This window comes from Neopsephotus bourkii, unplaced genomic scaffold (assembly GCF_033783945.1).
Source record: "Neopsephotus bourkii isolate Nb327-2 ecotype Australia unplaced genomic scaffold, CSIRO-AGI_Nbou_v1 NB_923, whole genome shotgun sequence".
Lineage (NCBI taxonomy): Eukaryota > Metazoa > Chordata > Aves > Psittaciformes > Psittacidae > Neopsephotus > Neopsephotus bourkii.
The window spans coordinates 1,252,474-2,270,633 of NW_026901417.1; the positions used below are offsets into that span (position 1 = coordinate 1,252,474).

General features: G+C 43.9%; 12 protein-coding genes, 2 long non-coding RNA genes and 1 other non-coding gene across 41 annotated transcripts; 7 read left to right on the plus strand and 8 right to left on the minus strand.

Moving 5' to 3' along the window:
- Window positions 1–67,471: 67,471 nt before the first annotated feature.
- On the minus strand, window positions 67,472–180,680 carry FBLN2 (fibulin 2). 7 transcript variants are annotated; one of them, XM_061357807.1, is made up of 18 exons: window positions 180,048–180,680; window positions 141,608–143,076; window positions 104,920–105,031; window positions 100,275–100,404; window positions 95,716–95,902; window positions 94,196–94,402; window positions 91,575–91,691; window positions 91,357–91,386; window positions 91,034–91,135; window positions 83,207–83,341; window positions 80,594–80,731; window positions 80,140–80,283; window positions 76,458–76,586; window positions 75,827–75,952; window positions 75,108–75,224; window positions 74,193–74,321; window positions 69,596–69,719; window positions 67,472–68,411 (listed from the first exon to the last, which is right to left on the minus strand). In XM_061357807.1, exons 2-18 carry the CDS (start codon window positions 142,986–142,988, stop codon window positions 68,054–68,056), a joined length of 3,666 nt encoding a protein of 1,221 aa, XP_061213791.1. In that variant the 5' UTR covers window positions 142,989–143,076; window positions 180,048–180,680; the 3' UTR covers window positions 67,472–68,053. The 7 variants fall into 7 exon arrangements, with proteins under 7 accessions (XP_061213791.1, XP_061213789.1, XP_061213790.1 ...); XM_061357805.1 differs by lacking the exon at window positions 180,048–180,680 and adding an exon at window positions 171,098–171,316; XM_061357806.1 differs by lacking the exon at window positions 180,048–180,680 and adding an exon at window positions 171,046–171,316.
- On the minus strand, window positions 84,459–84,541 carry TRNAL-CAG (transfer RNA leucine (anticodon CAG)). The gene has a single exon. It is a non-coding gene; the product is annotated as a tRNA-Leu (tRNA).
- Window positions 180,681–182,284: 1,604 nt separating the features above from the next.
- Window positions 182,285–201,427, minus strand: LOC133214681 (uncharacterized). 2 transcript variants are annotated; one of them, XR_009726195.1, is made up of 4 exons: window positions 201,012–201,427; window positions 198,776–198,840; window positions 183,009–183,911; window positions 182,285–182,350 (listed from the first exon to the last, which is right to left on the minus strand). It is a non-coding gene; the product is annotated as an uncharacterized LOC133214681 (long non-coding RNA). The 2 variants fall into 2 exon arrangements; XR_009726194.1 differs by lacking the exon at window positions 182,285–182,350 and having other exon boundaries at window positions 182,953–183,911; window positions 201,012–201,410.
- Window positions 201,428–241,245: 39,818 nt separating this feature from the next.
- On the minus strand, window positions 241,246–897,568 carry HDAC11 (histone deacetylase 11). Of its 4 annotated transcripts, none has more exons than XM_061357831.1 (10): window positions 897,562–897,568; window positions 269,537–269,685; window positions 266,257–266,357; window positions 259,551–259,667; window positions 254,992–255,034; window positions 253,403–253,479; window positions 251,693–251,755; window positions 249,615–249,711; window positions 246,501–246,679; window positions 241,246–243,227 (listed from the first exon to the last, which is right to left on the minus strand). In XM_061357831.1, coding segments are annotated over exons 1-10 (1,071 nt in total). In that variant the 5' UTR covers window positions 897,564–897,568; the 3' UTR covers window positions 241,246–242,984. The 4 variants fall into 4 exon arrangements, with proteins under 4 accessions (XP_061213815.1, XP_061213816.1, XP_061213817.1 ...); XM_061357832.1 differs by lacking the exon at window positions 897,562–897,568 and adding an exon at window positions 271,314–271,371; XM_061357833.1 differs by lacking the exon at window positions 897,562–897,568 and adding an exon at window positions 270,635–270,653.
- Window positions 281,032–287,250, plus strand: LOC133214682 (uncharacterized). The gene is made up of 2 exons (XR_009726196.1): window positions 281,032–281,297; window positions 286,847–287,250. It is a non-coding gene; the product is annotated as an uncharacterized LOC133214682 (long non-coding RNA).
- Window positions 296,711–362,867, plus strand: NUP210 (nucleoporin 210). Its single transcript, XM_061357813.1, has 40 exons — window positions 296,711–296,922; window positions 306,476–306,612; window positions 307,611–307,742; window positions 310,141–310,237; window positions 313,233–313,383; window positions 316,161–316,293; window positions 317,137–317,295; window positions 317,763–317,831; window positions 318,149–318,255; window positions 319,690–319,830; window positions 321,050–321,187; window positions 325,503–325,658; window positions 328,928–329,126; window positions 330,427–330,572; window positions 332,693–332,914; window positions 334,096–334,269; window positions 335,576–335,768; window positions 336,108–336,214; window positions 338,593–338,697; window positions 338,834–338,935; window positions 341,397–341,525; window positions 342,210–342,337; window positions 343,314–343,449; window positions 343,797–343,859; window positions 344,483–344,662; window positions 345,904–345,984; window positions 346,852–346,983; window positions 347,177–347,335; window positions 347,816–347,907; window positions 349,339–349,513; window positions 353,192–353,367; window positions 355,116–355,333; window positions 355,836–355,972; window positions 356,700–356,823; window positions 357,732–357,878; window positions 359,696–359,946; window positions 360,512–360,731; window positions 361,303–361,398; window positions 361,544–361,627; window positions 362,622–362,867. Exons 1-40 carry the CDS (start codon window positions 296,759–296,761, stop codon window positions 362,720–362,722), a joined length of 5,661 nt encoding a protein of 1,886 aa, XP_061213797.1. The 5' UTR covers window positions 296,711–296,758; the 3' UTR covers window positions 362,723–362,867.
- On the plus strand, window positions 430,043–765,973 carry IQSEC1 (IQ motif and Sec7 domain ArfGEF 1). 10 transcript variants are annotated; one of them, XM_061357822.1, is made up of 16 exons: window positions 430,043–430,584; window positions 499,942–499,971; window positions 580,845–580,931; window positions 714,728–715,010; window positions 718,722–719,986; window positions 735,810–735,971; window positions 740,074–740,196; window positions 740,948–741,114; window positions 743,668–743,807; window positions 745,395–745,424; window positions 748,198–748,323; window positions 749,986–750,085; window positions 752,084–752,245; window positions 752,881–753,057; window positions 759,921–759,970; window positions 763,392–765,973. In XM_061357822.1, exons 1-16 carry the CDS (start codon window positions 430,319–430,321, stop codon window positions 763,428–763,430), a joined length of 3,207 nt encoding a protein of 1,068 aa, XP_061213806.1. In that variant the 5' UTR covers window positions 430,043–430,318; the 3' UTR covers window positions 763,431–765,973. The 10 variants fall into 10 exon arrangements, with proteins under 10 accessions (XP_061213806.1, XP_061213799.1, XP_061213798.1 ...); XM_061357814.1 differs by having other exon boundaries at window positions 430,044–430,584; window positions 761,310–765,973; XM_061357815.1 differs by lacking the exon at window positions 745,395–745,424 and having other exon boundaries at window positions 761,310–765,973.
- ACAD9 (acyl-CoA dehydrogenase family member 9) lies at window positions 774,472–794,257 on the plus strand. Its single transcript, XM_061357824.1, has 18 exons — window positions 774,472–774,582; window positions 776,583–776,676; window positions 778,925–779,026; window positions 781,626–781,732; window positions 782,878–782,978; window positions 784,742–784,820; window positions 785,797–785,971; window positions 786,565–786,638; window positions 787,085–787,160; window positions 787,815–787,885; window positions 788,242–788,361; window positions 788,766–788,894; window positions 789,522–789,601; window positions 790,125–790,251; window positions 791,673–791,750; window positions 792,459–792,587; window positions 793,449–793,521; window positions 794,008–794,257. The coding sequence occupies exons 1-18, from the start codon at window positions 774,565–774,567 to the stop codon at window positions 794,106–794,108; spliced, it is 1,734 nt and encodes a 577-aa protein (XP_061213808.1). The 5' UTR covers window positions 774,472–774,564; the 3' UTR covers window positions 794,109–794,257.
- On the minus strand, window positions 801,772–833,003 carry CFAP92 (cilia and flagella associated protein 92 (putative)). Its single transcript, XM_061357756.1, has 14 exons — window positions 832,905–833,003; window positions 826,648–826,920; window positions 825,342–825,549; window positions 823,463–823,594; window positions 821,190–821,265; window positions 815,881–816,029; window positions 813,491–813,589; window positions 812,482–812,666; window positions 810,166–811,049; window positions 809,006–809,200; window positions 807,343–807,640; window positions 805,429–805,593; window positions 804,446–804,658; window positions 801,772–802,019 (listed from the first exon to the last, which is right to left on the minus strand). The coding sequence occupies exons 1-14, from the start codon at window positions 833,001–833,003 to the stop codon at window positions 801,855–801,857; spliced, it is 3,141 nt and encodes a 1,046-aa protein (XP_061213740.1). The 3' UTR covers window positions 801,772–801,854.
- On the plus strand, window positions 837,146–888,428 carry EFCC1 (EF-hand and coiled-coil domain containing 1). 4 transcript variants are annotated; one of them, XM_061357826.1, is made up of 8 exons: window positions 837,146–837,833; window positions 839,238–839,644; window positions 873,708–873,865; window positions 877,300–877,435; window positions 877,673–877,838; window positions 883,900–884,058; window positions 886,387–886,456; window positions 888,009–888,428. In XM_061357826.1, exons 1-8 carry the CDS (start codon window positions 837,147–837,149, stop codon window positions 888,140–888,142), a joined length of 1,917 nt encoding a protein of 638 aa, XP_061213810.1. In that variant the 5' UTR covers window position 837,146; the 3' UTR covers window positions 888,143–888,428. The 4 variants fall into 4 exon arrangements, with proteins under 4 accessions (XP_061213810.1, XP_061213811.1, XP_061213812.1 ...); XM_061357827.1 differs by having other exon boundaries at window positions 873,708–873,853; XM_061357828.1 differs by lacking the exon at window positions 883,900–884,058.
- An 11,667-nt stretch (window positions 897,569–909,235) lies between the features above and the next one.
- GP9 (glycoprotein IX platelet) lies at window positions 909,236–911,601 on the plus strand. Its single transcript, XM_061357908.1, has 2 exons — window positions 909,236–909,354; window positions 910,777–911,601. Exon 2 carries the CDS (start codon window positions 910,784–910,786, stop codon window positions 911,378–911,380), a length of 597 nt encoding a protein of 198 aa, XP_061213892.1. The 5' UTR covers window positions 909,236–909,354; window positions 910,777–910,783; the 3' UTR covers window positions 911,381–911,601.
- A 15,114-nt stretch (window positions 911,602–926,715) lies between these two features.
- Window positions 926,716–943,297, plus strand: RAB43 (RAB43, member RAS oncogene family). Its single transcript, XM_061357858.1, has 3 exons — window positions 926,716–926,994; window positions 936,791–936,974; window positions 937,848–943,297. The coding sequence occupies exons 1-3, from the start codon at window positions 926,785–926,787 to the stop codon at window positions 938,099–938,101; spliced, it is 648 nt and encodes a 215-aa protein (XP_061213842.1). The 5' UTR covers window positions 926,716–926,784; the 3' UTR covers window positions 938,102–943,297.
- Window positions 943,298–952,158: 8,861 nt separating this feature from the next.
- On the minus strand, window positions 952,159–962,153 carry LOC133214700 (haloacid dehalogenase-like hydrolase domain-containing 5). Of its 2 annotated transcripts, XM_061357855.1 has the most exons (7): window positions 961,810–962,140; window positions 960,573–960,685; window positions 958,870–958,963; window positions 957,683–957,716; window positions 956,640–956,814; window positions 954,333–954,521; window positions 952,159–953,561 (listed from the first exon to the last, which is right to left on the minus strand). In XM_061357855.1, exons 1-7 carry the CDS (start codon window positions 962,050–962,052, stop codon window positions 953,165–953,167), a joined length of 1,245 nt encoding a protein of 414 aa, XP_061213839.1. In that variant the 5' UTR covers window positions 962,053–962,140; the 3' UTR covers window positions 952,159–953,164. The 2 variants fall into 2 exon arrangements, with proteins under 2 accessions (XP_061213839.1, XP_061213840.1); XM_061357856.1 differs by lacking the exon at window positions 954,333–954,521 and having other exon boundaries at window positions 961,810–962,153.
- Window positions 962,154–967,276: 5,123 nt separating this feature from the next.
- On the minus strand, window positions 967,277–977,363 carry ISY1 (ISY1 splicing factor homolog). Its single transcript, XM_061357857.1, has 10 exons — window positions 977,285–977,363; window positions 976,089–976,140; window positions 974,602–974,667; window positions 973,882–973,924; window positions 973,603–973,715; window positions 973,264–973,381; window positions 972,620–972,742; window positions 970,256–970,359; window positions 969,010–969,093; window positions 967,277–967,511 (listed from the first exon to the last, which is right to left on the minus strand). Coding segments are annotated over exons 1-10 (813 nt in total). The 5' UTR covers window positions 977,287–977,363; the 3' UTR covers window positions 967,277–967,403.
- Window positions 977,364–978,882: 1,519 nt separating this feature from the next.
- Window positions 978,883–988,341, minus strand: CNBP (CCHC-type zinc finger nucleic acid binding protein). 4 transcript variants are annotated; one of them, XM_061357837.1, is made up of 5 exons: window positions 988,205–988,341; window positions 981,808–981,923; window positions 981,432–981,524; window positions 981,045–981,243; window positions 978,883–979,855 (listed from the first exon to the last, which is right to left on the minus strand). In XM_061357837.1, the coding sequence occupies exons 2-5, from the start codon at window positions 981,908–981,910 to the stop codon at window positions 979,738–979,740; spliced, it is 513 nt and encodes a 170-aa protein (XP_061213821.1). In that variant the 5' UTR covers window positions 981,911–981,923; window positions 988,205–988,341; the 3' UTR covers window positions 978,883–979,737. The 4 variants fall into 4 exon arrangements, with proteins under 4 accessions (XP_061213821.1, XP_061213819.1, XP_061213820.1 ...); XM_061357835.1 differs by having other exon boundaries at window positions 981,045–981,246; XM_061357836.1 differs by having other exon boundaries at window positions 981,432–981,527.
- Between the last annotated feature and the right edge of the window lie 29,819 nt (window positions 988,342–1,018,160).

Sequence of the window (1,018,160 nt, forward strand, 5' to 3'; positions counted from 1 at the left end):
ATTTACTCCTTATTGGCAACCCCTGCACAGCAGAAATACAGCAAAGGTGTTTTGCTACTGAGTTAAAGGTATAAATCCAAGCTTTGCAGTTAACCGGTCTGGAAAGCCATACCCAGGCAAGACCAATGCTTGCACAGGACTATTAGGTGTGGGAGTCCAGGTTGTGCTTTAATTTTATTTACTTCTTTTTTTTCTTCACAGTTTCATTAGCTACCTCTTAATGGCAAACACTGCGTCAAACTCACGAGGATGACCAGAACTGTGTTGTTTGTATCAGTGCTTGAGAGCAGTATCCACCTCAGACCTCACATAATGGTAATAACAGTTGCTAAGAGATCTCAAAGGGAAAATACCCTGTTGATTACAGTGAGGGCTGTGAGGAAGCTGATGGGCAGACGAAGAAGGCCGAGAAGGAAACACATTGAAGGTGATATGGTTATGAAAAAGAGGCTCCCATTCTTTCAGCACATTTGGATTTGCAATCATATCTCACTTTTATTTGTAGGAAGCTAAAGAGCTACACACCCTGTTATAAATATGGACATGAAACTCCCAGTGATGTTGCTTATGCCTTAGAGAAAATTTTGCTGCCATTCAGCTTCTCCACCTGTAAGCAGGTACAGTGATATTCACCTCTGTCTGTAGCAGAGTTGAGGGGTGTAGTTCCATAATCTGCACTGGAATTTTCACAAAAGGGATATTACTACATCAGCTGCAATATTCCATTTACATCTGATTGTGAAGGGAGATGTGGAAAACATTGAAGGAAAGTGTCACTCATGCTAATCTTGCTGCTAATTATTTTAACTGCCTACATTTGGAATTTCTGTATATGTTTCTTCTACTTGCCTTCTCAAATTGGGAGTGAAATGTACAAAAGGGCAGGTATTTCCTCCTTTCTGGTCCTACTCTGCCTCTTATTGGGCCATGCTACATGCCTGGGAGTTTCATAATGGAAATTGGAAATGGAATAAAAGAAAAGGAAATTGCTACAAATGAAGGAATTTCCTGGGTGTAAACAGTCATTGTCATTTTGGAGACCAGATTTAACACTAAAAGGTATTTTGTTCTGTCAAACAAGTGTGATGATTTGTTGTATATTATTTGACTGAAAACACTAACAAATAACCTCATTACAACCTTTGATGATATAAAAAAAAAAAAGGGGGACTGCACATTGAAGTCCTAATTTGAGCAACACTCCAGAACGTCAGCGATAATTCTGTCTCAGTAATCACATTAGGATCTGGCCTTGGCAGGTTCAACCCTGACAGACAGCAACACACCCTGGACTAACTTTTCAAAAACCCGGTAACTTGCTGTCAAAACAATAAATTGAGACTGGAGGAGCTAAATCCCACTGATGTGCACCAAAAGTAACACTTAGTGCATTGGTTTATGACACCATTTAGATACCAGGAGGGTCTGCACTAAGTCTTTCCTCAGATCTCAAACACATGACTTCAGTGAACACTGGGCATCTCCCTCATGCAGTTCCTGTGAATGTCCCACTCTGACTACACCATCTTTTAAGACAGTGTGGTCTTGAGACCACAGGCACCACCCTCCTGCAGCGATGCCCTCCAGGAGCTCCTATTTCCATGGGACCTTCAGAAAGCATTGAGGAATGTTGCCTCCTGGTTAGTGGCAGGCCACACCTGCCATTCACTGTGTCTCCAGTTACCCAAATCCCTTTGAAACTCTGTTCCACAAATATTTCAGAAATAGCAATGCTCACATGAAATTCTTTTAACCTCCCTCCTGTTTAGTTCAGCACTGAGGGCTGCACTCTGAGAATCAGTCTTCATACCTCTGAGTGGCTCTGAATGCAAAAGACTCAGTTCATTCATCAAAACTAAACAGGACTGCTTGAAGTTGCTGGATGAACTAATATTCTGAACATCTTAGTAGATAACTGGCAGACAGATGTGTTGACAGTCACACTGGTTTGAACAGTTAGGGCTAAGTTCTGCCCACCAAAGTTCCCTGGCTGCCATGAAGAATGGATCTGGTTGATGATTTGTTGCATAGTCCTCAACTGAAAAGAGCAGGAGTGTTACATCTGCAAACACTGCCTCCTGCCACTATACATATTTTTTTTTTTTCTTTTTGAAACCGTTTGAAGGCTTTGGATCAAATTTAAAGGTATTAAATTTTGTTTTAGCCTTTGCTCTTCCCAGTCGCGTGGCCTGATGAGTATGTGCACCGTACAAGCACAAAACATCAGTGTCAAAAGACCTTAGAGAACATATCCACGGCAACATGTGAAACGAATTTTACCACCACAGACTGATGCATCACTGAGGCATAACATCTGGTTTGTGGTCTATCATAGCAGCAAAAGTAAATCAGACTTCAGCAACCCTGGATGTACTGGAGGTAAGAAAATCATTCATCCAAGAATAATCAACTTCTGGAAATCATTCACAGCTGCTATAACTGAGCACAATGCACCAGCAATTAGTTGTGCATCATTGCTTTCACACTGCACAAAGCTGACTGCAGTGGGGGTGGTGAGAATTTGTTAAAAAGGGATTTATATTAAGTAAAAGATCAGCTAGAGGAGGCATATTACTGGAATTTACATTTCAGGTCATATCTAGGAATATACATTTCAGTTGTAGAATGTCTTCATTTGGCTTTCACAACTAATGATGTCATAGATCAAAGATACTGGATATCTTTGAGAGCCCTGCTGGAGAGATACAGTGAATAATTCCACATTTGCAGACCAGCTCCTACTCTTATTTGTATAGGTATTAATAAGAAGTGATTCCATTGAAACCAAAAGAAAATTTTATTCCAGTGGGAGTGATATCAGAATGAGCGAAGCAGACTTCACCCATGACACACAGTGAGTGTCAGGCCCAGAGTCAGTCCACCCAGGTTAACTGCAGTACTTAAGATTTAAAGCTATCTTCTACAGTCCATGAAGAGATGCACGTTGAGAGGCAAGAGGACTGCAAACTACACAGAAGATTAAGGCAGCTATACATAGCTCAAGAATCTCATTGAAACATTTGATGATAAACCAGATTAATTCATTGCACACAGTCAAGGCAATTAAAACATAGGTCTGCACAGTAAACGTCTGTGTTTGGATGAATTACAAATGAGAGCACTACTCTTTTTTACAAACATTTTGTAATAGCAAGAGGAAACAAGGGAGCATTTTGCAATAGGCTTTTATGTACTCTCAGAAAAAACAAAGAAACAAACAAATCTCTGAAGAAGTTGGTACTGAAGGCTCAGTTAGAGCCTCATAAAATCTATGGCTGAACTGTACCAAACATTACCATTTGCAGAATCATAGAATTTTGAAATCAAGTAGGTTGGAAAAGACCTTTAAGATCATCAAGGCCAACTGTTCCCCCGATCTTGCAAGAGTTTTGTGGCACGAGTGGGGCTAGAAAGACGGGAAGTGGAGGAGCGCGAGGCTCCTGAGGTACCAGGGCTGCAGGCAACTAGTGGCAGCAACTCCCACGCAGAACCATAGCACCAGCTAGGTTGGAAAAGACCTTTCAGATCATTTGGCACTCTCCAAAGAGTGTACACAAGCTCCATGCTCAGATGCACCTGTCAGTCTTTACTGCCAAACCCATGAACCACTGCGTTCCCCTACTACATTTGGCTTCAGTCCCATAGCAAAGTTTCCAGTTGATGCCCTTTGCATACTTTCCCAGCCAGACTTGCCTCAAGAGTTTACTGAAGGGACAAAAGAGCCAGCAGGTCCTAAAGAACAGATTCAAACTTAAGCAGGAGAAGTTCAGGTTAGATACAAGGAAGAAGTTCTTCACTGTGAGGGTTGTGAGGCGCAGGAACAGGGTGTCCAAAGTGGTAGCTGCTCCATCCCTGGCAGTGTTCAAGGCTAGACTGGACAGAGCCTTGGGTGACATGGTCTGGTGAGAGGCATCCCTGCGTATGGCAGGGGGCTGGACCTAGATGTTCTTAAGGTCCTTTCCAACCCGAACTATTCTATGATTCTATGATTCCATGATTCTAAGACTGAAGTATGACAAACTTCTGATGGAACTTAGAAAAACACAAAGCTTGATACAAAACCAGCTTTTATTCAACAACTGAGAAAGAAATAAAGTACATGGTTACTTTCCAAGCCTCGAGTGGTTTGCCCAAGGTTTTCTTCCTCTACACAGGTCTCTCTCTAAATTTCCTTTTACAGTCTCCTATTATTTTCACCACTTTCTTCTATACTACTGCTCATCCTAGAGGCAATCTCCCCAGTCTTGAAGCCTCAGATGATTTCTGACTCCTCATTTAAATCCTTCCTTCAAACACCTTTCTTCCATGAAGTTATCCAAGAACACTTTACTGTAACTCCTGCAACCACACTGAAATGACTCTCATCCTTGGTCTGCTGCTTGTGTGAATGGCCTATTCTTTTTCCATAGGAAACTCTTCAGCAGTCTCTATATCCCTTTATGCTGCTGTGCAGGAGCTATTTCACTGACACTGCACAAGTAGGTAATACATCTGGGTAAGTTAATAGAAAAGCCCCAAATTACAGCAGACCATTTGGTAAAAGCAATAATAAGGAGCAATAAATACCATTATCATTTGCAGTTAGAATATATTGACTATCCACCAGTCTGGCAGTTCAAAAGCAAGCTAAGAACTACATCAGTATGCTGTTTCATTCTGAATAATTAGTTTTATAAGAGAACATTGATCAAAGGCATAGGTAGCAAGTTTAGCGAAGTGTTCATCATGTACAAAGTCGCTGGAAAATTGCTCAGACCTGAACTGAGCTCAGCCAAAATCAGGCAAACCATAAATAATCAGGGTTAAAGATGAACTGTCAGATCTGAACAAAGGAATTCCACAGACAGGAAAGCATGGCTACATTCTCAGCAACAGTGCATGGTTTGTAATGAGGACCTGTGCAGGACTTCACTGCCAAAACAGTGGCACTGTTGTATCATGTGTTCTCTGAACAGGGCTTACCTCTTGGCTGCAGCGACGAGCAGGTGAGCTCTAGAAAATGAAGTCAATGGAGCTGCTACTTCACACAGCAAAATGATTCTCAAGGGCAAGAGAGCTGTATGAAAGCTGTCCAATGCCACAGGAAACCTGCAGTGACAGAAATGCAAGGTTTCTTATGCCATCTGGTTTAATTGAAGAATGGTGGAATAGTGGAGATATGGGGAAAGGCTCATAATATTTTGTTGTGAGCAGGGAAAATTCAGGCTTTCTGGAAGAAGTTATTTTCTGCTCATCCTGCTGCAACACGGGGCAAGGTCTTAACTATTGCTCAGGCTGCACAAACAGCTCACTGCAGATACTGCAGTTTAGTAGTTGTCTTCTATGTTTCCTGCAAGTTTACAGCTACCTAATGAAAGGTTCCCCTAAAGTGAGTCAAAACATTCATACTTCTCCTATAAAATTTCTTATATTAGTAAAAAAACCAGCTAAAATAAGCCTTTCTGTTCTCCAAAACTTTTGGCAAAACAGCTTGTGATAGTGGCTCATGCTGTACAGACATGGCTGGTAAGGAAGCAAACTTGGAGCACTCATCTGAGTGAGCACCCATCAGAGAGGTCAGTGATTTTTTACCCTCTCCCATTGGACTGAGAGTAAAGAGATTGTATCCTCCTGCCAAACCTTAAAGTCACTCTGACTCACATGCAGTACTATATAGTTTTAACCTTCTAGGACAGTTTAATTACGCATAATAGTTTATAGCTATCGAGTTTTTTATTGTACTCCTAATGAGATAGACATAAGTAGTGTTCCAAGTATATGATTTTTTTTCCAATATAGAAATAAACTGGAAATTTCATGTAATTCAACATGAACCTGCTGAACAAACTAAGTCTAGTAATTCCTTATTCCATTTTCTGGGAATCAGGGAGGGAAGCACATGTGATAACATTAAAAATGTTCTCTACTAAATGGTTATTCTAGTGATATAATCACTAAAAATAAATTAAAGGAGGACAAACTAGATGCTGCTTGAATTAGTTTCTACCCCCTAGGAACAGTTGAAGCTCCTTGCAGCAAAATGCCAGCCTTAGGCTTCTTGCTCTTTTAACGCCACCACCAAGACAGTGGCTAGTATTTGTCACTAAGAAAAGGTTAGTTTATCATTACTTGTGGAAGTTCACATTCGAGACAAAACCCCAAGGAACTGAATTTGACCTTGAACTGATTCCAAAAATTTGGCTTGTGCACTTACAGTTGAAAGCAAACTCAAAGATCCTGGCTCAAGGGTGAAATGGAAGCCCTGTTTGAACTCTAAAATTAGTGCAGTTGGAGAAAAATGACTGTAGAGCATGGGAACATAAATTAAAGGTAAATCGTGAAAACAATGAGGGGGTTTAAAAAACCAAAATCACTTTCCGTTAAAAGTCAATTATTTTGCTAGAAAATCAAATATATGTTCAGAACTAACAGTGTTCACCAGCAGACCATGAAGACCTGTGCACGTCAGATCTTTCAATACGCAGAACAGCAACTGGCTGTTGGAACAGTGTCAAACAGTCTCTGCAAAATTACAATGCAAGTTGGACCATATGAAGTAATTAAAGTCTCAGTTTATTAAAATGTGTTATTTATGACTTACAGAAAATATTTCTTGTCTGTGAAAGAGCAATGAGTTAAGAATTAACCCTTTTAATATTAAAGAGCTGGGTTGTTTTTTTTTTATTTAACTTACAAATACTGAATTTTATTCATGAAGCAGGCAAAACAGAGATGCCAAGTCTCCCACATTATCATGTGGATTCATTCTCTAGCTAATAAATCTTCTGATTCACATACTCTCTTCACAGAATCATAACATCTTACCTTTCTGGCTAGGGTTGCTGACATCCTCTATGTAAAGATTTCCTTGGCTGCTGACACTGTATGGCACTGTACCATAACTACAACTAAGCAAACAGTGATTTTAAGGCTTGTTTTAGAATGGTTAATGGTTGTCTCAGACCAATGCTTGTCAAGATATGCTGTCAAAAGCAAGATAAAATAGGCTGGGTCCTCCTCGATCAATCTAGTTAGCATGAGCACTGGCTTTGCCTGAGGAAATAAAAAAGAAAACAGAGCTTTGACAACCTTCTCTTGCTTATTTTAGGGTCTGGTCCTTCTGTTCACAATTATACCTTAGCCAAAAAAATTGAATACCAGTATAACACTCCTCATGCTGATGTTCCCTATATTTGGTCAGATGCAATATAGCAATAGTGAATTTGAAAAGCTCTGATTCATCTCATCTGACTTGAGAAACTCCTGACCAGACTCTGGTCCCACAAACATGAGCAGCCTGCACCAGCTGCTATGACAGCTTAGGCTTCAAGCCTGAAGGCAGAATTCCCTTAGTCTCCCATTGTAGCTTGACCCACACAGTCAGGAGAAACTGGGTAGAAAGTCAGTCATTGCTCAGTATGGCTCTGCTACATGGACTCTAATCCTAGAGGGAGCCTTGGGATATGGCAATGATGCCTGAGGCAGGGAGGATATTTACACTTCTCATACATGGATACACTCTCACCTTTAGTTCAGTTTTGATGTATATTAGTTTTTAAGATGACTTAGATTTTTTATGTGGAATGTGGGTATTTTATGTGTATGTTGGGATTTTTGCCCTTTTCAGACAATTTTACACTTTGCCTCTTAATCCAATATCAGCTTTTCAGCTAAAGTTGAAAAAAGTGCATTTTTCCATAAAAAGAAAAGCAGAAAATTCCTATTTTGATTTAAACACAATTCACAGCACAAAATCGCTACAGTTAATGATTTCCCAGGGTCTCCCGGTTAGAGCTCCTTAGGTCAGTATCTCCCTAATAGCTCAGGTGCCAGCTGCACTGGTATGATCAGCAAGTCCCAAGCCCACCCAGAACGGATGTGGAAGATGCAGCAGATACCCACTGCTCTCTGCATTTGTCTGCTAGTAGTCCAGAATACCTAACAAGTCTTGAAGTAAGTATGAATTTATGTTCCAATAAGACGTCGATTTTAAACACTTTTTCTGTTCTTGCCCATGTTATCTAAGTATAGATTTGAAAAGTGAAAGATGTGGTGGGGAGAAGACACATCAACAGGCTTTCCTGGTGTTGGCACATTAGTGTGAGGCTGGCATCACCAATGTTCATATGAACAAACAAGACACTCAGCACCTGGCCACATTATACAGGGTCTTAAAAAGCACCTTAAGTCAGACTTCTTACTCAGCTATGTGGTTGTATTGAAAGGTCACATAAAATACACAATTAGTCAAAGAAATAGCCTTGGTTTAGTGATTTTATTTTGTTAGAATACAGGAAGGTGTCTTTAACACACAACAGTTGCTTGTGCTCTATCTGTTCAGTGAGGGTTTGTTGTTTTTTTTAAACTCACAATATTGAAGTGATAGTGGGTTTAACACTTTCCAAGTACTTTTAAGTCTGAATACTTCAGACCTGAAGTAAGTCTTCCCTTAGGGATTTAATGTATTTAATTATCTCTGAAGTTTTATCCATCATAATAGCTAAGTGAAATCATTGCTCTTGTATGGAACAAAGGGAAGCCAAATGTATAAATCAATATTTGATTTTTTTAAAGTTATTTACTGGAGTAATACGACAGACACTGAAACAGTCAAAGAATTCCCAGTAATTTTTTTTTTTACAGAAAATAAACAAAAGGGCACTTTAAAACAACAAAACTGGAGGCTAATTACTGCAGAGCAATAGAATTTTACTCAGCAGCATGGTGGGAGAGACAGAAAGATGAGCAATGGAAACTTCTAATTACTTTTGCATTAATCCCAGCCACAGGCTCATGTAGGACTTTGACTGGTTGCTGCTCGTGTAAAAGTGACCTTAAAGTTGCCTGAAGTTACAACAGACTTGCACAAAAGCCCAGGGTAGCTGAGCCATTTTGTATCCTTCCACTAGGAACTTTATAGTTTTTGTTTTCTTTGTGGTCACGCTATTGCAACCCCTGGATATTTTAAAAAGCATGGGGAGATGAAAGGTTTTCTAGTTCCATTCCTTCAACCAGTCATAGCCTTCCATCAACAAGGTGCACAAAGGTATAGATCCCAATGCAACCAGTCTGAAACTATATTCAGGTTCAGTTCCCACCTTTAGCAGAAGTGTGACTTTTCTTGTTACTTTTCCCTATCAGTGTAGTGGGAAAAGGCTAGAGGATAAGATCAAATCACCAATCCTTTTCCAATCCTTTCCTATGGTCTGGAGCCAGCCTTTTGAGGCTCAGCCCCACTTCCGGCTCTTCTATCCAAAATTCCAGTCTCTCTCCAGACCAAGATCCCTGCCCAGGTTTCTGTATTTTCTCATTCTCCAGTCACACTCTTGTGCATCCTACAAGGTGTGGTACACATCTTCCATGGACTATGGCCTGAACAGCATGAATCTTGTAGCCTTTACCTGTGAGCTGGGGTTATGATTGTCTCGACTTCAAAAGGCAAACGCCCCAGCTGCAGCCAGCTTCCCTTATCCCTGTGTGTCCTTATCCTTGTCTTCACCTTAGGAGACATCTTGTGACCCCCTGCCCTCTGTATGGCCCGACATAGCCTGTCACCTCCTGACACAGCAGATAAAATCAACTGATAGAGGGCTGGGGCATGTTAAGCTGTCATTTGCTCTCAGTAACATGGCCACCTCTGCCTTGCGCACATGAGGAGAGCTTCACTGAGCCAATGACTAGTTTATATTCCACTTTAGCACACAAACACTATGTCACAGCTTGTTCAACTGTGCACAACTACATCCACAACTTCTAAAACCTTTGAGTGCAAATGATGAACTGTAAATCCACCTGGTATCTATGGGTTTATATAAAGGTTGCAGAACATGTCAATTTACTTATAACTTATGTTCCTAAACTTTGTTTTACTTCACATCTATTTCCTATCATATTACTAAATACGCAATCTACAAAGGATATAGTTTGAAACATTTCCCACCCAGGCATAAAAACATGGATTAATTCTTAAGTACATTAATCAGTTCTTTGCCTTTTGGCATTAATTCCTTGTCCCGTCAGCACACACCCCACACCCCCCCACACCCCGCCCTGTGCTGAGTGGTGGTGCTTGGACCGAGCTATCACCGCCTGCCAGCCCTACTGCCACTGAAGCTGGGAGCTGGAGCAGCAGTTGGAAAGAGAACTATTAGATCAGCATTACTGTGCTGACATGCCATCTCTGGAGTCAACACTGGCAAAGAAGTGAAGCAACCAAGTGGGGAACAAGGATCGGAGTTCTGCTTAACTTTGCATCCTTCCTGCAGTACCTGCAGTTCATGCGTTCTCCTTCCAGGATTTGAGGCACTCAGGATTAGCAGGGTCACACCCTGCTCAGAGACAAAGGCAACACCACTCCTCCAATAAGGAAATTCAAAACATTTCCTTGGATTTATCAACTCCCAGTGTTTCCCGGCCCATGAAGTTTTGTTGATGTAGGGTATGATCTGGCTGTTGTCTCCTGGGCTATTGCAAATGATGCAATGGCAAATGCACTACCCCACAACTACAATACGGAGAGATTTGATAGAAATTAGCCATCAAAACTTTATTCTGCTGGGTAATACTATTGCAGGCAACAGGGGAATAACAGCTTTATAAGAGAAGAGACATATGGAATCCTAATTTACAAACAAGAAAACTGGAGCATATGGAGGAAAACAACTTCCACAACATCACTGAGGGAACCAGGACTCCCTGGGGAGTAGAAGCCAACAGTCCATGTTAAAAAAGCACTGTTAGATGCCACACATTTCATATACATGATGGGCAATAACAAATGCTGAACATCATCTACTGCAGGTATGCACTGGGAAATATCCTGGTTAGTATTCTTATATTTACTGTAAGAAGCTGCAGTGAGTGACCATAACACTGTGCACATATCGCAGGACCAATTCCAGAGGAAAGCTGGAAGACGTAGAAATGTAAGCACGAACTGACCAAGGAACAGGAAGTTATGTACATTCACGATCAACACCTGGAGAGACATTCAATTGAAGCAAAATAAATTATCCCAACCAGTGTTAGAAAAGGAGTCACTGGGCTGGTTTAGGTTTTTGTTTAAAGGGAACCCTGCAGCAATTAGATACCAATCACATCACCCCACAAAGTTACAAACAGGAAACTGCTGCAGCCCAACGCATGCACACAGGTTTCTTTAATCCTTTTTCCTTTCAGGCAAATTCCAGACTATTCCCACCTGCCTGCTGTACCCTTGCTGATCAATTATCCTGTTGAACTGAAGGTGAACCTGCTGCAAAGGGCTAAGGTGGCTGCACTGGCGCAGAGTCAATTGCATGGAAAACAAGCTGTGTAAAACCCTCCCAAGAAGCAGGATCAGCAGTAATAATGCTGATGTCCAGCTTAGCAGGTGTCCCAGATGGACCGTTTGGTTTGTTTCATTAAGTGAAAGGATCATAATGTAGTGAAGTGTAAATACTGTGGTCATTTTAAAAAGGATCAGGATGTTCTTTTTCAGAGAAGACTTACTCCTTTTAAAGCCCTAAAAATACCATGAAGGGTGCCATGGGCACTATATTTCCTAAGGCATCAAGCTTACCTATTTAGAGCACTTAGGGGAAACACAATGCCTACCTCACAAAAAAGATACCCATTCTTCGATTTAATAAGAGTCTTGAAGTGTGAAGCTCTTCCACAGGGGACATCAAGGATGGGCACCAAGAGAGGTAAAGTTTGCCGAGTGAAATTGTGGCTGTCCTGACACCAAACTGTAAGTGCCACACTGCGCAGGCCACCAGTCACTGCACAGAAGCCAGCCTCTGCTTGGTTGCTCCGTTAACAGTGTCAGTAAAGGGGCCATTTAGTAGTAATGGTTATATTGGGACATCTGTGCTCTGCAAACAGCACCCAGAATGACGTGCCCTATAGAATTCACTAAACTTTCTTTAAAACTTCAACCTTTGCTGTCACTACCAACCAGACTCACTCTGAACTGGCTCTCCGCTTTTACATATGACCCATTTTCTGCCTGGATACACAGGTTAGGACACTGCACAATTAATATTGCTCAAAATTTTGCATGTTGTAGTTTGTATTCAGATTCTCTGTTCTAATTTACATTTTAGTCTGTTCTCTCTTGCCTCCCTCCTTTTATATATAGATATAATATACTATATATATGTATTTTCCAGAAAAATATTAGTTTATATTTTTACTTGGTTTTCAAGAATTTTGTCACTGGAATTTGTGAGGATTATCTTGATATGGAAAAGATTCCCCCTTCCTTCCTTCGTTCGTACCTTGGGCACGTACTAACAAGCCATGGTATGTCACAAATGTCAGAGAAAAGATCTCCGCAGCATGCTGACAGAGTACTGACATACATCGGTGACGTGTTATCTCCTGGGCCAGACTGATATGCCATATGATTATACATCCCATCCTGCCCCAACTCACCTGAAACCAAAGACAATGGCAACAGGAAATTTTAACACTCATGATCTCATGGGGAAACAAAGCTGCTGTTTCACAACAAAGTAAAGCATTAACAAGTATTTGCACTGTCCTAGCTATAAACCTAATCATTCTTTTCAACAGATATGATTAAGCTGCTGGTTTTGTGGTATTGCAAACCCCTCACCCCTTCAGAAGTCATGAGTCAACCCCCAAAAGCTCATCAGATTGGCTAAAAGGGATCACTCAGTATATAAATACATATACATATAAATAAACACACACATGGATTACTATTTGCCTGTGAGATATCAAAACTTAGAATCATAGAATAGTTAGGGTTGGAAAGGACCTTAAGATCATCTAGTTCCAACGCTCCTGCCATGGGCAGGGACACCTCACACTAAACCATATCACCCAAGGCTCTGTCCAGCCTGGCCTTTAACACTGCCAGGGACGGAGCATTCAAAACCTCCTGGGCAACCCATTCCAGTGCCTCATCACCCTAACAGGAAAGAATTTCCTTCTTATATCCAATCTAAACTTCCCCTGTTTAAGTTTTAACCCATTACCCCTTGTCCTGTCACTACAGCTCCTGATGAAGAGTCCCTCCCCAGCATCCCTATAGGCCCCCTTCAAATACTGGAAGGGTGCTATGAGGTCTCCACGCAGCGTTCTCTCCTCCAGGCTGAACAGCCCCAACTTGAGGCATAAGGATTAATTCTGAAACATTCTTTGCAACTAAGTGACCTTCAGGAGCTATCTTTAATAAGCAGATGAAATTCTAACATGAAAGATTATATTCAAGAAATAACTTTAATATGGAAAATGGTGTTCTGTAGTACAGTATGGTTAGGCAAAGCTATTAAAGACACTATACAATTCAAATTATTGGACTTGGAGACAACATTACCGGATGGCAGGTTTTACGGAGCAGCTTCAGAAGTTCTGGTGTTCAGTGGCAAGATCCAAGCTGAGATCAGGCTTTAGATAGGAAATGAAACTGCCCTGTCAGGCAGGTGTTACACTGGATTATAATTATGGTCCACATTTCCCTTTAAAAAACAGCAATTCTTAGACAATTAAGAATTAAATATAAATAACTCAAAACTCAAACAACAGAGTAGTGGGGATCACTGTGAATTAAAGAAAACAAACTGAGGAACAGTTTGCTTAATGTGCAGTCTAATGAAAGGGCACCTGATCATCTTATTGTTAAAGCAATAAGTTAAAAGCTTCCAGATGCCTCAGAGAATGATTTTGGATTCATCATCGTAACTTGTTCAAGAACATACTACTCTCAATGCAGCAATCAGACTGATTGTGTCAGACCCTCTGGAGATATGAATATCTCCTCATTTTGGCTATGACAGAATATAGCACTGCAGTGGTTTTCTGAAGAAATTTTTCTTTACTTTAAAATTTTCCAGTAAAACTACATATTAATAACCAGAAGAGTTAATCTAATCCTAAAGCCTAATTCAAATATTCTCAGAGCAGCCTTCCAGTATCTGAAGGGGGCTTACAAGGATGGACTTGTAGAGAGGGACTCTTCATCAGGGACTGTAGTGACAGGAGGAGTGATGGGTTTAAACTTAAACAGGGGAGATTCAGGTTAGATACAAGGAAACACTGTGAGGGTGGTGAGGCCCTGGAACAGGGTGCCCGGAGGCAGGTAAATGCTGCATCTGTGGCAGTGTTCAAGGCCAGGTTGGACAGAGCCTTGGGTGACATGGTTTAGTGTGACGTGTCCCTGCCCATGGCAGGGGGGTTGGAAATGGATGATCTTAAGGTCCTTTCCAACCCAAACCATTCTATGAGTGAATGATTTTATGAAATATGCCTCAAGTCCAGGGAAGTCTTTCCTGATTTTAAGCACATCCCAGCTGGTGTTGGGCAGGCAGTGTTTAGGATGGCCATATAGTGCTCCCAGAGCGTTTGCACAGACCTGTCACACGATGGCATTGATTCCAAATGCTACTTTTTCCAAGAAAGGATGCTACAATTTTTCACTGGGTTATTGCATCATCAGAGACACTTCAATACCTGCACGTATCTGCAGCTAAAAATCTCTAACCTGTGTGAAGTGTCCAGAATTACTGTTCTATCTATGCTGAAAGTAGACACACACAGGTCAAGCGACTGTCCAGGAAACTTGAGTCATCCTATGGGCTACACGCAAAGCAATGGCAGGACTAGAATTTGGCACCTCCATTTCAGAAGACTTTATTCCCAGTGGAACTCAGCTTCCAGAGGACACACAGGGAAGTAAGCTGCATTAACTGAATTAGTGGGTTTGAATATATTCTTTACACTTGCTAAAGTGTCATAAATGTGCTGTTGATTCTCTTTTTCAGTAGTAAAAAGGTGTTAATTCTGAACAGGAGCCAATTCTGTTCATGAAATTTATACTTTGAACATGACTTAACTTTGAGTCTCCCAGTTTGAACAAGCCATCAGATACCTTTAGATTTTTAAGGCGTTGAGTGTTCTTATCCCCCCCTAATTTGATGCAGCTCCTCTTTCAATGGGATCTGAGGGTACTTAGCAGCCTTTCTAAATTCATTTGGCATCTTACAAAACCAAGAAGATAACATTTAGATTCAGCATAGCAGCAAACAGCCACTGTTGTGCCCTAATAGGCAATGTGCAGCGATGTGCCTTGACACTGGAAACCTGAAAAGTAATCCAGGTGCTTCTTCTGCCTTTTTTTAACCCTTCCGCGTGCCTCTTTATCATGTTTCATTTTTCTTAGGGCCAAGGAGCTTTCATTTACAGTGCCACACTTGCACAGGAGGTACAGGGCTTTCCTGTACCCACTGTGTATAATAGAGATTCTGGCACTAGAGCATGCAACTCCCACACTACTACTATATTTGTCTGAAACAAGCACAGGCAGATCACAGAGACAACAAACTGATAATAGAACATTATGAATGTGCAATGCAGCTTCCAAGTATTTGGAAATTCTCTCCTACAGCATCTCAACCACTGTGCCAGAAATGTTGCCTTTTCGACTGAAGGGATTGCTCCTCCAAGTCAAATTTTGCCATGTCATATACCTCTGGATATAGGGAACAAAGAAAATTAAACAGCTGGCCCAGTTAGAAACATCCCCAACAGCACAGTGAGACTCAAAGAGGAACACAACAGGCCTCTTTGCAGCACAGACACGTCAGGGAAAGAACTTCCCAGAAAGAGACAAGGAGGAGGGGACACAAATGCCCACAGATTTATTAGGTAGCTGGGCATAAGAAGTATTCTCCCATTAATTCCATGTGCACACTTCCCTTTTTTATTAGGGAGAAATAAAACCCCACAAACCTGCCATCAGTCTGTGATAACATTTTTACTACTGTATAGAGCTAGATACAGGAACTAGTCTAGCAATAATTGATTCTGTGACTGTAGTGTTGGTTATTCTCTTAATCTTGCCTTGAGAATACAATGATGAATTTGCTGCTGCATGTTTTTGTTTGCTACTGAAACTGCTAGATTACGTATTAAGAAGAAACACAAGAGATTTGTGCTTTGATATGACCTGTCAGAATAAGTGAACCAATGATCAGCTCCAGCAGCAGCAGCCTCAGTGCAGTTTGATTGCCCCTGCTTCATGGTTGGACTCTCTGCAGTCCCAACATACAGAACTTGTCCTGCAGCTGGGGCATTCAGAATGATTTTCACCCATCTCTCTAACAAAAGCCCGCCCTCTGCTCTTGCCTTTTCCAATAGCAGTGAAGTCTCCTACATTTGACCAGATACTTTTGTGAAACCTGAAGGAACTTTGAAAGTATTGCCCCTTGACCACATGTAGCTGGAATAAGCTGAGTGTCAGACCGGAGGGAGAATCCCACTAGCTCCTTAGAAAATGAGCTAAAGAAATAAAGGTTGAAGAAATTAGGAAAATGACAACAAAAAGTCTCTCAGCTTAAACCCAACAGTCTACACGCTCTTTAATTGCTTACTCTGTTTTCAGTTTTCAGCATATGCTGTTGTAATCATCAAGTAAAAACAGGGTTTAGGTATGCAAGATAAGTTTGTGGATAATGTGAAAGAAAAAATGTTGAGGGATACTATACTCTGAGTATTTACATTCCTGTTTTTATAATTACCTTAATTAAGGAGTAATTATTTCACTCACAGATAGGCTTATCTCTAACATGAAACTACCTGTCTACCGTAAGTAAAATAGAAAAACATCAAAATTGCACTTTTTACTGTCTTTAATGGCTGTTCTGTACTTTAAATGCTGTCTTCACCGCAAGGAAAATACATTGTTATACTCACTTGGTATTCATTTTCTGTAAAGAGCAGTCATGTTGCTAATAATGGAAGCAGGATTTCCAGAAGCACTGAATTAGTTGGATAACAAAAATATGCTTTCTTTCACCTTCTGTGAAATACAAGATAAACCCATAAACTGCCAACACAGGGGTAGTGATGAAAAATTAAGCCTGGCCACCAGTAAAGTGAGGACCTACAGTCAAACACGTGTGAGCTCCTTCTGTTGCCTGCCTTCCCCTGTTGCTGCCTCATGCCTGGAGAGCACCCAGCGAGGCCAAGCCCCAGGCCCTCACCTGGGAGATCCTGGATCAGGAGCCAGGTGCTGCTGCAGCTGAGCTGAGCTATCAAACAGGCACATAATCAGGTTATCTCTTTGGCTGGCATCTGTGCCCCAGACTCCCTTTGCAAGACAGAACCAGATCTCGTAAGACCCTGTGTAAGAGCTATCTTGTGACATAAAAAAGTGTTTCTATTTGTCCGTAAACAAACCAGGCATGTGAGACACAGGATATGTATTTTCACTAGGGGTGACCTGTCTTCCCATGACTTGACACCTCACCTGCATGCGGCCCTAGATCAAAGTGGAACAAACAGGGGCCTGATCCCAGGGAAGCTGCTGGGTTACCATTCTCATGGAGAACTGGCAGGGAAGAAGGTGGGACTTTAAAATAGGTCAGTTCACAAAACAACTCACAGATATTAAACACTGCCTATGAATTATGAATCAGGCAAGGTCCTAAAAAGCTGCCAGAAGTCATACTCAGGCTTACTTACTAATCTCTGGGACCAAGGGAAGCTCTCACCAATAGGACTATCTTTGTCTCCAGTGTATGTGCTACTTAAATAGATGTTATTTAACTTGCCAGCTGAGGCATCTTATAACCCCACTTATTTTCCCAGTCTAAATTCTTTCTTTTTTATTTTCTTTTGGGGTTTTGGAGGTTAGTATAGGTAAATGATGTGTTCCTTGTTCACCAAAGGCTTTACTGCTTAGCTGAGCCTAAGCCCGTTTCACCTTCAATCACAATGACATGGCAGCAAGTACAGAAGCTGGACTTTAACAGAGCTGTGCTTGCTGGCACCAGCTGGGTTATTGCTTACTGAGAAGATGGTGAGACACTGCATTCTAGTATCAATAGCTTTTCCACTCACTGTTGTATGCTGTAGGCCCACTGCACCTAGGTTATGCCATGACAGAAGGCACTGCATCTGTGGCATGAAAACAAAACAAAAGAAGCTACAGTGCATCACAAGAGATGTAGAAATCCCTGGGACGAGTGCAAAGCAGGAGGCAGGGGACTGGCCTTTCCTCCCTGAGGAGTGAAAAGCACAGCACTGTATTAAGGGCACTTCCCTAGTTTAAAACATGCTTTCTGAGTACAAACCCACCCTGCTTCTTCTGCGCCTGCTGGTTCTGTCACAAGGACTTTTAAGTTTAGTACATACACTGCAAAGGCTGTTATTTCTAGGAGTAATTTTAGGGATGGGTTCAATAAGATATGTTAGTGACATTAATCTGTACTAGCAACCAACTCCTTGCACCAATATGAACACTCACTGACTTGTGTCATTCTATGTTGCTAGACCATTTGAGAGTGCCTGCAAGGTTTTCCTGAATGCTGTTAACCACGTCACTGCTACTGAGCAGAATGTATTGCCTTTAATAATAAACAATGGCAAAATCAAACCAAAGCCCACCCTCAAGAACCCACAAAGATCCCCTCAATACAGTGCCTATATAACTTCTAAATTACTTCTAAATAACTGGAACAGCAGGATGGAAAACCTACCAAATGCATAGAGACAACAGTTCCTACAGCTGTATGGGACAGTTGCATCACAGCTATGACCAGGTTGATATTTATAGCAGATACACAACAGTGTTTTACTTCTGCAAATAGAGTAACCAATTAATTTGTCTAGCTTACGTGTTTTCTCAAAATAAAGTGAATTGCTAAACCAGACATGAAGTTTTGCCTACCAGATTTTGCCTGTGATGACACCATTGATCTAAAGGCTCTGCACATACTGCTGTCGCATGGAGACTTCTTGGGTTTATTTCATTTTTGGCATTGTTTCTTCTGCAGCATGTTTTGCAATGTACCATAAGTGCTCCAGGGGCCTTATGCCATCAGACTTCACAGAAGAATTTGCTACATATTGGCAAAAGGTCTTGACTCTTATTCAAAAGAGCAGGAGTTTCCCCTCTGATTATTTGTGTCAGGATTTCACTGTGTAAAGCCTTAACGACAGTGACTAGAACTGGAGCAGCAGAATACTGAAAAGAAACGTTCTACACACATAAATCTCTGCAACGTGAAGAAAGTCCCGGTTTGAAAACAGGTTTCCTTTGTCTCTATTCCGCCCTCCAGTGGTCTAACAACGGGAGAGGTCAAGGCAGAGCAAAACGGAAAGCACCGACCGAAGCGTAGCAGCTCGTTCCTCTGTGTGAGCAATACACTGAGGGGTGCGCGGAACAGGGCAGGGCAATGATGAGATTATCGCATTTTTAGAGAGAGAACAAAGTAAGATATTTTTTCTTGTACGATAAAGTGTCAATAAAACAGAGACAAATGCTTCTCACTAAGGAGTAAAATCACTTTGCAAGTGTATTTCAAAGGCTCACATAGAAGCAGATTTGAATTAACTCTTTCTGAATGATATCGGAGTGTATCTACAGAATGTATGAGCTACTGATGCCAAAAGAACAGCCTCTGCCGATGGTCTATCCACATGAAACATGAACTCTCCTTATCGGAAGAAATTTCTATTCTCACCTCAGCCCTTTCACAATGATTGTGAAATTGTATTTTTCCCAAAGTGACTTTGTCCCGTACTCTGTATTTGAGAATGTGCCTCATATTATTTTCTATGGTGTCACAATCCATGGAACACAGACGGGAGGGCGGCACACCATAGACGTACACTTCAAAATCATCACTAGCGTATCTTTACTTAGAATAAAACCTCAGCTTCTATCCTCTTCTGAATTTCTTGGTTTCCCCTGCAAGAAGTATGACTTTGGGAAAAGGAAGAGAGCTCAGGCTCCAAACAGGTACAGGGTTTTTGTGGCCAATATTGAAGCTTGTGACTGACCATTACCACTGCCTGGTGGGGTGCCTGCTGGTGGATGCTATGTGGGAGCATATGGATGGTCGATACTACCATTAGCAGAAGAGACTTGCAGGATGAGTGAAGAAGCCGTCCTCTCCTGGCTCTTGCTGCTGAGCTAGTCCTCAAGGACAAGTGTCTCACAGTCCTGAACTCTGACTGGCCATTGCGTTCCCCCCAGTTTTACTGTCAGCTGGCTGTCTAGTGCCCATGTAAGACCACACAGAGCCAGGACCTGTGTGTTTTCTTCTCTCTGAGGCTAGTCTGCCTGAAATAGGTGTGGTTTGTTCAGGATGTCTTCTGTCAGCCCCAGATGCTGTTTTTCAATCTGTGGTTTGACCTTCTCGTGTATTTTTCCCCCTGTGGCAATGTTTTTTCTAATTCCACCTTGTTACAACCTTCCCTGTTTTCTGTGGTTCTATGCTACATATCCACAGTTCTCCCTATTTCTGTATCCTAACTGTGTGGAAGGATGGGTCCCACATTACACATCTGCCTTTACTGTTGGTTACTGGCTAAAGAAACATTTCTATGTGAAAGAGTTGGGCACATGGCATGGTGCAGGACCAGTGGTGCAGTGCTGCACAGAGCTGTAGTTGCAGTCACAGCTAAAATGCAAGGAAACTGCTTAACCCTGCAGCAAGCAGCTTTTGAGGTATGAGAATACCACAACTCAGCAGCAAGTCAGAGGGATCATTTTCCCAGAGCTGGGGATGAGGAATAGCCCTGCAGTCTCCTCCTTCCCCAGGTCAGGCAGTAAGTTACAGTCAATGAGATTTTAAAATAATACCTCTTTGACTCTTTTAGACATCACTGCTGGGTTTGAGCCTTCAAACTCTTCTTGAACACAAGGGCATTCACCCCACACCAATAGTGTGTATACAAACTGTTAGTCCACCGATCAGTTGGCATTTGACACCCTTCTTTCTCATCCATAGATCCTTCCTTAGTGCACAAACCAGATTGATCTAGTGTGGTGATTCATGCCCTGGTTTTCCTTCCAGGTTCTGCTACTCACTCTCTATTCAAAGCCTGCATAAGTGTCTTAGTGGACCTGCAGTATGTAAAGCTGAAAAAATGAGCCTTCCTTTCCCCTGCGTATCAGCTGCCTCAATTCCACGGCTTTTATACGTGAAAGCTTCCTGGAGGTTCATACCTCTGAACATTCCCAGAATTGACCCTGCATTGAGACATGTACCTAATCAAGATCTACACAGGACCTCATCTGTTCCACTGCCCATGTCCTGCAAGAGACTTGGACAGAGGGTCTTGCTAAGGAATGTGTAACACCCAGAGACAAGGTGTGTTCCTTAGGACAGGAGTGCCAATTGCTGCAAAGTTCTGATGAGCAGCAGTGGGTATTATTTTACAGTAGCCTGATTTTTGAGAAGTGCAAGATAGAAGCTCAGTGTTCTCCCAGAGAGGAGCTGAAGGCCATTTCCCTCCCTTCCCAACAGGCCTGGCTGATCGGTCACTGTCCAGTCCATGGAAGATAGCACTGAGTGGTACATAATTCAAGATTCCCACGTGGACAAGCTCTTTTTAGCATACTCACTTTGGAGAAGTTAGGGCCACGGACTAGGCATGGCGAGACTATATTCTGGTCCCAGCTTATGCATCCTGAACATCAGAAGTTAGTTGGTGAAAACTGAAGTGACTACAAGAAAGGGCAGAGACAGAGGTCTGCAGCTCAAATGCAGCAAGAGGAATGGGGTGAAGGTATCAGCATGACTTTGAGAAGCAAACAGACACAAAAATTCTTGTGCTCAGAGCTCGTTCTATTGGAAGAGGCCATCATTTCTGCTCATTGTATGGAAAATAGCCTTACACAAAATGAAAGTTTGGAATAGACAAGATAATTCCCAGACCATATTTCTGGTTCATAATGCAGTTTTTCCTTCTGAAGGGAATGACCAAGTCTTAACCACCTCTGTCTGCCTGAGAAGTTGTAACTTGGTGAAACATGTTCACAGTTGCACAGGGGAAAGGAGGATTTTTGCACAGATACCTGGGCTGAGGCTGATTTCATAGTTGTTATAACCGGTCTAATACAAATGAGGAAGCACAAAGCACACATGAAACATGACAGAGGCATGGCAACAGATATTCAAAAAAGAGTCAGACTTCTATATAGCTTTACAGTCTGGAGTATAACTGTTGATATGTGGAGAGCACTCCAATACCACAGTGATGGACAGTACCAGAAAAAAAAAAAACATAAAATCTTAAAAGAGGTCAAATACTAATTCTGAAGTATTCAGAAACAGAAGGTGAAACAAGAACAATCAACAGAATTCCATTATTCAAGATTTCCTCCTTAAGAGCACACTGAGCTGGTCCAGCTGAAGCCTTGGCTAAGCCCACTCCACAAAGACTTGGAATCCATGAGCTATGTTTTCCTCTCAGCGTCACCAGAGCAACTGAAATAGTAAAGGGAGTTTCTGTGATCTCACACTACTAACTAAAGGGAGGGTGGCATCTGGTTTTAGCTGAGAACATTAAAACACTGACTGGTCCTTGAGGGCCATTAGGAAATGCCATCAGTACCTGTGTGCCCACACAATTGCTGTTTTGGGTAAACTTCCGTTGTGACCGGAACCAGGATTATATAATATACAATAAGGAACAGAGACGAGGGCACCAGCTTCCCATTCCTGTCCCACCATATGACACACTTTTTTCCAAAGGGAATGTTTAAATGTTCTCTATTTAATGTTTAATCACAGATGTGCATCTCTATTTAATGTTTAATCACAGATGTGCAGAAAAGGGGAAGGAAAAAGGGAATTAACGATTACGTTACTAAAACTAGTTATAACCACCTGAAACATGATTTCCTTCACTTACCGTAAGAAGTGGCCATGGAGAGGGAGATTGTTAATAATTGTTAAAAATAATCTCTATTATTGCTATTATTGTTACAAACTTCCAAAAAGCTGTGCTGATTTTAATAGTAGTTCTTCCAGACAATCAGAAAACCAGGTTAATATAATGGTAAGAAACTACAACCTGGGCAGTTCTCACAAGCTGTAAGTACTCCGCAAGTGCCAGGCACTGATGATTCTCTTCTAATTCGTTAGTGAATCTTCCCAGTCATTCAATCAGAATGTCTCTGGTTCATTTCCCACCACTTGATATTATGAAAACCAGGCTGGCGTTCAGTCAAACCAGGACAGCTTTACTGATAAAGCCAGAGGGGGAAGCAAAGAATTTGTCAAATCTTGCTCCTCCTAAACATAAAGAGCACAGCAAATCAATACACGGAAGTGTTCTCAGTTTGATTCCGACTGCAGAGAGGAAAGGGCAGCACTGTGTTCACTGTCTCCAGCCTAACTGAGCGAGTGCATTCTCCATCATATCTAGTTCTTACCAGAAAGGAAATGTGAAAGATACTGTGTCAAACTCCAGAGGGAAGAAAGGAGAATTAAGAAAAGATTTCTTGATCTTCACCTTATTTAGATGAACACCCACCCAGCTGACTGCATAACATCTGATGGACGAAGTAGAATTCAACATTTTCTCATCAAGAAAACTTGGTGAACATAAATTTCATCTAAAGTATCTATAAATAAGCTCAGAAAATACAAATCCACAGTGCTGGATTTATCTTTAGCTGAATTTATTTGTTTTCTGTGTTATCATTTGTCATGGCTATGATTTCATGACATCTGCATTTCTTGAAACAAAAACTGAAACCATGCATGAAATGCATGTGACAAATTAATGTTCAAGGCTCCAAATCTTTGCTAATGTCATTCATCAAAAACTTTGTTTCGTTAATTGTGAAAAAATATTCATAACTCTTACAATAATGTCTAACAATCTAACTTTAAACAACCTATGTGCCAACACTACAGCCTGGAATGTTTACCACCTCCCCAGGCTCAAGTGCAACATTGAAATACAACCAAAGGCTGTGCTGAGAGCACCCATCTTTCTAAAAGGACGGCAAAAGTGAGCTGCTTGCAACTCAGGCACTAACAGATTGTCACAACTCAGTCAGGTTTGCTAACAAGTCAGTAATTATCCCAAAGAGTCCCAGGAATACTAACGCCAAGAAAACTATTGCAATGTTATGAGAGTTGCATGCACATTTCTTCTAATCTAAAACTATGCAGTGAAGGAATATAATTTTCACACGCTTTTGCTTCCCCTCAGTGTCTCAGGGCTGAAACTTACTATTAAAAAGGAACACAAGTACATTCTTTTGTTTGATAATGGCCTAATGGAGAAAAACAGCATTTATTTTGCTCAACTACTCTGTATATCTCACATGGGTTTCATGCTTTCCAGGCATGTGCAAATCCTGCACACAGGCCCTCTGTCTGACTCAAGATTTAAGATGCTTGTCTCTCCTCTTTGTCATTGGTTAACATTTATGTGAAAGACTCATTTCTCAACTGCTCCATATAGTTTGACTCCCTCCCCTTAAGCTACTCAGTGTTATCCTCCTGTTTCTTTTCATCTTGGGTTGGCTCCTAAATTACACCAGCTTCTCCTGCTGGCCCTGGCCTGGCTGAGGGCAGCACACCACATTCCCAGGACTCCGTTCCCAGCGGAGCATAGGAATTCATGTCACCAGGTATGTTTTGAGAGAGAAGCAGGGTGAGGTGGGTTGGTACTGCTGCTGCACTAGCTCACCCAGCCTGCAGTTTGTTCTGTGGATGTGGTTCTGTGACTGGAAATGGGCAGACTGCCTTAACAGGACAGTGCTCACCCTGGGGTCTACGTGATCTTTTGATGCTGAGAATAAGCCAAATTGACATAAGCCCTTTAACTTCCAGGTTTGTGGACTCTTATGTTACCCCACAGCTTCAGTAATAAGTTTGTGGTTTTTAGTACATTTTCAAATTGTCTCCAAAAGCCTTGAGAGCAGAGTGCATGTAGAAAAGCCATTTCACTGGTTCAGATCTTAAAACTATTGTACAAGCCACCATTTCTTTGCCCCAAATCCTTTGTTGTAGCAGTGTGCAATATACCAGAGCTTATCACCTTTACCATGACAAAGAATCTCCTACAGTCAGCATTCTCAGCTTCCAACCAGCCAAGTCATTCCCATTCTTCCATTAGGGCAAGTACTCCAGAACTTCTAACACACTAAGGAACATTTTCTTAAAGGAATTTTCCCTTTCTGGGATGTTTACACTCATACTCTGAGAAGGGGGGAAAACCCAAGCACCTTTTCTTCTGAAAGAAAGTGCATGAAATAATTAGAAGAACAGGACATACAGTCCTGTGCTTGATACACAACTTAGTGCTTTAAAAGGACAGAACCAGTCCTGGGAGCAGGGAACTAAAATCTCCCCTCCTAAACAACTTCTTTAAGTGTCATGTTCAATCCTTCCCTTCTTTCTGGCCTAGAGTCCAGCAGCAGTGCGGAAGACTGCCTGTGCCGAAACTAGTCTGGCAGTTCAGGCATTCTCCTTCAAGGTGGGAGTTGAGGATGTTAATGCAACCAGACAGAGGAGGGAATTCTCTACCTCTCCCTGAAAAATCCCTTAGGACATTGAATAGCAGGTTGCAGAGCAACGGACTTTTGGAAAAAGTAAAATAAAGTAAATCCAATAGCTTTGGCATTTCTGCAGGAAGCCTGATCCTGTCTGTGCTGTGGAGCAACTACATTGTTCAGGTCATGTTTCCTTTTAAGATGATATTTTCTTGAACATGGGAGTCAGTGACAGTATAAATGCTGTTTCCTAGGGCAGGAATTGATTGTAGAATCATTTAAATCAGGTAAGAATGATTTTTTGGAGCACAAAATCACTTCATTTCAGCTACACAAGACTAAGCTCTAAGTCCAAACATTGCTTGCTTTCAGTCTTGAGCCAATGCAACTTTTGGTTGCAGCATTACACACTGGTGGAAATGCCTGGTAGGTGGAACTGAGGTATATAATGGCTATTTGAAGCTGTGTAAGGACACTGAACATTGAAACTTAGGTTATAAGAAACAGTGGTTAAGTGGGCAGTGGCAGGTTCACTTGCACTAAGAACCATACTTAAGAGCATTTCAAGAAATGTTGTTTCAGCATCACCTGTTCTATAGTAATTGTATGCAAATATTTTGTATTCCAGATCAGTAACTCCTTTCCCCCGAGTGGAAGTCATCCCAAGACATGAGAACAGCCAGGTTTACATTGAAGAAGGAATGAGTGGTATGGGTCTGGATAGTACCAGCTATAAGTACCTAGAAATGTTGGGGCTTTTTAACAAAACTGATCAATTGATATGCAAGTATTTACTGCAGCACTGTATTGATTTAACTAATGTATAACAACAGTGCAATCTGGCATCAAGACACATGCCTTACAAAATATCTTTTTCTGAAGCTATAGATAATACAGCATCACAAACAGAGACTTAATAAAGAGATACCCATTTACCTTGTGTCAGTAAAATCATCACCCATGTTATATTTAGCTAACAGACAAAAAGTTACAGGGCGTGAGCAGACTTTTGCAGGAACATCCTTTGGCTGCTAATTCTCTGAGAGGCATTGACTGTGGCCTTGGGAGGAGAAGGCTGTGAGATTAGCTTCTTCCTTCTGGTGGGAGCACAGCCCATTGCCTTGCTGAATGCAACAGAGACAGCAGAAATGACATTAAAAAAGCTTGGGGAGGGGGGATTCATATATATCAGGAGGTATTGTATTCACAGACACCAGGCAAGAACCAGGTAGAAGTCATGGATGGCTCTCAGAACTACAAATCACATCTTTCCTGCCCATTTGACCTCTCCTGCTTTCCCTTCAGGAAGTACTCACACACTGCATGCATGCACGCTCAGTGTGGGAAGGGTATGCAGAAATAATCTCCTACAACTTTGCTCTTGCAGTGCTAGCTAAGGCACAGTCACCAGTGTGACTGTTCACAGTATCTGCACTACACACATCTGAGTTAAAATATACTGAGCAGAGAAAGGGAGCAGAGGAGAGATGATATGGAAAATGTAAACAGTGTCAATGCATTTAGCAGTTCTAATCACCTGATTGAAAGACACAGCATTTTCCTATTCAGTTACAATCAAGGAGAAAAAAATCTTAGGAGGAAAACTAGTGGGTTTTGTGTTTAATGCAAAGGTGTCTCTCATGCTTTCAGATATTAGATGTTTCTGGCTGGGCATAATCACATCTAACTGCACTCCTGTCTGATAAAGTGAGATAATGTATCTGCATCTCTAGTCAATGCTTCCTTTCCCGGAGCACTGTAATGCTGCCCTTTGTCTTAATCGATAGATCACAAAGACCCATCACAGTTCCAGAGCTGTTGAGGAATAAGAGGTGATGTTTTGCATCTCCAGCAAGTATTCAAGAGTGGGCTAAATGACGCACACAACAGGCCAGATTGACTAGCTGCTGCTGCACAGCATGAGCATGCACCGATTATAAGCCTCTGCTTCCCAAGCCCCTGCAACATGGCCTTACAGAATACCTTGTGCCAGAGCAGCACAAGCAGGCAACAAAAAACCCAACCATTGTAATGAGAAGTAATTACTTCTTGAACAACATTGCGTACAAGAACATGTGCGTGACTAGAGTGACATATATCTCCATATAAAAACTGAACTAGGGAAATAAAATCATTGCTACAATAAAGCTTCTGCAAAGCTATGTAGAAGTCCCACATCTGCAAGAAAACTCCCTTCCTGTCTTTTTGCAATCAGCTGACAGCGGTGGTTTGCTGCTGTTTCAGCTAGTGATGGCCACTCACAGCAGCAGTCTTGGTCCTGTACAAAAGCCATGTTTTCTAAATAACAAAAAGAAACGTGTGCCTTAATCTTCAGCAAAAAGAAGAAAAAGTGCTGTCACCTGAGGTCCAGGCCTTAGGACACATGCATGGGGTTGCTATCTTTGCTGTCAGATTTAGTGCTACAGTGTAGAGCACTCATGAACCAGTTATTCATGCCCCCAGGTTCAGGGTTAAGTACAACGATTGGGCAACATCCCAGTAACAATACACCCAGCTTCCCCAAGAGCATTTGGTTCCCATTGTTTCCTAGTGGTATTTTCCACTTGCTTCCTAAGTGTTTACATCTCTTGTACCCAGTAGGCTCTTCAGGATACCCCAGTAATAGAGAACGCTCATCAGGAAGTCTCAGAGCATGGAGGGTGAAAGGCTACAATGGCTTAGAGAGACAACCTGGGCCAAGATATGCAGTGCCCCTGAGCTCATAATCCGCCTGCAATCAAGACACTACCTAAGCAAATAAGCATGTCCAGCCTCGAGAACCTGAGCCTCTACTGCCTGAGAGGAGTCACCAAGACAGAGAACCTTAAAGCCAGATTTCAGATGCAGCTGCTGCAGGTGACCCTGAACAGATGAATGGCTGGAAAAGGGCTCCTTTGTCTCACATGGAGCTGTCCTGGATTAACATAGAGCCAGATGCCTTCTTTGCTGGTAGAGATTTATATCCTGCGATGATCCTGAACCCAGCGGTTTATTTTTTTTCCCCTCTCCTTTCAGGGCAACCGAGGAGTTTCTCAGGACACTAACTTTACTCAGTGAAGTCTGTAGCTTCAATACATAAATGATTTACAGCCTTTCTCGTAAATACATGTGGGCTGTACCTTCCTGTCCACACTTAAGTCCAGTCATGCTATTTGGGGAACTCCTTGGGGTCCGAGTTTGTGGTCAAGAAAGGAAAGGATGAAGACTACTCTTACAATAATTTTAAAGAGATTCTGAAGAGCATAAAAGGAGCCACTTGGCCCAGATCTCTAACTGCTGTCTGCTCTTCTGCAGGCTTTCCCCAGTGAAGATGAGGCTGCCCTGAAAAACTGATGAGGAGAATTCAGAATCTTTGACAGCAGCTTCCACCACCAAGGTGTTGTGGTTTAAACTCAGTCAGACACACAGTCTCTCTCTCACTCCCCTCCTTACTCCCCCCCACTCCCGGAGGGATGGGGAGGAGAATAGAAAGAATGTAACTCCCACAGGTTGAGGTAAGAGCAGTCCAGTAACTAAGGTATAACACAAACCGCTGCTGCTACCACCAATAATGATAAGGGAAATAACAAGGGGAGAGAATACAACCGCTCACCACCCACCGACCGATACCCTGCCTGACCGAGCAGCAATCTAGCCCTTCCAGGTAACTGCCCCCAGTTTATACAGTGGGCATGACGTGCTGTGGTGTGGAATACCTCTTTGGCTAGTTTGGGTCAGGTGTCCTGCCTCTGCTTCGCCCCGGCTTCCCCTCCTCCCTGGCAGAGCATGAGGCTCACAAAGTCCTTAGTCAGAGTAAACATTACTGAGCAGCAACTAAAAACATTGGTGTTATCAGTGCTGTTCTCAGGCCGAAAGTCAAAACCACAGCACTGCACCAGCTACTAAGGAGAAAAATGACCGCTACTGCTGAACCCAGGACAGTACCATTCACGTCATGCTCAGATCCCACATTTTCAATATACCATCACACTTACATATATACATATATATGTATATACATCCACACAGAGGGAGAGATAGAGAGAGAGACATCATTCCTTAGTGCATGGACCAATCCCTATAAAGCTGCTGAGTCCATCTGGTCCATAATGTCGGGCTCCATCTCTTGTAACAGTCTTTCAGAGCAGGAGAGGAAGTGTGATGTAGTCAATCTGCCAGGCCTCCCCATATTTGTGCTTCAGCCATTGTCCTCCATACTAAAGGGGCTTTAACCACTTAGCTTGCTTAATTGTAGCATGTTTCACACTCTTGAATAACCTGGACAACAGCATCCATCGCTAAGTCCACCCCTCAATCATGAGTCCATCTATATGTTGCATCTCTGCCCTGATTGCCTGAGGTGTCATGGGCCCACCAGGCTCCAAATAATTCACCCTCCCCTTCAGCAGTTTCTGTAACTTGTCATTGGGGATTCCATAGAGCTGCCTTCCATCTCCGACACAGCAATGCACCAGCTACTAAGAAGGAGAAAAATGACTGTTACTGCTGAGCCCAGGACACAAGGGAACATGCTTCGAGAAGTAATGTCTGGACCATGGGCAGGGGAAGGAAACACTCAAATTACAGCAGGTCTCCAAGAGTCTGGCAGATATAGTTTCACAAGACAGCTAGCCAGGGAAGTCAAACAGACCCTGCCTTCTGCTGGCACTCGTGTCCGTCCTAGATCTGGAGCTTGCCTCAGTGAGGGGATAAATGCTGATCTGATGATACTGTCTACCAGCTCACGTCAAACACCTTACATGCTTCATGAGCTTAGGACAGAAAAGTTTCAAGAGAGCATATCAGTCACAATTAAAACTAGAACAACCTAGGCAAATAAAATGGTATTTTTACCCAGGGACAATGTGACAATGGGCAAGCCCATTTGGGCTTTGGCAATAAACAGACACCAATGCTACAGCGTGCAAGGGCATAGTCTGCACTGTATTACACCCACTGAGAGAAAACAGAAGGGGATCTTAGGGGAGGCTGCAAACCAATGCATTATGAAGAGAGACTAAAAAATAATATTATGGAAAAGCATGGCAAAGAGAAATTAAACTACACTGTAATAAAGGAAATTGAATTAATTGTTTACAAGTAGTTATGATTTATTTTTAATGATACAAAAGACAATGATCTTGAATGGAACATACAATCCCATATATATATCACTGTCCAAGTCCTTTTCACACCCTTTCCTATATTTATAATTGCGAAGGAAGTCTTCTGATGACATGCCTCAGGAAGAATGAGAAATTACTTGGGTAAGTTAAATAGCAGCTTCAAGTCCTCCTGGAAAATGAATTATGATGAGAGGTCACATTCATCAGTAGGTCTGAAGAGAATGAAAGAGACTCTTTGGACATATTATCCATGTGTAAATTAGCCACATTTCTGTGTAATCAATATACAGCATATAAATAGCATGTGACTTAAGACAGTGGGTTTCCTACAAGCTGCTTTTGCACAGGTACTGAGAGTTTGCTTTTAAAAATAAGGTCAAAGTGTTATTTTGGTTCTGTGATGAGCAAAGCTCATATAATAAGGGTATGGCTGCAGAGAATGGTGGCTTTGAGTATGTTAACGAAAGTATCACCTTCAAATATAAATAAATAATATAAATAAAAATCAGCACTGGCCCAATGCTGGCCTGAGGGAAGTCAGCAGAGTAACTGGCTGAATTCTGTCTGCATGCACACCTCCACTTGCCCAAAATACACTGCACCTACGTGGGAGCATCCTCCAACAGCTCATGACTCCCCATTAAAAAATCTGAGTGTGGAACATGCACATTGCTGTCACAACTGTGTATGTGATACGCCGTAGGCAGGTAGAAGGCTAAAGCACTTTAATGCTGCCACAGTGGCACCCAGATTTCACTCACTGCTGCTGTGGATCTCTATAAATCATTATCAGAAACTACCTGATTAACTACTGCTTTCATCTCTTAACCTCTTACAGAGGCCTTGCAATTTGAGCTTAAAACATGTTTCCATTTTACTTCTTGGATACTCAAATCTTTTACCTCTATGAAGGATTTTCTTTGTTGTTCTTTATGAATGCTGAATTTTTGTAAACTACTTTAAATCTAGATTACTTCAAGGACTGCACTTTTCTGGATGAGAGTTCAGCCTCTGTGCAAAGGTTCCTTCCCTCAGAATGAGTAGTTTTAATTCTATAAATGAGTGTCACCTTGGAAAACTTAACAAATCCAGCTTGACCTTGGCTGTGTACATTCCTCATCTTCCCTTTTCACACACAACTCTAAAGGTCCCTTCACTTTGTTTTCTAGCCTCTGAGATCTGCCTTTCTCCTGCAGCCACAGACTAAATTATGGTGTTATATGCTATAGAATATGGTATCTATACAATATTGGTACCTATGGCTTCTACATAGCATATAAATATTTAATTCCATATTCATCTGAAATTTTGTTCCTTGTGTTCTCAGCTTGCATTTATTCAGAAGAGATAACCATTTCCCTTATGTCATAGGTCCTGCAACTCTCACTCTGGTGAAAGACAAGAAGACAATAGTGTTTCAACAAGCTGAGAATACGCAACTGAAAGAGCAAACTGCTGGGAAGAGGTGGACCAGAACTTTCCTGTTTTGTTCACCAACATGGTAAGGTATTGCTTTGGCCTAGTCCAACCTGAAACAGCCTGGGACTGACCCACCTGAATTACTGCTTTTGTCAGAGTTGCTGAACCCTCTGATTATAAAAGAGCAAGGAATGGGTGTTCTTTGGGTGGACTCCAGGATGCTGGAATTAGTTCTTTATCTTGGCCCACACAACTGAATTTGTTGCCCTGCTAAGCATAATGGGAATAAAAAGGTTTGAAATGGAATGAGTTCTGCTTCCCCAAAAGATCCAGAGATAAAAAGGCATGAAGAGACTTTGAGCTGTCATCATTCACCCACTCCAACCCAGGCTTAACAATGCCACTTTGTAAGATAAGCAGTAAGAGGGAAGGGCAGGCACTGACAGGGTGGGTTTGTGGAGCAGGGCACCAGCAGTTGGGAACAGAGCCCAGCAACTCTCTCAGGTCAAAATGCTACTTGTAAGATGAAGATAGCAGGCACTAACAAATGGAACACTACCAGAAGTTTCTATTTGTGTTGTTAATTGCTCAAACTGACACTCTGCCTTTGAAACCTGGGTAGCTTTGGACTTGTATCATTTTAAACAGTCAGATCTTTACTTGGTGTGAATCTGAGTGAGTACAGTTTGCATAAACACTGAGGGAACTGGCTGGGTGTCACCGGGGCACGCAGCGTCTCTGGCTTTGCCTGTCTCGGAGGGACTTCTGAAACCTCTGACGTGACTAGATGTAATCTGGCTTGTTCTGGTGATGCATGCTCCCAGGTCACATCTTGTGCGTAACACAAGGTGACAGTGTTAAGGAAGCAGGACATAGTGGTTACCCCAAATCTGCAGATTTCAGTTTTGAAGTTTATAGTGAAAGTTTCCTTTAAAAATACCTCATTTTTCCCTCACTATTTTAATTTGTTAGTGAACAAAATTACATGCTCGGGTCAGCAGTGTATTTGGCACATGCTTGTCCCAAGGAAAAGGAGGAAGCAATTATACTTGCAGCCTTGCAGCACAGAAAGTACCAGCCTGCAGCCCAATTCTCACCAGACCTCTGTGTCTGTGTTCCTTGGAGTCAAACATCTCTATGGTCAGACTCACTTATTTACACCACCTACAGACAACACCAAAGCATTAAAAGCATGGCTAAGGTTGGAAAGCACTCCAGAAATACCAAGTGCCTCAGTGCAGGTCAGTGTGTCACGGCAGCTGCTGCACAAGCCAAGGCAAACAGATTCCCCCTGGTTTTGGTGCAGTTTTGAGGTGCTCAGTGGCACAGCAGTAGTTGAGTCCTGCTGGCTTTGCCCATTCCCACCAGAGCAGGGCAGCATCCCCCAGCACACCCACCTCAAACCTATTAGCCTAGGGTCAATTTGACCATTCAGGAGAGAACTTCATAGCACCTTTTCCCTAAGCTCTTGCTGTCCAGAGTCCTCCCCAGCTTGGCCCTCCCGTCACACGGCCCTGACCCCTGTTCCTGTTCCTCAGCCCACCAACGTTTGCCCATTACCTCCCACAGCCAGAAGAGGCCTCTGGCGCCATGTCCCAGCTTCCCTCGGTGGCTCGCCACAGCTCCACGTCCCACCCGCCACAGGTCCTTCTGTCTGCGGTGACCAGCCCAGAGGAAGCCTGTCCTGCACCCAACACTGGGGGGGGGGGGGGCGGACGACGACACATGTCACCCCACACCCTGAGGAGGGTACAACACATGGCCCTGCACCAAGCGGGGGGCGTTACCCGTCCTCAGCGCCCGTAGGGAACCCCTGCGAGGATTTAAGGACTTCTGCGGAAGACACAGCGCCAGGCGTGTGCAATAACCCCAGACACCACTAGATGTCACGGGTGATGCATTAAAAGGTCAAACCGGCCCGTTTCAGCTGGAAACGCCTGATGTTTTAAGAACAGTCACTGCCCAGATGACTTCTTGTAATAGGGACGAGTCCTTCCCAGGGGCACCCGTCCACCCGGCAGTCCTGACCTCCGCCGTGCCTTTGACATCTCTGCCGCCCTGCACAGGAGAGCAAAGGCAAACACTTGCATTGCTGGGCTGGCCGAGCTGCATCTGTCCTGGCGAGACGGGAACGATCACTTGGGCTTTAAATGGAGCTAGGTATTGGGTAAAAAACGTGTCTTCTGGGCCTTGAAATCCCAAGCCTGAAGTACTTGGTTGCCTCCCCTTCCCTAGCCAGGGCCCCGTGCCACCGAACCCCTTCCTGCCACCCCAAACAACACCTTTTTCATTTGTTTAAATGCAGATAAGACACATTTTCCCCAGGGATATGTATTACATTGGCTGCTGAGGAAATCTGTTCCGATTTCTTCTTTTCTAGAGCATATCTGAGGAAGGAGACACTTGCAGGAAAAAGTTTTCAAAGAGAGGCCAGGACTAAACGGCACATCTGTGCCCCATGAAGCAGAGAAGGGAAAGATAAAAGGATGGGAAGGTCTCTGGGATACTGCTGAGCAGGGGAGGCAGGTAGAGAAGTGCAAGCAGACAAAGGAATAAATGCTGGCAGCTCCTGTGATGTTTTGACATTGGAAGCAAGGATGAAGTGGCCCTTGATGTACCTCATGACAGTGAAATGACACAATCAGTAAAGGCTAAGACTGGCATCCCAGTGAGATGAATCTACCATGTGGGAGAGAGATCTGGAGCTGGAAGCTAGATATGCTTGGAAAGAGGAAGAGGGACAGGATGATTCCTCTATCTTCCTGATACAGAAGGTGGAGAAACAGCAGCTGGGGGAGGCAAGGGCAGTAGCAGAGCGTGTAGGGATGGACAGACAGCTCATGGGAGGTCCAAAATAAAGAGCACCTGGAGGAAGCAGAGGTCAACCCAGGACAGTCAACAGAAAGAAACAGTGAGTAAAACTACAGCGATGAAGAAAGCAGGCCCGTGCTTTCCTTCACATACTATCCACCGAGTAGGAGGAAAAACAGGAGATATGCCCACAAAAGGGATGCCTTCCTGCACAGCGAAAGCATTCACAGTTACAAGCATCCTAAACTGTGAACACCTCCATCTAACAAAAGGCATGGCACCATTTTAGGTAACAGGTCTGCAGTTTCCACATAAGAAGGTTCCAAATTAGTTTTTGTTCTCAGGCACAGGGGACAACCCTGAAGCAATGAATGTCCATGGGTATCACCTGGAAGAGATTCTGTGAGTGGTTAAAGCAATGTGCCCCTAGCAAGAGCTCAAAGCAAAGTATCCCTACTAATTGGAGAAAATTCATTAAAATTCATGTTGCAGAAAGGGACCAGAGATCTGTCCTATATTCATGTACAACAGTAACTGGAACTGAACTACTATAAAACTTTTAAATAGAGAACTGGCCTTGTGCTTTGGCAGCTTTTCTTTAAGTTAGATTTTTATGGCTTGGCTAATTGTTCCACTTGCTCTTCTCCCCTGAAGAACCCTGATGGCTTCATGTTAATTTGCTGAAAGCCAGGAATCCAGTAAAAAATGTAATTTTACCCTTGCTAAGAGCTGGAGAACCAACATCAACTTCAGCAGCTTGCTGAGTAATGAAATCAGAGGACTCACAACTGACAGAAACCTGACATGAGTGAGTTGAAGGGCAGTGCCATCACTTTTATTTAACCCACTAAACCCACCCTTCAGGTACAGCTCAGAAGGGCACTGGGCATAACTTCTGAATCTTAAAGGAGGTTTATATTCACAGACAATACAATGGTAGATCACAGAAAGAAAGCCTGGTTTGAATTAAACTATGAGCCAAAACACGAAGGAAGATACTCAATAAGCCCTAATGTTTATACATGCACATCAACCATCTGCATAGTTCACGCCTACAAGATCTAGGAGTGGGAAAGGTTCACTGGGAGAGTTAGTTGCACTCGCCAGTGCCAGCTGTTCACCTGGGAAGCTGCCAGACCCAAGTTTGATGCTCTTAAATTTAGCATCTCCTTTTGATTATGTCAGAAGATACTGGACAACCTGCAGCATCATTAGCCAGAGTTCAGTTCTGTTGTACACCTTTCTGGAGCAAGGTCCAAAGGGATGCTCCTCTACAAGACAACTGAATTGAAGTGAAACAACACTCAGCCACCTTCCAGCTATCTATGAAGTTCCCATTGCTGTGGACCTACTAACCTCAAGAGAAAAAGTGCTGGATTTGCTACTCAGCAGTCACAACACAGTCTGAAGTTAAGGATTTATTTGTGGTCACCTGGCCTATAAACAGGCAGAGGGTGAAAATAACCCACTTAGCAAAGACAGAGATGTCTCCATCACTCATTAAAGAGCCAGTTTTTAAAACACAGACCTATGTTTTACAGGCATTAGGTTACTGATGCTGTTGGTATCAGGTACACATAATTCTTCTGGGAATAGGGAAGCCTGATACCTCCAATTTCCAAAACTGGAAGCTGAGCTGTTTAAATGTGTGGCCTCAAAAGTCAACCAATGCCTTTGGACTGGTTATTGTACTGTTTATTTGGCACACCCCTTTCATCCAGAGGATCCCAAAGCCTTTGCAAGGATGAACTAAATGAAGCTTTCAGCATCTGTGATAGGCAGATAGATAACGAACCTTGAGAGATTTGTGTGACAGAGAGGAAACAGGCAATAGCTCCAGCTCACAGGGAAAGAGCCCTGCCACATTCCTCGCCTTTACTGTATGATCCTGGCATTTGGAAAGGCAGAAAACTACAAAATTTTTCCTTACAGCCAGAAAGCCAGAAACTGTGCTTCTCTCCCACTGCTCACCTCCTCCTCCTCTCTTGGATGCAGATTATACACAGCCCTGTGCACTGCTGCTTGCTTTCCAAGTGTTGGAAATAAGATCAGTAAGATATGCCAGCCAGAGGTAAGAATTCAGTCTGGACTCAGCTCAGGTAGAAGGACTTCATATTCTCCAGAGACTGTAAGAAGGTTGACAGTTTTGAGACCCTCTATACGCTGGGTGGTGCAGGCTCCAGTGTTCGAGGCATCCTGACGAGGCTTTCCTTACAAGGGAGCTGTGCTCAATGTTTCTGTGAACAAGCCACTGCCTTTAAAAGCATCTCAAGTACAATTCACTGGGAAAAGGATGCTGAAAGTAATTAGTGACTTGAAATTTTATGCCTTGGAAATTAACTGAGCTTAAAAATAACCCAGGCATATTTAACATCTTAAAGAGAGACTGCACAAACTGGCTGCTGTAAGGTTATGGTGTATGTTACAAACATTTGCCTTTTGCCTTCATGATCTCTCTCCACATAATAAGGAATAAAAGGACATCCAAAGATCAATTTTTCTTTAGCAAAGAAACCCTATAGGAGCAGCAGATAGCACAATGATGCCCTTATCTTACTTTCCCTCCACAACCATCACATCAACTCAGCTCACACAGAGGATGAAACATGCATCTCTGCCACTGGTAACATCAGGTTTACCAATGTAGGGGATGGGTTTATTTTATTCCACCCCAAAACATGATCTGCCACATAGTTGGTAATGTTGTTTGATTAGAAAATCTGATATTGGAAAGTGGACGATTAATTTATTATTTGTAAAGCCGGTCCTGAGTTTGAACTAGACTGCTTTATATGGCAGAATATTTATTTACCACTGACATACAGAACCCTCCTTTGACATCACAAATTAGGGATGTAGGTGAAGCATGTACTGGGAACATGCCCCTTGCAGGATTAAGCATGTTTGTGGATTGGAAGAAACCCACCAGTTTATTACTATCTTTTGAACTGATGGGTGGCAGCAACAGCAATGTTACTTCCAGACATCTGATTTATGTGGGCATGGAACTGCTCATTAAAATCCATAATGTTTATTTGCAATGTGCAGCTGGTAGGGGTTCCCTGAGATCCAGTTCTGCCAGCAGGTATAGTATTCTGCTGGGTAAGATCTTCCTGTCATCAGCAGATTAAACATAGTTATTTTTACACACAACTGAAAGGCAGGTGAGCAATTTATAGGGAGAAAACCACAATATTAACATCAATCTATAGAGCTATAAAGGCAACACCACCTTTCCTCAATACTACCCCCAAAAAAAAAAGCTTGGTTAGAAGCAAACTCCTAACTTACAGTGCAGACTTCAATATAATGTGAACTGGGAAGTCTTCAGAACATGGTACCTACACTGCAAGTACCCAAAAAGCGATTTCTAGCAGAAACCCTCTTCCCTGTTACATGCTGGTAACACTACTTCTCTTCTGCTTTTACTCCTCACACAGATGTATGAAATAAATTCAAGGGCAACACCCAGAGACACATCTGTACTTGAATTGCATTGAAGTCCTAACCTAACTGTATGTTATGTTGCTCCTTGTCCACAATTCTTGCCTAAATTATGTATTATCTTCTTCTGTACACCAAATGGATTTCTAAATCCTCTGAGCTCATCTCCTGGCACTAGCGCACACAAAGTGCACAGAACAGCATGAGCTTTATGCTGCTCCAAGACCTGTGCTCCTAAAGGGTCCATTTTCCCCCCACAAAATAACTGTAGACACAAAATACCTCAGGTTATATAGTCAAACAGACCCTGACAAACTGCAGAATATGTGAGTCAAACATCAACTTCTTACCGCAGCACAGAATCTGATCAAGGAAAATAGTCCATAAAGTAGCACAACCCCTTTACACCTAACATTGGAGGCCTCAGGATATGACTTAACTATGAGAGATTAGACTGCCCGGGGTACTAACCATCTCCACAGTAAACGCTACTATGCAGTGAGAAGCAGAATGCGAACAAGCTGATTTCTCTGTATGAAACAGCATGAAGTTCTGTGCAAGCTCCAAAGTCCTTTCAGGATTTTGTGAACACAAACGTGATTGACCTGCTTGGAGCTCCATGCTGCTCTGACTACTCAAGCCACCCAATTTGAAGCTGGCTCAGAATTAGATGCATATCAGTCACACTTTTGACTTTAATTTAAAATTAACTGAACTGTCCATATAGTCATCTCATGAAATAAAACCATTGCCAACAAGAAGCTGCTTTCATATAAAAGAAAAGGATGAGCAATTATAAAGAAAAGAACGTTAATCTTAGAAGTACTCACTGTCTCAGCCTCATTGCTTTCTCCAACATAGCTCCCACCCAATTCCATACTCCACCACCACCCTTTGTTTGTGGAACACACCCATGTTTGTGGAAGGAACACTGCTCTCAGTTTATGCCATTAGCTACACCAGTCTCCTGGAGAAAAGCCTCTTGCTCTTCCTAGAGTTTGTCGTACTGTGGAGAGAAGGTTCAGAAGTAATCAGATAAACCTTTAGGTGGAAAGGAAGATTTTAACCTAAGACAGAAAAGCACCCTCCAGTAGAAGCACTGAACTTGGTACAAAGCAAAATCTGACTTGAAAAACCCTAGTTTCAAAGAAAGTATGGTCATGCTACTGTCAATGCATGGCTTAGAACTTACCAGGTGATAGTTAACTTCCTGTGCCAAGAGGGGTGTCAGAACCTTGCCATGATGAGTAGCGGTTCTGTCTCAGTATCACCAACAAAAATCCTTGCCTTAAGTAAGGAACTCAGTGTCTGGGGCATTTCACCACCGCCCCCCCCCCCCAAAAAAAAAAAAAAACCAACCAACCAACCACCAAACAAACCCACCCCAACAACAACAAAATCAAACTAAGAAATCCACCCACAAAAAGCCATACACCAAACACTCCCCCCCCCAAAACCCAACAACCCAAAACCAAACACATCACACAAACCCCAAAACCAACCCCCCCAAAAAAAAACACCATAACAAGCTACAGCTTCCCACGCCCAAAAAAAAACCCTGACAGCAACAAAAAACCCAGAAAAGTATCATAGCCGATGGTAGGATTAAGTGCACACGGGAGTCACTTTAGGCTAAGGGGAAAAACCAAGTAAGATAGAGCAGAGTTGAGAAATGACATCAGAAGCAGCATGTACAACTTCATGACTTCTTAAAGGGGTGTAATGCACTCAGATATTTCCTTCAGATGTCCCACCACACCCCTTCTTGTTTTAATAAGTTCTTATTCTTTGTAAGCAAGAGCACCCTGCAAAATATGGGGCATTTTCCCTGTCTGATCCAAACCACCTCAGCATTTATATTCTCAGTTGGTTTGGGTTTGGGGTTTTTTTTCAGGACTGATGCAGGTATATATAATGGAAGTTGTGAATGCTCCAATCCCTGGCAGTGTTCAAGGCCAGGTTGGACAGAGCCTTGGGTGACATGGTTTAGTGAGAGGTGTCCCTGCCATGGCAGAGGGTTGGAACTGGATGATCTTAAGGTCCTTTCCAACCCTAACTATTCTATGATTCTATATTTCTTTTTTAACATAAAGAGAAAAAAAATCCTATAGGTAGAAGTCCGATATTCTGGCTGTCATCCCAGCAGCTCTTAAAAGATGTTTAATACCAAGAATTCCTGGACTCTGCAGGTTATTAATGTGCAAGCACAGAAGTTTACAAATAAAAATCTTAGAGACTTTACTTCAGAAAATTCTCCTTCTTCTTTTTTTTTTTTTTTCCTCTACAGTAACAAGTGAGTAACCAACAGCTCCCTGAGTGGCACAGCCTTGTCTCTGAGGAGCCGGACTCACACTGGGCACTAAATCCAGGCAGCTGATCTCCCAAGGCAGAAAGCCAGCTTTGCCTACTACAAGCTTTCCCATTTTCTTTTCCAAACCTACAAACATATTCCACATCAAAGTCTGTTAGGAATTAGGGGGAGGAACATTTAGTATGGACTGATGGCTACTCTTTAGAATAACTTCAAGAGCTGGAATAGGAGGGCTCTGTGCAGGAAGAAGAGGGAGTAGGGATCTGGAGGCATCTTAAGGCCTGTGAGCTGCGCTGCAGTTACTTACTGTAAAACCTGACCTCTCTGCTGTAAATGAAGCATTTTTAAGGCTGTCCTTCCTTAAGAGCAGAACGAGTCTCTATCCTGCCCAACAGTGCAGATACTCTTGAAGGATTTCTTCTAGCAAAATGGCCTGCAGAGAAACATGGAATAGTTTCTGGCATGCAGCAAATTCTCTTAGTGTTGGATTACTATGGAGGTTGGCCTGCGTAAGATCTACATACCTTGTAAACTACAGATTTATGGAGAAAATGGGTTGTAAATAGGTATTTTGGTTTCCTGAACATGAACTTTATATTCATTGTGAATTAAGCATGTTTTAATGTGCATATTTACAAAGTTTCAAGGGGAAGTTAGATGAATTTTGCTCTATTTCTGATCCTCTGTGCATCACTCACTGTAGCAGCCAGTGTTTGCTGAATTTTAATCTGCCTGGGATTTTTAAAAGTAGAGTATTGAATAAATAAGTAACTCAATAATCAGCTGTGTTGGCTAATGTCCCAAGGCGTGATTAACCTGCCTAAGCCATGAAGCAGAGTTCAAACTGCTACACTGCATTCTGTACTGGTTTAATCTCCCACCTTAGGGAAACCAAAGTCCCCTTGGTAAAATCTTTCAGGTTGCTCATGTTTAATGAGTTAATATAAATTCCTTGTCATCTAAGCATGAAAATAAGTGTGCCTTGTGCCTTCTTGTGTCTCAGAGCAGCATGTATCTCAGCCCATCCTTACTCTTCAAAATAGACTTTCAGTATAACTTTTCATTGGAAACAAATGCCCAGGAATGCATGTCTGCGGTTAAACTGCACCCAATTCATGCATCTGTTAGGTACTTTGAAATAGAGTTACATTGATAAAAGATTTCAAATCCACAAACCAGGCTTTCATATCTTGTTTTGCTACTGATTCACTATGGCCCTTCGCAAATCCTTTCATCTCTGTGGCAGTCTCCTGTCAGAGCAGGTCTGCATGTTGTTAGGACCAAGACAGTCTCTAACCAACTTTTAGAGATGGTGAATAGCCTTGCCTAGTTATCAGCAAGTTTTAGTTGAGAATCCTAATAAAAAAATAACCCTCCACTTGTTTCTAAGGTAAAAACCAAACCAAACCAAACCAAAACCTTTCCAAACTGTTTCAAAGTATCTTAACAAAATATTTTCACTGAAGTCTGGTCAGAAGCCTTTCTTATCGATTTCTCAGCTTTGCAGCAGCTGAAGTCGATTCAGATTTAGCAGTGCACTACAGTAAATCACAGTTTTCCTCTCTTCCCCTTCTCATTTTTCAACAGCAACAATACCTATAGGATTATTAGACAGTCTCAGTTAACCTGCTCCTGGTGCTAGCATTCCACTTGAAGTCAAACACTATCTTCAGCACCTGATTCTGGTTGGAGCTATGAAAATGACTACAACATGTAAGGAGATGCAAGGATGTGTTCAGTGCTAAAAGCATCCAGTCTGCGAGTGGTCCCTAGTCCCTAAATGAAGCAAATGGTCAGAGTGTTTCTATGCACAGTGCTCAGGTGTAGACCTGCTTTAGTTCAGGTGTTTGTCCAAGTCTTCTCCGGGCTTCTCAACGGATCATGTGTCCATAAGACATCACTATATTTTTTTCTGGATTTGGTTTCTGTTAGGACTTTCACCCAAAGCATTTGGAAAACAACTCAGTGCTTTCCTTATAGGCCTCAAGAGTGATAGGGTTTTGGAATAAATCCAAATGTGTGCACTTGTGCCTTGCATTTGAAGGTGAAAGCCTTGCCAGGATAGCAAGGACTGTACAGTCAGGGAAAGGTAGACATGGCCTGGTCTGCACTCTGCACACTGGGGAGAGTTCCTGCAGTGAGGTACCCCAGGCGCGCACAGAAGCCCATCTCAGAAAGAGACAAAAGCAAAAGCAGTACCCAAGAGTGAACACATGCACAAAAAGTTAAGGATCTCCAAACAGACCAGAGGACTAAGATATAGCCTGTACAGGCATTCCACAAGCGTTTCATGTTGACAGTACCAGACAAACATGGAAGAAGGTGCAGTGTGCATTCACTCTTGGTATTTATAATCTCTGTCATAGTAACACTCACAGAGTTTGCACCATCTGTATTGCAACAGCTGAAGGACTGATAAACACAAAAAATAACACTTGTGAACAAGAAACAGTTGTGATGGAAGTAGTATTTCTACAGAGAAAAGCACAGATTTACTGATGCAGCATGAAAAACCCCAGCATGCATGACCTTGCAGTTCCTAAGTCTCCTAAAATGGTGCTATAGAGAGGACTACATTTATTTATTTTTTTTTACAATTCATCACGATTGTATGCAGCACAACAAAGTAATTCTATTATAAGGACTGAAAGTCTGGAGTTGCCCCACAGTAAAGGGAAACCATACGAACGACCCTGTGCTAAAGCTGTGCGTTTTTTAATGCAGCAGTGAAACAAAACCGGTCACTAGGTGGTGGTGATGAACCACTACAGAGCTGCCAGCTACATGCTTGGTTGAAGAGCTTCAAAGCACCGTGGAGGGGGAAAAAAAGCTAAATATTGAAAGGACTAACATTTACCTGGCACGTGTAGAGCTTTATTTCAGAATTCATTGTACATACTGGTGAGTTTGTCCTCCTCATACGCCTGTGCGGATGCTGCACTTGTCTTCCATGCAGGGGAGAGGGAGGTTCAGAGGCACAGGGCTCTGCCAGGAGCCCTTGGGGCTGTTGGGCTGAGAATGATCTCAGGAGGGATCCCAGGATCTGCAGTCCACCTGGGAAAAGGGAGGCATATGCTCTCTGCATCGTCTTTAAGCTGCATCATCTTGGAGCTTCTCTCTGAGCATCACAGCAACACTGATAGCAGGGGCTGAGTGGAAGAAGGCAGGGCCTTCCACCACTTCATGGCTATATGTTTGTCTACTGGACATGATGAAAGAAATGCTGACATGGTGTCTGCACCTGAAAAGGGATTATGCAGGTCGAGAACCCTTCATCTCCCAAACAGCTGTACATAAGCTGCAACTTAACATTTGCCTAGAGGCCTTGGTTTAGGAAGGAATAGACTCATATTTTCACTGCATCCCTCAGTCTTTCACTCAGGGTAGCAAACTATGCTTTGTCAGATAGAATATGATTTTTCTATCATTAGCTTTTTCACACAGGAACCATGTTTTATTAACACTACCATGAAACCCATTCCTCAGAGGAAAGATTTCTAGACCATGCTTTGAGAGCAAGACCTTAAAATCCCCTCCGTTGTCTTCATATTTCTAGAAGCAATATGTTCTCCATACCCCCTTTGGGCAATCAGTCCAAGATGAAATAAGTGAAGGGATGGTTGGGAGCAATGCAGAGAGATTGCAGCATGAAGCTAAATGATAAAAGCAATCTGTTTGGCTTTATTTAAATTTCAGTCCTCACATTAGAGACTACAATAAAACTGAAGGTCAAACACTGATAAGCATTGTTGAAGTACAGCAGCCATGCCATCCATCCCTGTACCACTGGCCTGCTGCAGTAATTCCAGTGATGGAGACAGAAACTACACAGGATGGGAGATTCAGGTACTGTCTTGAGTCACCCACAATGGAGTATTTCAGCCTACTCTTTCTTTTCTTCCCTTCACATAGCTGACATACTGTCTTTCAACCTTGTGTCCCCTCTGCAGAACGTTTTGCTTCCTAGCCATCTGCCCACTGCAGCCAGCTGGGAAGACACAGACATCTGGATGCCTCAAAGCCCAGCAAGTATTTTCAGCAAAACTTTTCACACACTCCTAGCCTGCCTTCTGATGAAAGACCTTGTGATGCAGAGCCCGTTTAACAGCAGGAGTAGCAATGGAAGTAATAGGGTAGTGCAGTGCTAACTGTGGCGCTTAGTGACTGTGACACTCTCTGACATTGACTGATTAAGAGGCTGAAACACTGAGTGTGGCACTGGGCTGTTAAGAATAAAATGAACTTTCACTTCTCATTCATACACATCCATCACTAGCAGACAAGTCTTAGCTTTTGTAGTAATGACTGAATTTCTTTTGTGAGAGAGATACAAGTAAGATGTAAATGCAGTTTCTTCTATAATTTCAAAACCATTTTACTTCATCAACATTTTTTGAAAGGATCCTTAAAGAAGAAATAAAGCTCTTTGGTAACACAGCTGGGTTTCAGCATGTTCAGCATCTCAGCTCTCAGAGCCTTTTCCTTGTTTGGCTGAGAACCTGGATAGAGATTTTGGAGTGGTTGTGTGCTGTTGTTCCCTTGAGGGTGCAGCAGTCAATCCCTGTGCAGGATGGGTGTCAGCACCTACCAAAACACCAGGGTCTTGCCTGGATCTTTAAAGCTAAGAATACTCTGAAGCCCTGCCTTGGACAGAGTGCATATCTGGATGCTATAAAGGGCATTTCTATGCAATCAGCTTGTGCATTACAGGGTGCTCCCAGGTTTCTGTACTGTCCTATGTGTTCATCTCCAACTATTTTGGCTTCAGTATTAAGCAAGATGGTAGCTGTGTGATTCAGAGCCTGGCTAATGAAAGTGAGAAAGGTCTGTGTATTAGGTGTTAGCAGTTTAAATGAGATAGAAGGAGACTCCTCCTTACTTTGGCTTCTGCCTTTAGCCTTAAGGGACCCACATGCTAAGAATTCTTCATGTGATACTACTGCAGCCTTGGGCTGTTGTAGGAAGATGCCTGAAAACTTCATCAAGATACCAAGTCACAACACTGAATCAAAAGAACAAGCCAAAACAAGCTTCTAGAATATAAGCATTATCTTTAGGAATAATGACAGTACCACGAGTTTCTGAAGAGGTAATTGTCTTCAGCAGACACTCAGGAAGGCAATATTACAGAGTCATTTAATACTGCAATCTGAAAGTGTCAGTATATAGAAACAGTGAGTATGAAAGCACAAAGATCCATTCAGCTAAATCTTTAAAGCAGCAAATAGTCATCAGCTGAACAATATACTGCCTAGACTGGCTCATAAGCAAGTGCTTTGCTGGACCAAATCCCTTGGTACTGTTGGATTGCCATGTAGGTACCATATTACAGTTTCCAGCACTGAGCTCTCTTGTTCAGATCATAAAATGACTTGGGTTTTTTCAAATTAGTTGACTGTCATGGTTTAAACCCAGCCAGACAGCTCGTGCACTCACTCCCAGTGAGTGGTGCCGGGCTGGAAGCAGTGGAGGCCCGCGTCCCCCCCTGGGGGCTCCCCCCCTTCCCCGCTCCCGAAGGGACGGAGAGGAGAATTGAAAGAATGCAACTCCCATGGGTTGAGACAAGAACAGTCCAGCAACCAATGTACAACACAAATAACCACTGCTACCACCACCACCAATAAGAGAGAAAATAACAAGGGAAATGAATACAACACCACCTGCTGAAAAATGAGTCCGACCCAGGAGACCCGGTGTCCTGGGTAACTCCCAGTTACCTCCTGGGCATGACGTGCTGTGGTATGGAATACCTCTTTGACTAGTTTGGGTCAGGTGTCCTGCTTCTGCTTCCTCCCGGCTTCCCCTCCTCCCTGGCAGAGCATGAGGCTCACAAAGTCCTTGGCCACACCAAAACATCATTGTTATCAGCTTTGTTCCCAGCTGAAAGTCAAAACAGAGCACTGCACCAGCTACCAAGAAGGAGAAAAATGACTGCTACTACTGAACCCAGGACATTGACACAGAGCCCTCAGCTGCATCTGGCTCCAGTCTACTTTTGAGCTCTCTTTTTCCCTCGATCCCAAATTCAGCCTATCTTAAAAAAAAAAAAAATCCAAAAAAAGGAATTTACATCATGTTCAAATTAAGGCAGATTCCAGGAGAATTTCATTCATGCGTCCAGGACATTTCAGTTGTTGGAATCATGACATGCCAACCTCTGTCACCCTCCTTGCAGTGCTGCCAGAACATCTGAGTAAGAAGATGGCTACTGAAAAAAACTATTTAGGACTATTCCCATGACGTTAACTGCAACATCACTTGCCTAGTTCCCCAATTCATCCTCCACAGTTCATCTTTCAATCTGTCTGATCCACTCACTGTATCTTGTCATAACCTATACTCCAGCTGCTTCAGAAATGGACAGCCTGTCACATAATTACACATCATCTAATATTATGGTGTTCCAAAATGCTGCAGCTGTACCAAAGAGCACAGGATCTTCACTGCAAGTGAGAAAGAGGGACTCCAGAATGTTGTGTTGTTTAATCTGGAACTTTATTAGCCTCAGATCAAACACCCTCCAAATGCAGGCATCAACTAGCAGCATCTGAATGATTAATTTATTTGCCAATTTTTACTATTGAGCTAATGAACTACCCAAATAGGAAACAGCAGCTTCGATTGTTACAAGATACACACATTGCTCTAGTTCCCTAACACGGTGAACAAAACTTTTAATATTCATGATCAAAATAGACCTCAAAAGCAAAATTGAAAGTCACCATTTGCTGGTGTCCACACTTTCAAGTTAAAATTAGCTGCCACCTAGTATACCCATAGCAAAAAAAAAGAAGCCCTTGATGTCTATATGCTCATACAGGAGGAAATACAAAGAGGGTGTGAGCAGAGCCAAAGCTAATCCATTCAGTAAGATGAACAGCTATCTGCAGAATGCTCTTTTGGAGTAGTCAATCAGCACAGACAGCTATGATGCTTTCCTCTTCAAAGAATGCTGGCCTTTCATCTAGGCTGGCTTTGTGCATAAGGAGAGTATTTTTAGCAATGCATTGAATGATTTGACATTGAGAGAACTGAGGGACATTGTCAAACTGGGAAAACTTGGATTGTTAGTACTTGTCTTATACTTGAAGACTTTCTGGGCCTAGAGAAGAGCTTTCTCCCTCTGATATCAGTCTGGAAGCATTCATAGACATTATAGTTATTTAGATTTCTACATCATGCATTTAAAAGAAACCTTGATACTCTCATACCATTATCCAGTCTTCCCAGAGAGTGCTAAAATATTCCTGTGTGGACATCCCTTCTCCTATTTTATATTCAGGATTTAAGTAGACAGAAGGTCAAAGATGCTGGAAACTGTATGGTACTTTAGTGGTATAAAACAGAAATAGAACCAAATTCGTCTGCAAATACAGCCCACTTCCCCTGGGAATACAGAGTCAGCACAGTAGCTGTATCCCAGTCGAACTTGCAGCCTCTGGAACCTGAGATTTCATGGCTAAAGATGGTTTCCACAGAAAATCTCCTTGGTCATCCCTATTGCAGGAGACAGACCTTTGGAGCCATAGCATTCAGACAACTTGATCTAGTGTGGGCAAGAAACTGCCCCATCCCAGGAGCCTTGTCATGTGGAACATAGAAAGCCATGGCTTTCTGTCATTGTCCCTGCTGACCACAACTGCCCTATACCAGAGATACCTAGCCAGGACGTGGGACCAAACAGATACTGCCAGGGTAGCACTGCATACTGATATTATTACAGTCTTAAAAGGAGACACCCAGGTAGATGTAGACAACATATACAGTTATAAAATTGTGTGTTCACCTTCACTACCAAAGCCTTTAGCTCTCACATTAATATCCTGCCACTGCAAATCCCAAATTCTGTATCTAGCTAATTAGGAACCAAGTGTTACACCATAAAAAACAGGTCTGTCCCATTGGTGCCTATTTCAAGACGAAAACCTACAGTCCTTAAAAAACTATTCTAATGACAGCATTCTTAATGTCTAACTGAAAAATAAGAGAGAACTAATCAATATGCAAAGCCTTTCATGAACCAGAAGTCTTAAATTATGACTGCTATTAATTGTATATAATTGAAATTATAAACTCCAAGATAAATCTTATCTCACTTTTAAATCTTAACAAATATTTCTTCCTAACCTTTATAAATAAGTCCTTGCACATAAGCAGTTACAGATTAATGCAGATCTATGGATGCAACTTCTTTGCAAATGAACCTATGTCAACGTCACTGTTATTTATAAATCCTAGGCTCCAGGTTTTTTTTAGTGTAACAGGTCATGGATCAAGGCATTTTGTTCTTGTTTGGTGTATAGGCCTTTAGAGTCAGACAGTGGCTCTGTAATCTAATTTCCCCAGAGATTACATAACAAAAGTGATAAACTTCTAGTTAGCACAGCAATGGTTTGACAGCTTATAATTTTTTCCCCAGAAGAAAGTAATTAGAATTTCGAGTAAGACACATCACTATAGCTTTCCTTATAAACTGCTGGATTAAGCTTCCTGATTGCTCTGTGTGCACATTTGCCCAAATGAACCAAAATGCGGAAATTAAAAATGTAGGAAGAGAGAAGCTTATGCATTCCATTGACCTTTATATTAGTTAAGCATTGGAATTTTAATATATGTATGATGCGTACTTGAATTAAAGTATAAATCGGTACTCTGAATTTCTGAGATTTATAAGCCATGTATCACTGATGCTTCATTCTAAAACCTTCCAGCCAGCAGGCTCAGTTATGGAAGCATGTTGCCGTATGACATCCTGCTACATGCTGATAGTTAAAGAACACATAAACTAAAGGTGAGAACTTCTGGCCAGTTCTTATTTTCTTTAATTTAAATTTGAATATGAAAGTAATCAGAAGAAAATATTAGAGAGAAAAAATATTCTATCTGGCTGTGTAAATTAATAGAGACAGTGGAATCCAAGTCTTCTCTGACTGCTTATACCTAATCATTTCATAATACAGTCTGTCTGTATTTTCCCTCAAGCACAGGGTAATACATATGTGCTCGTCTTCTACTCTTGAGTAGAGAGTACATTCAGTTCTTAGTGCTGCACTGATGTAACAGTGGGTCTGCTGTCTGCCCTAGTGCCATGGAAGAGAAAGGCTGTATTCCTCCTGTTCTCAACACCATTTCACAGGAAGCTGTTAAAAACAAGCAAACAAACAAAAATCAATAATACTTAAAACCACAACACTCCCTTCCCCTGCAAAAAAAGCCCAACATATACCCCACCCCACACCAGAGAACACTCCTTCAGTACAACCTACTCATGGAGTACATGAGGCTCAGAATCTTGCCTGTGTACAGTTTTTATGTAAGTGGAACACAACAAGCACATCTTTCACAAATAACCACTCTGAAGGCTGCTAAAAATACATATATAATTCCTCAGATTGGCTGTTCAGTACTTTCCCTTCACAAATCCTTTACAATAAGTTCTATATTTATAGCAGCTGAAATACATCACAATTACCATTACTCACTACACCATTTCCAGCATGTTCCTTTACTCCCCTACCTTTTTTTTTGTATTGCAAAGCCACACAATTCTAAAAGATGCTAAAATTTAACTCTGGTTGAGAAGATTTCATCCTGCATTTCCGTTAACTCTCATTAGATTTCTCAGGTGAATAGACGAGTTCTGAAACACTAGTTTGGATGGAAGACTCAAGGTTTCTTTCTTGGATTGCACCTCTTAGGAAGGCAAACCAGACCATCCTTGGAACCCTGCTGCTCCTGAAGCAGTCTCTCACCTTACATAGCCCTCAAGATCTCAAGGACTCCGATTTTAAAGCTCTGTAACTGTGCTGTGTTGGGAAAGCAGGACTACAACAGAATTGAATCTCCGGTTGGAGAATGTCTGGAAGTTTGCTTAGTTGTGAAAGAAACCCTTGAGGAGTGGGACTTGATGTTGGTCATACTTCTCCTGGCAGGGTGGTGACACCCATCATCTTTCTGACTATTTCTGCTAATGAATGTGATGCAGCATTGTGAATTTTATTCAGTTTTAAATCAGCTGATGCTCCTTTTTAGAAGGAACCTTTATCCTCTGCAGCTGAGAAATAGTTCTGGCAACAGTTTATCATGAATGACAAAATCTTTAATAATACTGTTCTCATTCTGGCCTGTGTATAGTACTTAGATGTTGTTTCCACTCAGAACAATGTTATCTGAGATGGCACAATAGTTTGGTTGTAGTGCTGTGAAGGCAAATACAGGAGCTGAGCCTCACAGCCTGTCTGCTGCCTGCAGGCAGTCTGATCCTGCCTCCAAGGCCTTCAGATCCATGCAGGGACAATGGTCTAGAAGGCAGAACATTAGGAGTGCAGGAAACATACAGAGGTGCTAACAGTAACCCTAGAGTTAAATGAAAACTAGCCATTTGCACTGCCCGTTGTCTTTGAAAAGCTGGTTTTTGCCCCTTGTGCATCCTACAGGTTTTGTAGGATGTTTCACAAAACATGGTCTCAGCACATACCCTGACCTGCACTTGCTCCAACTCAGCAGTTTCATGCGTTCTTTAGCAGCCAGGCTACATTGGTTACATAAATTTTTGGCATAACTGAAGGCAGTGGCCATTAGCCATACTTCTATTTTGACTTGTAAAACCAAATACATTTGCATAGCCAGGGGGAATGCTGAAACCAAGAGGAGAATGACAGCTATAGTGTTGCCTCCTATTATTGTGCACTATGTGATCATGCTGTGAGGACATCACTAACTGCCCACTAAAAACAGTCTACCTCAAATGCTAGAGCAGCATTAGTCAGTTTGCAGAGTCTGTTTTAGCACTAGCTTATGCAATCAAAGAGATAATTAATCAAGGTCATTGTAGGTATAACTCTGTAGAGATGGTGCATTACATCACAAATGACTTATGCCCAGTACTCAAAGCCTGGCTGACAAGCCAACTGGGGCTGCAGGCAGGAAAGGTGAAGAGATGCAGGTGTGGGAGCATAGCCTGTAAAAGTGCTGCAGTAAGAGAACTGCTAATTAATTCAGGACCAAAATACTTGCTTAGATAGAAAGCCCCCTCTGTAATCCATGCAGTCAGAAAGAGCCACATTGCAGCTTCAACATTGCTCAGAGATTTGCAGCCTTTTCCTGAAAGACTCCAAGATTTTAATCTTAGCAAAGGAATGAGATAACTAGCCATATGTGGTGGTATCCCCTCTGGGCCCACGCAGCAGAGTTCCCACTCCTGTCCTTACAGCTAACTTATCTTTAGAAACTGTCCTGCTACCCATTTCCCTCCTGTCTCATTCACGAGAGCCCCTCCAGATTCCCACTCTGAAGGGAACAGAATGCGTTAGCTTCCCTTCACATATTCACGGGGTAAAGAGAATGCCATTGTCACTGGCTGATGGTAAGCATTCAGGAAAGTCCAGTAACTTCAGGAGCACTGGCATGCTCAGAACCTTGGAGAAACAGCATCTATTTTATAGAACAGGTCTTAATTTTCTCTGACAACGTGCTCTTGATTCCCAAGGGCAGAGTCCTCTTTTCTCTGAAGGCTTGTTTCTGTGGGCAGGTCAGTTCCTTCTCCTGCCAACCTGGTTCCTCCATTCATTCTTCCCACCCAGTCTGCTTTCCTTCCTCTGCTGGCAAAGCAGTCTCATCTCCCTCCCAGCTACAGCTGACATTTCTTTCTTTCCAGTTACCATTATCGACTTTTGTCCTGGGAAACACTGGGTATTCATAGCTGCACTCATCACCCCTTCAAACACTTAGACCATTTCTTCCTGAGTCAACTCTTCTTTCCCCACATTACTGCAGAATACAGGCAATGTTTTAAAAGAGTTCCATTCTGGCATAGTTGTTATTCCTCCCATTTCAAACAGACAGAGAGAAAACCTCAGTGCAGGGGAAAGCAGTAAAAAAAAAAAAAAAAAAAAGAAAGAAAGAAACAATCTATTGTGAAAAATATTCTACAACCATAATCTAGTTGCCTAAGGTTAGAGATGATATCTTCTGAAGGAAGGAATTAGACCAAAGCCTCCAAAACCTTGTGAGCATCTTGTAACCTATCTAGCCTGACAATCCTCTACTTAAAGGAAAATGAACACACTTAGTGCCTTAACAGAGCACATGGATAAAGGACAATACTTAAAGGAAGAAAAAAAAAAAAAGGATAAAAACAAAAAAGAGGCAATTGTGTTCTTTCATTGCATATTCCGTGAAAGAAATAAAGCAGCATCTTTCACAGTCTTTTTGCCCATCTGTTTTGAAATTCCCTGTGAAAGCTTCTGATTGTCCTTGATAGCAGATGAGTTTATTTTTGGTTTCAGCTTACACTGCTCCATCACTTACAGGGTGAGATCAGTGACTGCTCCAACTTCATTAGTCTCAATATGGCATCTAACCGGGAGCAGCAAACTTCACAGCAGAGGTAGTGGTGTGTTTAAACGTATGAAGATGGTTGTGTTTACTGGTTGGCTTTATGTTTTCATTTTCTAACTAATTCTTTCTAAAGATTCAGTATGTTTGTCACCGGAGAGACAAGTTATGCCAAAACTGGAGACAGCCAACATTGTCTCCAAGAAAATATGTATACATTCTGCATTGTAATGAGACTTGTGTCTTCCATCAGGAAACCAGTGAAGGAAAAATTGAGCATTCTTGTTCTTTGAGTACGTCACATTACTCTGCATGGTGATAAAGATGTGGTCACAGTGCCAGTTGCAGATGGATCTGCAAGTGGATGTTACCCAATGCAGCCCTAATCCTGTTCTCTGTCCAGCTTTGGTAGGACCTAAAGATCAGTATCTATCATTTACCATCCTGTTGCTGCCTGTCTAAATAAGGAACACATTGCATATACCACCATCTTCTGTCATTGCTTATCATGGTGTAGACCATTATAACACTCAGACATCCTCTCCTCAGCATTGAGGAGCTGCAGGATTTGGCCCACTTAAAATTAATAATAAATTCTACCTGAAGCCTTTCCTATCTTAGTAACTCACATGGGTTTCTTGTTCTGTGATTGGTTTTATTGGCTTGTACTTAAGGCTCAGATAATTAAGTAGATTTGCATTTGTATTGTCTTAGTTACTCATGCCTGCTGCTTTAAACCTAATAACAAACAATGATGTTACTCAAGTACTTATGATATCCATAATTTAAATTAAGAGCCAGTACAGATGACTGCTTATTTTGACTTTATGGATAAACATTCAGCAGTAAAACCAATGAGGACTGCAAAGAAACTCTTACTCCCACATCCTCTGCCAAACATGAGGACATACAGCACACCTTAAAGGTGGGTCAATGCAGACATCAATATCAAGTATGGGAAAGTAAGTTAGAAAGTCAAATCCTACTCATGTAATTTTGGACATTAAAGTACTGGGACACGAACAAGACTAATTTGAGGGAAGAGATAATATCTTTATTGTACATAAGCATAAACTGGTAGAAAGAAGTAAGTATTCAGGCTCAAAATGTTTTGCAGCTTGCATGCTCTAAAGCTTCTCTGTTTTTTCCAAGTATATCATTATATCTCACAAACAATATTATCTCTTCCTGCAGACTCTATAGTGCTTTAAATGTCAGCTCCTCTTGAAGATCTCTGCTTTGCACCTTCCATCTGTTCCCAGAGCTGGAGCTGCTGTCCATCACTCCTTCTCACCCCTCCCACAGCAACATGGGAAAAGGTACACTTGTAGATAGGCATTTCCAAATAAATTATGGCTTTTAGATGAGCATTAACCTCCTTTCCATACCTAAAGCTAGTGGCAGAGATCACAGAGCAGTGATATTACATTCTTGCTATATGAAATCCTATTAATAGGACCCAGCTCTCAAAGTAAGCACAAGAAAAGGTTACAAGTTGTTTCAGTGCAATGTGTGTACAGTAAAATGAGGATAAAATCCTCAAGAGAAATCTTTTACTAGAAAAAAAAAAAAGAGTTAAGAGGCAAAGAGCTGGTGGGTGCAGCAATTATCAGTTTCAGTTCTTTCCAAAACAAACAGCAAAGCAAACAGGAAATACCCTAAACTCATATTTTAGATGCTTGGGTAGCATTTGTTTTTATTAGAGGGAAAAAAATTATCTTTTGTGTTCATGCAATGTGTGTTAAGGGCCAGTGTGTTTCCCACTGTGGGGAGGAGAGCCAGGTAAAAGGGGTTTGACTGATTTGCCCAGTCACATCAAGTCTGTAGCAGCACAAAGAATTCAACCTTTGTCTCCCCCTGAAGGAGGTGCCCACACTGCAGCTGGTCTCTACCCTTTGGATAGAGCACCCCTATAAAGGGCCACAGCCAAACCAGCTCTTGGGTGAAGTCCCACCGTGTTTTCACAGGGGGCAGAAGGGAGGAGAGGCTATTGAGTTTGAGTTTTACACTCAAAAGGTTTTGTGTCATTCTGCATGCAATAATATGTGGGTAAGGTGGCCATAGGGTGAGGACAGGTTTGATTTATATCCACTGAAAGCCATTTACACCCTGCTAAGGTGGTACATGATAGCCTCATCATCAATGGAAGTGAGACCCAAGAACTCAGTTGCCGTGTTCTGGGTTGGCCTCCATCTCAGCAGCATAGGGGCTGTACCTCCATCCAGACTTAAGGGGACAAGGTCACAGACAAATGCAGCAGTGCTGCATTCCCATGAAAGATCCCAGCCTTTCTGCCAGGCACAGATGGAAAGATGCAGTCTCCTGGCCATGGCTGCTACCTGGGGCAGCCCAGCTGTTGTCAACCACTCACGCTGTGTGCTTACATTCCCAATGCCAGCCATGCTTGCTAATTCAGGAACACCAGCAAGAAACCCACCCACTCTTCTGGCTCCTTTCTTCCACATTAATTCAGTCTGTTATAAAGCACTGAAGCCAGCTAGCTCCCCATCAAAGCTCTGCACTCATGTAGTCAGAAATATTCCTCCCTTCTGTTCCTGCCAGCTTTCAGCAACGGGGAGTTCTGCTTTGCTCCACTTTTTCAGCCAGCCACATGCCATACTGTGATGACTTCATGCGAGTCTAGAGACTAACCTTGCCAAGAACCCAGAACTAAACTGCATCCACTGAACCATGGTAAACCTCAGCACTTATGGTTTGAGGGATGTAATTCCTGGCAGGGATGTCTTAAAATGGTGCTTTTCAACTCTTGATGGTGGAAAGCCTCCAGAAGCGTGTCTGTCCCAACGTTTGGTCTCCAATGTGTACACCATCATGCAAGGAGCTGGAGCTCACTGTGTAGTGAACAGCTCATGCCTTCTGTCCGTGGCTTTATGGATGTGCATTTCTTCTGTCTGTATCTGAGAAAACGTGGGCATGACAGAACGAATGGGAATGCCTGGAGGTGCTAATTATGAACCAGTTTTAAACATTTATCAAGTCTGCTGATCATTACCTGGCCACATGGCTGGGATGACTGCAAGTACTTCAGTCATTGCTTTAACCAACTGCACTTAAAAGACATTCTGTTTTTTTTCCATGGGTGACCTGCTTTTTGTTTTTCTTTTTATGTGGTTTTTCCATTTACTCCTTTATGATGCTCCTCTCTGACCAACTGTACTGTGACACTCCAAAGAACACAGGAGCCAACTGTAAGTGTGAGACAGGGCAGGTATAGAGGATTATAGTAATCTCAACTGAAGTCATCAAATCTAACTTCCTTCATACCAAAAGAAAAACATTCTGCCACCTTGAATCATTAAGACTATTTTAACATCTTCTCCTTTTCCCATAAATACATATATTAATGCATTTTCCCCTTTTGTTCTGAGTTGCATGGTCGCCCATTGTTTCTAAGATGGCCCTTCAGTACAAAAATGAGGGATGGCAGTAATTTCCTCAGTTAGCTCATAAAAACACTCTTTTAGTCTATTCTAGAACATAAGAAATAAAGAGCAGATCAGAACATCTCTCACATTTCTGGGAGTCTTTACATGTATTATGGATCTTGAGAAGGTTAAATGGCACTCAAGTAAACAGGGAAGCTTCCACCAAAAAATGCCTTGTTTGAGACAAAAAGTTCTCTTTCACCTCAGCATCAAATTAAGATGTGAGTACTACCAAAGATGTCAGCAGTCCTGTGAAGCTGGTGTTTATGAGGTGACAAGGGAAAAGCCTGCCCTGCACGTAGGCTCCCCTCCTGCACTGCTGCCCTGACACCCCAGCCCAGACTTCCTCTGGGAACTGCAGCCCCCAGTGACTGCACTGAGCTCCTGGCCCCTTCCCACCCAGCGTGGGATATTCTTGGCAACAGGGATAAGGGCACTTGTTCCAAATAAGGAGAAATCTAGAAACTGGTTTGTCTCGGCAATCTGAGCCAAAAAAATCTGCCAAAACTGATGGAGCGGTCACAGAAGGCAGGAAAAAACACCAACAGAAAACCCAGATGAAGCAAGAATGAACTTGTGACTGTCTGTCTAGCCAGTATCAGCATAATCCCATTAGAGAGCCATGATGAAACACACTGACAGCAAGTGTAACAGATTTGATGAAAGACCTTGAGATGTTTATGCTAGCACAAGGCTTTGGTTTCACATTCCATGCAAGCTTTTCACACAACAGTGCCAGGAAATGGGGAGGAAGGATCTTAAATTTTACCATCAAAAAAACCAAAACCAAGCACCAAAGCCCAGCCCCTGCTCCCCTGCGTGCAGGACAGTTTAAAAGGGGGCTCTTTTAAGTGGAAACAAATGCTTGAGCTCAGCCGTGGTACGAGCCTGTGTTAGAACTATGCACCGCTTCAGATCACTGTGTTGCCAAAACCTCCATTTAGAGTTTGCAGAAGCAACGTGGTCCTTATTCTACACCAGGGAGGAACTGCCCCTCTGCCTTCACAGTTACCACACACATTCACCAGCAAGACACCAGTGTGCAGACAATGAATAATTTAGCACTCTGAAAACAAAACACCCCCCCCGAAAGCTCTAGTCCTGGTTCTACTCCAACCATGCACTATTTATTCTGTCTGCCCCCATTCTACTTCCTCCACTTTGATTAACTAATGGCCAAGAAAAGCAATTAGCAGCATAAGAAAAATATATCATTGGTATCTTGGAATGGCTGTGAATATATTACTTTCTATGAGAACAGAGGAAATATTTCTCCAGTGGCTCAGATGAGAAACAAAAGGGAAAAAAGGTAGGAAGAGGTAGGGAAGAAACCATTATTAACTGATTAAATCAGTGTTGAAAGAAAATGAGCCTGCCTGCAAATCTCTACATTATTGATTCTGAAGGGGAAGCTGTAGTATACAATGGAGATAGTGAAACACCTTGATTTGCATTTGAAACTGGCTAGAGCTACCAGGGCAGGGGGATCCAGTGATCTGCAGCATCACCCAATCCTGGTAAAGGGGCAGAGGAATAGATCGCTGCCAAGTGGCAGCTTATGAAACAGCTATCATGATGCTCCTGCTCACCGTGAATGCCTCACTCCAGTGCTCTGGACAACCAGTTATAGCACAAGCCTGGGCCAAGAAAGCCAGAATAGTACCAAGGAGGCCCCAGAATGACCTGACCATGTGAGTACCGGTTGTGGGTCAGAGTAGACACTGCCCAGGCTGGTTCTGGTGCTGGCTACAAGTGACAGTGACACTTACAGACACACACTGTAAACTCCAATACCCTTCCCAGAAAATGTACATGAAGAACATGTGGGAGAAAAGATTCAACATTAAACTCTACATTTGCTTTCTTCTGCTAAAACACTCTGAGAAAGAATGAAACGTAATGCCTAAAAAAGGAGGAAACACACCAAAACCAGTGGAATTTGGGAACACATAAATCATCTTTTATTAGTGATTTCCTAGGGCGCTCATTCAGCAATGATCCCCGTGACGTCCCCAGAGGCACAGAGCAGCTGCCTGCCCAACCCATAGCACTGCACTGTGTGAAGGCACAGTGTAATGTAAAACAATACTGTCCTTCAGCTCCTGGCTGGGCAGTGGTGGTGTCAGCGGATGGTGCCCTGCCAGTGCCGGGGTGGCCTCGAAGGCATCAGTGAGAAAGGGATGATGGTTTTTTGGATGTTTCTGTTTTTGACCTGTGCCCCTTTCAAAAGGAAGAGATGCGATGAAACGGAAACCTCCTGGCAGTGGAGCAAAAGCACTACAGCTTACAGAAGGCAACCATGGAAAAGGAGAGGCTACGAGTGGAATTCGAAAAAGGAAGAGATAATATTGTTAAAGGTATCAAAGTTACCAAACACTCTGTGAAGCTCAGGGGTCTCTAAGGGTGAGAAGGCTGTGAGATGGGGCTGATGGGAGCTCTTCAGTCCTGAGCAGGTAAAAACTACACTGAAAAAGCAGCTCTGCACCACGTGCCAAAGGGCTTGGACTCTACCCCAGTTAGGAAGAGACTACCCAAACAACATACCCACAGCAGTGACAGGGACATCCACCTCCTCCTCCTCCAGACTGATCCAACTCACTAAACACACAAACCAACCCCCCCGTTCCTCACACACTGTGTCTGTGCAGGGTGGGAGGCAGATGGAGGGATGGGGGCAGCCCCATAGTGGCCAGTCTGGCATCTCCATTCCTGTCTGTTACCTCCTCAAGGTCCTTCCTAACTGGGGCCCAGCCTTCAGCTTCCTCTGACCACTGGATTTACAAGCTGAAAGATGTGTTTTTGCACAATAGTATAGGTACCTATGTGGAGTAATTGTATTCTTGAATAGGCTTCAGAACTAGAGATGTGAGAGTCTTCCAGATGTGATTCAGGCAACATTGCAAACATCTGTCATGTGTCTTTGTTCATCTCCCCAGGGGAAAATTAAGTTATGATTAAAGCTGTGTCTTCACCTAAACCATTCACTTCAATGGAACTCTGCGTCCGCAGCTGCTGGGAAAATGCAGAAAATTCTTCCCTGAGACAATTAAGTGTTTTTCTGAGGAAATCACTGTTTTCAGGGTCACTGAGGTTGGGGTTTTGTTGGTTGGCTCTTCTGGGATGGGGGTTTTGGTAGTTAGGAGAAGATGCTCCGCGGCCCACAACGACTCTACACCCTCAGCCTCACCAGCCACTGGTGCCATCTCTGGTGTCTGCTATGGGAGATCCTCAGGTGACAGGGAATAGTCAGTAGGATTTATTCCAGCCTCTAATGCAGTAGATACCCAACCACAGATACTCTTACAGGGTAAAGTAGAGAGTTTATTTTACAACTGTTATCCTGCATGCAAGGACATGTAGAGGCTGTAACCACGTGCATCACAATTGCTTTGCACTTGGTTATCTGTTTGGACAGAGCCCAGAACAGACTCCAGCACTTCCAGATCCCAAATATCAGTGCAGTACTCAAACCTTCCCAGGTAATGGTATAACTTCCATCAGTAATTGCTACCTTTGTGTCAGTGGGGAGTACAGACTCTTGTCTACATGAATTGTGGTGTAATATGTGGTACAGAGTCTGTCTCCACCCTCCCGTTCCCTCAAGGAATTTATGTCCCTTTTTGGATGCATTTTCCTTAAATTGGAAACTGGTTTTACTAGCATGCTTCATGGTTACTTCCTAGAAACAGTGGCACTGAGGAGAGTTCTCTGCACATTTGGCTATTATTCCAAAATAAAATTAGATTTAAATCCTTCCCACCACCACTACTTCTCCTCCTCCCCCACAAAGAGAGCATTCATTGGTTTTCTGCTGGGTCTATTGAGTCAATAGAATGGGGTCCATAGGGTCTATTGATTCTACTAAGTCAAATATTTGACTCCTTCAGGTTGCCCTTTCCATAACCAGTGTTTCCCTTCAGAAACTTCATATTTCCCTGTGAGATTTGATTTATTGCTTTAGTTATAGACTACTAATAATGAAATAAATACCTGTGAGCCCTGGAGAGAACCCATTTCATCTGCATTCTCATATGCTGTGTGTTGACTAACCTGGCCTCGGGTCACTTGTGAGCACAAGGTGTCTCACCCAAGGCCAATTCTTTCCCTGGAGTGAACCCTTCCCATCGCGTTGGTCTTGATCTGACAGACTGGATTGTCTTGTTTGCTGCAGCAGCTTCCCAAGCCCTGCACCACCCATTCAGTTCTGCCAGCCTGAACCATCCCATGCGCTGAGCAACTAAACCCTGCTGTGAATTCCCGCAGTCAGAACAGTTCTTGGCTACCACATGGAAGACTTGGCAATGCACAAAGGATCTCCTCCTTGCCTCTCTCCATGGGGCCCCACAGCAGCACCCTCTGCCTCTCCAACCCTAGCTAATAAAGAAAAACCCACTGCAGGCGTTGTAATGTTTAACCCTACCACAAAGGGAACCTCAGCTCACCAGAAGCTGAAGTCACCATCTACCCTGAAGAAGCTCCTGGGCCAAGCAAGCCTCTGCTGGGGCTGCAGCTGGAGAACCCATCCATTGCTCCAACACTGCCACCTGCACTGGGACAAGCCCATGGAACAGCCTCAGGACAAGGGGTGACACTCCTTGTCAACTCCTGCAGCAGCATGTACCAGGGTACACCAGGCAGGAGCCCTTGGAGCGTGGAAGCTTATTTAAAGGTCTCCAAAGCTGTGGAATAGTCCTACACATCAACTGCTGTTTGTAGAGAACATGCAAGATAAAGAATTCTGGTTTAGAAGACAAAAGTCCCAAGTGTGTGACTTCAGTTTCACAGTGCTGGAACTGGATATAATTAAATCCTGGTTTCCAACAGCCTCTTCACAATGAATGTCTCTGATGCAGAAAACTCTGAAAGTGTGAAGAGCCTTTTGTTTAACCTCAAAAGTCTATTTTTACTCGAGTCATAATTCTCCCTGGCTGGAAGTTTCTCTTCCTCATCGCATGGATGAAAGCAATGGAAAGATGAAGGGGAAAATAAAGAGGAGTAAGTGGGGAAGAGCAGCCAGGAGCTCTCACATGAGCTGTAGAGGATGAAGAGGGAGACAAAGAGCCAAAGAACATGGAACAGATTCCCTATATCCTGCAAATCAGATGAAAGCAAATCCCCTGCAAAGGCCTGATGGGAAGCACAGGACTTACCCACCCAAAAGGACCCCAGTTTTAATCACACACTCAGGACTTCACCCCAGGGCCACACAAAATCCCAAATGCAGCACCAAAACCACCTATGACAGCACCAGGGAACTGAAGAACTTTACTGGGGTCTTGTTCAGTTTCACTGTTCTTCTCCTTTGATTTTCAGTTTGTGCAGGCAGCTCCCAGTGCTGCTGCCTCTGGCTGGGCTGTAAAGAGCAAAGTGCTGCAGGGCACAGCAGCCCCAAGGCTGGGTGAAGGTACCACCACCAGCAGAACCCGGAGGGAGGGAGGAGCAATGACTCCTCAAGCTGGACACAAAGCTGAGCCCTGCCAGGCGCTGGGCTCTGCAAAGCCCCACCAGCCACGGGTCCCTGTAACATCACCTGAAATAATTTACCACCGGCTCTGCCCATCCTAACAAGCAACAGCCAGTGCCTGGGCTGACAGGGGCGCTCTGGATGGGGTCTGTGCAGTGTCTGACCCGCTGATGTTAAAGCCATTGTTGCAGCATCATAGAATCAGACTGGTTTGGGCTGAAGGGACTTTAGGGCTCCTCCAGCTCCAACCCCTGCCACGGGCAGGGACCCCTTCCACTGGAGCAGCTTGCTCCAAGCCCCTGTGTCCAACCTGGCCTTGAACACTGTCAGGGATGGGGCAGCCACAGCTTCTCTGGGCACCCTGTGCCAGCGCCTCAGCACCCTCACAGGGAAGAGCTTCTGCCTAAGAGCTCAGCTCAGTCTCCCCTTGGGCAGGTTCAAGCCATTCCCCTTGGCCTGTCCCTACAGGCCCTTGTCCCAAGCCCCTCTCCAGGTTTCCTGCAGCCCCTTTAGGCACTGGAGCTGCTCTAAGGTCTCCCCATTCAGGAGCCTTCTCTTTTCCAGACTGAACCAGCCCAGCTCTCACAGCCTGGCTCCAGAGCAGAGCTGCTCCAGCACTCTGATCATTATGACTCTTATTGCAGCTTTAACCTCAAAGGATGATCCAAACCATAAAATCCACAAGTTTGAAATCAACTTCTGCTCTAAATCACTAAACTGAGGAATAACTGATATAAAGAAGAAGAAAGCGTACAGTGAATGAAGTTCTGTTTGTGGATCCTGGAGCTAATGTAAGAATTTTGTCCCATTACAGTTAACAGCTTGCTCTTCTGTGTTGGATGACACATAGACTCTGGTCCCCCAGTGTGAGGAGAAAGGGTAAAGCCCAAGCTGAGCAATCCAATGCCTTTTCTCTCCAGGCTCAGGCAGGAATACACAGACCAGTCAGCCATTGCAGTACTTAAAAGACTTTTACTTTTTACATACAAAGAGTCTGTAAAACACTTCTTCCCTGGTGCAGAAAGGAAACCATTAGAACACCAGGTAAAACCTTCTTTCTCACCCATCTCCTGCTATTTCAAGTCTATGTTATGTTAATTCCAGCCAAAAGAACATGCATTGTTCAGAGAGGTCACATAAAAGCCATTTCCTATTTTGGGAATGTACTAATAATCTGAGTTCTTACAGATATATAATCATCTGCCCCACGTCTGCTCTAACTCTTCATTAGGTTCGCAGCTCTTGTCTTCCTCATGAATTTATCAGCTTTCACAGGCCTTGAGTAGCTCTTCTTGATCCACCTCAACCAGGCCACAAAGAAGCTGAGGGAATAAAAGCTACTTAACCCACGTGGTCATAAAGGTACAGTCAGGCCTGATCTCTTTCTGCTGAGACCCTTTGTGTATGTGGATGTACACTCACAATCCCTGTCTCTGTTACCCAACCAAATGAAGCAAAAGGCGCGTTACTGAAGATGGGAACTGCCCTTCTAAGAGCTAGACCAGTGGCAGGAGACTGAAGTTCCAGCACAAAGCCATTTGGACCCAATGAAAGCCCACCCTTGCTGGCCAGTGGGTCTTTGGTGGACATGTCTGCTCCAGTTCAATCATGAAAAGAGCCAAGGCTGCAGTGCCAACAGCCCCTGCATTGCAGCTCCTCCCAAAACTGATGGACCACGCTTTGGATTGGTAAGATGTTCCTCTGATCATGCTGGGAAGAGAAGAATGGGAAACGGTCTCCCACAAGCATTTCCTCTGCTCTAACCAGCTGCACTGAATAAATACTTGAACCCGTTTTTAGAATGCCTACTGTGCACAGTGCTGATGGAGAGACTTTACTTGTAACATGGCACTTCCTGATAATCATATGCAAGGCCTTTCCTAATCTTCCCTCATCAATTACCTGTCTAGAAAATGAAATGTTGGTGCTGCAAACTGCCAGATCCTTCATATGATTGGCTGTGGCTGGGTTTAGTCAGCAAAAGGTCTCCAAGTAACAAATGGCTTGTCCATTTGTTCTCTGACAAGAAAGACTGTTGAGGCTTGAATATCATTTACACTCAATCAAATAGTAACACTGATGGAAAACTCGGGGTGTTGGTGACTCCTGATGTACCCCCACTGGGGCTTGGAGAAAGGCATCTCCGCTTAACACGGATCCTGCTTAATGGATGGGAAAGGCTCTCCTACTCGCTGCTGCTGCTGCTTCCGCTTCCTCCGGTGCCAGGGCTGTGGCTGTGAGATCTGCATTAACTGAGATGACGAATCACACAAACGTGTGTTTGTCAGTTGGCACTTCCCTGCTCAGTGCCTGTGGAACTGTTCACTACGTAAAACAAAGGATGGATGGAAGAAAGTCACTTGTATAAACTCATTTTTAGCGAAAAACCAAAGAAAAGCTTGATGTATGCAAACTCCCACAGCTCCCATGTTTTACAGCTGGAGAACAGCAATAATTTTTCCCTGGTAATGGGTCTTTATGATATCAGATACAGAAAGATTTGCACTTTATTACCGGTAAGAGTCCAAATTAAAGAAATGACTTGAAGTGGTAGAAGTTGGCCTTGGGCTATAGCGAATACAGAATATCTCCCTTCTCACCATACTGGTGGTGTTTACCACCAGTAAAGCTGCAGTTCAAACAAGTATTTTACAATATAATAAAATTGTTGGTTATGGCATAAAAAGCCCCAAGATCTGGTCTCTCCATTTGTTTAGTGTACACAAGGGTCAAAATAAGATCAATTGCGGAAAAGAACAGCTGATTATTTTACCAGGCAGGGCTGGAGCAGGTGACCCGTGAGGTCCATCCTGAACTGGTATTCTACAGTTCTGTGATTACTGAGCTGTATGTACTATAGCAAACATCCACAGATTGTAGCTATGATTTTCCTTTTAAAAAGTTTGCAGAATATCTGTTTCTAGCTGGAACAAGGGAAGCTCAGAACATTCCAACACTGGAGCTTCTTCGCTGTTTTGGGTGGGAAAATAAAAGAAGAATTGATTGTGTGGAAGACAACTTCCTTCTGTGAGTAATAAAGGATGCGACAGGGAGAGGTGCCATGCTTGACCTCGTGCTCACCAACAGGGAAGGGCTTGTTGGAAATGTGATGCTCCAGGGCAGCCTTGGTTGCAGCAATCACAGGATGGTCGAATTTGAGATCCTCAGGACAGTGAGGAGAGCGTGCAGCAAGCTCACTGCTCTGGACTTCAAGAGAGCAGACTTTGGCCTCTTCAGGAACCTGCTTAGTAAGGTTCCATGGGATATAGCCCTAGAGGGCAGGGGGGCCCAAGACTCTTGGTTGATATTCAAGGATCACCTGCTACAAGCTCAGGAGTGTTGCATCCCAACTAGAAGGAAGTGCAGAATGAGGGCCAGGAGACCTCCTTGGATAGATAAGGAGCTGCTGAGGAAAATTCAAATGAAAAAAGAGTCTTATAGAAAGTGGAAGCAAGGACAGGCGGCCTGGGAAGAGTACAGGGATGTTGTCCGGGAAGCTAGGGACCAGGTTAGGAAAGCTAAGGCCCAGTTAGAATTAAACTTGGCTAGGGATATTAAGGATAACAGGAAGGGATTCTACAGGTACATAGCAAATAAAAAACAGACTAGGGAGAACGTAGGCCCCCTCCGGAAGCTATCGGGAGAACTGGCTACACAGGATTTGGAGAAGGGTGAGGTTCTCAGTGACTTCTTTGCCTCGGTCTTCACTGGCAAAGGCTCTGACTGCACCACCCAAATCTTGTAAGGCAGATAGAGGGACTGTGAGAATGAAGACCCCAGGCCCACTGTAGGAGAGGACCTGGTTCAAGACCATCTTAAGAACCTGAATGTGCACAAGTCCATGGGACCTGGTGAAATCCATCCGTGGGTCCTGAAGGAGCTGGCAAATGAAGTTGCTAAGATGCTGACCATCATATTTGAAAAGTCATGGCAGTCAGGTGAAGTTCCCGACGAAAAAGGGAAATATAACCCCCATTTTCAAGGAGAAAATGGATGACCCAGGGAATTACAGACCAGTCAGTCTCACCTCTGTGCCTGGCAAAATCTTGGAGCAGATTCTCCTGGAAGGCATGCTAAGGCACATGAAAAACAACAAGGTGCTTGGTGACAGCCAGCATGGCTTCACTAAGGGGAAATCCTGCCTGACCAATTTGGTGGCCTTCTATGATGGGGCTACAGAACTGATGGACAGGGGTAGAGCAGCTGATGTCATCTACCTGGACTTGTGCAAAGCGTTCGACACTGTCCCACACGACATCCTTGTCTCTAAATTGGAGAGACATCAGTTTGATGAATGGACCACTCGGTGGATAAAGAACTGGCTGGATGGCCGCACACAAAGAGTTGTGGTCAATGGCTCAATGTCCAGCTGGAGACCAGTAATGAGTGGTGTCCCTCAGGGATCAGTGTTGGGACCGGTCTTGTTTAACATCTTTGTCGCTGACATGGACAGTGGGATTGAGTGCGCCCTCAGCAAGTTTGCCGATGACACCAAGCTGTGTGGTTCGGTTGATACGCTGGAGGGAAGGAATGCCATCCAGAGGGACCTTGACACGCTTGTGAGGTGGGCTGATGCCAACCTCATGAAGTTTAACCATGCCAAGTGCAAGGTCCTACACCTGGGTCGGAGCAATCCCAGGCACAGCTACAGCTTGGGCAGAGAAGAGATTCAGAGCAGCCCAAGGAGAAGGACTTGGGGGTGCTGGTCGATGAGAAAATGAACATGAGCCGGCTTCAGTGTGCGCTTGCAGCCCAGAAAGCAACCGTATCCTGGGCTGCATCAAAAGGAGCGTGACCAGCAGGTCGAAGGAGGTGATCCTGCCCCTCTACTCTGCTCTCGTGAGACCTCACCCCAAGTATTGTGTGCAGTTCTGGTGTCCTTAACATAAAAAGGACATGGAACTGTTGGAACAAGTCCAGAGGAGGCCATGAGGATGATCAGGGGACTGGAGCACCTCCTGTATGAAGACAGGCTGAGAAAGTTGGGGCTGTTCAGCCTGGAGAAGAGAAGGCTGCGTGGAGACCTCATAGCAGCCTTCCAGTATCTGAAGGGGGCCTACAGGGATGCTGGGGAGGGACTCTTCATTAGGGACTGTAGTGATAGGACAAGGGGTAACAGGTTAAAACTTAAACAGGGGAAGTTTAGATTGGATATAAGGAAGTTCTTTACTGTAAGGGTAGTGAGGCACTGGACTGGGTTGCCCAAGGAAGTTGTGAATGCTCCATCCCTGGCAGTGTTCAAGGCCAGGTTGGACAAAGCTTTGGGTGATATGGTTTAGTGTGAGGTGTCCCTGCCCATGGCAGGGGGCTTGGAATGAGATGACCTTAAGGTCCTTTCCAACCCTAACTATTCTGTGATTCTAAGAAGAAAAAAGCCATAAGGAAGTTCTGATACTAATTTCTAATTCTAACAAATACTTTGATTATTCTATGCTTTGCCACATCTGGCCTTCAGCTTTGGACCTCATCCAGTTTCCTGTAGAACCAGAGGAAATCCAGCTCAAAACTCTGGTTGTGATCTTTTCGAAATGGCGTGATACAAACCACCAGCTGAACCAGCATTTTCCTCTCCACCACTTAGTAACACAAATGAAGTAATTTTGCTGAAGAAGCAACCCTCCTTTGTCTTTATATGAACTCACAAGTGATTCCTCAGTGCCACACCCAATCTTTAAAATAAGGAGCAGTAATGGATTTTTTTATTATTTCCATGTTTCCTCTTGGACATCCCTCTAAGAATGATAAAGCACTTACAGAACAAAAGAAAGCCAGTCCCTATAAAGACAACTACTAGAAGTGGCAATGTGAGCTTCCACCCTAAAGCAGACATCATTTAAGGCCTTGGTCTTGCAAATATTTAGCATATGAGTAGTCCCACCAAAGCAAGTCTCATTCATAGGCTTTTTCACTGGTGGAGTTTTCTTTTATTTATATATATCTTAGGCAACATAGTATGAAAGTTGGAAGGAGGAAAATAAACTGGTAACATGAGATGAGCCAACCATCAGTGTACACGTATGGCTGCCGACAGCATCCCAACACAGAGAAACCTCAGTGAATCCTGTGGCTAAGCCAAGACATAAGCCGGTGTCATAAAGAGAAATTGCTCAAGGTTTTTTTCCTTAGTGGCAAAACCCAATACTCCCAAGTGAACATCTTTCCTCTCTAGTGCAATACCCTGCAGATGTGACTAAACCTAAAAGTCATTGCTAAGAAAAGGTTCCAGCATTGAACACAACGTATGTGCTGCCTCTGTAACCCTTCTTTTGTTCCTTGTCAAATGATGATGTAAAGAATTGTTTAAGAAAACAAAACACAAAAGATAAAAATTAACTTAATTTACACAACCAATAAAAAAGTTTAAAGAAATGATACAAAAATAATATAAAGGCTAAATACATTAAATGCCAGTTCAACAGGATTAAGCTTTGGTAGAACAGCTAAAGAGCATAGCACCAGTAAAATCCAATGTCGATACATGCTTCAGTATGCATGAGCTGTGATGAAAATATAAATTTTGGCAAGAAAAGTGGTGTATGTTCCCTGACGCCACAGTTTCATTTCCACGTCCAGCAAAAAGTCTTTAGGCTCCTTCACTTGTCGCTGAAGATAGACGATGCCCGTGTACGAGTTCAGCCTTCGAGTGCTGAAGTAGTTTTCTTCATTTCCCTTGATGATAGTAAGGATTATGTTGTCTCCAGCATAGGCAGGAGATGGTCCAATACGGAAAATGTGAGCTGGGACCACAATGTTGGTTTGGAAGTTCAGCTGGTAGTAGGTGATGCGCACCGGGGTGTTCTGGCAGTCCAGATAATTAAAACAACTGATTCGTTCACACCTCCTAAGGGAGGAGAAATGAAGCACAGTCAGGGCCCATGTAAAAGCAGGAAAGGGTCTATGTATGTAAGACTACAGCAAAATATTAGACAGAGGAGTCCCAAACTTCAATGTGCAATTACCAACTGCTTGTTCTGCTTTTACAATGCCCATAAAGCATTTGTAAATGATGTAACATTGTCAAAGTACAATATCAAAAGGAAAAGATCATGGACATGCGCAGCTGTTTCGGGAAGCTCCACAATGAGGAAACAATCCTAGAATAGCAGCCTGGTTTGTGTCGAAGGAACCTTAAAGCTCATCCAGTTCCAACCCCTGCCATGGGCAGGGACCCCTTCCACTAGAGCAGCTTGCTCCAAGCCCCTGTGTCCAACCTGGCCTTGAACACTGCCAGGGATGGGGCAGCCACAGCTTCTCTGGGCACCCTGTGCCAGCGCCTCAGCACCCTCACAGGGAAGAAAGATCCAGAGTCACGCTGCACAAAGCTTGGAGTAGGAGTCTGTGATTCACCATCAACAGCACAAGCCCAGGACAGTGCCCCAAGAAATATAACCAAAAACACCCTTAAAAGGATAGCTAAAACATGGGAATGGGAAACAAGCACCTCAACTTGCAAAGCTGCTCCATCATAAGCAACTAAATGTGGATTCCTAAAGCACTGGCGGCCACTAAGGCAGGAAATGGGCCTCCCAAGCCTCAGCTGCTGAGGAGCTGTGAGCTGTGGGGTGTGCTATTCTCAGAACCCTGCAGCCTGGCCAGCTCCTGCTCCTGCTTCCCTTCAACATTTCAACCCTCTCTGGGGAACTGCAATCAGAATATGAAACAGGGAGCCCCAGACCCACTGTAAGTGGTGACCTGCAGCCACTGCTGCTGGAAGCAGCATAGAGGATCTCATTTTTTGAAACTGAATTATAAATAGAGCCCTTCTAGAGCTGCAGCAAGTAGAGCTGCAGGCTCTGGTGACTGCTGTTAGAGCAGCAGTTGGAGGGCAAATGGGGGCTTGAGGGCTCGGAAGAAATGAGAGGGAAAAACAGCCAAAAATTCTATATGGGGAAAGTCAATGTGTTCCAGGTACCAAAGCATCTCCTTAGAGCTCTGAGTGCTTACATCTGCCCCCTACAAACTAAGGCACTATGGAACACCCCAGGCACTGGACTGGACTGCTCACTCTGTTCTTGCGATACTTACATATCAGACACTTTTCTGTAGTTGGAAGGGCACTGGAAGGACAGGCAGCGGAAGCTGCCCTGGATGTTATAGCAAGTCTCTGCAGCTGAGCAGTTGTGGGTTCCTATTGCACATTCATCGACATCTAACGAGAAGAAACACAAGGATAAAGACAGGGTAAGTTCACAAGTGATCACAGTTTAAGGGATGCAATATGCTCATGAGAGACTGTGCACAGGAAGCAAGAGGAGCCAGGGGCTCTGCAGGCTGAGTGCTCGTCCTCACCACTCAGTTGCTGTGTTACCTCTTCGGACAGGACTGAGAGCACAGAGGAGACCCCGGGGATGTGAGGCACAGCCAGTGGGGTGTCCCAGGGTCACCTTGGTGCACAGGCACTCCGAGGGATGGGTCCATCACACTGCTTCCAACCTGCTAAAATCCATACGTTCTCAGTGAAAAAACATCCCTTCCTTGCCATGACCAATGAGAGCTGCCAGTGCTGCTCAGTGTGTGCGGCAGCCAAGGGAGCTCACCTTACCAGCAGCCTGTGAGCCTTCCCCTACTGTGTGATAGTCTCTGCCTTGCTTGGCAGCCAGCGTGGCCAGGGCTAGCCCCATACCACAGGGTAAGTTTGTCTCTGTGCCTGTGCTTTGCAAACACTGGCACACTCCTGTGGACCTGGCTGTTCTCATTGCAAACACATGTGATGCAACCCAGGGTTTAACCTTCAGTGGAGAAAACAACATGAGAAAAAGTCCTCAAAACCCAGGATCCTTCTGTCTTGCCACTCCACACTACAATAAAAGCCAAACACAACCATGTTTGGCTCAGACCAAATGTGCACATCTAGACAGAACTGACCCTGCTGTATTCTCCCTTGCTCCTGATGTTTTGTAAGTCATGTTATAAACTAGGCTGAAAGGAAACACAACCAAGTAACTAGGTAGCAGTCCAAGGCAGTGGAACCCTGAACTTCTCAGAGCAGCCAACCTGTCCATGCGCACAGCTGCTGTGTACGTGTTCACCGCTGCTTTGCTTGAAGCTAGGTTTCAGTTTCCTGAAGGTGATGGGCCAATTCTGACAGCTTCACAGCTCACTGGTACTCCCTGATCCAGTTTCTTGCTCAGAGCTAGCCTATGTCATGCAAGGAGTTCCTAAGCAAGCCTGGTGCATGTCCACCACTGTGCATGTGTGACAGGCTCATTGGCTGGAGGAAGCATCTACCTGGTTTCAAGCATCAGAGCATGTGCACAGACACTGGTCCGTGCTCCTTCTTCATGGATGACGCTGTAAAATGTCCACATAGCCCAAGCAAACAAAGCTTGCAGAGGGGCCTTCCCCTCCTCAGAGCAAGCACATGCAGTGGGTGGAGGGATACTCTCTGCCTACACATTAGCCATTCCCATGTCACATTCCCATGTCATATTCCATATTGCAACAAAAGTTATCCCTCAGAAATAAACAGATCCCATCCCTCAGATCCCATCAGAATATAACCAACCCATGCTAAAAGCCAATAGGACCTTCTCACTGAGTTTTTGAGAACTAAGAAAGCTGGGCTATGTCAGGAGAATTTATTTGTGAAGAAGGTTGCTCTGGATTAAAGCATGGGCAAGCACAAAGCAAAGTAATCACTGCAGACCAGCTGCAGTGTCCGGGAGGTACAAGCTCCACCAGATCAATGTGAACAGCTTCTGAATGTGACACAACGTGAACAACACTTTAGAACAGTGCACACCTTTCTGAACATGTAAGTTAATGTCATGGATTAATCCCAGCTGGCAACTGACTCCCACACAGCCGCTCCCTCACTGCCCCCAGTGGGACGAGGGAGAGAACTGGAGGGTAAAGGTGAGAAAACAGGTGAGCCAAGTTAAATGTGGTTCAATAAGTACAGCAAAAGCTGCACATGCAACTAAAGCAAACCAAAGCATTCATTCTCTGCTTCCGACAGGTAGGCAGGTGCTCAGCCATGCCCAGGGCAGGGTAGCAGGGCTCCATCACACCTAATGGTAAGCTGGGAAGCAAATGCCATCACTCCAAATGTTCCCCATTCCTATTTCTTCCCCCCACTTTATCTACTGAGCATGATGACATATGGTCTAAAGCACCCCTTGGGTCAGTTGGGTTCAGCTATCCTGGCCAGGTCCCCCACAGCTCCTTGTAGACCCCCAGCCCTTGCTGGTGGGGTGCGCAAGGAGCAGAAAAGCCCTTGGCTGTGTGTAAGCGCTGCTCAGCAATAGCGAAAACATCCCAGTGTGATCAACACTGCTTCCAGCACAAAGCCAAAACACAGCCTCGTACCAGCTACTATGAAGAAAATTAACTGTGCTCCAGCCAAAACCAGCACAGTTAAATATAAATATTTCCCTGTAATGAGAAGTAATGCTGCAGAAGACAAAAAAGAATATTTAAAGCTCAAAGACACTTTATGGCCTAGAGCATAAACATGGTTACCTAAATAAGGCCCAAGCCATGGACCTTAAAATGCTGAAAACCAGATGCAGCAACAAGGATCCAGCCTGAGCAGAAAATACTGGCAAAGACCTCACAGTCACATTGTGTACTCCCAAATGTCTAGACAACGCACGGAGGCTTTAAAATGAACTAAATGCTAACAGACAAACCATGTGGACTGTGCAGGGCTCTGCAGTTCTGCCAGCTGTCACACAGGAGAGAGATTCTCCAGAGGAAAACTACAACCTCCCACACCCTCCATTCCCCTGGGATGAGAACTGATCTCATGCACTGAACTGACTGGTTTAAAGGTCTTGCAAAGAAAAGCATACAATAGGAAGGAGGGAATCAAAGCAAACGAAATCCCTGGCTGATCCTCAGACGTGCCCCTAGGTGAAAAGAAAATTTCTTCCACATTGCAATCGCTGCCGTGAGACTCTCCCTTCACCAGCTTGGCTGTGCTGCAAAATACCACAGGCAGTTTCTCCACAAAGGTCCATATGTTGAGATATTATTACATGAGCTACATCTCGTCTGTTTGGAATGAAAGGTATAAAGAATATACCACCAATAACTCATAAGAGCTGGTCAGATGATGAGCAACTGATGAGCAATCTTAGCTGGTGAAAACCAGTATCATCTTCTTGAGTTTCATGCAGCTGACACTGGTTCAGACTTTCTCTGACCATGGTTGCAGGGTCAACGTGTAAGTCTGCCCAGACCTGCAACTACGGACTTGCAGAGCTCAGGAAAAGGGCATGTACCTGGCTTTACTTCCAAGGCCTGACGAAATGCCACACACAGAGCTGCAGCACTCACACTGTTCTGCAGGTCCATCACCCTCACTCTCTAAGGAGGGCGCATGTACCAAGTGGCACAGGCACCTCGAAAAGCTTCTCCAAACACTGCTGTTTGGCTGATCTGTACAATAGGAACTCTATCCACAGAGGATGAGTGAGCAGGGAGGATTTGACCCCATGCGTTGGTCTGTGTGGCAAACCCTCTTCCTGCACCTCCAGTGACTGGAGCACGCTGGGTGCCTCCAGCTTGGAAGGGCTGTGCTGGCTGATGAATGCAGTGACTCACACTGTTAACTCTGGAACTGGTCCTCAGCTCCAGCCCCAGGTCTGGCAGAGGTGGCAGGGAACATGCCAGCAGCACTTGAAGTTAGCAAAGGAAAGAAACCAAACAAACAAAGCCTGAGGAGAGGAACAGCTGCAGTTTCTAAAGGTGACTTTTACATGAGAATTTAACTGCACGTGGATGTGACCACATCCATACTTAAAAACTGAAAAGATTTTGTTGTTTAGTCTGCTCCTCTGCTCCAAAGTCAGGACCAAGCACGTTCATGCTGTTCATGATTTACAGGGTGTAAATTTACTGCCCTTACCACTAGGAAGAGAATTTAAGCCTAGGAGAGACACAACCAAAAGTTATGTGACAGGTTCCTCAAAACCTAAGAGCAGGAAATACCTGGTAGTTAGTGTAACAGACTGCAGGAATGCATGTAGAGTACAGAAAGGTAACCAGATTTTCAGTCATTCTACAGTCAGGGCATCCTTTGGAAATGAGGGATTTTTACTTCAAAACCAGACAGCTGTGCACCAAATGAAAATCATCAGACACCCAGAACACATTTCTACGTCTCTGGAAAAAACAGTGTGTGTGTGCAGGACATGCCATTTACACTAACATTTAATAACACCAATCTAATTAAGCTTAGGTGGCAGGCTTCTGGACATCCAGGTCCTCATCAGAGCTCCCACTTTCACTCTCCCAGTTTTCCAGGACAGGAAAATGCAACCCATAACAAAGCCACAGATTTCTATGTCTGGCACCTCTAAAGAGGACACCAGATCACTTACTGCTGTGTCAAGGTGCACATACAGCTCATGCAAGTAGTCAAGTGCCCCAGTCGGAATGATGACATGGGGCCCCTCAGGAATTAGTTTAAACAATTAGCTCCCATTGACAGCTGGGTTGCCACAGCAAAAAGCTGACACAGGAGATACCAATATTTGGCAACTTTGTCAAATACTGGCTTTTTAACAGTGACTGATGTAAAACATGGACACTTGACTGAATCACCATAATGGTTTAGATCATTCCAAGGATTAAAGTTTCATAACATAATGGCTGCAGTTCCTAAACTCCTCATTACCTCGACAGGTTCTTCCATTGGCTGCCATGGTGTATCCCTGCTCAGGACAAGCACACTGATAACTACCAGGAACATTCACGCAGCGGAAAGTACAAAGAATGCCTGCACTCTGTGTGCACTCATCGATATCTGGGGAAAAAACACAGTTACAAACACATGTAAGAAGAAAAACAGGAATCTGGAAAGGGAGGCTGCAGAACACAAGGAAATTCTTGTCTGACACATTTATAATACATTCTTAAACAAGAACGCAACCATGAAAGTTTGACATTGCTCTAGGACCACTGATGGTGGATTCTGAAATGCTGAACATGAGGCTGCTCCCCAAAATACTGGTTGCAAGTAGTATGGATCCATGGAAAAGAACAAGCCTAGAGCATGTCTGAGTGAAAAGCTCTCTCTGGTAGCTCTGTAATTCTTCTAAGATTAGTTTGGGGGCTTCCTTGTGCTAGGAAGAACATGGGTTTCTTCATAATTTCTTAGAGACTCTCCAATGTCACCATTGGTAACTCCAAACAAACAGGTAAAACCCTTCCTTTCTCCATTCTGATCACTACTCCTCATTTAACCACCATGAGCAGAAGTAACAACAAGCCTTCACTCAACCATGGCTGAGTGGAGCCTTTAACTGATGCTGCATAGGTAAACCTATCTTCACTTCTATTTATTTCAGAAGCTCTAACCCCATGAAACAACAACCCCACCAGTTCTACGGTCACACAAGTGTACTCCAGCCCCAGATGAAAGGTATGAAAATGAATTGCATTTCTCAATTTGCAGTGTCTGTGTCAGGATGTAACTCACAATCATCCTTAGGCATCACCTGCAGCACTAGGTGCTGTGGAGAGTCAGGCAGCCCTACCTGTTGAAGAGTATATACATATTTAACTTGACCTGCCAAAGCAGCAGCCTTACCTTTGCAAGAATGCCCATCTTCTGCTAGCTGGAAACCTTGCCTGCAGTAACACTGATAGGAACCATAAACATTGGCACACTCCTGGCTGCAGGGACTAGTATCACATTCATTCACATCTGTATCCAAAAAAAACACACACACGTTGCCACGGTAGTTCAGGTATCTTCCACTATTTTTTACTCTGAGAACAGTTACCAGGTCCTTCTGATCAGGGTGAATAAGGATGGACTAATTCGTCCCAAGAAGATGTTTCTACTTTAGGCAAAATGCCAAGAAGCATGAGGATGTCTGTTCCACCTGAATTTTATGTTTATATATGCCAATGAAAACACATATACATGCAAATGTATGTTTCAGACCTTATGTTTCAGTTGATTAAAATTATGTAATCATTGCCTTAAGAAATTATGTATGACTTTCAATTCAAAATCAATTTTTTCAGGTTTTATCACTACCATGTTTCATCTTTACTAAAATTGGCATGAACAGTCTCCTGTCCTTACTCTGTTCTGTTCTCCTCTGTTAACAAAGGAAAAAGTATGACAGGGTATAGAAAAAGGGAAAAAACCTGTTTGCTCTCATCTGACAGTGTGAGTATTGAATATTTGCAAATTTGAGGACATCATGAGTTTACTGTATTTATACTGAACCTCACTCCTTCTCTAAAGTTCCTTAAATCAGACTGCAATTTCTTCCTCTTGGGAAAAATGTCTGGTACCTTCACAGTGCTTCTCATCATAGGACAAGCGGAAACCAGAAGAACAAGTGCAGTGGTAGGACCCAGGGGTGTTCTCACACGTGTGCTGACACAGGCGTCCAGGGTAGTTCCAGCACTCATTTATATCTGCCAGCACACCAAGCAAATATACACTCAGCTTAGAAGCAAAAGCATCAAACAAAATGCAGGAGGTTATTTTAAAAAGCATCAAGAAATTGATCTGCAGAGCATGAAATGCTGCAACCTCAGGTTTTACGCTATCTGACTTTGTGCTTTAATTGGTGCACAGCAGTGATAAATCACAAGATGCTGAAGAAAGCTGTGGCATCTTCAGAAAGATAAATACCTACAGCAGCAGAAGCATAACCCATATGGAAGTACTTTGCAGATTACTTTAATTGATAACCTGCAGCTAACCCAAACCAAGGGCACCAGGGCCACAATCACAACACAGAATGGCAGAACTCTAAATGGCTGGTCGCACTCGACGATGGCTGCTTTAGAGGTGACTCCGTTATCTACTGAGGCTCTGCATTGCACAACTAGTAACTGCATAGTACAGTGGTGCTAAGCACTGCCTTGAGGTCCAAGGCTCAATCAGTCTTTTTATCTCATCTTGTGCCTTACATACCAATACAGCTCCTGCTGAAGGCATCGTACTGATACCCCATCTTGCAGTCACAGCGGTAAGACCCAGGAAGGTTATGACAAATCTGCCCTTCGCCACAACGGTGCACACCAGTTTGACATTCATCCACATCTGCAGAACCAGAGAAAGCGACCAGTTAAATACGGTTTGCTAAAAATCAATGTTTATGAAGAGAAAACACAAAGTAACAGGAACAGAAACTGCTAGGGTTGCTCCCTGCACAGAACAAAGAGAATCAGCCTTTCCCACTGTGCTTCTCTGGTCAGCTTTACATACCCTAAGTAAACTTTTGAAAAGGAATGCATTATCTTAGAAGTGAAAATGGCAACTACAACAGCAATGGACCTTTCCCAGTATATTCTGCATTTCAACCTACACATTTTGATTCTGATCAAACCATGACATTTAAACACCCTATTCTGATGTTCTGCCATTCTGTGAGTCACGGCAAGGCATTTAAAGCAAAACAAGAACTAGCCAGAAATTCTGCTCATCCCTTCAATTAAAGCAATTGCTATTTTCATCTCCAGTTACCCTTTCAGTCTTGCTTCTGCTGTCTACACTTTACTCTTTCTCAATGTTGATCTTTCTTCTTTTCTCATTCAACTCACATCTTAATATTCTTCATGGCCTCTCATCCAAACCCCAATACCAACAAATTAGCTGCTTCTCCACTCACATGCATCACTCCCAATCTCATTTTAATAATGCTCAAATGAAGATGAGAGTTTTCAATACACACTGATTTATAAGACTTGCAACATGACTAAATAGCTCATCAGTATCTAACAAATCCCTGTTACTATCTGTGACAAGAAGCATCAGAAATTCTGATTAGCCCTCAGAAACTTGTATTTCTTGAAGCATTCTGAGTTCTGCTGTTTCCTAAGCCATCAGGTTCTGCTTCCTTCCTGTTACTGACACCTTCAACTACTTTGACAATCCAAACTGCTGTTCATGTAACACTAGTTAGGATGGTGGTCTAAGGCTGGAGGTTCTCCCTACTGCTCTCTTTGAAGTGATCAACTGGAGCACTATTTAACTTCAAAGGTTTTCTGGGCAGTTCTCCAACAAACAGCAGCCCTGGAGAGCGCCCGGGAAAACAACTTGCAGAGAAAATGATAGGGAAGTGAGAGCAAGTTACTGTGGAAAAGATGTGGAAAAGTGGGGATTATATCAACCCTGCTGAGAGGTGCTGACAAATACTGAGCTCAATATTCAGCACAGATTCCCACCTAAGAAAGTCCTGTTGGCATGGGAAGGGGTCAGGGATGGCAGGGAATGTCACTTGCCAAGCAAGGAATTCCTGACAGGCTCACAGATTTCTGCTGAAATGCTGTCTCATTTTCTTTTAATTCAGAGGCAGCATCAGAACAAGGAAGTTTTAAACACAGATATACATTTGTAAAGTAGCAGTTTTATCTGTAATGTATTTGTGTGTGTAACCATCTTATTACTTTGTCCAAAATTATATATTCCATTGCATTCAGACTTTAATTAGCTCTAGGGCATTATACCATCACCAGTATGCTGTATTTCACAATAGCTACAGTATTTTTCAGTTAAATTATGAGGTAGCTTTTAATGGCTCATTTATTAAACCAGAAAATACTAATATTTTAAAGAGAGGTGAATCCTCTAAGCAGAGAAGATAACCATACAAGTAGAGTTCTGCTGGAGAAACGTGCAGATTGTGTATTTACTACTGTGAATAAATCTGAATCGGGAATCTAATTAGCTATTGTAATGCCTTAAGGAAACTAGTCTTTACCACAGAGAGGGGAAGTAGGACCATATGTTTGGGGTTTTTTTCCTGAATGTCTCTGCCTACTTAAAGAAAGCCATACAAAAAAATACCAGAAGATCCAGACTGCGGAGACACAGTGATATGGCAAAGACAGAAATCACCAATTTACATTAAACATTTGTTTTCCCAAAATCAAACTAGAGAAGCTTCCTTATACCTGCTGCTTAAAAATATTGTCAATCATGTAAAGTGGAGACAAAGCATAATCAGTAATTACAATGCATTGTGCTATCTCATCAGGCTATGAAGATATAAATGCTGCATGAATGTGGCAATTTCCTCCTGTGTCACACATTACAGACACTCTCTTTTAGGAACAACTAGGGAAAGAAGCTGGCTTCTTTCTATAAATCATCCACTTGGAATTTAGGAAGAGGATGTGCACTAGCCGATGGCAGGACTTGAAAGTGAAGGCTATTAGCACTGCAGCTACTACTTCAGAGCTGCTCAGTGACAACTGCTGACCTGTGAAAGAAATGACAGTCATGGAGATGTTGGCATGGTGGAACAACCTAAAAAACAATGTCAGGGCCATCACACTTCAGGTGGTGCAAGCGTACCCAGGCCCCTGACTTCTCTGAAACAAGACTGATGGAAACCAGCTGAAGAGCTGTGTCTTCACAGCAACAAAGACAGAACTTCGGGACCTTCCCGTTGTGACAACTGGAATACTTCATGCTGCACTACTCTGCCCCCTGGAGCTGTTTTAGGAAGCTTTCTCCACTTCCTCAGTTACACACAAACTGGCCCCATCTTGTGCTACTTCCTAATCTTCCTGCCTCCTCAGTGGCCAAGCATGGTTCTGGGTAGTCCTGAGGGTAAAATCACGAAGGGAGACAGAGCATAATGAATAGCAAAAAGGAGAATGAAGAAATTTATGCAGAAATGGGGTCTATCTTATACCACTATTTTTCATTTCAACTTGCTAGTCATAGAATCACAGAATCATATATCTTCTAACACAGTTTCCACCCACCTAGAGCAGCAGAAAGCAAATCTTCTTTATTTTCCACCCTTCCTTTTATTCAAAAGTACCATAAGCAGAAATCATCAGGATTTCATCACTAACCAAAATGCTGATTTGTCTTATTTTTTTCTCCCCACTGTTGCTTTTACGATTTCCTACTTTGTGTAACACAGACCATAGGGAATTAAAGAACACATAGCCAACCCTGCCTGGCCAAGCAGCAGGCTTTCAGTTCCTCTGTGCATAGTGTGCATTTACAGAACAAATGTTAATAAGAGATGAAATCTGCTATTCTGAGTCAGTAACTCCATAAACACATTGGAACAAATGCAAATCGGTTATCAAGCTGCATGCCAGCCTGTATGAATATTTCAACATTTTTTCACAAAGAAAAGTAAGAAGTTATCCTAAATAGACACACAACTGGATGTAAATGGGGAGCACCATTCATAGTGCTACTAAGAACAACCACTCAGTGCTACTCTTGTGAGTCCATAAACTCAGTGTCTGTCTTTGCTATATCCCATAGCTTCAGATCCTGTCACTCACAGTGAGATACTGTAAAAATAGCAAAGGATTGTGGTTTTGACTGACAGCATGAGTTTGAAAAGTAGCTAGAGCACATTTGCTCTAGAACAGTAGCCAGTAAATCCCATATGCAGTCAAAACCAGTGTCATCTGGTGTACCAGGAGGAACTCCATGCAGCAGCCAGACATCAGTGCAGCATCCTGTAGTGCAAGCATATCACCAAGCTCACTGGACAGCAAATGCATACAGCAAATTCCCATTCCTCAAACACAGTTAGCAACCTCAAACCCCCTTTTTTAGAACTGAAATGTTCTTCTTCCTCTGAGAGGGCACCTGACCAGACCCTGGAGTCTAACCTTACCGACACATCGCGTTCCCTCCTCGTTGGAGTGATAGCCTCTGCTGCATGTCAGCATGTTCCTTTGGCAGGTGTAAGACCCAACGGTATTGATGCAGTTGAATCCTGGTTTACATGGCTCAGGGAGAGATGTACATTCATTAATATCTGGTGAAGAAAATGAATTAGAATAGTGAGAGAAGCTACTTAACCTTTCTGGTCTGTTTTCTTCCAGCTGTCACTTCTTTTCCTTCATTTCAATGTATTGTGCTGATGAAGGTCTCCTGTGTCAAGACTTTCAAATTCAATAAGCAAGCACACATATCTTTAAAAGGACAGTGATGTTTAAGTTAAATTCACAGCAGGATTTGACGAAAACTACATGTGGTCAATATATGCCTTTTGGAGAGGCTAAAAGGAAGAGGAGTTGGCCAGTGCTGCTGCACATATGACAAACATATTCTCGGTCAAGACTTACCCACGCAGTTTCCCTCAGGGTCTTGTAAAAATCCATCCATGCAACGTTGCTTTGACTCACAGTAGAATGATCCTTCTGTATTCTGACAAACGAAGTTTACCTTACAACTGTGAGTTCCCCTCTTGCACTCATCAATATCTGTTATCAGATCAAAACACCAAATTGTGACCAGTGAAGCTGTAATTTTCAGTAGTCTTCATGACTAGCTAACTTCTCAGAAGGGAAGTTGGAAAGCATTACTGAAATCAGATAACAAACACTGCCTATGGGAAATCCGAGGTTTAGGTGTGTTTGCTCTTGGCCATCCATTTTAGCAGAGGCTTCAGAAATTGTCTACAGCAAGTCTGACTCAGATCCCTACTGCCTCGGTCACAGCATCTCTTGTAAACCACAAATACTCAGACAACTGCAGTTTTAAAATCCTAAAGACCCACATCAAAACTACAAATAAAGTATACAAAATATGTTCCACACTCAAAAGCAAAATGGTCTCTTGCTCTTGTTCCTCAGTAATTCCAGGTAGAAACCTACCTCCACTGAATTTGATATTAATAGGGCACCTCATTTCAACAAGGCTGGGGTTTACTGTGTGCACAGGTACATGTGTATATATATATGTACTTACATACACAGAACAAACACTTATCCAACTATGAAAACTATACTGAAAAAATGGGAATGAGAGACAGTGATATTAATAACCAATGTTGCTATTCTGCAGCCAGAGCCCAACACAGATTTCTCATTTTGTATTACATGTGTGAGATTATTTCTCAGAGATGTTCACCAACCCAACGCTTGCTTGCTGGGCAGACTGAAAGCTTTAAAGTTTCAAGCTTATCAGTTTACACTCAACTGATCTGTGTTGAGTAACTGCAAGTACCAGCTGGTTTGCTGCCACTTTCCAGTGGAAGGAACCTCATCCAGGAAGAAACTTCAGCTGTAAACTCATTCTAAATTCAGTTCCTGTGAATATTTTCAAATGCTGCTAGTTCCTACGAACACTCCCTGTGATGAACATCTTTACCAGAAGATAAGACAGAGAAAACTACATCTGCATCCCCACTCCTCCAGGAGGACAAGGAGAGAACTGCTGGTACTTCTCTTTCTATTCTAAAACCTCAGTTAAATGCTAGGGCCACAAGGGAACATGCAGAAGGTACAATATTCATAGGTTCATAGAACCACAGAATAGTTTGTGTAAAAGGGACCTTAAAAGCCCATCCAGCTCCAACCCCTGCCACGGGCAGGCACACCTGCCCACCAGACCAGGTTGCTCCAAGCCCTTGTGTCCAACCTGGCTTTGAGCACTGCCAGGGATGGGGCAGCCACAGCTTCTCTGGGCACCCTGTGCCAGCGCCTCAGCACCCTCACAGGGAAGAGCTTCTGCCTAAGAGCTCAGCTCAGTCTCCCCTCTGGCAGGTTCAAGCCATTCCCCTTGGCCTGTCCCTACAGGCCCTTGTCCCAAGCCCCTCTCCAGGTTTCCTGCAGCCCCTTTAGGCACTGGAGCTGCTCTAAGGTCTCCCCTTCAGGAGCCTTCTCTTCTCCAGGCTGAACCACACAGCCGTCTCAGGCCATCATATATTAATTGTTTTCTTAGCGTATCTATAGACAGAGACAAAGAAAAATGTGGAATTGAGTATTTCATAAACTGCAAATTCAGAAGATATCTGTAGGCAATTTTACAGAGCAGTTCTGAAACTTTAGTCTTCCTTATAGGTCAGTAATTTAAAGGCTACTTTAAAACAATTTGTAAAATTTTGTAATTTTTTATAATCTAACTTTAAGACTAGAAAGATTAGCAATAATTGTTAGAAGTGCTGTAGAATCAGACAGCAGAACAAGACATCCACAAACAACCTCTTCAGTTAAACCAAGGTTTCTTTATAACGGCTGTATACAAAGCGAGATTTCTGACCAGTTGTTTATGACCTTATGGTATATGTCAAGAGCTCAGTTATTCTCTTGCACATCTCTTACTCCAGCTGTCAGGAAACTCTTTGTGTAAAAAATTTAGGAGTAAATAGGACTGACTTTTGCCCCAGAAGACATGGCACATGTGTCTATTGCACACTCCCATGCTGCAGAGCAACTTCTGCTGTGCTGATGTTAGCAGCTCCAGTCAACCTCTATAACAGGCCAAGAAGGGGGAGATGAAGAATAACTTCTTAACCCCGTGAAAATTCCAAATGTAAATAAATGCAGACAGACCTCCTAAACAGGAAGGGCCAGACTGAATCAGCCCCATGATCCACTCAGGCTGTGATTCAGTGCTCAACAGCAAACAGTATCAGCCCCTTCAGAGAAAAGAAGAGCTGGGCAGAGCAATGCAATAGGAATTCCTCCATCAGTGAAATCTCTCTCTAACCCCTTAAAAGCAGGGTAAATCCTAATTCAAAAGGTTTCATCAATTTTCCAAATAATTTATAGGTATTGCTGGAGACAATTTCAAATAAATGCATTTCAGAAGTGGCCTATGAAGCCAAACATTTGCTCAGTCTTTTATAGCTACAATCCTGGTATCACAGCCCAGCCACAGTAAAATGCTTTGCTAGTTCTTCCCTTTCCCTTTTGCTAACAGCTATTGCATCAGCTGAAGAACACTTGTCTTACCAACACATTCTCCATCCTTCAGTTCATAACCCGGCTGACAGCTCAGTTCCTGGAGACACTTGAATGATCCCACTGTGTTGAGGCAGTGCTCTCTCCGCTGGCAGGTGTGTGTGTCTGTCACACATTCGTTGATGTCTACAAGGAACAGTTCAACAAGTCAGTGCCATATATTTGGCAAGGGATTTGCCTCTTCCTGCTCTTTTGGAAGGAGTCAAAAGCTCAAGTGAAATCATTTTTTCCAAAAGATAACCAATACAGCCTGTGCTACAGTATTCTGATGAAAGACTTTTGTCCCAGGATCTTTTGTTAACACAGAGTAACTTAAGAGACACAAATCACAGGGAGGTCTCCTTCTCCTCCCCTCTACCTAAATGTGCGGTGGCATTGAGGACAAAGGATGCACAGAACTGATTAAATGCAGGGCATGGGCAGAGGACTGATAATTGGCTTCTGATTTACTGGAGAGAAACCTCCTGGACAACTGAATAAGAAAGTGGTTAATGCTCATTGCTCATGACAGGTTTTCCCAGCTCAGCATATGTAACAGTCTTGCTGCTTCATGCCACATAGACAGGAGCTGCTGGTGTGGAACTGCTGCTGGAGACAGGAACTGAAACTGCCTGCCTGGCTGAAGGTGGAGTCATGTAACACACTGATTGCCTAAGGAATGTGTCATTAGAAGTGGATATAACGAGAAAATATGGAGAGAGAAAACCTGAAAGGCCCAATCAAGTTTGTAAATTTGTATTTCAATATTTAAAAAGATTTGATTTCAGCAGGTGGAGAAGGAAAAAAAGTCTTAAAAAAATAAAAATTACTTAAATACAAGGTTGCAGAATGTAGGATAATTTGGGAAGGAAATGCCATACCTCTAAAATGCTACATTTCGATAAGCTTGGGTGAAATAACGTCAGATTCAGGTTTTGCTTATTTTAATAATGAAAGCCAGATATAGCAAGTACTTAAAAGCCACAAAAAGGGGTAGAGACTGGGAAGAGAAACTGTCCTGTGCTTCTCCACAAAATCTTACATATTCACATCTCTGTATACAGGTAAGAAGTACTTCTGGAACTAACAAAAAACAACTTTGACCATAATCACTACCAGTCATCTGGCTTCTCTATGCATGAAGCTGTTTTCATATATACACTAATGCAAGTAATCTTGCCCCTGAGCTTGCCCCTGTTCCAGTGCAGTCTGGATCAGTCCATGGCAGATGGTAGGGCTGTGTTTCCATCCCTGAAAACAGGGATGTCAGAAGTGGGATTCGAACCCACGCCTCCAGTGGAGACTGCGACCTGAACGCAGCGCCTTAGACCGCTCGGCCATCCTGACCTACACTTGAACAATCAAGTGATGATGTGCTCCCCTGGATGTGCTCATCTTGGCTGTAGAACCTCATCTCAGAGCAGTACAACATCAGATACATTACTTCCCCTCGTGAAGAGTGACAACAGGAAAAGGCATTTTTTAAACTTTTTGTCCCAGAAAACGTGTCAACTTGTTTTCTACCAAGTATATCAGGAGGAGCACCAAGACATTTCAGTTCCTGCTGAAGTCAGCTAACTGGTGACGTGCACTGAGTTTGGCAAGACCAGTGCGTTAGCTTGGTGCCATTTTATTTCTCATTTATTTGTGCTTAGTTTTTTTCTCACCACTATTATTCACATGTTGTGTACTTGCTATCCAACAGCAGCTGATTAATCTACAGCAAGGTCACTGCCATGCTGGAGAGCTCTCTGCCTGTCCCACACGATATTGGAGTACTTCCCCTGAGTGGCAGGTACTTGCCGACCTCGGTGTTTTTACATAGTGATGCCCTCCTAAGGCTTGCACAGCTCCCTGCTTGCTACAGATTAGAATGAAGAGTAAGGAACAAAATTCTTGTAAGTGGTCTTGGTTGGGGGGAAACACAGCCAAAACAAAGAAAAATCCCCAAACCAAACACCCTTCCCCTCCAGCTCACATGAGCTGCTGTGATAGACCTCTCTCACCCAACTAGACCTAGCTCTTAAGAAAATGTGAGAGATTTTTCTTCTTGTTGTTGCTTGGGTTTTATTGAATTTTAGAGGTAAATGGCTCTGGATAGCCACTAAACAGCACCCAAACCAGTGCAGAGACTCTCTGCTGGCTATACAACAGATCTGAGATTATCTTTTCTTGCAAACCACAAAAAGCCTTCCTATATAAACAAACTGTCAGCACTACACTGCATCATGTGAACTCCATTCAGTTCGGCACAATGTTGGAAAAGCCAGCGGGAGGAAAGCGTGGTTGTCTGAAACACTACCCAGAGAGGGTAGGAGGTGTTCTGCCTGACTCCCAGGTGTACACAGTTAGAAAGGAGGTCAAGATTTCACAGGCAAAAAACAGATCTAATGTAACTAATGTAACATTGTTTCATTCAATTTTCTAATCTCTGAGTACTTGAAAAAACAAGTCCAACAGGCCAGAATGCATCTGAGGAAATTAGAAGGATAAGAACTGGAAGATTACAAACAGAATTTCTGCTTTCAGTGAAAGTTTTGTGCACAAGTGATGCGTTGAGTATCTCTAAAGCCTAATGATTGTGACCTGGGTTTAAACTGTGAGCAACACAGCATGCACAGTTCTGCTCTGTCATATCCACTGTTAGGGCATGAATCTCATTCTCTGCTATCAGGCCAGTTGCCAGCCCACCGAAGTTCCCTTTTCATTTTATTACAGACATGCCCTTTTTTGTTCATTTTCCTAAACACGTTCCTAAATGGTCATGCCACAAAATGAGATCTCTGAAGACTTGCACTATCTGTCTCCCGAGTTCCCACCTGCCCATGTCGTTGATCTTCCTACCAATGCCTATTGCAAAACAGCATCCCTTAGCATGAGCATGGGAAAAGGCATCCCTGGAACTATGGTCCCAGTTTGTGCTGGGACAGCACACAGCTCTTGCACAAGCTCTGTTCAGCCCAGGCTGTACCTACTATCATGTTGCTCTACCATTATGACACACGGTAGAGGGAAGTGATGACTAACTGTATTTCTATAAAACAGGACAATCTCTCTCCTTTTTCCCTCCCTGTTGATTATCCATAAAATCAAGAGTGCCCATAACCTGCCTCTCTTCAGTACTGGAAACCAGCTCAACAAGTCAGCAAGATGATTTGCAGAGCACTAGGAAAAACATGAGTTATGTTTTAAGTTTGAAACAAAGTCAACTGCCAACATGGGAAGCTGCAGCCTTCATCCAGTGCAGTTCAGACTGGGAGGTAAGGCAAGATGGTATTTAAAAAAAATAGGAATAAGAGGAAAAATAATTCAGTAAATATTAAAAATAAGGAACAGTTAATTTTTAAAAAACCTACTAGGTCGATGTGTGTGGCAACAACATTCCTCACATGATGTCAGTAAAACCAGAATGAAATGTAATCATGTAATACCTCTTCTTTTCAATATGTACTTTGACATTAAAAGTTAATTTTTATGCACTTTTTCTAACAATGTGAAATGCAGACTTCGGTTTTTCCTGCAGCTGTAGTTCCTCAGGATTCTTTTCTCTTCGAATGACTTCAGCTCAATTTGCTTTATGGAATACATCTGCTTAACGTAGACCCGCTGTTACTTTGCAACCACCCATCCCGTGCTCACGCACAGTCCCTGTGGGTCAGCAATAAAATGACCACTTGCTGGTCACTCTGGCAGAAGGGGAAATTTAGATGGGAATAGCAAAGAAAGCAGCAAAATAACCTCCTGTCAGTGTGCATGTAGGTGGTGGTAATGACTTTGCCTGAAAGTCACCAGGAAAAGCAATCCACATTAAAAACATCCAACCTGGCTCTTATCTCTGGAGAACATGGAGCTTTCAAGCCTAAAGACATTTTAATATCTGTTCAAAGTTACACAAAGCTGGTGTGCGCAAGCTGTTTAAACAGCTGGTGACTCTTCACTGTGCATGGTTGGCTTTCAGGAATTCTGGATATCTGCTCTTGAATGCACCTGGAATTATAATCTTCCACAGTCTGACTAAAGGAAATTCAAGAGATAAAAGGTTATCGGCTGTTTTGCTGCTGTGCAAAGACTGCTCCTCCTGTCCCTAAAAATATGCAAAGAGTAACAGCATTAAAACAACAATAATTTGCAAACAAATTACCAAGAAACTTTCCTCATGGAGTCTGAGATAGCTCAAGATGGAGCACAAAAGCAGTTAAGCTGGCAAAGGATACCTTAGATGAATATGGCTGCAATGAGACAGTTGAACAAAACAGACCACAGTATGCTCGTGGCTTTCCCCTTTGACTAGAAAAGTAGGAAAAATGTTAACTGCTACAGATGTCCTCCAGCACCACAGAGGGCAGAGCTGTGCACGAGTAGGGAGCACACAGGGCTGATCCAGCCAAAAAAAAAAAAACCACAACAAAAGAGAAACTTCAAGTTTTCTAGATTATTTACAAGGATATCTGTAAAAACCTGACCTGCAGTAGAGAAATACAGAGGTTTGATACTTAGTGAAGGAGAAGAGGATGTTTTATCTTTACAAATGAGAGCTGTATCCTTCATTTAATGAGCAATGCCTGAGGTTTATCTTTTATCAGTCACAATAAAACTCTGTATAATGTCATGGGGTAGAGGACAGGAGAGGAAGAAAGTGAACAAAAGGAAGCACTTGGCATCTTCTATAGCCCCTTCTGCCAAAGATGCTGACAAATATGCATTAATTTACTTTCAGAGCACTCATGGGAGATGTAGAAAAGGACAGCTCTCTCTCTATATATATCTGCATAGTCCAGGAAAAACATCAGGGGATTGAATAGCAAGATCTTCAGAAGCAGAATTCAAGGTGAGGCAGTTCCTTCAGCTGCTCACTTACCAGACCTTCTATTCAGAAGCGTGGTACGTGCAGCAGGCTCTGTGAAAGCCATGAAACCCATCATGCAGACTGTGGCCAACTACAAGTACCATTTTCCATCTCACAATCTGGTACTTTCTCTGTAAAGACATCCTTACTTCCAGTAGCGTTCTCTCAGCCATTTAATTTAAACTAAATAATGTCATTAGTTTTCCATGCTTAACAGTATCTCCGATTTCAAAAGAAATAATAAAACTAAATAAATAAAAAAACAATTGTGACAATTTAAGAAAAACCCAGAAGATGCTAAATTGCATTTCTGCTCTAAACTATGACAATGCACCAATTTTCCTGCTCATGCCCTTATGCCATATCAGAGTCATGGAATTGTTTGGGTTGAAGGGACCTTAATGTCCCATGGGCAGGGACACCTTCCACTAGAGCAGCTCCAACCTGGCCTTGAACACTGTCATGGATGGGGCAGCCACAGCTTCTCTGGGCACCCTGTGCCAGTGCCTCAGCACCCTGACAGGGAAAAACTGCTTCCTAGTATCTAATCTAAATCTCCCTTCTGTTAGTTTAAAACCATTCCGCATATGATGCTCATTAATAAGATGAGATCATAGAGCTTTAAAAGATAGGAACAAAACCAAAGCTGTGATTGTCAGAAAATCGATGTTATAAATGTAGAAGAAGGACAGGGGTGGAAGGAGGTGAATGTATTCACACATGACATTATAGTCACAGGCACTGCTGCTTTCATTACTGGCTGCAGGTCTCTGGGTGCTCCATTTTTCCAGCATTAGCACACAACACCGCTGCAGCTCAGGTGCCTCTTAAACCAGCCTCAACGAAAGAACCCCTGACAGAAACTATTTCATAAGTTCAGGCCTTGGCTTTTGGAAGGAAATTGAATCCTCATAAAAGCACTTGTAAAAATAGATTGGTTTCTTATACAAACTTAAATAGCAGGGATGATACAGCAGAATTATGATGCATCTTTGACATCACACAAAGAAATTGGTACCAGAATCACTAATAGACTAATCTGAATATTTTCCATCATTTTGGAATGGATCTTTTCCACTGCCCAGACTTATGCAGATTTCTTGAGCTGTATTTATGAAGTTTTGTTGTTTCATGATGTCTGGGGATTTGCCAGTATTGACGCTGTCCAGAGAGATCAGCTGCTGTTTCCTTAGTCCACTTTAATAGTCATCAATACTGCTGTGGTCATCATACCTATAGAGTTTTATGATTTTTGCACAAAGTTATACGTATCCTGAGAATGTATTGCTAGGGAAAAAGCCAAATAGCATACAACTCATGATGTTAAGTGGCTCAGCAAATGGTGCACATGTGTTTTTACTAACTCATATTGAAATGTCATAGGCAAGGATGGCCAGAGAGCCTTTGAGCACAAATGGTTTAAATGCACTGCAGAGCATGAAGAATTATGATGCTGTGGTGAACGGCTTACACCTATCATCTTACCAACACATTTTCTATGCCTGTTGAGTATAAAGCCCTCTGCACAGATCACTCTGTGGTTGACACAGTAGAATGATCCCAATGTGTTCACACATAATTGTCCTCTGGAACAAGCGTGAGCACCTGTGAGGCACTCATCCAAATCTACATCAACATGTTGCAGCCAAAAGGGAAAAACAGAATTCTATTAGAACAATTGCTGAAATGAAACAATACTTCTTTCACACTGGAGATGTCCAAATGAAGTGTGTTGGAACTACCGCATCAGCACTTGCTATAATACATGCAGTGCTACACTGAAAATAGGGCTGGAATAAACCCTCAGATATCATCCAGTCCTCACTTGCACCCCTACACTGTTGTCACCACAGAAAGAGGCATTCTTGGAAACAGGCAGTCACACAGAGGCCATGCACACTCTGCAGGAAACCTGCTCCAGTGCACCACCACCCTGACCATCAAATCCTTACTTGAATACAGATAAGAAATGTCTCTTGCTGCAATTTAAACTTACTATTTCCACTGATATTACCCAATTCTTTCACCTCCTGTAGGAAAACGATTGCCTGGAAATGCCCTTTTTGATGCTGACATCAATTAATCAGATTAGTTTCCACCACACTTGAGTAAGCAATGCACAATGACTATTTCAGCTGGTGATATTAAATTCCCATTTTGTTCACAGACTCTCCAGAATTTCATGAAAATGATTTGTGATTTGTTATTCAATCAGATCTGAAATTAAGAGGGATGTGGATCACATGTGAGCAATTCTGAGCATCAGAAGCTTCTTTCATTTCACTGCTGGCTGTTACTGCTCTCAAACTTCCAGATTTATAATTGAATTATGTCACATGGAATTGCTTTTTAACCTCCAGCACTTTCCTGAGCAAACATACCCTTCACCACTACCCAAACATGTCCGTTTAAGATTTATACAACATGAACAATCATGATGCAGCTTTGGAATTCACCATTCATCATTGTGCAGGCCTGAGCTTCAGTGTCAAGTGAAACACATGGAGCTGAACTAGCTCACAATGGCACATTCTTCACAGCACTGAAGCCTCATTGGATTCAGGTTTTCAAGAAATAAAACTGAACAAAACAGATGACAGGGCAGAGCTAAAGCTCTGAGGGGGTTCCTCAGGACAACAAACATGCCCAAGTCCTGCTAGCTGCTCCTGTTCTCAAGAAGAAAAGCTGCATGTCCACAGATGTGTAGACAGACACTGGGGAGGAACAGCAGTGAGAAGAGAAACCAAGAGGGCTGGAAAAAAGCACATGTCCAGGCTTGCCTTCACCTGAAGTCCCCAGGTAATAGGCACACTAGACAAATGTGCTTCAGGAGTCATCTGTAAAGCAGATCTGGTATTCCTTCTGCCACTGATCTCTGTACTGCCACTTACAAGTCACAATATTGAAAAGAAGGAACACTTAGGGAAACACCTGGGGGTATGAGGTAGAAAGGTGCTTTAACCATGTCTCTGTGGTGAACATGAACCAGTTACCTTCACAAGAAATCCCATCAGCCATGAGTGTATATCCAGACAAACAAGAGCACACAGCATTTCCTTCCACAACATTGCAGATGTGTTTGCAGGGACCATTATCTATACAAAGAAAATTGTAAAATACGTTAGCCATCACAACACAGATCAGCTGAAGTTACAAACTTCCAGGTCACCCAAATATAACCCCAGTTTAGGCGATGGGGAATGCAGTTGGTAAACAATCTGTCCAGGCAGCCCTAATCACTCAACCCTCCTACTACTACACCTGTGCCACTCCTACCTGTATTGCTCACACTACGCTGCACAGCTGTACTGCTTACCTTGAACTACACAGCAGGTGTGTAACAACCCTGAAATAAGAGAATAGCCTCAAATTACTTCCACAGCTTTCCCCTGACAATTACTCAGCCTTATGCCAGAAGTAACAAATTAAGGACGTGCACTGAAAGCAGATTGGTGAAGGGATGTGTGGAATTCTATTCTAGCTCTCTAAACATTTCTCACTCATCTGTACCTTCAGTTTATACCTCCAACATACCTTTACACTTATCTTGCTCTTCTTCTAAAGACATGATGCGAAGAGGCTGAGAAGGAGAGGCTACCGGAGGGATGGTGGCTTCTGCTTCCAGCCTTGTCACCTGTCCTCTGTCAGGATCTGTAAGGCAAAGAAAGCAGAGATAGATCAGGGACAGCATTACCTCCACCATCACCCCATGGCAAGGCTCCCATTCATCCCACATTGTGGTTTGCAGGAGGAAACATTCTGGTGACCTGAAGAACTGCCTTTGCATGGAGGTGAACAGTCAGTTTTGGAAGCTGCCATTTAGTATGAGCAACTGTCCGACAGCCCAAACATGTACAGTGCTTCATACTAAATGGAGATGCTCACAAACACCATGGATACAGATCAGGGAGTCTGCCTGAAAACAACTTCTGGAGAGTAAAATGAATAAAACAAAGTGTTACTTCTGTTTCCTCAGACATTGCTCTATTGTAAACACAGTGGCTGTCTTTCAGTCAGTGTATGACCAAAAAAATGCTAATCCAAGCCAAGTCTTTAAAGTTCTTCTGTACATCCCATTTCAACACGGATGAAAAGGATCCACCTTCCCAAGCACAGGATACCCCGGAATGACTTTGACACAGCCAAGTGGAAAACATGACAGCTGCTGTCTGTCACGAGGATGAAAAACAAACAGTAATGTTAAAGGTATCAGAATAGTTGAAAAGAAAAAAGCTCTAGTACATTAATAGGAGTAATTCAGTTTATCTATCTCACCAAATCAGAAGCCTAAATCATAGAATCAGAGAATGGTTTGGCTTGGAAAATACCTTAAGATTGTCTAGTTCCAAACCCCTCTGCTAAGGCTAAATTATCTCTGAAGAGAGATATTCCTCTTCTCATTCATTTGAGTACAAGTCTCACCCAGAGCAAAGTGTGAGCCACTGAACAATAACAACATTAAATGACTGAGTGCAAGGCAGGTTTGGGGTACAGAAAATGACACTTAATTAGAAAAATATAAACATTACATCAGAGACAACCAATGGGCTATAACACGGAGGCAAACAAGAGGTTATGCTTGTGGCATAACCTGAATTCCCCAGAGAGCAGAGAACAAGAAGTAGCTTCTGAAGTTTCATCAATGTCTGCTTTCTCCTTGCCTCACAGAGCCACTGCAAGCACACCCCTCCTTCCAAGCCTCAGGAAAAAGTGTGACACGTTTTAAAAAGCAAAAGTTAAATGCAAAAACATTCACAGTCTGTCAAAGATCAGGAAATGTAATGGGAAAGGTTCAAATACAAAAGCATTCTATCTAATCACAGGTGTAAAAATTACCACCAGTATGAGATTCACAACTACTTGGTGTGGGTGCACAGAGCACGACAGAGCTGTGCACATACACAGAGAAAAATGGGAAATGGAAGGCCACTGTGCCATGTTGCCAGGCAGAGCACAGCTCATGCAGGTGTAACAAGTGAGGTGCCCTGCCTGCCACCTCCCTTGTGCAACCTTTGATTTGACCCAGGACTGCAAGACAGCAGCAACTCTTCCTAACCTCACTCTTCCTATGTGTCTCAGATGTGTCACTTGCAGTTTCTACCCTTGTTGCAATCTTCTTCCTCAAGGGATGTCTGACCCCCCCCTCAATTCTTGGCACAGCCATGAGAACTGCAGTCCTGCACATCTGCACTGACTTCCCAGATACAAGGTGTATTAACCCAAATCTGCACTCAAGTTAGTAGTGGGAGAAGCAAAGCAAAGCAAAGCTAAATCATACACATATGCTCCAGGTGAAGGATGAAGCCAAATTTTGCAGTGCTAAAATAAGAACCATTTATTTTGCCTCTTTTGGATCAGGTTCCTTCCCCAGATTTTAATATAAGCAACAGAGCAGAGCATTGCTGCAGAAACCCTGTCGAACACATTATTGATGTAAGCACTGTAGCATGACGTTGAGAATGACATCACGAATGCTGTTTGGCTTGGGCAGAAAGTATCTGAAGTCTACGGAACTTTGTTATTGGATGGCAGCACTTACTGTGCTTGTTAAATAACTGAAAGCACTTGTAACTAATATAAGGTTTCAACTTTAAGGGTTATCTGATTTCAGATCTTGCCATTGGAGATCTCCAGACGTCAAAATAATTACAGTACAAGAGACTTTCTTTTCAAGCCTTCCACCACATAGATATATTAAGATTTTGTATCACTGTGTTGTGGTTTAAACCCAGCCACTACTGCTGAACCCAGGACACACTGAAAGATGTTAATGATTTTAGATAAAAAACAAAACTCAGGAAGCAATGATGTCTGTCTGAACTGGGGAAAGTTCATCTAAAGGGAAGCTAACTGTGAAACACAAAATGACTGAGAAGAAAACCTTTGCAAATCCTCTTTTGAATAGTGAAAACAGTCTTGATTTGAACATATTAAATACTACCCTGCCCCCATGCCACCAATACACAAAACCAAGGCATAATTAAGTTTCCTAAATTGTTGGTTTCCTCTATATTATTAACCTGTCCAATTTCTACAGCAAATGTCCATGCACCAGCACCCATCAAATACCTCACAGAAACAAAGCAAGCTTGATAGATCAATGCAGTTGGCACAAAGACACCATCATTCATGGTGTTTCCTGCCCATTTTCTCACCTGGAGAGCAGCTGGTCCCATCCTCTTGCAAAGTGAATTCTGGAAAACATGAGCACTTGTAGGACCCCACTGTGTTTATACACAAATGCTGACAGAGCTCCCCACCATAGATAAGACATTCATCCAGGTCATCTCCAGGCAGGTTATTTGACAGCTCAGCTTCATTATTGATGGACAAAGCTTCATTGTGATCTTCTGTCTCTGAAACTACAACAGAACAACACTTGCTGGTTCTCTAGCAGGGCTGTTAGCATTAGGACTGTATAGTACAGAGTGTTTCACCATATGAACTCCAGATATCAAATCCACCCGGAACAATCCAAGAGCAAATGAACCCACCCTGAAGACAAGACCATTGTGCTGCTGATCCACCGCCACCTCCTTCCTGGAGGAACAGGCATTTTACAGGGGCCACTGAGAGGTCACAAGCACACCTTTCATGTGGACTGCTAACACCATTGCTACAGTTATTTGAACCAATGCATCATGCTGAAGCCCTGTCTGAAATTGGCCCCACTGAAGAACAACACTGAATTTTAAATTTCAGGAGAAAAACTTGTCCAGGTGGTTTGGAAACTCTTTTGAACACAAAATACTACTTTACTGGTTACCTCTGTAGCTAGCATCACAAACCTTCGGGAACCCTCTTGACAGTGACATGGCTATCCTTCCTACTGCTTTTAAACCCTGCCAGAAGCACGATACTTTTTCTTTCTCGACAAGGTTTGCCAAAACTTTCTACCATACTACAATTAGTTTTTCAGCAAGTTTTTCAGTCAGTTTTCCTTAAACACATACGTGCAAACTTCCTTGCTCAGTGAGGCCTCAGCTAGGTCAAAATAAACCCTTACATTTGTTGGTGAGGAAGAATACACACTTAGTTCACAAGAAGAGAATGGGCAAAAATGGAACTCCAGCATATGCAGGAGGTCACCATGCAACTCATGTGGGACTGGTGGCTACAGAGCGATATTGAAGGAGTATGATCTTGGACTGAGGGAAGAAGCAAAGCTGTCCAAGCTCCACACTCCTCATGCTCCCTTTGTCACACCTCTTTGGCTGCAGATATGTGACTCAGATCTTCAGCATCACCATGTTTGCATGTTGAAAGAGTGCAAACTAACTTGCAGTCCTCTGGGGCTTCTCCAGAGTGTGCTATGAGAAAGCTGCTGTGATGTTCAGCAGCACAATAGGAAATCTATTCCCAGGATATTTCACTGGTATCAGAATCCATGGGACTACTTTGTCTGGAAAAAAAATCTTTATTTGCTTAATGAAGAATCTTTCAGGACTGCTTCTGCTAAAAGACAATGACCAGCTTCAACTTTGCTTCTTACCAATGTCTCATCGCAGGTCTCTGTACTATGTGACTCAGGGGGAAAACCCAAACCCCCACACTACTAAAGAAGGTACATTTTAACAATCAGAAGCACCTACTTTCTTATTATTGTTATTTAAAACTGTTTTAAGAACAAGGAACTCTTTCCTGCAAGGTCTTCAAACCATGACTGGACACTTACCCTTCTCAGGTGTCACTGTCGGCAGAGGTTCAGGTTGCCTTTTTATTTCTGGATGGATGAAGTGGTCTCCCCCTTCACAGCAGGACAGCATCACATGGCTGCAGGGATAGCCCAGATTGATGCTGGACTCGCAGGATTTCCCCTCACTCCTCAGTCGCAGGCCCAGATTACAACAGTCACAGCATTGCTGCAAGAGATCAGTAAAAAGGATTTAACACAATCCACTCAGGGGTGAGCCCACACAAAGCCCTGCAAAGATCTGCACTGTCTTCAACAGTGGAGCATCTGGAGAAGCCCCTTGGTTTAGACAGTTGCAGACATCAAAGCTTTGCTGGTGCTTGGTTTTGCCACCCTACACTAACTGCCAGGCTGCAAACCAAGTCTCAGTGTGACAATGATTTCAGCAACTCAGCATGCAAGGCATTAATGGTGCCACAGACCATCTCTTTCTAGCTCTTGCACACAGCCATTGCTCTGCAAATAGCATATTCTAAACAAAGTAACACAGATGTACACATCTTTGTATTAGAGCTCAAAAAATGTTTAGTTGTTTGAAGCAATGTGAAATGACTTGTAAATATCTTGCATGGATATCAGGATCAGCACCAGCATCTGAGCTCTGGCAGTAAAGACTTTTCCCTGCGCACCACTACCCTGCAAACCTACTTGTACCTTTAATCACCTGAGTGTCCAGGGGACACCCCACCCTCCTGCTAAGACAGTGGCTAATGAAAGGCCAGGGTGTATTTTGTGAGCTATCTGCCTTCCTTTTCTTTCCTGAGTGCATCTAAGCAGCAGCTTCACTGACAACTGATGCAATGGGGCACCCCTGGAATGTCATCTCTCCTCCAGTTTCCTCTGCTACAGGGGGCAGACAAAAGCTGTGTTATGCTTTACTCAGTCACATCCAGATCTATTGCTGTCAGGCCACAGAAATATATCAGGTTCCTATCAGATTCAAAAAGTCCATAATATGCGTGCGTAGTGGATACCTAATCAAGAAAGGAAGCTGAGGAGCTGCAAGTCTCTGCTAGAAACATACAGGAGTTATACGTGAATTTAAGATGCCTGTCTGGATTTAAATGCAAGTGTCCTAACATCTCTAATATATACATATGTTTAGGTGTTTTCACTGACAGAACAGTTATAAAATGCCGAGTCTCTTTCCCACTGCAATTCCTTTCATGTCGGGACATTCAGCCCAGCAGGGTTCATTTGCAGGTTGCAGCTACACTGTAACAGCCTCTCTGAACTAAGAGAAGTGATTTCAGGGTCTATTCCCATACTCAGTCTATAAAAAGGCATCAGACACACAAAATGAAGGTCGTAATTCAAACTGCCCCGGTGGCCTGCGTCAACAGAAAGCCCAAGGATGGAACTGAAGAAAACTAAACTAAGCCCTACTTCCCAGGAAAGCCCTACTTCCCTGACCTGAGGAGAGCAAATAAGAGCAGCAGTGTTGTGAGGGCTGGACGCAGTATGGAAATGGAAAGGAATCAAGTTTCATGATTAGCAATCCTCCTAAATGTGTATTCACAGAAACCAAGAGCCTGTCTCTGCCAGGAAGGCTGGGATCACTGTCCTCTAACAGGACTCTTCCCCCAAGTCACCTTTTTCCAGTTTCAAACACTGTTGCTTTTAGTTTTTGAGCATTTCACACACAGTTTGTATCCCTCGCATGTCCAGCGCAGTACCTACGGCTACAGCTCATGTTCTATGTTCCCCTTTCTAATCTGAACATCCCCCCCAAAAAAAAAATCATAAATATTAGATGTTGTTCACATTTGCAAAAATGTACAGCCATAAAGAGTTGCCTTTACGTGCCCAGATACATATTTGTGAAAAATTGACAGTGCAGGTCCTGAAGATGCTGCATTATTTTTGATGCTAACTGGACTAAATCATCTCTTCCAATGATGTTATTTCAATGTTATTTTTTAATACATCTTGTGGTCATGCTAGAAAAGATAAACATCCTGTTTTCATCCCCCCAAACCCAGAATACCCAAATTTAAAATTTTATGAACTGAAAATTCTACTTTCTGTACATATTTTTAGTATGGCTACAATTTTCTTCAGCTTCAATATGCAAAATAGAAGTAACTAAGAAAGCACACATGTTTTTACTGAAGTACTGTAAAATATTTGAATATTTGCCTTGCAGAACATGTATTTTTCAGTCATAGTTTTGATTCACAGTTTCTCCTATGTGCAGGCATCACAGGGAGTATTAAATCACTCACACACTTTTCACAGGGTTCACATACTTTCCAGGTAAATAGAAGTGTTCCATTTTCCAGTGGAAAAACTTGTTCATCAAAAAGTTCCTTTTAAAATGTAAAAACTTGAACGTCTTGATCTTCTCTGAGCTCCCTTTTGAACTACACCAGAGTCCACAACTGATTTTATAACAAATATGATTATTTTTACATTGCAATCAAGAAACACACCTTGAGAATCACTCTTAGATTCACAACATTCCACATTTCTTTCAAAAATATCTTTGAAAGGAATCATTTACCATGGTGGCATCTCCATCCACTAGGAAAAAGTCCCTAAGTATGTGCTTTTTGTATTAGACTAACAACTGAAGGCCGCCTAAAATTCAGTTGTATTGAACACAAGTTGAATACCTACAGCTAAAGACCTGGCACTCCTGCATTCATCTAGAAGTAAAAGAAAGGACCCCACACCTAAAATGCCTGAAGAAGACCTACACATGTTCATTATCTGAAGTAAAACCCCTGGCTTTTTGCAGGACAGTCCAAACATCTTGCAAAGACTTTGGGGCAAAAAATCTTTTCACATTCCAGGCAAATACCTTTGATCTATGGTTCTCAGACACAGCAGTCACCAACAGCAAAGGGGGAACACTGCTATACATGGTCAGCGTTTTTTGGGAGGTCACCTCTGAAGGAAAGTTTCATAGAATTGCAGACTGGTTTGTGTTGGAAGGGACCTTAAAGCCCACCCAATTCCAACCCCCCTGCCATGGGCAGGGACACCTTCCACTAGAGCAGCTTGCTCCAAGCCCCATCCAACCCAGTCTTCCTAAAGTCTCTTCTAAATCTATCCTCTTTTCAGCTTAAAGCCATCCCCCCTTGTCCTGTCCCTATGGGCCCTTGTCCCAAGCCCCTCTCCAGCTTTCCTGCAGCCCCTTTAGGCACTGGAGCTGCTCTAAGGTCTCCCCTTCAGGAGCCTTCTCTTCTCCAGGCTGACCCAGCCCAGCTCTCTCAGCCTGGCTCCAGAGCAGAGCTGCTCCAGCCCTCGCAGCATCTCCATGGCCTCCTCTGGCCTCGCTCCAACAGCTCCACATCCCTCTGGTGCTGTTGCCCCAGAGCTGGATCAGCACTGCAGGGGGCAAAGCTGTTCCTTGATAATTTTACCATTTCAGATAGTTTCTCTTGAAGGAAAACATGACATCGGAACTGGCATAAGGAGCTATTCCACAAGAGTATTTTGTAACTTGTTTCAGTTCAGACAGGAGTTATGATGTTTTCTCTCTCCACTTTTTTCTGAGCAATGGCATGTGTGCTAAGACTTACTTTACAGCTCGTGCTCTGTCTGGCATGTAAGAGACCTATGGTGAAAACCTCAGGATAATAATCCTGCCAGACTTCAGAAATATTAATGTTTTCTCTCAAATGTACAAATTCTCTTTCTATGGCAAACTCCAAACCCAAGTAAATAATGGCTGTGAAAGACAGATCAACACAGCTGATTAAACTTGAAACTCCGCAGCAGTCGCGGATGTATTTTGCTTTTCCAGTGAACAATTATCCACAAGAATCACCAGCGTATGAGAACAGACAGAACTAATGAGTTCCCTGCTGAGACAACGGAAGCTGCACTTTAGCTTTGCTATAGCTATGTAAATTGTTATCAGAGTGAAATGACTTCTGATATGCACCCTTCTGGTAAAAAGAAGTGAGCAGGCAAGATACTGAATCTTCAAACTGGTTTAAATTGGTTTGGCTCCACTGGTTCTCATAAAGCAAATCTCATTTGTATAAGCTGAGGCTGTGGCTCATGATTTGTGATTTGAACTGTTCTTTAATGGTCTCTCTTTATTTATGAACAAAAGCTTTCATCATCATCTCAAATGCTTCTTCATCTAAGCTGCAATCTTGTTTAACTGAGAAATGAGGCTGCAGCTCAACCCTGCAGCCAAGTAAACTCCTCACTAATGGGTTTCAGATCAGATTGTTGATTCAGTTTTGCCCTATCCTTTTCTAAAGCCTTCTGCATCACAGATAGAAAAACTAAAATGGTCTTTTCAGCTGTTTCCAAAGTGAGGAAGCAAAAGTAATACAGCAAGTTACACCTTAAAAACAGAGCTGGAAATAATTCAAAGCAACATTCCTGTGAAGCTTTCGAAGAGGCTGCATCACCAGGCAATTGAAACCTCAGTGCAAACAGTGTCATTTCCCTGCCACATTCCTGCAACTTTACAACCTTCTGTGCTCCATGACAATGTATGAAGAAATTACTGCTAAATGCAGGACATGAGGATACCTCGTATTAACAGCAAAGCCTGTAGAAGCATCAGTGCAACTCACCTTGTATGCTGATCCTCCACAGGGATCTCCTTCCTCTGGCCCACACACATCTCCTTCCTTCGCAGCGATCATGCCGGCCAGGCAGCTGTTCTCCTTCACGGTGGAGACGCAACACTGCTTCTGAGCAATTCTGCAAAGGAATATGAGCTCAGGCATTCACTCATATTGAGAAGACATCAGGAGGGGATGCAAAACCCCCGGGACCTATTGGATTCACAACATATTCCAGAGATGTGGTCTCTCTTTGACATATGTCTCAATACTAGTGTAGATGGTACCACTGACCTTTGCAGGATGTATTTTGTTCATATTACTAGTAAAAAAAAAAAAATCATTACTAAATCTCAAGAAGCATTGAGTTTAGGTCTCTCAAAATCTGGTCACTGATATCCTTTACAGCTCTCCTGTGTTTGTGCAAGAGTCCCTCTGCCCTAGGTTTTAGTTCTCTGAAGTCTTCAGAAGGTTTCAGAAGCAGCAAACAGACAGAAGCTTTCTTCCCTGGACAGTGGCAAAGGGAAATGCACCTCTACACGCTTCTTCACCAGCCAGAGGGCTGAAGCTCTGGACAAGATTTAAGGAAAGTATCACGTCACAGAACCCCTATAAACTCTCCTTTATAGCTCCACAGATTGTAACCCACAGTTTAAGCTTCTGGTTATCAAATAGAAGGTTATGGATGACTTGATCGCTGTACATGAAGTACTTTGGGTAGGTACATTTCCTACACATAGCTCTTCAAATCAAACATTTTAACAAGATTCACTGAAGGCTGAAATGAAATATATTAAAAATCTCAATGGCAATTTCCTAAATGAAATTCAATAGATGTTCGTTGAACATCTTACCTACTATTTTAAAGTCTATAGTGTATTTCCCCACTCCAGCCCCTTCAAAAAGGTACATGCTTCTTTTATTCTTATACAAAAGGGCAGCAAAATCAGTCCCTTTGGCCGTGGGGTACCCACGGCTCTGTCTCTCAATCCATACAGTGCAGCACCAGGAGAAACATCTGGTCCTGGGAGAGCGAAGGGTCCCTGTGATGGGAAGGGTGAGGACTAAGAGCTTCAGGCCACAAGAATTCTCCTGAGGGGGTTATGCTGAGTATGTGACCTGTGGATTGGGCATATGTCACACAGATAATGTGTTAAAGCTCAGATTAACTTCTGTATTATGTTCTGAGTAAGGGTAAACTTCTGTTCTGGACAGATCTGGTGGCACGAAGGAATTAAGAAAAACTTTTCTTTCTCCAAGAATAACCTTGGTGTCTAACTACCATTTGCTGATGCACTGTCACAGGGCATGCTGCCTTGTAGGGCATGCTGGTAATGGTGAATGGGAAGCTGGTGCATTTTAACAGCCAGCACCTAATAGCAAAGCATTCTCCTGCAACAGAAATATTTGCAAGCAAACAACTTTTGTCAGTCAGATACCATTATTACTGAAATAAAATACAGTTGTCCCAGGAAACAAAAGATTTCCTTTTCTGAGAAGAATATATTTCCAATTCACAGCTTTCATCCTAATGCTTCAACTGAAATTAAAAAGGAAAGAGATGTCTCTTATTCCAGTAGAAACCAGGCCACTTTCACAAGTCACAGCCACTTGGCCACTTTCCCAATGCCAATGGCCTGTGGTGTCAGCTTTACATTAACATGTTTGTGCTGATAGCGTAAGTGTGACCAGGAAGCTGTGATTTGAGTTTGATTACAGGAATTGGAACACCACCTCCATGCGCTCTGTTTTCAAGGAAGCTGGTTTTCTACTCCAGTATTAATTACCAACTGGAGAAATACCATTTTTGGAGCAATGAATGGTTACTACCCAAATACATTTTAGTACCAGTAATATAACCACTACTGCTTAGCTAAGACATCCCAACTTTCATTGAAAAATGAAAAAAAAAAAAACTAACCCCAAACCAAACTAGCTGAAAGGTTTCATCATTTGTTGAAATGATAAAATGCTACTAAAAACATTTTATATGTGCATGGTGTTTACTGTATTGAAACACTGAAACACTCCATAGATTCGTGTTCTTCTGAAGCGTGACATTTATCCATGAGAAATTTCTTTCCAGTGTGAAATACATCCTGGGAACAGCACTGGCTAAAAGCACTAGTGTATCACTGACCAATTGTTATGTTAGTATTTCTTCACCTATCAGCACAGCTCAGCTTCAACTGCTCTTTCCCCGGAAATTAATTGGGAACAATATTAATCACATTCTCTTGTTTCTTCTTCACAAACCTCCTCTTTGCAGACCCGATAAATGAGATGTTGGTTCAAAAATAACATTCAGAACATTTCTGCTTTAGGGGAAGAGTTAATGAGTTCAGATCAGTGAAATGATGTCAGCATCTTAAACTGATGTGAGTCTCTAATTGGGGCACAGTGTCAGCAGAAAGCAGGATTCATATTTGTACAGCTGATGCAAATGCCACCCAGATAAACACTGATCTGCTATGAAAAAACACACATCAGTTAGGAGATAAAAATTGCTGTACTGGGTCAGAGGAGATTCCATCTACCCCAACATCCTATTTCTGATACAGCCAGTGGCACAAGTCTGCAAATATTTTTATATCTGGCTATCAACTGACTATTTAAGGATTTCCTTAACTTGCTTTAAGTTCATCCACAAGTTACCACTCATGACCTCTTTTAGGTAGCCCCAGGTCCCATCCTTCAGTTAGGGTTGTTGGTTGCTACACAGAGATAGACCAATTTGATACATGAATGTCCAGAGACATCAAGGTACATAGAATCCCAGCCTGGTTTGGGTTGGAAGGGACCTTAAGGCTCCTCCAGCTCCAGCCACTGCCACGGGCAGGGACCCCTTCCACTAGAGCAGCTTGCTCCAAGCCCCTGTGTCCAACCTGGCCTTGAACACTGCCAGGGACGGGACAGCCACAGCTTCTCTGGGCGCCCTGTGCCAGCGCCTCAGCACCCTCACAGGGAAGAGCTTCTGCCTAAGAGCTCAGCTCAGTCTCCCCTCTAGCAGGTTCAGGCCATTCCCCTTGGCCTGTCCCTACAGGCCCTTGTCCCAAGCCCCTCTCCAGGTTTCCTATAGCCCCTTTAGCACTGGAGCTGCTCTAAGGTCTCCCCTTAATGAGCCCTCTCTCACATTCATAGTAGCTTTAAGTTTTCACCACTCTAAAAACCCCAAACTACATTTGGAAGCAACAGACCACTCAGTTTGCAACTTCTCTAGAAACAATCTCCAGCCTTGGCACTGGGGAGGCTTCACCCATTTGCTTCAGCTGAAGCAAATCAATCCCTTGTGCAGTGATGATCACTTGTGAACCCCAAGTATTTATAGGATAGAGGAACCAATTTTTTACAATCAATACCTATCTTCTACTTTCTAAAATCTTTAGGTACTGAGTCAGGCTAGTGGCAGACCCTTTGGGAGCTTGAATTACTTGCAGGCACTGTGCCACACAAAGTGGTGCACTTGAGGTTTGGATATGTGCATGGTGACCAGGTCTGCCACTCTTCAGTGTTGGAGCAGCAAGGTTCTGCCTATGCTTTCCTTTCTGAGCCCATGGATTTGAATACATCTCCGCATCAAATGTTTGCTTTACACAGAATATTTACAGGTGGTTTTACATCTTTAAAACAGGGATGCAACTGAAAGTTTGAAAGTAAAACAACTGAACTCCTGATAGCTTTTAAATCCCAATAGATTCCCAGGCACTGAAACATTTCGGATGTGCTTTTTTTCATCTAACCCTGGCCTCAGATGTGCATGTGCAGCTCATTACTGTAATGGATTTGCACCTACTTAGGGCAAGGCTGGAATTTTTTAATCTGTCTTTACTTCACAGGTGGTTGGTATGTGTCAGTTATCTGGGGCAGAGTGGTGGTGGGGGGGGGGGGAAGTGTGTGGAGATTTTCATCTCCCAGTAACTCCAGAAAGGTGCAATGATACTAACTTTGATAAAACCATTTACGCCAGACTCTTTTTGATGTTGGAAATGTTGGGATCACTCTTACAGAAGTCCATCTGGCTCATGTTATGCGGTGTGAGTCTCAGATAACTTTGCCTTCATCCCTCCCTAAGGCCCTTTTCAGACTGGGGGGAGGAGAGAGAGATAAAATGAATTACAGCCAGTGTAATATGCTGTCCATGTTACCCTGCACCCTACTCTTCTTTCCTTGCTGTGCAGTTGGAATCTGGCACCCTAACTCAGCCCAGATGCTAGCAGTACCAGCAGTATTGCCAAAGCCTATGGTCCCCACTCCAGCTGAACACAGACATCATACTGGACAATAAACACATCATTTAATGATACAGATTACCATTGCATTTAGCATTGCCAAACGGCAGACAAACTCTGCCCTGATATTTTTCTGCAACTCCACAGATGCACATAAAACTGGGAAGCACAAAACTGTGCTCTGCTCACGTGAGAGACAGAAAGAAACCCTAGGAGTTTTTTGTTTAAACTAGATTTTGGGAAATGGGAGAAGGAAATCCTTCTTTCTAATTTGCCAAGACATATTGCAAGTCTACCGATAATTCACACAGTGAATTAAGCAGCTCCCAGTCTCCTGGACATCCCATGAACTGTACAATCATTTGATTTCTCCTGAAGAGCTGCTCTCTGCTTTAACCTAAAACACTCACGTTTGCCTCACGTACCTGCAAATGTCACCATCCATTCCACTGACAGGGATTTCTGTGCACTCCCCGTTGTCTATAGCCCACTGCTGGCCAGCTCCACAGCAGCTCTCAATCAATTCCTTTGTGGAACCTGCATAGAACAAACACCCAAAATTACTTAAATTGAATGGATTGGGTTTAGCTCTGTTTTCTTAATCGAGAAGATCTTTAAAATAACAGTAGTTCAGCTTTTTCTTCTTTTTTCTTCTTTCTTTTCTGATTTCACTTGGTTATATGCAAAAAGAGGCAACTGATACCTGTAGTATCTTAACATGATAGATCACCTTGTAATATCTTTCAGGAAGGAACAAGCAGCAAATTAGAGTTTTAAACACAATAAAAGACACAACTGGTTTGAAGACAACTCAACCTTTGACATCTCTGAACAAAATAAGCCCTGTAATCATGCTTGGCCACCTAACTCAAGTTGGTTTAGTAAGTCATTATGCTATTGTAACAGTGTCTTCACCACAAGACCAGGTTGGTCCTGAACACTGACAGGAACAGGGCAGCCACAGCCTCTCTGGGCACCCTGTGCCTGCACCTCAGCAATGGAAGGCACACATGTGCCTCACATGTCAATACATGTAATAAAGATGGTCTTTAAGACCACAGGGCTCTGCTTTCTCCACAGAGTCAATGGCCCAGTGCTGCACCTGCTCTCTCCACTGGCTCATCAGAATTGAGTTCACCAGTTTCTTTTAAAGCAATTTATATGGATGTAAATTCACAAGATGTGTGAATTTCATTCATACTTCCAGGCCAGTTTCTGGGATGGTTTGGTGTTGCCATAAAGAGGAAATAAGACAAAACCACCCCAAGCTGAGTTGTAGGAGATGTGTGAGTGCAATGGACCTTGGATGTCTCCACACCTGGGCACTCTCTGACCAACACCCAGCAACCTCACACTGCACAACAATGTGTTTTCAAGAACCCTCAGCTAGTTTCAGGGCTTCAGTATGTGCAATGCTTCCATTTTATGCAGCATTATTAACCATGTTAAAAATATACTTGAGTCTCAAAAGCTGTGTTATGTGTAAGAGGTGCTGTATGACATGAGAGGGATGATAAATGCAGTTAAACTAGGCAGGAAATACACTTGGTGCCAGGTAATTACAAGACATTGCTATAAAGTAGTGTTTCAACACCATTTTAATTCAGTGCTGTGGTGGAAATGCCATTCATTTTACCAAGTGTTGAAACACATTTGTTGCTACATTACTGCTAGGTTTAAAACACAAGAATACATCAGAAATTACTAATCTACAGTAATCTACATGATTTATAATTCCAATCAAAATGAATTACTCAGTCCTCAGTAAAGACTCAATAGCAGATTGCTAGGCTCGAGTGCCATTCTATTGAGCAGTCACATTTACCAAATATATCACCTTCTGTTATGAACTTATGAATAATTAACTCTAGAATGCGGTTATAATAAAATGAACTATTGCATTTTATCTCAATCAGGAATTAGAAAAACTGAATAATTCATAATAGGACTCAGTCGTTAGCATGGATTTATGATACTTTGATTTTACATTAGAACTAGATACATGTACAAGACTGAAGATCGCATAGGCCTATGCGGGATGCAGACTTTAAGTTATAACAGACTTTGAAATACTTAAACATTCAAATAGAGCCTTGTTTATTTGGGGCTTTTATGAATTTAGCAGATTTAGAAGTAGATTTGCATCTGCTCATGGAAAACAAAGTCATTTTAGTTGAGAACACCATAATCCTGACTATTTGTTATACTGTGTGCATCTCTGATACTTCATAGAGCCATTTAACAGGACCTGTTAATAGATAATTTGCTACTTACATATTTCTTCACAAGGAAAAGAAATAACTTATTTCAGGCTGTACTATAAAACACCATCATATCTCCTCACTTGTTTTCCATTTAGTCACTTATTTCCTACAATTATCACTCTACGTCACTCCGCACATATGAACCAAAGCATATTTTGACCTAATCTCAAGTTTGCGTATTGTCTTTTAGAGGCATTTAGAGTTTAATTGAAATAGTTCGAGAAACATTTACCCTCCAGAGAATTTTAACTCCTCCTTGACTGTGCCTTGAAATGCCACCTTGTCTCTGTGCTGGGTCCAAACCTGACTCATGGTGCGACAGCCTCCCAGTGACCCAGGGACACATCAAGGTTTTCCATACGATATCTCTGCAGCTTTGACATGCTAATTCCCAGGAATTTCACCTTTCAGCTACAACAATCGAAATACCTGCTATGGAAGGTAGGGGCTTGTGTATTTTAAAAAGCTCAGCTGAAGCTCAACCTTTACACCGAGGAAAGCAGACACTTAAAGGCTACTGAATTGCTTATACAGGGAGTTACAACAGCAAAGGAGACAAAAAGGATTTTCAAAAACCCTCCCTTCTTTTTAACCCCCTGCCCCATGTTCACAAACCATGTTTTGAGAGTGATAAAGCACTGGCCAGCTCTATGATGGTCAAGAAGGGATAGGCTATTTCAGTTGCTTAGCAGAGGTTTCCTGACACTAAAGTTCCACTGATTTCAGCTTCACCTGAATTTCCACAAACAGGCGATGATCGTACCTCCATAACTGAGCTGAGCTCTTGTTCTTATGATGAAGCAAGCTATTCAGCTTCTATACCTGAAGAAAATCATTTATCTCCCTCAAAACTGCAGTACTTACTCTTGGGAGGGACGGAGAACACTAAAAACCAACAAACACCACAGGATCTTGCAAGGAAATGAGTTTGTGCACTGAGATTAATCTTGATGTGGAGGCTTCTAGAAATGAGGCACTCCATTAAGATGAATCTTCATTCTGAAGGTCTCATTGCTCATCCACAGAGGAAGCTGACAACCGTGACTCTCAAGCCATAACATCATTTTTGAACAAAACCACTGCATAAACTGTCCGAGCCCTAGGATGCCATAAATTATCCACCCCCAAGCCCAGTAAGAGCAGCCTCACAACCCAGCATCACCTGCAAAAAGGCACATCAGCTTAATGAACTGGCCTTGGAGAGCCCCTAATGAGCCTCCTCAGCAACACCCATTGGCAGATGACTTAACAAGTAGTTAAGAGTAGAACGATAGAATCAGACTGGTTTGGGTTGGAAAGGACCTTAAGATCATCCAGTTCCAGCCCCTGCCATGGTCAGGGAGAGCACGAAAGCTGACTACTGGAGCACACCTAGCACCCTCCTGCACCTTAAAAACAAGCTGTGATGTGGTATAAAAGTTGATCTGGCAGGATAGGCTGCTTTCACCTGCTGCAACCACACTCACCCACCAGAGATGAGTGGAAAAAGAACAGAAATGGTATAGATCAGAACAGGAGCAGTTGCCATCACCTTTCCATGAGCACACATGATCAAAAAGAGATCAAAACATAGTGCTGCTTTTCCTGTCTAGTCAGTGCTCATGACTCGTTTCCTGCTCCCTTATGAAAAAAAACCCAAAGCACCTTGAACATGTGTTTATAGTTTCATATGTGTCTATCTTTCCTCTTAAAAGAAGGGGTATCTAGACCTGCAGAGCAAGCAGCACATCCATGTCACAAGATTTGTTTGCTCACACTGGAGAAAAAGGTATTGTATTTCTTTATCAAATACCTGCCTGAGAACATAAACCCCTATATTATGGCAAATAATGAAGAACTTCACAGAACAACAATTAACTTGATGGTGTCATTAAAAAACTGAAAAATACCTGTTTCTAGGGGGCTTTCTTTCTGCTCCAGTCTCTTCATCACTTAAAGCTTTAATTAATAACAACAACAGTAGTGTGGCTTTCCCCTGTAACAGTTTGTCGTTTCTTACCTGTCAACAGTCTGAGAGGCTTTATTAAATTCCCTCACTGAATTTTGCCATTCAGTGTGCAGTACAACATGCTCTTGACTCATCAGAGATGGGTAGGAGGACATTTTAATGAGTAAAGGTGAAGAGGAGAACAACATTTATCTTGGCAAAGACAGGGGAGGGGAGAGTGACAACACAGCCCCAGAGCCAGCTGCTTTCACTTCAATCTGAACCACCACTTACGTCATTAGGCCTGGTTAAGCTTTCCTCAGGACCTGTTCCCAGATAAATGAGTGCATGGTTTATTCTGTGCAGGTTATTGCAAGTTCCTTAAAGTGCTCAGTGTCCAGGAGCAGATTTGACTCTAAATCTCACTGAAATGAGAGTAGTGCTCAAGTGTTTCCATGACCAAACCTCAGTTAGCTCATTGCTTGGTAAGGGGCTTTAACCCACATGCACTCATAAGGCTTTTAGGCTCCTCTCATTGGAAATAAGGAAAAAGCAGATTGCAGGAGAAATATAGGCTGAGCTGAGTTCAACACACATCCCATGGCTTCAGTCCAGTACCTAATCCTTCTTCCCTCTTTTCCATCATTCCCTTCCATTCCTATTGCACTCAATTTCCCATGCCATCACCACAGTAATGTGACTGAGTTCCATCACACTTGCAGCAACCTGCCTTCCTTTTAAACTTTAAGCAAAGCAGGTTTCTACGATCTCCTTCTTCCCCTCCAGTCACCTGCATCTTTTTAGAAATCCAACCCACCGTTCATACAGAACAAATTCCTGTTATATTGCCTTCACTCCTTGGGAGGCATCTGCTTTCTATTTCAACCTGAAAATACTGTTTCCTACATTACTCTTTTTTCATAAATTCCTTATGCTGGCTTGCTTGGCAAAATATGAAGAGTTGTGTCTGCCCAAAGGCACAATGAAATACTGGATAAACCCAAGTGAATGTTCTCATTTTACTACACACTGTACAATAGAGACATACATCAACATTGCCTCAGCCAGGATTGTTTGGCAGATTTTGTTCAAAGTGTGAATGAATAGCAACCTTATACTCCCTCTGGCTTTAGTTCTGGATAATCCTTGTAAGTCAAAACTTGTATTACCTGTGCCAGAGGTCAGATAATTTAGACTATGTTTGGTCTTTAATGTTTCCATGACAGCATCCTTTATTAGCTCCAGGTTGGAAGAATGGGGGGAGAAGTGGTGGTGGGGGGAGAACAACTAAATAAATTCTTTAACCTTTTTCACCAACTAGAAATCTAAGCAATTTCTCTTCCTGCCTTTGAAAACTTTGGCTCACTGAGATCCATCCTTCTGTCACTGAGTTTAAAGTGAAATGGTTCGTACACAACCATCCTTCTACTAGCTACAATAATAACTCAAAGCAAGCATAATGTTTCTTGCCCTTCAGCGTAGTCTTGGCTGTATTTTCCTCCTTGACTTTCCTTCCGCAGATATTGCACAGAGTATGTTCTGCTGGCTATTAACTTTCAAAAGACCTAAGGCTTTGGAAAGCCTGGTTCCGATTATCCTTGTAATTCCTGCCTAAGGAATTTTACCCTGGGGGAGAGTCCTCTTTGCATGCTCCTTTTTGTGGCTAGGTAGGCTCCTTTCTTCACAGCCATCACTTCCACCAGCCCTGTTGAATTTCCAAGTTAAGAGGCACAGTGAGATGTAGGCAGGGACTGTCTGTCATGCAAGACAACTGAATCTGCTGCAGCTCAAGCATTTAGTAACACAAGCACTTTGAGTATGTTCTGACAAATTGAGCTGAGGCTGGAATGGGAGTTAGATTACAGACATAATATTCCTTAAAAAGTAAAAGCAAATAAACATAAAAAGGCAGAAGGATGTGCAAGAGCTTAATGTAGCTTATGTGCTCCCCCACTTACGTGGGGTTTTCTACAGAAAAAATCACTAGTTTCACCACGTAACTATTCAACCCCCACCACTGCAATGCTAGGGACAGGCACCCATCAATACATGTTGCTGCTTCTTTAAGCATGTAGCAGTGAAAAAGGTCTAAAAGGTCTTTGTTTGGAAGGCTGATCAAGGACAAGCCAAGCTGCTGTGCCATGTCGGAGTTCAAGTGCTCAACAATGCTAGATACACTTTAATCATGCAACCCATATCAATAATATATGTATCGCCATTTGATCTCATACCAATCACAGGAGAAATTGTACTTCTGTTTAAAGTCACAAAGAAGTGTTGTACATTTGTATCTGGATCATACCTTCTTCACTGGGGCACACACTGCAGGTTCAGGCACTTCACACACACTGGTGGAGCTAACACATGAGAGGGAGCTGCTTATGAACGGTCATATGAAGCCAATCCCAAAGTCTGCCCATCTTTCAGGTTGCATCTTTCAGGAGCTTTTAGGTATTTTGAGTTTTGCTAATTGAATAAACAAGAAGCCAAGCAGCTGACCAGTGCTTGATGTGCTTCCATCAGTCCAACTACATGCAGTACAGAGCTGGAATATGCACCCCGAGCTGCTCTCTAGGAAAGCCTATCCAGACACTGTTGACAGGACAACTCTTGGATCATTCTGGGAGAAAAACAAGCCAAGATTTTCTTTCTCTTCACAACCAATTCATGCAAAGTAGAAACCCAGTAAAATTCATCAGAGAAGTTATTCATTGTGAATTGAATGCTCATCTCTATTCAGAACATTGCTGAAACAAAGTGGGAAAATTGACTCACTGACTCATCCCCAGCTGCTGCCTTGTTTTTCCTGCTGCATTTCTCAGCATGGCTTTCAAAGTAACCTGACACAGGGTGTTAGCAGGGGTCGCAGCCTTTGCAAACCACCTTGCATACCTTGAGAAGGTAACCAAAGGCAGGATCACACACCAGCATCAGGCAGCGACTCGGTGTCCCAGGGGAGGTATGTGCCCTCCAGCTCTGCTGGGACAGGGCTGAGGCTTGTTCACCAGAAACTGCTCATCAGAGGAGGGAAAACTCCAAGTTTCACTGAGTTTCTAATTAGTGCATAGGGATGCTTAAACGGCTCAGAAAAGCTGCTGCAGAGCTCCAGCTCTCCTTAGCTGGGTATCCTCCTGTACCTATTGCTAGACCTTGTCAAGTTTCTAATCCTAAATGGCATTGTTTATTTGGTTTACAATGTTCTGAAGAACTCTCTCATTTCCTTTGACTTTATGAAGTTCTGCAGTCAGTATTTGTGCAAAGATTGAAGCAATAATGATCGTAGCCTAGGGCATTTCCTGGATTAACCGACAGGCTGGAAGAGTTGATGGCCCAGGGCTCTGCCTTGATCCATTAACCCCAAGGACTTTCAATTCTCCAGGAAACACCCACTGCCAGAGCAGTTATTGTGAAGGAAATTCAGTGGGATACTTTAGTCAAAGGCACAGAACAAACTTCCCTTTATCCCTCACAAATGGAGGAGGAAATATTAATTTGAATGAGCTGATAATGGTGTTTGGAATGTTTCAGGGGAGTTTAGCAGCCACTAGCAGGAAGCACAGCAGGAAATTTCTTTTGCCATGCAGCATGCATCAGAACCAGAGCTTGGAAACAAGATTGTTCAATTCCCTAGGAAATTAATAAGTTGGGGTAGAAATTTGGAAATGAAGCACCTTGTTTGAAACTGGTGCTGTGGTTTCACACAGGAAGTACTAAGTACTCATTTGTCTCATTTCCACTTCCAACTTTAACTCCAGCTCAAACTATCTGGTCTCCCAGCTGCAGCTCAGCGTAACCCCACTAGAGCCTTTGGCCACAATACACCAAGAGAAATACAATGACACAAACTGTTTAATTCCCTGTTTCCTCCCTGTCAAAAAACTACACCACCCAGATCACACGTGGAAGTTCTATGTTTTGTTTCAGCTCCATGCTTCTAATTAAAAGTAGCAAGTCCTGCTTGTATGTGCTCACCAGTACTATCAATAGTTCACTTGCAAGTACTGTTAGTGAAGCCACCTTCAACTAAGACCCCATTTGCAAATTATTGTAAACTATGGTCAAAGTGGATATTTTCACCTGAATCTAGGGCCCATGGAAGCCTACAGGCCCTGTCTGCTCCTCTACAAAAAATTAAAGCACAGAGCCCTTGAATATGTAGAGTAACTCTGAACATGTTTATAGCCAAGCAAGTCCTTAGTTCAGCAGCACTGATGAAACTCAGACACGTGCTGACTCAAGTCCTGTACGAGGCGCAGTGTGATCGAGGATAATAGTGCTTCCTCCAGGGAATATTCAACAAGAAACATCTGTCTCCCACAGAGTATGAACTAATCATAGGGATGTTGTGAATAGACTGGCATTTCATTAGCTGACAGCTTGTATCTGTCTCCACAGAAAGTATTCCTTCAGCCATATCAGCATTTTATACTTTACATAAAGACAGCCGTGATGCTTTTCCTTCTCAAGCTCTTATGCATACACCACTTGAACTAAGCACAAACACAACGAGAAGAAGGAGCCATGGTCCAGTTTAGCCATGTTCTCCATACACAGCTAGGAAGGAGGTTTCCCTTCCTGATTCTGCCCAGCTGGGGGAGGTCTGTGTGCCACAGCAGCATTGGGGCATGCCTGCCCACAGCATCTGAACCAGTCATGAGTTAAATCTCGGCCGGAATTCCATCTCCTGCAATGGACTCTGGATACACTTCCCACTTGGAAACTACAGACTGCAGCCAATTTTAAAGGAATTTACATTCCTGAACATATTTTACTTTGGAACCAGAGATGAAGAAAGAGAGAAAAGGGACTGACTTGTGAAAAGCTCCAACTCTGATTCAAATGTGTTTTGGAGCATTTGGGATAAAGGCAGCAAATTCTACTGAAGGGTGGAGGAGTCTCACCATCTCTCCCACAGAGGCTCATTACAGTTACTTACTGCAGGAGACTTCTGAAACAGAAAAAAGAAAATAACTGAAAGAGGCAGAGCTTTACATGCCACTTCATCAATACATTTCCAAAAAAGCAGGATTTATTATTTGTATGTAAAGAATCCACTGCTCATTTTCTTTCTTTTTTAATATCCAACCACAAAGTGGGAAAGCAATGCCCACTGGCACACAGCACCTGCTGAGGCTGAGGAAACAGAAGCTAGATAAAGGGATGAGGTGATGGAGGACAGAACTAACTGCAAAATGGAAGAGGGAAGTGGGTTTAGTGCTCCATGTTTAAAGATCAAATTGTAATTGGATGATGGAAATATCAGGACAGTTCCATTTTGAAACTTCTTAACCAGGTTTCCAGTTCAAGTCAGCCTACTATTAGTTAACAATTGGTGCACAGTTTCAGTACAGTACTGGAGGCTGTTGATAATAAGATCCATACGAAGCACTCAGTAGTGATGGAAAGCTTTTGGGGCAGCACATAAGAAAGGAGCTGAGCATCTGTATACTTAAACCCAGAAAAGTCTGGACACAGCTGCAAAAAGAAAATAACTTGCTGAGTCATCAGCCATGAAGAAGGCATCCAAGTGGATGAAACCAGGCTCTGGGTGGCTGAGAGGTTTTGGAGCACCACCAAACTGTAGAGGCCCACACAGGCAAGCACAATGCCTGGGAAGGACAAGGTCCTTCACATCATTCTCACAATTTTAGTTTTTAGCCTAACAACTGTGCTCCATTAGCAGAGTGGGCCAACAGCTTCAAATGGGACAGTGTTTGTTTATTGTCTTTATAGGCTACAAAAGGTTGATGCAGAGTCAAGCTTTTTAATGTCTGCCTGGGTTTAAAATGAAAGCTTTTCTCTTCCCCCTCTTGAGTTCTCAGTAGCCTCTTAATTTATAAGGAAAAAGAGCACAACCCTTGCACCTTCACTGAGAAGGACCTACCCATTTTGTCTGGGGAATGGAAAAATACATTCACAGCTCTGTAAGGCATAAATTTATCTTCACATATGAGACAATTACTTCATACAGAGCTGCTTGCATTCTGAATTGCTACAAGCACAACTCTGGTCAGTACTGACACATTGTTCGCACAGTCTGCATTCAATCTGAATGCAGAATGGCTGAAGTGCGTGGTTACCTCCTCAAATGTGTTCCAACAATCCAGCTGCATTTCCACCCTTGAAATCAAAGGGATATAAATACATCCTGCACAGAGACCAAAGTCACTAGGCAGATACTGGATTTCAGTGCTTTTATCTCCCCATGTCAGTACACCTTCTGAAAAACAGACTCTTTACGTAAGATCTGAGAACACAAGTGAAAGAAACTCATCCCCTCTTGGTTGTTCAATACACCCAGGCCAAGAGGAGAAATATCTTAGCACTAACTATTCGCTGGCTGTACTTGCAAACACTGACATCACTCTCTAAAGGGACTGCAATGTACATTTTTAATTCTGTAGCTGACAACCTGATTAGTTATTTATGTGCACAAAGGTAAATGCGCACAAACCAGGTCTTTTATAACCTACTCCATAGCAAGAGGACTCTGCATAACTTGAGTCTCTCCAGCAGTCACAGAGATCTGATTTGGTTTTATCTGGATTTGCCAATTACACCTTTCTACACTGTATCTGAAATCTCAGATGGGTGGGAAATGGATCTGTAAAGGCAAATAACAACAGCAGGCAACCCAGAGATCCCAGTCAAGTGCCAGTGGCATCCCCCCATTTTCCTCATTGAATGCAATTTTTCTATTAACCCCCAAACCAGCCTCTCTTGCTGAGAAAGACCTCTGACAAACCAAGATCCCACACATCCCAAATGGGATCCTGGAGGCAGGAAAGAGGAAAGTTCCTGTGGGAAGGACTCTCTTTACCACTGCCAGGCTCCAGGTCACATTTAAATCCACAAATTCTTTACCTCAGTACTTGACTAACACATGCAAGGGGAACTCCTCTCTTACAGTGCTTAGAACTCAAATGGTTCAAGACTTCAGAGATGAAACTTTACATAATGCAGCCACTTCAGATCAATGTGCTTGCTGATGACACCTATGAGATGAGAGCTCCCACATTTGGCACCAGCTGCATTTCTACGTGACCCGGGAGCTGTTGCAGCACTTTCCACCCCCAATGCCCCATCAGTGATAAACTGATGCAGACCTCAGCAGGAAGAAGGGAAGCAACGTGCACGACAGTGTGGGACAGTACACCACGTTCTTGGCAGTGGCTGGGCACCAGCCACATCCCTCTCCCAGTAAGGAATGCATCTTTCTTAATCAAGGGAGAGCTTCAACTTTGAACTTGCTGCTTCTCCCAGTCAGCAAACACCCTTTGCTGTCAGCTGTTTCCTAATCGCTGCTGGACATCAGCTTTCACACAGGACAAGGGCCACGCAGGGGTGAGAGGTGAAGAATTGCTCCCCTCCATACAGCTGGAAACATGGGGTCAAAATCTGACTTGTGATGTGGCTTTGCCAATCTGCATTAACCTGCAAGGAAAAGGAAGGGGGTGGAGTGAAGATAGGGTATATATGATTCTAACAGAGTATCAGCACGTATCTTCAAAGTGTCTGCAAACCAAAATGAAAGCCAGAATCAGAGAGGCAAGTCCTTAAAAATAATAAAAGAAAAATGTACGTGTTCCCAACACAGGAGTGCTTGAAAAGCCATTGACCCAACAAGCCCAAGCTACAGGTATCTAAGATGCATTTTGACCTGAAGGATTTTCCACTCCTTTCTGCACGTGAGATGATAGAAAGTTTTCTGAGGCTCAACACTGTCCTGTGGGTCTGATGTTTGGTACAAGGACATGGGAGAAGGCTTTTCTATCACAGCAGCACCATGACAAGCTAAAGCTGCTGTGCCAGGGGGAGCTCCAAAGCCGTGGGAGAAGCACCCGCTCAGAGCCCTGCTCTTGTCAGCAAGGGCTGGGACCACCAGCAGTCCGTTGGCAAGGCTGCTTTTAGGGAGGAGTTGTTTGTTTTTAAATTCAAGTTAAATGCACTGCAACCACATTATAATGACAGATTGGCTATCTGGCAAAAAGACAACGCAAAAGCTCTTGGGATCACAAGCTTTCTAGGCAATTTGTTACAAAAACTTTCACACAAAATATGAATATTCAGCTTTCCACAACAGAGAAGTGCCATCCACATGTTTCAGGTTAGGACCACTCTAATCTTGCCTCACCCAAACTGCACTGTGCAAAGGCAGAGCTGTGCATGCAGCTATGGCCTGAGCTGAGTCTGTGCTCACATGGCACTGCACCGTGTTGATAAAAGCATCAGTAACCCAGCTGCTGGGACAGACGGAAGTAACCAGAGCAGCAACAGCCCCTCCAACACTAAGCAACTGCATCTGTGTCCAGCTGGTTTCCTGTAGCTCTTACCCTGGAAGGTTTCTCTCTTTCACCCCTGGTTTTCATCTCCGAGTACCTTAGTCTTCTCCCTTTGCTAACAGCACACATTATTCCTATTTTTCTTGACCCTTTTTCCTTATCTCCCCCCAAATCTCTTTTCCCATGTGTTTTTGGAAACTCTCCAACAGAAAAAAACAATCCCTTTCCTTTTATGTCGGGGCACAAAACAACCATTCAGCAAACCCACAATTCCTGATGCTTCACACACTGCCTACCACACTGCTCACAGGGTCTACATTTCCCCTTGCCCATGATCAGTCTTAAACCTTTTTGCACTTTGGCTCAATGACACAGCAAAGCTTCTGATTTCAGCATGTATTAAAGGTCTGGGAAGAGGAGATCCATTCTGCTGTTGGCAGCACCAGCACATAGTGTGTCTGCACTGCATCACCCCACCACACAATTCCTGCCTGCAACCACCTCACACCAATGGATGAAGTCGAACTAATGCAACACCTACACTGAATTCATACAGTTGGAAAAGATTTGATTGAAAGACTCCAGCGCAGAGCCACAAAGATGATTAAGGGAGTGGAACACCTCCCTTATGAGGAGAGGCTGAAGGAGCTGGGTCTCTTTAGCTTGGAGGAGACTGAGGGGTGACCTCATCAGTGTTTACAAATATGTAAGGGGTGGGTGTCAGGAGGGTGGAGCTAGGCTTTTTTCAGTGATATCCAGTGATAGGACAAGGGGCAATGGGTGTAAACTGGAGCATAGGAGGTTCCATGTGAACATCAGGAAAAACTTCTTTACTGTGAGAGTGACAGAGCACTGGAACAGGTTGCCCAGGGGGGTTGTGGAGTCTCCTACATTGGAGATATTCAAGGCCCGCCTGGACAAGTTCCTGTGTGATGTACTCTAGGTTACCTTGCTCTTGCAGGGGAGGTTGGACTAGATGATCTCTTGAGGTCCCTTCCAACCCTTGGGATTCTGTGATTCCTGTGCAGCAATTCACTGACTTTCATAGGATGTTCCATCTCCAGTGTCTCCATGAGTTAGCACTATAATAGAACCCCAGGATGGAAGGGACCTCAAGGATCATCTTGTCCAACCTTTCTTGGCAAAAGCATGGTCTAGACAAGATGCCCAGCACCCTGGCCAGCTGAATCCTAAAGTATCCAACACTGGGGAATCCACCACTTTAATGGGGAGATTATTGCAGTGGCTGATTCTCACTGTGAAAAATTCTCCTCTCGAGTCCAACTGGAATCTCCCTAGGAGAAATTCCTACCCACCTTATCTTTTCCATCACCCCTTGTCTTTTCCATGGGACTCCCTATAAAAAGGGATTCTCCATCTTCTTTGTAGCCACACTTTAAATACTGGTACACAGTGACAAGGTCTCCTGTGAGGCTTCTTTTCTCCAGGCTGAGCAAGCTCAACTCTCTCAGCCTTTCCTCACATGCTGCCCAGTCCTTGATCATCTTTGTGGCCCTTCTCTGGACCTCTCCAGCCCATCCACACCTTTTTTGTACAGCAGGGACCAAAACTGAGCCCAGTATTCCAAGGGTGGCCTGATCAGCACTGAGCAGAGTGGGACAATGACATCTTTACCTCTGCTGGTGATGCCCTTGTTGATGTAACCCCATATCCTGTTGGCTTTCCTTGCTGCAGCTGCACACCAGTCACTCCTATTGAGCTTGTGTCCCCCAAGACCCCCTTTCCACTGAGCTGTTCCAAATCCAGGCAGATTCCAGCCTGTGCTGCATGCCTGTGTTTTCCCAGGTGCAAGACCTTACATTTGTCCTTGTTGAACTCCATCAGGTTCCTGTCAACCCCCTCTTCCAGCCTGTACAGGTCATTCTGCAGGGTGATTCTCCCTAAGTGTCCACTTAACCACTCAGTTTGATGTCACTGGCAAACTTCATCAGGGTGCATTTAATCCTATCATTCAGATCACTTACAAAGATGTAAAACAGATATCTGAAGAACTTGAGAGAACACAGAAACCCGAGTTCACAGTTTCATGAATTCCTAATGTTATTGAGGTAACTTACATTTCCAGCATGTTAAGCATAGAGCAGAACTGCCTGGTGTAGCATAGCAATTTGTTAGTGAGGCTGATTTCTTTTCCACACCCTCACCTGTTCCAGTAATGATCAGTGCAACTCCATGCCCTTGATTTGTGGATTAAAGTTATTTAGATAGGAAGTAATATTTAATACAGAAAGGAGTGAAAAGAAGCCTTCTAAATACATTTTTTTGCTTTCACCATTCTCATCCCCTCCATAAATCTCACATTTTAGTTGTTTAACTGCCTAGGAGTGGGGAACTGTTCCACCGCTTTCAGCTTTCCAAAGCTTTATGTCAATGTACATCTAGGGTACAAAGTTTAACAACATCAATTGTCACTGATAATCAGAGATAAAAGAAGTTAACCAACATCTGTGCAGTGGGGTTGGCATATAAAAAACAACTGCGAATGAGCAAAATATTTCAGCATTTAGACACAGAAGGTTACATTAGTTCCCAAGACTCAACATCTGGCTTCAAACAAAACCAGCCCAAGGCCAGCAAGAGCCCAAATTGTCCAGTTCTCTGCCAGCAACATACAGATCCAACTCGAACAGAAACATGACAGGTAAGGCTTTTTTCCATGAAGCAGTTCCAAAACACTTCATATGTTGAAGACGTCAATTAAATTTGATATGGTTGCTTGACATCCAGTGACATTTGCTAAAAAGACAGACTTGACATTTTTAACTCTTGATGTAATATTTTCACAATCCAGCCCAGCATAAGAAAACAAGTTACAAGTTGAACTTCCTAACTATGTACCCAGTAAGCATCCAGTATTGATCCTGTTGGAGGAATGCAAGCGATCTGAAGTTTTACAGGTATACATACAATCAGCAATGTAAAAAGTGATTACTGATTACAACCACACAGCTTCACAAGTGACAGCTCCTCTCCTGATATTTCCCACTGCAATACATCCACTTTTTTAGTCACTATTTGCTTACTTTAAATTCTGCAGACAGACTGACCTGACACTCATTAGAATGACTTCAAGCTGAGGACACATTCCCTTCAGTATGGCCACAAATGTAAACCCCAGCAGCCTAACTAACAGCAATCTCTCTTGATGCGTATCTTGACAACCTTCTCAATGCCTTAAGAACTGTTTCGGCTGTCACCATGAAGTATTGTGCCCATATATGAAGCTATGTACAGCATGGCCAAGGTCACCTGCATTTCGTACAGATCTCAGATGACTTTTCCTACCCTTGTAACCCAGATAAATAGACGGGTCTGTCGCACCCCATCTTTGCAAAATGATTTTTTTTAAGTAGGACCCAAGCTAAAACATGCAAGTTTTCTATGTTTTTTAATCATCTTATCAAGGAACTTTTCCCTTAATAGTGGTAATCTTCAGTTACCAGAGCTGGTGGAATCCAAATGCCCCTCCCAGTCCTCCTTCCCCCATAAAAGAAAAGATTATCCAATTTTTTGTGTTTTGTGAAGAAAACCCATTCGTTTTCCCTTTGCAGCTGACAGGATTTGAGGAAACCAGGGAACGGGGATAGTGACAAAAGACTAAAATGTGGTGGGGCTCCTGACAACAGCAGGGAGGGGTAGACTCCCCCAGACAATGAGAAAAACATTGCTGCTGCGCTCCTGCTCCACGTCACCTGCTGAAGGGAAGGCTGCCAAGTCCAGTGCCAAGAGCGTCTGCAGGTGCCAATATCAGCTGTGGAGCCAGAGGCAGGGAGGTGCAGGCAGAGAGAAGGTGCCAGCAAACCCCCTCAGCTGCACGGAGGCAGCAGCACACCCGGGCCTGGGATGACCCTCCTGTGTTGAATCGTTTTGCATGTGTGAGGCTCCTGTGGGCCAGGACACCCAGCACTGGTGCCCAGCTGTGGTGCCAGCAGAGAGCCCTGTGCCAGCCCAGGGCCACTGACTTGCTGTGCTCCAGAGCAGCCCACATTCCTCCTTCATGGGGGCAGGAGCCAACAAGCCAGATTCTCTTAGCCAAAGTTCTCCTTTGTGACCTATCTGCCACTGAGGAGTTCATTCAAACCGTGTGCATTGTTTTCTTCATTTGCTACAACTACGAAACACATTCCTGCCTCCCGTCAGGAGACCTGTCTCAGCCAGCTCCAGCTCACAGATATGAGCATTATGTTAGTTATGATTTACTTCCACATAGATACAAGTTTATTTCAGAGGACCAAAAAAAGACCCAAGAGAGAAAAAAACAACAACAAAAGATGTTGGCCATATGTCCCTTTAGATCCAGAGGATCACACTTTCTACAGCTGAATCTGACACTATGGAGAAGGAAGATCTGCCTTGTCTAATAACACATGGCTTTTGAATGACGTTCAAGAAGTGCATTGGTAAATAAGGCATAACTGGCATAAAATGAAGAACACAGGTCAAAAAAAGTGATGCCCTGGCAAGAAACCAACACAAAGTAGGCGCTACATGTACTGCTGCTCCTTTCTGACTTCCTTAAAAATGGATATGGAGATCCACCAAAATCCCCCACACTTCACTCCCTATTCTGTGTTTTCTTTAAAAATATCTGAGAATTTACAGTGCAAATTACAGCCATGTCTGCACAGCAGAGAGGAAGCTGCAGTCACTTACCTATCACCTGATACAATACTCCTTTGTTTTCTTTTTTTCCCCAGGCTTTCACAAACTGCAAATGACAGAAGTTGACTTTTGACCTGTAGGGATTGATGCTGCTTATCATAACACTGTCCCCGAGGTAAGCCATTCTGTGTAAAGACCAGCCTTAAAGCTGCAATGACAGCAGAAGCAGCGATGCTGAGCACATCTTCAGACAGCCCACTCTGTTCTGCAAGCATCACAGCAGCTTTAAGCCCTGTGTGGTGCAAAGCTGTTTGCTTTGCCAGGCTGCAAGAATACGGTTAGCTTTTGCTTTTTCTTCGAATCACAGAATCACCCAGGTTGGAAAAGAACTTTAAGATCATCAAGTCCAACCGTTCTCCAGCACTGCCAAGGCCACCAGTAACCCACTGGTCCCTGAGGGCCTTGTCTACACAGTGTGTGAACAATTCCAGGGATGGTGACTCCAGCACTGCCTTGGGCAGCCTGTTCCTATTCTCTCCTGACTGAGGAGCCTGTGTGAACCATCTCACATTTGCCCATGGCTACAGTGCAAGCCACGCACAGAGCCCTGTGCAGGCCTCCTTGTTACTCACTGCCCCCTCAGCCTGCATGTCACGTACAGGCTGCATCCACCATGACTCTGATTTGAAATTTCTGATTAGGAAAGCCCAGGTACTGCTACAGGACCCCATGAGAGCAGCACACAGGCTCTGCTTTGTTAGATTTTTTACTTCATGTCAAAAAGAAATGCCCCACAGAACAGTACGTTACACGTCTCTATAGGTATGGCCAATCTTACACATTTTTTTGTCAGCTAAACTTCCAGTTGAATCCCAGCATCCCAGCCTGGGTTGGGTTGGAAGGGACGGTAAAGCTCATCCAGCTCCAACCCCTGCCATGGTCAGGGACCCCTTCCACTGGAGCAGCTTGCTCCAAGCCCCTGTGTCCAACCTGGCCTTGAACACTGCCAGGGATGGGGCAGCCACAGCTTCTCTGGGCACCCTGTGCCAGCGCCTCAGCACCCTCACAGGGAAGAGCTTCTGCCTAAGAGCTCAGCTCAGTCTCCCCTCTGGCAGGTTCAAGCCATTCCCCTTGGCCTGTCCCTACAGGCCCTTGTCCCAAGCCCCTCTCCAGGTTTCCTGCAGCCCCTTTAGGCACTGGAGCTGCTCTAAGGTCTCCCCTTCAGGAGCCTTCTCTTCTCCAGGCTGACCCAGCCCAGCTCTCTCAGCCTGGCTCCAGAGCAGAGCTGCTCCAGCCCTCGCAGCATCTCCATGGCCTCCTCTGGCCTCGCTCCAAGAGCTCCAGGTCCCTCTTGTGCTGCTGCCTCAGAGCTGGATCAGGACCACAGGGGGGGTCTCCCCAGAGAGCAGCAGAGGGGTAGAACCCCTTCCCTGAGCTGCTGCTCCCACTCTGGAGGCGCAGCCCAGCACAGGGGGGGTTCTGGGCTCAAGCCACACTGAAGTCATGGGGAGCTTCTCACCCAACACCCCCAAGTCCTTTTCCTCAGGCTGCTCCATCCAGTCTCCCCCAGGCTGTAGTTGTGCTTGGTGCTTGACATTGCCAACAGACAGCCATATCAAGGCTCCTGGAAACATTGTGAGGCTGGCTGGCCTGGGCAGAGAGAAGCAGCCTGAGTGCAGTGCCACAGGGAGGACCAGCCTCATGCCAGGCAGTACCTCACCATAGAGACACAGACCTCCTCTCTGGAGGATCATTTGAAATGCCTGCCCTCCCAAGGAGGCGCAGCTTGCACAAACAGTATTTAGGACAATTAACACTGTACTGAGGCGCAAAACAGACTTTGGACTTTTTAAAGTGGGTAGACCCACACCTTCTCATGCACAGTTTAGAGTCTGGAAGATGAAAACCAACTGTGCAGGACTTTGAAATGCCCTCCCCTTGGGCAGCTTCCAGGCTCTGATGGAACAAATGGTTGAAATAACTGGTTTGGCCAGAATGGAGATGATACTCTGGAGAACCTGCAAGTGTCTGACACATTTACTGCTGGACGAGGTCAGGCTCCATGCACCCAGGTCCGAATTGACTCCTTTCAATTCAGTTCAGGTCCCTTCCTTCCTCTGAGAAAACTTGAGCTGCACATACAAATTGTTCCAGCATTATTACCCAGAGAAGCTGTGGCTGCCCCATCCCTGGCAGTGCTCAAGGCCAGGTTGGACACAGGGGCTTGAAGCAAGCTCCTCTAGTGGAAGGGGTCCCTTCCCATGGGAAGGAACATCATGTTTAAGGTCCCTTCCAACCAAACTATTCTACAAATCAATAAAATCACAGGTAGTTCACTAGTTAACTAAAATACTTTTTATTTTTCACACAGACACATGATGTGCTCATCCTGTTTCAGCTGCAGAAATCCTTATCACATAGGATATACCTCTTCCTGCCTCGGAACTCTGGCTATCGAGCATTGCAATGTCACGATGCATCATCTCCTCTGCTCCCAGATTTAGGATTTTCTATCAAACCCCCTCAGCCTGGAAAAGGCCCAAGACACAGCCACTCTTACACCTCAGTGGAGCCAACCTTGTGTAAAGATTTTACTTGGGCACAGATGCAGTGCAGCCATGAAACTTCCATGTCCCTTAGCACAGTAGCCCCCTATTTACTTATTTCATACTTCTTTCATCACACCTTCAAGTGTTCTTTCCATTGTGACACAGTGACTTTTCACTGGTGATGCTGCAGGACCACATGGATTGGCACTGCACTGGAGCTCTGCTGTGCAAGAGGCTTTCTTGGACCACAGACTGCTGCTCAAGCCATGAGTACAGGCCCGGTGATGAACAAGTTCAGAATCATTACGATGAGTGCAACTCCTTCAAAAATAAAGCTATTCTTACATTGCCTTACCTGTTTTAGCAAAAGGCAAAAACAATGACAAAAATAACACACAGCTATCCACAGAGTGAGAAATGTTTTAGAGGTTCATTGTGGCTGTACTAATTCCATCATGTATCAAATATTCAGTTAAAGAAATACCTCTAAATTAAAGAAGAAAGTCTTATTCTACTTTTTAAAGAAGCATTTAACAGGGTATTTAAAAATCAAGCTCCGTTAAAACCATCAGAAACCACCACAACAGCCTGCTACCTATCCAAGAGATAACAATTTCCATCTGTAAAAATGCAGCCCTGAAGTGACAGCCCAAAGTGTGAGTGTGATAGAGAAACCTGCTTATCTGCTCATTAAAAGACAATTCAAAAATAAATCTCTCATTCTGCTGAACCAAATTACTAGCAAACAGATAGCTATTAAATGCTACTAAATTAATCTTTGCAAGCCTCAGACTCTTGATTTCTTGATTGTATGTGTAATAAATACCAAGAGCTTGAGGTAATACAATATTCAAGAGGACTGAATCATTTCTTGGCCATACAAAGAGGAGATAATTTAAAAACTTTATGTAATCTTAGCAGACTGACAGCTGAGGTAACCACCTCAAATGATAGTTATATTTAAAGAACCATATGAAACACAGCATTATCCCAAAACTCCTCTCTCTGTCATCATTCACTGAGTGAAAGTTATTGTCAGTGTGCAACTTCGAATACTAAAGCCTCTTTTCAGCATGGAAAGAAAACTTTTACCCAAAATATGAAGCTTAAATAACTGCAAATAATACACGGAGTGGAAAATTCAATCAAAAGTAAAGATGATTTGCTATCACGAATGTGGTACAGGCAACAAGAGGACAATTCCAAGTAGTACAACAGCAGTGTGAGTTCAGAGTACACAACTTCAGTAACGAAACCCATAAAAAGCAAAACAAATTATTTACTCACTGCAGCGCACCGTATATTGAACATCAGCTTTCATTTTGCTCATAAAAGGATGAGGGTGACTTACAAAAGGAAAAGAAAGCTTACCTGTATTCCTCAGTACTATTAATGAGTTGGTTGATGAACGTTCTGACCAGTAACCCAGACCAACATGCAGACGAAGGACTGAGAAGGAGGAAGGACTCGCCTGTGCATGAGGCCATCACTGCCCTCTCGTACACAGGACTCCAGGCAGCAACTTGTGGTGTTCCTTCAGGAGCAAAAATGTACTGTAGCCTTAAAGAGCAGATGCAAGTCTTAGATGTGTATGTACAGGCAGGTAATTCTAACAGGAGCTACACCTTACGACACCTGCACCTCCACTCCTGAAGCCCAGCCTGCAAAGTGAGAGCCCTGAAAGGTTCTGCTGTAGACCCCAAAGCTGACAGACATGTCACACCAGCAGTACAAGCACTACATGACACTTGCCCACAGCTGTAGCACAGCTCTGTAGGCTCTGAACTCCAGCGTGCCAGAACATCCTGCACAGAAGCACGTGGCACTTCAGAGGGTTGTAGCCCTCTCAGTCTCCTCTAATCAACAAGGATCTCTGTGAATCCCATGGGTTTGTTGCTCAGTACACTGCCCATCAATTAGCTTCCTTAAAACTTTATATTCACTATAACTTCAGTAACAGCATCTCAAATCTGGTTGCAAAGGTGACAGGTGACACCACAGAACTCCACACAGACCGTGCTATAAGATGCACAGATCATATTGGGAATTCATTATACTGGCAAACCACTCACAGGAAAGCTGAAAGATCTGTTCCCATTCTAGACAAAAGGACTGAGGCATACATCTTTGCAATCTGGGCTTCTCAGTTGCAGCTTCAAGACTTCAGACAACCTGAAAACATGAGAAGTGAATTTTTACCCTAAAACTTTCTTAAAACTCGAGTTAAATTTAAACGTGTGGCCAGCAGTGCCAGTCATTTTTAAGCTGGATGGGGAGTGAACTCCTTAGTGAGGCATGCATTTTCACAGCACAATAGCAATGAGAGAAGACACTGATGATAAAGAAGCTGAGTCAGATCAGGAATAGACAGCTTGAGAGCATCTGCAAAGCAGGATGGTTGAGAACTTTCTGGGATGAGTCACCGGAGATAAGAAGGAAAGGACGATTACTCAACCAGGAACAATTATCAGAGCAACATAATGGTTTTTGATGGAAAATTAATGTTTTATTCAAGTGACGTTTGGGAAGTGTAATTCCTTGTATCCAAGCAAGTCTAGAATTCCAGCTCCACCTTGAAGACGTGGATCTGATTGAACAAGCCTCCTGAACAACAGATTTGGGCTTTTTCAAAAGCTAGGAAGCAGAATGGTATAAATGAGATTTATCAGACATAAGGTCACAAAGATGTGGATGCATTTTTGTTAAATAGATAAAACCTCTTTGAGAACAAACATTTATCCCAGTATATGGTATAAAAGATAAACAAGTCCTGTAAAGTCTTCCATAGACTTTGAGAAAAGCTGAGCCACAAAGAACACTCAGCTCCAGCCTTATCCAGAAATGTAAACAGTTTCAGGGCATTGGTTGCCGTCCACAGCCTGCAAGTAATTAAACACTAATTCTCTACCACCTACTGAGCAAGAAATTGGAGAGGAAATATGACACAATGTTCAGTATGTGCTTTTCAGGCCAGACTGTGTCTTCTGTGCATCTCTGTCATCTTCACTAGAGCAGTACTTACTGACTTACCCTCCCCATGTAACAACACACAGATGAGGCTAGAAACCTCCACGGGCAGAATGACAGATTTCTATCTCAAAGTGAGGGATTTCCAGTGTCAGCTGAAATTGTCCCAATACATCCAAAGCCACCCACAAAGCAGAAGGATAAGGCAAGAAACATTCCCAGTTCCCTAAGTGGGTCTCATTAGTGATGACCAGATCCTTGAGAAGACCTTCATACATTTCACCAAAACGTTTTCCATTTTATTTGCAGATTCTTTTTCACTGAAAGAAGATTAAAGGCTTTGTTGCCTTATCTGTAATTAGACACACACTGGCCACACATTCCTGGGACAAATAAACTGAATATACCTTAATAGGATGCTTTCAGCCAGCTGAACTACTTAAAATGTGCTGCTGCTTTGTTGCACAGAAACATTTACAAAACACAAATCAAGCCCAGTCCCAGGATTCCATGGCATTTTTCCGAGCTCTACAGACCTCCTGGGGCAAAAAAGGACGAGAAAGTGTTTGAAGCATGAAGGATTTTTTCCCTTCCCAGTCTCCAGGCGTATATGAACCCTTCCTGGAGTTGCCTGGCGATGTCAAACACATCCTCACCCTCTGTGGCAAGGCTGAATCAGATTGTGGAAACGCAAGCATCAGCGTCGCTCCTCAAACCCACTCGGGTTTCATCCCTAGGTCCAAGCTTTGCCTTGGCAGACAGACTGAATGCCTGGTCCAGACCTCTATTTCCAATTCAGACTCGTATCTATGGCAACTATGATACTATTTGAAACCACTCCAAGTTGCAAGCAAAAGAGAAAAAGCCAAGCCCAGCCTATCACCCACTCCTCTACCAGCACAGTGTGTGATGAGCAGGACATACCTGTCTGGTCATCTCCCCACCCCTGCCGAAAATTTCTGCAGGGCTGATTTCCCTCTCCAGCGTTCTCTGTTAGGGCTCAGCAAGAGAAATGCCTTCATCCGGATCTCACACTCTGACTTTACCAGCTCCTCTCCGGTTCCTCCCTGCTGCAGTGACCTTCCTCTGAATGTGCTCCAGGTACATAACATGGAGAGGTGCTTGGAAAGATGGGTCCCCCATGGGTCAACTGCCACCTGACCTCAGCCTCCATGCCCACAGAGCATGACGGCTAGGGAAGGGCTGCAACAGGGCCTGAGCTGAAACACATGCATGTTTGAAGGCTTTTCTTTTGCCTTTTTTTCCTTTTTTTTTTTCTTTTTAATTAACTTTTGCTTTTTTTGCTTCTTCTAATAGGCTGCATTTTATTTAGAAGGTGGATTGGGTTTTTTGCTTCCTTTTAAACACTTGAGATTTAGTTTTTCCCTTTGAGGAAGACTGTAGCTCTCTTACAATTTAACTGAAAGGTGATGTTTTGGGACAGCCACATGACTCTGGATGGTTTACAAATAACTGCAAATACCAGCTTACTTGAATCACAGTGTAGGATTTGGCACTCCTTCCTTAATTCTGCAGGTGATGTTCAAGGCATGCATTTCCATGCTGGAAAATGTTTATTAGTCTCCCTCACCTACTTCAGCACTCTCCTAATCCTACCTCACAACATCACATCCTTAGAAAACAGAATACTTGACAACTAAAATACTACAGTAGTTTCTGAAAAACATCGGTCTTATAAAATAAAGAGTGAAGGCTACACCTTTTCTTAGAGTTCACAAAACATCTCAGCATAATTGGGGCTGTTTAGCTTGGAGAAGAGAAGCTGTGTGAAGATTCATAGCAGGCTTCCAATATCTAAAGGGGGCCTAAAGAATGCTGGAGAGGGACTCTTCATCAGGGACTGTAGCGATAGGACAAGGGGTGATGGGTTCAAACTGAAACAGGGGAGATTTAAGTTGAATATAAGGCAGAAGCTCTTCCTTGTGAGGGTGCTGCAGCACTGGAATGGGTTGCCCAGAGAAGCGGTGAATGCTCCATCCCTGGCAGTGTTCAAGGCCATGTTGGACAGAGCCTTGAGCGCCATGGTCTAGACTGAGGTGTCACTGCCCATGGCAAGGGGTTAGAACTGGATCATCTTAAGGTCCTTTCCAACCCAAACCATTCTATGATTCTGTGATCTCAGAAAAAGAGGACTCAAACCTCTCTCCCCAACTCCCAAAGCTGGTATTTTACATTAAACTACATCCTGTTATCTCTCATCCCTTCCTCTCCTAAACTACCCAAAATGCTCCACAAGACAAGCCCTGCACAATCTCCAACACAAACAAGTTAACAATAGCCCTCAACCAGCCACAAAAAACGTCCCTACACCACATGAATAAAACATAGCCACCCCACTAACATCCAACTGAACAGAAACCATCCCCACTACCAACAGTACCAACTCCTAACTTTTAATTCCCAATAAACTCCCCAAGAGCTGCCCTATAACGAGTACTGAAACAAGACTCACATATACCACAGAACACACCAATGCCCCTAAAGCCTGGGTAAGGGCTTTGCTGCTAAAGCAACAGAACAAAAATTATTTTGCATGACTTTGAGGACTTGCCTGGCAAAATCTTGGAGAAGATTCTCTTGGAAGGCATGCTAAGGCACATGGAAAACAACAAGGTACTTGGTGACAGCCAGCGTGGCTTCACCAAGGGGAAATCCTGCCTGACCAATTTGGTGGCCTTCTATGATGGGGTTACAGAACTGAGGGACAGCGGTAAAGCAGTTGATGTCATCTACCTGGATTTGTGTAAAGCGTTCGACACTGTCCCACATAGCATCCTTGTTGGTTGGGCAGAGAAGAGATTCAGAGCAGCCCAAGGAGAAGGACCTGGGGGTGTTGGTTAATGAGAAAATGAACATGAGCCGGCTTCAGTGTGCTCTTGCAGCCCAGAAAGCAACCGTATCCTGGGCTGCATCAAAAGGAGCGTGACCAGCAGGTCGAAGGAGGTGATCCCGCCCCTCTACTCTGCTCTCATGAGACCTCACCTGGAGTATTGTGTGCAGTTCTGGTGTCCTCAACATAAAAAGGACACGGAACTGTTGGAACAAGTCCAGAGGAGGCCACGAGGGTGATCAGGGGACTGGAGCACCTCCCGTATGAAGATAGGCTGAGAAAGTTGGGGCTGTTCAGCCTGGAGAAGAGAAGGCTGCGTGGAGACCTCATAGCAGCCTTCCAGCATCTGAAGGGGGCCTACAGGGATGTTGGGGAGGGGCTCTTCATTAGGGACTGTAGTGATAGGACAAGGGGTAATGGATTAAAACTTAAACAGGGGAAGTTTAGATTGGACATAAGGAAGAAGTTCTTCACTGTAAGGGTAGTGAGGCACTGGACTGGGTTGCCCAGGGAGGTTGTGAATGCTCCATCCCTGGAGATGTTCAAGGCCAGGTTAGATGAAGCCTTGGGTGACACCGTTTAGTGTGAGATGTCCCTGCTCATGGCAGGGGGGTTGGAACGAGATGATCTTAAGGTCCTTTCCAACCCGAACTATTCTATGATTGACTTTGGGCCCACCTTCTTCACCCAGCCAAAGGCTCTCTGGTTCTGGAGGGATACCCTGCAGCACAGCTCGATCTCCAGCTACCAAACCCAAGGGTCTCTCTGCAGCACCTCACTTTTCAGGGACATTAATATAGTTTCCATCCGTCTATATGCTGAATCTTTACACTGAGATAGCAAGCATTCCTACAGCACCATGCAAACCTGTGCAGTACTTCTGCCACTTATACAACTCCTGCTTACAAAACCTCTCTTTTCAATGGCCATCACCACTGCAGGTCTGAACTCTCCCCTGCTTGACAGACTGAGTCAAAGAATGTTAAGAAGTATTTTAGTGTCAGATTGAGGTGGTTTTATAAATGCACAAGTACTTAAAAGTCACTCCGCAGTTTTAAAGTTAATAATCAAGTCTTGCTACCAAGGAGTAAGAAAAGGGCAAACAAGACAAAGTAATTTTCCAGGTCCCCAGCGCACAGCTGGAAGTTACTTTACACTTTTTCTAAGGTATTTGATACCCAACACAGAGTCACACACAATCTGTACATCAGTGTTGGCGCTATTTACACATTCATACTTATGGTCAGGTGCAGGATTAACTCCCTGGAGGAGAATGGACTTTCCTGTGTCCCACCTGAAACACAGCAGTGCGGACCTCAGTTCTGTTTTGCAGGCATGGATGGGGGAAGCATATTCATGGATCAGCACCAGCTATTCTTCCTTCAGGACTGTGGTTTGTGATGCCAGATCAGTTGCATCAAGCCCTTTCCTGCCTGCCATGGAAAGAGGCACTTGGCACCGTGCTGTGCTGTGGGCTCAGTCACTGCTATCGACTGCATCTTCATAAATATCCATTATCCTGACATTTGATTTGTGGAATTTACAAACAAAAAGACAAATGGGTATCATAATGTATTTGTATAACAGTCGTGGGGTTTATGAGGGTTTTGTTCACTGTAAATCGGACAAGACCTTGGGTGATACGGTTTAGAGCGAGGTGTCCCTGCCCATAGCAGGGGGGTTGGAACTTGATGATCTTAAGGTCCTTTCCAGCCCTAACTATTCTGTGATTCTATGATCTGGGAGGGAAATTGAGTCTGCCTGAAACATGTAACATACAAGGAAGGCGTGTGAGGAGAGAGCAACTGCTCTATGCTCATGGGAGAGGTGAGGAGTTCTTTCTTACGAATAGAATTTAACTTTTAAGATTTCTAGCGCTTAACAGTTGTCCTTCACCACTTTAAAATACTACAGGAAGCAGCAATACAGCTAAAATGAGTGTATTGCTTAAGGAAACAAATGAGGTTAATATGGAAATGACAGGACAGTATTTGACCTTCAAAGTCTTCTTTCTGAAGAAATGTTACCAACACGATTGAAAAGCTGAATACCAGTGTGCAACCCCCCTGAAATATCAGGTTCAGATTTCAAGACTATGTAAAGCTGCTCCCCACTCCAAAACAGGACTTTAGTGTCACCTAATAAAGGTCAGATCCCATGGTTTGAAGGAGTGCAGACAAACAGCAATGCTGACGAAGCACCCACCTTTGAAGGCCCTGACGTTTTCTCACCCAGGAGCTGCTTGCTCTGCACAGCTGCCCTGGAATGCAGAATTGCAGGGCCAGCACCCACCAAAGTGAGAATGTGGACTCAGAACTGAAGGACAAAGGATGCTTAGTTGCAGCCCCAGCATGTTAAGACACATTTAACCTTAGCACAGAAGTGTGAGTATAAATATTAAGCCCATACTGGCCTCTCTGCTACATGTCAGAATTTTTCAGCATATCAAATTATTCAAACTGAAAAGCAGATGTAACTGGTTGGCTCCACAAGCCCCTATCCATTTTAACTGATTGGTTATATTCATCAAGAATAAGAGCAACAAGAGTATAACTCTTTTCTCAACTGATTTGGTTAGTTTCACCTAATACTCAGGGAGTTAGAGTCCCTGCCTGTCCCACAACAGAATCTCACAACAATTCAAATCTGCTCCTCTTGTCCCTGAGGCCAAGAACAAAGGAGAAATAGTACAGGCACCACCAGGAATGTTGCTTCCCAGGGCCAGAGGCCAAGCAAGGCAAAAGTCCATTCTTCAGCAACATATGTAAAGCACATTCATTAGTTTAATGGAACAACTGAAACCTCTGAGACCAGTGCACAAGATCTTGGGAAGTCTCCATACTTATCTTACACCTCATTTAGAGAGACAAGAAAAACACAATTTGCTTGTGACTCCAGTCAATCCAAGCTGATTCAACATCTATGTAAAGTTCTAATATCAAACCCAGCCATTGCTGGTGTGTACTATAAGTTTCTTTTGATTTCAGTGCCATGAGTTAACGCAGAGCTTATCAACCTTGATCCAGAACCAGCAAAAGTACAAGTTTTATCATTATTACACGAGACATTACTTAAGTGTATGTTATCTTCAATGAAAACAGTCCCTCAGAGTAAATCTCTTACAAAATTATTTGGCTAGAAAGCTGCAGTTCTGAATTTGGAAATTAAAGCTATGAGTAGTTTCATGCAAGGAAATTCCGACAAGAGGAAAATTAATGCACATTGCAGAGGAAGAATTCTCGGATTAGAGGAAGAACTATACTAATCTTCGGCAGCTTATAGGCCATAAACAAGATGTTTTATAGAAATAACTGAAGATGACAATAGGGTCTACTTGAGTTGTAGAGAGAAACAGCCATCAGCTGACGGCTTGATGGCCAAATACTGATAGTGTTTGGCAGAGGTGTTAGGTGTGTGTAAGGCTTTCCATGCCACCACACAGCCAATGGCTTGACTTAATGCTCTTATCTGGAAGTCCTCCTCCTAGTGATCTCTCAGAATCATTATTAAAGAAAAAATAAAGAAAGAAAACTTCTTAAACACCATTGAACAAGCTGAAAGTTTCCCATTCTGCTCATTCAGTGCAAAAGAGCTCTTTCTGGAAAGAGTCGTAAGAAGTGACCATTATATACAGTAAGCTCCAGTCACATTCAAAAGGTATGTTTTCAGTACCAAAGCTAGCCAAGGCTATCTGCTTTTGCCACCCAGCTGCAGAAGATGACACACTTTTCAGTTCAGTGTTGCAGTAAATTCTGTTCTGCACTGAAACAAGGTTTGTGCTTCTGGAATGTCACTGCATGTGCCATGTTCTAGTGGCAGGTATTCGGTACAATTCAGTACAATTTGGTATTTGGTGCAATAAATTCTACGCTACAAATCACTGACAGCAAAATATAATTGTTTCCTACATCCCTGTAGGATGTCTCAATCAGAATATACAAACACAAGAAACACTTCTGATGCTTCACTTAACAGACAAGACATGTAACTCTGTAATATTAATCAATTTAACTTGTGCTCAGAAAATGCTTCCAGGAAGTAGCACATACAATGTCTTTCAAACCTCAGACAGAAACTAACATATAAATAGTGAGAGGTGAGAAGAAAAGGGAACTGAAGTATAGCCAGATGTTCTTGCTGCAAGAGCTCATTCATTTTCTTCTCAATTCTGTTCCCTGCATATGAGCCAGCTCCAGTCAAACTCCAGCTCCCCTGCTCCAAACACAGCTGATGTTGCTCACAGTGAATATGAGGAGGTGAGTACTATTACAGCTTTATGCCAGACTGCAGCCCTCACATGGTGCTACTGAGGTTATGACTCAAAGAAATACACCAAAACATCTCAGTGACATGCTAAGACCAGAATACACCATGTAAAATCGGCTTAAAATTTCTTGGACTACGTATTTCTTGCATGGCCATGACTTTTTAACCCGGCTAGTACTCTTCTGTCCCTTTTCAGCAGTGCTGATTGATGATCCCGTACTAAGTACAGTTCATATGGGTTTTGTTAACCTGGTGACTTCCCTAACATCACTGCAGGCAAGCCTTTCTCCTGCAGCTCTCTCAGAAGAGTTTCTCCGCCGGTCTCCAGTGTCTGGTGACCAACACCAGGCTGCAAAGTCCCTGTGCTAGTCCACCAAGCCCTCATGCTGGGCTGCAGCCATCCACTGCCACTTCAGCAATCAGGGGCTGCCACTCCACCCCAACCTGCAGCTATCAGCATGCCCCAGAGTGCTGCTTCAGGTGGAAGGAAACAATTCCTTAATTGAAAAAACACACAACATGGCTCCTAGAGGGTTATGGGGAGAGGAGACAGCATCAAACAAGGAGGGGGACACCCACAGTGAGGTCCAATGACAGCCAAAAACCAGAGGGATGGTAATGATGTGGCACAGATGGGTAACACAGGAGAGAAGGTGCAAATTCTTGTTCTTGAAATAAGATTTCTACATAGTGACCTCATACAAAATAAAGCTTATCCTAAGCACTTACCTTACTTGAGACATACTCATATGCCCAATTCACCACATCACCCCTGTGGAAAGGGGTACAACTCTGTGTACAAACCTGTTCCTGTACCTGTACCAGTCACTGGAGATGCAAGCAACAACTTGTCCTGTGAATGGTAGCAGTAAGGCTGTAAGGTTCCCTTTGATGATGCTCATTGCTTTTGAGATGTGTATCATACACAGGGGACGCAGCTCCCTGGCCTCCAGGCAAAGCTAAGAAAGGGAAAACACTTCAGTGGAGGTTTGCTGTTCCTAAAGGTAGCACAATTCCTTTTTTCCACTTATCCTTCTCTGACTCTGGCTTAGTGCCCACACCACCACTGCTTTGGGATAGCAGTTTAGGACTTTTTGGTGGCTTTGGAAGAGAATTGGTCATCTCAGGCATAGCACTGGCAGACTGGGAATAGTCAGTAAAACATAAAACCTGCTCACACATAAGGGGATCTTTATGAAATTCCAGTTACTGCTGACTTGTTACCTAAGAATCCCTAAGAGGTAGGAGAGATTGCTCACTGTGAGGCCCAGGGTAATGAAATTACAAATCCTTTCATGAGTAAGCAGATGCTAGAAAGCTAAATCTGTTTGGCCTATGTATTTGAAACTGTTCAAAAAGTTATTTATTCTCTCATCAAATTTGAATCACACGGTACTTCTATTTGCCTTCCTTTAACAAGGAGCTGTATTCAGGGTCATTTTTAATTCCTCAGTGATTGATTAGAATACTACAAACACTGCTGCAAAGAAGTCTCGTTTCAATTCTGCCTTCTGAAGAAGTATCAATCACGCAAACGAACCCAAAAATACTCTCAGATACATGCTATAAATAACCAGCAAATGCAGTCCCCTCAGGAAACCTGGCGAGCTCAGCAGCCTGGGCTTTTCAAGTGCTTCATTCATTTGTACAAGAAAACTCCCATCTTGTTTCCACAGTTTGTCTCCAGAGTCTTTTAATTTCATAACTGAGATCAAATGTTCCTGCCGCATGCCATGGACAGAGCTAACTTCAAAATAGGTACACGGGATGGGATTCTGAACACATTTTGATGCCACCATAGGTCAAATTCTCAACTCCAACAGAATTTATTATTTCAACATATAAGATCTGTACTCTCTTGGTAACTAAATCCCATGAAGTTAAGGATATCTGAAAGCCCTAGCCTGTGTTCAGTGTGACTGTGCAAGACCTGACCCATGCAGACACTGCCTTTGGGGCTTGTCCCAGCAGCCCCGTGCTCCCGCCCCCTGTGGCAGGGAGGGACATGGACACCACAGTGCCCACCTACATTCCTCAGCCAGGTATGCATGCTTCATCCTGCTTCACTTTCTCTTCAAATGTTCTCTGCACCTCCCCTTGGTGCCAACACTTAACACAATGAATTTCCTTATAAAACACTGCTCCAGCCAGCTGCCTGAGTACCAGTCCTTGTGCTGCAGCAGAAGAGCTGTGCATAAATGCACTACCAGTGATGGGAAGTCTGACTACACCACATTATCACACCAGCTGCAGAAGATGAAATGCTTTTCAGGTCAGTGTTTGTTTTGCAGGAAATTCTGATCTGCACTGAAGCAAGGTTTGTGTTTCTGGAATGTCACTGCACCTGCCGTGTGGTAGTGGCAGGCTGCAGATTTTGTATTCAGTGTAATAAATTCTATGTTACAAACCACTGACAGCAAAATATAATTGTTTCCTGCGTCCCTGCAGGATGTCTCTATCAGAATATACAAATACAAGAAACACTTCTGATGCTTCACTTGCAAAGAAAGAACAATGCTCCACATTCAGGATCTGCAGCTTTGAGAGGCACACTGACCTGAAGCCAGCTGGAAAAGCAACAGCAGTGGTCTGACCCCCAGCAGCTCCCAAAACACAGACGGGCAAGTAGCAGTCACGCAGCAAAGTGTCCAGAGACCAGCTAGACACAAACAGGAACCCATGACCCCTGACCCCACAGGTATGCTCCTGGGTAGGGCAAGGCTGGGTGCCTTGGCTGGCAGGATGCATCAGCTCTCCTGATACATGCTCAAACTCCTCAAGTGGAACTACAGGACTAATGCTGCTTCCACTGAAAGCAAGAGCTTTGGAAATGGAAAGTCGGGCCACATCGGGCAGTCCAGGGAATCACAGAATTAGGGAATCCCAGGCTGGAAGGGATGTCAAGGATCATCTGGTCCAACCTGTCCTGCAAAAGCACAGTCTAGAATAGATGTCCCAGCACCCTGATGAGCTGAATATTAACAGTGTCCAGTGTTGCGGAATCTATCACTTCCATGAGGAGATTATTCCAGTGGCTGGTTGTTCTCAGGTCTGAAGGCCATTGTTAGCACAACAGAGACATCTATTTTGCAGTTCTCTCTTAAAATTCTTCTTAATTTTACAGCATTTTAGTCTTCCTCTATCTCAGCCTGCCTTATCTCCATTCACATTATCTTCCTCCATAATCTTACTATCTCAGAACTTCAACTACCAAAGAAACAACTGAGCACAGTCCCCAGGGGCTGGAATTCATGCTGATTCACACTTGCAGGCCCAGAGGCTTTTCTCTCCACACCCCACTCTCCCAAGGTTTATTTTTATTCCTGAAGTTATCCTAGTTTGAGGGCTCAAAGCTAATTGCTTTCTGTTGCAGAGAGAACTGGGATGAAGTAGACAAAGTAGAACTGAGCCAGAGGTAATTTTAAGAAGATGTGAAAGAACACTTCACCTGATACCAAAAAATACAGCATAATTGCAAATAGCTTGTGTTCCCGAGGCACCATTCATAGCATCCTCCCACCTGCAGGACATGTTATGGTGGCAGAAGGAGTGATGAACAGTTGGTGTGCTCAGGAAAGACCTCACTGCAGGTCTGTTTCATGGAGCTCGTTTCCTGATTGTCCTCAGTTCAGAATTCAAGGTCATCTTCCTTCATGAGCCCCAGTACTAGCAATCATGCAGTAGATGGGCTGTTTGAAACCTCAACTACATCCTTACAAGTTAGAGAGCCTCCTAGTACCTCCTACCTGATCAGGATTCACATGCCATAAATGCCATTCTCTCATCCACTGCTCTCAGCTTGCAAATTGGTGAGAGCAGTTGGAGAGCCATTATCCTTATCTCTAAAAACAACCAGGATAAAGTCATCCACAACTGGGGATTGGTTTAAGTGGAAAAGTACCTCTATTCTGAAACACAAAGGTTCCAAGCTAGACAAATTCCTATCCAGCCTGCCAAACCCAGAATACAAATTAAACCCCATTCACAACAAGGTTCTTTGCAACCTGAGTTACATTGATTCAGGAAACAGTTCTCCACTGGCAGAGCATGGGGAAATGGGAAAATCATAACAAAATTTGACAGTAAGATCTTTAAATACGTTTTATCCAACCCTCCTCTGTTCAGGGCATTTTTAGGATAAGGAAATACGGGAACTTAAACTCCCTGTGTTTGCTACACTTGCAGTAAGTGACAGGGTAAGATCGATGTTTGGAAAGAGACTGTATAATGAGAACATTCTCCATCAATCTCAACCCTTCCCTTGCTGAAAGTACTTAAGTTATACTTTCGCAGAAGAGCAAGTACCTCTACTTTACACTTACAGCTCCTTTAGGAATGGAGCAATTAGCATTTGCCACAGAAACTGCAATAGATCTGTATGCTTCTGAAGAAAGTTGCTCTTCAGCCTGGGTAGGGCAAGGTATTCAGGATCTCCGACAACTGCACTCACACATGGGGTAGCAGTCCAGCGGTTCCTCTGCAGAGGAGTGCTATGGGCTGGCACTGAGCACAGTGTGCTGGAAACCTGCAGCAGCCACAGCCACACCTGTGGAAAGCATCCACTGGGATCACCCAGCCCTGCAGAGCTGGTGCTGTGTGTCCCACCTTGCAAACAGAAACCAGAGCCCCAAAGTCACCCCCTTACCAGTGGGTTTGCAACAGAGCCCATTTCTGTGATGGCAGCAGCTCCCTGGGGCTGCGAGTGCTGCTGCTGCCCCACATCACCACGAGAGAGGGCCTGGTCGCACACAGCACCCACAGAATCACCACGAGGGTGCTGAGGCGCTGGCACAGGGTGCCCAGAGAAGCTGTGGCTGCCCCATCCCTGGCAGTGTTCAAGGCCAGGTTGGACACAGGGGCTTGGAGCAAGCTGCTCTAGTGGAAGGGTTCCCTGCCCGTGGCAGGGGTTGGAGCTGGATGAGCTTTAAGGTCCTTTCTATCCCAAACCAGGCTGTGATTCCATGAAAACAGATGGTTCCAGAAAAGCTCAGAGCAGCTAAATAAGGAGAGGGGGAAAAATGTCCCCAAATAAACAGCACCTCACTGGAGTCCATGAGTGAAGATGCTAAATGGATCATCTGAGCTGGCTGATGCAAAACGCAGTGCAGTGTAACATCTGTTTGCATATGCTTGTGTCTAATGACAGCAGTTTTTCAGATGCAGTTATTGCTGTCCCTGGGTTAGCCTCAGCAGGACAGACTCTCCCAGGGACCAGACCAGGGCTCAGTGGGAAGGGAACCAGCATGGGTCATACTGAAACACAGGGGAAAGCAAAGTGCAAAAGGAGTATCAAAACTCAGTTAACCTTTCCTAAGCATGAAAGTCCTCCACATTGTTTCCACCATTAGATTATATATGAGCCTTTAGAGATTTGGGAGATGAAAACTCAGCTACATATAAAACCAAAGTGAGATATATAAAATACAAGTAATGAAGCCAAGTTTTTAACCAAAGGCATCAGGGATCCAGCCACAGTTGAGTTCTTCTGCCAGGATACAGCTAATAGGAAGAACAAATGCAATAGCCATCTAGCTTGGGCTGAATTTTTAGTGAATTCCTGTGAAGCCTTCTATACTTTTCAGAGAATCCTAGAATCCCAGACTGGTTTGGGTTGAAGGAACGTTAAAGCTCATCCAGGTCCAGCTTCCTGCCACAGGCAGTGACACCTTCTGCTAGAGCAGCTTGCTCCAAGCCCCTGTGTCCAACCTGGGCTCAGACAGTTTTCTTAATTCTGGAGAATTATTACAAAATCCCACCAAACTGGAACGATCCTACCTCCACTAACGTGTATCTGAGTGACTCTGGAACAAATGTCAGAGAAGAGCTTTGTGCTTAAGCTTCACAGTAGTACTGCAGATTAACTCAGTGTACTACATAGGCTGATGCTTTTTGCCACTTGCATTTGCACTGGGCAGATGAAGGTGTTATGGACAGATCCTCTTATTCATGTTACACAAACAGGAATGCTGCAATCAGTTCACTACTCCCCCAGGATAATCAGCCAGTCACCCCTGGTTTATGCAGCTTTCACATAATAAAAAGGAGCTAGAAATAAAATACAACAGGCCTCCATGAAGAGAAGATAGCACAGAGGTAAGTCTTGGAGCACAGGAACTATCTATTAAATCACTCTTGAAAGTCTACACTTCCTAATGGCATCCCACTGGATGGTGTGTGTGAGGTTCTTCAAGCAAGACTGGTTTGTAGAGCATTGTTTTGGTGAAATCCAGAGGTCAAGTCACCTCACTAACTGAGATAAGTATTTACAGCAAAAACAGAAGTGGAAGTGACAGAAAAAGGCCACCATCGCCAATCACGGACCTGGCACATCTTTTGTGTGGTAAACAGTCATGAAGTGCTGTTTGTGTTGGACCTAGAGTCCCAGCTGCAAATCTGCTCTCCTCCTATCTCCCCTAAGCTTCTTGAGTAGATGGACTAGGCAGCTCAAGATGCTGAAGGGCAACCTGGATAACCTGGGAAGAAGTATCCCTGTCTAGGGAGTAATCAGTATTCTCTACTCAGACTGCAAGCACTATGCATCTGAGTCTCAGGAGGCCATTTTGTGTCACATCTTGAAAAAGAAGATATTACTCTTGATTTGATGAAAAATGAATTGGAAATATGAGCTGCATATGTGCTAATTTCTAGCAATGAAGTTTGCATTCATTACAGTAATGAGCATTGCATAAAGCATATAATCAACACCTACTGCAGATGTCAAGAGGAATACAGAGGCACAGAGGAAATAGGTACACTTGCCACAGTTGATCATAAACATCATAAACTTCCAGCCCTTAAAAAACATAAGGCAAGAGGCAGTCCTTTTTCTCCCTATTAGTCCTTGGGGGTATTTGAGTGTATCTATCCAGTTCTTGTACTAACCAGCTTAGACAGCCTTTCAACCATGGGATAAATATTACAAGAAGTGCTGTCAATATTTCTGTAGTGGAAGCACAACGCACCACTTCCTCCCCAGCAGAAGACAAACACTACAAATGTCATTACATTCAGTTGTAATTGGAGGATCCAAGCAGATAACTGATTAAATCCTGGTGTGTAGAGTTAAGATCTTTCTCCAACATCACATTAGAAATTAAAGGCAAGTAATGGAAAGAAAAGGTTGGAGATCAACAAATCATCATCTGAAATAAAGTCCAAATACCAGAAAACACTATCCATGGTCTGTGAAATCAAAGCAAGGCAGGCAAGAGTGAAACGGGATCTATTATGTCAAATGAAATACAAACCATCTTTTGACAGAGATCAAAGAAGGTAACTGGTTTCATGCCTGTGAAGAGCAATAAGGAAAAAAGAACAGTGGGTATGCACCAACATTATTATGAGTAAATGTCCTCTAGGCATCTACAATGGAAGCAGTTCTTACCTTCTGGTAACCTGGGGTTAGCGTGAATAGAGTTGGGGTCCCCATGCTCCTCAGGACGGTAACGATAAAGTGTCTGTGACTGCTTTTGGGATGACTGACTACGGTCTTCCTTTAGAGCAACAGGAGGAGAGGCTGTGGCACTGAACTTTACCTTGGGGAAATCATTTCCCTCCTGTGTTTCATGAGAAGATTTTGATGCACTCGGCTCTGTCAAATTCACCTCTTTCAAGCCTAGATACAGGCTGTTCCCTAGGTCATCTTTTCTGGCATGCTTTTTCATTTTAGAGTGTGGGGCTCTTTCTTGATCTTGCTTCTCTTTGTCCCCTTGCTTTCCCTTTGGTTTCCTCTCCAATTCCTCCATGTGCTTGGGTGTCTCAGTGGTGGCTCTTGTGTGCTCTGGAGGAGCACTGGTGGTTACTGGTGTTCCCTTATGTGTCACTTGCTGGAGTGATGCTGCAGTGGTGCGGGGTACCCTCTTTCGCTCACTTCTCTCTGTGGCACTGCGAACTTCAGAGGGGGCCCTGGGCACTGGTGTGGTGAGCAGCACAGCCGGTTCCTCAGTGTCTGGGTCACCCAGAGCCAAAGCTGAAGGAGCAATGCTGGCTGGTAGGTAGTCATAATCCTCACTCTGTTCCTGACTGATGCTCTCTTGCTCTAGGTGGGAGGAGTAACTCCTGTATTTTTTTGGAGACTCCACCTGGGTGTTGTCTCCTTCTGGTGCCTCCTGGTCATAGCTGTATGGGTCATCATAGTGCCTCTCGGGCTCGCTGTCTTCAGCATCTATTGGACTTGCAGTGTTCAGGGCGAATGTGTTACAGTCTGGAAGCTGGTAGCACATCAGCTCACCGCCAGCATTCGGGCAATGGCAAACCTTGCAGGGGGGCATGTGGAAGGTGTGCCCCGCTACGTATTTTTGACCCTCGTGGAGGCAGCCTATTCTCCCACATTGAGGACACCCATCTGCTGGTACCACTGCATCGATGCAGTTGGGGGGCAGCTCTGGGCACAGCATGAACTGGCAGCTGATCTTGCCTCCTCCCTTGGGGCATGAGCACTCAGTACTTCCAAAGTCCACAAAGTAAGATTGCCCCTCAGGTACCTTGCCGTTGATGAAGCCCACGTTGACACAGTCGTAGTACTGGTAGCCTTCACATGTGCAGCCATGCTGCAGGCAAGTGGCACAGCACTCCCCAGGCTCCAGCACATCCTCAATGCAGTTGTCCAGGGGCTGGCACTCTGCACCTGTGCAGTCTCTCTGGGCACAGGAAATGCTGCTCCCCAGCAGCACAAGAAGGAAGGCATTCAAACAGTTCTGCTGCCAGCTCTGGTACCTATCCATAGTCTTCCCAAACAAACACAGCTCCAGTCCAAACTTGCACATTTAATGTTTTGGGGTTTTTTTCCCTAGAAGGCTGTAGATTTAGCTCCGAATCTGCAGTGTTTTCCTGAATTACCTTGGCTCATAGATCCTAGAGTTATGAAAGAAAACTCTGTTAAAGACTATACTCAGCACATATCCTGTTAAACATTAGAGGTCTTTAAAAGTTGGGACAAAATCCAACATCTGGAAACCTAAGTACAAAATTAATCATAATGTCTTCCAAGCATCGTAGGCACTAAGTTTGGAGTTGCGTGCTTCCCCCTTGCTCCCATTTTGAAACAGAAAAAGAAAGAAAAAAAAAGGTTTTGACTGTTCTCTTTTGAATCTGTTCACAAAATGTAGATATTTTCAATAAAAAGAATGCTTTTATACTTCAAGGCCTTTTTGTTAATCTTTCTAGCTAAAGAGAGAGAGATTTTTTTGGCAGATAAGAAGTAAACACACAGTTGTTCCTCTGCAGATGTAAGTTTAAGATAATTATTCTTTCTGGTTTAATTACAAAGACCCAAATCATAAAGATCTTTCTCAGACAAAACTTAGCCTTGAGACGTGAGAATTTGTCTGTACACATGTTAATTCGAAAGAGGAGGAGGCTTTTTCCTGCCTCCTTCCCCCACTTTGCAATCTTTTGCTCTTCAAGGCTTCAGCATTAACAGCTAATTTTTTTTGCTCTAGCAGTGCTAAAATAGAACTTCTTTGTACACTGCGGTTACTGTGTGGTTAAACATCATATTAGCCATCCTGTAATACAGATTAGAGGCCGGATCCTCAGCTCACAGAAGCTGGCACAGCTCCACAGCAGGCCTGTAGCTACAGAGGCATCAACTCTTGACTTCACTCGAGTTACAACTGTACATGCAGTGGATGTTCACACCAGCTGAGGATATGCCACCACTGGCAAGTACCTCTTATTTTTGACATCAGTAACACCTTATACGGAATTATTATACTATGAATAGAATATATATACATATATATATACACATATATAAATGAACTGGTATAATAACACTTTGTTAAAAAGTGCTGAGGAAAAGGAAGTGGTTTCTTTTTAATTACTAAACCCTTTGACCACAGAAAATTCTAAGAGTCAATCAGCTGGTGTCCTTTGTATCAAAAGCACACTCAAAAAGCTACACAATTAACAAGGAAAAGTAGTTAAAACCAAAAAGGCTTCCTATACAATTTTATGGGATTAGCAGCCTGATTCTTTTTCCAGAACCCTTCCCATCAACAAAAAATAGCGACCCACAACCATTAATCTAGGGGGTAAAACGCAGCCACATCAGCAAGAACAATGAGCCACACACGCAACAGGAACCCTGCCAGAAAATCCATTCAGAAAGATTACTTCTCCCATTGAAACTGGGCTTCCAGCAAGTGTGTGGGGCGCTGCTGGCACAGGAAGCTGTGCTGATAAGATACGGACATGCTGTGCTGAGAGTTTCCATAGCTCTGACCCACAGTCATGGCTCCAGCATGGTGCACAGAGAGAGACTTCTTATAAATGCAGGTTTTCCACTACTAACGTGAGTGTAGTGGCGTCAGTGTGCTAAAGGATACTGGCTGAAGGAAAAATGGCAGACATATGGCTTAGAAGAATCATAGAATTAACCAGGTTGGAAAAGACCTTTAAGCTTATCAAGTCCAACCTCTCCCCAGCACCACCAAGGCCACCAGTAACCCATGTCACTGAGGGTCTCATCTCCACGGTGTGTGAAAACTTGCAGGGACAATGACTCCACCACTGCCCTGGGCAGCCTGTTCCAATGCCTGAGCACCCTTTGGGGAAGGAACTGTTCCTCATCTCTGTCTAAACTTCCCCTCCTTGAGGCTGTTTCTGCTTGTCTCATCCTTTGTTTTTTGGGAGCAGAGACCAGCCCCCTCCTGGCCTCATCCTCCTGTCAGGCAGTTGTAGGGAGTCATAAGGTTGCCCCTGAGCCTTCTCTTCGCTGTTTCAGAACTGCTCTCAAACCCAGAATATTTTGTATGGAGGATAATTTTCAACATGTGGTGCTGCAATTAATTCTTCAGAATTTAGGTTGGGAATTAATAATTTCTCCCACTTTCAGCAGCTTTTCCAGGTAATCCAGATTTGTAATTAGTATATAGCTTTAGCTGGGAAATAATGAATGGAAGGACAATTAAATATAAGCTCCTTCCCTAAGGGTCCCACATCAGGATGTTGCCACCATCCCCTTTCATTGGTACCCCCTGGCTCCAACACTCCAGCGCACACAAGTCCCTCGGCCAGACTCGGTGCTGGTGCCAGCTGAGCACAGCTGATAATCAGCACTCACAGGTCACATCCAGGGAAAGCTTGTGTGCATCACCTACTTCATATCCAACCAGCAACTGCTCACTACTGCTGGTAGTGAGGCAACTGCTGCTGCCCTGGTGCAGTGCAGCCTGCAAGGTAAATGTGGCAATGGAAGTAGAATACCCCCATGAAATAGTGTTTGCCCTCCAGCTTGTACCTTCAGGTTTCTCAAAACAAGCACTCACTTCTCAGGCATAAACTTGAACTCCCAACAGAAAACCCCCAAATCACCTCATATGCTGAAGCATGAATCAGAAAGCCAGTCATCTCTATATCTAACATGCCTGGAAGTTCAAGCATGGCTGAGGGTTTATCATGGGACAGTTCTGTTTTTGTGAAAGGAGCTGCTCAGCTGCCCTCCCCTGTACAGTTGCCTCCTCCTCTCCCCATCTGCATCCCTCTTCTGCCCAGCGGCTCACTTGCTTGTTCAGGTCACCTCCAGTTTTCCCCTTTGGTTCCTCTCTTTGCTCCCTTGCCTCTTGCCCACAGAGAGGATGGAGAGCTGGTGGACCCTCTCTGCAGCAAGCCCTGTCCCTGCTCCCCACCTCTCAACCCTTCTGCTCAATGCCTCATTCAGTCCCTCTGTACCTTTTCTCTTTTAATCATTTCCACATCCCTCAACATTTGGTTTCTCAAGCTACTAACCTCAAACTGATAAGGCTGAAATCCTTACAAAACCCTTTTCTGTCAATAGCACCACAATCTTTCCTATCCTGAGGCTCACTTTCCCTCATTAGATGCTCCTTGTTTCTAGTGCAATGATCCCAACAAAAGTATCTCTTTTAATTCCTCTCAAGCACTGCATTTTCCCTGTGCTTTCTCCATCTGTTCCCCACACCCATCACTTCCCCACCCCCTAAACTTCCATATCAAAGAAACCGTCTCTACTTCAGGCACTGAGAAAACAGCCTTGAGTGAAGCACAGGCACGGCTGGTGAGCCCCACTGTGAAAGCACATCCCTCCAAACTGAGTGTGTGTGCTCGTGCCAGCCATGCAGCTCACGTGCCATTGCCTCTGGATCTATCCCTTCCCAGTGCTGAAATGATGCTCTGGAGGCAGCAGCTAATTAGTTGCTAATGGCATCAAAAGCTGGAGCTGTGAAATAGAGGTGTCTGCACCAAGAGGGTAAAAACCCCACTATCTCTGGAGGATAAGGGAGTCTAACACCAACAGATATTATTGCAATCCTTTGTTTCCATTAAACATTTTAACGCTTTCCTTAATGTCCTTTTACACAACCAGGACAACAGATTCACCTAAATGAGAATCCAGTCTTCTTACTCTCAGCTCTGTCCTTCACCCACTGTTAACAATGTCACTGATTTTCACTGCTCAGTTGAGATGTCACTACAAATTAAGCCCTGCACATCTGAAATACAGGTTTTCCAAAGTCTCTGTTGAAAGCTTTACAGAGCTCTACAGCAAGATAACCCAAGAGTCACTCCAGTCCTCATGCCCATGAAGTCCTTCATGAACCAGAAGGCTTCAATTTATGTCCTTGGTGGAGCTCCCTAACCCACTGTGCTGTAATGTCTTGCTCTCCTATGGTTCGAGGATTAGCCCCTTTGGCATTAGCAGGGACGTACTGGGCCACTATCGATTTAGCTGTTGCCGGTCCTGTGCACAGTGTGTGTACTGAGCAAGCACGAGTGCCCATGCACAGGAGGACCAGTGCTCTGAACGGGGATTAAGTCCCTCAAAGTCAACAGAAGTAAACCTGTGAGGTAAACCAGCAGTAAACAGAGGAGGGTCAGACCACCAAGGAGTTGCTTCTTCCTCAGTTCCTTCATTAACAATGATTCCTAGGACAGGCAGAGCACAGACACCTCATGGAAAACCAGCTTGAAGAAATAAGAGTCCATATGAACATGAAATATGGGCACTCATATTCATAGAAAAGGAAATGAGAATGCTTCACACTGCAGATGAAACCATTATCTGTGTGACAGAACATTGAGGGCTAACAGCAACCACCAAAATTGTAACTAACACTGCTGAAAACCATCATATTCCTGTCTCCTGGCAGGGGAACAGAACAGAATTTCAAAATGCTTACTTCAATTCAATTTAGGGCCAGAAAGTTATAAATTCTGATGTTTTTGCAAAACAATATACTCAAGAGTGATTTACTTCAATCAAAGCCATAACAAAGTCAAAAGGAAGAATGTTGACTTGATTAAACCAGTTCAGCTGCATTGCTTGAAAATGTTGATGAAACCAGCATGTTCCCACAGAAGATCTAGACATTTTAAATGTGCAACTTCTTTAAATTAAGAGGAGTATTTTAATAGGAGATTCTTTTTCCAGATGGTTTCATTTCACTGCTGAACCAAAAAGCTTCTTTTAGGTAAGTAGAGGTGACAGGAGGCACTTTCCTTCAAAGACCTCACACAAACACCATCTTTCTGTGTGAAGGTTGCTTCAGAGACAGCAGAACAACAGCAGAATGTATGCATGTGTGGAAGAGATGCTGCAGGATCAAGAGCATTCTTTCAAATGTTCACTGCATAAAGCGAGGCAGCCATTTATAAGCAAAAAGCAATAAATAGAATAATTCAGCCTGTTGCAGGGGACACCACCTGCATGAGCACCCACTGACCTCCAGCTGTGCAGATGTACCTGCCATTTAACCAGCTGCAGACCCCTGCAAACAGGTTTAGACAGAACGGTTATTCTTGCACTTCTCAATTCCTCACTAAACTGCCCTTTTTAAGGATGGTAAAATAGAAATGCTGGTTTGATACACATCATCTCCTGTTGAACCATGTGCAGGGCCAGATGCCAGCCTGATGTGAGGGCAGAAGGTGGCAGACACATGCAATCCCTCCTGTGCCATGTCCTGGGAGTATGCTCCTTGCTGGGTGCAACCATGGGGTTTGCCGCTTTGGTTGTCCATTAATCCACACGCAGGTTCATGCATATAGAGAACAAGCCTGGCTGTGCTCTGAGCTGTGGGAAAGCAAATGCACTCGTGGCAATCACCACCTGTGCACAAAGTAGGCTCATCAGCCACAGCGATGCTGTAAATGGTTCTCCTGGGCTCCAGGCTCAGGCAGTCCATGGCCAGGCACCAAACACAGCCCTGCTCTGTGGTATCTTATCTCTTCTCCATCATGTTGGTGAGGGCATTGCAAAAAGCCCAGCAGCAGTCTGAAGCACACATGCACACCCACACTGAACAGCCAGGCAAATGTGTTTCACCAGCCTGTGCATTTGAGCACCTCTGCAGCCAGCAGTCTGTCTGCTGAGCTGCCAGCAGCTCCTGAATGGCTGTGGTCATAGTTTAGACTAAGGGAGGAAGGAGGGAGGGAACGGAAGGAAACATCCATTTAAAAACAATCCCTTTTAAATGCAATAGAAAAATGGAAACTTGTGAGAGAATTTTCTTGTATGAAAAGCAGAAAAAAACCCTGAGCGTGGTCACTCCTGTGCCAGGCAGTGGATTAGCTCTTCCTTTCACACCCTCCCAATCCGGAACCTGGTGATCTCATGGAGCGCTGGAAGAGCTGGATGGCTGCGCCAGCGGAGGTACCGGCAGTGCTGCTCACTACACAGAGCAATGAGCAGTGCAGAAGGGTTTCCTCCACTGCTCTTACACAACATCCAACGCACACAGCCCGGCATGTCTGCCTGCTGACAAACAGAATCTGGACGGGCTGGAGCCAGCCTTTGCAGTCTGGGCACCAGGGGTGGGGAGAAAAAGGAGAGGGGTAGGATAAACTCCAGCATAAAGCCAATCTCAATGAACTGCTTTTGCCTATCAAATGGAAAGCACAAGATGCTTAGTCACTTCAGTGTTGTCAACACTCCAGCTCTTGGCAAAATCAGCATGTTTTCAGCAGTCATAGCTTTTGCAGGCGGTTTTCCTCAGCTTTATTTTCAATAAACCATCAGTTACAGTTAACTGCCTTTTCATGGAAAAGATTAAAAAAAATGGACATTTGGAAGTCCAGAGGATCACTCAGGGAACTCGAAAGTGGGACAAACACAGAGCAAGTAGCACAGGATCAAAACTCACACAGCTTCCCAAAAGCAGCTCTGATAAGACCTCCCTTCCCAGAAGCAGCACCCCAGGAAGAGACGCTCCCAACACTCTCCAGGACACTTCCAACACTCCAAATAGGAATCTGATATGGTGCAGTAACGGAAAAACATCACCCAAGGTATTTCAGCTGAAGTACCCAAGTGATAGCGCTAGTGACAGGGCAGCTCTGGGATATATCCTTCCAGACTGTGCAGCTTGTGAAGCTATTTCTGAAGTCCTGGAGTGTGAAGGCAGCTTTTTTCCAGAGTCAACGAGGGGAGAATCATGTCTTGGGTCTCTTGTGTCAGTGCTCCCTCCCACCCCAGACCAGCCCAAACTAACAGGGCAGGTAGCTGGCTCACTGAAGGGTGTCCTGTGCCATTAGCAGTCTCCACTGCAGCAGGTCCAAGTGATAAGCAGGAGTATGGCAACTGCAGAGGAGCTAAAGAGACATGGAGGAACAAAAGTGAACAGCAACACTGCCATGCCAACCACATGGGGCTAGGCATAGAATCACAGAATAGTTGGGAGTTGGATGGGACTTTCAAAGCTCATCTAGTCCAACCCCCTTCAATGAGCAGGGATATCTTCAACTAGAGCAGGTTGCCCAGAACCACATCCAACCTGATCATGAATGTTGCGACCTATGGCAGTCTTTTAGATCATCATTGTAATCAGTTTTTTCCTCACATCCAGCCTGAATCTCCTCTCTTTCAGTTTAAAACCATCACCTCTTGTCCTGTTGCAACAGGCCCTGCTAAAGAATCTCTCTCCATCTTTCTTACAGGCCCCTTTTCAGTACTGAAAGGACACAGTAAGGTCTCCCCAGAGTCTTCTTCAGCTGAACCACCCCAGCTCCCTCAGCTATTCCTGACAGGAGAGGTGCTCCATCTCTCTGATCATTTTTGTGGCCTCCTCTGGAACCTCTCCAACAGATCCATGTCCTTCCTGTACTGAAAGTCTCCAGAGCTGGATGCAGTACCCCAGGTGGAGTCTCACCAGAGCAGAGAGGGAGAACTGGCCTCTGGGCTGCAAGCACACACTGCTGGGTCATGGTCACCCTCCCAGCTCTGACCCCCTGGTAATGGAGAGCTCAGCAGAGGAGCTGTGTGTGGACAGGGGGACTGGAGCAGCTGAAACAGGTCAAGCACAGAGCCTCCAACAAACCAACAGAGATCTGGTTTATCTCAGGACAATGCAAGTGCAGCTTCCATGCACAGCAGAATCGGCATGGCCTTGCCGCTAGGCCAGGGTCACACAGCTCTGCTCTCTAGTGAAAACACGTGTACTTGTTACTGATACACGCAGGTTTTTACACCACCAGGTTTCAGGTGACTATATATGCACCTCAAAAACACAACTAAATAATCCAGCTATTTCCGCGACAGCCAAAAGAATCTGGGCAAAGATAAAAGCACAGCAACAGCCACTCAGAAACATTTCCCAAGGCACAGCCAACAAAAACTTGTCAAAGCTCCCAAGTTATGGACCAATTTGCACAGAGAGCACCTCTGTCAGCAGGCAGAGCATGTCCCTCAGCGTGCTGCTCAGCACCTCAAGCTGTCATCCATGTCTGGACACAGCCCCAGGAGATGTGGCAGCACAGTTCCAGTGCCAGCCCCAGCTCAGGTGAACACTGTCAATGGGAACACTGGTGGTTGCTGTGATGAGTGAAGGGAAGGATTTTTTCCCATTTACTTGAAGAGCTGCACTCCTCACTTCCCACTCAGGGCCAAATCCATTTCCACAGTGCTCCCCAGCACGTAGATACCTCTTGGTGAGAAACTGTAACTCAAGCAGAGCATAACCCTGTACAGACTCATAACTAGCTCCTCAAAAAGTATCCTTTCAAGGTCCTGGATTACATTTCTCTCTCTTCTCCTTTCTTTCCCTATCTTCCTGCAGGATACTCCAGTTCTCTGCCTCATCCAGCATTTTACAGAGCTCACATTTCTGCAGGGCTGCTGCTCACTCTTCCAAGGAGAAAACCACCTGCAACCTCAAGGACAGTGCCATGCAAAACCTGAGCATCCCCTTTCCACTCTCTGCAATTCCCTCTCCTCACTTCTTTCCTCAGTGACATGACTATGATGCCTCTTGGAATTTTCTGTAAGCAACAGATTTAAGCTTTGTGTTTGTTTTCTTAATCCAGTCTTACACTATACATGAGTCCTGCCAGCGCTCTCAGCCCCACTGCCCTAAGCAGTGGCCAATACAGATGATCTCCTTTTGTTGGAAAACACATTGGAGCACCTGGCACTACAGAGAAGTACATCTGGGCACTACCTGCCTATTTCAGGCAGCCCTTTTGGAACAGCTGAAAATGGAAATTCCCACCCCACCTGAAATACAAATTAGGCAAATTAAAGGCCACTGTTTGCTGACAGCTTTGCAAATGGCCTTTCCTGCCCTGTGCACTGCCACGTGCCAGACTGGACATGATGAACAACATTTTGCATTGAGAAAAGGCTGAGGGGAACCGCAGCAGCTTTCCCCAGCCTACCTGTGAGGCAAAACTACTCACTGAGGAGCAGTGGCTCAGCTTCAACTCACAACTGAAGACTGCGTTTTGAGACTCTCCAGAGCAACTTGAGGGGTTTGCTTTATCCTTCCAGTTAATTCCAAATGAGAGCCAAAACAAAACGCCAATACGGGCAGCCTGTAGTAAATAATTCTTTAGTGAACATGTCCTTGCCTTGTTATTGTCATGATTAATAGTGAAATTCTATCTGCTGATGAGGTGAAAACACCACCTATTATACAGTGAGCACTCTATAGTCTCTCACTAATTTGGTTCACAGTTTCTCCAGGGCTTCCGTGCAGCACTTGATCAATGTATCTCTTGTGATCCACAACACAGAGTTGCTGCCTACAATTAAGATTTCCCTAAGAGTAGACTATGAATCTTGATATCTTCTCCTCAAAAGGCAGAACAATTTTTCACAATATAGCAAAATCCCCAGACGGCCCCAGAATCAAACCCTTTTCTCTGTGACTCAACAGGATCTGTATCTGTCCCTCAAGAGAGCAAACGTGCTCCAAGCAACCAACTGTAGCAACAAACCAGCTCCTTTCATTAGCCGTGCTCTGCTCCACACCTGGGAAAATACATGTAGGGCTGTCACAGCTGCAGAACACACCTAGCTGAGCCCTGCGTGACAGTGGTGAGCTGCATACTCACCGTCCTGCCTGTGCTATACCTCTTCACAAGTAACACTGACACACAGCACACCAGGCCATCACTGCCTCTGCTCCATGCACAGAGGGCATTCTCTGCCCTCTTCTTCTGGATGAAGGCTGGGGGCACAGGGATGCCACTGGAGAAGGAAGACTCCTTAGCTTCTTATAAACTGCTAGCTCAAATGTAAACTTTTCAGGTTTTGGAAGCATCATTGCTGTCATCCTCACCTCCACCTTACACTTGAAGGAAACCTCTCTGTCTTGGGTCACAAGGATGGCATCTTCTTCATTACAGTGTGTGTTTTCATTTACAGCATTGTCAGCCCCCTGTATAGCCCTGAGCACATGAGTACTGCTAGAATCATCCTCACATTTGTTAGTTCTGCTCTTGACAGTGATCCTGAGAGTTTGCTGTGCTCTGATCTGCACAGTCTTCCTGTTAGAAGGAAGGAGCAGGAATAAGTGTAAGAAGGAACAACTGTCTTGACCACTACTTCTGCCTGTAATGAACCAAGACCTGGAAGCTTCACTGCAGGACAGGTTGAACAAGAGCTCCACTGCCTGAACATTCACACAAGAAACATGGATACAGGACGAAATGCACAGCCCTACAGAAACTAGTATCACTGAATACTCCTTTGCTTTCCTGCTCCTCAGCCTCATTTCTTGATTCCCCGATCCTATGGTTTTCTACAAGCTACAAAGGAGATAAAAGTTACAAAATCAACTCCATGAAGACAGGCTGGGGGAAAGATCCAGCCGTGTAATACTGCCCTGAAAGATGTTCAGCTAGTTAATCTGATGGAGTACCTGCCCAGACGCTCTTTAGTGGGAAGACAAGGAACCAGTATTTATTTCAATACTCCCATCCATGCCCTCTCTCCACCCCACCAGCAGACAGTGGGCTGCAGACAGAAGAGTGTCTGTAGAAGTGGATGGCATGTACCATGAGGCATACTGCCAATTATAAATTAACGAAGCCCAGAAAAAGCAGCAGTGTCATTCCTCAGGAACAGTCTCCTCTCGTATGGTGAGGAAAGAGCTCTCATATCAGGGTTATTCTAGATACCAATTAAATTCTTTAGCAAAAGCAAAAAATACATTATTTTAATGGAGAAAAAACTAGTCCATTTGGTTACAATGTTCTCCCAGAAATGTTAATTACCACAGGCATTAAGCAAATGGAAATCAAAGCCTGCCATTTGTTGAGCACTTTGAAAAGTTGCAATGCAAAAAATACCAAAAAAACTTGCTGGAAAGCAACCTGCAATTTTTCCTGATGAATGAAAGCAAATCCCTGTAAACAAAGCTACATCTACCACACTGATAATGAGTCAGCAGCCGCAGATGCAATCCATCAATCAAAACTGGTCCTGCACCAACTCTCCATAAAAGATAATGGAATTAATTCAGCGTGTTGGATACCAAAATGCAGAAAGCTGCTGCTCTGCTATTCCATCTGAGAGCCTATCATTCAGAGACAACAATAATGCCAGATGTTACTAACAAGCTACACTTGCAATACCTCCCATCTTCCACCCTGTGGTTATTCTTCACTGATCCTCAGAGATTGTAAAGAGTTGTGTAAGAGAAGCTGAGAGCTCCTGTGTCTGGAAAGCAAACTACCTGGCACTCCAGTGGCTGGGCACGAGGCTGAGGAAGGTTTTGCTCCTCAGCAACCAGCGAGCCCTTGAGGTGCTGGGACAAGCAGGTTGGGATCCCATGTACCCACACACACACTGCCTGGGATCTTTTATTGTATCTGCTGTGGCACACAATTGTATAAACTAAACATGATGCTGACCAGGAAGATGTCTAGAACAGACAGGGTCAGTTCTCTGTTGGAGAGGATGTGGACGGATGGTACTTTGAGCCCTAGTTGTCCTTCAAGAGATGTCAAGGCCAGTAATGCTCCTTCCTTTACTGAAGAGTAAAATCTAGAGAAGTGTTTCAGAGGCGGCAACATGAAATCACAGAATCAACTAGATTGGAAAAGACTTTTAAGATCATTGCTGGAGAAAGCCTGCTTTGTTTCTGCAGTGATAAGACCTGTTCTCTTCTGGGCAGTAAATGTATTTATAAACAACCTGAGATAGATTTAAAGCTCTTTAGAGGCTGTTATAAAATGGAAGCTCTGACTGGTACTTTGAAACTCATAAAAGCAAACTATCTAGTATTAATTCTTGCTGAAAGGTTCCAACATAAACAGATACAGAAACTTGTAAATAAACACATTTCTTGTACTCCCCTGGCATGTTTTTGCTCTCCAAGGGAGGTACACAATCCATTTGTCTGCTGCACATGTGGAAGTCCAGATCCTAACTCTTTCCATTGATCTCAGTAGCTTTGGACTGGGTCCAAATTGTCCAAGTTGTAACCTTAATGGGGAGGATGATTTCCTGGAGATAGGAGCACTGTTTTTTTCCTGTATACTGTAGAGAATCTCAAGCTGACATACTCAGAGATCACCAACACAGTTTGCTGTGTGTTTAAAAGCATTCAGCCAACTTCTGCCCTCAGATATACAAATTTAGTTCTTGTGCTCTAATGGTTTGTGGTTCTGCACCATATTTACCCTACAAACCAGAACAATTATTGGAAGAGCAAATCTGGCTTACTTTGTAAGTTATACATTTTCTGTTACCACAGGAAGCTAACATGATCTGCTGTGTAAATAGGCAACCCATACTCCTGAATATTTTAAGTTACTGATCGTCAACAGATACAAGTAAACCCATGGAAACCTTCAACTAAAGGCAGAACACCTACATGAGAAATCTCAGCAATCCAGGCACACTGACACTGCAGAATTGGGCTTTATTCTGATGGGGAAGATACTATGGGCTTACAGTATCTAACAACTTGCAAATTTAACTGCTGCCCAGAACGTAATAGGTGTTGTCACTGGAGAAATCAACCAGACTTCTCCAACCTTTGTGAGGAAAAGGCAGCTCCTTTCACACTGAACAGTAAGCTAGCCCTGTGTTCTGGTAGAGTATTTGGGGAAATGAACACGCTGGTGTAAATATTGCTTTTCATGTCAGACTACACCCGGGTATTCTGTCAATGCTGGAGAGAGAACCCAGTGCAATCAACTGATGAGAGCACTATTTTTGCACCAAATATGTAGCTGCAGGTAGTCACACTAATATAACTTGCTGATTGAATGTTTTTATGTTAGTTTATAGAAGTGCATAGAATTTAAACAAGAATATTTCCATTCACAACATCTTGTTTTTGTAGAACACATTAACCAAACAATAAATGGCATCTGATTTTCATTGCAATGAACAATACTCCACTAAGGTGGTATTGACTAGCGAACACAATTTGTTTAGTCTCGGTGCATTGATGTATATATGTATGTATGTTCTGGTCAATCTTTCCCTGGAAAGGGAGGAAGCTGGTTCATTTTCCATCTGAAGAAATCGTAATTACAACTGTAAAGATGACTTACACAAGGGAAAAGAAATCATTAATACAACAGAAGAAAGAGCTCATACTCCTCCCTTCCATACTGCTTATGCACAGTCCAGCACATGACTGACAAGAAAAATTAAGATGACCAAACTACTAATCTGGAAAAGATAAAGTACCATCTCCCCAAAATGACATAACACTTGGTACTTAAAAAGCAACCCCCAGACCCCAATAAACCCAAACACGATGGAAAGTAAAGCAAGCTCAATGAGAGGCATTCCAGCTTCCCAGCTCCTCTCAAATTCCTCCCTTGTGCTTCCACGAGCACAGGCTCCACCGAGCAGAAAGGGCACCTGCAGAGAGGCTTCCTGAGGCACAACCTTGCCTCACCCCACAGTGATGTACACACACTCTGGCAGCCCAGCCAGGCCTTCCCACCAGCTGCCTCATTCTGGAGGCTGGGAGAGGGAACAGTTTAACTGCATTTGCAACACTATAAAGGTACTACAACTTTGCAGAATCATTTCTAAAAGCAGGTTGCCGATACAGTGACCTTGGGTATTCAAAGTACAAAGAACAAGAATAGAACAAAGGAAGGGGCCCATGAAGCAGATTCTGCAAAGATCACATGTTCAGTTTAACTTCAGTTTTCTAGAAGTTACTTCACTGCTGAAGCTTCCTATACAGTCAGTGGAAAGGTGGGTAAAACTTCAGAAGGTAACTAATATCACTGATACTCTGTTTATGCCCCCGAATAATATCACTGATAGTCTGGTTTTGCCCCCCTAGGCATGAGCTTGTTTTCATGCACCATAGAGGGACCTTACATGATTAATCACCTAATTTTCAGGTAGATAAAGCTGAAGAGCCTGTGATTTTTCAATTTGTAAAGGAAAACTCTACAGAGAATATGAAAAAAAAATGTATAGAATTGTAAGACAGGCAGATAAATTGAAGGGGATGTTCCTTCAGCAAACACTGACCTCAAAAGTGCAGAGGCCAGTGAAGAGAAAGCAATCATTTCCCAAGAGGCCAACTGGAAGGATCTCAGAAGAGCTCTGAAAAGCATGGATTCCATCATCCTAACAATTCCTGGTCATTTACAAGGATGGAGCAGGAAAGTGGAGCAACTTCTCACAATGCTGCCAATCCTCTGTTTGACCTTAACTTTCATGGAGGGTGCAAGATATGCATCACGATGGAGATGTTCAACTCAGTTCTGCAGGGTTGGCTATATTATATATTGACATGAGAAGGACTGTCAGGAACTGGGTGTTCATGGCTTCCACACTATTCTCAGAGAGCCAAAGCTCTATAAATCCAGCAAGACCCAACTTTATTGCATAGAGACATGATGAAGCCATAGCCAATCTATCTGTAAATGGAACATACTTCTGTTACACACAGACTACTGTCAGTACATATTGATCAGGCTATATACTGAGCACTGCCTTCCAAGCCCTAGTATAGAAGATTGTCTGTTGGGAATGTTTAACCAAAGTAAGTGTTCATTTAAATAAAGGTAAGCTATAGCTTTCCACATTACCTTCCAATGCACACTCCCACCTTAGCCTACAGGCACTGGTTTTCCTTCAGTAGAGAATTTCAAGTTTGACTCTACCCTGTTTATTTTACACAAATGCTATTCCTTTCTTACAGATGGATATGATCTATTGAAGACCTGGAACATTTTATCCCATTGCAAAACTCATTCAAAAGTACCATCTGTTCTTCCTGCAGGGGCACAGTAATGCCAGAAACTGTTTAACATTCCATAAATTAAGACCATATAATGGATAGCTCATTGTTAAAGTGAAGGAAGGAATCGTTTGGAACCTGATGACAGACATTTTGCTGGGGTTTTGCCTTAAAAATAGTATCCAGTGTATTATTTTTGGTTTGCTGCTTTAAAAACCTCACATTCAATATTAGACAGCAAAGGCATGTGGCAATCTAGACCATCTTAATGCCTGGCTTTATCCCCACTTCCCTCAGTGTCAGCAGGGTCCTTTCTAATAACTTCAGGAGAAGGCTTGGACTGGGCCAGTGTGTTAGAACAGACTCACTGAGAAACCAAATTCTGCTCTCATTTACCCTGGTATGTGTCTGTTGTATCTGCACGATACACTTCCTAAGAGAGCAGAATCCAATCTTCAAGAGCCATTAAAATACATCTTATTTAATAATGCTACACTAATATATCACACACAAACAGAGCTCCCCACCCTGCCTTTCACTTATTGGGAAGAAACCTCAGCCAGAAATGAACTGCCATTTGCTATTGCTTTCTACATCCAAGTGCTAAGACATGCAGATGTTTAATGACTAAAAAGGCTGGACATAAAATCCTGCTATGAGTATGTATCACTGGAGTCAACATTCTAACAGCCTTCATTTGCCATTCATACAGAGAAACCACAGATGTAAAAAAAGAAAGTTTACAACAAAAAGAATAAACCAGGCACAGAAGAGCTCAATAGTGTTTAATTGGAACAAAATGGCACTGCGAAACCCTCCACCCAAGAGTGGGGCTCAGTGGCACCGTGCCCGGGGCTCCGGGCTGCCTAGGGACATGCGGTCCTGCCTGAGTGCAGCCCCTGTCCCACACCCAGGAGCTGAGGCAAGCGCCCGCACCTCTGCAACCACAGCACCGCTGTGTATGGGGGCTATTCACCACCGAGACACAGAAGCAGGTGACACTCACGCACTCAGTTGCGAGAATTCGCATCTAAGAATTGAGCTAGTTAAGCACACAAGTCCTTATTTAACACTACGTGTGTAAGCACAGAGTTATTATCATCTCTTGGTGAGGCTCGCTCATTGCTACAGTGAGATTTGCAGAAGCAAAGCACTTTCAGCACAACCATTACTGTTCCCAGGGACAATGCATATATTTTTCCATCACATCAGATCCTGGCTGGTGGGGGAAGGGCAGGAGCGGAGGGAAGGGGGAAATGCAACTTGAGAAGTGGTAAGCGTGTCAAAATCTAAATCACTTGGAGATATTCTGCAGCACAATCATCCTTTATGCTTGTGCAGCGCAGCTCATATGGCTCACATTCAGCCTGTCACAGTGAATCATTGCTACTTCTTGACTTCCATTAACAAAAACAAACCTTACTTTCGCTGCAGTATGTGAGGTAAAATGCCCCAAATTCCCACTCAAAAGGCCAGAAGCAGCGTTAAAAATAATTGTTTTTGTAAGAAGCGCTTCTGAGGAGAAGAGGAAGAAAAAAGCCCGTGAAGATCTAACTAATGGCACAAACACGTGTTGCTTATGGAGTGGCTTGCAGAAGAGAAAAAAACCCTGACTGCAAAAAGCTTTGTCCAGAAGCAGACACAGCTTTAGCAGCACTAACAAAGCCAACCCGTACAGATCTACTTGAGTCTCTAAACTTTATCAAACAGAAGAAACTTAGCAAGAGCTTTAGATGAATAGTTAGAAAGGAAATCTGGAAAACAAAGTACAGAAGCAGAAACACACAGCCAGATAGAATCTTTGCAGCTAGCAGAACACAGGCACACAGCAAAGCCAGCACTCAAACAAAGTTCTTTTACACTTCTCCCAGTAAATTTGCAACAAACGGCCAGTTAGGAAGGGTTTCTGCTGACCTGTGGATGCGCAGCAATGCGGATGCAGGGAGTTTTCCTATCACCTTTTGTTCCCAGCCATTTCAGCTGCGCTCTGCTCCAAGTGCTGCTCTCACTCCCAAATCCCCTTTTCCAGCTCTATCTTAGGAACTGCCCAGATTTTGTAGTGTAATCTGAGCAGGGAAGTACCATGTGCCTATGATATGGTTAATTCTCTTTTTACCCCCCTCCCCAGTGCCTAGAGAAGCTGCTTCACATTTCAAAGCCCTCCCTATGGCCGCCTGACCCAGGTAGGGCCAAGGCAGCACTGGGACTGCCTGCTCCACTCGAATGGGGCCCTTAAGCAGCTTGTTCCCACCTATCAAACTCTGGGATAGGGGTCATTGGGCCAAGGAGGCATTTGCCTCCTCTTCCCCGGCACCTAGCGCAGAGGGGACCATAGCCCACACACTGAATTGGGCCAGCCCTCCTTGCTCAGGGCCACCACTCCCGTGCTGGGGCCACCACCACCCCTGTGGCTGATCCCAAGGGCCTCCACTAAGATAGCTCTGGTGAGGCCGAGTGAGATGCCTCAAGACCCAGCAAAGCCTGGGGAGCTGGTTCAGGATCTTTGGCAATGAAGATGTTACATGGGTCGAGCTGCAAAACTCACATCCACTTCTCTCCAGTGCTGCTATCAGCTACCTGAGAAACAATCTGTTTCTGCCAACAAAACAAACCTTTCTCCGAAAAAAAAAAAAAAAAAGTGAAAAGGTGCCTCTCAACTTTCTGTTCTTATTGATCTACTTCTGGTTTGTACTTGCAATCATCATCGTGGTTAATGATGAGAAGACTGCACTACAAAGAAGGAAATGCCTCTGTCCTGGGTTCAGCAATAGCAGTTGTTTTTCTTTCTTAGTAGCTGGTGCAGTGCTGCATTTGTGAACTTCAGCCTGGGAACAAAACTGGTTCTAGGTTGACAGCTGAGCTTAAACCATGACAGCCTCTTAGAATCACAGAATAGAACAGAACTTCTTCCCCAGTTCTGCACAGGGAAGAGTTAAACCAGTTGTGAAACACACAGAAAAGGCATGGAGAAGAAAGGTAGAGGAGCCCTCAATTGCTGTCACTCCTGCTCATCCAGCCCCAACCACATCACCAGGTCCTAAGTGTTGTGCACCAAACCCAGGTGACTGACAACTAGCACCAGTCTGGTGTGAGCTTTTCCTTGATGTTTAGGTCTTGAAAACTGTAAAGTGCAAACTGTTATCCCCTTATTTTCTTGAAAGCCAATTCCATTAAATCCCAACATCAACATGGTCAATGTCTCAAACACTGCTAAATCAAGTTACACAGGGAGGCTGAAGGATCCCACTTAACAAAGAAAGGGGAGGTTTCTACTATTCTGCCAGCCCCATACAGATGTGGGGAGCAGCTGGAGCTGCTGTGAAACAGCTGAGAAAGGGCCCTTAAATGAGATTAAAGGGGAGCAAAGTTATTGGAAAAGCAAGTATGTAAGGCACAAAGATGGCAGAAAAAAAAAAAAAGCTGTGGGGGGGGGAATTTTAACTCTTGGCCAGAAGAAAGCAAAGCAACTTCACGTATGGAACCTGCTTTTTACATTCTTGGCCTTGTGAGTAACACCTGCAAACACTTGTGTGGGATTTCTAATAATTGCATCATGCATCTACAGAGGTTTCCTTTCTTCAGACTTTAGCCTTTACTTTAATGCAAAGGTGCTAGTTGTAGCTTCTCTGTTGCATAATTTACTAAGACCAGCTATGTTTGAAAATAGCATGTAAAACCTGACATAATGTACTCTGTAAACTATGTCAGAGAAAAACATGCATTCTTCAATGATGAATTCAAGATCTCAGCTTGGAAACATGAACTTGATCAGCAACTGCTTAGAAAAAAGTAACAAAAAGGAAGTGAAGTGATCTCAAAGGTTAGGAATTGCGGCCAACAGACATCTCTCTTGCTGGTTGGCTGTGTTTCTCCCCACAATTTGTACCTCTTTCAGGCACAAGCATCATCTCCACTGTGTCCTGGGCACTGCTCTGTGGTCCTCACACCATTCAAGGGGACTCCACACTCCCCATCCTGGCTCCTGACAGTGATGCTAGTGCACCTCAAGCCCTGCAGGTCTGGGCTAGGCGATGAGGCTGCACAGCGAGGGCGGGTCACAGCTAGCTGCAGGGAGCAGCTCTTCACTGCTTGCTTTCATTACCCCCCTGTAGAACAGGCTATAATTTGCTGAAATGATTAATCAGATCTTATTTTCCTCTAAGGCAGTTAATGAACAGCCAATTCTGTGTCTCAGTAATTCTGAAATGACAAAGGAACACTTTTGTGACAACCAGCAGCTACTTAACAGCACAAGCTAGCATCATAGCAAGAGCCAGTCTGGCTGACGCAGCAGAAGGTACACGACTAGAAGGTCCTTTCACCAACATCACAAAGTCACCAATTTTTCCTGCTTCAGACAGTCCCTTGGGCTCAGGTGCCCTTTACTGGCCACTAAGTATTCCAAGTCTGGGTGCACCACCACCACCCTCCCTGCTTACTCCCAGGGCTTTTCCTTTTTCTTCCTGCACCCCCGGGCTGCAAAACCCCTCCCTTTCCCAGCTGCAAAGGGAACCAACGAGTGCCTTCAGCCAAACCCCTGTGCCCATCACTACTCCTCAGGCCTCTGAGCAGTGAGGAGAGCCAGGGGACTGGCACCTCTGGCTGGGATGCTGGGAACAAGGGCAGCACATGGCTACAGCAGCCCAACACCCAGCTGGGAGAGCTTGAGCCTGTGCGTTCAGCAGGGCAGCGACTGCTCCGTTCATATCTACTGCTGACAAAACCCATGAATGCTTGGGTTTGATCTTACAAATCAGGGTAAGATTAAGATACATAAACACAACTTAGTGCTGTACCCACCCAGCAAAGAATGACTCTTTTAAAAGAATCCATAATCTTGTTTTTGAAGTATTTCTTCAGTGGGAACTGTGCTGGAACAAAGAATGCAAAACTCCAACGCTTCCAAGAGGGGGTCATGTGAAATTACTCTATTTCAAGATTTTTCCAGATCACTAACGTTTTGATTCTGAGTGTATTGGCAAGAATCTGCCAACAAACCCTTTTTCACCATCAGAACAGACAAGTCTTTGCAGTTTGTAACTGTCCTTCTTTCCAGGTTGAGAAAAAGAGGATTTTGTAGAGAACTTCTGCAATCCACAATGACACTGCGTATTTTTTTCAACTAAAAACCACTCTCCAAAAGAAGAACAAAGAACATCCTTTGTTTCAGACAAAGAATTTCAGGAGAAACCACAAAATGTTCAAGCAAAACATTAAACATTTGATTTTCCACCCCTTTTGCCAGCAGTCTAGGTTTTCCCATAGTTCTAATATCAGTGTCAATAGGAGGGGAGGGGAGGTGGGTCAGATGGATGACACTCACTCTGCAGCTTCAAGTCCATGATAATTGAATGTGGATGAAAACAGGATGTGATTTGCAGAAAGCAGTTTTCTTTAAGTTTGTTTTATTTTAATGAATTAATGAATTTTTGTTTTCCTTCATTTACCCATCAGGAAAGAATGCACTGAAAAGCAGCTCGGAGCTGTTCAGAGCATCGTTACCCAAACCCTGGGCTCTGCTTCTGCCCAGTCCTGCTACAAACCCCTCGCTCTATGCCCATCCTTGGGACTTACAGGAATGCCATATGCTGGGCACTCCAGGGAAGGTCCCGAAGTGAAGGGTGTTCCTGATGGCAGATGTTACTTTGGCTCTTTAAAGGAGTTTTAGAAAAGCAGGCTTAAAAAGCAATGGAAACATTTCCTTTTAAACCCAGTGGAGACTATTTTGTTTGAAATACACACATATGCTTGCCCAAACGCTTCCCTGCCTCTTTTAGTGGGTTTTCCCAGTGCAAAACCAGACCACAATCATGGCAGCATGTGGAACCTGAGCTGTGTGTTAAGAGTACCACAGTGCCCAAACATGCAACACAGTGCTAGACACAGCCTCAAAGCCAAGCAACCACAAACTGAGACATGTAACCAAGAATCAGAATTAAATACATGCAACTGTCTAGTCTACATCAAAGTGCTGTTATTTTTCACTTGACAGGAGAGATTATAGTAAACGTAAATACATACAGGTGAGTTTCCTTTTTGATTATGAGCATCTAAGTTAATTCTATTTCAACGCAAGAATAACAGTGGTGCCCTCAAATTAACCTGTTTGCCCAGACTGAAGAGACATTATTGCATATTCTTGCTCTTTTACACATCCTTAATATTCAGACACTTTCAGCACCCCAGGTATAGTGAACTATGGCAACACTTTGAGAAGAATGCAGAAATCTTCATTTTTATATACAGACATTGCCTATCATGCACTCCTGCCACTGATGTCTGCAGCTTAGAAAAGCCCACAGACGATTACAAATGCTTTCCACAGAACGTATCCTTCTGGATATGCAAGCAGCCATGCCAGGAACTAAAGTGCATGTCAGAAAGCTGATTGTCTGTTTGGTTTTGCTCTAAAGGCAAACTAATGTTTCAGAGCAGTTCCTCTTACTGAGCAGATCCATTTACCCTATTTACCAGTTCAGAACTGAGGAGTAATCCCCCAGGTAAATCTGATCTGCACAGTATCAGTTTATATTCTTTCCAAGTGGTCATCCAAGTTTTATGCACTAATCATACCCAGTCCCTCAAGATCATCAGGCAGTATGTGATACTGATCCTATATATGACAGAGCTCCATGCATGAGGCAGATTAGGTTGGAAAGGAGAACATGACATGCTACCAAATATAAGTGTACTGCTTATGAGAATTTAATAAGTAAAAACTAAGTCTCATCAGAGGTGGTAGAGCCACTGGGCAAGCCTCAGCAGTCCAGGAAGAAAGACGTTCTCCTTCCATAACGACTTCATTAGGCTGCTAGTGATCCATGGCGACTATCCATCCCCACCCTCAGCTGCAGCAGTGCTGGTGAAGAGACCGCCACCTGCCTGCCCTTACACGAACAGCCCAGCTCCCTTCAGATGTGGCTGGTCGAGCAGCCTCTCATGGTCCTCCCTCGTTCACTTCCGCATTGGAAAAGACAAACCCAAAAGCCAGCAGGATTATCTTCAGTAGTCTAATTACTGCCTTAAAATAATCCACTTGATTTGGCCTAAAGCAAGTTAGGAAGTGCTGCTGTGAACAACGTAGCAGGAGGACTGCTACCCTCAGCCAAGAGGCAGCACTGGGAAGCAGTGACGAGGCACAGCCAATGTGAGGGGAAGGTCTTGTGCTGGGCAGAGAGGTGGGATATCTGCAGATATGCCCCCTTGACCCCTTCTCAAGGGGGTTCAGAAGGTGCAAAGGAGATCCAGTAACTCTGCCCAGGGGAGCTGCTAGCACATCTGACAACTCCATGAAAAGCCAGCAAGACATTCTGCAAAGCAAAATGATATTATAAACAAAACAAAATGGGGCTTTGGTATCAAAACTAAACCCTGGCAGCCTGTTCCCATGCAAAAATCCATCACAAGTAAGACATTTGTGGAAGACAGCTGGAATAAATCCATGACATTTCCTGGCATAGTAAAAGCAAACCTTGAGCAAACAACTTTAAATCATTTGAAATACTACTGTGAATAGACGAGACTTTACAGCACTCACAGGTTACAAGAATTCATCATTTCTAAACAGTTAGGTTTAATTCTTTAAAAAAAATATATTAAAAAAACATCATTTGCAGAAGTGGGTTTTTTTTTTTCCCACTCCAGACATATATTTAAAGTAGCATTCTCCTGTGAATAGGTTTCAGGCTACACAACACTTCAGAATGTTAGATGCTCTGCCCCTCTCCCCCACCTAAAGATTCACAAAGCCAGCAAACCACCACTCTCCCAGCTTCCATCTTCTTTTACAGGTAACCTGGCCTCCAAAGCCCAGCGCACAGGACAGAAAGGCAAAAGTTCTAGAAGCTGTTTCTATAAAACACTTCAAATGGGATTGCCACAGAAACACAGACATCAAACTGCCTTTCAATTTAAATGAGAATTCAGATCTCAAGGCATCCTCTCAACCTCTGTCCACACAGGAATATCCAGTATCATCCCAGATGGTTCACAAATCCCCAGGTAAAAGAACAAGTCTGTCCTTCCATGGGCAAAATAAGTGTTCACTCTGAACCACAGCCACCTGCAGGAAGGAGTTCAGCCGGTCCCACTCATGAAGTGTCCAACTGCACAGCAGCAGGGAGAGACCTGTGACATCTCCGAGGAAGAACTGCTAATGGGAGCAGAGCTCAGAGCTACACACTGAGGTGATTTAGGACAGCACAAACATGAGTATAAGGGGTGCATGTTAAGTTGTCTCTGACAAACGTGGTTGATACTGGACAAAGGCTCAGCTCTCATTTAAGCAAAGCCTGGGGGGGACACAGTCTCTCCTGGATGTGGCTACAGCAGAAGCTGGCTGAGGACCAGCAGCTGGCTGGTAGTCCCCCACCATACATCTGGCAGGAGGGACAGAGAGAACATTCACTGCACTAGTGCAGACTCAGCTAATTTAAATCAAAAACAAAGGTGGTTTGAGCTAACCTGGCTGGCTTTGCACTGAGGTGGATTAAGAACACCCGTAAGACGCCTTCTGCCAGCTCTGTTAGGGATATAACCTTTTCTGGTTGTATTTTCTACTTCCAAAAAGTCATGTATCCATGCCCCAGGAATTGCTTTCTCTCCCTCCCTCCATCACAAGTCTAGACAAAACCACATTAAGATCCCTTTTTGACTATACATGTACAGGTGTAAAGGGTTAGCAGTTACCAAAAGGTTTTGTGGATACAGGAAAAAAATGAGCTCCTTGTCTCCAAGGTGTGTTCACTGAATAGAGTCACGAGTGAAAACCAGAACTGAACCAAAAGAAGTTTCATGCTGAGGATCAAAAACAAATTCCTACCAAAACAGGCAGGAGAGAGCCTGTGAGGCGAGAAGGAACACTTTGTAAGCCTCCACATCACAACATACTTCTTCACTTGCTCTCTCCAGGGTGCCCTGAGCCCAGGCCCCCCACAGCACAGGAGCAGCATGGCTGTGCTGGGACTGGACACGCTCCCACTCCTGTCTCCACCCTCGTGGCTACAATAGCAGATTGCTGGCACCAGTGAGGACTGCCTTCATTCATAAAATGAGACCACCCTGAGGGAAGCCACAGGCACCAGTTCTCCCAGAGCACAGGTCAGTGACATCTCCCAGGCAGACATTCACTTCCACAGCCGCCCCGATGTGGGAAGCCTGGAGATCACATCTGGACAATGATGTCAGGGCAAGTTGCTTGCGTGGAGCAGTGACAGTGCTTAAACTTCTGCCTGACTTTGGATTTAATCCATAGAGTTCATTAGCAAACAAGATAGACAGGACTGTATGTCTGTCTTAAAGCAGACCAGGAGATGGAATGAACACAGCTTAATTTTCATGAATAGTATATTAGGCTTGTAACACCAGAATGAAAAGGTAAAACTCAAAAGGTCTGGTCTGGCTCTAACCATGTTCAGCAGAGGGAGAACTGGATCCAGGCCACAAGTGAGCTGCAATTTCTTCATACCTATGAGGGATACATAATTGCTTCAACAGTTTGATTTCTTACAAAAAGACCACAATAATGTAAGCAGGAGAAAACAAGCCACTTTTCGGAAAGTCCCTTTCAAAAGCCTCTTTTCTTTTAGCCCTAGATCTGTACAAACATGAGAGTCAGAAAAGGACTACTTGGGATATTAAATACAGATCTGTGTTATTAAAGACAACACGTCACTTCCAGAGAAATGAAAGGATAATGTTATGCCAATGAACTAGAAGGAAATCACATTTCTAACACAAGAGAATGAGGGGAAAAGCTAAACAAATGTGAATGCATGAGACCATAGCACTGTATCAGAGCCTTACTCTTAAAACACCCAGGCTTTTCCTACATCTAAGAGGAGATAAGAGACAGAATAACTAAGATCAAGGCTCTTAGTCCCACCAGGGATCTGCATGCAACTTTGCAAAGAAAGCCCTCAGTGCAGCTCAGCCCTGGCCAGAGGAAAAGGAGCTCCAGCAGGCACAGCCCTCTCGTGGGGCAGAGGTGGCTCATGGAAGAGGCATGCAGCCCTGGCACTGGTGGGCCACCCAGCAGCCCTCTGGTTTCTTCAGCTGGAAAGCCAAAAGGCAGCTGCAGGAAAGCATGTGCCCACTGTAAGTCTTTCAGCAACCACAAACATCTCTGGACAAGTTAAAGGACACTTCTGGTTTTGCCAGAAGCAGCTGAATCCCACCTCTGACCTGCAGACTGGGGAAAGAAACTCTCAAGCATGGAAAAAATTCCAAAGAACTGCTTGAAAGAGAAGACCAATACTATAAACATTTGTCTCCTGGAATAAAGGAAAGAAGGCAGCTGTGAAAGGCATGTTTGGCAGTAAACTTGATTTGGTTTACACGGGATAAAATGTAAGGGCACAGGGATAACAAGGAAGGACCCTCCATACCCACCAGTCTCCATGCAGGCTTTGAGAGCAGATACCAGACACCACAGCAATGAGCCACAGGAGGTTCAAACACACACAAAATAGGGACAAAAAGCATGATTTTCAACATGGAGTGAAAGCAGGCCACAGCCTGGAGATAGGATGTAAGTAGTCTCTGCTCCTGCAAATCCTGAGGAATAGACATCCACAGGGCTGGAGCGGTTCTGGCAGTGTGGAAGTGCCCCAGCACTGTCCCTCCTGTCAATGTGGAACCGTCCAGCAAAACAAAGTGTTTCCCAAAAGTGTAACAGCAGAGCTCAACACTACCAGAGACACAGCAGCTGAGAAGATGCCATGTCCTCAAAAGAGCCTGAGGTGCCTGGTGGACTTCAGCTTGTACATGTGCACAAGTAAAGCTACACCCATGAGCACCCCAGTGCAGACTCCTGTGTGCAACCGATCCTCAGCTCTGCTTCCCCAGCAGTCCTCAGGTATGGGCATTGCTGTAGCTCTTCCATGCTGCGTGCCTGAGTGGGACAGAAGGTGCTGATGGCACTGGAATATCACCTTTAATGCCACCAACCACTGTGGGACTTTGCTCAGCATCATCCCTGAAAGGCTACCTACCCCTCAGTGCATAGAACTGCATAAGGATGGCTTCTTCCACCTGCATGGAGACCAGGTAAATTTAGCAGTATATAATGTGACATTATCACCTAATGACACTGAAAAGGTCATCAAGGGGATGAATTGATGGATGGATAACAGTGAGAAATCTCTCCAATTACAGAAACTGATTTTAATTAAAAGAAAAACACTTTTTCCTAGGATTTAAATACCTGCAAGGCTATCATTTACATATTATTTATCCCATCAAGCAAAGCAGCTTCCTGCAGAATGCTCAGACCAGGGGGCCCCACAGCAGTGGAATCCCTGAGGATTGCCACTGGTTCCTTGTCAGTACTGCAGAAGGTAAATCTCCAGCTACCACACTGAATTCAGTAATTCCTGCCCAGAGCCATGCCCATGAGACAGAATACATGGATACAATTAAACTAAGGCTGCTGAAGAGCAAGGCAGCACTGGAAAAGGTTTGCCAACCCAAGAATGCCAAATAAGAGTGTGATTTTTGGATGGTATTTTTACATCAACACCAGCCCTATTAACATTTCAAAGTGATTCTGAAGGTGTAGCTGATTCCATTTGGGAAAAGCAGTGGTTGAAAGACCCTTTCTTGGCCTTCATAGGCCCCATTCTGCCATTAGGGGAAAACCTGTCACACTAAACCCAGTTTCATCCATTCCACTAATAAGGATGGTTCATGTTCAGAAAGCTGTGTCTTTCTCTTGTAGTTTCACACCCATCCATATACTACAAGCTGTAGGATTTGTTGCTAAATAACAGTCAAACCAATTTATAAGTAAAGCCATGTTTGTGGGATGTGCCCACAGCCTCCCTCTGCAACCAAAAGGATGCCTAAACAAAGATGTCCCATGAGGAGGAGCAGGAAAGGAGAATTCAGGTGCTGATGATGTGTTACAAAACCATAGGAACAGATACACTGCCAAGCACCACCCCTCTACTCATCACCTCTGGGTGCAAAGAAACAAACCTCAGTATTTGTATAGCTCAGCATTAACATCTTTTCCTTCAGCACTAAAGGCTTAGAGAAAAAAACTCACTGTGGCACCACTAAGCTCGAAGGACCTTCCTGCAGGTCCAGGAGGTGGTACAGACCCTGCACCCAAGCCCACCTCCTCTGGCCTCACTCCCCGCGGGCGGCTCAGCGCTACGGGGACCTCCACGGCCCAGCACAAGGCTTTGAGTGACAAGAGGAAGGGATAAGGTGAGGGAGGTGTGGGGCAGAGAACAAGCTGGCTCTCGCTGAAGCCCTGTATGCGCCGGGGGCGACTTTGCTGGCGGGCTGGATTTCTGCAGCGATCCTGCAAGCCTTATTCCCTAAATCCCCCCAACACAGCCCAACCTGCCAGGGAGGCAGCTGGCAAGTGCTCCCCTCAGCACTACAGGAGTGCCAGCACACCGGCAAAAGCACGCAGAAAGCACTTTCCTTAGTTATCCCATCTATTTCCTCCTCTTCTTTTCAAACTTGCCATTGGCTTTGGTTGAGCTCGCACGACGTAGTCCAGCCAGCACAGCTTGGAGAGCGCGCTCCTGGAACAATTCTGCCAGATCTCCCCCCACCTCCAAATGACATTTGATTTCCAAACACTCCCACCGAACCGCAGGCTGCTCCCCCTCCACCCAGAGAGTTGTTTGCGGTGAAGCAACAGCCCTGAAACATCTACAGCAACTTTTCTGCTTTGACAATTTGCCACTTCCAGAACAGAAACCTAAAAGGAGAAAGCGCAGAGCAGCAGCGTAAGGAAATACCCGCGTGTCCTAGCAGCAGGGAAAGGGCTGTGGGTCGTGTCCCCCGCACCGAGGGGGTGCAGCCGGCTCCGCTCCGCCCGGGGCCGGGATGTTCCGCTGTGCTCCGCGGATGGGGCACTGGGGCCGATCCGCGCCCGGGGCTCCGCGGCCGCGCTGCCCCCGCCGCTGCACTCACCGCGCCGCGCTGCTCCGCTCGGCTCCGCGGGGGAAGGGGCAAGCGGACCCCGGGAGCCAGAGGGAGGGGCCGGAAAGCCGCGGCGGGGCTGCCCGAGCGCGGGGTGTTTGTCTAACCTGACACCGGCGCCGCCGTCCCGTCCCGCTCCGCTCCCAGCGCCCGCAGCCCCGGCGAGCGCGAAGCGGGGCCGGGCACGGCCGGACAATGAGCGCGGCTGTTGGGCAGCTCTCACGTGAAGGAGGAGAAGCTGCAACCCGCTCCCCGGGGCTTGCCAGCGAAAAGCAAACACCACCACAAACAAAAGGGGGAGGGGGCGAAGGCCGAGCCCCGCGCCCGCCGTGGGGCAGAGCCGCCTCGCCTCCGGAGTCTGCCCAGCTTCACCCGCTCAGGCCACCAAAGGAGGCTTTAAAACTGCTCAGAAGCGCTTTTCGGTTTCTTTTCATCCCACCGCTGCTTACCGAGGTTTAAGCAGCCCCGAACTTACCACACCGCAAGCCACCATGGAAGCGTTTGGTGATTTCGATCCTAATCTTTACCTCGAAAGGGTCCAGTTGTCATATTTCTATGACAATAGAGACTGTTTATGGAAACCCATCCTGGTATAAATTAGAGAGAAGTCCCTGGGAAGAACAAAGTCACTGCAACACTATGTCATCGAGAAAACATCCCTCAGAGGGTCGTAAGAATAGCCGGGGTGCCTTCTACCTCCAGGCAGCAGGACGTGCTTGCAGGCAGAGGGAGCCTGGCCCAACCTGGGTGGGGAGCTCTGGGACCTCGCTTGGGACACCCTTATAGCCTGGCTGCAGGGCCAGCCCTGAACCTCTGCAGCAAGACCCTAGGGCAGGGAGCACCGAGACCCAGCTGGGCTGGTTTCACGCTGCAGAGCTCCTCCTTCTTCTCAGGAATTTAGTTATGGGAGGAAGGGACTGACCAAACACCCCCTATGTGTCCAGGCCCCATTGCTTGTCCTGCTGTAGCCAGGCCTGCATGGGAAGCACCAAAGCGTGGGGCTCAGTGCCCCACCAAGGCTGCCTATTCAGCCCTCAACACAACAGCTCTGCATTGACTCTGCCCTGGCCCAGGCAACTTGAACACCAGCCTGGAGCAACCAGCTGGCGGAGGGTAGCACAGCATCCATGGTCTGGCTGCTGGCTTTGCCTTTCCTTGCAATCAAGGGGTGGAGCAGCATCTACTCCTGCAGTCAGAGATGGTGGCTCCCTGCAGTGCTGGGTCAGCTTCTTCTATCACTGCCACTCTGGGGAAAGGCTCCTTGTCATGCCCTCCTCCTTCAGTGCTCTCCTCTTTATAGCAAACACAGCCCAGCCCTGCCTGTGACAGGAAAAATGCAACATTATCAAAGGAAGTTTTGGGCTGCCCCTGGCTCTCAGCAGCTCCCATTCACAGGCAAGTCTGAAATCTGCACAGACACAATGTGCATGCAATTAGGGAGGAGTAGCAGTGGAAGAGTTTCCATTTCTGAACACTGTGGTATCCTGTCTCTGACACAGACAAACCTTGGGAAAGTGGGACTATTTTATTTTGTGATGTTGCAGCATGTGTGAGGACAAGGGTTGCTGCCGATTGCTGCTGGACACCCTCAGGGCTTGACCAGCTTTACAAAATCATTGCGTAACTTTAGCCAGAGAGAAGAATGCTTTTTCCTGCGAGGGGAAACAATCAACCCTCAAAAACTGATCCTACACACTCCTGGATTTCATCCGCAGGAGAAAAAGCACAGAAAGAGCAGAGGACTCTGATTTGTCTCTGCCTCTGCAAAGGTGCAACATAAGCACTGCTGTTCTGAAGGTGGCATCTACAGTCTCCTCAAAACACCTAGTGACAGCCCTTGAGTGCCCCTTGATGTCATCTGCTGCACCACCAGGGGCCGCGAAGCAGCTGGGCCCACAGTAATGCCTCAGTCGAGCTTGGACCTGGCTTTGTGGCTAAGCTGGGAGCAAGCCCATATCCCCCAGCTCCACACGCTGGAGTCTGAGTCACAAGTGTTTGGAGAAGACCAGGAGAGATCAATGGAGTCACCCCCAGCACTGGAACAGAATGAAAATGGGAACTACAGGAGACTCCCAGAATCACTCCAGCAGTTTTTGCTGTTAAAGTCATGGTGGCCTCAGCAAGGCAGAGTCTCTAAGTAGGGGCAAAATCTCTCAGAACAACTGATGCACATTGGAAATACTGGAGAACCTCTCAGACACATAAGTCCATCCTCAGATCTAAGTGGGGATGCAAGCTGCCCCGGCTACATTAGACCTTTAGCATGAGGTTTCCTCTCCCTGAAGCACCCAACTGTGCCCACCATGTTTGCCCCACAAACACAACCAACAAAAGCAGAGGAAATGGAGATTCCAGTATCCAGACCCGTTAAAGACTGGTTTACAATGCTTCTCACCACTTGTACAATGCATTTCCAAAGTCCTTGCTACGGCCAGAGTTGCATAAACAGCAATGGGGGGACTTCAGGAGGAAACACGACCACAGACCCCATGTTTGTTGGCACACCTTTAGGAGAGGTGTGGTGAAGTCATGCTCAAGTTGTCAGTCTTGTGTCCAGCAGCTGATGATTGAGCCGAAGCAATGGCACTGTAGGGTGGGTAACTGTGACATGGGGAGCAGACTCTACCCTGCTCTCCCATTAATCTCCTCACATACCACTGGGACAAAGCAATTCATCCCTCTACATGCCAGTGTAAAACAGCAGTGATGGATGCAATATAGCCCCAGAGGACCTTGCTGTAGAGCATAGGAACTTCTCACCACAGCAGAGCAAAATGGCTGTTAAGAACCTGCCAGCTCAGCTCTGCTGCACCTCAACACACCCCCACTCACCTGCATAAACCCAGGAAGCCCTAAACCTAAATGGACAGTTGAAGTCCTATGCTGGTGGCCTGTCTTTAGGCAGTGCGTTCACTGCCCAAATGAAAACATGGCTCAGAAACAGGAATATTTTTAACAACACCAGCTCACTTAAAACATTTTGCTTTGACTTCAAATGACACTGAAGAACTAATATATCTAGAGTTTAATAAAGTGAGGCTAAATGAAGATATCCATCATTCCTGAATGAAAGAAAACTGACAACATTATCTGGGGCCTGAAAGGATAAGGCACGCCATACGAACCCAGACAAAGATACAAAGCAGCCATCATCAGTGGTGTGATTAGCACAAACACATGCAGGGACTAGCTTTGGAAAGCAAAACTAACTCTAGAAGCCTGACTTAAGGAGGGAAGTGTTCTATTGGACTTGCATTCAGACAATTTTTGCATCTCCAACACTCCTGAAACTGAGCTCTGCACTGGGCACCAAAAGGGAGAGGGGTAGCACTGCCTCCTTCCAAGAGACAGGCAGGAAACCAGAACATATAGAGAAGACTCTACATGGTGTGGTTAATCCTAGAGAACTTGACCCACTTAGAACCAACTGGAGTTTTCCCAAATAAAACCCCCAAAGAAGTGGAACTGAATTGGGGAAGGGAACATGAGACTTTTTAGAATTCCAGACTTAACACAAAGAAAGTATTTAATGTTTTCCTAAGCAACCATTTCCTAATTGCAAACCAGTGGGAAGTGCATCCCAGTGTCCTCTGCCCCTTTTTTGTTCCTGCCACTGTCAATTGTAGGAACTCTTTTATCACGTCTCTTCCATGACTCTCTCTTCCACATGGCTACAGCATTCCCACTTTAAAGCAGTGCTACTCTGGTTGAATAACCACCGACCAGAACAATTGTCAAGTGCAGGCAGGCTCCAACTGAAACATTTCCTCCCATGTCCTGATCCAGCCACAGTTTTTCAGACTTTGGGAAGATGTCACACAGCAGCAGAAGATAATGCCTACGTGGCCAAAGTCAGGTTGGGCAGTGTGCCTTTAACTGCAGTGTACAGGTGAGAAGCATAAGACACATACAGCTCACACAGGAAGAGCTTTTAGAAGATACTGTTGCTTTGAAATGCCAGAGTCTAACACATTCCAAATGGGACAAAAATTGCACAGTTTATAGACTAGCCCAGTCTAAACACATCAGTTGCAATGTATGTGTACTCTGAACCCAGGGCAGAAAAGCTCATGCTGCTCTGGAGACTTCTGCTCACCAGGACTCACAAAGGTGTGCTGTGAATAGCACAGTTGAATTCTTAACAGTGTGAAGTTAAAGAAACAGCTTACAAGAGAAGGTTCCTGCAGTGCTGGATGAATGCAGTTTAGGAGGAAAAGAGCATCACACTTTTCTTTATCATTAGAGTGTTTGTCAGCAGGTATGTGGTCAAATTCAATAGTCTGCTGTACCCATCCAGTGGCCTTGGAGGAAGAAAAATTATACATGTGAAATAGAGTAAAGCATAATTCTTTAAGCAAGGAGCAAGTGTGCCCAACAGCAACTTCAATGTTTTAACTTAACTTAGTTAATGTACTAACAAACCAAGAGCACTTTTAAGCAGCATTTGATAAGGTGTTCTTTCAGATTCTGATATTTTACTGCAAGTGTCTGAGAAATGTACCCAAATGTAAGATCAAAGGGCTCTTCCAGACAAATAGCGGGAAAGTTATCTCTTTGGGAACCTGACTTGAAACTATTCCTTGTTCTCACGCTCTTTCACCATTTCTTTTTCCATCGCACAGTGGAAAGAATGGCTTTCAAATCAACACCCTGATGCCAGCAAATGTCACCTTGTTGATGAATTTTCAGACTGCACAGGCAACTGAAACAAACTCTCTGCCAAGGAGAGCTCTTCCTTTACCCCACAGTTATAGAAATGGGTACTGCATGCCCTCTTCCAGGGCTTGTTACCTTCATTTTTGTCATGCACAGCCCCCAAGAAACCCCAGCAGAGCACATCTGACACACTTTAGTTGAGACTGATTCCTGGTTATGCGGTAGTAGCTCAAACCCGACATCCACAGAGATGACCAGATGACCAGTAACGAGTGGTGTCCCTCAGGGGACCAGTCTTGTTCAACATCGTTGTCACTGACATGGACAGTGGGATTGAGTGCGCCCTCAGCAAGTTTGCCAATGACACCAAGCTGTGTGGTTCGGTTGATATGCTGGAGGGAAGGAATGCCATCCAGAGGGACCTTGACACACCTGTGAGGTGGGCTGATGCCAACCTCATGAAGTTTAACCATGACAAGTGCAGGGTCCTACACCTGGGTCAGAGCAATCCCAAGCACAGCTACAGGTTGGGCAGAGAAGAGATTCAGAGCAGCCCAAGGAGAAGGACTTGGGGGTGCTGGTCGATGAGAAAATGAACATGAGCCGGCTTCAGTGTGCACTTGCAGCCCAGAAAGCAACCGTATCCTGGGCTGCATCAAAAGGAGGGTGACCAGGAGGTCGAAGGAGGTGATCCTGACCCTCTACTCTGCTCTCGTGAGACCTCACTTGGAGTATTGTGTGCAGTTCTGGTGTCCTCAACATAAAAAGGACACGGAACTGTTGGAACAAGTCCAGAGGAGGCCACGAGGATGATCAGGGGACTGGAGCACCTCCCATATGAAGATAGGCTGAGAAAGTTGGGGCTGTTCAGCCTGAAGAAGAGAAGGCTGCGTGGAGACCTCATAGCAGCCTTCCAGTATCTGAAGCGGGGCTATAGGGATGCTGGGGATGGACTCTTCATTAGGGACTGTACTGATAGGACAAGGGGTAATGGATTAAAACTTAAACAGGGGAAGTTTAGATTGGATATAAGGAGGAAATTCTTTCCTGTTAGGGTGGTGAGGCACTGGAATGGGTTGCCCAGGGAGGTTGTGAATGCTCCATCCCTGGCAGTGTTCAAGACCAGGCTGGATGAGGCCTTGGGTGATATGGTTTAGTGTGAGGTGTCCCTGCCCTTGGCAGGGGGGTTGGAACTGGGTGAGCTTTAAGGTCCTTTCCAACACTAACTAGTCTATGATTCTGCGAGCAGGCAGAGTTGTATTTCCCCCAGGTGACCCCTGTTGGCATTTCCAATTTCCTCCCGGCTACCCCAGATCCTCTCACAGAATCTTCTGTACCTGAATGTTTTGCTGGTGAGGAAGTTGAAGGTGCAATTGAAACACTGAGATTCTTTCTACCGCTTTCTTTTTTGAAAGGGTTAAGCATTGACCTTGAGAGTTTCAAAAACCAGATGAAGCTCTAGGTCTTCTCATGATGGAGGAGCCAACTAATGCACACTGGTCAGATTTGCTGCAGCAAACAGCATGCAGGTTGTAAACTAAACACCATGGATATCCCAGATAAGAATAACCATCAGCACACTGCATCATGCAAAGCTACCCTCCAAGTAATGCTTCACATCATGATTCTGAAACATGCTCCTAATTTGGAAGGGGCAACAGTATTGAAATGTCATTTCAGCAGAACATTACAAATACTTAAGGTTACCAGCTAGAATTCAGACCCCACAGGCTTTTTCTGTGTGGGCTCTTTTCATGTGGGTTTTGCACACATACAGCTCTGCTAACGTCAGCAGGGTGCTCCGTGGGTGCAGAGATCTGTCAGCGCTGCCCCAGCCTTGCTGGATATAGCAATAGGTAGGATGCAGGAGAGCAGGCAGTGTGAAAGTCAGAATGGCTACAGGTTGCAAGAAGAAAGTAAGCAATGGGAAGCCTGGCAGCCGCACCTGAGCAGGGCTGAAATGCCCTGTGGAGCTGTGCGCACTCTGTGTGGCTGTTTTTGTAAAAAGCTGCTTCAGTTTTCAAAGTCTGGAATCCTCTTATAGTTTTGTCCCCTATTGGTGCACGGAACAAATTAATGTCACAAGACAGTAATTTGTCTGGAGAGGACATACTGACAAGGCAAATAGGTGGCATTGCCCAGAGCTATTCAGAGCTAAAGAGGAATTAAGGATTAGGGTATCTCCTAAAGAACATTGACTGAGCAACTGGCAGGTGGTAAAACAAGGAGAGGGCCTGACAGCAAAGGGAACAGGAGGCAGCTAAGGACCGCTCTTTGGTAACACGGGATCATTGCTTCTCCAGGGCTAGGCAGGATCTGAGAATGGCTCAAGGGCACAGGGTGCTCCCAGGGGTGCCCAGAGCAGCCACTGAGAGACACAATGAGGAAGCTGGGCAGCAGCCATGGGCCAGGGGTGAGAAGGGATGAAGCTTCTCATGGAAGCTTCATGGAGAAGCAGAGGGGCACACAGCCAGCCCCTGGCAGCTTGGCTAGGTAACTTCAACATCTCTCTTCAGTTTGTGTGGGGTTGTTATTTAATCCCTTGCCCTCTCAATGCAAGCGAGGACTTGCCAGGTTGCTAACCTGAGCTAGTTATATCTTCTGTCATTACTTTACTCAGATACGTAGTTTATGTCCCTCCCAACTGCTGAATTTTGCCTGCTTCTCTTTTACTGCCAGAAGCTCTTCCCTTTCTGCTCCCAGCAGTGTAGTGGTTCATATTTGCATGAGCACCTCAAAATTAACATTGCTTGCATTTGCTTCCAAGGTGAGCCCATATCCACCCCATGCTGTAGTATCCTGTAGCTATCAGAAGGAGCTGGTGCTGGAGTCAGCATCTTTGCTCATACACACCCTGCAAGCACCACAGGACTCCCCAAACCCAGTGTATATGTGTTCACCAGGGCACAGACAGCACTGCAGGCACATGCTTCTGCACTCATATTTCTGCTCTTGGAAAGCCTGGGTTTCACTCTCGTGTCCATAACATTAACTCTGTGTGATTTTCACATATCCCAGCCTACTCAGGATCCCCTTCTTTCCTTTCCAAACTCTAAATCAGTTTTGTAAAGGTTTCATTCCCATCTAGATGCCAATGGAAAGCTCATCATCCCCATAATACACTTCCCAAAATGGGAAGATTGTGTCTTCCCAAAGCAAGATATGATTTTCATCCGATCTTTCTGTGCTTCCCTGCATGGGAAGCACCATTTCTCAAGTTCCTGCTTGGCCATATGGCTTACCCACTGCCTTTTCCCACTCCCTGAGGTACCAGAAAACTACTATAAACATACAACTCTTCAAACCCACTAGAATCATAAATAAGACTACCTCTGTCTCATCTCTGTGCTCACAAACACAGAGAAAAACACTGTTTAAGCCTTCCACAGAGCCCCTCTATTCTCCAGCAGGATCTCATATCCCAGCAGCACTTTACATCCCCTTGTTAATCGAGGCTGTGGCTTTGTTTCATCTACCCCAGACACCCAGCACTGCTCAGTCCCCCCATATGACTCACACAGAGACATTTGTTCTAACCAGCACCTGGATTGTTGTGAGGACCCTGGTGTAACCCCAGCTGTAGTAACATACAAGACTAAGGCAGAAACCACTACTACTGATGACAGGTTTCCAGCTTAACCTGGTGCCAGTGAGTGCTGGTCATTGGCAATAACCTGTGCACTTGGGAGGTACAGAATGGTCCCCTTTGTCAAAGAAGCACATAAGCCCCTAGAATTACTTGACACAGGTCATTGTTTTCTGCTGGTGGATGTCTCAAATAGAGATGTTTGCACTGAGGTCAAGAATGCAGGGTCTGAGCCCTAGTAACATCCTGCATTCATAACAAATACCTACTATACAAATAAACCACCCGAACGGCTGTTTCCCCAGACGACCAAAGTTACCCGGTTCACAAGTTGCTGTTTGATGCTGCGTGCTGTCCTGAAGGAGCATGACAAGCAATTCCTGGCCAAAATACCTTTTGGTAGCTACTACAAGCCATTATGGTTAGAGCATGTGAGAAGCTGCCCGAGTGTGAGTGTGGGTTCAGCCATGAGGCAGGCAGAGCTGTGCCACGTTGCCTTGCTCTGCCCTTCAGTAACACACCATCATGGGGAAAACATACCACAGACTGCTGGTTTTAACAATAAACCTGTCTCTCGACCCCACCAGGCAGGGGTGACCACCACCAGAACACTCTTTTTCCGTTTTCTTTCCTCAAAGGTATTCTTTAGCAAAAGCATCATCCTCAGGCTTTCGTCCCCTTTGCTATGGAAAACCAGCCTTATGCTAGAATAAACCACTTAGGTTATAAATCAATTTATTGTTATTTAGTATGCAATTGTCATGACTGATTTCCTTGCTTATTTTAAAATGCAAATGGTCCAAAGAAACAAGAAAAATCCTTCTTTGACTGCTGTGGTGAAAGGGGTGACCATCACCAAGTACTGGCAGACCATACCTCTCAGGCAGGAACAAAGCTTTGTTTTAGAAGCTTCCCAAATTGGGTAAAGGGTGGAGCTAATAAAAACTTGAATCAGCCTAGAGACCTGATGATTAAATGTTGGAAAGCTGAAGGCCATGTGAGCCAGTTAGTACTGACTTCTACTGTGATGGATCTCTAACAACATGTGAAAGTTATCATCTAGTGAGGCAAAACATCCCTGTTGTTGGGCAGCACAGACACACAGCTAGCCAAGTTCTTAGCAAAACCATCTCATGAGCCCCACAGGGACTATTTGGAGATGTCATCCTGCACAAATGTATCTAGTTCACACAAAATTAATTCAATTGAGAGCTAAAAAGTAGTCCCAATGTTACCTGCTCTGGAAAATCCAACTGCAAAGTTTCCTTTTCTTTTTTTCCACTGCAGCTTTGGAGCTTGGTCCATGCAATAGGCATCCACATACAGCACATACTTCTTTGCTGAATTTATGGATGCTGTTGCATAGGAAAGTAACAAGGCTGTAATACTGTTTAGCCCTAGTTAGTTCATACTCAAAGGCCAACTCACTATTGCTTTGGATGTGCTTCTCCTGTTACTACTGAAGGGAATAGATGACCCACACAGTCATAGAGCAGACAGCAGCAACGCCCCTTTCACAGCTGTCTCCAGTTTCTTTCTCTCCTGAAATCTGGCTGGGTGTTTTCTTCCAGACTCAGAGCACAGATGTAAACTATTTAGGAATATCCCTATAGCCCTGTTTCTCCTTAGTAATGCCTGAGAGAATGAAAAATGTGGCCCGTTAGTTTTATAGCCATCAGAAAGCAAATAAACAAGCAGGAACTCCCCCCTTTCCAACGTGGGTCTGACCTGCAGCAGCCTGGGTTGTTCTCGACACAGCACGCTCTGTGGGGAAGTGTTGCTCTGCAGAAGTGCTGGGGCAGGTCCCACGCCGGTTGTCTCCAGTGTAAGCCATGAGCCTTTGCAGGGGAAAGAGAGGGTCACAGAGGGAAGGTTGGTTGTTGGGTGGGTTTGCTCATCGGAAAGGCCCCAGTGAACCTGTGCTACCTGCTCACGTCCAGGTTTCCTGGAACAGTTACAGCTGGGCTACACTCTGCCCTCACACAGGGGGAGAGGGAAAAACAGATTCCATCCCTGCCACCAGAGCAGGAAGGAGAGTCTGATTCTCCCCCAGTTTTAAACACAAGCCAGAGTTTAGGAGGAGGAGAGGGGATTCTGCACGGCTGCGAAAGCCCTGTTCAGCATGGTGAACCCTTGGAGATAGGTCTCCTCCTGCCCCAGCACCTCTGCAGGGGATGCACTCGTGTCTGTGCAGGTGCTGACCAGGACGTGCCTTGGCCCAGGGTCAGAGGCAGGGGAGGCAGGTAAGAGAGGGAACACGGAGGATTGCAGCTTACAGCCCCTGAGGAGGAGCCTCTGACCACGGGGCAGGGTTTCAGGCCAGGGGAAAGGGGACAGACAGGAGGCCCGTGTTCCAGGATGAATGAGCTTCGCTTACAGCTCCTGCTGTGTGAAACGCCAGGGACAGCCATGGGGAGCCCGCTGCCCTACTGCGGGGCGAGGGCCGGGCACCCGCCGCCCCTTTCCTCCTCCCAGCGCTCACCTTTGCCCAGGTATCTTCGGAGCAGCGCGGTGGCTTCTGCTTCTCATGGTTCCCACACTGAACCCGCCTTTTCCGCTGTCTTTGCACTGTGTCCATGGCGGGCCTGCAGGGTCTCTGAGAGGAGAGGCCCCGGCACGGACATGGCCGCTTGTGGCTGCTGCAGCCCGTCCGGGAGCCGGAGGCGCCTCTGAGGAGAGGCGGTCATGAAAGTTACAGTGCACATGGCTGTGAGGAAAAAAGTGTTAGAACCAGCCCCGGGATGCCCAGGAGAGAGCAGGGAGGTGATCTGGGGGTGTGTTTGTGACAGTCCTGGTTTGATCAGCAATAAATTACATTAATTTTCCCTCAGACCGACACCGGTCGCCCAGAAACAGTAAACAACGACAAGGATTTCCCTCTGAAGTGTTGCCTGCGTAGAGATCTTTGGAAATTGTTGCTGTAAGTAAACACCTCATCCCGTTTATGGCAGGAGCCGCTGATCTCCTCGCAGTTTCGATGAACCCAGATGGCCAGCACCCGCCAGCTGCCCCTCCAGCCGAGGGCAGCCCGCCGGCCGGCCGGCACACCCCTGTTCAGTGCCACCCCGAGGTGCTGCATGCACCGTGTGCTTCACCCTGCCTGGCTGACAGGGCAGCTACCTGCTAGGGCAGCGCTTGGGAGGCCCCCTGGAGCCGAGCCCTGCGGCAGAGCAAGTCCCGTTCGCAGGGCCTCGCATCACGGTCTCCAGCAGACCTTTCCGCGGCTCCCCCCGAGGCTCGCAAGGGCTAAACTGAGGCTTGCTGTTATTTAAGGAAAAAGATAATCAACTCAGTTCTTAATGAGACATATCTGTGTGCAAAGCGCTGTGCGGGAAGTGTGCGTGGGCTTGGGGAGTGGGTGAGAGCTGTGAAGAGAGTCAAGTTTGTCCGCAGTTACCAGGAGTCTGCTCGAGATGTAAATGTATCCTTAGTAAGAGCTTAAAACCGTGTGGAGGCCTGAACTCGTGTTGTCTTTTCATTTTGTGTAGACCTTTACCTTCAAATGCTAAAGAGATGCTTTGGCTTATGCAAGGCACTGCTGAAAAGGGAGAGAGAATGTCTTTTATCTCCTACTTTGTTGTTCCCTGGCCTCAACAAAGTATCTAATAGAAACCATCTTGATAGAATAATAATAATAAAGTTTGTTTTCCAAACAAAGCTGTGTTTGGCCATAATAATGTAAATTCGCAGTTCTCCTTCACCCTTCCCAAATGAGGAGAGAAGAAGATTCTAAGATCTCCCCAAAGGAGAGATTTAATTGTAAAACAAAGCACTAAGTATGACATTTAGCTAAGACTGTAAAGGCTGCAGTAATTAAAACAGACTAAAACATATGGTGCACTCATGAGAGTCGTTAATGTGATCTCCCAAACCAAACCTTTATAGTTACTGAGAAGAAACAGGAAAATACAGCTATTCTCCTCAGTCCTGAATCACAAAAGAAGCCTTTGCTTTAGTCCTGGTGAATCAGGAATGGCACTCCCATTTTAATTCAGTTAATCCAGAGGAGAATTGTTTCCTTTTATCTGCTAAGCAAGATATGAGCTACAGCTGTGATCTACTAATGCATTTACAATCTGATATGAGGGAAGGAAATTGTCATTAGTGGCTTGTAAATAGTTGGTTACTATTACAAGCTGATGCCAGCGCTGTGCTTCAGCTGGACGAGTGTCAGATAATCAACACTTCAGTTACACTCAGGCACCTCTCTAGTCACAACAGCTAGGTTATATTTCAGTGACGTTGTAGATGTAACATGGACCGCAACAAAGCTTTTGTCAGCAGGCTTTTTGACAGGCTTCTAGTTGGAGATGTTGCAATGCTGTCAAATCCCAGAACAGTGGACATAGAGATAGAAACGAAACAAAACCAAGCCCACAACAATAACTTGTGTAATCAGATAATTTATAGGAGCTGAAAGCCAAATCCTTAGCTGGTGTAAATTAGCACATATACACTCACTTTCTCCATTCTGGGCTTAGTTCTCATTATTTCACATTTTTTAAGCTCTACCTTCCCACTTCGAGGTGCAGAGAGAAAGACTGTAAACTCAGAGCTAGCAGTCTGAAACTGTTTGGTGAAAAATCTATGCTTCTTTAAAACCCATAAATGTCTTTTCCAAACATTTACATCTTTTGCTGCTGTGCTTCAATTGGGTACACACAGCTTGGAAAAGTGTTCATTTCATTTAGATGAGCTCTTAGGCAGAAGCTCTTCCCTGTGAGGGTGCTGAGGCGCTGGCACAGGGTGCCCAGAGAAGCTGTGGCTGCCCCATCCCTGGCAGTGTTCAAGGCCAGGTTGGACACAGGGGCTTGGAGCAAGCTGCTCTAGTGGAAGGGGTCCCTGCCCATGGCAGGGGTTGGAACTGGAGGAGCTTTAAGGTCCCTTCTAACCCAAACGAGGCTGGGATTCTGTGATTTTATGACTGGCAAAGTGTTCATTTTTGACAGTATGTCAGTACCTGCTAATTACTTCAGCCTTCCATCTGAGAGTGCCCTATGAATTAAACTAAAAGTGATGAATATTCACAGGTTTTTTGCTTTCAGGAAGATAGTCCAAAAGGAAGTCAAGGAAAAGGGTATATTTCTTCTTTCTGCTCCCTGAAATGGCAGCCAGAAAAATAAGAATATCAGCAAAAGGCAAAAATACATATATGAAAAGGAAAGTAGCTAAGAAAATACATCTGACTGCCCCTGAGTCAAACATTTAGTATCACACACTTGCCTGTATGAGCCAGTATATTACATGTACGCTGTGCTACATAAAATGTATCACAAAAAGACTATCTGATACTAGGCTCATTCTAGCTCCCAGTGCAATCCCTGGGTGTCACTGGGGAAGATGGCATCTATTACACAAGCATGTGAGTATAGCATTGACCAAGAATCCTCTTCCTCAGCCTAAGCAGCCCCCACCACATAGTTTCCTCCCTGACCTCCTTTTGAATTGGCTCTAAATTCACAGTCACTTTGTTCTCAGTCACAAACACCAGCACCCAGGGCCACATGCTGTAATAACCAAACTCAAGACAACAGCAAGCCCCGTTCTCAGATCTCAGCAGGCAGGAGGGCTGGGCCATCCCACACTAATTGAGTCAGGATCTCCATCGATTCAAAGTGGCACTTAGAAAGGGAAAGAGAGAAATTCTGGCATGCTTTCCCTGGAGGGTAACCTGAAGCTCATAGCCTTCTGCCAGCAGTAGATATAAGAGATAATTTGCCCAATTAAATGATGTGACTGGTCAGGAAAGATGAGCTGATCTGTTAGACCTGCAAAGCAATAAATGTCTGGGACAGCAACTCCTAGAAGAGTGCAAACAAGTGCATAGCAACAAGTAGCCCAAACCTTTAGCAAAGGAAGGAAAATTCTTCCCTGAGATACATGTTCCCTGAAAAAGTAATATCAAGCTCATAAAAGCTGGTAGGCTTTATTATCTTTCCTTCTTTTTCTCCTTCTGTATAAGTAACATGGAAACAGAAGAAAGAGGATAATTTCTCTGATATTAAAGTTCTTTCTGACTGCAACTGTTTCTGGATTCCACAAACCTGACAGTTGCGGTTTCATCCCAGTTGGAAATGGTGTGGCTTGCTTTTTTGGGAGACAAGATCTCAGATTAATTTGTGCAGATTGGGATACAAATTACTTTCAGGCTCGGCTTCTACCACGATGACAAGTCTTGTTTGTGACTCCCCAGCTGTCTGCATTCTCCAGTAATTGTAGCAGTCTGTAGGTATTCTCTCAAGTTGGGTTTGCTTCATTCATTTGAGAAAGAGCTCAAAGGCAGAAATATATTCTCTTCTATCAGATGCCTTATTTAGATGTGATTTACATAAGGGAAAAGAAGTGTGAGAAATATCAATATTTGCATTTTAAACATGATTCCAGGATGTCAGTCATGGTTCATTCATCTGCTTTTTGGCTCTTCAATAGATTTAGCTCACTTTTATTTGCCTACACAAGCATATGGGTCTCATTAGCTTAATGATGTGCTTATTTATTCTTTATCCTTGCTGGCAGTTTTTAGCTGCAGTGGGGGTTTAGGTGAACTATGTTGATATTCAGTATCATCCTTATCATAACTAACCTGATTGGTAACTTACTGATCTGGGCTAGATACCCAAGGAAACCAGGTGATGATCATCTTGGACTTCCTCTTTTTAGGTAAGATGAGGTATCTTTCTGCTAAGCAGAGGCTTTGGATTGGGAAGGCCATCAAGGAATTGTTTCCTGAAGCTGATCCAGGACTCATAGACTCCAGGCATTCATGTTCTAAGTAGGCTGTCTGGGGGCCAGTGCTGCCACAGAGAAACCAGTAACAAATATTTTTCCTGTAACTGTCCTGCTTGAGCAAGCAGGCAAAATGCTGGAAAGAAGCACCCTCCAGAGGCACTGGTTTAACACAGGCATGTGTGCTGGTCACTCCCCAGGTGACACTGGGGTGGCACAGATGCCTTCCCAAAGCCCAGGGCAACCTCCAGTGCAGAGACAGGGCAGTTATGGTGTAGGTCCAGTGGCCACCTCTGACTTTGCGTTCAGCTCCATGAGTTTTCCTTAAAAATCCCTGCAGGTTACCTGCTCCCCTGGCTGAGTTCAACAAAACCATGACTTTAACTTGGGTAGTGTCAGAATAGCAGGTATTTGACCTTTTCCCTGAAGGAAAAGAGGTACAGATATATAAAATTAACAAAAGACTAAGCCAGCTCCTGGGACACAGAAAAAACTGTGCTTAGATATGTTCAACAGCATCTGAGCCCCTCAGAGAAGAGGTGGGAAAGGAAGGAGTGCTGCTTGGAAAAGCTACTGAGAAAAATGGAGTAGCTGTCTTTGCTAAGGAAGTACTGCAACAGCCATTTAACACTTCAGGCTGAGCTCACATGTCTAGGCAATATGTGGGTAATTCACCACCTACCAAGCATTAGTGCTGCATTGAGCCCAGCAGCTCACAGCCACCGACCTGCTAGGTATCTGCAAAAACACTCCAAGCACATCTCATTTTTCACTCTAATCCAACTGATAAATACAATACAGCAGTTTTGACCTCCCTTGTAAGATGTTTACATTACTGCTTCCACTGCTATTTGTATTTCTCTGTTGGCTTTTCTTCCATCATGGGTGATGACTGACTGATGCAGGCCCACAGGCTGGCTTCCAGCAGCAATCCCACCCCGCTTGGTGCCCGCTATCCCTCACAGCTGGTTGGTGCCTGGCTGCTGTTGATGTCGTGCTTAGACTTCATAGTGAGTCCCTGTGGTGGTAACAACTTGAAAGCATTAACACCCACCTGACCTGCCGGAGACAAGAAAATTGGTGAAAAATAGAGCAGTTGAGTTTCCCAGCTTCCCGAGTGGTGCTGAGCAGCCTTCCCCCTCTTCAGGCTTCACACAGAAGTCTCTCACTTTCTGTTGTTCCATCTATGCTGACAGGGTTTAAATGTGAAGTAGGCTGTAGTGATGCAGAGCTTGTTTCAAAGCTCCCCTAAGCACCCTGCCACTGGGACTTTCTAGCAAAGGCACAGTTTGGCTCCTGTACCCTCACTGTGCTTCCCAGAAAAGTAACTCCCCAGAGCTCACCTGATCAAATTCCATCTTGTAGCCTGCCAAAAATATCTTCTTATTTAAAGTCTACCTTTTACATTATACACAAGAGCTTAATTTTTTGTAAAGAACTACTTTGCATGATACAGAAATAACACATGAGAGAGATTAAATAGAAAATTATTTTTGTTTCAAGAAATCAGTTCCAGGACAAGCTTCCAAATGCAGATATATTGTTTCCTTTCACATGTCTGCTTATAGCCAGCAGGAACACCTACAATAATCCCATTAAAATAGAAAAAAAGAAGTAAAAAAAAAATAGCACTCTCCAGAATAAAGTCTTCTGTATACAAGAGCAAGTGAAGCTGGTAAGTTTTTCCAGCACAATTCACACTGCTGCAGAAGGGAAGTCCCCAGGGCCCAGGGTTTACATACTTTACCCAATCTGTCCTACTCCTTGCTCCCTCCTGCTCCTGCATCTTCCAAACCAGAGGCCCCATCAGCACTTGGGGGTTGCAGTGAGCGTAGGAGTTCACACCTGACCCCAGCTGAGCAGTCCTGTGGAACCTGGGGGATGCTCAAGGGCAGTTTCTGTTTAGCTCAAGAAGACAATGTAGAATTCTGATCATTTCCTCACAGGGATGTGTGAGTTCGCAGAAATCAGCGGTTACATCCTCAGGGGATCCCAAAGGCAGAGGTGCTTCACTCCTCACAGGGGCAGAGCAGGAGGAGAGGCAGCTCCTGGCAGGACACACACACTGCAGACTTCCTTCCAGCATCCTGGGTGGATAATTTTCCAATTTCCCCTAATTGGATACATGTCCCTGGCCCTTTCTGTAGCCTTCCATGTCCATCTTAGGCAGAAATTTGACAGATGTCTACCTACAAAGCATCTAATAAGGGGTCATTAATGGAGAAAGCAATGAAGTATTACACTGGTGCTACACAGATCTTAGAGAATGAGTTAGCTGCAGTAACCCAGCTTGTCACCTGAAATGTCACCCTGACAGCCAGGTCACCCCCGGGAGATTAAGAGCTCAGGAGCAACATGAAAGGTTTGCAAAGTGATAAACAGGCAGAAGCAGCGTCTGGTCAGCTATTCCCACAGCTTGGACTGAATAAAAAGTGCCAACCGATGGAACTGTTGAACATGGCATGCCACCTTCTCCACTGCAAGCACAGACCTTCTGGGACTATGTGAAGAGGCATGAGGCATGGGAACCCACTGAGCTCAGATCAGTCGCTGACTGGGAGCTGTTCCTCTGCCATCTACCAATTCCACACTCCATCTTAATAGACAACCTTAAGATGCAGGGCATAGCATCATCTGCCCAGAAGAATAACTTAATAAAGCAGTCGGTTGCCAATACGCTCCTGACTTTTTCCAATTACAAAGTGCTGTGCACAACTATCAATTTCACAGGAGCTGGGACACAAGCAATAAGACAGTAGCTAACATCATTATCACAGTATCACAGTATGTTAGAGATTGGAAGGGACCTCAAAAGATCATCTAGTCCAATCCCCCTGCTGGAGCAGGAACACCTAGATAAGGTTACACAGGAACGTGTCCAGGCAGGTTTTGAATGTCTCCAGAGAAGGAGACTCCACAACCTCCCTGGGCAGCCTGTTCCAGTGTTCTGTCACCCTCACTGAGAAGAAGTTTCTTCTCAAGTTTAAGTGGAACCTCTTGTGTTCCAGTTTGCACCCATTGCCCCTTGTCCTATCATTGTTTGCCACTGAGAAGAGCCTGGCTCCATCCTCGTGACACTCCCCCTTTGTATATTTATACACACATGTACCAATGTCGAGAAGAGGGAAACCAGGACTCACCCAAAATCCTGTCTGTGCTCCCAGCACAGCAGCGATGAAGGCAGTGGAAATGCCAGGGCAGCTCTAAGCCTGGAAAACAGGAGATACCTTGCTGGAATGGCAGAAACAAAAACCAGAGCTCATGAATGTAGCTACAGTCCCGATACCACTAGTACTGAGGCTGCATCCTCTTCAGCCTCAGGCTTGCAGGCAAAGGTAGTAGTGTTTTTAGCTGCATGAGGAATGCTGAATAAAGCCTTAAATTGGTCTGCTGTGACAACAGAAAGTCCTGCATAGGAGATGAGCTACATGAGCATTAACAATGAGGTATTGCAGGTCTGGTCTAATAAAACTTTACACACCACAATGCATAACAGAAAATCCAAAGCTCTTCGGCTGAGCCCAGCAAACCTTTCCTACCTACCTTTATGTGGTGGATCTGCTTGGCTGATGGTGCCTTCTGTGTTATGGTTTAAACCCAGCAAGCTGTTTTGTGTCTCTTTAACAGAATATGGCCTAATATTAAGAAATGTTCCCTTAATATTTTGAGAATTAATGATGCATGAGTAATGCAGCAGTCTGATCCAAGAAATGTTCCAGTATACTTTCATATTATCAAGTTTTTCCAGACACCTACTTTCACCAGCTACCCACAAACACTGGAGGTGACTAGTCAGCAGCAGAAGAAGCACTGCCTGTGGGTTTAGGAGCTGCAGCAGTGGAGGCTGCTCCTGTCCCTGCCAGGCTCACCGACAATACAGGGCAGGAGATTGTGAGGGGGCGTCTGCAACACATGCACTCTCTCTGGAGGCTGTACAGCTTCTGAAACTCACTTCCACGAGTTATCTGCATTCATTTAGAATTTGCAAAGAGGCTTTCCCAATGCAGTCAGACAGAAAGCTCTGCACAGGCATATCCACACAGTTCTGCAGCAGTATCTCCAGGAGCCAGCATGCTGTGCCATGCAGCTCTTACTGCAATGCCTGAGAATTTACAGTCCTGCTTTCCTCTGCTTTGTCAAACCACAGGATTCCTGTCACCTAAAAGCCTCCTCCTAATCAGCATTTTCTGAGCTTTTGGAACTCAAAGGATCATACATGGTTACTTAATGAATCGCATGGTTTGTTTTGCTTCTGCTTGTTGATATTTTTAAGATAACACTCATTAGTCCACCTCACCCACTGGTGTTTGTCAGCTGGGCCATCACCAGGATGTTAACGTGGCTGTCTTACAGTATATGTTGCATTACAATACATTCAGCTCCCATAAAGCCTGAAGTTTCTTTCCATTAGTGATAATTGCTCAATTCTGTGGTGAGCGTCTCGATGAACTTGGATGCATATTTCCTACAGAATTGGTAGATTTGGGCCTTTCCAAAGTATTAGCAAGTTCCTGAGAGGTTTTTCATGCACCCCTTCAAGTGGACCTGGAGGTGGCAGACACCAGGATGGGGCTGCACAGCCCCAGGTTGGCAGGGCCGGCTGCACGCAGCCCACACCACCGAGGCCCTTTGTACTGTTCTTTGGTTCAGCTCCAACCTCCTGTTAGTGACCCCTTTCTTCCAGTGCAATTCCACTCTGCAGTTTGACATCGGGAAGAGGGCCTGGTGGGGTTTCACAGCAAACTGGAAATCCATGTGAAACGATAATATGTGCATAGTTCACAGGGGGGATTTTTCCTTTGCTTTTTAATTTATTGCTAAGACTACAGAACTGAATCTGGGATCTGAAAGGCAAGCTGGATTCCTTCCTTGTCATACCCTAGCAATAAAGAGCTGTAGGAAAAACTCGCTTAACCCTTCTGCCTAATGAAAACCATGCAGAGCTCTGTCTCCTGAAGCTGTTTGCACTCAGCAGTTGGGAGGGAGGAGAGGGCAGGGCAAGGGCAGGGAACCAGCACTGACTGAGCTTGTATCTTCATTGAACTTGCACCTTCAAAAACTAGGCAGTCTTTAAATAAACCCAAATATATTTAGTACACTTTTTGTCAGCAATGAAACCCAAAACCTATTTCTAGTAAAATCCAGGTGCTAATTAGATTGTTAATGTTACTCTTAGATTATCCACAATTACTTAAACTGACTGGATAAAAGGGAAAAGCTTTAACAGAGCAAAATCAGAGGCTTGGTTCGATTCTCTTATTTGCCTGCTGTAGTCCAGTCTCACTTCCCATCCTTTGCACACTCCCCAGGGATTCTGTCTGTCACTGGCTGATCTGAAATTTTGGGTTTAGCTTCCTCTATTTCTACCCAAGTTCCCATAGTGAGTCTCAGCCATTTATCACCCTGAGCCTCAGCCTTCTCTTCTTGACTCTCTAGGCTGTCTCCACCTGATTGTAAGGCATTTGATACGTATAATCCTCTAGCAAACACTTAATGTTTAACAAAGGTAAATGCTATGGCTCTGCTCCCACCTATTCCAACTGCCAGACTATCAGGGCAGTAAATAGGCAAATATTTTGCTTGGCAGCCCTGGCTGCAGTAGGAACATTGTTTTGCAAACTGAATTTAATGTCCAGAGCAATGAGTTGCTTTGTGTAATGCCCTAAAAATTATACAGAAAGTATGCTCAGTTTCCTGTACCTAGGATGAAAGAAAATTACTATAAACTACATAAAAATGTTAAATCAGTCTATCAGTTGATGGCATTGATCCTGTAAAGTGAGGAACACTGGTAGCTGCAGTTTGAGTATACACATGTGAAAACCAAAGCTCATTACATTCATGCAGATGAGATTATTTGAAGGGAACCCTGATATGGAGAACAGAATTCTCCTTTCCTTGTTATAAGGCAAAGATGACAAACCAGTAAACAGTTGTATTTTAAAGACATGTACCAAGAAAATACTGAAGCTGCTGTTGTAACCTTAACAGAAAGACACAACCATGTCAATATTTCCCATAAATCCTTATGTGGTGTGAAAAATATATGTGGTTTATTCTGCTTCTGGAGCTCTAAATGAAAAATTGCTCCATCTTTCTCCCAGAGCAGCTCCCTGTGCTATTGTGCAATGGAAAGATATTTCAGCACAGTGTAAACTTGGAATTGGATTTCAAAAATGCTGGGGGTTTTTACTCATGGTTAATGCTGCTGTTATGCAGAAAAGAATAACCTTTGCTTGTACCAAGTCCCTGTTGGCTTCACAGTCCAGAGACCTCTGCTCAGGGAAGATGTGATGCGGTATTTGTATATTACATACACACACAGCCTTTTACCTTTCACTTAGAATCATGGAATCCCAACCTGGTTTGGGTTGGAAGGGACCTTTAAGCTCATCCAGCTCCAACCCCTGCCATGGGCAGGGACACCTTCCACTAGAGCAGCTTGCTCCAAGCCTCATCCAGCCCAGCCTGGCCTTGAGCACTGCCAGGGATGGGGCAGCCACAGCTTCTCTGGGCACCCTGTGCCAGCGCCTCAGCACCCTCACAGTAGCTCCTGCTGGGAGGGAGATTCCAAGGCACAGTCCTCCACCCAGCCCTGTTACTGTATGAATATTTCCTGCATTACTGTAAATAGCAGTGGGTTTCCCAAGAGGCAGCAGTGGCCTTCTTGTCATTTGACCTAACCAGCCATAAACAGTCAAAAAGCCAGTTTAGAGTTGAAGGCAGTTTAGAGAACAGATTAAAAACTCCCAATAAAAAAGATACAACATTTTTCATTCCTCCATATAAGGTGGTTTTTAACAGTTGTATTTGACCAGAATACTCACAAATTAAGCCCAGAACCATCATGTCCCATTTTCAAGTAACCACCTCTCTGCAAGACCTCGGAAATCTGTCCACTGCTCAGACCAAACCAGAGATATTTTTTGGTGAGGTAAAGAACAAACTGATGGCACCCCATTCAACTATATCATTCCCAGAGCTGCCTCCTGCAGCCCTATCCCAGCACTGTAACACTGGCTGTGTTCCTCACCCTGACATGTCTGTGCTCAACAAGAAGTGCTGCTCTGGGATCCCTTCAGTCCCCCATGAAGTTCAGTATCTCATTACCTCCAGACAATCTTTGTTTGCCCCTTACCTTATTCTCTTTGCTGCCTTCAGCAGAAGTACAAATGAAGCTTATCCATACCGGCTCACTGGCCTGTGAGCCGTCTACCTGCACCCAGAGTGGGGATCCAGTCCCTTTTGATCTCCTTTTCTTGCATTCAGGCTCCAGCCCTGTGCGGAGTGATAAGACCTCATTAGACCTGCAGCCTCTTGGACTTCATTTTGCACCTACTGCTCAGCTCCTTAGGGAAATACTGCATGACTGACTAAACAGCACAAGTATTTTAAATGTGATTTGGGCACACAGGGTGCCTCTCTGCAAAATTCCGGCTGGGCAGACTCCTCTTCCCACATTGTTCTTGCTGCAGGTTGAGTACATGGTGGCTGTCCTTGGAGGCTGGCCTCCATCCTGAGCAATACGAAAGGACACAGCCACCACTGTCACCACCAGCAGCTGAAGCAGCCTCTGGCACTAGCACAGCCATATAAATTACATGTGTTTCCTTACTTTGTTCCTGCAGCTAGAGGAAATGTTTTGTGGCTACAAAAGATTTAATACAACTCGACTGAGGGTCTTTAGGCTTGGTTTTGCTTGTTTCTTCATGTGCTATATGGAGGCATCTGAGGTCTGGGGGAATGAGGCAGCCACAGAAGTTTTACCATGCAGCTGGTTCTGGAGCTGCTTAGGCTTCTGGAGGCAGGAGAAAGCTGAGGCTTTGCATACGGCATGCTCTGAAGTTCTTCTTGTATCACATTCCCATTCCCCACCAGCAGCACAGGCATTTCTGACACAGCAGTGGCCAACTGGCAGGCGCCCGCAGAGATCAAAGCCTTCCCTGCAGCTCCATGGCTCTCCAGTGGACTGCTCGCTGCAGGTCAGGCCAGTGCTTTGTGCTGTGAATTGTGTGACCCTTGTGAACCTGCTGAATCAGGACCAGAAACATGTTTGTCCCATCCTCACATCTGTGAAGCCTGCAAAGAGCAAGGCTATTTTTCATTAATTGCTAACTGTTCCTCTTGGCAAGCGCCTTCTCCTCCCACTTTTATTCACTTGGAGAAAATCATCAAGAGCCCATTTACTCCAACACTACAATGGGACTGAGAGTATATCCCTAGTTTCTCTTCCAAATTCCCATACAAGCTATCAAATGTTGGCACATAACAACTAATCCAGTGTATCAGCCACTTGAAATCTGAGATAGCTGTAATTTTAAAGATATCATTTAAGTGATGCTTAGTGGTCAGTCAAAACCAACACCGTGCTTCAAAGACAGAGCTGCAACCCCAGCTGTAGCCAAGCATGGTGAGAAAAGCAGGCAAGCTCCCCTTTCACTCACAGCAAGAAACTGTTTCTGTGAGGACAGCACAGCAATCACTGTGGGGACAGGGTTTTGGATGCTGGCTTCAGTTAGCCACATCTGGGGCCTTCCAGGTCACTCATCTCTGTGTTTCATAGATTGGTCCTGACATAAAGCTGCTGCACCCTTCTGCATTAGCAGCTTCATGCTCCTCTTGCTTCCAAGCCCTGTTTGCCACCACACAGGACAAGATGGACAGGAAACCCACAGATGAGGAACACGGGGACTGTTTCAGAAGCACAGAAACACTGTTCCAGTGGGAGCTCTGTCCTGGTGCCCACATCTTCCTCCACAGCGTTAAAAATTGAATGCTTCGGGTGTCTCTGGTATTTTTTGCAACACAGAGTACAAAACATTCTGCTGATTGCTCCAGCCCAGACTCGAGAGCTCTGCCGCCTCCCAGCAGTGGCAGTGCTGACTTATGATCAGTTTTCATCACAACTCGAAGTGTCAGGCTGTGAATATGCTTCTGATATAAGACTGTACCTTTCCCCTTTCCTTCATTTCATGCTAATTTGCCTTTTCACTTAACACTGGTATTTACAAATTTAAAATGCATGTTCCTTTTTAGTCATCCATTAAATATCTGCTTTGTCTTTAGTGAGAGTGGAAAGAAGCACAGCCATTTCCTTGTTGCCTGGGAAACTCATCTTAGAGTTATCACCAGATTAACATGTCAGCAGGGTCCTCTTTCAGACATTACCCCTGAATAACTGAAGGCTGCAGCAGCCCAATAGCCCCTGTGTGAAATTCCCCCTCTCCACTTCTCAGGAGTGAAGGTTACACGAAGTCCACAAGACAAGCCATGTGCTTGCTGGAGAGGAGGGAGACAAGAGCAACACTCAGAGGTCCATTTCATGTTATCATTACCTAAGCAGTCCTCAGTCTGAACCCCAAAATCTCACAGGTGATTCCTTTTTCCCCCACTCTCTTTCACAAGATTGCATGCAGAATGGTTTGGAGACAGCAGAAGCTGTGCCTCCTAAGCCTCCCCAGGCCTTAAGAAATGAGGCTATGGCAGTTTCAGGGCACTCCATACAGCTCAAGGGCCTTGTTTTATCTCATCTTTTTCTATTTCTTAATTTATTCCACTTCTCAAAGTAATTTCACTTAATCAGTATAGATGGCTGGGTGAGTGGCTCTTTCTCCCTCATCCACAAGTTATCTCTGGATCACAGGGTTCTTTGCTGAGCAGACTCCACCTTCAGAGCTGACTGAGTAGAACTTCCCTTCTCTCAGCAACTGGAGTTCTGATTCTGATTTGGTAAATTTGGGAGAAACTTATAAAAACTTCAGGGAAAAAAACCAAACCCAAATGTAATAACTAATTGCATACTCCGAGCCCCTCATAAGGCACCCAGTAAATGTGTCCTCCCCAGTATAAGCAGATCACCTGCAATAACTGTCAGCTCCTTCTGGGTAACTGCTGCTCCTTTCACTGTCTGGCTGTTCAAACAGAGGTCTTTAAAAAGCAGTGACCCAGAATAAACACGTAACTAGAAACACTGCCTGTTTATGAACTGTCATTTGACATTCCTGAAACTCAAAATAACCTCTTTGTAAAATATCTATTGTTTTTGTCACTGACTGCTAACGTTGCCTTGTGATAGAATTCATGTCTCATATGTAATATTATAGAATCATAGAATAGTTCCAGTTGGAAAGGACCTTCAGATCATCCAGTTCCAACCCCCTGCTATGGGCAAGGGACACTTCACACTAAACCATGGCACCCAAGCCTCTGTCCAACCTGGCCTTGAACACCACCAGGGATGGAGCATTCACAGCTTCCCTGGGCAACCCATTCCAGTGCCTCTTCACCCTTAAAGAACTTCTTCCTTATATCCAATCTAAACTTCCCCTGTTTAAGTTTGAACCCATTACCCCTTGTCCTGTCACTACAGTCCCTAAAGTTTATTAAGTTATTTAATCTTTATTAAAATCCATTAGAAAGAGCAAAAGCTGTCTGAATTTAAGACCACTGTAACTAGAATTTCCTCAATATGTTTGTTCATTGAATGATCAAAGCAATCCAAAGTGGAAATAACAAAATACTGTATAGAGTGCAATTACATAGAGAATATGTTAAAAATGTAATCCAAAATCTGTGTTACTACATGTGCCAAAACCACAGCACAACAGTCTGTAAGAGCATATTGTGTACATGTGTACCAGTCTAACAAAGCTCTGGGGATAAAAAGCAGGAGACCAGAGCACAGGACAGTATTTCATCGCTAGCCACCTCCTTTGGGAACCATTCCATGTTCTTGTCAAGTTTTATATTAAATATATTGTACCTAGAGGATGAGAAGGATGTAAGAGAAAAATCTTGACAATTAAGAAGTTCTGTATTTTCTTTTGTGTGAGTAGCTCATAAAATGCCTTCAAGGCCTCTCCTTCAGTTTTGTGCTACAGTGCTGGATGTCCATGCAGCTGACATCCCATACATCCCATGCATGCTGTCAGTGCTCCCAAGGCAGCGGTTACTGGACCAAAGCGGGTTCGGCCTCCTGGTTTTGTTAATTCTTTTCCTTTTCTTCCCCTCCTCCCCCAGCTACAAGGTCCCATGCTGGTCTGTGCTGCTCCTGAGCTCAGCTCATCTGGATGACCTACCCTTGCGCAGGGCACAGAGAAGCTGTACCACACACCATCAACTGACCGCGTCCTGTGGCTGAAGAGCAAGGCGCGCTGCAGCAGCGCTGGCACGAGCATGGGGCTACTTGTGCAAGGAAGCACATGGGAATTCACACAGAGCCCAGCCAGGCTGAGCAGCCAGATCGTGTGCAGCTATCGATTAGATTTACAGCGGGTGGAGGCAAGGTTCACCCAACACCATGGATCTGTTGGAAAATACTGTACAGGAAGCTACTGTTGTTGCGGCATTTGCTCAGACTTATAGAAGGCCAGGAGGGGTTTTTCCTCACCCAGGTTATTTTGGCTCCTGAGGTACCAGGGTTGCCAGGGAACTGCTGCAGCAACCACCAGCAGGAAAACAGTCCTTGCATATAAAAAACACCTTGGGGAAGACATTCATCTCATCTCTGTTCCTGCTAAGGGTCCACCATAGGTATAGAAGAGGTTTTGTTCTTTAACTGGGCTATGACTTCTTTTCAGTCATCTCCAACCAAGTCACCTCATTAAACTGAACTTAAGACTGTCCTGGAGGCATGTGGTTTTGGTTTGGTTTAGAATGATATTTGACCCTTTTCTTTCTCACCTAATTTCACCATTGCATCCTGTGTACACTGCTGGTGAGTCCCAGTGGTGTGCTGCATCAGTTTGGAGTTTTAAGGCCCATATACCTTTGAAGTGGTTATGGTGCTATGCCTTCACCAAGAACAAAGACATTCTCATCCCTTGAAACATTGCACCGCTGAGGAATTTGGTCTACCAGATGGACTGCAAAGTAAAGTATTGCCACAGACGAGAAGTAATTTATGATTTCCATTAATTCCTGCCACCAACCACACTAACTGGCATTTATCAGCAAGGAATGGATCAACAATTAGTCACAAGAATAAAAACAAGGGAGTAGACCCTTGAAATGGAAAGAGGATTATTACTGCTTACAAATCAAAATTATATTGGCTCCTTTTTAAGAGATTAGGTGGGGAATTTATAGGAGACTATGCCAAGAGCTCAAACATGAACCCACTTGACTGTGGGAAAAAATTATAATGGGTCTATGTGCTTTGGTGGGTACTGTCAAACTACTGCTGCATGAGACGTTCTTCCAAGATTTAGGTGATGAGGATGAATTGCCTTCAGCCCTTATTGCCAAATAGTCACTCATTTCTACAGTTATTAGGGGGGAATTTCAGTGTAAGAGGAAGATGGAATCCAGCTCTGGGACAGACAAAGAAACAGCCCCAGCCCTCCCACGTGTCCAACAGCCCAAGTTCCCATGATCTTCCCTCAGAAAAGGACATGCTCAAGTTCTGATGCACTCGAAGACGCTTAAACATGGTCCCAGGGAGCAAAGTGCTTATTGTAGCCCACTGAGCCCATGCAAAGCCAGTATCAGTGTGCCTTCCCTCTGCACCAACCAGGCTGCACCCTAGGGGCTCTGCAGAGCTGGGATCCAGGAACACCAGTTTGTCTGTCCCAACAGTTCTGGTCATTTCCACAGGTTACACTCGGAGCATGGTGTTTCCGGGTTAAAAGATCAGATCTGTAAAACACTGATATGAGGGAAATATTCCCTGTGGGTTTTTAAAGAATTCCAGAGTCCTTCCTTGAACTAGTTTTGATCATTTTCTTAATGGAATGCAGCTGGCTTAATGAAAAGGAATAGTCAAGAATCGTTTATTCAGTGAGTGATGGGAGGAAGTGTCCCAAATAATATAGTTGTACTCTGTGAAAATGATCTATTAATGAAGGCATTTGTTCATAAGAAGTATGTTCAACAATGGTGGTAAAAATTAATCAAACATGTTACTAGCAATTATTCTCCCACCATTTCTAATTTAGAGATAAAATGTCCTTTAACTATAGTTTCTATATGAAGTGCACAGGGAAATAATTATTCAGGTACCTGCATCAAAAATAGCTCAGCAGATTTCAGGGGCAACAGATGCATCAGACAATATGAATTAAACCCATTCTGGATAAAAATGGCAATGTTCTCCTTGGGGTTTTTGCTGCTTTCTAGTTATTTTGCATTATTAATTTGGAGTAATGCTTACACAGAATACCAACAGGAATCTGACAGGAAACTAACATAGTGACTCCCCCCAGAGATCTTCAGTGTTGCTAAGCCCATTTTTCCTTACCCAGAGTTAATGAGTAATGATCTCCTTGGCAGTGGTTCCTGGAGTAGAGACTTGTACTTGGGTTCCTGTTAAATACAGTCAGATAATGGAGGTATCAGGGGATTTATCTAAAGAAACTTAGTAAGTAAATATCCTCCAATGCAATGAGTCATTTACTTGCTCCAAACTGTTATGAATATTAATATAGCTAACTTCAGTTTTAAAGAAAGTTTTATACACAAGCAACCTTTATTCCTGATCATTCTAAAGATCCTTTGATGTCTCTTCCACATCCAAAGCAGCACCCCCTCTTCCCTACATCCAGTTCAGAAGTCCAGGGATTTCTTGCATTCGTTTTTTCTCAAGTTGCAGGACAGCTTCTTTCACAGGTGCTGCTCTGGTATTTCGTCACTGAATTTATTGGAGGTGCAAAGGTGAGTGCTGGAAGTCATTTTCCTGTTGTTCTTGTGCTAAGGCGAGGCTGGCCTTGGGGGCAAACTCACTTGGAGCAGGATTCCCTTCCAAAACCTGGACAGCTGAGCTTGAGCTGAACACCCACTGAAGCTAACAGATCATTGATTCAACCCCACTCACTGTCTGCCGCAGGATGGGGCTGCGGTGGCTCCCAGAGCAAGCTCCACTTTTCACTCCTCAATGTGCAACACCTCAGCACTGGTGTTCTGCAGGCCAGGCTCTGAGGCACCCCTGCTTACCTGAGCTGTCTGTGGCTTCAGGCAGGAGAGTGAGACCATGGTGGGTATCCTGATCTCCATCCCCTCCAGTGCACTGCAGTGGGACCAGAAGGGCACAACAGCCATTTCCAGGATCAGAGCAGTCTTTACTTTGCAGGCTGATCCCTAATATCCACCCCAAGGAGACACAGAATGACAGTTTTCTCTCCCAGAGTAGATAAGACTGTCTTGTCCAGAGGATATTCTTCATCATGAGATGTTCCCAGCTAAATGCTAGTGCCAAATTAGGTCCAAAGCTAATTTATTTTTGCTCCACAGCTACCTCCAATAATCCCCTTTTCCCTTTAGCCACCCACTCAAGAAGAGCTGGAAGATGCAGAAGAGGATGCTCAGGATCTTGTGTGGTAGGGGACCAACCAAAGTACAACTTCACCATCACTGAGCATGAGAAGGGCTAAACACATAAAATCCAAACAGTGTGAGAAGCAGGTTTGTGCCTGTGGTGGTGCTGAGCTGTGTCCCTGCTGCCCCTCCAAGCACAGCTCAGCACCTGCTGAGACCCATGTCAGCGTGGCTTGGCTCAGCACATCCCACCAACAACCACACAAATGCTTTTCCATCAGTTTTCCACATGTGCTGCAACAGCAATAATTTATGTAAAATAGATCAAACCTTACATGAACTTTTGCATAAACTAGTGATGTGTGATCTATCATCATCTTATTATTTTATATGTATTAAAGGATGAGATATGCTAACCCCCTTTGAAATCCTCATATTTTTAATGCACAGTGTAAATAAGGTTAGTTGGGGTTTTTTTTCAATGAACATTTAGAATTACTGCTGATATAAGAAGATTCTATTTACAAGTCTCATTTTCACACCCTTAAAGGCACCTTACTCAAAATGGTCAGTTCCAACAGGGACTGCAGCAGCAGCAAGTCCCAGAAAACATCAAGGAAATTAAAATTCACGTCAGGAATACAAAAATAAAACACATACACCATTTAAAATGGACATCCAGATATGAAAATCTGATCTCACACATCTGGAACTGTACTTCTATCATTAGTGTCACAGGGGGACGATTCACTCACATTCATTTCTGCCCATGTCCATGCACAGGGCCAGGCACCAGTCCCTGGGGTCTTCAAGGGATGCAGCGATGCAGCTGGTTTGTGGTGGTTTTCATGGAGGATGGTTACTATGGCCTGGGGCTTCTCAGAGGTGAGACTAGAAGCACCAAAAGCTATTTCCCAATATTTCTCCTGCATAGATTATAACTGATTTTTCCACATAGAGGGTTGGTTTTCGCTTATTCTCTCTCCTTTTTGAAACAATATTCTATAGTTGCACTTTGATTTACTTTAATAACTAACAAAGGTACTTGTAAACTCCTTTTAATATGGTCTATGTATCCCTCTAATTAAACCTTTCAAGAACCATTTATGCTAGAACTGGTTCTTGAACCACTCCAAGGTAAAATTTTCTTATAAAAAAGGCAAAAAGCACATCTCCATCCTGCAAAGCCTTCAGATTAGCTGAGCCATGCTGGGCTCTGTCACCTGGATCAGTGGGAGGAGCCTGGCAGAGTTAGCCCAAAGAGGTGGGTGACTGATAGTCTAGAAAATGAGTTGCAAGTAGAGGAGAGGAAGGGGCAGAGACTCCAAGCTGTGCTTTAAGCCCTTGCTGTCAGACCACATCCTCCCTCAGGGGACTCCCTACAACCCCACATGATGGAGTCCCCTCAGACAGGGCTGAGCTCTCCATCTTGCTGTTCAATATCTGACCCTGAAGAAGTGGCTTCACCTCCCTGGCCTCTGCTTTCCCTCCTGAGGGTACCACATGCCTGCTGTCAGTACCATCTGGAGGTGAGCAGGGGACAGAGGATGAAGAAAGAGCAAAGGCAAACAGTGCACAGTGAATGCTCTTGCGCAAGCACACACCACCTTTCTGTAGGATGCCAAAACCCAAACGTGGTTTGAGTTCAGCCATCCCTCAAATACAGCTGTATCTGTAAATTCAGCCCTCTAATCATGAGGAGCAAGAGCAAAGAGATCAATCCATCCAGCCCACTGGGCATCGCCCCATATTTGATAAGCTCTGATTGGCATCATTAAGTCCGGGTTTCTGTTTGGAGAGTTCAGTCTCCTCCTCACACGAAAAGTAAACTCAAATGAAAAGGTAAATGTACAAAAGGATCTTGCTTACCCCGAGGTCTCTGGTGGGTGCCGAACTCTGAATAATTCCGAGGGCAGTTCTTTGCCATCTGCATCCAGCCTTCCTTTGCCTGGGCCCAGACTAGGGAATCATCACCTTTGTGGTAACTTCAGAGAACACTCTGAACTTGTGCAATGTTCCTGTTGTTGCTCAGACTCCCTTGCAAAGATCAGCAAGTTGAGAATCCAGGCGGTGACTTTGGCAAGGGCAAGGTGAGGCTGGCAGAGCTCAATCAGAGGAGGGAGATAAATCCCACTGAAATGACTCCCTTGGGGTAGCTCCAACACGTGACTGCGGGCAATGTCAAACCACAGCCTGTCCCTCCTCCTGCAAGAACATTTATCACTGAAAAAAGACAGCTTGTTTCTGAAACACTTTGGGAAGACCACGGTCATGGAGCCACTCCTCCAAAGCTGGGGTTTTCCTTCAGCATGGGGAGGTGCCTTCCCCAGCAGAGCACTGGCTGCTGCTCATCCCTGTTGAGAGAGGAGCCCAACTGAGCCTCATCCACCAGTGTATTCTATAGGAGCTCACCACTGTGACTGCCCGTCAGCAGCCACTTCAGACCTGATGGAGTAATCACTGGGAGGTTAACTGGGGAGGCGCTCCTATGTTGTAATGCATGGATCACTTCATTAGGGTGTTTATTTCTGCTATCACCATCCTTTGCTAAAGCAGCCTAGAGAATGAGAAGACTGAAGGCACAGGAAGCGCTCTTAACTAGACACATCTGAATGTGGATCATTCCTCTTGGTTCAGGTGGAAACAGAGGCATTTTAGGTAATATTTGAACCCTGTAATGGTTTCTTCAACACTTACACAGACAAGGGCAGCAAATGGAGACTTTGATAAAAGCAGTAATTACATAGAAGTGGTGTTGGGAAAGCAGGAGGTAGGAAAGTACAGGTGAAAGCGAAGAGTTCATATGATGTAAAATGATCATACTATTTAATTGATATACAGGAGGATGTTGTTCCAGTGGTATGGGGAAAAAGAAATAATGATCAGTTAACTCATTATTAATGTTCATTTTCTTTTGCAGAATTGCCAGAGGGTTGAGTTAATTATTAAGCATGACAGTTGGGCTTTAATATATCAGCTATAGATTCCAGTCACAGCAGTGTAGTTCAATAATTGGGTCTCTTTCTGCTTCATTTTGACTAATAGCATACTTACAGCAATTAACATTCATCATTGCACAGAAATAGGCCATTTGAAACCTCACCAAAAAATGGCAGCACAGCAGACCTCGGCTTGTTATTTAGTGCTGAATTCAAAGCAGTTACTTGGAAAACATTGAACAACTTCTCTGATAACTTCTGAACAGCCACAGCAGAACGTGGATGTGCAGTGAAAGCCAGTGGTGCCTCAGGTGAGCCATGTTCTAATCAACAGTAGCAATTTGACAGTTATAAATCGCATTTGTAGAGTGTCCATCTTACCTAACACCTAACTTTTAAACAAACTTTACAGGTGCTCCTTGTCTTTAATATTAAAACATAAATGAATGGAAACTATTACACCCGAGGCGACACTGCTGATGGTGGTGGTGTGTGTCTGTGTTACCTGTCTGGTTTTCACCACTCATAGAACATCAGGGAAGCAATGCGAGACAGCATTGAAGACCCACGGAGGTTTTAAAACCCACATCTTTTGTTCATATTTCAGACCTGAGCTCCATTTCCTGGTCTCACCCTAGAGACTACATCTGTGAAAGACCAAAAAATAACCATTTCACTCTCGCTGTGCGGGCACATGCAGTTCCTCCACAGCCACTGTTCTCTCCAGCAATATCATTCCAGTGCACCAAATGCCAAAGTTCTAATTTCATTGGTCATAGTTTTAGCTAAGATAGAAGCTTGCTCTTCTGTATCACCCTATTGGACATAATACCTGTTTAGGTGTGGTTTTGTGGAGTGACCAATCACCTATGCAGCACAGAGATACCCAGAAGAAATAAGTGTAGATATAGAATTGAAGCTGCTGGTTTGCTCATATGGGTATTCGGGTCAGGGTTTCTGAATCAATCATTGCAGAACATCAAGTAAGTATCAGCACAGAGGCAGCCTTCTCACTCAGCCTTGCTTGTGCAATAGAAACAATAACAGTCTTTATTTAAAGGCATATTTGTTGTTTTCTAGGACAATTTTGGAATCAAAGGTGTTTTTCCAGCACCTCATCTTTACAGATGCTGCAGTGCACACTGGCTACTGAATGCCACGTTTACATGAGCTACTGACTGATCAGCCAAAACCTCTTTCTTGTCACCAACTCATCCTTAGCTATGACTCTGCACATTCAGAAATCATCTGATACTGGAAGGTTTTATCCCCTTAGTAACAATAATGCAGGATCATAGCAGATGCATTTTACACTTTAATTAAAACCTGGTCCCCAGTGCTGCTCCAGAGTTACCCAAGGGTTCAGAAAAGTCCCAGCTCCCTCAAATACAAGAGCTCTAGCCCAGGACATTTCATTTCATGGCCCGAGGCAGCAAAACACCACTGTTACAAGGCTCTGATGCCAGCGATCCACACTCCAGAGCAGATGCTCTCTTCTCCTGCTACTGCTTTTCTTTGGCAGGGGTGGAGGAGTGGGAGATTCAACTATTGAGCTCACCTGGGGCTGATCAACATCTAGGAAATGGGTTTTGTTGTCTCTACGTGAGGGCTCAGGATTAGGGTCCCAGCCAGGTCCTGTCCGCGCCAGGGATGTCACGTCCTGTACACACACCTCATAAAAGCATTAGAAACCACGGGCATGCCCCTGGTGTGTTTGCATTACTGTGGGGTTATGTCAGTGCTTCCATCATAAAATCATTTCAGCAGGTTGTAAGTCAGGTGTAAAAACTCTCTTTGGGCTGAAACTTGGCATGTGCACACATGCAAACAAACACACACAGCCTGATTTCTGGGAATGGGACAACTGGGGAGAGATCTGCATTACTTCTGGATCCTGAGCAGGAGCAGAGGATTTTATGTGGGGAATTCCTGTGGGGAGAAGCTGCACAGCTCCTGCAAGGGCAGTGGGGAAGGCAAGGACTGCTGCAGGTGCGACAGAGAAAGAGCTGTCCTGCACTGCCATTCCCAGCCCCATCCCTCCTACCTCCCAGCTCTGCAAATGAAAAGGGAAAGGTGACTTGTCTGTCTCGATGTTAAGGTCCCTCAGGTGAGGGATACACACTTTCCAAGCTCAGTCTAAATCTAAAAGTGTATACGGATGCCCCTGCATGTACTGCAGTCCCCTGGTGCAGCAAGAAACCTGGAGAGGGGCTTGGGACAAGGGCCTGTAGGGACAGGCCAAGGGGAATGGCTTGAACCTGCCAGAGGGGAGACTGAGCTGAGCTCTTAGGCAGAAGCTCTTCCCTGTGAGGGTGCTGAGGCGCTGGCACAGGGTGCCCAGAGAAGCTGTGGCTGCCCCATCCCTGGCAGTGTTCAAGGCCAGGTTGGACACAGGGGCTTGGAGCAAGCTGCTCCAGTGGAAGGGGTCCCTGCCCATGGCAGGGGTTGGAGCTGGAGGAGCTTCAAGGTCCCTTCAACATGAACAATTCCTTGTTCTCTTGGAAGCCCACAGAGACTAAGCCAAACCTTTAAACAAGCTCCAGGTTAGTTTGGATGCACCTGAATGTTGCTGCAAACTGCAGAGGAGAAATGCCCTTATATAACCAGGACTTTCCTCAGACTCAACCACAAAGCATGCAAACCCCACTGCTATCAGAGGACCCTCCTACAGGGCCCTCCAATTTCAGCGCTAGTAGTGAAAGGAGAAATCATGCACCTTGAAGCTACATCCAACAGTGTTTGTACAGGACATTCAGTGGGACCAGGGGAGGAGTTTTGAAGGAGCATAAAGGAAAAGCAATCCTCTTGCTATCTCTTGACTCTTCACCCAGTTCTGAACCACTTCCTCGTTTCAGAACTTGAGGCCTCCTTCCAGAAGAGAGCAGGGCAGGGACTGACTGTGGCTGCAGCATCCTTTGGCTCATTTGCAGCTGAAGGTGTTCAGCATACATGACCTTTTGTCATGCAACAAGTACATTTTCTTCACACTTACTTCACAGCTACAACTCTACTAATAAAACAGGCCAAACTTCAAGCAGCCATTTGCTGTGACATTTTGTTCCCTGAGTAACACAATGCTCCACCTTTATGTCAGTTTTCCTGTAGTTTTCTGGGTCAAAAATCCATGTCTAGCCCATGGGAGGTGAGTCATTTCCCCATGTGCTTCCACTCCTGCTGCAGCTGCAGCCCTCCGAGAGTCTAGATGATGAGCATACATTAAGAAGAAACATACAGAAAGAACTATAATAATGTATTACTGTATCATCTGGCGATAAAAAAGGGAACATGGTTGACAATAAGGGTATTCTTATTCAATGTCATGCAACCATATTCAGTGGTATTAGTGGTTTGAGCATTAGTATCCATCATCCCAACTAGGAACTATCTGACTTTCTGGTTAGAGACACCATGTGAGCTCAGGAGCCCATTACAGCTCCATCTTTCCCATGGCACACACAGCACCAGCTCTCAGTGACTCTTCACTGAGCAGACCCTGAGCACAGGATGATTCCAACTAAAAACTTCCAAAGGATAAATTATTAGGAGTATCATTCCAGCAGGAACTCTGATGGTTATCATGAGATAATCATCACACATCTGCATTTATAAGACATAGGGCATAGTCTGGTGCTTTCCAGTCCCAAGTGACATGATCTCATAACCACACACCCCTGGAGCTGTACCATGGCTGCTAACAGAGTGCTTTATGGCAGGGGAAGGATGCTTTTCTATGCTGGAAGAACATGGAATTGGCAGCTCATTGCTGTAGTTTACACAAAGCTGTTTGTTTCTTGTAAACAGATTTATTTTCCTTCAGTGGTAGGGACCCAGGAGACTCACCACACAGCAGTGTAACAGAGAGCATCTTCTGGCAGCGCAGCACCAGGGGAAGCATGGACCTTCTGGCACAGGCAGAGTGCTCCCATGGTGATTATTTAAATGAAGAGGTGTAGTGAATATGTGAGGTTAGATAAGGTCAGGAGATTCTTCTGCTGTATGAATGAACTCCACACTATTTGTGTTGCTGCGGTTCCAGGCATCCAGGCTCCTGCTGGGCTAATAATACTTCCCAAACAGAGCTGGTGCCATGTTAACTCATTCCCTGGGCCTGTCTATGACTATTTGGCTATTCCTCAGGAGCTATGGCTCTAGCCCAGTCCTCTGCTTTCTAATCAGTAGCAAGCAAGATTAAAATGTCCCTTATCACCCATGCAGAGAGATCTGCTGATACCGACCCACACTCGCTATGGAAAACACCCGTACCCAGAACATCACCCTGGTAAGGCCATGGTTGACACATGCTGCCATGTCACCCCGAGGGGCAGCAGGATTGCTCTGCTGAGCTCCAGCTCCCTGAGGACTCCCTCCACTTCAGGTGGATGTGGGGCCTGTCTCCACCCAGCCTGTCCCACTGCTTCTCCCCCAGGAGCATGGGCAGTGCCCATCCGCAGCCGAGGCAGCAATGGAGCTTGCACAGCTGAACTTCAGCTCACTCTGATCTCACCAGCTTGGTGTCCGGGAACAGCACAACCCCGACCCAGCCACGGGCTCAGCAGGGACTGCAAACCTGCTGGAAACCTGCAGCAACACTTGGGTAGTTTTCCATACTAACCTTCACTTGTCCTATGCGGTTCATGGTACCTGTGCTGGGGGAACCCAGGATGCAGGTGCCCTTTGAGCCGAGAGGAACTTTTGGGGCTGGCTGCTTAATGGCAAGGAGGTGTCAAACTGAAGAGTCTGCCCTGCCACAAATCTCCTTCCCCAGTCATAGAACCCCAGACTGGTTTGGGTTGCAAGGGAGTTTAAAAGCTCATCCAGTTCCAACTCCCTGCCATGGGTAGGGACAACTTCCACTAGAGCAGCTTGCTCCAAACCCCTTCAACCTGGCCTTGAACCCTTAAACCTTCACACCTGGTTTATTCCTTCCACATGCTGGGAGATGCACTGAGGGGTGGAGGTGGAGAAAATGGTGGCAAGTGGACCAAGCCATTTATACAGAAGAGAAACAAGGGCAGTGCTTATCCACTGGGGTTTCTGCAGCCCTGTTTTTCCTCCACTTCCTGCTCCAGCAGCTGAGGCAGTGCTGGACAGGCTGCCCGACCCCTTTTCCTTTGTCCCATGCAGAGCTTCTACAAGCTCCTGAGAGAAGAAAGGAGAACTTTGACCCAGGCTCCAGCCGCCTGATCCTCTCCTCTCACAGCACAAGCCTCACAGTGGGATTGTTCCTCCAAGAAACTCTGCAGCCCCCTCACTGTGAGGGCCCCCCGCAGCATCTCCTGCTGTACCTGGGCCCAGCCACACACCAGCATTCCCAGTGTCCCTGGGGATGGAGCTGCCCCCTTTCACTCTCTGCTACCTACCGGGGCTCCATTCTACTCTCCTTTCCACCCCAGGAGATGGCAGCTGCTGCATGCCCAGTGCCCACAGAAGGACCCAGCGCCTCCTCCAGCACTTGCCCCCATGTCACAAGTGTTGGATGAACAGAGACTCTGGGGAGAGGAATCCCCTCTGATACAATGAAGGGATTTATGGTGATGTGAAAAGAAAAGGCAAATTGAAGAGAAATTTGCCTTTTAGGAAAAAAAGCTCTGCGGTGAACGTGCTATTTTTTTATCACAAGGCCAAATTATTTCAAGCAACATCTGGTTATTTCTTGTAATCAGAGTTATTTACTATGAGCAAGAGGAGAAAGAGAGAGGAGCACACAAAAGCTCATAGCCTAGGATGCTCCGCTCCATGGGTGGCTGCTCGGTACAGTCACTACACACCAGAGGACATACACACAAACAAACAGTGGCATGGCATGGCGTAACATGGCTAAAAGAGCCCTATTCCAGACCCCCATGGCAGACACACACACACACCAGAACCTCTTTTTGTCTGGGAAAGTCCCCACAAAGTCATCGTGCAGCTTCTGCAGCTGCAATAATACACCAGCCTTTGAGAACCAAATCCTCACAGTGGGCACGTTTTTTCTCCTACTGTTTCCAAACAAAAATCAAACATAAGGACTAAAACATCAGCCCATCTCCACTAAAGAATGGCAGCATGAGAACATCAGCAGTGGTTTCAGTGAAAATCTTTCTGGTGCACTGACTTAGGCTTTTCCTGGAGCAGAGCAAGAACCTTTGTGCTTGAGCAACTCACGTTCCAGTTAACCCACGGGCTGTGGGGAGAAGTGTTTTTTTTTCTGTTTGTAATACTTACTCAGTTTTTCACTTAGTTTTCCATACCCTGTAATTGCCAAGCATACTGTAAGAACCCGGTAGGACTTAAATGGCTCATTCTGAGAGCAGAAGGTGTGAGACTGAAGCATCAGTTTATTGCACAACTTATCCTATAACAGCGAGTACAGCTGGCTCCTCCGGAGCAACCGCTTCTTTTCCTGCTCCCCACCCTGCTGCCACCCCCCCCCCCCCCATCATGAGCATCCTTCAAAGCATGAAACCCTCACCCTGCCCCTTTCCTGGGACAGGGCTGCAGTGGTCTTGGCAGCAGCACCACACATCCTCATGGGCTTTAAAAAGAAACCTTGGTGCAAAGGGGACAATACAAAGGGAGATGCAAAGCAGGTAACAGGAGATGCAAAGAGGACAGCAAGCCACACAGAGAAGATACATTACAAAGAAGTACAACATTGTTCAAGGCCATACATTCACCCACAAAGAGGGGCTCCAGCTGTCCACCTTCTGGTCCCCAGGCCCTGTGGGAACTCCAGGAAAGGCAAACCCTGGTGCACCCCAAGGTGGCCAAATCACATCTAAGAATCCCAGAATCCCAGACTGGTTTGGGTTGGAAGGGCCCTTAAAGCTCATCCAGTTCCAACCCCTGCCACAGGCAGGGACCCCTTCCACTGCAGCAGCTTGCTCCAAGCCCCTGTGTCCAACCTGGCCTTGAACACTGCCAGGGATGGGGCAGCCACAGCTTCTCTGGGCACCCTGTGCCAGCGCCTCAGCACCCTCACAGGGAAGAGCTTCTGCCTAAGAGCTCAGCTCAGTCTCCCCTCGGGCAGGTTCAAGCCATTCCCCTTGGCCTGTCCCTACAGGCCCTTGTCCCAAGCCCCTCTCCAGGTTTCCTGCAGCCCCTTCAGGCACTGGAGCTGCTCTAAGAAGCACAGAAACACCAGTTGCACTGAACTGTGAACATCATGCACCGACATGATGGGCTGCAGAGCTCAGCACAGTGCGTGTCCTCCCAGGGTGCTCCCCTGGGTGAGTGCTCTGCTGGGCAGCCCTGCACTGGGCTCAGCTGGACCACAGGCCCCTCTGCACACTTGCCCTGTGCCCAAGCTTCCTCAGCCGTGCCTGGCAGCAGGAGTCATCCTGCTCTGGTACTTGGAGCAAAGCTGCCTGTGTCATTGCTGAACATCGTGGTGCAAGTTCAGTGAATCACCTCTCACCGTGACATGCATCCAAATATGGAGGAGCAGGGACTCGTTGATCTGAAAGGCCTTCCACAGAAACAGGAGGGCCTGGACCAGCAGGACTGCTGAAGCGCAGTGGGAAGAGCATCCAGGCTGGCTGCCCTTGGCCAAGGTTGGGGCAGTGGGAAGTAAACAGCAGAGCACCTGGTATCTTGAAATGCAGCTGCAGTTATCCTGGGGGTCACTAGGAACAGGCTGAGAAATCCCTGTGCTAAGCTGGTTTCTGTCTTGGGGCTGAGCCATGTGGTGCTGCTGGAAGAGATGGTGGTGGGGTCACTGAGGTCACTGGGGTCCCCTAGGCAGAGCAGAGCCCATCTGTGGGATCCCAACCTTCACATTCAACATCAAAAGCTTGGTGAGGTGATGCATCCCCACTCGATGGATGCTCACCTGCGCAAGGGGCATTCAGCAAAGCAGCCCCGACATCAAACACCACAGCAAGCCTCACCTTCCAGAAGGCTGAGCTGCAGCGGTGCTCTGCCCAAGGCACTCAGCCAGCCTGGCCTGAGCAGGAGAGCGCAGGATGGTTTCTGCCAGAAAGAAGAGAAGCCCAAAGCAGGTGTTTCAGCTGCAATAGCAGTGCTCATTCCCTGGAAGGAATGCAGCAGTGCACCTTCCCTGGAGGTCTGTCTCCCATCACAATGGGAGCTGGGCAGGGCTGCAAAGAGGAATCGTCTCCAGGAGATGGCTGGGGAGCAACAAAGCCTCCTGTGCCACCATGCCCAAGCACCAGTAAAAGAAAGCAAACAGCAGCGGAGCAGGGGATTTTCTTTCCTTTACTAGACCAGCAGGACAGCAAGGTGTTTCTGTGCATAAACATCAGGATGGAGACAGAAGAGCTCTGGTGATGACATCTGTCCAGGGAGCCCTATGCAGAGTGACAGCCGCACAGGGGCAGCCCCCATTCAGGGGGCAGTGAGGTGGGAGGAGAGGTGGAGGAGGTCAGACTGGTCCTCACCGTCCTCAGCACACCTGCAACCACGGAGGTGTGAGAGGAGAGGCAGGAGCCATCAGCTGTCCCTCAGCAGCTCCAGTAACTCCAACAGGAAAACACAAACCCACCCTTGGAAACCTTTTGCCTCGGTTCCAAGGGCCGGAGCAGGAAAAACACTCACGGAGGGTGTGTCCGGCCCCTGCCCCTGTGTGAAGGGCAGAGGGTCCAGCCTGGGGTCAGCACCGTGCCTGGTGAACCTCCCCAGCCAGCACAGCTCCAGCTCAGGGCTACATCCACACACCCAAGCGCCAGCCACAGCTGAGCCCAGCCCCTGCTGCGAGGCTCCACAAGAGTGCTGCCATCCAACAACCACCACCTGCGGTCCCACAGGCACTGCGGAAGTGTCTGCTGCAGCCCCTCTGCCCACAGTGCAGAGACAGCCTGAGACGAGCCCTCCAGGGCTGCTGCCTGCAGCACCAGGCACCAGAACCACGCTGGCCAGTGCCTGCAGGGCATCCATCATGCTACACATCCCTTCCACCTTGCAATACCTGCAGGGCATCCATCATGCTACACATCCCTTCCACCTTGCAATACCTGCAGGGCATCCATCATGCTACACATCCCTTCCACCTTGCAATACCTGCAGGGCATCCATCATGCTACACATCCCTTCCACTTTGCAATACCTGCAGGGCATCCGTCATGCTACACATCCCTTCCACTTTGCAGTGTCTCCAGGTGTCATGGTTTAAGTGCAGTCAATAACACATAACCATGCAGCTGCTCACTCACTCCCCCCCTTTCTCCCCCTGCTTCCAGAGGGACAGTGAGGAGACTCAAACGAAAGTAACTCCCACGGGTTGAGATAAGAGCAGTTCAATAACTAAGGTATAACACAAACCACTGCTGCTACCACCAATAATGATAAGGGAAATAACAAGGGAGAGAATACAATACCACCTGTGGATACGCAGCCTGATCGAGCAGTGAGCCAGCCCTTCTGGGTAGCTCCCAGTTACATCGTGGGCATGACGTGCTGTGGTATGGAATACCCCTTGGCTAGTTTGGGTCAGGTGTCCTGTCTCTGCTTCCTCCTGGCTTCCCCTCCTCCCTGGCAGAGCATGAGACACAGAAAGCCCTTGGTCAGACTAAACATTTGAAGAGTAACTAAAAACATCGGTGTTATCAGTGCTGTTCCCAGGCCAAAAGTCAAAAACACATCACTGCACTAGCTACTAAGAAGGAGAAAAATGACTGCTACTGCTGAAGCCAGGACAGCAGGGTATCCATCATGTTACCCATCCCTTCCACCATGCAGTGCCTGCAGGGCATCCATCATGTCATCCGTCCTTTCCACCTTGCAATGCCTTGCAAGAGATACACAGAGGTACCAAAACAGTAGGAGGCAGAATCCCAATTCTTACTCTCAAAATAAATCTCTAATCAACACACCACAGATCTCTATGTTCCTGTTATCATGCACAGTGAAAGGCAGGAGCACTTGCATAGGGTTGTAGAAGACCAAATGAACAGTGAGAACTGTAAGAAGGTTCTGATAAAATTCCTCTCCAGGCCTGCAGTGAAAAGGAACAAAACCATTTCTCCCCCCAGAGGTGAAATTTCAGAACCCTGACCCTGCATTTCTTCAAAAGGCTGCCTCCTGCTCTCCAGTAAATTACTGGACTGGCAAAATCAATCTCTGACTACACAGAGTGGGGATAAAAAAGAAGTGATGAATTTGTATCAAGAGAGACCTGAGCAGATAAAAGCAAGTATCAGCTGTGTGATCAATCCACATACTGAAAACAACTGCCCATAAACAAATTCAACCACCTTACAACCTGTTTTTCTACAAGAAGCAGGTTTTTTCTATCAATAATAAATTATTTTTAGGGCTAAATCCCAAGCATAGAGGAATGTACTAGGAAAAAACCCAAAGTTTCTGTGGTATCACCTGGAAATCTCAGGTATAAACCAGGGTCCCCCTCGGGCACATCTTGCACAGTGTAAATGCTGAGCATCACCATCAGCAGCAGTTTTGCTTTCATAGAATGGTTTGGGTTGGAAGGGACCATAAAGCTCACCCAGTTCCAACCCCTGTCACGGGCAGGGACACCTTCCACTGGAGCAGCTTGCTCCAAGCCCCTGTGTCCAACCTGGCCTTGAACACTGCCAGGGATGGGGCAGCCACAGCTTCTCTGGGGTTGGAACTAGGTGAGCTTTAAGGTCCCTTCCAACCAAAACCAGTCTGGGATCCTATGATGCTGGGGGAGACTGTGCCAAAGGCCCTACAGAAGCCCAGGATAGATGGCAGCTGGAGCTCTTCCCTTGTCCACCGGGGCAGTCACTCCACCACAGAAGGCAGCAGATACTCGGTGTGCTCTCTCACAGCTTCCTCCTGCATGTCAGTTTAAGAGAATCTATATTTGGTTTACTGACTGACTTTATTCTTTGTGGACCCAGACAGGAAATACTCCCTTAAACTCCATGGGAACAAGAAATGGAAAAGGCCTCAACTTTCCTGTAAGGTGAAAGTGACTTCTGAGCCCTGTGGTCCCCCAAGGTGCCAAACTGGGCTCCAGCCTGGAAGTTGCCTCCAGGAGGAGATCTTGCACTTGCTTTGGGACTGAAACTCCTCAGCTCCTCAGTCCCATGAGCTGCTGCTTCTGCACCTGAGGAGGTCAGATCTCCCTTGGCTGTGGTTTCCTCTGGTTCTCGGGGACTGTGAGCCCCTCGCTGCCCCCATGACAGCGCCTGGAGAACAGGGCAGAGCTGTGGGCTCAGCCTCGGGTGAGCTGTGTCCCAGCCCCTGGAGCGAGCTCCCCTTGGGATGTGCTGCCCTCCACAGATGGACTGAGAGCTGCCCCCACTCAGCTCGGCCATGATGTCACAGAGCCCCATGGTGCCAACCAGCAATAAGAGCCACTGCTCCGCCCCCAGCCCTGACTGCAGCGGCAGCGAGAGCGGCCACAGCAGTAGCTGTACAGCTGTAGCAGCAGCAGCAGCAGCAATAGCAGCTGTAGCAGCAGCAGCAGCGGCAACAGAAGCAATAGCAGCCGTGGAAGCAGCAGAAGCAGCTGTAACAGCAACAGCAGCAGCAGCAGCCACAGCAGTGTGGTGCGGGTGCAGGGGGCAATGGCCCTCGCTGGTCAGCTCTTCCTCATCCTCCTCATCCTCCCCGCGGCGCTGCAGGCTGCACCTCTTCCATGGCTAGCTCCGAGAGCAGCAGGTGAGCAGCGGTGCTGGTGTCTTCGGAAGGGCTTCCTCTTCCAGCAGGAGCACTCCTGGGAAGAGCGCCCCAAGAGGCCTCATGTCGGTCCTTCCGCCCCTCGAGGGGTGCTGGACATGGCCTTGAAAGAGGGTTTGTAGCTGCTACATGCCAGCCAAGAGCTCACCGGTACCCCACAAAGCCCTGTCAACCTCCCACGTTGCTTCCTGACCCTTGCAGTGCCTGCAGCTCACTAAGGCAGAAGTGGATCCCAACATGTAACGGCAACGTTTCTCCCCTGTGCTTGGGTCTAGGTGAGGATGGTGGCAATGCTCGAGAGGCTACTCGGCATGATGATGGTTTAGAGCCCTTGGACACCTTGGAGCAGCCTGGGGGTAAGTCCTCATTGCCCCTTTCCTTGACAGAACCAACAACCGTCCATGTGGCAAGAGCTTACACATGTGCAATTTTCCTTCAGATCCTCTCCAGGTCAACAGCTTGCCAGCTCCATCTGCTGATCTTCTCCCCGAGTCTGAAAGCAATCCCAGAGCTAAATCAGAGGGAGGCAAAAGGAAAAAACGTTCCTGGAGCAACCTGAACTCTCAAGGCAAATATTGGAGGAAATGCAGAGAGGACATGGCGGGTTTTCTGTAATTATTTGTGTGAAACTGACCCAAATACTTCCTTTTCAGGTCCTGCAAGCACAGAACTGCAGGATGAAGGCGGAATAATGATCCCAGAGAGCTCTGAAGTTCTAAGGGAAATACTGGATGAACTGAGGAGAGGACATGGTGGGTCTATCTCACTCTGCCTTAGCTGTGAGGTTGTAGCTACACATCTGGAGATGCCACAGCCTGCCCAGAGGGAAGGGATCCATCAGAGCCTCCCTGCAGCAATGCTGCTTTCATGCCTTGTAGGAGCTGGGTAGCACAGAGATAGGTCAGAGCCTCTGCTGCCAGATGTGGCTCCAGCGAGTACCAGGGGCAGCTGCTCCCCACTGTTCCCATTACAGCTCAGAGCTGGTCTCTGCAGATGGCAGTAGCAGAGCTGAGGCTTGGCATGAGCTGAGCTTGTGTTCAGCTCATGTGCAGCACAGCTCACCCATGGGGCCAGTTCCAGTTGGGAACGAGGTCCCAGCCAACCTGGCGACCCTTTCCCAGTTCTGGAACTCAAGTGGAGATGCTAATTCAGCAGCTTCCTGGGATGTGTTCCATTTCCTGCCTGCAGAGCGACAGCTGGATGGGATGATTGTGACCACTGCTGGTGCTGATAGGGACGGGTGCAGGAGCCGTTCTGAGATAGGCTGTTTCCCCACTGGCCTCGCTGCAGCGTCTTCCTGTCCTCTGAAGGACCATTTAGCATCACCTTACAGGGGACAAAATGCACTCGTGCACTGCACAGCATGAGGCAATTGCCACTCCCTGGTCCGCAGCGCTCAGGCTTGGAGTAGTGACGAGGTGCAGAGTGATGAGATCCCCAGCACTGCTCCTTGGAGTAGTGATGAGGTGCAGCACCAAAACCTGGTCAATGTCCTTGAGAACTAGTGCCTCATGAAGATGCCATCTCCCTGGTGGGGAATGGTTCCATCAGATCCAACTTTCTTTCCCAAGGGATGGAACAAGAGGCTGTGCACAGTGAGGCGGCTGCGGGAGGACACAGCATCTCAGGGCCTGTCTCTACCCAAGACACAGTGGCGAAGCAGGACACAGACAAGCCAGGTAATTGCCCTGATTGGTAGATTGGGCAGGGGCTTAGAGGGAACCTCCCTGTCCTCCGGCCCCCTCTGGGCCTGAACCAAGCTGGGGCTCTACCTGTCGTCTCTGCTTTTTGGCAGAGCTGTCACTAGGAAAAAAACACAAAGTTTCTGCGGTATCACCTGGAAACCTCAGGTATAAACCAGGATCCCCCTTCGGGCACATCTTGCACAGTGTAAATGCTGAGCATCACCATCAGCAGCAGTTTTGCTTTCATAGAATGGTTTGTGTTGGAAGAGACATTAAAGCTCATCCACTTCCAACCCCTGCCACGGACAGGGACACCTTTCACTAGAGCAACTTGCTCCAACCCCAGTCCAACATAGCCTTGAACTTGGGCTCCAGCCTGGAAGTTGCCTCCAGGAAGAGATCTTGCACTTGCTTTGGGACTGAAACTCCTCAGCTCCTCAGTCCCATGAGCTGCTGCTTCTGCACCTGAGGAGGTCAGATCTCCCTTGGCTGTGGTTTCCTGTGGTTCTCGGGGACTGTGAGCCCCTCGCTGCCCCCATGACAGCGCCTGGAGAACAGGGCAGAGCTGTGGGCTCAGCCTCGGGTGAGCTGTGTCCCAGCCCCTGGAGCAAGCTCCCCTTGGGACGTGCTGCCCTCCACAGATGGACTGAGAGCTGCCCCCACTCAGCTCGGCCATCATGTCTCAGAGCCCCATGGTGCCAACCAGCAATAAGAGCCACTGCTCCACCCCCAGCCCTGACTGCAGCGGCAGCGAGAGCGGCCACAGCAGTAGCTGTGCAGCTGTAGCAGCAGCAGCAGCAATAGCAGAAGCTATAACAGCAATAGCAGCAGCAGCAGCAGCCACAGCAGTGTGGTGCGGGTGCAGGGGGCAATGGACCTCTCTGATCACCTCATCATCATCCTCCTCACCCTCCCCCTGGCTCCGCAGGCTGCAGCTGCTCCATGGCAAGCGTGGAGAGCACGTCAGCAGCGGTGCTGGTGTCTTTGGAAGGGCTTCCTCTTCCAGCAGGAGCGCTCCTGGGAAGAGCGTTCCAAGGGGCCTCATGTCGGTCCTTCCGCCCCTCGAGGGGTGCTGGACATGGCCTTGAAAGAGGGTTTGTAGCTGCTACATGCCAGCCAAGAGCTCACCGGTACCCCACAAAGCCCTGTCAAGCTCCCACGTTGCTACCTGACCCTTGCAGTGCCTGCAGCTCACTAAGGCAGAAGTGGATCCCAACATGTAACGGCAACGTTTCTCCCCTGTGCTTGGGTCTAGATGAGGATGGTGGCAATGCTCGAGAGGCTACTCGGCATGATGCTGGTTTAGTGCCCTTGGAGACCTTGGAGCAGCCTGGGGGTAAGTCCTCATTGCCCCTTTCCTTGACAGAACCAACAACCGTCCATGTGGCAACAGCTTACACATGTGCAATTTTCCTTCAGATCCTCTCCAGGTCAACAGCTTCCCAGCTCCATCTGATGATCTTCTCCCCAAGCCTGAAAGCATTCCGAGAGCTAAATCAGAGGGAGGAAAAAGGAAAAAACGTCCCTGGAGCAACCTGAAGTCTCAAGGCAAATATTGGAGGAAATGCAGAGAGGACATGGCGGGTTTTCTGTAATTATTTGTGTGAAACTGAACCAAATACTTCCTTTTCAGGTCCTCCAAGGGCAAACCTGCAGGATGAAGGCAGAGTAATTACCGCAGAGAACTCTGGAGTTCTAAGGGAAATACTGGAGGAACTGAGGAGAGGACATGGTGGGTCTATCTCACTCTGCCTTAGCTGTGAGGTTGTAGCTACACATCTGGAGATGCCACAGCCTGCCCAGAGGGAAGGGATCCATCAGAGCCTCCCTGCAGCAATGCTGCTTTCATGCCTTGTAGGAGCTGGGTAGCACAGAGATAGGTCAGAGCCTCTGCTGCCAGATGTGGCTCCAGCGAGTACCAAGGGCAGCTGCTCCCCACTGTTCCCATTACAGCTCAGAGCTGGTCTCTGCAGATGGCAGTAGCAGAGCTGAGGCCTGGCATGAGCCGAGCTTGTGTTCAGCTCATGTGCAGCACAGCTCACCCATGGGGCCAGTTCCAGTTGGGAACGAGGTCCCAGCCAACCTGGCGACCCTTTCCCAGTTGAGTGGAGATGCTGATTCAGCAGCTTCCTGGGATGTGTTCCATTTCCTGCCTGCAGAGGGACAGCTGGATGGGATGATTGTGACCACTGCTGGTGCTGATAGGGATGGGTGCAGGAGCCCTTCTCAGAAAGGCTGTTTCCCCACTGGCCTCGCTGCAGCGTCTTCCTGTCCTCTCTGAAGGACCATTTAGCATCACCTTACAGGGGACAAAATGCACTCATGCACTGCACAGGGGAGAGCAAGGCTCAAGTCTCTCCTGAGAGGGGTGGCTGTGCCCTTGGGGTGTGGGAGCTGTCCTGAGGTGAGGGAGAGTTGCTGCCTGTTGCAGGAATGGGTTCTGTTCCTGTCCCTCTAAGGGGCGGCTGGTCAAGCAGCTGTGCCCCCCCAGGCTCTCCTCCTGGCCCCTGAGCTGTGTTCACTGGGACGCCCTGCCCCAAAGGCAGGGAGCAGCCTCCAGGCACCAGCACTGCGGGAAACAAGAGCCTTTCCTGGGCACAGCACCGTGCTGCCACCTTAGCAGCGGTGCACAGACCATGCTCACCTTCTGAACTGCCCTGCAGGCGCTGACAAGCAGAGATCCTCAAGTGCTTCTGGTGCTCAGCGTGCCGAAAGTTCTTTCTGTCCACCAGACACCAGAAAGAGCTGCATGATCAGCGTAGCATCCACTGTGATTGCCGTGCCTCTTGCACTTGTGTTTTTCTACTTCGTGTACCGGTGGTGGAAGAAGTCGTAAGGGTGAGTTGGTCATTTCCCTGACACACACTCTGCTTCCTTCATGCCTGCTCCTGGTACAAAGCATTTCTCATCAGACTGCTGTGGAGTGACAAACGAGTGGTTGGCCAAGATGATCTGTGGAGGTTTCTGCTGCAGTCACATGTTTTAATTGGTTCCTTAATTCCTGGCCCTCCTTATGGGGAGCCCGCTCTGACTGCAGCCAATGCCAGCTCCAACACCCTGCTGAGACAAGAGCAGCTCCCAGGAGGCACAGGCAGAGGCAGGGCGAGATGGGGCAGGGGATGGGATTGCACTGCGAGACGGGTACTCGTGCCCTCTCCTGACGCGTGAACCTGCCCAAAGGAATGCCCCCTCTTGCTGGTGCTTTGAGGTGCACGTGTTCACATCAGCCACAGTGTGCCAGAGGCTGCACTCATGGTGGCCTTGCCAGCTCTGTGCCATGCTGTGGAGGAGAGTCCCTGTGCCCCATCTGCAGTTGAGAGCCTCAGTGGCCTCCTTTCCCCACAGGCACCTCTGCTGTTCAACAGACCGCCAGGAAACCGGTGGCTGCCCCTTGTGACCGGCACCAGGACCATCCAAACCATCACTGCTGGGAGCTGGACCATCCCAACCATCATCCTTGGGAGATGGACCCAACACCAAGAACTTCTCCTGCCTGGAAAACCATCATTCTCAGCCTCCCCACGGTCCCACACCTTCCATCCTGCCATCAGTGCAAGCAGCCCAGCACGTGGGGAAGGTGGGAAATAGGGGCACCATTCACTCTGCCCCACAGTTTACCTCCCACTAAGATTAGGATTAAGGATTAGGATATGACAGAATCATCAGGTTTGGAAGGGACCTCTGGAGATCTAGTGCAAACCCCTGCCAAGGCAGGGCCACCCGGAGAATGTTACACATATGGGAGAGCAAAGCAAACAGTGCACTTCAGCCACTGGCTGAAAAGGAAATATTCATGTCCTTCTTTAGTAGCCACATGTCTATGGAAATCTGTGTTTGATGCAACATCATCTTCCTCTTTCAAAAAGTAGTAAGAGAAATCATCTCTGTATCTAGTTTTACATCCATGTTGAGAAACATCAATGAAAAACAACCTGTTGAGAGCACAAGAGAGTGACTGATGGTGTTTGCCCAGCCATGGACTGTTACCTTCGATTTATATTTCAGGAGTCACACACAGAGACTGGAATTGCTCTGCTTCTCACACTGAGGTGACCTGGGAAGTGCCAGGCCCCTTGCACCCTGCACAGGGGCTGGACCAGCCCTGTGGCAACTCAGCTCCTTTTTTAGTCCAGTTGCTGATTTGTGTGTGTGAAACCCCAACAGTGACATGTTCCGAGGTCATTTACAACTTTAGACACATGTTCTTGGGCTGTTTTAGGGTTTTGAGAAAACAAGCTATCCATGACAAAAGAGTCAATGTCTTTCATAGGGATGGGTTCTGCAGTTTAGGACCACCCCTGTGTGTCAGAGGAATGACAGATTATTTTCACAGATCTGGGAAACCAAAAATATTCTGACCTGTCTGCATGAAAGAATAGAATTACCTGTAATCCTTAATCTTGACCCTGGGAAGCACTAAGATATCCCAGTGAAGAGCAACTTCTTGGAGAGGCTCTTTTGCAGTTGGAGATTTGTACCTAATCACAGCCACGTCAGCCACCACAATGGCAATTCCAGGCCTTTGCCAAGATAGCTTTGAAGGAGTTCTGTTCTTTTCTGCAAAACCACTTCATGTACGGGGCACCTCTGACAAGGTCACCTGCCCGGCTCCAAGCACAGCGGGCTCTGGGAAGCTCCCGAGGACACCATCCTGGTTTGTGCTGGAAGAACTCGCTGTCCCTGGTGGAACAAGCGAGGTGCTCTTAGCTCCATTCCCACTCCTCCAGCTGGAGATGCGGCACCAATGTGGCTCCCGGCTCTCTTTCCCATGAAACTGATTTCAGTGCTGTGAAAGACATTACCTCTGCAAAACCAGCTCAGCAGGATTTGAGAAGCTTTATATCCTTGTTTACATTAGCTTGTTGGGTTCTCTGAACAAGAGCTTAGCTTTTGAGTGATATATTTCACCTGGCAGAAGAACTGATGCTTCATTGCTTACAGAGGCTAAACTCCCATTGACTTTAATAGCTGTCTGGCCAGCATAAGACCTGGAAAACCATTTAATGGAGCTATTTAGTACCAAAAATGGCCAACATCCATATGAAAAGAAGCTTGTTTAAATGTTGGAGCCTATTAGAGCACCCCTTAAATTAGTCAATGGCAAATCTTTGTCCCTCCCTGCCATGACTTGGGAGCAGCATGCTTTGACACAGTTCTTTTTCCCAGAAACTAAACTGCCCGGTTTTTATCTGGAAAGAACAAGTCAACGTGTTGCGTGTTCTCATCAGCATCAGAATGAGCTGCTCAAGGGGCTCTGCCTCTCAGGATGGACACTATCATCCTGCATTAGGACTGGATGGAGACCAGAAATTATATCTGGCAAAAAGAAAACAAGGCAGCAGAGGTCCCTGGAGCCTACCCAGGAGGGCTGCCCAGACCAGAGCTCTTCCAAGCCCACATGCCTGCTGACACTCAGGTGTGAACAGCTTCACAGCTCAACCTCTGAAACCTGCAATGTCCTGCAACTGCAGTACCAACACAGTGAAATGAGGCAAATCCTGCTCAGCTATCGGGAGCAAGCAGAGCCAAGCCAAGCTGTAGGCCAGCCGCTCTGGTCACTGTCCTGCCTAATCCCAGCTGCACCGTGCTGTGCTCCAAATTTAAACCACCCTTCTCCTCTGTCGGATGTGCTGGGGTCACACCAGGACTCTCAGAAAGGCCTGGGTGTGAGTGGACAGCAGCAGCCTGCTCCACAGAGCACACACTGATAAGCTTTGGCTATTTTGAGAATACTGACTTGCAGCCCTGAGGGGGGAAATCAAAGCCCAGGGATGTCTTTCATTTTATCAAAAGGCTTTGGACAGGGATGAGGGAGCCCCATTCTTCACAGCTAAAGCTCCTCTGCCCTGTGAGGACAGGAGCTTTCTCTCTGGTTTTCTGACATCTGTTTTACACTGGACAAAGAGGGGTAGGATTTATTTGGCTCCCTCAGTAACGGAGCTGTGAGCCTGCTGCTGCACCTCTCAGTTCTGGGGCTTTCAGAAAACTCACCTGGGCTCTTTCCCTGTGTGGCAAAGGCTCAGTGAGTCCCAGCTGCAGCCCCTCGTGTGTCCACTGCCCACCACGAGGAACAGAACAAACATGCTATGCAGGCAAACCCAACATCTGCTTTCTGGATGAGAGTACAGGGTGAGGCTTGGGCTCTGCATGTGACTGGAGAAGAAAGTCTAGTGCAAACATAAGAGACACTTACACTGCTATTCAGGTCTTTGATGCTTGCAGGGTGCTGGTTAGTTACAGATTGCTCTCCATATATTGTTACACATGACCCCTGGTCTTTTCCTTCTTACTTGTTCTTTGGATTTATCTTTCTATTGCCAAAAGACAGAGCAACACAGGTTGGAAGTGCTGGGACCACCCTTTCAGAAGCTGTCATGAGTACAGAACAATCCATGTTAACTTCTCTGCTATACCCTCACCAACTCACAGGCACCACCCCAGGTTAACTCACCTGATCAGAAGAGGTTGTGTGCTTCAGGAAACTACATTATTGATGATGAATAGAGCTTTTTTTTTTTTTTTTTTTCCTCTTAATAAGCTCTTAGCACTGCTCAAAGGTGAATTAATATTTTGAAAGTTAAAATTTCCTCTGACTGTCCCAGAGATCAGAAAATCTCCCCCTAGAGGTACAAAACCACAAGTGAAGAATTGCCTCAAGGAGCAACTGAAATGCAGAAAATGTTTCCCTTTCCTTGTTTACTAAAAGCTTAATGACTTCCTAAACCACACAAAACCAAACCAACAACCCCAACCTTCCCTAGTGGAAGTGGGACTTGTCAAGTTCAGAGGCCCCTCCTCCTGGTCGTTCAGAGCATCCCCAGCCTTCAGTATCTCCCTGCTTTGCATCTCTGACTCCCAGCAGACTTGGGGATTCGAGTCACAAATCCCAAAACAAGGAACCTGTGATGCTCTCCCTGACGTTGCAACCCCAGAGAAGCTGTGGCTGCCTGGCAGTGTGGCTGCTCTGGCAGTGTCCAAGGCCAGGCTGGACACAGGGGCTTGGAGCAAGCTGCTCCAGGGGAAGGTGTCCCTGCCCATGGCTGGGGTTGGAGCTGGATGAGCTTTAAGGCCTCTTCCAACCGAAACCAGGCTGGATTCTGTGATTCTATAATTTGAAAACGCAGGCAGTGTAGCAATAACCGCTGAAGGCAGGAGACAAGATACGTGTGCATTCTCACCCTCACAGCACCTGCACCCTTGGCCTCTCCTTCAAAGCATCCTTACCTTCAGAGAAGGAAATAAAGCAAATGTGACGTGGCACGAAAGGGGAAATGGAGGTCAGCTTCTCGCTACTGCCCTCCTCTATCCTACAATTCTTACACATTGCTTTTGCTTAAAACTCCCTCGACGTTTGCATATTTTTCCACTTGGGTGCAAAAGAAGAAAACTAAATGTGATACTTCGGATGCATTGGGTTGCCCCAACATAACTGTGTTGTGCCTACAAAGAACAAACAAAATGCTTTTGCCAGTGAACTCAGTATGTGAAGTACTGCAAGGTTCAGATTTCCTGCCAGAGTTTCGTGTTGCCTGTCCAGACAGCGTCAAAGTATTTCTTTAATGAAAAACAAACCCAGGGACTCCAATAAAAACCTGGGGTTAGTTGTGACTGGGATGACTGTAGATGTGGAGCAGAGAACAGTGTTGTAGTTGGACTCGGCTGTATGGCCAGATCATCTGAGAGCAAATCCCTTGCCATTGTTGTGGGCACATTAAGATGTGTTTGCTAACTTTGAAAAGAATAATGAAAAATATCTTTTCCTAAAAGGACAGCCATGCTGATGGGTAATGGAGAGCAGATGTCAAAAAGCATTTCAAAGGCTTGAAAAAGAAAGAAAAACTCAGGAAAGCAGCACGCAGGCTGCAGTCACTAGCTGTGCCACAGCTGCTCCCATCTCTGTGACAATCACCGATGTGTTGTCACTTTAACTGGGGAGCACAGTCCCTGGGGGCTCTGGTATGTGCGCTCTGTGCCCATCCACCCCTTCCTCAGCACAGGCCTGGCCCAGGCAGGGAATTCCTTCCCAGCAGTGGGAAATCTCCCTTCTGAGAAGAAACTGCAGGACAGAGAATAACGTGTGCGGCACGACCAAGGAAACACACAGCAGGGATGCACGCCGCGCTCTGGGGATGCGTGCCACGCACACAGGCTGTGGGCAGCCTTCCCTGCCATGCTCCTCCTCCTCCTCCTTGTCTTCCTTCAGGGCCAGGGCAGGAGCCAGGACTCTCACACCGAGGGAAAAGGCTGTGTTCTCATGGGATGCATCGCAGCAGATTTGCTTTGGCTTCAGGTGGCGGTTTACACCACTGAGTAACCAGCTCATTTTTTAAGTGTTTAAATTGCAAAACTGAGTTCAAGTTTCATGTGCGATTTTATTACAGGGCAGAATTGCAGCCAAGTGTTTATCTGGTGTCTGGCGTAAGTGCTGATAAAGACTTGGCTGAAATTTATATAATCTGCCATTAATAAATGCAATTTATGATAGTGTCAAGCAAAGACACGACCACCTCTGGCTCCATTAATGGTACACTCAGCAGAGGCCAGGGATTTAGTCTGTACAGAACAAGACTTAATTCATTTCTTGTCCCTAAATGCTTGTGATTTAGGTCAGGCCCAAGACAGAAAAACTACGTAAATCTAAAGGTTCCATCCAGAACTGCCAGGCTTTGCTAATATGAGCTCAGTTGCTTTAATACAGCCCAGCACCCTACTTTATAATTCCATCTAAAGCAAATACTGGCTTCAATAACCACGCTCCAGTTAAAGCGATAAGCCCTGAACCTGACATAAATAGATGCCTGAACTTAATTTTACACACTAGGAGTAGTCCTGCTGAAGAGCAGCGGTACAGAGCACGGCTCATAAACACCTCCGAACAAGAGGCATCGAGATCAGAGACAGAGAAAACCTATTACACTGTGTGGCCCAGGCTCTCCATCCTGCTCTCTCTCCTTTCTTCCTGCTGTGCTTTGGTGAGCTGGGAGCCGCACAAGCTGTCTGTGTGCCTCACCTCTGCCCACCACCCATCCCGACTGCCAGGATCCCAGCTCCACACAGGCCTGCTCAATGCTCATCAGCTGCTGAACACCCCTGTGCACGTGCAAGCTGGCAAACCAAAACAGAATCCCAGACTGGTTTGGGTTGGAAAGGACCTTAAGATCATCCAGTTCCAACCCCCTGCGATGGGCAGGGACATACACACAGGCATAACTTCAGCGGCTGTTCACGATGCCTGATGAGAACAGAAGTAATTCAAGGAAGCAAATTTACTTGCCAAATGCTGACATATTTAAAATGTAACCCCAGCTTAACACAGAGTTGCATATTCCATTGCCAATGATAAATTTAAAATTTACACTTACCATTAACAGAATATATACAAACCTGATCCCTACGTAAGCTCCTCAGATTTAAAGGAACCTATATTTAAATGTGCATACACTTTATAGTTTGAATTCATCCTTTGAAAACTTCCATGGCCCTATCTGAAAGCCAAGAGATATTTCTTTTCAAGATCTGTGATGAATGAGATCCAGACACAGGGCTGTTTCACCAAGTATCACCCATGCCAAAAGCTTCATCCAAAGAAAAATTCCAAGAACAATTATGAGGATCTAACTACCAAAGCCCCAGTTCTGCTCTATTCCAAGCAAAAGACAGAGAAATTTATAAATGCATGGATAAACCACTTAAAAAGTACATGCCAGAAGACATTAAAATCAGGCACCTAAAATAATTTCAAAGATATTTCTAAATGAACAATGTTTGCATTATCTTTTCAGTGTCTAACATAACATCACTGTGATCTAGTGCTAAAGGATCACAATATGTTTACTCATTTTAACCTGGAATTTAATCATCAGAGTTTGAACCTTCTAGATAATCTGATCCTGCAGCAGGGAGAAATTCAAAGGAGACAATGCAAATAACAGCAAATGCTGCAGAATTTCACTGCAAAACATTTAAAACTCATCCTGGCTCTTTTCTCTATCCCCACCTACTTCAAACTGCTCCACTACTCCCAGCCAAAGGGGACTAAAACTCTTGGCATCAAAGGTTACGCCATGGCCAGACTTGGGTTCCAGGTATGAAGCTGTCCAGGACAAATCTCTGCCAGCTCTTGCCAAGAGACTCAGTTCGCAGTCCTCTTCCTGGTGTGGCCACCCTGCTCTCAAGTACCCTCAGATGGTGGGACCACAACACCCGCTGGCTGTGGGTTGCCATTCAAGTGCAGACATCTCCAATGTGCAATCCTACCCCTGCTGGGCTCCGAAGAGACCTGAGAGCAGGCAGAAAGCTGAGCTCCATTAGACAGTGCCTGAAAGCAAGTTGAACTGCGAGCTTTTGGGAACTTGGGCAACCTTCTGCTATCAACTGCATCTAATCATTGCTTAGGTAATTGATTTGGGCTTCCAGCTGTATGAAAGTGATCAGGCTCTCTGTATTTCCATACATGAACCGTTATTAGCTACTCAATGTTAACATTCCCTTTTTCCAAGCAGCACTGTGTTCTGAGCAACCCTGTTCTTAGCAGAAGCTTTAGGGCTACAAATCTCAGGCATCTGTCAGTCAAAAATATGTTTCCCATCTGGCTGCCTTTCAGTCAAGCTCAAGCCTCAAGAGACCTTTGCACTAAAGCGATTCTCAGAACAACAGAAGAGCTGCTCAGAGTACAGGAACAGAACTCACCACAATTACAACAACGGAAATTAATACATGCGCTTGTGAGTGAAATAGTGCTTGCTGGCAGCATCCAGCAAGGGAATTTGCAGACATGCTTTCTGACTAACGCACAAATGCTGCCTAGGAGTGACCAGTTTACCTTCCACACACAGCGCCTGCCAGAGCCGTTTACTGGGGTTCGTGCACCTGCACCAAAACGTTCCTCTCCTTTTAGACAATTCTGATAGTTTTACTCCTTTTTTTGATTTCCACAAGGTTCTTTGCTTCTCCATTATTAGTAGAACAATATCAAATTTTCCACATAGAAGGGGTATTTGGGATAGCTTGCATTTATGGGGAGCAGACATCAGTATGAATATTCATCACGGAGGGAGCTGCTGAGAACCGGTGAGATGTGCTGCAGAGAGCAGCAGTTTTTATACAAGGCACATGGGCACACCGGCGTTGACACTGCACAGGAACTGACTGATTGATACTTTCAGACTATCCCATCTCCTCATGGTTATAACAGCACTTTATCAAAGCTGAATTCACTTTGACACCTCAGTGATTCACAGCGACTGAACAGAGCCCGTTCGAAAACATAACCCAGCAAATTGCCTCTTTCCAATCTGCAGGGTATGGGATGCACAAGCAGCTCTTGGAGGAGATCCATTTATCTGATTCACGAGGGATGACTTCCCAAGTCAGTAAGTTCGTGATGCAATCGAAATGAGTTGTGGGATTCAACAGAAGAACATCTATATTCAGTTATTCCTTATGGTTATAGCAGCTCTGCGGATGTAATCAGAAACCTAGATACATTCCTGCTACCGCCATGGGACTCTGTTACAATTCCATACCCTGATCAACAAAAGCAGCAGCAAATTCTGTCAATTTGCCCTGAAGCATACCTATATTCTCCTGCTTGGATCCTGCTACATAAGACAATGCTTTTTGATGGACGGCCTACTTCTGATGCTGTTCCAAGGAGACAGAAAAAGAATTGTACCTTCTCCTTTCTCTTCCCAGAGGACTCAAAGCTCTGCCCCTGTTGCCAACGCATGCCAGATCCAGACAATAGGCTGCAGCACCATTCACTTGATGGCCTCCTGATTCTGCCATAGCCAGTAAAGCACGAGACCATCCCACCCAGCTCTGCCATCACCCTGTGGAGAATCCCCAGTGGGAACGGTGTCTTTCCTGCTTCCTCTGCTGCTCACAGCATCAGCATGGGATCTACCTTCTTGCACAGTCCTTGTGGTGTGCTTTAGAGCAAAGGCTAAAGCTTATCAAGCCTGAAAGAGACTCTAACAATAAGTGTGAGCCTAACCAATTGCTCACAGAGGAACTCACCCAAATGATGCATCACTCTTTATTTTGCAGGATCTTCTAGCAGTGCTTTGCTTTCTTTGTGGCACTACACAGTAAGACCAGGTATTTTCTTTCACCTGGGGAAGGACAACATAACTGTCTTTGGGCACTGACTCAGCTTGAAGTAGAATCTGAGCATGGCAGCACTATGGATAGTTACAGTGCAAAACAAACAAATTTTATCTGAGATTAAGTTAATCCATCAGAAAGACAACCCCTGTAGTTTGGCATTTTAAACGTGCAGTGATTAATTTCCCTAATGAGGCAGAGTCCTCTAGTAGTTAAAGCACTGGACATGGGGTTATGAGCCCAGCAGCTCACTCTGCTCCACAGGTAACTGCTGTGCAGCCTTTGGCTACTCATGCTGGGTATGGTCCATAAAGCCACTGAGGTGTTCAACGTGCACTAAATTAACCCAGGGAGCCCAAATATTTTCAGGAACTTGGGTTCCAGCCAACACTTACTGATGCCCTACTTGCAACGTTAGGACTTTTTAGAACCTTTTATGTCTTCATTAAGTCATGAAGACACAGAGACACCTCCCAGCGCTAGCATAGCACTTCTAATAGGCAGGATACTGGAAAGGGCATGGACAAGCCTTCACCACATGGGGCCCCATGGAGAAGCTGCTGGGAGGCCCATGTGGAATATCTTGGCTCTGCTTCCCAAATTCCTCTTTCAAAAAAAGTACATAAAGCTACTCACCATGAAGACTCATGAAATCAGCTTGAACCATGCACATCCTAGAATAAGGGAGGTCTAGGGGATCCAGCACATCATAGGATCAAAGATTTGGAATACACTGAGACTCCATGAAAGATTAGTGCCCTGTTTTACTATAAGCCTACCATATTATCAGCATCTGAAGCCTGGAGTGGTAACAAAGGAAGAGGGTCTTTGTTCCTATGTAAACTACATTGTTCTTTTAGCTGAAAATGGTGAAGTCGTTTGTTGGGCTCCTTTTTAACAACTTGCTTGAAGGCACCATGCCAAACCAAGAAAGGCCTGGTGTGAGATCTCAGGTACACTGTCAGCCAGGTTTACACACTACAAATCTTAACTTTGACTCAGCAAAGATTTCTGCATTTCCACCCAGAACAGAAAGACAATCTAGATACAGATCTTACAGAGATTTAAAGATTAAATAGACTGAAGTAAGCCATTATCACAAAGTTCTCATTTAGTATGGTTATAACAAGACTACTAGCTCAGGGACTTTTCAGGTCTCCTGTATATATTGGTTTGGATTATACCGAGTACACTTCTGAAAGCACAGCTAGTTTCTGCTTTAGAGAGTTAAGTGACTGGATCCTGCACACATTCTATCAGGTTAGGTTGATTAAAACTATTGCAGTTTATAGAATTAGAATAAATAATCACAAAACTCAGCCAATCTCATCCAAAGCATGTAACATACAGTGAGACAACAGTGCGTAACACAAACGCAGTCTGAAACCAGAAGGGAAGGGAATTATTTTGATCAGACCTCTCTCCTAAGAGAATGTCATCCAGCACATATAATAAATACTCTCAGCTCTTTGCGAAGTTGGTAGATGTCCAAGCAATAACAATTGTGATACATGGAGACACGTTACTAGGGAGCTTGATGAAATGTTGTAGTTGAAGGTTTTTTTGACCTAGTGGGAGTCCTGGAATTTCTCAGAGCATTGCATGTTTCTATCTCCATTTCAGTCAAAACCAGCAGGCCAGCCTTCAACATTAAATGTTTCTCCAGAGCACTTGCAGCCTCTACCACGGAGACAGAAAGCCTAATCACATTTTAATTGAGCCAAATCAGACTTCCAAATTCAACACGCATTCAAGCAGTATTTCCTCCAGTTCAAATGTAAAGCTGCTCAGCCCTCCTGCAGTAAGTAACTTAGAAAAGCCAGATTGGAGGGTTTAAATGTGACCATGAACACAGATGAAAACACATCTTTAAACAGCATTACCATCACGAGGATAATTGGTATCGCCTGCTCTTCAAGGCACTGGCTTTTCCTCTCCATCAGAACAGCAGGGTTTCCCATTAGCTTCCTGTAAACACTGGTCATCTTCCCCATCACCACTCTTTGCGGCAGTGAGAAGCTGAACGGCATGGTGGTGAGATTGCCACGGGCCACAGAGGCCATTAACTGGAGCAAGCTGGGCCACACAATGATGTTACATGAAAGGGACCAAGAAAGAGCTCATGGAAAGATTCACATGGTGGCTCAACACTTGCTAAACACTTGAGCACTTTTGGGTTTTTCATTGCAGAGCACTGAATCTGTTGTAAATGTAATAAAAGTTGAAACCACTTCAATAATATGCCTCTTATGTTATGCTGCCTGTTCAATAGGCCTGCAAGGAACAAGTGTGGCATTGTCCAAGAATAAGTGACAATTATTTACAATTGGCCTGCCAGTACAGTGCCCACAAACCCAGCTCACATTCCGATAAACACCAGTTATTTCTCTAGGGCTGTTATGTCTTTAAAAAGAGGAATAATGCAATCCTCTGCTCACTGACTGATAGAACCGTGCCCTTGTAGGCAGCAGGTTGCTTTGAAACACCTCACTTCTCCCCCAGCTGTTTTCACAAACATTTAAAGGTAATTTATTTCCCTGATCATGATATGACTAAGTTTAAAGGAAATTTATCATTATAGCAAAGCATTGCTATTTCCTCCATGGATATGGAAACACTAAATCATACATTTTTCTCACATACCATATTTTGAAAGGTCTGCATTCTTTCACGTTTCATGCTCAGATGTTCCCACAACTAAAGCTTATTATAAAGCATTCAACTCCTAAAGTACTCCCACCTCTAGCAAGCAGTCAACCCAAGAACACCCCAGTTTTACATGCAGCCTCATTCATCCAAAATAAATAACTTGGCTGGTGCACTAGAGATTCATTATCTTAATGTGCTCATTTCATTGTTGGCCTTGGCAGAGATGTCCAGGTTCAGAATGAAAGACAGCAAAAATTGACAAACCTTAAATCCCAGTGCTACAAATTCCTATTAAGTAACAGATGGGAAAGATAATTAGCCTACAACTCAACCATCATACGCTTCATTAGGAGCCCTGCTCCTATCGGACACAATGTCTCAGATTCTATCTCCATGACAATAATGGCTGTTGTTTCCCACCACAGGCCCTTGAACTGGCAAAAACCAAGGCAAGCTCTTGAAATCTAGAAAAGAAAACTTTCTGTTCTTTAAATCCAGTGGTTTGCTTCCATGTTAGTAACTATAGCCATAAACCAGAACTAGGATTGCTTGGTAGGAGGTTATCGTAGTGACAGAAAGGCCAGCTCAAGAGTGTCCTGGCAGCGGAGACTTGTTAAACAGTTATCATGCAGTGTAAAATAAATACATGTACACATATACCAACAGCATCGACAGTTCCCTCTTAACGTGCATGCAGCCAAAATTTAAACAGTCTTGCTCTCTGTTTTTAAAGAAATACTGAAAGAGACTTGGGCATCCTAAATTGCTACAGAGCTCTGCACTGTGTCAGAAAATACTCCAAGTGCAGACAGACGAATATCCTTTAATGTTACGATGGCTTGTTGAGGTTTGCACATCGTTTCTCTAGGGCAGTCCAAGTTTTCTCTGGAAAGACCTATGGAAAAAAAAAAGTTGATTTCTAGGATTTGTGGCCTCACTGTCCCTCGATGAGTTACTTACCCATAGGACAAACCCTCGCCTGCTGCCAGACTTGGACTCCTCAGCCCCTGCAGGGTCTGTACCTTTCCTATCATTTGTGTGATACCCTGTATTTCTAGTCATATTTTCACTCCTTCTATAAACAGTTAAAGATTAAGCATTATATCTTTTGAGCAGTTGTGCTCTGATTTACTCATCTAACATAGAGACTGCACAGCAAAGGAACCCAATGGAAGCAGAGCAGAATACCAAACACCAGGTAACACACAGGAACTTTCAAAAGCAACTTCCACACGTGGTATTCTGCCATTCCTGTATTAAGTCACCAAAGATTATGCAACTGCTGGTTGATGACACAGAGATTGCATCCCCCTCTCCTCCATGAAAGAACAGCTTGAAAACCACCCATACAGAGTGCAAAAGCAAAGCAAGCCATTTACATAGTTGCAGGGGAAGTATCATTATAAAAGAAGCATATTTTTTTCAGATCTACAATTTTATTCTTAATGGAATTCTTCCAAATAGTCAAAGGAAGAACTGAGCCAAGCCTTTCATTTGCAAAAATCTTTCCCACCTCCTTTTAAGCAGATGAACTGCAGAACAGCTACAGCAGAGGAGGGAAAAGATGAAACACAACCAGAGCCCCAAGTACTAGATACACCAGGAGTCCAGTTTGGGAAACTTAAACTGCTATAATGGAAGGAAAATGTTAAAAACAAACAAAAAATGAGACATTTTAAGCATCTGAATTATCACCTTCAAGTGTAAAATACCTTCAGTCCCTGAGTCTGGGAAGCACTTACGGGCAGTAGCAGGTCAAGGGTGAGCAATAGTAGTATTCCTCTCCCTGAGGTGAGCTACCACCAAAATATACCTGCCTGGATACTACTCCTGCTTGTAACTTGGAGCTGTTCCTGACAGCTAAAGTGACCCCACAATTCCCTTTAGGCTCATTTAAAACACTGACAAGTATTATAAAAGAGGCTGCTTGTGCAGAAAGGCGGCGGTGAATGCCTCATCCCTGAAGACACCCAAGGCCAGGCTGGATGTAGTTCTGGGGTACCTGCGCTAGCTGAAAATGTCCCTGCTCATTGCAGAGGGGGTTGGACTGCATGAGCTTTGAAGGTCCCTTCCAACCCAAGCTATTCTGTGATTCTACGATTCCACATCCCCAACTGTTCTCCATGGATGCCATCCACTTCCCAAACGCCGCAGGCTGCTCTCCTCACAGCATAGGAGGAGGTATACGTGTATTGTGTAGGGACAGTATGGAAGCAGTGTGCACCTCAAAGACAGCATCTCACTGAGATGCGCTAAAAGATCTGTATCATTTCAAGGTGCATGCCTTGAAGAATGAAACAAGAAGTGTATTGCTGTTGCGTGACCACCGCTGATTCCATCACCTCCACAGCACGCTGATTTGGTGTGTCGCTTGTTTCTTATCCCAGCAGTACCTACCTCAGTGGTGACAACTAAATCAAACCCAAGCCTTTGTGGTAGAAATGTACAATAAATCACGCTCAAATTCATTAGTTTTGACCTTGACAATTCCCCTGTCCACATCTAAGCTCAAACATTCCACGTTCTTAGCTGGGAAAGGCTTGTACGTGAACTAAAGCTTACAACTTCATTTCTTAACAATTATCACCTCTTGCCCACACCCCCAGTCAATTGGTTTTATAATAAAACTGACTTCAGTAACAACCATCCAGGTAACTATGCAGCACATGGAGTTACTTGGTTTAGACTAATTAGGTGAGGCCTGGGGAAGGACTGATCACCTCTATGGACAAATAGAAGGTTAGCTTTTGGTTTTACCTCTACCCTGAGAATGTTTCTTCTAAAGTTCTTCAAGTTATTTTGTAAAAGCATGAAAGGAAGACAGTGTGTATGACCCTCAAGTTGCAAACAGCGAGAGAATGGCCATGCCACAACACTGGAATGCCCCATTTCCACTGCAGCATTTGGGAAAAATCAGCCTTCCAGTTTTAATGAGGAATATAAAAAAAAGCCCAGATGGCAGTTGTTTTGAATGCAGTTTATTGCAGTCTTCATTTGGTGACTCAGCTTTACTTCTCATGCTGGATAGACCCATCTCATCAAGAGCACCAGGTAATTAAAAATAAGATAGAATTACTGCAACTACACCGTAAAGCACAGATCCCGTAGCTTGTTAACTTCCAGACATATTTACTTTTCTGAGGTCAAAAGAAGGTAAACTTCTTGAATTCTTAATACTGTTCTCTAGAACATGCAACCACATCTGCAGTTCATCAGCACTGCTGCTGTCACACTTCATGAAACCCTTTAATTCAATCAGTGTGCTGGCATGGCAGGCCACCCATTTATACTGCAAGTCTCACCTTTCACATTCCTGCTCTGTGCATGCTGTTGGTCTGTGCAAACAACAGTTTCACAAGCAGACAGACTCAACAACAATTTGCACATATCAAGCCAACAGCACCAACATAAGAAAGTAACAGTGATTATTTGTGCTACCCCATAAGCCAAGAACTGCTATAAAATAAGGCTACCTAGCCTTTCTTTTGGCACATCCAATAAAACATCCTAACTGCAGGTTCAGATGATTTCTGTTTGAACACTTGTTAACAACCATCATTACTTTTGTATCACTGTGTACTCAATTTTCAATTTACATATGAGATTACAACTTTAAAGTACATTCGTTGCCCTCAACACTATTCAAGGAGCTGCAGCATTCAGACTGATACTACACTGCTTTCTGGCCTGTAAAGAAGCATCAGTCTAAAAATGGACCGGTTTGTGTTAGAAGGCACCTTAAAGCTCCTCCAGCTCCAACCCCTGCCACGGGCAGGGACCCCTTCCACTGGAGCAGCTTGCTCCAAGCCCCTGTGTCCAACCTGGCCTTGAACACTGCCAGGGCTGGGGCAGCCACAGCTTCTCTGGGCACCCTGTGCCAGCGCCTCAGCACCCTCACAGGGAAGAGCTTCTGCCTAAGAGCTCATCTAAATACTGTATAAAACCAGATTAACTGACAAAATAATTCATGAGGTGCTTTGGTGTATCAGTACAGTAGGCAACTCATCTTCACAGCTGCCTTTCCATTCTGACCATTATTTATGGTATCAGAGAACAGAATTCCATGGTTGGCATAACGTGCACAAATGGACACACAGAGAACTATCTATGTAACACAGCCTGCTTTTGTGAGCGGGTCACAAAGATTCTCTGCAGACTGAGTAGGGAAACGGGCCTTAAACTTCTTGCTGTGACAAATTCAGCTGAAGTTCCCTCCTGCTGTAGCACTTTACGAAACGCACTGTAACTTCAGTAATGATCAAGTCCTTTCTGTACAGCCACGCACACATCCTCAACACCCACACAGAGCACCCTGTAAGTGCTGCCATCACACAGCTTCTGTAAGGAAGCAAGAGATCTGGGAAGAGTTTTAAATAGCATTAAATCAAGCTTTACTCTTCATCTTTCTCTTGTGGCTCAGCAAACTCTACATTCATAGAAATGTCATCTTTCTCTACCCAGCTTTTTGGGTCCCCCCCCAGCATATCTTTCTCTGAACTAGTTTTTCTAGTTAGCCAGCACAGAAACACAGCTCGTATTTTAATCAAACAAATGAAACCAGACTGTAAAGCATTTAGTAATATCCCACATTCTTATGACAATATAGCAGATATCGTCCCTAGCAGCAGACAGAGCCGACGAAGCGCATTAGGGGTTATATGGAGTTGTGTTCTTCAGCACAGTTAGATACAGTTTACAGATTAATTTATCAGCATATGGTCTTGTATCTAATCACAACTAACAGTGGGAAATGTTGATGGACCGTGGAACATCCATCACTCACCAGTTTTGTTTCAGTATTCTACTCCCTAAAGAGTAAATGAATGCAGGCTAGAGAAAATACAAGACTTCTTTTCCCATTGCACATTGTGCTTACTTTTCTTGCATAATACACTTTTTACTGTGTTATTTGTAAAACTTGTGCTTAATTAAGGATTGGGTAAAATGTACATCTATTCTCCAGATCAGTGTCAAGTCTGAAACACTACAAGTATGTTTTTAATGCTCTTGGCAAGTTGGGAATATCTCTTACCGGGGAATTCTTAAGACTTTCTAACAGTATCAACAGTAAAGAGAAAGAATCACAAAGACAGTTGGCTTGAGCTACCTTGGTTGGTTTGCCTATTACTGGAGTTATATGGAAGAGTTACTTCAGTGTCTTACTACGCAACATGTTCATAAGTTAGCATACTCAGATAAGCAGGAATTGGAGGGAATTACCTGGGAAGCAAACCTGGGGTGATTTTCCCTCCAGAAATCAACACCTTTTAAATAAGGCTTCCACTCTAAAACTGCATCTTTGTGACACCACATTTACATCTAGAAACAGTAACAAAGAGACAAAAGATTAGGATCATTTACAGAGCTGGTGTGACTGCAAATTAGAAGGAATGAAAGGCCAGGTTTGGCTTTTCTCCTTCTCAGACTGCTTCTATACAGCTCTGCCTATTTCCACCATCTCAAATACTTCTTTTGATTTTCAGTACTTATTGCTTGCCAGTTCTGTTCAACTGCATGGTATCAAGCCCTAGTCTGGCTTTATATATAATCTCATGACATAATCATCAATCTTATATAATCTCATCACAGAGTATTTCTTTGAGCTGCGAGTACATCTAATTTGTCTGTGGATTTTGTTCTCTGATCTTAAAATGTGGCAGCAACAGTTTTAAGTGTATTATTTAATTGCATGCCTAAATAAAACTCTTGAAAGCGTTTTCTCATGGTCCCTGTGATACATTTAGCACCAACACAAAGTTGCCCAGAAGTGTGGGGGGTTGGCTTTTAGTTGGGTTTTTTAGGTGACCAAAAGGCAACTTTAAGAAACAGTGGCCAAGACAGTTAACCTCAGACTCAGTTTCAGAGCGAGCAACCACGAAGCTGAAACAATTCACCCAGAAAAGGCTCATTTCATCCATATTTCTGTTTGTAACTTCCAATGGTCTCAGCACATCCTCTAACGGTATTTTAGACCATTCTTATGAACTCAGTTCCTGGATAGGAAGAGTACTGTGCAATCTCACAGGGCTACCTGCAACAGATGCAGGAGAAGAGACCAGAACTGGGTGCTGATGCTCAGGGATGTTCCTGACCAGCCTCTCCCATGGACTGCAAATAATAACATTTTAACTCTTCTGGGAAAACTAAATAGGAATGAGAAACTGTAGAACCACTTACCCACTACAGTTTTGCCCTCCTGCTTATGTCCACAGACCAACAAACATCTTATTATGCCATTATTTCCTCTGCTAAGCCAAAGCAGTGCTGTGCTCAAACTCACATCGCAGCACCTGCAGCTCTGCCTTTTCCCCTCTGCACTTTAATCTGAACTTCCATGACTGTGACAGGATGTAGTAGTCTTGGCAAAGACTAACTCATCTAATTTACAATAGTACTCCAAGACAATCACAGTATCTTGAAATTAAGAACCATCCAGAAATTAAGACACACCAGTTTTTAGTCATCTCACAGGAAAAACAAAATGAATCTACTCTGATGTTTGTCAACCTGTTTTTGTTTGTAATCAAATTAAAATCTGACTCTGTTTCCATTCTTCAACAAGCTATTATGAATTACTTGTACTCAGGCAGCAATCACACACCTCTTCCTGATGCAGGGCCCTGTTGAGCTGCTTACCCTAAACACAAACAGCTGTCAACAGAAGTTGCTGTGTGTACCTGCCACAGACTCAGATTCTGGTGCACGTGCAGAGCCTGCCTTGGCACATCCATCTCTCAAAACCTCATACGAGAAACAAGATCCAAACCCTGACATAGCCCAGACCAAAGCAAGTAAGCCTGAAGTTCACTAAGCCCTGAGACTGAGAACTTCTAAGTAGCCAGAGGTGTCTGTAAAGTGGAAACCACTCAGCAGGAAGCTGTGCCACGGCTGGAGAGCAGTGCCAATGCTGGGGAAGTCCTGGTCACCAGCACAGGACAGCAGGAGGCTCCTGGTGACACTTTAGGTAGATGCCTATCACAGGAGAGACTGGGAGAGAATGAAGAAAGAGAGAAGCCAGAGCACACACAATATATGGGAGCAGCAAATAAATATGCCAATATCCACATACCAGGAAAGATGCTACCCAATTCACACAAAAAGCAGAGAGGCTCTTGCTGGCTGCAGCTCTGGTGCCTCATGCAAGGATAGCAGAGAGCAGGCTCCAGCTTTTTGTTTTGGAAACTCTCAGTCTCCTTGACTCATCTCTGCTACAGACCTAAACAGACTTTAAGTCTATTCTGCCCTCTTCTGTACCTGGGGCAAATACAAGGGCAAAACCCACCCAGAACAAATGACAAGATTTTAGCTAACAGGGTTAACAATAATCTTTCTTAGGTGTCAAAAGGATAAGAAAGGAGACATCTCTTTGCTGTTACAAAGCACTGCAATCTGCTATAGCTCTATGAAGGGCTAAATTTAAGACACCATAAAGACAAGATGTATTATTTTAGGTTGGCTTTGGATAAATTTTCCCCTTTTTTAATCCATAAATCCAACATGCCTTTCCAGAATAATCAGTACCAGACAAGCTTAAAGGACGTCTCCTCTCAACTGCAAAATAAACCAAGAGTTTGGATCTTATTAGTGAAACACATAACTAACCTTACATCTGACACCAACCAGTTTAACTAATTATCTTTGATGTTACTTTTGAGAGAGGAAATGGTTTATGGAAGTGTGCCATGGCTCCACAGGCCACTGCACTGGCAAAATACAATACTGCAGGATGGTACTACAGGATGGGCATGTCAGTCTCTTAATTTTTGTACTTATCTGATCTCCAAGCAGAGGCTTAATCTCAGGGAAGCTGCTGGGAGGGAGGTCAGAACTGCACCAGGCTGGTAAGTCAGAACCAGAGCCCCACTGCAATCATTTCCTATGCTCACTCAATCTTTTCAATCAAAATGGCACTTCTGACTTCCCACAGAATGCTGAACTGAGCTTAGGCAGTCAGTGCTATGTGCAGCACGCTGCATCCTCCCACATTCAAAATCCTGTAGGAAAGTTGGGCAGGAGTTACTTGCTTTGGGCTAAAGCTCATCTACAGGTGTGTACTGCACTTGCATTGAGTGAAGCAGTGAGTGAAACCAGCCTCCAGTTCCCACCGCCATGGGAGAGCATGAGGCCCAGTAACAGGAATTAGGCCTCCACACAGCTTACCAGAAAACATCAGCTCTTTTTTGAAGGAATTAATTCTACTGAACTTTGGTAAAAAAGTGAGTGGCTGTAGCAAAACGGTCTGCATAAAGGGTAAAATAAAAAAGGGAAAATCAGATGAGCACTGGATAGAAAATCCAAGAGATTACCAAAAGCATCAGGACAAAGCAAAGACTAAAAACCTGAAAAAATCACACCTGTTTGAAGTCTAGAGCTAAAGTCTGGCACACAGTGAACAGCTTGCAAGCTTGCCTCTGGGATGGCTGGGGAATACACAACCCATGCTCAGTTCAAGGCAAGTTAAGACTTAGGCCCTTTATTATTGCTTCTGATAGGCTCTTCATTTCAGAATGAAGCCAGGGGTATATGGAAGATCGTCCTCTGCCGCACAAAGACAGGAAGTGAACTCGCTTCTTCACCAGGGAACTGCAGTTTTCTTGAAAGAAAAATGTTTTCAATTATTCAAAACTGGCTTAGCACACAGCACCAGATCCCAGACCCTGCCGCGTCTGAACCCAGCGAGCTCCTTCAGCTCCTGGCAGCACAGTGTGAGCAAAGCCTACATCCAAGATTACTAACTTCATAACTTCTGGATTTGTCAGCGACTCTTCTCCCCAGAGTGGCTCTGTTGCCTGTAGGACACAATGGTACAGTACAGTTTGTAAAGTACAAGGAATTCCAAAGTGTCACTTCACAGAGCACAAAAAACGCATGTAGCCAGCACTGACAAGAACTGCGTGCCTTCTGGTATGGGCAAGAGAAGACAGAAGCACTGCTGGGCAGCTTACTCTGGTAGCAGGAACAGAAGGTACCAAGGAGCTGTTTCAGGGTCATTAGGTTCCTCAAGCTGTGAGAAACAGCAAGGAATAGGGAACCAGGGAGCACAGACATTTATTATTCACCAAACATATGCAATACCTACTCCACACACAATAAGCTGTATACCGATTCATTTTTGTAACTTCTAATTTTCCTTGGGGTTTTTGCTTGCTGTGGGACATCAGGCATTTCCCAAGTTCCTTCCTCCATTCAAGATAGGAGGACCCTGGGACCTCACAATGCAGGGTGTTAAAAACCCACAAAGTCAAACAAACAGGAAGTTCTACCTTCAGCATGAAAGAGATGAAAGCTACAAAATTCAGTGAGTGTAAGACTACAACCACAACACCTAGCATTTTGAATGCCAAGTTCTATCCTGTGCATCAAATGCCAGGGAGACTGAAGCTCGACATGCCAACTGTCAGATCAAATAGATCAAACCACCACCTCTTCAGTTTGTTTCTTAAGTATCTTTCACACAGGGATGACTAGCAAGAAATTCAGGTTTGTCCATTAACTATAAGCTATTGAATGATCCTCAGCATTTCTGAAGTACTGTGAATCAAAACTTATGTCTTACTACAAAGGAAAAATATCTACTAGGTCTTTCTTCAAGCCAGCTTTTTGTTGCATGTTAGGGCATCAGTTCTGAAACACTGCTTCCTGTGATGGGAGGATTTTGGGGTTACAACTGCAATTAAGAAAGAACAGAACCAAAAAACTTGACATCTTTTCCCCACAATATTTGTGACTCCATGGCATTCTCCCAGCAGACTTACACAGGATTTTGCGTTCCAAGACTCTGCCAAATGATAACAGTACATTAACTATGAATCATAGAACATCTGTGGTCTAAATTCAACTTAGAAACAGTTTCACCACTTCTTTTTGAAAAACAGTACACATTTATCTTCAACGAGCCAGAAGATTGATTTCTACACATTAACAACCAAGTCAAATATCACACTGAATTAACATCTTGAAAACATATGAAGGAGTTGCCTGTTTAGCCATTCTAACTCTGTCAGGAAAGTGCAGTCAGTATGTCTGTTGTTTAACAACTGCAGACTTTCCAGGTGATTCTGAAAGCTACCAGCTCTTCTGCAAACATTTAGCTCTCTTAAAAGACACTGATTTATAGAAGACTTCAAACCATTGCAGCCTTAACAGAAGCTTACAGTTTAACACCTGTAGCAATAAAATACTTAAAATAGGAATTACAAGATGGGTAATGGGGCATAACTTGGAAAGTGACTTTGACCCCTTATGATAACATCTTAAAAAGTATTTGGATACAAAACTTCCACACTCAAGTGTCATCTGCTGTTGACAAACTTGTACTGTTCACCCTTAAGACTCACTGCAGTTTCAGTTACATTTTAAGTATAAAAAACACATCCTCTTATCTTTTCAATAAGCTCCATTCAATTTCAGTAAGTTCCATTCAAAGCTTCTGACAGCCAAATACATGCAAAGTGAAAAGAAAAGTCAGTCAGCATTGTTCAACATCATTTTAATCTCCACTGAGGGAAAACCATATAAACATGTTAACACAAACAAAAGATGTTTTGGAAAAGCCCATATGGTACAATGACAGGGTTTAGGTTATAGAAATGTAATTTATAATTTTATAAAAATTATATGAAGGAATAACAACATCTTTCAGTAACATCAGACAGTGTAGAAAAAATAAACCTTGACATTAGCTGTACTCTGATGGTCCTTCTAGTAAGAAATTTAAAAGTGCTTCTTAATAACAGTGCTGCAACTCAAGATTAGTGCAATACGTCAAATCTTAAAGCAGATATTTATAGCAATTGTGCATGTTCTTACAATTAACAAACCCCATCAATCTAAAAATTAACGCTACGTGAGGTAAGTACTCTAATTAGAAGTAACTATTCCTCAAATAGCTTACAAACCAATTCTACTGCAAGGAAAATAGTTGTGTTCCTTCATAGGTTCAAATCTAAACATGATGTGAAACCTGTACTACAAACCAGTCAATATTCGGAAGTTAAAAAGGCCTTGCAAAATATATAGTTCAGTACATTTATGACCCAATGCTACAAACAGTGCCTAATGCAGTAAATACCAACTTAAATGAAACTGAACTTTACAGTTAGTGTACTGAGTTTGACTTAGAATACACTATTTTGTTCCCATCTCCTCCTAGAAGCTCCTATATAAAGTTAGCATATTAACTTAATGTAGAAGACTCACTGTATTTTTATCTGTAAATATGAACAATTAGGTTACCAACTGTGACTGCAACTACTCGTACCATCACTTTCAGAACAAGTGAAAAATAAAGCAGTACTTGGGGAAAAAAACAAGCATCCAGTTTTCCTCTTCACTCGTCTCTACACGACAAGCTGGCAATAACAAAAGATACCCTGCATTTCTACACTGTGATTTTGGCAGGAATTCTCAGAATTCTAAAATTAGTCTTCATTTTCTTGTAGTTCCTTGACTCTGTGATTTACAATGCATAGTACCTAGCACTATTGATATGCAGGCCTCATTTTAAGAGAGGCAAAAACCAGAGTGTTAATACTGAGCCCTTATGACTCATTTGCATAAGCAGCCAAAGGCATTTCATATTCTGTTTCTCAAGGTGTTTATAAGTAGGATTTAAGTCATTATCAACACTAATAATAAAATATAAATTAATAACTATTTGTTCTAATAGACTATGGCTTCGAAGCCTACCAACTGAACTGTTTTTTATAGTATTGCACTTTAATACTAAAGTGACAGTTGAAGCCTGCACAGAACTCGTTTTATAACAATATTTCAATTTCAAAAGCAATAAATAAAATGCAGTATCTAAAAAAAAGTGCCAGTAGATTTAGTCTGTATTTCCCCCATCACAATCCAAACTGCATCATCCGAACCAGGGCCAGTCTTTGGATACTAACTGCATAGCTCTTCCAACATAATAGACCACCCATAAGAATAAGAGAAACAATTAACGCTATCTACAGTAATATTACAAACTGAAAGACAGTACCCTTGAGTATATGTCTCAATTAGCTAAAAAGGATTTGTTGCCTTTGCTCAAGATAGCTTCAGCAGTTAGACACAGTTATTCTGTGACTGCATATTACATCTTTACTGCATTATTTTACAGGCAAGTTGAGTCTTCTTTCAATACATTTTATTAACCCTGATAACGATGTGCAGAACCCCTGCTCTTAAGCCAGGAAACCGTGTCCTAAAATTTAGTAACTTGTCATTGCAGTGACAAGTTGGTTAAGTCTTTAACAGAGTCTCTGATCATCTGTTCTACCTTCGGGTTTCTAGCTCCACTGGTTGCTAGCTCCTTGTCAATAAGCCCCAGGTTGTGCAGATTGAGGATGGAATCAGCAATGATCCGTGCTGTCCTCTTCTGGTACCCCCCAGATGTCACCATCAGGATTGGGATTCTGCGGCGTCTGGCAGCCTTGAACACAACTTCATCCCTCTTCACGATTCCCTGCAAGTGTACAACAGGTACAAAAACAGTTGTGTGAATATATTTCAGTTCTAGCTTCTGGCTTATGGATTTATAGTATTAGATACCCCATAAGTGATAAAGCTTTATATTTTACAATAGGAACAAAACCTCCATTTAGAAGTCCAGTTAGCTGCCTTACGTGCATCATCATTAAAATAAACACACAAAAAAAGGAAAAAAGGCAAATAAAAAATCCTTGACTTGCTTTTAGAGGGCACAACAGATAAAAGTCTTTAGCAACAGTTCCTAGAATTCCTGCTCAAAGGCCATAATGTCTAACCTGAGCGCAAAGTTAAGAAATGCTCACCCTATTTTACAGGTGAGGAATTGAAATTGAGGCCAAGAAAGACTGAATTCAGAGTGGTTTCGTTTGTGCTCAACTTGCCTGGCACCCTCTGACAAAAGCTGGTCAAGATTTCAGACCTACAGAAGAACCAAGAGTCCAAATCAGACTGTACATGCTCACAATCACTAGCTGAGGTATAAGCTTCCAGTTTAATAAAAGCCTGTAGTTAATACCAAAAGACTCTGTGGCTGAAGAAGAGTTGCAGATATAATCAACAGTAAATCCAGAAAAAGAAAAATAAATTCCAGATTATTTCTTACTAATAGAGAAGTGTATGGAAGCAAAAATAGCAAAGATTGCTGACCAGGAGGTACTGGACTGTCACTGAACACATACAGGAGAGTTCAAGTCTCTTGGGCCTCAAAAGGTACATGTAGGAAAAAAGAGAATTCAGAAATAAGTGAGAACAGAATTCAAATCTGCTTTTGTGGGAAGTAAAAGCAGAGCTGCAGATCCACAGCTGGCATGAATAACCCATTACAACGTCTCAAAAAAAGAAAACAAAAAAGGACTAACAACAAAACAGACAACAGCTTACAATGGACAGCTTGAAATGTAAATAGCTGCAGAACTTGGAGAAGGGGAAGGGACTCAAATGCAATCAAATATAAAAAAATGAGGAAGCAGCAGCCAAAGTGTTACACAATGAAAATGAGCACTACTCTCACTGCTTACAGGAAGGCTGTAAAATAAAGAAATATTACCCTGCCATTAAAAAAGACCACAAACAAATGGTAAAGAATAAAATTCCAACACAGCTGACAAGCGTATTTTGTAAAACCATGGAGCAGTAATGAGGTTTGTACAGATTGACACAGTCCTGTGGAATAACAATGGGAATAAGGAATAACAACCAGAAAATAAAGACAAAGGAAACCAAAGAATTGCATTTGGAACAGAACTTTAAAGGAAGTAACAGATTTACTGTACATCTCTTGGGAACCATCAGTGGGTGCAGGAAACATTATGGCACACTGTTCCTAACTGCCTCATCCCTGCTCCAACAACTCTGGTGCCTGAGCCTGGGAGAACTGAGGGGAAAACACATGGGCTTATTGCAGCATCTGTGTGAAAGAAGAACCAGCAGATGAATACAACAGCCTCATTACAAAGATCAGAAGGACTGAGCTGCCACACCTCGAGTTTTCTGGGTAGCTTCTGGCCTCAAGCACCAAGGAACTATCACTCATAGAGAGAACTCTCAGGTGACACACTTCTGAATAGGATTAACACTGCAGCAAGATTTTAAAATATGAATGACGTCTACAACTGTAGGACTGAAGACTGGACTAATGAACCTTGACAAGATGAATTACCCAGGCTCAATGCTCAGTTTCAGCGTTTCCAGTAGCCTGGAATTTCAAGATTGGTGAAACATGCCATTCACACCTAAGCCAACAAGATCCAAGAGAGACAAGAAACCCCGTCTTCAATTCAGAAAACAAACGCTTGAGCTACAGAAACCTTTGCTCCATCAGTGTGCAGACAAACGGCACTCTCTGACTTGCACTTCTACGTGTGACCAGCAGAGTCATTTCACCTTTCCTTCCCCAATCCTAACCTTCTGTCTGTCTCTATAAGCTGCAGCAACTCGTTTCTCATTTTTCTTGGCACTGCTCCTTCTGCAAGGGAAGGATTTAAACCCTTTCTTTTTTAAAGACACATCTTAAGGTATTCTCCTTCACTAAGTTTCTGTTTCTCTTGCTAGCCACTGCTTTCCAAAAAGCTCTCTTCCACCAAATGAGATCTGAACATCCTGGGTCATTTCCAAGGTCAAACCCAAACAAGCGGAAACACTCAGCTCTTCCTTCTCCTTAGAGACAGTTTTACACAGCCAAGGAAACAAAACCTGTAGATTCAGAGCAGCTCCCAAATGGTCCCACCTTGGCTCCATCAAGGACTTTGCAGGGCAGTCAGCAGTGAAAAGGCTGCTCAGTGATAGATGGTAAGGATGAGGAAATGCATAAGGAAACCCATAAAAACCAGCAAGGCGCTAGAGACCTATGCAAGAGAACTAAAGTACCGCAAAACTGTATGAGAATTGGACAGATCGAATGATGGCTCGTCAAGAAGGGAACCCAAGAGCTCATGTAGCAAGAGAGCACTTTCCTATACTAAATGTATGGACACTAGAAGAGTTTCCACCAAATGCAGAAACAGGAGAGAGACAGAACTGAGGAGCTGTCAGAGAAAGAATCATAAAAAATGGAGGAAATAGAAGATCTGTAAGTTATTTTTGAGAAAAGTAGACCCTGGAAGGTGAAGATTCCTTTGAAGCCATACAGAATAAACCAAAATCTGTATCTGGTACAAAACTGGGGAGGGTGGGAAGGTAAACTGAACTGAGAAAGGGTAATGGTATCTGTGCAGAAAAGCATTAGGAAACAGGGGAAAAAGATCTGTTTATTTGCTAAGAGCACACAGACAGGCAGCACAGCATTGCTAACCTGGGAGACACCTGATGAGTGCTTTAAAACAGCTGGGAGTGCTATAGAGAAAATTAAGTGTAAGAGCCATAGTGGGAGCAGGTGACAAAAGAAGTACATCACCAAATGGGGTACCTGAGGCGAAAAGAAACAAAGAAAGAACCAACCAAACAGGAAAAACACAGGTCAGATGAAGCGTAAAAATATATGCGTCTCTGGTTAGCCTGAATGTTCAAAATCAGTGTATTTTAGAGAGAAGATGCAGGCACCCTGGAGAGCAAAAGTATTATGAGTCAGGAAGAGATGACAAAAAAACACATGGTGAAAGAGCAAGGAAGATGTATCTATATGTATCTGCACTGGTTTAATGCAAGTTCTGCACCTTACCTTCATCTAACAACTGCCACAAGCCACTCTCAGGACTGCCTTCAATATCTAGTGAGGAGTGAAAGTCTGGAGATACATTAGTGCTCTACGAACCTGAGGTGAAATAGCAAGTCCTCCCAATGGATCGCCATCCAGAATATCAGTCCCAGCATTATAAACAATGATGTCAGGTCTTAGTTCGTTTAATGCTCCTTCCACATGAGTATGCACCTTCTGCAGGTATTCTGTGTCCTCTGTACCCCATTCTAATTCCACCTTGCGTTTTATGGCACCTAAAAAGAAATCGTTTCAATGTCACTCAATAAATAAAGCATTGCTTTAAAAGAAATGCAAGACTGAGGTAAGCAAGAGGAAAAGATGCATTGTATTTTCATAGAACCTTGAGCTACAGAAACTTATCCAAGTGCGTGCTTCCCCAGCAAATGTAAGCACAGTGACCTTGAAAAAATTCCACTGAAGAGAGAAAATCAGATGCGGGGGGAGGAGAAAAGGGGGGGAATCTCTCAGACACAAGAGAAAAATGCGACTGAAAAGCAGCTGATGTACAAGTCCATTTACCATTCAGCAAAGAAATCATAAAGAAAATTATTAAAAGTAACCTAAATAAAGGATAAAGGGAAGAAAACACTGAAATGCTATTGCAGAGGAAACAGTTGGTAGAAAAAAACCCCAAGATAAATATCACTGAGAAATCATTAAGATGTTTTATCACAACATGCAAAACTTACCATTAAGGGACCACGAATTCATGTGAACTGCTTTATGAATGTCTAACAAGATTCAGCTTTGCCCTAAGCATTTTCCATTTAACGTTCTTACCCTGTAATCCTACCAGAAGAGCAAATATCCATTCTTAATTTAAATCAAATTATTTCTAATGCTTATAATAAGGCATTAGAAGAGGAGGGTTGAGAAGGTAGAGGGAGGAAGCCCAAAGTTATGCAGCCTAGCTTTGGGTGCTTCTACAGGGCTCTGTGTAACTCAATCTGAATTAATCAAACCTATGCCAGAAGTGTCTCACAGTATGATTCTACCTCACCATACCCTATGCTTTCAATTAAATGATGGGTGTCTTACATCTTACATATGGGTTCAGCACCCACCAATAGTGCATGAATTCATATGACACAGAATAGTGGTTACTTTTTCTCTTCCCTGCTTTGTATCCTTGTTCAACATCAGTGAAGCATTTTTCTTATTTTATTGCATCAACATTAGTTTCAAAGATTATTGTTTCTCCATGATATTTTTCTTGAATTCTTTTCTTACAGTTACATAAATGTTCATATAAGTCTGCACAGCTATGCTCTTCTGGACAGCACTTAGAACCTCTTCAGGGTAAAGAATCCACGAGCTGCAGATCGTGTTAGAGGAGGAGGTGAACACATCAGTGCGGGGAGCAACTTGGTGTTGTTATGATGAAGCCATTAAGAAGTTCACAGTCATGAATAAGACTGCATGCCTCTGCAGGTCTTGTCTTCATCTCCATCACAAGACACAGAACTGCAGCAATGAGTTATTACCCAGATCAGGGACTGATGGACTCAGCGACGGGTCTGTAGCTTAGAACTAGCATAGCCTTTTGTCCATCTCTTGCCCATTAGTGAGTGTACTTCTACAGCTTTGACAACTGTAAAACGACACTCAGACCAACAGCAACACTTCTCTAAGGCCTGAACTTCGATTTTCAGCTGTCAACTTCTTATGCTCACCCCTCAGTGAATCCTCATCCAGGCTTTTCCCAACACGCATTTTCTCCTTTCTTTTCCTCAAAATCTGCATAATTCCAAACTACTTCCCCTTAGGCACTCAATACTGTTATGGCTAAGCACTAGGCCATGTTAGCTCATATTTTTACTTCTTTTTTTCTCCCCTAATGAAGCGCATGGGGCAAAAAAAATGTACAGAAGAAACTCTTGTAATAAAATTTGCAGGAAGGCCAGGGAGACAGTGATCTGTTAGAGTTTAACTTAATTATTCAAACTTTCAGGTCCAACTTCTACCTCCCCTCAAAAAGATGCCCTCTGATCTCACCTTCATCTGGCCACGTAGCCAGGTTTGAAGGACAGAACCATTGAACTTTTATTTAAACACCTGGCAACTACAAGAAACTACATATTCACGTGCCTCTGGCCACAGCCTTGTGCCTCGTGCTTCACCGTGCAAAGGGAATGCTCATGTTCCCAGCTGCACAGGAGAGGGCTGAGCTCAGTACTTCACATTTGCTGACAAGGGCTTACTCTGCTTTGGTCTTAATCCATCTGTTCAAATTGTTGCCATTTGATATATGAATAAAGGGATTCTTTCGTTAGGGAAAAAAAGTAAATCTTCATTTGCTTCATTCTGTCTGCTACAGACATGATGTGCTTTAAATGTCATTTTTCAGTTTAATGCCTTTAAATACATATACTACAATTTTTAAACTCTTTACTAGTTAAAAGTAGAATACAGTGCACCTAATCCATGCCAAGAATCCAAATTAAGTAGTCTTCTCAGAATGACAACAGCATTGAGGAATTCAGCAGCAGAACAACATCTCCCCCAATAAACTGTGATTCAGTTCACAAATTAAGCCTGCTATAAATGACAGTCTGACAGAACCAAAGATCAAACAAACTTTGGGCTTTTGCATTCCAGGGAACCATTATCAAAACCTCACTAATTACTGGTGATAGGTCTCAGACACAATGGGCATGTCACAGTAGGAATAAACAAACAGTAATAAAATCAAGCAACAGCTCTTAATGTTTGTGTGACTTCCTTTTGTTTCTGAACTTGTTTCACATTAAGATTCATCTTGTTTTCAGGATGCTTATAAAACAAGTTCTACCACAAAGACAACACCTAAGTAATTTTCAAAGCATAAATCCTTTTTACACAGTGTAAGTCAATTCCTAATGAATTCCTTTATAAATTTAGTGTAAGGTTAAGTTCTAACAGCTCTCTTCAAACCCAAAGGATTATTTAACTCACTGTTCTAAGTGTGGCATGAGCTTTTGAATGGACAAAACCCACCTCATACCCACACCTTGCATTCCAGAAATCCACTCCAGGAGTGAAGGGAGAACACTACAGTGTTCACACTGTTGTGAGATATCACACTGATCACTGAATATCGTATGTTCAATGTGCAATTTTCAAAAATAAGTATCTAGTCACCCTTGGTGCAGGAAAGCATTTTGGAATAGGATTTTCAATCATACTTACGTTTAGCAAATCCATCCCCTGGATAAATGTACCTATTGTAGGCATCCATAATATAGACCCGATGATCATCCATGAAGTCCCTCTCATGGCCATTTCCCTGAAGGAAATTTACAGTTAGCTACTCCTAGCAAACTAACACAGAAATAAATCAGCTGCAAATCCTACAGTAATTAAGCCTACAAAGATCTAATCTTTAAAACTCCTGTGTCATTTTCCTGTTTATAGTCTTGAAGGTTATTTTGAGGCAGAGAGTTCTGGGGTCTTTGATAGCACCAGTCTGAAGACTTCAGGTTTTATCAGAACCAACATCATTTTATCTCTAAGAAGGTATTATCATAGATCTCACTGCACACAGAAGTAAAATACACGAAGATTAGAAGTTAATTGTCTTCAGCATCATCACAAAAAGCAACTGTGACCACTAAATAGATCCCTCATCTTCCAACTGGGGGAAGGATGGAGGACACACATCACTTTCAGCTGCTGCAGGGATATTCATTCTTGTACAAGGATTCATAAATACATAAAGCAAATATAATTCAAGCCTTAATAAGAAGTAATCCCTGGAAAAATTACAAATACTAAGGACCCAATAGTTCTGCATATTGTTTAACACCAGGAATTCCCTACAAAAAGATTGCACTGGGTGAAAAGATGGATGCTCAAGAGAAAACTCAGAGCCTGAAGTTAAACAGTATTCTGTGGGTTCTCATTTAGACTTTCATTCCCACTAGTACAAAAATCATCTTTTCACAGCAATCACCAAGATGACTGTACTGAAATCAGTGTATCATACAGCACCACTGACCCTACCCACCAGAGAATTTCATTTAAACTACAGAAACAGACACTTCCACAGATAGTATCTTTTGGAATTCTGTTACATAATTCAAGTTCCTGGGAAGCACCAGAATTGCTAATAAATGGCAACTCCAGATTATTTCTTCAGTACCTTTGTTCTACAAATAAAGAGCTCATGAACAGAAACCCAGGAATATGAAAGCCTCCAGGAGAGCCATTTCCCTATGAAAGGTGAAACTTGCGAATGCACCAAGAGCTGGACCACTGACAAGATGCGAGTATCTGCATGCTCAGAGACGATCTGCTGAGCTAGTACGTCCCACCCCTCTTATTCCCCAAAGAAAGGAAACAAATGAGTGATTTAGTGTGCAGACTGAGGTGACCTGAAAATCAAAATACATTCCAAGGAGGTTTAAAAAAAAAACAAACAAAAAACCCAAAACCAAAACAAACCCACAAATAAAACACCCCAAAGAAGCATAAACATCCAGACCCTGAAAGAGGTGGCTGAAGAGAATCACAAACACAAAGCATCTTTCTGTTGCATAATCTCTGTCCTTATTTAATGGTAATGTTAGGATGCTTTAACTTGCAGATAAGAGAAATGACAGAAGATAGAAAACTACAGCCTTTAAGCTTCCTCAGTTCCATGGAACTTAAAATGCTTTAAAATGCTTTATTTACACATAATAAATTACCTTAAATGGTTCATCCTGGACATAAGTATGGTGCACTAACTGCTTTTCTAAAAATACCAGTTCCCTCCTTTCAGGATTTATTTTGGAAATGCTACCAAAGATGAGATCTGTTCTCAGCGCCCACAGTAAATCACTTTACCAGGTGAAGAGTGATGTGCTCTTCACTTCATTAGCCTGAAGCCAGGCTTCCCATTGAAACACTGAAGGTCAAATTCATCCCCTGCAAAGGTTGCTGCAACAATCACGCATGCTGAACGAACTGTAATTCTGGTTTAAAAGATTCTTGTTTCTTCTGGAATACTGATCTACTCTGCAGCCTGTGTATGCCACTCCAAAACAGTTCTACATCTAGCCACATGATGGAGCTACAACTCAGTTTAATTTTATTAAACTGGCCTACCAGCCTTTTGGACTAGAATATAATTAAACAACTAAATTGTTCACAGTTGCCATCATCTATGATTATCTCTGTATTCCGCAAGCTGACAATTTATACCACTATTAGAAAAAATGGTATTTCTCAAACACTTGTATTTCAAGCAAAACAACTGCAGCACTGAATAGAGGTATGGTACTCACCTGGTGAGCATCCAGATCAATAATTGTGGCTTTAGACACCCCTTGCACTCTTTCAAATAGGAACTGGATATATAAGAAAAGAAAAAGATGGACAAAGTTATGTAGCTGGGTGACAGATTAAACCGAAGGCTTGAAGCTTGCCCAGTATACTACTGGTCTGATTTGAATGTACTGCATGTCTTTTCATTTCATTCACCAAATAAACAGCTAAATGATTCCAATATATTTAATGACAAAAGCTCTGGTTATTTCACATAACAAGGTCATTTTTGTGGTCATACAATAAAAACCCTATATATTTACACCAGATGAAATGCATGGAACATGCATCTTGCAGTTGTCTGTGAAGGTATCTGCCTACCTGCAGAGCAAGTCAGTAAAGAAAGGGAAGAGACAGATTTCTACTCATCTCTTCTACCTCCCACAGAGTATGAGACATAACATGGGATCAATGGCCCAGGGTAACAAACCTGGCTGCAGCAGTGCTGGCTCTGCACATCTCTGCACCCCACCCAGCAAGCCAGCAAAGGGCAGGTCTACTGGGGGTTATAAAGCTGATCACTGGTGCTGTCACTGATTGATTGATCAGTGTCATTGATCATTGGTGCTGTCACCATCATTGGTACTGTGGAACCAGCAACAAAACTGTGGGCTGGGACAGGGTGAAGCGAGAGCTGCCCAGGCCCCAGAACATCAAGGAGCTCACTTCATGAGACACCAATGACAGCACAAGTGAGGCTTGTTGGTAGGGAGGGAGAAACACCCCACAAGCATGAACTCCACCATTTAGGCAAAGCTGCTGGAGGGACTGAATGCATTAAAGCCACTTTTAGTAACAGAATTCCTTTCTTATGCCAGTCTGTGAAGAAAAAATGCTTTTGAATTCTTTGAGTCTTAGCTTTGACAAGTTACTATCTTTAACACAGACATGGTAAACCCCAAGGATTTTGTACAAACTGCCACCCGCTCTAATTTCTCGATCTGTATTTTGATGGCAGGAAAACAGAACACTGGATTTCTTTCCTGAAAATTACCACGTACAGAAATTAGGATGTTATGTCATGTAGTGTGCTGCAATCATTAGAGCTTTTTATGTTTGATTATTACTGATACTTTATAAATAATCTAGTATACAAATATACCATAGTACATTTGATAAAAATAAGCCCTAATTGCAGAAGTCTCTTGCTTCAGCCTTTCAACAGCTAAATACCAAATGTATTCATTCACAGTCAGTGATTATTTTGGAGACATTCACATTTTTATTCATGATTTTGAACCACTCTGAGCACTGTATAGTGCAGCTTGATTCAGAGAGAAGATTGCTGTCTGCATTCGTCTTGATATAACCACTGAAACTAATGTGGGATTTTCAGGTTCAACTGCAAGGCTGGGATAATTACCAGTGAGGATATTGTAAGTCAATCTGGCTTGATTTTGAGTGTTTTTTTGCAGTTAGACATTATTAATGTAACTGTAGTGGTTCATAATTACATTCAGAATTCTGACCCCTGCAACTCTTCCCTCGCACTTCACAATACTGCCCATTGTGTTCTGCAGCATTGAGTACCACACCTTTTTCCTGTTCCAACCCATCTACAGATGGCTTTATTTTCTCCTATTAAGATGCAGATTAGTCCTTATGAATTTATGTGGATTTTTTCCATTTGCACAAACAGTAGGAAGTACTGTGTTAAGAGCACTTCTTACCTTTATAGCCAGTGTGATATCAGCATATGCACAGAATCCTCCACCTTTGTCACTCGAACAGTGATGAAAACCACCCCCTAGACATAAAAATGTTGGAGAGGTGAAAAGCTAGATGCTAAGGAACACTTTGGTCTTTGCAAAGAGATGGAGCTTACTTACGTGGCACATACTATTTTCTTTAGCAAATACCACCCCTAGAGCCACCCAACCCTTACAAGCAATACGAAACATCTCCTGGGTTTCTGTACATACCTTATGCGTGGCCTAGTGAGCATCAGGCAAAGGAGCTGCCCTTTCATTTAGCAACCACCCTAAAAACTAAGGAATGAATGTATGTTCAAGGCCAGGCTGGATGGGCCTTGGAGCAACCTCCTTCAGTGGAAGGTGTCCCTGCCTATGGCAGAGAGTTAGAACTGGATGAGCTTTAAGGTCCCTTCCAACCCAAACCATTCCATGGTTCTGTGGTAACACATAGAGAATTTCACTGTGACCGTTCTGCTCCCCAGGCATGCTGGAGATACGAAATAAACATTATGGGCAGGTGGGAAGGACATGTGGAAGGTTCTTTTCCATGCTAAACACCAGGTCAAACCCACCAAGGTACATTATCACTTGCACAATGTTTTTTGCAAACACTCAGACCAGAAGAAACTTCAGGTACTCCTCTTTACAACACAATCACACGTGTTCTTTACAGGAAAAAAGTACTTAGGCCTCCCCCTCCCAGACATACCTTTTATACAATAAACTGTAACCTTTTACTGAAAAACCCACTACAAATATCTAAGCAGGAAACTTAGCAAGCTCACTTATATATCAGTAAATACAACAGGCCTTGGGCTTCATTTTTAACGTCTAACTTTTAATATTGGATGCTCATTTCATAGAAGATGTAAGAAATAATGGAAAACCTCCAGAACTGATGAGTTCTATGGAAACAAGAAGCTACGAGTCAAGTAACACAAGCTATTGCTTCCATAGCTTCCTGGGTTTGCATTGCTCTTTGCTGCGAGCAGGAGAACACATTTATAGCCACCATAATTTAATTTCATGTAATATCTTCATAATTTGTTCATTCAAGTCTTTCTCAGGAAAAACTGCACATAGACACTACCTGGTCCAGCCCTGCTCTCCAGCATATCCACCAGTCCCTTCAGTGCTATGACATATAAAATAGCTGATGATAAAATCTACGAAAATTATAAAATAATTTAATGAAATCAAAGATTTTATTGAAATATTTACATTTACTCCAAACATTTTACCTTAATATTTTTGCACTACTTCAATCCAAACTCTTTCATTTTATATTTACATATATATATACACACACACATGATTCCACTATCTTTATCCATTATCTTCCTTTTTCTTTCAAAAAAATATTGTAATTATAAAACTGCAATAGGGTGATAGTGGATGAAAAAAAATCCAGCACTTCTCCCATTTGTTTTACCTTTAAAATTGAATTTAGTTAAACACAACCCAGTCACTTTCTACTATTGTAATATAGATTGTGCTAAATGAAAACAGTATGTTTTTAACCATGCTATTTCAAGTGTCATTCAGTGTCCTGCATGTGTACTTACCCACGTTGATTGCCCAGCCTCTTTCAACAGCCAGTTTTCCTGCCTTAAGGGAAGGACAGGGAGAACTTCATGAACAAAGGAAGAACCATTTCACACCTCCTGCTCCCTCCCCACACACAGCTCCTGGCACTTGAACTGTGCCCATGGAATGCTTGGATGTTTCAGCACTGCAGGTCACGCTGAATCAGGTCTCTAAAGATGAGCCAACCAAAACTACCCTCAGCATAATTGGTTGAAAATACTATTTGCTCTCTCCTCTGTATTTCATTTCTGGCAGTTGAATAGATCTAAAGCGAACCATGCTTTGCACAGGTGAACACTGACCCCTGGCAGAGAAATGATACAGGAAAAGTAAGAGTGTTAATAAGAGTAAAAAAAATGAGCAAGGATCTTCCAATATCATTTCTGTTCATGGCAAAACAGGAGGAATCTAAGCTCCAAATCTTGAAAATACAGATTAAAGGTTACAACTGGGGGTGAGGACAAAAAAAAATGTTACAGTGTGAAGTGTCCTGTGACTTCTTAGATTTTAAACGCTAATACATCCATAGTACAGAATATTACCAATCCTTTTTCCCTCCAATACAGCAAAACTGTGCCTGTATCTCTCCTTCGAACTCAGATGACATTCAAGGAAGGGAAAGAACTGACAGAGAAAAGATACACAAGGCTTAAATGATGGCATTTTAATTGAAAAACCCGACTTATTTTGGCCTTACTTTGGTTCAGCAAGTGTTTAAATGCAGTACTCCTTAATGTCATGTCAAAAAGAAGATATTACTAGCTATAATTTAAAAATAAATAAATAAGGGAAAGCCAGATTATTCTTTTCCATAATCATGGAAAGAACATATTACACATCAACTATGGAAAGAACTTTGAGCAGCTGAGAATTCCTCATTACCAGTATTTACATTTGAACAGTTCTAACTTAGTATTAAGGACACTACTGGGAAGATCAACATCATTCTGTTATGAACACACCAACTTACACAAATTAGATCTTGAGAAAAGATTGTAGTTTCTGAACTATAAACCCCATTAAATCACAGGGAAAACACATTATGTGTGATTTAGCAGACTGCCTAGGGATTCCTCCCCAAAAAAGCAATCTTCCCATATTGCTAAAAAAACATCATTAAAAGTACAGATACAAGAATCTTCATGACAAACAGGACCATTAGCAATAGAAGATTGTACTTCTGGCTTATACTGCACAAAGTTTACTCTCTGATGAATCAAAACTGCTTTTAAAGTTTTGATACCTACTTCCCCATAATGAAATCTAAAAAAGGTAAAACTATCAGCATATGGCATCAACAGCAATCCAAAAGTGAACAGCAATGGCATCTCTATTTCAGGAGGCATGATACAAAGACACAACAGACACAGTGGCTAGCTCTTCTACACCGTCACGTTTCTAACAAGTGAACATGTGTTTATGAGTTAAAGATAACACCAGCACAATGAAAACATCACAAAACTACGTAAAAGTATTTATTAGTTAGAACCAGGTTGAAATAGATACCATACACACGTACTGTCAAGGCTCTCACAAAGTATCAAAAGCAGACTATTAGGAAACTCTAGATTCTTCCCAATTATTTTCCTGTTCTACCATTTCCTTCTTTCCTCGTAACTATGGTACAAAAAGGCAGTATGGCTATAATAAGAGAAGGCTCTGCATGTTCCTATTCAGACAGGACTTTGCCAAGACCCTCAGCTCAATGAGAACTACTGACTGCAGTCAGAAACACAGTACACAGGAGAGACCTAGCCAGGAACCAGAAATAATGATGAAGGATGAAACTGAGACAGAATGGAGCTACTTCTTTGTCTGAGAGTGACAACCATTTATATAAGCACCTTGAAGTACAGGAACCAGAGGAAACCACAATTCTTTCTCTCTACTATAACTGCATTCAGCTCTGGGGCCCCCAACAAAAAGATGGGTGTGAACCTGCTCAAGTCCCAAGGTTCTCCTCCCCATCTTTACAGAAGTGGGAAGGGGAAAAAGGCAGGGAGTGAGTGAGCAGCTGCATGGTTCAGAGTTACTGGCTGGGCTTAAAACCACAACAGTTCACCACAATAATGCTCCAAAGGCTGGAGCAGCTCTGCTCTGGAGCCAGGCTGAGAGAGCTGGGCTGGGTCAGCCTGGAGAAGAGAAGGCTCCTGAAGGGGAGACCTTAGAGCAGCTCCAGTGCCTAAAGGGGCTGCATGAAACCTGGAGAGGGGCTTGGGACAAGGGCCTGTAGGAACAGGCCAAGGGGAATGGCTTGAACCTGTCAGAGGGGAGATTGAGATGAGCTCTTAGGCAGAAGCTCTTCCCTGTGAGGGTGCTGAGGCGCTGGCACAGGGTGCCCAGAGAAGCTGTGGCTGCCCCATCCCTGGCAGTGTTCAAGGCCAGGTTGGACACAGGGGATTGGAGCAACCTGCTCTAGTGGAAGGGGTCCCTGCCGGTGGCAGAGGTTGGAGCTGGATGAGCTTTAAGGTTCCTTCAACCCAGACCACTCTACAATTCTATGGTGATACCATTACCCAGCCTATAAAGTCAGGTTGTTTTTCTGTTTTGTTGGGGTTGGTTTGTTTGGTTTTTTAACAATTCCAGCAAAACCAGCTGGGTGCTATCTCCAGCTCCTGCTGGTAAACTGACAATGTTCCAGGTGGTTTATGCATGTTTGCATTAGGGAGATACACTGCATTCCACTTCCATTATCCCCGCTTTTGCCAGTGAGCACCTACGAAAGGAAGTAGCACTTTTCCTTATCTGGTGTACTACCATAATCCAGTAAGCCTAAAGGTTTATCCAGGACCTAGCATTTCTTTCCAAACTCATGTGCTTCAATTGTCCTAATGGTTGGTTTGACATTTGCAGTTATTTACCTGGTTTTTTCATGCTTATGCAGGCTTTCAGGCTTCAACAAAAGCATCAGACATAGCTACACTGTACAAAGACTTCCATATGTTTCCTTACCTCATTATTCTTTGACTTTAAATTACACATACATCCAAGACAACAGAGTAACAAGAGAATTAACGTATAATTAGGAAATGGGATTTAAGAGGTGAGAACAGCAATGGTTCAAAAAACAGAGCCCAAGGTGGTCAAGATACATACAGGCTTTATAAAATAAAACCATTTCACACTCACAAACCTGAATTAAAACCAGCCTCAGCAACTGTCAAGGATCCTTTAACCTGGTGAATGTCACAGGACTCTTCTCCTATGATTTAGGAAGAAACCACTGGCCACTTTCATTTAACAGCTCAGAGCAATAAGCATTTAACTCGCTCCACACAGACAATTTCAGCACAGAGGAGGTGACTTTTTGATCCTTTCTTCTACTATCCCCCCACTCAAGAACTTACTGGACCTTTCCTTTGCCACTTCTATGATCACTACTATCACCTCTTCCTCCAACTGTGAACAAGATTTTTCTGAACACATGTTTTTCTGAACACGTAATTATGACCAGTGTTTGGTTTATTACAAAGGCAGTTAAGATGACCTACCTAAAACAAATAAAATTGCACTGTTAGAAGATGCTTCTGAATCTTTATAGTAGAGGTTTAAGATCAGTCACAAGTTGTCTTGTGACTTCTATTGTCTTTGTGATTCTACTCCTTTCTCTACTACCTTTTGTAACAGAAAACAACTGGCAAAGCTTCATTTACATACACACATGCAAATCCAGCAGCTGGATGGGACACACGTTTAACAAGAGGACTAAAATACTGAAAGAAGCTGACTTTTTTCTGATGAAGATCAAGCACTGAATAGTTCTATCACTAAAAAGAAAATACAACAGAAAAGCAGGATATTTCATCTTGCCTTAAAATTTAGCGAAAACTTGCTCTCTGCTTTCATTTCACACAGTGAAACGCAAGAGGGATGAAACTTACTAGTGCCCAGACTCACTTATACACACACCAGGGACAGCAGCAACAGTTCAACTCACATCTGTTCAACAGAATGAAAGAAAACTTAGAGAACTGCTTCACCCAACTTCTGGGCCCTCTCAAAGACAAGACTTCAGCCTTCTTCACTGATCCTGAAAACTGCTGCACTGCCTTTGATGTTCTTTAGATGACCTATGTCTTTAACAAATTGATACGTTAATGTAAGCATTTAAAAATAAGAAGCCTTGATTCCAGTGCAGACTACTAAGTACCTACATGTCTGTTGACACCCAAACATGAAGCTCCTTCCAGACAGCACCACAGCTCTTTGGCAAATATGTGCTTTAAAATCCGCTTCTGTATCAGCAATTTGAACACTGTCAAAAGCTAATTCCACTTCTGCATATGCCACAAGTCCTGCCATGTCTATTACTGCCAGTCCAGGCTGCCCCCTCTTCTGCAAATTACAGACCATGAAATCAGGTAGGTCCTTCTCCTGGGTAGCTGCTAACGAGTGGCAAACTGTGCTCATGGTCAGGACTGTAGCATCTCACTTCCCTCTGCAGGCTTTGAGCTACATAAAGTATTACCACTCACAGGTTTGTAGTGTTTCAATCACCAAGTTTAAATAGAATAAAAGTGACTCAAGATCACCTTACCATTATTGTTCCTCCTGTCTGGGTCCGTAGAGGTTTCAGAACTTTTCTCTGAACCACAAAATTGGGCAGGAAGGCAACTGGTGGGATTTCTGTGATTGTAGCAACGACAAATGACCACTACAATGAAAGGAATCAAAAGTTCCAATTAGTGCAGTCTGTCTTAATGATGACAGTTAGGTCTCTCATGACCCAAATGTTCCTTATTAGTAAACTCCAAATAGGTTCGTCCTCAAGTTGTTAACTATGAAAATCATCAGTCCCTATCACCATCGCCAGGTTTTTCAGACCTTAGTATCAAATGGGAATAAATCAGCAATTTTCCAGCAAGCCAGTATTTCAGAAAATCTAACATCCTTGGGACTGGGAGGAAGAATTGTAACACATCCTTCAGCAGCATTAATAGCAGGCTATGCTTCTTCAAGCGTAAAATATCTTTTCCTGTGTCAAGTAAAAGGATATACCAAGGAGAAAGGAAAAACAGACAACTAAAAAGTTCAATACTGAAGTGAACGGACAGTGCACATTTTAGCATGAAGAAGTGATTAAAATTTATTTAGCATATTAAACACTTCTGGAAAACATTTAAAGGAAATGTTTTGTTGAAAAGTCCTATCATCACAAACATAATTTGAAGGTTAGAACCCAAAATATTTCCAATACGTACATGCTTTTTGGCAAACACATACATTATTTCAAAGAACTTCTACTAACATTGTCACCAGCAATAACACTGCTAAATATAATTCAAAGAGTTAGTCACAAGCAAGAAGATACCTCTTCATCCAATACCAAAATGTTCAGGTACTGAAATTATGAAATAGACACCCTGCAAAAAGAGTCTGTATAGATTCCATTTTAGAAGGGAAGAGAAAGTTCTGGGGAGACCTTAGAGCAGCTCTCGGTGCCTAAACGAGCTACAGGAAACTGGGAGAGGGGCTTTGCACAAGGGCCTGTAGGGACAGGCCAAGGGGAATGGCTTGAACCTGCCCGAGGGGAGACTGAGTTGAGCTCTTAGGCAGAAGCTCTTCCCTGTGAGGGTGCTGAGGCGCTGGCACAGGGTGCCCAGAGAAGCTGTGGCTGCCCCATCCCTGGCAGTGTTCAAGGCCAGGTTGGACACAGGGGCTTGGAGCAAGCTGCTCCAGTGGAAGGGGTCCCTGCCCGTGGCAGGGGTTGGAACCGGATGGGCTTTTAAGGTCCCTTCCAACGAAACCAGTCTGGAATTCTGTTTTCTTCAGCATTAGAGTATTTAACTAGATTCAGTACATTTGCTGCCGAACTGCTGTTAGCTGTCTGCTTACAGATGATAGGAGGTACAAGTGGTCAATTTTAACCAAGGACAATCACATGCCAATTTCAGGGTCCTCTGACATTTAGAAATGCTTTGGCTTTCCACTTAACAGTGTTTCAACTACAAAGTACAGTGAGATGAGGTGGAGGGATGGTGTTATTCATAAAGTTAAATACTAACTATATTTTGTGAACTATATTTTAAGCTCTTACTACTTTTATATTTGTAAGACATTATTCCATTACCTTATCAGGCCTCCAACATCAACAAAGTACCTTAACTGTATTGTAATACAGTCAATTTTAGTGAAGTCCTTTTGCAAGGTATTTTAGCTTTCAAACAAGCATAATGTAAAGAACTGGGTTCAATTCTGTTGTTCTAAAATGGAATAAAAAAGGTCACATTGGATAAAATACCATTTGATCTCAAATGTGAATGACAATCAAAAATTCTCCCAAAGTTTTAATACAGTTTACAAATATTTTAATCCCAATGGGAACAAGTGGGAGCAATACAGGCTCAAATGAACACGTACCCTGCTGCAGGTTTTGTGGTGAATGCAAGAAATCCATACATGGTACAAGGAGAGAGTATGCACAGCTTTCTGTCCATAGCTGAGGATGCTCACAGGGCAGTGCCAAGCCCAACAGCTTTCCCTGCTTCAGATGCAGTCCTTGACTGTGTTTGTGGAATTCCTAACATACCAGGGAAGAGTCATATGACTGCAAGGAAAATCCTGCAGTTCAAGAATGCAGCCATGGACAAATTAAAATGCTTCCCCAAAACCACCACTGTAATAATAGAGAAATATATTGCCTCAAGCTGTGGACAGTTTTGTGCTATTTCAATTCAATGTGCTGATTTTGTTTTCCAGCATTTCTTGCAATAACTCCTACAACAGCTCTGTACATACTCATAAAAAGGAATTAAAAGCAATTATTTGATAGAATACTTTTTCACACTGTAAAAATAAAAGATGATTTTGCACAGATGAGGGCTACATCAATTACATTTTCCAGGCTGTCAGTTGGCTTCTGTAACACAAGTCTTCACACACAGCAGTCTCCTATGATAGAGAACCAACCCTTCACATTTTATTTGTTTTATCACTACTTTTTTTGCATTCAAATTGCACATATCAGAATAATGCCAGTGACTGTTTCTTTTGGTAGATACTTGCTCTCACTCAGCCACCATCAAATGACTGACTCCACTAGCATTTTGTAAACATGTAGTTATATAACTGAACAGAAATGAAACCTTGGTCTGGATTCAGGGAAGAGTATCATATATAAATTTAATCATATGCCTTCACTTCCTCTCAGTTATCAATTCCATTTAATTCTTCTTTATTTCTGTTGCTCATAGCAGAGATTTTTTTTTAAATAATTTACCTTCCTGTGTTCTGGATAAATAATTCAATGCATGAACTTACGTTTCAATTTTATAAAACTTCCACTCCCTGTTAAAAGGAGTAAAGAAGCCAGGTTAACCCTTAACCAGGTACATTCTCCTTTAACACACCCCCTACTCAGTTAACTACTAGGCAGTATTATTAAACATGGCTAAGTGCAGTAACTAAGGTTACATCCAAAGTTACATCCAACAAAACCAAACAAACCAACCAACCCATCACCAGCTTCAGAAGTCCTTAACTTTCCTTGCTTACGCCAAAACTTTCTAACAGCATAAACATTTGAAGAGGACATTCTTGCAGGACTTTACCTTTGAAGTATTATCACTATTAACTTTAGTTCCTTAACTACAAAAGCATCTTTTTAGTAAGGTTAAATGACTTTCCAAATCATTTCAGATTATTAGTGCTCAAGGATTAAAAGTTAAACTGAAAAACTAGTATCAGGAAGAGAAAGCTGAAGTAGTTGCTGATACATCTGGATTAATACAAACAACACATTAATGATCAAAACCAACCCCGATACTGCCTTGTGTTATGCATTCAGTGCATTCCAGCATTATGAAATACCCAACAACACATCAGGTTTTTAGGAAATGTGCAATTTTGTCTAATATCTAAATTCTAACTGTGTTTAAATCTTTGTTTCCTACAGCTACTCCCAGCTCAAAGGAAAATTCATGGACTTATAATTCCAACACCAAGCAACTGATGTAATATTCAGAAGCTTGCCTGAGACAAAGCTATTTAGATCCATCTTCAAAAGATACAGAAAGTATGTCTTTAGCTTGAATTACTTCAAATAATATCATAAAGGTGACTAGGAAGATTGTAATTTTCACAAAAGCTTCCAGATCAAGGTATGGACACACTATTGGCACTGGGAATGATACTCTGCTGGCAGCAATCAACGGTACCCAGATAACACCACCCAAAAACCAACCAGCCAAAAAACAATTACAGTGCATCAGTCTTCTACCAATGAGCTGGAAATATTAAAAGAAAAAAAAGAAATCACTGCCAACCAAATGCTAGCTTACCCTGAAGGGTTTTACTAGTCACTTCAGCTGCAAAGAATGCCTTGAAGCATTTGGGCAGCAGTGTAAGCACTGAAACCTGTCAAACCTTGGCCCCATGACTGAGCATTCTTGTTCAGTTTTTGTATATTCCTACAGACCTTCACCTGACACATTAACATGCACATGAAAATTTAGGTAAAAGGGATCTAATTCATTTTTCTGCTCTCATGACCTTTTAAATTAACATTTTGTAGTAAATCACCACTCACCTTCAAGAATTTCTCACCAATGAAGCTTGAAAAAATTGAGCCAGGATAAGGCACATTGCAGGGAGCAGAGACAGTGCTGACAGCACAATCACTGCACCCACTGAAGAACTGGACAGAGGAACCATAAGCACTTCTGAAGGAGCCCACTTCATCCAAACTAAACCCACATTTTCAGCTGCAGTCACCAGCGCAGCGCACACAGCCCAAGCAGCATTTCATGCTGCTTTATCTCAACGTCAAACACAGCCACAAGTATTGCAGGCTGAACCAAGTATTTTATGAGGCTGCTTCTACTGCCTTCACTCCCCAGAGTCTAACCCTCTTCCCCAGCACCCTGCTGACGCCACTACCAGACAGGCAGGCAGGTACCTTGGGTCTCTTGGCAAAGGCACTCACACCACCAGGCAAGAACCAAAGCCCACAAGCACTTGAGCACCAGACAACACTCTCTGTAATCACATCAACCCACTTCTCATGGGTATAAAACCTCGTATTTCTAATAGGATTATTAATTTAAACCTACAACATTTACAAATATGTAAAACAGACTCGGATTTGTAATTCAACTGATGGATCGCCTGTTTTGGATCACTTCAAAAAAGCACCTCTTGCATTCCACTGATGCACAAGCGTCACCTTCTTCGTTCGCAATTCGGTATCTACTCATTTATAACAGAACTTCTCACATATAAAAATGGTTCAAATGAAGACTTGCACTTTCCAAAACCTGCTTTAGCCTCATTGCCAACCTTATTCCAAACTTTCACAGTGCTGATATGCAGGAAATTCATCATTTTACATACCACTAGAAAAAGGCAGTAAGTGGAAAAGTACTGCAAGCAAGTTATCCAAAGTCCAGTCAATATCCTGGAAATATAAACTCTTCAATGGAACAACTGAGGGGGAAGCACCCAAATTCAAAATGCCACATGCCATGCTACCTAAAGCAGGGAAAAAAGGAGACCTTTCCTTCTAACACAGACCTAATGTCCAGTACAGCTTGATCTACTTTGTGCACACCACTTTGTTTATCTTCAACCAACCTCCGAGCCAGCTCCTCCAGCTGCTGCTAAGGTACCAAACAGCACTTCTTGCAAGTGCATGAAATTTCCTACCAAATTCAGGCTCGAGTTTTACATGAAAAGTACTCAAGTGATCCATTAAAGAGGTAAGCATTCCCAGAAAGGCAGGCACCTTTGTAGTCTTCAGAGCTGATCTAATACAAACCTACATCATTTATTGGTAGGTCTGTATTGGTCTGAATTTATATATAGAAAAGTACAGCAGACTTTGGCTAAAGCCATATATAGAGGCTACCCAAGGCCTTTTCATGTCTAGCCGTGCTCTTTAAGGTTTGCAACTAAGCACTTCTGTTTTCACTGCTTTACAGGAATTTGCTGGCCTGACCAATTCAACCTCTTCCAGTTTCTACAGCTGCAGGAAATACTCTCAAGGAGAGACACACAGCTCATCACACCTGAAAGCATACCACAGTACTGGTTTTGAACACCAAGACACAAATTATACAGCCAGTTCTCTGTGAAGCCATCCCGTAGGTAATGAAAATAATATTACAGTATTCCAAAGTGTGCTATGCACATTACACCCCGCTTCAAAGATGTGCTTCAGTAGAAGAGGTAGATGGTTCTATGGAATTAAAAGCTCAGTATCAAGAATAGCTGCAGTAAGATCAAATCTAATGATGTATGAAATTCCATATAACTTTAAAGCACAGAAAGAAGCGTAAGACAACTCGGAAAAGGAGTAAGAGTGAAAAAGGTTGACACAAATAATAGAGCCCTGACACAGAAAAATGACATTCCAGAAACAGCAATACAAGGACTCTTTCACTGCAGAAGAGCAAAGGTGACCAAAATAACTCCCTTTGAATTATGAAATGGAAGATTACTTCTCATACAAATATCTTCTCTGCCCTCCAAGTAAAGAGTTGCAAAATAAAAGCAATGTCACCTGTACTCATCTGCTAATTCTACCTATAGATGACTTAATATACTCAGAGATCTCAAGTTCATGTTTTAAAGCTACATTTAACAAGCGGATGTTTCATCTAGAAATGCCCAGTGAATACTCTTTAAACCCTGTAAATATGCAATCTTATATAAGCTGGTACTGGAAACCTTCACACACAGATAATGTGCAAGGTTATGCCCCTACATCTATCTTTCAACTCTCTCACTACTCCACTGATACAGGCAGTGTCTAAGTAGGAAGTCATTACTCCCCCCACAACAGACTGACAACAGAATCCCCATGTGAGTCCTCTTTTGAGATTACATAAACCCTGAACTCACAGAGCAATCCTTGTATTAAGAAACACCCAAGGAAGTACTTCATTTTAGAGCTCTTCAATGTATTTTCAATTTCAGAAGAATTTAGTAGAGTAAATCAAAACTTACACTGTTGAAGGAAAACTCTGGTACCAAGAAGATGTAATTTACACCTCAAGCATTAACATTTTCCTTATGTTCATGTACCTGATAGAGCACCTTTTCCCTCTACCAATCTCTAGTGTGAATTGCTTACTATGGCTATGGCTTGCTTTCTGTCTTCTCAATAACGTTATCAAATATTACCAAAATGTATCATGTTATAGTATATAAAAGTGGATTCTGTAATAAAGCTAGTAGGATGTCTGTTGCCTTTGACACTAATTCTAGACAGTTTGCTTGAAAAACAACGTGAATGAGTACAGCACCTTTAATTTATTAAGGTAGCGTCTTGTGTGAACAACCAAGAGATCTTCATCAGTGGCTTCCCGTGCCTGTACAATCAAGTCATCTGCAATTAGTTTTTCTTCTGAAACAGGAGAGAAATATCAATTGGCATTGTATACCATCACTTCCCATAGTCCACCCTGCCAAAGAAGCTACTTTGACCTTGATGTAATAATTTCATCTGTAATTAAATCACTGAAATAACTTTTGTTCACTCATTGTTCACAGACTTTCCAAATACAGACCCTCCACACACATAAGCTATTAGGGTAGTGTGTATATGGTAGACAATGTTCGCAGGAAGTTTTCAGAGTGTAACCACAGTAACTTCTTGTTTAAACTGAAACAAAGGACAGGCAGTGACAGAGATGCACAGACACAAAAGAATCACAAGACTCCTGATAGTCTTGATACACTGGGAAAATCTTAGTGCTCATAGCAACAAATATTCACCACTCTTTAACATGCTTTAAGAAATTCCACAGCTGATGCTAGTATTTCATTCCCTAGACCAGGGAATTAAAAAAAAAAAAAAATCAGAACAAAACAATTGCTTGGACATTGATGGAAGCAAACACTTATGCTTAGCTAGGGTATTTCTGCCACACTTCTACCTTCATTTAATGTCAAGAAATACCAATGACCAGCTCTTAATTCTTCCCCTTAGAGACCAAAAGACAGTTTATTTTAAAACTTGTTTTTATAAGAGCAACTTATAAAACGTCATTCCAAAATCTCAGAACGTGATCACAGATCAATTTGAAGGCATACATCTGGATATCCTGCCAGGAAGTTCAAGTCAGAGTCAGCTTAACTAGCCCAGCAGTGCAGAAGAAGCAGGCTGCTTTGCATCTGATCACCCAAATGACAAACACAAGGCATCATACTGATCTCCCCAGACAAATGTTGATGCTGAACTGCTGCATAGCTGCAGCTTTCTAAGACTGTACCTCTTCTCCAATTTTACACTTGCAGGAGGAAGAAAACAACTCATACATGCGAAAGGTTTTGTTCTGAAGTGTTAGACAAGAACAGCACCTGCAACAATATTTGTTTTGGCATGCTCATGTTTCTTCTGACTGAGGCTTAAGAAACTTTTCATTCATTCATTCAGACAGACACCACAATGCTAACAGTGCCATTCCTGAGGAAGAAGGAAAGTGTGGAAAGATTCCCACTGGTGATTTTCTAGAAGACAGCAGGGCACAGATCACCTGTCACCAGGAGTTGCTGCAGAGCCAAAGAAAATCAGGAGTGCCCTGGGGTATCCTGTGGCATCTCTCTCCTTTACAAAACAAGGACAGGAAAACAATAGGAAAAACTGATTTTCTGTGAAAGACTAGGAGTAAAAAGGGGACATATCACTCAGAGAAGAGCTAGAGGAAAAGCCTTCCTACAGAAGGAGTAGAAAAGCAATAGTTTTGATTATTTAAGAAAATGGTCACAGAACCCAAGACTAAATTATCCAAGGTTGTTAGAGAGAAGATCCAAACCTCAGCCACTCAGTGGAGTGTTAACGTGTCGAACTAAGGTTAGACGAACACAAGGCAGCCTGAAGGCACAAAGGCAATACTAAACTGGAAAGATCATCAGCTGGAGAAGTCTTTAGGACCACATAAACGGAGACGCTTACGGAAGGGGCTTGGCTCTCAGATAACCTTAGCCTTGGCAAGGCAACCTTGGCCTTTTCCCTTGATGAGCAAGCTTGCACTTTAGGTGAAGAGATGTCAAAACTTTATGGGCCCTCATCCTAACCTTGCTTTTCTGACACTCGTATTTCTTTAATGCATTTCTGCCTATAACTTCCAATTTGTTTAAAGTAGCAACAACAAAAATCACAGAAAGTTCTGCCTATCATCAGAACTCTTCCCAAACATTAACAGAATAAGGCTGATAAGGAATGAACTTACACAAGCTGCACTTACCTTTCAGCCTGAAAAGCACCATTTGCCAACAGACTGTTCACAGCCTAGTTAAGTTACATCCCACAGCAAGCTGGTCGTTAACACCCATAGTTTCACAAGGAGTGCCCCAGTTCTTGCTACACCAGGTGTAATGGAAGCACAAGGAAGCTTCACACACCGCTCCCAAACTGCAATTCAGGTCTTGCAAGCTAAAACACTTATAAGCTTGCAGTGAACATAGGAAGGATTTTTCACTGCTATAAAACTAAGTCTGTGTTGTTTTAGACCTAGGCTTGGCCCTGAAAAGAAAGAAGAAATTGGAACTGCAAACAGCAGCTACCCTCAAAAGGAGACTTAGGGAAAATACTGCTCTTATACATTAATCTAGAACTGAAAGGAAGTGTTGGCATCATTAGAAATCTACTGAGTATGAAAACACGGCACACTGAGCTATGTCTGTGAGGCTCCAACATTCTGCACCTAACTCAGGCTGGGCTCAAACACAAGGTTCTGGTGCTCACTTCGGAGGTGGAAACAGTTCTCAAAACATCCCACATGAACATTTCCTGTAAAGGCCAAGCAAGGAAATTCTGCTCACTTCATGCTTTCATTCACAGAATCACAGAATCCCAAGGGTTGGAAGGGACCTCAAGAGATCATCTAGTCCAACCCCCCTGCAAGAGCAGGGCAACCTAGAATACATCACACAGGAACTTGTCCAGGCGGGCCTTGATTCAGCTTGCAAAGAACAGAAGTATGGTCTAAGATACTGCTATGCTCCCATTTCTCCATCCTCCTTTCTACTTAGTCTTGTAAAAGCTCTGGTCCAGACTGAAATGAACCGTATTAGTTATTCCGACTGGTATTATTCATGCCTCTATGGAGAGCAAATCATGTAATGGGCTTGAATTTTCAATCCCAGTTCATGAGTTTCACACTGCAGTGACACTGTGACTGAGCTGAAGCCAGACTGTGGGTTTAGTCAGTGGAGCGGGATAGAAAATACATTTTCAAAGAAGTTGAAAGGCCCTGGTGTAGGATGTTAGCTCTAACATCATAATTTCACCTCTTAAATACTTCATAGACAAGTTCTTCACCAACGTGTAACACATGACATCTAACTCACCTTAGAAATACTACAATCAATGTAACTTGCTAAGATTAAAGTGTGCAAATATGTAAGAACACCAAAGCACTCCAAACAGTATTAGAATGCAGCTTACGTCTACACAAGGAGCAATGAAGATGTACAGTCATTATTATATCAGCAATTATTAACATAAGCCTGAACTAACTGCAGCATTTCTGTTGGCTTTTGTGCAAATGTTGGTCTAAGAGGTACTTTCCATTGTTTTACCTTTCAGGAAATTGATAACTTTTCCCCACTTCCCTGCATCGAATGGATGCAGCTTCTCAAGTCCCATGAAGGTGATGTTGTAGTCGGGAGAATAGACGATAGGCCAGCATGCTGATGGGGGATCCTCATACAACTCAGTTCTGTGAGGCCTTGAAAAGTGAAAACCAAACTAGTCACCACTGGTAGCAACTGTGTCACAAAGTCGAATGTTTTTCTACTAAAACCCCAAATTAGAGTCATTACTAATACCGACTTTACATCAGGAATGATTCCTGAAGATGCTATGTCCAACAGTTACGGAAGAAAACGTAACACTTGGTCATTTAACTGGGCTTCAGCAGCAGGGTGTCAGGGAGAGGAACATCCTTCACCTCCAACCAGTACAGTTACACTGCTCATTAATGAGTTATGCATGCCCACTTCATTACAGACATTAATGTATGGAAACACTTGCTTCTCCCCACTTGTCTTTCAAGTCTATCAAGCAGTACCTCTAAGGTGGTGTGTCTAGTTTACAGACCGCGTAACCTTCAAACAACACATAACTAGCCTCACATGTTCAAGCCTGCATTCAAACACAACTAAAAAAGCCAAACCACACTGCTCCTACAGGACACCTCCACCAAAACAAGGCTGACAAGACTTCTAGGATCTTTTCCTTGGAGCAAGAGATTACTTTGTGACCAGCCCAGCAGATCGTGGGTTTGTACCTGCGTAGCATACAACCACACGACATAATCGCAGCTCTAGATCTCACGTGTGTAACCCCTACCAATGCTTTCTCTTACCCTCCCCTCCAACTTCGTGTACTCCCCACGTACAAGGGGAGGGAGCAGAGCCAGCTCGGAGCCCTCCTTCACAACCTGTCCACGGAACGGGCAAGCAGTGCTGTGACCTGCATTCAAAAAAGCGCACCCCCGGGGTTGGGTGGATGCCTGTGTGCTCACAGTGTCAGTGGGCAGCCCGGGCCCCAGGCGGGTTCTGTGCCCACTCTCAGCCCATTCCGCCTCCCTTCTCCACCCCAAGGCCCCTGTTCCTGAGCTGAGATCTCCGAGCCCCCAAATTTAGCTGAAGTTTACAAAAGGCTTCACAACTTACCGAGCAAGACAAAAGCATCTTTGTCAAGAGAACAATACAAACAGGGAAAAAAAAAAAGGCAACAAACCCTTATTTCCAGCCTAAAAATGCTCTAAACCACCCTTTTAAAATCCATCAAAAACCAAACAAGAACGCCAGACACGAGCACAATGGAGGTTTTCAGCCGCCTGCAGTCCCTGTCCCCATCCGCTGCCCACCAGCAGAGCCAGGGCTCGGCGGAGCCTTCCCTCCCACGGCGCAACAACAGGCGGCTCCTGTAGAACTGGATGTGCCTCCGGCAGCACCACGGCACCGGAGGCCCAGCGAAAGGGACCTTCCCCCGGTTCCCCCCCAGCGACCCGCACCCTGCTCTCGGCGGGGGCCCAGCACACCCGGGCCAGGGCCACTGGGAGCAGGGCAGAGCGGGGCCCTCCCCGTGTTGGCCTCAGGCCGGGCTCGGGAGGCCTAAACCCCGCACCTGTCGGGCCGGACCGCGGCGAAGGGAAGCGGCGATGCCGCAGCCTCAGTCCGCCTCTCCGGGCCCACCTCAGGGCTCTGCCCCGGGCAGGGGCGGGCCGCGGGCCCCGCAGTCGGGAAGGCCTCGCCGAGCCCGGCCGAGCCCTCCTGCAGCCCCGAGAGCCCCCGGCTGACGGAGCGCCCGCCCGTACCCCGAGGCAGCCCCGCGCCCTGCAGTACTCACATCCCCCCGCCGCGCACGGAACGGGGCGCCCGCGGCCCGGCACCGACAGCCCCTGCGGCCCCGCCCGGCGCGGGGCGGGGACACGGAGCGGCCGGGCAGGCGCGGGGCGGGCGGACCGAGGCCCGGAGCGGCGGCACCAGCGGGGAGCCCCAGCACGGAGAGAGGGGAGGTGTGATGGTACATTGGCGGCTGCTGCCAAGGGTTGGCATCAGGGAATGATGCCACAGAATCCCAGCCTGGTTTGTGCTGAAGGGAGCTTAAAGCTCCTCCAGCCCCAACCCCTGCCACGGGCAGGGACCCCTTCCACTGGAGCAGCTTGCTCCAAGCCCCTGTGTCCAACCTGGCCTTGAACACTGCAGGGATGGGGCAGCCACAGCTTCTCTGGGCACCCTGTGCCAGCGCCTCAGCACCCTCACAGGGAAGAGCTTCTGCCTAAGAGCTCAGCTCAGTCTCCCCTCGGGCAGGTTCAAGCCATTCCCCTTGGCCTGTCAAGGGCCTCACAACGATTCTACACAAACAATGTCTCTGGATGGGAAAACAGGATTCTTATTACAAAATAAAATCACCAAGATACCAGCAGGTGAGGAGTTATAGCAGGTCAGCAGCAGCATGAGGGAAGCAAATGTGAAATAGTGGTGGTACCTAACTGGGCAGCAGAACTCCCACTGGTTTTGTCACATCAAAGCTTCACCCCAAGAACACAATTGCTAATTCAGACACACAAGAATAATAAGCTCGTTTCAAGTCAAAAGCCAGTTTCTAAGTGTACTTCACTAACTCTGCTTGAATAGATACAAAAAGCATTTCTTATGCAGTTGTACAGCTAAATCGATAATACCCTTATGAAGAATGGTCCCTCAATAGCAGCAGTATCTGTCAAACCAAGGATAAATGTGCAGAAGCACTCTTTTCTCATGAGGAATAATGTCTCTTTATGAGAGCTCCAGATAAATGTCTTTCGTTTTAAAATATGCTGCCTTTGGCGTGGCATTCAGTTTTGATGGATGCCTGGACTTCACCTTGGTATTTATTCAGTAACGGGAGACTGTTATCCCAAGAAAACATTCTATCCCTTTGACATTATCTTTTAATTAACATTTCTTTTCGTTCTGGCCCTTTGTGCACTCGCTTCAGCTTTAGTTCAGCGTACCTACCTTTTCTTCCGTGTTACTGACGACTTACTGCTTGGTGCTTAATTAGAGCTTGAGTGTTCTCTGGTTAACTAGATACACATATAACACGGTGTTATTTCATTTTCATTTCAATTAACTTCTAAGCTTAAAATAAACTTGCAGACTAGATTCTGCATTTGTTGGATGTTGTAAATTGTTCTCATATTCACCTTCCCATTACTCATTCACATCTCAACTATGACACACACACTTCTCCACATGGCAAGTTTGCTCAATTACTTGTTTTTTTACCACCAAAAAAAAGAAAACTCCAGTGCCTTCTCTCTGGGTAGTCATGATGTGTGTTGCTTTCATTTCCCTCTCCTCGTGGTACAGGAAGCTGGGTTCCCACCTGCAGGAGGATCCCCAATGGGCCCCCAGTAATGACTTTCTGTTCCTGTGTCAGCAGCAGAGGGACACTCTCCTGGGCACACCCAAGGAAGTGCTGTGCGTGTCTAGCCTGATGCTTGATCACTCGTGCTGGGGTGAGGTTCTTTTTGTCTCCAGCAGAAACAGAAATACAATTTAGACATGTACCTGTTTCCATGTAGGACTCACTCTTTAACAGAAAATATTGTTTATAGCATGAATTTACCATCTAGGCATTCTGGGATTGTTAATTTTGATACCACCATGCTCCAAGGAACTGTCACTGCAGAGGCCAAACGCCTGAGGAGGCGCCTGCACATGGGCAGTCCTCATGGCAGAGGAGGTACACCCAGCTGTGGAAATATCTGCTTGTAGCTTCATTACAGCAACAAGTTTCTAACAGTGTTTAAACAAACTACATGGGGCCTAACACTGTCATAGAATCATCTCACAGACTGTTCTGGGTTGGAAGGGACCTTGAAGACCATCTAGTTGCTTAAAGCTGATCCAGTTCCAATCCCCTGCCACGAGCAGGGACCCCTTCCACTAGAGCAGCTTGCTCCAAGCCCCTGTGTCCAACCTGGCCTTGAACACTGCCAGGGATGGGGCAGCCACAGCTTCTCTGGGCACCCTGTGCCAGCGCCTCAGCACCCTCACAGGGAAGAGCTTCTGCCTAAGAGCTCATCTAAATGTACCCCTTTGTCAGCTTAAAGCCATTTCCTCTTACCCTATCAAGGGCCTTAAAGCGACTGTACACGAACAGTATCTCTGGATAGGAAAATAGGATCTTGCATTGCTGTTCAGTCATATCTTTTTGAGTAGAAAGGTAATTATCTCCTTATGAATTAGGCTCAAGATACACAGGAGAATGATCTGTGCTGCATTTTGGACATTCCTTGAACACCAGTTTTCTGCCAGCAGACTTTTCAAGGTGAATGGCTTGGGAAACCTTACAGTGTGGGAGAAGAAACAGAGGTGAGCAAGTAACAACGTTTCTGGTTCATTGGTCACTCTGAAAGAAACTTTTTGAAGAAAATTTGGGGTTCACATTATCTTTTTCCATCATTGGAATATTTAAAACGAAGTAAAATTTCACAAAATTCAATCTGTCCTGAAATTGTATTTTGAATACATAAAAGGGAAATATTTTTATTTAAAAACAAATAAAATTCAGACTCAAATCATTAACATTTGAATGAACACACATCCACACTGTGTGTTGGAATAGAATCATAGAATAGTTAGGGTTGGAAAGGACCTTAACATCATCCAGTTCCAACCCCCCTGCCATGGGCAGGGACACCTCACACTAAACCATATCACCCAAGGCCTTGTCCAACCTAGCCTTGAACACTGCCAGGGATGGAGCATTCACAACCTCCTGGGCAACCCATTCCAGTGCCTCACCACCCTAACAGGAAAGAATTTCCTCCTTATATCCAATCTAAACTTCCCCTGTTTAAGTTTTAACCCATTACCCCTTGTCCTATCACTACAGTCCCTAATGAACAGTCCCTCCCCAGCATCCCTATAGGCCCCCTTCAGATACTGGAAGGCTGCTATGAAGTCTCCACGCAGCCTTCTCTTCTCCAGGCTGAACAGCCCCAACTTTCTCAGCCTATCTTCATACAGGAGGTGCTCCAGTCCCCTGATCATCCTCGTGGTCCTCCTCTGGACTTGTTCCAACAGTTCCATGTCCTTTTTATGTTGAGGACACCAGAACTGCACACAATGCTCCAGGTGAGGTCTCACGAGAGCAGAGTAAAGGGGCAGGATCACCTCCTTCAACCTGCTGGTCACCCTCCTTTTGATGCAGCCCAGGATACGGTTGCTTTCTGGGCTGCAAGTGCACACTGCTGGCTTATGTTCATTTTCTCATCGATCAGCACCCCCACATCCTTCTCTGCAGGGCTGCTCTGAATCTCTTCTCTGCCCAACCTGTAGCTGTGAATAGCCCAACTTTGGCTGAAAGATATTTCCTTTAAAAGTTCTGTTGAATTCCAGTCTTTTCTTTACATATTTGAGAAGCAGGACAATAAGCACAAGCAGCAGCAAACATGAGAAAATGACCGAAGTCTCTTTGAATAAAGGCATGTACTCGTAACAAGCAGAAAACAGTGACAGGCCATACAGAATCACAGAATCCCAAGGGTTGGAAGGGACCTCAAGAGATCATCTAGTCCAATCCCCCTGCAAGAGCAGGGTAACCTAGAGTACATCACACAGGAACTTGTCCAGGCGGGCCTTGAATATCTCCAGTGTAGGAGACTCCACAACACCCCTGGGCAACCTGTTCCAGTGCTGTCACTCTCACAGTAAAGTTTTTCCTGATGTTCACATGGAACCTCCTATGCTCCAGTTTACACCCATTGCCCCTTGTCCTATCACCGGATATCACTGAAAAAAACCTAGCTCCATCATCCTGACACTCACCCTTTACATATTTGTAAACATTGATGAGGTCACCCCTCAGTCTCCTCTTCTCCAAGCTAAAGAGACCCAGCTCCTTCAGCCTCTCCTCAAAGTCGTGAGGCTGCTTTCAGCTGCCTGTAGAAAGCCTCATCAACTACTTCGTCCTGATCAGGAGCTCTATAATAGACCCCCACAACTGTATCACCCGTACCAGCCAGTCTCTTAATTCGTACCCACAGACATTCCACTTGCTCCTCATCTGCCCCTGGACAGAACTCAATGCATTCTAGTTGCTCTCTCACATACAGAGCAACTCCACCACCTCGCTTTGCTGACCTATCTTTCCTAAAAAGGACATAGCCATCCATGACCCCATTCCAGTCATGTGAGCTGTCCCACCATGTCTCTGTAATTGCCACCATATCATAACCTTTAGACCACACACAGACTTCTAACTCCTCCTGTTTATTCCCCATGCTGCATGCACTGGTGTACAGGCATTTCAGGGAGCGAGTGGAACACGCTAGTGGCACCCTTGGGAGGCGGGGGGGGGGGCTTCTTGTCTTCATTAATACTAGAACAATGCCCCATTAGTTCAAACCTAGCTACAACCCCCTCACACTTTGAATCTAACCTAAAGCTCTGTGAGTGAGTTCTGCTAAGTCTTGGCCTGGTACCCTTTTTACCCTGCGGGACAGGGTCTAAACAACTATCCTTTCCCTCAAGTGAAACAATAGATTGAGAATCCTCCCTAGTCCGCCATCCTTCAAGCCCTAGCACGTTTCTCTTGGGCTTGTCCCCAACAGGCCCAGTTATGTCCCCTTCCCCCTTCATATCTAGTTTAAAGCCCTGTCAATGAGCCCTGCTAAGTCCTGCCCCAAAAACCTTTTCCCCCTCTGGGACTGGTGTATCCCACCTGCCACCAGCAAACCAGGTGTCTCATATAGCAGCATATGACTGAAAAACCCAAAACCCTGCCTTTGGCACCTCTGGCAGAACCCAACCTGCTCTACGTTTCTTGGAATCCTTCAAAATTAGGCCCCAATACACCATGAAGGTGATAGAGTGGATGGACTGCCACCCAACTCATGCAGTGTCCTGGTGTTATATCTCAACAGATAGCTCTGTTTCCCCAAGACAAAGGAAATGTTTTTCCCTCACACCATTTTGCCTGTGTTAAGACAAAGTGTAACTTGAAGGGTTTTGACAGTATTATGGATAATGCTGGGGTCCTGTGGAAAGGAAGTTTACTAATTGCTGCATACTTGAAAGCACAGTTACAATCATTGTTACAATAAATAACCAGCAAGCTATTAACTCTCAAGGTTTGGTCTGTTTAATGTGCTCTTCATCATCCAGGAGACCATTCATCTCACGCTGAAAATCATAGATAGCACCTCTGGGAGGACAGATTGCCTTCAAAGAGAAATGCTTTGTTATAACAGGCTTAGGTCTGAAATGGATTCAGGTAACAGCTTGTCCTTCTGGGGTCTCGTTCCAGGCTGCTCATGGGATTTGTCTTCTTAAATTCCAAGTATCTTCCAGGAAATTATTTAACCCTGATGAATGGTGAAACATAAGGGGATTTCTGTATCAAGAAACAGCAAAGTTGAAGACAAAAGTCAGTGGTAGCCAATTCATGATACTATGAAAATTGGGACTATGCACCCAGTTATTCATAATTTGCATCAGTGATATAACCTTCGGGTCCCCTGCCTCACAGGTGAAGCAGTACAATACCAAATTAAGAGTTGATGCAACTTACATGTATTATTTTAACCTCCTAGAAACTTCCCAGTTATTGCCTGGAGATGGAATAATGCAAGAGTTGGAATAGTCCCAGTAGCTTTGATCAGGACTGACATGTGCAGCCATCCTCCTCCTCTGTATGGAGGCAGTTTAGCTGTCTCCGAGGTCTCACCCCCATCTCTTGTCAAGACAGCCTGTCCTCTGTAGACAGAAAAAGCAGTGTGCACATCAGCTCAGTTTGTTTCATGCGTGAGATGCAGAACAGCCCTCCTCAAAGGGCAGGACACCCTCAGCACAGAGATAAGTCACAGAGAGTTTGCGTTAAAACTACTTGATTTGAGGCTTTTGAAAGAGAAAGAATGTGCTACAGATAAACCAGGGATGAAAAGCTTTTTAAGGAACATATACAAAAGGGATTTTTAATTTATATTAGGACTGGAAATTTCCTGGAAAAATGATCAGTATAATTCAAAATTATTACATGATTTTCTACAGAAATCTTTATCAGTGCTTTTCATTCAGAAAATAGTATTTTGAGAGGCTGTGCTACTGTAATCTCTTTGATCCTGAGGGCTTTGAACTGCTCTGTAGTGATATGCCTGAGATCAGGCATTTACTTCTGTGGTGTGTAGAAAATGTGAAATTATTGATTCTTGCAATCCAGCAGAGCAGAAAAAGGTCTGTGCTTTTTATAGCTCAGAAACTGATACAGTTTTCTTCCTTTGCTTTGCTCAGAGCAGCAGGAAATGAAAATTCCTTAAAGATGTTATTCTCCTCACAGTCTGTCTTCCCTCTTATTAGCCTAAGGAAGTCCTTCTCCCTCGCCGAATTACAGCTATCTGCAGTCCTCAGTTTTTAAAACAATAGAGCATGACACCACTAGCCACCACTTTGTGCCTGCAGTGTCACACATGTTTCAAACTGAGAGACGTAGAAAACCGCAACAGAGCTCAGATTATACACATCCCAGCAAGGCTTTAATGAAAACAGACCTTAAATAGCCTCACATTCATCAGAGGGACTCCTCCTGACGCTGTGCGCCCATGACCAGGGAAGGAAGCCATGAGACTTGATTTACTCCTGTGCACTGTAGACAATCTGCAAGTCAGTATCAGCATGGAGAAAATGGCATTTAGCACCAGGAGGTTCTTTCTGAAGTGAGGGGAGCTTTCAGACAAGTGTTTCATTTGCAGGTCCTGCCAGAGGTGCAGCCACCTCCTTAACTGGGGGAACATAAGCACAGAACAGAAACACGATTCATTAATAACACATGCCTTATTGCCTCAGGTTTTGCTCCAAGTTCATCTGCATCCATTCTCCCAGAGCATATTTATAAATGTATGTATGGTGTGAAATTTCATCATTTCACTGCCAGTTACAGAGAAAACCTGAAGTCTAACACTCCCTTATCTATCAAAATAAGCCGGGTTGTGTGTAACTTGTACAGATTTCATAATGTTCACTCCTACGAACAACCAGATATACAAAACCTGTTTTCATCTAATAATTAGCAGGTTCAGATGAGCACGTTTAGGTGATCTTTGCTCTGTTCTGATTTGTGAGTGCTCTGGTAATATGAGTGATATTTAGTCTGTTTATAATATGCAAGAAAGCAGCGAAGTAAAACACAAAATCCTTTCCTTCATTTTCCAAGCACATTCCATAGAAATACATTCAGACACCTGGTACTCAGCTGGTGATAAAAGTGTAAGAAACATTGACAATCTACCAGGGAAAGACTGAATCTCAGGTTTCGGGACATCTTTTTGTTTCTGATGGCCTTATGCACCTTTCCCATTGACAAGGTAACAATTGCTAAAGTTTCCAGTGGATTACTATTTCCTAGTAATTACTACTGAAATAAGTAGAAAGGAGAATTCCTACCGGAATAAGTCTAGGAAGTGACTAATGTACAGTCCAACAGTGTTATGGGAGAATATGAACCAGAACCCTTGGTATGTCCTTTAGGTACACATCACACGTTCTTTGGAAGTGCAGCATTTTTAGAAAAGGTACTGCACAATAAGTAAGGACGTTCAAGCTTATGCTTCAAAACAAACAGACCTGGAAATTCAAGTTCCTTGAAAGAATCTTCTCTAAAGAGCAAGGTCAATATAGAAATCTGGTTTAAATCACAGAAAAATTATATCTGATTACTACTTTGTTACAGGTTAAAGCCGGGCACTTAAAAGGTAAGCAGGAGCATGAGTCTTCTGCTGCCTCAGGACAAGTGGCATTTGCAATGACCAGGAACAGATCTGCTGTTCCAAGAGAAGTGAGGGGTTCAGTGGAGTGAGGTGTGCCTTGTGGGAATAACCATCATGACACGAACCATACTTGAAACATTTCAAATCCATCATCCCTTCCAATATTTTCCTATTTCTGTACTAGTTTTAGATCCCTAAGTGCAACGTAACAACACCTCAAGAGAGATCCTGAAGGAATTCCAATAGCAACATTCAGCTGAGCACAGTCAAGAGAAGCAAAGCAACTACAACTATATGACCCATTACTAAATGACCTGGCTTTATTCCACGCTTTGTAGGTTTGATAAGCTTTAATAGTTTTGAACTATTCAGAAATCCTCCTTCAGTCAAAGGCCTTCAGATGAAATTCCTCAGTGGCACCATGAGATGTTTAGATAGAGATGTCTTGGGATAACTAGTTAGGACATTTTATGTGCTCTTCAATACCACAGCACATGATAGAGATGAACTGCATGGCATCATGAATTAATACCAGCTCTTGTTTTTACAAGCAGGCAGCTAGTACAATCCAGCTCCTTATGCCTTCCTAGTAAACTTCCCTCCAGTAAGAGAGAAGTTTCAGCTGCTGAATGACAAAGATGCCATGATCATAAGAGGACAGATACAGGAAAACGTAGCTAAGCAAGGCCATGCAGCTCCTGAGCGCATCGCTGTGCACCCCTGCCATTGGCCAGGCCATGGCTCTTGATGGAAAGAACTCAACTGTTACACAAAGCATTTCAAAAGAAAAAGGGCATGGGGGATGCTGAGGATATTTGCTGTTCATTTTTAAAGGGTGAAGAACACTCCTTCAACTCATGGTGATCAAATTCTTTAAGGAACTTCCCCAATGGGAATTTCAAACCAGTTTTTCAGTCACTTTAAGCAACATTTTTTTTAAATGGATTTAATTACAATTGATCTAGACTGGGATACACTGCTTACAGAATTCAAGGTGCCAGGCAGGACCCTGCAACTGTGCTTGCTCTTTGTACTCAGGAAGCTCTTCAGGAAGCCAGAAGTCTATGAAGTGAAGATAAACCCTGTCAGCAAGAAAATAAAGTGTCAAAGGAGAGCCTGCATTGGCTCTGTGTGGCTACAACACAACTCTGGGATGCTCTGGTGGGTGGCCAGAGGAACTGCCAGACACAACCTACCCCAAAACTAGTTGTGACAAATACTGCTGCATCACCCCTCTATATCTGAGATGTGATCTCTGTTTCCTTAGAACAAAGTAACATAGCATGGTTGCATTGCAATAAAAATTCTTACTGGTGAAGAACCATAAGGTATGTATATATACAGATATATATCTATGTATATACGTCTACATCTACATATATGAAAAGGTAGTAGAAGTAGTATGGGAACAAATATACACTCAGTGCACAGTGATGCAATTGCAGTTTAAGAAATACATGCTTTTTAGGAATTACCTTCATAATGTTTACAAAGAGTAAGAGAATTGCAGGAAAAGATGAGCCCTACTGTTTCGCTCATCATCTTCCATATGCCTAACACTTGCAGCCAGGGTAAAACACCTCCATGCTTTTCAACTGCCTCAGCAAAACTCCTTACAATGGGTGAGAAACAACACACACCTAATTTTTATTCCCCAGGAAGTTGTTTTGACCAAGATATGTTGATCATACAAGGTGTTGGTAATAAACCTCCCTCACTTCTGAGGTTAATAGGCTGTTTCTAGGTTGCAGTATGTCAATGGCCAGCAATTAGCACCCTTCTCATTCAGCCTTTGTGATTACACTAATTCTTGTGTTAGTGCTGCATTAATTGCAGCTTGTATCATCTTGATTTGGGGTGGTTTAAAGCAGTAGCATGGGGTAAAGACTTCTCTTCCTTCTTTTAGTGTTAGAAAAGTTGTAAAAATCATGGAGAGCCCAGTTCATCTCCTGCCTGCTGCCCTGCTGTAGGCTTTTCCCTCTTCTCCCCACATTGGCCCTCTCTCTGATTAGTGAAGCCTATGAGAGTATTTGCAGCTCTCAAGTTCTCTTATGAAATATGAGCTTAACTTCAAGGTGAGTCAGTTCTGCTGGGTCAGTCTGGTCTTTTCTAGTTCTCTAGCTGAAATAATTTACCTGTGAAAACTCCAGACATCCTTGGGCTGTGTGGCTGCTATGAGGGACAGAAGATCTAGCTGGGATTTGGCAGAACCCCCAGGAGTTTCACGTGTTCGTAAGAACTGTTATGGTTGAGTATGGGGAACCAAAATATGCAATACAGTATTTTCTTTCTAGGCTCTCCCAGTATCAACTTACTTCTGAAACTGTGCTCTTCATAAGTAGGACCACAGCTTTTCATTGAATGTTTGCTAATAACACACTGGTTAGGGGGTGTCTTACGTTGGCACAGTGCTGGGTTGGCATTTCAGACTTGTTGATAAATAAAATGAACAAAAGTAACATTTAAAGGCATCAGTGTCAGGAGTCCTTGAGTATGCCCCTAAACAAGGACATTTTTAATGAGTAGCTGTGAACTGTGGACCTGTGGCTCAGCTGTCCACATGTGTATTTAGCATTATTAACACCACTACCTCTGTAATCACACAACTTCTCTGGGGTGCAGGAGATCTGTTTGCTGGTGGTGGCTCCTGGATGGGTGGATGTGACAGAATAGGACATTAATTATTCTTCCCCAGAGCATGGTTTGAATCATGCACAACAGATAACTTCTGGGCACATGTTTGAATAATGAGCAGAAAACAAAGTATCTCAGTATTGTCCTTTCTGTGCCCTTGAGCAGAGTTGGGTCATTCTGAAAAGTCCCTGCCCATACAGCAGCACTGTCTGAAGAGGTAATTAAAAGATTCTAAAATATTACATATGAAAGAAGAGGTGTATTAAATTTGCACAAGTAATCTTATTCTGGTATTACCCAACCCTTCAGTGTTGTTATTTTATATATATATATGATTTTTAGCATCTTTTCATCTGAACTTACATGTTTTGTAACAGCCTGTCTTTCAGCAAGCTGTTACTGCTTTATTTGAATATTTGCATGACTAAACAGTGGCATTTGTTAAAAAAAAAGAAAAGAAACTCAATAGTGTGTTTTCCCTGTCCTTATAATCTCCTCTCCATCATGCCAAAACTAACCTAGCCTGGAAGCCACCTTCCATATGAGCCCAGCTGAACAGTTGCAGTACATTTCATCCATTTAAATTGTTGAGACAACTAAGCCCTTGGGGAGCCACCTTCTTCGTACTTTCAAATGTGTTTAAACTGAAGGCCGGAGGCAGGTCCATCATCACAGATAACTCTTATTCCACTGTAAATGCTCCATGCATTGGGTATGATGCCAGTGTCTTACTGAGAACACTACAAAACCTCATAGTGTTATTTTGGACACAAGATGAGCTGGAGGCTATGTCAAGTGACAGATAATGAGAAACAAACTCCCTAGTAAATACCTAGCTCTAGAAACAGAAGATTGTGAGTTACTCTGGCTGGGTTTGAAATAAGCTGTATGTAATATTTACACAGATTGGTGCTGTCTCCTGGCAGTGCAATATGCTCTGGGTTTCACTTCTCCCTCTTCCTGGAGTTTGTGTGCAGAGCTCACTGCCTAGCAGTGAGGTAGTCAAGCAGAGGGACTGCTTATCCCTTGCTAATTTTCATAGAATCCCAGACTGGTTTGGGTTGAAGGCACCTTAAAGCTCCTCCAGTTCCAACCCCACTGCCACGGGCAGGGACCCCTTCCACTGGAGCAGCTTGCTCCAAGCCCCTGTGTCCAACCTGGCCTTGAACACTGCCAGGGATGGGGCAGCCACAGCTTCTCTGGGCACCCTGTGCCAGTGCCTCAGCACCCTCACAGGGAAGAGCTTCTGCCTAAGAGCTCAGCTCAGTCTCCCCTCGGGCAGGTTCAAGCCATTCCCCTTGCCCTGTCCCTACAGGCCCTTGTCCAAAGCCCCTCTCCAGGTTTCTTGTTGGCCCCCTTAAGGTATTGGAAGCCTGTTGCAGGATCTCCCCAAAGCCTTCTCTCCTCCACATGGACAAGCCCATTCACACTAAGCTGACATCTCTAGAGACTATTCCCCCTTCCTGCTGCCTGCCTTGCAACACTGAGCTGTTTACCCACTTTGTTAATTATTAGCCAATAGCATTTCTCTGCTCGTTCTATAAACCAGTATGCAAGGGGCAGCTAGGGGAAAGGGAAGGAGAAGGCCAGTGCTGTGTCAAGATAAAACTTCAGGTACCTTCTTATTTTCAGTATCCAGTATGCAAGTTGTTAGTTCATTAATAAAAAAATCAGTCCTTGCACTTTATAAAAAGCTAAATTTTAGCAGTTTACAAAGAGTATTTGTGTATTTCAACCATATCACCAAGCCAGATTTGTATTACCCACTTGTACTGCCATAGCTAAAATGTCATTCACACTTTTCATTTGTTATCAGTGGAGGCTAGTGCAGTGGGGATTTGCTCTGTTAGCAGGCAAAAAGGCAACAAAAAGAATAAATGGTGAACTGCAGCGATGGGTGAGTGCATCGTGGGTGTAAGTACATAATTGGATACAATCAGTAGCCAGGTATAAATTCAGGTCACCAGTCTGAACTAGATCTCCTGGCTTGCAGGGCAGATATGCTCTGGTTTGGAATGATGTCTTCAATTGTCTGTCGTGTTAAGAGACAGTCTTGTTTTAATTTTTCATCTAAGCAGAGAAAAGATTAAAACCCATCAATTCTTTCTCCTTGTCAATTGATTACAGAACCCTCTGAAGGAAAAGCAGGTTTATCTGGTTCAAACGATACCCTGCTTGGCCCTCTAAGGCATCAAGGTTTTGCTTTAACATTAGTCTCTACCCAGAGCGGCCCAGTGCCTGTGGGAAGGAACGTAGAGTGTAGAGTAGGACGCAGGACAGTACTTCGAAAACACTAGCTATTTGCTATTACAAACCAGAAGCAACCATGAGCTGCAGCCATATATCCACTTCAGATACACTCACCTCAACTGTGGATTAATTTAAAGCAAAAGACGCAATTCATACGTAACAATTCAGAGGGCATGCAGTGTGCCACGGTAAGTACATGCACACATCTGCTAAGGGGCAGAGCATCTCCAAGTCCAATGATGCATTGTGAAGCAATTTGGAAAGCCAATGAAATATTTAGATCTTTTACAAATAGCTTCTGCACTGAAGGAGTATCTTGTGCTCTACTGAATTGTTTTAAATTAAATTACATCCTTTACAAGGAGATCCAGGATGAAGAAAAGAGCACAGTTAAAGTGCCTGAGATACGGCTTAAATTTGACTTCTGAAGCAAACCTTGCTTTTTGCAAATACAGCACTTGCACACGCACTCAGTCCTGCAGTGTAATTCATGTTTAGTTCATTGCAAGATGAAAATCAAGCCTAAGTTGGAAGGAAAAAAGCTTCATGAGCTTTTAGCGTAAGTTTTTTAGTGGAACAGAATTACAGTCTCTAAAGCTAAGCAGATGCAAGATCAGATCTGAAAGAAAACTCCATGAAGGTCAACCAGGAGGTGCTTTGAACCCCCGAAAGCCAAACACATCTTATTACAAAGCTACAGAATAGATAATGGAGGATAATTTATTTTTTTATTTTGAGTTTTACATTTAAAAATTAGGGCTATTCATTATTTATACAGAAAAATCTCATTTGTCTTCTGCTTTTCACCAAGTACTTTTCAATTTGAAAGAGTCATTTGCCTGTAATTGAGCCAAATGTTAGTGAATAATTCACTACCTTTTCCCTTCACCCTGCCCTATTCATCAAAGGCAAAAGGTTCAAACTTTCAAATACCAAATCTTTATTCAAACAATTGGTAATAACCGAAGTCCCAAAAGCTGCTTCAGCAGTCAGCTGTGAACAGAGATCCTGGTTGCAAAATGAGAAGTATTAAGTGAAAAACTCAACAACTTGCATATTTCCAAGCTGCAGGCCTTTATCCAGTGTATTAGTGGGAATCTCTGACTAATTTCATTTGATGGACACACAGCTCAATTTGGCATCCTTATAATTAATGTAGGCTACTGCATAAAAATATGGGAGGAATAATTCACAAGAAGCCACATGCTGCAGTTGTTTTAAACCCTTTTTCCTCTTTCTACGAATGATGTCAGATCCTTCTTACATAAACCAGCGTGGCACTGTGGGGGCTCTTGTAATGTGAAGTACTCAGAGCTGTATGCGTTTCAAGTCAAAGCCCATGACTGTAAAAATAAGGCAAGATTGGGCTACACAGAGATTCTTCTAATTTGATTCATTTCCTGCAACTTGTTGCAAACCACTTACATGAGAAAAGTAAGAAAAAATGTTGTTACTGAAATGAGTGAAAATTTGATGATTGCATGAAAACCTGCAATTATGAGACAAAGAGCCCCCTGTGGGGTTGGGTCTGAGTTACCACCGCAGCTACAGAGAACTGTTGGCAATTCCACTGGAGAAAAAGTTAAGAATTGAAATTTCATACTGGAGCAGAGTTCATTTAACAAGTGTTTAGTCTTGTAGGATTACTATTGCTTACAGTGAAACTAAGCTTGGCTCTAACAAGTTCATAAGCTGATCTTCTTGTCGTGTTATCCTCCGATTAGTGTGCTTGTTATGCAGAGAACTGACCTGAGATAGTGAGAACTTACTCAAAAGGAACCAAAACCAATAAGAAAATCAAATGTGTGGAAAGGAGAATATAAATGTTCTCAGGATCTTGAGAAGAAACATTTATAAAGAATATAACAAATGGTGCAATCAAGATGCTAGCTGGTTAAGAGAAACCACATGGAAGATGGATGTTGATGTGCTCGGGGGGATCATAAATGAGTAAGAGCAGACTGATGACATGTAGTAAGGAGCAGATCTCCCCTTGATGAATGGACAGAACAGAGAATATTACCAAATGGCACTGAGCTTGATAATGAAAATCAGAGAGAGGCAAACTACCATCACAGACTCCTACACAGCCCAGCACGCGTTGCATGAACTAGCTTCCAGCTGCTGGCATCTGAAACGAACCCGGCTTTAGATGCATTTAGGTGTTATTAGAGATGGGGTCCTCTCCTGTCATATCTCATGTGAGATGGAATGACCATGGCTTACTGTAAAGCTTAAAGTAAAACCAGAACTTCTATTTTTCCACTACATTGTGGGACTTTTCAATGCTATTTTTTCATATTACAGTACCTTGGTTTGGACTGCTCTGAGAACTGAAAAGAGTTTTTAACTGTGCTGGGGGCTCTTTTTCCCCTTGGCAGTGAGTGATATGTTAGAACAGGGCTGTGTGTAGAGCGGCTCAGATTTTTCATTCTAACATGCTGTACCCTGCATTTGTCAGTGTCTGAATTTCATCAACCATTATGCTTCCAATTTGTCTAGTCCTGTTTCCATGAAGTTCATCACACCCCTCTCTTACTAAGCCTTACACTAAATAAGTTTGTCATCTGAAAATCCTGCTGAGCTTGTTTTTTTTTTGTTCTACCCCTCATTTTTGCCTTTCTGGATAATAAATGAATGTATTAAATACAAACCACAGTTCAGATCCTTGGGACATGCTAATACTAACCTCCTACTGGATTGAAAACTGACAGCCTAATTAATTAAATTGCATTCATAGGCACAACAGTGCTGATGGTGAAAATGGAGATGACTTGTGATTTATTCCTAATCTGAAGAAAACCCCAAACTACACCAACTACGCAAAACTCTGCAAGTACAGGGACCTGCAATCTCCACCGAATGATGGGACTTGTGAAAAACAGGCTACTTAAGGAGAAAACAAAACCAATTGAAAGAAGAGGAAATATCACCTTTGTCCACTTGTCCCACTTGCTGTTTGCAGAATCACTGAGCTATCAAACAGTCCCTTTTAAGCACTTTTATCCCCTATGAAATTGTTAAACGCGTCTTGGCTAGAATAACACTGGAATGTCAAAACTTGTTTAGGTATTTGATCCACAGAGGACAAAGTATAAAATCTATAGCTAATCAAGTAAAAGAGGAATAAAATGTGCTTAACTGTTGACTGCTGTAGCTATAGTCATGTTGGCAGGATGTGCTTCCTTGTCCAAGTCATCCAGATTTTTCTAGCTATTAGAAAATGACTCACATTTCTCTGGCACTTTGATACAGTGTCTGTAGCAGATATTTCTGTAAGCAAAAAACATGTTTGGGGCAAACATTGCCAAGCCACACAAAAAAAGGGCAGTTTCTCAGCGTTCTGGTACTGTGATAAAAACTAATGGATTAAAAGTTAGATGTGTTACCAACAGCAGCAGAATGTCTGGAGTTCTTTCTGAAACTAGTATACTTCAGCATGTAAAATGGTGTGTAATTTATACAGCAGCTTTAGAATGCTCTAATTAGTGTCTTCTGAGTACTAATCCTGTTGTTTAAACTTTGTACCAAAGAAGAGCTAGAAGAATAACACACAAAAATGCTAATGAGTATTCATATGCTTTTGAAATGGACCTTCATTGCTGAACAATTGGAATTCTATTAGCACAAATGTTCACAAAAATATACAGGTGTAATAATGCATTTAAATTCTCAACATTTTCATAACCTGTATTACTGAGTTAACAGACTTTTGCATAGGAAGGCATAAAGTTATTTGGGAAATGTGCCTTGTCTTAGTAAAATTTTGTACATGGGTTCTAGTCAAAGCTGATTCCTTTACTTAGGTTAGAAGAACATTTCATGCAATTCCTGAATTATTACATACTCGCTCACCTGGATTGGCAACTTCAGAAACAAAGATCCCATCTCAAAGATAAATTAGGGGCCTAAACTGAAGTGAAGGCCATTCTAACTGGACTAGACTATACTTTCAGTGGTCATGCCAGAGTAGGGCAATGTTCAGTATGTCCTAATTCTTCTCTATGTATATCCAGCGTGTCAATTTAGATGTTTGTTATTCAGTGGGCCAGACGGTACAGTCAGATTTACTGTACATATCTGAGTACAGGATATTATAGTATGTGCAGTGGCTGCATGCAAGATTTAGAAGTGCCCAGCAAGAGCTAATGGGACTGGCCTGCTTTAAGAAAGCCCTCTTCAGTGTCCAAAATTCACCCAGATCACACTTACAGGCTTGATAGAGGCCACCTGGGAAACCCAAACACATAGTACACATATGTGGGGAACCCAAACATATAGTAGATATGTAGTGGGGAGGTGCTGGGTATGTTAGATAGGGATAATGAATAATAAAAATGTTATTTCTAGCATAATCTCAGATTTCTTTTATGGGTTTTAGTAACATATCTGCAAAATAGGGATAATGGGCATGAAGGCCAAAAGCCAGAATGAAGGCCTGCATGTAACTAGGGTGAGCCAGAGGCAGCACAGACACAGAAGACCAAAGAGTCTGTGTGCATGTAGAGATGCCCACAAGCAGCAAAATTCAGACCTCAGTTTCAAAGGCCATGGAGTTTAGCTGGCTGTGCCATACTGCTGGCCTGGGCCCAGTTTCACTCCTGCAATCTGTGGCTGTGTTGCCAGGACTAGACCTGGATTTGCTAAGAATCTATTTTTAAAACCCAAGAAACCTGTCTCTGTCCAGTGCCTCACTGCCCGCAGCACACTTGTCTCAGTGATAATACTGTATGTATGTTTTCTTTACAAATCTGCAGTTGCAAATTCACATTGAAGCCAACATTTTGCTTCAGCAATGATAGCTGGTTTTAAAATGTTGAATATTCCATTCCCCAAGGTAATCTGATCGATGGCTGACCAGGGGAAGTGACCCTGAAAGGAATTAAGGAGACGAAATAGAAATCAGTTCACTTCAGTGCAATGTGGATGTGACTTGTTATATTCTGTTGTATATTACAGCACCTCCTGCTTTTCTACTAACGTTTTACTGCCTCCTAAGGAAGGACTCATTATACACATAACAGAAGTTGTGCTAGGTTTCCTCAAGGTCAGACAGAGGTGCCGAGTTTGTTGTGCTTATGTATATATTAGAATGAAAAAAAGTGAAATAGATTTTGAATGAAATTTGCAATTTTATAGTTGAAATATATCCTATATTCTGCCAGTATATATGGAGAAACACAGAGGAAGTCTGACAATCCTGCTGTGTAGGTAGAGAAACCCTCTAGATTGTTGTTGCCCATGCTGAGATAAGTGAGGTCAGAAGACTACTGCAAGAAGAAAATGGGAGAAGTAGAAAAGATGATGGAATTTCATAAATTATCCCATGTTAAAAGCATAGAAAATAAACCAAGTCAGAACGGTGTTAACATTTAAAGAGACTCAGAATTTTTGTACTTCTTTGCCCACTTAAAATCTGAGGTGTACGTTCCATAATTTTCAACCGAGTAACCTTGAAAAGATCACAATTCACTTAGCACTAGTAACTCAGGCATTAAACATATGCACATGCCTATTTATAAATTGTACTGATTATTTTCCAGATTTAAGACTACTGTGTTTTCTTAAATGCCCCTGATGTATTTGAAGCAGAAACAAAGGTTGGGATTTCTCTGTGTGTGACTCGTCTGGTGCATTCTTATCACTCCTACATTCATTCAGTTTTGTGTGAATAGCTCATCAGTGATTTCTAGCTGTGAATAAAGGCACAGGGCAGAAGCACTGTTACGTAACAGTTTGAACTGACAGCTATAAATAACCTCCTCTAATAACCATAAATTTACATTAGAAAGGTAGATCAACTCTGAAGTGAAAAACGTTTATTTTTATCTGATACTACTGTTTAATAATCTCAGTGTTATCAGACTCATCCTGAATAAGTTAGTAGGGTCCTGGGGTTTTATATTATCTGGCAAAGTCTTGCATATCAAACAGATTTATACGATAGGAACAGATTTAAAAAGAGCTACATTTCTCTTTGGGACTCCATCTTACTTACCTGGTCCACATTCAAACATGCCTAGTGACATCCCTGGCAGATTGGATTATGGATGGCAGGTTCAGTCCTTATTTTACAAGTGCTCCTCTCTGAATACTCTGGAGGAAATCAACCTTGGTGGAATTTTAAATTTTCCTTCCTTATTACCATTAACTGGCTGCCTTAATTTTGGAAATTTACTGGATTCATGCCTGCCTTTGGCCAAGCATCTTCTCTTGGAAGGAAAATACTGGCAGGCATAACCAAAGCTACGCCAGTATTATAGCTGCTGTCAATCCATCATTAGCTCTGTGTGGAATGGTTGTAAGGCTGAGAGGATGTTCTCATAAAACCTTCAATGGGCATATGAAGATACAGAAGATCTAATACAGTAAATTGAACATGGTAACTCTACTAGTAGAGAAAGTGATAAAGAAATAATTGAAAGAGTAGTGTTGGTTTATGTACTCTGTAAGTCTAAGACACCTATTTAAAAGTAATGAAGTATAATGTATAATGCCTCCTCACAATTCCATCTCTACCAGGCAGGAGCAGCTGAACAGAGGCATAATGCAGAGGCAGGAGGATACTGTCCCACCCACTGCTGGTGGCAGGACCAATGCAAGTCAAGCTTAGCAGCTGTGTTCATCTGTATATATGTATGTAAGATCTTCCACTTCAGTTTGAAATGATGAGCGGTTATAACCACAGCTCAACTAAATAATCTAATAGTACTAATAGCCTTTTGCTATTACTAAGGGACACCAGTTGTAATCTTGTTCCTCTGATGACTGTTTTTTAAGTACCTTTTCATATATTGGACTACCTTAAGTACTACTTTGACTGGTGTTTCTTTAGTGGAGATGTTTTGCAAGGCTTTTCAGCTATGAGGATGGAACCAAATAGCCAAGGAAGCAGGAGAAAAGCAGAGTAGTGAAAGCCATAGAGCTGCTTGGCCAGGAAATACACATAAAGCACTGTACTTTGCGTCTGTCTCACCCATCGCTGCTCTCAAAGCGAGCAGCTGAAGTGGTGCAAGATGCAGCCTGAGAAGGAGGAAGCAAACAGCCCATCTTTCCAGTGATTTTTGCAGGACACTATTTTATTCTTCACCTTAAACACAGATACTGCCAGACAAAAAAATGACCCATCACTGTTATTCTCACTTCAAGTTACTATTCCCAGACTACTGTCTTTCACCAAGTCTATTAAGCTGCCCTACTCAACCTTGTGTAGGCAACTCTTCTCAACCAGAGCTTCATCCCTAGAGGAACAGTCTTTGACAGCCACTCTTTAGCCTTTAAAACAAAAATAATTTCAGATGTTCAAGAGCTTGATGGGGCAGAGTATTTTTCATCAATTTACGGTGTGAGCTCTGAGCCTTCCAGTTTAATGACAGTGTTCTTACAATTAGGTTGTACCCAGCGCATTTAGCTGCTGGTACTACACAGAGACAACCTTATACATACATATATATATATGTATATATATATATAATGAATACAGACATATCTGCAAGGGTTATAGTTGGAACTCTTTTGAGTTAGCTTGACCTGGTAAACTTTAAAATAATCTTCCACACCTCCCTGCCTTGTTTTGCTTGAATTTCACCTTGTGAGGTGAAATTATTCAGAGTTTTCTGGTTTTGGGGCTTGGTTTGTTGCTTGGTTTTGTGTAGAGGAGTATTTTTAAAGATTTTAAATTAATCAGACTTTTTAAAATACAAAATGCCTGGAAACAGTCAGGTGTTCCTTGGCCAGATGGTTTTGAAGAAACCTATTTTTTTTTTTCTGAATGAACTCTAGAACCTGAGTTCAAAATGTATCAGACCCGCGCCTCAATCTGGTAAAGCATGTATGCACAACCCTAAGATTAGACACATGCTTAGTACTCATATCAAGCTGGTTTAGCCTTCCTGAATGTGATGAGCTCTGCAATTCCTTGTACTGCCAAAGGACAAAGGCATGCATCCTGTATACCCTTAAGATCTGAGGGCTGGTGAGGTGTTGAGGCAATTCAAGGGGAAAACAATCAAATAGGCACCATCATCACTGTGCCAATCAAAAGTTTTCTTTTTCTGAACTAGGGTTTAAAATTATTTCACTGCAAACAGAAGATCACCTCATAATCTACTGATAGAGGTTGGTTTTAGCTTTATAAAAAATACCTTCCCACTAGCAACTGATGAATTTTAAAGATTTAATCCACGTATATGTCTCCTTGCTTCCTCAGGAGTGTTTTCAGATCTTCAGAACAACCAAGTGAGTCTGTAGAACTTTTCAGTACTTCTCCCCCTTTCATTTTTGTATTTCAGTAGAAACATTATCAGCACCTGGGGTTTTGTTATTTACTACGTGTATTTTGACTGCCTCTTAAATCTCCTTAAAATGTAATTCTTCCACAGATGGCTCAGCTGCTTGGAGAATAAGCATTTATTGCTTGCCTTTATCCCTCTCACAATTAAGCAGCTCATTAAAATACTCCCTCTATTGTTCCATAATTGCATTCTTTGTGAGGAAGGAATTTCCATTTTTGTTCTTTATCAGACTTACTTAGGTGTACATTGACGAATGTAGAATTACCTCCCAGTATGTCTCTCCTGTTCCACTTCTGTACCATGACAGCAGCCACCCCACTGGTGGTGAATGGAGCTATGTTTATGTTCTTTGCACTGTTATTTTAGTGTCAGAAGGATGTGCTGACTCCATACCGATCTCATCACTGCAGTGTGGGAAAAGAAAGTAGAGCACTGCAGCAACTATGTCAAGTCTAGCTATGATTTTAGTAACCACTCACCAAGCATGCAGCTGCACTGTCTGCCCCCAGCCCACTCTTCTCTACCCAACACACTCTCTAACGCTAACACAGTGCTGCAGTGCGTGACTTTCAGTTTAAGCAAGCAGAAAATCCTTTCATAATTTTACTGTGTTATGGAAACTGCAGAGTTGCTCATCAGTCTTCTCTTGCCTTATTCTAATCTTACAACTGCTTAGCATGCTTTTGAGTATGATCTGAAAGATATGTCAGACATTTAATTGCTGTACTTACCTGTCATGTTTCATCAATAAACTTTGAGGTACTAAGTGCACTTTGCTGTTCTTTATAAAAATCACTCAAGTCTAAGAAGTGTTTGAGAACAACAATAATTTTCCCGTAACACAATGAATACCCATCACCATACACTGCTGATGAAAGAAAGTAAAGACATATATACTGAGATTGCAAAACCTACTTTTAAAAGCTAGGAAGTACTGACATTTTCTCGCCTCACTCACAGCATAGGATCCCAGGTACTCACTATTTACTTCTTATCTACTCAGTTGTAATTATACTAACTGCAAACACATTGTATTGATTTAGTCATGGGCTATGTTATCACATCCCTCCCTAATATTGGAGTCTTGACTGAACTCCATAACATGCCTATGAATAAAGGTTACAGATTGATTGAAACGAAAGAGTAAAGAAGAAAAGTACCAACAAACCTCTGGGCTCCTATTTTGGGGAGCAAGTTAAGATGCCCTCAATGTATGAAGGACATGGAGCTGTTGCAGCAAGTCCAGAGGAGGCCACAAGGATGATCAGGGGGTGGAGCACCTCCCATATGAAGACAGGCTGAGCAAGTTGGGGCTGTTCAGCCTGGAGAAGGGAAGCTGAAAGGAGACCTATGAAGAAGCCTTCCAGTATCTGAAAGAGGCTTACAAGGATGGTGGAAAGGGACTCATCATCAGGACAAAGAATGATGGGTTCAGACTGAAACAGGGTAAGTTTAGGTTAGATATAAGGAAAGAGTTCTTTATTGTGAGGGTGGTGAGGCAGTGAAATGGGCTGCCCAAGGAAGTGGTGAATGCTCCATCCCTGGCAGTGTTCAAGGCCAGGCTGGATGGAGTCTTGGGTGACGTGATTTAGTGGGTGGTGTCCCTACCCATGGCAGAGGGTTAGAACTAGATGATCGTAAGGTCCTTTCCAACCCAAACCATTCTATGATTCTATGTAGTGGCTTGATGTGCCAGAGCTTTTAATACCATAATCTTTCTGTGCCCAGGTCCCAGTGATTTAAATTGCAGCTGTAAAGTTCAGCTCTTCTTTAAATCAGAACTCACAATTTCAAGATGTGCATTCAGAACACGAGTAGTAGACAAACAGAAGCTGCAGTGAGAAGTGAACTGTACAGCAGCACACAGTCCTCTGGGACTGGAAATGGAATAGCCTTGCTGAGGTACTGATAAATAAAACACTAGATTAATAAATTATGAAGGTAAAATACTCCTAGGTAAATAAAAAGTCTTGTATAAGTTTACTTGCTTAGAAAAGAACTAGTTGACTTCTGAACTGCCTAAATTACAGCTGGTTAAACTCTTGAATGCTGTCCCTGGGTAGCATCTGAGCTTCCTGGGAATAATCAAACTGCCTTAAATTCCAGGATGATTGTACCCTTCTTAAAATGCCTTCTCTTACTCCATACCTATACTAATCCCTCTGTTGTAGGTAAGGACAGGGAGACCCTCTACACTGTAACTGTATTCACTAAATAGCTTTAATTCCAGGAGCATGACCTTTCCCATGCACCATGAATGGTGAAGAGATCTAACCTTTAAACATATGTTGACATGATACATACAAATGCATACTGACAACAGGGACAAATTCATACTGCAGTAACACCAGCCTGACTTTTGGCTTACTGAATAGAATGGTCTTTCATGAGTACTTTCAGTTGTGTTCAATGTTTCAAATAAATTCCATCCTATGAAATCACACATAAACCACCAGTTAACATTTGAGTCTTCAGCAAAAAAATACGCAACAAAGTGAACTGAGTAGTGTGATGCCATCCAATACAAAGTCCAACCACCACGAGGAGGTAAAATATACATTTTATGTTTACATATGTTTACAAAATACAGGGTAAAATAAAAATATCAAGATTTATGATTCCTGAATTCCATTCCAGGCTCTGCACACACTTAAATGATTACAAATCTGCCTGTGATGGTTAATACTTCCCTTCTTTTTCTTTTTCTTCCTACATTACCCTACTTCCCATGCTGTCCCACCAAACTTTTAAGCAATACACAGAAAAGGTCAAGCTTGCATCACGCTTGCTGAAGAAATCCAGCTACTTACTGTGCTTCCTGGAGGAGCTCCAAGTGTCTCAGACCAAGACTGCTTGTGGTATTCACCTGGTTTGCATAATTCATGTCTTGGCTTATTCACATTTTTCTGCACTCTGGTCTGCCAGCCATCTTTTTTCCCTAGGACAGAAAGAGTAACAGGAAAATAAGTCTTCTTACTTGAAGGGTATAAAGATACAGAAAATTGGTGGCTTTATAACAAAAGAATTTGCTTAGCTTCCCGGTTAGCATCACTCTATGCAACCAACACTCTGGGAGTGTTGACTGACAGCCAGCTGAGTATGAGCTGGCTGTGCGGCCCAAGAAAGCCAACGGCATCCTGGTCTGTATCAGCACCAGTGTGGCAGCAGGGCCAGGGCAGGGATTGTGCCCCTGCACTGGGCACTGGTGAGGCTGCACCTTGGATCCTGTGTTCAGTTCTGGGACCCTCACCCCAAGAGAGACATTGAGGGGCTGGAGCGGGGCCAGAGAAGGGCATGGAGCTGGTGCAGGGCCTGGAGCACAAGTGTGATGGGGAAGGGCTGAGGGACCTGGGGGGCTCAGTCTGGAGCAGAGAAGGCTCAGGGGGGGCCTGATGGCTGCCTACAGCTGCCTGACAGGAGGATGGAGCCAGGAGAGGCTGGGCTCTGCTCCCAAGGAGCAAGGGATGGGACAAGAGGAAATGGCCTCAAGCTGCACCGGGGCAGGTTTAGATGGCGCTGAGGAAGAACTTCCTCACCAAAAGGGCTGTCAAACATTGGAACAGGCTGCCCAGGGAAGTGGTAGAGTCAGGTATTTATTTTGGGGACGTGGGTTACTGGTGGACTTGGCAGTGCTGGGTTAATGGCTGGACTTGATGACTTTAATGGTTTTTTCCAACCTAAATGATTCTATGATTCTACCATAACATGCACATTGAAAGAGCATAGCATGTAATCATACCCATATCTGTGATGGCCTTTTAAGGGTTTTCAAATCCATAGGATTTACAATTTAATCCACTTAGTTGTTTGTTGTTTATTTTCTTCATCCATCAGTCACATTTCTAAAGCCCCACCTCACCATGCTCTGCCCTCAGGTGCTGCCAGGCAAGGTGAGGGCAGCTGGGCACGCCATGGCCTTCACCCCATCCAATACAGCTCATGCTCTGCTTGGGGACAACTGGAGGCGAGCACCGAGGTGGCTCTGGTCGCCGACAAGCACCTTCCAGACCGCGGCCGCTTGGCTCATCCCTTCAGCGGGGCCGGGCACGCCACCTGAGCAAAGCTCCCCTCCCGGGCCAGCCGCTGCAGCCGCTCACAGTGCGGCGTTCCCTCCGGGAGCCTTTTCCGCCGCCCAGCTCTGCGATAACTGCACCTGGCGGAAGGCCCAAGCTTCGACGCTGCGGTCGCTCCCCGCTGTTGGCGCCAATTACGGCAGGGCCGGCGGTGCCAGGGGGCAGGCGGGAGGCCTCTCCCCGCTCCTCGCCCCTCCGGCCCCGCCGCTGACGTCCCTCCCCTCCCCTCAGCGCCCTCAGCCGCCCTTTCCCGCCCACACCGGCGGCGGTTGGCCGTTGCGGAGCATGGCTCCCCCCGCTCTGCCGGCGCTGTCTCTTCTCCTCCTCCTTCTCCTCTCCCCCTGCCTCACCGCCTCCTCCAAGCTCAACGTCCCGAAGGTGTTGCTGCCTTTCAGCCGCGGCACCCACGTCAACTTCACGCTGGAGGCCAGCGAGGGTTGCTACCGATGGTGAGTGCAGGTGCCGCCGGCCTTTGTCGCCGCTCTCTCCGTCCCCCGCCGCCAGGATGCACCTGCGGCGTTTCCTCGGCCCGCGGCGGGGCCTGGTGGCCGGTCCCCGGGGCTGGTCCCAGGGGGAGCCAGGAGGGCCAGGCCGCCCCTTGCCGCTTTCACGTTACTTGGGGTGTCCCAGCAACGTGGGGGTAGAAGCGGAGATAACCCCCGAGGGGAGCGGCTGGGCTTTGCAGACTGACGCCGGTGTGGGCTGGTTTGGTTTGTGTAGCGGGGGCTGACCCCGTTGGACAGGAGCTCTCTGGAGGCCAGGGCCGAGCAGGCCCTGTGGGGAATGCCCCTGCTGCTGAGAGCTTCCTGCCATGGCCGGGCGCCCGTATGCACCTCACACCCCACATGCACCCACCCCACCGTGCCCACGCCGCTGCTTCAGGGACCCCACCGTGCCCACCCTGCCTCCACACACACCCTCAGTGACACTGCAGCCCCGCGTGTGTGCAGGCAGCACTCAGGACTCGTGGTTACCCTGCTGGTGTGGAAATGCCCCTTCCCTTGCTGTGGTTATATGGAAGCCTGACCGCTTTGAACCTGGGGTGTGGACTTCAAGAGTCCCGAGTAGCAAATAGCTAAGTTGAGAGCCTCTCGGTGCTGCCGTTAAGTGCAGACAACACCCTGAGCATGTCACCTGCGGCCAGCGAAGAAGTCAAGTTGTCCAGAAGCAAAGCTTTCCTGCCTCTTCTGCTGGAGGCCGTAGTGCTGGGCACATGGGATATACCATGTCTGGGAGTGCCCCTGATCTACCTCGTGCAGGGGGGGCCCTGCAAGCTGGGCACATGGGAGGCAGGGCTGGGCTGGGCTGTGGTGAGCACTAGGGGCTGGAGGCAAAGCCCCCAGTGTTCGTGGATTTAGAAACCATCTTCATATTCAACAAGTGTTACCAGCTCCTTGTCCTCTCTTTAGCCTACCAGAACTGTAATTTGGGTCAGAAATGAGCAGGAGGCACCCACCTGAAAAAAAAGTGGCAGTCAGGATATGTTTAGGATCGTACTTCCATGTGTGCCAGACGGATAGCAGTTTGGATAGCAGTTTTCAGTTGTTATTTTGTGGCTGACAGTTACTGAAATATATCTTGTAGGGCCATGTTTTCACTCTGTATCGGTTTATTCGCCTGGTGGTCCCACACTTCTCATCCCTGGGCTGATTACAAGCCTTTGATCTGTAGCAACTTGCACATTTGAATGAGTACACAAGAAGTGCACACAAGAACACTAATAAAGAGTTTCTCCAAAAGGTGCCTGAAAGGCAGTTAACTAGATGAGCTCTTTGTGGTTAAATGAAATTTAATTTTCATATAGGCTATCTTAATGAAAATCTCGTAAGTATGGGTTTGTATTTTCTTTTTCCTTATTACAATCTTTGAGGCAAATGACTCTTTAAAAGGATTTGGTTTATGTGGTGAAGTACATTGTGAAGCTAAAACACAGATTCATCAAAGCGCTAGTAAAATCTAGGAGGTATAGACTCTCCCATTTAGCCAATGAACTGCTAGGTGATGCTGGGCTGGCTGCAGCCATTCCTGCATGTGCCTGGCACTCAGAAGTATGCAGACGTTTGCAGTCTCACTGAAACCTACAGATGAAAAGATGTAAGGTTGTACTTAAAGGAAATACCAAGTTTGGTCCACAGACATATCTAATGAAGGTGATTTATAAGCACTTTGGAGCACATTATATTGGTGCCCATTGCCAGCAGTGGGTCAGATCCCTCCTGATGTAGATAGGCTTTCACATGCTTTCCATCCTCTCCTGTCTGCCCTTCAGAGATTAATTTTGGTAGAGCATTAAGGAAGCTATATCAGCTTCATAGAGTGTTTCATCATTTTCTGTACCCGGGTTGTAAATGTGTACTTACTCGCTTCTGCTTTGCAAGGACCGGCAGGATGTGGGTGTTAAAACTCAACGTGTGCTTACAAAACCATTAGAAGGAAGCAGCAGCAGCAGCGGCAGCGTGTGTGTGTGTGTGTGTGTGTGTGTGTGTGTGTGTGTGTGTGTGACTGAATGGAGCAGTAATGCTCCTTGCCGTGCTCAGAGCACGTTTGCTAGATTGCATCTGCAGCTCTCTTTCCCTTTATATCCTTGGCCTCACGGGCCTTGGACTGTAGGGGATTAGACAGCAGTGTACCTTGAACAGGCAGGCAGCTCCACAGCTACTTGCTGACAGGTTTCCTGCACTTTCATTTTGAAGCTCTCAGTAGTAGCTATTACTGGGAGGAGGCCTTTCAACTGAAGGAGTTAGTAATTGTCAAATGTAGTGACTTCAGAAGTAATGACCATTCCTCAACCAGGATTTGTAAAGGGGTAGGTGGCTTGCATGCACAAAAGGATGGATTTGGAGTAAAAATCATAAGAGCTAGGCCCTTTGTTTCTAGAGAAGGGATTGAGGGTGTGTAATACGGCTGAGCACAAGGTGAGAGGTAGAGTATGAAAGTTATTAATGGCTTAGAGCAGCATCTGTCTTCAAAAGCCATTCTTTGAGTATTTGAAGGACTGCATTACTCATATCAAACATTCAGTATTCATACCTGAGTGTCCAATTTTGTGAAAAATCAGTCAGTGGCATGCTGTGACCTTATTTCTTTCCAGTTTCCCATTGGGACTTCAGGTTTACCTCTGAAAGCAGGAGATACGAAGTGGTTGGTGTCTGAGAGTTCTAGTGGTTCAAAGGAAGAAGGTCAGTTTTTATCGTCATCCCAGCAGATTAGAAGCCATGATAAAATTACAAACATGGCTTTAAAGTATTTTATGATTTCAGGATGCTCATGCCTTCTGGCATGAGTTGCCTTTATTTTTTGGTGAAAGCTTTGTTTTCAAAGCATGCACTGTTCCCATCTGTAAATATTGTATGTGGTACTGTCTGCAGGGACAAAACACAGTCTGTGTGAGTATATTTAGCATTTAAATTACATCTGTATTTATCTTTAATTACCTTAATCCAGAAATTGCACCTGGAAGAATGAAAGCATTCAGAAGCAGAATTCTTTCCTTGAAATCTGCCTTAGCATAATAACATTCTGGGCCATAAGGGGAAATACAGAAACAAAGCCCCATTCCCCCCAGGGTATGCAGTGTGGCACAGGGTCTTTATAGCAGAAATAGTAGTGTATAAATGTGCTTACATGCATGTAACATTATTTTGTATCGTGTAGAATTGATATGCATGGTGAGAACTGGGGGAAAATTAAGCTCTGGGTGTTAGGTTTGAGAAATGCAACTGATTGAATTTGAACCATTGAGCATTGAAGTGAGAGATTTTGCTGTGGAAAGGTTACAGCAATAGGAAACTGCTCAAAGGAGATGATGGCCCTGTACACTGTTGTTTGTTGCAAATATAATGATGGAGAGTTTCTTGCCACCTTAATAAAATGATCTGTGTGTGCTGCTGAAGCCCTCACTGATGTTATGTGAAGCTAAGTGAAGCTAATTGCCATAGGGAGAGAAGCAGGAGGCAGAGCCTGGGGGGGAGGGAGCCAGCAGCAGGGTGGTGACTGAGCTGTGTGATGCACAGGTACTTCCAGAGAACCCCAGTTTACTGTGCTGCTGTTGTAGTACTTGGATGCAGAGCTCATTTTCTAGCTCCTTGTCTTGTCATGTTTCCAATACTGGGTTGTAAATTGGCCTTACCACTCTGTGTAATGTGTGTGGTGCTTACATGTTTTAAAAATGTATGTTATCATAGATTCACAGACTGGTTTGGGTTGGAAGCGACCTTACAGCTCACCCAGTTCCAACCCCCTGGCGTGGGCAGGGACCCCTTCCACTAGAGCAGCTTGCTCCAAGCCCCTGTGTCCAACCTGGCTTTGAACACTGCCAGGGATGGGGCAGTCACAGCTTCTCTGGGCACCCCTGTGCCAGCGCCTCAGCACCCTCACAGGGAAGAGCTCCCTCCTAATACCTAATCTACATCTATACTAGATAGTGTTTCTGAGTGAGATTTGTTACTTTGCTATAAATCTGAGTCTCATCTCTGATAATCTCTCGGCAGTTTGTTGTTCTTTCATGGATTGCCTGTTTTACCACAGGTCTAAAAAACCCTGTCATTGACTTCACTGAAAAATGTTTTGTGTGAGATACTCACTGTTAATTTCTCTATTATGAAATGACATCTGAAATAATGATTGTTATCCCCTGCAGCCCTTTCTGTGGATCTCACCTGCTCTGCATTTCCTACTTAGAAGGCCATTCTAGCAGGCAGCAAAATGTTCTTTCTCCCTCTGGGCGATGCCTGCACTGCTGTCTGCTGGGTAGGCTGCCTCCACTGTGGTGTGTACTTCCTCAGTGTGGCTTCAAGCTCTTGTAGAAACCAGAACGAGCTCAGAACTGGGTTGAGATATCCTTGTTGGTGAAGTGAGGTGTGCTGTGCCGCTGGCTCAGGGCTGTGTTACCTGAATGTGTTGGCTCAAAACCAGACCGGTGACGTGAGTCTGTGGCATAGGTGCCCTGCGAGACTTGAAGAGGTAGAAGAAATAATCGTGGGTTTTGCCTTAGTTGATGTATCAACCTGCAGTGCCCATTTTACTGCTGAAGAAACCTTTCTGAATGTGAGCATAACCTGCCTGGGAAGGAGGCTGTGCTTGATTTTGGCAGTGTTCATTGCTGAACACCCGTGAAATGTTTTAAGAGTTTTGCTCCCTTTGGGTCGGGGTCTCACTTCAGTAATTGAAGCTTTAAAGGTGTCTGCATGTGAGAAGGTTTAAAAGGGTGGATAGTGGGAAAGAATGCAAAATTGGACATCTGTGTTTTGTAAGTAAACTGCCGTTGAGGGTTTTTTTTGTTTGTTTTGTTTTCTGTGGTTTTTTGTTTGTTTGTTTGTTTTAGTTTTATTTTCAAATTTGAAATCAGGCTCAGTTTATTTCAGAACAACTTGTGTAGAGCAACCCTTATTTATTGCATTCTCGTAGTTGGCAGATTAGTGTCACTAGTGTGGTGTGCCAGTTTCCTTCATGCAGCCACGAAAAGTACAGAAATAAGCACTTAAGGTGAAATGCTTCTGGTCACCAGTTGATTTGACAAAACATCCAAGTTGGAGCTGGGCATCTGGGTTGGATTTTGAGAACGATCATCACTGGTTTAATTCTGCTCACTTTGAAGTTAACTGCCATGCCTGCTGATCACCATTACAGCCTCCACCCCGGTAAGCAAAAGCTTTGGCTTTGGCTCATTCTGTAGTGTGATGTTGTGATTTGCTTTTAAAGCAGAACTAGATGGAGGATTTTTGTTTTCCCAGTACAGTAAGAAACATCCTAGGAAAGGACTGAGTGAACAATAGAGAGAGAATCTGCCACTGTGCTGTTAAAAATTCTCAAGAGTTAGGGAAGTCTGCCAGGCTCCCTCTGTGTTTTCTTTGGAATGGGTTCAGTTCCCAGATCCTTGGTTCTATGGGAATCTATTTTTTATCATACAACTGCAGTTGCCTGGATGCTGTTCTGGCTCTTGTATCTCTTTTCACTTGTGTATGTCAACAGTGCTAGTCCCAAGAGTGACTGGAAATAAGGTACCTGATGTGTTAGTCTGTCCAGTCTTACTGCACTCTTGCAAAACTTTACTGTCCAGTTTCCCATTGGCTACCTATGTGCCCACATACCTGATACAAGTTCTAGAAGATGAGATCAGCTGCAGTTGTGGTGCATCTCCACAAGGTTTTGTGCTAATGTAGGCCCTGGAGTGCAGTCTGAGGAGCTGACAAAATAAAAGTGCTGAAGAGGTAAGAACCAACAGAGGAGAGTAATATTTGCCTGATTTTTAAAACAGCTGATAAAGTATAATCCTTGAAGTAGTCACATGTGATATTACAGAACAGTTGATTAAGAAACTTGCAGGCTTAGGTTTGGGTAGATCTGTAGATAAAATCTTGGCACACAGTGTCAATCAAGGAGGTGAAAGTCATGTATGAAATGGAAATGGCACTTTCTTGCAAGTGTTATTAATTCCCCAGCAAATAGGATTTTATTCTGAGGGAAATAAATACAAGGACTTCTGTTAGCTCCCCCCTCTTCCCTTCATGCTTCTTCCTAGAGCTTCCTCTCCTGCCTTGCTTGTTCTTACAGGCATTGGTATGGGATCAAGAGCTAGTGCCAGAAATGCTTCCCATGGCTTGCTTCTCAGGATCTAATTTTGACCTCTGACAAGCCTAGCTCTCAATATCACATGCTGACGTGTTGCTGAAGAGCTGCTGCAATTGGAAGAGGGCATAAATGCAATCTTTGATGTAATTTTAAAGCAAAAGTTTATTTTTCTCGTCTATCCAGAGTGCAGTAGTGATCCTGGTGCGTATTACAGCAGATGAATACCACTGACATCCAGCCTGTTTGTTAGTTCCTTATCCCTTCTGTTCTTGACACTGAGTCGTATACGCCTGTAAACAGAACTTGCTTTTGGTATTGCTGAATGGTATTGAGGGGTCATCAAATGTGTCAGATGTTACAGTGTAAAATGCAAGAGTCATGCAGATTGATTTTTAATATAACTCAATAGTAACTCGGCTCTCAGAAAGGCCCTGCTGCACCAGCCCAGTTCAGGCAATTGCCTAAAATTCCATCTATTACCATCATTACCATCCTGTTGATAATAAAACTAAAAATGTATTTGTTTTAAAAAAGTAAGAAATTCAGCTGATATTCTACTCCCTGTTTTAAACTACTGTTAGAGGCCGAATATTCTCTGTTCTTGGGTTCCCTGCTCCAGTGACAACCAGGAGTTACCCAGCATTCAGCTGGAAAAGCTTAAAACTTCCTTTACAGTTGTGGGCTGTAAGTTCACATCTAAAATTTAATACAAACTTTTAGTTTATCTTTGTTCCTTTTTCTAGTCTGAAAAATATTCTGTAATTAGATTTAGTTTTACAGTGTTCCTATTAGTGCACACTGTAGTGGTTATGTATTGCCACACAGCCAAAGAAGAAACACAAAGCACATTGAAACCTCTGTTGTGTTGTAAACACAAGCAATTTCACATTGCAAGGATGCAAACCCCTCAAATTAATAAAAGATAATATTGTCAATAGAATGAGCTAAATAGTAAAAGTCAGTTCCATGCATATAATGCTTATTTAGAAATGCCTGCATGCATGTTCAGTCAGACCGGCATGCTCAGCTCAGAAAGCCTATCTGCCAAGTGCAGAAAGAGCCTTACTGTTTGTGAATGCTAACATTGTTGAGGGAAACTTGCAAAGTGTTGGAAAGCTGTTTCAGGGCTGCCTAAGAAGCTACAGAATGACAGGAAAATAATTGTTCACTCCTGAATTAATCTCTGTAGAGTGAAGCTAAATGTATTACTAATATAGAAAATAAATCACATTGGTTTAGAAACACTGTATGCCCCAATACAACAAAACAGGCCCATATTTGTACGCATTGCTTGGATATCTAGGATATAACAAACACTTTTAAGGCTTAATCTTCTACGTGGTGTTTAAATTTTCCATTCTGTGCTGCTTGGGGTTGGTTTTCCCCTGAGCAGATAAAAGTAATTTGAAAATTCTACATGAGCGGTTGCTATTGTTATTTCAGAATCCTTTAAAACTAACCTTTGTGTAAGTGAAATACTGTTGGGAGCACACAATATCATGAATTTAATAAATAATTCATTGAATTAATGAATTTTGGCCAAGACAAAGCTGCTGTAGTGCTGTGCAGTGCCTGTGAGCCTGCACACTGCTGTGAGCAAATGCTCTGGCCAGCATTGGGTGCCACTGGATCACAAGCTTGTTGGGACAGTATAGCATGATAAAATTCAGACACATACGTAGGGAACCAGAGAGCTCTCACTCTGTGGGTTTGTTTCATGTGAAGTTTTGGTGAAGAATGCAGCATTAGCCCTCTCAAACTACTTCAGGCTGAAGGATGTGCTCTTGGTGCTTTGTCTGCAGCTTAGTGTTGAAAACAGGATTTGAAGTTTTATTCCAGTGACAGCCACCATATCGGTCCTTGCTCGCCTGGACTGCAACTGTTAATGTTATGTTGACAGGTAACATGTTAACAGCTGTCACAGCATGTTCAGTTATCTTACAGTTATTTATCAAAGTGGATTCAGTTTTAGTTAAGAATTTTTGTTGTTCACTGTTATGGATTGGTTGGTTCTGACAGTATTAAAAGTAGCTAAAGCCTTCATCTGGGGAGAAGTGCATGTGGGAGCTTGCTATTTGTTTGCAACTCCTCTCCAGTTCCTTGTTGAGTTAGGTTTTCCCCATAGATCTCAGGTAGGCATTTTGAACATCCTCCAGAAGAGAAGCCTGAATCAATCCAGCATCACCATCTTTACCAGGTGGGGTTCTGGTGTCTGGTTAGGAGGCCATTTACCAGACAATGCAATGCTGTCATCATCTGGGAGGAGCAATTCCTCAGCGGTTTTGTCATCAGTGCTCTCTTTCATGGGTTTAATCCTCCCAAGGACCCTTGTGAAAGAGCTTTCACTGGGATCCCAAAGCAAAGAGCAATGGCTTAATTCACTAGCGGCTTAGCAGAGTGCTGGGCCCCGGGCTGTGCACAGGCAGGCTGCTTTCTGCTTCCTCTTCGGGGTAAGGAGAAGCTGTATCCCAGTTCTCATCTCAGCTGGGAGGAGTGATGTTCTTGAATCAGTTACCCCAGGTATGGCCTGTTTGAATCTGTCAGTTGCTTTGAGCACTACGTTCAGGCCTCAGACACATTGCTGTTATCTCAAATTTAATTTCAGAAGGCTTGGTTTCTAATAATTTAGGAATTTTATTATTTTTTCCCTCATCTGAACATTTTTGGCACACAGGAAGGGAAGGCTGGGCTCCATGTCCATAGTGAGGTTCTCACAAGCTCATTCCTGGAGAAAGTTGTCTTTGGAAAAGCCATGCAAGTGAGAGCAGGGATTAACAGATGCATTGATTTTAGGTCAAAATTCCATGTAGGCTTATGTTTTACCAAATATGTTTATACATCTTTGCATGTTTTACACAGTGTTACATATTTCAGGCTAAAGCCATTTAAAAAATGCTTTTTTATACTTGCTGAGAGGCTCTGCCATAGCAGACTTACATAACTGTGATGTTCTGCTATCAGGGAAAACTTCCAGTGTTTCCAGAACTTTGTTTCAGACTTGCTTTGATAATGTAGTTACAGGTGGTGACTGGAGTTTAGTTAAAATTGTTTTACCTTCTGCTTCAGTATTCTGTATATGGTTTTGCTTATTCTATGCCTTTAAGCTAATAAATGGTCAGGCCAAAGGCTTTGTGACTGTTAGGAGTGGTGCAGCTCTAAGGTGGCTGAATGGCATTCAGCAGTGACCATACCACAGTGGAGATAATGCTGTGTTTGCCTGGGTGCTGGTGGGCCTCTGCTCTGTGCTCTCCCCCTTCCTCAGCCTGCACTTGCTTTTCCTGAGGTTCTGCAGGAGCTGTTGCAGTCCAGCTCTTGTGAAAGCCGGGCCCTGACCAGACAGCATGCCTCATGTAAATTAGTTTTGTGGCTTTTTAACCATACCCTTGATTTTTGTAACTTGAATGCTGCTAACACAACCAAATACCCTTGTAGGTCCTCTACCCGGCCAGAGGTGGCGAGCATAGAGCTGATACACCAGGATGAGCGCCAGTGTTCCCAGAAAGCTCTTGTCCAGGCACGGTCCTCACAGCCCACCCGACTGACAAGTATCATCTTTGCTGAAGATATAAGTAAGTTTTCACTTCTCTAACACACCACTTCTTGTTTGTGTGCATCCTGGCGTCCTTCAGAAACTGAGGTTAAAAAGTGCCCAAACCAAGAAATTTCTATTCATATGCATGGTCATAACTATACATCACAGAATGGTTTGGGTTGGAAAGGACCTTAAAGCTCAACCAGTTCCAGCCCCCTGCCACGGGCAGGGACCCCTTCCACTGGAGCAGCTTGCTCCAAGCCCCTGTGTCCAACCTGGCCTTGAGCACTGCCAGGGATGGGGCAGCCACAGCTTCTCTGGGCACCCTGTGCCAGCGCCTCAGCACCCTCACAGGTGAAGAACTTCTGCCTTATATCTAACTGAAATCTCCCCTGTTGAAGTTTGAGCCCATTGCACCTTGTCCTACCACTACAGTCCCTGATGAAGAAAACATTAATGATACATCCAGGAAAAAGCGTAATTCCTTTAAAAAAAAACCCAAACAAACAGAAAAGACAAGGGTGGTAGCTGAACATAATTTTCAGTACATACTTTTTCTGTAACGCAGATTCAGATGTTTTGCATATAGAAAGCTGGAAATTACCTTTGTGCCTGTCATACGATACATGTAGTTATTTTTTATTATTGCAGATAGGCAAAAATGTGATCAATTAAATGTCTTGCAGTCACTAGATGAAGATGTGTACACAGGTTTATCATCTGTGGGTGAAAGTCCAACAGTTGCACTGTAAAAACTCTAAATACGTACTTAGATAAACCATCCAACTGTTAGTGTAGGTTGGAATCATGTTTTCTGAAGATTTATTCCAAAGTTCAGTGAGGAAGGAAACTGCTTTTCTTGCTTAGCCACAATCACCATTTGACCAAGAATTTCTTGGTCAAGGTCATGACCTAGTTTCAGTTCCTTCAGTGTCTCGTGCTATGGGGCTGAACTTGAGCTGCCTTTGTCTTGTGGGTGCTCTTGATGAGTACATCCAGTGTTGCTGATCTCATGTGCTCCTGTTCCTCTTCAAGTGACCGGACAGGTTCTTCGTTGTGATGCTATAGTGGATACAATTCATGGCATCCAAATCGTGTCCACAACAAGAGAGCTCTATCTTGAAGATTCACCGCTGAAGCTAAAAATTCAGGCTTTGGATTCTGAAGGTAAGAGATTTACTTTCTAGTAGGAGATAAAATACATACTGAACTCTTAATTGTCTGACACATGCATTGTTTTTATTTGTGACACAACTGAGTATCAAGGTGAATAATTTAAAGGGAGTTCTTTGGATAGTACGTTGAGTAACCTCTTGTTTTGGTTCAGTTGTAAAATCTAAGTGTCAGCTGAACAGGGAAGTCAAACACTGCTTGATTTCCAACTTTTGCTTGCCCTTTTTCCTTATTTTCCCAGGAGACTTAACTGTAGTGCTAAGGGTATTTTTAGAAATCAGGTTTTTACTCCCAGCACTTGTCCTGTGGAAGTGTCCCACCAGGATTTAACCAGACTGAGCACGGCTGCACAGGAAGGTGAAGTAGCCTGTTTGTTTTTTTCTTTTCTTTGTCTAAATAATTTTGCAGAAGGACATTTTATCTGAGTCCAGTCAAGTATCCAGCAGGATGCTGGAGATTATATAGAAGACCAAACACCTGTTGCTTGGATTAATTAATAACTGTTAATTATTATAGAAACATTCACTTTTGGGAGGCACCTTTCAGGCTCATGACAATCAGAGCTGCTGAAGCAGCACAGGGGAGCAGCTCTGTCCATGTAGGGCTGTGGAGCACAAGTCACTGCCTGTACTGACATCTGAGGAGCCTGGAAGGTGATGCGGGAGCTGGCCAGGCAGCTGCCCTGCAGTTCCTGTGACAGCCCTGAGATCCTGCAGGGAGGGACAGGGACATCACTCAGTTCATGGCAAGTGCTGTGTTTCTTGATTGCTTCCCTGGGTGCTGTTTCTGATATGCTTAACCTGGAGACAGCCGTGGCCTTCTGTGCTGCAAGGATAGCTGATCCTGTCTGGGGGAGTGAGACCCTGTGTGGGCTGCTGGGTTATCTGATAATGCCTGTGATAGGTTACCAGAGGTAAACTGACTTCGCCTATGTAGTGTGGGGCTCCAGCAGGAACCAGGGCATCCACGGTGGTGGTTCAGAGGCTGTGAGTTCACTGTGGTGCTGGCTGTGCCCATGCGTAGCCTCTCTGTAGTGCCACCATGTGCAATTCTCCACTGGCCTCATGATGTTCAGCTGGAGCAAAACAAAAGTGTTTCATACAGCTTTACAAAGCTACAGCATGCATTGTTGAAGTTATACTTGAATGTATGTTTAAGAAAACCAGTCTCCATCCATTTTAACTATATTGTTGTGTTTTTAGAGTTTTGTGTTTAAATCCTGTTTATTTGGGATTTGGTACTGTCTGCAGTAAGCTGCATAGAAATAACGTAGGCTGTGTGTTGTGTTAACTTATCTTAAAATATTTTTGTGACTTAAAAGTGCCATAAACCTTTAAGCACAAGAACTTGGTAATAAATTTGCTCTAATTCTTTATTAATATAGTTATAAATGTCAAAGGGAGTACTTGAGTGTAATCATGAAAAATCTTTGGGTTTATTCTATTTATTCCTTTCTGTTCCTTTTTAATATCTACAATTTCTCATGTTCTAGTGCTTCACAGTTTCTAGAAGGAAGGTGCTCCGTTTGAGTTCTGTGAGTGAAGGCATATTCCTGTTAGGAGTAAATCATATTTGTGCTCAAACCCAAAGCAATCTATGAGGAAAGTGCAGTTCACCAGGGAGGTGAACTCAACTCACTGAGTTGGTAACTCACATCTCAGTGTTTGAGAATGAGAGGTGGTTTAGCAGGTTATTTTGATGTCCTGCTAATATTTAAGAAATAGTAAGGTTTTTGTGGTTAAAGTGGAAGGGAGATGGAGACCTCAAGGCTGAATGGAGACCTAATAGCAGCCTTCCAGTGTCTGAAAGGGGCCTAAAAGGATGCTGGAAAGGGACTCTTCGTCAGGGACTGTAGCGACAGCACAAGGGATGATGGGTTTAAACTGGAACGGGGTAAGTTTAGGTTAGGAAGAAGTTCTTTACTGTGTGGGTGGTGAGGCACTGGCACAGTGTGCCCAAAGAAGTGGTGAATGCTCCATCCCTGGCAGTGTTCAAGGCCAGGCTGGGCAGAGCCTCGAGCGGCATGGTCTAGGGTGATGTGTCCCTGCCCATGGCAGGAGGGTTGGAACTGGATATCTTAAGATCCTTTCCAACCCAAACCATTCTATGATATCTTGGGGGCTGATGAATGGAGTGTAGATAGTGAACCCTGCACCTATGTAGCAGGCTTATCAAGAGGCAAATGGTGTTGCAAAATGTGAGCAGAGAAGCCAGTTAACAGAAACATCTTCCCTGTGCCAAGGTCAGTCAAGCAAGCTACATTCTGGTTTTTAACTGCATACAGCTTGAGCTTCCTGTAGGGAAAAGAGAAGGAAATTTCCAAGGGGAAAAGTGCTAGATTGTGTTGCAGGAAGACTCTCTGCTTGTTACTTAGTTTTGTTTTGATCTGTAGGAAACACTTTCAGCACACTGGCAGGGTTAGCCTTCAACTGGACAATAGTAAAGGACACAGAGGCTGATGACTTCTCGGATTCCCACAATGCGCTGCGGTGAGTTCATTTAATTTGTTCTCCAAAGTCTTAAGTCCATTGAGTTTGATGTGTGCAGATATTGCCCCACATCAGGCAGCTTACTGATCCCATGCCCAGAATAGTGCTTACAAGTTGATTGTTTCAGGGGTTGGGTTTTTAAGTGCCTACTCAACAGCCTGGGCACTCTGATCCGTGTTTAATTTAACAACTAATAGCTTTATTGAGCAGCCCAGGTAGCTCTAATGCAACAGCTAGAAATAAGTAGATGCAATTGTTGATCTTCCTGAAACATCTTGTGCAAAGGAAAGATTTATCAGTAAGACTTACCTCAGGATTTCATCAGGGAGATACTCATTTATTTATTTATTCTTTTAAGGAAAAATACCAGTCCCCTTCTTTCAGAAAAGAGCTCTCTGAACTGGAGAGTTTTAGGTTTCAGTTAATGCTTAGTGCTGGTGTTGAAATTGCTTTCAAAATAGCTAACCTTTAAATTGGAATGGACCAACTGTGTGCTTACTAGCTAGATAACATATGTAAGACCAGGTGAGATGATTCAATGAAAGGTATTCAATGAAGGTACTCAGTATATTGTCTTTCAGCCAAAGCAATGACTGGAAAGCTTTTGCTTGATAAATAAGCCATGGTGCTTGGTTCATCTGTACTGACTCAAAGAGTAAGTTAACTGGAATTTAAAAATGCAGTACTTTGTGGAAACTTCTGTCCAAAGGTCTTGACAGTGCTTTTCAGCCCACTGAGGAGATAAGTGATTTTCAGCATTGATGTATAATAAGGAAATATTGCCTCCGTTTAATGGAGGTGGAGTTCTTGCCACAAAGTCAGAAAGCTCACCTTGGCAGGGATAGCAATAAAATCCAGACTGTAGATTTGCACCCGTATTTGTTACTGTAGCGTTTTTGGCCTCTGTTTCGGTGTTGTTTTGTTTTTATTTTATGAAGCATATACACTGTGTAGATTTACATTGATGACTTCATTCTTTGTTCTGTTCTTCAATAACTTCAAACAGAAAGTTTATTTTCCATCCATATTTAAATAACCAGAACTGAAGGCTACATAGCAGGACCTTGTATGGGCTATTTCTCAAGTTGGACTCCAAGAGTTTTATCTTTGCCCTGACAGCAACTGGTGTCAGCACATCAGGATCCTGTTATCTAGCACTATTTTGCTGTTGCTCATCCTATTATATGTATTGGGAAGAAATTCTTCCCTGTGAGGGTGCTGAGGCGCTGGCACAGGGTGCCCAGGGAAGCTGTGGCTGCCCCATCCCTGGCAGTGTTCAAGGCCAGGTTGGACACAGGGGCTTGGAGCAAGCTGCTCTAGTGGAAGGGGTCCCTGCCCATGGCAGGGGTTGGAACTGGATGAGCTTTAAGGTCCCTTCCAACACAAACTATTCTATGATTATGTGCCATGGTGAATCTTGACTTTGCTTCGTGTGACTGTTGGTAATAAAAAGTGCCTTCTTGATGTATGTGAATTCAACCAGTACATAAAGTGTATTTTTTCCTCACAAAACATTTCCAGACACTTCTTGAGTACAGCTTTAGTCAAAACCTCCTTAACATCTAGTAAGCTTGTATGATGAAGGAGATTCAAACTCATAGAATCATACAATCAGCTAGGTTGGAAAAGGTCTTTAAGATCAAGTCCAGCCGTTAATGGACTTTGATCTATCATGCAGCAGAGGTTTCAGTTATTTCAGCAAACAGGTTCCTCAAAGGGGAGGTAGAGTGTAGACGTAAAATAATGTAGGAAACTATATCATAGAACGACAGAATGGTTTGGGTTGGAAATAAACTTAAGATCATCCAGTTCCAACCCTGTGCCATGGGCAAGGATGCCTCCCACTTCCTTCATAGGGTAATTCTATGGCAAGCATGTGGAGGAACCGGTTTTCCTGGAGAGCAGAATGGCTAACACTTAACTTCCATCCTCAAACCTTTATTCCAAATACATTGGGAATGGGAACCCAAAATAGGCTCTTTACTGGGTAAACAAAACCCACCCCCCCGTTTTGAAGTACTAGAGAAACAAAGCAACAGCATTGCCTGAGGATAGCGTGTTAAGCCTGTAACACACTTGAAGCTGCAGGTATGAATGTATGGCCCCTGTCTACACTAAGATCAGAGTGGTGCATGGTTCAGTAAGACTAATGAGCCAAGGCCTAGTCCATAGCAAGCGTTTTATTTCAGTGTAATTATTTGCTAGAGATGTGATTTTACCAAACTAATATTGATATATGCTCTTCTGTTAACACAGCTATAAGAACATAAAAAATATTTTAATGGTGTTACAGCTTTGCAAAATGAACTATAAACTGTCATAAATATGTTAATCATAAATGTTTTCAATATGGCTATGTTAATCATAAATGTTTTCAATATGGCTTTACTGATTTTACTGTGAGAGTGCACATAAAGCCGAACAGATCATGTGCATACAGAAGCTGGCATGGTCCTTTTGTAATTTCTGTCCTGTCATTTACCCATTCGTGGCAAATTCCCGTCCTCTCTGCTGTCACATCTTACTGAAATTTCTAACACTCACTACAGGGTTCTGCTTGTAGGTATTTTCATACTCATTTATTAAATGCATCCTCACTTCTTCATGTAGTTCAAAGTTATGTTCTGGTTTGTTAAGCTGTTGCTTTTATAAACATAAGCTTTGGGTCTTTCACATCAGTTGTTCAACAATAATCTAGAGGGCTTTTGCACTCTACAGCTACTGTAAAAACTGGAGGGATCATTATAGCCAACGTGTGCACTCTTCTGATAGCTCTTGAAAGCCCACAAACAGGCCTCAAACAAACTTTTATCAGCCACAGAAATTAGCTGCAGATATCTTGAAGAATGAGTAAAATTTGGATATCTGGACCCAGGCAGACATCTTAAATTTGCTTAAAAATGGAAGTAGCTGGAATAGATGCTGGTTTTGTTTCTCTGTGGGTTTACAAAGATTGGTTGACAATTTTCTGTCCATTTTTTGTTTTACGTTTCAGTATACTCAAGTTCTTTGAATCCACGTATACTCCACCTTCCTATATATCAGAGATGGAAAAAGTTGCTAAGCAAGGAGATACTATTTTGGTGTCTGGGATGAAAACAGGGAGTTCTAAAATAGAAGCAAGAATAGAGGAAAACATCTATACGGTAAGAAACTGGTATTTCTTTTATTTTTGTAGTTATTATTTAGTCTTATAGTTCAATGTTACAAGAATACTGTACATTTGCCCTGCTGCGTTGTTGCCATTATGAGTATCAGTGATGCATCTCTGCCGTACTGGATTGTCTCTGTAGTCTGTATCACAAAAGGTGACAGTGCTGCTCCAACCCGAGCAGGCTGGAGCTCAATGCAGTTACTGTGGTGTGGTTGTCTAAGCCAGTGTCCTGGGTTCAGCTTAAACCACAACAGCCAGGATGGTGCGTGTGCTAGAGATCATTTCTAATCCTAACTGACAAAAGGCCCTGCTCCAGAGGAATACACTTCAAATACTGGCAGTAAAGTTTGTACAATTTTATTACTCCTGATATTATATGTATAAGTAGAATTATGCTGAATTGTGCATTGGTCCTTTAGCTCTTTTTACAAATAACCGGCTAGAACATTTGAGGTCGTTTTGTCAATAAATAAATGGCTAGAACAGGTACTGCTGTATTGGATGTACCTTTATTTCCTGTAGTGCTTTGAATGAATGGTATACAAGTACTTTGTTAGTATCTAATTCTACCTCATTAAATTCTGGTCTCCAGGGAAGGGCTTTGGGATCAGAAGGTCAATGCTACAAGGGTGTTAAACTGCAGTATTGGCAGACTTCCCAGCTGTTCTCTAGATCCATGCTGTTTCTTTCTTTGTAACTTGTGGGAACTGAGTTTTTTATTTAACTCTGGCAGGAAGTGGTTTTCCTCTTAATAGAATTTGCAAACACCTGAGAGAGTTTTTGTGGGTTATTGCTCACAGGAATATTTAGCTCATTTGTGCTCATATCAACTTAATAATGCACCTTAGAAAAATCCTTCTATAAAACCTGGGGTTTTCTAAAGTTCATCTCCTATCTGGTTTTGCAGATTTATGTTACTACATGTTGTACATAATGTATTTGCTTAAAGCAGGATTGCCTTGGACTGTCTAACCCATACTTGTAAAAAGTGGTCTTTGACACTGTCCTGCATGGCATCCTTGTCTCTAAACTGGCGAGGCACAGATGTAATGTTTAGAGCACTCAGTTGATAAAGAACTGGCTGTATGGTCGCACTCAAAGAGTTGTGGTGAACAGCTCAATGTCCAAGCTCAGATCAGTGACCAAGTGGAGATCCTCAGGTCGGTGTTGTGACTGGCACTGATCAGCATTGTTGATGATATGCACAGCGGCATCAAGCCCTTGCAGCAAGTTTGCCAATGACACCAAGCTGTGTGTTGGGTCAACATGCTGGAGGGAAGGGATGGGTTCCACAGGGACCTGGACAAGCTGGAGAGGTGGCGCCATGCAGACCTTCTGGAGTTCAACAAGGCCAAGTGCAAGGTCCTGTCCCTGCATTGGGGCAATCCCAGCACAAACACAGGCTGGGGGAAACTGGATGAAGCAGCCTGAGGAGAAGGACTTGGGGAGCTGGTTGATGAGAAGCTCCCCATGACCCAGCTTCAGTGTGTGCTTGAGCCCAGAACCGCCCCCCGTGTGCTGGGCTGCACCCCCAGAGCTTGAGCAGCAGCTCAGGGAGGGGATCCTGCCCCTCTGCTGTGCTCTGGGGAGACCCCCCCTGCAGCCCTGATCCAGCTCTGGGGCAGCAGCACAAGAGGGACGTGGAGCTGTTGGAGCGAGGCCAGAGGAGGCCATGGAGATGCTGCAAGGGCTGGAGCAGCTCTGCTCTGGAGCCAGGCTGAGAGAGCTGGGCTGGGGCAGCCTGGAGAAGAGAAGGCTCCTGAAGGGGAGACCTTAGAGCAGCTCCAGTGCCTAAAGGGGCTGCAGGAAACCTGGAGAGGGGCTTGGGACAAGGGCCTGTAGGGACAGGCCAAGGGGAATGGCTTGAACCTGCCCGAGGGGAGACTGAGCTGAGCTCTTAGGCAGAAGCTCTTCCCTGTGAGGGTGCTGAGGCGCTGGCACAGGGTGCCCAGACAAAGGTGCAGATGCAACTTTAAGGTTCCTTCCACCCAAAACCATTGTGTGATTTTATATGAATACTGTCTAAATGAATGTAATACTTGAAACGTGGCACATGTGCATATTTAGGATTGTATTTTTATTACAGTTCTACCTGATTGTGCTCAATATAATTACCTGTTACCAGACTGACTTTTTTTTCCTCAAATGCTTATGACTTGCTTTCTGTTTTAATATTTATTTTTCTGAATTAGTTCTGATCTGATGCTGTAAATGAAATGGAAATAATATTATTCTATATGCAATTCTTATGGCTTTCTGGTTAGTAGTTCCTTTCAATCTTTCACTGCTGCCAGACTGCATGTTTTCAGTGAACATCCCTTACACAATTGTAATAGAATTGGTACAATTATCTGTTCCATTCCTAATTTAATAGACCAATGAGTTTGATACAGATTGCTCAGTGAAGTTATAATGGATATGTTGTATGGAGGTACCATGTTTTACAGTAGGGAAAACAAATTTCTGGAGGTCTGACTAGTCAGTGTGCATCTGCCTCAAGTTCTGAATCCTTCAGCAAATGGAACCAAACCGATGGCCCTACACACTTGATTTGTTTTTCTTTAGCCTTGCCCAGTGTGCACAGAGCAGATCTCTATTCCAGTCATTGTCCCTTGCATCTCCCTGTTTGAGAGATTTGAAATGATAATAAAGAGCCAATTACAAGTAGTACTACTCACAGTCTCTTAAGTTATAGCTGCATGGGCTGTTTCAAACAAATGAGCTGCTGTAAATGTGATGGCTTTTCCTTTCTTTCCCCTAAATCAATAGCATGTACAACCTGCAGAAGTCAGATTGCTCATTTTGGAAAACATCCTTTTAAATCCAGCGTACGACGTTTATCTTCTGGTAGGAACATCAGTTCAGTACAGAGTTCAGACAGTCAGGCAAGGGAAGATCACAGGTTGGTTCTGGTCTCTTTTCTTTCTTTGTTTTTTATTAATGCTTTGTGTGAATTTTTAATGCTGAGGAAGTTTTAACTGTGTTTAAACTGCTTTGTTAATGTGTAACGTCACATGTTGATAGGGCCGTACAGTTTCTTCTGTCAAAACCCCCATGGTTTAAAGGATATACTCTTGCAAATTTGTCAAGGATGTGAAGGTGAGGGTAGCTTAGATCAGGAGCTACCACTGTCAGTTCAGATGTCCTCATGTGCTTCACATTGCCTGAGAAACTGTGTCTGGCTTTCTTAGTTAAATCCAATTTAGGTTAGTAACTTTTCTAACAGAAATGTTTTCTTCACAAATGGATTTGCTCCACTGCTACACACTTGGGTTTGCTGGGTTTATCTCCAGTTCAAAGTGTGGGAGTCTGTAATTAGGTGCTTCCAAAGAGCTTGTGCTGGGAATGACTTGTCTTTTTTTCTTTTTTTTTTAAGGACTTGAGGTAGGAAATACTTTGCTAGGCTGGCAGACAAGGTCAGTGCAGCAGCTCATAGTGCACTGTGGAGCAGCAGTAGCTCTGCAAAGTAATTTGACCACTTCAGAAGCTGGTCATGAATTGGATGTTAGGTCTAAGCAATGGGATAATAGTGGGGAATTGCAGCGTCAAAGAAGCTAGGTGATAAGCTCATTATCCGAGTGTAGTGTTGATGTAAGCACAGATACGCTCTTTTTAGAAGACATTAAATATACTGATTTAATGTTGCACTAGGCAGCAGTAAAAATTCATCAGCAATAATTAGCATCATCCAAGCACTGCCACACTTCCTGTTATTGTTCCGTGTGTTGTCTTGTTTTATGCACAGAATTACGGATGCCGTCAGATCAGTATGAGCTGCAGCTACAGAACAACATGCCAGGTCCTGAGGGAGATGCCTCATGGCCAGTTGCCAAGTTGGACCAGGCAAGCTCAGTTGTAACTGCAGTGCGACGGGGACAAACTAACCTCGTACTGGGGCACAAGAGTATCCTTCTCAGGTGATGCTTTTCTAGCCACATCTTTGTGGCAGAAGATAAAACTTCGCCCTTTGTAGCAAAACAAGATAAAATTAACCACAATTTCATCAGTGGTCTTGAAAATCAGGGCCACCTGATGGAGCAGTAGACAGCAGCAGTGATGTGAATTCAGTGTCAACAGAGCTGCCTGGTGCCTTGAAATGTTGTAAGAAATTAGGTTGGCAAAAGAGCACTTAAATCATGTCTGTTCCCCTCAGTCTATGTGGAAATGTGATGGGGCTTTATTTATAGATATTTTCTAGTGTCATCTCTCTGAACTACTCACTGTCTTTCAGGGTAGTGTTTATTTATTTATTTATGCATTTATTTTCAGTGTATGATTAGCTTTAAATATCCAAAGATGCACAATGTGCCCCAGGAGCGTGCTGGTCTTGACTTCTTTCAAAACTTTTCTGTTCCTTTACTGAGACTTCAGGTATTCGCATGCAGGGGGTTTCCAGGCTGCCAAACAGCACTGTCTACGTTGTGGATCCTGGGTATTTAGGTTGGTACTGGCTGCAGCTTTCCTGATTGCTCTGAATAATGTCTTGCCTTGTGTTTCTGTTGGTGTTTCTCTTTGTGTGTATATATGCTTCCAAGTCTCATACTGTTGTTCAGAGAAAAGTAACTTTATTCATAAAAGTCGCTCAATGTAAAATAGGTTTAGGAGTAAATGCTTCTTTCTTTTCTTTCATCTTTGTGCTCAGCAGCTGAAGACAATGAATGTGCATCTTCAGAGTGCGGGCACCAGAAGCAAAATGCTTATATCCATTATGTCAAGAGCCTGATGGCTTGTGCTGTTCAATATTTCCTGTTTTGTAGGATTTACAATTCAACCATGTGACAGATGGGTCCTAGAAACAGGGAGACTTTATGAAATTACAATTGAAGTGCATGATAAATCAAGCAATAAGGTGTATTTATCTGATGTAAGTTGAAATGTTGATATACTTCTGAGTGTCTTTCTCCTAAATGCTGTCTTTCTTTGAAATAAGTTGAGCAGCTTCTGATTTACATTGAGATAGGACATTTGAAAGCATCTTGTTTCTTGCCTTTTCCTTTTTTCTCACTGTTTTGTTGATTTTTTTAAAATAAAGTACTGTGGGTGATTCATGTGATTCTCCTAGGAAGGAGGGTTGAGACTTACTCAGCCTGGAGAAGAGAAGGCTCCAGGGAGACTGTAGAGCAGCTCCAGTGCCTAAAGGGGCTGCAGGAAACCTGGAGAGGGGCTTGGGACAAGGGCCTGTAGGGACAGGCCAAGGGGAATGGCTTTAACCTGCCCGAGGGGAGACTGAGCTGAGCTCTTAGGCAGAAGCTCTTCCCTGTGAGGGTGCTGAGGCGCTGGCACAGGGTGCCCAGAGAAGCTGTGGCTGCCCCATCCCTGGCAGTGTTCAAGGCCAGGTTGGACACAGGGGCTTGGAGCAAGCTGCTCCAGTGGAAGGTGTCCCTGCCTGTTCCAGGGTTTTGGAACTGGATGAGCTTTAAGGGCCCTTCCAACCCAAACCAGTCTGGGATTATGTGGTTCCATGTGAAAATGCCCATTGGCATTTAAGTGCTGTAGGAAAAACCAGAAGAAGTCGGACAGTGACTTCGAACATAGAACTCAGGCATTGCACTAGGAACGGCAAACAGGTGTTACTGCCGGGAGCAGTAGTCCTTCCAACAGAATATTGTCATGCCTAGAGGTAGTCTAGAGGTAGGTGTAAGGCAGTCTTGTGAGGAAGTGCCTGCTTCAACTGATCATGGGGAGAGCTTTGGGGGTTAGCATTTAAGCACTTCGCTGTTTGGTAGTTCAGTAAGAGGAATTCTTGGTACCAGGCACCAAACAGTGACCTTTAAAAAAAATAAATCAACAAACCCCTCCCTTCCCCCCCAGGTTAAATAGTTAATTTGCAAGCAGCAAAACTTTATTAAATCAGTGCTTTTCAGAATATCAGGTTTCTGGGAATGTTATTTTATTTGCACTTTTTTGCTTCCTGAGATCCAGATCTGAGTTCCAGCTACTGTGGCAGTATATTCGCACATTCTTCCCTTTTTGCTTTCTTAAGAATGCCAAAATTAACTATTGCAAAATACAGGTTATTTAGTAGTAAAAATAATGGTAATTTTCATGTTAAATTACAAGTTGCTGATAATTTAAATATGTAAATATTTTCTGTGGAGTTGATGTCTAAAATATGTAATCTTATTGAACAGCTGGAACTTGCATAGAGAAAAATTCTTACTCAGCTTCAGATAAGTTTCCTTGAACTCTGTTACTAAACAATTGTTCTCACTGATGTGTTGCTAATACGTTTCTGGCTGGTTGTACAGCATCACTGTCAGTTACCTCGGACAATATCTATTGAATGTTCTGGTTTTAGAGTATCAGAATTAATGCAGAGCTGCCCAAAGAATATTTTGAGGTGCTGAAGTCATCTCTGAATGGATCGTATCATTATGTGAAAGCAATAAAGAAGGGTCAGACTGTTCTCAATGCTGCACTGACATCAGTAGTGGATCAGGTAAGTTCTTGTAGTAATTCCTCTGCTTTACTTGGTAGGCCTAAAAATAATATACTTGTGCAGTAGTGACCTAATAGCGACATAGTAAAAGGAAACCTGGGAGTTACATGGGTCTAAGTTGTCTTTGTTTAAACAGAATCAAATTCTAAAATCCTTACTTCAGGAAAACTGCCAATTAAGTGAACAGCGGATTTGCTTAAGTAAAGATACTGGGATTCTGCTACGGAGCATGTGGCAAATGCCTGTGAAAGCAGTGTTGCACAGCACTGATTTGTTTTTTCATGGCAGCTAGTAATGTTGGCACATTTCATTTCCCTGTGCTGGTGCAAAGGTCCTCTCACAGTCCCTGAGTGAATTTTACAATTTATTGTGGTAGGATCATCAGTGTCATACCCTGGCCTGCTCTGCATTCAGTTACATTTGGAAGGTTTCTATCATTTGGTAGTGATGTTAAATGCTGGAGTGAACATCTGCCAAATGTATCAGCCTGCAAATTAATGTTCATTAGCTTTGTGCTAGTTGGGCAGGCTGCTGAATGTATGGATAACCAGGGCACGTGCTGTGCAAGTGATGGGCTTTGCTTGGAATGGGGAAAAGTTTAGCACTTCAACCCATTTGCTGTGAAATAGCTTTAGTGACTCCCTGCGTAGGATTTAGTAGATCCTTTTATCTGACAAGCCATGCTCAGTCTCATGTCAGAGAGGTACTCTTGGATGAAGTGAGGGTGGCTGCAGCTGTTAAAAGTGTCCCTTCAGAGCTCCAGTAAGAAACTGTGTGTTGTGCCAGAGGGTCGTGGTATTACAATGACAGCAAAGTGGTAAAGGCCAGTGTTACGGGATGAGCTGAGGAATGGGTCTGTTAGGCTGAGTTTTGTCTGCATTGCAGAATGAGCAAAGAGTAAATGCAGGTGTGGAGTTACCGAATTAGTTCCTGAGACAGAGTCTCAAAAACTGGGAGTAGGGAAAGAGTGTATTTCTTATTGCTGTTTGCCATTAAAATTAATGCAGGCGCCTGTATCTCCATAGGAATACTACTCAATACGATAGCACACTTTGCTTCCATGAGCTATTTGCTCACAAGTAAGTGTTCATAAGGGACTCGAAATAGTTGCTTTCCTTTCTCTCTATTTTTTGACAACTTGTCTGTATATCAGGACTAAACATTAATTCCAATAAGCCTTCTAGTGTCATTTATTATACTGTGCTCTTGCTTTCTGTAGGATGGAGGCGTTCATACATTACCAGTTCCAGTGAAAAGCCAACAAGATGTTGAAATATATGCTCCCATAGTTCTTTCCCCCAGCATTTTGACGTTTCCTTGGCAGCCCAAAGCAGGAGTTTACCAGTACACCATACAGGTATGCCAAAGAAGTTTCAACTTCAGGAAGTATTCCTCAAGCAGGCGCAGGGAGGCCTGTAACCACTTCTGCAGAGTTGATGTTGGGTACTTCAGGCACAGTGATAACCAAAAGTTTTCCTGGAGAGATGGTGGTTTATGTTAGTTGTAGAACTTAATGTCTGCTTTGAAAAAAGCACACAAGAAACCAATGAACATACAAACCCCACTGACATTCACCTCTTGTCTTTCATTCACTTCCATTCTCCCTCATGCATGCACTGGACACAGACACACAGAGTGGTTTGGAATTACAAAAACATCTTAGGTACAAAACTTCCTAGTAATAACTGAAGGCCACTATTTACTGTAAACGGATGGAAGTGTGGGTGAAGTATCAGGGTGAAGTGATGCAGAAAGGGCATGACAAGATGAAAGATCATCTCCCTTTCAACCTGTGATATTAGTATCCTTCACTTGCCACACATCTCATGCTTTTAATGAAAAGTTAGGAGGCAGAGGTCACAGCTTCATTTACAGTGTGCCCTTCCTCAGAACTTTTTTAGACTTTTGTCTGACATTTCTTATGTGTGTCTTTGCTCCCATCGTGCCAGTCCTTCCATATGCTTCATGAGTATAGGCTGGCTGGAGAAAAAAACATTGTGCTTCATGGCCCAGACTCTTATCCCAGTACAATGATACCCAGACCCTGCACTTCACTGTTTTCATGTACAGTCCTCACCACTCCCTTTTAGCACAAGGTAGTGCTGAGTTTTGGCTCTGTCTTAAGTAAACAGGATACAAAAAGAGGTAGTGGGACACCTGGTGTCTGAAGTAAAGTGAAGTGAATCTTGTAAGGATAAAGTTGCATTCTCTAGTGTAAATTTGGAGGTAGCGCCAGTGAGTTCAGCGTTGTCATCTGTACCTTTAATTTCTGTGGGATGAGAGTTTCATTCAGTTCGTGCTATACCCAACCACACCAGCAGAGTGTGGTAAAAATTCTAAGTACAAAACCACATTTTCAGTACTTCATCCTAACTGCTGCTCGAGTTTTAAGGGAGGGTAAATATGTTTTCCTGTCTCGCCTTATCTTGCATATATCATATCTCACTAGAGAGCATTTCTTCATGTTACACCAGTAAATTCTTTTGGATTCTTACTTTACTGTCATGTTTTTCATTAAAAACATGCATTTTTTTACCCCAACATTTAGATTAGTTTGTGTTTACTGAAGCCGAGAACATTTTCCCACTCTGCTGGTTCAAGAGCACTAGTGCTTGTTTACTACAATAGCACACAGCCTGACTGGTGTTCCTGCTGGTAGGCTGCTGTGTGCCTCCTGCTTGACAGCTCTTGAGTCAGGCTATTTTAAATTGGTGAATAGACTTCTTTTCTGAAAACAAGTTGAAGGAGATTTTTGCATCTAGCCAAATTTTTTTTGTAGCTGAAGTAACTCCTTCCAGATGGTGTCAGAATGACTTTCAGGTTTTACTTTGTCAGCTGGTTTTTCTTGCTGGTTGCTTTGTCCATATTCGTGCTAATAGGATGGCTTCCTATTGCAAGTAAAAAAAGGAAAGAAAAAAGTATTAAAGGACATTTCCTTCCTGCCTTGCTTCCTTCCCTACATTAGAGAAGTGTCATCTTTGAGAAGTTAAGGATTAGAGAAGAGATTCAGAGCAGCCTTCTGGAGGGAAGGACTTGGGGGTGCTGGTCGATGAGAAAATGAACATGAGCCGGCTTCAGTGTGCACTTGCAGCCCAGAAAGCAACCGTATCCAGGGCTGCATCAAAAGGAGCGTGACCAGCAGGTCGAAGGAGGTGATCCTGCCCCTTTATTCTGCTCTCGTGAGACCTCACCTGGAGTATTGTGTGCAGTTCTGGTGTCCTCAACATAAAAAGGACATGGAGCTGTTGGAATAAGTCCAGAGGAGGCCACGAGGATGATCAGGGGACTGGAGCACCTCCTGTATGAAGACAGGCTGAGAAAGTTGGGGCTGTTCATCCTGGAGAAGAGAAGGCTGCGTGGAGACCTCATAGCAGCCTTCCAGTATCTGAAGAGGGCATATAGGGATGCTGGGGATGGACTCTTCATTAGGGACTGTAGTGACAGGACAAGGGGTAACAGGTTAAAACTGAAACAGGGGAAGTTTAGGCTGGATATAAGGGAGAAGTTCTTTAAGGGTGGTGAGGCACTGGGATGGGTTGCCCGGGGAGGTTGTGAACGCTCCATCCCTGGCAGTGTTCAAGGCCAGGCTGGACAGAGCCTTGGATGACATCGTTTAGTGTGAGGTGTCCCTGCCCATGGCAGGGGGGTTGGAACTGGATGATGTTAAGGTCCTTTCCAACCCTAACTATTCTATAATTCTATGTGGAGGTTATTTTTTCCTAGTGAGGGCATCACTGTCACTGGTAGCAGTTTGTGGCGTTCAGCTAATAGGCTTTGGATACTTTGGGTAATGATTAGACTGAATAGAAGCTGTTTTACCCTTTCTCTCCACAGTACAAAGTGAGTGCTGGAGAGAAAAATGTACTAATGAATGCCTCTGCTTTGTGTGGCAATGAGATATGACTCCATAGAATTATTAGCAGTTGAGTATTTCTATTTGCAGTTTTCTGCTCACTTCCCTGTTTTAATTGAAAATATCTTTACAAACATTCTGAACTTTTACATTCCTTAAACATTTCTCACCTCATCTCGTGTAACTCCTTCTGTCACACACAATTACCTCTTTATCCACTGTATCCTCTGCTCGTTCTGTGCTCAGGCTGTGCACATGCTTATGGGAAGGAGAAAGAGAAAGGACTGTCTTTCTGATATGTCCCTCCTCTCCTCCCCACGTAAAAGTTATTTGCTGAATTCCTGCATAATTTAGATTTATTCTCTACACTGTCCTTCTGCACAAGATTTATCATCTTGTTCAGTTTAATTATGAAATGGTTAGAGCATATGCTGAGGAAGTTAAATTAAAATAATACTTGTAAACATAAAATTGCTCCCATGTTCACCCTGGTTTTACTCTGTTGGAACTTCGAAATCTCTTTTAGGGTGTGAAAGCCTTAATTCTTTAAACTTGCTTTAAAAACGCATTATTCTCAGTATACAGCTCTGCACCGTATTTGTCTCAACAGACACTTCCTATAGCTCACAATAATGATGTTTAAAACCTGTACATTTTGCAGCATTGCAATGATAATGTTTCTTCAGTCACTAGTATTGCACATTGTGGAGGACAGTACTCTGCTTGTGTGGGCAAAATGGGTTTTTTGCCCTTCATGAAACGTGAACCTGCAACAGATATTACCCCATTCTGACTGCTGGGGGCTCATACACTGGGTATTATAATTTGTCTCTATTGATGTGGACCTTAAGATCAAGTAACCAGTTTTTACCATTTTGTAGAATAATTACACTCACTTAAGCTCTTGTAATCATGAAACAGCTCTTCAGGTGCTGGGAACTCTAGGGAGAGGATGGGGCTTGCTTTCTTGTTGTTTTGGGGTTTTGTTATGGGAATCTGCATAATAATCCTGAGCTCCTAAATTTGGCAGTTACTGAGTCCTTCCTTGCCAAGCTGATGTGGAAGTGTATCCTGTCTATATTGCAGACCCTTGCAGTGCTTACAGCAAGAGTTGGCAATTTCTGTATGTGCCTATTGCTTATTCTGTGGCTGATCATTGCTGGAGCAGGATGGTCTTTGAATAGCTGCAAGTAGAGATGCTGATTTTCAGCAAAAAGATGCAAAGCCAAGAAGAGAATGACTTCTTTTTCTTCCCTCCTCTTGCCTTATTCCTTCCCCTGCCTCCCATCTTCTTTTCTCCTCCCTTTATGTCCCTTAACAGTCCCCATTGAAAGAGGTGAGTAGGTACAGAATGTCCGCTTAGCAGCTCTGAGCCCCCAAATGAGCACTTTGGCTGTCAGAAACAGGGAACAGTGGGAGTTTCCAGCAGTACGATAACCACATGTGCCAGGCCTCTGGTGTGCTGATGTGGGAAATGCTCTGCTGACTCAGAGCACTATCAATCCCAGGGAGTTGTGAGCTTCAGACTTCTGCAGGTGGGGGAGAGATATGTGGGTTAGCAGCACTGGTGAGCATGGAGGATACGTATGTGAAGAAAGCTGAAATTAAACTGAATGAAGGGTAATAATCTCCTCATCTCTTAGTTCACCTTGCTTATTTGAAAGTTCTGAGGTGTTCTTTTGTTTGTACTTCCTCAGTAGCAACATTATTGTTGCTCAGTGTGTCCCTGCTGTTCATGCGAGATAAAGTCTTGACAGCTAAGGAGTGTGAGAACCATATATTTCATAAAATACTTGAAAGATTTCTCTCTGTGTTCTAGGCTCATGGTGGAAGTGGAAATTTCAGCTGGACCTGTTCTAACCAGGCAGTTGCTACAGTGAGTGCCAAAGGAGTAATGACAACTGGAAGTGATATTGGCGTCAGTGTTATTCGGGCAACAGATCTTCAGAATTTGATACATCATGGAGAAATGAAGGTAAAATTCTTCTTTTCCCTGGTCACTCTTGAGCGTGGCTTTTGGAAACAGTGAAGAAGCTGACCATGCCATAGGCATTCCCCTTTCCACAATGTTCCTGAGAGGTTTCCCTTTCTGCCCATGGCAGGTTTGGTCATCAGTTTCAGAGGTTGTGCCTCAGGGATTCAGGCTCTCTGCACTGCACTAACTTTACTCCCAGTTTTGCCCCTTCCTGATTTTCTTGATGAGTCTTTTTCTTGTTGAAAACTGAGCACCCAAAGGAAATAGCAATTTAGTACTGGCCTGGCCAAAACTAACAGTGTATTCTGCATGGTTAAGAGGTGGGTGTTTTCCCTCAGTACAAAAGGATGACAGATACTATCAAGATGTGCAAGGTTGTTCCTGCCTAGAGAAGTGACTGGAATGGAAACAGTGCCACATAATGATTCTAACTACCAAAGCTGGCCAAGAAAAAAGGAATGTTTTAAGGAAAATAGGAGAAAATGGGAATGGAAAACACGTCTCCCAGGAGGGATTTTATGGTCTCTATGCAAGCCATACCCTGTTCTTATGGACTGGTCAGGGTGATCAGTGTGTGGTATGGAAGAAGAAAATACAGGAACAGTGTATGTAATGGCCACACAAGGAAGTGTGTGCAAAGGCAGGTGAAGAAGCTGCACTGGTTAAAGACACTAAATCTACTCTTTTACATAGTTTTCTCTAGAATCTTACTGATTTGAAAATACCTCCTTGTGTCCTTTGAACACAAATATTTTTCCTTAATGAAACTGTGTCAGTGCTTACTGACAGCTCTGTCAAGCTGTTAAAATCTGCCAGACCTCTAACATCATGGAATAGAAACTAAAAAGAAGTACTACTGTGATCTATGTTCGCTACTGTGAAGTTGCAGTACTTTGATAACTTCACAAACTGAGGCATTTTAATCTGTGCTCTAACTCTGTGCCTTTTGCAAAGACCCTAAACATTGGAATGGAAACCTGACAGAGAACTGTAGAAACCCAGAATGGTTTGGGTTGGAAAAGCCCTTAAAGCTTACCCAGTTGCAACCCCCTGGAACGGGCAGGGACACCTTCTGCTAGAGCAGGTTGCTCCAAGCCCCTGTGTCCAACCTGGCCTTGAACACTGCCAGGGATGGGGCAGCCACAGCTCCTCTGGGCACCCTGTGCCAGCGCCTCAGCACGCTCGCAGTGAGAGGAAACTCGCTCCTGACCTCAGCAAAACCAAGCAATGGTGTCCTGAGCAAGTGTGATTCACCTTGGAGCCGGCAGCTGTGCGCGTCTAACGGCATGGTCATAAATGAAATTGGTGTGTTTATGCCAAGCGGATGCTGTTGGGGCTGGCAAACAACCTCCCTGTGGCTGAGGCTTTAGAAAGGTGATGCTCGTTGTTTCTGAGGGGTCAGAGATGTTGGTTTAGGAAGTGTGTCTTGCAAGCCCTGGGCAGCTCACCTTCCCTCCAGGATATGTGCCTGTTATTTAGCAGCTGGTGGGAAACAAGCAGGTTGCATCAAACATGCACACTTCAGCTATACAAAATACCTCCTCATCTCCAAGCATTCCCATGTGTAGCACTGCCTGTCGTTGTACTGCACTGTTGTTGCACCAAAGTCCCTTTTGACAAGAGTGTTGAAAAATGTGTTTGGTCAAGACTGCCAAGCCTGTCCCATAATGAAGAGAGTGTGATGGAAGCAGGTATCTCCATGATTTTTAAGTAATTATGTTTTGGGAAGGATATTTCTAACCAAATTTTACTTAAAACAGCTGCATCTACTAATGCTGGGGCTTTTGAGGGGCAAATTAGCTTAGGTTTTGTGCTCTAGAATATTTGTCAGTTCTACCAACTGGATTTGAGGGGTACTAAACTGCATGTTTAAAATAACAAATGCTTAAAATAATGAGACAAATTAAAGCTTATGTGGAATTTAGTTCACAGGCTTGCTCTGGAATTATTCTCTGGACAGCCCAGGATGCTGCTTTTTAACAGTCTGACAATTGCCAGCTACCAGGAATGAAGATTTTTCAGTGAAAACTTCTTATCCTCAAACAGAAGTCAAAGCCTGAAGACAGAAAAAAGGCTTCTCTCCATGTGAGCTTTCAGAGCAGTGTATTGCACAATCTGAATAGGTTATTTTTGAATGCCTTTGTGCTCATGTTAGGAATTGCATTCTTTGTCAAGTAACTCTGCAGAGTTCCATTTACTGACCTCAGTGAGCAAGTCTTTGGAATAGTTACCTATGTTTCACAAGGATTAGAGATTTAACTCTGTACCATATGGTTCAGTAGCCTATCCTGAAGCTATTTGCAGATGGTTAGGAAGTTAAGATATTGCAAATGAAAAGCTTTGATCGTGATTGTTATGAAATACGCAGTTAGGCTGTGGTGGATTCTTTATTATTATTAGTGGAAAAAGCAGCAAATTGGAATACAAATGATATATTGAAGGCTTGTTCAACATATCAGCTATATCAGCATGGAAGATCTATTTCTCCTGGTCTTATTTCTGAAAGTAATCCTTTTGGTTTCAGTGGTACGTCTTACGTAAAGGTTACTTGTTCAAGCAGAAGGCTGCTAGAGGAGGCAGTAGATACTTGTTCACTTATTTTAGATTTCTGCTGTATTACTATGAGGACCGTGGATCCCTGGGCACCTTTACCCATGCTTTGCAACAGAAATGTAAGGAAGAGAAAGGAAAAAAAAAGAAAAGCCGTTGAGGAAATGCTCTAGTGGAAGGTGTCCCTGGCCGTGGCAGAGGCTGGAACTGGATGAGCTGTAAGGTCCTTTCCAACTGAAACCAGGATTCTGTGAAATTCAAGTTATGAGTTCCAGTAATCTCTGCAGACCTGCTGCTGTGAGTGGTGGGGCTGAGACCCTTGCCGACTCCCTCAGGTCTAGCCCAAACAGGCTGTAGAAGTCCTGCTAGATCTGTCCCAGTTGGTTACACTGCCTCCTGAGATACCACACAACTTAGTCCACACTTCAACAAACAGAAGAGAGAATTATAGAAGTAGCAGTAAAAAGATCACCAAGCTAATGTGAACTTGGACTGCTGTGGGAAAAGAGCACTGAACTAGCAGCAAGCTTTTCTTGGCCCTTTCTGAGATCTTCCTGCAGCTGAATCTGAGCAGGATTGTTTCCAGCCATCACAGGGAAGTCAGCAGCTGGGAGAAGTAGGAATAATTGAAATAAGGAGAGCATGAAGTCTGTTTTTCCCTGGTACCTTTTTGTGGAGTTGTGTTCATACATCTGTCCTGTGCTTCTTTCTTCCTTCAGGTGTACGTAACTGAACCTACTGGGATGGAGTTCACACCCTGTCAAGTTGAAGTATACGTTGGCCAAATATTGGAGCTGCCCCTGAAGATGAGTGGCCTGATGGATGTTGACAAGGGTGTGATAGTCCCACTGAGTGACTGCTCACACTTCGATCTAGCTGTGGAAGTAGAAAACCCCAGTGTGTTCAGGCCACTTCAAGGTGAGCTCACCCCCTCCTTGTCTGGAAAGTTAAAGTAAGATGTTACAAAGTCACGCACCTCCTTTGAATCCCGGTTTCAATTGCTGTGTACAGCATTCCCACAGAGGAGCTTACCTGCAGAGTTGCAAATCAGAGTACTTTTCTTTCAAAGGTGTATTTACCTTTCTATCCAGAACTTCCCTTGGATATTTTTGACATTCTGGGGGACTCTGAAAGCATTTTGGCAGTTATTTTGTTGGATAATGTGTAGTTTTTGATATGTCTTTCTACTGGTTTAGTATTTTTAACATGCCTCTGTAATAGAGCTGATGGGTTTTCTTATGAGGGGTCCATGTATATTGTGTTTTGAGGTAGCGTTGGAAGACCTACAAGAACAGTAAGATTAATAACTGCTTTGCTCAAATTGCCAGCAGTACTTTCAGTGCTAGAAAGACACTGCATTCCTTGCTCACAAGGAACTAAGACAATCAGCTGCTTAAATTTTGCCAAAGCTCTGTTATTGTTCAGCTCATTGCTTTAAGAACTGCCTCTTGTCAGGTTTAAGAGTGTGGAGTGTGCGTGTGACATTTAAAGATTGCCATTAATGCTGCTGGGCTAAGTAGACACTGAGCAACATGCTTGTTCCTGTCTCTGTTGGATTCAGTGTGTTACTCAGACGTACCATGATTTTTTTCAAAGTGTGTCTTGTATGGAAGCTCTTTCCTGTGCTGTTGAGCCAGTAAAACCGATCTGCATTGGACCATCTGTTTGCATGAGAGGCAGCTATTGGAAATGTCACTCTGTAGTGTGCTGTTGTACTGTTTATTTTGAAAACAGAAAGAACAGACCCCTCCCAAACCCCTGAAATGGCCTTTTAAGTAAGCAGAGGAATTTCATAAAAGTACTCTCAGCTGGAGAAATGACCTGTTGCCTACAGTTCAAGTTGTTCTGTGCAAGAAAGCTTGTCTAAGCAGTGTGGCTTATTTGTGCTTCATTACAAGCCAGTTTCACTTTAGAACAGCAAGATGGAAATATTCCGTAAGAGACAGAAGTTACACTGGCTTGTACCACAGTGAAAACTCATGTCTTGTTTAGGCCAGTGTGAAAATAAAGAAGTTTGTAAGATGTGGATACTTTGGTAAGTGTTGGGTTTGAGATGAAAGACAGTAGTGAACATTTTTACCTGTCTAGTTGGAGAACAGATCTCTGCTGACTTCTGGTGGAAACACTTTTGTTGAGAGAAGCCACCTTGGACTTGCATTAAAATACTTGGGCATTTCTCTCCAAATATGTATTGATGTATTTTTAATTTATCTGACAGGAAGGCTTCAGGCAACTGCTGATTTTTGTAGTGGAGTCAAAGTGAAAGCTGAAACTCAAGGATACACAACCCTTACGGTCAGCGACACTCATGGTCACGTCCACCTCAGTGCCAGCATCATCATTGCTGCTTATCTACCATTAAAAGTAAGTCTGGTTTCACTGTTCTTAAAGCAATCCATCACTTAAAATGCTTTTAAATGACAAGGAGCAAGTTGATATTATGTAATGAGTGTGTTTAAAAACTGAGGTGTGAAAAATTTTATGGACTGTTCTGAGGAATTGTGTTTTAACCCTTTCTCGGTGGAGCATATATACAATAGAGTTTGACTGCACGGACTCTGCAGGCCCCAGCTGTAGAGGAGCAAGTTGTGTGATAGCAAACTCACAGGTTCCTCTGAAGTGGCAAATGAAGTGGCAAATGAATGAGAAGAGTCACAGTTGCCATCATGTGGAGAAACGTGAAGGATAGCAGGAAAGTAGCAATAGGAGGGTAGCAGTAGGGTAGCAATAGGAGTCAACCTCATCTGAGTGAGGATGTGAATCCTGTTCCGCACAGCACATCTGAATTACTAAATTGTTTTTCAGCAGACTCTAGATGAGGGAGAATTATGTGAGACTCAAGTAATTTCTTTGGTGACTGTCCATTTGAACTGATTAACAATTGGCTTAGTAAGGTGATAAGATGGTAGTCACAATTCTGTGTCCATAATGTCAAAAGGAAGCAGGCCTGGTTTATGATTTCTGCTTCATAGTATAAAGCTATTTGTTTTGCATAAAGGCAAAGTTGGCTTGCCTGTATGGTTGTAAAAGTACGAATGGGGAAAGTTATTTCACTGTTGGGCAGTTCACTAAAGAAAACAGGAAGAACCAACCTTGAGTACAGGGTGACCATATGGAAATATGAGACAAATAACTTATGTTACCCTCATCTTCAGAGACCTAGCACTGAATTTGCAAAGCTAAACTAAAACATTTGGCCATCGCTTCTCCCCCCCCCATCTAGGAGATAAGCTTGTGCAAATCATACAAATTCATGAGTATAAAGATGATTTTGCTTTTTAAATATGCTTTTCTATTAAATATTTTAAATAGCTGAGGAATTATTTGAAGATGCTGAGACATCCTAAGCTATTATTGGCAGCAATGTGAGAGGCATAGTCCTCTTAATTAGGAATTTTTCATAGGTAGGTATCATTCACATTTATTAGCAAAGCCCCTTGAGGTGTTGTAGCACTGCTTGCCAGCTATAAAGTGAAATAATTCTGGGGTACTTGACAGAGCCAGGACATGGTGACATGGGGGGGGCGGGAGATTAAGTGCACTTTGAAAGAAAAATAAAATAATCTTTTCCCTCCTTTCTGTAGAATGAAATGCTTGTGATGTCCAGGAATGGAAGGCAGCATCTTTCCATTGGAGAGCTATTTAAAACCATAATAGGATAACATAACAAGTGGGAGAAAGATGAGCAGGAGTGAAAGGGCAGGCAGACTCTTGAGACTAAATCTCATAGTTTTTACCTTTATATTACAGATAGAACTAGGGAGTAAATGGGAGGATGGAGTGATTTATGCTAGCTCTTTCCTTCTCTCTTTCTACCAAAATGCACCTAGGGAAGGATTTGAACCATCCTGTATTTTAGCTGCTATTTCCTTCTTACTAAACACCTAAGTAATATAATGATGTGGAACACAAACTACAAATGGTTACGGTGTATGAAACTGTCAAGTTAATTTCTGTGATGATGAACAGCACTGTCTGTGCTGGTGATACACGTCAATGTAGAATTTGTCGTAGAGGTTTAAAGTAAAACTTGTGCAGGGGAGTAATTACATGAACAGAACTGCCAGAGAGGGCACTGTCAAGTGAAAATAAAACTTGTCGTTATTTTGTTCATTTGAAGTACTGTCTACGTAAAAAATGTAGTAGAATACTATCCAAGTGTGCTCCGAAGAATAGATTAAGGGTCTTCCTCTTGCTGTAGTTCTTCCTGAAAAGGTGGTGATGAGAATGTAGGTAAAACTTTTCTCTGGATCTGCAGGTTCCATTGAATGTGACCCAGCTGAGCAGAATTCCCTGCAGGTGATGCTGGTTATTTTGGTGCAACTGCTCTTGAATATCCATGCTTACAAAGCGCAGTGTGGGAAAACTGGTGGCCTAATGAGAGTAACATAGGTAGCTCTTCCATTAAGAAGTTTCTTTTGCAAAGTACAACCAAGCTGCATGTAAATAGAATCATTAATTTGTAATTAATTCATTCATTACAGGCCATCGATCCTCTGACTGTTGCTTTAGTGACTTTGGGTTCCTCTAAAGATATGTTATTTGAAGGAGGACCTAGACCATGGGTACAAGAACCTTCAAAGTTCTTCAGGAATGTCACTGCTGAGGATACAGAAAGTGTTGGTCTGTCTTTATTTGGACCTCCTACGTCTCGAAATAACATCCAGCATCGGGTTAGAGTGTCTTGCAGAAGCCTGGGGGAGCAAGTAAGTGCCAGAAGGCATCTGTATTGCCTTCCATCAAGCACCAAGCTGAGGCAGTTGGGAACAGGCTTCAGACAGATTTATGATATCATATACCTTTCATGTAACAAGTAGTTCTTATTATAAGGCAGTGAAGAACTTGGGTAAGTACATTGTTTATACAGGTTTTAGAGTGAGCATTTCACAACATTATGTTACAAAGTGGTTTATGATGGGTTTATTGCAGTATAAAGCCAAGTCACAGAAACCTTATGTCGTAGAATGCATTAAACAGCCTAATAAGTGCAGCTTCAGTTTGCATAAATAAGATGATAGTAGAAAGTTTCTGCAGTAAACTGACTACTGCCTGCCCTGCTCCTCTTAACCAAGTTACCTTCCAGTGTAATTCTGTTTATTCAGACAAATGACAGCCATATGAATTTACTGCTCTGATATTTGTGCAGTCATTGTGTTAATGGCTGTAGTAATTTTCTACCTGGTCTTGTTTTCTCTGACACGCAGAAGTGATTTATCCTGCTTTACTCACCCTGGCCAGTATATAAAGCATTTTGCTTTGATTTAATGTTTTTCTCCTGTAATTCTGCAAGGCCCAAGAGTTTTGGTGTAGCTGCCAAATTGCTTAACTGATCTCCTTAGTGGACACTGTGCAAAACATAGCTACTTCTGTAAGTGCAAATCGTAAGTGTGTGGCTTTGGCTGGTACCAGTGCATACGTGAGTAAGGCAAGTAAAGGAGCTACTTCTGTCTGCTGGGATGGGCTTCTCTGCGCTGTTAGCCACTTTGTTTTGCTGAAAGCTGAAAAAGGAATGTAAATTAAACAGAAGATGTTTTTAAACCCCCTGAGGTGACTATAAATATTGTCTTTGGGCTGTTGTATTCTCACTCTGTGAGAAAAACACCTGCCTGTTAGGTTTTTAAATTACTAAAGATTTGTTGTTTATTACTATCAAACTTCATTTAAATGTGAATACCTAGGAAAAGTTCCCAGGAGTAGTACTTTGGTAATGGTATAGAACTGTTCTTGAAATATGCACCTCCTTTTACATCTTCCCGTGTCCTAATGGTGCTGTAAATTTCCAAGAGTCATAATTTTGCTTGCTCATTCTGAGATCAATGAAACAGAGCATGCCTGAACTCAGTATTCTTTTCTCCTTCCTCACTTGCCTGTTTTCATACTTGTACAGATTATCATCTTAAAGGTTGGAAACAACCCCACAGTCACCAACCCTTTTCCAGCTGTTGGGTCTGCTGCAGTGAAGTTCGTCTGTGCTGTCCCTTCCCGACTCACTTTGACTCCTGTTTATAGAAGTCCTCAGCTTGATCTCTCCTGCCCCTTGCTACAACAAAACAGACAAGTGGTAAGCCTGAGAACAGACAGGAAAAGAGTGTATTCTTGTACTTTAAAAAGCAGCATTCGGACCTCTCCATGCAGAATAGGCATCTGACTGCTGAAAAGGTAGCAGTAGCTGGTGTGGTGGGCTATGCTGTCTGCTTTGGCAGAGAGCAGGCCGAACTGGGGCTTCCTATGGTGATCATTCAATCATATTTATAAAGGAACCTATCAAAAACCAGGAGCATATGTAAAAAGCATTTGGATGCTTTGACGAGGCCTTGGGTAATATCGTTTAGAGCGAGGTGTCTCTGCCCATGGCAGGGGGGTTGGAACTTGATGATCTTAAGGTCCTTTCCAACCCTAACTATTCTATGATTCTATGGTGGCTTCCTATAAATGTGTCACTGTGAGGAAGCCCTTAATGAAAAAGAAATTTATCTCAAGAAAAGCTTCTGTTTCTGAAGAAAGTACTTTTCTCTGTACCACTCCATTCTGATCGTAACTTTCTACTGAGTACAGACATATTTTATCATATATGTATTGTTATATGAGTGTACATTTGTGTGTGTGATTAGTAAGGGCACAAACACTGCTGATGTGAAGATACCTGTGTAAGCCTGTGCAGTGAGTGTTGTTCCATGACATCAAATGTATTCAGCTTTGCAAGTCTGAGTCATAGTAAATGGATGATGCATATGTGTAAATTGTCAAGCAGAAAGAACTTTCTTCTTTACCCTGATAAGCGCTGTCACATATTGGCTGATGAGTAAACTGTGTGTTCTGTCATGTTAATATTACCAAGCAAATCTAAAAGCCATCCTAATTCCATAAAACTGCAATGTGGTGAATCATTGTTGGTGAATCATTTAAGTAACTTCTGTGTAATGACAAGATAAGGAGGAGATTTTGCGCACTGTAAGTCACTTCAGAGCTCACCTGTTTCTCTAGCTCTGTTGGGTGTCAGTTAGACCACATTAGTACATGGCTATTGCTAATGGATTTCATGAGGTGAGCACTGGAATTTATCTTCTGACAAAAGTGGCTGTTTTCAGCATTTGTATGAAGTCCAAAGACAGCATAATTAAACTGAGTGCTTCCGTTTTTGTTCTAAGGTAATTCACTGGCTAAAGAAATTCCCACCCCCAAAAAAACCCTTGCAGTTGAAGTACAGCTTAATGACTTTGCATTTATGGCTCATTTTAAAGACCATTACTCATGTAATGAATGTTACAATAGATCTCATGGAACTTGGCATGCTTTTTTTTTTTTTCTTTTAGTGATTACAATATCCTCCTGTATCTGTTCAGTTCAAAGTATTCATTCTTTTTCAGGTTCCTGTTTCAAATCACCGCCCTCCAGTTTTGGATTTGGCTGCATATGACCAACAGGGCAGTAGATTTGATAACTTCAGCTCTCTCAGTGTTACCTGGGAATCATCAAAACCATCCTTAGCTAATATTGAGCCTGATATGCCAATGGAGCTGACTCTGAAAGAAGATGGAAATGGTCAAAAGAGAATGCATGGTATGAATTAGTTTAAACCCAAGCGTTTCTTGATGTGAAGAAGGTCAGGATTAAATCTATTTGGTAATGTCTGAGCTTGATCAAAGAAATTAATGTAACCCACAGTCATATTTCATCTTATCCTCAACATGTGTTTAAGAGTGCGCTCTTCAGGGGAAAAAGAAGAAGGGGAGTCAGGGAGAGCAAACTGAGCCCAATGGCTAGAGCCTTCCTTCAGAGAGAACGTCTTTGGATATGGATTGATAATGGAAGAGAATGATAATGGAAGAGATTAACAGTGTACATTTCACCTTTTTCTTCTCCATAATCAGATTTCTTTAACTTTTTGTTTGGTTCTAGGCTTACAAACTATTGCAGTTCATCATGAGTCTGGAACAGCCACCATTTCTGCAGCTGCAGCAGAATACCAGCAGTCCCATCTCCAGGCAGCGAAAGTCAAAACACAGGTACCCAGAACTCTCTTTGCTGCTGACATTTTCCTCTGATGCTTAGTGCAGGGTGTCCCTATGGATTTATTTCTTCAGTGCATAGTAATATAAAAATAAAGCAGCTCCATAGCCGATTCTGAAGACAGATCCATGCTACCATGTTTCCGTGGTGTTCCTGCGCTCCTCTGTGCTCTGTGCTGCTGTCTATATCAAATACATTAAATTCCTCTTTTTTTTTTTTTTTTCCTTTTCATGTTAAACCAGCTGGGCAGGGGGATTACAAAGAATTGTTTCAGCTGGGTTTGTTTCCATTTAGGTTTTTTAACAGAGTGGTGGATCTGCTGCTTGTCCTTCGCTAAAGCAGGCATGTGCTTAGTGCAGCTGTCACTGGGGAAGGTGAATGTGTTATTTTCACTGCAAAACCAGGTAGAAAGGTTCTGCATGAGCAAAGCAAAAGCTGGCTAATATCCTGATGGACCATGAGTAAAATCTGGGTTCTGACTAATACTTTTTTTTTACTTGGTCTCATGTTGATCTTACAGAAGAGAGAGATGACTGATACGTACAGTGCCAGCTCTAAGTCTAGGCTCTACTATAAGTCATTAGCCACTCCCCGGAATACTTGAGTTTGTAGGTACTCAGCATAGGGAAGAACAACAAGAAGCAGTGATGATGAGAAAGAAGGCAGATGTAAACAGATGGCAATTTTCTGTTTTGGTCACTTTATCTAATTGAATATAAAGGCATGTTTCAGCCTATGGAACAACCTGACTTGCAAAGTAACTAGCTCTTCATCTATCCTGCTACACTACACTGAAGCTCTGTTTCATTTGGTTAAGCAGGACTTAAGTGGATTTTGACTATATGTGGTTCTAAATGATGTGCCGTGGAAACAGAGGCAAAGAGTAAAATATGGAGCTAGAGGTTACAGTATTATTAATTTCAAGTAGGATGGGCACTAGTAATGGAAAACATCCCATGCCCTAGATTTCTATCAGTATGTCTGAGTTTGGTATGGTCAGTATGTCTGGATGGCCAATGTCTTTGGAAGATGATCTGTATTGCCAGTGGGTTCTTGTCTTGTCAGCAAGGTTTCCAGTCTGTTCTTGTTGGGGAGCATGTTGTAGGTGCATTTCCACTGAATAATTTGACTTAGTTAAAATTAGGGATGCAGTTTCCTTGCCAGCGAAGATGCTTGGTTCTGTATCTTTTTTCTCTTGAGAGAGGTTCTGCAATGAACTAGATCAAGTTCTGAGCAATTTGCTCTAGTTCAAGATATTCGTGTTCAATACAGTGGGGTTGGTACTAGATGAGCTTTGAAGGTCCCTTCCAACCCTAACTGTTCTATGATTCTATGCATCATTTCATAATTCACTGTGCAAAGCTTTATTAAACTAACAGTCACTGTTCTTTCTTACATTTAGAGATTATTAGAAAAGTGAATTCTCTAAACTTTGCCTCTAGTTCAGAGGAGTTTATTGCATTTCAGAGTGGGATACATACATGTGAAATGGCACCAGTGCTCTTTTAAGTTCTAGTCTCTGTGTTTAAGTTCAGGAGGAATCTGTTTAATAGCTGGAGAGTAGTTGTAAATACCACTTCTGCTACAGTTACATAGGTTCATGTGTTGTTTCTTTAAATGAGATCATTTGCTTGTTTCCAAAGCATTGGAACTGGGCTGCTATATTCTGCTTTCAATCCTGTCCATACTTATTTCCATTTCTGTCTGTAAGAGGTAGGAAAATCTAATAGATGGTATATTAAGATGTCTTGGTCATGGTTGCATGTTTATGTGGAGCATCCTATTATGTCATTAGGGAAAGATGACAAGCTACTACATCAAGGAAGCAATTCTACTAATTAGGTGAAATGGGTACATAATACTAACTTCCTCTACAAAAACATTTTCCATTTCTAAGATAATGTTGTTATGAGTGAATGATTAAACTTGCATCTGGTCCAATGTTTATTTGCTTACACTTAAGGAAGAATTTCTTTTGGTGGCCTGCTAGGAAGAATCTGAAAGAGATGAACATGAAGTAGAAGAAAACATTCTGTCTCTACACTGTATTATTTTTGTATGAACCCACAGCATGTCTCTGAGTTCATCCCCTGTCTGTTGTGTCAGACTTGATAAACTGAATTTGCTGCATCTCTTAAGGCACTGGCCTTTGTCTTGGTCAGAGCTGCAGAGTACCAGAGCGTGTGCTGTGTATGACCGTACGTCTAGCAGCTGAGCCGATTACTAGGTCTTGTAGATGTTTTATTAGCATAAACTGCCCCAGCTCTGGCTCTCTGCTCATCTGCTTTCAGCACCCTTCCCTGCATATGCAAGAGGCTTGCCCTGTTTTCTGACTCCCAGTGTTTGCTGTAATAGCTAGAATTGTTTCTTTCAGAATGAACGTCTTCTACCACTTTCTGCCACTATTGAACTCATGCTAGTTGAAGATGTAAAAGTAAGCCCTACTGATGTCTCCATTTACAATCACGCTGACATTCAGGTAAGGAATTATTCTGGTGCTTTTTAAATGCAGGGAGAAAAAGGTCAAAATATTGTACGATATGTGTAAGGATGCCAGTTTTAGCAATGTAATAGAAAGCTACAGTCTAATTTTGGATGCTTTTCTGGTTTTGCAGGCAGAACTTTTCATCAAAGAAGGTTCTGGGTACTTTTTCATTAATACTAGTGTTCCAAACATTGTAAGAGTGACTCATGAAGAAACTCAAGGTATTGCTTTGGTGAGTGAAATATTTTGTTACTTTATATCTTTTTGGCAGTCTGAAAATCATGCTGCAATTTCGTCACTATCGGTCCTTTAAAAGTACATGCAGATGGAGAGGAAATAGCTGAATCTTGAGTGAATTTCTTTGTCACAGTCAAGCTTCAGGCAGGGGATCTTTGCATTGGTAATTTCAGGTGTAGGAAATTGTTTCACTGCAGTGTTGTGATGAGAGTCCAGAGGAGGCCATAGAGATGCTGGGAGAGCTGGAGCAGCTCTGCTCTGGAGCCAGGCTGAGAGAGCTGGGCTGGGTCAGCCTGGAGAAGAGAAGGCTCCTGAAGGAGAGACCTTAGAGCAGCTCCCAGTGAGCTGAGCTCTTAGGCAGAAGCTCTTCCCTGTGAGGGTGCTGAGGCACTGGCACAGGGTGCCCAGAGAAGCTGTGGCTGCCCCATCCCTGGCAGTGTTCAAGGCCAGGTTGGACAAAGGGGCTTGGAGCAAGCTGCTCTAGTGGAAGGTGTCCCTGCCTGTGGCAGGGTTTTGGAACTGGATGAGCTTTTAAGGTCCCTTCCAACCCAAACCAGTCTGGGATTGTATACTCTGTACAAGATAAAGCCAGTACCAAGCTATTCTTTACCCATTTTGCAGTATAATGTTCCTGATTTCATAAACACGAAATGAAAAATCATGTGGCAGAATTATTCAGAAGTGATTAGTTGGTTTCTAGAATGATATCAGAATATTTATTATAGGACAGTCCTTCTGAAACCTTCAGATTCTTCTTCTATTGGCATTTCAGGATATTTTGCTGTCACAATATTTTATCCTGATTTTCAGAATAAGTACCTATTAAAGAGTTTATATCTGATCTTCTTCTTACTAAGTTTTTTATGCTTTTTTTACACTGGGAGATGAAGCTAAACTGTGTTTAGTTCCAGGCTGATGCCATGGCAGTTATCAGTGGAGTCAAGTCAATACAGGATGGTTTGATAGTAAACTATTCTGAGAAACTAAATTCAAGCTCTGTAGAGCAGCGATTCTCAGACTTTGTACTGGGGCTGCCAAGAATAAATTCTGTACCCCTTACTTTGTTTTTCACACTGGAGCTTTTCTGGATATGGGTGATAGAATGACTAGTGGTAAACAGTGCAATAGACTGTACACTGGGGAGCTACTGGACACTGAATAGGAGATAAGAACAGAAGAGGTGGCTGGGACAGAAGCAGTAGTCCTGCTTCCCCTTCCTGCTCTCCACTCCTGTAGCTTCTTTCCTCTGGTTTCTCATCTCAAACTGAGCTCCATCACATCTTCCTCCCAGTGGTCATGCTGCCTGCCTCCTCCTGGCCACATCCCTTCTCTGCTTTCCATACTGTGTGCTAATATATGCCCCCAGCACCTGTATTAGTCACCTGCTTTGGGAACTGCTGCTGTTCTGGAAGCTGACATTTATTGAAACTTTATATTCTTTTCTATTTTGAGGCGAAAGTTAGAGTGTGCCCTCAAAGCACAAAATGTCAACTCTTCCCACTGCTCTTGCTGCTAAGTGCTGCCAAGTAATGCTGTGAATTATACTGCATTCCTTTCAACCAGGGGCCTGCCTGTCCGTCACCCCTTGTTTCAGAGTTCACCCTCATCTCTTGGTGAGAGAACAGAACGGGGCACTGAACATCCGCGCTGTCCCTGGCCAAAGGGAAGGGACTTGTCAAAGGAAGCAGAATAGTCGGGATTGTCCCTGAGGTGTGGGGCAAGGTCAGGCAAATAGCAAGAGAACTGCAGAGAGACTGTGAGCAAGGTGTGGATGCATGGCCTGGAGCAAGGGTATGGAGATGGCTGTGGGGTTGGTGCTGAGTTCTGAGGGGCTGTGTTTGTGAGCAGAGGTCTTCTCGCTGTTTGAGTCTCGTATTCGAAGAAGTGGAACGTGTCCATTCTTTGTGTAAAAAATCCATAAAATAATGACAGTCATATCAAGGAAATACCTGATTTGCAATTATCCTCTTACTTGGGAAGTTCTAACACCACATTTGGTGATAGACTCAAAGCAGTAACTGTAAAGTGTGAATCATGTGGGAAGCAATCCCAGTGCTTTGGAAGCCATAGTCTCTGTCCTGGGTTGTTGTTTTTAATTCTTTATTGAGGATTTTTTTCACTCCACTAAGAAAAGTTTCATTGCTCTGAATGGTTTGTTGTGGTTTTCTGCCCTTCTGGTGGCAGAAGGATAATAACAGGATGCTGGGCTGCTGGTGCTAGGTTAAGATCTGTTAGTTCAGTTGCTGCCCAGCGGCCATTCGCACTAGCTCAGTAGCATGATACTTTCTACATACATTTAGCAGCTTTACTGCTGGTGGAAAGTTTATCTGTGTCTAAGGCTGGGAGACTTCTGCATCCAGCTGCGTCTGCCCTGAAAACGTGTACATCTTCTCCTATGAATGACAGACAAGTGAAAATGAGAAGTGCTGTAATAGGATTTTCTTTTGGCATTGCAGGTGCATCCCCTGCTGCCAGGATCGGTGACTGTGATGATTCACGACTTGTGTTTGGCTTTCCCTGCACCAGCCAAAGCTGAAATTTATGTCTCTGATATCCAGGAACTGTATGTCCGAGTTGTTGACAAGGTAAACAGCTTTGAAACCAGCCATATTGCCTGATCCAGACTGCCCCGATTCCTTGTGCTGATCATGAATGTAAAGAGGCATGTACAAGATGACACAATGTAGTGGATGGGACCACTGCTGCACCAGTGTGACCTCAGAGAAGTAGATTAAACTCCCCATGTTTCTGTATCCCCCTCCCAAATTTCTTCCTTGAGCTGTAAGTCTGTCAGTATATGCTGTCTCTTCATGTTTGGTGTGGCAGCAGTCTAAGTTATGCATTTACACAAGCAGTGTTAATTCATAGTTTATCTGAACATGCTCACCTACATCTCCTATTGTTTTAAGTCCATGAGAGAATCTTTTTAGGAGCAGGCTTTGCCCCAGGGTCATTCTCCGTATGTCATGGTTTAAAACTTACCAAGCCCACCTCACTCACTGGCCAGCTTGGGCAGGTCTCGCACAGATCAAGTGTTGATGTTTGTGGGTGTTTTAATGATGCCCTTGCCAGCTGCAAGCCCTGAATTCATGTCCGTTGAGGGTAACCACAGCTGGCAGTGATCACTCTTTAAAACGAGTGCTAATCTAACCTTGGGGCTTGAGCTCTAATACCCTGCTAACAGTGTAATACAAAATAAAATGAAAATGTTGGTGCTGATAAATCAGAACAGTTTAAATGAGAACTGACTGGATGTGGCTGTGTTTCAGGTGGAGATTGGGAAAACGGTTAAAGCTTTTGTCAGAGTTCTGGATGACTCTAAGAAACCTTTCCTGGCAAAGTACTTTGCTGTGATGGATCTAAAGCTAAGGGCAGCATCTCAGATTGTTTCACTCGTGTAAGTTAATGGATTTTTTTTTATTTATTAATCTGCAAATATACTGATAGGCAGAATAAGCAACAAAAGAATAAAGGGTATTGCCCCAGAGGCGTGGTAGTAATCAGTGACTGAGTTCCTGTTTATGTTAGTTTTGTAAAGTTTTAATTACCTTTTAAATGGTAAAAGATGGTTGGTTGTCAGGAAAATTGCCTAAGCTAATAGTCTAAGTCTTGTGGACTGCTGAATGAGACTGTACTCAAGATGCTGTAATATTTCGTGGAGCCTTATGCATCTTGGAAGCAGTGACTTGGCAAATAATGTCAGGTGAAAAACTCTGAAGACATATCTGATGTTATCAGACTCATTCTGCCTGTTACTTAACCCCTTAGGAACAGGCAGGCTACACCATCCTGTTACCTCCAGCCCCCTTATTTTCCAAGCTCTAAACACAATGATTAAAATGAAAAAAACTTTCTAAACTGTGGATTTTAGTGTTAAGGGAATTGGTAAAACTCATTCTGTGTTCTGTGGGGAAGAGTGTGTGTGTGTTTGCAACCACCATGCAGTACAGCTTTGCTGCATCTACCACACTCCATTACATAGTGTCAAGGTATGTAATCAAGGCTTGTGGCACTGTTGTCCACGCTGCTGAAATTGTTAGTGGCAGAGGTTTGATCTGTACTGATGCTCTGGTTTCATTTTTAGATAAAACAAAGGCTATAAAGAGCCATTTTGTGATACTACATGTAGAAATATAGGCCAGGTTGGACACAGGGGCCTGGAGCAACCTGCTCTAGTGGAAGGTGTCCCTGCCCATGGCAGGGGGTTGGAGCTGGATAAGCTTTAAAGTCCTTTCCAACCCAAACCAGTCCGGGACTCTGTGATTCTATGAAATGTGAAATTTTGCTTAGGACAATCACTTAGTGATAAAACTGCTATGCACTGAGTCCTTTGAGTTTGTTTCTCGTGTAATTTATGGTGTTTCTTGCTGCAGCCCGCTCAGCGAAGCTCTTGATGACCACACTGCTGCTTTTCTTGTCCATGGGATGGCCGTTGGTCAGACTAGTCTTATGGCAACTGTTGCTGACAAGAGAGGACAAAGGATCAATTCTGCTCCACAGCAGATCGAAGTAAATAATTTCAGATAAAATAAGCAAAAATCTATGTTATGATGGAATAGGAACAGTAAAACATTGTTAATTTATAGAACAGGAACAATAAATCATTGTTAGTTTATAGAATAGTTATTAATTTACCAGAAAAAAATAGGTTATTCTGTCCACGAGTTACCCAGCTGATGGTCTGCTTCACATTTAGTAGCTTTTGTAACTGCACATGATGAGTTAAGTTTCTGCATGCTCAATCTACTGTAATTAAGCAAATGAAGACCCAGTTTTGCACTTGTATGTGGTGGTTTGTGACATAATTCACCTGACTGATACAGTGTGCACACAAGTGTCCTTAACTCTGTTTCTAGGTCTTTCCCCCTTTTAGGCTGCTACCAAGGAAGGTGACTGTGATCACTGGGGCCATAATTCAGGTAAGGCATCTTTCCTATTTTTTTTTCTGTTGTCATTTCTATTTTAAAATCAATGTATATGACTTATTTTTTGGGAGTAGATACTCAGCTGGCAATTCAGCTGTGTGTTCACAGCTCCTAACAAGAAAAGCTTCATTCTTGAGCACCTTCCATTTTGCTGTATTGCTGGATCAAAGGGTTTATGTTTATTTTGTCAAGGGAGTTTCAGCTTTTCCAATGTTAATACCAGCACAGGGGTAATGAATCTGTCTCATCCATGAAATTAAGCACAGCGGGTTAGTTCTGCAAAGTGAAACACAGAGCAGAGCTGTACTGTGTGTGGTGAAGAGAAAGGTGAATTGTTCTGAAACTGTCTGGACTGGATGTAGCATCAGGCTGTTGCGTTCTATGGAGCACATAGTCCACTTTTGTGCTTAGCTCATGCATTTCCCTGCCTGACATCATGAAAGGACCAGTGTGCAGAAGACACAACCCCTGAGATAGATACCCTGGGAAGATGCAGACAGCCTTTGCTTGCTGAAGACATCATGGTGCTGTGCTGGGAAGGGACGTACCCTGTAACATTAACCAGAAGAAATGTCTGATGGGTTAATTTTAGTTGTTCTGTGTGCTGTTCATTATAGATCACTTCAGAAGGAGGCCCTCACCCTCAGTCCAACATCATTTTCTCCTTCAGCAATGATAAGATTGCATCAGTGAACAGCACGGGATTTGTCAGAGGAGTGGCGGTCGGGAATGGGACGGTGACAGGAGTGGTGCAAGCTGTTGATGCAGAGACAGGAAAGCTTGTTGTGGTATCTCAGGTAATGTTTTATGATAGGGTTTGGGGCTAAAAGGCACTCTCTAATTCATGGGTTTAGCTCAAAAGGGGTGAGTAGTCCCTGGCTAGTAATGCTACCTTGTGTACTTCACTGTTTTCCTTAAGGAGATGAAATCGGTGTTTCTTACTCCCTGGCCTGTGAACTTCAGCATGTGCTGACACAGATGATATAGATATAGCTAAATCTTGCTGTACCTTAAAATAAAGTTCTGATGATCACCTAGGGGCCTTTGAGTGGTCTGATAGATGTAGAATTGATCAGTAAATCTAGAAATGCCCATGTAAAGAAGCCTTTCTAAAACAGAAGATTGTCCTTGCCTGTATCACATTACAGTTTAGCAGCATCTTATGCCAGCCAAAGTCAGAAGGTGACTGTTGCTTAAGAAACACATTGTCTCTTAAGGTATAGGCAGGCTATATAGAAAGCTATGGTCCTGTGCTGTGGTCTGAATCCATCTGTGAAGCTCAAGCAATGAATACCTGATACTCTGTCAGAATCTGTCCTACAAGCTGAGCAGGAGGGGGCTGCTGAGCAGGCCTGGACAGGAGGAAGCACATGGCCCTGAGACTTGGGGCATGAGAGTCATGAGACTCAGGACAACAGAACTTGGGCCAGCTCTTCTGGCTCTTCATCTGAGGTCAAGGCAGGACAGCTGCTGCACACCACAAAGCTCTGCTGCTTGAAAGCTGTCACCACGGGCCAAAAGGAGACAAAGTGATTTAAAAAACATATATAAATAGAGTTGTGCCTTGTAATGTGGGGCAGCAGCCTGCCCTGGTGCAGAGGCAGGAAGCAGAATGAACTTGAAAGCTGAATCTATTGCCCAGTGAGATCCAGGTCTGACCTTTTCCTTCTCAGTGTACAGGATGGGAACAAGTCTATCAGGAATGTCAGGATTTGTGAGCAGGAGACATCAGAGTATTGCACATACCATCCTTTATTCTTCAGTGTCCTACCTGCTGCTTACATTTCACATTTCCTTCTAATTCTGTCAATGTCTTCCTTTACCTTCAGGGTTTATTACTGATTTTTCAACGCCTATCAAGAGTTAATGCTTTTGTAGCTTTTTACAGTCCTGTCCATCTGTATTGCCCATGATAAGTTACGCACAACTGACATAGCAATAGTGATGGTATAATGTCAAAACAGTGGATAGATCCTGAAAGTGAAATGTAGTTCACAATTGATGAGTGCTTACAGTGTCTTCCCTTCCTCCCTTTTAGGACAAAGTGGAAGTTGAAGTAGTACAGCTCACAGGTGTTAGAATTCATGCACCAATAACACGAATGAAAACTGCAACACAGGTTAGTCCATTTGTGAGTATAGCTTGTATTGCCTTGAAATCTTGACCTGCAGGCTGTGCCCATTCCCACCAGATCATCTGATAATAGCACTCCAGCTCTGAGGGGTACTCCTGCTGCTGCAGGAATGAATGTGCTGTCAATGGAGAAGCTCCAGAGCTGAACATACTACAACAGAAATCAGGACAAGTTTACCTTGCACACCAGAGTGATTTTCAGATATTCAGGCCTGCTGAAGCAGCATCATTTAACCTGGGGAAGGGTTCTCTCCATTCTGTTTGCAGTGGAGACTTTCTTCGTTTGTATGTTAAAAATCTACTGTATGTCTGCTATATCCAGAGCAACAGATACTGTTCAAATTATCTTCTATTTTATAAGAGCCCCGTTCCTCATTCCAAAATGGCTGTTGATTCTAACTCATTGGTCCCAGGTCAATGGATTGCAAGATCCCTGGTTTGTGTTTCTGTGTTATGGTGTCTTCATTTGGAGAGTGGGAAGGGGAAGTTGATGTCTGGAGCAGTTAATTAGGGAGGTCATCTAGACAAAGATTTAGAAAACTGAAGAGTTTGACTGACCTAAGATGAAGTGATTTGATGCTACAAACGGACAAATGAATTACTGCACTTGTCTTTCCTGATGGAAAACTGGTGCTTGCTTTATGTAGAGCACGTAGCAAGTGAGGGTGCATCAAAGTTGGTGATTGAATCTTCTGCATGATTCTTGTAACATACAACAGCCAGCATACAGCTGTTTGCTTTGTAGGAAATACCATCTCATGAGCAGTGGATTTGAAGTTGAATTATGTTTGCTGTGTGCAGGTTTGGTTAGCTTCCTGGAGTTGACCAAGAATGTTGGTTTCTGTATTTCTAGATGCCAGTTTATGTAATGGGCACCACCAGTAGTCAGACTCCTTTTTCATTCGGCAATGCAGTGCCAGGATTAACCTTCTACTGGTCTGTCACCAAGAGGGATGTTCTGGATATCAAGACAAGACACAGTGAGGTAAATCGTGTGTGTGTTTGTATGTGCATGTGTGTGTATCCTGGGAAAACGAAACTGCCCTGTGGTGGGAATTGAGAAAATAATGTTGGTTCCAGTAACTCAAAGAGTGCTTGTCAGCATTGGGTCTGGTCTTTCCTCTGCATCAGCATCAGCTCTTTTCCATGAGTAAAACTTTAATGTGTTTCTCTTCAAGGCTTCTTTTCAGCTTCCTGCAAAATACAACTTTGCAATGGATGTTTATGGCAGAGTAAAGGGAAAAACAGGCCTGAAAGTTGTTGTTAAGGTCCTTGATCCTGCAGCAAATCAGTTTTACAACATGGCAAGAGAACTCTCTGATGAAATCCAAATTCAGGTATGATGATGATGTTCCTCGTGGTTAATGGTTTCATTATTTTAGAGTTGAATTCGAGTCTGTATTTAAAGTCAGGAATTTGAAATGTAAAGGAGTAGTTCCAGCTTAGGTTTATCTTTGAGCCCTTACTCTTGTTTGTGTCACGTTCTGCTGTTTGGAAACCTCCAAGTTCCCCGAGCTGGTGAGGTTTGCATTCAACACAGGTGTGATGCCTGAATGAAACTGGGGAGTGAGTTTTTGTTGCTGACCACCTGAAATTGAAGTGTCTTGTGGACAAGCAGCATTAGAGCTGTGAAACAGCTTTGCTGCTGTTTCTCAAATACTGATGTTTAATTTTCTTTTTCACCATGTATTTTATACAAAGTAAAGCACAAAAGTGTGTTACAGTTCTGTGAGGGTTGGTTTGCTTTGAGGTGAAATAAATGGAAATAAATTACCTGCTGCACACAACAGTAGGTGAAAATGGCTTTTATTTTGCAGGTGTTTGAAAAGCTTCATCTAATCACTCCAGAAGCAGAAACAGAGCAGATCTTAATGTCACCAAATTCCTTTATTAAACTTCAGACAAACAGGTTAGTGATCAGTTTTCACACTCTGGTTTGTGATAACAGTTTATCAAAACTGTAAAGCAATTCTGTTTGACGTAAGCTTTTAAAAAGCATATCACAGTACATCTGTATCATACACGACTTCTCTGGTGATTAATAGTATCTTAGCTGTACTCAGTCTTTGTCAAGTCTTGTATTAGTTAGACTGTAGCTAGGAAATTAATTCAGTATTTGAACTTCTAGTTCCATACTTCAAAAGATGCAGAGTCAGTTGAAGCAGTAGCCTATTTCCACTGGAGTTTTTGTGGGTCATCAAGGCTTTATGGAATATTCTCTGTAGCCCTTGTACAGAGGCTATGACTAGATTTTGAGACTAAAATGTCCTTTTCAAGTGAGAAGTCATTTTTCATAGTCTGTTTTCAAAGACTGACATTTCAGACTCATTTCAGGCTTGACGGCTGGTTTTCCTAGCAAGAGAATGCGCAGGTATCGACAACAGGACATAGGGTGAGGGCCTGGAACTGGATGCGTCCCCTTTTTTAAGGGGAGGGAACTTTTAGTTTCACTGGAGCTCCAGTGACCATGGTCACTCAGCATCCTTTTTGAAACAGTTATATAGGAGCCTTGTCATCTGTAGTCACCTAATGGTGATTTCCTACCTCTTCTGAGCAGTTTTTCTGAGAGTCAGTCATTAAGTTGCCAGAGAGCAGTCTGTACATGTCTTTGTCCCATTATCGTCACTATCCAATGTTGGAGCCCTTATGTCTGAACTCAACTACTAAACCCAATTACACTGTTGCCAAGAAAAGGGCAACTAAAATCCAGTTTTAATGCTTTTTTCCTAGGATCGAGTATTTCTGTCTCAGCTGGAGGAGCCTGAGAGCAGGAGAAAATCTCATTCGCAGGTCTTTTAGAAGTGACACTCAGAAGCAGCTGATGTCTGGGGTGCCCCCTAATCAAAGTTTATGTTTGCTCACTTCATTAATATGCAGATGCATGGTGAGAGTTACTCCAGAAATTAACCTTGTCTACAAAAGCATTTCCAAGAAACTGATTGGATCCACTTCATTAAGCCCCTGGCTCTGTCTAATACCAGCGTTGGCTCTGGCAGACTGATCTCCCTCTAATATTGTTTACAGCAGATAGCACAGAAGCTGCATGTTGTGGCTTTAGCCATTATGAGCTGGAATCAAGTTTACATCAGTGAATGATGACATTGCAGGGCAGTGGATGGGAGCTAGACTACAATACACACCTAGGCCAGACAAGACTGCTTCGAAGTGAGCTTGAATCAGGACTTCAGCTTTTCTTTCCTAGACTCTAGAACACAGGCTGCTCAGCTTTTATTGCGGACATGTGGAAAAATCCACACATCAAATAGTCATCTTTCAGATTTGCTCAATAGATTGGTGTGAATTGGGTTTGCTCATTTAGCTGTTTTGTTTGTTTTTTAAGGGACCGAGTGGCTTCACTGAGTTACCGTGTCCTGGATGGACCAGAAAACGTTCCTGTTGTAAAAATCGATGAGACAGGTTTCCTTCACTCTGGCTCTTTGGTAGGATCGTCAACAATTGAAGTGATTTCACAGGAATCATTTGGGATCAACCAGACCATTGTAGCTACTGTTAAGGTAGTATTGCCTCTCTTGCTTTGCCATTCTCCATTAGAAGCATATCTTTGCTACTACAGCAGGAATGGTTAACAGCCCCTGCTGTTAACCATCTGCTTTAATTGCAGAAGTTCAAATAAAAAGAGATGTTCGTGTCATGAACATGTATTTCAGTGTGTGCAAAAGGTAAGTATCATCTGGAGTAATGAATATAAATGCAGCATCTGTTGGGAGGAACCTAAATGAGCCCTAGATTTTCAAGGTATCAGACAGGTAACTGTACAGTGCTCCAAAATGTCATTTTCTCTGCTGTTTCTCAGCAGTTCAGCTTTTACATACAAGGAGAATCTCAGCATTTTTTCAGATGCAGTGATGTAGCTTCTGTTGCCTGTGTTTGGTGAGCTGGCAAGGAGCATGTCCAAGGCTGCCCTGTGTGTCTGGGCCACACTAAAATGGGGATGCTTCAGGGAAGGATGAAGCTGTAGCAAAACTCAGCAGTTTTCTGGTTAATGAAACATATTCCTCAAAACTTTATCTGATGGCTGAGCACTGTTACGTTGAAGTCAGATGTATCTTACTGGTTGGGCTGTAAGGCACAAGTGAACACGTGTCCTTTGTTTCTGTTCAGAAGTCCTTGTGCCAAGAGCTGTCTCCATCCGGCAACCTGAGCCTTGAGATACGCACTGCTCCACCTCCTCTTATCCCTTTTTACTCTGTCAGCATCTTTCCTATGGCCCGACTAAAGGAGAAAGACATAAAATTGAGTAGTGACTTTAAATCAGTTTTAAGTTTAACTGTTTTAATCACTGTGAAGGGGCTTGGTTTTTTGCCATAGCATTCACCTGTAGTACAGTGTGTGTGTCTACCCTCCTGGCTGGACAATGAAAAAGAAATGGTGCTTTAGTTTCAGTAATGCCACTCCTGCGAGGTGGTGGCAGTGAATTTCTGCAGCTCTGCTCCAAATGACCTTGTTTCTGCCTTTCACTGCTGGATCCATTGAGTGAAAGACATCTGATGAGTTTGGGGTTGGGTCAGATGACATTTTGTCAGCACATAGTGGTACTGGAGTGAAATTCTCCCCTTGTGCATCCTTTCCATGCACAGGGTATTGCAGAACTGTGCTGTCAGTGCACTCTGATGTTAAACTTGTGAGCTCTTTGTAGCAGGAATTATCTTAGTTAAGCATCTTGTACACCTGCTTTGTTTTCCTGTACTCGTTAGGACTGTAATACTTTTGTGGAAACCATATTTCTAACCTCAGGTACTGTTGGGAGGTGACACACTGCTGCTGCCTTCAGTTTACAGATGAAGAAGAACTGAGAGTTTGAGTGGATCTGATTCATCAGATCATGTAGAAAAACTTGTGACAGAGCAGGGGCTGAACTTGGATCTGTTGGATCATTTAAAGACAGAGCCCTCTCCTTCACACCATCCTTCCTTTCCTAAGTTCTTGTTTTGTTTGTTTACAGCCATACACAGTTAAGAGCCAAAGTGCTGCAGCAGCATCATTTAACACCAAGACCTTCAGCTTTGCTCAAAACCAGACTGTCTTACATAAGCCAAGGCGGAGGGTAGGAGGAAGGAGTGACAGTGTGCTTAGTGTGGCAGCAAGCTAAGCGCTAGTCTGCACCAGCTGTATCCAACTCCGGGGTTTTAAATGAAAAGACATTAAAACCTGAGATGCTCAAACAGTAACCAACTGGTTTAATCAGTACAAAATTGGGCTGTTGTCCCATGCGGGACAAGTTCCTGAGTTGTTAAATAAAGCAAGCTTTACAGTCTGTCAGGGAAATGAGGTTTTTGTTGGCTTGTAACCTCAGCTGCTGGTGCAGATGCTGCTGTGCACTGATACTGTAACTGATCAAGTCAGCCTGTGGAGTAGACAGTTGGATACACTGATACTATAAGCCCCTTCATTTACTTATTTATTTAATTTAGATTCACCAAAGATGCTATTTGCTTGAGGCCAAATTTGTTCTTCCCTTTTTAGATTTTGACATGTATGTTTTCAGATTGCAGAGTTTTACATTTTAGCTGAGACTCTTAGGTCAGAAATGAGAGATTTAAAGGGATGTTCCTGCAAGATAGGCTTAAGGGCTGCTTTAAAAATAGTTTTCTGTATACATTTGTGGGGTTTTGCTTTATATATTCTTCCATTATTTATTTTCCAGCAGCTGTAACAGAAAATACAGATACAGTTGGTTTTGTTGGGTAATTTTAGTGTTTAACTTAGGTAAGTTAATAGAGAATAGTAGTAATATGTTGTTCAAAAAACAAAACCAAATAACGGTTGTGAAGTCTTTGTCTTCAGATAGACTTCCCTCACTGGAGTGTTACTGCAGAAACATGGCGTGTGCACATCTGGATAACCTACCAGGCTTTTCCAAAGGATCTGGAGCACTTCCTAACTTCTGCCTTGGTTAAGGAGAGGCACTGAGACAACCAGATGCACCCTGCTGACCAGTTGGGTTTTGTCAGGTCATAGAATCATGAATCAGACTGGTTTGTGTTGGAAGGGACTTTTAAGATCATCCAGTTCCAACCCCCTGCCACAGGAAGGGACACCTTCCTCTAGAGCAGGTTGCTCCAAGCCCCGTCCAGCCTGGACTTGTTGCTGCCCTGCCTGACTGCTTTTGTCTGTCACACTTCACCTCTGTCCGCCAGAATTGGGGGCTGATGGCCTGGCCACAGCAGCAATCGGGTGGGTCAGGAATCCACCCCAGCACAGCTTGAGGGAAGACCACTGGTGTTGTTCTTTCCCACTCCTGGAAGTCCTGGGGTCACCGTGTGACAGTTCAAGAAGCAGCAGTTTGTAGTGTCTGTGGTTTTGCTTGGTAGGGATCCCTTGGGAACAGGTTTGCAGCCATTGCTCATGTTCCCTCTGCTCGGCAAACCTTTGCTGTTAGGAACTGCATGTTTCACCTGGGCGTTCTCTCCTGGTGCAAGGGCACTGGGGAAACAGTGGCCATTTCATCCCCTTGCTCTCACACACATCCCAGTTTACTCCTGTTCTAGGAACTGGGGAATGAATCACACATTTTAGTTCAAGAATTACAGGGAGAGAAGTCTAGGGGCCACTTGTGGTCCTATGTATCCAGGGAGTCTTTAAGAGTTCTAATTTATAGGATGGTAATGTGGTCTCTGAAGTCTGCAGTGTGTGTTTGTACATCATTACTGCTTGCTTCAGTTCCCAGTGCTATTGGAGAAGAATACTAATATCTGATGGGAGGGTGGAAAGGAGACCTTTCCCAGTGGTGCTCAGTGACAGGGTGAGAGGGAACACACAAAAACTGAAACACATGAAATTCTATCTGAACATAGGACAGCATTTTTTTGACTGTGATGGCTGTTGAACACTCCACCAACTGCCCAGAGAGAGGGTGGAGGCTCCATCCTGGGAGATGCTTATGACCTGCCTGCACGTGATCCTGTGTGCAGGTAACCCAGCTTGAGCAGGACGGGCTGGACTAGGCCATCTCCAGAGCCACCTTTCAGCCTCAGCTCTTCTGTGATTCTGTGACATACATGTGCTGATGACAAAAGCTCCATGTCTTAGAGCTACCAGATGGCTCAGCATATAGCAAATGGTTCATAGAAGCAGCTTTGGATATTTGCGTAAGAAGAGCCCTTATAGATGACTTTATAGAGGCATCAAAAGAAGTGTTATTAATGTGCTTTTCACTGCTGATGTTTTTACAGGTCTGCCCCATCTCATACCTACGAATTTCCATGAGTCCTGTTCTGCACACACAGAACAAAGAGGCATTGCTGGCTCTCCCCCTGGGTGTGACGCTGACCTTCACAGTCCATTTTCATGAGAACTCTGGAGATACTTTCCATTCACATAACTCGGTGCTCAAATTTGCAACAAACAGGTAGGTGTCTGTCATGGGTGTTCATTACAGAGAACGAAAAAGGCCAAACACTTATAGCCCAGCCACAGCAAGGAGCAAGCATTGTTCCAAAGATATCAAGTGAAGATATAGCTTAGACTGGGATTAGCAAAGGAAGGGTTTCATCTCTGTGGTCTTCAGAGACACTGTAGCAGAAAGAAGAGTTCCAGTTAGCAGTGGATGTTCTCTGGTAAGCGGGAAATTGCCCAGATAAGCATGATCTCCCACGGGATGTGCTGAGGGACAATCTTCTGTAAGTGACTCTGAATCATCAGATGGCATCCATATAAACAACTGATCTTATCAGCATTTCCCTTCTCTCTCCTCCCTGTGCTTTGTTACCCTGCTTCACTCCTGTAAGATGGTGAAGGTTCTGGATCAGCCTTCTGTGGTCATTAGTAATCCATCACTAATTCCATCACTACCAATGGAATGTAGCTTGTTTTCTGCAGAGCACCTTGCAGTTAGAACATAGCGATCGTGATTAAAAGCGGGGGACTAAAAAGGGGTTGAATGAAAGATTTTCTCTGCTCCCACCCAAATGATCTGCAGACATTTCTATAGCATGCAGAGGTCCCTGATTGCTGCCCTAGTTTCCAATAGGCATAACAGAGCTGCTTCAGCACAGGGCTAGCCATGAGCCCTCGAGAGATGTGCTGCTGTTTGACCTCAGGTGCTGCTCTGTGATCCAGCTTTGGTCTGTCAGACCTGCACCCCTCTGTGGTGCTGCTGATGCCAGGCTCTGCACTGGGTGCGCTTCCCAGTGCTCCGTGTGGCAGTGTGTTTGGGAATGCCAGAACTGGCAGTCGCATGCGGTTTAGCTTTGTTAACTATGGCTGGAGAGGTGCACATTGGTTTCAAATTTCTTCTCCACACCCTGAGAAAAGGGAAAGATCACCTCATGCTAAAGCTCTGCAGTTCTCCACATTAGGAAGTAGTTCTCATACATAATTTTGACCTCAGTATTTCCTCAGCATAATCATAGAATCATAGAATAATTAGGGTTGGAAAGGACCTTAAGGTCATGGAAAGGACCTTAAGATCATCCAGTTCCAACCCCCCTGCCTTGGGCAGGGACACCTCACACTAAACCATGTCACCCAAGGCTCCATCCAACCTGGCCTTGAACACTGCCGCAGATGGAGCATTCACAGCTTCCTTGGGCAACCCATTCCACTGCCTCACCACCCTCGCGTTAAAGAACTTCTTCCTTATATCTAACCTGAACTTCCCCGATTTTAGTTTGAACCCATCACCTTTTGTCCTATCACTACACTCCCTGATGCATCCTAAATGATCCTGTTTTCCCAAGTTAATTTGCAGTGAGTGCAGTGATGGTATTTTGGTACACGCTACATGATTAGAGCTTAAGCATCCCTGACTGCAGTACGGTTTGAGCAAGTGCCTAGAATGAATGAGAACTGGAATTTGCTAGGAGCACCTGAAATATTTTAATGTTTTCCTCAATTTATCAGACTTTAATGAAGATAACCAAGGCCAGGCTGGATGTGGTTCTGGGCAGCCTGAGCTAGGTGAAGATGTCCCTGCTTATTGCAGGGGACAGTGATGAGCTTTGAAGGTCCCTTCCAACCCCAACTATTCTGTGATTCTGAGATTGCTGGAAACAAGAAGTCAGCTACCTAAGGAGAGTTAAACACCCACTATTTGTTGTAGGGATAATAAAATTAGCAAACTTGCCTCGATGTAGAAGCATTGCTTTTCATTTGTAGAGACGACTTTGTCCAGTTTGGGAAAGGAGCCACAAACAACACCTTTGTAATCCGGACTGTAAATGTTGGCTTGACCTTGCTGAAAGTCTGGGATGCAGAACAGAGTGGAATTGCAGACTACATCCCGCTTCCTGTGCAACATGCCATTTTTCCCGAGCTCACGGATGTGGTGGTAGGCGACGTCCTCTGTTTGAGCACCTCCCTGCTGAACCAAGAAGGTAAGTGGTGCTGCACTGCTGTGGTTTTGCAGCTTTGTAATTTGACATCGGCGTGGCTTGTTCTCGTTCTCAGGAAAACAAAATGCATAATTTATGATGTTTGTTCAGAATCAAATGTCACTGTTCTTGTTAATGATAAAAATAGGCTTGATCAACTCCTCTAACTTTAATTGCACCATGCAATATGTTGCTTGTATTGAATTTGCGTGTATCAGACTCCAGACATTTCCGTGCAGTTTGCTTGAAAGGCTTGTTTTTATGGGAATCATGCAGAGTTAGGACTGTCTAATTTCACTTGCTGTGTTTGACTCAGGCAAAGTAACAGGCTTTGTCAGCATAACTGTGAGTCAGTCTGGTGCTGGGCTGCCAGCCTCCCACCACAGCAGACTCTAGAGCCTAGTTTCTGTGTACCCCTGCTGCTGTGTGGTGGGGACGCCCATGGGCTCATGAGTGTTGCAGTTATAGGTGACCTTTGCTGAACAGTATGTGTGTGTGTTGCCAGGCCCGCCGGGCACATGGAGCTCCTCACTAAGCAGCGTGCTTCAGGTCGACCCCAAGACTGGTGCAGCCATGGCGAGGGAGGCCGGTGTTGTCACCATCTACTACGAGATCCCTGGATCCCTGAAAACCTACAGAGAGGTGAGGCACTGCACACCCTGCAGCACTGCTGCGGTTGATTTCCTTCGGGGGACCCTCACCAAAAATGCATTCTGTGGTTTTGGTTTTTGTTAGTTATCAATATTTAGAAACCTCCTTTTGAAAGGGGAAATGCAAATGGAAGTATTTGGTATGTATCCAAACAACGTCATGGGTTTTTTCAGTCGATGTTAAGGAGGAAAGTCTAGCGTAATAGTTTCTATTCTTAGTCTGTGCTGGTCTGACGTTGTACACTTTGATTCCTTTGCTTGGCTAAGTTGTTTCAGATGCTAAGCAGTTTGTGAGCGTGGCTGTTTTTGTGAATGAAGTTTCACTGCAGGATGAGATGCCAGCAAGTGTTATGGAGTGTTACTGTGCGTCAGTGAGCAGAGCTGCTCAGTTATGTTACTTTGCTTACCTGTGGCACAGTCCTGCTGTTGACACAATTCAGGCTATCAGCTCCTATAAGCACTAGACGTGCTTTTGAAATTAAATTTGGACCTAGAGCTTTATGTGTCTTAACTTCTGGGGGCTGGATACAAGGGTTTTACTGTGTTTAACTGCCAGCAAAGGCAGGTTCTGCACATAGAGAAAGGTGACCTCTCGGAGTGTTCTCTTCTGTTCCCCATGCAGGGGCATGTGCCTTTCACAGCCAGCCTGATCTGATTTTGCCTTAATTCTTATTTGTTAATGTAGTTTTTGGTAGCAGTGTACTTCATCCTTTTTTCAGGTATTGATTAACGTACCTCAGAGGACTACAGCAATGCATGTAAGTGGAGTCAAAACAAGCTTACAGGGAGTTGCAGCCTCCAAAGTAATAATTTCAGTTGGAGAAAGAGATACAAACTTGAGAGGTATGATGGAAAAAGAAATCTGCAATCATTTGTATGTGGTTTTATGTTTGTGATGGGTGGTTTGGGATGTCTGGGGGGGGTTGTTTGGTTTTAAGGGTTTGTGAAACGTGTTGCAAGATCTCTGTGAACCTCGAGTGCCTTTCCAGAATCTCTAGTGGAATCTTAGGGCCATGTTACAGAACTGGGAGGCTGTTCTGGGGCACTATTAAGATTTCACCACGGATAAAATTGGTAGATAATAGAAGAGTTATTTTTGATCATATGAGAAGTTAGTAAGCAATCAGCTGGTAAGTTGCTGATAATTCCAGTTGCCTTCTTGAAGTTACTTTTTCTTCCTTAGCATGATTAATGTAGTGACCATCCTTAAATCTTCCACAGAAATTATCAGCAATTAGGATCAATGTGAGGATTAAGCATCATGTCATGTCCTGTATTTAATAAAATGTATTTTGTTTAATTGGAGTTCCTTTTAGTTTTAGCTAAACTTTGTACTTGTTCATATAGTATTTTATTGTGCCTTATGTAAACCATTAGCCTACCAAAATCCTATCTTGCCAGAAACTAGAAAATGAATCAAGATTCCCAGGTTCATGTAAGTTATTCAGCAGCCACGCCTGATCTGAAAATCCTCTCTAGTTCAGTGCTTCCTGTGAATAGATTATTCCGGTCAAAAAAATCCCACAACATCTAAAATTGCTGTTTCTTTGGGACCAGATCTGCAACAGGGCAGCTCTCTGTGATTTCCAGCTATTTTAACATCATCATAACCTTGTGAAACTGTTTCAGAAGGTGGCAGAATAACCTGGTATTTCAAGCCATGGTTTTGCTTTTAATGAATTAAAAATGAATTAGTTATGATTTTATTTTCTAAATAATTAATTAGAGATTAAATTATTTCCCCCCCTTAGGGGAGTGCTCGCCTGCTCAGATCGAAGCCATTTCTGCATTACAGCCGCAGTCCATTATCAGCTGCCATCTAGGTTTTAGCAACGGTGTGTTTGACTTCCCAGCACGTGATATTTTTCTAGCAGAACCTGGATTTGATGCAGTTTCAGGTGAGACAAGATTCCACGCTGCAGGCAGACACTTGGAATTCTGGTATGGTTTAGTCCAAACTTCTTTGACCCAGCAGATCTCTTCCTGAAGCCTCTGAGCGTTGCTGTGCGGGACCTCAGGCTGCAGTGAGGAGTTAACGTGTCAGCTCTATCTGACTAAACCATTGGCTTGTTTTCAGAGAAGGCTGGAAACCAGTGGAAGCCCATTTCACGTGTTTCTCAGGATTGTAGTAGTAAGCCAGGAAGAAACTCAGAAACATTGTGGTCTTGCGGGAGGGGGAAACGCTGCAAATTTAGATCCTAATTTTGCACATTGCTGCTCCTATATTTAGAGACAGTCCGATCACAGAAGCATGGAATGGTTAGGGTTGGGAAGGACCTTAAGGTGGCACGTTGAGGGTATTGCAGAATGCTGAACTGTACAAAAACTAGATTGCCTTGTGTCTAACAGTTTAGAAAGGGATAGCAGGCCCCGTATTTGTGAAACTATGGAAATAAATCACTTCCTTCTTGAGCTGGTACAAACGAGCACTCAGGTGACAGATATTCCAAAATTGGGTATCTGTAGCTGTAAACATCTTGTGGCTCTTTGAGGTGTGTTATTGCCATACATCAGTGCCTTTACCATTAGTACAGTGGAAGTTCAGGCTACGGATAAGAGAAGTAATCATGAGTTTTAATGTCTCTGTACCAGGGATCTTTAGTATTCACCAAATGGTGTTCTGCAGTCAACTATGCTTTCTGTTTGATACTGGCCTTTTAAAAGCCCTGCCACTGTCGTTACTGCAATGGAACTAACCTCAGTGATTTAAGTGAGGGGAATGGTGTAAATGTGAAAATCTGGTGGAAGAAATACATTTTGAACTCTTTGTATTCAAATAATACAGAGAATTTGTATAGGAATTCTTTGTATGTGTTCAAACTGTTCTGCACAACCCAAGTGCCGTAATGTCTTACGAAAGGCAAAATGCCTGTGTATCCCCAAAGCAACCTGAACTGGGACTTAAGAGGAGGGGCAATGGCCAGGTACTGTGGAAAAGTAAATAAAATTTGGAAGTCTAAGCCATGTGTTAGTATTTCATAACTATAACATGATTTAAAAAGAACCAAAACACCATGAAATTACATGAATTACCTGGTGAATTAGCCCCTGTACCACTGTGTAAAACACTGGTCTACCTTGCATACTAGTGGCTGCCTCTGTGCTGCACCTCGTGAGCTGCTTGTTACTTCTGCTTTATATGTTCATACTGGGATTTCTTTTATTCTCTTTATTGTTAATAATAGATAGATCCTGTAAGAAACAAGAACCATGGTGAATACCTAACCTTTAAAGAAGCTTTTTTAAATAATAACCCATGTGTCCACAGAAGGGGTGATGGTAACTGACTAAAATTTTAATAACATCAGGAGAAGAGAGTATGAAATAGGACGTGAAATTTTGTTTTCAGTAAAGCTTTTCTATCAACCTTAGCATAAATGTTCCATTCAGAGCGGAACTGAGTCGCAATGGCATATTAAAATAAAACGTGACTGGAAACTGCCATTTCCATGTTTTTATCAGGATGTTTAGTTTTGGTCAGAAAGTGCCCCAGTTGGTTTAGTGCTTGGGTTGATGCTTAGCCCAGCAGACACGCTGTCTCGTTTGCCTGTGTGTGCTCCTGATCTTGCTGTTTGCTGAATTTTGCTGCCTTGTTTAGCTCTTCTCTGATGATTTTTAGCTTTCTAAAGACATCTTTAGAGAAATCTCACCCTGCATGAAAGAAAAATCCATAAAGATGAGCAATTAACAGTCAAAAGTGCTTTTGTTTCTCTAGGACATTACACCTGTTCCATCACAATGCACAGGCTCACTGACAAGCAGCTGAAGCATCTCAGCATGAGTAGAACTGCTCTCAGAGTTACAGCTTCGATCCAAAGCAGCCACTTCTCTGGGGAGCAGATCAGTACTGAGGTGCCATTCAATCCCGGGTTTTATGCTGACCAAACGGAAATGCTTTTAAGCAATCATTACACCAGCTCTGATGTGAAAATATTTGGTGCCACTGAAGTTCTTGATACCCTGGAGGTGAGTGCATTGCTGGAAAGTATCACATCACAGTTGCAAGCATTTTGATCTGTTGCATGCAGCTTTCTAGCCAAAGACACTCTGTGCCACCTTTACCATGTCAAGATTGTTCCTGAGATGATTTGGAAATACTCATCTTGGAATGTGTTCCTCTTCAGTTTTCATTTTTGTTTTGGGGTAGTAGAAACGTGTCAGGCTTTCCTGTGTGCTACCTGGGATGTGTGGGGAAGCAGAAAGTCTGCCTAATCCCCAACATCTAGGGTAGGTTCTTGCCCACATGCTTGTTTGACTGCCCCTGGCTCACATAGCTCGGTAAGGGCTACTTTGATTTCTGCCTGTGTGGGGTTAGCCCGTGCCCACAGAAAGGGCAGTTAACAGGACAGCCATAACAATAAACAGGGGTTTAGTGCTGCAGGTGTCACTGTGAAGTTCCAACCAAGACTCCTGAGGCCGAGCTGCTCTGTGTTTCTGGGGAGTAACGGATTTCTGATGTGTGGCCTGGAAGATGGGCATGTGCTGGGCTTTCTCAAGCAGTCTACTTCAGGTTGGCTTTTTTCCTTGGCAGGTGAAATCTGGATCACCAAGAGTGAAGGCCTTTGAGAAGGAGAAATCCTACGGGCTGCCTAGTTATGTAGTTTACACTGTTAGTCTGTCTGACCCAAGAGTTTCAAGCCAGGGATCCTTATCAACCACTCTGACTGTCTCTAGTCCTGTGACTGACCAGTCTATCACCATCCCAGTGACAGTGATTTACTTGACTGACAGAACCAGTGCACCAGTGAGACGTAAGTTTATCTCTAAACCCTTAACTTCCATTAATGTTCATGAGGTTACAAAATTTGGCATGTGAAAACCTGACCTGGCAGCTAACATTCTGATGGACATGTAGGCTGCTCACTGAGACCAGAGGACTTGAATACAATTCCTTGTTATGACTGAAGCTGAACATATTTCCCTCTTGGGTCAGCCCAAAATAATTCTGTTCAAGCTGGTGCCAGTATCCAGTGCTGAAGTGTCTGAAAGCATTTTTGGTTTTTGGTCTGCTTCTGTTTATGCTCAAGCATGCCTTGTTAATTTGAACACCAATCATCACTTTGGGGGTGGGAAAGTGAAGAACATACTTAAGACATTGTATATCAATGCCTTCAACTGTTATTAGCAAATTTTTTAAAGACAGCATTGGAAATAGTCACTAGAATTGAAGTTGTATTACCTGATTTGATTACACTTATTTGCTGTAAATAAAACCCTTTTTTTGTCTATCTCAGTTTGAGTTAAGAGCTCTCAGCTCTCTTAAAGCAGATTGAAGAAACATTCTTTTAACTCAGTATTGTCTCCTCTTAATCAATTCTGCAGATGGAGCCAGCCTATTCCAGCACTTTCTTGATTCTTACCAAGTAATGTTCTTCACGCTTTTTGCACTAGTAGCAGGGACAGCTGTTATGGTTATAGGTAAGAAAAGCTAAAGATTGCCAGGTATTTTTTCTATAACTTACAGTGCATTAGCTGTAAGATACAAAACGATAATTGCCATGAGAAATGATTTTGTTGGTTTGGTTTTTTGTTTGATTTTGGGCTTTTTTACCATGTCTTCCAGTCTATCATGCAGTTTTCTCACCGAAAGAAGAGCACAGTTATCCAGCATTTACCCCAGGGACCACTCCTCAACACACCTATAATAGTAAGCAGCTGTTACCCAGTTCTGACTGAATGAATTGATTACTCTGGCTGTTGTGTTGGGATTGAACACAGGGAAGTATGACTGTGAGAGGCTCTGTACTGAATTATATTACAAGCAGCACTGTGCCAGTTCTGATGAAATTTGTTGCTTCTGCTCCACTCCCCAACCTCCCCTTTACCCACTGCTAATTCTTGTGAAACACTCAGCCAACTTCAGCCATCCTGGAAATAGGGAATGGGTTGAAAGTGTAAGAATTCCTGCAGTCACTGGATGGGTAGAGGAGAGATATCCACAGTTCTGCTCCTACTGAACTGTGGCACGCTCTGCATCACTGGTGCTGTCAGCGTGCTGGAAGGTACTGTGAACTGGGGCTGCTGTAAGAGACTGGGAAGGGCAAGGGCAGGGGGCGAAGGACACAGGGCTATGGAGGAGTTGGTTGTGCTGCTCGGGGAACAGTTTGTTCTTTCACTACTTCTGATCTTGCAGTCATGTTTTAGCTGTGGTTTTGGAATCATGTTTATTCCCTATTTTACCTGTGTGCAGCATTGCAGAATCAAACTCTTTCAGAAATATGCAAAAAACACCCATTCACTTGACAGGCCTGTGATAGACAATGGCCATTAAAACAAAATCCACACTATTACAGCTGCATCCAAGTTGTGGTGAGCTGCAGTCCTGCTTACAAATACATGTACCTGATACTCCAGATAAAATAAGGCAAATTCAGGGTTATTTGGCAAGGTGAAATGTGTTGTGCCCCCCTCAGACGTAATTAATTCTTGAATTAAAATCCTTACTAGGAAGTACTACAAAATTGTGATACATAGAAGATGTCTTCTTAACAGGCCATCAGGTAAAGGGGTTATTTCACTTTGAGCAGATCATTAGAGTCACTTGCCAGGTGTTTCAGCAGATGATAACAGCAGTTATTTGTTTCTTACTTCCACCACTCCTGAGTCTGACTGGGTTTGTTCTCATTTTCCCCGGGTTTTAGGTTTCTCTGCATCACCTGTGCTTCCTTCCAGTCCTCAGTCCTCAAGCTGGAAAACAAGCCCATCACCCACGCTCTGGAGCACAGGCTATGGTTCCCGTTAGGGGCAGCAGGACTCATCCTTGTGCACTAGGGCTGGAAAAGCAGAAAAATACAAAAATGAGTGCCTTTAACAACTGTGACTGTCAGAACTTTCACAGTTTTGCTGTAATTCATCTCTGGAATGGAACTGGATTCTTTTCTTAATATGTATTTAGAGCTTTTGGGATTTTTTTGCCTTTTTTTTGTCAGTGTTCAGTTCTTTGGAACTTCCTTTACCTGCTGTTTTACACTTAGATGACAAGGCTGGCTGGACAGAAGCCGAGTTTATGCTAAGCTTTCTTGCAGTCTTCAAGCAACTGGAGGTTATGTCTAAATGATAGAGATAAAAAATGTTGGGGTTTTTTGTTTGTTTGGGTTTTTTTGTAAAAAATTTTGATGAACTTTTTTTAAAAAGGGAAATAGAAAAGTAGGTCAAATGTGAGCCAAAACTCTGAAGGGATTGTATATTTCAAAGAGCTATTTTTTATTTTGAGTTCCAAAGACTCAGGAATGTACTGCACTGGTAAGTGTTCTCACATTTAGCCTTACAATGTGATTCATCACCATAATGTGCTGGTTTAACATTAGGAATGCTGGAAAAACTGTGAATAATTTGGAGCTGTTTTTACAACAACAAAAACCAAGAAAACCAAAGCTCTCGTAGTGCGGCTTCCTTTGGGTACAACTGCAGTATTCCTGTCTTGTTACTGTAAGCACTTTTTTTGGACTGGAATGTGAAAGCATGTGCCTTTGAAGTGGGCCTTTCTTCTGGTTAATTGAAAGCAGTTATCTTAACTGTGTTCTGATAGAATACTTTCAGATAGGTTGTTTCTCACATTAAAGTACCTCCGTAGAAACTGAGCCGCCTTTTATTACCACTGGTCACCTGGTGCACTGGAAAGTGGCTTGTTTCACACTTGGAATGAGTGACCTCTTCAGCTGGTTCAGTCTGCTCCTCTCAGGTGTATTCATGTACAAACAGATACAGCCGCACCCAGAATCTTCCTTTCAGCTGCCCAGTACCATAATAGCCTATTAATAAGTGCTTATTTGTAAGTCTGTAAAATACAATATAGGATTTAATTGCTTAAGTATTAAAGTGGGAGTCTTTTGGTTGACTTTTTGGTTTTCTTCTTGACAGACAGGTATAAAATGCACAGTTCTGGGCGCACCAGAAAGTACTGTGCTCACCCCGGCAGTTACCACTGTGTGCTCATATGTAGTTTGCTTTCTAAACAAGATGGCAGTGAGGAATGCTGACTTGAGCTTTTTTCTTATGTGTAAAATTCATTTGGAAAGACTGAGTTCCAGTTCTTACTCCTAAGGTACTTCCCTGAGGATAGGGGAAAAAAGGAAAACAAGAAGTATTGCAGTAGGGTTATTATTTTGAGGATTATAATATTAATCCCAGTAATTTTGAATCCATAAAGAGGATTTTGCAGCTATCAGCAAAGACTTTGTTTACATGCAGCAAGGATTGCAGTCTGAATTGTGAATATGCTGGTGTCTCTCCTAAGGACCATAATAACAGTGATGGCAATTGCCCTCCTTCAAGTAACAAAATAGTTTATGCAAATACATTGTGTGCAGCACTGTGCAGGCAAGTAGTCAGAGGAGTGGAGTGCAGACGTTGCTCATGGCATACAGGTTTGCTTTCACACAGTATTACAAAACTCAATGTTCTTACATGTTATTATATTGAGTCTTGTGTAACTTACAGGCTGGTTCTGGAGTTGTGCCTTACGCGCTAATACTACTGAAAATTGACAATTTGGATGTAAATAATGATGAGTTGTATCTGTGTTATTTAATAAAGTTTTGGAAGATTCCTTTAGTATGCTGTTGATGGACTTGTTCTTTGGCTAGCGTCCTGGGTTCAGCAGTAGCAGTCGTTTTTCCCCAGGGAGGAGGGGAAGCCGGGAGGAAGTGGCCTTGGTGCAGAGCTGAGCTCTGCAGTTTAGCACTGGACTGTATGATTTGTATTTCACCTACTGCTCCTCCGTACTTGCAGTCATGATTTTACATTCACAATTTTGATGATGTAAAGTGTTTAAATATTATTACTTTTCATGTAGTATTTGTGGTCAGGGGCTTTTCCCAGGTTTCACTAAGCATCCTCAATTCCTGTTGCAGTCAGTGGGGGCTGAAGAAGCAGCTCTTCATTTTCCAGGTTTGTTCAAACTTCCCACTCTTCGTTAGGGTTTTTAATGAAAGATGTCATCTTTCCTCTCTTCCTTTCAGAGAGAAATGAAAGGGGCAGGAATATCTGTGGTCAGCATTTCGGAAATGCTTGCAAGAAAGGTTTTACTCTCCTATTCCTTTTCTCTCCCATTCAGCCTAGCCTGTGATTTGCAAAAGCTAGAGCCAGAGGGGAGCTAACAAAAACCCTAAGGTGAAATAGGGAGCTGGTACGGGTCAGGATCCAGCGTGCTACAGGCAGTAGTGAGGTTTTTTGCCTTTAGGAGCTGGAGCGGTCCGTCAGGTGTCTGCTGGGGGGGGGGGGGGGCTTGGGGATATCAATTTTGCTGCCAGTGTAAAGGTCATTTTTTAGTTTATTGTTTAACAATGGACTAAAGTTGTCCCCAGGTCGATGTTCTTCACCCAGCATGCAGGGAGCCGGTGAACACATGCACTTGAGATAGCTGTTTATTCCATGTCCACACAGCGATGGGTGCTGGGTGGTAGCTCCACAGGGCCAGCACACCCTCGGCTGCCAGCTCTCCACTTGCATGCTTCTCAACCAGTGAAACCGGTGTTTCCTGTTAACAGCCTGTATCTACAACCATTGGCTCTTACATTCTCTTGCCTCTTGTTTAACGGCACAAGATAGATTGATTTCACTGTGTGTGTTCCATGAGTAAGGCTCTCTGTAGGCAGGGGTCTCCGATCTCGAGGTGCGATTTTTAGCATTAGGATGAATCAAGTTCCTTCAGGAACACAATAACACAGTTGTCTTCTGTTCTGCTGAGCCTTTCAAAATCACTTTGCCTTCCTTCTCTGTCTGAAGTTGCCTGTTCCTCATCCTCTGATCCCCATGGTTCATGTACCAGCCTTCTCCATCTCCTCAAAGTCTGTGAACTTGTAGGGAAACAGTGCTTTTCTTTGCAGCATGCAGTTCTAAACTCAAGATTATCAAAACCGTAACTTCTTCATTACCAGGTAACAAAATGAGGTTTGGGGTTTTTTTGCATTTAATGCTGTTTTTCCTCTTTTCACTTAGTGCTTGTTCTTGAGTGTTGCTGCATGGGAGAAGGGCTGCTGAGAACGTGTATGTTGTGCATGAATGTCTGATGTGGGTTGAATTGCTTTCTTATCAGGTAACAAAACATTTCATGCTGCACTTGGACCCAAACCTTGGTCCTGCCACATGCAGCAGGAGCGCTGGCTTTGCTCCGGGGCAGCAGCAGAGATACGTGGGTAGACTCCACAACTCATTAAAGTTGTAAAGTAGCTATGCTTTTATTCAGCACTGAGGCGCATGTAACCACAAGTAACCTCTTGCCTTCATGCAGACTCAATAGGGTTTCGGCTCCTGTCCAAACCTCAGGTTTGGTACAAGCCGGTTTTATGGATCTTAAAGCAGAAACTTGTCAAGTTTGCAAATTTTGTTGCTCTGGCTGTCTTTTGTTCCTTTTCTTTCTATGGATACTATTTAAACAAGAATGTCTTAAATGTTAAGTTATGAATCTCATCTACAATTCTGCCTATCAGCTGTAACTCCTACAATTCTGCTTCACCATTTTAGCAACTTTGACTCCTATGGTTCTGCTTCACCAAGCACAGCGACTGCTTAAGCAAGCAGGCACAATGTTAACCCTTTTTTCCCTGGTATCAGCAGGACTGGGTGCATGCCCGCAATGGCAAGTGTGTGACAGCATGGTGGATCTTGAAGTTTTCCTTTCGATGGGCTTCACAGACTACAGAAAAATCAAAGCCAACCCATGAGTGCTGAAATGGCTGAGTAAATGACTTAAAGTATCCTTGGTGCCTTGGGTTTCCTCTCTGAATACCCATGGCAGAAACAACCTGTATTGGAAGTGGCTATGTTTGATCCTTAGCATGGGAACAGCCTTTCTTTCTGCAGCTGCACATAGTGCCGTTGAAAACCCCATTCCAAGACATTTTTCCCTTTGAAAATGGAAGCAAGCACTATAAACTCAGATGGTCACAGCACAGCCACTGCTGAGGCGGAGGGCGGGAGCCCTGGGGTAGAGCAGGAGGAAGGGGGAAATGTCTTAGCAGGTACTTGGGATGAGGGGTTTGGGGCTTGCTTTAATCCACGCACACCTGGAGCCTTGTGAACCTGAATGAGGGAAGTCAGCTCAAAGGTACAGCTGTGTTCAGCAGTAAGGTCTGCAAGGAGTGGGGACGAAAAGGGAAACTGTCTGTAAAGGAAATAATGGTGAAATCCCAGTCACGCTGTGGGATCTGGGGAGGGTGTGAGGGAGATGTGGTGCCACAGGAGGGCTGGAGGGTGCCCTTTGGGTGCTCAGAACAGGGGAAGCGCAATGGAAATGGTTAATAATTAATACTGTATCATCCTAAATACTGACTAATAGTGTCCTACTGAAACATTACACAAAAAATAAGGGTATCATTAGAATTCCAGAGAATTACCATGTCTGCAAGAGCTCTCTAACAGTGGGTGAGCTCCAGGTCTGCTGTGTGTCCCCATGCAGAGCTACCGAAGGGAAATCAGTGCCAACCCCATGGGCTTGGTGAGGTAGCTCAGGCTGCTCCCCCGGTTACAGCCACCAGGCCTCCTCACAACTGCCTCTCCTGGGCTGTCTTGCTGCATCCAGAAGCCTCCTGCCTGTCAACAGTTGTTTAACAGCCACGTTACGGGGAATTACTTAATTAGATTAGCAAGGCTAGGTTAATATTAGTCTTCAAGCCAACCTGTTCTCTAATGTAACATCCCAAAAGAAGCATAATCGTTATCTCCCCCCTTAACGTGCAAGGTGGGTGATGAATAAAACATGGAGCCAACCTTTTCAGTTAAGAGTTAGTTGTGATCAGGGGGCAGGATCATCTGGTGGTGATCAAGGAGGTTTTCCTAGCAACATGTTTGCTGACTTCTTTACATGAAGAATTTATCTTTTATAGGTGTTAATCCAGGCTCTTTGCTAATCAATGCATTTAGTATAAAGGCATCATTCTTTTCCCTGTTTGGTTGCTGATACGTTCATTCATAAGGTATCTATGTGTCAGTCATTCGTCAGGTTGGACAGAGCCTTGGGTGACATGGTTTAATGTGAGGTGTCCCTGCCCATGGCAGGGGGGTTGGAACTGGATGATCTGAAGGTCCCTTCCAACTAAAACCATTCCATGATTGTCCTCAGGGGATTTCTATGGGGCCTCCTCCTCCCAGTTTCACCTGTTAAAGGTACAGCTGGAGGTGAGCAAGGTCCAGCCAAGTCACGTTTCTCCAGCTGTTGCCTCAGGCAGAGGATCTCCTGAGGGAAGGCAGCCAGGCAGTGCCCATTGAAATCCTCTTTTGTGCTGTAGGCAGAATCAGGGTGTACAGACACATCTAGGGAACATCCTTGGCCATGTTTGTTAATGTACATGAAGGTTTATCAGCAAACTCTGGGCTAGCATTGTGTTTGTGACAAACTGAGCACAAATGAGGTTCCTGAATTAATGCCAGGGGAAGAGCCTTGAGGAAAAATGGTAAAGCTTGAAGGCAAAGACCTGCTTTGCATTGTTTTGAGGAAGCAGTAGCAGCACAGGAGCACAGGGTGCCTTCTGCTAGAGCAGTTCAACAACGAGGTATTTGTAGCTACCCACAGGCACTTGCAACCCCTAGCAGCTTAATAGTATAGCTGCAACTCTAAGTATGTAGGTTGCAAAATAAACCTGAATATAGTGTATGGACAACTGTGTCTTGAAGTACGTTACTGTAAACCCTGGGTCTCAGCTGCTGGCTTAGACCTGTGTGACATGGGTACCCAGGTACAGATGCAGCTTGTGCTGCCAGTGGGCACCACGCGGTTCATTCCTGCAGGAGCAGGAAGCGAGGTGCAGCAGAGCATGTGTACCTCTGTTGTACTAAACATCTTGGCCTCTCCTCGCAGGATGTCTCCAGAGATCTCTGCCAGCAGTGTGCCTCCTGTATACAGCTAGCTATTCCAGAGAGACTTCGCAAAGCTGTTCCACAGCACCTTTCCTGGCTGCTTCTGTGACACGCTGCTTGCACCTACATCAGGCTGGGTCTCATCGTTCTCCTGTGATTGCAGCGGAACAGCCTGAGGTAGGAGCTGTACCTAGAGAAGCCCTGGAGATTGTGTTTGGTTGATAAGCAACGTATGTGCTCTAAATGAACTCCTTTAAGTATTTTTCCTGGTAAAGAAACTTGAAGTTTGATTCATGTATTTAGCTTTATGTTGGTCTGTATAGTATTGGTGTTTCAATTATAACCATTCATTTTCAGCTTTCTCTTTGTTGTCTCAGTTAGAAGTTTAAGGTCATAGCTGGCCTTAAAATCCAGTTTGATCTTCTCTTCAACACAGGCCCCCTACTTTCCTCTCATACGAAATGCATCAACTTCTAAGCTGGTAAAAAGGGAATTTATGAGGTAGTGGTTATCTGGATTAAGGTCTTCAGGTAACATTAAATCTTCCTTATGTTATTTGCTTTATTGGCAAAATTTTAAAGAAATCACTTTGAATTAATCTGGTTTCACTTTTCTGCTGTTAGCTGCAATGAGACAACTCTGTGTCAGTGAGGCACAAGATTTGGTGATAGTTTCTTGAGTTCTTCCCTTGAAGCTTGTGAAAATTAAGCGAGGATGGGAAACTGATTTTTACCCTTCATTTGAGTTTATCACCACTGTATCTGAACTGTGAATTTACCACCAGAAAGCCATTTTCTGTATTTTCCCTCATCCTACTTGTCCTTTTTCTCTTGGGAGCTATTTTTGTCACAGGTACTGTGTTTACCACTGCAGGTGGCCTGCTCCAGAGCTTTTTGTATTAATGAACCATTTCCTGCAATTTATAACGTCCTCACAATTCAGCACAGCGTCTTGTTTCCCTGTTCAGTGTGCTAACTGTCTCCATTTCAGTGCTCTGGGGTCTGTTTTACCCTAATTACTAAACAGACTGCGAGATGCGGTTGCTGTTTTCCATTTGGCAGATGCTGTGTGCATGCTTATAATCCACCCAATCATTCATTTTTCCTGAGTTCTCTCTTCGCAGTTGCCATGTTATGTTTTAAAATGCTGCTTAGTCCAAAGGACTATGTTACGTCTCTTACTTTAGCATTTAGCATAAATAACTCTGCTTTCAGACTGTTGTGTTTATGGATGGTCACTGCCGCTGTTATGACCTTTCATTATTTTTGTTTGGTTGGTTTTAATTGTGTTTTTCATAAGAGATCGTTTTTTTTTCATTGAGCAAATAAGCAATGTGAAGCTGCAGCCCCAAACATTCACCTTTTGTGTTAGAACTCCACTACTGCCAGGAGTTACTCTTCTTGTTGTTGACCGCCATATTCCAGTGGAAAAAGAACTCTTAAGCATCTTAATGTTATAAAGCTTTATTTCTAAATATAGACTGCACCAAGCCAGATGTTCCAGTGGCTACAGTAGCTGCATGGTATGTGCACGTATCTCTGCATTCGGGGAGGCTGATCTACTTTTGCTGGTTGTTTTTTCCTGGCAAGCCTCCTAGTAAGTTGCTGCCTCACATGTATCAGGTATCTTGAGATCATCCCAAAGAAAGGCCAAGGATTTTAGGAGCTATTTCTTCTGCATCATCCTTCCCAAAGGAAAAGAGAGACCTCAACAGAGTTGGTGTAAACTGCTGTTTATTTGTACTGCAGAGCTTGCCTAACCCTTGTAGTTAAGCTGGTGTCCAGCTTCTGCTACTACAGTGTCACTGGACTGAGTCTGTTTTACCACCTGACCTGGAACATCTGAACATGGAATCAGGTTATGGACAGCAATATCACTTTTAAGGTCACTGATACTGTACAGGGCTTTGGATTTCCTAGGGGAAGCAGCAGAATGAATAGAGGAAATACCAAATGGGTTGAGAGTAGCAGAAACAGAATACTGACAAGAAATCTGTAAGCTGCTTGAATTCAAAGTTATCTCTGTTTCCATCAAGGCTGAATTTTGACCTATGAAGTGCAGGAGCAGGGAAGTTAAGAAACATTAAAACACATTAAGAGGAAATGTAATGAACAGTCAAACAAAGGAATTGACTCTATTCTCCAGGAACATAATATATCAAAGGCAATAAGTTTGATGGATTTAAAGGAGAAAAGGCTTTAAAGCAAGGATGGGTATGGCAGGGAGAATAGTTCTCTGAATGCTGCCTTTGGCAGCGAGTCCATGTGAGAAAAGGCAGCATGTGGCCTAGAGCCAGACTTCAGTGATGCAGCCCGAACTGCAGCAGATTCAAAAGGAATACCCCAACGTGGAGGATGTTTGAGCCAAGGAGCAGTTAATTTTCTTTCTAAAGCCCCTGATCAATGTCTGGATGGCAATGTAGGGTCAACTGGTGATGCCTAGAAAATACGTGGTATAGAGTCCCACTAGGATCTAGCTTTCCCCCTAACCCAGAAAAGATCAGGATCAGTCCATCTTTCTTGCAGAAGAGGAAATACTAATGTGGGTTGCTAGGATGTGCTCTTTGCTAGGATGAGGAAGTCTGTGTAAGCTTCTTCGGGGTCCTGTAATCATGGATGTTCTTATAGGTAAAGACAAGAATACATAAGAAAGAGCTTCAGGGTTTGTTTGGTTTTTTCAGCTTTAACCACTCTTACCAGCAGGTAATCGGGGAGGATGTCCCCCAGACTGATCCACTAACGGGGAGAGGAGGAGGCAAATGGGAGATGGGCAGGGAGAAATACTATTTCATAGGAGGATGCTCCAGTGATGGTCTCAGCACTGAAGTTAAATGGGCATTAGCCAGGCAATATTGGGCTTGTGTGGGATAGTAATTGGATGAAAACATCAGGATGCAAGAGCTTCCTCACACAAAAGCTATTGGGAAACAAAAAGTTTCAGACTGTTCTCTGACCCGGGAAACATTCCATTCCCATTTGTGCAAGCTAATTCCCACCTAGGGCCATCCATGTTGTATGTGCGCACATAACCTTATTGGAGAGTTAGACCAGTCATCACTGCAAGCAGAAGGCTCAAGGCTGCCTCTGACACCAGCATCCTTACTCATCCATTTTGGTCCAGAAACTGTTCATAGGTTAGAACAAGCACCTTTAGGGGAAAAAAAGGCAAGCATACCTGTCTAGATAAAACCTGATGACTGAAATACAATTTACTGTTAAAGAACCTCTGAAGTTCTGGAACTAGTTTTAAGCAATTGTTCTGTTTCAAATGTATTTATCTTTGAAAGAGACAAGAGGTGGGAGATGCTTTTGTCTTTTGTGGCATACGCTTTGATTCAAAAATAGAATTCTGAGAATCTGTAAGTAGTGAGAAACTGTCCTGAGTAACAAAATAGTGAAAATTGTCATATTTTACCCAAAAGGAAGGGAAAAAACTCATTTTCTAAAGTAATAACTTGTAATTTGACAGCATGAGTCACTTGTGTCGTTATGAGTGAGTCATGAATAGAAGAGGCACTGAGAGAGGGTTTTTTTGAGCTGTGTTAAGATAACAAAGAAAATTCCTCTTACAAAATGGTGCTAATAAGGCAACAATGCATTGGACAGTCTGAGGCAAAGCTGACTTGAGATATTTAACAAGTTTACTCATTGCAAGCACTGTTTTTATGAACTTTCACTATTTAAAAAATAATGATAAAGGCTGTTTTCAATTGGTTTTGGTTTGCTATGAAAGCCAGTGGAGGCTGGAAAAACCTTATCCTTAAAAAGCCACTAAGGAGCCCTGAGCTTCAGTATTGTGATCCAGCTCAGATCTGTATTACCAGCAGAGATCCACACTTCACCTCTTCTGCCATGCAGACTCCAGCTGAAGTCACCATGGGCACAAACGCAGCTACTGGAGATGATCTGGTCCCATTACTTTGTGATTGTTCCTACGCATGTTCGCCATTTACCCTGAGGTGGGAATAAACTGGTGAGAGCTTCACAGTAATGTCAGTGATCTTTTCAGCCTGGTTCTGTAAAGGAGTGAGGCACTTTCAGCCATGCTCTCCCTGTCCATGGCTGAAATACATGGCTGTATTTTCTTATATCTGTGTGCTTCCGCTTGAATTTTGAGCCTGATCCCAACCAATTTAGGTAATGGAATGGGTATCTAAAGGATAATGAAGTTGACATGAGTTTTGCAAAACTTACTCGCTGTGTAAGGAAGACTTTATAATTCTATTTTTAATGTTATGTGGGCTCATCCTTTGTTAGCTTCTAGATTATCCACAAAGACGCAGGCCTTTACAAATGCCAGATTTGTATGAAAACCTTTAGTGAGAGTTTGCAGCCATCCATGAGGATCAAGCTGTAGGGAAAGCAGGCTCCAGTATTCTCTTCATCCCAAGTAGAGAAGATGTAGCTCATGGACAGAAAAGAACAGTGGAATAAAGTAGCAATAGCCAGTGCAATAGCCACCACACAGCATATAAATTGAATCAGTTGTTGAAAACAGGAGATTTAATGAGACAAAGTTTTGTGAATGGTACAAGCTAAACTAGTAAAAGAATAAAGTCAGTAATTTACATCTTGTAATTGCTCTGCATCACTGACTGGATTTCAGCAGTACTTGGAGTTTTTACTCATTATTAACAATAAAATCTGCAACGATGGCAGGCACAAAACCAGCATCAAGTGGAAAATAATGAACTTGAACAAAAAAGGTAGGAGAACAAAAAGGAATGAAGTAAATGGAAATCAAGTTTGAGTTAGAGGAAAAAGGAGAAATTCTTTGCAGAAGCAACCATGATGTTACACAGAAAAAAAATCATTTGAATTGATCTTGCTGCTTAGAAATGAGTAACACAAGATAGCAGATACCCTACAGTTCTGAACCTGTGAGCTTTTAGCTCCATAGACTTTACTATATTCTCTCTCTCACACACACAAAACCACACATTTATTAAATGAACATTCCTTGGTTTCTGTGACTAAAGCGTTGCACTCCCCTTGTGCTGCACTGGGAGGACAGTCAGTTGGGAACTTCTCTTTCCCAAGGATCTGGCGTGGCAGAAGCAGCATGACTGTACTGGATGAACTCAAGGAGCTGAGCACTGGGGTCCTCTATCAACCTCTGTTTCTTTTATAGATTTCCAGGCTGAAGCATGTGCCGCTGCTCAGTTGGTCACTGTTATTTACTTTGTGCACCCTTTGCCTGATGTGATTCCCATTCTTGTGTCTGCACGCTACCAGCAGTGCAGAAGGAAGGGCTGGATGCTGTGCTTGCCCCCTACCCAGCAGTGCAGAAGGAAGGGCTGGATGCTGTGCTTGCCCCCTACCCAGAAGTGCAGAAGGAAGGGCTGGATGCTGTGCTTGCCCCCTACCCAGCAGTGCAGAAGGAAGGGCTGGATGCTGTGCTTGCCCCACTACCCAGCAGTGCAGAAGGAAGGGCTGGATGCTGTGCTTGCCCCACTACCCAGCAGTGCAGAAGGAAGGGCTGGATGCTGTGCTTGCACACTACCCAGCAGTGCAGAAGGAAGGGCTGGATGCTGTGCTTGCACACTACCCAGCAGTGCCAAAGGAAGGGCTAGATGCTGTGCTTGCACACTACCCAGCAGTGCCAAAGGAAGGGCTAGATGCTGTGCTTGCACACTACCCAGCAGTGCCAAAGGAAGGGGTGGAACGGGCTGGACTCTGGCAAAGTCTACTTATGCTGTCACGATGCTGGCAGCCTTATTATTTCATTAGTTGCTTCTGATATTCTCAGTGTCCTTCAAAATTCACACTGGACAGGCTCACCTACCTGCTATTTGGTTGTAAACATTGCTTTTTGTATTCTCTGCTGAAGAATGTTTTGAAATAATGACACTGGATTATATTTTGAGTCTATTCAGTGGCTCTTTGTATCGCATTTATGTAGAGAAGTTACTTGTCAAAGACACTGGGGAAACGGTGCAGTTCTGTGAGTTTTCTTTTGTTGCTGTGCAGTTTGCCACAACAGCACGTTGACCTTGTGTGTGGAATACTTACCCACCAGCTATGTCATTAAAGACATGTTCTAAAGAGCTTTAGATCAAGCTATTCTGGCTGTGATGGCCAAGGGACTTATCACAGGCAAGGTGTTATTTTTCTATTGTCTGCATTCTGGAGGATGGCAGAAAACAGGGAAACTGCTCTCTGTCCCCACAGACAAAAGAGCCAGGCTGTGACTCTGACCACAGTGAGGTGAAAGTCAATGGTTTAAGCTCAGACTGACTAGAAAAGTTGCCTAGCAAATACAGACTAATGGAATTGAAGATGGGTCTGTATACAAACCTCCTTACTTGTCAACTGCAAAAAGGACTCTGGTCTACTTGCAGAGCTAGAATACAAAATGTATCGTGTGAGGGACTGAATGTACATTTCCCAGCCCTCTGTCTTTTGTTGTGACTCACTGGTCATCGTGACCATCATCATGGTCAGGTCCTGGTGGTAATTTGGGGTTTTGTTCATTTGCTAGATTAATATTTTATTTCATGCTGGGTTGAGATTGGCCAAGAGAGATAAACAGGCTTTAGTTCTAGCACAGTGAAGTATCTCTTGGGGAGAAAAAAGACCTCTCTTGTCCTGAGCATCTGACCCCAGCTGGTTGATGCTCACTGCCAACTGTTTCCTGCATGAGAGGAAAATGAATAAAATGGCTAAACAAAGAAATATTTTCAGGAAGTACCCAAACATTTAAGACTAAACATCCTCCTTCTAATGCCAGGATTTGATTTCAAATAAGCAGCTGAATTGAAGGATTATTTTGATAGCATTCTAGAAATATTGGTCTGGAGATGTTTAAAGGTCAGGTAGAGTGTTCTGTGTGGTTTTTGTTGGGGTTGGGTTGTGGTTTCTTGGCAGCTGACTGCTCAGATCTGGGCATGCTGGCTTCACAGAGTTCGTGCTGAACACACCAACCTCCACAGTCTGTGTTACACAGGTTACTGCCCTTGCCAGGTTTTCAATACTCCTCCACTATTACAGAATTGTGAATACATGTTACTTTTCTTTGTCTCTCTGGTAGAGATGCCACCTCTTTCATCAGCACGGGGCGATGAGTTGAGATGTTGAGGAAGTAGAGAGCAGTTGCTACCACTCTAAAATTCTTTAATTGAATTGCTGATAATTTACCCAGAGCTATACTGGGGTGGGGTTCGTGGCAGAATGTAGTTTGTGCATCAAACATGAGAGAGGAATTTCACCCAGCTTTACTGAGCGTGCTTCTCAAGCAGCCAGGGGTAGATCTCTCTTGTGTTTCAGTTTTAGATTTAGGGTGGCAGTAACATAGTACAAAGTGCCAGCATCAACAATGAGGTGAAGGCAGCATCATGCATGGTGCTGGGTTTTAATGTTGTAGAGCACTGTAAACGTGCACTCTAGATTAAACCATGTGGTCTTTGTGACCTCTGCTGTGCACAACAGTGCCATGGATAGCAAAACATTTCATTCTGGTTGTGGTGCATGAATCCCGAAGTTCTGAGTCCATAAAAGAAGCTGTGTTCTCCTAGGGCTGATCCTGTTGAGACTACTATGTTGCCTCTTGGGTGGAGAAATGGCAGTCTACTCTAGCTTTTGTTAAACAGGCAAGTATCTGAAGATTTTGGTATAGCATCAGCCCTTTCCTGTTAGCAACATGCTGTGTTCACGAACCATGTAGATGTGGCCCCCAGTGACATGGTTTAGTGGTGGCCTTTTCAGTCCTGGGGTAATAACTGAACTTGATGATCTTAAAGGTCTTTTCCAACCTGTTTGATTCTAAGATTCTATGATTCTGTGCCTCATACCAACCTAACTAAGCATCTGCACTGAATGGGTTGAATGTCATTAACTGGCTGATAGTGTACAAAGAACTTTTGCTTCCTATTCCAAAGTGCCTTGCATTGCCACATGTACAGCGTATTCTGTCATAGAAATGATTTCATGTGGCTGTAGCCGGATTTGTGTGTAGCATGATGTTGGTGTTACCGTGATCGAATTCTATGATTTTTCACCAAAAGAAGCTGTTGTTCTGTGGGAGGTGAAGGCAATAGGATTTGCATGATGAGCTTGAGAAACACTCTAGAAACAGGCTCTGAGGCCTTGACACCGAATAATCCTTGGGGCAATAAGCTGGAATGTTGAAAGACAGGAAATGTAAACAAGCAAGGCTTGGGGGGATAAGCCAGGATGCTGTTGTAAGAAGTTCAGTTGGAGGCCAGAGGATGTGGGGGTCTTAAGAAGTGAGGCAAGAAGGTGAAACTGTCGTGGCGAAAGCAGGGTGAGATCAGCATTGTGATTGGACTATTTAGCTGGGGGATTCTTAAAGAAGCCAATGAGATTGAACGTGGTGCGTTTGTGCAGGTTGGGAAAGTACCAAACAAAGGGATAAAAGGGCTTGATTGTAGTAAAGTTTTGTCTCAGTCTCAGTATCCTCACCAACCTGAGTTCGTGTCGTGATGATACGGCACAAATGGGGCATGAAAGCAGCTAGTCGTCAATCCGGTGGCATAGCTGAGCCGAACTACATGCTGAAAGGAAGCAAGTGTATACGCTGAAAGGAAGTGAATTCAGAGCTCTCGATTGCCTCTCGCAGGATGAGGGTAAGCAGCTGAGAACTACGGGGACTGCTTGAACAAAGAAATCTTTTACAAGTCTTTGCTAATGTTCTTAAGAAGTATGGGGAAAATGTAGATGAGGAAGAATTGAAACGTGTCCTTCTCTGGGCATCAAAAGTCGATCCATCTATTAAAGTTATTAATATTTATACTGCGATATTTGGGATGAAATTGGCATTAATCTGTGGGTCTGTGCCACAACAGATGATAAAGTTGCCACCGCTTTATTGAGCCCTTGGCGAATTGGTTTTGAAACTTTGAAAGCTCATGTTGGCTCAGAAGCAAAGGAAGCAGAAGCCGCACCCTCGGCTGCTTTAGCACCGCCCTCTTTGCCCGACTCTGCCGCAAGATCAAATAATCAGTCTGCTGCTGCTGCTCCTGCAGTTCTGCTGCCTGATAATCCTGATGCTGGCCTGGATGGGCCTTTTGACCTGGGGCCTATTGATCCGGAAAAGGAGCTTGATTTACATCACCCTGATCCTCATGATAAATGGGCAGCTGTAAAGAGACAAGCGAGATGAGCGGGGCATGCAGACGTATTGTGTGCTTTCCCAGTGGTGCATGTACCAGATCAAGACCTGCGGTGGGAAAGTCTCTCGTATGCTGTTATCAAAGATATCAGGCGAACAGTGATGGACCACGGACTTGGGGCCCCCTGTACAACTCATTTGATACAGTCTCTCTGTGATACTCATGTATTTGCCCCAAATGATTTTAAAGCGTTGTTTCATTTGATAATGACGGGCATGCAATATACTATGTGGGAATCGAAAATGAGGCAGCTCGCAGGCATCCAGGCTACTGAAAACTTAGCACTGGGGGCGTGTGACCCATTGTGAGCGGTCACTGCTGACGCATTACTGAGGCAAGCTGATTTTGGCACCAATGCTGCTCAAGTTAGGATTTGCCAGGTGGGCTTGCAACAACTTAAACAATTGTCACTTTGTGCTTTGAAAGCTGTTCCTGAAGCCAGTAAACAGAGACAGCCTTTTGTCCGAATCAAACAAGAGGCAAATGAGCCATTTATGAAACTTTTAGACCAACTTAATGAGGCTCTGGAAAAACAGATCGATAATGAGAAAGCACGTGAATGTATTTTTAAGCAACTTGCTAATGAAAATGCTTGTAAGAATGTTGGGTCTAGACAACACGTTCGGTCTCTGATTACGGAAGCATTTGCGACACTGTTGGTTAAGTCACAGCAGTGCTTTTCATGTGGTCAGTATGGCCGTTTGAGAAAGAACTGTCCAGTTAAAGCAAGCAATAAAAGGGGAGCGCCTGGAATCTGCTCGTGCTGTCGTAAAGGGCGTCACTGTGCAAATCAGTGCCACTCAAAAGTTGATCGGGATGGCCAGCCTTTAACTTTACCGGGGAACCCCAAGCGGAGCGTGGCGTGGGGCCACACCATGGCAGCAAATTACCCCTCCTAATGGCAGTTTGTGCACCAGCACAAGTGGCAGCACCAGAGTGGACCTGGCCCCGGCCCTGGCCCCGTCAGGAGAGACAGGAATTCCAGACACATCCACTGTGCTTATTCCAGCTGGCACACGTGGCCCGCTCGGGCATGGAAAGGCAGTGCTGCTAATTGGACAATCCTCTACTACAATAAGAGGCCTTTTTTTTTGTGCTGCCAGGGGTTGTAGAAGCTGATTTTGAAGGAGAAATTAAAATAATGGCATGGACTCCAACGGCACCATGTACTATACCAGCAGGAAGCCGAATTGCACAATTAATACGTTTTTCACCCCAATCACTGGGTGCTGTCCACACCATGTGGGGCTCAGGATGTTTTGGATCTATGGGGATGCCTGAAATGTACTGGAACCAACAATTAACTATGGACTGACCCCAGCTATCCTATGCTTTAAAATCAGGAGGGACAAACATTACTTTGTGAGGAAATGTTGGTAAGTGGAACAGATGCTACAGTCATTTCTGCACCACAGTGGCCCTATCAGTGGCCTTTAATGGATGCTCATGCTTCCTAATCAGGAATTGGGGGTCAGACACCTCCAAAGAGCTTGTTGTTATTTTTGGACCAGAAAGATGATCGGCTTTGATCAGGCCCTATGTGTTACCTAGATCTCCTACCCTATGGGGCAGAGACTGCGTCTAAGCCAATGGGGAATGCATTTAAGCAGGGATTTTTCCTAGGGGCCACTGTTCTGCATCAGGTCTCACCTTTAACCTGGAAATCAGATGAGGCCATGTGGGTAGGTCAGTGGCCCTGCCCAAAAGAAAAACTGCTGCAATTACACAGATTGGTGGATGAGCAGCTGAAAGCTGGTCACAGTCCCCACAACCAGCCCATGGAACACACCTGTCCTTGTGATTCAGAAGAAAAATAACCCTTGGAGGCTTTTACATGACCTAAGAAAGATAAATGAGGTCATTGAGGATATGGGAGCTTTACAGCCCGGGCTCCCCTTGCCAACAGGTTACCACAAACACGGACTCTCATAGTCATTGACATATAGCACTCTTAAAACCATGTTGCAGAAACAAAAAAGGGGGAGTTCAGGGTTAACCCCACAAGAACGTATAGTGAACCCTGTTATGTTTTGAATTTCTTAAACCATTGGATGTAGGACGGACCTCCTATGCAGCACCATTTTGGGGGCTCTAAGGATTTTAGACAGGGGAAAGCTCATGTTAAAGTATGTAACCTTGAAACTCATGAATGGGAAGGCCCGTTCCCTTTACTAACCTGGGGACGAGGGTATGCTTGTGTTTCCATAGATAAAGGACCTTGTTGGGTCCCTGCACAATGGGTTCATCTGGCCTTGTCTTCTGCCTCTTCATCACAGCAGGATTGACCCTACCGTGGCTTCCCGCCCAGCCAAAAGCAAACATCTGGGTAACATTAGCCAATGCAACAGGGCAAGAGACCCTGTGTCTGTTGGTTGCCACACCTATGAATTCTTTCAGTACATGTCTGGTAGGACTGCTGTTGGACAACTGGACGGTGGCTGTCATCCCTTCAGCAGCCCAAGCAGTGGCAGCCTTGAACCCCATAGACACGTGGGATGGGTGGGTGGTGCAACAGCCAGTCGTCCTTTTAGAAGCACAAGAAATTGATTTATTAAGATCTATAAAAATGGGCACGTGTTTATACTTTCATTATACAGAGTGAAACCAATCAGTGCAAAATGTTAACTTCTTTAGCTGTTTATCAAAATGCTTCTGTGTGGTGTAATTATTCTTCCGTCAACCTTTCTTGCTCGTTTGGCACACCAGTGTAATTTCCTCAAGGTATCTTTTTAATCTGTGGAGATCAAGCACGGCCTGGCATCCCTTCTCACCCACGAGGAGGCCCTTGTAGCCTAGGCAGATTAACAGTGTTAACCCCAAATATTTCTATGCAAAGTAAACAATGTTGCATCTAATGCTCTTTCAAGTCTCATCCTTGCTGTAGATTCTGTAAGACACGCAACCTTACAAAATTGGGCTGCCGTAGATTTGCTTCTCCTTGCTCATGGTCATGGTTGTGAGGACTTTGAAGGCCCATGTTTCATGAACCTTTCAGACCCTTGTGAATCGGTTCACAAAAGTACACAAACCCTCAAAGAACTTGCAGGAAAACTTCAGGTTGAGGATGACTGGAGCCCTTTTTCAGGGTTTTTTGCTGGACTAGGAGCATGGGTAAAAAAAATTGATTGTATTAGGAGCTTTTGTTTTGTTAGTGTTTATTAGCCTGTTAATTTGTATTCCTTGTTTAATGAAACTTATGCAGTCTGTTATTGATCGAGCTTGTAAGCAGGTAGTAGTAGATGTATGAAAACAGAGAAGGGGGAGATGTGGGAGGTGAGGGTGTTAGGATTTGCATTAGAAACACTCTGGGAACAAGCTTTGAGGCCTTGAAACTGAACAAGGCTTCGGGCAATAAGTTGGAATGTTGAAAGATAGGAAATGTAAACAAGCAAGACTTGGGGGGATAAGCCAGGATGCTGTTGTAACAAAGATTTTCAGTTGGAGGCCAGAGGATGTGGGGGTCTTGAGAAGAAGTGAGGCAAGAAGGTGAAACTGTCCTGGCGAGAACAGGGTGAGATCAGCATTGTGATTTGACTATTTAGCTGGGGGATTCTTAAAGAAGCCAATGAGATTGAATGTGGTGCATTTGTGCAGGTTGGGAAAGTACCAAACAAAGGGTTAAAAAGGCTTGATCGTAATAAAGTTTTGTCTTGGTATCCTCACTGACCTGCATCCATGTTGTGATACGGCACTGGGTTCTGAATGCTTTTCATAGGAGTAACACTTAGAGATCCAACTTAGATGAGAGAGCAGGGAAACTGGCCTGTGAACTTGATTAATTTTCATGGGACTTTTTTATGATTTGTAGCTGGAACAATAAATCAAATGTTTGCCAAAAGAAGGAAACAAAACTAACTTCTCCCAGTGTTCCCCAGTTGGGATCCTTGCAGAATGTGTATATATTGTTCAGGGACAAAGACTAGAGAATGTTGTAACATCAGAAAAGGGTAAATCAACCTTTCTGGTTTGCTTGAGCCTAATGTGCCAAATGTACCACAATGTGTGTAAATGAGGCTCCTGTTCCTTCTTATGTTTTCTGTTCCACGTATCTTACAAGTTACACGTCATTTAAAAAACCAAACCATAATGGAAGTGAAGCTGAACAATCAGTGAGGTTCCCAATGGTGAAGATTTAAATTAGTGAGGTTTGGATTTGCTTTTGTAGAAAGTAGTACTACTGATAATCTTAAATCCTCATATGCCATCAACAGTATAGCAAATGTGTTAAGTTTATGTAAGAAAACTTGTATCATAGACTTGAACAGGAATCTAAAAGTCAAAGCATGCTCTGGTGGGTTCTATCTCCCAGCTTTAATGAGTAGCCATATTTTGAATTTGCTTATTTTACAGTCCATCTGTTTTTAAAGGAACTGTGGTTACTTGATGCTTAAAACTCATCTTGTGTGCTTCAGATGTAGTCAACAATTCTGTTGATAATGTGGGAAGTAGAATCTAATGCCATTCACTTTACTGCATCTGTGTATGCTCCAGAAGTTAGTGGTGGTGATAATGATCATAGGCATTAAATTACAATAGCCTCTGTATAAATGAACAGAAATGCCAATTCAGCATGAAAATGATTGACTTATTTAATTGTCACTAAATACATCCTCTTATCTGCTTAAAATTGTGTGGGTTTGATTTTAAGTTCAAATATTTTTGTAATTTTAGGAAAACTATCTTCATCTAAAGATTCCTGCTTCTAATAGTGACTGTCTGGAATTCTTTGCAGCACTTTATTTTCTTGGCTGCACGTATGTTTACAAATCACATTGCTGTGAAAAGCACCAGAGCTTTCAGTCCTCCTTAGCACAATATATTTTGTAGGTAGGAAGAAGTTCTCATGAACAGACAGACATTTCATTTCTTATGCCTGCTGAAGTAGTTAGGCACAACTAAATGCTGTTGAGTAATGTTCCGAGTTGGGGAGGGGAAATGGAAGGTTTGGAGATACACCACCCACAGCATTATGTTCTTAAGTCGTGATATGGCTGAGGTGCATGATGAAATCAGAGGAAGGTACTTTCATAGCTGGATCATTGTAATTAAAACCGGGAAGGAAGCAACAGTCAGAACCTATATGGAAGCACATGCAGTGATCCAGCAGAGTGGCTGTCTTGCATCTTGGTACCCTGGCACATCTCATGCCCATCCTTATTGAAGGTTCTGTTTCCCATGGCATTCTGGGTCAGTCACTCTGTTTGGAAACATAGCATTAGACAACTTGTAATCCTGGTCTTTACTTGGAATTAAAAGTGTTTCTCAACATCCTGCCGTTCCTCTTGCCATTGGTATTCTATGATTCCACGATTCCACAGTTACCCTCTCTGAAAGACCCATTCTCTCTCATGCTGACAGTGGTTGGCGGTGAACTTTGCTGCTGGGTTTTTATTATTTCATATCAAGTAATTTATGTAATATTTTGTTAGTAATAGAGGATTGATCCATTCCTGTAAATCAGCCCTTTATTTTTAGTGACAAAGTTGTGCATTGTCAGACTGAAAGCTGCTATTTTTTTTTAAGGTCATATAGTGCTGTGTGTTTCATGGGACAATTGCTAGTAATTGTTAGTAATGGGCCTATTGGAAGTCAGTGCTGAGGCTCATGGCTCATTATAGCTTGCATGAGCTACCTCAAGCTGTAATTAGGTACCTAATAGATGAGATGAGTTTGTAGCACATAATTTGAAGAACAGCATTTTCCTTAATTTCTTAAATTTGATTTACAGCATTGTTAAAATAACAATCCTAGGCAATAAGATGATTTTTGTGTGCTGTGTCATCTAATCTTATTATGCTATCTAATCTTGCATCAGGCAAGAGAAGACCCTACCATAACACTGCAATAAACCAGTTTTACTTTGTCATAAAGTTATATAAGCCTGTCATAATTTTGAGGTGTTTATTACTATGCAGCAAAATCTGTGATAATATTTCTGTCCTGGAACCAAGGGAAAGACCATGTGCCAAGGAGGAATTTATTCTCCCCTAATAACATCAGAAGAGATGAAACAAGCTATTTTGTGTTATTAAAATAAGTTTACAACTTAATTTTGAAATCAGTTGAGACATCTGTTCAACTTGCTCAACTTTAGATAAGACAATATAACATTGCTTTTATCTAAAAATACTATTTCAAACTTCTTACTACTTATACCTGCCAGCTATGTAGAATAAAATCCTGTTTGTTGTCTTCTGTTCCACTGCAGGCAGTGTTAGCAGGGTAATGTCCGTACAAGTCAGACTTTCTTTCTCTGGAAAAATGCTGATGAGTCTCCATCAATCTGAGGCCTCTATCCTCACTCAGCTGGTACTGCTGTCATCACTCTTCCAGTATCCACTTCAGATATGGTCACCAGGAGTCATGGTGCAAGTATTGTGTAGTGGTTCCTTTCCCACCGATCTGACCATGCAAATCTTAGGGTGGCATAAATCACTGCCTTTGGTTCCTCATGTTCTTCCCTTAAAGCCTAACTCTTTTCAGTTGCTATTTAGGAACAGGTCTTACTTAACTTATTGGTGTCCCTGAATCTGTGGTTATCCAGCACATGCAGTTGGGTATGTGCTGGTGACAGCCATCCTTTGAGCAGTACTCAGAGCCATCCTTTTTCCTCAGCTGAGAGAAAGAATAAACTTACCTCTAATGTAAGGACTTATGAAGTGATAGTGCATTGACATGAGAAACTATTGTTTCTGAAGACACACTAATAGTAGAGTGAAAATACATCAGGTGTTTTCCAACTGGTGTTTCCCAAGAGACATTAGAAGACTCCCCATTGCAGCAGTGAGTCACAGTAAGTATGTGTAGAATGCCCTAGACAGTGACATTGTCCTCCTAAATGGGGTGGGGGAGGAGGGGCAGGGAAAGGCAGTGTGTTTGGATATGTGGGGAATACACTGAGCCATAAGTTTGAATGTACCTTTGGGATATTAATATCTGGAATGTGTGAACATCACATACCTGACTTAGATGAAAATTGGGGTATTTCAGGAAACTTTTGAAGTGAGCTATTTTCCTTCAAAACTGTCCAGGATTTTTTGTATGTTATGCCTGTGTCTGGCCTCTTGCCTGAACTCAGCTTCTTTGTACATGCAAATACACATCCTTTCGTGCATTGCTCTTCATATCCCTGTCAGCAGCACTCTTCCGTCTGACTTAGCAGGTGAGCTGATCTAATGATACATGAGCACCTGATTCCCAGCCTGTAAGTTCAGGGCTTCCTGGCAAGTATGTTTTAATTTGGGTAGTAATACTCTTACAGGCCAAGGATGATGTCTGCATATTCTTCAGACTTATTCAGGTACCTCTGCAACCTTGTTCAACAACCACATCTTGTCATTCAGACACCAGTAAGTGAGCTTAACGTTTTGAGAAAGGAAGCTTTCTGTCTGACTCAGCTGTTGTCTTTCTGCTGATTCCCTCAGTATGTGTTAAGTGTAGTTACTTTGATATAGATGGGCTGGAAACTGGGATGTACACATGTTTTCATGAAATCTGTCGAACGTCATTTTAAAGTCAAGAAATGTGCTCTGCAGCAGAGCAGGTGGAATTACAGAGCAGTATGCCTGGGAGAAAGCTATTGTGAACGTGTCAGCATTTGTCCTGGCTTCTGCATGTAGGCTTATCTTTGAATAGCATCCTGCTGGTATGACTGGCAATTGCTATCATGAATAAAATCTCTTTGGTTTCAGCAAGAAAATAAACCAGTTTATATATAGAACCCACTATTGAATAGGACCTTAAATATTTATTTCCCACTCTTCTTGCCAAGTAATCTTCAAGGTGAAGCTTTTTTTTCCAATGAAACAATTCCAACAGTAAAAGCCAGGTCTTCAGGCAGTCATGGTTTTAGAAATGAAAATCAGCAGCAGAAAGCAAGCTGTTAATGTTGAAGTTCTGTGAACTTGGAATTATGGAAGTGGATCTTACTGTGGTGAGCTTTGGTGATCCCAGCAGCAACCAGCATCAACCGTTGCTTCAGGTGACTTGCAGACCCCCATCCTATGTAGCTTGATTCCATCCCTGGAGACGTTCAAAGACAGGCTGGATGTGGTTCTGATCTAGGTGAAGCAACCTGATCTAAGTGAACATGCCCCTGCTCATCGCAAGGAGACTGGACTAGATGAGCTTTGAAGGTCCCTTCCAAACCAAACTATTCTGTGACTCTGTGTTACCACTCTACCCCTGGCTGTGTTGTTGCATAAGCTTCAGTCTTGGCATTTTTATAAAGAGCAGTCTTGACAGACACAAAACAACTGCTTTTTTCTTGTAAACCATTATATAAGACAGGAAGGTCTAGCTGTAGAGTTCAGACTTTTACAAACGAAGTTCAGCAACAGAAAGCAAAGCTTTTTGCCTCTTAGGCTTGCCACATGAAGACAGCTAGGCTGCTGAGGTTTGGAATAGTTCCAGTTAAAGACTAACAAGCCAGCATTTAGAAATAGTTGCAATTAATCTTTGATGAGAGGGGGAAGAAACATTTTCTTAAAGAGAACTCTTAAAGAATTGTTATTTAGGAAAAACTGGTATGTAAGAAAGCAAAATCATGTGAAAGTAAAATCCACAGCTTCTCAGCAGTGGCCTCAAAAGCACAGGAGAGTAGGGTTTGAGCAATGAATTAAAATAAAATGTAGACAAGTAGAAGACAACTTTTATTTCATAAGCAGGTCTGCATAACATGCATGGCTTGACTTCGCGAACGAAGATTTGGGAACGAAGATTTGCAGAACGAAGATCTGCATAACATAGTGGGTAAATAATGCTAGCAGTCTTCATCTCCCATTTTTATGAGAGCCTGGATGTGTGGAATAGAACTGGGAGGAGACAGCAAGGCAGGAGAGGGTGACTTCCTTCAAGTACAACTTCAACATTGAAAGTTGTCTTTAATTCTGGGTCATCTTGCTTTTGGGTTAGTAGTGTACATGCATGTGAGCCAAGAACACTTGTTTTGCTGCTGGAATTTGACCATCAAGCTCCTTTGACACCAAGTCTCATGGATTGCACTGTTCAGTTGTGCTTCAGGAGTTCCCTTAAGTTATCCTTACAGATTTCTCTCATTCCATCTGCATGGATAGATAGGACTGCACTAAGTCAGCTATTAATTTTTTAGGTTGTTTCATTCCAGAGAAATAAAATATTTAAAGTGAATCCTTTTTCCCAGCACCTGCAGCTGCTCAGAAACACAGCACAGGACATGCAGCTGAATTCAAGCAATAAGAGCTACTAACTTAAAACACTTTCAGTGCCAGTAAGGTTTAGGAATTTTGGTGCTCTTTGAGAACAGGTTTTTTCCAAGTAACTGTTCTTTGAGTACTTCAGCTTCCGTGTGCATATTGTGAAGGTGTACTTGGACCTCCTATGAGTAACTAAACAGTCACCTGTTCATATGACTTTGTTGTCTTGTTAAGCCTGTTCCTCAGGCTGTAATTCAGCCTTTATGTCTGTGCTTCTAAAGAAGCTCTCAGCATGTATTGTTCTATCACTCGCTATCCAGAGCTTTCAGCGGCGGTTTTCCAGTGTTTTGGAGTGGTGGTTTCTTTTACATTTTGGAATTCAAATGTTACAGCCCAGAACTAACAAAGCACATCTAGAAATCTCATACTTGCTTTGCAAGTGGTGGAGTCATCGGAAGTGCCCTGACTTGAGTGGCTGATGTATTTGTGGCTCCAACAGGAGCATGCCCCTCCTGCAGAGACTGGTTCCTGTAATTATGTGTATTTGATGACTCAGGTTCGTTATACGGATGTGCAGTGCAAACACCAGGTTTGTTCCACACAGAGTGGTGCCTGGTTTCCTGCAGCTGCTGCATTTGCCTGAGCCTTAGATCCTGCTCATTCCTGAAAACGCAGCAGCACCTATTAAAAGTTCATGAATATCTTCCAAGTTTCAGTTTAATGGGAAATGATTTGAACATGAAACCATGAGAACTCACTTAGCATGTGTCCAAAGTGAGCTAAGACCTGTGCCTTAAGCATTGGAGCATGTTTCATTTGCCTCTGTTACAACATGGCCCTTGACATCCTTCCACTTGGCTTACCAAGCTTGTAATGGGGTAGTGCTTCCTTTGATTCAGTTTGCAGAAAGGTGTTCTCAAAAAGAATGAAATTTAACTCATGAGCCATCATGGAACTGGTTTTCTCCCTCCTTCACCACTGTGTCACACTTTACAAAGGATCATTTCACTACTGGTTTAGACAATTATTTGCTGTCCCTATGTAAACTTTAACATTTTTATATTCTGTAAATTGCACTGTATGAAACATTTAGACTTATAAAGCTTCTCAACTGAAGTCTACTTGTTTGGATTTTTGTGTGGAGAAAGTAGAAGGAAGGAGGGAAAAGTGGTTGTGTCTGGAGCCCACAGCATTGTTTTAATGCCGGGTGTAGAACTGTGAAGTATTTTGTTGAGAATCCGTGTCTGATGTCAGCCAGAATTGTTAACCTCATCTCATCACTGGGAAGGCTGAAGTACACAGAGAAACCATTTACCCATACCCTCTCAGTGGCAGAGCTGGAAAGAAAAGCTGTGTTTGAGCTGAGTTCATTGGTCAGTCTCACAGTGTCATGCTGAAGACTAAGAGCGCAAGTGAAAAATACTACCATGGAGTCAGTAGTCACACAGCAATGCCTCTGTGAGACCCAGAGACACTGCTAGCATTCCACAGAAAATAATTTGCTTTCAGTGTTAAAGTACTACAGCTATTGAGGAAACCTGTTTGAAGTCAATGGTCAGTTCAATGACAACTTCTACTTTCTAGCACATATGAACCTTGAAGTACATGTCCAAAAATCAGTGAAAATTCCCCTTTCCTAAGGATTGGTTGTGCATGAGAAGAACAGTGCAGGGCTCGGAAGGAGCAGAGATGCGCTGGTGTTTGACAAGCACAGAGTGTATCGCTGGCAGGACTCTGGCACATCAGGAATTACTGCAGCTCAGCCAGGAGCACGCTGCAGGGCAGTGCCCTAAGTCCAGTGCTGGTAGTCCTGGAGTTGACTTTGTGGAGTTGACCAAGGAAGCAGGTGTTTTATACGAAAGAGATGTTCTTAGTTGCTTTGCATTCAAAAGTATTTTATAACTTTAATTTTTATATTTATTTTATAGAAATTTAAATATATTCTATATTTATTGTTAGTACAATACAGTTCTTGACATACCCTATAGTAAACGGGAATCTGATTCCATTGTGCACATGGCATCGGCAGCATCATGCATTTCAAATGAAAAGATATTTCTGCATCTCCGTATGACAGTCTTGCCCTATGATATTTTAAGTATTAAGCTATTTAAGTATCAAAACTCATTACCTGGGATAAACTGGTATGTGTTTACTCTCTGCTTTCTTCTTCTCCATTTAATTCAGATTTAGAAACCAAAAAATGTGCCTGATTGATCAAAGAACTTAAATATGTGTCCAAAATTGTGCCTAGTGATTTAGTTCCATTTCAAGTTGTTCTACTCAAATACGTAAACTTTTTAGCATGCTGCTGTTATATATTAGATCAGGGCTTTGAGAAGAGAAAGAGATCCATATGGAAATTATTTAACTGCATAAAACTTCTGTTTGTAATTCAAAAACCTCCTGCTATGTTCAAAGCCCAAACACAAAGCTTTTTTTCCAAATAATTAGTTGGTTTGTATGTATTCCTGAAGGATTTGGAGCTGTTTAATCCAGCAGAAAATTGCTATCTGGTGGACAACAGGGGAAAAGCATGACAAACTTTTACTATTTTTAAAAATGTAGGCAATTATAACTAGACAAGAACAAAGCAATAGAGTCGAGTAATGGGAGCAGCTACTCCAAGCTTAGTGTGGAACGAGTGCCAGAGTCATTAGCAAAAACGCAGCATTGCTGCTATTAGATTTAGGCAGTAAAATAATTGAGATGGCAGTCTTTTTATCATTTTATTCTTACTGTAAGTAGTTAGAGAATTGGCATTGCTTGGTTAGGAGGTGGTGGGCACATTCTTAAAGCTGTCAGTGATCTGCAGAATGGGTCTGTAGCAGTTTCTGGATCTTGAACAGTGTATGAAGAGTTTGCCTCTGGTGCTGTTTCCCTAATGGTCCAGGAAAGGAACCATGGAAGGGAAAGATTCTAGTGCGTCCTCTTTGCTGTAGTATTCCCTCCTGATTTAACACTATTGTTGGTCCCCGAGTGCATTCTGGATGTGTGTGCCTGTGTGAGCACACACATCAGGAGAGGGAGGGAGCCTTCCAGATGGAGATGACTTCAGGCCACAGTATGGCCCAGAAAATCAGAGCAAGCACTGCAGTTATCTAACAGCTCTCTGACCTGCTGTTTCGCTGTTGCGGGGATCTAGGAAGGATGGGTGTCAGGATTTCTGTGGTTTGTCCGTGGATTTATTTTCTTTTCCCATTTGGATGAAAGGAGAACACTACAGCAGTGAATAAAACCTAGGGATGGTAACAATGGGAAGGTTTCAGCAGCATTGTCTGCAGAACAAAGTGGCTGCCTAGAGGGAAGAAAATGAATTAAACTGAACCCAAAGTGTCTGTTGGGCTTCTTTTAATGCTGTTAACAAATCTAATGGGGATGTAATCGGGTTTTCTCCAATTTGGTTTGTTTAAAAAAGAAGATATAGGTAAACTCTTTACTGCTATTTGAAATTTAGTACTCGGGATAACTGGATGTGCAGCCTGTTTCACATGTGAACTGCACAGGCTGGGAGTGCTCAGCTTTCCCATCAGAATGAAGGGAAGAGTGGGGGTAGTAGGGGGAAGGGTTACAGAAGTCTGGCTCTGAATTAACTTCTGTGAAGGATGGTGTTTGCTATCAGGCAGCCATCCTGTATTAGCTGTCCTTTGGTAAAATTCTTGAAGATGCTAATCAAACGGAAATACAGAGCTCTTCCCAGAGCAGGGCAAACACGTGCAGCATTATTCCAGACCGGCTACTGATGTTCCACTTGGACTATCTGACAAAAAATAAGCAAGAACTGCTCGATTAAATGCCCCTCTTACATAGAGCACTGTCTCCTCTATGTACTGCTTTCACAGATGTGATGTTGTGGAAAGGTGAGTCTGTATTGGGCTCCACTGGCCCACGTGAATTTATCAGCTTGGATGTCAGCATGATGTTCCTACAGCTGGTACACACCTGTCTGTGGGACTCCTGGATCTGATCCAGTGTGACATAAGATTATATATATATCTTTGGAACTCTTGTGATTCTCATTGACAAATCCCAACAGGGGTCTGGATGTCTGCTTGTGCAACACGCATGCATCAAGTGTGACACATCAGACCACTTCTTATCGTCCTCACCTCTAAACCTGTGTGGCACCTCTGCACACATCTGGCAATCTGCAGGCAGTGGAGGACTTTGTGGAAGCACATGAACAAAACCATGAGCTCTAAAGCATGACTCTCCCCTGCAGACACTGTGAGCAGTTCTACCCTGAGTTGTGATTGCTATATTGTTGAATTGTTATCTCTGATAGCCTTGAAACTAATGCCAACAGTGGAGAGAGCTGCTGAAAAAACCCTGACAGAAATTATTTGCTTGCCACCTGGATGTTGAAAATACACGTGCACCTTAAATGCACCTTAAAAGAACATTAAATGAAGGGTGAAAGTCTGGCTTGTTGTATGTCAGTGAAAGAAATTTCAGGTTGGAATCTCATCAAATCAGCCCTAAAGGATTGTATAGAAATGATAATATGGAGGCAAACAAAAAATAATTCTGGAGCAGTTGATGGAAAGATTTGCAAAATAAATGCTGTGACCTTGAGATATGACATAGCTAAAAATCCTATTTCCAGAAGTGGTTTTTGGAGTAAATCTCAGACTGTGGAATATAGCCCACGTGCTCTGTTCTCAAAGGCTGAGACTGGCATTGTTGTAGACTGGATTTGGCAAACTGTTGAGGTATAAGACCTCTACTTAGGGTTAATGTAATATAGCCTTCATTATTTTTGCTCGTTGATTTGCATTTATCTTCCTTCTCATGAATGATGAGTTTCTGCTAGGGGTTCCAGAATCATAATTTTAGATCATAGAATCATAGAATGGTTTGGGTTGGAAAGGACCTCAAGATCATCCAGTTCCAACCCCCCTGCCATGAGCAGGGACACCTTGCTCTAAACCATATCACCCAAGGCCTCGTCCAACCTGGCCTTGAACACTGCCAGGGATGGAGCATTCACAACCTCCCTGGACAACCTATTCCAGTGCCTCACCACCCTAACAGGAAAGAATTTCCTCCTTATATCCAATCTAAACTTCCCCTGTTTAAGTTTTAACCCATTACCCCTTGTCCTGTCACTACAGTCCCTAATGAAAAGCCCCTCCCCAGCATCCCTATAGGCACCCTTCAGATATTGGAAGGCTGCTATGAGGTCTCCACACAGCCTTCTCTTCTGCAGGATGAACAGCCCCAACTTTCTCAGCCTATCTTCATACAGGGGGTGCTCCAGCCCCTGATCATCCTCGTGGCCTCCTCTGGACTTGTTCCAACAGTTCCGTGTCCTTTTTATGTTGAGGACACCAGAACTGCACACAGTGCTCCAAGTGAGGTCTCACGAGAGCAGAGTAAAGGGGCAGGATCACCTCCTTCGACCTGCTGGTCACGCTCCTTTTGATGCAGCCCTGGATACGGTTGCTTTCTGGGCTGCAAGCACACACTGAAGCCGGCTCATGTTCATTTTCTCATCGACCAGCACCCCCAAGTCTAAGTTAGACTATCATAGCAACATCATAGCATGTTGATGTAGGTATTGCAACACAGCCTTAGGCAGTAGTGCAGAGTCTATCCTTTGCCCACACATGGTGATGGGTTCTTGTTGGAAAGAGGGAAGATCTGGTGTTAACGAGCTTCATCCAGAGGCATCATGTTATTAATGGCTAGAGAGAACTTCTTCCGGTGGCAAAACCTGTTGACAGTCAGCAGAAGTTATTTGCTGTGCCCCCATTCAGTTAGGGGAGTAGGACAGCAAGCAGATCACACATTAGTAAATAATATTACCCGAAGAGTTGTTGAACTGCAGTTTAACTTTGCGCTTTTTTACTCTGCAGGCAAATTTCCAAGCCCTCTGTGGATAAGTGGGTTTAGATTTTGGTGTGTAATTGGTAACGAGGACACTTCCCTGTGTGCCATTCACATGCACAAGAACAGGCACCTCTGTAAGGAAGTGTTCATTATTGCTGGGTATGGCCCATGCCAATACAAATCTGGTGCTTGTGCCCATCAGCTCTGCCCGTTACACAGTCTCTGACCTTTGCAGTGGTGCTACATCAAGTTCTTGTTTTGAGTGGCCTTTCCTCTACTTATTTGGGGTTAATGTAGCATAGCCTTCATTATTTTTCCTTGTTGATTTACATTTATCTTCCTTTTCATGAATGATGAATTTCTCTAGGGGTTCCAGAATCATAATTTTAGATAATCTAGTTTAGATTATACCTAAAAACTAGGACTATAGAGGCAATGAATGATCATTTAGTCCTCCTTGCCATGAGAATGAGATAAGGAAAACCTAGACTGTTCCTGATAGATGCTTTATTTAAACTTACTCTTACAGCCTGCAGAGGAGGAGTGTCTGCAGTTTCCTTTGGTCATTCATTTGCTGGGGCGCTCTGAGAGCAGCTGGTTTGACTACTGCAGTTACTAATGTAATTAATCAATGTAATTAATCAGAGCCTGTAGTTTGAAGGGTGACTCCCAGGTTCAGCTCTGGGGACCCCAACAGAAGAAGGGTGGGTAGTGGAGCGAGTCCAGAGGAGGCCATGGAGATGGCACAATGGCTGGAGCAGCTCTGCTCTGGAGCCAGGCTGAGAGAGCTGGGCTGGGTCAGCCTGGAGAAGAGAAGGCTGCTGAAGAGGAGACCTTCGAGCAGCTCCAGTGCCTAAAGGGGCTGCAGGAAACCTGGAGAGGGGCTTGGGACAAGGGCCTGTAGGGACAGGCCAAGGGGAATGGCTTGAACCTGCCTGAGGGGAGACTGAGCTGAGCTCTTAGGCAGAAGCTCTTCCCTGTGAGGGTGCTGAGGCGCTGGCACAGGGTGCCCAGAGAAGCTGTGGCTGCCCCATCCCTGGCAGTGTTCAAGGCCAGGTTGGACACAGGGGCTTGGAGCAAGCTGCTCCAGTGGAAGGGGTCCCTGCCTGTTCCAGGGGATTGGAACTGGATGAGCTTTAAGGGCCCTTCAACACAAACCATTCTATGGTGCTGATGGCAGAGGCGTTGCTTCATGAGTAGCGTGCTTGCTTGCTTGCTCGTGTACAGGGCACTGTGTGATGCATGCAGGGAGTCAGAATTCACTGGATGTGCCACAAGCACGGGTAGGCAGCAGTGCATAAGATGTCCCAGAATCTCACAGCTTTGCTCATGGGTGGGTGGGGAAGTGATGGGTTTTCTGGTTTTGGAGGTGGGGGTGCCTAGTGTTCAACTTGCATTTTCTCTTCTATGATTTAAAGCTGACTTCTTGTATTCTTGTCAGCTGTCACATAAAACAATCAATACTGGTTTTACTACAATGCTTGGAAGACTGTCTTTCTAGTTCTCTCTCCTAGCACAAACAAATCTCCTTTGGTTACAGTTCCAGGCAGTGCATGTTTTCTGCCACATTTATCACTCCTTCTCTAATCCATACTTACTTTCAAAGCATGCAGCCAAAACCTAGATATAGCACTCCAAATGACGTCTACCTCCACCAAGTAAACATGGAATAATTACTTCCTATGTCTTGTGCACGGATCTTCTCCTAGCACAGTCTGCCACCAGATGCTTTACTCTGAGCTGCCAGAAACTCTGGATAGATTTTTCCCTGTGGTATTCTGTGAACACTTACTCATAGCTTGGTATTTCCCATTTGCAGTATTTTTTGTTCTTCTATAGAGAGTTTTATTAACACTAAAACATCTATAAGAGATGAAATAATGTACTTATCCCATTAGTATTTCAGCAAAGGGCTGGAAAGGGAAGTAATGAGGATAGCTGATGAGGAATTAAGGAGCTTCTTTGACAGGAAGAACAGATTTATTTGGGGCATCAGTGAGGGAATTCCTCAGCAGTGTGGAGCTGCTCATCCTGTGCTCCTGTCCTATCACTGCCCACATAGCACAGGCAGGGGCGTAAAGGAGCTGTTGTCTTCTGTCCGTGCAGCACCCTCGTTCTTTGCTGTCAGTTTGTGAACTAAATGGCAGCACATTTATGAAGCTGAGCTAGAACCTGCTGTGATTAGAAAGCAGAACTGTGGGGTTGTTCCAGTGAGTTTCTTCTTTCCCCACAGGCTGCAGTCCAGAGGGCTAATTCCCCAGTGTTCTAATCCTTGCAGAATTTGTCCTCTGCCATCAGAGTGAAAAGAAGAAAATGAATGTGTTTAGCTGAGAGCCAGTCTCACTGACAGTTTACTCTTACCTGCCCCTGTAGTTTTTCCCTTTTGTTCTAACCATTGAAAACAGCCACAGGTTGGAAGCAAAGCTCATGGGCAGAGCTGGAGAGGTGGCTTTGTAACACTGCTGTTCTCTCAGCAATTTCTCAAGCATGACCTGGAAGCGTGGAGCAATTTGCTTCCTTTATAGCACTATAACTCTGGAGCTGCAGCTCTGAGATGCAAGTCCCGAATTCAGGAATTCTCTTTTGCTTTTTATTTGGAAATATAGTCAAAATAAAGCTAGAACCAGCCAACCAACCAAATAAAACCTTAAACACATACAGGAGCTAAAGGCCTCTCTAGAGAAGCTGCAGGAAGATGGGGGACAGAGGCAAGAACGACTGCAGACCTAGCCCCAAACTGGGAGACATCAGCTTCCTGTGTCTGTTTTGCAGTATTAACAAGTGTTGTTTTTGTAGCCTCTGAGTATATATGTACATGGAGATATTTGTATGTATAAACTTACATATGCTTGTCACACCATTTATGGTCCAGGACTAGAAGGTACCCCTGGGGTCCCTGCACCAAAATTTCATATAATGGCTTTTCAGAAGGGAGTATAAAGCCAGTGTAGGGAGTGTAAGAATGGAATTGCTGGTTGTCATAACAAATAGGTATTATTCCAGTAACTGAATAAACTATAAACTGCTAGTTGTTAGGGTTTGGGTATTTCTTTATATGGAGGCAACCAAGGTCAGAGATCTCAGTAAGAATTCTTGCTGCATGTATATACATATTTTTCTGCCTTCAAGTTTCTTTAATTATGTGAGTCATAAAATCACAGCAAGTCTAGAAGCAAGTGCTCATGCTAAGGGATTTGATGGGGATAGAAAAGCTTCAGAAGACAATACAGGGCTATCGGGTGACTTGTTTCCACAGGCTTAAACAGCAGCATGTTTTACAATATATAATCTTCAGAGTTATTTGTAGAGGAAAATGAAATTTAAGGGGAATCTAGAAGAAGATATATTTACATACTAAATATGGAGCTGAGAGTCAAATCCTGGTTCTGCTCCTTTTTAACAAGAACTTCAGAAAGTGAGTGGGTGCCTGCAAAAGGGCTCAGGTTTTTGCTAGTATTCAGACTAAGGATTAAACTTTTCAGTGGCATCTTTTTGCCTCTTCCTTTTCCTTCTCATTCTGTAAAAGCAGCCTTCTTAATGGTAAGAAAACTAGGGATGGCAGCGTCCCGAATTGCTTCTTTTAATATGCAGTTATTAATGTTGTTGCCTTCCCAGAATTTCCATTGTGGTAGATTTCCTTTTTCACCCTTGCTGTGCATCCCTGCTGTTTTCAGTTGCCACTGCAGTGTTCTGTTCACAGTTCTAACTTCCTCCCTTCACATTGTAATTGTACTGTAGCTAATAACGGCCTATCACTGACATCTCCTCAACAGCAATGGCTTGACTTGTCACATAAAAACCCAGGGGCTGAAGATCCTAGTGCCTCCTCCTTTCAGGTACAATAAGCATAAACACTGGTCATGCACTGAGACATTTCCTATGAATTATTAAACTTTGATGGCTCTTACCTTTCTGTTTTTAGAACACAGTGTTTGTGAGCATTGGAGCCAAGGGCCTGGAATTTGGTTTTACAGTCGAGGATTAGAAAAGGAAGGATCACATTTATTTGCTCAATGTGCCCTCTAAAAGTAGAATCAAACAGGTTTTCTGAGCTGGAAGTGGGTTTCATGGTCTGATATGTACTCTGACATTGTTCATATATATAATAACATATATTTCATATACATATAGAAATATCTTTGCAACACATAATTCTATATGCTGTATAGCACAATATTAACCAACTGGCCTGAATTAGCTGTGATCTTGTCCAAAGTTGCTGGAGTTCTAGTCCAATTCTCATTGAAATCAATGGAAATTATTTCATCCATTCAGATTTAGTTCTTTGAAATGAAAGTATGCCATAAATGAACCCTATCCATGCTTATTTGCAGATGTTTATCCAGACACTTCCTTAACATAGTTTTGTGGGGTCTTATATTTCCCATGTTTTGATTTTGGGTGTAAATGTTGTGTTCTTTGGGTTTGATTAATGATCATGTGTGTGCCAGGATTGTGGAAGTTCCTTCCTAATCTCACCTTCCTAATGATAAACCCTGGCAGGGGATCAAACCAGTGCCGTATCTTTCGAAATGTATGGCTTGCTGTGATAGCAGCGTATCACAGAATGTCAAGAACATACAGAATGACACCGTTCTTTTGCACGTCAAACAACCTGCTGTGAAATAAACAGCTAAAAGGAATTCCAATGGAAATCTGGACTGCAGCAGTTAAGGCGGAAAGCGTCAAGGGAAGGAAGGGAGATCCGTTCTGAGGGGCAAAACCCTCCCTAATGGGAAGTGCTGACTCAGACTCAGTGAGCAGACAGCTGTGGAGGTTTAAGACATTAAATCCACCAGCTGTTACTCACTCTGCGGCTGGCACCCACTGCCTGTGCATTAGAGAGCTGTCAGAACGCAATGTGTGCCTGCACTGCAGGGTCTGGCAGGCCGAGCTCAGCCACCATTGCCAGGGCTTTGCATGGGTATTCAGGACGTAGATAAGGGCACCTCCTGATGGCTGAGCAGATTCAGCACCAGCAGAAGGGCAGGGCAGGTCTGCAGGGCTCAGCAGTCTTAAAGGGCTGCAGCAGCACCAGCTAAAGCTCAGCCCTGGGCTGAATGGAAGTGTCGACACCTAAACTGGGGAGCATGGGGCTGCAGTCCCAAGGCTGGAGTATTCTCCTGCCACCTCCATTCAGTGCTGGGAATGACACCCAACTAGATGTTATTTTTCACTTCCACTCTTGCTATGAAGAGCTAGAAAAGCAATGCTGGATGCTAGAAGGGAACTTCTGTGTTCTTTGGTTGTTTAATTTATTTTGGCCTTAGAATTCAACACAAACACATCATAGAGACTTTTACTTGCTACATTTTTTATCTGCTTCTATAATTCTTAGTTTTCTTTAGAAGCAGAAATAAAGAGAGCTCCACCCACCCACCCTTCCAAAGATGCTCATTTTGAGTGCTGGATCTCAAATGAGAGTCAATTGTACACTGAAGACAAGGTAAGGAAAGAAGTAGAAAGCAAAGGGGGAAATCTCCAGCCATTGCAGACTTGAGTTTATTCAAACTCCTTCAATGGAGCTGTGCCTCTTTCAGCTGTAATATCCTTCCTTTCACAGCATACTGATTTGACCTACAACGTGAGCTTAATGCTCATCCTAGTTAACAAACTGTACTAGGAAGTGCTTGTAATGTTGGGTTTGCATCCTTCCTCAATTCAGTGAGGCTTTCCATATAGCCCTGTAGTGCAGGAGAACAGAAGATGCACTTTCCAAAAGCCCCAAACAGGACCTTGAGCCAAAGATCAGTCTTTTGAAATGACTTACTCGTATCCTAGGTACCCAGTCCCAAAGAGCAAGCATCAGTGAGTGTAAGGACAGTGAAATGAAGGTGGAAAGCAGGATTCTTTCAAACTGCTGTAAGCAGAAACAGAATACTGAAGGACAACATTCAATTGTTCTGCTTTCAAATGGGACTTTTGCTACAAGTTTTAAAAGAACATCTTTACCACAAGACACTAAAGTTCTTCTTTAGGCATTGTGTCTTCAAGGACAAATTGAAGGAAAGATTCCTGTTACCAAGGAGAATCCACAGGGAAGGGAGATGGAGCACATGGCCTTTCTGACCTGCTCTGCAGTCTTGCCCAGGGATACCTGGAGAGGGTGGTGTCAGCTATAAATATTCTACCTGAGTATGATATAGAAATATTCACTGAGTATTCTAAAGCTGTCTTGGGCTGCTCATTTGCTAGTGGCTTCTGTCAATAGCAAACACCAGCCACAGGCCAAAAAGCATCTTGAATTGAGGGAGGAACAAGTTGGCAGAATGAGGACAGAGCAGGGACATACATGTAAAGAACCGTGATCTCAGGGCTTGTGTCTGTGGTACGGCACCTGATCTGCAGTTTGGGACCTTTGCTAATGATGCTGTGACGACAAAAGTGTGTTCGTAATGAGGGAGAGCTCAGGGATTGTCACAGGCAGCTCTTTGCCAAGAGGACTGGCAGTTGGCCACGCTGCTCCTGCTGTGCAGAGCCAAACAGAAAGCTGAAATGATGCCAGCCCCTGCCTCTGTTTTGTGTTGGCTGGGGTTTTTGCCCCTGTAAGTGCTGTGCTAAGCTCATTTTAAGCTATCCTTTGTGTTGTATTAAAAATACACTGGAGTTTCAGGGGTTATTCTAAACACCTGCTTCTGAGCAACGGATGTCATTATAGTCATGCTTTATGTAGACAGTATCTAAAGCATTCTACAAATGGGGAAGCTGGCCCCAAATCCTCAATCTCATGAGCACTCAGTGCTTTTTTGTGCTCCCTGAAGCCTACTTTGTGTCGCACACTTGCGAGGGTGAGTCTTCAAAGGAATCCCTTCACCCGGGCCTGACACTAACTACCTGCAGGGAGAGGAAACCCAGCTGCAGTGCAGTGCGTGGGGCTGCAGATAGGACAGAGAAAGGAGGTTAATCTGGGTGGAGGTTTCTGTTTGTTCTGAATGAGAACAAACGTGTCCACATAGGATGCACTTCTACCCTCCGAGAAAATGCAGTTGTGTTTAAAATGTGCCATCTTCATGCTCCTTGGCTTGCTTCCAGGTCGGGGTTTCAACCACAGGACAGTTCAGTACCCTCCTATTATTATGGGCCCAATAGAAAACTCTCCTTTTCAGAGGGTTTGCCCGTGTTTTTTTATGCTGCTTCTGAAAACGACAGTGGTCTGCTTTAAGAGAGCTGCATGTGCAGGTGCTGGTTCACATCTGAGGTAAATACTGAGGTACTAGAGAGGAAAATACACATTCTTTATATATACTATATACAGTCCCTTTGTGGTTTTGGCAAGGCAGAGACATAGTGTTTTGAGGTCATATTGCAGGAATAGTTTTTCAGAGCCTTAGGAATTACTTCTCCAAGCTCTACTGCTTTAGAGATTTTAGAAGTGGTCATGCTTTTGCTATAGTACTCTATCAAGGGATTGTAGAAGTGGCAGGGAGGAAATAGGGATTTCAGACAATGCTGCTTCATCTTCTAAATCTAATTTTTGCATAGGTTACATTGCCTATAGCCTGGTTTGACAGAGTGGTGTCAGAGAATGGGGTTTTTTACACGTACTGTAAATAACAACCAGAGCTACGAACAGATCCAGGCATTCTGATACTCTGTGTTGCTCTATCAGATCCCTGTTTGGCTCCACAAACCAATCTGCTGACGGTTCTGTTTCTGGTATGGGCACAACTGTTCCTCACTGTTAGTGTGGTGAGTGTGAGATGGCTCAGCTGAACAACAGGACCTGCCCATGATGTCAAATCCTGCCCATCACTGGAAGTCAGAGTCAATTTTTAATGTGTCCATCCAGGTTTCACAGGCTCTACCCTCTACCTGATTATACACAACAGGCAGTAGACAGATAGGAGATAGACAGGAAAATTCAAGCTGAAAGGGGCCTCAGCTGGCCATCTCGTCCAAGACAGGGACACCATAACCTTTCTGGACAGCCTCATGCCTTCCCTGTTCTCATAGTGAAAAAGCTTTTTCTTATGCCCAGCAGGAGCCCCTGTGGGTTTAGCTTATACCCATTGCCTCTTGTCTTCCCTCCGTGTGCTGCTGCGCAGAGCCTGGCTCCACCTCTCCACTGACCTCCTCACAGGTACTGGAAAGCTGCTCGGAAGTTCCATAGATTGATCTTCAGGCTGTCCAAGTCCACTTCCCTCAGCCTGTCACCACAGGGGGAAGTGCTTCAGCTCCTGAACATCTCGGCTGGCCCCCTGCTTCACTCATTCCCATTCTGAATGTCGCCTGGATTGTGCAGTCCCAAAGTGGAGGCATTATTCTTGATGTGGTCTAATGAATGGTGAGTAGGGGTGTACAATCACTTCCTTCATCTGTTGGCTTTGCTTCTGTCAGCACAGCCCAGGACACGGTCCTTCCCTGGTGCCAGGAAACCTGCGGACCCCTCTTCAGCTTGCTGTCCAACTGCACAACCAGGCCCTTCCCGCAGAGTTGCTCCCCAGCCTCTGTGTTTCAGGGGTTCTTCCTTCCCTGAGGCACTGTTCAATGGATGAGTTTTTAAGGTTCATCCTTCAGCCTGCCTGGATTCCTGTGAATGGTGATCCTGCCCCAAACCTGAGCACAGCTGCAGATTTTCCCCTGTTTGGTGTCATCTGGAAGCCTGACAAGAGCATAGTACCCCATCCCTTCTCCTACCTTAGTAAAGCTGTTAAGCAGGACAGATGTTAACACAGATCCCCAAAGAACTCTGTGTGTAATAGGTCTCCAGGTAGAACAGGACCTGTTAACCACTCTGTTAACCTCATTGTCCAGTTTTTTACTCATCTTGGTATCCTCCCATCCAGCTCTTACTGTCCCAACTAGGCAACAAGGTTATTGTGGGTGACAGAGTTGGAAGCCTTGCTAAAGTCAGGGTAAGTGACATCTGCTGCTCTTCCCATGCCTATTAAATGATTTCTAGGTAAAAAAAGTTGTCATGGCTGTACAGAATTAGATTTGCCTTGTTTCTAATGACAAGTATTGTAAAGACGCACTGGCAGCCCCTGGCAGGCAGGTTTGGCAGTGCTCAGCAGTGGTGCTAAATGAGGAAAGGGGATAATGATCACGTTAAAATCCCCCAAACAATCATTTCATAGATGATCACTTAGAATATTGTGAACCATAGGAGGAGGAACACTGGCACAAAGCTCACATGTAGGACATGGTTGGAGACAGCCAAAGAGTCAGGAAGGTCTGTTTTGAGAAAAACTTAGTTTCTTTCTCTATTATCTCTTCACAGAAATGCTAGTCTTGCACAAAGGAATTCAAGGTCAGTGAGCTGAAGAAAAGGACGATGTTGAACCACTGGTGCAGGGGTCAGGCCGGTGACTTGGATTCTGGTCCCTGCTTCAAGGACGTGTTAAACAGCTGCTGGGTATAGGCAGTAGTCAGGTTCTGTGAGCTGTACAATAGATGTTTGAGTTATACATTGCTGTCAAATTAGGGTATTTCTGGGTCTGCGGTGGAGGCAGAATTCTGACAGATCGTTACTGTCAAAAACCAAAAGAATAGATGCTTGGGTGAGGCAATGTTTGAGGATCATATTCTTGGAATTATGCATTTAAATTAAGCCTAAAATATCTCTTTTTGGTCTAGAGCCAAAGTTAATTTCTCAAGCTGTTTTTTCAGGAATGGGAAAAAAGCAGAACCTTGGCAAGAAATGATGGGGCACCTGGAGCTGTGTAATGCCATATTGCCTTGTGAAACTTACAGAAGGGTGAGCTGTATAAAGAGAATATAGGCACAAACTCCGTGGTTTTGAGGTTTGACTCATTATGGAAAAGAAGGATTGCAGGATGGAAATGAGGCCAAAAAGCCTTGTCTGACACATGTGTAAGTTATAGAGCCCCCTGTCTATCCTTTTCTTCGGTAACTAATACACAGTTCTTAAACATGCAGCTATGAAACAGAAACCCTTGTAAGCTCTTATAGGCAATTAATCAACTTACACACAACATCAAGCCACAGTTGGTGCAATTCCCTAGCAAAATAACTTGAAAATCTTTATTTTAATTAAAGTATAGGAATTGGCTTGTGTTCAGGATGTATAAGCATAAATTGAGTGATTATATAGGAAATGGAGGACAGCTTAACTATTTTAACATTCAGGATGTTGTTAAATAGAGGAAAAGGAAAGTTCCCTCCTCTCTTTGGAGCTGTTGTTCTATGAGGTGGGAGGACAGCAGTGTAAATGCAGATTTGATTTTACACAGACTTTCTAGTCACGTGCTTTATGTTAAGCTGAATTGCATTTAATAATGAGATACATAAAGAAATTTAAAATTTAAATGAGAAATTAATTGAAGAGGCTTTTGCCACCAGACACCATAAGAAGTGCAAGGGTTAATGGCATGAGAAACAAAGGTCTTCACATCCTGATTAATCCAAATCCTCTCTGGGGCTGTTTCCTGTTCTCATGGGGCATCCTCACTTTTACTGTACTCTGCCAAGGTTACTTTCTTTGTTCTTCATTACCCTTTGTGATGAAAATGCCACACTATTCTTGTATATGCAAAGCTTCTGTGACTGTTAGCACACAAGGAATGGAGAATTTGGGTTGAAATGCTGAAAGCTGCAGATAGTCACAACTGGAATTTGCACCAGAGGAAATGGGTTGATTGATAACTTTATTGTGAATCAGGCATGCTAGCATCATGATCCATTACAAAAATCTATAGAAAGAGAGGTGTGTTGAATCATTTTGCCACTGCAATCTCAAAATACAAGGATTTGTCCTGCCCTTCCTGAGCCCAGTTTGAGTGGGATGATTTTATTGTTTTGCATCCAGTTTGGTGAGGAACTGTACCCGGTGTATAACAACAGCAGCTTTTCACCATACTCTCCTCAGGTCATCGCAAGATGTTGATAATATGATCCAATTCTCCTGCTGTTGCTTGTTTTCAAGCCCCCATTTAGTTGTTAACTGTATTCGTTCAGAGAGGAATTAAAATCCAAAATACCTGAAAAAAACTAAAGGAGACTCCTACCACAAGTGGTCAGGAATCATGAATAAACAAGCATGATACAATTGCTAACAGCAGGCTAAGCACACCGTATGATTCAAACTACTTGTGTTTTAGATCAACATGTTCTCGAGGAGGTTCTGCTTGACCAGGAAGTCACCCATGTCCTGGGCTGCATTCCCAGAGCGTGAGCAGCAGCTCAGGGAGGGGATCCTGCCCCTCTGCTGTGCTCTGGGGAGACTCCCCCCTGCAGCCCTGATTCAGCTCTGGGCCAGCAGCACAAGAGGGACCCGGAGCTGTTGGAGCGAGGCCAGAGGAGGCCATGGAGATGCTGCGAGGGCTGGAGCAGCTCTGCTCTGGAGCCAGGCTGAGGGCTCCTGAGGGGGAGACCTTAGAGCAGCTCCAGTGCCTAAAGGGGCTGCAGGAAACCTGGAGAGGGGCTTGGGACAAGGGCCTGTAGGGACAGGCCAAGGGGAATGGCTTGAACCTGCCAGAGGGAGACTGAGCTGAGCTCTTAGGCAGAAGCTCTTCCCTGTGAGGGTGCTGAGGCGCTGGCACAGGGTGCCCAGAGAAGCTGTGGCTGCCCCATCCCTGGCAGTGTTCAAGGCCAGGTTGGACACAGGGGCTTGGAGCAACCTGCTCTAGCAGAAGGTGTCCCTGCCCGTTCCAGGGGGTTGCAACTGGATGAGCTTTAAGGTCCCTTCCAACCCAATCCAGTCTGGGATTCTATGATTCTGTACCTGCAAAAGCATATGTATTACCCTATGTGATAAGAGAAGGATTCAATTACATGAACTTCTTTATCGGCATTCTTACATGAATGAAGATGGATTTAACATAAGTAACTGCTGGTAAAAATATATGCTTCTCACTTTTCTCCTATAATTTGCTAAATAATGCAAATCTGAAGGCATCTACTTTATATTTTAAGAATGAAAAGTTCCCAAGCTCTGTGAAGTGGTGAAAACTGAAGGTACTTTCATGAAATACTAGTTAGCTTTTGTAGAGTTCTTTCTGTCAAAGGATTTACAATTTCCCAGAAGAAACTTGGGTGAGGGAAACGAAGCATGTCAGAATTAACAATCGCTGCATGACAGGTTCAAAGCATCTATTATGTGTAGTAGATGAGAGTAGGACTGCAGACACATTGATTCATTGATACGATGATCTTTTAACTATTACTTGACAATTTGATTACTAATTCTTAATAAACCAGGAATGAAGTGGGCCCTTCTTTACCACTTCTTCAATGCATTCCAGTCTGTTAGAGAATCCTCGGATTTCTGAAGTCCCTGTTGGTAATCCTTTCATCTGCCTCAGAGAACACCTGCATGCTGATGAGTGTTCTTGTGCTACAGCATCACATGTTTGGGAGATAGCTCAGAATGAAGGGTTGTGAAAGCCTTTCCAGATTAGCTTCTGTTGCAGTGATGAATGAACTCATTCTCAGCGTTTTTCTGCATTATAAAATCAGTTGTCAATTTTTCATGACCTTATGTATGAAGCATATACAGTCAGGTGCAAACCACAGTCTGATAAGTGTTCCCACAAGATGACAGTGAGAGAAAGAGGATTACTTATTGGAGCACAGCATTCCCAGCTTCTGCAGCTTCTTGACCCAAAAGAAAGGATTTGAGATTACTTTCCTACCCACTCCCCTCCAAGGTTTGCATACTCTTAACTGTGGCCTTTTGATGTTGCAATAATGCTCTCTGTCACATTTATTTCTAGAGGCCTTCTGTCTCTTTAGTTTTATCTGACTTACTGCAGTTCTCTCTGACAGAAAGCCTTCCTTTTGTACTGCCTGTACAGCACATTGCACAGCGGCATCTGGTTTGCAGGGAGGATTCCTAGGCGCCTGATAATGCGAATAAGGGAAAGTAAGTGGGAGTAAGGCTGCCTGAACTGAACAGATAGCTGCCACTGCCCAGTTGTTAGTATCTTTGCTGGTACCTTGGGATAAGGCCTAAGGACTTGTGCTCGGCAAACAGGGCATACAAGGCAGCAGGCATTAGTCTCCAAAGTCAGGAAGTCAGTAGCACACACAGCTGTGGAATGCTGCTCCTGATTGCAAACAGGTCGTGAAAGGGTTTTTCAAGGCATTCAGAATAGGAAGAAAATGTAACAGATGCTTCTTGCAACTACAAACGGGGCAGCACTGATCATGTGTAAGAAAGCCCCACCAGCATAAATCATTTCCCACCATAGTTCTGGATCAGTTCACCTTCCTCACACTGTTCTTCCACACAACATATTACTGTATTGGAGTCAGAAGAGGTCAGGAGAGAGAAGTTCTTCTGTTCCAGAATGGGAAAGACAGATCTGTTCTACAAGCTTTGTCACCTGGAAAAATATGCAGTCTTCTTTGCTAGCAAACAGTACATAGAGCCACAGAAAATCTGCCAGCCATGGCAGAGGCTGTAGGTTACTACTAACATGGACAGTTTATCAATGACCGATTCAGAAGAGAATTAAACACGGCTACTGTGGCCTACCACATATGAGCTCAAAACTTGATAGACATCTAAAACCCACCTAACCCATAAAGGTTGAAAGGTATGTCTTAAAACCAGCTACAATAACAATTGATTCATTCCAGGCCTTATTCTAATGCAGGGCACAAGAAAGAATAAACTAGGTGCAGACAGCTCAGCTGTACGGCTTCTGTATTTGGTATCAGTATCTCACAGTGCTTGCCAATACTTCATTTGATGTCACTAGAGCTATGTTTTCTTTGTACAGAATGAAGAGTGATGGATACCAGATAAAATGTTTGTGGGAGGGAGCTTATGAAATGAAAAGAGCAAAAGACATTTTTTGATTAAGAATTCCATTCCTAAGAAGCATCCTTAGATCAGGGGATTGGAATGGCTAAGTGTGGGGAAACAGCTCTGCTGATGGTGTGCTGCTTAGACAAAACCCTTTAATCACAGAACACTTGCTCCTGAAGGTGAAGTACAGCTTCTGTAAGAACGCTGGGAAACCCACACCAGGATTAAGGGAGCACATCCAAAATTTTGCCCTGTAACTTCAATAATAAAAATGTAAATGTATAAATATGTTGGATATGCATTGTGCTTCACAGAGCACATGCACTGAATGCTATTTGATGTTCTCAGATGCTGTCTCTTTTCTGTTTTAGTTATAGTTGTTCCATAACACTTGTGACTGGAACAGGAAATACTGGGAAATGTGAGTCATGACCATAAGGGATATCTCATCAGACACAAAAGAGAGGACACAAGCTTTGAGGGACTGGGAGTGAAGTAGTAAAGGGAAGGATTTCAGAAGACAGCATGGGGAATGTTGACCTCTATTTCTCTTTGACCTCGCTGACCCTCCCTACAGGTGGTAGGAGCTGAAGTTGCCTTTACCCAGTGCCAACTATCCAGCCAGCATAAGGCTGTTGTTTCAAGGTACACAAATTTGCGTATATGTTGCTCCTGACAATGACTACTGCAATGGAATGTTACTGAGCTGCAATGATGTGCATCACTGAATGACATGGTCTCAATACCATTTCAGTAAAGGGGTGCCTGTAATTGCTTGCTGTGGAAGAAGATGCCTCTGATACAGAGGAAGGAAAATACTGTACATATTGGAATGAAAGGCTGCAGCAGCATTACTTTTTGGTGCCTTGGTCACTGGGGTTGTTTAAAGTCCTAGGAAGCAACTTCTTAATCCTGAAGTCCTACACTGGCAAGAGCACCAGTGTGAGTTCTTGACTGCCTTGCAGCCTGAAGAAGAGTTGCCTAATGATTGGTGTTTAAAAGGTAGCACTGATACCAGAATGTGCCTGCTGCATTAGAGCCATTTCTAGTCAGTCACTAGACAAGAAAAGAACTTAAAACTAATACTTGAGCGTTATCCACAAGTGTAATGGATTAATTCTTCCCCAGTACCTAACCAGGCATTCAGTAATTACACTAATAGTGTTATCTCTGTTATTAAAGAATGCCTTATCTCACTAATACTATTCATTTATATGCATCTAGTATAATTGTGCTTTCATGACTTTTTGCATCTTTCCTTTGATTCTTCCTCACTCCTTAGACATAATGTCTTTCTTGGTAGGCAGAATGCTATTTCTATCTCCAGGCTGAAGTGGTTCACTGTTTGTTAGCAACAATGGGGAGCTGTAATTCGGCCTGACAATGTGGGTCTGTCCAGTTGGGAACCTCCCACTGCTCTCTGCTAGAGACAGCAAGTCTGTGCTGACTGGGAAGTACCACAGTGTGTGTTGCTCCCATAGGCCTCTACAGGCTTATATGCGAGCAGTGGTTTCCATATAAACTATCTCAACTTTGCTTGCAATCTTCCTGGTTTTGAGATTGTTTTTAATAAAGTTGCTGTTATGGTAGCTTGTTATTAAATAACTAAACCAGCTGCAAGAGGCTATTTCTCTTTCACTTAAGTTTCAGTGGGTGTTCTTGCCATGCCCATTTGTGACACATTTGGGTTTAACGATGTCACTGATCAGGAACTTCTCAACTTTTGTCCAGGAGTTTTTCCTCCAGGCTTCAAGAGAGCATTTGCTGAGATGTGAGATTGAAATTCAGATTACTTCAGTGCCTTTTACTGCCCCTGGAACTGGTTTTAATCGTCTTTTCAAGCACTTGGGCATTTAATAGATGCGACATAGATATTTCACAAAGTATGTCTTGTTTATACTATAGGGTTTGGTGAACCATAGAAAAGTTTCTTTCTCATAGGAATGTAATGTTTATTCAAGTCACTGAAAACATGAATTTTGATTGCAAAAGCTGCACCTAGGAATTTCTATTTCAGAGAGCTCAGAAGATGGTCTCAAGGGCCATCAGTGACTCCTCTAAATCTTACTACATGTAGGTGATCCTAGAGGAGCAAAGATTCAGGAATCAGGGTTATGATTCCCGGAGACCAAAGAGCTAGATCAGGGTGTTACAGAATACAGTTAACTGAGTATTCAGTAGAGCAGGAGTCTTCTCACACCAGCCAAAAAAGGACCAAAACCCAAAATAGAGGAAAAAGGAAATACCAAGACATGGAGCACTAAAACCAGTAGGGACAGGGAAGAATCCAAGATCTTATTAAAGATTCTGATTCCAAATTACACAATTTTAGACTTAGATATCTAATTGTTGAACAACAAGGTAGGGTTTTGGTGTGATGCGCATTTATTGATTGCATGCCTATTTCATGCATGATAATGCTCCTTGACTTAAGCAATATATGTAGATACTGGCTGTTCCTTTTGTTCCAAGTGCTGGTCTTGGGAATATTCACCTTTCCCATCCCATTCCTGGCAGATGGAAGTTTATGCAGGTGGCAACAAATAACATTTATCCAGTGGGAATGTCTGAGTATGTAATGCTCCCTCCCCTCAGTATTCTGCTAGTTTTAGATACATGCAAATGAGCAAAACTACTTCTAACTGAAAAGCTTTCCTGGGTGAACACAACTTGTCCCTCTGCTGTGTGCAAGCAAGGTGTTTTTCAAGGCAGTGTGCCCGCTTGTCGCCTTTTCTGTGCTTTCAAACAGACCTCAAGGACCACATCATAAATCTTGTGGCATGGACCAATGCTGATCTGAGAACAGTGTGTTGTACCTCTGACAATATTTTCTTACTATTTTTTCACACGGGTAGCATGGTTTTGCAGATCCTGCTGTTATTTGGGTGTTCCACATCACAGAGTAGCAATTTTCATTTTTATTGAAAATAAGTGATAGCAAGGGAGCGACAATATCACTGGTAGGAGGTTTGGGTTTGTTTGTGCCAGAACTATATCCATCAAATGAAATGTGCTGGATTGTGAAGGCCCTGTTAGAGCTGTAAATTCAATATCACCGAAATTGCCTGGTAATAGGAAAGAATACTACCTGGGGCACTAATATTAATCTGATAAGAGCAGGGTTGTACAGTGTGTGTTTACAGTCGCAGTTGAAGAGAAGTCAGGCTTCCAAATAGTATTACTGTACTTGATCCTTTTTTCATCCTTTGTGCTCCCCATCCTTCTTCAATCCTGATGTCTCTCACTGCCTACTTTCTCTTTGAGCCATAGCTACAACCCAGTGGTAGATAGTGTTTGAGGCATCTCAGAATACTGGTCCTCATAGGATTTGGCTATATTCTATCTGGAATCCAGAAGGGCTGAGCACCAGTACTTTCACTTACACTTCCTGGGAGAAGGGGGTTTTTTAGTAAAAATGGTACCCTATGAAAGCTCATCAGCTGAATTCTGCCAACGTGAGGAGAAAGAAAAGTGACATGTCATTGAGAATCAGAATACAGGAGACTGATCTGCAGTGATTTGTGGCAGAAAAGACCCAATCTGTATCTGTGGAGTCACACCAGAGACTTAAATACAGCCTGGTCACATCCCACCTAAGCGCTCCAGCAGCACACACACAGCTCTCAGGTGAGTATCTGTCTTTCACTGTGGGAATTTAAAGAAATGTTCATTGTGTAGTGAAATACCCATAGTTATCTCTGGAGCAGAGGGACTATATTTGGACATAAATATGCTACACTGAGGGCCACGTGCAAGATCCTGAGTCAACTCAGAGTGTAAATTAAAGTTGAATCGTTTTTCTTTAAAAGTAATGGCCCAAATTATTTAACATTCCTTGGAAATGCCCCATTCCCCCCCCACCCCATTCACATGAAAAATACATCTCAGCTTCATCGTGCTGTATAGAAGGAAAACGTTTAGAATCAGGGGCAAAGTAATGGATTTGGAGCCAGGGTAGGGGGACATCTACCGTCAGTTCCAGGTGAAATTTAGAGAAACGGCTCAAGTAAAAAGTTCAAGTGACTTCAGGGAATGCCAAGACCAGCAGCCATTGAACAGGGCAAGCACAGTGCCATAGACCTGGAATGTTTTCATCATGGCTTTGTCCAAATAGCTTCTTTAATAATCTTTTATGTGGAGCTCCCCCGACACAGCTACCCAGGAACTTCATTCTGGTGCGTCAGGGAGCGTGACACAGTTTGGCAGTAAAGCAGCCGTGGAGAGACATCATGAACACTTGCCCCTGCCTGATGATCTCTCTTCAGCTATAACTTCCATGTCTCCAAGTGCCCCACTTAGACAGGAAATAACAGTTTTATTCATTTACTCATCATTCAGGAAACTGTGGGGACTTGAACCCAGGCACCCTGAGTATCACGACATCCTTCCTCTCCTGATAGTGTAGTGCAAATGTGGTGCCAAAGACAGGGAAGAAAGCAAAATTCCATCTTCTTTTAAAAAAAAAAAAACAAAAAAACAGGAAATGTGGGCTTCCCTATGTCATACTGTGTGTTTCTCATCTTGCTGGAGAATGAATTAGCTTTTCTGTGTTGGTTTTACTTTGCCTTTTCATATTACAACTGGAAACCCTAGAAAGGTTGACCTCCATCTATAGAGGAAGAACTGATAAACACGTGGGTTTACTTCTAACAGATAGGAGTAGTTTCACGACTTCATGGGATGCTGATAGCCTGTCAGTGGGAAATGTGTGCTTTGAGAGTTTGGATATGGTTTATCTTCATATAAAACCTGGCATGAATTTCCACAACGCTTTTAGCTGGTGATAACACAGTTTTAATTTTACTTCCTTCCATTGTTATACAGAAAACACCATCTGATGAGTCGCTACAAAACACAGCATTGAAAGTTCTCAAAACCAACTTTATGCACAAGTGCAAAAGTACTTTATGAGTTGCCCCATGTTGGAAATACTCACTTTACACGTGTTTATCAAATGCACTGCAGTGAAGCCCCTAATCGTGTGCTGCTTGCTTCAGCCTTGAAATGTCCATTTATCGGTGGTGTGAGGGATCAGAAATCATCACATGATATTTCAGTCACTTGCTTTGATAGCTGAAGAGCTTTAAACAAGATAATACTTGAAGTTGAAGTAATTCATTCACTTTTAATTAGAGAACATCATTATATTCAACCCCCCCCAAACAACCAAGCATCTGAATTCTCAACATTTTAATTGCCACAGAGATGATTTTGATCCCCCAGAACCTTTAAACTTCAGAGGACACAGCAGTAGGGTACATGTAAAAACAACTTCCCCTTTGCTGTGTGGTGGTAGTTGCTTCAGAACTGCAGAAACAAGTCCTCAGCAAACAAACAGTGTAAATGAATATGAGTATAAATCCCTTTCTAATGACAAGAAAGTAAGTGATGCCTCATGCACCCTGAGTGCTGGGTGTAACAGAAAACTTCTGTATTTGCAGGGCTCAGAACTTCTTTATTTATCTTATTTTGAGCCACGTGTGAAAGCTGGGATGAAACAAGAAAATGGTGTCCAAGCCTCCTGCTAACAGGTCCAATTGAAGGGTGCTGCAGAGCCCGGGTATGTCACCATCGTAGCAAAGGACATTGGGTTAGCAGCAGCCTTTTAACTCTGTGGAGGCTGATGATGGTATTCTGCTCTTGAATAGGAAAAACTCCAGAATCGGTAGGTCAGATTACCCCATTTCTGTTAAAATGAAGGTTATAGAAATACTCCTGTTACAGCATTTCCACTGGACGCCTCTGCAATACAAAACAAAGGTAGCATTATAGTTCATAGATACAAAGAGCTGAGAAAACAACAGCAGCTGTAACACCTCATTGTGATCAACTAAAAGAAATGTAAAGTCAAACCACTAAGTCCTATCTCAAACAAAATTCTCTTTGAAGCCATGGGTGTTCAGTAAAAAGAGGTCCAATAGTACTTGTTATATTATCTACTACCTTCAATCCCTGACAAATATTTAATATGATTAAATCTGTCTTCTGCTCTAGATTTATAGAGCACTGCAGGGGCATTAACTTTATTAAAGCTCCATGTAATAGATACTTGAATCCTGACTAGAAGGTCTCATTTTGCACCATCAGGTTAGTTTTACAACCTCTATTTTATTCCTATTTGATCATCACTTCCCAAAATATGTTTCCATTAATTTGATATTTTTATTTGCTTCCCTTACCTTCAGCAACTTCTAAGGTGCTAATTTCAGCATCTCTGCACTCACATTCAAACCACGTGCTTTATACAGACTCTTACAGAGGTGATTCTGTGCCTAGCGAGGAGCTGCGGTTCCTCAATAACAGTTAAAATCAATGAGACTTGACATACTCCATGCAAAAAGGGGGCCGTTCCTAGAACTCTATCTATGTATGTGTATGGGTAAGTCCACATAGTTCACAGGTTTTCACAGGTTTTCTTGTGAAAATCAGAAACAGGAAGGAAAAATCATCTCCCCTTATGTTCTGCTTCAGTCAGCAAGAACCAGCATTCGTTAATGGAAAAATCACATATTTCCCTTCTCCTTCTTTTGTTCCACAAAATTAATACATGCATCTATTATGATTCCTGTCTAATTGCAAACAGGCCCTTAGGCCACTCCATAACCAAATGTACTTTGCAGGGTACAATGTGATTGCATGGCCTTTGCAAACAGATGTTAACTTCTCTGCCCGTGCTCCAAGCCAAAAAGAAACAAATGAGCTTGCATTGAGAACCTGGGTGTAAATATTCAACAGATGCTTTAGAACTCGGGGCCCAAATCCACAGTTGTGCACTGTGTGAGCAAGCATGCATGGTAAAATCAGTGTATAATTAATTCAGTTGCTGGCTCAGAACTGAAGCGCTGATTTGAACAGCCCACAGTTACGTATATTTTTTGCTACCAGCTGTAGCCATAAATGAAATGAGTTTCATATTAATGTATGTTATTTACAGGCAGGTCAGGTGCTGTACTGGGCACTCCTCTGCCATAAACCATTAATAACCCTTGCACTGTTTTCACTTCTCACATGAAAGAGAGGGTAAGTTTGTCTTCATTTCACACAGCCCTACCCGGAGGTCAGCTCTTGCTTGTGCTCTTTCAGTTAATGGAACTTACGCCATCCCCGTAGATGGTATGAGCATAGTGGAAATGTCAGTGATTACACCAAAATATGGCTGTAGAGGAACCACTATATAGTCACTGTAACTACATACATCAACAGATGACTATGACATTGCCATCTTTTCCCATGGTTCACAGCATCTTTGTTTCTATAATTTAAGTGCAGAGCACAAGCTTTAAATGCACTGGGCTTCCCCACGTTTGTAATAATGCTGTCAAACCACCCTCTATTTCATGAACCATGAGAACATTTTAATCTGTTGGCATTTCCTTAACTAAGGCGGTATTACTGCTGCCTGAAACAGAGGTGTTACATGAACTGAGCATTGCACTGTATAAATGATGGCACCTGTCTCGTGAGCAGCAGCTTGCATCCTGCATTGATGAATGACCTTGGGCACATTTAATTTGAATGGATGATCAGAAGTTTTTGAAAATTAATATCTACCTTTCTAGGAAATTTCCATTATGTTAAATTACATCTGAAAAAGCACATTACATGAGGGATGGTGGTGTGTACAGATTCATTAAATCAGCATTGCCTGCCACAGTGGAGCCCTTGTAAACAGCAACTGAACAAACAGAGATTGTCGAAGATTTACTGCTTTGTTGAAATTCTGAGAGAGGCTCTTTAGGTGGAAATATGTTTTACCCTTCTATATCAAACTGCACCACGCAGCTCATTCTTTTGCTGTGATTGTATATGCCAGTGGTGAGATAGATCCAATTACTCATATGTATCGTATGTACCAAATTAAATGACTTTCAGAATCTTGCATGTTTTCCCTACTAACACTCCTAAGCAGTCTGTATTCCCACCCTGAGGCATTCACTGCTTACAGCAAGTAGAGGAACTCTCCTGCAGGAAGCCAGGGTTTCATGCTTTTGAAAAGGTGTAAGAGCTCTTCTACAGATGTTTTTAAAACAAGAATTAAGAGCTAATTTAAAATGTGCTTGCAATTGCTCCGGACACAGCAATCCACCCTTACAGTGCAAAGGAGGGTGGAAGTTAAGGTTAGCTTTCAAATATTGATAGCAGAACTGAGGAATTATACTTTGCCCTATTAGTTTCAAGGCAGTTATAAAGTCAGTTGCTGCTTACAGAGCATCAATTGCAGGCTGAAGTCAAGCAAAAAGACTGATAGTATATTATTTTAATACCAGTATAGGCGTATACATGCCTTGAAGCCCCTACTTCATTACAAGATCACTGACTATGGGATCAACAGCTTCAGGGTCTGAAGTTACAAGACCACTTCATGTTAAAAACAAGCTCTGTCTTATTACAATGAAGACCAGTGTCATTTTGTGAGGGTTTGAAGGTTTTAAGATACTGAAGGCAAGCAGAGACAGCAGAAGGGAGAATAACATAGATCCTTAAGACTTTAATCAGTCTTAAATGTGCTCTGGTGGTACCGAAACAGATGTGGTTGTTAAGTTCTCTGTATCAACAGTTCTGCTCAGTAGTTAAAACACTCCCAGGGAACTATTTCAGGGGTTATTGATGTGGTGTCCCTCCTAATAGCAGGTGAGAGCTAGAAAACAATAGCAAATGTGAGTTCCTGGCTCAGGGGCTGAAAGCAGACAGCTCCTTAGGTCCCTGCTCGCACGCACCAGCAATGGGCTCAGCTACACACATACAAAGTTCTCGCCCAGCTCCGTGGCGCATACAGCCATGGGCTCGTATGTTCTCCAGAGACCTTCCAGCTGCTTCCATGGTTACTGCTACAGATACTCAGCAGCAATTACTTGTGTGTGAGGAGCTCCAGAGTCCAGCATATAGACACAGGAATTCCAACTGCGCCCTGGTGTCTGCGTGGGAAATGAGCAAAGCCAGTGCAGGCAGTGAGCTTCCTTCCCAGAGGGACAGCTTTGTGCTGCAGTGGGCTCGTAGCACTTTACATTAGAAATTCCCTGCTCTTACCTGGGTAAAGCTTTCAAGTTTACGGAGAAAACTCAATGGACTATGCTGGAATTTCCTTGTGTTCTCCTAATACTTGTATCTTGCACTTTGCTCTGGCAGGGGGACTTCACCCCTTCCTGTTCTCTGTTCCTCAATGCTATTGCTGCTGCTTATTACCCACAGGCAGCCTCCCTGTGAGAGCGACATATTGTATTTCCTGTTTGCACTGCAGCTTCTTTACCTTCTTAGCTGTAATGCTTAAAAAATCAGTACAACGTTGTAAATAAACTATTGCTTTACCTCATTATCACCAAACCAGAAGCTCTAAGTGGTGAAGAAATGGGAGCACGAAATGAATTAATTGCTCTCTCCCACTGGTTGGCTTTTTTTCAATTTAATTTTGGAATGTAAAGTTGGGTTAATTTTATCAAGTATTTGCTAAATGACACTAGTTTCATTTTACCATTATCCTGCATGGAAAATATGTTTGTGACTGTGACTGCAGCTATGCCATTAAAAGCTCTCAGGCAGCTTCCTCTTTCTCCTCTCAGAGCACAACAGACTTTCCTACTCAGGCTGCTATCACAGAAATACTGAGAGTGATGGGAGTCTTCGTGGGTGCTTCCTCACCCTACCGAAGTAATCAGTGTGACAGTGCTTTCCCACCTTTTTAATGCTTCTCTTTCAAGTCCTTGACACTTGTCTCTTGAGTCATTTTGTTCAGTGGCCCAGCCAAAAGGGCTCCGTGTGCCACCGCTGGCTCCTGGATCATGGTTTCAGAACCATGGCTGCACACAGCCAGTTTTACCATGCCAAAACTTGCTTCCATGCCATTCTCAACCCCCACATGAGGGATTACACCAGGTAAAGTGACAAGGCTACAGAAATGATGGCACTGGAACTGGAGTCAGTAAAGCTGCAGCCAGGCACCAAGACTGCTGAACCTTCAAGGGTATCCCTGCCCGTGGCAGGGAGTTGGAACGAGATGATCTTCAAGGTCTCTTCCAACTTAACCCACTCTATGATTCATAGGTGCAGCAGCTGGAGTGTGATGGATTTCAGTGCCATGTGTACCCTCCCTGGCTCACACTGCACTGGTAGCTGTTACTTGGTGGGCTCTGCACCAGTCACTTGCCAGCCAGGCTGCCCTGCCAGTTGTACCAAGTGATGGCCAATTGAGCTGAGGGCTGCTGGAAGGCTGACTCGAGTTCCTTTTGCTTGAGGTGCTGTTGACACGTACATATGTGAATGATTCAACTAAATGTGCTCTCCTCCTTCTCACTTATCACTGCATTGAAATTGGACATTCTGCATATGAAAATTACAGGTTACTGTGAGCTCCATTCAGAGGGGTGATTCACAGAACAGCATAACAGGCAATTGTTGCTGGCAACTAATAATGACTTCATGCCTTGCTGTTGTTTCAGCAACAGAAAAGCTTTATCTAGAATGGGTTTCTGACCATTCACATAGATATTTTTATCCTTAACTTCATAATTGTCCATGATAAGAGGGACATGGAGCTGTTGGAGCAAGTCCAGAGGAGGCCATGAATGAGGATGCTGTGAGAGCTAGAGCAGCTCTGCTCTGGAGCCAGGCTGGGAGAGCTGGGCTGGGGCAGCCTGGAGAAGAGAAGGCTCCTGAAGGGGAGACCTTAGAGCAGCTCCAGTGCCTAAAGGGCTGCAGGAAACCTGGAGAGGGGCTTGGGACAAGGGCCTGTAGGGACAGGCCAAGGGGAATGGCTTGAACCTGCCAGAGGGGAGACTGAGCTGAGCTCTTAGGCAGAAGCTCTTCCCTGTGAGGGTGCTGAGGCGCTGGCACAGGGTGCCCAGAGAAGCTGTGGCTGCCCCATCCCTGGCAGTGTTCAAGGCCAGGTTGGACACAGGGGCTTGGAGCAAGCTTCTCTAGTGGAAGGGGTCCCTGACCGTGGCAGGGGTTGGCACTGGTTGAGCTTTCAGGCCCCTTCCAACCCAAACCAGTCTGGGATGCTGTTTTGGTCATTCTGAATCCTTAAAGCACAAAAGAAATAGGTTGCACTCTCAGTCTGGAACCAAATGCTTGAGATCACTTTTCTCTTGTTTCCTTTGATGTCCTTGGTCAGGACACTGAGACACTTTTGTAGAAAACTGTGTGTCACACTGTTAAATTGTCCTGGGTCACAGATAGCATCACTTAGGAAGGGTCAGCCCCGAGCTGAAAGTCAGTGTATATGAGCTGCGCATAGTCTCAAGCAGTCAGCAGCTGGAGGGGAGGAGGGCATGGACAAACCTATGGGGCAAGAGGATTCCCTCTGTTGTGGCACAACAGCAGAAGTTGCACATGTTGAGTCTGCATCAGAAACACAGCTGGTTTAAGAGGACCAACCCCTTGGCTTTCACCCACAGAAACCTGGTAAATGTTCACAGCTAGGTGTGACCATCAGCAACTACTTCTCCTGGAAAACCCTACTTGATGGTGTATCCTCAATGGAAATTCTTCAGACTGAAATAGCTACAACAGGACTTCTTCAGTTCAAACACAGGTTATCTTCTGACTGGGGCTTTAAATGGTGACCTGAATTTACACGCTTTGCAGGGATTATTTGTATGGGTGTTTAGGTATCAGCTGAGTTTTTCATAGGCATTCGAGCAGCTCCTTTTGAGACTATAGCCCAGCACCAAGCCCTGTTTCTTTGTCAGCAACTCTGCTTCAAGAACTGACATCTAGAGACAAGGATAGAAAGCAAATCCATCCCATTATCCAGTTCTCCCTTCTCAGAAGGATTTCATAACAGATGTACCAGTGCCTCACAGCATATGCCTTCTCAAGCCTGAATATTTCCTTGCACACTAAGAAAAGAACATGGTACCTGTGTTTAAGATCCATATGGGTGATACTGGCCAAAAGATACATTGCTGTAGAAAACTGTATTTCCAGATATGCATATACTTATGAGGGGGGCTAAAATATCCCAGCAAAGCCTTCCTATGAAAAGAAACCCTAAATTCACCTTGAGACGATGACTCTTGAATAGTTCTCCCAAGAAATTTTTCACATTTTCATAAATGTCAAATAATAATAGTTCAAGCATCTATTAAAATCTTGGCTAGAAAACCTAAACGTCTGGGGTCTCTGCGTTAAGTCATGTGTACCAAAATAGACTCCATACAGCACTCAGCAGTGCAATGCAGCACCATGTATTTTCCCTTTAGTGAGAAAAACGTGTTCCTCCCTATAACAAGGCATTGAGTGCTCCATCCCCAAAAATTCTGATGAGAGCAGCTTAGGACCATGGACAGGAAGTGAAACAAGATGAATCCTGTTTTCTTGAGTTGAAATTGGGAATCGTTGCACTCTAATACCTGCACTGGGAAGGCATTTATCTGGGTATGCCAATCAGTTGTATTTTCACTCCAAGCTGTCCTGTCTTTGTGGGAATTTCTCCAACCCACACGTTCAAAGGTGCACATACCCCCTCATGAGAGCTGCATGGTTAAATCACTTTGCATCCTTCTGGAAATTTACCCCTTAATAATTGCAGAAAGCATTTTGAGCAGATTTAATTGACTTCTGCCACCAGATGGCACTTGCAGTGGGTTTATACTGGGAAAAGACGTGTCTCCGTTCTCCAAGGCAAAGCATTAAAATCAATTTAAAGCAGAACGCTGTTTACAAACAGGGACTTTGCATAACAAGGGAGTGCTTCCTTTGCCAGTTGGATTTTGGGAGAGCTGATAGGCAGTGTTCCAGCAAGCAGCATTTGGCTTTCTTCTTTTTAGAAGGAGTGTTCTGTACGTGCAGACGTCAAGAATTCCTCCTGATCAGGCACTGCAACAGTGGAGGATGAAGAGCAGAGTGCCTGAATTACAGTTTTGCTGACCTTGAGTTCACAATGGGATGCTCTAACTGCTCTCAGCGGGATCAGGCTGATGAATAATGTCATCAGCACCTTTCTGATGAAAAATTAAAAGGAAAATGGCAGATTAATAAAAAGAGGAAGAGGAAAAGGGAGGAGGAAGAGAAAGAAGAAAATGGAAAGGAAGAAGGGGAGATGGAAGGGAAAGAAGGGAAAGAGAAGAAAACAGAGAAAAAAAGGAAGAAAAAAGTCCCTTGTCAGCTTACAGCTGTTGCTGCAGCAAGCAGAACAAGGGCTTTGTCTACTTCACGTTTTGAGTTTGACTCTTAGAGAGATAAATCCCTTTCTGACAAGCATTCTCTGAAGCAGCAGTGAACAGCACAGCAAAGGCCTGCATGAGTTCAGATGCTGGGCTTCTGCTTTGGGTGGCACCTGGCTTCAAGGAGAATGCTCACATGCAGTAAATGCCCCGTGCTTGTCCTTTCTGCATGGGCGGCAGATGGAGTGCAGAGATTCAGGGAGTTGAAAGGGGGAAACAACTTCACAGACAATAATAGAGTTCAAAAAGGAATGAGTTGAAACCTGCTTGCAGTTGTAGCTACACCTTTTTGAAAGCCCTTTTTGTTCCCAAAGGCTGAATTTATTTCATTGTACATCAGAAACTCCTGGAGATTGATTTCAAATGTCGATGTATAGCGAGCATGAAATAAAGAAATGACACAACAATGATTTTTTGACAAGTCTTAGCTGGGAAGTGATTTATTTTTGCAGCGTGAAGGGGAAAGGCATACATTAAAGTAATGGAAGAACCATGTTCTTAACAGATCTGAGCAATACAAATACAACCGTGAGGTATTTTCTCTACATTGGTTTTTGGAAAAGCTCTTTCTCAGGTGAAAGGTAGACCCAAACATTAATAATGGATCTTTTTTTCCTGTAGTAATTCAGCAAGGAAGTGCAATAAGAAGCTTAAATGCCTGGGTCACTGAGAGGCAAAACGGAGTTCCCAGTTAGCAGTCCTGTCATTGTATTCCTCAAAGACAGGTCTCAAGATCACTCACCCCAAAGTATTTGATTAGTGACACTTCTGTGCTTCAGTAAAGAGCTACTCACATGAATTAATTCAAGATACAGAGGATAGTTCTTTATTACATGGGGCTATGAAATACAAAGCTCAGCACAATAAAAAGCTTTAAATGGAGATTGGGATTAGCTTCTCCATGTGGGAAATTGAACAGATTTAGCACATTATGTAAACTGCACCTTCTCTACCAAGAAGGAAGCAGCATTTCCAAAGGTAGAAGTGCACTTAGTTGTCAATACAGAGAAAACAAAGTGTCCCGAACAGGCTGAGGATCAAAACTCTTATGAATAAAATGCCATTTGTTCCTATGCCCATCCCAGAAGACTGGGGGAGAGGTTTGGAAAGCTAACACACTTCCTCGGTCCACGTTCCTCCTTTGTGACTGAACCCTGAAGTGTACATGGACACTGAGGCCCCACAGATGAAGGGAAGGATCTAGCACGTGTCAGATCCTACAGACTTATCTGGATTTTGGACCTGGCTACCCGCAGAGGTCAGATACCACTTTCTTCTTTTCTATTATTTGGGTCTTTCTAAACCTTTACAACTATGTTGGCCCTGCAGCTTGTAAACAAGCACTTTCCTTTGCTCATAGCTTTTGCCTGGCTTGAATGAAGGACAGTTGGAAGGAAACACACTAACACCCAGGAGCTGCATTTTGATGTCCTCTTCTCACCATGCGTGGCACATTAGTAAATCTTCTCCTCTTGCATTTCAAGACCTTACATCTCCATCTCTTCTTCATAGGACGTTCCTTTTTTACTTTTCCTTTCGAGTAGAATCCCAATTCATCTTTGGAGTGAATTAAGTTACTGTTGCCTTCAGATACCCACTGACAGGGTCAGTTCTGGAAGCTGTCTTAGAAAAACAAGTCTGCCAGTCTGCCCTCTGCCAGTCTGTGACTGCCCAAGTAAGTGTTCACTGGGCTCCTCTGGAGAGAAGGTTCTTTATGGGAAGAGAAAATCCCATTTAAGAGCAAGAATATCTCAGGTTTTTACATTTCAGCTGGCAAGAACCTAGCTGGAAAAGCTTCCAGAAATGACTGTGGGTATCTCAGCTCTATAAGAGAGCAGGGTCGATGCTTTTCAAGAGCACTGATCCAAGTGAAGCCTTTACTCTGATTGTTCCTGCTCACAAGCACGTACAGGGCCCTGATTGTGTGGCCAGCTCTGAGGCACTGGAGATGCACCATGTGCATGTGAAGCACTTTAACTGTGTTTTCAATAGTAATGGGAAACATGCAGCAAAGCCACGTGCTCCGTAAGGTCAACCTATCCTTGAGACTAGAGTGCCCAGGTATTCCCAATGTTTCATAGCCCTTGCTTATGCAACACTAGGTTCTGATTAAAAGAGTAAAACAAAACAATAATAATGAAAAAAAGGCTTTTTTTTTGGCCACTATTTGACAATTATGAAGCAGCCAATCTATTTTTTCATGTTAGCTTTGACAGAAATAACTCCCTTATCTTTAAACCTTCATAGAGTTCAATAGAGTTTAACTACATTGCTCTAGGGCTTCTCGATGCAGCCACAGTACAAATGCTCATAAAATGCAGAGGCTGAGGAGTCACAAATGCTAGTTTGGAGATCAAGTGATAAAGTACTTTCCAAGGCTTCTAAGCTGAAATTGTAAATAACAGACTAGTACTAATGTTACAGTCCAGCATCAACACGTTTTATCCCCTCCTGAATACTTGTTGACAGCATGAAAGAGAAGGGATAAGGAAAGGTTGATCCTGTCTGACCTTAGCATTTTCCTATTCAGTTTTTCATTTCCTGATTTTGAATCTTCACCTAAGACAGCTGGAGGCTTAGCACTGGTGTTTTGAGCAAGAAGCAATTGCAATGGATTTGTTCATCTTGGGATGCAGTGTCTTTTTTTGGAAAAGGATCGAAGAGTTCCCAGTCTGAATTTGCACATTGATTTTAAAGTATTGCTGCAAATAACATGGAATAAGTTAGATTTCCCTCAGCTCTTGTCAGTGATAAAGCTGGGGGATGACTTTTATTCCTTGGTTACAAATGAAGTTATTTCTCCTTCTCTTAATACATATAGAACTTCTCCGAGCCAGGAGCTATGCTGTTGTGTACTGCCTGAAAGGACTGGCAAGGCTCAAGTTTCCAGCATTCAGAAGTTAGTAAGTGCTGTAATTAGGATAACCCATACCACAGATTCTTCTCTTTGATCATACACATTATAGTATGCCATGCTTTTAAAGAATTTGGGATTTTATCCATCAGAGTCAGATGGAATGGACAGAATACATACTGAAAATACCATCTGAAACCAAGTACTGTGCCATCTCACTGAGTTTCTGGTCATAGTATCCCAGAACCACCATGCCAGCTACAGATGTGGAATGAGAACAGGAAATCAATGATAAAAATCTGTACTTTTCATCACTCTCATGAACTTAAAACCACTGTGGCAAAGGAAATAAGTATTTATGGGGACATCATATTTTATCAGAGTTGCTTCTTCTGGCTTTTCCCCAACTTTGGTTTCCATGGATGTTTAAAAGAGACTAGAATAGGATCTGATTTTCATCTCTCCTCAAGATCTTACTCTGAAAAGCAGGACATGCTGGAATTCACCAGGATAATTCAATCAGAAGAATATGTCAGCCAATTAAAGTACAGGAAAATGTTGAAATGGAAATGTATGGAATCCAAATGGAATACAGCATCTTAAAATGGGAAATAGTGGGTGAATTTAACTCTCGCAGCATAGCTAGCTATTTCTTTAAGTAATGCTTAAAACAACCCACTCACAAGAACCTCCAACACTTCAGTATGAGCAAGTTTGCTTGTTGAGTTCTTACCCAGAACAGACAACAAGAAAACTTTGCTGCATTTTGTTGTGATTTTCTGTATTGAAGTGCTAGTATTTAATATTGTATATGGTATTTTATTGCTTTGTAAGCGCAAAAGAACAACATGCTGCAATGAAGTCATGTAACTACAAGAAACGGTGCTGAAACATGGAAATGGGTATTTGAGCATTTGCTATTTCTCCTTGCTCTCAGCGCATTTATGGAGCTGTGATTTTAGGAGGGTTTTATTGGTTTGCTTTCCTCTTTTAGTATTCAGCTTCCTTATCTGATGCTTGATGGTTTTTGCTCCTGCCAATAAGCCTGTGCTGTTCATCTTTATCTCATGTGAAGTATTTTCTTCTGGGACTTGTCTGCTCTTGACAATAGGTATTTGATACTGTAGCATACATTTGTCTCCTTCAGTCACAGTTTATCCTACAACTTAAAATATTATGACTTGATGAAAATCCTTCATTCCAGCCCTGATTTGGCTCCAACTCCATCTTAAGTACCAAGAAATGATTTTCTGCACCATTTATAAAATAACTTGTTCAATTATCAGAGGAGCAGTTACAGCCATACCCCAAATTTCATTATATTTATTGCTAAATTAGAGTTCTAAGTTCAATTCAAGCCCCTTTTCAAAATGAATTGTCACTCTCACAGCAAAATTCTTTCTGGATTGAAATTGTCTTGTTTGGTTTCACTCTGAAAGATTAATTTGAGTAGACAAAAAAGAGCCACAAAACTATTCCGAGCCTCTTCTTAAGCCCCATTCTGAATGTGAACTATCATAAAATGAATTTTAAACAATCTTCTTTTGAGTTTGTTTGTTGTTATAACTGGCCTTGAAAATCCCTGTGATCACCATAACCAGGAAGCTCAAGTAGCTCAAGGCAAATTTATAGCCCATATACCCTCAGAAACGTAACACAACTAGAAATCCTGTTGGAGCGAGGCCAGAGGAGGCCATGGAGATGCTGCAAGGGCTGGAGCAGCTCTGCTCTGGAGCCAGGCTGAGAGAGCTGGGCTGGGGCAGCCTGGAGAAGAGAAGGCTCCTGAAGGGGAGACCTTAGAGCAGCTCCAGTGCCTAAAGGGGCTGCAGGAAACCTGGAGAGGGGCTTGGGACAAGGGCCTGTAGGGACAGGCCAAGGGGAATGGCTTGAACCTGCCAGAGGGGAGACTGAGCTGAGCTCTTAGGCAGAAGCTCTTCCCTGTGAGGGTGCTGAGGCGCTGGCACAGGGTGCCCAGAGAAGCTGTGGCTGCTCCATCCCTGGCAGTGTTCAAGGCCAGGTTGGACACAGGGGCTTGGAGCAAGCTGCTCCAGTGGAAGGGGTCCCTGACCATGGCAGGGGTTGGAGCTGGATGGGCTTTAAGGTCCCTTCAGCCCAAACCAGCCTGGGATTCTTTGAGTCTGTTTGTCTGAGCACCCTATCAGAAGTGAATTTGGATGTGTAAGCTCCTCTCTCCCACACTTGGCTGGTAGGACTCATCTATTGCAGTGCAGTTGCAGATGATGAGAGTCTCCCAGAGACATCTAGCAGAAGCATGCATCCCTCTTCCCTTGTGATTCTCTGCTGCAGTACTTCCCAAGTCCCCTCTGCACTACTGATATCCAAGGGCTGAGGAAGTGGTTTGCAGCTCCCCCACTGATCACACTGGGTGCTCCGTTTGCAAGTTCTCTGCATGGTTTTATTGTTCTTCCTCCCTCTTGCCAAGAACTCAGCATGTGTGCCATAACCCAGAGTACCAGCACACATGTTCCCCAGCTTACGGCAAGCTTTGCATTAGTGCCACTGCCACATCATACTCCCCAAGAGAAATGGGGAACCATCTCTTTAAACAGCATGCTCTTGCCTTTATAAGGCCATCACTGATTTTTCCTCTTTTCCCAAAGAAACAAAACATTCCTTTGTAACTTATCCCACTTTAATATTAGAGAAGCTTGGTACCTTACATTAACAGTGTTTTTTATTGACAGACATGGTCCTTTCCCAAGGAGTTTGCAGGAGATGACACAATCGTTTTTGCCTACTAACATTCCCTAATATTGCTTCTTAATACAAGATACAGAGAGAAAACTCACAGAAACTAACAGAGCCACAAAGGGAATACTTTTGTGACATGCTCATTAGAGCCAAAGTCTTGGTTAAAATTGGGTACTCAGATGCATTAGCTCTGGACAAAACTAGGCAAACTTCCAGATTAAGCTAAATAACCTGGAAGAACCAATTTATCATTTGTTTCATAAATCGAAAGGCAATTCATGCAAACAGTAATGATTGGTACACTCAGAATCAGCACTCATAAAATTAAAGCTGAACTTTCTCCAGCCTTGTGTACACGCCTTGAAATATGGTCTGTAATTTTGGCATGTTGAACATGTGATACTTCAAACAGTGTGTAAACTGGTCAGTGTAAAACCACCCCCTAATTGTTGTCATGCCGTAAGAGCTATGCAGGTACCATAGAGGATGCTCACAGTCCTGAATGAAGAGCAGAGGACTCCAGGGCTGAGCCTGTAGCTGACAAGGGTTGTCCCTTTTCAGAAGAGGGATTGAGGGATGCAGAGCAGTTCATCCAAGAAAAAGTTAAATGGAGTTACGATCATATTTTACAAGATCTTATTGCAAGAAAGGTTTTGGGTTGGAAAAGGTATAGGGAAGTATTGTGTTTCTAAGTAGAAATCAGATATACTGGTAAGAGAAATAAGCTGCCAGGTTTTAACAGTGGGTTATACATGACCCAGAGAAGGGAGAGAACAAGCCACAGTTTCTAACAGGCTTCAGGTGTCAGTCCCTGGGGCAGAGGGTGGCCCATGAGGCCCTGGTCAGCTCTGGGATCTCCATTGCCTTCTTTCTCCAAGGAATCTCAAACACATGCAGCAAGCAGGCTGCAAAGAACACTGATGTTTCTGGTACTCCTCAGGTTGATTCCCCAACAGCCCGCTGGCGATGAACAGGCATCTGGGTGCGCAAATGCAGTTACGGAAAAAGGAACGTGTGTGTCATGTATAAGGTCACCTGAAAGAGTGTACATATGTTAGGCACATAGAATCATAGACTCAGTTAGGTTGGAAAAGACCTTTAAGATCATCAAGTCCAACCTTTATCAAGATCATCAAGTCCACCCCTAAAGCATGCCACTAAGACATAGAATCACGGAATCATAGAATGGGTTGAGTTGGAAAGGACCTTAAGATCATCCAGTTCCAACCCCCCTGCCATGGGCAGGGATGCCTCACACAAGACCATGTCACCCAAGGCTCTGTCCAACCTGGCCTTGAACACTGCCACAGATGGAGCATTTACTGCATCTTTGAGCACCCTGTGCCAGCACCTCACCACCCTCACAGTAAAGAACTTATTCCTTATGTCTAACCTGAACTTCCCCTGTTTCAGTTTAAACACAGGGTGAAAGAGGTTGATACCTACCTACATATAAACTCTAGTAACAGGATAAACTCTAACAGCAGGATAAAATTCCTTAATATCTAAATGCAATACAGCAAAACCAAGGAGAGAAGAAGAGAATTAAAGGTGGGGGTGGGAGTAATAGAGCATCACAAGCCACAAATAAACAGCTTCCAAGAGAATTCTTTAAGAGAGAGATGGAGGGCAGAGTTAAGATTGAGCACAAATCACTGCGTGACTTCTGTTTCTTGGGTTTTTACATTACACTGACCTAATTAATTTTACATGGAAAATATGTATCAGAGGTTTTTCCGTGGTTTTATCTTACTTTGAAAATATCACTGGAACTGTTTGCTCACTCGCAGTGTTACTGGCCACATAGACCACTTCTGGAACAGGATCGTGTGCTGGTAGGTTTCATGCAGCACAATAAAACCTGACAGAACATCACAGTTAGCCAAGCCTGTAGTGAGCACAAGAGTCAGATTTTCAGAAGCAGGCAACGTGCCTGATCTCTGTTGGGCATCTAACAGCATGTGGAGTCCTGGGAGCCAGGGAGATGTCTCTGAACACCCATCACTTTGGCCAGGCAGCAGAAAGCATCCCCCTGCGTTCACACATGACACTTGGCAGGGTATGGACCTGCCAGAAAACACCACAGCTTGACACAGGCCCGAATGAAGCCCATCCTGAGCTTCCTCCAAAGCTGATGGGATAATTATGTACTGCTAATAATAAATAAGTAGGAGAATCCTGCTACAGTCCTGCTACTGAATGAGCAGCATTTCCTTTTGTATTGAAATCCTCTTTCCCAGGCAAGAACTAACCATTTGCTGCCCAGCTAATAAGAATGGGCAGGCTGAGGTAAGGTGTTACAAGCAAGAAGGATGCTGTTTTGGTGATTGTCATATCTAAAAAGGTTAGGCTTGGTGTCACTTAATTTTCTAACAGAGCAAACCTGAACAATCTGGATCTGCTTTTACAGTCTGACTTCACAGGAGACTGCATATATTATGGATGCCATGAATGTGCTTATCTTCTAAGTTTACCTCTTCTTGTTAATGTATAGAGCATGATGAAGCACACAGGCCTTTCGAGGCTCACAAACAATCCCCTCAGACACAGAGCATTCGTCCCTTCCACATGCTGGGTGTCACAAACCCCACCAGTAACACGGGCCAGGGAGCCAACACGAGGGCACCCCTGAGGGTTTACTATATTTATCAGTCTAATTCAAGGTTTCCTGGGAAGAGGTTTGATGTTCTCCATGTCATCTATGGGAAAGCACAAGCAGCTGAGGTTCTCACTAGCAGGTCAAGTTCATTCTCTTGTTACTATACCCTCCAAAGCCAACCAGGCACAAGAGAGCCCCTAGCCCCTCTGCATGTGGTTGTTCCTCAGTTGGCTTGTCCAACAGGACTGTAAGCCACCAGATGAATGAGGTCCAGCTGCTCCACTTCAGAACTGAGGCATGTCCGTGTAACCTGTAAAAGAAAGACGGAATCACATTTGCATGGGCACACACCTCTTCAGCAGTGCTGGTAACGTCTACCTAAAAGCATGGTTTTGGACCAGATGCTGGTTGTGTGTACGACCTGCTGCTGCTCCACTGCAGCTGTCCTCTCCCAGAAATGCTTCAAAAGCTTCTAGTGTCTGCAGATAGGTTAATGAGCTCCGAGTGTCTCACCTTGTGTTTAATTTTGCACACAAGCAGCAAGTTCACTTGCTTTATTGATCGATTCCAGCCCGGACCAACATGCAGCTGCCTCACGCACCACTGTGCGGCTCCCCTGGGGCATCCTGTGATGAGCAGCTCTTCCCACAAACAGCAAATACTCATCAAGATACTGGAAATGTTCAAGGCCAGGTTGGACAGAGCTTGGAGCAAGCTGCTCTAGCAGAAGGAGTCCCTGCCTGCGGCAGGGGGTTGGAACTGGATGAGTTTTAAGGTTCCTTCAGCCCAAACCAGTCTGGGATTCTATGAAAAGGAGCTTGACCTCTTCAAGGAGCAGCTAAAGACTTCCCTGTGAGTTTGTGATCCCCACTAGGACTGGAAATGGGCCTTCCGTGCTTTGGTCACGTGGAGAACCCCAACAGCCTTTTGTTGAACGTATGTCCACAACCAAAGTGGCTGTTTTGTCAGTAACGTGTTTCTACCTAAAATCAGAATGCACATGAAACTGTCAGATGAATCTTGGTGCTTCCAGGCCTGATCCTCTCCATGTGCCACTTCCTCCCATACTGACAAGCAAGCAGGAAGAGCCAGAGGGGGGCAGTTGGGATATGCACTCTCCACTTTGGAGCTCTGCTCCCAAAGCTTCAGCCCACAGGCAGATGGGGTGATCCCAACCTCCCCATAGCCCCTGCCAGCCCCTTGGCCTGGCTCTGCTCAGGCAGTGCTCCGAAGCCATGCACCATGGAGTCAGAGTCAACGCGAGGAGAAAGGGCTTGTGTTTTACTGACAGCAGAAACGGCTGCTTCCAGAGAACAGCACTAATTGAAAACTTGCTCAGTTTAAAGGTGAAGAGGTAGAAAAGCAAGGGGGGTGATGGGGGAAGGAGACATTGAGAGGAAGAATGGGGAAAAACACATCTTCACCTTCCCATGTCCTTCCTGCAGTATCTCCCTCTGTTTCCCTCTCTTATTCCCGATTTCCAGCGGCATTCCCCGTTCAGTGGGGGTGACACAGGACCCACACCTCAGATACTTTCCTTGGCTTGACGCAGCCTTATCGGAAGCAGCGTTTCACCCAGGGAGGTTCTGGGTGTCCGCCAGGCTGCTGACAGGAGAGGCAGGGTCCAGCCACCCGAGCCGCGGGTGCTCGGCCAGACCCCGGCAGGCAGCGGGAGAGCCCCAGCCCCGGGGCAGCGGTGCCACTCCGGGGACGGCGGGTCCCGCTCACACCACGCTGCTCCCCTGGCTCTCTCGGCATCCCCGGGCACAGCCACCCCGGGGCCCGGCCGAGCTACCCCCGCTCCTCTCCGGGGCCGGCGGCGCCCACGGCGCCCGCGGAAGGGCCCATGGGGATGGGATGAGATGGGATGGGATGTGCCGCTCCGCGGAGTCCGCTCAGCCCCCCGGTGGTGGCAGCGGCTACTTAAAGCGCATCCCTGGGCTCGGCGGGCGAGCGGCCCCGGCGCAGGAGCAGCCCTGGCCGGCGGCGGGCTCCCATGCCCGGCTGCGAGCTCGGCGGGGCGCTGCCAGACGGCGGCTCCGGCGGGGCGGGACAGGGCAGCGCCCGTGCGCCAGCGGCGGCGGCGGCAGCACCGGGGCTCCGGGCGGCTCCGGCGGCGGCTCTGCCCTCGCTCGGCGGCGGGGAGCCGAGCATCAGCAATGGCGGCAGGGGCCGGGAGCCGCGGCGCGCCGCTCCTCCGCCTGCCCAGGCAGGCACTGCACTAGGAGGGGAAGCGCGGAGCTCGCAGGGGGGCTGGTTTCCGGCGGGTTATTTATTTCTTCCCTCTCGCCCAAGTTCCCAGCGGAGCGGGCTGGCCGGCACCTGCGCCCCCCGCCTGCCTCCCGCAGGGTGAGAGGTGTGGGGAGGCCATGGAAAGCCCCGCCGAGAACCCCAGTAAGGCGGCGGAGTACCTGAAGGAGCTGAACAAGATCATTGAGACACAGCAGGAGCTGCTGGAGAAGCAGAAGCGGAGGATAGATGAGCTGGAGCAGCAAGTGGCCAAGTTGTACCACGAAAACGCCTGTCTCCAGGACGAGCATCACCGGCACCTAGCCACATGCAGGCTGCAGCAGGGCGGCCACCCCGCGCTCCCGGGGCCGCTCGGCGCCATCCCGGAGCACGCTAGGCACGACAAGTAAGCGCTGCTGTGGGGATTTACCCCCTTTTCCAGGAGGGGTTTCCATAGTGGGGCTTTCCTTCCTCCTTTGTCGTCTCCTGGCATCCCAAAGCTGCCTCGCGTATGAGCATTGGGAAGCCGCGGGACTCCTGGCGATGTGCGCTCGGGAGCGGGCTCCGCTCTGCCCGGTTCGGAGGGGGGGGGGTCCATCTCCGCTAAGCGGTGCAGGGCGAAGGGGTGGCCTCGGTCCTTGTTTTGAGCCTATCAGGGTGCTGGTGCCTCAGCGATTCTCTAGCCGGGACCCCGCGGAGAGCACGCCTGCCCTGGGGGGCTTCTCCTGCCGCCGTGCCCGCGGCTTTTTGGGGATCCCGGTCAGCGGCAGTAACGGGGCCGGGAGGAGCGGGGCGAGCTCTGCCCTTTCTCCGCCGCCTGATCCCGGGCAGCTGCGGGGGGTGAGGCCCACGGTGCCCCCCGGCTGTGCTCACAGGGCTGCCCGGGGGGACCGGTGTGTACAGGCGGGTCACCGCGGGCCGCGATCGCTCCGGCCGCCGCTCGTTCAGCCGCTGGTCTGCGCGGTTCACCGGGCGCTGCTTCACAGGCGCTCTCGGGCAGCAGCGACTGCGGTCGCGGAGCCTTCCCGACGTGTTTGTACTGACAGGAAAGTGTTTCGGACTTGGTTCTGCTCGGGGGGCGTGCGGCGAGCAGCGCGCTGGAGCGCCGGTACAGCGCAACGGGCTGTTTGTAACCCGTGAACTCGCGTTCCCTCTGCTCCGAGCCCAAACCCCGGCTCTACGCGGCGGTTTCCTCTCGCAGTCCCAGCCGAGCGCCGCTCCCGTCCCGCACTGGCTGTATGCGTGCGTGTGTGTGGGACACCCCCCGTTCGGGTCTCCCGTCGGGGGGTACCGAGCAGGGGCTCCCGCGGCCCCAGGAACTCCTTCCTCCTCCTCAGGGCGCCGGTGGGAGCGGCAGGGACCTGCGGGGAGCGGCGCCTTCGGGGGCCTGTGTCCGGTGGAAGTGGTGCTGCCGCCGCCGGAGCCCGAGCCCGGGTGCTCGGAGCTCGCCCTGCTAAGCGCGCTTCTGGGAGGTGGGGGACATGCGGGAAGGGTGGCTGGTCCCTCAGGGCCCCTTTGCCGGCTCCTGCTTCCAGGTGTCTGGGCAGAAATGTCTATAAAACTGAGCAAGCAGCTCCTGAAACAGACTGGAGAGCATACGGTGTCATTTACCAATCAGTCCCTTAAGGAGAAAGAGCTCTTTCCAGAAAGTATGGAGTATTTACACAGATCCTACCCCGTGCCTCCATGTCCAGTACTGGAGGGTTTTTTGAGGCTGTGCTTCTAATACAAGATGTCAACTCGGCTATCTCGTCCCATTTGTCTCCTACAAACGACGTTACTAAGAATTGTACAAATGGGTTGCTGTGCCTGATAATATTTCTCTTCTCCAGCCCAAGATTCATTTGCAGAGCCCTCTTTGGGCAGGCGGCTCTGGGCACTAGGAGGCTTTTACGTCTCTTAAGTGGATTTGATGCTGGGATCAGAATTAATCTGAGATATTTATGGCAGAGTTGTATTGCTTTGAGGCGTAGCCTGCAGGGCTTATGGGGAGACAGCTCTCGGCCTGAGCCTGCTCCTGGCTTGGGCCCTCTGCCTGTGTGTGTCTGTGGGGACTCATATTTTCAGGACCACCTTCATCTGAGGAGTACTGTTTTCCCCCTGGAATTGTCCCCTGTCTGTCTGTCAACCCCTCCCCTTGTAGGGAGTGAGCCCGTTCTGGTCTGCAGCAGACCCTGCCTCCCTGGGTGGGGGGGGACAGCACATGGGGCTCTGGCAGGGGGTGCAGAGACCCAGCTGTGTGGGAGCAGGGGCACACAGCCAGCCGCAGCATCAGCTTACTCTGGCTGGGTGCAAAAGATAGCAGAAATCTCCAACCTTGGAAATAGAAAATACCCTTGTTTAAGAGTCCTCTCCCAGTCCCACAGATGTCTTGGCTTTCTGGACACCAAACCTGCAGGTTCTGGGTGTCTGCAGCTTCCTGTTTAGGGGCTCAGTCTTGGTTTCTAGAATTAAACATCATGTTCACCTTTTGTATGTTTGAGTGGGCAATCAGGATCCCCGTGTGCTGAAGCTCAGTATCAGCTGTCAGTGGTGCCTGTGTTAAAGGCAGGGTGTGAGGTGGCATGTCCAGCTTGTCCCCTCCTGCCCCTGCACACAGTCCCTGTCCCTCCATTCAGAGGTGGCAGAAGTGCCCTGTGCCTGAGGAGATATGCTGTTCTTTACCTTCCAGTGCCTCAAAGCTGAAATGACTGGAATCCTCCTTAAATGAAACTGGGCTCTCTGAGTCTAATACACGGTGAAATCGCTACTTTGGGGAAGTCATTTCTAGCACTTGTGCCTTGAGATGGAATTGGGTGTTTTGCAGCAGTTGTACCTGTGTGCAGTGGGTGTGGATCACTGATGCTGTAGTGGCAAGACATCTGTTTCATATTACCAAGTGGAGATTAATGTGTGTAATGCAAAAATAAGCATGGAAATGTTATGCAAGAGAATATGTTTGTCACTAGTTCTTCATCAAATATGGTAGAAAAGCCTCCCAACAACCAAGCAGCAAAAACCCCAGAAGTCCTGAAACTTTTCAGATCTTACAGTGGGAAGAATATACAGCTGGGGGCTGCTTAAATAGTTTGGAAAACTGGCATATTTGAGAGATTCTTTAACTGGATGTCTCGTGAGGTGGAGAACTGTCCGTGCCCTTGGTCCCTTGGTGATAGACTACAGGAGGGAAGAACCACCAGTCCAGGAAGGTAAAACACTCTGGTTTGTGTCCTTCCAAAAGAGACCCCAGAGAAGAGAACTTTCTGCTGGGTAGGCGGTGATCTGGAGGAGGGAGGAGCAGAGGGATGGATCAGGAGGTACAGATGTTATCTTGCACAGAGGACGCACCAGAAAAGGTTTGGGTGCTGTTTCGCTTCATTCTGTAGTAATTTGCTGAGTGCAAATCAACCTCAGCATCTGCAAGTGGAGCTGAGGATAATTAGTCGATCACAAGCTTTGTTAGATGTAATGAATCAGCATGTTAAAGATAACAATTGGTGTTTAACTCATTAGGTTGCATAAGGCTAATTTCCAGTTAATCCATTTTATTTAACATCTGAGAAAACAGCAAGAACTCATGAAGCTCAGATGCTCAGTGGAAGGAAGATGTGTTCAGTGCATCCGTTCTGGTAATGCACTTTTTAGTGTAAGTATGTACAAACGGATGTACTGGACCTTGTCAAATCTGTGCAAGTGCCACTTTTCCAGCTCTGAAAACCCACCACCAGCTTAGGGAGTTAAAAATCCAGTTAAAACTGTGCTGCTTTTGAGTTGAGAAGGTGCCTGGTCAGAGTTTGGGCAGAAGGTGGGGAATGATGCTTGTTGAGAGGGAGCAGTGTCAGAGGGCTGTTGTTATCTGCACCTCAGCCTGATTTCTGCATCCGCTCTGATTTGTTTTGTAAATGCATCTCAGGCTGGCTTTGTTCTCCAGGGAGCACCAGTCACAACGCAGGGCTGTACGAAACCTCGCTGTGTCTAGAGGATACTCCGAGGCTCGGCTGAGGTGTGCACAGTGCAGTCTAGTGAGGGGAGGTTGTTGCTCTGGTGACAGTCACATGTGGAGACAGCTTTATGGCCTCCAGAAACGGAGCCTGTGGCATTGCATGTCGCTGTTGGCGCTGCGTGCTGCCCTGCACACAGGCTCAGCGGGAGAACAGAGATTGCATGAGGATAGAGACCAGCCTGAGTTTGTGTTTTGGTTTGGTTTTTCCCCTTCAGAGACATCCCTCACCGAGGCAGCCTGTTCATGTGATGTAAATCCTGTTTCACTGCCTGTGCTGTGCTTAAGCTGCAGCTTGTTTTTGTTTGCCTTAATGAAGGAGAGGTATCCAGCATCTGTTAAAGGATGCTCATGTTTGGGCAAGATTTTGCTTTCTCTGCCTTCTTGTCAGCACAGATGTAGCTGAAGTGCTTTTGTTAGGTCCTCCTTCTCCGTCAGCTCTGTAGGGAAGTGTGATTTGTGACTGAGTCTTGCTGGAAGAAGCCTGCAGTAGAAACACAGTAATTACCAAAAGATGCACCTCTACCTAATTAGCTTGTTTTGCTCATGAAGAGTATATTTATGTGGAAAGCACAGTTTGTGTCCAAAATGAACACTTTTTGAGCAACCTGGTCTAGTGGAAGGTGTCCCTGCCCATGGTAGGGGGTTGCAATTGCATGAGCTTTAGGGTCCCTTCCAACACAAGCCATGCTGCGTATTCTGTCAGCCATACAGCTGGTTGGGCTGGCGTAATTCTGAGGTTGAGCAGAATGTGAACCTGCCTCTTCCAATAACTAAAAGCAAGTCTGTCTGCTTTATTTTCAGTACATAACTGGAGCAGTCTGACTGCCGAGCGACGAGGGTAAGGGTTTGACACTGAGGGGAGTGCTTTTGCTTTTGAAGTGCTCATTTCAGCATCATTAGTGTGATTTGTACATCAGCAGATGAGTGAGCATCTCTCAGAACAGGCGTTTGTTGTTCTGGCAGGCTGGAGGAAATCGATGTGTAATAAGATAGGAACTTGCTAACTAAACTCAGCTAAATTATTTTGGGTCTCTGTTGAAATATTGGCAAATTTTTATACTTAGTGTCGGCTAAATGTTAAACTAAATGATAACATATAGAGAAAAATTAATCTGAGAACTGGGTATGCACCGTATAACTGATAAAACAAGGGGGGTGGGCAAAAAGCACAGCGATGACAAGATAAGATGCTGGCATCAAGAAAGTTCCTGGGGAATCAGAAGGGGAAAAGAAAACACAGAAAACAGCAAAAGTGCATGCTATTTGGGGAGAGGAAAACCAGTGCAGCAGTAAGGAACCCGTGCCTTAATATAGTGAGTTTAAAGACAGGTTTACTTTGTTTCAACTTTGAATTTAAACTCTCCATTTAAAGCAGAGCAGACCTAGAGGATTTGAAGTACTCGCTGGATTTTAAATCCTTCCCTAATGAAGCCTTTTGTGCTGCTGACACAGGATGCAACTCCTGAGCTTCCTAACTTTGGAGTTCTTGCATTCTGAACTTTAAGAAGGAATTACATCTTCATGCTAGTTAGTGCTTTGATGGTTTTCCTTATGAATTTGCTGTCAAAGAAATGGAAATGAAATTCCAAACATCTGCTTGTGGAAAATATTTGTCAGTGTTCATAGGTCCGAGGTCCTCAGTGAGCAAATGAGAGCTGCTGTGATTACCATGAGTCAACTATGTCTGAAGACCCCTTTCCCTCTCCTCCAGAAAACCTCCAGAATGAGCCTGTGCGTGGTGCTCTAGCTGTGTATTTCTCACCAGCAGTGTACTGACTACTGCCATTTCTCATGTGAGATCTGCAAAGGAAGCCCCAAGTCAGCCTGCTGGTTATTCCTAGAGCCCACAGCTGTGAGTTCAGGGTGCATGAAACAGGCACTCGGACTTGAGCAGCTCTGTGCCTAACTTCTGAAGAGCTGTGAGTGTGGAGCAGTAGGTTGTTGTCATAAGGCAGTGGCTCCTGGGTCCATTCTAAAAATTAGTGTGATTCCCACTGTAGTAACTGCCACCTGTCACCAGGCACGTTTTTACATTGTAAAATTATATTAGAGTTATGGCACTGAACAACTACATAGAAACATGGGAGCAGGAGCAGACCTGTTCCTCACAAATGTGTTAGGCACAGCGCTGCTCATGGAATCCCAGCCTGGTTTGGGTTGGAAGGGCCCTTAAAGCTCCTCCAGCTCCAACCCCTGCCACGGGCAGGGACCCCTTCCACTGGAGCAGCTTGCTCCAAGCCCCTGTGTCCAACCTGGCCTTGAACACTGCCAGGGATGGGGCAGCCACAGCTTCTCTGGGCACCCCGTGCCAGCGCCTCAGCACCCTCACAGGGAAGAGCTTCTGCCTAAGAGCTCAGCTCAGTCTCCCCTCGGGCAGGTTCAAGCCATTCCCCTTGTCCTGACCCTACAGGCCCTTGTCCCAAGCCCCTCTCCAGGTTTCCTGCAGCCCCTTTAGGCACTGGAGCTGCTCTAAGGTCTCCCCTTGAGGAGCCTTCTCTTCTCCAGGCTGACCCAGCCCAGCTCTCTCAGGCTGGCTCCAGAGCAGAGCTGCTCCAGCCCTCGCAGCATCTCCGTGGCTGCCTCCGGAGTCTCTCCAACAGCTCCAGGTCCCTCCTGTGTTGTTCCCCAGGAGCTGAATGCAGGACTGTAGGGGGTCTTATGAGAGGAGAAGACCTGTTTAAGACCTTGGCTTCCTGGTGAGTGAGGGGTGCGAAACTTTGTCCTCATCTGCTGAGGGTAACAAACCTTTGGGAGGATGCACAGGGTAGAAGACACGCGTTTCTGAATCGTAGTTGCAGTCTTGCTGGCCTGGTTATTTGCATGGGAGCACAAATCTCCACCAGCCCTTAGCGAAGGTGTCTTCTGGCAAAAAAAAAAAAAAAAGTAAAATTAGTAGCTTTTTTGAAAATCTGAAGCAAAATGCACCACTTTCAAGTATCTGTAGGAAGAATTTACTCAATGGCAGATCACAGGAACTATGAAGAGAAAAGAACAAGTTATTTCAAGGTGTTTTCTTACAGCATACTGATGGGAGAGTAAATTATTAAAATTAAAATAGTAAATTATTAAATGCTTCTTGCAAGTAGCATCTCAAAAAGAGATAATTTGGTTTTTTTTAGACCCAGTAAAGCAAGGGGCTTTTATTTATGTGCTGGTCATGAACTGGAGCTGCTGTGCTAGGTCCTGTGTTGGAGGCCAGACTGCAGCCTTTAGAGGCTGAGTTTCCACATGGAGTGGTTGCAGAAATGCCTGGGTTCCTTCAGGACCCCAGGGGTACAAGGCTGGTTAGGAACAGCGACAGTTGCTTCTGCTGAAGTCCAAGCTTTGACACTGACTTTATGGTCTTGCTGTGCAGTTCTTTAGAGCATGGCATTACGCTGAGTTTCCTCTGGGTTTATGGCTCATTTGGGATTATGGTTCCTAATATGGGATGAGTTGCTTACAAAGTAGGCAGCCTATACCCAGGTGAGTGAGGTGTTTGCCACTTGGAGCCTTTTCCTTCCTGAGGGCTCCTGCTGTCTGCATGCAGGTGGCAAGGGGGTGTGGTAGGTGGATTTTGCAGGTCTGAAGTACTTCCTGATACACAGCCCGCACTTGTGTTACTCTAATGTGATCCTGTCGTTCCTACTAATACCCCTCTGTTACGTTAATTCACCCTTCCTGTGGTTTGCAGCCTGCAGATACTCTGGCTGTTCTTGCCAGGCTCCTGCCTTTCATCTGACCTGCAGGAGGCTGTGAATGAGGTGGTTGTAATTCCATTCTTCCTGCATCCTTGCCTAATTGTAGTGTTTTTCTCAGCAGAATTGTTGAATTAGATATTTGGACAATCTAAGCAGCCTTTGGTACAGCAGAGCAGTGTGATTTGAAGAGATAGTATGTCATAGTCCATCCGGCTGCCTTTTAGCTGTGAAGAGGTACCAGCTGTGGTAGCTGATCCTAATGTGGGCTGCTTTTTTTATCCCACCCCTTTGCTGGGGGACTTCTTGGCAGATTCTTCATGGTATTTCATTGAAATAGCAGAGTTGTCAGCTGCTGTAGCTCCCTGTGCTGCAGTAGAGCAATGCAAGAAATCGGGGTAGGAACTGTCACCCTCTGATGGACGTTACCACCGCGGTATTGTGCTTAAGGACACAAGTAGGAGTGAGAGGTGTTCCTTTAGTCCTCACTGGTGATCTGTTCTCTGTCGTCAGCAGAACTGAGCACTGCTAATGATTGCTGGTTTACAGATGGGCAAATCAGTGTTAAAGTTAACCATCACCTTTAATAGGTTGCTCAGATTGAGGTGAGAAATGAATGTATTAAATACCACACTCGACAAGCTGTTTGAAATCCTGGGTTCCGCCATGGCTTTAGACCAACTTGCTTGTTTTTAAGGACGTTATTTGTATGGTTAGTGTGTTAGAGAACCCAAATGATGCTGCTGTAAAGCGGCCAGAATCTTTCAGCAGGGCGAGTGCTGTAAAAGGACACGGCTTTCACAGCAGAGGCTGCAGACCGGAGCCTTGAGTCCCCCGAGCAGGTGGGGATGCCAATGGATCTCTGTTTATCAACGCTGTGGCTCTCCTGGAGCCCCGCTCCACCCCGCAGCAGGTCGGTCTGGGGGGCTTGTGCTCCCTCTGCCGTCTGCCTTTTAAACTGCTCACCGTAGTTTATATATACGTAGATATAAATATGTAATATATACACACGCACACACACAGTAGAATCTGCTTTTGAATGGCAGCATCTGTACTACTTCTGCATCTCTCCAAAGCGTTATAAAGTACGTGAACATGGCTAAAGATTTCTCATGATGATTTTTATTCCTTCCAGTGTTTTAAAGTGCAGAGGTAAACTTGCTTTTCAAATACTACCACTTTAAAACATAGAAATTACTTTGCTGTAAGGCATCGTGTAGACTGAATGAGTCTTATCACGGTGCTAGAGAAGAGAAATACTGCTACTCAATAGCTCTCCGTAGCAATTGATTGAAACATAATATACCTTCGTTGCATGTTAATAAGATTTCTAGTCGGAGTTCCCTGACAAACACGATTAGACAAAGACATACATGTAATACAGCTTTTGCCACACCGCGGTAATTGAGATTTACCAAGCGTAAATAGCACTTTATTCTACATAACTGGTCAAATAAAGCAGAAGAGGGCAGTGGGTAAATGGTCCTCGTGCCCTTTTCAAAGCATAGGATGTTGTCCTGCAGCTGTGCCTATTTTAGTTCTTTTTATTTGTTATATCTAAAATGTAAGTGTAAACTTGAGCAGCATGAGGTCTGTGTGTGTGGAAATGGCTCTTGATCAAGGTGAGCTAAGGACCTTTGTACCCATGTGCATTTGCACTAGCACTTACACCAACCATTTCAGGGTCATGTTTGGAGTTTAAACCACCATATGGTGCTGTTGCAGCCTCTGTTTGGAATTGGCTGTGCTAGTTTTGCTGGGTGGATGGAGCTGTGTTCTCCTACAGTAATGCTGCTGTGGTAAACAAACACCTACCAAATTCCCTGGCTGCCAGTGTTGAACCAATATGCACCATGCTGTACACCTTAAGAAGTTTGAATCACTGGCGAACTGAGCTGGCTTTAAAGTGCTTTCTGTTCATTGAGAATGATGCTAAAACTACCATTTGTGCCACCCGCTCTATTTCTCCCACCTCTAATTTTCAAGCAGTTTGAGGTCTGCAAAAAATAAATCTTTAACTTTTGCTGCATTCAAACCTCTGTTATATTCCAGCTCCTGGGAGGATTTTGATTTTCCCCTGTGTTTTTCCACTGTGGAGTGCCATGAGGATCATTGCAGGGTCCAGGAGGTATGAAAGCTGTTTCATGAAGTTAATTATAGCTTCCTAGTTGCCTGGTTGGTTCAAAGTTGAATTAGAATTGAAAGGTGTCTACTGCTTTTGCTTAATCAGCAGGTGACCTGAGGGGGGCCACATGCTGCTTTTCCTCAAAGGCTTCAATAGCTCTTTCATGCTTTCAAATTTGGGAAAGCAGGAACTCAGCTTGGGTCTCCTACGTTGTACAGAAGACTTCTTAGTCCTGAAGATTATTGCCTACCTCACTTTACTGGAGTCTTTAAAATTCACAGCAAGCAATTTTCATCAGCCTCAAATGAACACTGTAAGGATCCCTATGTAACAGGGCAACTAAGATGATTAAGGGAGTGGAGCATCTCCCTTATGAGGAAAGACTGAGGGAGCTGGGTCTCTATAGTTTGGAGAAGAGGAGATTGAGGGGTGACCTTATTAGTGTATATAAATATATAAAGGGGGAGTGTCACGAGGATGGAGCCAGGCTCTTCTCAGTGGCAAACAATGATAGGACAAGGGGCAATGGGTACAAACTGGAACACAAGAGGTTCCACTTAAACTTGAGAAGAAACTTCTTCTCAGTGAGGGTGACAGAACACTGGAACAGGCTGCCCAGGGAGGTTGTGGAGTCTCCTTCTCTGGAGACATTCAAAACCTGCCTGGACATGTTCCTGTGTAACGTTATCTAGGTGTTCCTGCTCCGGCAGGGGGATTGGGCTAGATGATCTTTTGAGGTCCCTTCCAATCTCTCACATACTGTGATACTGTAACAGTGTTGAGTTGTTTCGGAGCTTTGCTTTGGCTGCAGTGAAAATGCAGTGTCTCCAGGTTAGGGTTATTCAGAGATCCCCTCTTCTGAGGTCTGCTTGGTAGAGAAGATAAAGCCCTGGAGAGAAGAGGGGCCAGAGAAACCTGGTCAGTATTCAAGGATCACCTCCTGCCTGCTCAGGAGTGAAGCATCCCAACAGAGGAAGGTGGGCAGAAATACCAGGATGAACAAGGAGTTCCCAGAAAAACTTGAACAGAAGAAGGAAACCTACGGAGTGGGAGCAAGGACAAGGCAGCCTGGGAGGAATACAGAGAGATAGTCCAAAATGGCACACTCCTGAATCAGCAGAGCTCAATACCGAGTTGGGGTTGGTTACAGATGAGAAATGGGATGTTTTAATAATACGAGGTGAAGATGACCTCTGTTCACTTGACTAGTTGAAGTTAGCTTTATTTGAGACATTCACTGCAGCAACATTTTGGCTTGCATTGTCTGTCTATGGGTATAATGGTTCTCTGCTTGTGCTTGGGGAATATCAAATCTCTTTGGCTGGCTTCTGCATGCTGTTGATGATCCTGGAAGTAGGTCAAAATGTCAAGGATATACGTGAGATCCTCTAGACAAATTATTGTCTTCCAGCTGAGGTTCAAGCATGTCACATCATTCTGTAGTATGGCTGTTCCGAATTTACCCAGTTAGATTTCACAAGAATGATGAAGTTTTGACAAACCAAAAGCAAGTAAAATCACCTCTAATGTATTGTAATATATAACTGCATTCTTTTTGACATGGTTTCTTGGTGGGATAGACACATACAGCACTGAAACTTAAGGGCTTCTCGGAAATTCACCTGCATCAAGCCTGCTGTAGAGGGTAACTATTGTGGCTGTTTTGTGGACACGCTATCTGACACGATGTTAACAGGTAAAGCATGTAGGTGCCACTTGTGCTGTGCCTATAACGGAAGCAAAGGGCCTGAGTCTTGCTCCAGGTCCTGTGTGGTTGCCGTACACTGTGTGTCCAGGGGAGATTGCAAACAGTCATTAATCTCCCACCCTGCAATGCAGCTGGGATGTTGTAATTGTGCTGAACTCAGAGGGACCTGTTAGCAATTCTCATCACGATGGCTGTAGTGGAGCTGAGCTATCATTCTTCTTCATTCTTGCTGCTTACCTTGCTAGATTCACTTCATCTTCCTTTCACTAATGATTTCAAAGTAGAAACTGGTTCAGACTACAGTCTGCTTGATGGGCTTTTGTTCCCTTAATAGTTTCCTTAGTGGGGCAGATGCATTTCTCGGTGAATGAAATTGTTATTCAAATCCAAACCAACTTGATATATCAGCATTTTAACTTTTTGGTTTGAGTGTCAGGATCCACTGGCACATGGACTCCAGGGTGCACATGTGTGAGGCTGTCTATGTGCTGCATTCCAGCTTGGCTTGCTTTACATTATCCAGTGTTGTCTGTTGTGCATCAGGAGGTAGAACTAGTTATGTATGAAAGGTCTTCATGGAAAGCAAGAATTCGGTTGTGTGAATATCCCTTAGGATTTGCTCACTGCTAGAAGTTGCTTAATGATTCCTTGTCATGGAGAATAGGTGTGGTTTCACTTTTTGTCTTGTATTCCATCTTTATATAGAGACCCATAGCAGAAACACTGGATTAATCTTGTTTCCAAGCTGGGGAAAGTGTGTATACTCACAAGTATGTCTGCTTTAATCTGTTATTCTTCCTCCTTAGTTTTCTGCTTGACCTAGGCATGGCTGTGAATGGTGATTCTTAACCTGTATCTTTGTTAGTGAAATCTGCTGTTGAAACCAAACACTTTTGGTGTTTGTCTTGATATTTATAAAGACAAAATGGCCTGTGTCATCTTGTGTCTTAATTCATGCACATAATGAAGATGCACCTATAGTGCTGTAGAAGTCAGCCGGCTCCTATCAGAGAAGTAAAATGGTTATGTCCAGCCCTTCCTGTTGGTGTCATCTTTACCTCTATGAAGTAAATCACTGGGAGGATTTCCCTCTTCATACAGTGTAGTCTTTTCTTGTGTTCATCTCCCTGATTCAGGGACCTGAAGAGTGAGGTATTTATATGCAGAGGACTGTGATTCAATGCAAATGAACTAGCTAGATTTGAATACGTTAGAATCTATATTCAGCTTTCAGGCTTGAGTCTATTTTAAGCTTTTAATTGAGTCCACCACTTCTTGAGTGCTTGAGGTTGTCATAAGTTGAGAGTATGACTTTGTCTTACAGAAAAGAACTTTTTTTCCTAATTTGGCTAAGGTTTGTAGGTTTGTGTTAGAAGGGACTTTAAAGCTCATCCGGTTCCAACCCCCTGCCATGGACAGGGACACCTTCCACTAGAGCAGCTTGCTCCAAGCCCTGTTCAGCCTTTTCCTCCCCCCACCCTGTTCTCTTTCTCAATATAGTGACATCTTTAAGATGGTACAAGTTCACCTGTGTCAGAACTTTTCACTGAGAAACTGGTTCTGATATTGGTGCTCAGAAATAGATCTCGGGCTTTTATCTTGTTGGGTTTTATGTGCTGGGTAATGACTTTTCCCACCTGCATTTTTTTCAGCCACCTATTGACAGCAATCTTGCCTCTACCCAAATGTGTCTCGTAAGAGCTCCTAGCCAGGAGCTTGAGGTTTGTCTGTCCTCTAGTCTGCTCCCTCTGAAATCAAGGGCCTATAACTTCTTTTAAACGCATTTCAGAGTTATGTTACTTCTCCTCAGGAAAGTGCTTTCTAGCACTGAGCTGTACTCGCTATGGAATGTGATATATTACCAGAACCTGCTGACATAAGCCATGATCTTCACTTCTAATTTCTCATGGACAACATTATTTCCTTCACCTTACTTACCTCTAAGGGCTGTGAGCAGTATTAGAAACTTGTCTGATTATTTTGCTCTAGCATACAGAAAACTGCTGGTAAATCATGGGACTCCTCTGGTTTGCTTAGAGTAGTTCATCATTTGAGTCTCATATCTTTGTTCTTGTGGGACTGTAGTTGCTTTAAGCAACTTCTTGGTATGTGAACATCTTTCAAAAGCAGGTGCTGCCCAGATTTCTAAGACGTGATCAGCAGCGATGCTGTCTAAGTGTGGCATGGTATGACCCTCTTGAGCTGTTCCGTGAGTCATCTTGCTGTGAGAGAAGGAAATCATTAAACATCTTTAGACTAGATGAAGTGCCCCTTTTAGATAATGTTATTTAGTTGAGAATATGCTTTACTTATGTAAAGTAAACCTGTGCAGGACACCTTGATATTGCCAAGACATTTAACTAATTTTACAAAGGTAAGTGTGAAGGTCACCAGAGTGTTGTTTAATACCACAGCTTGTCCAGGTTTGTGGTTTGATCAAGCTTCATGCATTATGTTACTGTGTGCTCTTGGAGACTGCCTAAATGAATACGTTATGTAGAAGTGACTGTTTAGCAGTCTGCTGTTGCAGTAATAAGTCTTAAGAAGTGGTGCGATGTGCTTTGGATTTTGGGGGTTGAATCAAACCCAGAAGACACTGGACAGTAATCCCAGCTGACGGCAGGCTCTTCTGAGGATCCAGCATGAATGGGACCAAGCCCTCGAAGTGTGCTCTAGATTGTTTGGTTTACTGTTTAATTTGGAATCTAGAAAATGTCACAAAATGGCTCACTCCTGTTTTGGTAGACCTGGTTGTGATGCTGAGTGCCGAATATGCAGGTTGGTGGCTTTCCTTTTAAACCTGCTTTATGAAAAGAACTAAAAGACTTTTTAGAGACTAACAGCTAATTTGTAAGTCATCATGCTACTTGGTAGCTGGAATGCCAACAGTATCTCAGGTCCACATCACCTGCTCAACTATGCACAGGATATTCACTTTACTCCTTGTGCTGAACTAAATAGGTTTTTCTGTGGGGGGGAGAGTTAACGGGGCAGTTCTCACTTGGGCAGACATGATGCTGGTAGTGGTCTCTCAGATATTCTACATCTGCTCCTTTTCCAAATAATAGGAGTCTTTCAAGATATCTGTCTTAATAATTGAGGTCAAAAGTATTCTATTGCCTTCACCAGTTAAATGCCCTTATTTGAAGAAAGTGAAAGGAACAGAAAAGACTCAAATGTGCTGCCTCTGGCTTTCCTCCAACTGACCAGATAGTGATTTTCATTGAATCCCAGCCTGGTTTGGGTTGGAAAGAACCTTAAAGCTCATCCACCCCGCCATGGGCAGGGACACTTTCCACTGGATCAGCTTGCTCCAAGCCCCTGTGTCCAACCTGGCCTTGAACACTGCCAGGGATGGGGCAGCCACAGCTTCTCTGGGCACCCTGTGCCAGCGCCTCAGCACCCTCACAGGGAAGAGCTTCTGCCTAAGAGCTCATCTCAGTCTCCCCTCTGTCAGGTTCAAGCCATTCCACTTGGCCTGTCCCTACAGGCCCTTGTCCCAAGCCCCTCTCCAGGTTTCCTGCAGCCCCTTTAGGCACTGGAACTGCTCTAAGGTCTCCCCTTCTGGAGTCTTCTCTTCTCCAGGCTGAACCAACCCAGCTGTCCTTGCCTGATGGATTCGAATTCTTCATCAGCAACAAAGACTTCTTTTACTATTCCCCCCCCCCCCCTTTTAATTTAACCAGGTTGTTTCTCTGCCCAAAGGGTAATGCTAGTGTGGGATAGCTTCATCTCCATGTATTAGGTGGATTCCCGGGAGATGGAAAAAACTCTGATTGGAAGTCTGACTTACTTGAGAGAGAAAGCTAAGTTATAATAAGTAGTAATGCCTGGGATGTGGTGATAATAGCCACAACACACTGCAGTGCTTTGAGGACTGTGAAGCTTGTGATGCTGTCAAAGCAGATAAGTTGTCCTCCCTTGGCTAATTTTGTATTTAACATAAAACATGGAGGTGCTATTGCCCTCCCCTCTACACTTGGGAAAACATAGTGAATGAAGAATGGTTGAACACATCAGCTGCAGCTTTGCAGTTTGAGACCCCCTATATGTTGTTATTTGAATTGAAAGTCTTTCAAAGTTGATAAATTCCAGGCACAAATGAGTGAATTGAGGTTAAGTATCATTGCAGGGTCATGCTTAATGTCAGAGGTACTGTCTCCTAGTCCAGACTAAGTGTATCTGTAAACCAGCATCCTTTTCTCAACCTGGGAAACATGTCAGCATGGTGACCTCTGGTCAGTATGGGCTGAGATCCTGGTTTGCTGTGCAGGTATGCAGGGAGACCACACTCAGGAGCATCACTCAGGCCTTTGACAGGAATTCTGATCCCAGTGCAGGATTATCAAAGTAGATGCAGCACTGAAGAGTTTCACTGACCCTGCTAAAATAAGTAGCTCTTGACTTACTCAAGCATACCAGCAAAGTGATAGCAACTCCAAGGTCACTCCAAATGCCTTGTGTGTCTTGTTCTTAAACTCCTTGCAAGCTAGCAAAGCGAGACAATGGAGATCAGGACTTCTACTGGAGACTGTTGTTTTATCACGTCGTCTAGTACTGTCTTTACTGACTATCCCAGGTATGGATCCAGTCCATATGAAGCATATGAATGCCCTTGCACACCAGGTGGGATGTCTTATATTTGAGGACTTGGTGTTTGCAGCTTGTCTTGGTGGCTGTACAAAGGCAGAAGGATGTCCCCTATTCCAGGTCAGCATCTGCTCAGTGGTGGAGCTTGCAGCTGGATCTTCCCAGGCCTCCTGCTGAGGCTGTGCTTTAGTAAGCCTGTGAGCAGGGTGCTGGGGATGCTTGATGCAGTTCTATCGACATTTGACTGCTAATCAAGTCTTGTAATCTTTTGATTTTAGTATTTTTGTAGGAATGGGATGGTGTGGGCAGGCAAGGAGGGATCCCCTGCCATAGGTGTCTCTAGTTTGACAGGAGGAAGAGCTTAGGTACTTGCTTAAGATGAACATCCTTGACATAGGTGTATATGTAACAAAAGTACTTTGTTCTGATATTCTTCAGTATGTAAAACACCTGTGTCTCAAAATGCTGTTTTCCCAACCCATGCAGGTAAAGACTAAATTATTTATCTGCTTAAATTATGATCTGCCCTGTGACTTGCTGCAGCAAGTGACTTTACTCTTCTTTTGCATTTCTCTTTCTCCTGGACAATCTTTTCTCTGTTTGGAGGCAGAGGCTCTTTCTGTCAATCCTGGTGCCTTTGAGAAATGTTTCCTCATTCAGGAGCAGAGCTCACGTTTCCTGTTGTGTTGCAGTGCTGCTAGGAAGCTTGATTCTGTACTTACTGCTTTGCTCTTACAAGAAGCACTACAGATACCACCTCTCAGATCTAATTCTCTGCATTTCCTTAGCTTTCCTAAGCTCTGGGGAGTTTATATTTGGGATCCATCTGTTATCTTGGCCTCACATGACAATTTTATATGGGCTTGTTTCTTTTCACTTCCATCGTGTGGATGTGAGTTGTTTGGATTTAGTCTCAAACTGAACACCAGGATCTAAACCGTTGATGTTGTACTGCCCACAGAGCTGCAGGTATTTTTGTTTGGATGTGACCAATATTCTCTGTTAAGCATCAAGAGAATTGAAGGCCTCCTGCTGGTAGAACAGGATTAGAAACATCCAAAGGCACAGCACAAACTTATTAACTATTAATTATGCTATTTCTGTGTACAGTAGTTGCTTCTGGATCTTCTCCCTTAGTAGCTCTGGGAAAAGGGCTGTTACTGAGGTGGCTGGTATCCTCCATGCTTCTGGCCATTCTGGGATTCTTCATAAGACAGACTTTGAGCTGAGTGAATAAATCATTGCAGTAAGAAGGCAGGCTGAAAAACCTGGCCCTGCTCTCTAACCTGCTTTGGGAGCAAGCAAAATAATAAATCCTGTTTCCCTCCATGTAAGTAACGTAGACAATAACTGAGATTTCAGGAAGCTTCCCTTCCATTTACCTAATGGCTTTTATTTAGAACAAAATTAAAGCCAAACACAGCCAAACCCCATGACAACAAAAAAACAACCACCAAATATCTGATTCTAGTGGATTTCAGAACTTCTGCTTTATTTTACTGTAGCCAACAAACGTTGCAGAGCAGCCAGTGATGCCCTTTTGTCCTTCCTCATACAACAGTGTACTTGGTGTTGCACAGCTGGAGTGCATAGTAAATATAGCACAGATAGTACTGAAGGGATAAACAAGGTGTCTTCGTGTTAGCCTGTTCCAGAGAGCCTTACTTTGTGCTTACCACTGTGCACTTATGGCTAATGTAACCTATCTGCTTACTGTGGAAGAAGCTCATTCCAGTTGGAATGAGCACTTCATGCTGGGTGGGGAAGATGATGAGAGAAATGTGTTTTAGTCTTCTCACTGCATCTTAGACTGAGCCTGGAACGCATTGTTAATCTAACTCAAGATGTTTCTCACTGTGCAGAAGAGAAAGATGTCATTTCCATCCTGCCTTCCTAGGATTGTAGCCCAAGATGATCAGCGGGGATTGTGGAGCTGTTGCCAAGTGCAGCAGCCATAAGGGGTGCAGGGAGACTCACTGCCCTGTCTGCCCTGGGAAATGGGAGTCATTTTCCTTCCTTGAAAACACGTTTTTAGAGCTTTAAAAATAAAGAGTGATGTGGCTCAACTTGTAACTGGAGGCAGTGAGAAAGAGGCACAGTGAGAGTTTTATGCTGAAATCTGGATTCTATGTGGGAAATACTGTAATATCTATAGTGTATTTGACTAAAACTGTTGGACCTTGTTTTTTTTTCAGTGGTTGTTACTAACACGTGAAACATCCAAACAGAGCTTCACCTTAGCCTTTAAATTGTTCACCTGTATAAACAGGATGTGACTACTCCAGGTTGAATCTTCTTCTGGGTTTTGGACTTTGAAGTATTTAAAGTTGAAGGCAGCTTTGCCTGCTGCTTTCTTGGAGAACACTTTTGCATGAGTAGTATTTATAATGATTTCAGGTGTGTTTGCATTCTGCTGTGTTCTTAGAATTGGGTTTTTGGTTGACATTTTGACAAGTGGGCAGACTTTGAGTTGGAGCTACTTGCAGTTGTGGGCAATGATGAAACAATGTCCTAGTTCAGGAGTGGTTTGTTACTGTACAACAGTTTAAGCACATAATGAATGTAATGAAAATTCACAAGTATGTTATGCTAAAGAACTGCAGTAGGAAAGGATTTGAGTTTGCTGTTACTTGGACTTAGCAATTGAGAAAGCCTCAAACCAAACCCCAAAACAACCCCCTCCCAAATGAAAAAAATCAATAGAAATGTGTGTCTGGTCTCCACCAGGAGTGGTGCTACGTGTGGCAGTTCTACCCTAGGACTCTCAGTAGTTTGTACTCCTGTCAAAGCAACACTGATTAAAATTGAGTCTGTATTTTGCTTGTTGCCAATAGGAGTGCACTGCTGAGCAGCCAGGAATGGCATCCCACTGCAGGCTTGTTTGTCTTGCTGCTTTCTGTGCTAAACATTCTTTACCACCATGTGTAAGTGTGTGCGTTGGAGATCCAAGCACCAGCAGATAAGGGATTACATCATGAATGCATGTAAATGGAGCTGGTAGGGTCTTCAGTACAGTTTCAGATGGAGTTTTGCCATTCACATGTCAAGACAGTTGTTGAAATTCAAGTTTCATGGAAGTAGGCGTAGAAAACCTAGTTACGGAGGCAGTGCTTTTTACTGAAACCATCTGGTGCTGGATCTTTGGCATTAATGGAGAACTTGTTCTTTATGTAAAGAAAGGCAAGAAAATCCTTCCAGAGCAGTCAACCTAGAAAACATAAGACTTCTCTCCCTTTCCTCTCCTCCCTCCCTCCAGAAATGGAATTCAGAGAACCTACCCACAAACACTGCATGAAATGCAGCTAAAAGGTGTCTGTGACTGAATGTCTCATCTTGCTTAGAAGACAGTCACTGATATTTTTAGCCCAAAGTCAGAAATTACTACTGTGCTTCTGTTGTCAGCTCTGAAAAGTGCGGTTCAAGAAGATCTGAACATCGGATGGTCTGTCTACAGCTTTGTAAGGAGTAGGCTCCCAGCCATACAGATTAAGGGCTGTAGATCTTTCTTGTTCTCTGTTCATCTCATCAGAAGCTGAGGCTGTTGAAAAGCTCCCTGAATTTCAGGAGGGATGAGGTCAGCTTGTCTAAGCATGGCTTTATTTTCCAGCTAGCCAGTATACCCATAAGTGTACCTATAGTGGTAGCCTTATGTCAGTGTAATGTAGCAAATAAAAGAGTCTTGAGATGAATACTTTAAGATTAAAAAAACCTATTTAGTATTTATAAATTGAAAGAGTAGACTTGGTAAGTAAGAGAATTGAAGACTTCTTTCTCAAATGAACTAAAAGTTCATCTGCTTGGGGAGAAGGGAGGGGAGTTCAGGGCAGAGATTATGGAATCATGGAATGTCTGGGTTGGGAGGGATGTTCCAACGCCCCCCTGAAGTGAGCAGGGACATCCTCAACTAGAACAGGTTGATCAGAACTGCATATGGTAACGTAACAAGTGACAGTAAGTGTTGAAGAGCAAGGAACAGTCTGTGTAAGGATGTATTTGTACCTCCAAATACAAAGAAACGTTATGCCTCACACCTTTGACATATGTGCTGCTTTGGTCCTTCACTGCCATCCATTTCCTTAGATGGTTGTTCCAGAGGCAATAAGGGGTGCGCAGTTTGTGCTGTACACTGCTTGGAACTCACCTCCGGAAGAGGCAAGGGGGATCATTCAAACCTGCTGCAGTTGATGTAGCTTCTCAACTTAGACTTGGTAACGGGCGGCTGAGCTCTCCTGTTTGTGTAGATGACCTTTTCTTAGTGGAAGGAGGAGGTAAAATTCTAGCTGAAAGATACAGGAGTGACTTGCAATTTGGTCAGCTTTAATGGCTTTCCGAATGTGCTGACATTATTTAGGTAATTCCATGCTGAGTTTGGAGCCAGGTGATTGTTAGCTGAAGCTTTTCAGAATCCTTATATTTTTCTGTGGTTTTTTTTCATCCTGCCCACAGGAGCGCTGGCAAACAGGACATACTTTAAAATCGGTAGTGTGAGTGCTGGAGCAGTTGTTGGGTATATTAATCCATGCTTTACAACTTCAGAGAGCTGCTTGCTTTCTGACAAAGGGAAGCCTCCTGACAAAGTGTCTGCCTCCCAGGCACATTGCTTGGTGTTTTTATCACGTGGTTATTGGGTTTTATTTCTGTAGGGGGTAATCCTTTTCCCAACACTTCCGGTTCACCTGTCTCTAAATATCTCTGTTTATTTGTTACTTCTGCTGGTTGCAATCAGGTTAACAGAATTTAGCCACACATGGGTTTGGTCCAATAGGAAATTATATGTACGCATGTGCCTATATCTAAGAATGAAATAGTCATCAGCAGTGACAAGCTGGCAAGTATAAATTTTAAACTAGCTAAGTGGATAAGAAAAAGTGAAAATTCCATCTTCCTGCCCTTTACCACTTGTGTAGTACACAGCCCTCTTGTATTTGGTTTCCTTTTGCATTAACAGCAAATGAAATAAGCTACTTATCAAATATAAGGAAGGATGAAGCTGTAAAGATCTTAAGCAAATCTCTCTTCAGCTAAATGATGGTTTTAAGTGCCATAGAATCATAGAATCCCAGCGTAGTTCGGGTTGGAAGGGGCCTTAAAGGTCATTCAGCTCCAACCCCTGCCATGGGCAGGGACCCCTTCCACTGGAGCAGCTTGCTCCAAGCCCCTGTGTCCAACCTGGCCTTGAACACTGCCAGGGATGGGGCAGCCACAGCTTCTCTGGGCACCCTGTGCCAGCGCCTCAGCACCCTCACAGGGAAGAGCTTCTGCCTAAGAGCTCAGCTCAGTCTCCCCTCGGGCAGTTCAGTAATGTCAGTGATTAAGCAGGGGGCTTCCACTCGTGTTTCAATTGCCTTCACTCAAAAGCTCAGGGCGTGCAAGCAAATAGTACTACTATTTTTAGCTGTTACAAAGTGATCCCCTTTCTATATTGAAGTTTTGGCCTTGTCTTGTAGCCTCTCAGTTGCTCTAATACAATTACTGGCCAAATAACATTCGTTTGTCAAACCAAATAAATGGAGGGCACTTTGGTTCCATTTTTAATTTCTTCTGACAACATCAGAACTGAACTGATTTGGTATTAAAAGGTTCCCAACACATTCTTTGTATAATCTTTCCTTAATCTTTTTGAGAGTATTGTACATTGATGCAGAATGTCAGGTTTGGTGGTGCTCTTAAAGATGAACGATGTTATAAAAAACAGGTAGAGCAGATTATGTCTGTGTATAAACTGGATATAGTGGAATAGCTGTAGTGTCCTTGTTAATGTTTTTACTCATTCCTTTATCCAATATATGGGTGGCTTTTGCAGTCTGATATTTTGCAGTCATTCTGATACATGTATTAGCATCATTTTACTGGACTTGAACAATTACTAATAGAACAGGTGTATCTGTAATGCTTCCAGTAATTGTGAAATAAAGGCAGTAGCTTGTATTTGTGTAGATGTTGACTTGGCTTCATTTGGAAGAGGTTACAGTTGGTTTACCCCAGTAAACCTGAAATACAGCTTTGATATTGAGCTGCTGATTCTTTTGTCATCTCTGTGTTCCGGTAGATTCTGAACTCGTGCTTTTATGTGCCTTTTTATAGATAAGCTTCCAGTTTCCAGATCATGTGTTTCAGGACCAAGCAGTGTAACCTGTCTTGGGTAAATCAGCTTAACTGTAGTCTAGCTTGCACAGCACAGAATGATAATGGATTTCAAATAGAACAATACTAAATGACAGAAAGTCCTAGCAAGCTTCTACCCATCACCCCTGCAAATGGCTTTATTAGACTTGTAATTAGTGTTTGAGATACTGTAGGGTAAGGCAGTACTTGAATTTCTGGATAGATCAACAGGCTGAATGCCAGCAGTGTGAAGGTGGTTGTTTGAAGGTTCAAAAACATAAGGACATCTTGGAGCTCGGCAGTAACCAGCAGCGCTTGGTTTTGCTTGGAGGGGAATCGTGAGAGTTGTGTCATGTCACTTACAGAAGAACTGCAGATGGGAATCTGGAGAGCTGTTTGTTAATTATAGAGCAGCCATCTATCTTGGATGTAGAAGTACAGAGAATCATAGCTTGGAAGGGACCTCTGGATCAGCTGGTCCAACCTTTCTTGGCAAAAGCATGGTCTAGACAAGATGCCCAGCACCCTGACCAGCTGAAACCTAAAGTATCCAACACTTGGGGAATCCACCACTTCAATGGGGAGATTATTGCAGTGGCTGGTTGGTCTCATGGTGAAAAACTTTCCTCTTGTGTCCAGTCAGAATCCCTCCAGCAGTAACTTCTGCCCGTCATCATCTCTCCTCTCTTCATATGACGCCTTGTAAGAAGGGAGTTTCCATCTATTTTGTAGCCACCTTTTAAATACTGGAACATGGTGAGAAGGTCCCTGCAAGCCTTCTTTTCTCCAGGCCCAACAGTCCAAGCCTACCCTTACTTGGTTTCCCAGCCGCTGGATCATCTCTGTGGCCCTTCTCTGGACCCTCTTCAGCCCATCTGCATCTTTTGTGTACAGCATGGACCAAAACTGAGCCCAGTATTCCAGGGGTGGCCTGACCAGCATAGAGCACAGTGGGACAATGACATCTTTACCTCTGCTGGTGGTGCCCCTGTTGATGTATTTAGGAACCCATTTTGATGGTGTTTGAATAACTTAATGCATATTGAGTGGATAACTGAGGGCAGTTCTACTCTAGTGGAGATGGTTTCATGTGGAATAAAATGCTCCAGAGGTAGAGGAGTCTATACGTCTTTTCTGTGTTTATTTTAACACTGTGAATGTAACTACTTTTGGCTTTAAAGGAGACAAGAGTTAGGAATTACAGGCAGCAAGTTCACTGCGGGTTAGTTAGAAATAAATGCTTTTGTCCTGTTACTTTAACAGCTTAATTCTTGGTGTTGGGTTTCTCTTACCACATCCAGCTGAAGCTTAGCATCAGGGAGGACTAAGCTGTGCTAATCCTTCAAAAATGTGTTAACTTTGCACACAAGCAGTTAGTGAAGTCAGCAACACTACTGGTATAGCAGTGGGTTTACAGTCTGCTGAACTAGGATGTGTACTTTATGGGATAACAAGAGGTGCTGGAGCTGTCACTGTTCATCCATGTGCAGACTCCTGTGTACTGTTATTGTCCTTTCTATGTGAAGCATCCAGCATATGTGAAGCATGCTGGTGTCACGCACAGTGTGCACTCTAGGACTGAACGTGGGGGTAAAAACAATTGTCAAGATCTTCTGCTGTCTCCATTCTGTTCCACATTAGTTTGTTTCCAGCCCCTGGCTGAAGCTCCGTGGCTGGGGAGAGAAGCCAGGCTGTGGCTGGGAGGGAAGCCAGAGCCAGCTCTTGGAGGAGAAGCTGGCAGCAGGGTTTTCAAGTAATTGCATTGGGAGCATTCGGAGAAGGCTCTTGCAGGTTTTCCTGGCCATACTTGTTGCTTCAGTACATCACTGATCTACAGAAAAGGGAAGAATCTGTAATATAGTCCTATGGGAAGCTGGGGAATTCAGTTACCTTCCAGAAGTTAAGGACTGAGGCTGAGCAAGGTGTAAAAAGAAGATGGGGTGCTGTTATCTACAGGGGGTAATCATTGTCAGGCCTCACAGAATTTAGTAGTTGAACTCCCACCTGCTGCAGTCATGTTGTACAGTCCCAGTTTTTATTTAGAGATGGAATTTTTACGCTGTCATCTTGATATATTTTGCTATGGCACATACGAACTTTCAGTGCTCTCCGGGAGAGATGTTTGGCTTGCAGTGAAGTGCCAGGAGTGATAGACTGGTCTGTGTTTTTATTTGCAAAGAAGATTTTGCTGAAGTCTTTGCCAAAAACCTTGACGTATTTAAGGGCAAGAGTGTGAGGAAAGGGGCTTGGTATAATCAATTTGTAGAGAAGCTATTGCCTTCCTCGCTGCAAGTTTCAGCTTGAGACAGACAGTGCTTGCTAAATTTAAGCATGATATATATGCTCCACAGAAGCCTTGTGGTTAGTGCCATTTTTAAATATCAGTACATCCCTACCAGCAGCACTAGCATTTCCAGCTGAAATACACATCAGTCCTTAATGGGACAGCACTGAATTCTCATCGTAATTTGCTTAGATGGGATTTTATTAAATAATCATCTCCTGTTGTTTATCAGATGTAAATAGTTTGTAGCTTCTTTTCCTCCCGTCTCTTTCCTCAACACCTCTTCTCCCCCTCCTGGGATATAAAGCACATGTTAAAACTCAGTAGGCTTTGGTGCAGACCTGAAATGCCCCAGTGCTCAAGGATCTCCAAGCAGTTTATAAACTAAGCATTATCCAGGTTACATCAGTCAGTGATGCTCAGTGCTTCCAGACGCTGTGTAGCAACGAGCTGCTCCTGTTATGTCACCAGTGTGACCCATTTCTAACATTCTCCATTTAGCTTACCAGAGACACTCAGGGAGCCAGTGTAAAGTGATTTAAAATTCTTATTCAAACTGCTGCAAAACTCTGAGTAAATGCTTCTCATCAGATGAGAATAATTAAATTGCTATAGCTTTGGTTCAAGTAAAACTATAGGGCAATTTAAATTGATACAGTTCTTAACAGTGAGCTTAATGTGACGCTGTGGGTATTAGTATTGTAATTACATTGGGGGGCTGGGGGGGGGTGGGGTTACATCATAGCATCCCAGACTGGTTTGGGTTGGAAAGGACCTTAAAGCTCATCCAGTTCCAACCCCTGCCACAGGCAGGGACACCTTCCACTGGAGCAGCTTGCTCCAAACCCCTGTGTCCAACCTGGTCTTGAGCACTGCCAGGGATGGGGCAGCCACAGCTTCTCTGGGCTTTGTCAGAGTTATGCCTAAATGAAGTGTGTTTGATCTTGTGTGTTGGAGATTGGGGCTTGGTGTGCCCATGTGGTGCTCACCCGTGTTTGTATGTTGATGAGGGCTCACCAGTGGGCACTTCATCCACATGGGAGTCTCTGCTCAGTGAACACTGTTGGAGCCTTGACAGTGTGGGGCGGTTGGAGCCCTGCCAGCAGCTGACCTGCTGGGTGCTGCATTTACCCTTTTCCAAGAACTTAAAGGGTAGATTTTCATTTTGGTTTAGTGGGAGAATAGAGAAACTGGAGAGGGAAAAGGAAGACCAGTATTGGCAGGCTTCTGAGTTAAAGCTGACCTGAACTGTGGCCCTGGGGACCCTGCAGTACAGTGGGATCCTTGACCTTGCCTCTGGAGCAGAGCTCTCTTTCAATTGTGTGCCACATTCTATTGCCTTTTTTCAGCACTTACTGAGACAAAAACCCAAAGCCAGCAAACCCGCACATAACCCCAAACTGTCTCTCAATGTAGAGTTCCATTTAATCTTCAAACACATACATAAATTGTTTTTATTTGCAAGCAATCATTGCTAATACCAATGAGCAGTGCTGGCTCCTTACATAATTTATTCAATGCTTGGTGTTTCCAACAGATGCAATTTCTTGTTAAACCAAGAAAAAACTTCTCAATGTGGGTTCTTAAGGTGATGTGGGAAAGGAAAGAAGAAGCTATTTTTGTGCTTTAGGTTACTTATTATTTTATATTCCTTGTATAATTATAGCCTAACTTATTGTATAAACTAGGACTTCATTTTTAAACTTAAAATTGGATGCGTTTGGAAACAAATTGCATTTTCAAAATAGAATCCAATTTTATTATAACAAATACAGTTTAAATGGCTAGTGGGGACAAAATAGCATTTGAAATAACAGTTGGTGTTGTAACTCCTTTGGATCTTTGTAGTAAGAAAAAATACCTTCACCAAGGCATCATATGTGAGCAAATGGAAGAGCTCTGGATCCCGAATGTGCTTATATCCCTTCTGGTCTTGATCCAGTGTGGTGTTCTCTTAGGTAGTGTTTTTCCTCATCTAGGTAAGACCCCATCACTGGAGGAACAAAGTGCCTTTGGAATGTTCTTCTGAAAGGAAGAGACATTTTACAGCAATTTCTTTTTTGCCTTAGCATGTTGGAGAAATACCTTGGCTTGTTTGGGCTTTGTGGCACGTGAATAGATGTCCGTGTGGCAGGAGTGTGGGAAAGTAATTTGAAGATGGCTAAAGATGAGAGCTTGACGTTGACTTCTAAAAGCCACTGGTTCTGGTTCACTCTGAAGTGAGTTTTGTCTTGACTCAGGTGGTTTGAAAACCCTCTGTCCCTCTGTTGTGTTTGCTGGGCACAGCTCCTCGGATGCCAGCTCAGTCACTGTGGTGCAGCTATTGTGGGTGAGCATGGGTCCTGCAGGCCATGGTGGGGTTTCACGTGCCCCTCATGATGTTAGGATCCTTCCTGAGCTCCAATTTCAGTTTAGTGTAAGAGAACAGACGTTATACTGCAAAACTCCTGGACCTGTCCAAGAGGAATGAGCTTGGCAACATAAACCCACCTCTGTTTTAAGGTGATGCTATGTACTGTATTCACTGTCAGTAAAAGCAGGGCTGCTGCTCTCCCCTTTTCCTGGCACTGGGTGGCTATGGAACTGCCAAATGAATGTAGGACTGGGGCAGTGCTGCAAATACAAGCTGGCTGGAACAAGCCCTACTAGTTCTTCGTTCAGGTACTGCTTCAGACTGAATGGTGGGAAGAGGTGGGCAGCACTGCTGCCTCTTCAGCGTATAGATCTAAACTTGTAGCTTCATGTCAATTTTGACTCATCTGTTGGATCTATAAGCAAGGGCTCTGATTGTGGAGGAGTTTTGTGTGCCTGAGAGTTTCCAGTTTTGATGTCCTAGATAGTCAAGGACATCTGTATCTAATGATGACGTGTGTGCCTTGAATGATGTGCAAAGTTTGATCCTTTCTCCTTCAGCAGTACTTCCAAGAGTTCTGTGTTTCCTTCTGAAGTAGGAGGTGAAACGCGTGTAGGATTATGGTTATGAAATTCATGGAAAATCAGTTATGTGTACTGGTTTGGCACACAAAAAGAGTACATTAACATCCTGGTTTTAACTTCAGTCACTAGGGGTTAACCTTCCCTCTCCCTCATGCCTTTCCTCTTGTCCTTGTGGAATGACAGAACATAAGATGCCCCTCAAGTAGCTGCCTCAGAATCAGCTTTGGCTTGAAAATTCAATTCTAAAACTCCTGCCTTTTTCAATGGCACTTGAGGCTGTCTGTTGAAGCATGAACATTCTCCTTAATTCTTCATTCTCCTTAAAACCAGAGAAATATTTAACTTGCTCCATCCCTTCTTTGAGGACTCTTCATCTGCCAGCTGGTGCCAGCTGACTGCTATGCCAGGTCATTTTGCAGCTCCCTGTGGATGAGGCATGAAACAATCCATTCCTGTTACCACAGTAATCTCCTTGCAAGGCTTGCCTGCTTCTTTAACAGTATACACTGGCTTTGTGCCTTTAGCTAACCCCTCGTGCTGCTTGTCCAGGTAGTTTTGCTTGATGTGTAAGTAGTGGTGGCATCCTGAAGGATTCATAGCTCTAAACCAGTGCTCTTGGAGGGTGGAACTGAAGTGAGGAAAAAAATTGCAAGACTTGTATTGCATAAAGTGAGCACCCTGAATTGAAAACCTCTTCCCTAGGAAGAGCAGAATCCTGTGGGAGCAGGCAGTTGTCCACACGGATACCTGGGGAGGAACATAAGCAGTGTCACTTGTTAAGAACATTGGTTTGGGGGCTTTTAGTACCTTGATAGAGTTTGTGCTGGAGCAGCCTGGCCAGAATGCCTGTGCGGAGGCTGAGAGGATGTATTGCTGTGAGAGCAGCTCCGAGCTGGATTAACTTCAAACCTCTAAAAATAGCTTGCAAGCCATCAAAAGCAAAACTGCTTTTTCCTCTAGTGAATCATGCATTCTGAAGGGACGGCATATGAAAATTAATCTGTGCTGCTCTGCGGAGCCTTGCAGAGAGCAGGCTAAACAATAGAGCACAATGCTACAGTGCACTTTGAATAGGTGGAATTTCTGCAGAAGTATTACAGCATAATACATGGCAAATGAGGTTTTAAATCTGATTGTATTAAAATGAAATACTACAAGAAATTTTTCTGCTTCTAAACAGTTGGGTGTTTCCCCCCCTCCAGGCTTCTAGAGGTTGCATTTGAGAGACAGTTATGTCCTAATATTTCTTCCTTTGATGGTTATGAATAGCTTCAGTTCCTCTTTTTTTTCTGCAATCCTTGTATTACACTCAGTATTGGTAATAATGTCTTTTGATAGCTGGTCATTAGTGATCTCAGGTATTGATTAGGTGAAGCTCAGTATCTTCTGGAGCTGAGCAGGCTGTTCCAGATCGTGTCTTGCTGGTGTTTTAGTAGGAAGAGCTATTCACTTTCTCAAATACAGCTTGTTGACTCTTTCTCCTTTGATTCCAAAGTGATAAAACCAGACTAACTTGGCTTTTTTTGACACTATGTCAGTACTCCTCCTGTTGGTGATTATCTGTGGAAATAAAAACTTGAGCCCTTGCTAAGCAATATTGTATTTCCTGCTTTTGCCAAGAGTAGTGACAGGGTACAAGCAGTTTGCATAGGTACTCGCTCCGTACCCTGATGTAGCTTGCAGTTTCTTGTTCGGTTATAATGTGACTAACTAGCAATTTACCCTGGAGTTCTGGCTTTTACTTGCAAAAGCTACAGAGGATGAAACTAGAGAAACATACTGAGAGTTAACTGTGCTATCAGAAATGCAACTGTGGTCTGAATACTGCTGCTTTGCTGGCTTGAAGGACTGATTCTTACACGTCAGACTAGAAGTGGAATTGCTATCCAAGACTGCTTTTGGTGACATGATGGACAAGAGACGTGTTTAAGAGCATGTAATACTTATATGTAAATGTTAAATATTAAGCATGTAATACGTATATGTAATACTTATAGAGCATGTAGTACTTATAGGAGGTGCAGTTAATCTTATGGGCAGACTTAAACTGGGTATTCCCATCTGTGTGTAATTTATAATGTCCTGATCTGTAGAAACAGAGCTTGTAACACTTCAGCCACTCTCCTTCTCAGCAATGGTGTGAAAGTATGTGTTGGCCACACATTTAAGAATAGAACAAATGTTACTGTTAGGGGGTGGAAAGTCCTTGTTCTTTCTGTACTAGTTAAGAACCTAATTACTCTAGAGCAGATCCTTTTACAGCTGCCAGCAGTGAGCAAATAGGAATATCATAATGAAGAAAGATCTGCTCATAAACATTTATTTTTCACTTAATGGGGCTTAGAGTAGCTAGCGACTTGAGACAAGTGCCATTAAAACACTCTGCTGGAAGAAGTAGTTGCTATAAGTCACTGCAAACCTGAGCTGCTCTTTCAATTATGTATTTAGTGGATGGCGTGACTATGGAAAAAAGGCTTCTGTTACACCAGGTGTCTGTTCTGAAACACCTTTTACCTGTGGGCAGTGTTTTGCCATGCTTATTTTTGACTTTTTATATCTATGGAGAAGCAAAACTTCTAATAACAAAGATCAGTTATTAAGAATTCTTACTGAAACATCTTTAAGTAAAGAACTTGTTTAAGCATTGATCAAAAGCACACTGTGTTGTACCACCTGAATTTTAGCTTAAAGCGTTTCCACTGCTTGCATGTCTCATCTTTAGCACCAGGTTTGGTTGTCAGCACCAAGTGAAATGAATCCTCTGTGCTGTCAAGAGTGATGGGAATGGAAGAGGATTCCTCTTCTATTTTAACATAAATGAATAAAAATGTTAAACCAGCAAGCTTATTTTCATGTTGAATTTAATCCAGTAAAACCTTCTGTTATAGTCATGGAATTCTTCTGGTTAGTTTTGTCCTAAGGTTTTGCATTTCAGTTTTTCAAGGCCAGGTTGGACAGAGCCTTGGATAACATGATCTAATGTGAGGTGTCCCTGCCCATGACAGGGAATTGGAACTGGATGATCTTAGGTCCTTTCCAACCCAAACCATTCTATGATTCTATGCACTGTGCTCTGTTCCCATGAAGTGTTCAGTTTCTTACCTGAGAGACATTGCAAACGGAAGTGGTTGCCTATTCCATTTTCTACCTGTCTGGAGTCTGAAAGCAGAAAACAAAGCAAGGTTTAAGGATACTAAAATTTTTCACCCCTACTTGGTGGTTGAAATTAATTGTATGTGTTTTTAATAGAAGAATACACACCATGCATTGGCATTGCTGAGGAGAAACTCAAACTGTGATCCTTTTAAAGAGGGTACTGAACAAATGGTTGAGTGCTGGAGGTGATTGTATGAATGAAGGCATGCAGGAGAGTGTCTACATAGCACACGGAGAGAAGAACCATTGAGTAAAACACAACTGCAAACCTAAATATACACTAGTACTTGTGTGGCTTTTAAACCTTTCACTGAGAAGCTTTATGAGGACAGCTTAGGCGTTTGGAGCATGGTGATCAACTTGACATGTTCTCTAGTACTCCTTTAAGCTTTCAAAGTTTGAGTGCTGATTACTTAAAAATAGATAAATTTCTGCCCTTTGTCTTTCACAATTTCAAATTCTCAGAACTGAATTTAAAAGTAATATTTTTTAAAGCAATGAAGATATTGGGTCTCAGACGAAGCTGGTTTATGTACTTGTCATTTGCTGAGGAGCAGCAGATGTTCACTCTTGCAATTCCAAGCTTTGTTTTCCAAATAGCTATTCTTCAGTAAATGCTGCTGCTTGTCATTGTAAAAGCAGTTCATTTCTGTAGGGGGAACTTAGTCCCTTGTAGATATTCTCATCCTACTTATACATTTTCCTAACCCTTTATCTGACCTTGTCCATCTCTGTGTCAACAGAAGTGACATTGGTAACTGAAGCTTGGTGACACTGTCATGTGAGAAGCAAGAGAACATCCATTTCTCAATATGGAACCAAGTGTTAGCTCCTGGCCTGTTTCAATTTCTTGGTGTATGCGTTGTTTCATGCAAGTTGAAGATAACTTGTGGTCTTTGAAATGGTTTATTCTATTACACCTTTATTGCTCTATATCTTAGAGAAACCAAGAAGTGTGTTCACTTGAGGCTAAGCTCTTGGATGTTACAAATACCAGTTTTAACCAATGTGGATGTGTTTACTCTTCCCTAGCCTTATTAGTTCTGTAGTTGATCTGGATCCTGTAGGATCATAGGCATTTCTTTAATCTTTGGATTCCCAACTGAGTGGTTGCTTATGATTCTTAACCTACCCTTCCCCTGCTGAACTAGGGGAGGTGTTATGCGAGGTGTCCCTAAGGTGTCTGCGTAGTTCATCAGTCACTTGAAATAAAGCAGCTGTGGGCACTTCCAGGTTGGGCACCACATTTGGAGCTGCTCTGTGTTCATGAGGAGGATAAGCAGAGGGAGACTTGCCATCTCCATTTCACTGAATAAGTTTTCATCTCTTTTTTTCAAAGTGTCTGCTGAGCTGCAGGTAAATGTTCCCAGATACCCGTCTGTGCAGTGTCTCTGCTTCCGATGGTGTGTGTTCTCCATATGATTGTATTCAGTTCACAGGATCCCAGCCTGGTTTGGGTTGGAAGGAACCTTAAAGCTCCTCCAGCTGTCCAGCAGGGACACCTTCCACTGGAGCAGGTTGCTCCAAGCCCCTGTGTCCAACCTGGCCTTGAACACTGCCAGGGATGGGGCAGCCACAGCTTCTCTGGGCACCCTGTGCCAGCGCCTCAGCACCCTCACAGGGAAGAGCTTCTGCCTAAGATCTCATCTCGGTCTCCCTCCGTCAATTCAATAAGAAACCAACTTTTGTTCCTTGATCTTCATTGACGAAACAACAGTAACAGTGGAGGAAGGGAGCAGAAGTGCAGAGCTATTACTAGGGCTATAAAAGAGCACACACAAACTGCCACAGGTAGGAGAGAAGTAAGTCTGGGTTTTAGCCATAATCACAAACTTGAAAGGTTAAGGTAACCATTGGTAAAAGTGAAATAGCAAGTCTTAAACAATTCCTTCCTGAGTCCTCTGTATCAGGGCAGCAACCTGTCAGTGGCAGATGGAGACAGATACTAATTTATATGATTGGTACTAATTTCTAATATAGTAGTAAATGATACTATCTAATTTATCTAATAATTTGTGTAATTAGTAAGAATTAGTGTAATTAATATAAACATTAATATGAAACTCAGAGGGTAAATATTAGGTGTTGTTTAACACAGTGATAATAAACACTAAATACAATTCCAGACTTATCCTTTAGGATTTGGTCGAAGGTGTCTGAAGTCTGACTATGTAAACACACTGCAGATATGCAAGAACATTGCGTTTCCAGCTGATTTGGGAATGTCTTGTTCTTTTTGCTTCACTTTTTTAGCTACCACAAAGTCATCAGTTTGAGATACTTGTACTTGAACTCTGTGGAATGCATTATTTGCTTTTATTTTAATTGTGATGAATAAAGAGATGTCAAATTAAAAATGAATCAAACATTCCACCCTCCACTTTGGAGGGCTTTTACACTAGGGCATGCCTGTTCCATTACTAAATAATAAGAGGATCTCTATAGTAATTTAGCAAGTATCTATAAAATGTGTCAAACTGAGCCAAAGTTTGAGGTGTTTCTGGCTGAAGCATCAAGCTGTTACTACTGCATGTACTATTTAATGTACTGCTTTGGGAACCTGAGTAATAATATCAAGGAATTTTGAGAAGTGAATTGAACAGTGATACCAAGAATCACTGTAAACTGCTCTGCTGTGGGAGCACTGAATGAAAGTCTTTGACAGAACTGCAGATCCAATTCACAGTCAAGAACAGGAAAATCATTTTCATGTCAATTTATTGGAAATTCAAGTTAGTTATAGACAAATTGTGAAAGAAATAATGAAACAACAGTTTTCCCAAGGTGTTTTAAGAAGACTTTAAAAATAAGACTTATTTGAATGTTTTATGTAACTCTTGAAGTTACTGAATGAATCCATAATATCTTGTTTGTTTGCACCTCTTCAAGATACTTCAATAAAACAGGCTACAGGAAGAGTTCTTGCCAGTAAGGAAGGCCAGGATATTCCATGAATCCTGGATAAATTGAGAGGGGAAGGCTCAAACTAGTGGACTGGGGATTAAGTCTTTAAACCCCGTGCATTATGACACTGATCAGCAGAGCTATGTTTTAGCTTTGAACTGTTTTATGTCTCACAACTAGCAGATAAAGTCAAATTCCCATGCAGAAATGTGACTAGCATTACCCCTTTTAAATGTGGGACTGTTTCTGTAGGAATACTAGGATTCTTCCCTTCCCCAAGGAAATGAAGTCCTACAGAGAAGTGTTCCAACAAGCAAAGTAACCTTCTAGGTTGCCAGTAGGTGAAGACACTTAATCGAGAACTTTCTTCCTTCAGAGAATCTGAGCATTCCTAAGGACTCCCTTGAGCCTCAGCCAGCTGCTGTAAGCTTTGATTGCAGTGATGAAATGGGATGTAGTGAAGCGCAGCAGCTTGTCCTAGAGCATGTAGTAACCCAAAGAACATGCTTTGCTCCATCCTGAGCCTTCTTCAGTTTGCAGTATGTCCGTCCACCCAATGCTCTTTCAGATTCATGGCCTTTGGCCCTGTGCCATATCAATACAGAGGTGTGAGTGCACTGGAATGGCTTCTTGAGTGTTTCCATTCAGTGTTGAGTTGACCAGTGTCTTGCTGTGTAACAGATCTGTCCTATGTACTTTATGTTAAGTAAATGAGATGTTAAAAGTCTGACTTGATAAGTCTGTTCTTTATAGGCTTTTAGGGAGCATAGTGCTTCACAGGTGACAGCAAAATCCCTCTTTGTAGGTTCTAATCTGTGCAAGTCCCCAAGTTTTGGAAACAAGCAGTTGAGCATTTAGTGGTGCCAACCACTCAAAATTCTGCCAGACCATGCCTAGAATATGCTATAGAGGCTCATACTCCAGGTTTTCATAACATGAAAATTGGGCTTTTTGTAGTTAGCCTGTGGTCCTTAAAAAAATTCACCTAATGCTCTTTGTTGCTAAAAGTCAAGGATGTGGTCTGGGGATTTTGGAGTATTTTGCTGCTTAAAGTTAGACTATGGGCTCTGTGATGGGCTTTGCCCATGCCTCACGGCTAGCAAAGTCTGTTTAACTCTTTTCTGCTGGAAGCTCTCCTATAGGACAGAGACCTGAGTGTTGACAGTGATTGTGCTGGCTGTGGTGAGGGTTTTAGGTTGAAAATTCTACCTAAAAACATGCACTTGGTGTTACTTCTAATGCTTTCATATATGAATATAATGTAGCTATTTCAATAAAGAGGAAAATAAAGGGAGAGGAAATGGGTCTGAGGAATCCTGGGCAGGTCTCCTATAGCTTGAATTAAGCTTGGTCAACCTTAGAAACATGAAAGTGGGATTATCTGGGAGAGAAATAATCTTCCTTGCCCCATGGCTGAAATGTCTCCTGTTCAATATTGAGTGGTAAACTTTCTTAATGTATTCTGTAAGTTTTTGGCAATAAGTGCTTTTGATCCATGTGCCATATTCTCCAACACCAACTTCATAACTGGAACAGATTTCTGTTAAATGATTCCTGAAATACATTTTCCTTGAGTTTTTGCTAGGAGGAGGTGGCACATTTCAAGTAGACAGATGTTAATTCAATATTCTTATTTTTACATCTCATCCATGACTGCTTGGTGCATGCCTATCTTGGGTGGAAGATTTAGGAGCAGACATCCTGCGTGGCAACTAAATCACAAAGGCCACTTCTGATATGGCAGGAGAATGGTTATAGTTCTTGTTCCTAATGGTAAGTTGCCTCATTGTCTCCACTGTCATTTGTAGGGCTGTCCTTGGCGAAGGACTATGGGATATGGTGATGGTTGTTTACCACCACATCAGAGCCTGAAATACCTGTTCAGCTCTTGTGCCCTGATCAGTTTTTGCACATGTGTACTTTTTTCCTGGGCTTTAGAAAGTAGCTGAAAGCATGGATTGTGGATTTTGAATTTAAACATCAGAGTATTCATTGTTTGCTAGAAATTAATTCACAGCTCATTTTAAATGGCCTGTAAATCTATTTAAATAGTCTATAAATATATTTAAATGATAATCTATAAATCTATGTAAATAATCTATCAGGTTAATTCACTGTACTGATGGGGAAAGAATAAGGGAATTGGGCTTTTTCTGTTTTGTTGGGACAGATTATATCCCAGAAATTATATAGAAGCTCAAACCCTAAAATGTGCTGCATCTTTCTTTCACCTCTGAAATGCAGATTTGCCCTCTTAATGACGTGCCAAGCAGTGCAGTGTTATCCAGAGGCTAAAGGCTCCGGAGGCTGAACTGGAGGACTGGAAGCTGGGCCAGGTCCTGTTCTGCATATTCCTAAAAGCTTCAAGTTAGCTTCCATCTTCCGTTGTATCAGTTGTTGCCTTCCCACAGAGAAATCACTGCTGCAGTGACTTAAGGTGTGGGAAGTCTCTTGCTATTTATACCTGTTCTAATCCAGTGTTTTCACAGCACACAGGGTAGTGACTCCCGGTCTTCTGCTTGTGTTGTGATCAATATTGCCCCTCATTAACTTTGTCATCTCATTCTTTGCTCCTTGAGAATGCCTGCCAGCTGAGGGGATCCATCAGGACACCTTTCCTTTTGGCCCTAGGAAAGTATTAGAAAAATGGGTGATGAGAGTATGAGAACTTGGATGTCTTCACTGCTGCTGTACAAAGATGAGGTATAATTTTTAGTGTTTCATAGAAAGCATCCTGTAGAAACAGTAATAAGCCAATCAGACTGCATAACTGGGATGCAAATAGCAATATTAACAATATACCTTTATAGGAGTAAGTACTAATTATGTACATAAGGAATGCAAGGCCTGTTTACTGCCCATATTGTTTAGAAAACTAATCTCCTTTTAATGGATCCAGAATGATTAATACTTGATCACAGGACAAGTGCTGCTTTGTAATCTGAAGTGTCTGGAAAACAAAATAAGAAGTGTTGATGGGGTCAATGGTTACCATAAGCCTGCACTGTATCTGTGATGAACATTTTCTGTGATTGTAATTAATGAACTGTTTAAGTTATGGAGGACACTCATATTATCAACACTCATGTATGTAGGAGTTGAATTTCTAATGGAGTAAATGTGCTGACTGTGGTAATACTGTTGGATAAATCAGAATTTAATCTTATGCACTCAGTATGTACCTAGAACTATATAGGTATTTTTAGAAACACAAGATAATTTTGCGCAGAGAAGCTGTGGCTGCTCCATCCCTGGCAGTGTTCAAGGCCAGATTGGATGGGGTTTGGAGCAAGCTGCTCTAGTGGAAGGTGTCCCTGCCCGTGGCAGGGGTTGGGACTGGATGAGCTTTAAGGTCCCTTCCAATCCAAACCATTCCATGATTTACATGCTCATTTTAAGAAGTCCATCTCAAAACTTAAGTGGTACTTTTGCTCTTAAGTGCTCTTACCAGCTTCCTCTTTCACTACAGGCACACAAATACTGCCTTGCCATCACGTTTGAAAGAACGTGGGGAGGTGAAAGGGCAGAAAGGGAGCTGGATGCTGGGGTCTGTGGTGCCAAGAAGTATCTTGGCAAAAGGGTCTGAAATGCTCTTGCAGGTTGCAGTGGTAGCATGGTCCTGCACAGGTTCTCTGGCCTGTGAGCAGCGGGTGCAGCATGTTCTGGTGGCCATTGGTTGTTTGCCACTGTTACTTGGTTTACAGCTCTTTGCTGCTGGGGAACATGAAAAACCAATAAAACTGAATTGGCACTCTCAAAAAAACCAGATTCCTTTTGGCATTTCAAATGAAAATAGTTTAAACCTTGAGCATAAATCTAAACTGTTGTTTTATTTGAAGTGTTCTATGCTATGATAAATAATTCCTGTGCTACTACCTTATTGTTGGGTTTAGTAGTGACATTGAGATAAAACAAAACAGAAAATTGGTCTGTGTAGCCCTTGAGAGCACTACTCATAGTTGCAACAAAACTCCCCCAGGTACTTACCCTGCAATAGCCACCTACTTGAATTGTTCTGAATCTAGACCACTGGAAGTGTTCAGTGAATTATGTAGACAGGACACAGAGATTGTGGGTGAAAAATCATGCAAAGATGCTAATGCCTTGGAAATAATGACTGTGTGGCCTTTTTCAGTAGGAGATGAATCAGCCTGAAAGTGCTGTGTTTTATTTCTTTATCACTTTAAATGACAGAAGATTAAAAGACAGAATGGCCAGTGAAAGACTTCTTTTATTTGAAAGGCATTTTGCTGCCAACTTCAGGCAGAGGTTTGCTGTTTGACTTTCTGAAGTGATTAGGTCCTATGGCATTCAGTTATCACATTTGTAAAGTATTGGTTGGTCTCTTAGAATGAATTCAATAGACCGATCACAATAACTTAGTCAAAGTCGTACGTAATGTCCCACCCCTGGCAGTGTTCAAGGCTGGGTTGGACACAGAGGCTTGGAGCAACCTGCTCTATTGGAAGGTGTCCCTGCCTATGGCAGGGGGTTGGAACTGGATGAGCTTTAAGGTCCCTTCCAACCCAAACCCATTCTATGATTCTGTAACACCGTTCAAGCAGCTGAAGCCTACAAAGGTGTGTTCCTTGTATAAGGTCCCTCTTCAGAGACCTTATTTTAGAATCCCTGTATTCAGCTGCAGCACTTGCCTTCTCTAATACGTACTATGGTCCAAAGCAGTGGTAACCTGGCACCACTCTTCAAAATATCCAGAAATAGTTGCTGCTTACTTTCCTCTTCTCCTGTGCTCTTGGCTGCTTACAACAGTAGTTAGTCACCTGAACCATGCATTTTCACCTCAGCCACAAGGTATTGTACAGAAAATCTGCAGTTTGGTACTTGTTAGCAACCAGCTGAAGAAATGCTGGCTCCTGTTCTCCCAGTTACTTTAACAGAAATGGTTGGGGTTATCATGTCTGTCTTTCTCCATCAACACCCTCATTTTGTAGAATAATAGAATTGCAGAGTGGTTTGGGTTGGAAAGGACCTTAAGCTCATCCAGTTCCAACCCCCTGCCATGGACAGGGATGCTGCACACTAGACTGTGTCACCAAAGGCTCTGTCCAGTCTGCTCTTGAACACTGTCAGGGATGGAGCATTCACAACTTCTCTGGGCACTCTGTGCCAGAACCTCAGCACCCTTGCGGTAAAGATCTTCCTTATATCCAACCTGAACTTCCGCTGTTTCAGTTTGAACCCATCACCCCTTGTTCTATCACTACAGTTCCTGATGAGGAGGTCCTCTCCAGAATCTCTGTAGCCCCCTTCAGATACTAGAAGGCTGCTATGAAGTCTCCACACAGCCTCCTTTGACACAGGTCCTCTGCTTACTAAAACTGTAGTTAAGGAAGCACACTTGAACATGTTTCATTGAAAAAGCCCAAACAAGTCTGCAGCTTGCTTGTCTCCATGTCTTTCAAAGCACTCGGTGCTGTAGATGAGGCACCAAGGTTAGGATGTGCTGCTGGTGATGGAGGTGGTACCTTGGCTAAGCAACTGTCCTTGCAATGTATTCTGCCAGCTTTGAACTATTGATGAGAAAGACTTAACGTGGAAGATAGAGGTACCCCACGCAAGCAAGTGTCATAAACTGGTCCAGTTCCTGGCAAAACACAAGTATTCCTGGCAGCTTTGAATGAGGAAGAATTTGAGGGAGGAAAGCTACCAAGGGCTGATGTGGAAAACACAGCAGCAGAAGCATGAGGAAGAAAAAGTTAGGACTGCATGATGAGACATTTCTGTAGTGTTCTTAACATCTCTTCCAGCAGGGGAATCTTTACTAACGTGCTTCCTGGCACGGGCTGTGGCTGCTGCTTCAGGGGCAGCTCATGTGGAGCATTCTTGTCAAGCTAGAGATCGGTGGCTTCAACTGACTTCCTTGAATTTCTTAATGTGGAAAACCAATACACACCGTAGTGCTCCAAGTGTGTTTGCAATGTGTCAGCTGAAGGTCACAGCACAAGAAGGTGTTCTTAAATGTCTCAGTGTTTTGAGCAGTAGCTATTAAGTTCAAGCCTGGAGGGTTCTTTTAAGGGTCTCGCTTGCAACTCTGTTGGAGCTTCCTGTGCTGTGTTTGGAGTTTTGCTTTGGCATTTTTTTAGGAATAGCATGGTTTAGGATTTAACAGTTTAAGCAGTCCCCCTTCCAGTTAGAGAGACAGATTCCCCCTTACATAATCTCGAGTATATGTAAGTTGGTCTGAAACCAACCTACGAGGTGCATGGGGCTGACCATTCTTTCATTGCCTTTAATGCTGAATGTGGGGTTTTGGAAACAGGGTTATATATATAAAAAAATATATAAATTAAACTTACTGTATATTATATGAATAGTATATTAATATTACTTTATCTATAAGCTTATATATAATATGTATAAATATAATCTTTGGAAAAATACTGCTTTTTCTGGCCAGGAACCTGTATACAGTAGGGGGTTAGTGTTCATATTTTTTGTTCTTTGTCCATCCCCCCCACCTCCTTGCAATGTTTTAAGCTACAGAGGAATGCAGGCTAAGATATGGGGCAAGCATAAGCCACTAAAAAAGGCTGAAGAAATTGAGGACTGACCAGCACTAAGGAGATGGACTCATAGTTTTCCAAGGAGAGCTGCGGCAAACAGAAGATGCTTGCTTTGTGCTGTGGAAATTGCAGTAGAATTATTGGCTTTAGACTGAAGCAGAGGCACCTACTTTAAACAAGTCTTGGAGTTCAGTGTTTAAGCCCTGGAGGCGTGTTCCTACTTTCTTAGAGACCTATTTCAGTAGTGTATAGTTTTTAACCTATTCAAATACAATATGAAATAAGCACCCCTGATTTTGGAGGGCTGTGTGTGTATATGCACACTTACATATTTATCTGTCTCCTACCTCTTATTCCAGTCCTGAAGTAAAATGTCTAAAAGAACGTTCTAGCCACAAATACTGAATTTTACTTCTCCAGCATTCATCCTGTTCCATTTGTTCTGCCTCTTAACAGTTCTCTAGTATTCAAACTGGCAGCCAAGGCAATGCGAAGTGTGCACACTATACACTACTCGGCTGATGTCTTCATTTTGCTAATCTTTTAAGGCTTCATCCTCTCAAGGCTTCATTTCAATGTTCTCACTAATGGGCACCCAGAAAGACAGCTACTCTAGTTGGCATGTCTGAGGATGCACTGAGTATTTATGTTCTTTTAATCCTGTGCAATCAAGCTATGAGTTAATTGATGCAGTTCAATGAATGTGTTATATCAGACAATTTCTTTTTGGCAATTACAATTCTCTAGTACTTCTGAGCTTTTGTAGATCCAGTCTTTTTCCTTCCCTATAAAGAGTAAATAGACCAGAGAGAAGCCCTTGTGAACAAGATACTTATTAAAAGCATTGCAAGATTTTTCTAATACACCTTTTTTGTGCTGGACATAGAATTACAGAATAGTTTGGGTTGGAAAGGACCTCAAGATCATCCAGTTCCAACCCCCCTGCCATGGGCAGGGACACCTCGCACTAAACCATGTCATCCAAGGTTCTGTCCAACCTGGCCTTCAACACCACCAGGGATGGAGCATTCACAACTTCCTTGGGCAACCCATTCCAGTGCCTCACCACCTTTACGGTGGAGAATTTCTTCCTTACATCCAGTCTAAACTTCCCCTGTTTAAGTTTTAACCCATTACCCCTTGCCCTATCACTACAGTCCCTAATGAAGAGTCCCTCCCCAGCATCCCTATATGCCCCCTTCAGATACTGGAAGGCTGCTATGAGGTCTCCACGCAGCCTTCTCTTCTCCAGGCTGAACAGCCCCAGCTGTCTCAGCCGATCTTCATACAGGAGGTGCCCCAGTCCCCTGATCATCCTCGTGGCCTCCTCTGGACTTGTTCCAACAGTTCCGTGTCCTTTTTATGCTGAGGACACCAGAACTGCACACAGTACTCCAGGTGAGGTCTCATGAGAGCAGAGTAGAGGGGCAAGATCACCTCCTTCGACCTGCTGGTCACGCTCCTTTTGATGCAGCCCAGGATATGGTTGGCTTTCTGGGCTACAACATGATGGAAATATCTGTATAACTCCTTTTCTCATCAGTTTCTTATTCTGACCTTCTGCTCCTATCTCTCTTCCATGAATTAGGCACACAGGTAGGTAGGGGTAGATGGTTTTCAGGTATTAGCTGTTGCAGCAGCACTTTTGTAACTTGCATGGCTCAATATTTGTGATTTGGTGATTTTTATCTGTGATAGAACTAGTCATTATTTGGCAGGGGTAGAAAACAGAAGATGAGGCTTTTCATGCGAATTTGATCTGAATACTCCTGAAACCTGCAATAAACTCTACCCTTTGCACCCCAATGGCCACAGCAATTACTGCTCTAGTTGTAGCATAGACTCTTTCCAAATGTTAGACACAGTAGAATATCTCCTTGCTGGGAACATTTGCTCTGTCAGTGATGCATGAAACTGTTAGACCAAAGTATCCAAAAGCTCTCTTGCCACAGACAAGAATTAAGATTATATTATCCCAGCATGGTTGTTAGAAGTTATAGGTTTGGCTATATATTAAAAATTTACCATGTGTTGGAAATACTTGTTTTTCCAGTACACTGGGAATTCTGTAGGAGAATGCACAAAAGAAAAATGGCACTCCAGATTGCCTGAAGACTTGTTACACAGAAATTTGTTCTAAATAGTGATCTTCTTTATATACCTAACTTTGGGCACGTTAATGATCTGCCTTTTGAATATAGAATATATTTTGCCTGACACCTGCATTGTACAGCACCAGGTTATGAAGAACTGTCTGTGCATTCATCTGACTCTTAAAATTTAAGTTCAGTGTGAAAAAATCTCATAAACTTCTGTGTGTGTATATATACATACATACATACATATATATATACATATATATATGCACACATTGTTTTTGACACACTTGTGATGCCCAAGGAGTTGATTTTCCTTGTGGCAATGCAGGGGCCAATGCAATCTATTGAACAGTGGCACAAAATATAGAAACTTGTATTTGTATATCAGCTCCTGAGAGTTTGCAAATAAAAAGAAATATTTTGAGGAGTCACTGAGGGCAAGAAATGGAGCATCTTCCTCTTGATTTCGCTTTAATTTCACTGGTAGGCAGTGAGGAGGAAGCAGTAGATTCCTTTGGAACATAAGTTTAAGGATAGCTTGTAAGTGATTGCAAAGCTCACTGCTAATGGTTCTTCTGGAGTCTCTGAAGTACTCTTGCCAACTTTTATTAAATTATATTCCTGACAGGAGCATATATAATAATATAAATTATAAATACAAGAGATAAATAACATGGTATATATATTATATAAGGAACTTCTTTGGCTACAGAGCAAAGCTGAATCAAAGCCAGCAGCCAGGCTGTTCCCTCTAGGCTTATGTAGGAGCCCAGCAAAGCTGGTTTTCAATGTGGCACTAATTGGAGTGTAAAACCAACCACAAGAAAACTCCTGGCTCTTTCAGGAGTTCTGTAAGCACTGAGCTGCTGCAGGCAGCTGTATCATGACCTTACAATACTGCTCAGTGGCACTTAGTTAAAAGCCTTTTTGCCTCTTCACTTGCAGTATTTTGCTCTTACGTGTTTAGCTACAGGATTCTGTGGAAGCTGAATGTCATGGAATCCCAGACTGGTTTGTGTTGAAGGGACCTTTAAGCTCATCCAGCTCCAACCCCTTATCACAGGCAGGGGCACCTTCCACTAGAGCAGCTTGCTCCAAGCCCCTGTGTCCAACCTGGCCTTGAACACTGCCAGGGATGGGGCATGTCTCTGCTGTGCTCTTCCTATGAGTAGTGCCACAGGCTATTTCTCAGTTTGATTTCAGTAGAGCTAATTTATAACCTGCGCTAGCTGAGGGCTCCGAGTGGCTGGGCTGGCTCTTTCATTAGGACAAATCTTTAACTGTAAACTGAGATTCAGCTGATGACACGCAGCGGTCTAGGCTCTCTCTGTAGGTTGTTCATTAATATTAGCTCTAGTTGTGTGTTCTTCAGACCATGTGTGATTGTTAAATCGTGTTTGTAAGGTTGCCAAAATGTTGTCCAGGATATGTTTAAACCTTGCTTAATTTGAACATTTGGGGGAAGTTTCTACTCATATTTACCAGTGAACTGAACTAAAGATTAGTTGTAAACAAGTTTTGGAGTATGGAATCTGAAAATCCAGTCATCTGAGAAAGTTCTCTCTAACTCCAGAAGGTTTTGCAGTTAGTGCTAGTGTATGAATGGTATTTAATGGGAGATTTATTGTTGTTAAAATGTTATGAATGCAAAGAAACCAAGATATGAAACCTCAGGCTTGCTCCTGTTCACTGTTTTGGTAATGATAATCTTATTAGCTGCTTTTCTGTTGACTGCCCTTAATCTTAAACAGGTATAAATGTAACCTCACAAACATGTATTTAGGCAAATGAAAGATGTTCTTCCTGACTGCTAGTGCCACCCTTGTGGAGGTATTTAGGTTTATTTCGTTGTCTTGACTTCATTTCAGTTGCATTTGCCCAGGGAGCCTGTGGATCCTGTGGGCTTAGGTGCTGAGAAAAATGTCAAACTTCCAGGAGATGAGAGAGAGAGAGATTTTCCTTGTCATTGGTGCAGTGCAGTGGGTTGTTAATGGTGCTTCTTTATATTCACTTTTGTTACCAAGATCACTTTTGTCCTTTCGTTGTAACCCCCTTTGATTCCAAATTAAATATTTTAAAATGAGCATATTTAAATAATAAGAGCTGGCAGAATAAATAAGGATTTTGACTACTCATTATCTTCAGTTAATGCTGCTTACTTGCCTTTATCTGTCTCAGTTTGCTGCTCTTGCTTAGGAAATCAGCTGTGGAAGAGAGAGCACTTCTTGTCCCAGAGTGGCAAGACTAGTATGCTGTAATAAAAAGCTTTATATAAACTCCCCATGGCCTGTGTTGGTGAATTGAAGAAGGAAAACTTACGTCTGTACTCAAGAAAGAGGCCTCCTGTGTGACCCAGGGACTGCCAGCTGATGATTGCCAGTTGATAGGTTTGAAGTTAACCTACTGCTGAAGCTGATCACTGAAGTGATCGGTTGGTAGCTGGTGTTACCACCCATAACCAGGTAGTCCTGGTGGACCTTGCTGGAATGATGTTCTACAAGCTTGGGAGCACCCCAGAGGCAGGAGTAGGAGCACACACTAGAGGAGTGCTGTGCAAAGCAAAGACCTCTGAATTCCAAATAGCTCTTAGAATAAAATCAACCAGGTTGGAAAACACCCTTAAGCTCAAGTCCAACCATTCCCCAGCACTGCCAAGGCCACCACTAACCCATGGCACTGAGGGCCTCGTCTGCAAGGTGTGTGAGCACTTCCAGGGACAGTGACTCCAGCCCTGCCCTGGGCAGCCTGTTCCAATGCCTGAGCACCCTCTGGGGAAGGAATTGTTCCTCAGCTCCAGTGTTCTGCAGATCTGCAGCTGTTAATGCTGGTCAGACCTGTCTGTGCTTCCATAGTAGTGGTAACACAGCAAAAGACCTTTGTTAGTTTGAAGCTGGTGCTGCTTAATTGCAGCAATACATTCTAAGTCAGTACAGCAGCAGACTGAGGTCACTTTGTGTGATGCTGTCCTGAGTCATCTGTGTCTGCAGTACAGAGCCCCTGGCACCTGGTGACCCCTTTACAATTTAGGTTGTCTTGCATATGTGAAATCAGACTTGGTTACACTTCTGAAAACGCACATTCAAGAGTGTTTCTGCAAACCTCACCCTCAGTCTGTCTTTGGCATCACCACAGAAGGGTTGAGTATGTTATTTCAGGGAAAACACTCCCAGGGTGACTTCAGTGGCACTTGGGTAGGGGTTATTCTGAATCCTTTTTACTCAGGTTCAAGGTGGACTTGGAACACCCTGACCTTCCTGAACTTGGAAATTTGAGTTCAGGTGCTTGGCTTTGGTGTGCTTTTGGCTTCTCTACAAGAATGAGTCATGCAAGTGCTGATTTCTTTTGGTATAGTTGTTATAAGGAATAATGGAATATTAAGGAACTTGTCTGAAAGCATCAAAAATAAGGTTGTGACCTCAGATGTCCTCTCTAAAATAAACTTCCTCAAGAAAGCTCAAAGTAATACATTCAAATATATGCCCAGTTCTTTTCCAAGTGGTGGGTTTAGCTCTAAATGCCCAGAAGAGTATGTTTCCTTTCCTGATGAAGCAAAAGGCTTTCATTAAGTTTATGCTGGCAAAAGTGATAGTCCTGTTACACAGAAATGCCTTAACTTTGTTTTTTTTTTCAGCTGGATGTGTTTTACTCTGTAGGGCAATACTTGATTAAAATTATTTCACTGTCCTATTATTTTACTGAGCTAAGTCATTGGAGTAAACAACTCCTCCCATAAAAAGAACAAAGTTAATCCAAATCAAAGATGATTTTTTTGGCAGAGATGAGCAGTATGTAGTGTGTCTCAGAGCACCTCTGTACATACAACAAACGTGATGGTGTACGGCATATCCAGGTGGCATAGGTGTACCTTTTCCTGTTAACTGTTTTCAGAGCAGTTATTCACAGAATACACAAACAGTATTAGAGTTTCTAGAGGGGTCATTTGCCACATTGTGCTTTGGGCAGTTGATTCAGGGCATGTTTTAAGATGTTTCTCTAGCCTTTGTGTTAGATGTCTGGGAGAATTTCTCTGGTTTGCTGCCCTGGTCTGCTGCCATTTGAGCCGTGCTGGAGCAACCATACTTTGGATGAAATGGTCGTGATGGTTTGTCAACAGTGCAAAGATTAGTCTCAAACGGGCATTTAAAGAATGAGATTTAACGGGCTGGCTTCCAGATGTGTTTCAGAATCATGGATCTGCAATTCCTGTGAGTGGAAAAAGCAAAGCTGATGAGAAAGGCAAAGAAATGAGTTTACAAAATAGTATTTGCTATAGTGTCTGGGGACATAATTTCTGTAACATACAGGATAATGAGAATGAACAGATTTTTGCTGTTCTTTGACCTACATTGCTCTTGCCCACGTAGTTCAGCTGCTTTGTGAGTTATAGTGAGCATAAGCTTTTTGCATTGGTGAACGAAAAAGTGGTTCTTCAGTGTAACTTCCATAACTGTTATAAAATCACTGCTTTAGCATGAGAGGTTCAAAGGCAGGCTTATTCTGATGTCTGCAAATAAATAGCCTAAATACCAAAATGAAAAAGCACAGTAAGTGCAGTAGAGCCGAACAACAACTGGGCAGTTGCTGGGTAAGTGGGTAGTTTGTGTGTCTGAAGTAGTTTGTGTAGTGAGAGATAGTAAGATTTCTGCATGGCTAAAATTGGGATATTAAAAAATAGTGACAGCTTAAGAAACTAAACATGACGTGGCTTCAGTGTATGTACGTGTAGCTTAAAAATGTTCTTCATTTCCCGTACTTTCTGGTCATTGTCAATAACACTTCACAGTGGAAAACACCAGTACTTTCAGTTTTTGTTACCTCTAACTGTCTCTAGAGAAGCCCCAGCAGTGCTGGGACACAGAAACACCTAACAGAATGCCTCCTTCATGGAACTGTTCTCAAAACTAGTGATTTTGTGGAAGAAGCGCTACTTCCCACATTTTGTGGAAAAGGTTTTTGTCTCCAGTGACTTTTGGATTTATTAGGATGTTTATCAGGCTGGGCACCAGGCCTGTGGAAATTGTGACTGCTCCTCAAGGAGCCAAATGAAATGTGAATCTAAGAACTGAGGTGTATTACAGGTTCCTTCTAGTTCCCTTCTGAAAAAGACAACTGGGTGTAAGAACTTCTGTTCCTGCATTTTGAAGGCACTGCTCTTAGTCCCCAAACAATCAGTGCTGATTTCTCACAGTGTAATTCTAAGAGCATGAAGATGCATTCTGGGCAAATGTGTGTTAAAGGTTGTGGTTCTGTAATGAGGTAATATGGACGTGCTACCCATAGTTGTGTAGTCTATAACTATTATTGTTTGGTATTTACGTAATATTGCAAATTCATACAGGTTAATATATCACAAGCGATAAAATATAACTCACTGCTACAGAAGTAAAATGTTTTGCTCTTGTACACCTTTTTGGGGCACACGAATGACAAAATTTTGTCTCAAGCTACTGAGAACTTCTTTGGGTACAAAAGCATCCAGGCTGAATGTTAGGGGGTTTCTTTGTAGAGCTAGGATAGAATCCCAGCCTGGTTTGGGTTGGAAAGGACCTTTAAGCTCATCCAGCTCCAACCCCTGCCACGGGCAGGGACCCCTTCCACTGGAGCAGCTTGCTCCAAGCCCCTGTGTCCAACCTGGCCTTGAACACTGCCAGGGATGGGGCAGCCACAGCTTCTCTGGGCACCCTGTGCCAGCGCCTCAGCACCCTCACAGGGAAGAGCTTCTGCCTAAGAGCTCAGCTCAGTCTCCCCTCGGGCAGGTTCAAGCCACTCCCCTTGTCCCAAGCCCCTCTCCAGGTTTCCTGCAGCCCCTTTAGGCACTGGAGCTGCTCTAAGGTCTCCCCTTGAGGAGCCTTCTCTTCTCCAGGCTGCCCCAGCCCAGCTCTCTCAGGCTGGCTCCAGGGCAGAGCTCCTCCAACCCTCGCAGCATCTCCATGGCCTCCTCTGGACTTGCTTGAGCAGGTCAATTATGATTTTTCCATTGTGACTACATAAAGTTTCTAATTAATTTGAAAACCTTCAATTTGAAAAACTAACCAAGTTCAAAACCTGTCCTTTAGACCTGGGATATCTCTGTTTGTAGAAGCTGGTTTAGGACCGAGATTTGTACAGGGCTTATGCCCTTGCACTTGTAAGAATGGTATGGCAAAGCCATTCAAAGTAAACATTTTGAAATTCCTAACACAAGTCAAAAAATCCCTTTTTCTGGACCTTGCTGAGCCACCCAGAACAGATAATGCTGGGGATGAAGACTTGGTGGCCAAATAAAAACATTTGTGAGAGAGGGAATAGCTTCGGGCCTTTAAATCCCCTTCCAAAAAATAACTCCTTACTCACCAGAAGAGCGGTCTTGGGGAGTTCATGAAACCTTGACTGCACAGACCTTACAAGGTGTAGCCTATAGCTCTGAAGCACTTCAGGTCTTTCATTTAGTCATTAAAACAAGACTTAAGGACCAGCTACGCATAAATGGAACTGCAAATTGCTTTATAGAGGCATGTGGATGGGATCTCATGTGATTTGTGGACTTCAGCGACAGCTGATGGGGTGGGAACATGCTTTAGATTTCTTTTCAGTGAGCCTTGCAATGTTCTTACTCCTAGCATTAGGAATATACCATGCTTACAGAGGCTGTTCACATCTTTCCATCAGAACATGCTGCAGTAGCAATTAGGTGAGAAGTTCGGAAGTGAAATGTTGGGAATTAGATATTAAGTATTTCTCTTAGCGAGTGATGGATTTTTTATGCAAGAATCTTTAATAATGCTGATTTTTACTTAATGCTAATTTGAGTTATCCTTGAAGTATTAACACATCTTCCATCCTTCCCCCCTTTTCAGGTAAGTCCATATAAAAGCACTATTGACTGAGTTACCTCTGCAAATACCTCTAACAACCCTGCATTTGATATCTTGGAAATGTCTGAGCCAAGAAGGCAGGATGTGCAAAGTGCTAGGATCTGTGTTGGGATCCAGATGCAGCCAGCTTGTACTGCCTCTGTCTTGACAGCATTCACCTACACCCATTTTACAGAGAAAATACATTCAAGCTCAGTCAGACGTTTTTAGAATAAAAGTAGAATTTGTGTCTTCTTACATAGGAGTTGGAGGTCAGAGAGGCAGTAATATGGCTTAACCCCTTCCCCATGTGCTTCTTTCAGTCCTAGCCTACTTTTGGACTTGAGTCACAGTGGCATCTGCAGGCTCTTCTGTCTCTAGGATATTCTTTTTGTGGTTTTCTTTAACTCTGAGTAGGTTGTGATTTTTAGTTTGGCATCTGAATAGCAAATAGAAGAGAAACACAAGAGGGTGTGTGAGAGGGATGTGATCCACTGGCTGGGTATTGATTTGTTCATATTACTGCTTGCATGAAAGGAAAAATGAATCTGAATACTGTGAATTCAGGATCAACACTTCATACAACATCTTGTCTCTTTTTGAAATACATTCTATAGTATTGTTACTACACAACAACTAGTGATGAACACAATCCTCTTACTGTTTTCTCTTTAGGGTAAAAGCAATTAACGCTATTATAAATGTTAGAATTGAACATGCCATTGGTATGTGTTGAGATTCATTTATGCACATTTAATTGAAAGCAGAAGTGACCAGCAGACGTCAGTGTAATGACCTGTACTACCCTTGACATGGTTGACGAGTGAAATTATGCCTTGTCACCGCTGATATGTGCTAATTTCATTGAGTTATTTGCCTATGAATAATGTTATGAATAAGGTCTGAAAGCACTGCCATGCAGTCCTCATTTCATATATGCTTAGCCATTGCGTGCCACTCTCAGTTAACTTACTAGAAACAACTAAAAGCACTTCTGCTCTTATAAGCAGGAAGTTTAAATGTCAAGAATGAAATCATCCAACTTAATAATACTGTAGGTGTGTATCGCAAGACCATCTTTTGTAAAGAGTACAGAAAATCAGCACTCAAACTATTAAATTCACAAATGACAACAAGTACACATCATGTTTTTCCATCTGGCTACGGGAACCTACCACATCCTTTCCTTTCTATTTGCTGTAAATACTTGTAACAAGTGCGGGAGCAGATGAAAAGAAAATCATGCTGTAGAATCTTGGAACTGAAATTGAGTTGGAATGACTTGGAATTGTTTTGTGAGTGCTATACGGTAAAAGTTTATAAAGGGGGAGGACTTAAAGAATGGAATATATGTATTGAAGTCATGGAGACATTTGAAAATAAGACAGTATCTTTTTATAAGCATCTACTTAAATGATCTCATCTCTTCATACAAATCTGAAGTAGCTTCAGTAAACATAACCCAGACTTGAGAAATGGAGAGGATCTGTAATGATGTCTAATACATTGCAGTTTAAAGAGTCTCTGAAAATTGAGACCTCTCTGAACCTGGAACTGAGACTAGTTATGTCTAGTAATTACCTTTTAACCTTCCACTAATTACAAAGAGAGTAGGTAAACAGGTTCAACACTTCCACATAGAATCATAGAACCCCAGACTGGTTTGTGTGGGAAGGGACCTTAAAGCTCATCCAGTTCCAAGCCCTTGCCATGGACAGGAACACCTTCCACTAGATCAGATATGGAAATATCCATGCATACATCCCAGGAAGTAATGAATCCCTAGTAAGTGATACAAGTAGTATATGGTACCACTTGGAAAAATGGTGGTATTAAATTGTTTAAAGTGGAGGAATTAATTATTGGGTTTCTAATTGTAACATCCTTGCTCTTTGTGCTTCTGACACATCTGCCCTGTAGAAATGAGTGACAATGTGCGAATACATGAGCTCTTTCCCCTAGGCAGGGCTCACACCCACAGTGCTCTCTGTGGCAGGACAGAGACCAGTTAGAGTTATCTGTAGAAGATACATAAATATGAGCTGTGCCCGACAGTGGGAAAAAAATCATTTGGGGCAAAATCAGTGTCTATTATCTAACTGAAGTAGGAAGACTTCATCTTGCTGGAAAAAGACCTGTATTTACTGTGATGCCTCAACGTCAAGAAAGGAGTCTTAATAAATGTGTTAAGATGTCAAGAAAGGAGTCTGAAATACGTGTGTTAAGATGTCAAGAAAGGAGTCTGAAATACATGTGTTAAGAAATACATGTGTTAAGATGAAATACATGTGTTAAGAAATACATGTGTTAAGAGATACGGAAAATCAATGAGTTGGGGTTGATAGGCATGCATTTTGAAGTACTAAACCAAGGCTTTCTATAGCAGTTTACCTGCAGAGTTAGTTTTGGTACTACTGCCAAAGATTGAACTCCCTCACTTAAAATTTTAGTGCTGATTAGACTTCTTCCAGGATTTGAATGACGTGGCTGACATGAGCAGGAAGTGGGTTTGGGCCAGTGCTGTACTGACTTTGTATTCAGAAAACTTGTGTAGATCTGGGCAACCTCATCTCGTTGAAGATGCTCATTGCTGGGGCTTGGACTAGATGAGCTTTGAACATCCCTCCTAACGCAAACTAGACTGTTCTATGATTCTGTGATAAAAGAGGAGACAAATTCGTACTTTTTTGCTGTAGCATAGTGGCTGAGCTAAAGTTGTCTCATAAAATAAATGGTTGGTCTGGTTCAGATAATCTTATAACAAAGGTCCTGTATTAGTCAAGAGAAGGCCTACTGAGTAAGCAGTTAATGCTTCACTGATGGTCAGAACAATAGAATTCAGAAGATGCTGTTCCTCTAGTAATAACTGCTCAGTTGATGTTTCGAAGGCTAGAGCAGCTCTGCTCTGGAGCCAGGCTGGGAGAGCTGGGCTGGGGCAGCCTGGAGAAGAGAAGGCTCCTGAAGGGGAGACCTTAGAGCAGCTCCAGTGCCTAAAGGGGCTGCAGGAAACCTGGAGAAGGGCTTGGGACAAGGGCCTGTAGGGACAGGCCAAGGGGAATGGCTTAAACCTGCCAGAGGGGAGACTGAGCTGAGCTCTTAGGCAGAAGCTCTTCCCTGTGAGGGTGCTGAGGCGCTGGCACAGGGTGCTCAGAGAAGCTGTGGCTGCCCCATCCCTGGCAGTGTTCAAGGCCAGGTTGGACACAGGGGCTTGGAGCAAGCTGCTCCAGTGGAAGGGGTCCCTGCCCATGGCAGGGGTTGGAGCTGGAGGAGCTTTAAGGGCCCTTCCAACACAAACCAGGCTGGGATATTTTGACTTTTCTTGGAAAATGCAAAGAATAGGAAGTTCTGCTGACAACGGTGTGCAATAGGATGATCTGTAGTTATGTTGAATTAGTGTCATCTTTGGACAAGCTTAATGCTGAATTTGCAAGGCACTGTTACAGTAACTGTGCATTTACCCTGAGGATATTGAAACTCAAATTGTAGGCTGGATAAAAGCACCACATGGCTAACTGGGGGATAAAAAAAATCAATGTAAATTAATAGTGAAGTAAGCACAATGCCCAGGACATCCAGCCCTGTGCAGTTTGGTGCAGATAGCGGCAACAAAAATAGCCCAGTGACAAATGGCATGGATTGCTTATTTTTTCTGAGGCAGGATGACATGGCAATGCAGATCTCTATCCCTTTTGCCTTCCCAGGGAGCACATTATGATGAATGGTGAAAGGATGTTAGCAGGAAGGGAAAACTATCTCTACTGTTCAAGTCACATTCATAGTAAATACTGGCTTGTAGGCTTGGTGCAGCATTCCCAGCTAACTGTTATCAAATTTACCAGCCTGCTTCTGAGCCAGGGGTTATCAATGCTATTTCCAACCTCAGCCTTCTTACCAGAAGTGAACAGTGTTAGTAAGATGAAAAGATGGTCCTACTAAGGTCTAAATCTGTACAGTGTGCACTCTTCTGTACAGAAGTTGCAAGGACAAGATGTACTCTAAATTCTATCCCATAGGGTTTGATATATTAATTATATTTGGATATTTGTCTATCTTTTGAAGAAACTTATAAACTTCTTTGTATACTATATACTTTCATGTTAAAAAAGAAAAAAATCCACTGCTAATGGGCACACCTCCTAACTGTGTTCTCATTATAGCTCAAATAATTGTAACAATGGGGGGACAGCAGAAATGCCTTCAGTGGCCCAAGGAAAAACCAAGTGTTTTCAGTAGACCTTGTACATTTTCTGCTGATGTTGCCATGGGAATCACCATGCCCTTGCTGCTGTTGTCTCTTGCACCAGTTAACTGCTGTAGTTGTGTAGGAATTATACCTCTTAATCATGGCCAAACTTAGATACTATGTGTGTGTGTGTATATATATATATGTATATATATATAAAATCTTTCTTCTATTATAATATCTAGGCTATTTATATAATATGCCTATACAATGAGCAGGACAGATTTGTAATACCCAAAAATATCTTATGTTCTGCCATCTCTCCACTTCTCTGCTTCTGCGGGCAGTTTGCTGCCATACAAGTGCATAGATGCTTGATCTTTCCTAAAACATGAAAAGGTGGCTGTTATCTGAAGAAGGAATTGTACTGATACTGTTTTAGTTGTGTGACACTTGAGTTGATCTGGAATTGTGAAGGACTCTCTAAACAACCATTTGCAGCACAAAAGCTTTGTACAGCATGGAAACAGATGTGTGTATCTCTGCTCTCCTTGGCCTCTGCTCAGCAGTGATCAAGCACCACATCTGCACTAACTGGAACTGCAGGCTGGGCTGGGGCTCTGGAACCATTATCCAGAAGAGCTGCTTTTTATCAGGCAAGGTTGGTTTGGGAACTCTTTGTGCCAGGTAGCAGTGATCCACCCAAGTTGTTTCATAAACTGAAGTGGTTTTAGGGTTAAACCACAACATGGGGACAGTGGATTTATCATAAAAGAAAAAGGATCTTAAATCTCAATATGTATGTCATAAGCCTCTTGAGTATCATCAATGTGTGATCACTGAGTGTAGCTATTTCCCTGAGTGGAATGTTACTGCTTTTGTAATGACGAAGTGCAACACAAATGGGCTGTTGATGGATGAGCATCTGAAAGGATACTCTTCCCCCAGTTCTTCCCCTATTGCAGATAAACTTGTGCTGGTTTACAACGTTGACGATAATAAATTTCTTACACGTTTTGAGTGTTGACCCCCAGAAGGCAAAGCCCTGTTAAGCAATTAACGTACTGAGTGCCAGACAAATGGCATCGTAGCATTTGCTTGTGCCAGTAACACTCATGGGGCTTTATTTAAATTTTGCAAGCAGCTCAAGCACTGCTAAAAATAAATTCATTTGTTTATAGACTTCTTTGACAACAGCCAAAGAAAACCACATTATCATATTTTGAACGTAAGGCACAAAGCCAAAGAAGCACTATAAGAGCTCAAATTTGCTGTTATATGGCTGATGTTGGTTATAGGTCTCCTCTTTCTCACTCCCACCCCCAGTTTTCCCTTTGAAAACTCTTTTGTACCAGTGTGCTCTTACCAAAGTAGAATATGTTGGTTTGCTGAGTAAGCAACATTAATGCTGCACATCACAGAGCAACAAGAGGCTAAAAAGTGGCAGCAAAGGAACAATACTGGATATAATTTCCAGGCCCAAAGATGGTACTTGGGGCTGGAAATACAGAGCAAAGACCTTGAGTGCATGTCCGTAAATAAAAAGGAAGGAGGTAGAGCATTTTGGAATGTAAGCGCAGTCAGGCTTTGTTGCAGGAAACTATGAGAAGTGGTCCAGAGATCACCTGGCCTCCCCAGCAGTAGGGAAGCAGTGGGAATCTTCACATAATTTCAGCACAAGGGCAAAAGAAGGTGAAGAAAGACAGTGAGGAGGACAGAGACCTCTGCTGTGGTACCGTCCATTGTGCAATACTGATGTTTCAGCATCCTGCAGCTGCAGAGCTCTGGAATGAGCGCTGCTTTTAAGCAGTGAAGATGCTGAGATGAAATGGATTGGCAGTAAAAATAATACTGAGAATGTCACTGTGGGAATGGCCTGCCTTGCCATGTAAAATGGGCTTCCATCTCTCTTCTGAAGGAATAGGTAGGAAAGATGCAGTGTTGTCACACCAGCTAGCAGCCAACTCTGCCTGCTTCTAGACCCTGCCCTCTGCTTGCTTTGCCAGTGGAACAAACAGGAATGCAAGTCTGGGGCTGCTAAATTGCTGTAGCTGTGGTGGGGCAGATGGACCCATATCCATGTGCATCTACTTGATAAGATAATGCTTAATGAAGTCCTGGTGAACGTACTCTTACTACTGGCAAATGGATGTATCCATTATCTGCTTTCACTTGAAACAGAGTGCTACCAAAGATCAGGACTAAATGGCACAATATGTCATTTAGGCTTGTAATGCTGTGAGGATTTAAAAACAAGAGTAACCAAAAAAGATCTCAAACCCCCAGCAAGAAAACCTCTAAAGACTCTAAAGGTTGTGTCTAGGTCAGCAGGAGCTGTTGGAGCGTGTTTTGGTCGAAACAAAAACTATAATGCTTCAGTGTCAAGAAGCAACTGGAAATACCGAAGAGTGAACTGAGGGGAAAGCAGGCAAAGTTGATAGTACTGGCATCTCTCGGGGAGTGCTTGAGTAACACTTCCAGAGGATAAAGAAGGTATTCGGGGTAATGCTTCTAAAAGCTGAATGGATTAGTTGCTAAAACTCTCCCTGAAAGTTGTAATTGTACTGAAGCTTGCATGTGGGGGGCTGATCTTCAGGAAGAAGAAAGAAAACCCAAACAGCCAAACAAACTCAACCGCCCCCCAGATAAAACCAAACCAAAATAACCCCCCAAATCAAGCAAACCAAATGCCAGCAGAATTTCTTGTGAGGCATTTTTCAGAAGGCAAGAACTAGGCTATGCTGCTCCTTCCAGGGCCAAACTAATGCCAAGAAATTGTAACCTCAGGGTTACGCAAGGAAGGGCATTTTATACTGGGAATGGCTCAGCCAATAACCACTGCAGGTTCTGGGGCAGATGGAATGTGACTAACAGCAAGAAAACCATTAGCGGTAAGTACAGCCGTTACAATTGAAGTGGAGGCTTCCAGGCATCTACAAAGAAGCCAAGAATCCTGTCTGTGGGGTTTTCTCCTATAGTAGGGCATTTTATTTTGATTTCTGTATGCAAAGGCTTGGTACTTACAAATTACAGTGCTTCTAAAGATTTTACTGAGTAAATGAGATCAGATTTAAGACTTAAATTCCATTGTTTATGCCTTCTGTCTAATGATTTGTAGTGCTAAAATATACACTTGGTTTTGCCTTCATCTCTTCAGTTTTTCTAATTTAATCATAGTTGGAGAAAAGGGTTATATCGATGGTAGCAGAGCTCAGGCAGTGGCCACAGTAGCCAGGTTGACTTCAGGGGCAGATTAACATGGTTAGTTATCAAAGAATGATTGCCTACCAGAAATGATCTGGGAAGTCCAACAGCTCCTGCCTTGATGGTGACATTTCTCTTCCCAGGAAAAGCCATGTCAAGTTCACTGGGAGCAAGTTTTAGGTCTCCAGATGTTTCAGGTTGTCTTCATCTTTGGCATCATCCCAAATACTGCCCGTGTAGGCTGGGAGGTTAATCCCGAGGTTAAATGTGTTAAGGCTTTAATTCTTGTCTTGCATCTTGGTGTGAAATCTAGTTAGTGCTCTAAAAGCACCACTTTAAAAGGTAACTTTGACAGTTTAATGGCAAATCACTTGGACTTCTAATAATCTGTGTGTGGCATTTAGTGTGTAGATGGCTCTCTTGAAGTAGACTGAAGTGTAGTTTACACTGAAATTTTACCCATAAAATACTTTGGTTTAAATTGCATGGGGAGATTTCAGATGCTGGATTCTGATTTGTAGCTACAATGTGATCAACGACTTAATGAATTCCTGGGATGGAAGGTTGATGCCAACTATGTCCCTGTAAGTTTTACTGCTTGTTCTTACTCCTTATATATAATAAGCACAGTGAGAACTTGTCTGATATGAAAGGGAAGTGTAGAGATGTAATGGCCTCCAAAGCCTGAGGATTAAAGACACAAATTCCATGTGTAGAAAATAGCTCATTCATGCTGAAGGCTCCTTGGCCACTCACTCTGACTTTAACCAATCCATGTGTATGTCAGGAAAACATATCGACAACAACCCTTTGCAGACAAAATCTCATGAAGGAAAATACAAATGCCTGGTAAAAATCAAAGGTGACGTTTCCTTTGATCACTGTAAATCTTTATGGCTGATCATCACGTGTTTACAGGCTAAATTGATAAAGTGTTCTGCTACAGATATCTTCTTGTCTGGAAAGCATTTAGGTGCCATTAAAGGTAAGGACCTCTGTGAGGGAGTGTTTGAATTGGAGCCCTGGCTGTTGAAAACCCATACTTGCCTAGTCTCATAGTGGTTTAACTTCAAAAATGATGCACTCCTTAGTTAAACTTCAGTTTTAAAGAGGTTTTTCTTTGCTTGTAAGGCCTTACCTTGCTGTAAATGGAAAGGCAGTCAAATAATCTTGTTTTGTGGCTTGTCACTTATGCTTGCTCTTCATTTCAGCTAGAATCATGCCTTCTGCAGATCCATTCAGTCCAGAGGAACATGGTATGCTAATGCTTCTTGATACTACTTTGTATTTCTGCAGGGAAGTTTGTAGTTTGTCTTCCACTTGCTCTCTGTGGAGATTTCTGAAGTACAGCTATATATTAAACGCTTACTCTGCTGTTCTTCATTTCTTCGAGGGTTAAGCTCTATACACATTTCCTCAGCTATTAAAGAGATGTCACTCAATTAACTGAGCTGTAAAGAAACACGTGAATGAGAGCTGAACTGAAGTTCCTGAGCCATGGCAGGGGTGGACAAGTGTGCAGGTCAGAGGGGAAATAGGAGGTGGTTTGAAAGGCATCAGCTGTAGGGGAGGAAAAAAGGGGAATTGGCTTATTTGTGAAATGATGTATGTACTAAGAATGAGATGTTTTCAAACGGAACTTCAATATTTGTAATATTTAAGTTTTTCTCATAAGTAATTACAAATTACAAACAACAGTAATGGGAGGAGGGGGATGAAAAATTAAAATAGGTTAAATGGTTTTGAGAGATCATAAACTGAAGCTATTTTAATCAGCTACGTTTTCAAATTCAAGTCTTTATTCTGATGCTGACTTTAAGAGCACCCCCTGCTTAACAAAGCAAAATATTTCCTTCCCTTCCATATGGCTCTTTGGCAATATTCTTACTTAGCTCATAAATTGGCTTCACTGCAGAGTCTAATTGCTTCATCTCATGAGACAGGTATTGGTGCTGGACTCCATATAAAGCAAGTGGAAACTGCAGAGACTTTTTAGCACATTGGTGGGTTGTTGTGGAGGTAGTAGTTTCACAAAACCCTTCCTGCTACCTGCTGCAGGGAAGGATAATAGCAAACTTGGTAGTTCCTTGCTCTGTGTTCTGCTTGGCTGCTTTCTATTCAATGACCATTTTCTGTCCTGCTCTGTAGTACACACCAAGGGACTCATTTTGGATGAGCCTCTCTGCTAGCAGTGTAACTGGTGGGAATGGAATGATGGCATGCGTGTCACATACACAAGGCTTCTCAGGGGGCAACAGGAGGAGGGACTTCTTAACTTACCCTCCAGCTTACCTGGTTCCTCTTCCTGAGATGGACAGCAAATGCTAAGTATTTCAGTTGCTTTGTGTTTAGACCGCTGTTACTTGGGTATACACACCTGTATTAACATGGTCCTCAAAAAGATGGACTTGTGCCTCCCTCCTTGCCCCCCGGTAACATGGATAATTGCGCGTAGAGGATCATGATATTTCTCCAGTTGGCTGAAAGTGCCCTGAGGTAGCTGCATCGGTATGCTGAGGTTTATGTGTATTTAAATGTTTTTGTTAAATATCCAGGTGTGGAAGGCTGTCCCAAGCTATGCAGGTGGTGCCATGATTGGGTCTTTATTTGCATGCTGGAGGAAGCATGTTCCCCTGCCTCTTGCTGAGCAGCCAGATGGTATCTGTAACCTTGATGGAAAGCACTCCGCACAGGCTGGAGGGGCTGCTTTTTGTGAAAACGTGTGGGGCTTGTATCCATTCCATTGCTGCAGACTGCTTTCAGACAGTAAGCACAAAGAGATTACTAAAGGTTACTAAAAAAGTGTGTCCTTGGTGAGCAAGGTGAGTGTGGAGAGGACACATTCAACCCAACTGCTAGCCAGCCTGCAGCACAGTAGCATGTGCACCAGGGGATGGCTGGGCAATGAAATCTATCTGATCTTTTTACCAGTCTCTCATCAGAGATGACTTAAGAGTTGGAACAGAAGTTTCTTGGCCAGTTAGGCTGTAAACAATCCAGGCATAGATGGAACTAGCTCTTTATGGAGACCGTGTGGCAGTAGCTGCACTTCCATGGTATTTATGTTCGAATATCGTAAGCTGTCTATGGGAGACAACTGTTTTCTGCCTCTCATGGATTGAGAGGCATTTCTACTTGGGTTTAACAGTTTAGGTTTAATAGACAAAAAGTGGCATCTACTGTCTAAGGAAGTGGGTGTTTTCAGCGTTCCTGTACAGGCTCAGTTAGAATCGATTTTCTTAACATGCTAACTAGAAGTGTCTCTTTGTTAACACCTTTGTAAGGACTGAAGAGGCTTTGGTAGTCACTGCTACATAAGCAATGCATTCCAAGAGCTGAATGGAAGGATACTGCTTATATCTGGGGAGACCTCCATCCTGAGTGTATGCAAAGAGGAGCTTGAAGACTGCATAGTAGTTGAACCATAGTAAAAAAGAGGGCATCTGCAGAATATTACACTCATCACTTAAGATAGCAAAAAACTAAGTTACGTTTTGTTTGGGTTTTTTTATAAGAGTTAGAAAATATAGGACAAAAAGAATGTGATTGGTTATGTTCTTTGTGAAAATGTGAACATGGTTAGTGCATGGTTGTGGGTCTAATATCCAGTCCTTCTGGTAAACTTATCCATGGTTTCTTTTTAAGCAGTCAGTTGTACGCTTTGCTGTAATACAGAATTCTTTCTTGTTACACCTCCTTCCTCCCTAGCACAGCAGGATGCATTGCACTGTGTTGTATTAGTGTACTTAGGGAGAATTGCCATAAACCAGTAATTCTCTGTTCTCAAGTACCCTGAGTTGGTCACAGAGGAACAGTTCCAGCAGTAGAACTGGCAACAATCTACTTCATTGCTATGGTATGCAATGGGGATTGGGCACTAGATGTCATTATATTTCTTTTCCCTTTCGAAATGGTGCCTGGAAATGCTCTTTATGTAACTGATATTGGATCTTGCAGCTGGTGGATCATATGCTTACTTTGTATTAACTTCATTACGCGATTTCATGTGGGAGATGGTGTGCATTCATGCGTGATCTGCAATAAGATCCGTTAGTCCAAGTACCAGCTCAAACTGAGTTTGTATGTAGTTGTGGTAGGAGTTTTAAGTTTTATACTGTTTGGGACTTGAATTGAAACTCTTTTCACTTTTGGTGATGGGAAATCACATCTAAGCTTTGCCTGCTTTTCTGCAGTCCAAATGTGTTGATGCTGGGGTTTTTGTGGCTATGAGTACACAGCATGCATGAGGACGGAATGGTGCCCAGGGAACTGAAGCATATGAAGCATGGAGTAATGAAACGGAACACTCTCAGTACATTCATCATAACATGAAACCAGTATTTAAAAACATAGCATCAAAGAATACTTCTTTCCCTGTGTCGTGAAGTGATGAAGAGTCCTCAGACCTTAGCGTGAGGCTGGTACCGTGGTAACTCATGGAATTCTTTGGAAGGCTCGGCCTTCTGTGGTGGGCTTCTCTTGATTAAGTGAAGGAAAAGGTGTCTCCTCACTTTGGCAGCAGAAGCACTGTAATAATACAAGATACTGATGCACTGTATTGGAAAAAAGCTGTTTGCTTGCTAGAGACAATACAAACCTGTACATCTAGTAAGTATATAATGAGTAAAATACAAACTGATGCTACTTGAAGTGCCAATATAAATGCATTTACATGCTTCTGAGCTACAGTTCCATCAAGTAGTATGGGAATGTCAGCTTTTACTGATAGCTCTGTTTTGTTTCTCTTCTGTAACAGAATAAACTGTCCTGTTCCAAGTACTGAATTGGTGCAACTCTAAGCTGGTACAACTGATATAGTTAGTAATTAGAGGTACAGTTCTGCATTATTCACCTACCAGTGCTAGCGCAGAGGAATTCGTGATTCATATCTGACAGGCAGTAAGAAGAGTATTCATCCTGACTAGAAACTGTTTATTATGATGCAGATGATGTGGTGTAAAATACAGATTTCTAGTACCAGAACTTGGAGAGGGCATTTTGGAAAACTGTTTCTACCAAGTATTGAGTTTTGGTTAGGAGCAAGAGCAGTAAAGGGAAACAACTAACCTGATTTTAGTTTATAGTGTTTGCTGCAGGACATGAGAAGTGCACTCATTTTTATTCTTGTTTCCATACAATGAAACTTGGAGGTTAGTAAATGCTTTTGGATTGCACATCTCCGGAACACACACCCCTCTCTTGGGGAAGAGCATCCTCTGGCTTACGGGCAAAGGTTTTTCCCAACACCATTGCTAGGCTGTGCTGTGAGGTGTGCCAGGGGAAGAGCTGGAGGTGGACCTAAGGCACTGCTAGCCCTCATGCAGCAAACCAGGTGTTTCCTGCCATGGAGGCTGTGATCCCACCATCAGAAAACAGAGGGAACCAAACTTCAAACCTACCAGCTATGTGAATGACTTTGATTTTACTGCAGTGCAATTTTGTTCCGTCACCCATTTTATTTTCACTTAAAAGGATTTATCAGACATGCTTGTTAATGGGATAGCAGTATTAGTGTGAAGGATTTCAGTCCCCAATTATAAAGAATATCTAAAATGCCTCAGGACAAGTTCTCAGTCCTCCTAGGATGAAAAAAGGCAGAATATCTCATAAATGTTAACCCTCTGCTGGTTTTCAAACTGACTTTAGTTTGGGCTGTGGGAGTCCCTCAACTACAGACCCCATCCAAGCTGATGGAGATGATAGTTCCCTTGCAGTCAGGTGTGATTCTGGTTGGTTTGTACACATCCTCTTCCCTGGGACATCCAGACACAAGGTGCCCAGGGCCGATAGCCTCTGTAAGCAGGACTTTCACCTGAAATTGTACCTCTTTTCAGAGGGTAGACATGAATAAAAGCCAGGTCCTATCATTGCATGTCTGAGTCAGCTTTGAATTGGTGATTTTTGGCTGCTGCTTCGGCCTTGTAGGCTTGGGGGAAGCTGGACTGTACAAGAATGGCTGAGTTATCTTTATGTAGCTCCCTCTTTGTAAGAGGTCCAACTCTGCCTTTTCCCTCCCTTCAAGCTCTCTGTGCCTCAAGGAGTTAATGTAATAGCCAGAGGCTACTGAAAGGAGGGATGCTGCAGAGAGGCATCCACGGCTGCTGAGAGAGTTTTTATTTCTAAATGTATGCAATAAAAACCTCACAGGGATTATTGGGCCCATCAGTTCTGTGCTACTGGAGCAGCTGTGATATTAACTGCTGTGCCTCTGCCGTACCAGGTTTTGTTAACTCTTCTGATGTGTGTCCATGGGCCGGTGTCACCTGGTGTTACCACGTGTGCTTGAGCTGCAGGCAGGGAGGCTCATAAGCTGATTGCTTCCTATGAGTAAACTGCTGGATCAAAGCAAAACCGGGAGGATGCATGTACAGAGGGAGAGGGATGAGGAAAGCGAGCAGTTTCCAGCCTCAGGCTGAACTAAACCTCCTCCAGGGCGAAGCCTTTGAGCCAGGGCCTGGCTTTCTGATCAGTGAGACCAGGCTGGGAAAGTAGTGGGGAGGAAAGAATATACCAGGAGCCACTGCAGTCCTGCCAGTGTGTTCTGAGGTTCCGCAGCATTGCTGCTTGCAACAGTTCTGCTGTTGTTCTGCTGTACTCGTTGCAGTTCTACTTTCAGTGTCAGTTTTTAGGTGGTGCTAATCACTGCTGTTCATCCCCTGCTCAATTCCTGTAGGCTTTAGGGCAGAAGAGATTGCAGAATCCCACCCTGATTTGTGTTGGAAGGGACCTTAAAGCTCCTCCAGCTTCAACCCCTGCCATGGTCAGGGACACCTTCTACTGGAGCAGCTTGCTCCAAGCCCCTGTGTCCAACCTGGCCTTGAACACTGCCAAGGGATGGGGCAGCCACAGCTTCTCTGGGCACCCTGTGCCAGCGCCTCAGCACCCTCACAGGGAAGAGCTTCTGCCTAAGAGCTCAGCTCAGTCTCCCCTCTGGCAGGTTCAAGCCATTCCCCTTGGCCTGTCCCTACAGGCGCTTGTCCCAAGCCCCTCTCCAGGTTTCCTGCAGCCCCTTTAGGCACTGGAGCTGCTCTAAGGTCTCCCCTTCAGGAGCCTTCTCTTCTCCAGGCTGCCCCAGCCCAGCTCTCTCAGCCTGGCTCCAGGGCAGAGCTGCTCCAGCCCTCGCAGCGTCCTCATGGCAACCTCTGGTTTAGCTTGGGCAGGTCCATGTCCTTTTGATTTAGTAAGCATACCTCTGAAGAGGGAAGTGGTGAAACCATTGTGGCAGGAACCTTTACTCTGACTTCAGACCTCTTTGCAGAGGTTGCCTTTTACTTTGTCACTAGCAGTGTTCCATCTGTTCCTAACCCTGATGTGCCTCCAGTGACTTGCCAGATGTAACCTGCTGAAAGACACTTTGTTCTGTAGAAGCTTTCTGGAGATCCTGTCCTTTGGGCTCCGGGGTCGAATGGGAATGCTTTATTCCCAGTGGCTGCTAGACTCCCGCGCAGTATTTGGACAATAAGCAGGCTATTAGGATGCTGCTGTTCTCAAACAATCCACGAAAATGGTGGTTCTCCTGCTGTGCAAGACCATTTTTTCTTTCTCTATATTAAATCAAATTGCAATGCCAGAATGGTACTTCTGTAATTGATTTATTCTTTCTATTACTACTGTGACGGGCAGCCCAAGAGCTTGTTTTTGCAGTGAGTGCTCATTCCTTCATGCGAAATCCTGCTGAAAGGGCTGTAATTAGTGTCAAAATCATTTTTCCTGTCCTGAAACTCACTTTGTTAAAACGCTGCTGCCCGGACAGACCTTTACTTCATATTTTGTCACTTCTCTGGGGAGTCTGCAGCCCAGCAGAATTTTTCTGACCCTGTCTAAACCACAAAGTCTTGCATACTAACCCGTGTTTCGGACAGGCAAATCTCCATTCCATCTGTGTGAGTGGCCGAACGGGTTTGCGCATTGCTGGCACTGTGCTGATGCTGATCTGGACCTAGTTAGCAGGAGAGCAAGGGCAGGCGGCAGGCATGCTTGCCACTGAGTGCAGTGAGCTTCAGATACCTACTACAACTCCATGTGCAACACTCTCTGCAGACTCATGGAGTGTTTCTTTACTTAACAGAATATTGCACATCTGTTGTCATCCAAAGCAGCATGCGACATCAGGCAGACACAAAACATTCAAATCCTGGAAAGCTCTCATAGCCTTTAGATCATGTTGGAAGCTTCCTGGTGATATCTGTCATTTTAGAATTGCTGCTCAGAACAGAACACCTATAGCAACCTTATAGTAAAATGTGCTAATCCCCACTCAGGATATGAGTAGCAACATTCATATAGCATTAATGAATTCTCCCTGAAGCTTTTTCCCTTGAAAGTAACCTGTTCATCTGTATTTCAAATGCTGAAAGAATTAATGTATTACCTGATACAGAAGTAGTATCAGGTGTAGTTTGCTTTCTTGAGGTAAGTTCTGTGCTCAAATCAAAGCAAGATTTAATCAAATGTATTGATTCTGGTATTGCTCTGTAAGGATTAGCTTCAATCTTTTGCTTTTGTGAAAGGTGAAAATAGAATGGTCTTTAATACATGGTTACTGTATACTCATACCTGTCTACTAAATTAAAATTACCTTACGTGGCTTGCAAGAAGATATTTCAGATGCAGTATAATTATTTAGCATGGGAGTGTGGCACAGTGCTATAAACTGTGGCTTTTATCCAGTTCTTTTTACCTTAATGGCAATGGTCCCCCTTCATAGGCGACTTGGCTTCCTACCACATGAGTAGGTATGTGGCTGTGAAACTGTATTGAAGTCCTGGCCACTGGTGGGGTGTCACAGTAAGATTTCAGCTCTGCTTTTGGCTGCTTTTCTGAGTGAAAGTTTGCACCTTGAACATGACTCTAAGACAGAGTTTTAAACCGGGTGTTTCTGTTTTCTATAGAACCTGTTTTTATAGGACATGGCCTTAACCCTGCTCATGGCCCAAATAAAGTATCTGCTAAGCTTGGAATGGTTGCGGGGGTAGTTGTGTACATCAGTCTGTGTAAAAGCCCCTAATGGTTGTGAACAGTATTTTATCTGGAAAATTACTTCTTCCGCAGTCAGACACAAAGCTGGTCCTGAAGCTGCTTTTGGAAGCAGCTTTACATTGCGCTGTTCACTTCTGAGTATAGCTTGATGTGGAAACAACAAAGCAGCTGACTTTGAGCCTGTTTAGTATTACTTTAAGGGGGGAACAATAGAATTGAGTGCTTCCTGCTGGGGTGAGCCAGAGACCTGCTATAAAATCTTTGGAGTCTTGAAGAGCCATTGGCTGAGCTGTGCCTCTGAAGCTGTGTCTTCTGGGACTGAAGGCCCTGCTGTCATCTGATGGAAGAGGAGCCTTGCTGGTGGGCAGTAGGAGGCTCTGACACTCCCAGTCTGAGTGGCTTTTCTGTCTCGTGCAGTTCTCGAAGGTTTCATCCTACCTGTGATACTCCTGTAGATGGTTTTCAATCTGTATGAGCTGACAACCTCCCACCAAGAGGGCTTTGTTGAAAAATAGCCAACCAGCTCAGCAACTGGAAGCCAAGATTCTTTGTTTGTCATTTTCCTGCTTGGCGTATTTGTAGGAGAGTGGTGGCTGTCTCCTGGGTATTCAAAACAGCAGATAATACGTCATTTTGGCAACACGAATGGAGATGTTCAATACCCAGTTTTGACAGCTGTGGACTGTCAGATGGAGAGTGATGGCAGTACTTGATTGGAACTGAAAAATCATTCTGGTTTGTGATCTCCTGTGGGTTTTAAGTACTGGGGGGGTTGGTTTTGTTTGGGTTTTGGTTAAGGTTTGTTATGATGGTGCCTTCTCCTCGCCTCCACTTGCCAATGGGGTTACAGAAAATACTGCTAGTAGCAAAGTCAGTTCTACTTCTATTGACTCCACCAATCTTAAGGGTGGATTTTACCGTATTTCCTGTTGAGAATGAAGTTCCTGGGGTCAGGAAGAAGACAAACTGGTGCTTTAATGGACTGCATTGGTTAATATTTAGTTCTCCTCAAAATGAAATACTGGAAACCATCTGGAGATGGCAGGAGGAATCTTGGAGAAAGTTGCATGACTTTTCTCACATCACTGATGTAACTTGGATATGTAAGTGGAATATATTCTGCTTAAAGTGCTGTAGCACAGAAGATATTCTGCATGTTGTAGCCTTTTCTTCCTTTAAAGTCTACCTTAAAAGAAATAATGCAATATATTACCAGAATTTTTTTCACCTTTCTCCTTGTTTCAGCAGTGACAGTGTCAATTGTGTTGTTTGGGTTAAAAAGACAAAACCAATCCAGAGCCCAGCACGTGCTACAGCGTAAGCAGAAACATTAAATATTGATCCAAAATCCTGGCACTTAAAGGGCACTTAAAGAAAATCTAATGCTTTATTTCAAACTACAAGTAGTGTGTTTTCTCAGCAGAGTGTTCTTTCAGCCCTGCGAACCAATTACTCATTCCCTGACTAAAACTTACAGTCTCTCAATAATTCCTTGGAATTTAGTCAAGTAAATCTTACTCACTTGTAAATGGATCTTATTTGTAAGATTAATAAGATTTACTCATAAATCAATCTAATTTGAGAAAATGCATATTTAGCAGTCATGAAATCGAGCAGCTTCTTTTACACTTGGGGATCCTAAAAATGAGGAAGGGACGGTGGTCCCTCTTCCCTCCTTATCAGCTGTGTTGGACAGAGATCAGCTTGGGAATGCTGTTGCTTCCAGCCTTGGTGCAGGACATAGCTCAGCAAGGGGTACCTTTGCCTTGTTTCTTTTCCTTGTCTTAGTTAAAATGCTACTTGAGTTTTGATGAGAGGAGCAATGAGTTGATGGAATAGTGGTCTAAGATGCTGGTTGCTGCTTCTAGTGACCTCCAAATGCTTTGGGCACTCACAGGCATTTTCTGGGTTCAGATGGTTTTGTTATTCCAGTCGAGGGAAGGCAGAAAATTAAGACTATCCATCCATATTTGAAAAGTTGAAAGTCCAAGCAATCGCCTTTGATGTCTTTTTCAGTTGTAAGGTGCATGTTCTGCAAGATGCAATTTGCTGAAAACTGAGTGTGGGAAGGTGTCAGTTAAACACTTCTGAATTCTTCCATGACTCCTGGGGACATCTCGGGGAGCTCCTTTCTCTTCCTTTCCTTGTATTCACAGCCCTTGCAGGAGCAAGGCAATCGTACACAAAAAGCTGATTTGAAGTTACGTTTTGTCCATCAGAATATGTACGTGTAGCTAGAAACCTAACAAGGCGACCAGGCAGGCTTTAAAAAATGGGAAGGGAAGCACAGGAGACTGATGAATTAACACTGGGTCAGCTTAGGATTTGTGCAGCTGCAGTCTGAGGCCTGAATTTAGTCCTTTCCTCACCTCTGTTATGGTTGGGCCTGGATGTGTGGGTAAGGATGGATGTCACACTGCTGCTGTTATCTGGGCAGGCTGCTGCAGTGGAAATGCAGAGCAATTCTGAAGTCTTGGAGCATGTTTATATGTTAATGTTTTAAATAAAATGCAGTGATACAGCTGGAAGTAGCAGTTTGCGTTTGGATCCTGTCTTCATTAACAAGAACTGACAGGGTGTTAGCTCTTACATATTTAAGAGCTCTTCTGGGTGAGGATTTGTGGGATTCCACATGTTTTGGAAAACCTTTTCAATAGGCAGTAAATTAAACCTTATGATAACAGATAATGATACCAGTAACACCCAAAGTCTGAGCTTTCAAAAAGGCTGAGGATGCTTTTTGCACAGGTGGATACTATTGGGCACACCAAATGCTACAGTGGGTTTTTACAGCGGTGAGATGTCCTGTTAAATGTTCGCTCTTCCTTAAGCGAGGGGCAGTGATGATTCTTCATCTCCTCAGGTAGAAGGACAATGACAACAATTTTAAGAGAGTGAAACTTCTTCTCAGGCAGAATTTGATTCACTTTGCTCCGAACAACAGGATTTTCTACTCTGCTGATACCTGTCCTGGTTTGAAGCAGTCTGTGATGCTAGCTGTCAGGGGTATCAGTTGAGATTCCCTCCTGTAGGTACACCTGGCCACCTCTGTCCCTTACACTGCTGAATTCCAGCACTCCTTCTGCTGCCTGATTATCTCTTGAGCCAAGACACTACGTTCACTCTTCTTTCTTTCCTCTCAGCTTGTGCATTTAAAATCATCTAGACTTCTTTGAGCTCAAGGAAAAAGAGAGAGCATGTCATAAAGGTGGGGAGGAAAAAAACATCAATTCTTGGACCTCTTTCTACAATAGAATCCAAAAATTTGATTTTAGTACTCTTTGCTTTCTGGTGTTAGACTTAGGAAACTTTTACTAGCCATAACTTTTTCTCCTGCCTTTAGCATAGTATGCAAGTTATTGTTGGAGGTGGGAGTCATCTTAATAAGAAACTGGTTCTACTTTTTACTTATCTTTTTCTCATACTAAGGAAGATTCTTTATTTAGTAAAGAAATATCCTTGCCTTTGATTTTGAGGAGGCAACCTTGGTGCTAGCTTATTCTCATTTAAGTGCTAGCATTTGCAAGTTCAGATTGATCACTTTTGTATTTGAATCCCTTGTAAGATTATGACATGGAAAGGATGGTTTGAGGCTTTATTTTGCCCTGGAATCTCCTGCTTTGATTTGTATGTTTCATTCCTGGTTTGCAGCACTGAGCCTGGATTGTTTTGGGGTAAGGAAAACACAGTTGTATGTTTCCTTCTGGGGTTTGTGCTTGTTCCTGGGATGTTGGCAGTATTCTGTTCCTGTTCCCCTTCAGAGGAGGAAACCTTCTCAGTACAAGTGACACTACATGAAATTTACTTGCCTAAAACCACTGGGGGCAGGGGGAAGAGGTTTTGTTTGAGTTTTGATTGGTAAAATTATCTCACCTTGAGAATAATACTCCCTTTAAGAGCTGCTGTAACTTCATGCATCTTATGCTTCATTTTTGCACATTTATGGAATAAGGCAAATGTGGGGTTGAAAATAGTTTAAATTACCTTTATTTGCAAGCCACAGCCCTTTGAGTAGTGCCTAATGAGGCTGGGGATGGGATTCCGGAATGCATTTGCCTATGACCTTTTCTGCTAAAGTGAAAAAAAGCTTAAAACAAAAGGAAAAGGTACAAGCTTCTCTGCTTCTGGAATCCTGTCAGAGCCTGGTGCTTTTCACTTGCACAGTGGAACACAAGTCTCTGTTACTGCATGTTTACAGCAGATCTTTCCTGAGGGTTCAGAGGGTGTCAGCATGTATTTTAATACTGCAGTTATTGACTTCAAGTGTTAACTGGTTTTAACTTCTGACAAGATTTATTCTGAACCACAACAGACTGATTTCTTATTCAAAAGTCTTTAGTAGGGAAAGTGCAACAAGAAAAACTACCTGGAAAGCAAAGGGAGAGGATGCCATGGAGCCTACTATTTTCAGACTATGTGGTTTAGAAATGCTGGAAGTAATTATGTCCTAAGTGTTTGTGTATTGCTTTACAGGTCTGAAGGAGACAGTTCAAGAAGCCTCAGGTATGTGAACGTTTTATTCTTCCTGTCTTGATGTCTTTGTTCAATGAAAATACTGCATTTAAAAGCATAATTTTATTTAAAAGCATTAAATGGAAACAGATTTTTTCAGTGTGGTTTTTATTGATTCTCCTTAGCATGCCGGTTGTATTTTCATTAAAAGAATCTTCCGCCTTGGCTAAGTTCAGTAATAGACAACATAACATTTCCTGAATGCTTCTCTCTTCAATATGGCTTAATACTCAATATATTGGTTTTGATAGTCACAAAAGGCATATTATGGCTAGTTTTCAATCAAAATGATTACTCAGTAGTCATTTGTACTGGCAAAGCTGGGAGCAGTGTCTGTGTTGGGAAGAAGTCCATGTGTTTGTTCAGGTTTCTTAGTCTCCTCTGTTTCACTGGATAGCAAGCACCTTCGTTGGCTCAGTATTACAGTAGTCATGGCATCCTTGGAAGATTCAGATAATTTAGAGAATTTAATGTCATTATCAGACACTTTGCTTTTAACTTTCTCCTTTAGTATTTTATGCTTCTTACACTTGCATGCTTGAATCTGGATGTGTTCCACATTCATTAGACCATTAGCATTAAGCAGATGCCTCGATTCTTAAGGACTGTGACTGTTAATCAATGATAGCAAGGTCCAAGGCACTGGCTGTCTGTTCACCATAATACCCTGCAGCTTGTTTGGGGGGTTTTAGAACTCTGCATCTAAAGACGTTGCATTTTATTGCTTTAAAAACAAGAAAGAAACAATCCACCACCAACGAAGCCAGAACCTTCACTTGCAGAGTTACGAATGCAGTTCATAGCCACAGGTGTGCAGACTCTCTGCAAAAAACAGGTGAATTGCAGAATAACCAATCTGATGGCAGAAAAATCTGCACGTAGGAAGTAATCCAAGAGGAGATTCAGAGCAGCCCTGTGGAGAAGGACTTGGGGGTGTTGGTCAATGAGAAAATGAACATGAGCCACTGCAGTGTGTGCTTGCAGCCCAGAAAGCAGCCGTATCCTGGGCTGCATCAAAAGGAGCGTGACCAGCAGGTCGAAGGAGGTGATCCTGCCCCTCTACCCTGCTCTCGTGAGACCTCACCTGGAGTGTTGTGTGCAGTTCTGGTGTCCTCAACATAAAAAGGACATGGAACTGTTGGAACAAGTCCAGAGGAGGCCACGAGGATGATCAGGGGACTGGAGCACCTCCCGTATGAAGACAGGCTGAGAAAGTTGGGGCTGTTCAGCCTGGAGAAGAGAAGCTGCGTGGAGACGTCAGAGCAGCCTTCCAGTATCTGAAGGGGGACTATAGGGATACTGGGGATGGACTCTTCGTTAGGGACTGTAGTGATAGGACAAGGAGTAATGGGTTAAAACTTAAACAGGGGAAGTTTAGATTGGAGATGAGGAGGAAATTCTTTCCTGTTAGGGTGGTGAGGCACTGGAATGGGTTGCCCAGGGAGGTTGTGAATGCTCCATCCCTGGTGGTGTTGAAGGCCAGGTTGGACAGAGCCTTGGATGACATGGTTTAGTGTGAGGTGTCCCTGCCCATGGCAGGGGAGCTGGAACTGGATGATCTTGAGGTCCTTTCCAACCCTAACTATTCTATGATTCTATCCCCTGAAATGCTTTTTCTTAGAAATGAAAGTGTGATGTTGACCTGAGTTTGAGGGGAGGTTGGGAGCACGTTTTAATAGCAGCTGACCTGAACAACATCACAAGCTGCTGTAGTTCTGATTGTGATGAGCTCCCTGTGCTTTATTCCTTGGGTTGTAACTCCTAGCAGGGTTGCCAATATGCTGGTAAGCTGTGGAAGGACTAATGCTGATGGACTATAGCAAAGCAAAAATAAGACCACTGGCATGTGAATTGAGAGAACTGTAATTGCTGTCATATTTCAACCTCTGATAGTCATTCTTGTTTGGACCTGCTGAATCTCTGGCAGGATTTGGTTGACCAGATGAGGGGTGGTGGTATGTTTGTGGCATCACTGATGTGCTTTGGTAAGAGTCAAGTTCACCTGTTACAGACTGTGTTTTGAGATACTTAAGTAGTATGTGGACACATCTGAAAGCCAGTTACTTCAGATCTGGTTTGGGTGCTGCCTGAAAGCTAAATGTTGATAGAGCTCTAGCCCTTGCTCCTAGCATGCACCTTCATCCAGGATTATTTCATTGCAGGGGGATGTGTGGTGTTTGACTGGCAGGCTCAGGGACTGGGCTGCAGCACTGGTGGAATAATGTCAGGTTGTCCTGCCAGATCAATTCCACACCTCTCAGGAAGGGTCTGCTCACGCATGGTGAGTATAGAAACCAGTAATGCTGCCGGGAGCATGTTTCTCCTGTGTATAAGCTGCAGGGTTGAGGTGGTGAATATCAGCACCGTGTTTTCTGTATCTGCAGGCAATCAGCATGAGTCTGGGAGTGCTGATAGCATCTGGTTTGAGGCTGCTCACTGAATTAATTGTGTTATTCAGCGTGAACTCGAGTTAGTCCAAGACAGGTCAGATTTTGTGATGGCCTAAAATTAGGCTAACGAGTGACTGTGCTAGCAGGCAACACGAGCAGACGGCAGAGCTGTACTTCGGAAATGTTCTTTCAGCCCAACTCTTCCATCTTCCCTCTTAAACTGTGCTTCCTCAGAGCAGAGGGGAAGTGTCACTGAGGGCATGCTTTTGTGTTTCTGCCTGCTTAAAATTCTGGTCAGCTTTTGGGCGCAAGCTGCTTAGCTCTGTATCTGTATGTGGGTATCTTCTTTACATTGTGGCTAATTTGCTTCATCCCGTTTTCCTTTATTTCTGGCAAATGAAATGTAATCACCTCAACTGAGATGATAAGGTCAGGCCAGGGGGTAGTGGTGAAACTCTGAGGAGAAGAAATCATCAAACCTGCTCACAGAAATATCAGCAAAAAACCAGCAAATCACTGTGCTGTTATGCCAGCGTCTTCTGCCAAATCGTTGAGTTAATGAAATAAAGTACACAAGGAGCTGCAAGCAGGTGAGGAGCCAGGAATAAAATACCCTGCCTCAGCATTAACTGGACAGATACCACATTGAGTGAAATTAGTTAAGGGCTCAGGTCTGTGGTTAATAAGGAAAAGTGTTTGTTAGGAGTGTAGTGACTCTCACTGGCATTAACACTCAATACAAAAGGATCACTCTAAATAAATTCCAAGATGCAACCAGTTATGTTTTGCCACCTTTCTGCAAGGAGATTGTTTTGAGATCAGATGGATGACGGCTGGAGTGTCTCTGGAAACCTGTACCCTGCAAGCTTACCGGCTTGTTATGTATAAGCAAGATCTTTCTTTCACCTTCAGTGCTACGTGGGTATCAAATTAACCAGTGCAATAACCTGTGTGTTTGTGTTTCTAGAAGATGCAGAGAGAAACAGCTCGGTCTGGTGAATTCAATGTGGGTCAGAGCTGATATCCTGCACTGACGTGGGCACTGACTTGCACAGTAGAATCCCAGACTGATTTGGGTTGGAAAGGACCTTAAAGCTCATCCAGTTCCAACCCCTTGCCATGGGCAGGGACACCTTCCGCTAGAGCAGGTTGCTCCAAGCCCCATCCAGCCTGGCCTTGAACACTGCCAGGGATGGAGTAGGTCTGCTCTGAACTGAATTCAACCTTCTCTTATCCCTCCTTACACCCTGTCACACCTGCACCGCTCTCATCCTCAGTAAACTGACTTCTTCCAGGTGGCACTTTTTAGAAGTTTCCTCTGAGCAGTAAACAGAATATTTAAGATTCAAAAGGGCAGGCAAATACATGCATCCTGTGGGATTTTTGTTTCTTTTATCCCTGTCTTTCCCTCCCCACCCCAAGCTGTGATGTGCTGTGGGGTTTGGCAGCCCATCAGAGTCAGATATTCCTGTATGCCTGGGATTGGTTCAGTCTCTTGCAGTTGAGTGAGTGTAATCAGACTTGTGACCAAGAGGCTTGTATTGGCATAGCTGGCTTTCTTTGTCCTGGAATAGAATATCCAATACACGTCCTAGAATGCCCTAAAATTTTATACCATTGCTCAGTTGCAAAAGTTACTGCTGTGGTGGGTTCATTTCCAAGCTTTATAGCCTGTCATAACAATGAAAATGTATCCAAAAGATGTTTTGCAGCACTCTGAAATGCAGGAAACAGTGAATCTGGCTATCCAGAGACAAGGTTGATGCACAAAAATCTGTGTGATTCTAGAGAATTAAAAATTGTCTTGATTTTTTTTTTTCCTTTGGCTTTCTCCTTGTGTCAAAAAGAACAAATTGTCCCGTGGTTTGTGCAAGCCCTTAAAATTCTTCCTGCTTATACTATTGCTGTGCTGTAATAAACTCGGATTGTTTCCTTCTGGAGAATACCATGCAATTTCCAAGCCTAGGTATTTTTAAATCTAAAATTGATAAATGGCTTTGAGCGTTCTGTGTTCTCAGATGTAATGAACACATACACGGTGAGCTAAGGAGCTGTCGGTGTGATGGTCCTTTTCAATTAGCTCTCTTCATTTACGTGTTCTCAGTAGAAAAGGTAATTTGTTTTACAAGGAATTTTAATATTTAGTGTATGACCTGACAGTTACAGATAAGAATGTGTATATGCAGTATAATCTATCATAGGATCCCATCCTGGTTTGGGTTGGAAGGGTCCTTAAAGCCCATCCAGCTCCAACCCCTGCCACGAGCAGGGACACCTTCCACTGGAGCAGCTTGCTCCAAGCCCCTGTGTCCAACCTGGCCTTGAACACTGCCAGGGATGGGGCAGCCACAGCTTCTCTGGGCACCCTGTGCCAGCGCCAAAGCACCCTCACAGGGAAGAGCTTCTGCCTAAGAGCTCAGCTCAGTCTCCCCTCTGGCAGGTTCAAGCCATTCCCCAGTTGTCTCAAGGTTTTAGTTCAAGGTTCAGGTAGCTAGAAGATGTTCTTAACGACTCAGAGGATCCTTAAGCATCTTTCACTAGCAAACCTCTCAAACCTGCCCAGAAACAATAGCTCTGTTCTGGCTTTCCTTCTGTTTTTATTCTTTGAAAAGATTAATAGTAGGATGAATGTCTTAAAGACTCAAGATTTAATTAACCATTTCCCTAGGTATTCCTTTAATGCTTTTCTGTCAGTGAAACAGGAGAGATTAATTACATTAGAGTTGATTGTAGCTACTCAACACCTCTGCTCTATGATGTTCCTGGTGTAATACTTGTGCTGCAGCCGGAGCTTTGGTCGGCTGTCAGCAGTACAGAGCACCTCTTGGATCCTGTCCAGCAGCCATCCTGTGCAAATACCCCTTTCAGTCAGGCCACTGGAATTCACCTGTCACCTTTAGGCTTCTGTTTCTGGCTAGTTGTGTGCATTAAAAAGAAGAAACGAAGTACAACATGGGGTAAGCTAAAAGTAACAGTACTCATAAAAGCAGCGTGTTCTTATGGCACCTGCAGTGAAGGGTGCCAGAGCTACTGCCAAAACCCCATGGTGTTCTGTGATTACCCACATAACTTAAGGAATATGCGCTGAAAGAGGGAGGCACCTGAAGGTTAGCTAAAAAAGAAGAAGAAGAAAGGGCAGTTAAAGTACTAGCTATGGAGAAAATGGCAGCTAAATAAGCCAGGTGAACCAGAATAAAAGTCTCAGTGTGTGGTTTTTCTCAGTGTGTAAAGTTCAGTGTCAAAGACTGTGGTGGTTTTTTGCTTGGTAGTAAAAGTAGGTAAACTGAACTATGCAGACTAAACACCATTCACCACTTTGCTGTTGGTGGTAGTTCTACTGAAATGGGTTGAAGGTAAAATTTGCTGGAGTGCTGTGTAACATGTGTGGGATATGAATGCCTTTACAATATGAAGTGAGCAGGGATTTTGTTAATGGTGAAAGTGTTCATAATGAAACAGGAATTTTCTGCTCTCTTCCCTGTTGCTTCAGTAAGGCTGGTCTCCGTAAAACATAGTAAGAAGGCAACAACTTGCAGTTTTCCTAGGTTATAGAATCATGGAATAGTTTGGGTTGGAAGGGACCTTCAAAGCTCATCCAGTCCAACCCCATTCAGGGGACATCTTCAACTAGATCAGGTTACCCAGAACAACGTCCAGCCTGGCCTTTAATGTTTCCAGGGATGGGGCATCCACCACCTCACAGCCGCTGTAGCTTCAGCAGCACATGTCAGTTGTTCATGGCAGCCTTTCCCCATCAACCCTCTGTGAGAAGTCGGGAGCATCTTAGAGAAGGGAAGTGGACAAATGAAGGTTTGGACGGTGTTTGCAAGGCACTTGTCAAGTTGGGAGACAAGAAGGTGATACCGCTTCATGCAGCCAGGTTAGCGTGAGTTTTGCATCACTGTTTTAGTGTGCTAATACATCTGAAACCACCCTATAGCTTGTACCCTCTACCCTGTGCTTCCTGCACTTCATCAGAGATCCTGAATGGTTACAGAGAGCAGAATATTAGCTGACAGGGAGTCATTATTTGAGCTCTGTAATATAGCTTTCATAAATGTTTCACTTGATGAACTCACAGTAGCAAAGCTTTTTCCTCAAGTGTAATTGCATTCAGCCTAACGAAATAACTTGGCAGTGGCAGTAGTGGCATTTTAGGCACTTGATTTTTGGGAAAGGGATTATAGAAACTGATAATAAACCGGAACTGAACCTTCAAGCTTTCTCGTGATACAGAGTGCCTTCATTCATTTTTCTATGGACCCAATTTGAGGTGTTTAAAAACCTGATTTTCCAGAAAGGCTGTGTGTATAACTTACCAATTGGTCTGAGTGTTGCAAAAACATCTCTGACTTGCCAGGCACATTACTCTCTGTGAACTAAGCTAACTGGTTGGGGGGGGGGCAGTTCAATACTGCTTCCTTAGACTCATTTGTCAAGGAGCTACAATGGCACTGCACTGGTAGGGGAATTAAAGGGAAAAGGGATGAGTTTTATTTCTTTTGCTGTAGTTGTGTAAACACAGGGAGGCTTCTGTTTGCAATGTAATGAGCGTTCTGCTTGAGGTAATACATTATATGGGTATTGTGACTTCTGAATTACTGAGATTCTGATCTTTCTGCAGAAAAGTAGAGCCAAGTCTTGCTAAAATCGGATGCCATCCAGGTGGATGAACCAGCACATGCAAGCATTTTGTCTGAAGTGATTTCCATTGGAAACAGGCAGCTGTAATTTCTGGGGGTTGTGAAGCGCTGATGGTGCTCAACCGAGGGTTCGTGACGGGCTGGCAGTTGTTGAATTTGCAGTCTCAAAATGACAAAGCTTTGTAAGCACTCTCACATTAATTCAGTGCAACTACTTTTTAGACCCAGTTCCTGCAGGAGGAGTTGTTCAGGAGCAGCCCCTTTGGTCGCTGTGTAAGATAAGGCGTGCTTAACGAGCAGCGTGTGTGCACAACTTCATTCAGCACATTGAGTGCATGCAGAGTCACAGAAGTTGTCTTTTGTGTAGATGGAGTAGTCTGAATTCCCTTCATAATTCTGCCATTCCATCTCAGCTGCTTTGCTTTTCGTTAACATTTACATAGAAAACTGGCTAAATATAGGGGATAGAAAGAGTATCCAAGCGGCAAAAATGTAGAATATCTTATATGTTGTGTGGTTCATACTCTTCTTCAAGGGCTTTGTTTAGGGCTGGTTCAGGAGCATCTGCTGAACAACTTGTAATTCTCCAGTTGAATTCTTGTTTCTATGCCCTTGCTGCAGTTGAGACAAGCAGGAGTAGTGTGTGTTGTGAGTAGAATTTAGCACATCCATTAGCTGTTTGTTGGGAGAATAAGACTTCTCCCTAAATGATCCAGTGTTCTAGTGAGATGCAGACATCCAGATATGCAGCTTATACAACATGAAGTTGCTTTCTGGCTTCCTGTTATGCTGCATTCCAGAAGAACGTGGAATATGTGTTCCCTTGTGTCAAAAAAGCCCTCCCTGATCTGTGCTGTAGGCTGGTGTGAGCACTCCTTCACTTGCATGTAAGCTGTCAATGGAGCTGGTGCAGGGCCTGGAGCACAAGTGTGATGGGGAACGGCTGAGGGACCTGGGGGGTTCAGTCTGGAGAAGAGAAGGCTCAGGGGGGACCTGATGGCTGCCTACAACTGCCTGACAGGAGGATGGAGCCAGGAGGGGCTGGGCTCTGCTCCCAAGGAACAAGGGATGGGACAAGAGGAACCGGCCTCAAGCTGCACCAGGGCAGGTTTAGATGGAGCTGAGGAGCAATTCCTGCCCCAGAGGGTGCTCAGGCATTGGAACAGGCTGCCCAGGGCAGGGCTGCAGTCACCATCCCTGCAAGTGTTCACACACCATGTAGATGAGACCCTCAGTGCCATGAATTAGGAGTGGCCTTGGCAGTGCTTGGGAATGGTTGGACTTGATCGAACCTGGTTGATTCTGTGATTCTACATAGAACCATCTGAGGGGTTTCAGTTTTAAAGAACAGAAATGTGGCAGAGTGAGAACCACTGCTCCTATAGCTGCTGCGGAAGTTCCGGAGGAGAGGGTATGAAACTAGTTATTCTCCTTTTAGTTTTAATCTTTTAAATGGATGATGTGATTCTATTCACTAGTCCTGTGAGGACAGGAATGAAATCTGACTTTAGGAACAGAATTAACTGGCATACTTTTCTCTCCAGAACACTGAAAATAGTCTTCACTACCTATTGGAAATCCATGTGTATATGCAAACTGCTGGGATCATGAGTAGGATACAGTGAGTTCTGTTAATGATTTGTCTCTGTGTTGGTGGAAAAAAAGTATCTGCTTCCTTGCACATAATCATTTTCCTCCAAAAGATTTCATGAGATTTCATCATCTATAGATATGACTTTAAGTCACAAGTACCTTTGGTTCAGATGCAAGGCATCTTTTATCTTGTGGTCTGCACACTGACAACATGCCACCAAATAAAAGAGAGAACTTCCTTAGCTTTTCTTTCTGATCCCATTGCTTTACCTAGTAGGCATAGTTAGACTGATTCTGGCCAACAGGAAAATAGGCAGCAAAATGATGGCTTGGCTTTGCGAGCGAAGATTTGGGACGGGCTTTAACCACGCTTACTACAAGCTCGATGACCAAGGGCAAGTGGGATATGCAAATCTGGGAAAAAGGGTGCTGAGGCAATCAGGAAGTGTCCGATCACGACTCTCAACTCCTGAGCTAACTCGAGCTACCCATGCGCTGGTGCGCCCGCATGCAACGTTGGATCTTGCAGCTTCCCATGCACCTTGTCTTCTACTGTTTTGACCTTCACAAAAGGACAGTGACAGCAAAGTCCACAGGTTGTAGGTTTTGTAAGAGTGTCCTCTTTGATGGAAGACGAGATCCATCAGCCCAGGTTTGAAGATAGGAGTTTTCCTTCTCCTATGAGGAAGGCCTGACTTCGCTAGCGAAGATTCGGGAAGACGATCAGCCATACATTCTGGACAAGACTGTCATCTCCTGGGTCAGTCACAAGCAAAAATGACACAGAAGCACAACAAGCGTCTATGCGGGTTCAGTCATAAGCCTGCAGATGGTAGCCTCGCTCCAGTGGCTCCTCAGCCAAGCGCACGCACCAGGGGTCTGAACCTGCGGTTCCTCTCATACTGAGCAGGATTACTATTGCAACAAGACAACATCAGTAGGGCAAAACTAACCTGTCTCATGACGGTCTAATCCCAGCTCATGTTCCCTATTTGTGGGTGAACAGTCCGATGCTTGGTGAATTCTGCTTCACAATGATAGGAAGAGCTGACATCGAAGGATCAAAACGAGGCAGCAAAATATAGATGGGTAAAATCTATTGATAACTTTAAAGGCCTTTTTTTTCCATTTTGCTTTTTAAATCTGTATTCTATGTAGTTGTATGCCTCAGTGTTATTCGAGAACAATCCTTGGATTAGGAATTAACCGTGATTTAGATATCCGGTTCCTCATCTGAGCTGTTTTAATGAAACTTTTGGAAGTATTCCAGTATGTGCAATTGTAAGTCAATTGAAAATGAAGTAAGCAAACTATGTATTGGAGAATCTGAGAACAGAATAATATGTTAATAAAAGCATAGAGACAAAAAAAAGGTTTTAGCTTATCCCAGTACAGAAGAAAAATGAATATCCTAAGATCAGCGTTATAAATAATTTGAATCAAGACTACAACACATTTGCAATGAAAGTGCCTCCTAGGAACTGTTGTAAGTTGGAGTAGTTGACAGTGTGTGTTTATGGCTGGGGTGGTGGTTGTTGGTTTTTTCCTGCAGCTCTTGCTCTGCTTTATGGATGAAGAGAAGTCAGGTTTTGTCATGATTTTACTTGGTGCTCAATAGTTTTCTCCTTGTTCAGAGAGTTCTCAGAGGCTCCTAACCTGTGGCAGTGGACTTCTCTTCAGAGGCATGAGAATATAACACTGACAGTGTTCCCTGCCTGATGCAGATGTTGGTGCACTAATACTGCTCATGAAACTTAAACAACACACAAATCTCTGAAGTATTTGCAGTCTAACTTGAAGTAGCTGTGAAGAAGAGATGTCTTAGACTAATGTGCTCCTACAGGGTGGCATAAGGCTATTAACAGAAAAAGAGAAGGCAAAAAAAGTCATTTATGTATATAACTGATATCAACCTATTATGCCCAGCATAACTGGTATAGATAGTCTGGAAAACAGGTGACTTAACTACTATGTTTTTCATGTTTCAGCTCAATTTTAAGTCCCTCTGTATCTCTCCTGGAGTATGTTCTGGCGCTGTTTGACATCAAGATCACAAAGAATGACAATTTTGATGTAGTCGATGGGGTTCTAATCAGTGAAGTGTTAATGATGGGTTGATTTAAATGAGCTGTGAACAAAGTGGGCAGGAATTCTGTGAGCATCTTGAAATGAAGGGCAGGAAAGGCAAATGTTTCTGTGGTCTAACTAATAGAACAATAGACACAAACCTTTTCCTTGATGAAGAGCAAAGAAAAAACAGTTGTTTGGTTTTTTTTACTATTTAGGATGTAGTGAACTTTTTATGCATTGGTGGAGAATAGCAGCTGTGGAATGATATCCCAGCTGTAATTTCTTATAAATAGTGAGTTTCCTGCAGGAAAGAGGGTGGCAGGAAAGGGCAGAGGGTGGGAGCAATGCTGTGCCTGCACTGTGGTTTTTAACCTGTTGCACACTGGCAGACTGGTGAGCCAACCGTCCGAAACCACACTGAGCTTGGTGAAGTGTCAGTGTCAGTATAGGCAACCTCGAGTTCTGCAGTGTGGATGTAGAGGCACAGGAGGTCTTTGAGTTTTGTGGATGTTTTGCTTCTTTAGTCCTAACTCAGGTTGCTGTGGCTGCCAATGTCACAGAGAGGCAGGAGCCAACTGGGAGAACAAGATGTATCACCAGGTTTGGTAATTGCAGCAACCAACTGTTGTATCACACAATTGCATTGATACTGTTGTTCAAACTTTATTTGTAAATGGGGCTGTTGATCTCATCTCTTCTTCAAAGATGAACAAAAGGCAGTAAGAAGGCCTTTTGTGCATACTTCCGGTTATTAAAGCATAGTGAAGGCTGTGAGGGTTTCTGTGACTTCTTTAGTAAAAATTACTAACTGAAAGCTTTAACCTTTTGTGCCTTCTTGTTTCACCCTGTCACTGGCTGTCTTCTGGGGAGGTGAAGAGGAGAAAGTAAAGCACTTGAACTTGCCTCCGTAATGGATGCCCTCACTTGAAATCCCATATTGATTCCACAGTCCTATCTGCTGAACATATCTCAAATACCCGTCAGCTCCTCTTGCCTAATTTCTGCCGCCGATTTGGCCTCTTTAACTTCTTGTTGATTAAATCAAGGACATTACTTGGGATACCCCTATGATTTATTTATAATAGTTAACTTTGTCAGGGGAATAAGATTACTCTGCTGAATTTTAGTGTAAGAAACACAGAAACAAGGATTGCAGGCAAAGCTTTTGGAGCTTTGATAGCTCCAATAGAAATAATAAGTAGAAAATAACAAACAACAAATAGAAAAATTCTTTTGAAGATAAATATTAACAGACTTGCTCCTGGGTTTAGTCTAGTGTTGTTCTGGTCTGTCTTGTGCATGGTGCAGAAGTGATGTATCAGGTACTCAAGAATTAAGTTTTGAAGCGTTCTAAGAGCATCGTTACAGAATGTTCTCTGGATAGAATCACAGAATAGTTAGGGTTGGAAAGGACCTTAAGATCATCAAGTTCCAACCCCCCTGCCATGGGCAGGGACACCTCACACTAAACCATATCACCCAAGGCCACGTCCAACCTGGTCTTGAACACTGCCAGGGATGGAGCATTCACAACCTCCCTGGGCAACCCATTCCAGTGCTTCACCACCCTCACAGGAAAGAATTTCCTCCTTATATCCAATCTAAACTTTCCCTGTTTAAGTTTTAACCCATTACCCCTTGTCCTATCACTACAGTCCCTAATGAAGGGTCCCTCCCCAGAATCTCTAGTCTTTCAGTTTCTTCATGTGGTTTTGTTCATTATACAGTCGAACTTAATTTGCTCTTCCAGACGGCAGAAGTGGTAAAGACTGGAGCATATCACTTATGTTAAAATGAACCTGCAACTCAATCAATCAAATCCTTCCTTTCTAGGTACTGCAAATCAATCATATGCATGAATTAAGATGACTTACCACTATTCAGTTGGGGGGAAAAAAGTCTCTTTGTACTCCAGCAAGAACTCATTTAAATCAGGAGCTTTGTAATAACCCCTGCAGCTCTGATGCATACACTGAGGAAAGTTTGCCCTCTGCAACAAGGATGAGGATTTCTGTTTGCACAGTCATTTAATGTGTGCTGAGAACATACTGAGATAAGCTTGGCTTGCTGAGATGTCACAGCTCTCTATTTTTCTTCTTTTTCATAACCTTTTCCTGCTGCCTGGTTTGAAATGAGCTGCTTTGATAAGTGCTGCCGGATGTCAGCTCCTGACCAAGGCATCTCTCTGTAAAAGGGACAATAGACTTGTCAGGTACCCAGCTACAGAGGACTAAACTCTACCAAGATACCATTGGCAGGATATTTGAGCATGGCTTTGATTGTGCACTTTGGCTGTTGTAAATGAGTGTTTGACTTCCAAGAACTGGGCTTGCTGTTGCTATGAGCTCCTAGGTTATTGGTGGTCCTGCAGCACCAACGTGTAATTGCAAGTTAGCTGATGTGGCTGCTCTGCACACAGCAGCTCCTTAGGGAACGGTTTCCACAGTTTCCTTCAGAATTTAGGTATTGGAATCCTTTAATAGCCTTACTTACAGACCTTGGAGAAACACATAAGTGTCTGAAAAAAGGTGTCATCACTGAGTGATGTGTATACTGTAGGGGAGAGAAACACAGTGTGTTTCTTTTTGTGGGTATGCTGAAGACAAATTGGTCAAACTGCCCTCAATTTAAAATGAGAGTATAAATAGCCCTGCCTTTAAACTCGAAACAATCCATACCTGCTTTTTGAGATTAATCTTTCCTTGAAACTCAAAGCAAAAGTCTCTTTTCTGACTTTGGATTCTAAAGGAAGAGTTGACCTCTGGTAGATTTTCTGGGTCCTCTTGGAAAGAAGTAGTGTTGCTCTCCTCAAAGGGTTGGTGTAGTGGGCAATTCACTAAAAGAACTTACTCAGACCGAAAGCAGAGCTACTGTATGAACCACCACTTGGTAGCTACTTGGTGTTCTGTTGTAGTATTTTTTTAGGTGAAAAGAGAAATCTGAGGAAGCTGAACAAAGTGAGCAAGGATGCTCATGGTTAATGGATGGACCGTGTAAATATGACCGAGTTGTCCATGAGCTGGTTGCCAGCTTTTTTCGTTATTCTTGCATTCTATTTAGAAAACCAATGAATGGCCTGCCCAAGGGTCTGGATGAACCCAAAGAGGACTCTCAAATTTCAAGGCTGAGTGGCTGAACAGTTCAGTAATTTCTGGCTTCAATACTTGCTCAGATTGCTTCATGACGTCCCATGGAGCCATAGTTTGAGAGTCCAGAATTTCTGCTGGATTATATTGTAAAAGAAAATCCTTCAAGAGAGACCAGTGGTAATATCCTGTTCCCTGATTTGCCACTGCCTTTGCTGCTACAACCTCTGGTGTCTTGATTAGAAGGGTCTCTAGTGACACAGCAAGGGGGAATGGCTTGAACCTGCCAGAGGGGAGACTGAGCTGAGCTCTTAGGCAGAAGCTCTTCCCTGTGAGGGTGCTGAGGCGCTGGCACAGGGTGCCCAGAGAAGCTGTGGCTGCCCCATCCCTGTCAGTGCTCAAGGCCAGGTTGGACACAGGGGCTTGGAGCAAGCTGCTCCAGTGGAAGGGGTCCCTGCCCGTGGCAGGGGCCGGACCTGGATGAGCTTTAAGGTCCCTTCCAGCCCAACCCAGTCTGGGATTCTATGATATATGGTTGCAGATTCAAAGTACCCTGTGCAAAGAAGTCCTATAACAGTATTAAATATATGTTATGATTTAAATATTTAAGGGACTCCAAGAAGCCTTTGAGAGTGCTTAAGGCATTTAAATAGGTATTCCTCCACATATCACTGAAAAAGGATAGTCTTGGTATCCTGTGTGATCTCCTTAGTAGATTCTAACATGTGTATGCATTTATGTTGGTGGAATTGTGTGGGCAAAGAGAGTGGGGGCTTACTATATTTTCCTTTTTTATTTGGATTAGTTTTGTAGTAAAAGCAGAGTGAACATATGCTAAGCAAGGAAAGCTGAAGAAGCCAGAGGTGAAGTTCAAGGATAACTTTTCCCTTCAGCCCACTGTATCTACATTCTAGAGACATCTGGTAGGTTACAGAACAGACTGACTGGCTTAATCTAAGAGGTGCAGTAGTAGTATCTGCCTGACCTTTTTCCTGTTCTATGTCAGTTCTCAAGTGCATATATTCAGTGCTAATGTATCTTGAACACTGTTCTCAGACCATGCTCAGTGAGTAGCTCTTTATCTTAGGCTTTGCTAAGAGTGGCTCCACTTCTAAATTACATTGACCATTGAAACCATAACATAAAAATCCCAAACCCCATGGTGTAGCATTGGGTGACATGAACTTCCTTGTTTATAAAAACAAATAGGAAAATGCTTCCACACCTACTCTATGAACAGGAGTAGTATCTGACCTATTAATCTTCTGCTAACATTGCACATCTTTCACCATTCACGCCTGACATAAGTCATTACCAGTCTGAGATTTTTATAGGGGTTTTTAATGTGGTTCAGTAATGAGGATTTTAATTATCACTTTGAGGACCAAGATTCTGGTGCCGTTTCTTAGCCAGAATAGAGCAATACAAAAGGCTTAGGATTAGACAAGGATCATAAAGGCTGACTAGTTTTAATTTTTTTTCCGCTTAGCTGGTGGCAGAATTGCTGTCTGCTCCCTGAAAGGTTGTAGGAAGTTACTAGGCAATGGATAATGAACAACAGCAGGAGGATGAAAAGGTGCAGTGAAACTTTAATGCAAACAAATGAATTACTGGTTCTTTATTCAGAAAGGAGGATGTGATTCTTAAACCTGGTCTATTGTCAGCTCCAGTTACAAGTGAAAAGTATTAGCTAATAAAATGATGCAAGCATAAAGAGTGCCCTAAACCAAACCTGCAGGAGAGGTGTTCTCATTTCTGGCCTGAATTACACAGGGTAAAAGCTAGGCAATTGTTTTGTTGTGCTTTCTCCTAACAGTAGTGAGAAGTAGCACATGACAAGCAGGGAATTTCCTCTTCCATTTAAGAGCTAAGCAAGTGGCCAGTCTGCACTGGTCTCCATGGGCTCCTTCCAAGTAAACTCGTTCTTCCTTCTGTAAATTTTCAGAGTGATGCTAGATCTCTGCCTTGAGCATCTTCCCGTTTTCCTGTATCATTGACATAACAAATGAATTAGTACGATGGAGGATACAGACAAACATCTGTGAAAGCTGCATGAATTTCATGCCCTGTAAATAATTCTCATTAGAAAACATAAGCTTGTCATTTATGGGGTTTTAGGGGAGAGGGAAACTTAAGATACCAGTTTCCAAATTAGAGTTGGGTTGCAGCTCTTACCTTTCAGTCGCTGTGCAGCAGATGGAGCTGACACACAGTGCCTTTCTGCATTAAAACTTAATGTGCACTTAACTGATTCTTAAATGAACTGGAGGTAAACATCCAGATTAAAACTGGGTTTGGTTTTCTTTGCAAGCTGGTGTAGTGTGGGTTTGCTATTGGGCAGACCAGGAAAGGAAAGCAGGAGTGTTTGAATGGTTAAGATTTCGGTTTTAACAGGGGAAAGATCTATGTATGTTCCCAGTTTCAGAATGTTTCTTTAAAGAGTTGCTGTAGCACCTTATTCATTACTTTCTATTACTCTTGCCTTTGTTCACGTTGTTGTCTTCCATGCAAACCTTTCCAAATGGGTTTATCCTGAGTCAGAAGCAAAAGAGCTGACAGTAACTTAAGCTAAACATTCATTAGCCAAGTCTTTGATGAAGAATGGCTTGCAACACCTTAATGTAAGACAACTGAGAAAAAGTGGGGAGAGTTACCTTCTATATGAGGGAAGAGGGCATTTGTGCAGCTCAGGCTGTAGAACCAGGCATGCACCCGCAAGTCTCTGGATAAAGGTAAAAAAGGAGCAGCACTTCCCAGTGAGAGCTCCATAGGTTTCAAAACTGGAGATAGCAGTTACGAGGCTTCCTTTGGTCTTGCAGCTACCTGGAGCTAAGGGCACCTATCAGAGGAAGACTCTTTCTTTCCCTGGAGATATCTGCATGGCTACATACCAGAATAATTGAACATTTTGGGTTGGAAGGGGCCTTCAAAGCTCGTCTAGTGTAACCCCCTGCAATGAGCAGGGACATCTTCAAGTAGACGAGGCCACCCAGAACCACAACCCGCCTGGCCTTGAGTGTCTCCAGGGATGGGGCATCCACCACCTCTGTGGGCAACCTGCTCCTTTGTGGTTGGGGTTTTGTGGGTTATGTGTTTCAATTAGAAAGAAATAAACAAGTTCTAACAGTGTAGTTCAGATTATCTCTTGCAATCAAAGCCAAAGTATCTTTAAGAGCTTAATTTGCTTTTGGCAATCAGGAATGAACAGATTGTGAGCAAAGATTGGAGGTGATTTTTAAGGCAATCATTTTGAAGCAATTGGTGATTGTAATCCTTGTCTTGTTCCCCTCTTCTCCCACCCTCCCAGTGTCATTGCTTCAAAGCATCAGAACTGCATATGATCTGAAATCATTTGCCTGGGTCTGGGTCTCTGGGTCTGGTGGGTATGACAATGTGGTGATGCAAATCTAGGACTAGAGGTGGCAAAGTGGTGGTAATGATAGGGATACAAGCTATTCTGCAATTCAGTAGAACAGGAATGGGGCAAGAATTCCAATTTTCTTTGCAATGTATTTCTGTGTAGTCCCTCAGCCTGTGGGTGAATCCAAACAGGAATCTATTTAGCTATTGCTAAATTACTTGAAGATTTGTGCTTCCATAGAAGACTAAGGTTGTCCTGTACTAGGGCCATGAATATGTCTGATTCAGCTGAGATTTGATTGATCACTTAATTTAACCAAGTGATTAAATTATTGCCATTGTAAGCAGAAAAGCTGATTGGACAAAAGGAAATACTGTGAATTACAAAGAAAAGGGGAACACTAAGTTTTGTGTGTGTGTTTTGTGTGTATGTACTACATGAGTACAAATGTAAAACTATGTATCTAGACTAGGTCTTTTACTAGTATTTGGAAAGAAGGTAATGCAGCCTTCTGTTACCTTGATATCTATGTTAATGAAAGATACCTATACTTAAGGAATAGGTAGAGTATGAAATAGTATAAGGTGTGAATTAGAGAAGTGTTCAGAAAAAAAGCAAACTTACAGAAAATGATAAACTTGGTGCATCGATAGATCTTGGCCGTACAAATGACATCAACTTGAACTTAATCACAAGGTTTGGACTTGATTACAAGTCACTGACTTGATTAGAAGGGTCTCTAGTGACACAGCAAGGGGGAATGGCTTGAACCTGCCAGAGGGGAGATTGAGATGAGCTCTTAGGCAGAAGCTCTTCCCTGTGAGGGTGCTGAGGCGCTGGCACAGGGTGCCCAGAGAAGCTGTGGCTGCCCCATCCCTGGCAGTGCTCAAGGCCAGGTTGGACACAGGGGCTTGGAGCAAGCTGCTCTAGTGGAAGGGGTCCCTGCCTGTGGCAGGGGTTGGAGCTGGAGGAGCTTCCAACCCAAACCAGTCTGGCATTCTATGGTCTTACTGACTACAGCAGAATAAATTCTGGTGAGCGCATTTTAACTGAGTCTGCCAAGTTTAACTCGGAGTTGTTTTACTAGGATTCCTGAAACTTTCCCTGTGCTTACAAAGCTGCTTGTACAAATGCACCACAAGTGTGGATTGGGAATAAGTAAACCTCCTTGGTTGTTTCAATACAGCCATAAGGCTGTTCTGGCTGCAGTGTAGCCTGGAGCAGAGCCCATGGCTGCGTGTCCTCGTTGCAGTGCAGCGTCCTGTGCATCAGCTACCTGCTGCCAGTCACAGCTTTCCCTCTCCAGCTTCTCCCTGCTCCATCCATCCCTTGGCAGAGATGGCTTTTGACACCCCTCAGAAGCTGTGCCTCTGGGCAGAGGCTGTGTGGAGCAGCGGTGAGGTCCTGCAGCCTACCTCTGGGAATAGAAATGGCCCTAATCCTGCATCAGGGAGGTGTTGGAGGCTGACCAGGGAAGAGGAGAGAGAAACTGGTGCTCTCCTCGGGAGACTTGTGAGATGACAAAGCAACTGCTCAACTGCAGTCTCTTCTTTGAGCCTGTCCCACAGAACTTCACTAGGAGCCTGCCGATGGCAAACAGTAATTAAAGAAAGTGCCCGTGACTTCCGAGCTTCCCAAGTGCCATTTTCTGTGCAAAATAATGACAAACACCATGAGATAAGAGAAGGGTTTCATGCATTTTAGTATCTTTGTAAGTAATAAATCATCTCTGTTGTAAGGTTCATGAAAGCGGGTATGATGTGAAAGATGAAAATGTGGTTGTTATTCAGTAAACTGTCTCACTACAGTATTGACCAAACAGCCTCACAGGAAATGATGTGGGTTTGATGTTTAATGCATCTAGCAGTCTTGCTGCCCAATACAAGCAACCTGTCTCCAAATATTTACTGAACTGCATATGAAGTCCCATCCACAGATCCGGCTTGTCTTATTACGTGACTGTCGGTCTGCAGTGTCATAAATACAGAAGAATAGCATGTAATTAAGGAGCTTTTCTATTAGCAAGACTTGTCATTGAAATAAGGGCAAGTATTCCAATCACAGAGCAAAATTCTGCTTTTGTAGACACTTTTGTCTGTTATGCTGACACTAAGTGGGTATTTTGATGTGTCAAGTGACAAGATAAACAGAGCACAGTTTGCTCTTGCTGCTTTTTATAGTTTCATAATGGATGTTCTTCACTCTTAAAAAGGCACTATGCAGCAAAAATTCATTCATTGCAATGTCTTCATTTAGTTTAAACTGGCACATAAACAGCTTCAGAAATTGTCTAACTCATTGAGAGGTTTGAAAAAACAAGCTGGGATTTCTGTTTCTTTGAAGTACCTTTATTATTTGTATTCTTCCTTTCCCTGATTGCTTGTGGGTGTACACAGATGTAAAATGAAGGCTCTCCCACATGTCTGCTGCTGCAGTGCCTGGCTCAGAGGGCCGTTGTGTTCTCATTATAAAACCAAAGGAACATGGGCCTGCAGAACAGGAGGAATGGCAGCAGTGACCTTGGGGACCCTACAAAAACAAACCTTAGGATCATCCTATAAAACCCTAGAAGTCCTCTGTTTTGGCTGGGTTAAATATACTTCATATGTGTATGTTGTTGTCTTGCAGCACTGTAATAGGGCTTTATAAAGCGTTTCTTCCGATCCGTGCTGTACCCTGGCCAGCAGCTTGTTGTCCCTTTGCAGTTGGAGCATGCACCCTGTGATTAGCTGCATGATGCCATCTGGGTTTACAGACTGCAGATCCTACGTGTCTGGTTCTCTCTGCGTTTGAATAGTCTCTGTTCCTAAAGAATACCTCAGGTAAGCTGCCAGAATTCCAGCTTGCCCCTGGGAGAGGCCTTTGTTAATCAGACTTTCTTGCGTTCTGCTCTTCAAGACGCAGCTTCAGAAACATTTCTGGCTGCCTACTGTAAATTCTCCTTGAGTGTGTGTGCCCATGGTTACCTTGGACTGTTTGTTATGGAGCACAGCAATGCTTTTGAGTTAAAGCGGATTGATTTAGCCAGCGGTGTTAGGGGGGGTTTCATTTGTTTTGAGGAAGAAGCTGGAGTACAAGGTAAGCCCCCTTTCTGTGGCTTGGCTGAAGCTGAAGTGATAATATTGCCTTGAGGATTTTAGAAACCCGTCTCAGAGGGCTGGAGGTTGAGTGCTACTGATGGAGAAAAGATCCTTCCTGTCCGCTGCCTGATTTACTCCTGTTCTCAACACTGGAGGTGTTCCTTCTTTCCCTTTCCTAGGCCTTCAGTGCCACCTTGATCAAGGCAGCATTTTATCTTGTGTGTCTTCAGTGTCTGACCATGGACGAGTGTTTCAAAGTGCTGTCATAGTACATGTAATGGCAATTCAGATTGACTTTCCTAATTATGTTAAAATACTTGCAGAAATTAGTGCAGAATTTTTCAGCGTGCAAAAATACACTTGAGGAGAGCATAGAACCATAGAATCATAGAATGGGTTGGGTTGGAAATGACCTTAAGATCATCCAGTTCCAACCCCCTGCCATGGGCAGGGACACCTCACACTAAACCATCTCACCCAAGGCTCTGTCCAACCTGGCCTTGAACACTGCCAGGGATGGAGCATTCACAACCTCCCTGGGCAACCCATTCCAGTGCCTCACCACCCTAACAGGAAAGAATTTCCTCTTTATATCCAATCTAAACTTCCCCTGTTTAAGTTTTAACCCATTACCCCTTGTCCTGTCACTACAGTCCCTAATGAAGAGTCCCTCCCCAGCATCCCTATAGGCCCCCTTCAGATACTGGAAGGCTGCTATAAGGTCTCCACACAGCCTTCTCTAGGCTGAACAGCTCATTCTAGCTTATAAAAAGTACCATATTTAACTACTGAGAGGTAATCAGGGTTTTCGGAGTTTATTCTGATGTCAAACTAATGTCCTAGATTGATCATCTGTATTGCCCTGTATAGATTATATAGGCACCTTCTGGGCCTGCCAGGGCAAAGGATAATTTCAGGAAGTCTTGTGATGCCACAGAAAAAATGGACTCAGTCAGAGATCAATGTGATCAGACCAAAGCCGTTTATTACGAAGCATCTATCCTTTTTATACCGTTGTCTGCATCTGCTTACAATAGCTCGCTGTATTATAATTGGCTACATATAGAATAGCTTGCTGCATTATAAATGGATACAGATACAATAGCTTAGTATATTACGCTTTGATATGTATTCTTGCAGCACACAGCAGCTAGTATACAGTTGGTCAAATAAGCGTATGGGAACTTAACCTTTAAAACTTGCTAACAAGCAGTTCACTGTTTTGTATCTTAGCACATTCCAGTTTCTTCTTATCTTGCTTGCACCGTTACTTTTGCTTCCTTACCCACGTCGTCCTTCATCCTCTGTTCATGGCGAGCTCCACGTAGGCACTTGCTGACTTGGGACCATTCTTTGCTAAAATGGCCATTCTTTGCTAAAAATCCATCCACAGCACAGGTCAGTGGGCAGGGAATGGCACTTGATTTCGTTTCTTGGGAGTGTGTTTGAATGCAGGGTGGTTTTCTCTGTTTAAGTGGGATTTCTGCATCTTCACTGAATGAAATACGATTGCTCAAAGCTTTCTCTTATATGTGGGCACATTTCTGACCCTGGCCGCGTGCTTGTGTCGCAGCTCATCCCGCAGCTGCTTTATGCCAGGAGAAAAATAGAAACAAGTCCCCAAGAAACAGAACTGAGAATATATTTAGAAACTTACTGCTCGCAGACCCTGATCAAATAACACACACACCGCGGTCTGTCAACACCTCCTGATGAATAATGGAACAGTTCTGCCTCGCTGGATAGTGGGAAGAGAGGGCTTATCCTAACACTTGAATCTGTGCCTGTTTCTGCATACTTTATGTAATAGTTGCTAATTAATAATAACAAATTATGAAGCTGGCAGGTATGGGAGACTGGTGATTTAGAACAAATATTAACTGCTTCATGTGCAGAAGTCATCAAATGCCCATTGCTGCCGCGGAGCTGGTTCCTGAAGCACAGAGCTGCATTTCAGATGTTCGTAAATCATTTTTAACAGGGAGCTTGCCTGTTCTCATTTGGTTCTGAGCAATCCTTGTTGTGGCAGGGCTGCTGCAGACCTCTGCAAAGGAAGGGGTCAGCTTTGCAAAACCTACATAAATCTTTAGCTTGCCAGGAACTGGAGCTGGAGGCTGTTTGGACCTGGAAGCAGATCCGTTTGTATTCCTTATGCTGCTTATTAAAGCACAGTTCTCTACTGTACGTACATAGCAATGGTTTTACTTACTAAGGACTTCTTTGTGAATAATTTCTCCTCATCTCAAAATCTAAGTCATCAAGACTAATGATGCCAGTTGATGTCCTGTTACGTAGCTGGCTTTGGGGGAGGAAAATGCATTTATACCTGCCATGGTGAAATGTCTGCAAGCTGCTGCTTGTGAAAATAGTGTTCTGCTGCTTTGAAAAGTGCATCCTGAAAGTGTCAGAACAGCGCCTGTACTGCTTTGAAATGCTGAATAGGTGGTGGGAGGCACCAGTACCGGAGGTGACATGTTAAATGGGTTTCAGGTACTTCATATTTACTCTTCATGCACACATGCCACACACAAACTGGGCTGCAGACTATTGCCCAGTTGACGTGGAGATGGAAGGAGACCATTTGTACGGGTTTTCTTTTGAGCTGCTCATACAGTTTGAAAGAGCTGACTTCAGCTGAAAGTATTGGGCATCTAACAATCCTGGCTGTGATGAGCCATCTCCTACACAGGGGAAGCTGTCATCGGCATGCTAGAGGGATCATTCTAAGAGCGTGGAGGTATGAGGCTGATCTATGGTTCAATCTTTTTAGTGCAGTGTGGAAGAGCCTCGTAACACTGATGTACTTGCAATGTGTTTACCTTTGAAACCACTGTATCATCATAAAAATGAGCTAGATGTGATATCTCTGCCTGTAGTTGGATTGATGAGGCTAAAATACATTATGCAAGTGTTGAGAAAGGGGGGGGGGGGGGGAAGACTTGTTGCTCATTTTGAAAACAAGCATGTATTTGATTTCATAGTGTAAGACTTCCAGGCCTGTGAGGGTCATGAGGCCAAAGGGTTTAGTCTTCCACTTTAATACACAACTTAACAGGTGAAATACTGCATATCTTCTTTGGGCGGGATTTCTGAAGCACTACTGACAACTTGCACAAATGGGATGTGGGACAGAGTGCTATAAAAAGTGGAATTAGGCCAAGCAGCAGCTCCTGCTTCACAAGACATATGTTGCAGGAGGGCAGAGGTAAAGTGTTAATGTGAGTTCTGATTTCCTTAGACTTCTGAGAAATCCAGATCCAAGGACACATTGATTGGGCTGATTTGAGCTTACCCCTCAGACAGACCTGAGATGGCCCTGTTACACAAGCCCCAACATGACAACTGTTCTTAAAAGCCAGTATGTGAAGCCTCTGCAAGTGAACCAGGGCTGTGTACCCCATCAAGAGCAAGGAAAAGTGGCCCAAGTTTTTTCCCTTTCTGAGCCCTTAAAAATACGTCCTCAAAGTTGTCAGCTCTGCAGGAAATCTGGTCGGTACCGTTGGCTGGATCCTGGCAAATGTTCAAGGTCTGGAAGTCAAGTGGCCGTGCTGATGAGCTGGGCAGCGCAGCATGGGAACAGAACATCTCCAGGCAGAAAATACCCACTTTGAAGTGTTCCTGCACTAGCTTAAACCAAAAGGGAGCTCAAATTTACTTCATTGCTGACTAGAATGTTTAAAAAAGCTTCATTTGATTTCATAACATGTGTTTGTAATGGCAGGAGAGAGCACTGAGGCAAAAACATCAAGGAGTTCCCAATTAGGATTCATGGAACAGAGAACAGAAGACCTGTTAGCCCTACCTGAACTAGAAAGCTTTGTGCCTCAAGTGGGAAATTCCTTATTTATCCCATATGCCACACACTGTGTTACGAGGAGCTGATAGGAAACTGGAAGCTTTGGGATATAAGAGCTTTTGGTGATTTACACGAGCTCAGAATGTATCTGTGGAAGCGGAACATGACACTCAGCATCCAGTGACCCTCAGGGAATGTTGTCTGTGCAAGGGTCAGGCCGCAGTCAGCCCCTGGCTGGCTCAGCACTGTGCAAGACAGTGAGCTCTCTTTTAAGCTACATAAAGACAGCTTTTGCCTTGCTCTCAATTTTCTGGGTTTGCTTGATCTATTTGCAGCTCACAAAAGGGCCTTGACTGCCCATTACAGCAGGTGCCAAAAAATGGCTCTGCTTCCTCTTCCTCCTTCTCCTCCTCCTAGGAGGTAATACTGTGACTGTGGCAAAAAAAGCTTCTGACTTTGGTTTTTCTCATGATATTGGGGGTTTGTTTGTTTGTTTTAATTAGAGTAGCAACTCAAGCCCTGATGGCTAAGTCTGTATTTGGAGTGATCTGGGTGGCACAAACATCTTTGCCTTGTCCCAGATTCACTGGAGAAGCTGCCAGTGCTGTGCCAAGCAGCGTTCCTGCCTGGAGCATCTCTCCCAGACTGGCCAAAACTCCCTGCTCCACTCCAGAAGCCATGCTATGTCATGCAGAGCACCTCAGTGGCTTGAAACAGGAAGCTATAATCCACGGAAGTGATTTTTCTGTTGGCACTGCAGAATGCTCGGATTTACTTTTGTTTTCCTATTTTTGCTTTAAATTATTATTTCATTTTATTTGGGCAAAGAGTGACGGTGGAGGAAAAGCAAGTATAGCTCAGCTTACATTGCAAAGCTCATCACAAAGAGCTGGGAATCATGTTCTTTGGTCCCTGTGGCACAATTCAGGTGACATTAAGGTTTGTAGGAGATTTTTCGTTGACTTGGTGGAAACCAGATGAGGTTCTTCAATTATGCATAAGTAGTCTGCTGACTGCCTGGCTGTGATTTTTCACCTAGTGGAGATGGAAGGAATGTTTTTAAGGCTATGATTGCAGTTTGTATGTAGCACAAATCACTCTTGCTTTTGTTAGACTCTGCATGCTCTCTTTGGTACATTAAAGTTTAATATCCGTAAAGTGCAGCATGGAGCAGAGATTTACACAAGACTGAGGGTCAGTCGGGCAGTCAATTACCATGGCCATGGTAGGAATGGTTTCTGACAGGATCCTAATAAAGACCTCTGTAGGAGTGGAAATTACACTTCAGCAATATAGTCTTTATTCATGTCTCTTAATGCCTGGTGGTTGTAATGGCAGTGCTACTCCCGGTGTAATACCTGGCTATAAGTAGGGAAAATGAAATCTGGGGAAGTAGTTGATGTTGCATTACAAAAAACATAGCAGTCTCATGCAGTTCGTATCTGAGGCAAGCACGTGTTGGACGATGTGAGAAAGGCTTTCCTTATACCCTGCAGTGCTGGAAGCAGAGACCTGCTACACTGGGATGCAGAGAAAGTCAGGGCCTGTCCTCATGTGTTGTCTCCTTTAGTAAACCTGCTCTGCTTAGGGTTGTCGCCTATTTCTGAGAATGCAAAATGTTTTGCAACAGATCACAGTATCACAGAACAGTTTGGGTTGGAAGGGACCGTCAAAGCTCTTCTAGTCCGACCCTCCCACAATGAGCAAGGACATCTTCAAGCTCATCAAGCTGCCCAGAACCACATCCTGCCTGGCTTTGAATGTCTCCAGGGATGAAGCATCCATCACTTCTCTGGGAAACCTGGGCCATTTTAAGCAACCTCATTTTTTAAGCAATTTCTTCCTCACATCCAGCCTGTATCTCCCTCTTTTAGTTTCAAACCATCATCGCTCATCCTATTGCAACAGGTTTTTAGCATGTTTTGAATTGCCTTGGGATTTGTCCATTGAGGATAGTCACTGGCTGTTGTGGCAGCCCTAAAGGAAGGGTGTCCCAGATGGAAGCCATGGGGTGGATGGTGACTGCAGCTCCAGACTGGGGCAGCGTTTTCTTGCAGCAGGGTGCGTCTCTGAGAAGAAACAGTAGCGAGAGAAGACTTTTCTGGCGTTGTACTGGGATCTAGGAGTAGAAGTAACCATCAACACTGGTCATCTCCAATGGGGACAGTGCTAAACCCAGCTAATTAGCAGGAAATAGATGCAGGTCTGTGGAGCTGAATAGCAGCGCTGCACAGGCAGTTAGAGACCCAGCGGTGGAGCAGTAATAAGAGATGTGTTTTTTCAAATAGGCAGGGTGATTTAAAAATTTGTCAGCTCTGTGAAGCTACAGAATCTCTGTAAAGAAACACAAGTTGATTGCAGGAACTGCTGGCTTTATACCCCCGCTGCTTGTAGCACTGTTCCCTACTCTGCTCCAAATGATGATTATAAAGTAGAGCTCTTGAAATTGCACCATTTTGTTCTGTTAGTCATCATTTTTCACACTGAACGCCATTCAAATATTTGCTCTCTTCAGCTGATACGTTCGTCTGAAAAATTCAGTTGTCTTGAAAACAACCTAAGTACATATTTAAGGGAAACAGCCTGTATTTATGTGTTAACACTTGAGCTGCTGCAGCACTGCTTCTCACATTTAGACGCAGGAGGAAGATCGGTCTATAGACTTAAAGCATAAGAGAGTAATTCCTCTGAAAATGAGCACAGTGATGTTGAATGGTGGTACGAGTGCAATTTTTTTCTGTACCTGACATCTCTTTGTGTGCAATTGGTGGGGCAGACACTTGAAAAGCTGTTTTGAACACAGTGTTAAGGCTTCAGGCTTCTCTTGTTACCACAGGGCTAAGTGGTGGTGAGGTGGTTTATGGGATCTGCTGTGCACGGAGCATGATGTGGACCTTACTTTATGGCATGATAATGAGGTTTAATCTTTATTATAATAGAGATTTTACTAGCATAACGTTAAGGCTGTTCTGAGTTCCAAGTAATTCTTTGGAGAAGGAGTTTTCCACTAAGTCACATCACTTCCCAAGATGCAGCTTTAACATTTCAGAGCTCCAGGAACAAAGGGACTTTGCAACAGAATTATTTCCCTGTATCACATCCAGCCACAGGGGAAGTGCAGATTTCAGCTGTGTCACAAGATAAAGAACAACCCTGGAAGCTGCTGTGGTACAGCTAAGACTGTAAAAGATGTTACTGCAATAAGTTGGTTGTAACTATGCACTAGAGTAAAAGCGAGTTGAGGTCTTATTCAGGTGGAATTTATATGTGGACAAGGCAAAACCAGACTTAGGTTTTAGTAAGACATAGAATCATAGAATACTTAGGGTTGGAAAGGACCTCAAGATCATCGAGTTCCAACCTCCCTGCCATGGGCCGGGACACCTCACACTAAACCATCTCACCCAAGGCTCTGTCCAACCTGGCCTTGAACACCGCCAGGGATGGAGCGTTCACAACCTCCCTGGGAAACCCATTCCAGTGCCTCACCACCCTAACAGTGGAGAATTTCCTCCTTATATCCAATCTAAACTTCTCCTGTTTAAGTTTGAACCCATTACCCCTTGTCCTGTCACTGCAGTCCCTAATGAACAGTCCATCCCCAGCATCCCTACAGGCCCCCTTCAGATACTGGAAGGCTGTTATGAGGTCTCCACATGACTTTTGTTGGCTCTCCTGTTCAAAAGTAGGCTTTTATTTCTGGGTAGCTCAATGTTAATGCATAAAAATGATGTTCTTATAATGGGTATCACTTGGGACTGAATGTAGAAATCATGGAAAAACCTATTTTTGCCTCCTACATTAAATATAATTATTGCTAGTCTTTGAAAATGCCATCTTGTTCTTCACAGAAGAGATGCTGCAAAATTCACTATTGATCTATTGCAATTGCGCCTTCTCAGCTGCATAGGTAGTCCTTCAATTAAATACAGAAATTGTCTTCAACTCTCCTAAATTGTTCTGTGCTGCTGCTGTTGGGTGTTAAGCAGCTCCTACATTGCTTACTATGGTGAATAAAGTGCCTTGATACTGGGGAGCTGAGCGTTATAAATCCCACTGTCATGAATCTTCCAGGCTAACAGAATAGGGGCTGCAGTGCTGCACACCGTGAAGAGTGAAGCTCAGTGATTCTGAAGTATTTCAAGTAGCTCTGATGCTGGCAGTGCATCGCTTTTACATTACAGGGGTTTGGAGCTGTGCAATCCTGTTGTGTTACCAGCTTGCTTTGGTCCTGTGCACTATTGCCCAAGCTTAATACACCAAAGTATTCGTTTTGAAGCTGAAGAACAAACCTGACAAAAAATTCTAGCAATCTAAACTCTGACTTTTTAGATTACACTATACAAAACCCCTTAACACTGAGTGAGTCACACTCAGCTACCAAACTCCTGCAAGAGAGAAGATGCATTTTTCACTCTGTTGTGGGCTGATTGCAAATACTTTGGAGCTAGTTCATTTCTGAACAGAGTTTTCTGTAGGGTAACTGCAGGCATGTCCAGCTCCCGTACAGAGAGCCATGGAGGCTTATCTACATGCATTTTACAATAGGCATTAGGTCTGCAATCAGTGAAAATGTGGCTGGGAGGACTCCCCCTACCCCTATCCATCCCCAAGGGCAAAAGAAAGGAAAAAATCCTAATCCATTAAAGTTTCTTGCTGTTGTGATGTATGAGTTAAAGAAATAATTATATTTCAGGGAGTTTTCTGTATTCACACACAGAAGAGGAGGGAAAGCTCGGGTTGTGCTCATGGAAAAGTTGCTGAGGAGCTCTACATTTCCCATGTCTCTGCCGCTTCTTCCCACGTTTTTCGCACAGCCACCTGATCACCGTGACCCTGTTTCTGTAGATAGTCTATCACTGAACTAAAACCCATTCCTCCCTCTCAATAAGCGCCCTCCTGCTGTGAAGTTTCTTCCTCCAGTGGAGGATGGTCCTGTGACAAGCCAGAATATTTTCCTTAGTGAAGGTTAGTGAAAGGGGGTTGTTTCATTCAGGCACCGTACCCTGGACTGACTGCATTAAATTAGACCATAGAATGAACTAAGTTGGAAAGACCCTTAAGATGGCTACCCCAGGTGATCATGTTCATGTGTTATTTTGCCACTCTTAGGTAGCGATGGATTCTGTGACATTGACACACACACATTGACAGATGTATCTGAATAAGTATACGTTGGGCTGGAATGAGGTTGCTGAATTCAATAGTTCTACTGATTCCATCGAAACCATTCCTGAGCTGCTACAACAGAGTATGGCCAACCATTAGGTACTGTAGTAATAGAATAAGGGATTATGGATTAAAACTTAAACAAGGGGAGTTCAGGTTAGATTTTAGGCAGAAGCTCTTCCCTGTGAGGGTGCTGAGGTGCTGGCACAGGGTGCCCAGAGAAGCTGTGGCTGCCCCATCCCTGACAGTGTTCAAGGCCAGATTGGACACAGGGGCTTGGAGCAAGCTGCTCTAGTGGAAGGGGTCCCTGACCGTGGCAGGGGTTGGAGCTGGATGGGCTTTAAGGTCCCTTCCAACCTAAACTAGTCTGGGATTCTATACTACAGCTAACTGAGTAAGGCTTGTTCAAGGGTTTGGATACTGTTGGGAAGCCAGAGGATTCACCTGGGTATGTTTTGTCTGCACCTAACTGGTATTAATGGCTATCACTAGTCATGGTCCAAATAAAGCCTGAGCCTCAGAACTTCTCACAGCTTGCCCTGTGTGTAAAGCTGTGATTCCGAGTAAGTTTTGCATTCCTACTATGTGATGAAAGGAAAATGCACGTGATGGTGTGAAATCAGTGGTGAGCCTTGGCTCCTTGTGTTGACTTAGACTGGTTTTGTAAATGGTGATAAGGGTTTAAGCTGAAGGACAAGTGAGCCCTGCTTGAGTCTAAACTGTTTATGAAAAGCTACTGTGAAAAACCTTGTTGAAGTTTAGGAACAAAATATTTGCAAATCTGGGATATAAATGAACTGCTTGTGGGAAACTGAATGAATAATAGTATTTCAAATGAATGCTTGCTCTCTGCTTGCCTGCCTCCTTCAAGCCAAGGGGATGCGCAGAAGAGAATGCCTAGCAAAAGAGAATTCTGCTCCCTAACGGGGCAGCGCTGATGTGTGAAATTGGGATGAAAGTCCCAGTTGCTATGGGTTGAACACGGAAGTCATAGAATCATAGTTAGGGTTGGAAAGGACCTCAAGATCATCCAGTTCCAACCCCCCTGCCATGGGCAGGGACACCTCACACTAAACCATGTCATGAAAGGCTTCATCCAACCTGGCCTTGAACACCACCAGGGATGGAGCATTCACAACCTCCCTGGGCAACCCATTCCAGTGCCTCACCACCCTAACAGGAAAGAATTTCCTCCTTACATCCAGTGTAAACTTCCCCTGTTTATGTGTTCTGTATAACCAGGGGCAGGGCAGAAATGTCACAGCACTGCAGTCTGCAGGGTCACTGGTGGTTTTTTAGGGCTTTCACAGTCCTTTCCATGGCTCAGGATCAGATGAGGCTGGATGGGGGCACCAGTGTGAGTGTTGTTGCAACTGGGTGAGTGAGGCTCGATACCTGATGCCTCCTCATTCAAGGTCTTTGTGCTTTCCCCTTCTATTTGTCTGTAAGAGGAGTCTTTTGCATTTTGACTTCCTTAAAGGCAAAAGACATTGCCCCTTTTCACAGACTGATTTTGTATTTGTGTCTCATTAGCACTTTGGGTGTGAATAAATGATTGGCTCCTGGAAATCCACTGAAGTTTTAATTGCCTTTGCTTTACCGGCAGAGACCTATCTCAGCATCTTCAAGCCTGTATTCTACCACTTCCTGTAAAAAGGCCTGTCTCTGAGAGGCCTCTTCAGTGTTGCTGCTTCCTAATAAAAGCTGTGAGTCTTTAAATGAGCTTTCTGCCTCGCAGCTTGGCCCCTGGTTCAGTCCTCCCCCAAAATCAGAGTGACTTGACTTCTGGTAGAGGAAGGGCAGCTGTTTTCTTATTAAAATCATGCCACAGGCCGCACCCCCAGAGCGTGAGCAGCAGCTCAGGGAGGGGATCCTGCCCCTCTGCTGTGCTCTGGGGAGGACCCCCTGCAGCCCTGATCCAGCTCTGGGGCAGCAGCACAAGAGGGACCTGGAGCTGTTGGAGCAAGGCCAGAGGAGGCCATGGAGATGCTGCGAGGGCTGGAGCAGCTCTGCTCTGGAGCCAGGCTGAGAGAGCTGGGCTTCTAAATCTTTCCCGAATTCATGAGCAGTTTACAGTTACTTTGCCAGACTGGACTGAAATCTGTGTCTGGGATTTCTGTGAACTTGTTCACTTTATGGTATGCATTTATCCCTTTTTATCAGTGTTTCTTCTCAGTGTCTAAGAAAGACCCTTTAATGTGTTTCCTGAGCCATAAAACTGGGTAATACCTGCTATACATTAATATACCTCACACCGAAAATTAATTCACTGCTGTTATAAAGTGCTTTGGAAAGTAATATTAAGCAGTAGGTGTTACCTGTCTTACTGAAACACTGAAAAACATGTGCTTTCTGTAGGGTAGAATGAACCAAAACCTTATGGAATGGTTATCCTTCCATACAACTTGCCTATAAGATGCTCTGAAAAGTCCAGAATGCAATTTTTTTTCTGTAACATACCTTTTGTAAAAATACTGAAGTTGAAATCTGTTTTATAAAGTTGTACTGTACATTGCCAATGCTTAAAGACTAAGGTGCAAAGAGAGAAAGACATTTTAAATTCATCACCAGATTTGGTGTCAAAAATTAGCCCTTTTTTCAACTATTAGTGAATGATTTTGGGTCCTTAAAAAATTACTACTGCTCTTCACACTGGTGTTGTCTGGTTTTCCTCATCCATGGCAGGCACTGAAGTGTGTGACAGAAATCTCCTCTTCGTCAGTGTTCTGAATGAGCTGCTGGTGGTTTGTGTATGAAGTGTATGGTAACAGTGGCAGAGGCTTCTGTTCATTAATTCCCAGCTTTGGCAATGAAGGAGCAAAATCAATGCAAGTCATTGGACTCTAAGCACGTTTCCATCGGATGCTGGATGGATGAAGTGTGCATAGAAGTATGAGCTCAGAAAAATGAATAGGAGTTGGGAAGTGCTGTGGGTCTTGGGCCACGTCTCTGTTCAGCTGTGTTCTGTGCCCGGTCCTGGGGCTTGACACCCCAGGGAGCCCGGGCTGGTTCATAGTCTAGGGCAGCAGCAGCCCGTGGCTAGTGGAAGGGAGGTGTATCCGTGCTGTGTCATGGGATTGTCTTGGTTTATGTGACTATGCAACAGCGGGCACTCTGAGTTGAAAACCAAACCCCAAACAATAGGTGAACAACATGGTGAGGGATAAACCTCAGTTCACTTAAGTGCTTCCATCTAATGAACTGCTCATGTTCTCAGGGCCAGGTTGGTGGTGAACGATGTGGTTTCTCCTGAAGCTTTTGTGTTACACAGAGTGACTGAAAGCTGGATGTTGTAAGGTTTATCATGCTGTGGGCTGTTCCAGGCTCTGCACTGGTCTGTGATGGGATTATTGGGCTTGATGCCCTTCTTGGAGTCTGTCTTCCTCATACCTGCTCTAACTGCCTCCACACTAATGGCCATGTGTTATTCTGCCATCAGAGGTCTCTTTCAGCCTGTGCTCTCTTCTGTCTCTCTGGATATTTTTCAATAGGGTCACTCTGTTTCTTTGCTGCTGGGTATGTCTGCAGACATTTTTGCCTCTTTGCCAAGCAGTTTTAGCTTTAAAGGCCTCAAAATGGGTCAGCTCACAGTTGTAATAAGAAGTATCTGAAGCATGTGCAATTACAATATGGTCACAGTATTTACTTCTCAGTAACGCTGGCAGAAATACAAATACTCTCTGCAGAATTAGGTGCATGAGGACTTGGGGCGAACACGTGGTTTCGTGTGGTAAGTAGCCTGGGGAGCTGGGATCCTCACCCTGCTGCTGGGTACGCTGCTCCAGGGACCCTGCAGACCAAAATGCTGCAGCTGGTTTTAAGACTGGGATGGATTTAGTGCAGCTGGATAAGACACTCCTTGTCCACAGGCTCTGCTGCATAAAGCAAGCCTTAGAGAAGGCTCAGCTCAGAGCCAGATCCACTGAACTGAAGTTGTCTGAGGCTTTCCATCCAGAGAAGAGTGAATATTTGTGAAAGGATGATGATGATCTTGAGGATGATACAGGCGTGTCTGCCATGGGCACTGTGGGTCCTCTCTGTATGCATTGTACATGGCATTATGAACACTACCTGTGTCACCTGAGTTTCCCCCCATCTTAGTAGGCAAGAGAGATGTATCGGGGAATGCCTTTGTGTGGCACATGGTGAAGCAGAGAGTGACGTCTGTTCGGGATGCCTGAGGTACAACCTAGGAAAAATGTGCATGACATTTGCTTCTCCTGTGAATTCTCTTGCTCTATGAGTCTTCCTGGCTCATTTTCTTCCCTAAAACTATATTTAATCTCCAAATATCAGCAAGTTGTTGATTTATTTTATTTTTGTGCCAGGCTGACAGAAAGTACCCTCCTTCAGCTAATGGTTAGGGGTGCAGGTTATACTGCATATTGCAGTTTTAGCGGCACATATTGAAGTGCTTGCCTTGACTGACTCTTCCCAAACTGTGGCCCAGCATCTTATTCTCCCCTTTTGACCTGCAACGGTAAGACTGGAAAGAAGGAGAATTTGAGCATTGCTGGATAATTTTTGCCTGAACCAGAGTATTTCATAAAAAGCTGTTGTCCCTATTGAGGAGAATCAGATCTCTCTTCATAGAGACAAAACCATGCTCCTGATTTATTTTATTACATCACCCATGTCTTTGTTAACCCTGGTCACCTCGACCTCTTTCATGGCAAGAAATGCTCTTAGTTCTCAGGAAAGGCTGGTGAGGAATTGAATTCTCTTCTGTTTATAAGAAGCTGCAGATGGGTTCAAAGAAAATGCAGGGCCCAATGTTCTAAGAGGAGGGTTTTATCCTATAGTAGTTCAAGTGGAGAGAGGCTGTTTCAGTGGTGGCTGCTTGGAGATGAAGGTTCAGCTTCCACTTCAGTGAGGCCTGCCTGCGTAACTTCCCTTAAGTGGAAAGCTTAGAATATCTCAGTATACAGTGATTTAAATGCATCTTAATTAAAGCATTTATTAATTTACAGATATTTCCCTTTTGATTATACATTTGAAACAACAAAAAAGGCAGAATTTGCCTTAAAACACTAAAGGCAACATTTTCCTTGTGCTGGTACAGGAGCCCAGCATGTGTGAGTTTGCCCCTGTATCTGCCTGTATAAAGAAGAATGATAATCACAGTTTTCTAGGTAGAATTCAGCAAGTTTGCATGTTTGAGTCTTACAAATCATACTTTAAAGCATGAATATTGAGGGAAAGAAAATTCTGGTGGCTTTCAGCTGACTAAGAGCATGTAAAAAGCAGCCTAATGTTGAAAGCAGAAAAAACAATGCAGGTCTGAGCTTTAAAGTAGAAGAGGTGGAGTAAAAATACAGGTTTTGAATCTCTTTTAGGGAAAAAAAACCTGAAACCACAACAAACTAAACCTTCTGTAGGCTGTAAAAGGCAGAAAAACCTTTTAGGAGTATTTCTGTAGCAGTCCTAGTGTTTGAGAATCAGTGCTGGAAGCTAAATATCTTTCTGAAGCTATTTCTGTTTATCTATTCGGTAAGTAGTTTTGGCTTTAGAAGGTATATTCTGATTACTTCTATATGCTTATATTGTGTTATGCTGATGAGGTATTAAGTTTTACCTAAACCTGTGTATGAATTGTGGAGGGGCAGGGTAGCCTGCTCTGAAATGTGGGCTCTGTGAGGATGTTTCTTGGTATTTAGGTAAGGGTTTTAGCAGGTTTTCTGTGGCAGTATTTCAAAGAAAAAAGGGTAAAATAAGACAGCCTCTGACAAATATTTGGATGTTTTGATCTCTGGTTTTGAAAGGTTCTCATTACATCATGGCTGGTTTGTATTGAACAAATAGGGCAGGCTTTCTTTAAAAGCTAAATGATATGGTTTCCTATCAGCAAATCATAGTTAAAGGTATGCACCTGTAAACACTTCAAGATAGTTTCAGCCAAAATTGTAGCCAGATAAACTTACAGCTGAGAGTATTCCTTTGCCAAATATCTTACTGCAAATCCTGTACCAGTTATGAGTGGCATTTTTCATGTATCTTCATTGTCAGATGCTGGCATACTGGTATTCTGGGACAAGAGACTAAATGGAGAAAGATTTGCATGTTCGTTGTAATGGCTGTCAAGTGTAAAAGGTGCTCAGGAATCTGCATCTCAAAAATGAAGGGGTTTGTGGTGGGAGATATTTTGGGGGCTTGTTTATAGACAGATGAGGCTGAACACAATAAGTAAGCTTTTCTCTAAATACAACACCTCTGAGTATTTGTCACCTGTTTGAAGAATCATACTGAGGTACATAGCATACACTGGGGAGAAAGAATCCTCAGTGGGATTAATCAGAACTGTACTTACAGTGCAGTGACTGTAATGTAATGACTGGAAATGTTTGTAAGTGGGACAAGTATATGCTTTTAGACTGTCTTAAGTGTTTAATACAATCATACTTTACTGTGCTCTGTAGTATTGATCTGTTGCTTCCAAGATGCCAAATTCCATCCTTCCCCTGTACTTGAGAAATCCAACTGAACCAGAGGAATAGATGAAGGCAGGGATGCTCCTGCTATCCCAGAGAGGCAGGAACGCAGAGCTCCACAGCCGTTAAACCTGTTAAGCATAGTTAAGTGCTCTATGCTGTACCTAGGCTGTTCTCCCTGTTCCCCTGTTGTTAGACCCCAGTTATTTATCATCCTGTATTTCAAGTTAGTGGAAGTCTTCTCTGCTTGACTGTAGTTTGAAGCTGCCTGAGGCTCTGAAACTCAGCACAGTGCTGAAACCATGTTGTGCTGGGCTGGCACCAGCTCTAACAATGCCTCAGTAATAAACCTGAGTAAAAGCACTGCCTCTGAAAGCAGCAGGTAATGGCTGTCACCATGGAAGGATTCAGAGAAAGACATGGTCTTAAATACATAGATCTGTTACTTGAATGAAATGAAATTGCTATTTTTGGCAGCTCCTTGTTTATAAAGTATCTTATGAAGCACTTAGTTTATAGAGTATCTGAGGAATGGCTGGAAAACGCCCTTGAGACTAATAAAGACATCTTTCTATAGTTATTTGTGTCTGAAAGGCTCTCTGAAGATGCAAAGAAAGGGTGTCTTTTAGGTTTAAGATTTTGTTTTGGTAGAAAAGCCACATAAGGGAAAATTAAAAGATTCTCAGAGGACACGGTTTTGATGCCCAATTGCCATTTCTAGTAGCTGATCCCTTGGAAGAACTTCAGCATGCTTTAATGACAGTCAGATCATGTTCTTTCTGCAAAGAAGGCCATTTCCAAACCAAATGGCACCACTGTGCTATACTGTTTGAAGTTCCAGCAGTGATATTGCTGTTAGTTACCATCCCATAGGCTTTACCTTACCCTAAAGCACATATGTCTATCTTTTTATATGCCAAACATACTGAAGCTACCGACAATTGGGGTGGGTGCAGAAATGGTTTTCAAATGCCAAATTCTGTTCTGGAACATATCCCGGTTCTGGATTACAAAGCAACATGGATTTATTGGTGGTCAAAAAGAGATGGACCTAAAATTAGACTTAATTAACATGGATGCTGTTCAATACAGAGCTCTGGCGTCAGAGCACAGGAGAAGGTACTAGGGGAGACATGCTGCTGCTGGTAACTGAACACGTACATCTTCAGCCTCTGAAACATGCTCCAGATCCAGTCATACACTGATTGCCAGGTGAAGGAAGGGACCCATCACATTCATTACAAAACAAATTTCATAGAAGTAAGGAAGGAAATAAGTAAGATAATAATATAAATAATAATAACAAATAACATAATGAATAACACAGCAAAAAAATAAATAACGTGAAATGAAGCATAAACCCACTGCTGTAGGTATGTGATAGACCTTCCTGGAAAAAGAACCCCTCTCAAGAAGCCTGAATTTAAGATTTCACGTTCAGCCTTTTCAGCCCATCTTATTTCATAGCAACATTTGTCTAACAAAAGCTGGTTTATTCCCATTAGGGTCAGTGCCTGGTTAACCTACGCCTTATCCCATTCAGAGAATAATGGGATCCTATTTCTTCAGTTCCAGTCCTGAGGTTTAGACCTGTCTTGTCCCAAGACAAACCTGGTTTGGGAACTTCCTCACTATCTGTTACTTGCCAGTAATGAGATGAGCTTGAGTAATAGGAGGTACAGGATACAACACATTCATATTTCTAATACAAAAAGCCATACAGAAGCATCAGAAGTGGCTGCTGTGTGTATCTAGTCATCCCTGCTGTAAGGTCCTTCTCACGAAGAGCATTGCCCTGCACTGACATTGCTACAGCTAAGTGGTGGTGCATATATAACATGTATAATAAAATACAGGTATTAGTATCTGTTATTTTGATCATGGCTTTATAGCTGGATGCTTTCAGAGGCTTCTCCTGATGGGAGGAGAGATTGTAGCTCGCACAAATAGCAGGGTTTGTAATAACCCACCATTCCATTTGTGCTGCTGTGTCTGAAACTGTCATGTGAAATGCTGTAAGGCAGATTTTGATTTAAACCTTTGTGTTCTTGTGTTACCCACCCAGGCTGACAGTTCCTGCTGTAGTTCCTTATTGTTGCTTCAGTCTTTAAAAGACATGTGCAGGAGTAACACTTTGAGTGAGGAAGGAGGCTGTTTTACTTACTGCACCCTAAGGAAACTGAGCACAATGTGCGAGCTGCTCAGAGCAATGTTAGTGTGTCTATGACTTTCCAGTCTTGAAGAGCAGAAATCCAGCAAATACAGATCTGGCCCTGTTTTAGGTCTGAGCTGCTTCACTGAGTTACAGAGGTACGTTTTGATGGCTTGCTCTCACTGTCGCTTATCCTTCAGGAGGCTCCCGTTGGATTGAATTCTGCTCTTTGATGGTGAATCATCACTGCTTCCCCTTCCTAAGATCTCAGTTTGAGAACTGGGTGCTTTACCTTGAAAGATTGTCCTTATCTTTGTCTCTTGCACCCGGGGTTCCCAGGGGAGCACTGCTGTGTGAGGTGCCATCCCATGGGACTTTCCAGGAGTCACATCAGATGTTTGCCCTGCAAAACCAAGGGATCAAAGCCTTTTGTCTGTTTGGTTTTCGGTATCTAACAAAGAATTGTCATAGTGTGATCTGATTTTCACACAGTGGCAGTGTTGGCTGAAGGTGAGTCTAACAGGCCAGATATTGCCAGAAGTATGTGCCATGAAGAAACCAAAGAGCTGTCATGGGGATTTAGAGACACCCTGGTCCCATAGATAAGGTTGTGCTCATTTGTAGTTGTGAAGGGTAAAAAATACCTTTTCATTTACCTGCAAAGCAGAAGCCATCAGCAGTCCACTGTGGGGGTGACACAGCTTGTTCATTATGGTATGGCTGTGTGTGCTACAATGTGTATGCTGACATGGCTGAATGATTAAGGAGCAGAGGTGGCATCTTTTTAGGTCCTGGGACAGGTTACCTCCATATAGCATTGGGAACAGGCATCCCAAAGATCTGTGATACCTCTGGGGGGAGTTCTGCTCTGAAGATCGCACACAAGCAGCACTTGTTGGAGCTGCCTGGCTTCCATTAAGAGGGGGGACTCATTTGCAGGGACTGTCCTTCATGATGTTACTGAAGTTCATGTATTCTGCTACTGTTACATTCCTAGAAGGCCTTGTTTAAAGTAACCTGCTACAAAGGCACATAACGCATAACTGAGCATTTCTGTTTGGCACAAAATTACTCCCCCCTCATTCATAGAAGCTTATTTTCCAGTAAATATTTTTATTGGGTTTTTTTTCTCTTCCTCCTGCTGTAATCAGTGATTTTATTCTAAAGCTTAGATTACTTTGGAGAGTAGCTCAGCAGCATAATGTGAGTCATCATATTTGAATATATAAAGGCTAGAAGCCTCTACTACTGTGTATAATATGACAAATATAAGTTTTAGAAATGAAAAACATCTGGTAAACTATGTCTTTTGCTTTAGTGTTACCAATTTAATAATTGAAACATGTTTGGGGGGGGTTGTTGGGGTTTTTTTGCATTCCTGTTCTTGTTATGGTGAATGTGCTGCTGCCAAAGTCAGTGGGGTCTTCATAGCTATAGAGGAGCAATACAAGATACGGCTGATAATTTGCATTACTGGTCTGAAGTTGTCCACCAGGCAGACTGGTTTTAGTTTGCACCCTACTCGGGAGCAGCATGGAGACCCCATTGGTCTCAGGAGTGGCATCAGATGAAGCCAGCAGTGTAGAAATAATCTGACTCTACAGAATCTCACAGAATCATCAAGGTTGGAAGGATCCTTTGGAGATCATCCAGTCCAACCCCCTGCCAAGGCAGGGCCACCCAGAGCAGGTTACACAGGAACGCATCCAGACGGGTTTGGAATGTCTCCAGGGAGGGAGATTCCACCACCACTTCATCCTGATTTGTCTGCCCTAGATTTGGCAATATGGAAGGCAGCTTTTTGAGCCATGTGGTCAGCACTTTAGATGAGGAATAAAACTCATATTAATACAGAATTTGTGCAAATTGTGCATCTATCAGTAAACAAGGCTGCCATCGAAAGTATCTAGAGCTTGTCAGTGATCGTAAGATTGCCATTTGCTGGAAAGCACTCAGCATCAAAAGTATTCTAACCTGGAAATGGATAGCTCTGGAGGAGAGGGGATGCTCAGATGGATTTATCAATAACTGTTCTAAGACTCTTTAGCAGCAGGACATGTTTTGGAGAACACCACCTTGGTCTCATTCACCTGGCTTCATTTATCTGTATCGACAGACACAGATAACAACAAATGACTACACTTCCAGTGGCTTTCCATTGATTGTCTCCTATTTCAAGTCTTCCTGCTCCATGCTTTTCAGTTAATTTTCAGTATAACTCCAAGATAAACATTAATGTGGTCGTTTCACGTGTGCATGTGAAAATGGAAGGAATTATTGTACCATTACCGGTAGTTTCTAAGGCTGTTAGAAGATCAATTTATGGAAGAAATAAAATATTGACTGAGGAAGCTATAGATCCCCTTGATAGCACTGATGAAACGCAGACAGCTTGGGGCTTGTTAGGGAGGCTGCGAAGAGTTATGGTCTCTTTTCATAGAGGAGATAGTAATGAGATTTATTTTCAGCAAAGGTACTTTGTACACTTAGGGACAGTTAAAATTAAGCTATTCAATTGCAATAGAGTTGATGGAATAAGCTGCTTTTCAAAGTGCAAATAACACCTTTGTTTCACATGGAGTACAAAATCAGTGGCGTTAATATTTACAGTGAATCTTTTAGTCAGAATGAAGCTGGTTTGAAGTGCCACTGGTTGACTTTCTCAGAGTCAAAAAGAACCAATTCACCAGCACCTTTGAGAAGGAGAAATGAAAATAGTTGTGCAAAAGAAGGAACTTAATTCAGGGCCAATGCTCTGTAGTTGGAAACAGTTTCGATCTGCCTTCTCCTTTGGGGTTGTAGTGGTGGTGAGGTTGTACCACTGCTTAACCTAATGGAAAAGCTTGCTCTTGACACTGCTCAGTGCAGTAACTGCATGTTGTAGCTGAGCATAGGTATCAGTTTTTAATAGAAATTATTGGAGTGGGTCGCTTAGATGAGTACATGATAATAACAGGGGAGTCTTGATCAATATCCCACAAGTCACAAACAGGGAATGGGGCTTTCTTGTTTTGATTTCAAGAGATACTTGGAAATTAAGACTCTTGTTAGCAGTCAAGTTACCTTTGCTTGGTTCTCAGTTGGTTTTGTGTTTGGAACAGGAGTTCTAATCTATATGCTACAGTTGCCTTTAGCCAGGCAATGGAATGCCAACTTCCAAATTAACTAATTTCCAAGGTATTTTGCCTAAAGTTCTTTCTGAACAGAAGTGGACAGTGCTGAAGGTGCTGACTCTGTAAGGTCAGTACTGGCATGCCTGGGTTGTCATAGTGTGGAAAACTGGTGAAGTTTAAGCATTTCAAGCCAGCCACCAAGGGATTGTTCCTGTCCTACCAGAGTGGTTTCCAGCCACCCTGGCAGACCTTAGGCACTAGACTTTGTTATGCACTTTGAGTTTTCGTTACTGAGAGCTGTTCTGCTTTCTCTTGAAGAACAAAGTAAACTGCCTTCCAGTCCTGCATCTGTTAAGGCTACTTTAGTGTTGGGGCTTCTTTATGTAGTTTGCTTTCTCTTTCACAATAGCATGCTGTGTTTTGTGCAGCACCAAGGGGTTTTGTCTGGCAACTTTGCTTTCAGTTTTGATGTATGAATTCCCAGGGAATTCCTAGCCAGAGTGACAAACAGAGAGCCGTTTCAGGTGGCTGTGGGCAAGGGTGAAGTTGATGTAGCTTTATGAGGTGGTGAAAACCTCATTGTTCTGGAGCAGCTGCAAAGCAAGGAAGATACGTGCAACTTGTTGCTGTGGTCATAGTGCTGGAGGTCAGGGAGCAAAGCAAACCAGCCCCTTCCAGGACCGTACTCACTAGTGGAAAGGCATTTATGAAATATTAAGCTTGCATGGCACTTAAAATTGGCCCCTGAAAAGGATTTGTACTTGCCAAGCCTGTTTCTAGGCAATGGCCTCAAATACTGGCAGCATGAGGGCCCAAGCATTTCCTTCAAGCTCAGCATCCATTAAGTTGACTTGGCTAATGCGTGGGCAATTTTATGTGTAATTTCTTGCAGAGCTACCCATTCCCACTGCTGCTTGTGTTTCCCATGGATGCTTCCCTCTGCTACATAGCAGGGTAGGATTAAGAGCTAAAGAAACATGCTAATTACTTAGTGGGATCAGCATCTGCTAATGAGCTGGGGTACTGCAATCAAACTCTGGCTGTAACAAATCTGCCTTCAGATAATTTGCTCAGAGCAGATTTTTGTCTCAGGGAACTAGATCCATGTTCCACTTGAAACAGGTACATTATTAAAGCATTAACGAGGAGGGGCTTCTGTTCCAACAGCCAAAACCCCTCGGGGCACATGCTCCTGTCCCAGTGACAATGAACTGGAACCATGTCTTGTACAAGTCTCTCAAGGGCATTTATTTTATTCAAAGAGAGAAGCAAATACGAAGGTGATGATGTGAAGGTGATCGTGCAGATGCTTTTGTTTGTACCTTGTCTCACTGGTGGAGCATGGGTCCAATCATGCTGGTTCCAGACCTTGATCGTTGATCAAAGACTGACTTTGGAAAAATGTTTTTCTCAAGTTGGTTTTGAAGCTTTGTAACTTTGAAGCATAAGTGTAAGTTTCTCAGTGCTACGACAAAAGGCAGATGGGGGGGTCGTTCGTTTCCAAAAGGTTGTCAGATTCCCAGTATACTTGCACTGTGGAAACTGGGCTAAAAGAAAAGCAGGAGGCCCACATGCTGTTGCAGTGTTACGAGATCTGTTATCCAAATAGTTCATTAACATCCAGCTCCAGAGAGAAGGCAGTAAAAACCCTATTTATAAGTAATATTCCTGTAGAAAAGTGTAGTTTGCAGCACTACGTGAGATGATTACAGTCATTGGAAACTGCAATAATACAGGAACACTTAGCTTAAGAAAAGAAGCATTAAGTAGCTTAACACTTTCAAGCTATCAGAATAGTGACCTACACTTGTGTAGAGTAAGCCAGACTATCTGAGTTTGGTACATACGGTTAGTGAGCCATACACCATAAACCAATCAGCAGATAATGCAGATTTCTGTCCCATGGGGAAATATACAGATATTAAAGGAACATACCAGTAAACTCATGGCTCTTTTGAGAGTCTGAAATTACGATTTCAGTGCTTCCTTAAATGTGTATGTAAATGTAAATACAACAAAATTATAGTCCTGGTGGCTAATGATACCTTTGGATTTCATGCTTTGGACTGCAGAGATGCTGTCATGATGGGACAGTGGAAGTTTCAGTATGAAACAGATATGAGAGCTGTGAATATTTGTGATTGCTTAGTAATTTCAGTGTAAGAATCAATTACAGCAAATATTTCCTTTCCAGCACCTCCCTTTTCAGGATTTAAACCATTTTTGTTTAAATTCATTTACATGTGTTAGTGTTAAAGCAACACAGAACATACCCTTTGTTTTAGAGCTTCCTTCAAGCTTTACGATAGCTGTAGGGCTTTAAATTTTGCAGAGTGCTTTGTTTTCAGCTGCCAAATGATTTATTTTTGTGGCAAAGATTAACTTTCCCATCAAAGGAATGGGTAACATAAGCTAATTTAAGAAAACAGCCGTGTTTTCAAGTGGAATTCCCACAGGAATGTCTATGTCCTTGCATTGCATTGATAAGTTAAAAGAGGAGCCAGTGCAGACAAGGCAGTGGCTTCTCCTTTACCATACAGACAAGCAAATGTGGGAGTTCAGGGAACCTGCTGTACTGAGAGAGGAGAAACAAAAACTTCTGGAGTGGGAACAGGAGCAGGGAGCAAACTGAGCAGAGAATGTGGTTTAGCAAACAGGAGGTGTGGGGTTGGACACAGGCAGATCAGCAAGGATTAAAGAACAATTCCAGTAGTAATGAAGATTGAGGGGGAATTGCTGCCAAGAATCCAATTTCTGCCTCACTGAGGAGTACCCAATGAATGACAAGCCTGAAAGCTGTATGTGATGGATGTATTAAAGATGATGCCTGGAAGGAAAGATAATCATCAAAATGGAGAACAGCAGCTTTCATCAAGCACAGGGCGGAAAATAACAGATGTGGGCCATTTATTTGGTGGAATCAGCCTTTTCATTGCCACGTTCTTGTACCCCAGTGTAGAAGACTACCAGTGCTTGATTGATATCCTAATATGTGAAGCTTAGAGTAGTGAATGCAGGAAACTAGTAGCAAACCGACTAGTGACCATCTCAGTGCAATGTCCTCAAGTTGCGTTAATGAATCGAAACTGGATCTGACTAAAACAGTATGGAAAGGTCCACAACTGACAGGAGAGTCTCTTCCTACCCTCCAGCCTTCCTGCTGGGATGTAGGTGGGAGGATACCCAGTGCCTGCAGGGTCCTGCTCCGCAGCGCTGTGTGGCTGGTCCTGTCCCCCCAGCACTGGTGGGGCCGTGGCTGGGGGACAGGCAGTTTGATGGGAGAAATCTGGGTTAAAGCAACCAACCAACCCCAAAAGCCCACAGAAAATAGCTTACACAAAGAGGGAAATGGAAGCAAAGCATTGCTATGGGAGGGAATTTGGGCTCTCCTTAGAGCTGGAAGTGTTTCTGAATAATGTATTCTGCAATTATAGCACTCCAAAGTTAATCTTTTTTCTCTGTAGGTTTCCTGATTTCTTGAGATATTAGTTAGATACCAAAGCTTATTTTTCCACACAGAAATGAAACTTGACACAAGTCACGATGATGTTTAGGTGTCATGCTGTTTGAAAGTGTCTTCTGGATGTCTCACTGGGCTTTTAAGGATCAGTCCTGTAACATATGAAAGGATGCTTCCTTGTTGTCACCTAGGCCTTGGCATCTTTCTGTTTTGATTATACAAGTCCTCCATATTATACTATTCTAGTAAGATTTTTTAGCAGTTATTCAGCATTTTAAAAGTAGCAAAGGTCTGTATGCATCAGGAAGGGATCAGTGGGTACCTGTTCTCCACACAGAGTGAATTAAGCCTGCTAAACATACATATTAGCCTAGACAATCTACTGAGACTCAGGAAAGGCTTATATTTATGCATGACTGAAAATGCTGTATGGTTGATGCAAGTCCTTGTTGATGTTGGAAACTCATAGCATGATCATTCATTCCACATAGAAATAACGTGGGTTTTTTGTAGGCTTCCACAGGGATCTTGCTTTTGTGTGTGGATAGATGTGTGTTTAGCTGCGTACATAAAGGGGTATTTACCTAACAGAATTATGGTGTGTTTTTTCATGTAGGACTGCACCTCTGAACAACAGGGAGCCCTAAAAGCCAGCTTGAGCCCTTTACCTGCTCTAGTGATAGCTGCGGTGTCCTGCTGACTGTTGCACCTCTGCAGGAGGTGGAAGCTGAACATTTAATACATGATTTAGGGATGAGATGGAGGCTCACGTGATGTCTGAAAATCTAGGCTTAGGTGTTAGTAAATGAGCCCAAAAGTGCTTGTAAAGCACCAGTGAATGCTGGCTGGCTTAATGTGGAGCTGAGCAGCCTAACCCTGCCAAGAGAAGCTGTTGCTCCCTTTTGTTCTTCTGGACGTGCAGTCCTGTATCAGAGCAGCATTGTTCTCCCTTCTCACCTCTCTCTTCCCTGGAATGCATACCTCTGTCAAAATAGGAATGCTGCAGTTACTGCAATAGGCCTTTTCAATCTCTTCTGTGTGCTGGAGCTTAAAAGATAGCAGGTTAATTGTGCACAAGACAGCATGCCAGAGCAGAATGATGAACTTTAAAAGTACATGTGTTGCATCCATAGCCAAGGATGAAACAGGCAGGCAGAATGTCAGGAGAATCATGAAACACTTCTATTTATTGAAATAGTTCTGGTGGATTCATGGGTATATTTGTGTAACCAAGTATAAATACGTTCATAAGGATTTAGTTCCTGCCTTGCTAGATCTGAAGAATGCCTCATGCGTGATAGACAAACAAGTGAAGGTAGGAAAGGGAATTAAAAGCAATTCAGTTTGCTTCCCCCTCCCCTTCCCTGGGCCTGTTGGTAGGTTTGGTTGTTTCCAAATGCAAAGTGTCAGTCTCGTCAGGTAGTTGTCCCTGAGTAAAGATGGTTGCCTGGAGAAGTGACTTTATTTGTGTTTGCACATCTGCTTTTAGAGGTGCTTGGTTTACCTGCAGGATGGACTTGGCTGGCTCTGGATGCTGCCTTGTGTTGTGTAATGCCAAGGCTGCCCGGTTTTCCACTGCTCTGCGCCCCAGGTTTCTTATGCTTTGAGTGGATATGGATGTACTGAGCTGGAGGAGTGACTGGGATGAGGGCACACATCAGGGATATTCATACTGTCTAATTTCCCATTTAAGTAAGCTGAGCTTCAGTACTTACATTCAGTTGATTTAAATACCTGATAGATTCTAAATCACTTTTGTTCAGTTACATGGAAGCTTTGCTGAAATTCTCTAGAAGTTTGTGGCACTGACTGAAGCAATTTGTTATTCAAAGCAGTAAATGTAAGGATCTGATCACTTTTAGATGACCCAGCAGCTTTGGCTGATGTCCCTGAGTTGCTGTGCAAGTGGTAGAAAGAAGATTATTTACATTTTTAGATGACAGTTTGGTCTTGGGCATGAGCAGGACAAAGGTGATGCAGGATTTTGTGTGCTGGGCAGGGATGCCTTCTGGGATACTGAAATCCATCAGTGATGGTTCAGAGCCTCAAGCCCAAACATAAAGACATCTTGTTGTGGCTCACAGGCTTACAGTAAGATATGGTTTAGTCACCCTTTGTGCTGGGTTTCATGACTTCAGTTAATCTCTGTGATGTGTGAACATGAGCTGCAGTGAACCACGCTGCAGCATGGTCTCCTGACCACCCGCTCTGTGGCACTTCATCTCGAGGTGTTTGTGGCCAGCGGTGCTGTCCATGCTCTGCTGCTGTCCTCTGTGAGCCAGGGTAACTGATGCCCCTGGCAGCCTCCTCTCACCTGCACGGTCCCCCCTGAGGACAACCCTCGTGCTTAACCCAGATGTGCCTGGCTGAGCTTGCAGCCGGGGGGGATGAGGAGTAGCTGCAGAAGTTTGCTTGAAATGTGATTAGTTTCTGCCACAACCACTGGATCAGTTATTCTTGTTGAGTTGTAGGCCTTTACATCCCAGTATGTGGCTTGAACCTGCCAGAGGGGAGACTGAGCTGAGCTCTTAGGCAGAAGCTCTTCCCTGTGAGGGTGCTGAGGCGCTGGCACAGGGTGCCCAGAGAAGCTGTGGCTGCCCCATCCCTGGCAGTGCTCAAGGCCAGGTTGGACACAAGGGCTTGGAGCAAGCTGCTCCAGTGGAAGGTGTCCCTGCCCGTGGCAGGGGGTTGGGGCTGGATGAGCTTTAAGGTTCCTTCCAGCCCAAACCAGGCTGGGATTCTGTGATACGTTATTGTTGTTAACATGAAATAGTACACTGTGTGTATGTGATAATCCTGCTGAAGCTCAGGATCTCCAGGCAGTAAGGTACACAGATTGGCGTAAGCCAACTGAAAAAAAAAACCCCAAACAAACCAAAGACTGAACCCACTCCAAACACTAAATACAGAGATATGAACTCAATAGACTTAGTTTAGGTGGTAGGAAAGTGGTCCCTTCGGCACTGTTGGCATAAGTGACTGTAATAAACTGCCCCCAGCGTTCTCAAGGATGTGCTGCCCTCATGTGTGCAGTTGCCAAATCCAGTTGGGATATTTCTGTTCTGGTTTGGTTTTCAAAATGCTGTATGTATGGGGTTAGGAAAATCCTGGCTTTGTGAAGCTGGAATTTAGGTGAACTTCCACAAAAGGAAAGCTGTTCCCAACGCACTGGTGATGTGGTTCTGACCCAGCACGGGATCTGCACGTTAACTCACACTTTACATGCTGTGGAGCAGACAGCACTTCATGTCTGGGGTAAGGGAGCGAGGACAAGCTGCAGTCTGCCTGCGTGTGGTACCTGTATCTCCCAGGTGTGTGCCCTGAGTCTTGAACAGAACAGTTGTGTGCGCTCTGCTGAAGCCAGCCTGCAGATAAGATCCCCTTCCCCCTAGACCCAGTGGCTGCAGTCAGCAGAGCAATTACCAGAGGATATTTATGGAAGAGGAACTTTGGCTTCCTGACAGTGTTTAAGAGGCATCACGCAGGCTAATAGGGACTTTTAAACCTGTGGGTTAAACACAGGGGAAAGGAAAGCAGCCCTACTTTTTCCCTTTACATGAGTAGAAATGCGGATGAGTGCAGGCACACAGTAAGTACCTGTGCACGTGTAGAATCTGAGTTAATACACATTAATGTGGCTGAAGCCTGGGGTGTCCCACACCACCCGAACTTCAGTGAGTGTCATTATCCATTTTAGTGAATGCATTGTGTTGGCGTGGGCTGACCCTGGCTGGACACCAGCTGCCCATCAGAGCTGCTCTATCCCTCCCCCTCCTCCTCTAGGCAACAGAGAATGTACTGAAAATCTCCTGGGCTGAGGTAAGGATGGGGAGAGATCAGTCCTCAGTTACTGTCACCCACAAAACAGTCTTGATTGGGGCCATTAGTTTGATTTATTGCCAATCAAATCAGAGGAGGATAATGAGAAGTAAAATCCAGTCTTAAAACACCTTCTCCCATCGCTCCCTTCCTCCAGGGCTCAACTTCACTCCTGAATTCCCCACCTCCTCCCCCCCGAGCAATGCAGTGGAGCAGGGAATGGGGCTGTGGTCAGTTCATCACACATGATCTCTGCTGCTCCTTCCTCCCATGGGAGGACTCCTCACCCTCTTCCCCTGGTCCAGCACCAGGTCCCTCCCATGAGAGAGTCCTGCCCCTGGGATGCGGTTCTTCATGAACAGCTCCAGCCTGGGGTCCCGGCAGTCACCAGTCCTGCAGCAAACTGCCCTAGCGTGGGCTCCTGTCTCCAAGGGCCACGGGCCCTGCCAGGAGCCTGCTCCAGCCTGGGCTTCCCACAGTGTCACAGCCTCCTTCAGGCATCCCCCTGGCTCCACCATGGCCCTCCGTGGGCTGCAGGGGCACAGCTGCCTCACCATGGGCTGCACCACAGGCTGCAGGGGAACCCCTGCTCCAGCACTTAGAGGACCTCCTCCTGTCCGTCTGCACTGACCTTGGGGTCTTGCAGGGCTGTTTCTCCCACATGTTCCCACTCCCCTCTCTGGCTGCCGTTGCTTTTGCATGGTGACTTTTTCCCCTTCTTCAACACGTTATCCCAGAGGCTCTACAACCACTGCTGATGGGCTCAACTTTGGCCAGAGGTGGGTCCATCTGAGAGCCATCTGGCATTTGGCTCTGTTGGGTACAGGGGAAGCTTCTGGCAGCTTCTGACAGAAGCCACCTCCATAGCCCCCTGCTACCAAAACCTTGCCAGCCAAGCCACATGTCAGAGACTGCTGCTTACCACGCCTGCAGCATGTCTTCAAGCAATTTTTGTATTGACAATGGATCAGGAGTCCTTTTCTAAAGAGAGGAAACAAAGGTATGGCACCTTCCAGTTGTTTCAAATCCATTAAGTCAACCTAGGGGTTAACTGTTAAGTTAATGTCCCTGTTCTGCTTCATAGTAGTTGTGTAAACTCTCATAGCCTGGAGGGCATCTTGCCTATGGCAAGACTATCTTAGAACATGAAACTTTTCCATTTCCATTCAGTCCTTATTTACCTTTGCCAATTCACTCCTATTTCTTCTAATGCTGACAATGCTTTTCAACTATAATTGCTCTTTCTGTTTCCTGGGGGACACATTTTCAAGAGTAACAGTGAAATATTTGACACTATTGCAAATGAATGAGTGATGGTGAAGGTTCATACATGTGCAGGTTACCTATCTGAAACATGAATTTTTGTTGCACTTTAGGACATTGTGGCTTTATTGAGCAAGTTATTATGTCAAAGAATTGAAGTTCATCACTCTTCAGTGCTCTTTGCAGCCTTTGAAAAGCATCAAAGGCACCACTGGTGGTTTATTGTGCTGTGAAAAGGGATTGATTTTTATGATGCTGTTAGGGCAACTGTGATCTCTCAAGGCAGCTTTCAGCACCCTTTATTGCAGTCACACACTTGAGAATTTTGGGTTCTGATGCTTTTTAAAACAAACAAACAAGAACCCATAACAAAACCAAATCCCCAAACCCGACCAAACCAAAGCCCCAACAGACCATCCTGGCTGACAAATCACCTACCCTCCATGTCTACACAGCGTAAAGGTTGGTTTGCAGAGCTTTGTGAATTGGACCAGCACTGCAGCTATTGTCATCTCTCAGTTATTGCAGGTCCAAACTGGGTTGGCTGCTCTTTCTATTACTGGAAGATTAGACAGTTCCCTTTGTATCTCACGCTGCTGGTCCTGATTTAAAGGAGGAGGTTTTTCATTTGAGTTGTCATTTCGATCAGAAGTTCAGATTTACTGATGGATTTGGGAAAGATTTTCATCCTGAAACCTCAAAAAAAAAAAGACCTGCACAAAATTCCCCCACCCCAAATCCTAGATCTATTCATAGGACTTCCCAGATTCCCAGGCTGGTTTGGGTTGAAGGGACTTTAGAGCTCCTCCAGCTCCAACCCCTGGCACGGGCAGGGACACCTTCCACTAGAGCAGCTTGCTCCAAGCCCCTGTGTCCAACCTGGCCTTGACTTCTTGCTGTGCTTTAAAAAGGTGCGAGTTTTAAAGCAGTTAACACTGATCATTCCCTATTAGTCTGTAATGAAAAGGAAGAACAATTTCCTGGTGTTTCTCCATGCATTAGTGGGAGCCTTTAATGCTCTTACTTCTTACTTAGGGCCCAGTGAAGCACTAGAACAGTGCCAGTCCTGACCACGGATAACAACACTTCCAGAATGTTTTTGCATCAATTTACCTAATATTTGGATCTGGAAACACTTGGTAGCTGGTCATCTGCTCGGAAGAAACAGTGAAGTGCTTCCTTCTGGCAGTTGTTATCATGCAGTGGGAAGTTAAAATGTCATTATTCTGGACAGCTTTAATAGTGGCTGGAACTGAGCAAAATCAAACTGAATCACGCTCTTAGCTTCCTTTCAGAATATTTGCTCGTGATTTTCCTAATAGCGCTGCTATTTATTCCTGCTTGCATACAGTTCCTTTTCCTGTGTATCCGAGCAAAGGGAGCGGAGTGCGAAATCTTTTCCACAGCAAGACATTGCCCTCTCCTGGACATGGTACGAATAATACATGGTCACACGCCCCCAGCCCCCAGCGTGGTGAGGGTGCCAGCGTTGGTGATTGCAGTACCTGAGATGACTTCGTCCCTTCTACGCTTTGATGAAGTACAAAAGCTTAATGGAGCATGAACAGAAAGAAAATACCGTTTTGGGTGACAAAATGATTTCATTCAAAGTGTTACCAAAAGTTCTGCAAACAAGGGACACATCTGCTGACTCATCAAAAACGTTATTTATAATGTAGTGGGGCTTCAAGTCACACTGGGTTTGGCATAAAACAATCTGTTCATCTGCCCCCTTTCAGCAGATGCTTCTTGCGAGAGAATAGTCTGCTTATGGAAAGGTTAATGCTTTGGATCCTGAAACATATGTATGCTATAAATAACCTTCAGTCAGTCAGAATGGGGTTTATAGCTCCATTTTTTTGATGTTTTGTTGAATATCTAGCTGGTTTGGGGTTTGTTTTTTGAATGGCCTTTAACTAGTGGACTGAAATATTTGACTTTAAGAAGATCTATTTCGGGGGAGGGGGAATCTGCTTTACTTAATAGTAGTGCATAAAAGATGATTGAATAGTATTACTCTGAAATATCTATTATTGAAACCTGCCAGACTGTTGAACTTCTGAAGAACTCCGGCTTGATGGAATAGCCTTCAATTGTCAGCTGAAAGAAAAAGCTGCTTTAACAGCATCTTTTCATATGGAAAAGAGGAAAAAACCCAACCTAAAGCCCTAATACTACAGCAGTTTCCTGCCTCTCCAGAGAAGCTGCATCTATTTGATTCACTCTGTCTGGTACCAGTTGTAGAGGTTGTTCCTGATATATGATTTTACTGGTTTGCTTCATTTTGATTTGAAAACACTTGGCATTTTTATACTGCCTGTTAATTGGTGAAAAGTAAGTTCTCCTAAAAACCTCCAAAGGCACCTTGGTACATGAATAGTTTCTGTTAGAATAAAATGTTTCCACATCTGATCCTATTCAAAGCAGCAGGAGAAAGGAGGGTGGGAGGCAAGTGGAAAAAACTAGCAAACAAAGAAACCTTTCATAACCACGTTTCTAATCTCATGACCACCAAAAATAACTGTATTGCTTTTCCACTGGAAAAGGCAGCACTGAAGATACTGTGAGAGGCTTTGTACTGGGCATCTCGAAGCATAGTTAAAACCAAACAAGAACCAAACCAAGCACCTTCCTGTGCTTCAGCTTTATACATGGGGTGGAGCAGTACCCGGACAGGAGAGCAATGTGGTGCTGTGACTATTGACCCTTGGCACATGGAGGGTTTTTGCACAGATTAGCAGGGAAGGGTATGCTTAACTTTGCATGCAGCCACTGCCAGTAGTGCAGTAGGAAAGCTTTTGTGTCTATTGAATTAGTTGCAAATCTCTGTCCTTGCAGCATGCATCGGCAGGGACTGCCGACTTGCTGTAGGTTGTATTTTTGGAGCTGTGCAGCCAGTTGCAGTACCCATCATACTACATTTCTCTGTATCTTGGCAATCCATTCACCTCTTCTTCAGCATTCTTTCACAGTATTCTTTTATTTATAGCAATTCTTTCGGCAAATGGGTTCACAGGTTTTCAAGAACCTCTTCTAACGAGGATCACATCATGAATGAATAAATGCCCCATTTGGTTTATGAATTGAGGAAGTTTCTACCACAGAAAACAGAAACCTTGCCCTAGGATTCTGTGTTAAAGGTAGCTAATGCATTAATTCAGCACATGGGCTATAGACAGGCAAACATGGGAAGCAAATGTTTGTTCTTTAGTAGCAGGTTTTTTTATACTGCATTCATTGTCTTGCAACTTGCAGGTGTTGCTTTCATCTAGCAAGTGATCCTGAACAACTATTGCAGGGTCAGCTCTTGTGTTTTGTTTAGCAAAATGCATCGTAACACCCTGCAGGGAAATAGTTTGTTACTGTCAGCTTTACACATCAGTGTGGGCTGTGATATTTCAGGTTGGAAAGGAGTGAAGGAAGCGTGAGCTCATGTCTGCAGTTCCACTTCTCATTCTTCTATCTCAGCTCATGAATTCTGATTTTGTTCATGCCTCTGAACCTTTCCTGCCTCCAAGAAGTTAGGATAGAGGTCGATCCTAAACCTGGTATGGTTCTAATAGATTATATTCCCATAATAAAGATTCTATGCAATAGCTGGGTGTCTGCATCATGGAAGAGAGTGAAAACTCTTAAGTTTTATCTGAGCACACAGATCTAAAGTCGTCTAAATGCACATCCTCCTTGAGGAAGGAAAACTACATACTTCTTACTAGTAAGTGCTGAATAAGTTTTATACCGTGAGTGTGGATTCAGACACACTGGTGAAATCCTCAGTGTCTCTGGGGTGTGTCTGAGCTAGAATTGAGTTCACGGACTCCCTAACACTCCTTTTATTTCAAAAAGGCAGCTTTCATTAGTCAGTGACTCAAGCTTCTATAAATATACCTTAAACAAGTCAGACTAGTGCCATATTGTATCAGTGTCTGAATAACAAGAGCAAGTGAGAACTGAGTCATTCTGGTGACTCATGAGAGAGACTTGGTGTTACGCTCTACAGTATCAGATCTGCTTATAATTGTGTTTCAGAAGACAACTTGTATGAGGTGCATTGTACTGACCACAGAAGCCAAAGGTACTTGGCTTATGTAGAGCAGAGGTTGCGTCTGAGCCAGTTCTTTGCTTTGATGGTGTTGCGTAGCCAGCTGGCCTTCCCTCAGGCAGTGAGTTCATTCCTTTCACCTGCGAAGGGAAAAATGAACACTGAAATGGATCTTCATAAGAGCTGAAACTTTGGCTTCGTCTGCCTGCTGCAGTGCCTGTAATGACACAGCACGTTCCATGACGTGTGAAAGGACAAGAGGCAGATCAAGTGAAGGAGCCACTAGTGCTGGTGGTTTTCCACTGGGCACTCCACATTGTTAGAGCGACATGGTAATTCCTACCCCGACCAAAGCAGAGCTGCTTCACTTGGATCAATCTGCAGTTTGCAGACCTGCTCACTCAACATATGTTGAAGGCACCTTAATATATATATAACTCGTATATATATATATATGTTGTGGTTTAAGCTGAATCCAGGACATATAATATTGCAGAATCTCAGCTATCGGAACGCTTGTTGCCCTGGGTAAGAAAAGCAGCCTTACAGGGTGGTTTTTTTTTGCTTTGTTGACATGGAATAACAGTAACACTCCAGGGAGTTCCAAGATCTATATTTTTACACTAACTTTCAGTTTAAATTAAAGACTAAAGTCGGAACCACCTACATTAATAACTTGTCATCCTTTTTTTAATTTTTAAAAGCCTTTCTTATATCCATGCCTCCGGCTAATTATACCTTCTAGACAAGCTACACAGATGAGTAACAAGCATTTACCATCCATTGAGAAAGTAGAGATCAACTCAGAGCTGCTGGCAGTTCTTGTCTGGGCTGTACCCTTCTTCCTATGGATGGCTCACTCTTGGTGCTTCAGTTTCTTCATTTGCCAGAAGCATTCTTGTCCGCACTGCTGGTTTTGTTCTTTACATGGGTTCCTTTCATCAGTCTCAACACACACTGATTTTGTCCCATAGAAGCAATCCACATTTGTGATCTTCTCTAAGACTGACTGAGGCTCTCTTGCAGACGTTAAAGTTCTTTCAGTTGACCATTCACATTCTGAACTCCATCAGTTCTCAGTTTGTGCCTGCATGAAGGCAGAAGAATCTGCTTCCCTGATTAAGCCTGCAATCCTGTATGCCTCTCTCCACATTATCTGAATTACAATCCTAAATATAAGGAATTCACTCCCCCCACCTTAATTTTCAGGGGGCATCAGATGTAGCATGAAGAAAAAAATGTTGCTTGGATATAGCTCTTTGGTAAGGCTATGAAGGGTCAGAGCTGCATAGTGCATCCTAATGATATTAGCTTTGTCAGAAAACTAGTGGTGTTCTGGTGCATTTACAGTTAGGTTTTAGGTTTGAATTTCTGGTTATATTTTAAGTTAGCCAAAAATCAGTATTTTTCTCTTACAAGAAATGCCCAGTTTCCCATTTATGTACAATGGAAGTCAATTAACTTTGTTTCCAGATAGAAAAATGCTCTGATTTATTTATACTGGAAACATCTCTGAATATTTATTTGTGAAAGAACAAAAATACCCTACACTGCTGAGGCTTGCACAGTCTGAATTGAGAGGCATGCTCTTTAGAAATTCATCTAGCAAACTGAACAGCATCCACAGTTACGAAAACAGATTTACCTACTGTACCTTTGATCACTGCCTCCAGTACCATCTGTCTCCCATTTGACTAGCAAAGGTGGCTTATTGCCCTAGTCCTCACTGCTGTTCTGTGTGGCCAGAGAAGCAAAGAGAGCCTCCAAAGATGATTGCATCTGGAAGCTGCAACCTAACCATCTGCCTGGTAAAGTTCCTTTCATTATTTTTATTAGAATCATAGAATGGTTTGTGTTGGAAGGGGCCTTCAATCATCTGTCTTCCTATAAAGAAGTAAAAAGGTGAGTCTGCCACAAAAGGCCATTTTCTTTACTTTTCTTTGCCAAAAAGTCAACTGTCTGGGGCAAGACATCTGCTCTTGCTGTTTGCTGAAGGTTTTCTTTACTCCAGTTCTTACAAAAAAAGCAATGTTGACCTGTAGATGTTGTACTGCAGTGGAGTGGTAAAAAGCGAAGGGGAAGGAATCGGAAATGATCCAAGGAATAGCTTCTGCACAAAGAATGATTAACTGCACTGCCCTTCAGCTTGTGGAGAGGTGACTGGTGGGATGAGAGACGGGAACACAAAAGGTCAATAGGATTGAAAGGTTTATAGAGAGGATGAGTAAGAGTAATCATTCAACCTCTCCTTTGATCGTAGCTACTGAGCAGAAAACAAAGGCTGATTAAGAAAACAGAAGTTTGGGTTTTATTTTCTGCAAAGCATAATAAGGCTTTGCAGTGCTCTGGCACATAACCTCATTGCTATTGAGTTTGTACAGATTGAAAAGACACAGTTGTGGAAGAAAAATTTGCCCAGGTTTATTAATGTCAAAGACACTTCTGTGGTTAGGGATTCACTGAACTGTATGTTCTTGGAAACTGGGCAAGTGTCAGAAAATGACTGTATCACAGAATGACTCAAGTTTAAGTGCCCTTGGAGGTCATCTACCTCCACCTCGTGCTCACAGCAGGATCTGCACTGAAATCAGACCGGTTTGCTCAGGGGTTGTCCAGTCAGATACTGAAATCCTCCAAGCTGCAGATTTCATAACTGCTCTGGGGCTCTGTTCGAGTGCTTAGTTACCCTACAGGGAAAAAAAAATGCCTTTTTTGGTGAGGACCTGCCCTCTCTGAGTTCCCCAGCTATGCACCTCTTTGAAGAGATCCCTCATCCTTGGTGACCTTCTCTAGTGCACTGGAAAGCTGGTGTTAGCTCACCATAGACCCTCACTTCTAGGCTAAACAAACCCCATTTCCTTTCTTGTTGTACCCTTCACTGTGTGTCTGTTGGTGGTCTCTGGCACATGTGGTCCTCTGGGCAAAATAGGCCTTGCCAAGCACGGGGGGGGGGGGGGAATGTGTAGTAAAGCAGACTTGGGATCTCCTTGAGAGTTGCTGTTTTGTCAAGACTTTCATTCTTACAGCCCATGGCAGAACCGAAGTTCCAGACTGTTCTGGTTTAGTTACTCGTTTTTTCGTTCTGGGTTTGGTGGTTTGGGTGTTTTTAGCAATGTTGCATGGTAAAGTTAAACTGAACCATGTTTTGTGCTGGGATTTCCCAAAGGTCTCACCTGAAATGTGTCTGGGTGCTGTGCTGATGTTAAGGGTGGTTACTAGCAATTCACAGTGCTTGCACAAATATACCGTTCTGTAACGTGCTCTTCTGTTTTCAGGCATTTGCATGGGAAAGAGACTGTATTAGACAAACTCGTGTTCAAGAGGCTTATGGCTAGAATTCATTATAATATTTCTGTGCTTTATAATCCCATAGTATTGCATAATATACATAAATATTATTTGAAAGTTTTCTTCCTTTAAATTTCAAGAGCATCTTTTTAGTGATCTAATTGTATTTTGTATTTCTTTTCAGAAATCCTTCCCTGTAGCATTGATAAAGAAAACCTTTATAAAATTCCTTTATTTCCTTCTGGGGCAAAACCCTGATTGTGTGTCTCTGGCTGTACTTCTGGTTCAGTGCTGAGCTCTCTGAAAACAGCAGCACAATTGTAGATTTATAAATGGGTAGAGTTCAGCTATGTATGGTCTATATGGTAGGGCTGATTTTGGCTCAAGGATTAAATGCAGATACTGCTTCACGGTATTGAAGTCTCATTCCTTTTAAGCTTATATAGTCATACCTCTCTAACAACTGAAGAAAAGCTGGGGCAGACGGTTGCTGGGGTTTGGTTATTTTTATTCTTACAGCTATGGATACAGTCAGCAGTAAAGAGAAACCCCATTCTCAGCTTGGTTTAGAGGCAGATTCTCAGACTAGTTTGGGTTGGAAGGGACCCTAAAGCTCCTCCAGCTCCAACACCTGCCACAGGCAGGGACACCTTCCACTAGAGCAGCTTGCTGCAAGCCCCTGTGTCCAACCTGGCCTTGAACACTGCCAGGGATGGGGCAGCCACAGCTTCTCTGGGCACCCTGTGCCAGTGCCTCAGCACCCTCACAGGGAAGAGCTTCTGCCTAAGAGCTCAGCTCAGTCTCCCCTCTGGCAGGTTCAAGCCATTCCCCTTGGCCTGTCCCTACAGGCCCTTGTCCCAAGCCCCTCTCTGGGTTTCTTGTACCCCCTTTAGGCGCTGGAGCTGCAGTTTTGAAATACTAACCTGTTGCTGTGAAGATACCTGCTTTTGATAGATACTGAAATACAGAGGAGAAATACGGCTTTCTTGATTTAACCTAGTGTGGTTAATATTTTAGCTATAATGCAAAAGAATATAAAAATGAGGAGACACAAATAGTTATTGGAATATTTTCTGTCTAGTCTAGCTCATTTAATAACAGCAGAATCTTGTTCCTTGTTCTTATAGTACTTGTACTAATCAAAACAAGTTGGTAACTGCTATATGTAGAGGGGAATTGAAATGGGATAAGCATGCAGGTTTTCTACTGTATTAATCATTCTGAATTGTAATATCAGAATTTCTGAAGTTTCCAAGCCATTTCTGCATATGAAATAATAATAACAAAATGTTCCATGACTCAACCTTGTTCCTTCAAGCTTTCAAAGATGTTGCCCTAGGGTGAACTGCTCAATATATCAGGTTTCAGCTTGAAATGGTCTGCTGAAGCTGTCCTGGGAAAATGACCCGTTTCTGTGGATTGAACAAGACGCCTGCTAAGAGCTGTCGTATTTGTTTGTGTTTGAGGGGTCATTTAAGTTACATAGATACCGGCTTTTAATACTGATGGCTGGGGAGAGCGGTGCTGGTGGAAGGATGGACAGGAAAGATGCAATGGATCATGCCTGAAAACGCAGCGTGGATGTTTCCAGGGTTGCTCTGTCAGAGCTCGGCCCCAGCGCCCGCACCCAAGGTCATTGCTATGCAGCACAGCTGCTCCGGAGCAGGCGCGTGCGGCGGGTGGCCGCCTTCCAAGGGCCTCTCGAGGAGCAGCCGGGCAGCGCCTGCTCTGGGTGCCGGCGGGAGCCAGCAGCTGCTCCAGCATCCCCGCGCCTCCACTGTGCCAGGGCTGCCGGCCAAGTGCGCTGCTGCCAGGAGAGGAGCTGGCACTGGAGGGGTTGTGTCCACAAGCACGCTCCTTCGGCCCCGGGAGCAAAGGAACACTCTGTGGAAGGAATGCGGTGGTCTGTCGTGCTCGGAACTCCACATGGGCAAAGCTTGTGCAGGAGAACCTTGAGAGAATGGAGCCTTGTGTTGTGTTCCCTCTTCATTCACCCAAGAAAACGCTGCGTCTAAATCTCTTCCTGTAGACATCTTAGAAGCAGCAGAGAACCTGTGCATGCATCTGCACCCTCTTTAGAACTAAGCTTACAAGAAACTGAAGGGTTGTGGTGGAAAAATGAGTCCTGCTTGGAGGTCGTGCTGGAGTTGGGGTTTGTGGAGCAATGGTTATTCTCACGAGGGCCTGCACAACCCAGGATTAGAACTGAGTGAGACAGCCTTGAACTCTTTCTGACTCAGCTGAGCTGGGGAGGCCTGGAGTCGAAGAAATGTAAGCAGAACGCTGAAACAGGAGCTTGCTGGCCACAAGGAATGCACCGCTTATCACAAGGCATGCACCCTGCTGTTGTAGAGATATGTGTGTAAAACTTAGCTTAGCCAAAGGCAATGTATAGACAGGCGCGTGAACAGTTGTTGGGGACCAATGATAGCTTTGCTTTAGGAGCGTGGCTGATTTAGAATCCTATATAAACACTGTGTATGCAAACAATAAACGAGAACGATCATACTCATATTGAGGTTGCGTCGTTACTCCGAGCCCGACTCCCACTCCGACATCTGGTAGCAGAGGATGGTTATCCTATATAAACACTGTGTATGCAAACAATAAACGAGAACGATCATACTCATATTGAGGTTGCGTCGTTACTCCGGGCCCGACTCCCACTCCGACAGGGGTTTACCTGGTTGCTTTGGCCACGTGGTCTAGGGTAAGGTGTCCCTGCCCATGGCAGGGGGTTGGAACTGGGTGATCTTAGGGTCCTTTCCAACCCAAACCATTCTGTGATGCTAAAACATAGTTTGCATTATAAAAAAGAACAAAAGTTGAGGAACGGTGAGAAGGGCGCAGCATAAGGAATCCTATAGCAGGGTTTTGCAGTGAGTTAAACCCAGATTGTTCTAACAGTTACAACTGATAGTTACAACAGGGAACGACCTGTTAGAGAGCAGTGTAGGGGAGAGGGACCTGGGGGTCCTGGTGGACGACAGGGTGACCATGAGCCGACACTGTGCCCTTGTGGCCAAGAAGGCCAATGGCATCCTGGGGTGTATTAGAAGGGGGGTGGTTAGTAGGTCGAGAGAGGTCCTCCTTCCCCTCTACTCTGCCCTGGTGAGACCTCATCTGGAATATTGTGTCCAGTTCTGGGCCCCTCAGTTTAAAAAGGACAGGGACCTGCTGGAGAGAGTCCAGCGCAGGGCAACTAAGATGATTAAGGGAGTGGAGCATCTCCCTTATGAGGAAAGACTGAGGGAGCTGGGTCTCTATAGTTTGGAGAAGAGGAGATTGAGGGGTGACCTTATTAGTGTATATAAATATATAAAGGGGGAGTGTCACGAGGATGGAGCCAGGCTCTTCTCAGTGGCAAACAATGAAAGGACAAGGGGTAATGGGTACAAATTGGAGCACAAGAGGTTCCACTTAAACCTGAGAAGAAACTTCTTCTCAGTGAGGGTGACGGAACACTGGAACAGGCTGCCCAGGGAGGTTGTGGAATCTCCTTCTTTGGAGACATTCAAAACCCGCCTGGACACGTTCCTGTGTAACCTTATCTAGGTGTTCCTGCTCCGGCAGGGGGATTGGACTAGATGATCTTTTGAGGTCCCTTCCAATCTCTAACCTACTGTGATACTGTGATACTGTGATCACGGTTGTGTGTAACTTGACCTGGCTTGCAGCAAAAAAAGGTGTTAGTGAATTCGAAAATAAATAATGTGCAAAAGGAACTTTTGAGACCTGATAGCCTTTTGATCTGAGCTCCTGTATTATTAGCTTTGGTTGTCTCTCTACTCCCCTTGGAAGTATTAAATAAGTTCTCTTCTGTGCAGTGCTGAGGCATATATTAAACAGAAAAGCAAATCCTAAGTGGGGAGAGAAAGGAGGAAGCGTTGCTTTTGGGTGTTGCTGGGATGTGGGACTGCCTGTGGGGGGAACAGTGTTTTGATTGATGTTTCAAACCAGACTGTTGTGGGTTTATTATTCAAGCTACTGCGAATGATGTTATTTGGATTCTTATGTTAAACTCAACTCTTCTCGAATCATCCAGGCTTTAGGAGAGCTTGAGGAGTGACAACATACTTTGAACAGTGGTGCTTTGGAATGTTTAGGGGGTGTGTGTGGATTCTTTATAAGCTTCCACTGAACTTAAAACTGTCTCAAAATTCCTGCCCTAAATTTGCCATAATTCTGCAGCCATAGCTATGAAATACACATTTGAAATAGCCGACCCCTTGCCTCTTCTGCAGGTAACACATGAGGAGAATATCATGGATGCTTTTTCACATGCAGCTGCTCTTGAGATTGTGTTGCCTGTTGCATTGGTTCTATATGCATGCTGTGTATTGATTGACAGGGCTTTTTCTTCCCAGAAATTCACTTTGGATAATGCATTGCTCTCCTTTTATAGCTTGTAACTTCAAGTGTAGGCTTGCCATGAACTATTCCTCCATTTCTTCAGCATCAATCCCTTCACTTTGAAATTACTGAGTAGGTAGACCCTACATCAGCAAATAGCATCAAAGTGGGGTTTGCTTTCAGAAATTTCCTCAAATTTCTGAGTGTTTTGAAAAACCCTTTTTTTTTTTTTACCTTTCGCTAAGTCGAAAATACATTTTCAAAGATAATACATAAAATGCATGACTGTCAAGCATGTGACAGATGTCAAGGATAACACTGACATCCTTGACATCACTTCTGGCATAGGAACCCAGGTATTGGAGGTTGGCACCGACTTGCTTTATAGCATGAGAGATCGATGCTCACCCTTAGTCCCATGCCAGAGCAGGGTCCTTGGCACTTCCTGTGGTTTTGGCTGCGGGCTGTTCTCTCCTTATGCAGGCTGTCAGGAGCAGTGCCCCGAGTTGCTGCACGCACTGACAGGGTGTCTGGCAGGCAGGCTGGCAAGCTCCCGTGCGCCTGCACACTCAGATGTGGTCTGTGGGATAGGGATAGGCAGGCAGCTGAGCCTGCGCTTGGCACCAGGGTGCTCCCCCCGAGCCTTGTCCTGTTTGGTCTCACTGGGGTGATCTGTGTGGCAGTAGTACAGTAGTATTAAAGCTGGTTAAAAAGGGGAGGGTAAAAACCTCAACAAACCACCACGATGTGTTAGGGTACAAGTATGTTCTTGCTTTGCAAGTCCCACCGCTGTCACTTCCCAAGGGCAGCTAGTCCTGCAGCTGGCACTCCCTAGCATTTCTGGAGAGTGGAGTTGCCACAGCCATGAGCACCCTGACTTGGGGACCCCTCTGTGATTTCTGTTCTCTCCTCAGGTCTTCCTATTAGCTTGTGGTGAATAAATGACAGGCTTGCTGATGGAACTGTGATAGCTTCCTGCTTCAGTCAGCAATGCATCCTTGAAAGACTGAACCAGATTTCTGTTTATATTTACCCTGGGGAGAGAGGTGGCATTGGTGTCTTTATTAACATATTGATGGATTTGCTGACATCAGTTGTCTTCAGTCTTGTCTGTCTAATTAATACAATTGATCCACTGAACGTCTAGCTAATATTTCTGGGGCACATATTCTAACTGGTCTTGTTACTAAAATTGAGTCTCAGCGCCTTATTGTGAAATCTGCCATGGGTCTAGTTGCCAAAATAATTAAATGGCCATTAATTTGCAATTTTTCCTCCATCTACAATACTTAAGCTGGGTTTTATTAAAGCAATTAGGGACCAAATATTTACAATGGTTTCACAGTAAATAAATGCTAAGAAATACTAATGAAATGCCAGCTTATGTTTATGTAGAAAAGATGAAACAAATAATGGCAATGTCAGGGTGTTACATAAAATCCATTGAATAGCAGCTGCAGTGAACGGAGTTTAAAGCTAGGAATAAAATGCGTCATTAATATGAACAAAGGATGTAAGAAATACTTCTGAACTCTTTTTATTTACTTGTAGCCCAATTAAATGCTTTTCTGAGAAGATGCCCTGGATGAGTTAATTGTTGGGTGAATTACTGTAATTCTGGGTTAGGTCAGAAATATCTATATTGAAGAACAAAACCACATGCAGTGTCCAGTGAATTGTGATATCCAGAGCTACAGACAGGCACTTCTTTCTTCTCTCTCTTCTCAAATGATGTATTACATTGCCCATTAGTTTGCTAATGTTTGTGAAACATCTTACAGTGACAGATATGGCTTCACTTAGACACCAGAAGATGTGCAGGCATTAATTACATTCTCCTTGTTAGCATTCATTCTGCTGCTGCTCCTTATTTACTGTTGTGGATGTGCCACCTCACCCACTAACAGGTCCATGCACAGCAGGATTTTTCCTTGCTTTTGCATTCTCAGCTCCATTGTCCAAAGGATGATGGAATGGATCTGAACTAACACTTTGTGCATGCATTATGTAATTAATAAGGGAAGACATGCATGTTGAATTAAAACTAGCTATTAAAAACGTAGCCCAATCCTGAAGAAAAGTAATTGCTTTCTAAATAGCTGTAATAGTGTGATTCATTAACAGCGTATGATTTTATTAGAGAGGACAGCAGCTGTGACCTGATACTAGGAAGCCCAGAACAGCGACTCAGGCCAAAATACTGTGCTTAGTCCTGGTCTGCAATGGCTTCTAGGCTTTACTCCAGGTATCCTGCTGCTGCTGCGCTTACATTTTGTGTGTCTGAAATACTTCAGCCTTGGATGTTTCCTATGTATTTTAAGCTGTTACTCAAGCATGCTCAAGCCTGTAACTTTATAGACTTCCTTTTATATTTGTTTTCCATTCACAGGCCTATTCAAGGTCTTTTAAGTTTAGGACAGTTATGGTATTGTCCATTAAAGTGTCTGAGGTAAATATTTCTACAGTTTTAGGGGAACTGTTCCGAGACTTTTGCAGGCTCTGAAATTTTCTTCTAAATGAAGGCGAGGAGACCAAATCTGAACTTTAATTTTAAGTAAAAGCTTGAAGTTGGCTATTCTGCAAAAGTTGCTGGAGAATGCTTTGTTTCATTTTTAAAGCAGTCATTTGATCTGGGACGCATGGCTGTGGAAAGCCTGGGAACCTCTAGTGTGTCTTAAAATTGCTTCTTATCCTGAGAATTCTCACTCAGGGTAATAGTTCTAATTATGGGCAACCAAGTAGAGTGTAAGTCTGATATTTGGAAGAGAATCTGTTCTTGCTGAGAAGTCAGACAAGCCCTCAGTTGATGTAGTGTTCGTCATGTGTGTCAGGAGCATGTGTAATATGAAAAGGTGGATGGGAGAAGCAGAAGGGAAGTAGTGACAAGTGGCTGCGGTTGTGGGGTTATCCAGTCAGGTTCTCACAGATTTTCACCAGGCCATTCTAATTCTTCATAGTTCAAAATGTATTTTCCGCACAGAAAGTAATAGCCAGGTATTATGTTATCTGAGTTCTGGTCATGTGGTCCAGAAGTTGTGGAGAAGTTTTGAGCTGTTCAAATAATTTAGCATATAAAACCAAGTAAACCTGACATTAATCTCACGTTCTATGTTCTGGGAGTGATGGAGTCCATAGAGTAGCACAAAATGTTGCTTACTGGAATTTTAGTGGTTTCATTTTGCAGAATAAGTTTTCTTCACTCATTTGTCACATGAATACTTACAATGGGGCAGTCTGTAGCTATTAAGAAATCATTACTCTCAAAGTTTTGGCATTTGTGCCAGAGACCATGAGGTTTCTGGTAATTAAATGCTTAATGATGTTAAAACGTGTTAAATTGATGATACTCAAACCAAACAAACAAAATCCACACCACAAAAACAGCAGTGTTCCCTTGTGGCTTAACTTAGAGGGCTGTGCTGAGCTGGAAAGCACAGGCTGTGAGTTTGTATTTCATGGGACGTGCGGGTACCATGCTGAACTGCTGAAAACAGTTCTTTTGAGTTGTTAGAAGAGGGTTAGTTATTTCAAACAGCAGTGTTACCTGAATAAGCAGACTTCAGGCTGTCTCATATAAAGACTAAGGAAACTTGTACCTTGTGTTCAGAGCACTCAGATTTCTTAATTGGATGTAAAAGCAATAGCTAGTAGCAGATTTGAGCACAGCATATCTCTAGAAGAATTTCTTCATCACAGGTTTTTGCCAGTGCAGGATTACCTGAAAGTGAGCAAGTCAATTTAAAGATTATTGGATCTGTAGTTAACAGCACCATAGTAAGGTTTCTGTAGATTACACTTAAAACTTCTAGTGAAAAATACATAAAGAGTTACTTTAGCTTGAGGGCGTTTAAGCTTTTGTAGTTTTAAACACATCTTTTGCTTTGTAGTTCAAGCATCCTTGTGTTTGTTACAAGTGGATAGGAGCAGGGCAGATGCTTTTAACTGCAGGTCTTCTGAAATGGTTCTGACTAATGAGTGTTTTGCAGATCCCATGGCTCTTCTTGCTCATTAGCAGATATCATTCTATGTCACAAACAACCTTGAGCTGGAAATAAATGTACTAGACTTGGTTATGGAGCAAATAAAGTAAAGCTTTCCTACCTCGTTAAGAGTTGTGCCTTGTAAAAGTATATCAAATGCATGTATGTATGTGCACAGGAGCAATCAGGTATCGAGCATATTCACATGCCTCTGCTTTTCTTTACAAGCCAACAAGCAAAAACCTTGGAAAGGCAAGCAGGGAAAAAAAAAGTGCTGCAAATAACAGATATGTTTGTAATCGTTTGTGGACATACTAAGTGCCCAGGGAACTTGATGTTTTAATACTTACACTTAAAATACACCAAGTTGTTAACTAAGAGTTCAGGTTAAGTGAACTCAGATGATCCTTTTCCTGGAGTCACATGCAGTGTGGGGCAGTCTGAGTAGTTTGCATCTCAAAGAACAGGGCTAATCTGGCACAAGACAGATTCCAGAAGGGACTGGAGAATAAGAGTGTTGAGAGCTACTTACCATGTGTATTTGCATCTGTAGTCAAATAAGGCATCCTTAATGAAGAGGTTTGTTAAGGTGGTCAATTTAATAGAAAGCAGTTTAAGTGGCAATATGTGGTAGGACTGAGCGAAGTATTTTAATTTGAGTGGGGTAGATTTTCTTTTTTTAGCAGGCTTCCTTTTAAAAGATGTTCTGCATAATGGGAGGAGGCATAAATAGTTATTTAGAACCTTGTTTCAACAGAGTGCTTAATTGTAACTTAAAAGGAAGCAGTTTCTTGACTTCGGGCATAAGTTGCTTAGCAGAAAACAAAGGACACTTTTAATAGAGCTTTCAGAGGACAAACAGACAAGTATTTATTGTGAGTGATATTATACAGATTTTTCCACAACTCTTTTCTGCTGCCAGCAACAGTTAATACTTGCTCTTTTTATTTATGATGAGAGTCAGTAAACTAATTCAGCAGCTACTGAACTGATGTGTAGCAGAGTCTTTGTTTTGGGGAAGAACAAGGACTTTCCAGAAGAAAACCTGCTGGGATTTAGTGCATGTTAATTTGAGAGAGGGAGATGGAGCTTGTGGCAAAAGGCAGTATTTTCAGTGAGATGATAAGAAACAAGTTAATCTCCTGTAAAAAATGGGTAAGCCTGGAGAAATTAAGTGGTTCTTGAAATGAACAGTATATAGTGTGGAAGTGGCACACACCAGCGCAGTGGGGAATGGAGGCTTCTGGGGCATCATTTTGCCTGTTTGGCATAAAGTACCCTTCAGTTGCCCCTGAAGAAGAGTGAGAAACATTAGCAGGGAAAAATATTAGATTAAATAACAGCTTCTAACTATAGCAAGTGTAAATGGAGGGTATACAAGATAAACACACCAGCATGGATATACAAAGCTCAGAACGTACAGGGGTAAAATTAGTATTGCAAAGGAAATTCAACACTAGCACAAATGTTCATCAACTCATCAATAACAGCAAAGCTGAAAACGAGAAGCAGCTTCCTATGAAAGCTTTGGGGCATCTTTCTAAAATAAATAGTATGGAGAATGCAGAGGCTTCAGGATAGAGCTACAGATACTCATGAAAAATATTCCAAAATGGGACTCAAAATGTAAATACCATATTCTGACCTGAAGCATTCTGGTGGTCCTTCTACACGTTTGTGTTTGCTTTGAGCTTGCATATTTTATCACTGTGATAACTTGGTTGATGGTGGGGCAGCACATGCTGGCAGCGGGACAAACCGCAGCAGTTTATCCTTTCCCTCACATCCCAGGACCCCCAGCAGCTCCCATAACTGAGAAATATCCCATAAAAATTGCTGGGATTTTTCCACTGTTGCTGTGAGTACACGTTTGTGTAGTGAGATAAGCCATGAGACTAAATACAGACCAGTCAGTCTCACCTCTGTGCCTGGCAAAATCTTGGAGCAGATTCTCCTGGAAGGCATGCTAAGGCACATGGAAAACAACAAGGTGCTTGGTGACAGCCAGCATGGCTTCACCAAGGGGAAATCCTGGCTGACCAATTTGGTGGCCTTCTATGATGGGGCTACGGAACTGATGGACAGGGGTAAAGCAGTTGATGTCATATACCTGTATTTGTGTAAAGCGTTCGACACTGTCCCACACGGCATCCTTGTCTCTGAATTGGAGAGACATCAATTTGATGGATGGACCACTCGGTGGATAAAGAACTGGCTGGATGGCCGCACACAAAGAATTGTGGTCAATGGCTCAATGTCCAGCTGGAGACCAGTAACGAGTGGTGTCCCTCAGGGATCGCTGTTGGGACCAGTCTTGTTCAACATCTTTGTCGCTGACATGGACAGTGGGATTGAGTGTGCCCTCAGCAAGTTTGCCAATGACACCAAGCTGTGCGGTTCGGTTGATCCGCTGGAGGGAAGGAATGCCATCCAGAGGGACCTTGACACGCTTGTGAGGTGGGCTGATGCCAACCTCATGAAGTTTAACCATGCCAAGTGCAAGGTCCTACACCTGGGTGGGAGCAATCCCAGGCACAGCTACAGGCTGGGCAGAGAAGAGATTCAGAGCAGCCCTGCGGAGAAGGACTTGGGGGTGCTGGTCGATGAGAAAATGAACATGAGCCGGCTTCAGTGTGCACTTGCAGCCCAGAAAGCAACCTTATCCTGGGCTGCATCAAAAGGAGCGTGACCAGCAGGTCGAAGGAGGTGATCCTGCCCCTCTACTCTGCTCTCGTGAGACCTTACTTGGAGTATTGTGTGCAGTTCTGGTGTCCTTAACACAAAAAGGATATGGAACTGTTGGAACAAGTCCAGAGGAGGCCACGAGGATGATCAGGGGACTGGAGCACCTCCTGTATAAAGACAGGCTAAGAAAGTTGGTGCTGTTCAGCCTGGAGAAGAGAAGGCTGCATGGAGACCTCATAGCAGCCTTCCAGTATCTGAAGGGGGCCTATAGGGATGCTGGAGAGGGACTGTTCATTAGGGACTGTAATGATAGGACAAGGGGTAATGGGTTAAAACTGAAACAGGGGAAGTTTAGATTGGATATAAGGAGGAAATTCTTTCCTGTTAGGGTGGTGAGGCACTGGAATGGGTTGCCCAGGGAAGTTGTGAATGCTCCATCCCTGGCAGTGTTCAAGGCCAGGTTGGACAGAGCCTTGGATGACATGGTTTAGTGTGAGGTGTCCCTGCCCATGAATTCATGAATGACGAATTCAGGCCTTGAGTGATTTTCACCTGTAAATGTCATCTGGTCTATGAATCACAACTCAGTACATAAGGTGTGGTGATCCTGCAGAAGCTATCTTATAGGATACTCTTTTCTGTTGCTCAGGTGATCTGTTTATTACTTGCAGTAATGGAACAGAAATCTCAGCAGAGAGAAATGGGGTTTGGAACCAGCTCACTGGCTGTGCAGGTCACTGATGTTGGCAGGTTATTAATGTAGCTGGACTTAGCAGAACTGAACACTTCTGATGGTGAGCTGACCCTGCTGAAACCCATGGGAGTTCTTGTTGGTCATTTCAGTCTGCTTTAATACTTTTAGACTGCAAACTCACTAGGATAAAAAATTTGGTCATCTTATGTCTTGGTCTTTTCACACAGTGGCATCAAGTGACATACTGTACAAGTATCCTGCTGGGTAGTCTTTATAGCAGGGAAAGCTGCAAACTGATGTTCCCAGTTCTGTTCTACTTACTATTGTTTTCTTATAAAAGAAAGCCTTCTGTTCTAAGTTAGTAGCTAAGGTGAAATAGCCTGTGCAGTTACTGGCTTTCCATTTCGTAGTATTCAATCAAATGTAAAATATTTTAATTCATTCTGCTAAGGTACAAATGTGGGCAGACTTTATCCCTTGCTTGCTCATCAGGGAATTTCATATTGTTTTAGGGGGGAACTGAGGAAGACAGTGAACTAAAGATATATTGCCTCAAAGTGCAGCTTGAGCGCATGCTTAACAGACTATGCAAGTTAGTCTGTTATCTTGAATACAGCAATAAGAGCTCAGGTGTGTTCAGAGCCAGATAGTGTGGTTTTCAGTTATCATTATATCTGGACACATCAAAACAAAAACTAGAGCCAAACTGAAAACTTGTACCAAACACATTAAAATGTGCTATGTGCTGTAAAAGCTTCATGAGTCTTACCCTGTCTAAAATTAAAGTTTCAGTGGCATTCACTACAGAAGAGGGAGGAATAGCTTTTACATTACTAAAGCACCTTTCATATATGATGAAACAGCTGCAGGCAGGGTTCCTCCTTTTGGGCATACCTTGTCCTAGAACTCTCATGGGAAGCCTGGGTGAAGGAGCAGAGGGCATGAGCTCCAAACCCGTGTGGTGACAGAATTCAACATGCTTGCAGCAGCTGAGCATTAGCATTTCTTTCTTGTGCACTTTGCTTTTTGCTTGTTGATTTGACTTTTCAGTCTTGTCCTTCCTATCCCTCTAAACTGGCCTTAAGTGATTAACGGTTTCACAGAACTAGTAGATTCAGTTACCTGATGGAAGTGTTTCCTTCTTGATCTGGATTGATTATCATCCAGAGAGCACCTTGCTGACTACCTGTATAACTTATTCTTTCCTTTTCATTCCACCTCTGCATGGCAGTGCTAGCCACCAGCGGCCAAGCTGGCAAGGCTGTGTGTGTTCGCATACATCAGTGGTGATCGAGCTGTTTGGCTTTACAATAGGTTGGAAAATTTACATATGGACTCTTTATGGGACAGTTTTATTTTCTTAGTAGACATTTAGGTGATGCATTGATGGCTGTTGGAGGGGTTTGGCTGTGATGTGCAGTTTCATAATTGAAACCACACTATGTCTTCAGTGCTCTGTCTTTGGTATTTGCTAAAAATAAGGCAGTATTTGAATAATTTGAAAGCTCCTCTAGAGCAAGGGAAGATACCTCCTGGCTGTCTTCAGTGCAATAGAAAAAACACTTGTCTTAAATCTGTATTTCTCTGAATTATCCTTGTGGAAAAGATATTTAACTTCCAAAGTTATCAGGTAATCATATAATGTCTTGTGGTGTTGTGTGGGTGTGTGATTCAAGGCATGCATGCTTTGTTGTGGAACAAGGACATTTTGCTAAGGTGCCCGGTCCATGCCATGAGCCCACATGGGTTGGAGATAGAGGGTCAAGCTCACAGTAAATGTTCTGTGAACTGTATGGATGGAGCCATTTAGGAATTGCCACATCAGTCTGTGTAGGTCACTTTTTGGGCTGTGTGGGGCAGTGTTATGTCAAGTGTATGTTTAGATGTAGCTGTCTTAAAATGAATAGTGCTTCAGTTTCTGTTGATCCATGCAGTGCAGGCCAGTTATGTGGGGGAATGGAGAATTTTGGGGCTTTTATCTCCGCATTAGTTATGGTTTCCTAATGCATTGCTATAGCACCAGCACAGGGTGATGAGATTCAAGGGCTGTGAACTGGCAGTTCTACAAATTGTCACCAGGTTGGCTTTTGTGCAATGGAAGGTTCAGCTGAGTAGGTAAACCCAAGTGCATGTCTGCTACATAAAATTCTGACATTGGTTTCCAGTGTAGCAGGAATCTGTGTAGGAGTTTAGTGGTGGTACATGGGAGGTTGTAAAGTTCATTCTTCAGCTTTAGACAGGTGACTGACCAAAAAGGAGCACCTTTTGGCACAAAAGATACTAATCTGCAAATCAGTTTGGACCAAAGATCACCAGAATAACTCCTGCCTGACCTGTTCTTTGTTCGGTTTGTTTTGGAGATTTACCTTATTTAGCAGCACCTTTAACAGTTCCCACTTCTCTGTAGCTGGGGGAACATCAGAGGTGATGCTGTGATAGGTAGCATTTGGCTGACCACCTGCTCTCTCTTATTCTGGAAGTATTACAGCAGGCCATAAAGCAACTATGAACTGATCACTTGACCATGGCAAATGAGCTGCCCTGATCAGTGTGTTCTGGTATATATTTAACTTAATAATGTGAGCAGATGGTCATTTTATTGGTTCATGAAGCAAGGGAGGAAGCCTGGCTGTCTTGATAACGCAAGGACTGAGTGGTGAGCATTGGTGTGGGGCAAGAAGTAGGGAAGGGGAAATAAAAAGGCAATTTTTGTAGTGTGGGTTTTTTGTTTGGTTTTATTGTTGGGATTTTTGTTGTTTTGGTTAATTTTTGTGTTTTACAAAGGACCACTGCAGACAGGACTAAAATAAAAGCAAGTTTAGGTGACTCGCCAAGCCTGTATGTATGGTCATGTCCTGGAGATACAGACTGTTAGTGCGCAGTCATGATGCTGCTGAAATACTTGCACCACTGGTGCAAAAAGAGGGGTGGAGGGGAGAGAATGGGAGGGCAGTAGTTTGTACAGTTGTGAGGCTTCTCACTCTGCTGGTGCTGCTAATGATGGCAAGGCTTGGGAAAGGAAAAGGTAATATTTAAGTAATAGTTTGTCAGTCTTTTTTTCTTTGTTTAATTGTCTCCCCTATTAAGAAGGTATAAGTGGAGATTTAGAGACTCTAATTCCATGAAATATTCAGCAACTGTCCTTGTTAGCTGAAGCGGGAAGCTCACAAGTTCCCCACCTGGCTCACCTCAAAGGAGCAGCTTGATTTGGTTATTCATTTGGTAATTTTCACAGTGATAAACAGAACTTGCAGGAGAATGTTCTCTTGAGCAAGGGCTTAATCTCATACTTTGGTTCCTGACTCTCCTAGCTGCTGATTAGTTTTGCTGTCTTATGAGTTTGTGTCATAATATGCGACTATAAATTGACTTTGCAGTGAAGAGGGAATACGGTTTGTCTTCACAGATGCTGCTGTTGCCATGGAGATAAAAGGACCAATGGCCTTTTCTTGGTTTGGACTGTACTACAATGTTCATACAGAGATGGTGCATTCGAAAATACAACATTTGGTGCTTTTATATTTCAGTCTAAATATCAAATGAGAAAGCATATTGTTTTTTTCTTGGTGACAAACTGTAACAATAAATACAGATTTGGGACTTTTTCTGGAAGCAGAAAGCAAGCCCGCCAGGAATGTGAAAACAGTGTGGCTGGTTTGTGCTTGCTAAACCTCCTCTCTGGGAAAAACCTTTTGGCTTTGCAAAATATAACCCCGTAGAGCCTTTGGGTTTATTTGATGCGGTGTTTGATGCCGGTTACATCACCAGCTTACTTCTCTGTGATGTTCCACCGGGGCTGATCTCGAATGAGCATGCAAAAGCTGTGAATGTGATTTTTAATATTTTTTTTTCCTTAAGAAAGAGCTTTTCTACCTCAGATTGCGTGAAAGAAAATATAAATACCAAATCCACAACACCTTCAAGGATGGCTTGCAGAAGGTGTTATTTGTGAGTACCTTTTCCTTCTTCATCTGTCATCACGTCTCTGGTATCTGTGTTGAGGATTCCAGAAGTGGGAGTAGTGATCAGTTTATTGTTTGGTAGGTTTCTTTCCACGAACCATTTTTAGGGTGTTACCTTTTTGGCAGATGAATGATCTGTATTTTAGAAATGCACAGATGATGATTGTGTTTATGCATGTGGGTATTTAAAAACTTAACCTAATCAAGTGAATCAAGTCTATGTTTAGGAGTGAAAAGAATAACAAATAAAACCCCATTTTGCATAGAAGCATCAGTGCAGGATGCTAGGAATTCTGTCTATGATGAGTCAAGAATCTCTCTTCCATTTTGTTTGAATGCTTTGTCGTATTAAAGTGTAATCTGTCTTTTAAAGACATAAATACTGGTACCTGGATATGGAATGCAGTCTTAAGCAATATAATATCAATAAAGCAAAAGATCGCTGTGGTTTTGTTGTCATTGTATGTATGCTTAATGGAAATCTAAAGATGCATTAATTGCTTGTTACTTACTTGACTGATTTCCCAAACATGATAGTCAGCACAGCAGGAGTTTAATATTTCACTCATTTAATGCAGTGCAGCAGCTCTTTGCATGAGTTGTCACGTTTGGCAGAAGAGCTAAGTGCTTATCCACTTGTAGCCCCAGGAAGGACGATGCTGAAGTTTTTGTACTGCTTGTGGTGTCAGCATCAGGGTCTGTATGGGAACCACACTGGGTGGCCTTATTCAGCTGAATCCTAGTGGTTCCACATGACCCGTACTGTGAGCTTTCTCCTAAGCCACACTGCAGTGCTGTCCACCCCAGGGGAAATCCAGAACAAAATAGACAGCAGCCTGCAGTTAAGTTGTCCTCTGCCACCCACCCTTGCTGCCATCAGTGGTTCACTTCTAATCCAGTGCTTTGAAATGGCTGTACCTGCTGTTTGCATTTCTGAACCCTGGGTAAAGATCCTCTCCCTTTAGGGTTAAATTTAGGTCTGCCAGAAGATCATATGTTCAGCAATTGTGATTGTCATCTGCTGCCTTCTGCAGTTATTTTAATAGTGCCTGTGGGGGTCCTAATTTGAGTAAATCTGCTTCATATGCAGTAGCACTGTCCACACGCAGGCACAGTAAGTTTAACTGTTCAAGAATAAACTACTTAAATGAATATTGAAAGAGTATTAAAATCCTCTGAAGTTTCCTTTAGCCTTTTGGCTTGCAGTGATGGTGTGACTGCTTAAGCTGAAATGTTTCCAAATCAAAATAAAATAAATAGACTTAGGCAGCTGAAATAAGAAAACTGAACTTCGAAAACAGGTTGTAGCCTTCCAGTATACACGCATCAGCTTTGAATATAGTGCCATATGTTTAGACAAGGGAGAAGTAGTAATGTTTGTGTTGGACTCCATTTTAACTGAAGTGCTGGGATTTGGGGATTTTGTAACTCTCAGCAGGAGACAGAATTTCTTACAGTGCTTACAGTGTGGTGTTAAGGAATATTTCGTCTCTGTCGGCTCCTCTCTTTAACAGTGTCTTATTTATATGCCCATCTTGTACAGTATTGTCCTGTATTTCTGTTCACGTTTGATATCTTTTACCTACCTCAGCACGTTGCTGTGGAAAACAAGAGATGAGCTGTGACTTCTCCTGTCATTCTGTATTTTAACTCCTGTTTAAGAAAGTTGATGCTGTTGACTGAAAACAAGGAAAATGTAAGCCTGGGGGCTTTTGTAGAACTGACTCTCTAGAACCTACATATACAAGATCTTCATGGTCTTTAAAACTGATCATTCTGAATACTGAACACGGATGTTCAACAGTTAAATGCACCAGCTCTTTAATGCATGAGTAAGTTTTGAGATGAAAACTTAAATGATATAGATTTGTCAATATTCTAATAACGTATATGCTAAGGACTTCTGCCTTTTAAAAAGTATATTGCTTGTACATCTTAAACATAAAAAGCTAGCTTGTTGCTGTTCTATAAAAAGCTAAATAAATTGTCAAACTACCAGGATTAGCAAAAGTGGGTTTTCAGATGCTGCACTGAACAGAACATATGTCATGTACCATTGTTTCCAGTAATAGGATTTGTCTTGCTGTGAGTCTCTCGTGCTCTAGCTGTGTAATTTCATTCTTTTTAGGTTACTATTTTTCCTCTTTGCTGAGCTTCAAATCTGATACATATAGGTGTCACTGGTTAGATTGAGTTTTACAGCAATTATTGCTGTATTTTGCTATAATATTACTGTATATTGCTGCAACAGTGGCTGTATTTTGTAATAAGAGTTCATGTTTCTTCAGTAATTCTGGGACCTAATTGAGTGACACGGGAAATGCAAAAAAGATGCAGTGAATCTGTCAGGTTTCTGATTTAATCTACAGGATTTTTTCCTGCTGTCTCATGCAGCTTCATGTCTCTGCTCTTTATTTCTGGGTTTGGACTGTGTGGGGTTGTTTTCTAGAGACTTTGTAAGTGACTAGTAAGCACAAATGATGCAAGTGTGGTTTGTGTGTGCTGTAAATTATTGTGCATCACTATTCAGAAGAGATGGCTTTGTAGTGAGACTTAATCAGAAGGGAAATAAATGCTCCCAATTGTAAGTGTCTTACACGTTAACAATTTTAATTAAACTCACCCTAGTTACAGCTAACCCTGTATTGGAGTCTGCCTACAAACTGTGCAATGGCTTGGATGCAAAAGAATCACCTCTTGCTTATTTGTGTGGCTAATAATTCATTGTCATGAAACCCAAAAAGTGTATAAAACTAGTTTTAAAAGAATTACAATGTTAATAAGCATTGTGTTCTAGGATGGGAAAAACCAGCTGCTGATTCTTGTTTAGTATGCTGTGCCTGTACTCGTTTTATTCTCCAAAGAGATGATAATTCTTTGAAGGCCCTTTTGAGGGAGAAGAGGACAGGGAAAGCGTGCCTAATCATTCCTTTGAAAGCCCAGCTGTGGGTGCTTGAGTTGGAAATGCAGAAAGGGTAGTATTATTCAGAACAAGGACCTATCAGTTTGCATTTACACTGCAACATGTACAAATGCTGATATTTAGTCATTTTGATAACAACCAAATCTTCTGCATTCAACAGTCTGAATTGGAGCCTACCTGCACTGATCTCTTGGAACTGCAGATTTTATTGAGCATCCTTGGTATCTAGTGAAACTATCTCTAATTTCTATCAATACAAACCCCTATTCTATAATGCTTTTAACTATGTTGTGTGGCTCCTGCATGGGACGGGGAGGACACAAGTGGAAGGAGGAAGATGCCAACATAGCGGGTCTAGAACATATGGTTGTGCTACTTCATGATGTCTGGGTAGTTTTCTTGCCTCAGACTGCAGTGCAAGGTTTGATGTTTACTTGCCAGGAGTTATTGTTACCTTCCCATGCTTTGGTGTCCAAGAAGCTGTGTACAGAAAGCCGTCTTGCTGAAAGGAAGTGATAGGAATAAAGGGATTAGTTATAGTCTTCTTATGGTGTATGACCATCTCTGCCAAGTACATGTGAACTGCAAGCCTTTTACATATGCAACCATAAAAGTAATAAGAGCATTTAATATTGTATAGTTGCCATTCAAAACAGTGTTTGGGGAGAAGACTGTAATTAACAAAAACACTGTGAAAAACCACAGTGTTTGCTGTATGCCACCACAGCTTCTCCTTGACATTCTTGATGCTGCTGCTGGGCATAAAGTGGGATCAATTAAATAGGAAAGAAAAAAAGAACATTTTCTTCACAGCTACTTCAAAAGCCAAAACCATCCTGTCCTGTGTATTTTGGGTGAAGATCCGCATAGTGAAAGGAGTATCTTTGATGTCAGAACAGTGTGAATTTGTCCTTGGAGATGTGAATGAATCATCTGCTAAATCACCCCTTAGTGGACATGTCCGCAGACAACCACAATCAAACTTGGCCCATGAGGTGGTTATGGAAGTGGCCACATAAAGCTGTCTGCTGTTCTCTCTGATGGGCGATGCTTCCAAACATCAAGTTGACTTCTGGCTCAGTCAGTGTGCTGACTCTGGAGGCCTCTCTAAAGTGTTGAGAAACATAGCAATAAGCAAACTTTTAGCTGGAGTCAATATGAGTCTATATTATTGCAACCTTTACTGTTTGTGACCTATTTGGAGGTCAGGTTGATTCTATTTCACAGAATCACAGAATCCCAAGGGTTAGAAAGAACCTCAAAAGGTCATGTAGTCCAACCCCCCCTGCAAGAGCAGGGTAACCTAGAGTACATCACACAGGAACTTGTCCAGGCGGGCCTTGAATATCTCCAACATAGGAGACTCCACAACCCCCCTGGGCAACCTGTTCCAGTGCTCTGGCACTCTCACAGTAAAGAAGTTTTTCCTGACTTCTTCTTCACATTTTGTTTCTCATAAAGCTATTGTTAGATTTATTAAATGAGGACAGATTTCCTAGATTTTACCTGCAGTCTTTTCTAATCTCAGCTGTAGCCATAACTCTGAATTGACATGAGAAAGAAGATTTTCAACATGGAAAATAATGTTGTTCTTCATCAGGATAAAATACTGAGAGATTGAAGTATTCCTTTCATCAGCTTGTAGGCATGGATCCAGCCAAACAAATCATTCTTAGCTACCTCACATGGTATTGAATAGGTTTATATAGAACTTGTCTGCCACTTGTGCTATTTACAAGCTGATTTATTTTAAAACCAGAATGTGTTAACTAGCACCAAGGATGCAGAGTGCCTGAGGCAGTGTAGGAGCCTATGCTGGTATAAATTTTTCCTAGTGCTTGCACATCCTCATGGAACACAGCACCTGATGGAAAAATTTGCCAGAAGAAAAGGACGAATACTGGCAGATGGAGGTGAACAGATTGTCAGTTCAGACAAAGAGAGGAGCAGTGTATGAAGGAATGTGGCTGTAAGAAAACACAGCGATTAAGGTGAACAAATGTACCTAGCAGACTCCTGTCATCAGCCATACCGTTAACTTCATCAAGAGACAACTTTCCTTCCAGCTCTGGTCTGTACCAATGCACTTTCACCATGGATCTGTGAGGCAAGCATCTCTCAGTCCCTTCTGTCTGAAAGCTGATGGGTTTTGTCCGAAGCAGTTCTAAGGCAGTGTTGGTTTAATAATGCTGTCCCAGCTATTACACGAGCTTCAAATGAAGCGGTAGCAAAATAAAGAAGGGTTGGATGCCATATCCTGCACATGTGCTGTGCTGAGTTAAGAGGATGAGTTTGCTCTAGGCTCAGTATGTCCCTGGGTAGATGTGGGGCTTGCTACAGCCTGTAGCACAGCCAGGAGCCAGGAGGGTGCTTACCAGCCTAAGAGGACATCTTGAAAACAGAAAGAGGATGATAGCCTGGTAAAACAAAAGCAATTCCAAGTTAATAGCCTGCTGTTCTGCTCTCCCAGTTGTTTTAAAACCAATATTGAGAAAATAGTCTGATGAGTTTGGAAGGCTTGTTGGTGATTGTAAGAGAAAATAGGGGGTAGGGAGAGAGAATGCAGTTGCAGCTTTATGTGATGATCAGTAATCTGTTTCTTTTTATTCACACATCTAAGCAAGGCTGTAGTACTGAAAGAATAAAAATAATGGTCTTTTCTGTTCATTGATGGATACGAAAGTGTTAAAATTAGTGGTTTCTAATGGCAAACATGATGGGTTCATACAGAAGAGAGAGGAACAGTTAAATCTACTTCATGTCTGCGTATTTACTTTATGGCTGGACTTCTCCCATTATGTTCGTGCCCTGAGGGAGATGTGATTTCAAGGGTTTGGTTTAGATTTGGGTCATGTTTTACTGTTTGTGAAAGTCTAGTCTGTTCTCAAAAGAACTGTCTTTAAAACTTGATGAGTGGTTCCCTGTCTGGGAGTACTTGGGGAGAGCTGGAAGAAGCCTGGCCTGGAAGCAGGAAATGGCAGAGCTTCAATGTCCACTGGGATGTTGTGAGAAGCAGCATTCATCAATTTAGTCATTTGTCTTGTATTAGTGCTGAAGTAGCTGTGTACCATTTGTAATCTTAAATCATCTTTTGAAGACCATAGATCAGAGATGTAGACACTCCAATGCAGAAACATATGCTGTGTAAAAACACAGAAGCCTTCCAGTGTCTGAAGGGGCCCTACAAGGATGCTGGAGAAGAGACTGTTCATCAGGGACTGTAGTGATAGCACAAGGGGTGATGGGTTCAAACTGAAGCAGGGGATGGCTGGAATCCAACCTTATGTATTCCATGTATGTCTTTGACATCTGAGATGGTCCTGTTGAACATGGCAATGATATGTGGTAACTTAATTACAAGCCTGCAGTGGAACACTGGCTATTCCATACCTGCACCTATGACACAGAGTGCCAGTGTAGTTACTACTTGACAAACGTTTGGCACTTCTTACTTGCTATCCAAGGTGACTGGATTTCTGCATTTCTACTGCACCCTTGAAAAAACCTTCTGAGCTCCTAACCACTCTGCGTGATAGGTGAGTGTTAACCTTAACTGCAGGAGAGCAAGATGAGATTGTAGGGACAGCTTTCTTCCTGACCATTCAGATGTTGGGAGGAACCTAGGGAAGTCAGAGTGGGACAGATCTGTGGAGCCTTGTAGGCAGATTCTCTTTGGAGTAGTGAGGAACAAGCTCTGTTCAAAATGCTTTGTTGAGCAGAACTCAATCCAGAGGGATTCATTCATATGTTTACTGATTTATTCTCCGAATAAAGAGGTACTGTTGATGAGAGTAAAGAGATTTGTATGCAAAAAGAATGGTGGGAAGGGATCTGGGACGTTCTTATACTGATTTTCTCCTTTTGCTTCTACTGACAAACCCCAGGTATTTCCAGAGCAGGAAGCAGTGATTTCATCAGTGTGATTGCTTTCCCTCTCCCCCATCAGCTTGTCATGCAACGCACACTAGTAGTACTAGCCTGGTTTTGTGAATTGTGTGGGGCAACTTGTGTGAATATGGTGGTTTTCTTGTCTGAAAATACAGGTTTTGTGTGTTCGAACTACTTTTGTCATGATCCATCAAGGCTTTCAGGAACATTGGCCATGTTACCAAGTGGTTTGAAGATGCCACCAAAGAGCATGCACTGTGAGGTGTTAGCAGGGTACATCCCATGATGGCAAGATGCCTTGTCACTAAGTTGTGTTGCACTGCTGTTTCCAAAAGCACAAGTACTTTGTAAATCGGCTGCTATCTTTAACCAGAAAATCCCAACTCATCCTGGCTGTGCAGTTGCTGACACACTGTTGGCAACAGAAATCGGAACAGGCTGACCTTGAGTGTTTAACAAAGGATTAGCAACTGACTCCTTTCTGAGCAAAGCCTGATTCTTTTTCTGCTTAACCATTCTGTTTGGTCTCATAAGAAAGTGACCTCACAGGATTCACTTTAAGCCTCAGGGCTGCAGAAGAATCAAAATCAATCTTCTGAAACATTTGTCAAGATGCCAAGCAAGAGCTGGGAGGGGGAACATGCATTTATGTACACGTACACACACTCCCTATTAACAGTCGGTTTGGATGCTTACAAGCGAAACGAGGATTTTCGGTTTAATGGCGACTTCTTCCACATGTGCACGCTCTAAGAGCCAGGAAATATTGATGAATACTTTATGATTTCCTAGAAGGATGCTGTGTCTTAAGAAATCCGATAAGGTGGTTCCATCATGGAGGACTTACTGTGCTAAACCTTGTTTAATGTTTCCAGGCACAAGCATCAAAATTGCTGAGAAGTGTATTGTGTGTGGCATAAAGCTCACCTAAGCCTTACTTCAGATGCAGTACCTTGTTTTGCAGCTCTGTTTTCCATGAAACAATACAAGTGGTGACCTAGGGTATGGAATATGTTTTTGTGTTTTAAAGCTTGTGTGTAATTTTTCCGTGATTTGAACAAATGGCAGCAGTTAAATTGCACATCACAGACTATTGTTTAAAAGTTGGGTGAAACTTAGATTCTTCCACGTTTCAAAGTGGCATATTGCAATCTGGTTCTAATTGCTGGGCTTGAAGAAAGTTGATGTCCATGTTCATCGCATTGTTCCTCCTCATGTCTAAGAACTGTGTTTGTAATTTCATTAACAAAGAAACAGCTTGACTGGTGCAGAGTAACATGCAAGTCTGAAGCTTCATTTCCATAGGAATTTTATCCCGCAGTGTTTAGCTTTTGCCGCAGTTCCGCATGGCAAAGCAAACCCAAAGTCTTAAATTGGCATTTGATCTTAATTTTGCAACAAAACTTTGATTCTTCATCGCAACAGTTCATCACCATCATTCCTGATATGTATATTTAAGCCATGGGACTACTTCCCTCTTTATTTCCTGGCATTCAGAACTGACACCTGTACATCAAATTTCATTCCAAGTTCTCATGAATTTCAACTATTGGTATCCGCTTTTCCCTCAGAAGCCCCTTTCTAAACACTTGGTGGTTTGACTTTGTGTTTTTCCTTGTGTCGTAGGTCTTTAAATACTTTGCACCAGTTTTGCTGTCCAGCTCCATTGTACCATACCCAGCTAGCTGTCCCTGCCACACACTCAGAGTACAGGTAAGAGTAGATATGGTCCACCCACTTTTTGGTGTTGAAGGGAGATCTAATGTTACAATTCTCCATCAGAAAAGGAATAACAGCTTAAGTTTTAAAAGGAAAAAAAGGATTAGAAAAACATGCCAACCATTTTTAACATCTCCTAAGAGAGTTCTGTTCACTTCTCTCAGCCATTCCTGAATGAATTTACTCAGTAAAATGAGTTTCATGTGCTTTAAGAGGCACATCCCCTAGACTCTTTGAAAGGTAGGAAGAAGCTAGTTGTAGGTTTAGTTCTCACATGAAATGCTTATAGAGTTTATGTGGGATACTGATGTTGTTCTGAGCAACGCTTTTTTTAACTTCAAACTATTTCCTGAGAGAGTGAGAGGTGAGCCATGCATTGTGGCACTCTGAAGGCTAAAGGCATGGATTTGCCAGAGGCTCAGCACTGCCTTCTGGTTGGAGTAGAAGTAAGGAGGTTTTAGGCAGATACAGGCCTTGATGCCAAACAGTCTGCCCTGAATGTATAAAAGATATCTATCTTTTCCAGCTAAGAATGCTCCATTTAACATAGATGTCTTAACTGTGTGTTTTCCAAGTTCTCTTTGGAATGTGGAGAGCAGTAATTCTGCATCTTAGCACAATACATTGTCAGTGCCAGTGTTTAATTAATCTTATAGAAGTGTGGAAGGACAGCTAATGTAATTAGAAATGTGAAAACTGTTCCACAATTGTGCATGTTATGAAAACATTGTCTTTAATTTTTACTTGTACTGTTAGCGTTTAACTCAGTGATAATTGCCAGCTCATGAATAATATTAATATCACAATATTGGAAGTCTGGTGCTGAAAAATCAAATCACTTTACACTGGTAATAAGGAAAGACAAAAACAAAGAATGAATCCTAAATCTGTAAATGCATAAACATAATTGTGATTTGAATCTGTCATCTCTTAGTTATCTCTAACCATGCATGTTTGGATTCATCCTGTTGTTTTACATTGCAGCATCTGTTTGTATGTTTGGGGTTTTTTTCCCTCCCATCTGAGCTTTTGGTTTTCTTTGGTGGTAGTGAATCCATAGTTGAGTTGTAAGAGAACTTTGTATTCCCTGTGAGGAGCGGAGTCTGAACACTATTATATTCCCCACTTGCTTTTAAATGAGGCTTTTCTTTTTCTTTTGGTCTGAACTTATAATGCTTTAGTTCTAAGGACTTTGTTAGAGAGCTTCCTATAGGAATGTTTCTTGAATGTTTCAATATTTTGCTTCATATAGGTTGTTATTTTTATCAGTAGTATTTCTTCTGCAATTTAAACTTAGAGCAGCATAACTTTGTGCTTAAAAAATCCTAAAATCCTCTACATTCTTTTGTCTTTTTGCCTTTGTGCAATAAACAATAAATGCCCAAAGCGTGTCTGAATCTGCAGAGCATGAACTGTTTTTACAGTGCTAATGCATAAAACAACATGCAGATTTGGGTAATCATAGAATCATGGAATAGTTAGGGTTGGAAAGGACCTTAAGGTCATCAAGCTCCAACCCCCCTGCCATGGGCAGGGACACCTTGCTCTAAACCATATCACCCAAGGCCTCGTCCAACCTGGCCTTGAACAATGCCAGGGATGGAGCACTCACAACCTCCCTGGGCAACCCATTCCAGTGCCTCACCACCCTAACAGGAAAGAATTTCCTCCTTATGTCCAATCTAAACTTCCCCTGTTTAAATTTTAACCCATTACCCCTTGTCCTGTCACTACAGTCCCTAATGAAGAGTCCCTCTCCAGCATCCCTATAGGCCCCCTTCAGATACTGGAAGGCTGCTATGAGGTCTCCACGCAGCCTTCTCTTCTCCAGGCTGAACAGCCCCAACTTTCTCAGCCTGTCTTCATACAGGAGGTGCTCCAGTCCCCTGATCATCCTCGTGGCCTCCTCTGGACTTGTTCCAACAGTTCCATGTCCTTTTTATGTTGAGGACACCAGAACTGCACACAATACTCCAGGTGAGGTCTCACGAGAGCAGAGTAGAGGGGCAGGATCTCCTCCTTCGACCTGCTGGTCACGCTCCTTTTGATGCAGCCCAGGATACGGTTGCTTTCTGGGCTGCAAGCGCACACTGAAGCCGGCTCATGTTCATTTTCTCATCGAGCAGCACCCCCAAGTCCTTCTCCTTGGGCTGCTCTGAATCTCTTCTCCGCCCAGCCTGTAGCTGTGCCTGGGATTGCTCCGACCCAGGTGTAAGACCTTGCACTTGGCATGGTTAAACTTCATGAGGTTGGCATCAGCCCACCTCAGAAGCCCATAAGACCTTCAGCTTTTGTTTAAGGATTGGGGTGTTTGAAGGAACTTGTTGTTGACCTTGTTTGCTGTCAAGGAAGCTTAGGTCTCAAATTCTCCAAGTATATGTATATATATAGCCATAACTCAGCTGGGATTGGTGGAGATATGAGAACTTCCTACAATGCGTAGACAGTAGTGTTGCCCCCACCTAATGGTGATGGAGCAAACAATGGGTTGGCCATTGGCTGCCAGGAAACTTAATGAGCTCAATATCTCCCTTACCCCTTTCATGGCTATCAGGTCTACCAGCAGCATGAGCTCTGCTGTTGCGGCGGTTCAAGGATTAGACATGATTTTGTTCTCCACTTACCTCTTTCCCCCAGCCCAACACCCAAGTTACTTTGGGATTAAGATGAGCTTTTGCAAAAGATATTAATGAGCAGCAGTGCGCCTGTGCAAAGTGGCCAGCCGCAGAGTGCCAGCAGGCTGACAGAGGCATTTCTCCCTTTTGTCACCACTTGTGAAACCTCCTCAGGAGCATCTGGCTTTTTTAAAGACATCAGAATACTGCAGCAAGCCCAGGAAAGGGCCATCAAGGCATCCAGAGGCCACAGTACGTGAGGATAGGCTGAGAGAACGAGGGCTGTGCAGCCTGGAGAAGTCTCAGGGCTGGAGCTGTCTTCAGCTCCTTAGTTAGGAGTATGGAAAAGGTGCAGCCAGCCTCTTCTAGGAAAGGAGGATAGGACATGTCTCAAGTAGTACCCTACACACAAATGCAGTGGTATGTTAGAACCAGACTGTTGGAGTCTTCCTCATGTTAGGAATTCAGTTTACCCGCAAGTTGGATTTCTGAGGCTGTGGTACCATAGAATCATAGAATAGTTTGGGTTGGAAAGGACCTTCAGATCATCCAGTTCCAACCCCCCTGCCATTGGCAGTCACACCTCACACTAAACCATATCACCCAAGGCTCTGTCCAGCCTGGCCTTGAACACTGCCACGGATAGAGCATTCACAGCTTCCCTGGGCAACCCATTCCAGTACCTCACCACCCTTACAGTAAATAACTTCCTCCTTATATCCAATCTAACCTTCCCCTGTTTAAGTTTTAACCCGTTACCCCTTGTCCTGTCTCTACAGTCCCTAATGAAGAGTACCTACACTCCCTACAGTTTTATAGGCCCCCTTCAGATACTGAATCCAAACTGAATATTTGTATCCAAACTGAATATTGCACCTTGCCATCACTACATCTATAATCTCAAACTATCAGTACAAATTATGCACCTGGCTTTGTGAGCAACCTCTACCTGGGAATCCTATTGCTGTGAATGAAAATCAGCTACTAGGACATTGACAAGACTGGGCTTTCAATTTCCACATGCATGTAATAGTATTAAATTTAGCTTTTAGTCTTCCCATTTATCAGTTTATAAATAGAAGTCATTAGAAGCAGAGCTAACAGAAAGGGATGCTTCAGTCTAAGTGCAGTTTTGAAGCTTTATTTAGAAGATGCACAGAGGGATTAATTTTGCAGCCCAGAATTAAAAATTAAATTTGCTCAGAAAGCAGCACTTAATGACTGCACTACAGTGATACAGAGCAGCTCTGATTCGCTCTTAGGTAATTGCTGGATGTTTTATTCACTCCAGCAGTTTTATTTCTAGTCAAGACGATCTTTGGCATCTGTTTTGAATTGTTAATAGGGAAATAATGCATTTTTAATAACTGCAGCTATTGCAGTAATCCCTTGCTTGCTCATTTTACAATGTTCAAAATAGACAGAAATAATAGAAGTTATCTTGCATACTTCGACTACAAGCCAAGTCTTAGGAAGCCTGAGCATATCATGTCCTCCCAGTTAGTTATTTGTCTGTGTTCCAGTTAGCCCATATGCCTCCTGTGTTTGCTCTTTTTGAGTTATTTTTGTCTGGAAATGAAACAAATAGTAAAGATCCCAGTGAAGTCTGTAATTGGTTTGTTTGACTTCCTTTCCCTTCCTGCCTCCTAAAGTAGAGCCTTAAAAACAACATATTCTAGTTCAAAGCTGCATATTCCACGAGGTATATTTGTTAGTGATCGTTTGAATACAGGTTTTATGTCAGGTGTGAAGGACAAAGTAAAGGAGACAGTGGTACAGCCTAGAGTGGGTTCCAAAAGGGCCTGGATGCTCATAGTCTTGTACTTGAGCTGCTGAGCCTCTTGCTTGGTATGGCCTGGAGTATCTCAGTGGCCTTCCAGGTAGTGTATGTACAAAGCAAGGCTCGGAGGTAAAACAGCATTCAGAGACAGTAAGTTTCATCATCTGGTTTCTTGCTTGAGGAGCAGTCTGTTCCCAGAGTTTTCCAAACACACCTTTCTAAACAAACCTGTTAGTACTTCAGCCTGTCTCTATAGGTGCTAGATGCCTTATACCAATACCATGCACCTTATAGTTGTCAACTCGGAGCGTATCAGATGAATATTCAGGTTACTCAGCTGTTTACACCACTCCTGAACATGCAAGTTCATTTACAGTCTGAGGAGAGCTCACCAGCCCACCCTTGGAGAAGGCTTCCTACTCTGCTGGGCTTTTTGCCTTTGGTTTTGTATTTCATGCTCTGTAGCCCTAATGCTGCTGTAGCTGTCAGTTACTCACGTTTGCCTCATGAGTGTTACAGCAGAAATAGCTGTAGGAATGCTGCACACAGGAAGATATCATGTAAAAGAGTGTACATGCTTAGGAATATAAAGTCATATTCATATCTGTATTCTTTGTATGGATATGCAATAGGCTGATACATGCAACTGCAACTGTGGTCAGATTTGCTTACCACTAATATCTAAGCATCTTTTCATCTGATGTGTTTATTCATAACTATGATTTCCTTGTTCTGATTTGCATGAGATGTTGGCTGTCACTCATTCCTTTCTCCATCCACTTTACCTTCCATTCTTCTCATATAAAATCAGACGCCCTTATCATGACCAAAGACCATTTCAAAAGCGTGAAGCTAGAGATTTTTCTTTTCTTTTTTTTTTCTTTTCCCCAGTGATACCCGTGAAAACAAAAAGCTAATGCAAAGGATGTTATAGTACCAAAGAAACCCCATCATTTTCTTGCAGTCTGTACCTGCTTAATGTTTAATCAGCACCTCTGGGAGGTAAAAACATTATTCTGACAATACTGTACTTCTGTGAAATTTTAATGTGGAATCTTTGTTTCACCAGGTAATGTTGGCTTACATGCAACAAACCACTGTATGGAAGATGCTAGAAGGATTGATTGTGCTATTTCTTTTTGTCTGAGCCACTGGTAGGCTAGTAGCTATGTTGTTGCCATAACTAGTTAACACGAAAGCTTAACATACAATGAGGTCTGGCTGACAGATGCTTCTATATCCTATCAGAGTGGTTTGGGCTTTCATAAGGTTTTTTCAAGAGCACAGTGGGAATTTTTGCACGCTAGGCACAGAGAGGGAAAACTGGGAACTTTCTGATTAGATTCCTGAAAGTGAAAAGTAACTGCTTACAGATGAATGTGGTTCCTTGCAACTCTGTTTACTGTTTCCACTGATGAGCACTGTAGTGTTTCCCAGGTTTATATACATAGCAAGTATTTCACATGTCCTTCACACAAGCATCTATCTAGATATCCCACACTGCACAACAGACTCCTATGTCTTGTGGTAGTTTCCCAATCGATGATTAGTCACAGATGAAGCTGTAGCACAAGAGCTGTACTTCAGACTCCTTTGTACTATTGATACAACTGATTGTCATTTTCTACACCAAAAGAAGCTTGAATAGGCATCTTATTTCCAACTGAATAGCAATTGCCTAGATTTATAACTTAGCACATTTAAGCACTGCAGCCTCTATAACAGGCAGAGATTTTAAAGTTTGATAATACTGTTCCAAATTGAACAAAGGAGTGGAAGCAGCATAGCTCAGACCAGGCAGTGTATTGCAGCAACGGTGCAACATGCAGCTGAACCGAGCAAAATGGATCTGAACCCTGAGCACATTGTGGACCCGGTACTAAGCCAGTATGAGGTTCAGTTGGTTATGTAAGGCATCTGTGCTCAAACCCTATGGCAAAGGAAAGCTGGAGTAATTATAGTAATACTTGTAATTTTCCACTTGATGCCTACGTGATCTAGCAATGCAGAAATGGTGAATGGGGTTAAAAACAGTCAGGAGCTGGTAGAATAACATGACATTTACTATTTGCTTTTTGGATTTTCTTGGTTTTCTTCATTTTGTTCCTTTCCATCCTCCTCCTTTAGCTTGTTTTTGGTTTAAAGGAAATGACCACTCGTGGTTGTGTTACTGATAAAGAAGTGACCTCCTGCAAGCCTCCTGCTAAGCCGGCATCCGTTCTTCCACCCGCCATAAAGCACATTATAGCATTACAGATGTAGGTATTCCAAACTGCTTCTTTAATAGCCTTCATGCCTTCTGGTTTGTAGCACCATTCATGATGCTGGCAACTCTGCATGGAAACAGAGTTCTTCCTTCTACTGAAAAAGAAGGTGGGGGAGGAGTAAAATGCTGGCCTGATAATCATCAATATTTCTGTGTGTAAATCACCAGCAGAAGGGAAATGCATCTGTTCTGCATTTTCAGTGGAAAATGGGCAGTGAAAATACCTGTGGAAAGTTTCTTTTAAACATGTTAAAAATAAAGGAGCCATGGCCACAATAGGTTGGGTATGTATATGACCACTTAATGCAATTTTTTCTTATGGGAAAACCAGAAATTGCCCTTTCAAAATACCTTTTGCTTCAGAGTTTAACTCAAAGTGTTGGCCTAGGCTCATTTGGTTGTTCTTTGTTGTGTTGCAAGTTCTGCCCCTGAGTGAAATGGGTCAGTCGGGTGGTACTTACATACAGGTGACACTAGTTGTAGGTTTAAAAATAAAACCAATAAAATCTAAAGCTACATTTTCCTAATGCTGTTCCCTGTGATTCTGTTCCTCTGTCTTTTTCCTTTCTCACCCCCCTCTTCCTTGGCAGGGAAGATAATGTTCTGCACCAGTTCTGCTGTCCACCTTCGGGGTCTAGTAGTCCATCTTCAAGATGACAGCGAAGCTCGGGGTCGCTAAGTGTGCAGTCAGTGCTACATCTGTATAGGCCATCTCTCCTCTTACTGGTGTGTATGGGACTGACTCTTGCATGGATGCCATAGGATTGTGATTCATGTTGAGTCTGAGTTACTCAGAATGGCACAGCCATGTGTTTTTGCCATTGATGCTTGGTAATCTCCTCTCCATGCTTTTCTACAGCTCTCATCCTTGTGTCCAGTATCTAAAACACATGCAGACTGTAAACAAGTACCTAAAATGCACAGTTTATTTTGAACTAAAATAAACAGTACCATAAGTCTTTAAGTGTACTGTGAGTTTTGTTACTGTGTGTACAGGATCATGTGGTATAAAGGGTACAAGCTAGTACTGACTTCTCCCCCAGATGTTGAGGTTATGGATGGGAGGGAAACTGTTTCATAGCATCTGTATTAGGCTGTTTTTACTGCTAACAGTCCTACAAGTTGGTTTCAAGACTGGACAAACCCCAACATGGCATTTTAGGAATGTTGCTATGCAGACATTGACCATTCTTTCTTTGCTTTTTGATTATGCTGAGGAACCAGCACATGTACATTGTTACAGCAGATACTCCAGCTATGAGTGATTACATTTCTAAGCTTCTTTGAGGTCTGTCTTATAATTTTGTCTGCCTGCGTTTGTGGAAGTCTTGTATTAAGCATTAGCAAAAGTACAAGATCATTATTCATGCTGTTACCTAATTGATGATAATATTTTTCTCTAAGCTGTGAGCAAGATTGTCATTAAAGGGAAATAAACTTGTAATTGAATGGCCCTGTAACTGCAACCAGGGAAATGTGAACATGTCCACGGGTGTCTAAGAATAGAGTCTGAGTTACCATTGCCCAGAAGGCACTTCGTTGATTATATCTTTCCAGAGACTTCTCATGGCTCTAAAATAACTGGAGGATTTCTACTGGTTGGCTCTTCCAGACTTAAACAGCCCAAGCAGATATACCAGGAAGCATTTTCTATGACGTGGCATTTACTAGCCTGAAGCTACCAAGCAAGAAAAACTTACTGGGGGAGCTCTTATGTGTGCTGTTGCTATCGCGAGTTAAAATACTACAGACTGTTTGGAGCTCATATAAATATGGGGGTGAAAAGGTGATGTTTGTTTGCAGTTACATGGGGCATTGAGGACGGGATAGAAGGAGAATCATCAGGGTCAAGAAGAGAACTATGAAGGTAGCACTGTCACGCTGCATAATGTGCTTGCTTTATGAGACTGATCATAAAACAATATAAAGGAATCAATATAAAATCCAGAATACAGGTTATTTGCTTTTCAGTTAGATTTGGTCTGCTGTTTCTGTCCTTCCTGTTAAGTGTTTTCTTGTGTTTGCCTTAGGTATGTTTGTGAAGCCTAAGGAGGAATTTGCTTGCAGAAGGCTAATCTGCCTTCATGATTTTGCAAGTTTGTCTGCATCCTTTATTGTGACTGCAGACTGCAAACAATATATGGCTGCTTCTACTATGTGCTATTGAATGTTCCTTAGCTTCAGGTGTTTCTCAGTCACTTGACATTACAATGTATATGAATTGCTACCATTCCCACTGTAAAATTTGTAAATTATATATGCCAAACTTGTGTAGTAGATCCCTACAGCTAATTATATCCTTGGAAGTGCTCTGGTGTTTACTGAGAGGGGTGGAACACTGACATGTTTGAGTGTTGATCACAGTTTTGGTCTTGTGCTGCTATAATTAAGAGCTTCTGAGTTGCTTCCCAAAGACAGAAGCAGAAGGGATGTCTGATATTTTGACTTGCTTATCTGTGTAAACACTAATTAACTCTCTCTAGTCAGTGCACTGAACTGAAGCACTGTAATTACTCTCTTCCATAGGGTAGGATTTGGCCAATCTTTCAATAAGTATCTTTCCTCTATCTGCGTGAAGGAAAACAAAGAGGAACGCCTATTTAAACATGAAAATTAACCTCCACAACTCTAGGTGCCAGCCCTTCTGCCTTGAAGAGACAACAGCCAATTACCCTGAGTTGGTTCTAGCTAATGGTGCATCTCTGGAGAAGACGAAGTCAAAGACTGCTCAGTGGTATTAGCTGTAGCAGGACACTGCCACTGGCTGGTTTCTGTCTGGTAGCTTTCCAATTAAGGGTAAATAATGTCATTGTAGGTTGCTGGCATTTGAAACAATTTGAGTTGGTATCCATTGTATCACCAAGTCATGGTACTTGCTCTCTGTGGAGCAGAGAGAGAAGCAATGCAAGTCAGAAATGCAGCAGTAAACATTTCCCAATGTAAATAAATGATGGCTGGCTGAATAAAACATGCCGTGAAGCTCAGGATCCAGCAGCAGAGCCTAGTAGGGGTTCTCCTTCAGTTAACCAGGGTTTAGAAGCAGATGACCTAAATGCAGCTCGTTGTTATAAAACAGAAAGGTAGCAGTGGAAAATTTCCCTCTTTCTCCTCATTCCTAAATGAATTTACCCTGACTTTGTGAAGAGTGAAGATTGTACTAATGTGTATCCTAGTATGGAAGTAGAGCAGAAATGGTTTGTGTTTCTATAGACCAGATTTCCTCCTTCAGGACCTCAAAGGAGTGGAGAAAAGCTGCTTTGGGAGAATTCAGTTAGAGCACTTCTCCTTCAGCACCGTTAGGCACTTGCACCTCTTAGGGTCAGGCTGTTGTGGGTTTTTTCTGCAATGTGGAGTTCTCCTTTGCCAAACACGCTCAGCTCTTACATTCGTTAGGGTGGTTTTGCCTAAAATACGTGAGTGAGACTTCGGTTTTGCAGAGCAACTACTGACTTGCTGTTATTTTCTGCACATACACGTACTATTTTCTCTCTGCGGGTGATTGTGGAAATCGTTAGGACAGCCCAGAGGAGCATGCGAGGACTCCGTGCTTGAAAGGTTTGGATTTTTGGGCACCACTAGATGGAGCAAAAAACCAATTCAACTGGGAGAAATTAGGGACTCGTTTCCCAAAACTCTAAGCAGCAGAAGCGAAACGTTGTGTAACATGAGAAGTGACTCCCTGGGAGATGGAATAGGGTGTAGGTCTAAAGCACGACTGAAAGCAAGCTTTTGAAATTCTCTCTTAGCCCTTCCACCGGCTGTGGAATTGAATATGGATTTGCCACAATTTCCAGCAACTCAACATTCATAATGAATTTGACTTAGGTACCTAGTTTATGGCCAAGGGAGTGCCTTGCTTGAGCAGTACCTGGGGATGGTGGAATGTCGTGCGCTCGTGAGAATGAAGCAGAACTGGAGTAGCATTTGAGGTGACTCAGAGGCAGGGACGTGGCTGCTCAACTGCACATGTTCAGAACGACCTGAACAGGCTTAGACCCTCCGAAACCTCCTGACTCACAGGTCTGAGAGGGAGATGCTCACTTCACCAAATACTGGCTTGCTAACCAGACCATTTGGGAGTGCAGCACTGAGGCCTTCTTCACCTCAAGCATTGGAATGGAGCAGGGAGTTCTCACAAAATATAGCTCCCAAAATATCCGTGCCGGCACCTGTGATAGTCGTTACTATCATCCGTTTATTGCCGGGAGTGTGAGCGCTGCTGTAGTTGCCGAGGCTTTTTACAGCAGTGGGATCGTGCCTGAAGTGATGGCTAGAGGGAGCTCCAATGCAGCCCGGCCCTGAGCTGCCCGTCTCAGTCCTTACAGATGTGGCATGTTCTGTTTCATGGAGCTGGGGATGAAACCAAAGGAGGAAGGCATCTATGTTTACTTTTGCATGCAGTTAATACGGGAGACGGAGAAGTATTTGAACGCTTGGGATGACAAAATGGATGTATATATCACATGCCCTACAGCCAAGGTCATTTATATGTGTTTTATGATTATTACATTGTGTGTGTGGTTTGGTCTGCCTCTAGCTCTCAAGTTGTAAGACAGACTATGTGCAGGAGAAGGTGTGTTTAACAATGTGCATGTAGCCATGGGGGTGCTCCACATCCGACTGTCAGGTATCTGACGAGCACTTACAGAGGAGAGTAAGAACAAGACAAGCACAGTGATGCTTCTGAGCACCAATAGATTTTGGCAAGGAACTAATCCAAACGTGGTGTCTAGTGGGTTTTTGAATAAAGAAATGAATAATTATTAGAAACTGCTCGATAGATGCTCCTGCTGTCAAAGCAGCAGGGATCGTAGTCTGACTCTTCTGTCTCTACTGAATTAATTATAGTCACTCAGTCAAGGGTGCACTCCTGTATGTGCATACAGGGCATTTGGCTTGATGAAGCTCTTCTCTCATCTGCAGGTATGTTTTCCATTTTCTTTTAACTCCACAAAACTTGCACAGCAGTCGCTCAGTGCTGGGTGGCAGATCCAGCACAGCTGCAGAAAGTTTGAATCATCTGCACAGTCATAGCTTAATATGACTCAGCTGAGCAGAGAGTTGGTGAAGGACACATTGCTTCCCTTTTGGAATGGAGGCCCCATTACCAGGCAGGATTATCCGAATGTGCAAGGTGGAGGTGGATTCATGGCTGTGAACAGGGATCGCAGGTTATGATGAGCTGACAAAAATGAGGATAAAGAAGAGGCAGAACTTAACTGAGTTAATCCACAAGGAGAAACAACAACTTATGAGTTCAGCAAGAGCTTGTCCTGGCTATGTCCAGATTGAGCTCAGCCTCCTGCTCTCTGGTGCTAGTTGACCTTTTATGTCTCAGTCCGGCTGCCGTTCATTCTCTACCCTGGAACACAGAGATGTTCCTTTACTGACCCTTAAAACTGGAGACACATTGGGGATGGGAGGGTCTCGCTTAGAGTTACTTCTGCTTTTCATACCAAAACGCTGCAGGGTCAAAAGGAAAGAGTAGCTATACTGCTAGTGTGGTTTGGTTTGCATGGTAAGTGTATAGTAAACATTTGGGCACTTGTGAAGGACAGCTTCTATTAAATCAGGGTGCTAACAAGGGTTGGAGCTTGCAAAGATCCTGATCAGTATGGCTTCCTTCTTGTGCTCAGATAGCATCTTTAACTGCAATGTATGCTTTAACTTGGTTATTGTATGACCAGTCACTTAGCCACAACTAAAAACATCAGTGTTATCAGCACTGTTCCCAGGCTGTGTCAAAAACACAGCACTGCACTAGCTACTAAGAAGGAGAAAAATGACTGCTACTGCTGAACCCAGGACAGTGCTGCTGCTTTCTCTCTAGAGCTGGGATGAGATTTTAAAGAGTTTGGAAGCAATTATCAGTATTTACTCAACAGGCTGGGAAGCTCGAAGTGCAAATAACCGAGAACAGTTTCTTCCTACAGTTCCATTTGCTTTCCATATTCAGGTGAAAATTTGTACATTATATTTTTCATGAAAAATATCCCCATTTCTACAATTCTGAGTGTTTCAAGCAAGCGCTTTTGTTTCCATGCCCATTACAGTTACTTGGTTTTCTTATTTTGATGTTATTTGCAATGCTTTCTGGCTTTTAGTGATTTTTGGCTGACGCATTCACAGAACAAACACGTAAAATCAACCCAGTTTATGACCCGTTAATGTAAGCAGTTATTCCTGAAGAAATGATGTCACATTTCATTAACCTCTGAATTCTTTTCTAGCCAATCACTGGAGCACTGCACACCTGAGCATGAGCTGGTATTGACACCTATCTTGCTCTCTTCCTCAATTAAATCCATCTTTACAGAGAATTCAATTAGTTGTAATTGATATTTTATGACAAGGTTTTTCCAGAGGCCGGTGTTGTGCAGATAATGGGTCTCGATCAGGACATGTTACTGAACTAATCCTGTTTCACAATGCTACAAGCAGTGCTGTTACTCAGGTGCCGCGCTTCGGCACTGGCAGGGATGGCAGCGCTCACCCGCTGCTTGATCTCCTGCATGTGGCAGATGCTTCTGACAAACAAGTTTGTTTGCTCCTTGGTCACGAGGTGCCTGATGAAAGCAATTCCACTCAGCTTTGTCCTTTGTTAGCGGGTGAGCTCTCAGCTGCGCCGCTGCCATCAGCTGCCCCTGGCAGCAATGGGATCGCTTCTTGGGGCCTCCAGGGTTCAGCCTGAGATCAAGGTGCTCTCCCCATGCATTCAGCTCTTCAGAAGCCCACAAAGATGTGTCTTCTGCTTTAAAATCAGACTTTGTTATTGGGGGCTCTTTTTAAAATGTTCCGTTTTGATTTTGGGGAGTTCAATGAAAATCTGTGAATTTAGTGCTGCTGATACAAACTGGATTCCAAGTCAGATATGACCAGTAGCAGCACTTCCTGCAGACTGCTAGGTTAGATTACTTTGGTGCCTGTAGGCAAGAAAATAGCGTTCAGCAAAATAAAACTGAAACCAACTGAGTAATAGGCATTGTCAGCTCCTTTACCGTTTCTCATCAAAGACTTAAGGATGATCAAAGAGCCAGCAAGTGAGGCCAGGGTTTAGGTGTGTAAGTGGAGCAGTAGGAAGCCTGTCACTTGATTACAGATGAGGCTAAATGAATCCTGAGCTTTGCTTTCATGTTTCATTAGGCACTTCTCAGCCACAAAACTTAGTCCAGCTTGAGAAAGTCCGCAGTTAGCCATGGACAGTAAAATCTGGGAGATGATTTTTATTAGTCTCCATGGAAGATGCTTTATCTGTCAGTACTTGGAGTGGTAAAATATGTAGCTGTGGAGGCTAGAGACGAAGATGAAGTGGTGCCTGGTGTGCAAGGTGAGCCAGTGTCTGCCAGGTGCTTGTTTCATCTTGTTCTCTGGTACTGAAAAGTTAAATGGTGTAATAGTCTTTCGCTATTAAGTATGAAATTGAAGACTGGGGAAGATCCATTTAAAGCTTACTCTCTTCAGGGACTTTGACATTTTCCTTCCATATTCTTTGTGCTTCAAGGGCTTTTCCAGAACAATTTCTCAGTATTGTATGTCTGTGTATGTATATATATATATATATACATACACACATATGTAGCAGTTTCCCAAGTAGGATTGGTCTCCAGCTATGTACAACTGCATGCACAGGGCAGTCAGGACCTTTGGCCCTCTCAGACACACCTGGAACTGCAAAGTCTGATTATTGGTTTACATTGAAGCTGTGCTAGTTTCTGTAGGTACAAAGTCACCCTGAGCTGATCGACTCTAAATGCTGTTTGGAACTTAGAATAAATATGGCAATCCCTAATCCAGAGTTACGTAAAGCATGTAGTCATCTTACTGTGGTTTCAACTGGCTCCTCTTATGAAAATCAGGGTAGTGAAAGTAGTAAGTTGGTAAATTCAGGTTTTTTATATACTATATAAATGCATGTGTATATATATCATCATCATCATCATCATGGCTTGACTTCACAAACAAAGATTTGGTCATTCAGGATGTTGCCGAACAAGACTGTCATCTCCTGGGTCAGTCTCGAGAAACCAAAGTCCTGAACCGCCTGCATGCAGGGCTGGGTCTGCTGCTTCCAGTGCACCTTATCCCCTGCTGTTTCATCCCTCGCCTGTTGCTACAGGGCTTTGCAAGTGTGGGCAAACCCTTCGGGCCTGCGCAGTGGGTTTTTTAGGTGAGGCACAGCATGCGCAGAACTGGCCTCACCCTTTACACCTGAGGTTTATCTGAGCGAGCTTGGACGGTGACAGCAAAGTCCTCAGGCCGTAGGTTTAATTAGAGTATCCTTCTCTCAGATGGATGGCCTTACAGAGCTAAACGAGCTCCATCTGCCCGGGTTTGAAGTTAGAGTTGTCCTTCTCCTAGGATGGCTGCCCGAAGGCTAGTGAGCCCATCCTGCCCGTGGGCACACTTTGTCTGACCCTGCGGTTGAGACCTGTCTGGCATGGGAGACCCTACTGGAGGCATGTGCCACCACCAGCATAGTTCCCAACCTCACAAGGGCACGCAAGCTCTTTCTCCAGGCCGAGGGGGTGTCCATGAAAGAGGTACATATACATACACACACAAACATGTAAATACATATGCTAGTTGGATGTGTTCCTTACACACACTGGCGCTGGCATCACTTCCTACAGCTGGGGTTTCTGAGTGTGGGACAAGCACTGGACAGCAGGCTTGTGCAGAACCCCAGGCTTGTGCTCCCACTACCGCCCTGCGCCTGTAGCCCACGTGATCCATGCGGTACTGCCAGGAGGTGCCTGTCCCAACCTCTGGGTGTGTTTGGCAGCCAGTGTGCCTCTGTGAATTCATACACCTGCCAGCTAGCTGAACAGTCCTGCTTCCTTCCTACTGCCTGGGCTGCTCTGTGTCTTGCCTGTCCTGCCTCCGGCATGCATGCTGCTGACCCCACTTGTTCTGCCATAGAGATGCTGACAGAGCTCCAGCCATGCTTGTTTTCAGCTCCTGTGGATGTTTTCTGGTTGTATGTTATTTAACTTAGGTTTATAAGCCTTTCCTAGCAGAAAACAATGATGCTTTGAAAAAAAAGTCTTAACCCCAGTTTTAGTTCAGTAGGTTTGCTGTCTACTGAACGAGTAGAATTACTAAAGCTTTTACTATGCACATGTAGTGATAAAAAGGTTGGGTTTTGTATTCAAAAGAAGCATCGTAACCTCTGGCAGACTGATGCAGTGCACTACAGTTTCAGTCACTGGATCTACTTCTATCTCTGTCAATTTTCATTTACAGAAATGATGAAATTAATGTAATAGGTGCAGGTTTGCTGAGTAACAGGGAAACAGCCCATGGGTTGTAGGTCTTTGAATCCCCTAACCAAGCTTGCGTGATTCTGTTATGTTTCCTGGAAAACAAAAGGGTCATACAGATTGATCCATAGTATCTTGTAATCTGCTGCTGCTTGTTAAATGCTAGTCGATTGAAGAAAAATCTCTCTGACGTGCACAGAAATAATCATTGATTGCAAGTGAATGTGCTGGAATAGGCTGAAAGTCCTGTAAATTCTGAATTGCCATACCAATGTTTCTGGAGAGCACAAGGAATGAGGAGCTTTGTCATGGTAGGTGATAAATTGGCTCCTGGCAGCAGAGGCTGTGCTCGTGCTGCCTGCAGATCTGTGCAAGGAATAAGGCTCCTCTTCCAGCCTTTACTTTTCTGTATGTGCATCTAAGCATTTGCAGCATGTAACTCCAGGGAGGTGCCTGCAGCATATGGTGATACATGGGAAGCCCTTACGCTGCAGGCTTCTCTCAGAGCACTCATTCTGAACTGGGGATTTAAAATCTGCTGATGGGAAGAGGAGAAACCAACTGTTAGTCTGTAAACCGATATGAAAAGTGGAGTAAAGTCTGCCACTGATCCACTCCTGTGGTGCAGCCATGTACGGCTCCCTGCCAGCAGACCCGGTCGGCTTTGAACTGTCTGCAGTCATCATGTTCTTACATGAAGGAGATGAACCCAACAGAACTGTCTCCATCGTAAGGGATGTGGGTGCTTTGGGAACTTGGTCACTAAGCAGCTAAGTTCCTGTGTGATGTACTCTAGGTTACCCTGTTCTTGCAGGGGGGTTTGGACTAGATGATCTTTTGAGGTCTCTTCCAACCCTTGCGATTCTGTGGTTCTGTGATTGAAGCTGACACAGCTTTCTGTGTGTTGTTGGCTTGCAGCATCATGAAGAAGGCATGATACTGTGTAATACTTTCTACTTTGGTGGCTATGGGTTTTACCTGTATCTAAGCATGTTGGGTGTCAGGCTCGAGGCCCTGGAATCCTACCAGCGTGCATGGAAGTGACTTACAGCAAGTTCACACAGCATAGGAAGGGATTACTTTGATGACCAGTGTAAAGGCTGGAATATCATTTCTAGTTTTGTTTCTGTGGGGCAGTGCTGTTCTGGCTCAGAATGATCCTCCTGTTACCTTCTTTCTGCCTGTTATGATTAGATGCTTTGGGCTTGCCTCCCAGATGGAGTGCTAAGACTGGGATCCAAAGCATTCTTCAGTGCCAGATTTCAGACTGTCTTCAAGCAAGGCTAAGTATTTCTATTTAATGAAGCTGTGCTTTGAAAGATAAAGAAATTGTTTGGTCCTCCTTTGTAACTAAACGTGCAGAGCATCACAGCATCAGCCCGCAGTGAACAGCATTCCCTTTCTTCTGTGTGCTGCCAGTTCACACAAAGCAGCTGTGGCAAGCAGCAATTATTCACAGAGCAGTATCTCGCAGTGTCTTAAATATTTAATGTATTATTCTGCATTCCCTTCCTCAGTAAGAAAAACATGCATTACTGTGCTGCTTCTAGCAGCAAAGGTTTGATAGAGCTCAGAATTACCTTTTCCCCTCACACACGCACACACTCTGACCTGTCATCTGCAGGCAGCGTGGCTTTGTACTGCGATGCTCCAAATGAATTTCACTTCCTAGCCAAAAGATAATATATTTCAATAGTCTTTATTTAGGATCAAGCTGTGGGTTTGATTCAACTACAGTTATTTAATCTGCCACCATTGTGCATTTTCATGCCAGAAGAATATTTTGGCTTTTCTCAAACTGGAAATCTTCCTTGCTGCTTGCACAATGGCTGCTTGCGAGATGTAGTTATGTGTAGCCTCTGTCAGCAATAAGACTAGTAGTGCTGTGGTCTAATTTATCCTCTGGTTAACAGATAATGAAGCAGTTGCAGCCATCTGCACTGATGGAAATGGACTGTTCCTATCCCAACTTAGCATTATCTAGCAGAATTGAGCCTGTAGGGCTGGAAATTGTTCGTGGGACCCTGAGAAGGGGAGGCAGCATCCTGAGCTGTCTGTGTGGGGACTTGCAGGAGATTACCTGCTCAGCCTGGTAAGAGCATCCATATAACTTCACAGTCCATCAGGAGAGTTAACAAATCCTCTGTAAAAGGCTCATAGTGCAGACAGTGCTGGACCACTGGAATTACTATATTCTGTTTATCCAGTCTTGGCAAGAGCATAGTTCCTCTGTGGTTCTGTTACTGGTACTCACTGCAGTCACAGACATCTTAGAAATGTCTTAATGCTTTACACTGTCACTGTTCCATACTGAGAGATGACATTGTTTAAACTGAGCTCTGTGTTGGTAATGCTGTCTCCCAGATTCGTAACACTCCTTGTCTATTGTCACAGCTGAGGAAAGCAAGATTTAAGATTGCCAGTTCCTCACCGTATTCCTTCTCCACCTTCTCTGTGTCATATGGTGTCAGGACCTCCCCCTTGGGCAGCTTCAGAAGTAATCTTCAGTAAGACTTATTTCTGCATTTATGAAAAACAGTTCCTTGCATCACAAAAAAGCAGAACTTGTATCATTGCTCCAGGTACCAGGAAGTCAAGCACATCTTTTGCTAAAACATTTTTTGGAATATGGTCTTCTAAATGTCCAGTTTCTAGGAGCCCTGTGCCCTCAGGTTTGCTCACTACACAGTGCAAGGTATAGCCCGTGGCCTTGGGTTTTGCTTCAGGACAGAACTCTCAACCAGAATTGTATTTACCCCTGTCCGTGGATACCTAAACCCTACTGAATAAGACAGTAGCTGTCTGAATTTGAGACCAACAGTTTCTTGGTGATAGTTTGATTTTTCTCCTGTGTCTTACACTGCAGAAATGGGCTATTCATGATTTCTGCGCTAGCTGATGGAAATCAATGCAAGCTCTAAGCAAGTTTGTGATGCAGAAGCTGTGTGTATCCATATTTTGTATAAATCTTTTGGCCTTGAAAGTGGTTGCTATTATGAAGAATGACTGTAATTGCAGTCATTCTTTAAGTTTCATGCTGACCGTGTTAGTGCCAAATAACCCAGCTGGGTATGGCTTTGCATGCCAAGTTCAGTTACAGTTCATGCAATGATTACTTGGCCTTTCTCTAACATACCAACAATTTGCATGAGGAAGAGCAGTCACACACTGATTCACCAGTGAAACTGGGGGAGATTCTCTCAACTCCATACCTACAAGTTCCTTGCAAACTCTGTGGAAACAAACTCGAGGTACAAACCAGGCTGCAGGGCTGTCCCAAGCCTTCCCCTGAAGTTGCAGGGTAGTTCTGCAGTTTCTCCTCTTTAGTAGTGGTATAACGCTTAGCTCAGTTTTCAGCCAATCCCTTGGGTGTAGTTCTACAGTTAATAGGAGTTCAGGAGGTTTTATATGTACAAAGTGGTAATTGTACATATATAGGCAAGTTATTATTTTTCAATAACCTTATCATTAGACGGTGTATGGATTTCTTTATGGACTACAAGCACCCTGAGTTCATGCCCATTAGGCATGAACAAATTGGGCTGTTATCCCTTCCTGCTTGCTTGCTTTAGAGCAGTGCAGTATTTCTTTTCCTGTCCAGTTAATTTGCTCTAAAACCCAAAAGAAACAAACCTTGTTTTGAAGTAACCTAAAATAGGCATATTTTTGTTCTTCCTGAAGCAGGCATTCCTGAAATTACTTTGTGTAGAATGAGACATTTTGTTTGCTGCAGCTTAATGAGACTGTGTTCAGGATTTGGGTTATTTCTATATTTTAAATTAACATAATGTCTTTGAGCAGGGTTTGAAAAGAGCCCAAAAGATTTAAATTGGATTTTAGATGTAAGTAAAAAGAAGTGGAGTGATTGTGTGATTATACTAAAATAATTCTGTAAACAGAATAAGAATTAACTAACTTTCTGCACCCCAAATCCAAACCTTTCAGTAGATTTCTGAAGTTGATTTCTCCTGTCTCTTCTGTCTTTTTCTTGGCCACTACACTTTGTTTCTCATGTTGTCAGTCGGCTCCGGAGGTTTTCCACAACAGCAAGTTGAATCTGTGGGGGGTGACCAGGTTAAAAGGCTGGGCCATAGCTTTTCCTGGGCCTGCAACCCTCTTGGTATATGTCTTGGTTTCCATCTTGCTCCCCAGCAGTGATATGTGAGTGGCTCTCATCCAAGGGCGTTTCTTCAGTTCAGTTTATGTAGCTTTCCCTATGTTTGACACCAGTTTCATATCTGATCTTCACATAAGCAAACGAGGAATAAGCCTTTCTCCACAGGGCTGCTTTGATTCTGTGTTTGATTGAACAAGTAATTATACAAGAGTGAGAAGGTTGTTCAAGGCCAGGTTGGACACAGGGGCTTGGAGCAAGCTGCTCTAGCGGAAGGGGTCCCTGCCCATGGCAGGGGGTTGGAACTGTATGAGCTTTAAGGGCCCTTCCAGTCCAAACTGGTCTGTGACCCTATGACTCTATGAAGGATCTAATAGACAGACTTTACTGTAGGAGCCTCTGCAGAAGGGCTGCCCAGGAACCCAGAGCTGCAGTGGGCTCTCCCACGACAGAGCCAACCCAACCTCTTCAAAGAGCCGAACCTGTGAAGCCATTCCACCACCACTGTGCTGGTGGGACTTGCTGAGGGTGCTGACAGCTACCAAATGGATCCGATCGGTGGCTTTTTGTGCGCTGGGCTATTTTAACTGTGGTTACTGAGCAGATGAACAGTTCCTAATAGGAGACCGGACTGCTGCCCGCAGAGGTGATGGGGTTGGAAGGAACCTATTAGCAGCAGCAGGGAAATGTCTAGAAATCAATCTCAGTAAAACAGACCCTTTCAGCCATGTTTTAGGACAGCCCCAAGATGGGTGGTTTGCTGTGGGCCATGCTTTTTTCTACGCACTTATAAGTACATGCATCTCCCGGCTGGTGCGTTTGGTGGCTGGGGAGCCAGCCGCCTTAGGTGTCTGCTGCAGGAAGCAAAATGAGGTGCTTTTAATGAAGCTGTAATCCTGCTGCTTGGGATTGCATAAGGAATCCCTGAGGTCACCGCGCGCTCAGTGTCATTCAGCACCACAATCAAGGTTGTGCCGGGGTGGAGGCTAATCAGAGCCGCTGTGTGTCTCATTACCATCTCCTCTTCATGCACAGCATATTGTCACTGCACAAAGACAGGGTCTGTTCAATATTTATTTATAGTCAAAAAGGCCCAAACTGTTCAGAGAAGATTCTTCTAAATCCGTGTTAAAACCAAGGCAAAAAGTCGGGCGCAGTGAGCAGGCTGGCGCTTCTGTAACACGCTATGTTAAGCAATAAACTTAATTAGAAGGAAATTAAGTTCACCCTTCTCAATTGTTAAAGTAACAAAGAGCCACAAAGCCAACATATGTAAGCCACCCCCTCAAAATCCAGCACTATTCACAGATCTTGAACTCTGGAAGCAAACAAATTACAGGGTGGAATAAGCTCCTAAAAGCTATTTCGAAGCTTTAGTGCTTTAGTTAAAAGCTGTTTGGACAATATGGTTTGTTTCCATTCCCGTAGAGCTAATTCTTGCATATGCTGCATTTGTGGCCTCCTCCCCTCACACAACACTGCTTATTTTTGTAAACATACCAGTAATCTTGGGATTAGAAGTGAAGATTTGTCACTAATTCACCAATACCTACTGTAAATATAATTAAGGCATTTCTAATGCTGATTTTATGAACCTACATAGACCACACACGTTTGTGGCTCTCTGAGCAAAGGTTGATCTGTGGTAGTTTGTGTATGGGATATAAAAGAATGCATGCAAATAAGCACTTTAAAATTACTCCTAACATGATGTTCATTATGAGGCTTTGGCTAATGTGTTATTACAGCCTGTGGGGAAAAACTGGTTTCACCCTAAAAATGTAACTTTATATCATATGTATGTTTAGAAGTCATGCTTGATGAGAGCAAGCCTCATGTATGATATCCTATTACAGGTTAAAATATTGCTGCTTAAACATAAGTGTAGTTGCAATCACCTCGGTATTTGTTGTATCTTAACTAAACCTGCTGCTGCAGTAATTCTTAAGGATGATGCTGAAGTTGCCTTTTGGGTAGAGAACATAAAGCCGCAGAAGGGAAGGCTGACTGTTCTGTTAGTGGTTTCATTAAGTAATGTGATGCCCAGTGTGAGAAAAGCCAGTAAGAGGGTAGAATGGACCTTCACTAGGTCCTCACAGGAGAATTATCCTGTTCCAAGCAGCTGTGCTGGTTTTGCCTAGTGGATACACAAAGGATGAAAGCAGTGTGCTAGTGCAGAGGTGTCTGCTGTGGTCCAGCACCTCCAGGAAGGATGTTCTGCAGTGATATTGTGAATTGAGCTGAGATGTTCCTACTAAGGGCAGAGAGCATGAGACTGAAAGTAGAAAACAGGTTCTGGGAACATTTAATATAGTGGTGCGTACAGTAGAACTTGTCAGTCATTCACAGAACAAAGTGGTGTCTCTCACATATAGCATACAGAAGGGAAGAGTGCTTTTAGAATACTGAAAGTTGATCATGTTTTGACTAGTTGAGAACAACGTTTCTGCAATTCCCCTCTCTCTAGTGTATAGGAAATGGCTGTTGGGTTTTCTGTTTGGGTTTTTTTAATATCATGTTTAATGGCATGCTAAGTAGTATGAAATGTCAATAAAAAGGAAGACAATGTAAAGCCACTGAGCTTTTAATGTTTAAAACCACAGTATTTCTGAATAGTGGTAATACTTTATAATTTTATTCTTTTGCTGTCATCTCAGGACTTCACTGGAAACACAAAGCAGCATCTCAACTGATCAACTCAGGTACTGTATTAACACAGATGTTGATTTTCAGTTTGAAATAATACAAATTACCACTGTTGTGCATCAGCTGTACATCATATAGCCTCATCTTACCACGCATAGCCGGTGAAGGCATTGGCCAAAGGGCTGGATTTTTCTGTTTGAGAGGAGACACTTTGCTCTTTTCCAGGATCTCCAACTTGAAATTCAGTTCTAGCTTCAAACACTGTATTTGTTCTCAGACGGGATGGAGGGAAGGTGTGTTTGTGCACCCACAGGGGCAAACCTTCGCTCTCTCAGCTTTTTATAACCTTAAATTGTGCTGAAAACGTTTGACCCTGCCTGGCAGTCTTACACCACTTTGAGTGAGCGGTACTGATTGTGTTGAAATGTCATTCATGGTTTCCATTGCTCGGTGTTTTGATAAAAGCACATGTATAAACTTCAGAGAGTTCTGTCATATGAGTCACTGCAGGAACCGAGAGTTTACTTTGATCACTCAATTTAGAAAAACTGCTTAGTACTGTTAACACTACATATCAAATGGTACCTTGCATCTCATATTCTCATAGTTACACATTAAAGAGTGCATCAAAGTTGCAGACTTCCTTTGATGAAGCTGGGGCAGACTGACAGTTGTTTTGGTGCAAGTCTTCCTTTGGAGATGTTATGGATTCAGGATGTGGCTTTTTCCCACACTGCAGTTTTAACCTTGCTTGAACAAAACGTTAGTGGGAACTCTTCTGTTTAACCTTATTCAAATTGAAGGCCCTCTCTGCTATTAATCTTCTATTATTTCCCTGTGTATGGTCTTCTGAAAGTAAAGCATGTGCCTCATTGTCATTCCCTAAAACCCCTGCCCCCCGACATTGTAATATTATCTTTGTCTTCAGCCCAGCACCGCAGCACTGCCCAGTGCTCAGGCCTGACTGCAGCTTTGTTCCCATTGCCCAGGCTGACGGGAACACTGTTTCTTTGTGTGGGGGAACAATGCAGGACCCAGTGTCAACTTCCCCCCACCCTGCTTGTCTGCAAACCTAAGCTTTGGGTAGCTGGTGTGTGATTTACCGGAGCCAGGTACTGCTGCCATCTTCACCCCAGCCTAGAGAAACCTTTGTGAAAAGAGAAGGTTTTGTTTACAATGAGTTTCCTTCCAGTGGAATTTATCCATGGGAGGATATCAGTGAGAAAGATGGGGAAGAATTAGGCACATGTACAAGTGTCTGAATTCAGACATTTGGTGGGAAATTAAAATGAGTAGCGCTAGTTGCACTGAGCAGACAGGTCTTGTAGAAACTGCAGTGGCTGAGTCATTTTAAGTTGCTATGGGATCATAAAAACATGTGAATCTTTCCTTGTTTTAAACAGTTTTCAGCGCAATGAGACCATGTGGGTTAATATCCCCCAGCACGCGCACTGCCATTTCTGCATGGCATCAGGAGCCATGGGGCTGAACACATGCAGTGTGTGTGTGTGTGTGTGTGTGTGTGTGAAGTCCCCTGGCCTTGGCTCTCATTAGTATGCATTCAGTGAGCAGCGCTTTCTTAAGCCTGCAACAGAGATGCAGGCTGGTAGGGAATCCTTGAGTGCCCTCCTTTATATTTCAAACAATAGCTTTATAATAGCTTATACTCTACCTTCTACCAAAAAAAAAAGCTTTAAGCTGGAAGTTATTGGAGATTTTGAGACTTGCCTCTTTATCCCACTCCCTTTGAGAAAATGCTCAGACATTTCCTAAGCTAATTCACACAGATGAGAGCACTTGTGAATGTTCTTACAGAACTAGGAAGTAAATGCATTTGCGTGTGGTAAATCCTTTTAAATGTTGAGAATTGGGGTGAAATAATAGCTGGGAGTTGCCAGATGACGATGTAAAAATGCTACACTTGAACTGTAACTGCAGTAATTTGATGAAGTTTAAAAACTCTAGAGTAAATTCAGAGGAAGCATGAAGGAAATGTCTGCATTACACCAGATACACCAGTGAGTTTTTCCTAGGGTTAAGCAATAGTTGAAGCAACAGCATGTAAAATGTACTTGACCTCAGTAGGTCAAAGACTGCTGCATTTAAGCAAAATGATAGTGGAAAGCTTCTTGTTATTGAATGTGTTCTCATGAACCTGTTGAGCAAATCTGCCTTTGAATGACTGGTGACATGAAACATCAATTCATATCACAGTATCACAGTATGTTAGAGATTGGAAGGGACCTCAAAAGATCATCTAGTCCAATCCCCCTGCTGGAGCAGGAACACCTAGATAAGGTTACACAGGAACGTGTCCAGGCGGGTTTTGAATGTCTCCAGAGAAGGAGACTCCACAACCTCCCTGGGCAGCCTGTTCCAGTGTTCTGTCACCCTCACTGAGAAGTTTCTTCTCAAGTTTAAGTGGAACCTCTTGTGTTCCAGTTTGCACCCATTGCCCCTTGTCCTATCATTGTTTGACACTGAGAAGAGACATCCAGTTCCCTGTCAAGCAATTTGCATGTTCTAGTCAGGCTGCTTTTATTGCATTCTGCTCCCTAAGTTCCTGTCCCCATCAGCAAGGTCAGTTCCTGCTCTGGGACAATGCAGTCTAAACTCCTGCTTTGGTTAGGTTTCAGTTGTGTGTAGGTTCCATTTGAAAGTTACACAGTGGTGAGATCAGAGAGAAGCCCAGTGCTGGAAAGAGTAATGTGAAAAGCATGCTCATGTCCGTTATACAAACCTGCACACATTGGCATGCTACATACATGTCTGTATATTTTGGCTCGCACAGATTCCTCCATAGTCTGCTCAGTATTGTTCTGGATATTGGAGTTGGACTCTGTCAGCTTTCAGCTGGTAGCTGAAAATATTTTGTTTCCTAAGATCTAAATTGTGATGTGAGCCTTCTGGAGTGTTGCATTGCAGACCTGCTTCCTCTGGTCCAGAAATAGAAGCAGTCAAGCTTTGCAGATATTTGTGGCATATTGTGACAAACTGATCAACTAGTGTTTGTATGAGTGTAGAGAACAGACGTGCAGGAAAGATACTTGCTGTTCTATTCATGCTGACTTTCTTACTATTTTATTTCATGATATTTTGGCAAAAAAAGATATTTAATAACCAATAATGAAGGTTAGTATCAAGGAAAATAACTTTGGCTTGAGTTACTGGAGTATTTCTGGGCACCAGAACTTCCCTTTGTGTAAAAGGGGGGCTTGATTTTTATGTCCCTGATGCTCTGGATGTCTCTGCAGAGCATGTTGTGCCCCATCCCTGGCAGTGTTCAAGGCCAGGTTGGACACAGGGGCTTGGAGCAAGCTGCTCCAGTGGAAGGTGTCCCTGCCCATGGCAGGGGGTCAGAACTGGATGAGTTTTAAGGTTCTTTCTAAACCATTCCATGATTGGTATCTAAACCATTCCAAGCCTGGGTATAACAATGGTGCAGCAGAGCCCAAGGGCTCAGCATGACCACAGCTCATCCGTTTACCCTAGCTGCGAAGGGAAGCTTGCTGAAGCGGTACCCAGAAATGTGTAAGAGGGCAGAAAGAGAGATCTGGTTTGCCAGAACCTTTAACATGAAAGTTTTGCTTATTCTTTATATGAGCAGCCCAGGAAGATTTCCCACCAGTATGCAGGTGGAGATTATTTGATTTCCAGTATCGAGAAAGAGACCTAATGTCACAACGATATTCTCGAGCCCCACAGTGTATGAGTCACTAACATGAAGGTTTTGTGTGTGGCTACTGAAGCATTTCACCCTGAAGTTGTGAAAGAGTCATGGAAAACAATTTTCTTACTGCAAGCTTCCAATTCTGTACTCCATGTAAGTAGGAGGATAGGCTGGTTTTCTGAGCAAGTGAAATAGTTTTCAATCACTGTAAGGATATAAATATCGGTTGTTCATGTTACGTATTTTATGAAGGATTAAAGACTATGGAGCTAGACAAGTCAACTGTGCTGATTTCCCAACACTTGCAATCAGTGTAATTCTAGCAGGCACTGACTTCATGCTGGGGTTCTTTTATACGAGGCTCTCCCTCGGTGGATTGTTCTCCTTCAGCCTCAGAGCGTTGTGGCTTGACAAGAAACCACCCTGCGAGAGGAGGTGGTGTCCTCTGTGGTTTTCCTTTTGCCCTTTTATCTTGATGTGTTTGAAAGACCTGACAGAGGCTTTGGTACACTGCTGCCAAAGGCTTTGGTTCCTCGCTGCCATAGGCTTTGGTACACTGCTGCCAAAGGCTTTGGTACACTGCTGCCAGAGGCTTTGGTACACCCCTGCCAGAGGCTTTGGTACACTGCTGCCAGAGGCTTTGGTACCTCACTGCCAGAGCTGCCTCTGTGTGGCACAGCTCTAAATGACCAGAGACGTTCAGTGAGCTGGTCACTGACAGTGCCAGTGCTGGGGCTGCAGCACATCTGACAATTCCTCCTCTTATTAGGCCTGAGAATTCCAAGTCAAAGGTTTTGGTAAATGCCTTTCTGAAAGAACTCGGTTTATATCCAGGGTGAGCGTGAGATGAAGCTTAATTGTCTTTGTTGTTTTCCTCTGGAAGACAAGTAAAAATGAAGACCATGTTGAGAGCGGGCTGCTTTGCATTTGCAAATCCTGATTAGCATTTTCTCTGCATGGGGTGTGGGATAATCAGCCTTGGTTAGTGTCAGAAATCCATGGGTACGTGCCCCTTCTCTCTGCCCATCTCGTATACAGGAATAAGGCATTAAGTGACAAAGAGTTGGGTTTTTTTTCTGGAAAGGGTATGATGGAGAGAAGGAAATTGCTTTGCAAGGTGGGCAGTGAAAGGCAAAGCTTTCAGGAAAGTCTCATTTCAGCATCCAGCCTCTGAATGGTGCCTTTTGAGCTTACCTGTCCCAGTATGGCTTTCCCCTTCTTCCCGGATTCTTTGGAGCGAGGCACTCCTTGCTGCCACTTCCTTTTTTCTTTCTTTTTCCATCCTTTTGTTTTTACAGAGGAATCCCAAGGGGTTCAGACAGAATGCTCCAGTAGGGAAAGCTCTAACATAAATAATCCTTTTTGCTATTGGATTGTTCTTGGGAGTAAAGGGGGAAAGGTTTGCATGTCACCCTCCTGGCAGTACACTGTAGTCTTGTAAAGGGCCTGGCCCAGCCCCAGCCAGGAGCAGCTCCAGGGAGGGCTGGAGATCCCTGGGAGGCCCCTCATCTCCAGGGCCTGTCATTCAGTTCCTCTTTAGACAGAACTATCCCTGGAAAACAGGGGCTGGTACTAGGGATGAAAAGCTGGGATGGAGGATTTCAGTATGAAAATCTAAATACCCTTAGCATCGCTGTCTTGAAAATTGCCAAGCTAATGAAGCCCAAGGGAATGTGAGCTCGAGAGGAAAAATAGGCTTGAGCTTTTCCATTGTTTAATGCTGTTAGGGACTTGCTTCTCAAAAGTAAGCAGCAGTGTTTTCTGAGGAATCGCTGTGACAGTGATACCAGCTCTGATGCTGGTCTGAGAGAGCTCGCAGTGAGGCCATGCAGGAGTCACAGACACTGCTATTGTGAAGAGAATCTTGAAATCAGCTTGGTAAAAGCCCAAATGAAATATCCATCAAGTTTGTGCTGCTCCATGCAAGCTGCTTTTCTCCTGTTGGTATCCACCGCTCACCCTGTACTGTACAGCGTGGCTGTAGGTAAGAACCAAAGGTGGCTTTGAGTGCTGCTTAGGCGGAACCTGCCCGTTTCTGTGCTCAAACACACTTACAATTTGATTTCAAGCCAACCTGCACAAACCACTTTTCTAAGAAGTGTCAAGCACTGATGTAAAGGAGCGGTGACAGTGAGTAAAGCCAGAAGCCAGAAGGGTCCCTAAATATAGCCGGTTATCCCAGCGCTGGGGGAGTGGGGTACGGCTACGCAGGGAGGAGCTTCACGTTAAGCATTAGGGTTCGGTTTTAACTTAACATAAGTGAAGTAACTCTAAATAATTAATTATAATTAATAATGAATAATTAACATCATTAACACTTTAAATGGGGTGTGTGTGTTTGTGTAATTTTATATTTTTTACACCTTTCCATGTGCCAGAACCTTTGAAGTATTTCTCCAGCTTCTGATTTTGGTTTTGTTGGTGTATCCATTGAACTCCTACGCTCCTATACCTTGTTGATAGTATTGCAACCTATATGCTCAGTGTTTACTATTAGTGATTTTGTCATTCAACAGAATAAGAAACACCCCGGGTTCGGGGGGGGGGGAAGAGGGTGGGTGTCTGGAAAAGTACACTGGGCACACAGAATCGGCCAGGTTGCAGAAGACCCTTATCATCAAGTTTTACCTTTACCCTGCGCTGCCAAGGCCACCACTAACCAATGGCACTGAGGCCTCGTCTACATGCTCTGTGAACACTTGGGGGACGGTGCCTGCAGCCCTGCCCTGGGCAGCGTGTTCCAATGCCTGAGCACCCTCTGGGGCAGGAATTGTTCCTCAGCTCCATCTAAACCTCCCCTGGTGCAGCTTGAGGCCGGTTCCTTTTGTCCTAACGCAGCTGGGTCGGTCTCCTCTCGGACACTCTCTGGGCCTTAACAACTGCACCATAAAGGCTCAGGTGCTGCTGAGGTTCACCCTTCTGCCATACCGTTCCCCGCACTTTGCGCTGTTGGGGAGCTCCTGCAGCGGGGCCGTGCGTGTCGGTACCGGGAGGGGCGGGTGAGAGGGGGTTAAGGAAGGTGTTAAACCGGCCCTGTGCGGCTCCGGGCCCGCCGCGCTCCGCTCCCGGCGCTGTCCCCAGCCGGTGCCGCTGATGCCGGTGCCGCTGATGCCGGCTCCGCTCCGCCCCGCCCGCCGCCGGCCCCTCCGTCTCCGCCGGCCAATGGCGGTGGCCGCGGGCGCCCCGGCGTGGCCCCGCTGCCGGGCAACCGGTGCTGAGCCTCGGTGCCGGCGGGGTCCGTGCGCTCGGGGCGGGGGGGGGGCGCGCATCCCGCAGCCTTGATTTGGGTTTTCCTCCTTTTTCCTGCCCTCCCCCGTCCTAAGGAGCCCGCAGCTTCTCCCCTGGGTGCGGGCAGACAATGGAGCGGTGCCTGACACAGGAGGAGCTCCGGAACGGAGCTGCGTGTTGCTCCATTTAAAACAACAAAAAAAGGGGGAAAAAAACCGTCGGCTCCCATGTGATGGGCTCGCTGCGCCGCTGTGGTTACAGCGCGGGTGATGTCAGAGCTGATTGGGATAATTGCTTACATTTTCCGAAGTTCTGTCAGCTTTAAGGATGCTTTCCAAAGGTCCTTCAAAACCCTTGACTGGAATATATACACGTTGTTTGACCAGAGGGCTTTTAGAATGGCCTAAAATAGCCAAAAGGAGAAGTGGGATTTCTGTGTAATATCAGTTATCCCGGTAGTACTGGGGACTTTGGGAGAGCTGAACCGCCACCGGGATCAAAGAGCGCACATGAATTTGTGTCCTTTGTGCGAGTGCTCTTTGTATGGAAGTGGGGTGCTGTGAGGGTGCAGGTGCTGTGCCATGTGCAGGACGAGCTGCGGGCGCTGGCAGCAATTAGCGCGACTTACGCTGCAGCAGTAAGGAGAGGAGCGTGCTGGACTGGCTTCGAGTCATTCGAACCCTAACAACAAAGTCTGGTGGTGTGAAACCTAGCTGCACGCTACGCTTGCTGCAGCAGAAGGGTCTGAAAATGCTGAAGTTAAAGGCCTTCTGCTTGGATTACTGGCAGTTTTTATGTCTCCAGCCTCTTCACGGTTTCTATAAAAGGTAAGAAAACATTAACTCTGAAATGCTTTTCAGAACGCGGTGCCTGCACATGGTGCCACTGGTGCTTTTACTTGCTCTACTGCTGAAAGGCAAATATGCAGGAGAAAGGGAGTGGTGGAGAATTAATGAGAACTTGTGACAAAGATGGTAAAGCAGCTTTTTTATTGCGTTAATGGTCAGGCACTTTTGTCTCTGTGCATGCAGATGTGAGGGGTGGCGATGCTGTGTGGCTTTAACATTTACTTTCAGCCACATCACCTCAGCTAAAGACTCAGGACTTCTCTGATATTTTATCTTGAGCACAGTAGCCTGTGCTGTGCAGTGCACAGACTGTAAATAGCACTAGGAGATTAATTGGAATGTCATGGAAATTTATGTAATGCAGAGAAGATCCTTTTTTCCCAGAGATATTTACTAATATAATAGTTCATTTTTCACCTCCTTCCCAGCACAAAGTGCACATCACAGTCACTCAGGGAAATGGGTACTTCACTTGGGCAGGTCTGACATACAGCTTAAATGATTGATGGTGAATAGTGATCATGAAGAACAGGGCTGGGTGTCAGAGGCATTGAGCTTGCCTATTTAATGGAACAGCAAAATAAGCAATTCCATTTAACATGTCCCTGAACTTCCCCTGGTGCTTTTTAATCTAGAGTTCTGTTTTCTTGCTCTTGATTTACGCTTCTAAGCAGAGTGAATCACATATATTTCTGGGGGAAAAAAAGTGGGGATTACTTCATTATTAATGAAATCCATGCAATGCCTTAAAATAGGATTCTGTTCATGTTACATACACTTTCTGGTGGGACTACCTATTGTCAGCCTACAGAAAGTGCTTTGTGCTAAATGCTAATTGCGGCTGGATTTTCCATGCAGTGACTGAAGGCTGGAAAAGGGAACTGTTCCAAGCGTTTTCAAGGTTTTAGGGGTGCCCCGCACTCACTGGCATTGAGTAATATAGGGCCCTCATCTGTGACCATGGGCTTGGGAAGTTTCAAAAGATAGCTTTATTCTCCTCCTCTTGCAGCTTTTCACTGGTTCCATTTCTAAGCCAAAAATTTCCCAGCCTATTCCCAGCCCATTGCAATGCCTTCCTTGCTGAGAAACCATATAAAATAATAGAAATGTGGCCAGACTGTTTTGACACACACACACAACTAAACTAGAGCTCTGTCTCTTGGGTTCCTGGCAAAACCCCAGCTTTGTCACAAATGAATTACAGTAGAGTTATTCTACATCTCCTAATGGAAACCTCCCCAACAGCCAGGGACTGTCCGCTTATTTCCTTCCACATTGTTAATTTATTTGTCATCAAAACCTACTTGAGCCTTCCTGGAGGGTGTTTGCATGAACAGAAGTAAAAAGAGGCCTTGAGCGCTTAAATATCAGATAGAAGCACTTTGCATTTGTCATTTGGAAAGGAAGAAAATTGACGGGAAGTAGCAATTTTCTCACGTTTTAAACAAAGTAAGTTCTCAATTGAGGCACGGTGACAAACAAGTGCGAAAGCGAGCGGTCCAGCACAACAAACCTAAATGTGAGGAAGCTCAGCATGAAAAGGGAAAAAACAGCTTTCAGGAGACTTATTTTCAATTACTTTTTTATTAGTGATTGTAAATTGTTTCAAGTGCTCTGGAGAAGAGCCAAGGGGCTGAGGGCAGGTTCTGTGTCTGCCTGGCTGTATGTATGTATGTGTTATTTTCATCTTTACAATAAGAATAACCAAAACAGGACCTGAGTAACATTTCCATTGCATGGGTCTTGTTGCATGATTTTTTAATATCAGCATCAGGGTTGTTGCCTGTTACACCTTAGTGGTGCAGGCAAAGATATGTCCCTGTAGGATGTGTCCCTTTGCCACTGTTACCTGGTGGCCAGTCATGGCTGCAGTGAAGAGCTGCAGTGCCGAGGCCTGGGGTACCTTTCCCCACACCAGCAGTGCTATGGAAGCAGGTGACTGCAGAGCAGGCCCAGGGATGCTGTGGAATTGCTGGCCACCTCCCACTTGAGCCATGTGTTCCTGAGCCCTTGGGCTGACTCAGAGCCACACTGTTTGGCCATAGGAGCTCTGCTCATAGCTCCTTGGGCACTCACCCTCCCCAGCAGCACTTTGCAAGCCATACATGACAAGAAATGTGACTTCTCTTTCCTTTTGTGGACTGTCTGGGCAGAGCATGATTTGTGTTTTCAGTCACAGCCAGTGCTCAAAGCTGCTGTAAATGCTTCTTGTTGCTTCTACTGCTATATGGTCTGAAATCACACTCTGTTTTCCAGTTTGTGTTACTCGGGGAAGTCCTGTGGGATCCCGTCTGTAGCTTGACCTGAACAATTCTGATTTATGGTACAATTTTGTCTTGCACCAGGAGCTGCGTGCATGAAAATGTGCATCTATACTGTGATTCGTGGACCTCAAGAGCAGCCCATGCAGTGTGTGTTAGGTCTTGGATCTCTCCTGCATAGCAGCTCATGCTGGTTGCAAGGTAGAATGCACACGCGATGTGTACACCCTGAATGTATGGAGCTGAGTGTCGGGGTAGGGCCAGCACACTGCATTGCTGCCTGGGAAGTGTGCTTTATCCTCAAACCCTTGAGAGCAGGACGGCACCAGCAGGCTCAGGCAGAGTGAGTGGTGGCCTGTCCCCGCTGCCCAAAGCGGAGGGGCTGGGAGCAGGTTTGGCACGTGAGCCGGTCCCCTCCATGGCTGCAGTGCCAGATGGGGCACTGATTAAATAGTGATTGAGTGATGGCACAGTAAAACTAGGACAGGTTTTGCCTTCTGAGGTGATAGGTTTTGAATGTATTCAGGTATACACAGGAAAAATCCCATTCCCAAGCCCTTTGCAGCAAGCTGTGCGTGTGATAACCCTAAAGAGAAGCGCAGCTAAGGGCAGACACCCAGCCTACAGCAGAGGGCTTCTGTAGAGCTTGTGGTCCTTCATGGGAATTGATGCAGTGAGGTATTATTCCCTCCATATTATTATTATGAGGGAAAGGGGGAAATAGGGCAAAATAAACCAAGTGTGCTTTTAGTCTGGCTCTTAAATCTGGGAGTGGTTTCAGTAGCCAGCACTGCGCCCAGCACATGGATATTCACAAGTGATGTTACTGCGAGGTACTGATGCTGATGCCTCCAATAACACATGTATAAACTAACAGCCTGCTTCTCTCCAAGTTGCAGTAGATTGCATACAGTAAACTGGGGGCATGGGGGTAGAAACCTGGCCCAGAAATGTTTGATAATTCACTAAGTTATGAAAATCGTATTTTGACTGTTGCCATGAGCACTGAGTGCATTTTGGTCTGTGCGCCACCACCCCTTGCTTATGTGCTGGATTTGGGTGTCCTTTGAATACAAATCCTAGAGGTATAAGGATGTGTTTCTGCTACAGATTAAAGTGTGAGCTGAGCAAATCCCTGTAGGGCTGCTGTGGGGTTTTGAGGCCGAATGTCTCGAATGTCTCGTGAGTTACTCAGTGGGCGATTATAAAATCAGGTGAGTTGAGGTTTAGCATGTGAAAGTGGAGATTTCCTTTAGCTGGCGGGCGCATGGTGCCGTGCTTCTGCCAGCTGGTGTGGAATAGCCCAAGCCAGAAATGGTTACCATCAGCATTGCCTTAAGGGTAAAGCATAAGGTGAGCAAATGTGTGTCTGGCAGTGAAGGCACCTATAGTCTGTCCTTTGAGGGGAGGGATTTTCCTTCCCAGAATGTGTTCTCTCTTCTTGTAAGAGTGTTTTAAAAAACATAAAGCAAGTGCCAAGGTTGCAAAGGCTCCTTCAGTGCAACCCAGGTCCTTGACAAACAAAACCATTTGTAAATGATTTCTTCTCACTTCTTTTTCTTTTTTCATCAGCTTGGTCCCTCCAAAGGAGGCATGAGTCCCTTACAGAACAACTGGGGCCACTTCCAACAAGCATCTGATTCCAGGAATGAGAAGAGTGAGAGATGACTGGCTTTTTGAAGCAGAGATTAGTTGGAATTGTTTCTGCTAGTCCTCAGTTGGCACTAGCAATTCCAACACGGTGATTCAGGAGAGACTGAATCATGAGCTTTAGCCCATCTCCAAGCAAGAACAGGTCTGTAGTTTGGTTCAGTCCCTTCAGGACGTTTCAGGGATGATTAGAAATGAAAATGCTTTCATCGATCGGCTTGGTAGGAGCAGCTTATTGCTGCCGTACTCGAATATCACAAAGTAACTGGGTGTCAGAAGCTCTGTAAAAGCCATTCTTAATCTTGCACTGTGCAGGGCACCTGAAGCTCTGTGAGCATCCTCTTGCCCACTCTGTTATCCAAGAAAAATTTGTAGCATTTGAAGCCATTAAAGGAATTGCCAGCCTTAATTTAGATGCAGTTTCAAAGGCAGTACATGTGCTTTAGATGATCTATGGCAGGCTTGTCCTCTAGGTTAACTCTTTGTTAAAAAGAATGTGCTTTGATAGTCTTTGTTCTCATTTCTGGTGTTAACAGTGTGGTCTGCTTCTGGCATTGTGTGAGGTGGGTTGAAATGTGCAGAGAATGTGTTTGCTGGCAGCACAGAGCAGTGCAGTGTTTCCTTCAAGTAAAATGCAGCATAGAAAGAGATGCAAAGAACTCAAAGGCCATGTGTTACTACATAGTTAAAGGGAATGCTGTTAAATTCCTTATTTAAAACCAGTTTAAATACAGGAAAAAAAGTTCTAGGTAATGTGTGCAATACTGTTGTCCTGTATTCCTGGAAACAACAGCTGTATACTGGTTACCGATCTCAGTAACAGGGGGGTGGAAAAAAACCCTGAGGTTCTAGCTCATGAGAGCACTTCTTATGCTTACTTACAGAGACTGATGTCAGTTGGTTTGCTCTTCTTCTGGCTGTCAGGTAAGTTATGAGCTCCTCTGCCATATCTTGAACAAAACAATAGCAAAGTGGGTGGGAAAAGTTCCTGAAGCTTTGCCTTGAACTTGCGCTTCGAGTTCACCATATATGTTGTAAGGAACAAACAGTTTGCTCTCACTTGACAGTGACTTCATCCAGAGCAGGGCTGAGTCATGTGCCTGTAGCACAGCTCTCTCCAGAGGTTTGTGTTGGCAACGTTTGTGCCGTTTCAGAGCAGCTGAGAGCATAAAATTCCCTCATCCTTATCCCCCCCAATCCACCCTCCTCTTGAAGTACAGCCCGCAAGCAGTGCAGATTGCAGTATTCCCACAGTCGGCATAAAAATGATGAAGAGGAAACCCTCAAATAAGTACATGAAGTAGCAAAATGCCCTAAAGGCAGTCTGAGGACTTGTCTACACTCAGAGAAGTGATCTGAAGTTGAGAAATTTGAATTCAGGCAACCTGCTTACCTGGTTGAAGCCTTCATTGTCATGTAACCAGTGTTGCTTTATCTAGGAGAGAGTCTTTGTGCAGGAGTTGAAAATGTATTGTTCAGATCCCTAAATTCATGCTTCTTGTTTGCCTTAACAAGGCTGCTTTTCCTTCTTGCCTGGCGGGCACGCATCTGACAGGATCCCTTAGCTGTCGGTCTGCTGATTTCAGCACAGTGCTGTGGGGTTTGGGCACTGCTGAGCACAAATCCTGCACAAACCTACGGTGCCGTGCTGTGTCTCCTCTAAGCGCTGCTGGGACCGACAAACTGTGTTCCAGACCAGAGGCAGTTCTTTGTGTACGTGCCCTTCTCCTTTCTGCCTCTCTGCAGCCCGCAGTATGTCAAGTCTGGGCTTCCTGAATCCTTCCTTTACCCCCCCTTCCCTCTCACCCAGGCACCATCTGTGAGTGCTCAGGTTCTCCACTCCCCATCCTGTTATAGACTGCAGCCTTCCACCAGCAGAGCTTCAGACATTGATGTCAGGCTGCAGAAGAGCGGCGGTGTCTGTGCTGGAGCTCCCGGTGGTGCCTGCCCTTCAGCTGCATCCCTGGAGAGCCCCTGCTCTGCCAGGCTTCCTTCCCTCTCCCGAGCTGCGCTCTGCTGTGTTTAGATGCAACCGATGGGCAGCCCCTAGAGCAGTCACATTTTAATTGTGCCTTTGGCCATGTGCCCTGCGGAGGGGACTGGGAGCTTTCTGAGTTTCCTTTGATAGTCTTCCAAGATTAAATCACAGAAGAGGGAGGCTGGGAGCACGGTGGAGGCCTGGGGACGTATGAGGAGTCTGTCAGAAGCTGCAGCTGGAAGGGTGCTGCGGGGGCCTCTCCAAAGCAGCGCAGCCTCGCCAGCTTGAAGGGGGCGAGAGGGGATGCCCTTTATCAAGATGCCAGCAGCCTGCTGACTGTGCTCCGCAGAGGGGCTGGGATGCGGCTGCTCTGGGCTCCCGGGGAACAGTGTGCTCTGCATATGCTCAGCACTGCCCGTGAAAAACCAGGGAAGGAAGTGCGAAAGGGGAGGAACGAAACCAGAGTGAAGGCTGAGGAAAATGTGTGTGGTGAAAACGCTCTGTTTAACCCCATCCATCTCCCAACAGTGCGGACTTGTACCAAGGTGAAGGTCTAAAGGTACCCCCAAGTTGTCTCAAGCGCCACAATATTTTTCAAGCTAAAAATTTGGACCTCATCTATTTGTAAGACTCCTCTCAGTCCTTAATTGGTAATAGCTGCTGGATAAAGGGAGTGCTACCTAAGTTAAAAATAGGTCTAGAACTGGCCTGACGACCAAAACCATGCTAGTGCTAGCATTCACATTTCCTTTTGTCAAATGACCTATAAATATTATTGCATAATAATAGAAATGTTGTTAAATTCGGGTTTGTGATCATTTTATCCTGGTAGAAACTGCAGGAAAGTGAGCAAATTGCCTTCTTCACTCTGCAGTCTGCAGTAGATTTGTTTCCCTCTCCATAGGCGTGTTATACTAACCTAATTTAGGATGAGCCCAGGCGCAGCTGAAGCAGCAAGATTATCTTGGCTGCAGACATGTCATGTGTAAAGTGATGCATGCATCCGGAGCACAGGGCTTTATCACAAAGTGTCACGGGTGCTCAGCTCCTCCAGGCCCCTCCATGGTTACTTCCATGACAGCCTCCACTCCCATCCCCGCCACCCTGGCACAGCTCTCTGCTTATCAGGCAGGCTGTGCTGCCAAATGCAAATGAATCTCAGGAGGGGGGACAATAACAGCATCCGAGACTCCAAATTAAGCACTGCCTTTCTATTAATATCATTGAAAAGTAATCCACCACCTACAACTTGTAAAGGAACCTTAGCTCCAGCAATTTTAGATACTTGGAATGATTGATGTCCCCTGTAATATCAGTGCCTGCAGCAGCTTTGTTTCCAGTGTAAAAAATAGAAAATAGATTAAAATCCTCCAGTTCTTTCCTGGCCATTATCCCCCTCCCTGCTCCCTACCCCTATTTTTATGTATTTTTATGTTATTTTAAGAATCCTTAGCTACTCTCCATCACATTGGCAGTGGTTGCTCTGGTTTCTCTTAGAAATCAAACCCTTTGGGAAAATCCTGTTATTATTACTAAAACATGTGGGCTGTGCTTGGCGGTGGCCAAGGTGGGGGCTCTGACAGCGGGCTGGTGAATTCTGCCCCTGTGTTTTTGCAGCATTGGTTCTCCCAGTCAGCTGTGCTGCCCTGCACAGCTCAGCCTCGGCTCTATTGTGTCCTGTGCCAGCACAGGACGGCAGAGCTGCAGCCGCTGGTGCTTTGAGCTGACCTTGCCTGGGCAGCAGTGACCTGGCAGCAAGGTGGGGATGGATCAGAGCTGGTATCATAGACTCACAGTCTGGTTTGGGTTGAAGGGACCTTAAAGCCCATCCAGCTCCAACCCCTGCCACAGGCAGGGACCCCTTCCACTGGAGCAGCTTGCTCCAAGCCCCTGTGTCCAACTTGGCATTGGATCATTTTTGGATTAGTGATTGTATTAAAGATTTCTCCTAAAACGTATGGAAAAACACTGTCTGGATGGCAGAGCCCAGAGAGTAGCGGTAAGTGGTGTCGCATCTAGTTGGTGGTGATCGGTCACCAGTGGTGTCCCTCAGGGCTCAGTGTTAGGTCCAGTGTTGTTTAATGTCTTCACTGATGATCGGGATGAAGGGATTGAACGCGCTTTCAGTAAATGTGCGGATGACACCAAGTTCGCTGGGAGTGTTGATCTGCTGCAGGGTGGAAGCTCTGCAGAGGGATCTGGACAGGCTGTGTCCATGGGCTGTGGCCAATGCGATGAGGTTCAAGAAGGCAAAGTGCTGGGTCCTGCACTTAGGCCACAACAACCCCCTGCAATGCCCCAGGCTTGGGGAAGAGCAGCTGGAAACTGCCCATGGGAAAGGAGCTGGGGGTGCTGATTGATGGAGCTGAACATGAGCAGCTTGTGCCCAGGCAGCCACCAGCACCCTGGTCTGTATCAGCACCAGTGGGGCAGCAGGGTCAGGGCAGGGATTGTGCTCCTGCACTGGGAACTGGTGAGGCTGCACCTTGGATCCTGTGTTCAGTTCTGGGACCCTCACCCCAAGAGAGACATTGAGGGACTGGAGCGGGGCCAGAGAAGGGCACGGAGCTGGTGCAGGGCCTGGAGCACAAGTGTGATGGGGAAGGGCTGAGGGACCTGGGGGGTTCAGTCTCGAGCAGAGAAGGCTCAGGTGGGACCTGATGGCTGCCTACAACTGCCTGACAGGGGGATGGAGCCAGGAGGGGCTGGGCTCTGCTCCCAAGAAACAAGGGATGGGACAAGAGGAAACGGCCTCAAGCTGCACCAGGGCAGGTTTAGATGGAGCTGAGGAACAGTTTGTCCCCAGAAGGAATGCAGGGGGTAAGGATGACCTAAGAACAATGTGATTTTCTCATGCAGGGGCAGCACTTCATGATTGTGCCTACTAATACATCCACTGAAAATAAAACAGTCTCTCAGTGTGCTTGGGAGATGTAATGATGCTGGGTTTGGAAAAGCCAATGTACTGAAGTGGGAAGAAGACAGAACTTCTCCTTGCACCTTCCTGCTGTAAGCTGTCAGGACAAAGTCAGCTTGTAGTATGGGAAGCATTAGCAGGGCAGTGTTGTGGATCCAGGCAGAGCAGTGCTGAGAGCTGTGCTATAGGTACCTGCTGCAGGCAGGGCAGATCTGATAAAGCTGTGATACAGGGGATATAATGGGAGGGAAAGAATTGCCAAACTAAGTATCTCTGTTTGGGGAGCTCTGTCTCACAGGGAGCATGGAACCTTGCACATTGTGACTGGGTGGATCCAGTGATGTTCTGTGAATGGAATCTGTTGTTATATGTCAAGGGGAAGAGATAGCTGAAGTTTTCCTTGTTCCACCCAAGGAGGAATACCAAACCAGCCAGGCAGCAACTGCCTCCCAGCAGCCTGTGTTACCAGCCCAAGTCCCTGGACTGCCTGGGATTTGTTGGCCAAACATGCGAGTGTGGGAGGAGATTGTCGCTGGCATCGTTATAATAGATTATGATTGATGTACAAAGTGGAAAATCCATGTCAAACACAGACACGATGCCAACTGGCTCCTACAGTGCTGGGGCTCATCCTGACTTGTCAGACAGTGAAAGCAAACAAGGCTTCAAAAAGGTGAAATCATTTGATATGCTAATCTGTGCCTTGTTCCAGGCATGGTGATGCCACTGTCAGCAAAGGAGAAGTAAACAGCTAAGACAAAAGAACCTACTGTCTTATTGCTGCTGGAAGAGTTCCTGCATTCCTGAATAAGGTTTTTCGTAATGGTAAGGAATAGTTGATCAGCCAGTTTTCTCTTTGATACTGGGTTACCTCTCAGTAATCTTATTACACAGGAGCTGTTTTTAGAAAAGGCAGCCCATCAGGAGGGACAGAATTAGCTGTAGGGTTTGATTAATCACCAGCTCTTCACATCTGTGTATGTTCAGAAGCCACCAGCCATTAGCTGATGCTATTAGTATCCATGCTTAGTCAATGGCATTGTTCTCCCTGCCCTCCTGAAGTGTTGCAGGCTGCTGTTGGGTTTAAGCACACCTCTCAAACAGCATTTCAGGAGCAATCCCTTCTGTGTATTCACACAGAGTAAATAGCCTTTATTTATGTGTGGGATTTAATCCTAGAGCTGAAATACTCGTCATGTTGACTCTTTATGTGATATGCAGGGTTCAGCTTTTTCTGGATGTATGTTATTTTGTCTTTGCAGGTTCCCTGTCAGTTCTATATTCCAAATATATTCCATTCCCTGCAGAATTAATGCTTGCTTAGTGCAGGGCTGCCTTGATTCATTCAGTTCTTTGGGGGAATGAGTGGACAAATTCAGCTCATGAGGATAGGAGCTGAAATACTCTCTACAATATTTCATAAATAGTCTCCTTTTAATGGGAGATGCTGCAGCAATGTTTAAAAAACAAAACAAAACAAAATCGAGGTATGTACAAACCACTCCACAGCATCACACTTCCGTCCTGTGGTGCTCTCTCGTGTTGCTTCAGTCCATTTGGTCACTGGCTGGGCACAGATTTTAGGCTTGTGGATCAGGAAGGTTAAAATACTGTTTTCTTGTAGATCTCACCTACTTCAATCTATCTTTAGAGACAGATAAAAATACTGTTCCTGCACATGCTGGTAATATCAAAATATTGCAGCTGAAGGTGACTCAAGGCATCTATAATCTAAATACATCCATTACATCGAGGCCTTGAGTATGAGTTCAAAGAGGTGTAGTTGGCACAACTGAGTATGCTGTTTGGTACCTTTATAGGACACAGAAAACAAACTACTGGTTTTATAGTTTCTATATCATAGCTTAATTTTGCTGAATGAAATATTTCAAGTGTACACAGTACAAAAATCAGGGTATCTGTCCTGTGGGCACTTCATCTCTCAAGTCTGCAAGTTAAGTAAGGTAATGGACAGAGCTCAGCTGGTCTGCCTGACCTTACGTAGCTTTGTCCATCATTGAAATGTATTTTGGTGGTTAAGTTAAGCACAGATGTATAAATGTTCTGATGTGATTTTTCTTCATTAAGGCTTCTGATTTAAAATGTACACTGTGCTGTGGGACTTGGCCTGACTGGTTTTTAGGAGCCATCACAAGCTTGCTCCAGAACAGTTGTCAGAAACCCCCTGAAACAGAGTGTGTTCCAGGACAGTAGTAGCAAGTCCCAAGGTCCTAGATAAAATGGTCTTGTACACAATGGAGTTGTGCAGCAGAAAGCAAACATTTAATCATACAAGTGTCCTGTTCTGTGGAGAAGTAGCATGAACTTAGTTTCTTGCTTAATGAAGTTTTATAGTATAAACACATACCCAATGTCTTTGATCCAGAAGAGCCCCTGACCATCATGCTGTTGACCTCTGTGTAGAGAAGAGAGTGTGGTCTGGTGGGCTGGGCAAAGGCTTGGGAAGCAATCCTAATCTGTTGTAGCAACAACACTAGCTTTCAGGGTGGTCTGGGAGGAACCAGGGCAGAATTTAAAGGGCTCGTCCTTCAGTTAAAAAGGGTAACAAGAATTAAAACAACAATAATAATACTTTGGTCCAAGGTTGATTCTATGGGTGTGTGTGTCAAAGCTTAAATTCTATTTGGACTTCTAGCAGTAAATGCTGTGTGTTTAAACTTACTCAGCACAGTAAGAGAATTCCATGTGCATAATGAATAAGTTGGGGTTTGGTTTTTTGTTTTGTTTTCATCAGATCTTGCTATCTTATTTTGGATGTAATTTATAGGCTGTCATAGATGATACTCACTGTTGCAAGTCATAACTTCATCTGCGTTCAAATACGGCTTTGGAAAATGACTCATTACTTCTTTTGGCACTAAAAAGTTTATTACAGTACACAAGGACTTTGCCAACAGTCGAGAGTTTATGCAGCCTAAGCCATTTGATTTCGTGTGTATTTGGTAAGCATTTACAGCTCTCCTAAGTGATTTTCAGAGGCTGTGTTACCAGACTTTTGAAGCAAAATAAATCAGAGTGACTTTCCGCAGGTGCTGCATAGGTGTAGGTTTTTCTTACTTGACAACTTGGAGCAATATTATATGCAGTTTTCTGAACAGCCTCTAATAATCTCTGCTGGCTTGCAAGCAATGTAAACAGTGAGTCTTGTAAATCATGAAGAAAGAAGTAACCCGAGACTTCAGATGAGAAAGCTGCTTCTCGCTGAGTTCATTTGAGTGGAGGTCGGAGGAATCACTTGGAAATCGTGAATCAGTGCTTGGCTGCTGCCTGAACTTGGACTAACTTGGTCGTGAGCCGCTAAACTTGTTCCTTGAGTGGCTTGGAATCTTTCTCACTTTGCAAACACTTTTGGAGAAGGTCATGAAGGGAGATGGCAGTGCCATGTGGAATCTGATGTGGAAATACTGCATTTCGGTCAGGACAATCAGGTACAGTATGAACAGAGAAAACTGTCGTTTGTGGTAAGTCTGCAAACGGCGTGCGTCTGCGCGGCTGCTCGTGCTCTCACCCTGCAGAGTTAACTCCAAGTAGTCTGAGATGATTATTAGACTAGATTTGTACTTATCCTTATGCTAAAGCTGTGAAAAGAAAAATACTGGGTTATTGCAAAAGATCCTCGAGGAAGGTGGAGTTCCTGTGATTTCGCTGTCGTGGAAATACCGGTCTCATTGCCAAGCAGGCGAAAGTTGGAATAGGCAAGAAACCTGCTTTTCGTGAATACTTGCCTGTCATAGCCTTCTACTTATTGTATCTCCCAAATCCAGAGATCCACCGTTTGCTTCAGACAAAGGGGAAGGAAGAAGGGGGGAGGGGGGGGAGGGGGGGGAATGAGGATAGGGAAAGAAGGTGGCTTCACGGCAGAATAGATCTGTGTAGTTTCAAATGCCTCTCAGTGAGTGCAGTGCCACAGCCCTACCTGTGTGCCTGCGGAGCTGACCGGCTGCGGGCCGTCGCTGGGCACATTCTTGGAGCGGTCAGTGTTTGACATGCTGCGTGCTCCCTGCCAAGAGCGGTTTCTGTGCATTCCAGGGGAGCTTATTCCAGGAATGGAGCTATGAAGTGAGGCGCTCGGTGATGGTGCTCTCTCACAGCAATTTGGGGCTGTAAAAATAGCCAGCTGTTTTCACGCTATGGTTTCTCCACGGGGCATGGTTCTCTGGTTTGAATGGTGTGTTTTGTCGTGCAAGCTTCCCTTGAGAAATCACATCATTAACTCATTGCTGCGTTTCACACTGCAGAGTTATTCTGTGCTGAGCAAATAGTTGAGAGAGCCTGAATTCCTGCGTGAACTTTCATTACAACCAGAATGAGACTGTGGAGAGCTTTATATCATCAGGGTACCGAAATAAAGCTAAAAAGTCCCCTGGTTCCCAGCAGACAGTGAGTCAATATAATAGAAACTGGGAATAATCCCTGAGAGAGGATTCAATTAAGATAAAAGTAATTTTATTTATGATGTGGGCTTAGAACCAGAAGCAGAGTGAAAGCCTGAAACAAACCGGATCAGTGCTTAAATCCAAGAAACAGTCTTTGCAGCACAGATGTTCATCCTGACCCACTGGAAATGCCTGAGAAAAGTCCTGCGCAGATCTCCTCAGTTCCAAAGGCGTTCCTGCTAAGACTGAGCTTCCGAGGTTCTTCAGAGCACTTGGGTCAGATGTGGCTATTTCTATGCACGTTGTGCTTACCTCTAAACAGGCGTTTCTGATTTTATCAGAGACCTTCCTGATGCTCAAAATATATAGGCTGATATTAGCTTAATAGCTTACAGCAGGGCTTATTTATAGAGCAGCTCACTGGCTGTCACAGCTAGCACAATGCAGAGTAACAGCCCTCAGTTACAGCACTCTGAGTATTTCCAGTTAGTATTTTTTAGTTGTTTTAACAGATCCCCTTTTCTGTGGCAGCGACACCAATGAGCCCAAGAGCATGAGGAAAAATTCTCCTTTAGTGGAAAAAGATCTCTGCCCCTTGATATCCTTCACAAATCCTGAAACCCTCCCTGTGTTTTGGAAGGCTTTGGTCACCGTTGTGGCTCACATTCCTACCCATCAAGTATGAGGTTGTATGAGTCTTCCTTCCTCTCTGCCTTTTCCCGTTTCCAAGCACCCCCACTGGAGGTCTGTCACTCTCAGTGTGTTCTATACCAGTGAAGTGAGCTTGGTTTTTTCCCCCTCTGCATGCACTCTGCCTGGTAAAAGCAGTTCTACCCACCCCTGGTGCTGCCGCACTGAGCACCAGTGTGTTGCACTGATTACACTGGGCCAGTTGTCCTACAGAGCCTTCCATACGCACACGGCCTGAAAGAGGGGTTTTGTGCCTTGCTGGGAAGGCAGTCCCACTCCGAAAGGAAAATGATTATTAGCTGGGCTTTGGGGTTGGTCTTGTTTTCGTTGGTCTTGTTTTCATTGGGCTCCAGTGGTTGAGAGAAATATCTGACTGAGTCTTTGTTGTCTGTTTTGATTAGACTTTGTGGCTGCGGGGCAGAGAGATCATCTGCATCCATGTACATGCTTAAGTTTACATGGCTAGACCTTAAAATCATAGGGTCATGCCTGTTAGCAAGGTGAGATACATGTATAATACTAGAAGAAAATGCAGTGGTTTGTTTTTTGCATTGGGGAGCCTTGCGTAATGCTGGAATAAGCTTAGGGGAGAGCAGGATGTTGTTATGTGGAAATACACTGCACTAAATGATGGGGTTTTTATTTCTGTGGTGTGCTGGCCTGCTCCTGCAGCAAGATTGCAAAAGTTATAAAGGTGAAAGGGTTTCACCAGTGTGCCAGAGCTGCGCGTGCTGCACTCACCATGAAACTCCTTCCTTCCAGAGAGCTTGGTTTGCTGAGCCCATGTGCAGTTATGGTGTTGCCATTGGCTCCCAAGGCATGCCGGTGCAGCAGGCTCTGCTGCACCCCAAAACATGAAACAAGCAGTGGGGTGATCCCCAAGCCTGGGTCCGTGCTGCCTGGAGCTGGTGTTCCCAGGCATCCAGGCGGAGAGTTGCCATTCCCACCCAATTTGCACTGTTTCCACCTTATGGGACACGGGATCATTATCTCCCTCCCTGGCCGGGCTGGAATTCGCAAGGCCATCAGTGACTGATGCCACACCTGGTATTTTTGGCTGTCCTTGGTGGCAGCAGTCACTGCCTGCATAACAGGCGCTGAGCGTTGCTGCCCAGAGCTCTGTGAGTTGTCTCTGTTACTTCGTAGAGGGGAATGATGGTGTTTGTCACCAGCACTGTTGGTGGGTGGGAGGCAGAGCCGTGTCACCGCCTGTGCTGTTACAGCAGGCTTTGCCCCAGTCACTTGCCCTTCTCACTGACCCTATCACTGTCCCAGTGTGTGTGCACAGGGCAAACAGTGCCCTTCCCGCTCCTCTGAAGTTCACTGTGAGGGAATGTTGCACTAAATAACAGCGCTTTCCTCTGCTCACGAAGCTCCGCTTGTGTTTGCAGGTGGATAACTCTCCCAAAATCAGAGAGTTGGCAAAGCATAAAAGCAAAGCTGGGGTTAATGCCTCAGAAGTCATGTACATCTGTTGGAGTTATGTTCTAGCAACCCGCCGTGGATGGGGGATAGGCAAATACACAATTAGGAAGTGGTCAACACGTTCAGATTCGCTACTGTACCTATGGGGCTGTCAGTATTAAACCAGAGGGACATGTTACACAGAGACAGGGAGTGGGTCAGCTGTGTGTGGAATGACTCGCTCCTTTGGAAATGTGCTCTCTGCCAGCCAGGCTGTGAGGATGGGGTCAGTGGTTAGAGGAGCAGACTGGAGCCATCTGAATCAGCACATCCACAGCCCACAGAGAATAAATTGAAGGGTTGGTCGTAATATAACGCATAGTTTTCAGCTTGCATCTTCAAGTTCCATTTGCAAGTAATGGAGGAAAACAGTCACTAGTTAGTCCTTAGTGCTCTACACATCTGGAAAAAAGTAAGAATTAGTCCTCAGTATGAGTTGTCATGGAGTTCCTTCACTTATTTTCCTTCTGCTACGAACATTTTCCATCTTGGTTCAGTCATACTTTGTTTTTAGCTGTCTGCTTTGGGTTTTTTTCTGAAGACTGACTGAGCAGTGCTGTGTTTTCATCAAGGGAAAATAACACCCTGCCAAGTGAAAGGGTCTCACTTGGGCTGTAATCACAGCTTGGGCAGCAGCAGCTACAGTAGCTGCGTAGGGAAGGGGGAGTTACGGAAGTCCAAAGCACATAGAGGCAGTTTGGTGTATCTTGTATAGGGGGTTATTCAGGAATGTTCTGGGCATCCACCCTGCATCATGAAAGCTCAGAGTACTCTAGATAATGCATTAGGCAAGGGTCAATGTAAAGGAATGAGACAGTGGCTGTGTTAGTTCACAGTTAGTGTTCAGGAATGGTGTTGCTCCACATGTTGTTGCAGCTCCTTGCTCCTGCTTCCAGCCTGTCCATGCGCAGCACGGGCACTGTACAGCCAGGCAGGAAAGCCAGCAGGAGTAAAAGGAGTGGGTTTCCATCTGGTGCATGCAGGGTGGGCTCTCCACAAGGCCCCACAAACAGCTGGGCAGGGGAGTATAACAACCTGTTGTGGGAGAGCAGGGGAACAGGATGCTCACACAGCTCAGGCGGGACTTCACCTGATGGAGATACTATAGGCTGAAGAGACAGGATAAAAGCCAAGGCTAGAGGTCATTTGCTCTGTACTACATTGGCAAGTATAGCAGCATTTTTCTCTTGTAGCTGTTTAACTGTCACATGTCACAATAATGGGGTATATAACCACCTATTTAATTTATGCATTTCAGTTTTAATGTGAAATGGAAACTAGAACATCCACCTGAGACATTCCTCCTGACACCTACAGGGTTAATGGTTGGGAAACTTATCTCAGAAAAAGAGAATATATGTTATGTACAGCACCAAGCAATACAGTTGGCACCTTTCAGACATTAACAGTGTGATTTTCCTATAGCTATTTTAGGGCTTTAACACTAACAAGAATTACTGAAAATTCCCTTCTAAGATTTAAAAAACCCCTCAAAACTTCCATTTTTAATCCCTGTATCTCCAGGATGCGTTTATTTGCGTCTTCAGTTCCTATGCAGGTTTCCTTATCCTCTGCAAAATGCTGCACTTGAGAAGCTACAAGACAAAACTGAATGCAAGTCATTGTTGGTAGTCTGGATGCTTTAATCTTCCTGTAGCTCATGGCTTTCCATAGCCATTCATCTTGTATTTTAATGTAGTGCAGTTGTAATTATCCCAGTGCAACCTTTCCTTTGAGCTGAAAGATCTCTTCAGCATGACAGTGCCAAAAGCCACACAGCACTTAATGAATTTTTGATAAGCTCTTGATGCCAGTATAGCAAATCATCATGAGGTTAGGATGAAGCTGGTATCTGCAGAATTCTGTGTTATGGGTGTGTGAACGTGTCCTGTGCATTTTGCATACTAAAATACATGATTTGGGGAAAGTGTGCAGTGTTTGCTGGTCATCTCTGGGCTGTGCATAGGAATCTGGAGAGGTTATCACAATGGCATTAATTCCTCTGAGCTCATTTCTTCTACCTAAAGCAGACCTGTTCCAGGGAGGGAATTACACGTTGCTTTGGTTTTGGTTGGATTGGCATTTTATTTCACTCATTCACAACTGTCTTTTAAGTGTTGCTTCTGTTCAGCTGGAGTGTATCTGTGTTCACACTAGGTTATTTCAGTCTGATGGTTCATGTGAATTAGTGGTTAGGCTCAGGGAGGGCACTGGGAGCTTCACCAAGTTATGGGTCACAGATCTGTTAGAGTGGAGAACTGGAACCTTGTCAGCTCCTTTTGCTTTCTTTGCTATGAGCGCTCATTAAAATGCTCCTGCTTGGTATTTTCATGGGCTTGTACTCTGCTTTGTCTTTGTGCACCGCTTGCTGTATGATTGCCAAAAGCTAAAAATAGATAGGCAGGGGCTGTTGGGGACTGTAGGTAATTTTGGTTCAATCCTTGCTTGAGTTTTAGTATAAAAAGTACAACAACAGTTGCAATATTTGCATAAAATTAAGCCTTGCTTCACATAGAAAAGGCAGAGGGGTGGCTCAGCTCCCTTGGCAGTGCACAGAAGTGTCAGTCCTGTGTTCCAGTCCAAGTTCCCTATGAGCTTAGACCGTGTGGGTTTTAAGAAGGCTCCCATCACTGCAGAGCATGGAAGTGATGCACCAGTGTGAGGTCTGAAGGCTGTTTTAGTCACTGCCCACATTAGTTTTAGTCTGAAAGTTTTGTTCATTTATTTAAGGCTGCTCCAGTATAAAAGGGTCTGAAGCCAGATTCACTAGTGCACTAAAGATGGAATCCACTTCTAGCGCTCTTTGGAGTGTTCATGACTTTGCATTAACATAGCTGCATCAGTTTAGCTCAAACCTTTTGTTTGGGCTAAGAGCAGCCCTGGGTTTCAGCTATGCTGGAGCTCTGTCCTTTCCCAGCACAGGCTATAAGAATATGCAGTGAAACCCTAGAAGTCAGAAACCTAATCCAAGGCAGCCCAGAGGAGTTAAGGGACTGTTTCATTATTTATTTACACAGACCTTTCACAGGAGCTTGTTGATGCAGAACCACAGGGCACCGACCTGGTAAAGGTGTTTGTCCAGTGCAGAAGGAGCTCAAATCTAGTTAAGGTAGCTTGTTGTGTTTTAATGCTTGCTGTAAGTGATGCATAGGGCAAAAATGCGCATGGCAACTTTTGGAGCAGAGCTAGTATTTGAGGGTTATAGTGCTTCCACTGCCAGTCCTATTGCTGGCTGTCTTCTCAGACCTACCTAGAAACTAGCATTTAAGACTCCTTTCGGAAGAATACCACTTGTGTTGTTGCCTTTCGGTTACTCAACTGTTTGGTTTGTAGTGGTTGGTGTTTTGAGAACTCCTGAAGCAGCCTTTCAGCCTGTGTCTTTCTGCTCTGAGCATGCAGACAAGAAACAAATGACATGGAAGTGTTACCTGCTCTTCAGTTGGGACAGGATTACCTTCCACTGGACTGTAAAGAGCAATAGGCACAGAGAAAATCAAGCTCTGAGCCTCTCTGGTTCTAACAGGATCATGTGTTTTCCAGAAGGAGTGTTAGTAATTGGTGAGTACTGATCGATTTAATGCTTATGAATCATGTGATTAGCATCCATGGATACTGGGAAGTGACCATGGCATCAAAAGCATGGTATGTGAAGTGGTTTTAATGAAAAAAACTTCTTCTTTTTGTTCCTTTTCTAATAGGCATTCATTTTGCTATGCAAATGTAATGTCTGATTCTTGGTATGTTTTGGCTGTTTTCCATGCAGTATCTGCCTATTAATTGCCTTTTTTCTGACAATAATCATAAAACCAGCAAAAATGTGTGCTGTAAGCAGTGACCTGCACTCAGCCATCCTTTAGCAGGAGACAAATTCATTTGTATAATTAAGTGCCTGACAGGTATCAAGTGACTGAAGTGTTTGAAGTGTTGTTAGGTTGTTGGGGTGTCTCTGTACTCCCCACTGGGGGGGGGGCTGGCAGAAGTGCTCAGTGAGGGGAGTTCAGGGTCTCCTGACAACTGCAGTGACAGCCAAATAAATGAAATACATATGTATGTGAGGAGCTCTGATGTTTTACTTCAGCCCCTCTGCCTGGTTACTGAAACTTAAGGAGCTTTATGAGTAAAAGAGAGGGGAGGCAAGGCAGGATTGCCTGCCCTGCTGCACTCACACAACGTTTCCATGCTGAGCATCCTGAGGGGCAAACCTGCGTGCTGCAAACTGATGGATCCTGCATTAAAGGTGCTCCTGTGTCGGTCACACCTGAGCTCATGGCCTGCAAGAGCCTCAGCCACATGCATGGCACTCAGTGAGTTCTCATTAGTTTGTCCTGTCAGAGCGATGAGTTGTGCTCTTTCCTAGCATCAGGGGGCCACTTTCATGCTCTAATGGGGCCTGCTTCGTACAGGGAGCATGACTGTGACTGTGAATTACACAGGGGAATTGCCACCCCCACGTGAAGCAGTTTGGCTCAGCTCTCCTGAAGGTTGCTTATTTTCACATAAATTGGTTCTTTAATGTGGAATCCTTCTTGGATGCAATTGTTTCCCACATCACCTTGAGGACCAGGTTATGTTCACAGCCACAGCTCTGCCACCTCTTGCTTTCCTGAGTATGGCTTTACAGAAGAATAGAATCCCAGACTGGTTTGGGTTGGAAGGGCCCTTAAAGCTCATCCAGCTCCAACCCCTTGCCATGGACAGGGACCCCTTCCACTGGAGCAGCTTGCTCCAAGCCCCTGTGTCCAACCTGGCCTTGAACACTGCCAGGGATGGGGCAGCCACAGCTTCTCTGGGCACCCTGTGCCAGCGCCTCAGCACCCTCACAGGGAAGAGCTTCTGCCTAAGAGCTCAGCTCAGTCTCCCCTCGGGCAGGTTCAAGCCATTCCCCTTGGCCTGTCCCTACAGGCCCTTGTCCCAAGCCCCTCTCCAGGTTTCCTGCAGCCCCTTTGGGTGTTGGAAGACTGTTATGCACATCCTGGTAGAAGCATCTGATCGCTTCTAACATGCTGCTGAATGAAGGTAGCCGCTGTGCCCAGGCAGTACCTGTGATAGCTGTTCTGTGTGGTCTGCCTGTTGGCAGAACATTGTACATGAGACAAGGCTCGTGTGACAGCTCAGCTGTTGGGGTACCCGTGCTGCTGCCCGTGCTCCATCCTGCCGTTAGCATTAGTTGTGGATGCTGCCACTTCCTCAACAAGGAGCGTTCTGCTTGACCTTTGGCAGAGGTCTGATTCCCTGCAGCCTGTGTGCTTTTTGTGTTCCAACAGGAGACTTCCAGGAATCTATGCAGGTTGTGATAGCTCCGTCAGAAAGGTGGAATACAAAGCCAGCGCAGGCTGGTGCAAAGGGAAATACAACCTTTGTGTTGATTGGGAGCCTTCAGAATGAATTACGAGTTTCTGGAGAACGCTTTTTTCCTATTAAAAGGACAGTGGGGTTGCAGTCTCATCTGCTGCTCACAGGTCTTGGAGGGGGATCTCTGGCTCCAGTTTTCTGGACGTTTGTTCCACCTCTGACTTTTAAGTGGCTCCCTGGCTATTGCTCCTCTCTCAGGCACTGGCAGGGGCCTGTGCTCAGCCCTTCCCACTGGGAAGGTGTTTGGTGGTCACCTTTCAGCTGGGACCTGCTCCCCAGGCCCTGGCTGCTGCAGCGCTGGGTGCAGCATCCTGGCAAGTCCAGAGAAAGCCAGGGGAAGGTGATGCAGAGCCTCTGGTGCCTCCTGAAAGACAAAAGGCAGGGTGGTACTTTCGCCTTGGACCCTCATATCTAAGGGTGTCTTGCTTGCCTTTGGAAGTGGAGAAGAAGCAATAGCTATTGTTTGTAGGTATAAAAAAGCTTTATAAAAGCTGTGAAGCCAGCTTCAGCGCTGTTGTTGTTGTGTTTCGTCATGTTCCTAAAGATGTGGAATCTCATTTGACAGAAGCTTGAGACCCAAATTAGCAGTTGTCATTTGTTCAATTGCATATTTCAAATCTTAGGCGCTCAACTTCGATTTAAAGCTTGGTTGTGATTTACTTGGAATTATTGGGTGTCCGCAGCACACCTACAGGTCTGTATCCTGTTCTGTATGCATTCTGCATAGGTGGATGTGTTTGTATCAGCAGATGTTTGCATGGACTGATTCCCTTTCATATTTAAATCAGGCAGAATGAAGTATTCACCAGATCAATGAAACGGGGGCAGATTGAGCCTTTCAACAGCTTATTATCTGTCTGAAAATATCTTCTGATATTTCAAAATTGGTGAAAATGAGGCACTATGAGAAGCATGCTCTTAAATCTTCCTGCTCAGGAGAGCTTAGCCTGGACTGCAGTAGGCATCAGACTTTAAACACTTTTCCACACCCAGAGCTGTGTCCTGCAGTGTGCTCAGCTCTGTGACTGTTCTGGACGTGCATACAAAGACCTGAGGATAGAATTTCACTGTCTGTGTGTTTTCAAGTTGATGTAACAACCACTCCTGGAGGAAAGGGGGCCGTGAGATGGAGGTAAATACCTGAGCTCTTCCCAAATGGCCACTGTTAATTCTTTACAAACAAACACATGGAAAAGAATCCAGACTTTTAAAGGAACCTCTTCAAAAACTTATCCCACATTGTTTGTCCTCCTTCAGGCTCTGAAATTACTGTGTTTTATGGGATATTCCACCTGCAGGTTCTAAGTATGTGGGCAGATTTGCTACTCAGATTACAGTAGCTCCTCTCCACTCCTTGTGACACTGTTCCCCTTACTGCCCATTCTGCGGGGACAGGCAAAGTTGGTGCTTCATGGAGTAAGAACGGGATGGAGAGTGAGAAGTCGTGCTGAAAGGGGTGTAAGTGCTAGTTCATGAGTGCTCTGTGTGCCCCCGCTGTGCTAGCCTGCTTCCTCTCATCGGGCTGTCCTGACACCTCGGTTTTGCTGGTAGGAGGCTACGTGGTGATAGATAAGGAAAAGAATGCCCGGTAAAAATAGGCTGCCAAAAACAATGAAGCTCTTACAGAAACTGGGGGTGGCCTCCCTTAAATGTGCATAGGTGCCATTTCAAAGCAAATACGAGATGGATGTTCATGCAAAGATGTTCAAAATGAAAGTCATACAGTCTCTGATAGACACACAGACCCCATACTAACACAAGTACTGGTCCCTTTGCGAGAGGTCTCAGGTATTAAAGAGCAGCAGTAGCAGGCGTGTGCCTACTCAGCTGCTTCTTTAAACCCAAAACCCCCAAAAGCAAGCAAACAAAGCAAAGCAAAAAAAGCAAGCAAAAAACCACACACACCCCGCTGTGCAAGTTACTTCTGTATGTGATACTTTATATTTCGTATTCATGTATTCAACCTTTAAATAAGCTTAGTGGCTTAGTAGTGTTTTGTATCAATATTTGATCATTTCCTCAGACTTTAAAGACCAGGCAGTCTATCGATGCACTGAGGAGCCTCAGGGGAGGCTTTGGGCACATGGGGAAGCTACATGAGCTGGAAAGCTGCTTTGAGGAGGGGAAACGCTGTTGGTTCACATTTGGGTCTTTGGTGGGTTTTGTTAGCTCAGTAGCGCAGACAGCCCTGGTAGGAAAGCCCAGAGATGGGCACTGAGGAGAGCCTTGAGGCCTTCATCCGACTGGTTATGTTACAGAAATTCCACCCGCCTGTTGGTGAGTGTAAACGGTCTGAAGTCAGGGTCTGCGGGTATGGGGTGCCCTGCACTGCCTGCTTCTGAAGGAGCAAATCTGGGCTAGCGTAAAGATGGATTTTCTAAAATGGAAATAACTGCGCTCTGAGGAGGAGAAGACAAGTGCTCATGGCTCCCTTCTGCTGCAGGGAACGAGAAAGGATTGCTAACACGTTTCCTCCCCTTCACTCTGACCTTTCAAGAGATGTTTTCTGTGAGGCGATGACCTGCTGTCTATTGGGGCCTGCTCAGACCCATCAGCTCACTGGGGCTATTCTGTATCTCATTTTCCAAGGGGTGAGGTCAGGTACATGATCTTTGCCTCCTCCATACTAGTGGCTAATGATGCTCTAAATAAGAGGAACTGTGTACCAATTTTCCGCCAAAGAAACAGAAAAACTCTATCTGTGTCCTTAGGGTACCGATATCCATATGTGCCTAAACCAGATGAGGCTGGCAAGAAAACAGGAGACCTGTGATGGTAGTCGCAGCCTTTCCATATCTATCTTTCTTTAATGTGCATTAAAGCACAAAGGATGAATTTCAGTATGTCTAAATTTGCTCAAAGGGAAGGGAAAGAAACGTTTTGTCCAAGAATTCAGTGTTCATTAAAAAGGGAGATGAACTTTGCACAATGATGTAAAAAATTGCTTTAAAGTCTGGCCCCAGCATGAGCTGTTCATTCATCCTTCATAACTTTCAAAAAGCTTTTAAAACCCCAAAGCACAGGGCTAGGATGCACTTTGGGTTGTGAAATTATCTTTGCAGACCTTGGAATCTTTTTGCAATGGTAATTTCAGAGCTCATATGTCAACAAATCAGTGCATGGTATTATCATTTCCCTCTGGACTCTTAAAATCTATACCTCCAGGGGAAATCCAGGGACCAGATGATGTCAGCTCTGAATGCATTAGGAAGAACGAAATGTAATATTCATTATAGATAAAACGCTTTCATCAGGGAAACATCCTATAATTGTGATTAAGTGGTGTGACAGAGTTACATCACATTGACCACGAATTTCTGGGTATCAGCTAGATGGGCAAGCTTTAACCAGCATTAAATACACCTGGAATCCTCATCTTGGCATTAAAATACACAAACATTTGCTAAAGTAATTACTTTTGTGGAGTGAATCAGTGGCGTGTCTTGGGAATTTGCTGCTGCTGAAGACATTTTAGGCTTTTTCTCCTCTTCAACCTACGTGTCACAAAGTAATGCCTTGCAGAGGCTGCAAGGGGCTCGGTATAACCAGTCCCCATGCAAATAAATACAACTACATTAGTTCTTGAATAGAAGGAAGACACTGGAAAAATCTCGAAGTAAGGCATCTTGTTGTTTGACAAATGTTTTTCAAGTGTTTCCTCCACTCCAAGCTGGAGACCCTTCTAATTAAACTGCTACAGCACCAAATGCTGTCCAGCTGAGGGTCAGGCACAAAGTTCACATCCCAGATGGTTGATCTCTGTACGTGACTTATCTACCAGATGGGTTCACATGTTCCTCTGGATTTCTTTATATCCTTTTCTTTCAGCCTTCCAGTATTAAGGCAATTTGTTATATTCCTATCAAATATTTATATTGGTTTTCTGTTGACTTTTGCTAGGAATTATTTAGCTAGAAGGCAAAGTTTCCCCAGAGCATGGGGCTGTGCTTGAGGGGTTCTTTGGTCAGCATTCCCTTCCTGTCAATATCTACAGCTGCTTTCCAATGGTGCCCTAAAAAAAGACAGGAATAAAAAGCACACAATACTGGGGGTGAGGAGAAAGAGCTGTAACAGTGTTAGTATTTACTTTTACTGGTTGTGTGGATGGATAAAGCCTATATGCTTTTATAGGTTAATCAATACCATTTTAAAACAGTTTTGATGCTTACAACAGATGAAGCAAAGGCTGACTTGCAAGTTTATCATGACTGGTAGCTATATAAAAATATAGCAAGATAGTGTCTGCCGTTGGGTTTATTTCTTATTGTATGCTACTATCAAACAGTCCAGGTAATACAAATAGTGACACGTTGATTTAATTGTGCAGGTTTTAAATAGATCTGAAGCGTTGTAGAGTGAGCTTTCTCACGGAGGTGAGGACTTTGATTTCTTTTGCCTGGTGTTTACAGCCTTTTGAGTTTTGGGACACTGCACAGTGGAGCTTATAGTTTCTTTTGATTCAAATTCCAAAAGCAGAGTGGTTCAGGAGATGACGTATAAGTAATAAGCGAGAGAGAAACAAACTCTGAGCTCTAGAAAATATGACGAGAAGATCTTAGCAGAGCAGAAGCTGCGTACTGCATTTGGAACTTTGATCTATTTCACATTGCAGTAAGTATAAAGGTCAAACTGGTGGTATTCCCAAACTGTGGTTGGTATACAAATTCTTTCCAAACTTCAGATTCAAAATCTAAATGAGATTATAAAATGAGTTAAATGTTTTGGAGAAACGCTGGTTTAGACTTTTCGTGGGTTTGTGTTTTGCAAGGGACGGTATTCTGGCTTTTATTACTAGAAAAACTGTGTCAAAACGTGGAAAGAAAGGAAAGAAACCAATCCAGCCAAACTCCCCCCACTTCTAACGTTTAAGCTTCCATAAAACTGGAAGACAGATTTGCCTGAATTTAATCAGCTTGAACGTTTCTCCCAGGGTGGTGGGAGTGCCAGTACATTTGCAGATGCTCTGTGATAGCTCATCCGTGCTACTTGTGTGCTGCACTCGGAAGCAGGAGTAAGGAAGAATTTGCATCCTGCAGGTACAGTGATCTCTCTTTTGTTGAATCCATCTCTAAATAAACCTGTTGTTTAAACGTGGTTCAGATGGATGATAAATGCAATATATAAGGGACTGTTTAGTGCCATTGAAAGTCTGGGGAAACTCCCACAGACCTCAACAAAGATTTCACTGCTGCCCTCAGGAGGGAACCAGTGATCTTGGAAAAATGATATGAAGTGTGCCTGATCTTAGTGTTCTTAAACTGATGGCTTTTGAAAGAATTCTGCTGCCTTACAGTTTGCAGTTCTCTTTATCCTTCCTTTGGCTTTAAAACGAAGCAAACTTTGGAACTCTTGCTACAGTAGCAATGAGATATTTCTTATCTGAACCAGCCTGTCAGCTAATCTGTTCTGCCTGTGCAGATGAAAAGATAGCATTAGAAACAAACTGGTGTCTCAAGTTGAAGGAATTGACTGAACAGGATGTGTAGAAGAGCCTCTTTATTTTCTGTAGCTAACAATTTCCACTCATTTGGCCAATTTTGTGGTGTCTCTTTCCTGCTAATTTTACCATGTCTTTTTTAGCTTTAGGTACTGTATGTGTATATTCAACTAAATGTGTACAACGACATGAGGCTAACCCAGAGAACCATTCCTTTCAGTGATCTTCACAAGGAGAGATCTTTTCATCTTTTCTGTTGTTCCTGATGTCTTCATTGTTCAGGGGTAGGAATACAGTGATTGCAGTAGACATGTTCTCACAGAAAGCTGCTTAAGCAATTGGGTTTGGGATGTGCTGAATGCCAGAGCAAGCCTCAAAGCTAAACACTTTAATGAAGAGACAAATCTCATTTTGTGCTGTCTTGCTTAGTTTCTTTAGATTTAGGAACTGGAAGCAGACCATGTCAGTGAAGGCAGCAGAAATGCCAGGCACTGAAATCATCCTCCTCTGGAGCTCTCAACAAACCTTTATCTAGGCTTTACACTGTAAAGATCTTTCTTAGCAAACATATTAGCATGTCATAAACTGAATGTGCTTAAAGACACAATAAAGCCAAAGCTGGGGTGTCGTGGTTTAACCCACAGCCAGACAGCTTGTTACCCACTCCCCCCCTTCTTGCCCTCCCCCTACTCCTGGGGGAACGGAGAGGAGAATCAAAAAGAAATGCAACTCCCACGGGTTGAGATAAGAACAGTTTAGTAACTAAGGTATAACACAAATCACTACTGCTGCCACCATAATAGTAATGATAAAGGAAATAACAAGGGAAGAGAATACAACACCCCATCACCAGGTGACCGATAACTTGCCCCCCCCAGCCCGATCAAGCACCGACCCATACCTCCTCCAACCCTGCAGTCCACCTAGCCCTTCCGGGTAACTCCCAGTTACATCCTGGGCATGACGTGCTGTGGTATGGAATACCTCTTTGGTCAGTTTGGGTCAGGTGTCCTGTCTCTGCTTCCTCCCGGCTCCCCTCCTCCCTGGCAGAGCATGAGGCCCACAAAGTCCTTGGCCAAACCAAAACATCATTGTTTTTCAGCTCTGTTCCCAGCTGAAAGTCAAAACACAGCCCTGCACCAGCTACCAAGAAAGAGAAAAATGACTGCCACTGCTAAACCCAGGACATTATCCACCCCTTATTCCATACCATTCACGTCATGCTCAGATCCCACATTTTCAATATACCCTCACTCTTATCTAAGTGCACTCTCATCGTAGTGCATGGACCAGTCCCTATAAAGCTGCTGAGTCCATCTGGTCCATGATGCCAGGCTCCATCTCTCGTAACAGTCTTTCAGAGCAGGAGAGGCTGTGTGCGGTGTTCACACACATGAATAACCTCGGCAGGAGTGTCCATTGTTAGGTCCACCCCTCGATCATGAGTCCATCTCTATGTTGCATCTCTGCCCTGATGGCCTGAAGTGTCATGGGCCCACCGGGCCAAAAATAATTCACTTTTATGTTGCCAATCTAAGTCCATCTGAGCCACTTCAATCTTAGTAGCTTTATCCACTTGTTGGTTGTTCTGGTGTTCCTCAGTGGCCCGACTCTTGGGTACATGGGCATCTACATGACGTACCTTCACTACCAGGTTTTGCACCCGGGCAGCAATATCTTTCCACAGTGCAGCAGCCCAGATAGGTTTACCTCTGCGTTGCCAGTTGCTCTGCTTCCATTGCTGCAACCACCCCCACAGGGCATTTGCCACCATCCATGAGTCAGTATAGAGATAAAGTACTGGCCACTTTTCTCGTTCAGCAATGTCCAGGGCCAGCTGGATGGCTTTCACCTCAGCAAACTGACTCGATTCACCCTCTCCTTCAGCAGTTTCTGCAACTTGTCGTCGAGGATTCCATACAGCTGCCTTCCATCTCCGATGTTTTCCCACAATACGGCAGGACCCATCAGTAAACAAGGCATACTGCTTTTCACTTTCTGACAGCTGATTATATGGTGGGGCCTCTTCAGCACGCATCACCTCCTCCTCTGGTGACATCCCAAAATCTTTGCCCTCTGGCCAGTCCATGATGACTTCTAGAATGCCTGGACGACTGGGATTTCCTATTCGAGCTCGTTGTGTAATTAGTGCAGCCCATTTACTCCATGTAGCATCAGTTGCATGATGCGTAGAGGAGACCCTGCCTTTGAACATCCAGCCTAGCACGGGCAACCGGGGTGCCAGGAGGAGCTGTGCTTCGGTGCCAATCACTTCCGAAGCAGCTCGAACCCCTTCATAGGCTGCCAGTATCTCTTTCTCAGTTGGGGTATAGCTTGCCTCAGATCCTCTGTATCCCCGACTCCAAAAACCAAGGGGTCGACCTCGAGTCTCTCCTGGAGCTTTCTGCCAGAGGCTCCAGGTAGGGCCATTCTCCCCAGCTGCGGTGTACAATACATTTTTTACATCTGGCCCAGTCCGAACTGGTCCAAGGGCCACTGCATGAACTATCTCGCGTTTAATTTGCTCAAAGGCTTGTTGTTGCTCAGGTCCCCATTTAAAATCATTCTTCTTACGGGTCACGTAATAGAGAGGGCTTACAATCAAACTGTAATTTGGGATGTGCAGTCTCCAGAACCCCACTGCACCCAAGAAAGCTTGTGTTTCTTTCTTATTAGTTGGTGGAGACATTGCTGTTATCTTGTTGATTACATCTGTGGGGATCTGTCTACGTCCATCTTGCCATTTTATTCCCAGAAATTGAATCTCCTGTGCAGGTCCCTTGACCTTACTTCGTTTTATGGCAAAACCGGCTTTCAGCAGGATTTGGATTATTTTCCTCCCTTTCTCAAAGACTTCTTCTGCTGTATCGCCCCACGTTGGGCGCCAAAAAGAACTGTCGTGGTTTAACCCACAGCCAGACAGCTTGTTACCCACTCCCCCCCCTTCTTGCCCTCCCCCTACTCCTGGGGGAACGGAGAGGAGAATCAAAAAGAAATGCAACTCCCACGGGTTGAGATAAGAACAGTTTAGTAACTAAGGTATAACACAAATCACTACTGCTACCACCAATAATAGTAATGATAAAGGAAATAACAAGGGAAGAGAATACAACACCCCATCACCAGGTGACCGATAACTTGCCCCCCCCAGCCCGATCAAGCACCGACCCATACCTCCTCCAACCCTGCAGTCCACCTAGCCCTTCCGGGTAACTCCCAGTTACATCCTGGGCATGACGTGCTGTGGTATGGAATACCTCTTTGGTCAGTTTGGGTCAGGTGTCCTGTCTCTGCTTCCTCCCGGCTCCCCTCCTCCCTGGCAGAGCATGAGGCCCACAAAGTCCTTGGCCAAACCAAAACATCATTGTTTTTCAGCTCTGTTCCCAGCTGAAAGTCAAAACACAGCCCTGCACCAGCTACCAAGAAAGAGAAAAATGACTGCCACTGCTAAACCCAGGACATGGGGTAACAAGTTGCTCCCTAAGGCAGGCCACGAAAGTAGATGTTTGGTTGTCTCTTTCAGGACTTCTTTTCAATACAGAGGTGTTCAGCAGTAAACCTGGGGTTGACATACCATGTGTGTGCATAATGAACACTGCTGAGACATTCAGTGCGTACACGATGGCAGTTCCTTTGGTTTGGTAGAATCGGCTCCACTGTGCATTCCCCAGTGCTGCCAGTTGAGTGTCCTCTCCTTCCACAAGCTTCCTGTGGATGCAGGCTGACTCCAATATCTGTTCTAGTGTAACTGGTGCCACGGCCAAGCACCTTGCCACAGCCATAAGCACAGGTGGCAGATAATCTGTTTGAATTATTGTTAACATGCTTAATTCAGTGATGTGTAAAGCTGACAGGTATTTCCAAAGAGCTTTCCGCCCGCCTTCCCAGCCTTCCTGTAGTCAGAAAGCCTCCAGCTCACAAGTGCTAAATTATTTACCCAAAATTGACTTCAAAGGAGGAATTAAAAACAAATAAATAATCCAAGCCTGGGTGTATTAAGACTTGATAGAGGTTTGAAGTGTAAATAAGAGCCCTCATAGGAGCACTTTGGCTTCTGCTGATCTACAGGAAACGCTTCATGGGTGAGTTTTGGAAGTCTTGTTGCTTTTTGTCAGCCCCCCCCCCCCCATTTCTCCCTGTCCCCCCATTCCTGATTTTCCTTCTTTGAAACTCCATGTATTTTACATTTTTAGTTGCTTTCACAGTGATGAACCCTGTTACCGGGAGAACACATCCACATGCTTTGTTAATACCCTTTCCAAGTGGCCATTGGGCTGACTGTGATCAGCTGCTGCTGTACAGATGATGCCTTGTCCTGTTGGGGGTTGGTTTGTTCTTGCTTTAACGTGGCTGTAAAAGCAGAAGCCATGCATGTGTTTAACTTCCTGGTGGCCTGCAGGACCAGCGGGGACTGACAAGCTGCCTGGGCAGCTGGTGGGCCCACTTCATCATTTAATATCAGCTAAAACCCTGCTCCCACTCAGTAGTCCACACACAGCAAGCTGTCTGTCCAGGCTAAATTAAAAGCTGTTTTAACATATGATTAGCTGTATAATAAGATAGTGCAGGGGGTGTAGAGAACAAAGAGTGTAGGAACGCAAAAGGACATGCATCCTATCATTTTGTGTTCTGTGATTCAGGAAGGAACAGTCATTTCCTAAAACTTGCACCCATTCAATAGGAAGTGTTCTAAATCAGAGCATTTTTGAGCAACAAAAGATGCTAAGCATTAGTTTTTAAGCTGTCGGGTTGCAGAGGGATTAAGCTTAGGCTGTGGCTCCTTCACCCAGCGCCTCACGTGGTTACACTGACTGTGTGAAGGACTGTAAATTCGGTGCCCTAAGATAATGCTGCAAGAGAAGGGTTTTTTCTTGCCTTTGCTTTAATTATTCTGCTATTTAATAGCATTATTCCATGACTCTATGATTACTTTTTAACCTCCAAAGTGCCTAAACACGCTTTCACACTGCAAAAAGATTTCTGGTACTTTGGAACTGCAACAGTGAGATAATTACTTTTTCCAGCACTTACCATGAACTTGCATAGCTTTTAAATCTGTTTCCTTCTTCCACGTATCAAAGTATCCTCCTTCAGTGTTCCCAAGTACATCTTGAGTGTCCATAAAATTGTTTGGAAGTTCTATCAAAGCAATATTTAAATGTCAGATACTGTAACCATGGGGCATGGAAGTTCCTTAGTTCCCCCAGCTACAAATGTTATAAGGGCATAGTGTGTATTGAAAATTATTATCTTACTTCACAAACTTCACCTAGAGACTGTAGAATCTATAAATCCATGTGTCTAGTTTAACAGCAAAGCAGTAATAGCTTGTCTTATGTGGTTTCCAGGGCTATTAAATGATTTCTGTTATGGCGAGCAAGCTATCAACGTCTCGATGTAAGGAAGTTGCAGATGTTTTGTCAGCAGTGGAAGCTTGGGGTTCTGACAGTTGCTCATCAACTACTGGTCTCTGCTGGGGTTTCTGGTTTGTGTGGGGTTTAACAGTTTGGGGCTGAAATAAAGCACTATGCTAGAGGAGAAGTTGCCTGGTGGCCCAGGGAAGGAAAGCTCTGCTGCTGAGTGTTGTAAGCCCAGCCGGCCACCCAGAAACCACACAGCCATTTGCTCACTCCCGGAGGGATGGGGAGGAGAACAGAAAGAATGTAACTGCCATGGGTTGAGATCAGAGCAGTCCAGTAACTAAGGTATAACACAAACCAATGCTGCTACCACCAGTAATAATAATGATAAGGGAAATAACAAGGGGAGAGAATACAACCTCTCACCACCCGCCAACTGATACACAGCCTGACCGAGCAGCAATCTAGCCCTTCCAGGTAACTGCCCCCAGTTTATACAGTGGGCATGACGTGCTGTGGTGTGGAATACCTCTTTGGCTAGTTTGGGCCAGGTGTCCTGTCTTTGCTTCCTCCCGACTTCCCCTCCTCCCTAGCAGAGCATGAGACACAGAAAGTCCTTGGTCAGACTAAACATTACTGAGCAACAACTAAACCCATTGGTGTTATCAGTGCTGTTTACAGGCCAAAAGTCAAAACCACAGCACTGCACCAGCTACTAAGAAGGAGAAAAAATGTCTGCTACTGCTGAACCCAGGACACTGAGCAGTTTGGTGGCAGATTGAGCCCTTTGCCTTTCCACAGGCCTTTAGAAACAGCCATCAGTCCTCATAGGAATAGGTGCAGTGAACTCAGAGTTGTATTGTATTGTGCCAGGTTTCGTTTGAGAGTTTCCTCCGAGTTCTGGATGATACTAAAGGGCATAAACTACAGTGTAATATGGTCCAGCTGGGATTCTGCCTAACCCTTCCTCCACATCCAGGTGTGTTCCCTTGGGGAACTCAGGGCAGGGTGTGTTAGGTCAGTCTTGCACGTGTTGAGGAGCACAGAGAAATACAGCCATTTCTGTACTCCACATCTGTCCTTTCTCCCTAAACAGGTTATCTGAAAGAATCCTGTCATTTTCAGGTGGAAGTAAACTCAATCAAGAGACTAACTGTAGATTTGAGCAGTCAGATTGTGTTCAACCATGGGATTCAAGTCATTATTCCTCCACTATGATTTACTACTGAATGCGAAGGATGAAACAGAAAAAAACAAGTACTGGCATCTGGGAGAGGTAATGCAAGCTCAGAACAAGGCTCTGGAAGGAATGGGAAGGCAGAGTTGGAATGAGAGAGGTGTCTTGAGAACTGAAGTGAATCTTAGTAAATCCTCAGGCTTTATTATTAAGTGCCCTCCCTTGCCATATGCTGCTTTGCAAAATGTAATCCTTCCACTATGCTACATTGCAATAGCAGAATATGGGTATTTGGGTAGTTTGAGGTTAAACAGTATGTTTTCAAGTGGCAAATTGTTGTACCTGTGCCACAGAAGCCCCAAGCAATTGCAGTGCTTTACAGAGGTAAAAATGACTAACTATAGCAGTTAGTTCATTCCGTATCTGCCTGATGGAGTTAATTCAGGAAATAGAAAAGAGCATGAAGAAAGAGGTTTGCAGTTCAAATATTGCATACACCCTGCAGGATAACAATGTAACTGCTCCAGATCAAGGAGAGCAGCCTGTGTGTTCGTATGTGCCCATGTGTGCATGTGTTTATATGTATATATCAATATGTATGCGTGTATTTACATCTAAAACAATATATCAGTACTCCAAAAGAAAGTCTTACTATTTCAGGGTGAGAAATTCAGTCCATTTTGCTGTGTTTCATTTAGTCCAATACTTTTATTCTCTCCACAGCTGGTGAATTGCAAAGTCTGTATATCCTGCCGGCTCTCCAAGATAGGGATTTGGCTCATTATATGACTTAAGCTGAAGTTCTTGAGACCAAGCAATATCTTTGGAAGCCTTTCTAGATTAGCTCAAGGACCAAAACTGATGCCCATATCTGATTTTTGATAGGTTTGAGGAGGGCTGAGTTTTGTTTCAGGCCTGTTTCCAGTTGAAAATGTAGTGAGTGGGTCAGCTGTATGCTAAAGGAAGATGCTGCAGCACCTAAAGAGAAAATTCTTTAACAGGAATATTAAGGGTGAAATGCCACAGCACAACAGATCATTTAAAGAGACAGCCAGCACATCTACTGGCAGTACAGTGTCTTGTGTCCCTAGCTATGAGAATTACTCAGGCTTTTTAAACTGCTAGCTTGATGTAAAATCCTCTGTCCATGCTCGCTCCCACTCAAGAGACCTTTAGAACCTGCAGATTCAGTCCCACCAAATCGTTTTACTTCTTGCAGTAGGGTCTATTTTAATGCAGCTCTATATGTAGGATCAGAGTAATGAAAATTGTCCTGCTGTGTCTTGTGTTCTGGAGGCCACTTGCAAGGCAAAGACGGGTTTTTTAACATATATGCAAAGATACTGACAATAATTGAACAGCAAAATACCTGTCATTGTGTGAATGGTGCAGATGTCCCTGGTTTGTCAGGGAAAAGGGGAATTTGTACTCCAGACGAAATACAAGCAGTGAAATAACCGGTGCCGACAGAAGGGATGTTTCTGGAACAAAAGCCCTGTTCCATGTGAATGCCTCAGTCCATGGCAGGCAGGGAAGGCTCAGAGCTCCGCGGCTGAAGGTGGTGCCATTCCCCCAGTAATCCCCACTGGAATGCCGAGGGGAGCACGTGTGCCCAGTGGTTTTCTCAGTTCTTAGCCAGTGAAGAAGTTGATGCTCAATGGGTGTAATCAAACTTAAACAGTAACAGGCTTTGCCGTTCCTGTTTTGTAAATTTGCTTAACATTTGAACGTGGACACTTGATTCTTCTGTCATTTGCTCTGTGCACGTTCTGACTGCTGGGGTAAGGAGCCTTTCACTGCCTCTCACAAAACATAATCAAAGCTGCACTTAGGTCAAAGAACCAGTCCTGTGGTGGTGATTCATCCGCACAGTAACGTGTTCAGATGCTTCATGCTGTAGTCACAGGGCTTATGAACTGTTTTACTCAGTTTAGGGATGTAAACCAGCGGTTGTGAATGGTAATGACTAGTTTCTGAACAGTTGCTATGTTCTGATTAAGTAAAAGTCTGTGCTGTTCATGGGGCCTGTATGTTAAGAGAGGAGCTCAGGGTGATGCAAGTACCTATAAAAATCTAAGTACGTACAAATGGCAAAGAGGCAGGTGACTCTGATGAGTACATTATCCAGGTAGGAACCTCTTCTGAATGATACGTGAAGCAGAGGAGTGCAGATTTCTGCTTCCACAGTTACAGGCAAGGTTTTAAATACTAAGACAAAAAGGATTGAAACGGCATTGATTACAGCTGGTAAATCTGACAGTAAGGGCAGAAAAACTGAATTCCACTTATTTAGTGTGGTTTGGAAACTAAGTTAGGAAATGTCTGCACATCTTGCAGAGTAATGTTTTCTAGGCTGTGTTTGCAGGAGATAGAGCACCTGTCAGAACAGCACATCTGGATAGATTCTATCCAAATGCTTTTAGAAGAGTTGGCCAACAAATTCTCTCCAATGTGTGCTATTTCATTATTTCATGGGGATGGGGAAAACAGAAGCCATAACAGTGCAAGTTAATGAAATATCCAAGTTTGAGAAGAAAGGAATGATTCAGACAATTGATAATGTGTGTGAGCCTGCCACTGGTTTTGGACACAGCTGTAGAACAGGAAGTATGCGACTGAGCTATGTTACCCTGTGTCTGGAATTGGTGTGGCGTTTATTGACAGGAATTAAAAGAGACTTGACCTCTGTTTCTAGTAGGTGTGGTTTGTGTGTGCCAGGCTGCATTCCTTATGGAAGTGGTGTACGAGTTCTACAAGCCAGTGCTCTCCAAACCTTCTGATCATGTACCCCACCAGTAAAATATGCTTGAGCAATGTCTATGCACTTGTAAACTATATACATGTGCCACTGAAGTTGTAAGATCATCTTCCCATACCCCAGTGGGTCATGATGCAAACCCCATGGGAGCATGCACCCCACTCTGGAGACAAGCAAATGATGTGCATATATAGTTGAATGTAAAGCTGAATGTCTGTGAACTAAGGTCAAAGCCCACAGTTGGAAGAATGGGGCACTGTTCCAAGGAACTGGTTCTGTAAAGGTCCAGGGCGTCAGGTTCTGTGATCAGCAAACTGAAGGGAGGCAAACTGAGCTTTGGCAGAGACAATAGGAACGGATTTCTCCTGGGTGTTTTCAGCCTTTAGGAAGGCTGAAATAGTTGTGGTAGCTCCTAACGCTGGAACCTGCTAGGTCCCGGGTATGTGTTCAGAGACCAGGACAAACTGCTGACGAGATTCCTGTTTTCTGTTCTCTCTTGACAGTTTCATTAATAACTCCCTGCACATATGGTGAAATGTTGTAGAGGCAATTATAGATATGACATACTGTACACGTGGCTTAGAGAGCGCCAGCTCATCAATTGCTGCTTGAAACAGATTACTTCATGGCCTGGTGGTGCTCTTAGAACTGAAATCTTACACTGCACAATGAGCCCTGGTTCAGGGTTTGAGGATGACTTTTCCTTTTTCTGATAATTTCCTCTAGTGACAAATGGAAGTATCCTTTATTATTGCTGAAGGGGAGGTTTCACTAACTGCCAACCTGCAACAGATCTGTCTAATTAGAATAAATAAAGCATTTCTAGCTGTAATGAAGATGTGTAAATGCCTCAAGAAGTCCAACTTGCCTCTCAGTGAAGAGTCTTGAGGGGTACCAGGGCCATGATCCTCCATCAGTGTTGCTTTAGTCTGACTGCAGACGTGCACAGCACACTTCACTTTGGAAGGATGACATGCTGGATGCTGGACAGGCCCTGCAAGGATTTGATCTCTGTGTGTTCGAGGTACCTGGGAATTAATGTGCTTCATCAAGTGCCAGATGTGACTATTGCCTTATATATGCACACAGAAAGGACTTGGTACAAGCAGGCAGCATGTGCAAGTTCCCAATATCCTCTTTGTTAATCTGTTTCTGACAACTTGCTGTCTCCACTGTAAATTTTGCGGTATCTTTATATGTATAGCTGTGATTTGTGCAGAGTTTGCACCTGCTTTGCAGAAGAACAAACTAACCCCCTTTCCTCATGAAATAAAAGCAGTCTACGGGCAAAGTGCTGGTTTAGAGCCTCCCATTTCATTGCCATGCTCCACAAAGGGATTTCTCTGCCATTATCTGAGCTTTCAGTGAAATAGATCCCCATCACTGAAGTGGGGGGAAATATCTATCTCTTGCCTTGATTGATTCTGAACACCCTAGCCCAAATTGTTTTAATTTGACCCCAAGCTCAGGTGTTGCTAACTTCTGTGGGTTACATCAGGGTGTCACTATGAACAGGGGGGAAAAAAAAGATCTATCTTGGAGGTCCTGAGAAGTTTGATTGAATCCCAGCCTGGTTTGTGTTGGAAGGGACCTTAAAGCTCATCCAGCTCCAACCCCTGCCACGGGCAGGGACCCCTTCCACTGGAGCAGCTTGCTCCAAGCCCCCGTGTCCAACCTGGCCTTGAACACTGCCAGGGATGGGACAGCCACAGCTTCTCTGGGCACCCTGTGCCAGCGCCTCAGCACCCTCACAGGGAAGAGCTTCTGCCTAAGAGCTCATCTCAGTCTCCCCTCAGGCAGGTTCAAGCCATTCCCCTTGGCCTGTCCCTACAGGCCCTTGTCCCAAGCCCCTCTCCAGGTTTCCTGCAGCCCCTTTAGGCACTGGAGCTGCTCTAAGGTCTCCCCTTCAGGAGCCTTCTCTTCTCCAGGCTGCCCCAGCCCAGCTCTCTCAGCCTGGCTCCAGAGCAGAGCTGCTCCAGCCCTTGCAGCATCTCCATGGCCTCCTCTGGCCTCGCTCCAACAGCTCCAGGTCCCTCTTGTGCTGCTGCCCCAGAGCTGGACCAGGGCTGCAGGGGGGGTCTCCCCAGACCACAGCAGAGGGGCAGGAGCTGCTGCTCACGCTCTGGGGGTGCAGCCCAGCACAAGGGGGGTTCTGGGCTCAAGGCACACTCAAGCCAGGTCATGGGGAGTGTGGCTCCTGACCCAGGGTCAGGACCATGCCCTTGGCCTTGTTGAACTCCATGAGGTTCCCATGGTCCCACCTCTCGAGCCTGTCCAGGTTTATTAGTATCTCCATAAGGATGCTAACACTGAAGGTACTGCTATTGGTGATCATGGCACCAGGTGTTAAAAGTACACACCTCTGGGTGATCTGTCCTTTGTTGTACATTCAGTTTCCTCCTACCATCACGGAGAAGTTAAAGCTCACTCCCTTTCTCAACATAGACAACAGAATAGGTTTCTTACTGTGAAAACCTTGGCAAGTTGCTGGTTTTGCCGATTCATCCACCAGTGAAACAGCTTTTTGAAGAGCAGGAAACAAAGATTAATGCTCTTCATCTGCTAGGGTAGGGAGAGGCTGCAGATTCTGCAAACTCATCACAGCATCATTTTCAGTAATCTTTCTTAGTGCAGCCATTTCGCTTTCCTCTGTGTGGTGCACAGTGAGAACGCTGATTCTGTTTTGTGCTGACACACTTGATATCTCCTGTAAGGCAATGAAGTTACAGGTCACAGAGAGCTAACTGGGAGCTGAGTTATTTCCATCGACCATGGGAAGGTCGCTGTGTGGAAGCAGAAGTAGAAAAGCTGCCCTACTGCTCATGCCAGTCCTGGGGGATTGAACAGCTCTGACTCCTGTCCTTCAAAGGCCACACAAGGCTGAAGAGCGCTGGTTTGAAGAGATCCCTCAGGGGAGTTTGAATGTATGTGGATGGCAAAGCACGGGGAGCTGACATAAGGAGATGACACCAGGCCCACCTTACCTTTGTCTTGCTCATGTGAATACCTTTTTAAAACTACCTGTGGGTTTAGGAGCTGTGAATCAGCACCATTCTTCCTGTATTTCTAGCCTTTAACTGGCTATTTAGGATGACAGCTAGGAAGGGGTTTGAAAGCTGACCTGATTCCAAACCAAAGAATAGGTTCCTGTTTGCTGTGTATCTCAAGTGTTTGTCATCATCCAGATCTTTCGCTTGGTTCAGCAAAGCTCTAACTGAGCACACACATACAACGAGTATGCATAAAGTACGGGCAAAGCAAGGGTTAGGTACGGGCCTTAGCAGCTCCCTGAATTCTTGTATAACACCAAGTTTCTTATAAGCAATTTTGGGAGACATTACTGGAAAAACAATCAAACATCTTTTGTAACAGATCATTCTAAACAATTGATCAGTGGGACGACTGGGAAGAGGTCTACATATGCTGGAGGGATGGATTATAATGTGCCCTCTTCAGGAGGTGTGAAATGAAAAAGATGTTCTTCCTGTCCCATTCATCCTCCTGGAGCATTTACTCCTTTGGAAAGAGTCAAACACCTTGAAAGTCACCAAGGTCTGCAGTTTCTTTCCAAAGAACATTGATTCTTATTTAGCAACAGCTCCAACTCTGTCCTCTACCAAAACATGTGCTGGGTCTTTCCTGCTGTGCAGATATGCCTTGATGCCAACATTATGGGGCAGTGTGTGTAGGGATGGGGCAGGAAAGGGGATTCTCATGTCTCTGAATGATGCTGATCCCCTGAAGACCTGGGAATTTCAATAGACTCAAGGCTCGTGTCCAGCCCTTCCATCCACTGACAGAAGGAGAGTGAATGAATTATGCTTGTGGAGGACAGACCTGTTCCTGACACTTATAAGAAGCAAACAAGTAGTAAAAGAGACTGCTGCGTGATGAATAAACATGGAAAGTAGCAGCAATAGGATAATAGGACTGAAATGGGAGTTTCTGGGCTATCAACACTAATCCCTTTTACTTCAGGCAAGCAAGTTGTATGTTTTCATAATCCAGTCATTTTCCATATTTTTGCTCCTCACAGAGCTAGAAATCTTTTTATTTCTATCCTAACTCAGTGCCAACCTGTGCACATTCCTTCTTAGAATAGAACCATAGAATCATAGAACAGTTAGTGTTGGAAAGGACCTTAAGATCATCCGTTCCAACCCCCCTGCCATGGGCAGGGACACCTCACACTAAACCATGTCATCCAAGGCTCTGTCCAGCCTGGCCTTGAACACTGACAGGGATGGAGCGTTCACAACCTCCCTGGGCAACCCATTCCAGTGCCTCACCACCCTAACAGGAAAGAATTTCCTCCTTATATCCAATCTAAACTTCCCCAGTTTAACCCATTACCCCTTGCCCTATCACTACACTCCCTAATGAAGAGTTCCTCCCCAGCATCCCTTCAGATACTGGAAGGCTGCTATGAGGTCTCCACGCAGCCTTCTCTTTTCCAGGCTGAAAAGCCCCAACTTTCTCAGCCTATCATCATATGGGAGGTGCTCCAGTCCCCTGATCATCCTTGTGTCAGTGCTACTTTTTCTTTCTCACCTGTATGCTCACCCCACAAATATGCACTAAGAAAGCAGTTCCTACCTTTCTCTGGTGCTCTGACACACTCGGTGAGCACATCTTTTGCAGCCCACCCTTGCCAGAGAAGGTTTCCAATTCTCCACTCATCTGAAGAGGCCCTCTTTGAATCCAGGACAAAGTCTGATTTACTTTTCCTTAAATTTGGAAGGCCAGTGCAGTTATTCTGGCTGAAGGTCTCACCTGTGTTTGGAAGGCAGATTGCTGAAGCCCAGGCATGGTGGTTAATTTTAAGCAAGCAGCAAGAGCAGCCATCATTCCCAGAGGGAAGCAACTTGGTGCAGGGATCTTGCTGGAGAGCTGGAGGCAGCTGATGGTTGAGATGCTTGCCTGCACTGCCTCCTGTAGCTTCCAGCAGAATGGCTCCTTGCCTGCCTGCCTTTTGGCAGTCTGACATGAATATCTCCAGGTTTTTTAATGCCCACCTTGCAGGCTTTTCCTTCTGTCCCTGCCTCTTGGGCTGGTAATTATACTGAAAAAAACCCAGCAAACAAACCCTTCCCCACAGCATGTGAGATTTACGAGTTTGATGCTTCCAGTAAAGGTACCAAGTAGTGCACCTTAAAGTCTCTGCAGTAATATTATCCTGCCTTGTCTGTTCCTCTCCCATTTTTAGTGCCGTGGGATATCTGCCAGGGAAGCTCAGTAAACACATAATAAACTGCAGGAACTGCCTGTATCTGCACGTAGATGCACACTTGTTTAGAAATGCCATCTTTCTATTTCATCACTTTAAATAAATTTTAGGAAGTGAAGTCCTGAGGAACTTTGGACATAAATCTGTCATTTTGCCCCCAAACTTGTCCTTTTCTCTATGGATCTGGTGTGCAGCAGTAGCACACAACAACTGTGTCGCTGCAGTCTGCTCTTGAAAGACTTCCTGCTGAAGTCCTTGACCCTTGTGAGGTTTTTCTAATGGAGAGGAACACTTGAAAGAGATGCAGATAGCATCATTAGCAAGCCAGTGAAAGAGAAAGCTATGGCCATAAAGTAGAAGCTGCTGCTTAGCCTTTCTATAACACAGGTAGGTGACAGGTGAAGGTCCCTTTTTAGGGACTTCTAATAGTAAAAAGTTGAAGACCAGTTGAGTTTGAGGGACAAACCAGTCATACCTGTTACATTAGCCATGCCTCCCAAGTTGGATTGAGTATCTAGAGCCATGGCTGCCTGGACTGCAAGGCTGTCTTCCTATGATGGAGCTGCAGGAAGCAGGCGCTGTTCATCAGGTGTGCGGGTAACTGGTGTGAATGGCAAAAAACACCATTCTAAATAGTTTAATAAGAACCTGAAGCACCTCTTTTACTTGCTAGAACCCTTGTTTCACTTACATGTATGTAGAAGTAATTTCATTAGCCTTGGAAATGAACTTGGGTGCAATCTGTGGCTGCTGTAGTTACTGTAAGAACTCATAGCACTGCTGTGTATTTGTAGATGTGTAACACGCTCATTTCCTTTCTTCAAAGAGATTAAACCAGAAAGGCTAATGGACAAATGGTCTGTAGTTGAGATGCCAAGTCATTGCTTAACTTGCCTACAACCCCACCATATGGTCTGTGGCAGAACACAGGGCTTTTGATTGCTCTTCTCTGCAAGGTACAACGGAGCTGATTTCAGAAGGAAATGGCTCTTTTTGCATGTTACTGTCATCTCTGCTTCTATAAACATCGATTCTGTTGCCAGACCCATGTGATTTCATTTGCTATCTGATCTCTGCTTTCATAGATCAAGGCCTGGAACATATTATCAGTGTTATCATGTGGTTCATGTAACGTAACTGAAAAACGGATCAAGTGTTGTCTGAAGCTTTTGGAGGGGGATGAGGAGGCTTACAGAAATAAGCCAGAAAACCCAGAGGGTTCTGGTGAAGTGAGGGGAACTTTAACTGCCTGCTTCATTGGTATTGATGGAAATAACCTTCATTTGGTGTTTTTTGTAAGAGTTTTTAATTATAATGCAGTATAGGTTTGTAAAAATAACTTATACATCATAACTTATACATGTAATTAGGCTTGTGAAGGTCTGTGCCTGAAAGGAGGGGGAATACAGCTTAGTGAGTTTTGGAAGATAGGAAGTAGAATTCTAAATACTTTCCAAATATTGATACTTCTGATGGATTTCTTCAGCTCTGTTTCCCTAGCTTTTGCTTTTTGTACATATAGGAAGAGACCATCCCTTCTTTACTTAGGAGGAGGAGGAAAAAAATGTGCTTTATTTAATGTGAATCAAAAGTCATTCTTATAGCAAGGATTGAAAGTCAAGAGACACGAGTTCTATTTCTAGCCTTGCGGCGGGCTCGTAATTGCTCTTTGGCAAGCGATGTCATGGTGTGACGTGCATCCAGAGGGGCTCCTCCTCCTCCAGCAGCAGCTCTTGGTGCTGTGCTGTGGTGCTGGGGTGTGAGGCAGGGCCATGGAGCAGGTGGGGAACTGGTCCAGCTGGAACCTGCCCCCCCCAAAAAAAACAAACTGAAAAATCCCCCAAACAAACCAGAAATAGACCCAAAAAGCAAAACAGTGGTGATGGAGAAAGAGGAGGTGTTTCTGCAGCCTGTACAGATGCCTGATCCGTGTCATTGTGCAACAGCCAGCAGGAGACGTTCAGGAACATTCCCCTTACTGTATCTCATGTGCCTTATCTGGGAAAAGGGGAAGAAAATATAGGGAACTGTTTCCTTCAAAGTATTTCTCTTCTCGACCATGTGGCTTCCTTGAGCTACACGAGTCTCTGGTCAGTTCAAACTATCCAATAATAGTCCAGCAATGCAAAAGCTGTTGACATAGGTGGGCAGAAGGACTGCACTTCTCCATCAGTCACTTGGTGGGATAAAAATGATGTGACTTTAAAACCACCCTGTACTAGACAAGAAGCCCCACTTTTAGTGTGCACATTAGAAAACACCCAGGAGAAAGGCATCATCACACAGCATTTAACCCAGCCGAGGTGGCTACGCTATCATCTGCCAGCTCACACTGAGGTATAATACATTGTGTTACGAGTTATAACTATGACTGCTGTGCCTTCTGCTGGGAGAAGCCAAGCCCACAATACCCAAGTGCTTCAAGCCTTTACAGAGGTAATGTTGTCTGTAAGAAAAGACAGGGTGAACCTTCCTTTTTCCTTGTAGGGCAGTATTTTCCTTGCCCATGTTTTCTTTGGGCTGTTCTTCATCTGAGCCTCCTTTTTCTAATCAAAGGAGTTAAAAAACAGATTGAAATCTCAACAACAGAAAAAGGCAAATCTGAATGATTCCAAGCCTTCTTTTCTAGTCAGAGTGCTGTTCCCTGTGTGAAAGAGATGAGCTGCTTTTTGCAAATCGAACCTCGGATGATGAATTTTATTATGAATCTCATTCTTTGTAATATGCTTATCTCATTTAGTCACAGCTGACTATTAGAATTTCCGATCAATCATGACTGTATATTCATGGGATAAGGGTTCTTCTACAGATGATTTTCTGTAACTTGGATTCTGGACCAGCTTTGAGGAGATAGATACAAAATGAGCAGTCTGTGCTGGGGCACCTAACAAGCTATAGGTAGATATGTAAGATATAGGTAGGTATGTAGATGACTTGAAAATTAAATCTAGAGTTTGCCCTTTTGTTGCCATAGGTGTAGAAGAAGATAAAATAAAAGGGAAAAGGTGAAATAACTGGAACCTGGGGGGAAAAGCATCAAGGTCACATATTTTTCTTGAGTGAACAGTCATATTGAAGTGGCATATGCCTGTAAGCAGCACACAAGGGTGTTAGCCTAAAAGTATCTTGTGTTGAAAGCACCTCATAGCACAGGTAACATAGAGCCCCCCCCTCACTGAGTGAATAGAGCATAACCATGATCAATTTGTTCCAAACGTAGTTACCAAGATAGTTACTTCAAGTGAAAGGAACTATCAAAGGAAATCAGCAGCAGCAGCAGTAACTCTAATTCCTGGGGAACACTTAAGGCACAATACCTGTGAGAAAGGTGGATGAGAATATCCCCAAAGTCCTGGGGAGAAGAGACGAGAAGCCAGGAGCAAATGGAATGTGACGGGGAAGCGCCCTGCGAGGAGACAGAAGCATCAGGAATGGAAGAGGCACCAGTGTGAAGCGACAGTGAAAAATCCCCTGGGGTTTTAGTGTAAATGAGCTCTGCAACGCAATATGGGGAAGGATGGGGAGCTCAGATCTGCAAAAGCTGGGCATCGGGTCAGGGACCGTAAAACATACGATGCTCCCGGAGCTGGGAGGAGAGAATTCATGGAACTGCCCTTCTGCGGAGAGATACTGGAGCATGGGTAAGTGAGGACTGGTTTACTGAGGGTGGTCAGCCTCAGTAAGAAAGGACCAAGTAGAAATCAGGCAGATAACAAAAGTTAAATCCTTGCAACAGGCTCCAGTATTTAGAACCATGGTCTGCTTGCATCAGGTCAGATGGAAGTACCTCCTTGTTGAATCCCAATTTAGATTATACTGCACTGCAAATGTTATCAGGTAACTGCTTCATGCATATTTCTTAACTGTATTTGTGTCTACGTCTAAATCTGCTTTCTCTTTCCAGTTATGGTTTTTTCTCCAGTTCTGACAGTTTTTCTGTTAACCTCTGTGGGTTTGTTTCCTTTATGATTACTCTGATCATGGCATGTAATGACTGCAGTCAGGCTTGCCTCCATTGTCTCCTATCCTCCGCTGAATGTACACCCTGCCAGCAGCTAAGCTTCCAATTGGGAAATAAGGAGAATGTTGTTGAGACTGCATCACTAAAGGAATGAACGTATATCAAATAAACTACATCCAAATGACAAAATTGCCTCTCCAAAGCCAGTGATGATAATGTTGCAAGGGACTGTGATAGCCTCTGACTACAGGGAGCCGGTGGCTTTACCCATAAACAGACAAATTGATCTCTGTCTCTGGGAAGGCAATATCATTCCAAGCCATGGGGCAGGAATCAGGCAACGAGAAATGCCTGCATTCCCCTCACCTGAACTGCAGGTACCAAGTGTCTTTAAAAGCATAGTTACTAACATGCATAAGGAGAGCAGGGTACAAACTCCAACCAGCATCAGGATTATTCTGCTGTCAAACTGTTAAGGCTCTTTAACATTTGAGGATATAGTACCTCCATGTGGTTTATTTTCAATGAAGGAATGGGGTGCATGGCATTGCTCCATTCTTAACCACAGTTCTTACCTCTGACTTCCTTTTTCCACCTCAGTTTCCCTACCTTTGGAACAGAGACAATGATACAAGCTCTTGCCTCCTTCAGTCAATGCTGTAATGGGCAGCAGCTTGTTCCTTGATGTGTGAAGTGTTTCACGTGTAACAGCACCATGAGAGCCCTGGTCTGCAGGGCAGGTTTTACTGGAGCACATCTGGAAGCTCTGAGGGCAAGGCAGGTACAAAGGCATCCTCAGTAGCACGGCAGCCTCTGCAGCTTCCACGGAGCTGCCTGCAGTACCCCACAGTGTGCAGTTTAAGCCTGGTCTCTGCTCATTTGCTGTTTGTTCCACACCTAAAATGACCGGTACGGAAACAAAGCTGCCTAAGGAGCAGCATCGTTTGTCTCTGTTTCCCAAAGAGATCTGGAGCTCAGCACTGACAGTGTTGTCTTGTTTCTCTTCTTTGCAGACGAGGTGGGAAGGCATCAGCGTGCAGGAGTCACCGCTGTTTTCACAGAAAGCAGCAATGAGAGCATCTTTCTTGATGTTCTTGTATATCCCCACTGCCAGTGCTACATTAGTCCCAGCAATATAGCAAAAACTGCTCTGCCTGTCCTCTGATTTCAAACCTTCGACGCAGTGACTTCCTACCACTTGACTGGGCATTATTCTCAGGGTGACAGGACTCACACTGTATGTGACAGCGTGTACTCGTTACCTCAGGTCTGTTTTGGCAGGCAGCAATCCAGAACAGGCAAAATTTGGTTTGAATTTATCTTAAAAATCAAATCATGTGAGATTCTGATGGAAAAATATAGTCATAAAAATAAATTACTCTTTGAGAGTGAATTAGTTTTCCTCTTGTAACTATTAGAGGCTGTAATTACTGCACCCAGCAGGTAATATTAGCACAGAGTTTATTTGCTTTTATTAATATGCTTATATACAGGAAAGATTTTATGAATTCATAAAGGTGCCAAGACCTTTTGCAGTTGGATCTATGAGCTGGAGAAGCATTCTTGCTAGGAAGCCGTGCGCTTGACCTCTGGTCTATTCAATCCATCCCATTCATAGTGATTTTTAGGCTGTGGTGCTGAATCAGACAGACTAAGCTGGTGTATTTTGGCTCTGGCCTGCAGTTGGTTGCATTGGAGGACCAAGGCAAGGTTTGGCTGTGATCCATTGCTCAAGACTGAGTTTTCCCAGGAAAACAAGTACGCTTTGGGGGTCTAGGAATCTGCCTTTGTGCAGATAACAGTGACGGCTGCCAATAGCACAGCAGGTACATTGGCTCACACAGTTGCAAGGCTGCTTGTGACAAGGCAGTGCTTTCACAGGGCACGTTCTCGTTGGGGAAGGACTTGGAATAGTTTCTTTAGCCTGTGTTGCAGTTGCATGCATGCTGCGTGGAGACCTCATAGCAGCCTTCCAGTATCTGAAGAGGGCCTATAGGGATGCTGGGGATGGACTCTTCATTAGGGACTGCAGTGACAGGACAAAGGGTAATGGGTTAAAACTTAAACAGGGGAAGTTTAGATTGGATATAAGGAGGAAATTCTTTCCTGTTAGGGTGGTGAGGCGCTGGAATGGGTTGCCCAGGGAGGTTGTGAATGCTCCATCCCTGGCAGTGTTCAAGGCCAGGCTCTATGAAGCCTTGGGTGAGATGGTTTAGTGTGAGGTGTCCCTGCCCATGGCAGGGGCATTGGAACTGGATAATCTTAAGGTCCTTTCCAACCTTAACTATTCTATGATTCTATTCTATGATTTGCATGCATCAGGCAGCTTCAGGAGGGCTTGTATATGGATGTTATTCAGTGGCAAAGCAGAACTGAAACTGTCCCTCTGGTGCCTTCCACTGTTCTGGAGGTGGCAGGCAGCGGGAACTGTGCAAGTCCAAGTGGAGAAAGGAAAGATATCCATGTAAGATGAATGCCTATTTAACTACAAATTGCAGCCTGCATCCATTCAAGGTGAAACTTCCTGACCCTTCGTCTTGTCTAAGGGTCTGGTGTAAGACTAGAATAGTTCTGATAAATGCAAGTGAGTATTTCCCTGACCTTACAGAGGTAAATAAAAGTGTTACGGGATCTTGAGCTTCTTCTGCTTTGCCTTGCAGCGAGACTTACCTGAGAGTGTGTTAGACTTTAGCTCATGGACGAAGGGCAAATCCCAGAATCCCAGCCTGGTTTGTGTTGGAAGAGCCCTTAAAGCTCACCCAGTTCCACGGGCAGGGACCCCTTCCACTGGAGCAGCTTGCTCCAAGCCCCTGTGTCCAACCTGGCCTTGAGCACTGCCAGGGATGGGGCAGCCACAACATCTCTGTGCCAGCACCTCCCCACCCAGTGATGCCATGTCAGAGCAAACCAGCCACTTCTGTGCCATTCCCACAGCTGTTACTGGTGGTTCTGCCAGCGCTCCTTTTCCTGGGACCCAGAGCCCTTTGCTATGGCTGCTCTTCTTGTGCCACTGCGCCTAATGCAGGTGCCTGAGCTCCGCACAACAATGTTGTCTGTCTGTGAAGGTCCTAGTGACATTATGACTGACTTGCTTTAGAACAGGCCGAGCTACTGAACCGTTGGGAGATTTCAAGTAGGAAACATGAGGAAAAGTAAAACAGCTCCTACAGTTTCATCCATCTCCCAAAACAACTTTGGAAGTAAGGGAAAAATAACACAAAGGAACTAAGCTGTGCCCAGAGCATAAAGCTGATAAGGTTTGCAGCTCCAGGGCCTCATGGAGTAGGAGAATGAAGGTCTTCCTCCAGTCAGCACCCAGGCACTTGGTTAAACAACCGCATACCTAAAGATTTCTTTCCAGCTCCATCAGGTCTTGGAGCGTACAGGCTTGATGGTCTTTTTTACTTGATTATTGTAACATACACGTTGGTAAGAACCATTTATTTCAATAATATCTTGCACTTATTCAGCATCTCTGCATTGAAGCTCTCAGGAGTGCTAACCAGAAGGGGGTGAGAATGATCTCCAGTGTTTCCACAGGGAAAGCTGAAGTGAGCTTTTAAGGACTTGGTGTGGATCCTGGCGAGGCAGCACACTCCGATTTTGAATTGGGGCCTTTAGGGACCATCCCTCCCAGTCCCATTCATTCCTTTAGCGCTGCACTGGGAGACCATTCCCAAGGTGGTGGTGCAATGCCTGGGTGCCTCCATGATCATTCATGAGATTTTGGCTTCTGTACGTTTTGACCTTGAACCCTGGAAGAGAGATCTTTCTGTTACTTGATGGCAAATTGCATGGCAGAGATGATGAATGGCATCAAAGTGAAACTCACAGGTCACTTCTATGCAGAGATGTGCTGAGAAATGTCTCTCTGGACACGCTGTCTTCTAACAGAAGGATCTCATGTAGGGAGATCATGTAAAGGGATCCTGGTTACACTGGAGATCTTGGACTTACATGAAGGACTGCTTGGGAATGATGGAGAAAGCAAGAGGAGCCCAGCACACATTGTGCTTGTGTGTCCTGTTTGTCCCTCTGTATTTCCTGCCCTAGCTGAATTACCTCCCTCTTGTTTTTGCGTGTTCATTTGTTGGAGCATCCTGACTGCTCCCAGCCGTCGCTCCACAGTGGAGCTCGCTGGGCTGCATAAGGATCTGTCTGAAAATGCGTGTCAGCACTCTGGCCCTTTGAAAGCACTATTTCTGTCTCGTAAAAAGCATCCTGTGGCCCTGCAGAGGCAAATTGAAGGGTTGGAATGATGGAAGGGAGCATGTGGGGAGCAGCCAGTTGGGAAGGGCTCTGTCGGTGAGGAGGCACCGAGGGGGAGTGAGTGTGCAAGAGAGGAAGGAGGGGAACAGCTACAGGCGGCATGAGGGGTTTGTTACAGGGGCTGGGATTGACAGCCTGCTGTGACAGTCTGGTGCTCAGATCGCCTGTGATTTACTGTATGCTGCAGTTTGTCAAAGGGGGAAAACTGTGTCTGCCTGCCCCGAATCACGTTTAACTTCTGCCGTACTTCTCAGTTCTTGAGCTTCAGGACCTCCTCTGTTGACAGACTCTATAAATAACCAGTGGCAACGTTATCCTGGAGAACACAGGGAGCTGAGTGAAATAAAGTCATTTTATCATCAGAGGACTCTGGTGAGCAAGAAGTGAAGGAGCAGATGTGACTCTTTCTTGGATTTGGGAAGAGGATTGTAAAAGCCCTTGGGCTCCAGGTTCAGTCCCGCTGAACTCGTGGCACTTTGTCCCAAGCAGGGATGGGGATACTTCGTTATCTCGCAGGCCAAGTGCCATCAGCGTATGTCACAGCATGTGCTGAACAGGTACCTGAGAGGAAGGTGAAGCTGCGTGGAGGACTTCATGTATGATCTCTGATGCTGCTAACGTGAAGCTCCTCCTCTACCACTACAGCTGTAGGCAAAACTCCAGAAAGTAGTTGAGAAATTTTTGGTCAAAAAGTTACCATTTCAAGTGACAGCAAATCCTGTGGCAAAACAGTGGCAAAGATCTGGCCTTTGGGGGAACAGATCCTGGTTTCCTTTTGCTCATGGCATGTCTGAGATTGGTGCTGTTTGAACCATGGCAGGCAGTGAGCACTAGCAGTGTTTGCCTGTACTGAGGTTGGTCCAAAGAGCACATGGGCTTGAGCAAAAGCTTAGCTCAAGTTCCATGAGTGAGATGGAAACATTGTGAGCAGTGGTTTTAAAACTCATGCTACTGTGGGCTGCCCCAGACAAATACCAGCCAGCTGGGCCATGCTTTGGGGTTTATTTAGGATGGGTTGAAAATGGCGCAGTGACACAAATGCAGCATATGCATTTCAGAGTTGAAGAGGATGTTCTGCAGCAGAACAGAGGGCTGGAGGCAAAGCCTGACCAGTGACTTTTTCAGTGAAAGGTCCACATTGGTGCAGTCAGGAGGAGCTGCACTTCAGTGATCTGCAGAAGTCTGACAGAAGAAAGAAGTACCATGAGAGCTCAAAGAGGCTGATCTGTATTCTGTCAGGTTCAGTGCTGTTTGAGAGGGTAATCCAAGAGGGGGAAAAAACTGAGTGAGATTCTGATTAGAAGATATAATAATTTCTGCTTAGGCATAGAAGGTAGGGTGCAGCATTTTGATGCTTCTGCAACATTGAGGCTGAGCAGTACTGGAGCTGAATATTACCTGGGAGTCAGTTTCAGATATAGGAAGTGATTTGGTTCTGGGAAAGCACACGTAGCGTCATCATTTCGATCCAGCCCAGCATCTGCTGCTGGGGCTGCCTGCGACGTCTTGCAGGGCTGAGGAGGGCACTGACCTTGCAGGGAGGTTGCTTGGAGCCAGCACTGTCACAGAGCCGTGCTCAGGGTGGGAGGCTGCTGAGCAGAAACTCCAGGTCCGGCCGCTCGCAGCGCTGGCAGGTGAATGTGCTGATGAGCACTGGGTGGCCGGGAGCCGCCAGCCCTGCGCCCGCCTCGCAGCAGCGCTGACCCAGCTCCGGCTCCTGCATCCTCCGGGAGCACCCGCGCTGTTCCTGCCGCACACGAACCGCATCGCGAGCTGTGACAGCTCCACCTGGACGCTTGGATTGATTTATTCCTGGCCCGTGGAACAATGAAGTCAGAGGTAGGGGAATGATGCAGTGCAGAAGTTGCTGCAGCAGTAGCTTTGCTACAGAGATGATGATTTCATGTCTCGGGCTGGCGGTGGAGGAAAATCGGAATGAATTCTCTGTGTGCATGCACTGAGCAGGGGGCGAGGCAAAACAAGGCTTTCTAGGTGACATTTTCTAATTATACATCTTTCTGTCATGCCTGAAGTAGTCGCGAACAGAGGTTTTGCTGTCCTTAAAATGACAGCGAACCGGTCTTTTCAGGGCAGAGCTCTCCATTTGACTGGCTAGAATTAGTGGAATGTCGGGTTTCATTCTCTAAATGCATATCAAGTTCTGAGCAGGAAAACGAGCCTGTTAATCATCGTGACTGATGCGCTGTGTGATGGAGATTTGAGCACCGATTCTCGGCTGTGGGTTCGGGTTTCTATTTGCATTTAGTCCATCAAGTCTGTGCCCACCCTGGATCCCTCCCGGTGAATTTCTGTGCCTTTTGTCGCTCCATGTATTTATTCTTTTTGGTGTATCTGCTTTTAAATAGATCAGCAGAACAATAACCAATCCTACAGCAGAGGGAGCAGGATGTTTCGGAAGCAAAATCCTTCTGTTAAATCCCAGGCAGTCTGTGCAGTTGGTAAAGGAGGGGGCTTCATGAAAGCCATGAAGAGGTTTTAACAAACCAGTCTTGCGTGTGTCTCGCACATAGGAACGTGTGGATTCCCAGGGCAGGGATGTAAATCCTTACTGGAGTTCCTGAACAGAGCTCTCGGACTGGCCTGTGGGTATGGGAGGTTTGGGATTACGTAATGGGCAGCCAGAGCATGTGGTGAAGTAGCAGAGAGTTGGGGGGGGGTGAGTTTATTCTTTCAGATCTATTAGTAGATATGTCTTGTGCTTCTTTTTTTTTAACCATATTTGTTAATTCCTGTCGTGCCATTGGATTTAGCGGATATTAGATTAATGAGAGCAGCTTAATATGTTTTTATTTTAATGGGGCATTAATCGTTCCTATTTTTTCCAAGTACCAGTTATTTTAAACTGCTTTGGATTCGGTCTGGCTGTGTCCTGACAAAGCTGATGGATGCTTAGAAAAAGCAAAGCCGAAATCAGAGCTGCCACCAGTACCCAGAGCAGGAAGTTGCAGATTCCCATTGGAAACTCAGAGCTCTCGTGTGTGCTGCTTGTCAAAAAGTCAGTGTTTTCAGTCTTTACGTGGCAGCTTGATTTGGAGATGGTGGTCTTCAGGATCTTTTGATGCCTACATACAGTTGGAAGTAAAGGAATGAAAAATGCCCTGAAGTCATCAGCCTGGTTAGGGTTCAGATTCATAGCCAGCTCTCTGGCTTATGGGAAGCTTAATAAACAGAATGAAAAATACCTTGACTTATCATCAGCTCCTTGATATAAAGGTCAGCAACGCTTCTGTGCTGCAGAACAGGGAGGGGTGATGGGGACCCAGTGAACTTGGACCGAAGTTTTGTGCACTGTGAAGTTCCACTGCTCAGCAGACCTGGGGGGCTCAGGGAGGCTGACATCTGAAGAGAGAGTTTCCTGGAGCACTGAGAGGGGTCAGTAGCGTTGAATCAGTGGATTACAGGGGGCTGGGGGTGAGATCCAGCGTCCCTCCGAGGAGGTCACCGGCACAGAAACTCAGCTTGGCTCTGGTCAGCCCAAACCCCTGGTGCTGTGCTGTGCCCACAGCAGCCCCTCTCAGCCGGGGGGGACCGGGGGGTCTGCTCTGCTCTTCTCACTGCTCGGTTCAGGGCTTGGCAAGCACCAGCGTGTGTTGTGTGTCCTGAATAACGTGCTAGGTGATGCCAGGTGCCTCAGCCATGGGTCCAGCACCAACTCTGTGTCATGGGGGTTGCAAGGGCTTGAGAAGGAGGAAAATACTACAGAATATCACTAAAAATTACTTTTTCTCACTAAGTTATCCTTTAATTATGGTGCCACTTAAAAGCAACAACCTAGGGTGGTTTTTTCCTAATTCTTATTTCTGAAAGTAGTAACATAAAACATTTTTTTTCTCAGTTAAATGAGAATAAAAGATGCTGTTTTGCAGCTTAAGAAAATAAAGCATGTCTTGAATTTATAAATGCATAGCTTCATTAGAATGGAAGTATTTGTGCTTCTAGTGAGTGTGTGTGTACATGTATACATATATGTAAGTGCTTGTAGTCATACAGATGGTTACATGCTTGAAGATCCAGAGCCTTTCACATGCATGGCTTTGGTTTCCCGTGACCTGGACGCAGAATTTAGATTGTGCATGTTGGATGTAAGTCTCATATTCAGTACACAAATTAAGGAGGGACTTTGGGGGCCTTAAGTCCTTCTTGATGGAATCATTAATTTTACAGAGGGTGGAGCGACAAGGCAAGCCTCATTACTAGTCCAATCATGCTCCTTATGCCAAAGGAACTCTAGTAAAAAGTGAATGGCCCCCATGCTGAACAGCAGCGGAGCAATAAACCCTCCATCTACATACACACACTTGCCAGTTTGAAACAGTGCTCGTGAAGGACAAACAGCACATCAGCCGCTGCGTGAGCTCGGAGCAGTTTGGCCTTCCTCTGTCAGCAAATGCAGGTTTTGCTGTTTAATGTCAGTAACATCGGTGGTGCTAGGGTGCGGGCAGGGCAGTGCTGTGTGCTGCAGCGCTGAGGGCCTTGTCGGGCTGCTCAGCATCGCTCTGGTGCTGCGGGGGAACAAAGGAGCCTCCAGCGGGAGCAGCGCTGAGCGGGGCTGCTGCGAGGGATGGGGTGGCTCGGTGCACACCCGCCCTTCGCTGGGGGCCGCATGGGCAGCCCCGTGTTTAACACTGACCTAAATGGCAGCGCTGCCACGGGAAGAAATATATCCTAAGGGAGGGCAGCCAGGAGCTGCAGTGTATGTGCAGGGAGCTGGAAGCTCAGCTAGGTGAATTCTGACCGAATGTTATGTCCCAGTGCTCTGCCGTCACTGCGTCCCCAGCGCTGGGTTGGCACAGTACTGAAAAGCTTCCGAAGGAAAGGTGCGTTTTCCAGGCGAAGATTATTGTTTGGGTGAGAAACACTTGGAGGCAAACTGGACCTTGTTGTGAGGCTTCTCCCCAGGGGAAGCCACTGCCTTTGTTGGGGGCACTCCTTCAGTAGCAGAAACTTGAGATTTGGCAAAGTGTAGATAGAAGGTTATCAGACTGCTGTGCTGTGCCTGTTGGAAAATGAAGTCACCTCCTGAAGCATGAGAAGGGACAATGAAAGGGGGCAGAGAGGGAGAGGAAGAAATAAACTTTTATTTATTTATTTATGTATTTATTTATTTATTTATTTATTTGAAATATACTTCTTTTTTACATGCCTGACACATGAAGACCGAGTAGCCCAGGAGGGGGTTAGTAAATGCTCAGCCACTTTGTCAGGAAGCTAATACATGACACGTGGCCTGGACAGTGTGAACACGTACCAGGATGATGCTATTTGAGGGCTCCCTGAAGCTGGTGTGTAGTAGCATCCTGTCATGGGAAGTGCTAATCTGGTGCTGGCAGTCGTTACTCAGGGTAGTAGCATTCAGAGGTGCATGACTGGGATGTGGTTTGGAGAGCTGTGTCTGCCGCCTTTCGATACCATGTTTTCTATTGCGATAGCTGGTTGATATTCATCTCGAGTTGCAGTGAGAACTGCTTCCTATTTCATACCAGGCAGCAGGTACCTGTGTGACCACCGTAATGAAACGAATTTGATGGACTGTGGATTGGCTCCTTCACAAAGCTGAGTGTGTGGGCTTGTTCCATGAAAATACAAATAAATGCAATAAATCAGAAATACGGAACTTTCCATCTCCAAATCTTTTCCTTAAGCAAATAGTGATTTATATGCACAGCACAGGCACCCACGATACAGATGCAAATGTCTTCATTTTTCCAAATGGAAAGACCGAGGGAGAGGAAGGGAGAGAAGTGTTTGCTTGGCTGCAGAGGAGAGTTGATACCAGAGGCAGAGTTAGACCCATTTCCAGTGCTGGGCTCTCGCAGCTCCCGAGGAGCATGAAGCAGGATCTGTTCCTATGCTTGAGCAGTGAGACAGAGAAATGAAAGTTTCAGAAGAGCTCTTCTGTGTGTGTACGTGCTGTGCACGTGACATCTGCAGAGTGCGGTGCTTGGCAAACATTTTTAGCTCTTTCAAGTGAAACCAGATCTCTAAGTGAGCTGCACTCCATGTCTTACAGGCAATGCTGAACTGGCAGTATTATTTGAAGGGGTGTAATCACAAGTTACACATTACAGCATAACTTACTGCATCCCACTTTTTTACTTCCACATGTTAATAAAGTGCAGGGGAAACAGAGCTGGTACTGGCTTGAGCTTTCAGTACGAGCGCAGCAACCAGCGTAGCAATGACAACTAATATCTGCAGACAAACAGAGAAAGGACACTCGTGAAAACATATTTCCCAGTCTTTCCAGTTTTCCCAAGCATTCGTGCAATGCTCAAGTCCACTTTGCAGACACAGAAAGCATGAGCTGGGCAATAGCAATTATACTGGGGGACACAGGGGAGAAAACCCAACTTCTTGGGAGGCAAGGGGTTGGTTATACTGACCCGCCGAGGCTCGAGGCAGCAGTGTAGTACTGCTGTCGTGCACTCCAACAGTATTATCCTAAGATTTAAGCCCGGAATAGAATCAATTGAGACAAGTTTCAAGGTAGCAATTGGCAGAGGAGAGCGGAGGGATCAAAGGATGTAGCTTGAAAAAGCAGCCTGTGGTGCTGCCCTGCATTTATTATGTGTGCAGCAAAAGGTGTTGGTTCAGCTGTGTGCCCCTGCCATAGGGTTTCATCCAAAGAATATTCTTGGATTCAGTTCCAAAAGAGGGGGGGGAGGGGGAATATATTGCCTTTTAGACACTGTTCTCTTTTTCCTTGTTTGATAACTGCTGCCAAAAGTGGGCTAGCCTCAGATGTGTTTCTTTCCAGTAAAGGGCTGTAGGAAAGTATTTCCTGGTAATAAGACCTTACTAGTTGGATACTATCTGTAGGACATATTGGTGTAATTGTGGTGGTTTGTATCTCTTGATTAACATGATGAATAGACTAATGGAAAAAAACACCACTGCTGTGTTATCAGTAACAGAACCAATGAGATGGGCAGCAGGGAGGGGAGAGCAACACCCTGCTTTAAGTGCCTGAGCATAAGGCATTTGTATCCATAGAGTAGCCTATCTGTGTCATTATGCTCTTCAATCAGTGGCAGACATGAATTTCAAAAGCACTGCTGGGGATTGGGATGACAGTAACATTAGCCTGCTAATACAAGTCTGGAAGGCTGGGTGGAAAGGAAATAAGCCAAAGAAAATAATTGCAGGGTTAAATTTCCTCCTTCCTTCCCTTCCTGTTTGCGTGTTACTTTGAGTCCTGTTGTCATGGGACTCCCCCATGATACCATTTGTTTTGTCACTCCATCCCACCACGGTGCTTGCCCTGAACTTTATAGCTCACCATGGCTGCTCGCTTGGCTGCTCTGTTCATCTCCCCACCCTACAGCACCCTTCAGCAATCATTCTCTTTGCTCAGCACACCCCAGGGCGCAGGTTCACCCACCAGGGCACACGGGGCCTCTCCACCCGTGACTGGCCTCACCTTTGCACCACGGAGCAGCCTCACTCAGCAGAGGAGCCCATGGAAACCCCTCCTGAGGAGCAGCTTCCCCTGCGAGGGAGGACAAGGAGAGGTTTGTGGCTGGGAGAGGAGCCCTGGGGCAGGCTGTGCCGAAGGCTCCATCCTGGAGCGGGATCAGCTGCTGCTGAGCCTGGTGCACCGAGGGGGGACTGTTCATGCTATTGACCGTGCCAGGTTCAACTGTCAGCCCCGCAGCCCTCCTGAGTGCAAAGCTCACATTCCAGACATTTCTGCCACAGACAGCAGGAAGGGAAGGGACACAAGTGCAGAGGACTTTGTCTCCTCACCAGTGCTTGCTGGTGCGTTCAGCAGCCTGAGTTTGGGCTGGAATTGTGCTGCTTCCCCACCTCCCACAGCCAGCGGGTATACTCAGACCAGGCACTGATGCTCTGGTTCTAACTAGAGAGCGGGCCCAGGCCAGATGCCTGCAGTCTCCCACCTCGAGCTGTACAGGAGCTAGAGCTTTGTTCTTGTCCTCATTTCTGCAGGGGGCTGAACCAAAGCCCAACTCTAGCTTTCTGGATTAGCCTTCACACCCACCCTTGCTTTGAAAGGATAAGGAGACCTGCCGAGGAGATTGATGTGCAACTTCTGCTTCAGCCCAGAGCCTAGGCATCAGTGGAAGTGAATGAAGTAGCTGTCAGCTGTAAGACAATGCAAAGTATTAGCATGCAAAAGGAGCAAACGCCAAACAATTCACACTGCTACTGAGGGTTCTGCAGCCCAGTACAAGCTGTTTGCTCCAGCAGTGTCAGATCTGGGAAGTCTGGAATGAAGCAAGATGCCTGGTGTGCATGTTTGCATATCAATACCAGAAGTGTTTTCCAGCTTGCATCTGACGCATAAAATGGTGCTTGAGGTCAGGAGCAATAGCAGAGTTTGAAATGCTTGTGCATGCTGTTAGTCTTTCTGTTTGCTTTGCGAGCTCTCTTGTGCAAGCTCCCATGAGCTGAGCGCTGGGTCTTCCAGCAGTCTTCAGGGCACTGTTACATCAGCCTTTTGCTTGTTCTTCGGCTCAGAATATCTGATCTAATAGCTCTGCCTCCTGCAGAAAATGCCAGCACCCAGCCAAGTGTCCCAGCTCCTCCTGCGTAGGTAAACAGGCAGCTCCTGGCAGCCAAACCGGCCTGCTTGGAGAAACCCAGTTTGTGAAGCAAACCAGCACATGAGGGGAATCTTTTGTTCATGTAGGCTTTGATGTTAATTGGATTGCAAACAACCGAGTTTGTCTCTTCATCCAGTCTCCGTGGTGCACTTGAGTCCATGTTCTCAAGACTCATTATTAACTGGTTTAGAAGCTCGGGCAAAGAGGCTGTCTCATCACTTCTGAGAGTGTAAAGTGGAGGGTACAGTGGAAGTATGACAGTGAAGATATGTAGAATGTTGACTTTTATTTGTTTCTGTCGGAAAACTATTCTTCTATGAAAGGCAAAGCGGCATTCAAACCCAGGAGTAACACAAAAGTGATATATACATTTATGATGGAGATCCTTTAGTGAATATTGTAAGATCCTTCAGGTCTCAAGTTTGGTATGAGAGAAGGACAAGCTATGGTGAAAAGAGTTTCACTCTCTGAAGGAAGGCTGGGATGCTGTGTACCTTGATTTATTATGGTGCTGCTCTGTCTCCCTTACCTGCTGCTCAGACCTCAATAGATGAAGCTGTATGTAACATTTACTGACTGGATTGACTCATGTCTTGGCTGAGCCATAGAAGGCTGGCTCTGATCACATCAGGGCTAAGTCACACTTTGAGCTGGCTGATGCTTTAGAGAGCACAAAGCAGTAAGCAGGTGCTACCCATGCCATAGGAGGAGCACAGTCACTGGAAGAGAAAAGCAAGCTCTGGTGAAAAGAAACAGGATCTGCTGGGAGCCAAATGTTATCTGACCAAATCCCCTCTTGGACAGAGGCTGTGTTCTTTTCCTTGCTTGTGGTCACAGCAGAATTGTGCCGTTGAGCAGGTTTTCTTTTCACTTGGTTTTCTTATGAAAAAAAGAAGAGTGTGTGTATTGGAGCAGGCAAGGAAAAGCCACCCTCGGAGGGTGTTCCCCAGGCTTCAGAATGCTCACTTCCTCTGACATTTTTATTTATCTTGGCACAGAAAGGCAGAGTCAATCTGTTTCCCTTTTCCTGAGCACAGGGGTTTGAAGGAAGCTAATGGTCAGTCTTGGCGGAGTATTTCAGACACCTCGATAGGGGGACTGTGGATAAGAACAGCAATGCCATCTCACAGGAATCTCCTCCCAGCTTCTCTGGTTCTCATAACTAAACCTCAGCACAGAAAGACCCCATGTGCTACCAGTGCTGCAAGTCTTATCCAACTCTGCATAATATGATTATGGAAATGGCATAAAGGTTAGCCTATGTGCCGTAAATATGTGATCTTATTATATAAATTTTCTTACCCTAAACCCATCTAGAATGGATAAAAGAGCATTTCTAAGCGCTTCCCAAGGCCTGTCATTTCAGTGGAGATTTCTTAGCAGCCTTTACAGCATTTGAATTACTGTATAATGCTATTCTGTCAGCTCTCAGCAAGGCTCACACTCTAAACACTTTTATACACAATAGAAATTAAAATGGAATTGAGTAAATTCTGTCTCTCAGATTCATGGACTGTCTAGTGATTGTCTGGGTGCTTGATATTAAATATAGGCTCATCTCTATTAGAGCCTGGTTACTTGGAGCACAAACTGTGAAATGTAGAATAGTAGGTCAGGTGCAGTAAATCAGCGATTAACTCTTTCCATACAGTTGTTTGGGGGTTTTCAAGTATATGCATCTAACGGGATAGCTACAGTTTAGGTTTAAGTCTTTTCCATGCTTTAGGGTATTAAAAAGGTAAGCTTTTTTTTACTGTAAATAAAGAATTTATTGGGTGACAAAATATTTGGTATGCAGTGGATTTTTTCTAGAAGCTTCTAAAACCTTGTGAAGAGAGCAGATATGATGATGTGCCATTTTCATGGTCTCTGCAGAGCCTCCGTCACTCTCTGCTCTCCACCACTGCATTGGTTTTCTAGGGCACTGTGAGCTCTGCTCTGTCCATCCGTGCACCTGAGCAAAGTTCATTGTGATTCTACCAGCAAATGCAAGCAAAAACTGTCACATGCAGTTACCCGTTTTTGGGAGCAATGAAGAGGTCACTGAGGGACATTGAAGAAAAAACACATTCTAACATGTAGCTCTTCTTTAGGACCAGTTTTCAATGTAGTTGCCTACATGGGCACCCCAGTGAGATGGTCTCAAGCTTACGTCTGTCACTTCCTGGGCTGACGGATGTTTCCTCCTCCCCAGGTTTGAGCTGTTACTTCATACCACTCCATGGCCTCTCTCACATTAGACTTTTAGAATCGAGTTCAATGAGCTTGAAGATGTTGCCTGTCTGTTTTTGGTATCCAGGATAGGCTCAAGCAACCGCAGATGGCAATGGAAGGGAAAAGCAACAAGTTGAGAAAAGCAATTAACTAGACATCATTGATCCCTAGCACTGGTTTGAACTTCATCCCTCCTGCTGTGGTAAGGTAGCTGCAAAGCAGCAGCTAAATGTATATCTTTTCATGTCCCATTGTGAGCAGCACTGGTTCCTGGGTACACTCAGAGGTACCTACAGCATCTACCTAAGAGGGGAGGATTTTCCCTTAACCCCCTGTTTACAACAATTGCTGAGCGTACCCTTGTTTCTCACACAGTCCAGATTGAGTTAGAGGTGTGGGAGATGAAAAGTGAGGCTGCTGCATGAACTTCACAGCTCAAAGCAGAAGGCCTGGAAGCGTATCAGTGTGGAGAGATGTTCATGCTTTTAAAGCAGATGAAGATACAGCAGGATTTCCTCCCATGATCCCAGTTAGGCAGCCAGCCTGCTGCCTCCGCTCATTGCTTTGGCCAGGGGAATGCACTTCAGGCTGGCAGTGGTGAATCCTGCTGCAGGAAGCACTGTACACGGTGGATGGTACCAGCCAGTGTGTGAGGGAGCTGTGGTGTTTGAGGGAGGTTTCTGCCTGCTTCCCATGTGCAGAGAAGCTCTGCTGCTGGGTGTATGGACAGTGCCTTGTTGGCAATAGTGTGCCGTCAGTTAGAGAGAGGAGGGGAAACTGTCAGGGTGTGTGAGCTACACCAGTGGGTAGCGTTAAAAACAAAGTCTGCAGGGTCAGTTGGTCAGATAAGCTGATCTAACGTTCTACAGCCCTCAGATACAGTCTGAGAGGGATTCAGACTTGCTGTGTGGTATGTTGTGGTTTGTACCTCTGAACGTCTTTTGTAAGCAGCCTGTAACAGTAGTGAAGTTCTGAGTTGTAGACATCTCCTCCCATGCTTACCTCATGTGTGTACACGATCTTTCACAGCTAAAATGTGTTGTGTTTGAATTCCTTCAGTTCCTAGAGGAAAAATTGTCTGTTTTCATGCATCTGGAACAGTTAATGAGAGGGCTTGCCTTGCCTGATAGTACTTGTCAAAGCACTGCTTCACTAACCACAGAGACACTAATTTGTGAGTCTGTCCTGACACCACAGAGCAGCAATGTAAAAGAAAGGAAGGCTTGTGAGCATAAAGTGAAATGAAAATGTTGGAGAAGCTTCACACCAAACTGTTCAGCAGTTCCCAGCACTGTGCTGCCTTTGCTTTGGTTCTGACAGGTACTTGAGCTGGAAGTATTCTAGAGAATCAGGACTAATGGAAATGAATATTTGAATTGCTCTGTGCAGAAATAAGCGGATGGTCTCTGTTCCCTAAATCAGAATAGAAAATTCTGTGACCAAAGCCAGTCTCACAGCAGTCCTGTTCAAAATGGCCGGATCAGTGCAAAGAGCCTTCTTTAAATAGCCGTCCTATTAGCTGAAGAATGGTAGAACAGCTCTGGAAGGCATTTCTGTGACACTGAATGATGTCTGTGCAGTATCTGAACTCCCTTCCCTGAATCTGACCCTCATCTGCCAAATCTGACAATCCCACATTGAGAAACCCTTGCCTAACCCTGGGTGGGACCAAGTCTGGCCAGCTGAGGTGCTTTAAGTAATGACTTCTGGGAGCAGGCATTTCTCATCTAGAAACACAGAGCAGGTTTCCTCTGCCTGGATAGCTGGTGCATAGCTGCATCTTAAAGCTGTGCAGTGTTTGGAGAGGGGTTGGATAACGTGTTTGTGTCTCGAATTGAAACACTGCAGTGATGTTCTTGCAGCCATGCTAAACCCTGATAGCTCTGAGGCAACCTCATGGTCAGCAAGAATCACACCAAGCTCACCAAGGGAGAGATCTTGCACAAGGGCAGAGCATCTCGCTTCATTTCCAGAGCTGACTCCTACACTGAACAATTAATTGTGAACCAGAGTTTCCCTTCAGCCCCCAGATGACATAGTTGCGTTGTCAGCATGGAGGATCAGTGTCTCTTAAGTGTAACATAATTTCTAGCTCCTGATGTGCTTTGCTGTAGATGCTTGCCAAGATTCTTCCTATAATAATCAAAAAGGGTTTCTTGGAGTAAAACCATCCGTGATGTTTGGCTGCCAGAGAACTGCACATTTCTGGACCTGTAAATTAAGGGGAAAAAACTTTTGGTTAGAATAACTTCTATGTGTATCTTACCATAGAGTTCTTCTGAAGCAAGGGGTTACAAAAGCAGGTTTGAATCCTCTCAGTACGGTTCCAGAAAGGAAGTTCCCCAAACACTGTAACATCATTAGCAGGCCTGGAATGCATTTTTCTATTAACTGAAGGTCTTTTTCATTTTTATCTAAAAATAATATATATAAATATATACATAAAAATACATTTTCAATGTTCCTAAAATGCTCCAAACCACTACTTATTTGCCAAAACAGGGTGGAGCAGTGAGTTTTGTGGTTGAGATCACCACCAGCAAGTGATGGGACCTACTGCATGCTCAGGGGTGATGTAATCCTCATATAGCGTTCATCATGTTTTTAGTTCTATGGATTCAGAACAGGATTCCCAGAGTGTTTCTTTCTCCCAGTCTCAGTTCACAGTTACTACCTTGTGCAAAACATCTGCCACTGAAACTCCCTCCTGGGTATGAACAGTTCCGCCCCGGCTTGGTGACATCTCCAGGCTCCCAAACCTCTCCCAGCCCTTCTGATGATGAATGCAAACTATTTCTTGCTTTTATTTCTCAGTACATTAAAGGGGAGAAACAAGTGGGGGAGTTTAAATTGGAATATAAGAAGTTGTGTCACAGGTCTTCAGTAATTAAGTGTGCGCCCATGGAGAGGCAATAAAGACACCACCATTGTTACTTACTGAAAGCTTAACTGTTGCTTTACTTCAGCGAAAACTGCCACTAAAATATGTGGCAGAGCCCTTTTTATTGCAAACACTGTGAAATTCTCCTTGATACAGTTCTCTTCAGCTGGGGCCAGCTGCTGACCCTGAACTGTCATTTGCAATAGGACTAAAATGCCACTTCCCATGTTTTTCCTAGAGCAAGCTGCCGTTTCATGACAACTGAATGTGAAGTTGCCTGATGTAATTACTATGAGGAGTAATAGAGAATAGACATTCTGAGTGTCTAAGGAGATGGGGTATTCTGAAAGCTTACATATTTGGTTGACTTCTGGCAGCAGATTCTTCCCGTCAGCAGATCTGAGGAATGCCTTTACCACATTCTGTTGCTTGGTGAGGATTAAGCACAAAGTGCCCAGCTGAACAAGACTAATCCTCAGGATCGCACTGAATGAGCTATTTGTGGGTCCATGGCATAACAAGCTCAGGAAGACTGCCTGGCTTGGAGGAGTCCTTTCAAAACACCTTGGAAAGCTGCTCTTACAGCGCAGCATTGGAGACAGCCACTCTCAGCAGGTTCAATAAAGTGTTTCATAAGCACTCACATGTCAGCCTTGGAGCATGCTACAGTGGTTTGGTATGTGCCTGTGTTTGCTTTGGACACCCAGGCACCAGAGCTCTGTGTCTTCCAATTCATATGAACCAGATTGTGGGGGTCATGACTTCAACACAGAAGGGCGTCAAGTTTTTGTTCCTGATTGCTAAAATCACTGCAGGCTCTGCTGGGTGGAGGTTCTGCAGCTGCTTTGCCCATAGAGGAGCTGGGATTCTGCAGCTATACAAACACGGAGCAGCTGTTGTGGAGGGGGAAGTACTGCACCAGGGAGTGAATGACATGGCCACCAGCCTTCACAGGCTGACACCTTAGCTCATGGCAGGGGCTGAATTCTCCCTCTTCCCCCTTGCTTGGCATAGCAAAATACAGAGCAGGTATAGAAAAGAGAGGAAGTCCAGGAATGACTTCTGAAGCAGAGATGTAACCTTTCTTCCTGTACATCATGATTTGGCTTCCACAGATTTTATTTCATGGAGGAGAGATGGAGGGCAAAGAAAAGATTTCAGTTTACTCAAATTTGCTCTTTTCTGAATGGGTTGACATATTCAAAACCATCTGGTCCTTACTATGCTGGACTGTAAAAACAGGAGTATATCCCCCAGAATATCACAAAGAAAACTGAGTAATATCATGCAGGGCATGGGGCAGTTTTATTGTTCCTCCCAGGAAGCAGGTGAGATGGTACCTTGCCCAGTTTTTATTCCAATTATATAGAATCATAGAATGGTTTGGGTTGGGAAGGACCTTAAGATCATCCAGTTTCAACCCCCTGCCATGGGCAGGGATGCCTCACCCTATATCCACACTGTGTAAGTAAGTTTGGCATGAGGGCTTTACATGCATTTTTGTAGCTGATTTTGTAGTCAGTGGAAGGAGATCACCATTATAAAACTGCAACAGAAAGTGGGATGTACTTATATCATAGGAAACTTAATCTGAAGGGAAGTATGACCTGGAGTAATGAAAACATGGAGCAATGACAGACAGGCTTAGAGCCTGTGGTAGAGGAACAACTGATGCAGGTGAAGAGCAGCTGAGATCTGGAAGATAGGTATGTATATACACCTGGGATACACTGGAATATGTTAGCATAAGCATGTTTCTAAAACCAGCCAAAGAGTCCCCTGCAGTGTATGGCCTGAAACAGGAAGACACACAACACAGACTGTGGAGCTTGGTTATCTTGTAAATGATTTCTATTATCATTCACAGGACATAACTTTACCGCGCACAGTAGCGTGTTGAGCACCTGCTAAGTGAAAACTCAGGAGTAAATGGTTTTCCTTTGGAATTCATTAGAGACGGCTTTCAGCTGCTGGAGGGGCACCATTCCACGTGCTGCTCTCAGGTCAATTGGAGTGTAATTTAAAACCAGTTGGGCCCCCCCAGCACTGCTGCTTGTTTCCTCATTCTTGAGGTTTGAGAGCAACTACATGCTGAAGAGCTAAAAAAGAAAATGCATATTATGCATGTCTGCAAAATTATGTGTACACACGGAAAATCAAGGGATTAAAATCCTGGGTTTAAAAGGAATTTAATTGATGAAGGCTTATTTACTCTTTAATGATTTAAGTGTAACACCACAGGCAATTCAGGGCCAAGAAGACTCTGTGTAGCTCCAGCAGTTTCTAAACCCCAGAGTCAACACTACGGCATTTTGTGTTGTGATGAACTGACTAGAGCAAAATAACCAGCTGCCTTCTGGGGCATGAATAATGCATCATCTCATAAATACACTCTTAATATTCTGCAATGAATATATGCTTTAAAACACCATTCCCCCCTATTTCAGTTCTTCTGTCTATGAAAGAAGAAGTCTAAGCTGCCTTTTGGAGTTGAAAAAGGACTGTGATGCCGCTCTGAGGTTGTTTTGCGATGACAATGGCACACCGATGTTTAATGAGAAAGAGACACGAGGCTTTCACTCTGTAACTCTTGGTCTGCAACAAAGAAAAATGCTAAACCTGAACCCTTCTGCTGAGCTGCCATTGTCAAATATAATGCTCAAGATGCTCATTAGCCTCTGATCCTAGCTGGAGTAAGCAATTAAAGCTTGGAGAAGCAGGCATGGAGCTGGCTGGTGGGAGGGGGGAGGTTTTCCTCCACTGTGAATGGCAATTAACTGTAAATTGTACTTAAAGAGTTTAATAGCACAATATGCAGCTCAGCTTCCTGCATGTTTATACCTGAGCATGATGTTGTTATGTTGTTGTTTATTTACTGGTCTGGAAAATATCTGGAGAGAATTAGTTGAAGGTGATGTGACAGGATGATTATCTGTCAAATCAGCAGGTATTTACTGCTGATGGTGCAGGAGTCGGCCTAGGCAGAAAGGCAGTTTGATTATATGGAATCATTTTCTTTAGCCCTATTTTGTATTCAGTGCTTTGCTTTATATGATGCTTACTTTGTGTCACAGCCTGTACTGACTCTTTCTTTTCTGCTGTGTTCTTCTTTCCATGGTGTTAAGTGACAGATACAAAGGGAAAAACCCACCACCACACTCATGCCAGTTACAGTGGAGAAACAAATAGTCCTTTTAAGGTGATTACAAAACACTTCAGTTAGCCCTTCAATGCTGGAAGTGCATGGACAAGGGAGAATGGCTTGAACCTGCCAGAGGGGAGACTGAGCTGAGCTCTTAGGCAGAAGCTCTTCCCTGTGAGGGTGCTGAGGCGCTGGCACAGGGTGCCCAGAGAAGCTGTGGCTGCCCCATCCCTGGCAGTGCTCAAGGCCAGGTTGGACACAGGGGCTTGGAGCAAGCTGCTCTAGTGGAAGGTGCCCCTGCCTGTCATAAGGGGTTGGAACTGGATGAGTTTTAATAGAGAATAGATGTTCTCTATGCGACCCTTTAACCCAAACCATTCCAAAATTCTGTTCTTCTTAAGGAGTTACATTTTTAGTCCTTTATGGCCATCTAACATGTTGACTTCGAGTGACCACTAACATGACAACCTGCCTCACATATACCTGTTTGTCACCAAAGGAATGTCTCTCCCAGTCCATCGCTAGGTCATTGGTGCTGCTGTGTGTCATCCTGTGGCAGGATAGTCCAAAGTTCTGTTTTGTATGATGTATGGACAGGGAAATTCTGTTAATAACTGACAGACACTGTATTCCTCTTAATATCTTTGGTTGGATGTTAAAAGTGAAAATGGCAAAACTGTAATGGCTCATTCTGCATGTTGGTGGTCCTGTTTCTTTGTGCATTAATCTGGTAGTATATATGTGTAGTCTGGGGCTTTGGGTGCTGCATATGTAAATTAAGTAACCAAATAGAAAGCCATGTATGCATTTCTCAGACTGGAGTGCATACTCACAGAAGCTGTGTGTAGGAGGCAGCGCTCCAGGTGAGTGTGTGTGTGATCTGTGCAGAGATCAGATCCTTGGGAGTTTTCTCAGTTTCCATTAATCCTTTCCGCAAGTGTTTGGGTGATCCTGGAATTGAGATATTAATCTGGTCAGGTTATTTCCAGATCGCCACCTCAGAAAAGAGTTGTGGTTTGGCCTTTGTGGGCCCTAAAGGAGCCGGAGAGCTCAAGTTCCTAGTTTGGTGGGGGGAAATGCAAGTACCTCTGCAGTACTTCAGTTTCCTCTGCTGCTCCAGCCAGGGTGTCTCTGGAGCGGAAAGGCTGTAAATATGATAATGTTTTGTTTTATCAATGGGAAAAGTTCAACCTTGGCAACTGCTCATTGAAAAGGCGCTTTCTTTCAGCTCCCTTTGGTGTCCTGTGAGAAGCAGGGATTGCCAATGTGCTCTTGGAATCCCCTCCCTCAGTCCTGGAGCCAGATTTCAATCTTTTTCCAGAGGCTCTGACCCCTGACTTGGTTTCTAAGGTGACTGCTCTATTAACAAATAAAAAAGGTAGAAGCCTATTTTGTGGTTTTAAACTGATTTCTGAAGATGTTGGTCCATGGCTCAGGTACAAAGCAATGATCACTGTGGCCCTTCACCCAGACTGTAGTGAAGGACCTTGGCAAACTTTGTCTTTCAGTGTCAGTCATGAAAGGTTTTATAAAACCTGGCACTCAGTGTTAGCAGCAACATTGACAAACTCTGCCAGGGAAGGGCACACTGAATTAATAGAACTAGTGTCAGTTGGGCTGCCACTTCCCAGACTGCTCCAATACAAACAAGTATTTTGGACCCAGAAGTCACATACAGGGACTAGAAAGAATAGCAGATCGCCTCAGATCAGTACTGGCTCATTCTGTCCTTTTAACACTATGTACGCAAATATTATTTTAATATAGCTTATGACTTGCATGAAGATGAAACTGTTATTCCCATTCCCTCCGAATTAAACATTTATAGCTGCAAATGGTGTCTTTTGCTCTTGTAAATTTTATCTTATTAATATTTATAAATACTTCTACAAAATGCACTTGCATTTAAGGCATTAATGGAGATTTTATATTTTCTTACAGGGTACCTTAGTATAACGAATATAAAATCCGAGGGAGAACATGCAGTAAAAGTATATATTAGCTTTTACTCCTGATAGGAGAAACAAAGTCATTAAAATGTGATGTGTTTACTGACCTTATTAAATGCTCTCTTTTCTCTCTGTGGTTTAGAAAATATGAACCAAATAAGGCGGTGCTTCCGTGTCCCATCAGTTGGGATCCTCAGCTGGTGTTTGGTAACAACCATTACAGTGTCAGTGGAACTGCAAAGTTTCCTGCACATGTTGGACATCGCTGAATACATTTACTGTAGTTTGGTCTCACTCAGCAGTGTTTCTCCTTTCATTTCATATGCTTTACTTCAGTAAGTCCTCATCTTTTTCATCAGTCATCTGTAAATCAAGAGCAACTCTGAAACAAACCATATTGGAAAAAACAATAAATAATACTGCTAATTAGAACATTCTTGGTCTTCCATACCCTAAAAATATCCCTGTCTTGTTTATCCCTATATATATTTATACATCCTGAATTCTCTTCATCCTGGGACAAGGCCTGAAGCCTCTTGTTAAGGGAAGGCTTTACACGGAGGAGCTGTGCTGTTTCCCCACACTGCAACAGGGTGATTTCAGTGCAGATTTGCCTGTGAAAGAGAAGGTTATTGGTTTATCATTCTGGCAGTGCTCTCTTGCCAACCAGGAGTGAGTTCTAGCTAGAAGTATGTGAGCAATCTGAGGAAGAGCATTGCCCAGAGTGACTATGGACAGACTTCTCTACAGCAACACAAGTGAAGTGAAATGCAGAGTACATCACCTTATCCTAAATCCTTTCTTACGTGAAAACTACAGCTTCATCAGAGAAGAGTGGGAGAACCTGTTCAAAGGCAGAGTACCAAAAACTGGCATCAGGACAGATCTGCCTCTTTCTAAAGACTGATCTAAGTGCTTTTGAGCAGTGTCAGGTAAGATAATACCTAGTCCAGCTGGCTGCAGAATGTTAGTGGGAAAAGCCAGATTTACATGAACAGAAAGAAGCAGACACGGACAGACGTGTTTCTCTAAGCTACATTTGTTTCTGCTTTCATCAAGCAAACATAGTTAAGTTTTATCTCTCAAAGTATTCTTATAGAGGCAGGATATTTTCAGGTATCATAAGCTTTAGCGCTTTTAATATAATTAATTGTAAAAATCATAGTATTTGTACAATTTAAGTAGAATCAGAAGAATAAGTGAAGAGGTTGTTTCCCCCAGCAAACTTGAACTTCTATTTTGGAGAATGCCTGCTACTTACAGAGCTTGGGATTTACAGCTTGTTAGGAACAGTTGCCAGGAGCAGTTTATAGTTTTCTGGGGTTATACCTGATGCACATTACACTTTAGCTGTAGATACAGCATTAATGGTAAACATGAGCATCTCACTGCCTGGAGCTGAACGGCTGCTCAGTAGCTATGTCACTGCCTGGGTGAAGAGCTCAGCACAGACACTGATGCTTGGGTAGGTGGCTTGGGCCTGTTCAGATTCTGTGGCTGGGTGGCTACCCAGTCCCTGGCAGTGTTCAAGGCCAGGCTGGATCGGGCTTGGAGCAACCTAGTGGAAGGTGTCCCTGCCCATTGCAGATGAGCTTTAAGGTCCCTTCCAATCCAAAATCATTCTGTAGTTCTAGGAAGGTAACACTGATGTGATGTTGGTTGAGCACATGCAATATCAGTATTTTTTCAAACCTGTCTGCAGTAGCAAGATCAGCTCACAGCCTCCTGGTTTTTGAACACAGCAAATGAAATGAAAGCAGGTTGATAATAACTGTGCTCTCAGCAGAGCAAGGAGAGTCTAAGACTTAGAACTAAGACTTAGTTCTATTGAGTCCACTGAGATCCAAAAAGAGAGAACAGTGCAGAAAAAGGTGTCAAAACATGGCTACATGCACCAACTGACAGTATATGCATGAAATAAAAATCACATCTTAAATTATCTTACACATCTTAAATTATCTTACTAGAGCAGGAAGGAAAATTGACTTTCAGCATCATGCTCATTTTTGCCTGGCCTCTCGATCAGAATATGTCTGACCACACTTTATAGGAATGAGCCAAAATGAGTGGTGGTTTTGTGCCTTTGCTGTTCACCCGGAGGGGAATGTTTTAATGGCTTTGGTAAATTGATTAGATTATGTTTTGAATGATAGAGACTTCGAACATTCAGTGTGTTTCAGGAGGCTTCTACAGCAGAAGCTAACTTGCTTCAGGCATTTGTCCCCCATCTGGGATTTTGCCAAACCCTTGTCTGCTGGCAGAGCTGTTCAGAGCACTGAGGGTGGTTCCCAGACATGCAGCAAGCCTTGTGAGCCAGCTTTTACATCTGAATTCTGCAGCTCTTGCTCTCAAGGGAAGTCTTCTCTACTTCTTTCACAAACACAGAGGGAATTGCCACCTGTAGAAGAGATGCTGTTGTGTCAACCGCAGCCGCGCACGTGAGTCAGCATGTTCTGAAAACAGAAATGCAGAAATAGTCTTGAATTTGAGAGCTTGTTGCCTCCCTCTTGGTGTGGTATCCCATACTTGTAGGTACGCGCTTGGAATGCTTTAGGTGGGATTGATTTGTGTGAGGGCATGAGCATGCAGAACTTTCTAAATACAGAGCTGAGTATTCTAGTAGAGAAAATGTGATGCGCAGTTGGAATCCATGAGTAAAGAGCAAATCCCTGAGATTTTTGTGCAGAGATTTACTTGGTGTAAGAAAATCCATAGCGGACTGGAAATTACTTGTATCTGAAAACTTTACAGAAGTGTCTGCACTGCTTTATAAGCAGGTTTTAAATACTAAATCCTTCATTTTTTAGAAATGAGTGAATTCAAGGATGTACATGCAGCTATAATTCCCTGCAGGATCACCGGAGCATTATGTAAAGTCATGCACAGCACATGCAGAAATATTCACCAGCTGTCTGCTCAAGACAGTATCTTTGACTTAAAAGGAGATCGTAATTTGTGACAGACTGTTCAGTTATGTTTGGGTAGTGGAGGAGAGGAAGACCTTGTGTGTGGCACTGCGCAGGAACAGTTGAAAAAGTGGGAGAAGAAGTGAATAATGTTTTTCTTATGAATGTGTATGTTCCGTGGCCTGTGAGCAGGATTGAAAGTTGGAGCATTGTTACCGTTTGAACAAGAAATCCTATTTCTGAGCATCCAGAGAGAAGCAGCAATTGCACTGAATACCAGTTTCTCCATCGAATCTGCTGCAGCGAGTGCTTGTGAGGCTGGAATTCTGTGCTTTTTCATTTAAACATTGAGGAGATTTTTGGTTTACGTCTGTTTATTTGCATTGTAGGAAGGGGAAATTCAGGTCTGTGAAATGGGCAGGTTTCTGTCTGAGCTCTTAGGGTTATATTTTAGGCAAGTCACAGCTGATGGAAGGCCACCTGAAGGGGTGACTGCAGCACTGGATACTCTGTTGCAGTGTGGAAGACTTCTGTGCTAAGTTTGATTCTTCCTTTCTAATATTCTAAGCTGCAACTTCCTTTCGACAATCCTAATGCCACAAAGTGCAGCACAAAACACGTCACCATTTGGATGCTTTCTTCAGGCTTAACAAACAGAAAACCCAACCTCTCATCTCTGTGTCATTGAAATGGCAGGAGCTTTGAAAAACAGAGGCCTGAGAACCAGTTGTGTCCAATTCTCATATAGATGTGGCTGGGGAATTTTTTCCACCTGTGGTTTCATCCTATGTCTCAACACAGCACTAACCAGAAGCTGGTGCAGAAAGGAGCAACTGTCATCCTCTCAGGTTACCCAGTCTGTCTTGGAAAAGGCTTCTTAGGTGCCACTGGGCACTTACACAATGTCCACTCCAGGGGAAAAAACACAAAGAAGGTTTTGCATTGTCCATCATACCCAGATTATTTTTGCACATCCTTCAAAATGTACTTGTTTTCTGTGAATTTCAAAAAGAATCCATCTGAAGTAACTGCAGCTTGGAATGTTTGACTGCTTCCTTCCTTCCGGCTCATGGAAGAGGTTTCGGGACAGTACAAAAAGGGTCCTCTGAGTATTTCACCATGAGTGAAAGCTAATTTGATCAACAAAAAACCCAAACAAAGACCTTCCTGCTATCAACAGTGAAAGTAAATTCCATCCTTCGTAGCTGGAATATGCTTGGAAGTAGCTGTTTCCTTACTTGTATTTTATATTAAATAGCACCAACTAAAGAATATCACGATAGGCTCAGCTGGCTTTATAAGCAAGGTCAAAGCAAAATGATTGATCTCCTTCATATTTAGCCCAGATAAATTTTTTGTCTACAATATGCAGAAACAGGACAGAGTCAATAAAGGTGCATCTCTGCTGCCAGTTTGAAGTTAAAGATCTGTCACACATCTGAAAAGAGTTTCTTGTTGACATTCATTGTGCTGGTAACAAAAGGCTTCAGAGTGACACAGGAGAAGCTACTGAAGTGCTTGTAAAGCAAGAACTGGTCCATTTTAGACACATCAAACTATTATTTTTGTGAAGTTTTTGTGATCATCTACCTATGGAAAACAGGATTTTGTTGCCAGTTGTGTCTGAGTAGCAAGGTTGAAAGTCAATCATTTCTATTATTTTTATGTTGTTGGAAGAAAAAAAAAACAACTTCAAATGAAGTACGAGTGAATTTCTTGAGGTTAAATTTTAAACAGATTGAGCAGTCCTTCGCATTTCAATTTCTTTGCAGTTCATAACTTAAACAAAAGATGGCATAATATCCAAGCTGGTGATCCAATCACTCAGTGTAAAGGTTTCTAACACTTCTTTTTGACTATAGTTATCTTCATTTTTCTTCTCTCTCCGGGAAGTCAGAACTGCCTTCCTAAACTTAAATGCCAGAGGTTTTACTTGATAAGTAAGCATGTAAGTGCTCATCCTATGCTCTTTTCCTACTTTTGGTGGGGTTGCAAACAGGAATAACCACTGCATTCCACATATAGAGGAAGAACACCGGGTTCTCAGGATAACCATTGGTTACAGCTCACACTGTAGAACACTTGTGTGCTCCTTGGGTGATGGACCAAGTCCATCAGCAGTTGGGCTGCTAGCTCAGTGAGTTAATTTTGTGTTACAGGCTTCAAGTCCAAAGCAGTAGTCTGCTCATGATGAATACAGTGGGGCCTTTTGGTAGTATAAGGTATCGCAAATGTCTTTTTGGGATTACAGGGTTGGATTATAGAGGCCTCATCCCTGTACATCACTGTTAGGTAGCAGCCATTTATCCTCGGATTTGTTCAAGAACAAAATACCTGCAATATCTGAAAACAGGTTTGCCAACAAAGTGTTAGATTGTGACACCTGTTTTGGTGGTTTCACCCTGGGTGCTAGGGCCCCCTTTGGGTATGTACAGTGGGTTTTGCACCTTAAGCTTAGCTTTACCGTTGATTTGGGATAGGAGTTCAAACCTGCAGTCCATAAAATATTATTCCTACTAGAAGCCTTCTGAGGACTCTAGATGACTCCCAGTCAATGGAATAGCCTACTCCATCTTCATCTGTACCCTCGGTACCTGCCAAACGCATGAGATCAGAAAGCCATGCTGAGGTTTCCATAGAATAACAGTGTCTGGGACTGCATCCAGCTTCTCCTACCCCACTGTGCCTATTGTAGCTGATCCCAGCTGCATGTAACTGGCCATGCTCTGCCCTCACTCACCACTCTGCACTCCATCAACGAAATGAAACGTTCCTTGTAATTTAGTTTTCTGGATTCTCGACAGACAGAGCTTTGAGCACACTGAGCTAGATCCTAGTGAAGGGGAAATCTCTCTAGTCAGTTAACACAGAAGGACAGAAATTGATTAAATTGCAGTCTTGCGTGTATTGAGCTGAGGAAGAGAAATTGGAGTCCCTTGGAGTCCGGAGTATGTTTCCTCCATATTGGTGAAGATAAGTAGCATTGATATAAACTGATTCACTGAATAATCTTATGGTGGGTGCCAAAGATCACCCATTTACAATGCATTCTTCATCTCTTTTATTGCCTCAGGGACATTTTTATTTGTCAAGTTACAACAGTTCATAGCATGGGCACCTGGATTAGAGGGGAAGGGACATTTTATGGTGGCAAAGAAAATGAATTTATATTCAAATGGCTTCCTGTTTCTAATGTCCAGATTGGTTAGCAGCTTTTCCTAACACACCTGGGGGTGGCTCTTACTGGCAATGCACTGTTTGCATTTGAAAGGGGACCTACACTTACCTCTACCATGTAATTAATTAGCATGATGCATTCTCATTCTGTCTTTGTCTAAGATCTGGATGAGACTTGTTAAATGTTTTCTGTGGCAGGGCAAGCCGTCAATCAAAAGTTAAACGTGCCTTTAGCAGTGCAGTGTATTGCAAAGTAACCTCCCTGTTATGGGTGACAAAAGTGTGATTTCTTTTGCCATTTCTGCCTTCTGAAGGAGGTTTGTGGCACAGGTCCCTCATTGCTCACCTGGTGAGGTAAGTGCTGCTGGGGTTTCAGTGGGGATTTGCCTTCAGAGCTGTGGAGAGTTGCTAAGAGGTGGGTGGGCTGTGGCAGCCTACCCTGTCTGATGTGTGTGTGTCATGCTCCCTGCAGCAGCTCCTGATTTATTCCACCCAGAGTGAAAGGGGGGCATCATTTCTTTTCTTCTTAACTAGATTCAAAACAAGGACTGCAGTAAATAACAATTTTAAAAGATCAGCAACCTTACGTCTTCCCATTACCTCTCTAGTGCTGTATTTTGTGCCAAAATACAGCTGTTGTGCAAGACATAAGGAGTTATGAGTTTCCAAAAGGAAACAAAATATATCCTGTTCATCTAGGAACAGTATGTACTGTGCATAGCCATATGCAGAATGTTTCTTCTGTTGGTGCCATACAGAAGTCTGAGGCAGAATTCATACAAGCCTTTTAAACAGAGGCCTGTGTAACAGGGGCTGTTTTCCTGGTGTTCCCTGTGGATCTAACAGTGGGACACGTTTCTTCTTTCATTTAACATATTAGCAAATGTCGTAAGTTTTCTGCATGGAAGAATTTCAAAGGGGACTTTTCCTGGTCCTTTTTTACCTTCTCATACCTCCATAGGTCAGTATTGCCAAGTAGGTAAGCTGAAGGTGTGCTTTCACCATACATACGTCTGTGTTCTGTACTGGCTTACTCAGCATGACAGGCGAAGGGACAGCATTAGGGAGAATTTGTGAATGAGCAAAATGGAACAAATATTGAAGCCTCTTTATCCTTGATTTTATCCTTCTGTAGTAATACATAACCTACCTCTAAATCTCTGCTGCATTGTATGTCAAATCTGGCAGTATTATCTGTGAAAATGGCAGTGCTTCCCAGCCTTTTTTGCTGGGAGCTCATCATATTCCCTGGAGAGGACACCGACACATGCTGTGGTGCCCTCCTGGCTCCAGTGCAGGAAACTGTGGAGCAGAAATACTCCTTTTTCAATGCTCTTCATTCTGTGGTAGTGTGGAGTGTTCCTCTGAGGTGTGCATTTATTGGTTCCCTTTCAGAGTTTCTATTAGCTATAAAGGTCACCATGGAAAAAGTCAATATTTGTTTGCGTAATTTACGCTAGGATTGAGATTTTATGGTTACTAAATCTGGCTCATGGACTTCAGGCAATTAGTAAAAGCTCAGACTTTGTCAGCACACACGTGTTAGTGCCACAGCTATTTCCTGCACTGTGTACATATATATAGGGTGGCCTTATTACAGTAACTCCTTTTGCTGTGTGATCATTCCTGGGGAATGTGGTTTTGGTGTTTCAGTTTTCCTTAGTGGTCACCCTCTGCATTATACATAAAGCAGGAGGCCTCTGCTGAGTTCTGTGAGATGGGATGATCCAGTGCTGGCACAGTCCTTGTGCTGTCAGCCTAAGGATGTGCCACTGCCAAAGAGTGCCATGTCTGTAAAAAATAGGTTTGCATGTGAATCAGATCTTGAGTCTGGGTGATCCAGTGCATTTCCCTGCTGACAGATTTGGCAGAATGTGAATGTGGATAAATACTCTTCTTGAATTAAAATTGTTGAATTGCACAGTCATGCACTGAGACAGAAGCCATGGAAATATTTATATATACCTTTAAATCTAACTTTATTAGGTCAATAATAGACCTTCCTTATACCCTTTTTTAAAATATGCAGTCAGTGAAAAAGTGATTTCTTTACCATAAAATTCGATCTGGGTCAATTTTTGTTCTATGTAGAGGACATTTCAGTGAGGCTTGTCACCCCAGTAGCAGTTTAGATGTAGTGGTAGCTATCAAAATAAACAGCTCTAACACAATCTGAGCTTCAAGTAGAAAAATCCCTGGGTTTAGAAGGGTGCTTGCAGAAAGACAGGTCATAGAAAATACGGACTTCCACATGGGCTGCACTGTACATGTGTTTTCTCAGTGTGCCACACTGCACTGAGCCAGATGTCACACATGCAAGTGGAGAGACAGTTCTACACAGAACATAAATTAGCAGCATTCAGATCCTGACTTTAATGCTAACTAGCTAAGTACTTTCACAAGCTTCCTGTCACTGTTTGTGGGGTTTGTAATTCTTTCACCTTTTTCTTTGAAGAAACCCCATTCCATGTTTTCCACAATGAGAAAACATTAGTAAAGCCATGTTAAAATCAGCCATAGATTTTTCTGCTTGACTTCAGAGTGTGCAGAAAACCAATGTGTGCACAGAAGCTCATTCGTCTTACTAAATTTGTAAATCGTTCAAACATAAAACACCAAGCAAACAAAGCTATGCTTTTCTTGGGGATTGAGAGCTTTTGAGATGTTGGTGACGTGAAGCATAACTAAGCATTGTTAATCTTGTCTGCCCGTTAATCCCGAGAATTGCTTTTTGCAGAAAGCACATCATTACTGCCAGAAAACGAATGCAGAAAAGAAGAGGAAGCTGTGGGGAACCTTCTGGTATAGCACGTTTTTAAAGGATGGTGCAGCTCCAGTTGGTTTACACATGGTGTTTCGGGTGCATTAGTATGTGTATTACTGTGTATTAGCTACCTGCAGTATATGCATCACCGCAATGTTCATGTTCTGTCCAGCTTCATCTGAAGACATTTTAGCCAGTGACAAGTTTGTTAACCACAACATAGGCAGTGTACAGAGCTTTGTATCATATGGTGCCAGTGGACTTTTCATACGGATTTTTAACAGTGACACTTTGTAATATTAGACACTTCCAAATCCTAATAATCTTTCCCTTCTAGTCCCATTTGGAGACAACACATAAAGTTATAGAGCAAAGGTGAACTTCTGCATTGTCTCTCTCAAGTGCCTTAAGTAACATACTCAGCGAGTTTTAATGATACTGTTTCTCAATGTGCAACTCTGACAAATGTCTCTGCGCTATAGAAGGTAAAACAACCCAAATGACCTGCCAAACCCCACTTTGTTTTAAACCTGCTCATCCCTGTCACATCGACATGAACACATGCAGCTGCTGAGAGGGTGAAGGTAAGGTGAAGAGGTGAGGGGAAGGTAAAGCCACTTCTTTCCATGGCAGTATTAGCTTAATCTGACCACAAATCTGCACTATTTCTCCAGTAAAGGAGAATTACTTTTTCAGTCCTTTCTTATGATTAACAGTCTGGAAGGGGGAGCTCATGGCTTCATCTTTCTCTCTGTGAGGTCTGCTGTTTTAGAGCATCGGGATATATTCCTTACATCCCAAGTTTGTCAGTCTTGAGCCAAGTGCAGCCAGTGCCCACCCCCCTTGCTCAGCAGTGGCACTGAATGCATAGCCAGTGGAAGCCCAGAACCCCATGGCTTGGTGCTGCCAATGTTTACGTGTGTCCTGAGCTATGGGAACACCGAGTTCATCAGAAAACGTGCCACTCCAAGGGAGGAAAATGAAGGAGCCACTCTTGTACACATTTCACTCTTAGACAAAGGGCTACTGTGTGTATAATGGTATCAGCAAACTTGTAACCACAGTCACCTTGTATTCTCGTGATACAGAGTCCTGCCTTTATTGCCCCGGAGAGCACAGGTTAAAGGCTTTCCTTTCCCTTTCACTCTGTTCAATCTTCGGTTCCTGCCAATGATAGAGTGGCCTTCCCAGCTTACAGATGAACTTTTTTCTGAAGGGGCTCTCTGGCTCCTTGCTAGCCTCTGTGCATTCTCTGGGGGATTTCCAAGCATCCACTATCCTTCTGTCCATGGGTTTGTGAGAAGAAAGTGTTTTCTCTTGAAGAACCACTACTCAGTGCCAACTGACCTCGACTGCAGCTTCTGCTTCTCAGGTATGGTATCACTGGGGTGACTCACACTGATGACTGCAGAAAGTCCCCTGAGAGATTTTTTTAAAGCGTTCCTTGTATGGTATTTGCACCAAAACCCTGTTGTTCCCCATCCACACCTATGGGTCTCTCAAGAGACGTTTTGAATGTCTTGATAATATTATGAATAAATATAGTTATCCAGTAACTGATGAATTTTGTGGAAAGCGAGGCTGTCTTGCTGTGAGCCTCACCATGGGGAGCAGTGGCAGCACCAGAGAGGATGAAAACATCAACTCAGAACAGCGTGACTGGTGTTCCAGCATTCTCTGAGAGAAACACTGAAATACTGCAGCAAGTCTGCTCTGCCTGATGTTGGCTTTTCCAGTGATGTTCCTGTGGATGTAAAAAGTCTGTCAGTGCTGTAATGCACCTAATAATACAGTTTACAGCAGCTCCCCGCACGAGTGGGGGTCTGTAGGATCAACTTTGAGGGATAAAACCAGGTCAGAATATTGACAGCAGAGTATTTTGCGTGGGGAATCCTGGCTGTGGTCTAAGGGTCTGACTACAGTCTAATCCTCTTTCGGCGTTGTTTTTCCCATTGCTGAAGATTTCATTTATGTGTTTTACAGCTTGAAGTAGTTTACAGGGCTGTCTGGTCTGCATGGCTAAATCTGTGTATTTTAGTATTCTGAAACATGGTTATCATTGTGGAATTTCCTTTTTAGTTCTGAAATCAGGCCTCTTGCCCAAATCTTCTAGCAAGGGCTGAGGAGGCAGTTTGCTGCAAAGCACAGCTTTTCACTGGCAAGGTTTCTTTTGAGGGGCTAATACAGCCCCTTGTATCCCTCTATAAGCCAAGTGCCTTGTTTTGTGGGAGGGGATAAAGAAGCAGAATGTGTAGATCTGTTTAATTTTTTGTTCTCCCACTGATCTGCAAGGTGACTGTAAAAAGTTACTCTCGTTTTCCACTGCTGTGGTTTATGCTCTGTGCTTCAATATTGCCATCCTTCACACAGCAATAATTCCATTTCATGTTCTATAGAGTGGGGGGGGGGGGGGTAGTTGAGATAGGTAGTTGAAAAGTACTGTTTCAAGTCAGCAAACCCTTGAAGTCAGTGAAGTTTTCTTTTGCCTAAAATAGGCTGTGGAGCTGCTCTTAGGAGAGCAAAGTGACTACAAAGAGTCATTGTTTTGCCTACTCCATAGCAACCAACAACAGAAAGCCTTTTCCCAGATGTGTTTATTTAAAGACTCCATAAGTTCTGTTTCAAAAATGACGTTGTAGTTTTCGTTTTGATGCTGGTTTTTGTATGTCAGCGGTAAAAAACTGAGTGAACTAGTACACAGCCATAGGAAATCAACAAATGCATGAGAGCTGAAACTGGGACAATGAGAGAGATAAGATGTCCATTTCGGTGGGACACAAAACCGGGATGAGTGCCCCTATGTGTTGGCTTTTAAGGAATTACCTGACATATTTGATAATTCCTCTGCAATTCCAGGTCATGTGGGAAAATTATCACTATGTTTTATGCAGTTAGAGAATCACTTGCTGTTTACTGATAATTCTCTTCACACCAAAAGAGAATACTGTGAAAAAGCATTGTGCTGTATGTCCTTAAACCTGGTATACCCCAGTGTTTCCTTAAAGAACGCTTAGTTTCTGATGGGTGTAGAGAAAACATCACAAACAGAGACTTCATCATGGAAGGGTGGAGAAGGAGAATCTTTCAAGGGATGAATTGGATTAATATCCCCCCAAATACCTACTGTGAGAGCAATAATATTTATTTTGACCTGTGTATGCATTTTTATTGTACTATGTTGCATGGCTGTATTTATACTCCGCAGGAAGGAAACTATTCCCTAGTAGTTTCTGCCATTTCTGTTCTTGGTAGCCCTTTCCTTTTGTTCAAGAAAAATGCAAGATAAATGCCTGTTTCAGCCTTCTAGATCTTGGAAATAATGGTGTATTAAATGTGATTAAGTTGGGAATTACCCTTAAGCAGGGTCATAATTACTGTAGATTTAGATGGCACGTTATACAAATTGCTGTGTGCTTATAATTACAAATTGAGTTTGTTGCACTCTGGGGGTTTATAAACTTTGTTTTAGCTATTAACACATTAAATAACAGTTATTGATGTAAATTACTGGATAAACCAAAATTTCAGTGTTGTGCTTAATCCAAGGTTTAATTAGAAGTTAAACATAGTTAGCTTTAGCAAGGAGAAATTTGAGTAGTCCAGTGTTCACGACTGAGCTATTGCTAAACATGGCCATAGTACCAGACCTGGGTCTGCCTTTGTGAGTGTGTTGGTGGTGTTTGCTGGTCACACTGCCAGCACTGCAGTGGGGTGCAGTGAATGAGCCAGCTCTCAGCTCTCCCTAGCTCAGCCAGCCTGCCTGCTTCACAGTTACCTACCTCGGACTTCTGGACTGAGCTAGGGAGCTTGAGGTCATAGTCTGAAACCTTTGCTCACTTCCTCTAGCACTGAAACTTCCTAGTTCCTCATATTTTTTTTAAGTCAAGGTGATCTTTGTTTTAATGGAGCAGCTTTGAGTTGTCCATTAGCTGTGCTCCACAAATTGCCAGGAATAAGGATGCTAAAACATGAACAATTACTTTCCTAACTCCTTACCCTGTACTGCAAATTTCTACGCTACCATGGTGGCAACTCTACTGCTGGTTAGATGACAAAATAGCAGTGGGAGAGCAACAGACTGAATACCCTCTATATGTCCTGTCGGTTCTGCCAAAGCTTCCTTTGCACAGTGCAGGTATATAAAGTGGCATAGAAGTCTACATTGGCTCTGTATTGTTGCAGGAGCCTCTCTTGCCCCAGTCTTCTAAGGCCTGAAGTGTCACCTCTGTATGTTCGGCACAGAGTGTACGCCCTGCACCTGTGTAGTCAGGATAGCAAAACCATGTAGCAATGTGCCACCAAAAATTGTCCTAAAAGGTCAAGCCTAGATGTCAGTGAAAACTCCTCACTATTTACCTGAGAGAGAATGGATTATGGTTACTACTACCTGAGGGAGATGGGATTAAGGTTACTGTTACCTGAGAGACTGGATTATGCAGTATTGGGTTATGGTTCAACAAAGATGGCTTCGGAATGTTGAAACATACATGAGAAATCACTCCAAAAATAATTGCATCAGGCTGCTTGACTCATAAACCACAATGCCGTCTGCGTAGTGCAGCAAGAATTTGGTTTTCTTTGTTTAATTTTCCCCATTGGAATACATGCAACATATTAAATACATAGATGATTTTGGTATTTAATCTCTAATTTAGGTTTTAAGGACTTACTAAAAAAAGGCATGATTTAACAAAAACTTTTTAGCAGAAAGGTTGAAACAAAACTGAGTATTCTGGATTCTTGACATTGAGGAGGGGAAAGCTGTAATGATTATCCATGTAGTGTTTGAAGTGGGATGTGTTACCGTTGCTTGGTTGGCTGCTTATCTAGCATGTTCCTGTCTGTAGAAGGAAGATCCTGTTTGAAGCAGGTTCAGAAAAGCACATTCTTGAGAAGACTCTGTGACTGCTTTTGAGGTCAGAGCTTCTCAACCGCCCTTTTCAGTACATATCCTCCTGCTCAGCCCACGCTGAAACTGCCAGCACTTGGTTTCTAAATGGAAACTGGTTTCCAGAGGAGCAGTTGACTTTTGCAGACTGCTTATGTCTGTCTGCTTTGGATTTGTCGCTGTTTACGAGTAGAGATGAAGGTAGGTGCAGGAGAGCATGGAGTCAGGACCAGAAAACTGTGGTATGGATGGCTGCCTGTCCCAGAAGGGAAGAGCCTGGCTGGGTAACCATGAGATGTTGCAAACAGGCATGGCAGTGTATATAGTCTCTGCTTATAGACTTGCAGTGACATTACTGTCAAAACAGCCAGTGTAGGTGTGCCCTTCCTTCGTGTATTTGAGTTTCACTGAAAGCTAGTTAAACCCAGGCTTATTGGAATCTATGCCTAATGCTTCCTTTGGAAACTATGCAAAGCACACACTCAATCCAAATGTTTAACTGGGATTAAGTAAAGTTGCTTTGATTCTTTTTATCATCCAGAAAGGTGTGATCAGCTCTCATGGAATGTATTGTAAATAAGAGGTATGTTGTATATACAGCACGAGGGCACATCGGGCCTTCCATTGTGCTGTTTCTTGGACCTGATTTGTTTGAGCAACAATTTTAGTTTCTGAGTAAATTCCTGAGTTTCCCCACGCTGCAGAGATCAGCCAGTGCTGCTTTTGTGCGCTGGAGCATTTCCCTTCCTAAAAAGTACAGTGCAAATTGATCTGTCCCTACACAGAATTGCACCGATTATTGTGCAGATGGTTATGAATGAAGCCATTAGTGCTGAGTTTACCAACCACTCCCCCCTCCCTCCCCTCAAAGAACAGTTCTTGTTTGCTTCCTTAGCTTCCTCTTCTCCAGTACCCTGGCATCGAAATGAAGACAAGGAGTGTCTGTGGTTAGACTGCTTGCCCAGCTTCCATAGACATGATGCTTATTTTGATGAAGGGAAACTTATTTTGGAAAGCAAGATGTTTTGACGGTTCCATGAAACAGGAAACCCTAAAGTTAAAACTTGCCTTGCTCTCTCGTGTTATTACAGGGTATTAATCACACAGACCTTACTGTTTTTAAACACTCATTTATTTGTACCTTTAGGAAGCCCTAGTTTTCCATAGGTTTTGTGGTGCAGTTTCAGCTGTTCTTTTGGCCTGTAAAGCTAAAATTGCAGCAGGAATAGTCTACCAAAGAAAGGGACACTCAGCAAGGACTCTTCAAACACATTCTTGGGGCAGATCAGCAGAGGAGCTCAGACGGCATTTCGAACAGGAGCAGACACTTGATAAGGTGATGTTCCCTCAGGACAATGAGCTCTGGAACCGACTGACTCCTTAGTTCTTCCGCACTCGGACTTGCCCCTCCAGATAGGCTGCAGACCCTTCTATTTTCTAGGCTTTGAGGGAGGAAGAGTAGGGAAGCATCATGAGGCGTTTTTGTTAATGCTTTGTTAAAGTATGTGTGTAAAAAGTTATTGTGTGTGAGAAAGTTATATGATTTAAATGTACTCCTTTGCAGGTGTGTGGTTTCTATATGAGGTGTATATATAAATTAAAGCACCTTTTATGGTATTCTAGGAGATGAGATGGTTCCATTTATGAATTACCAGGTTACAATTAACTGTGTTTAGACTTGATTCCGTGCAATACTTTAAACACCACATGGTGAGTCTGTTTGAAAAAACCTGAGGGAGGACTGTTCTTCATGTGTCAAACACGGCGATGATGAAATTCAGGTGGTTCAGGTGGCCTAGGGTTTATTCTCTAATTCCAGCGAGGAATTCCTGCTTGCCGGAACCAGCTTTACTATTGAGCTACTGCGCGCTTGGAGGAGGTGGAGGTTTCTTTCTATTCCCGTTTACAAATGCTGTGAGAACACTGAGGATATGATGCAGCAGAATCCACGAGCTTTCTAGGTCAGGTTTCAGTGGGGCAATGCAGGATGATAATTAAAATCTTTTCTGAATTACTCATCTGAATGCCAGATTCTGACAGGTAGTTTTTAAACAAGAACTCAACCACTCTTTCCAGAATCATTCTCCTGTCACCAGGCTTCCACAGCACTTAATGTATTACTGTGAGGTTCCTTTCTGCATGTTCCACAGCATCAGCTCGCGCTCTGCCTTGCCAGCGTGAGCCTCAAACCACCTCGTACCAGGGTAACACATGAAAACAGGGGTTTATGGGAAGCGGACAGGACTTGCGTATTGTGCTAATATTTAAGACCAACAACAGGGACATTTCAATGCTGCTGTTTTGAATGTGTGTGAGGCTGATAACATTAAAATCATAGAATGGTTTAAGTCACCTTAAAGCTCATCCAGTTCCAACCCCTGCCACGGGCAGGGACCCCTTCCACTAGCGCAGCTTGCTCCAGCCCCTGTGTCCAACCTGGCCTTGAACACTGCCAGGGATGGGGCAGCCACAGCTCCTCTGGGCACCCTGTGCCAGCGCCTCAGCACCCTCACAGGGAAGAGCTTCTGCCTAAGAGCTCAGCTCAGTCTCCCCTCTGGCAGGTTCAAGCCATTCCCCTTGGCCTGTCCCTACAGGCCCTTGTCCCAAGCCCCTCTCCAGGTTTCCTGCCGCCCCTTTAGGCTAAACTAAGTCCCCATCGTTTACAGCACCGTTGCCGGGACCCCTTCAGGCCGGTGCCGGGGGGCGGGGGGGCACCGTAGGGGAACCGGCCCGAAGGGCCCCGGCCATAGCTGAGGGGCCATGAGGGGAGGGCGCGCGCCGAGCCGCCGGCGCCTCACGTTGCCCGGGAAACCGTCCCTCACCACCCCCCACCCCCCCCCCCTTCCCGCCACCGATCTGCGCGCGGCCGCTGAGGGGAGCGGGAGGGGAGGCGGGGCGGCGGCGATGGTGGCGGCCGGGAGCGAGCCGGCTGCGAGTTCGGGGCAGCCATGTGGTGCCTGCACTGCAGCTCCGAGAGGACGCAGTCGTTGCTGGAGCTGGAGCTGGACAGCTGGTAAGTACGCTGCGGCGGGCTGGGGTTGGGTTTGAGCCGGGGGGAAACAACGGGAGCTCCCCCCGCCCCCGGCCCGCCTCGGCGGCGGCTCCGTCCTGTCACACACAAAGGGCTGCGCCCCGCCGCTGCCCGGCCTCGGCGATGGAGGCTGTGGGGAGCTGTAAGGGAGCGGAGCCGGGCGGAGCGGCCGCGGGGTCACCCCCTTTGTCTGAGAGGTGGCTTCGTGGCGAGCGTGTTGTTCAGGGGCTGGTGTCCTGGGTCGGGGCGGGGGAAGAGAACTGCGCTATTGTAGGACCGTAGAATCATAGCAGAAATCAGGCTGGAAAAGGTCTTTGAGCTCATCCAGTCCAACCGTTGCCCAGCACTGCCAAGGCCACCCCTAACCCATGGCACTGAGGGCCTCGTCTACACGCTGTGTGAACACTTGCAGGGACTGACTCCAGCACTGCCCTGGGCAGCCTGTTCCAGTGCCTGAGCACCCTCTGGGGAAGGAATTGTTCCCCAGCTCCATTTAAAGCTCCCCTAGTGCAGCTTGAGGCTGTTTCCTCTTGTCCTGTCACTTGTTCCTTGGGAGAAGAGACTGATCCCACTTCATTACAAGCTACTTCAGGCAGTTGTAGAGAGCAATAAGGTCCCCCCCGAGCCTTCTCTTCTCCAGACCAAACCCTCCCTGTTCCCTCAGCCGTTCCTCATCACACTTGTGCTTGCCGTAAGTTTGAAATTGTGATTGTTCCCATGCGGTGTCAGAAGTGGACCCATTCCTTTTTCGTAGTCGAAGTTACAAAGCCAGAAGCCTTTAGAGAGTGGTGCTGCTAGGTGCGATCTGACTTGGTATGTGCGTTGCTGCCGAGGTACATGCATGTGTGTACACAACCATAAATACACTTCTTTCACCTGATCTTGACACAGTGCAAGAAATCACATGGCTGGCGTCAGACAAGCAGCAGGTTCTGCTTCAGAGCTCTGGGACTTGCTGTTCCAAACAGCCAGACCTGGAGACCTGGCAGGTGGCTCCCAGCATGGGCAGGTGCGTGGAGCCTGGTGGTACCACCACCATTCATCCCCTGGGCCAGAGAAAAGACAGTTCAGTTCAAAGGCCTTTGAAGCAGCAATACTGGATAACCGATGCAAGACAAACAGAAAATGGAACTTCCCATGCTAATACGTTAGGTCCCTATTGTTATGGTATTGTTAACTACTAAAGTAATGTGTGTCAAAATTACAAAAGCACAGTACTCTGTTACATGAGCCACTCTTAACACTAGATGTACAGACGAGTTTTTCTTGTGCAATACTGTGTGTAAGTTATGATAGACTCAAATAGTTATCCTGGCAAGCACACACACAAAATGAATTTATCTCCAGTGCACTGTGAAAGTTTATTCCACCAAATAATTCAATGACATTCTGACCTGATCAACCATTAAAGAATTACTCAATATAAATAAAGATAGGCGATATCTTAAATTGGGTGTATGCGCTTCTAGAAAAATATAAAAGGAGGAAGTGACTAGATTCAGTGTAACTACATATGAATGCAACGACGTATGAATGCAACAGTCTTCTGGGAAAGAAAGGATTTGTATTTTTTTCATAAAGGAAAATGTTTTGTAGTACAATTTATTTTTACCCTGAAGGAAAATAATAAAGTTGAGCTTTTAAGGTTCCTGTGTGCAGTTGGTAATGTTTGCCTAAGTGATATTACGTTTTCATGGCTTGCTACAAAACATAATTGGTAAATGTTACTTTAGTGACTGACTTGCCTCTATTCACACAGTCACATTCTGCTGTTCAGTCATTGTTTCAGACTTTTTTCTTCCATTTGCACATTGCTATGCACTTCCTTTCAGTTAAGCTTGATTATTCTGCCTGATGTGTTAAGAGAGGAATTGCTGAGTACTTAGTTTGGATGGTTGTATTTAACTGTGCCTGTTCCTGTGGCAGATAACCTTCACATAAACACAGAATTCATTATATCTGCCTAGTGCTTGGGGAGAACATAAGCCATGCGGAATAAAATGACACATTGCCCATTTTACTTCTACTTCTGTACCAGATATAGTTTGTTGCTGTGATGTCTTGTTCCAGCTCCTGAAATTGCAGATACTCAGAGTACTGTTATATACTAGTCAACTGGGTTTTTTTTCCTCTTAGTTAATGGGTGTTTGATATTTAGGTTTCATGTGTGAAGCTAGCTGTCATCCAGGTACTAATCTGAAATAATTCATTATTCCAAGATACTAATTGTAGTGCAAGATCTGGAGCTAACCAGTCACAATTACAGTGCTCAGGACGGCATCTAGTTGTTTCTTTGCCCCTTTAGAAGCTCTCTGGGAATCCTGGTGCAGTTAATAAACAATTTGCAATTTAGTTTCATGGAATAATTTACAACTTCCAGGTAAGGAAAGTCCAAGGATTCAGTTTTTCACCGGAAAAGTACAAATAGCAAATTAAACAGTAACTCTGAATTGTTGTTCCTGTTACAAATGTGTATTGGAAGGTTGCTAGGAGCTGACACAGTGTGTTACTGGTGGGCAAGCAGGCCTCTCCTTGAGAAGGTGCCTTCACCAGCAGTTGACACTGAACTGCTTGTTCCAGCAGCAAGAGTATTTCTCTTTGAGACCTGGGAAGTGATTGCCTAGGATAAACAGCCGTGTGCTCTTACATCTTTTTTTCACCCTGTGACCATTTCATATTTGCAAAATATGAATTCTTTCAAAGTGAACTTTGCATAGCTATAGAAATAATTCCTCAAAATGTGGAGTCTTCATGAGAATGCTCTTCCATCACTTGGAGGCTGGGATCGTTTCGTGCATTTATGGATCTAGAGGTTAGGTGCTAGGACTTTGTGTGGAACAGTTACTCTGGAAACAGCAGTTTACCTTTATACCAGTCGTGTTTTTTCTGGAGTATGAAGATGGCATTCAAGGATCAAATTTTCTGAAGAGGCAGATCTCATTATTTTAATTATGCTTGCAAACTATTTGTCCTGAACACCACTATGAAGTAGCTGTGAATTATAAAAGCTGGCCTAAACATAGCCAGTCCTTTGTTGGTGGATACAAGGTGTCATCCCAAACCAACACTCATGAAGATGCTACCTGTTAGGTATATAATATTTCCCCATATATTTCAGTTGTGCTTCCTAATGTTTAACACCACTGATACTCAGACTTCAGCCATCTCTAGGAGAACATCAGGAAACAAGAGTGCTAGAAGTGAAATACTGCTTTCCTTGTAAAACATGTCCTTTTGCTTACTTTGTGATGTTCCAATTGAAATTCAAGGCAATGCATTACCTTAACTTTATAGCCTCAGCTGTGTGACTCTCAATGAGCCAAATTGGGTCTAGTCTACTGTCAGGGCAACTTTATTTTGGAAATATTAATGCCATAAAGATATTCTGGAAAATATCCACTAGGCCTTCATAGCATCTCAAGATCCAACATGCACTCTCTTTATTGTAAACCCATGTGGCTTCCAGTTTCTGCCTGATTCTGACAGATGTAAATGGATGCTTTGAGTTACTGGGTTTTGTTGTTGTTGTTGTTGTTGTTGTTTTTACCTGTGAAGGAGCAAAATTTTATGAGGAAAACCCCTCACTTTGTGGCTTTGGTCATTGTGATGCATGGAAGTAGATTTGGTGGGTTGTTGTGCCTCTTCATTGCAAGGATTTATTGTAATTTAGAAAGAACATTAAGGGTATGATTTTCTTGCTCTTTCAACATTTACATAGTTCTTTATCTGTCAGAATTGATGGCAATTTTATCATTAATTTCAGAGCCAAGCATATTTTAATCACAGTAGCTGTCAATCAATTACTGCTTTTTATGTTTATTTAATAAAAGAACTGCAGGAGACCTCAGAAACTGTAATCAAGATGGAGCCCTGATTGCTTTATTTGTTACATTAAGTACATGAGGATGTGCCCTTAACCTGGACACTGTGTAATACACAGAGCAACTGGAGTTATGACAAGAGGAATCATGGGTTTGGGGAGAAGGTGTGTTGGTGCATTGGTTTAGTTAACTGTGCTTTGTTTAGATGTCATTTATGTTTAAACGGAGTATGGGCCTCAAGCCAAAATCGTATTCCCAGGTCTGCTTCTTTATTTCTGTTGCCTGAGAAGACTGTGTAGTTAGTTAGCTGTAAGAGCAGAATCAAGCCCTGGATTTGTAAGATGATTTTTAGCATCATGTAAATTGTAATTTATGTCAAAAATTAGGTAAATACAGATTTTGTTTAATTCATGCATCTTTGTTATGCAGAAATAATTACTGAAGATGGGCTTTTTTAGAAAGACATATTAACCAAAAATATTTTAGTTACATAGCCCTTCTTGTGTCTGTCAGGAATTCATTTGAATTTTATTTGGAGGAAGGATGATTCCAGTTAGGGTACAGGCAGAGTTTACTGCACTGCTGTGATTTGAGTCCAGGTTTCCAGAGAAGAACAGATGCTGCTTTAATCCACTGGAGCACAAAGCCCTAGTATTATGTTAAAGGGGACTGCAAATGTAGCTAGATGAATCTTCTTTTGCTTCCTTACCAAAGACAAAAGACTAGAAACATTTTAATGAAATTATTATTAAGATGTCTTTAATAAAAGCAAAGTAAAAAAGCCAAGCTTTGGTATGATAAATAAAACCAACCCTTTTGTCCCTGTGAGAGTAGCAGAAAATTAGAATGATGGTTTTGATAGCCTTTAATACAGGAAATTGACGTAGTATATCTGTTAATCAGATTCTTTCAGCAGTTCAGTGTCACCCAAGTTAAACTTGTACTTAAAAACAAGGGACCAAATTCCCTGTTGCCTCGTGTCATGCAGGCACAAACAAAATGCAGCAGTTCTGATTTAGCTTCCTTTTACAGAAGTGGCTACATACAGGGCAGGGCAAGAGAAAAAGAATCCTAAGCTTCTTTTGGGGAGCATGTGCATTGTTTAGTCCAAAAAATGTAACTCGCATAAAATTAGCAAGATCAACAAGGATGGGTATGTCATGAGTTTAAATGTTTTGGTAAGAATAGAGAAAAAGAAAACTGACTTCCTTCTGTTTGTTGATACCTGTTATCTTCATGTAGTGTAAAGGAAGCAAGGATGCCAACCTGATGGATTTTCTGTTGCAGGGTATGTTTACAGCCAGTCCTAAAACTGGACTACAGGAAAGTTCACAGTTTGACTTCAGTTTCATTTTCAGTCTCCACCTTTGTAGGAGAACAGACCTAACTGTCACAGATCACAGAGCGAGCTAAATACTGCAGTGGCTATGGGCGCTGTGTAGCTTAGGCTGCTGTACATTGGACCATATCTAACTTGACTTTAGTGTATTCTTTTTAGTGTAGCCTACAACCGTAATGATTATAGCTGTGACCCATTCAGTTTTCATGAGTCAAGTCGAGGTAGGCCATGTCAGTACTTGCACAGAACTCCAAGGATAAATCCTTGTGAAGGAATAGATGATTTAGTTGGAAGCACTCCTGCTTTTAAAGATAATACCAAAGACAGGGTCTCCCTTGTTCTTTGGGAGGTTGTGCTGAGGAAGTCATCATTCAAATGGGATGGACAGCAGTGTTCCTGATCCAGCTGCAGTTCTTAGGGGTCTAATAGTACATATGACAGAACAGGCCTGTAAAACCCTCTGACTTTATGGTCATGTTTCAGCTTCATAAAAAGCTTTTCTCTCAATGCAACTTCCCACTGCACTTTCAATTGGGTATAAAAGTTGTTGTTATTTTTCTTTCTTATGTGGTTCTGCTTTATTGTAATGTGCTGTGAAATAGCTGCTGAATTTCCATTCTAGAGGTGTCAGGGGAGCTTCTCATTTTTTTCAAGTTAACATTTCACTAGGTTCTGAATGTTAGATATTTTCAGTTGTTCTTATATTCTGGAAAGAAAGGCAGTTCATTATTGTTTATATATTCTTCTATTTTATTCTGTGAACCCTGTTTAGAAGATACCAGTGACATGGAGCATTTAGTAGAAACAGGAGAAGCAGGAGCTGCTTCTAATGCTTTAAGTTTTGGGAGAGTGGGACTTCTGTAATAGTTTCCAATTAGTGTTCATAGTTAATGCTTTGTGAAATTGAAAGAAGAGAGGATTGCCCAGCCTTAATGGGAATTGTCCCAAATGGTGGCAAGCTGTTGCAAACTTGGATTCTTATTTTGCTATTAAAATGTGGTTAGGGTGTTTTTGAGTAGGTTAGCCTAGGAGAAAAGTAATTCCGGTTCTCCTGTGCAGCATGTTACACAAGATCATTTCTGACTGTCTTTGGTTGACGTTTTCAAAATCTGTCTTTGCCTAATATTTGATTTTCAGTTCCTAAAATGGTAACTCTTGTTTTTAGGAACTGGACTCTTGTCCTAGAAGACCATTTTCTGTTGTGGACAGATCTATGAATTAAATTGTGGTAAAGATTCTATACATCCTAAGTGATCCGAGTTGTGTATTTTAGACCTGATGCACTTTTGTGAGTACTCAGGCTCATGTGCAACTCCCAGCTAAGTTGACTGTATTAGCAGGAGCCCGTGCAGGTTGTCCATGCTTCTGGGAGCAAGAGGTGCAAAGCTGTCCCAGGCATCTGTGCACTGCATTGAAAAGGAGGTGCTACATGGTCCTGTATATATGACAGTTAATGACAGAATAATGATAGTTATCCCGTGTATGCACAGTAAATCCTCTACATCTAGGTACTGATTGTCAGTAGCTAATAAAATTCTTTAGAACACAAGAGCAGATATTAATATTTAGGTAATAGATAAGCTTTATAAGGAGAAAGTTCTTGGTTTATAGCAAGCTTTGAAATAGCATTTATAAGTTTCCAAGAGCGGAATTGCTACCTCTGTTATTTTTTCATTCCCATCATTGAGGTGAGTCAGAAGTTGTCGTGAAAGCCTACATTTAATTTCCCACTAACAGAAAGAACTATAAAATATATAGACTCAGCATAATGGAGAGGAAATGTAAAGGGAAGGAAGTTTGTGAATAAGAAAAAGCATGTCAGCTCTTCAACTGATTTAGAGGTTGTAAGCAATTTTCTGAGGTCTTGCTTTCCTAAGAGTGAAGTTTTACACATACTGTAGATACACAGGATGTCTTTCTGAGGATGTCTGCAAATATCTTCTGTATTCGAACACATTGATTTGAACCTAAGTAACACCTAAAACTACTTTTATTCCACCAAACTCCATACTTCAAACAAAAGATCTCTTAACACTTTGTTTCCTTAAACATTATGTTCTGTACACTTTGATGTAAACCTTGGGTGTGTTGCACAGGATAAAAATCTCACTTTTATGAGGATGCCTGGGATTAAAGATAGGTTAGCAGTGATTCTGTTCCCGTGAGTTACAACACGGACCTCTCAGTGTGTGCAGAATGCTCAAGGCCAGTTCGCATTCTCATTAACTTTGTAGCAACACTCTGAACTTCATTGGAAGCAGGAAAAAGGTTTCTATGTTCTCATCCAGCTTCTCTCCTACCTGGTGAGTTTCTTGTGCCTGTTCACACTTACACATCTTAAAATCACATTGTTCTTTCACAAACAAAACCAGAAGGGTTTATTTTTCTTTTGGGGTTGGTTTTTTTTTTTTTTTTTTTAGACTTGGCACAACATAGTTGGCAGTCAAAATGCAGGGTTTGTGCAGTGTTTAAAACTGAGTGACAGTTACATATAGTTCTAGATTCAGTTAGACCAGTGAAAGATCTTTCTGTGATCAGACTTAACAGTCCGTTCTCCTTGATTGCTTTTTTAGGTATGTTGCTCTATAACCTTACAGGTTATATTTTGCTCTGTCTTTTGCTATCTGTTGCTCTATAACGTTACAGGTTTATCTCTAATGTCAGAAGTCAAAGGATCACTGAAAGTTGAACAAACCCTTTCTTTCTGATTTTAAAAATGGAGAACTTCAGCTAGCCATTTCTTAAATGCAAGTGAGAAAACAAAGCATTTTATGTTAAGTGGTGACACTGCTTTAAAGCACAGCTCATTAGAAAACAAGATATTACTAATGGGTTGTTTTAAATAGGTCTTTTTGTATAATGTTTGTTTGCTACTTTAAAAGAAAATGTGGCCTAAATGAATACAGTTGTGTTGTGATCCATGATGTTATGTGATGCAGCACCCAGTTCAAAAAGGTGGGTTTATTTTCATTTCTGCTGTGTGGACCCTCTACATACTCTCTGGTTTATGACGATTCTTAACTTCCCTTTGCCTAGGCACTCAGGCATACTAGAAGGGAAAGGCTGGCCTGCTAACAAATCGCTCCTAGTTGTCTATGTTGCATCTTCTTCGTAATAGTTTCAAATAATAAAGGGGCAAAACCTTAAAATGGGTCAGATGATAGGCTTCATGAAGCACATTTGATCTAAGACAAGAATATAGTTTTGTTCTAGATATGAAATTTCAATACCTGAAGCATTTTTTTCTTAATTCAAAAAACAGGATTTTGTTAAGGATCTTTAAACTAATTCATGTTTATGTGATACACAGTGTATAAGAGGAGAAAGAAGACTATTATCCCCCAAACCTGACTAGGGAAAGGAAATTAGTATCTAGTCTCTTGCATAACCTGATTGCCAGCAAGCAGATTTCTCAGCAGTGCCATTCTATATCACCCCTTCCTCTTGTGGGCCTGATACAACAGCTGAGGCCACAATGGAGGTGAAATACAAGTGTGGCTGGTACAGGACACCAAGGATTCTTGTATTATATCAAATGCTGCTTCAGCTGTGCATGCAAATATATTTTTTTCTTCAGCTGCTGAAATGAAATCTTCCTTTTTAAAATTAGCGTTGTATAAAGGTCATGTCATAATATAAGCAGTAGAATGTGTATTAATATCTTACTATCTCAGACACATGCTGTATGAGCATAGATATGCTAAATAAGAGAATTCCAGTTGCTGAATGGTATATCTGAATAACTAGTAAATAGTTGGGGTCAAATTCTACCACAGCTGCATTGAGAAACTCCACAGATTTCTGACACTTACCCTATTGTGTAAGAGTTTACAGAGGAGGAATAGGACAAAGTCAGCACTGGTAGGTTTTGTGAACTGCCCAGATACCACAGTTACTCTTAAAAATGTTTAGCTTTAGTCCCTATAAGAAGGCAGCCATCCTTTTAAAGCATACATGACATTTTCTGTTGTTAGTATGTTTTATGCTGACACATCAAGAGGGGTAGCCAATCATTAAAAAACCTCTAAAAATTTTACAAATGGGGCTGATAAATGTGAGAACTTTTCCTCGAGCCACAAGCCTCAAAGTATTGCTATAGTCATTTTCTAATAATATTTTAGATATTCTGTAAAGAGCTTGAAGTGCAGAATAGGGTCACTGCTGAATAAACATATGCTGGGTGATGATTAACACAGCTTATCAGAGTGACGTTGACGTCTTTACCTGAGAGAGGAGCTGGCATTTGTAAGCTGTACTCCAGTTCTACTGATGCTGTCAGTCTCCTTTGTTACTTTCTAGCTGCTGAATAATGAAAATAAAATGCAGCATTGCCTTTAGCAGGTAAAGTTCATAAGGCACTAAATGGGTACTGGGTGAGCGTGGGTTAGTTGGTCTGTTTAACCCTTCTGTAGTCATACAATACTTGTGCCTGCTAGCCACTGCTTGACTTAGACAAAGTTGGTATGAAAGGTGTTTAACCTTCCTTCTCCTCCTTGGAAGCTGAAGATAATCTCAGGTAAGCTCTTTTCAAATGGATATTCTTAGTTCTTAATCTATTGTAAAGGTTTGTTTCCTAAAATGGAGAAGTTGGGTAGATTTTTGTTTGGCTGTTTTCACCTTGCTGGTGTGCATCTCCAGTTCAGAAGAGACATGGTCTGTTTTGGCGTGGAGAAAATATTTTTTTCTCTTTCTTCCCATGCTCTCTGCTGCTAGAAATGGCATGTAAGACTGTGGGTCAGAACGCCCTTTTGTAAAAGCATTCTTGTTAATGCCTTTCATGAGGTTGTTTTGTGAGAATTAAAACTTGGTAGTGTCCAAGTGAGGGGATGTTGGGTTTTCTCTGTTATTTTAAGCTCATGTCTTGGCCCAGAGAGCAACTGAAGGTTTGCAGTGCATGTAGTAGTACTGGTCTGTGGAACAATGGTGGTGCTCTCTCAATGGACTCAAGTGTTTTAACTTAAGCTGGCTGCTATTGGCACTCTTACACCATGGAACATTACAGAATGAAGCAGTTACTTTGTTAGTGTTTGCTTCTGAAACAGATGCAAATTTTGTCTGGATTTTTCTTGCAGTGATATTTGACTTCACTAAGATGAATTACCTGGGACATTACTTTGATGTGCATTCAAAGGTTTAATTTCTTTTTAACAGAAACAGCTGAACTGAGAGTGCATTCTAAGTAAAACACATTGGTCAATATTTCTTTCCTGAATCAAAGCTTTTGTCACTGTCTGTGAATGCTGTTGTTCATCATAATGGCTTTGAACTTTTGACAGTGTATATTGGAAGGTAGATTGGTTTGTTAATGTTACTGCATCTATTGAATTCAGGGATTTGTATAAGTTCAGAATATAATTGAGTTTTGTTTACTAGGAAGTACAAAACAAACATGGCAGTAAGAACTACAGCTGATCTCTTGCAAACTGTATTAATGATATGCTTCTGCTCAAATGTTCTTACTCCATTGAGGAGTATTGTGAGAGGGGAGAAGTGAGGAAGAAAAGTGTTAAAACCAAGCTAGTATGAACTACATGTGGCTGGTTTTGCATGTTAAGTTACATTTTTGTGGAGAATAATTTGACATAATATAATGCGTTCGTCAGAGCTGTAATCAAATACACCTCTTCGTTTACACCAGAAGGTGCCACAGGTACTGAAATGAAAGCCAAATCACAGCAGTGAGTGTAATCCTGTGCCAAATGAATGCCTGTGTGCAGATTCAACTGTGTACAGGGACTCACAGCTTCAGTTAGCAATGTTCTGTTTGTAATTATCACTTAAAATTTCACAACTGAAGTAGGACTTTGTTGCACTTGTAAAGACAAAGTTATATGCAAGAAATTAACTTCTGTAGAGGTTTGTCTGTATGGGGAATGCCTAGATTTGACCTAAACATTTTTGCCATGTAGATGCTTTTTTCCAGCAGGCTTTGTGTTGGAGGTGTCTGTCCATACCAGCTGCTCTAGCAGCTGCCATCATGCTTCTCTCTGTTACCCAGAGTTAGTTCCATGAGCTTCTGATCTGCAGTCTTTGAGCTAGGTAGAGAATTTGGATCCATTTCTAGTGGCTGTCTATAGTCAGGAGTTCTGGTCAGAGTCTGCGTTTTTTAACCTGCAAATTTAAAGAATATGTAGTTGGTGTAAAACATATGTATAGTACTTCTTCCTTCCTGGGCATTTGGGCCTCTTCATAGAGGATATTTATCTTTGAGTGAGAAGTTTTACTGGGGCTCATGATTATGAAATGATGTTCTAATACCAAGAGCTTCACTCTTTGGTTTTCATTAAATTCCATCTCATAAATCACATGGCAGAGTCCCTAGGCATCTAGATGATTCAAGTGTAGATAGCATGTTTATATTTACGGACAGGAAAGTTTCTGGGACACAAGGAGAAAATAAGCTTGCTGTATTGTTCTGTCTGTAGGTATGACTTAAAGGGAACCAAGTTTCCATGCATTTTTCCTGAAGAGGGGAATAAGTTACATGGATGTAGGGAATAGTAGGCAGGTTACAGAAAGGATGGATTTGATTGAGGAGTTTCATGAAGATCTACTCATGCCAATGCTTCACTGTTGCAACAAATAAAATAAGTGTATATATCCTTCACTGAGTTCAGTTTGAATTCAGATTATGCAGACTACCTGGAGCGCTGACTGCAGTCTCTGGCAAGCCATACTCTCCCACAGTCACGCTTTAACAACTCCCTGCTTCCCAAAGAACAGAGCACTTGTAGTGTAAGGGCAAAAGCTGAGTGCTTTTATCAGCTCATGCTGACTAGGATTTTAAGTTGATCAATTTTTTCTTATTGTATTCATATTACTTGTGCTTACTTTCCACAATTTAGAAGAAAAGGAACTTCCTCTATGTGCCTTTGAACTTGTGTTCATACTTTTAAGGATCTAAAATGCTATGGAAAAACCTTTACGATGTAGCAGCACAAACTTTTATATTGTCATAGTTCTCTTTATGTCCAAACCAAATACTTTATAGGATAACTGTAATGCTGCTTGAGTCTCATGTGTGTACCATCCAGTTGTTAGGGCCTGGTTTTAATTTCATGTCTTCATATTACACTTTTGAAAGTCCATTTTAAATGAATGATGAAAACAACATAATTTCAGAGAACATTCATTGGGAAAATAACTTCTCATGTATTTACTCTGGTGTGCTGGGAGGATCTTTTGGTTCTATTTTAAAATGTTGCAATGCAGTTTTGGTTTGGCATTTACATTATTTAGAAGTATGTTGAATTTCTTTGTTGCTGTATGTTCCAAACTAAATCTGCAACATACTGGTTTGAACATTTGGATTAATTTTGCAAGCATATGGTCTTATTATCTTTGTATTTTAGTCCTAACAAATGCACTTCACCACTAGTAAACTGTGAGGTTTATGGGGTGAGTGGGAATACTGCATAATTCCTTGCTTCTGATGTTACATACTTCCTCTTTACATGCATGTAGTCTTAAATATAAGGTATCCGGCCTCAGTATAAAGGGAATTTCTGCTTTTTTGATTGTCATCTCTCTTTCATAGTATAGTCTCTCTGAGATGTAGATGCTTGTGCCACAGATCCAAACTTTCAGCTTCTCTGATCATTTTGCCGGTACTGTCAGTAGAATGAATAAGTTACTAAACTCATGAAAAAGCATGGGGTTTGGTCTTCACTGAAATATAGGTCTTCAGGAGTCTTTCCAGTTTCCATTTTAAGCTCAAATGTTGAAGTTTTCTTTTTGAAAAGAATACTTGATTTTCTTTAGGTCTTTATTGTGCTTGGCTTTGGTTTTGCTGAGGTGATAATTGGGCAAGGTTGGAAGGAAAAGGAAGGTGTGAATATAAAAATGAAAAATACATGAAAGAACAACATTAGATCTTCAAACATCTCAAATAATTTATTGTTTTAAAATATGGTAGTGTACTGGCTACTAATTGCAGCTTTTATGATCAGAAGTAATAACTGAGGATATAAAAATGAGAGTCAGGGAAAAAAAGAGCTGCCAGGTTTCTGCTGCTAACATGCCTGGAGAGAAAGGTTTTGTTTTGGTCATGGCTAACCACACAACTGCCTTTGACAATTAAACAAAGTGAAGGAGGAGACAGAGCTTTTCCTTGTTAGGTAATTCTTGAAATAAGCTCATTCTGAGTAGTGGGAAATAATAACAGTAAACCCCACAACCTTTTCCTAGCCATCAACATCATTTACTTAACATTTGTCCTCTTGAATCTTTTGTATGCTACTTCAGTCCAAAGATACAGCTGTGCACCATGTTACTCAGCTTTGGCATGGAGGCACATCAGTTAGAAAAGCAGCTCTTGGCAGCCACTGCATGCACACTGGTGTTAGTCTGTGACTCAGAGCAAACGGTGAGCTCTGATTATGTGGCTGGTAGCACACAGCGTGCATCATGGGTGAATGCAGTGTGAGCCGCACTGCGGGATCACCCTGATCTCACTGCCCTGCGACAGAGACTGTTAATGGATCCTCCTTGTGTGCACATATGTCACTTGGGCTGGTGGATTTTAACTTAAAACTGCTTGCAGAATGTGTGGTTTAGCTCTTGCAGGAAGTTCAGAGCCATGCACAGTCAAAAGAAAAAAAAATAAAAATGCCTGAATGCATCTATGTTTGGTATTTAGTACTGGTTTATAGTCATTAGAAAAAGTAAAACTAATCTGGTTTTCACCAACAGTTTTATATATCCATGGAGAATTGTTAAAAATACTGAACTCAATCTGTTTCCATTTTCCTCTTTCTTCTTCCCTATTGTTCTTTGATAGAGTGGTGTGTTTGGGGGGAGGGGGGAGTTTAACAGTGGAGAATTTTGCACCAAGAAACTTCCAGTATCAGTTTTTGATAAAATATTGGATTCAGTCAGGGCTGGCCACAATTTCAAAAAAGTAATTTAGATGTACAAAGAATCAAAGTTTTTCCATGGCTCTGTTTTAAAGTTTTGTTCATGCAAAGTCGTATTAATAGTACTAAGTATTTTTAAATATTTAATTTCCATTTCCACTCCTTAGCTGCTCCATTTTCTGCTTTGTAAAATACTGGCAAGCAATCTTTCTTTTTCTGGCTTGGCAGATAATGAATGTCTATTTTCTGCTGAAACAGGAATGTGATAAGACAGTTGGAGTTCTAAAAATGAAAGGTTAATTTCAGCTGGTTTGCATTCTCCTAATGTTACACAATTGGAATGCTCAATGTATTGCTGGTCTCCCTATTAACGTGCCATTGCACACTGCAGGGAGATGAACCAAATTCATCTCCTAGATATTTTTAAACACTAAACTTATCAGTAGTTCTACCGGACATGTATAGCAGGGGGCATGTGCCTGACATTGGAGACCTTTATTAAGAAGTTACTTCTAATTTCAGCAGGGACGGGTTCAAGCGTTATATTGTTCGGTTTTGCAGTGCACTTAATATACTGCATTTCTTACCCATCTGAGAAAAAGTGTGCAGGGTGGTTGCTGAAAGTGAAGGAGTGCTAGAGAGGTGTCTAACTATTCCCCTAGTCTTAGGGGGACTTTTTCTAATTTTTGTTGCAAACCTGGAGCAGAATCCTGTGTGTTGGCATTTTTAGTAAGTGGACAGATGAAGCCCTGTCACCCTGGCTTGTGTTCTGAGCCTGGTTTAGAATCATAGAATCATTTAGGTTGGAAAAGACCTTTAGGGTCATCAAGTCCAGCTGGATTTAACTCTATTCACCACCACTTTTTTGGGCTTGGCCAGCCAGCCAGTTTTCACCCAGTGAAGAGTACCCCTGTCCAAGCCATGAGCAGCCAGTTTCTCTGGGAGAATGCTGTGAGAAAGTGCCACAGGCTTTACTCAAGTGTAGGTAGATAACATCCACAGCCTTTCCATAATCCACTGAGCTGGTTACCTTGTCACAGAAGGAGATCAGGTTAGTCAAACAGGACCTGTCTTTCATAAACCCATGTCAACTGGGTCTGACCAGCTAGTTGTCCTGTGTGTGCTGTGTGATGGAACTCAATCTGCTCCATAAACATCTCTATCACCAAAATCAGACTGACAGGCCTGTAGCTCCCTGGATCCTCCTGCAGCCCTTCTTGTAGATGGGCATCACATTTGTTAACCTCCAGTCATCTGGCACTTCCCCATTTATCCAGGACTGCTGAGAAATGATGGAACATGGCTGGTGAGCATTTCTGCCAGCTCCCTCAGCACCCTTGGTCCTATCCAGCCTTACAGACTGGTGTGTGTCCCAGTGGTATAGCAGGTCACGGACTATTTCCCCTTGGATTCCTGGGGGTTTCGTTCTGCTCCCCATCCCTGTCTGCCAGCTCAGACAGGTATCTCAAGATCAACTGGTAATACTGTTAAGGACCGAGGCAAAGAAATATCTCAGCCTTTGTCACTATGTTTTTCCTCTTGCATCCAATAAAGGATGGAGATTCTCCTTAACCCTCCTTTTGTTGCTAATCTATTTATAGAAGCATTTTTTATTGTCTTTTACAGCAGTAGCCAGATTAAGATCTGGTTGGGCTTTGGCTCTTCTAACGTTCCCCCTGCTTAGCCTCAGGGAGTAGTTCTCCTGAGCTGCCTGCCACTTTTTCCACTGGTCATAAACTCTGCTTTTTTTCCCTGAGCTCCAGGCAAAGCTCTCTTTTCATCCAGGTCAGTCTTCTTGCCCTCCAGCTCATCTTTTGGCACATGGGGACAGCCTGCTCCTGTGCCTTTAACATTTTCTTCTTGAGGCATGTCCAACCTTCCTAGATTCCTTTGCCCTTCAGGACTGCCTCCCAAGGGATCCTGTCAGCCAGGCTCCTGAGCAGGCCAAAGCCTGCCCTCTGGAAGTCCAAAGAGGCAGTTCTGCTGACCGCCTCCTTATTTCTGTGAGAATGGAAAACTAATCACTTCATGATTGCTATGCACAGGACAGCCTGAACCATCACATCATCCACAAGTCCTGCTCAGTTCACAGACATGTCCAGTGGGTCACCTTCTCTCACTGACTCCCTCACAAGCTCTGTCAGGAAGTTACCATCTTCCACACATTCCAGGAGCCTCCTGGACTGTTTCCTCTCTGCTGAATTGTACTTCCAGCAGACATCTGGTAAGTTGAATTCCTCCATGAGAACAAGGGCTAGTGATCCTGGGACATCTTTGTTTTTGAAGTAAAGGGACCCTTTTTAGCATACAGCTTTCAAAATACACAGGGGCAGGGTGACGCTCAGTTCCATGCTCCTGTTCCATGTGTCTCTGTGTGCACTTCCTCCACAATGGAGCAATACATTTTGTCATCCTTAAAGCTTCACATGTAATATTTGCTGAAATATTTTTCTTTTCCAAACACATGTAAAGTAGGAAGAAGTAGGAAGCAAGCTGCTTTTCTTTGTAATGCAGTCTCTTTCACATGAAGTAACTCTTATGAAGTTTCAGCTGCTCTTAACAGACAGGGAAGGGCTGAACGGGAGGAAGCCCTCAGATACGCAGAACTGTGTGCGTGTGTTTGCTCGGAAGGGCTGTCCTGCTGTTGGGCAGGAGGCTGCCTGTTGTAAAAGATAATTACTTCCCTGCCTCAAAGGTCAGATGTGATGGCAGGGACTAGCCCCATGAGCAAATTGAGATCAAGCATTATACTCAGACAGGGATCATATTTATGTCTGGAAAAAGTATGAAAGACAAACTAAAGATAAAGAGGAAACCTCTAACTGGAATGAGAGCCTTGGGTAGACCCCCTTCTGATTCTTTGATTAGGGCAGTTCCCTTCCTATTGATGAAAAGGTTAAGTGATCCACTGAAGGTATTATGAAAATGTCAGTATGAGATGATAATCAACGTGAAAGGGTTATTAAATAGTCCAAAACTGAAGGGCAAGGAAGGCAAAAAAGTCACCAAAGTCAAGAAAGGGGAAATAGTGGTAATTCCAGACTTCCTGTTACCAATGAATCTACCATACCTGTATGAAAAGTACTTGCAAACCAGCTTGTAATTAGGAACCCGTGATGTGCAAAATAGTGCAGCCTCACAGTTAGCAGAACAGGGAAATGTATTGTGTGATGCGAAGCAGTTCAGTACCGTTCTAATTTCTTCCATGGCTCCTTTGGAGAGCATGATTTGTTTGTTTTCGATGGGTGGTTACAGTTTCAATGTCAGTAGCAAATCCCTGGTGGATTTGTCGTTTTCATGTTGAAAGCCAGCTGGTTCACAGAGGGAAAGGGATTAGCTTCCTGTCCGTTTCCTTTCTGGAAAAAGTAATGTGTGCACACTGGAAATATTTCCCGCTTGGGTAAAGTATGCTTGAAAATACCTTTCTGGTGGAGTCATAATTTCATGGGCACAGAAAGAGGCCTTGCTTTCAGTTTTATGTGTTTATAGAAACCTTTGGAGAAATCTAAGGGGCTTTTTTTCTCCCTGACTTTCAAAAGTGCTCACTGCTCCAGCTGGGAGAGTTGTGCCAGTGTAAACCCTGCTCTCCTCTGGCGCTGCAGTCCATGGGGCAGTGGAGAGTGTTCCTTCAGCAATGGCTCAGCCCTTTGAAGGAACTGCTGTGGTATGTGCCTGCAGCACGGGTCACAGCACTTCAGGTCTGAGCGGCAGCAGGAGGGCTTTATTTTTTACGTTCATGTACATGTGAATAAAAGCAAAATCAGAAATACATGGTGTGGTGGGAGAATGGAATTTTACTCCTTTAAAGTTTGGATGTACCTGCTCCTAAAGCAAAAGGTTCGGGAAGTGCAGCAGATGCTTTCATTCATGCATGTGAGGAGTGGTTACTGTGTCTTTTGAGTGATTAAATAAAGTAAAACATAGTTTTTCTATCCATGCTCTGTGCACATAGGATGAGGCAGATGTTAAATATTTATGTGAAAAGTGAAAAAGATGGAAGTTTGAAAGTGCGATGTGGGAATGCCCTACTGCAGACAGAAACCAAATACAAGCTACTGTTAGCCACCACTGCTTCAGGATAAACCTTGGCTAGGACTCAGTTTTAAATGTTTCCTATTGTGTACAGCTCTTCTAATATAAAGGTTTTTTCCTTTCCTGTTTTCCTTAGCAGCAACAGCATTCATGTGAAAATGGTATTTTGTTTGCCAGTTAGCTCCTATTGCGTTTTCCCTACCTGAAATTATTTTGCTTTTATTAGCTAGAAATGCCATCCCTTGGGATGCTTTCCTATGAAGCATGCCAAAAGTATCCCAGGGGAGCAGTCTTTCACTAGCAGAGAAATAAATGAGATTTCTCCTGTAGGTACTTTTCCCCAGTTTCAGTTTTTAGTAGTATAGTAGCTCACAAGATTCATTAAATCCCAAATCTCTGTTGAGTAACCTGAAAGTAATCCTTTTATGTCAAGCTGGAATGTAACAGTGGGAAATTATTGCTTTTATTTGTCAAAGGAAGGAAAGGCACAAATAAGGTTCTGCCATTTTGAAGTAGAATGACTTGGAAATGAGCAGCCTTAGAAAAAATTAAGTTTTCATTTATTTTACACAGTAGTTGCTGAGTGACTTACTCAGGATGCTATTAGTAATTACTGTATACAGTTAAGTGATGCTTGAAAGCTCCATTCTCCTGCTTGACTCATGCTCTAAAGATTACCTCTGCAACAGAATGAAGACTTGCTTAGATTGCAGTGAAAACTATGGAAGCCACATTACCCTGTACTAACTGCATCTGAATTTAAACAAAGCATGCTGGGTGTCTAAATAAAATGATACTATGCAAAACTATGCTATTTGTTGCTGATAATTTTGGTATGTAATACTCACCTGAGGATTCTCCTGTCTTTCCATTCTGTCTAGTGTTGAGGGTGAAGCCCCAAGCAGCGAAACTGGCACATCTTTGGATAGCCCCTCTACTTACCATCAAGGACCTATAACACACAGCTCAGCTCTCAGTCCAGACCATTACGATCACTCTGCTTACGGGCTGTATTCTGTCTCCCCTGGACAACAAAGATCACGGAGGCCAAAACTTCAGCACTCAACATCCATACTGCGAAAACAAGCAGAGGAAGAAGCTATTAAAAGGTCAAGATCTCTTTCTGAGAGCTATGAACTCTCTTCAGATCTACAAGATAAGCAGGTATTTGAGCTTTGTTACCTAAGTTATGATAATGGCAACAAGTCTGCAATCTGGAAAAAGTCTTTTCTAGCATCAGTTCAGTTGTGATGCTGAAAATACCTTTTTTCCTGTGACCAACTTAGTTCAAAATAGTCATGTGTCAGCATTTCTGAGGTTTGTGACTTCTTTTTTATTGTGCTGTGTCATTCGTATGTTCCTTTACACCATCCCCCTTCCTGAAGAAAGGTGTAGAAGATACTTTAATAGTGTTAAAAGTAAAAGCAGTTCTGCTAGGAATTGTAATTTCATGCTTTGAGTGAGAACTTAAATGTAATAGCATTAAGTATTTTTCCAAGAAAATGAGTCATTTTGAAACCTGGATGTCTTTGTGTTGCTGAAAGAAAGGAAGAACTTATTGCAGCTGATATTCCCTGCCCCATCCCTGGCAGTGTTTAAGGCCATATTGGATGGGGCTTGGAGGAACCTGGTCTAGTGAAAGGTGTCCCTGCCTGTGGTAGGAGTTTGGAACTGAATGAGCTTTAAGGTCCCTTCCAACCCAAACCAGTCTGGGTTTCTATATCTGTGGAGTTAATTCAAGGTCTTAACTGGTTTTACTTAACTGGGCAAAACTCCTACATGCTTTAGAAAGAGCTGGATAAAAGTTACGTAGTTGTTCAAAGCCTTTCTCCCTAAAAAGACACTTACATAAGACAGTCAACCTCAGCCATCCCTTTAAGCTTTATTCTGAATGTTGTTATATTTGAAAGATGCTTATTGCCATATAAGTTAATATCTATCATTTAAAAATGATGCTGTAGTAGCTTCAGGTAAGCAAATACATAGGATGCACTGGATTTCCTTGGTAGGTATATAGTAGCTAGTACATCAATGACTGGAGCAGAGGGTTGTGTTGCTGGAGATCTTTATTGCCACAGAACATTTTGTTTACTGTGAATCCCTGTGGTACATTGCATAGTCCCTCCAGCCTGCATAGTAGCATGGTGAAAGTGGGAGCAGGCAGAATTCTGCAGGCAGGAAGCAGACCACTCCTGTTTTGGACCACACATTGATCCTCATTGAAATTTATAGGGGCCAAGTCTCATTTGCTGTCTATTTGTTCTGTAATTTCAGGTTGGGGGATAATATAATGTTGTTCCAGAGAGATGTGGAGGAATAGAACTTGAGCTCTGACTGAAATTTGAAGCCAGGATTTGGAATAGCAAGTTTGAGAGTAGTTTAGCCTTTATGCTCACCAAATTCTATATTGGAGCAGGGACGTATCAGGTTCCTGATTCTTGATGAAAATTATGCCAGCTCTGCTATTAAATTGAACCTCTTTGTGAGACCTAAAATGTTACTTACTTTTCCACCTTTGGCAGTTGTTCTTGCTGATCTCTCATAAGGGATTGACAGAGTGTAAGGCTTACTAAAGAGGTCTCCTGCACTGCAGATACTCCACAGAGCCTAATTCCATCTGTCCTTTTATGCTGGATTGATGGAGAATGAGGACTGCAAATGTTATTTTGGATTTGGTCAGGGAATCCTACACAATAAAAAGTGATACATAAAGGAAGCTTGATACTGAAAAGTTGCTTAGGGTTCTTGAAAAGTTCTCATTGAAACCTCTGAAGATACTTCAGAACTATTTAGGAAAACGTCTGAGGCTTTACCTAAAGGCAGTGTGCATTCAAGATGATTTTAAAAGGTGCATTAAATATTAGTCACAAGTCTAGTAAATCATTTAAGCAAATTCCAAAATACTCTCAATTAAAATCCCCCCCCCATGATAATCAGTGATGTTATTTTCTGTGTAAGCCTGAAAGACAACAGTCTGTTTGCAAGAAGAAAACCCAGGTAATTTGTTTTATAGCAGATTAGGGTTTGTTTCATTCTTTCAACCAGCTATGCTAGTTTTCTTTTCTTTAGCTTTGACATTTAATTTTGAAAGGAGATCTAAATGGACTATTCATCTTTTTTTTTTAAGATTAGTCCAGCAAAATAATCTCGTGATTTATTTAAACACGTCCAATGCACACTGTGGATAGAAACAGCAGCAGATGTGTGGCAGCAGTGGCAGGGTTGTGATAGAAGTTCCTAGTAAGATTTAAATCTTTGGAATGTCTGACAAGTAATCTCCTAACCTCTTTGACAGTATAACCCCTGCTTGGGGTTGAAAGGCTGAGCAGTTTATTTACAGACAAGTGATAGAAAATTATGCAGAGATTCCCATCTGAGAGAGCAGTCACATCTTTCCGAGCCCAGCGCATGGAATTTTCAAGATACAATCAACAGAACAATTCCATAGCAGTAAGATGACCTCCTCAGTTTATGCCAATAACTGTACATAATAGTTTTTGCATCTAGAATTCAGAATTAATGAAAATCAGTGACTCACCTTTAAATACACCGAGCATAAAAGGAGATCATCTCTGAGATGGAAGGAGCAGCTGAACCCACAATAGCACTGAAAGAAATACATCAACTACTCCCCAGCGGTAGACATAATGGACTGTATTTTTAGTAGCATTTAATTCCTTCCCCAGAAGGGGATGAAGCCCCTCTGCACATCAGTATCTGAACTTAGCAATGACTTAATGAGATCTCTAAAGTAAAAAGGGGAGATACTGTGTGTTCATGTCCACATAATGTAAGGAATTAAAACATGGGCTCTAATGAAAAAGGGTACCTGGATTTGCAAGCAAGGAAAAATGACTTTTGAATCATTGTAGTGTTATGAAAATGGCGTGAACTTACACAAGATTGCTGCCAGGAAAATGGTGGGTTTAATTGTAGTACTAAACATTGATTTGTCATGGATGGTTTGTGTTTGGGACTAATATGGATCCAACAAAGAGTAGTCAGAACAGAAATTAAATGCTGGAGGGAGGAAATGATAAAGCTAGCTCCTCATCTTGTTCAGTGTCATTTAAATAAGTAATGCTTTTCACCTTTGGAAGGAAATGTTTAAAAATACCTAATATTCCAAAAGTATCGACATGTTATTTTCACTAGGATAAATGGGCAGCATTTATAATGTGCTTATTTTGCATATTCATTGTGTAAACTGGAAACACTGGCAGTGTTCAGTGTAATCACAAGCATGAAAATAGGTTTGAATTTGTATTTAGAAAGTCTGAAATATTTTCCTGGTTTGAGGAAGACTGTGTATGTGGACATTCCATCAGAGAAACTTCCCTGGAAGGCCTGGGAGGCTCAGTTTGGTATCGAGCCTGTGTGAGATGATGCTGCCTGGTTTACATTCATATAGAAGGTGATGCATGCCTGGAAGGGTGATGGCCACTTCTAGAATTTACTCCCAAAGTATGGCAATTTGCCCCATATTTGAATTTCACCACTCTACAGAGAAAGAATGACTGTATTACGCTGCATCAGAGTGCTACCTTGGCTGCTTTTTACATGGGCACACTGATGCTCATATGTGAAAACCAACATTTAAACACACACAAATAGCCAGCACATAAAATTGTAAATGACAGTTTTCACATAGTCACATATTTGTCATACTTTTATGGTGCAATTTGCAAATGACTATTCTGGTCACTGTCAGTGCAGTTGTTAGTCTGGAGCTTTGAGTTTGCAGTTCCAAAACCAGTATGCAGTTTGAAAAATGTCCAAAAATGAAAGCTGTTAGAAGAACTTGGTTTTTGTTCTACTTTAACCTTGTCCTAACCTGCATGAAGTCACAAGGTACTTGTGTTGCCCTTTTCCCAGGTGGAAATGCTAGAACGGAAGTATGGAGGCCGTCTCATAACTAGACATGCTGCTCGTACCATACAAACAGCTTTTCGCCAGTATCAGATGAACAAAAACTTTGAGCGTCTGAGAAGTTCTATGTCTGAAAATCGTATGTCAAGACGCATTGTACTGTCCAATATGAGAATGCAGTTTTCCTTTGAAGGACCTGAGAAAGTCCATAGCTCTTACTTTGAAGGAAAACAAGTTTCTGTTACAAACGATGGGTCAAAGCTGGGATCCCTGGTACCATCTGAATGTGGTGACCTGGGAGAGTCAGCTACAATGAAGTCTCCAGCAGCATCTACTGATTTTGCTGATGCTATCACAGAACTAGAGGATGCTTTTTCCAGGCAGGTGAAATCCCTTGCAGAATCCATTGACGATGCACTGAATTGCCGCAGTCTACATTCAGATGAAGTCCAGACTCCGGATCAAGTCAGAAGTCGTGACATGGAGAGGGATAGTTGTGCTCAAACTAAACCAGCCATTCACAATGTGGATCACAGGAAGCTTGATGAGATGACAGCATCATACAGTGATGTTACGTTATATATTGATGAGGAAGAGTTATCTCCGCCCCTTCCACTTTCCCAGTCAGTAGACAGACCGTCCAGCACAGAATCTGATTTGAGGCTCCGGTCTGTGAACTCTTCTCAGGAGTATTGGTCCATGACCCACAAAGATGATAAGATAGACACTGATACAAGCTGCAGGAGTACCCCATCCCTGGAATGTCAGGACCAGAGGATGAGAATGGATCACCTACCATTGCTAACTATAGAGCCACCCAGTGACAGTTCAGTGGACTTGAGTGATCGCTCTGAGAGGGGTTCACTAAAGAGACAAAATGCCTATGATCGAGGGATCACTGGTCAACAAGGAAGCCCAAAACACATCCCTCACAGTATTCCTGCCAAGATTATATCCCGAGAGGAACAGGAGGCCAGACATAGGGCTAGGCCTATAGATAGTCATTTAGCTATCAATGGCACTGCAAACAGGCAAAGCAAATCAGAGTCTGATTATTCTGATGGAGACAATGACAGCATCAACAGCACTTCCAACTCTAATGATACAATAAATTGCAGCTCAGAATCTTCTTCTAGAGACAGCCTAAGGGAGCAAACCTTGAGCAAACAAACCTACCACAAAGAAACTCGTAACAGCTGGGATTCCCCTGCCTTCAGTAACGATGTTATCAGGAAACGCCATTATAGGATTGGACTGAATCTCTTTAACAAGTGAGTACAGCATTTCCTCCTTTTCCCTCTGTGTTTGGTAGAAACGTGGCCTCTGAACCAGGAGGATTTTTCTTGTATCAGATAAGTAAGACTGATGTCTGATGTTGACTCGTCAGTGAATAACAAGCTGCTTGTGATGACTCTTCATATTTGAGTACTTACAAGTTGATGTGTTCATAGTTAAGCAGCTTCAGGGGGAAAGATACAATTATGCATGTATGTAAGTGGTGGCAAATTATTGGGGAGGATGGATCAGATTCTTGTTGAAAAGACTGGTGGCTTAATCCTGACCCATTTTTTGGTGTTATAACAAATTCTGATTTCTTCCTGCCCTAATCATGTAGGTGTGGTAAGAGCTGTCAGATGGGAATTAGAAATTACAAGCAATGTAAGATAAGTTTTTGTTTTAACACAGGCAGAGCCTGGAATTAATTCAATAAATTTCGTCAATACTTTGATATTAAAAAACAATGCACTGAATAGTTTTACCCTGAATAAATATTATTTGTCATAAAATTGTAATAAAATCTGTATTTCTACTTATAGCTGTTAATTTTCCCAGTTATGGACTTGTTTATATAATTTTCTCAAGTTTCTGTGTTTTATTGAAGTACTTTCTTTGGACACTTCTGTGTGGCTGTAGAAATATGAACACTATGATAGAGGGTAACAGATAATACACTGCTCTGAGCTCTGTATTCACGTTATAGGAGTTACTCAGTTCTTATCAGAACTATTGTAATTTAAAAATCTAGGAGGTTGGCATTAGAATTCCTAGTTTTTCTCACTGCTTAGTTCATTCATGCCTAATGTGCCAGCTTCCCTGTCCTCAAATGGGTATCACTTAACTTAAACCTTCTCTAATACTAGTGCTTTTAAAGCTCTTCAGAACACCGGGATAAAAGATAAGTGCCAGAATTTTTCCCTGCTGATGGCTCACAGTGTTTGCAGAAGTCTTTGAAATTTTCCTCCAGGTACTTCAGGATTTCTTTATGAATAGTTTGTAGCTTTACAAGAGCTAATGGCAATTTCATTGTGCTGCCATAGGCCTTGCTTCGCAGCCTCCTGCAGCTTGGGAGAGCTCAGCCCTCCTTTCCAGCTAGCAGCGCTAGGATTGTGTTTTGGCTTGAGTATTAGGTCAGTGGTTCATCATATAAGAATGTGTTGTAACAGTGCAGACAATTCAAGCTTTTTGATGCCATTGTGTGAGGCTGTGCATTGCCATACTAAGTATGGATGGGCCAGGCTTGACTGTAAAACTTGCAGGTTTGTTTATCTTTGTAAAAGGTTAATAGGCCTTTACAGAAGCTTTTAATCAATAAGAAGTATGTAAGTCAAAGGATCTCTGCAGATTTTCATGCTCATAATGTAGATTGGGTAGGAAGATACATAAATTTGCTTATTTTAGGCTCGAAAACATTAATATCTGGGGGGCAGAGGAGGGAAGGAAAATGCTGGTTCTGTTTGGCTGACATTTAAAGACTTTGTGTTTGCTCGGGTTTTTGAACAGCCTTGAGCAGTCGATGGTCAGTGAACTTCAAGCTGGATAATACACTCTTTAGAGTCAATTGCAGAAGGGTGAAAGAAGAAAGGTGGTCAAGCAGCATGCAGCAATGAATGAGAGCATTGGAAACCATCAGATGCTTCTAGTGGCATACCCTATCAGCAGGAGGCTGACAGTGAAAAATAAACATCAGGAACAGAGAAGAGTAGGGACTGTTACTTGAAACACATCTAAATGATTTTGCTGCATGGACTGGAACAGAGGTAAACCTTTTCTATATATTGACTGATTGTCAGACAACTTGCAGTTTCTTAGCAGTGAATTGGAAGAGACAGGGATATGCAGAACCTCAGGCATCTCTGTGCATGATCTTTTGCTGTATGTGACTATCTCATTCCCCCACTGCATTATATCTCCACTATCAATACAGAACTGAAGAGTCTCATTACCTTCTGCTGAGTCACTCTGATTCCACTGATAGCTCAGACAGCCCATGAGTATCCCATGGATTTCTGTTTTGATTATGGCTGTTCAAGTTGGCAGATTGTGGCATTTTCATTAATAGCCTTCTTTCTCCTATTTCTATTCTGTGATGGTATTGAACCATCACAGAATGAGATGGTGCATGAATCTGTAAACTCTTACTAGAAGGGATCTGGGAAACTTCCAAAAGCTTTATTCTTTTAAAAGCTCAGGAGACTCTTAAAGAGTGCACCAGGTAGGATTGCAAATTGCATTTTGTGAGATCACTGAAGGGATAGAGATTGTGTTGAGCACTTGCCAGGATTTGGAACTGATGATTGCTTCAAGATGAAGAATCCCTTTTCCTGTCAGGTATGTGCTGTGCAGGTGCATTGATTACAGTTAACTTCTGAGCATTATGCTCACTGTTATCAGCACATGACGTATGTCACAGCATCTTGTGTGTCCAAATGTTATTTGAATTGAAAGCTGGATCCTGGATGTCACTCTCCTTGGCAGAGGCTGCTCTTCCCCTGGCAGAACAACAATGGAGTAGGATTGCCCAGCCTGGTTAGGTACTTCTGCTAACCAGTCCCATCTTCCCAGCTTCTGTCTCTTGTTTGTGCTTCCTACCATGTAACCAGATGTACACCCACAATCTGATGGGATACGTTTTTTCAGTCTACTCTCCAGCATTCAAGTCAATGCAGCAGAATCATTTTGATGTTTTTTGCCCGTGTGATCTTCCATGACACGTTTATGATGATAAAATGAGGGAGCAGTACAAGTCATGGCATCGAGCTCCCAAGAGGATGAGTGCTCCACCCATGTGGAAGCACCCTGCACAGAGCTGGAAGAAGCAGCTTTGGAATTGCCTGTTAGGAGAAGGCAAGTTATCTCCTCGATGTCTGCATCTACCAGAGAAAATTTTAAGGATGTCTTTTACAGCATACTCATGTTAATGTCATTGTGTCTTTGAAATCTTCCTTGCAAAGCAAGATCCCAAACCTTAATTGACAAATAATCATCTCATTTGTTTTGGTACATAAAGCTGGGCTGAAATACAAAGAATTTAGAGCCAGAAAGAAGTGCATGAATTGTAGTAAATACTTCTGCTTTTTTCACTAGGAGTGTTGAAAGAATGAAGCTTTTAGAAGCATGTCACTATCCTCACAATTGAAATTTCAACAGATGCTTTATAATTTTTCTGGCTTTCCTATTACAGCAGCGATTTTCAGAATCCAAAGTGGAGTTTTCTTACCAAAGACCCTTTGTTAGAATAGCCAGTTATGGGTGGAGTAAAGCTGGAGCACAGCTGGGGGTCTAGTTTATTTAATCACTGTTACATGCAAAACATTAGTATCACAAAGATCCTTGGAGGATGGGAAACACAGGACAGTAGAAAAAGAAATAGGAGTTGAAAATCATTTTCCTAGGAGCTCTATCATTTGATCATGGACTTTGTTTCAAACTGTAACTTAGCACTCGGTAGGAATCTCAGCATTAATTAGAAGAATATACTTTTAAAAGATGGTTTGTGGTATCCTTATACCAGAACATAAAGTATCACCCAAATGGGACAATTTCTGCCAAAGAAATTGCAACTAAGGAACAGGTTCTGTGCATGCTCCTGGTTTTGAATGGCAGTAGTGATTTCACCCTGTCAATAGTCTGTCAGACTGTGTATCACCATTCATTGCTTTCCTAAAGGAAGGATTGCAGGTGCCACAGCGCCAGGCTGCCGCGGAAGCGTTGGAGCCCAGCTGTGTTGAATTAGACATTTTCTTCAGTGTAGCTTGAAAGGGCTTTAGTCCAGGAGGGAATACACTGGAAACCATTCCTCCCTCATAGGCAGAAGGAAAACACTACCTAGAAAGGTTTATTTTGCAGGCTCCAAACCCTGCCAATGCAAATCCAGCCTTTGAGACTGGTTTGCTTATAAACAAGGTTTCAAGAGGCCTTTTGACTGCTACTTAATAAAAAAAGGGAATCAAAAAACCCAAGTGAAAAGGGCTGTGATTTTATTCTCATGTTTGTTTTGACTGCAGGCTGGAAATACCAGGTTTACCAGTTATTGCAGCCCAATCTGGTAGGATTTTCAGGTTCCATTCTGCTGCCAGTGCACTGATGGTTCTAATAGATTAAATAGGACTGAATGGTTTAACCTTAGCAGCCTGAGGAAACACGTCCTGCCCTTGGGTCAGCTTTGCAGTCAGTAGTTGTAAACCATGATACTGTACAGAGCCGTGTGTCTGTAGGCAGAAATATATTGCCTCATTCCCTTCTCTTGTGCCACTGTGACAGTGGTGGTAACTCTGGTTCCTTGACAAGTACCAGGTACTGCCCTCAGTTACTACCTCCTCAAAGTCTCCAGCACACCCAGCTGAGCCATGAAGAGTAGAGTATAACGAGTCATTCTTCAGCATTCTCTTGGGCAGGGGGTACAAACGCTTCCTGCACTGATAACATATTTTCAACAGAACTTGGACAACATCAGGGTAGTTTGAAAATGTGATGTGACTGTGGCTGGTGTTACAAAATACGGGAGCAAAAGTTTGTGTTTCTCAGATTCATTTGTTATTCTGGCAGAGACTAGAATCATATTTAGTATCTCCATTGGGATATTGGTTATTGGAAGGCACTGACTGTCAAAACTCTCCTCTGGAAGTGTTCTATGGCATTGGCATTTCTTGCCATGTGAGCCAGTCTTCCTGCTGGCGGTGCCAAGGTCTGACACTGCTGGTGAAGAGAGACTGTGAAGCCCAGCTTGTGGCTGTTCCCACTATGCTGCTCTGCTTTTTGTGCTGGAGCACAATTCTGTTGAGGGCTCTTTTTGTGTAGTGTTTTGTTGAAGGAACGACCTAACCTTACACATACATATTGGATAACACCACTTTACATTGCTAGAACAGAGGCTAGGCTATAAGCATTTCCACAATAAGTTTTCGCAGATGTCTTTCACATACAAACACACCCCATTTTTGTCCCCTCTTGCTTTCTGGAAAGGGTAGTGACAAGTGGGGAACTGTTCTCTGTGTGTTCTCAGTCCTTCACAGTGTATTGTTTTGAGGAGTTTTCTGTAGCTTCCTTTATAACGGGCTATTCCCAAGGTTCTCACTACTCCCAAGTTCTCTCAAAGGATTCAGAGCTAAAAATGCATGCGTATCTGCATCATGTAGTGCTCTTTTGACCTGTGAGCCCTCAAAGCCCTACCAGCTTCATTCGTTACATGATGGGGATGATGTTACTCAAAATTTAAACATCACTGTTGATATGAATTGGATACTAATTCCAGGAGCAGACTTTTAAAAGCATGTCTAGATGCCTTGGAATGTTAATGTAAGTATTTCTTTATTTTACTAAGCAGATACAGGAGGAATTTGCTGAGTGCTGGTGAAATTTTACAAACACAAAATTGCAAATTACAACTCCTGAAGAAATTGTGGTTGGAGATGTGAGCTACACAATGACAATGTTTGCAAGAAGGCACATTTTTCATTTCCCATGGAAGCAGTTCTAACTGTTCAACAGAGGTATACAGTTCCCATCATTTACATGTAGGTAGAGATTGAAGCTAATTTGGAATCCTACGCACTGTTACATTCTGAAACTTTTCCTCTATTTGAAGCCCTCAGAAGCTGCCAGATGCTATTAATATTTTAAGCAGTTTTGCAAGTAGCCATATTTAAGTATTGTAATAACTGCAGTAATCTGATGTTCCTTCATTCACACCAATCACAAGCCTAAAGAATTCCATGTAAGAGGCTGAACATACTTTCTATATTGCTCTTCCCAGGTTTCATGCCATCCCTTCAGCATTCTAATATCTCGCCTGAGAACATGTGCTTTTAGACTGTCCCCCTTACAATTCTAAGTTGAAAGCTTGTTGGAAACACTTCTAATGATTTTAGACTTTGTAAGTGCAGATTGAGTAGGAGAGAGAAGGTGTAAATTAAACTAAGTTGGCTTTCTCTCTACCTTTGAACAAATGCTTTCATTTTGTGAGCTGATCTCTAGTATCTTTGCCAATCCTATACGTTCTGTGATTTTTTTGAATGGTTCAGGAGAAAGAGGAAAGGGGAGACGATAGGCTCATTCAGGATTTCATAACAGCAATTTGCCATCCTCATGTGTACACTAAGAGGGACTTTGCTGTTGTTACAACATCTGGACTGCAGATTATTCAGCCACACACGGTTCCAACAAAAATGAAAATCAAAGCACTCCATGTAGCTTGTTCTCTAACATGCCGAGGAGTTAGTAAGAAGAGAAGAATGTTCTTAGTATGACTCTCATTATTTCTAAAAACATTTAGTCCTCAGTGAGAACACCCAAAGGAAAAAAAAATCTACTCTCTGTGTTTTGCTTTGTTCTGTGCCTGTTTTATCTTTTTTCCCTGCGGACCCATTTTTCCTCCTTTTTTTTTTTTTTTTTCCAAAATGGATGCTTTGATTAGCATACATTATGTCTTGCCCGTAAAACCAGATGAAATGTGGAACTGGATTCGACCAATAGTATATTTAAGCGCCGGTTTCAAGTATGAGCACAAGGATTCCCTTTACTGCCATTAAAAAGGAGTGTAACCTTTAGCAAATGTTGGAAGCAAATCTGGTGTTTGAAAGGCTGCCCTGAGAGCAGCAGTAACTGTGTGCAAGCGGCCCTGGAATCGGGAAGGAGCCATTACCTCATCCTCTGCCGCCAGCTCCGCCTGGTCTTAAAGATTCTGGGCACACGTCTCCCTCCTGCTGCTCCGTGCCAGGAATGGGGAGATGGTTTGCTCTAACAATGCCTGGGTGCGTGCTCAGGGTACAGTCAGTTGTTAGAAAACAAGCTTGGGAATGGAGGAATCTGACTGGGGAGCAGCTCCCAGAGCAGCATCTGATAGGACTCTGGCTGCCAGAATTTTAACTCCTCCCCACGCTCCCCCCAAATTCAAGTGACCAAATTTTGTGGGTGAAAGATGCCCAGATGCCTCTGCAGGCAGAGGTCAGTCTGAACAGAGACTTAGGAACCCTTGGAAGAAGAATTCGGGAAAAGAGAAGGGTCCACCAGCTCTTTCCTCTTGTTTAACTATTCGCATCTATCTACTGAATGGTTCTAGGTGGATCTGAAAATGGAAAATCTGGAGCTCTTTAAACTGTCTAAAATGTATCCATTTTAAAGCAAACGTGGTTGTTGGTATTTCCCACTCATAGTCAGCTGAGTTGTAGAAACTGAAGCTGAAGTACTTCTGTTATGTGTAACTGGGTTCAGGGTGTGGAAAGAGACTTTAGGGCAGGGACACTAGAAGAAGTTAAGACAGGGACTGTTCCTCAGTTTCAAGGACATAGTCATCTTCATGTCTCATTCCTGACTATAGTTGCATAAACATGAAAGCAGAACTCAGCCCTGGCAAGTAGTTCTGAGAGAGCCAGCAGGTTTTTCATGTATCTTGTCTCAAAGTGGAGTATATTTTGCTCTGCTGGCAACTACAAATCCTTTTCCCTACTCTGTGAGAAATGCAGAGATGCAGTGGGGTCAGAGGAGGTGAGAAAATCCTCATGGAGCAGTTTGGTCCATTTATTTAACTAAAATATTTCCTCCTTTCTTACAAGCAGGGAAAAAAATGAGGCTGTCCACTGCCAAGAGAGGGAATAACGAGGAGCTACTAAATCTGCTATAGCATGATGAGTCAGGAGTGTTTGTACTAGCAAGGACATGTCCAGCTACTGCATTGCAACTGCTCGGGGTGTGCCTTATGATTCTCTGCACTGTGTTAAGTGCTTTGTTCCTTGAGGCTGTGCTTCTTATATAGAAAACTCCCATTTCTGAAATAGCTTTAAACTCTTTAATATATAGCTTATCCTCCTTTGTTAGAATAACCCAGGCTTTTTGCTTGGACCCTTTAGCTGCCTGTTAAGACACCTTTTATTGATTTGTAAGCAACTCTGGTTCAGGCTGTAGTTTTCAGACAAGCTTGAACATTCAGTAGCAGTGATAATGGTTTAATGTGTGATTTCCTTTACTAGGAAATGATGATATGGAGAAACAGATTGATCTAATGATAGAACTGCTGAGGTCAGTTACCCAGTTCTATGAAACAGGCGTCCACAGTTTCCTTTCTTTTGCACCCCCACCAAACAGAACTGGGCACTGAGATCATTTCCTGGTTACATTTGCTGTTAATGACATGAGTGTAAATTAACTTTCAGTGGATGGAGGTTGCTTCAGGTAACTTGGTGTAATAGCAAGAAAGCAGTGACCTTCACAGCTGTGCTGGTAGCTTTTGATTTTGGATGAATCTGAGAAGGTTAACATATCATTATGTAGTGAGAAGTCATCCTGCTGAGGGGAAAAATGCAGGGATCCTACCCAAATACTGTGAGCAACTATCTCCCTGTTTCTGTGAGATGAGGGAGCTGTGTGAAATGTACTTTTTCTTGGCTTATTTTCCTGGCACAGGAACTTTTCCTTTTAATTACCAGAAGATGCAATTTACACCTAGCTCTTCTTCATTAAACAGTTGTGTAACACAAGAAAGATGCAGCTCACGATTCCCAGTCTGTTTCTTTAATCTTCCTTTCAGCCCCCTTGCCTTGCTGCATAGTTGAGTGAGCTCTCACAAGCTGTTTTGGCAGTAGTTTTGGTAGTATTTTAAGGATATTGAGTTTTTCTTCTTTCCCAGAAGGTTTAAAATAGACGTAACAATTCTCTTGGCTTCATTGTGGCAGCAGTAGGATATTCAGCAAAGTGAAGGAAGAAGTGCAAGCACAGAAATAAAATGTAGCTGTCTGCCAGACGAAGGAGAATGTTCAACTAGCTTGTTATTGCCAACTTGGCTATTTAAAAATATTTAACTTCTGAAATGATTCTAAGAAAAGTCTTCGATTCTTGCTACTAAAAAAGCCAGCCCTGGATTTTAACGTTGAACTACTGCTTTGGTTCGTGAAGACGGTAGATGTTTCAAAATGGGATCTCTGGTATCAAAGGCAAGGAGGATGGTTCTTTTTTAGCAGAAAGCTGGCATCATAGCTGCATTAAATGCTCCACCCCCCAGATGAAAATGTTTCTTTGGCAGCAGCACGTTTGTGCAGTTTCTGTCTGTGGTGTTGACAACCACTAAGAAATGTTTGTAGTTCTGGTTTGCTTGGTTCTAGCTTATGGTCTTTTCAGTGTAGTGTGCCTGCGTGTGCCTGAACATGGACAAGGAACCACAAAGCACATGTGTGCCTTTAGCAATACTGAAGTTCCCAATTTCTTTCAGCAAGCTCCTCATCTTCCATTGGGTGAGTCCTATCCCACTTTCTCAGACAAGGGGGGATAAGAAGCCTCAGGTAAGGCTGTAAGAACAGTACATGTGTGGTTGTTTGACATTGTGTGAGTGAATCCCTAGTTTACCTTAAATGGTCCTTTCGGCATTGCTCGGTATTGGAAACTAGACTTGGGCAAGCTGCTTCCCTTCCTCATTTGTTTATTAATGCTTCCATTTCACAGCTGTTATTGTCTGAGCATTTAAAGGGAAATACAAGGATTTCATGTGGTTTTGGATGCCTGTAAACTCTAATAGGTCAGAAGTAGGGAAGGTTTTATACACCTTTGCACTGTGGTTTTGTTGACTCTAAATTGAGGTGGTGCTTGTCATTCTCTGCTCCTGTGGGCCAGCGTGGACATGAGCACTTTATCCGCACTGCGGCTTGGTTACTGCAACTGGTTGTGCAGCTGCAGGAGGAGCTGGACTGGATTAAAACAAACCACTAAAAAACCCCAAACCCCAAACCAAAACAAGCTACCACACCCCAAAAAACCCAACATACAAAGCACAAACCCCATTTTTCTCCTAGTTTAGTTTGCCAGGCAGGCCTCTCAGCCCTGTGGCTGTTTTGGAAGAGGCTGATGCTGGTGCTGGCACCGCCGTGGTAGCATTCATCTATCTGCAGCACTTGGCTTTATTGGGCTTGTTTTGCAGTAAGACTGGCTGTACCAGTAGGTCTGGTAGATAACAGTAAATGCTACCCTTGTGCTCATCTCTTTCTTACCTTCCAGAGTCTGACTAAAAGCTTCTACCAAATTCACTTTTCTAACTCATTGCAAGTTTTTTGCAAAAATAACATTTCCTATAATTTTTAAAGATAACATTTTGTTCCCCAAGTACCACTAACCTGTAGGATCTGGTGTCACTTTTATGTCCAACAACAGGATAAGGTGGTATATTTCTAACCATGTTTCCTGTCACGGCTTGAACAGCATCTGTGTGTCTGTCCCTGATCCTGCACTACCTGTTGGGTGGTGTGAGCACAGTGACCAAACTGGCTTACGATGTCAGTCAGCAGATGCTGCTGTCCTTCCCCTCTACAAAGGAGGAGCTGTTTCTGACCATGGCTTTTCCTGCTTTCTCAAACATTGGCAGGTCTTGAGCACCTCTCTGAACAGAATTCAAGCAGAGTCAAACTAGGGACTGAAATTATGTGATTTTGACAGTCTGTATTTAGTAATCCACGGAGCTTTAGGGCTGTTTGTTGTCATTGGCAATCTAGAGTTTCTGCAGCAGCTAGCTGGTACCTATCTAGCTGGTAGCTAGTTGGCAGCTATCTTTGCAAGCTGATGATACTCTTACGTGGTGTAAATGACTGTAATAACAGGTATCATCCTAAAGTTGTCTGTCAATGTTTCCTTCAAACAGGTGAAAGTTGAAACAAACCATGACACATTCAGAATTAGATGCTCTCTTTACTAATTTGCTCGTGACAATAGAACAAATGCTTTTCCCATGCTTTTTCTAAACATGTATGTGAAAATAATCCTTTTCTTTTTCTTCTGCTTTCTATGTATTCTTGACTTGGATAAGCATATTTATCTCAGGAATGTACCAACTTTGATATTGTTACCCTATTTATTGCTCCTCTTTCATATCCCGTAAGACAGGTCATTCTTAGGAGAGCCTCCTACACCACTGACATTAGCAACATGCCCTAACATACAGACTTCTTGGTGACTTTACCAGATTCAACCTGCAAAGCTGTTAAACAAAAACCAGCCCAAGCTCTCCCCAGTTTCCCAAGCTATAATCCCCCAACAAACCACCACTCTCATGAGATCTACACAAGTGTCAGCAAGTTGTGTGAATTTCCACTGAATTTATGCTATCGGCACTGCATGTAGGACTTGCTGAGTAAATCGGCCCTTTCCTTTTCATTCATGCTGTGCCTGGGAGGGAAAGGCATTCTACTGACCACAGGAGACAGCAAGGATGTGCAAGGGTGTACTCTTGTTATAGCTGTAGAAGGAATGGGGGTTTAGGAGTGGTGGGGTTGGGATTATTTTGCTCTTTGCTTTTTTTTTTCCTTGTTGTCCACGTGTGATTATGAGTCACCATTCTGGGAAATCACTTCCTCTTAAAGATGTCTGTTTCCAAAGAGTGCTGGAGGATCCAACCTGACCTCAGCAGCACACCAAGACAGTGTTTTTGCTGGGTATCAGCAGCGCTCTCTAAGCAGTGTGCTTTGTAAAATCTACTGGTTTGAGCTGTTATTTTGAAGTTTGTGTTACTTTCTCCATTAATGTTTTCCCCCCAAAGTCACTTTAAACCATCTTAAACGTCTTGTTACTAATCAGTTTCTGGCAAATTCCTTTACCCTTCATACAACATCTGAAAATCTTATGTAAATATGGTGTTGCACATTGTCTTGTGTTAGTTGATTGTTTTCCTTCCGTTCAGTACATTCCTTTTGATTTGCCTTGGTTGGGTATTTTTTTAAGATAGAAGACATTTTTAGGCTTGTAAACATCAAAAGTTCTTTAAATACACGTATCATCAGCTGTGTAAGGTGCTGACTTTAGAAAGTGCATTTTGGTATTAGTTAATGTATTCAAATCTGAAAATGAATGCTGTGCTTATGCAGCTTCCACAGCTGTTATTTATAGACCGCTCATCCTCCCTGGTACTGGGAGCTGTAATTAACAGACCATCACTGGGAATTCTCCTAATCACAAAAGACTCTCAGCGTTAAGTGCAGAATAGTCCACGCTGAACTCTGAGTAGGCAGAAACGGGGATAATTGATGTCGGATGTCCTCTCTCATGTTACACCCATGACCCTTTTATAGCCCACTCCCTTCTGCATCCACAAACACAGTAGGAAAACTAGGGTTTGGTGTAAAAGAAAGGTTGTCCACTCTTAAACAGCAGGTTTTGCCTGCAGGAGAATCTCTGTTTGCTCTTGTTGCCTTTTAAAACTGGCCCTCCCAGCATTGTGCCAGGTTCTGGTATTTCTTGCCTTCCATTGGGAAGGAGCAAATAGGTTCCTGGTGGTTGGCTGCTACTCAACACCGCAACCTGCATGCCCTCCTGGTGAATTTAAGAGGCAATTCCTTCACACTTAAATAATATTTGAAATTTGTGGTGATGGGGATGGCTTAAATTTCCATGAACCTGTTTAGTTCTTCCATTTCTTTGAATTTGAAAAGAGGAAAAACATTGTATGCATTTCAACCGAGAGAGGAAGGCACCCCGGCTACATTTTTCTCTTAACCTATTGTTAGCTTCACTTTTAAAGTAGAATTTCACTGTAAGTACAGCACTTCAGAACACTGTTAAGTACATTTTCCGTTGAATAAGATTAAGTCACACCTGAGGTGGAGTGGGAGGGAGCCTACAACAGCAGTAAATCCCCTAACCTCCCTAGCTTGCAGGAGATTGTTCTTCAAATAAGCTGTTTGATAAAATATAGTCCATATTTAATTCAATTTCTTGGTCAAGAGCATTGAATGAATTCAAGGTTTCAGATCACCAGCAACTGAAATACATAGAAATTCTGTTGGCAATGCAGACTTCCAGAACAGAAACCAAACTCTGCATGCATGAGCTGAATGGAAAGGTAGGGACATATCCACTGGATAAGAAAATTCATCTTCCTCTGTGATTTAATACCCACATTTAGCCACAGAAACTTATTTGATTGAGAACTTTATTTGTGCACATTCCCATATGACCCTTAACCTTCCGAGTTCTCCTGTGAGCCACATAGCATTCATAACTGAAATCACTGTGGGCTGCCTTGCTCCACGAGTGGTACCCAAACAGCTACGGGATGGTATCGGCTGCCTGTCCATCACGCTATCCTCTAGAGTACGCTGCTGTGTACTGTGGTGAGGTACCAAGAGACCACCTGAAGCTACAGCTTCTATCATTATGAACAATTGCCCTGCTAATGCATGCCCTAAGAGATCCGTTAGCCCTGTTGTAGTAATGACTCTCAGAACTTTCAAAGTAGCACTGTGGAAAGTTACAGTTCTTGTCTTAACAGGTAGTAAAAACTCTCCAGAGAAGCCCTTTTGGTCTTGAGCTCTTGATTTTCAGCAGTAGCTCAGTACCACCTTCGCTGGGTGCAGATTTCAAACTAATATGACACAATTGCATTGATTTCTAGTTGGCAAATTCAGTGGGTAGGGCCATGAAGGAGAAGAAATAAAATTTCTTTCACTGTTTGTTTTCCCACTGATATTTTATTCACTCTGAATTTTATGTCACTGCTGCTATAGTGTGATTTAGCAAATAGGGAAAGAGTAGGTTTCGTTCTTACAGTTCAGAGGTTTCGTTCTTACAGTTCAGAGGTTTCAGGTACTATTTTCTTGTTATTGCTTGTTATTTCTTGTTATTGTTCAGAGTTTACACTGCATCAATGTTACAACTTCTGTAACATATTATTCTGCTTTTAAGTAATCCTAGACCTGATTTCCTGATGCTGCTCTTCAGAATGAATAAAATATCAATGGGAAAAGTGCTCTTGGTTTCCATGTATTGCTGAATGGATTTTTAAGTCTGTTTTGGAGACCTACCTAGCCTGGTTTGTAGTGTAACTGAGTAAAGTGATTTCATATTGCTGAGCCCGAAGCAGAGCTTCTTATGTGAAAAAGCATAAGGCTTATGTAAAATTACACAACTGCATAGGAACTGATGCAAAATAAACCACATATCACCTGTGTGATGATTTTAAGTGTTCAAGCTTATAAGGTGGTAAGAATCCAAGTTGTGCTTTAGTACAGTAAGCAGCAATCCAGCATTTTGTGTCTCTTAAGTAAAGGCGATCTCTGGATCCAGTTGTGCTTTTTGATAATGTCCTTTGGTTTGTGTTTGACAGTTGCAGGAGAGTAACCCTCCTAGCTGGTATCATGCTGAATTTTATGGACAATGTAGCTCACTAGCAAAGCAGGGTGGAAAAAAAAATGTTCCTGGCTTTGCTGGATGCTGTGAATTGAAATTCAGAAAGATCAAGAATTGTGAATACAACTCAGAGCAAAGGTGGCAATCATGTTATGTACAAGAAAAAGGGTGCTCTTTGAGCCTGAAGGAGATTCATTTCATAAGACTGTGTTTAGAAGATGACTATATGTGTAATCTTCCTTCAGATGAAAAAAGCCGGAAAGCCTCATGCAAAAAACTGAGATTTTGATTCAATCATATATATTCCTCTGATCCATCTAACTCTTAATAGGGTATTAAGTGTATAATAATGTCATGTAGAAAGGTAGGAGAACTGAAAGGTTATGTGTTCAGTGATGTTGTTTGCAATTAAAAACCCAGAAGAAGGTTTATGGTTGTATGATCAACCTTGCATAAAAATAGTACGGTCACCTTGTCCTTTGAAATTGATTTTGCTTGCCTTAAAGGAAATATCTTTCAGGACATCCAGCGTGCTGCAGAGGATTCACTCGTACAAGTGCACATTATATTATCATTCCTTACAAAATAAAGATGATGATGGAATTACTGGTTCTGCAAAAATATCCCCTTAATATCTTTAAAAGAAGTTACGGCTGTTGTGTCACACTGCTGAAAGAGGCAGTGCACAGTATGTCCTGGAAGAGGAATTTCACATCACTTTGAAATATAAGCAGCATTTGCCTTTATAAACCATAGGTTTTTTTGTTAAAAACCAATTGCATCCCCAGCCATCCTCTGCAGCACACAGTTCTTAATATGTTAAAATAAGAAGCTTCAGCTTGCTTTATTTTGAGAGCTAAATGGAGACAGCTAAATCTGGGGTGAGGTACAAAGGGGTATAAAACACTGCAGAAACTCTGAAAGTGCTTGACTGAGGGAGAGAAATCTGGGGCAATGGGTGTGTTAAAGGACAATAAAATCTAAATGAGATGGGAGATCCACTATTTTTAATTGCTTTTTATTGCTTGACTGACTTTCTCTTTTTTTTCCCTTAGTTTTTGTGCTCACAGCTTGTAAGTTACACTTCTTCAGGTTTTGTTCAATAAGTTTAACTGTTGGCAGCAGGGTCGAGCTCAGGGGTGTTCTTCACTTACTGTTCCTCAGCACCAGCTTTTTAGTTCTGTTTCTGGAAGTTTCAACTCTCCCAGCAACAGGAGCTTGTAGGAACTGATGTTGGGCTTTGTCTTTTGCATTGACAGGTGGTTTGACTTTCATGCCTGAAGCTGCTTGTGTATAAAGCTTCCCTTTGGAAGGGCTGTGGAGCAGAGGAATGTGTAGTAACATGCAAAGATGTGTTTCAGAGGTGAACGGTGTGTTCTAGAGCATGGTTGGAGTTGTCCTGAAACTGCAGTAGCCCGTAGTCTTGTCTGGTGAGCCCAGTCACCCGAAATAGTCCTCACATGCAGAAAGCAACTTATGGGAGTTGTCTTCTGTGAATGGCTTCACTTGCTCTCAACTAACCTGTTGCTAGTCTCTGGAAGATCCAGTCCAAGGTCAGAGGCATCTATGGTTGGACTCAATGGTCTTAAAGGTCTTTTCCAATCTAAGTGATTCTGTATTAGTCAGAAGTGATTGGCAAAATTGCTGTAAAGTTTTAATCAAATGCCTGCATGTCCAGTGGAAGAAAATTAATAGTTCTGCATTGTTGTTTCTCCTCAGAAAACCTGAGAAAGGAGTCCAATACCTGATTGAGCGGGGTTTTGTGCCAGACACGCCAGTTGGGGTTGCCCACTTCCTGCTGCAGAGGAAAGGCCTCAGCAGACAGATGATCGGAGAATTCCTGGGAAATCGACAGAAGCAGTTCAACCGGGATGTGCTGGAGTGAGTACTGTGTGTGGGGAAGAGCACAGCCTCTTGTGATGGGAGTTTCCCCAAGCCAGACATACTGATGGTCTCTGAATGCTTTGTGCTTATGTCTGGATCTTGTTCTGAAGGAGGGGGAAACCAGACTTCAAGGGTTAAGAAAAAAACATGCACATGAGCAAATATTTGTGTCTTTGTTTTCCCCTAAGTTACTGTTTTGGTATTGATCTAACAAGATACTTGCAAGGATTTATATTCCCTGTAGTCATGTACATTTACTCTGAATTTATGTTTTAATTTCATTGGCCTTAGACTATATTATTTCAAAGTCTCTTTCCTTCCTCAGGCACTCTAGTAATTTACTGAATGAAACAATATAATATGTAACATAAGGCTTCATCAGTAACAGAACATGAAAATCATTGCTACAGCCACATGGCTCAGCTGTTAGATAAACAGGGATTTCAGACTGCATGGGCAGATGCTGACAAGATCTATACAAAGTGTTCTTTTCCAAAGGATTAGATAAACAAAAACTGGCTTAAAAAACAAATAAATTCAAAGCACAAAATTAGACTTTTAGTAGCTTGGTCATAAATTCCATAAATAAACCTTGTATAGAGTAGACAAAAAAGAAGCTTCATTTTAAGAGGGTGTCCATTTAAAACATGCATTCTTTTAGGGCCTTTGGGTTTTTTTATTTGATATACTGACCTGTAAATTCATTGTGGTCCAGTTTTGTTCAAGGAATTATGTAAACATGTAGTTAGATGTTTAACAAAACTGCTGAGAATGGACACACAATACCCGCATCTTGCCCATTGAGGAAGACCAGGAAAAATTTCGACCACGGGTTTTAACCAGCATATAATAAAACCTTCACTGAAATTTACATGGGTCTGTCGACACACTCTTGAGGACTCAGTGTTGATGCATAATATTGATAAATCCTCAAAATATTAAGGTTGTGGCATCATGATACAAAGTGTCTTGCCAACACCTTGTACTTTCTTTGCATAGTTCTTACAGACTGCTCTTACTGGCTTTTAACTGCAAAGATGTTGGTCACATTCTCTACAGTCATCCTGATCTGTTGTGCTGTCAGGACTTATCTCAGATTCAAGCTTGAATGCTGCATTAGTACAGCTAATGGCATGTGTATATATCATAGAATCATAGAATAGTTAGGGTTGGAAAGGACCTTAAGATCATCTAGTTCCAAGGTCTTCTCTTTCTTTCTTGTGCCTTATTGAAGGCTGCCTTCTTATAGCACAATAACCAGCATAAAGCAGCAGAAGAGCCTATGCACCACAAGCACACAGCTGGCCCTACAATACAGAGTGACGAAGTATAGCTTGACTTTGATGCAATCCCTACTCAGCATGAGTCAGTATTAGCTGCTTGTAATGGTGGTCTGGATTTTGCAATGATGAGTCAGACTGGGATGAAGGCTTTCCAAAGAGTGGGTGTCTCCTAGTTTTTTAAAAGAAAACAGAGCGGGTCCAAGACGAGATGACTTATAAACAGATGTGGTGTTGTGAACTTGAACAAATCGTTTGCCCTCTGTCTCAAACAGACTGGCAGAATCTGAGTAAGTAGAAGGGTATCTCTGCTGAGGCAGATGCTGTATCTATGGTGAGGTGAATTGTTAAAAGTAAGGTCATAATCACCTACCTACAACCCCACAGCAGTACTTTCATTGAAATAACCTGTTCTCCTGTAAGCTGTTCACCTATGCTTTGGAGCAAGGAGCATCCTGTAGGCAGTGCTGTTCTCTTGATAGTGTTCTGAAGCTGAAGAGGAACAAGGTATTTTTTTCTTAAAACAAGACAACAGAATAGTGTTTCAGTTTAAATACCACATGTACAGATTGCAGGTAGATTTTGTCCATCTGATAATAACTCTGGGTTTTGTTCCAGTTTTCCAGATCCTGTAAGTTAGGGTGTTTTAACTGCTTGAAATCTTCTTTTCACTGGAGTTTAGAAAATATTCAAAGAGTAACCTAAGTATTTGACCAAAAGCTGTATTCTGGGCCTACTGTAGTTGCTGCCTGGTGGCAGCTCAAGTGTAAAGGCATTGTTTGTATGCTGTGGAGCTTGCATAGCTGGCATTGATGGTGGTGCCCTGGCCAACATCTGCACACATCAGACACTCTCCCCAACACACTGCTGTCCTGTAGTGAGCCCCAGGTTTCCCTCTCTGCCTACCAAGGAGTGCTTGATGGAATAGAGATGCAGCTGAGAACCTGGCCTTCTGCTGTCTTGACTTTGCATTAAAAAACAAAAGGACACTCACTCAAAGAATAAAATAAAACCATCATAAGGATCACTGTTAAAAGTGGGACGGAAAGCACAACATTCTGCTGCTGTCAGGACTTCATCATTTCAGTTCAGTTTAGTGCACAGTTCTGTGCAAGACTACCGAGAGAGAACCAAGGCAGTTGTTGGTGACCCAGCAAATGGTACATTCCACTCTTCTTACTTGGATTTTGTAGAGAGGTGGTAAGCAGCGCATGGGTCCAGGAAGAAGTTTCAGTTCTCTGCCTCCTAGCAATGGTAAAGCTTCACTGGCTCATGCTTTTACCTGACTGGGACGTGTAACAGTGCTAGGGGAGATGTGGTCATTCTGCACAGGCTTGTTCACTCAGAGTAATGTATGTACTCATGTTCTCCTGCAGTGACTATAGTCACATTCTCTTTATCATTATGATCAGGATCTTATTATCATCAGGGATTCTGATTTTGTTAACTATTGTTAACAAAAGCTAAACAAGTGTGTCTCATCTTACTTTCATGTTTCCATTTGCTATAATGACTAAAATAACTTGTTCTCGTTTTTGTCATCAGATAGCCATGAGCAAAGTTTTGTTTGCTATTCTAACATACTTGTAGAAAAGTCCCAGTTCCAGTTAAGAACATTGACCAGGGTGGTATATCTGCTGTCTCCATAGCTCATGTAAAAGATGAAGACCCCTCCCCATTATGTTGTTGGCCAGCAAGGTCTTCAGTTGCTCTCATTTCTTCATTTTGACTCCAGCTTGTCTACACATGTGCTTTACACCTTTGAAGGAGAGAGCAGCTTTTGAAGCTGTTACAGAACTTATAATAGGTGGGAAGGCTGTGAGCATTATTGCAGAACTGATAATAGGTTTGTAGGTGTGGACTGGAATGAGCGTGAGAAATGCCAAACCTGTTTGTGTCCTGCTTCTGCATGGAGGGAAAACCAGTCAAGGCAAAGAGAATAAATTGCTTTGGTATTAATCTGTGTTAGTTACAATGTTAGTAGAAGAATAATGTGGGCTACTCTAATTTATCATTGTACAGCTATACATCCATGAAAAGGCTTTAAAAACTAGATTGTGCTTTCTCTCTGTGGTTTCTGCTTTACAGTGCTGTTACTTGCACTGATTCATGTCTGGTTATTTGAAAACTAAAAGCTAAGTTTAAAGACAGGAAATTCATAAGCTTCTGTTTTTAAAGTAGTCTCCAACTATTAGAATGACATAGTTCATGTTGATTATATTAAACTCGTTCCTATTTTATTTGTTGTCAGCACTGTATTTTCAGAGCAAGAAGCAATTACTTAGAATGTTAACTGAAAGACATGGCAAGTGATGGGGAAATGAGACTTACAGCAAGAGAGTATCCAAACAAGATGATTTTTTTTCTCTGTGTGCAAGAACATTCCTAGACACAGGAGCCGTTTGGTACAAACGACTGTGTTTGCTGCAGGCTGCTTCAGATAGGATATTTTGAGCAGTATAAACTATCTGTTATTATTATAGGCACTGTGATAATTGATTGGCCTGGAAGCACAAACCCAGTGATTATTCTTGGCAATGGTGTATCACATTGGTCAGACATTTGTCATTCCAGCAGCTCCTCTGCTACAAAAATAATAAGGGCCTGCTTACATGTACACATTGATCCATTATTTGTACTCCTTCCTTCACAGCTTACCTGCAGTTATTGCAATTGGTGAGATTTTGAATTTTTCAAACAACTCCATGAATCTCTATGAGAGGCGAAAAATTGAAAGGGTTTTTTGGTCTCCAAATCTTACCTTCGGTACTGTGTTGCTAGAAATTAAAAGCCATAATGGCAATATGTTTCTCTCCTAGCTGTGTCGTGGATGAGATGGACTTCTCAACAATGGAACTGGATGAAGCACTCAGGAAATTTCAGGCTCATATCCGCGTTCAAGGAGAAGCCCAGAAAGTCGAAAGGCTCATTGAAGCTTTTAGGTATGATGCTGAAATAAATTACTGAGTCACCAGAAACCTACTGGTGTCGAACTGGGGAACTGGGAAAGTGAAGTAAATCTAAGTTATTTCCATACTGATTTGCAGTGTTCTTGTAAGCTACATAGTTTAAAATCCAGCAGGTGATTGTGGTGGTTTTGCTAAGTATGAATTGGGAAGTTTTATTTGCTGGTACCATTCAAGTCTGGCATTTGTATTAACATAGTGAGGTTTCTCAATTAAAAGTTCTTTCTGGCATCAGTTGAAAAGATATTCCAAGATCTTTGAATCTCTCTGACAATGTATTTGGATATAGTAGTTCATATGAGTGCAATACAACACCATTTACATTTTGGAGTATATATGCTCAGCCTTTCATTAAGCATTTCAACAACAGTGGAATAAAGAGCCTTAACTTATTAAAACTAACACAAGTGTACTTGATCAAGGGCAGGATGAGATGTAAATCAGCATCCGTCAGTAAGCTAAAATCAATGCTCTGTTCTTACCTGGTGTCAATGGGAATTACTGGAAAAAAAAAAAAGGAATACTGAAGTTATTGTAGCTCAGAATCTGTTGGCTACTGCAGTGCCAGCAGAGAACAAAGCCTTCCACGTTCTAGGAGTGGCTTATAAGCTAAACATATGTATGAAACACAAATAATAGCTTGCTCAGCTTCTGGGATATGGGAGTTGGTTTATTTGGTAGAATCAGAACAGTAGCTCTGACAGCTTTCACTTCTGCTTTCTTACAGCCAGCGATACTGTATCTGCAATCCAGGTGTTGTGAGACAATTTAGAAACCCTGATACCATCTTCATTCTAGCCTTTGCCATCATACTGTTAAACACAGATATGTACAGCCCAAATGTGAAACCAGAACGCAAAATGAAGCTAGAAGATTTTGTCAAGAATCTAAGGGGTAAGTCGGCTCTACTGAGAAAGGTCATGAAAGCTTTTCCCTGTAACCGTCACTGGGGAGACACCATGTATTTTCTGGGATAAACAAAAACACGAGGCACTAGATGCTGATTTCACCTGACATAAAACTGCTGTCATTTTTACAGGCTCTAGCTGTTTCTGGAATAGTGAAAACAGAATTAAGCATATAGTCTTTTGTCATTTTTATCTTGTCTTTCTGAGTGGATGCATAGTCAGGTCCTTTTATTCCCATATATATACATATATATTAAGGAAGAGAAATCACTATGTCATGATGGGAACTTCTGGAAATAAACTAAAGATTTAAACTCTCACTGGAGGGGAAATCCCAACTTCAAAACCTCCCTAAAAGGTACACCATAAATAGCACGTAAGGTTTCATCTTGATTTCTTCATTGGTATATTTTTTGATCAAGAAGCTGCTTGCCACTCTATGGCACACCCAAACTGCAATTAGGTTGCCAAAAACTGTGGATATTTTTTCAAATCTGTGCCTCAGATCTTTCTATCCTGGTTCTTTCTGGTGAAAAAGAACAGGTTTTATGAAGTATCAGCTCACCAGTGCTCAGCCATGTCTAACAGGAAGCAGTCCCTGTAGAGCTGAGCAGGAAGTTCATGCACAAGGAGCTGGTGCCTCCTTTTGTTCCTGGGCACTCAAGGAAGAATGGATCAGACAGCATTTACCTTTTATCACGGAGGAGCACTCAGATGCTAGAGAAATAAAGTGAGGCTGAAGTCACCATCCCTTTTTCTCCTTTACAACAGTTTGTGCCTATAGGGAAAAAGCAGCTTTTACTGTAGTCCCATTACTGTGTTTGTGCAAAGGCCAGGAAAATTGCCTGCTCAGTCGTTGCAGCCCTCTCCTCCTCCCCACCCCCCACTTTTAAGCACAGAATAAGCACAATTTAGTGTAGTCCCTGTTCTTTTGTTGACCATGGCTGTAGCAGCATGGCAGCATAACAGGCACCAGCAGGCATTGATGTATTGTGTAACAGCCATTCTCTCTCACAACTAATAGTGGGCAGAATGGCAGAAACACAGAATCCAGCTGCTTAATATACATAAAGATCCTGGTGCATCTCAGAGGCATGGCAGTTTGCATTCCTGTGTGCATGTGGAACTTGCATTTTAGTCCTAGTAAAAACAAAATCCTTGTGGGGGTCTGGAATTTCAGACTGTGAAAGTCCTGGTTGGTGATTTTATTCCCTTAGATTTCTGTAAGATAGTAAGTGGTTTAGCTCAGCAAAATATAAGTTAGTGTTGAGATTTTACTGTAAAGTCCTCAGAGATTCAAAAAGGCCTGATACTCATCTCTTAGCATAATACTACAGTTATATTTGTTGTATTGAATACAGCACATTCTCTGTGAGCCCTACCCCAAATGCCAGCAATTCCTTACGGTTGTAGGCATTTTTGTAACAGGCTGCCTTGCCTGTGACTGCAAATGACTGGATCGCACAGGGTGGTCTGTGGAAGACTTTCTGATGTGGAACAGAACAGAGGCAGTTTTGCTTGTCTCTAGTTGCAAAGAAACTGTATTTTATCATGGTGAGCAGTTGTTCCACTGGATGACATGATATTCTATTTTGGCTTCTGAATGGGAGATAAGAGTTTATTGCTTTAAAGCCTGTTTAAAAAATAGATCTGCATCTCACTGTCCCCAGGAAATCCAGCTGTAAGTCACCTATTGAAACTGGACTCCTTCCACTGCTATTAAAATACAGGATTAAGCATTCAAGCCATGCCAGTGATCATCACAGAGTGCTAAACAATGACACTGTAACTAGGCTATTCTGATGATTTGTTTTCCAGAGTAAATAAATTGGCTTTGAAATCATACAGGAAATATCAGTTACATTAATTTTACTGGACGCCGATAAGGTTCTTGTGTAGGAAATTATTCAATGAACAATGTTGAGTAATATGACAGAGGCAAAACAGAATGGTTCTGCTTCCTTCCACTGGGTTACTCCTAGAAGGAGGCCATATGGAGATTTGAGTGTCTAAAGGGTTATTAAACTTATTTGAGCTTAGGTACCAAAGAGGAAACTTGAAAGGAAAAAAGAATAAAACCCCCCAAACATAGGAAGTTAGCCTTTTTATGGCTTAGTTTTAGATTAGAGTTGTGAAACAAAACCTCAAACCTGTGTGATTTCCATCAGTGTCTTGGCATACTGGGGGCAACAAGCTTTTGGGCAGAAATGAATGCTGCGGTGATGAGTAACGTAACTTCCACAAGGACTGCATAGGAGATGTGAGCTGACAAAAGTCTTGGAGGCTTTAGAACAAACCAGCAGGAAAAAGCACAGCACCAGTCTTGGGCAGCATGGGCTTTAGTGTTAGCAGAGAAAACAGAGATTGCTTATGGTTTTACCCTCTCCTTGCCAAGAAGCCCATTGCTGAGCAGTACCAGTGTGTCTTACAGCACTCAGAGCCAGGATGATAACAGAAAGTGTTGGCTTCCCATGGCAGGGCATTGGAACTGGATGGTCTTAAGGTCCTTTCCAACACAAACCATTGTGTGATTCTGCAGGTGTGGATGATGGCGAGGATATCCCCCGAGAAATGCTGATTGGGATTTATGAGCGAATCCGCAAACGGGAACTGAAGACAAATGAGGATCACGTATCCCAAGTGCAGAAGGTTGAAAAACTCATAGTGGGAAAGAAGCCGGTAAGTTCACTTGGCACTGCCTGTCAGTTCCTAAGGAGATGTAGGGCAGTGTACTGTATAGACAATACAGAGTTATTAGAAGTTGCTCAGAAGTATAAATGGCTTAGAAGCATAAATTGGCTGATAAATGGCAAAAGGCAGAAACTGCCAAAATAATTATTTGCTATAAGGTGGGGGTTGATTTTGGACAGTGCAGATGGATTTTGCTGTTGCAGTCTGGTATTCGTGAGTGATGAGGTCTTAAAGTCCTTATGGGAAGCTTTACAATTCTGGAATTACACTGAAATGTCTGCCTTTTAGGCAGCCCTCATGTTTCTTTCAAGAGAATTGTTTTGTTAAAGTGATGTTGTAGTGACTCCTATTTCAATTTTTGTGCTATCAGTTGTGGCTCTGTAAGTTACAAGAGTAATGGAAAACTCCATTTCAGCATCTTATTCAGCGTAGCACCTAGCTCGGTGAACTGGTGCTTGTAAGGCAAGATTGTGTCCTTTTGTCTTGGAACTTTCCTGGATATCAAATCCCAGGATTCTAATGCTGGGTTTGGGCATCCAAAGATACGTCTTGGTTTGTTGTGGGGAAAATCCTCAAATACTTTGCTAAATTAATGAATCTTCAAAGGATCTGATGGAAAAGGAAGAGAAAAGGAAGGCCACAACACTTTCCCTTTTGCTTTAGGAGTTGAGTGGACACAGAGCTATCAAGACCAATATTTTACATGCTAACGGTGGTATCTAATATGGCAAGGGACAGTGGATATTCAGCCTTCCTGAATTCCAGTCCTAGAGAGTCATCTTCTGACAGTGTTCATGTTAGTAGCCCCAAAGGCAGCCCAGAATAAAGCCAAAAACATACTGGACTTGCATGGGTTTGAAGTCCTACATCAGGTTTTTTTATCAGCTCTGGGAGCTTTATTGCAGCAGAGACTGATGGCTTGAGGGATTTTTATTAAGACAAAGAGCATGGATCTCAAGGTTTGTAATATCCCCTCAGACAAGCCTGAACGTGGGGAGGGAATGAGGGACCGCCAACAAAAATTAAACATGTCATGTACTTCTGTTTCCCAGTAAGGAAATATTGTGGAGATCTTTTAGAGAAGCAGAGGAGAAAGAAAGCAAAATTCCCTTAATAAAAGCTTTTACATGTATTTTGAGGAGAAGGGAAATAAATATTCTAAAGTCAGTATTTGACAGTCACTTGGGCTTTCATATGAGACTGATTTTCCAGAATTGTTGGGGGTTTTAGGTTTATATATAGGCTTCTGTGGGAGATGGGGTTGTTCCTTCATGGTTCTTTTCTTGTTCAGGCATGTGGTGCCTAAAATCCTAAAACTAATCTCACCCTTGTAAACCAAATGGGATTAAGAAAACAATGGCTCTGTGGAGTTCTAGGTTCAAGGATTCTTCTGTTGAAAGACTTTTAACTGTGTGAAAGAAACTTTAGGAAGCAGACAACAGCCTTTATTGATAGAAATATTTGTTTTTACTTTATAGGCATTTAGTCATAGTCAGACCGTGACTTTTACTTGCTATGATACAGTACTGTGTTTCTCTGAAGTTTAACGAACTTGTATATGTCTTTCTACTGTAGATTGGATCTCTGCATCATGGACTTGGCTGTGTAGGTATTTCTCTCATACTCCTTCCAAATTTATACTAACTTTAACTGGCAGCATTTTCTTAAACTTGCAATAACGCATTCTGTTACATAATAACTTCTAAAAAATGGGGCTTCTTTCACAAAATATTCTCCTATTGCTGTAGCGCTAACACTCCGAAGTATAAAGACTTTCTTCAAAATCTATTTCCCAGAGACTGATGGTTGTATTGCCAGGAGATTTCCAGACCTTTCCTTAGCACACTTTTGCTGCATTTCAAATGCCATTATCACTGTAGAAATAAGACAGCCAAGAAAGAGTCAACAAATCAGTAAACCTATAGTTGCACCTTCACTTTCCACCTGGGCCCTGGTGTGTTAATTCTCTCTGGCCCGTTTCAGTATTGAATGATACTCTAGAAAGATATTGCCAGTTAGTTCAACAGTTCTCTTCTGAAAGGTCATGGACATGGAAAATATCGATTCCAGATTTAAACTGTAGGCATATTCAATAACAATCCTAAACCTGTTCGTCTATTGCAGTGTTCCACTTGTACCATTTCATGGTAACTTTATTGCAAGCACTTTTGAACAAACACAGAAACCAACTCCTAGCAGAGGAGTGAAATGTGATTGCCTTATCCAGATTTGATCCTAATGATTTTATTGTTTAACTGCACTGTGCATTAGTATCTTCAAATGGGACAATCCAGAGAATCATAGCATCAGCCAGGTTGGAAAAGATCATCAGGTCTTACCGTTCCCCCAGCACTGCCAAGGCCACCACCAACCCATGTCACTGAGGGCCTCCTCTGCTCGGTGTGTGAACACTTCCAGGGACAGTGACTCCAGCTCTGCCCTGGGCAGCCTGTTCCAATGCCTGAGCACCCTCTGGGGAAGGAATTGTTCCTCAGCTCCATCTAAACCTTCCCTGGTGCAGCTTGAGGCCGTTTCCTCTTGTCCCATCCCTTGTTCCTTGGGAGCAGAGCCCAGGCCCCTCCTGGCTCCATCCTCCTGTCAGGCAGTTGTAGAGAGTGATAAGGTCCCCACTGAGCCTTCTCTTCTCCAAACTGAGCCCCCCCACCCCGTTCCCTTAGTCGTTCCTCATCACACTTGTGCTCCAGGCCCTGCACCAGCTCCTCAGTGTCTTTCTTGTAGTGGGGGGCCCAGAACTGAACACTGTGAAGAAGGAACTTTAAACTTGCATTTGGTTTTTCAGTCTTTTATTTCTTGCTTTGTCTGTGTAAACAATTAAAATCATGCAAACCTAGATTCACATTCCTCAGAAAACTGCCTATCACTCTTCCATGGATGCATGTCTAGCAGTACCGCTGGACTGTAAAAACAAACAGGAAGACGTGACCTTTATAAAATAGGCTGGAAGGGAATCTTACCAGCTCATCTATTGCTGTGAGTGAATGCACTATCTGCAGTTAAATTTCAATACCAGAGCTCACTGTAGTTGTCTGCAAGTTTATAGGCTCAGTGACTCTCCTTGGGGGTTTTTACCTTGCTGTAGGCAAATCTCCATCTGCTGTGTGCTGTCTGAAGCTAAGCTGAGGTAGGAGAGAATGAGAACATGAGACATTCATTTCTGGTGCTTTGCACTGAAGGTTCAGTTACCAGAATAACCTGGAAACAGAAACCATTGCTTTCTCCTGCATTCTTCACATTGGCTCCTTTAGAACATGGCACATTTCTTTCTTAAATACGTTCCCCTTGCAAATCTGGGGAGGATTATTAAATTCATGCCATTGGTAAATTAAATGTAATTAGTATTTTATCTGTTATTAGCATGGTTATCATTGGATTGAGGGGAATAAATGGAGTCTCACCGAATGACTTGCTGACCAACCAGAAATGAGGGCAGATCATGAACCCTAAACTCTTCTACACCTTCAGTTTTGGTTTGGGGTTTTTCGCTTTTCCCTGCTCATGTAGAGGAAGAAGCAGCATCAGCAGTCTTTGACTGTTTTTCTTGACCTAGTACACCTTGTAATTCCCATGCAGAATGAAGGATTTACAAAGAAACATAATGTATAAATGAAATCTGTGTCTAGTTACCAAAGAGTATTCTCTACTTCAAATTTTTATAAAGTCAAAAGGATTTCTTTTAATATTGTTAACAAGATATCAGCATTTGCATTTGGAATAAATGCATTCTGTTGAGGAGGAAAACAGTAGCTCTGGAGACAGCTTCAGCAGACAGCTCAAATCAGAAAATAGAAAATTATTCTTGGTTTTCTTGCTAGCCTGAGCAAATAAGCCAGACTGAAAGTGCATTTACTTCTTCCCGGTGTCACCATGTCCTTGGTACTGGGGAGTGAACATACTGGCTTAATTCAGTGACTAATAAAGAGTAACATACAACATCAGCGTATTCATCTCACAGAAGCTAAAGTTGCTTTGCAACTTTTCTCCTAATAAAGGTACGATAAAATGCTCAGGAAAGCACCATCCTTTGATTTTAGCTTCCACTTGCTTAACCCTACGGTCTTTCAGGGCTTTATCATTCCACAAAGACTCTGTCCCCAGTAAAACTTTCTCTGGCATCCATATACAAGAATGTGAGCTGTTAGAGAATGTTTTATACAAGAACTTTAAGGAAGTTTTAAGTATCATGTAACTTTGTGGCATATAAATCTTTATTTCTCTGTTGTTGGTATATTGATGAAAAAGTCCTGTGGCCTTATAGGTAGAAATATTTGAGGTATTCAGAAGAAGGCTGTGGGTATGAAAGATGCTCCTTCTTGGCTACCTCTTGCTCTGTTAACCATGGCTATTTATATTATCACAGGTCCTCTCGCTACCCCACCGGAGGCTGGTTTGCTACTGTAGGCTGTTTGAAGTTCCAGACCCAAATAAACCTCAGAAGCTTGGACTGCACCAGCGAGAAATATTTTTATTTAATGATCTTCTTGTGGTATGTATCTTGGGGTGGACAGGCTGCTAGTGAGGTGTTCAGAGTGCCTGGCTCCAGGGAACCACCAGCATTCAGGGCATGAGCATGCCTAAAGAGAAATATCTATTACCTGTTACTCTGTACTCCAACAGGCTTGGGATGATTGAGGTTTAAATCTTCTTCATTATACAGAATTTGCTCTTCAACTGAAGCCATTTATTGATTACTACACTCTATTGTAAGAAAGTACTTTGATGCAGTAGCTTTTACCATAAAGAAAAAATTACATCCAGGTTACCCATTTCCTCACTGGGTAAACAGAGACATTCTTTTCCCTGGGAATAATGAATTCAAGTTACTTGTGGAAAAACAAAATCACATTTTACTTCATATTCACAGATGTTCTATGAATCAGACATGTTTCTTCTTTGAAATGGGAATAGGATATGTTGAAATAGGTCTTACAGTTGACTTTACTTTTCAGTGTGTATTTAACTTGATGGGTCTTTTGCAAAACAGACCTACAAAACTGGTGACAGCTTGGAATTATTTGGTTGATTTACTCTTCAAAATAAGAAAATTTGTTGCACTGTATTTGGAGTGTATTTGGCTGTTACCTGAGAACCTTAGAACTAAACTAAAAATGTGATTTTTTTTAATGAAAAAGGCATGACTCAGATGCACAACTTTATTGTGTGTAATTTTTACATCTCTTCAGACCTTAAAACCAGGAAGTAAACGACTGTAAAAAATATCCTTTCAATTGTGAGTGTAACCTTCTAGTTGTAAATGTGCTTAGGTGTAAAATGATGGAACATTGCTGTCTTCAGGTTACAAGTTTTCTGTCATTTTTTATTACTTTGATGTCAGTAGTTTTATCAAACTGTTTTGGGACTAATATTGAACAAAGCTGTCAGTTGACCAGGTGCCATCACCAAAAGTTAAAATTAGAAAGAACTAGTAAAAATAAACTTCTTGCATTTAAAGACTGATTGCATTCACACTTTAGGAGAACCCCAGAACTGATGGTCAGTAGTAGCATGTTACTCCTATTGTAGCAAAAAGTGCAGGTTGCCACAAGCTCAGCTGTGATTGAGATAGGTGCTGTATAATCATCAGGAAAACAGGGGTCATGGATGAGGTAGTGTAAGAGAGTCTTTGGAGGAGCACGGAAGTGGAGCAAGTTTAGAAGGCACATGAGAATAATGACTAAGAATTAAACTTGTCTGAAGAGGTCCATAGGCATGTCCTGCCCAGAGTCAGACGAAGAAAAAAGCATGAGGAAAAGTGTGGCAGCAGCTGAGCTTTTAAAAGGATCATTTAAACATACTCAGTTTCTGCTGGCATGTCCAGTGCACAGTATGGATGTGGGGTTTTGGTCAGGAATTTCAAGTAGAATTCTGGAGAATAGAGAACACAAAGACTTTGTATCTGGATGAAATATTAAACCTTCTGGTGAAGAGATAGCAGTGCCTCAAAGTGAGCTTTGTTCCTTCAGAAGTCATAGACTAAATAGATCAGATGCATTAAAAATGAGGAAAAAATGACCAGTTGTTATTTTCTGGCAGATTATAGCTTTCTGTGGTATAAAATTTTTCCTCATATGCTAACTCTCAACAATAATTTTCCACAAACACATATGGTCAAAGGGATATTTCACTTGGTTTATTTGATGACTTTCAGGTGACCAAGATTTTTCAGAAGAAGAAGAACTCTGTTACATACAGTTTTCGACAGTCATTTTCCCTCTATGGAATGCAAGTTCTTCTGTTTGAGAATCAGTGTAAGTCCTTCCTCTCTTTTTTAGATAACCATTTTATTCAGACAAAAATATAGAAGGCAGTAAAGAAATTCGTGAGTGAAAGGGATGGGCAGGACTTGATTCTGAATTTAGGAATAAAATTGCTCTCAATTTAACTTAGCCCTAAAGTTTAGAACTGTAAAGTTTTTAGATGGTGTCAGCATAAGAAACAGCAAGACTGCTGTTAGGTCTTTGGGGTTGTAGTCAGAAGCCAAATGTTGCTAAATGTGTTGGTTGTGAATACTTGTAAAAGGTTTGAAAAGAAACAAATCTATCTCCTGCTGAGTCAGTGGTACAGTTAGCTGGAACTGTATCTATGATAACAAGTAATGGCTCTCATAATGATATGTGTAACTCAAAGCACTGTTTAATTTGTTTTCCTGATTTATGTCCCAACTTCCTGCCTAGGTAATGCATACTGCTTCAAATATAAATGCAAAACAGAGTCTGGATTAGAGTTTCTATTTTGCGATACCTCTTGTTTATGTCAGTTGTAATCTGCATCAATAGACTCTTCTTATCTTTAATGCTTATCAAGCATACTCTTACCAGACAAAATCCCAACTAAAAGCAAATAGTGTGCTAATGCCCTGATTTTAAGCCCAGAGGCAGCATCACTAACTACACAGCAGAGCACAGTGGTCAGTTTGGCACATGGGGAGATGGTCTCCTTGACCTGACTTCATGGTTTGGGAACCAGGCCTTGACCTTCCCGATCAGCTGGATGCAGTTCAGTGTGACATTCAGCAGTTTCTGTGATTTTCTGTTGTGGAAGGCTCTTAGTTTTCACTTGTCCTTGAGAATGTGCTCCAATGCTCATCTCTCTCAAAAGAAGTCACTGTTACTGAGTCAAAGCATCTGGAGATTTCAAAAGGGAAGATTTTGTAGAGCTTGCAGCAGTGATGTAGCTCGCAGGGTATTTATATGCAAATACATTCATTTTCTCTCTTAAGCACGCATTATATGATATAAAACTCATTTTTTGAGAGGAAGGCCAAATACTTCTATCCGGGATTTTGATGAAAATAGGAGAATATAGAATTCCTCTGATGTCAAGTTAAATAAATAACTATTTCATAAGCATACTAAACAGAAACATTCCATTCAAGCAACTTAAAAATAGCTGTAGAGAAACTAGGAATAAAGGGCTGGCTTCCTTCCAGTGAAGTGGAAGCATTGTCCCTGAGATACTTCAGTAGGAGTAGTTGGGCTTGTAAGGTGGTTTCACTACAGTGAGTCGCTGAGCTGATTACATTTCCAATATCAGTGCCTGTTAGTTGGAGTGAAGTATTTTCCAGTTGGGAAAGAGAATTATTCTCCTTTTGGTTTGTAAAATTCATATGCTTGGTTTCCCCTGTCCCCAGCAAGCTTTGGGGTGTTTTGGCCAGAGCCATCATGCTATTCAGTCGATCTGTGTGTAGCAGCTGTCAGAAATGCCTGATTTCCAGTGGATAAAATTTCATGTCAGTGAAGCAGAAGCAACAAAAATACTGGTTTGACTACTGATGAGGTTGTGCAACATGATCGGTGTTGATGATAGAAGGCTTGACTTCTAATGATAGAAGACTTCACCCCACCCCTCAAGTGTAACCAGCTCTTACAATTTGTATTCTCAGATGTGCAGCTAGAAAAAAGGCAAAGAGAGTTTGCTGAAAAATCTGCCTTTTATTGTGGGGATGTCCGTAATATCCCCTATATGGCGTTTTTTTTCCCCGCTTGGGATTTTCCTTTTATATCATACATTGTATCTGAGGAGTAACAGCTGCGTAAAGACTGTCTTTCAGTATTTAATCAGCATCTTGACACTTAAGCAGTTCTGGTGTATCTTAGGGAATTTCATTCTAATTCTGTGCCTTTAGACTTTTCTTTCTCTGACTTTGTCCTCTGGATGGTAATATTAGTAAAAAGTTTTGGTGTGGTTTTTTAATTAAAAGTACTTGGAATAATAAGAGCTCAGGTTTTCCTGACTTTTTCTTCTAGATTATCCCAATGGTATTCGGCTCACATCAGCTGTTCCGGGAGCAGATATCAAAGTACTCATAAATTTCAATGCACCAAATCCTCAGGACAGGAAGAAGTTTACAGATGATTTGAGGGAGTCAATTGCAGAGGTTCAAGAAATGGAAAAGCACAGAATAGAGTGTAAGTACAAAGGTACATATGATAGAGCATTCTCGAGGTAATTGAAATAAGAAAATCTTGAATACACAAATAACCCATGAGAATCCTTTAAAAGTTGAACATAATGTGGGTTTTTTCCATGGCTTTGACTCTAGAAAGAGAAAAAAATCCCAATGATATCTGAAGCTCCAGCTGGGTTTCTGGACTACTATTTACTGCAATGTAGCTGCAGTGGAAATGTAGCCTGTACAAACCACAAACAGCAGTGGCCAGAGGAGGGATGGATTTGTAATTTGTAGGATCTCTTGCAGGAAGAATTCTAGGGATAATTTACATCCTGAAATGCTCAGTGATGGCCCTTCAAGTAAGTTTTTCTGAGTTTGTGACTAAACATGGAATTTTACCTTCTGTTTCTTCTCAAGAGGAATAGCCTTTCTTCTGTGTGTTGTAACATAAAGCTGTTAGTACAGGGGTGAAGCTCCTCTCTGGCATCTAACAGTGCCAAAATGAACTCTTATTTATTATTCATGGTTGTACGTGATCACATAGAACTATAGAATCATGACGGTTGGAAGGGACCTTAAAGATCATGATGTTACCCTGTCCTTCATTATACTCAATAAAAATGAATTGCAAAATGATTCTCTTTGTTTCAGCTGAACTAGAAAAACAGAAGGGTGTGGTGCGACCAAGCATGTCTCAGTGCTCCAGCCTGAAAAAAGACTCTGGCAATGGGACACTGAACAGAGCTTGCCTGGATGACAGCTATGCCACTGGGGAGGGGCTGAAGAGGAGTGCACTGAGCAGCTCCCTGAGAGACTTGTCTGAAGCAGGTAAGCACTGCCTCCATCTCCCTGCTTCGGCTAGTGCATGCAAAGATGCCTGAGAGATACATAGAAAGCCCAGTGCACAGTGGGCTTCCAGAACTAGTCATACTGAAACTTCAAACGTTTTAAATAGCTCCTCTTTCACGGTTGGTGTTTAATTTCTGTTTGTTTCTTTACCCTTGTTCTATTAAGCAACCACTATTTGAAAGCATTTAAACCGTTGTAGATTGCTATGTATACTTTTAAAGGACAGTGAAGACAGAGGAAAAATTGTAAGTGTTCTATAAAAGTAATGATTGACTTGTGCTAGGAGTAACCCACTTAGTTTTCGTTTCTTTTTTTCTTCCCCTTTGCTTCTCCCCCTTCATACAGTAGGCTTAGAAAGAAAATAAGAAACTGGTCTCTGTGTAATGACCGCTTTCTGTGTATTTTGTGCTCAAGTGTACCTGTGTTACCACCTTGATGAATGAAATTGAGTGAAGCCCTACTAAATTCTGTCTAGAGCTATGCAATTCAGATACAGCATGTCCCTGATGCTCTTTTATTGTTTGTAACTCAAGATACAGTTCCCAATTCTTGCAAAGAGGTTGTTGTGAAATACTATTGCCAGTACAATAAAAGAAGCCCTAGTGGCCAAGAACACTGACAGCCCATGAAGCCACTGATGTGTCTTGAGATTAATTAACTGGTAATGCAGCTAACGACTGGAAAGCAGTGGTGGTGTGATTTTTTTTAGCCAAAGGAAAGCCAGGGGAAGCTTGGTATGCTTTGCTTTTATGGTCTGCCTTGGTAACACACAACTGGCATACCCATGTAATACAGGCTGCCATGGGCAGTAACCTTGTCTATCACTATTAAATGTGACTCCTGTCATTTACAGGAAGCCATATCTGAGCACTGTGCCCATTATTCAGAAAGTACTTCTGGGGATAGTAACAACTATATAAATTTTGCTAGTTCATATTCTGTGTTATACACTCTGATTAGTTCTTTTAATTGCAGTGATGATTTACAGTACAGTCATAATTTCAATACAGTGTACATCTTTGGTACTAGACACTACTTATTCATTTTCTTAACTAAAGAAGAGATTTTATCTATGCTGCAAATAAATAAAGTTGTAAACTGAACTTACAGCCTGTGTTCTGTGGGTATATGTATGTGCACACAGATATGTAGAGAGTGAGCTCTTTCAATTATTTTATTCTCTGTTTAGGCTTTCATACTCATATGTCCATTTGCTTCATTAAAAAGACCTAGGACTTGATCCAGAATCAGGCTGAAGTTGAATATTGGTGCTTGATTGGCTTCAGTGGATTTTAGATCAAGCCACTAGTCTTCACCACTGTTACATCTCTTGAGGATACTTACATCACCTTTTCTGTTGTTTTAATTTCATTAGAAGGAGAACTACCATATTGTTGGATATGTGAGTTCAATGGGTGCCTGTACCCACAAAAGTGATTTCTGATTAATTTTATTCATTCCATAGGAATTTCTCAACCCTGTCTTTCAAACATTGCCATGTGTTTAAATTCATGTTTTGGGTTTTATGCAATAAACAAGTATTTGTAATCATGAAAGCATTTCACGTTTCAACAGGGCATGCCTACAATTGCCATGCTTATTACTGAAAATAACTTTTTCCATACTAAAAAGTAGAAATCACAGACTGGAGGGTTTATCAAAGAGTTTGCTAAACCCAACTAAACTTAATTTTAACTTTAAAAGTTGAGAATTATGGAGAGTTTCTGTTTGGTCTTGTGCAGTGCAACTGACCTGAGAAATTACACACCTGTTACGTGCTTTGTTATTTGGTGTAGTAACTGTCATGAGATTACACATGCTTTTCCTGCCTTTTCTCAGTGAGCAGCTTGCATGTGAGGCTCATTATTGGGTTATTTTTAATAAGGGACAGATTATCCACAGAAAAACAAATACATCCCTTCAGTTAGCAAGATACTGCAGCCCAGTCATTATACCATATTAAACTGCTTCTATAAAAGACTATTGAGTTAAGTTGCCCTAATTCTTCTTTTGTGGATGAAACATACGGTCAGCAAGAAGGAGGAATAGGAGTAGTGGATGTAGAGGAACAAGAAGTAGAAATAGAGGAACAAGAGTGTGTGGACGTGTGTCTTTCTGTAGGAAAAGGCGTGATGAATGTGGATTTGTAAAGAGTTCCTTTCTACATTTAAGCAGAAATAAATCATCAACATGAGCAGATTGCCTGGTTGCATGTTTGTGCAGAAAGGCAGAGAATTGTCCAGTGAACATTGCAGAAACTAATTGAACACTTTTAAACCTTTATCCAAGGAAGGGGAAATCTGATGGGGCAGCATTTTGCTTACACGGCTATATGACAAAACTCTGTAGCAAAACAGTTCATTACCCTCTACCAGATATCACAGCAATAAATCCTGTCTGTGGAAAGCCACTTTATATTTGGCTCTTGGAAAAGAGTGATGATTCATAAGCTTCTTAGACCTAATGGAAGTTGATAGCTGGAATTATTCCGACTCCTAAACTGTAAACCGTATGGAAAGGCAAGGCTTCTGTCAGGTAATAATGTCAGGAATCACTTTCTGATGGCTGTTCCTTCATGCATTTGCCGTGATAGCTTAAATCATAATTGCAAAAAGGACATGTGTGAAGGTCTCTGGATTTAAAAGATACTATTGTTCATTGTGGATTACCAGTTCTTTCCATGGAATAAAAAGAGAATGTGGCAACCAACTGCAGAATCAGTTAGGCTGGAAAAAACCTTTAAGATCAGCAGGTCCAAGATGTGACTGTGTCAAAAGTATTTAATGTTCTCCTTTTCTCAAAAGCAGAATATATCATTTTTATTACATGTGCTTGAGCCTCAGTCAAGCAAGAGCTGAATTTATTTGTCCCAAACTTCTCAATTCTTAATTTACATTAAAATACTAGAAGACAGACAAATTTTAATGTGGTTAAAGCTGAGTTTTAGACATTCCAATCCAATTCTGGGCATTTCACCACTCACTCCATATACAATCATATAAGTAGGTTTACAGAAAGATGGGAAAGGTATGGCTATTAGCACATGGGAAGAATTATCTGGTCACTTAAGCAGAGCATGGAGGATTACATGGGTTGAGTTTCTCACAGGTTTCTTGACTAGTCAGTCTGAACTCCAGTGACTCTGGGTTGCTGGAGGACTCCCTGCTTTCACATTGAGTGGACAGTGGTGAGAACCTAAGGAAATCAAGCTTTATTCTCCCCATCCCTAACCTGTGAGGTGGAAATAATACTTGCACACTGCACTGGTTTAAAAATTGTCTATTTATGGTTTGCCTCAGTAATACACAACTGGCATGCCCGTGTGACACTGGAATCTGCACAGTAGTCAGTGGTCACTGTTAATATAAGTAATGCTTGTCTCATAATCTCCTGAGCTATCTCAAAACAATCACAGACACTGGTGACTGCTTTAAAAACAATTTCATCATGTATTCTCTAAAATTTTCTATATCACAAAATGTAATGGAAAATACTGTGGAATAGTATTGTAATCCCCTTATAGATTCTGGCTTCATGCAATTACAGAATCCCTTCTTAATCTGCTAAATGGGTGGTATGGGACAGTCCCTCATCAGATGCAAGTAGGGTTACTGGGTTATTTTCTCCTTCCTCTTCCCCGGAATTTTGCTGCACTACATTGGATGAAGGGTACCAGCAGTCTTTTTTTCCCTTATTAGAAGAACTTTCCAAGTAGGGAGGGATTCTTCCCATTTCTTCCCTTGTCACTGTTGTATTTCCTGTTCTTCAATGGAATAGCAACAGTAGTGGGCATGATAGAATTTACTGGGGTTTTAAAACAAAAGGGATTTGTATGAATCAAGTCTTCTGTGATCTCCAATGTGATATCTTTTGTGATATCCGATTTTGTGAAATCATTTTACAAGGCTAGATGCCCCCCTCTGGTTAGGAACACCTTCATATCAGCAACTTTTCTGTCTGAGGGAAGAGACACGGTTTGCTTTTGCAGTGAAGGAGTTCAGGAAGGCAAGGTGTGGGTATGCTGTTTTCTCATCTCCTGAGGCTTAATCAGTATTTGGAGAATAATCTCTTTAAAGATACTAAGAAACTGTTTTCATCATCAGTGTATGATCTTAAGAATATACCTATTTCTCCCAGAAATCAAGATGAAAATGTGAAGGTTACAAAGAGTCTTTTCACCCTGAAAGTAGTCTCTCTAGTGACCAGAGCCTGTTTTGTAGGTAATTTTAATCAGGTCAGCTTGGGTAGTACCCATGAGCTGATGGGCAGTTAGATGGTTACAGATTCTGCTGCTGCTGAGAGAATCATTTTCACAGCCTTTGGAGATTACTATAACAACCCACTGTTGTAGAAGAGCTGCTATGTCAGTTTGCTTCACCAAAACCTTAATTTAGGACTTTTTCCAACCTTTTTTTCCAAGATATACATGGGCAGATGATCATACATTGTTTAGATATCTCACTGGCAATGAACAGTTTCAAGAAATACAGGGTAGCAGTGAGACATGCTGACATTTACTGTAGTGACCTGCACATCTGTGAGATCAGTTTCTGCAAGGTAGAATGGATTTTTATTCATGAAACTGATTTTTCTTTTGGCATGTTTCAGTTTGTAAAAATATTTTAATCACTTCATATTTCTACTTTAAATTTGAAATATTCTTAGTCCCATGCAATGCATGTTCATACGTAGAATCAGAGAATGATTGAAAATATGGGACATATTATACATATGTAAGTTAAAGGTATTTCTTAACAAGAGTGTCCATATCTAACATCAATGATTTCTTGGAATGAATCAGAAAAGACTAGATTAACTGGAACTTAATTTTATAAGAATAAATTAAAAGTTTCCAGTAGATCAGTAGTATATTAGGCAAAACTGGTCTCTTGATAAATATCACCTTGCTTTAGATCACAGCTGTTAGTTACTATGTGAGTACAGAGATACACTTCCATCCAGTGCTAGTGGAGTGACACTGTTCCCTTGAAAGGCATTGGAAGGCTGCAGCTCTAGGGAAGCATTTCTGAGAGGGGATGCTGCACCTCGGACACCAGAGAAGAGCCTTGCATAAGCACACATTGGCAGGGGGAATGTTCTAGAGGATTTACTTAATAGCTTTCCTATCAAGCTTTGGGTCAATACAGAATTGGGTTCAATTTGGTTTTAAGAACATAACCAAAGTGCTCTGAGTAGAGATAGTGCCAATCTGAAGGAAATTACAGGCATATTAAGTAAGATTTTTCTGTTCTAGCAAAGTTAGGTTTTTTAGTCTGTTTAGCAAAGTTAGCAAAGTAGTACTTTGCTAGTTCTACTTTGCCCTGAAGCTACTCTAAGCAAAAATCCATCCGTCTCTTTCTGTCCCTATATACTGCATATATACTGTCATGGTTATTTTATTAGAGACTCGCCTCCTGCTTTACACAAAAGGCATTAGATTTTCCTGGTTTCCTTCATTTTTGGCCACATTTAATGACCTGTGGCAGCTGTCAGTCTTATTTGCAATATTGCCTGCTAGGTCAAGAGATGGCTATCTTTCCCAGTGTTTCTGTATCAGCAAGCAGGAGGGATTTGAGTATTCATTGGTATTAACCCCGTGAGTGGAGAAAAAAAAAAAGTCATAGCCTGACTAGAAGTAAAAAGAAGGGATTATCAAACCCAGCTTTTCTTGGGGAGTTCATAAAATAGTACAGTTGTGGCTTTGATGAGGCTAAAACTGCAGCAACAGATGAAGTGCTTTTGACCAAGAGCCTGTTCAAAATTCCAGCAAGTCTTAACAGGTCAACCAAAACAACTTGACCACAACATTCCCCTCAACTGAATGTCAGTGTAGAGAAGTTTGTACTGGGGAGTAATGCTTGGGTTTAGTAAGAGAGGGGGAAATGTTACAGTACCATAAAGAGAACTGTAGCTCCTAAGAAAAACTTGTGTTGTGGGGCAGCATCCCTGGACCAGCCAGGCCAAAGCTGTGCTTATGGATCCTGAGGTGGCACTTTAGATCATACTGATCTTGTAAGACTTATGGGTAGTGTAAATGAGAGAGAACATCCAGGATCTTGTGTCCTACGTGTAGCCTCTGAGGTGTTCTGGCTCTTTAGGCAAACAGTGGTGTTTCAGTCGAAGTTTTAGGCAAATGTCTTGGGCAGTTTGGGACCGTGGGAGAACAAATCCATCAGACTTGAAGCTCAAGCACTGCACAGCTAAACAAACAAAATCTAGCCATAATGTCGAGACAGATTCCAGACTGATCAAAAATTAAGTTTAGTTTTTTTAAGCCTCATGAAAGAAGATTATATGAAATCCACTGAGGTTCAGAACTGAAACTGGAATGATAAAACCAATGCCCCTCACTGGTGTCCCCCCCCACCGAAGACCAGAATATGCCAATATTAGAGTCTGTATTTAAATTAATACCAGCCCCCCAGTATACATCAATGCTACCAGTCTTTAAAGAAAGAAACTTCATAGACAACTAAATACTAGGAAATCAAACTATTTAAAATCATTGTTGGCCAACATCATAACCATACTACTAAATATAGATGCTCTAAAACACATTTATTGGAAGAGTTGTACAGCTACTTAAAAAATCACACCCCGCTAACGGTAGTCGATTCACAACAACAATGCCTCTGAAAAACCAGCCAGGTACAGAAACTTAATGTAACTAATGGCCTTAAAATGGCAGTTTCTGCCTCTGTAGCTGCTGTACCAGTCCAGTGCCATGTTAACCCCGCAGCCCCTAGTTGCACTTAGACTGCTGTAGCAATGCAGGGCAAGCAGCTGTTTTTCACCCGGGTCTTGTCTCATCTCTAATCTCTGGTGTTGCATGTCCTGGGCAGGCAAGCGTGGGAGACGCAGCAGTGCAGGATCGCTAGACAGCAATATGGAAGTAAGTAGGAAGTTCCTGATGTCTAGCTGGATGTGATGATGTGCATTTCAAACCTTTCTTTTATATACATATTTTTTTGCTCTTTTTTCTTCTAACATATAACCTGCCTGCCACAAATAAAATGCATGCCTAGGCTACTCACTCCGTATTCTTCCAGCTTAAAAAGCACTGACAGCTTGTTTTAGACCAATGCCATTTTTGGTTTGAGCTAACCTTGTTCCCTTTGTTCCTGCAAGCATGGTTAAATGAGTATGATGTGTCCTTTTGCCACCATTTCAGTCTGGTCCCAGCTTAAAAGCCCACTTGCTTTTTGTTACCAAGTACACTGTTCTTGCTGTTTGATATTTAGCTACAACTATCAACTTTCATGCTCAACCATTCCCATTGCTTATTTTCGAGTTAAATTGCTCAATGTATGCAGTCATGACACCATGGAATTGCACAGATAGGGCATGGGAGGAAAAAAACGATTAAGATAGGTGAATTCAATGTGGATTTCATGAGATTTCATTCATCTTCAAACCATTTATATATACTGTTCATGTCTCTGAATTCAGCTTGCAGATTTTTTTCTTTATTTTTCTCCTTTTTTCTTTTGACTTTATTTTTTGTGTTTGCTTTAGGTAGATTGCAGTTTCAATCTAGCACACTTTGCCTAAGTACTGTTGTGTCCCATAGCTCTTTTTAAACAATACAAAGCCAAAATGTCCAGCAACTAAATACACCATTCCAGACTAAATCATAGAAAACATTGGGTCAGAAGAACCCAGTCCCATAGAAACCTAAGTGGCAAAAATGATCTGATTCCATTTCACACATAACTCAGAGGTAGGCTTGAGAAGCAGCACTGTGGCATATAGTAGTGGAAAACTACTATAAAAGCATAAAGTTAAAAATAGTGTTTTGAAATCAGAATTGTAACAGTAGTGTTTGCTGCTCTGTGTTTTAGCTATTTAGGTTGAATTTAATGTAGCTTTATTTTTTGTTGTAAAAAGGCAAGTATGGTATTTTTTACAGTATTTTAAAATGCATTTTTCCTTTAAAAACACACTCCAAGGTCTTCTGTCATGTTACTCTTCCGTGACATTTTTCTTACTTAAAGTCATAGCTTTTGTTATTAAAATACTGAGAGAAGAACATTTAATGCTTAAAATCCCCCAAGAAGGGCACGAGTGCCTCCTTGGCAACTCGGAGAAGGTGGAAATGACATTTTTCCTACAACCCTTAACATAGTCCACCCCTGCGAGCACTGAAGGAGGAGTTTGTGGGTCAGTGTGAACTTTTTCTTTTAAACATTTTAAGATTTTTTTAATTTTTATTTCTATTAATTTCTTTTTAGGGGTCCATCATTAGCAGTCCTCACATGCGCCGAAGAGCTACATCAACCCGAGAGTGTCCATCTCGCCCTCACCAGACTATGCCTAACTCCTCCTCACTCCTAGGTTCCTTATTTGGTAGTAAAAGGGGAAAGCCACCTTCCCAAGGCCATCCACCATCCGGCTCATCACAGCAACCTCCGCACCCTCCAGTAATCCCACATCAGCAACACTCACAGCATCCTTCTGCCATGCATCACGCGGGGCCAGGCGAGGGGCAGACGCAGGCCCAAGTGCACTCTCACCATTCGCAGTACTGCCACATGCAGCAGAACCCACCGCCCTACCACCACCACCACCACTACCACCCTCCCCAGCATCTCCAGCACCCACACCAGTACCACCAACACGTGCCCCACTCCCAACACGCGGCACACTCCCCACACACACCCTACATGCAGCACCCTCACTCTCAGCATTCCCACTCCCCTCACCCACCGCCGCACCCAGCACACTCTTCTCATCCTCAGCATCACCATGGGCCACCACCGCCCCCCTCCACTTCAGCCAGCACTAAGCCCAAACACAGTGGCATCAGCACAATAGTCTAGAACATATTGACCCTCCTAATAACTGTAGTTTTAAACCAAGTTACAAAGGCACTTACAGGAAGCACCAAGTAATATTGTCAGTTTTTACCTAGATGATTTAATTGAGTTGTGTGAGCTTACAGGCTTGCTGTTACTAAATAAAATAATTCAAGTTAGCGCAGTCAGTACTGGTTTTACTTATCTACTCAATAGAACTTCACCATCTGGTTAGTTCTTACTTCCAAACTGCCTTGAAAACGTGCTGTTTGCTGCATATGAGTAAAGCGACCTTTCCCACCAAATCCCTTGGCAATTTTACCTGCATAATAAAAACTTAGTCTATGGAAAAAGGGACAAAGTGATACAGAACCAAGTGTTGCATTCTTGCTCTTTTATTGTCAATGGGCAAAATAAATAAGTAGACCTGATATGGTTGATGAAAGTACGTAAGTAAACTTTATATAATATAAATATATACATATAAATATATATATATACTGTATAGTTAACATTTGTGCTTGGAAAGAATTTTTTTCAGTCCACAAAACTAGCAATATAGACCTTACAAGGAATTCCACTTACTTGATAGGACAGTATAATAGACGAATAGCATATGAAAGAGTAGACCAAAAACAGTAAATGTTAGAAAGAAATCTCAGACACGTCAGTATTTTCACTTCAAGTCCTCAGGACTTGCTAAGGTTTCTAAGCAATCATTACTAAATGTGCCAAGTAACATAGCATTTAAATGTTGTAGTCCAATACTGCTTTGTATAAATCCTTATTTTATTAACACGATAATATCATACGTAATCAGTATTATAACTGCTCTGCTATTTCAGGTAAGCAAACTCGTTACGATGCAGTAATTCTACCGTAGCAATGTAGGGTGACCCTTGCCCACTGGTCATCTTGAAGCATTGGTCACACAAGTTCTTAGACACTTTAAAGGCTGTGATAACTGTGAATTTACATGATCCACATTTCTTTTGTACACGTATGATTTCAGGAACACACATGAAGAGTGACGACAGGTGCATGTACACACTGCAAAAACATTCATCTCAAACATGACAATGGCAAACTTCCATCTTCCTCAGCTACTTTGTTTCCTCTTCACCATAATTTCTCATTTTTACCCCCAAAGAAGCTGAATTCTAGTCCGAGCATTTCCAGGGGGAAGTGCTCTAAAACTTGAAGGTTCGTTTTAGACTTTAGTATAGGGTTTTTATATATATATATAAAAAATATGTAATTCCATGTAGCCATGTGCTAGCAACAAAGTGGCTTCACCATTTTTACTCATCACATTTGTAAGTTTGAAAGTACCCAGCACTCAGCAGGCTGAGATTATGCTCAAACCCTCACGTTCATAGTCCAGTTAGTGGCAAGACATCACATAAAAATAGGCTGTGCTGTTGTTGCTTATGTGTTGTAATCAAACCATTTGCAAATTGATGTACAGTTTTTATCCCGAAATCCTGTACAAAGTTATACATGGCGCCTACTTTGTAGTTTCAGCATTTTGAGCCACTGCAAGGACTTTACACCTAAACAGTAGAGACAAAGGAATCACAACTGCAAAACTGTACCAGCCTAAAAGCAAACCTTGAAGAGGATGAGCAAAAAGTTCCAGTATGAGATGGGTAAAAGTAATTATAATAACAACCAGTCGAGTTTCTATTTAATGGTAATAAAATGGTCAGAAATGATGAAGACATGAAAACAAGAGAGTGACTTTCCATATTGGCTTGCTCATGGCATCTCTAATATCGGGGGGGAGGGCGGAGAGGATGAGTAATTTTTTTTCCCTTTCATGCCATCAATGTCACAATACCAGCAAACTGCAAACTGAGCACTTTGTTAACCTCCACAGAGGGCAAATACAGCAATCTAGAGTTTAGCCTTTTGTTTCAAGCTGTCCACGTTTGTTCCACACATGTGCAATACGTTTTCCCCTTTCTGCTCCTTCTCCTCTGACTTACCTTCATGAAAATACAAGAGTAATTGCATTATGATTTTTAAGTATCACTCATTCTGTTCCGAATTCTGCGGCTCACCTTAAGAGGGCTCCCCTGGGTCCCTGAGGCTCTGTTCTTTGCAGTTTAAAAAATATATACTGTTCTTATAAGGGAAAGTAGAACTGTCTGCATGTCATCTAATGTTATTAGTGTGAGGCTACACTCTACATATTGTATATTTGCAAAATATATCTGTTACTGTTGATATTAGTTGAAGTAAAGTGATAACATATTTCAATATGTAGACTTTTCTTCATACATCTGTACCAATAGTAGAGTCTAACTGTAATTTATAGGTTGTTCCAGAAAAGATAAAGAACCATTCAGGTACAAACATCTTTCAGAAACTGCATCTTTTAATTACAACAGAGGTAAGAATGCTCCTCTTCACTGAGTGACGGAGTCTGTCCTTGGTTCAGATGCAGAGTTGTAAGTAAAAGGCCTGTGTATGGAATAGGTGCAAAACATGCGGTAGCAGTGGAGAGGAAAATCCAACTCTGGTGTGGTAATTAACAGTGATGGTGTTCAGTCTCCCAGGTCTGCATTTGCTTTATGTTTAAAAACCCCTTTAATTCATTTAAATTAGAGCTACATATAAGTAATTTAAATTTTCACAGGAAGCCACATTGCTTGACCACTGATTTTCCATGTGCAATCGATTAAACATTCAGGAGATGTCAAAAATGCGCATGCAGATACTACTTACATGTGATCTCGTGTCAACGTGGGGAAAGAGATTGTGCATTAAGTCACATGTGTGAAATCACAGATCATTTGGGGCTAGTTTGTAGAACAAAACTGGTCACAGAAGAGCACAGTGTAAACTCCAGTATTTCAAGTCAATGAGGAGAAACAGTGCACCAGATTTTTTCTTTTGTTTTTTTAGACTCTGTTTGTGTGTACTTTAAACAAACAAATGTGTCTGGGTGACAGCACAAGTCTTCAGAACTTTGCTGCTTCTTACGGCTGTAGTATAACCTCTCTGGCTCCATCCTTCATTAACAATTGCTTAGAGCAGTGGGGACCATGCCTAGAACAGGGAAATGTTAGTACTGAAATAGGGTTAAGAAAATGAATTGGTTTTGGCCTGCAGGCAGGAGTAGAACTGAGAGGGGATTTCCTAAGATGCCATTGCCAAGCAAAAACTGGTACAGAACTGCACAGTGACCACGGGTTCTTTTTCCCATCAGTGATGCGGCAAAGTAGTCATGCTGATTTGAACAAATGAAAGGAAAACATGAATGAAGGTGTGGCAACAAAAATCTTTTCTGGGACAACAATCAAATATATATTTGGGGTTTTTATTTTTTTAAGTTAAGAATGAAATGTAAAACAATGTAAAAAAAAAAAAACAAAACAAAAAGCAAAGTTCATCCTAATATAATGTGCGTCTTGTATTGCTAAAAAAAGCCAAGTCTAACATGCGGTGTAGAATGATTTTCCCATCATGTACTGCATGCAGCAGAAGCCTCTTGTTTCTTGATAAAATGAGCTGAAAGACAGTCAGCAGATATTTAAACAATGAATCTCTAGATGTTGACTTGCTGTTCCATATGAAGCTGTGTGTTTTCTGCAGTTAAGCATGCATTTTGCTGTTCCGTTGTAAAATACCATCGCACTTCTTGCCTGCAAAATGGATTATTGTGTATATATTTAAAAGAAAAGTGGAACCAATAACAAGATCAAATTTGGGAGAGAGAAAAGGGGGCGGTGAAAACGGGACCAGTGGGGGGAATAGAGAATTCTCTAAATTGTACATAGTGTGTAAATTAGCATTACTCTACGTCTGCAGTCACTTTGAGGTTGCCTATTTCCTGCTAGGAACTTAAATCAGCTTTGAGTTGTATTAAACTGTTAGAATTAGGTCTTGAATGCAGACTCTTAGAGACTTCAAAAACCATTATGCTTACAAGAAGCTTCTGTTCTGGGGAGGCTTGAGACCCCTTTTGTAACTCTGGGGAAGAAAGGAGTGCTTTCATTTTAATATGCATTCTGTTTGTAAGTAGTAACAGACCCTATTGATGTAAAACTATAACTGTGGTCATGTGGAGAAATCAAATAAATCATTTAAAACTCTTTGTTTCTCATTTTGTATAATCCAAGAACTTCAACTCTTCAAGACCCGAAATGAAGGAAATTCCTTCCAATTGTGTGTCCTGGCCCCACTGAGTCAATGGGATTGCTGCTGCTCCCTGCAGAGGGGTCACGCTTTCAGTCTGCATCCTAAAGTAAAGATAAGTTGGTGGGAATAGTGGTCAGTACTGTGGAGACTGTGATCCCCTCTCAACAAGCTTTGGTTGGTTTGGTGGTGCTGTAGATATATTTAGTTCCAAAGTACAATAAAGAGTAATAAATACATCACTTAGATCTGCAGACAGCGAGAGGTACCACTAAAGGGACTTGTTGGTGCCCTACTTAGCAAAGCATTCAAGTGTTGCAAACCAGTAACCACATTTTGAATCTTCTTTACCATGAGCTGTCCATCATGCTCCACTGATCCCATTCATCCTCTGGCTGTCCACTGCCCCAGGAGCTCCTGTTCAGGTGACTGAACTGCCTGCACTGGACTCGGGTGTTCTCAGCTTGTCCTTCCCATGGGCACAGTCCTTTGCCCAAGTGTGACCCATACTCTTTGGATTGAGCTGTGAGTATTCACTGCTTCTGCACATCCATTGGTACCTGCATTTAGTTGTGTGTCTTAATTTATACCACAGAAGGAGCGCTATGCAGGCGTATTTGCCACACGCGGCCTTCACAATGTTTGATGTTAGGCTGCTGCAATCACTTTGGATAATAACCTGTGGCATACTCGATTGCATTCTTTTTGTGCATTTCCCAAATTTCAGGGGGATTATAGTGTGTCTGCAAAGACTGTTGAAACTAATGCTTAGCTATGAATTTAAACTAAACACAGTGTGTGCCTGTTTGTTCTATGAATTTTAGGAGGTTCTGGAATTATTTTGTGAGAAGTCAGCCATGACCTATTTCCAAATAGCTGTCATTTCAGGATGCGCATCTCCATCAAAGATTTTTTGGTAGGTAAGTACCCATTTATCACTTCCAGTATGACATCCCTCTGAGCTTTGCAGCCCACTCGATGACCAATGCCTCCCAGGAGCATTGTTAGTGAAAATAACAGGATTTGCAGTGATGTTCTTTACTGGTTACTTCTATTCCTGGCTTAGAAGCTATGATTTTTGGATGCCAGAGAGGGACTTTTCATCAGAGACTAGTGATAGGACAGGGGGTGATGGGTGTAAACAGAGGAAGTTCAGGCTAGGTACAAGAAAGAAGTTCTTTACCGTGAGGATGATGAGATGCTGGAACAGGCTGCCCAAAGAAGTGGTGAATGCCCACCCCTGGCAATGTTCAGGGCCAGGTTGGGCAGAGCCCTGGGGACATGATCTAGTGTGAGGCATCCTTGCCCGTTGCAGGGGGCTGGAAGTGGGTGATCTTAAGGTCCTTTCCAACCCAAACCAGCCTGTGATTCTGTGACTTTAAGAATTCGGATACATTTACATTTTGAGAAGGCAAAGAGTCTGTCTCCTCTAATTTAAATCTCAGAGCCTGTAAATGTTACAAATCTGTTCGGTTTTGTGTTTTGGTGGGTTTTTCCCTGATCCATTCAAAAAGTAGGACCTAAATAATATGTCTAAATGCTGCTGCTTTCTACCTAAACTCAGACTAGGTTGGAAGTATTCATGGCACAACTGCAGAGAAATAGGCAAAGAAAGCTCAGCAGCAGTTGTGGCTTGTGTGATAGATTTGCACCGGTTGCAGGAATGCCAAGTAACTTAACTGAAAAATTCAGGGTGTGTTGAACAGGATGGTCTGACAGCTCACAATTGGGGGGGGGGGGAGGGGGGAGAGGGGATGTTCAATCTTAATATCCCTATTTGTTTGAGATGCTCATCTTAGTGGAGTTGCATTCCCTAAGTCTCTGCTAAAGCCTGTGTACATATGTAGTGAAAAATCATAGAATCATAGAATAGTTAGGGTTCGAAAGGACCTTAAGACCATCCAGTTCCAACCCCCCAGCATCCCTATAGGCCCCCTTCAGATACTGGAAGGCTGCTCTGAGGTCTCCACGCAGCCTTCTCTTCTCCAGGCTGAACAGCCCCAACTTTCTCAGCCTGTCTTCATACAGGGGGTGCTCCAGTCCCCTGATCATCCTCGTGGCCTCCTCTGGACTTGTTCCAACAGTTCCATGTCCTTTTTATGTTGAGGACACCAGAACTGCACACAATACTCCAGGTGAGGTCTCAAGAGAGCAGAATAAAGGGGCAGGATCACCTCCTTCGACCTGCTGGTCACGCTCCTTTTGATGCAGCCCAGGACAGGGTTGCTCTCTGGGCTGCAACCACACACTGAAGCTGGCTCATGTTCATTTTCTCATCGACCAACACCCCCAAGTCCTTCTCTGCAGGGCTGCTCTGAATCTCTTCTCTGCCCAGCCTGTAGCTGTGCCTGGGATTGCTCCGACCCAGGTGTAGGACCTTGCACTTGTCATGGTTAAACTTAATGAGGTTGGCATCAGCCCACCTCACAAGCGTGTCAAGGTCCCTCTGGATGGCATTCCTTCCCTCCAGCGGATCAACCGAACCACACAGCTTGGTGTCATCGGCAAACTTGCTGAGGGCGCACTCAATCCCACTGTCCATGTCAGCGACAAAGATGTTGAACAAGACCGGTCCCAACACCGATCCCTGAGGGACACCACTCGTTACTGGTCTCCAGCTGGACACTGAGCCATTGACCACAACTCTTTGTGTGCGGCCATCCAGCCAGTTCTTTATCCACCGAGTGGTCCATTCATCAAATTGATGTCTCTCCAATTTAGAGACAAGGATGTCGTGTGGGACAGTGTTGAACACTTTACACAGGTCCAGGTAGATGACATCAGCTGCTCTACCCCTGTCCATCAGTTCCGTAGCCCCACCATAGAAGGCCACCAAATTGGTCAGGCAGGATTTCCCCTTAGTGAAGCCATGCTGGCTGTCACCAAGCACCTTGTTGTTTTTCATGTGCCTTAGCATGCCTTCCAGGAGAACCTGCTCCAAGATTTTGCCAGGCACAGAGGTGAGACTGACGGTTTAACAAGTTACATTGCCTTCTCACTTAGGACAGGCAATCCTACCCTCACATGAAGAAAAAGGTCAAGGTTTGCTGCCATAAATTATAACTGAAAATCACAGATTTGCAAGTCAGAAGCTGAATGTCTTAAAACTTTTCCTAAACCCTATCCCACGTTTGTGCATTTCAGGTGTTTGCCTGCACGATGGATCAGTACACACAGGAATCACACGGATCAGTTGTCGTGCAGTGCAAGCTCATCTAGAGAACATCTTTTTCAGAGGGGGTTGCTTTCCAGGTATTTCTGTATTCTTCTGGTTGAAATAAAGAAGTGCAATATTGAAATGACAGGAAACCAAACTCAAGACCTTCCTATGTTTTACTTCTGAACTGTGTTTCACCTGCATCTCTTTTCAGGTTCTGGTTGACAAAACAACCTCATGAATTCTATTTAAACTTTTTAGGACTGTGGGTTATTTCAGCACGTGTATGTTCTGGCAGACGTATTTACATAAGATGAGCAGTGTACTTACAGTAACATGCCATGATACATCTTTATTAACATTTTATTTATTAAATAAGTCTTATAGCTGCATTGCACCTTTGTCAAGAGGAAACACAGGATTTGTAACCTACTTACTGAGTGATTTTTGCTGCTATATTTTGGTGATAGAAAATTCCTGGAGGAGAACATAACACAGCTAACTTGATAGAACTAATTAAAATAGACAAGTGACGGGGAAAATGCTTCATTTTAGATGTATTTTTAGTAACTTTCTTTTTGTTTCATATTATTTCAAGAATTAAGGCCAAATCCTGTGTTACTTGACAAAACTAAATCAACTGCAGGATAAGGCTGATGATGAATGCTGGGAAATGCTTAAATTAAGATCTCTGCTTGAAGTACTTCCTAAGCTAAATGAGACTTAATGAAAGTTGTGTGGGTGATGCTGACTTGAAACTATCCCTTTGGAACTGGTTAGATTTTCATTTTTTTTACCACACATATAAATGCATATTTTTAGGGATAAAATGTTATGAAAAAATCCCCTTCATTTAGCATTTTTGCAGCAACTGAGATGTGAAATTAGCCTCATGGTTCACAAGCCACAGCCAGCTCAAACAAATCACACAAGCACACAATTTATCAGCTCCGCTGGAAAATGACATGTGCAACTTCAGCTTTCATTTACTCCTTCAGATTTAGATATAGTGATTTAAACAGGTAAATATAATGAGCAAGGAAAAAATAATCTGTCTTTAATAAGATGAATGGGGTGAATTCATTCTGACACAAACGAAATGTTCTGCATGCAGTGAAAAACGCTTCCTCTCTACAGTTTCTCATTTCTGCTGCACAATAATACATTAGCAAATGTTTGACAAAGCAATGGGCTTTATTTGTGTGTCTAGGGAAATGGAAAAAGGAAGGTCTGTGCAGGTGTGCTGGGTCAGGAGGCTGTTATTCAGCAGTGGTATCACAGTGAACCAAAGCTGGAAATCAATTCATTCAGTCATTACAGATTTAAGGTTTTTGATGAGGAAACGATCTGACTTTCAGACATGGGTTTCATCACATTTGGACCCAGCCTGACTAAGTGAGCCCTTCCCCTGTACATGATCCTTGGACAGGAGCATATCCGCCCCGTGGCTGTGCAGCATAGCAGCTCTCTGCCTCCAGAGGTGCATTTCCCTCCTCCATAAGCTCACCATATGCTCATGACTGATAGTTATTTTCCTTTTACTGACTAATAGTCCTTTATATCCATCTCCAGCAACCATAACCACAATGGCCATAGTGCAAGGCCAGGCTGGATGGAGCTTGGAGCAAGCTGCTCTAGTGGAAGGTGTCCCTGCCCATGGCAGGGGGTTGGAACTGGATGAGCTTTAAGGTCCCTTCAACCTAAACCAGTCTGGGATTCTATGATCCTATGATAGTTGGAGAAACTTCTGTCATGCTTCAAAAGTTGAGTTCAGAAGAGCAGTGACAAGAAGCAACATTTTCTAGCCCAATAAGAAATGTGTACCAAGTGCTCTGGGTAGAAGTTAAAACATCCCAGGTGTTTGTTTATACCCCGGAATTTTCACAGCATTTCAGTGATTTTTGAGTGTCTTTGATTATGTGCAAACTCTTCTGCTATAGCAATTTGTAAGTTTTCAAACTAGTTTGCAGGTATTTTATACCTGGAGTGTTTCGTGACCCTGCTAACATACCTGCAAACTGCCAGCATAGCTTCATGCAGAAAAGGTGGCTGTGTATTAGCAATGAAGCACAGGGGAGGTAGGCTGGACAATCCCTCTGGCTGTGTGGATCTGAAATATCTCAGAGAAGCTGGTGAAAAAGCCTTGTGTTTCAGGTTATCTGTTTCTCTTTCCATGTGTGAGAGGGGAGAAACAGATTCCTCATCTGAGATAAAGCAAATTACTGAGATCATGGGGCTCCTTCCTGCTCCTAACATCAGAGTACAATAAAACTTATTTTGGCAAAGAGGCTCAGAACCCATGTCCTCTCTCTATTCATTCACACTGTGCAGTTACTGCAAGGTCTCTTCATGGCTGCCCTTGTTCCCTCACTTACCACTGTCATCTGTGTGTGATACAAACCTGTGCTCTCCAGCCTGCTGCTCTTCACCCACAGCTCTGCCTGCAGTGTGGTTGCTAGACAGAGTTCAGGTTATCTCCTTCACAGAGCAAGATTTACACCTGGTCTCAGTGCAGAGTTTGGCCAATTTTCTGTCTCTTGAAAGAAATAAATCTTACTTGGCTGTAAAGAAAAAACTATAAAAATTATACATTTGTAATTAGAAACAGAATACTTCAAACAAACACTAAAACCCAAGAGATAATTTAGTGCTTCATGTTAATCTAACACGACAGACCTAACAGGCAGTTTGCCTGTTAGTGCCACCACACCCTGTGAGGAACCCCTTTCACTAACAGTTGTCCTTCCTTTAGCTTCTTACAGTAGCTGCAGCCTGGTAGTCCTGGACACACGGTAGCTTGGACAGATCTGTCCGTGTTAACAGCTGTGCTTCAAACACAGGATCCCACAGCGTGCGACCAGGAGCAGAAGTGGAAATACCAGTTCCTGCTCTCAAGGTTTAATTTGTAAGCCAACTTCACTTACAATATTCAGAGGCAGGAGAGGTGATGCGATGAGCACATCACCACATGCCCATGGGGAAGATGATGACGAATTTCAAGTGCAAAGCTTTCCTTCCATGTGTCTCATTGAAAAGGACAGAACAACAATTGCATAAAGGGAGGAGAGGCTACAACAGGAATTGTATGTGTTCTCCTGGAAGCGCTGCAAAGACCAGTGAATATTTTTACAAAGTGATTTAGACCTGCAGTGGCACTCCTTCAGTAAGTAAAACATCCATGACTCCAGGAGCTCAGTATTACCAGGTGTTTCTATCACTGAATACCAGTTCTTAAGCAGCTGCTGAAAACTACAGTAAAAAAGAAAGGAAAACCTTTGGGTAATTACATGACACACATGTGCTGATTTGTATCCCTTTTTTGTATTAATTCCTTCTCAAGAAAGCAATTCTGTATGGAACAGACTGAAATGCACATCACGGTAGCAGTCATAGTTGATGGCAGAATGTGAGTTAAGAAGAGCTCTCTAACAGCTGAGGGATTAGGTGGTCCATGAAGGTAGTGAGTGAAGAGTGACCTGCTGATGTCAAAGGCAGCTGGAATGATATGAATGTGTGGATGAATAGCTGAGTGGCAGGATAGCAGAGATGAGCTGTAAATAAAAGGGGGGAAAGAAAAAGTTTGGGCATGTTTCTGAAGCAGAAGGCAAAAAAATGCATTATTGTTTTAGCAGCATATTGTGCAGGTCTGTGGAATGCACTCTGGAGATGTCTATAGGTCAGAACAGTGGAATTCAGTTAGTGAAGGCTGCCAGGAGAGTGCTTTCAACTGTAGTCACATACAACATTAGGAAGAGTATGGGACAAAGTAAGTGGTGTGATACCATTTATGTCAGCACAGAAACAAACAGGATGCTTTGCAAGTGAGTGTCTGCTTGTAGTTTCCTGCTGTGGATATGCTGTCCTCCACTGTGGTTTATCCTGCAGTTGGAAAAAAACAGGTATTTCTTTAGGGTATGCTCACAATCCTATTCTCATGCTTAGTGAATGAATACACAAGGTGGAGTGTGCTGGCTGCTCTTTCAGTTCTTTTGAACATCCTGATGAGGCATCCTTTTCCTGCTGTTTCCTAACTGCCTAGCCCTGTTTTCACTGCTGGGATCATTTTATTTAAGCAGTCTTTTACTGTGTGCTTTGCTTGTTTATTCAGAGTTGCCAGATCATCCCCTTTGTGCTGACCAGAACCAGTCTGACTTGTCTCAGTAGAGAGTGGTCCCAGATAGAGCACAGTTAGTCTGGGAAGGATGTCCTGGACCCGCAGCTTTTCTCCTGACCCCAGAGGAGGTCTTACCTACCACCTACCACATCTCTGTCCAAACGGGGATGTGGCACTGGTGGAGCATCGCCATCTTTTCAGCACTCGACCATTTCGCCCCAGTGCCAGGCAGGTTCCCACCCCGTGACACCATGTGGGAGGGCTGTATGCACCCTGAACCCATTGTGTCAGAAGGCAGAGCAGCAGAGCAGGCTTTTCTCTTACTATCCATACCATCAACATCCTAGAGATACAAGCACCCTACAGAGGTAGTAGTGTTACCACATCAGGTGATGAAGTGAACCTGCCTAGTGACCTCTCACACGGACAGGGAGCAGCGTGTTTCCTAGCAGCCTGCAGGGTTCAGGTACCCAGCCCAGCAAGCTGGCACGGTTTACAGAGCTGGTTTTTAACTAAAACCTCACTGCCAAAGGCACGGCAGATGAAAGCCATGGAAGGAGAGATACAACTGCACAGCCTCAGTGCAGCGCAGTGCCGGCCCCAGGCTGCGGGGGTGCTGTTTTGTCTTTGGCGCTTGGTTACCCCTGCAAGCGGCTGCACCAGCGAAGGGCCGTTCCTGTGAGGGCCGTCAGCCCCCGCCGTCCCCCTGCTCCCAGCTTGAGACGGTCGGGTTGGGGGGAGCTGGATTTTGATGGGGATTTGGTGGCGATGCCCACGGCCCCGATGTGCAGGGCAGCGCCATCAGCCACAGCGGAGCGAGAGTGAAGCTAGCCCGCTCCCTGCCGGGCCGCGCTGGCGCTGGGGAGCTGGCTCAGGAAGCCGGCACAAAGACATCCTCCGTGCTCCAGAACGCGTCCCTGCGGGCACCAGTCCCTGCGGGCACCAGTCCCTGCGTGCCTGCTGCTACCGCCTGCCCGGGGCTCCGGCAGCCCCGCCGCTGCCCCGCACCAACCCTCGCCCCCGGTCCCACCCTGCTCCCGGTACCTCCCGCCCACAGCCGGGGCCGGAGGTCCCGCGGGGGCTGCCGGGAAAGGGGCGAAGTCACGTGCGCGTCGCTGGCGCTGCCGTCACTCGGTCGCGCGCGGTGCGCTGCTGCCATGAGTGCCCTGGTGCTGCGCGCCCTGCGCTCCGCGCTGCCGGGCCCCGCCGCGCTCGCGCTGCCTGCGCGCAAGTTGCGCACATCCGCGCCCCGGCCTGCGTTCGCCAAGGAGCTGTTCATGGGCGCCCTGCGCAAGGTGAGCGGGGCCGGGGGGGCTCGCGGCGCGGCGGGGGGCACGGCAGGCCTGGCCCCGGCTCCTCGGCGCGCTGCGGCCGCGCCGCCGCTCCCCGTTACCGGCCGTGGGAGAGTCTCGACCCGCGGGGTAGTGGAGGTGTGAAAAGGCCCTTAAGGTTCTGGGGGGCAGCCGTGCCCAGCGCGGCCACGGCCACCCCTAACCCACATCCCCAGGCCGCACATCTACACGCTGTGTGAGGGACGGTGACTGCAGCCCTGCCCTGGGCAGCCTGTTCCAATGCCTGAGCACCCTCTGGGGCAGGACTTGTTCCTCAGCTCCATCTAAACCTGCCCTGGTGCAGCTTGAGGCCGTTTCCTCTTGTCCCATCCCTTGTTCCTTGGGAGCAGAGCCCAGCCCCTCCTGGCTCCATCCTCCTGTCAGGCAATTGTAGGGAGCGACAAGGTCCCCCCTGAGCCTTCTCCATCTGAACCCCCAGGTCCCTCAGCCCTTCCCCATCACACTTGTGCTCCAGGCCCTGCACCAGCTCCATGCCCTTCTCTGGCCCCGCTCCAGCCCCTCAATGTCTCTCTTGGGGTGAGGGTCCCAGAACTGAACACAGGATCCGAGGTGCGGCCTCACCAGTGCCCAGTGCAGGGGCACAATCCCTGCCCTGGCCCTGCTGCCGCACTGGTGCTGATACAGACCAGGGTGCTGGGGGCTTCCTGGCTGCCTGGGCACAAGCTGCTCATGTTCAGCTCCATCAATCAGCACCCCCAGCTCCTTTCCCATGGGCAGTTTCCAGCTGCTCTTCCCCAGGTCTGGGGCACACAAGTGCATGGCGTAATTCTAAGTGCTAAGGAGCAACCAGCTAAACCACAGTCATCTGGCCTTGCAAGCCTAGCAAGTTCCCTACAGAAACACAAGTGTCTGTAATTGGGCCTTGGGCTTTGAAAAACTGCATTGCACAAAATTTAGGTCAATTTATTCTCCCTTTATTTCAAGGAACAAGACTTTATGGAAGGTTGTGCTTACAATTCTGTGCAGGAAAGATTGGATTTCTTATTGTGTCTTGAGATGCCACTGAACAAGGCAGTTACCAATTTGAGATGAACGCTGTATTAAAGCAGTACTTGTTAATCCGGGGTTTGGAGTGTGCATTCGTCAGAGATGCAGGGCTAAGTTCACTGAAAGAAGGAATAACTCACTGGTTGAGCAGTAACATCTTCCAAAACAGACCTTGTAAAGTAAAGCCTTGACAGTTGGCACTCAGACTCCATCACACTAAACCCCTTTCATACGCCTTTTTCTCCCCCTTTCAAATCTCAATACAGCAGTTTGCTGGAAAACTGTAGCATTTACTGGATCATGAATTTTGGAGTTGACACAGTTCTTCAGCTTATCCTGAACAGTTCTGTTTGGCCAGAGGTAGACTCTTCTATTTAAAAGGGGAAGGATGATAAAAACTAGGAGCAGAAACTCAGGTAGTATTTTCACTTGTGTGAGTTGCTTGGGTTTACTTATTCAAGCCTGTCTGGTCATACCACTTCAGTGTATGACCAAATTACCAGGTGCTGATAAAGAGCAGTGTGGGGCTCCCTGACCTTTGTACTGGTGACCATTACCCAGGCAGAGTGTGCTGTGCTTATGGGGTGAGCTTTGGAAACAGTGCAACAGTAAACTGATTCCAATATACATTAAAATTAACTAACACTGTTTTAATCTGCAGATGGGATTATGTTGACAGAATTCACGGTGGATGAATCATCATCCTCATAGCTCTTAAAAATCTCTGTTCCTCCCTGATGTTCCTCATTTCTGCTAGTACATTCTGATTTGGTTTTAATATGGAGTGGAGTTGAGTCTTGTGGAATTCATCAGATAAGGCTCTTTCTGAACATTTTCCACAATTCTTAATTTTCATGGGTTTTAGAGTCTGGCATTTGAAAAATCAATTCTTGATATTTCAATTGCATGAGTCATGCTTTAAAAAATACAATAAAAAAATTTGCTTCTCATTTTAGGAAGAAGTTTTCCCTTTTCCAGAAATCAGCAATGAAGAACTAGAGGAGATGAACCAGTTTGTAGGACCTATAGAAAAATTCTTCAATGAAGAAGGTATAGTTATTGGTTTCTTATTCTTCTTATTTAGTGATTAAAATTGAGTTAACTGTAACAGTTGAATAAAATTATTATACTTAAAATATTTACATTATTTTATGCATTTATTGCTAGTTACGTCCTGCTGCTGGTTCTCTAGATGTGCTTTTTTATGGCTTTTATATATGGAGTGTTGGGTGCTGATGAGAAGACATAAATCTTCAAAACAAAAAAATGAACAGAGAAAACCAGGAAATTAAAGTATTCTGGGTTAGAGGTAGGATGTGAACTCAGGTTTAGCTCTGTTGAGTATTATGCTATTTGCCACTCCATATACTGTGAATTTGTTCTGAAACCTTTAAACTATTGTACCAAACCTGTTTCTAGGAGAATTCAGCAGAGATGTTCATAAATGGTGACTCCTTGAGAAGCTCTTAGAAATCACAAGCATGTATGGTTTTCCAGCATCAGACTAATGATTCTGTTTGGGAAAAGTCATATTAGCTATACCCATTCCAGACAGGGTTGCAGGGTGTTTCTTCTTTTACTGCTGCAGTACATAAGTCTATTTATTCTACAACAACTCAGCAGTCTCCAAGGCAAAGGTGCTGGGTCTAGATTGCAGAACACTGCAGGGGATTGAAGAAGCCTGTGATTGTCACAGATCACAATTGGTGAGATCTGGGTGATTTTAACTATGAAAGTGTAATGTTGGTCAGTGACTGTAAATGGAAGATTTTTTGCAGATGACGTTTTAATTCTCTACTCTGTTGGGGAACATCATTTATTGAGTAAAAAAAACTGATATTTAAACGAGGAATAAAAATGTCAAATTGTAGGGTCTTAACTGAAGGTGGAAATTGCTCGTCCTTATTTGAATTCCCAACTACTTCTGAATTTTAGTAGCTAAATGTTACATTATTCAAGGTAACTTACAGGTGTGGTAAGAATATGTTAGGAGGCACCCTCACACAGTTAGAAACTTGGTTTGATTGGCACTGGGTAAGGAAATTCAGCTCCTCAGAGCTGCTACAGAGCCTGACAAATTCTAGACACCATGGATAGGTCTGTGTGGGCGTAGTGGAGGAAAAGGTAAAAATCCACCTTTCTCTCCCCAGAGCAGCTGATGGCAGAACACAAATGTGTATCTGGCACTATGGAGCTAAACACTAGCCTGAGAAACAAGAAATGTTTTTTAGTTCCTTAATTCTTTAATTTAATTCTGTAATTCAGTTTTCTTCCTGAATATCTTCTCCTAGAAGATCATCAGGATGTTCAGTTGCCTCCCACTGCTCTGTTCCATACAGCAGTTACAGCATCCTTTGGCTGGGGTGAATGTGAGGTTTCTTTAGGGAAGCCCCATTGCTTCTTTCTGGGTACTTTTTGGACAGACAGCTTTTGTTCCTTTTGCTGCAGCTTGCAGCCTTCCTGAGCTGCTTCATGTGATTCCGTTTTCACTGCCACAGGACAGAACAGCTCTTTTAATCCCCAAGAATTCAAATAACTCAGAAGAAAAACGTTTTTGTGACTAATGCATTTATGTCTTTTTTTTTTTTTTTCATGACCTAGACATAGTCCAGATAGAAAATCCTGGAAGCACCTTGCTATTCCAGTCATGGAATCAGCTAACACAGATATGCACAACCTGTACAGACAGACATGTTTGAGAATATTAAATAATAAACTGATCTCTCCCACTTCCAAGTCTTGTATGTGTTTTGACTTTACACCTATAATCAGTGTTCTTGGGACCTTGTATTTTGACTTTGGTATAATAAGGTGGACTACTTAAGTGGAGCATTGCTTTCTAGAAACAGAATTGGGAATTCCCTCTCCAGTGCTTAGGACTTGCCTGTGTGACAGCCATCAAAAGGCTAAAAACAGCCAGTTTTGTGTTGTCAGAGACTTTTCCAGCCACACAGGGAGGAGGGCAAACAGAGCAGTTGGTAACTCAGGGTGAAGCTAGGAGGAGTGGTTCTTGTGAAGGTAGGGCTGAGCAGAACGTCTGTGCTGCAACAAGCCCTGTGTCTTTTCCAAAGGCGCTTCAGAAGACCAGAGGAGAATGAGAGCAGGGAGGGGTGTGATGTGGCAGCAGCCCTCTCCCAGCGCTGGGCTCTCGGGCTGCTAGCTGGGTTAGAGATCAAGGTGCTGCTGGCTCAGAGCACGCAGTGACCTTGGCTCTGATTTGAGAACTCTGCAGCCTCAGAGGGGTTTTTCCTGCACAAAGAAACACAGTTTTAAATTATAAAACCTTCTGTATTTGTAGTGGACTCGAGGAAGATTGATCGAGATGCAAAAATCCCACCTGAGACTCTAAAAGGACTGAAGGACTTGGGTCTCTTTGGCATGCAGATTCCAGAGGAGTATGGTAAGTGATCACAAAAGAATAACCCAGTAGTCTGTATGAAGTATTGCACTTTTGGGTCTTGCAAGCCGTGTCTGTACTATTCCATGTGTAGGCATTTGACTATAATCAGGAGCTGAGTCTTCCTCCCCAGTTACCAGGGATATGGGCACCATGGATGTCAGGGGAGCTCCATGTACTCCTGCCTTGGGTGCCAGAGTTAGGTAACGCCTCTTAGATGGTGTAAATTCCTCTTAGCATAGGATTTGCCTTTTTGTTATTTGTTTGGATGCAGTAGAGTTGCTTGGCATCCTATGGGACTTGCAGATCTTGCTGATGGTTCCTAAAATTGTACTGGATCCAGACTCCAGTGGACCTGGTCATGAAACTAATCCATCAAAGCTGTCACCTGTCATTTTCAGATAGATATGTGTTTGACCCTATAGAAGTGCAAAAGTACAATGTCTGTTTATTAAAAGTAAGGCTTTTGTATAAAATCTTTCTTAAGCAATGTGGAACAGAAAGTTCATGTGTTAAAGGACATTACAGTGCCAACTGAGACCAGAGACAATAGTTCTTCAGTGGATTAATACTTAAACTTGCAAGGGAATTTTCAAGAAAATGTTGGTCTTAAGCATAAAACAAAAACTGGGGTTGACCTTGATACTTTACATGACATTTCTGAAGAACTTAGATCATTGCATTGTCATTTTCTATTATAAAAGGAGACTTCAAAGGAAACAGCTCAGAGGAGGACAGAACTGCTTGACCAGCTGTAAAACATAGTTTCAGTGGGGAAGATACCTGATTTTTTAAGAGAATAGTGGGAAACAATACATTGTTTTTTTCAGTGATTACAGCACTGCTACAGCAAGCTGGAGACATAGTTCAGTATTTATATGGTGCTAAAGTAAAACTCTGTTTTTCATAGCATTTTTTACGAAACCTTTTCTGTTGTATTAGGCAACGTAACAAGTGCTGCTGTGCTGCAATGATTTCAGTTCTTGAAGTAAAGTGTTTATATAGAAAATCATTAAAGTATGTTGGAAAACTGGCACGTACAGTAACATGATGTGATTGCTGGTGATTAATTAATTGTTAATTAATGCTTTTGAAATGCATTAGAAATGGTATTAGGTGTCTTTCATGGTATTCATGAAATACGATGTGAGAGTAAGTTAGAAAAGAGGTTTTCAAGCTCCTCCACTTTTCTCTTAAGAACAGTGTCTTGGGAGGAGAAAGATCTGGACAAAGCACCTGAACCCATACAGGGAGAGAGAGGTGTTTGGGAATTAACAGGTACATTGGAAGAAGGCAGGAGGTTAGTGGCCACTGAATGGAGGTGTTGAAAGCAGAGAACACAAACAGAACTCAAAGCAGAGTGTTGGGAAATATCATGGCATTGGATTACTTACTATTGATTAACTAGAAGTGAGTTTCCCACTCATTTTCCCACTCACTCTTTTTAAAGACTCTCAAAGGCAATGTATTTGACTTTGAAATCACACTTCAATAAAACGTTAGTGTTGTTTTGATCTTGTATTGGTTTGAAGCTTCTGAAATAATATCCTCTCAGCTTCCAGTTTATAAACCCCAGAAGATTGAAAGCAGTCCCCTTGTACAAACAAGCTACTTCCTTCTGCACCATAACTAGTGTGCTTCTAATGAGGCTATTTCCCAGCTTCTGTAGTTTGAACATGCTCTGCTGTATTTTTGTTGCTGGTGCTCATTGCATTTTAAAGCTCTTCAGCCACACATACCCAGTGCTTCCTGCATTGCATGGGATTTTTCATAATGGTTATTTTTTCATAGTGGCATATTTGCTGGAAGCATTAAAATACATAACATTAATGGGGAAAATGAAGCTCATGTAAATGATGGAATAAACACTCTTTAACATGGGCACCAGTGGAATTAGTGTGCACATCATTAGTAGTCTCCAAGGTGACTCCTGAAGCCAGCCCCAGTCAGGAAGGGGAAAAGAAGTAAGAGTGTATAGGTAGGAGGAGCTTTAATTCATAAGCATGTTCAGAAGGGGAACGGTGTAAGAGGCAGTGATGTGGATTAATTGTTCTTGTATTTATTCAGTCTGAATAAATCAGTGGGAATATAGAGACACCTGCTGAAATATGGTATTCATTACCCTCACTTAAGACCACGGTCCCAAGTAGAGGATTATAACCTGGGTAAAAGATAGTCTTAAAGTTGTTTATTCAGCAGCAACATATAAAATACTCTGAACTTACAGGGAGCAGGACTTGTAGTCTGAGAACATTAAATTGTGGAACTTTAGGCTCATGCAGATGCAGCTTTGATTTATCTTACTTCTGTTCTTTCAAAGCTTCATAGAACTAGTCTCTGTGAGTGCAGCAGCAGATCACAAAAATCCTCCAAAAAGGATGTGCTGATGTCAAGTTCGTTTCTTGATACACCTGCATTTTCTGACGGAGGACATCTTTGAAGGGTTGTTCTTTATCCTGTATTTGTGGACACTACATCCAGTCTGCACTGAGACACTGTCCAGTTAACAGTTATGTTTGTGGTGTTTGTGCATTTGGAGAAGATGTTTTGGGAAGGGGCAAATTAAATTGCAGGGTATTCTACTTAGAATAAAACATTGCAGGTGGCCTTGGTCTGTCAAACACCATGTACGCACGTCTGGGAGAAATCACTTCCTTAGATGGATCCATCGCGGTTACTCTGGCAGCTCATCAAGCCATTGGGCTGAAGGTAACGCTGTTCTCTTACATTAAGTAGTTGTACACAACATGCATAGGAGAGGTGAGGTGAAGTTTGTTTCGGTGTCGAGTGGGGGTGTAGCAAATAAGAAGTACTCTGAAGCCTCGCTCAGGTGGAAGGTTCTGGTTGTTGGTGCCTCAGCACCCTCTGCCAGTGGCTCAGTGCAAGGCTTTCATGCAGTGTAAGGGCTGGGTGTGAAGTACATGAGGAAATTGTTAGTCCAGGAAACGCTGAGATGATAATTCTGTGAAAAAATGCCTTAAGTGATGCCAAGGTGTTGTTTTTTTTTTAATAGAGCCAAATGGATAGAGTATGCAGCATAAATATTGAAAGAAATAAAATATGGGGGGGGGCTAAAATTATGGGGAGGTGGGAGAGCCATGCTGAGGACTCAGGAGGCTGCATTGTGGCTGAGTGAGGCTGCAGACTGGGGAGCTTAGAGGAGAAAACTTATCCAAGACTAATGTACTACTGTGGATTTCAACCTCCTGTCATACAGCCTTGGGTATTTAGCTTTGGTGGTGGCTGGATGGTAGGAGCCTGAAGCTTGAAATAGCAGTAACTTCATTATAACAAGAAAAAATTATGTAGCTTTGTCATCTCTTTGTATTTTGATTATCCTTTGTAAGAAGCCTGCTGCACAAAAGCTGAACGGATAATGGAAGTTAAGTGCACTCTCACACAAACTTGTGGAATGCTGTGTAAAGAAAGAATTTGGAACCCGAGTAAATCGTGTGTTGTGTTCTGTGATGAGCTTTGAAAATGCTGCCTCTGGGGTTATTAAAGTAAAACTACATTGGTATTAATGAAGGTCTGACGCATTGTGAAGGAAGGACTGTCGGTGCCTTTCAGAGCACCAGTTTCAGTCTTCACTTAAAACATAAGATCAGTGAAGCCTGTCCTAGAGGGCAGTCCTAGCAGGAAGCCATTTCCTATGGGCACTTGAAGAGCTCTGTGATGTAGCTGTGACACATTTTAATGCCTGATAAATAATTGTGTCCACCCTGTATTAAACTGTCTCTTGTTATGCCATAGAATCTGCAACTTAAGCTTCCTGAACTTAAGGAAGCATTTCAGCTTTGTTTCTTTTTTACACAGGTTGATGCTGAGGAGTTTTCTGTTTCTTCTTTCTGCAGGGAATCCTCATTGCTGGCAGTGATGAACAAAAAGCAAAGTACCTGCCTAGACTGGCGTCTGGGGAGCATATTGCAGCTTTTTGTCTCACTGAGCCTGGAAGGTACTGTCTTGGTAACCACAAAAGCTTCAGAAAGCACCAAAACACCATTATTGGTGTGATTATTGATTATTTATTACTTCCATCTTCATTACAATGATTGGTTAATATATTAAATCTTTATTATTTGGTGCTTGTGGCACTGACCTATAGGTCAGGGCTGTTATTTTGGTGGTTTTTTTGTGGTGGTGGTGTTTTTTATAGGTGCACTTCAGATCATGTAATTCCTCCTTCCCTATGTGCTGCCTATAGCAGTTCCCATTAAATGACTGACCATCCCAGGAACTGGTCCCCTTAGTCTGGCATTACTGAATCTGAACTGGAAGGATAGGTTAGAAATAATGTGCTGTTATTTATAACTGCTCTAGGAAGCTTTCATGATTTTTCAGATTTATAAAAGCCAGTATTGAGGTAGCTGCCAAAAATAATGTGAAGACATTTAGTTTAGTAAAAACACGTTATAGCGGCACCTCCACTTCAAAGGCAAAGTTACCTTTGTTACATTAATTCATTGTTTGTTGCTGATGTTGCAAACTCTGTTTATGCAGAAGAGGTGCACTTTTAAAAGCATGTGGGCACATAGTTTAAGACATGGCTGTAAAGGGAACCGATTGAAGGACCAAGACCAACTGGATGTTAGAGGCTGAATCTTGTTTGTCCACACAGAACTATAGCTTGAAACTGTCTTTCCCGAATTCTTGTCTGCTAGAACAGCTTTCAGTGAGCTTTTGATGCACTTGTTACTTGCCATGTTGCTGTGATGTAGTTTCCTGCCAGCCACCAGTGATGGGTTTTATTCAAGACTCCTAAGCCGGGTTTTGACCCTGTGAAAGCCACCTCACTTGCAGGTAGAATTGAAACTAGCAGTTACTTTCACAAAACGATCCGTGGGAGGGAGGTGGAAGTAACATGCAGGTGAGTAGCAAGGGCTGGCCATGTTCTGGAAGTCTTCAAACATCTTTAGCCCAGTGTTGTTTAGAAAGATTGCTGGTCTTACTAACTTCAGTATCAGTCTCTTGGAGACCTTAGTTCTGGTGGGCAGAAACAGCCAATCTGTGTTGAAATACCAGCTGAGATCTGGCTCTTCCAAGAACCTAACAAGTGTCTTTGGCTGCAAGCCCGCAGTGAGCCATGGTGGCATTTGAAGTTGTGAAAAGAGGAAACTTCTTTCAAGGTGCAGGTGATGTGCTGTTTGGTACATTACGTACTGAGGGGGTGACTCAAGAGAGGGAGCGAAATTTCAATCACAGCATGTAAAGCTCTTACTGCTTTGTTGTAATTCACCTGCTGGTTTTGCTTCTGTACAAGGTATTTGATGTGCCCGAGGTGCTCACTGACAGCCTGTCAGGTGTTTGGTTTTCAGTTCTGTGGAGCTGGTTTTCACATGGATATAAAACCATGTTCTTTGTAAAGAACAATGTAGACATTTCATGCTTGTGCTTTAGGATGACAGTTTCATTGTATGCTCGCACAGCTCAGGGTGTAGCTCAAAACAGCTGCTTGCTTGGTATCCTGAACATTCTGGTCAAGGTGCAAGAGCAATACCTCATGTTAGTCAGCATAAATGTCCCCTTGGGTCACTGAAGTAGGTTTCTTTAGAGCTGTTGATGCTCCTGTTTCCTTGCTAGCTCAAAACTAATATTTATATGCTGCTATTCGATATAATTTCAAACATTATTTGAAGGATTGGAAGAGGGAAAAGATACAGTTTTGGTTTTTAAAAGCATGTTTACTTCTGTAACATTAATAACCTGTTTGGTTTTTAGTGGAAGTGATGCTGCGTCCATCCAAACAAGAGCAACCCTAAGTGAAGATGGGAAGCACTTCTTACTAAATGGCTCCAAGGTATCCAAGGGAGAAGTTCTTTACTGTGAGGGTGGTGAGGCACTGGCACAGGGTGCCCAGAGAAGTGGGAAATGCTCCATGCCTGGCAGTGTTCAAGGCCAGGTTGAACAGGGCTTGGAGCAAGCTGCTCCAGTGGAAGGAGTCCCTGCCTATGGCAGGGGTTTGGAGCTGGATGAGCTTTAAGATCCTTTCCAACTCAGACCATTCTGTGGTTCTCTGCACTCACAGGCAGGATCAGCACAGGGGTTTGTTGCAGGGCTACAGGAAGCAGCACTGCTGTCAGCTGGTTTTGCTAAGTCAGCTTGGCAGCTGCAGCACAATTCCAGGATTTCCAAGCTAGTGAAGAATAACCCTGTCAGAAGACAACCTGTGTTGGTTTTGGGCTACAGAGGCTGGAAAAGCCACACTTCAGGGAATAACCTTCACTAAACCCTTGGCAGGAAAGGTGTGAAAAGCCTGTGTTCCTTCTCTGTATCACCAGCTCACAGTGTGCAGCTTCAGGGAGGTCAGTTAAGTAACTTGAGCAGTTAGTTAGCCCCCTTTGTGACACCACAGACTGAAAGAAACCTAAACCCATGGGTCCTCTCTTGATTCTTTATGCCAGATTTTGTAGGTGGTTTTGAAAGAAAACTTGACACTGAATTGGAAGTGGGGCTGCTTGGAACATTTCTGCTAAAAGAAACAATGGCAAGGCACAGTCTGGAGGAAACACTCCATGGATTTTAACTTAATTCATTAATCTGTATCACTGCCTATTTTCATAATTGCTCTGAACCTGCCATTCTGTGGTCAGCCTTCCTTGGAAGCGTGTTCACAAGAGACACAACCAGTAGCAGAGCACTCATTAGAATGTAAGGGAAGAGGCAGCAATTTTTCACCACTCTGATCTTTGCTGGTCTGTTAGGAAACACTTAACAACAGTGCTCCAGGATGAGAGCAGGTATATTTCTAGTGCAACTTTCCTCTCCCAAAACAGGTTTGGATATCTAACGGTGGCATTGCTGATATCTTCACTGTGTTTGCGAGGACTGAGGTTGTTGATAAAGATGGACAACTGAAAGACAAAATCACTGCTTTCATCGTAGAGCGGAATTTTGGTGGAGTCACCCATGGGAAACCTGAGGATAAGTTGGGCATTCGAGGATCCAACAGTAAGAATCGCTTAAAATTGTTCACAGAAACTGTTTTGATATTTTAATGTTCTCATGTGTTTGTGTCCTCTGAATTCAGAGGTACATCAGTACCTATCCCCTATAGCAGTGTAAGTTCCCTGTTCCTTTTCCCAGCTTTTCCTGTGGGTCCTTCCTAATGCAGGGTCCGAAGTTAGAAATCCGGATTGTGGTGTTGTGTTCTGCATGTGGGAATGCTTCCCTGCCTGTGCAGTGAGAGAAATTACTTGGAATATTCAGTAACTGAGTGGCTTCAATCTAGCAGTGAGCTTTCACTGGCTCGTCTGGAGCTCACTGGGGTTATAGGTTTTCACCATCTAGCATTTGGACTTGACAGCTGTATCAGTCCCAGAAAATAGAGACAAAACTTGTTCCCTGGTTACACAATGTACAGGAAGTGTATTTTGAATATTTCACATCAGCAATTCATGTCAACTACCATCTTTTTCCAAATTCTAACTTCTTTGCTGCGGCATATGTAATGTGTCATAAACAGTGAAACCAGTAGATTATGTTCCTGAATGTCTTTAAGTACTTCTATGTAGGAATTCACAGCTGTTAACTCTCTGTTTCAGCCTGTGAAGTGCATTTTGAAAACACAAAAGTGCCAATAGAGAATGTAATCGGAGAAGTCGGAGGGGGTTTTAAGGTAAGCTTTAAAAGGCTGGAGGAGACCTTCCCCTGCTGCAGTGTACCCACATTAAACAGTATTCTGTTTTCTTCTTCATCTGCTGAACTTGAGCAGTCCTCTCTGGTTTGGATGTCTTGTCCAGTTGCAGTTCAGTATTTTTTTATCTATGTTTTGCCTTAATGCAGTTTGAATCACTGAAAGCCATTTCAAATATGAAACAGGATGTAGTAGGTCACCTTAAAGCTTGGTGTTGAAGCATTAGTGCTGGGTGCGGACTGATGTACTTGCCAATACAAGGGTGGGTGTCAGGGGTGTCCTGGGGTAGGAAGTGGCTTCTGGTGATGAATGAAATCCAGGAAATCACTGCCTCAGGAAACACGAAGCAGGACAGCAGTGACCCTCCTAGCCTGAGAGGAAGTTCTGTGGCAGCAGCATTGCCTGAGCCCCGTTCATTTTCTTCACAGGTTGCCATGAATATCCTCAACAGTGGAAGGTTCAGCATGGGCAGTGCCTCCGCTGGACTGATCAAAAAGCTGATAGGTGGGTGCATTCTGTGTTCTGCACTGCTGAGTCCCTGCAGAAACTGCTCTGCCTGAGGTACAGACCGCACTTAACTCTGAATAGTAACACAGGTCTTCATCATAACAACATGTCTGCATTGACAGTCATAACATGCTTTGGCTTCCTTAAAACACTAAAATACCGTTATCTTTTTTTTGTTAAAAGCCTGGTTTTACAGTGTTTTAACACCAAAGTTTTTTCAGGTCATACAGTGGAAGGGTAGTGCGGCTCTTACAGTTTTTCTGAGGTGTTCTCACTAAGAGAATAGCCTGTATGCTGTTGCCTTTACAAGGGGCAGTCTCCTGTAGAACCTCCCACTTGAGTAACTGGCTCAAAGCTTGCACACAGTTCTAAGTAATAAAATCGGTTTCTACCAGTAGTTACCCCAAATAGTAAGAGAAGTCCCTCTAAAGTCATTGATGAGCACTAAAACTCATAGGTAAGTAAGGTGCCTTCCCCTTACTCTTCACCTGGAGCACAGGTTCACACCTCAGATGCTTGTTTCAAAGCCATTGGCACAGTGTCCCCAGGCTCGACCAGCACCGCTGTTCTGAGGGTGTTTTTCCCAAGGTAGCTGTGTCACTGTCAGTCACCGTACAGTGCTGAGAGGGATTTCTTGTTTTCCTTTTTAAGAGCTGACAGCAGAGTATGCCTGTACCAGGAAACAGTTCAATAAGAAACTGAGCGACTTTGGATTAATTCAGGTAATAAAGAAGCTCTGTGCTTCATACTGACTGAGTGCAAGGACATAGATTGGGGGGGGGGGAGTTCCTTTGGCTGTACTAGGTTAGAGAAATTGCCAGAGGTATTGAGTTTGTGTAGCATTAACTGCAGACCTCTGGGCAGTGATCTTTTAAATGTCTGGAATTATCAATGTAATGAATAAATGTAATGTTTTTGCACTTTCCATTAGTGTTTTGCAGCAGTACTTTTTATTAGTATTTGGTAATGTCTTAAGCATACAAATACTGCAGTTGTGCTCTTAAAGTTTCAGGTTTGACTGTGGCCTTTGCACCTGAATTACTGTATGATTCTTGTATGATTCGTTGCTATTTGACAGGAGAAGTTTTGTATTATGGCTGTGAAAGCATACATAATGGAGAGTATGGCTTACCTCACTGCAGGAATGATGGACAGGCCAGGCGTTGCAGACTGCTCCATGGAGGCAGCCATGGTCAAGGTAACTCGTCTTACTGAAAAGACTTGCTATGGCTGTAGGTTAACACAGGCAAACACCTTTCATGTTGTTCAGTTGACGTTCCAAGTTCCTGAGAGGTTCAGGAAATGCATTTAGACATGGGATACAAAAACCTCAGCGAGATGAAACAACAGACATCAGTGTTTTCTCTACATCCCACGTACTGTTGATTCCACACCTCAGTTGTGGCTGCCCCATCCCTGGCAGTGCTCAAGGCCAGGTTGGACACAGGGGCTTGGAGCAAGCTGCTCTAGTGGAAGGTGTCCCTGCCCATGGCAGGGGTTGGAACTGGATGAGCTTTAAGGTCCCTTCCAACACAAACCAGGCTGGGATTGTATTCTCTGTGTACTGAGTAGCATGGTGATGAGTCTTCTGTTCCACTGCAGGTGTTCAGTTCTGAAGGTACCTGGACTTGTGTAAGTGAAGCACTGCAAATCCTTGGAGGCCTTGGCTATATGAAAGATTACCCCTATGAGCGGTACCTCAGAGATGCCAGGATACTCCTCATTTTTGAGGCAAGTAGCAATAGACTGGGTTTGCTGACAATAATATACGGGGTTTTTACCTGGCAGATGTTCTGGCCACTAAAATCAGATTCTGCGTTTGCTTTCAAACAGGCATATTGTGGAGTTCCACAACTATTTAAGTGTTCCTTTACCAGAGCAATGCAGTATTTGCTTTTTACTCCAGATGCATTTAGTCTGGTTCCTTCTTCATTGTGGTGCACATCTTTAATAATGAGACTTTACAGTGAAATAGAACCAGGCTTTGTAATTGAGATAAAGCAAAGTGACAAACAGCTGTGGATAGACGAAGGGTGACATTTTAATATTAGCACAACAGAAGAGGAAGACTGATAAAAACAGACCTGCCTGGAAAACACTCACTGATATGGGGAACTTTATTGTTAACTGAAGAACTGTTCCTCAGAATGCCACATAATTTTGAGTATATGATACAACGACTGTAATGGTCAGTCCAGATGAATTTTAGAGCATCTCAGGGAAAAGCTCAAGTTACTGAGACATTGTGAGCATTGTGAGCATTAGGGGGCAGAAAGCAGAATAGAAGCAGAGCTGATGCACATCTGTTAAAACCACTTTGCTTGTGAGACTGATGCCACGTTGTGCTGTTTCTTGCAGGGAACAAACGAAATCCTGCGCATGTACATTGCTTTGACAGGGATGCAGTATGCAGGCAAAATCCTGACTGACAGAATTAAGTAGGTTCTCATTTATTGCTAGTAGTTCTAATAAATTGATCTGAATCTTTTAACTGTTCAATTATAGCCAAGAAAGGAAACTGCAGGAAAGCCCCTGCAGTGTTTTCCAGTGTATTAGCTGCCTGAAAAGGTACTTCAGTGTTATGGGTTGGGGGGGGTTGGTTTTGCATGTTTTAGGGGTCTTGTCCCGATTGGACTTTATTTTGTAATTGCAGCTTGTGTAAAATCCTTCTTACGGGACCAGTCATTGAAACTGTGTAACTTCATGTTTATTGCTCAGCCAGCTGGGGTGTACATCCCGAGTCCATGCACTGCCTCAGGAGTTTATTGTAGTTGTGAGAGGAGCAGAGTGTGACCCTTGCTGTGCACTTCTGAGGCTGTGTAACTGTTCATAGTGAAATGGAGCAGAGGAGCTGATGATTCTGAGACAATGTGCAGGTGTTTGGGTAAAGCACTGAGCATCGTTTCCTGACCCTCCACAAACGAATGGCCTTTAACAGCTGTCCTGTACCTGGCCCTGCAGGGAGATCAGGAAAGGCAACGTGGGAGTGGCCCTGGGCGAGTTCCTGAACACATTACGGGACACGATGGGCAGAAAAGTGGATCTTGGGCTCGTGGGTGACCGTGGAGTGGTGCATCCCAGCCTGCAGGTGAGGGGGACACAGCTCCCGGAGCACAGCGAGACACGCGGCGATTCCCTGCACTGCTGTCACACCCCAGTGTCCTGTTTGTGCCGAACACAGGGGGTGCACAGGAACAGGGAGAGGCACGAATGGAAGCTGATGTTTATACCATTTCACAGGGATAAGGACTGAGGTACTGTGGGTACTCACCAAGGCAAAATGAAGACTGCTCTAGGTCTGTATTTATAACAATTCCAGGTTTATATCCAATTTAATAATCCATTTGAGCCTTCACATACGAAAGGCTTTGTAATGGTTTGTTGCTGCCCTTCATAATCACCTCAGTTACAAAACACAATTTTTTTCCTGTTTAACAGTAACAGTTTCACATAAGAATTGCTGTGAACTATTTCTGTACATACTGGAGCACTCATGGCATCATTTTTATGATGTTCTGTTAATACAAAAAGAGATAAGGTTTGGTTTTCCCGGCCTATCAGTGATTTGAAAAGCTGTAACATGGTGGTTGTTCCTGTGCCATATCTCTGCTCCCCCCCTTCCCCACACAGCCATTTCAGGCACACAGGTACAAGGATTTGTTGGGACTTGCTCATACTGTGCCCTACCCATGAGGAACCTGAACAACGTGGAATCTCCTCCAGGCCCATACCCCATGCGCTGCAGTGGGCCATGGGGGATTGTCTGAACTGCAGCAGCTCTGACCCAGCTGCACACTGGAGCGGAATGTCCTCTACCTCCAGACCCACTTGCAGTCATATTGCAAGGATCAGCACAGAGGGTTGAGTTGGAAAGGAATTTAAAGCCTCATCTCTTTCTAAGCTGTGCCAGCGCCTCAGCACCCTCACAGGGAAGAGCTTCTGCCTAAGAGCTCAGCTCAGTCTCCCCTCTGGCAGGTTCAAGCCATTCCCCTTGGCCTGTCCCTACAGGCCCTTGTCCCAAGCCCCTCTCCAGGTTTCCTGCAGCCCCTTTAGGCACTGGAGCTGCTCTAAGGTCTCCCCTTCAGGAGCCTTCTCCAGGCTGAACAAGCCCAGCCAAATATGACACTGGACATTTTCCTCCAGTGTAGTACCAGGGTTTGACCCTGTTGGTGAACTCACACAGTACTGCCACAAAAACTCGGTTTTCAGGGTTCTCATAACCTGCAGCCCTTAGAGTGAGGTTTGCTGTGCATGAATGTTAGTTGGGCTTCAGGACACCAGGGTTGCATCTGACCAGTGGGGTTTTTCCCCTTGGAAAAGAGTCAGCATTTTATAATCCCATTCTTTTTAGGGAGATCATCCAGGCAGCCCCAGAGCAGCTCCTGCTCCTCAGGGGTTCCTTGGGGAGCGCATGTCGTGGCTGGCCATCCGGTGTAAGGGGGTGCGGGTGTGCTTGGTTTGCCCTCAGAAGCCTACTCAAATTGTTGTATTTTCTGTTTTATTTTATAGGAAAGTGGCAAGAAACTCGAAGAGAACATTTACTATTTTGGCACGACCGTGAAAGGCCTGCTCAGTAGGTTTGGCAAGGTACCCATTGCTTTTTCTGTTACCTCTGTTATTGAATAGCTTATCCTCAACCAGAGAAGCCTCACTAGTGGACTCCATGTATGGCAAGAACCAGGACTTCCTTTACATAACACATGATGAACAACTTAGGTTTAAAACAAAACCCAAACCCCACCAATCTTGCTGCAGTAGTTGTTTTCTCCACCAGTAGGCACAAACCCAGTGAGCCTGCCCAGGGGCTGTGGCAGTCACTGGGACCCACTGCCCCGTTCCCAAAGCAAGAGCTATTCCCCCAGGTTTTGAACTGGTCAGCTGTGATGTACAGCAAACACACCTGTAGTAACACCATGCAGAGGGTGTAGCTGCAGCAGCACTGAACTTGGAATACCTTGGATTTTCCAATTCTGTGACACTGGTGTGTGCTGAGAACGCTTCTAAGAACCAGGCCCCACCACCTTCCACTTCACCTCATGCATTTTTGGAACAAGTTGATACATTTAGTACTTAAATTTCAGTGATTTGGGCCTTTACCAAGTGGTTTCAAGTCACAGCAGTTTCAGGGCTGGCTGCAGCCAAGGGGCTGTTACAAGGCAGAGCAGTTAATCCAAAGCTTTCTGCCTTAGGGGAGAACCTGTCTGTGCTGAATAAGAGTGACCCTAAATACAAAGTGTGAAAAAAATGTTTGGTTAAGGTTTTAAATTGACAATCAACTACTAATCACTTCTGTAGACGATCGTGGAAGAGCAGCTGGTCCTGAAGAGAGTGGCAGATATAGTTATTAATCTATATGCAATGACAGCAGCTATTTCCAGAGCCAGCCGGTCCATCAGCATCGGTCTGAGAAACCATGACCATGAGGTGGGTACCCTCCAGGATCAGTCACACCATTCTGGGTCTGGAGCTTCACAGCCAGGGTCTGTTCCCATTCTGCCTCCCGACATGTTTTGTATCAAGAGGCGCTGGCCCTCATGTGCAGGACCTTGATGCTCCCGTACGAGAGCTCCAGCCCAGCCAGGCCTGCACCCCGATGTCTGCAGCGCTGCAAAGCCTCAGTGACACGTGGCTTCAGCACGCTCTCTATGTTTGTTAAGGGTTTCTGTCTGCCACAGCAGACTCTCTGTAAGGCAGTGAGTGCACCAGGGTGCTTCTGACCTGGCTGGTGCAGGGCTGCAGTAACCACAGCAGTTGCCTCTCAGTGCTCCACGTGCTGTCTGGGTGTTTAAAGTAGCTGAACACATACACATGCGTTCATGAATGAAGTACAAGTCTGCGTGGTCTCCTAAACCTGTTGCTACCATGCAGTTCTTTCCATACAGTCATTCATCAACAGTAACACGTAACAATAACAGTATTTTGTCATAGATTCATTGACAGCGAAGTGAGAGTTTGGCACAAGGGATTGTATTTGAAGTGTTAAGGTAACAGTAACAATACAGTTCAGTGTTAGACAAGCCCAGACCGATTCACCTTCACCTTCACTGGCCGGGGTGGGCTCCTCCTGGACTTGCTACCAAAGCTCTCTTTGGGTCCCTGTGGAGCGAAGGGGCTGGCCCAGCTCTGGCCCTCAGCAGCTGTGGGGAGAAAGCAAAGCCCGGTTTGAGCACCCGCAGCTGGCTCCCAGTGCAGCTGTGCAGCAGCTGGGGTGGCTCTGGGCTGCGGCCTCGCGGCGTTGGTGCAGGTCAGTGCCCAGTGTTGACCCGAGTGTTGCTGTGCTCGCAGGTGCTCCTCACCAACATCTTCTGCACGGAAGCCTATTTCAAGAATAATTACGCCATGGCTCAATTAGAAAAGTGTAAGTTCTATAAAATCCATTTTTATACTGGTATAAAATGCAGTAATTTCATACCCTTACAGCTTTCACAGGCTCTGCTTAAAAGTAGGGGGGGGTGTTTGATGTGACCAGCAGAGTAGTTCTGCTCTGCTTTTAATTCAGATGAACTGGTACCAGATGAAGAAAGAGTCTTCATTTAATACATAAAGCAAACTGCAGTGATTGTTTCCAGCTGTGGGGAGGAATATAAAGTCTATGAGTAGCCAATGCTCTCATTCAGGAAATACTAGATATTGATGAGGTACTGGACTGGTCTGGTGATGTATTGACCAGGACTGGTCTGGCTCTGTGAGACTCGGTCTGCAGCAACCAGTCTTCTCTGGAAGCTAATTCATTCCGTGGCACTGAGGGTAGCTGCTGCATTTGTGTTCTAAAGGCCTTTTGGAAAGGAACTTAGAAAAGCTGTTTATGGCACCTGAGGCAGCTTTGCCTTCTGGTTCTCCTCAGATGCAGATGAAAATCTGGATGACTACATCAAGAAAGCTGCAAAGCACGTCCTGGAGAAGAGAGCCTACACGTGCTCCCACCCGCTGGACAGGACCTTCTGATCCCGGCCTGACAGCAGATGATGCTGAGTGTGCATCTGGGAGTCATTTTCTGCAGTTCAAGCATCTGACACCTTAGAAATAACTATTGAACGAGTTTACCAAATGGAACTGTGTCTAACGGTGTGAAATACAACTTCTAAACACAATTTTATATCGAGGATAAATAAGGGGTTTTATTTAAACCTGAGTTACCTGGTTAGGTGTCTGTGTGGCTGTTCCTTGGAGCTCAGTGAAGAGAGCTGAGGTTCCGAGGGGGAGATGTGTTTTCCCAGGGAAGGGATTGGGTGGTGTTCTAAGCATGTATCAAGGACCTGCTCACCCTTGGAGAGCCCTGCAGAGGCTACGCTTGTCCTGCCAAGCACACTGCAGGCACCAGCACCAGCCCCAGTGCCTGGGGGAGTCCAGGGAGGCCGAGTCCCTGAGGATGGGGCTGTGCTGTCCCACTGAGCTCCCACTTAAAGGGGCTTCCTTGTATCTAACCAGCACCCTCCATGCTCTGGCCTTGGCCTTCAGCCTGCACTGCCCCCTTTGCTTTTTAAAACCAACCATTGGGGGTTATTTATATTAAAATATAAATGAAATTATTATAGTAAATCTTTGTTTAAAACAGCCGCACACAAACCAAGAGATTTTCCATGAGCATTGTTCAGATTTGATGCCAGGCTACACTTTTTTCCTCTACCCTTTCACTAACCCCCTAACAGAGCTCAGCCTCCTCTGAAGTATCCCAGCAAGGTCAGTTGTGTCCGGCAGCGCATTCCAACAGTGGGAGTTATTCGCTGGCCAGAAAAAAGGGACTCCCAGGTGAAGTTTTCTCTCTGTATATCCAAAGTTCCTAATAAAGAGAGTTGCAGTTTTGTCAGTTGAAGCTGTAACATCACTGTCTGATGAGCTCACCATGGGGATCAGTCACTGGGACTGCGTCACTTCAGTCCTGTTGCTGAACAACTCAGGGAAGCGCCATTTGAACCAGGACCTTGGGTCTCCCAGTGCTGCAGCAGTTAAAGGCTCCTGGGGGCTCTGGCAGCATGGTGGCCCTGACCCAGCTAACCCATTGCCAGCATCCTGCTTGCTTCCAGCTGCAGCCCTTGCTTTGCCTTTGGAAGACAGAGGCCAGCTGTGGGATGGCAAAACTCAAGCACAGCCCCTGTAACACCAAGGTCACCACAGGCACTCATGAATCATCATTTCACACGTTGACACTCAAAGGGCCAGAGTGTGACCCTGTTCAGTGTGATTTATGTCTCGGGGATGCTGGAAGATTTACCTTGCTGCAAGAACTGAGCAATTCAAGACAAGCGGTACCTGGGACGAGCTGATGGCAGGACAGCAAAATAAAGGCCAGAAGTTATCTCCCACAGTAAAGAACAAAACACCAATTAACCCACTTCACATGGTTCTGTTCCCGTGCATGCTGCATTTGCTGCCTGATACAGTTTAATCCATTTAGAACGTCCAAATAACACGAAACATCTGCACCTTCCTGGCACTTAAACTGGAAAAGTGAAAACTGCTCTTTTGAGACCTCAGACTTGGTTCCTTAGGTTCCGAATGCTGCAGCCTCCACTCTCCTGTGCGAGGCCAGGCACAGGGCTGAAGCGTCGGTGCCAACCAGCTCAGCCTGTGAACATGTAGGTAATTTGTGCACACGGACCCCCAGGCCAGTCTGTACCAGTGGCAAACCTCATTCCTTAATTGTGGAGTCTGGATTTGAAAGGGAGCCCTCACAGGAACACCGGGTTGTTCTCTCTGATTGGTTTCTTTCCCTGGGATACACCCTAAGAACTACATTTACTGACGCAGTGATGTGCTGTTGTGATGTCTGGGCACTGTCACCTAAAATGACCTGGGCCCACAGCTGCCAGCTGTAGCCACTGGGTTGTCTTACCTGAACTCTGCCCCTCCGAGCTCTTCAGACCCCTTCTGCTCGCTGCTGGGCTGAGGGTGACGTCCCTGCTGCACCTCAGGCTGCGCTGCCTGCCCGTCGGGGGCTGGCACCAAGCTGCTGGAGATGCTCTGCCCCTGGGGTGGGCTCTGGGGAGAAGCCAGCCCAGGGGAGGGTGCTCAGCCGGGTGGCTGGGGGTGAGGGATGTCTGCACAGGGCAATCGGGGGCACCGAGCACCAGGGAGGGTCCCCTTCTAAACCCATGGGATCCCCAGAATGTGGGCAATGACCTGAGAGCTGCTGCACCTCCCATGTCACAGAAATGAGCCCCTGCAGGCAAACTCCCCAGCTCCAGCTCTGGTGCCGTGAGAGCCTGAACTTCGGAGCACCGCTTTATGCACAAAGCCCTTCTATGCAACCTCTGTGTTACACACCACGAGCTGACTGCCGGCGAAAACGGGCACCAACCAAAGGGAACTGGATGAGCCCTGAGCTCCCTCCCAACCCAGGACCTTCTGTGATTCCATGGAACAAACCCACCACGAAACCCAACCAACCCAACCCCATCCGTGCTGGGCTGCCCAGTGGAGGGAGAGCCCCAGCCTGGAGGAGCCCCGGAGCTGTCGCACAGCGCCCAGGCACCCTGCTTGCCCCGCAAGTGCATTGAAATGTCCAGCAGGAATTCCCCATCCTCAACCACGAAAGCTGGGAGGGGCTGATCCCCCCAGCAGCGCTGCGGGAAGGTGGGATGTGAGCACACCTGACCCAGTGGGTGCAAGTGCGCTCCAGACACCTAAATAATGAGGGAGGTTTGAGCGACAGGGCAGCATCTGAAACACAGAGTCACAGAATGACAGACAGGTTGGGCTGGAAGGGACCTTAAAGCTCATCCAGCTCCAACCCCTGCCACAGGCAGGGACCCCTTCCACTGGAGCAGCTTGCTCCAAGCCCTTGTGTCCAACCTGGCCTTGAGCACTGCCAGGGCTGGGGCAGCCACAGCTTCTCTGGGCACCCTGTGCCAGCGCCTCAGCACCCTCACAGGGAAGAGCTTCTGCCTAAGAGCTCAGCTCAGTCTCCCCTCTGGCAGGTTCAAGCCATTCCCCTTGGCCTGTCCCTACAGGCCCTTGTCCCAAGCCCCTCTCCAGGTTTCCTGCAGCCCCTTTCACTGTAGAAAAATCCTGGAGCCTCCTTACTGGTACAAAACCACATAATTACCAGTCCATATTTGCTTCTGCAGCAAAACGTAAATCCCGTTGGAGATACAAAACCTGTACCTAGAATCAGGCTGTAAACACTGTGCAACAGCACCAGGAGCTTGTGTTGGTTATTGGATGGGGACAGGGAGGGACTCAAGAGTATGTGCTTCAGGATAAGCACAGGGACCTTGAGAAGGGCTCTAGGAGCAGCTGAGGGACAGCCCCAGTGACCCCTCTGTGATCCTGCAGCACCCAGACCTGCACAGCTGAGACCTTCAATCAGTGAGCTAGGATCCTGCTCAGGAGGACAAGGAGGGCAATTGCTCTGCTGCTGCAGCAGTTGGCAACCAGCTCTGAGCTGCTACAGCAGAAACAACCCTTCATGGGAAGGAGGAGGTGAGCCAAGAGAGAAACGGGGAGAGAACACATCAGTGTCAGAACGTGTGGGTAATAGAGGGGAACAGCACTGAGCTGGCTGGGGAGCTGAGATCGACCCTTCTGGAAACACCTTGCCCTGGGTTCAGCAGTAGCATTCATTTTTCTCCTTAGTAGCTGGTGCAGTGCTGTGGTTTTCACTTTCAGCCTGGGAACAGCACTGATAACACCGATGGTTTTAGTTGTTGCTCAGTAATGGTTACTCGAATCAAGGACTTTTCAGTCTCATGCTCTGTCAGGGAGGAGGGGAAGCCGGGAGGAAGCAGAGGCAGGACACCTGACCCAAACTAGCCAGAGGGGTATTCCATACCACAGCACGTCATGCCCACTGTATAAACTGGGGGCAGTTACCTGGAAGGGCTAGATCACTGCTCGGGACAGGCTGGGTATCAGTCGGTGGGTGGTGAGAGGTTGTATTCTCTCCCCTTGTTATTTCCCTTATCATTATCGTTACTGGTGGTAGCAGCATTGGTTTGTGTTATACCTTAGTTACTGGACTGCTCTGATCTCAACCCATGGCAGTTACATTCTTTCTATTCTCCTCCCCATTCCTCCAGGAAGATGGGAGTGAGCGAGCGGCTGCATGGTTTCTGGGTTGCCAGCTGGGTTTAAACCACAACAGTTCTTTGTGGTGCCCAATGTGGGGCACAAAGGGTTGAGACAACAACAGATCTGACCAGAGTGTGTCTAATCGTATGTGTGATAAGCATTCATTGTTTTGGATTAATCATCACAATGCTGATTTATTGGCTCTCAAAGTTGTTGCTCTTGATCTCACACTTTCAGCATGTTGTACCTTACTTAGAGCCAGTATTTGCTGTGTTAGTGTTTATCGGCTGGGGGCCCTGGGATAAGGTTCTTGTTTCACTGTACTTGATGGTAATGACTTGTAATACAATACTCATTGATCATGAAACTGATCTGGCTTGCGTTCCCAGTGTGTTCATCGCCTCTATACTTTGGGAGGTATGTAACAGAAGTGTTTAGCAATTACACATCTTTTGTTTCCTCCTCAGGTGGCCAGCCTATGAAAGAGACATTCCCTTACCTTCCCAGCCACCCCAGACTATTTACAGCATCATTTGAGAGTTCTGAAGGATCTGAATGGCCTTTGGCCTGCTGATTGTGATGGGGATCACCGTGGTGGCACGCATACAGAGTGTGTTTTATCCACAACCATTTCGTCCGATTTCAAGAGTTAAGCAGGGTCGGATTTGGGTCTTGTCTGGTGTTTGATGACAATATAGGAGGACCAAGAGATTCTCCCCGAGGCTGGACAGCCATGAGTGGCAGGGTGTGTGGGACAGAATGGGCAAGTATCCACGCCAGTGGGCCCCTCCAGGGCTTTGGAACTTCACCACTGAACAAGTGCAAAACCCAGAAAAATTAGTAAAACACTGAAATGAGGTGTGTGGTCATCCTGGCCATACCAGAGAGGGACAAATCATGGCAACGTGCTGGGGCTTGGCCTGTGCTTACAGGGCCCTGTTCAACACTATCCAGCACCTTCAAAGGAAAAAACTCTCTGGATCTGAGGGCAAAGCAACAGTCAGTGGAGCTACTCCAAGCACAGCAGCTTCACCACCCTACTGACAAGTACAGCAGGTACTCAAACTCTGACTACAGCAGACAGTGCAGCTAATCCAATTCCAAGCACAGCAACTACACCAACCCCAGTGACAAGTACAGCAGCTACTCAAACCCCAACAGCAACAGGCAGCACAGCTGCTGGTGCTACTCAACCCCCAAGCACAGCGGCTGCACCAACTCCAACAACAGACACTGCAGCCACTCCAACCCCAGTGATACCCACTGCAGCTGAACCAAAGGACCAACTCATGCCAATATTGGCTGCCCCTGTACACAAGGGGAAAAGCAAACAAGAGGCACAAAAGCAACCTGTACAGTGAAGAAAGATGAACCAATGCACTTACTACATGGGACAGCATCTGATCAGGAGTTATTGTTACATGAGTCAGAGGAAGAGGAATAAGAAGAGGTGACTTCTCGACCCTGGACCTCAACTGAGCTATGGAATATGTGAAAAGATTTTACCTGTCAACCAGGGGAGCACATCATCACCTGGTTGCTCCCATGCTGGGACAATAGAGCCAACAGTCAAGAACTAGAAGGTACAGAAGCCAAGCAGCTGGGATCACTTGCTAGGAAAGGGGGAATTGACAAAGCAATTGCAAGAGAGAAACAGTCCTCAGCCTTTGGAGGCGGCTCCTGGCAGCTGTGAAGGAAAGGTTTCCGTACAAGGATGATGTTATGAGTTGTTCGGCCAAATGGACCACGCTAGAGAAAGGCACCAGTCTGTGAGGGAATCAGCCATTGCAGAGATGATCTATTGTAGGTTGTGTGCTGGGAATGCACCCACAGATCCAGATGAAGTCGAATGTACACGACCCATGTGGTGGAAATTTACACAGAGTGCACCATCATCCTGTGCCCGCTCAGTGGCATCAATAACGTGGCATGACCTAGCACCACCACCAGTGGATGAAGTGATTCATCAGCTCCGAGAGTTCCAAAGTTTAACTCTGATTTTGTTACCAACAGCCTCCTAATTCCTGGGTTTGTTTTCCTAGAGCATTTGTAGCTGACAGGAAGCTTCGGCCCCTTTGAGCAAAATCAACTTTAAAAGCATGCTCAGGGCCTGGGCCAGTCAGTTAGATGCAGGCACAGAGGTTCAGCCAATAAAAGCAGCCAGGGGCAGGCCACCCATGCAGCTCTTCACATTGATGAGCACAGATCCTTTAGTCTTGCAAACTGGGGTGTCCCTGGGGAGTTTTGCACCAAGAGGCTGGAGCACAAGGCTCAGGAAGCCTATAGGGCACCGGGGCAATCAGGGGAACACATGGTGAAACATCTGGCATGGAGTCTATACATGTGCCTCAACCCCTACATTTCATTAGGGGATGTGGCCATTTCTCTTAGAGCTGCTAAGCAAGTTGGCCAAAAGTTGTTCTTGTCTCACCCACTGCACACGGACAGGCAAGGAATGGACTGAACAGAAATTTTGCCTCTTCCTCCATCAACTCTCAGCATTAAAGCAAAGAACTGAGGAAGAAAAATCATTTTGTGCCCAGGCTGAATTGTTTTCCTAAGAAAGAGGTTTGTAAGAATGAGTTAACCAGTGCTACCAACACCACTTTTAACACGTTTTTACTTCCAACAGTACTGTGCTAATGAAGGTTCACACGTCCTCTGCCTCCTACAGTGTGGGACAGCTGCTGCTGGGGTCAGTCCAGAGACAGTTACCCTTTACCTGCCCCATTGGTCCTACCTTCCTGAATGGCAGCTTCAGAGGTTGACTGTTCAGCAGCTTCTGCACCTGTAACCTGCCTCGTGGCCCGCGTGTGTTCAACCCGGCTGCTGTGGAGTGCGGGCGAGCGTCCAGCTTGCTACCGTCAAATGGTACCCGAGTGACATCTTCAGAAGGCCAACAAGAGGCTGTGAAAGAGAAACAAGGCAACAGAAACCAGGATGGGAAAGAGAAGTCTGGACTGTTTAAACTAAAAAGTGGGCTAAAAGCCCCTATTGCAAACAATCATCTTCTCACTAGAAGAAGTGATATAGGTGTTGGAATAATGATTAGTGCCACAGGAAAGACAATTCACTGTCCTGTAGGCTCCATGAAACACATGTGAATTTGGGATTAATCCTGAATGCTTCCAAAAGTGCGAAAGACTGCTCAGAACTGCACCAAGCAGGTGTTCTGCAAGTTACAGGGCTGTAAAAGATGAAAGATTCTAGCAACCACAATAAACCTATTGTTTTCTGCTTGTAAATATTCCAGTGAATCCTGGTTGGTTCTGGGCAAAAAGAAACATGGACAACTGTAAAAATACTGTTCCATGACGAAATACAACTTTGTCTGTTGCTGTTCGTGGGAGGACAGGCGTTAAACACTGACCCCCTCACCCAGGCACTCTGACTGCTGTGAGGTGTGCAGACTCAACAGGCTCATCTCAGGCCCCTCTGGATGCTTCCAGTCTGTGAGGTCTGGCCTGGGCAACCAAAGCTGTTATTAGCAAGCTGTACAAAGAGGAGGCAGGCAACAAAGCTAGAGCTGCAGGTGAAGCTGTGCAGATGAATAAGCCAAGGAGGATCTATACCTCCCTGACATACTTGACTACACCTCTTTGCATTCAAACTGCCTTCCTTGATGGCAGAACTGATAGCTTTGGGAGCAGATGTCAGAGGTTCAAGGTGAAAGCTTTGTGACTAGTTAATTCTAACAGATCCATTACCAGTCGGGGGGGCTGTTGTAATGAAGAGCTCAGGTGGCTTCTTGTACAGATCAAAATCAATGTGCCGTTTGTCCCAGCTCCATCTGTCTCGCGGCAGCACTGGCTCCATGTTAGCATGCAGAACATTCTCCTGCCATTTCTAAATGAAAATTGAATCCCTTTGAGAAGCCAGGCCAAAATCACCAGGGAGGGGTCACAAAAATGAGTTAGCCAGCTGCTTGGTTATTACCTGGTAATGCCAAAGTGCAGACTTCACTACACAAGGCTCCTTCTCTCTGAAGCAGCCTTCTAATTTGGGGTGTTTGACACACATGAATAAAGACAAAAATCCATTCTGTGAGCAGGCTGCTGACACTCTAGCGTTGGAACTGGGTGATCTTCAGGCCCTTTCCAACCCTAACTGTTCTATGATTCTAGGAGTCCATGCAGGCAAAAACCTGACTCGTTATTTATCATTGCCCAAGGGTAGGAAGGGGGCTGGCTGTCCAGAACTGCCAGAACAGTCAGAGCTATCCACCACCTCAAGGGTACTCCTAAAACAGTGCTTTTAGGAAGCACAAGCTGTGCCAGTGCTTCCAAAAATACAACTGTGAGCATTAAACTCCTGGGGGCAAGAGCCCAGGTGTCCTGAGGAAGCAGGTGAGAGAAGCAACATATGCACTGGAGTCGTGGCAGCAATATCCATCATGACAGAGTTCAACTGTCTGTGTCCTCTGCCTACCTGCTGCTGAAGCACCAGTGTGATGTTTTGCAGACAAAACTGTCCTTGCCAAGCTACAAATGAGCTCCCAGTGCCTGTTGCTAGCCCTGTGCTTCCACTGATTCACCTAAGCCTGTGCGGTTGTAGGGTAGCTGGGTCAGTGCAGAAACAGTATGGAGATATTTAGGAAACCAGAAAAAAATCCAAGAATTCTTTTGCCTCCTAAGGGGTGGTGTTACAGAAGATGGACAAATTCTGTGTTTGAGAAGAAAACATGAGTGGATAAAGAGGCAATGTTACCAAACCAGACTGCTTCAGAATGGGATTCTACCAGACCTGTAGGATGTCCCGTAGGCTCCATAAAACACATGTGAATATGGAATTAATCCTGACCACTTCCAGAAGCCCAAAAGAGCCTTTGTTCCACATTTCAGGTAACAGGAATGGTAAGTTCAGAATCAATCTATCTCCATTATTCAATATAACATTGGTTATGCCCATGAGCTGCAGAAGGAGCCTCCTTCCCCTTTTTCTCAGCTCCATGGCTAGCACAGATCTCACACAGTTATTGGTACTGCCAGGTTACACTTCGTGTTGCTCAGGGTAAGGTGTCAGCTCTCCTTCCCTCTCTCAACCCACCAGTAGGTGCCAGTGGTCAATACAACATACTCATCAACTGCTACTCCCACACTAAACATCACAGTCCCCCCTTTATTTCAGCTCAGGAACTCTGGTGCCAGTCATCACTGTAAGCCTGCTGCTCCCTTTTCAGCTTGTCAGTTTGATTCCTGTACTAGTTCTTCCTTCTTGTTTCTTCAGCAAAAGGCACCAGTGCTTACACTGTAGGGGCTGACTTCTTACTCTTGGTCTGTGAACCTGCCCTGATCCCTCATGAGAAGATACATTCTCCAGTCTCATGGATAAGAAAAGAGCACTTTGTTTTCATCAACCATTTCACTTCAGCTTTACTCTAACCTTTCTGAGAAACTGCTCTGATTTGTATGAAAAAAGAAGAAAGACAAATAAAGCCTGAAACTCAAGCAAACACGTGCACCTTCCTGCAGGATGCAGCTTGTTGCACTCTGAGCTGTGACTGTGGTCAGTTAATTTGGTAGAATTTACTGATTCTGCACAAAAAAAAACCCCCACAACCCAACTGGTTCTATTTCCTTTATTTTGTCATCTTGCCAATTTTAATAACACACAAATTGTCTTCCTGACAGCAGAGCACATGTGATTGAGTATGCACAATGCTGAAGGTGATTGCTCAAAACAGGGAACTGTCCAGTCAATGACACAGTAAAATGGAAGAAAACTAAATAGTAAAGAATAGGCGAAGGGAGAAAGGGCACAGGGCAGGAAGAAACGGACAGAGAAGACAGTGGTGGGGGGGACAAACACCCCATAAAACTGTAACTGCAAACAAGAAATAAACGATGGAATTAAAAGCAGCAGTGAGGGAATCTGGAAACATGAAGGAAGGCTACAACAAGATTGGCAACGCGTGAAGAACAGCCTAGAACCCAGCCAGGATGCAGCAGTATGATTTTTCTGACACTAGACTCCTCCTGTAAATGTAAACCAAAGTGCTCTACAGTCCACTAATACTTATTAATATCCAATTAATATTGGCAAATGGGTTTTCAGTGTGTGTGCTCAGGGTAGAACTTGTGTATCCAAACAAATTACCACCTGGGTAAGCTAGATGCTGATCTACACAAATTCCAAATGTAGATGTCACCCTTAAAAACTGCTGCCTACACTACAGCCCTCCAAAGAGACTTCCACGTTAAAGCAATCTGCCTCTTCAAGTCTCCTAAAATGCTTGAGTTCACTTTGGAGTGTGCATTTAAGTTTTGTGTTACCTCTCTTAACTCCTCTTGACGTGCCTTGTGTGGCATCTGGGGGTGCAGGTTGCTTTCAATGCTGCTCTTATATCCAGGGAATACAAACCCATCCGGTGACTGCCACATACTCTTGGATTTTTCACATAATTCCTTATGGGCAGCAACCACATCCACTGGTTCAAATGTGGCTGACAGATAGTCTTGACAATAAGTAAATCTGGTTTTTGGTTCCTACAAAATAAATGATGGGTGATTTTGTTAATGTACATTCCTCTTCACTGGGAAAGGAGCCCATAAGGTACAGAACCAGTATTATTTCTTTCCTTCAGACTGCAAGTAATCACAGATCAAAATTATACAAAATATATACCATTAAATATTTAAAGGGCTTCATTTCAGTCTATTATGATCAAATGATGGATTTAATGACAAGTGTTCTAATGGGATCTCTGTAAAATAATTACAGAAAGAAATACCCTTAACATCACGTGTGCAAAAAGAGAGCTGTAATTCATACTGTGCCCACTGTACATCATGAGCAGTTTTCATGGAGCTGATTTCCACCAGCTGATAGGACAATGGTATTTGTTATTAAGATTCGAGCCAGCTATTCAGATGCAAGCAGAAAAATGTGATTCTTCAAACGTGTTCTTCAAATCACTTAATACTGCATACACCAATGCTGCAGTACTCCAGTTCTCCCACTTACATGGGGGACAGAACTGGAAGTGACCACCTCGGTTATCAAAGTCTGCACTCACAATGACAGCCCAAGTCACGGAGGTGGGAAAACATGGCTATAATGAATGGCAATTAAGAGCAGAATTACAGACAGCAACAAAGAGTACCTCAGACTGAGATGCTTTTGGATCCCAACTTCCCTTCCTGTGTGCTAACACGGAAGTTACTAGTGCAGAACTGAGTTTATAAACTGTTCACGTTTCTTTCTTAAGCACAACACAGAGCAAGCCAACACCTTCCAGGCATGTGTCTCGATTTACCTTTGCCATTTCCTGGCGAAGATGCTTCTTGGCAAGTTCTGCAGAATTCAGGCTCTGACAGCTGTAGTTAAAGACAGATTTCCCATCAACAGGAGAGATCAGGAAAACTTCAGACCTTGGCGTTTCCATCTTTCCTTTGAGTTGGCGTACAGCATTAATGTTAGCCTGCAAAGAGGTTACATGGGAGTTCTGTCTGCATCAGGAATTGAGGGTGTTACTGAAAATTATAAACAAGCAAATGATCCTGCAAACATTAAACCCTCCTTTTGTTAATAAACCACTTCACAAAAAGACTTATTAAAAACATAGCCCGATTTCACTCTTGGATATGATACTCTGCCAGACTAACAGCAAGAGACTGGAGGCAAGCACTCACCAGAGAATGTCTTCTACTTACAGATTTAAATAGTTCTAATAGTTGCTCTGGAGAGCTGATGCTGGTTGTCTTCATAAATGAGATTAGTTTTTTCACTTGTACAATTCCATCAACACCCCAGCAAATACAGTGACATGGGGAACACCATTCACCAGAACTCCCCAAGTTTCCCTACTGACACGGGACAACTAAACCCTCACACCTATTCACTGATTTCAGAACATCATTCTACTGTGTTTAGGGTAATTATGGTTTTAATTCAGGTTCTGCCATAATAGGTAATTACAGCAAGAGGGTAAAATTGCATTTTGGATGTGACCTCCCTGTGACATTCACTTCCTTTTTCTTTTAATCAAAAAGCCTTTTAGTAGCCTTATCCGCTATTAAAAAAGGACTTCACCTTTTCTTTCCTATAGAGGCCTTCCCAGTTCCTCCATTATCCTCTTGATTGACAAGCATGTATAAAACAAAAACTTGTTAAAACACACATACTGGGAAGACTGCCAGCTTTACACAGGGAACAAAATAACTCCACATTTCATCTATGCATAATGAGCTCTGCTGCTCTCATCCTCCTATGACGTTATAAAAGCAAGTACCAGGAACAATTCAGATTGATTCCTTTTCTAGCCTCATGAAATATTCCTTTATCAACAGACTATGACTAAAAAAGGAATTACTTGGGAGCTAGATTTCTTTCAGTATCTCCAGGACAGCACCCTTATACAGGAACACAGATTTCCACATATCAGGCAAAATCTTTTTGCCTTAAAACACTTACAGGAAAAAACATTCTGAAGTATTCTTCAAAAGACATGGGATGGCTAGAGTCCCCAGCTACCCAATATACCCAGAAAAGCAATCCAGACTCCCAGGAAACACGGAATACCCCTTCTTTGATGTCTATATTAACAGGAAAGGGTTTAGTTTCAACACATTTTCCCTGAGGGAACAGAAGGGCTGGATGGACACTGGTAACAAGCAAGAAGAGGTTCTAAAATTCTTCACCATTTCCTTGAAGCTCAGCTCAGCTCTGTCTGCAACAGCTGATTTTATTTAGTTAGGAATATGCCTTCCTGGTTGCCCAAAGGCAAGCATGTCTTTTACACGGCAAGAGAGGAAAGCCCAATTTTCACATGAGCTTAGCTGGCTTGCCCCCCCCATAAGCAGCTGAAGCCTGGGTGACATGCTAAAGCACAACAGGGGAGTGATGGGGAAGAAAGAGACAAAGAGCAATAGGAACCAAGCTCAAAAAGAAATGACAGGGTGGTTTCCTCACCATTCACTGTCTCCTCTGTTTACCTGTGAGCACTACGACTGTCTTCCTGTTTCAGAAGTAATTACAATTGCAACTCAACTGTCACAAAATGAAATCCCCCTGCACTTTGTTATCATGTTGGTACAATACCTACAAACACCCTACCAAAGTCTTCTAAGTCTAATGGGTTGTTGTTTCAGGAGACAAAGGAGATGTTGATTAAGGAGATGAAGTTTTGCAGCTATGAGGCTTTGCCCCTCGCATATCACAAACTACTCACCTTAATATAGTTTTTCTTGAAAGACATTTTGTCTGCTATTTCTTTCTTCCGCTGTATATAGGCTTCATTGTAGTTATCTACTGAAGAAGATACTGCCTGTTTCACTCTGCTATCCTTTCCTGGTACTGTATAATCACCAGGGGAAAATGTGGGTAAAGGAGGTGTCTGAGTGAAGAGATCCTCATCAGTTAAGGGAACTCCATACTCAAGACTCAAGGCTGTGATCATCTCTGCTGAGGGCAGCAGATCCCCACGGATTACATCCCTCAACCTCTTACTGCGACAGAGGGAACTGAGCCTACAAATAGACATCAACACTTTATTAGTTTACAACAACTTCACAGCAATCAAATCATTATGATTAATATTCCTGTAGGAAAACTATGCAACCTTCTTGAAACACGTATTTAGTAAGAAGTTCAGGTCAGTTGATGTCTGCTGGCATGTAGCAGCAATAAAGAAGTTTAGTGGTTTAATCAACCTGCTAGGAATATTCTAGGAATGTTGCTGGATATAGCACTATGATTAGCTGCTGAATTTCTCTAGTCTCTGGCTGAAAAAGCAATAAAACAAACTCCCTTCACACACACTGGTTCTAGCACATGATGCATATTTATGTTGAATACCCACCAAACCCCCTCCTGCCTTACCTCTATTTTATGCGTCATTCACTTTCATTCTACGTGCCATTCATGACAACACTTACCTCACATCAGATTTCTTTCCATTCACTCCATTTGGCCTGCAAAGCCTGGTGTCAATGCAAAAGCAGTTCTAAACACACCACAGCCACTGAGCACCACACACACACTCCATGCACACACTTCATTCAGTCCTCTGCCTCCCTAGCTCAGGCCATAGCAGGGGCCATGAGATAAAGTGACTGACCTGACAGCCAAACATAGTGCTGTGATTGCTTGCCAAAAGTGGAAGTCTGTTAATTGATTTACCACACAGCTATGATGTACTTGAGGAAAGTAACTTCACAAAATACTGTAAAAGAAATTACTTGTAAAATCACTGCAACAACATTCTTTTCTTACCATTACTTGGGTGCAATGTGTGCAACTGCTAAATAACATTCATTTCAAAGTTGCATCAGCATTAATGGCACAAATTGAGTTTATACTGGTATGCTAAAAATCAAATTGGACATTGTGCACACAGATCACGTGCATTAGTTTTTCTGCAGTCAAAATTACTCTCCTGGCTAACACTAGAAGGAAGCATCTCAAAAACCAGCAGCTTCTGTTGTGCACACATTAAACTGCTCAGGGACTACAGCAAACCAAAAACTAAGAAAAGCGGAAGTTCTCCAGGTTAGGGACTGCTCCTGACCACAGTTCACAGCCTGTATACTCCAGTGAAGAATGTATTTGTATTCCTCTGAATAACAACAGACCTGGCAGAACAAAGGTATGGCACGAACGACACCCGAAGGCTGGCAGACCCAATCTGTTCATCTGTGGTGCCCAGTGACCCCTCCATCAGCAGGCAGAAACCACACTCTTCTGCCTTACTACCCTGATCTGAAACCTGAATTCCCCATCAGGCCTCAGACTGCTTTCACCATAGAAAAGACACCCAAGAGTAGTATTTTCTGTACCAAACATTCATGCTGCTAAGACTTCATTTCTTGACCATGAATCTGGACAAGTCATACCTGGACAGGGCTTGGAAACACGCCTGAGGGACCACACCTCGGACATACAGCAGAGAGCTTCTTGCTATAGTGAAGAGGGGCTCATGGAGGCGGAAATGATAAAAGAGAACTTCCAGGTCTGTGTACAGGCGCTGAGGGAAAGCCAGTTGTGAGTTATAGAGTATTGCCAGCTGTCCATCTTCAGGTTTGTAAGTCCTGCAACAAAGCACCCCAATGTCAAGGTTGACACAACCAGTCATATTTTAAGTTTCCTCAGTTCTGCAGTACAGTGACTCTCTCTAATGACACTGTTTTGCTTTTGTCCTTTAGATGCAACCTCTTACTCTATGGCCTTCAATTCATATGAACTATGCAAAAACAACCATCAAAAAATCATTGCATCATTTCTTTTGAAGCTGAACAGCAAATATTTGAAAGGAAGCTTACCTCAGTTTCATCAGCCTTATTATACCCTCAAACACATTATTATATATATTTCTACTATAAAGACCATACTGCAGCAGTAAAACAAAGCTTCAGTTTAGGTTACAGGTGGGCACTGACAAGAGACAACATTTCATGCAATAAATAATTTCAGTAACTGCAACGAAGTGACTTGCATCAAACCAACCAACCAACCCACCCCTATAAAGCAAACCAACAACAACCAGCGCCCCCAGGAAAGCTTTAACAATGCACTACAGTGCTGGAAGAACACCAATTATTTTGAAGCATGAAATCTGAGGGAGAGAATCTCTTTGAATTTGTCACATTTTCCCCTAAATTCAAAGAAAGAAACAGCTCAAGGTCCAGCTTTCTGATGCTGACTTGTTTGGTTTATATCCCATTAAGCCTTTTTTGTTACTAATTACAACTGGCAGATTACAGAATTGCTTCCACAAACCAAGCAGCAGCTTAACAAAAAAAGGGACATGTTCCCATCCTTCTCATTGTAACTTTACATGGATGATCTATGGTGTAAGGTGGTACAGATGAGAAGGTTATGCCTGAAGTGAACCAGCCACCAGGACTCAGATCCACTAGAACTGCATGGAAAGCATCAGCTATGTACTCATCCATATACACAAAGGGACGGGGAGGTATGAATCAAATTGAAATCTTTGATCTAAGGAAGTAACTGATGAAAACCCTCAGTGATGAAAAAGTTCAAACTCTCTTACCTTTCAAAGTGTCTATCCCATAGTTTCTTGATGGCTTTGTCTTTTAATCCCTCCAAGACAAAGAGATGAGTTGCTCCATCCAGTAAGTGAAAGCCAGTAACAATATCCAACTCGGAAACTTTCTCAAGTGTGGTTTTCAGTTTTAATGCAGCAAGAGCCATTCCGATTAAGTGTACAGGCCAGCCATCCAGCTGGAGGGCTTTAGTATTGATTTCTTTAATCTCTTCTACCAAATCTTGCAATAAAGATGAGTTATTATAGTCAAAAATATAGATTATACAACCATATGGGCAACCTGTGACTCGAGCATCAGCAATTTCTGCACATGGTCCCAGTGGCACGGCTATTTCCACTCTTACTTTCAAAACTGAGTCTGATTCTAGATAATCTCCCATAGGCAGTAAGAAAGAATTACTCACTGATTCTGTTATTTTCCCATTTTTATCCTCACTGGAAGCATCTGTATTTGGAACTGAACAGTTACGGATGGGAGCACTGACATTCAAGTACTTTCTACCCAACAATAAATCAGTCAGACTGACTTTAGCTACGCCATGTGGATGCCACATTTCATTCTTCAACTTATTATAAGCTGTGGATTTGTAAGTGAGGAAGCTCACCTTCCCCACATGTTCATCAGCTTCATTGTCCCCAAACAAAGCTGGCTTTTTTGCGATGGTTTCCATGTTTCGATCCCGGTCATGAATTTCAATCTCCAAAGGTGGACCTCTCAGGTACGCTTCTAATTCCCCAGGTTTCATTGTCCCTGCTAGAAGTACATTAACATCCTTAAAGTAGACATGGGTTCCATGGATTTGTTCGTGAGTTCGATGAGGTGGGAAGTTGTGAAATTTATATTTGCAGTAGGTGGGGACACACAACGTCTAAACAACAAAAAATGGGGAGAAACAGATATCTGTAGCATTAACCTTTCGCTTTTTAACTTTTAACTTCACAGATCAATCAACCAGATTTTCCAGTAGATAAGATATGGGGGACGTACTTCATGGCACAAAGTATTGTCTTCCAAGGCAGCAAAAAGGCCATTCCACATGCCTGGATCCTGGGTCTGGGGAACAGGCTGCCCTCTTCGTTTGCCCCTCCTCAACTTTGCTGACTTCCCAAATATGTCAGAAAACCCCTCCTTGTTTCTAGATCACTGAAGGAGCAAGCATCCTGGGGACTGCAATGCCTCCTCAAGCTTGTTTGTTTATTCCTATGCATTCCTCTGTAGGATTCAAGGCCTAAAATAAATGCCTATTTGGGTTAGGAAATCCAACAAGTATTCAGAGATACTTTAGGGATTGGACTGTATGATCTCCATTACTGGTTTACAGATTTGAGGAAGCAAACAGGGGGATTCATTCCACAATACTAGTTGTGGTTCCTCCATGTGTACGCATCCATCAGTGTTGCAGCAGCCTGCATTGAGCTGAGGAGACATGTCAAGGCCTATCCTGACAATCCCCAATCTGAGACAGGTCATTATTCACGCAGTACCCTACTTGGCAAAGGAAACCAAGCCAAAACTTCCATGGTCACTCTGCAGACTGCATTAGAAACTGAGTGGCTTGCCCTCTGCTACTCACTATGTTAATTTCTGACATCTTTCCTGTTTCTCTTCATAAATGCCCAGCCTATGCTGTCATAAGCCCAGCAGTGCAAAACTCCACCGCAGAACTGTATGTGCCATTATAAAGTTCCTGACATCATAATATTAACCTAATTTCCCTTTCAGATCCACAATATATAATACTCAGAGAAGAGCCTTTTTAAAATAGCATTTCTGAAAATGCAACCATCTGACAAGAGAACAGACTCTTTAAGTCATCCCTCAGCATTTAGAGATACAAGACCAAAACCTTTAAACTATATCCTCACCAATAGGGAACTTTCTTTGCACACAGCACTTTTTAAGATGTGAAGTCTTTGCTGTTTTCTAAGTTAAATTATATTTTTAACACAGAGAAGGAAATGAACACATACTGCCTTGCCAGCAAATTGTCACAAACAATATAGCACTGGGACTGAACTAGCTCCCCTCTTACTACTCAAGACCCACTCAGAAATGAAACTGGGATGATTGTGTGTAAATTACTGCCCTTGGAAAGCACAGGGATCGCTGTTCTGCTGCCAGTGCCCATGACTGCACAGGCACCAACCTGACCGCAGGTTTTACAGGAAACATATCAGCCATATTCTCCAATTGTGGTAATAATAAGGAAACTTATCTCTAAAACCATGCCTATATTTTAAACAAAGCTGTTTGATGGTAACAGGGGAATCCTTTCAGAAAGAAGTAGGAGTAGGTGTTACCTGGAGCACTTCTATTGGTACAGGTTTGTTTGGGAGGCGGGTAGCTGAAATAATCTTTATAATCAGGGGATTCAATTCATGCTTTTGTCTTTCAGACAGCAGAGGTGTTTCCACAGTGAAGGTCACGTAAGCATCTAAAACTTCAGGAGTGTTTTCTGACAGGCGACCGATCACCGATTCTTGTCCTTTTGAAACACACAAGATTAAATACAATCCCATCAAGGCACCCCTATTTGATGCAATTAATGACAAACCTCCACTAAATTTGTATTAAAAAAACCCCAAAGTATTAACTGCTTCAAATATTATTTATCTTTTAAAACGGGATGAAAACAGTCCCCAAATCAGTGTCAGAACCCCTACCGGGGCTAACGCCTGCAAGCGCACACAAGTTTCTTTTTAAAGCTGCAAATATACAGTTCACATAAACACAAAACTTAAAGCACTTCAGAAACTTTTCATCAAAAATAAGCTCTTTGTTAAAGGTAAACAAGCACCTTTAAACAAACTGACTTCCCTGCAAGCAGCTTTGCCCCACTCAGCAGCTGAGTTCTGTGCTGCATATGGCACATTGCTACTTCTATCTGCGTGCACACAACAAAGGGGAGGTTTAACTCCCTACACATCAGAATAGGACAGCATATACTAATAATGAGTTTTAATCCAGTTACAGTCAGAAAACCCCAGAAACAGCCCACTCTAATCTGAGCAATATCCCGCTTCCAACACATTCTAAATCCAACAGGACACAAGAACTCAGATGCTGACAAATACAGCACAGAATCAGTATTGACATCCTGCCCTTCAGAGCACATGGATCCCTGGTCAGCCTTCCCCAGATTAAAACCAAATCCTAAATCTTTCTTAGCCGGACAGCTTTCATCCAGAATGTGAAAATCCCTAGGGATCTTTCAAGGCTGTTTCCACCAGGCAGACCCCCCAGCACACACGCTTCAGAGCAGACACAGAGTACACCCAGCTTGTTGCACCCTCCCTAACACAGTAATACCTGAGAGGAGAGGCATAGCATCTAGCTGCAGGGAAGCAATGCAGTACCTCTTTGCTGCAGTAGCATCAGTGTTTCTTTTAGCAACAGAAGCTTTTCTACCTGTTGATGGAAGGCAGGGATGCGCTGAGCGAGAAGGAGGAAATTTTTTGTGGCAATTAATCAAAGAAATGAATTATTCAGTGGGTGGCATAATTCAGTACTGTCCTTAGAAAAAGATGCTGATTACACACTTTACCACCAACCTAGGCTAGTATTTCAATATGCTCAAATTTCCATTGCAGAGTCCACTATATACTGCACTAGACACAGAATCCTTGCTTTACAAGAAAGTGAAATTTACAACAGCAAGCATTACAAGTTCATGGAATTACCCAAAATGAATTTATCTCTGCCACCTGACTATCACTTCCTTGGTGTCCTGGTTTTAGCAGTAGCAGTCATTTTTCTCTTTCTTGGTAGCTGGTGCAGTGCTGTGTTTTGACTTTCAGCTGGGAACAAAGCTGATAAAAATGATGTTTTAGTTTGGCCAAGGACTTTGTGAGCCTCATGCTCTGCCAGGGAGGAGGGGAAGCCGGGAGGAAGCAGGGACAGGACACCTGACCCAAACTGACCAAAGAGGTATTCCATACCACAGCATGTCATGCCCAGGAGGTAACTGGGAGTTAGCTGGAAGGGCTAGGTGGACTGCAGGGTTGGAGGAGGTTTCGGTCGGTGCTTGGTCGGGCTGGGGGGGCAAGTTATCGGTCGCCTGGTGATGGGGTGTTGTATTCTCTTCCCTTGTTATTTCCTTTATCATTACTATTATTGGTGGTAGCAGTAGTGATTTGTGTTATACCTTAGTTACTAAACTGTTCTTATCTCAACCCATGGGAGTTGCATTTCTTTTTGATTCTCCTCTCTGTCCCTCCAGGAGTAGGGGGAGGGCAAGAAAGGGGGTGAGTGAGTGCACAAGCTGTCTGGCTGTGGGTTAAACCACGACATGGATATAAGCATTAAAACATCTATCTGGTACTCTTTGCAACGCATATTCTATGCTGGCCCTGGTTTGTGACTATTCCTGTAATAAAAGGAACAGCAGAATGTTTTAAGGACAAATTTCCTTCCACTCAAGTGGAAAGAGAGGCTTTCGACATACCTAATGTTTTACGTTTTCATGTGACAATAAATATTAGCAGTACCAGAATTACACTGGGGAAAAAACATCCCACCCTGAGCATAAGCAACATGATAACCCGCATAGAGAACTCCCTACAAAGTGTGCAATTGTTCATCAAAAGTTCCTAAAGGAAAGATCCAATTGCCTTAATTTTGAAAGAAATAGTGTGTGGAAGTTTGGGAGCAATTGTGTTGAACTGATGAGCCATGGGGCTCCAGAGTCCTGGGAAGGAAAGCCCACGCCAGAGCCACAAGGTGAACACAGCAGATGTAGCTTGGGCTTAAGCTCTTCAAACACTCCCTGTGCTGCAACCTGAGCTGCCTATGGCCATGTGCACGCACACAGGAGGTCTCAAAGTCCCTGCCTATTCCTCTGCCTGCCCTGTTTCCAGTTGGTGTTTTCTGTACTGCTGTTACAAGGTCTACCCATTAAAGCAGGAGCACCACTGCCACTGTGCACAGCAACAGAAAACAGTAGTCATGTAAAGATTTGTGTGACGCTGTCGGTGCCTTCACTTACTTTGGCAGAACAATACCACAGCTGAATGCAATCACTTATGCCCAGTGATACTGATAATCAAATGTACTCTTGATAATGTACACTGGGAGTATGGTGTACTGCAACCCTGAGATGCTGCGCTGGTTTCGGGCCAGACAAGCTATTTAACACAGGTGAGTTAATATATGCTCCAGTGTGCACTGTTACAGTGCTATCATCTCCTCCCATCTTTCACAGGGCCTTTGTCAACTGTGAGCTACAGGTGAGAGAGCAAAGTATCACTCAGTGGGGCTGTGGTTTTCCATTTAACATAATGAACTAGCACTGGAAATAAAAATGGACTGTAAAGCACAGTGGAAGAAGCAATGTGAGTGATCTGAACCAACAGCTTGATAATTTCACAGCTGGAATGTGTTTTAGTTCCAACATCACTCTTTAACTGTTTTACAAATTTCAACATTGCATTTCCAAGTCCCTTGCAAATATCTATCACCTCACTCCTGGAACACTCCACATGGGAGAAAAGGACCAACATCATCCTCCCTGTTCTACATGACTCACTATGGACACTGTAAATCAATGTTTTATTAGGTGCTGAAGAAACACAGAAAGCTCATGGCAGAGTGAGGATCAAAGCACAGGTCCCACAGGTCTTTTTTTCTGTTTTAACCTTGAATTCGTGAAAAGAAATCAATATTAAAACCAAAGCTAGTCCTTAGTTCCATCCAGAACTTACCTTTTGTGATGGCTGCTTTGTCTCCTCTCACATTATCAATTCTATTCTCAGTTTCTTTTGAAGCTGAATTAACTGGAGGAGCAGCAACTGGTTTCTGCTTCAGAAGCTGGGTCGTATCCAGAAGTGGGGGTTTTGCAAATACCACACTTCTGAAACCATTAAAAAGATCTGAAGTTATGTAAGAAATACGGAAAATGCAAAACTCTATCCCTGCCACGCTGATGATCCCACCAAAACAAGTGCTTCAAATAAAACAAATCCAAGCCTAAAAGAGCTCAGCTGCCAGCATATACATGTAAAGGAGATCACAAAGGGTATCAACAGACCCATGGTCCTTCTGAGTAAGCGAGCAAGTAAGTACCTGAAGAGATGCATAAACTAAAACACCTTGTAGTACATATTACAATCCCTTACCTACAGATTTTTCTGCACATCTGCTTTGCTTTTTGAGGAAAGAGCAATACATCTGTTCTGTTACTGTTCATATTTGGTACACCCTGCAACACGATTCCAGATAAACCACTAATCTAGAATTAATACAGTTTTGCTCTATTATAGGAGCAAATCTTCCCCATGGGAAATGCAGCCAGGAAAGCTGTCACTTAGTTTCAGCTTTAACAAGCTTCCCAAAGTCTGTAAGATCAGCCACTGCCGCAAATGGTTCTTCACAAGACATCACACATTCTATTCCCTGAAGTACATATGTTCCTTACAAATTTGACATATTATTGCTGCTGAAAAATGAATATTAATCTGAAACAACAGAAAAGGCTGTTCAACAGAGATTAATCTCACTGCATTTTAAATCTCCCGAATAAATGATTTTGCTGTCCTTGTCTTCAGATACTTGATAAATATTGGAGCTGAAGGGTGGTAGTACAAGACATACCACAGTGAAAGTGTTTTATCTGCAAAGAAGAGATTCAGCCCTCAAGATTCCTCACAAAGGAGGGGCTGAATTGGTGGTGGAAATCCATGTGCGGTTCAAGGACATACAATGTTTGTCCAAGAAATTCTTCATCAGTAGTGACAAAAATTGGCCACTCTTTTGCTTGGCTTTATATGGGTGATTTGTAATAACAGCAGTTTGAGAATAAAGGCATTTGGTGATGGTTTGAGAAGTACAATATTTAATAATGAAGTAAGTACAGTTAAACACCTAGACAGATGCATTCACTCTACTTTTTTACACACCTATTATGACATTTCTTTGAGTTTTTTTAAGACTTTGATCAAACATTTTATTGCTGATTACATGGACTCCAAGACCTCTATGTCATCTTGTCACCTTTGAGTGCAACTAGTATACATGCTTGGGACACAACATCCAACTCTCCCCTCACAGTTTATCACGACCTCTTTAAGGTTTTCTGGTGCTCAATACTGTCTCCATATTATCAAATTCAATCTACAGCATTTTCTTTTAGATTTATTAGTAAGTGAAACTTCTTCATTTTATCCTTGACATTAAATCTTTCAAGCATCCTTTCCTCCTCATCCTCCCAGGAATTTTAATCCTGGAGGTCTAAGTTCTTCATCTGCTTCACAATCATTATTTTTCTTCAGACAAGCATCCATGCAGTGAGCAACAAATCAAGACTGCTGGCTGTGAAGCCTGAAGCAATGTAGGTTTATAGCATTGAAAAGAATAATCCATTACCCAGATTAAGCCGAGCATGTCCCAAATAACTCTACCTATCCTTAGAGACATTTCAAAAGGGATCATAGCTGGGAGTAGGGAGCCAGAAGGCTGTTGTGTCATCTTGCAGTACTAAAGATCATCAATGTTAAAAATACAGCTTTCTGAGATCTTTGTATTCCCTTTAAGACACAGCCAAAATTGTTGATACATGTAAAGGAAATTAAGGAATGAACAAGAGATTTTCGAATAATTGCTTTAGGAAAAATCTATATAAAGAAGTCTCCATGAGGTTTTATAAGTAAAACATCATGCTAAGAAAAGAAACAGTCCAGCTAAAGCTAAAAACAACGAGGCTGTTTCATTTGCCCCTAGTAATTAAAAACCCCCAAATCAGTGCAGATTCAGAGACTCTGCAGACCATCACTGTACACAGGAACCTCCAGGTGTTGGGAGTAAATGAAGCAAACTGTAGTGTGGAGATCACGGAGGTAACATGGGATTTAGTGGTGGATTTGTTGGAAACCTCCCCACTGTAGATGGAAAAAGCAAGGAAGGTACCAGATCATATGTGGGCATTAAGGATTTTTCTGGAAGCAGTCTGAGAGAAGAAATGCAGCATATAATGCCTGTGACTATCCTGTTCCCCAGCTGTAGACTTTTGATACAAAATGAGGGAAGAAGGAAGCGGATTATTTAGAGAAAAAAGATTCTTTTCCAGGTGTGCAATGAAGCAGCAAAAACTTGCCAATAAAATTGGCAAAATATAACCTCCTGGTTCACAGATTTGCTCTGAGAGTCAGCTGCTTGTAGATAGCTCACTAGCCCTCCATCAGGAATGACCACTACAAGAACAGTCCTTTGAACATGAAGCTAGAAACAAACATCAGCACAGTCACAATGCAGGTGGTACGAGAATGTTCAGGTGTATAAAAGAGCAGCAATGATGTAAGTAAGGATACAGAATCATACAATAGTCTGGGTTGGATGAAAGCTTCAAAGCTCATCTAGTCCAACCCTCCCACAATGAGCAGGGACATCTTCAACTAGGCCAGGTTGTTCAGAACACATACAGCCTGGACTTGAATGTCCCCAGGGATGGAGCATCCACCACCTCTTTGGGAAACCTGAGCCAGTGTTTTGCCACCCTCACTGTAAAAGTAACATTAATTAGTTTTATCCCATCTGAGCTTCAGTTTGAGCTCACACTTTCACTGGGTCATTAGGCTGTGATACCTCTCAGTACACTTCCAGTAATGATTTTGGAGGGGGTTAGAAAACTATCAGAATATTTCTACCTAAAAAATTATTGCTATTCCAGTTAATCTGTACTGAAAGTTAAGGTTGCCTGAAGGCTAAGCACATGCCCTTCATTCTCCAAAATACTGATCTCATTTGTCTGTGTTTCACTGGAACGTTGTTACTGCCATGGCATATACCAGAAATGTATGTAAGGGACCTGCAACAGAACAAGGAACTACACTTGCAGACTGAAACTGGACGAATAGCCTTCAAACAGCCCTGTACTTCAGCAATAGAGACGCTTATGAAAGGCAGAGCAAGTCCCACGTCAGGTAATGCCCTAAGGATCTACATTAAATTTTACACACTGTAGACACCCTTCTTTGAGCAGAAAGGCCATGCTAATGGGACACAAAGCAGCAGCAATTTACATTCTGAGGTACAAAGCAACATTTCACCAATGCTATTTACAGAGCAAAACCCCTACACGGTTTCTACAACACCAAGTCACTTTTGCACTGAGTATCTTCTCCCATTAACAGCTAAAATCCCATTCCAAAGGTTGTTTTTTCATTTCTATTAATAGAGATATGTAAAATATAATCGCGCTAGCCCAAGTGATGCTAGCAGTTATAAAGCTCCAGAGGGCCCCATTTATTTTATCATGCAAATGATATTAGCAAGTGGCATTTGCTCTCATATTTAAGAATACAGCACAGAAGGAAAGGGCTTGATTAGCAAAGGTTGTAACATGGTGGCATGAGCAGGAAGTGTCCACTCAGTCTATAAACCAGGAACTGAGGACTGCTGAAAACAGAAGAGGCAGCAAACAGAGCATGATGTAAGAAGCTGTAACAAGACACTGATTACAAATCAAGACTCTCTCAGATCTCCCAGTACAGCACCTTTGCTAAAGCAGTGCTCAGTCTGCAGCAGCTCGACAGGACACAGGCTGGCAACTTCAAGCAAGGTGGCCGGATTTGCTTAATGTTGGGAGAATGGGTTTTTTAAGATGCTTTTTCATGTAACAGAAAACTATATGAAATAAACTAAAGATTGTGTAATGTGCAACTGGACATTCTTGTTGATTTTCTGCATCTCTGCAAATGGCAGGTTTCTTTCCACAGCACAAACCCCACACCATCTGAGCTGCAAGATTCACACACAGATCCACTCTCGTGGCATACAAAAACACTCGGAAACATTCATCTCTATAGCTGAGTTCATAAATTTGTGTTGAAGGCACTAGGAGTCCCCTCATGGAGCTCATTATCTTTTGAGCAGAGGAACAATCTGACTACATCTTGTTCAGGAGAAATACGTAACAGCAGAATATGAGAAAGGCCATCACAGAGCTCAGGAGCGGGTTCATTCTCTTGTGCTATCACCCATTCATGTTTTAGGAACAAAACGGGAACCTTGAGAAAGTCATTTAAGAGTTCATACATTTTTAGGTGACATTCTGGATGACGCATTGGAGATACACCCTAGTCATGACTCATTTCTAGTTCAAGTGCAATGTTTTCTGCTATGAATAACACCCAGGACAACACGATTCCTTTTAATGTTCTAGTTTCTCAAGCCTGGAACCCTCAAACCTTTTTGACATTTTGAGAGAGTTACAGACTAATTGGTAGAAATTTACCACTGAAAACTCACTACAAAAGACTTACTAAACCAGAGGATGAATGACAAAAAAGCAGAACAGCACAAATAGGGAACTATGCTATCACAGCAGTATGAACTCAGGATTACTTCAGCTGCACTACAACATTACCTCATGGCAACGTGACCCAACACAAATTCATGGTTGATGAGCTGATCCATGAAGCTCAGAAGCCAGCAAGGCCTGGTCTGTTAGCAGCTGTTCTTATGACACTAACTTCAACCTCCCAGAATGAATGAGGTGCCCTCCACAACCCCACTCCTCACTTCAGCCACTTCCTAACACGTTCCATTGAGCAAGTTGAGCAAGTAGAGTAACTCCTCGTTCCTCCTGCTTCTAGGCTCACAGACACTATCGTATCATAGTATCATAGAACAGTTAGAGTCGGAAAGGACTTTAAGATCACCTAGTTCCAACGCCGTGCAGTGGGCATTTCCCACATTATCTGGAGTCAAAAGGTACAAGTGAACAGAAGAAAAACCATGCAAAAACAAGTAACCCAAGCAAAGTCTGTTATTTTATGTAATTATTTCATTAACAGCTATTTCACCCCCAATGTACTATTAACAAGATGCGTTAAAGGGAATCATGATGCTTTTGCTCCTTTCCTGTCATCAGTAGTTATTGGTGCAAAAAGCAGTGGTTAGCCATTTCTGAAACCACGTAATGATTATAAACCATTAAAACCCTATAATACTGAAGAACAAATGCATCTTACATTTCTTTTTAACACCTGAACATTTCCCACTGCAACATTCTCACCTCGCTCCATCTGTCCTTGGTGGATGTAGCGAACCACCATCAGCTGTTGCTGGTCCATTCAGATCAGCTTCTGCTGCTGAATTAAGACAGGTTTGACATTTGTTATCAAGTATTTTTGTGTTTTGGTAACTCCAATCAGACTAACAACATTCATCTGTAAAGCTCGAGGAAGACATGGTAAAAAGTCATATGCAAGTTGGATTTATAACTTGCAACCATGATCCATTCAGGTATTGCTTCCATGTCAAGGATGAGTTTGAATAACCATAAAATAAAACAAAATAAAATAAAATAACTTTAAGCGATCACGCAGAGAAAGTAAAATATTACGAAGCCAAATTTTGTTTCCTAGAAAAACAATTTCCATGGAAATTATCATGCTGCAATTTAAAACAAAACTAGGAATGAATAAGTAATGAAAGTGAGGAGAGAATACCCAAATAATAGTTTGTTAGTGCAGAACACTCTGTATGTACTTAAATAGATACTGATGTCAATTACATACCTTAATGCATGGAATTCTGCATACATAAGAAATTACACATTACCTTTGCTTATTTATTTTAATTGCTATTCTAGACAATATTCACATTAAACCGGTAATGTTAGCAGTGTCCAGATCTTTTACACAATGGGTAGAAATGTCCAGATACTTAGTCACTGGTTTATACATGCCAAAAGCATGGTGTACTACGCCTGTTTCCAAATGTCATTTAATTACAGACACTCTACAGTCACAGATTTCAGTGTTAATTACCCAACACTTAGCCTCACAGTGTGTCAGCCTTAATTACAGTGAGATTAGAGCAAATCAACACTGTATGAATGGCAAGGAGGATTTCCAGGTGAATAGATGAATATTTCCCAAACAATAAAGAATAAACTTGGCCAATATCTGGAAGCAAGCAAAGGGAGAGCAATACAATATTAGGCTTCCCCTGGCTGTAAACAGGATACTGAGTGCCTGTAACAACATACCCGTGTTACAGAGCCTGAGGGCTGGCACACCCAACAGGGCACATAGTCGTTCAAAGTCAATGAAAAGAAACGTAAAGAGATCTTCAGGCCATTCCCCCCTTCCTGAACACAGCCTGCGTTAGCGTGGAGACACAAGGCTGGCACCTTCCCGTTCTCAGAACCAGCTGTGTTCCTGAACAGCTTCCCACCTTTGACGATTTCCCATGTCTGGTCCATCGCTTCTCTCTGGGCCCATCACTAGATGGCACTACTACCAATACAGATGCACTTTGCCAGCCTCATTACCCCAGCAATAGATCTGCTCTCCTTTGATGGTGCCCGTCACTAATCACTAGAAAAAGCTAAAACGATGTACAAGGATAACCACGCGAAGGTGGTGACACAGTGCTGCCAACATAACGTAAGCAGCCCTGCCCCAGCAGGGGAATTCACAGCATCTGCTGAAGCTGCAGCAGCTTACTGCAGTACCCAGGTTTGTTTCCCTTTGCATAATTCTGTCTTCAGATTTGGAGAGCCTGGTTTTGTTTGTGGCTCTAACAAATTGACAGGCCTAACACAGAGGGAGGACTTAGCTGTTAGTCTTGTTTTAAACCATAAGAATCTAAAATTAAGGGAAAAACAAACAAGCAAAGATTTTGTTTGCATTTTCACCAGGTTACTGAAGTCCAAATACAGTTTCCTAATAATTGCTTTCCAGTACTTTTGGGCCATGTTTTGTTCACAAAGTCATTCTATGAAAGCAACTATTAGATTGCAAGGCCTAAAACCAGAAATCTTCAAAACAGGTCTATGCTGCTTGGATTCAGCCCTTAGGAACATGGTATCCAAGACCTCAGGTGATGATTGAACACATTTCTCCATGGTCCTCTGCTCCAGGTAGCACAATATTGTTCATTGTGTTGCTCAATGAAAGACTATTTCTAAGGTTAGCTTTTTCTTACTGCACAATGCAGGTCTGGGTGACAATTCTTGCAAGGTACCCAAGTAGTAATCCTGGTATAGCATAGGAATACTGAATTCCTGCTATAAAGTTCTGCAACACTCACTGTTGAAGGATCAGTTTGCTTTCTCAGCTTTTGGTTCTTTTCTTTACAAAACACTTTCTGTGAGCCAGCTACATCTCTTTTCTGTCCCAATTCTATTCCAAAGCTATTTAGAACTTGTACTAACTATAATGCATCCAGTCTTCCTGCAACACCTTGCTCCCTCGGTCACTTCCTCAGCTCTGCTCCTGTCTCCCCATCACTGCACCCCCCCTCTCTTTTCACCCACAAGCCAGTTTCCACATTTTATACCTTCATCAGGAAGGGCTGAAGGCTCCTCCTGCACCTTAGGCTCCTTTGTTGCTTTGATTTTCATACAGCTGGGTGCTGGCTGACTCTCTTCAAAGAGTTTTCTTTGCAATAGCACTCTGTGTTTTACCTCATCTAACAGGGAAACAAAATGAAATAAAGGAAATTCCCCAGCTTAGACTGCATTGTTTAGTCTGGTTGGGTCACTCAAATGTTGAGCAATGATTTTCCCATGGCACCTCCTCTCCCTTTCCTACCATCTATAAGAAGCCACTCAATTCGTTCATCTGGAGATGAAAATCACCAAAGTCCCGGAGCCTTACCTCAAAGCATAAAGAAGAAATAACTATTCTATGATTCTAAGAATCTAGCACAATGATACATATTCATAGAATCATAGAATAGTTAGGGTTGGAAAGGACCTTAAGATCATCCAGTTCCAACCCCCCTGCCATGGGCAGGGACACCTCACACTAAACCATATCACCCAAGGCTTTGTCCAACCTGGTCTTGAACACCACCAGGGATGGAGCATTCACAACCTCCCTGGGCAACCCATTCCAGTGCCTCACCACCCTAACAGGAAAGAATTTCCTCCTTATATCCAACCTAAACTTGCCCTGTTTAGGTTTTAACCCATTACCCCTTGTCCTGTCACTACAGTCCCTAATGAAGAGTCCCTCCCCAGCATCCCTATAGGCCCCCTTCAGATACTGGAAGGCTGCTATGAGGTCTCCACGCAGCCTTCTCTTCTCCAGGCTGAACAGCCCCAACTTTCTCAGCCTGTCTTCACACTTTTATATTTTCAGAAGAAAACATCAGGGCAGCTGAGGCTCATGGCAATGCCCCAATGCCCCCCCAAATTCACAGCCCTGTCAGGGAGGGGACTGCTCCCCACCTCCTCCAAACCTTAGCTTCAAGAGGGGAATCTCTTAATCCTTTTTCTCACCCTCCTCCTGGGGCTAAAATGAAAGGCTGCCCTTGAGAAAATACTAACTACAAACAAGTCTCCATGCCTCAACAACAGCCTCTCAGGTGCTGTCAGACATGTCCACCAACTGCAGAGCCTCTTTGCTGATCCCCCCCTCCATACCTGAGCAACTATAATCACAAGAAACCCAACCCTGCATTGACTAGCACTGTAAATCTTATAACCCCACAAATCTCTATCCACTGATACACATGGGAAAGACAGAACACTGCCAGCATTGTATTAATAGATTCTGCATACTTTAATAGTAAAATTAATTGGTCCAGTAGTTTCAGGACATCAGAACAAAGGATACCCCATTTTCTATAGGCTTAATCTCATGCTTAGTTCTCTGGTATTTATTAAGGACTGAGATCTCATTTCACACGTGTCTATGAGAGCCCTAACAAGGTCTCTCTCCTCTATTTAACTAGTAAAAATCAACTAGAAGTGATAAAATAACTGTCTTTGAAACCACTGACCTTCAAGCTAGCATGGCCAAACTCTAAGGATACACTCAAGTTATGGACTTGTGGGAGACAACAAGGGAGAGAGGATGAAATGGAAAGATGCACAGCAGGAAAACGTGGCTGTACAAGTTTTGCTGCTTCTCAGGACAACAAAAAGGAAAATCCACGTTTGAAAAGTGAGCACTTTCATTACTACCATTGCTACTCCGCAGCATCAAGTAACTCACTAGTTTTGAAGGTTCACATTACCAGACTAATTCTATTTTCCTGCCATCAAACTTTGCAGAAACTGGCTCCTGCATTCACTGAAACACCAACAAGGAGGAATTATTTTAGTGGCAATGACACACGAATGTCAAATAGTCTCTACACTAATTCAGCAGTAGGTACAGTCACAATTGCAAGGTATGTTTTATAACATGCCTGTTTGCATTAAACTCACCAACTTCCTCTGCATCATCTTCTATTGTAGCAGTAATATCTGCTTTACTAGGCCTTGCTTTTGAGGACACGTTTTCCTTGGCATCCCAGATCTTTATAATTATTTTGTGATCTCTTAGTTTTAGTAGATATTCATTCGTGACACTGATATCAACACTAAGGTTCCACGATATCCACATCTTGTTGTTTTCAAACCACGGTGTCATTGTCTATGGAAACAAAAGATGGAAATCATTACAGGAGCTGACCAGTACAAACGAACTTGTGTTGCCCTGATGACCGCTGTCACCACTGCTCCCAAACTGTACATTCCTTGTTTCTCCAGGTTGGGCTGGGTTTAGCATCACACACACACACAGACCCTTCAAACATAGCAGTCTCATCAAGTCAAGGTCTGATATGAAGACCTGAGGTTAAGAACAAAAAGCAATGAAGCTGGGGGGGGATTTGGAACTAGATGATCTGGAGGCCCATTCCAGCCCTAACCATTCTATGATTCTATGAGATCATGGACTGAAGGCTTAACAGAATACTGTAAAAGCAATACACAACCTTAAAATGGTGAGTTGGTATTTATAAAAGTGAAGGAGCAGCATTAAATTTGACACGTTTACCAGCATGTATATGTTGGTAAAGAGCTGCCAATGTAACACATTTCAATCAGCACCTTCACAAGTGCATTGTGTGTAATAAAAACATTGAGCTGACACTCAGAAGTGCAAAGCAAGCAGAGGGCCATCAAACAGACTGTCATGCAAAGACAAAACCTGACAGGCTGCTTTCAAACCAACAGCCTCTCTCAAAACAATAGTTCACTATTTTAGCACCAGCACTTTAGAAGCAATGTATCCCATTCCTGGGGCCCTGGATTTGAATGCGCAGGATTATTCAGTTAGATGCAGGCCTGAACAAAATACAATTTGCAAAATTCTTCAAGTACCTTAAAAATCTTTTTCTCCTCAAAAAGGATCAGAGGCATAATGGTTTTATTGTTGTTAATAAAATGGATGGTTGCTTTTGAATTATTATATCATTAATATGGTACCCGAGAGATAGAGGCTATAGTCTGAAGTAAACTGATGATCTAGGAGAAAAGAAAATCTATCACCCTCTTATTATAAAGGTAAGAATACTGCTGATCTGGACCAGCAGAGTCAAGCTCTGTCTTTGATATTCATCCTGTATCTGTGTGTGCAGGTAAGGCTTAAGCAGCTGTTAAAACGATATGCAACTACATCCCTCCATATGTGAAAACACTCCCTATAAATTCAACATTTTGGATTACTTCATTTTATTCTATCTTTTACCTTGGAATGTGAGTCTACAAATAGCTTTACAACCATGCCAGACACCAGCAAGTCCACTTTCCTAGGTATGAGGTCATCTGGTAGAAGGAAGTACTCAATTTGATAGCGATATTCCACTCTTGGAACAGCTGCTACAGACAGTCTCCTTCCTCGTGTACCAGGGTGATTTGCTTTCTTATCCCTTCGCTCTAGAGAGAGTATCAGAATTATTTGGAAGCATGAAATGTTATCAAAGATGATAGACTCAGTGGGAATGAATACATTCTGCAATGACTGAATGTTAACAGGCATTTCAGTGTGACAGCAGAAAAATGATTGACTGAACATAGGTAATCGGTGAACATGAAACTCTTCTCGCAGTGCCCAGTCCTGCAGTTCTCACCTAGGTTTAACTATGTTAACAGTCCACAATGTTCCTGGAACTCCCTCTTCCTCCTCTCTTCCTGCAGGGTGGTGCCCAGTGATTGCCATTCCCAAGGAACAGATGCCCTTTACGCAGGGGACTTCTACATGGCAGAGTTCCACACTGCAGAGGGAAGGCTGAAGGTACTCAAACACCCCAACACCACAGGAGGCTCGTAACTCAACTGCTGAACAGCTGATACCTCCTCTGAAAATGACAATACCACCTTTAAACTATCCAAGATCATAATTACCAAGTTGAGAATCCACATCAGAAAAACAGCTTTCCTTTCATTATTAGGCAGTGGCTGGTTAATAAGCACCAGTGAAGGTCATCAACTGGAATAGCTGTCAGGAAAGGTTTTCAGTCACTCCTGACAGTCACCCAATGGTAAGAGGCTCCCACGTCCCACTACCACTTTCTTGAGCCATCCACCCAGGCACATTCAAATCAACTAGCGTCTTTTCGAACATTATCTCCTTAAACCATTCAGGGCCACACAAATTTATGATTAGAAGGGTTTTGAGGAAGACCTGTGTCAGGAACTGACCTGCAGGAGGGGCAGGGAGAGCTAGAGAAACTGTCAGTGTGCTGCTCACAGTATGGGAGCTATCCGGCCTCCCTGAGCTCTCTTCAGACTGGAGGTACGCGCAGCTTTCCCCCTCTGGAGTCAGCTGTCCATCCCCTCCAAGCACCTTAGGGTGTTCCGTTTCCACGGTGCTTCCAGAGCAGGGTGTGTTCAAATTTGCCATCTCTGCTTCACCATCTTCCTCTGCCTCCTCTTCTTCCACTGCCTCTGAATTCTGCTTTTGCTCTGCCATCCTGATGTACAGCCCGACAACAGACTCGAAGGCTACACAACAAGACAAACAGCTTAATGTTAGTGTTCAAATAGGGATCCCCAGTAGAAGGAAGGCAGGCGCAAGGAAGGATAGCACTAGCAGGTCCAAATATTCCAGTCTCAAAAATGCCTTAAGAGTGCTTAACACACATCCCTGGACAACAATGGGCTCATGTTTGCATGCAGGGGCAGTGCACACCAGCCTGCAAATGGCCAGCCAGGCACCACGCACCACTGCATCGAGCCCAGGACAAGGCAGCGCGCAGTGGGGTGGCACTGGGCCAGGGGAGACCTTAGAGCAGCTCCAGTGCCTAAAGGGGCTGCAGGAAACCTGGAGAGGGGCTTGGGACAAGGGCCTGTAGGGACAGGCCAAGGGGAATGGCTTTAACCTGCCCAAGGGGAGACTGAGATGAGACACTAGGAGGAAGCTCCTCCCTGTGAGGTTGGAACTATCCCTTCCAACCCAAACCATTCTATGATGCTGTTTCTATGATTCTTCGTAGAGCTGCGCCAAAGTGGAGTGAGCCACAGCACCCAGTGACTGAAATGTTAGCGTGTGGCTAACTGCTAACTGTCCCCAGCTTCAGTAACTTATCTGTGGAGCTTCCATCTGCCAGGTACTTCTAAACACGGACTTCACATGCTCCAAACAGGGCAGGCTGTCCTGCCGACAGACTTGCACCTTGCCTTCATTTTAAAATGCTTTTCTCCTTGTCTGCAATACCTGAATGGCCTGTGTATTGTGACGAGTAGGGAGCTGGCCACTTGAACCAAACTCATGGAGAATACGGTTGATATGCTGGAGGGAAGGAATGCCTTGATATGCTTGTGAGGTGGGCTGATGCCAACCTCATGAAGTTTAACCATGACAAGTGCAAGGTCCTAAACCTGGGTCGAAGCAATCCCAGGCACAGCTACAGGCTGGGCAGAGAAGAGATTCAGAGCAGCCCAAGGAGAAGGACTTGGGGGTGCTGCTCGATGAGAAAATGAACATGAGCCGGCTTCAGTGTGCGCTTGCAGCCCAGAAAGCAACCGTATCCTGGGCTGCATCAAAAGGAGTGTGACCAGCAGGTCGAAGGAGGTGATCCTGCCCCTCTACTCTGCTCCCGTGAGACCTCACCTGGAGTACTGTGTGCAGTTCTGGTGTCCTCAACATAAAAAGGACATGGAACTGTTGGAACAAGTCCAGAGGAGGCCACGAGGATGATCAGGGGACTGGAGCACATCCTGTATGAAGACAGGCTGAGAAAGTTGGGGCTGTTCAGCCTGGAGAAGAGAAGACTGCGTGCAGACCTCATAGCAGCCTGCCAGTATCTGAAGGGGGGCTATAGGGATGCTGGGGAGGGACTCTTCATTAGGGACTGTAGTGATAGGGCAAGGGGTAATGGGTTAAAACTTAAACAGGGAAAATTTAGATTGGTTATAAGGAGGAAATTCTTTCCTGTTAGGGTGGTGAGGCACTGGAATGGGTTGCCCAGGGAGGTTGTGAATGCTCCATCCCTGGCAGTGTTCAAGACCAGGCTGGATGAGGCCTTGGGTGGCATGGTTTAGTGTGAGGTGTCCCTGCCCATGGCAGGGGTGTTGGAACTGGATGATCTTAAGGTCCTTTCCAACACTAACTATTCTACGATTCTATGATTCTATGACATTTCCTCCACATCATGCACACCCAGCAGCTCCCTGCACCCATCCTTGACACTGCAAGGAGCAGGGCACGAGGCTCTGCAACAGCAGTCCCGTCACTGCAGCAGCCTCAGTGCCAAGCAGTGGGGATAGTGTCCTCAAACCAGCCCAGAGCTGCACAAAAGCCTGTGTGCTGACTAATGCCTGTCTGCATTACAGCTGGACTTCTATCAGCCATCTGAATCTGAAACGTATTGCCATGGTGATAGTCATGGTAGAGTGGGCAAAGGAAGGAGGCAAGGATATCAAACTAGGCATGGATACCATACTACAGTGGTATTATGGAGCTAACACATCAAGAAAACGTTAACTTCTCAGTAAGTGGAGGAGCGTGGCCATCCAAATGACTCCAAACCAGATGCAGGTCTGGTTTTTGGAGGCAGTAACATGGGATTATCCACACACTGAACCACAGAGCACTGAGTGATGTGAGCTCAGGCACAGCAGTTATTCATTAACTCCCTTTCCAGAGGCTCAGAAGATCTAAGCTATAACTCTCCATATATGCACAACTTAGGTATCAACTTCCCCTTCCTTAGACAGCAGCAAAACCATTACAGGGTTAGTTCAACAATTACACACCGAGTAATTACAAATTAGTTTGTCTTCTTGCACAAATCACCCATCCCATTCTTCACACGCACAGCTCAGTATTTAACCTGCTTTACTCTGCTCAGTTTGACAGTATTTCTCACAAGGGGCTGGAGCGATTCGTTTTACTGATTCCTGTTCCCTGTTTCCCCACATGATGATGTCTCACAGCCCACCATTAGGAACTCAGGCTGACACCTCAATTGTCTGTGGAAAAGCAGCGGGGTGGAAATCAAAATGCCAATAGAATAAAACATGGTTGTCATGAAACTATCCTGATGGATAAAAGCTTCAGCATCTCATTCTGTGAACAGAAGAATGAGCAGATTCCCATGTGCCACTCCTGTGTCTGCTGCTGCCTTTGTGCAGGGGTCTGGTAGTTCTCTTTCAGACAAACACAATGAGAACACCTGAATTTTTCATACAAAACTGAAAAGCAAGTATCCCAGACTGGTTTCTTTTGGAAGGGACCTTAGGGCTCCTCCAGCTCCAACCCCTGCCATGGGCAGGGACCCCTTCCACTGGAGCAGCTTGCTCCAAGCCCCTGTGTCCAACCTGGCCTTGAACACTGCCAGGGATGGGGCAGCCACAGCTTCTCTGGGCACCCTGTGCCAGCGCCTCAGCACCCTCACAGGGAAGAGCTTCTGCCTAAGAGCTCAGCTCAGTCTCCCCTCGGGCAGGTTCAAGCCATTCCCCTTGGCCTGTCCCTACAGGCCCTTGCAAATCCTTAATTATTAAACTGTAAATCTTAAATCATTATTGTCCTTGCAATTCATAGAATCATAGAATAGTTAGGGTTGGAAAGGACCTTAAGATCATCCAGTTCCAACCCCCCTGCCATGGGCAGGGACACCTCACACTAAACCATCTCACCCAAGGCTCTGTGCAACCTGGCCTTGAACACTACCAGGGATGGAGCGTTCACAACCTCCCTGGGCAACCCATTCCAGTGCCTCACCACCCTAACAGGAAAGAATTTCCTCCTTATATCCAATCTAAACTTCCCCTTTTTAAGTTTTAACCCGTTACCCTTTGTCCTGTCACTACAGTCCCTAATGAAGAGTCCCTCCCCAGCATCCCTATAGGCCCCCTTCAGATACTGGAAGGCTGCTATGAGGTCTCCACACAGCCTTCTCTTCTCCAGACTGAACATTATCCAACAGTTTGGTGCTCTTTTCACACCCATGCAAGACCAAGGCTCATATCCTAGATCCCAGTCTTCCACTTCAGCCCTCAGATGGGAAGCGCTTTAGCTAATCCTGCTGGTCACCCACCAGACCAGGCTGCACCCAAACAGCAATGCTCCTGCTCTAAACAGGCTGTGATCTGTGCGTGGTGCTTTCCTCAGGACAGCCAGTTCCACAGCCCAGCCCCTGACCTGCAGGCAGGAGACCCGAGTCTGCCTCTTCTCCTCCCTGAGACCTTGCTGCACCTGCACCTCCTGCCCGAGGTAACCCTTGGGTAACCCATGGGGATATTTCCTGCTCCTTCTGCTGAAACTGGGAAGGAAGTTGAAGACTTGTTGAGCTCAGTGGAAAAGTGAGTCTTCAGGTCCACTGTGGTTTGCTGGAAGTGCCTGGAGAGTCTTGCAAGCAGGGAATAGGACACATGCCCCCCACTTGCTGGCAAAGCCCAAACCATCCAGCCAGAAACTCACACTCACAGCTCCTCTCGGGCAGAGGCTCGGGGCTGTACATCCTCAGCAAAGGGCATAAAACCTCAGAATAACAAGGAGTAGGGGACACCCACATGCTTTGTGCCCTCTAACCCTATGCAGTGCTCTGTCCAGCATGCCTTCTGGGGGGACTGTGTGCCAAGATGTCCAACTTACCCATAAGGAAACTGACTCCAATTTTCCAGGGATTTCAGGTTCTAGATGTCATGGGAATGGCCAGGCAGGCAGAAAATGGGTCTCTGCACCAAGGCTGAAGCTTCCATCACCCTCCTTTCATCTGCTCCTTACAGTCACTGTACCTCCATTCCCTTGCCTGTACACACAGACTTAGTCATCTCTAGTGTTTAGGAATAACCAGGAGAAAAAGTGCTCTAAAAAGGCTAAATCTAAACACTACATGTTTATCCTGAGAACCTACAGTCTACAGCAGAAATTAAGATGGAACCAATGTTTTAGAAAGAAATACTTCTCTAAAGTAATTTAGATAGATGCTTTACAAGGGGGGGCAAACCCCATCCCAGAGGCTCAGATCATGTCTGCTTCCTGCAGCCAGCACCAGAACTGCTGCCAAACTTATCAGCCAGAGAAACAGAAAACCAGGAGTAACACTGACTGAAGCACTACAAACTGAAGTCTGGCCTCATCCCATTGTGCCTTTCCAATTTTTCCCATCCATTTACTCTGCAGTTTGTTCATAAAAAAAAGAAGCACTTCCCCCCAAGCACCACTAATTCCAGGTTGAAAGCTGTAGATTTCTCTTTTACTGCAGAAGAGCCTGCAAACTGTTCCAGCTGCTGAATAGCTAAGAAATGTCAAACACAACACCTGGCTCTTCAGAGCTGCAGCTGTTTCCTCTGCACACTACATAACATGTCATTTATTCCCTTCACATAATTCATGCCAAGAGAAAGACCACAATCTAATTAGTCATATCACTTGGGATAAAGCCGGAGCTGCAGTGAGGTAAGGTCTTCTGTTAACCCCCATCGTCTCCCTCAGCTCCACAGCAAGGGAGGCCCCAGACACCAGGTCCTGTTCCTGTTTCACACAGACTTTCTCCTTACGTTCAGAAGCTTCCCAAGGTTCCTGATATCAGGCACTGCACCTCTCTCCTCTACCCACCCAATATCCACCTTCATGTTTCTAAACCCGCAGCTGGTCATCGATGCAAGTGAGCTGATCAGTGACATCCAGCTTGGAGGCAGTGATCATGCACTGGTGGAGTCTGCAGTCCTGAGGGAGGTGGCACAGGCAAAGAGCACAGTCAGGATCCCGCATTTTAGGAAAGCTGACTTCCAGGAGACATTCAAGGCCAGGCTGGATGTGGCTCTGAGCAACCTGATCTAGGTGAAGATGCCCTGCTCATTGAACAGGGGGTTGGACTAGACGAGCTTTGAAGGTCCCTCCAAACCAAACTATTCTGTGATTCCATGATCTTCACAGCCTCTTCCCCAGTTTGCCAGAATTGTCCACCTGCTGAATGGATGTGTTCAGCTAAAATCTTATCTGTATGAGCACCCCATACAAACATGCTGCAGGCAGGAGCAGTGCTACACCACAGCCAGATATGTTCAGTCACATTCTTCCTTCTTTGTCTCACTGTATACACAGGGCTGTCCAGCACATGGGACCTAGCGGACAGAAAGACAATGCCCAACATTTCCGGCATTGCAAGTGTCTCCACGAACATGCCAAGAACGGCACTGCACCACTAATATTATTTTAACCCCTCTCTGAAGTTCTTTGTGGAAGCAGCTGTCTCAGGAACAACCATTTTAAAAGGATCGACAGCATCATGGTATGGCTTTTTTGGGAAGAGTTTGGAAAACAGATTTTCGGTACTTAGCACTCCATTTTCACTTTTCTCCTTGAAAGTTGGCAAGGAATAGGGGGTTTTCACTGTAATGAAGTGATCTTCGTGGCAAGATTAGCATCTTGCACAGTCCCACACTGCTGGCTCTGTGTAGTGACCAACAACCCGCTGCACCAAATGAGACCAGACCATGGGTGTCATGGAACATCAGACATGAGCTGTACTGATCCTTGGTCCTGTGACACATATGAACCATGAAATACAATGTAAGGACAGTTAAGCTCAAGCCACTTTTATCTATAAATGTTATGTGTCTTAACTAATCCCACATCTGCCTCATACAATTTAAAACATTCCAACAATGATGCTGGCAAGCAAGCTAAAGGCTGGTCATGGAACCTTTTAACATCTTAAAGGAAAACTCTCCAGTTCACTAATTTCAAAAGCAGTATTCTAATATACATACAACTTCCAGCTATTACCACAACACTGCAGAAAGAGCCATTCCAGTCAGGTCCTGCTTTCCCACCAGTTCTTTCTACAGCTGGGTCTCCTTCAAGACACTTTCACAGCACTACCAGGACTGGGAACAACTCAGTAAAGACAAAGTCCTTGAGCACTTGATAAAATGCTGCCAGCTCTGAGCAGGCTTAGAGAACAAGTCAAGGAACAGGTCAACCTTGTCTGGGTCAGGAGTAGTCTTAATCTTGCTACACTTGGGAGTAAATAAAAGAGCTGTTGTCATTACACTGTGACAGCCTTTTCTGTACCTCCAAAGGAAGGAAGGTTCGGGCTGCAACAGGGAAGGTGACCTCTACCCAACATAACTCCCTCGTCACAGAGAGCTTGAAGTGACATTCAGGTTTCTGTGGCCCCACTGTTTTCGCAGTTGTCCAGTGTCTGAACGCCTTGGGTCAGGTGGCTGTTGTGCAAGAAAACCTGATGTAAATCCCCACTGCCCAGCAAAGGGGCTTTTCCTGAAAACTCAAACAAAAACCAATGGCCAAAGGTCTGGGACATTTTGCTGGTAACAAGTATCTGCTTTGTTGCCGAGACAGAGCTTTGGTGAACAGGAATTGGCATCATTGTTACATTCTCATTTCCTGGTTACAGTCATAACACAGAAAGCCAAAGATTTGTCAGTGCCATTTCTGCCCTTTGCTCTTTCAAACCAGAAACCCAGCAGATGGGCAACAAGGAATTCCACAGAGGCCCAACAATGCCTCTCTTCCAGCCAGAGACACCACAAAGAAAGCCAACTGAAAGCCATAGGTGCTAAAGCACAATTTACAGTGACAGGTTTATAGCCTGGTAAAGATTCTGGCAGCCTTTAAATCAATTCTTTCCACTTGATAAATATTTTTACAACTGAAGCTAGCCAGACCAAGCCAAGTTTGAATAATTGCATTGTCTGACTGCAGGGCCTCAATGCTTTAGCTGGCATTTGGGGTCAGCCAGTTTGGTGTGTGTGGACAACAGATGCAGAGTTACACAGCATCTGCTAAACACATTCAAGGTTTATGGTTTTGTCTTTCCTGTCTCTCTCTGGTGCTGCATTACAAAGACATTTTGACCCTGAGTCCACTTCTTACATTAATAATATTATCAGACAAGCTCAAATTTTAGAGAGGTATACATAGCTACAAGAGTGAATAAGGAATATATGCACATCCACTTCACCCAGTTACTCCTCAGGTCACTCAAAAATATAAGCTACAAGTTATGTGTTACTTCAGACAAGAGGAAAACAGAAGAAACAATCTTTAAAGGTACAAGAATACACCCAAAAACCCCACCCCAAGAACATGAAGCAAATCCATGAGCTGGACAAAATATTCCTGCCAACTGCACAGTTACAAAACACACTTCCATTTCACACAATAAATACAAGGATCGCCAGGATAAAACTCAGCCCTTGGGAATAGGAAGGCTGATCCTGTGGAGCACTTTGGTCCCTGGCAGACCCATGTCTGGTTACCTGCTGTAGGTGCACATCTCTGGTCCTTGCCCAGTCTACAGGGAGGACGTGGGACCTGCACAGCACTCTTTCCACCAGCCCTGCCTCTCACCCTATCTGCTCTTGATGGGTCTTCCTGGGTGGACTCCAAACCTGGGTCACCACCATCGCATGTCTGGGGCTGTTTAACAGAGCCTGTTACCACCACCCTAGCTCAGACACCCTGCTCAGACCCTGGGCACAGCTGGTGCCATGGTCACCTCTGGCTCCTGGTGCATCCCTGCCATAGGAGGAGCCCTGCTCCTGCGGCTCACTCCATCGCTGCAGCTGCACTCAAGAGTGCAGGTCCACCTGCATGGCCAAATAGTGACAAAAGGAGTGTGACCAGCAGGTCAAAGGAGGTGATCCTGCCCCTCTACTCTGCTCTTGTGAGACCTCACCTGGAGCATTGTGTGCAGTTCTGGTGTCCTCAACATAAAAAGGACATGGAACTGTTGGAACAAGTCCAGAGGAGGCCATGAGGATCATCAGGGGACTGGAGCACCTCCTGTATGAAGAGAGGCTGAGAAAGTTGGGGCTGTTCAGCCTGGAGAAGAGAAGGCTGAGTGGAGACCTCAGAGCAGCCTTCCAGTATCTGAAGGGGGCACATAGGGATGCTGGGCAGGGACGCTTCATCAGGGACTGCAGTGATAGGACAAGGGGTAATGGGTTAAAACTTAAACAGGGGAAGTTTAGATTGGATATAAGGAGGAAATTCTTTCCTGTTAGGGTGGTGAGGCACTGGAATGGGTTGCCCAGGGAGGTTGTGAATGCTCCATCCCTGGCAGTGTTCAAGACCAGGCTGGACAAGGCCTTGGGTGGTATGGTTTAGTGTGAGGTGTCCCTGCCCATGGCAGGGGGGTTGGAACTGGATGATCTTAAGGTACTTTCCAACCCGAACTAATCTATGAAAATCAGGGCTTTGGAAAACTCCGCCATTTGAGCCAGTTTCACACACATATTCAGTGTATCACAGACAACAAATGCACACCAGAACCACAGAGACACCACATCCCACGGGGTGAAAAGCCTGAGCGAACAGAAAGACGATCCCCTCTTAAGCCCGTTAGCTTCATTAACTTAGTGCCACCACTCCCTCGCTCACAGCGTTGCCCGTCAAACCGATGCTGCCGGTTTGCTCACGTTAAAAAGGAGCCACCAATAACGGGTGAAGAAGTTTGAAGCCCCTTTCCTGGCAGACAAAGGGGAGCTGCCACCTGCCCGCTGCCCCGCCGAGCCCCGCAGGGCCGGCAGCCCCCGCCGCCGAAAGCGGCCCCTCCGCAGGGGCAGCCCAAAGCTCCGCCTCGGGAAACGGCGGGCGGGACGAGACCCCTGTGCTGGGGCGGCGGCGGCGGCAGCCCCCGCGCTCCGGGTCCGGGACACGGCCCGGCCCGCCCCGGGGCCGAGCAGCGGGGCGGGGTTCCCCGGCCCTGCGGGAGGTGGCGGCGGAGCGGCTCGGCTCGGCTGGGCTCGGCTCGGGGGGTCCGGCGGGGAGCGATGGAGCCGCCCGAGGGCTGGGACCCGTACGGGCGGCCGGCGCGGCGCACGCAGTGGCTGGTGAGCGCCCTGGCCTACCACTACGGGCTGGACCGCGGCGTGGAGAACGAGATCGTGGTGCTGGCCACCGGGCTGGACCAGTACCTGCAGGAGATCTTCCACCACCTGGACTGCGCCGGGGCCGGCCGGATTCCCGGAGAGGACTTCCGCACGCTGTGCCAGGTGCTGGGGCTGGAGGAGGCGGCGGAGGCGGCGGCCGACCCCGAGGAGTGCGCGGGGCTGTGGGAGGGCCTCTCCGCCGAGCTCACCTTCCGCCAGTTCCACGCCCGCCTCTGCGGCTACTTCAGCACCAAGGCGGGCTGCCCGCGCCGCTCCGTGCCGCGCCTGCCGCTGGGCCGGGAGAGCGAGCACATCGAGACCCAGATCCGGCTGCGCAGCCCCCGCCGCCGCCGCCGCCTCAGGGACCCGCCCGGGCCCGCAGCACCGGCCCGGCCCGGCGGCGGGGGGGCAGCGGAGCGGCGGCCCGCGGGGCCCTGCTCGCGGGAGTGCTACGAGGAGATCGTGGCGCTGGAGCAGGCCGAGGACCGCATCGCCAAGCTGGAGGAGGAGAACGGGAGCCTGCGGGAGCTGGTGGAGGACATGCGGGCCGCCCTGCAGAGCAGCGACGCCCGGTGCCTGGCCCTGCAGGTGAGCAGCGGTGACCCCCGGCTGCAGCTTGGAGAGGTGCTGCGCCCGCAGCATAGGTCGGCTGTAAGAGGGGTACGGCACAGACCGGGGTGGCCCTCTCGTCCTCGGCATTAACTTCTTAGCAGAGTTTGGTCACAGAGAGGCTTCAAGGAGACCGCTGTGATTCCACCAGCGGTGTGTGTATATCCCTTAAATACCACAGAATCACAGACTGGTTTGGGTTGGAAGGGACCTTGAAAATCATCCAGTTCCAACCCCCTACCACGGGCAGGGACAGCTTCCACTAGAGCAGCTTGCTCTGAGCACCTGTGTCCAACCTGGCCTAAATATAGTTATAAATATGTATATGTATATCCTTAAATGTATATTTAAGGGATGTGCTGAGAACCACCCTACTAAAATTGCAGAAGACCTCAGTTTAACAGACCTAGGTCTATAATGCTGCTTTTCCTATTGCATATGCAGTCACTTATACACCAGTTACGCACCGCTGTGGGCTTTTTCCCGAAGTAAAAAGGAACTTCTGGATTCTTACCTCCATAAAGACATGCAATAGCTCATTCACAAGCACCCCAGAGCTTTGTCTCAGGAACATGGGAGGTGTGTTTTCTTCAGTGTGGTCATGGGAGCTCAGAGCTGGAGCCAGCTCTGCACATGGCCTGATGAACAGTCTGTGGCTTCTCTGCAAGGCCCCACTCATTGTTTCTGTTGTATCAGCTGAAGTGAAACACATACATAGTGAAACGTGAACATATACATACTTAATAGCAGTTGAATTACTCTGTCATGACGTAGCACAGACATGGTTGGCATCAGGGTAGATTTTATACCAGCACAACCCACACAGAGTTCTGTGCCGTTTGCATTAGCTGCTGTCCATCTCTGCAATGCCCAGCACAGCAGGTGAAAGCCAGTTTACCCCTTTCATGTGAAAAGTGAAAGGAGGGCAGAAGTGAACACGAAGTCACCAAAGAACCCAGAAAGAATGAGAAGGACAAAGATGAGAGCTTGAGGTCACCACGAGCTGCTCTGTGCTCAGCTCTACTCAACACAACTTCAGAATCATAAGGGGAAGTACTTTTTGCACGGTATTACTTGCCTTTTGAGGACAGACTACAGTAATGGCACTAAAGCTAGACAGAAACGTGTGCAATAACCTCATTTTCCACTTTAGGAGTAGGTTTAAAATGGAACATATAGATACATATTTAAAAACTAATGTCCAGAGACTGTTTCCTTGTCTCTGTATTTCACAAAGTAGCTCATCAGTTGCTGATCAACTCTTTGTCATTAAAGAAAAACCAAAGCAAACAACAAAACACAATCCAGCCATTTTCAGTCTTGATTAATATGATGCTTTAGAACACATTAACTTCCCCCTGCTTTCTGCTCCTGTTATTACAGGTAGGACTGCGGAAGAGCCACGCTAACCATAAGGAAGAGGGGACCTGTTTTGTAGGGTGCAAGAGACCGTTAACGCAGAACCAGTCCCAGACCAAGTGCCTTCAAAGCGTACTGAAAGAAGTGGAACTCATACGGAGCTCCAGGGACGGGCAGATAGAAGAAGCAATTAGGTTCAATCAGGAGCTGGAAAGAGAGCTGAAGAGCTCTCAGGAAGCTCTGGTCAATCTGGAGGACTGCAACCGTAACCTGAAGAGGGAACAAGCAGAAATGAGGAAGAAGGTGGAAGAGGCTAGACATGCCGTCCGTAACAGTCTTGGCAAAGTGAAGGAGCTGGAAGTGAAAGCCAACGAAGTGCCACATCTCCAAGTATACATCCAGCAGCTGGAATCAGAACTGCAGCACTACAGGTAAGGCTGAGTCCGTCAAAAAATGCCTATAAAATTGCAGTATTGGAAATTACCAAGTTACCATGAAAATCACCCGTTGTAGCTTATTAAATGTTGCCAAATACATGTAAAATGGAGCCAGAGAGGAATTAGAAGCTACTTTTCTTGATAGGGATCCATAACAGAATTGGGCTGTTCTAGTGGAAGGTAGATCAAAATAAGGATGCTGATCTACACAGAGGTGAAGTTACTCCTCAAACACACAGCACTAGGACTCAACGTAGTAATGATTCATGAAAGCCTCTGAAGAAACTGCTGACAGCCCTTCAGAAACCATTTCCATGCACATATTTTCTCACCTTATCTAAGCAGCCCAGTCATTCCCTGGCAGTTGGGGCACACGTACAAAGCCAGCTGTAATCAGGTGGTTGACCCTCCACTTCTTACTAAACCTCTTCAATTCGTCCTACAAAGTGGAGGAAAACCCACAGGGCTGGCTTGTGCCCAGCAGTGTTAAACTCTGCCGCAACTTTATTGCTTTTTCACCAACAGAATATGTCATATTCCACAAGGCAAAAGCTAAAACACTTTCCTGAAACCACACAATCATGTAAGAGAAGTCTCAAGCAAAAAATGCATCATCCAACTATGCCCGCTTCTGTGATAGTATAAATAAATGTCTTTCCAAAAGTCAGGAAGTTGCTTACAAATTTAAGAGTTCACTGCTTTTGTAGAGTTGTATCTCAGACCAGACTTGGACTCACTGATGGTTAGCAAGTGCCAGGCATTTCTGCCCAAGTTTCAAATTGACCCATGGAATAAAATCTTGGTTATACCTTTACTGACCCAAAGTAAAGCTAATAGTTACACATTTTTTCCTTACTGTACTAAACCTGGTATTTTAATACATTGTCTACTCTGATCTCCTTGTCTCTTCCTAAACTTATACTTCCTCTGTTTGCTTCTCAGAAGAGTTCCTAGTGAGTTATTTGTAGCATCATGGCTATTGTACTGCTTTATGACGTGAGGAAGTGCTAAAAATAACCACTTTATCCAGTGTCTTTGTGTCAGTGTTGTGTATGTTAATACTTGTGATTGCAGGAGGTAAAAGCCTTCATTTAAACATCTGTAGGATTTTAGAAACACCACAAGGGCACATAATGTCCAAGAGGACTGTCATTTATAGAGGTCTGGGTGAATGACACAGCTCTCAGTACTGAGAGAGATCGCACTACTTGTCTGGTCTCTGAAGTTCTCCCTAGGATGAGCACCAAAAGCTTAACATGAGTTCTTGTCCTGCAGAATTGCTTTTCCAAAGAATGATGAAGCATAAAAGCACTAGCTTTGAACAGGTAGAGCTGAATTAGTTAATGGTAATAAGAAATGTCAGCTGGACCTTGCAGAGCAGGAACTTTTATGGGTTGCATCAAAACAGATAGTGTAAGATGTACATTATATGTTCTTTGTAGGAGTATCTTCTTCCATACTATTGGTTTTAAAAATGCATGCTAATTTAAAGTGGGTGTAAGGCTCAGGAATGGCACTGGAATGACCATTTGGAAACTACTCCCCTTTTTCAGCCCTGCAGCACATTTAGCACAGGACCAGGCCAGCTTCCATGTGCAAGACCCTTTAATGGGTCTTGGTTCTGTGTTAGTCACAAACCCCTGCTGTCTCCCTGTCCATGGGTTATAGCTCAGGGCTTAAACATGCTTGTTTAACAGCAGAGCTGCTTAGTGATGATTGTGACTTGCATGGCTGGGGTCGTATTCCACAGTTCCACAGCATGTGGAATATCATAATTCTGTAAGTGTGGCACAGAGATGCCCAAACTGGCAGAAAACAGTTCAGCAGTGAGTTGAGCTCTGTGATGGAAGAGCTGGACGCTTGCATGGCTATCTGTACCTTAGGCAGCCATTGGCATCGTAGCTTGTCCCTCTCACTTGCCTACACTCACACTACAGATGGCAGGAACTCCTTCTGTTCATAGAGAATCATCTCCAGTTGTACGCAAGCCTCAAACCCACAAGCATGGTGTGGGTGAGGTGGTAGGAGTGCATGTTGAGTTGGCCAGAGCGTAGGGATGGAGGGACAGTTGCTGTATCCCACCGACTCCCCAGACAGTCAGTTGGCACATGTGTTACTTGTGATGTTATTAAAGTCAGAGTGCATTGCGGTTAATACTCCAGTGTTCTGCTCCATCTCCAATGACCACAAAACATTTGTGAGCAGGTAAGCAGGATGTAAGTTTGGCAGAAGAACTAATGCTGCAAGGTAGCAGTGGAGATAAGGGGGTTGGCACTTGAGTATACTGCAGAAAGCATTTAAGACTGCAGGAATGGCTCCTGAGAACTGACCTTAACTGGCTTGGTATGCCACTGTTTTGCTCCAGCTAAAGTCTGGTTTCTTCCAGAGAGGATCACATTCAAGAATGAGAGCGGTCTGTGAGCTTTATATACTGTTCCTATCTATACTTTCATACTTACAAAGAAAATTATTTCTTTTAGGTTTGAGCTTTCAAAGCTCTTTATGCATCTAAATCCGTGTAGACCTTCATCTTGCTATCATTTAGACCTGGAATCACAGCAGCGATCTTAAATTATAACCCCTAGCTCAAGAAACAACACAGTTTCCATCTATTCCGGAAAGTGTTTAAGTGCTGCAAGTGATGAAATGTTTTCCTAACTTGGGGTACCTAATTACAATTGCCTTCTCTGCCCACGGGCTCAGATTCTTGCAAATTTAATGCCAAAAGTTGCTGTCACTATCTGTGGTACATTTTGCTAACTGAAATTTGTGTGACTTCACCATGAACTCTTTCAGGGTACCCTGGTTCCTGTCTCTGGGTTTGAAATGTCCCTATCACATTGTCGGTTCCCAGCTGACCTAATAGGTTCTAGACACTTCTTGTCTTCAGGGCACATCCTATCCTTCTGCACTGGGTGCAGGGGTCAAGGGTTTGTCCCCTTTCTCCACCATTAGAAGTTTGTACCATCTTTTGTTTTTCAATCCCTGTTTAATGAGTCAGCTGAGACACTTCAATGGTAAACGTTGAGAAATTCCTTATAGAAAAGCATGAGTTAGCATGAGTTGTAGTCATTTCAGAGGAGAAAGACTTTATGAGAAACTGAATGTTTGTCATACAAAAATGTGTGGTTCACAAGTGTCAGTGTATGGAAGAGTTTAGGAAGTTATACAAGCCCCATTTTCAAATGCAGCGTTGCCCAGAGGCTTCTTGTTTTGCACTGGTGCACTTGATTTCCTTCTCCCAGGTGTAGGACTTCTCATTTTTTATGGCTGAATCTCAGCTTTTCCGGTTTTGGATTACGCTTTCAGTTTCTCAGGATGATACTGGGACAAGCCTCCAAATTGCCTGGGGTCAGTTCCCATTTCTCTTTCAAACACTGGAAGCCTACATGAAAATACTGGCTAGGCCCCAGGTCAGATTCTGGTGACCTCCACTTGATCCACTCTTTTTATCCCAGAGCAAATCATTAACAGCTATTCCCTAAACTCCCCTTTTCCCAGGAAATTTTGCTCCAGCCCAAGGTGACACCATCCATGTATTCTGATATAGTCCTGTAAGTACTGTTTATAAGAATGCCACATCTGAAAATGTTACCACAAGAAAAACATCACATCTACTGTTTCTTTTGATCCATTCAGCCATCTTCCATGTCAGAAAAGGAAATTAGATTGGTTTGACATGAATTGTTCTTGCTGTATGTAAGTTGGCTCCATCTCCTATACTACACTGTAGGTAGCTTAGAAATTGATTATGGATTTTCTCCTTAATAAAATTGGTGGGAATTTAACAGAATTTAACAATCTTGTTTGGATCCCAGTTTAAGAAATGAAAAGGTCATTCAGAATTGAAATAGACTTCATAAAAGAGATGTTCACAGAGGATTTATGTTACCGTGTTAGCCAGCAGCACAGTAATTACATAGGTCAGTGGAAGGGGTCATAAAATAACATAACTGCTTCCCATATGCATGGTCTGTCTCCCAAATTACTTAATTATCCATCAGCATTTATATGTGTTAATGAGGAGGAATCCTTTGTGCAGGGAATACAGGGAGGCTTATTTCATCCCCCCATATTTTCTTATAAACATGGAGCTCTTGAGCATAATTTCCTCCATATCTATCTTTCTTTCCTAAAATCACCAGTGTTAATCTTTATGTTTTAGGTTGTCTTGTATCAGAAGTAGCTCAATTTGTCTTTTCTTCTAGGAGCCAGTGTCCTGATCTTTTCGGTAATTTATCAGATTATCATTTACTCTGTAAAATAGAACAAGATGAACCAGAAAGATCCAGATCAATTATCTAAGAGCAGGAGAGGAATATGGAAATATTCCTAACTGGTACAGAATCGGCTCTGTTAATGAAGAGAGAAAAGCCCTAGGAAAGAAACACTGCTCCACAAAAGAAGGTGTATATAGGAGGTTATTTCCAAGCTGAATGATGGTGTGTGGTTTATAGGTGTTCTAGAGCTGTTCTTCTATTTAAGAATTAGACATTAAATAAAGGAAATGTGGACAACTTTCTGCTTGGCTACTGTCATCAATACCAACTGGTTGTGAGGTGAAGTGCACCTTGACAGTGTATTTCAGAGGGTATGTGTTTCAGGATTTGCATGCAGACTCTGGGTGTTTATGTGCTGGACTGCACGAGGGACTGGATAGAAAAACAGACCGTAAGCACATCCTTGGACACGAGCAAGGCCAGGCAGGGTCAGTCCCAGTGGTGACAGGCAGGGGACTGAGCTCACCCAAGTTAAAGTACTTTGCAGAGCCTCATCTGTAAAAGCACTCAAGCATGTTGTTCCAGATGGACTGATGTAATTTTATTTTCTAATTCTGCTTGTATTTTCTTCTGCTTAAGACTGTAAAGTGTTACATATTGCAGAGAAATATTGCCAAAAAAACACAGAGCTTTTAAGGTTTTCAGGATACTAACAGCAGCAGGTGAATATGTTCCCATCATATGGACTTCAGACTGCTGGTGTGTCTCTAGCCATAGAAGAATCGTAAGCTGAGCAAATAAATCAGATTACTACTCATTTGAAACACTTTAAAGGAACATCTTGATTTCACAGAAAGGGATAATAGAAAGTATTGTTATATATGGTAGAGAGAACTGTGCAGAGCAATTTAAATACATTAACTTGACACTGAGGAAAATGTATAGCATGTCTTTCTAAGCAAGGGTTAGTTTTATTTCAAATGCAAGAAGAGTCTCAGCTCTTTTTAATGTTAATCATGCTTGCTTCCCATAATAATAGCAAAACCTTTACTCAAATCCACTCGAATTAATCCAAGTTCATTTATCCACAAGGAAGCTTGTATGCCAATTCTGATGTTGCAAATGTGGGCGGCTCCCTGGCCTTTTTCAGTGCTGGGCTCTTAGTTACAGTGTTTATTCTTGGGAGACTTTCCCTGGATTCTCACTAAATCCTCCTTTTCATCTGGCTTGCTTTATTTGTGTGCTGGGAGTAAATCCCTGCGAGCACAATAGGGCTGCCACACACAGACACTGCCTGTCCCCTGCGGTGGATGTGCTGTCACCACGGCCCAGGCTTCCTCCCACAGCTCTGCAGAGGCTCCCAGTGTTGAACCTGCTGGAGCAGCCACTTAGCAGCTCCATCTCACAGACCTTCCTGGGGACAGAGAGATGAACGTGTGCTGCAAGTAACCAACAGATGGTCCAAGCCAAAGGAGTTAGTTTTGTCATCTCATACTCAGAACCTGACATGCAGCTGCCTTTTGAAGCTGCCCCCTCCTTCCCTTCTGTGCATAATTTGAATCATGCTGACCCCTCCTGTCCCAGGGGGTTATGTTTTCCCCAGGAGGTGTGCACTCAGTGTTTCTGCAGCTTCTTAAACCAGTGCCTGGAAATGCACCCAGCAGCTTGGTGGACCCCCCACGGCTGACGGCCATGCACCTCCCTCCTTCACCTGTCTGCTCTGTCAAGCTGCCTCATGCCCAGACTTTCTAGGTGATGCAGCATATTACCCAGCTTGTCTCATAGCAGCAAAAATGAAAGATTAATTTCATACAAAGAGATAACTTTAAAATACAGAAAAATCCTGTTCCCCTGCCCCTTTCAAACCATTTTGTAAGACTGGTCTCCCCAGGCCCCTTTGAAAGCAATGCCTCCCACAACAAAGGCACTTCCTTGCTGTCATTGCAAGGACCAAAATCAAACAGAAATGGTCCTAGCTCATAAATAGCCCTCACTTGAACCCTCTGGATTACTTGGGCGAGTTCCTGTACAGCACCTTTCAATGTCTAATATTAGCAGTATGCCACTTTCTGCCCTAAAGGCTTCCTAGGAACCTTCTGCCTGGTGGGCATCACTGCCATGTCCTGCCGTTGTGCTCAGTTTGAACTTAGAACTGCTTTAACCTTGGTATTACCCAGCTGACAGATCCTGACACTTCAGACCCCACTGCATGCAGATACAAACACAGCAAACTCAATGCATTGGGGCTATTCCGGAAATGGAATTACCAGCTTGACAAGACTGGGATCTGTGCAGCTCCGTTGCCCTAGAAGCCAACTAACATCAGTGTAGGGGAGCTGCACAGAAAGAACAATTACTTACTGTCATCTGTTCCCTAGTGTTGCAGCTCATGGTGAGCCTCACTGGGGAGCCACGAGGACTGCTGCATGTCCTTTTGGCCTCTTGGCTCTCCTTAAGCAAACCTGACAAGTCTGTGGCTACCTCTGTGCCAAAGAGACCTGCAGGGAAGGATCCTTGCTGGAGCACTCCAGTTTTCCCCACCCCACAGGTCCTGCTGTGCTTCTCTCTGCTCATGCACTCATGTGATCACCCCTGCTGAACTCCTTAGCAGAAATCCCTCACTTCTGGGAGTAACGGGAACACAACTGGGCAATAAATCTTCTCCTGACTGGAATTTGCCAAGCTTCCCTAACAGATGCTTTGAAGAGACAGTGGTATTTTAAAGAAATACTTCTTGTTCAGGTCAGTTTTGGAAGACAAAGTAGTAACACAGGACCTCAAAGCGTAACCTGGGGCTTAAACATGGGGCTTCTGCATTTACCTCCCTGGATGCCAAAGATCTTGCCAAAGACCTGAAGTAAAAACACCAGGCATGAGATTTTGAGGGGCCCAGAGGACTGACAAATGCTTCTCTCACGTACTTAAAGACACAATCAGTATAAAGTACTCAACAACCCCACTGAGCCCCTCCAGAGATAAAATTAAAACAAATCAAGCAACCCTATCTCAAGTGGGCTTTAGTGCACGTCAGGTTTGCTGTCAACTCACGGGAGTCACTCTGAAAATCAAACACTGCTGATCCTCTACACTCTGGCACTGCTTTCCTTTAGGCTTTTTATTCTGCTGGAGAAATAAAAAGGGAAGAGATTTATTTTTTCTTCCTAAAAAGTGAAAATTCCTCCACGAAGATGAGGAGTTCTACCACCGCAGTAAGAAGTGATCATTTACTCTTTGCTCCTCACCTCACTTTCCTTCGGGACACAAAATACATCAGGTCATTTGTAAGATGCTGACAACCCAGCTTGCAAACAGATCAAACTGGTTTGTTCTGCTGAAGCAGCCTGCTCTCAGAATATGGAAGGATTACTGACCTGCAGGGGAGGAAGCTTTCTCTCTTGAATGAACCCCAAAACTGACAATGGTGTGACGAGTGAAGCCACCCTAAAAGAGTTCAGGAGAAATCTATGTTCTATGCAAATATGTATGTTATATAACAAAAAAAATTAACCTCAATAAAAAGCCTTTTTCATTTATGCACCACAAAATCTCATGGTATCAAGAAATGCAAGAGGGAGCAGTCCAGTCAAACCTGCCCTTTTTTTTGCAAGACGTATGTTTTGTTTCAGCAGCTTTCTTCAACCAGTTGTCTGAGTTAGCCCTCCAGAGAAGGAAATCAAGCTAGCCTTTTAATAGATTCAGAGCCAACCATGCTATTCCATCTTTCACTGAAATTGTCACAAAGCTCCTCTATGTAATACAGATACTGATTCATCTGGAGTCTGGCAAAACCATCTAGAAGGTAGAATTAACTGATTCCATGACTCCACTGGGACCTTGCTATAATTCAAGTCCACAGCCAAACCACATCCTTAAATCCATCCTTAGAGCAGCACAGGCAGGATCAAAAGATCCCAAATACCCTCAGGTTACACAGGACACTGCCAGGAATGTTCCCACAGAGGCAGAGGGTCCATCTTTTAACACTGCCTGGCCTCTGAGCAGGTTGGGGGTTGAGCTATGAATGTCACTGCTGCTAGGAAACACAAGACGGGCAATGTCTGTATTTGCAGTGACATGAGACAGTTATTTAGCAGTTCCACAAATATTTGCTGGAGTTTGTTCTGTTTTCCCACTTTCACACCCCAGTCAGAATTCCAGTTGAATCACTGGCCATGGTCACTGCGCTGTTCCCTTCCCTTCATCCTCCGGTACATGTTTTCAACTGTTTCAGCATCTCATCTGCTGCTCAGCAGGATGATAGAAATAAGAAACTATAATGAAAATAAACAGAATGATGAAAATAAGGCCCAGAAGCTGCAATTCACTGCATGTTGCAGCCTCTCCTTGTTTGTGGACAAAACCATGCTCTCCGAAGGGTGCCTGAACTTCAAGTGCTAATCGCCATCACATCAGGGAAAGAAGTGCCAAGTGTGAGGAATCAGGTTGCAGTGGGACAACCCAAAACCTCTCAATAACACTACAGAATAAAATCAGGCCCTGGGCTTTGTATTGTGAAGAGCCTCTTTTCACAGCAGAGTGTTTCATGGAAAGCTCATGGTGTATATTAATCATAACTAACACTGAAAAGCCTGATATTCACAGCACATCTGCTCTGCTTCTATTCTCTGTACTTGACCCCATTGCACATCCTTGGCAGTAGTTCACATAACATAAAAGTATCTGGAACTACATATGATGAAGTCAGCCAGATCTAAAGGAGAACACTGTCAGGTATAAGCTGAGCTCTGGGTTTAGTAGTTTCACACTCCTGGAGCTGGTAGGACCAAGTAGCACTCTGCTTAGCAGAAAATCACACAACACAAACATGAGCAATCAAAGCAAAACCGGTGCTGATGAAAACTGCAGGACAGTCAGTTATGCTCCCAGTTTCTGTGTCAGCAAATATCCAAAGGTGGGATTTCCAGCAGTACAGATACAACTGGGACACCCCTGTATGTTGTGGTGTACCACTGTGTTGACTTCCAGAGAGACTGCTCTGGAGCCCAGGGCAGCATCACTGCATCAGCATCCCATCCCAAGCTGCCCATGGCTCCGAGCTGCGCAGCACTAACACCACTGTGGGCTTAACTCAGGTGAGTTTACACTGCCCAACACAGACATAGCCCTGAAAGCACAGATCTTCTCTACTATAGGACAAAGAACGTCAGGGGGTTGGCTGTAGTGGTTTAATTTGGTGGCTGGACTGATCTGGTACGAATGAAGCAAACAGATGGACCACTTGCCTACAACGGCTGCTCTGATTTAATTCAGACCCAGGCAAAGTACTTTGTCCAAATAGTTCATCCTCAAAAAATATAGGCTGGAAACAGTTCAAACTAGCTGCATGTTTAGGCTACTTCAGGCAAGATTTCACATAGACTAAAACACAAGGAAAAGCAGAAAAACTGTGGTCTTTTAATTGGATGCTTTCTTGCTGGAGTGTTCTGATGTTTCTTCCCTGAATGACATGAGATCAGTGTAGCTAAGCTGAATTTCAAAATACTATTTTCAGATACAAAAAAAAAAAGAAGAAACCAAAATGAGATGTTACATTTTACATTGAAGAGGCGGTTTCCTTTGATGAGAACCATTTTTCTTCATATTCCTAGTTTAACCCAAAAACAACCAAGGAAAGAAAGAAAGACAGTATTTGAACTGCTGTAAGCAAGAGTTGGGTGAGAAGCTGGTCCTTAGTCTCAGATACCTGTGTTTCCATTAACAAACATACATAGCTCTGCTTAATTCCCAGTAGTGTTATCCACAGTCTGCAGGGACAACTCCTTTAACAGAGGAAAAAAGAGTAAGGACAGCATCAATAAGAGTGCTCTCAGCTGGTACTATCAGAAGGACAGCGGGTGTGAAGTATGCCACCCCTGGCAGGATATGCCCAGGTGAATGAATGCACTGACTTTGAATGACAAACCCCTGGAGCCAGGTGCTGGCATCTTTCAGAGGAGTTATAATCCATCTGTATACAGCAGATTTATATACTGGGTTATTCTTGTGCTGTCAATCCTACACTTGCTACTTTTCTCCCTTTCCTGTTGTTCCGTTCCCCCCCCCCCCCCCCGGCTTTGCTTTGCTTTGCTTTAGGGTTTTTGTTCAGTGTGACTTACAGTTCCCAAATGATGCTTCAGATGCATTTAAAAATAAGAAACTTCATCAAGTGAATAAATCTACAGCTTTTTAGGTAACTACTCTGCAGTATACAAATGACCTAAGCTCTGAATTCGCATCAGATAACCATGATTGAATATTTTAAATCCTGAGAGTTTTGAGGTGTTTAGACTTGAACTTTGTATAAACCAGAGAAGGTGTCAATCCCTAAGGCTTGGCACATGTTGTGAAGTACTGAAAGTCATTTATACTTGAATTGCAGCTCTCCAACCTTACCAGGTTAAGGCTTGGCTGCTGCAGGCAGCACTGACTGCACCAAACAAGTCTTTTCTTCTGGTTAGGAGACAGGTTACTTGCAATCCAAATTGCCTCTATATCAAATTATGTTCTTTTTAGAACAGAATGTAATGAATGCTGGAAAGGTTGCAACTATTTCTTCCCCTTCCACGCAAAGCGAGCTTTCCTGTGGCAGGCTGGCAAGGAGTAGCCAAAGGAATGGAGCTGTGTTTGTGAAGGAGCAAGATGATGCCTGGTACAGAAGTCACCAGGAAGCAATTGAGGCTTTGATGCCTCAAGGTGAAGCTTTCATTTAACAGCCTGCATTTACCTGTCATTACAGAGAGGAAACAGACAAAATGATCCCCAGACAAAGCAGTCACTGCCTAGGCAGAGCCCGCAAGACGCCTGAGCCCTCCCCTGTCTCTGGTTGCTCCCTGGAGGGCAGAGCTGAACTGGCTATTTCTTCCTTCTTGTGGCTCTCTAAAGCAAGCAAAAGCACAGGAGTGGGGAAAGAAAGAGCAGTTCTGCTCATTACCATGAAAAGGGAGCTGTCAGAGGGGCACCTTCTTTCATCCCTCCTCCCTCGCCAGCCTTCTTCTGACCCAGGGAATGGAAGCTTAAGTCAGACAGTCAGAATGAATGATGGAGCTGCATAGTCTGCACAAAACAAAGCAGGAGGCTGTTGGGAACGGTCGAAGGGGCCCCATCTGAGGGCAGCAGACACACTCAGCTCTTGGTGTCCATGATTTCATTATGACAGAGACTGGTGCTTGAACAGCCGCAGTGGGAAGGCAGACCCCCTTCCTTCTGCATCCATAAACACAGGCCGGAAGGCCCCTGCATGCATAAAACAAACAGTAATGCGGGGACATTTACCTTCGGTCAAAGGGAAAAGGATTAGTAGGACCACCAGTGTGACAAAGATCTGAAGTACCATCGCTGGGGCTTCAGAAAGGGTCACAGTACTGGTGCAACATAAAGCTTAATGCTGGCAATAAGAATGGCTGATGTAATTAAGTTCTGTGTCGGAGGCAGAAGAGTAAAAGAGCTCACAACAGGCGAAGTGAAGGGGAACTGGGAGAGCTGCTGAAACACAGGAGGAAAACCCAGACTGCATTGGTTTTAAAGCCAGGCTTATGAATTACCCATCACATCAGTAGGCAGAGGCCCCACTTCACTTTTGGCTGTTAATGATTCCTGGTGAAGTTAAGCAAAGCAATGCTTTTGAACATTTGGTTTGTGTTTTAGCCACGCTTAAAGGAAAGCAACTTTTCAAAGCCCAAACTTCTCCCAGGCCCTGGGGAACACGTGCTGCTTTGCCATGCTTATGGCAATGCTAGATTGTTTTCCATCACTTTATAGATGAAACCATGACACCATGATCTGGCCCATAATATAATCCAAGTGCCAGGTCAGAAGGGAGTGCTATAAAAGAGGTGTAAACATTTTATGTGGCTTGGATTGTGCATCCTTAAATTTACAGGGCTTTTTTAACAAATGCATACCCTGCGAATGTATTCAGTGCATGATACACATTAAAAACTTTATCTTTTTCAGAGGTTATTTCTGTTTAGAGAGGGTACCATGTCATACATTAAACCCCACGATCTACCGAGATGTCTCTGTCTCATTAAAAACAATACAGATTATGTACCATAGTTCAGAGGTAAGCCTCAATTAATCTCTGGAATTAAAAGCAGTAAAGTTTCACCTCAGTAATTAGATTCACATCTCAATCAGAAGTGCATTTCAGTCCCAAAGCTTGGGTTCAGATCAGGATATCCACTGCTGGAGGGGGAGCTGGATACAGAACTTCAATTTTGATCCTTCTTCTAACCATGCCTGGTAGTCTGCCTTGGTCAGAACATGAAAACATGGTCTGTATATTAACTTCTCTGGTCTTCATTTTAGTTGGAGAAATATGCTTTATATCACATGGTAAGGAAAGCTACAATAATGGGATTATCATTTGATTTTTAGATCAAGATATTAAAAACCAGTATCAACTGGGAGGAATTGCAGAAGGATCTTGGGATACAGAGGGACTGGATGGCAGCAGGAGATGCTTACTGTGTTCATGACACAGATGCACTTGATGAGGGGAAGAACACGAAACAACCCCAAAGAGCAGTCCTGGCTTCAGTGGAACAGATACAGTGATGGACTGAGCTTATTATAACCTCAGGAATTACATCTTTGAGCTTTATACCTGTAGGAATGTATCTGTTCAGCTCCTGAGTGGCAGTGAGGAAAACAAATGTAGTATTATAGACTTCATAGAATGGTTTGGGTTGGAAAGGACCTTAAGATCATCAAGTTCCAGGCCCCTGGCATGGGCAGGGATGCCTTACACTAGACCATGTCACCCAAGGCTCTGCCCAACCCAGGGAACAGAGAACAATACACAGAACAATTCTGCATGTTCACAGAACACCTGTATCGGCAAATGAAATTATGATCCTTCTGCCTAAAACAGAGCGAGACTGGGAAAAGCACAGAAAAGGCAACAAGTGTGCAAAAAAGGCATGGAAACTCTTCAACCACTTTCAGATGTGGAAAAGAGATAGGTGAGGAAAGATGCCAAAAACATCTATGAAATCTTCATCAAGATGAACAGGGAAGAGCTGTTCAGTCCCTTCCAGTGCAGAAACTGAGAGTCACCACGTGAAAGCAGGAATCAGGCTCAAAGCAAACAGAAAGAGTGGTTCTCCCACAGTGAGTAAAGCTGCTGTGGGTACCTTCCTGCAAGGACTGAGCTCAGGGAAGGTGACATGGATTAAAAAGCACTGAAATAGCTATTAAACAAACACACAAAAACCCAACACCCCAAACAGCAGCTTAGCAGGTATTAAATAGGAAGACGACAGCTCTACCTGGGTCCTCGGGGCAAATCTACACTGCAGTGAAAGGCCAGGGGAGGATGAAGGATGCAAGCAGATACATTATTATCAGGGGAAATGCATGTGTAAGAATTCTCTTTGAACTTTTAATATACAGAAAATGATAAAATATAGCTCCATGTTAGGAGTGTCTCTAACACACCTTGGCTTCACCTGCAAGAATCTCAGGTTAGACTGAAGCTTACCTCCCACACTTACAGCCTAAGAGGACCCATGCTCTAAGTTGAGCCCTGGCTCAGATGTAAGAGCATAGCTGTGGAAGAATCATTGATTCTTTTCCTTCACCTCAGATTCCCCATCTAAAAAGTTGATTTCAGCGACCACAGAAGTAGGCAGCTACTACCCACATTACTTAAGGGTTCTACAGTTACCTGTAAGATGAACCACAAGTTTGAAGATGCTTGAACTGTGCACCTAAAGGAGAGATGGCTGCTACACAATATCAGCAGTACTGGAGATGAGCAGGATTTTAAATGTATTAACTGTTTCTCTGTTAAGAATAATTTCTCAGAGTGATATATATCAGCTAGAATATTGGGAAGTCCCTGACCCCTCTGTTTCAGTGTGAGAGCCAAACTCTTGACTTCCAGCTTTAGACACAACTTTCTCCCCTGTTGCAGCCTCTCACTGTGTTTGTTGCACACTCCTCATCAGCATCTGCTTGTGGGATGTCACAAGTAGGACACAGGATTAGATATCCGAAGAGTCCAAAATCTAGTATGGCAAACCCTGCCTTAAGGTCACACATGCTAGCCTTTGCTTGACAGATGCCTATTGTCCAGTCTCCTATCACTTGATTCCTTTCCATTCAAATCCCACAGGTTCCCTGCTGAGCTGGAAACCAGCACGCTCTATTCAGTGTGGATGTCAGGTTTTGTGTAAGAGACAGCCGTGGCAATATTGCAAAGATTCTCTCCAGCCATTCACGCCCACAGCAAAATGTAACGTGAAAAGCTGGGTTTAGAGCTCCTGCCATGCTGGCACAGCAAATACCGCCCTATGTCACTGGAAAAGATCATTTGTAGGAATGTTGGCCCTGTGGTTACTGACACAGGCTGAGGGCTGGGGACAAGCAGAGCATTTCACAACCCAGTATGTTTATCAGCAATAAAATATGGACTTCAGCATTCGCATTCCTTTGGCCGCCATGCTGTTGGCAGATGTCTGACGTGGACATATGGGTCTGTGATTTCTCAGTTCACATTTTCTCACTTCACTCCAGGTTGTGCCCATATATATGCAGTGCTGAAGTTTCTGTTCATTGATTCAGAGGCCTGTGTGATAACCTCACACTCACCATGCACACGCAAGTACCTCTGCCCATAAATGCATAGCTAGCTTGGTTTCTCATACTCAGCTGGGTCTGTCAGGAGAGAAAATGGTGTTCTGTAACCCTGGAAAGAAGGATATTTTCTTATTTCTAGTCCAGATAGTCTAATGAAACACAACATTATATCTCCATAAAAAATAAAAAAAAAAGAATGAAAAGGTTCTAAAACATATAAATGGGGCATCCTCTTTTCCATCAAAACCCCTTTATAAGGATGTAAGAATAGCCTTAAAATGTACAAATGGAGGAGAATCAGGCTGCAATAGCTGTTCTGTAAACCACAAAGATTATGTAGCTTATCTGAAACAGATAAGTATCTGGCACACTTGCATTATTCCCAAACTTAGGAATATAAAGCATTTAATTTCCAATAGCACTGCTGCTCCCATAGCAGTTGGCTTTTATTAATAAATACACCGTGACCACTCAAACTGTACTATAGACTTCTTCCAAGCATTGTAATGATTCATGTCACCAGAACAATAACTATCCTGGTTTAAATGGTAGGATGAGAAAGTAGCTTTGCATAATAGAGCTCATTATTTTGCTCTGTGGAAACGCAGCCAAGGGCTTATGTATATTCTGAACTCTGACATTCATGTTTGTTATTTCAGAAATCTATCGTTAGAGAGAGTACTGTGCACTTGCCAGAGCCAGAGACACAAAATACAGGCTGTATTCTGAATACTTTAGTCTTAGGTAAGTGTGTATGTGATACAGGGACATGATGAAATTACCTCTTTAGATTGTTAAGGAAAATCTCAGTTGAGATCTTTTCCCATTAGTGTATGGCTTGGAGAAGACTGCATGCTGCAACTTCTAGAGAACTCCATCAAGAATATCAAATACAGACAACTTCCAAAGCAACTAGAAGAGTTACACTTACACTTGGACTGTAGGTCCCCTGTTCTACTCTGCAAGGAGAGCCCACCAGGTTTGGAAGCACTGTATTGCAGTTTTCCCTTCAGGAAATTTCAGGTTTAAAAAGAAAGAGCCCATTTTTTAGGATGTGACAGTTGCAGTTCTAATCCCCACAGAGTTTCCCTTGATAGATTGTTTTATGCTTTTAACTTTGGGAACTTCTTTCCCATTGCTATAGTTGCTCTACTGGCATATATATAAATACACAACAGCGCGTGCTGCTCTGCTAAACCTTATATATAGTCTCAATGATGCTAAAATCTCTATGGCACTTTTCAATTAGCCCTGAACCCACAGGGAATGAAAAAGCATTGAATTAAGATAACCTAAATTTGGATTTAGGAGGCATTGCTCAGGAAATGAACCCATGCACCAGGTGAGATTGTTTGAGGGCAGTTGAGATTGCACCGGCTTTACACTTGACATTGGGAAAAGTTTATTTTGGTTTTATACATCTTCTAGAAGAAAAGTCAATTGTGTACCTTGGAAATGATGTTACTTTGGTTTCAGCATTTCCTATAGAGGGTTAGAGAATCTCTGAGCGAATATCAGGTATAGTTTGGAGAGATGATCATCATCCCCAAGTCCTGCTGATACTTGCAGTCCACTGACAGCAGAAAAGAGGAGTAAATCCCACCTCTCTGTCCCAGCCCTACCAGCCATATGAAGTGAGGAGATAGATCCAAGTGGTTCCATAGGAGACAGCAGCTTGAGGCTGTACAATCATCAAGCTTATTAGTTAAAACCAAACAAGCAAAACCCCAAAATCATAAAGAGTTTGGAGAGAGAATCTTTGGGAGGTTTTGAAAAGGAAAGCATTTTTCAAGCTGCCGTCTCATGAATGTGTTCAGACTTCTCAGCTTACATGTTTTCTTCTGTAGTAATGTCGTGACACCACAAATCAACCATGAGAGCAGCACTGAACAGGGCGGCACTGCAACTGTAGGGCAAAAAACACATTTTCCTCATAGAAACCAACAAAACCTGTCCACTGATCCCACCCTTGGAATAAAGCTATTCTGCAAACACAACCTTGGCTGCTCAGAAGCAGTCTTTCCAATGCAATGGGTCCACAGCAATAGGCAAGAGCTTGGAAATAGTAAATGTGGTTTCTTTCTTAAATCCTCCACGAGACCTTTGCAGTGTACATGAGCACAGCCTGGTTGTGTTACACTACACAAGCAGAGGTGATATGTCCACTCAGCATGAATTGCTGTCACTTGGTTGTCTGCTGCTGGGGAGTCCCTTCAAGTAACAGACAATTAACCACAACAGTATCAGCAGCAGTGGGGAGGAATAACACTGCCAAAATTAATGACATGGTTCTGTGAAATGGTTTAAATACTCAGATAAGCTTTTACAGGTCTATAAGGATAAGCTTTTATATGGCCATTAAAGCCCCACAAAAGTCCCTATGCATTTCCCTATGGACATTTCAAAATGCTAGTTGTTGGAACCTGGGAAAAGATGGCTCTGGGCTGGCTCTGTGCCTGCATTTCTCTTTTGAAGCATCCACTGTAGCTCCCTGTCAGAGACAGGGCACTGGACAAGCTCAAACTCTAAGCATGGCATGGTTGTTCCTAAGTTCTTATCTTCTCATATCCATTTAGAGATCAGTACATTCCTGTAAGCCTTACATTTTGTTTGGTTTTCTGTAAGTCGTTATTACATGGAATGGTGATGTAACATCACAAGTTGTACTCAAATGAGGCTCTGCACAGCTTAAATCAAGCCACCAATATAGTTTCCATTGTAGAACATTTGGGTTCTACATGATAAGGCTCCAACATGTGGGCTTATCTCTGCAAGAGGGACAGAAATTGGATTACCATTCTTATTACAACTGAAAATCCCATTAACTGGCTCCTCATTCAGCGTCATAACCAACCATCCCTCAGACTGCAGTGTGCTGGCACAGCCTCTATTTCATGAGCAGCAGTGTCACTGTGGACTCTCCTTCCTGGTTTTGATAACAAATACAGGTAGGTGCAGAAGTAATGACCCCAAAAGTTCAAATGTGATTGGTATGGCTCTGCTGAGTCACCAGATACATACTGGGAAGGTGAGAGGTACAGTGAGCAATGTTCCAATGGGCTCCACCTGTAAGCAGGGGTTAGCCACAACCAGCAGTGCATCCTGTACACAGCAGACCCATTAAACAAACAGCTTTTGATTTCATAGCCTGGCTCTCAGCCCTACATCTACATGTCATTTGCAGCAGAGAGTTCTAATATACATCCAGCTGAATACAAGTAGACTGCCAATGGCAAATTGCACATGGCCAGAAAGGATATTTCCTAGAATCTCGCACAGTCCCATCTGGAAAAGAGAGCAACTGGAACACTTCCACAGGACCACACTGCCTGGACCTGCTAGAAGGCTGCAGATGAGAAACTCCTGTGAAATGAAGGCAGGCACTGAAGCTCTGCCATAGGTCAAGACTTTGCTTAGCCCTTTCCTGAACAGTAATGAGACACTCTGGAGTGACCTTTGATCCTTCATGGCCTAAGAACTGAAGTAAACAGTGGTCTTAAGGAATACTGGGAACGCATATCATGCCATCATGGCTCTGCTACACCATTACGGACCCCGGAGCCTCAATTCTCATTAGTCTCAAAAGTGCATTTAAATAACAATTTTTAAAGCAGCTGCCAGCAATCTCACCACAAGATACTTTGTCATCACCAGTACAGACACCTGAAGGCTGCTTGAGGCAGTTGTGCATGGTGGGCTATCTGAAATAGACCTGCAAGGGAAATACCATTTTGTCTGTTACTAATGATGTGTCTGGGGTTTAACTGGCAATGATCTGGTATTTTAAACAAATGCTTCTGCTAGAAAATGAAGTTTAGGCACCAGTTGTTTTTTACCAGCTTAGACCCATCATCAGACCTGGGGCTTGTCACTTCTCAAGCATCAATAGTGGGCCCCTACTCTGAAACTAAGATCATTTCTATTCCCAGAAGGATGGGGACCTGAAAATAAGCGGTACTGATCCTAAATACCCCAGGTATGGCCAGGATGAATACAGTTCAGTGAGCCTTTGCTAATGCAAACCAGACCTCTGCATGCTCAGGGGATGCTGTCATTAATCCTTTAAGGACATAAATGTGCAGCTGGTTTTGCTTACTGCCAGCATCTTGTTTTAAAGACCCTCCAGATATATGATGTTTAAAGGTACTCATGCACTGTTTCAAGGAATTTACGATCAGAAATGCTGGCAGAGCACGTTAGAATCCTCCCTTTGGCTGCTATTGCCAGCCTGATCGCTACAGTACATAAAAATTCACTCTCGGGATTATAGAGTCTCTCTCAGTTACTCAACATGTCAGCACACAACAGAGTGGCAAATATTCACCTAATGAGAGATTGTTGCAAGTCTCTTCTAATAAGAAGCTAAATAAAGATCATTTTGGAACCACAACTGGTGTTTCAGAGGGAGAAGGGGTCTCTACTGATAAATTCCAAGATTAATGCTACAACAGTGTTGCAAACAGACTATACTGATCTTTTTTTTTCCCACTTAGTTATTTAAAGTATCCACAGAAGAAAATAAATAAAACCATCTACGTACACTACAAATACCTGCTATTAGGGTTTTTAGTCTGTCATCTCAGATGAAACACTGCCTCTAGATTCCTAGATACTGAGATACACAGGCAAACACCAGGCTATTCACCAGTTTTAATTCAAGCAACAAAGGAAACACATCAGGCTTTACTGTGGGACTGAGCTGAAGGACACACAGAAACACTGCAGGGTAGCGGTCCTGTTTCTGCTCCGATTTCAGCTAGACAAAACCTTTTACACTCACTCTGCTGGAAACTATACCAAGTAGAATGTGCTCTGCCCAAGATGTTTTCATGTAATTCTGGGATGGAGCTAGTATAGCTGTCAAAATTCAGACACGTAGTATGGCTAAAAGGGGCTTGGGGTTGGATGCTTTTGGATTGTGAGGATTTTGAGCTTTTATTTTGTATCTCTCTTGAAAGATAATGTTGCCGATTCCTAAAAGCCTAGCAGTAAAACTCAGGAACACATTCTGCTTTCAGTTTTTACCCATTTCTGTATTAGAAATGAGCACAGAATATATTATCCCTAACCGAAATACAAGCAACATGCTGTGAAAGCCAAATCCAACTTATTCCTGACGTTTGGCTTTAGTAAACATAGAAAGTGTCAGTAAAATTAAGTGCAGATTTCCTCTTAAGGATTTACAGATTTGAGGGTTTCCCACATTGCTGTATCCCCATTTTGTAAAAGGCCACCTCCACCTACCTGAGACTACACAAGACTAATAAGCTCCCTAATGCAGCCAGCATCTACTGGAACACTTCCCTAGTGTGGTTCTACTTGCTTGGGGAGTTACAAACTTCCTCCTCCCTTTTCAGTGCTCACAGTGTAAGTTAGAACAACTTCTCCATGACATTTGGAGCTTCAGGGGAGTTTGAAGATGGGTTAGAAAGAACTTCAAAGTGAAGTTTCTAGAAGGTTTTTATTACAAGTTTTTCTGCATGTCACATTTTATCCTAACCTGCCCTCCTTCTAATACATAAACCTCAGGATTTGAAACTGTACTGTGGAATGTCAAGGGGTGAAGAAAGACATCAAGTCTCATATTGGATGCAAGAGGAACGGATCAGCATTAGTAAATGTGGGATTTGAGCCAAGGCTGAAGCAGATGAGAAGTTTTCCAGAAGAGTTGCCCAGGGCAGCAAAGTGGAAAGAGAAAACAGGGTGGAAAAGCCCGGCTGCAGAAGTTTAAATGTTAGTCACCTACTGTTAACTCAAATAGGGAGTTCAGTACACCTTTATAACTACCTGAGGTGCTGAATTCTAGTACAGCCCTATGATGTTAAATTTAATCCTTGTGTTTACAGTAAGAGAATCCAACTGCTATCACCTACCGCTTCAAACAACCGCATTTATTTTAAGTCTTCCTCCTAGTGCTGTGTTACAGAGAACTCCTGAGAACTGCTTCCTGTTTTTCATACAGATTTCCCTCTTTTCCTGTGGAAACCTATTGAGGAAACTCTATGAAAACAAAAGGAAGTATCTGTTCCTAAATACCTGTGAGACTGCCCAGAAGAAATGGCTTTACCCACGGCGGGCTCCCATCAGGGCAGAGGCTGCACACGATGCGAGTGGTGCTGTGTCCCACGTAGGCAACTCTGAGCGCTCAAACAAGCCATGGAGTGCCTGCACAGAGGGGACAAGAGGGTAAAACCTGCCACGAGCATTGCCTTAGGACAATTAAATAAGGGGAAAACGAAAAGCAAAGCAAAGAACCAAAGCATTTTGTTAGAATCATTTAGAGTAACGCTGATTGGGAAAACACGAGTCCAGGTTCCCCAACCTTCCCATAAGGAGTTTCCCCAGTAACCACTTCCATCTGCCCCTCTCTCCTTCACCTCATTTCTGAGCTCTACTACTCGAGAGCAACCACAGGGCTGTGCTATACTCTCTGGTGTCCACATATGACCAGCCATTACTCAGGGAGTAACACTGAGCCATATGTGAGTAAAGATCTTCCCTACAGAATGTACCTTCTTTCATAACCTAATGGCAGCAACTTCTGCAATACCTTAAATACACACACAGCACCTTAAACAGAATCACTCTCACAACTGATTTCTGCATTACTTCAGTTACCTGTAAGGTAGTTTTGATTTGCTTTAATCGAAGTTTCAAGGCTGTGGAGCTAGAAATCCAAACTTAATGTATTTCCACATAATTTTGGGTCTATTTCTGAAGGCCTGCTCAGCCCCACTGAATCTGGATGACATTTACCTCCCAGGTACTGCACTTCTGCTGAATGGCTGAGTGTTTCAAAGACCAACTGTAGGGATTGTGAAAGGATGGAAGGTGCTTTTGTTTCCATTTTTCATACTCTTGTTAGATAATCTACATGCACTTCCCAGGGCAGTATCTACTTGCTCAATCAAGTTTTCTGCTTGTTCGATTAGAATAGCTGAAAAAAGGAGGGTTGTGGGGAGGAGCAAGAGTTATTTTAAGTTCTAATAAAATCTGCCTGCTCCTTTGCCCTGCAAAAGCAAGTCATGTTATCACTGACAGTATGGTTCTTGTCAAGGGCTTCTGCCAGGATTTCACTGTACCATTCCCCTAGTTAACAGGGAACAAACCTGAAGGGTCTATGTACAGGCAATTTTAGGACATTATCCCAGCCATACACCAGTGCTGAAGAAAGCATACCACCACCAGTTCTTCACAGAAATGAAATGGTTTGGGTTGGAAAGGGCCTTAAGATCATCCAGTTCCCCCCTGTCATGGGCAAGGATGCCTCACACTAGACCGTGGCGTCCAAGGCTCTGCCCAACCTGGCCTTGAACACTGCTAGGGATGGAGCATTCACAACCTCCCTGGGCAACCTATTCCAGTGCCTCATCACCCTTACAGTAAAGAACTTATTCCTTATATCCAATCTAAACTTCCCCTGTTTCAGTTTGAGCCCATCACCCCTTGTCCTACCACTACAGTCCCTGGTGACTCTTCCTAAGGGAGACCATGAGCCTGCTGATTTCAGACAGGTTAGGTCACGATTCCCTTACACTGGCACAATATACATTTGTGGTAAGTTACATCATTTGCATCCTGCACCAGCAGTCCTGCAGTCTAACACCACAGCCACATTCTAGACAAATACAGGCCTTAATAGTGCAGTAGCAATTCCAGAAATGAGAAGCCATCAAGATCTGGCCAATAATCTACTAGCATCAAGCAGCACTGTGCAGCTAATGCTAATATGACTATGATAGCATGTTTAGCTTCTGTCTTTGCTGGCCTACTGTGTCCAAGTTACACTTCTTAAGTGTCTTTCAATGTATGCTTATTCCCATAGCCCAGTTGCTTAACCATTTTAGCTTGCAGTCCCTTGCAATAGCATCCTTGCTCTGCTGGAAAGCATCAGTAAAACCTGGAGGCGTGCTGTACATTAACCTACATTTCTGGCATCTCATTTTTCAGAAGAGACAGAAATAAATCAGCCCATCCTTTTTCTCCCTCCACTAAATACTTGTATTAATTTATGCTGACGTTCTACAAGTGTTCAGTGATGTTGCAAACAGGCACCCTGCAAATCCCAGCTGAGTAAGTGGCAGAAGAGATGGAGGAGTACATCCCAGGGGACTGTTAGAGATTGCCTGAACCTTATCTGAATCACAGTTTTATGAAATGAGCACAGTGTAATCATATTAGAGAAAGTGGAAGATAGCTTATAAATGAAAAACATTAGGAAGGCTGTTAAATGAGCTTGTACAAACTGTAACCTGAACTTGGATCGGGTCAGTGGTTTGAAAACAGTAACACAGGAATCTTTACTCAGTAAGGATGTACATAACTTCATTTATGTAAGGGTTGCAACTGATATAATGGAGCTAAAATGTAGTTAAACTGGTTTATCTAGATGAGACTACATCTTTGGTTAAAAGTATGCACTCATGTATTCTGCTGTAGTAAGAAAGAGACTATGAAAAGTTTAAACTTAGGCAAAGCTTAAGTAAACCTGGTGATAAATTCAATGCAAACCTGCTTGGACTGGGGTTCATCAGAGAAAGAAATTGGAGGCCCGGCTAAGACAGAAATCCACCCATGGAGAAAGCAGATAAGCCAGAGTGCTGAACACACAGGGTAAAGAATTCAGTTCTTACACACAGGGAACAGTTACGTAAGGCTATGGAACATCTCTGTCACTGCCTTTTCAACCTCTAAATAATACATTTCTTATTCAAACGTGTAACCAATAAAAGATTAAATAGAAGCTGCTGTATTTGCTGTCAAAATATACCTAAGACTATAATAAATGCAGGAATACTAAACCATCTTTTATGATCTCTATGAACTGGCAAATGACTTTATAAACATTTGGGAAGAAAAGTTATTAAGTTGGGATTACTATAAAGGCAGTGTTATTCTGCACAAGTCAGCTACCGGACAGTAAAGGCTTCAAGAAGGCAAAGGGCAGGCTGCTTTCAGGAAACTTAAAACTAGTTCAAATAAGCATCAGAATAGCGCAGAGCTTAAATATGAAGGAGCACACAGAATTATACAGTATCGAGTAGAGAAACAGCCTCTCAAGAGGTAAGTGTTTTGACAAACATCAGTGAAGCAGAAAACACAACAGTATGAGGTAATTGTTGTTGTGGTTTTCTGATACAGGATCTGAGGAACATGGAAGCTGTGACTTCCCCGCGTTCACAGCTGAGGGTTGCTGGCACTGACACCTCGGACTCAGGTCCCACAGTATGCACTTTGCACACTCAGTGCACACCCAGCAGTGGCCTCAGGACAGCTCTGCAGGGACCAAACAATGAGACAGGCCTTCATGCAACTGTCCTGCAGGAGCTTGAGAAGTGTTTGACTCAGCCTCAGAATCGATGGGTGCAGCCCCTCCTGTTAACATACAGTAATGATGCATTTCCCAGCTGAGTAGGAAATAACTTGCAGCCACTTTAACAGCAACGTTGTGCCTTAAGTGAGCCATCTTCCTTTTCTGCCACTCCAAATCCCTGAGGCTCTATGTCTGTGAAGTTCTGAAGTACGTCCTAAAGGAATTCACATGGCAGTCCATGGGAACTGGCATGTATCTCAGTGATACCTGCAGGTCTGCAAACAACAGAGAACTGACAAAGAGCCTTTTGTCAGACGCTGTAAGCTCTAAGAGTTTATTCAATAGGATCCCACCCTGCTGCCAAGTACTCCCCAACTCTGTTTAGGAAGAGCACATTTCTTTATCTAGGAGACATTAAAACCATCACTGGACATACGATCTTTACTGACGTACACTCTAGCAGGCAGAAGATAACAGAAGGATTCCTGGGGATTAAGTAGCACGTGTCTACGTGAAGGAATACACGAGAGGGGTTGGTTGTTATACAAGCAATGGCAGAAGGAAATTATCTCCAGGGCTGCAGCTCTGTTGCACTTCTTTATCTGGCTTCTATGCCTTACATCAAGTGTCTGGGTTATAGCTGTCAGTGGTTTACAATTTCATGGTATTTGATTTATTAGTTTTTCATTGTAGGCTTTCAAGCACCTCTCTGTAAAATACAAGTCAGGGTTCCAGGAGAGAATTCCAAAAATAAAGCTTTGGAGGTCAGGAAGAAGGCTTTGGAGAATGCATACACGCACCTCATGCTGATGTAATTAGGGGGGGCCATGGTGGTGTTTGTTCACATGCCTCTGTTGCTATTCCTTATGGGCTAAAAGGAGGTATCAAAAAATGTCCAGAGAAGTTCTGCCAATGGGACAGTCCACCTGACTGGAAGCAAAGAGGGCTGGAAATCATAGAATTCCTGCTTGGAAGGGACCTCAGGGATCATCTGGTCCAACCTTTCTTGGCCAAAGCATGGGCTCGAGAGAGAACTTGTTCTCACATGAGCTTCAGGCTCACTTCAGACACACACAGGAGAAGTAAATTGTTTGCACTGCTTGTCTGAAGTGGTCCCATAACTTATTGCTAATAGAGTCTCCAGCTAACACCAGGTGGCAGGATCTATATCCTGCCTAGAGCAGGGCTGGAGGATGTAAACCTAAGGAAGGGCACTCACAGGATGTGAAGTATCTCATGGAAAGCAGCCTGGCGCAGCCCCCAGTGCTGAAGTGGCAGCCTGGATCCAGGCCACTGCCAATACCATCCACATTCTCTTCTGCTGTTGTGGAACACAGCTGACTTGGCTGGTATGGCATGGTGTGCAAACCAACAGCAGAAGTCTTCTTAATGCATCTGCACAAAGCCAGCTGCCCTGAATTACTGCTGCACTCACAGAGCCTATGAGGGATGTCCACCAAGGGGATTAGGCTTTCTGTGCTGAAAAGATTTAACATACTGGTGTAACAGGGAGATGCTGTTTTTAACCAGTGGTTAGTGGTCAGTGCGATACTAAAGAAAGCCCTTCTGGTCCCTCAGCATTGTCTCTTCAGATACAGACTGTTGGGCTACTTCACATTATTGCGGGGTCTAGCACCAGTTCCAGCTCCAATCTGTTGAGTCTTGGGGGCTTTTGGAATGATTCTGACATTGCCAGCTTCAGCTATACTAAATTAAAACAATTGTTCCAATATGCAAGGGAAGCCCCAGAGCAGAGCTGTGTAACAGATAAGAAGAGAGAGTACTGGATCTATGACTTCTGTTTCCATGACTAGGAGGAAAGGTGCATCCAGGCTTTTAATTCAGAGTGCCACCAAGCTTTGTGCAAGCTTTAGCAAATAGCTTTTGAACTATTAGCCCCATCAAGAACAAGTGTCACTTCAATTTACCTCGTTTTAGTTAGGTCTGAATTGTGTGCATCTGAACTCCAGATCTCAGTGCAAGTATGAGAATTGCTAGCTGCAGGGTGTGGTAATAGAGCTCCTGATTCCAGTGGAACAACATCTGGGAATTATTTCCGTTAGCTTGTGGCAAAAGAATTCATCAAGGGGCAGCAATATCTGAATGACATAATTCCAAAGTGATGTACATTGCTCCTGGATAGTACAGTGGCTACTGACCTTAAAATACCCCTCACGGAGCAAAAAGCAGCCTGGTTCATCAAGGATATACTCAAGAGCTACTGCCATGTAACGTAATCCCTTGCTAGGTGCAGGGTTTATGAAAGCACTGTAGTTACCTCATCTGTTTAGCCTAGTTACCAAATGTTGTCTTCCACAGAGCAGCCCAAATGACTCATAGTTTATTAATAATGGTAAACTAACCAAAGGTTAAGGAAAACACAAACAGTGAAACTTGCATCTTGAGCTGTGTCTCAGAGCTGAAAGGAACGCGCTCTGTAAATCCCAGAATGAAACAGATCCGTGCATTTGAATTCAGCTTCCTTAGCCATTTATTTGCAAGAAGGGGGGGTGGGGGGGTGGGGAGGTGGTGTATATCCATGTATTAGGGCACCTAATTTGTACTTAGGCTTAATTTATCTTAAACTGTAAATTTAAAACATTTAAAACATTTATCTTAACTGTAAATATGGCCTTAACGGGTAGGTTGAAAAGGAATGAGGAGGTTTTTGTTATTCTCTTCACCACAGCATCATCTACCAGACTAAAGACTGCATTCAGAACTTTCTGCTCATTTTAGGTGCCCGCTCTGCCTTCTCTCAATGCTCACAGTACCTGGTGTTTCAGGGCAACCCACCCACAGCATTATCTCCATGGTCCCATGCTTTGGCTGCAGCTCTCCTATGAGACTGTGGAGCTGCAGCCCCATAGTCTCAAATTCCATGCCAAAAAAAAAAGCCCTGAACTATCAGGACCCACTTACTGCACACATAGAACAGGGCAGGGCGTTATGTGTAGAAAGCCTGATTTGCCCAGCATTATGCAGGGTCACTGGTGGAGATGAGAGTAGGATCTACCTCCTCAAAGGAGCATTCAGTTGCTTTAACAAGGACAGTACCCATTCTGTCCCTGTGTCTCACCTGACTTGCTACTTGTAGCTTTCACAGTAGATGAAGAATGAACTGCAGAAGTTTCCTCTCTTTAAAGTTGTTGCCCATCCACAGATTTCATTCATCCCCTGCCTTGAATGAGGCAAAGGTCACATAGGAAAAAGAGACCGCAGTTTCCCAAATAACCTTAAAAAAAACCCAAACCAAATACACTTAACGCACAAGAACTCGTAGGAGGCAGCATCCTGATGACATCTGTGATCTCCATGAACAGGGTCAGATTCTCTACATTCTCTGCATAGATTTCTGCTCCTGGTTAACTGAGCGACTGACAGCACAGTAAATTCCCATGCTCCATGGGGAACTGCAGAGACGGAGGGAGGAGAAACTCATTTGTAGATGGTTTGTCCAAACAGGTACTGATAGGAGAGCAGTGGCAAGACTTCAAGGACTTGGATAACATCCCACATTATAATCAGGGAGTGTGTTTGACCCTTAAGCACTTTCTGCTGCATATTTCATCCCTTGTCCCTTTACCCCAGCCCTGTTTCCTTTCTCCATGTTCACGGCTGCTGCTGCTGTAATTCTCATTCTCACTGCAACCACTGTACCTGTTCAGGTTGTAATTCAATGGTGTGTTTCCATCGGCAATAATACCCAACCAAAAGGTCTCCATCTGCCTGCCCCATCCCAGCCCTGTGCTTTGCCATCCCCTGACTCTCAGGCCAAGCACTGACCCAAGCTGCAGACTCCTCTCCAGAAATAAGAGGAGTGTTCCAAACACACCTCATGTCACAAATCTAGCGTTATAGCAGCACAAGCACGTGCACAGCTTGCACAGCGATCACGTATGAGAAGGTGCAGAGTGGAGGCAAGGTTTAAAGGAGAGATGTGTTTCTTCTTGGCCATGGAGTGAAGCATGTCCAGTACTTCAGACCTCTTCGAAACAGTCTGTGCTGCAGACAAAGGAGATACAAGGCCTTTTAGGAATTCATTGACTTCTCTTATTTTTGCTTGCCTGAAATCTAAAAGATCATCCTACGGAATTAATGTATGGTGAGAAATTTAACCCAAACGGCACAGGAAAGCAATGTGCAATGGAAAAGCTATGCATGGAAATTTGCATGGCAGCAAGGGAGAAGTCTGCTACTCGTGACAGTGCCAAGATGTGCCTGTCCATAGAAGATATGGAGGAAAAGATTCTGCAAGAAAACATTGCAATCAGCAACGTTGTTTTTGTTCTAGAAGATGGTGATTTTGGCAAGAAAGTGGAAGTCAGTCAGTAGCCAGTATTATGAAGGCTCTTTAACTACATCTTTATGATAGCTACTAAAACCTCACATTTAATACTTTACAGATCAAACTGTTTAGAACCTGACATTAAGAAATCTAAAATCCAGATTGCTCCGAGGAAGTTCATTCACCTGATTCCTGTTGGAGAGGGGCTCACAGCACCAACCAAAGACAGATGCAGTCAAAACCCCACACAGACACTAAGCTCCAGCCTGAACACTTATTCGATCTAATGTTACATGAAAAGTCGTAAATAAATCAGAGATGTGCACACCTTCTGAACTCTGTGACTCCCTGTAGGGGAACAATTCAAAACTGAAACCATTCCAGGTTCCCTGAACTGGGACAGTTTGGGTAAAACAGCACAAAAATAAAGATCACACCTCCTGGTTACAAACACCTCATATGCTTCTCAAAGCGCAGTTGAGGTTGTGTAAGTGTAGTGAGGGCAATGTCCACGTTCAGACAGCTGTTTGATCTGCTCCATACAGTTCACCTGGTTAAAGGTCTATGAACGTGAAGCTAAATAATTCCTCAGTTACTTTATGCTTAGTTAGGAATGACTGAGGTTTAAGATGTGTTTAGCACCAGAAGCAGGGGGGGTTATGCAGTTCCCACAACAATAAGGGGAGAGGCAATTAAAAGCCAGTTAGTCATGGTCATTGCTTCAAGGTCCAGCACTTTGCAAACTCTCCCTTCCCCAGCTTTCCTTCTCCAGAGCTGCCCATTCATTATCTGCAGCACAAAGACACTGACGTGAATGTGGACTGCCTGCCTGTCTCCATGGGAGCCTGGCCACGCTGCTCCATACCCAAACGCTTCCCAGGCAGCCTCAGCCCTGCTTTCCCCTCTGATCTTTGCCCTAAACAAATGTGCTGTTTATTCACTCTTCTTCTCATTTATGGAGACCCATTTGATGCTGTATGAATACTAATGAGAAAAGAATTAAACCTATGCTTAAGAATGAGTGAAGATTCCTCCTTCGAGCATTTACCATGACAGCAAAAGCGTAACAGTTGGCCTCTTTTGTCAGGCTGCTCTTTACATCCTGAAAACTCTGCCACTTGGAAATTAAAGGTGCAGCTTTGGCACTGACACAAACAAAAAGCGAATGTAGGATGCTATATTGATGGCAAAATTAAAAGAAGGAAACAACCCCTTTCTTCCAACAGGCAGCAAAGATTCATTAGTATCCTTAAGGCTATTCTGGTTCTGTGCAACACTGCTGTCTAGCACCTCTTCAATCCATCTCATATTTGGGTTCTGATTATAGTTAAGGAATGGCAAGTTTGCCCTTGCAGCTATGTGAGCAGTGTTAGAAGTTTCTGTATAGCCAAAAAGCTCTCTAGCTGTGCCTCCTGATTTCTGGCACCAAACCTGGCAGGTGACATGAATGAAAGCCAGCTGTGTTCATACATCCCTCCTTGGGAACTCCCCTGCACAGGACACTCCCCTCCCTTTACCTCTGTCGTCAGGCTGTTGGTCCTGTCCTTTCCTCTCGCCTTCCACAGTCACAGCTGGGGATAAACCTGTACCCAGCACCTCAACACTGGGCTCCAGGCAAGATGGGCCAAAACAACACATTTCCAGTTCTGTTATTTCCAGTGGATCCTTGTCATTATCTATTAGCTGCTCTCCTGGGGGGGGGTGTAACATTTCTGTATGTACTCCTGCTGCTGCTTGTTTTTTCCTTTCATTTTTATCTGGCAGGATGAGCTCTGAAAATTCAGCTTGCCTGGACACACATTCCTTGAAACACATTTAAAGATCTGCCCCTTTGCTGAACACCTTGAAGTAATTTCCATGTGTGGTTCTAGAAAACAGGGCTGCGTCTGAATCAGGGCTGCCTCTTATTGAGGTTCACTAACTTGCTGTATTTCCTGTGATAGGGAAACTAAGGCACGGTGTGATTTGGTATAAATGATAGACCCTGTGCCAGAACCAAGGTTTAAATTCTGAAGCACCTGGGTGCAAAAACCCTTGCTGAAAACTTCCATTTCTTTCCATTTTCCCAGATGAGCATCTCCAGAGAAGACAGACAGGACTGTCTTTAGTCAATAGTGCGTGTGCTGTCTGCATGGCTCCCTTCATTTCTCTGCATTAGGAGATAGCTGATGAGGTCCTCTCAAGAAAGATGAATTATATATATATTATATATATATAGAATTACCAGATTTCATGAACTAATTATAAGTTCCCTCACAAGAACTATACAGAAGATGGAGCTATTACTTAGGTCTGGCTTGAGTCCCATCTGGGAAGAGGGAGTCTGCTACTCAACATCCTGAACTCTATGGGAAGGATTGGGGTTTTTTCCAAACTTCTCCTTGGACTCCAAGCTCAATAGAAGCCAGGCTGCCAGATGTAACAGCAGATCTCCCATTGAACATCACAGCAGTCACCCACTTCTGCTAGAAAAGGCTTCCATGATACTTGAATATTCTCAGTGTTTTATGGGTTAAAATCTTAAGCCGCTCTGAGGCTACAGTGAGTATTCACTGAAAAGTCAACATGTCTGCACGATGTGAATTGGCTGTAGAGGCCTCCAAAGTGATGCTGCAGCCCAAACCTAAAAGAACAATCTGCACAAAACCAGGTCCAGTCCTCAAGGAGCTGTCAAGGATTCTTATTGCACACCAGAGCCCAAGATATTTGTGTCTTAAATGAAGGAAATCAACACACTTAAGAAAAAAATAAAACATTTTTACATATATATATATGTCCCCCTTGGGCAGGGGGACACTACTATATTGCACAGCAACTGTCCAGAACACCGAAGCTCTGCAATGCTTCCGGAAGCCCCATTTTGAATGCCCAAGCTTAACAGTGCTTCTTATCTGTGCACTGCTTTATCATTCCTTTTTCCAGCACTAATGGAGCTAACTGACTAGGCAGGCTCCATTCTGGAGACTGCCGTTTCCCTTGGCTTACAGGAAATCCAATTGCTGCTAAGCCAAATCATGCCAGAAGTCATAAATAAAACTCGGCATTGGGTTTTATGCAATCAGCTCTGCTCGAGGGGGTAAATAAATGGTTTCCCTCAGCTTCTGTCTGTACACAAGTCCTGACACACTGACTTTGGTGGTTGTTGCTGTTAAATTGCTGATCTTACTTCAGATACTTGGACAAGGAACAAGGGCACTGCTATTGGTGTGGTTCTGGAGGAACTGGCAGTAGCTGCGTTAGATTATACAAAAGCTCTCTGCAATACTTACCTCCAACTTGGCATCAGCTTTTCTATTGCTACATCCCAAGTCCTGTTTCCAGCAGTAGTCGAATTCACAGGCAGGAGGTATGTAGATTTGTACAAAAAGATGATGTTCTACAACTTGTTTCAGCAGGACCAATTGCTCAGGGCTTTAACTCTCACTTCTGGTTGATGACTATTGAATGTGTTCAGCACGAGAAATACTCAACATTCACTAGCCCAAAACTAAACTGAGGAGGAATTTGGAGGAAACTTAATTGACTTAAAAAAACTCCTGAATTCAGTTTGCTTTCTTCCACATATAGAATCCTTGTCATCTATCTGACAGCTCCTACTGGGAAAAGTAGGACTATTATATGGTCTAAACAGGAAAATATCCTGATGTAACTATTGGAAGAAAAATGCTTGCCAAATAGTAAAAAAGGAAGCAATAGAAACACACTCTATAGGAAATGTAGAATATTACATTACACAGCGCACACAAGCTTGCTATGGATTGGACTTGGTGTTCAATTCACTCCATACCTGAGGGGTAACTTATACCTGCCTTGGAAAATGCTTGATATCAAACTTATATGTGTGTACTCATCCACCACATTTCCATTTATCCAGTGTAATTATGAGTTTCTTACTACATTCTAACAGTCTAATTTCTTAAATTCTTCATAGCTTTGATTTCAGTAACATTTTGTGGCATTAAGTTACTTATGTACATTGTGGGGAAAAACGAGACTCCGAAAGTAAATTCAGTATTAGGTGTTGCCTTTCCATGTCATAGACACTATTTACTACTCTGCATGTAAACAGGAGTGTCTGAATTGATTACGTCAACTACGTCTCATACTTCCATGGTATTTCCTCTGAATAAGTGATACTGTCATTCAGTACATCCCTATGAAACAGTAGGTATGAGAGTAAAACTGAACCAAACCAAATGTATTCCAGTAAGAGAGCAGTACCTCCAGTGGACTCATCATTTCTGGCATTTCACATTTCATTCCCATTCTTTCCAAATTGTAGTATTTTATTAGATTCCCAGCCTGGTTTGTGTTGGAAGGGCCCTTAAAGCTCATCCAGCTCCAACCCCTGCCACAGGCAGGGACCCCTTCCCCTGGAGCAGGTTGCTCCAAGCCCCTGTGTCCAACCTGGCCTTGAACACTGCCAGGGATGGGGCAGCCACAGCTTCTCTGGGCACCCTGTGCCAGCGCCTCAGCACCCTCACAGGGAAGAGCTTCTGCCTAAGAGCTCAGCTCAGTCTCCCCTCTGGCAGGTTCAAGCCATTCCCCTTGGCCTGTCCCTACAGGCCCTTGCCCAAAGCCCCTCTCCAGGTTTCCTGCAGCCCCTTTTAGGTATTGAAAGGCTGAATTGTTAAGGAAATAAACCCATGTTGTTAGATTTTGGTTTGTGTGCAGTAGATGTTTCCATTGTACTACACCCAATGACTTACAGTGACCTGGCTCATTTCTTTATTGACAGACGGGTCCCTTTCCTGACTGGATTAGAACATTTTCAACTCAACTACATGTAAATATGTTCTGGATTTTTTCTCTAACATGTGCTACCCTGAATTTCCTTGAAGGTCTTACCCTAGTCCTGCCCATTTAGGGAACTATAAACTCCTCAGTCTGAACAGTCACCGTCCTTCATTGAACTTCATTTCTTTTCTCAAATTACATTTTGTTGGCAAGTTTAAGGGCTCGTACTCATCAGGTACATTACTTGACCTGTGTATCACCACTTGAAAGCAGTTTAAAACACACAGGTGTAATACCCTCCGCATTCCACTCAGAAAATCACACTGTTTCCAATGAGATAGCAATGCAGAAGCACATTGCTGAGATGCTTCTAACCATTAACTCACTGATTTTCAGACATCTCTCTGTTTCTGATTCATTCCTTTTCACTTTTCAGGGGCTGACACTGCTTTGTCTCCAGTACTGGAAAGATTCAGGTCAAAACTGCCTGACATTTTGGAGTCAGTACCAGTCCAAGTGACCAGATGCAAGACTTGCTACCCTAGCCATGGTGCTATGGTGCTCACAGTAGAGATTAGGCATGCACTGCCATAAACTGCCAGTGGGAAAGGAAGAGTTCATGACAAGAGTGCAGTGTTCTCATATGTAGTTTCTAGATGTCTTTGACCTGAACTAGAGGCTATAACTAGCATTTAGTTCTTATTACCCAAAGAACAGCTGAAGGCCACCTTCCTTTGATTCTCTGTGAAGCAACCAAATGCAGCCCTCAGGGGTTTAATTCTGCAGGCACAGATACCGCTGTTTTCCAATGGCAAGCCTGCACAAGTGCAGTCAGTCATTCGTGTGCTACGCTCTGTGTGTTTATCTTGCTTTCTATTACTTCCTACAAGTCCACTTGACTTCACCCTTCCTTTGCAGGTCAGAAATGGTGAGATTCCAGCTTCCCTCAAGCAGCAGCCCCGAGCAGGAGGAGGGAGCAGCCTTACCAGATGGGAGATGCTGCCCGGCTGTTGAACCACAGGACCGGCGCTCGCCCACCGGCGGGGCTGGGGCTTCTGAGAACGGTACCAAACCCAGTACCCAAGCACTGTAGCCCCTCACTGATCTGTAGGACCCTCAGCAGAAAAACTAATATAGATACTAAACCCAGCAAAGCCACAAACCAGCCCTAATGAATCTTGAAATCCTAGACCTAAATAAACGGCAATATCACAACTTTCTAACTCTCAGTCCCTACATAATTTTATGTTCAATGAAAGATTGAAGGTATCGCTTAGGCCTACGATTTCAAAAACTGATTTTTTCATATGATTCACCTCACCAACACCTTTTTCTGGACTTAAAAGTATGAAATTTTCATTTCTTTGTAAATAAAGACTCAGAGCTGCAGCAAAACAACTTCCAGCAGAGCCATGTGCAGTTAATACTGTACAGTCACTCTTTGGAAACATGCTGGCTGCTTCAGTGACTCTGAAAAGGTACAACCTGTTTAGCACATGCAGCACTAACTGCTGCCATAAAACTGACACTTGTGCTGTCTCATGGGACTGCATGAGGCATCCTTTGAAGGCCTTCTGAAGTCACTGGGGTTGCCAAGGGCTCTCACCATCGATGACCTCAGCCAGGCCTTTGCAGAGCAGCCAGTTACAAGGGCTCTCAAAGAGACAGCAATCTGGGGGGGCTCATTTTACTGCTGTAACACTGAGACACATTTATGACAGCCATCATAGAAGGTAAACATCTTCTGCCTCCCATGCCCAGTAGACAGCAAATGCCAAGTGTGCTAAGTCTGCCTTACCTTCAGTGATTATTTTGGGGGGTTTTTGAGTATGTCTAGTTCAAAGAAGACAAAAGCACTTATCTGAGATCAGCTGTAAGTAACAGGGTATCTTTACTGCAGACTGCAGTGACAGAAACTTAAATGTTAGGTATTGCCTGGACCTGGCAAGCAGCTGCTTGGGAATGTGAAAAATGATGACATTTCAATACAATTAACACTGCAGCATGTTCTCCATATGGTTTGATTTGTAAAGTAAACCTGCTTTCACTAAGGCTTTTATCAAATCAGACACTTTGCCAGCTCAAAGGCAGTTGCCATGTCTACACTTACCCATATTTCAAGTACAAACAGCTTTTTAGCAAAAGCTTTTCAAAGAAATAAATTGTGGGTTTATAGATTTAAAACCATGAAAAACTGCTCCATCGGATAAAAAAGGATTAGTTGGGCAGAAAAGGAAAATAACTCAGAAAGGTGAACAAATAAAAGGATGCACAAACATCTGGGATAAACCCCAATACTCCAGGCAAATACATCCAGGTGCAGAATTAGTTATGGGCTTTTATATACATTTGAGTAAATATTTATGCCTTAGAGCAGAAAAGCAATTGCATCAGTGGAATAGGCCAAGTTATTCTGCATTAGCTAGTTTACAAATTAATGCCTGAATATCACAATAATAAAGTGTAAAATACTAGCATAGTAGAAGAATTTTAATGAAATACTGGTTTTATGTTAAAGGAGATGAATAAGAGGTTTTGCTTTTCCTTTCTGCTTTCCAGCCCTGCTAATCATAACCTAAGATCTCTTTCACAGAAGTCTCTTTTCCCTACACAGTCAGAGCAGAGGACATTCCTATGGAGGTGAAAGCATTACAAGAGTCTTTGATATCTTAGCATGAAGAACGCTTGAGATTCACAGGCCTTTTCTTCTGTTTCTAAAAGCCTAATCTGAGTGTCTGCTATGCCAGATGCTGCAATTCATTCACTGGATTAAACATACCAGTTGAAGCTCTTCAAGGAATCCATAGTACTGCGTGATCAGTTCTCACAGCACCCACAACGGTTGTAAACTGTGATTGTTGTCCCTTTGAAATCCTACAGCAAGAAAATAAGTGATGGTAGAAAAAGCTCATTGCTAATGTATCAAAGACTGAACGTAGAAGGTCTCTTTTTGTTGGTGGTTTGGCTGTGCACAGCCTTATGGCAAGCAAGCACTTGTAATAAGTTAGTTTATACAGTGTGAGGATTGCCATGTGAATACAGCCATTCATTCTGTAATTAAAAGAGCAACAAAGCATGCAATTGAGCTTTGTTCCTGCTTAGGCAATACATTAGTGAACCTATAGAGAACTCTATAACCTATAGAGTAGGCACATCAGATGCCACTGGAATGACAGTTGCATTAACAAACATAGGTACAATGTTAACCAAAGGGGGGAAACAACATTTTTCCTTTGGTGCTGGAAATAGAGCTGGGGAGGCTGAAGCAGGCCATGGGCTGGCAATGGGCAGCAAAGGGCTTCTGCAGAGCAGCAACCATTCACTGCCTCCTGGCACAGAGACCTGCAGCTCACGTACCACTTCCCACAGCAACAGCTTGCCAATGGTGTTTTAGCTTGGGCTGCAGGTGCTGTGCCCTTGAATGAGACAGAAAAACACGGACCCGAGAGTCTCTGCTGGGCACTCATCCCCTTGAGCCCACTGTTCCCATGCAGAAAGAACTATGTACACACAGCACTCGGAACGCTACCTGAGGTCAAATGTGGTTTGATATGTGAAGAAACAACAGCATTTGACTTGATAATTGTTAGAATTCATTAATCCTGTTGAATTAACTGACAGTGATTAAGTGTAAATAAGTCTAAAATGAAAAATCCTGTTGACAGTGGCTTAACCTGATGTCAGCTCAAAATGAATATTCAGAACAAAGGTGTGACCGGTGTTTTTCATGTGCTCAAGGTTTCAGAAGACTCCCAGTAAATTAAGCATCATAATAATCCTCTGAGTCCCAGTAAATCTCTTCTTGTGAAAAAAGGAGTTAAATGCAATAGCTTTTGTAAATTACAGCTAAACCAGTACTGAAATACTACTGTAATAGTACCTGTATAGTTACATGCATTGCAGATGGCTTGTTTATAACTTACTTAGCATGTGAGATAGAAAAAGATATAACTAACATTAGTTAGCTATAGGTCTAATATTGCATTTATATACTAAAACCACTGACCCTACAGAACAGTGAGGGAATCACAGAATGGTTAGGGCTGGAAAGGACCTTAAGATTGTGAATGACTTACAGAATATTTATACCAAATTCCTGCACTCTGAATAGGTGCTCAGCTGGTACAGTGACTAGGTAAAAATAACATCACACAGTACAGTGCTTTCTCATTCCTCTTGAAAGCATATATTCCATGGTCCACATGAACAGTAATTGCCATCCCTTACAGCACACTGATCGTTCACATTTATCTTATAACTGCTTAAAGAAGAGATATGAAGCAAAATAGCTACAAGTTACCTGCAAGAAAGTGCTAAATTATTCCAGGGTTTTAAAGCAATGCCCCTTACAGAGACTTCCCTGCCCCTTACCACAGATGCTGGAGGGCCCTGAGCTGTGCTTCACTGGGGTTTCTAACCTCTCATTTCTTTTTGTCTCTCTGTGTCTGGAGTTAAAGTGCCATAGCTGTGGCCCATTGGGATTGATGCGTGTTACTGGTTTCTTATGCAGAGGATCAGCTGTTCCGCGCTGTGGAGGGTCAGGCTGCCTCTGATGAGGAGGAGGAGGAGAAGTGGGCAGGAGACCAGCCTGCCCAGGTGGACCACATGAGGAAGATACTGGCCAAGCTCCCCTGCTGTGCCAGTGGGTAGGTTAACGCTTCCTGAGCCCTTTGCAAAGACTGTTTCATGACCTGAAGGTACGTGGCTTCAATACGAAGCAGGCCCCCTTGCCAATCCCAACCTAATCCAAGGCAGCACCAGCCAGGCTCAAAACTGTGATCCGGGCTGCGAAGAGTTTTGCAGGAAACCTGGCTTTTACAAACATAGACCTTCCTTGAGAGGTTCCCCTAACCTATTGGTTTGTTTTTAAAATGTCTGTACAGGTGTGATGAAAAGATGTGGAAAAAGCTAATGTCTTACTTGGAGACCACCAGCAGTGATGGCTGTGAAGCGGTGCCTGTGGAGCTCACAGAGAGGATCACACAGCTCACTGAACAGCTCCAGCTGAAAGGGCAGGAAGTGCAGCAACTGGAAACAAACATGGAAGAGGTAATAGGTGCCAAGCGGAGTGTGGAAGAGTTACTTATGTATCTCTAAGTAGCTGCATTTGTATACATGTGCATTTATATTGTGGCCATTGTGTTCTGTTGCTGATGTTCCTCACCGGGCCTTTAGCTCGTCAGCTCAAACATCTCACACTCCCCTGTAACACCCGTGTTTCATGTCTGGTTCCTACCTGGAACTCCATTTGTTTGGAGGATGAGAAGTACACCAGCCACTGTCAGACACAGGCTGTTCCGATAAAATAGCCAAGATACCCTACTAGTCCTATGTGATCTTAGTGTTTAAGTGTTGTACACCACAGCCACTGCTGAGCACAGATTTAAATGCTGGCAGTCCTTCTGTGAAACAAAAATAGGGCATCATCTGCACTGCTATGGCCTGCTTTGTCTTAAGGCTCAGTCAGCACTTGTTCAGTATCCCATGCCCCTTTGAAAGGAGCATGAGGATTTCAGTAGTTTCAGAAGGACTGTGTTAATCACTAAACTGTTTAAAGTAACAGTAAAATATTCAGCTTTGTTACTTGTTGCCATCCTTTGGCTCTTACCAGGATCTCGTATCGTTTGTCCCCATGACTAAATCAAATGAAATTACTTGTGAGCAAAAAGAATTAAAACCAGAATAAGATCACACTTGTGTCTTACACAATGTGCAGCATTCGATGACAGTTTATTCCTGCAATACTCCTTGGAGCGACACAAAGCTTCCTTCTGCACTGCTTAACATCACCCCACATAACAACTTACGGTTATTCTTCCTAACCACTTTCCTGTAGGTAGTGCCAGTTTTCTTCTCTCCCTTTTTTCTCCATCCCTTCTGCAGTATCCCATTGCCTGCTTTTTAATCTCTGCTGATGGATATTAGCTTCATGCACCTTGTTCAGAGAAGTACCATTATCAATAGATTAATACAAAACTCCAGGGATCTGTTGCTCTTGCTCTGAAGACAGGCAGGGAGGTGAATAAGCCACAGTGTCAACTCACTGCCACATGAAGGTAAAAGCAGTAGGATGAATCATTTTGAGCCTGTTGTTAGAAATTGATTCTTAAACCTTCTTATTTGTATCTTGTGTGCAGTTATAGTTTGGGATTCGTGATACTAGAAAACAGGCAGAGAAGCAGTAAGTAAATCCTTTCCAAAAGGTGAATGTGCCTGTAACCAACACAGAGCAAACTGGAAGACTGAGAAATGCTCTCTCTCATCTAACTTGCAAGTAAATACATTGGCTTAATAAATAGCCACCAAGAACCCTTCCCCTGATGACCTGACAAACTACCTTATCCATTGCTCTGTGTGTTTCTGTTTGGAACTGTTCAATGTTGACAGTTGGGCAAATGACAACAAACCTAACAAGTACCAGCCCCAGCAGGCAAGTGAAGGGCAACACTCTCAAATACTAAATAATACCTGCTTCAGTCTAAGAACTGTAAAATCAGGGCTGAAAGAGTTCCAAGATCTGCCATGTCAGCAGAGCTCTGCTTTCCAGTACCAGAGCAGTTAAAAATGGTTCTCACTGAAGGCAAGTGCTGAAGGTGTCAGGACCTGGGGATAACGGATGGAGCAAACAGGAGCGACCCGCTGCCAAGTGCAGTGCTGAAATGACATGCCAATTACTTTCTATGACAGCCTGCATGCAAACTGCCAGCTTCATTACAAACACAGGTAGTTTATGACCTGCCATCCAGAGTCAAATATCACACACTGACCCGCAAGCAGCAGTTGTTTAGAGAAAAGCAGTGAGAAACGGTACAGATGGTTTTCTTCTTGGTATTGTGCACCTGGTTCCCAATACTAGGGACAGATGCATCTTGAACTGGATCATGCCTGGAGCATCATGGTTAATGGCCGGTCTTGGAGCTACTCACCATGAATTTACCTTTCTTTTCTCCAAAGCTAGCAATGCGTTTAGTATCTTGGGGCAAGGACTCCCACACACTAGCTAAAAAGGAACAGGTTTTGAGGATTTGATTTTGTTAGCTTTAAATCTGCTGCCTGATCATCCACTGTCACCTCAGTTTTGTACTTGGCAATCAGCAAATTACCTTTCCCTCCTCATTTTATAGACTTTAATTGTGAGAAATGCTGTCTTAGTTACAACCCTTCCTAGCCTTCCTCAGCTCTCTTAGTACAGAAACCATTCCGTATTGCTATTATTCTGCTTTATTGTTCCATGTACTTTTCAAGCTCTATTACCCTTGTTGAACTAGAAGAACTGAAAGATGCTTAGTATTGAAATGCAAGCCCTCCATGGCAATAAGCATAGTCTCTGTTTTGTGCCTAGTTCCTTCCCCCACCGCTCCTAGCAGGTATGTTCTGACCTCTGCTGACCGCTGAGCTACGTTCAGGAGGTGACAGCTCTTCCACATCGCCCTCTGAGTGGCAGTCATCATTGCTGCATGAATACAACTTTGTGGACCCTTCCTGCATGCATGACTTTGCATTATTGATGCTGAATTTCACCTGATCATTTACTGTCCATTGCTATGCAATATCATGAGCTCCTGCTGTCATTCCTCTCAGGCAGATTTAGTTTTGATTACCCCCAAAAACTGTACTGAGAGCAAACTTAAAACCTTCAACATTCACTCTTTAAAGATCATTTCTGAGTGGGCTGAAAGCTCAGGGGAGCTCCCTGTGAGACCCCCAGGACTGTCTGCCTGCCCTGTGCACCCTTCAGTCCTGGTCTGTCATGCTGTGCTCTGCCCCAGCTTGTGACCTGCTGGGAGACCTCATAGCAGCCTTCCAGTATCTGAAGGGGGCCTATAGGGATGCTGGAGAGGGACTCTTCATTAGGGACTGCAGTGACAGGACAAGGGGTAATGGGTTAAAACTTAAACAGGGGAAGTTTAGATTGGATATAAGGAGGAAATTCTTTCCTGTTAGGGTGGTGAGGCACTGGAATGGGTTGCCCAGGGAGGTTGTGAATGCTCCATCCCTGGCAGTGTTCAAGGCCAGGTTGGACAAAGCCTTGGGTGCCATGGTTTAGTGTGAGGTGTCCCTGCCCATGGCAGGGGGGTTGGAACTGGATCATCTTAAGGTCCTTTCCATCCCTCACTATTCTGTGATTCTGAGACCCTGGTGGGATCAGTGTTAGGGTTTTTTGAGTCTCTGGTGATGAATCCTGTGAAAAGCTTCCTGCAGATTCAAAATACATTCTATCAATCAACGAAATTAACACTATTCACATTGATTGATAGATCCTTTCAAGGATTCTTCACGATGCTCATCTCTGTGTTCACCAAGCCCCTCCACCATTACGGTTCCTACCAATGTGCCTGGCAGAATTACTGAGACTCTCAGGGATTTGCTGTTCCTCAGATCATCTCTGCAGCCTCTCTTGAAAACTGGTGCTCTGTTTGCCATCCTCCAGGCCTTTGAGGGTGAAACTAGTTAAAAGCCCAACACAGTTCACCCTTCTGTTACCCTTTTTTTCCCATTTTGAGAGTGTTTTTCAGGTTCATTGCTTGTTAAAGTGGCTCCTAATATGTGTTTTATGTGGAAAACACAACAGGATAATTTTCTCTTACATGCCTTAAGGATATTCATTTTTCAGTGTCCTGAATGTATTTGGACACACTGCTCCAGAGCTCAGGTTTTCCCCATGGCACTCTGCCCCTTTTATAGGAGGGCTGGATAGCAGCTGCTGCCTTCTCGAAACTGGTGTTTGGCAAGGTGGTGTTTCCATCTTACAAACAAGGCATGGATCCAAACCCTGGTTTTGATGAAGCGCCTTGACAGAGCTAAGAACAAATCCCACTCCTCTGAGTCCTATGACTTAGCCACTGATGTCCCTCCTCAGTCTTTCACTTTTAAAAACAGCTTATGCTTCCCCTGCATCATTATCTTATTGCCAGTGTCAAGGTAACCAGAGGTGCTAGATGTAACCTAGCTAGGGAAATCAATTTGGGAGACTGATTTAATGGCACACCGAGCTGCTGTCTTCAAGCACAATAAGATGACAGGAGATGCATACCCATGTGTATAAATGAAAAGAAGGCATTGGGAAACTAGCATCCTTACTGGTAACAAGGTGGCTGTCAAGGTGTAACTGCTGTGGAAAGCACTTTACTCACTATAGCACAGGAAATACAGGCCAAAAGGGCTTTGTAGGAGCAGTCAAACTCAAGCAGAAGAAGAGACAGCAGCAGCAACAAATGGGTCCAAGCCCCACTGTGGCTGAGCACAGTGCCTGTGCTGTCTGTACAGACTGAGCAGCGGGCCATGGCAGCAGGGAGCTGGGAGAGCTCCAGAGCAGGCACTGAACGGGGGCAGTGGTGCTTCCATTCACAGCTGTATGTGTGAATAGAGACCGGGTGTGCAGGAACAGCCCCTGGGCAAGGACAGGGACCACAGTCTTCCAGCAAGAGCAGGGACTCCGTATGCCTCATTCCAGGAATGTGGCTCTGCTGACATGGGCAAAGCAGCAGCTAACAGCGGCAGATGAGGGCTGGCAAGGTGCAGGCCTAGGACAGATGGACACTCATAGGAATTTCCATGAGCATCTGTCTTATTGCATAGCGGGAAAGTCTGTTTCACACTTAAAAATCATGTCCTTTTTATTTCTCTGTTATTTATCAGACACTGCTTCAGCTGTGTGGGGGACAGAGCTCCACGCGTGTAGTGCCTGCCTATGTCAGGTGGTATTAACAGCGCAGAGGCAATCTGCAGTGTAATAAAGGAAAGCACATCTCATTCATTGCAAGCCTCCCCCAGCCTCTGGAGTATTTGCTGTGTGTCAGTGGGAGCGCTGCCACAGCACTGTAACAAAGCTGGCTCTCCACGCAGGAAAATGTTCCTCTGTTCCTCCAGAAGCAGGGTTCAGGCAGGGCAGCTGAAATCACTGCTTGGCAGACGGACCAGACGCAGTGATCCAAACTTGTGGAGCTGTTGTGCAGCACAGGGAGCAGGAGTGCCTCACAGGGAACAGCTCACAGTGCTGACTGAACAGCCCAATTCCCTATTAGCACTGACAGGACCTAAACTGACCTCGCTGTGGATCAGGGACTGTTCTCTGTTTTCACTCTGACACCTGTGTTTTAGGGAATTAAAGTTCCTTCCCACCATTCATTAGGATAGAAGTTTCCACGGGAAAAAAACCCTATTACATAGTGTGCGTATTAGGGCTTTTTGAGTTCAACTCTCTCCTTAGTCCTTTCTAAAGCTGCAGCGAAGATAAAACAGGACAACAAAAAGGGATAACAGAGCCAGCAAACTTGGCATGCACCCTGCGTGATTTTGTTACTTGGTGTAATGTTAATAGATCTATGTAGATTGTGTTTGCCACCACAAACTGCAAGGCATAGTAACACTTCAGAATGATGGGCACAGTGTGACTGAGAAATGGGGTCCTTTTAGTCATAAACCTGAAAACTGTCAGTGCTCCCAAAGGTCCAGAATTAACATTTAAGTGCCATATTTTCCAGGGAAATCTGGCTCTTTTTAGTGGCTTGGTCACATACCTGCCACAGGCCTGGGTTTGTGACAAAGAGATGGAGGTCTGTAAGTGGTGTGGCAGCTTGGATTTTGCACTGAAACAAAAGCAACCTTTTGAATCCTAGGAGGCCTGCACTGACAGGGCAGCGTTGGGAGCTCCAGGTCTGAGGAGTCTGCTACTTACCTTCTTATTTCACTGAATATATATACTTGGTATGAATATACATACTTGGTATGGCAAGACTGACATGGTAGGAGTAGCAAGACAAAGATTTGGTTGCATTGGTGAGGGCACACAAATCACTTATGCTTTCTAGAGGATGACAGGAATGCACAAGATCAGAAAACTGAAATAGCAATGCTAGTATTTGAGATTTCTGAATGATCTGCTTGCATCCAGTGTTGGATGAATGGCCATTACACACGAGAGCAAAACATGCATCCCTGGAGCCACTGACTCTTCACTTCATGTATTATGTTAAAGAAACACACTTCCCTTCAGGAAAACCTGGTGTGAACTGGTATTTACCAGCTAAGGGGGAAAACTCCGCTTTGCAGTTAGTGGGAAAGAAAGGGAAAAGCTCCAGTGCTTTTATTTTCCTGTGTCATTGTCCAGATGAAAGGCCCATTGCTAGGTGAGCTGCAGCAAAAGGTGGAGGAGACCGAAGGGCTGAAGATGGAGCTGCAGATGTTGGAGACGGAGAGAGTTAGGCTGTCCCTGGTGGAGGAAAAGCTCATGGATGTTTTACAGCTGCTTCAGCAACTTCGAGACTTGGTATGGCAAGAAAGCAGTGCAGAGACTTAAAACTGGGTTTGATGGTGTCCTTCCCAAACCAGAAAGGGTTTTCCTACCTTCTGTTAACTACAAAGCCCTGTGCATCAGGGCACGTTTTACCTGTGTTTGCCCTGGGAACTGCCTCGTGATTGCACAACACTTTTAGACCCCTATGGCTGACTTCCCAAAAGAAGCCTAGAGATCTCCGTGGCTCCAGATCTCCAAGCTCTCATTATCTTCTAAACAAAAAATGGGAGGAAACGAGGAAAAGGAAAATGCTAGTAATGTGAAAGGTTATATGAGATTATTCTTGCTTCTAGCAAAGGACCTTTGTTTAACTGCATCCTAATGTGACACTGAGTCAGTATTAAAGGGATAAAACTCCTCCCTATGGGTCAATAATGGGTTTTTAATAAGAAGTTTCTTATCTAATGAATAATCCAAACACGGATTTAACAAAGCTGATGCAATAATATCCAGAAGTATATGGCCAGTCCTTTAGAATATAACTTGAGATCTCCTGGTTGGGAATGATATTGGTAAGTGCTGGCCAAAAGATGGGCAAACCAGATAATCTGCAGGAGAAGGAGCGCACGGGGAGCCACACTGGACTGCTAGGAACTGGTTGTGTCATAATGACTGGGGGCTCTCCTCAGTTTCCAGCACAGCACTGCCCAGCCTGTGTGAGATGAGAATGTTTCCTATGATCATTTCTGTTGTTTGGAGTACGCTCATGTTCCACTGATGGCTCTAGGGAACAAGTGCAATATCTCATCATTTGGTAACTTATTTTAGCACGTCACATGGAAACTTTACTTTCCTATTGCAGGTCTGACACATGCATCAGTACCAATCCAGTGACAGATTAAGCTAGTAAAGACCATGACTGACAACAAGCATAATAACCTTTTGTGTCAAGCCTTCAACATGTCATTCACTGGTCAGCTGTATTATTGCAAGTCATTTCCGTTAGGAGACAATCCATCACACAATGTTCCCTGTGATAACAGCACCTCATGGTGATCCTTGCTGGAATCACACCACCACATGCTGCCAGCTCCCATAGAACTAGCCCAGGCAACAATGCTGTCAATGAACAAGAAAATTTATAGCATCCCCACTAGAGTTTAGCAAGGATCCCTTAAACCCCTGATGGGAAATACTTCAGGTAAAAGAATGCTTATTCATTAGAAATTGTGGGTTTAGGTGTCATTTCCCCAGTATATTCACCTTCATGTTTTAAATATCCCACGCATCTCATTTGCAACAGAATCCACCTCAAAGCAGTGATTGTCCCAAGGCAAATGCCCATCCTGTCGGGAATTAAGGCCAGGTTGGACACAGGGGCTTGGAGCAAGCTGCTCTAGTGGAAGGTGTCCCTGCTCACAGCAGGGGGTTGGAACTGGATGAGATTTAAGGTCCCTTCCAACACAAACCAGGCTGGGATTGTATGACTGTTAAACCTGTGCTCTGTGTTCAGAGGTAATGTGTAACCCCAGCCTGCCGCTTTCCACTATGCCTCAGTCCCTGGGGTCCACAAGCAGAAGGTGAGGACCAGTGTTAGTGAGGGAGGTTGGTACTGCCCAGCTGCTGGGAGGTCATCATCTTTCTTCCAGAATAGCTTCCATCTATTTTCAGTTCCTGAAGCTGTAACAAGAACAACCTGCCCCTGCAGATGGGGGTGTTCTAGTACTAACTAAAGTGTGTGCCAGCTTGAGCATGCATTAGTGTCTGCATCACAAATGAAGAGACTTTGTTTTCCAGACACATGAGGTAGTGTCCCAACAGATCGCTAATGTAAAACTACCTCTGAAAAAGACCATCCAAATCCTGAGTGGCTTTCACAATCCTCTCCCTTTGCCATCTCACTGTATCTCTAGCCTGTGTCAGTGGGCCTGACTTACACCCTGAATGGTTCCCAGTGACTCCTGGCACAGCTGGGGCTGAGAAGGCTCCTTCTGGGAGGACACCCCAGTGCCTGTGTGCTCCTCTCACTGAGTGCTGGGCATGCCCTGCTTGCGCTCCTTACCATCCAGGTTTGTTCAGGCACAGCCTGGGGACAATTCTGTATTCTCCACTGAATCCCTGTTATTTCTCCTTCTACAGCCATATTAAGGAACTGGGCCCCTCCACAAACTGCTGTTATTTGACCAGTATCTAAGATAAAATGCTTGATAATGAAGCCAACAGCAGGTCTTGTGTTACCAGGATTCAGTTCCATTTTGGTTTCATTTTCAAATGCACGTATACACTGCACATAGATTTTGTTGCCTACATTAAGGTGTTGAAGGACATATTTGTACCATAATGCTGTCTTGTATTTTAAAGAACATATCTAAGCGAGCCCTGGGGAAAATCTTGCTGAGCACTCTGGAATCCTGCCGTGACCCCCAACCTGGTAAGAAAACAACTCACCTGGAAAGACCAAGAGGCATGGAAAGTGTCCTTGGGGGAAAACACTGGATAGATAATGAACAGATGAGTAGGAATAAATACGTGTCAAATACTGGAGGACAGGCTAGGGAGAAAGAAGTACTGTGTAAGAAGGTTACCTATAGGAAGTGATGACTGGAGTCTGTGACATGAGAAACAGCAACATATCTAGGGCTTATTTTAGCCACATTTTAATTAGAATTTGGCCTTTGGAGCACAACCCAGTATCCCACTAATGTCTGTGTGGATTTCTTGACATGAGAAAGTGGAAAACATGACCAGGTATGTAGGGCACTTATTTATCAGGTTTGCTGTCCCACTGTGTGTTGAACCCCTCTGCTGCAACAAACAAGATACACAAACCAGAATATTTCTGTCAAGAAAATGGATGAAACCTGCACTCCTCTAATAATAGCCTTGTATGTTCCTCAGATGAAAATTAACCTCACAAACTCCTCTCCCTTGGCAATGCTCTGGTGTGCCAGAGCTGCTTTAGAGGAACCACACAGGGCTCCCGGCCTGGAGATTTATATTTGATTACTTTGCTCCTATCAGCAGAGCACTGTACTTACCTTCAAGAAATGAACATCCTGTACCAGTCCTAAGAACATGGCGTGGAGGTGCCTTTATTAGGCACACAGTAGTCTAAGACAAGCTTATAAAAGACTAGATGTGACCTAAGGGTTTAATTTTGGAGAACATTATTGACAGTGGTTTAGGGAGGATAACACACACAAGCCTTTCTGGGTTTGCAGTTTCAAGGCCTTGTTGCTAGTGTCCAGCAATCCAGGGCATGGGCAGCCCAGAGCTAAGCTGGGCTGACCTGGCATGGCTGCAGAGGAAGGAGAGCAAAGGAGGCAAGGACAGAGCCCTTTGCTGGCTGAGCCATAGGTCAGATTGCTCCTGGTGAGGAGGAGAGGGGACTGTTAATACCCCCAGCACAAGTGTCCAGAAGCTGCTATCACTTACCCTGCACAGAAGCACTTGGCTCCAAGTGCTGCTGCTGAAATAAAGCACCTCTCTCTGTAACTGCAGCAGCACAGCTCAGCTTCCTAACGTGACACCAACAGTGAAGTGACCTTCATAGCTCCCTGTCCCTTCTGCATCCCCATTGCCAGAAACAGCTCATCCTCTCTGCTTTCCATTTGCTGGCTGTGCACTTGGTATGATGTTAGCAACTTTCCTAAGTCTTTGCATTCAAATATCATCTTCCTCTTTGACAGGACTAGGTGGATGCTTGGATTGGCAGCTCTTTAGTGTGCCATGAAATAGTCTTTGTTCACACATGTGAGAACTCAGTGAATGAAGTGAGAGAACCAGTAGAGAAAACAGTCCTTGAACCCAGTTCCACTGCATTTTTATAGGGACAGGAATTCATTGTTTGCTTTCAAAATTTAGACATTTTATGTTAATGACAAGAAATGGCACCTGTGAAGAACAGAGCGTGTGTTACAATTGTTAAACTGCAACGTCCTGCCTTTGTCCAAATTATAACGTTTGCAATTTTCTCTTGGAAGGAAAAGCCCACCTATTTGAAGTCCTAGACACTCTTCACCACGAGCTGGCAGGCTGTGAACTCCTACAAAGCCAGCCTCTGGAGAAGGCACGGAGTCGTCAGGCCTTGTCTAACCCGCTGGTCATCTCCTGCTGAGCGGCATGCCAAGTACTCCCAGAACAAGGGTCCTTGTCCCTTCAAAGGCACGTGAGTGAAGAGGAGCTCAGTGATGGACCAAAGCAACAGAATAATCCAGCCATGAAACCGGAGGCAGACTGCTTCTGGGAAGAGCACCAGTGCCTCAGCCAGCGTCAAAGCCCTCCCTCACATCCAGAGTGGTCCCACGCCGTGAGGGTCACGTAGCAATGTCTGTCTGTCACACATCCTTGTGTGATGGCCTGTAACTGTGCCACTTAGCCAAATAAAAACCATTCCAAACACACGGACCAAGCCTGTTCGCATGTGCAGGCCTGGCTGCACACTGGCTGGGCACAGTTTGTAGCTCATTTCCAAAGGAAAAGGCAGCCCATGTTATCACTGGCAAGTGAACCACTTCCTTAACAGAAACGTGACAACATGGCTGCATTGCAAACACTGACATGACGGGATTTTAAGGGCTCACGTGTAACGTGTTTGTGTGTCTCTATCGGTGATTCAGCTGTTCACCTTATTGAACTCTGAAGTTAGATTGGTTACTGCTCTGCTGAATTCTGTATTTGCAGTTATAGAGCTGCCTTAGAAATCCTCAGCAGTCTTTCGTGACACCGGTCTTAGATTTGGTATGGAAAGCTAAATCTACCTGCTCGACAGAGGTGCAAAACAACCTTGTTCCCAGGCTCTCAGGGGAAGGAAGGGTTGAACAAAGCCCTTTGCAACAGCTGCTGTTGCATTAGCAGACGCCGTGTGCAGTACACCCACCCTTGTGCTCCCACTTCACTTCCCTCGGTGCAGCTGCAGGCACGCAAAGCAGGGTCCCACTTGCAGCGCGGTTAATGTGAAACACTGCCCCTGATCATGGTGCCATGCTACCTTTTAATCAGCAATAAGATCTTTCCTGGGGGCAGAAGTGAAAGCAAAAGTTGCTTCCGAGGTGCTTTTGCTGTTCCAGTCACAGAAACGGAAGCAGCAGAGCTCCTAAATGACTCAGCTGAAGTTATGGTATTAAAAAGATGCTTTGTATGTCTCTTAAGGATGTGAAATGAATTGCGTGAGATAACACCAGCAGTGAAATAAGACCATTCAGCTCAGAACTGTGCACGTATGAGTTTTTCCCATGAAAATAGTTTTTGTACAGGAATAACGACAATGCACTCTGCGGAGTAAGAACGTATCTGTTCCTTTGAATTGAGAATGCACTGGATTGCTTGCACACACCTCCATCCAAAGCTGTGCTACACTGCTTGGCATTTAGAGCCATGGTGGTAACAAAAACTGGCAGCAGGTATTTTCATTTCATTTTAGAGAGAAGAAAAGGTGTTTTGCAAACAACAGACCCAGACCTCTTCAGTGGTGTTTTACCTGGGGTTTCTGCTTTGACAGAAGAAGATTGTACAAATAGATCTCTATTTTTAATATAGATTTTTTTATAAAGATAAATTACACGGGACATACATACATAGTGCAATATTCACCCTGTCAGAAAGAAAACTATACTAATACTAAATATATTACTAACATAATACTAAGAATAATATATTATTACTTAGTATACACTAAACTACATGGTAATATGATATGAAAACTATACATTAAATGTGGAACAGATACAAATTAAAAGGAGCAGAAGTTAGTTCCCTGCTTCTGTTCATTCTCTAATAAAACTCAGGTATCAGCTTATATTCTGGGCAGCTCGCTCTTGCCTTCCCAGGAATACTGCATCCATAGGGAGAGAAAATGCAGGCACATCATGAAATAAGCATGGCCTGGGTGTGGAGTCAGCAGAAGAGATGCTTGAGGAACAGGATTATGATCAGTACACAATGGATAGTCCCGTGTGCTGCAGGATTTTTTCATCATTTCAATTGGTGTTATTTCCTGTACCCACTCTATGTATACATACACAGGTGCATGTGTATTCAGATGATACATATGCTAAAATTCCTGTGCTAATTATATACTTTAGTACCTTTTTCATCACAAAGTTTCCACTTCCCTTTCTAATACATTTCTATGGGGCAGGAGCAACATCATCTGAGTGAGCACTGCACAGCTTATCTGAGCAGCATGAACTGGAACTGCGAACTGGAAAATGTCCCTGGAGACCTAACGGGTGTTAAGGAAGATGCAAACAGTTGAGATAAAAGGAAGCTTTCATGAATAAAGCAGCAGCATTTAACTGATGTAAGAAGCAGCAAAATCCCATCTTCCTGAGTTAGCTTCCAATCCTGTAACATGTTTATTTCCCTAAGAAATGCCTAGATCAGAATCATTTTTGATACATCAGCATGTGCTGATTAACCTTTTATCAATAAAAGATTATTATTTTAACTCCAAAGAGTAATTACTATGAAACAAATCAGACTTGAAGTATTTCTATAAGAAGAACCTGTTATTCAGGATGCATCAAGAAAGTCAAACCCTTGCTGGAAACCAGAGGCAAAGCAGAACACTGTACTGTGAAAGACCTTCCTTGGTGACTTTTTCCTTCTACCCTTTTGCCATACTGTTTTCTCCCGAGCCTGTCAGTGGTGCTGCTGAAGCTGCCATGTATTTCGTGTGGAGCTCCATAAAGACGTGATTTTGAATCAGTGCAATGGGGAAATGTCTAGCTCTGCCTCCCAAGCAGGTAGGCTTCCACAGTTTGGTTTGCGATGTGGAACATGTTCAGTGACTACTGCATGTTTCAGCTGCCTTTTATTCTTATTTATTTTATTTTGTTGCCTCTCGGAGTATTGGAATTGTGTGCAAACAAGCAGCAAACTGAAATATCTGATCAGTACCGTTAGCAGCTTCACCAGATGTCAAACAATAATATAGGAGCAGTCATCACCCACATTGTTGGCTCTGTAACGAACTGCTCCTCTGAACAGCTGGAGCTGTCCTCACAGTAGCGTGCTCTGCAATTGCACATGTAGCACAGACCCAGGTCTGGACGTGCACAGTTATTTCACATGACAGGGAACGTGCAGTAAGTCTAAGCTGAACAAAAACTGAGACAACAACCTGAACAAAAACTGAAAGGCGACAAAGCACGTTCAAAAGCCTTCCATTTAAAGAGTACAACCACACACCACAGATGAATCCCAGGCTGGTTTGGGCTGAAAGGACCTTAAAGCTCATCCACTTCCAACCCCCTGCACACGGTGCACCACAGTGATGAAAGGCTGTCTAGATTCCTGCCTTTGTTTCCACCTTACTGTTAAGAAGAAGAAGGGAACACTTTCCAACAGTGCTGTGAAAAATAGAATTGCTTGGTATGAGAGAATGGCAATAAACTCTCACAGCATGTGTGCAACACATTGCATTAAAAGGCCAAGGGCTTCTCGTAGATTTATGATTTCATGGAGTTTAAGACACTGAATCCTTTAATATTTACATTATCTTATTTACCTCATAATTTTATGTGTAACTCCACAAAATACAAAAGCAATAGAGTGTGTTCCTTAGTGTGAAATCCAATTGAAAGTCATCACTATTTCCTGAATTACACTTCACATTCAAGAGGCCGGAATTTCAGTCCGTTTGGAAGGGGGCCTATAGGGATGCTGGGGACGGACTCTTCATTAGGGACTGCAGTGATAGGACAAGGGGTAATGGGTTAAAACTTAAACAGGGGAAGTTTAGATTGGATATAAGGAGGAAATTCTTTCCTGTTAGGGTGGTGAGGCACGGGAATGGGTTGCCCAGGGAGGTTGTGAATGCTCCATCCCTGGCAGTGTTCAAGGCCAGGTTGGACGAGGCCTTGGGTGCCATGGTTTAGTGTGAGGTGTCCCTGCCCATGGCAGGGGGATTGGAACTGGATGATCTTAAGGTCCTTTCCAACCCGAACTATTCTGTGGTTCTTCTGGCTCTTCTGTACCACACCAGCGGAAACATCCATGCCCATTCCCCGTGGCACTGTCTGTTAGAGCAGGTTGGTGGCCCTCAGTTGTGGCTGTGGCAGGCACCTGGGCTGACTGAATATGCATGGTTTTGGGACACTACCAGACCTTTCTGAGGCCAGCCTTCCCCATGGAAAGCAGGAAGACAGAATGAGCACTCCCCACCTTCACCTCCACCAGGCACTGCCCATTTCAGCAACACGTGTATATCCTCAGTGGAGCTCCATGGGCAGCTAACTCAGTGCTCCAGCCAGCCTGCTCAGCTGCTGTGGAAACCCTGGGGCAATGGAGAGGCACTTCTCTGCCATTGCCTCTGCATGCCAGAGCAGCTCAACTTCCTTTTGTCCTGTTCACCTTCTTCCAGTTAGCATCGTGCTGTGATAGGTAAGGATCATTTCTGTGCTTGAAGGTTTTCCTATTTGGTAGTTCTGGCTTTGCTAATTATTTCCTACTGATTTCATAATTTTTTTTTCACAACTAGAAGAAGAAAAGAAGTTCTCCAGCAAAGGGGAGGAGGTCCTGTGTTTTGCGAGGGATTTTCTATCTGTGAAGGGGGTCAAAAGACAGGAAAGAAAACAAAAGAAACTCTGTGGAGGGTAAAACAACCCAACCCAAGCACACTCTTTACATAAACAATGGGATTTTAAAATAAAAAATATACAATACCACTGGGAGGATCCTTTTTGGTTTTGAACTAACCTTGGTAACAACACTCGTGCAGCCCCTGCAGCAGCACTGCAGCCCTGGCCTGGGTTCAGCAGTAGCAGTCCATTTTTCTCCTTGGTAGCTGGTGCAGCGTTGTGTTTTGACTTTCAGCCTGGGAACAGTGCTAAACAGTCCTAAACCCAGGACAAGCACCTACCAGTGGAGACCAGTGCTGGGGAGGCCAGAGGAAGCCAGCACGGCCGTTAATTGCTATGAACAAGCATCCATCCTGCCCAGGGCTGAGACCCCACCGACTCCTCTGCCAAAGCACTGAGGGGCACCCCAGGATGTCACCAGCTTTGAGAGTTGTTTGAGAGTCACTTTGAATGGGCTTACACTTCAAACCCAACAGCCTCCTGGGGCCTCCTCTGAGCCCGGCATCAGCAGCACGTAGCACATCCACTGCCATGGAAACCATTTCTAGGTCACCTCTACCACCAGTGCAGAGAAAACCTTTTACCACCAGCTCCACCGTTAAAGCACACTCCTTTTTAATAGGGACTGCAAGAACCAACATAACATTTCCTGTGATTACACATAATACACCGCAAACAAAAAGACATGCTCTCTCCAGCATGAAGAGAGGTACCATGCAGAAAGGCTTGTCTCAGGCTCTGCTGTCACACTTCTACTGTACTCTTCTAGTGAGGGAAGCAAAACGATTGCCTGATCCTCTGCATCCATTTTGTAACTCAAGCTGTACAACAGCTTGGGTTAAACTGGATCTGTAGAGAACATCCTTAACCCTGGAGAGAGCCTACCAAGAGGGAAAACACAGCTGGAACTGCTTTAACCTCTCTGGCTAAAGCTATATATAAAGAAAACTGAGAGGACCAATGATTTGAGTCACAAAACCATCTTAGGAGCTATTGAACTGAACAATATATCGAGTAGAGAGAGGTAAGAGATAGGAAGCATTTCAAATCCTGAAATACAGAGCTATTTCAGGACATAAACAGTAAGGAATAACGACAAAACTGATTCTTTTCTGGTCAGGGAACATCAGGAAGATGCAGGAAGAAACTGCTTTTAGAGCAGCTGTTCGGGACCACTTTAACCTCAGTATTTCAACCAGGATGTTCAGGTAGATGACACTTCCTCAGACGTGAAGGAAGCATCTTTAACAAGAGAGAACCCAGAAAGTGAAATGAGGGAGAAAGAGAAATGGATTTTTCATATGGCATTGATAAATCTGGGTATCTTACTTCTGTGGTGATCATTTTAACAGCAATGCATTGCTCTCAGGAACTGAAGTTTGAACTTGTACTGCAGGAATTCCAGCTTACCTGCAGGGCAGAGTCCTCCATCCCAGCATCCACACACCCTCAAGAAAGATGGTAATAACTATCATTTGTTTTCTTCTTTGCAAACTCCTGCATTTCTTGTTGGGCTTTTTCCCTACAGAGAAGCAGAAGAGTGTATTGACCATTTTATGACAGGAAATAGTTGCAAGTCATGGTAGGCTGACCTCAAACGATACCAGTATTTCATTGATTGTCCAAGTCATTCCCAAACTCTGGAGAGTTAGAGCATGAGAGATCATGAGCAATTAAAAAGTACAAGAACAGAGGGAAAAAAGTACAGCTGAGAGTGAAACAGAACATACCTGACAGTAGTGAGACTATGGCAGAGGATGCTCTGCTGACAAGAACTGTGCAGAAAACTCACTCTAGAACATGTAGAAGGAGAGAGTGAAATTTCCTTGGTTGTATTCTATATGCTCTATGGACAAAGATGTCAGCAGCTGTGGAACTGAGACCATGTCAATGAGATGGAGGTGAGGAAAGCTGAAGGACAGTTTTTCAGAGCAAGTCCCAGCAAACAAACGTGGCACGGTATGAGTATTGCTACTGCTTTCAACGTCTCGAACATGAAGGGTTTCATAACAGGACCGTTTCTGAAGGTACTTTACTGGAACTTGGAACAGCATTGGAAAATGGTGGTGAAAATTCATTAAGGAGAATATACGTCAGTATAATTGAATTTCAATAGAGATTACTGACTGATAAATCATATGCGGAACAACTAAAGAGCATGCTTATCTGTGCTGTAAAGTCATCTAGAGTTACAAGATCAAATACTTGAGCTATCCATTTAATGATAAACAATTAAATATTCAGTAGGCCATTAAGAGATTGACTCATCATCAGAGAGGACGAGAGGGGAATCCAAAGAGCCAGGGGTTTGCATTCAGAGCGCAGCACTGCGATGGGAAGAGACCCACCCTCACACAGTCAGTGTGGAGAATCCAGTGGTTGGGTACTCACCTGGGAAAGGTGGAGCTGAAACTCAGGTCTGTGCTTTGAATCCAGAGGCACTTGAGTCTTGATCACTTTCCACTGAGATGAAGGTGGTGGCAAAAGGCAATAGGCACAAATTGGAATACAAGTAATCCTATTTAAACATAAGAAGATACTTTCTTAATTTGGAGGTTCTTTTTACTGTGAGGTTGGTCAAACACTGCAGCAGGCTGTGGCGTCTCCAGCCTTGGAGATACTCATACCACAACCGGACATGGGAGAAACCTGCTCCAGCTGACCCTGCTTTGAGCATAGAAGAGCTCCAGAGGTCCCTTCAGCCTCACCTATTCTGTGGTTCTTGGAGCTTTTTACATATAGACATGCAGCGTCAAGCCATACAGCTGGTGTTTTTCATCACTAACATGATGAACAGGGAGAGTGCTACAGAAAATATACAGCAAGAAAACAAAGTGACAGCAGAGCCCATGACTACCCCAACATGAGATATCCCTCACTTAACCAGAAAGTCTGTCCTTGACAAAATCCCGTGTTCATGTTCCACATCAACCCAACTCTCTTTGTGATGGAAAAAAGCCCAACGCCATGAGGAATCCCAACCTCTTGTAGAATTTAGAGGCTTTTAAAACTTACAGAATTGGCAATACTAAAAGCTTGGTTTTCTTTATTCTTTTGTTCAGCAAGAAAACAGAGCTTACTACTCTGTGTGTGGGTTTAAAGGAAAATGGAGCTTAGAACTAAAAAGTAGTAAGATTTCTTACAGCCAATTCTAATCCTACGAGACGTTTTACATTGCCTTATAGACAGAAACAGACTTCGTAACAGAAATGGCACATAAAGGTCATAAACTACTGCTACTAAAACCAGACAGAACTAACTGCAGCCATTTGCAAGAGACTTTGGAAATTCCTTGCTGCAGATTCCAGATTCACTTCATTCCTGAACAGACAAATAAATGCTGTAAATCATTTTAAAGCTGCATCTGCTGTTGAATGATGGTGTTATGGAGACCTGCTCATAACTTCTGCTGGAAAGAAACAGCTGGAGGTATTTGAAGGACAGTGGAATTGAAGATGAGCCTTTGGCTGGCTCATAAACTGCCACACAAGCAAACAGCAAATGGAAGCCCCATTTTCCATTCTTTCCTCCCTAACACTCCTTGTCCAGCCAACGCCACATGAACATTTCCATACAAGTGATAGCAGGTATGGAAACCGGAATGCTGACGCAGCCCAACTACAACCGTGTTACAGTGCAGGAGTGCTAAACAGACCCCAGAAAGGGCTTTGGAAGCATTTACACCATTATGAGAAGAAAAAGTGAACCATAATCATTCAGATTCGAGTTTAATTTTCATAGTGATGAATGGATAATGCCTCAGAAAATATCCTCAGCAATGCCTGAGTTGTGTTCACACACACCCCACACCTCATAATTAAACACAAGGTGATTTTGCTACTCAAACTATTTGAGCATATTTGTTCTGTTCAGCCACCAGTGCCAATGTAATGATAAGTTCCTCAGCTATATCTAGAGGACTTAGTCAGTCACTTGACTCTACCCTTGCTCTGCCCCAGGTCCTCCAGTACTCACCATTTCCTTTGACCTTAGCTTTTGCATTGGGAGAATAAATGGTTGTCTGCCTGGCAGAAGGCAGATAAGGGATATTTCCAATGAACAGCTTCTACATTGCCTGATCAAGGGCACCTACGTGGGTCAGTGCTTTACATTCCCCACTTGCTTCCAGTAACTCTCCTTTGTCTTTGTGCTCTGAAGTGCATACAGCATTATGAACCAGCCCATAGAAGTCCCACCTCTTCACAGTAAGTTACACGGGGAATGAGCTCCTCAGGAGTGAAATCTGCCTGGTTAATTGTGTTTTACCAATCCATGTGCATTTATTCCTCTGAATAAAGTAACCATTGGATATGCAAGAACAAGAGAATGTTTCATACGATGTGCAGAAACAGCATTTGATAAGAGTAACAGCAAAGACACCTGCATTCAAAGAGTTGATGCAAGACAAAGGCACAAAGTACCTGCCTTTTCTTGGTGAGCTGGTGCCACTGCTATGTGCATTTGAAGTTACCACAACTCTGTCATCAGATCAGTCACGTTATGCCAAGAGTCTTGGAGTTTTAAGAACCCTGGTGAGAGGTACGAAGTGAACTGGTGCTGTTCTTATCCTAAAAAGGCTTTTTGAAATCAAAACCTATTCTTTATGCAGCTCATCCAGAGCATGTTTTTACTCTGCAGAGAGCAAAACTCCTGCTTTGGCTTATCCTGAGCACTGGCCAATGCCCTGAGAAGTCCCATCCGTGTTACAGGTGGGCACAGTGCTAGTAAAAAACCCTGGGGGAGAGGCTGCTGCAGGGAGTCTTTTAGGCCACAGTAATCCTCCACGACTTCTTTTGGCTGAGGTGCTGGAGAGCTTGCTTATCCCCCTAAATATCCCAAGGGAAAATGGGAGAGAACTTGAGAATTACCAGTTCCTACCTGATCTAAGCGGTCTCCTCAGTGCACAGGGGTTGTGAGTGCATGTGTATCCCCGTGGAACAGGGGCTCTGTGGGCATCCCCCCGCCGGGGCAGCAGAAAGGCAGGACACCCCAAGAGCTGTCCCTCTCAGCTTCAGTGGAAGGATAACATCTGTTTGCAGTTTTAAAGCACTCTTGGCTTGAATAATGGGAAGGGGAAAATTCCATTTCTGCTCAGAAAGTTCCAACAAAACAGAAGAAGGAAAAAAGCAAAGTTACCAGACAGCAGATGAGAAAATAATGTGATATTTCAGCAGACCTGACACGATGAAAACCCAGCCTGGCAAGGGATGTGTCCTACCTAGAATGGGAAATCAGTCCTGAACGTGGTGACGAGTGCTCAGCTCATCACTATGGAAACGGAGAGCTCACAGCAGGCACAGTCACTCTGAGAAACGTGGAAAATCAATGCACTGTGTGCTGTGGTGAGGAATGAGTCCAGCAGAGACCTTTAAGCAAGGGCACGGACTGTGAGCAGAGGAGCAGCAGTGGGACCGCCCCAAGAACTGGGCCCTGTGGGATGGGAGCAGTGTCGAAAGGATTCTTTACCCACATTTAAGGTGAAATAGGTAGCTGCTGGAGACTACCCCATCCTATGGAAAACACATGTTGAGATAAAAAGAATACCACTGATGAATTTGGTCAGCACATCCATGTTAATGGCTCTTCCTTCTAAAGAGTGATGAGGACCCAGTAAGCCAAGTCCTCAGGGTGACAGAGGGAAGAAGAGGTGATATACCAGTCCCTTCACACAGCTGGAGGAAGTATAAGCTTAGCAAGCAGAACAGACCAGGAATTTTCCACTTAGATACATTGGCCAGAAAAAGTTCGATTCATTAAACTGGATTTGATTTAGTTGATATAAATTGCATTAGGAGCTCGTCAGTATAACCAGCAGTCGAGGGATATGGAACTCACCCAGGAGCTGGGAGACTGAATATAATCGAGTAGGGACTTAGCATTGGTCTCCCACATCATCACCAATTCTCTACCCTGTGCACTACTGATCCACTGGGTTCTCTCTTAATCTTTCCTGATGGAGCTGCTCCACTTTGCATAAATAATTGCATGCTATGCAGAGGAAGGAATTAAACCCAGCTCTCCCATATCCTAAATGAAAGCCCTGAGCAATGGGGCATCCATTCAACTGACATACATCTCTTGGGTTGAACCAGTTTAAATCTGCTTTCTGAACAAAGCATAGGTTATCTAAATCAGATCAAAGAACTGGGAAAGTTGAAGGGGAAGGCATTTCCTGCCATACCTCAGTTCTGAAGGGTATTTGATTTGTAGTAACCATTTTAATAACATACCAAAAAGAAGTCGTTCAAAATGGAATCTACCAAAACTACATTGTGCATCACATTTTGCAGACTACGGCTCTTCAAATCTCTAAAAATCACTGCAGATCTCAAGCATAATTTCTGCAAGAAGGTGTATTGTTTCCAACCACACATTTCCCCATTTGCCTGGTGATTCTTCTTTCAGGTAGTCAGAATTCTCTTTTCATTGTTTAAAAGGTCTTAAATACTTTTCCCTGTCACTCGGTTAATGTCAGTCTGGTTTACACTTCCTCTAATATGATGTGCTTCAGGGTTTAACCACAGTAACATTCATAAAAATAGCTAGCCACATAGAAATGTAACTTATTTAGGTGGCATTTTCCTTCTTATCAAGAACCTTACAGAAACACAAGAAGTGCTAAAATCCTTTTTAAAAGCTTCTAAGTTTTAGTATTTTCGTTTTGAAAATCATAGTAATTTAAATGCAGTCTCCCTGTCAGAACATTCACCATCACCTCATTTAATAGGTATAGAATTCCAGTCCTTACAATCCAAGAAAGTTGCACATCATTTTATATCATAGAATCCTAGAACAGTTTGTGTTGGAAGGGCACTTAAAGCCCATCCAGCTCCAACCCCTGCCACGGGCAGGGACCCCTTCCACTGGAGCAGCTTGCTCCAAGCCCCTGTGTCCAACCTGGCCTTGAGCACTGCCAGGGATGGGGCAGCCACAGCTTCTCTGGGCACCCTGTGCCAGCGCCTCAGCACCCTCACAGGGAAGAGCTTCTGCCTAAGAGCTCAGCTCAGTCTCCACCCTGGCAGGTTCAAGCCGTTCCCTTTGGCCTGTCCCTACAGGCCCTTGTCCCAAGCCCCTCTCCAGGTTTCCTGCAGCCCCTTTAGGCACTGGAGCTGCTCTAAGGTCTCCCCTTCAGGAGCCTTCTCTTCTCCAGGCTGCCCCAGCCCAGCTCTCTCAGCCTGGCTCCAGAGCAGAGCTGCTCCAGCCCGTATGTTACATGCTAACATACAGTAAAAATAAAAAACAAGAGCGTAGCAGACAAGCTGTAATTTAACATCAACCTGAGGATTTTTTCACTGACTTTCATAGAAGAGCCAAGATCTTTAGTCGGTCTTTGTGGAATACACCCCTAGCAATGGGCTTTAACAGGGCTCTGACGCATGGCTGAGTTCTCTGGGCAGCTTTTATACACACTCTCCTAAGAAGTGAACACTGAAAAGAACGGAACTGCAGAAAGACTGACCCTGGTTATTCATCAGTATGAACTGTGCTTCCTCCCCCCAGCAGGACAACACTGCAGGACACAGCAGGACAACACTGCAGGACACAGTGGGATGCTGCATACGTGTGCGTTGGAAACGGGCTTGTAATGGGTGAGACAGATGGCAGATGGCAGGGAGAAAGAAGAAAACCAAGGGGTGAAGAGCATGCATCCACACATCTAGTAGCAGCAAAGTGCTGAAAGGAAGACCTGCAGTAGCCAGGAAGAAAGGCTTTAAAGAAACAGACCCTTATGGCAGCATGTGTCCTCACATGGAATTTGTCAGGTTCAAGTTCAAACAAGAGCTGCCTATTCCCTGTCCCTCCTGCTTTTCCAAAGAAAATAAAATAATGTTTACGAGCAATGGATCTGCAATACCCTCACAGCTCCGGATGGAGCTGGAGTGATGTCTCCTTGGCTTCTGGTGGGTGATGAACAGGGTGGCTGTCTTTCAAAGCCAGGAAGAACATGAAGCTCGCTGCGCACAGGCCTTCGTTTCCCCATGGCCAAGATGATTACTCCAGCCTTTGCCACGGTCAGACCATGCCAGCAGTTTCACACACTCCTCTGATGTTCCGCAGTGGTTGTGCAATGGCACTGATGTTATTTTCATACTGTATGAAGCAGCCCGAGACTTTTCATTGTATTTTAAGCATTCTGCCCTTGGGGCTTTTTCATGTAAATGAATAATGCTGTTAGCAACCCTGTACTCACGAGACCCACCTCAGACCAGCTCCCAGTAAGACCTTTGAAACCTTTCAAAGATGCATTGGAAAACAAAGCACATTTGTTCAGTCACAGCCATCTTCACCCTCTGCAACACTACGAGCTGACTCAGCAAAAAAGGCAAGTACTGAATTTCAGTTTACAAACTTGCTTAGAAACTATAAAAGCCTAAAAATAAGGTGACATCTGCACTATTTATTAGTTGGATCCAATATCCGGAAGGGTGAGAAAATCTCAGTCCTCACTGAATTGAGAATTAGCATCTGTGCTTCTTTCCTCAGATGTTCAATTTATACCCGCAGGACCTCTGCCCTGAGGAAACTGCTGACTGCTCTGGATGTTCTTTTATTCCACTATTAATCACAGTCAAAATGAGAAGCTTCTTGAGCAAGTGTTTTCAGACAGAAGGGTTTGATAGCCCTGCTTGACATGTCAGGAAAGCAAACGTCATTGTGCAACTCTGGAAATTAATGGACTCACATTTTGCTCGACCCACAGGAAATATGTACTTTTTTCCACTCATTCCCTAAAAATAATATGCCTGTTTACTGACTAGAGATAGAGAGGTGATTCAGCAAACTCCTGGCCCCTCAAGCCCCAGATCCAAGCACTAGCAATGCCAGAGCTTGGCACATGAAGTTAAGCTCAACAAAGTGCTTAGGTGACAGCTCTCCTGGGCACTGGGTCCTGTAACAACCCATGGGGTGTCAGCTCACCAGCCTCAGCAGCTCTTTTTATGGTTTCTGCTTCTGTGTTAAATCATGCTCCTGATTCAGGAGCTGTTCACCCCCTGCACAGGGGTGGCACAACCTCCTCTCCACCTTTCATCAGCTTATCCCAAATTTGGACACGGGCCTGTAGGGACAGGCCAAGGGGAATGGCTTGAACCTGCCCGAGGGGAGGCTGAGCTGAGCTCTTAGGCAGAAGCTCTTCCCTGTGAGGGTGCTGAGGCGCTGGCACAGGGTGCCCAGGGAAGCTGTGGCTGCCCCATCGCTGGCAGTGTTCAAGGCCAGGTTGGACACAGGGGCTTGGAGCAAGCTGCTCCAGTGGAAGGGGTCCCTGCCCATGGCAGGGGTTGGAGCTGGAGGAGCTTTAAGGTCCTTTCCAACCCAAACCATTCCATGGTGCTGTGATTCTATGAAGTAGTATCTGCAAGTGCCCCAGGTGAAGCCTGCAGGCACAGCTTTATTCACAGAAGCAAAACACTCTTTTTCACCCCATTGACTTCCAGAGCAAGATTAAGAAAGATTTAATAGAATTTTGATCCTTTTTTCTCAACTGTCAGACATGCAAACTGAGCCAAAACTAGGAGCTGTCATAAAGCTCTGCTCAGATGCAGTAGTCTAGCAATGGAGATTAAGCTGGAGGTAGCTTTTAACTTGCTGCATATTCTGGAAAGGGGTCCTCTCTACTGAAACTGTCTTATTGATAGAGATTTATCAGCAATGCCACAGAGTTTGGAGAATAAGAAAAGGAAAAGTAATTGGGTTTACTAGGAAACAAACGGAAACATCCAAAAGAATGGAGAAGATGAGTAAAGGCTAACAACAAAGCAAAATCTGGGGCAAAATACTGGGATCTCACTACCACGCTTAGATCCCTCCCTTAAAACAGTGAAAAGTATCAAATACTGCTGAAGGGAGCCCATAGCAAAGACTTAAGGGAAACAGGAATCTCATGGATTTTCCTTTGCTCATCCTTTTACCTGAAAGAACCCCACACTGCAGGCTGTGTTGCACAAGGACTCTTCATTGCCAAAACAAGTAAAGGAGGCAGATTTTCTGTAGTCATCAAACCTGAGCAACGTTCTTTAGCTTGTTCCAATAAAGGTGCTGCAGCCAGACCCGCAGAACTATGAGGCAAAGGCCGATCGATTTCAACTGCATCCTCAGGGTGAGCTGCTGCCTAGAGGACACAGAGCTTCCCTCTCGTTCCTGGCTCTGGTTTGCCCTGTTGGAGGCTGGGACACTGCCGGTGTTCTGTGCCTGTCGACATGGCAACAATGACCCCATGAGGGTCACTGCAGGACAACATCAAACCACCAAGGTCCATCAGAGCAATACCCTCCAACCGGCTCCAGTCAAGGGAGGAAGTTTCACTGAAGTACAGCATTAAGCCCAGGTCTGAGCTAGAGAGAGCAAATGAGGGCAGGGGGAGACTTGGATTATGTGGGAAGAGACATGCAGCATCACCTAATGAATTTACAGAGAACACTGCTTGTTTACCCCCCATATACATGGCTCCATGATTAATTCATCTGCCAGCTTGATCAAACGACTCTCCGAACTGTCATATATGAGGATTCAGTGATAGGAAATAATGGGATTAGCACAGCAGCATTGCAGCTTTTGTGATTTTTATCATGGATCACACTATATGAAAGATTTCCTTCAGAACCCAGCAGGTGGAGGCACGTGCTCAGCATCCATTAGCAGTATCTCAATGCCGATGAGGAGAACTTGAACAAAGGGAACTTCGATGGCTCAAAACACCAAGCCTACTAAAACAAAGTTAACAGAAAAGAGCAACATATTATCTTGCTTTAAAATGCAAATATGTTTTGGGGGATGCAATGCAAGAACTGGAAAACTGGGGTTGGCAATAGTGTTATCTCACATATTAAAGCAAATACTGTGTGATTACACAGTTTGACAGCACCATTCATGTCCTCCCAACCAAATAGAATCATAGAATGGTTTGGGTTGGAAAGGACCTTAAGATCATCGAGTTCCAACCCCCCTGCCATGGGCAGGGACACTTCACACTAAACCATATCACCCAAGGCCTCGTCCAACCTGGCCTTGAACACTGCCAGGGATGGAGCATTCACAACCTCCCTGGGCAACCCATTCCAGTGCCTCACCACCCTAACAGGAAAGAATTTCCTCCTTATATCCAATCTAAACTTCCCCTGTTTCAGTTTTAACCTGTTACCCCTTGTCCTGTCACTTCAGTCCCTGATGCAGTCCCTCTCCTGTATCCATGAAAGCTCTGCAGGTTTGACAGCATCTTCAAAGTGGGTTAAAGGAGTGAGCTGGGGTGGGTGCACCTGACAGCCCATCTGCTCTGCAGTACTTCAGCAGCCGCAGACCAGATCTGTCTGCACTGACCTCCTGGGACTCTCCCTGTGGGATCAGAGACCTTCTGCAGTTCCCTGCGGCACAAAGAGCACAACCAGGCCCATCTGCAAGCTCCAGCAACACCATCAGAGTGTAAATAGGGCGTTAGGATGGAAGGAGTAACCTGCATGTAGCTGATTGCATCTGGAAAAATTAATCATTAAAACATCTGCAGAGCTCTATTTCAACACCCCAGGAAGTCACAGCTTCATAAAGGGTTATACAAACCTAACCATCTTATCAGATATGAATAGGGAGTTAAACACTGCAATGAATTATCATGGTAAACTTGGGCTTTTCCAACACACGCTTTTACATCAGACACTCATTAATTTCTAATTGATCTTTCCAAGAGCAACTGCTCAGCAAGACCGTAAAGCTCAATGTCCTGCCTTCAACATTCCAACCCTGCAAGCAGAAAAGAGCAGGACTTTAGTTCATGGGGATGAAGACTGATTTTGCTGAGCACCAAACTCCTTAAACACCACAGCACTCAGAGTGCTGCTTAATCTCAGGCATTTTACAGTCCTCCTACTGCTATTATGCAGTAACCTGGTTAAAGATCTCTAGCAGGCTTGACTGCACAGCTAAAGGGCCTTCAAACAGGGCTCACTTGTGGCTGGTTCCTTGGTTGCCAAACCGGCAATGTGAAAAGAATGGCCCAAATAAATCGGGCAGTAAAGCAATCTGGAACTGAGGACACCACATCCCACCACACATACTAGGAGAGGTGGTGCTGTTTTGGACTATCTTTAATCTGGTCCCAGGTACTGAACCTCCATGAGCACCTGGAACAAACTGGACATCTTTACAGAGTGAATATTGCAGTTTAGTTCCCTCTAAAATAGCTTCCTCTAGAAGGAATGCATGGAAAATGGAAAAGATCATGAGATAAGATGAAAGAGGGGAGATTTAGATGAGACATTGGGCAGAAGCTCTTCCCTGTGAGGGTGCTGAGGCGCTGGCACAGGGTGCCCAGAGAAGCTGTGGCTGCCCCATCCCTGGCAGTGTTCAAGGCCAGGTTGGACACAGGGGCTTGGAGCAAGCTGCTCCAGTGGAAGGTGTCCCTGCTCGTGGCAGGGGTTGGGGCTGGATGAGCTTTAAGGTCCCTTCAGTACAAACCAGGCTGGGATTCTATGATTTGCTCTGAAAGCTCAATCCTGATCCTAAATAAAACATTCACATAAATGCAGCGTTGTGTTGTAGCTGACTGAAACCTGGTGGTGTGTTTTGAGTAACGGTGGCTGCGCATAAAGAGCTGGAAAACTGGTTACTTTTAATTCAGCAAAGCAAGCAAGGCAGAGAGGGGCACAGGTGACTGCATTTACCAAGCCGAGCACTTCCCAGCATGGTGCCAACACCACACTCAGCTCCTGAAGCACTGGCAAACACTGGCTGTGGAGGCTGCTGAGGGATGGCTGTCTGCGTTCATGGTCAGAGCTGGGAACTGAACCGGGAATGCAGGGCATGACCGAGGCACTACCGTGTGGAGGGAAATACTCCCTTGATGGTGGGCTCTTAATGGTGATTTTAGAGACACTCTAGAATCTTCCCCACGTGTGCTAAATCATTGTCACAACTTAGCATAAATGTTGTGAATGTTTTCCTGAGGACAGCTTGGATCCAAACTGTCTGTAAGTATTTGCTTTCATTACCGGGCTCAAGACCCCCAGAGCTCCACAGAACACAAACAGGAGGTTGGCTGTCTGGCATAGGCACGTCCCTTAATACGCTCGTTTCGTACATCTATTACATTTTTAACTTGGAAACTATGGAAAATGCAATATCCTAAAAGAATATAATATTTCAGCCTTTCAGACAATGATTTCGAATTGATAAATGATATTTAAGGGTTGATTCAGGCAGTGTACGCTCAACATTTAACAAAAACACAACTGGAAGGACACCTAGTGGAAAGGTAAGCCATAGCTGATGTTTGCAGGGCAACGTGCAGTTTGAGTAGTGACAACAGCAAGAAGGGAGTTTCTTTATGAGAATGGGTGGGAGGAGAAAGAAGTATTTGATGAAACGGGTGGAGTACAATTTAGGAGGAGAATTTCCTCAATGGCAAGAGCTTATGTGTCTGGGTAATAATCTCCCAAGGAAACAGGATATTCGGTTTGACAGAGGCAGATTTTCCACAGTAAATGTGAAATGGGAAACACAATATATGAACGGGAGGAAATTCAGAGTCCTCCTACATACACACACTAGCTCTAGCAGGCTAGTTGTGTATGGTACAGCAGATAACAGGAATCGTGTGGCCCTGGGGCAACAGTAACTCTTAATGCGAGAGAAATCACAGATTTTCTATAATTCATTTCTGCAAGCAATATTCCTTGATGTGGGAATGAATTTCGTGATTGATCTTTTTCCCTTCTTTTTGCTTATTCACTTATTTGTATAATTCATGAATTACCAGTGACTCACATCCAATTCTAAAGAACTATTTTGGTTCGTCTGCTCTCAGCAATCTACTTGCAAATATGAAAGAACACAGTTAATCAAGATGCAAGAACTTGAGAGAGAAGCACTTTGCCATCTATCGACAGTGTGATGCAGCAAGGTTGTTCAGCACTGGAGCGGCAAGAGTGCTGGAGAAGGAGTTCATTCTAGGTCAAGAACAGGTCACTAACAGCAAGAAGTGACTATAACTCCTTGAAACTGTCTATAAAGAATAACAGCATATTCTGCCCCAGTTTCCTCTTAGCAGGTCATGCGTTTGAGCTGCACATTGATCTGGCACTTGCAGCTTTTATTCTTACCTGCTTCTCCCTTCACCTCCTTCGTCTCCCTCTCTAAGCAGTCAGACACAGTACCCACAGAGCTGACTGGAACAGTCAAGGCCTCACACAAAAACTAACACAGAGAAGTGAGCTTCCAGGGAGCAAGGAAGTGAGAGGGGAAACAAGAGTGTCAGAAGTACGTGTCCGCTGAGAGGACACAGCCCTTCTCATTCACAAAACCTTCAGATGGATTCACTCCATGGAAAGGATATTTTCAGACTATAACAACATTATAGCAGATTATAACTTTTTCCCCCCAACTGGCTCCTAATAAATCCTCTTAAATGAAGAATCCTCATTTGTCCTACAAAAAGCTATAGCCCTGAAGCCATAAATGCAAATGTCTTGGATTCTAAGCTTTGCTTCTGCCAGATACACCCTGCACACGTTCACCTCCGCATGGAGCTGAAGAAGCTAGCCCATGGTCCTCATAGTGAGCAACAGAGTCAGGGATCCAGCATGACCAACCACGTGTAGCACAGCAGCCAGAGGAGTGCAGGACAGCCTCTGTGAGGATTACCCACTGCGCAGAATTTGAGGATGGATTCCAGAGGATTCCCAGTATTTTGCATGATTCATTGCAAAAAGATGCAGCATTCAATTTCCCCATGTTAAGAGGAAAATTTTTACTCTTAGTGGCAGCATTCCTTGAGGCACATGGCATAGACTGTGATACAGGAAGCATCTATCACATCTATGGTCTAGCGACGTACTTCCAAAACAGATGGAAGGCTCTTCCCATTATCAGCAGTCCAGCCATGGGTGCAGCTGCTGAACACCTGACAGGCAGGTGAGCTCCTCATTTTGACAAGGGAGAATCACTTTCCTCATCTCACAGAAGAGATCAAAATTCAAACAGGGTTTGAAGTATTTTCATCCTCTCCCTCCAGCACTGTCTAAATTACCTTCTGAAACACTGACGAGCAGAGCTATGCAGTAAGTTGTTTTCTGAAGGAAGTTCCTAACAAACTTCAGGCTTCTGGTATTCAATTAGACTTGATGAAGAAAAGTACTTTAAATAGAAGCAAGAATTAAATCACAGGACTTGCTATCAGAGTAATTTCCCTTCCCCAAGAGGAGTGTGTTATAAAGAAACAACAGCTCAGAAGCAGGGCTCTACTGCACACCTTCAATGTCTGAAACTCACCTGGCTTTCCTTCCAAATGCAGCCCACAGCCCAAAGCCTGACCCTGGAACAACACGCTGAACAAGAACTGCCTGATTTAAACATCAGATCCACAACACACCGCGTTTCCAAATGTCAGCTGCTGTCTTCAGTCTAGAGGGTTCGTGTTTGGTCACTAAACCAAAGAAAAGCTTCCTTCAATTCTACTCCAAAATTTCACATTAAAAAGAGAAAAGGAAATCTTATTTTTGATGTTCTTCTACACAAACATGGCATTCTTTACTTAGATGGCCAGATACATGTATATTATAAACTTGCATCATGCTGAATTGCTGGCTTTCCAGCCAAATATACGCAGAGCATGTTACGTTCTAAGACACTGCACTGTTATTATTCAGCAGTTATGCTCTTCAGCAACTGAAGTGTGAAGGAACTGGGAGGATCACAGTCCTCTGGTGAGCCAAACACAGCCTTGGGGGCATGGTTTGTATGTGCCCAAGACCATTCCTGCCCCTGGGGCTGTGCTGAGGAAGGGGACAGTGGGCCTTTCCAGTGCGCCTACCCTTACTACATGGGAATCCACTGCTAAACTGTAAACTCGGACATTACAAAGCAATCACGTTCCACAAAATATCACAAGAACCAAAACAGAACTGACCAGTTGACCCATACACACGTATCCATCACACCCATGGTTCGGTCAGGGGCAACAACCTGTGTCTGGCATTCCAGCTCAGAGCTGCAGGGTGCAGGTCACACTCAGCTTCCTCACAGTCAAGAGGTTCCCCACATCCCTGATCATCACAGCAACATTCCTTTCACTTGTCGGCTTAACCCTGTTTTGGACATATCATAGGTCCCCTTTAGGCACTGGAGCTGCTCTAAGGTCTCCCTTTAAGGAGCCTTCTCTTCTCCAGGCTGACCCAGCCCCGCTCTCTCAGCCTGGCTCCAGAGCAGAGCTGCTCCAGTTGATCTCATCTGACTGATCTGTTATGTTGATGCTATGGTGGTTTTACACATTTTCCTTAACCACTGGGAGGGCAGCTATCAAACACACGTGGGCTTGGACTGAACCAGGAGCTCTGTTTCATGGGCATGCTTTAGCTGCCTTGTCTCCTGCCTGGCCTTGCATGTGCCAGCTACTGAAGCTCAAGCCAGCTTTTATACCTGTGGATTATTACAGCTGAGGAAAACCCAGTAGACTGCCACGAGTCATTTCAGGTTTTCCAGACATTGTCAGGTTTAGTAGGAAAAATACATCAGCACTAAGAGAAATTCAAAAGCATTCCCTCCTGTCTGCAGAAAACACAAGAAGCCCTGAGCACTCTGTGCCATGACACATGTCAACCACACACAGCATCTTCCAGCGGGAAGGTTTCCTGTTACGCACAGGAAAAGGCCCATCTTCTCTATCACGTTTCCTCAGTGACTCTTAAATGTCAGCTCCAGTTGTTGTGTGCACTGCAGCACTTCACCAAGCAGAGGGAAAGGAATCAAGAGGGAATAAATAAGGGTAAGTGTCAGTCAGGCATCTCCCCAGCTCTGCCTCTCTGCGTTTCTGCCTTATTTTCTTGCTGGCTTTATATTAAATCAGATGAGATCATCTTTTCTATAGATATTGCCTGACTTTTTTAGTCAGATGACAGAGTCTGTCCTTTTAAGATGTCTGCTTTGGAAACACCAGCTCTAGTAGATTTCTCCTGAAGGAACAGATGAGTATTCAGACCCAAGATATTCCCACTAACTCCTTGCTAGCAAAGACACAGGAGATGGGTGGGATTCACATTTCAGCTTCTCTGTAACAAAGCTTAACTTTTATGCAGCATTGATCCAATTTAAAACATAGGAATGAAGTATTTAGCTCAGGAATCTAAAGCTGTCTAACTTAATTCTGAAAAGCTATTTACACAATCCTTGGAAGTAAATGGAAGCAAATTGATTTAAACCAAAATCCATCCATTTTCCCTACTATTTTAGACTTTATTAAAAGAAGCTTCCTACAGAAAAATAAGATAGTCTTCACTTGTTTTAAATTCATAAAGAAAGATGGTTTCAAGATTGGAAATTCCCTGACCTGTGCAAGGGACTTTGTATTTCAAATTCCAGTCCCAAGGCTAGCTGTGTCGTTTTAAATGCAGAGAAGTAGTAGGGAACAGAGAAAGAGAATAGCTTTTCAGGTTTTAAACTGTTGAACACAGGGACTAAGACTGAAGTCCAGTGGGATCTACTCTACAGAAGTGGGAATGACACAGCAAAAGGGATAAATACCTGCTATTGCGAAGCATGGTTATTTAATCCCCAAAAGACAAGCAGTACCAGATGTGGAACATGCCCAGCTCTCCATCCACCTGTGTCTTAAACTGTATGTTCTTGGAGATGTGAAGCCAGCGGGCAGCAAAAAGAAGCCTTTTGCCACATCAAAATAGATACTTCCTGCAGGTTCTTCTGTGGTTCCTGGTTATGTGTTATGTATGATCCCCGGTTAGAACTTTCATCGTCTCAGAAGAAGACTTCTAGAGATCTACAATTACTCAATCTCTTGAACTCAATTTTGAAAACTGACTTCAATACCCCATTTTAACACTAGGCCTGTGAAGTATAGCAACAGAGTCAAAATCTTGGCCTAAACCTGACTAGTTTTTCTCATCACCTCCTGGTGACATTCTGCTCCAGATCTTTGAACAACAATCTATTTCATACAATAAAGCAGTGAACTGGAGACAGAATGGGAACACTGTGCACTCTCCCCGCTGCTTTTATGCTACTTAATGTCAGAAAGAATGGCTCTGTGGGAAATATAGAAAGCTAAAGATTGGCTTCCAAAACCTAAACCTCCCGAGTAATCCAGAGAGATAGCTGTGTTGTAGTTCTGAATTCAGAAACATGCTAATGTATCCCACTTATCAGATTAATATTCTTCTTATTCCCCGGGTAGCTGAAGCATGAACAAGACGGAGCTCATCACTGCTGCAGGCTTTGCTGTATCACTGCTGTTCCACATGACCAGGGCTGAAGCCTGTCCTGCCTCCTGTGACTGCAAGTCGCTGGGAGACACAAAGGGTTTGCAGATCGACTGCAGCTCAAGGAAGCTGACAGCAGTGCCTGCCTTGCCCGCTGACACCAAGAGGCTTTATCTCCAGAACAACAGCCTGAGCTCGGTTCCTCCCGGCACCCTGGACAGCCTGCACAGCCTGGAGGAGGTGAAAACCTCTGACAACCCTTGGAACTGTGACTGTCACATCCTGTACCTCAAACTCTGGTTAGAAGACGTCTCTGCACCCTCTCTTGCAAAAGCCATATGTGCAACCCCAGCTCCCGTGAGGATGAAGCCCTTGAGGCAGCTGACTGGGAATGAGCTGGGGAGTTGCAAGAGGCTTCTCCCCATCAAGTGCCTGGAGTTCTTTTGGCGAGACCTCATTTTAATTGCTGGAGCAATAATCACGCTTATTTTAGCAGCATGGGCTCTGAAATTCTCCAAAAAGCTGGTCTGCCAACTAAACCTATGCCAGCCTCCCCCTCAGGCTGGTTGCTGCCACTAGGTTTAACAGAAACACCCAACTCTGCCACCACCAAGCAGCACATGCACTGGCAACACCAGTTTCAAGGGGGAAGATGCTACAAACAGATCCCAGGGGTCAAAGAGTGGGTCCCCAGCTAGGCAAGTTTGGTTTCATTTCCTTCCAGACTGAGCTTGGTGATGTACTATAGGCAAGTTTCATTCTGCTGCCATCTACTCACATGAAAAGCAGTTTCTAATTTTTTTAAATCACTTAACTTAGCATTTTCCCACTGAATTCTCAGGGGGAAGATTTACATCCCCAAATCCTGCGCTTTGTAATAGATGGAGATGAACACAAATGTACTAGTTAGTGATTCTTTTCTGACTCAGAAGCTGTGTGAGTTCACAACCCGTTACCCCTCACAGTGTCCCGGTGGGCTTGGGAAGACCCTTCTTGTGTGTAAATTCCTTATCTTCTTCAGGTTCAGTTTCCTGCCAGCAAAACCTCTATGGTTCTATAGGTCAGTCACTGAATATACCCCTTACTGAGGATGTTTAAAGATGGCCTCTTAATGAGAATATAATCCATAGAAATAATGTGAAATATCACTGAATTTCCTAGAGAGTTGACAATAAAAAAGTATTTTCTATGTGTTTAGTGAACATTCATACTCACCCAAGATTGATCTCCTGCACAGCTCTACACATTGCTGATCAAATTCCTGAGAAAGTTCCAGAGCTTGTCTTCCGGTTTTCCTACTGACATTCCATGCACTGGGTTTGACACAACAGCTTTGAAGCTCTTCCCTTCTCTCCTCCTGCCCCCTGGTCCTCACATTAAAAACACTGCAGCAACTCAGGCAGATTGGTTTTTTCCCTAATCTGATTCATGAGGCTCCAAGGACAGCCATTCCAGCTGGGACTCCATCTGGTTTGGTGAAGTTAGGCTACTTATGGGAGACCTCTGAAGGTCTTCTAAAATCAATGCTACTGATGTCAGTTCAGTTTAAGACACATTTAGCAAGTGCTCCTCCTAGCCCCAAACCTGAGCCAGGCATTCAAGGTTATCTGCTGAAGACACTAAAGACCGCTTGGCTCTTTACCTAGTCACAGGAGTGGGGTTCCTGGTAACACCCATAGTATCCCTAGCAAAGCTGGGCATGAGCTTTAGATTGAGAAAAGGAAAGGAACAGAGTCAAATGCTCTCCCCATAAAACAAGTGATGATCTGGGAGACAGCATCCCCACTGCAACGCTAAGGTCTGCACATGATACCCCGTGGAGAACAGGAAGACAGAAGTTGTAGATGCAAAGAGCAGTGGGTGACTTGGTGTGCCAAGCATTTAAAAGCAAGATCATACATCTGGAAACAAAAGATGGGTTGAGGAATCAATACAGAGAAGGCCAATAATCTGGTCATCATGACCTCCCATGTACGACACTGCAGCAAAGGGCTAATGGGATCTTTTCTTGTTGAAATAGGGAATATCATTTAGGGATAGAAAGGTTCATTTACTTCCAGGTCTAGATAAGCTACAACAATTCAGTAGCAATGCCTACAAATCCAGGAGAATCAGCTGCAGAAGAATCCAAAAAACAACTGCAATGCAAATAAAGGATTGGAAAATGTATCTTAAAAGGAACTTCATGAATTTCATTTAATACAGAGGAATTTAGGAAATTACAAGATCACATCTTGTGTGAGTCTACATAGAGAGAAATTTGTTAACAAAGGGTGGGGAGTAGGACTTGTTACATCAGACTTGAAACAGGGCTCAGGACCTAACAGTGAAGACAATGAAACACTGACCCAGCTCACCAACTGGCACAGTGACAGGTCATGAACCCCACGTGAACCAATACTGGGCTTTCTTTCAAACTGATAGGAACTTCCTGAAAGGAGAATTCTAACAGAATTGTATAAGACACCCAAAACACTGCAGTCTTCTCATGGCTTTGGTCACCTGCAAAAGCTATGGTGGGACCGGCCACAAGAAGAGAGCCCACAACAGCAGTGCACCGCAGGGGCAGCCGCAGTGAGCACTGCACCACTGCGAGGAGCTCAGCCTTCCCAACCCCACAGCAACAGCAGCATTCAACTCTGCCTTCTCCAAGTGCACTCCTCACCCCGAGGACTCGGTGCAACAAAGAACTGTCTCAGTAAGGCTGTACCTCCTTCCGGTGCAGGCCAGAGTAACAGGGTGTCTTCACAAGTAGGCGTGCATTTGAACATTCAGAATTCCTCCAGCTTTATTAAATGGTATTCTGCATAAGTAACCTCTGCAGGAGAAGATTTCAAACACACACAGTGGTGTGTGCACTTAGGTCCTTCTAGAATACTTTCTCTGCACTGAGCCTTTCAATGTTTTAGAAGGCAACCATCATTTTGTATTAATGCAGAATATGACAGAAATACACTCGATTCCCTCATGGAGAGTTTCCTAAAGGTTATTTCTTGCTTCCCCAAAATAAAAGAAACCATTAAGACTAAAAGCTTATCACTCTTTTGTGGTATAAAGCTAGATATGCATAAAGCAGTAAACTGCTGTAGTGTTCCTACAAGGATCCTGGAGAGGAACTCTTCATCAGGGACTGTAGAGATGGGACGAGGGATGGTGGATTGCAACTGGAACAAGGGCAGCTCAGGTTAGATCTTAGGCAGAAGCTCTTCCCTGTGAGGGTGCTGAGGCGCTGGCACAGGGTGCCCAGAGAAGCTGTGGCTGCCCCATCCCTGGCAGTGTTCAAGGCCAGGTTGGACACAGGGGCTTGGAGCAAGCTGCTCCAGTGGAAGGGGTCCCTGCCTGTGATAAGGGGTTGGAACTGGATGAGCTTAAGTTCCTTTCCAACACAAACCATTCTATGTTTCTATGTATAGCTTTAATTGTTCAAACAGGTAAAAATGAGCAATTAGCAAACATTTCTGCTTAGACCAACCAACACATTAAATAAGATGCACAGAATACAGTGGGGGCAGGAAGGAGGGGTGAAGGTCCACAGATTCGAGAGAACATGTTTTCTGACCTTGTAAGAAGAAAAAAGAAGGAACCCCTTCCATGGCAGTACTCAGTGCCACTAAAGCATCATTGTATTTCTCACTTCTGATCCACTTGGCTTTTAGCTGAAACCAAACCTCCAGGAAGGGGGAAGCTGGAGCTGCTAACTGAAGGCTTCAGGGCAGCATTCAGCTGCTTATCTGGCAAGGCCACTATGTTGTACTTAAGCCACACACTCCATTCACATGCAGAAATACTGCTGGGGTTGCTAATAATGTGCAAAGACAGGAAAACACATCAGCTATCTAAATGAAACAGATGGGCAGCATTCCCAAAGGAGTCTGTAAAGGTCCCAGAAAGCATTACTATAGGTTGCCTGCAAGAGTGCAAACTGAGGAATATATCTATTTTCACATTCTTTAGTAACAAAGGTATAACTACATAGTATAAATACTGGTTCCATCTTTAGCAAGAGAATTAACCAGACTCAATTACTGAGCAAGAACAAATGTTTTAAAACAGTTCACTGTAATACACAGTATATTTGTACGAGGTGCAATTCATAGAATCACAGGATAGTTCGGGTTGGAAAGGACCTTAAGATCATCCAGTTCCAAGCCCCTGCCATGGGCAGGGACACCTCACCCTAGACCATGTCACCCAAGGCTCTCACTGTAAACTGCAACTGAAGTCATGTAAAATAGCACGTTAAGACAGATCACCTGTTTACTTGAAGTGCTCAAGGTTTTCTTAGCACTGTTGCAAAAACCATCACTCAATCAGAACAACTGCTGCTTGGCTTCATGCTTGCTTTCTGCCTAGGATCTACAGTCAGTTTATCCAGACCCATTGTTTGAGTGCATGCAGCAGAGAAGCTCACTGCTTTTTTTTCTTTTTTCCCCCATTTGACACTAATAAATGCCCAGCATTTATTTAGATAACAGCTACCAATGCTATGTGAACCAAGGGAGGCTTCAAAACAGTGCTTTGTTGTGATTTTACCATTGAAACGCTGCTCCAAGCAGGGGCAGGCTCCTCCTGGGTGTGGAATGTGTAATGGCCATCCACAGCTGAACCTGCAGACATTTTAATTCAGCACTCAACATGCCAAATTCGACTTCCAAGTTTCCCAGTCCCCCAAACTTGGCGCTTTGGCATCATGCACCCATCACAAGCACTGTCAGGTGTTGTCCAGGAAAGTCTTCTCATTCACACTAGAGTAACATGGTTTGAGTATCACTCCTGAGCTTTCCAGGAGCACTGGGGAGCTCCAGGAGATGGCTACATGGCATTGTCTGTTCTGAGTCTTCTCTGACACATAAGTAATTGTTAGAAGGAGTTCTGAATTTGCAGTAACTTATCTCCATGGCCTCACATTCATATCTAACCTGAGAGTATTCTGATTGTAAACTTTGCCTACCCTAATGTTTGGCAACCTACCTAAAGTTAGTTCACACTGAATTCATACTACAGACTAAGTACAGCTTTGTTCTTAGCAGTAAAATACCTTGCCGAGTTAAGGAGCTTCTGTTGTATTTACAGAAGATTGAGATTTAGTGTCCAGCTCTCAGCCCTAATTCAGGTATTTAAGTATGGAGAGAAGAAGTAAGACAAAGTTTTTTCCTGTCAAGATAAACCCAGCTATTTCATAAGATATATGTCACATAAGGACAGTAATTTTCCACCTTAGTGCATAGCTACTGCTTGCACTGACCAGGTGTGGAACTGCATTAACAGCTACCAGACTAACACAGCCAGTGAAAGCTAGAATACTCACAGCCTAGCAGGATTGTAATGAGCAGGAATTCCCTCAGGTGAATAGGGAATTTCTTTTACCATGGAACTAGTAATCATATACTAACTGAACGTACAGAGTACATGTAGAGTGGTAGTGGGACAAGCTTATTAACTGGTCTAAACCCACCACACGTGTATTCTTTTAAGGTAAAGCAATCAGCCCACAGTCTCATGTTGGTTTTATGTATAAATGCACTGCTTGGGGAATCATTAAACTGGAATCTGAGGCTTCACAGAACTGCTGGTCTTCCTGGACTCAAGGGCCACACACTTGGATGTTATGATTTATACCCAGTTTTACTTTTGCCTTCTAACAGGTGAAATGCAAAATTCACAATTCCCATCTAAGGACTCCTTTGAGTTGATCATAGTGCTCAGCAGTGCTAAGTTCATCTTGGTGACCCTGTTCATCTTAACACTTCTCTTCAAAGCACTGCACAAAAACCATCTCCAAAAGTGCCTCGAGTCTGTTGCTAGAACCCACACAAGTATTTTGCTATTACACTGACTCCAGTTAAATTCAGATTACACTCAGGAACGTGTGTGACCACAAAGTGCTTCAGTTGCATAACAGCCACATGGCTGGTAGTTAAAGTTCCTCCCTGATGTAACCCCTCAGCCTTCACATTCTCCTTTCAGACCCCAGGCAGCAGCCCTGATGTCACATCAGCAGCACACAGCTACTGACTGACAGGGCAAAATAAACCTGAGGTACCTGACAAAGTTCATTTGGCTTTACTTAGGACTTTCTTGTTTGACCATCAAGCATCCAGGCCTGCAACAACCTACAGTTAATATCTGTTGAATGGCACTCTTTTATACCAGTACATTTTGTGCAAAGAGTGGATTGAGACTCTTGAAAAGTACGAAGAAATACAGAGCATTCATCTTAGTCAGGGGAGAAAACAACCCAAACCAAACACACAAAGCAAGTGAAAGGTGAAAAATCACCTGCCTAAAATGGCCTTGATCTACAGGAAAGGAAGTGTCAGCAAGGATGGATTACAGGCTCCCTTTTCCTCCTCGAATCAGTTTTTCTCGTCTCCTCCTTTCAGGGTCGGCAGGTTTTTGCCTCCAAGTTAATAACTTATTTTTTTGCTAGGATTCATATATTGCCTCTTACGACCTCAGAGAAGGACTATGGAGCCTGACACTCCCATACAAAATCCGCCTTTGCATCCCATTCGCATCAGTAGCTGTACAAGGCAGTGGAAGAACGTGGCAGCCACCACCTGATAAAAGTTTGCCTTTGGGACAGTGGAGCACTGAGAAGCAAGTGTATGCTTGACTCCTGCAGACCGGTTCCTTCATTCTCAGATACACCTCCCAAAAGTTGAATTATTGGAAAAGCTAAAACTCAAACAGCAGTCATTACAACCGGAAGGAAAAGAGCAGCCGGGGTCCATCAGAGGACACAAACTGCACGTGGCAGAACCTCAGAACCCCTGCAGTGACACCCTGAACCCCAGCGATGGCTTTGGCAGGCAGCTCTGAAACAGGATCAACATTGTCACCTAGTGGCTGCCGAACACTGCCAGGGAGAAAAATTCCTTGGAGCTTGTCACCCTTTCATAGCAAGGCCTTGGAAACGGGATGTGACAGAGTGATTTTCCAACCAAGCTACCAATTACTGTTAGCTCTTTTTTAGAGTCTTAATACAGGTCGTCTGTCAGGGAAGTGTCAGATGCTGCAAGGCATAAATGCTTTTCTATTGACAGAAACCTGAAGTTACTGCGCTTTTGGATGCTGGGCAATCCAATCTCCATTTATTTTCTTCACTGTGATTAATCATTTTTAGACCTGCCTTACGTTTTCTGCTACTACAGCTCCCACAGACACAGCTCAATTGCTAGCTTCAGACTTGACACAGGTTTTTCTCCTCTTCTCTTCTCTTCTCTTCTCTTCTCTTCTCTTCTCTTCTCTTCTCTTCTCTTCTCTTCTCTTCTCTTCTCTTCTCTTCTCTTCTCTTCTCTTCTCTTCTCAAGGCATGGCAAACTCTAATGTAAGTTAAAATCTGAGTGACTGCTTTGGTGCTGCAGCTTCAGCTGAGCAAAGGACAAGAAAACAAAGCAGAATCAAAGTGTGCATTAAGTAATGAAAACAAAATAATGAAAACAAAGAGCACTTTGGGGAGGTGGGGGGGCGGAGAGGGAGGTCTCCTACCATTCTGCCCCTGTCCCTGAAAGTCTGAGACAGCCCTTTCTGAGATAGCTTCAAAAAAGAATGAAATCTTAATGAAATCAAGCCAAAAAGAAACCACAACTTAAACCAAAATGTGACAATTCAGTAGCTACCTCCAATAAAGAGAAAAGTTTTTAGCTGCATTTCAAAAGTAGAAATGATGACCTGTTGTTCTACTTTGCATTAAAATACACTATGATTCTTCTCAAGCAGCTCCTCAGAGCAGAGATTCTTTACATCTTCCACTCAAGCAGTTAGCCAGCTTTGGGTCAGTGCTCTAGACCCTGGGGGGTAAGAACATTATCTTCATGTTACAGATGGCAGGGTCACATTCCCAGCACCTTTCAGCCAAGGAAGTTCTATGGCAGTGCTGGCTGAGCGCATGCTTGCTGCGGAAGCATGGTCAGGACACCCCAATCCTGAGCTCCCAGCTTGCCTCCTGACCAACATCCCTACAGCCAAGTCCGTCCCACCAGCCTGGCAGGATAGGCAAGGAGCTACCAGTGGGAATCCAAGGACAGGATCTTAGGCAAACCAACACCAAACCTGAGGAAAAGAAGTGAGAGCTGATCACCATTTTCCTGCTTGTGTTCAAAACAGTTGGTTTATTTCGGTTGTTATGATAATGGGTGGAAGGCTCACCTTTTTCGTATAACCCGAGCGAATTTTAGGCTAATCCAGGAAAGACTTCTTCAGTAAATGCCATGATTTTCTGAGGTGCTTAACTCCAGTTTCAAGAGCAGGGCCTAGTTTACATGGCAGTGGCAGCAGTAGGAGTGCTGTAGCCCTGCAGAGCCCCCTTCCCTGCAGCATGGCAGTGCTTCACCTCCCTCATCTCCTCCAAAGGATACAGCTCTCCATCATTTTTAAAAGGTTCACAACCTGTGAAGTAGAAATTGCTGCAAATGCAACATTATTTTGTTTTCTCTTCCTTTGGGTTTATTTTCTCTCTTTCTGCTTGTCACTACTTATTCATAGGCAGCAAATACATCTTCACAAGACAGATACAGGTACTCCACTTTGTCCTGGTTACCACATTGAAACAGAAACTGGTTTGGTTTGTTTTTTTCTGGGATTTTTTGCAGCACTATTCAGCACAGCCAAGTGGGTCTCAGTATTTAACAGTTGTGTATATTTACAATAAAATACATATTAAAAAAACAAATATCCAAGAACCAATCTCTCTCATTTGAGAGAAAGCTCAAATGTATAAGAAATAAAACAAATTACTACAAAACAGTGAACAAACCCTCAATTCTTTCAGCAGAGGAACAAGGTTTATTCCTTTCCATGCTTTACACAAGACCTGAGAGCTTGCCAGTCTGACTTAAATTAAACTGAAGGGTGTGACGTAGCTATATTCCTGTATACACATATCTTCCCAGGTCTGACACTGTATCATACATGGATCTGAGCCTACACAGGTAGCAGTAAAACTCCAAAGACCACACCATCACTTCTGCTAGTGACAATACAACTGTAACACAAAAGAATGGCAGGGCTGACATGAGAACCAAGCTTTCCTACCGGCTGTACCTATCACAACAATGAAAGTAATTGAGGAGCAGTTATTAACCTTCATTAATACGTATATTATTGCTTTTCCATGAGGATTTTTGGCAAATTACTTACACTTCTATATCTCAACACAGAGATACTACATGTAAAAAGTCAGAGGAAGTACAAGACATCTCCATGCATCAGAGGTCATCAAATACCAAGTGCAGATTTGGTTTAACAAAAATCTGTATACAGAATTTGGCAAAATCTACAATATTATACTTCAGTACCTTTGAAGCATGACAGTAATGTAACAGCACTGCTCACATTCAGATTTAATAATGTATCCTAGGGAAACACAGAAAAGGATTCACTAGCTTTTGGGGCCCAATTTAGCCATGTATTTGACTACATCTTCACTTCAAACATACAAATTCATTCCATTGACTTTCCAGATCAAAACCTTTGAAAACAGTAGAAGTAAATACCGGGAAACACAGAACCTGAGACCAGTTGAGCACAATGAGCCTGGTTTAGAAGCCATCGGGGGGCAGTTACCCATTGGGAGGCGGGAACCCTTCTGGAGGCGTGTACCCATTGATGGGTGGGAACCCATCCATGCGCAGGGGGGCAGGTAGCTGTCAGGGTGAGGGAACCCATTCAATGGGCAAGTACCCATCGATGGGCAGGAACCTGTCGGGTGGTGGGAACTCACTGGGAGTGGGATCCCATCAATGGTCTAGAAGCCATCCATGGTCTAGAACCCGACAGGGTGTGGGTACCCATAAATGGTCTAGAACCCATCAGGGGGCAGGAACTGTCAATGGGTGGGAACCCATCAATGGTCTGGAACATGTTGGGAGATGGGTACTGGTCGATGGTCTGGAACCTGTCAATAGTCTAGAACCCATCTGGGGGCAGGTACCCGTCAATGTCAACCCCTCTGGGGGGCAGGAACTCGTTGATGGCGGGGAACCCATCAGGGGGCGGGTACACTGCAGCTCTATGGGACTCTGGCTGCACTGGAAATGCACAACAGAATACTACTGAGCATGCACACTGTTTATAGGCATTTCCCTCACTCCTCACTCATCTACATTCCTGAAGGTCCAGCTAAAGTCCACAGTCTGAAGAGGACACAGGTCAACAAGGAACTGAAGGAACCACACAGTTACTCAGAACTGGTCTGCGACAATTTGCCAAATAAACCTCCCTGCAAGGAACCAAGGGTTTTAGTTTCATCAGCAAGTCTTTAGTGTTTGTAACTGTGATTAACAGCTGTGGTTTAAGCAATCTGTTCTATTAATTAGTTTCTAAAGTGGCATGTCTCCTCTCACAGCCTTTGAGATAAAACCCACGCAATGACTGGCTTTCATTCTCTATAGATACAGACAAGCAAAACGGATGGGTGACTAAGACTGATAAAAGCCTTTAGAAACAAAGCAGAGGAGAATGTGCATTGCATTCATCCAGAGGATGATTAAGCTATGTATATAGTATTTCACACGACAATGAAGGCAGTATCCAGAACTGAGCCATCTGAAAGGAACTGGAAAGAGCTTCTGGCTCCTAATATTCAAAATGCATAAGTTGGAGAACTTCATGAATGTAATTACATTTTTATTTCAGCTTCTTCTGAAACTTGGCTGGTAACAAATTCAACCCTCGCATTGACTAACACACACATTACACATGACAGTTATACACTCTGCTGAACAACTGCATAACAGAAGATATTTCATTGCTAGGAATCATCCATGAAGGAAACACTAAGAATTTTCTCAGAGCAAGCAGAAGTACTCAAGAAAACCCTTTGGTTGGAGAAGTTTCTAACCCCAAATTCATCCCTGTTTGCTCATCAGCAACTTCTTTATAACTCCACAGTTTTCCTGCCACTTGTGCTGGTACAGTACCAGAACACCAGGCAAGAGCAGGACTTCTGCTAGAACAGTTCACAAGGGATACAAGGTTCAAGTGGCCTCAATTTTGAAGACACCAGGAGTCTTCCAAGTGCTGCAACTACTGCAGCTGCGAGGCCCAAAGGGTTGAGTATGGGATAAAAGAGCACATAAGGTTCTCCAGGAAAAACCCACTGTAAAACAGAGAAGCTTTGCTATTCGTCATGATTCTTACTGGTACTAAAGAGCATCTCTATCTGTCCACTGCTCCTCAGTTACTTCTCACACAGAAACATAGAATCACAGAATAGTCAGGGTTGGAAAGGACCTTAAGATCATCCAGTTCCAACACCCCTGCCATGGGCAGGGACACCTCACACTAAACCATATCACCCCAAGGATTCATCTAACCTGGCCTTGAACACTGCCAGGGATGGAGCATTCACAACCTCCCTGGGCAACCCATTCCAGTGCCTCACCACCCTCACAGGAAAGAATTTCCTCCTTATATCCAATCTAAACTTCCCCTGTTTAAGTTTTAACCCATTACCCCTTGTCCTATCACTACAGTCCCTAATGAAGAGTCCCTCCCCAGCATCCCTATAGGCCCCCTTCAGATACTGGAAGGCTGCTATGAGGTCTCCACTCAGCCTTCTCTTCTCCAGGCTGAACAGCCCCAACTTTCTCAGCCTATCTTCATACAGGAGGTGCTCCAGTCCCCTGATCATCCTCATGGCCTCCTCTGGACTTGTTCCAACAGTTCCATGTCCTTTTTATGTTGAGGACACCAGAACTGCACACAATACTCCAGGTGAGGTCTCATGAGAGCAGAATAAAGGGGCAGGATCACCTCCTTCGACCTGCTGGTCACGCTCCTTTTGATGCAGCCCAGGATACGGTTGCTTTCTGGGCTGCAAGCGCACACTGAAGCCGGCTCATGTTCATTTTCTCATTGACCAGCACCCCCAAGTCCTTCTCTGCAGGCTGCTCTGAATCTCTTCTCTGCCCAGCCTGTAGCTGTGCCTGGGATTGCTCCGACCCAGGTGTAGGACCTTGCACTTGGCATGGTTAAACTTCATGAGGTTGGCATCAGCCCACCTCACAAGCGTGTCAAGGTCCCTCTGGATGGCATTCCTTCCCTCCAGTGTACCAACCGAACCACACAGCTTGGTGTCATCGGCAAACTTGCTGAGGGCGCACTCAATCCCACTGTCCATGGCAGCGACGAAGATGTTGAACAAGACCGGTCCTGACACCGATCCCTGAGGGACACCACTCGTTACTGGTCTCCAGCCGAACATTGAGCCATTGACCACAACTCTTGGTGTGCAGCCATCCAGCCAGTTCTTTATCCACTGAGTGGTCCATCCAGCAAATTGATGTCTCTCCAATTTAGAGACAAGGATGTTGTGTGGGACAGTGTCAAACACCTTACACAAATCCAGGTAGATGACATCAACTGCTCTGCCCCTGTCCATCAGTTCTGTAGCCCCATCATAGAAGGCCACCAGATTGGTCAGGCAGGGTTTCCCCTTAGTGAAGCCATACAGATAGGGAAAAGACAGCCTGTCACATACAGCAAGAATATCTGTTGACTACTGCCAGTCCTCAATATACCCATCCATTTGACTCAATTCTTGCAGATAAGTTCAAAGGTCTATGCCCCATCCACAGAGAGGGCAAAATTTTGTCTCTCCTGTAACAATCAAACACTTGGGTAATGCTCCTCATCCTCTTTTTGCTTAAAAATGTTTTAGGACACTAACAAATTGAAAATCAAACTACTGACATTTTAACTGACAACCATCAGACACTGCTAAATTTTAAAGTTCCAGACACAAATATGCTTAAAGCAACACAACATTAATTTCATTTAGTAATCCATTTCAGACTGAATTATTAAACAGTATTATTACAAAATCCTTTTGGTTAAAATACAGAATAACCAGTTTTTGTAAAAGATGGGCCCCATAATGCTGCAGGCTGCATTGCTCAGCAGGCTCAGCTTACCTGTGCTAAGCTGAAATCAGAGACTTCTTCAAGATAACCTCACCCTGTCTGGCAGTATAAAGCCAGAGCCCACAGGATTACGAACATTGATGCATTCTTAAGGAGAAAAAGCATCTAATATCAAAACATATCCAAAATATTACAAGATGGGAAGAAGAGCAGGTTTCTCTCATAAACTCAAGAGTCACCGAATACATGTGACTTAAGATGCACAACGAAGGATTTATGCATCAGCTATATGGGGCCACGTCAGGTAATGGTGAGTATGGGAACATGCCTTGATGACTTTAAAAAAAAACCAAGCAAAACCGTCCAATATACTTTGTGTATAGTACATTTATCATAAAAACTGAGCATTAGACTATTTAGCAGATACCTATTTTTAAAAAGGAAGTACAATATATTACTACTTTTGTTGTCTTAAAGAAATCAACCCCTTCGAGCTGACTCAGCTGTAAAACTGGCAGGCTATATAAAAGCAAGCAAAAATATAGATGATTCAACGTTCTTTCACCCAGAATCTAACCAGAGAAAGGCTGTACCACATAAGCAGCATTAACACATCAACTAATCTGCCTGTATTAGAAATCAAAGGAGGAACTGTTAACTTTGCTGGAAAACTTCTCTTGGAACACAGTCTGAACCATGTACCAAGCAAGCTATAATCCAAGTCATCTCAACCTCCATGGACTAGATTGGCAATAGTTCTGTAACCATACTGGAAGCGGTGAAGAGTGAATGCTTGCTGCTGCTCAGAATTACAGCAACCTACAAACTTAGCAAGTCATTGCATAGTTACAACACTTACTTTGAACCTCATCTCCTTCAAACAGCACTGCGGAAAACCAAGCACTGTATTACAGGCCTCCTCTTTGTGCTTTGCCAGTGTTTCACATGCGCTCACTGTGTATGTTTTCTTAGGTCAGGCCTTAATTAATGTGCTTTGTAACTCCAAAGCTGGAGCAGCTGCTCTGAAACAGAATACAATCTCCTCATCCATAGCAGTTTCCACTGTCACGTGTGGAAATGGCAAGCAACCTTGCACCTGCAGTAAAGGCTCTGCAGTTCCTCCCATTTATTAGAATTACCTTCTCTTGTTGAATTGAGCCAAGTGAAAAGGACACTGTGCCTAAGGGCAGTACAGGGGGTCTTCTCCCATCTTGTGCTGCTGTTCTCCAGTAACTACTAGAGTAGTGCTAGTAGAGACACTGGTAGAGCGTGCTTTTTAGCATTCTCTTCTCTTAAGAACAACTGTGAACTACAGCCAGATACAAACTGGAATTGACTCAAACCCATTTGATTTTCCCTAATCTTTGCATGAACCAGGTGTTAACACCAACGGAGCCTGGGGATTAACTACAGCCAGGCAAGCATTTTAACATTCAAAGCACTATGTACAGCTCTCACAACTTGAGAGAACTAATGAAAGATCCTTCACGTGAGTGTAACAACATGAAATGAGGAATCATGGGTTTTGTTTGGGGAGTTCTGTTTTGGAAGCAATTAAAGGCTCCTGCTGACAAGCAGCAACAATGACAGTTAACAGATAAAAAAGGTTTGTGACGATCTGTAGCACAGATAATGTAATACCTAGTTTAGAATTATCTCCATTAAAGTAGTACCTTTATTCTTCCAGTAAAATGAAGTCACAAAGTTAATTCTAAGTATTAAAGACTCTAGTCTCTAGCAGTGCTTCTTCCTAAGTAATCTGAATTCCCTGAAGTGCTTTGCTCAAACATTGAAAACAGAAATAGTGCTTATTAGCATGACAGCACATATACGGTGATGTGTTACTTCCTCCGTAACGCTTTCTCTGTTCTGGTTGTGCAATACCCTAGAACTACTGCCGGCTTAATTCAGTTACAGCTACCAGGAACAGAAAGCCTTTATTCCAGCCTGAAGGCATACTCATACCTCTGCTCTTGCTGGGAGGTTACCATGGCCTACCAAAAACATATATCCAGACCTGAAAAGGAATAATCATGAACCACTGAAATACATCGATACAGTGCAATTCAGTCCAAACTGGCCTGGTTGGTCTGTCCTGGCTCGCTCATAACTCAGGGTGTTCTCCTGCACAACTGCCTCTGGGAAGACTGAACTCTGCCATTAAGCAGTTTTGCTTCACAATTTATCATTTGAAACTAGGAGGATGGAATTTAGCACATCTTTGTTGCAAATATCAGAATAACAAAATGTGCTGTGTCAAAGTATTTTATTAGTAAAGCAGATTTTTATTAGCATCTTGGCTCACCACATAATTTGAAGGAGAGGGTCTAATAAAGAGCAGTTTGGTTTGCAGATAACCCAGGTTGCAGTTAAAACACAATTCCAGATTGCTTATCCCAATACACATAACCAGCCTGTGATGCACTATACAATCACACACACACACACACACACACACGTGTCTATGTAAGACAGGTAGCACGCTGTCAGCAGTTTTAAAGCTGTCTCTGGCAGCGCAGCACCTTGCAAGAGTGAATAAACATAGCCCTGAGCCTTGGACTGTGACTCTGGAAACAAACCACACCCCAGTCAGGACCTAAAAGTGAGCAGCCAACAAGGCAAACCAGCTGTACTTCCTGGCTGACTGCACGGTGACTGCACCTGTTTGCTCCTATGGCTCAGGAACGGTAAAAGGCACCCGGAGGAATACACCGCACAAACACGCCACTCCGGCAACCAAGCGGACGGATGCCCGCATGTGCTCTGCTCTGGACCGGGACACCGGTCGTGGCCAGCGGCTCCTCAGTGCCACTCAGCTGACTCTCACGCACTCGCTTGCCCACACACCATCGCTGATGTCGGTCGGACCGCGGCCCGCGCAGGCCCCTCGGGCACCGGCCTACGGCTGTCGCGCAGTCCGCCGGGAGGCGGCGGGGAGCCGGGAGCCGCGCCCTCCCCGGCCGGGGGCGGTCATGCCTGCCCGGGGGGCGGCCACCGCGGCCGGGGCCGGGGCGTGGAGCGGGCGGGAGGCGGGCCTGGCACGGCGGGGGGCGGCGGGCGCTGCGCAGAGCGCGGCTCCCCGCTGCGACGGGCGGAAGGCCGGAGGGCGGCAGCGCCATGCCCGGCCCGGCAGCGCCGGGGCCCGGCCCCGACCCGGAGGAGAGCTACGATTTCCTCTTCAAGCTGGTGCTCATCGGGGACGCCAGCGTGGGCAAGACCTGCCTTGTGCAGCGCTTCAAGACCGGGGCCTTCGCCGAGCGCCAGGGCAGCACCATTGGCGTGGACTTCACCATGAAGAGCCTGGAGATCCAGGGCAAACGGGTGAAGGTGAGCGCCAGTCCCGAGGCGGGCAGGGGGTTGCGGCTCGCCTCCCGGCCCGCCGCCGCGGAGCTCCGTGCCGGTGGGGACCCTGGGCCCCGGCCCGCCTTGGGGACGGGCTGCTCGGTCCCGGGGCCGCCTTCCCGAGCTGCTGCTACGGGCGAGGAGGGACCAAGCGCATCCGTAACCGCGTCCTGCTGCGGCGGGGGCAGCGGCGTGGCTGCGGGCCCTCCTCAGCCCCGCTGCGATCCCGCACTGCCTCCGGTGTGCCGTAACGCAGCACCCGTTTCCAGCGAGGCTTGTGGCCATGGTGTGTTTACGAGCCGGGAGGAACCTCCGCTGGATTGTGATGTTTCCAGGAAGGGACGTGGAACTGGCAGGGCGGGAGAAGCTGGGGAAGCGGCTATTAGATGAGGCGTATTTAAAAGTTACCTTAAAGACCTGTTTACAGGGTGTCCCCGAAAGTGTCATTTACATAGTTCTTCTCCAGCCAGAATAAATAACCCTAAATTTGACTAATGCTTTTCTCAGGGTAGAGAAAATCTGCTAATCGTTAGGGTTGGAAAGAGGATAAGGACGCGTGCCCAGTGCACTCAGACCCTCAGCAGCGCAGGCTCCAGAGCAGTGTGCTCCAACAGCCAGGCAAGGCTTAAGGCACCCGCGGTTCGTAAGGGGCGGCAGGGATCAGCCCCCTCCAGAGAGGACTCATACAACTACTCGTCGTTATCCCAGCGGGACTGGAAAGAACTTGAGGCAGTCACTGCCTGGGAAAGATCAGGCGATTGTAAAGCTTTTGGTGGCACAGAAATATGGTAATGGCAGTTGAATTTTGGCCTGCGTTTTCCCAAGTAGGTGTCAAAGTCCTCTGTTATCTTTTTCTTACAGATTAACTTTCGTGAGCAGAATATTAAGCACAGAAAATGGAAGAAATGAAGGCTCACATGTTTTAGGAAAGGAGGGGGATCAGAAGCTCCAGCCTAGCAAGGTGTTGATTTCCTTCGTGGTATTACCACTTCCTCCATGTACAGCTTTGATCGGCCCCCAACAAAACCTGGGGACTTAGTAGTAGTTTAGTGAAAACAAGTAAGAAAATGCAAGCTCTCGAGGCATTCTTTGTGTTGTTCTCTACTTCAGAAAACCCTGGGGCTGCACAGATTGCAGAAGAGTATTTTAAGCATTACTTTAGGCAAATTAATCCGTGTTGCTGATTTACCTTACAGATATTTTTGTTAGCTGTTGAGTCAGGGATGCAGCTAAAACATGAAAACGTTTGCTTGGAGGGTTTTCTTTGGTCTCTTAGAGGTGTGGGTTGTATGTGAAGTTTAAATTCCAGCCAGGCTTTTCTGCTTGGGTTGAGACTTGGAGCAGTGCAGCTACTCTGGGTAGGCTTGTTCAGCATGCTATCAGAAATGGAAAATAAAGAGGCATTTCGTCAGACTTTTGTGAGCTTCCTCATAAAGCAGGTTAATAGTGGTGTACAGAAGAAGTCCCAAGGAACTTCTGATCACCACTTGCTCCACATCCCTAATGATCTGAGCTTCGTTTTCAGTCAGGCTAGGTAGAGTATTACAACCCAACTGCCTGTGAACTGGACATGTACTTAAGAGATGGGAACCTTGTAACATTTGTGTTAGTGTCCCTTTTCATTTAAAACTTCAGATGTTGTCATTATATTTGCATAATGGTGCTGCAACATTTTGGGGCCCAAGGATTTGAAGTCTCAATTCCTTTGATGCCTTTTTGCTGGATAAGAAGAATGTTGGGGTCCTAAAAGTTAAGGTTCTGCAAATAGCTTTCTTTTTTAACTCAAGGCTTTGCTTGCATCTAAAAGCTGTATTCAAGTGTCTCAAACAGTATTTCATACGCTACTGCTTCATCCGCTGCTGAAGTTGACTAAACTTTATCTATAGAGACTTTAAGTGCTTGAGAAAGGAGCTATTGATGGACAGTGCTGGTAACTGAATCTTTCTCTTTGGAAACAAACCAGTGAGGCGCTGGTACCATAACCTCCCCAGTAGATCCTGACTTGCAGAGATTTACCACTTCCAGAGAGTAAGCTTGTCAGTGCCATCCAGTCTTGTTTCTATTCTTCTTCTTTCTCTAAGATCTCCAGTTGGAATCTGAGGTATTGTCCAGTGGGATTATACAAGCCAGTTGCCTCTGGGACTGGCTGTTGTGAGCTGTGGACTGTCGGAGGCATTGGAGCTAACAGGAGCCAGGCAGGGATTTGGCAGATCTAAGACACTGGGTTCTAATGGAACTTCACAGCAAGGCTACCTGTGATGACCACCTTGATTTATATCCCAAGGGCAAATTCTGACCAGCATATATGCAGAATTTCCCCCCTCAGCTTTATGCAGTGTCTGCAGTCTATACTAGTTTTAAAAAAGCTCTAGTGTATGCTGTTCAACAGGTTGGAATTATGGTGTGCTGCTCTATCAAATATGTCCTTCTCAGCTAGCTTAAATCCTTGGGTGCAGGCTCTAGTTCCCAGAAGTTGTGGTTGTTGACTTAATGCATAATGACTAATGTGCTATTGATAAAAGAATTACTTGTTCTATGAGTGATAGAAAGAATCTGGCAGACAGAACAAAAATGTGTTGTAACTGTTATGTCACTGGAAGAAAAGATATTTATAAAATGGTGGAACTAAGATTTTACATAATGCTAGGCAAGAACATTCCTAAGTCCATAGATCGTTGTTAGCAATAACAAAATTCCTTTTCTTTTCCTGAATTACCTCCTGTGAACTGAGAAATTAATGGAATATCTTTAATTTCTACTTTATACTGTCATTTTATAGTGGTTTTACATATACTGAGTACTTTTATCTTTATGCCAGTTTTTTCTCTGTCTTACTATGTCTTTCAGAAAGCAGCAGAAGGGAAGAACAGTTGAAAACAAGCACATTCCTTTTATAACAAATACTTCTTTATGTATCATTGCAGTTTTTAACTTACAGGCTTTTCAGCCCATATGATAGCAAGATTCTTGGCTTTTATTCAGGCCTCGTGGCTTTAACTATATTCCTTTCAGACTAGCCCAAAACATAATGTGTCATTATCTGGCCAAATTGCAGGTAATATAACCCCATGATTTGTTAACTGTCATGTCTCCTGACTGTTGCATTTAATAATGTTCTAAACAAATACAAGTGAAGCTGTTGGTTATTCCATGAAAGCAGTATTCTTTGAGATCCAGAGGAAAGCGTAGCTCTCTTCTCTGTCAACTACTTTGACACTCATAATGCTAGAGCAAACAGGAATGCTGCATTCCCAGCAAAGAGGGGATTCCTCGTTCTTGGACAATTTTGTAAGGAAACAGTTGAGTGGAGCAGTTTGTCCTAACTATCCTGTGTATATCACTTTAAATTGAAATGTGTTGCCATAAAGGTGTTAGGTTTGTTGCTTTTGGCAAAAACTATATATATGGCTTCAGTTACAAGATAGTTTCAGTAAGTCTTTTTATAGGAGCAAGTATTGTGATTTGCCAGGGTACAGAAATGTGTATTGTTGTTTGCCATCCTGGTGACAGGATTTAGACACATTTGGTCAGTTGGTTAAGAATCATTTAGCATGGTCTCTGCATACTCCATTTCACTGCTGGGAAATGTTATGGAAGTTGCTGTATTTTGAAGAATTCCTAGCACAGAAGTGACATTTCTGTCTTTGTAAAGTATCAGCTATAGGATGTACTTAGTTGTTATTAATGCTGCTTCACAAATAAAAGTACAACTGAACTCCCTTGATACTTCAGAAGAATCAGAAAAGTACTTAAATTACATAGGAAGTAAGGGAGAGAGAAATCATTTAACATGTCTTGAGGCCATTTGTTAAGCATTAACCTTTGATAAACAACATGTTTATCAATGCAAGAAGAATCCATGTCAAACCATTTGATAATACTTGTTTACTGTGCTCTTTGGCCAGCCTGCCACTAGCCATTTTCAATGCTTTGTCTATTTCTGTAATTGAAACTGTTTTCTTTAAGCCACTGTGAAAAGCCTGGCTCAGTCTTCTTGATTAAGTTCCTCACAGGTACTCAGCATCCCATGCTGAATAAGCCTGTTTCCCTCAGGCTCTTCTCATGGGGTGTGTACTCTGGTTACCTGACCATCTTGATGGTGCTCCACTGAGCTTGCTTCAGTTCTGCAACGTCTTTCTTGTAGCTGGGGAGGGAGCAAAATTGGACACTGTCTTTTAGCCAGAACCTCGTAAGTGCTGAATAAAGGGGAATAATCACCTCCCTCGATCTGCTAGCTTCAGTCCTGTCAGTACAGCTCAGCATGCTGCCAGGGCACACTGCTGGCTTCTCTTCAGCTTGCTGTCCACAGAGACCCCCAGGGCTTTTTCAGCACAGCTGCTTCCCAGCCCCACAGACCCTAGCCTGCATCCTTGCAAGGGGTGAATGACATGTACTCCTTCCCAACAGGAAAAGATGAAAAGGCACATGTGAAAAGATGTTCCAGACTTTGTCTGATGTACTTACAGAAAGCTCCAATTCTATGGTGATTAAATGGAGTCATGAAAAGTCTTACAGGAGTTAATAGCTGGTTTAGGATTTTGCTCTGTAGTGCCAGTCAGCGCTAAGGGCTATGCTGTCCAAAAAATGCAAAGATAAAATCGGATCAAACTAACCAGCTTTAGTAAGTAAATGGGCATTCAAGAGTGAAACAATTAGCACAAGAAAGGTGGCTCCTTGTCTTTGTTCACTTAGGGTATTCTGTCATATTCCTTCTGAACAATGGCTGTTTATTCTCTGTTCTTTATTCTGTCCTCATTTGTTACTAGAGGAGTGCCCCCATCTCTTTATTTCATAGGTGGTTTTTCTTAGTACCTTCAGATAAGGCTTAGACAATTCTCCAGCAATCCCAACATCTGTCTTTCTTACACCAAAATTGTTGCTAAAGTAATCACAAACTCAGGATTGGCTTCAGAAGGTTACTGAGTGACAGACATTGCTTTCATCACATCGTTTACAAAGCCAGAGCACTTAAACAAAGGAAATAAATTAAGAACTTCATGTCATATACTGCATGATGATATACAATGTGGATGAAACACAACATGGAAGAATCCTATCTCTTGTTGTAATCTGTGGCTAGTACAGTTCATTTGGGATTTTGAATTTAACGTCTAACTTACATTGAGGGGCTTTTAAATGAGAAATACTAAGACTAAATTGTTTTCCAAAGAATTTACAATTGTTATTTCTTGTCCAACAAATTACACCGCGTAAGTTCAACACAGAGACTGTATACATTTTTTTTTAGGTAATCTGGTTCCTAAGACTTGCATACTCTGTGTGTTTCTGTTCTTAATGATATAAAATAAGGCAGTTATTAAAACTTCAACCACCACGACAGGACAAGCTTCTAAGCTTTCAAATTGTAAGGAATGAGCTGTTACTAGCCCCCCAAAAAGTACAAGTGTTAGTTTCAGTACAGGGAGATGGCAAGGATGTACAGCTGGGATGGCAAGTCCTTGATGACAGTGTTGTCTTAGTTTGGCTTAAGCAAGGCATTAAACCATGCCTATATTTGACTGACTTCCCCAGAAACAAAGAGCGAGCCCTTGCCTGGCTCCTTCTGCCAGCAGAAGTGGTGGGAACAGTGACAAGCAGGTGTGTCAGTTGATACAGAATCATAGAATAGTTAGGTGTGGAAAGGACCTAAAGATCATCCAGTTCCAACCCCCCTGCCATGGGCAGGGACACCTCACACTAAACTGTATCACTCAAGGCTCTGTCCATCCTGGTCTTGAACACTGCCAGGGATGGAGCATTCACAGTTTCCTTGGGCAACCCATTCCAGCACCTCATCACCCTTACAGTAAAGAACTTCTTCCTTATGTCCAGTCTAAACTTCCCCTGTTTCAGTTTTAACCCATTACCCCTTGTCCTATCTCTACAGTCCCTAATGAAGAGTCCCTCCCCAGCATCCCTATAGCCCCCCTTCAGATACTGGGAGGCTGCTATGAGGTCTCCACGCAGCCTTCTCTTCTCCAGGCTGAACAGCCCCAACTTTCTCAGCCTATCTTCATACAGAGGTGCTCCAGTCCCCTGATCATCCTCATGGCCTCCTCTGGACTTGTTCCAACAGTTCCATGTCCTTTTTACATTGAGGACACCAGAACTGCACACAATACTCCAAGTGAGGTCTCACGAGAGCAGAGTAGAGGGGCAGGATCACCTCCTTTGACCTGCTGGTCACGCTCCTTTTGATGCAGCCCAGGATACGGTTGCTTTCTGGGCTGCAAGTGCACACTGAAGCCGGCTCATGTTCATTTTCTCATCAACCAGCACCCCCAAGTCCTTCTCCTTGGGCTGCTCTGAATCTCTTCTCTGCCCAGCCTGTAGCTGTGCCTGGGATTGCTCTGACCCAGGTGTAGGACCTTGCACTTGCCATGGTTAAACTTCATGAGGTTGGCATCAGCCCACCTCACAAGCGTGTAAGGGTCCCTCTGGATGGCATTCCTTCCCTCCAGTGGATCAACTGAACCACACAGCTTGGTGTCATCGGCAAACTTGCTGAGGGCGCACTCAATCCCACTGTCCATGGCAGCGACAAAGATGTTAAACAAGACCGGTCCCAACACTGATCCCTGAGGGACACCACTCGTTACTGGTCTCCAGCTGGACACTGAGCCATTGACCACAACTCTTTGTGTGAGGCCATCCAGCCAGTTCTTTATCCACCGAGGGGTCCATTCATCAAATTGACGTCTCTCCAATTTAGAGATAAGGATGTTGTGTGGGACAGTGTCGAACGCTTTGCACAAGTCCAGGTAGATGACATCAACTGCTCTGCCCCTGTCCATCAGTTCTGTAGCCCCATCATAGAAGGCCACCAAATTGGTCGGGCAGGATTTCCCCTTAGTGAAGCCATGCTGGCTGTCACCAAGCACCTTGTTGTTTTTCATGCCCCTTAGCATGCCTTCCAGGAGAATCTGCTCCACGATTTTGCCAGGCACAGAGGTGAGACTAAGTGGTCTGTAATTCCCCAGGTCATCCATTTTCCCCTTCTTGAAAATGGGGGTTATATTTCCCTTTTTCCAGTCATCTGGAACTTCACCTGACTGCCATGATTTTTTCAAATATGATGGCCAGCGGCTTAGCAACTTCATTCGCCAACTCCTTCAGGACCTGCGGATGGATTTCATCAGGACCCATGGACTTGTGCATGTTCAGGTTCGTAAGATGGTCTCGCACCACATCCTTTCCTACAGTGGACACAAGGTCTTCATTCATATGTACGTTTGCAAAGAAAATGTCTTACAGGTCTAATACATAGAGTAGTCTTAGCAATGACAGCAAAACCACAACATACTGAAGATCATGTCAAAAGTTAAATGATTCAAAAGAGGAGTGAGGAACTTCAGATGCCTGAGAAAAAGAACTTACCTGAAGGATGAGGGCTTGAGGAAGACTGCTGTTGGAGCTCCTGAGAAGGTCAAACCTGGAGTCTGTGGGGTTCCCAGTAGCTCAGAGAGCTTCAGCAACTTTGTACATGCAGTCCTGTGGACAGACATGCTTGAGTCTGTCCACACTTGACAGATGCTTGAGTAAATGCTTGAGTAAAAAATGGGGGGCAGGTGCTGTGAGATCTTGTTGGTGACATTTTGAGGTTGTTCTGTCGCCACTGAAAGGCTGTGGAAACTGTGGAGGATCTCAGAAAGGGAAATACCATACTCATCTTCAGAAAGGGCAAGAAACCCTGGGAACTACAGGCTAATCAGAGTTATGTTGCTCCCTGTGAAAATCGTAGACTCAGGAAGATTTAAGCTTTGAAACCACTCGAGGCAAGCAGTTGCCTTTGTCTGCTCGCAAAATCTGTCCCAACCTCAATGATTCTGAGATTCTATGGAATATACTTCTATAGAGGTTTCAAAATGCAGTGTACAGCCCAAGCCTGGCCTGCTCAGTCACTGTGCAAGTAAATCACTTTTATTTACACCATGTGAAAAGTGTAAGCTGTGACAATTTTTTCTTTTTTTAATTTAAAATGTTTATGATCCTTCTGTCTGCGAAGAATCTCTCAGACCTCTCCCAAGTGTTGGATAATCATCATTAGCCTTATTTTGCACTTGACCTAATCAAGGATTGAGATTTAAAACTACGTAATGAACACAAAGGTCTGGTGGGAGGCTTGAGCACAGAGAACATCATACATAAACCTGCCATGAACTTCCTTGTCCCTGGTATTAGTGTGTTGACTGTTCTAAGCCATTATCTGCCCTGTTAATAATCACTGCTTTGTGGTTTTCGGTTTTCTGAGGCCATTACAGTCCCTTCCCCTCCTCTGAGGAAACTCTTATTAGGACTGAGAAGTACTTTCTCATTGGGTTGATTCCTTTTAAGCTGTATATATGCAGTTTGGGATCTAAATGCCTTACCATTGGTTAGCTTAGCACAGGAAACTGATTTGATCAGTACAGCCTTTTCCAAAGTAAAAGCTGCTGCTCAAACATGCAGCAGTCAGAAGATAAAAATACTAATGTGCAAAAGAAAGAAATGGAAAAATTATTCCATATTATGGAGTACAAAATATCACTGCCACATTGTGTGAAGTAATCAGCTGTTTAAGATGACAAGGTTCAGAGAGAAGAGAAAAACTAAGTAACAGGTCCACAATATGGGAAGATTGGAAACCCCAGGAGTATTTGCTCTGTCCTGCCTCAATTAAGAGGAGGTGCAGAATATAAAGAATGGCACAAAAAGGCAAGCAGTCACTTGTCATTTGGGGATAGAGAAGTGAAAGTGCAACAGAGGGACAGAAGATATAAGATTTCTAAAAGGAGATTCTTTGGTTTAATTGCCATTATACTGAAGACAAGAGCTTTGAAAGATTCAAAAAGGATTAGAGACTTATATGGAGGATGAGAACATCCACAGTTACTTTAGATTAGAAGCTCCTGGAATATGAACTGTCATGTTCCAGGACATTACACAACCTGTAAAACAAGAGGACTTAGAAAGACATTTTCCCTGTAAGCAGGATATTGTATTTGTCCACTGAGTTATTTGGCTGCTTCTTCTGGAACAGCTAGTACTGGGAACTCAAACCCTGGTACTAACCTCATAGTTTTTATGCTGCTGGATTTAGGCAAAAGTATGCAAGACAAGCATTTCTTCTCCCTGCCCAGATGTAATGTCTGTTTTACCACCTAAAAAAGGACAGCTGCCTAGCCTGACTACATCTTTGTCTGATTGTATTGAAACCAGGAATTGCCGGTATTTCTTTTATATGTTTTATGTATTCTATATATATGCTTTCAATTATCTCATATCTACTTACCAAACAGCATCAGGGCTCTTGGGTGATACCACCACATCCTGCTCCAGTTGTTACAGCCCCAGTAGCAGAACTGGCAAGCCTGTATCAGTACCACAGACACGATGCTAGTGAAAAACCTTCTGTAGTTTCAGTGACACACCTGATGAGGAACTGGGATGGCTTGGCTATGGGCTCATGTCTTGTTTTGATAACTCTGCTAGAGAAGGTTATAGAGGGGTAGGCTGGACACACAAGTGATAGTTTCCATAATCTGCCACAGAAGGATGCATCAGAGCTCACCTGCAGGATCCCAGAGTGTCTCAATTGATCCAAACTCTGAGCAGCCGAGTGCAAAAACACTCTCTGGTATATATTATTGTCCTTGAATCATGAACAAAGGAGTAGAAGGATGTGATGCCAGAATATATTACATATAAGGGAGCTTTATAACAAGGTTATTGAATCAAATCCTATCTTTTGCTGTGGAAAGCTTGCTGGCCCGCATCTCACTGTGTGCTTCACTTTATTCAGTTGCAGATCTGGGACACAGCTGGCCAGGAGAGATTCCGCACCATCACACAGAGTTACTACCGCAGCGCCAATGGAGCAATCCTGGCCTATGACATCAGCAAGAGAGGTTCCTTCCTGTCCATTCCTCGCTGGATCGAGGATGTGAGGAAGTATGCTGGTTCCAACATAGTACAGCTGCTGATCGGTGAGTGAAAAGTATTAGTACCAAGTGCTACAGGTTACCATGCAATGTTTCAATACCTGTTTAAGATGGTTAGAAGTTTTATTTTTGGATTAAGATGTATGTAATAGATCCCATTGGAAATTTTTCCTGGGTTTTTTCATTAGAAAGTTCTGATTCATCAAACCAGAAATGTTTTCCTTCTATTAACTTCTGTTAAGAAGTAGGCAGCTCTCTATCAGAAGCCAGCTTTGAACCCTGTGCTTCTCACTTAATGGCAAACTGGGCATGCAAGATTTGCAGGTTCTGAGGCACAGCTGCTGGGAGCTATCCTCATGGTAAGGATCATGAGGTTTCCAGGGACCAGAGAAGCTCCATCATAGCAAGCCAAAGTGTTTTGGCAAATTGGAGCACCCACCAACTTCAGCAAATGGGAAATTTCGGAAGGACTCTGGGGCAATCAGGGTTTGTCAGTACTTTGCTTCCCAGACCTAATGTTTCTGACTCAGATGCAACTCTTGTGGCCTGGAAATCTGCTAATACAACATCAGCACTATCCCAGATTTCCCTAGGTACCAGCAGGCTGCTGCTGTTTTCACAAAATGCTTTTAACTTCCATTTCTAGTTCATTTTTCTTCTCTTAAGAGGTACAGCCACCACTCTTCAGCTGCTGACTTTTTCTGTTCTCTGTCCGAGCCCTACAGGAGGGGGGCTGAGGAGGTTATCCAGCCCAGCTCCTGCTGACAGCAGGGCTGATATCAGGTTGGAGAGGGCATGTTCATTCAAACTTTGAAAATCTCCAAGCATGGCAATTCTGCAGCTCTGGAAACCTGAGAACCTCCTGCTAAATACTGACTCTGACAGAAACATTGTAAGTGACTCTGTTGTTTCTTCCAGGAAACAAGTCTGACCTAAGTGACCTTCGAGAGGTTCAGCTGGAGGAAGCTCAGAGTCTGGCTGAACACTATGATAACATCATCTGTGCCATAGAGACCTCTGCGAAAGACTCCAGCAATGTGGAGGAGGCTTTTGTGAAGATGGCTACAGAGCTCATGATGAGGCATGGAGGCCCTATGTTCAGTGAGAAGAATACTGATAGCATCAAGCTTGACAGCAAAGACGTTGCAGAAGGCTGGGGGTGTGGTTGCTGATACGAGCCAGGTGATGTCCCTAACTTTACTGGAATTTAGATGGTGCTTCACCCTAATGCTGAGTAGCATGGTAGCCATATCCTCCTCCTCCTGTGAAACCAGCAGTTTTGTAGAAGTTAGACACAATCCTGTTTGCTTTGGTTTCTTAGTTTTAAAAGGCAACTCTTGAGAGGTAGTCCTAAAAGTCAAACCCTCTGAAAAACGTTACATCTCCACCATCTCCTTTTCTGTAACCTTCACCTGAGTTACAAAAGTGGAAGAAACAACTTGGAACTGGTGATGCGGGGTAGGGAGGCAGATGGTTGGGGAAGAGGCTGACGCAAAACCAGAGTTCTGAAGCATTTAGCACAGAACTGTTGGCAAAGGAGGTCAGTTTTGGAATAGGCAATCTTTAACAGTGACTGTAAATCCTCAGCACTCCACCAATGACCAGAAAGTGCCAGTGTCTTTGATAAAGGTATTTCAAGTGCTAGAATCCCCAGCATTTTGATTAGAGGACCAGAAAGCAGTCACCATGCCCTAGGGCATGTGAATTGCTGATTCACATTGGGATAGGCCCAGGTGGGGAAGTCTTTTCTCAGGTTTTGTTAGAATTTTAAGTTACCAAGTTAAGAAAAAGCAAGATCAGCCTGAGCAGTATCACAGAACTTGTGGTCAAACAGGATTGAACCAGTGTAGTTATTTTAAATACAGCCTTGAGAAGAGGGTAGATGCATTTCATTTGTTCTTGTTTGCACAGTGATAGCTCCCTTTTCCAAGTGGGTATCATTGAGTTTTTTCCCTCAGGTTTCTTAATTTCATTCCACAACTCAAGACCTGCGCCACTGGAAAGAGGAACTGGAGAAACCTTGAACTGACTGGTAGCCATGATCTCCTGCCATGTGCCTAATGGTCATTAACAGGGTTCATTCTGGTCATATATTTGACATAATTTTACCAGAGTGTTTATTGCTTAAGTGGTAGAGGTGGATTTGATTTTTGCTTTGGATTTGGGTTTTGCTTTTCGGGTGTTTTTAAACCATCTCTTTAAAAACAATCTTGGCAAATAATGAGAAAGAAAACCTCTGAAGAGCTGAAAACTGCATGCATTGCAACTTCTTGGGTTTAAGAAACCAGCACCTTTTGAAGTAATTCCCTCCCAGCTTTGCACTCAGCTGCTTCCCTCTCCCTATCAGAAATTACCAATTGCTTTTCATTCCTTGAAAACACTCATCAGGAAGAATCTTTCACTGTTGATCAAAGGTCTACACTGTTAAGTTAAATAGATTTAGTAATACAACTCCATATAGTTGTCTTTCAGGATTCAGCTCTGTATTACACGTTGTAGGTGCAGGTGAAGTACTGATGGCAGCAGTCCTCTCTGGACTTACACCCTCCAGCACCTTACAAAAATGGACTTGCAAGAGAGCAGAAGCAGGATTATTTTAACTCTGTGGTTAAAGCAAAGGCGTTCAGAGTGACAAGTGATTTTTGCAGTCCTGATGCTTTAAAGGAGCTCGTTTTCAGAAAGCACACACGTACAGTGAAGTCACGTCCTGTCTGAAAGTCTTGATCAAAGCAGACCTGGATTGGTTTGCTACTAGAGCTACACTAGTTTTTAGCCATTTAACATATCCAGTATCATGAAAATCAGGAAGTTTTAAGAAAGGGCTAATGGATCAACAGGCTAATTTCAATACTGTTCATCCTGCAACAGAAAATACGAAACCATTCTTTGGTCTTTTTGGGTTTTTAAACTCTGAGGTAGCCAATTGAGGCATAACGTATGCTTTATAGCCTTCTTGCTTCTAATCTAAAGCATTAGTTTTCAAGTTTTATAGTTGTGAGATTGAAAGGGCCTTAAATTTTTCAATTAGTATAGTTTTTACAATTGTAATGTTTTATACAGAAGGGCAGGTTGAGCTGCAGTACTTAGGAGTATTTTTGATAGTTTTCCAGGACATTCCAAGCTCTCCTATATCCAAAGACCACAGGCAGGAAGTGTTCAGCAGTAGCTAGACACTGAAAATGGGGATTACCCATACTCTGGATTTGTTAGTCATTAGCAAACCCTGTATTCTGCTCCTGAAGTCAGTCCAAGCTAAAACTCAGTCCTGATGAATGCTTTTCTTCCTGGTTAGTTGGTCCTGAAAATCCAGAATACTAGTAAGCATTTGACTTTATCATGCCATATTCTAGTTTACATCTGTACGTAACAGTCCTGGAGGTCAACATGCTTGAACATAGACCCTCAGATAAGCTCAGCCTCCCACTATTTGCAGGATTAGTGCCAAATTATTTAAGCCATGCTGATAAAGATTTGCATGCATTGAAGAACGGTACTGCTACTACTCAGATTGAAATCAGTAGTTTACATAGTAACTCATTTTACAACTGGAACAAGATACAAAATGAACATAAATCCTACTTGCAGTGCAGTCAGTGAATGATTGTGCTTTTATAGTAGATGGAGAACTGAGGAACTGTTGATCCATTTCCTTAGTTTTCAGGTTTGTTTAGTAGACAAGTAGAATTAGAACAAGCGCTGTAATTGTCCTTACCATTTGCCCCCATGTATTCCTTAAGCTAGTCTTGAAGGCTGAGACGCTGTCTACATATTAGTCTATTCCAGTCAGAAAACATAAGATAGAGCATCAGTGATTTGTTTGCTGTATTTCTGAGTGAATGCACCAATACAGATCAGGTTTCATTTTGTTGTAGAAAACAACGACTATGGCTTTAAGTCAGCTTTGTCTTCTAACTCTTGGCTCTTCTGTGTTGTGACAAGTGCAATACAAGTTTGCATGCCCTACCTAATGGAACACAAGGGAACAAAGAAATAGCCTGAAGACTTGGTTTATTTTTTCAGGTTAGCAGCAGTTATGAATGACAGTGCTTTGGCTTTCAGTAGTAAAAGGCTTATTTCAATTACCAAAGCCTTACAATACTCACTAGGCTGATAGCTTCTTGGCCAGAAATAAATTAGTAAATGTAACTTGGAGCTTTTCACTCTCCTTCTGAAGACTTCTATTAAATGTGTAATTCAAGTGTTAGGAAGATAGTCCTGTTGGTTTAATTCCATTAATCCTCTTGAAACCAAAAGCATACCTGGGTGAGGAGAGAGGGTAGCAATAAACCTGGGATTTAGGGGTAAAAACCTCTGTTTGAAACCTTAGGGTACAAGTGCACACTGCCGTACAGCGAGTGAATAATTCAGTAGTGCATGAGCAGAGTTCACAGCATCAACATTTGCCAAGAAACCTGGTTAGTGGCAGTTGAACATTAACAAGACTAGGTTGCAGTAATTGCTTTTAAGCAGATCTCCTTGGCTGACCATGTATTTGAATTAGTATTTATCATTTATTTTTGGCAATGCCCAAAGTGTGCAAAATATTACAAAGACACAGAAGGGGACGTTAATCCCTGCCTTGTAACTCTTAGGAGTGGAATGCAGAGGCAAATATTGAACTGAAATAATCAGCAGAATGTGGTTCCCAGGAGCATTCTGCATTGTTATCCTCTGGACTGATTTTGATTTAAACTCATTTTATCTGCAGTTACTCATCCAGTCCATCACCAAGGATGGAACTTGCACACATATTTAGAGTTATGTGAATATAACACCAAAGAAACCTCAGCCCAGAAACCTGCTAACATTTACTTTGCAAAACAAGATGAACAGAACCTAGGTCCTAATGATTTTGTTACTTTCTCAGCAGTGGAAAGCAGGTCCCTTTTACAGGGGGTAGAATTACAAAACTAAATTAAGCCCAGATAATGCCCATAGATTTCTAAGAACTTAATGAAGATGAGAGCTCTTGCTCAGTCTTTTCTTTGCCTTTAAAGATCATATTTATTTGAAGAATAGAGCTGACCATTACATGCACTATACCTGTGTTGCTGCAGTAGTACTTGACAGTATGCATACACACGCAGTAACACCCTTAAATAACATTAAAGCCTTTCTGTCATCTGCCCCAGTATACCCTGTCCCATTAAGATTTACACCTGTGTTATTGAATTGGAGAGCCCCAGCCAGTTGACCATTTGAATGTCTTTTGCCATCTCATGCCAATCCTGAGGGATCTGGGAGGTAGCATTATTAGTTTCTCTTCATGGGATTGTTTTACTCAAATAATGAAAGTCTCTTTAAATCAATATTAATTTGTGTGTTACTTCATTGATAGAAATGGTTTTATCTTTACCTGTCCTGCTTCCAAAACATTTATATGTTAACAGAGCACTGAATTTTACCCTCTTGCATTATTTTGGGTAAACAGTGTACTGGAGGAAAATGAAGTGAGAACAGTAACTGCTTTGTGAAACTGAAAAATAAAGTTACTCTCTTTTGGTATCTTCCAGCCTTGGAGGGTGCTCAGTTTAACCCCTGTCCTTCATTTTCTGTGGAGACTTCCCAGAAGCGAACCAGGTTACAGGTAGAGTGTGCAACCAGTGAACAGGGAAAATCCAAAGAAATAGGAGCTCTTTTGTGGAGAGGTAGTTCCCAAGTGACTCACTTCATGCCAGCAGCTGATGATGACCACGTAGCTGTATTCCTGCCCTTGTGCTACAAGAAGTGTTGAAGAGCAACAGATCCAAGGGCATGCATGTATAGTTCTTGGTAAAACTGAAAGGAACTGAAGCCCAAGTTTAGGGTAATTAAGTGGTAAGGATGATCAATCTTTCTCAAATGATACTAAAATGTTTATCAACTAAAAGGCATTCTAGATTTACAAACTGGGCCATAAAAGATGTCACATTGTTACTGTAGATCAATGGTTACAGTTGTTTGAAGTATAGTGACTTCAGAGTCACAAAGCAGAGTCCATTCTAATCAGGCTGTTCTCAGATCTGGTGGCTCTTTTCCATGCTGTGAGTAAATACTGCCTCCGTTTTATTTTTGTAGTATTTTTTGGTGCTGAAGATTCCACTGAGATTTGAGTTGAGAACCAGCCTTCTGGGTATCTTAGTTTTTACTGGCCAGGTAACGTTAGATTTGTTTTAATCCTATTGAATTAGGTTATAGAGCTATTCAAAGCAGCAAAAAAATCTCAGATGGAAGCATTTAATTGCAATCTCCACTGCTTACTTTAGGAAAAAGCTCACAACTATTCCATGAGGAGATGTTGTAATTTCCAGAACAAGTTTAGCCCTTGGCATCTTTATCATTTCATTGTAGTTTACTTGGAAAAGAGCAAAGTAAACAAACCAACCCAAGTGTGTATTTGCTGTCCATAGAATTGGTGCCAGAGGTTAGACACAAATAGCCAGCGCACTCACCTGACCTTAGATACCATTTTTTTAATGTGACTGGAAAACATTCACTTTAAAAAGAATGCTTCGAAGCACAAAAGGGTTGCCATTTTTTCTTCCCTTTTTTAACAAGGGTTTCTATTACTTGAATACTGATACAGGCAGTTACCCGTAGTACATAAGTAACTTTAGGTGTCACTGAAGATAGATTATGTCAACAATAGTCTTGGTTTTCCATACGAGTCAGCAGGCAGCAGAAAACAGAGTAACTTCACAAGAATGAGTAAAGAGAAGCCTGAGTAAGAGTCTGGGTGTAATCAATGCTTGCTTACACTTTCCTTCCCAGAGGTAAAATCATGCACTACAGAAGTAGTTTTTGGTGCTTTCCTGTTCACTTCTTGTACAACAGAAAACTGCTGTCTATACTGATGATGAGTGGACTGCTAAACTTAGTGAACTGGATGGCAACAGCACAGTTTAACATTTGGACAGCTGTGAAGTTGGCATAAAGCTGTATTTAGAACATATTCCCTCATTATGAGGTTAAAAGTATGTCTCTCTCCCCCAGGAAACCATTTGAAAAATCCAATGGCACTTGATTTTTTTAGACTTCAATTAAGGTACTGGCAATTTGATTATGCAACTGGACTGCTGCCACTGATTTATACCTTTCTTTCAACTTCAGATTTAACAGAAAATTAACATTCATGATTATATATGAGTATTAACATTCCTATCACAAAGCACTGAAGATCCACCAGATACTGTAACTGGCAAGTTCTTGCATGTTATCAACCTCCTGCTCCTGGGAAAGCTATTTAATCCCTCTAGTGTCTTCTCTGAAATCGATCAAGTCCGAGTAGGCAGTGTGGGTCAAGGGAAGATATGGCAGGTATTAGGTATATATTAGATAAATACACAAAGGTGCTTCTGTTTAAAGTCATTTCTGTCTAAGGCTTACCTACCCCATTCAAAATTTGTTATTATAGCAGGAGTCCTCTAAGTGAACTATTTTTCTTTAGTCATAAGCGTAACATTAAAAAAAAATCCTACATTTATATCTTTTCATTTTGAAGCCTAAACTGGGAAACTAAGAACAGCAGTCACCTATTTTAAGCTTTCATAAGAACATATATCACTGACTACCCTGTGGGAATTTAAACCTTAATTCCCCTATAAATTCACTCAGACATCTTAAATTACACATTATATATTCAGATATAATAGCTAGCTAAAAGAATCCAAGTTTCTGTAAGTTTGGGCATAAAGTAACTTACATAGGACCAAAATTGTGGCAAGCTAGCACAGATTTCTAATGGTTCAATCAATACAAAAAGATCCTTAGACAAAAAGATTATCTTTTCCAGATAAAAGCAGAGGAAAACATGAAATAGAAGAGTGTATTTTCTTAGAAATAGTCTTTTAAGGCTCGTGCCCAACCCAATCTGTAGTTTCAAAAGCCAGTCTCCGCTCAGTAACCACTAAGTAACAGCCTATTACACTGTACTGTGCTGCAGAACTTGTGATGATCAACACCCATTTCCTCTGCAGTAAATGCTGTGAGCAATATAGACTCATGCGAAGATGTGAGGGAGTGATTTTGGGTATCCAAACTACTGTATGTGAAAACAAGTATGGAAGATTGCCCTCTGAACATGGCATGCAAACTTGTCTTGACAATTTGAAGGTACTTTTAAAAACTGTGTTAAGAGCTGAATTTTCAGAGGCATTAAAGCTGCAGACAGATGCCTGCCAAGGTCTTCAAAAGCACCCAGTTACCAGTGCAAAAAAGCACAAGACCTGGATGGAACTGGTTTTGCACTAAAAGGAAATAGTTATCAGGGGAAAAAAAACCACAGTCATGTGAAAAGAAGAGCATCGTGATTATTCTGCATTTTCATGTTCATTCCCTACTTCAGTGCTCTGCATCAGTGAGCATTTTTCCCTTTATAAATGGTATTTAAATAGATAATCCTAAGCGTGAAAAGTAGTTTGATACTTGACCAAATAAAATGCTATGTACATTTTCTTAAGAGAGTGATAATATTTATGACTTTGCTGACAGAGTCTGATGGTGTGATGCAAGAGATTCACCAGGTAGTTAAGGCTTGGAATGGTGCTGCACACACACACACACACCATTTCAAAGCCAGGGAAGTCAACAGATGGGATCAGACACTGTCCTTGCCAGACAGAAAGTAGCCACAGACTGAGCAGAAGGTGAATTTAGTTATTTGTAACTGTTTTCAAAGATTCTGTTTTCTAAATCTGTAAGGAGAAATGCTGAGATTTTTGATAGTTAGATATGCTCAGTGCTGCCAACCTGCTTTTCCCACTGCTGTGCCTCACTCACTGATACCTGACAGGTATAAACCCCATAACTCCAGAGACCAGGTAGCATTCAAGTGAGTCTGGCTGAGACACCTGCTGGGGAGAAAATACAAATCTCTAATTCATATTGAATTCTCTGCATTCCAAAATCAGATGGGGGGTTTGGATGATAACAGTGTTAAAATTATTCTGCATTTTCTAGGATGAATCTGTTGCTGTTCTTCAAGGTTTCTTCAAGAAATGCAGGTTGTACATTTCTAATCAGGAGTAACTACTTTGCTTTTAAACTTTATCACAATACTTAGATCATTTCAAGTATGAGGAGACAAGGGAGCACGCTTGCATATTACAGTAATTTTTTATACTTTATCTTCATCTATTTATGAATTTATTATGAAAAATATTTTTAAACATATGAATCCTACTTTTTGTTGTGAATTTTAGCAAAGTAGTGGATGCATTGTACTGTGTATCATTAAAAAGGTTTAATTAAAGTAAACATTTGGCAATTAATACCTTCTGTTGTTATTTTGTGCATGTACATCGCGTGGTTTATTATCAGAAACAAAATCACATTTTAAGAATAGAGGACACACCTGTGTAACTGTAGTTTCATAGCAGCTTCCCAGGTCATCTTCAAAAACACTCTATGACACACAAACTAGTCTACGGTGATCTATGGTCTTCTACACAAGACATCATCTAATGCACTCTATTAAACAGTGCTTAACTTATCCTTGCAACTGCCCATCACTCACATAAATGCCTACACATTAAATAGTTTCAAAGTAGTAAGCTCTCCAACATAACTGGCCACTAGATCAAGAATGAAAACTGGAGCCCCTAGTGTTGCAAAGTACAAACAACTTTTTCAGTGATTACAGTTAAACTATATTTCCAACTGTACCTTCCTAAGGGAGCACACATCCCGGATTTTAATTGCTATAAACTACACAAAGCAATTTCTTTTTACTTGGGTCTTTAATTCTAACATCAGTAGCTAAGCATTTTCCATCCACATGAGCCAAATACTGAGTTACTTGGTTCTATATTCAGGCTACTACTTCAGTAACAGCCTCAGGTAGCAAAAGAGCAGTCAGCAGTTTTCAATGAGATGGCTGTGCTCCAAAGCTGGCTCCTTGGAGCACTGGGTTATAGCTGAATTCATTGGTTAATTCCCTTACCTTGACACATTCTTTCCTACTGAAACATTCTGGATTTAACTGCACAGATCACTAGTGTGCACAGTGCTATAGAGCATCAGTTTGAAAGATAAATAGTGCTAGTGCCTTGATTAACATGCATCTACTTTTTGTAGATTTTTCTTGTATTTTACATGTGTTCTGCATATCTAGAGTATAATTTAAAATCTGTGGGAAAAATAAAACAACTGACCCCAAAAATATGAAAGGAAAAGCAAGTTGTGAATTACAAGTCTGTGATACGATACAAAATGGAACAGTTCATGTACAAAGATGGTATAATTTATATAAATACCACCATTACTATAACAAAGACCCAGAATAAAAATGGAAAGCAGGTCTCTCTAAACCCTGTAAAGCACGTGGCCTTCCAAAGCAAGCCTGTGCTTTCACAGCACACACCTATGTCACTTTGCAGGAACCTTGGAACCTGCCTGTCTGGCTGCTAGTGAGCTCTCACAGAAAGGACACAGACATGTGTTAACTGCAGTTTCATAGCAGCTTCTCAGGTCATCTTCAAAAGCACTGTATGACACACAAACAGCACAACTCTGACTGATGAGGGAGCAAGAATGATGGCCAGAATCCCCTCAGGACACCCTTGTGTATCCCTGAAAATGCAAATGGGCTAAACCAGTTATAAAGGGTTATCCAGAAGGAAAAAGCCCCACACACTGAGACCAAACCAAAACCGCTCTGATCTCCACTGCCTGGTCATTTGTAAGTGTCTGTGGCAAATTAAACACATCTCATGAACAGGCCTCTTTTGGTAACTTGACTTTATTGTGGAAAACAGCCATGACAACTGTTTACTTGGCTTATTGTTAGTGCATGTGACAGACACTTCAAAGGGACTTCTTAGCTGCATTTCTAGGAACCCTTCCTTGAATTCCCAAGGAATGTGGAATAGTGTGGCTGCACAACGAAATCTCACACACCACAACCACTGTTTTTCCTTGTTAGTGAAGTAAATTGGCCTCCATTATGTAGCTGGCACCCACAACAACCAACCTGAGTTTTTATAGTCTAGATTCACTGAATATTTCTTCTCCCTACCTATGGTGATGATCTCAGCTTTTAAACTAGCAGAAAGAATATTCAGAGATACACCTCAACAAAACGAGATCCAAGTCCTGCTGAAAATTCATTTCTTATTCTGAGAAACACTCTTACCTATACAATGGGTGCTGCTTCTGCTTTAGAAAGAGGTCAACAGATAAAGCTTGCTGGGCATTCCAATGTAAGACACATTTAGCATGACCTTAGCTTCTATACTGCATTCTCAGCTTGGCATACAAGACCAACAAAATGGAAGGAGAAGAACTTTTAATCAAGAGCAGCTGAGTCTCAGGTGGCCTTAATTAAACAAAGGAAACCCATCTGTGCTAGTTTGGCTATGTACTGATTTATCGTGTTCACATTAGTGACCACCGAAACACACTGAAACTGGGGCTGGTTTAGTCAACATTGAGACAAGGATGTATTTCATCACCCAAGGATTCATCCTTGTATAGACAAAAGGTTTTCATACAGACCATGTACGCAGCAATACCATATAATAAAGACTGTTAGTACCCATTTCTGTTCAAGTTGCAGAACATACAAGCACACCATTGAGTTTTAAAGAAACTCCTGTAATGGTTGCCTGTGACACTGCAGGAAAGAGATTTCCATCTCTCTGAGCAACAGTCTTCTGTGTGCAATGTTATTAAGGTCACTATTTCTATCCTCCGTCAAGCCTGGTGAGACTAAGTGGGGGGCACAAAATAGCTACACTGCACTTGCCCTAACAACAGGGTATTCTTGCTTTTAACCAGCACACAGGAGAGGCAATGTGGAAACTAAGTCAACCGAAGGTCTGGGCCAGCTTTCAGCTGCCTGTGCAATTCCTGTCATTTAAAGCAATATATACATTCCTTTCAAATGTGTTTGCACCTCATACAAAACTATATCAAATCATTACAAACATGGATGCCTTGGTGGGACTATGTACATGCACTGTGCTTGAAGCTGCACTCTCAACTAACAGGCTCCACTGAGCTGTTGGGAGCAATAACTTACACTGGAAGTGTCAAAGTTTAGCACAGTGTTTCTGGGACCTGTTTTGTCAGTACTGCTCCTTTCCATCCATCAGGGCCACCACCTGAACAACAAACAGCTGACAAAGAGCCAGCCGGCAGCTCGGAAAGGAAGCAATGTCCATGGTACAGGGCCTGTCTCTGCGAGTCAGCCATCCATGGCAGAACAAACCCCAGCTGCTCCAGGGCCCTTCAGCTCTGTGTCCCTTCCGCGTTACAGAAACTCCTCACAGAAACGACTGTGAGGCTTTCACACCACATTTGCTTATTTTCCTACTGAAGAGAGCCTCCAATCCCAAACATAAACCACAGCTCTTACTAAAATGTACATTTCTGATTCATGGTTTCACCATCTGCAGCAAAACTCGGGGGTAAACACATCCTTCCCAGCAGCTGGGTTTCAAGAGCACCAAACTGTGCCCGTCTCTGAACCCTGGGGCACAAGCTCTGTTACTGACAGGAAACACCAAGCACCTGTTTGAAACCTGAACGAGGGGAAGCTGAAACTGTGAATGAACGCTCTCAGCTGCTATTTCTGATAAGCATTTTGGCTTTTTTGAGTGGCTGCCAAGCCCATAGTACCACTTACCAAGCTGGAGTTCAGTCCACCCAGCTGGGGAGCTTGAAACACCCTGAGCCTTAGAGACCTGTGGGGTGGTGATGGTTTTGCATGTTCCTACTGCTGTGCTATGGAAAATTTAAAAATAAACAGACAAATAAATATATAAAAAACAGATAAATAGATAGATAAATTGATAAAAGGGATGCCGGGGGGGGGGGGCAGACGAGGAGAGGGTCGCCTCGAGCAGCCGCGCTGAGGTGAAGCCAAGATGGCGGAGGGCGCCCACCGCGGAAGCCCGTCCGAGCTGAGGGGACCCCACCATGGCTTTGTCCCTCGCTGACTGCTGTACCTACCACACGTGTCTGCTACACCAGCGTGTCTCCCTTGTGTTTTACAGTAAAACCCACATCCGTTACTCGTCTTTGTCCATCATCTGCGGCAACAACCGCCTGTATTTGGTACCGTGCTGATGCAGCTCCAACTCCAGCGGCCCGCTGGGACTCGGCCGTACATCACACAAAGCATCCCATTGATGATAGCTCAAGCAGACTCACTGGGCACCATTTACACCCTGCCCTGCAGGAACAGCCTGAAAGGTCCAAGGGGAATAGAGGCTAAAAATTGTGTTCTGCAGTTAACAAACAGCAGCAGCCTGACCACCAGACAAACAGTGGATTTTCTATGTAGGCATTATAGTGGTCCCATGAGGGACGAAGTTTAAACAGTGCATACACAGCTCCTCCATGGACCTTTTAAAGTGTTCATGCACATCTGCAGGTCGAAGGAGGTGATCCTGCCCCTCCGCTCTCGTGAGACCCCACCTGCAGCACTGCACACACTTCTGGTGTCCTCAGCGTAAGAAGGACACGGAGCTGTTGGAGTTCTTCCCTGTGAGGGTGGTGAGGCACTGGAATGGGTTGCCCAGGGAGGTTGTGAATGCTCCATCCCTGGCAGTGGTCAAGGCCAGGTTGGACAGAGCCTTGGTGACATGGTTTAATGTGAGGTGTCCCCACCCACAGCAGGGGGGTTGGAACTGGATGATCGTAAGGTCCTTTCCAACCCTAACTATTCTGTGATTCTATGACGGGGGGAGGGGGGGAGAAGAAAGAAACTGAACATTTTCTGTTCATCAACTTCCACGTTTTTATTCCTTCCATCACTGACAGCCTGAAACCACTTCCGGCAATAGTTAGAGCCCTGCAACGTGCGCCAGCACGGAACCAACGCAGCACGGCACCCTGGCATGCTACAGAACCACAGCCTTCGCTCAGGAGGATCTGGCACACCTCACAAGCAGCTGGCATCTTATAGGAGAGTGTTGCACAGATAGCAATGTACCAGTTTACTGTACCAATAAAAAAGGCAAGAATGTGCTGCTGTAATTGATACCGGGACATAAAGGGTTAACATTGTGCCTGCTTGCTTAAGCAGTCGCTGTGCTTGGTGAAGCAGAACCATAGGAGTCAAAGTTGCTACAATGGTGAAGCAGAATTGTAGGAGTTACAGCTGCTAGGCACAACCGCAGTAGATGAGATTCATGACATTTAAGACATTCTTGTTTAAATAGTATCCATAGAAAGAAAAGGAACAAAAGATACCCAGAGTAACAAAATTTGCAAACTTGACAAGTTTCTGCTTTAAGATCCATAAAACCGGCTTGTACTGAACCTGAGGTTTGAACAGGAGCCGAAACCCCATTGAGTCTGCGTGAAGGCAAGAGGTTACTTGTGGTGATGAACTACAGGCCTTCATCCCTATGACCCCCTAACGACCACCACAGGAGGCACTTCACAAGTGCATCAATGGGACGAACACCAGAAAACTAATTATAATACTAGATGGGAATAGGTTTTGCATATGTATTAGGCGTGAAGCAATCCCATGTTTAGGCAATCATTATATGTAACATAAACAGAGTGGCAAAGGAAAGGTGCACATGCTTTTGGAGGAGCGATCCCCCATGCGCCTCAGCACTGAATAAAAGCATACCTACTTTACAACTCTAACAAGTTGTGGAGTCTATCCACGTATCATAATACCTTCCCAGTGAGGGAACGGGAAAAACACTGTTTAAAGCAGTGGCCTGAAACTGGATCCAGCAAGATACATTAAAAGCTACTTGTGAAACATTGAGTGAACGAATGGACAATCCTGATGGTAGAGAGAGGGATTATGGTAGTTTACAAATGGAGAAAACACAACAAAGAAATCGGACTCCTTAGCAGCAGTGTTCTCTTCATGATGTGAGTTTTCATTCTCTTTCATAGCAGGACAGTAAGCAGTGAAGAAGTTGGCCAGGAAGTCACATCACTTTATGCCACCATCTGGCTGCCAATTGCTAGTTCTGCAAGAACTTGGGAAAAATGAAGCCCCCCAGATTTTTGTTTGTGCCATTTCTGATTTGGGAAAAGATAAACAGACAAGAAAACCAAATAAATCCAACCATAAAATCCTGACACACCCCAAAGTTATGGTGAGAGACACTTCTGTGTAAGTTGACCTTGTTTTTAAACCACACTTCACTGGCTTCATTTTCCTACTTTATGTCACAAGTACACCATACACACTGCTGTAACAAATTAACACAAATACATCTTCAAAGACATATTTTGGATTAAAATGCTTAAAAGTATTTTACAAAAATAACATAAATTATTTTTTTTTAAATGAACAGGTATAAAATTCATGAACCAACAAACATGTAACAGACACAAGATGAAATATATTACACTAAAGGCCAGGTAATTACCACAGTGGTATGAAGCTTCAAGTAAATTACTAGGCACTTTTTACCCAAACAGTAGTCACTCATTCCATGGAGAAGTCCAACTGACAGAAATGCCTGAAACATAATTGCTGAAGCTTTCTAAAATCCTAAATTCCTCCAAAACGTGAAGATAAAAAGGCAAAGACAAAAGGCCAGGTATTCTGCCACACAAGGCACCCAACGTTAGCTGCTTTCCTTACATGACTGTGTTCAGCTTAGTTGGAGTTTCAAAACTGGTGTTCACAAGTCTGCCTTCTCCATCTTAAAAGCGCATTTCCATTAAGGCTTTACATGTCAGAGTGGGGAGAAGCTGTAGCAGCTCCAGACACATGAGAAGACAGGTAAAGAGAAAGGCTGCAGGGTTGTATGTGAGCAAGTACAAAGCAGAACAGAGTTGACTTTGCTCTAATTAGAAAAAGTACTCACTAGCTGCAGAATCCCAAGTGGCAAAACATATGCTCTGTACCTGCCAGTTTGTAAGCGTGTGAACAACCCCAGCCCCATGGGCCGATTCTCTCAAGATCCCAGTTCCTGGAAGCTGAATCTTCCATAAACAGAAGGTACTGTCACATGGGAATTGAGATACCAGTAACATGCATAAGCTACTATGAGAAATTGCTATTAAAATACCTAACATAATTAAAAGGAGGAGAATAAAGGGCAACTAAAGCAACAAATGACATATTTCCAAGTACTTTAAAAAGCACTGTAGATATTTAATATACTTATATTAAGCAAATTAATATACCTAAGTTTACTTAATATAAGATTGTATTCATGTAAAACTTAAAAATTTTAGAAAGCAGCAGTTTGTGGCATGATTTTAAAGCACAGTTTGGTCTGTGGGAAGAAAAGCATAGCACTGAGTAGTCCTTAAGAAATCATGTCATTTCAGTAAGGTGCAAAGTTCTCCAGCTGGAAGACCAGGTCTACGGCAGCATCAATGTCTGGTACAATATGATCTGGTTCTACTAACCCAGGCTCAAATCTAAAATCTCTGTGGCCATGGAACACCATTTCAGCTATGCTCACCCTGGTATCCAAGGGCACCTCGGTGTGTGGGTTGTAAACACCAGTACAAACAAGAACAGACCTACAGTGGGCAGCAGCTGCGGATGCTAACTCATTCTCCCAACTGTTGTCTATCTCCTCATCCTGAGAGAGCGCGGTGGGTCCCCTGCCACCAGCAGCTTTGGCCTGAACCCAGGATTTTGAACCTTGTCTGGAGTTCTCTTCAAGATAGCGATTGTAAAGGTTAGCACCATAGACATCAGTCATGAGATTATCTCTGGAAACAGAAGAAACAGTTTAGTCAGCAGGGCGATTTGAGTTGTCAAATTGCGAAGTCTGAAGGACATTTATGCAGTTTTGGTTTAACAGTTTAATTTATACTTTACATGACTTTATGTGGGAATACGTAAACTGGAAGAAATCCAATTCTGTAGTTATTTTATTACACAACTTTCATTAAGCATGACATATGATAAGAGTTGTTTACTCCCTAGTGAAATTTCAGTTTGGAAATCAAGGATAGGTATTTGCAGGCCATGAATGAGTTCATTATATTTCCAGTCATGTTGGGGGTTCTGGAACAGTCATTGATACAATACAGCTTTATCTCTATGAAAAGGATTCTATGATGGGACAGCACACACAGTAGCGTATGACTAAGCTTAATGACCTCACAAATAAAGTCTAGCTCTACATTCTCTAACAACTGTCATTTACCAGTAAACCTAATAAAAACCACCCATGCAAATCCTTCTGCTAGATTTACCCAGCCTCTTGGTGGGGGTAAGGGAATCAGGAGAAACCTTAGTGGCATCTAAACCACTTTCTGTGCTTCTACAGAAATAACACATAGAAAGAGCAAAGTATTACTCATTTTCAAGATTAGAAACACCGAGGCTCAAACACACTGTAAGAAGTACACTGTAGTGCCAAGAATGTTAGTGGCCCCAACAGTATGAGAAGTAAGCTAGTACAAGCTGTGGATCTTTGCTGGTATTCCTGTTGTGGGTGATTTGCTGCTGTACTGGTTGGACTCGAGGTGCCTTACCCGACAGCATACAGGGTGTGAATGGGGTGCTGCCACTGCCTCTCTGCTGCCTGGGCCCTGATGAGGTATTCTGCGTACTGGTAGGTCACTTTACTGGGTTTGCCCATGAGGGCCTCATATTTCAGATCTTTGCCTGTGATCTTCTTGTAAATGTTTTCCAGACAAACCATGAATGTTCCGTGCCCAAACCTGCCCACATAGAAAGACAAATCAAATTATATTAAGTGCAAATTAAAAAAACACGTTTGTATAAAAAATGCCTTTTTTATTTCATCATCTTTTAGGAATAAATCACATCCTGTAACTATGGAGCCTCCCTCAGTTTCCACATGTTCCAATGAAACATTTCCGCAGCTGCTTCACTGAAAATTGAGTGCTGATTAGCTGAAAAATAAACATCACAACAAAAACAGGTTATAGGGGCAGCACAACAGACTTTATCTACTTTATCTGTTCTTAAAATGTGGTAGTGGCTTGTGTTAGTATTACTTGCACTTAAATAGTTACAGAAGTGACCTTCCTGAAAGAATGCCTGGCCTGTGATCTACTCTGCAGTGACAGAGCACAATCACCGAAATCAACAAAGAGGAGAAACAGAAAAGAAAGGACAGAATCAGACAGAAGGAAAACTGATCTCTCCTTAAAAAAGGAGAGTATACCAAAACCTTCCTGTAATATGGAGACAAAAAAACCCCAACTTCCTGGGTTTCTCTAAAACAGATGCAAAGGAGGATCAAGGAACAAACTATGATTTTACAGCATGCTTTGGATAATTGTTATTCTGATCAAGGGGCAGACAGTGATGATGGGTCATCATCCAAGCCAGTAAATCAGCAAGTTAGAAGATGTAATCTGATGATTAAAAAAAACCAGTTTTACTTCACTACTAGTGAAACACTAGTTCAGGGTGTGGAATTAGGGGTGAACTAATACGCATCACTTGAGAATACCAAATTACCAGAAGCATCCCAAGAAGAACAGGAAGTTGCTATACAACAATTCTATGCACAATAAATGACACATACTGCTTCAGAAGAGCTGCTAGGTAACTTCTGATACACATAGATTGGTATATCTGCTCAAATCAAGATCAACAGCGTAAAAAATACCCAAACCCACCAATATAAGGAGCATCAGAAGCAAGTAGAGATGTTAGAAATTAAGTCTCTAGTGGCCTAGAAATCGAAATAGTCTTTTAAGGAAAAAAGCTATGAAGGAGGAAGCAACTGTAGTACTTTCATAGGTGGTACATAATTTGCTTTTCTGTATTAACCCTTCATTCCCCCTCTCCACCCTGTTTGTTGCTTTCTGTTGTGAAATACCAATAAATGACCATAAAATTATTTCCAGTAATTATTAGCAAAAGCTTCTACCAACTTCGTCATGGCATTATATTCCAGTACTGAAGGTAGCAGCTCTGACAGGTACAACCTTGTCACACTGTCAAACTGAAAGGGAAAAAAGAACCCCAGCTTTATACTGGATCTTTCCCAAAGGGCATAACCAAAACCATGAATCTGGTTCACTGTAGATATAATGGTTGCCTTACTCTAGCCTGAAAACATCACACATCTGTCTTTTACCAGCATGCTAACTAGAGATGATCTTTGTATCCAGTAAGGACAGCTGACAAGATCCTCAACCCAAGATCAAAGCAGCAATCAAGTCACACTAACAATGACTATTTCAGTGTATATTCAGATTTTGACTGGGGGAGAACAGAACTACTGAAGGAACTACTGTTCCTTGAAAGAACACACGACTGAAAACAAAATCAAACAAAACTACTGTCAGAGATCATGCCACCTAGTTCTGTGTGTTCTACTTGTTTCATTCTGTGTTCCTTAAACAGCTCACTGTATTGTCCTCCACTCAAAAACACTCACTGCTTTCAACTAGCAAGTTCAGTTCTTTACCCTATTAGAAAAAAGTGGGGTGGAAAGGAGAAATACCAAAGAAGGAACTAATGAAATGAGACAATGGCCTTGATATTTATGTTTTCCTTTGAACTGAGACACTGAGGCCCTCAGGCAAAAACCTGTCTTCTGGGAGTGGGGAAACAAAGGGGCTTAGTGCGCAGAGGCAGCTTTTACCATGCGAAACTGATTTCCTGAGTGCAATGATGTAGACAGCAATAAGGCAGCACTTGCTGAAAACGTATGGCTTTAGAGATGCTGTCTTCAATGCTGAGACCAACTGTGAGGCTGTAAGCAAGCATTTGGTATAAAAGAGTTACCTGATTTTCACTGAAGATATGAGGAAACACCAAACACATCATGATATACACACGTTACAACATGTGCTTACCTTGGAGACTGTGCTTCAGCTACCCACATCAGATCCATGTTACAGGCAAGCACAGGAATGTGAGGGTAATTTTCATGGTGATAGGGATTTCCAGGGTAGCCACTTGTCAGCAAAACATCTATTATCAGCTGAAGGTTGGTCTCCCATCTGACTGGTTCCCCAAACAAAACAACAGCTACGAGAACAAGAATTACAGAGCAGAGTTATGGAATTAGCTAACGGGGCACCAGATCTCTGACACTAAAACTTGGTCTAAAGAGACTGAACAAGTAATCTGATTTAACCATGAACTGAAATAGTCACATTTAACTTCAGGTTTTACTATATTACATACCCATTCTTGCCCAGCAAATCTCAGAAGTAACAACCCTCCTCTGCAAAATCTACCAGTTTAAGGATTCCTTTTTTTAATCGGCTAAATTTCTCCACAGCACCACAAAATATTAACTTCTAAATGGTACTTCACACCCTTGTGAATTCTGTGTTTACACCCAGTGTTTACACAGATCAGAGATGCTATTTTGCTCATCTTAAACCAAAATTTGATTGTTGTTTTTAGACCTTTTTTCTGGTCTCCAGCATCATCTGACGCAGATTTTATTAAGTCCTGAAGTCCAGTTTCTACTTTCCTGTACTTCAGAGGAGAGTGAATGCAGTGTGCTGAAACAAGGTGAGTCTCATACTACAGCTTGGAAGTGACCATCCCAACCGCTTGTAAGAACAAGACCCATTATTTCTGAACACAGACATCCATTCCCCATTCATGACAGGAAGACAACAGCAGGCAGCTAAAGGAAGATGAAGAGGACAGCAGACCTCTGAAACGTTAAAACCACATGGCTCAAACCTGCACGCATTAAAACACAGGCTGTCACACGTGATACAGTGCAGTCAGTGCCAGATGCCATTACCGAGGACACCAGAATTGTCTCAGAAAACTTTCTGAAGTTCCCAGCAATCTAAAGATAAATCCCAATTATAAAGTATGACAAAGATATTTCATCTATTAATGGATAGTTGCAAGTTAAATAAAGACAACTGACCCTCAATCTTGGGAAGTTCCACAGCAGAGGGGGACTGCAATAAGAAAAAAGTGAAAGTTTTCTACAAGATTAAACACCTCCGACTATTTTTAACAGAATAAATTCAAGTATAGCCCCCACCGCTGCCTTCTGCAACACTCACAGGAAATGCACCCTCTCTTTTAGTATATACATAGAAACTTGTTATCTCACTCTGAAGTGAAAACTCATGGCAAGGGGACAGCAGACAAGTTCATGTCTAGCTTCCTGCATCCATTTAACTGCCTCTGGCAAGCTACAGTTGTTTAATGTACTTCTGTATCAAAGTATGGATGTTTGTTTTGCCACAGGAGGAAGAGGCCTCCAGTGTTGTCGAGGCATTTGAAAATTAGCTTTTGAAATGTATTTCTTTAATGCTGCTAAGGAAAAAAAACATGATCTGTAACACATAACACATGTGCTAAACAAAGAAGAGCTTGCACTTCATGAGCAACTTCCTACAGTGACAAATATGTAACAGTTTCTTGAGCTTTGACACCCACATGGCTGAGAAGTAAGGCAGAAGGTGATACAACTGAGTTAGGGATTCTATGAACCACAAAGGACCTCCTGACTTCATGTGGGAAAACCCCACTCTGCAAACCAAGCCTGAACATGTGTAGTACCACATGCGTATTTACTGAGGGTACATTCACTTCTTGAAGTCAGCACAGTTCAGTTGAAGCCACACTGTTTGTACTGTTACTATTTAAATATATTTGAATAATGATACAAACAAGAAAGGGAAGACATTGCAGAAAAATCAGTTATCTGCAAAGCACTGACTTACAATCAAAGCAACCTCACAGCCTAGAAATGCTACAAAGACAATCCTGTACTGAAGGAAAAAGCTTACTTTATCTTACACACACCTGAGGAAGCTAATAAGCTTTCCATGACAGAATCTGAATTAGGTATCTCTATAAATGGTTAAGTTTCTCCACAACAGTAAGTTACAAAATCAAAGGTTATGTTAAAGAACTACCAAGAAAACAAGCCTATAGAATTGTTCTTGGAAATGATGCAATAAAACAAATAAAGGAGGAGAAAAGCAAAGTCAGAATACAACGTAAGAACAGCATTAGCTCTGTAGTTTAAATATTGACCCCTGCTATTGAATGTGATCTGATGAGCAAACGAAGAACTTGAAAACAAAGATACACACTCACCAGAGCGTTAGGTCTTCTGTCATGGTCAACTACATCTAGCAAAGGGTGTTTCTCCCGCAGTGTTTCAATGGTAATAGGTTGACAGAAACCAAGGCTGGGAAATGCCAGTTAAGGATACAGAACTGCTTGTATTAAAAGAGTTTAAAAAATAGCAATTCCATTTTAACAATTTTAACATATGCAGCTTATCTGGTAAAGAAAATTATTTAGGAATGAAAGCAACATAAAGACTGACGTTTTCTTCACTGAGATAAAAAGATGATCATCCCATTATTGATAAATGGGAGACCTGTGTGCCTGGAATCCTATGACAGAAACTATACATAAATCTTTCTCAGAATATGAGATGAAAAGCAAGAAGCCACTCTCCACCTGCAGTACTCCAAGATCATCTTCACATAAGCAGAAGTTTATGAGGCAGCAAGACAGCATCTTGTGCAATTATTACAGGAAAGAAATATGAGCTACTTGAGTTACAATTACTGTCCCCACAACCTGTGCTTTCCTCAGGCCATTAGAGCTGAAAGCATGTCCCTAGGTAAGCAAACACCATAAAGCTCAGCCTCTTGCTAAATGGTGGCTTGAACAACTGGGTTTAATTGTGCTCTACAGGGAGTGAAGATAAATACTGAAACACGTCAGGAAAGGAAAGGACCAGAAGGGGAACAACAACCTCCTGATTTGCATAGTAGTATTCTTAAATACTGATATATCCCATTAATGTAAACTTAGTTAACAAGAGGAAACCAAACTATACCTACTCATTTATGTAAAAAGCAGTTGTGAATTTAGTCTCAATACAACGACATCATCTTACAATGCAAATGAAAGGAAGAGCAATTGAAGTGTATCAGTTATACAAAGTAAGCCCCTGAATTAACACCATGGGCCATTTGTGAAGTTATTTTCAGATCAGATTAGCTCGCATGAAAATGCTATCTAACAGAAATACAGCTTTTGTGTTAAGTTTGTAAGAGACTTTTCTCTTAGCTGTGCTCAACTAATTTTGATTAAACTGGAATGTTCCTTCAGTGACTTTTTCTCATCTTTGTACTTGAAATAACAGTTATAAGCTGCACTCATGTTTTTTTTACAGCTTATGACTGCACTAACTTTAACTAAAAGCCCAATAAAGAAGAAGTGCAGGAGAGTGCTACTGGAAGCATGAGTGAAAATTGCGCAACAGTTAAGGTTGTTAAATTACAGTTTGAAGCTTTGATACCACCATTACATCAACATAATTCAAGTTCTTTTTGGCCGTTAGTGTAGATGTGGCAAAACACTTCCCAGTGTAGTTCTGCTCTAGGTGCTGGTTACAAACCCACTGTGACCTGGCCTGGCTGCATGCTCACCTGCAGATGCTGAGCCACTGAACTACAAGTCAGATGTGATGATGCTATAAGAATGCCACACTCTCACCCACTCCAGAACACAGACCCTAGAGCTGAAGTGTCATTTACACAAGTCCAAACAAATTATTTCTCTTTTTTCTTTCCTCACTAAAAGCAGCAAACATCAACACACAACCACTTTCAAAACATCAAGTTGACACCACAGTAAGGACTACCACTGCCGATGACTGCATTCGTAGTGCTGAAATATTTAGTCTTCACTTAATCCACAGGATCCCCTGACCTTGATTAGGGAAAACACCTAAACAGAAAGTTGTTGGGTTGGTTTTGTGGTTTGGTTTATAAAGATACTCCTGAGCAATATCAAGAAGAGGTCCTTGTCCTGATACAAGAACACATTTGTCATGGTACCTCTTGAACATCCGCAGAGGACTGTGTGACATCACCACCTGGTCCTGGGAAATCTGTGTGGGATTTCAAAACAAGAGGAGTTTGTTGTTTTCCAGATCAGCTGTTTATGTGTGGATGTAATCAACAGCTCTCACAAAGCCTATGAGTTACAAAATACCAAGCAGACCTACGTAAAGCCCAACCATACCATACCTCCTCAATTGCACAATGTGTTTATAATACACCAGGAAAAAAAAGTCATCACTAACAAATTGTCATATAGCCCCTTTTCAGGTGCCAGAATCACTCCGTTCAACAAGAACACAAGGTTTTCTCTCCTAGTTTTAATGGAATGCCAAATGCACTCTAGAAAACAAACAGGGAGGAAGAATCAGAACTGGCCTAGTTCCAGCTGTGGTCCCTTTGCTAGGCTGCAGCACTGATTTCATTGTATCAGACCTCCTTGTCTTTGTTTCCATATCCCCATTCCTTCAATAGGTATAAAACCAGTGTAAGTACTATCATGGAAGGACACTGTTATGAATCACTCCTTATCACTTTTACAGATCTAAAAACCCCCAAATCATTGAGATGTTGTTTTACCCATGACACAGAGTTTGACTGGTACAGACATGCCCATGTCTCGTGGCCCTTCCCAAAACCATAGGCACTGTAGGACTCACTTCATGGCTTTCTCTTAGCAAAGCTCAAGCAGTCTCCATGGACGGGAAAGTCCTATTGCCTGCAGTGCTCACAGATTGGGGGGAATGAAGTTTTACTATTCACAAACTTGGCAGTTAGAATGATCTTTAAGGTTTATCCTGTGAATCTGTAACAAAGCCAGGCAGGAAGCTCCTCCCTCACACATCACCACAGAAGACACTCACCGGCCAGAGCAGTGGTTCATGGTAGTGGCCCATGCAGGATTTTCTTCAGGAGGAGAAAGCAAGATTTATTCCCACAATAATAACATTGCAAAGAAATACCATTACCACTGGAAAAAGCAGTGCCTTCACCAGTGGCAATGCCACTGGCTTTGGACAGCATGTTTTACTTTTATAACACCTCCAGCAACACATATCAGGGGGCTTAAGGGAAAACCAAAACTGCTTAACTGAGCAGGATTTAATGGATCATAATACATTTGACACATTCACCATAAGTAACTATCTAAATGAATAGGATTGATGGTACTCACTGGAACTCCCAGTAGCTGTGACAACTGATCAGCTTTTTCCTGGCGAAGGCAATTCCCTGCATTGGTGACAAACACCACAGGCACCATGAACTGTCCCTGAGAGTTCACTAGCTTCTGGAAGGCTGTTTTTGCAGCAGGAATTGGAGTCTTCCCTCGCACCAGTACACCATCAATGTCAAAAAGAAACCCAAAGGATGGCAGCACGCTGAGCTGTAAGAAAGAATTAGAAAGAGAAGAGTACATTAGTTATTCCCATACTTACGTCTGTTTGATAAAGCCCACAATAGCTCAGCCCAGTGAAACAGGCACTCCCCAGAGAAGGATGGATCCTTAACTTTGCACATTTCAATGTGCCTTACAGACATATTCATGTGCTAAAATACATACTGTGAAAAAAGAAACCCTACAACTCCCCTTATGCCTTATGAGTATTCCTCGAATGCTTCAGGAGACAGGGACAAACTGAGGTAAACTGATAAAAAAGGTACAAAATACACACTGCTGTGCCAGCGAGTCACATTTCTCATTGATTTAACCCCTATCTATTTCACAGGCAATGTCAATGCCCAGAACACTAACCAAATAAACTACTAACACAGTAAAAGCAGAGCAGCAGGGAGTTGATGGTGAGTTTTACACATGGCAGACTAACGCCTGTTGGGAAAGTCAGCTCCTCCTTCAACACAGATGCTGAGTCCCTAGAGTTTACCTCGTTGCCTGACTTTGAAGAAGTGAAGAGCTTTGTGGGACCAGGAAAGGAGAGCAAGGCTAACTGGGGGTAAGAGAAGAGCTGGGTATAATAAGCCTAAGGAGTGGCAACAGAGACGGCTGTCAAGCAATGAAACCGTTAATCGAGTTGGAAAAGGATGGACCAAAAAGGATTTGTAATGTAAACTTCAGTTCCCTCCCAAGCTTAAAATGGATTCCTAAGTCCCTCGTTCACCGTTTGATGAAACAGGGGTGACAGATCCAGTGTGATGGGGAGAACAGGCACCAAACGACCCCGGCCAGTGGTGGTGGGTTCAGCTGTTCGGGCACCGGCTGACAGCGACCCAGCCCGCTGCTGCTGCTATGCAGGGACAAGGACACTGCCTACTGAAGCAGCACTCTGCTCCTCATCAATTATTCACCTGCTGCATTCCTCCTGCAGCTGGGCACGGCACGGACATGGGCGCTGCCACCGCTGCGCTGAAGGGGATGGAGCTGCCGGCACATCCCCGGGCAGGCCGGCTCCCGCTGCTGCCGCTGGCATGGAACTGGCTGTTGAAAACCCGGGAGTGAGCACATTCCCTGCAGCCCAATTCAGTAAATGCCATGTACTGCACTGGCACTGCTGAAGTGAGGCACTTGGGCTTTGTCCAGTGTCCTTGTCCGTCCGTGCTCAGCAGAGCCCCAGCCCTGAGCCGGTGCCTCCAAGCTGCCTGCAGCAGTCTCGGGAATGCCACAGCGGAAGGAACCCACCCGCCCCGGGCACGATGGACACAGAGCAGCCTCCTCGGGGTCTGGAACCGCCGCGGGAGGTTCCCGGCACTACACCGCAACAGTTCTGAGGTAAAGGCAGCTCTTCCCGGTAGTTTTACCTCTTTTAAAGCGTGGCCATGGGTGTGAATCCTGCAGTGAACAGCACTAGCGAAAGAGCAGTCTGGTGCTGAGCATATACATTAAAAACACTACGGGAGGGTTTCAGCTCGTCCCGCAGGGAACAGTGACATTAACACCTCATTTTCCCCTTCAGGCCATAGAAGGCCGCTCTCCCGCCGCCCGGGAGCCGGCAGCGCTCAGCCCTGGGGCAGGGCCTCGCAGACCCCCAGTGAAGAGCCCCAGGTCCCAGCGGAGACGCTGCCCCCGTGCCCGCCACACCCGGGAGGGACCTGACCGCGGCCGCCTGAGGCCGTTTCGCTTTCGCCCCGCGGTGCCCGGCCTGGCCCCGCCCCGCGGACCCCCCGCTTGCCTTGCCTTGCTGCCGCTGCTCTGCCCGGCCGCCGGGAGCCCGCCCGGAGCGCCGCAGAGCCCGCTGAGCGCCGGCAGCCCCGCGGGGCCGGGCCTGAGGAGAGCGCGGAGAGGCGGCAGCGCCCGGCGCATGGCGGTGACAGGGAGCGGCCGGGACAGCGCCCGCCGGGCCTCGAACCGGGGACCGTAAACGCAGGGAAACGCCCTCACGGGACAGAGGCCACGCCCCCTATGCCAGAGGCCACGCCCCCTCAGGGTCTGCTCACCGAGGCGCGTTCCGGCGGTAACGGCAGCGGAACCTCTCGGCCATGCACGGGCAAGGCCGGGAGCGCGCAGAGGTGCGGCTGCAGGAGGGCCCCTGCGAACCCCTTCCGGAGCCGGCAGCGCTGGGGCTCAGCCGGGCTGTGGCACCCGCCAGCGCCACCACCAGGAGAGACCTCATCTGGACCCGGCCCGAGAGGGAGCTTCCACCACGCGAAGAGCTCGGCTCTGCTTCAGGAACAAACGCCCCGCTCTGCTGGTGTTCAGGAACCGAGGCTGCCGGGGAGAAATCACATCACGGTCACGCACGGACACGGGAGCTGGAGCGTGCGCTGCAAAGGCACTGATTGCAACCAGGCTGAGAGTGGGCAAAACACGGAATACACACAGCACGGGGACAGTCTGCAGGGCTGTCACTGGGGATCGCACCCATCTCTTAACACTGATCAGGAAAATCCACTTATCTCCTCGTAGTGCCAACACATATTCCCCACCACCCTCTTGGACATCAGGAGGTGATCCCATGGTGGCACTGCACTCACCAAGAAAGCAGCAAGGAGGGTGTGCTTTGGTGGGCACCACCGTGGTGGTTGGCACTAAATGAAACGGAATTGAATGCTTTTAGCACACAAAAGCAGCCAAGACCGGTAACAGTGAACAGCCTAACCCAGAGGTTATCCCCTCACAGCTCAAGCCAGGATCACACACAGCACAGAGCCCTGAAGCACACAGGGAGCTACACACTTCCATGTAAAAAATGACATTTGATAACCTTGACATGCTCACAGCTGAGGCACTACCGATGGCACAAACTATAAGCCTGACACAGCACACAGCTCTAAGTACAGCTGCACCCTCAAGGAAGCATTAACACAGAGCCTATGTGCTGTTCCATGCTTCAGGACAAGCTACAAGCTCACTCTCTCAGTTCTGCCTCCAGAAGCTCCTCTGCCCCAACCCCAGCAATGATCTAACAGCCCGTACAGCCAGCAGAGCAGAGGCAGTTTGCCCGGGCCGCTGCTGCCAACACTTACTCTGCAATTTGTTGGCTCAGATGCAGCCAGAAAAGAGCATCCAGTTTAAAAAGCCAGCACTTGGAGCTAGAGCCTGGTTCCAGGCCCCATACAGCCTGCACTGCAGCTGCACGCTGTTTCTGTGCATTGGTCCCATTTCTGCGCTGCTGAGCAGCGACCAGCATCACCCTAAACCCCTCTTTTTACACCATTATATTGGTCTTGCCAAGGGCTGGAGCTGCTTCTTTGAACACGAATGCAGTTCCTATCCTGTCTTGGACTTCCCTCTATCAGTTTACTCTTTTTTTTTATGCTTTCTGTCATTATCACTGTGTCCCTGACCTACCTTCACCCTTCTGTTTTGTGTCTTCTATGTTACATATTCCTACTGTGACAGAAGGGATCAACCAGTGGTATTATTAAACTCCCAGACTGTGCCAGGCCATGAAAACTAGTCAGGTTTCCCCCCCTAAATCCGGTTTGGTTATCTCCAGCACAGAGGTTAGCAGATGTACAGCAGGACTGGCATTTCTCTTCCCCTGGAAGAAACACTGTTGAACTGACCAAGTGCAGCACTGACCAAGTGCAATGCAGCAGGAGCATGGTAGGCAGGGGGCTGTTTACAACCCAGCTCCAGCTCCAAGTGCCTTTTTGGCAAACCCCTCTGGCTGCTCAGGTTGGTTGTTGGTGTCATGTCTCCCCTGCCCTGGTCATGCTATGGGTATCATCACGTGTTGTGACCACCAACACTCCTGCAGTGTGATCAAGCCTTACAACCTGCCTGCCAATGCACTCAGCTCAAGGAACTCCGTCAGTGCCTCAGTACCAGGCGACAAAGCCTTTACCCTTCATCTACTAACCTTTTCCACAGGCAAAGCACATTGCTCTGATCCAGTACTGCCAAACCATAAACCTGTTGGCGCATCCCACATGGAAGGAGCCTGTTTCTCCACTCCGGGCAGGCAGGGGTTTCAGGGAAGGAACTCTGGGAAACAGCAGTGCCTTTTACAGGAAAGCAGATAGTGTGCGGATAAAAGCACATCACCTCCTCTATACCCAAGAGCAGAAAACACTCAAGGGCCAGAGCAAAAACTGAAAACAACTTTGGAAAGACGTTCACAGCTCAGAGCACACAAACCGCTACAAATCATACATGTACTCATTTGCTGCTTTATTACAAAGCAGAGAAAGCTACACTGCTAACAGGAGGAGAGAGGAATGTGTGTGTGAGGTTAGTTGTCTGCTTGCTATCTATCTGATCTTTGTTAGGATTCCCATTTGGCAGCTATGCTTTCCACTCTTTCAAGGCTTCTATTATTTGATCATTTACATCAAAAAGTTTTTCTCTGTAAGTTAGAGCTTTGATTGCTTTGGAGTGGATTATTTACAATAGGTAGTGCTGAATACTCAGAGCATCTAGAAACTCGAAGCAGTCCCAGACATGGCTAGGTGGTTGTTAAATACTATGTTCCTTCGAGAGCACTTCTACTCCATGGCTGCAGATGCCCAATTCAGGATTTCATTCATTCTGTATAACCTGTACAATGTTAGTCACCCATGAGACTGCACAGCTCTGCTGTAATCTGCCCCTTGCCACAGGATACCCGAGCCAAGAGCAGCAGGGAATGCAGAGCTCCAACTCCCCATAAGGATGGGCAGTTCTGATCCCATTCTTTGGCTACAATCAGGGAAACACCACTATCCTTTGAGCTGGAATGAAACAAGACATCGGGTTGCAAATCAGTTTTACTAAAAATGTTTGAACCAGGTACTGCAAAGTTGGACATATTTACAACAGCTGCTGAAATATCCAGCACTGAGCAATCCACCCAGGCACGGTTACAAACCACAGCAAGGGGAACAGCTTTTAGACATCCTGCATGAGTTACACAAAGAACCAAACCCACCTCATCGTCACTCCTAAGAGATGCCATCAGAACAGGCTACGCTGGTAAATCAACTGGGCATAAGAGAGGAAGTTACTTCTGGTCTCAGCTCAGCTAAAGCCAACATGGGAAAGATGTGCACGCTTACGGTCAGGATACAGCGGACAGAAAGGCAGTAACGGCACTCAGCTTTCCCTTGGGATTTAAGGAGTCACTTGGGTTGTGCTCCTGTCTGTAAGAGGCGACAGCTGCTGACGATGCAGAGACAAGTGAACCTAGGTTTGATCTTTTTCAGCACTGAAGTGCAAGCCATTCCTAGTGGATAAACCAAAATGATAGCTCTCCTGCAGAACACCCTGTAACTTCATCAGTTTACTCGTAACATCCAAAGGGACTTCGGGAGATAATAGTGACTGCCACCAGAATATGTGAACCTCCTGCTTTTAGCTGGCTTGTACAAAACCCAGGACACACTGGTGCAATGTTACAATCCTAGAAGTGTCTTTGCCTCCTGACTCTGTGCCATGAGGGTTTCACTGGCATACTTCTGAAGAAGCTCCATCTTCTTTCTCCGTACAAGAGCTTCCTCAATCTGCAAATACAAGAACAGGAAGACATTCCGTTTAACTGAGGTGCCAAAACCTAGCACGCTTAGCTATTAAGACAGGAGGAAGAAAACCACAGGAAACAGACCACAAAAGCTTTAATTCTAGTGTAATTCTAGTGTAAAAGCAGTTGAATTAAGATGAGTCAGGAGTATCCTTTCCGCTCCTCAACTAAAGCTCATGGAAGTTGAAAGACACAGTAAAATCAACACCTCCATCTCAGCTCTATGCTTCTACTCTTTTTAATTAGGAAGATAGCTCCATTTCATTTTACTCAGTACAGTCACTTGAGCTTACTTTCAAAGAACTGTCTCAGACACAGCTTTAACAAGTGCAGAACACGTGGAGTCACACCACACTAGTCTGCACCCCTGAAATAACAGTTCAGTGAGTGCCTTTCACAGCAGCAACAGCTACAAACCTCTGACCTAAAGTTTGTCTGGAAGTGCCAGCAATATACAATTCATTAACAAGCACGTACTTTAAAGAGGGCATGGACCCCTTCCACTAGAGCAGCTTGCTCCAGGCCTCTGTGTCCAACCTGGCCTTGAGCACTGCCAGGGATGGGGCAGCCACAGCTTCTCTGGGCAACCTGTACCAGTGCTGCACACAGCATCTCTCAAAAGCAAGAGAGCACTGTACCAGTGCTGCACAGCATCTCTCAGAAAGCTTTTCTATAACTGAGAATCGAGAAGGCATCCGATAGGCATAAGGTATGGAAGGATTTGCCACTAACAAGGTTACACTGAGTACTGCCTGATTAGAAAAGACTGCTGTGTAAAGCAGTGGTCATGAATCTGTCAGTTCTGACAGTCAGTTATGCTCTCTTCATTAAGAGAATACCATCAGCCAGAGAGCAATGGTTTTAATCATTCCATGCCTCCTGCAGTTCTAACAAACCATTGAATGTGTATTTTGTTGAATGTGCAGGATCATGACTTCAAAGGAGAATACAGGATGTTTGTCTGACAAGACAGAAGCTGGGGATAAGCCCCACATGCTATGTGTGTGATGTACAGTCATTCTTACCAACAGATAGCTTCTTGCCCAAGTTATATTTCAAGCATCCTGCCCCTGTTAAGGTGATGTATACCCTAGAGCAGTGCCAAATTTTCAAGGTCATGTCACCCAAATAACTTTAGAAAACTCAGGAGAGCAAGCCCTGCAATTCAGACATTGTCCCATGAAGTTAATGGGAAAAGTCAGACCATCAGTGGAAAAGGACAGTAATGACAGAGTGGGCAGTCAGGGTTTTCTTGATCACACCACTACATCGCTTCCCAATCTATGTAATACTTATGGAGGTTTTGGAAATGCTCAGCTGGAAAGGTAACAGCAATGGTACCGTAATTCTGACTAGGTCCACAGCATTTGCAAGAGTGTAACAATTCAAGGACACTTTTACAGGTGATCTGCTGCAAGGCAAGATCTCTGTCTTGCAGGAGCCAGAGCGCATCTCTGCAAGTTAGTTTTGTAACATCTTACCTCCTGTTGAGATGGCACTGGAACATGTGCGATGAATTTCTGTTGGCCTTCTTCACCTTGCTCCTTGCCACCTTCCTCATCAGACTGACAAAATCCAATGAAAGAAATTAAGCCACATCAAGTTTACTTTCTGAAGGGGTCATCAAAAAAAGCCTTTTTCACTTGCTTTGCCAGAAGGAACCAGACAGAGCACAATCAACACCACAAACACAACAAGCAGGTGAACAGGACTGAACAACAAAGGAACACGATAACCAGCATGGTCAGATCCTGCTCCTTAACATTTTCAGAGGTACTGCTTTCATTCTTCATATATGGATTTTGCTCCGCTGTGGCAAGGCCAGGAATGTACAGCTATATTCCCTTCTCTTCTATCCCTTCCTGGCTGTCATAGCAAAGCTATCAACAAAAGAGCAACCAGCTAACTAAGAAGAAAGCAAATGCTTTAAATAAAGCTATGTACCACTTCCCTGTATAGCTCTGTACTGCTTTGCTCTCACACCCGAGTGCTGGACTTACGAATCACAAGATACTACAAATAAAACTGAAGGATACTGAAGGAACCACCAGTCTCACCTGATGGACTATCTCCTTTTTATTCTTGTGATAAACCCACTTAGGTATGGACTGTAAAATAAGAACTAGTTTCCAGTACCCCTTTTGTGGATCTTGGCGGACAGCATCAACATCCCTTACTTCTCCCTGCTGGTGTTGGGAGCAGGGAAAATAGAGAAACAAGAGCTATGTCACAGCAGTGACTGCAGCACCAGCAAAGCCTTGCTGTATCACGATTCAACTAGAAACAAGACCCTGGCAAGGCCAGGGTGAAATTCTACTGCATACAAAACTAGTCATGCTGTTACTGATGTAGATGGTTGTCCTGCACTCAGCAGCAGCAGTAGCTTAAACCACGACAACAGTACTCGGAAGTAAGACTGATCAGTGTTAACTAAACACTGCCTTGCAAATACCACATTCCTGACAGTGACAGTTAAATCTCACGAGCTCTCAACTCTCAGATGTTTCTCACTCAAGTAAAAAGTCTTCCCTAGCTGCCAGCTCTCTAAACATAGACCAAGTGTGCTCATCTGCTACTGATTTTCACTAAACAGAGACAACCGTAGGGTAATGTAGGCAGAGTGAAGGGCAGAACACAGCAACAGAGGGGTTCTCAGAGAAACAACTCAATGTTCAAGAACGCAGTGTAGAAGAGTTGAAACGTCACACTGCCTTAGCCATCACATACCTCATCGTCATTGACAGCATAGATATCTTCTTCCTCCTCTTCCTCACCTCTTGCAAGTCGTGCTTCTCTCTCCATTTTCCATTTTTCCACTGCTTCTGCTATAACTGGTTAGCAAAGGAAAATAGCAAGTGTATCTGAGAGCAAGTTAAAGCAACATGGTCCTAATGCCAAAGCTTTGACATCAGACTTAACTTCTTGCTCAAGTCCTCTACATTGGCAACGCACACTTACTATAGAACCTCGATGCAGTATCTGATAAAATACATCAACACAGTCTGAGCAAAACCCAATGCTGGCATTGTGGAAGTGTGGTACCTGCTAATGCCTTAATTTGGGTACATTTTAGGCCTCTAAATGTCATGGATAAATATCAACCTACTTTCTGAACTGAGGCTAAGTGGTGCTTCACATGTCAACAGCTATAGGAAAACTGATCACTGCGTAATTAGACATGATTATACTCCTTACAGTGACCACCCACAGAATTCTCTTTCTTTTCATCTCACAGTGTATTTCTTTTATTCTGCAGCACAATCCCACTTCTGTAACTTGCTGCTAGCTCAGAGCTATTAAGCTGCTATATCTCTACTACACAGCAGAGTCCTAGTAGGAGCACTAAAGTTTTAAGCAGCTTAATGAGTGACCACACCAGCGTGTAAATACCCTGGGGAGGTGCAAGATTAATGCAAGTGGGCAGTATGAAATGCCTGCAACAGTTAACACTCAGCGGGCATTCCCCTAGCTCTCAAAGATTAAACACTGAAATGCTCTTCCTGAGAAAGCAAGATTGAACTGACCAGTGGCAAATCCTGTGTTTTGGGCGGGTTTGTAACAGAAAAGGGACCTCAATACCCTGTTTCACAAAAATTTAACTCTTCTGACAACAAGGTATAAAACACAAGAACCAGACAGCAGGTGACCCTAAGAGCATCCCAGCATTACTGTGTGCTGTTGTGTACATTACTAGTACACACTGGCTCTGTAGCACCTCTAGCCTGGTTATTTCAAGTCTCACAATCACCAAGGATGTTCATTTTCTTAAGTGACCACACGAATCCAGAGGAGTCACTTCTCCTGCCTCCAGTCAGCAAGATGTGCAAGAACACTGAGTGAGGGCTGCTCTGGGTGTGCTGCACCACACAACTTCCTTTCTTACCCATCACCTGTCGGCCAGCCAGCTGCCACTCACTTGGTTTAAGGCTCTAGGCTATGCTGCAGGTCACAGATAAGGGTCCTGCAATACTTTCTTTATTACCCCTATTCCTTCCTGTCTTACAGCCTAACTGACAAGGCACGATCTCTAACACACAACACTATGAAGATCTCACACATGGAGAAAGCATAAATGTAAGAAGCGGATGACAGTACTAAGTACTGATAACAGTTACAACCCCAGCAATTTGTAATCATTCAAACAAGGACTTCCTGCAGTGATGTTTCAAGTTTTTCTCTCTACTTCCCACCAGGTAATTGTCTACAAAACGAAGCACCATTTGAACAAAACCTGACTGTTTTATCTGCCACGTTCTGTGAGGAGCCTTCCAGCGGTTCCTACACCAGGACACGTCCAACAGAGCACTGAAGATCTGCTTCAGAGGAAGTGATCATAAAACAAATACACAATGCAAACAGCAACCAATCGCCAGGAACAGGCCATGCCCTTTAAGGTGGTGCACAGCTTCTTGCTTACAGCTACACAAACAGCAGGCAGATGTCACACAGCGCTGAATTTTAAAGAGGGTTTCAGGTATTAGACTCATAATCCTGTTGTCATTACTGGGCAAGTCAGTAGAAACAAAGCCAGAGAACTGAATGAGCAGAGACACGGATAAATACTAACTGTTGAAGTACGGGTTTCAAAGGAAAAAACATCCACAAATGCATTCATGTGGCTAAATTAACATAGGCCACCGGGGCTTCAGGGTTTCCAGAAGGCCCCCTCTAATCTCCAAGAGAGCTAGACAACTGCGCTTATGGATAAATAATGAGGTGAGACAGGAAACAGATGGTATGGCCAGTTTTCACAAAGGAGGGAGGAGATAACCCTTGCGTTCCACAGACCTCCCTGTTGCAACCTACTCTTTTACATTCTTAAGCATGAAAAATGTGGGGAAAAAAGATTTTGCTTCATAGCAAATCACTTGCTGATAGTATTAAATCATTAACAGTAGTAATGATGACTCTGAAGCCAACTATACAGCACACTGCCTCAATCCTGAAACGCCTTACAGAACAATGATGTGGATACCTGTGTGACAGCTAAGAACAGGACAACACCAACATGGAAAGAAAAGGTATCTTAACTTTCGAGCCCACCATGACTCCTTCTTGGGCTGATTTACGCAGGTTTTGTATCTCGCATACCTTTCTTTTCATGTTCTTGTTCCAGCGGCTCCAGAATACCATCCTCTTCATCCCTGTAGCCATAGTATTCTGCATCAATGGATTTCATAAGCTCAGCTCGAGTTTTCCGAGGCGGAGGGACGGCTGGAAGAACAGTTGTCATTTGTGCAGGCCCATCCTGACAGCTTGCTGTACATTCCCCATCAGCCTCACAGCAACTCAAGCTACCTCGCCCAAGTTAATGACCAGTGTGTGACCAAACTGCTGTCAGTGCCAGGGGTACTGGCATTTTTCTGTGCAGTTCCCATCCTGTGGCAGTTCTAAATTGCTGTTTCTCCCTGAACTGGAGTCCCAGCACTGAGCAAGACTATATGAAAGGAAATAAAAACTTATCCCAAGCTCCCCCTGATCATGGAGCACTTCCCACAGTTTTTCTCTGCAGATGGCAAGTAAGGAAGAGCTGATTCAGCAGGCCTGCCTCTCTTCAGGTCCATGGAATTCTCACTCCTTCTATGACAAACCTACATATAAAGTTTTACCCACTTGCGTCTATTTATGGGCCAGAATACACTGCTACTAGCACTCCCCACATAACTACACAGACATCTTACTCAATACACACTACTGTGTAGGCTCACATCTGGGAACAGTCGCTATTTACTTACGTTCCTTTTCAAAAAGTTCTCTAACTCCTGGTAAATCCTTTGCAGCTCCGAAGTATTTGTAACCTCTGTTTCCTGGAACTTCTTTCCCCTCATGATCCAACATTTTCGGCCCAATCCGCTGGGAAATAAAGAAAGTTCATGGTTTAAAGTCTTATTGCTCTTGCATCTTGTATTTCCTGTTTTCCCAGGCATCTCGATAGATAAAAGGATGAGGAAGGAGATCTGTTGTACCAGTTCAAACTACCCCACAAGTAAAACACCCCCATGGCTCGTTTTTATCCACGTTCTCTACTTTTACTACAACTGCCCCATTTAAAACAGAAACCGGTGTACACTTACAGCATAGTCAGGGCCTCCCAGCTCCTTGATTCTGAATTCCCAGTGCCCTTTCTCCCTCAGAAGTTTGTTTATTTCATCATTCAGGTCCCGGATTCTGAATTCCCCCAAGCCAGCTGTTAGAGGGGGAACAGCAACGAATTAGGCAGCTTTCCAGAAGTACCAGAGCCATTCCAGGATTTACACAATGGGAATGGAGTAGTTCACATGAAATGGGATTTTTACTGTAACTGACTAGGATTGAGGATTCAAACAAATGAAATGTAATTAGACAAGCCTTACCATTTTGAATCTGTGCCACCTTCTTGGAAATCTCCCCAATGATCTGGGTAGACAAGAACACAGAAGTGAACTTCCCAGACAAAGAAGCAGAAAAAGCTAAACAAAACCCTAGAAAGATCCAACTTGTACGGTGTCTCTGATCTAGGAAATGGACCCAAGCTTATTGATTTCAAACACCAACACAGATTTCATTCAGACACAAATACAGTATCTCAGAAGCTTTTTACATTTTTACAGCTGTACATGGGAGGGCAGGAGCCTGTGATGTACAGAGAAAGGCTGAGAGGACTGGGTTTGATCTGCCTTAAGAGAAAGCAAAAAGGGAACAACTTGTTGCTGTCTTCAACAACCTAACAGAGGGTATAGAAAGGACTGAATCAGGCTGAGAGATGCACAACACAGGACAAACAGCAACAAACGTAAGTTGAAACCAGAGAAATTGATTAAATTCAAGGGGAAAAAAGATCATTAAGGCGGCAATCAAACACCGGAACAGGGCCCCAGAAAGCTGTGGGATGTAAATCCTGGTGATACTCAAACCTCAGCTGGAGGACAGTGGTACAACCTGCTCTGAACATTGGTGAACTGCCTGATCTTCCAGTCTAAATGACTGCGATTTAAGTGCGAGCACACTGAAGAAGCCTGAACAAATCCAGCAAACTGGGAAGTGCTGAAGTTCTACCTGTTACAGAATTAGAAAAACCCACAGCTTGACGTTACCTGTCGCCTCCACTTCTCGGCTTTAGGCAGTTCATTACACTCTGAAGCAAGGAAAGGTCTTCGCTCCTGTTTGACAGAAATCCACACACCAGGAAGTTTTAACCCAGCATCAACACACTTACAGCTTCTCATGCTAATGTTATTGCTTGTTAATCCCAAAGTGTGCTACCGGTGCTTCTGCTCCCACCCATTCGTACCAAGTGGAAAACAATGGCCATTCGCAGCCCTAGCAAACTGAACGACCACAGAATACACAAATGACTTAAAACCACTTTATCCAAAACAAAATCTGTCACTTGCTTCTCAAACCACCACGTAATCCTTGCCAAGACAAACAACGCTCCATTTAGGACACACAAACTAATACTTCATCCTACCTCTAGGATTCTGTGAGCAGTTCTTTTGACACTTTCCCTACTGTACTTTCACAGCTCTACCCCTTATGTAACAAAAAGCCTTCCCTCACACAATGTACCAGAAACTCTGTTCCATCTTTCTTTAGCTGTTGCTCATGGAGTCTTCTGCACTATAGTTTCCCCAAACTGTTCCTTTCCACTTTCCTGTCTCATCTTGTTCACACTTGTGTGTGAGGACACCTCAGTCAGCTTCCAGAGTTCCACTGGAACTCTGCCCAACTGAGAACACTCTGATCCCTGCAGCAATATTCTTGCATATGACTCAGTGAAAACCACAAACGAATGCCCCAAGATGGTTGAGAATCCACCTCTAAGGGTCTGTGTGGATTTAGGGGCGCTATTTTTTCACTGTATTGGTGGGGGTTTTAAATGACAAAGTTGCTAAGCCCATTTTTTTGGCAGCCTTACACCAACCAAAAAAGCCACATGAACATGGCACAGCGTGTGAGGCCAGCTCCAACACACAGCTATCACATGTTGGGTTAACACACGCCAATGTTATGTCTCATGTACACCCCCGGTTCACAGTGACCCTGAAGGGCCTTTGCTCTGTGGTTCCTGTTGTCAGAATGTTACCAATGAACAACATCCTGAGAGGGATTCCTCTGCCTCTCCTGGAATAAAATCCAAGCAAACCCTGGGATTACTGCTAGTAAAACTAACTGCACACACATCAGTTTGCACAAGGAGTTGTAAAAGGAGGTAACTTGAGTCTCAGACTTCATTTTCACTTTCTGCCCAGCACTCTGCAGATGTTGGAAGCACTACTGCAGTTTGGGGGTTTCTTCAAACCATTGCAGATTCTATCTGTATTTCATGAAGACAACGAAGAGCAAGTGCTGTTCACTTCGCGCTTTCCTTTCACATGCAGAAACTCTTAACCTGGTTACTTAGCTCAGAAAATCCTATTTACCATTTCTGGTTTGTGTCACTGTGAAATACAGTCCCTGCTTTGGGTGCTCCTGTAGGATTCCCCTTCCTGCCTGGGGTCTGACCTGACCGCAGCCGCACAGCTCGGTACATGGCTCACGCTCCCCTCCCCACCAGAACTACCAGAGCTTTACATCATACCTTAACTTTTCCTTCCTCCAGCTGAGCCTGGCGAAACCTTGCCAAGGCAGTCCTAAAGGAAAGAAAGGAAACGGATTTACTTCTACAGATCCACATTCCAACAGGAGCAAGTTTTGCTCTGGATGCTTAGGATGGCCTTAATTACAGTCTGTAGAAAACAAAGGCTTGAACACACTCATTGACTGGCCACACTTCTGGCCAGTGGCCTCTTCTACACTGGAAATCCTCAGTGGTTCATGTCTTAGACAAATATAGATCTTGGTAAGCACCTAAGCATTTTTCCATGGTTAGCATATGCCAGCATGTTAGATTATGAGCAGCAGAAGGGCATCAACAAGTTGCAAGCACGAGCATTAAGTTTACATATTGCAGCAGGGGATACATCAAAAAGCAAACAAAACTTGCAACCCTGACCACTGTGATTCTGTGATTCCGATGTGCCACACAGCTGTGGGAGGACCTCTGCAGCCTCTCCCTGAGTTACAAGCTCAGAAAGTGGTTTAGGTCAAAGAACAAACATGAGACAAATACATTACAGTCTCTAATTCAGCTGTTCTAAACACGTGCCCTGCAAACCTTTTGGAGAAGTACACAACAAAGTCAACAGAAAAATAAATAGGTTAAAACCTGTAAATTTAGCCCCAGCAACTGCCAAGCAAGAAGATTTATATTTAGAATCACAGAGTGCTTTGCGTTAAAGGACACTTAAAGCTCATCCAGCTCCAACCCCTGCCACAGGCCTGGACCCCTTCCACTGGAGCAGCTTGCTCCAAGCCCCTGTGTCCAACCTGGCCTTGAACACTGCCAGGGCCATTGGAGTGTTTCCCCACACCCATCACCCAGCCCCTGCTGCAGCTTCTCTCCAGCACTGGTGAGTGACCCAGCGTTCGGCCCTGCAGCACACAGATGCTTCATAACCCCCAACTCCCACCCCCGTAGATGAGCACAACACAACCAAGTGCCGAAACGCATCGCTAAACTCCCAGTGCTGTAAAACAGCCGGAGAGCGAGCGCGGCCATGAGCCACGGCACAGCGGGCTCAGATCTCTGACACCGGACCCAGCGCGGGGAACACAGGGGAGCACAGGCTGATCTCCAGGCCCCAGGTGCTGTCGATGCTAAGGCCGAGGCGAGCGGGGCCGGCACCGGAGCGCCCGCGCAGAGCTATGGCAAGGGGCAGCGGCGGTCGCACTCACATGGCCTTTTCCGCGTTCCGAGCCTGCAAGAGAGAACAGACGGGCTGTTACTGAGGGCGCCCGCGCCGGCCGCCCCCGCCGCAGCAGCGGCCCTGAGCGCCGGTACCGGACCCATGGCCCCGGCCCTGCACTCACCATGGTGGCAACCGGTCCCCTCAGCACCGCCGGAAACAGACGCGCAGGGACGCCGGAAGTGGCGTACCCGGACCCGCGCATGCGCGGCTCGGCGCTGCGGGTCACCACCCAGCGGACGGGAGGTTCCGGTCCCACTGTGCAGAGCGCGGGAACCGGCACCTGGAGCCCGGCGTCTGTAGGAACCCCGTTTGTAGGAACCCCATTTTAGCAACTCTGTTTGTAGGAACTTGTCTGTAGGAACCCCGTCTGTAGGAACCTTTTTTGTAGGAACCCCATCTGTAGGAACCCTGTTTGTAGGAACCCCGTTTGTAGGGAACCTCATTTGTAGGAACCCCGTCTATAGGAAACCCGTTTGTAGGAGCCCCATTTTAGCAACCCTGTTTGTAGGAACTTGTCTGTAGGAACCCTGTTTGTAGGAACCCCGTCTGTAGGAACCTTTTTTGTAGGAACCCCGTTTGTAGGAACCCTTGTTTGTAGGAACCCTGTCTGTAGCGAACCTTGTTTGTAGGAACCCCATCTGTAGGGAACCTCATTTGTAGGAACTCTGTCTGTAGGGAACCCCGTTTGTAGGAAATAATCAATGACTCATGGCTGTGCCTTCCCGATCCATAGAATCCATCGGATCATGAGGTTCTGCTGCTCCTGGATGACCGCAGCCTCCATGGGCATGAGCGCCCCACGGAACAGCTTGGCCTGCAGGACTGGAAGCACTAACACAGTAACTAGGCTGGTTCCTTCAAACACCCATCTGAAGGTCATGGACTAGCACCAGCTCCACTGTACTCAGGCATGGGGGCACCGCAGCACCCTGGTGCAGCTCATCTGCAAAGGGAGGCCCACAGCCACCCCGCTGCTATCCCAGGCCATTTTCACACGTGGGCCATGAAATTGTAATACTCGGAGCTCTGAAACTACTTGAAGCTGGCTGTGACAGCACAGAAGGGGACCAGAGCACACAGCCTTTATGGTGATGGGACAGAGCCCTCCCTAGAACCTGCTGGAGCTCCAGAGCTCCTGCCCACTGCCTTCAACAGACCCTCTGCCACTACACACATGGCACAACCCTGGTCAGCACAGGACATCTCCCCCTCTTCCTCACCACCCAAGGCTTTACGTGCTCGCAGTGGAGCCTACCTATTGAACATCCCATAGTGAAGCAACACCGTGGGCTGAGGCATGGGAAGGGGCAGTGCCTGGAACACCGGGTGTCTGATGTAATGGGAGCTGCGGAGGCTGCAGCTCTGCTAACAGCCCATTAACCTGCTCCGCACCGGAACTCACACACCCTCTGGCAGCAGGCTGCACACACAACACAGCCACAGTAACCCTACCCCACGGGAACTGAAGACAGCACAAAAGAAAAGTCCAAACTAAGCTTTTTACACCTCCACGTACCCCTTTTTAATGTTATTTTGCACTGTGTACATGAAACCAAAAATAAACAAAAGGAACTTTAGCCAAACTCCCCTTCCTCCTCCAGCTTTATTGATAGTTTAAAATTACATTTTCTATGTTCTAGGACTTCAATTGCTTTTACCATCTTACTTTAAAAACTGATTACAAGCAAATGAAACTCAGTTGTCTAAGTGATATAGTATACAAAAATAACATCTTGATTTCTGTGAAAATGCATTTATTTGCAACTCCTGAATAGCTCCAAATTGTATATGCTATGAGCACTGATGTCTGGGTTCCAGATTGAAGTATTTATTCAAAAGCTCCCTATAACGTTCTGTAACTCCAACAAGAACATTCATTGACTGAATTACTGTTACTTTTAAGTTTATTCCTGATTTCTCTCTCTCTCTCTCATGGCCATTAACAGGCATGTGCATCTTGTTTGTTTACTCCCACTCAGCTATATGCTCTAGGTAGGGCCCGATACAGGTATTACTTGGTGTTAACAGCTACTGAGGTCAGACAATCCAAGGCCATTGTAGTAAAAGTTATGAGGAAGTTTAGACACTTCCAGAATTTTCTTTCCTCCTGCATAGGATCACTTCCATGTAACCCAAAGAGGGTTTTTGCTGGTCTGACTCCACTCTTCCCACTCATCAATCCCTATCACCAGTGGCACGGAAAGGGGGTTCTTTAACAAAGCATTATACATAACACCTCTACCAAACTAAACATAAACATTTTTGTAGTTAAATGCAGAAAGTTGATTTTTTTCCACCCCTTTCCTCCTTTTACACGGCAAGTAAAGCTCACTGGCCTGGGAGTAGCCTCTATCTGCCAACCTTTGGCCAGTGAAGAGGATTCAGAGAAAAATAATACAACCATCAATCAGAAAAAGGAGGGGCGACAAAGGAAAATAGTTAGGCTGTAGCTTCAATTGTGCATTCCCGTGCAAGGTGCCCTGACTCGCCGCAGCGGTAGCAGTTGACTTCGCTGGTCTTGCTGCAGTTGATGGCTACATGGCCAGTTTCACCACACCTGGGAAAGGCAAAGGCTTTTATCAGAACCATCCACAACAGGCACTCGCAAAAGCAATCCTATGCTGGCAAGTGCATTATCTGCTCACGCAATTCTAGCTCCCCATTCAAGACATCGGTTTCAGTGTTCCAGAAGTCTTTGACATGAGGCATGCCTCTGTCTTCACCACAGCCAGGAACCGTTCCCCAACTGTTCAGCTCTCATTCATCACTGTGTATGCCAAAACCACTGTACAATGAATACAGAAGTTTGCAGGTTTGGGGGGGAGGGGGTGTGTGCTGGGGTTTGCTTGCTCCAATGCTTCTGCCTGCAATTTAGCCTTGTTTTGAGAGCAGTCAGTTTTAACTCAAAGGCACCATGTTCTCATTCCTTCCTCCACAGGAGGGAACCTCGGTGGCGGTAAGAACAGTGCACTCAGGAACGTGCTGCTTCTGGCCCAAGCCTGCATGGTTCTGGCCATCCAGAAACGTGCATCAAGTCCACCATTTGACTTTGCTAACAGGCATTTAAGTCTTAAACAACTGTTTCAAGAAACAAGCTATCTGGTCCAAGTTTAAGCTTCACTCCTTAATCAAAACTGGATAAAGAGCACAGCTGTCCTGGGTTCAGCAGTAGCAGCCACTTTTTCTCCTTAGTAACTTGTGCAGTGCTGTGGTTTTGACTTTCGGCCTGGGAACAGTGCTGATAACACAGACGTTCTTAGTCACTGCTCAAATGTTTGGTCTGGCCAAGGACTCTGCAAGCCTCATGCTCTGCCAGGGAGGAGGGGAAGCCAGGAGGAAGCAGAGACAGGACACCTGACCCAAACTGACCAAAGAGGTATTCCATACCACAGCACATCACGCCCAGGATGTAACTGGGAGTTACCCAGAAGGGCTGGCTCACTGCTCGATCAGGCTGCGTATCCACAGGTGGTATTGTATTCTCTCACCTTGTTATTTCCCTTATCATTATTATTATCGGTGGTAGCAGCAGCGGTCTTGTGTTACACCTTAGTTAGTGGGCTGTTCTTATCTCAACCCGTGGGAGTTACATTCTTTTGATTCTCCTTCCCATCCCACTAGGAGGGGGAAGAAAGGGGAGGAGTGAGTGAGAGGGCTGCATGGCTCTGATTTACAGCCTGGGCTTAAACCACGACAACACCCATCCCTTAAGGTGGCTTTTGCAGTTGCCCCTTCCCAGTCCTTACCGATAGCATTTCACTTTGGTGCAGTCTTTCTGAATGTGTCCAAACTCTCCACAGGAATAGCACTTCTGCTCATCTGCGTGGTCACAGTCACGAGCCAGGTGGCCAGGTTTGCCACAGTTGTAGCAGCACTGCTCTCTCTCCCTCTTGGGCTCCTTGCAGTCCTTCGCAATGTGGCCACCTCTACCGCAGTTATAGCAGGCTTCCACAATAAGAAAAACACACCAAACAAGACTATAAAACCTTGGTAGAGTGAGCTGTAGCATGCTTCCAAGGAAGGACACATACAGCTTGTTCCCAGTAAATCACCGTCAGTGTACTGAACCCTCCTCTTCAACCACAGGTCTCTGTCCGTGTGATTGAGGAGATAGAATATTTAGTGATACTTACCATCCTCCTGAAGATCACAGTCCTTGGCAAGGTGGCCAGACTCACCACAGCGGTAGCAGATGTCCGGCAGAGATGAGGACATGAACTGGAAGCCTGCTTGAAAAGGGCAACAGGAGAAAAAAAAAGGCTTAATCCGTAAGTTCAGAATGTTCCTCAGAGTTAATGAAGGACACTGCCCCCTGAACTGACAAGTCAGCTCCACTCTCTGATGCCCCTGACAAAATTCTTATGCAGAAGTAAGAACCAGCAAAATTTATTACCCATTTGTGTCCTGACTGCTTCACTGCAGACTAAGAGAGCTGAATTTACACACTACACACAACAGTCAGCTACAGACCTTACTACACACACAATGAAAACCACAGCAATCAATCACCTCTGCCACGGCTTCTCATCCCACGACCACGGCCAATTCCAGTGGGGCACTCCCGAGCCCAGTGGCCGGTACGTCCACACTTGAAGCACTCATTGCTGCTCATGGCTGCAGGTCACCTGTGGAGGAAGACATACATTGTTGGAAAAAGTTCTCACCCACACCAGGGCTACATTACAGTAAGATACATAGAGGTATCCCACCATACTGCCAAAGGGCAGTAAAACCACTGCAGAGGATGAAAGTTTGTCTCTGCTTTGCTTGGAGAAAGGCAGCTTTGAACAGTCAGACAGGACACTAGAGAATTTTTCCTCTAGTTTTTTGTAGCCAGATTTTGTTTTCAAAGCTTACAAAATGCTTAAGGGTGGGGGAATAAAGGGGACCCCTTCAGCTCTTGCCTTACCAGCCTCCTGTTGCTCTCTTTCAGTAACGCAACTTCTGTCTTACTCCTCAGAGTTAAACTCAAAACCCAGTTTCTCAAATGATTATTTTCCTGGCAGTTGTTAAGCTACAACATTTACTGACTAATCAAGTTTCGCTCTAGAATAGGCAGTATTAAGCCTAAAGCCTCAAAGAGCACATTAGATTAGTACAAATATGGAGACTAAAGTTCATTTACAGCCTAAACAGCAGTTAAACTCTGACAAACACGAATCGCAACTTCAATATATCAGCCTATAGCTCAGGATGTACAATTTACTCCCAGGTTTACATGCAAGAAAATGTCTTAAAGAGGTTTGACTTCCCTAAAGGAAACCAGACATTTGCCAGATATCTAGAAGGCTAACTTGGAAAACATTCTTAGAATGCTAGGGCAGTATCAGAGGCGTGCCTGCCCCAGGCAGCATAAAGCACCACTTCTGCCCTTATTGGGGAATGGAGGTAAGCACTGCGGTGAGCAGGAACCCCATGTGCCACACTCACAGATGTGGTGGTCAGGATGGGGCAGGTTGCAGAGACTGCAGTCATAGCACTGTAACTGCCTAAGCTGTAAAGCAGTTACACAAGACTTCTAGGATTAGAAAGCAAAGAACAAGGAAGTTAAACATTCAAATTGGAGGCTTTTTTTAAAGCGTTCTTGAAGACAAGTTTAAAGTACACTGGTCTAAAAATATGCACGTCAAGCTTTGTTTTGAACAAGTCTCCTTAAGTTTAAATACTTCAGATGCTCTCTCCTACTTCATTATGCTTAACCCAAGAGAAGTAGAATCATTATCTGGTATGTTTGGTGGTTTACCTGATCCCCATCAAGATAATCCTCCTGTAGCCCTACAACTTACATCACGTTACAGAATGCTTCCCTCCCCCCAAGCCAGCCAGCATGCCAGATTACCAGGAACATTCATGAATGCATCTTAAAGAAAGCCACTACAGAAGCAGTAAGAACAGCACATGACCTCAAGAAGGAACCAGAATTAGTACCCTAACATTCAGCTCTTAAATGGAGAGTGTGTATCTGAACAGGAATTTTTATTTAGTTATTTTTAAAGCACTCCGATGTTGAACAAATTTAGTGTGGCTTTTCCAGCCACTCCTCCCTCAAAACAGTTCCTCTCTCTCTGATCGCAAGCCACCATCCGTCCCCCCAACCTGAGCAGAAGCCTGAGAATTTAAAGTACAAGAGATACAAACTTTAGTATGCAACCTCCACAATCCACATCTACCTCCCAGCTGGACCAGATTTTTTTGCTCTTAAGAGTTCTGCAATGAAAGGAGGAAAGGAGATCTTAAACAGATCTCAGCAAGAATAAAAACACCCAAGCAACTGACTATCTGAGCACTGAAAGCACTATAACTTGGATTTTACACAGCCCAGTCTTCTCTGCTTCATCTTGGTGTTCAGGATTTCCGAGCACCTCATCAGACACCCAAGGGTGAAGAGCTGTGACTGTGGTGGCAGCAGCTGGCACTCAGTGTGCTATTGTTTATGCCTGTTTTCGTAGCAACCCTGTTGACACTGCAGAACAGGAAAAACACAGGCAAAGCCAACTGCAGGAGCTGGCCTCAGTCACAAGAGCTGATGCTGCTTTTCATTTCAAGAGGGACCAGATGGGGGTCTCTGAATTTATACACCAAGAAATACTCTTCACTCATCTTGCAACTCTTCTCTAGAGTGTTCACACATGAAAACATTACAGAACAGCAACATAAAACCTGTTAAAAAGAACAAAATAGTATGTGAACAGCTGTAACAGAATAGCAGTTTATCACTGCCATTATAGTAACAGATAGCAACAACTACCAGACTCTCATTCCTAATGACCAACTTTGGACTACAGCATGTCACGACAGGATCGAATACTGCCAGCAGTTACCCCACAAAGAACCCAACAAAACCAGTTATGTTAACGTACGGTAGAAGACAAAGGTTTAAGAGGTGAGTTAGACCTTCTGCAGATACACAGTGCAAAGTTTTTATGCTAAGATTAATTCGTCAGCCTGTACCTAGCCTGTCAGTGTGTCAGTCAGGACCTGCATGATGGATGAAAGCTTACTACTCACTGCCTCTAAGGAATGTGGAAAAGAGAAGTTTTACATCTGATTCAAAGTTCCTTCCTTTTTAACTGCTCTTCAAGAGGAAAACATGAAGATCCTTTTCCTTGGTACATAGCAAGTTGGCAAAGTAAGATTAAACTGAGTAACAAATCTGAAGTCAAGCATCAGTCTCTGCACAGTCAAGACTATTAATGTAAACCCCCTTATCTTCAGAGGCCCCTTTTTCCCTTGAATTCAGAGATATTTGAACATCACAGTTGCAACAGCAGCTTCAACAAAGCATGATTACAAATCGTGCTGCTCTACCTTCTAAGACCTTAAGTATATGAAAGTACTAAACAGTTTGCCTGGCATTTCTTTGTCACCAGTGTTTCAGTGTTCAACTTCTCCATTCTTCCTGTGAAACATCTGAAACTGAACACCAGTTCAGCAGCTAGGAGTATGCAGCTGACACCAGTTTTACTTTAAGCAGCCTTAAACAGAACAAGATTCCCCACTGGCATAAACTGTTTTAAAAACCAATGTCAAGATTTAGCTTTCAGATAAAACCAACAGCCACCTTTAAAGAGCAAAATCCAGCCCTGGCTGGTTCAGAAGGCAAGTCCTTAAATGGACAGCCTTTAAGCAGTTTGAACACCACTGCATTTCTTAGTTACTTGCAGGAAAAACACAATTAGGACAGTAAAACCCACCCAAGTTCACGTTCTTCTCTATTAGTCAATACTCCTCCATTCTGCCATCACAGGCAAGCTTCCAGCAGTTCCTTTCATCATCAAGGACACCTGAAGTATTTGTTTAAGTCTTCTTGGAAAGTTCTCACTCGATTACATCTATCAGTGTTTTCTGCAGCTCAAATGTGTTATTCAAAGCAGCTCCCTCTCCCTCCTTACGTCCCAGAACTGGAATTCTACCTCTCCAGAACAGCAAAAATAATAATGGAAAACAAATTCCAACTACAGCCCCATCTGGCATTTCTGAGCCAGGTAAAATCCTGCAATATACACCTAGCCACTGTCCTGCAGAATAGGTTCTAAAACCTGTGAAGTAACACGAGTTGCCTCTAGTTACCTTTCCACTATAGAAAGCAGTAATTTACCTGAACTCCTTCTACAGAGCTCCCCAGCTGTAATGTGAAGCTGAAATAAATAACCTTGCAGCCATTCAGCAAATACTAAGATTGAATTTTAGACTTTGTTCTGTACAATTCCTACTGCTAAAGATCAGGGGCTGAGAGCAGCTCAAAGATCCATGCAAGAGGTACCACCACAGTTGTTCCTAGGTCCGATCTGAAGCTTTGGAGTGCAACTTTAGCATCAAACTTTTAAGTGACAAAGTTTCTTTGTGATTCTTACAGTGATAACAGAAATGTCAAGTTTCTTGTATCAAACTTGAAGTGGAAGATTACGCTTTTCTGTGGCTTTATAATTTATACATATTCAACACTTTTAAAATAGGAGGAGTGCTGTTAATCTCCAGTCTTCACACACAAAATTGAATATCCATACACCTTAGTAGCCCCTCCATGGGCTGTCACTTGAGCTCCATTGAAATACTTATTTTATGTCTTTTAGCCTAGATATCCCCTGAGAAAGGTTGTTTCAACAAACAAGAGTAAAACTAACTTGAAGCTGAACTTTGCCTCCAAGATTACTCAATTCTTCTGGATACTAGCAATTCTTTAGAATTCAACAGCCTGCTGTAGTAGAAGCAGTTTTCTTCACTGTACTCACCACCTGCTTCTTTTGATCTACAAGTATTGCTTCCATTCAACATCAGTATGACTTCACACTTTCAGTCAAAGGACAGACTAGATAAAAACCCACTGCTACAGCCAGTGTACTTAAGAGCTCTTTAGCAAGTCAGCTGACTCAAAGAGGCAAATGTTGAGAAATCAGCAGTTTCTTTCCAGGCTGTTGGTGGCCAACTTACACCACACCTTAAAATGAGAATCCAGCCTGAACATGGCAAAACCCCTCAGGAACAGGAAATACAGCTTTGCTTTCCTACGAGATAAAGAAATGGAAAGGCAGAAAGCACTTGCAGCATTTCAAAAGAGAAGTCAAAGTATTCATTTAAAGAGAAATGCTACTCCTGTGTTCATATTTCCCCAAGAAGCATGTTTTGAGGATTCTTCAGTACAGGACACACAACCATCACCAAAGCGACTCAGCATTCAGCTGGTTGAACTGCCTCATCTGTAACCCGAAAATATGCTACAGCAAGTTAGTGATGCTCCTGTCTCTGGCTTTTGTCCTTACTGGAAAAGATAGAAGATTAGGTATTCTGACCACCAGGTAACAACACCCCGATTCTGAGGGGAAGTAGTTTGAAACATCAAGGAAAGCCTGCAGAAGTGGAAAGCCAAGCATCTACACTCCATTTGGGTCCCCTTGATATGTTCCACAGCCAAGCTCTGAGTATCATCATGCGAATGTTAACTGTAACTTCAAGAACTTGTACCCCTGTTTAGGTGCCAGAAACCATGTCAAAAAGACATAATGACTTTGATTAGCCTAGTAAAGCTTGCACAGCTTTGCAGACATAAACCAGGACAGTAAAAGTTCAAAGTGACTCTGTAGCACCTTCTGTCTATCGATACCAGTTAATATAGAGTGAGACTTACAGATTATCTACCAAATACCTACATTCTGTCACTTTACCGTTTTATTTTTGTTGCTATCTGTATATAGAGCTTTAAACTTTTAAAGACAAGTAAGCATCAGCAACGTGTGAACTTCCTAACACAAAATTCAGTCTGGACAGTAACAAAGCGAGTTTTAAAGCATGGCAGGTTAAGCCTGTAACTCACAAGGTTGTTCTGCAGCCCCAGTGAACTTACTCAACCTCTTCCCTCTGAAGACACACACAGGACTGTCTAGGCAACTCTGTGGAAAAAAAACCTAGGGACTAGGCAACCCTACCTGTGCCTGGCAAGGGGGCCTTATTAAGTGCTGAAATGAAAACTAAACCCTACTAGTAAGTTTAATAATTCCTTTCTGACAATTCTGGATACTAAATGAGTAACAGCAGTTACTTGAGAACTATGCCTGACAGGAACTTAAATAAAAGGCTGCTGCACTAGCCCGCACTCTGTAGATGTCACAGGCTATTTTTCCTATCCATTTATAGGTCACACTTGGATTTGGAGCAGGCCACCGTCCGCGCCTGTGGTCGGAGACAAACACTTGAAACACCTCGACCCCCTTGTCTCCGGCGGAACCTCACACGTGGGGAGCGAGCCACGTGGTGCAGCGCCGCCGGCCCCGCGGAGCCGAGTCCAGCGGCGGGCCAAAAGTAACAGAAACCATCACAAAACACAGAAAAAAGGAGAGAGAAGAACAAACAATTTAATTCCAGGCCCCTGCCCCACACCGCCGCCTCCTCCCGGGGTCGCTGCAGCGCTCACCCACACCGAAGTTGCTCACACGCCCCAGGCCGCGGCCGAGCCGGGCGGTTTCCCCTTCCCACGCCGCCGGCCCGGCCCGGCTCGGCCGCAGTGCGCTACCCCCGCCCGCCACCGGCCTACCCAGCGCCTCCACCGGACCCCAGCCAGCGGCCGAGCGCAGCCACAGGCCCGCAGGAGGCTGCTCCTGGGGAGCGTCCGGCCTGGCCGAGAGGTCCAGGGGCGCCCAACCCCGCCTCGGCCTCCCCTCTCTGTGCAGCGCAGGCTCCTCACCACCGTCTCCCAGAACGCTCCGGAGCCTGACTCACCCGCCCCGCTCCCTCTCCAGTGCTCCCCGTCCAACGCCGCCGCCTCCCCACACGCTCCGGACCAGGGAATCGCGCCCGGGCCCAGTCGGCGCCACTTTCCCGCGCACTAGGCCGGAGTGCGCCAGCGCCATCATCCCTCCGCGTTAGCGCCCTCGCTGCCCGCCCGCGGCCCCAGCAGCCCCCGGGCAGTTACCTGCGGCCCCTCGCCCCGCTGCGGCAGTCGCCCCCCCCCGGACGACAGTCGGCTCCGCTCACCCGGCGCTGCCCGCCCGCTCCGCGTCCCTTCTGGCTGCGCCACACGCGGTTTGCACACGGCCCCAAGCACTCTCCCTCCAGGATCACCCCGCCCCTCCCTACTACTCTGCGCACGGCTCACTGAGCCCACCTCTCAGCCAATGGGAGCAAGCCGCTTTTCCGGGTGGCCAATCGCAGCTAGGGACGGGGGAGCCCAACCATCGCAGTCCAAAGGTGGGAGGGGCCCGCCTACCGGCGGCCTCTGCGTGCCCATCCGCGCTCGTTGCGGCGGGCTGGGCCGGTGTCTGTGCAGGGACCTGCGTGTGCTCCGCACCGTGACTCACTGCGCAGGCAGCTCCGGCTTCCTCCCCGCGCCAGCCCGCCCGCTGTCTCACGCGGGAGGGGAACTCAGGCTGCCCCGCGGAGCCGCGCTCTTCCTGGCTGGGCCCCCACTCCGCAGCCCGGGCCGGAGTCCCTCGGGGGCCCACACTGAACAGAGGCTGCCCGGCGTCCCGGCCTGCGCTGCACCGCCCGCTCCCGCCAGCGCGGGCTCCCGCTTTGCCTGTCGGTAACCCGCTCGTCTCTGCACGCCCCGGCGGTAGTGGCGAGCCCCCGAGCAGCCGCTGGCCCGCACCCGCCGCGGACACGGCGTGAGGTTCCTCTGCCGCCGGCATGGCCCGGGCCCTGGGGCCGCCGGCTGCGCCCCGCCCGCGGCGGCCATCTTGACAGACGGGCCGGGCTCCCGCGGCCGCATCGCAGGAAATGGTGGACAGCGGGGGCTGTCGCGACACAGCGACCGGTTGTGACCGGAGCGCTGTGAGTGCGGGCGCCTCTGAACAGGGCTCCTGGCACGTCACGTGCTGCAGCCAAAAGACACCAGGAAGTAAACGTTTTTCGTGGTGTTTTGAGTTTTACTCAGTCGAGTTTCTGCACAAACTTTACTCTTCGAATGTCTTACATAAAAGTTATAAACAATGCTGCCGCTTTGTGGAGTGAGGTAAATGGCTCACGCAGCCATGAGGATTCCTACATAAGCCCTGTCCCTTTTGCCTAGGAACTCAGTAAATGAATGAGGGACCAAGTGTTGCACAAGCCCTCTCCTGTGCGACAAGGCCTGGGCAGTGCAATGCATGGGCAATCCTTGCGGTCACTGTTCATTTGGTCCCTACGGATTGGCTTAAACCTCCCCCCCCTCCCCGTTTAAACACTGTTGGAATGTCCCTCCCGAGAGAAAAAGAGCCCCTACCAGGCGCTGGGACTGGGAGGAACGTCAGCGTGGAGACGCTGGGTTGACCTTTCCTCAAGCTGTAAACCTAACGTTATAGCGCTGTCATTAGCTTTCTTTTATTAGCATATGAGTAACAACGGATGTCTTTTCCTGCGTGCTCAGTGCAGTTTGTTTAAGCTGGACTGGAGTCGGTTGTATTCGGGTGCTGTTGCGTTTCACAACACGCTCTGTTTCCTACACAACTCAACCAGCTGTGTTGTATCAGCACCAGGGTCTGGAACAGGGACGAGCCTGAAGGGCCTGAGGGTCAGACTACAGCCTCCCGTGACATCTCTTGCCAGCTCTCATTCTGCTCTTTGTTTAACAGTGGTGTGAAAACATCAACATTGCCAACAAGCTTTGAACTCATCATAACATTTCTTTGCCTTAATTACTCATCTCTGCTGTCATAGTTCAGCACAGTTTTCATGGCTTTTGGTTGCCTTGGATACGTTAACAATCCTGTTCACAAGTAGTCATGGTTTTAGTTTTAATTACTGCTCTCTTATTCAGGTGATAAAGGAAGAGAAATAATGTGTGTGGCTAGCTTCTAAATCACGAGTGTGCCTACCCTGCATTAAAAAACCCCAGCCAAACAACAGATCCATGTCAGTAAGGCAGACTGCAGAGAGAAAATCATCTCAATTTTTTCATCATATCTTTCGAACCTGCTTCTGCATGAGTCCTTGTAACAGGACTTGGGGATTTCAGACTGACAGAACAACTGCAATACAGCTTTTCTGACCCCTCCTCGTGTTCTGCTGATTGTACTGGCCTTGTGGCTAGGAAACTGCAGGCCTAATCTTGGTGGCAATCTGTAGACTTACGGAGCTTTGTGACTGATACAGCCAATAAATCACCCTGAGCAAATCACACCTGTTGAATCTGTTTGCAGGAATCCGTTCAGTTCTCCTCCCTGTCCCTCTGGGAGAAGGGGGGAGCGAGGAGCGGCTGTGTGATGCTGAGTTGAGGTGGGTTTAAACCACGGCAGTCAGAACTTCAAACCTTATCCTGGGCTCTGCCTTGGTTGCAATGGAAGCGGAGTGCAACCGTGAGTGAAAATGCATTGCTCAAGGAGGGTTACTGCTGGTGACAAATCAATTCCTCATCCTGAGTGTGCCGCCTCAAATGCAGTCCCACTGTTCTTACAGGATATTTTTAGCCTGTTTTCATTACAATGGATGATTTTTCCCCCACCAGCAGATAATAACATCATCTTATAACAGCAGTTCGTTTGTGTACTTACCTCAAGAACTATTTTGGCTCGTTGTGTCTTAATGAAGCTTGCAATTCTTGTTTTGCAGGTTTCTCTTTAATATTTAGGCAGAGGATAGTCTTGCCCTTAAAGAACAAAAGCAAGAGGCATGACATCTTCCTGGCTCAGTCAGTATTTCCTATAGAAAACAAAGAAGAGAACAAGGTAGAAGTTCAAAGTCTTTACATTCCTTATGTGCAAGTAAAAGACAAATTTATGTCAGCCCCAGACTACTCTGTTGTGTTAGCTCTGCCCCCAAAATCCCAAGCCTCAACTGCTCATAGGAGCTTATAGGTCTAAAGGAGCTCAAGTACAGCACTAGTTGAAGGTAATCCATCTCAGCAATTTATCTTTCCTAATGCGGGCAGTTCATAGAAATGCTGGATGAAGAGCCAAACCATTTTAAGACCAAATAAAACTACAAATCACATTTTGCAACCAGTGTTCTTGCCTTGTTTTCCTCTGAGTGGTTGGACACGTGGGTAGAGAACTGTTTCAGTTGCTGGGCAATTGTCGTTGCTTCTCAGCCACATGCATGTATTGCTAAAGTAACTCTTACTTCATTTTGCATGTAGGGTTTTTCTAACCAAGGAGACCTACGGTAGTCACTGTGGGGGTTAAGTAGTCAAAAGAGAATCTGCTTTTGGAGTATGGGTTAGCTGGTAACAGCTTGCCAGTAGCAGTTTCAGAACCAGTGCCCATTCCTTCCTCCAGCCCCACCATTCGACAGGAAGCTGGGGCAAAGCAGGAACACACAACCAGCTTTGCACTGTTCTGCCCCTGCATGCTTTGCATCAGCCTCTGCAGTAAGTTTAATTCCAGTGGTAGAACAAAGGAGGAAAGTATTTGTTGGTAAAGATTGGCAAGTGACTTTATGCATCTAAGGTCAATGGATTGCTTAGAATCACAGAATAATTAGGGCTGGAAAGGTCCTTAAGATCATCCAGTTCCAGTCCCCCTGCCATGGGCAGGGACACCTCACACTAAACCATGGCACCCAAGGCTCTGTCCAACCTGGCCTTGAACACTGCCAGGGATGGAGCATTCACAACCTCCCTGGGCAACCCATTCCTGTGCCTCACCACCCTCACAGGGAAGAATTTCCTCCTTATATCCAATCTAAACTTCCCCTGTTTAAGTTTTAACCCATCACCCCTTGTCCTGTCACTACAGCCCCTAATGAGGAGTCCCTCCCCAGCATCCCTATGGGATGGAAGGCTGCTATGAGGTCTCCACGCAGCCTTCTCTTTTCCAGGCTGAACAGCCCCAACTTTCTCAGCGTGTGACATTCTGTATTACAGTGTCACCCAAGAGACTATTTCACCTGGTGTAAGCCCAGTGGGTCACCAGTGTCCAGCAAGATCACTTCTGCAGAAAGGTAATCATCTGTTGCTGAAAGAAACGGAGTGAGTCTCTAGTCAGCTCTGTATATTTATCCCTAAGATAAAGTCCTAGTCAGCTAGCTGTGGAAGAGGCTTGATAGAACACTCAGTGAATCAGTTGGTGTATTGCGGAAGGGAAGACTGCCTGCTGGTTACTACTTGTCCATAGACATGACGAGTTCAGGAAGCTTCAGTGGTGATCTGAAGAGACTTCTGAAATGTAGAAGGCATAATCCCCTGGATGATGCAACAGGTAACAGGAAAGATCTGCCTCTTCTTTGTTGAAGTATTCCTATTTATAATCAAGCTTATGGCTGAATTATTTCATAGGCTTATATAGCCATTGTATTTGAAAGGATGTCTGTGCTAAGTTAGCTACATAGTCTTACAGAGTTCTGGCTGAAGAGAAGTAAAAGTACTCACTGATTCCAGGTGCTTAGTTCATTTTGATTTAGTATAATTAGCTGATTAGATTGGAAATAATTACTTATTTAATGTATATAACAAGAACGATTAGTTTGCTTGTGGCTGTTGCACAGATAGCCACATTTAGGGTCTGGCAAAAACCACTTCCTGCGTGCTGTGGAGCTGGGCCCTGCCTCCTTGGTGTCTTTGCTGGTCCCTGCCATGCTGTACAGCGCGCAGGCAGGGCAAGCCCAGGGTGGCAGCTGGGGTCAGCCTGGAGCCTGGGTCATCAGGCAGGCCAAGCTCCTGGTGTGCAGGCAGGTCTGAGGTGAGGCCAGGCAGCCAACCTGCAGGTCAGGGTGAAGCCAACCTGCGCCAGGGTTCACCTGCATCAGGTCCAGATGCAGTCTGGTGATTGCCAGGCAAGGCGATGGTGGCAGGGCTGGGCTCAGATCGAAGAGCATAGCCAGGCAGGCAACCATGGCCATGCACAGACACAGCTGTAACACAGCTGGAGACCAGCACCCCCATGGCATAGCTGAGGCAGGGGCTGGGGTTCTAGCGCTGCAATGGGCACATGGGCAGGTGTGTGCATGGAAAAGCTGGTCAAAGTAATTAAAAGTCTATTAGTGCTCATAGAGCTGACAGCATTAAATGTGCTCAGAGACTGCTGTCTTTAAGATCTAATGTGTTTTTAAGCAAGTTACTCCTTGATTGCCAGTGATCAGACAGGTGGCTTCATTAGCCAGACAGGTTTTTTAAGTGTGCAATGAAGGTTCTGCATTACAGGAAATTGGTCACTCAGAGTGTTGTGTGGAATAAAAAGCTGGAGCTTTTATGGTATGAAGGAGGGTAGAAGTCTCAGGGACTCAATTAGGGCAAATGCCTGAAGCAGCAGATTGGTGTCACATGAAATGGGAGGATACAACCTGTGTACAGAAGCACCATGAGGCCCAGCATAACCAGTGGCCAGTGTACTGGACTGAGATGCAGTGAGAACATGTCTCAATAAAGTATTCCCTTAAGCATGTTCTCTGACATGAAAAAAACACCCCACAAAACCTCTTTTTGTTGTTATTTTTAGACCAACCTATGGAACACCCTGTTGGTCCCAGCTGCTCAGGGTACTTCAATATTTTGTGCTACATCCATCTTCAAGCTGTCATTTCCTTTTATCACACCAGCAGCTGCACCATTGAGCCAATTGTTACGTCTGTTAAGCTGACAGTGTTGAAATGACACTAATATTTGGTGGTCTGTATGCCACTTCAAGGGATGTAGTACATGACGGAGCAGTCCTTGCTGAAGGATGTCTGTAAGACCACACACAGAAAAAATAGTGAAGAATAAACTGTATAACGTGAAGTGTAAAGTAGCTTAGGCACTATGCCATGATAACAGTAATAGATGTTTATGTGTACACAGTAACTCTTGGTATCCCTCTAAAATGGGATATTCAACTGAGATTTTGTAGTGCTGCTGCTTCTATTTTTGTGTGGTACCCTTGGCTGTAGCAGTGAAGGCACTGAAGCACACCAGGGTGTATTATCAGCTGTCTGATCCTCCCTCATCTGCTGCAGTCAATCTGCAGCCCTGGGTGGTGCTTACTTTCTTTCACATCATGCTTTGCTCACTTCTCCCAGGGATTTACAGGAGTGATTCCAGAACTCAGGTTTTGCTGACCAGGAACCTGTGCCAGAAGATCTCTCTGGAGTGTTTGATTCCAAACACAATATTCATTATTAATTCCACATGATTGGACTATGGGAGACCAAGTCTGAGTGATGTCTGTGTCGGCTGAATGCTTGTGCAATTCTGTTTACTTCAACAAGGTGCCTCCTGCTCTGTGACTTCAGAGGAGGATCGGATCCAACAGCTACAACTGTTCTTAGCTGGGCAGTTGTACTGGACTGTGTTGAATGGATTAGGAAGCATACATCTGAGATCCATAACCAACCCATCTTCTATCAGCATATGTTTGCTGTCAAGCATCTCTAGCACCAGAGATTTTACCTTGTTCAGAGGGCATCCCCACACGGCTATTCCAAGCAGCTCTGGGAAAGAAAGAGATTCTTAGGGGGAAACCAGCATGTCAAGAGTACAGCAGCAGCCCAGAGGTACCCAGGTGCTGGAACAGCTTCTCTGAGTTTTCAAAAGGCAAGTGTAAGCAGAGATAACAGACTGTTGACAAACTGTTGTAGCTTGGCTTGACTGCAAGACAGATGGAGCCTGGAGGAGAAGTACAAAAGCAAGGCTTTGTGGTGCTTTCACGCTCCCACCTCACCCCAGTATCGGGTTCCTAACCTGGTTTGGATGCAGCAATACTCAGCTTGAATCCAAAAATGAAACAAGCTCTTTGCATTTGACTGGACTCCAAGTGATTTCAGTAAGAGGAGGCTGAGTAAGGACTTGGCTGTAGGTAGATCAGAGACTACAGTGTTTATTTATTAAATATATCCATCTGGTGTCCTGTTTGCAACCTGCCAAAGCAAAAGGCATTAAAACTCCCCCCCCCCCCCCCCCCATATCCCGGTACTAAACTAATGAGTACAATTTCCCCACCTTTCCATTATTACTGTAATAATCTGTCAAACAAGCAATTGAGTGCTTTCACCTTATCACAATCTCTGCCAAGAATGATTTAGCAGCATGATAATTTAATGGAAAATATTATAGTCACATTCCTTTCAGACATAAATTCTATGTGGATAGACATAGCGGAAAGAATTGTGTTACTGTTACAGAGATTTATCTGCTTTACTGGGTTTTTTCCAGTGTGTTTTACCTGAAATAGTGCAGAGCATGTAAGAGAGAGCACTAAGTGAAGTTATCCCACCTCTTATTGAAATGTGGATGTAAAATGACAGCATCCTTTCAGCTTCATTAAATATTTAGTAGAAGCAAACACATTTATCACAAGTAGTCTTTTGAGAAACAAAAGATTATTAAAAAGGATGTTCCCTTCAAGCTGTGCAAAGCAAAGCTGAGGAGTGTGATTGTCAGGAAGGAGAAGTGGGAATAACTCACAGTCAAGGCCAAGATTAGCTAAGAAATATAAACTTTATCAGCAGCCGTAGGATAATGGAATTCTATGGTAATTTCAACCAAGGAACAGATGCAAACAATCAGACCAACAGAGGCCACAAACACTCCTGTAGCTCCTAGAATGTTTTTATGTGCTAAAAAAAGGCATGTGTCACTTTAACTGCGTGAGGAACTACAAGCTGAGGATGAGTAAAAGGTCATTAAAAGGTGCTTGGCTTGAAGGTAGTAAAAAGCATCACAGCAGAAGTATCAGAATGAAGAGCTGTGATGTGTATTTTAGATGTTCTAGAGGGCTGAGTGAATAGACTTGCTTTAATTATGTCATAAATTAGAGCAATAACACAGATGAGGTAATGTTAAAGGTCAAAAAAAGCCCAGATCCTGTGGGGATCAAACATCGTGTGTTTGCAGTTGTAAAGGAGAAGATTTATAGATAAAAATTCCTGTAAGCTGTCCTGACTTCCACTCTTTTTCATGGGAATTCCATATGAAGTAGATAGAAATGAAACCATATTCCCCTCAGGATGGTATAAAAATAGCATCTTCCAGCTGTTTGTAACAATGAAGCTAAATTTACAGATCTAATTGTTTGCATCAACCAAATAGAAACAATCACCAGCTTCAATGCAAGCTTTTAGTAAGTGACATCATTCCAAAGCCATGAAGCATCTTTCACTTCTTCTCAATGCATACAGTCGGGTTCTGCTCTTCTCCTGTTGGGATATTCCCAAGTTCTTGTAAGGCTTTCAGTCCTGGAAATACAAACAGTCGTTGCAAAGCCATACAGAGGTCCTGGGGTTTGCTGGCTGTTAAAGCACAGGCAAGTGCCCCTGGACCCTCCATTCTGATGCAATGCTGACTTAAACCCACCTTTGTAAGCCAGGCCCTGTGGAGCCCGCTCACAAAGGCTCAGCTCAGCATGTGCTCTGCACTACTTCTGCACTGTGGTCAGTGCTGCTTTCATTTCCTGTGAGGGCAGTTCACTGGTTTAAGCCAGGTGTTTACTTAGGAAGGAGCTATCCCCGCCTTCTTCTCACTAATGTGTCAAATCTGTATCTTGTAGATACCTCCCTAAGTTTCAGAAAGGGATTTATTTGTGAGCACATATGGTTATATAGAAATTCATAGTTGAGCCTTCACAATAGGTGTGATCCGCTTTGTATAATTAAATAAGTTTCTTCTGTTTTCCAGCCTTTGTAATTGATTATTCATAAAATCTTGTCTTAGGGAATCTGGGAATAGCTCTTTCTAGAACATATGGTTTACCTTAATACATACTTATTTAGACAGGGGCAGTGTTAGCGTACCCCAGTGAGAAGGACAGTCCTGGATTCTCACAGGCTTATCTCACCAGCTTCCATTGTATGCACACCCAACACTGGAACTGTAATATTGTATGCAGTGAGATTTTGTTTCCCTGATGCTTTTTGTTCCCATGTGGTCTCTCTGGTGCGGCTGGAAAACCACTTACGCGTTTTGTATGACTCCAGAATGACACAAAAGGCAAGGAGTCTTGTTCCAGGTAGCACAGAGAAGTTGTGATCCATAACAAAACTCCTGTTTCGCTTTTGTCAGTGCCATGACAGCACAGTAGCACTTGTCCTTCCCTTCAGAAAAGTGGCTTACACGGCTTGTAATGGAAAAATACTGTTACTAAAATAACAGGATTAAGCACTGTTATATTCCAAACTGGCAGAAACAAACAAGTAAAAGGAAAGATGTTCCTCCTTGCATGTCCTGTAGCTTGATGAAGCTGCATTATAAGGAACAGAAATAAGGAGTCACCATCTGGTCTACTGCTCAAGGAGAGCTCACTGATGGCAAGGGAAAGAAAATAGTGCCCAGTAACAAGGGACACCCATTTGGAAGACAGCCAGGAACAAGTCTGCCTGCAGGAGGGCTTAAGTACTCAATGTCTTCTTAATACAAAATAGTGGTATTTTGAAGATCTTAGTCTTAAATGAAGACTGACGGAGGAGACAGAATACATCCAAGCCTTTCAGAACACGTGGAAATGCTGTTTGAATTTCGTACCCCACTACATGAGCAACAGGGGTTTACACTTCTGAGGCTTTTTTTTATCCCAGTGGTTCACAATTATTAGCCCAACTTTACATCACCTTGGGAATGGAATTATGTCGGAATTCCAATGAAAATATTCTGTTTTTATTGGAAAAGAACTAAGAGTGGAAAAGATCAACTCCAACCACTAACCCAGCGCTGCCAAGTCTACCACTAAACCATGTCCCAAACACATCTACAGAAGAAGATCACAGCAGGATCACTGCTGAAATATAGTTTCTTGGGTAGAAAACCCTGGGAATTTGATTTGTCTGGTATTTTGCTCTTAGCTCTTCTAAGAGGACTTCACAAGAACAGCAAAAAGCAGGAACACATCACCTATAATGTCATTTTTAAGAGAGCTGTCAGCTAAGCTTCAGTGTCAGATACAGAGGGGTGGAATAAAGTGTTTATTTATACTCCAAAAGGAGATTCACAGTCAGCTATGTGAGTGATTTAAGCATCACTGGTATATTTGGCATATTAGATCAAACTGTGCATATGGACTCCAGAACTGCAGTCATCTTCAATTGCTGGTTGGTGGTACAACATACACAACAGACGACTCTTTCATAATTTATATAAACCCTATTAAAGTAGATAGAATCATCGAAGAGAATGATGCAGAAATGGTATTTGTTTACAGCATTCATGATTCAAGAAAATGGAGTAAAGGCCCGAGTTTGCTCAAAAGTATGGTTTGGTTTTCCTCACTGGCGTCCTACTTGATAATATCATTTTATGGTAATTAAATGTGCAAGAACTCAGCCTCAGATTATTAGTAGCATCACCAGTTTTAATAGGCACACTTCATGTTAAAGTCTTCTTTAAAGAATTCTTCCTTTAAGATTCAAGCAACTGAATGCCTAGTCATAATTATATCATAAACATCCATCTCCAAGGTTGGTCTTACTAATGAAACAAGTCATCTAAAAGGATGTTTCATCCATGTGAGCTTGACAATGGCACAATACTGGGTACTTAGCAGAAGACAGGAAAAAGGAACTTGTATGTGAAATTAAGAGGGAAGTGAGATACCCCTGAAAACCAAGGAATAAATAGAATTAATTGATTTCTGCCTTTGAAGAAGGAAGACATTAGTTTCCAGAAATGACCACGTTTTTGCCTTCGGTGTTCACCAGGATGAAGCACATCATCTACTGGGGTCATGAGCGTCTCCTGGAAGCAGCTCTCAGTCAGTTTCAAAGTGGGGAAGTGATATCAAATGGAAAGTGCATCAAGAATGTGTTTCATATTTTGAGTTGGGAATGACCTTGGGTGTTGCCTGATCCTTCCATTATTACAAACTCTTCACACAGTGACTAACATCGACACTGGAACATTCAGAAACAAATGTCTTAATCAGTCAACTTGACAAACAGGTTTGTGGCCCTGAAACTCCTGCCAGCCTACAGGAGTAATTAAAAACTCCGTGCACTTGGGTTGAAACAGAGACCTGAAATGCAGGACCTCCAGTGTGTTGCTTACTGTAACTTACATCTGCAAGTTGTGCTGGAGATGGTCGTGATGGCCGCAGTCTCTTAACAATACCACACTGGTAGCCAGACTGTTCCTATGTGGTGTTGAGAATCTCTGCTCCCTAAAGGAGGTGATTCCAGCAAGCCTGGACAGGTTTTCAGTTTAAAGGAAGAACCAGGAGGCATGTTCATCACACAGCTCATCATTCCTCAGCTGGTGGACACACAGATCTCTTCCCCCTGTTCATGTATAAAGAGAAGTTCTGAGTGAGCTCTTTCATGAAATTTTCACTTAATGAAATGAAACCTTCTTTTGCTAAGACAGGAAAGTGCCAGTCCCTTAGTTATTAGTGAGTATAATTGTTGATTACTTAGGCCCATATACCTGAGCTAGAAACAGTAACTGCAGAATGCTGATGGTGCATGTGAATTTCTAGACAAAAGTAATCCAGAAGACAAATGCAGTTACTAGAATACATGTAAAAGGTTGCAGACCAGGCACTGGGACATGCTGGGGTTAGACTTACTTATACAACCTTAACGTAGGAATCTTGTGGGCAGTATTACAATAGCCTTTAGCAAGATTCCCAGCCTCCTCGGAGTGAATCTGTGTTGTGTGCTAATGGAACGTTTACCTTGTTGGAAGAGCTGGGAGATACACAAGGAGACAGGAGACTGCAGGAGAGGGAGAGGACAACTTCATGGCTCAGAGAACTGAGCATTGTCCTGGGTAACTGAATCCTGTCCGTGCTTGTGTGATACCAGGAAGGGCACGTAAACTAAACTTTTCACAGAGGGTGACTAAGTGCATATGCTTCATTTTTAAGGATTCTATCTTTGAGACACTCAGAAGTGAGGAATGACAATAGCTGTAGGCACGTCCTAACCCTGAAGCCCACTGGGGTTGTCAGAAAAGAGGTCACAGGAACTTCTTCTAAGCAACTTGTTCTCGTCCTTGGGAATTGATTTGGTTTTATTCAGTTGTCCCAGTGTAAACTGAGTATGAGTCTAACCAGGTGCAGAAGACATTCATCTTGAAATGAACGTGTGAAATGGTGAGAATTTGGTAGAGTCACAAGCAAGCCACCACAGAGTCTTCCAGAGGAAAACACTGGTAAGTAATACATGGTGCTCTGTCCCTCTTCGGACAGCCTCGAGATAGATAGGGGAGCCAGTGGGAGAAGACAGAGGAAGACAAGGAATTTTCTGTCTGTACAGGAAGTGTATCATCGATACAGCACAGGCTGAAGAACAAGGTTTTAAAGAGTATAACAAACAGCTCTGACAAGTGTGACCCACTAATACAGCTCCATTTAGGTGCATTGCCAGTATCTAAAGGCAATGTTAAGCTTTATATTTGCTTCATGTGCTTCTCCATCTAACCGTTACATCTAAAGTCTGCTGACTCTTTAAGTCTGAGAAGCCCTCCCTGCAGTTTACCCCACCACATAGCTTGGAGAGGAGTTGTGTAAACCAGGCAGCACACACTCAGCTCCAAGGGTATGACTCAATCCATCGCAGTCAGCCTTTCTGAGCGCTGGGTGTGATGCTGAGCTCAGCAGGATTGCAGCACCTCCTTGGTGCCTGACACACTTGTTGATAGTATTCCTACTCCTCCCCACCTCACCTGTCTGAGTCCAGGCTGAGCTGATGTCAGCATCTACTCTCGTTTGCACTGCTAAGCGACACAGCTGAGGAAGCTCACCTGAGACCACGTAACAGGGATCCGTGCTCCCAGAGCCATGGTGCCTCTAGATTGATGTAACTGACCACTGGTGTGCGTAGACCTCCCATGGAGCTCACAGGTCTCGATGGCAGCTTGCAAAACTCCTGTTTGGCTTTGTTTCACTTCCTTTTTAAAGGGTACCTTGATAGAAAAATGAGTCCCAAGTCATTGTTCTGGAGAACGTGGGGGCTGATCAAATGTAATGCAAGTCAGTGGTTGTCCAGCTGCAAACACATCGACTCCTTGGCAATACTGCACTTGTCAAAATGAAACCTGAATTTCCTGGTTTGGGTTTGGGTTTTTTTTTCCTGTTTAACACCTCTCTTTACATTGCAGGAAAACAACACTTGTGGAAAATGTGAGAGTGAAACTGCAGGGAGTGTTGAGCAGAGCCAGGGGAATCCCTCTGCACAAACCAGCCTCTCCCTTTCTGTCTCTGAGAGCGAGATCACTGTACATGTGTCATGGCCTTACTTGTGCTGCTCCTGAAAATAAGCAAAGAGGATACTGAAAGCAAGGCTGTCCCCAGTGAGCCACTGGCATCCCCACCTACAGGGGGTTCAAACAAACTAAAATCACACCACTTAAACAAGTAACTTTAAAGGTTTCTCCTAAAACACAATCCATCTTATTTTAGGCCTGGACCCTAGAAAGCTGCTGGTTTAACCAGGCCAATGTTTTGCACTTGGGAGTGTGACTGGCTCAGAGAAGTTGTTCTATATTTGCCTAATGGGAGGGCAGGAGCCCTGCTGTACGTGCTGTGACAGTGGTCCAGTGGGGTGACACTCAATGCAAGGGCTGCTTCGCCGTGCCCATGCCACGCAGAACAGGATGTGTGAATTCCAGCAGATCTTATTTCAGCTCCATATTTATAATGGTGCTCATCTGTTGCACCAAGAAAAGATCATCTGAAATATGTCATCCCTGTTAACAGGAGCTAAAAGGCTCTTTCAGCTCACCAAGTAAAGCAAGCAAAATGCCTCCTGGCAGGAGCAACAGCTGTATGCTTGACCTTTACCCATTCCCTCCTTTCTCACTTCACATTCAGGACCAGGCTCAACGCATTCTTAGGAGGCATGTACTTGGAAAGAGAGGGCTATTTTTATTCACCGTGTGGTTTCTCAGCATTGTGGGTCTTTAGGAATATTTCCTTTCATGTCAACCCCTTTAAGCACTTCACAGAGCATAGTCTGTCCTGGGAAGACAGGAATGAATTCATGTTTTGAAGTTTTATCATGACTTGGAATATAATGTGCAGAAGGCAGACACCACTGTTGATGGATAAAGCAAATGCAGACTGTATAGTCCTGCTAAAGCTATTAGCAGAATATTTTACATTTTCCATGCACCCAAATTAAACCCCTTTACACAAGCAAAGTAACCCAAAACCATCTGGCACTAGAATTTGGGATTTCATAATGCCTTAATGCAAACCATGTGAGCAGGATGTCCAAAATGTGTGTGTCAGTGGCTTGAATTAATACATGCAAACCGATGAACTTTGCAATAGTTTTGACCAGTTTTCATTATGTCCAGTCAGTGAATATCTTATCCCACTGCTGTTCAGCAGGGTCATGTCCATGCAGTTACCTTTCCTTGCCTGGCACTTGTCACTTCACTGTTCCTGAACACAGAGGAATAACCAAGATGAGAGAGGAGGAGCCCCAACTATGAAGCCAGATGAACGATTCCAGCATAAAGCTGAATTACAACATGACTTTTTTCCATCTTGTTCCTGAATGACTGCAAGAATTAGTTACTACTGGTCATCAAAGACCTACGTGGCCTTCGGTATGAGGAGATGCTTCATCCTTTGCCTAGCTGTTCTCTTGATGTGCTTTCCCACCCTACCTTTCAATTTAACAAGCAATGGGAATAACTGTGTCAAAGGGAGCTCAGGGTTAGTTTGAATTCAGTGTCCCTCTCTCTCTCCTCCCCTCAGGGCTGAATCACCACTGGGTGACAAGGCAAATACTGACTCTGTGCAATGCAGCCCAACCGACTCCTTACCTACGTAACAAGCACAAACTCAATCTCTCCTGACCATGCCTCTATAAAAAACGTGCTATGGGAAGTTTGCCACTTCATCTTCCCAGACTCCTGGGGTCCCAGGCAGTTATCTGCCCCATGTTCTTCCTTCTTCTCCATGCACTTTCTCTGAGGGCATTGCCAGAAGTCACCTGCACTCCTCATACTGGGTCTTGGGGCCCTGAGGACACTAAAGAGGCCTTGTTGGCCTTGACCAGCCTTGCATGGTCCCTGCATGTGTGCCCAGGAGCTCCACTTGAGCCCAGCCCTGGCCCGAGCTAAGCTACAGGGGTACTGATGAGTACAGCTGGGCTTGGCCATGCACCCCGTTGGTCCTGGCCTCCCAGCTTCACTTTAGATCTGTCTCTTACCTGTGGACCTGACAGCAGTCAGTCCACAACACCCTCAGGAGAGCTGGGCCTGTCATGTGCAGTGAGCTGTTGGCCCTGTCCCATCCCTGTGAGCTTGTGGGGTGATGTGGACGCTGGCACTGGCACTCCGTGACAATGGGCACAGCCCTGTTAGACTGAAGTAGTTTGCAGATCCCCCCAAAGTTCAGAACGTCCCAGATCTGGGGCCAACATAACTGAAAATAGATTGGAAGGAATCTTGAAGAATAAAGATTTCAGCACTGGCTATCCCAGCAACCCTGCAGCAAATCAGAAGCAATTTATGCTGTGCATTAACCCATGCAATGTCCGGTTGCTTGGTACAGTGAATTCTCTGACTGCTCGGGATGCTGGGGAATGACTGTGCTCTGCTCCTGACCTGTGCAGCACACTGTTCAACTCCATCTGGTGATGCCTTGAAAGACCATCCATGACCTTGAAAGTCCTTAATACTGGCCAGCTCTCGTTGGTCAGCACTTCGAGAACCAAGCAACTGGAGAAGCGACTGTCACTGAGTGTTCGCTTCTAATTTACATTAGAGTTTAGCAACACAAGAAATAAACTAAGGCTAACTGCTGACCTTTTGGCATAGCTCATACTGTAGCCCTTCTCATTCATGCCTGTGTTGTCCCATGTTTTCCCAAGGGATATCTCCTGTGTGGCACAGGAGCTCCCAGCTGCCCCAGGTGCCCTCATGGTCACACAGCTTCTGCCTGTGCTACCAGCTGCCTCACTACTGAATGTAAGGCAGGGTACATGGGTTGCTGGTGTGTCCCACAGCATACCAAAATGGGGAGTTTTATAGGTTAGTTCCATCCTCTCCTTGAGAACTGCTTCCTGTGCCATCACCTTTGTCTTCTCCCCACATACTTTCCTGTGGATGACCTGAGATGCTAAGTCCAGACTTAGGGGCACAGGAGGACTTCCTCCCTGCTGCCCAAGTGTTACATGGTGCTTCCTTCTTCCCTTGCTGTGTGCTGAGCCTCTGTGCCTCTAGATGAACTTTATTACATCCCTCTGTCCTGGGGCTGTCACAGAAAAGATGGATCCTAACAAGATAGGATTGCTGCATCTGTAGTGAGAATAAAAGGAGAGATGCCAGCCTTCAGCTTGTGCTTCAAAATGAATATAATGTGCAATAGGAAAGCACTGTGCCTGAGTGTGAGAGACGGCTTTACCTGGACAGGGTGGAGCAAGAGACCAGAAGACTCATCTGGCACCATAAAGCTCCTCCAGCTCCAACCCCTGCCACGGACATGGACCCCTTCCACTGGAGCAGCTTGCTCCAAGCCCCTGTGTCCAACCTGGCCTTGAACACTGCCAGGGATGGGGCAGCCACAGCTTCTCTGGGCACCCTGTGCCAGCGCCTCAGCACCCTCACAGGGAAGAGCTTCTGCCTAAGAGCTCAGCTCAGTCTCCCCTCGGGCAGGTTCAAGCCATTCCCCTTGGCCTGTCCCTACAGGCCCTTGTCCCAAGCCCCTCTCCAGGTTTCCTGCAGTCCCCCTAAAGCCACTGGAGCTGCTCTCAGGTGTCCCCTTAAGGAGCCTTCTCTTCTCCATCCTTGCCAACTTTCGCTTTTAATTCTCACCCAGAGCACAAGCTATACTAGCAGTAGTAGTATACAGATATTAATATACTATATTAGGATACTATACCGGTAGTACATTACTACTAATACATTAACAGGAATGTTTACTGATAACGTAGCAGTTGCTTTATTCTAAAATAATTATCCATTCTGTTTTTCAAATGAAAACCTTCAAGTATTTTGTTATTTTCTTTTGTAAAGCCGTGTTTCTGTACCTTTGAATACCAAACCAACAGCCAGTTTCTGACCCTGTTGCCAGGTCACGACTAAGGGCAGCCTAATCCCTTTCAGGGCTTCCATGCGCGTTCCCACCGCTGCGAATCTCCACGTCGGCCACAAGAGGGAGGACGCGACATGCAGTGTACTGGAGGAGCCCCTTCGCTGGGGAAGGGCCCGCTTTACAGGAAGGTTACCCGAGTTTACACTGAGATTCTATTTTAAATCAGTTTCGTCAAAATCGGTGCAAGAAGCTGGCTGACATTTGTAGTCAAGCATAAGAATAGCTTGTTTTGGGTTGCCATCAACAGATTCCGAATTGACATAAACTAAACCAAGAGTCTTCACAGAAGTGTTTATACCAGTTTAACTGAGTTGATTGAAGCCTCCATGGAAGATTAACCCGTGGGACTTCTGTGTTTGGATGAACACTAAGCCTGAACTACACTAATTTAGCTTAGAATAGGAATGAAAAGGTCTGGTTTATCTTCAAAAGTAAACTCTGTATTGTACTTACTAGCTTCACAGAAAGTCTCTCTTGAAGAAGATACCACTCATCTGTGGTTGTTTCTGTTAGAATATTGTTGTTCATTCTGCTTCATGTGAACAACCTGAGCGCTGGGGCATTCCCTAAGTCAGCACCAGAACTGAAGACAAGGCAGAAGAGACGTTCCAGCACTTGGCTCCTTGAGGAACTTTGTATTTAAAGCACAGCTTCGAGCAGATTTTCTGGTAGCTCTCCAGAAAACAAAATCACTCAGCATTTGTTTTCCTGCTGGTGCTGAGGTGTTGCTGGTTGGTTTGCGTGCTAGGACAGAGGGGGAATCGGTGCTTGGAGTGATTCAGTTTTGAAAGGTCTGGGTCTGTACAATATCTTCTGAGTGTTTTTTCCATCACTTGCTGCTCTCAGTGAAGATTGCCTTGTTCCTCCCTTCCACACACTTCCTTCTAGGCTTTGTAATCTACATTGCCCCAAGGAACTGCAGCTGTCATGATGGTTCACAGATCAAAATTCAGCCTTTAATGTAGCTAAGGCTTGATCCATTAACTACTTTGAAGATTATGACCAAAGCCTAAAACTGGCAACTGAAATATGAAACTTCAGCATGAGTTAATGAGGCCCAGGGAAGCTGCACAGGAGGCAGCTATTGCATCCAATACGATGTGATTATAAAGAGACAAAAGCAGCTAGCACTGCAGCAGAAGTAAGCAGCAGGACAAAGTAAAGCCTGAGACTGTCTGAAGCAAGATTAAGGATGAGTAATTTTACAAGTAAAAAGGGAAGTTTTGTCTACGATATTAAGCAGACACAGAAGCTAGCGAAGTCTGAAGAGTGATGTGACCTTGCTCAGATCCACAAGAAGTCAGCAGTATTCATCGTGTTTAGGAGCTGCTCTTTGCAACACAGAATACAGACAGAAGTTGCCCTGGAAGTGGAAGGATGGATAATGGCATTCCCAGAACGCAGAGGAGCCTCTCAATGGTGGGAGGGGATATTCTAGTGATGTAAGTGGTGATAATCCAATTTATGTATGTCAGCTGACAGTAAATGGAGAAAACTGAGAAGGGATGTAGCAGCAACAACCACGTGCTCACATCTGTGAGCTTCTTTGGAGTAAAAGCAGAACTTCGGTACTTGGACTACTGTTACAAAAGCAAGTTGTACCTGCAATGTTTCCAGCTCAGCACTGGAGTGCCAGAGAAGGACCTACAATTTACTGGGTCTGAGCTGAAGGAGAAAATGAGCAGGAAGAAGTCACCCACAGTATCAATTAAGTGGGATACGTTTCAACATCTGCATGAAGAGAGATGCTGAGATTAAGGATCAACCAGAAATAGCCCAGTAAGTTTCCACTGAATCAACGTTTTCTGATGGAAAACTGTCCTGGATGGAAAAGTTCCAGCAAGCTGAAATTGTTACATTGAAAGTACTAGTAATCACTTCTCCATTCTATAAATACCAAGTGCTCATGATTGCTGGCTTTTCAAACTCATTATAATTCTAATTGTGCTGTGTGACTCATGGGAACAGACCAAGTGACAGAATGATGAAACTGAGAGATTTAGGCATTAGAATTATTCCATCAGCATATACTTCATGGGCTTCCATTACAAAAATAGGTTCAAAGTTTGGTTTCAGCTACTTACCACTACTTGTGCAACTCAAAGTCAAGTCACTACAACTTGGTTGTACTCTGCATATTTGCTATCTTCTGTTTTTACACATAAGCAGCTGAATGAGCATCTGAGTATTAAAGGGGAGAGCCTAAAAAGCAAAAGAATAAGTCAAATTTTGTATTACCAACTGGGTGATATTCATGAACAATCCCAGTGAAAATGGTGATAGCCTTGTCCATGCAGCTGGTCCTAGGTTATCCTTCAGGCTGCCCTACAGAGGCAGGCAGGGTTCAAACCAGACTGGATCTGAGCTGGGAGGTCATCACCTAAGTGATAACAAGCAATCTTTTTTATGATAGGAGGACTGAACCTGAGGTCCAAAGAATTTCGTTCTAGTTCTGTGTCCTCGTTTGGACAATGCTATAGATAGGCTCAGACACTGTAAATGAAACAATCCCAGCAGAGCTAGCTCACAGCAGGTTGTTGGTGCCAGAACTGTTCCGTCATACACAGACCCACTGTAACCTTCTGTTGAGGGGACAGCTCGCAGATGACTTCCAAGAAGTGAAACTGTGATTTAGAGTCCGATGGTAACTGCTTACTGGCAGTACTTTTGTTCTGACCAGGTATTTGTTTTGTCTGGAGCCATCTGCTTTGTTAGGCTCGAGTCCCTGCAGCTGAGAAGCAAGATGTGAAATGCAGCTCCATTTCCCACGTTTTTCATAGTGACTTTTTTCCTTTCAGCTCTTACAGCTGAGGTATAGGTTTAAAGGTCTAAATCTTTGGGCTTGCTTCCCAGGCCTCATCTCACAGTTTGTTACAGGTATACAGTGCTTTGGGTCCTGGACTCTGCAGTTCAATACCACAACTATGACAAAGTCCCTCAGAACAGGTCAGCCAGTTGTACCGTGGCAATGGCTCATGTGTGATGCAGTTACACAGGCTCCAAACCCATCTCTGAATAGAGTGCTCTATGTACATGTGCTGCTGCACTCAATAATGAATCACAGTGCTTTTCAGCTGCACAAGGCCAGATACAGTTTGTGGTTTATGGATTGCAAGCACTTGGCTGCAGAAGCTTTCACATGTTCTTTATATCCTTGTAGCTGGAATTTTTTAGTCTAGAGCTGTGACGTGCCAGCTCCAGCACTCCCATACTACCAGTGAATGCAGCACTGGAACTCTAGTATTAGTTTGCTTTTCCTGTTGTTTTTAAATGTTCTGAGAAAGACCCTTTGTGATCCAGGATTTGAATACAGTAATCTCAAAGGGTGGCTTCAGATATTCAACCCTTCAGCTAACCCCTTTCCTTCACCTGACACTGCATAACCGTTGCTAACTTTACATACAGCCACCAGCAGAGGTATTTGTTCCTGCTTGTCTGCTAGCTGCAGAAGAGGTTTTCCCCATGCTCCTATACCTTGGGAGATATTTGTTTCTAGCTACCTGCAGATATTTTGTAGGAGAATTTGGTGCAGGGCAGCAGGGAAATTGTTGTTAATTCTTTCCAGCCCAGTCTGTAATCAAAAAGTGAGCTAGAAACCTTGGATCAGCGCAGGAATGTCAGTGTTTTGTTTAGGGGCTCCTGACAACCAAAATCACATTGCTGGCCTATGGCATCAAACAAGGCTCTTGGCGTTCCGACTGTTCAGTGTAAGAATACGTGGGAAGTCACCGCCTGCTTTGAGTCATGAGGACAGAGAGCAGGATTTACCCTCGCTGGTCCTCTTGTTGAGCTCAAGTCTGTAACTATGCCACTGGAAAAAAGGCAAGTCCGTGCAGAATGGGTGCTTTAAGTCAGACAGCGAATAGAGTCTCTAAAATGATCCAGCATGTGCTCAGGACAGCATTCAGTCCCCATTCATTCAGTCATCAGCCTCTGCTGCATCCCAGATCCGAGGTGCTGGGAGTGGGTTCATCAGATCACATTCTTACTGTAGTAGACTGCCTTAAGGGATCAGTGTCCAGTCCAACTCCTCCAAGTCTGTATATGCAATGCAGCTTTCCCCATGCGAGCTGGGACACTTGAACTAGTATTTGAAATCGCTACTGATGTGCATAGGAAAGAAAATATGGCAACAATGAGAAGATGATGCAAGACCTCAGGCTGGCTTGTTCAGTCTTCAACACAAAGCCTTGTCCAGATTTCTCAAGGGTGAAACACTTGAAGAGACTGTTCACCAGAGGAACATCTATAAAAATAATCGTGGAAGGAATTGGAGTGTTACTGGGTGGTGCTGGTGCATCAGCACAGCATCTTCAGTTGGACAAGAAAGTAGGAACCTTTGTACTTCAGCTGTATTACAGCCTGGCAACTAGTAGAATCTATTATTAGCTGTACAGCCTTATTAAAGTCATCTGCACTGACACAGATGTATGTTTCTCTGTCTCAGCAATGACTCTCTAAAAAGATTCCAAGTTTATCCCTATTGGATCCTTGTGACTGGAAGGTCTTTTTTCAGTTACTGTTTCTGGTATCTAATGCTTATTCTGCATATTGAAAACACCCAGTCACTGCTAAGCACTTTACCATAGGTGGGCTTCAAACCTTTACGAAACGACAAAGAATAATACAAAGCTGTCACCCCCAATTCTATGCAAATGCAAGTAGGCCAGTGTCCCCAAATGCATAATTCATCTGTTAAAGACATTTAATTGCTTTATTACAGCTAAGAGGCAGGGTGAGAATGAAACTGAAGAGAGCATTGCTGTCACTGAGTGTACGCCCCACAACCTGTTTGAGAGCGGCTCCTCTTTCCTTGGGGTAGCCCATGAGTCACAGCTGGCTGCGCAGTGTTCTCACGCCCCATGTGCTATGTTTGTGGGCTCACGTCACTCATCCTGCTTCCTTAGGGAAAGTACGCTTAGCAGAGCTGCCATCATGTGCCCAGAGTCACTTGGTGCTGGTTTGGAAGGGCACAGCTGAGCCAAGCAGGATGGGATTCTTTCCTCGGTGTTCTGGCCTCTCCACAAGCAATCATCTCCTCCTTTCAATGTTCTTCATTGTACTGCTTTGTCACAGTGATGCACACAGAGAATGAGTCTTCAACGTAAAAGCTTCAGAAGCTGAGTATCTGGGGCTCTGAGTTTGGGCACAGTTCAGGCTTCACAGCCAGGGAACTGGAAGCTCTCTCAAGACCAGATAGAAAACCAAAAAACTCAGGCAAAAACGATTCCCACTGAAATTCTAAGGCTAAACCAGTGCAACTTTACAAGTCAGACAGCTTGATTTTATCTCCTTCTGTGCAGCACTGCCCTACGCTTGGTCACTATTCAGGATGCCCTACATGACTCTTAGGAATAAGGGGGGCAGCAGATGTGATTTGGAGAATAGAGACTGCAGCTTCAGGGAGCCTGCTGTTCCAGGGAATCTGTTTCTGATTTTCCTGGCTCTCTGTGCTTTCAGCATGGGTGAAGGACATAAACCCCGTTAGACCAACACCCTCCCCCCCCCAACTTAACACCAAGACAGCAGTTTCACATGAGACTGTAAAACTGAGAAGCACAAAACCTCTCTGAACCTCATTCCTCCGAGGACTGCACTGTGTACTGTGCTGTTCCACATTCCCAGCAGGAAAACGGGAATGGCTGTGACACACTGTGCCAGACTGCTTCCAGCTGGTAGAGATCCTGCCTTTATGTACCATACGGGGAAAAGAATCCAAGTTCCTTGGCCAGCTGCTGCAGACTGCCTCAAGTCTGCACTGCATAGCCCTGGGCCCTGTGTGGCTGTCTCCAGATCATTGTGATTGCTCTTTCGTTTCTTTTCTCAGCTGGAAATGGATGAAATAACAGTGGGCTGTGTTGCAGCCTGCCACAGTTGTGTCTCTATGGGCTGACACCAGAAGTACAGATCATCTGCCTTCGGGCATCTGAAGGTATAAGAACTACTAGAGCAGCGTTAGAAGAAACTGGGTACAGTTCATGTCCATCTCTCAAGGTTGAACATGCCCCCTAGTTTCCTTTCAATGCTAGAAGGAAACCCAATAGTAAATTAACTTGCCTGGGGCTCTAGGATGAAATAGCAGTTGAGCACAATGAATTTGTACATCCACATCACTGAATCCTCAGTGGAGTTCAATGAGGTAGGAGTGATCTGAGCATTTGTACTCAAACTGTTCCCTCGAAGCTTTTCAGCATCTCCCTCCATATAGGAACCCCTGCCTTCTGGGAACGAGTTCAAAGGTGACTGAGGCAATGCAGGGGCTGGAAGCAGTTTCATTCTTTAGCTACCTGTGTCCTAGGACACTTCTTAGCCAGTTACAGAATTCCCATTGGCAAGGGGAGCAAAGGGGCTCAAAAGCTGTTAATAAATTAAAACTATTAGAATACCTACCTCTTGATTTTGGGAAGAGCTGCACAAAAGAAACAGCTCCAATAAAGAAAAGATTTTATATTTATCTGTAACTTGAGGCTTTATACACAACCTCAGCAAACCCAGGCAGTAGTTTAAAAACAGGGTGTTGGTAGTCAGTTTAACACCCTTGCTTCTATTGTTTCTAGCTTTAATAAGTACATTCCTCTTGGGTCAGAGCTCTCCATGCTTAGTTCTAGATCAAAGGCCAACTTTCATGTTGGAAAGACCAAGTGAAATGAGTTTTTAGCTGCAAATTATTCAAAAGTGGGAGCAGGAAGGAAACAGACTTTAATGCTGTGATAAAAATGTTGCCCTCTGGTTACTGAAAGTTCCTAATGGACTTCAGCCATCTCTCCAGGAGTGTTTTCGGTCTCAGGAGGACCAGTTCCCTGGGACTGGATGTGGCTGGACTGGTTCAGGGTGCTTTGGAGGCATTTTCTCAGCGATTCTCCCAGCATTACTGGAGCTGGTGCCACAAAGCACAGGCAGTCAGACTTCACACAGTCAGCCCTCCTGCACAGAGGAGAATCTGGAGACACAAAGCAAGCAGCTCCTTCCTCCAGATGGTGCAAAAGCTCTCCCATCTGAGGGTCTCTACAGCTGTGAAGAAGAAGGAAGATGAACGACCCCTAAACCAAACTTATTGAGCATGTAAAAACTGCATTTCTGAAGGTCAGGTTGCTCTCATGCTAGCTTGGCTCTGGCAGTGCGTTTCCCTTTGCAAGGTAAACCTCAGCTGTTGCTGTTTGCTCTTTGCATATGCCATAAAATAGACAGGACACAAAACATGGAAGCTCCAGAGATGCAGGAATACCTCTAAGTTAAAGAGTTGTCTGATTTAATACTGAACTGAAGTTAAAATTTCACTTCTGGCTTGGTAGTTGCCCTCAGTACCTTGCAGAGCCTCTTTTGCCACTGAGTTACCTCGAGTCCCTTCTGGATACTTGGCTAAAGACAGAACTCCTGCAAAGTGTAAGAGATGCTGGGCCTGAGTCAGGAGCATGCCTTTGGCCTTGTGAGGCAGACTGGCTGAAGAGCAGTCAAATATGCAAAGCAGACCAGCATGTTTTATCATACATGCAAGAGCCCAGTTACCTTTATATAAAAAGCCTCAGGGGTAGGTGTTATGTGGAATTTAGACCCAGTGTGAAAGAGCCAAAACCGTTTAGGCAATATAATGAGTAACGACTTTGAAAAAGATCTCATGTAACTACATATGAAGGGCAGACTCAATCTCCAATGCTCCAGGTAGCTGTGCCTTTAAAGGAGCTGACATTCACTTCACCTCCCTGGTATGCAGTGTCAGATAACCACTGCTCTGCTGAACAATAGATAGAAAGCTGACAGGCTTTCAGAGGAGGGAGCTTGGTTTACATTAGGCATTTTCCATAAGGTCTTTTGAAAAGGTACACCCAGGTCTGAGAAAGAGAGCAAGCAGTAATAACTGCACTTTGTAATGTGTACAGTAAACAGACGGGAGGGCAGGTGACAGGCTCTGCTAAAGTGCATTTCTAATCTTAAAAGTGACTTTAGAAGTGACAGTGTGGGAGGACTGCTTCAATCTGCCTGTCTTTTGTTCATTCCTTAAACAAGCTTTTTCTTGAGCTGCCAATTCTGCCTGTTCCCCAGAGAGACTGAAGTCAAGCAGGGTTCCTCCTGACTCATGCTTCATAGACAGCAGTTGAACATGTGTAAGTGAAACTCATTTAACCCTCCCCAGGACGGAAACTCTCCGCTGAGTGGTGCTTTCCATGCATCTGAACACTCAGCAGCTGTGTCCTGTGAAGAACCTCAGGAATGGTCTGAGGTGACTGCACTGAAATCCTGTGGAGAGGTTCAAAGTGTCGCATTAGACCAGGAGCATGTCTTACAATTACTGTCACTGGTAGACATACCAAGCTGTCACTAGCATGAAATAATCTCAACATGGGAAATGAGCAGAGGAAAGCTCACTCTAACTAGTATTGCTTTCGTTATTTTCCAGGATTTTCAACTTTTTGTATGGTAAATAGCAAGGAATGACCAAAACCAGTTCAGGTTGCTGCTCATCTGACCTCAAAAGCTGCAGAGGGTTCCTTTTCTCACCTGTACTCTGCTCTTGCAGCAGTTGTACAACTTAACCTGTCCCACAGTTTTTAATCACCAAAAGGCTTCACTTCCCCCTTTCTGGTGTCTGTAAGGAAAGTCCTGGCCAACACACAGAGCCTCAGGAAACTCAGGCGAGAAAAGTAAAGGCTCTGTGGCTTTGGATCAGATTCTCTGTGATGAATCAAATGGATCTGTGCAAGGAGCCCCATGCTAGGATATTGGTGGTGGCCCTGACTGTCCTGTTATGCAAATGAGGGTCTGTCTATGGTTGTATAGTTAGTGATATATGTAATATATGATTCCAATATATATATATAAAACCTAAGTAACTTGCGATTCCAAAAAATGAAGTTCTTATTGTCACTAAGTAGCTGAATGGTGAGATCTGAACTGTAACTGCTGGTTGAACTTGGACTGGAGTCTCCATAATCTCAAGTTCTTTCCAGAGACGGAAGTTAGACTGATTAATAGAACTCATAGTCTGCTGAGTTTCACTTAATAATACCTTTGCAAACGTGTTTGGTTTGCAAATAACATAGGACATATATATATATACACACACATACATATATCTATATAAATATATATCTAAAGAAATAAAAAGTTAGTTTTATTGACTTGATTTGTATTAGTTTTCATTCTTCCTAAAATTAGGACACTGCCCCCAATCTCCCTCACAAAGCAAACTGCCTCAAGAAGCCTTTTAAGCCTTCTGTACAAACCAGAGGGAGTCCCATCAGGAGTCAGTCTCCACTAGCAGACTCAAGCAGTTGCTCCCAGCTGATAAGAGAAGAATGGAGGCCAGGGACTCTTCCCACCCCACCACATAAAACAAGGCACTGCACATCAAGGATCCAGTTTCAACCACAAAGCAGTCCTTATCAGCACCAAGGAGTGTCTTTGTTCTCATCCTGGCTCCTGACCTGGACCATGAAGGTAAATATGCTTTATGGTTGCTTTTCCTGTGTATATCTATTGCACAGGACAAGCAAGAATGAACAGCAATGAAAGTCTAAAGACTGGTTTCCAACAAATCAGTTGAACTCCTGGCCTGATCTAAGTATGTATGCCACTACTTCATTGTCTTTAATGAAACTTCTGCTTCCTTAGAAGGACCTATTCTGGTAATACTTTACATCTGCCATACATACACAGCAAGTACGCAATTCTCAAATCATCTATGTATCTTTACTGCTGCTCCATGCAGTTGGGCTAGTGTTGACCTTGTTGATAGTATAACATCTGATAGTATATTATTTGATTATGTTATTAATGGCATCACAGAGAATTAATCCATGGTTACATGATGGTGGAGGTCTGAGACTGTAACCCAGAATTCTCTTCCACAACTCCTTATTGTAACTAACTCGATTGTAACTGTTGACTTGGAGGACTCTGCCGTCCTCTCCCTGGCTGTGCCTCTACTGAGATGCTGAATTGGGGTAGTTTCTGAAGCCCAACAATACTGCTGCACTCACAACTGAACTTGTGACACCCTGGCTCACCCACAAGTATCAGAATCATCAGAATTATTCTGTCATCAGTTTTATGAGGTAAACAAAATGGAAGAGTTCTTTTTCTCCAGAATGATACTACTTCATCATTGTCTTGGGCTGTAATTTTACACTCAGCCCTGTCCCAGCTGTACAAAACCTCTAGTTTGCTATTTAGTAATAACGTGTGACTGCTCTCTGCTGCAAGAGGGAGAAGCTGGTGATACTTCTACATGATGTAATAGTCATATGGGAGTTCACTCCCCTGCTCAGACTTGGTTCATGGTTTTCAGTGTCTCCATCTATAAAGCAGTATACATTACAGGGAGATATCCAGGCTGTTGAGAGCCCATGTAAGAAAAGCAAACAAAATGTTAACTTATTCCATCATCCCAGAATATCAAAGTGGCCAGAAGAATAATTTCTCTAAGAATTCCAGGATTCTGTTAATGTTATTTTGCTTTTGCTTTTGTTGAGTATTAACCCACAAGAACGAGAGCATAAGGCATATTTTAGTCAATAGGTAGAATTCAGTTAAGTCTATCAGAAGATAAGAGTGATGTAAAAAGAAAGCACATAGGGCAGCCTACTTTGATTCTGGAACAAAATAATCTTTAAGGACTGTAATAAATTGTATCTTCTAAAAATTATTTCATTTGGAATCAGATATTTGATTATTTTAGTAGTGATATATTTAGAATGTATTAGATGTATTAATAATAAGGATTCTTATTTGCTACAGACATCCAGGTGTCTGCTTGCCTGTCCTGCCCAAGCCTGTATACCTGCACTTGCCTCCTTCAGGCTTGTGTTTCTGATCTGAATAAGCCACCATAAAATCATCCCTGAAAACAGTGAGAAAGGAACCAAGTGAAAACACTGTAAGGACATTCAAGCAGCAAGTCCAAGTCAATGACAGAATGGTTTTTAGGGAACTGAGCTCCTTAAAAATATTCTTTACATATATAATGTCTTTTCATCAACACCAAATTACAGCTAATTCAGGTAATTTCCTTGCACATGAACAATGAGGACAAAGGAAGTGTAAAGTGTTATAAATGAATGTTGAATCTATTGATAGGTTCAGGTCACAATACATAAGAAACAGGGGTACACCTATTTCCCTATATGAAGGAAACACTCATGGAAGAAGATGTGTAGACTTTTTGGCTCACGGCATGAATGATGGACACATTGCCACTTATTATTTGGAACTGCATCTAAAAGATGTGTCAATGAAAACCATGAGCACCCCAGCTCAGAAATGTGAATCTGGTTAACAGTTGACAGACGTGTAATTTCTCATTCCCAGTGAAACAAGAGTGAGAGCAGATCACATCCTTCTCAGGCTAAAGCAAAACCCTCACATTGAAGGAATTAATGTAAAATGGTTTGGCTCTGCTCATCCTGGCACACTCTGTGCTCAGGGAGAGACAAGGCTTGAGAAAGTAACTCTAAGAAATGAGAGTTCACTTCTTTCCATAGCGACCCCAAGTTTATGTACTGCAAGTTAGACTGCATGGATATGCTCATCCCCTCTCAAAATCATAATTAAGGTTGATGGACTGAATAAAACCTTTGGATTTCACTTAAATTGTCTACGCCTTCCACGATTCTCTTCCCATCATTGGTTTGAAAACCTGCCCTCTCCACAATACAGATTCCCAGCTTATCAGTTTTTACCATGTCCAAAGAAAGAAAGAACAAGCCAGTGAAGTAAAGAGCAACGTGCCTGAAAGCAACATGCCAGGGTAGGTAGGAAGCAATCTTTCTTTACAGAGTACTTGTGAAGAAACTGTTCATTAGTGGCAGCTACACAGCACACAGCTTAGGGTTTGGATAAAATACACTTGCATGTGAGAATAAGCCAGAAGAGTTCATGTTTACCCTAATGCATAGGACTCACTGTCTGCTTTACAAATATTTACATGCTAGAAGCTTAAGGCTTCTTGTGTGTCCTGCTCTCATGGACTTGCTTCTCTACATTTCTTGGTGACAGACACGCACAAGTCAATGAATCATGACCATTCGTGGTAACTTCTTACTGGTAAGTCATCTGAGCAGCACTCTATTTTCTTTTTATATCTTATAACTAAGGCTACCATGTAGGCTTCCTAGAATATCTGGCTGCATTTCCTGCCCGGCATAGAAAATGCACTGCCATGTACATTCAAAGCTGTATATAAACACATGCCACACTTAAAATCACTTTTAGCAAGGTAACTGATTAAACAGGATGTAACATATATCCCCAAATCATACTCTGGGCCTCAGTACTATAAGGGCTTGTATTGTGGCCATCCCTGCTTTCCCACAGAGGCTCCTTCCCTGGCAAGAAGAGCCCTGCTGACGAAGCCCGCAGTGGTGTCACACATGTTCTGTCCTGGTGGTCACACCTGCTTTACGATGCTCATTACACCTTGGGTTGTGCTAACCTGAGGTTCCTTGGTGGTAGATAGTCCATAGCTGCTTCCAGCTCCCCAGAGGCCAGCCCACTCTCAGCATTCCCTGGACTTTCTGCCTTGAGTGCCTTCTCCAAGCCCTGTGGACCAAGTAGAGAGCTTTCTGAGACAGGCTTAATACTTCTGAGCTCTCTGGCAGCTGCTGCGTCAGCTCATGCTCTCTGATATAATCTGTGTGTCCCCTGAATGCTAGGAAACAGAAAAAAACCAAAGAGCAGGTCAGAACCTCACAAATCAACATTAGTGTTTTTAAGAGGAGGAAGTCATTGGGTAAATTGCCAATGGGACATTGTGAGAATCCTTGGCTCCCCGTCAAGCCATGGTCTGAAGCATTTTCAAGTAGGTGTATAAGGCTGCTCGCCAGCAACAGGAAGAGAAAGCTAAAGAACTGGGTAATTTCAGGGAAAATCCTGAGGAGGAGAGCAACGCTATGGAAAAGTTGCATCACTGTGGGAGACCAGTGAGCTTTCCACTTTAGCTCTGCTTGACGTGACAAGACATTGAGGCCTCAGAGTGGTAACAGCAGTTCCTAAACTGTGATATTCAGCGTTGGAGGT

Coding starts and splice junctions, on each gene's coding strand:
- FBLN2 (XM_061357807.1), bottom strand. CDS start 142,988: ATGTGCAAGTTTGGACTGGAGCTGTGTTTGTTTGGGAAGACTATGGAT. Junction 105,032..141,607: donor TAACCCCAGGTTACCAGAAG/GTAAGAACTGCT, acceptor TGTTCTATGCAG/GTTCCACAAAGGAATTGATT. Junction 91,387..91,574: donor AGAGCAAGATAAGTGTAAAG/GTATGTTGGAGG, acceptor CTCTTATTTCAG/GGTTGTTACACACCTGCTGT.
- NUP210 (XM_061357813.1), top strand. CDS start 296,759: ATGGCTCCCCCCGCTCTGCCGGCGCTGTCTCTTCTCCTCCTCCTTCTC. Junction 330,573..332,692: donor CTGCTTATCTACCATTAAAA/GTAAGTCTGGTT, acceptor CATTCATTACAG/GCCATCGATCCTCTGACTGT. Junction 338,698..338,833: donor ACAATCACGCTGACATTCAG/GTAAGGAATTAT, acceptor CTGGTTTTGCAG/GCAGAACTTTTCATCAAAGA.
- IQSEC1 (XM_061357814.1), top strand. CDS start 430,319: ATGGAAAGCCCCGCCGAGAACCCCAGTAAGGCGGCGGAGTACCTGAAG. Junction 499,972..580,844: donor GACAGTTCAAGAAGCCTCAG/GTATGTGAACGT, acceptor CTTGTGTCGTAG/GTCTTTAAATACTTTGCACC. Junction 752,246..752,880: donor GGAAAAGCACAGAATAGAGT/GTAAGTACAAAG, acceptor TCTTTGTTTCAG/CTGAACTAGAAAAACAGAAG.
- ACAD9 (XM_061357824.1), top strand. Junction 785,972..786,564: donor GGGCATTCGAGGATCCAACA/GTAAGAATCGCT, acceptor TCTCTGTTTCAG/CCTGTGAAGTGCATTTTGAA. Junction 788,895..789,521: donor GGATACTCCTCATTTTTGAG/GCAAGTAGCAAT, acceptor TGTTTCTTGCAG/GGAACAAACGAAATCCTGCG.
- CFAP92 (XM_061357756.1), bottom strand. CDS start 833,003: ATGACCAGCTGCGGGTTTAGAAACATGAAGGTGGATATTGGGTGGGTA. Junction 823,595..825,341: donor AGATGATGCAGAGGAAGTTG/GTGAGTTTAATG, acceptor TTTCCCTGTTAG/ATGAGGTAAAACACAGAGTG. Junction 812,667..813,490: donor TGCTATGCCTCTCCTCTCAG/GTATTACTGTGT, acceptor GTGTTTCAAAAG/GACAAGAATCGGTGATCGGT.
- EFCC1 (XM_061357826.1), top strand. CDS start 837,147: ATGGAGCCGCCCGAGGGCTGGGACCCGTACGGGCGGCCGGCGCGGCGC. Junction 884,059..886,386: donor TTCAGCAACTTCGAGACTTG/GTATGGCAAGAA, acceptor TGTATTTTAAAG/AACATATCTAAGCGAGCCCT. Junction 886,457..888,008: donor CTGCCGTGACCCCCAACCTG/GTAAGAAAACAA, acceptor TTCTCTTGGAAG/GAAAAGCCCACCTATTTGAA.
- HDAC11 (XM_061357831.1), bottom strand. Junction 259,668..266,256: donor GCTACCTTAATAAATTAAAG/GTGCTGTACTCA, acceptor CTTTCATTGTAG/TGGTCATTTGTCGTTGCTAC. Junction 251,756..253,402: donor ATATCACACTGGCTATAAAG/GTAAGAAGTGCT, acceptor TTATATATCCAG/TTCCTATTTGAAAGAGTGCA.
- GP9 (XM_061357908.1), top strand. CDS start 910,784: ATGAACAAGACGGAGCTCATCACTGCTGCAGGCTTTGCTGTATCACTG.
- RAB43 (XM_061357858.1), top strand. CDS start 926,785: ATGCCCGGCCCGGCAGCGCCGGGGCCCGGCCCCGACCCGGAGGAGAGC. Junction 926,995..936,790: donor TCCAGGGCAAACGGGTGAAG/GTGAGCGCCAGT, acceptor CACTTTATTCAG/TTGCAGATCTGGGACACAGC. Junction 936,975..937,847: donor CATAGTACAGCTGCTGATCG/GTGAGTGAAAAG, acceptor TGTTTCTTCCAG/GAAACAAGTCTGACCTAAGT.
- LOC133214700 (XM_061357855.1), bottom strand. CDS start 962,052: ATGTACTCTTCTCTTTCTAATTCTTTCTTACAGCTCAGCGTGCTGCCA. Junction 958,964..960,572: donor CTTCTTGATATTGCTCAGGA/GTATCTTTATAA, acceptor GGCATTTCCCAG/CCTTGGTTTCTGTCAACCTA. Junction 957,717..958,869: donor ACAGAAGACCTAACGCTCTG/GTGAGTGTGTAT, acceptor TTCTTATTGCAG/TCCCCCTCTGCTGTGGAACT.
- ISY1 (XM_061357857.1), bottom strand. Junction 973,925..974,601: donor CCGAGAAGTGGAGGCGACAG/GTAACGTCAAGC, acceptor TTGTCTACCCAG/ATCATTGGGGAGATTTCCAA. Junction 973,716..973,881: donor GGTGGCACAGATTCAAAATG/GTAAGGCTTGTC, acceptor CCCCTCTAACAG/CTGGCTTGGGGGAATTCAGA.
- CNBP (XM_061357834.1), bottom strand. CDS start 981,910: ATGAGCAGCAATGAGTGCTTCAAGTGTGGACGTACCGGCCACTGGGCT. Junction 981,528..981,807: donor GATGAGAAGCCGTGGCAGAG/GTGATTGATTGC, acceptor GCCCTTTTCAAG/CAGGCTTCCAGTTCATGTCC. Junction 979,856..981,044: donor ACCAAAGTGAAATGCTATCG/GTAAGGACTGGG, acceptor TGCCTTTCCCAG/GTGTGGTGAAACTGGCCATG.